The sequence below is a fragment of the Emys orbicularis genome, chromosome 1, assembly GCF_028017835.1.
Source record: "Emys orbicularis isolate rEmyOrb1 chromosome 1, rEmyOrb1.hap1, whole genome shotgun sequence".
Classification (NCBI taxonomy): domain Eukaryota; kingdom Metazoa; phylum Chordata; order Testudines; family Emydidae; genus Emys; species Emys orbicularis.
Genome location: NC_088683.1, coordinates 270351776 through 271493912, shown reverse-complemented (window position 1 = coordinate 271493912; position 1142137 = coordinate 270351776). Strand labels below are relative to the sequence as shown.

The window sequence follows — 1142137 nt, the reverse complement described above, 5'->3', positions numbered from 1 at the left end:
TCCTGGGAGCTGGTCTGCGACCTGGGGGAAGGGGGAAATGGGGAAAAGGGGACCGAGGCTGGGAACGGGGCTGCGGGCAAAGCGGGACTGGGTGGTGCTCCCTCCCTGCCCTCCATGGGAGCTGGCCCGGGCCCTGTTCCGCCCCCTTGAACATTCCCCCGCGTCTCTTTAGGTGGCGCGCCCCACAGTTTGGGGACCACTGACTTATTGAGATGTATTGATTCTCAAAGATGAAGTCACCAACAACAACAAAAATTGAAGACCCTCAGAGTTTCAGTGAACCAATTTTTGGGGGCAAGAGGATAAATATATACAATATATCCTCAACAATCCTAGTTTTTAAAAACTCAACATAATAGAAAAGGAGTAGCTTGTATTACATTGTAATTACATAAAAAATAGGACACATCTAAAAATACAGGACTAATCACTCAAGCTTTTTAAATTTAGTGTTTTATTACTATTTAAATTCAAAAGCAGCTATGTCTTTTTTTATGAAGGCAGCTACCTTGGGAAATTAATGCAACTGCAAGAGAAAAAGTTTATTGAATATATAAAAAAAAAAAAAAAAAAAAAGTGTTCTATACCACATCTGTACCTTTCTTGTTCCCATTCAAGTTGTCTAGCTATATTTTTATAATTTGAAGTTTTGTATGAATACACATTAAAACCTATTCTAATAAGTAAAGCAGAAACACTTTCCCAGTATTAAGTTTCAAGGCATATACCAACAAATCTGTAAACTATACCATTTTTCAGCCTCTGACACTTACTTTAAATCATGCTGGGAAATGTTAACATTTTAATACAAAGAAAAAGTTTGTTTAAAATGTTCATATTTTTATATAAAATTCAGGATAAAATATAAAAAAAATTATACATTTTTTTAAAAGGCTTTAAAAATACTGATAAGTAACATTCTGCAGGAAACGTCAATGCTTCTGGGCTTTTTTAGAAACCGGTTTCAGTCTTACAAAGAAACAATAGGGAGAAATCCTGGCCCCGTGAAGTTCGTGGGAGTTTTGCCATTGACTTCAATTCGGCCAGGATTTCACCCCAAGTTTCTAAATACTGAGGGACTAATTACATGTGTGTGAATCCCCTTGTAAACTGCTCAAGGTTAAAAGACACAAGCATTTTGTAAAAAATCTTCCTTGTTATTAATGTACAATTGAAAAAAATGAATAGGAGTCAGAATCTTTTAGACAGGGTCTTTAACTCTGTATTATGATCTAACGGAAATGTCTGCCATTTTGAATTGAACAGTTATATGTCTGAACAGTCACTCCAATCAGTTACAGTGACTAAACTGCTTTTTAAGGTGCTTGTTGTATCAGCATCATGAAATCCTGTTAACAAAATAAATAAAAAAAATGAATTAGATGATAAAACTAAATTACAATCAATCATAATTCAGCATTATTTTCCTTCCAACTGACACACAGGGTGAAATAAGGTCCCACTGAAATCAATTACAAAACTTCTATTGACTTCAACGGGGCCAGGATTTCACCCACAGGAGGAAAATTATAAATAGCTATATATGAAGACTGCTTCCCTCATTACAGTAGGGACCATGATACTAGCTGTCAGTGCTAATACTGCAGGCCTTTCTGAAAATGATCTATGTATCTTTTCTACACATAAAAATGACAATTTTAAAGTCCAATATCTTGGAACTGTCCAGGGCTAGAAGCAATTGTTTGTATCCCCCACAGGAAAGATAAGAATCTCTCCTTTCCAGTGGTATAAAGCTCCCTTTTCAGCCCGAGTCACAAGATATAAATCTTAAACTGCCAGAGGTCAAAGATTTAATATTATTCTCAAACTAGGTAATTTAGGGGGGAAATTCCTCGTTTGGGAGGGGAAGGAGACATTTTTTTTCAGACAGGTTATTTTAAAAAAAGATGGCAGCAGCTTGAAGGTGCTCAGAGTCTTGGAATCTTAGAATAAATTTTGTATCTTTTTTTATATACTGATGACAAAATAACTTTTTAAAAAGTTATTTAGTTTCCATTGTAATTAGATATTGTGACTAAAACATTTTTATATTACACTTAAGTTTTTCTTTAACGATGGCAGGTGCTTAAATCCAATTTTCCCCTCAAATACTGTAAATGTTTGAATATGTTACCTTCCTCCTTAGGCATATTTGCCTTAGGAACACCCCAGGCATGTACCATTGATGCAGTATTTGATTCATTATTCTTTTGAACTGCAGTTCCCTTCTGCCCTCTCTCGTCTTTTGCTAATAAACAATTTTCTTCTTCTACAGATGATATATCCCAGTCATCATCATCAACTTCTGTGAACTAATAGGAAAAGAAAAAACATAAGGGTTTTTTTCTGTTAAGGAAGGTTTTTTTTTTTTAATTTTCTGGAGTTCTTCTAAAGGTAGAATTGTTCATAAATCTACTTATGAAGATTTAGGAGCAGATTAGGAAGGGGGAACTGGAAAGAGTGGAAGTGAAACCCTTCTAAAAGGTCCCCTGGTGCACATGCATCGAGGCCTGTATAGTCCTTTGGCATAGCACCTTACTTTTATGTTTCATTTCTTTTTACACCTACATACATATACACACACACGTTTAACCTATGAATATGCTGAATGCAGAAAGTTATGTTAATTCACTGTTAGAGTTGCACAATTAAAAATAATAAAAAGTGAAAAGAACTGCAAAAGTTAAAGGGCCAAATGCTAAACCAGTGGAAATCAGCACAGTTCTATTGTACCAAGCGAGACTGATTTACACCAGCTGAGGACCTAATGCAAAGATCACACTACAATGTTAGCTTGACAACAATGCACATCAAGTGTGTTTTATGGTATACCTGGCCTAACATAATGAATCTTGACTGGGATTCGTAGGCACTACCACAGTATAAATACTTCATTATTAATAAATAGCATGTTATAAGTAATATAATCTAATATTTAAATTAAGAAAAACAAATGAACACATTATATGCTATACATGCAACTTGGCAGAGTTTAGATTGCTGCAAAAACTTATTTGCTTTTCTTGACTTGTTTTTCAATTATGCAACCTTAACAATGTGTTAAGGGTTTTTTAACATTTAAATTCCTTTCTTTAAAGGGAAGTAAGGGGGAAGAGAGTGTTGAGAAAAAGAGGGGGGGGGAGGATTAAACATAACTGGGTTAAATATTCATAGGAGTTCTCTATATCTAAATTTTGGCATGGTGCCTATCTTTGTAGTACCTTCCCTCCCTAAGAATTAAAAACACACATAATATCAATCTCTCCCTTGCTTCCTAGCAGGTAGGTGTTAGCTTTTTTTTATTAGAATGCTGGGCTTGACCAATAAGGAGGAATTGGTTGCGAATCTGAAGGTGGAAAGCAATTTGGGTGAAAGTGATCATGATATGATAGATTTAATGACTGTAAGGAAAGGGGAAAAAAAGTGAGAGCTGCAGAATAAAGAGAATGACTTCAAAAAAGCAGACTTTAACAAACTCAGAAAACTGGTAGGTAAGGTCCCACAGGAAGAAAATTGAAGGGAAAAAGGAGTTCAGGAGAGCTGGCAGTTTCTCAAGGAGACAATATTAAAGGCACAACTGCAAACTATCCCAGTGTGAAGGAAAAATAGGAAGAATAGTAAGGGGCCAATATGTCTCCATGAGGCGCTCTTTAGTGACTTGAAAATCAAAAAGAAATCCTATGAAAAGTGGAAACATGGACAAAATCAGAAAGGTTAAGGGACAAAATGAGTTAAACCCAGCAAGGACATAAAAGGCAATAAGAAGAGGTTCTATAATACATTAGGAGCATCAAAAAGTCTTAAGGAAAATGTTGGTCCTCTATTTATCAGGGAAGGAGAGCTAATAACTAATGACATCAAGAAGGATGAGGTGTTTAATACCTATTTTGCTTCAGTCTTCACTAAAAAGGTTAATGGTGATCAGATATTGTTAATATTAATTATTTTGAGTAAGTCAAAATAGGGAAAGAACGGGTTAAAGAATATTTAGATAAAAGTTAGCTTAAGAACATAAGAACGGTCATACTGAGTCAGACCAAACGTCCATCTAGCCCAGTATCCTGTCTACTGTCCAATGCCAGGTGCCCCAGAGATAATGAATGGAACAGGTAAACATCAAGTGATCCATTGCCCTGTCGCCCATTCCCAGCTTCTGGCAAACAGAGGCTAGAGACACCATCCCTGCCCATCATGGCTGATAGCCATTGATGGACCTATCCTCCATGAATTTATCTAGTTCTTTTTTGAACCATGTTATAGTCTTGGCCTTCACAACATCCTCTGGCAAAGAGTTCCACAGGTTAACTGTGCGCTGTGTGAAGAAATAATTCCTTTTGTTTGTTTTAAACCTGCTACCTATTAAATTCATTTGGTGACCCCTAGTTCTTGTGTTATGAGAAGGAGTAAATAACACTTCCTTATTTAAGTTAGCTGTATTAAGTCAGCAGGGCCTGATGAAATTCATCGTAGGGTATGAATTTAAGAAATTAAGGAAGTAGCTGAAGCAATCTCGGAACCATTAGTGATTATCTTTGAGAACTCCTGGAAGATGGGTAAGGTTCCACTGGACTGGAGAAGGGCAAACTTTAGAGTGTTTTAAATATTTGTTACAGGGATTATTTTTCTACATCCCTTTGCTTCTAAAGCCAAACTCCCCTAGGACTATGTCTAATGATACAGGGCTCTGTACAAGGACTTAAAAACCTTTAAATATACCCTAAACTAGCTTTTCAATACCCTGATTGTGACAATTTTATGCTCATATACTGGGCCCTTGCAGGACTAGTCCTATTAAATGGGAAACACACTTTGGAAATAACATTGGGCACTTTCTTCAACATTACCTCATCCAGACAGATGGTAGTGAAGGGATATAGATGACAGATTGCAAATTCTCTAACCTACAGGCAGAGACAATTGAATAAAAGACCATCTTGATGGTCTCTCATAATAAGGGAACTAAGCACAAGGGTTTGGAATGAGGAGGTAAAGTTGCCTCAGTATCAATTTTAAATATTAGGAGAGAACCTTCTTCTTGGTCCAGACCATCCATCATCATGAAGAATCTACACAATAAAGGAATGGGAACCTATAGACTGAAACTCAATTTTCTCCTGAATGGCTCAGAATGCTGAAGTCTGCCCTTTAGGGATACTCTAAGCCAATTCATTTTCCGCCCTACCCATCCAATTAATTTTAGGATCTGAGATGTCAGAAAGACCTAGCCTCATACACTTTTGAGAAGCACCATTTGGAGAACATCCTCCAGGAATGGTAGAAAAAATGGTTACTAACCATTCTCTAACTGTTGTTCTTTGAGATGTGTTGCACATGTCCACTCCAATGTAGGTGTGTACACACTCAGAGCACACTTGCCGGCATTTTTTCCCTTAGTGGTATCTGTTGGGTCAGCTCTAGTGCCCCCTGGTGTTGTGCGATCATAGTGTTGGTATAAAGAGCCCTGCCAACTCTGCTCCTCTTCAGTTTCTTCTTGCCGACCGTCTCCGAGAGAGGGGATGGAGGAAGGGTTTTGGAATGGCCATGTGCAATGCATCTCAAGAACAACAGTTACAGAAAGGTTAGTAGCAGTTTTTTCTTCTTCGAGTGCTTGCACATGTCCATTCCAATGTAGGTGACTCACAAGCAGCTGCAATGGAGGTGGGTTCGGAGATTAAGGACATGCCAACTGTAACAGCTCGACCAAAGCCAGTATCATCTCTGGCCTGTTGCATAATGGCGTAGTGTGTCTTGAACATATGAACTGACAACCAAGTTGCCTCCCTGCAGATGTCCTGAATTGGAATTTGTGCCAAAAAAGCGACAGAGGCGGCTTGAGACCTTGTAGAATGTGCCATTAGGTTAGCCGGGGGCAGAATATACGCAAGCTTGTAACATGCTCGGATACACAAGGTAATTCACGACCAGAGTCTCTGTACAGAAATGGGGAGATCTTTCATTCTTTTCGCTATCGCTATGAATAGCTGAGTGGATCTGCAGAATAGTTTGGTTCTTTGTATGTAAAAGGACAGGGCATGCCAAACATCCAATGAATGGAGACACTGTTCTTCTCTATTTGTACATGGCTTAGGATAGAACACTGGCAGAAAAATAGCTTGATTGCAGTGGAATTGAGAGACCACTATGAAATGAATAATGGGTGTGGTCTCAACTGGTGACATCGCAATCCCCAATGTTTTGGATCCAGCTTACCCCACCTGTTCAAGACATCCAGGAAATAATAAAGGCAGTTGGAGAACAGGGGGGTAAGCTGGATCCAAAACATAGGGGATTGTGATTTCAACCTCGAGCGTCTCATCAAAACCAGTGGTTGGATGACTCGAGGTGTCTGGGGGCCGACTGTGTTGGGCCTGTCAAGGAATATTGGTAAGGGGGCCTGCGCCTAAATCCCATGTTCCTCCTCACGGGTTCCAGAAGAGCCACTGCATGGTAGGCGGATCCAATGGATATGATGGCCAGGTGCCCAGTGGTACTGAAGAACTCAGTGCCGAGGTGGGGTAAGAACGGCCTGAGGAGCAGCTGGGTTGGCTGCGTCTATGGGGGGAATACGATCCCTCTTTTAAGTCCAATGATTATGAGCTGCGCTGCAGAGACCAGGGTGATTCCGTGCCACTTGGTGCCAGAGAGGGTTGCCGAAGAGATCATGCAGCTGTCAGTGAGGGTGCTCCCTAGGAAAGCTGTCGCGGTATTAGGTGCGGAGCTGGTGGTGATTCCTTTACAACTGTGGGCACCAGAGGTGTTGGGTCCTGACTCTCTGGTGAGGGTTAGAAGGTCCCTTGTCGCAGTGAAGGCCTCGGGAGTCAATGGCACCATAAACTGGCTGGTGCGCTGACCCATAGTAAGCGTCACAGAGCGCTGCAGTGCTTTGGGTGTGGGTACCTGACAGTGAGGCTCCGGGGATGAAGAGTGGTCCCCCATGGATCTCGCTCTCTCCCTAGTCCTTCGGCACCAGAAATCTGCTCTTCTCCTGGTGCTTGTGGTGTTTCTTCTTGGGCACCAAGGAAAATGATCGATGCCAGGAGACCCGGATTGATGGAGGAATACTCTGCACTGAGGCCGAGGTACTCGATGCCGATGCCGAGTCCGAGCGCAGCTCCAAGGCTGGTTTTAGGGCCATCGCCATGAGGAGGACCTTCAATCGAGCAGCTTGGTTGTTCTGAATCTGGGGCTTAAACTCCTTGCAAATTTGGCAGTGGTCTTTCCTATGAGCTTCCCCTTAGCACTTGAGCAGAGGCGTAGCGAGCGCCCTCCGTACCCTCCGACCGGAGGGGGCCCCGCAAGGAAGGGGGCCCCTAAAAGTGGCAAAATAAATACCGCATTCCAGTGTCTGCATTGTAAGGGGCCCCGCCCGGACATATGTTCGGAGGGGGCCACCGTTCGGAGGGGGCCACGTTCTTTGTTGCTACGGCCCTGCACTTGAGTCAGCTCGAGTGCAGGTCACTCAAAGGCATAGACTTACTGCACAAAGCACAAGGCTTGAACTCCATGACCAAGGCATAACTCAGATTGGGACAGTGGACAACCCTGCAATCTAAGAGCGGAGGAGTCCAAACTATCTAGAAACTAAAACTAAAAACTACACTAACTACTAAAAACAACAACAACTATTTACACTAAAAACTGAGAGGAAAACCACTAAGAGGAGGATTGCCTAGGCAATGAGGGTTCCAACAACTGTCATGGGCAGCAAGAAGGAACTGAAGGGGAGTGGGGTCGGCAGCGCCCTTTATACCGACACTATGAATGCACGACGTCAGGGGGCACTACAGTTGACCCAACGGATATCACAAAGGGAAAAAATTCTGGCAACTATGCTCGGGGTGCACATACATCTACACTGGAATGGACATGTGCAAGCACTAAAAGAAGAACTTACCTTCACATTACTGACTTTCAATAAGTGAAAAGGATTTGGACTACCCTGGTCGTTAAGCTCAGATGAGCTAGAGAGACCCTTTCAAGAACCAGATTTTCAGGATGAGTTTTTGTGGGGCACTTAGAAGAAGCTGTAGGCAGGATTGAAGTTTGGAGGACTGGGAAACTTCTGATTTATTTTTATGAAAAGGTGTTACTCAGTTTTCCCTTTCCCTTTGTATTGTTAGCAACTGGGTATGAAGGGGTTAAGTTCTTTCAGGAAACAGAAGCAATTAATGACTTAGGGGGAAGTGTGGGTATCCTCAGGTAGGTCACAAAGGAGTCAGAGGTGCAATTACCTCAGGAACTGTGACAAGAAGGCCTGAATTTACGTGGTCTTTGGCTTAGCAAGGTCAGTGAATGGGAAGGAAGTCCAAAGACTCTGGATGGAAAATGCTTTCAATGCCCAGGCTGCCATCTCTGAATCTGTTGCAAAACTCCTGCTACTGAGTATTACTCTTCAACTTGGCATATCTGATAAAACAATAATTTTTAATGACCACTCTCCTAGTTGCTTCCCCACTAAGTGTGATACCCACAAAGCTTGGATATGGGATTCTGCCCATAGCCTGAATTCTGATGACCCTTCAACTCCCCGGAACTTGTTGATATAAGCAACATGTACCATGCTGTCTGCTCGCATCAAGACAGAAAGAGTGCACATATGATCCCTTAAGGTGAAGGACCTTTAAGAGCTCCTGGGCAATGACATGGTACTGCTTGCCCTTCTTGGTCAAGGTCTCTTAAGCTGATTCTGATTGTATTGCTGTTACACAATAACTGCAACTAAAGCCAGAAGGAAAACATGTGGAACAAGAGTTCATTAACAGTAACCACTTCAGGAAATGGAATTCCCATTCATTTCAGGGAGGAGTGATACAGCGTCCAAAGAAAATGATGGATCTTAAACTTTCTCCTTTCAGACTCCACTGAGCTAGGAAGGAAGTGTTACTAAGCTCCATGGCACTAGTTTGATGATGAATAACATGATCCCCTGCATATGTATCTCTGAAGGGACATGCCCACCCACTGGCCAGGAGGAGGCTAATGAGTTCCTCTGGGCCTGTGCTGCACTAATGAAGCCCAGCTGCACAGCTTGTTCCTCCTGGAGGAGGAGGAGGGGCTTACAAGGGGAAGCTTACCATAGGAAAGGGCAGTGACCACGAAGAAGGCTGCTCCACGCGGAGACTGATAGGAACAGAAGCAGGCCAGTCAAGGAGGAGACAGCCACGGAACACGCCAGAGACGCCTCAGCTGACAGCAAAACAACACGCCCCAGGAAGAGGGGTAGGAGGTAAACCCTGCGAAGGGGCAATAGACTTTCAGAAACTGAGTCCGTAAAGCCCTATCCAAGGGCTGTCTGAGAGGCTGACCCCTGTTCCAGCCAGACTCTCCTCTCTTGAAGGGGAAAAGAAGAAGAACCAGTCCTCTGCCAGGGAGCAACTGCCCCAGAGAACTCCCCACAAGTGCAACCACTGGGGGAGTAGAGAGGGTAAATCTCCCTTGCCACTGTGATTTGAGCTGCCAGAACTATTGTCTTGGTGTCTTCTCCAAGTTGATCACAAATCCCAAGCTTGAAATAAGTGACGTTCTAATATCTACTGCTGATTTTTTCCTTAGAGTAACTTGGGATCTCACAAAACAGTTGTTCGGATAAAGACCATTGTGTCTCAGAGCTTTCATTCCACTACAAAGCATGACTGGGAAGCCTTGGAATTGATGAAAGCCTGAAGGGCAAAGAGCAGCACTGATAATGATCTGGAGCTTGGACCAACTGCAGACACAGCACACTGATATCAGTGAGAGATCTGCTGGAGTTTGAGCATGGCATGTAGTCCTAAATATCTATACAACATATAGATAATAATTAGAAAAGGAATTCAGTACTCTTCAGAGACTGAGTTTGACACCTCTGTACCCGACAAAGTTCTAGAAACAAAAAGACTTTAGCCTATGACATAATCAAACAGGTCTTTCTGAGCCCTCATTTCTAAGAACAAATGTGACTATGTGGAAAAACAAGTAAAGAAAGAGACCCAACTTAGGTAAAACTCTGCAAGTGCATTGGGGATGACATTTTTACTGCACCAGATTAATCTTACTTTTCCTAACATGGAAAACAAACAGTAGCAAAAATAACTGAAGCATGTGTTGGTATAGATAAATGTAATTAACAAATAATGTAATACCTTCAGTTCTTGTGCATCTTCTTTTTTAATAAATGCCTGTGTGACATTAATTCCTCCAGCTGGCTTATTCTTATTTCCATGGCTAGAAAGCGTCTTTTCAACTTGTTCAGTCAGTTTTTGGATAAGTGCACCTAAACAATCATTAAAAAAATTACAGGGATACTGTCAGTTTAAAAGTAGGGTATTTTAAAAGTATCTCCCCTTCTATGTCATTTACCAAGTCTTAGACTAATGAATGAAAGATATTAAAAACATGAATTTACTTTTCACCATTTATTATTTTTGTTTTTTTAATTTCTACAGTACAGCAGATTTAAAACAAAACAAAAAAAAAACAGCAGTTCTATTCAGAAAGGTGACTAAAAATGGTAGTGAGGTTCCATGTTTATTGTTTCTCAATCATTAGGACATATAATATGCTCACTTTACAAATAAAAATGTTTTCTACCTGCTGGCATGCAAATTCAGTCCAGGACATCTAAGTCAAGTTGGGTTCCTTCTTTCATGGAAGCAATAACAAAAATTCTGCAAGCCAAATTATGCTCAGTGATACTGCTGTAATCTTATTGTTTTTTATGGGATTGCATAGGTGTAAATGATTGGTCCTGTAATTAAATGATTGCTTCTTTAACTGGAATTTAGTAAACAATTGTGTTGATGACACAAAAGTAGTAACACACACCAGCCCCCTCACTGATAGCCCTTCAGAGTTAATATGGCTAACAGGAGTAAAGCAGAAAAAATTCATTTTTGTCACTTCAACTTCCAGCCATTGGATTGTGTTGTGCCTTTTTCTGCTAGACTGAAGAGCCCATTATTATATTTGTTCTACATGTAGATACCTATCAACAGTAATCAAGTCACGCCTTAACCTTCTCATCTGCATTCATACAGTGCCCAGCACAATTGGGGTCTGATCTCAATTGGGGTCTCTGAGTACTACAGTAATATTAATAAGAGTAAAAGAACAATATATTATGAACTTGCATAGAGAGGAATATACACGATAATGTATATTCTAGCTTTAGAGTGTTTTGTAACTCTGATTTTATCACCTATTAGGTATTTTAAAATCATTTATACGTTACCTTAAATTATTACTTATGTACACAAAAATAATGAAAAAACCTTTTGAAGGCTTGGAAGGTGTTTCAATCTCCTCCATTTCACTTTCTTCAGTCCAATCCATATCACTTTTGCCTGTAACCATCCCACAATTATTCATGCTGTTGCTGGATGCTTTTAGCTGCAATAATTCTGGTGATATATAAGAGTGCATAATATCATCATCATCCACTTCCTCTTCTGAGCTGAATGGTGGAGTGCTAAAACAAAAAAGTGTATCAGATGAGGATTTAATGGGTTTCAGTATTACACAGATTTGCGCAACTTTGAGCTTCCTGTGTTTTTTCCAATACATTTATGCATTTTTCAGTTTGAAAAAAATCATCTACAGTAACCTGGAGTGCATATACAACTATTTAAAAAATGTGAAGTTATTAAATAAACTGACAACCCAAAATCATTCCAAAATGAATGTACTTATAACCCCAAATGCAACCATCCTCACAAAAACAAAAGCCAGAGCATATAGTCAATCTTGCAAGATCAACAAATGTATGCTTTCATGGATCAACAGGGAAAACAAAGTTCAGGGTCAAAGATGTTCCACGAAGAAAATTCTGCTCCTGGTTCCTCCCAGTTAAAAAACCTAGGGACTGTTAGCAGCAGCTTCCTAGTTTATCTCAATTGGTCAGCAGGCACCCACAGAAAAAGTGAATTCTGAGATAATGAGTACCCAATCGATTTAGGACTTTACAAATCAAGCTTAATATCTTGAATGGCATCCAAAGACAAATTGGTAGCTTGAGCAATTTACAGAGTACAGGTGCAATATGCATGACATGAAAAGCACCTAGAATACTGTGTTCAATTTGTACATGCTAGAAAAATATTGACAAAATGGAACAAAAATATTAGCAACAAAGTCTTAAAAAATTAAGGTCTCAACAGGCAAAGACATAATATGGGACAGACAAAAAAAGTGACATCACCTCATGATACTCTATGCTCTGCCTGCTCAATTATTAAGAATACACATGCTCAAATCAGAGCATGACCTCTGTTAGGGATTAAAACAATGGACTCAATAGGTATTAAATTTTAAGAAAAAAACATATGATTAATACAGAGCTTCTGATTTCAGCTTAATGTTTTTTTGTATTAGCAATTTCAATGTCCAGTCAAGGGCAGTTCACTAGAAAACCATTTCTTCAAGACCAGAAATGAGCAAAACTTACCCAATACTAGATGTTTTTCTGGAAACCCCCTCTTGAAAAACATGCTTCCTGGGTCTATAACAAACAAAACAAATTATTTCTAGAATCCGACTGCCAACTACATATATAGTGAAAAATCTATTCCTTCATATACAAAAATAGTAATTTTGTGACTAATCCCCATTAAAAACTAGCCAGAAATGTTCACATCAACTCTCTTGTTCATGAAAGGAAGAATAAACCTATAACACTATTAGCAGAACACGAATGAGTTATTTATGGCATAAGTGCTAGGAAAGTGCTGTCTCTTACTTTGGTGTAGATGTATTCTCAGCAGAAGTCATTCTTTGTCCAACTGGGCATACAACTGTAGAAGTCCGCTTTGCTGGTTTTGGCTGCACTGTTGATGAGGAAGTTGCCATATGAACCATCTTCTGTTTATCTAGAAAAGAAGTTATGTTATCAATCTGAATATTAAAAAGAAATGTAGATGTTGTTGCTCATCAGAAATCTTAAGTGAACTTGTGGCTATAAAAAAAAAATCTTTGAATGCTGCTCAAAGCAGCCATTTATTTTCTCCATTATTAGAGAGACAACGCTTCTGTAATCAAATAAAAAGTAGAGCACTTTTTAAGTGGTGTAGTGTAGCTGGCAGCTATAAAATAGCTATTTATGTAAAAGATTACAAACACAACCATAAATAAATGTACACACAAAACTTTTACTTTAGGGACTAATGTACACAAACAGAATTATTTCAAAAAACCTGGTACCAGTAAAATAAAATAATTCTGAAATGTGTCCAACCTTCTGAAGCAAGACGAGAGCTGGAAACAAGCCTATTACAAGACGAAGATCTCCCCTCAATCCTGAAGCTGACTTGGTGTTCAAGATGCTCTCGAATTAGTTGAATGTCAGGCACTTGTTTCTCTTTCTCTTCTCTAGCAGATTCGACAGAAACTAAGACTTTGTTTAAGTAGTCACTTGGGATACCATGAACACCCTGAAGAAATAATACAAGTTACTGTTTGATGGACAGCATAACTAACATAAAAACATTTACATTTTATAAACCATTGGCTTAGCCTTTTTGACTGCATTTAGTTTAAACCTTTTGTCTTCACACCTTCAAGGCGCTGTATAATTTTATCTCTCCTTTTCTCCTTCAGCTGTTACCATATCACCTTCTACACTCTTGCTCCACCAATGATGCCATCCTCAATGCCTATTTGTCAGCCTCTGATTACCTTTTACATAACAAACAGAAAACAATACTTTTCTAAACATATATATATTGTAAAATACTTTTTGTAATGGCTTCACAGCTGTTTTATAAACAATGCATTACTAGGGCATATTCTGTTGTCATTCAGAACAGAATGCTAATGCATATGTGAACTCTGGGATATCTCACATCTCCTAAGTGGAAGACACAGAAACCTTTCAGAAAACGACATTTGACAATTGCTGAGAAACAACAGGTCTCATATATTGTACGGAGATGGAAGTCAAAAACAGTTATTGACTCCCCAGACTAAAACCTAATGAACTTTATAGAAAGGACTGTCCCTACATGTGTATATTCCTACAACTACTTATTTACTGAATACCAACAGTGTACTTGGTACTGTATGAACATATAACATGATACAGCCTATGATCCAAGGATTATCCACAATCCAATTCATACACAGACAGTGGAATTTACAAGCATAAAATGCACTCGGTGACTGCTCAAACTGTAAGAGAATCAGATCCTGTTTAGAAAACACTGTTGAATGTGTTTTGTAGAAGTGCATTTTAAGGAGGATTTGAAAGAAAAGAGGAACATCATTTAGCACATGAGAAGAGTGAGGGAGTGCCAAAGGTAAGTACCCCCACAGAAGAAAGTGAAAGACAAAAGTGAGAGGGGGATACAAAGGGGGTGCGAGGAAGAAGGGAGGTAAGTAGAGTAAAGAACACAGGTGGAGGCAAAGCGACACAGAGCCTTTTATACAATACTGCCAACTCAAAGACTTAAAAACCATGAGTCGGACCCCACTATGAGTTTTTTCAAAATAATAAATTTTGAATTCTTTTTCTTTGCCTTCTAGTTTCTGAACTTTTCAGGTGCACTCATTTCACTTTTTCAAGTACTCTTCAGCAACCATTAGGGCTAGAAACTCTTTTTTTAATGAGATCATCACACAATTTCTTGATTCCAGCAGCTGCAGCTTTGACAGACACTCCAAATATCATGAGACTTGCCATAAAATCACAAGAGTTCAACTGGCCAAGAGGGCCAGATCCTTCACTGAGGAAACTGTTGTAGTTCCACTGAAGTCAATGGAGCTATGATGACTTACACCAGCTGGGGATCCATCCCTGGAATCACTAAATTGATTCTGAATGAGCAAGGAAGTCAGCAAAGGGATTAAAAGAAAGAAGGGGACCCTCTGTGAAGGGAGAGGTTCATTATTCCAGCAGCAGAATTTTGATAAGATTGGTTGGAGGAGGGATGAGATGAGATGTGGGACTGGTAGGAGGAGTTGTGTTAGTTTAGCTTAGAGATAACCAAGGTACTTACCGTGGAATGGGTAGAGTACAAAGGACAGATTTCTGAGATACTACACAGGAAGAAGCAGCATGGTTTGGCACCAACCTGGATGCAAGGGAAGGCGGCAGGGGTGGAGAGAGAAACTGAATATATTGCTGAGGTTGAGAGTCTGGGTTATGGAAAGGATAGAATAATGGACTTAGGAGAGAAATGAGTAGAGAATAAAACTAGGCTGACTTTAAGTTTGTTGTAGGATTTCAAGGATCATTCAGTTTAGTTTCTCTTAAAAGGCCACCACAAGTGTCACACTTCCCAAGATGAAGAATCCAGTGCTCAGTGAGGGCTTTAGCTTGGCCCCAATCAGTGCTTGGCTAATCATTGGCACTGGAAGGAGGCAGAAGATTCAGAGTTTCTTCTTCACTGTACTACAGTAACCTCAAAGCCTTGGGGGGGGGGGGAGAATGTCTTCAGAGCCTTTTTTAAAAACACTGATAGTTACTAGTGCAAACAGTTATACTGGAATAAAGATGCCTAGGCCTGGTCTACACTATGAATTTAGGTCGACTTTAGCCGCGTTAAATCGAATTAAGCCTGGACACGTTCACACGACGAAGCCCTTTCTTTCGACTTAAAGGGCCCTTTAAACTGGTTTCTTTACTCCACCTCCGATGAGGGGATTAGCGATAAAATCGGCCTTAGGGGGTCGGAATTGGGGTAGTGTGGACGGAATTCGACGTTATTGGCCTCCGGGAGCTATCCCACAGTGCTTCATTGTGACCGCTCTGGACAGCACTCTCAACTCAGATGCACTGGCCAGGTAGACAGGAAAAGCCCCGCGAACGTTTGAATTTCATTTCCTGTTTGCTCAGCGTGGAGAGCACAGGTGACCACGCAGAGCTCATCAGCACAGGTAACCGTGATGGAGTCCCAGGACCGCAAAAGAGCTCCAGCATGGACAGAACGGGAGGTACAGGATCTGCTCACCATATGGGGAGACGAATCACTGCTGGCTGAACTCCGAAGCAGTAAACGAAATGGCAAAATATTAGAAAAGGTCTCCAAGGCCATGAAGGACAGAGGCCATAACAGGGACGCACAGCAGTGCCGCGTGAAAATTAAGGAGCTAAGGCAAGCCTACCACAAAGCCAGAGAAGCAAACGGAAGGTCCGGGGCAGAGCCGCAAACATGCCGCTTCTACGCGGAGCTGCATGCCATTCTAGGGGGTGCAGCCACCACTACCCCAACCGTGTGCTGACTCCTTCACTGGAGAAACACACAGGGAAGCGGGTTCGGGGTACGAGGAAGATGAGGATGGAGAAAATGTAGATAGCTCACAGCCGCAAGGAAGCGGAGAAACTGGTTTCCCCAACAGCCAGGATATGTTTATCACCCTGGACCTGGAACCAGTAACCCTCGAACTCACCCAAGGCGTGCTCCCAGACCCTGAGGGCACACAGGGGACCTCTGGTGAGTACCTTTGTAAATATTACACATGGTTTAAAAGCAAGCGTGTTTAATGATTAATGATTAATTTGCCCTGGCAATCGCGGCCAGTACAGCTACTGGAAAAGTCTGTTAACGTGTATGGGGATGGAGCGGAAATCCTCCAGGGACATCTCCAGAAAGCTCTCCTTCATGTACTCCCAAAGCCTTTGCAAAAGGTTTCTGGGGAGGGCTGCCTTATCCCGTCCGCCATGGTAGGACACTTTACCACGCCAGGCCAGTAGCACGTAGTCTGGACTCTTTGCATAACAAAGCATGGCAGCGTATGGTCCCGGTGTTTGCTGGCATGCAGACAACATCCATTCCTTATCGCTCTTTGTTATCCTCAGGAGAGTGATATCATTCACGGTCACCTGGTTGAAATGGGGCAATTTTATTAAGGGGACATTCAGAGGTGCCCGTTCCTGCTCTGCTGAACAGAAATATTCCCCGCTGTTAGCCACGCGGTGGGGGGGAGGGGTGAAGTGATCATCCCAGAGAATTGGGTGTGTGGGGAAGGGGACTTAGTTGGGTTTGTGCTGCATGTTAACCCTGAAACTGCAGCCCCTCCTTTTACATTGCAAACCCATTTTAAATGGCCAACCCAACGGGTGCTTGGTATGGGAAATGAGAGCACTACTGTTTGAAACCATTCCCACATGTTAAGAAGGTTAAAAAAGCCAAAAGACTGTGGCTTACCATGGCTGCCTGCAAGCTGAAATCTGTGGCCTGGCACTGCGTGAGTGATCTCTCACACCAAACCGGCAGGCCATCAATATAAGAGGAAAAATGCGACCTTGTAACGAAAGCACATGTGCTGTGTAATGTGAACAGCAAAATTTAACGTGAAAGAGTGTACCCATTGTTCTCTAAAATGTGTCTTTTTTAACCACCTCTCCCTTCTCCTCCACCAGCTGCAAATGTTTCTCCTTCACAGAGGCTAGTGAAGATTAGAAAGAGAAAACGTAGGACGCGTGATGACATGTTTACAGAGCTACAGATGTCCTCCCACGCTGACAGAGCACAGCAGAATGCTTGGAGGCAGTCAATGACTGATTACAGAAAAGCACAATATGAACGAGAGGAGAGGTGGCGTGCTGAATCGCGGGCTGAAGATGATAGGTGGCGTCAGCTTGCAGACAGAAGGCAAGAGTCGATGCTCCGGCTGCTGGAGCATCAAACTGATATGCTCCAGCGTATGGTTGAGCTGCAGGAAAGGCAGCAGGAGCAGAGACCGCCGCTACAGCCCCTGTGTAACCAACAGCCCTCCTCCCCAAGTTCCATAGCCTCCTCACCCAGACGCCCAAGAACACGGTGGGGGGGCCTCCGGCCACCCAGTCACTCCACCCCAGATGATTGCCCTAGCATCAGAAGGCTGGCCTTCAATAAGAGTTAAAGTTTTAAACTGCAGTGTGTCCTTTTCCTTCTCTCCTCCCCCACCCATCCCGGGCTACCTTTGCAATTATCCCCCTAGTTGTGTGATGAATTAATAAAGAATGCATGAATGTGAAGTAACAATGACTTTATTGCCTCTGCAAGCGGTGCTCGAAGGGGGAAGGGGAGGGTGGGGTGGTTGGCTTACAGGGAAGTAGAGTGAACCGGGTTGGGGGGGGGGGGCGGAGGGTTCATCAAGGAGAAACAAACAGAAGTTTCACACTGTAGCCTGGCCAGTCACAAAAGTCGTTTTCAAAGCTTCTCTGATGCGCACCGCGCCATGCTGTGCTCCTCTAACCGCCCTGGTGTCTGGCTGCGCGTAATCAGCGGCCAGGCGATTTGCCTCAACCTCCCACCCCGCCGTAAATGTCTCCCCCTTACTCTCACAGATATTGTGGAGCGCACAGCAAGCAGCAATAACAATGGGGATATTCTTTTCGCTAAGGTCTGAGCGAGTCAGTAAGCTGCGCCAGCGCGCTTTTAAACGTCCAAATGCACATTCCACCACCATTCGGCACTTGCTCAGCCTGTAGTTGAACAGGTCCTGACTCCTGTCCAGGCTGCCCGTGTACGGCTTCATGAGCCATGGCATTAAGGGGTAGGCTGGGTCCCCAAGGATCACGATAGGCATTTCAACATCCCCAACGGTTATTTTCTGGTCCGGGAAGAAAGTCCCTTCCTCCAGCTTTCGAAACAGACCAGAGTGCCTGAAGACGCGAGCATCATGTACCTTTCCCGGCCATCCCACGTTGATGTTGGTGAAACGTCCCTTGTGATCCACCAGGGCTTGCAGCAGCATTGAAAAGTACCCCTTGCGGTTTATGTACTCGGTGGCTTAGTGCTCCGGTGACAAGATAGGGATATGGGTTCCGTCTATCGCCCCACCACAGTTTGGGAATCCCATTGCAGCAAAGCCATCCACTATGGCCTGCACGTTTCCCAGAGTCACTACCCTTGATATCACAGGTCTTTCATTGCCCTGGCAACTTGGATCACAGCAGCCCCCACAGTAGATTTGCCCACTCCAAATTGATTCCCGACTGACCGGTAGCTGTCTGGCGTTGCAAGCTTCCACAGGGCTATCGCCACTCGCTTCTCAACTGTGAGGGCTGCTCTCATCCTGGTATTCTGGCGCTTCAGGGCAGGGGAAAGCAAGTCACAAAGTTCCATGAAAGTGCCCTTACGCATGCGAAAGTTTCGCAGCCACTGGGAATCGTCCCACACCTGCAGCACGATGCGGTCCCACCAGTCTGTGCTTGTTTCCCGGGCCCAGAATCGGCGTTCCACGGCATGAACCTGCCCCAGTAACACCATGATTTCCACATTGCTGGGGCCTGTGCCTTGTGAGAGGTCTATGTCCATGTCAATTTCCCCATCACTCTCGTCACCGCGCTGCAATCGCCTCCTCGGCTGGTCCTGGTTTTGCTTTGGCATGATCTGGCTCTGCATATACTCCAGGACAATGCGCGTGCTGTTCATAGTGCTCATAATTGCCGCGGTGATCTGAGCGGGCTCCATGATCCCAGTGCTACCTATGGCATCTGGTCTGAAAAAAGGCGCGAAACTAGTATCTGACGGACCAGGGGAGGGAGGGAGGGGCAAGTGACGACATGGCATACAGGTACAGGGAATTAAAATCAACAAAGGTGGCTGTGCATCAGGGAGAAACACAAACAACTGTCACACAGAATGCCCCCCCCCCAAGATTGAATTCAAAAGCCTGGGTTTAGCAGGCCGTTGATTTGACGGAGGGAGGGGGAAGCAAATGAATACAGAACAAATTATTTTTTACATCTTAAGACGACGGTGCAGCATGACTGATAGCCCTCGGCATCTTCTGGGTGCTTGGCAGCAAATACTGGGCGCTTGGCAGTTAGTGTACTACGACTGATAGCCACATTTTTCCTGTATGATGACGATGGCCTTCAGGCCTATTGCACGATCTGCTGCTCAGGGAAGACTCTGCTAACGTGCGATGATCCAACTTGTAATAGGAAAAGACTATAGTTACCAGTTGTAATACACCATCTACTGCCAAAAGGCAAAAGGCTGGTGCAATGCAGCCCTACGGCTGCCAGCCCCATGGCTGCCAGCACCCAGATCGCCGATGAAGGCTACCAGTCATGCTGCACCGTCTACCGCCAAAAGGCAGTTAGCTGCTGCTGCTGTGTAGCAATGCAGTCCCACGTTTGCCGGCACCCGGATGACATATGGTGACGGTGAGCTGAGCTGAGCGGGCTCCATGCTTGCCGTGGTATGTTGTCAGCACAGGTAACCCAGGTAAAAAGGCGCGAATCTATTGTCTGCCGTTGCTCTGACGGAGGGGGAGGGGCCTGACGACATGTTCCCAGAACCCCCCGCGACACTGTTTTGCATCATTCAGGCATTGAGATCTCAACCCAGAATTCCAATGGGCGGCGGAGACTGCGGGAACTGTGGGATAGCTACCCATAGTGCAACGCTCCGGAAGTCGACGTTAGCCTCGGTACTGTGGACGCGGTCCGCCGACTTAATGCACTTAGAGCATTTTATGTGGGGACACACACAATCGGCTGTATACAACCGATTTCTATAAAACCGGCTTCTATAAATTCGACCTAATTTCGTAGTGTAGACATACCCTTATACTAGTATAGCTTATTCCCTTTTCTGTTCCAGAGCAAGCAATACTGGTATAAGCACATTTATAACTATACTGGTATAGTTAAAGTGGTACAATTGGTGTGTATAGGCAAGGCTGAAGTGCTTGAAGATTGTGGGAAACTGAGAACCTGTTCTCCCTCAGGGGTGCTAGAGATAAGTCGCTATCTAGCAATGAAGTGTGAGCTGGTTGAGATAAGCAGGGGAGCAACAAAGGGGAACCTACTCTAGGAATCAGATGAGCTCATTCTTGGTGGGGACCAACAAGGGCAGGTTAAAAAAAAAAATGAGGTGAGGAGACACATCAAAATGCTGGAGATCCTGAAAAATCCCAGGATGGCAGAGGTATGCAGGGGAAGAGAGAGAAGTTAATTGTCTGCAATTTAGCTTGCTCTGGCAGCCACTGTAATCCTCAATCAACTAAACAATGTCAGCAGCCAAAAGAAAGTCAGAAATAAAACATCTTGCTTAAAATTTTTGAAACTCCTCCCACCCACACAAATTTTAAATCCAATCCCCTTTTCCAGGCAGAGACAAAAATGAAACTGAGGTTCCAAGACAAGAGAAAGATTTTGACTTGTGTGGTCCTTAGACTTTCTGCTAAAGCATTCAGTGACAGAGGAACACAAGAAGAACAAAGTGGGTGTAAAGTAAGGGCCAATTCTCAAAGCAGCCCAAGGGACAAAGAGGAGCAAGACTAAGCCATATGTGAAATCTTCAATTCATAAGATCCAACTTGAAGAAAGGGGAGACCCTCAAATGTGAGGCACAACTAGGGTGACCAGATAGCAAGTGTGAAAAATCGGGGTGTGTGTGTGTGTGTGTGTGTGTGTGTGTGTGTGTGTGCGCGCGTGCGCGCAATAGGGTCCTATGGGAGAGGCGTAATAGGATCCTATATAAGACAAACCCCATAATATCAGGACAGTCCCAAGAATAACGAAGGCATCTGGTCACCCTAGGCACAACTGCACCAAGGCAGCTCCAGATTGATCCTTGAAGGAATCTCGAATCCAAGGAGTCTCACTGCCCTGGATGTGGCTTCCTGAATTGTAGTCAAGGAGCACTTGCATAATGGCAAGTACTACATCTAAAGTTTTATTTGAGAACCCCATATCATTTAACCTTATGATAATAAATAAGTTATTTATGAGAATTATAGTAATATTAGTGAAGTTTAGACAAGTGGAGAGAAGTTAGCTCTGGAATACACACATTAAACTACCAATACATACATATTGGTTCTGATTTTTCTTTATCGCAGGAGAAAAAGATAAAAAGCATTGTGACAGGGTGTACCAGGCCCTTTGAGGCCCCCTGCTGGAGGCCTTGCAGTCCTACCACACCTGCTCCAAGAAAGGAGCAATGAAGGACAATTGCTGGCTGGTACCAGAAGTCTAGAATGGCGAAGAAGGACTAGAGAAGGCTATGAAACTCCTCAAATAGCCACTGGGGAGAAACCCTGCTCATGCATGGATAGGACTGTGAAGCTCTCCAGGCACAGAGGCCTGAGAGAGAGAGCCCTGACTAAAAGGGGACAGAGACTGAGAATCTCTTCAGGCAAGGAGGCCTGGGAGTAGGGTTACCACCTGGCCAGTATTTCACTGACCAGGCTGGTTTTTTTTATGGATTTGCCAGTTGCCAGAAAAATAATTTAATCTGCCAGGTTTTTTTTATGTGGGTCTAAAGATTTGCATTATTTATTATCACAATACACTGGGATATCTAATGTTAAAAGTTTCTCTGTCCAGCTAAAGATGCTGCAGTGTTCCCACTTCCACAGTTTAAGCGATAACAGATCAAAACTGTTGAAAATACAGCAGCAGTGTCCCACCAACATGCAAGCGCACTGTGCGTGTATGTGAGAGAGGGCTTGAGACAGGTGAGAGTGAGGAGACTGGGGATGTTATCAATCTTATCTAAATGTGTTTTCTCTCTAGATACTATAAGTGGCTGTTAAGGGTTAAGACCAGAGTTTGCGGAGTTGCCTTGTGGTTTGGGGTTGGGATTGTGGCAGGCTTGCCTTGGAGGGTGGGGTGGGGAGGGCTTTGCTGGGTTTTTTTGAATTTCAAAGGTGGTAACCCTACTTGGGAGATACCCTGCTTAAACAGGAAACAGACCAGAAGGTGATGGGACAGAGTAGAAAGCAGCCCAGAGAATAGCAGCAGCAACCAAGTAGAGGAAGCAGTACATGGCTGTTTTCTATAGAGTCCCTGGGTTGGGACTTGGAGTAGTGGGCAGGCCCAGGTCCCCCCCACTGGCCACTGGAGAAGTGGCCTAATCCCCAAGGAGGGGATAAGACTCTGCAATAAAAGCCCAAGAAATGGGTGGGAATTTAAACAGGCCCAGGGATGGAGCTGAAGACCCTGAAAAGGGCCAACAACTTGTTGAACTTTGTTACCCCAGAAGGGGACTGAAGTTAAGGAGTAACCTGTCTGGAGAATTGGGATACCATAGTACTGCTGAAGGCAAAGAGTCTCCAGGGAGAAAGCCCTGGGGGCACGGTTTTGAACAGGGCAGGGACAGACTTAAAGCTAGCCTAGAAGGGGCTGAGAACTAAACCCAGAGACAGGGCTGCAGACCAACAAGGTCATGGCAATAGTCTTTGTTGGACCTTTGTTGCCCCGGCAGGGGTTCATCCATTTTGACTATGTTGTCTTAGCCAGAGGCCTGAGCCACTAAAGACCTGTCTAATGAGGGCAACAGCTGACGGGGGCGCCAGGGAGACAGGGCCGGCTCCAGGCACCAGCCTACCAAGCATGTGCTTGGGGCGGCACCTGGAGGGGGGCGGCGCTCAGGCCCGAGAGTGGGGCCGCGACTGGGCTCGCAGCCCGCCCTCCGGCCGGTCGGGGAGAGCGGGGCCCCGGCTGGGCTCTCCGCCCACCTCGCGGTGCTCCGGCCTGTTGGGGAGAGCAGAGAGTGCAGGATCACACCCGGCCAACAGGAGGCACTTACAAGAGGTGAGTGCACCCTGTCATAAGCATTATTGTGGGGAGCACATACTAGAACAGCATAAAAACACCCACTATAACTTCCCTATAGGAACTAAGGAAACATCCAACCTTAAATCAGTGGACATTAAAGATAAAATACATCATCTTGAGGATGAGGGGACATTTCACAATGGTCTCTAGCAACCACCTCTGGCTGACAAGGTGTGTTCTTCCTCTCAGGAGTGATATTCGGGCATAATGGTCATTGAGGGTTGTGGTAGGGAAGTGAAGGGGAAAGTGAAAAAAGGTGGAACAAAGGACCTTCTCACCACTTAATGAAAAATCATTTAAAATAACCTTACTGCTTTAATTCCCAAGGATTCCAACTTCTCCACCAGGGTCTGCTCCAAAACCGTTCGTAATTCTTTAGTTAATGAAGGATTAGTCTTCAAAGCATTTATTAAATGTTGCTTACTTCTGCCTATGTTGTGTTCGTTTTTTTCTATTTCTGTAATATGATAGGAAAATTACATTCAAAAGGTATATTTTAAAAATGCAAAGTATCAATACACAGGACGAGACAAAAAGACAAAACTTAACCATGCATTTTTAAAAACAATATACACATCTGTATGATATTTTCTGTGTGTAGTGGTATTTCGTCTGCTCAATGCTGCCTTTTTCTTTTAACAAAATCTGGAACTAATTTACAGAAACATAGATCTACTTAGAATCCACCACTTAAATAACCTTTAAGCAGTCACTCTCCCTTGATTGACAATGCTTTTTCATACTATATCTATGTTGTAAAGATACATGCATGAATATGGAACTATGGAGAGTACACTATGCACTTCTGGGAAAGGAAAATTATTTTGTGATAATTAAGTTCTCTAAAAGTAATATTTGAGGACAAAACTAAACTCTGTGTCATGTCTTCTGATTGGAAATATGACAAGCTAGTGATTTTTCTCATCTCCTTCGGAGCTCCCCGAACATTAAACATTCTCCAATAAGGCGTCAGGTAGTAGCTCTTTCTTAACCTTTCCGAAGTGAAAAGGTGAATTTAAATATTTTAGTACTTTAAAAAATATGGTCTGAATTATCAAATTAACAGAACACACATGATAAATATTGCATGTCTTAAAATCCCCTAGACCTGAATACAGGATTTTTTTTTCCTTTGAGGGCTGATGGCATCACACACACAAAGTAGGAAAGATAAGCTGTATTCTTTATTCTTGCACTAGATGTCACTGAGACCAGCAACTCTTGAAGGAAAAATACAAACATCCTCAAATCAGAGCCTGGCAGACAAGTAAAAGATTAAGGGCTAGATTATGCCCAGGTCCTACATGGCCACACAAAGGAGTTAAGGGAAGCAAAGCTCTCTCCACCTCCCAGACATGTAGAACCTGCCTGGATTGTGGCTTTGGCACAGCAGGAACATTACTGGATACCTCTGACCTTCCCTATGACCAAGTGGGAAGGGACTATGGCACCTATCTCCATCCTGCACTGGCCAACAATGCTGATAGGGCACTCGAGGGGAGCACATAACACCCCAGAAAGGGATATAATAGCATAGCTATGTACTATCCCATACAAAGGACCATGCCTCAAGGAACAATTCAGCCCTCTCTGATTTTTCATGTTTTATTTTAAAATAGACTTGTCATTATTGTCATTTGTAAACCTTATTTATTTAAAAAGTGATTCAATTTAACTTTCACATTTTCTCCACTGAAAATACTAATTTTTAAAAGTGCCCATACAACTATCAGCAAACCTGTAAAATTACTATGTAACAATACAGTGCAAAGGAATCAATTTGGAATACAGACTAAATCCAAGATTTTCAAAGGTGAGCAGTGACTTTCGCTGCCCAACAAGAGACATCTTAAAGGGGCCTGGTTTTCAGGGGTGGTTGCTGAGCACTTTCTGCAACTTGGGTTCCTTTAAGGTGGCTCAGGCTTGGCAATCAAAAGGTGAGGCACTTAAAATCCCCTTGCGTCTGATGAAGTGGGCATTCACCCACGAAAGCTTATGCTCCAATACTTCTGTTAGTCTTAAAGGTGCCACAGGACCCTCTGTTGCTTAAAATCACTAGTTACTTCTGAAAATCTGACCTAAATGCATGTGAAACTGCAGCTAGTAGAAAATTAATTTACAAAAACCTACTTTTGATAATTTAGAGAACAGTATTTTATACTCACCTTCCTTGTTATTCGATCTTATATCTTATTTAATAATTTTATATCTGATCTTGTCCTCAATAATTTATTTGCAATCCCTTTGATTCTGTATTAAATATTGTTTCTTAAAAGTATTCATTAACTTGCTGTTTTGTGGCTTAGAGCTATTAGTTCCTTTCTTATTCCAGAATGGAAACTGTTTTTTGTAAGCCATAAAAAAAAAAAAATCTTGTAGGTACACTGCATAATCAGGGAATGGGAAACCACAAAAAGTCTGCAAGTTGTAAATTATTTCAAAACCTTGTTTAAACTTCTTGTTTGCTTTAATTTTCAGCTCTTCTGGTACTCTCTGTGGACTCATTGACACAGGAACTTGCTGAAGCCAAGAACTCAGAAAGATTCAAAAAGAGACTGGATGTTTATAGGGGTATCAAGAATATCCAGAATTGTTGTAATTAATTAAAATTTTGGAAGGAATAGTAAACCTCACGGTTCAACAACTAAATCAATCTCTAACTGAAACCAGGATTATATTTATTGTGGATAGCAGATTATCCTACATCTTCCCACTGCGGGATTCTCACACCTTCCTCTGAAACATCTTGTGCCGACAACTGTCAGACAGGATACTGGACTAGATGAACCTCGGGTCTGATTCTGTCAGGCAATTTCTATGTTCCTCTCAAAAAGTAATCTTTATGCCCAGCAATTTTCATACTCTCCCTCACAGATGTCTGTGACTGAAAACAAGAACATATTGACCTTTCTGTCTTTTCAGACTGTCCTCTTTCTTTGTTAGTATTGCAAGATGTGCTTTTGGGCAGATCAAAGGAATCAAGGATAATCAGTCAAGATAGAAGATCTTTTATTGGACCAACTTCTGTTCATGAGAGAGAAAAACTTTTGAGCTTTCACAGAAGTCCAGACCTGAAGAAGAGCTCGGTGTAAGCTTGAAAGCTTGTCTCTCTCACCAACAGAAGTTGGTTCAATAAAAGATATTACTTCACGCACCTTGTCTCTCTAATATCCTGGGACTGACATGACTACAACAACACAGTATACAAGATAGAAAATAGCAGACAGGAGCAGCAGATGGACTGGGGGAAGGAAGGAGAAAATGCAAGCGAGCTCTACTAAAAATGGGTGAGGGCAGCTGGTTGTTCCTTGGGAAATCTCTCACTGAAGCACTGTACAGAAGTATTAACATTTTTCACATCATATCTTTTCCTTCCGGATTTAAACTCATTGCTTGTGAGGGTCAAGAAGGATTTTTCCTTTAATGTATAGTTCTGCATAACTGTCTGTGTATTAAATATGCATATGACATGAGAGAGAAGGTGTTGCCCTCCTCTGAAATATCAGGTACTGGCCACTGCCAGGGGCAGGATACCATACTAGGTGTTTATTTTAGCATGGTAAATCCTAGGGCCCTGATTCTCCACTTATCCAAGCTGCACTCAGGTGGAATGGAGGAGCTGCCACAGACAGTGGGGTTTGGTACGATAATTCAGAGTTGCCTAGCCTGGCTCGAGTTAGTGCTCCACAGGAGCAGCACTCACTTCATTAATTGCAAAAAGTCCCTGGGGTGTTAGGACAGTAGAGGACTGGGCACCTCAGAGCTCAACTCCACCATGAATTCCCCCCTCCCCATCCTACTCACTCCTCACCCCCCATCACCTTACGCGGAGGGTGGAAAAGTTATTAATATAGAAGGCAGCAGCACTGCCCTCACCAGATTTAAACCTCTGGAGAGTTCCCCTCCATGGACCATCTCTGGCCACTTTAAGCTTATGCAAAGTGGCCTTAGCAAACCAGAGAACATTGCCTTATGATCTTTTGTTAATTAGTCTGATACTAGGTTATTTTGGTTAGTTAATATTGCTGTTTTACAAATATACAAAGAGCTTCATAAGAATGTATTCATTTGTGTAAAATTAAAACATCCAGATACCTAGAAAGATGTATAGAACACACTTATTGCATAATTTTTTAGATCCCCATCAGAATATACTGAAACCGGATAGAGAAATTATATTTTACAAGCATCAACAACAAATGGGATAGTCATACATCTTGCTCAAATTACATAAAGCATGTTCGAAACTACAGAAAAATATTGTAGGTATCAAACAATGTTATCCATTTTTATTTTCAAATAAAATGTTTACAAGTAATGCCCACTACATTTTTGACTGATCCCATCATTACCTTTTTCCTCTTCTGAAAGCTCCTCTATGGGCTCCAGCATATGCACCAAGAGTGCCTTTTCTAATAATGAGGAAAAATAGGAATAGCAGACAAACAGGATAGAAAACGGTCAAGATCAAGGTCCAAAAGGGGAAAGTTATGCAAAAGAATATATGGAGATGTCATTTTTGCTTTTTTTTTTTCCTGACTGCTGATAACCTAACTCACAGATCCAAAAACGGAGGGCCCTATTCAATGTGACTGTTCATAGTAGCAAACATTACATTTGGTAGGATAGGGAACTAATACAATAATCATTTAATTTATGATTGAGCTGCTTTTTAATTTAGATGTTACAATTGCCAAGTATAAAATGCACTACAACAATGTAACAAAGTTTATTTGCAGTTGATATGCTAGTAAGGGTTTACAAAAAGAAAATGTAAATAGCAGGATGCATTAGTCCAAACACAGAAGTCCTCAAAAACGTAATGCAAAAAATGTATAAATGAGTATAGTTAATTAAATTGGAGACATTTTGCCAATGTGTACATCCAAAGGGGGAAGAAGTTTTATAGACAAATGCAAAAAGACAAGGGTTGAAATCATGGCCCCATTGAAATCAGTGACAAAACTCACATTGACTTCTGTGTAGCCAGGATCTCACCCAGGGTCCCTGCCTCAAGGAGTTTATAAAGTGACCTCATTTCCTCTGCTGAACATGGAGCTCCCACAACACACTGAAGTGATTCTTCCAAAGATGGACAGATTTCACTTGCATCCTCCTGCCTATGAAAAGTTTTACACAAATTAGGCCAAGTCACAGGATTTTTTTTTAATATTATAGATTTAAAAAGATTAAATTTTCTAATTTCATAAGAGAAGTAGGAAGGCACGGAAATATAGTCTATAAAATATGAGTATTCACACTGCATTAAGTTCTTACTTAAACAAAAATGAGAACCTCTGTTCTCCCATTCTTAATAGTCAAAAGATAGAGTAATTAGGTATTTATCTTAACAGGTTTTGCTGTATTTGCTTATATTTTGGTATCTGCATGGAGTTTTTGTTTTTAATAGGTATTCCTTTAGGGGCAAAATCTGCCCCTGTCTCCACAAAAGGTCTCCTGGCACCAGAACTGGTTGTTCCACTGCATAAGTGGGGGCAGTGGAGGAGGAGAGCTGCACTTTAAGGCAAATATCTCCATTCCCTCATGGTTCCTGCATATCAGGGAGCAGAGGGCAGAGGGAGATATGCTAGGCCATAGGTGGGCAAGGGGAAGGGTGTGACTCGGGTCCTAGGAGACACATCTATTACACAGACCCTCCAAACCTCTCTCTGTGGAGGGGTTGGGTGAGGTGCTGTACAGGCTTCTGAAGACGCTTCAATAAGGTAGCTACTCTTCCCATGCTCCCTAACTCTAAGGATGTGTCCAGCCCCTGACCTGGTTACTCACACAGAGTACTAGATTTAAGATTTACCCCTTAATTTGGCTCCCATATATTCTGCAACAAATCACAAGCGCTGAGAAAGCTTCTTACCTACTGTACTGCCACAGGATGAGAATGTGATTCCATAGACAGTATACTTCACAAGACCACTTAAAAGCAAAACTCTGCTGAGAGATTGCTTGGCCAGAAGCCTACTTTGCTGGCTAGCACTTGTTGGAATCTGCTACTGAGCTAGTTACTATGTAATTGGATTAAAATGTCCTCATAATGTCTATACTTAAATGCAATCTGTTTAAGTGTTTCATGTCATCATGGCACAATGCCATATTAGGCAGTTAGACCGTAACAGGAAATCCCAATTCCCAGCATCCAGGGTTTAAAATAATCTGCCACTCCACCTGATGGCTACCTGTTTCTCCCTCTCAGTATACTAGAATAGCTTTGAAGTTAAAATCAACAATATATGCAATAGTAACAGTGGTGAAAGCCATAAACCTAACTGTGCTATCCATAGCATCTTTGATCATTCATTGCTGACACCAGAGATCAAACCCTGCATGGTGGTGGAGAGGGGGAGTGGGGGTGGAGGAAGAAACAGAAACACAACAAAAAAACCCAAAACAAACCAACAAGTATTTCTCCAAGTGAGATAAACTCTCCTTTGGACACTGGTGTGCACACATTTTAAGAAAAAAAAGCAAATTCTTTAGTACATAAACACAGAATCCAATATAAGAAAACAGAAGTTGATCTGCAACTTGGACTTCTAACAAATGGGTGTGGAGATCAGCCTGCTCACAAATGTTTCCTCTCTGATTACCAAAGAGAAACAAAGTTACCTTGGTCTCCTCTGAGTACCTGACTGGGCCCCTCAGCTCCACATATTTACTCACCCAGACCCAGTACATCTATGTGAAATCTAAAGAAAAGGTAAACTGTATGATTGCTGGGAATAATGTAGTGTCTCTAAACCAGGTCTCACACCCTGGCACAAACTCTTTCCCTCAAAAATCATAAATATTTGTTGGAGAAGCATTTGAATTAATTCAGCGTCCCCATCTCCACCCCATCACAATAAATATGCCCCTTAATTAAATACAGTTTTGATTGTTATAAGTAAGGCATCTCTTGCTAAAAAAACAAAAAATAACCTTTCCTGCACAAAAATAAAATAGTCAAACCCCACCATATCACCTAGGAAAAAAGGAGGAGGATTTTGCAGTATTCCCTGAAGTAAAAAAAAAAAAAAAAAAAAAAAAAAATCAGCCTCTTTTGGAATCATGGGTAAAGCAAGATGCAGAGTCAAAGACCCTCCCCACCACTGAAAACGTCCTGTTGCTAGAACCCCACCCCTGATTTTAAATCTGCAGCCTATCAGGAAGAGCATTCCAAGATAATTTCAGTGGACAAGATGGAACATAGAGAGGCAGTCTCAGAGAACAAGAACTTACATTATGCTAAGCTTTGCCTATCACCTTGAATTGCACCAGAAAACAAAACTGGAAGTCAGTTCAGTTGACAGAATATCAACATAATACACTTCCAGAGAGAAGCACCTCTTCATTCAGCTATATCCTGCACTAGTTGAAGTTTCTGATTGGTCTCACAATTGAGTACATTTCAGTAATCCAAATGTGTGGATGTTGGTCACAAATGTATGGATAACTGCAGTGAGGTTTGCATCTAAAAATAAGATTATAATTTCTCCCAAGTAAAGAACATAAAAGGACTCTTGTCTGTTTCTTCTTGGAAATCCAGAAACCAGCTGGGACCCAACAGGGCTTCTACCCTGCAAACTGTGTTAACATAACTTCCTCCACTGAGGGAGAAGAAAATCAAAGCTGAAAAATATAAGCAGCATAAAAAAAAGTATCCAATATGATTCTTTGAAAGATCTACACTTCACAGATTAGAATGAGCTTTCTGATTCAGCATCCAAAAATGCAGGTAAATCCCACAATGGACTTTTTTTCTAAATAACACCTCAAGACACAGACCAAAATAAAATAAAATCAACCTTTAGGAATACAATTAGTTTAGAAAGAGGTGAATTGAACCTCTGGAAAATTCTGCCAGAAAAAATAAAGCCCATTATTCTACTAAAGAAAAACTTAGAACATAAAATCAGATGGAAATTCTGAGTAGTTTGCTGAATAGGCAGTTACTGAAAACTGATCATTTCCAGAAGAAAACCAGATGTGGGAATGAAAAGTTAGCAGTCACAATTCAAATCCTAACTTTTGAAAATGTCTCTCTCTCTGGTTGAATGCAGAGCTAAAGACTCCTGCTTTAGTCCATACTGGCTTTGAAATTTTTTTGAAACTTCATACAGATTATCAGGGATTATTAGAAAAAACCCTGAAAGGTCTATTTTTAGACTCAAAGGATTCATCATATGAAGGACATTGCAGTTTTGCACAAACTAACTGTAGCTCATAACGACTTACAATTATAGTTAGTTTGTGCAACTAATTGCAATTTGTACAAACTAACCTCCATAATAAGTGAGCACTATGATCAGAAGTAGATGGTCTTCTGTGATTATATCAAAATGCAAGAGTATACCTGCTCTTGATGACTTCTAGAACCATATAACTGTATTCCTTTGTGTCCTCCCAACTGTTCTCCTTTGCAACTTTTTTTTTATTTAATTTCATTTTATTTTATTTTGCAGGAGTTACCAGATATAAAGGATGCCTAAGTTTCTTCATTGGATAGTTACCATTAAAAGAAAAAAAACAGAAGCATGTTTCAGAGGAATAAATACCAAGGAGAGAGAGGAGTTATTTAAGTTAAGAACCAATGTGGACACGAACAAATGGATATAAACTGGCCATCAACAAGTTTAGGCTCGAAATTAGGCAAAGATTTCTAACCATCAGAGGAGTGAAGTTCTGGAACAGCCTTGCAACAGGAGCAGTGTGGGCAAAAAAACCCTTAAGTCTCCTATGAATTCCAGCTGTTGCATGGGGTCAAAGTGGACTTTTGGGTATTTAGTTGTAGACCTAGTTGTAGGAATACATCTATAGTCTTTCATGTGTCTCTAAAGGTGCCGGTGAAGGTATGTGCTTAGAGCAAACAATCATCTAGATACGGAAATAACATAATGCCTTGTTTGTGAAGGTGCATTGTTAACATGAAAAGGACCTTTGAGAACACCCTAGGTGCCAAAGATAGACCGAATGGGAGCACTTTGTATTGGAAATTATCTTGACCCAGAGTGAACCTTAGGAACCTCCTGCGGGATGGGTGGATTGTGATATGAAAGTAATTGTCTTGTAGATCAAGGGCCGAGAACCTGTTCCTCGGGTCAAGAGATGGGTTTACTGCTGCCACGGTAACCATCTTGAAACGTATTTTTACAAATTTGTTGAGTGCCCTTAGATCCAGAATGGGTCTTCAACAACCATTCTTTTTCTGTATCAGGAAGTAATTGGAATAGAAACCCTTCCCTCTGTGTTGGGTGTGAACTGATTCTACAGCACCTAGTTTTAGGAGGTAGTTTGTTTCCTCGTGTAAAAGGTGCTCATGAGAAAGGTCCCTGAAGAGGGATTGTGGGGGAGGGCGGGGATCAGGGAGGGTATGAGGAGGGAGGTAAAGTGAACTGAATATCCCTGGGCGATGATCTCTTGTACCCACTTGTCTGAGGTTATACACTCCCAGTATTGATAAAAAGGAGTAAGGCGGTCACCAAATTGTTGGAGATGTTCATGTTGTTGTAGCAAATGAGACTGAGGGTAGTAACTCAGGGCCCTGGACCAGCACATCAAAATTGTTGTTTGTATGTAGCAAGTTGTGATGTTGATGACTGTGGGAAAGTCAATCTCCATTTTTGTAATCTCTGCTTCTTCCTTTGAGAATCATAATGACTCTGGTGAGGAGGAAAGTAAGTAGGCTGGGATCTCTGTGCTGTCTGGTATTTACTATGTCTTCTTCTTTGGGCAGGAGTGTAAATACCTAGAGAATGTAATTTGGCCCTAGAATCTTTTAATGTGTGGAGGGATTCGTCCATTTTTTGTGCAAACAATTTAGATCCCTCAAAAGGGAAAGCCACAGAAACGAAGCCAAGACGCTCTCTTTGTGACAACTGCCATGGAGATGGAATCAGCAGCAATATCTGCAGCATCCAGAGAAGCCTGCAATGCTATCCTTGCGAGGAGCTGACCCTCAGCAATGATTGCCTGGAATTGCTCTTTCTGATGCAACAGGTGGTGTTCAATAAAGGCGTTTAATTTAGAATAATTGGTATGGTCGTGTTTTGCCCTGAGGACTTGATAGTTAGGGATCCTAAATTGTAGGGTTGCTGAAGAATAGGATTTACGTCCAAATAAATCCAGTCACTTCCAGTCCTTATCATATGGGTGTCATTTTAGCATGGTGCTGTCTGCCACGTTCATCAACAGTGTCAACAACCAGTAAATTTGGGGAAGGGTGAGAAAACAGTAAGTCTCTGTCTTTAGAGGGAACATAATATACCGTATTTGTCCACCTTTTTGCACATCGGGGGATATTGTGGTTGGTGTCTGTCATAGTTTTCACCAGATCAAGCAGCACCTCGTTGATGGGGAGTGCAATCTTTGCTGATGACGACATCTGCAGGATGTCTAGCAATTTATGCTGTGACTCTTTGACTTCTTCAAGTGGGATTTGCAGGGAATCCACTCCCTCTTAAAGAGATCTTGAAATTGCTTGAAGTTGTCTGCTGTAATTGGTGGGGGAGGCATGACTGTGTCATCAGGAGATGATGAAGAAATGTTGGTCACTGGAGTATCTCCTCCTGTTCCTCAAAGGACTCTTCTTGAGGATCAGGAGATCTGGCTATTGAAGCTGAAGGAGATCGCCTTCCTTTATCCCTCTGGGTGATGCTAGAGGTCCTCAAAAATTATTGTCTATATGCCACCTGTAGAGGAGCGGACTCACCCCTGCTGGTCACTTCTGGGAATTAGCTCTTCCAGCGTCCTGGAGCGCCCTCTGCAGGCCAGTGGTCCGCCTGTCCTCTGGCCCCCGTGTCCCTCCCGGACCCCGGTGCCCTTTTATCTGGGGTGCTGGCAGTACACCCCTCAGTACTAGGGTCTCACCTCCCCGGGGAACCCCCACCCACTATCCCTACCTCACCTCAGAATAAGGCCACTGCCAGTCACCAACTAGCCTCCGCTCCCTGGGGCAGACTGCAGTATAGGCCACTCATCACAGGTAAGGTTGGGTTTGGACTTGCTGCCTTGGCCTAGCCCTGGGCTGCCCTCTGCAACCCCCAGTACCTCTTGGCCTCCTACTAGGCTGCAGCCTGGGGCTATCCAGGCTGGAGCTCCCCAGCTCCTCAGCCTTTCCCCAGCCCTGCTCCACCCAGGTACTCTATCTCAGCTCCCTGCAGCCAGGCCCTTCTCTCTCTGAGTGCAGAGAGAGACTGCTGAGCTCCTGGCTCCCAGCCTTTTTATACAGGCCATCTGTGGCCTAATTGGGGGGTGGCCCAGCTGCAGCCACTTCCCCCAATCAGCCAGGGTTTTACCTTGCCCAGCCCCAGCCCTCTGCAGGGCTTTTCCAACCCCTTCAGGGCCGGAGCGGGTGTTCACCTCGCTACACCACCCCAGCGTCCCAGTATGGCCACTGAGGTGGTGGAAAGGGCATGGGTGGGGGCATCGAAGGGTATCCATATTAACTGGGTGGGTGTCTCTTCTACCCTGGTGGTAGACTGAAGGTATCTGAGTTTCTACATGGCTAGCTCCTTGGTGTTGTAATGGAGAACTTGGGACAGAGAGTAAGTATAGTTGATCCCCATCATCTTCCTTGTAGTTGCCTGACAGGGTGGAAGAATCATGGATGGTGGAGTAGAATGTCTCAGTACTGCATGTAAGTCCAGGAACCTAGGTGTATTCATATCACAGTTATGTTGGTGCCTAGTAAGGGTAATTCAGGCATCTTCAAGACCATCAAGTCTTTGGGGAACCAAAATTCCTGTGGTACCAGAACAGTTGAAGTGGAGAGAGTCATCGGTACCGGTAGCCCTCTGCGTTCTGAAGAATGGCCAGCAAATGTCGCCATAGCCTTTTCCGGTGCAGGTGTACTTGGTACCAATTGTTTACAAGACTCCATCAGTGCCTTTCCCCCAGTGGTACCGATCTGCTTGAGCGTGTCTTCTTAGGGTTTTTGAGCTTACTGGTGGTACCTCCAGCCTCACAGGTTCCTAGTCGTGGGTCAGTCGGTGCCGAGGTTATTGACCGTGCCGGGGACCTCTTTCTCTTGGCTGATTCCCTACTTGGGGAACTTGTGGCCCGCTTTTTCGAGACTTCCTGAGATGAATCTAAGAATTTCCTCTTTGAAGTCACTGGACAGTATTGAGACTGATCCCATCAACATCATTGGATAGGTCTCAACGGGGAATGCTGTCCAGGGGAGGTCCCAGGCCCGGGGTTGGAGGCTGGTCGGAGTGAGCTTTCCATCATGAGCAGTCTTAATTTTAGCACATGGCTCTTTCTGCTTCTGGATTTTAATTTGAGACAAAACATGCACTTCTGAAGACACGTGTGCCTCTCCGAGGCAGCGAATGCAGCAAGAATGGCCAGCACTGACAGAAATGGCTTCCCGACAGGAAAGGCAGCGTTTAAACCCAGGAGAGCCAGGCTTTCCTTTTTTTAGGGTTCACTTCCCAAACAAAAAGAACTAGGGGAAGCTAATTTACACTCAGGAGATTAAAAAAAAATTGCACGAAGAATAGTTAAGAAATGACAAGAGAAGAAGGAATTATTAACATTAACTAACAGACGTTTTATTATTACTATGGAAAATGAGTACAAAAAAACACTAAGAATCTCTGTCAATGGGCTCTGCTAAGGCTACGCACCTCAGGCCAGGGCAGTGGAGAAGGAACTGAGGGCGGTTTGCCCTCACAGTGCTATATAGCAGCAAAGCAGAGCATGAGACTGGGAGAGGGCATGTATGGGCCAAATGGACACTGCTACCAAAAAGCTCCGATCTGAAGCGCAGGGACATGGAGACACCTAGAGTGGAGCAATCATAGGAACACTACTTGAAGAAGAACCAGGGAAAGCATAGTTAAGGTTGCATGGGCCTGGGCCTCTTTCAGCAATACCCCAATATGTCCCGTTAGCACACATACCTTTACTACGCCAATCCTACAGCTGTGGACATGAACAAGCTCTTCACATCCTTTTACAGTCCATTCACTCTCACCTACAAGACTCCATCTAACACTATTAAATGATAAAAAATGGAAAAAAGGGTTGCCCACACTACCTTCCCTATGTTCCCCTGGAGCGGCCAATAGCCAATGGTAATTATTTGGATATACTCCAGGTGGACTCAGGGTGTCAGGTGTACCTACACCAGTTGTTCTCAATCTATTTACCGTTATGGGCCACATATTCAGCTCTCTGTGTGTTATGTGGGCCACATCCACACAATATATATAGTACTTGTATAGTCCTGAGGATGTCACATGGGCCATGGGTGCTGATTGCGCCACAGGTTGAGAACCACTGACCTACACTAAATGTTGGAGGCAGTAGTTGGTAAAGGTGTGTTTGTGCTACGAGGACATATGTGGATTACTTTGAGGTGTGTGACAGAGCTGTGATTATAAAATAAGAAGATCTGTTTAACATCCTTCCATATGAGTGAGCAAAGGAAAGAGCTGGATGTGTACCTTCAGGATGTTATGTAATTAGCAGGGCACAGGGGTTATACTACGAGGGCACTGTCAGTAGGAAGATGGGAAATGAGAGCAATCTAAGCATTTATTATCTTCATGCACTTCAGGTAAAGAGAGTGTAGTCAGTGTCTGGTGTAGCTGTACTGAATGGTGAAGGAAGTAGTGAGCTCTGCTTGGTAGAGGTGTGTTTGTGAGATCTGTAGATTACTCTGAGGTATGTGACTAGAGTTGTCATTGTGATCGGAGGAGATCTGTTTTCCACCCTCTCGTGTGTAAGGAGAGGAAAGGGAACAGGTGCATGAGTACCTTTAAGATGCAGTATGCATCATTTCTATGACAAATTGTGTAAGTTATATCTGTAGCAGGTCTTGGTGCTTTTATGACAAAAGGAGCAGTGAGGCGGAATATGAGAAGATTCTAATGCTTTAATGATGGTTACATGAAATTGTAGGTTCAGATGGCATCCTGTATAAAATATACACCAGGAATAAGGCCCAGCTCATTTCTGCCCAAGTGCATATCACAACCAGTTAAGATACTGCAGAGTGGACAAAACATGATGCCAGTGCAGGCCACCTCTCTCCACCCAATCAGCCTGTGGCAGTAATCCCCACGTCATGATGTATTCCTTGCTCTCCTGCAAATTTCTGTAACTTTGTGACCCAGGAATCATCCAGAAACCACACACTGACAACCCTGGCAGCATATTTCCATGAGCAGTCAAGATACCTGCACTATCAGTTCCAAAACGGAGCACTACATGTTTGGAAAAACCACATTAATCTGCCCTGAGATCAGGATGTAGCCACTTGTGGCCCGCCCCACCAGGGGCTAGTAAAATATATATTTTCCTCAAACAACCAGTCCAAGGCTTACCTACCAGGGATAGCCCAGTGGTTTGAGCATTGGCCTGCTAAACCCAGGGTTGTGAGTTCAATCCTTGAGGGGGCCACTTAGGGATCTGGGGCAAAATCAGTACTTGGTCCTGCTAGTGAAGGCAGGGGGCTGGACTCGATGACCTTTCAAGGTCCCTTCCAGCTCTAGGAGATAGGATGTCTCCACTTATTTATTTTATTTTATTTACCATCCTTCCTTATTTCCTGCCCTCTCTGCAGCCACAACCCCTGTGCCCTGCCCTTGTCCCCCTATCCTGCCCCCCCTCCCCGCACAAAGTCTTCTGCCTTTGGTTCCTTCCCACCTGATATAACAAATATTTTGGGTAGACTGGCAGCTGACTATTTTGTTGAGTTCTCAGTAAACATCCTCATACAATAAAAACATATTACACCTCTACCTCAATATAACGCCGTCCTCGGGAGCCAAAAAAATCTTACCGCGTTATAGGTGAAACCGCGTTAGATTGAACTTGCTTTGATCCACCAGAGTGCGCAGCCCCACCCCCCGGAGCACTGCTTTACCGTGTTATATCCGAATTCGTGTTATATCGGATCGCGTTATATCGAGGCAGAGGTGTATATTATAACAGAGACTACTTGTAGCAAGAAACATTAGTTATTAAATCTTTACTGCATAGCTGTACAAAGGTTTGGACAAGAAACATCAATGAAGGGGTGTTCACCAGGGGCAATGGCATCAGCACATACACTTGAATACCCAGCCAGGCATAAAGTGGCTGTACAGAAGCCATCTCACTTTTTTTTTTTTTCTTTGTTGGGGCATGCGCAGGGTAATCCTTCAGACTACACATCTATACAAGTCAAGAAGTGAATACATTCTTAAATACAATTCACAATTTGGGTGCCCTAAAGGCTTAGTGGGTGCCAGGCACTACTTTGGGAAAAATTGACAGATTGAGACCATTTCGACCCATATCACAGCTATAGAGTGATCTCCAGCTCTGTGCAAAAAAACCCAAAAAACAACCACTAGAAATTTTTTGAAAAATGTCTGTTTTTTGGAAGGAAGTAGGGGAGTCTGATATCTCCACAACCCCTAGCTCAAAGAACCCAAATTTGGGTGGCTAATCTTGCCCTGCACCTTCCTAAGGCACACCAAATTTCAAAGGAATCTGCTTAAGCATGTTGAAATTAGAGGGCTTAAACAGGTCAACCTTTAACCAGAGTTGAAACACACCCTTAACTATAGTGGCACATGTAGTGGCAATGTAATTAAAAGACAGTCTTTGCCATATGTTCTAGCCAAATTCAAAATGAAAAGAAAGTATAAAACCTGAAAACTCTTTTGTTGTAAACTGACACTGTTGGTGAATGTAATATATTCAAAACTCACTCCTTTACCCTTGTTCTGATGTGTACCTATGCTCTGACACATCACTCTTTTAGGGATTCCCCTATCACATCTGATGTCAATAAGCAATCTGCCCAAGTTAGAGAATCATAAACTACCGATTAGGTAAATCAGTTTCGCTCCTTAACAATTCAGGATTGTCATAACACCTCACCATTTATGCACAGTAAAATAAACACGTTTAATTATGTCTCCATTATTTCACACATACAAATCAAATTTCACAAAGGGGTGTCAGCTGCAGACTGTGATGCATGCATATTTTAAATAGATATACTGTATATCGATTCAATTCTCATGTGCAATATGTGATTTCTTAGAAGTCTGATTATATGCTTAAAATTTGATTACTTTTAAACCTAAATATGTTAAATGCACATGTTTTCAATGATTAAGTCCAAGTCAGAGTTACTTCATTTTAAGTTTTTAGTGTACCATCTAATGAATGCATTGGTAGAGAAAGAGAGAGACTCTACAGCCTAGTGGTTAGGGAACTCACCTGGGATTTGGGAGAACCAAATTCAAGTCCATGCTCAAAATGAATATTTAATTACTTATACAAAGTGAAACAGCTCCAGCAAGAGAGACTGAGAAAGGGCCACCCAAGAATACCCAATAGCCTGGTGGTTAGGGCACTCACCTGGGATATGGGCTCAAGTCCCTGCTCTGCTCATTACAATCCAGGCGCATGCACCAAGCTATTGGCTATAATTAGCGGTCTACTTAAATTGCAGAGAAATCACACATTTTTTGTGGGTTGGTCACGGCATAAACAGCAAATTCCACAGATGTGTTACACACGCGTGAAATTTACTACTTATGCCATGACCAACCCGTGAAAAATGTGTGATTTCTCCACAGCATTTCTCAAACTGAGGGTCCTGACCCAAAAGTGGGCGGGAAGCCTATTGTACAGGAGTCGCCGTATTGCCACCCTCACTTCTGCGTTGCCTTCAGAGTTGGGCAGCCGGAGAGCAGCAGCTGCTGGCCAGTTGCCCAGCTCTGAAGGCAGCACCACCACCAGCAGCAACGGAGGAGCAAGGGTGGCAATACCACACCATGCCACCCTTACTTCGGCGCTGCTGTTGGCAGCAGCGCTGCCTTCAGAGCTGGGCAGCAGGAAAGTGGCAGCTGCTGACTGGGTGCCCACTTCTGAAGGCACCAAGGGGAGCGGCGGCTGCTGGCCAGATGCCCAGCTCTGAAGGCAGAGCTGCTGCCAGCAGCATCGGAGAAGTAAGGATGGCATGGTATGGTATTGCCACCCTTACTGCTGTGCTGCTGCTGGCGGCGGTGCTGCCTTCAGTGCTGGGTGCCCAGCCAGTAGCTGCCACTCTCTGGCTACCCAGCTCTGAAGGCAGCACAGAAGTAAGGGTGGCAATACCATGACCCTCCTACAATAGGCTTGCGACCCCCTTGTGGGTTGGGGTCCCCAGTTTGAGAAACACTGTGCACTTTTGTATACTTTTACCCTATAATATAAGCAGATTTCACAGGGGAGACCAGATTTCATGGTCTGTGATGCAGTTTTCACGGCTGCAAATTTGGTAGACCCCTAGCTATGATGGGATCTCTCCCTCTCTCTTGTTTTTCCACAAGAAAGGTCTGGGTTTTGCATGCTAGGGGATAGGCTGACCTGCCTTATGTGCCTAACTCCAAGAAGTGGCTCATGGCTCAAGTGGAGGGTAGCACCTCCCTCCAGCCTTTCAGACACTTAAGGCCCAGATCAATGGCAGTAAGGTGCCTAAACACCTTTGAGGATCTGGACCTAAGCCTCACCCCTTTCCTCTGCATTTCACTCATGTCTAATTTAGATGGCTCCCCGCTCAGCTTGCTGGCTTTTGATGATCCCTTCCGCAGGCACCTAACTGTCCCCATGCATTGTATGGCACCTAGGGCTTAGGTGTTGCAACACTGAGTGAAGTTCCTCTGTGGATTTAGCCCTAAATGCATAAGTCACTTTTGAAAATGAGGTTCAGGCTTCTAAATGAGGTTTTGGCACTTTTGAAAGTTTTATCCAAGATTACACTTTTCAGAAGTAATTCTATCCAAAAAAAGTAACAGTCTGGGTATTACAGATGTGGGCAACTGCTTTGATAGGAATATGATAGATCTTCTGATTTCAAAATGGCCTAATAAAAAAAAAGCAGTAGTATTTATTGAAATTGCTAGGAAACTCAGACATTTTCAGAAGGGCATTAGATGTAGCTCCATTACATCCTTTGGTTATATAGCTAGATCCCATGAAAATCCCATGAAAAGTTAGGGGAAGGCTCTAGTTTCCACTAGCCTTTATGAGCCGGAATTTGGAATGTTAATGATAAAAAAAACAAAATGCAGAAGGGAGGAAAGTAGGGGGAGAGACAGAGAGAGACCTGCAGAGATAAATAAAATAATCATCAGCAAAATCATGCAAAGTCAGCACTTTCATTGAGGTTTCATTAGTAAACAACATTGAACTTTCTGTATACTGACAAAGAGCAATCGTTTTCTATGTTGAGAAGTGTTATAAAATGCAACAGAATCCACAATAAGAGCAGAGAAATGAGGAGAATTTAATCATTGAAACTGCAGATGTAAATGAGCAAGTCAGAGAACTAAAAAAAATTTCTCCTACTGCAGATGAAAAAATGGAAAAAATTGAATAGTTAAAATAATGCTTTACACTGTGAACACTGTAGAAGCACACCCTCTTGACAACACCAGATCCTTGAACTCTGATTCCATATCTTAACTACTTTATACTTGTCTTCCCCTTCCCATCTTGGTGTATAAGAAATTGTTTGAGTATAAAAAGATAGAAAACTTATAAATATGTTTTTATTATTACTTTGCCATTCCATCTAAAAAAATATATTTCCTTAATTATTGCCGACTATAGGTTAGTAATAAATGTTACTTTAATATTATTTGAACACCACTACTTTGTAATAAATAAAAAGCCCTTTAAGGTTACTTAATTTGTTATTTCCAGTCACAGCATATCTTTTCAAATCAATACATTAGTTTCAGTTTCTCATTCCTGATTAAGTTGTCTAAAGCTTCCATAACATGTGAAACCTTTTTTCCACTCTCTATTTTTGGATACCTCTGAACTTAAATTTTTATTGCAAAGCAAGAAAAATTATAGAAGCTTCTCTGAGATGTATTAAATTTCCTCTCTCTGTGGTGTTTCTTACAAAGCTCGATTTAGAAATAAAAGTTAATTTAACAATTTTAGATTTTTTTTCAAAATTCATTCACACTGCATGCATAGTAATATTCATAATACATAAAAACCTAACACAACATCCACAACTCTATCACTTTACTATTTGAAATGTTATGCAGAAAAGAATCTTATTGATCACTGAAGCTATCTAGCTACCACGGTAACAGTATTAGTCATTGTTTTGAAAGTTGAGACCCAATGGAAACTATTTTGATATTCTCAACAACAAAATATTGCTTTTGTTTAAAAAGAAAAAAATTAAAGCAATAAGACATGATACAGTACGATGATACAGTCTTAGACAATAGCACTGCACTCAAAGTAGGATGATGGAATACAATGTCAATGTAGATATTTTTCTGTATTTAGACATCAGAATATTGTGGGCTATTAAACCAAAATATTAACTTACAGTACACAAAGACAATAATCCCAACAGGAGAGTTCTAGCTTCCTGATTATTTCTGTTGTATTTTCCCTCTAACTAATGACTGAAACCAAATTAAAAATATATTGTTTCCAAGACTTACAACCAACAAACCACTTCACACGCACTCTTTAGGCAAACACCAGTTTGTTCACTGAAAGTCACAATTTTGCTTCCCCTCCACTGTTCGTTCTGATGATCAGTTGGAAAAACAAATTACATAGAATACACCAGGAACGTAAAAATCATCCATCTTGTGGGAATCACTCTCAAAGCACTGTCAGTTTTTATACCTACCCACCTCTACAGTGTCCCTTTACATGTATTTTAAAACAATGTTTAGTGTGAGAATTAAAGCACAGTTAATTAAACTGTATTCTCCACTGAATTTAAGTATTGTCATAGAAATTATCCCACAGATGATAAATTGTGAAGACTGAGTATTAGATTTACATTTACTGAAACTGAGTCTATTACAGAACTTACCATGTGTGTCTTGTAGACTTGATTTAGGTTCTACAACATGCTGTGCTGGAGCATTCACTAAAACAGCACAAAAGAAAGAAGCTAACAACAAATGTCTTACAGTAAACAGTAACAGATGTATACATTCAAACTAGCAGATATTTACTTATACAGTAGAACCTCAGAGTTACAAACACCAGAGTTACGAACTGACCACTCAACCACACACCTCATTTGGAACCAGAAATATGCTTTCAGGCAGCAGCAGAGACCAAAGGAAAATAAAAAAAGCAAATACAGTACAGTGCTGTGAAATGTAGACTACTAAAAAAAATAAAGGGAAAGCAGCATTTTTTTCCTGTATAGTAAAGTGTCAAAGCTGCATTAACTCAATGTTCAGTTGTAAACTTTTGAAAGAACCACCATAATGTTTTGTTTAGTTACGAACATTTCAGCGTTACGAACAACCTACATGCCCAAGGTGTTTGTAACTCTGAGGTTCTACTGTAGCACATTTATAAATTAATTACGGAACATATTTCAAGGGAAAGACAACATTTTATACCAACAGAGTTTCCAAAATAGTAAAAGGTTGCTTTACTAAGGAATTGAAGTGACAGTATTATCTAGTTGCTGGAGATGGAAGAGGTAAGCCTGAAATCCTGCTCTGCCACTTAGTTGTAGGTGTAAACCTGGGCAAGTCACTCAACCTGTTTTTGTCTCTGTTTTCTAATCTGTGAAATGCTTCCTATAATAGCATAGTTTGTCCCTTGTGACAGCAGTGAGGGCCCAGGGCCAACTGATTCCAATGCATGGCTCCTTTAAGAACAAGTAGTTCCAGGAAAGCTCCCCAGACCAAGATGGGAATGGTGGCCAGAAGTCATGCCACTGAGTGTTATTAAAGCTCTTAGCTCAGTTAAAAGCAAGCCTGGAGTCAGGAGAAGATTGCAGGGAGGATCTCCTGTGGTGAACCACGATGATGGTGGGCTATGATACCCTACCAGGATTCAAGTACAACCCCAAGAAGGCTGGGCTGTGGAGACTCTGCCCTAAGGGAAGGAAGAATTTGAGTCCAGGGACCAGGGCTAGAAAAAGGCCTCAGGGAGAGGGGAAGGGATGTCTCACAAGAGGGGATCAGGGACCAGAGTGGGACTGGCAGAGCTTCTCAAGCAGAGATGCAACTGGGGATCCAAGAAAGAGCAGGAGTCAGAAGCCTTGAAACAGGGGTAAATTCGAAACCCTGAATAAGCAAGGGTAGAAGCCTGGACGGGCCAAAGGAAGAGTGTTTATTTTGTGAGGATTCAATAAATCAGGCCCTAAGAGGGAGGAATGTTATGTTCTTGGGATTCCCTTGGAGACCTTTCCACTCAGCTTATCCACAACACCTCATCCAGTTCTGGAAGAACACTTCGTTCACTTTCTGGAATTCAAAAATCTCAGTTTAGCTCCAGCTCATCACTCAGGTTACTTTATTAGGCATGTAACAGCTCTTTGCCCACACTGGTCAGGCCCAGATGCAGGGGGTTTGATACCATAATTTCAATTCATGTCACACATCACACTGTGTACATACATTCTAGCTACTAACATCTACACTTCTTACATGTGAGGTCCAATCACTATGCAGATAGCTTAAGGCAAGCTTATCAGTTCAGGCTGCTCCTGCCTAATTTGTTTACTATAAACATACCCACAATCATTAGTTTAGTTAGTTTCTGCCTCCCTTATTTTCTATAAACATATTCACAACAGTTAGTTGTTTCAGCAATTACTTGTTCGGTTTTATTCAGCAGTTACTTGTTCAGGGCTGTCTTGTCTTAAGTTGAGTCTGCTCATGTGAGCTAAGTTACCCTACAATGTTAAAACTCTTAGCCACAGGAGAACCAAGAGGGGAACTGAGATGAGGCGACTGCAGTGCCAACTCTACAGAGGTGTGCTTTGGGACTCCACCCTGCAACATCTGCCTAGATTTTAGGGCTGTAAGGTTTAACTAATTGTCTATAAAGTTATTTGAGATCCTCAGATACAAGGTGCTATCAGTGCAAAGCATTATTATAGTTGTTAAAATTGTTTGTAAATTATTGAATTTCATCTACCCTCTCAATATCTGTCCTTTGTATGCACGTGAAGTAAATCTCCACCTGCCCAAGATGCCAATAGGCAGCCAACAATAAAACTATTCAAGCTAAAGTATTTTTAAAACCCAAACCAAAAGTTGTAAAATAATTTACATTTTAAAAATTATTAAATGCCATGCTTTCATATCTCCTCCCTTCAAGTGTTCAGCTTTGTGCCTTGTAAAACCTTAATGTTGCAAGTCTGTGCAGGTTTGACACACAACAGAAAAGAGGCAAAGAACCAGCAGCACTGACACAATATGAAGTACAGTTAAATTGCAAGTGCTGATTTGATTTTTAAAATAAAATTTGTGAAGTTCAAGTATCAATTTGTAATGTACTGTACCATATGTACTAAGATAATTGTATTTTAGCATTTTATATTAGGATAACTGAACCAAAATGTTAGACTCAGAAGTAGAATCAACCTAATTTATAGCCTTTTCTTATAGCCTGCACTTACCATCATGTGGTTTGACGCTTACTAGTGATTTTGTGGACAATTCTTTTATCTGAAACAGAAAAATTTACCATAAGGTGAGGACACAGTTAGAAATGGATGCCATAAGACTGAATAAAATAATTGTCCTAAAATACAAAGCCTCAAATGAAAATTAAATTAAATTATAAAGACTAACAAAATTTCCACTATTGACAAAAAACAGGATGACAGGAATGATTATTTAAAATGCTACACAGATGAAGAAATTTTGTTTTCATTGGACTCCGCCTCATTCAACACTCAAGCTGCAGAGTGCTCAGTGAATGATGACCCGGCAATGTGGGAGGGTCTCAGAGCTCACACTCCAGACCAAGCCCAGAAATCTACACAGCAATGAAACTGCCCCATAGCCTGAGCCCCATGAGCCCAATTCGGCTGGCATGGGCCAGCCGGGATGTTTTCTCTGCTATGTAGACATATCTTGTATGCCATTCGACCATGCAATGAAATAGGCAGGGTTCCTAAGGGTACCTGTATCATTTACTACATTATACTATCATTTACTACATGCTGTATTTCCAACTTCTGCAGTGGGGCTTGAAGTCCAGCCCCAATCCAACAAAGCACTTAAGCACATGCTTAATTTTAAGTGTGGGAAAAGTCCCACTGACTTCCTCTGGTCCCCAGCCATACTCACTACACAATTTAGCCTCAGTCGCCACCCAGCCTGTGCAATGAACAAAGATGGGGTTCTGCAGAAAAACATTTAGATAATCATTAAGGTTAAGATTCTGTCACGGGTATTTTAATAAAAGTCAAGGGAAGGTCGCAGGAAATAAACAACAATTCACAGAAGCCTGAGACCTGTCCCTGACTTTTACTAAAAAAATCCTGGTGTGGGGGGGACTAACAGTTGGAGCACTGCCAGGGGCTGAGCTTCGGAGCTGCTCCAGCATCACGACTGCTCCTGCAGCAGTGGCTGACTGCCACTGCTCCAGCCACGGAGGGCTGACCCAGCCCCAGCCGCTGCTTCAGCCCTGGGGCTGCTGCTCCGGAATCCCTGGGGCTGACTGCCGGCCCCTGCTCTGGCATCCCCAGAGCTGACAGTTGCTCCAGCCCTGCCCCTGCAGAAGCAGTTGTGGAGGTCCTGGAAAGTCACGGAATCTCTGACCTCCATGACAGAATCGTACCCTTAATAATCATATAATTAAAAAGGTGTCCTGGGCCCCAGTTGAGCAAAGCACTTAAGCCTGTGTCATATTTAATGTATAAGTGACAGGGGACAGATCTAAATTTGCTCAGGTACATAAAGGTTGATCACATATAGCAAGAGTTCTTCAAGATGGTCTCTACAAATTCCCACTTTTGGGATGTGCTGACGGTGCTTGGTGCACCCCACGCACGGGAATGTGCAGAGACTGCTTGAAGAACCATAACGTTAGCATTTCTAGACTTTTGAGGCCTTCATTATGAAACTCTGAAGTTCTTGTAATACAGTTCTTTGCAAGGAACTTCTCAGGTTTCTAAAAGCAAAAAATAAATTAAAAACAATTATCATTTAGAGCTATTTGCTAGACAACAGTAGAACACGGCGTCCTGCATAATTTTTTTACTCAATAAACCAGGGCTATAAATGAATGTTTCTGAAGTATGTCTTATGTCTATTTCTTTCTAGTCAAGTCTCATTTAATTTCATCATGAAGGTTAGTTATATTCATTTAAATTCATCATCACATTCCTTTATAAACCCATTCTGATTTTGATCAATCTGTATCTATAAAAGTGCTCTTATTTTGTTCCTCGTAAATTTCCTGGTAGAGAGTCAGACTTGAACTTTTAAACTTCTCAATATTTTCCTTGATCCTTTTAAAATATTGGTATCATGTTCAGTTCTCTTTAGTCCCTCATCCTATTTCCAGTGATGATTTCCAAATTCTTAATGCTACTTTTTAATTCGCTTGATATCTTCCTGTAAAATATACTACAGTATTCATTTTCCTACTGACACATTCTTCCATCCTTGGCACATCCAACCCATCAAAGGTCTCAACTCATAGTGCGTCACCTGAATGGTACCTCCTTTCATGATCTATCCAGTCTAGCTTCCAGTTTCTCTCAGCAATCTCATCTGCTGTTCAAGCCCTTCCACTTTGAGGAACTTGGACCTTCATAGTTGCCTTTCAAAAATGGAGCCTTGAGATCCTTTATGAGACATTTTATAAACCAGGTAATGCTGATTTTCTTTGGAGATGTCACTTTTCTTGTACGGAGTTTGTCTGAGCCTAAGTACTCTTCTACATCTCCTTCTCTGAATATACTATTGAATTGTATTTTATTTATTGCTCAATAGGTTTCTGACTTTCAGCTGTAATTTTTTGTTATGGAAGATGACTTAAGAGTTGCCACTTGCTAACCAGACACACAAATCTTGGCCCCAATTGTGCAAAGACTTATGCATGTGCTTAAAATTAACCACTTTCTGAAGTCTGCAAAAATCAGACTCTTGTTGATAAGCACATACACTTTAACACATAGATACATTAATAGATTTTTAAAGCCAGAAGGGACCATTATGATGATCTAGACTGATCTCCTGCATAACACAGGCCATACAACCTCACCCAGTAATTTCTGCATCAAGCCCATAAACTGTTTGAACTATAGTATCTCTTTTAGAAATATATCTAGTCTTGATTTAAAGACGTGACGTGATGCAGAATCCATCACATTCCTAGGTTAGCTGTTTCAATGATTCATTATCCTCATGGTCAAAAAATTGTGCTTTATTTCTAGTCTGAATTTATCTAGCTTCAGATTCTAGCCATTAGATCTCATTATGCCTTTTTCTCAGAAATTAGAGCAGTGTCTACTCTCAGAAATCTCTTCCCATGTAGATTCTTGTAGACCATGACCAACTCAACTCTTAACCTTCTCTTGGATAAACTAAATAGACTGAGCTTGTTAAGTCTCTCAATGTGAAGTATGTTTTCCAAACCTCAAATCACTACCGTTGATCTTTCCTGAGCCCTTTCCAATTTGATAAATCTATGAATGGGATTATCTGATGGGGTTGACTGCAACAACAGGAGACTGAATTTGATGACCCAGGCGGACCCTTTTAGAAGTATGGCCACCAAAACTGGTCACAGTATTCCAGTAATGATCTCACCAATGCCACTTACAGAGGTAATACCACCAATTCAAATTTTAGAAGAATATTGATTTATGAAAATTGGAAATTCATCCACAGATTACAGTATTTAAAAAAAAAAAAATCTCTTCTCACATGCCCAAGGTTTTAGATACCCAAGAATACTTTATAAAACAGACCTGCTGTTTTTGAGAAATAATCAGCTCGTTCTGTTCCTGAAGCCTCTGCCCTAGCTCCTCTATCCTTTTCTTATAGAAGATGTTACTTGCATTTAGGTCCTCTGTCATTGATGATTTAAGCTTCTCAATCTGTGACAGTAGCTAGAAAACAAACCGTTGAAAAGTAACTAATTGTAAATATTACATAAAATTAGGGTTGTTGATTAATCAGAGTTAACTCACGTGATTAACTAAAAATAATTAATCGTGATTAATCATAGTTTTAATCGCACTGTTAAACAATAGAATACTAACTGAAATGAAATTAAATATTTTGGATGTTTTTCTACATTTTCATATATATTGTATTCTGTGTTGTAATTGAAATCAAAGTGTATAGTATTTTTGATTACAAATATTTGCACTGTAAAAATGATAAAAGAAATAGTATTTTTCAATTCACCTCATACAAGTACTGTAGTGCAATCTCTTTACTGTGAAAGTGCAACTTACAAGTGTGGATTTTTTTTTGCTACATAACTGCACTCAAAAACAAAACAATATAAAACTTCAGAGCCTACAAGTCCATTCAGCCAATCACTAAGACAAACAAGTTTGTTTACATTTACGAGAGATAATGCTGCCCTCTTCTTATTTACAATGTCACCAGAAAGTGAGAACAGGCACTTTTGTAGCTAGCACTGCAAGGTATTTAGGTGCCAGATATGCTATGCCATATTCCAATGCCCCTTCATGTTTTGGCCTCCATTCCAGAGGACAAGCTTCCATGTTGATGACGCTTGTTAAAAAATAATGTATTAATTAAATTTGTGACTGAACTCCTTGGGGAGAACTGTATGTCCCCTGCTGTTTTACCCGCATTCTGTCATATATTTCATGTTATAGCAGTCTCGGATGATGACCCAGCATATGTTGTTCATTTTAAAAACACTTTCACTGCAGATTTCACAAAATGCAAAGAAGATACTAATATGAGATTTCTAAAGATAACTACAGCACTCACCCAAGGTTTAAGAATCTGAAGTGCCTTTCAAAATCTGAGAGAGACAAGGTGTGGGGCATGCTTTCTGAAGTCTTAAAAGAGCAACACTCAGATGTGGAAATTACAGAACCCGAACCACCTAAAAAGAAAATTAACCTTCTGCTGGTGGCATCTGACTCAGATAATGAAAATGAAGAGGCGTCGGTCCGCACTGCTTTGGATTGTTATCGAGCAGAACCCATCATCAACATGGACGCATGTCCCCTGGAATGGTGGTTGAAGCAGGAAGGGACATATGAATCTTTAGCGCATCTGGAACATAAATATTTTGCAATGCCGGCTACAACAGTGCCATGTGAATGTCTGTTCTTACTTTCAGGTGACATTGTAAACAAGAAGTGGGCAGCATTATCTCCTGCAATGTAAACAAACTTTTTTGTCTGAATGATTATCTGAACAAGAAGTAGGACTGAGTGGACTTGCAGGCTCTAAAATTTTACAGTTTTATTTTTGAATGCAGGTTTTTTTGTACATAATTCTACATTTGTAAGTTCAACTTTCATGATAAAGAGACTGCACTACAGTACTTGTATTAGGTGAACTGAAAAATACCGTTTCTTTTGTTTTTTTACAGTGCAAATTACTTGTAATCAAAAATAAATATAAAGTGAGCACTGTACCGTTTGTATTCTGTGTTGTAATTGAAATCAATATATTTGAAAATGTAGAAAACATCCAAAAATATTTAAATAAATGGTATTCTATTACTGTTTAACAGTGCAATTAATCACAATTAATTTTTTAATCGCTTGACAGCCCTACATAAAATATTTTATTATATAGTTTACACAAGCAAGGTTTTGGTTCAAATCCTTCTCTTTATGGCCCTGTGTAAATGAGTTTCTCTAGGCTGCCCCCTTCTACTCTAATTTAGCCACTCCCTTCTCTGGACTTCCTCCCACTTGACTACAGCATCCTCTTTTTAAACCTCCCCATTCCTATCACACAGGATTGGCAGGAGAGGAGGGGTGGGGCTACTTTAGAACACACAGCCTCAGTAGCCCTTTCCCTGTCAGTGCAGGGTTTGAGTGCTCGGTCACACCCTAATTCAAGAAAGTACTTAAGCATGCGTGACTTCAATGGGGTTCATGCATGTGTTGTGGTGCTTTCCTGAATAGGAGATGCTTTTTCTGAATCAGGGCCTATATCATTTTTCATTTACACACAGAGTATTAAAAAACACAGAACGCAGTAAGGGATGTGCATATACATTATGGACATGGTCTGAAAGTAAGACCTACAGGGAAATGTATATGACTAGATAAAGAAAATTATTTACAGTTAGCATTATTTGCTGCCATGGGTATTTTAGAAATAATAGTTGGGAATCTGGGCAATGAACACAATGGGCTTGATTCAGGATCAGCGCTGAGTACGGGGCAGCATGCAGTGACAAACCCCATAAGGAATACACACAATTTTCCCCCTCCCCTACTCTTGTACCCAGTGAATGTGTGTAAGAAATGTACTATATCCCTTTTCAGGGTGTTGCATGACGCTTCCCTGCTGCTTGCTTGCTTGCTGGGGGAGAAGTAGTAATAGCCATGCAGCCCCTGATCTTCCCATTTTTGATCTGGACAGTTCCAGATCATGGCTATGCAGCCGAATGGGACATGAAGGGAGGAGGAGGAAGGAAAGATAGAAACTTAGAGCAGGAATGAGAGGAAAAAATAACTAGAAGAAAAAAAGATAAAGACTGAGGAAGAGACAAAGAAAAAGTAAAATATGAGAATTAATGCAAAAATCAAATTCCATTACAATGTTTTTCCTGGAACAAGAAAAGCTCAAAGGATTCAGGACTAGAGAGACACAATGGGGGAAAAAGGGGAGGATGGAGGGAGGAATTTGAGATTCACGGCTGGAAAAGGTTGGAGATCCTCCCCCCCCCCCCCCCCCCCGTTGGCCCATCAGGATAAATGAGAGCTACATATTGCCATTTTATTTTGCACATTATATTAACTACCTAGTATGCAAACACACTATATAGTACATTCTGCACATAGCTGAAAAAAATGTTTAACTCTTCAGGGCATGGACTCAGTCTCTCTGTGTTTCCACAGGTTCTTTAACAGCAGGACCCTGATCCTGACTGCTATCTCTGGGCACTACCATAAAAGAAATAGAGAAATAATAAATAATGCTATATACTAAAAGAATGTATTTTGAACATAAATTCTGAATATCTAGGATTTCTAATCTGTCAGACGTTGCAAACTGTATGAGTAGCATTGAGAGAGTGTGGTGTTTGCTTCTATTTCACTGGCTTAAAAATAGGTTGTTGGTATAAGCACATTGCTATGCAATCTTACCTGGCACCTTTCTTTTTCATGTTCTTGATGAAGGGCTTGTATTCTGGAAGTCCACTTACTTTCCTATAACGAAAGTAAATGTTCATTTAAAGATTTTGTTTGTATTAAAAATTGGTTAATAATGAAGCTGAATTACATTATATCAGCATAAAAGATTATTAATACTGCAGCATTTCAGTAACCCCTTCCTTATGACAAACAGTAATTGAAGTGTCTCGTAATTGAAGTGTCTCATATGTTTGAGTGTGTTATATGTTATTAATCAAACTGGAAATTATGTATTCATAGGATCCTGGACATACAAGTCCTGTCTCTCTCATTTGACAAAATATAAAGTTACAATGATATATTTCATTTTGCTAATAACAAACATATGAGTAGTTTTTTTTCTAAATAACAAATTCAAACACTGGTTAATGGAGTTTATAGTGACAATGAAATAAAACACCTTAACTTGTGAAAGATGGAGTATACTTCCCTTTGTGGGAAGAACTGAACAAATTCCACCATGAATTTTCTTCGACTAAAAGAAGGGGGGGGGGGGGAGAACCCATCACTAAAATTTTCTAACATCTCAGAGTTTCTTATCATTTGTTCAATTTTTAAATGTATTTTTCCAAAGCAACACCAGGATCAAGAAGGCACAAATGATTCCTTCCGCCAATGAACTCCACCCAGAACATATAGGGCATAGGTGAGAATCCCAGGCCAATGTGCAGTGAATCAGAAAAGAAAAAAATTACTTTAGGAAATGAGAATTACAGAAAATTTACTCTGAATTTTACATTCTTATTTGTAGAAGTACAAACATAAAGACTAGCAGTAGTGATCACTATATTGTATATTCATCTTTACATCAGAGTACTACCTGTTTTTCAAGAAGTTGCATCATATTCTGATAATCCTGATCATTCTGAGGTCTCTCTTCTGTAAATTCATGGCTGTCTTTTAAAGTGCCTAAATTGGATTTCAGTTGAATATTGGACTTCTGTAATTCTAACAATTGCTAAGAGGAAAAATATCTGTTAAAAACCCAGCATATAGTCAAGAAATTATTATAACTGTTTAAAGAGTTGGTGTATGCATCAGACTCTCCCAACAAATGTTTCTAAGCAGTAAAAATTTATCAGTTTTACTGCGATTACAAGGATGCAGGTTAGGAACTAGTATCAACAAACTAAAAGCAGTTCTACTAAATTCACGCACATTGCTTTTCTGATGTGCCTGGACACTCACAGATTTATCCATCATCAGAACTTTTGGAAATACAACTTTTGATCTTTGTGACATCACCCCATGCAGTTCTACTCTCTCAGGACCTTGCTACGGAGGCTGTTCCTCCTCTTCTATGACACTCATAATCACCTAAACTTGGTAGGTGCCTCCAGACAGTAATGATAAAATACTAACCAATTGCAAAACAAGAACTCAGTGGTTCAGGATTAAGAAAAGAGTAACATGTAACTTGTAGGCAGGATTCCTTCATACAAATGAGTGCAATTCAGAAAAGAACTTAAAACATTTTGGAATTAAGGAGACAATACCAGAATATAACCATTAATTAATTAACTAATATTTTTTAAGTTTTACATAAGAACAGCTCTTATAATGTTAACATCATGATAGTGACCTCCTTTGTAAAGGGCTTTGAGATCTGCTGATGAAAAGCATTATATAAGAGCTAGGTATCTTATTATATGTTTCAAATAACAAACCAAGATCAGTTCATTACAGACAATATTAACAGAAATTCCATATTTAAATCACTTACATTTTCTAATGCAGTATTCTTTGTAGCTAATTCTTTAAACTCCTTCATAAACATCTCTTTTACTTTCTCTATTTCATCAGCCAATTTCTCTTTTTCTTCCTCTTTCCATTTATGAAAAGATTGCAGAATTTCTTCTTCTTTTGATCTTTGATGTTCATATTCCTGAAATTATTTTAAAATGTTACTCTAAGAATTCTCTCACTCTGTTCTCACATACAAAACAATGCAACATTAAAAATGGCAAAGGTAATAGCTAAGCTATATGAGCCAAATGGTAACTTCTGTAAAATACTGTGACATCAATTTTTAAGCAGAACTTCTGAGTGAAACCAATTATTTGAACCAGTATTTTTTCCCTTCTCTAAATAAACAATTGCAGCTCCTACAGGCACTTGTGTATATAAAGGAATTTTGCCTAAATATTGCATCACATTCCTCTCTTAACCTTCAACCTGTAAGCTTTTGTTTTGCATTTATCACTCATGCTGTCCTTAACTCTTGTCTGAATAAGTCAATGGGAAGTTCTGCTTAAAAACAGAGGCCCATTTCCTTCAAATATATTGAAATTAATACTAGTTAATATATTTTAACCACAAAAGTTTAAGGCTACAAAGCCTGACCAATTTGCGTAATTTACAGACTTGAAAAAAAAATTCATATTACCTGTCTGGTTCTTGCTTACACGCTCAGAGTCTAACTGATCACGATATGTGCGGTTGGGAAGGAATTTTCCCCCAGCTCCGATTGGCAGGAACCTTGGGGGGTTTTCACCTTCCCCTGCAGCATGGAGTGCGGGTTACTTGGTGGTATTATGTGGGTATATCTCACTTGGTCAATTCCCTGCCACTGCATGGGCCTCTTGCACTAGTGCACCTTGGCTCCTCCTATTCTCTGCCCATGCACATAATAGTTTAGTCTCCCGTGGTCTCTAATGAGTTGGTCTAATTTCAGTTGTTGGGGTTATTATATGGGTATTGGCTGATACTGGTGGCTTGTGATATACAGGAGGTCAGACTAGATAATTTGGTGGTCCCTTCTGACCTTAAAGTAAGCTAAATATAAGTCAACAAAGTAACATGGCTGCAAAAAAAGCAAACATCATTCTAGGATGTATTAGTTGAAATATTGTAAGCAAGATACGAGAAGGAATTCTTCCACTCCACTCTGGGCTGATTAGGCCTCAACTGGAGTACTGTGTCCAGTTCTGGGCACCACATTTCAGGAAAGATGTGGACAAATTGGAGAAAGTCCAGAGAAGAGCATCAAAAACGATTAAAGATCTAGAAAACATGATCTATGAGGGAAGATTGAAAAAATTGGGTTTGTTTAGTCTGGAGAAGAGAAGACAGAGAGGACATGATAACAGTTTTCAAGTACATAAAAGGTTGTTACAAGGAGGAGGGAGAAAAATTGTTCTCCTTAACCTCTGAGGATAGGACAAGAAGCAATGGGCTTAAATTGCAGCAAGGGAGGTTTGGGTTGGACATTAGGAAAAACTTCCTGTCAGGGTGGTTAAGCACTGGAATAAATTGCCTAGGGAGGTTGTGGAATCTCCATCACTGGAGATTTTTAAGAGCAGGTTAGACAAACACCTGCCAGGGATGGTCTGTATAATACAGGGATCAGCAACCTTTGGCACGCAGCCTGTCAGGGAAATCCGCTGGTGGGCTGGGATGGTTTGTTTACCTGCAGCGTCCGCAGGTTCGGCCGATCACAGCTCCCACTGGCCGCGGTTCGCCGTTCCAGGCCAATGGGGGCTGCGGGAAGCAGTGCAGGACAAGGGATGTGCTGGCCGCCACTTCCCTGCTGGCCTGGAACGGCAAACCGTGGCCAGTGGGAGCTGCGATCGGCCGAACCTGCGGACACTGCAGGTAAACAAACCATCCCAGCCCGCCAGCGAATTTCCCTGATGGGCTGCATGCCAAAGGTTGACAATCCCTGATATAATACTTAGTCCTGCCATGAATGCAATGGACTGGACTAGATGACGTCTCGAGGTCCCTTCCAGAATTCTCTGACTCTATGGGTTCAATTGTTACTATGTTATCAAGCAAACTATAACCCAATATTAATGAAACACATTACCAGAGAAAAACATTCAATCAATCCATCAGAACCAGCAAAATAAAAGCAAAAATAATGGCATTGAGTAATCATCATTCCCTTGATGTGGAGTCCTACGAAATCCACATTTTTACAGCAAAAGCTCGCGCAAGGTGCCCTCACAACTTTAAGTGAGAAAAATAATTTTAAAATAAATATACAAAAGAATTGGGCTAAACAGGGTAACTCTGGCTATCAGTAAATATAGCTGTCACTCACATATACAGATTGTAAGGAAGGGGGAACTTGAAATCTCAGGCTTGATAATGACTTATACAGACTTTCAACTTAAAGTCATTGCTTTTAACAGAGTACTAGGAGAATAGTGACCAAAAAAGCAATCGCTGTCTGGTAGCTTTTCAGTGCTTACTGTATATGAAACAAACTGGTGGGCTCAGTGTTGTAAGTGGCCAAGTGCCCTCCAACACATGCTTGTAGGGGATATCAAGGCAATGACTGCAAGGATAGTAGAAATGGCAGAAACAGCTCATAATGAGAAAGGTTTGTTCTTCTGGTACTGTACATACCATGAAGTTCTCTGTTCTTCTATACTAACAAGGACAGTTTCAAGGCTGGTGCATTCACCTTGAGGCAGTTGTTAGATATGAATAATGTGGGGGAAGCCCTGAGAAGGACTGGAAGTCCCCTACCTCCATGATGCTGATATCCTGGAACTCCTCCTCAGAAATAAGGGTCTCTTCTTTCATAACATCTGGATCGTGCTGGGCAGACCCTCTCACTCCTCTGGTGTTAGTAGGGGGGCTACTGCAGTCGGATGTAGGCCCCTAGTTCAGAGTTACTTCTGTTCCCACTCAATATGGCTTGTCAGACCTCCACATGGAAGTGGGGGGCGGGGCAGCACACTCTGAGCAGAACAGCCTCACTATTAGGGCAGTACTGGAGCTGAGCAGGAAGGGGATTTCTTCCCTTTCCTCCATGGTATTTGTAGGCTTTCATATTGCTTCTTCTGCTCCACAGGAACTCTGGTGCCATCTAAGGCCCAGAAATTAAGATATCACTTCACAGAAAAGATGCCAGCTGCAGCTACCCAGCAGGGGCATGATACCTGGGCAAGTTCTTGTGAGCCTACAGATGGAATCAGGGATGGAGACAAAAATCTTCATTCTGGATTGGTTGTCACCTGGCAGAGTGACACACACCCGGCATACACAGCATCATGGAAACCATACTGCCACCTTCAGGGGATAAAGCTTATTTTAGCCCATTTCTATTGCTTTTTATTAAGTAGCTTTCTTCCACCAGAAAGTTTCTAGTTTTGTTAGTATAGTTGGGTGAATTTTACTGAGGTGGGTAAAATTATTCAACAAATAAAGATATGTTTTGTTATTCTACTCACTATCCTTGTGCCTTACATATCAAATGCAACTTTGCTTTCTCAGTATTACTCTGCCTAACTGTCCTTGTTTCAAAGGTATAAACAAACAGGGAACTGAATAGCTAACATTTTTGTGGATTTTCTAATGGTTAAGCTAAAATATTTATCTATCGAAATGATTTGTTATTAAATACATATTGGGAGCATCATTAAATTAAGGTCCCACATGCTTTGTAATAGGATTGACCTAATTATACAGAAAAAAAACCACAACTGTTGTGTCTGAAGTATTCGGATATGACAGACTGGAAATTTTGCTGCAGCTTCAAGTAATTTTTTTTAAATGGATTACTATTACTTTAAAATCAAATCAAATCATACTATCCAATCAGTATCATTGGTGCTATTTAATTTGGTATTAAAAAACGATGTATTTTATTGCTGCCCCTTACATTTTCAGTTTTTTTGTACACTGCAGAATTTTGTACCAAACGTAGAAAACTACATTCTAGAAGTTCTCAGGGGAACCTGAATGCTTAAGTAAAAGACAGATGGGGCTTTTGGCACTTGGGAAGGCATAGGAGATAGTTTGGGGTTGCAAGATAAGCACATTATAGCAGGAAATAGTTATCAACAATGACATTTTAAACTACTGCCATTGGATTTCAGAGCTAAATGGGGCAGTTCACGTGTCTGCAGAGCTATTGTTTCAGGCTGTCTGCAGACTCAGGCAGATATGCCTAACACAGTTACACAGTCCCATTTAAAAATTCTCATTGCAACCATAGGGCTAGAAATTTATTTTAAAAAAATGAAAGCTTAAATTCATGAGGAAATTATGTGGTAAATTCTGCATCTGCAAATTCATCCTGTATATGAGTACTATATTTAAAAAGTAATAAATTAATAAATTTAGTACCAACAATGTCAGAAATTATGCAATTGCAAAATATAAATATATAAATTAACAACTGGAAAATGGGTGATTCAGGGAATTAGTACTGAGTATGAAGCCACTTGCTTGACTCTGCAAACAGTAGTAATGACTAGAAGTTGTTAGTCTTTGGTGGACATCTGGCAACCTCTGCTGAAGGAGTCCAATTGCAAGTGGACAACAAAGGCAAAGACATAATCAGAATTAGTAGAATTGCTAGTCGTCTAGCAACATAAATTTATTTGGCCTCTATTTTCCTTCCATGCTGTTGTCAGTTTGTGGATAAACTGTAGGCTTCAATAGTTAGAAATATTAGCACAGTCCCCTTCACGGGAAAAAAAAAAAACAGGCAATAGTAAGTATTTAAAGGGCCTAAGAAAAAAATGTAAATTTCCCCCCCTTCATTCCATTTTTTCCCACCAATAATGCCCCAAATTCCTCCTGTTTTCCCTCAGGCCTCATACCAGGCCTCTAATACAAGGGCTTATGAGTCTCAGGTTCTCTTCCTACTACAATAGGGACAGAGGGCAAGTGAGGCCAGCAGCAGGCTCCAAAGGTCTCCCCTTTTTGTTGTAAGGTTATTTAGTTCTGTAAGAAAATGGTGGTTCGTCTGGTAGGATAGGAAAGAGTTACCCCACTGAAGAGAGGGATATCTGGGGTGACAATGGAGGTCAGTCACAGTGGCAGGATGTACTCAGCCAGCCCCCTCCACACCCCTGTTTCTATACTTTCCCCCTCGGTCCTCCCATGACAGCTTGAATATTGTCAGGGGAAAGAGCTAGAGAGGGGCTTCATGCCAGTGTAAGCATGAATTTCAGAACTTCTCAGGCAGCTCCCTAGCTAAGACTCCTGTAGCTTCAAAGGATGTGTTTTGGGTGCATCAAGATGTCTGTGATGGACTACTGGGATTGCTGTGTGTTCTGTGCCATAAGGAAGACAATGCTTTAGCTGCATGAGCCATCTGTTCAAGCACTTGAACTATCAAATACGGACAGACTGGCTAGCATATCTAGCAAATGCCCATGTTAGTTCAGGTCCACTATGCTGACATGAGAAATTTTCTTCAGCAACCTAGGATCAAAGATTCACATTGATGGGAATCAGAACCGTGTTCCAATGCAAACTTTTCATAATGCTTTATTTATTTATTTAAAGATAAGAGGCTTTGAGTTACTTTACTACAGCTCCTCACAGTCATGCTGATGACTGCAAGACTGAGACATTGCCTCTCACTTCCAAGAGTATCTGACCTTACAGACCCAGTCTAGTACAGATAAGTTGTGTGCAGGTGATTCACATCAAAAGCTGGGCAGCAACTTCTATAGGGAAAAGTGCTTCACATCAAAGCTGCTTTAAAGCTGAATATTTTAAAACTTCACTCTAATAATGTGAGGGTAAGATAAAGACCAAATTTAGTCTGATTTTTAAAGCTACATTTAAAAAGCCTCATTTACAATTTAATGTTACCTCTATTTGGTTCTCCTTGACATTTTTTACTCATTGCAAGTAAACGAACCATTCTCTTTCCCCTTCTGATCACAATCTTGCTGTTTCCTATAAAGGAATCTGACTAAGGCCATGTCTACGCTTGAGAGCTTACAGCAGCACAGCTGTACCGATACAGCTGAGCTGCTGTAAGATCGCTCGTGTAGCGGCTCTCTGATGATGGGAGAGAGCTCTCCCACCGACATAGCGCTGTTCACACCGGCGTTTCTGTTGGAGTAACTTATGTTGCTCTGGGGTGTTTTTTCACACCCCTGAGCAACATAAGCTATACCGACAAAAGTGGTAGTGTAGACATGCCAAAGGGTATGTCTACTCAGCAGCTGAGAGGTTTAATTTCTGTTGGGATATGTATGGGTTAAGTAGAAACCTGGGAATCTGCTAATGTGCTGACATGGCATTAGAGGACAAAGGCATAAGAAGGCTGTAGTTCCTTGTTCAATAAATAAATTGCCATATTTTGCCCTTCCCTGTTGCTTGTAAGAATTGATAAATGTTGCAGCTGCATAAGAAATGTGAGGATCTAAAGGATATCTTTTGGGTAAAGCAGTGTTATCTCCTCCCTTCCTTTCCCAGCTACATAAACAAGCCCTGGCTTATGGCCCCTTCCTACCTCCCCTGAGAATTGCTGACCAGGGAGATTTGTGGCACCAAATTGTTGCAAAGAAATATATTTTCAAGGTAAAATGCCTGTGTAATATGTTTAATGCTGTGCACAGATAGGGTGAGTTTACTAACAAAATGGGTGTTTTTATTATTTAATAAGGGTTTTTGGGGTGTTGTAATGGATGTAGGCGTGTACATATTAACAAACAAAAAGAATGTGCTGTAACTAATTCAGTGTTTACTGGACAAATGGGTCCAAGGGAACAAGTATCGCAATAAAGAAGCCTGTACTCATATCCGCTTCTGGGTCAACCTGCTCTTTCTTCTAACAATTCCCAGCTCAGTTAGATGTACATGTTAGCTCTGCTCGAGCTAGCACCTAAAAATAGCAGGGTGGTAGGAGTGCAACCGGCAGCAGCTTGGGATAGCAGCCTGAACACAATCCTGCCTGAAACCCAGGGTACATATTCGGCAGCTAGCCCGAGCTGCTGCAGCCACAATGCTATCTTTAGGCACTAGCTCAATTAGTTGCTGTACAAGCTGAGAATTACACCTCCCAGCTGTTGTGTAGATATACATACCTATTGCTACCGTACAGTAAAGGGGAAGGGATTCCTTGGGGTTAGAGAAAGAAGATTTGAAATAACCTACAACTATGCATAGACCCCCAACTTGCATAAGGAGTTGGGGAGCAAAACACCCAGGGCATCAGAGACTTGCAGCTGGTATGGCAAATAGGGAATGTAAACCAGTGTAAAGAAATCCACCTACACTGCATAAACTTCCAAGCACCTGTTCCACGGGTTCCTTTATGCTACTGCAGAGAGGAGAGGACAGGTAACTCACAGGTATATAACCATTTGCAGGGACAGAAGGCTCAGACATTGGGAACAATGCAGGAGACAACCAGTTAGCGGTGTCTTTCCACAGCTACTCACTCCCCAAGCCAGCTCTGGGTCTCTTGGAAACAGCTGGCAGCTGTTCTTTTTGACTCCATGAGAGACTCTCCCCTTGATTCTTCTATTTGCATTAAACATTTTTCAGCATCAAGGGCTGCTCTCCCCTTGTTGCCTTTGCATAGCCTCTTGTAGGAAACAACAACGGTTTCTACTGTGAGGTCAGCAGTAGAAGTAAAGGGAACTTTATAACCATGCTATGCAGAAGAAAGTTACCAAAATATTAGGAAAAATGGGACAATTTACAATGCAATTTTAAAATTCAATTACATTTATAACATTTAGATCAAGATTGGTTTTTAACTAAATCTGTCTTATTTAAAAACCAGCTCCACACCGCCCCTTATTCATAGAATGCACTCTTCGAAGTTATCTGTTAGGCCTATATCCTCTCCTCCTTAAAATCCATCCTAAAAACTCATCTCTCTTGTGATATTGACAGGATAGCTGATTTTATTTATTTGAAAAGAAACAAAAATTGCAAGATGATTTGGAATCAGAAATGATCAAGTTGTGCAGTAGCTTAACTATGTAACCACATTATCTTTTTATTTCTTTGTTACACCTATCCTCTCTTCCCCCTTATAGATGCTATTGCAATCCAAATTAATAACAGTAATAAAATAAAGCCTTTGCATGTAACTACCCACTAAAGCAATATTACTGCTTTTACATTTTTTCACTTTTGCTTCATCTCTTGTCAACTCTCCACAATGGCTGAGGCTACCTACTGCTTCAAGGTTACTGAAAGCCCTTGGCTACTTACCTAGGGTTCAAAGGCTAACACACAAGTTGAAGTGGTATTCCTTGCATTTTCTCACCATTACCTTCTTCTCGCTCTCCCTTCCTTAAACTGTTATCTCATGTCTTGCCTATGTTAGATTGAAGTTCTCATGGCAAGGAATATCTTACTGTTTACAAACCATCATTTATCCTTACAGAGCAGTATCTAGCAAGTGCCAAATCACCACAGTGTCTAGGCACTATATAATATTATTTATTATTTAAAATATCATAATATTCTGCATTCCATCTGCTCCAATAAGAGCTTTTTGCCATTCTGATGACTGGCAGGTGCTAATAGTAGCAGTGCCTTTCATATTGGTTCCAAAATACATACAAGAAGGGACAGTGGAAGATAACAAATAGGGCTTTTAAAATTGCAGGAGGGGCTGTACCTGATGTGGCACAGGAGCAATGCTGCTAAACAGAAAAATCTTATTTAAGTTTTCATTCAGTTCTATTCACCTCATTTGCGAGCTACATGGTCAGTGGACACAGTCCAGAATACGGATTCTTGTAGGATGTTGTTAACACTTAATATATACTACCTTAGAAAATCTGGCCACGTGAGCTTGTTGTTCAGCTTCTAGGAGGGACTTGGTGAGCTGTAACTGCTCCTTCAATTTATCAATCTCATCCTGTAATTTATCTGTCTGTGCTTTCTTCTTTTGTTCTGCTTGAAAGAAATATACATTTGCAAAATGTTAATTATATTTTTGGGAAATGTGATTTTTCCCACAGATGTCTTTCTTCAATGCTTCTCCAACCTTTTCATTCTGTGAACCACTACTCTCACAGATCATCTTTCCTCCCAATATCACAATTCCTCGAAGACTGCTTCTCAAAATAATACATTCTCTGGACTACAGGCCAAGCTCCACAGGCCATAGATTGACAGCCATTGTCTTATTGAAAATATAGCATGTGAAATAAGCTTATGAAATATTTAATATTAAAAATGAACTAATCTGACATAGATAATATAATCTAATTTCAACATGTTTTATAGGAATATAAAGTGCAGAAGGTCAAAGAAGGAATGAAAGGCATGACTCCCAAATATAATTCTGCAAGATTCATTAGAGGATGTTAATTAGTTAAAGTCACTTTCTTTATCAGTCCATATAGAGATACAACTTTGGATTTGTTTAGAATTAGATAGGTGAAACTTCTGTTCCCAGAATTTCATTTTAAGGGTCACTGTCAAAAAATTGTTTAAAATGTACACTCAAAAATGTATCCACTTTATCAATCTATCTAGGTTTTTATAAGTTTGCCCATCACTGCGGTATCGGAGTACATAGCAGAACAATGGGAATAACTGTGGCTGTATCTACACAGCAATTAAAAACCCTTGGCTGGGCTGTGCCAGCTGACTCTGGCTAAGGAGCTCAGTCTAAGGGGATGTTTAATTGCAGTGTAGATGTTCAGGCTTGGGCTGGAGACAGGACTCTAGGACCCTATGAGGTCGGAGGGTCCTCGAGCCCAGACTCCAGCCTGAGCCTGAACATCTATAGCACAATTAAACAGCCCCTTAGCCCGAGCCCCACAAGCCCAAGTCAGCTGGCATGGGCTAGCCGTGGGTGTCTTATTGCAGTGTAGACATACCCTAAGTGTTCAAAGAGTTGGAGCACTCCCCTCACACAGTAATTCTTCTTGCTAATACAGAATGAATCCAGCTCAATTGACTCTGCCATTCCTCCCATTACCCTCTCTTTCCAAGCACATAACAGCTGCTTTCCTCTACCAATTTACCAACATCTTCTTTCAGTTCCTTCAGTGCTACTGCTATTTTATTGGCCTCTCAGGCTACTGTTCAAACCCTGTCTCCATCCTCTCTCTCTTCCACTAGCCCATTTTTCTTGCTCCCAGCTGCTCTTCCTTCCTGACCACCTCTATCCAGCTGCTCCTGCTCCATTGCCAGCCTGTCTCTCTGGTTCACCATCCCCCACTTTCTTCCCCTAACACCTTTCCCATTGCTAAAGAACACCATCTCCCAGCAACAACGAATCGCACACGCAGTGAGAAAAATATATTGGGGTAAAACAAGCAAAAATATGAAGAATGGCTTTCACACGATAAATGTTTTTCAGTTGACACAAAGCAGAAGAGGCAGAGAAGAAAATCCATAAATTCATCATTCATACTGACAATAAAAATGTAGCATTACTCTGTACATGCAAATGCCTCTGAAGCAACCTGGAAAAAAGTGCCTTTACCATACACCAATAACCATGTACACTGTATTGCTAACTTGTGCATATTTAATGTTGTGAGTCACAAGGCCAAAGGCCACATGCCTTGAACAATTTGAAGTGCAGGTATCCTGATATAATTCCACTTCCTGATCTGAAGTACTGTTTCTAAGAACATCATTTGACAATAATCTACCAAATAGGGTAGTGTAACAATGATGATTATACTGGATTGCTGAGTTTGGCACCCTGGTTGAATAATCATAAGTTTCCCTATAACTATCACATTGTACTATCAGTATAAATTTATTGTGGGCCTGATACAATTCTTACTAACTGCACTGGAGGTGGAGTGGATCCTATAATGATAACAATGCTTTTTTATAAAATTTCCTTTTCCATGGTACATCCTGTTCACTGGCAATGATACTCATATTTTCACAGCTTTCATATACTCAAAGGAAGCCATTGCTCTGAATTCTGCCACTGGCAAAGGTATTCAGCAGGAATTCAGTTTGAAAAATGATTCTAAACATGGCAGCATGCTATTCCACGTTTATAATCTTTCAGTGAAATGACTGCCATATTACATTTGGTCAGTTTACATGATCTGTGTAACTGTCAAATGTACAAACTCACTCTGCGGCTTATAAGTCAAATGGCTTCTTTCTGGGTCACACAAAAACTTAAACTGCATATCCTGAATATATTTTACATATTTCTATATCTCCTTAACTTTCCTGATAGTGTGAAAGTACTCACCAGTGTGAGATTCTTCTTTATGGCGCCGTTGCATATGACTTTGTAGAAAGGAGTAGTTCATAAAAGCCTTATCACAAAACTGACACTACAAAATATAGATAGATATTTGTTTTAGGTAACAACATTAAGTGCTGGTCTTTTTAATTATGACAGTTAACATTTTTTGAATTAGCCTATTACATTTCTCCGTACAGTAGCCCATTCTTGTGCATGGCAACACTGTGATACTGATTTGAATTCCAACATTATTCAATTTAAATTACATAGCATGCTGGTGGTAACAAGTGAAATATTCAAGCTTGAGTAGTAATGTTAGGAATTATATCCTCTGTAAGATGAAGCCACTAGAAAGTGATAAGATCACAGACACTTGAGAATGTCTGGCATTCTATTCAAGAGAAGGTAATGGTTGACAATATTGTGAGAAAACCTAATTAATGCTATAATTAAAGTGGAAAACAAGTTTAAATTATTACCCCATTATCATTCACTCTTAACTGTAAAATAAAATCTCCATTTGGACTGAAATGCAATGTTTGGTTTTAAAAAACATGAAATATGAGGAATATCCATGCCACTATTTTGGATTTCAACAAACCGAAAAGAAAAATACATGTACTTTTCCCATTGTGAAATTGTATTGCCATACTCTCTCTCCTTCCTCCAACATATATAACTCAACAATAGCTGAACAGAGAAATTTGGCATTAAACAGTGCACACTTTGAACTATATCCATGTTGGGAGGGGGGAGGTAGAATCATAGTGGAGTCTAGTTTTAAATGTGCCAAGCAAGGGGGATTCCATCCCTACTTTTGATAAATTATATATGAATACCTAATTTTATTATGCTAAAATTCTTCTCTTCTGCATATTGTTATCGGGACACACCCCACCCCTTAATCTAGGGTTGCCAACTTTATAATATTTAAAAAACGGACACTCCAGCAACATTCCCCACTCTTCCCTCTTCCCCCGCCCCAGACCCTACCCCTGGCCCCACCTCTTCACTCCCCCGAGACCCCACACCCCATTCACTTCTCTTCCCCTTTCCCCCGTCACTCACTGCTTTTCCCCCCTCTTCTCCTCTCCCCAGGTCAGGAGGGACTCACCTGCGGAGCCAGGCTGGGAGTTGCAGTCGCCCAACGCAGGTAGGAGGCGGCCCCGACTAAGTAGGGGCTGGCGTGGGTAATGACCCAGCCTTCCTGCCTCCCCCGCCTGTAGTAACCGGAATTTCCAGTCGAAAATCGGACACCTGGCAACCCTACCTTCATCACCAGACAGTCAAGGCATATCTCTATTATGGCTCTGATCCTGCATCAGGTTCCACTAATGAGGAGTCCCATTGACTTTAGCAGATTCTAATGCAGGATCAGGGCCCTAGCCTTTTCTCATAAATCAATCTCCCCAACCCTCAAAGGTCTTCTGTAGCTCATCTGCACTCCTCTGAATTAATGAAATTCCCAGAAATTAAAGGCACATCCAGGTGTGATGGTGCCAGAGCTATGTAAAGATTTATTAGCGCCCATCCCAGGATGCAACGTTTGCAAGCCAAAATTGCACTGACTTTTTGTTTCCTTCCCATATTATACTGAAAACTCTGATGAAATTTGCAGAAACCTACTATCCTTAGATTTTTTTAGCATTACTGCTTTTCAGGACACTTAGAAAGGGAATGAGATAACAAAAAGTAGAGTTGTGGGGGAATCATGCTGGAGAGGATAATAGGGAGGAGGAGCTGGAGCAAGAAAGGGTGACAATTGCAGATAAATAAAAGCACTGTTTAGTAGGATCCAAATTAATAATAAAATACAGCAGAAACTCACTGATTCATACAGCACAAACCTGCAAGAATCTGCCTCCCACCCAACCTTTCAGGAAAAATATAAAAGCAGAGGCTGTAGTAAGGTGCCGAGTTACATACTTCGGTTTTTTATACAAAATGTACTACAGAACATTTACACATTCTTTATGATTTGTCCTGCCTCTAATGGTGTGTATTTAACACACTCATTTACACTCATCTTTTATAAATGTAGAGATGTATTTTATCAAATTTTGATCCTACTGGTATATTTTTAAAGCTTTTTAATTCATCCTTAAAGTACATTTTGCCCATTTTCAGAGTGATAAACAGAAGACCTACTATAAAACATGAACAAAATATACAGCTGTTGAAACTGATTGACTAGGTTGTGAATCAAAACCCCTCATTTCTTTCATAAGGTATGATGGCTAACTATCCTTGGCTATTGTATATGTTTCAAAACATACAAATCTGCTTGAGGGAGCCACAACTGCACAATTAAGTCAGTCAGTCACACTGATGTGATATGAATGTAAAAGACAATTTCAAACTTGCTCAGCAGATTTAAAATCTGTTCATTATAGTCAAATTCCCAGGTCTCATCTAGAATTTGAAATTCTACTACTGATGGCTAGTATGATATTAAACATAAATGTCTTGCAACCACCACTAAAACCATTAATAATTAAGTTACATTTTGTTGGATACATGCAAGGAAGTACTGACATAAAACCTAGATAGAGAAGGAATAGAATGGCAGCAAAGCAAAAGAACCATCAGGGATTTTACACTGTAACAGATTGCGCATGATTTATGGTATTAAATTGGCTGTGAAATACTGTTATCCATTCAAGCACTAAACTCATGTAGTAGAAGCAAGCGCTTATTCAACAACTAGCAGATGGAATGTTTACACTATGTGCCTATTACTGGTGACAATATTCCTCGAACTATTTTTCATAGTATTAAATACAAAAAAGCTTTTATGGAACATTAAGATCTTGTGCAAATCATCAAAATATGAGAAATTCAAATATAGTAGAAAGCTGACATTCCATCATTAAGAAAGATATTATTTGAGTTTTTGAGCCTTAAAATTATCACACCTTAATAGCAATTCCATTTGACAGTTCTTATTTTTACAGTTTTCACTTGTTCTGGATGTGGATTAAAGACATTAAACTTAAAACTCAAAACTCAATTACTGTGCATCACATCGAAAATAAAGTGCACATGCATTAAGAAAGGCAAGTAACTGTTTACAGTCTTGCTCATAAAGGGGCCAAAGCTTTTATGGGCATAGAACCTGAATTACACTGAGCAAGACTAGCAAAAACCCCATTGTCTGGCACTCCAGGACAGCCAAATTCTTGATACGGACAAATGATATGTAATTGTTGCCTAATAGTCAATCTGCACTTACAAATACTAGAAATAGATAACTTGGAGTCCTCCATTCAGACCCAAAGTGCTCACTCCATTTTACAGATATTACTCAATATCAGTTTCTGAACTCATCCCTCACTAGATCTGTCTAATTCTTAGAGATAATAATTTATTCCAAGAAATAAAAGGGGGAGAAAGAGCTTTTTTATTTTATATGACCTTAAATGGATAATGAGATAAATGCCGCTGAACAGAAGAAGGAAGATGAACTATACTCCAAGGCCAGTATTTTGCTCGATTCTTCAGGCTCCACTCAGCCAGATATGGCCTAAATGCATTCTGAAGAGAATGCACGCACATATTTGTGCTCTCAAATACAATAAAGGGATTACTTGACATTCAGTTGAATTTACAATTAAACTGATGCAGGGGCTCACGCAGTTTTCATTTTCAACCCAGGTCAGATACTCTGGTCAAACAAGACATCTAGACCTTTTGAAATGCAAATCACATCAGTAGCTTCTCCTTAAGGCCCTGATCCTGCAACTGAATCCACAAGGACCCTGCATTCGCACTGTGTCCTAATGAATTCTGCCCACATGGATACCATTACAAGACTGGGGCCTAAGTGAGGGAAATATACAACAAATAGCATAATTTGCTTTTAAAAAATACAGAATTTTGGACAAAATATACATATCTTCCTACTGGACACTGAACTTAAGATGGAAATTTTTCCTTAATCAAGACATTTTAAGAAACAAAACTTTTTCCTAGCCCACTGACATGCTGATGTTCCCTCCAGTCGGGGTTGAAACACGTTGATGGCACAGCATGGGAAAGCTTGCATTGCTCCTACCTATGCTGTACCTATTATTTGGATAAACAGGACATTGACCTTCAGGAGTGTCAGGTTAGAACATCTTTCATGAGAGTTAAATGAACTTTAAATACACACACGCAAACACACAAAGTTGGCCTGAGGCCATGTTTGCCAAGGTTCAGCCCGGTATAGTCTTTAAATTTCAGAACACCTTTTAAGGCAGTTATAAATTCCCAAAATACTTGTTGAAAAAAGAATGGGAAAGTTGATAGACCCTTAAACTGTTAATCTTTCTAAGACTTAACGTGCCCTATTCTCTGTTGCCTGCCTTCCACCTTGCCTAATCATTCGCTTCAGATTCACTTTAGGTATGTCAGACAGGATGGTGAAATGAATACAAGCCTGGAAAAAGCTCATCAGTGAATAGGATTAGCTGGAAATCAAACGCCTCCTCTCTAAAGAGATATGAGATACTGGCCCCAAAGTGCTGGGAATGAAACTGCAGCCTCTGGGGTATTTTGATGGGGAAAGGATCTCATGAGGGGTAGGGGAGCATATACCCAAGGTAAGGAAGTGTTTCCTGCCCGCCCACCCTGCGGTTGCACCATGGAGGGGTTGAGCGCTAGCAGCGACTATAAGTGTGTCTCACCTGGTGATAGCTGGCTCTAGCCTCCAGCATCATCTGCTGGGTGCTGATCATCTTCTTCCGCCGCCTGCACTCCTCCTTCAGCAGCTTCATCTCCTGGGCGCGCCGGGCCGCCTCCTTGCCCGCCTCCTCCAGCTGGGCGTCGGCCGCCCGCAGCGCCTGCTCGCGGCCCTGCAGCTGGGCGCCCAGGTGCTCCTGGCAGTGCAGCAGGTACTCGATGGAGAGCTGCGCCAGGCGCACCAGCTTGAGCAGCAGCGGGTCGGCGGGGCCCCGGCAATGCGGGCAGAGCAGCCGCTCGGCGCTGCAGAAAGTGACGTGGCCGAGGTGCTCCTGCAGGGCCGCCACGTCCAGCTCGCCCGCCACCCGCTCCACGTCCACGGCGCTCAGGCGGCGCCAGTCCGGGCTCCCGTGCCGCGGCCGGAACTGGAAGGCGGGCAGGGGCCCCGGCGCGGCGGCGCTGCCCATCCCGGCCGGGCTGCAGCGGGAGAGGGAGGCACCGCTGGGCGCGGGGCTGCGAGTCCCGCCACCAGGCGGCCGGCCCCGGCCTCAGGCTCTGGCCGTGAGCCGGGCCGCGGAGCCCGGAGCCCCCTCCTCGGCGTCTGCCGCGTTGCTATGGCAGCTGCGGGGAGAGAGCGAGAGTGAGAGGCCTGGTACCTCCCCTGCCTCCTCCCTATATTACCCCCCACACACACTTCCTCATCCCCCATCCCGAACACTTTCCCTCCCCCACGGCCTCACCCCCCCTCCACATACACTTCACTTTCTCATCCCCCATCCCAAACACCTGCTCACCCCCCAATCCACACACACTGCACCGCCTCACTCCCCTCGTCCCCAAACACCTCACCACCTCACTCTTCCATCCCTAACCACCTCACCCCCATCCTCACCATCCCATCCCCAAACACCTTGTCCCACCCACACCCCACATCATCCTTCCTAACCCCCTAACACCTTGCCCCCCTGCATACACAACCCCTCCCATATACACCTCAGCTTCTCATCCTTCCAGTCACTTCCAAACACATCCCATATCACCCCCTCCGTAGGCATCCCTACACAACTCATATTGTATACACACCCCACTCTACCCCCTCCTCATCCCCACAGGCACCCCTATATCCTATACACATTCCACATAGCATTCACCCCACAAACACATCCCACATTTCTTCCCCTCCAGCCACTTCCCATGAACATCACACAACACCTTCTGGTACACCTCACCCACTAGTCATATGTTTCACATCTCCCATTTCCAATATACACCCCTGTATAATTCATCCCCATATAGCACATATACAACCCACATCGCCATGCAGAAGGACAGAGACAGAGAGAGCATGTGAGCACACAGGAGACTAGGGCCTTGTTTTTATTCAAAGTTGCACAGGTTTAATTAAAGGTGTAATTTTTTGTAAACCAATTTGGGTAAACCAGATAGTTTATGTAAGCGCTTCATTTGTTAAATCAATATTAAACCAAGTTTAGGAATGTTCACACAGGGTTTTGGTTTAAATAAGGCCTGGTCTATGCTACAAAGTTAGATTGACGTAAGTTGCCTTGCGTCAACCTATTCCTGCATGTATCTACACTCAAATTTGTATCCAGCCAATGTAAGCACCATGTTACAGCGATGCAGTAAAACCACCTCCCCAAACGGCATAGAGCAGGGGTGGGCAAACTTTTTGGCCCTAGGGCCACATCTGGGAATAGAAATTGTATGGCGGGCCATGAATGCTCACAAAATTGGGATTGCGGTGCGGGAGGGGGTGCGGGCTCTGGTTGGGGGTGCGGGCTCCAGGGTGGGGCTGGGGTTGAGGGGTTTAGGGTACAGGAGGGTGCTCCGGGCTGGGATCGAGGGGAGCACAATAGTCTAGTACTGTGCTGCAGACCTGCCACTTCTACAAGGAACTGCATGCCATACTGGGTGGAGATCCCAATAGCACCCAGCAGACCACTGTGGATACCTTGGAGGAGCCTGAGACAGAAACCTCTGCAATGAACACCAAGGAGGAGACGGAGGGAAGATGCAGTGGGTGACTCCAGCCATGCCACGAGCCGGGACCTGTTTGAGACTGTGCCACAATCTAACCAGTCCCACCAGGTAAATGCAGATGAGCCTAATCAAGGGGAAGGGAATTGTGTATGCATTTTGCCTTAGAATGTTTAAATTTAAAGATGATGCTCAGCCCATCCCCAAGTTAACAAGACAAAGATATTGACTTTTCATTGTTTTATTTGTACAAGAAGAGGTAGAAATACAACAAACAGGCAGAGTTGCATCTGATTTTCATTCCCCTGTTGGTTAGGCCAGGGAGGGAGGGAGGGATGTAGAACACTTCATGTGCATACGGATGTCCCTTTTATCCATCAGAGAGACCTTGATGAAACTTTCATGGAGATAATCCACAATCCTCTCCTGAAGATTTCTACAGATGGCTGCCTTATTTCTTCTTCCACAATAGGGCACTTTCTTATGCCACTCCGTGATGAGTTTGGCTAGCACCAATGCTAATGGCATACAGGCCTGTGCGGGTTCAGAACGTCAGCAACTGTGCTCTCTGTGCCTTTGTTATGCTCAGGAGTGAGATATCAGCTAAGATCACCAACGCCAGTGGAAAATAGTGCCAATATTCAGTGCCATTGCCCTATACTCATACCCATGGAATAGGGACTGAAATGTTATAGCTTAATGGAACATAAAATCCTTCCCACCTCACCCTTGGTGGGCCATATTCATTGTGGCTGGGGCTGGAGAGCAGTGCTGTGAAGAGGTGCTCTAAACCTGAAGCGTTAATAAGCATTTCTTATTAGAAGTGTTTATGGGAGTAACAGAAAGGAGTTTTGAAACTTATCCTTTCCTTGTGATTGTAAATCCTGGAGTACATCTGTCTGTTTTTATCAACAGCTTCTGGCATGGTGGCCTTAAGGGGAGCCCTCTCCCATTTGCACGATGCCTGACCCTGATAAGTAGGAGAAAGATGAAGGAGGACATGTTCTGCAAGATCCTGCAAGCCAGTGCTGCATCAGACTGTGAACGAAGGGCTTGGAAGGCCAATATGACTGACAGCATGGAAAAAGACAGAGAAGACAGACCCAGAAATCCCACCAGGACATAATGAGTCTTCTCAGGCTGCAAACCCAAATGCTGCAGACTGTGATGGACCCGCAGGTTTAAAAATCTTGGACTCTCCACCTTATTCAGTTCTTGAAGAACTCCATGGTCGCTGCCCCCTATGCTCCAACATACCATGTGGCATTATAAGGCACATTGTTACCCTTGCTACTCCAAGCCGGGGACAGCAAGGAAAACCACATCTTCACATACACAGACCTGTGAGAACCACGGTTCATGTATGTGTAGCCACAACTGTCTACATTTGTGCACTGAAGTGGACATACATGTTTACTTCCTTTATAATATTAAATTTTCAGTCCAATAAGTTATGTTAAAAATGTGTATAGCATCACCTGTGGGGGGTTTTCCACACTGGTTTTCTGTGCTGTTTCCCCCCCCCCCTTCAATAAAGTTCTATTTTTGGAGAATCAAATCATCTTTATTGCATCACAACAAATATTGTAGAATGCATAGCGATACTCAAAGCAAACTACTTGTAAATGCACACCAAACACCACATAATTCATAGCTTCAGGAAAACACCCAGTCATATTCATAAATGTACAGTAAGCATTACACAATTCTTAGCAATATCCAAAGCTCCAGGCACAGAGAACAGTCCACCAGAGAACGCTACTGTGGCTGACCATTAAAGTGCTCTTTCAAAGCCTCCCTCAACTGTGTAGCTCCAGCTTGAGCTCTTGTAATAGTTCTTGTGTTTGGCTGTTCAGAGTCAGCAGACAGTCGCTCCACCTTCACCCTATATTTGGCATCAGCTTTTTCCCTTTGCCTCACAGATATGCAGGACAAAACAGGCAGCTATAACCATTGAGATATTTTTCTCACTGAGAATCAATCTAGTGACTAAGGCAAGCACTGCCAGTGTCTCTTCAATCTGCCAATAGCACATTCAACAGTCATTCTGCATCTGTTAGCTGCACCTTGCCTTGGTGCTGTTGAGGTGGCCAATGTATAGCTTCATGAGCCAGGGGAGCAAAGTGTAGGCTGGGTCCTCTAGAATCAGTATGGGCATTTCAGTATAGCCAATGGTAATTCTTTGGTCAGGAAAGCCAGGGGGTTTCTGAACAGTCACATGTTCTTAAAGAAATGCGCGTCATGCACCTTCCTTGACTAGCCAATTTTCATATCAGTGAAGCATCCCCAGAGATCTGCCAACAGTTGTATAACCATGGAAAAGTAACCCTTTCTCCTGATGTACTCTGTGACAAGGTGGGTTGGTGTCAAAATAGGGATATGTATGCCATCTATCATCCCATCAGTTCAGGAACCCCACTGTTGCATATACATCCACTATTTCCTGCACATTGTCGAACGTCACTGTCCTATGTAGCAGGATACAATTAATGGACCTACACCCTTGCACAACATCAGTCCTCATTGTGGGTTTTCCAAATCCAAAATTATTTCCCACTGACCAGTTGCAAGCTTCCAGAGTGCAATCATCACGTGCTTCTCCACTGGCAATGCAACTCTCATTCTGGTGTCCATGTGCTGGAGGGTTGCTGCAAGCTTGGCACACTGATCCAGGAATGTGGCCTTCTGCATCCAAAAGTTCTGCAGCCATTGCTCATTGTCCCACCTGCATTACGATGCAATACCAGCAGTCAGCTTTGGTTCTCAGGTCCACAAGCAGTGTTCCATGAATGTCACCAACAACCTTGAATTTTCGCAATGTCCCTCAGCAGGGCCAGCTCTAGCGTTTTTGCCGCCCCAAGCAGCAAAAAAAAAAAAAAAAAGCCGTGATCGCAATTGCGATCGGCGGCAACTGTAGTGCAACTTCATTCTACGGCGTCAATTCGGCGGCTGGTCCTTCACTCCGAGAGGGAGTGACGGCCCCGCCGCCGAATTGCCAGACGTGCCGCCCCTCTCCATTGGCCGCCCCAAGCACCTGCGTGCTGGGCTGGTGCCTGGAGCCGGCCCTGTCCCTCAGCAAACTGTCCTCAAAGAAATCCTCATGTCCCCGGTTGTTGTGAGTCCTGAGAGTACAGGAAATTCAGGAGAATCTTGCATCCTGTACTTTCAGTGTTCATGAGAATAGCGTGTAACCCAAGTGCCTAATAGGAAGATATCTCTTTAAGAGAACCATGTGACGGGTAGGAGAGAGTTGTGTCTGGGGCCTTCATTGTTGCTAGGCAGATTTAGCCCTCCACATCCAGAAACATCTGGATTTTGGGTGTGGTTGTGGTAGTTTGGGGTATGTTCCAATAGGTTCCCTGTTGCTGGGGTCAGACTCCATGAGGGCCAGCAGTCAGGGCAGCTGCTTTACAAAAGGCCATGTGCCCTGTATGGGTTGGGAGCAGCTGAGACCAAGAGCAGAAAGCAGGCTGTTTCCCCTAACCGTGAAGCATTTTGCAGCAGGTTAGTGATATTGTAAACTCTAACAGGGAAGCATGGGTAATGTTAATTATAGAAAGAAGAAATTGGGAGGGAAAAATAATTTCTTCTATTTTAATTGTATACTTTGAATGTTTTTATTTTATTTTAGCCAAACTGTTTTAGTTAAATTGTCTCAACTAGTATAATTCACAAACTTTTCTTTAAATGTAGTAATGGGGAAAGAGTAATTTATATTTTGCTATTCTCAGTTTTGTATTTTCTTGTAACAAGTTGGATTTTTTTTAATGTGTACACTTAACCGAGTGGTTGGTTAATCAGTTAGCTGATTGGCTAACAGTGATTTTAGCAGGGGAAGAGTCAGCATGGATTCCATGAAGATTCCTACAAGCAAGTGGAGGGAAGATGTTGTTTTAGATTCAGCAGACTGTATAGATTTGGTGATCAAAGACTCTGAGACTCAGGTGAATTCAGCCTAAGTTTTGGGAACCCTTCTTCTTCTTACTGTGTTTCTGTGGGGACTGAACTGTTGAGATTGTAATTTGTTTTCTTTATTTATGTATAACTGTGAAGATAATCTATGTGGATTATAAAATGGCCATGCTATGTTGTACAAATTAAATTATTTGTTTCTTTATCATAAGATTTTATAAAGTTGTTATTTAATTAAATTCATTTCTTTAATTTCTTTGGGGATTTGAATGTGGGGAGGTTGACCCTGTGCAATCTTTGCTGAAAATCCTTAGAGATTGAATTCTGGGTCTCCAGCTACTTTTCTATGTGAATTCCCGTTTTTTTAGGCACTGGAGAAGGGCAATGAAGTGAACTCTAGCCCACCCAAAGGTTACAAGTGCACAGCTCTGCGGGTTCCATACTTCTGTCAGAGATGGCAGAGACCTCTAGCCCACCCAAAGGTTATAAGTGTACAGCTCTGGGGGCTCCATACTTATGGCAGAGACCAAAGAGTGCCATGCAGGTTTGTGGGATTATTTTAAAGAGGCACAAAAATTAGGGATATGGATGACATTATGGGATGGAGAGAGTTGCATGCTGGAACTTGACCCATAGCTCCCAGAGATCCCTGGACAAATCAGTTCTATCCCACAAAACACTGCAAAAATGCCCCAAAAGGCACTGTGCAGGACGGCAGCAGTTGGCATACTGGGACACCTAACAGCGGTGCACTGCACTTTACATCGACACAAGTGCTCCTGGTGAGTAGTGGTGCAAGTAGAAATCTTTTCTTGCCGGTACTGCACTCATGGGAGGGACACAAGGGGGGGGGGCATGTGACCTCCCCACATGACACTCCATGTGACTCCTCCCCACTCCGCCCCCAGCCTGGGGCCCCCATGCTCTCCCCGTCCCCTCCAACACCCCCCTTACCTGTCTAAAATTTTACAACTGCATTTGTTAAACAGATACAGTTGTAAAATGATGCTTTGGGCCCCTGGTGCCACTTGTACTTCCAGGTGTCATTGAGGATCCAGCAGCACCCCAAATTGAAAACTTCTTAAATGAAAGAAGGATAGGAAGAACAATCACCCCACTTTCCCTTAATACACTATTAGTGCCTCCCTTATGTCCAAACTAAGTTTCTGCCAGCTTACCTTTATCTAAGGGTATGTCTTCACTACCAACGTTAAAGCACGGCTGTGGCAGCACTTTAACGTGGCTGTGTAGTCGCGGCACTAGTGCTGGGAGAGAGCTCAATGCACCAGTGCTGGGAGCCGCGCTCCCAACGCTGGGAGCTACTCCCCTCGTGGGGGTGGTTTTTTTACAGCGCTGGGAGAGCTCTCTCCCAGCGCTGTAAAAAAACCACCCCCACGAGGGGAGTAGCTCCCAGCGTTGGGAGCGCGGCTCCCAGCACTGGTGCATTGTCTACACTGCCACTTTACAGCGCTGAAACTTGCATTGCTCAGGGGTGTGTTTTTTCACAACCCTGAGCGAGAAAGTTTCAGCGATGTAAAGTGTCAGTGTAGACAAGGCCTAAGTATTGCTCTCCGCCAGGCACTAGGAAAGCAAAGATGCTGCGCCATCTGGTTTTGATGGAAAAGAGGCATAGAGCTGTGTGTCCCATGTGCATCTTGATAGAACTACAGCCAAAATTGTTTTATTATTTTCCTCAGCATGACATACAGGAGGGGCAATCAAAATCGGCCTGTCAGAATATGCATGAGAACTGTCTCTAGACAGATAAGCAATTGATCAAAATCACATTCTCTGATCTCTTGGGGCTAAATCCTGTTCCCATTGAAACCAAAACAAATTTTGCTATTGAGTTCAATAGGAACAGGCTTTGACATTTGGAGAGGAAAGAACAAAACCACTCAAGCAAGGGCTATGTTGCTTATACCACAGGTATCAAAGGCTGCTGACTCGTGAGAAAGTCAGCAGACATCTGATCTTTGTCTATTGCAAGGGAGAAATCAGCAATCAAATGAGGCTAGAACAGTCTTTGTACCATATACAACTCCCCCCAGCCTCCATTACACACTGCCCATGCCTGCACATGCACAAGTGATATACAAACTTTGGTGGCTGTATACTGACGTAACTTGCAACAGTGAACGTTTGTAGTGCAGACATGGCCTAAATCTGTTTTAACCAATTTAAAGCAGTGCAACTTTGAACACAGGCACTAAAGGAGACATTAGGAGTTGCTATGGGACCTCTCCAGGGTGCTTTCTTATACATGTTCAGATAGAGAGGGGAGTTAGCAGCTGAAAGGAAACTGTTGGGAGGCAGACTCAATCGGAACTGGGGGGAAAGTCTGTTATTCTGTCACTGAGATCAGTGGAAGCAAATAAAAAAAAAAGGAACACCGGGTGCTACATTTCTAAAAGGGCTAATTTTAAATTTATTTTAGTTCCTAAACAAATTATAACAGAGTTCCTTGTAAATGCTCTGAACATTGATTCCTGCACCCAAAGAGTAATTTTGGAAGGATATAATGTATTTTTTAATCCACAATAAAGAGGTTGGAAACTTGCTTTAAGTGCAAAATTTAAACTTAACGGTAGCACTGACTGGTGCCTCAAATAATTTGTTTACATTGCAGTGGTACCCAAAGGCCCAATCCGGATTGGAGCCCCATGGTAGTGCCGCTGCTGCTCATTCCAAAATACTGCTTTAGGCTAAACGACCAAGAAAACCCTGACAGTTATTCACAACCCGCCCCGCTAGTCCGAGCCAAGCCAGCGTGAGGGAGGCGGCAGGGTGACTGGGGAGCGGAGGAGGAGGAGAGACGAGTCTAGCTGGGCCTGGCTGGAGAGGCTCCTGCACGGAGCTCCCTCCATCAGCGAAGGCTGGGGCTCTGAGAAGCCCGATCTCGCCCTCCGCAATGTGGGGCCCCAGCGGAGCCGAGGCTGGAGAAGCCCCGCTGGCAGCGATGGGCGCCCGGCGGGGCCGAGAGCTCCCAAACCAGCGCAGCGGGGGCGCCACGTGCGGGCCCGGCCCGAAGGTTGGTCACAGCTGGGGGCAGCAGACCCGTACTCGCGCGCGCGCAACAGGAGAGAGAAGACGGAGGGTGGCATCCCAGCCCCCGCCTCGCTGCTCTCACCTCAGGCGGCGGTAGCGGCCGCGACACAGCAGGGTCCCCGGGCAGCGCCTCCTCCGCCCGCCGGCTCCGCTGTAGCTGCAGCCCGGCAGGGCAAATCCCGCTGCGCCAGGAGAGCGGAGGGGAAGGGGTCGCGGGGGTGACAGCGCTGCTGCTGCTGCTTCTCCCCGCCCGCCTCCAGCGGCCCAACAGCACCGCCTCCCCGCCCCCTCCGCGGCGGCTCCTGCTCCATGTCATAGAGGGGCTGGCAGCTCCCCCTCCTCCCCGCTCCCGTCTTCATTCCCGCCTATCCCCAGGCTCTCAGGCGCAGACACGCCTCCGCTCTCAAATGCCGGGAGAATGCGGAGATGGGCCGGGGCTAGGGGGGCAGAGGCGGCGGCGGCCCCGGGAGCAAGCCCGCCCCGGGAGGGGGGCATCGGGAGCGCAGGCAGCCCTCGCCAGGCGTTGGGGCGGGAATATCAACTTTGAGAAGGAGCGAAGACGTTGTGGCTCAGCCAGCCGCGGTCTCCCCCCACAACTCCACCTTCAGCCTCCAGATCCCTCAGTGCCCCAGCTCACTTCTTAGGGTGATGGTTGTGACCCCCGTTAAGATAACAGAGATTCCTCGCCAAACCCCTCATTTTCAGCGCTACAGCGGTCTCACGGAGTTGTCTTTGGTTTCTGGTACTTAGCCCAAAGCTGACTGCTGATTTTCCTCAAACTCGAGAAAAAAAAGCGGGGGCAGATCAAGGTTTTATGAATTAGGAGACACTGTTAAAAAAAAGTTGTAGTTTAAGACATTTTTCTTGCCATTCAGAAAATGACTATAAATGATTAATGGCATGGAGAATTAACTTATAAAGTTTGTGGATGATTCCAAGCTGGGAGGGGTTGCAGCTGCTTTGGAATCCAGAATGATCTGCATGGGTGGTGGTTGTAAAACGCTAGGGGAGGCTAAGCCTCCATTTTGGAGGTGTGCCTGTGCAACCTTAAATTGGCCCTTGTTCAGCAATGCCCCAATATGCCCTGTTAACTGCCAACCCTATGGTGGCTGAAATTTACAAGTCCTTTATGTCCTTTTACAACTCATTCACTCTCACCCATAGGATTCCATCTAACACTATTAAAGGACAACGGGCGGGGGAAGGGGGGGAAGGTTGCCCACGCCTCTACCCTCTGAGCAATGTCTCACTATGCACATACTCATGCTGGTCTTTTGCATTATAAGATTCAGGACAGACCAGCTTAAATTAGATCATTCTGTTGAGAGGGGAGTCAATGGTAGATGACTTTTAGCTCCTTTAATAACAAATGGATATTTGTATCTCTGCTATGATTCCACAATCCTTGATGCTTTGTTGGCTGAATAGTAAAGATTTTCCTTGCTGGTGGTAAAGTAGGGAGTAGTTAATCAGTAGTTGTTTCTATCACAAAACTTGAGGAAAGGCACTAAAGAGCCCATATTCTCAAGGATATTTAGGTGCCTAACTCCCACTGAAATCAACGAGGATTTTATTTAAGGATCTGGGCCTAACTGCTCCAAAAGATGTTTATTAGATGCATAACTAAGCACCTCTCTCAATAGTTTGGGGACTGGTCTTCCACATTACTTGAGTTCAGCATACCTTTGAATTTATTTTGACTCAAAGGAAGGCACACATAGAGATTTTTGTCGGAGCTGTCTGGCCAATTTAGTTTAGTTCATATTAAATTAACTCATAGAAGCTGCTGTATTCTCAAGGAAGCAAAGCAGGGAGTCTCAACTGACTTAGTAGCTTTTGTTTAGCTATTACATAATCAAGGGAATAAGTAAAAGTGGAGTTCATGTCTTACTCAGAGTCCTTATACTCTGAATTGTATTTATGCCAAACTGCATATCTACTGTAGATCTTCAAATGCTTTGAGTTCAATTTCACTCTTTGGTCCTGGTGTTACCCTAAATTTTAGACACCAATTAAATTAGCCCACAGTAGCACTTCTAATTTAACAAAAGGGTAACAAGGTTGTGGCCTGCCCTAAAGGAATTGCCAGGGTGTTACCAGGGGGCTTGTCTCCAACCTGCAGAGGATTCCCCAGAGCAAGCTAGTCTTGCTAACCCCTGAAAGGACACGGATACAGTTGTATTCCCTCTAAGCTGCGCGGTCACCCAGGAGTGATTCAAGTGCTGCGCACTTGATTAGCAGAGCCACACACATCCAGCAGCATGTGTTCAGGTGCCTGTACCCTTGCAGCTTTGCAGCCACGTTGCCCCTGCAGCTGCTCCCGGGACCCTCCTGCTGGCTGTGCAGAGTGTGGGGGGAAAGGGATGCTGATGTCAGGGTGTCCCTCTCCCAGGGCCGGCTCCAGCTTTTTTGCCGCCCCAAGCGGCGAAGCAGAAAAAAAAAAAAAAAAAAGGCTGATCAGCGGCAGCTCAATCGTGCCGCTTCATTCTTCGGCGGCAGGTCCTTCGCTCCCTCTCTTCCTCTTTGGCGGCACTTCGGTGGCAGCTGAAAGAGGAAGAGAGGGACTGAGGGACCCGCTGCCGAAGACCTGGACCATGCCGCCCCTTTCCATTGGCCGCCCCAAACACCTGCTTCCTTTGCTGGTGCCTGGAGCCGGCCCCGCCCCCTCCCCCCACTCCTGTATCCCATCTCCACAGAGCAGGGGAGAGGGGACAGGGCTCAGGACTTAGAGCAGAAGAGAGCCGCTGCCATCTGAGGTCTGACCAAGCCTTCTGGGCCCTGAGTGAGTACCTTAAAGAGACAGTGCACTGTCTCTCAGAGACTTCCCCAGAAGCCAGCTCACACAATCTCTCTCTCTCTCTCTCTCTCTCTCTCTCACACACACACACACACACTCTCTCTCTCCCCCTCCACCCTGCCCATGTACCCTATCTCTGCAGAGTGGGGGAGGGGAGGGGAAACAGGGCTGAGGAGCAGGAGAGCTTTCAATGCGGTGCCTTAAAGAGACAGCGTACGGCATCTCTCAGAAAATTCCCCAGCAGCCAGCACACACAATCTCTGTGTCACACAGTCTTTCACACTCACCTCCCAACACATACTTGTATTATGGTTGTTGGTACTTCTTGGTATTTCCTGCAATGCACATATATTCTCTGTAATTTTATTCTTTCAAAGTGTGTTATTTTAGTTTGATCTATGCATTTCATAATTTTTATTTCTCTTACACTTAAATTTAATTCTTTGAGTAGTGAGTTCTAAAATGCCTAACCTGTCCTGGCTGGAGTAATTATCCCTATGGTAACTTTTTAAAAATATATATTATATCTAGGTTTTTTGTTTCTACTGGTGCACATCCGCACATACCTTGGTGCACATAACAAAATTTATTCCACGCATGGATGGAAAAAATTAGAGGGAACATTGGGATACAGCCTTCTGCTTAAGGACTGACACACACAAGCATAAATTCTTCGAAAACATATGCATTATTAATTTAAAAAAATAAGTAATTGCAGTATTTTTAATAGAAGCAAGAAAGAATACATAAAATATATTAAAATACAATAGAATTATATCTAGGATTGAAGCGGCGCACCAAAATAAAAGACACGGACTACACAGGATATGTAGATCATATAACAGTTACAATGTAATAGATATATATATATGCAGGTATGAGTCTCTATATACACTAAGGCTCTAGTCTAGACGTTGCTATTCAATAACATGCTTAATACAATGTAATATATCTTACCTTTATAAATCATTACAATATTATAGTTTTAGAGATAATTATTTAATTAATACTAACATTTAATAGTTAATCGTTTAATATATTAATATTTAACATCTAACATTTAAACTTTTAACATCCTGTGAGCCAGACTAGCCAAGCGGTCGCAGGATGGGTAGGGGAGATTTCACTCAGAACACAGGCATCCAGGTTTATTTACAGACAGATCCCCGCACTCCTTAACAATAGATGGAAATATCAGACTTACACTTGTACCCAATTCCCTCTGTTTCATCTTAATGGTCCTTCTGATCTGTCAGTAATGATGTCAGTAAAGGATGGTGTCAAGGCCACAATTTTCCTAACTGCTACCGCTGCTTCAGGCTGCGGGTGTAGTGTCATTTGCTGCTGGCTGTTGCTGCTGGCCGGGACTGCTGATTGCGCTGCTATGAAAGCTGTTGCCATGGTGACCTTTAGAGTTCTGCTGCAACTGCTGCTTTTCCAGGTAGCTGCTTTTTGGAATTTTCTGTTCTTCTCAGGTAGCTTCGGTTCTTCCACAAAGCCTTAAACCCACTGCACTCAGCCTGTTAGCTGTTGACCTTATATGCTGGTAGCTCTCTCAAGGTCTGCTCATTACATAAGAACATAAGAATGGCCCTACTGGGTCAGACCAAAGGTCCATCTAGCCCAGTATCCTGTCTTCCGACAGTGGTCAGTGCCAGGTGCCCCAGAGGGAATGAACAGAACAGGTAATCATCAAGTGATCCATCCCCTGTCGCTCATTCCCAGCCTCTGGCAAACAGAGGCTAGGGACACCATTCCTGCCCATCCTGGCTCATAGCCATTGAGGGACCTATCCTCCATGAACTTATCTAGTTCTTTTTTGAACCCTGTTATGGTCTTGGCCTTCACAACATCCTCTGGCAGGGAGTTCCACAGGTTGACTGTGCATTGTGTGAAGAAATACTTCCTTTTATTTGTTTTAAACCTGCTGCCTATTACTTTCATTTGGTGACCCCTAGTTCTTGTGTTATGAGAAGGAGTAAACAACACTTCCTTATCTACTCTCTCTACACCAGTCATGATTTTATAGACCTCAATCATATCTCCCCTTAGCCATCTCTTTTCCAAGCTGAAACGTCCCAGTTTTATTAATCTCTCCTCATACGGAAGCTGTTCCATACCCCTAATCATTTTTGTTGCCCTTTTCTGAACCTTTTCCAATTCCAATATATCTCTTTTGAGATGAGGCGATCACATCTGCACACAGTATTCAAGATGTGGGCATACCATGGATTTATATAGAGGCAACATGATATTTTCTGTCCTATTATCTATCCCTTTCTTAATTATTCCCAGCATTCTGTTCACTTTTTTGAGTGCCGCTGCACACTGAGTGAGAGTTTTCAGAGAACTATCCACAATGACTCCAAGATCTCTTTCTTGAGTGGTAACAGCTAATGTAGACCCCATCATTTTATATGTATAGTTGGGATTATGCTTTCCAATATGCATTACTTTGCATTTATCAACATTATATTTCATCTGCCATTTTGTTGCCCAGTCACCCAGTTTTGAAAGATCCTTTTGTAGCTCTTCGCAGTCTGCCTGGGTCTGAACTATCTTTAGTAATTTTGTATCATCTGCAAATTTTGACACCTCATTATTTACCCCTTTTTCCAGATCATTTATGAATATGTTGAATAGGACTGGTCCCAGAACTGGTCTCATGGGGGACACCACTATTTACCTCTCTCCATTCTGAAAACTGACCATTTATTAGCATAATTGCTATTTTTCTCTAGCTCCTCCTCATTATGTCATACTTATAGCTAAACTCCTCCCCCTGGTGCCATCTTAGGTAGAGTTCCTCCCCTGATGCCATCTTGGGAGAAATGCTGAGTCAATTCCCCAATAGTTGCTGGAACTTTCCATACCCTAACCCTGTGTCTTTCATAGAGGATTACTGCATCCGTCATTTTGGATTTTTATCTTTAAACTATCACTAATTACTATTTATCTAAAGTCTTATTCTTAAAACTAACTGCTGTTTTATGCAAGTCAAAGTGTCCTGATACTGTCACCACCTTAATTATATCAATGGGGAGAGGTGAAATTTTTACATTAATTAAACTCCTTTTTCAGTTTTTCTCTGCTGGTCTCTATCAAAGTGCTGCAAGGTTTTTCAAAACAGCTAAAAGCAAAATCTCTCGTTACATCGGATTGATGTGAATGCCTCTAAACATTCAGAAGAACTTCCTTCTGTATCTGAGGGGAAATTACACTTCTCTCCCACAAGATGTGAAGAGGAGTATAGATGGGATTTACGGTGATATAAATTAAAACCAAGATTTTAGGATAAAATAATGAAGACCTGACTCTCTATGGTGATGTATTCCTGGCTACAGATGTGGCGCTTTTTTTTTTTTCTTTGAGTGCTTCACAGGCGCCAACTTTCCTTGTTGCCGGTGGGTGCTAAGGCCCCCTCCCTGCCCCTATTGGACCCCTCCCCAAATCTCTGCCCCGGCCCCGCCTCTTCCCCGAGCATACCGCGTTCCTCCTCCTCCCTCTCCCTCCCAGTGCTTGCCGCGTGAAACAGCTGTTTCGCGGCGTAAGCGCTGGGAGGGAGGAGGGAGAAGCAGGACATGGCGGCACGCTCCGGGGAGGAGGCAGAGGCGAGCTGGGGTGGGGCGGGGAGCTGCTGGTGGGTGCAGAGCACCCACCAATTTTTCCCCTGGGTGCTCCAGCCCTGAAGCACCCATAGAGTCGGCACCTATGCCAGGCTTTTGAAAGCATGATCCCCTTTCCATTGATGGGGGCTCAGCTGCAAAACTTTCATATTACCTTTATAGCATGGGATACAGACATTACAAGTAAGATTATGCATGCAGCAATTTACAAGCGTTTTTGTAGTCTAAACACATTCTTAGAAGTCTAACACTTATCTTGAACAATACTTATAGGTGAGCTGGTCTGGTTTCCAGCTATGAATTTGTCAATACTCAGCTGACACCTATAGCGTTGACAAGAGCTGGCACCTGGCCTACCGGTGTCACTCTACCTTTAAGGTTTCTTGAACTTAAAGAGCTATACCACTGTCAATCTTGCTTCTGCCCATAATCTATCTTCTCCTGCAACCTCAGAAACCAGAAATGCAGTGCTTCCAAGCAAAGCTTCCAGGTCTTTCTAATTCTGCTCCAAAACTTGACCTAGCAATTCTGTGCCCCCAGAGTCCAGAGTAGACCACGCCCTATGGTTCCAATTCTTCTGAGGCCTGGCCCCAACAATTCCTAACTCTCCCTACAGGCCTACCCCCTTTATCACCAACCCTTTATACTTCCAGCTCCACCTTGACATAGATGCAGGAAAACTAGACTGGATGAGAAAAGTAGGCCGCCATCACTAATATTGGCTGTTTATAAAATACGATACAGATGGTGAATCAATTTTCTGACCATTTCAAAAATTCCCACTAAGCTAGAGTCCTCACACTTGATGAACACAGTGATTATGCAGCACTGAGTACAGGAAAAGTCCCAAATGTTAACACTACCTCTGCATCTGAGATCAACAAAATTTGAGTCTTATTTGATTTCAACCACTCAAATACCCCCTTTTGGACTAGTATAGTGAAATGTGTTCATTCATTAGGGTCTTTCACCATCTCTGCCTGGAAACCTCAGGTGCTGCTTAACAAGGGAGAAGGAATTTGTATGGCTTAAATTAAGGAGACAGATGGTATTTGAGAAGCTCTGGCCGATAAAGTAGGGCACTAAAGGTTTCATGTCGGTCGGGGAGTTAACTAACAAGGTAGGAGCTCACAAGAAAAAAGGGGCACAGGAGATTCCAGGAGGTCACAGTTCTGTTTTACAAATTTTAGCCAAGAAACATGACAAAGTGTGGCAGTGCACAATAGGAGCCAGTGTTCGTAACATCAACCCAAAGGACAAATAGTTGTCAATAACACAGTACACAGGGGATGCTGAAATTACTTTTGTAATGCTTCCCAGGAGTACCCAGGGTTGTGAGGCACCTCACCACTACCTACCCTTAGCGTGAAGTAGTCTTGTCTGTGCCTATTGTGGATTAGCTCCCCGAAATCACCAGCCTCTGGCAACACTAGGGTTGCCAACTTTCTATTTGCAGAAAATCGAACACCCCTGCCCTGCTCACTCCATCCCCCCCGCTCCATTGTTCGCTCTCCCCCACCCTTGCTCATTTTCACCTGGCTGGGGCAGGAGGTTGGGGTGCAGGAGGGGGTGAGGGCTTGGGTGGAGCCAGAGATGAGGGATTTGGGGTGCAGAAGAGGGCTGGGGGGCCAAGGGGTTTGGGGTGCAGGAGAGGGCTGGAGGGTGGGGCCGACAGGTTTGGGGTGCGGGAGAGGGTTCGGGTGCAGGAGGGGGCTTGGGCAGGTAATTCAGGTGGGTGAGGGTTCTGGCTGCAGGTGCGGGCTCTGGGGTGGGACCAGGGATGAGGGGTTTGGGGTGAAAGGGGGGTCTCTGGGCTGGGACCGTGGGTTGGGTTGGGGTGTGGGCTTCAGGAGAGAGTTTGGGTACAGAGGGGCTCAGGAATGTTCAGGTTTGTTGTTCCTTTAAAAAGTCAACTTCCAAAAGTTTGTTACTTTAACTGGAGTTACCAAACAGTTCAGTTCAAACACAGCACTGGACTGGTTCAGATTAAAAATAAAACAAGTTAATCTATCTCTCTGGAACTAAATAAAGAGAGTACAAGTATAAGGATCAAGGACAGAAATGGTTACAAAAATTAAAATAAAATGCTTTCTAGTATCTAAACCTTAAGCTAGATTAGATGCAAGGTAAAATCCTCACCATGTTTCCATCAAGATGGCTGACCAAACCCCGGGGGCAAAATCTATATCCCAAAGTCAAAGGGCTGGTACTTTTGTCTTAGGTGAAATATATATAACTTGTGGTTTCTTTGCCCCTCTTTTATGGTCAATGGTGCTGGAACAATTTTTATATTGGGGGTGCTGAAGGCAGAAACCATGTACTGGGGTTATTACTACTTCATGCTGGGTGTGTGGTAGTACCTACAACACCTATGTTTATAGTCCAGTGACCATTGAAAATGAATTCTTCTGAGGGTTACGCCTGGATAAAGTTCATTCAAGCCATGAGGAAGATGACATGGAGTCTTCTGGTGAAGAAGTTTCCTGCTGGGGTTATCTGCTAAAATGCAAGTTACTTAGTTTCTGTCCCCTCTGGTGTAACTGCATGAACATTAAATAGGTGATTGTTAGTCTCCTCCTCCACCATAATGGTGTGAGCTTTACTTTGGCATTAACTCCCAGGTAAAAACTACATTCCTTGGTCCAGGGTGGAGCAACTCCTGCACGGGTGGCAAACACATTTTAAGAATTATAATTTCAGTTTATATTCATAATTTTGCATCAATATTACACCTATATTACACGATAACCAGTGAGTCATGAGCTTTTCATTGACACCTTGAATGACATTTACCAGAAATATTTCATGACTTTGAAGAATTAGGGTACACATGAACTGGTTATACCAGCTCCAATTCATTACTAGCTATCTGGCTGCCCTTTGCCCTTGCCCTATTCTTAATGTCAAAGATTTCTTTGTAAAGTCAGTGAATTTGGAGAAAGTAACTATTCCACTTTCATTGGATATAATTTCTCACATCAATAGTGTTTAGCAAAGTACTGAGGAGTCCAGTTTGTCACGAGGGGAGACAACACTTTTCTACTAACTGCATAGGCACCAAGCTCACTCACTCCATTTAGGTTTCTTGCAATATTTTGGTTCACAATAGGCATGCTCAGAAGTTTAACAAAGACATTTGTTAACATGATGTCCTATCATTAGATAGTATTGGTATGAGCACACAATTCATGGGCCAAGATTTTCAAAAGCGAGTAGAGATTTTTAGTGCTTCAATTTTGGGGTGCCCTATTCGATACACCTTGAAGGTGTCTAATTTTTAGGAAATGAGTGTTCTTAAGTTCCAATACACAGGTTCTCTCACTAGTCACTTTTGAAATCTTGTCTCCGGTAGCTGAAATGTAGTATACAAAAGAAGAGCACCTGGGGGCAGGGATAAAGAAAAATGTGGGAGCACAGAGAACTCTGAAGATGGAATGCTCTTAATGTTACACCCTGCTCTTGGCCAACAGCAGGTAGCGAAAGGGGGACATTCAGAACTAAAAGCATAAACCTCCACTGCTTGTGTTAAAGAGTTAGGCTCTACAGGTGGGAGATGTAACAGACTCGCATCCTTTGTGAATCAGGCTTAGAGGGGGATGCAAAACACTGACCACTGGTTTACGTTAACAGCTGGAATAAATTACTTTCATTGAGAGACTATTCCTGTGGTGGAGCTGGCAGTGATTTGGCCAAGTGGAGGCCTTTACCTTCCAGAAAGCTTCTGTAAATAAGCTGTGACCACAGGTACATCAGATCTCTAATTCTCAGCTCTGACCCCCAGGCTCTTCGTTCTTCTCATTTCCCAAACTCTGATATCCTTGTTCTTTTACTACTTTACAGAAGTGCATTTAAAATGTACTCTACCCATTAAATGACATTAAAGTTCACCCCAGCACTACAGTTACATTCCTCAGTTTAGTTAGTGTGAAGTAATTTTAGAAAAAAACAAAAAGTCATCACCACTACCTATCTGAGCTCATTAGATCATGTGGATTTGACTGTTTGCCTGGACCTCGAATGGCAGTATAAAAGCATTACTAATATGTTAAATTGTTTTGGGTTAGATGCTGTTGTAGGTTTTTCTACACTTTTTGAATATCTTGAAGTGTTGAACACTTGTACTATTTTAACAACAATAAAGCAGAAGAGAGAAGTGGAGGAATTGATTGTGTGGTTGAGGGTAGGGAAGTTCGTTTTATCAGTGGAATGGTTGTGAGAAAAGCTATGAGCCTTGCGACTAAGAACTGAGGAAACAAATGTGTATTGAGCAAGACAATTTAGCTGCAGCAAGGTAAATCAGTGTGTTGCATGTATAAATTATTTATGGGGTTTACGAAGGCTATTCTCAGCTGGTGAACAGTGTTGTGGGGTTTTGGGGGTGTGCGCATGTGTAGACTGTGGGAGAATTTTTTAGGGCTTGGGGAATTTATCTTGTTAGTAGTGGGGGAGGGCATTTTTGTGCATTGAAAAGGCTTGAATAAAAGTTATTTGTACATTCTGTGGAAAAGAGGAGGATGTTATCTGTCTTATAAAAGATTATTTTTTTCTTACTTTAAATGGAGAACATTGAGTCATTTTGGGCTGTGTCTGCATTGAATGCATAAAGTAAGCAAATTGAAAAATAGACTGTAGTCTTTCATTTACTATAATTTTAGGTGTGACTTGTAATAATAATTAACTCCTGTTGCAGGTCTGAGCCAGACATATACCACAGATATATTAAAGAGTCCCGTCAGATTCTCAATTTGATTAATTCCCCTCCCCTTTTCAATTTTAACACCTTTAGTTAGTGATATTTCATTCTTTCAGTCTCTCCCTCGCTTGCATTGAGAGAGAAACTACAGTATATTTTTTTTCTACTTCAGGAAATTACTGCTACTCAGTTTATACTAGGAAAATTCTACTATGACTTAGTTTCTCAGGGCTCATACTGTTCACAAACAAGTGCAAAAAGCAAGACTTCGGTTTGAAGAGAAGATGCTAGTTCTACAGTCCCATTACTGGGAAAGAGGGGAGCAAGTGGCTATTTTGAGGCCCTCTGGATGTCACTAGTAAGTCAACAAAACCTTCCATGAGTCCAAGGGCTAGTTAAACCCTCAGAAAAATCCTGGATTTTAAGAATTTTTTTAAAAGTAAAATTTGACTAATATGTCAGTATTTTGCTGTGATTTATAGAAAGGATGAAGACTACACTGCTTAACATTGGATACCTTTGTACAATTATTTGAGAGGAAATGCCCCCCATTGAGCCTGCTTTAGACTTCTCTGCAACTAAATCCTCTTTTTCTAAGGCCCAAGTGTCTTTTCAAGGCTTGTTTTCAGCTACAGTCAGCTGACCTTACTGAGTCAACAATAAAGCTCAGCTGCTGGGCCTTCCCTCACTCTCAGACATGCCAGAGAGGGAGGCAATTTCCATTTATTTTTCAGAAGTATCTTGCAGAAGACTTGAGAGTTTTGATTTGGGATTTCATACCTAGATATTAGTGATGGATCCATTAGAAGTGTTTTGCTTCCAGGGAATACGTCAGCAAATCTGGAGTGAAGGCAGGATTTGTTATGAAGTCTGTATTCCCTGGAAGTAGTAGGGCCAGTGTTTTCTGGCAATAAAAACAGAGTAATTTCAGATTTTCAAAGCTGTATATTTTGGAAATTTCAGATATGCCTTGTAGTAATACAAAAGAATATTGTATTGTAATACTGAGGGCAAGAGCCAGCTGTGTACTGGGGGGAAGAGAGCAGGGGAGAAGCACTATGGATGCTGCCAAGAGCAGGTGCAAGTGCCATCTGCTCTGCAGCATGGTGAGGGAACCTGGTGCCAGAGCCTGGTGCCCAGTGCCCTGCCCGCCATGGGGATGTTCTGCAGTGGTTTTGCCAAGCCCAGGCCTGTGTGAGGAGGGGAGAAGTTGGCAGCAAGTCTCACCAGCAGCCAGCCCCCAGCATCCGCCCTGCACCCTGGGTATGGGGGGAGGGGAGAGGGAGGAGTCAGGTGTCATTTAAAAACTAACCCAACCTATTTATTGAAACAAAATAGTGGGTGCTGGAAGGTGTGCATATATTGGGAGGGGGTATTTGAAGGGAGTACCTGCAGCCTCACACTCAAGGTGGAGGGGCAGTCATGTTCCCTGTCACAGAGGCAAGCGCAGACCTGGGACTCAGCACCAGCCCATCAGTCAGTGCCTCCTTATGGGCCTCTCCTCCTCCCCAGGGCAGGGAGCCAGGGCCTGGCCTGTCACCTCTCTCAGGCAGAAATCGGGAGGGGTGGGGGAGAGAATGAAGTGACCCTGCATGCTCCGCCCATGCGTTGCCTCTGTCCCAACCTCTGTCCTGCACCCTGGATATGAGTTGGGTGTCTCCAGGCAGAAATCTGGGGTGGTGGGCATGACCCCACCTACCCCACCCACCTCTGATTGGGAATTCTGGAAATGAAGAGTCATTTAGGAAAATAAACATAGCAATAGTAGCAATTTCCAGAAAACACCAGCCCTACTTGGGATGGTTCCTGTGCCATGGCTGGTATTCTTCCTGACATCTGCAAGAACAACAGGAAGAGCAATACGAGTGAACCCCAGTGGGCTAATACTATTGATTCCTGAGATTTTTTCTGTCTTGTTTCACCCTCCTATTAAATATGTTTCCAGATCCCCCCCCACTCCATGTTTCATACTTTAAACTTTTACAGGTTGAATCTTCGTTATTTCACACTAGGGTTGCCAACCTCCCAGATTGGCTGGGAGTCTACTGGAATCGGCTGCAATCTCCTGGTGACTATTGAAAGCAGTCCACGAGATTTTAGTAAGTACAGTACAATTGACATTACATCATGCTAGGGGGAAAAAATCTCTTGGTATAGTTTCAGTCAGAGTTGGCAACCCTAAGCATGAAGTCTAGAATAAGGCAGAAGAGGAAGGGTGAGTAACCCCCTGGAGGGAGAAGTCTAGATTATCAGTATTACTATAGTGCCTACGAGCCCTAGCTATGATGCGGATATAGAGCATGCTGGTAGAAAGAGTTAGTGACTGATCACAGAAGTGGCTTTTCTGTTTTTTCTTAACAAGAAGATCTAACTAGACCTTGATGTTTGTATTCCTCTTGTTGAAGAAGAAAATTGCAATGCACAAGATTCCCTGGCCCATACGGAGAATATACACATTCCTTTGTAGCTCAAAACTTGACATGTATTGTATTTGAAATATCTAGTCTTTCTGCTGTTACTGCTGTGGTACAGTACTAGTACTGGAACTAGTGTAAATCTTGGTGATGGTGGTGTTTTGTGTGGGCTTTAATATACCCCAGAAGGGGTGATGTTTTCAGTTTGGCAGAGGGCTAACAGAGAACAACGGAGACTTCAGCAGCAACTGAATCCCAACAGCAAGAGGTAAGAGACCTTCACATGTGGTACTATAATAGGGATTGTCTTTTTCTCACCTGAGATGTATTTGCCAACTACTAAATGCAGATAATACTAAAAAGTGAACTATTGCAAATATCCATGAAGACAGAAAATTCAAAAAAACCTCAGCAGAAATATGGTGTTGCCAACTCTCACAACTTGCTAGCAAGTAACAGGATTTTAGCTGGAGCTGGAACCACTCTCTCCAGAAGTCCAGGCCTCTCCCAAATTTCAGTCCTGCTTGGGGGGGGGGGGGCAGGGGGTGGGAGGGGAACCACCATCTGATTAGCTACCTTCCCGACTCACCTGCCTCCTAGGGAAAAACAGCCCATCAGAGCAGCTGCAGGAGGAAGGCAGAGCTCTCCCAACTCCCCTCAGGAGCTGTCACAAGCAAGACTAGTGGTCAAAGCTGGAGTCGGGAATCAGGCCAGATCACAAACCAGGGGGTCAGAGTCCAAGACAGGCGAGAGGGAAAACCAAGAGTCCAGTGTCAGGAAGGTCAAATTACCATGAGATCAGAGTCAGGAGACAAACTTGAGAGCAGAACCACAGATTGATAACCAGAGTCAGGAAGTCAAACCATGGGAGTGAGTGTAAAAAGCACACAGTCCACAGCAGTGTGGATACCAGTTGCACAAACAACTTCCTGTTCCTGTGCTGATTTATATAAGAGATGTGGACCAGTCAGGACTCCCTGCATCCTGCTAGTCAGGTTCCAGGACTGAAGTCCACTATTGGGTTTCAGCTTTTATCCTAGCAACTGTTACCAGGTAACAGTTTGGTATTTATGAGCATTTATGTGTAGACCCAAGTTCTAGACCTATGGTCCCTGACAGGAACCCAGAGGCATTTTGGGGAGGGGTGAGGAGAGGAAGCAATTGACACCATTCTCACAGGAGGGGAGACACAGAGGGAACAGAAAAAGCTCCATTGTTACCAGAAGAAACTAGGGAAGGATATTTTAATAAGGATCCCTGCCTATAAAATAAGCCCAAGCCCCTGAATTCAGGACTATCACCTATTAGTCACAGCAGGAAATTAAACAACAACAAAAAACCACTCTTAAAGGGATGAACCAAGACGGATTTATTAACTGGGCAGGAAAAAGGATAGACAGGGTGGTAAATGCAAACAGAACAAAACAGCTCGGTGGTTTACACAATAAAAGCAGGCTTGAAGCCTACACTCAACTAGAACCAAAATGGATTTAAACAAAAAGTTTCAATGTTACTCAGTTCGTTGCTGTAAAGGGCTATAGACTGGATGGAGTCAGCTCACGTTTCCTCTCTCTCTCGTTCAAGGGAATCAGGATCGGGACCTGGAGGACCACATGACCAGGGATCAGGACCGTTTGATGGGATGGAACAGATATGCCTTCACCGATGGAACAGGTAAGTGGTTTCCTCTCGACGATCACCCTACTGAACCAAGGCTGCCTCCTGAGCAGATATCAGCCAGCGTACTGCGCAAGTCCCTTGTATATATCTCCTGTTGCCAGACAGATTACCTCATGGTCATGTGACCCTTTCTCACCTTTTTCCTTCAAACTTTCCCACCTCTGCCTTGTTATCAGGCAGGATAGTTCAAGACATATTCAGTTAAAGACAAGCACCTCCGAGAGGGTGCCAAACTATAATACAAGAAGGCAAACCATATAGAAGGTGAAAGACAACAACAACAACAAAAACAACAACCCAAAATGGCAAAAATCCATAACACCACAACTCAGGGGTGTGCAAAATGGGTCAGTGTGCTCCACTCCCTTCTCTATCGCTGTAGCTCTAGGCTCAGGAAGGGGAGAAGAATCCCTGAGGCTTGAAAAGGGGGACCCTGCTGCAGCTGCCTCTCCAGGCCTGGGATGTGTTACAAAATCCCTAGAGCTGCAAGAAGAGCAGAACTGAGGCTGGGGGGAAGTGCATACTTAATTGATTTGGGGATGGGAGGGCATAACTGATCTGGGGGGAGGCTGAGGGAGCAGAATTGATGAGGCCACAGGAGATAAATAATTAATTAGTTTGGCTGCATAATTAATTGATGGGGTGGGGGATGGACAGATGGCAGATACAGAATTAATTAATTAGAATTTGGGGGTTTGGTGAGAAGTAGAAAGCTCTACACCATCAGACAGCGAGAGCTCCTGGAGCAGGGCCAAATCACCTGAATAAATTGGGAGAGTTGCCAAATGGCAACACTAATTCTCCCCCCCACACACACACTTTGGGAATGGGGTTCATAATCACAAGATAGACCAAAAAATACAATATATCTTTTATAAAAGAAAGTTGGAGGGTGTGTGTGTGTCTGGCTCGTGATTTCCGAGTTTGGGGCTGGGAATACTGCCTTAGCTGGTCATGGCATACCCATGGCTCTCCATCCTGAGGACCCAAATCCCACAATCCTGTCCACTCAAATGACTGTAGAATATGGTGGGTGTCTCAGGATGATTTTTTTTCTTTCTGTTGGTCCTAGTCTAAGAAAGACTGAGTACCACTGAGCTAAGGTTGTAGGCCAAATTGAAGCTTTAATGAGTCATCCCTGTGTAGGGCTGCAAAGCATTGACACACTAAGCAAATGCATAAGCCTCTCGCTCCTGCTCCCCCGCCCTACTCTCCCCCACTTACTGCCCCTCACACTTCCCAATTCATTCCGCCCACGTTTTGCTCAACGAGGAACGAGCACGTTCTCTTGTCTAGCGAGGGCAAAGTGGCTCAACTGTGGCTCCTGCGCACGCTCTGGCCACCCCTGGCGCGCAAGCGCAGTATCGTCAAGGGAGCGGCGCCTGACACTAGTCCGCGGGCTCTCCACGTTTCTCTAGAAGGGGGCGGGGCAGACAGCGGCGCGGCCAATCGGAGGCGCCCACGACCCACCCCAGCGAACTTGGAAGTGGAACCGCGCTGAAAGCCCTGCCTGAGGCGCGTGGCGGGGTCCGCAGTCGCGCACGGGAGGTTAGGGCGCGCGTGGCGGTATCGCTATGGTGTCGGCCAGCGCGTGCGCCGGCCAGGTGGGCGCCGTGCTGCCTCTGCTGCTGGTGCTCTTCGACCTGCTCGGCGAGGGTGAGGGGCTGCGGGGCGAGCTCGCGCTGGTGCACGGCGCTGCACGCTGCCGGGGGAGAGGGGACAGGGCTGTTGCTGGCGGGGCAGTGCCAGCCTTCTGCCGGGGGAAGCTGCTGCCCAGCGTGCGGGGGGTGTTGTGGTGCTGGGACGAGGGGCTCGGAGGTGTGGGTGAGCTTGGGGGTGGTTGGTTGGCACTGTGGGGTGAGCATGGGGCGGAGTAGCGCCGGGCTGCTGAGGGGACGAGGCAAGGGTTAGAGTTGGTGCTTTGGTTTGGTTTTTAGTGATATGTAATCAGATGCTCACCACAGAGAATCCCGCACTTCCCTGAGCGCTGTCACGTATTACCACATCACAGGGTTACTTACCATCACAACCGCACCGTTGAGTGGTTTGAGTATTATGTATGCCCCTTCACCTACTGACGCTTTGAGGAGTATCACCGCAGCAGCGCTGTGCTGGGCTCCAGTAGCATGATGCCACCTGGGAGAGCAAAGCAGATCTGTGCTGGACTTGGGGGCAATGCCAGCCTGTGGGTATTGAAATGAGGTAAATCTGTGATTGTCAAAGGTGCACTGCCATTAATTCTGGGTACAACCAGAGAATTATGGCAGTAAAAAATAGAAAAGTTTGTAACTTTTCTAGTTGGGGGCTGTGGACAGTCACTTTGAAAAGAATAAATGTTTCTGAAAGTTCTAAATGCAAATAGATATATTTTAATAAAAATATGATGACCAGAAATAAATGCAGCCATCACCATTAATCGTTGCTTTTAAAAATCCTAGTATTTAATTAATGGCATATCTAGCTTTGTGTTGTAGCTTTGTTTTGGTGAAACTACAGCAAGGTCAGTTTTATGTAGTTTGGTTTCTATTCTTAGTCCTTCTTAACCTGTTTTCAAAAGAAACTAGGGAAATTGATAGGGTGCTAGGTACTGTACGATTTTTAAAAGTGTGGATCTAGCTTAAAGAATGCCATGTGGAAATGGTATTATGGAATTCCATACTCATTGTGTCTCACTGATTTCCATATCAGATTTGCTCAGTTTTCAAGTAAAAATACTTTTTTCTAACTTTTAGCTCTATAAGGTTGCTTTAGGCTCTGAAAATCAAGTTAGGTTTTTTTTTTTTTTTTTTAATCATTCATCACTGCCAAGAATAGTGGTTCTGAAGAACAAATTATTCCCTCAGCTACACTTGTGCAACCCTTTCACTTTCAGATTGTGTCCTAAATAACATCTATGTAATCATATGGAAAGCTAATGGGGTTGCACAGGTGTTTGTGAGGGCATAATTTGAAAGCCGGTTGTACAGATGTATCAGAAGACACAGTTTGGCCTGCAAAACTTGCATTATTGCTTGTAATGAATGAGATGGAAAAAAACTGTTTCACTGTCACAGCTCAGTGAATTAGACCTCTCTGAGGGCTGTGGTCACTCTGGAGGTTAGAAATGCACTTCAAAGTTGTATTAAATGAGAAGTCTAAAACCTGGAGTGTACTGGCTGAATGACAATTTAATATTGAATGTAATATGGCAAAGATACATTGTAGTGTATAAGTATATGCTGCAGGATTGTATTGGTTTTTCCCCAGCTATTTCTGCAGCAATGTTAAAGGAAGAGTACTAACACTAGAAGAATCAGTCTAAGCATTTGTACTTGTTTTTAAGCATCTGTAGATAATTCATCTTCCAAATATGTTCCCTATAGATGCTAGGAGCATGGATGACCTTGGTGCTTTGTTGATTGTGGCCTTGGTAGTCACAAGTTTACTTTCTAATTTTGTATATATTTTCCTAAAAGCAAGCTTTAGTAGATCGTGAAATGTTCTCCCAGGGACGGGTGTCATTTAAACCTAGACTGGACAAAGCACTCTAGACAGGGAACAATTCTACAGATACTTGGATGGCCAAAATATGATCTATTAGGTCTTTTTTATCTCTAATTTCTATGTCTTTAATATCTCTTATGAAGTAATATTTTATTTTGGTATATGAGTGGTTAATGTAATACATGACTCACATTTTCAATAGCTGTAGATCATTTTGTACATGTACATTGTACATTTTTAGTTTCTTCTTACTCTTGGCCTAGTGCTGAAAGAGTTAAATAGTGAAATGGAGATTTGTAAATGGGGATGGTGTATTACTGTGAGGTTTCTATCCTCCTAGAGGCTGTGTTCATCTCTTCTTCTCTCTTGGAACAGAAGCAGCATTTTAAGTCACAATTGTGATGGGTTGGATCACAGAAACCCCCTTGGGGCTGCCAACTGATGCGCTAAGACTACTTCTGCCCCTGCTTTCCCTGCCAGCTTGGGACTCCAGAGCCCTGCTTGGTTGCGCCAGACAAGCTTGTTGGCCACAAACACAGACCCAGGTCTGAACCACGTCCCACAAACTGCAAGCTTAACTGAAAGCAGCTTAAGAAATGTTCCTGTCTTTAACACTCAGATGCCCAACTCCCAATGGGGTCCAAACCCCAAATAAATCTCCAGAGGCGTAGCGAGCGCCCTCCGTACCCTCCGACTGGAGGGGGCCCCGCAAGGAAGGGGGCCCCTAAAAGTGGCAAAATAAATACCGCATTCCAGTTTCTGCATTGTAAGGGGCCCTGCCCGGACATATGTTCGGAGGGGGCCACCGTTCGGAGGGGGCCACGTTCTTTGTTGCTACGGCCCTGCAAATCTCTTTTACCCTGTATAAAGCTTATACAGGGTAAACTCATAAATTGTTCGCCCTCTATAATACTGATAGAGAGAGATGCACAGCTGTTTGCCCCCCCCCAGGTATTGATACATACTCTGGGTTAAATAATAAGTAAAAAGTGATTTTATTAAATACAGAAAGTAGGATTTAAGTGGTTCCAAGTAGTAGCAGACAGAACAAAGTGAATTACCAAGCAAAATAAAATAAAACATGCAAGCCTATGCCTAATACAGTAAGAAAACTGAATACAGATAAAACCTCACCCTCAGAGGTGTTCCAGTAAGCTTCCTTTTACAGACTAGTCTCCTTCTAGTCTGGGTACAGCAGTCACTCACACCCCCTGTAGTTACTGTCCTTTGTTCCAGTTTCTTTCAGGTATCCTTTGGGGGTGGAGAGGCTATCTCTTGAGCCAGCTGAAGACAAAATGGAGGGGTCTCCCACGGGCCTTCTCTTGTGGGTGGAGACCCCCTCCTCTCTCCTATGCAAAGTCCAGCTCCAAGATGGAATTTTGGAGTCACATGGATAAGTCACATGTCCATCCATGACTCAGTTTTTATAGGCAGCAGCCATTGCCCACATGCTATCTTGACTGTCTTCAGGAAGACTTCTTATGTGGATTGGAGTCTTCCAAGATCCATTGTTCGTTAAGTGTTTCTTGATTGGGCACTTAATTTGCACATTCCTTTCTCAAGGAGCTGACCAAATGCTTTATTAAGACTACTTAAAAATCAAGCAAGTACACAGCCAATATTCATAACTTCAAATACAAAAATGATACATGCATACAAATAGGATGAATAGATTCAGTAGATCATAACGTTTACAGAGATATGTTACATGGCATATGTAGCATCAAACATATTCCAGTTATGTCATATATACATAGATTCATAGATTCTAGGACTGGAAGGGACCTCGAGAGGTCATCGAGTCCAGTCCCCTGCCCGCATGGCAGGACCAAATACTGTCTAGACCGTCCCTGATAGACATTTATCTAACCTACTCTTAAATATCTCCAGAGATGGAGATTCCACAACCTCCCTAGGCAATTTATTCCAGTGTTTAACCACCCTGACAGTTAGGAACTTTTTCCTAATGTCCAACCTAGACCTCCCTTGCTGCAGTTTAAGCCCATTGCTTCTTGTTCTATCCTTAGAGGCTAAGGTGAACAAGTTTTCTCCCTCCTCCTTATGACACCCTTTTAGATACCTGAAAACTGCTATCATGTCCCCTCTCAGTCTTCTCTTTTCCAAACTAAACAAACCCAATTCTTTCAGCCTTCCTTCATAGGTCATGTTCTCAAGACCTTTAATCATTCTTGTTGCTCTTCTCTGGACCCTTTCCAATTTCTCCACATCTTTCTTGAAATGCGGTGCCCAGAACTGGACGCAATACTCCAGCTGAGGCCTAACCAGAGCAGAGTAGAGCGGAAGAATGACTTCTCGTGTCTTGCTCACAACACACCTGTTAATACATCCCAGAATCATGTTTGCTTTTTTTGCAACAGCATCACACTGTTGACTCATATTTAGCTTGTGGTCCACTATAACCCCTAGATCCCTTTCTGCCGTACTCCTTCCTAGACAGTCTCTTCCCATTCTGTATGTGTGAAACTGATTTTTTCTTCCTAAGTGGAGCACTTTGCATTTGTCTTTGTTAAACTTCATCCTGTTTAACTCAGACCATTTCTCCAATTTGTCCAGATCATTTTGAATTATGACCCTGTCCTCCAAAGCAGTTGCAATCCCTCCCAATTTGGTATAATCCGCAAACTTAATAAGCGTACTTTCTATGCCAATATCTAAGTCGTTAATGAAGATATTGAACAGAGCCGGTCCCAAAACAGACCCCTGCGTAACCCCACGCATTATGCCTTTCCAGCAGGATTGGGAACCATTAATAACAACTCTCTGAGTACGGTTATCCAGCCAGTTATGCACCCACCTTATAGTAGCCCCATCTAAATTGTATTTGCCTAGTTTATCGATAAGAATATCATGCGAGACCATATCAAATGCCTTACTAAAGTCTAGGTATACCACATCCACAGCTTCTCCCTTATCCACAAGACTCGTTATCCTATCGAAGAAAGCTATCAGATTGGTTTGACATGATTTGTTCTTTACAAATCCATGCTGGCTATTCCCTATCACCTTACCACCTTCCAAGTGTTTGCAGATGATTTCCTTAATTACTTGCTCCATTATCTTCCCTGGCACAGAAGTTAAACTAACTGGTCTGTAGTTTCCTGGGTTGTTTTTATTTCCCATTTTATAGATGGGCACTATATTTGCCCTTTTCCAGTCTTCTGGAATCTCTCCCGTCTCCCATGATTGGACTAGATGTCCTCCTGAGGTCTCTTCCAACCCTAATCTTCTATGATTCAATAAGTCTATGAAAGACAGATTTACATTAAAATATGGGGAGGAATTAAGGCATTATTAGATAGAAAGAAATGTATGGGTACATGCGTGCTGGATGGCCTGAAGGAGTGATAATGGGATATAGAAGGGGGTCTCAGATACCATGCTGTTGGGTGCAACCTGCATGGATGGGTGAAGTGATAGAAGAATCTTTCACCACCAACCTATTGATCTGAATCCTGCCCAGGTTGGTAGTGACCTCCTGATGGCTAGTTGGTGGTTATAAGCATATTTCCATAAAGTCTTATGGGGTGACCGTCACAACAATCTCCCTGATTTTAAGAGGAGTTTATGGGATTCTCTTGGAGAAGGGTACTTAGGTTGGGGAAAGAGATTGTGCTGGAGTTTACTATTAGAACTGGTTAAAAAAAATTACTATTTCACCAGCTCATCTTCCAAGAAAGTCAGTCAGTGCATGTTCCTCCAATTCACAAGTTTCTAATTTCACACCTAATACTTTTTGGTACCACCAGTCATTGAACTGTGACTTTTAAAAAGTTCCCTTTGCAACTCGTTAACTTGCTGTAGAAATTTGTACCTCAGATGTCTATCTCAGGGTTATGAAAAGGTTCCAGAACTTTTGGAGGTGAACTGCAGCTTGCACTGCCATTTCCCTAGTGTTCTAGTATCTGATTGAAAATGAGCCCCAGTCTTCCTTTGGAATTCTTCTGACTTAAGAACATAAGAACGGCCATACTGGGTCAAACCAAAGGTCCATCTAGCCTAGCATCCTGTCTTCCGACGGTGGCCAGTGCCAGGTCCCCCAGAGGTAATGAATAGAATAGAATCATCAAGTGATCCATCCCCTGTTACCCATTCCCTGACTTCTCCAGCAGAGGGGCCTTGTGCCAAATTAAAGCCTCTTGGATCAAAGACTAGATGGAAAAGCCCTGTTTCTCTTCTGTCCCTCCATCCAAGTAGCGAAGCAAATGGGTCATAAGGAGTGGGAGAAAAGATGGGCCAGCTCTACAGGCACCTTAGCACTCGGAGCTGGCTTCACTCTCCGCTAAGCTTCTGGGAACTGCTTCTCCTTACCACCCTCCTTTTTCCTTCCCCTCTCACTAGATTTCTCTCACTGATCCCAGGGTGCTGCAGATTATGGAGGGGAAGGAGCGTCACTGATGACTTTCTTTTGCCCCCATCCCCCCATGTCACTTCCATTTTTGGGAGTGGAGGGGATATCTCCTCAGTTGCTAGTATCCAAAGTTACTCCATATTCTTAGTGAGTGGCACAGGTGTTCCTTTCTCAGTCTCCTCCCTTCCCAAACCTCCTTTGCCTAATTGCTTTTAGAAGCAGTACAGCTGCTGCTGTAGCTAGCTGTGCCTCGCTGCTACTGAAAGGCAGACCTACTTGAGTAGGGGCAGGGCTCTGTGAAGGGGGGAGGGTTTCAGACCCTGGCTCAGGACCAAGCCCAGATATTTACCCTGCGCTGTTGATGAGCACCTTTGTGCCACTCCTGAAAGCTCCTTGTGGTGGGCACTCCTCTTCCTGCTCTATACACACTAGAGTTTCCCCTCAAAAAAACTTTCTGCAATACGCAGAAACATTAGAAAAAAATCAGCAGTTAATAGCAAAATGTCAGACTGTCACTTTAAACATCACACTTCCATGTAAAATTCTTTAAACCTTTTATAGTTCCATGTAACAACTTAGATTAGTGTTACTGAAGATGTATACATATTTTCTTTATTTTTATGGCCTCTTACTTTGTGTACAGTCAACTTCACTATTTCCTTTGTATAGTCACATAACTTCCTTTGTTGCTTGTTGTTTGCATGGGCCTGTCACATGCCACGGTGAAGAAAGGTACATTTTGGAAGAAGAAGAAGAAGAAGAAAAAAAAGAAAAATGCTTTGGAAAAATCACAAACTCAGCAGGGAGACTCAAACATGTGAAACTGTTTTAATTGTTTTTTTAAACTGACTAGATTTCAACCTGACTGAGCCCCTCTTAAGGTTATACATAGAGATTTAGGGGATTTTAAAGTTTGTATATTCTAAAGGTTGTATATTGTACATCAGACATTCTAACTCTGCTCCCAGGATATAACTACCAGGAAACCTAATATTTCATTTCTTGAGCTAAAACAGGTAGAAATAAACAGTACTGTCAGGGTTACAGGGCTAATTGCACCTCTGTTGCCTTCTGTATCTGAGTCCATCCCCTCAGCTATCAGGCCTGGTGCCTTTACCTCTCTTCGGGTGGAATTCTGCAATTCTCCCACTCTTACTTAGTTTGGCCTCAGCTACCCTATCAGCCATGCTTACCCTGCAGGTGCAGCTGGGTTTGGCACCTGCAGTCCTTCCTTTCAAGAGTCTGTGACCAGTGCTGCATATAGTGACAAGACAGCCTTCTTACAAATCAAAACATTGCTTTGTTCCACTGTTAAAATTAAACAATTAGAAAAAATGATTAAAAAACAGCAAATAGACAAGCTCATGAACTATCTTAAGTATAGGCTTACCATTCCCTGATGATAGCCTAGTCAGATCTAGCTTTTTCAGACACCCCAGAGGGTCCTGGATGTCAGTCTGTTCCCCTCCAACATCTTGCCAACTATTGCCTTACCCAGGGGGAGAGGTAGGGAGCAGGAGAGCGAGTGTGTGTGCGCGTCAGTCAGTCAGTCTTTATCCAGCCAGAATCTTAATTACTATCAGTTCCTGGGCTTTTGTCCATCTGGACCAAACCAGTGTAGTAAGCTCAGCAAGAGAGCAAATCAGACTCCTCAGAGCCAATAACTCTTCCACTGTCTCATAACAATCCTCCAGTTTTTACCTTGGGTGGCTTGTCTTGGGCCATTGTTTCCTTACAGCACATTATTAAACTAAACCAATGTATACATACAGAAAACATCCCAGTAACCAAGTCAGCGTACGGTATTCAAAAATTATTATACAGCTGCTCCATGTCTGTCACAGTTGGCACTAAGGGTTCCATTCTGTGTCCCCTTTCCCCACCCCCTTATGGAGCTGATTGCGCTATGATGCTTAGCTTCTTGCAGGTAGGGTTTCCAGGCGTCTGGTTTTCAACCGGAATGCCCAGTTGAATAGGGACCTTGGCAGCTCCCATCAGCACAGCTGACCGGGCCACTAAAAGTCTGGTTGGCCGCAGCGGGGCAGGCAGGCTCCATGCCTGGTGGCTCCGCGTGGCTCCCGGGAAGCGGCAGTATGTCTCTCCGTCTCCTAGGTGGAGGGGCAGCCAGAGGGACTCTGTGTGCTGCCCCCGTCCGCAGGTACCGCCCCGAGCACTGGCTCCACAGCTACCATTGGCTGGGACCCAGAGGGACATGCCGCCGCTTCCCGGGAGCCGCACAGACTTCCTCGTCCCCTGGAAATGCTGGGGCTGCCTGAGGTAAGCGCCGCCCAGAGCCCACACCCTGAACCCCCCCCGCGCCCCATGCCCCAGCCCTGAGCCCCCTCCGACACTCCAAACTCTTGGCTTCAGGCTTTGGGGACTTTGGGTGTGGCTGTCCCTGCTCAGAACTTTCATTTGCTTCTATTGTACTACTCTTGGTGTAATTCTCCATCAGCACATCTCATATCTGTTCCTTTCAAAATCTTGACAGCATTGATGTATGTGCTGCTTCTTTCAGTTTAACTCTGCTGAAATCCTTGTGCATGCCTTCATCTTCTGTATGCTATATTACTGCATGTCTCTTCTTGATAGTCTCCCCAAGTTCCAGTTCTGCAAACTTCTGCATTTATGTAATGCTGCACGGTTTTTCTCAGGTATACAAAGAATTATCAAATCAGCCCCATTCTCAAACAATTTCACTGACTTCCCATTTTAGAATCCAGTTCAGAATTGTCTTCTTTGATTTATAAAACACTCTGGACTTGCTTCTCCGTGTTTCACATCTTGTTTTTCCTCTCTCCCCATCAAAGTTCCTTCTGCTCATCTAACACTGGGCTCCTCTGTCGCTTCTGACAGTGTGGTTACTGTAGGGAACTGTCCTTCACATTTCCTGCATTTGGAACAGCCTTCTTATATTTCTCCTTGAATATATTTGTTTGCCCTTGTCTATTCCTTTTAATTTGCCTCTCTCTGCCATGATAGCTGGAATTGTATTATATAACTCTTCTTAAAATTATTTTGGGACACTTTATATGAAAGATACTACCCAGAACAAGTAAGTCTTATTGTATAAACTCTATTCTTGGAGCTGTACTGACATGATTGATGATGAATCAGGAACAAGGAAGTGAAGAAAGCTGGTTCAGATTCAAGCACCATTCCAAAGACAGAGAGAAATCAATCTTTTCTAAATTAGAAAGGATAAATCTGGTAGAGAAATGTTGTGTTCCTCACGCAAACAAAATTGAAGTGTGAGGACAAGGGGCGGGAGGCCCTGAAAAGTGCTGTCTCCATTTAGAGCTGTGTTATTGTGAAGGATCCTATTTATTATGCAGTTGAATACCTGACCTGCTGCCAGTGTAGTTTTATTGTCAATGAATGTATGTTAATTTCAGTGCTGTTTGTTTGATTTTGCTGTGGTCCATAGCCAAAACTGTCTTTTGACCTCAGTTGAAATGAAATGTGATCCAGTAGAATATCTGACTTTTAAAAAGGGCTTTCACACTAAAGCAAATTTGAAGTGGGACATTCTGTACAAGTGACTCACTCTCACTAATTGTCTCTGTACCATTTGCTGCTGCAGCAGGTATTTATAGTTTAAGAACCTTCTTCCAGTTGACCCAGCATCTGCTTGATACTGCAGTGACATCAGAACCCTGCCTTTGTTGACAGGCCCACCTGTCTGGAAGCCCCATCTGAGTGTTGGACATACGTGTACTTTTCTTATCTAGTGATATGTTTGAGGTGTCAGTTTTTTGAGTTAGTATTTCAGGCCAGTGAAGTTTTCTCAGTGACCAGATAGAGAGAGGAGATTTGTTGGTAGGAGGGGATCAGCTGGAAAGAGCCATGGAGTGGAGCTACTTCAGCAGCGTAATGAGGAAGCACAGCCCATATTCCCAGTTGATGATCTGGTTTGCAGAAAGTCAGTTTACAAAGAGGCCCAAATCTTGTTTTTTAAACAGAGTGGCTCTTCTCTCCAAGAGACTCCTCACTCCTTTTCTCTGCTCCACATTTTGAGAGAACAGCCATCGTTCCACTTTAGAAATTGCCATACTGGCTCTGACCACTTGTTCATCCATTGCTGCAGCCTGTCTCTGAAACTGACTAGTGTCAAATGTTCCAGAGGAGGGCACAAGAAATTGTGTGGTTATAATTATGAAATAACTTGCTCAGAGGGGAAGTTTCTCCCCATTCTTGCCAGATATTCTTATGCCCTGAGACATTAGTGTTTAATTTTCCTCATGTTCTAAAGCCTCTCTTAAGTAGCTGTGGATGTCATACGTACATACAGATGTCTAAACCTTTTCTAAAGATAGAAGAATAAGGGACAGTCAATTAAATTAAAAGGAACCACATTTAAAAATGATGTAAGGAAATGCGTTTCACCACTACACATGCTGGGCTTGATCCCGCACCATGCAGTTGATTGGCGTTTCACCATTGATTTCAATGGAAGCAGGATTAGATAGTCTCTGCAGCAATAACAATTATAAACTCAGATTATACTGTAATAATTATACTGTCTGGGTGATGGAAAGTGCTTGGCTTTGTTCACGTTTCATAAAACACTAGGGGCTGACATGTCTCTTGTACAACCTTGCTCTATAGGAGTTACTGTACTTGAATATTACATATGGAAAGTGTGACTCCTGGCAAACAGTTTGTCTTGGAATATGAAACACTATTCTCGTCAGTGTTTGTTTAAATTCCATTTATAATATCAAAATATGCATTAGAACCTGTATTTAGGACTTGAATTTGTAAAGATCCTTAAATAAAAAAGCATGAAATAAAGTTAAAGGGAACTTCAAAAATTTCTGTGTAGACACTCAATGAAGAGAATATGAAGTTATCCATCACGCTTTCATGATCAGGTTATTGAACTAAATTTAATATTAAAAAATAACTGCTCGTGTTTATTCTGTTATGCACAGTATGTGATCCTTGTATTTAGGATTTTAATTACAACAGGAGAGGACAATGTATTTTGCTATCTTATTTGGATGTAGAGAATCTTGTATGTGCGAGGGCTAGGTAGAATGTAGTTAGTGATGCATATTCAACAACTGCTTTTAAAATGGTGGCTTACAGTATTTAGACTTTCTTCATTATAACTAGATCTTTGGGGGGGGGGGCAGAAGAGTTAAAAGTCTGAAAGGAAACTGAGATGTTGTCTCAGTATTGAGAAATGTAGCATTTTGTTTTCATGTGCTTCTGTATCAGCCATATATTTTTCAGGTAGGGAGCTCTTGCCTGGTAACAAAATAAGAACTGTCCCTTATGATTTTTATGTATTAGGGAGGGGGAGGGAGAGAGAGAACACTATCCATCCCTTTTTGGTAGTGTCAACTTTGCTAGAATCAAACTGCGATTAAAAATGTTGACCCTTCTATTTTAGGAGTCGAATGTGGAATAAATGCTGAAGTAGAAAAACAACTCGAAATGGGCAAGAAGTTATTGGCAGCTGGACAGCTAGCTGATGCCTTGTCTCACTTCCATGCTGCTATAGGTGTGTATCTGATGATAACATTATTTGACTGTGCTTGTGGTGCAGGATTTTTGTATTGAAATGCTCTATCCTTCACTCTTCCTCATAATTTGCTTAATTAATAAGACCCCAATTCACAATGTGTGGGTGGACTGCCATGCCCTTGTGGGATCACATGGAGCCCTACTGACCTCATGGATGCAGCAAATGGGACCCCACATGGGTGTGGAAAATTCCAGGATCCGAGCTCAAACCTAGAACAGCCATAGAGTATGTGAACACCAAGCCTGGGAGGTGTTGCAAAGCATGAGGCAAACTAACTGCTTGTAACCACCTGGATTAGTATTACATATTACATAGTATTACATAGGAGGGCACATAAACCTAAGCATAATGTTGTGTAGGCCAAGCAGATTTTACATATTTTAATAAGATTTACTCATCTGTATTGATTTATATTTTAAGTGCAGCTTGTTTTGCATGTATTTAGATAGACAGTACTGTACCTAGAAACAGCCTATTTACCCACTTGTATAAACATGATGACAAAATGCTAAAGAATCTGCTGTTAGTATATTGTTTTGAAGCAGGCCGTGGGCCTTATGAAATGTTCTGGTGGGCCGTGTATGGTCCATGGGCCTTAGGTTGGGCACCCTGGGTATAATCTGATAACATGTCCCTGCTATTGTCTTATCAAGATTAGAAAAGAAAACCAAGTTAACAAAAAAAAAGGGGGGGGGGGCTGTGTGGGAAAGTGGGGTGAGATGGGGAGGGACTTATCCCTGTTTTCTTCCTCTACCCTCCTCTCCAGCCCCATAAAAAAAATCAAGCACATACTTTTTAAAAATACTACATATTCCTTGGGTGGGGTAATCTTCCTGATTTAAGAGAAACTGTGAAGTGTTTCGAGACTTACATTCCAGTACTAATTTGATTTTTCATAACTTTTAAATTCTCACACATATCCATTGGTGGTGTGGAAGACAAGGATTGTTGCAAGTTCATGCATTTTTGAGTGTGTTCATTGCTTGGGTTGAATGCAGACTTGTGCTTTGGAATTTTATAATCTTAAATCTGCTATTAGGGTGACCAGATGTCCCATTTTTAAAGGGACGGTCCCGTATTTAAGTCCTCCTGCAGGTGTCCTGACTTTTCGTTAAAAACGGGCAAATTGTCCTGAATTTTCTGTCGCTTTCCCCACCCCCCCATCAGTACTGGTGAGTCCTGCTGCTGGTGGGTCCCTGCTCGCCAGCTGCCCGCCCAACAGCGGTGGGGGGGGGGGGTCCCGTGGCCGACGGTGGATGTGGGTGTGCAAGGCTAGTGGCAAGGCAAAGCTGCAGTGCACAGGGCCGGCTGCTCCTCCTGCTGGTCCATCAGCACAGTCTCCACTGCATGCTGGCTCTTGGCCAGCAGGCCCCCCCCCCCCTCCCTGTTTCTGGCTGGGTGCTTCAAGCTGCGATGGCTGGTGAGTGCGGGCAGGCACCAGCTGGTTACGTGTCACCTCTGCTGCCCACCCGTCAGCCTTTTACATGATCCCCTTCTTGCTGTCTTCTCCATGCTTTGCTCCTTTAAACCCCAGCCCCACTGCTCCTCCATAGCTCCCCCGGCGGGGTGTGTCCTGCTCCCAGCGCTGTGTGGAGAACCAGCCCCTGGTCAGAATGCTCAGCTCACCAATACCCTGGCCGGCAGGCTCCTTCCTTCCCCCATTAGCTCTGGCTGGGCCGGCGCCCCAGGAAAACTCAAGACCCTCTGGCCTGGGGCTCTGGCCAGGAGGAGCCGAGCCCTGCATGTGCCAAAGACCCGCACAGCGCTGGCATGGGGAAGCCTCTCCGCTCCTCAGCTAAGCTCTGGAGTGGCAGGGGGGAGGGAGGGAGTGGGGAAGCATTTTCCAGACTGTTTGTGCCCCGACCCGGCAGGCTCCACAGCAGCCCCTGGGGGAGGGGCTTGGCACCCTCTTACCTGCACCCTGCCACCCTGGGTCATGCCCTCAGGAGCGCAGGGCTGCTCCATCCCCTAGGCACCCTCCACTGCTGAGCCACCTCTCTGGCCAGGTTTGCTGAAGCCCCTGCAGTCAGGTTCCCTGGGCCCTGATGCACAATGCATCCTTAGGGCTTAATCCCTTCCTGCCTGCGCTGTAGACGGGGGAGGCTGGATTATGTCGGTGGACAACAGCAGCCTGGAGGTGTTAGCTCTCCCCGTGTGTGTGTGTGTGTCGGGGGGGGGAGTATGGGTGTGTGTGAACCCTAAAGCCTTAAGGATAAGATAAATAAAAAGAATCCAACTAGGCAGTATTTCTTTTTAACAGGCTCATTCAACTTCACGTTAATTTGAATGTTTGTACTGCATTGTTCTGATTGACTGCTGTTGAACTTGCTTGAATACTAGTAATTTTACCAGGTGTCCCATATTCAGCATAGGGAAATATGGTCACCCTACTGTTAGTTCTGTTCTTCCCTGCTGCCAATGTCTGATTTTCATGTTATTCACACTATTGTATAGGATGAATACATAGTACAGTTTTCCACTCAGGCTTTTCCAAATGGAATTAATTACACAATATAACAAAATGTAGAATTTTGTGGTTGTGAAAAGAATAAATATCCATATGTGCACTTGCAGTAATATCAGACTTTTGAGATTTTAATTTTCATTCAGGACTATATGCAAGAGTGTGCAGACAGCATGTGTGTCTAAATATTGTTGGTTGTTAGTATTTGCTTTCAGTTTGGTTTGGATAAACTATCATTCATCAAAGTAGGAGAGTGGGGAAACTTTAATTCTAGATTATACCATCCAATTACACTTCATGGTTATAAGTGAATTTAAACTTTTATTGGGTTTGTTTTGAAATATGTAGTGACATTAATACTAATCTCTTCACTGTATATGACTAGGGGTTAGTAATTCTTCATTGCTACCGGTGTAAAACCTGAATTTGTTGGCTGGAAAGGAAAACAAAACTAAAGTTTAAATGTGTGAGATTAGTTGTCTAAAGCTTAGTGGGTTAACATTCTATGCAATATTGTGTTCTATGTTTCATATGATAAGAGTCCCATCAAAAAGGACTCAATGAGTGTTTTGATCATTTTATCCCATTGGAGTAACTAATACAGGAGCAGCCTTGAGCTTAGTTACATAATCTTCACCTTCCAAATCTTTTATTGTCTGTACTTTTTGGATCTTCAACTTTTCTGAAAATTTTTTCGGGGAAGTATAATTTACACATTACTTAAGGTAACTTTGCCAGGTGCAGTAAGACTACCTGCATTTTTTTTGTTAACAAGCAAAGAACCTCTTATTTTTCCAAGCTTTTTGCTTGCTTTGCATGGCAGGAATAAAATGTGGACAATAGCTTTTTTTTTCTTCTTCTTCTTCTTTTCTTTTCTTTTCTTTTTTTGTTCAGCCATTGCAATGTTCCTGTTGCAGACATCTAACATGGTAAAAAGCAAGCTGCTTCCTGCTTTACTCCATTCTGGATCTTAACATATCCTTCAGGCTGTGACTGATTATGTGTTCTCTCTATGGATATCAGAGCTATTCATTGCTGTACTGGGGACTCTGAGACAAAACCATCTTCTGCTGCCAGAAGTTTTGTATCTGGTCATGGAACATAACTTGGTGGGGCAGCTCTCTCCTGCCTGGGTTGTTTTAACCCTTAATATTTTGTGTGTGTGAATAGTGTATTTTGCTAGGTGTAAGAATTACGTGTATAACTTAAGCTCTAGATTTTTTACATAATCTAATTTTGTAATGGGATATGTAGTCTGTGGTAACTGATGACTATTTTGTTTTGGATAATAAAAATAAATGTAGAAGTCCATAGCACTAGTGCAGAGAGTGGCCTTCATCATCAAGGTAGAAAGTAAGTAACCTTTAGACTGCTGTCATTTTTCCACTTTGGTAGCCAAATGATTGTAGAAGGAAAAGGAGAAAATCTCTCCTTGGTAAGACAGCATCTGGAACACTGCTGATAACAGTTAAGCTATGAAGCTCAGTTGCATGCTTTGAAGTTTTACAACAGTGTTCTTAGATTCATTTGCTAAACTTTGCATTTTACCCTTAAGATCTACTAAGTGAGGGTCATACATATCTATTTTGTGCTTCAGAGGCGTTTTATTCTTGTATCCAAACCCTGGATTTGTTTTAATAATACATTAAAAAGTTTAGTGTCCTTTAGAAGTAGAAGATACAGTTCACTAGTGAGTAGACTGTGGTCCCATCACTATTATCCTCATCTCAGAGCTAAGGGCATCGCATTATTTTCCTGTATCCTTTCAGAGAAATGTGCCCAGAAGTTCCTCAAATGGGTTTCCAAAGCTGGTCAGCATGGTGGGATTCAAACAAGAGTGAACGTATGCTGAACAGCGTTGGCAAAGAATACTGGAATGGAGCCGCAGAGTCACATAGTTCCATCACGGGCATCACCTTGATACTAGGCTAATATCTCTGTCTCCAGCCCCCTAAATGTCTGTCTTCCATTGGGATAGAAATAACAATTCAGTACATTTCTTAAAGTTAAATGAAAAATGAAGTTGCTACTGTCTATATGTAAATTATAAAGTTATGAAAACATTGGACTATCTATAATGTTGGTCATTAGTGGAATGATGTGTATGGCTTCCTTATTTTGTGCATCCAGTATCAGATGTAGGGACCATGGCAAACAGTGAAAGCATTAAATACGCATCCAAAAGTAGGCCTGCAGTTTGAGATAAAAAGGTTTAGTATGTTTTAGCTTAACTCCACTGCAGAGCTGAAATATCCTTACACATTCACCTTCAAAACCCTTAGTAACATTGCTAATATATGTTCACATCCTCTCTATTTTCAATAATGTTAACATAAGCAAATTACATGAGATGTAAAATATTACTGTGTACAAATGTTACTTTTGCTAATTGTTAAATATAATTGTCAAATTGCTTAAAATCAGGTAATGCTGCTGTTATTATGATTGCAGCTTAGCTGTACCCAAATTACATTGAGGCGGTGTTCTGATTATTTATTCTTTGCTTGCAGAAGGGGACTCTGATAACTACATTGCCTATTATAGAAGAGCCACAGTGTATTTGGCCATGGGCAAATCTAAAGCTGCAATTCGTGATTTAAGTAAAGTGGTTGAATTAAAGCAGGATTTCACATCAGTAAGTAATGCTTTCTCAGGATTCCTTCAGGGTAAAAGAAAATGGTGTTCCTTTTTGTTTTCCTGTTTTGTTTATGAGGCAGAGTCTTTTTTAGCTGGTGGTATAATAAAAAAGAGAATTTAATACCCCATATTTCAGGAAGTTTAAAATTAGATACCACAAGATACTATTGCATGTACTATATTGAACACTCTTACATTGGCTGAGAGATAGACTAGTCTTGTCTCATTCTAACTTTTAACTTTATACCTGGCCTATAGTAAAATGCCCAAATCCTCTGCTAGCATATCTAAGGGTTTGTAATGAACTATGAGTAAGGCTAAGTTTTATTCACGGGTATTTTTAGTAAAAGTCACAGACAGGTCATGGGCAATAAACAAAAAGTCACGGCCTGTGACCTGTGCATGACTCTTACTAAAAATACCTGTGAATAAAACTTGGGGGGAGGGGCTTGTCCAGGGGCCCTGCAGGTGCTGGAGGGGGGAGGGCATGGGGGCTGGCAAGCTCCCTACCTGGATCCACGCCTTCCTCTCCAGCAGCAGCAGCAGAGTTTGGGTGTGGGAGGGAACAGGGGGTTGGGGCACGGGACAGGTTGAGGCGGTCTCTGGGTGGCGCTTACCTGGGGGGCTCCCTGGAAGCGACAACATCCCCCTCGCTCAGCTGCTAGGCGGAAATGTGGCCAGGCAGCTCTGTGCGCTGCCTCTGCCTCCAGGCACCACCCCCACATCTCCCATTGGCTGTGGTTCCCAGCCAATGAGAGCTGCAAAGCCAGTGCTCTGGGCAGAGGCAGCCCGCAGAACTGCGTGGCCACGCCTCCGCCAAGCAGCTGAGCGAGGGGGATGTTGTCGCTTCCGGGGAGCCCCCCAGGTAATCGTTGCCCAGAGCCCGCCTTACCCTGTCCCATGCCCCAACCCCCTATCCTCTCCCCCACACAAACTCTGTTGCCTGGGGAGTGTGGGGGGCGCGGGTGCATGGTGGGCCGAGACTGCCCCAGCAGCGGCCGGTGCGCCTGGTGCAGGGGCTGCCTGAGCTGTCCCTGAGCCAGGCACATCGGTCACTGCAGAAGTCATGCAGGTCATGGAAAGTCACGGAATCCATGACCTCCATGACAAACTCGCAGCCTTAACTACAAGTCATTTATAAGCAGTAAAATTGGTTGCCAAATCAAGAAATAAGTTACTTTTTAGGATTACCGCCTACTTTACCAAAGCTCTTAGGGGCTAGTTACTGGGAGACTTCTGAAGTTGGAATTAGCCATTTGACCAGCCTCCCTACCTGCTACCCAATTTTTTGTTCTGAACTGCAGATTATCTCCTCAAATTTTAAAAATAACTATTTGGAAAGATTGAGTTGCACACAGTTTGAAAGGTAAAGATTGACTATCTATTTCTCTTAGCAAAAATGATAGTTTATATAATGTTTACAGTGTTGTTGTAGCCATGTTGGTCCCAGGATATTAGAGACACAAGATGTATGAGGTAATATATTTTATTGGACCGACTTCTGTTAGTGAAAGGGACAACTTTCGAGCTTTCTCAGACCTGAAGAGATCTATGTAAGTTACTCAGAGTGTCACAGCTAAATGCAAGGTGGAACAGATTATGTAGTTAAATCTGTTCCACCTTGTATTTAGCTCTCACACTCAGAGTACCTTTTCCTGACCTGAAGAAGAGCTCTCTGGAGCTTAAAAGCTTGTCTCTCTCTCCACAGAAGTTGGTCCAATGAAAGATATTAAGTCCCCCACCTTGTGTTTGTTTTTATATATTTGTTACTATGACAAATTTGACACGTTCTCTCCTTTAAGAGATTAAATACCATATATACTAGTTCATTAGCCCATTCGTTTATAAGCCGACCCCCCCCCCCAAATGGATAGGTAAAAATAGCAAAAAACTGTATGACCCTTTCATAAGCCGACCCTATATTTCAGGGGTTGGAAAACTTTGGCTCCTGGCCTGTCAGGGTAAGCTGCTGGTGGGTCGGGACGTTTTGTTTACCTGGAGCGTCTGCAGGCATGGAGCCCTTCAGCTCCCTCTGGCCGCGTTTCGCCATTCCCAGCCAGTGGGACTGCAGGACTGCCCGCAGCTCCCATTGGCTGGGAACAGCGAATCGCGGCAACAGGGAGCTGAGGGGCTCCATGCCTGCAGACGCTTCAGGTAAACAAAATGACAATGTATTAGATATTCAATTCAATGATTCCATAGAGTTTAAAATCATCAAATTTTGGTGTAGACCCGTTTATAAGCCGACCCCCGCTCTTTGATGCGTCACTTTTTTACCAAAAATATTCGGCTTATGAACGAGTATATATGGTAATTTTACAACAAAATGATGCCTTTTAATGACCTTGTTCTAGTGAACAAATGGAAAGAGTTTCTCTTTTCCTCTCCTCCCCACCAGATTAAAACATTTGGTAAAAGAACTATCTTTAAAGTCCCAGGACTAGTTTAACAATGTTACTGGCAATAAATTGTCTTGTAGTCATTAGATTTTTATTTAACTAACTTATTTAAGAAAGGGTGACTGCAAGTCTTAACATTAATAGCTCTTCTAAATTAACTTGCATGAAAACTTTCTTATCCTGAATAATCAAAATTTCAGTTAGGATCCTTCCAAAAAAAGAACAGGAGTACTTGTGGCACCTTAGAGACTAACAAATTTATTAGAGCATAAGCTTTCGTGGGCTACAGCCCACTTCTTCGGATGCATATAGAGTGGAACATCTATTGAGAAGTGGGCTGTAGCCCACGAAAGCTTATGCTCTAATAAATTTGTTAGTCTCTAAGGTGCCACAAGTACTCCTGTTCTTTTTGCGGATACAGACGAACACGGCTGCTACTCTGATCCTTCCAAAATAAGCACTGACTTTTACAGTGGCTTCTGCTAAAGAGTCCTCATTAAATTTTCAGGTTAATAGAAGTATTAACAATAAGGACTTCCATACCCTTTTGCTGCAATCTGTTGAAAAAGCTGTGAATTAAGAAAATCAAAACAGCGTAACAGTGTTGACTAGCTATCTTACAAGTTAACAGTTGTTTTTCTTGGTACAGTCCTCTGATGGACGAGTTTGGGTGGTAATTGGAGCTACCCCTACATTTGCAATGATGGGTAATTATTGGTCTAAAACCCTGATGCAGAAAACCATAATCATTTTTGCTAAAGCTGCTCTTGTAAGAACACAATATAGGAAAGGGAAGGAGAGAGCAGACACCTTCATATCTGCTTTTGGTTCAGTTTGCTAGATGTGGATGGGGGGGTGTAATTTTCCATTTTATTAAATTTGGGGAGATTGGGTTTTAATTTTTCTTTTTGACTACAAATAAGAACAAAAGTACAAAAATGGTTACTGTTCCATTTCAGGCAAGATTACAGAGAGGCCATTTACTTCTTAAGCAAGGAAAATTTGATGAAGCAGAAGAAGATTTCAAAAATGTGGTAAGTAGGAAGCATAGAAAACTACACCGTTGGCTTTAAATTCAGATTATGAGCCAAGAGCATTTTCTCATAACCTAAATCCATTGTAGACCACGTACATATGTAGCTGAGTTGCAGACTGCATTTTTTTTAAAGATGTTGCAGCAGAGTTGAGCTATTTTGTATAAACAAACAATGGAAAAAGTACACCTCGACCTCGATAGAACGCTGTCCTCGGGAGCCAAAAAATCGTATCGCGTTATAGGTGAAACCGCGTTATATCAAACTTGCTTTGATCCACCGGATGGGCAACCCGCCCACCCCCCCAGGTGCTAGCCTGGGACTTGGAAGATCTAGGTTCAGTTCCTTGTTCACAGACTTCCGGTGTGACCTTTGCCAAGTCACTCAGTGTTTCTGTGCCTCAGTTCTCCAGCTATAAGATGACCTCCCTACCTCATGTGGGTTTTGTGAGGTGCTCAGATACTGCTGGAATGGGGGCCGTACAAGTAGTGTAGAGGATTTTTTCCCTAAAAACACGTTTGGTTTATTTTTTTATCTGGTCAAGTAAAAGGTATTTATAAATCTTAAGCACATTTACAAAAAGTAAACTACTTAATCTCAAAATTAACTGAATTTTCATCCTGATAGAACATACTAGCCTCTTCCTTCTCTTCTTGTCACATCAAGCAGGCTAGGTCTAGGCCACTGATCAAAATTCCAAAAGATATTGGAATAGGCTATGTTTGCTTTGCTTTTCTCTCCTATATAGAGTTGTGTATTTTAATGGTCAAGCACTTAAAGCTTTAAGGGATAGGCAATTTTTTATAAGCCAAAGTAAAGAAACCCTATAAATGAGTGCAACTATATACCGTGGTTCCAGCTATGTTCATGGAATGTGTGGAAGTACAGAGATTTGCTGTTTAATGGAGACCCTTCCCATGAGTGCTTAAGACAAAAAACCTGGTGGTCATACTCAACAACCCTTTAGTGGTATGGAAGAGAGGAGAGAGACTGGTCTTACTCTGGTTAGCTGAGTGTCTTGTCATTGTAATGGATTTTAATACTATCAGTGATTAATTACTGTTTTTGTGTGTATGTCTGTGTGTGAAATTAATGTTTCTCCAGACATTTGCTGCTAGCACCACATTTGGAAACTCTTTTTTTTTTTTTTTTTTTGCCACTAAATCAGCAAAACAGTTTTTATTCCCAGCCAAGCTTCAGAGCTCTAGAAGAGCAGCAGAACACAAAGCTTAACTTTACTTTTCAAATCCTGGCTAATGTAAAATAAAGTTGTGTTTGGCTTAAACCTATTGAGTATCATATTAATAAAACTAAATGACTAGCAATTACTGCTGATATGATAGAGTGGACCATTATGCTGGAAAAGTACAGTAGTATCAAGCCTATTACAAACTAGTTATGAATATCTGTAGAACCCATTTCAGTTCACTAAAACATCAAATAATAATTATGAAAATAGACACATTTTAATATATTTGGGAAGTGTCAGACTCCTTTGGTCTCTACAAGGTAGTTGTACTTGTTCTATTTCTTTAGTTCTATAAACAACACAACAGATTTGCTTATGTGCATATAATCACTTTTACTGTTCTCTGTATTTTCTGTTAAAACCACAAACTTCAATTAAATATGGTACAGTATGTCCCTGGCTTTTTTTAACTTAACAAGCTCATAATTGTATAGGATAATTTAGAAGTGTTGGTTGAGTGAGTTTTAAGCTGTTTTTAGCTGATGTTCCGTGTGTGTGGGAGGCTGGGAAAAGGGGGGAATTACCTAGCTCTCTGAAGCTAGGGGGTTTAGACCAACCTGGTGGTTCTGCCAAACATTCTGTGTAAACTATTTAGTCTTATTGTGTAGACCTATATAAACTAAACTTCTCAGAAGATGAGGGAACACACTTATTAATACTATACATTTTTTTTCTGTTGGTTTGTTTGTTTAGGAGTTTGTATGGAATGTACTTAGATGGGATAGTCTTTCTGAATGACTTCCAAGACTTGTGTATGGTAATTCCGCTTTATGACCAGGGGAATGGGGAATATCTGTTGCATTCATTATTAGAGGGCTGTGAACCATTGCATTAAACCAGCTGCTGAGAAGCAGAAGAATAACAAGTTGGACCTTGATGCTGCTGTCTGAAGGTGTTCTCTTGAATGTGGATTGGTGCAGTCCAAGAGAACACACAGGAGAACCTTGGGGTAACTTTTACAAAAGCATTTAAGTGACTTAGGAGCCGAGTGATTTGTTTTGGAAAATTTTACCACTGGTCTCATCTGTCCTTTTCTCCCCCCTTTTTCCCCCCATTTCCTCCTTGGAAACAACCATTGGTTCACCTTCTAAAGCAAGATCCTCCACCTTCCTTTAAACATCATGGGGAAGACCCATATTCCTCGGTCAGAATGTCCTCTACAAGGGCACAGTGGTCACAGAACTCGTGGCTCTGTGTCAGGAGTCATATACCACATGAAGGGCACCTTCTGACTTTCAGAAACAGTTGCTTTGGCTTCTTTGCCTCATTCAGAAGCTGTTCTGATGGTGGGAAAAGTTTGTGCTTATGCAGACAATGGTATTTTACGAGCAGGAGTGTTGTGTGGAGGAATAGGACTTTCTCCCCAGGAGGCCAGTTTCCCCTAGCATCCTTGAACTGAGGGGGATCTCTCCCGGCTGACGCAAACCATGGAAATCTGAGTGATGACTGGAATGTAAAACCCCTTTTGATTGCCTGTTCTTAAGGATGTTTTCTCACTGTGAATCGAAGAAACCAATCTTTCAGTCCCTCCAGGTGAGGGTGGGGAGCTCAGGGGGAGAGTCCCTATCTAGGCTAGTGTAGTGATCTAACTGCTCCCTCCCCTTTACCCTCCTCAGAAACAACCATCTGCTCTTCTTGGGCAGCTTAGCTTCCTCTCTCAGGGACCTGTCGCTACACCTTTAAGGGTCGAGGGAGAGAGGAGCAGGAAGACCCTTCTGGATACTACAGTGACAGTAGGGGCTGCAGAGACATAAGACCCAGCCTAAATTAATTCAGTTGGGGTTTGGATGTGCAGGGAAGACACTCTTCTTGTGGGGAAGCAACCTCATTTCCCCCTCTTCCGTAAAAAAAACAAAACAAACGAACAAAATAGCAATGCAGGCGGCTCATTCCTCCCTTCCCTCCTTATAAAACAACTTTTGGCTCCTCCTGGGCATCTCAGATCTCTCCTTTGGAAACCCACTAGTGTGTCATCATTAAATATTTATACCCATGTTGGCACCTGGTAAAGCCTATTTTCTTGTCTGAAGGTGGGCAAGACAGAACCACATGTTAACCCGAGGTCCCTAATTCGCTCTAGAGAATTATTGTTCAGTGGAATGGCTTTTCTGTCTCTTCGTACAGCTCCAAGGTGTTGAATAGTTAGCAGGGTTCCTCAGATGCTTCATATCTAATATTTCTGATATTCTTGTTAGCAGCCACACAATGAAAGTCACTAGGAAGAGAGTTGGAGATAGGGTGACCAGACAGCAAGTGTGAAAAATCAGGACAGGGGGTGGGCAGTAATAGGAGCCTATATAAGAAAAAGACCCCAAAATCGGTCTATAAAATCGGGACATCTGGTCACCCTAGTTGGAGGAGAGGTCAGCGTCCTCTTCTGGGCCCTGATCCAGCACCACACTTAGTCAAGCATGTGATTAATTGTATTGATATAAATGGGAATATTGATGTGTTAAGTGGTTTGCAGGATCAGGGACTCTCTGAAAAAGGGAGGCTTCATCAAGTCACATGGTACCTTTCTCCATGTGTCTTTCAGCCTCCCCGGAAGAATACTCTGGCACTGGTGTGAAGAAAGTCTTTCCAAAAGCAGATGGGTGATAAGTGACAGATATCAAGTTTGCTGCACCTGAATCGTGCAAAAACCAAGAAACTACTGCAAAGGGCCTTGCTGACAGACTTGTTTAAACTGCTTCCAGTTGTGAACATTTGACTGTTAAGCACCAACTAGTATATGTAGACTGCAATGAATATGTTGTGAATAGAGATGTTCTGTCTCTCTTAGAGATGAATTTGTGGGTTTTTTGAGCATGGAGGAATTATAGATATTTAAAAGCCATAAATTGAAGATTCTTATAGTTTCACTAGGTGTCAGCAAAGACTAACCAACTTTGAACGTTGTGTACTTACAAATTATTTTTATATTTTCCTAATTTAGCACAGGCTTCAGTTACAAATATGTCACAGTATTTATCCATGGTCATCCGGTGTGTGTGTGTATGTGTAGAAGGTCTATTTTAGTTGTGGGTGAAGCAAACCGTCCTCTTCTAGTCCAATACAAACTCTAACACCATTATTTCAGGCAGCATGAGAGCAGAGATACCCAAAGTGCTATCTTCTGTTTCTCAGTCTCTGAGAGGTGCACCCCATGTTGCTATTAGACTAGGCCTCCAAATTATTTACCCTATAGGAACAGTGGTAGCAGCAAATAGAGAAGGCAATCTAATGTGCAGCTTTTGGGGGAGTGCCATTCTCCCCTCACTTTAGTAATCTAGCATTATTGTAAATATCGAAGATGAGAAATGGGGAAGGGAATTTAGTTAAGTTGTGTTTATTCCCCTGCCAGTGCAGGACTTTCCCTTAGAGGATATTCTAGTGTGTTTCCTCTCAAATTTTTAGTAACTCAAACAATGGGGTTTCTGCCACTTTCCTTGAGACTGTTCCACAGCCTAACAGATCTCCCTGTTAGATGAGTTTTCCTTCCATCCCCCTGATATTCAGCCTGAATTTTTGTTTGCTCAGTGTCATTCCATTACTCCTTGGACCTGTCAGAAACTGTTCCTCTCCCTATGCTTGGCAGCCTGTTGCTGCCTCTACAAGGCATACTGCAGTCTGTCTCTGTGCAGTTCTACAGTACAGAGGCCCTCCCACCCTGACTGTGTCCCTGCTTTTTAACATTCACAAATGCCTTCCTCTATCTACAATGTCACTGTAAAGCACACAACTCAATCTAGTCCGTCCACTTTCTCTTTAGCGACTTACACACCTTTGTACTTTTAACTTTCTTCCAATAAGGATCCTAGATCCCAACCCACTTAGATATGAGAGATCCTCCCTCACTCTGTCCATTCTTTAGGTACAAGCCATACCTTCTTCTCTATAGCTAGGTAGACAGGCTATGATATTACCTGTACATTCAATATGCTGCTTTAATTGTTAATTTCAAACATGCGAAAAGCAGTTGCAGTACTCGCAGACATATATCTATGAGGTTGGATTGTAGTCTGGCCAAGTGCAGAAGCATAGTAAGCTTGTGAGTGAAACCCAAACTTTGGATTTTTTGACTCTTCAACATTTTGTGCTCTAATGAAACTTTGTGTATATATAATATTTAGGCTTGGCAGAATTTTATTTTTATTTTTATTTTTATTTATAATTTTGACACGTTTAAAAATAAACCCATTTTTTCAAATTACATATTTTTAAAATTTTTGCAGTAGTGGGAAATTTGTGGTGGGGCTCAGGTAATGGTTGTGTGTCAGAGAATGATTATTTAATGATGGTAGGTTTTGAGATTCAAAAATTGTAAAGCTTTATAACCGTTAAAACACAACTTGTCAAAATATGCAAATTAAACATCCTTAAATCAAACTCTAAGTTCTCAAGCAGATTTCTTACTTGGCCTATCCGTAAATTTTGATGATTATCAATGGAAATATTTTTTAAATCAGTTTGCGTATGTGGTGAAATTGATGTTTATTGACATTTCCCAATAAAATCAAATTGTCCCAAGCCTAATAATATTACACACACACACACACATCCCTATGTTAAAAACTTTACTAAGGTTGCAAAGTCAAGCATACAAAAGTTAGGAAATACCAGAATTAAGGTTGCCTGTGCAACCTTTAATTTGGCCCGTTGTGCATATGCATTATGATGTAATTATAAGACTAAGATCACATGCTATTTTTTTATAGAATCCCTGCCTCATTCAGCACACATGATGGACTATGTGCACTGAATGAGCAGTTATATAATTTGTTTCATCCTCATAGTTCAGTGGGTGGCCCCAGGCATTATTTACTGCATATTGTTCAAACACTCCTTCGAATACACAATTATTAGTTTACCCATGGGCCTGTCTATGGTGCTTATCAGTGTAATATCACGTGCTTCACAAATATTGGATTTATATTCACAAAACCCGTGAGATGAGGGGGAGTGATATTACCCCCATTTTACAGCTGTGGAAACTGATGCACCGGAGATTAATGGATACTTAATTTTGGAGGCCCAATTTGAGATGCTTAGGACCTGATTTTGTAGAGTACACCTCTACCCCAATATAATGCTGTCCTCAGGAGCCAAAAAATCTTACTGCGTTATATGTGAAACTGAGTTATATCGAACTTGCTTTGATCCTCCGGAGTGCACAGCCCCGCCCCCCCGGAGCACTGCTTTACTGCGTTCGTGTTATATCGGGTCGCGTTATATCGGGGTAGAGGTGTACTCAGCATTCTATAGCACTTCATTTATTCAGGCACAGCTCCCAACGACTTCAGTTGCGGTTGTGAGTACTCAGTACTTTGGGCCCCAGGATCCCAAGTCAGGCACCCAGAAAATGAGGAACACACAGTTAGGGACTAGCTGTGAAAAGTCTGGGTTGTGTGACTTAACTAGCATCATGCAGAAACTCTGACACCGTCAGGGATAGGATCAAGTTCTCAGGGCATCATTCAACTGCCTTAACTCTGAGATCGTCCTTCGTCTTCTTGCAATCCCCTGCCTTGTTCAATATATACCTTCCAACTTAAGGCATGCTTAATTCTGGCATTTCCTAACTTTTGAAGTGCTTGACTTTGCAACTTTAATAATGTTCTTTTAACATAGGTTTTTGGGTGTAATTTTCTAGCTTTAAAAAAAAAAAAAAAAAAAAAGCAAACTGAAAAAAAAAAAACTAATTTTGTCCTGTGGTTTCATATTGACACTGACATGGGTCATTAGCGGGGCTGGAACCTTTAGATCCACCACACCAAACCTCTGCTGCTTAAAGAACAAATTGAATCTATTTCCCCATGTTAAGTATTCTTGTCAACTGTCTGGAATTGGGCCATCTTGATTATCACTACAAAAGTTTTTTTTCTCCTGCTGATAATAGCTCATCTTAATTAATTAGCCTCTTAGAGTTGGTATGGCAACTTCCACCTTTTCAAGTTCTCTTTATGTATATATATCTTCTTACTATATGTTCCATTCTATGCATCTGATGAAGTGGGCTGTAGCCCACGAAAGCTTATGCTCAAATAAATTTGTTAGTCTCTAATGTGCCACAAGTACTCCTGTTCTTTAAGCTAATGGAGTAACTGATAGCAGTTGTAGGTTGTTATCCTCTATGTGGTATGGGACTAGAGTGGGATGGGAGGCTTCTCTGGTGGGTTTCACAGATATTTGCTGAAGGTAAAGGGATGGTGAGACTCAAGAATCTTGAGTTCCATTTGAGGCTCTGGAGAGTCTGCCTGTTCTTCTGCCCCATCCTCTCTGACCTATCAATGTCCCAGTACTGTCTCTTCCTCACCTCTGGCTTCTTGTCCCAGTCTCTTTCCTTCAGACTCCCTGTCCTAGTCTCCTCTTTCCTGGCTCCTCATCCGGTCTTTGTCACTTACCCTGGCCACAAGTCATGCCCCTCCCTGCTATGCCCAGGTTTCCTGTCTCCATGAGTTCCCAGTTCCAATCTTTCTTCCTCGGTTCCTCATCCAATCTCCATGTCTTGCCTTCTCACCCCACCACCCCCACACCTCGTTCCTTAACTCAGTCTCTTTGCCCAGCCAGTCCCAGTTCTTCCTTCACATTCTGGCTCCTCATCAGATGTCTCCTCTCCCCTCCCACATCTTACTAGTTCTCATTTCCAGTCTCCTTTCCCAGCCAGCCAATACCAGCCTCCCCTGCTGCTTTTCTGATCTCATTCCCCCCACAGTTCCCCAGACCACCACCACCTACTGGCTCCCAGTTGATTTCCCACTGCCCAAGCTTCTTGTCCCAATCCACTTCCCCACACTCCTTCCCTCTGGCAGGTCTTATCCCCTCTGCTTTCAGATCAGATGGCTTCCTTTTTCATGCTACCTGGGTTCAGGAGGGAGATCTTGGAGGAAACACAGGAGAGGCAGTTCAGGCACGTGGACATGGCATGATCCACAGCAGCTCAGAGTTGCAATTGCTTCAGACATAGGATGAGCAGGGACATTCCTGCTGTGCCTGTGTCTGAAGCATGCTCAGCGTGGATGGAATTTTCAGGGACTTTATTTGCTAAAAATCTAAGAACTCTGTACTTTGTGTGTGGGTGCATGTGCAAACTGTAATTTGACTTCTTCTCTCCCCCCTTACCCACCAAGAGGCTTATCACTTGGTCAAATTTGGGCAGATTTTCATGGGGAAGACAAAAGACACATCACTGACACAAAGGCTGCCCCCAGCCAAATTTCAGGTGACTGCTCCAGAGCATAGGGGTGGTAGAACTCTTCAAAGAAAATATTGCCATTTTTTTTTTTTTTTTTAACATGACCAAACAATGTATTTTTCCCTGCCCTGACCTTGGAAAGGGCTGAACTGTTCTGACTGAAATTTTCCACAGAAATCAACCTGAGGCAGATGCCCAGCATGGAAAATCTCAGCCCAAGTGGTTAAAGTTAAGCAAAAGTATAAGGAACTGAAAACAGGGTGTTATAATGGGAATCATTGGGCAACGTTAATAGGTAGAGCTGGTAATATTTCCAACTTCAGCTACTGTACTGGAGTTTTGGGGTTTAGAGAATTTTTTTTCTATAGTACCATGACAGCTATAGTGGGATAGCTTTGCTGAATAAATAACACAATCCTGACCCAAATAATTTACAATTCCAAGGAGCAAGTGGATTCTACACAGTGCAATAAATTGTTGAATTGGCTCAGAGTGACACATGATCACTTTAGGTTAACTAAGCGAGCCCAGTGCATAAAGTGCAAATGGTTCCCATGTAGTTTATTTCTAAAATCATTCTAGTTCATTTGTGCTGCTTCAGTTTTATGTCACTGCTAATATACTAATTAAGCTGCAATAAGTGATATCTTGATTACCTACATTATCCTATGACGGTAATAGAATCATGAAAATGTAGTGTTGGAAGGGACCTTGAGAGGTCAAGTCCAGGCCCCAGCACTGGAGGCAGGACCAAGTCAACCTAGACCATCCCTCACAGGTTTTTGTCCAAACTGTTCTTAAAAATCTCCCGTGATGGTTTGACACGGAAGCCCAGGGGTGGTTCACTACTCTGTCAGCAACTCTTGTCAGGCTTGAAATACTCATCACACCTAACACGCTTGTCATGAGAGATGCCCAAAAGATGGCATGGAAAACTAATAACTTACTGATCTTTAATATTTTTGCATGATGTATGTGTGAGGTGTGTAGACCAAGTTATGGATTTGTGCTAGAATTTTATGTTCTTAAAATGTGTTTGGCACATTCATAAGCCCAGTCTGCCGTAGATAAAGGAATGTGTATTTGCTTGTCTGACCAGCCTGGTCATTAGGCAGAGAGAATGAAGGTACACTTACATGCAAGGTAAACAGAGCCATCAGGAGAGCAACCTGGGGGAAGATGACCACTTAACAGTCTTCCCCCACTTAACAAATGGGGGATGGAGACTGCACTCCCAGGAAGTCTTGAAGCAGGGTCCATGCACTTTGGGAAGTTATAAGGAGAGAGAAAATGCCATTTTGGCATCCTTCACCTGAAGAGACAAAGGAACTGAGCATTATGAGATCTGTGAAGGGTCCTGGCCAGAGACTCTGGTCAGCCATGGTGGAAAAGACTTGGTGAGAAACACTCCTTTGAACAAGACAATCTAATCCGTTAGGTTTTAGTCTTAGAAGCATATATTTATTCTTGTTTGCGTGTAACCCTTTCTATCCTTATACCTTATACTCGGTATCACTTAATCCTATGTCCTTTTGTTAAATAAACTTGCGTTATTTTTCCTGTGTTCAGTGCACTGATTGAAGGGAAGAGTGTGTTAATACCAGTTAAGCTAACAGGTTGCAGTGTATTGTCTCTTTAACGGAGGAACAAATTTAATTACTTTTGTGAGTGTTCAGTAAGAGGGCTGGATGGTGTCGAGAGACGTCTCTGGGGAACTTTAATTGGGGTTCATTGTTCCTTACTGGCAAGGCAAGGTTTGAACTGGGAGTGTTCTAACGAGTTTGCTTGCAAGGCAGATAATCTGGCAAGTCATGGTGTTGTCACACATTTTAGCTGTAGTAAAACTTTCACCTGCTGACCCTGAGAGGGGCAATGCAGTAACTCACAATTCTGGGAGTTTGTGCTGATTTGTTGCAGATGGGGATTCCACAACCTCCCTTGGAAGCCTATTCCAGAGCTTAACTATCCTATAGTTAGCAAGTTTTTCCTAATATCTAACCTTAGCTATCCCTTGCTGCAGATTAAGCCCTTTACTACTTGTCCTACCTTCAGTAGACATGACAAGTGGCCCCTGTCCTCTTTTTAACAGCCCTTAACATATTTGAAGACTGTTATGAGTCTCTCCCCTCCCCGTCTTCTTTTCTCAAGAGTAAACATGCCCAGTTTTTTTTAACCTTTCTTTATAGGCCAGATTTTTGAAAACTTTTATCGTTTTTGTTGCTTTCCTCTGGACTGTCTCAACTTTGTCCCCATCTTTCCTTAAGTGTGGTACCCTGAATTGAACACAATACTCTAGCTGAGGCTTCACCAGTGCTGAGTAGAGTAGGACAGTTACCTTCCGTGTCTTACATATAAAACTCCTGTTGTTAAACCCCAGAATATTAGCCTTTCTCACAGCTGCATCATATTGTTGACTTGTGTTCAGTTTATGATCCACTATAACCTACAGATTTTCTGAAGTACTGCCACCTAGCCAGTTACTTCCTATTTTATGGTTGTGCAGTTAATTTTTTTCCTTCGTAAGTGAAGTACTTTGCACTTGTTTTTATTGAATTTCATCTTGTTGATTTCAGACCAGTTCTAAAAAGGTCATTTTGAATTCTAATCCTGTCCTCCGAAGTGCTTGCACCCCTCCCAGCTTGGTGTTACCTGCATATTTTATAAGCATACTCTCCACTCTGTTATCCAAGTCATTAATGAAAATACTGAATAATACTGGATCCAGGACCGATCCCTGTGGGAGCCCTCTACATGTGTCAGCGAACCATTGATAACTACTTCTTTGTTTTTCAATCAGTTGTACACCCATCTTACACTAATTCCATTTAGAGTACATTTCTCTAGTTTGCTTATGAGAATATCAAGTGGGACTGTCAACAATCTTAGTAAATAAAAATCAAGACATATCACGTCTACAACTCTAGCCCTATCTGCAGGGCCAGTAACCCCGTCAAAGGAGGAAATTAGGTTGGTTTTGCATGCTTTGTTCTTGACAAATCATGTTGGTGATTCCTTATTACACTATTATCCTCTAGGTGCTTACTGATTGTTTAATAATTTGTTCCAGTATCTTTCCGTATATTGAAGTTAGGCTGACTGGTCTATAATTCCCCAGATCCTCTTTGTTCCCCTTTTTAATGTTAGGTACCGTGTTTGCCCTTCTGTAGTCCTCTAGTTACCTTTCTAGTAAAACTGAAGCAAAATAGTGATTAAACACCTTTGCCTTTTTCATGTTGTCCCTGCTAAGTAGCGGACCTATGCTTCGCTTAGTCTTTCTCTTCCTCCTGTTGTATTTATAGAACCCTTTCTTGTTGCCTTTTATGTCCTTTACTAGGTGTAACTCATTTTGTGCCTTAGCCCTTCTGATTTTGTCCCTACATGCTTGTGCTATTCCTTTGTACTCCTCTTAACAATTTGTCCATGTTTCCACTTGTCGTAGGATTCCTTTTTGTTTTTCATTAAAAAGCTCCTGGTTGGATCCATATTGGCCTCTTGCTATTCTTCCTTTCTTTTCTTTGCATTGGTATAGTTTGCAGTTGTGCCTTTAATATTGTCTAATAGGTCATTGCAGTATATTTTTTATAGCTTGTACTGCTGCTGGAGTCATTTTTATGGCTAAAAAGCTTTGTGACAAACTTCAGATGTATAATTCAGGCATCATGGTAATATTTTTTTTTAAGTTGCTTCTTGTAAAAGCATAAAATGTTTGGCTTATTAAAATCTTTTTTCCAAGCAAACAATTTTAAATATTGGCTCAACTAGTGGTATGTTGTTTTCCATCAGTAAACCACTATTGTGTTTGATAGCATCCTTCACACAATAACCACATAAACAATTTTCAAATTATGCAGAATGGTGGGAAGATGATGAGTTATTTATAGGTAGCCTAGTGGCAGGGCTCTGCATTGCTGTAGCAGATTCCTGGGTCTGTTTCCTGGAGTTTGATTCCTGGTGTTTTCCAACAGGATTTAAGAGTCCAGGGATATAGCCAGTGAGGAGAATATGATAGATCTCACATCTCTCTATTGTTGCCTCCTCACTCAGTTAAGGAGCATCATAGATCAGCTCTGATAGATTCCTTTGCATGAAGGATGGTGGTCACAATGCAGAACCGTGAGAGTAGACAGATAAACATCTGTCCTTGCATCCCTAGTTCTGACAGGGATGTGAATGTATTCCTTTCGTTCCCCAACCCCATACCTCTTATCTCTTCCAAAGGAGGAATAGGTAGAGAGAACTGTCCATCATTCTTGGCTTGCTTGTTAGGTGGAGTGTGGAGGATGACTTCATTCTCCTAGTCTTCTCTTTACTTGGAGAACTCCCCCCCCCCCCCCCCCCGGAGTTGAACTTTGAACATTACGAATAAATCCTGTCTAGTGCACCTAGTGGGGCATCCTTATGATGAAAAACATTGTTTCAGTAACCCCTAAATACTGCTTTTGTCTCATTGTGTACGAGGGGGAAGGAAGTAGTCGTTACTTGGTAACCTGTGTCTGGTTGGGAGAAGTTATCGTTCAACATGGCTGTCACTTATCACCACAACTCCAGCTGCAGTGCTCTTGTGCCTGCACTGGATCAGCATCTGAACTGTGTAGCTATAACACTGATGCTTCAGATTTAGTCACAGTTTCCATTAGTATCCGCTACGTATGTCTCCAGGAATTTTGGTTTGCATCAAGTGCTCTGTAATAGCTCATAATGCAATAGGGTGGTCAGGGTCAAGGAACAATGCTATAACTGTTTACTATAATTAATGAACAGCAACTTCTATAGTTAGAAATTCACTTAAACGCATTTAAAATTCATTTAAAAAAATCACTAGTTAGGCAACATTAGCATCCAGGGCAACCTTGATTCACATGCCATGGAGGGATATTTTAGGGGAAGGAAAGAATGAGGACCTAGAGGATGATTAGGTGGGGTGAATAGTGGGGAGGGCAAAAGCAGCAGGCAGCAGACGGATGGCCAGAGGTGGTAGAGAAACAAAGAACCAGAGGTGGGGAGTGGAGGGCACTGATGAGGGAAGCAGGCTCTTTTTGTATAGTACCAGGGGTTTATTGGCTTAACCTTTGTAATATAGACTGTGGAAGGAAAAGGACCAGTGTGCATGTTTGTAGAACTTCCTAGCCAGGACTTGTAGGGTAGGAGAGGGAAGGGAGGTATAAGAGGGTCCTGGTGGGAGAGGAGTGTTGAAATTCTGGAGTCAGGAGGGATGGGGGAGCAGGTTAAAGAATAATTGGAGGATAAAGGACAAAGCAGCTCTGAGTGCAGGGGCTGGAGAGTGTCTGTAACCCTCCGCAACCCCTGTCTCTGGCCCCCTCCAGTTCTGTTATGCCTCCCCCACTCCCTACACTTTCTCTCCATCTATCAAATTGCTTCAGGCAGAGGCATTTCTCTGGTACTTTCTGCTGCTGCTAGCACATCGCTGGCAGCAGCTTCATATGCTGCTCTCTCATTCGGTGTGTGCTTGGCCTTCAGACCCTCTAGTGTGCAACCCTCTAGTAACATCCACATGAATTTACAGGAACCTGCACTCAACAACAAACTCCTTTATACCTCCAGTATACAGCCACCCATGCCGACTGTTGTGCAAAAGCACTCGTTCAACCTCAGCTCTAACCACAGCATTTTGTAGGTAGTAATAATAGATTAGATTTTTGGAAATAAAAAAAGTATTTCAGTGCATGAATACTTTGATGCTGCAGTTGTGACCTCTAGTGGCAGTAGAGGAATCAAAGGCCATTGCATGTTATGGTAATCAGTATTTGACCTGGAAATATATAGAGAAGTTTCTAATATGTAGTGAAGCAAGTATGTGGCGGGGGAGAAGGATATATAAAGTTAAAATGAACACTATGAACCATACTGCTCTCGCACAAGTTCCTGAAGTTTACCTTTGTGTGTATTATATTTTTGTCAGATTTTGCTAAATCATGTGTGCTATGATTTTTGACTTCTGAAGTAGTTATGTAATCCTGAGAAGCTGAAATATGTTTCTAGTCCCAGCTTGAATTTTAAAGCCTATTGCTTCATTCATGCCTACTGGTAGAGAAGAGATTACACCAGTGCCTGTTTTTTTCTTGATGTCTCTCTCATTCATAATGCATCAAAAAGGCATTGTTTATATTCTTGGTAGGTTCTATTTCTTGCTAAAGTAACCATAGAAAAGATGCAGGTTTTGTTAACCTGACAAGCAGTCTGCAAAAGGGAATATGTTGTAAAATGCTTTCCCTACATCTTCCCTTTCTCCAGCCCCATTCTGCACCCACCTTGAAGTTAGGCTCGTTTTGTTGGGTAATCCCAACACATATTAGGACTTGAAATAAAGTAAATGATTCAGTGCAGAAAAATACTGAATTGGGGTGTGTACTGTTTTGGAATGTCTGCATTGATAGAAACGTACTCGAGGATCATCCTGGGTTTTTAGCTCGTTGTATCCTATGATTTAATGTAGTCGGAGCCTTGCCAAAGCTCATAGAAAACAATGGGATTTGGATCAGACCTTTAGTTTATATCACTAGAATTGACAACTCTTTCCCCACCACACAATATGATGGTCAGTTCTTGTGATCTCTGAAGCTTTATCCTTCCCCCTACCCATCTGAACTCTGTCAGGGATTATTTGTGATTCCTCGCTTGCTTGTCCCTGCATTCAGTTGGTAAAGAGAATGAGGAAGATGCATGGCTATTTCATTCTGCTGGCTGTAGAGGAATTCTCTAATCATGATATTTTTTTTTTCAAACTGGAAGAATAAAAATATATTCTTTATGACCACAAGCCCAGACTTGTTGTTGAGACCTCAGAATGTTGGAAGCAAAAACAAAATAACAATGGCAAACAAGTTATATTTTTCTAATTTGTTCCAAAAATCTGATAACTGATAAATTGACTAACTCTACCACTAAATCTCATTGATGGGTGACAATTATTTCTCCTCTTCAGAAAGCTTTTGGTTTTGGATACATTTCACTAACTGCACTACCTGAGCAAATCAGAGTGTCTCACTTTGAATGATTACTTACCTCAGAAAAATATTTTACTTTTCTGTGGACTCAAAATAGTAATTTGATTCAACTGTGTGCCCAGTTTAAACTACCTATAACTCTCCAAGTTGTTTCACTTGGATGGTGTTCTTTACTACCCTCTACTAATGCTTTTTGTTTAGTGTTCTGCATAGAATGTTTGCTTGCCTTTTTTCCCGTTACGTAATCTGTTTAGAGAAATGAAGATTTCCAGCTAACGTAGTTGGCCTGTTTTTTGGCGGGTGAAGAGCCCAATCTCCCTACTGAGATAAAAGAGAAGGATGTTGAGATTAGGGAAAGAATAAAAGGGTCCAAGAGAGTTTTGCCATTGATTTCAGTGGGGCCAGGATTTAACTTCTGGCCTCTCCCATGGTGAATCTTTCTCAGGATTTAGGTAACAGAATAAAGAGGCCTCTTCTCCAGTGCAAAATGAAATGTCTGACATTGGGTTTGGATTCTTATCTACTTTGGAGTATGACCTACGTGACTTAATGGCAAATGAGATCACATCCACCTGACCTCATTGTGTAAAAATCTCTTTTGTCATTGAGTGCTTGGGGACCACTCATAGTGATCCATCACTCTCCAACTCTTGTTGTAGGCTATGATCTTCATTCCTGCCAAATGCAAAGCACCAACCCCACATATGGACAGCTTCTTGGGATAAAAGGGGATAGCCAAAATCCACCCCGTCTCTTCAAACAATAAATTGTCACAGTAGTGTCAGAGAATCTGTATTGGTGGTTGTCTGTTCAGAAGGAGAGCATCTGGGGACCAAGGGCCTTCAGGCTTTGTCTAAAAGAAGATTTTTGTGAAGTCTGACATTTTTTGGTTTCCAGAGTCCAGGAGTTCTCAACTGATTCATGTGAACCTTCCTTGGATTTAAAACATCTGTATCTATTGCTATGGCCATCCTTTCTAAGGAGGTGTGACAATTGCATCTCTACAGTAACATTGAACTAGTCACAATAAATTAATTATGTAAATATACCTGATTAGCAGTGAGGCTTCTAATACATCAGACAGGTAGATCCTCTACTAACCTTGAAGTACTGTATAAAAGAATCCTGTATTTTGTATCTGCCTAATGGGAGAGATGGATTAAGTAGAACACAGTTGAGGGGGTATACTACATAGGAAGGAAGTGTCAAAGTGATGAACTTTTAGTACAGAGCAAAAGGAACTGGATTTTTCTGGATTATAACAGTTTATGCAGTGGCAAAGAACTCTTTCATCCCAATTAGAAAAATTTCCAAGGGAGTTTTAAATGATTCAGTTCACTTCAGCAGCATCTTTGGTTTGTTCTCCATGGTACAAGATGGTTAATAGAACAAAATCAGACCTCCAGAAACCAGAGTTCCATCTCTCTCTTTTTGTTAATATTTACAGCTCAAATCTAATCCCAGTGATAATGAGGAAAAGGAAGCCCGGTCTCAGCTGATTAAATCTGATGAGTTGCAGCGCCTGCATTCACAGGCACAGTCTCTGTATCATCAAGAGGATTATATTACTGCTATAAGACTCCTTGATGGGATTCTAGAAGTAAGTTCTACATGAAATATAATTGAAGAGAAATAAGAATTTCTGTCTTTGGTAGATGTGTATGTTTCTTTTTTAACATAGAACTTTAAAGTTTGCACTGATGCAAAAACATTGGTGTTGCTGGCTCTATCCTACCAAGCGCTGTCCACTTCCATTGGGGTCGTTGGAAGCTGAGGGTGGTCAACATCGGGCAGGACAGAGCGCTAAAGAAAGGGAGATTGTGGATTTAGTGTTGGGGAATTGCTCCATTTTTAACCTAGCCTTCTGGTATAGATGACTTTTTGTTAATACTTTTTTGTGTTTAAATTTCTTGTCCTTTCCCTCAGTCCAAAGTTCAGTATTCTTGGGACATGGTGGTTTGAATGGAATTTTACCAGTATGAAAAAGGTGTGTCGCATAATTTAAATTTTCTCAGTCATGCTGCAGTTATCCAAGAAACTCAAATGGGTTGAACTTAGTACTTAGTGTGTATGTACATCCTCAGTGAGAACTGCGTACTTTCCTCACTTGGGGAGGTAGGGGAAACTGGTTAGAGAAAAGTAGTGAAGGATCAAACATAGTATGCAGCTAACATACACACTGGTATCCATACGCACATCCTTATCCTCAGATACCCGAATTGTAGTATCCCGTCTTGATGTTTGACTCTTCAGTCACTGGTCACATATTCAGATGTGGGCAACTCAAAAGTGTACTAGGCATGCTGTTTTTTAATTTTTCTAAAAAATGTAAGAAAATATTATAAGAAACTCCTGGCCCAGATTTTTAGACACATTCTGTTACGGTGCACAAAGCATCTATGACATGCATGTAATATTAGAAATACATGAGACAAAATTAATGTTGCTGTGAGATCCATAACTTTGAATGTTTTCACTCTTGTTTGACATTTAATGATGATGGTAAAGTACAGATAATGCAGAATTGTCAGCCATTATCTGTACTCATTAAATTACACAAATTTGGAATAGAAACACTTAAATTTACATAATTCTAACTTTTTTTGGTCCAGGATGTAAATTAAATACCAGAATCAATATTGACGTTTTCTGTAATCTAAAGATTAGGCATGCTTGCTTTAATGATAGTTCATTACTGTCATTTATCTACAAAATAAATTACTCTTATTTGCCTTTATACTCAGTCTAGCTAGGACTGAAATTTTATAAATGAATCATGTACAATTCCCTGAGGAAGAACTTTAATAAATAAAAATGTATATACTCAATTCCTAATTTAAAGTTTGCTCTGGTAACCTAGTTGCATTTTGTAACTTAGTTGTACATACTCTCTATTGCTTTATTAAACATTTTAAATACAGTCTTCTCATATGTCAAAATATGTACACTGCTTTTATGCACTGTTGAAGTTGCTTTGTATGGATATTACAGACAAATCCTTCAAGCCCAAAACAGTAATAAAAGAATTAGTGGATTATTTGTTGAGGGTAAATGTAATTATATCCATATTACAATCATACTTATTTTTGTCATTATAACTATTCAGAGTAAGGTGCTATCTCCCTGAGTCCCCTCTGTTAGATGTAACAAAAGGATTTACTATTTGAGGGTATATCACATTAACTTCAATTATTTGTCAATTTTAGCATTTATTTCATAACTGTAAAAGAGTCAAAGTGTGGGAAGGGGTGGGATGGGGGGTGGGAGGAGGGAAGGGGCTGTTTTAGGATTAAACCTAGCCCTTTAAAACTGAGTTAAGAAAAACATGAAATGTTTTGGTTTTATGCCTTGTCATTTTTTGACAACAAACCCCTCCCACATATTTATTTCAGAAGGAGAAACTCATTTTTATATCCAGGAAAAACATTAACAGTCGATTATTCGAGAGATGTGGTTGTTGTCCCTCTCTAAACCTGTACTGCCAAAAGTAAGGGCAGACCTGTACAGACCATGTTGATATAGAAACCTCCTTCAGATGTCTATTTGGACGGTAGACACCTCAGCCATCACAATTCTTCTCTTCCGTAGTAATGGGGGGAAGTTGTAATAATTTAGGATTTCAGTCTCCCTCCTTCAGGCTCGCACTGTCCCAGTTCTTTCCAGCAGTGCTGAGAGTTCAAGCATGCCTCCCTGAGTAGGCTTATTTGCAGGGTTACAAATTGCATTTCTAAATAACTTATTTTCTGGTATCTTTTGGAGGAATGGCTTTGAAATATCTCTGCTCTCTGGGAAGTGCATTGATGTTAAATTTCAGGCACTCTACACGAGTAGAACAGTGATCCATCACAAGAGGCAATATGAAATTAGGTAGGATTTTAAAACAAGTGAAATGCTTATAGATCAAAGTCTAGCTTTCATTTTGGTTTCTCAAGGTTTGCGTTTGGGATGCAGAGCTGCGGGAGCTTCGAGCTGAATGCTATATAAAGGAAGGAGAACCAGGCAAAGCCATTAGTGACTTAAAAGCTGCTACCAAACTGAAGAATGATAACACTGAAGCCTTCTATAAAATCAGCACAATATACTACCAGTTGGGGGACCATGAACTGTCACTCAGGTAAGTTTACCATTGTTTGTAATAGCAAAAATGAAAACACAAAGCCCATGGCAAGGAAGTTGGGCCCATCTACTATAATGAAAGGCAAAATGAGTGAGTGGTAGGATTAGTGCAGACACTTTTGTCAACATAGTCATTGTGTGGAAGTACTCATTGGCCTGTCTCTGTACAGTTCTTGTTTATCAGTGTTTTAGCACAAGATATGGTGCCTGGAACTCTGCATATTATGTACACTAATAATTAAAATAACCTAATAAAGTCTGGTGTTTGTTGCATCTCTATGGGTAGAGACTGCAGCTCCTCTAGTGGCTCAGAAAAAGCCAGCTAGTCTGTCAAACAAAAGAAAATGGGCACAGTGAAAAAGGAGGAATTAGTGAAGAAGGGTGGCCAGATTGGTCAAGAATGAACTGATCCAAATACAGCTGAAAGACCTTCCATGGAGAGCTCTTGCAAATGTATTTGGAGAATGTTTCATGGATAGTCTCTAAGTGGAAAAACCTACTCGCATATGGATACAGATGAGACTTGGGGATTGAGACTGGAGACAGTCCAGATGGTCTCAACTGCTTTGAAAAAGATCTTGGTCATTGAAACACTTTGGGTTTAGGGATCAAGGACTCAGTATACTATCAACAAATACTTTGCTTTTCAGTGCCATCTGTGTTGTCTTCTCTCTTCCAGTCCCCAGATCATTCAAACCCCATCTCACTTGTACTCAGATTGAAGTTCATTCAGACTAAGTCTGGCTAGAGTTCAACCTCTGTGCTCTTGTACTTTGACAAGCTGCCTTCTCACTGCCCTGAATTCATCACAATGTCCATTGCTTTCACTCACATAATAAAAGCTGGATAGAGGGCATCATTAGAATCTTCTGGAAGAGAGTCTGCTCCCTGCTATCTGTCACAGAGTACTTCTACTGAAAAGCAACTGCTGAGTCCGAGATGGGGGAAATTGAGAGAACAGGGGATTGCAGCTTACTATCCTGAGTTGTCTTTTTAGGTTTCTCTCCCTTCCTTGTTAGTAGAATGGATGTCAGAATGAATGAGGACAGGGATTTTGTGTGGGGTCTCATGCGGAGCGGATAAAGCACACGACCAATGTGGTTGCAAGCTGAACTCAAGCGGACTCCAACTCTGTTTATTACAAGCTTTCTTTTATAGTCTTTCTTAACATTACGTAACACAATTAGGCTATAATTACACATCTACTGATTGGACAAGAAGGAGAATCATGTGTTTATCACATGTATAGCCCCACACCGATTGGTTCAATTGTTCCTTACATAAGGCCTCATCTTATATAACCACCAGGGGGCCTTACATAAGGCCTCATCTTATATAACCACCAGGGGGCCTTACATAAGGCCATGATTTATTGCCAGGCAAGTGTCCCATCGTGACCCTTACCCTCTCATGGAACTTTACATCCCCCACAATTTTGGAAACCTCAAATGAGTGTGGTTCTCTACTTAAGCCTGGGTATTTATTTCATGCTAGCATGGATCCTCTTCCAGCAGGTATGGTATCTCTAAGGGTGAAGATTGTATCCCCTCCCAACCCCCCACCTTTTTGAGGTGACCTTGGATAGCTATACATCAGTGAACCCCACTTGTTGGGGTATGGATCAGCATTCACGTTGCACTCCCTGTCAGTGCCCGGGCTGGGGAGGCTAATGATCCAACCGGTGGTCCAAATTCAGTGATGAATCCTGGTCACGGGCCACCTGAGGCATGTTGTGCATATGCTAAGAAGAAGAAGACCCCACTTGTTCTCTTTTTTTCAAGGATAGAGAGATTATTTTGTCTCCTAGGACCTTCAGGCCACATCAATTTTCTTCCCATTCATGGGCCAAATCAAGCTGTAAGTGCAATTAAGCAAAACACTGTTTGAAACATACAGTGGAGAGAAGTTATCCATAAAAGCAAAAAGAAGCATCTGCACTCACTCTTCTGGGATGTGAAAAACGAGCTAGAGTATGTTAGGAGATTTAGTTAGAAAGATAAGTTTTGTAGCTCTGGGACTTCATGAGTGAGGTTACTACTACTCCTCAGGCCCCCAAGTTCATGTCTGTTCCTCTGATTGTCCCTTCCTTCTTAGGTTGTCTTGGCTTCATGCTGTAAGGACTTTACTTTGCTCTTAGCAGAGACATATATCAGCATTTTCATTATCCTTTTGAGACATGACATAAGACATGACAGGATGACAGCTGTACCAATCCAAGACTTTCCTTATTAGCACCCTTGCATTTTAGGGATTTCAAAGAACACTGGCCTATTTCAAAATATACTGCTCCTGCCGCATGGGTTCTAGGCAAATAAGCATTCTCTGAAGAGGTTTTTAAAAATTAAACTGACATCTTTTGAGTCAAGTATCCGAGTCCCATCAGAGTGGTCTGTCCTGGTTTAGGAGGTGTACAATGTTTTTATGCTAACATGGACTGTAATGGTATGTGTGGAGTAAGAATATACTGGAAAATCAGTCATCACAGATAGTTGTGTCAAATAACTATCAAATGCCGGACAAAACAGTTGGAAATATATACTAGAGAACAATACACCTCTACCCCGATATAACACTGTCCTCGGGAGCCAAAAAATCTTACCACGTTATAAGTGAAACCGCGTTATATCGAACTTGCTTTGATCCACCAGGGTGCGCAGCCCCGCCCCCCCCCCCCCAGAGTGCTGCTTTACCGCGTTATATACAAATTCGTGTTATGTCGGGTTGTGTTCTATCGGGGTAGAGGTGTATATTGTAATATGTAGTATAACTTTATGCCGAGTATAAATTTCTGGCAACATAAAGTACTGGGGGAAAAAAGCTGTAAACTCAGGAGGATGTTTCTCATTAAAATCACACATTAACATGTTCTTGAGTGGAAGAGAGAATGCAATGCAGAAAAACCTGTCACTCCAGACAGCTTTTTAAAAAATACTGTCCTCTACTTCTTTTTGAAATCCCTTAATGTTTCTTTTTCCTGCATGAAAAGTGAAGTCCGAGAGTGTCTGAAACTTGACCAGGACCATAAGCTGTGTTTTTCTCACTATAAACAAGTAAAGAAACTTAATAAGCAAATCGAGTCAGCAGAGGAACTCATCAGGGAAGGCAGGTAAGAGCACTAGTCAGCATTTACTGAATGATACCAGTACTATGACTCCTCCTGAAGCAGTAAAACTTCACAGATTTGGAGAAAGTTTGTTTTGTTTTGTGTTTGACATGTGGGATGGAACACTGGGCACGGCCATGAGAATTTCAGTTTTAAAAATAGACGTCAACCCACGTGTACCATCAGTAGCATCTGTTCCTCCTTACTTGTCCTGTTTCCCTTCCTACTCTCCATGGCCTATTGCCATTTTATTTTGCTCTTTCTATGAAATAGATTATAAGATCAATGTTTGTATTCAGCTCTCAGGTGTCATAGCACCATATAACTAATAAATAAAGATGAATGCTACTACAAATTGTCCCTTGATAATAGGCGCGCCAAGCAAATGGGGCTCCCCACCCCAACCCTGAGATGTGATGAATAGTCTTTTTTTTTTTTTTTAATTTCTGCTACTTGCTTCTTCTCAGTTTTGTATGATTTATTGTCAAACACATAACCACAGTTGTGCTAGGTGGTATGTAAAGTGATAGAGTGGAAGTAGCTTTTTCATCATTTATCTGGATTTCAAATGTGGTGTGGTAGCAGATATGTTTTTTTAACTTTGAGAATGAAATCTGGAATACTTAAATTCTCAAATGTGCATTTCTTATACTTAGTAGTATGTGTGTAGGAAAACTAGTTTGCTTTACAGTACAGCAAAAATGACAAAGAAAGCAAATTTTTATCAGCAGAGTTGCTGATAAATATTAAAAAAATCAATAAACTTTTTGAGTAATTTTATTGGTGTATTGTGTGGCCTCTCTGGAAAGCTTTATGTGGCTATTCATTTCACCAGTAAATTCAAGTGTCAGTGCTGTTAATTTGTGTTAAATGTTGTCTCTTATTTAAAAGTGTATTTTAATGCATCAGTGTTTAAAAGTGGAGATCACAGCATACTTGCAAATTAAAATATCACTGCAGCCTTTAAATACATTTTTCATGAGTTTGTCATGACTCAGGAAGCAAGAAAAGAATTACTGGAGCCTTGAAAGTTGCTATATATGTAATGTGCTCAGAACTTTTCTTCGGGATGCTAAAACACACAACGAACAACATTAAAATAACTCTCTCTGATGGGATGCCAGCCTTAATCCATCCCAAATTTGTCTGAAGGGGCCTGAGACCAGCTCACAGTGAGGTGCATAAATAATGTATTGTTTGTGCTCCAAAATCTAGGCACGATGTGATTAGTTAGGGATGGAATGGAAACTTTAACCCCGCACTTCCGTTTGTGTTTCAGAAAAATCTTACATTTCAGACAAATGTTAGTTTCTGTGCATTTAAAAACATAAACCTTGGTTCAGCTTTTTAGGCTGTTGGGAGTCACAGGAGCACAATAGTCAGTCTCTCTTTTGGCTCACTTGAATTGCTCAGCAAATGGTGCTTTCATTGTGGAGCCTCCCTGCATATGAAAGTATGCAAAGTAGCGTTGTCATGAACACTGCAGAAAGACAGACAAGCCACTGGAAATGTGATTTAACTGGTCATAACTTTATTAAGTAACACATCTGGGAACTATCCAGCAATAACTTGTCCAGTGCAGGTTGTTGTACCTGTGTAATCTGTTCCCCAACTAACCTGATCCCAGCCCATAGCTGGGACCCCACTGCCTTACCCTTATGTGAGGTTTAAGGGGGTTATCTCCTCACTATACTGGACATTAGGAGCCCCAACTCCACCCCCACCTTCTTTAGGAGATGCCTTCTTCTAATCACGTACAATTCCACGTTTTTAGGGAACTAGATTCCCTATTGAACAAGTACCTGCACTGGGCACCTGTTAAGTTGCAACAGTGTGAATTTTACAACCTAACCTAACCTACCACTGGGTCCCTGGGCTGCTGAAAGGAAGGCAAAAAAGTCATTCTGCCTGGCTAAGCTGGCAGTGAGGGAAAAATTCCTTACATGATACCCACAGCAGGGCCCTGAAACTCTGTCCTCCTGTAACCCCAAGGCAGGGAGGGAAGAACTTTTCTCGTGCAGAATGGTTCTTCCAGGCAGTGGGGGAGGGCTTATAAGCCTTCCCCTTTCGGTGTGTGGGAGCTGATAAGCTTCTGCTGCATGCATCTGTCCAACCAATCAACCAAAGAGCCCCCTCCTCTTCCTCTTCTCAAACCCATGAAGGGGTGGGTGGGTGGGGGGGTGCAGTTCTTAAAGGGGCTAAGAGTTTTCTTTCTCCTGCTGGCCCAGACACAGTCTCTGAGGCTGAGAGGGGCATTGCAAGAGATGCACATCATCCCAAACCAAACAAATTGCCCAGTGACAGTTTCCAAGTTACTTTGTATGAGTTGGTACATTGAATGACCACTGAAGAATTGATACAGTTGCTTAGAAAATAATTGTGTTCCAAAATACTCAGTTTATTTTCGCAATTAAAATAGGTACACAGATGCCATCAGTAAATATGAATCTGTAATGAAAACTGAGCCAAAGGTCCCTATTTACACTACTCGTGCCAAAGAAAGGATCTGTCACTGCTTCTCAAAGGTAAAAAAGAACATTTTTACCCTTGTGAGTAAATAATATTTCACAAGAAATACAAATACAAACATTGTTTTCCCTTCCCCTTTTCAGAATGAGCAGTCTGCTGAAGCCATAAAAGTTTGCACAGAAGTTCTGCTGCTGGAACCAGCTAATGTGAATGCTTTAAAAGACAGAGCAGAAGCCTATTTATTAGAAGACCAATATGAGGAAGGTAAAACTTTTGACTTAAGATTTATGGTTTCAAACTTTAAAGAATACTACAAGAATAACTCCTCCAGACAACCTCTGCTGAAGCGTTTACTGGCAATCTTCACAAACGTTTGGATGCTACAATATGTTTTATGGCATGCAATCAGTGCTGATACTTCTGTTTTCTTTAACTGAATTGTTATTAAGACAGCAGTACACGCCTATCTTTATCCTATGCAAAGTTGTCTTAAAAGCATACAGTGAGGTAAGGGCAATTAAGGGCTTGTCTACAAGACACAGCAAAGCATGCCAGAGGAGTATGATTTGTAAAGCACAATAACACGCTGCACTCTAACTGCCCCATGTAGGCCTTGCTGGCATGCTCTGAAAAGTACCAGGACTACATTAACGAAAATTAGGTATCTTTTAGAGTGCACCAGCGGGGCCTACACAAGGCAGTTAGAGCACTTTACAAATCATACCCTACTACAGTGCTTTTGCTAGTGCTACGTAGACAAGTCCTTAGATCAGGGGTGGGCAAACTACGGCCCGGGGGCCACATCCGGCCCTTCAGACGTTTTAATCCAGCCCTCAAGCTCCTGCTGGGGAGCGGAGTCCGGGACTTGCCCTGCTCTGCACGTGCCATGGCTCTGCAGCTTCTGGAAGCAGCAGCATGTCCTCCCTCAGTCTCCTACGCGTAGGGGCAGCAAGGGGATGCTGCACGCTGCCCCCGCCCCAAGTGCCGCCCCCGCAGCTCCCAATTGGGAGCTGCAGGGGCGGCACCTACGGATGGGGCAGCGCGTAGAGCTGCCTGTCCATGCCTCCATGTAGGAGCCGGATTGGGGACATGCTGTTGCTTCCAGGAGCTGCTTGAGGTAAGTACCGCCTGGAGCCTGCACACCGACCCCTTCCAGCGCCCCTGCCCCAGCCCGGAGCTCCCTCCCGCACCCTGAACTCCTCTTTTCTGGCCCCCTCCAGAGCCCACACCCCCAGCCAGAGCCATCACCCCCTCCTGCACCCCAACCCCAATTTCGTGAGCATTCATGGCCCGCCATACAATTTCCTTACCCAGATGTGGCCCTCGGGTCAAAAAGTTTGCCCACCCCTGCCTTAGATGGTTAGAGGTTTGATGTGACACATTGGATAGATTGCAAAGACTAGATTTATTAAGCCTTGAAAGAAGAATTAGAAGAGACTTAATTGGAGTACAGTATTCAAAATTGACAAAGGCATAGAGGAAGCTGATTACCCCTTTCTTTCTTTTTATCCTGTCCCCAAATATGAATAAGGGATACATTATGAAATTAGATGGGAATATAGAACTAATAAAGAGAAATGATGTTTCATGCATCAGCCTATGGAATTCACTGCCACTGGAAATAGTTACTGATTATGGGTTTTTAAAATATATGGATAACTTTATAGCCATTAATAACACTTCAAGCTATGGTAAAAGGAGGTGGTAATAATAAAATTTCATGGCTTGATAAGTTAATTTCCTTTAGTGGGTAGGAGGTCCCCATGCTGCCACTCCCTCAAATATAGCACAACATAACCTGCTACATATATTCGGAGATAGGACTAATCTTCTGAAGTGTTGCTCAGAGGAGGACTGTGAATAGGGTTATAATGCCCAAGCAGCAGTGACTAGATTCAGTGCACTTGCATAGAGAATAGTTGGGCAGAAAGCCTCCGGGAGGGGAGCATGCTTAGAACTGACATTCACTACATCTTTAAGAAGGAACAGTGTGCACTTTCTTCTGGTGCTAGGGTCACTGCACTCTGGTCATGCCAACAGTACTCCCGATCATGCCTCTCTTGAGGTGTGCAGCACTAATTGTTCCTATCCCTTCTGCTCTTTCTTCACTAGAGAACTTACATGCCTGTATTTTTACTATTTGCAAAATCTAAAAATGTTAGTCACTTAAAAAAAAGTGTTACTAACCTTTCTGCAACTGTTCTTCAAGATGTGTTGCACATGTCCATTCCCATGTAGGTGTGTGCATGCCCTGAGTACAGTTGCTGGAATTTTTCCCCTAATGGTATCCATAGGGTCGGCTCCAGTGCCCTCTGGTGCTGCATGCTCATAGTGCCAGTATAAAGGGCCCTGCCGACCCTGCACTCCCTCAATTTCTTCTTACTGGTTGAGTTCGATAAGAGGGGATGGAGGCTGGGTTTTGGAATGGACATATGCAACACATCTCAAACAACAACAGTTACAGAAATATTAGTAATTGTTCTTCGAGTGCTTGCGCATGTCCATTCCAATGTAGGTGACTTTCAAGCAGTTGCACAGGAGGTGGGCTCTGAGTTCAAGAACAAGCTGATTGCAAGACTGCATGGCTGAAGTTGGCATCATCTCTGGCCTGCTGGGTGATGGCATAGCATGTTGAGAACATGTGCACCGAAGACCAGGTTACTGCCCTGCAGATGTCCTGAATAGGGACTTGTCCTAGGAAAGTGGCCAAGGAGGCTTGCGATCTTGTGGAATGAGCAGTCCGGTTAGCCGGAGGAGGAACACCGGGCAGCTTGTAACATGCACAAATGCATGATGTAATCCAGGATGCGATTCTCTGGGTGAAGATGGGAAGGCCTTTCAGCCTCTCGGCTCTCGCTATGAGCAGCTGGGTTGATCTGCGAAACGGCTTGGTTCTTTGTATATAGGATGCCAGGGCATGTTGAACATCTAAGGAGTGTAGACGTTGCTCCTCCCTGTTCACATGCGGCTGTGGGAAGAACACTGGTAGGAAGTTTGCTTGATTGCAGTGGAATTGCTAAACCACTTTCAGGAGGAACGCTGGGTGCAGATGCAGCTGCACCTTATCCCCTAAAGAGGATTGTATATGAGGCCTCCAATGTGAGGACACAGATTTCCGAATCCCTTCTGGCTGAGGTGATGGCCACTAAGAAGGACACTTTCCAGGAAAGATGAACCAACGAGCACCTTGAAAGCAGCTCGAACGGGGGAGCCATAAGCTTTGATAAGACGAGGTATAGGTCCCAGGGAGGAATAGGCTGTCTTGCCTGGGCTATAACCGCTCCAGGCCTTTAAGAAAATTAATAACCATCTCATGCAAAAAGACAGACTGGTGGTTGACCCAGGGATGGAAGACTGATATCGCTGCTAGGTGGACCTTGACTGAAGAAATAGCCAGACTCTGTTGTTTGAGATGCAAAAGGTACTCTAACATAGTTGCAATGAGGACTGTGTGAGCGGAACTCTGCGTTGGGAGGACCAGATGGAGAATTGCTTCCATTTTGCAAGGTAAGTGGCTCTGGTGGAGGGTTTTCTGTTGCCTAGCAGGACTCCATGGACTTACTCAGAGAAAGCTTGCTTCTCAGGATTCAGCCATGGAGCTTCTAGGCTGTCAGATGAAGAGAGCTGAGGTTTGGGTGGAGAAGCCGACTGGTCTCGGGAGATCAGGTCCGGGTGTAGCAAAAGCAGGAGTGGGGTCTCCATCAAGAGGCCTAACAGGGTGGCGAACCAATGCTGCCTGGGCCATGCCGGGGCTATGAGAATTACCCATGCCCAGTCCCACTTGATCTTCATCAGAACCTTGCATATCATCTGTATAGGGGGAAAGACGTAATACAGGTGATCTATCCAGGATAGCAGGAAGGCGTCTGTAAGAGACCTTGGGCTGTGGCCTTGCAGGGAACAGAACTGGTCGCATTTCCTGTTGTTGTAGGTAGCAAACAGGTCTATAAGGGGAGTCCCCCACCATTGGAAAATGCCCCCTGCAATGTCTTGCCAAAGGGACCATTCGTGGTGAGAGAAGAAAGATCTGAAGAGGTAATCTGCCAGCTGGTTCTGTTTTCCCAGTAGGTATGATGCCTCAAGATGTATTGAATGCGTTATGCAGAACTCCCATAGCTGGATTGCTTCCTGGCATAAGGGGAAGGAGTAAGCTCTGCCCTGCCTGTTGATGTAGAACATGGCAGTCATGTTGTCCTGGAGAACTGAAATTACTTTGTTTGTAATGTGGGGCAGGAATGCTTGGCAGGCTAGATGGACTGTCCTGAGCTTTCTGACATTGATATGAAGAGAGAGCTCTTCTGGAGACCATAGGCCTTAAGTCTTGAGGGCCCCTAAGTGGGCTCCCCAATGCTGATGTGTCCAAGATTAGAGAGTGGGGTCACAAAAAGGGCACTCCTGCACAGACCATGCAGTTGTTCAGTCACCAAGTCAGTGAATCAAGGACTTGAGCCGACATGGTGAGCTCTGAATCCAGGTGATTCCGGGGAGGTGAATACACCCTGGCCAGCCACACTTGGAGAGGTCTGAGAGACAGCCTCACATAGAATCATAGAATATCAGGGTTGGAAGGGACCTCAGGAGGTCATCTAGTCCAACCCCCTGCTCAAAGCAGGACCAATCCCCAGTCAGATTTTTGCCCCAGATTCCCTAATTGGCCCTCTCAAGGATTGAACTCACAACTCTGGGTTTAGCAGGCCAATGCTCAAACCACTGAGCTATCCCTCCCCCCCGTACAACATAAGTGTATGATGTCATGTGGTTCAGAGGACTCAGACATTTTTGAGCTGTTGTGACCGGGTGGGTCTGAAAGGACCTTATCAAAACTGTAATTGTCCAAAACCGGTCTTCCAGGAGCAAGGCTCTTGCCTGAATGGAGTTGAGAACTACACCAATGAACTCTATTCTCTCCACCAGGATGAGTGGATTTCTGTGTCTTTATCAGTAGGCCTAGGGCCCAGAAGGTTAATTGGATGAGATGGATGTTGGATTCTACCTGAGCTCTTGACTGGCCTTTGAGTAGCCAGTTGTTGAGGTATGTGAAGACATTCACTCCATGCTTCCTGAGGAAAAGCTGTCCCCACTGCCATACATTTGGTAAAGACCTGTGGAATGGCTGACAGGCCGAATGGAAGCACTGCAAACTGGTAATTTACTTGGTTCACAACAAATTTTAGGAACCTCTGTGGCCTTGGAAAATCGATATGTGGAAGTATATGTCCTTTAAATCGAGGGCGGTATACCAATCCCTCGGATCCAGAAAGGGAATGATGGAAGCCAGTACCAAAAGTTGCTTGTGAGAAGGGTCCCTGAAGAGGGACGGAGAGGGAGAGTGGGAAGTCGGGATAGACACAGACTGGAGGATGTATACCACTTCTAGTGTGCTGAGTACCCAGCGGTCTGACGTAATGAAAGTCCAGGCTCTGAAGAAGTGGGACAAGCAGTTTGAAAACAGGGGTAATTGGATCCAGTATTGCGGGGATTGAGAGGTCTACCTGAAGCATTTTGTCAAAAGGAGTGCTTCAAGCTGCCTGACTGTCTGGGGGTGGCCTGCATCAGCCCTGCTGTGAAAGCCGGTGGCGGTTTACACCTGAACCCCCTGTTCTTCCTCCTCTGCAGGTCCTGTTTGGCTGGGCAAAGTAACGTCCAGTCTGTTGGGGCCTGTAATGCTTCCTGGATGCCGCTGGGGTATATAGCCCCAGGGATTTCAAAGTCACCTTAGAATCCTTAAGCCTGTAGAGCCTCGCATCAGTTTGCTCCAAAAAGAATGAGGGCCCTTCAAAGGGGAGGTCTTAGAGGGTTAATTGTATCTCCAGGGGGAAACCCAATGACTACAACCACGAGCTTCTGTGTGTGGTCGCTGCTGTGGCCATAGATCTAGCCACAGAATCGGCCACATCCAGGCCACCTACTTTAGTAAGTCTTAGTAAGCCTTGTGGTCATCTTGCACACCCACTGCTACCACAGCCTCATCTGGGGAAGAGGAGGCTAGGACTAGCTGAAGGGTCACCACCCCACCCTTTGTATCAGCCAGGACCTGTGGGGCTTCTTCTTGAGGCTCAATGCCGGGCTCGGTACCGGAGTCTGGATCTGGGTCTCATGGCGAGGTACCGGAGGTGCTCTGCTTTATACCGGCGCTACGAGTGCACGGCACCAGAGGGTGCTGGAGCCAACCTGACAGATACCACTAGGGGAAAATATTCCAGCAATTGTGCTCAGGGCACGCTCATATCTACATTGGAATGGACATGTGCAAGCACTCGAAGAAGAAAATGTTTTACTTTAAACTGTTAGTTGATAGCGGTGTACTGTAGATGCACGTGGCATTCGGTAAAAATGAGCAATCTGTTACACCAAGTCTGTAATATGCATTTGTTAGAAATTAATGATGGGACATACCCTTTCATGTTCTATGCAGCAAATTAATTACACTGGTGCTTAGCATTATGGGGCAATAAAGCAGTGTAATGGAGAAGTCCCTGCATTTTCATTATCCCCATCAGATGCAGTAGTGTATATATTATGGGCTGGTATAGCCTGCTGTGTTTTTAAGTGACTTGACAAAGTATTAAGCAGCAGGCAAAGTGCTTTGGTTCAAGTGACAAATCAGTGGGGCTAGCAGATGATCTAGCCATACAAGAATGAATAGAAATCTTATTTGTGCTTTGTTTGTAAAAGATAGTGTGAATCACTGGGGCATCAGAAGTATTCTTTCTAGCTTTTGTTTTTGAATACCTTACTTGAAACAAAATCACACTCTTGTCAAGTGTCTAATATAAATTAGCTAGCACCTCCTGCTGTCTTGCACAGAAACAGCAAAAAGATAAATGTAACACCTGCTGAGAAATACCATCTGCTTGAAAATAATCTTGATGCAAAGACTTTTACTTAGGAAACATAAGAGTCTTAGACTTATGAGACTCTCAAGATTATAACACAGTGAAGGGGAAAGTGCTCATTACACATAAAATGCAAATCAGGGCCTGTTGAAGAATATTAAAATTTGAAGTCTAAGTATTTCACTTATTACTTTATAGCAATAATTCAATTTTCTTATGAAGAAATGTTTTGTTCTTCTAAAAGAAGAAATCAAATCTAGAAAAACTACTTCTAATTCCCCAGTGATTCAACATGCTATCTCTTATGAACAAAGCACAAAACAAACTGCATACCTCTTTAAAATGCCTAGTCCCTTTGCACAGTCATTGCAGTATTTTGCTTGTTATGTATCTGATAAAGACTGCATGCTGTTGAAATAGAAGCAGTATTCATCTGATGAAGTGAGAATTCCAAGTAGAAGCACATATATTATGTATGGGATTTAAAAGCAAAATTTTATTTATACGCTATATTGTTTCTTCCTAAACCAATATAACCGTATGGTATGTACGTGTCTGCATAGATTTCAGATGATTAGCTGTTCTGTTGTCATCATAAACCCATGTAAAAGGGGGCCTTGTAGCATATGCTGCTTGGGCACCAAGGGCTGAAAACAAATGCACATTGAAGATAGGTCCTATATAATGAAACCTCCAACTGCATTGAGTATTTAAGACTAGTGGTATAACTGCAGTGGCCTCTTTCCAATGCTGATTGTTGCAACCTGCCTGCCAATTGCTGTAAACATCCTAGCTGCAGAATGCTCTGATTATGCCCTTGCCTCTTCTATATTTCTCTTTAGTTGCTGTAGCATAGATTCCAAGGCCCTAGGACTATTGTGATAATCTAGTCGGACTGCCATAGGGCTATCTGAATTAATTCTTACTTAAATTACAGCATATCTTTTAGGCAGAATATCCAAACTTGATTTTAAAATTGCCAGTTAGGGGAAATCCACCATTACCCTTGGTAAATTGTTCCAATGGTTAATTATTCTCACTGTTAAAAATTTTTGCCTTATTTCTTGTCTAAATTTCTCTAGCTTCACCTTCTAGCCATTGGATCTTGGTATACCTTTGTCTGCTAGATTGATAAAGGGTTTTTCAGAGTTTTGTTCCCCATGTAGGTATTTAAGGCCAGAGCTACAAAGGGACTTAGGTGCCACTGAGATCCATAATCTCCTGCTTGGCTGCTGCCTAACCCCATAGGCATCTAAATTGGTGCCTACATTTTTGCTGTAAAAGTCCCCAATGTATCTGTTTCTGCCTCTGGGCATGCATGCTGCTTTCTCACTCTAGGCACCTGGACAAAGTCCCAGCATGAGCCACAAACTAGATAAAGACAGGCATTCTCCCACCTATCTTGTCGACAGGGCCCAATCTGCATGCTTAGAGGGCATTTTAAGCCAATTTAAAATACAAGGAGGTGGAGGTTTGGTGCTATAGTAATAACTGGGCCTACAGATTTACCCTGATTATAAGATCAGCTGTAAAAAATAAGTAAAAGTTCATAAAATGTCATCGTAACCTATAACAATAAATGTTCATGGGGAAAAAGTGCTAAAGGGAGACAAAAACCTAAATTAGTCTAAACAAAAAGGCCTATTAATATAACTCAAGGCCTGTGTTAAAATCATTCCTAATAAATAAGAGAAGTGTGGGACCAGAAATTGATGAACCCAAATTGGTGTGCCAGAAATAAGGCCTAACTGGTAAAACAAAATAATAAAAGGACAGTCTGTTCCACCTGCTACTTCCGTTTGGAGACCTTACAAAGAGGCTTAAGGTGGAGGGAGGGAAGAAACTTTTTTACCATCACCACAGATGCAGTGGATGGATTTTGGGGTGACACCAGACCTTAATACTCCACTGGGATGCTCAATCATTATCGCTGCACCAGTGAGGACCCCAGCCTAATATGTGTGAGATCCTACTCTTTCTTCTTCTGCTTTGTGTGTCCCTTTCTGTCCCCCACTGTCTTCCTCCTATCTACTCTCTCTCTGCTTTTTACCTGATCCTGAAATCAACTGCGCTGCATGGCACCCACACCACAAGCTCTGCTCGGCCTGAGGACCAGTGAAGGAGCAGGACCTGCCAGACCAATCAGATGGTGTCTCTGCCTTGGCAGGTGACTTGGGGTACAGAGCAACAGCTGTTGTGGTGGACCTTGCAGCCTAAAGCACCTGTCCATGATTCACATGCCACCCCGTATCCTGAGAACATCAACAAAAGCCATATTTTCCCCATCTTTGCTATCCTCTCTCTTCTCTCCTGTGTGTCTGTTTTGTCAAAAGCAGGAAAGTGACTCATTTCAGACTCAGAGCTGAACCACAGAGCTAACCTTCCCCACTAAAAGAGATTGTTTAATAAAATAAGACTCTAACCAATATTCATCCTCCTGAAAAAGACTTTAATACAGAGGTCCCCAAACTGTGGGGAGGAACGTTTGGGAGGGTGCAACTGGGGCCCAGGCCAGCCCCCACCGTGGGCCAGGAGGGAGCACCACCCAGCTCTGCTCCTGGCCCCATGCCCAGGGTCCCAGCTGCCAGCCCCGGCCTCAGCTCCCTTGCCCCTCTCCGCGTCCCCACCTCCTCGAGCTGCGGCGCCGCTCCTGGTCTTGGCTCCGGGGAGGGCATGGACAGGGATAAGGGTGTGTGTGTGTGAGAAAGTTTGGGGACCATTGCTGTAATAGGTTTTGATTAACTTTGTTGTGCATTGTCACTGAGTTTTGCTTTTTGCCTTGTTTTAATCAAGGGGGGACCTCTAACCTGTGGCATGAATTTTCTGATGTGTTTGCCATGGTAGTGAGGAGGCTGAGGTCTCTCTATACCAAACCTTGTTTATCACTGTCTAGGCTCATGTTAACACCTTTTACCTTCTGGCCCATATATTCTATCTAAAGTAATCCAACAGGGCCTCCCTGATAACTGTTCTCCCAGTGGTTAGAGCCCGTACTCCGGAAGTGGGAGCCCTGGGTTCAATTTCCCTCTTCTCTGCCTGCAGGGAGAAAAGCTTTGAATAGGAGTCTCCCCCCTCTCAGGAGAGCACCCTAACCATTGGTGCGGGGCTCCCTCTCTCTCTCCTGTTGAAACTGTTCCACTGTGGAATACATCTCTGGTGTTTCTTGCAAGGTGCCTAAGCTGAGTGGATCGCAGACAGAAGAGAGGCACCTCCTGCAACCTGGATTTAGGCACCAAGCTCTGTGGGAGGGGTGAGGCTTAGGACACACCCCTTTCATTATTACCCATTGGTGAGTTTAGGCAGCTTCACAGCTAGCATGCTGGCTTTTGTGGAATCTCTTTTCAGGTGCCTGCCTTTCCCTCTGCATTGCACGGAGAGCCTAAGCTTTGTGGATTCCTGTGATTTTTATAAAAGTTGGGTGTTACAACACTGCGTGTAGCAACACCTAAGTCCTCTTACATACTGTGATCAAATCATCCTTTATCTTTCTCTTGTTTAAGCGAAACTGTTCGAGTCCCTGGAGTCTGTCACTATAAGGCATGTTTCCCAATCTTTTATTCAATGCACCCTACAAGGAAACTTTCTTCTGACCAACCACTAAGTCCCATTTCCTCCCTTCCCTACCCATTCAAAAAAGTGCTTGATCCTCACTTTCCTTAGATCCATTTAGGGTCCCACTTCAATCAAAGTCTAAAATTAAAGTCAGGATCCTCACATAATCCTTCTCCCCACAAGTACTTGGTCCTGAATTCCTTCTCTCCACCCTCTTTGCCCCATCCCAAACAAGACCTAGATCCAGACTTCCTTCTGATGCCTTGGGATGCTGCCAGTTTCCAGGTGTGCTCCATATTCGAAGGATTAAAAACTACAAGTTAATTTCCTTGCTTTGGTGAGTTAGGCCTTGCCTACGCTGGGTTAGCCAGGAGTGCAAACCCCCTAGTATAGACAAGATTTACCTTGGGGCATCACAATTTGTTTGAGCATCTGAGGGATTCCAAAGAGCATTAAGAAACCATAGGCAGATAAAACAATGAGCTTCATTGAGTAAGAGTCAGAATATAGTTCTTGTCTGATACTTACAAATACCAAGGAAAATATGACAAAATTAAGACTTTTTCATAAAGTTTCAGCAATTAGTTTTGCTGCTTACAAATAATAGTGGCAAAACATCTGAGTTCTAGGGATAGGGTTAGTACTTAATCTAAACTGAGTGATTGTTGTTTTTTTAAGTAAGGTTGATTTAGTGAGGTGTATAATATGCTCTTACATTCATTTTTATGGGCAGCTATTCAAGATTATGAAACTGCTCAGGCCAACAGTGAAAATGACCAACAGATTCGTGAAGGCCTAGAGAGAGCCCAGAGGATGTTGAAGCAATCTCAGAAGAGAGATTATTACAAAATTTTAGGAATAAAAAGGTGAGATGAATGTCCAGAATGTTTTTTACATAGTCGGTCGCTAATCAAATAGTCTAACGTTTGCCACTTGTATTTATGCTTTTTTGGGTATCTTTCCCTATTCTCTCTCCCTCCACTTTAAAATTGTTTAGATTTTACGTGGTCATAAGGTTGTTGTTGTTGTTTTTTTCTTCAGCCTCTAAGTAGCATTTGTTCAGAAAGTCTCCTAATAAGGAATAAAGAAGTGCTAACTGGCAATAAACAGGGAAATAATCCCTCATTAGCAAAGAGTTCCAAATATAATGGAGCAAAAAGGTTGGCAACCAGTTTGGGAAACCAAAGAATGACAGAAGAGAATTATGGAAGGGAAGAAAAAGTTAAAATTCATTTCTGAGAGCACAGTAGCTTGGGACAGTTTAAGAAGACTTGCTGGAAAAAAGCTAGTAAATACCTCCTAAAAATTCACTTCTGTCATGGGCCTGATCGAAACAAACGTAATGATTTTTATTTAAAAAAAACAAACAAACAAACAAAAAAACCATACTGTTGTGCACATTCTTTACCAATCTTATTTTCGTGACCCTGCCTGTCCTCTTTCAATTTTGTGTTTGACTCAATTGTTATATCATCTCCGAATCTATTGTACACTCTTCAGCTCAGAGACGTAAACAAAAAGTTAAGATATTGAACAACTAACATTCTCTTGAGTACTTAATAATAATAATAACAATAATAATAACAATTAATAAATTATGAGCTTTCCGAGGAAAGTAAACTGAAAAATTGGGTTTGTTTTACTTAAAATCGCAACCTGTTTTCTACTACTCTTATTAGAGGAAGCCATTACTGTCAGAGAAATCTTGACTGCCAGCAGCAAAATGTTAACTAGTGAATATTTGGTTTTCTGGGTGCCTGTTAGTCTGTTGTATCACCATATTTATAACTACATCGCAAGCTCATTAATGTGGCACATGAACAGTTGGAAACTTTATAAGTAACTTAATTTCCTTCCTCCCCAGAAATGCGAGAAAACAAGAAATCATAAAAGCATATAGAAAGCTAGCATCTCAGTGGCACCCGGATAACTTCCAGAATGAAGAGGAGAAGAAGAAGGCAGAGAAAAAGTTTATTGATATAGCAGCTGCTAAAGAAGTACTTACTGACCCAGGTATTGATTAAATTTACACAGTGGTTCTTTTCAGAATAATGGACGGAACTAACACAACTGTGATGTCCATTATGACCTATTATGATTTAGTTGGGGTTGGTCCTGCTTTGAGCAGAGGATTTGACTAGATGACCTCTTGAGGTCTCTTCCAACCCTAATCTTCTATGATTCTATTTTTGTCACGTTATCTGCCATGAAATGGCAATACAAGAATATCATACTGTTTTAATGACTTCAATAAGAACCCAAAACAGACTTCAAACACACACCTGAGTAATAAATGGAAATAGGGAAGCTAGCCATTCTAAACTACATATGATCACCTTGTATTTCCCTCTCTCCTCTAACCAAAATCCAAGTTCTCAAAAAATAAAACCAAACAATTGAATTTCAAAGATGGTATAAACTAGGATAGATTTTTTTTTTCTAGAAAGCTGAGGGAAGTTGGATAAAATTCATGTGGTCTTGTTCCATTTTAATGATAGTTTGGCTTAAAAACTCTGAACTTCTGTTTTGCCTCAGCAAAGACTGGTAGTTTTGTCTAGTTTGGCAAGGAGATTATTATTTACCTATAAATCACCTGCACAATACAGAATCCACTGAATTGCTAAATCCACATCACAGATTTTTCTATCTGTAAATTGCAACGTCTGCATTGGCCAAGATAGGGGAATAAAGAGGGTGAGCTACAAATGGGCTGTCGGGTCTGGGGGAGGGAGGAGTAGGCGCTGAAACCACTGAATGGCCTGAGGACTGTAATGGAGCTGTTGAATTAGTCCTAGAGAGTTTACAACTTCTGTCTCAACTTGAATAGATCTAAGGACCCAGGTCACTATGAGAAGTTTTTAAAAGGGTTAATGAAAAACATAAAACAATGCCCCAACACACCCCGGGTGATAACAAAGTAAGGGGGAGAAAGGAAAGTCTTCTAATAGTGTAGTAACAGTCCTGTTATTTTTCATCTGAGAAGTAGTATAGAGGCGAGGCCCTGTAATTCCACCACAAATCAGTGGAACTATGGTTAGTAGCACAGGGCAGGAAAGACCTGTTCAGACTTGCAATGTGTTTATAACGGGAAGCTAAAATTCTGCCTCTGTTACTGGAACATGGCACAGAATAACGGGTTGATCTTAACTTTTATCCCGTCCTTTTGGCCAGGAAGGACATTAAAACTTCAAAATGGTTCTTACTCACTTCTCTTTAAATTGAGTGTTAAGACATTCCTGGGTTGGTGTTTTATTTTCTGTTATACATACCAAACGTGCACTGTAAGGCATAAGGTCACAAGCAGAAAAACTTCAGCTATCCGTGGAATATATTAATGGACTAAAAACACACCGTAGAATACCTTAATGCTATTTTAATGACTTGCATTTAAAAACAGAATAAAAGTTATTTTTCAGAGTTCTCTTTCTGGGACTTCTTTTCCCACATGATAGTGGAGAAAATATTAAGGCACAATTTTTGCTCCCATCAAGTTTATGTCCAAAACCAAAAATTTCTTGGAAAATACTCTTAGAGGGTTCTAACATTTAATTTTGAAAGTGTCCATATTAAGTACACTCAGATGGAATTGGGCAGAGGCTAAATCAGAAGCTTCTTGTATTCCTGTCTTCTGAAAAGCAAAACAATCCACAAACTAGTCCAGCTACCCGTGAAAAACAGTTGGGACTGTGATATGGTCACTCTGTTGAAGTGATGTGAGACCTCCTCCCCACCCTCTAAGGATCTGCTCTTCAGCTTGGGATGGAAGGGGGAGGAGGGGGGAGAGAATATAGCAACCAAAAATAGGAGGCAGTTTTTCACTAATAGTTGCTGCTGGCCACTCTGTTTAGCAGCTCTTCCCTGTAGCTGAGCTGCTATCAATACCATGTTTCTTTGAAAAATCTACATCAGGAACATTAATCAGCCCCAATTTATCATCAAAATAAACTCTGTTTTGAAGGCAGAAAAGCTTGCAGTGGTGCTAGTGAGTGGAGTGACATGGGGGAGAAGTGGCTATAGCTTTTAGGTTGTCTCCCCTCCACCTCCCTATTTAATACCTTTAGTATGATGGGGGCTGAGAAATGGAATGACAATTAAAGACTGTTTTATTTACATACTGGGTGGCTGGGGTATTGATTAAACAAGTGCATCTCAGTTACAGAGTACAAATCACAGGTGTGACCTCACCAAGAAGACCTAACCAGCCAATTGGCACACTACTTTGCAGAGGTTCCAAATTTTGTCTAATACACACTCCTCCCCATCTTTTGTGCTGCTCTGGGAGGGCAGGAGACTTGCACTTTCAAAACAAGGCCTGGAGGGTGTTTATAAACCCTAGAACTAATTCAGTGACTACAGATCTTATGAGAAACTAACACAAATTATTGTGAAGAGGCTTTCAAAAGGCTGTCTGGAATCGCAAACCTGCCTGCCTGCCTGCCTACCCAAGACTCTGTGCAGAGCTAGCAGCAAGTAGATAAATTTTCTAGTTAATGATCAGTTGGATGATGTGTTAAGGGTTGACTAATTGGGTAGATCTTATGTGAAATTTAAGAGAATATTTTTTCATTTTTTATGTCTTTGTTTGCGGGGTAGGGGGGAGTCGGCATGTTGCTTTTGCAAGCCGTATTAAAGGCTCTCAAGCCCTCATACTAAACTACTTTAAGATTTTCAGAAGCAGCGTAAAGGGTTTAAATTAGGGCTGTCAAATGGTTTAAAAAAATCGCACTTAATCGTGAGATTAAAGAAGTCATGATTAATCACAGTTTTAATTGCACTGTTAAACAATAATAGAATACCAATTTTAATTTATTGTAAATATTTTTGGACGGTTTCCTACATTTTCAAATATATTGATTTCAGTTACAACACAATACAAAGGGTACAGTGCTCTCTTTATATGTTTGATTACAAATATTTGCACTGTAAAAACAAACAAGAAACAGTATTTTTCAATTCACCTCACTTTATGGTGAAAGTGCAACTTACAAATGTAGAATTATTATTTTTACATAACTGCACTCAAACAAAACCATGTAAAACTTTAGAGCCTACAAGTCCACTCAGTCCTACTTCTTGTTCAGCCATTTGCTAAGACAAACAAGTTTGTTTACATTTACAGGAGATAATGCTGCCCACTTCTTATTTACAATGTCACCTGAAAGAGGGAACAGGTGGATTTTGCTTGATAGTGATCCAAAGCAGTGCAGAACAATGCACCTTCATTTTCATCATCGAAGTTGTATGCCACCAAGAGAAGGTTAATTTTCTTTTTTGGTGATTTGGGTTCTGTAGTTTCCACATCAGAGTGTTGAACTTTTAAGACTTCTGACAGTATGTTCCACACTTCATCCCGCTCAGATTTTGGATGGCACTTCAGATTCTTAAACCTTGGGTCAAGTGCTGTAGCTATCTTTAGAAATCTCATATTGGTACCTTCTTTGTGTTTTGTCAGATCTGCAGTGATAGTGTTCTTAAATCGAACAACATATGCTGAGTCGTCATCCGAGACTGCCATAACACAAAATATATGGCAGAATGCAGGTAAAACCATGGAACAGGAGACATACAATTCTCCCCCCAAGGAGTTCAGTCACAAATTTAATGAACACATTTTTTTAACAAGCATCATCAGCATGGAAGCATGTCCTCTGGAATGGTGGTTAAAGCATGAAGGGGCATATGAATGTTTAGCGTATCTGACACTTAAATACCTCTTCCAATGCCGGCTACAACAGTGCCATGCCAACGCCTGTTCTCACTTTCAGGTGATATTGTAAATAAGACGTGGGCAGCATTATCTCCCGTAAATGTAAACAAACTTGTTTGTCTGAGGGATTGGCTGAACAAGAAGTAGGACTGAGTGGACTTGTAGGCTCTAAAGTTTTACATGGTTTTGTTTGCAGTTATGTAAAAAAAAATTCTACATGTGTAAGTTGCACTTTCACGATAAAGTGAGGTGAATTGAAAAATACTGTTTCTTTTGTTTGTTTTTACAGTGCAAATATTTGTAATCAAAAATATAAAGGGAGCACTGTACCCTTGTATTGTGTTTGTAACTGAAATCAATATATTTGAAAATGTAGAAAAACGTCCAAAATATTTACAATAAATTAAAATTGGTATTCTATTATTGTTTAACAGTGCAATTAAAACTGCAATTAATCACAACTATTTTTAATTTGGTTTGTGTTAGTCATTTGAGTTAACTGCGATTCACAGCCCTAGTTTAGGTACTTTTCATTAATATATCTAAATCCCCTAGAGTGCTTTGAAAACATCAACTGTTAAAACATAAGTCACTCTATTATAATTTATCAGTAAAAGTATACTGGCAAATTAAACTGGCAGTTTCTGTGGTAATAGGATCCATAGACATGCCAGTAAATAAACCAAATTAATTATTGCATCTGTCTGGAGTTAGGGACACTTTAAAACTACTTATCTCTTCCTCTTGTCCTGCTGGAGGTACCAAAATACTCTTGATTGGTAGACTGTTTCTGTAATGTGTGAAGTCTGTGTCTTTTTTTTACCATGTATGTATATTTCCTTAGAAATGAGGAGGAAGTTTGATGCAGGAGAAGATCCATTGGATGCAGAAAGCCAACAGGGAGGAGGAAACCCTTTTCACAGAACCTGGAACACATGGCAAGGATTCAGCCCTTTCAGCTCTGGAGGACCATTTAAATTTAAATTCCACTTTAATTAGAACCAAGACTATTTTTCTGTAACTGCCACTGATTTACTTAATACTTTTATTTAAAAACTCTGTCCAGGATTCAACAATTTAAATTTCATATATGTTGCTCTTAACTAAAGAGTTACTTTATTAGAAGGAAAGCTAGCTCTTTAATATTACAAAAAAATAAAAAGTTTTGCTGCAGTGTGAATTTAACAATCCTATAATGGTGAGTGGGTGGGCCAGGATTTTGTTAGCACTAATATATTTGTAGTAGTGCATGCAGAAATCCTGACTACTACTGAGGAAGAAACATTAAGACCTGGAAAACATATAAACACATGCTTAAATCCTATCAAATTCAATGACACTTAAGCATATGCTTAAAGTTAAGAATGTGCTTAAATGCTTTTTGGAAGTAGAGCCTAATAGAGGTGTAAAAAGTTACTATGTATACCAATCTTTATATTCACAAATGAAAATGAGAGTTAGTGTATGCAGGGTAATGATCCATCTTTCAGTATTCTTAAAAAGAAAGACTAATGACTTGACCAACTACTGCATTGTGTTATTTTTGTTACACTGATGCCGTACGTAGAGAGTGAAGAGTCCACCACAGATTTATTTTAAAAAGATTATTTAAAACCAGATTGTTACTGTTTGAAAATGTCTACCTACTTATATTTGTTTGGTAATCTGAAATCAGTTGGAATGATTGGTCTCTATTCTAACGGCATCTGTCAAACATGAAAGTAAAAAATTCCCTCATTTTGAACATGTTGCTTCTGAATTATACTTAAATAGCCAGAGTTTCTTGATTGGTTTTGTATTTTGTACTTTTTACACAAAACCTGCTTGAGATTTGAGCAGGGCAATTTAATGTGATACTTCCCCAAATATGCAGCAACTTGCATCTGATTTTAATAAATACTTTAAAATAAGGAGAAATGTGTAAAAGGTAACTTCTGCTAGTGCCCAATTCAGGATCCATATAAGTTTAAAGTGACTGTGTAGTAGGTTATAGATCCAAAATGTACTAGAGCCTGGCATCTGTAAAGGAAAAGAGTCTGAAGCTAGGGTTGCACCTTATTAAAACCTCACTTCTCTTCTGGGTGACAGGCGGACAAAATAATGTGCGCCATGCCATGCAATTGCATGAGGTCCTTGTGAAGCAGCCAAGGTATCCATTCCTTGCTTGTTTGGCCAAAATAAATCCGGTTTTATTTTAGGCCAAAACATGTGGACTGAGTTGTTTAAACACAAATGGGATACAAATGTGACTTTGATGATTGGTGGTGGTGTGGCAACTGTAAACTATAACAGTCAAGTACACAACTGAGTATTCTCAACAATCTAATTGTGAAGGTAGAAAAATAATGAATGGTTAATAACTGGTTTCAATAGAAGCCAGTCTTAGAATGGCTGAACTTTAAATCAAGAACATGTTAGTAAATTCCATTACTATATTTCAAACAACCTAGTTAAATATGAACCTTCTCTCAGTCCATCCTTCCAACTCATGTTTCACTGAAAGCATGGTGAGGAATTGACTTAGTAAAACAAAAGTATCTTTGAAGAATTGAGCATGCTACTTGAAAGAGTAATTGTACCACTACAGAGGCAGGTGTTATCCAAGCATATGTCCTGTTTTCCTATATTATACCACATACTTCAGTGTTTGAATGTAATTCTGCAGTCACATGGCTCACTGAAATGCACTTTGACAAGTATTTAAAGTGAATGACCACATCGCACCTTTCCGTGTGTGTATGTGTGGGAGCATTGCCTGGTTTGCCGGGGGGGATGGGGAGGAATAGCACTTTATGGGTGGAGACTGGGAGAGGCTCAGAAGCTGCTGCAAAAGAGGGAGAGGGAGAGTGTGGCAATGCTGACTCATCCCCGGGGAGTGGAAGGGCTGGGGAATTGAAAAGGGGCAAGCCAGGCAGGAGAAGCCCCTTTTTCCCTGGACCAGGCAGAGCAGCACCCACACTCCCTCCCCTTGAGGTGGCAAAACCCCAGGTGTGGTCAGGACCTGCTGTGGGCATTGCATTAGCTGCTCCTCTCTAGGGGGCCAGGGGAGGACTTTTCCCCTCACCACCAGATTGGCCAAGGTGGAGCTGGGTTTTTTCTTCCTTCTCCACAGCAGCTTTGTGGGGGGAGGGGCTTGTTATGGTGAGTAGGGAGAGGAGTTACATAATGAGTTGTTACATTATAGCTTAAGTGTGGGGCGGATGTCCAGTGCAGGTGCTCCATTGGGAAGGGAATACAGTGGCTGGATAAATGGCTTGGTAAAGGACTTAAAAAGGTGTTTATTAAAGGAGCCAAATGGGGTGGGGAATTGGGGCTCTTATGATTGGTATGGCAGTGAGGCAACCCCCTTTCTTATAGCCCACCTTAACCTTTGTTTGGGGGGAGGGGGATGGTAAGGTCCCAGCAATGGGTTGGCTGTGGGACCTGAATGGGAAAAAAGGGGAGCTGGTGTAAGTCCCCCGGGTGTATATTGAATGAACATGGAGTTACCTGTACTGTACACTTTTCTTTGCCAGATAGTCCCAGCCATCTAATAATAAAGTTGCTGCCTGATTAAACCCATATCAAATGTGTCCTGTCCTTTTTTCGATATAGCAGGACAATGTTATTTTCTTCCCCTTAAGTTCATGATTAAACTGAAAACATTGGTCCCTACTTTGTACAGTAAGTTTATCTTGTCAATAATATTTTGTAACACCGTGTTACAGATTTAATCTAATCCATTTGGCTTTCCTGCAAAAGGTAAACTCAAAGCTTTTTTTATGCTGTTCTAAGATAGTTTGACCCATAGGTCAGTTACTGTGTGTAAACACAGCTGTTTGCCTTATGTAGTGGGCAGGGGTCTAAGTAACTTTTATTTCAAGTCAATATTTAAAATAGTTGTGTGTCTACACAAGCTAATTTCAGTAAGCCCAACAAACAGCATTCCTCTGTGCGGTAGAGCACATGCAGCACAGAACTATAGCTGGATTACAGAGCACTGCATATTTCCTTTCAAAAAACCCAAAACATTCATTTCATCTCTCTCCCCTTTCCACAGGCCATGACTGAGGGAAGAGAAAGTTACTCACCTTGTGCAGTAATGATGGTTCTTCGAGATGTGTGTGTTCCTATGGGTGCTCCACAACCCACCCTCCTCCTCTCTACTTCAGAGCCTTTGTCAATGACTCTACAGTAGAGAAGGAATTGAGGGGCGTTAGCTTCATGGCGTGGCATGAGGAGAGACAGTGCATGTATGGGCCTAACGAATACTGATACCAAAGTTCTCTGATCAGCAGCACAGAACAAGCACACCTACAGTGGAGCACCCACAGGGGACACATGTCAAAGAACCATCATTACTGCACAAGATAACTTTCTCTTTTTCTTCGAGTAGTGTCCCTATGGGTTCTCCACTGTAGGTGACTCCCAAGCAGTATCCCCACTGAAGGGCTGGGTCAGTTACAGATGACCATACTGTGGAGCTGAAGATAGCATCGGAGGCGAAGTTCCCAGTAATCACAATGTTCCGTGAAGGTACGGACTGATGCCCATGTTGCCGCTCTACCTATTTCTGAGATATGGATATTCTTGAGGAATATGACGGATGAGGAGATTGAAATCGTGGAGTGGGTTGATCTGTAGGCCTAGTTATTTGAACAAGTCTATTGCGGTTTTGGTAACCTGGCGAGCCTCGATGAAGGAGCAGGCTCGGAGGAGGCAATAATCAAGGTAGGGGTAGATTGTGATCCTCTGGGAGTGTAGGTGAGTGGCCACTACTGAGACAACCTTGATGAATACCCTCGAGCCGACGATAGTCCGAAGGGGAGTACTCTGTACTGGTAGTGGTCTTGTCCTAGGGTAAATCTGAGGAACTGTCTGTGGGAGGATGGAAATAAGGGTCCTGAAGATTGGGGGTGAAAACCAGTCTCCCTGTTCCAATTCTGGAATAATCATTGTTAGAGTGATCATCTTGAATTTTTGAGCTTTGATAAACTTGTTGAGTGTTATGAGGTCTAGTATGGGTCTCCAATCTCCCTTCCTCTTGGGTATTAGAAAATAGCAAGAGTAAAAACTTTTGCCTTGTAGATGTTGAGGTACTGGTTCTATGACTATTAACTAGAGGACGTGATCTATTTCTTGTCATAGTAAACTCTCTTGAGACGGGTCCCTAAAGAGGGACAGGGAAGGATGTTGTGGAGTGGGGGAAGGTAAAGTGGATGGAATACCCATTGTGAATTATTTGCAAGACCCATTGGTCCGATGTTGTGTGTTCCCAGGTGCTGCAGAACATGGTAAGATGATAGGCAAATGGATAGGATAGGTTGGTCAGTTGTAGGGGTTGAAGGGAGTGATCTGATACCTCGACCAACACATCAAAATTGATGTTTGGAGGCAGATTGTTGCGACGTGGAAGGTGGTGGACCTGATGGCTTGCATCTGGAGAACCTAGATTTCTTTCTTTGAGATTCATAAAAACGTTGTCTGGTACTGAGATGTATGGGATTTATGTTGGGGCTGCAAACTAACTTTTCTCTTTTGTTTAGGCGTGTAGATACCTAATGAGCAGAGAGTGGCCCTGGAATCTTTAAGGGTATGGAGGACGCGTCAGTCTTCTCTGCAAATAGCTTGGTGCCTTCAAAGGGAAGATCTTCAACAGTCATCTGCACCTCTTTAAGGAAGCCAAAAAGGTGTAACCACGATGCACATTGCATAACGACTACTGTGAAGATGGACCAGGCCACTGTATTGGCTGCATCAAAGGCTGACTGGAGCATTTTTTGGCTATCAGCTGCCCTTTCTGGACAATAGCTCATAATTGGTCATGCTGTGACCCTGGGAGCTGATCAAATAAAGCTGTGGAGTTTTGAATAGTTAACATAGTCATACTTTGCTGTTAAGGCTTGATAATTTGTGATTCAAAATTGTAATGTGGCCGAGGAGTAAGCTCTCCTCCCGAAGAGATCCAAGCGTTTCCAATCCCTATCATAGAGGGTAGATCTCATTTGGTGCTGACAGCTCTGGGAGTTTACCGCATCCACAGCGATCGAGTTTGGGGAAGGACGGGAGGAAAAATTGATCTCCCAAGCCAGGACATATGTTTTTATCAGCCCATTTACAAGTAGGCATCACTGATGCTAGGGTTTGCCATATAGTTTTTGTGGGGTCCAGGAGAGCCTCATTGATAGGGATGGCTATTCTGGAGAACGACAAAGAGTGTAGGATGTTAAGGAGTTTGTGGTGAGTGTCCTTGACTTCCTCCAGAGGTATCTGCAACCCAAGTCCTGGAAGAGCTGGAAGTCATCAGCTAAGGATGGTGGAAGGGGCATGACTGCCTCATCTGCCCTGTTCCTCCACAATCGCTTCTGGAGATTGAGGTTCTAGATGCCGTAGCCAAGAGAGAACGTCTCAGGGTCTCATGGGTGAGGCTCAAAGCCCGCGTACTGTGGGGGTGATATGCTGCCAGGGATTCCAGTATGGCCACTGGGGCAGTGGAAAAGGTGGTGGCGCCCATGACTGGCCATACCATGGCAGTGGTGGGGCAGGCTGAGGGTAAACCTGAGGAGCCTCTTGATAGCAGCTATCATAGGGAGCTTGGGAGGAGTGGTGAGAAACAACCTCTTCTGGCTCGCTGTCTGATTCACCGCTAGAAAGTTGGAGGTGCATGGCAGGGCACCGGAGAAGACTGCTGTACTTGGAGAAGACTCAGTATCCAAGCCCTGGTGCTGAGAAGAGGAGACTCTGGTATATCAGATATCCTGAGTTCTCTTGAGTGCTGGAATTCCAGCAGTGCAGACCGACCCGGTGCCATTGGCAGTATGGAGGGAGTCAGGTATCTTGTCCGTACCGGACACCCCAATGCTGGGTGGGGCAGTGATGGTGCCAAAGGTACAGTGCGTACCAGCAGTCTTACCGGAGTGCTCCCTACTCCTATCTTTGTCAGTCAGTACTATTGGCTAAGTTCCTGTTCCCATTAGGGCCTTAGGTGTGTCAATGGTACCTGCCACTCCAGGTCTTTGTGAGCCACGGGTATTGGGTTTGGATTGTCTCGGTACCGATGATACCCAGCGTGCCGGAGATCTTCTGTGGCTAGCTCGGGGCTCATTCTGGAGACTCACCACTTTCTTTTTTTGGTCACTTACGAGAAGGGTCGGCGACTGATTTCTTCAACCCACAGTCCCTGGATGTTGAGGGCTTTGGGGAAGACTCACGACTTCCAGGTGACTTCTGGCACGGATCCAGGGAAGGTTAGAGGGTTGCCTCCATGAAGATGATCTTTTGTTTCAACTCCCTGTCCTTTCAAGACCTGGGTCTGAGTTGTTCACAGAGACCACACTCCTGGGGACCGTGGCGTTCCCCGGGACAGCGTATGCAGCAACAGTGTTTTGTCTGCCACAGGGATGGCCTCTTTGCAAGAGAGGCACTTCTTGAAGCCCGTGAGCTGGGCATACCCTGTTGGGGGAAGGGGTCCCTGACGAAAAATAAGGGTGGGGGTGGGGGAAACAAAACAAAAAAGGTTTTTTGTTTTGTTTTCAAAGAGAAAATAAAAAACTAAGACTGAGGAGACTAAATACTAAAAATGCTAAATAAGCGAATGATTGCAAACAGACTGCTAATGGTTCCGTCTACAGCCAGGGGCAGTTGAAAAGGAACTGAGGAGGGGTTAGCCCAGGTGCTGGTTAGCCTCGTGGCGGGGCACAAGGAGAGACGGCACCTGTGTAGGCCTAAGGGATACTGCTACCAAAGTGCTCTGATCAGCAGCACAGGGATGCAAGTGCACTCTACAGAAGAGCACCCAGAGGGACACTGTTCAAAGAAGAATCCATTTTCCTAATTTGGTATTTTTTGCAACAGAAGCAAAAGAGAAATTTTTTTATCTGCATGTATATCATTAAATAAGGAGGAGCGCTAAAATATAACGTCAAGGGTCAAAGTTTAACATCCCTTTAAGACGAATGGGTCAGTGCACATTTATTGATGCTATCTGGGGCACTCCTACTGGAAAATTGATAAAGATTATTCTGTGTTGACATGCTGTGGAAACTGCAGCATGAAGGGATACATTTTTCTAACAACATACTTCATTTTGGGGGGCAAATAGAATAGGAAATTGTCTGACTTTCATTTCCGATTGTGAAGGAAGAGCCAAGAGCCTGGGCAGTAGAAAGAGATAAATAGAATTCTCTGATTTTAATGCTGTTCATTAGTCTCCCTCATTGTTAGGGAGGAAGTAGACTAGAAAAGGCTGAGTTGACCAAATGGGTGGATGTAAGAAATAGGTACTAAAAGGGAAAAATGTTTAAAACTATTTAGTGTTTTGGTAACAGGAAGTGTTAACTCCTCAGCCCTAGCAGTTAGGGCTAAAGCAAAAATATTACCACGTATATTTGTTGAAGGGTTACTAGCCTTGCTGGCACATTAAAAGTTCATTTTAGGCCTCTCTTGAAAATACTAAGTGTATGATGTAAGATGGCTCCCCCTCAAACAAGTAACAAATTACCTTCGCTAGTTTTTAAGTGACGTGCTGTCTATTGGTGGCACAGGTATAGAAAGTTAATGGTATAAACCACACACACAAGCTGAATAAAAACTCCATAACAGGTGTTAGTAGCACAATAGCGTTTGATTAAAAAAAACTGCTCAGCCCTACAGTTTGAAAATTAAAAAGTAATTTTGACCACTTAAACCCCTAAAAATTGACAGTTTCATTATATTAACCTCACTGCTAGTGACTTTTTATAGTCTATTTTATTTTTAAATAAGTTTCCCAACTTTTTTTTTAAAAAATGGAAAGTTGACATGTTAATGCTTAAGACAATATTAAAATGTGTAATACTGATTTATGGCAAATCCAATATTAAAACAGCCTTGCAATGAATTTATAAACTTGTGACAGAGCTCAAAATTGCCCATGTCACATATTGTCAAGAGCAGGAAAATACCAATTATAACTAGACTGCTTTCAAGTATGTCATAAGTGAAACTGAGTAGCATTTTGCATCATTATCAGATGCCTTTTGAGGAAAGGGATTACAGTTTTCTATTTAAGGAGGTGATTAATAGGAGGTTTCACTGGCAATTAGCTAGTCTGGCAAAGCAAGTTGGTGATGTTTAAAACTAACTGCCTTAATGTGATAAGGAACTGTTTGTTCAGCTTTGCAAAGTAGTTTTATCTAGAAGATCTTTTTTTTTTAAAAGAGTAACATCTTTATATAAATAGAAATGTACATTTACTTTCTTACATCTAAAGAAATAAGAATCACAAATGTTAAAACCAATATTGGTAAGCAGCAAGAAATATGTCCTTGTTTCAAATTAGATGTCTGTTTTCTTGCCAATGGACCATAAGTCTTTTTACAGAGTATCTTCTACTCACAAGTACTCATTTTAGGCTAGTCAATAAGACTTTTTTGAATGAATCATGTGCTGTCAATCTACTATATTTTCATGAACTTTTAACCAATAATAACGATAGGAGAAGGTAATTTGCTTGCCCAAAGTAGCAATTTTATGCTTTAAGAATGAGAAACCTTCAAGTCTAACTTTGCTTATCCAACATCTGAAATTGTAGAATTTTTTATATAAAATCAAAAGAAACCTAAAAATTTAAGAATTATGTTCTCATGTCTAGGAATTTAGGAACTATTTTTGTGGCACTATATTTTCACATTAACTAAATATATTTATGGTGACTGATTGTATTACTGTATTAATTTATTTTCAAGGTTGTAAGTTTCAAATTTGGTCATGAATGCAACAGAAGGCTATGAAAAGTTCAGGTTTCTCATTTAACCAAAATCTGAAAACAGGTACTAACAAAATTCACTAAGCTGTAAAGAACAGAATATGGGGTGATGTAGCAGCTGTACCAGATTTTATACTTGGGTTTGAATCTGTAATCTTTGTGAATAATTTCTCTCTAGCCTGGGGGTGAATATCATTGGCTAAATTAAATACAAAAAATTACTGAATCTCTCTTCAGCTTCATGAAGGGAGCACATTTATGTGTGGAGAAGAGGCACTAATATATAGTAGACCCTTCTAACAGGTTAAGAACACTTTGGAATCCCAACATTGATGAAGTCCCTCAAACAGGAGACTATTACATTGTCCTCTTTTGAAAAAACAAACCACTTGACTGTACTTACCCTACAATAACCATGGTTCTTTGAGAAATTGACATTTATTTCATTTCTGCAAATGCATCCCGTGCATGTGACACTGGAATAATTTCCAGTAGCAGTGTCATTTGGGGCTATAGCTGTGCCCTAGATGCTCACCCACTCTACATAGTTGAGGGCATAAAGGACGGAGCAGCACCAACTGCCCTTCTGTTTCTTCAGTAAAACAGAATTGAGGGGATCAAGTACTCTATAGTAGGGGGAAAGGAGGGCAGGTCCTGGAATACAACACATTTAGAAGAACCACAGTTAATGTAAGGTAAGTAACAATCATTCTCTGTGATTGTCCCCGATTCCACTTCTGGTGACTCCAGTAGAGAACTCATGGCCAGGACGTGGGTGTTTGGAGTCTACTGGAAAAATGACTGCACAACAGCTCTGCCAAAAGGGTGACATTAATTTTGGAGCCCTCTACCAAGGAGTAATGCTGGGTGAAAGTGTGAACTGAATTCCATGTAGCTGCTCTACAAATTTCTGAAATTGGAACACCCCATAGACAAGTTGCAGAGTCTCTTTTATATGTGGTGGAATGGCTGTAATAAGTGCAGCTGGGTCCAAGCAAGCTCTTGTGTTTTAATGCAGTCAGACACCCATTTAGATAAGGTTTGGATGGATATTGGCTGGTCCTTCATTCCAAGCCAAAAACTGACTAGAACTCGTGAATGATTTTGTCCTGCCCAGCTAATAGCAGCGAGTCCTGCCAACATCTAAAGTGTGACGTTTAACTTGCCCCCTGGCTAGTGGGCAGCTAGATCAGTTGTATGAGGTGGTGCTTCCATGAGGATGTGGATCTGTTCTATTGTTTGAGCTGAGGTGATAGACAGAAAGAAAGCTGTCTTCACAGACAGGTGGTATAAAGAACAGGTTGCTAAGGGCTCACAGGGCAATCCATAAGCCTGGATAACTCAACAGTGAGGCCTGGAAGGGTGGAATCTGACTGGAGGAAAGACATGAATGAGGAACTTGGCAGCTGTTGGCTCTGAGAAGACCATTATGACTTTTGATAGGAGGAGGATGAGCAGAATTATCTGCTAAATGTACTCCGGTGGAGCTGATGGACAGTCCTGAATGCTTTAGGGCTAGTAAGTAATCTAGAATATCTATTGAGGTTTCTAATGCAGTAGGTGCTTTTGTGTTCCCACATAGAGAACCTCTTCCATTTCACTGCATAAGTCTTCCTAGCAGAATCCTTTCTACTACCAGCCAAAATGTTCTGGACTTCCATGGAGTAGGTTCTGTCCATGGCCATTAGCTAGCCAGCATCTAGGCTGTGAGGTGCAGCAGTGTTGGGTCTGGGTAGAGGATCTGGTCCGTGCTCTGCATGAGCATGTCGGACAGCACCAGAAGTATGATTTGGGGGTGTGTCAACATTAATCAGAGCAGAATACCAGAATCCTCTGGGCCATGCTGAGGCTATCAGTATAATCAAGGCTGCATCATGCCTGCCTGCCCTCAGGAGTCCTCAATAGACCATTCATGACTGTTTTGAATATTGTTTTTGGAGCTGATCTCCTACGGTATTTTGCAAGGATCCAGGTATGAAGTGACTAAAATAATTCAACCCTGTTGGAGGGGATCTGGTAACAACTATCTGCCACCTTTAAGGCTGTGCCCGAGAAGTTGGGGTTTCCCACAGCTCCCCTAGCTAGTTCCAACAAGCCTTCATTTATTTGTATTGCCAATCTACTGGGGACTGAGGAGCACAGGATGTCTAGCAGTTCACCTGACTTCTTGTGTACTATTTCTGCTAGAGTTTTCAGGGTATCTGCCATGCACTGGAGAAGCTCCAGGAAGGATCCAGTAGATGGCACCCTGGGGGAGGGATAGTGAAGTAACAGCCTCATCAGATAAAGATGAAGAAATCATCATAGCTAAGCTGGACCTCTTGTCTCTTTCAGATCATCCTGTTCAGCATAAATCACACCACCAAGTCACTGGACCAATTGCCTTCCTGAGATCTGTGATGGGAAGGAGAGCTGGGTTTAGAGGCAGAAGCAATGCATGGATCTCTTCTGCCCGTTGTACCCTCATGGGGCCCAGAATGGCCATGATTACATAGAGTATGGTGCTGCAGGCCATAGAGATTACTATGTTCCTCTCAAGACTTCCTGATGCCTGCTCTTGTAGACGTGTCCTCTGGAAATCTAACTATATTAATAACTATAACTAGAACAGTAAACTGACAGAGAAAATCTGTGTGGAGAGACGCAGGTGCTGCAGAGGTTCCATCTCGCAGCCATAGGCAATAAGCAGGAACTGTAGGGTGGTTGCAGCTGCTTCACCCTTTATGCTTTTGGCTACAGGATGCAGAAGGGCATCCAGGTGCATATGGGGCCTTAGACACCGCTCTTGAAAAATATTCTGATCTTTTGTGCATGGGGCAGAAGAACTTAAGGTTTACTAGCTGTAAATTGCTCATTTTACACATGTACCTGTCAATATGGAAGAACTAGTGGAGGTTACTTCTACCCATCCGAATGAGAGGTCACTTAGCTGAGTATATTGCATCTCATTATCTTTCCCCTATAAAACTTCAAAAGAGCAAGAATATAAAGAGTGAATTAACAGTAAATTAGATGAGGGATCCTTGCATCTTGCTGGATTTGTACGCTATGCGAAGATCAATTCTCATCTGTTCTTACATTGACATGCTATGTTCAATGAGCCAATGCACAGCTTCACCACAGAGAGAGAAGATTAAAAGATGTCACAACATGAAGTTGTTCAATTGCTAACTGTTCTTCACTCATTCTTAATCCATTTGTGCCTAGTAGTGGCTTACACATGTCTGACATCCATTGTTGGTGATGAATTAAACTGAAAAAGTCAGCACTAAATTATTACTAACTTACTGCACTCATTCTCTGAAAGAAGGGTGAAAAATATCCAAATGAGTTGTTTTAAGGTTTTAATACCTTTTAATGTAAAATAGCTGAAATAGACGTGCAGAAATTGCTAAGACTGAAAATCAGCCTCTGATTTACAAACATTTAATAGACAAGGTTGATCTCAGTTACAGCAATATAAATCTAATTGTCTCTTGAAATCGATTTGTTAATTAAGTTTACACTATGTAAAAGATAAGAACTGACGAAAGGAAAGCAATGAGTTAAATTTTAGTGAAATTCAGCATATGTATTATTTATTCCACAATTTTGGGGCAGATATATTTTAGCTTATTATTATCTACTTTTTGTTCAGAATCCTTTCAGCAGGCAGCTTTGGATTACAAAGGCTTTATTTCCTTTTCAATCCAATACAATGTGTGTGTTCTTGGCAACTCAATGAAATACATTTATAAATCTAAATAGGTTGGGTAGAGTGTAGACAGCTGGAATTATCACTTAATATAGGAGGACATTCAGATGATTTTTGGTGCCAAACACTGGAACTGGAAGAAGCAAATTTATTTACATGCCTTATCAAGACCACTCGGGCAATCTGTAAAACATATTTTACCAAGACACGCTGACAGAACACTGTTCAAAGGGAACTGGGATTCAAATCAGTAATAACTTAGTCATCTTCAAAGCACCTTACAAATACTAACACACAAATTTGAGTATAAAATGAGCAACTTACCTTGTAATAAGAGAGTCTCTCAGTAGAAAACTTAGTGAATGGTATAGAGAAGGTAGATGAGAAGCTTTTGTCTCATAATACAAGAAAGGAACATTCAGTGAAACTGAAATGTGGCAAATTCAAACCTGATTAAAAGAAATATTTTAATATACTGTGTAATTAGACTCTGGAACTCACTGCCCCAGGAAGTAGCTGAGGTAAAGACCTTAGCAAGATTCAAACAGGGATTGGACACTTACATGAATAACAAGACTATCCAGAGTTATAACAATTAATACTACAAGAGTACTGGAAGAGGTATAAAACTGCAGGTATTAAACCAATCTAACTATTAGGGATTAGAATGAGATCCTCATAGGGGCAGATTATCCCACATATGCCTATTGTGGGGTTTCTTGCACCTCACTCTGAAGCACCTGGGGCTAGCCCAATGGTGTAGTGGTTTAAAAAAAAAAAAAAAAAAAAAAAGTGGGTAACCTAAACTCCATATTCCCCAGATGAGACGTGGATAAACTCAGTTGACCGGAGTTTACTCTTGACTACATTACTGGGCTAGTCTCTATCAGAAACAGGATACTGGACTAGATCAGTGATTCTCAAACTTTTGTACCGGTGACCCCTTTCACATAGCAAGCCTCTGAATGTGACCCTCCTTATGAATTAAAAACATTTTTTTTATATATTTAACACCATTACAAATGCTGGAGGCAAAGTGGGGCATGGGGTAAAAGCTGACAGCTCGCGACCCCCTGAGGGGTCCTTACCCCCAGTTTGAGAACCCATGGACTAGATGGAGTAAGGATCTGATGCAATATGGCAATTTCTACGTTCCTATGTATGTCAGCACCAGTTGGTTCACAGCTTCTGCTCCTGTGCTCTGAAATCTGAATCAAAGGATAAAATCATAATGACAAGCCAGGAAACAAATGAATGTTAGCATCTGTGGGTAGTTAGCAAAAAGCGAATTTCTTGCTCTAAAAGTGAGAACTATACTCAATTTAAAAAAACAGAACTGAAAAACATTTTTCAGTTGAACAGACAACCCACATTTAAACAATATATTCTGAGCTACTCACTGGTTTCTTTATTTGCCTTTTTAACAACAAAGTTAAACGCAGTCATTTTAAATCTAAACTAATATGAGATGTAGAAAAGACCCAGAAACAATATATGCACATACATATAACAGCCAACTGGTTATATAAATTCTTCATTTGAGCAGCCCACTGATAGGCAACACCACTGCGTCTAATCCCCAGCCTTAACCACTCTTTTATATTACCCCTTTCACATTGGGAAAGTAATGGAGAGCCAATGTTTTATTTTAGTAGAGTACAGATATTTTAAGGTTGGTATGAGCCCTCTTCATTCGCTCGAAGTTCTTATATCAGAGGGGTAGCCATGTTAGTCCCCATCCACAAAAACAACGAGGAGTCTGGTGGCACCTTAAAGACTAACAGATTTATTTGGGCATAAGCTTTCGTGGGTAAAAAATCTGAAAAAGTGGGATTTTTACCTACGAAAGCTTATGCCCAAATAAATTTGTTAGTCTTTAAGGTGCCACCGGACTCTTCGTTTTTTTAAGTTCTTACATCTTACCCTAGAGGCAATCCATTATTCTGCAAATATTGCTGTGTTGTCCCCACCTCCAGGGTTTTCAAATAAAAAAAAAACAAACAAAAAAAACAACAACCTGAAGAATCACTGCAATTTTCCCTTTGGTTCTAGTAATTGGCATTCTAAATTTATTGTTTAACACAAAATAATAGGGAAAAGAGAAATGCTGGAGGATCATACAGTTATTTTGTTTTATTAGGCCAATTCAGTGGCATATTTAATATTTTGTATAACATACAGCCTGTTTCTTGTATCATAAAATATAAAATGATATTCTATGATGATTGAAGTACTGCTTTATTGAAGTCTTTGAGAAGTAGTGACTGTATTTATTGGAACCCTTTATTTTACAAGCAAAACAGCATTTCAAACTGAAGGTTTTATATTAGTGGGCCTTTTCTTGAAAATATGCTTCCATAAATAGAAAAAGAAAAAGTAAAGTTGTAAAATATCACCTATAAACATATGCAACACTGCATAAAATAAAAGGCATCTGTCCCACTAAATCTTTTAAATAGTTCCAACAAATTGTTTATTTTAGAAAATAGATATCGTTTAAACACTCTCTCAAAGAAAACTGATCTGTTTTCTTAACATTTAATCTTAATCCAATTAAATGAGATGTTGAGTAGAGGGTTTCATATAAAATGAAAAAAAAAAAAAAATCTATATGCAAATTATAAACCTTTTATGGCTTTGTAAGAGAAATTTCCCAGCCAGCTAAGGAATAATGCTAACAGAGACAAAGAATTGCTTTAAAGATGTAGGACTTTAGCTCTTTATTTAACAAAAGCTTCATAGTAGAGATCTGAAACTTGAAATTCCAAGAAAGAAATCATTGTGAAACATTAGTGCACATGAATGCAAAAGGACAGAAGTAAAATCTCAAGAAAAACAGCAAGTTCTCTTACACATATTAAGTCAATGGGTAGAATCTGGCCTTATGCAAGACAGTTCTTTTATTGCTGTTTAATTTTTTTTAAAAATGCTGATAGATTCTGTTTTTCAAGCACACTGTTCCAATCTCTGAAATCTCTCCTAATTCTCTGTTGGACGCATTCTGATCTTGTTTTCAGACAGAGTAATTATGGAACACAGTTACAATACTGTATTGCAAATACGATAAAGGAAGTGAACATATAAAAGAATAGACTGTACTGAAATTTTTAAATATCTTTTGTTACAGAGTTTGTTTTGGATTAATATGTAACAAAATAAATAATGAAGTGTGACTGGCTGTAAGTTGACTTTTTTAAACAGATAACTTAGCGCATCAAGCTTGCACAATAAATTAAAAATTACATCCTTGGTTTTATAAACTTTGAAATTGATTTTAAATATTTTGGATTGGTCCAAAGCTCTAGATTTCAGTAATAATCTGTTTTACAACTGCCCCTTGCAATTCTGTGAATTTTTCTTGTGAAACACAGTACATCTTATACGAGAAAAAACCGATGCATGTACATTATACTACAGAGTTTGAATATGTGTAGGATAATCAAAACAATGCAAACTATTTTCAAGTATCCCTTTAAATATCTGACAGTGCATAACATTCATTGACTACAACCAGCCAATCTGAAAAAAATCCCCATATAACTTAAATTTAAAGGGTCCAATCCAGCATTCCTTATAAACTGGGAGTTTTGGCTATGGGAGGGATGCAGGACCAGGTCCTATATATCAGCTGTCTTTGGGGGCAGAGGGGGAGAATTAACAAAATAGGAATACCCACTGACCCTGGTAAAAACAAAACTATAAAATCTTCATATACTGATCTTACATTATCTATTCTTCCCATTCTGTTTGAATGCTTTAAGCAACATATTAGTTATAAAATGTTTGACTTCATAGATTGATGAAATGTTCAAAAACAGTGCTTCTGCAGTATGTACATCTTCCATTCCATCTCACGTAGAAGATTCAGTTGTGCCACCACAGCTACTTTTTGGAAATGATGCTAAAGTTCATCATGTTTAAAAACTGTAACCAAAAAATAAAAATGATATATATTTGCTCGTATTTAAGCAGCAGTGCTGTAATACATTCTAAAATGTTAAAAAGGCCCCAATATCTTCAGGAGGCTTTTTATTTATTCCCAGAGTCCTAAAAGTCAGGTCACATATTTAAAAATTCACTGCATTTTTTAGACCCTGCTAACAACTGACCATAAGCATTCACAAATAATCAAAATGACTAAAGAAACTAAGTATTATTTAGCAGCAGAGTACATTTATTTGCCTTCTAATTTTTGAGCCTTTAGGGTTCACATTTTCATGTTTTTCTCTGCAACCGGGGTGGAGGTGGGAGGGGGGGGCTAAAATATTTTTTAAATAAAAGTTGAAATTCTCACATAATTATCTGACTTCCAGAGCTGGAGTTTATCATAAAAAACAAAAACAAACAAAACACTCCACCAAATATTGCAAGCCTCCTACTCATGAGAACTGTCAACAATGAGATTATGCCAAGTTAAAGTTACATAAAGTAAATAAAATATGCATTTGTAATTTAAAGCCCAAATATGTTGTGATTTCATTTTTTGTTATAGGTGGGCTAGTAGCCCAATGCTTCTCATTGTAAGACTCCATTTCAATTGCCTATAACTTTGTCAAACTAACTGTTTGGGGAGAAATTTAACATGCTGGATTTCTGTCTCAGGCTGAACAATTTTGGAAAATTTCACCAAAATAATGAATCTATTTCCAAGAATGAGCCATGGGGAAGTACACTGTTTTGCCAATGTTCAAAATGTTGGCAACATTTTTAGAGCTCTTATATTTTAGAGCAGGGACCTGAAACTTGGCAGGGTGTGGCCTTTGTGTCTGAGAGATGTCTCTTGACATCTTTGTGAAAATCCACCCAAATTTGGCCAGTTTATAAACCTTTTAAAAAAACCCTGCAGTTTGCATATGCTCAGTAGAGACTTGCTCGACCACAGCTAAACTCCCCAAAGATTCCATCAGCACTGGGCATGCTTCAGACAAGGGATGACAAGGAACTGCCTTGCAATTGCAGAGCTGGACTGCTGTGGGCTGTCCTGGGCTAAGGTCTGGGCAATGGAACTGACAGAAGGGAGATAGTCTCCGGTATGCTCTCAATGGCTCCAGGCAGCAACGAGGAAGCTGCCTGATGGGAATGCACAAAGGGATGGTGGGAGGAGCAGATTGGGATAATGAGCCTGAGGATGGAAACTGGGATTTGGAGGCTGGTCTGGGGACAATGGGAGGGGAAATGGAGGCTGTGATTGGGAGCTGGGTAAAGGGATACTGCACTGGCTGGGCAAGAAGACCGAGACTGGGAGCTGTGGAGGAGGAGGCTGGGAACAAGTGGGGTGGGGAGTAGGAGGTGTGGGGGAGGGACCAAGATGCAGATCTGACAGTGGATGGGCAAAAAAAGTGGGACCAATAACCAGGGGGTGGTGAGAATGAGATTGAACAAAGGGTCAGGGAAGGGGGGGCTGGAAGTCTGTGGACAGGAAACATGGTTGAAGGAAGGGCTCAAACTTGCGGGGGGAAAGGTGGAAGAAGTGTGCCCACTAGAGAACACACTCCTCTAGAGCCTGGAATGGAACCCAAGATTTCTGAGTCTCAGAATTCCTGTGATGTCAGCAAATATCTGTGAAAACCATTGGCAAAGCATGTGTCTCATCTCCCTCTAATGATGATCCATATGGAGGGTGATAACCAACTGCTGCTATCAGTTAGTCTCTTAGCTCAAGTGGCAGAGGTCTGCACAGTGATTCTAAAGAATCCAACCATGCCGATGAACCATGTGGGTGTCAATATGATGCCACACTCTGGAAAATGGTTACTTACATGTACAATATCTGTTGTTTTGAGTTGTGCTGTACATGTATACACTCCACTGCAGGTGTATGTGCACCCAATGCACTCGAGTTGGAAACTTTTGCCAGCCATACCAGCAGGTGGTGAGTGTGCCCCTGCTATACTCATGCGCCAAGTCGAGCGTTTAAAGGGGCGTGAATGCTGCCTCCCTCTCCGTTTCTTAGCACTGCCAGTAAGCTAAATCCAAAGTTGCAGGGAAGATGGTAGTAATGGTGGCAGTAGGGGTGTGTGGTATTTATATGTGGACAGCTTATCTTGAAGTACAATAGTTACTGTACACGTAACTAACGGATTTCTCCTTGGAGTGATTGTGCAATTTACATTCCCAGGATCAGTTTCAGGAGCGGTTGCCTGAGCACCAACTTCAAGGGGATGCTGTCCCACCAGTCTTTTTTAAATTCTGTTTTTTGCTTGGGGGGGGGGGGAGTGGGGAAGAGGATAGGGAGGGTGAAAATGTTTTCTGCCCTGGCCAACAAAAGGGCTAGGGCTGCTCCTCTACATTCTGCTGTAGGTGACTTTGGACTACTTGAAGAGAGACTCCAGCACTGACTTGATGAAGTTGGCGTAGTCTCAGGAAGCCTGAGTAACACCACAGTGTCTGGAGAAGGTTTGTACAGATAACCACATTGCTGCTTTGCAAATGTCCACTATAGAAATGTTGCTCAAAAAGGCAGATGCAGTGGCATGCGCCTTCGTGGCGTGGGCTGATATTCTAGCTGGAAGAAAGATCTTTGCTGGACTTTAGCAAAGCTTGATGTACTCACAAATCCAATGTTAATTATGTTAAACCATAACGGGTTGCCCTTTAATCCTGCCTGTTTTGAAGCCACCAAAATCTGGTGAGAATGGCTTGCTGCAGACGAGTCTGGGATGGCATGCATAAAGAAATACTTGGATTCTTTCTGCGGGACTTGGTATATGATCTGGGTCTATCATGATCCCAATTCAAAGAGGAGGAAATATAACTATCCTCAGTAAATTGTGGAGCAGTCCCTGTAGGCATCGGAGGAGGTCTCAGCCATGGGAACACCCAGTGATATCCCTTGAGTACCATAAGTTGACAAAGGATCTGATGGTGCTGATGGATGAGGCAGTCCAAATGCAGACACATGAGTCAATGGAACCAAAATAATATACATCGACAAAGTGGATGGAACTACTGGAACTGTGGTGGTAAGTGAAGATGCCAGTGCCGGCAGTAATGGTAAAGTTTAGGCCATTGAGACTAGAACTGCACAATGCAACAAAGAGTCTGGGAGAGGGAGAGACAGAAGGTCTTTTGCCACAAAGAATGCCTGTGGCACCAACAGCAGAAGTGCTTGAACGCTAACACTGGTGGTGCTGGAGTTGATGGTACTGGGGTGAAGACATTAGTCTTGATGGTCCTGCTGGTGCTGCCTTGGACAGTACCAGTGAGCATCAGGGCTTATGACCAGACCTCAACTTGGCACTGGAAGACTTCTTCAGAGCTTTCTTCTGAGAGGAAGAATGAGACGTGAAAAGTGTAGCAGTCTTAGAGTGAGAAGAGTTTTGTGCACTTTGAGAAGGCCATGGGAGAAGATGATGAGCAATGTTTCTCACCAGATTTTGGTTTATATGCTGAGGCAGTCAGGTGGGCACTCTTTGTGAATAAACTCAGTCTATCCTCTCATGGTCAGGGTTGGGCTCTGAAGAGTGATGCATCACCTTCTAAGGAAGATGTACTTTAAGGCGGAAATCCCTCTTGTTCTTTTTGGGAAGGAGGTACAAATAGGATATTTGTTCTTCACATGTCCCTCGCCTAAGCAGATTAGGGAACTTTTGTTCCTGTTATTAACAGAGATAGGCCTGTATGTGGCACATTGTTTGAAATTTGGGAATTTCTGCACAGTAAAATCCCAGATAAATTCACTAACTTACTTACTACACTAAAATATTATTAAATTAAGCTACAAGAATAAACAAAAATGTCACCTAAAGGCTAGCTAACCAAAGCTCAAGAGCATCAGGGAGCTCCAACTCTCCAACTGACAAGGAGGCTGCAGTCATGCCCCTTTATACTGTCATCTTGGCGAACAAGGACAGCAGAGGTCTACGTGCTGCCTGCTGGTACGGCTGGCAAAAATCTCTGACTCAAGTGCATTGGGTGCACCTACACCTACAGTGGAATGTGTATGTGCAGAATCACTCTAAGAATTATTTCTGGGTTTTTTTTTCAGTTTGCTAAGTTTTTAGAAAGCTAAGAAATTACATATAAAAACTATGTGAAAAGATTATTAAGGTTGCAAAGTCAAGCACTCAAAAGTTAGGAAAAAGCAATATTAAAGTAGCACAGGTAACCTTATCTCAGTCCCCTTGTAGCATATGCATTATGATTAGGACTTCTGATTTTTCAGTTTTAACTAATAAACACTGACAAAACAATCCCGACAACAAAAAAAGTGTTTATCCCATAAACACTGCAAAAACACCAGAAATGATTACTTGTATCTAAGGCCTTGTCTACACGGAGCAATAATGCGGACTATGGGGTGTTGCTTCTAAAGTGTGGTAATGGATTGTGCATTAGTTGGTCAGTGTAGACCCTACTGGTATGCAGTAATAGTTCCCTAGTGAGCTTTAACATAGTGCTATTTTAAACAGTATTATGTTAAAGTGCATTAAGAACATGAAAAAATAATATATAATGTAATGAGTAATGTATATAATACATACATTGTGTGTGTGTGTGTGTGTGTGTATGTATATATATATATGTATATATATATATATATATATATATATATATATGTATACACACACACACACACATATACATTACTCATTATAATACATAAAAAAAGCCCCAAAGCCCCTTCCCCATCCCGATTTTTTGGACCTCTACATAAAAAGCAAAAATTGCTAAAAATAACCCCCCAATGAAATTAAAAACCCTGAAAAACAGAAGCCCTATATTAATGATCACATACTGTTTTTTCCACATGACCCTCTACCTCATTCAGTGCACATGATGGACCTGTTCTGGGTATGAATCAGTGTTGTGGAGCAAAGATGACTGCTGTCTGTAAAGTCCCTGCCTCATTCGTTGCAGAACTTGGAAGGTGTGTAGTGAATGAGGAAGAGAAAAGATGGTGGTGTGGTTCAGGCAGCTGAATTCTGCCGAGGGGAACTAGATTCTATCCCTACCTCTGCTACAGAGTTTTTATGTGATGCAAGGTAAGACACTTGAACCAAACTTTTCACAGGTTGTCACTAATTGTGTGTTCCTCATTTTCTAGGTACCCAACTTGAAACCCTAGGGTCTGACTTGCAGAGTGCTTACTACTCACAGCTGCAACTGAAGTCAATGGGAGCTGTACTTGAATATATAGAGTCCTATATAATGCTAACTACTCTGAAAAACCTGATCCCAGGTCTCCCAAACTGGACATCCAAAATTAGCAGATACTTTCTCTCTGTCTCTGTTCCCCATCTATAAAATGGGGATAACAGCATCCCCTTACCTCATAAAGGCGTTGTGAAAAAAAAGTATTAATATTTCTGAAGCAATCAGATATTACAGTAATGGACACCACAGAAAAGCCCAGGAGGAAATTAATAATTCTGTCTTCAGATCAGGGTTTGAATTATGTGCAGTGAATAAGACCTGGGTCCACATATTGAACAGTAAGGATAAAACAAAATATTAAACAGTTGCTAATAAGCAAGCACCAAGAAATCTGTTCACTGCGTTGGTAGTGTTGAAAAATACAAAATTATCATGTAATAAAAAAATACTATAATGCATATAAACAATGGGGCCAAATTAAAATTGCACAAGCATGTCCTAACTTTTGACTGCTTGATTTTGCAACCTTAATTATTTTCTTTAAACTTTTTTTATGTGTAATTTGATCTCTCTCACTTCATAATACATTTACAAAGTTGACTCTGTTCATTAATCTGTATTTTGAGATACTATAGAATTTACACCAGAGATAGTATCAAGAAATGTTTTATAGAGAATAAAACGAACAATCAAGTGATTATGAAGTAAATTTCAAACTGGGGAAACTGGGCTATCATTGCTGCCCAAATAAGTTTTAGTTTTGAGGACACCACAAAGTTAAACATTTTGGATGGAGCCCTATCCCTACTGAAGTCAAAGTAAATTTTGCCACTGACCTCAATAAGGCTGGGATTTTATCCTTTCAATGTAGTTTTTAGGCACAAAGGCATCATGTAACTAATACAATGTACACAACTTCCTCAAGAGTAGGGAGAATGACTCAAGGCACAATACATATGTATACTAGCCCCAATCTTTGCTTAAATTACTAGTGAGAAATAAGATAAACATGCATGTGAAAAATTTTATTCTCTTACCTTTTCGAGAAGACTGAGTCAAGTTTTTCTTCCCTTTTTCAATTTGCTTTATTAGCTTTCGTATTTCAGAGTCATACTGAACCCATTCTGGGACTATTCTCAATGCAGCCTTTAGTTTGGGTTCTTTGGTTTTGGGGTTATTGCACTGCAAGTATAAAATATATCACTCTCGAAAACACACCAACCATTCTAAGTAAACACAACTATTCTCTTCAGCATTAGTGATGGAAAAACAACAGGTCACTAAACAGAACACTGCTAAAAACTAGCTACAAATTTAAAGACTAGGACAACAATGAGTGTTTCACTATGTATCTCTTTTGAAATCAATGTGGACTATAAATTCACTGGGAAACAAACTATGCCAAAACAAATTTTGAAAGTTTTAAAGAAATTAAATAAACAATTATGCAAATTGGCAAAAAATCCACCTATTAATATTTTGCAGTACAGCAGAACACAATAGAACTATTATTTACCATACTTTCCAGTCACTACTCCTTTAATCATTCTAAACATCGGGGTAACATTTCTTTATATTTGATAAACAGGACCATCTGTCACTAGCCCGTAGGAATGTCTTCAGTCTCCTATATAATCATTCATCTCTCTCAATTACCTTATGCCTAATTAGCTATTTTGTTAGCGTTACAAATCACTTAAAGGGCAACATACAGTATGAAATGGTCTATAAACCAAAATCTGATAGTTATTTAAACCATTTTTAATTGAAATACTTTTCATTTCTATTGGGATCCTCTTTGAAGAGATAATCAAATATTTTGTCAAGTGCCCAGGGGTACTGTAAGCTTGGCATGCTACTTCAGGAATTGCCAAGTATTAGAAATATACTGATTTTAGATAACTGAGATCTCTGTCTCTCTCTCTAGGTCTGAGACTCTTTTAGTGGAGTCTGCAAAAGACATTGATTAGCTGGGCAAAGGGATTTAGGAAGTAAAGGTAGATGGAAGTGATGATAAAGGGAAAAAGACCATACAGTCAGACTGGTAAATTAACTCAAACTGATTTAAAAAAGAACTCTAATGGCTTTAGATATATATATGCCAGAGCAACACAAGACTTACAAAAAAAAAAAAAAAGTATTCCCGTGGCCACTTTGTGATCTTTGGATTGGAAAAAGCTGAAGAATAATGAACTGATACTTACATGATGGTACAAGGGAAGAAGGATCAGCAAAATAAACCCAAGGCATTACTCATGTTGATTTAATTTATATAAGGTAAGGCATAAATAATCTCTCTCAAACAAAAACTCATCTATTCCCAGGAAGGTATGAACTAAGCATAGAGTTGTGTGGCATCTTTTTTACTTTCATAGTGTTAGGGAATAAACATTTGGTCACTTCTTGTGCATTTCTATTCTCTGAAATATTATGTCTGATAATTAGAGATGGTCAAATAATGGAAAAAATATTCACAACTTCTGCCTCCCCCTAATTCTTTGGCAAAATTTTGTTGACAGAAATGTTCCATCCAACTCTATAAGTAATCCTAGAAGTGGTTACAGCTGATTTCCAGGAGGTAGAAGAGCCCACCAATCAATTCTCCTCACAATAGCTTACTCTAATAAAAGCAAAAATGCTAGGAAAGCTATAAAATATACACAATAAACCTTTGGTAACAGACACCGAATGATGATTATTCTTCAGAACAACTATGGCTGGCTCTATAATCTGAGATCACGGTGGGTCAAGACTGCTAAACATATGCCTTCAGAAACAAGTTACAGGTGAGGAACGTTTTTCTCTCCCTCCTCCAAGCCCTTCTCTACACACCCTTTTCATAGTATGTTGTATACATGCACGCATACCCCCCCCATAAGTTAAAGTAATACTCATGATAAATTATGAAATCATTCATATATCAAGTTCTTTTCATCATTTGACCTGCATTCTGCCCACCAATTCATCTCTCTAGAACTTAATCCAACATTCCAAATCCTTACATAGTTTCCAATAAATTGCTATTGTTTAAAATCAATGTTCCAGAAAAATGTTTTTTTCCTTCTCTTTTCCCCAATATGGAATATCTCCCTCAAATTATGCCTAACAAGTCTCTTCTTATCTCCCCAACCTATCTGTACTACTGAGGCTGACTGAGTATTAAAGGCTCACTGCCAATACTCCTCAAAAGGAGGCTGAGCCTTTCTCTGCTACAGAGGGAGTGTAATACTGGCATACAGGGACCAAGCACACTTACCAACCCTTCAAATACCTTACCGTAGTTCTATTGTTTGCTTGAGGATAGGGGAAGGAGAGGGAAACTATATAGGACAGTGGGGAAAAGAGCTTGCTATTATCCAGTACAGCCCAGCAACCTCCAAAGCTGAAACTGCAAATTAAGCAAAAAATTGGGAAAAGAGCTATTCCTGTAAGCTGTTCTGAGAGGAAAGGAGGCATATTACTGGGCTTCAGCCACTTATACAAGGGGAATTTGTGTTCCAGAACTTTCCAGCACAGCTGCCTCCATGTCACTCAGCGGGTGATAGTAAAACCGGTAGCCATCAGAACTGACAGGGGCTTGTATATGAGTACAGAGCTAAATTTCATATCTTGTGAAAATTGAAGAAACTCGGGTTAATAAAATGACATTTTCATCAACTCTTAATTGACTTACCAAATCAATTGTTTTAGCCTTTTTCTTGGATTCATCGTTACACCAGGTTTCACACCAGAGCCATTCTTGAGGGAGAGACTTAATGGCCAACTGATGAATCATATTATTGGGAAGATCCTGCACAAATTATGTAACAAATCACAAAATTAGTAACCTTGAATTTTGATATGCTAATAACTAGTTACCAAAAACTGAATTATAGCACTACTACTTGAAGGAGACAGCAGAGAACACCCCTCTCTGTTTTTATTTCTGTGAAGTATTTTTACTTTCTAAGTTTCTCTCTCTGTGCTTGTCTATTTGTTTTTCAAATTGGTTAATAACTGCTGGTCTTTGGTATCCAGTCCCATCTCTTAATTACAATATGAGTACGGAGGTTTTCCTTGTATTGCCATAATGTGTGGTCTTCTCTTAGATTCAATTCATGTTCTGATATTTGATGCAAGTGATACTGCTTCTATCTGATATTTATGGGTCTGCTTCTGCAACCTTATTCACAGTAAGTGCTACTCAATATAAAGGTTGTAGAATTAAGTCCTGTGAAATTATCAAAGCATAACTGAATCACTTCCCATTCCCCAAACGTTCAAAACTATTTTTCTTAAATCCTTTCAAAAGCACAATGCTAATACTGCATTCTACAACCCATTTACTTTTTATTTTATTTTTAAAAGAAAGGCAGACTCCAAAATGCTATTTTGAAAAGGGTAAAGGTAATAAAAGTCTTTCCTATGCTCTTCTCCTAACTCAAATTTCCTTGTTTTTAACCCATCTTTACACAATGGGTTGCAGATGCCTATGGTTGATAAACTGTACAGTCAATTGCTTGATCACACGTTGGTTCTTTATGAAATATACTTAAGAGACCAAATAACCAGTGTCATAGTTAGGTGTATTGCTATAAACCAATAATAATATAGCACAGGAAAAAGGTTCTATGTGATACTAGTCTCAGGGAAGCTGTCTCATGCAACATGGTAACATTCACCTTATATAGAAGGTGTGTTCCCAAAGTTACATCCCTAAAGCCACCTTTTTATACTCTACCTGTTTACAAGTAAATGGTACTGTATATGTCATGTGAAACTGGATTTAACCAATCAGCTTTCTATCTTTTTTTTCTAGTACCATGGTGTACCCCTTATCTCTTTGTTCTGAACACATGCATTCCAAATAGCAAGGGGTGTGAAGTCAACTTCTTGGTTTGTACAAGGGTAGAACAATCACGTCTTGTCCTCTTCATTTGGAACACTGCAGTACTGGCCTGTGAGAATAAATCCCTAACTATTGCTATAGTAAAATAATATGTCCTGATCCTGACAATTTTCCTATCTACTTAAGTCAAATCTTACTTCAACTAATGCAAGGTGTTATGGGGGCACTTAGCATAAGAGAACACAATTATAGTAAAGGTGTAGGCCAATTTAGGTTATATAACTGCTATAATATTTGTGCTTAGTGCGTACTACTATATATGTGGTGCAGATAATACATATAACTAATGATGTTAATGCCCATGGTTTGTTGTGTATAGGGAACAGGATCTAAGAATAAGTGTGATATCACCCAAAATTACAAAGCCAGTCTTGCACAATATATCTTCAGATATTCAGGTCCAAAGTTAAAAAAATACAGATGCAACTGTTGCATCTGCTAAGCAATTTTGCACATACCCACTGTGTTTATATTTGAAAAAGTAAAACTCAATATCCAAGCACTACTATACTCATAAATATTTTTATTTTCTTGACAATTCATAATGTATTATAAACAGGAGAGAATAAAATAACATATTTGTACTCGATTTGTAAAAGATCTCATGCATTTTAAAATATGTACACCGCTCCCTCAATATAACGCGACCCAATATAGCAGACCCCAGCCTCTATTCCTCCGACTGCGAAGGGCGTTGAGAGGAAATACTTCATCCCCTCTAAGGGTTATGAGTACCTCTATACGCACCCGCAGCCCTGCTCATTGGTGGTGGTGGCGGTGAACGAATGTGAGAGGCAGGGGCAGCAAGGCCCTAACCCAAGTCCAGGACTCTAAAAGACTAGACCTTTTTGGCTGGAAGGTCTATTCTACCGGGGTTTGCAGCTCAGGATTGCTAACTAGCAGGCAATCCTGAGCAGGTACAGCTTTAACTCCTGGAACTCCATCCTGAAGTTCAGAGAGCTGGTACCTGAGGAGTCCAAAGAGGAGTTTGGGGCTATAGCTGAGGAGGGTAAGGCAGTGGCATGAACCTTGTTACAGGCCTCACTGGACGCTGTGGACTCAGCAGCATGCACCTTGTCCTCTGGTATCGCCATGAGGCATAGCTCATGGCTGCAGGCCTCGGGGCTGCCACCCGAGGTGCACCAGACCCTCCAGGACCTGCCATTCGATGGGGCGGGCCAGTTTGCAGAGCAGACTGACTCTAGGCTACATAGCCTTAAAGACTTGAGGGCTATGCTGAAGTCGCTGGGGTCCATACTCCGGCTACTCAGTGGAAACACTTTAAGCCGCAGCCCTCTCAGTGCCCCTACCTGCCACGTCCTAGACAGGACTTCTCTAGGAAGCGCGGTAGGAACGGTAGGCACAAACAGTCCCAGCCCTCGTCCAACCAGGGCCAGATGCGCACTTCTTTGGTCTCTAATCAGGCCTTTTGAAGGTGTGCCCAGGACGACGTACCAGACTATGGACCGGATCCTCACCCATTTCCTGAACAGTCTATCCCATTTCTACCATGCTTGGTCCCAAATAACATTGGACCGCTGGGTTCTTTGCATGGTAGAAGTGGGCTATTCTCTCCAATTCTACTCCTTCCCTTCCCCACGTCCCTGTCCCTCTTCAGGGACCCTTCTCATGAGCATTTCCTTGTACAGGAGGTGCAGACGCTCCTCGCCACAGGGGCAGTGGAGGAGGTACCTCAGGAGCTAAGGGACAAGGGATTCTACTCCGTCTATTTCCTAATTCCCAAAGCCAAAGGAGGTCTCAGACCCATCCTTGATCTACGAGGCCTCAACAGATTCATGAAGAAGTTGAAGTTCTGCATGGTCTCCTTGAACTCAATTATTCTGTCTCTCGATCCAGGAGACTGGTAGGCCGCCCTCGACCTCAAGGATGCTTACTTCCACATATCTATGGACCTTTCGGTGGACACTCTGATCATGTTGCCACTGTTCCCGGACCTAATCACCCAGGACACCTTAGTTGCCCAGACCTCCAGTCTCTCTACTTTATGGCCTGGAAGCTTCATGACTAAACCCCATGGAGCTCATGTGCTTGAAGTCGGTCAGGGAAGTTCTCCACGGTAGCAGGAAGCCCTCCACTTGGGCCACCTATCTGGCAAAGTGGAAAAGGTTTGGGACCTGGTGCTCCCAGGGCTGTACTCCTCCGTTGCAGCCCCCCATTCCTGTCATCCTGGAGTACCTGTTGCACCTCAAGCAGCAAGGTCTGGCTGTTTGTTCCATCAATGTGCACCTGGCAGCTATCTCTGCATTCCACCCGGGAGCAGCCGGATGCTCCGTCTTCGCCAACCCCATGGTTGGCCGCTTCCTCAAGGGCCTGGAGCATCTGTACCCACAGGTTCGGCAGCTGATCCCTGCGTGGGATCTCAACCTGGTTAGTTCCAAACTGATGGGACCTCCGTTTGAACCGCTGGCAACCTGCTCGCTCCTGTATCTATCATGGAAGGTTGCCTTTCTAGTTGCCATTACTTCGGCAAGGAGGGTCTCGGAATTTAAGGGCCTCACCTCTGACCCTCCATACACGGTCTTCTTCAAGGACAAGGTGCAGCTTAGGCCTCCCCGGCTTTTCTTCCAAAGGTTGTATTCCAATTTCGCTCCAACCAGGATATTTTCCTGCCTTTGTTCTACCCTAAACCTCATGCGAGCAGCCAAGAGGAAAGGCTCCACTCTCTGGACGTTTGACAGGCACTCGCTTTTTACATCGAACACATGAAGCTGTTCCGGAAGTCAAAACAGCTATTTGTGGTGGTGGCTGACCATATGAAAGGTCTCCCGGTCTTGCCACAGAGGATCTCATCGTGGATCGCCTCCTGCATCCGCACCTGCTACGAATTAGCCAACGTTCCAGCTCCGGCTCTCACGGCCCATTCTACGAGGGCACAAGCCTCATCGACAGCATTCCTGGCCCAGGTGCCAATTCAAGAAATCTGCAGGGCGGCAACATGATCCTCGGTGCACACATTTGCCGCTCACCATGCCATAACCCAGCACGCTAGAGACAATGCAGCCTTAGCAGAGCAGTGCTCCAGTCTGTTGTTCCATAACTCCGACCCCACCTCCAAAGTAGGGCTTGGGAGTTACCTAACTGGAATAGACATGAGCAAGCAGTCGAAGAAGAAAAAACGGTTACTCACCTTCTTGTAACTGTTGTTCTTTGAGATGTGTTCCTCACGTCTATTCCAGACCCACCTGCCTTCCCCTCTATTGGAGTAGCCGACAAGAAGGAACTGAGGAGGCGCTGGGTCGGCAGGGTCATATATTGAGTGGAAGTGCCACTCCAGGGGGCTCCACAGTTGACCCGATGGGTGCTGCTAGGGGAAATACTTTCCGACAACTGTGCATGCAGCACGCACACACCTAACTCGGATGGATATGAGCAATACATCTCGAAGAACAACAGTTATGAGAAGGTGAGTAACCATTTTTTTTGATTCCTTGACTTCTTTAAGTGGTATCTGCAGAGTGTCTGCCAACCATTTTATGAGGTCCTGAAATGGGGGGAAATCATTGGCCATAGGCAGGGGTGGAGGCATAACTGCCTCAACTTCTGATGACAAGGAATGGTAGTTTTTCCTCATCTGCCCTAGCTTCCTGCTCCTAGAATGCCTCCTTCTGCTGAGGAATGGGCTGTGGTGGAGGGGACTGTATGTCTCTTATCCTGATGGGTTCTACTGTATAGTCTTGGACTTGCTTCTGAAGTTCATGCCCCCTTGTGGTGATACTCCGTAGGAGTCACCTGAAGTGGAGCAACCCTAAGGACACTACCCAAAGATGACGAGGTTATTCACCGTGTGCAATGAACTGTGGTTCTTCAAAATGTGCATCGAGATGCCTTGGAATTTTTTTGTCGGTATGCCACCCAGGGGTCCCAGGTATTGCTATTGTGGGGGGGTCGTACGGGGGATGGGAAGTATCATCCAAAGTTGTTCCCACCAGCTGTGATGTCTTCCCTGAAATGCCTCTCTCCGTCTGTGGGTATCAAAGAACGGGTTCTCAAATGGCTGGGTAGGAAAGCCCTACGCCAAGAGAGAAGAGACTGAAGGGAAGTTTCCATTATCATCCTCAACATCATCTAGTGGAGGTGCCCCAGGCGAAAAAGGCAGTGAATCGGGCAATACTGGGGACAGATGGGAGTCCAATGACTGAGTAGGTCTCAGTACCAAGAGGCACTCTGTACCTATGAGCACCAGGAAGGCAGACATTCCTGACTGCTCTGAGTTCCAACAGGTTGATGTGGAGACTGGCTTTCTGAGGTGCCCATCTACCCTGAATTGCGAGGGTATTGAGGTGTTCTACCCACCCTAACAGTGATGTGTCTGTTATCTCAGATATTGTTGGAGCTGGTCAGATGAAAGGGACAGCCGCACAGACATTGAATGGATTTTTTCACCAGTCTAGTGAATTCTTCACCTGGAGGGGAACTGTAACTGTTTGTCCACGTTATCTCTGGTGGAGGAATAGATCGTTGTGAACAAGCCCTGAAAGCAGCAGAGGTATAGACTTGCAAGCACAGTCACAAAGGTGAAAGCTGCCATATGACCCAGAAGCTGCAAACATTTCTTACTGTAGCATGGGAGGTTCCTTGAATTGTCCCAATCAGGTTTGCCAAAATTATGAATCTGTATGTGGAAAGGAAGGCCCTGGCTGCCAACAAATCCAAATATGCTACTGTGAATTGTATTCTCTGTCAGGGGTTAACATGGATTTTTTTACGTTTAGCTGGAGACCCAATTCCTGAAAGAGAGAGAGCTGTCTGGGTGGAAGTTAATACTGCAGCGTAAGATCAGTTCTTGAGTACCCTGTCGTCGAGATATGGTATAATAAAAATTGCTTCTTGTTGAAGGCAAGCAGCTACTACTGATAGAACCTTTGAGAACATCACTGCAGCCAAAGAGAGGCTGAAAGGAAGTCTCTATATAGAAATAGGCATCCTGTAGTTTGAAGGCCAGAAACTAATCTCCTGTCTCTATTGAAGGGATTATAGCTGCCGGAGTCACCATCCTGTACTTATGAGACTTTACAAATTTGTTCAGTTGTCTTAGATCTAAGAACAGTCTTCAGAGTCTCTCCTTTTGTGGCATGAGAAAATACTTTGAATAAAACCCTTTCCCCCTGTGAGGGGATGGGACCAATTTTACTGTTCCTAAACAAAGGAGAAAAGTGTACCTTTTGACTCAGTTCAGTCTCATGAGATGGATCCCTGAAGAGGAATGGGGAAATGGGGGTGGGAGGGATGAAGGGACGTAAAGTGGATGGTGTAGCCCAATGTTTTAACCTCCATGGCCCACTTGTCTATTGTAAAATGCTGCCAGACCTTCTGAAAATGGGAAAGGAGGTCTCCAGAAGTGCAAAGATGGGCACAATGTTGCAGCTTGCAAACTAGAGGTGACAGAGGAGTTGAGCCCTCAACCAACCCATCAAAACTGTTGTTTTGATGATGACTGGGTGAGAAGCTCTTTTCCTCTGGAACTTTTGCCTCTTTCTAGAGCGTTCAGTGGTTCTGTGAAATCCAGAGAACTGGGTCAGGCATGATCTCCGAGCACTTTGAGACCTGCTAAATCTCCTTTTGTTTGTTGTTGTGTGTATACCCAGAGACATCAACATGGCCCTTGAGTCCTTCAGAAAGTGTGAGGACTCACCCACAGTCCCAGAGAAGAGCTTCTGACCATCAAATGGGAGGTCCTCGATAGTATTCTGAACCTCTTTTGAGAACCCTAACAGCTGGAGTCTCAACGCTCTGTGCATGATAACCATTGTGGAGATGGATCTAGCAGCAGCGTTCAGGGCATTTAAAGATGTTTGGAGAGAAGTTCTGGCTAATAACTGACTCTCCTTACTGATGCCCTGGAAGTGCTCTCTATGCTCCTGTGGAAGATGTTCAATAAAGGTTTCAAACTTGTTGTAATTTATTAAGTCCTATCTGGCCATGAATGCCTGACAGTTTGCAATCCAAAATTGGAGGGTCGTGGATGAGTACGCCTTTCGGCCAAAAAGGTCCTACCTCTTCTGGTCCTTATTGTCAGGGGTAGATCTGGAGAAATGTTGTTTATCCTGACTTGTTTACAGTATCCACCACCAGGGAATTAGGTGGGGGATGGGAAAACAAAAATTCTGAGTCCCTGGAAGGAACATAATATTTCTTATCCATCTGTTTACAAGTTGGTGGGATGGTGGCAGGAGTTTGCCACAGTCTTTGATGGATCCAGAAATTAATGGGAGCACAACTTGGGTGGGTGTTGCCAACTGCAGAATGTCCAGAAGCTTGTGTTGTAAGTCTTTAATTTCTAAAGAGGTATCTAGAGGGTATCGATCTACCCCTGGAAATTCTAGCTATACTTTAGTAACCAGATCACAACTTAAAAATGTTGTAATGTGATAGCAGCACAGAAGCGCATTTGCAAAACCTTCTATGGAGAGCTCCTCCTATAATAGTAAGAAAGTAATTAAGTCTACATGCAAACCACAAATAGTGAAAACATTAGAGAAAAACAGGAAGAATATTTTAAAGAAAAGAAAAAATGTCATTTATCTTCAGGCAGACATTAAACTCTTGCATACCTGATCTAAGTTTGATAGACTGTTTGGATCTTGACTGAGAGCCTGGTATTGGCCCCGAAGTCTGTCTCCTGCAGCAATCTTTCTGAACTTCTTAAGATCCACAACATATAAGGCACTACAAAAACAAAAATTCATTAAGTTTTGCATATTTTGACATACCTACTAGAAACAGGAAAAAACTTGATAACAAGGAGGCAAATACTGTGTATGCAATAAAGGAATGTTATTTTAAGTAACTAGCTGAAGCCCAACACAAGAAGTGAACTCAACATGTGCTAATCAATCTACCACATGGATTTAGGGTGGATAAAAAAAATCAATTAAAAAAAAATTAGATTCTTTATTAATCAGATTTTTTTCATGTGTTATTTAAATTATAATTTTTTCTTAAAAATAAACCTGTTTAAAATGAAATCTGAATTTAATACAAAAATGTTAAGCCTAAAATTATTATAATCTCTTAACATTTAAATAAAAATAAACATGCTGAATCCATAAGCCTCTATCAAAAATTTTGAGTTAAAGGCTGTTTTTCTATATAGAGAGAGAATCAGGGGGAAAACTAACTTTTGAGGTTAAGCTTTATAAATGTCACAATAAGTCATGTACAGGTCTGTCTCATCTTACGCGGGGGTTCCGTTCCGCGGTTAGCGCGTAAAGCGAAAACCGCGTATAGTCAAAATTACATTGAGTTGAATGGCGGGCGGAATCGCCCGAACTACAAGTACAGTATTAAAATTGTTATTTTTCTCTTTTTTTGTTTTGTTTTTGCCGACCGCATAAAGTTGAAATTGCGCATGTTAAATGTGCGTAAGATGCGGCAGACCTGTACCATATTGAGGGCTTGATCCTGTGGCGGACCCAGGGGCTGTGCTACTGGGTGCAAGAGACTAACAAAGGCATCGCAGGTGTTGGAACCTAGCCTCTGACACCAGGAGACACCATCATGTATCTCATCCAGATCATTCAATGAGTCCACCTGCGTGAGCTCATTCTCCTATTTTACAGCTTCTCCCTACCTGAACTCTGGCTCAGTTCTCAAATTATGAGTATCTATGACTTCACCCATCATGGAAACTTACTCTCCGGTTCATGGAAAAATACTGATCTGCCCAGTAACTACCAGCCTTTGCTTCTGGATGGTTCTCAGCACTTCAGGTAAATGGCCCTTCTCTGTGTCCTTGCATGTGTACCCAGACAGAGATGCAAACAGAAATCCATTAATTTCTCAATTGCCTTCCTTTCTGTCTCTAAACAAATAAAATACTTAAGTCTAAAAGATATGTAGATTATACAAGCAGAATTTTTAGATTGTTGTGAGTTCATTTGTTTTCTGTAGAGGTGAGAGTTATGTAACAAGGCAGAAGGAGCAGAGTGTGTAACCAGAAAGAAGCAACACTGGTGTCAAAGCAGGACGCTTTGGAAAGAAGGGACAAAATTCTTCACAATGCAGCCCTAGACATGGTTCACTCATTATGACCAGGCCACTTTTCCACCTGGCAGAATAGAGAGTGCTAGAAGGTTACTGGATACTATGTATGAGAAGGAAATTGAACAGTGTGCCGAAAAATTGGAGGGAAATTTGTTAATCTGAGTCTTGATGGGTGGAGCAATGGTACACAATGATCCAGTAACATGTGCTTGTGTGACAAGAGAATATGGAGTTGTCTATCTTGCAAAAACAACTGATACAGCAGAATATTTAAAAGAAGTAGCAATAGAAGTAGAAGTAAAAGCTGTAACAAACTGAACAAAAATTCAAGTGTGTAGCTTTGTCACAGGCAGTGTTACAAATGTAGCACAGATAGGAAGAAATCTAGAGAAAGATAATGAAGAGAACCTGAACCTTATAACATATAGGTGCAGTACTCATTTGATGAATCTTTTAGCTTAATATTTAAGTACAACTCCAGGAATAAAGGAAAATGTTGCTGAAATTGCAAAATACTTCTGTAACATCCACTTTGCTTCGGCTTCACTGAAGAGAGCAGGAGGACCCAAACTAATTCTCCCCCAAGATGTACAGTGGAATTCAGTGGTTGACTGTTTTGAGCTATTTATTAAGAACTGAGCTATACTGATGACAATTTGTGGAAAAAATTGTGACAAAATAGATGAGACTATCACAGACTAAGTAGTCAACAGCAGACTAAAGAGAAACAGAAGATATGCTGAATAAACTGAAACCTATTTCCATAGCCGTGTCAAACTGCGGAAAGATTGCTGCTCTATTGCTGATGCTGTTGAAATTTGGAAAGATCTTTAAGAGACATTGAAGAAAGAAATAACCAACAACAAAGTTAAATTACAGGCAGTAAAAAAAAATGGATGGAACAAGCACTTACTCCACCTCATTTTCTTGCCAATATTCTCAACCCAAAGTACCAGGATCGATGTCTAACTGCTGAAGAAGAAGATGCTTCTATGACATGGACATCAATCATGCCAAACATAATAAAATTATATGGCTGGAGTGATCCATTTAAGTAATACATGTCTCCTGATTGATGTTTTAAAGAAAGTCACTGAACTGGTGAAAAGCAACAAAGAGTCCTGTGGCACCTTATAGTCTAACAGATGTATTGGAGCATAAGCTTTCGTGGGTGAATACATGCGTCTGACGAAGTGGGTATTCACCCACGAAAGCTTATGCTCCAATACATCTGTTAGTCTATAAGGTGCCACAGGACTCTTTGTTGCTTTTTACAGATCCAGACTAACACAGCTACCCCTCTGATACTGAACTGGTGAAATCACTAGCTAAGCACCGGAAACCAGAGTTTGCTGAAGTGCTAAATCAGCTTTTGACAGCAGCAGCCTATTCCGCAGGCACAAAACATATTTTCTTCATTTGGACGAATTCATTCAAAGCTGAGAAATCGATTGGGATTTGAAAAAGCAGGAAAACTGGTCTCTCTCTTCCAGTCTATGAATAAAAATGAGGATGGAGGGGATGAGAGCCACTAGTTTGAAAAGTCTGAAGGACAGTCTAAGTAACTTAGGAGACTGTTGTCTCATTTTCAAGAGATTCAGGCGAGAAGGAACTTAAGCTTCACTCACTTTCGGTTAGGGATTGTTGAAATTTTTCCCAGGATAACCTGAAATAATCAGTTTAATTTACTGACTACAGTGAATCCCTCTGTTTAATAAATTATTTAGTTGTATATATGTAACATGTTTTGATATATCATTCACCATTTTCTAACATACTAAAAATGTACGGTTAATAAGAATCTGAAAGTATTAAGCTATATAATTGCTTAAATAAATGCATACCATCCTAAGTAGCAAAAGATGTACCAAATGTAGTGTAAAGGTTCTATTTAGCTGTAAATCAAAATGTTTTAATGGTTATATCGACCAATGACAATGCACCTTGCTTTAGAAAATAACTGAAGTACAAATGAAAAAGTTGATTAAAATTGATTATTTAAAATCAAAACTTTCCACTTAAAGTGATTTAAATCATGATTTAAATCAATCCACCTCGCATGGATTTTATGCTTTATTTCTGTCTCTCTCAGGATATCTTAGACTATTTGATTGTTATTGAATTCCTTACTGACAAAAGACCAAAATTTTCAACATTTCTACAAACAGTCCAAAAATATAAATTAATGTTCCTACCTTATGTGGTATTTCCTTCTTCCAAGATGTGATGCCCAATACCCTGATTTCCAGAAACGGTACCCATCCATTTCTGTGCGACTGTCACAAAAGGGGACATATCCATAGGGAGCTCCATTTAGATCTATCTCTCTAAGTTCTTTGAGGTCACTTCTCACAATCTAAACAAGAGAAAAACAGGAAACATTTATTTTTTGTAGTTTAATGTTGTTTTGCCCCCTTATAAAGATATTTTCCAAATGCCAGCTGTACTCCCACAGATTTTTGACAGAAATGAGTCTAGTCTGTTAGACTAATAGTCTGTTAGAACATGTTTATCTAGTTATCGCTTGGCAAAATGCATACTTTCTCTTTGTTACTGTGGTAGGGTCAGCCTCTGCAGCACACCTCTGTGGCCTGCTTCCCAGTTGGGTCGGATAACTGACCCCAACCACCTGACCCCCAGTCAATCAGGATCAGCTGGAGGCGGCTGGAGGAGATGAGCGATCACAGGCGAGGCTGAACCCTACCCTTCTTAAAGGGCCAGCCAGCCTGGGATAGGATACTATGTACAGCTTCAGTTGATCATATTTAGGCTTGGAAGGATTAGATTTTTATTGGTAAATGTTAGTAAACATCAATTTCACCATACACATACAAGCTAATGAAAACATATTTCCAATCGATAATAATTGAAACTTACAGATAGGAAAAATAAGAAAAATGCTACTTGAGAACTTAAGAGTTTGATTTAAAGATATTTACTTTATATATTTTGACCTGTGATATTGACAATGTGTTTAATAGTTGTAAAAAATTTAACGTTTTGAATCAGGGTCTACTGTCATTAAATAATTGTCTGACACACCCTACTAATTTCCTGCAACTTCAAAACTTTAAATCAACAAAAATTAAAAAATGCTTAAACCCCATAATTTTGCACAAATAGGCAAAAAGGCTTTAAAACAAAAATATATAGATGCCAAAATTATAAAAATTGAATTCTGCCAAGCCTGATCATATTTAATAACTAAAAGAAATAATAAGTAAAAAGCACCATCTTCGATTTATAGACCAACATTTCTGGATGCCCAAGCTGACACACCTCAAAGAGGCATGATTTCCAAAAAGTGATGAGCACCTCCCTTCTGAAAAATCAGGACCTGTTAGGTATGTCAGTTTCGCCACCCAAAAATTATGGCACCCAAATCATTAGTCACCTTTGCAAATCTAGCCCATATAATATCCTTACCTTTCAGAAAGGTTCTGAACATGCTTTACAAACAGTATCTATTCAGCACCAAGACACTTACAAAAAGTATCCTGGGATTTTTAATGACCACTTGATCAAAACTTCAGCATCACATCCATCTGAGACAGCACACTGGCTCCAAGTCTATGGTGTGAAGGTATTACTTCGTTAATGAGTAAAAAGGGCTGCATACTGAATTTTGGACACCACATCATGCAGCACCTTCAGTAATGCTTAGTGATGGCCAATCCAGTTATTGAGACCTGATGAGATCAATATCTGAGACAGGATATCTACAGGGATGGTAAGGGTTGACATGCAAAACCCTGCTTTCAGATGTATTTTTCTAAAATTGTTTCTTACCTGGTCGGCATCAACAAATATTATTTTGTACACAGCCAGTGGAAAAAGAACATCCAGAAAAAGGATTTTGTAACCCCAGATAATTCTTTGCTTTTCAGTCTGTTGATGAAGCCAGCGGGGCCACTTATACTGTACTAGTTCATACTGGAATCCATATTCTTTGGCCATGTGAGGAATAATCTCCTAGAAATGGAAAAAGAAAAAAACCCAAAACTTTATGCAGTGCAATATGCACAGAGGTTAAGTGACTTGTGCTAGGTCACACAGCAAAGCTGGCATTGTTGATACCCAAACCCATAACTCCTAAGTCCCATTTCTATAAGTTAACCAACGGATAATGCTCTCTTAATTATAACCATTCTTGTTGTCTCTATCCTATATATATTCTCCCGCTCCCCCGCATTACATTCCCCTTTTTTTTTTTTAACGCCCCCAACTGATTTTTTTTATCTTTTAGGGTCAGGACATACTGATTAACACCACAATTATGTCAGAAAATGTTTTATACATGGAGTCTGATGCAAAATGAAATTAACTACAATGACAGTTGGTGCATTTAACGTGTTTCAGCTGCTCTGACAATTTCCATAATTCTAGTGGTATTCCCAACTATATGTATTTTTCTTAAACTGATATAATCTGTAAGAGTACAAGAAACTTTTAAAATGTACCCATTCTACCTTGGTTTCAGAAGAAAAAAAAAGATCTTATACAATGGCTGCTTAAAAACTTTGATATTAATGTTTCCATAATGTAATTATTTTAATTAATTTAAATTGATTTTTAAAATCCATTCTAATTATAAAAAATATGATAGTCAGTAAAAGCGACAATGCATTGCTATTCATTTTACTACTTGTGGCAGAGCTCTGACCTTGCCCCGGTGGGTCCTGCGCTTCTAGGCGGTATATGCTAGCCTCAGTGGCTCTCTGTGACCCTCCACGTAGCCCTTCTCTCTCTAGGGCCAGGGTTACAGTCTACTGAGCCCTTTTCATCATAAGCCAGCAAGGAGGTTGGTGAGAGAACTCCCACAGTCTCTGTTGTCCCTAGGGGTTTGTTTTAGAACAGTTTAGCCTCCTGTCCTGACAGGGGCCTGACTTCCCCTCCCAGGAGGTGTTCCTGTAGTGGTGGGTTGGGGGGAACCCGGGCCCGCCCTCTACTCCAGGTTCCCGCCCAGGGACCCTAATGGTAGCAGCTGTTGGCAGCCAACCTTTCATTGCCAGAGTTGCTACATTTCCCTGGGCCACTTCCCCACAGCTCTCCTGCTTCTCCCTTCTTCACCCTTACCTTAGGGCTCCCTTATCAATAACTTGAGGGTGTCTTCATTAACCAGCCCTTCAGCCGCACTTCCTCTCCCCTGGCTCTCCTCTGCCTGACTGGAGTGAGCCCTTTTTATAGTATCAGCGGGGCCTTAATTAGAGTCAGGTGATCACATTAGCTTAATGGCCTCACCTGACTCTTTGCAGGTTAATTGGAGTCAGGTGTTCTCATTAGCCTGGAGCAGCCCCTGCTCTGATCAGTCAGGGAACAGAAAACTGTTAATCCAGTGGCCAGTATATCTGCCTTCTGCTATTCTGCTGTACCCAACTGGCCTGGGTCTATCACATACTCTTATTAACAATGCAAGCACAATGAAAGATGGACATTACACTTACCTTAAATGTAGGAGAAAGATAATTTTTCAGAAACCAAAATTTAACAGGTGTCTTGGTATGACGCAGAACGGAAAGCATCATAATTCTGTGGAACGAAAAGTCTATAATAAATAAATTAATATATTCATGAAATCACCCATTATATATTAGAAATAAAAACTTGTAGCAAACCTGATTCTATTTATGATTCTTGCTAACACAGTTTAAGCAAGGTTTGACTTCCATGATCATAAACTGCATTCTGGCATAGATTTTTCTAGACCGCTTTTAGACAGCTAAGTCTATACCACACTAGCCAAACTGTATTTAAACCACATTAGAAGGAACAGTGTTTAAATAAACATGGGTCTACTAACAGGTTCTACCCTAAGGTACATACATCTGTGACTGAAATGGAGCTGCTCTGTAATAATTAATAAATACTGTATGTTAACTTGGTTATTGGGATGTTTACTGTATGACTGTATTAGTTTAGTTTAATAGGGACTGTAAGAAAAAACAAGCAGGAAGGAGACAGAATGGCTCAAGGTAAGTCACTCTTCACCAAACATTGACAGTGTAAGGGACAGTGCCAGGGCAGAAAAAGGCCTAGCAAAGCAGGAAATCTAAAGAACGGTGGCAGGTTTAAAAGTAATATTCTCAAGAGAGACAGAAGAGTTGCTTGGGGAAACAAGACTGAGGTACATGACAGCCTGCCAGAGGAGTCTGAAGAAGTTGGTCCTGCCTAGGTTACTATCAGAGGATGGTATGCCTCTTGGTAAGAAAGACATGGGTATAAACGGTTTTCTCTAAATGCTTTGTCCCTCCTGCAAAAGAAATACTTTTATTTTAAGAAAGCTGTTTTGAATCATTGTAGTTCACTGGTTACAGATTTTGGGAGGGAAGAACTGCAGGTGTTCAAGCTCAGTCAGACCTGCTAGGTAAGAACAGTTGATCCACAAGGTACTGCAGCCCTGGGACTAGTCTGGGGGCTTGTGCACACCACTTACATCAGTATAACTTATGTTGCTCCAGGATGTGAATAAGCCACCCTCCTAAACGACGGAAGTTACACCAACCTAACTGCAGGTGTGGATAAAGCTATGTTGGCAGGAGAGTTTCTCCCACTGACATAGCTACTGCCTCTTGCAGAGTTGGTTTTATTATGCTGACTGGAGAGCTCTCTCCAGTCAGCATGAGCACTTTCACCATCAGACACACTACAGCGGTGCAGCTGCGCTGCTGTATCGCTTCTAGTGTCGACTAGCCCTAAGAGTGGGTGAATTACAGAATTCCATTCTGTGGGGATGCACTCAGAGAGAGGATACAGCATACACAATGGCAAAAATGGAGAATGGAGAGAGGTAAATAGTGGTGTCCCCCAGAGATCTGTACTGGGCCCTATTTAACATTCATAAACGATCTGGAAAAATGGGTAAACAGTGAGGTGGCAAAATTTGCAGATAATACAAAACTACTCAAAATAGTTAAGTCCCAGGCAGACTGTGACGAGCTACAAAAGGATCTCACAAAACTGGGTGACGGGGCAACAAAATGGCAGATGAAATTTAATGTTGATAAATGCAAAGTAATGCACATTGGAAAACATAATCCTAACTATACATATACAATGATGGGGTCTAAATTAGTTGTTACCACTCAAAAAAGCGATATTGGAGTCATTGTGGATAGTTCTCTGAAATCATCCACTAAATGTGCAGTGGCAGTCAAAAAAGCAAACAGAATGTTGGGAATCATCAAGAAAGGGATATATAATAAGACAGAATATATCATATTGCCTCTATATAAATCCATGGTACACCCACACCTTGAATACTGCATGCAGATGTGGTCGCCCCATCTCAAAAGAGATATATTGGAATGGGAAAAGATTCAGAAAAGGGCAACAAAAATGATTAGGGGTATGGAACAGCTTCCGTATGAGGAGAGAATAATAAGACTGGGATTTTTCAGCTTGGAAAAGAGCGACTAAGGGGGGATATGATAGAGGTCTATAAAATCATGAGTGGCAGGGCCTGCTTTAAGAAGTTCGGGGCCCGATTCAAATAGTTTCGACGGGGCCTTGGCAGGGATGACTCACCCGGTAGCGCTCCGGGTCTTCCACGGCACGGTCGGACCCGCCGCCGAAGATCCGGAGTGAGTGAAGAACCCGCCACCGAAGTGCCGCCGAAGACCTGGAGCGTTGCCGGGTGAGTAAAAATTAAAAAGGCGCCTAAGTTAGGTGCTCTTCTTTAGGGAGCGGGGCCCGATTCAGGAGAATCGGCCTAAAGCCGGCCCTGATGAGTGGTATAGAGAAAATAAATAAGGAAGTGTTATTTACTCCTTCTCATAATACAAGAACAAGGGGCCACCAAATGAAATTAAGAGGTAGCAGGTTTAAAACAAACACAAGAAAGTATTTTTTCACGCAACGCACTGTCAACCTCTGGAACTCCTCCTTACCAGAGGGTGTTGTGAAGGCCAATACTATAACGGGGTTCAAAAGGGAGCTAGATAGATACATGGAAGATAGGTCCATCAATGGCTATTAGCCAGGATGGGCAGGAATGATGTCTCTAGCCTCTGTTTGCCAGAAGCTGGGATTGGGTGACAGGGCAATGGATCACTTGATGATAACCTGTCTGTTCATTCCCTTTGGGGCACCTGCCATTGGCCACTGCCAGAGGACAGGATACTGGGCTTGATGGACCTTTGGTCTGACCCAGAATAGCTGTTTTTATGTTAATCTCGGTCAATTGTTTCAAAAAATCTGTGAACAAAAGCAGACTAAGCAGTCTGACACAAAACACTACAATGATTCCCTTAAAACAATTATGATTTATCAGATCATTAACCTGTGGATACAGTAGTATTAGTATATATATGATAGTATGTAGATTTTGGGCCAAATTCAGCCATTATCTAAACAGATGTGACTCCAATGAAGTTGTGGAGTTACTCTGCATACACTAAGGCTGATTTTGGCCTTTTGGTGTTCATATTTATCACATACATTGATGCACGGCATTAAAAAAGGATTTTCTTTAAAAGAGAGATATAATATTCTTGAACACACATACATTGGATCAATTAGATCTCTAGTATAATTCAATAGTTGAACCAAAAATAAATTTGATCCTTCCTGTGTACATTTTTTCTATGCCATGTTATTATTCCTACTGTTTTCTTAAAAAGAATAGCCATACTTCCTAAAAACTTTAACTTTTTGATGAACTTTTAGAGTATTCCCATTAAATTCCTAAGTTTTCCTTTTTGCTTAAATTACCTTAAAAAGCGTTCATATAAATGGCCTGAAGCAACCGAAAAAATATTTAGAACATCATTTTTCTTCTCTTTTTCTTCTGTTTGAAGATCTGAAAAACTTAAAAATAAATATCTGTTATAGGCTCTGTAACTAGGGAGAAGGACAAAGACTATAAAAGCCACCCAAAGAACTACATTAATAGCAGGGTGATATATTGACAGAATCGTAAGTAACAGTTTCTATACAAGCTCAACTCTGCCCCCATCTTTTGCATATGCATTACAATAGTCTTTAAAATTACATGACCACATTCTATTTTTTCAAAAGGCCCAGTGAATTTTCTATTCACTGCACAGTGAATGAGACAGAGTGAGTGTGAATGAGCAATATTTGTTTTTATAATCATTGTTCAGTGAGTGGACCACAGCTGCATTCACTAACCATCATTCATCCAGTCTCCTGGAAGCTCAAATGTGCTCTCCGTTAAACTTTTTAAAATTTGTATGTATTGTCAAATTACAAGTGAAAATTGCAAACAGAACATTGCCAAAGATAAGATACAAATCTACAGGACCCCCGTCTTATTCTCTACACTACCATATCCACCATGCACCATATACTTGCACTCTGAATGATGAAGACAGGAGTGGGGATGTCCTGTAGAAAGTATAGGCTATGATCATATAATTAGTATTATAAGAGATGCTAACAAAAGGGTAAAATTAAGGTTCAAAGATTCACAGAGTTTAAGACCAGAAGGGACCAACAGATTGAGTCTGACCTCCTACATATTAGGGGCAGTTTCATTTCACTCAGTTGCCCACATAATAAGTGTAATAAACTTATGTCTGACTAAAACATATCTTCCAGAAAGGCATCTAGTTTTGATTTGAAGACAAAGAGATGGAGAATCCACCACTTCCCTTCTTCGTAGTTTGTTCCAGGGGTTAATCACTCTGTCAAAAACTTCAAATATGAATTTGTCTGGCTTCAGCTTCCAGCTATTGGTTCTTGTTATACCTTTCTTCATTAGATTAAAGAGCTCTTTAGTACCTAGTATTTTCTCTGTATGAAAATACTTATACACTATAATCAAATCATCTTTCAATCTTTTTTTTGATAAGCTAAGCAGGTTGAACTCTAAGGGTATGTCTACACCCAGCCGCTAGTTCGGCGGCTGGGAATCGAAGTTCTGGGTTCGACTTATCGCGTCTTGTCTGGACGCGATAAGTCGAACCAGGAAGTGATCGCCGTCGACTGCGGTACTCCAGCTAGACGAGAGGAGTACCGCGGCGTCGACGGGGGAGCCTGCCTGCCGCGTGTGGACCGAGGTAAGTTCGAACTAAGGTACTTCGAACTTCAGCTACGTTATTCATGTAGCTGAAGTTGCGTACCTTAGTTCGAATTGGGGGGTAAGTGTAGACCAAGCCTTAGTCTCTCATTAAAAGGCATTTTCTCCAGCATTTGAATAATTTTTGTGGCTCTTTTCTGCACCGCCTCCAATTTGTGCAGTCTAGATGAAAATGTCTAAATAGAACTAAAAAGGAAAAAAAACAGTTATGGAAATTTTTTTTTAGAATTTAGATCCACAATGAGCTTTCATCTAAGGAATATAGCAGGGGAAATACCCATGAAAATTTCCCTCTCAGATTTCTGCTGGGAGGAACTTAACCCAATTAACACAACAGAAGGACTCCTCATTTCCAGTTCCCAGCTCCACCCCAGGCTGGAGCAGCTGACAGTAGCTATTACATGGAAATTCCTTCTGAGTCCCCTGTGATGTTATATAAATCAAATATAACCATGTAAATAATTGTTGCAACCACTGTTATACAATTGCAACAAATCTTATATGAAGTATGTCATGTAAGGTGTCAATGGAAAAATTATGATTGATTATCCTATTTGTATGCATGTATCATTTTTGTGTCGGAAGTTGTGAATATTGACTATATATCTATGTTTCATATGTGTTTGCTCCTGGGTAACACCCACAAGGTAGTTTACATCTGATCTAGCCAGCACATTGTGAATGGACTATTCAAGTTGATGACCCACTAATGAACACAATGAGCCCTGGAAGAAGCTTACCCCCACCTGATGGACATTCCTGTGGACGTTTTAGCCAGAATACTGGGTTCTGGCCCCAGCTATGACACACTGAAGCATGCAAGGGCATGTGACAAGCTCATGTGACACTGGACTCCATCTTGTGCCTGTACTTTTCCACAAACTGTGCTGGGGGCTTTGCTTGGAACAATGAGTTTCCCTCCACACGGGAGAAGCTATAAAAGGCCCTCGAAACATCTCCATTTTGCCTCTTTCCTGCTCTGATCTCTGGACTATGGACTTTAACTAACAGGAGCATTACAACCAATGCATTGAGAACCTTCAAATCTTTTGGATGTTACCAGAGACATTATAAGTCAGCAGTTTATGTCATCACTGCTTCAAACCTGACACAAGAACTCTGCAATTGTTGTACATACTTGATTCCTTTGACCATGTTAACTCTCTCCTCTTTCTTTTCTCTTATAAATAAATCTTTAGATATTAGATACTAAAAAGATTGGCAAAAGCATGATTATTGGGTAAGATCTGAGTTATATATATGTATGTGGCTGGTCCTCCTGGAGAGTTTTTGCCTGGGCTTCTTTTAATCCATGAGGACACATTTTCAGCTTCATAACTATATATACATGAAATTACAACCTATAATGTTACTATAATAACAATGCTCAGTGCATCATGAGCCTTCCGAAGACACCTGACATGACAAACTTTGCACTGGATACCACACAATCATATTATAAGGATGAACATGGGGGTGCAGGGTGTTCCCCCGAGGTACAGAGTGTCACAGTGTCCCTATGGGGTCTCCACTTGAGGTGACTCCGAAGCAATAGCAAAAAGAGGAGCGGCTTTGGAGCTGGAGCCAATACAGAAGGACTGTCATGGCAACAGCAGCTTTTGATTTAGAGGCACATACCAGAATGCAGTGTTTGAAAAAAATGCATTGATATCCAGGTTGCCGCTTTGCAAATTTCAGCACTTGGCACATTTTTTAAATAGTGCCATGGAGTTAGTTTGGGATCTTGTAGAATGAGCTGTTCAAGGGGGCTGAACATTAGCAGCCTGGTAAGAAGCCAGAAATCCACTTTGAAAGTCTTTGTGTAGAGATCATGGATCCTTTAAATCTGGTCACAACTGAGATAAACAGTCCAGAAGACTTTCTAAACAGTCCAAATAGAAGGCTAATGCCCTTCTAATATTGGTGTCGCATTGGGGGGAAAAACACAGGAAGGTGGATAACATGGTTAATGTGGAAATCAGAGAATATTTTAGGTAAAACCTTGGGACATGGGAATAATGATACCTTATTCCTGAAGAGAACTGCAAATGGGTGAGGGGAAATCACCTATTAACGATCCTAGTTTCCTGACTACACAAGCAGAAAAGATGGCCACCGAGAATGCCGTTTTCATAGATAAGTGCAGCAGAGAAGACTTAGCTAGTGGCTCAACGTGGGATGAACAAAGACTGAGAATCCTAGCACAGGGGAATGAAAGGCTGTAATAGCTGTCAAATAAAAACTCTGACTGAACTCATGGAAAGATCTGATTTCTTTAAATCCAACAAGCAATCAAGAACAGCAAAGAGGGAACAGTACACCAATTGTGAGATGTCTTCAAGGTTTGAAGATAAGTACTTCGAATAGACATCTTTCTGTGGTTTAGTAGGATCTCTTGTATCTCTGTCACACAGGAAACCCCTGAGAACCACTGAAAACCCAAGCTCTGTGTTGGAGGATGGCCAAGTCCAGATAGTGTTCAACTGGAATCCTGAGACAGCAGGTGGGAAATGGTCAATGCTGCAACACTGCAAATGAAGTGAGGTGAATCAGGTAAGGGTACCAGACTTGCCTTGGACAAGTTGACGCAACTAGAATGACTCTAGCTTTGACTTATTTCGTTCAACATCCATTAGAATTAACAGTATCAGAGAATGTGCACAGAGAAAGTCCCTCATCCAAGAATGAGAAAGTTGTCTTCCAAGACTGATGATCCAGATGCCCCATCAACCTGAATTTCTTGCACTGTCTGTTGGCAGTAGTTGCAAAGAGATCCATTTTCGGAAACCCACAAAGCCAGGAAAATCTGTTTGAGAATCCAAGGGTCCAGTTCCCATTTGTAATTCTGGGAGAAATGTTTGGTCAGATCACCTGCCATGATGTTCTGCATGCCTGAGAGATTAAGAGGCTGAAAAGAGAATGTGATTGGCTATACACCACTTCCATAGTTTTATTGTTTCAGCACAAAGAGAGAGGAATTTTGCTTCTCCATGATGATTTACGTAGAACATGCAGGCTATGTTATCTGGCATAACTTTGCTCAGTTAAGGGAAGAAAGTGGATACAGGTGTTCCTGACTGCTCTTAATTCTAGGAGGCTGATGTGTAAGAGAGATTCTTGAGGCAACCATTTGCCTTGGATGAAGCATCCCCCAAGGTGAGCTCCCCATCCCATAAGTGACGCATCTGAAGCTGTGATAATAGTAGGAGGAGGCTAGGTGAAAGGAAATCATGCATGCACTCTGGACAGGTCTTTCCACCAGCCGTGTGAGTGTGTCACCTGACAAGGGACAGATACCAACTTGTCTAGACTATGTTTATTTAGGATACAAACTGTTCTGAGACAACTCTGGAAGCAGCGAAGTTGCAGCCCGGTGTGTTGTGTTATGAAAGATGAAAGTACAAGCTGCCATATGACCCAGCAGTTGGAGGCAACTTCTTGCTGTTGTCTGGGGCCTTATTTGAATCTTGGCAATAAAGCTAGTCAGTGTTGTAAATCTGTCCACAGGGAGGTAAGCTCTACACGTTACAGCATCCAGAGAAGATCCTATGAAGTCTATCTGTTCAACTGTAATCAAAATGGACTTTTTGATACTGAGCTGAAGTTCTAAGCTGCAGATAAGGACATGGCTGGCTGTATTGCAGAGAGGACTTTGATGTACAACCAGCCCTTTAATAGCCAATTGTTGAGATAGAGGAAGATGATTATTCCCTGCTAACAAAGATAAGTGGCTATTACTTCCAGGACTTTGGAAAATACTCCTGGGACAGATGAGAGGTCAAAAGGGAGTATTTGATACATGAAGTGATGCTGGCCATCTTTGAAATTAAGAAACCTCTTGAGAGAGGGGTGATAGCCATACATGATCTGAAGATCGAGGATTGCAAACCAATCCACAGAATCTAATGATAGAATTATAGCTATGATCCTGAATATCTGATTTCACGAAGGTGTTTTGAAGTATGAGATCTAAAACTGATCTTCATCCACCATTCTTTTTCGGAACCAGAAAATACTTGGAATAAAATCCCTTCCCCTCTGTGCTGGACTGGAACTGATTCTATAGCCTCTATGCTTAGAAGAAAGGTAGTCTCCTGTCTCGGCAAATGTTTGTGAGAAGAGTCTCTGAGGAGGGATGGGGGGATGGAGGTGAATTGGATGGAGTAGCTTGATATTATAATCTTCAAAACCCATTTGTCAGATGTACTTTGTTCCCATGAAGCTCAAAAATGGAAGAGACTGTCTCCAAAGAGAGGGAGGTGAGTAGTGTGGTACAGCTGAAGATTCCCAAGGTGGGGATGTTCTGGACCTTTGACCACACCATCAGAATTGACATTTAGATGAGTAGGGGGGCTGGGTGATGGCAATGGTTGCAGTAGCAGGCCTTTTCTTTTAATATCTCGGTCTCTTAGGTGGTTCAGCCAGTCTATGAATGTCAGAGAACTGGAACAGATGGGATCTCTGTGTTGGGATCTACTAAATTTTTTATTTGCAGGTGTGTATATACTGACAGACCTGAGTGTGGCCTTCAAATCCTTTACAGTGTGCATGGATTAATCAGTGGACTCACTGAAAAGTTTCAGTCTGTCAAAAGAAGGTCTTCTATGGTATTTTGGACCTTCCTAGAAAATCTCAACTGCTTCAGCCAAGATGTTTGATGCAGGACAGCAGCAGAGATGGAAAGAGCTTCAGTGTCAGCTACCTCTAGAGAGGCTCACAACCAAGTACTTGCTAAGAGATGACTCAGTTATGAACTCAGCCTGGAACTATTCCTAATGTTCCGGTGGAAGACGATTAATAAAAGTGTTGAGTTTATTGTAGTTGGTATGCCATCTTTGCCATCAGAGCTGATAATTCACTATTCTAAACTGGAGGGTTATGGAAGAGTAGTTTTTACATCCAGCAAGTTGAAGGGCTTCTGGTCTTTATCATATGATATGAGTGAGTATGCTGTTAGTATTGCCTACCATGCTTACTAACAGCCTCTACAACTAAACAGTTGGGAGGAGGGTGTGAAAATAAAAACTTGTAATTTTTTCCTGGAACACAGTACTTTGTATTTGCTTGCATACATTGTAGTTGTTTGTGTCAGACTCCAGCTAGTTTTGGCAGGATGCAGTGGAGCCTCATTTACTGGTAAAGCTACAGAACCAGAGGGTGTACTGTGGAGGATGTCCAAGAACTTAAGTTGAGACACTTGCATCTTCTCCAGTGGAATCTGAAGCGAGTCAGCAATCTCTTTCATCAGCTCCTGAAACTGTTTAAAATCATCAGTGTAAGAGAGCAGAGATGGTATCAGAGCCTCATCTGGTGGAGATTAGTTTGTGGTGTCACCTCCTTGTCCACTTTAGTCTATTGCTCCTCAAAAGACTCCTCTTCTGGTTGGGGCTCTTGAGGAGGGAGAGATGGAGCAGGAGACTGCTTTTCATGATGATCCTCAAGGAATAGCTAGGAGCCCTTGACATTTGCTGATGACAGGCTACCACCAGTAACAATACAGCTATTGTGGGGAACCATAAGGTAATGGGGGAGGACTCCACTGCTGCTCATACCAGTGAGAAGGGGCTAAAGATTGTCTTGTCCCTGGGGCTTCTTTCTCAGTTAAGATGTCCAGAAAGATGTCTCTATGGTGGTATGTAGGGAATCCCTGCACAGAGATCTAGGAATCTGAAGAAGAGTCTTCAGCATAGTCTGGAGAAGGAGCAGACATTGAACGCAAGAATGGTTGTCCATATAGTGCTGATGGTATCAGAGAATGGTAAAGTCTCTGAGACCCTGCAGATCTCATCATCAACAATTGTTTGATAACCATTAAAAAAAAGGAAACTATTGCACCTCAGACACTGACAAGTCCTTGGAGAATCTAAGCTCCTGCGGTACCGGGTAAATCTCCACCAGGACTGTATGAGGCTCCAGATTAACTGGTGTCGGTACTGAGGATGTTGACAATAGTATCTTGTGCAGCCAATGGTCCTGGTACTGAGGATGATGACCTCAGAAATACCAATGTTGCAGCCTGGGTCTGCAGAGGTGGTAATGAAAGTTACAGATTTTCTAGAGTGTTTAGAGTCTCTGCTGGAGCAGTCATGCTTGGAGGGTACCACAGACAACTTCGGTACTGAGGTTTGCATGGTATCACGGGTCCTTTGAGGACCTCAAGGTCTTCGGAGAGCTCCTGGTACCAGAGAGAGCTTCCTGGAACCTGAAGTCGCCAAAACGGTCATTCTTGATGGTGACCAAACCTTTTTGAATTATGCTCTCTATAAGGAGGTCCAGCACTCCCTCCCCATTGGACCTCTACTGGTACCTCTGCGTTCTTACCCCACAAAGATCTAGGTATGGAGGTTGAAGGGGCACTGTGCTCACTTGGAAGCCAATGTTCCAGGACTGTGTCTGTGGGCTGTATTTGGGCCTCAATCTGAGGCTGGTCAGAGGGAACACTCCATCATGAGGAGCCTAAATTTAATCTCTTGTTTTTTTTCAAAATCTGCTTTTAAAAGCTGAGTAGATCTTGCATTTGGCTGGAATTTGGGTGTTTCCCAGATAGTGGATACACCAAGAATGTCCGTCGCTCACTGGTATAGATTCCCAGGCAGCGCTCGAATCATGGGGATTCTTCAGAAAGGGGGGTTGATGGGGAAAGGGAATATAAATCAGAAAACCTCCAATTAACTAAAGAAGTACGATTATCGAAAGAACTAAATAAACTGAACTGGAACTAAGACCTTGAGGCTAAGCTAGAGCAAAGCTGAAATGAGAGTGCTAGATGCTCCACCTCAGGCTGTCGAGCAGTTGAGAAGAAACCAGGTGAGGTTCACCTGCACAGCTCTATATATCCTTGGTACAGGGCATGAGGATATCTAGAGCACATGCATGGGGCGAATGAGCACTGCTGCCGAAAAATCTCTGATAAAAAGGTACAAGAGGCATATATGCACCTGCAGTGGAGCACCCATAGGGACATTACTCAAAGAAGAATTATGAGTTACTTACATCCTTGTTTTTGGACTTTGCTCCATAGCTTCCTAGTGATTTCCACTTTCAATTTGAGAAAAGCATAGATAATATTATTGAAAAATAATACATTCCTTAGAGTAGATTAATACAATCACAATTGTATCTAAAACATCTAAAATGTATTTTAAAATATCTTAAATATATGCTCTGGGAATTATTTGGGGGAAGTTCTATGGCTTGTGTTATACAGGCGGTTAGACTAGATGATCACACTGGTCCATTCTGGTCTATGAATCACTATATAATTGTAAAACAAATCCAAATTATTTAAATTCAAGCTTTAATATATACCTGGATGAAAAAAATGTAGAAACACTCAATTTTTACAAATTTTGTCTGCTAACAGACATATTATTGCCATATCATAGTCTGCTTTAGGAATTCAATTTGATACGAGTACCGTATTAACAGCTGATGTTTTAATTTCTTTTCCCTAACCCCCTGATTCTCATAATAAGATTGCGTCTATGCCATAAGGTGGTAGAACGCATATTGGTGGAGCAAACTGGCTGGAGCATCTGGAAAAGGGAATGAAGGGATGAACAAGGAAACAAAATAACTAACAAAATGTTTACGTAATATCACCAAGAATATTTGTTTCTATGCTCATCTCTCTTGTCTATTTGAATTATAAACTCTTTGGGGGTACGGCCTGTCTTTTCTTATGTGTTTGTACAATCCCTGTCACATTTTGGGAGCTACCACACTAAAAATAATAAACTAATAATTATTATAATCATGCTGTATTGGCACGATCCAAGTGGAAACAAACATCAGTTACCTTGTAATGGATTCCCATGATGCTTTTTCTTCTGTAACCTCAACACTAAGGAGATCTTCACCAATTTTATCAGGGTTTTTTTGTACCTAGTCATTAAAAAAAGTAGCATTCATGTAATTTGGGAGGTTAGCTAGTAAATACAGTAGCTGTAAAATGGACCTATTGGCCAGATGAACTAGTGTCCTAGTTTTCTAATTCAGCAAGTTAATGCTTTAACTGTTTGAAATTACACTGTAACAACATCATTTCATACTATTCAAATGTAAGTATTTTGTACACAGTGTAGACTTAATCAGTCCTGTCCACCTGGATCTTGAAATTTTTTTCCATACTAGCATATATTCTACAATGTTATATATATACATTTCTCAGATTCAGTCCTCTTCCTTTCTTGGATATAACAACAAGGAGTCCTTGTGGCACCTTAGAGACTAACAAATTTATTTGGGCATAAGCTTTCATGGGCTATAACCCACTTCATCAGATGCATCAGTTTCAATGAGAAACTGCAGAACTGGAATTAATTTGCAAACTTGACACCATCAAATTAGGCCTGAATAAAGACTGGGAGTGGCTGGGTCACTACAAAAAATAATTTCCTCTCTGTTGATACTCACACCTTCTTGTCAACTGTTGGGAATGGGCCACATCCACTATGATTGAATTGGCCTTGTTAGCACTACAAATGTTTTTAACTAACACGGCTACCCCTCTGAAACCTTTCTTAGAGATGTGACCCGTCCTTTCCGTGTACTTTGTAAAATTTGCTCCAGGCATGCCAGAGAATAGTAACTGATTATGCAACAACTGATTATGCAAGATCATATGGGGATTCACATCCTCAAATCAAAGAGCAGGCTTAAGCACTCTGTGTTTGTATATGTAAAGAGTAACTAATAATACACAAAACTAGTGCCGCCTCCTTTCCATCTTTGCTCATAAAAGCTAGGCTATCAGTATGTGACACAGACCATAGTTAGGGGAAACATGCTGTTGCACTGCCCTTGGAGCAGCCCATGGGGGAGATTGTGATTCAGTGAATCACAAGCTCCCTCCTTGTCTCCCCCCTGCTTTGGAGAAGGAGAAAACTGTGACAGATTCGTACCTGTCATAGTGTATGCTCCTCAACGCTCCTTATACCCCTTCTACTCTCTTGTGCCAAAGTCCAAGATTGTCCATGCCATTCAATTGAATTTGCTAGATGGCCTCACTCTCTGAACTTATAGGCATAACATATCTGCAACCCACATAAGTTTTTCAAACAGTAAAAGTGTTTGTATGTATGTAATTCTACCCAAATTAATTTAGATTTTTTTTTGTATTGTCAAGCTAATGTTATTAGCTTTGTGTCAGTACTGAATCAGTAAAAACCTGTGGTTTTTTAGTTTTTTCACAGCAAGTGTCTCTGAAGATATATCCTAGGTCTGATTTATGATAGCCAAGACTGCAGCCTAATTTAAATTAGATACTATCTGCCACGTTTGATACAACTCTACTTATTTAAATTACTTGGTTACAACAGATAAGGGGACACTAACTTTCCAACTATATCATTTACCTAATTTTGACCCAGATTGTGTATGGAGGCTGAACATGTGGATCTCTCTGTATCTGCATGGTACAGGGTGGGGTCAGCTGCCTGTATGGCATTTTATCCCATTTCTCTCTGATCCTGGAAGCTTACATCCATGGGACTGGGGAGGAAACTCAGAGGAAACATGTATTGTTGCCTCTGCCCTGTAGCTCTGTACCTTTCTCAGACTCTGAAGGTCCAAAACTGGGACACACTGTATGAAGAAGACCCAAAAGGAGAAACTAAAAAAATAATAATGCCAGAAAGGTGGGATTCCTTACTCCTTTACAATAGGTAACTCTTCACATAACTTCACTTTCATTATTCTTTATTTCTGATGTAATTTGCAACTATAGAAGCAAAGGGACACCAAATTTTTATGGAATGCAGGTAATTCTGGGACTAAAATGAGTGCTATCCTTCAAAATGATGGACAGTTGAAAGGCATGCCTGTGGGGAATGCAGAGTAAAATTAAAAGAGCCAGCATCAGAGATGGAAAAATACTGTAGCAGCTCTAACAGAGCGAAGATATTGGAAATGATAAGGGGATTGGGGTGGAGGGGCGGCAGAGCTGGTGCAGGTGGCTCTGGTTTCCAGTTGACTGTAAGGGATCTGTTGGTTGTGGGAGCTAAGCCCTCTTGTTTCTTTCATCAGGGAGACCAGTCTTGCACCTTCAGAGATGAAAGAATTCATAGGAAATTACGTAAGGGAAAACTCAATCTTTCCAGTCACCTACACAGGATTTTTCTGTGTAAGGGACAACTTGGGACTTAGTATTTATAATAAAATTATACTATTCATTCTATTGAAAAAAATTACTCTTTCATAAAAGTACCATGATATGGTATATTTTATGGCAATGCAAAAAACATGCAACAAATTAACTGATGGCATGAATCCATGCATCTGTGGATTTAGTTATCAAAAATCTGAATAGTATAGTCTGACTTTCATCTTGCTGTTAAACATAACCCAAGGCACCTGAGCATTATTAATATGTTTAAAGAAATGATGCACACACAAAATTATCTGCCTACATACTTTGACTTTGAGAATTTTGCTCTTGAAGTTGTTTAATACCACAATAACATCTTCCAGGTGGACTGGAGAATCTGCTCCTTCATGGCTATGAGAAAAAACAACAACAGATATACAAATGTATACACTCCTTAAAATGTTACATATATTGAGTTTTATTTTTATTTTAGAACTGTTTACATTTGCTGAAGCTAAAAATGTCTGTGTACAGTATGTCCTGCACTAGTTTTCTGATGTCGGAACCTTTCTCAATTTTTCTTCTTCATGGTGCTTAACAGGAGTCTCCATACAGTTATAGTAAAATGAATGATAGGTTCTTTCACAATAATTGTGCATCATCACTGCATAACACAAGAATGTCCTCATGACCACGTAAGACTCTGCATTTTCAAATACCAACATTTTCTTTGAAAAGAAGACTGTAAAATGACATATCTTGCCGAACTGAATACCTGAATGTTGAATTTTTATTCCCTTGACTACTATAGAAAAACCTACAAGTTACACTACTTGAAGATTCTTCAGTCACATGAGGATTTAAAACAAACAACCTGTATTACATAAACGGGGATATTTATTGAGGTTTAAAGGAATTTCCAGTTTTATTAAGTACTAGGATTAAATATATGATGAAAAATATTAAAAACAATTTTTTGTTAGGTTAGGGACTAGTATCACTGCTTCTTATTAAATGTTGCTCAACACTTCCCTGTAATGGGGCGCACAAGAAATGGTTACTCACTCTGTGCAGTAATGGCAGTTCTTCAAGATGTGTCCCTCTATGGGTGCTCCACTATAGGTGCACTTGAGCCCTGTGCACCTTTGATGAGAGATTTTTCATAGTGACGTCCATTTGGCCCGCACATGCATGTTACTCCACCTCGTGCTCCATGCAGTTACTATATAGCACTGTACAGACTAACTGTCCTCAGTTCCTTCTCTACCGCAAAGCCCCATGACAGGGAACTCTGAAGCAGAGGGGAGGAGGGTGGGTAGTGGAGCACCCATAGGGACACATATCTTGAAGAACTTCAGTTACTGCACAGAGTGAGTAACCATTTCTTCTTCGAGTAGTGTTCTTATGTGTGACTACTGAGCAGTTTCCCTTTAAAAAGGAGGGGGCTTTGGAGTCTAGTCCAGTATGGAAGAAAGTACCAGCGGAGCCGAACACCGTATTAGAAGCAGAGTCACAGATTATTGCACAGTGTTCGGCGAACGTATGCTTAGAAGTCCAAGTTGCAGCTTTGCTGAAACCCCCGACCCCCCCCCCGAGCGCCGGGCTGCCGAACCCCCCTCCCTGAGCGCCGCACCGGGCTGCCCAAACCCCTGCCCCCCCCAAGCGCCGCGCCACACCGCGCCGTCCAAACCCCCGCCCCCCGCCGCGCCAGGCCGCCCAAACCCCGAGCACCGTGCCGGGCCAACCTCCGCCCCCCCCAGCGCCGCGCTGCCGAAGCTCCCACCCCCCCAGTGCCGCGCCGCTGAAACAAAAACAAACAAACAAACAAAAAACCCCGAGCGCTCTCCGCCACCCCAAGATTGGCCGCCCCTTCCCAGGTGCTGCCCCAAGCACATGCTTGGTCGGCTGCTGCCTGGAGCCGGCCCTGATTCTGGTGGATAATGACCTGACCTCTATTCTTTATTATTGTGGTGCCTAGGAGTCCCAGTCCCTCATTGGACCAGGATCCCATTGTGCTTGGTGCTGTATAAACCCAGAACAAAAAGATAGTCTCTGCCCCCAACAATTTACATACATGCCTGTGTCACTTCTGGATTGGAAGACTACAGCAATGCAATATATTTGAGTATGAAGCTATCAACCCTTAAGAAATTCCACCTAAGACAAAATGCAGCAGTGAAATTCTCAGCAACACAAACTACCAAAACACATCAAATCTATTCTCTGCTCTCTGCACTGGACTCCCATGCATACCTGTTGGCTGGGTAAGCTCTTTTTTCTTAACAAAATCTCATTTTAAATGATACTTGCAAAACTTTAAAAAAAGAATTTTCAGCATTTCTGGTTTATGCTACTGCTCAGTTAAGTAAACAAAAACAGTCTCACACTTAAAATCACAGTACATCATATGTAGATTAGGCACCTAAGCATATTGCAAACACTTACTGAAAATACAGAGGAGGATAAAGAAACTGAGCCAACTAGTAAAAACATGCTGAAAGAAATCAGTCCTTCCAGACCAGGTAAACTATAAGCTTCAGTGACTACACTGGATGAGATGTTAGAATGGATGATACAGGGGAAAAAAATTTATGAAGAGAACAAAACACCAAATCAGTCTGAAATGAAGGTACAAACTCTATCTTCATCCCTCAGTGTCTATCACTCCTCAGAACACAGTCCCGATTAAAAACTGGAGATGTAAGCAGATTTACTAAAAAACCAAACATGATATTGCAACATACATGTTTCTGGCATGCCAGCCAGGAAGAGAAAACTGGGACTTGTAGCATTTATGGAAAAGATATTATCCAAGTTGCTTAACATAAATAGAGATTTAGTGTAATGACACTGAAATATTATCATGAATACAAGAATGTGGGCTGGCTTCATTATCCTCAGTCCCTATTTTCTCTCGACTAGTTCCCAATTAACTAATGAAATTCAGGCTCAGCCTAATGAGGATTTTAAGTCTTTGCAAAATGTTACCTCATCCTCCCCACTCTATGTGGCTAAGCAGTAGAACCTTTACGTAGTTTGCTCTACTTTTTGGAAAAACCATTTGCATGAAGAGAGACTCTCACTGATACTCAACCTTTTAATTTCACCCATTCACACTTCTTTTTCTCCACTGCATTTGCTAATCAGTATTATCATCATTGCTAGCTTTTTGTTCTTATTTGTGTATTGTTTTTGCTTGTTTTCCTTCAGTAAATTCCATATTTTTGCAAAGACTGTGATACTTTTTTTTACAAAATATGTTTGTAAGTTACAACTGTGTTTGCCCAAAAATTAGGTTACTACTTACCCAAATATATGGTAGATGTCTTCCGATCTTCCTTTGCGTAATCTCAGTGTCCACGCACCTGGATTTGCTTTCAACTGAAAATATCCCTGTGAGCAAAAAGAAACAGTAGCACAGTCTGGTTTTAGCAAAACTTTGGAAATGACCACCTTCACATGATTCTCCAGCATTCAGCACTGTCTGTCATCAAAGCTACTACACACTGTCAGCTGCAATTCTAGCCCTGAAATCAGTACTATGGTAATGCAGTCAAGTGCCTTCTCCCCTTTATGTTCACATCCACAAGCTCTTAGTGATAAAGAGATTTGTTCCTACCCGAATATGGAATTTATATAAAGAATCTTCTTCTTTTTCCTTTATGCCACTTTTCCTGGTGAGGGTCGTGGTGGCAGCAGAGAGAATAGGCAGGACCAGACCTCCTTTTCCTCCGCAACAGGTTCCAGGTCCTCCTGGGGGATTCCCCAGCGTTCTCAGGCCAGCCGGGAGATATATACCTCCAGCGTGTCCTGGGTCGGCCTCAGGGCCTCTGCCCCATGGAGCGTGCCCAGTAGAGTTCCAATGGGGAAACCTCACAGGGGGCATCCTTATCAGGTGCCCGAACCACCATAACTGGCTCCTCTCGATCCGGAGGAGTAGCGACTCTATTCCGAGGCCCTCCCGAATAGCCAAGCTCCTCACCCTGTCTTGGAGAGCATGCCCAGCCACCCTGTGGAGAAACCTCATTTCCACTGGTTGTCCCCACAATCTTGTCCTTTCGGTCATTACCCAAGGTTCATGACCATAGGTGTGGATGGGGATGTAGAGCAACTTGTAAACCTCGTCCGAGAACTCAGCTCCCACTTCACCGCCACGGATCGGAACAGCCCCCACATCACCGCCACACCAATCCGCCGGTTGATCTCATGCTCCCACTTGCCATCACTCGTGAACAAGACAAATAGGTACTTAAACTCGTCCACTAAGGACAGCTACTCCCCTCTCACCTGGCGAGAACAGTCCACTTTCTTCTGAGAAAGGAACATGACCTCTGATTTGGAGGTGCTGATTCTCATCCCAGCCACTTCACACTCAGCAGCAAAACATTCGAGTGAGCGTCAGAGATTTCAGTGTCAAGAAGCAAGAAGGACATCATCATCTGCAAACTGCTGAGATGCCACCTCCGAGTCCCCATACTGGATGCACTCCACAGCTCAGCTGCACCTTGATATCCTGTCCATGAAAATCACGAACAGGAGTGGGGACGAGACCCACCCTTGGGGGAGTCCAATGCCCACCTTGAACGAATTCAACTTAATGCCAAGAATACGAATGCAACTCTCACTCCAAGAACAGAGGGACCGGATAGCATGCAAAAGCATGTCCCACAAGACATCTCAGGGTACGCAGTCATATTCCTTCTCCAGGTCTACAAAATAAAGGTAAACCGGATTAGCAAATTCCCACAACCCCTTGAGTATCTACGAGAGAGCAAAGAGCTGATCCGTTGTTCCATGGCCGGGACGGAATCCACACTGTTCCTCCTGAATCTGAGGTTCTACTAATGAGTGTAACCTTCTCTCCAGAACAGGCTTGGTATAGGCTTTGCTGGGGAGGCTGAGGAGTGTGATCCCCCTATAGTTGGAACACACCCTCTGGTCTCCTTTCTTAAAGATTGGGACCACCACCCTGGTTTGCCAGTCCAAAGGTACTGCATCCACCTTCCACGCAACATTGAAGAGGCGTGTTAACCACGACACCCCAACATTATATAGTGCTTTCAACATCTCTGGGCGAATCTCATCCACACTTGCTGCCTTACCACTATGAAGGCACTTTACCACCGTATCGACCTTAGCATCAGAAATAGATCTGATCTCACTGGAGGTTTCTGGCACTGCCTCCTGGAAGGGGGACATGTCCATTGGGTTGAGGAGTTCCTCGAAGTGCTCCCTCCACCTCTCGACAATCTCCTCAGTTGAGGTAAGCATTTCACCACCCTTGTTGAGTATAGCCTGGGCAACGTCCCACTGATTCCTCCTAAAGCAACGAATGGTTTGCCAGAACACCTTTGAGGCCGTCCAATAGTCATTCTCCGTGGTCTCTCCAAACTCCTCCCAAGCCTGAGCTTTTGCTTCAATGACCGCCACAGCCGCAGTCCTCTTACCAGTTGGTACCTCTCAGCTGTATCAGGAGTCCGGTTCATGAGCATTGCTCAGAAGGCCTCCTTCTTCGACTTGACAGCTTCCCTCACCACTGGAGTCCACCAGCAGGTCCTAGGGTTGCCACCATGACAGGCACCAACTGCCTTCAGGCCTCAGCTTTTTGTGGCTGCCTCAACGATTGAGGCCCTGAATAATGGTCCACTCGGACTCAATGTCCAAGACCTCACCGAGAATGCAGGAGAAGTTCTTCTGGAGGTGGGATTTGAAGTCTTTCTGCACCTCCACCAGATATTCCCAGGTGACTTGCACTGATCATTTGGGGCTCCTGTGTCTATTTGGCCAGCATCCCATGTGTCGGATCCAACTCATCACCAAGTGGTGATCAGCTGCCAGCTCTGCCCCCTCTTCACTCGAGTGTACAGAACATATGGCCTTAGGTCTGACGAGATGACTAATTTTTTCCGTTTCTTTCATTTGGGTAAAAAGTACATAAGATCCCTCGTGCCCATCTACCTAAACCACTTTGAATGGTGGTAATCCTACTATATAAATCTAGTCCCAAATATTTGAGTGAATAATGCCATGCCAATCAAACAAAATAAAAATTATTAATGTTTAAGTGCTTCACTTTTTTTTCCTAAATATTAAAGAAGAGTTAGGTTCCACACACCCAAAAACCCTCTTTGGTAGCAGGCAAAACAAAAGTAGCACCTTTTGAGAATATTTTAATATTGACACACTGCTGGCTGCCACTAAACCTTAGACTTCTGCTAATAGTTAAGGAAACGTAGAAGACTATCCAGGTTACTTAACCATTAACTGGAATTCTTTGAATATATCACTTTCACAGATCCACATTACTGGGACTGAATATCAAGTCAAATGAACACAAAACTGTAAAAAGCAGTTAGTTCACAATGGAGAACCTTGCAGAGACTACATCTATAAAAGGAGAAATGATGGTCCTATTCTTTAAATTCTGTTCAGAACCAGCACTCCAAAGACAAAACGAGAGGGTAGAAGAGTTTGGATCTCAGAAGACAATATACTCAGAGAACTACAATTACTAGTAAGTAGGCAACCTAGTTTTCTCTCCTACAGAAATCGGTCCTACGAATACCCAGTCATGAGCCTTGTCTATACTTAAAAAAAAAAAAAAAAAAAACACACAAAATTGTGGCTAACAGTGCACAATAATGCTACCATGTGGCCTGCACTTGCTCTGAGAAAGTCCAAACACTATGCGATCATCACGTCAATGTGGACTGGTGCAGTGAGAGCTTAGACTGCAAGCACAGACATAATAGCAGTAATGGTGCAACCAGTGTTCCCACTAGCATTATTCAGTACACCAGTCACATTTTGGTCTTTCTGTACTCTGCTGTCCTGGGGTTACATTTTTCAAAAGCTCTTCATCTGTACTTACTGGGTTAATACACACCCCTGTATTTCACTGCACATACTTTCTCACCAGGACTCACCTCTTTAAGGTCACTGTGCAACTGAGCTGCTTCTGGAGTATTTCTCAGAAGAATATCATAAGAGCATGTTGTCATGCTCATTGACTCATACTGTCCATGACAGCATTAAAGAACAAAGGGTAAAATTTTCAAAAGTGCGTAAGTCCCATTAAAAAAATTACCTAAACACTTAGGAGCCTAAGTCTGGTATGATTAATAGAAGACAACATATGACTCCTAGGAGACGTAGGCTCTTAAGTGCTTAGGTCACTTTTGAAAATGGGATTTAGGCACTTTTGAAAATTTTACCCCCAAACAATGTATTTAAAAGCCGCAAACATGAAATTGCTAATTGTGCTTCCCCTAAGTACAAATATAACAACAAACACTAATTCTGGTGAGACCACAGTATTCCAAGTCCAAAGATAGCAGAAAATGAGCTGAGAGAGCAAGATCTATGTGTCACCCTTTATAGACATCACCTCTGTGTTATTCAGTATATACATCAAAGCATACAACTCTGAGGTACACTAACTACTTTTAGCAGTCCAGATTTTGCTTGTTAGAAAAGAATACTCGAAGAATGGGTATCTTGAAGAAATTTCATGAAGGAGAATGAACATTAAAAAAAAAAAAAAAAAAACTTTTTCCTTAGTTAATACCTACCAGATTGGCCATCACAGTGGTGTCAAACATAACAGGATTATTCTTCATGCCTAGAGTGAACTGTAATCCCCGAGGAGGTTGTCCACTGGTCACATCAAAGCAATGTCCTTCAAGTAGTAGATATTCCAGTTCATATTCTGCTGTAACAATTCCTTCTACCTGTGGAAATCAACATTTTTATCACTAGAACATCTGGCATTTTGATTTCTCATAACAAAGGAGCATATTACAATGATGGAAATTTTGGTTTTTCATAATATACCTTCAGTATGAATAGGTTACATGGATTTAATTCTTTCTTTTTAACATTTTGGGTGAAAGGACAGTTACCTGTTCCGTAACTGGCGTTCTTCGAGATGTGTTGCTCAGGTGTATTCCACTATAGGTGTGTGTGCTCGCCACGTGCATCGGTACTGGAAGTTTTCCCCTTAGCAGTACCCGTAGTGGGGGAGCACTGCTGCGACCCCTGGAGTGGCGCCTGTATATCGCGCCATAAAGGGGGCTGCGTGCTCCCCCCACCCTCAGTTCCTTCTTGCCAGACAACTCCAACAGTGGGGAAGGAGGGTGGGATGTGGAATAGACAGGAGCAACACATCTCGAAGAATGCCAGTTACGGAACAGGTAACTGTCCTTTCTTCTTCGAGTGATTGCTCACGTGTATTCCACTATAGGTGACTCCAAGCTAACCCTGATGGAGGCGGGTAGGAGTTTAAAGGTAAAGGTTTAAGGGTTACCTGGGCGGAGCACCGCCCTACCAAACCCAGCGTCATCCCTTGATTGGGAGACGATTGCATAGTGCGATGCAAAAGTATGGACAGAGGACCACGTAGCAGCCCTACAGATGTCCTGAATGGAGACATGAGCCAGAAAGGCTGCAGACGAGGACTGGGACCTCGTCGAATGTGCCGTCACAATAGGAGGCGGGGGAACCCCTGCCAGGTCATAACAAGTGCAAATGCACGAGGTGATCCAGCGGGAGATCCGCTGGACGGACATCAGTTGCCCCCTCATGCGCTCGGCCGAAGCAATGAAAAGCTGGGGGGACTTCCTAAATGGCCTGGTTCTTTCCAGGTAAAAGGCCAGCGCTCTGCGCACGTCTAACATGTGCAGGCGGCGTTCCTCATAGGAGGAATGGGGCTTAGGGCAGAGGATTGGGAGGAAAATATCCTGATCCATGTGAAAAGCCGAGACCACCTTTGGCAAAAAAGCAGGGTGAGGGCGGAGCTGAACCGTATCCTTATGGAAGACCGTATATGGCAGTTCAGAAGTCAGAGCCTTAAGCTCGGAGATCCGGCGGGCTGAAGTGATGGCCACCAGGAACGCCACCTTCCAGGAGAGGTGGGACCATGAGCAGGTGGCTAAAGGCTCAAAGGGAGGCCCTGTGAGGCACGACAATACCAGGTTCAGATCCCAGGGAAGGACCGGGGGTCTAGCATAAGGGAACGCCCTATCCAAACCCCGCAGAAACCTGGAAGTCATGTGGTGGGAGAACACCGACTGTCCCATCACCGGAGGGTGGAAGGCCGAGATGGCCGCTAGGTTCACCCTGATAGAAGAGGGGGTTAGCCCCTGGGTCCGCAGGGAGAGGAGGTAATCCAGAACCAAGTGTATAGAGGCGGAAGAGGGAGAGGAACCTCTATTCCTCGCCCACAGAGAGAACCTACACCATTTTGCGAAGTAGGCCCAACGCGTGGAAGGTTTCCTACTCTCTAGCAGGACAGATCTCACTCCCGCAGAGCACCTGCGTTCCTCCTCGGTTAGCCACGGAGCAGCCATGCTGTCAGGTGGAGCGCAGCTAGGTTGGGATGGAGGAGGCGACCCTGGTCTTGAAAGAGGAGATCGGGGCGGAGCGGGAGCCTGCGGGGTGGGGCCACTGAAAGTTGAAGTAGGGTCCCATACCAGTGTTGACGGGCCCAGTCCTCGCCCGGTCTAACTTCACCTTCTGGAGGACCCTGCCTATTAGGGGAAAGGGAGGGAAGGCGTACAGCAGGGGCCCCGACCATGGAAGCAGGAATGCATCTGATATTGCTCCGTCGCCCACTCCTGCTCTGGAGCAAAACCGGGGACACTGCCGGTTCTGAGTGGTGGCAAACAAGTCTACCTGGGGAGCACCCCACTGTAAGAAAATCCCCTTGGCTACCTCCCTGTGCAGGGACCACTCGTGCTGCTGGGAGAATACCCTGCTCAGTCGGTCCGCAAGGGTGTTGCTCTTGCCGGGCAGGTAGAGGGCCCGCAGGAGTATGCTGTGGGCTATACAAAACTCCCACAGGAACTGGGCTTCCTGGCATAGTGCCCGGGAGCACGTGCCGCCCTGCTTGTTGATGAAATACATGGCAGTCGTGTTGTCCGTGAGGACTCTGACCTGCTGCACCAAAGACCGGGACCGGCCCTTGAGCAGCCAGTCGTCTAGGTAAGGGAAGATCTGCAGCCCTTTCCTCCTGAGGTGAGCTGCAACCACGGCCATACACTTCGTAAACATCCTGGGGGCTGTAGAGAGTCCAAAGGGGAGGACCGTAAACTGGTAGTGGTCCTGCCCCACCAGGAAACGAAGGAAGCGCCTGTGACCCTCGAAAATGTGGATGTGAAAGTATGCATCCTGAAGGTCCAGTGACGTAAACCAATCCCCCTGGTCTAGACATGGAATTATAAAGGCCAGGGAAACCATGCGGAATTTGTAACGCACCAGAAACTGGTTGAGGTTCCACAGGTCGAGGATGGGCCGGAGCCTGCCCTTTGCCTTGGGGATGAGGAAATACCTGGAATAAAACCCTTTGCCCTGGTATTCCCGAGGTACCCTTTCTACCGCTCCTGGGGAGAGAAGGCGCTCTACCTCCTGGCGGAGGAGGAGGGCATGCTCCGGGTCCCCGGTCTGGTACCCAGACGGGGGGCAATCCGGAGGGGCTGAGAGGAACTGCAGCCTGTATCCCTGGGAGATGGTACTGAGGACCCATTGATCTGTTGTAATACTGGACCATTGGAGTCGGAAAGCCGATAAACGGTTGAAAAAGGGTAACTTTATTAACTGGGTGGGGGGAACACTGGCAACAGGCCCGGTGACCCCCCACAACAAGTCAAAAACCGTTTTCCGGGGCACTTGCCCTTCGAAGCCCCAGGTCGCTGGGCCGAGCGGGATTGGCGGTGTGACTGACGCCTCTGGTCGCTTTGGCGGGGGTTCATATCTACCCCTAGCTTGCGGAGCAGGGGGTTGAGGCCTGGGCTTGTCCTTTGTCGGCGGGACGTACAGGCCCAGCGTCTGCAGGGTAGTGCGGGAGTCCTTCATCCCATGCAGACGGGTATCAGTTTGGTCAGCAAAAAGGGCCTTGCCATCAAACGGCAGGTCCTGCATTATGGCCTGAGACTCAGACGAGAGGCCGGAGAGGGTAAGCCAAGATGCGCGCCGCATGGAAACAGCCATGGCCAAGGAGCGAGCGGCCATGTCCGCCGTGTCCGAAGCAGCCTGTAGAGCCGCCTTGGCCGCAGTCGTTCCTTCCTGGACGAGCGCCCGGAAATCCTTTAGCTCGGGATCAGGGATGAAGGTCTCGAACCTGGGGAGGGACCCCCAAAGGTTGAACTCGTATCGGCTCAGGAATGCCTGATGGTTGGCCACCCTGAGCTGGAACTCATGGACGAATACGACTTCCGTCCAAACGAGTCAAGTCTACGAGCGTCCTTGTCCTTGGGTGTGGGTACCGGCTGACCATTTATCTCGCGGTGGTGGACAGACTCTACCACCAGTGAGTTCGGGGCTGGATGGGTGTAGAGGTACTCGATACCCTTCGCAGGGACGAAGTACTTCCTCTCGGCCTTCTTCGAAATAGGGGCAAGAGAGGCCGGTGTTTGCCAGAGACCAGCGGTGATATTAGCAACTCCTTGGTGGAATGGGAGCGCTACACACCCCGGGACCGAGGAGGCGAGGACATTAAAAAGTGTGTCGGAGGGCTCCTCCATCTCCTCGGCCCGGAGCTCGAGATTGGCTGCCACCCTCCGAAGCAGCTCTTGGTGTGCCTTAAAGTCCTCTTGTGAAGCGGGAGGAGGCGGCACCGCCACCGAGTCGGCCTGCGCCGCGGAGGTGGAAGGGACGGCAACGTCGACGACCAGTGGCACCGTGGGCTCCACTTCGTGGTCCGGTACTGGGGCCGGCGTCGGGGGATCGGCACCGACGGCTTGGTCACGGTACTGAGGGGACGGAAGGCGGCCCTGGGAGGCACCCGCCATGGAGCGAGGACCAGGGGGCGCTGGTGCCTGAGGCCATGGCGCTAGCTGGCACCACTGACCCTGCCACGGAACCGCCTGGAGCAGAGACACATCAGGTGCCGGAAGCACTGGTTGGTCCGGGGGCGCGGCGCGGCTCTGGGACAGGCGGCTGTGCGTCGACACTGAGGTGTGGGAGGAACACACGGTGCCGTAGGAATGGCTGGAACGGTCCCGATCACGATGGCTCCTGCCCCGAGACCTCGACGCGGAGGAGGACGACACATACACCTCCGAGGAGCTGACTTGGGACCGACCGCGGCGCCTGTGGCCGTGGTGCCTGGGTGCCGGGGGGTCTCGGTTCGCTCCGCGGTGCCGGGCCTTGGAGCGGGAATAGCGGTGCCGACGGCTCCCCGCCCCACTCCTGTCGGAGTCACTGGATGAAGAGGTCCGGTGTTGCCTCTTTCTACCGAGACGACGACGGTCGGGACCAGACGAGTGGGAGACGCTCATGGCGGAGTTGGGTTGAGGAGTCGACGTGCACCATGAGGGTCTGGTAGGTGCCTCAACCCGAGAAGGCAGCTCGACTTCTGAGTCCTCCATGGAAGGGCGATGGGCAGACAAAGACGGCTTCCCACGGGACCGGGGAACCGACTGCTGCGGCGCCGCGGGCACCGGGAGCGTCAGGATGTCACGCGCGGCCTGAGCTGCCTCTGGCATCGAGGGCATGCACACCTCCGGAGAGGCTCGCACAGACAGGACTGGACTACTCCGCTCAGCGTGAGTCGGAGGTCTCTGTCCCGGTGGGGATCGCGGGCTGCCCAACACGGGTCTAGCCTCCCCCTTACTCTACTCCCGGTACTTCAGCGATTTCCCCGTCTTTTTAGCAGGGGAACGGTGCTGGGATGTCGATGGTGCCTCACTGCATACCGATGATGCAGTGCCGGGCGCCGATTCGGAGCGGCGCGTGGGAGGCACTTCGCCGCGTGTCGACGACGCGGAGCCCGGCCTGGTACCGGCTCGACGCGTCGGTGCCGGGGCCAATGCCGACTCCATTAAAAGCGCTCGGAGTCGGATCTCACGCTTCTTCTTCGTACGCGGCTTGAAGGAGCGGCAGATTTTGCACCTTTCAGTAACGTCAGACTCGCCCAGACAGCAAAGACACTTAACGTGCGGATCGCTTCTGGGCATAGAATTGCGACAAGAGTCGCAGGACTTGAAGCCTGGGCCACGGGGCATGCCCCGAGCCAGGCGCTTGGCAGAGAAGTTCAAAAAGGAAAAGTTCAGTGAACTGAGTACTACTAAGGCTAGAAGTGCTGCAGCAGAGCTGGAGCAAGTTCCGACTACCTTCACTGGCGGCAAGAAGGAACTGAGGGTGGGGGGAGCACGCAGCCCCCTTTATGGCGCAATATACAGGCGCCACTCCAGGGGTTGCAGCAGTGCTCCCCCACTACGGGTACTGCTAAGGGAAAAACTTCCGGTACCGATGCACGTGGCGAGCACGCACACCTATAGTGGAATACACCTGAGCAATCACTCGAAGAAGAATTTAGTGATTGTGAAAGTTGATGCAGACCAAAGTCCTTTATTCATTATCAAACAGATATAGTAAAGATTGGTAAGACAGTTGGACCTAAAAGGAATGGGCATGTGTGTGTGTGAGAGAGAGAGAGAGTAAGAGAGAGAACGAGCATGTATTAAGTGTGTGTGTGTATATAAATGAAACTTTATTTGGAAACACATTTTACAAATAATATACAGCAATGCTTCTCACATGGAAGCTGTCCTAGAAGAGAGCTGAATCCCTATCACTTTGGAAGATAAGCTAAGCGTAGTTAACAGTTCCTTTTCAACAGTCAGGCTGTCAGACGAAGACCATCTGGTTCCAGATGGAGGAATGGTCCTTGGTAAAAGGATGTCTGGCCTTGCCAGTAGCTGCAATGGTGGTTTCAGCTTTAGTTCTATCAGGTCTGAGAGCCAGGGTCTTCTTGGCCATGCAGAATTAGCACTATTACCCTTGTATCTTTCTTGCCATATTTTTGGATCACTTTCTCTATGAGAGGGAAGGGTGGAAACGTGTATAGCAGGCCTTGACACCATCTGTGTGATAGAGCAGCTGTCCCCGTAGACCTGAGGTCTTTTTCCCTGCTGAAGTATTTCAGCCACTTTGCATTCTTGCAATTGGTGAACAGGTTGACTGAAGGGACACCAAATGTAGGATGAAGACTTCCTGGTTTAGGCACCATTCTGAGTTGTGGACATTGTGATGGCAAGCCAATCTACCTTTGGTTCAGCTCCCCTTTTATGTGAATTGCCTTTAGGAAAGAGAGAGTCTTTTCTGCCAACTCCTTTATCTCAATTGTGTCTGCATGTAGAGCTATGCTCCTGTCCCGCCTACATATGCAACCATTGTCGTATTATCGGACTGGAATAGGGCATGGTTGCCCTTTAGCTGCCTTCAGAATCTCAGAGAAGCCAGCTTGACCACTCTTAGATCCAAGAGACTGGTGCTGTGGTTCCTTTCCCCAGCGCTCCAGATGCCCTTTACTGTTCTGACGTGTTCCCCATCCATTCAGGCTGGAGTTTGTGGTAAGAACCTGAATGTCAGGAAGGCATATAGGGAGACCCTGTTGGACGTTGCCTAGGACCACCCACCATCTCAGCACATCGATGACCTGGTGTGGGACCAGTATGTGATCTTCCATGTGCTCCAGGGAGTAGTCCCATACTTTCAGAAGAAAGGCCTGGAAGCGATCTTACCCAGGGAATGATTCCTATGCACAAGACTAGGAGGCCCAGCAGCTTAAGGCACTGAGCTATGGATGGGCTCTTGCACTTGACCAGCATGGATATCAGATCCTGAATCTTCTAGAATCTGTCAAGTGATGGGCAGATCTGCACTACTGATGTGTCTATCACCACACCGAGTGAAAATCCTTGTCAAAGGAATCAAGGAACTTTTCCTAGTGTTTACAGGTGAGTCGTAGCATACGTGCATTTAATTTACGCAAATTCAACCATACGCACTCGGGAAAAAAAAGAAAAACAAGATACCTGTAAATAGTGCGGGCGATTCCACCCAATGAGCATATGCCCCGAGTGAGCATGAGATGGGAGACGTGAATCTGCTGTTCCCTCAGTCGGTCTCAGTTCCCGCATGCCTCTCATAGTGTGAGCATCTCGCCATGCTGAGTGTAATTCTAGTGTTTAAAGATACGTATTTTTCATACAACATGGCCCCTAAACGCAAGCCAACTACTTCATCTGGTGCTCAACTGAAGAAACAGCGATCTGTTCCAATGCTGGAGGAAAAACTGGCTATGTTGGACTTATTGAGAGACAGTATGTCGGTCTCCAATGTGGTGCGTAAATATGGCCGCAACGAATCTAGCATCCGTGCCATCAAGATTCGAGAGAGAGAGAAATTCATCAAGCCGTGGTATCAAGTGCTCCAATAACTGCTAAGGTGACGAGCCAGGTGCGTAAATAAGACTTTAGTGAAGACTGAAAAGGCATTAAACTTATGGCGGAAGACATGAAGACACCGTAAACGTGTGCCTATCGATGGCAACACATTGTGAGAAAAGGCTCTTAGCCTCTACGCGCTGTTCAAACCTCTCGCTGAAGAGGGACAGCCTTCTGATGAGAAGGAATTCAAAGCCAGCCAAGGTTGGCTTAACAGTTTTAGGAACCGCTTTAACCTCAAAAACGTGCAGACTACTGATGAAGCTGCCTCTGCCAATGAAGAGGCAGCAAGAACCTACCCTGAACAATTAAAGAAAATTATAGAAGAAAAGGGCTATCTTCCGGAACAAGTTTTTAATGCTGACGAGACTGGGCTCTTCTGGAAAAAAATGCCCAACCGCACTTACATTTCAAAATCAGAAAGACAAGCCCCTGGCTTCAAACCAGCTAAAGACCACGTGACTGTGTTGTTTTGTGGCAATGCGGCTGGGGATTTAATAAAGCCAGGCTTGCTCTACAAGGCTGCAAATCCTCGTGCCCTAAAAGGCAAGAACAAAAATCTCCTGCCTGTGTTCTGGCAATCAAATAAAAAGGCTTGGGTGATGGCAGCATTATTTCTAGATTGGTTCCACAAGTGTTTCATTCTGGAGGTCAAGCGTTACCTCGAAGAGAAAGGACTTGACTTTAAAGTGTTGCTGGCCACCCTGCGGCACGCTGGTTTGCACAAAACGACGTTGAAGTCGTCTTTCTCCCCCCCAATACCACCTCCATCCTCCAACCTCTCAACCAAGGCGTGATTCGCTGTTTCAAGGCCACGTACATGAGGTTTACGTTCTCACGGATATGTAGTGCTATGGATGCTGATCCCAATCTTAATGTGATGGAGTGTTGGAAGTCTTTCAACATTGCCGATTGCATCACTTATATTAAACAGGCAATGGATGCAATCAAGCCTGAAAAATCAATGCATGTTGGCGAAACCTATGGAAAGAATGTGTGAATGATTTTAAGGGTTTCCCGGCCATTGACAAAGAAATGAAACGCATTGTTCAGGTGGCCAGGCAAGTGGGTGTTGATGGCTTCGTCGACATCCTTGAGGAAGAAATAGAAGAATGAATCGAGAGCCATAGAGAAACATTGACTAACGAAGAGTTAGAGGAACTGATAAAATCGTATACAGAAGATGAAGATGATGACGACGAACAGGAAGAGCCAGCAAGTTGGAATCTTCATAAATTTGCTGAAGTGTTCCAAGCAGCAAAACACTTGAATGACTTAATTTCTGAATACGATCCCTCTATGGAACGAAGCCTCAAAATCACACGTAGTATTACGGATGATTTGAGACCGTATCAAAAAATGTTTGAGCAGCTCAAGAGACAACAGTGACAGCTGCCGATCACCATGTTTTTCAAGGAAAAACAACCAACAGCAGATGAGCCTACGCAATCAACTTCTCGAGCTGAACCAGAGCCAACCACTTTGTCTACGACTCACTCTCTTTCACCCAAGCTCTCCGTCACCTCTGTCTCCTGGATCGACATCAAGCCCTGACAACCCCCTGTAATTAAAAATACAGTACTGTAAAATTATAGTTTGCATATGTACTCTTTATTATATACTATACATTACTGTATACATTATACATTTATACATATTACTGTACAGGGTTATATATACAAAACCATGTACAATATACTGTACTTTATGGGCAATTTAAGGGATTTTCAAGGGTAATTTTGACTATACGTGATTTTCGCCTTACGCGCTGACTTTAGAACCTAACCCCCGCGTAAGATGCGACTCCACTGTATTATGAATCAGTACACTTGCACGAGATTCAGAGTCTGGATCATGGCACCATGAGCCATGGTCTGCGATGGGGCTCTGAATAAGATGTCATCCAGACAGGGATACAGACTAAATTTTCTCTTTTGAAGGGGCGTATAGATCCTCAGTGACCAAGTGTGGCTCTGGAGTCTTTGAGTGTGTGGAGTGACACATCAGTCTTCTCAGCAAAAATGTATAGCCTTTGAAGGGAAGGTCCTCAACAGCTGTTTGCACCTCTTTCAGGAAGCCTGAAAGATGCAATCACAAGCTCATCGCATCATGACTGCTGTTGAGATGGACCAGGCTGCTGTATCAGCTGCATCAAGCACTATCTGGAATACTGTTTTGGCTACTAGCTGCCCTTCATTGGTAATGGCTCGAAATTGCTCCCGTTGTGATTCCAGGAGATGGTCAATAAAGGTGTTAAGTTTGTTATAGTTCATGTAATTATACTCTGCTGTTAAGGCCTGGTAGTTTGCAATTCTGAATTGCAAAGTAGCAGAAGAGTAGGTCTTTCACCCAAATAAGTCAAGGCACTTTCAATCTGTCATAAAGGGTGGACTTGGAATGATGTTGCCAGCCATGGGAGTTCACTGCATCTATCACGATGAAATTAGGTGGAGGGTGGGGAAAAAGAAATTCCATATCCCTGTTTATTGGCCCGACTGTATGTCGGTGTGGCTGATGCTGGCGTTCACCATATAAGCTTAGCTGGGTCCAACAGCACCTCATTGATGGGGAGGGTTATCCTGGAGGAGGAGGATGTATATAAAATATCCACTAGCTTATGGTGAGTGTCTTTTACTTCCTTGAGAGGTACTTGTATGGTATCTACCACCCTCTTAGTCAGGTCTTGGAAGAGTTTAAAATCATCTGCCAGAGATGGTGGAGGGGGCATTACTGCCTCATCTGGAGAGGAGGAAGAGATTTTAGTTGTGACGGGATCCCTGGGACTGTGGGACTGCTGTGCCCCCTTAACTCTCCAGCCTGGGCTGTCTCTCACAATGCTTTGCTAGTGATAAGCAGCAAACCTCTCCAGGCACCATTATCACTCAGCACAACTGCATGTGGAGCTCCACACACAGGTAGATTGTATGCATTCTCCCAGAGCCATTCATGAATCACACAGAGAAAGGCATCAACCAAATCCCCCCAGCTCCCAGCCTTTCATCTCAGGAATATACTGTTTTGCACTGCTCAAGACAAGCAGTGCAAGTTTATTAATTGGCTCACCACTTCATCAATGGAAAGTGGATATATACCAGCCTTTGTAAACCTGAGCAGATTTACCAAATGCTTCAGGCAATCTCACTGGTAAAGATAAACAGTAAAACAAGTTTACTGACTACAAAACATAGATTTTAAGTGATTATAAGTGATAGGCAAAAAGTCAGTGGTTACCAAAATAAAATAAAACATAAGCACACTGTCTAAACTCTCCACCCTATTAGACGGGGCAACATGTAGATTAAGCAGTTTTTCTTATCCCACTCAATATTGCAGTTTATATTACACAGGTTTCACCCTTGAAACCGGTCCAGTCTCCTCTGTTGGAGTCTTCAGTCTTCTGAGTGTCCTTGTTCCTTGCAGCACAGGTGGAGGGGAGGGGAAAAGGCCAAGCATGGGACCACTGGGTTCTGTTTTATAAACTTAGTCTATGTGCTTGGAGAACACAAGTCCAGGCATGTCTGGTGGGCATTGCTGAATTACCAGGCAAGTTTGAATAATTCCCCTGGTGTGGCCTTGTGCAAGTGATTCATTGCATTGTAGCTCTCTTGCTGGACAATGGCTGGTGATGTCTGTTCAGCACCCACCTGGGCATTGGTTACCTCCCTTGTCATTGTCTCTATAGAGCTAGTATCTGGGCGCTTCCCAAGCCCACAGCATATTTTAGTGACAACCATACAACACAATTCTCATAACTTCATATGCATTAATTATATATTTATTTATTTAGATGGAACAGTGGGTTTAAGCAGATCATAACCTTTCCCATGATTCCTTACAATGCATGCTTTGTATGCAATGTCACAATTATATACAAATTATAAATATAGGAGTTACAGGGTGCTCCCCCAAGGTACAGAATGTCACATTAGTATGTGGTGTAACCTCATCCTCTAGTCTCCTCAGGAGGTTCTGAAGCTCTAGAGACTGTGGCTGTGGGGGAATGCCTTGCTGAGACCATAGTTGGTCATACCATGAGGGTTGAGGTCCAGATTTAGGGTAGGCCTGAGTTGGTAGCAGTAGGAAGCATAGTGAGAGTGATGGGACAGGACATCCTTCTTGTCACTATCCGACTATCCACTGGAAAATGGTGGAGCTGACATGGATACTGGAGGTGCACTGCTCAGTGCCAGTGGTGATTCCTGGGTTCAAGATGTGCCCGGTACCGATTAGAAGAGACTCTGGTACCTCAGATACCATGAGGTCCTTAGAGAATTTAAATTCCAACAGTGCCCAGTGCCGCAATAATTGGTACTGTCAGTGGTTACCGGTATTGAGCTGGCGGTATCTAGCTAGCTGGTGATGTTGGTGGCACTGAGCAGTTCGATGATGGTTGCCTCACAGTCATTGGTACTGAGGGTGTCCGTACTGATGTTGTCTTCTGGGAGGCGGCACCATCTCCAATCCTGTCCCTGACTGGTGTTACCGCTGCTTTGGTGTCTGTGCCCATAGCGTCCTTACGTGTACCAGTGGTATCTGTCGCACTGAACCCACATGATCTGTGGGGTACTGTGCTTAGATGCCTTTGGTGCCATCGGTACCAAAGGGACTGAACATGCCGGGGATCTCCTCTGGCTGATTTGGGGTTCACTATGAGGGCTCGAAGATCTCTTTTTGGAAGTCTTATGTGGGGAGTCCGAGTATTTATTCCTTGGTTTACTGGCATTGGAGTGGAAGGCTGCAGAAAGACTCACGTTGCCTGGGAGACAATGGGAGCATGTCAGTCGCAGACTGAAGAGCTCCCTCCATGAGTAGCAGCTTTAGTTTCAGTTCCTGTTTTTTTTGGGATCTGGTTTTAGATGCTGACAGAAAGTACACTTCTGTGGAATGTGGGCCTCCCCGAGGCAATGGACACAGAGTGAATGCCCGTCCATTACCAGAATGGATTCCTTGCCGGAGAAGCACCACTTAAACCTGGGTTAACTGGACATGCCCCTTACTTGGGGGGGATGGACAATCCCCCGTATGGGGGAAAAAAGGGGGGAAAGCAAAAACTTATTTTTTTTTAAAGGGGGAAGAGAAAAAAAAACCCTTCGAGACTGAAAAGAAAAATACTAAAACTAGTTAAGAACAAATTTCTAAAGAGTCAAGTATCTGTGAATGGATTGCTAATTGCGTCATCTCTGGCCGAGGTGGTTGAGACGGTATTGAAGGTGGTTTGCCCATGCAGCACTAGTCTCGAGGCAGCACACGAGGAGGGAACAACACATGTGTGGGTCAAATGGACACTACTACCATAGATCTCCGATCAGAAACACAGGGACACACGTACACCTCCAGTGGAGCACCCATAAAGACACTACTCAAAGAAGAATTTCTTAATTGCTTTATAGTTATTTTGGCTAATAAAAACCTCATATATTTCTATTAATTCTCTAGTCTGTACTTTAACTAAGGAACACAGATGCATAGAACAATGACAAAAGTACACGAGGTAACTGATTAATTAAATTAGTTAACCAATATATGTTTTATATCCTACCTTTCTCACGGGCATTTGGTTATAATAAGATAAGTCATAGGTTTGTTTTTTTGTTACAGCTATTAAAGGAGAGAGTTTCACATCCTATGGAGTACAAGAGTTAATCAAAATGCATTATAACCTGACTGACCTGCCTTTCCATTAAAATGCTTAGTGGAAGTTTTGCTTCTTTGTACCAGTGACTTTGAAAATTCTGTTTCATGATCTAAGCCAGGGATCGGCAACCTTTGGCACGCGGCCTGCTAGGGTAAGCACCCTGGCGGGTCGGGCCGGTTTGTTTACCTGCCGCTTCTGCAGATTCGGCCGATCGCGGCTCCCACAGGCTGCGGTTCTCCGCTCCAGGCCAATGGGGGCGGCGGGAAGCGGCGGCCAGCACATCCCTCGGTACGCGCTGCTTCCCGTCGCCCCCATTGGTCTGGGACAGCGAACCGCGGCCAGTGGGAGCCACGATCGGCCGAACCTGTGGACGCGGCAGGTAAACAAACTGGCCCAGCCTGCCAGGGTGCTTACCCTGGCGAGCCACGTGCCAAAGCGTCCTTACGTGTACCAGATCCCTGATCTAAGCAGTCATCATTCCAATATGATGATTTAAAATGGGTTGTCACAATCAATCTTTATATTCTATTGTATTTAAATCCCAAAGCATCAAACATAGGAACATAAATGGAAAATATTACTTTCCTTATGAGCAAGTTACTCACCTTGTGCCATAACATAAGTTCTTTGAGATGTGTCCCCCTGTGGGTGCACCACTTTAGATGTTCATGCGCCCCTGTGCTCATAATTGGAGATTTATGGTAGCAGTGCCCAGCTGGGTTGCACATGTGCGGTCCACATCTCACTTCAGGCGGTTATCTGGCGCTGTGCGACCAACGCCCCCTCTGTTCCTTCTCTACTGCAGAGCATTAGTGTGAAAATCTGAAGTAGAGGGGAGGAGGGAGGGTAGTGGAGAACCCACAGGTGAAGAACCTACATCTTGAAGAACCTACATTGCTGCACAAGGTGAGTAACTTGCTCTTCTTCTTCAAGTGATGTCCCTGTGGGTGCTCCACTTTAGGTGACTTCAGAGCAGTGCCCTGTGGTGGAAGTAGTGGGCTTAGGAGTTTAAGTCGTAGCAGATGAAAGTACAGTGAGTCCGAACAGGGCACTGGAGATTGCATGTTGTTCTAATGCGTAATGTTGAGTAAATGTATGGGCTGAGGCCCAGGTTGCAGCCCTACAAATTTCTGTAACAGGAAGATTACTAAGGAATGCCATGGAAGCCGATAAGGCTCTCGTGGAATGTGTGTGAATCCCCTCAGGCGTTTGCCGGTCATGTTGATGGTAGCAGTTTGATGCAATCCAAAATCTATTTAGATAACCTCTGTTTGTATATGGCATTCCCTTTGGATCGTTTGGAGATTGAGACTAACAATTTTGGAGACTTACAAAATTATTTTGTTTGGTCTATGTCAGGGGTTCTCAAACTTCATTGCATCGCGATCCCCTTCTGACAAGAAAAATTACTACACGACCCCAGGAGAAGGGACTGAAGCCTGAGACTTCCCGAGCCTCACTGCCCCGCATGGGGGTCAAAGTGAAAGCCCCACTGCCCAGGGTAGGGGGCCAAAGCAGAAACCCAAGGGCTTCAGCCCCAGGTGGGGGGGCCTGTAACATGAGCCCCACCATGGGGGGGGGGGGGGGGCTCGGACTTCGGCTTCGGCCCCAGCAAGTCTAGGTAGATGGCATGGGTGTTTGTTCTATGGCTATGTAGCAAAATGTTTTGTACTTCATTTGAACATGTTATTTCAGATCTCTTGAGCCATGGAGTAGCCATGCTTTGAGATAGAGTCTTTGAGAATCTGGATGAAGAATGTGACCGGAGTCCTGCGACAGAAGATGCGAGAGCATACATGGTGGGCATACCGATAGCTTGAGAAGGTAAGGGTACCAGGTTTGGTTAGGCCACATGGGGGCTATTAGCATTACCCTGGGGTTGTCCTGTCTGATTTTGTAGATCACCCAAGCTAGGAGAGGGGTGGGCGGGAAACACATATAGGAGAGGAGTGCTCTACTTCACAAGAAAGGCATCGCCTAGAGAGTGGTGACCAAGTCCTGCCCTGGAGCAGAACTGTGGGCATTTGGTGTTTTGTGCCACTGCGAGCAGGTCTATCGTTGGGAATCCCCAATGCTTGAAAATGTTTCGAAGCATGTGGGTGTCCAATTCCTACTTGGGGTCCTGGGAGAAATTCCTGCTTAATGTATTTGCTGTGGTGTTCTGGCAGCCAGTTAGGTATTGTGCTGTAATGTGGATATTGTGTCCGATGCACCACTGCCACTGTCTCATGGCTTTTACACGTAGGGAGTTTGATCATGTTTCCCCTTGTTTGTTTATATAAAACATGCAAGCCACATTGTCTGCGATGATCTGTATGGTCTTGCCTTTTATGATCAGTAAGAAATGGGAGCAAGCGTTGCAAACAGCTCTTAGTTCTAAAAGATTTATTTACAGAAGAGTTTCTGCTGGGGACCAGTGACCCCGGATAAAGTGTTGGCGTAGGTGTGCTCCCCAACCCAGAGGTGAAGCATCTGTTGTGATGGTCATCATTGGGAGAGTTTGCGTGAAAGGCACCCCTTCACAGAGGTTGTCTAGTTGTGTCCAACAGAGAAGGGAGTCTTTTATCTTGTTTGATATTGCAAGGCGCTTGTGGGACGTAAGCTGAGAGGAGTCAGGCTTGTAGGCACCACATATGGAGTCTTGCATGCCTGACAACATACTTCGTGGAGGCCACGTGGCCTCGTAGTTGCAGGAACATCCTGGCGGTGTCTTGTGAACTGATTTGTACTGTGGAAATCAGGTTGGTTAAGGTAAGGAATTGTCATGGAAAAGAGGCTGTTGCCTCAGGAGAATTGAGGTAGGCTCTAATAAATTCTATTTTTTGTACTGGTGTCAGTGTAGATTTTTGTGCATTTATCTGGAGGCCTAACCTCTTAAAGAGTGCAAATGTCTGTTCTGTGGACTCTAGAGCCGCTTGTTTTCTCGGTGCTTTCAGCAGACAATCGTTTAAGTATGGAAATATCATAATTCCTTTTCTGCATAGGTAGGCAGCCACAACGGCAAGGACATTCGAAAAAATGCGAGGAGCAGTGGATAGGCCAAAAGGTAGGACCTTGTATTGCAAATGGTCCTGTCCTATTGCTTATCGGAGAAACCGCCAATGCGAGGGATAGATGATTATATGAAAATATGCATCTTGGAAGTTGCGGGCTGAGAACCAGTCCCCCATTTCTAGCACTGGGATTATGGTGGTTAGTGTGACCATCTTGAAGTATTGTGTTTTGTGACAGGGTCAGGCCAGATGGTTACAGAAGAATGATAGAAGGCAGATATATTAGTCCCAGATTAAGTAGATCCCTTTTCCCTGGGTAAGGTAACAGGGGCAGTTCCAGAACAAGCAGGAACTTGCTGGAACTAGTTAAGGCAGGCAGGCTAATTAGGACACCTGGAGCCAATTAAGAAGCAGCTGCTAGAATCTATTAGGACAGACTGGCTAATCAGGACACCTGGTATAAAAAGGCTCTCACTCCAGTTAGTGAGGTGTGTGCGTAAGGAGCTGGGAGTGAGAGGACGTGCTGCTGGAGGACTGAGGAGTACAAGCATTAACAGAGATCAGGAGGAAGGTCCTGTGGTGAGGATAAAGAAGGTGTTGGGAGGAGGCCATGGGGAAGTAGCCCAGGGAGTTGTAGCTGTCGTGCAGCTGTTCCAGGAGGCACTCTAGACAGCTGCAGTCCACAGGTCCCTGGGCTGGAGCCCGGAGTAGAGGGCGGGACCGGGTTCCCCCCAAACCTCCCAATTGACCTGGACTGTGGGTTCTACCAGAGGGGAAGGTCTCTGGGCTGTTCCCCAACCCACATGGTGAATCTCTGAGGCAAGCAAATCCGCCAATAAGCGCAGGAACCACCAAGATAGAGGAGGAACTTTGTCACAGTTTTTACAAACTCGTTGAGACGTTGGAGATGGAGAATAGGTCTTCATCTTCCTGTTTTTTTCTGCATGAGAAAATAATGCAAGTAGAAGCCCTTCCCTCCGTATTTTGTGGGTAGCAGTTCTACTGCTCCTAGATTTATGAGATGGGCTACCTCCTATCACAGTAGATGTTTGTGAGAGGGGTCCCCTGAAGATGGACGGGGAGGGAGGGTGGGCAGGGGGGATGAAAGTAAATGGGATGGAATATCCTATCTTGATTATCTCCAATACCCATCTGTCTTTTGTGGTGGACTGCCCAACTGGGTAAAATGAGATAAGACGGTCTGAAAATGTCTGAGACGGAAATGAGTTCCAGCATTGAAGGATGTGGCGTACTCGGGCCCTCGACCAATACATCAAACTTGCTGTCTGGAGGATGGTTGGTGGGACGTGGCAGCTTGAAGTGGAGACTGTCGTCTTCTGTTTATGTCCCTGAGGTTTGTACTGCCTGTTCGGTTGTGTATATGGTGTAGATCAGAACCTTTGCGGGTTGTAATATTTGCTGTCTTCTCTTGTTCCTAGGGGTATAAATACCCAGGGCTTTCAGTGTTGTCCTTGACAGTGAGTAGAGACTCATCAGCTTTGGCCACGAAGAGTTTGGGTCCGTCAAACAGAAGATCTTGAACAGTCGATTGTACCTTTCTGGGAATGCCAGAGAGATGCAGCCAAGAAGCTCTCCTCATGACTATTGCAGTAGCCTTAGAGCATGCTGCCGTATCTGCAGAGTCCAAGGCAGCCTGCAATGCTCTTCTGGCAATCAGTTGTCCCTCAGAGGTGAATGATCTGAACTGTTCTTTTTTCTCCTCAGGGAGAAATTCAATAAAATCTGCTAATTTTACATAATTCATATGGTTGTATTTTGCAAGTAGTGCTTCATAGTTGTCCATTCGAAGATGGAGAGTCGCCGAAGAATAAGCCTTATATGGCCAAAGAGGTCAAGCCTCTTCCAGTCTTTGTCATATGATATATTTTGGGGGAATGGCTGTCTGCCCCATTTGTGGACCGCATCAACAACCAAAGAATTTGGTGTGGGGTGGGAAGAGAGGAAATCTATGCCTCTTGATGGCGCATAGTATTTTCTGTCAGACCTCTGACAAGTTGGTGGAATCATTGCAAGGGTCTGCCAAATCAACCTAACCGGTTCCATGATGGCATCATTCATGGGTAGGGCGATTTCAGATGAAGTCAATGTCTGTAGTATGTTGAGAAGCTTGTGTTGTGCTTCTTGGACTTCTTCTAGGGAGATGTCCAAGGAACTTGCAACCCTCCTATAGAGGTCTTGAAATTGTTTAAAGTTGTCCCCAACGTTGGGAGGAGGGGCATGATGGTGTCAACAGGAGAAGATGAAGAGAAGTGGATGGTAGGTTCAACTTCCTGGTCAGAGGGTTCTTTCTATTCTGCAGGGGACTGAGACAGTCCCAGTACCAACGGCGATGGTGATTCATGTGTGCTCTCCCTGGGTGGGCTGGGAGGTTTGCAGTGGTAACAGGGATGTGTCATCCATGGGGTCCAATACAGCCACTGTGGCGGAGGTGACAAGGGTGTTATCCATTGATACCTGTACCATTGGGGTTCTTTGGCCTCAGTATGATAACCTCTGTGTGACGGGGCATGCCCAGCCAGATCGTGAACGGGAGAAGAGTGGCGAGAGGAATAAATCTCCCTGTTATCATTATCATCCTCGTTGCTCGAAAGAGGGGGAGCTGAGCAAGGTGGAGTGGAAAGATGACTCGGAATTGATCAAGCCGAGGTGATGTCGGTGCCAAAGATAGGCAATTCAGGCATTGAGAAGACTGCCAAAACCTTTTGTAGCAAGAATTGACTCAGTATCGCCAGTGCCACTGAGGTCGTAGAAGACGGTGCTGCTGATTGTGAGGTCGATGTTGGTACAGGAGTGTGCGTAGGTTGCAGTGTATCGCCGGTAGGTGGCAGCCTGGATTGCAGTTGCAGGGAGCTGCTGGGTGCTTGGTGTCTGGTCAGCTCCGGCAGTGCCAAGGCATGGGGTTTCGTTTTCCCCTTACTGCCTGTGTCAGAGCTGGCTCGTTTAGAGTCCTTAGCTCTCATGGTACCCATGTTACCGGAGGGTGCTGCTACCTCAGTTGTAGAGACTGACGGTGTGGTCAGTATCGACTGAGAATGCCGGTATGGAGAACACCTTTTCTTGGCCGTTTCCCAAGTCGGTGAAGCCGCAGGATGCTTTTTAGCCACCTTTACGGTTGGATGGTCTGCTGTCTAAGCCTTAGAAGAGGAGCCTCTATCAGAGGCTGCCATAGGTGACTTCTATCCCGAGGGGGTTCTTGCTTCTGGCTCAGACACCAGCCTAAGGGACTTCTCCATTAAGAGTAATTTCAGTTATAAGTCCCTGGCTTTCCTGGTCCTGGCTTTTAACTTATGACAGTGTGGACACTTTTGAGGAATGCGTGTCTCACCTAGGCAGCGGACACACTGAGAGTCTCTGTCCGACACTGGTACTGATATCCTACGGGCGAGGCAGCGTTTGAAGCCCAGGGAATCAGGCATGCACCTGTGGAGAGAATTTCGTCCCCCCACGGTTCAATAAAAACCTATTTCTAATCAAGAAAAAAAAAACAGATTTTTTTTTTTTTTTAAGAATAGACGGGGACATACAAACGAAAAGGGCTGACTATTAATAAAACTAGAACTAACTGGAGTTATTCTTTGCTAAGTAAGCTCTGAGGCGCAGCTAAATGTTCCAACTCGTAGCCAAAGGCAGTAGAGAATGAACTGGGGGAGGGGAAGGGGGGTTGGTCGCACAGCGCCAGATAACCACCTGAAGCGGCGCGAGACGGGACTGCACACATGCAACCCAACCGGGCACTGCTACCATACATCTCTGATTACAAGTGCAGGGGCGCACAAACACCTAAAGTGGAGCACCCACAGGGATATTACTTGAAGAAGAATCTACAGTTTATTTTGAAAAAAAAATTGTGGTGAATACTGCTGGACAATATAAACTGTAGTAGATGTTACTCTTCCAAATATGTTTACAAATGAATACTCAACACCTCAAGTTTCTAGCCAAGTTAAAAGGAAATGAGAAAAATTAAATATTATGCATGTGCATTACTAAACTCTACAGATAATAGAGATTAAAGCAGTAATTTCATGGAACAGTGCAATTGGAAAGTTGGTAGCAGAGAGTGTGAATTAAACAGTCTCTATTAATGGGGGATATATGAAAACATCTTATAATCCACTGGTGAAACTGATAAAACTCAAACCCTGCAATAGTACACAATAATGAGCACAAAGAACAAAACGTGGAAGATCCTGAATAGACTGGAAAATTCAAAACCCAGTTATTGCCAGATGATGAAGCTAAAATTAAATACACAAAAAAAGGAAAGGAAAGGCTAACATATGGAATGCCTACTTCACTGTTTCAATTCTAACTCAAGAAGATGTGCACTTTCATAAATATACTATTGTTTCAACGTATAAAAGTAACTGCCTGTACTGCTATTATACACTAATAATTTTGCTATTTTTGTACAATTTATTGCTTAATTCTTAGGGTTTTGTTTATTTTATAAAAAAAAAGAAGGCTACTGAGAGATTTTGACAGGAGAAGATGGGATTTAAAAGGGGGGGAAGGTTAACAAAATAATTCACTGAAATATTAAGCATTTATGCAAAATTATTATTGGTTTCTGCTTATATGATCCAGCTATAGTTTTCAGAGGTGTTCAGAAATTACTACTTACATCCTGTAAATGAATGTTATCGAGATCATAAGAACTGTTTACTGCTTCAACCAACCAGCTTTCAGGAATGATCATGTTTAGAGTCAAAAGTAGTGTTTCTGGCATTTCTAGGAACTTTGCCACAGGTCCAGAAGGAAAGAGATTATTGGCTCCAGAGGTCAGTTCTGGCTCCAGAACAAAACGATAAAAGCTGTTGAAAATAAGTACATCAAAAAATTACATATTATACAATATGCAGGCTGAGCTTTAAGTACAAGAAAGTTCTTGTAAAAAAACATGTTATAACACAGTGAACATTCTGAATCCATTTAATATATGAACAATGCTTGAGGGTATGGCAGCTCCATGTACCTGTGAGATGTGTTCATGTAATACCTACCGTTTAACACATCGGCTAAAGGGTAAGCATGGGAGGAATACTTCTCCTCTCACTCATTCTGGCTTGGGAGAGAGAAGATCCCCCTCCTTCCACACTCTCAGTGGTTGGTAAAGTGATGACCCAAGACAGGGAATCTTAAGTGGGAGCAGCAGTAGTCTGGCTGTGGAGTTTTTTGGCCTCCCAGAATACCTGCCAGTAGGTGAAGCAGCAGCAGCACCTGACAGAAGAAGAGAATCTCCAAGGAAAACATCCTTGTCACTAGCTCCAACAGAAGAAGGGGTACAGACGAGAGGAGAGACATCTCCCATCCTACCAACTACAGTCCAGAAAAAACAGATCCCAGGAGCAACAAAATGGCCCTGTTGGCTTTCTTTCCCCTGCTGTTACTCCAGAAAAGGAGGATAACAGAGAAGAACAGAACAAGGAAATGGAAAAACTAGAGGTAGTGGACAAATGGGAGATTTCCATGGAGGAAGGGGGAAATTTTATTACTGGGAAAAGTAGAAAATGAAGAAAAAAAGGCAGGCAGGCAGACTGGAAAAAGTAGTGTCATAAAGGAAGGAAAAGAAATATGTGAGACTTAGTAGGTCACAGATATTTAAATTTTTGTATATAAAGTCTGGTGCCAAAATAATGCAATCAAATACCCATTAATGTTGGATTCAGTTGTCAGGATTGGGACAGGTGAAATGGAGCTTGGGAGGCCAGATTTGAGATGGAGGACAAACACAGGATACCAGGATTCTTATGAGTAGGAGAGGGGATAATGCGTTGCTGTTTGAGATGTTGGGGCCCTACTGATTTTGATGGCTTTGGTGCATTTTTAAAATATATATTTAATAGAACATAACTTGCCTCTACCAAATTACAATTAAATATTTAGTAATTTTTTGGAAGGGGGGAAAGGGGAGAAGAAGAGGGCAAGCATAAAAAATATATTTCCCAAACTATCTTAACATTTTCTAGAATGCAGAAAGTTGCTTTAGGTATTTCAACATTTTGCAGGGTTAAGAATTCCTGGACCTTCCATTTTTTAATGTATTGTATTTACGTCATAACAGATTATCCTTCCAGGTCAAGCCTATGTGATAGGCATGGCTATTGTCATAAACATGTGCTTTTGCTTGGATGTTTAGGACCTCCTGGAGACCAGGAATACTTTCCTGATATTTGTTCTCTTTATACCCACTTCCCCTTGTTGCATTACAAGATGATGCCACACTGCATTACCACATGACTGAGACCCCATCACAATAACTACCACAATTTTGAGTCCCCCCTCCTGTTCTGATTTACTTTAACTACTGCTCTACCAGAGGTGTGTGAGAAGTTTTAAGAAATCTGGTTGGTCAGCCAGTAGCATAAAATGATTAATGTGGATTCAAAAGTTCAGGGTCAAACACGTAGTGTACATAAAAGAATGAGAAATTTCTTATCTGATAATTTTCAGGTAGCAGCTTCTCTTCGCATTCATCACTAATGGTTAATCCCCCTCACCTATGGAATTTGGAGGCCGTCCAATGTTGTTGCTGGACACTCCAGGACTAGGCCCTGCCCTTCATCTCAGGCCACCAGAGGAGTTCTTCCAACTGTAGAAGCTCTCCAGTAACTGATTAATATATTATGTCAAGTTGTTGTCTTAATACTAGTAATTAGTCCCAAACCAATTATATGTCTAATTTTCCCTTTAGAGAAAAAAAATCAATTTGTATTCTGGTCATTTACAGATTACCAGAGTGGATTGAAGGAGGAGAGAAAATATTAACAGAAAGAAAATTAACAGGTAAGAAATTTCTCATTCTGTTGCCCTGCTTATTTCCTCATTCATCTCTAGTGGGAAGTATCAAGCAGTGATAACACAAATTGCAAACTGTCATAAATATAAAGGGAAGGGTAACCACCTTTCTGTATACAGTACTATAAAATCCCTCCTGGCCAGAGGCACAAAATCCTCTTGCCTGTAAAGGGTTAAGAAGCTCAAGTAACCTGGCTGACACCTGACCCAAAGGACTAATAAGGGGACAAGTTACTTTCAAATCTGGAGGTGCGGGGGGAAAGGGTTTGTTCTGTCTGTTCCGTGTGGCTCTTGCCGGAGACAGATCAAGAAAACAAGCAATCCAACTCCTATAGAATTAGTAAGTACTAGCAAGTGAATGCGTTAGCTTACTTTTATTTTCGCTTGTGATTTTTTCTGTGCTGAGAGGAAGGTGTATTCCTGGTTTTCTTTTTGTAACTTTAAGGTTTTGCACAGAGGGAAATCCTCTGTGTTTTGAATCTGATTGCCCTGAGAGATTATCTTCCATACTAATTTTACAGAGGTGCTTCTTTTACCTTTTTTCTTTCTAATAAAATTCTGTTTTTTTAAGAATCTGATTGGTTTTTTTAGTGTCCTAAAAAACCCAAGGTTGGTCTGTGCTCATCTTGTTTATTCTCAAGCCTCCCCAGGAAAGGGGGTGTAGGGCTTGGGGGGATATTAGGGGGGAGATAGGGCTCCAAGTGGCCCTCCCTAAATGTTTGTTTGAATCACTTGGTGGTGGCAGCATTTACCTAATCCAAGGTACAAGGGAGAATTTGTGCCTTGGGGAAGTTTTAACCTAAGCTGGTAGAAATAAGCTTAGGGGGTCTTCATGCAGGTCCCCACATCTGTACCCTAAAGTTCAGAGTGGGGAGGGAACCCTGACACAAACAAACTCCACAAAGAAACTGGCGATATACAGGTATCTTTTTAAATTTATGCTATGGGGAAGCAAGCAGAGCATATCTTTAAATCCTTTGGCTTTACTGAAGTCAGTCACAAAGATGACTAGGAAAGGGTTCTGGCTATGTTTGATTAACACTTTATACCCCAGAGAAATACGGTTTATGAAAGAGCATGTTTTCACAAGAGAACTGAAGAACCAGGGGAGAACGCTGAACATTTTATAAGAGCTCTGTGTGCATTGGCTGAAACCATGATTTTGGGAACGCAAAACAAGAAAGTATCAAAGACAGGCTGATTATTGGGTTAACTGATAAAAACCTTTCACAGCAGCTACAACTGAAGACAGATTTAATTCTAGCCACGGCTATAGAGGCAGCAAAAGCAGTCAGAATTAGTCAAATAGAACAAAAGGCAGGAGCACCTTGAAAAACCTGAAACTAGCTTAGAAGCTTGAGAAACTTGAGTAATAGACACTTGAGTATTAAAAGTCATTATCATAAAACCCCTAAGGAAAGGAGAGAGAACTCCCAGGCTTAGAGGGACAAATTCAGCCTACATGCACAAGGTATGGAAAAAGCCATATCCCAGGATATGATGAATCTCCAGCCAGAGGCACACGGTGTAATAAATCCATGAGATATGGAAATTTTGCAGTTGTTTGCCACACCAAACAGTAAGGGAGTTGACTCATATTACAGACAAGCAGATCCTAGAAACAATGGCTCTTATCACTTATGATGATATAGAACCTGCCTAGAGAGTGAAACTGAATATTCATGGACTATTGAGTTTAAAACTGACTCAGGAGTTGACATCACAGTCATCTCAAAAGGGACTTACAATCACCTTCAACCCCTCCCAGAGATGAAGTCATTTGACACAGCTAGTTTTGACTAGCTCTGGAGGTATTCTGAACTGCATGAGCCAGTTCAGAACTTACGAAGACAAAAGCTATGCATTCAGAGTGTGTGAGGTCAAAGCACTAATGGTGGCTGCATGCACTCTGATAGAGCTGAGAGTGAGTTCCAAGGTTTTCAGGTGGGGGAAATAGTCTAAGAGTATGGAGATGCTGTGTCATTCCCCTGGTGTTATCTGGACTGGTGATCTGCTAGGTGACTCCAATCCTTGACTCTGGGAGCCAGCCTTACCCTGCTCTGCTGTAGGAACCCCCATTCCTGGGCTGTTCACGCACAGCCTCTGGCATGTAAACTACTCCTTGGATTGTGCAACCGAATGACACTAGCCAATATCTCCGGTCCCAGACACAACCCTAGGAACCTCCGTCTTGCAGTGTTCCATTATGCCCGCTGGACACTGCAAGCTTATATGAGTTCGTCAATTTAACAAAGATATTGATATGTACCAGGCTTGTTATCCCAATGGGAGTCTCTGACACGCTTCAAACCTAACGCACTGCTTCAGGTAGAATAAACGAACAGATTTATTAACTTCAAAGGTAGATTTTAAGTGATTATAAGTGATAGGCAAAATGTTAGAGTGGTTACCAAAAGAAAAGAAAATATAAGCACGCAGTCTAAACTATCAACCCTATTAGACTGGGCAGCAACTAGATTAAGCAGTTTTTCCTCACACAACTGGATGTTGCAGTCCTTAATATACAGGTTTGTTCCTTAAACCTGGGCCAATCTCCTGTGTTGGAATCTTGTCTTCTTCTCAGTGTCTTGGTTGCTTGTAGCATAGGTGGGGGCAGGAGAAGGGCCCAGTATGTGTCCACTCTATTTTATACCCTCAGTCCATGTGCTTGGGGAGCACAAATCCAGGCATGTCTGGGGGGCATTGCTGAGTCTCTCCAAGCAAGGTTGAGCAATTCCCCTGGTGTGGCCTCATGCAGGTGAGTCATTGCATTGTAGCTCCCTTGCTGGACAATGGCTGTTGATGGGTTGTTTGATAGCCCGCATTACTTTCCTTGCTGTTGCCTCTGGGGAGCTAATATCTGGCTGATTCCCCAACTTACAGCATGTTTTAGTGACCACCATACAACACAATTCTCATAACTTCATACGCATTAATGATACACATAAATGGATAGAGAAATGACTTTCAGCAGATCATAACCTTTCCCCTGATACCTTACAAGGCATGCTTTATATGTAAGATCACAATTATATGAAAAATGAGGAATATGGGGGTTACAGTATGCTCCCCCAAGGTACAGAATGTCACAGATGCCCACAGCTTCAGGGGCAAGACCTTGCTGTAGGGCCCAGGAGGTGAAGCATGTCCATTTGGCCTGATAGGATCACCTTATGGAGTCTTTTTGGCTACTGGAGAGGACATCTTGAACTGCCAATGAACATTCTTGTGCTAATAGAGGTGTCAATCCAAAAATCACGCTGTCCGGTGTAGCGTCCATGGATTGGAAGCCTAAGTCTGCTGTTGTATTGTGTCAGCCATTCCGGAAATGTCTGTAGTGGAAGTGAACATTGTTTCAACATGCACAGAAGAAGAGGGAACCAGAATTGGCGAGAGCAGAACAGAACAATCAGAATGATTGTCACTCTCTCCCACCTGAGTTTGTGGAGGATAAGGGGTAGAAGTGTGGGTGGGTGGTGGGAAGCCGCGGCCAGCACATTCCTCGCCCGCGCCGCTTCCCGCAGCCCCCATTGGCCTGAACTGTTCTCAGTGGGAGCTGCGATCGGCCGAACTGGCCGACGCGGCAGGTAAACAAACTGGCTTAGCCCGCTACGGTGCTTATCCTGGCGAGCCCCATGCCAGAGGTTGCCGACCCCAGTGTAGTTTGTCCGGTCTGACCAATCGAAAACTACAGCGTCGCCCAGTGAGTGGGCACAGAGTTCTCTCCAGAGCAATACTGGGTGCACTTGGTACCGGTGTGAGATGATTGGTGTGCCTCAGTGACCAAAGATGTCAGTGATTATCGTGTTGTGCAACTCCCATTCGTGGTCAGTTGCAAAATGCTTGGTGAGAGAATCTGCAAACACGTTCTAGGTGCCAGGCAGGTAGGCTGCTGACAAAAGAATATGGTGTTCGATGCACCATTTCCAAAGGGGAATTGCCTCCATACACAGCGCTGGGGACCTCGCGCCCCCTTGTTTATGTAGTATACTGTGGTGGTGCTGTCTGACATGACGAGGATGTGGCACTAGCGGATAGCTGGAAAGAACACATGATATGCTTTGCGTACAGCTCAAAGTTTGAGAATGTTTATGTGCATCCTGGCCTCTCGCATGGACCAGGTGCCTTGTGTCATGTGATCGCCAATGTGAGCGCCTCAGCCTGAGAGTGACGCGTCTGTTATGACTGTCACGGTTGGCGAGGATGGGAGGAAGCACATCCCAAAGCAGTCTTGTATCTGGTCTGTCCACCACTGAAGAGAAGAGATGACCTCCGTGGAACATTGAATATGGTGTCCATGGATTGGTGCATAGGGGAATAAACTCTTTGCAGCCATAGTTATAGACAGAGAAGATTCAGGCGGGTGAAGTGTGATGTATGTGCACTCCGCCAAGTGCCCTAGGATGGAGAGACAGGTCCTGGCTGAGACCAAAGGGTTGGAGGTTATCAGGGCTATTTGGTCCAGTAGGCTCTGGAATCTGTCCTGCGGCAGATAAGCTCATGCGCAGGCCAAATTGACGTGAGCTCCTATGAATTCCATGGACCAAGTAAGGTACAAAGTTGAATTTTTGATATTGATGCTCACTCGGGAGGAGAGGAGTAGAAGAAGATGGGGCATTGATGCTCGAGCTTCCTCTTTTGCCAGCAGCCAGTTGTCCAGGTATGGGAAAACAAGAATTCCACGACATTGTAGGTGAGCCGCTACCACAGAGAAAACCTTTGTAAAAACTCAGAGCGGTGGTAAGTCCGAATGGGAGAACCCTGTATTGGAAGCAGTTGAAGAATGGCATCACTGATTGGTAAGGCCACCCTTGGCAGTGCTGATGTGTGAAGAATGTCTAGTAACTGGTGCTGACTGTCTTGCACCTCTTCCAGTGGGATCACAAGAGCATTGGCTATTCTCTATAGTTCTTGAAACTGACGATAATCATCTGGCAGGGAGGAAGAGGTCAAGGATACAGCAGTGTCTTGAGATGATGAAGGGAATCTCTCTGGATACGCTGGTACTGGATTGATTGGTGCAACATATAATGCCATTTCTGAATGTCTACTGGATGAAGGGTGGGACGGTGAAACAGGGGAGTTCTCCTGAGCCGAACAAGACTGTTCCGAAAGTGACTATTGGGTACATAAGCTCCAATATGGCCAACCTGGTTGATCCTGCTGCTGTTGTACTTGTGCCCAAGGAGCTGTATACCAGCTTCTTGGGTAAGGCAAGGGAGAAAACTGCCACGCAGCCATCGGAACCCTCTGGTAGTCATGTTCTGGAATGGACGTGACAGACTGTGCTGAACGTCTGGGTCCTCAGATTCAGAGGAGTCAGAGTCTTGCATGAATGGCAGTGCCAACGGAGCCACTAGAATGGGATGCATTGGAGAGGTATGGTCAGCAGGAGGTAGATGTAATGCAGGAGATGGTGCTCTCTGCAGAGATGAGTGCACTGGAATAGGCAGAGACCTCACTCTTTCCAGAGTGAACAGTTCGTCAGGACAGGAGTGCTTTTGATTCTCCCCAGAGTCTATGGTATTCAGTCCCTTGACAGGACTGGAACTGGTAAAAGTGCCTGTCTCAGAAACTAAAATTCATGGAATGTCGGCAGAGCCAAGGCAGGAGGGATACACGGGGATCCGGTGCCAGGCAAGCAGAGTGGCCTCTCATCACTCTAGTGTGTCTTGTAGTGTGTAGCTCCTCTGTGGCTGGAACTTGTGGACGGTGCAGCATCCTTCTTGGATTTAGAGGAAGACTTACTGCCATGCTTATGCACATGCTTCCGTGGCTCATGGCTAGGCCCCAATGAGGGGTCCATATCACTGGTACTGGTGGATCCTGATGGAGGCTCCACAGTAGGGGGAGCACTCTTGGATTGCTCAGGCTGATATATGGGGTGAAAGGTGTTCCCCGGCCAGGATCTGATTTCAGAGCCATGGCTACCTCCATGAGGTGCTTCTTGAGGCAGAGAGCTCGGCTTCCTGTATACAGGCAGGGAAGGAGAGGCAGATACTGCACCTGGAGGCAATGTGGGCTTCCCCCAAACAGCACAAACAGCATTGGTGTTTGCTGCCGATGGAAAATGAACAAGGGCAGGAAGCATAGACTTTGAATCCTGGCATCTTTAGCATAATCTACTACCTAGACGCAGGAGCTGGGGTCGGGGAGGATGTTTGGCAGGAAAAACCACTGAAGTGGAGTCCCAAGTTTTTAATTAAAAAAACTGCTAGGAATTACCAAAGTACAACAAAAAACAATAAAATCCTAACTATGAACGAAAATAAGAAATGTTTTTGAAAATGTGTCACTAAGAACAAGAGGTCAGCAGAAGTTCCAACTCAGACCATGTGGCGGTGAGAAGGAACTGGAGCTGCAGAAGGTCCGCCTCGCCCTTTATCACCTCAGGCGAAACCATAAGGCAATACAAGGACACATGCGTGGACAGCTGAGCAATGATACTTTGAAATGCTCTGGCTCCAGGCGCATGTGCATAACCCTCGGTGGAATATAGTAGGGACCATCACTTGAAGGAGGAGGAAATAATTAAAATCACAATGGACCAAACTATGTTTCACACAGTGCTAGTTTTGAATAAAACACTGTTAAATAAAAGTATTAATATCCTTTTGAGATTTTTACTCTCCCCCTCAAACACTTTGGACTCCCTAATAATCCATGGTAACTGAAATTTTTCAAAGATCCATGTTATTAATATCTGAAAGGACTAAGTGTGACAATATGTTTAAAGAAGAATCCCAGATGTCTTAAATATCAGACACAATTTTGGCATTCCTTATATTTGTTTCACTTTTTATATATTTAATATTTGTAGATACATTTTTGTTTGAACTTTGGTGATGGAGACTTTTCAGGCATCACAATTAAATCCTTACAAAAACAGATGCTTGATTGTTAATTCAAACCAAAAGTATTACACATTCATCACTTTTAGAGCATATGTGCTAATGGGAAAGCCAAAAGAAGACAGGAGATTAGGTTGGAGGCAGAATATTCACCAGAAGAATGAGACCATTTTGTATATGTGAGCAAGTTCAAATTGGCCTAGCAATTATGAAGCCCTACAATTATTTATTTCCTGCATAGAACCTATTTTATGCCTGACAGAATGCACAAAAACAAGGGAATTCAAAATATTGTAACAAATGATTTAATTATTTTGGTAGTGACCCAGCTTCCTGATTACTATATAAAATTAAAGCAGAAAACAAAGAAGTGGACCTAATTATGGGTTACACAAGGTAGGTAAGGTAATATCTTTTATTGGAGAAACTTCTGTTGGTGAGAGAGACAAGCTTTGGAGTACTTTAAAGTTATCATTTAGTTAAACAAAAGCACCAGAAATGCTATACCAATTAGTTATGCTAAGAGAACAACTGAGTCAAGAAGACTTAAATTGGCAAACTTGCACTTCAATTTAGGGAGGGTGAAGGAGAAGCTATTTCCAAAATGGATATTTTCCAATGACAACATTTTCCATATGAATGATTCCATACTCAAAGTAGAAATTTCTGTAGGTCCACGTGTGAAGTCTTGCCGAGGATGCAAAGTCTATGCAGAATGCTAGCAGACCTAGAGCAGCAGAGACCAATGAACTGTTAGAGGCCTGTATCTTTAGGGAAGACTCCAGCTATAATAGGATCTTCTTTACCCCCCAAAATGAGTTATCATTTGGAGTGGATGTAGACAGCTATTTTTCACTTTAATCTTTCATCAGGCAAGAATGAAGTGATGCTTATCAGAAGGGGGAAATGCATTTAAGAACTAGCTGAGACATTGCTTCTACCTTCCACTGTAGACCTAAAACCACCATTTGTCAAAGTGGTGCCAACCCTCTGGGTCCTATCTGACTTCACACTAAACATGGATGACCAGACAGCATCAGTATCTAAAAAAGTCTTTTTTCACCTCTGGCTCACTAGGAAACTTCCGTCCCTTTCTCAGAGATGAAGACCTGGCCACACTGATCCATGAATCTGTCACCTCCAGGTTGGATTACTGTAATTCACTGTATCTGAAACTGAATGTGAAAACAATGCACATATTCCAGCAAGTATAGAATGTGGCTGCCCCCTTCTGCATGGCTTAGAGTGCTGTGAGCAATCAGACCCATGCTTCAGCCCCTTAACTAACTCCCAGTTAATTTCCACTGCAGTTTGAGGTTTTGGTCCTAATATTCAAAACAATTAATGAATCAAGCCCAGCTGCGATAAAGACTGAATTTTAAATTACAAACCACCACACCAACTGCGCTCCTCCAGGACAAGGTAGATCACAAAGGCCAGGACAAAGGTGCAGGAGACCTGGGGACAAAGCATTCTTAATCAAGGGGATCCTGTAAGGGATAAAGATAGATTCCCTGGTGTCTGAATCTAACAATCAGAACCATCTACATTTTCATGAAGTTTCTGGGGACTAAAGAGAGACTGTGGGCTTGTCTAGTCAGTGAGTTTGTGCACAACAAGCTCTGCTGTAAATCACTTAGGCTTGGTCTACACTTACCCCCCAAGTCGAAGTAAGGTACGCAAATTCAGCTACGTGAATAACGTAGCTGAATTCGACATACCTTACTTGGAACTTACCGCGGTTCAGACGCGGTCCACACGCGGCAGGCAGGCTCCCCCGTCGACTTTGCGGTACTCCTCTCGTCTAGCTGGAGTACCGCAGTCGACGGGGATCACTTCCTGGTTCGATTTATCGCGTCCACACCAGACGCGATAAATCGAACTCGGAACTTCGATCCGCAGACGTCGAACTACCCGGTAAGTGTAGACTAGCCCTTAGATTTACTCTGCTTTGAAATGGGAGTAGATCAAAGTGCACTAGGGAACTCTTGCGATAGCAGAGTCCACACAGCCTGTTAGTGCACATCATACTAGTGCACTGTAGATTTATTCCCCAGTTTCTATGCACTAACTCACCATCTAAACTAGCCCTAAATGAGAAAATCCAATACTGGAAGTGTAAACTCTCATATGCAAAACTTAGGACTCTCCTGTGGCAGATGAAAGTATGTGACCACTTCAGCCACAGACATCAGAAAGTCTCCTGCTGACAAAGAGCTAGCCTACATTAGAAAGCTTTTGCCGATACAGCTATACCAGTATAGCTATACCATCAGAGACTGTTAGTGGAGCTGCAGCTTATATCGGCATAAGAAGTTTTTTTTGTCAGTATAGGTAAACTGCCTTCTCAAACAACATAAGCTATATTGGCAAAAGAACTCTTGCAGGTATAGCTGCATCAACACAGGGGGGCTTGCCGGCATAGCTATGTCGGTCGGGGTGCAGATTTTTTCACACCCCTGACCGAGATAGCTATGCTGACAAATCTTTGTGGTGTACACCTGGCCACAGTCACTAGGGTTGTTGAAAGTCTTCACTCGCAGTGTACTTTTCTTTATCCATCTGTTCAGTCTTTTGAGATCTATCGATTCTTGTAATCCTCCCATTTTTTAAGAACAATGAAGATGGAGCACACACCAAAGGATCATTGTTCTGAGGAAACTGGCTTTATTATCCCTATATATAATAGGGATAACACTGGTCTACAATTTTTGAGAAGTCGTCTGCTTCAGAGATAAAATGTGCTATTTATTATGTATTTTGATGTGCTGAATTCAAATATGACAATTAAAACAACTGATTGGCTACTGTTTCTAAGATATTTAAGTTTTTACATTTTATGTCTATGTATATGGTGTAGATAGTACAGTTTTAATCATAAATTGTAAACCTAGGTCTTTTCATGTGTTTATGGTTGCTTTACATGAGAATATTTCACCTGTCCTGTTTATGTAACACTTTAAAAATCAGCAAAAGGGTTATATAAATAAAATTTATTATGAAACAAAAGGCAAAACACTATTCTGTACATAGTTTAGTCCTATTCAGTGTCTACTCGGCGCTTCTTGGCTTGTCTCTTGTATTCATTAAATGGAGCATCTCTTGTCACTGTCCAGCAATAGTCTGCAAGCATTGATGGGCTCCATTTGCCCTGATAGCGTTTCTCCATTGTTGCAATTTCCTGGTGAAATCGCTCGCCGTGCTCGTCGCTCACTGCTCCGCAGTTCAGTGGAAAAAAATCTAGAGGAGAGTGCAAAAAATGTATCTTTAGTGACATGTTGCAACCAAGGCTTTTGTATGCCTTGAGGAGGTTTTCCACCAACAACCTGTAGTTGTCTGCCTTGTTGTTTCCGAGAACATTTATTGCCACTAATTGGAAGGCTTTCCATGCCGTCTTTTCCTTGCCACGCAGTGCATGGTCACATGCATCATCTCGAAGAAGTTCACGAATCTGAGGACCAACAAAGACACCTTCCTTTATCTTAGCTTCACTTAACCTTGGAAATTTTCCACGGAGGTACTTGAAAGCTGCTTGTGTTTTGTCAATGGCCTTGACAAAGTTCTTCATCAGACCCAGCTTGATGTGTAAGGGTGGTAACAAAATCTTCCTTGATTCAACAAGTGGTGGATGCTGAACACTTTTCCTCCCAGGCTCCAATGACTGTCGGAGTGGCCAATCTTTCTTGATGTAGTGGGAATCTCTTGCACGACTATCCCATTCGCAGAGAAAACAGCAGTACTTTGTGTATCCAGTCTGCAGACCAAGCAAGAGAGCAACATCCTTCAAATCGCCACAAAGCTACCACTGATGTTGGTCATAGTTGATGCACCTCAAAAGTTGTTTCATGTTGTCATAGGTTTCCTTCATATGGACTGCATGACCAACTGGAATTGATGGCAAAACATTGCCATTATGCAGTAAAACAGCTTTAAGACTCGTCTTCGATGAATCAATGAACAGTCTCCACTCATCTGGATCGTGAACGATGTTGAGGGCTGCCGTCACACCATCCATGTTGTTGCAGGCTACAAGATCACCTTCCATGAAGAAGAATGGGACAAGATCCTTTTGACGGTCACGGAACATGGAAACCCTAACATCACCTGCCAGGAGATTCCACTGCTGTAGTCTGGAGCCCAACAGCTCTGCCTTACTCTTGGGGAGTTCCAAATCCCTGACAAGGTCATTCAGTTCACCTTGTGTTATGAGGTGTGGTTCAGAGGAGGAGGATGGGAGAAAATGTGGGTCCTGTGACATTGATGGTTCAGGACCAGAAGTTTCATCCTCTTCCTCGTCTGACTCAAGTGAGAATGATTCTGGTGCATCAGGAACCGGCAGTCCTTCTCCGTGGGGTACTGGGCGTATAGCTGATGGAATGTTTGGATAATGCACAGTCCACTTTTTCTTCTTTGACACACCTTTCCCAACTGGAGGCACCATGCAGAAGTAACAATTGCTGGTATGATCTGTTGGCTCTCTCCAAATCATTGGCACTGCAAAAGGCATAGATTTCCTTTTCCTGTTCAACCACTGGGGAAGATTTGTTGCACAAGTGTTGCAGCATATGTGTGGGGCCCACCTCTTGTCCTGATCTCCAATTTTGCAGCCAAAAGAAAGGCGATAGGCTTTCTTAACCATAGTGGTTATACTGCGCTTTTGTGATGCAAAAGTCACTTCACCACAAACATAGCAGAAGTTATCTGCACTGTTCACACAAGTACGAGGCATCTCTGCTCACTTTGGCTAAACAGAAATGTGTCCCTTTGCAAAATCAAACACTGACAAAGAAGAGAGCACAACACTGTATGATTTCTAGAGCTGATATAGGGCAATTTGTTCAGCAGAGTGACGTAAGCTTCGTTATGATTGCATCATCCATGACTTCTAGGAATAACATGATGCAATTCATATCATGTATGACGCAATACCAGCTTCAGAGTGCATCATTCATTGTTTTGCCTAAAAAGCAAGAACTGTCCAAATCCAGTCATAGATTTATTCATAGATCCAGTCAAAGATGTATTTTAGTCATTTCTGGTTTAAATTGAGATCCCTTCCCTTTATAACTCACTTATCCTCCGCCATTCCCAAGTCAAGGATCGTATATACTGACCCAATAGCATATCTTGAAAACTAGAGCCAATCAACAATTTTAAGCATCATTTTCGTTCTCAGTGACCCAGAATTAGTAAAGTTTGACTACATTTATTTCAGAAGCATTTTGGCTGTAGAGCAGTGTAATAGGAGAGGGAAAGAAGAACAGATGCAGGGGAGCATTGAGCTCCAGGGAATAACAGTAGCAGAAAACTTCCAATACTACCTGTCAAAGAATGTGAGGGCTCAAGAATCTTGAAAGTGAGCAGTCCTGCCTTTTAGAAAGATGGCTTGTTGATGGCACATCCTAGAGCAGTCATGCTAAGATTTTACAGGTGCTTCTGACCTTTGTGTTGGTTCTACAGTTTCATGACTTTCCTTAGAACAAGAGTTACATTTCTTTCAAAATGTTTATTGAAGAAATAGTCTTGAGTTTTGCAAAAGGGACAAGCACAAGTACTTTTTCTAAGACTTTTCTAGGTGTTATTCTAAATGAGTACCTTCATGCAAAATTAGGTGAAACAATTTGATGGGTTACAGAAGAGAATAAAATGGAAATACTAAAGAACAAGGAGGAATTCCATAAATGCTTTAAAGAAAGAATGAGGGTTAAATATTTAAGTCACCAATAAATGAAGCTGATATTATGCATTTTAGTTAAAAGACCCCATGTGTAGCTCTCTCAACTCTTTTTGATGTTTGAGAAATTAACTGTTGCAGAAAAAACAATGGACAAGAAACTTTCAATCGGTGTTTTTAAATATAAATATTTTTGTGATTTTAAATTTGAAAAATGTATTCTCATTAATTACTTTAATCTCACACAAAATATCTTGTTATGTATAAACCGCTACAGTACTATTCAATTTAAATTCACAGAAACTAATTAATCCAGCAGCAGGAATCAGCCTCCCTGAAACATTACTGATTCTTGAGGAGATTGTATCACTGCAGCTTCTTTTAGTCATATTATATCACATATCTCAAAGAACAGCTATCGTTTCTTACTCACCTCTTCAAAGGTACTTCTGACAACTTAGATCTAGAGTTCATAAACAGCCTCAATTTCATGTTGACAATATCTCCAAGTACCTAATAGAAAAGAGAATTTTTCCATATTAAAAAATGGGTTTGGGTAGTTATCAAACTTCCTTGGCTTTGAAAACAAACTATTCTCTTGACAAATCTTTTTTCCCCTCTGTGATGGGGTGTATTCACTCCACACTAGAACGGAAGGGGTTAAGGAGCAGTTCTCGGCCCAGGTGACTCCATTCCCCTGAACCTGCAGACCATGCTCCAGCTAGAGCAAGGGGCTTTAAATGGAGCCAGACAAATCAGATGGGGGCAGATGAGGGAACAGGGCAGATCTGCCCTGAGATCTCCTGACCAAATCTGCTACAGAAGTCTCCACTGGGAAGGGAGGGACTACCTCAGCAACTCCCAAACTGTGGATCAGTAGATGGGGCATGGATCCAAGGGGCAAGATTTCACTTGTGAGACAATGATGGCCACAAACATGTCTGGGCCTACTCCACAAATGTCGCACCTCCTGGCCTGACATTTGTGGAGCAGATCCAGGCTGTGTGGAGGTGGCTTTGCGAACGCCACTTGGCCATTAGCACCATCCAGCTGTGCAAGCATCCATGCGAGAGACTTGAATCCAGAAGATCCTTATTTGTGGGCAGCAAGCTTATCAACAGAGCATTCTCTCTGCTTGAGCTGGTAAGAGCCTATGCTACCCTTTTCTGAGATGGGAATCTGCAATGTCTTGTAAGCTCCTTAAGGCAGGGCTCATATCTTCTTTTATGAGACCCCGAGTACCCTGTTGACACTCAGTAAAGAATTGTTTTAAGTCGCTGTCTCTGTGCTGCAAACTCCTGGCTGACAATGAAATTATTTAGCCTCTCACACAGGTGATGACCGAGCATCTCAGCCAGATGAAGCAACAGTTTGAAACCTTTTCCCCCTGATTTGGACATGTCAAAGTCTGACTGTGTGTGAAATCCCTTTCATTGCAAGCCTGATGCCATGGATTTGCCAGCAGTTCAAATCAAACAGCTCATCGAAATTTCCTGCAATCGAGCCTTGAAAGGAACATATGTCCAACTTTCTCTCCCAGAGTTCTGGTTCACTGTCAAGAATGACTATACTGCACTCTCCACACGTGCCTTGAAACTGATGGTACCATTTGCAAGCACATATATGTGTGAAGCTGGATTCAGTGCACTTGTGTCCATCAGGCCACAATATCCATCTACCATTGATGTCACATCAGAGATTAGATGTGCAATTTCTAACATGCTGCCGGACTTTGAGAAGCTGTGTCGCAACGTGCAAGACCATGTCTCACATTAAAGAGCACTAATTAACATGCTGAATTCCTTGAATTGCTTGGTCGCTGTGTTGCCTGTACTGTCTGGGGTCACAGGAAACAATAAGTCTCAAAATGGGGTCATGCAGGCAAAAAGTTTGGGAACCCTGGGCTGAAGATTGTTACCCTCACTTTTTTCCCTTTTGCTATCTTAAGCTGGACTTTGAGACTGTGGAGGGGAGTGGATGGTAGGAAGTGGTCCAGGGAGGCAGTCTTGAGGTATGTTCTGGTGCCTGACATTGGTTGTCTCTCATAGGGCCCTGGGTCAGAGTCTGGTGGAGTGGGAGGGCTTGGGGTTCCCTAACCAACACCTTTCCACCCCTCTCAGGAGTAAAGAGAAGACAAGAGACACTGGAAGCCTTGTGGCAAGGGCGAGCCACCTACAGGAGCTAGGAAACAGACTGAGGCTCCTTCCGTTTTAAGGACACAGGACCCTCTACAGTTCATTGGACACTGCTACCACTAAAAGGGGAGTTGAGCTAAATTGGGCTGAGCTGCCACCCACCAAAAGGCAGGCCATCCCAGTTCTGGAGGAGTTGGCAACAGGAGGCACCAGAGACCCAGAAGGAAATTGAGGGTCAACGACTTAAGCACTAGGTGATGCCACTGCTAAGCCCGGCCTCCTGTCAAACCCTCTCTAAAGCTTCAGTAACAATCAGTATATATCTTAAGAATTCTTTCAGTTCTAAGTATCTGCATTAAAGAAATATTATTGTCAGTTAATTTAGGTAAAATATAGACCTGCCCTAAAATTAGTTCTGATCCAGCATGGAATGTCCTCCATATTCTAAATTTTAATATGTTTTTCTCCAAAATATTAACAAAAAAATTTTTTTTTTTAGAAACAGCTGTTGTCTTCATCTCCTTGCATTATGTATTAAAACTTGTTTTAATCTGTACCTCCCAGTTTAAAGATAATGTTTTCTCTCTTATGAAATCTATGTTAGTTCTGCAACAGCAAAGTAGCAAACATTCAAGAATTATGCTGATATTACCAATGATAGGTTAAACTCTTCATCCCAGAATTTTTGAGGCATTTCCACCTACTCTCTTATTTCTTTCTATCTGTTTGTAGTCATTTCTATGATGCACCCATCTCCATAGTATTGGTACTGTGACAAAGTTCCTCCTGTATCTTGGTGGGTCCTGCGCTTATTGGCGGATTGCTCGCTTCACAGATTCACCCTGTGGGTCAGGAAACAGTCCAGAGACCTTCCCCTCTGGTAGAAGCTATAGTCCAGGTCAATTCCTCCTGTGTTTGATCAAGAGTTGGAAGGTATGGGGGGAACCCGGGCCCGCCCTCTACTCCGGGTTCCAGCCCAGGGCCCTGTGGACTGCAGCTGTTTAGAGTGCCTCCTGGTACAGTTGCACGACACCTACAACTCCCTGGGCTACTTCCCCATGGCCTCCTCCCAACACCTTCTTTGTCCTCACCACCGGAGCTTCCTCCTGATGTCTGATAAGGCTTGTACTTCTGTCCTCCAGCAGTACGCCTACTCACTCTCAGCTGCTTGCACACCTCTTGCTCCCAGTTCCTCTCACACACTTCCTCTCCTCTGGCTCCCCCTGGCTTGACTGGAGTGAGCCCTTTTATAGCATCAGAGGGGCCTTAATTAGAGTCAGGTGCTTAAGTGCCTCCCCTGACTCTTAGCAGGTTAATTGGAGTCAGGTGGTCTATTAGCCTGGGGCAGCCCCTGCTCTGGTCACTCAGGGAACAGAAAACTACATATCCAGTGGCCAGTATATCTCCCTTCTGCTACTCTGCTGTTCCCAACTGGTCTGGGTCTATCACAGTACATAGGTGCTATTTACAAAATGAGAATAAAACTTCTTGCTCACATTTCTTTTGTTCTGTGGACAACTCAATGTTTAATGCTGAATTCTCTGGTGATTATATAAAGGAAAGCAGATAAATATAACAGCAATTAAAACTGGAAGGTTAACACTGTTCAGAGTCATAAGGCTGTTTTCTAGTATACTTAGGCTGCATTTGGTTCAAGGAATCTAGTTCGGCTTACTAAGTGTCATACTTTCTCAGACTAGTTTTCGAATTATCTGGAACTCCTAACTGTGCCTTTGTAACCTAACAAAAGCCTGTTCATCTTCTTATACATGACAATTTTAAGTTTCTCCAATACAGTATCATGAGACTAGTTTGAAGTGACTACCAAATGACACAAGGTACTACAAAAATAGAATGCTTTCACCAGAGCACACAAATCATGAATGATTTTGATTAAACTGCTCATAAATGATTGGGACACTAATCATTTACTGGGGGATGACGCCTTAATTTTTTTGTTGCACTACATAACACACAGGATTTATGCCATGGATAGTTACCATTATTATTATTTGTAGAACACCGGGAAAATGTTTGGTGCTTTACAAAACAATATATAAATATAAACCCAGCACAGAAGAGCTTATGGTCTTGATGCCAGACATATACAAGACAAGATACCCAGAGATGGCCGAACTTAAAATCTTTTCCCTTTGGGTTTTATATGTGTTCATGCTTGTTTAAACAAACACACTCTTCTGGAGGAGGTGTAATGGTTTAATGTTTGTAGGGCATAATGAAATAGGTAGAGCTGAATAGTTTTTCAACAGAAAATGCAGTTTCTGAATATTTTTATTTGGTTTATTGAACTGACTCAAAATGTTTTGTTTTGACTCATTTCAACATTAAACTGCAACTCCTATCACTGCAAGTTGCCTCTTGGGAGATGAAGTTCAGGTCTCCATTCTTTCTCGGGCTGGGCTCCCTAGGTGGGTGGCAACTTTCATGATGCAATGCAGCCTCCCCCTTTGACTAAGTGGCATTGTGCATCATGGAAGTTACATAGCTGCAGGTACATCATGGGAGATGTATTTGAGCCAGGGAGTTCAGTTCATAAAGGAGCACAGGAACATCAGACCTGAACTACAACTCTCAAGAGGCAATGTACCACAACAGGAAAATACAGTTTGTGCATCAACCCAAAACAAAAATATTTTGATTCAGAAACATAATGTTTCATTTTGATTGGAAATGCTGAAACTTAACATTTCATCACTTCTGAACTGAATTTTTCAGAACAATTTGTTCTCAGACAAATTGATATTTCAACCTTTTGTTCCAATTTGGGACAAAAACAAATGTTGAAATATCAGAATTTCCCATGAGATCAAAATTTTGCTTAGCTTCATCCTCAGGAGAGTTATGAGTGAGAAGCAAGTGGGAGTCCAGTGTACCAAGGTTGGAAGGACATTCCATGCACAGGGAACATCATGGAAAAAGGCATGAAAATGGGAGTTGAAAAAAAAAGAAACAACTTTGTGAGGCTTGCATCATTTTCAAGGGGAAGGAGGTAAAACAGACTGCAACAGGAATTAAGACATACTAGGGAAAAATTGTGGAGGGCCTTGAAGTCAAAGCAAGAAATTTAAATTTCACATGGGTAGTCTTAAAGGAATGGCATAATAGGACTCATGAGAAAGGAAGGTAATTTTAGCAGCTTTGTATCCATGGTATTCTCAAGATCAGGGGTTCTCAACCTTTTTCTTTTTAAGGCCCGCCCATCCACAGCCCACCTGTGCCAGAACAATTGTTTTTCTGCACATCCAGTAGATTAAAAGCTATATTAAATTGGAAGTCATACAGTTAAACACACACACACATATAATATAAAAAAGAAATGGATAATATAAGTCCACAAATAAAAAACTGAATATTAAGTTCAAATACTAATATGCCTGTATTTTCCCACTGCGCAGGGCTGAAGTCCAAGCCCAAGCCCAAGTCATGCCGCAGGGGGCTCCCTATGGTGTGGGGCCCCCAGGCAATTGCCCTGCTTGCTACCCCCTAATGACTGCCCTGCTGAAGCCAACAGGTTTCAGCATATCATGCAGGAAAATTAACACGCTCTCTGGTTAAGAGGGGGGGGGGAAAGCCAATGTGTCCAGACAGAGCAAGGGGAAACAGCATTTATTTTCTGTATGCTCTCTGATTATTTTAGCAGACCCCCTGAAACCTGCTCAAGGCCCCCCAGGGGGCCATGAACCCCCAGTTGAGAACCGCAGCTCTAGATAATCAACAGCTACACACAATAGAGGACTGTTCTTGGATATTCTTAGTAGCACTAGCCACCCAAAGGAACATCCATTCAAGCACTGAAATGAGGTTAGATTTTATGGATATATCGTCTAATGAAGACATTCATTTTTTATATTGTTAAACGTATATTTGACCGTTTAAGTTAAACTAATCTCTCAGATAAATGTTAGGCTGTAATTTTTTTTTTGATATTTCAGGTACATACATGTAAAAGTAAGAAAAACAAAAACATGCTTAGTACAAGATAAAGTACACAAAACTACAAATTAAAAGAAATTGCCATCGTCTTACAATCAATAAATGTGCCATCTTCTGTGCTTCTCTTGTTAAAGGATCAACAATAGCAATAACATCATAGAATGGTTCATTCTGTTGAGGATCTATTTTTACTATGCTGTTAAAAAAGATGTAAAATGTAAGTGAAATGAAAAATTCTAAATTAAACTTGTGGAAATAACAATCATCAACAGTTTTCTTAGTTCTGAATTTATCATATTTTTAGCAGTTTACATCACCTTTAAGAATTTTTCAATATAAGATATTGCTCCAAACATTTATCAGAGTCTCCTTGTGAAGTGTCCAGAAAAGCATAGTATGAATAGAAATACTTACCTTTCTGTTCATTATAAACCTTTCACGCAAGCAATATCAGCCAGAATCTTCCTCAGGTTTCCAATCACCATAGTGTAGTGGTGTGGCCGCTTACCGAGCGTTCCTTTGGAGCTGACTTTGGGACTCCTCCCACTGTAACTGGTTGGAAAACTGTACCTCCTGCTGCTTTTGCAAAAGTTGCAGGAGGAAGGTCTGGGTCTTTTGCTACTGATCAGCTCATAGACAGACAATTTTCTCCATCCTTCCTATATCCATTTTGCTCCTTGGGGGACGGGGGAGGGTCTTTCATCCTGCTGACTTCACAAGTTTGTGGCTGCCTACTGAGTACCTTCTCATAGCCAGGGGTTGCTTTACAGGCATCCTGCCCCTATTACCCGCTCAAATACTCCAGATAGTCTATGTTGTAACTCACAGTAGCCCTTTCTTGGGCTAGTTTAATGTCAAATAAAATTTACACAAACCTCAGAAACCTTAGTCATAAAATAATCCAAACAGTCTTTAATATAATGTCCAAAATCATAAGCCCAACCTGAAGCCACCAGTCCCCAGCCCCACTTTATCCCTTTCTCTATCCTGAATCATCAGATTTAGAAAATATCATCAAGAGTCAACAGTGACAGAAATTTGATTTAAAACATTAATTAAAATGTTAAATATAATAGAATGGAGGAACTTGTTTGTCCCTCCTAGACAAGGATTTGTTTTGACAAACCAGATTAAAAGGAGATAATGTATTAATCATAGGTTCTTGATTAGAGGAAGCTGGAGCCATAGGAATGAATAGTAGGCCCTCATTAAATGCATAAGATAATAAATCATGCATTGCAAATACGATTAGTGAATTCCCACTATTTTTCACTAAACAACCTATCAGTTAGGTGCTGCCAGGAGTGTAGCCAGTGCGAGTGATGTTTCACATCCTACAATCCCATGGGAGAGTACTATGTCACCTCAGGTTCTCAGTGTGTTTTGATCCAGGGCTAAGGTACTTGCAACTGGCTGCTGGTGCAGCTCTTCTTCCTCTCACTATGCTAAAAAGGCAGGGCCAGACTCAGTACGCCATGGCAGTTTTTCCAAATAAAACTGAACAGGAACTTGGGAGTGATGATTACAGGAGGATAAATGAGTCTTCAGGAAGGTTCTTCTGTTAATCTCTTCTTCTGTCATGGTTCTAATGCTGCCCTTTCTGCCTTTAAAAACTCAACCTGTTTCTGCAACTAGCCATTGGAAGAAAGTAAAACTAAAGATGGCTACCATGAGCTTACCATTAATGAGAAGATAGGAATCCCCCTCCTCTTGCCTCACACTTCTTGTCCTTCCAATAAAGATTTACAGATGTGAACCTTAGTATTTTCCAGTTTCATTTAGCAACAGAAAGACGCCAGTGGCATACTGACTTTCATTGGCTCCTCATGTTTCGGGTCAATGAGATGGGGGAGCAACAAACACAGACACTTAAACTCACTGCTTAAGGCTCCCAAACACAATGTAAATCTGCCTGCTTGCTTTTAATATATTCTTGTAGCAGTCAAAGCACAACAGTGAGAACTTACCCACCCCTATTGCAAATAGAGTTGGTGGTGAGAGCATTACCATCATCCATCTGTAGGTGACATAGTCTTGTTTGAGGACAGTGCTGAGTGCCAGAAGTGTGAGCAGAGGTGACATGCTGCTAATCCCCGACTCCAGGAAATGAATAACATATATACTAACCTTGCGAACAATAATCAGTAATCCACAAAATTCAATAATCTCTACTGGGCCTTTCCACATCAGTGCAGATTAGTGAGGCTCTCTTGTAGCTGTAGTTTTCCTGCAATTTTAACTAACTACTTTCAGGTTTTTAAATTAGTAAGTAAATATAATGTTCTGATTCATCTTCTTCTCTCCCAGTACCCTCACTTCCACTCAATATAATTCTATTTGTCAGTGTTGATTAGAAATAGATAAAATGTGTCAATCTTTTGCCATTACTGACCAATGTACGAGTAGTGAAATTAAGATGGACTGTGTTGCTCATTGGTTTCCTGAACTGTTTATACAATCACAAAATCAGTTTCTTCTTTTAAAACTACAAAATGTTTACTGAAGTTCTGGAAGATTGGATACAGTACTTGAAGCATTAATAATGTTTAATATTAAGATGCAATAGCTATATATACATTATGATGAGAGACTGAACTTACCTATGTTGCTCTTTGAGAAATTCAACATTTTGTCTAATGGCTGTTTTAGGCAATGAAGAGAGAAGGGCATCCACTTTCATAATCAAATCACTGCCACTAGTACAATAAAACAAACTTAGTTAATATGTGACTTTTCTAATAAAAAAGGAATAAAATATTCATTTTCAATGTATATCTGTGTGCATAAAAGACTGCAAAAATATGATTCTTTAAGGACACCATAGTCACAAGATTTTTAATCTTGAGTCTCTAAGCCTTTAGAATGTGACTGACCAAGAACTACTAAATCTATAGTTCTGGAGAGGTGACCCTCTATACATTTACAAGATGGAATATACAGTCCAGCAGTTTAAATGGTAAAATCCACTTGTATCCACAACTCTCTGTTCCTTTCTTGGTGTTGTTCATGGAAAAATTCCCTCTGACAACTCCCATGAGCAGCCACAGCAAATCAGTCCATCTTTTGGCTGCATCTTATTTATTCCTAGAGTTTCCGCGCCATTTTAACTGAATTTTTAATGTTTTATCTCCATCATTAATTTTCTTCTGTCATTTAAAAAACAAACTACAGTTAGCTACCACTGATACTGATATGAGTGCAGTGCTTAGTCAGGATCATGAAACAAGGCTTCGACGAATAGCACATGCCTGTAAAATCTTAAATGGAGTGGAGCAGGAATTTACCCCATGTGAGAAAGAAGTGTTAGCATTAATTTGGGCCCTACAACACTGGGAATATTTTATATTTGATAGGACTGTCCCCAGTGTTTCTTAAAACATCCCACTCTCTGGTAAAGTATATGCTGACAGGAAAGACTAATGACGGTCATGTTTCTAGCCCCCAGATAGCTAAGTGGACATTAGCATTATTAAATAAAAATGTGAGCATGGAAAAGGTGCCAGTTCTAGCTTCAGTTTCATATGGTCTTATGGTAGAAGAGGAACAGCACGAGTGCCCCCTGCTTGGAATCCCGCCAGAGGAATCTTTATTGTTCCGAGATGAAGCACTGTTAGGGGATAGCAGAAAAAGTGGATGTAATCTGGTTTGTGGATAGGTCTAGCTACTATAATGCAGGAAAACCATACACATGATATGCTGCAGTAAGCGTGTCAGATGGGATTGTTTCTAGGGAACAGTATATACCTCACTCAGCACAAGCAGCTGAAATTGTGGCAATAGCAATAGCACTGGAAAATACACCAATAGATAAGAGGGTAGCTATCTTCACAGATTCTGAGTGGGTACTAAGAATTGTAGAAGACTGAATGCCCCAGTGGAAGAAAAGAGGAATGAGATCAGAAGATAACAAGCCTATTGCACATGCTGGGAAACTGTCTTATCTTTGGCACTTAGCACAGCAGAGAACACAGCCAGTAGAAATGGGAAAGATAAAGGCTTATAAGAAAGACACTAAGGAGGCTCAGTGAAATAACAGAGCAAATGAGGAAGATAAGGCAGGAACCAAGAAGGGGACATTGTGGCAGCCACAACTCCAATTAGCGCCAATAGCAATAATAGGCGGGCATAAAACAGAACAAATAGATCTAATATCCCTACAGAAAAGAGATCCAGAAATAAAAAGGCTTGTAACTAAAGTGGAACATCAACGGTGGAAAATTTGGCAGCATGATACAGGATTGGTTCTAGTCACCAAAATGAGAGAGAACATGCCAATGTCGGTTGCCCCAACTGAAATAACTTCTGAGATGATAACCCTAGGCCATAATAATGTACACCTGGACACGGAGAAAACTCTCAGCAGAATGCAAGCAGCAGGGTGATGCCCAAATATGACACCTGATATAGAGCAGTATGTAAATAATTGCTTGCCTTGTGCTTCCAATAATGCAGATACTAGATTGGTAAAAGGACCCTTTGGTCACCAAAGAATGCAAATTGATATTAGCCCATTAGCTAAAACTGCAAAAGGGAACCTATATTGCCTAGTAATAGTGGATGCATTTACAAAAGGGTTGAAGCGATACCCACAAGAAACAATACTGAGCTAACTACAGCCCACATCGTAGTTGAGCAAATAATAACATGATGGGATGTTCCCCAAGAGACTGATTCTGATCAAGGACCACATTTCGTGGGGGAAACCACAAAGAGACCCTGCCAAGCATTTGGTATTAAGCAAAGATTACATAGAGCAGGACACTCTCAAAGCTCAGGACAGGTAGAAAGAATGAACAGAACAATAAAAACAGCCCTGAGGAAGGCGGTATATCAGCAAGGTAAGGATTGGGACCAGAAACTCCCATGAATCTTAATGGCAATTAGCGGAACTATAGCAGTACATGGTGTAACTCCATTTAAAGCTATGACTGGGAGAGATATTCAGTTTACTGGACAATGGTGGGTAACCAGAGTGCACCCAGATGAGCTGCAGCCTAGAATGCAGACAGATCAGTGGATGCAACTTCTGCTAAAATCTGTAGCAGATACTAACAGGCAAATGGCAGTAGCACTTAAAGCAAATGCAAGGCAAATGGACATGAGCGGCGGGTGGAGCCCCCCTTTGGGGAGGCTAGCCCCTGGCTCCGCCCCTTCTGCCCATGCTCCCCCCAGGGCCGGAGCCCCGAACCCCCCCACGCTGTGCAGCTGGAGCTCCGAGCCCCTCCACCCCATGCAGCTGGAGTCCGGAAACCCTCTCTCCCCCGCAGCCAGAGCCCTGAGCCCCTCCCCTGCCCAGAGGAGCCCCGAGTCTCCCCTCCTCCATGGCCAGAGGAGCCCTGGGCCAGCCGGAGCCCCCCAGCCGCACAGGAAAGCTCTTGTCTCCCCAGACACCAAGCCGCCCCACAGGAAAGCTCTTGTCTCTTCTCTTCTGGAAGAAGAACCTGAGCTTTTGATATGCGCCATGCAGGTTCTGGGGTGTCTGAGGAAGCGATATATGTTACTCAGCTTCCTGGGTTCATCAGTAATCTCCCTGGAGTCCAAACTCCATAGCCTAAAGGATTCAAATGGAACCTTAAAGTCCCTGGAGCTGCATACTCCTGCTACCCCCAACCTCCCCAGTGTTTCTACCCTCCCCAGTCTAGGCAGGACTTCTCCAGGAAATGGGGCAGGAATAACAGATGCAGACCTCCCCAACTTCTGCCCAACCACTTCCCTCCCTCCTCCCCTGCTCTTCTCCCTCCCCCCCAGCGTCTCCTGCATGCAGCCAAACAGCTGATCACGGTGGGAGGGAAGTGCTGGGGAGGAGCTGATCAGCAGGGCCCATGGCTGGTGGGAGGTGGTGGGGAGGAGGGGGAGGAGTGGCCCCCACTGGTGGGTGCTGAGCACCTATTATTTTTTCCCATGGGTGCTCCTGGGCTGGAGCAGTATGATCTGGGACCATGGTGACAGGTTCATGAGGTTGGAACACTAAAATTTCCTGGGCCATGTTGGGGCTATCAACATTCGGGTCATGTCCTGTCTAATCTTCCTGAGGACTCTTGGTATGAAAGGAATTGGAAGACAGGTATACCTAGATCCCATGGAATTAGAAACCTGGTGCCCATGGAATTAGAAAAACATCTGATAGGAAGCTGGGACTGGCTCCCCCTCTGGAGCAGAATCTAAGTCACTTGTTCCGGTCAGATGCAATCAGATCTAAACCCAGGCACCATCCCCCCTGCAAAAGATATCTCACAAAATGAAGCATTTGATTGACCCTTCATCGTTGTCCAAGCATTGATGACTGAGATGGTCTGCTAAAGTGTTCTGTAGTCTGGGACTGTGCAGGGCCACTGGTGTGATGCAGTGACTGATGCACCATTACCAAAGGGGGACTGCTTTCTGGCACAGCATGACAGGCAAGTTCCTCCATGTTTGCTGATAACAGTACTTTGCTGTGGTGTCCTGGAACACCTGTACTGTGGCACTTTGAAGTACTGGGAGGAAAGCTATACATGCAAAACAAATGGCTCTCAGTTCCAGGATGTTTATTTGAAGATTCATTTCCTGGGAAGACCAGAAAGTGGTCCAAATGGGCTTCCCATTCTGCTGTGGACACATCTGTCACAAGTGTCATGTTACGGAGAGATGAGGAGAAGGATACTTCACTGCAGATGAGTAGAAGTTCCTTCTACCAATCTGAAGAGAGGACTTTCTGGGGAATCATGACTGTATCTATGTGGTATCTGCCAGGTAGCTGCACTGATCTCAACCACTCTTGCATGAAGCACAGGTGAAATCTGGCAAATTGCATCATGTAGATGCAGGAAGCCATGTGATCCATGAGTTTTAGGCAGGTCGTGGCTGATATTCTCAGGTGGAGCTGCAGCTGGTTGATTAAATTTAGAAGGCAAGAAATCTGTCTTGTGACACATACGCTTTTGCCACTGAGGAGTTCAGCACTGCCCCTATGTACTCTGTGTTTTGAGCAGGCGTGAGAATGAACTTGGCTTTGTTGACTCTGAGGCCTAGTTCAGTGAAAAGGTTGAAGATTATTCGGATCATATTGTTCACCGGTTGCAGTAACTGACCTCGGATAAGCCAGTCATCAAGGTATGGATAGACATTAATTCCTTGCTTACTAAGGAATGCTGTCACCATCACTAGACACTCTGTACTGGTAGAGAGATTTTCCTACAGATTTATTTCTTGTGGAACAGGTGAATTGCAATATGAAAGTAGGCATCTTGCAAGTTGAGAGCTGCAAACCAGTCCTGAGGATTTAGAGTGGGAATTACGGATAATAGAGTCACCATCCTGAACTTGAAACAACAGATGAAGTTGAGTCGTTGAGATTCTAGGAAGGGGTGCCAACCTCTTTTCTTCTTCGGGACCAAGAAATAATTAAAACAGAACCCCCTGCCCTGTAATTCCATAGGCATATCTCCCATTGATCTGAGTTGCAGGAGGGAATCCACTTCCTTCCTGAGGAACATCTTGTGAGAAGCGTTCTTCTGGTTTTTTTCTGAAAAGAAGCAGCAGACAGAGCACTTCTATGGTATTTGCACTTCCCACAGACAGAAGAGGCACTAAGAGTATATATCATTGATAGGGATTGCTCCCTCCCAAGAGGGTCAGGTCTTGAATCCAGGGGATTTGGACTCTGCCATATCATGATGGGGGGGGGGGGGAAGAGGAAGGGAGTGGCACGTGGGCTCAAAACCCCTAAAATCTTTTTTTTTTTCCAATATGCGAAAGGGCTTAAAAGACTAAAACTAACTAACAGCTATAACTATCTAGCTGGAAAGATAAATTGTATCTTACAGAGACACAAACACTGCAGATGTTCTATCTTGTAGCCATAGCCACTAAGAAGGAACTGGATCTACAAGGTGCCAAAGGGCAAGTTGGGCACAGGCTACTCAAAAGATCCTAATCTTGCACACATAGGGCACACACACACACCAGAAGTGGAATACATGTGGACAACCACTCGAAGAACTCATAGATAGACCTGAACTCGTCAAAGAGAAGAGGGAGTCTAGTATATCAAGTATCTGAGTGTCAACTTGAAATAAACAATGTTGTTAAACCCAGATAGTAAATCTCTTTCGCTTGACATAGTATGTATGCCCGATGGAGTCCATTCCATTATGTATGAGTATGTTCTGGACCTCTGAGGAGCAGGCTCTCTCTAATAGTGTCAGTCGGCCTGCATCCACATTGTGAGGTGTAGGGAAGATGGATCCAGATGGAGATTTTGCCCATCACTTTCTAGTATTAACTCTAGCTGAAGAGGTAATTTGGCCAGATAAAGAGATTCAATAGGTCTGACAACCAGAATTACCTTGGCCAGGCCGGTGCCAACCTGACCATCTTGGCTGAGTTCTGTCTTAGTTTCCAGTTGGAAAAGTATTTGGAATTATTGGAATTGGAGGGCATGCATATATTAGTCTTGAAGCCCAGGGGACAAGAAATGCCTCTGACAGAGAACCCAGGCACTGACCCTTTCTGGATCAGAATCTAAAACATTTCTTATTCTTTTTTGGTGTCTATGGAGGGTCAGCCCCATCTGGTGAATATGTCCTATATGATAGTGTCTTTCACTGTGCTCACTTGCAAACTGCCTGCTGAGATGATCTGCTAGAACATTCTGCAGGCCTAGTAAGCAATGGGCCATTGCAGTAATTTTCTATCAAATGCAGTACTTCCATAGATGCACAGCTTATTGAGAAATGGGGGTGGATCTTGCTCCCCCTTGCCTATTGATATACATCATAACTGTGGTGTTGTCTTACATAATCTGAATGGTTAAGCCTTTCAGAACTGGTAGGAATTTTGTGCAAGCCTGATGAATGGCCCTCAGCTTTAGGATATTGGTTGAGTTTCCTGAGCTGACCAGAGACCTTGAGTGCCCCTGAAGCCTGAGACAAGCTCTTACTGATGACCGAGGTTAGGCTCATAGCTGTTTGATCAGACCAGGGGTCGGCAACCTTTCAGAAGTGGTGTGCCACCTCTTCATTTATTTACTCTAATTTAAGGTTTTGTGTGCCAGTAATACATTTTAACGTTTTAGAAGGTCTATCTCTATAATATATAACTAAACTATTGTTGTATGTAAAGTAAATAAGGTTTTTAAAATATTTAAGAAGCTTCATTTAAAATTAAATTAAAATGCAGATCTTATCAGTTTAGTGTGATCCTTGCCCTTGCTTTTCCTTGCTGAGTTTTCCAATGTCTGGCACGTATTTGGATACTTTAAGCTGCACACAGGCTTCTGAATGATCAGTTGTTAACTGGCTCCAAGAGAGACAGAGGACAGATTTCATGTGTGAAAATGCCTGTTCACACAGGTATGTGGATCCAAATGCTGAAAGCACTGCAAACGCAATTTTCTTCAAACAGTTACATTTCACTGGCAGGGACATCCAGCAGGTCAGAATAGAGGCCCCATGATCTCTCTCAGTACCTTTAAGTGCACTCCGCAGATCTCCAAACTTTGATGCCCACAAATCTGAGCTTTTTAACTGAATGAGCTGCATTTCGAAATCTTCAACATCCATCCACTGAAATATAGACAAATCCAAGTTGCTTTCGTTGAACTTTTCAGGTTTAATTAGAAAAGAAAGCATTGGGCCAAATTGCTGGAAATCTTGAAATGTCAGAAAATTCTGATTCCAGTTCTTGCATGTACATTCCAATCTCATCGAAACTGACAGTGTAACGTGTCGATAGCTCTTTTATGTGTTGGAAGTAGCGGAAACTCAAAGTTTGAATATCCCGAGAAAAAACTGCTAGTTTTACAACAAATGCCTTCCCCTATGCCCTACACCCTGGAGATGGAGGTTGAGTTCGTTTAGGTGAGCGGTGATGTCAGTTAGAAACAGAGCTTGCACACCCATTTGTCATCATCCAATTCGGGGTAGTTTTGTCCTTTTTCCGACAAAAAGGCCTTGATTGCATCAAAACAGTTTACAAAGCGCACCAAAACCTTGCCACGACTTAGCCACTGAATGTTGCTGTGAAGTGGAATGTCATTATAAGCACTGTCCATCTCTTCTACCAGTGCTTGAAACTGTCTGTGAGTCAAAGCAGGTCGAGCAACAAGGACATTCACAATTTGCACCACTGCATTCATGACATTATTAAGCTCTGAATTAGAGATTTTAGCACACAGGTTTTCTTGATGGATGATACAATGAAATTTGACTGTCAGGCGGCCAATTTGATCTTCAAGTAACTTTACAAATCCCTTCTGTTTTCTGACCATGGCAGGAGCACCATCTGTTGTCACACAAAATATTTTCCTGATGTCAACTCCTCGTTCTTCAAAATGATTTACAAAAGTTTCTGCTATATCTTCCCCCTTTGTTGTGCCATGCAGGGGTTTTAGGCAACAAAGTTCCTCTTGGATTTCATCGGAAGCACAATACCTTGCAACAACTGCCAAACGTGGAACGTTGTTTATATCTACACTCTCATCAACTGCAACGCTAAACACTGCTGTATCTTTTAATGCAGTCGTCTGCTTTTCGTTAATGTTTTCTGCCATTTCGCTTACACGTCTCTCAACTATTCTGGCAGAGACAGGCAGTTCTTTTATTTTAGATACGCATCTTTATTTGGCAAATCATTGAACAAAACCTCCAAACTGCTGAGAAAAACTTCTTTTATATATTCCCCAGTGCACTGTTCCACCTGATGTGATAGTGATGTAAGCAGCAAATCAGGACTTAAAAATATCCCAGTACAGTGGCTCTGGAACAATTTTTAAGGTGGGGGTGCTGAGATGTGCCCCCTCTTGCCCCTGTCTGCACCCCTCATTGCCCCAGGCTGGGGCCAGTGGGCCACAGCTGGGGGGGCGGCCGCAGAGCCCCAGGCCGGCGGCCGAAACCCCAGAATGGCAGCAGAGCCCCCGGGACTGACAGCGGGCTGAGCGGGGCTGGCGGACGGGACCCCGGGTGGCAGGGGGCTGGCATCAGGGACCCCAGGATGGCAGCAGAGCCCCCAGGACCGGTGGCCAGGACCCGGGCACTGTGAGTACCACTCAAAATCATCTTGCGTGCCGCCTTTGACACACGTGCCATAGGTTGCTGACCCCGGATCAGACATACTATGGTGTCAAAGCTTTCTTGAGTCAGATAAGCCTGTGCTGTGGTGAAGTCCAGTACTGCCCCTATAAGTTGTATTGTTTGGATAGAAACTTAACACAAACTTTTCCTTGTTGACTCTCAGTCCTAAGAAGGTGAAAGGCACAGTACCTGACGAATGGCGTAGTTCAAATGCTAAGGAGATCTCCCCCAAATGAGCCAGTAGCCTATGTAAAGGAAAACTTGGATTCCTTGTTTTCTTTGGTATGCATCCACTACCGCCAGGCATTTGGTAAACACCAAATGGATCAAATGGCAGAACCCTGTACTGGTAGTGGGAATTGCCTACCTGCAACCTCAGGTATTTCCTGTGGGCAAGATGGATAGCTGTATCAAAGCATGCATCCTGAATTTTGAGAGCTGTTTTCTAATCCTGTGAATATAGATGGAATTACTGCAGCTAGTGTTACAATCCTGAACTTGAACTTCCAGATGAAGGTGTTCAGATATCTCATGTCCCGAATTGGGTGCCAGCCTCCCTTTAGAAGTATCAGAAAGTAATGGGAACAAACTTCATTCCTCCCCCCATAATCAAAGCATTGCTTCCACTGCTCTGAACTCCACTTCTTGATGGGGCATGCTCTCATGAAAGGGGTCTCTCATGACAGCAGTCTCTGTATCTTTTTGGCTAATTCAGACTCTGTGATGTGAGAAGTATACCTGTTTCTGAAAGGGTTGAGGCCTAAACTCTGGTGTAAACACTTCCAAAGATTTCACTGTTGCCCTAGAACCTTTCAAGGAATGCAGGGCCTATCTGTTTTGGCCCTTAACAATTTACATCCCTCAAAGGCAGACTTTCTACTGTCAACTGCAATTTCTTAAGTATTCCCGATAACTGTAACCAAGATATCCTCATGGTTATCGATGAAGCCTATGGCTTGGACTTGGATGTGCCTGTTGTCTTGTCCGTTCATGGGCTGCCATCACTGCCAGGCACAGGATGAGTGTAAAATGTATGCCTCCACTTTGCATGCTTATACAGTGACACTAGAGATACAGGTGACTGTCAGAGTAATTTAGCTGGCTCTAACAGACCTTCATTTATTGGTGTCACAAGTTGTCCAGGAACACAGGTGTGCAAAATGTCCAAAAGCTTATGTGATTTCTCCTGGACAACTTTCACGAGGATCTTGAGTATCAACCATGAGACACAGCAGCCCCTGAAAGGTTTTGTAGTCATCAAGCTGCATGTTAGTGGAAGAAGGAATCACAGCCTCATCAGGCAACAAAGAAGAGATGGGAGTTGGAATGTTGTGTTCCTGAGTCTGCAGATCCTCTTCCTCAGAGCCTTGGTCATGTGCATGCTCATCTGGAGGGATCACTGGTTGAGCCATCTGTAGTGCTCCCTGCTGCTTTGCTGGAGACAGATACCTCACTCTAGATTGAGCTGTTGGTGCTGCCTTCCTTGCCAGTTATAAGACCGACAGTGCCCAGTAGGACCAAGGCTGCTGGTAGAAGTATGGAACAGAGGGCCAAGAGCTCTTAGGCCTAGAGTAGTTGTGCCCTATACTCCATTTCAAAAATATGGATCAAACTACCTACACCCAGGGGAATAGGTTGGTGACACCTCCCTCCGGCTATCTGAGTCTAAAGCAAAGAAAGAGTACTCCTCCTCTAAAGTTGAAGCAGTACTAGCTCGAGTACATAGTAAGAGCTTAATGAGCCCTAACACATACCACAATGGGCTTGGTACTGAGCCTGAAATAGTTGTCCATGTTACAAGTGGAAACTTTACCACAAATAACAGAGGTGACCACAGAAAGAGTTAAATCTCCTGAAGCTATAAAGCCTCCCACAGTAATGAGAAAATCAGTATCATAGGCAGATAAATAGAAGGCATTAGTACTGGAGTGCTCGTACCAATGACACCAGTACTGGGAGCTTTGACAAAATTTCAGTATTAGGTGATGCATGAAGCGCCAAATGAGCCAGGAATAGAGCAGAGTGACTGGTACTGGAGTGGGTGCCCAGAGGGACCTTTCTTGGGCCTTAAGCTACCTTTTTCCGTGGCAGAGCAAAAGGATTTCTGCTTTTAGAGCTAGCACCCAGAGAGGGTGACCTAGATCTATGTCCCTGAGAGGAGCTATTCTCCTTCCTTCCCTTGACTTCAGAAGTTGTACTGGTTCAAGAGGACGATTTTTTAGAAACGTTACTCACAGAGCTGCAAACTGAGGAGCTGACAGGAGCACCTATTGAAGAGAATTGCTTAGGGATTTCAGTCCCACTCACTCCAGGATATGAAGAGGGGTGCATGGACCCCTACAGCAAAAACAGCTTTATGCCAGTCTATCTTGTCTTTTGTGTTCTGTTTAAGAATGACTTGCAAATAGCACACCTCTCAGGAATGTGTTCCTCATTAAGGCATACTAAACATCTGGCATGCCCTTCATTACAGGGCATTACTGCCTTGCAAGGAGGACAGTTTCAAGTCCTGCAGACTTTTGTTCCACCATAAGAGCTCAGCCTGGAACCAGGAAAGTCTCACAGGAAAAAAAAAAAGTTTGTTTTGCTTTTCTTTTTTAAAAAGGAAACATTATGAAAAACCTAGAACTACAGACTAACTAACCAAATAACTATCTAGAGTTATTGACAACTATTGACACAGGAACAGTGAGTGGGACACTCGGGCTATGGCTACACTAGAAAGTTTACAGTGGCGGAGCTGCAGCAATGCAGCTGCACTGCTGCAAACTAATGTAACCGCTCTAAGCAGACAAGAGAGGTGTCTCCTGTCAGCTTAACTACTCCAGCCCCATGTGCAGCAGCAGTTATGTCGGCGGGAGAGCTGACATAGCACCGTCTACATTGGCTGTCTATACCAGGGCTTAGGTTGGTGTAACTTTTATTGCTCAGGGGGGTTGCTTTTTCACACCCTTGAGTGACATAAGTAATACCGCAGTAAGTGGTAATATAGTCCTAGCCTGAGACACTGCCGATGTGCCTACCTGAAGCCACAGGCAGTAAGAAGGAACTAAGGGATACACTCCACGCTTTATGCCTTTGGATGGGAGGCATGAGGACACTTGGAGAACAAGGGAAGTCCCAACAGAAGATGCTGTCCAAAAGAATCCAAACTCGGGCACATGCACACCAAGAGAGGAATACGTATGGACAAACACTGAAAGAAGACCTAGATATCCTCTAGAAGAAAGTGAAATAATTAGTCACAGGTGATAAACTCAAATGAGTCTCACATGCACTCAGACAACAGATTCCCCAAACCCAAAAGTGTTTTACTCTTTAGAGCTGATCCCCATCTCTTTGACAACGCCTTTAATCTTCTCTGCTGATGTACTGAATGTTATCGTTTCCAACAAATGAAAATCTTCAGTATAGAACTCATTTTCATCCAAAGGACCCAGGACCTTAAGGGGAAAAACAAATGACACTATTTTACTAGAAACTTAGGTTTTCAAAAATATTTCCTCTGTAAGCAAAAAATACACTCCATTTTTAATACAGTAAAATTTTCAGTATTAAAAATCACTCTCCTGCATACCACTAGATTTTACTATTTATACAGTATTCATGCTGTGAAAATTCCAGCATTTAAAATTTTCTATTAATTAAATTGAACTACAGTATATTTTAAATATACATTCCTTTCAGGTGATATCCCTAATAGCAAGTAGAAAAAATTCATCAGGCAAACAAGGGATGCATCTATTGTAAAAAACAGTTACAACAGGAACATACACAAATACGTGTATAAGGCTATCATAGCATTTCCATTATACATGCCTATTTACAGAAATGTATTATTCAACAACATAAATTCCTTTTAAACAAAAGCTCAAAGAAAAAAAGGGCAAAATTTGAACACAAACCACCACGATCCTGCCTTGTGCTTAGTTGTTAAATCCTATAATACCTTCATTGTGTCCTACATCAGAACTATTTTAGTGTATTGGTGTGCAAAAAGTTGTTTAAAATTTTTTGGGAAATCAATACATTCTATCGTACACATGCCAAAACATATAAGAATATGAATACATTACACACACACACACACACACACACACTATTTTCAGTTATCCAGTCTCAGTGGAAGCAGAAGTAAATGGATAGGTGATGTTTTCAGAAGATTAAGTAGCAATGAAGGGCCTAACCAAAGCCACTGGAGGTCAGTGGGAGTCTCGCAGTTGATTTCAATGGGTTTTGGATTGAACTGTAAAATCATTACGGCAAGAGTACAACATTTTTCCATTTCGTTTTAGGAAACTGTTGAAAAGGCAATGGGAGTTGAAATGGGAGTTTTACCACTGACTTCTATGGGGACAGGATTTCATTCTAGGTCTTAGAAGGTCTTATTATTCTTAAATAAAACATCAATAACAATAATTGATTGAAAAAGAGAGAAATGTAAAGTGCCCTTTTGGTCAGGAAAATGATTCTGAAAAATTGCATGGTCTTATTCAATATATCTTATTGCTGTGTGCACTTAGGGTCATCTTTTGACATTAGTGACTAAAGAAATTTTTCATTGTTTTTTATTCGTTCTAAAACTATAGAGCTGATGCAGCTAACAGAGTGGGTTTGTGATAGGGTGCCTGGCCCTTCTAGGGGTGATGAGGTAAGCCTTGCCTGTTACCTAGAAGTTAACCACTTGCAGATTGTGATCTGGACTCAATTACAATTAGTGATCACAGTTGTGGAGGGGTCAGGGAGGACATCATACAGAGGGAAAAAAACTAAGTGAAGGAGGAGACCCTCAAGGGAAGAGTTTCCTCTTTCTGGAAAAGGACTGGCATGCTCGTGAGTACCACAGGGGGTAGGGTAAGTTCCTGTGGGAGGCCCTGAGATAGGGCCTGTAAGAAGCAGGTCGGTCTCTGGGGGAAGCTGCCAGAGTCCCTGGAGAGGGGATGCAGTGGGGAAACCTGCTAGGAAGAAGGGCCTCTAGGGAGAAACGCCCAGGGAGGCACTGCTCATCCAAAGGAGCAAAGAAGGAACTCTGTACTCCCCAGGAGCAGAGGTGAAGAGCAAGGAACTTCAGCATAACCCGAGGGGCAGAAGGATCTTGTATTTGGATGTTGTTTTGGATTCTTTAGTTGGACTGTTGTTACCTCAGAAGGGGATAGAAATAGAAAGAGGTGACCTGGGCTGGAGGGCTAGGCCATGAAAGACTTAGCCAGAGATAGGCCATCACAGGAGGGCATCACAGGAGGTGCTATAGACTAATACCCTTGCAACGCCATACTATGATGACAGGGAGCACTACAGCAGTTAGTCAAGCTGCTTGCAAGACTGCATTCTATTTTGACTTGTATCAACATAATTGTTTGCTAGGTTCCAATTTCAGGATCAAAGTTTGCTCTCAGTTATACCTGTGCAACTTTTTTTACACAAGTTATGCCAATAAGGCAAAATATACTTACTTATGAAATAGCTTGTTAATTACTGTTCAAAACCATTTGCACAGTATGCAAACTTCTCCCTATTGTCTTAGGAAAAAAGTAAAGAGCTCAGAAATAGTCATGTTATTATCCTGAAATTTTAAATTTCTTTTAAAAATCTTTGTGGTTTTCTAGCAAAAATCCCAAGAAAATGACATAATACTTTTCCAGTCAAGAACCAGTTTCTAAATGTGTTACAACTAGATCTAGAAGTGTTAAATAGTTGAATTAATTTCAAATAATCATCATTCATTAACTTTGAAGAACAATTCCACTGTGAAAAGTTATTGTAAAAATATATTAGTAAATCTAAAGTAGACGTTTTCAATGCCCTCATCATACCTTGGTGATGTTGCACTGGTATAAATGAAGACTGATTTTGGCTTGCAAATTGTTTAGGCCAAATTTTGTCAATGGAAGTTGTATGTAATACTGGTATGATGCATGAGCCAGAGAGACCCTGGCATGATTTTCAGATTCCATGCTGAGTTTGCAGGCCGGCAGATAGAAAAATAAAAGGTGTTTTTTCTTATTAACTGAGAAAGTTTGGTATTGAAATCATTGAGAGATGCACATAGAACCTAACACCACCATTTTTAGTCATCTTTCTAAGAAAAACTGAACATCATTTGTTCATTGCATCAAGGTATGAGGGCAACTGTAGTGCAAGAAAACATAGAACCAAATGCCTTTGACATTAACAAGGGGTGAAACAGGGGTGTGTCTTAGCCCCCATGCTTTCTAGCATCTACTTTTCATTCCTGCTTCTTCATGCATTTAAGGACAGCAATGATGGCATTTATTTTCAGACTAGATGGAGGCTTATTCAACACTGCATGGTTCAGAGCAAAAAACAAGGTGAAAGAGCTGGTTCTGAGAGATTTCCAGTTTGCGGCTGATACAGCATTGGTTGCCCACAGTGAATCTTTCCTGCAAATCTCTTGGGTAGATTTTCTGCATCATGCAAGGGCTTCAGGTTGACAATTAGTTTCAATAAAACTGTAATCATATACCAAGGGGTGGAAGAACCAATGCCTGACATCACTCTGGAGGGTAAAACTTTTCAAGTTGTCAACAGTTTTTGCTACTTGGGTTCTATGATTAGCAGGAATCTTGACCTTCAGACTGAACTGACTAACTGAATTGGAAAAGCAGCTAAGAATTTCGGGATGTGCATGGAATAACAGCAAACTATCAGCTGAGGTGAAGATGCAAATCTACGAGACTTGTGTGCTGTCATCCCCACTTCATGGTTCAGAAATGTGGACTACATATGCTAGGCTCATCAAGAGACTGAACAGCTTCCACATGAGATGTCTGTGCAAGATCATGGAAATAAAGTGGGAAGTCAAAATACCAAACACAGAGGTGCTGTAGCACGCAGGACTGACACACTTAAAAACTACTATCAAGAAAAGGAGGTTGCAATGGCACAGTCATGTCAGGAGAATGGAAGGAGACTCTATTCCCAATAATATTTTGTACAACAAGATTCGAGATGGCTCTAGAAAGCAGGGCTGCTTTTTATGGCGGTATTACGATGTGTGCAAAAATAATATGAAGTCATTCAACTTCAGTGTAGAAAGCTGGGAGGAGTGCGCAGAATCCCGCCCAATCTTGAGGGAATATCTGGCACTGGGTGCAGCTGAACACGAAGCGGCTTTTATCCAGAGGATGGAAGCAAAGTGAGAAAGAAGAAAGCAGCATGCTGTAATCTTGGACTCCAACTCAGACAACACATGGAGCTGTGAAATTTGTAACAAGCTGTGTCGCTCTTTAATTGGGGCTTATCAGCCATAAGCAGATTCATCAAGCACCCAACTAGACTTCTTACGTGTACACCATGATCCAGTGGATTGATGGTTGCCTAACCTAAGTAAAATTGCACATTAAATTAATGAATAACTATTGCCCCTGAGATCCAAGTATTTAAAGGGCAGGTCCTCTTTGGAAAGTGACTTAAAATGGCACCTTTTTAATTAAAGAACCAGTCTGTTATGTGTGGTAAGAGACACCTGCTTACTTAGGTGATTAAAACAAAGTTTCTAGTTATGCTCTGCTTTTTATTAGTGTTAGTATGGCAGAGCCAATACAGCTAAGAGAAAGCAAGTGTGATTCTACTATTTTTTGTGTAACTGCAATAGCAGCAACAAAACTGTTTACTCAGTTTTGGTTAGCTGGACCTGTACTCCTAGGAAGCCAGTGCGGATGGTCAAGTATAACTAAGAGAATAATTTAAAAATAGGGTTGCAGACATGTAGTTGAAGGCCTGACACAGTCTGAAGAATATTTATTTCTAATGACAATGTATAAGGAAGAAAGAACGCCAACTTGACTCTAATATCTCAAGTTTAGCTTGCAGATAGACAGAACAAATTGTATTTGTAAACTGGGCACATTTGATATGAATGTCTGTGATGGGGTGTCCACCTCACACAGGACTGAGAGGGGTTAAGGTGGCCAGTTAAGCTGATTAACTGCCCAGGCTGCACCTGAAGGAGACAGGGAGCAGGCCACTAATTGGAAATGGGTTCAGCTGGGCAGGAACGGGAGGGCCCTGTATAAAGCCCAGGAGCTGTGAGCCCCAAGAGGCTGAAAGGATGTAATCAACAGCCACCCTATGGAGGAGAGAGCTTGTGCTGGCAAACTGAGAAAGAGGGGGAAGCCAGATAGGTAGAAAGAAGCACAAGGAAACAGCAGCAAGGGGTATGACTGTACAGACCTTGCCTGCTTGTTATAGGGTCCCTGGGCTGGAAGCCAGTGTAGAAGGAAGGCCTGGGTTCCCCTACCCTACCTGCCAGTGGGAAGTGGCATTTTGGGGGGAGGGATAGCTCAGTGGTTTGAGCATTGGCCTGCTAAATCCAGGGTTGTGAGTTCACTCCTTCAGGGGGCCATTTAGGGAACTGGGGTAAAAAAATCTGTCTGGGGATTGGTCCTGCTTTGAGCAGGGGGTTGGACTAGATGATCTCCTGAGGTCCCTTCCAACCCTGATATTCTATGATTCTAAGTGGCATAGGGCACTGGAGACGCCAGCTGGTCCAGAAGGACATTGATTTCCCTCGAAGGGGAGGGCCTTATTGACCTGGCCAGAAGGCCGAGCCATGAACAGGAAGCTGCAGCTCTGGGAATGAGAAGGGCTGCAAGGTGAAAGAGACGATGGGTAGTGACAGTGCCGGAGGAGGACATTACCTGGCAAGAGCTAATCTCCAGAGTCGCCAGGAGGAGGTGCCAAGTGCGGTGAGTGGACCTTATGACAGATGTCACTGAGAGTCAAACATACAACCCTACAATGCAATTTTAAGGAGTACTTTTCAGACTACAACCACACTTCAATAACTATTCTTGTTTCTGCAGTATAATACCATACACTTGAGGTTTAGAAAATAGAAACAGTGATGTGGTATGTTTTTCAAGAATAGCATGATCATTTTTCAGGATAATAAAATTAAAGACAAAATATTTCTATAGCTATTTATTTGTTCTCCCTAAGACTACAGAGAAAAGCCTGAATGCAATGCAAACCATGTCTTACCAGTCATTAGAAATCATATTTTCATTATATAGGTGTCACAGTTACAGAGCGAGCTGCACTTTAGACTGCTCTGAGAGCACTCTCAGGTGATAAGCCTGACTTTCTGTACCTCTCTTATAGGGTGGAACCGCACCATTCAACCACTTTTGGACTGGATCTCTTGGTTGCAGCCCGTTTCCCAAATGTATTTAGGAGCTGTAAGCCCTATTTCTCCAGAAAACTGTAACCAGTAAACTGATAAAAGTGATTCAAAAGCAGCTGCCTCAGAACAAAGGATTATTTATTCACCCAAAGGTACAAAGCACACAAAGGATGAAAAATACAAATATTTCCCTCATTTTCCACAATATGTTACAGCTTGCTGACACTACCTTTATAAAAATGTGGACAGTATCAAGATAAGAATTTATTCTGAAGTATCAGTAGTAGTATTTCAAGCACTAAGCTATCTGTTTAAGAATAATAAATTAGCTCCTAAGGTTGCTGTGATCATTATGCTTAATAGTATTAATTTTTGCTAAGCGTTATAAGCATATGGTCCAAAGCACTGAATGCTAAATTACTTTTCTACTCATAATGCAGTTTAGTGGAACAAAGATGTTTTACGCATTATCCAGCCCCACAAAAAACAACGAACAGTCAAAGTTGTACACATTCAATTAAAAAAAAACCTCTTCATTTCATAAACTATTTTAGGTTGCTAAATGACAATAATGTACTTAACTATTACATCACTTTCCTTAGATCAGGAAATGAATAGTTAGGGACATCCAAAATCTTATACTACCCATAAATTAAGCAAAAAATTATTATTCTTACAAAATGTAAAGAAATAGAGGTTACTTATCAGTAGCTGTAGTTTGAGGGATGGCTCTGCCTATTCATACTTATGGGATTCAAGATGCTTGAACTAGAGTGATCCAGAACTTTCTGGAAAGCTGTGCCAGATGGGATTGACACAAGGAAGACCTCACAGCACCAAACGTTTGGGGTCCAAGGCCATATATAGCCTCTCCTGGACTTCACAGGAGATCTCCAAGGAAGAGAGGAAGGTGGGTGAGGAATGTGAATATGCACAGATATTCATTAAAAAAAAGGTAAATAACCTCTCTTTCTTCTTTGGGGGAACCTCTGCACCTTTCTGTTCATGTGAGACTAGCATGCAGTACAGCCTAGATGGATGATGGATTGAGGAATTCTTAATTGAATAATAATTATAAAACTGACTTGTCAAACCTGAAATCAAAATTGAGAAGCCAAGTAACTTCAAGTAGATGTGTGTACTGAACTCTAGCTATCCACCTTGCAAATCTTCACAATATATATTTTCTCACACCATGGAGGCAGCCTTCCTTAATCCCGTTGAAGTAAACCAGGGGTCTCAAACTCAATTTACCTTAGGGCCAGTGCCAGTCCTCAAATCCTCCCAGCGCGCCAGTAATGTGACTGAAGATGTTCAAAAAAGAAAACATTTATATTGTATTTTTATTTCAAATTTCTTAGAAATAATAAAACTGTCATATAACTTTATACAATTCTTCGCCTGCCAAAGAGTTTTTAGTGTTTGCCAGACACCTGGCAACGCTTCAGTTCTTTCAGTTTGTTGATGTTTGGCCTCAGTGACTGAGCAGTTGAAACCTTCAGGATTGCAGCAAGGTGTGCATCAGATAGTTGTGTTCGGTATTTTGACTTATTTATATTGATTGTGGAAAAAAGTTTCTCACAATGTAAGTACTGCCAAACAAGGACATGATTTTTCTGAAAGTTTTGCAAAGATTTGGGAAAGATGGTGGTAGTTGTCTGAAGAACTCTGTGACATCCTTGGTTTCTCTGATTTTAGTCTTTAAAGATGTGTTGCAATGCATATCAATGAGTTCCATTTGTAAATCACATGGTGCTGTTTCCACATCAACATAAAATGGATTAGCAAACATATTGAAGCTTTCTTTGTGCTTTCTGAAATCTGCAAACTGCTGATCAAATTCTTGCAAAAGCAGGTCAAGCTTAGTAGTGTATTGAGAACCACTGAACTGTATTTCAGAGCCGAGCTCTTCCACAAGTGACTTGCATGCTGGGAAATGAGTGAGATTCCCCTGAGAAATCTGATTTTTCCACAATTTTAGTTTAGTTGTGAATGCTCTCACATGATCATACACTGCTGTCACCAGCTGGCCTGGACTTACAGCTTCAGGTTTAGGATATTCAGCTCTTGTGTTACGTCAACAAGGAAAGCAAGTTCTGTCATTCATTTGTGATCTTCAAATTGTGGTACAGGCATTTTAATTTCTTACATGAATCTTTTCACCTCTGTTTTCAATTCAAAGAATCTCTTTAATGTAGAACCCCTGCTTAGCCAGCGCACCTCAGTGAAGTAGAGCAAGTCACTGTATTTAGATTCAATTTCCTCCAAGAAAGCATGAAACTGTCTGTGCTGCAAGCCCCCTGAGCGAATGTAAGTCACACATTTCACAACAACTGACATGACATTGTCAGATTTCAAAGATTTACTGCACAGTGCTTGTTGGTGAATGATGCAGTGCAACACTATTGGTTGCTCAGTGTTTTGCTCAGCCATCTTTTTTTGTACTAGTGCTACCAATCCGTTTTTTTTTTACCAATCATTGCTGGGGCCCCGTCAGTGGTTAAAGCCTGCTAACAAGTGCCATGGCAGACTGTGTTGTTCCAGTGCTTCTGTGAGGCAGTGAAAAATTTCACTGTCCATTGTTCTACCACGCATTGACGACAAGCTTAGCAATTCTTCAGTTACTGCAAAGTTTTCATCAATGCCTCTCACAAATATGGCAAGCTGTGCACTGTCAACCACATCGATACTCTCATTGATTGCAATTGAATATGCGCGGAAAGCTGTGCTTTTCTCGATAAGCTGCCCATCGAAATCTTTAGAGAGCTCAAGAATACGCTCTGCTACTGTATTTGGAGATAGGAGAGATGTTTTCAGCAATATCAGCCTATCGGGACATATGATCTCACTGACTTTAATAAAGATTGTTAAATAAATTCACCATCAGTAAATGGCTTCCCACACTTAGCAATCATTTCACACCAAAACTGCTGACTCTGACTCTATTCTCGCTTTCTGAAAAAGCTGCTGCTGCTTCGCTAATTCTTTTTTCAATTGTAAGACCATCTTCTCTCTCTCGTCTCCCTGATATTTATCATATTGCTGTACATGTTTCGTTTTGTAATGTCGTTTGATATTGTAGTCTTTTAAAACAGCAACTTTGTCTTTGCAGATCAAGCATGAGGCAGTCTGTTTGTACTCAATGACAAAGTAATCAACAGTCCACTTATCTTGGAATTGGCGGTGTTAGTCATCAATTTTCCTTTTTTTAGGTTGAGACAGCTTTCTGTAAGGCTGTTTACAAGCAACGTGCGCGCGCGCGTGCATGTGTGTGTGTGTGTGTGTGTGTGTGTGAGAGAGAGAGAGATGGGTTATTATTATCCCTGCACAATGGGTTATTATTATCCCTGTGTGACAGCTGGGGAACTGAGGCCTTGCCCAAGGTCACACAGGACATCACTGGCAGAGGCAGCACCAAGAATAGAAACCTGGTCTCTCAGGGACCACCAAGCACCTTCACCAAGACCATCCTACCAGGAGGCAGTTCCTGCTCCACTTTCCCACACTCCATGCTCTGCTGACAGCAGGACCTTGCTGGGCTGGGCCTCCTTGGGCATGAAAGCAGCTGAGGAGGAGGCACAGTCATGTCTGCCCACTGGTCAGATGCAGGGGGTGAGGAGCATGGCTACTACCCTAAAAAGATGGGGCAGTGGGTGGTCCTAACTCTCCCTGTGTGTCTGGGATTATGCTCCCATCAGGTTCAGTGCCTCCTGGTGCTCCTGCTGAGATGGCCCTCTCCTACACAACCTACCAATATTACATTGGACAGTGGGTAAAAAAGTAAATAAAGGGCCCCTTTTCATTACACAGACCTGCAATGCTAACAGCTGGAAAGAAAAGACAGTTACCTGTTCCGTAACTGGTGTTCTTCGAGATGTGTTGCTCATGTCTATTCCACAGTAGGTGCTGTGGCGATCGGCATGTATATTGCGGGCACCTGGTAGGTGGAAAGCCCTCAGGGAGATGTCGTGGACTATACAGAATTCCCACAGGCTCAGGACTTCCCGGCAGAGGGCCGAGGACTGTGCCCCGCCTTGCCTGTTGATGTAGAACATCGCGGCGGTGTTGTCCGTAAGGACTCTGACCACCTTGCCGCAAACCTGCGTGATGAAAGCTACACACGCCAACCGTATTGCCCTGAGCTCCCTGACATTTATATGGAGGGACAGGTCCGAGGTTGACCACATCCCTTGGGTTTGCATGTTCCCTATGTGGGCTCCCCAGCCCAAGTCCGACGCTTCGGACACCAGGTCTATTGACAGGGCCGCCTCCCGGAAAAGAACCCCTTGGAACATGTTGCCCGGGGAGGACGACCATTGTAGGGAGGCAATTACCAGGGTTGGTACCGTGAGGACCTTGTCCAGGCCGTCCCGGGCCTGGGAGAACTGGGAGGCTAGCCATAGCTGGAGGGGCCTCATTCAGAGCCTGGTGTGGCGGACCACATACGTGCACACCGCCATGTGCCCTAGGATCTGAAGGCACGCCCTTGCTGTTGTCACCGGAAAAGTCGTGAACGAGGCGATGAGACCTTTGAGGGTTTCGAACCTGCCCACTGGGAGAGAGGCTGTGGCCCTTAAGGAGTCCAGTAGTGCCCCTATGACTTCTATGCGCTGCACGGGAACTAGCGTTCATTTGGACTTGTTTACCAACAGGCCAAGATTGGTGCATGTGGACAGGAGCAGGTCCACATGGGTCCTCACCTGAGACCGTGAGTTGCCCTTGAGAAGCCAATCGTCCAGATATGGGAACATCTGGACCCCTTCTCGTTTGAGGTAGGCTGCTACCACCGCCATACACTTTGTGAATACCCTGGGCACTATGGATAGGCCAAACGGGAGAACCGTGAACTGGTAGTGGTTGGGCCCCACCAGGAAACGGAGGAAGCGCCTGTGCCCTTTGAAAATATGTATGTGGTCCAGGGCCGCGTACCAGTCCCCCGGGTCCAGGGAGGGGATAATAGAAGCCAGGGACACCATGCGGAACTTGGAGCAGACCATAAACCGATTGAGATTCCGCAGCTCTAGGATGGGCCTGAGACCCCCTTTCACTTTTGGGATCAGGAAATATCGGGAGAAGCCCCTGCCCTGGAATTCTATTGGCACTCTCTCCACTGCTCCCAGGTGTAGTAGTCGTTCCACCTCCTGACCTAGGAGGTGAACGTGCTCCGGGTCCCCCTAGCCCACCAGGGACCAGGGGTGGTTGGGTGGGGGTGAACTGAACTGCAACATGTAGCCCTTGGAAATGGTGTTGAGGACCCAGAAGTCCGAGGTTATTTGTGACCATTCCCCACGGAAGGCAGACAAGCGGTTGCTGAACACAAACTTTATTAGTAGGGGGGTTTCCATGGCAACTGCCTTGGTGCCCCCCTGCAAATAGTCAAAACCGCCTCTTTCCCTGCCTCTTGCCCTTAGAGGGCCCAGGCTGTGAGGCAGAGTGGTACTGTTGTTGAGGCCGGTGCTTCTGGTCTCTCGGCCTCTTGTAAGGGGGCTCATATCTGCTCTGCGCAGGGTGAGCTGACGTCTGCGGTTTGGCCTTGTCCTTAGCCGGAGGGATGTAGAGGCCCACGGTCTGCAGGGTGGTACGAGAGTCTTTCATCCCGTGCAGCCTGATGTCCGTCTGTTCAGCGAACAGGGCCTTCCCGTTGAACGGCAGGTCCTGCATGAGGGACTGGGCCTCCGCCGAAAGCCCGGACAGGAGAAGCCACGATGCCCTGCGCATGGAGATCACGGAGGCCATTGAGCGAGCCGCTGCCTGCAGGGCTGCTTTGGCTGCCGTCGCCCCCTCGTCCACCAATGCCTTAAAGTCCTTCCTACCCCGCTCTGGGAGGAGTGGCTCGAACTTTGGCAGGGATTTCCATAAATTAAAATCATATCGGCTCAGTAAGGCCTGATAGTTGGCCACCCTAAGCTGGAAACTCGAAGAGGAGTAAAGTTTTCTACCAAAAGAGTCTAGTCTCCTGGCATCTTTATTCTTCCATGTTAATTTCCCAGAAGATTGACCATGCCAATAAATGAGACGTATTTGAGCCAGCAAGACATCTTTGGCAGATCCCAGAATGTATGGCACTTACCTCAAAAAAGGAAGTTTTTCTATTGGTTTTGAATATTTGTACACATATCCAGTTCTGGGATCCGTGATAGTAGGTGCTGTACATGAGCAGTCCAGACAATAAGGGCCACCAAAAATGACTTCAAAGGACAAGTATCCAAAAAACTCTAGATTTTTCTCTGCAGAATGAACTATTCTTGATGAGAAAACAACAAGGAGTCCGGTGGCACGTTAAAGACTAACAGATTTATTTGGGCATAAGCTTTCGTGGGTAAAAAACCTCACTTCTTCAGATGTTTCACTTGTTTTTGTTGATACAGACTAACACAGCTACCTCCTATTCTTGATCAACTTTGCATTTATCAACATTGAATTTCATCTGCCATTGGCTACCCAGTCACCTAGTCTTGTGAGACCCATTGTAACTCTTCACAATCTGCTTTGGACTTAACTATCTTGAGTAATTTTATATTATCTGCAAATTTTGCCACCTCACTGTTTACCCCTTTTTCCAGATAATTTATGAATATGTGGAACAACACTGGTCCCAGTACAGACCCCTGGGGGAAACCACTACTTACCTCTTTCCATTCTAAAAACTGATAATTTATTCCTACCCTTTGTTTTCTGTCTTTTAACCAGTTACTGATCCATGAGAGGACCTTCCACTATCACTCTCTGGATAGAGGGAAGCCACAGATCTAGCTGCTGCTTCAGAGGCAACTACCATCTAGCACTACTAATAAAATCTTTTTACAATAACAATTTGAAAGAAATGAAGGGTAAAAACAAGAAGTCCCGCAGGCACAGCAAAGACTCCAATTTACACACATACTCATACTAAGAAAAATAAAAAAGAATGGCAGTGGTTAGGCCTGCATGGCCCTTTGATAACCTCCAGAATATTTAAAAACCTCAGACAGAACTGTTGAGCAAGTTATACAAATACACATTTTTATAAAATAATTTTGGAAGGGATATAAACCCTCACACTATGGCATAAGACAACCTCTAATTACTGGAGTTAGGAGGAAACCTTCCCTGGAGGCAGGTGATCCCATAACTACTATTGCAGAGTTTCTCACATCTTCTTTTCAGACATCTGGACACTGTCAGAAACAAGATACTGAACCAGATGGACCCCTGGTCAATTCCAGCATGGCACTTCTTATGTTCCTGAGTAGTTAATGACTGCAAATGAAATCCGTAATAAAGAACTACAGAAAAAATAAGCAAAAGCGAGTCTACATTTTAGCCACACTGTGGAGAGTAAGAAAGTAATATAATGCATTGACCTTACAATTACATAAAAGTTCAAGGAGAGGAAAGAGAGCATACATGGAGAATAAGAAAATGAACTGTTTCTTTACTTACCCTCCCATTGCTGACAACAGCCATTTGCCCAGGAAGCAGTTTAAGAACTTCTTGACAGAACATTTGGTGAGTTTGAATTATATCCACTCCTAAAGTGTTGTATTTCTTCTCAAAAGTACTGTCATCCATTCCCTAAAGCAGAAGTAAGGTGTAAGATGGTGGCCAGATTCAGCAAAAACAAAATACACTGATAGTCAGCCAGGGTTTTCTTCAAACTGTTTATAATGAAAATCTAAACAAGATAAAAGCAAAAGAGAACTCCTCCAGCCTTAGCTTCAGACCAGTCATATAACCCTGGGAGTGAAGCCCTACATATCTACATTCCTCCGTGTCTCTCCCAAGCAGCTAATTTATACTTCTTTCTCCTTGAGCAACAGCACAACAGAAGAGCCAGGCTGAGCCTGAGTTTAAGCACTTTTTGACCAGTAAGTGCTCAGAACACTGTCACATAAAGAATCATGAATCTTACTACAATGAAGTCCAGTATTCTGTGAATTTACCCTATCTTGCACTCTTAATCAGAAAAAAATGGATTATGAAGGAGAAAAATAAAATTTCTCATTAGTAAAAATGACAGTAACTCACTTGTAACTGGAGTTCTTCGAACTGGACTCTACATATTCACATTTATAAGATGACCTGATCAGGTGTAGTTTAGATGGTGAAATTTTAATTAGCAGTGCCTGATGGAGAACTCATGCATCACTCCCACCCTTCCTCTGATGGTGAGACCTAAAAGGAGGCATGGCACTCCCGCCATCTCAGTTCCTTCCACATCTCCCTCAGGTCCTGTTTGGAAATCAGGACTCAGAGGAAGAGGGGCAAGGCGGGGCAGTATACATATGCAGAATCTGGTTACAGTTGAGTAATATTAATTTCTTCTTTGAGTAGCTTCTGCATATTCCCACTCCTGGGATAGTTTAGCTATCAGTAATCACATTACATGGATTCCCAATTAAAAAGTGATTGAAGAATTGGCCTGCCAAATCTACCACCTGATCATTAATACTTGTAGTTCACTCACTCTTGTTGCTCAAGTAATAGCCATTATGAAAACTGTCTTAATAGACAACTAAAAAAGGAACATTCACTCATTGGCTCTTGAGTAAACAGTGATTTATCAATACCCAAATAAAATGCAGTTCAGTGTAACCACATACAAGATAACAAAAGATAAACAGATTTAAGATATAGTAAGTAACCTAATATGGACTGAACTGGTGCCATATGTGGAACATTATTATTATTATCTGCTCATAATAAAACCCTTTTTCATTTGCTAATATAACATGCATATGTAGACCCTTTCCTATTATTAGGTAAAAACCTTTGCACATCTACAGAACAAGTCCACTCTGTATCCATTAAAATTCTATCACCCACATTATGAGGTGGAGTGAACTCAAGCCCAGATGATAAACTTGTCCTTTCTGGCAGGGCATTGGAGCTATGCTCCGGCTCCGCTCCAGCTCCAGGCAAAAACCTGCAGCTCCACTGCTCCGGAGCTGCTCCGTGCTCCAGCTCTGGGCTCTGCTCCAAAGCCCTGCTTTCTGGGGGGTGTAAGTCTGGAGAAGGGGGAAGGGGACACAAGACTCCTCTGAAGAGTTGAAGCAGGTTAGGAAAGAATGGTTACTTAAGTAACTGTGGTTCTTCAAAATGTAGTTTTTGTGGATCGCATTCTAGGTGGGCATAAGCCTCATAGGGGTTTTTTTAATAGCAGTTTCCATTGGGACCATGCATGTGCCCTGTGTTTTCTCATGCTCCTGTACAAAGGCATCAAGGGCAGGACAACAAAGACCTTTCTTCAGTTCCCTCAAAATTTGAAGCCCATATGGCTGAGCACCACAAAAGAAGGAATGGAGGTTGGGTCATGGTATCCACACAGACAATAACATCTCAAAGAACCACGGTTCTAATCTAAAAAAGGTACTGAAGACCAGACCCCAGCCAAATCATGGAGCTGTTCCTGGACATGGTAGAAAGGAACTGTGGTGGCCAGAGTGCCACACCCCTTTATATAGCCTCACACTCAAAATGTCTGCTAATGCTGAGGGGAGGGGTTGGAAGGGGGCATGAGCACTCCAACAGGCACTGCTAGTTGAAGTTCCACTGTCTAAGATGCACGCAATCAACGCATCCCATAAATGGAAATATACAGAGGCCACTTGAAGAACTTCTAAATATATTCTTGAGCAGCTTTCCTAATTAATAATATTGAAGTACATAGCTGTTTTTGAAACCAGCATTGTAGTCTGCTGCTGTTACTTGGTGGCTGATATCTAAGTGACCTCTCACTCGGAATTGCTGACTGTGTTTCAAGTTAGCAATAATATAAGAAAACATATTTTAAACAAATTAACTTACTTTCCCTGCTCTAAGGTCAACAGACATGGAAAATGACTGCTAGAAGTTAAGTAATTGAAGCTCTTGTTAATTTCAGTTGCTCCAGTCCATGAAGATTATCACCATCATTGCTAAGGATACGATTTAGTCACGGAAGTCACAGATTTCGTGATTTTACCAGACCTCCATGACTTCTTTGGCTTCAGCTGTCAGTGGCTACAGCCAAGGCTGGGGCTGTGCACCCCCTTACCCTGCCCCAGTTGCGGCTGGAGCTGTGCACCCCCCCTCTGCAGCTATGGTTGGAACTGGGCTGTGTGCCCCATCCTGCTGCTGTGGGTGGAGGCAGAACTGTGAGCTCTAGTCCCGTGACTTCGGCTGGGGCTGGAGCCAGGGCTATACCTCCCAACCGAATGACAGTGAGGCTTCGGCTGTCAGTCTCCTCACCCCTCGCTGTGGGGCTTGTGCTGTCATTCACCCCCACCATGGGGGTCCACCTGTCATTTCTCCCCTTCTCCTTCCTCTCCCCCTGACTCCCGTTATTTTTAGTAAAAGTCACAGACAGGTCACAGGCTCCTGTGAATTTTTGTTTATTGTCTGACGTGTCCATGACTTTTACTAAAAATAACGATGAAAAAATCTTAACCTTAATCATTGCTCAATAAATTCAATACTCAATGTTTACAATAGGAGCAAGGTAACTTTTGGATTAAGCTGATAATTCTTTCCAGATAGGAGTTACAAATCTAGTGTTTAAAAAGTGCAAATCAAGAAATGGCTTTAAAAAAATCAGTGATGACTAGAGCTATTTGGCTCTCAATGACCTGATAGCCACATTGTTCAGTAAATTGTGTTTTATTATTTTTCAGAATAGAAAAATCTTTCAAAATACAAACAACATACCCCAGTAACTGTACTTAAGAACAATTATTTTATGGTTAAAATCACTTCCTTTGACCTCATGCTTCATGACACCAGGCAATAGGAAGTTATTCTCAGCTAGAAATGTGCCACCTACAATATAACTGAAGTAAAGTATCTATGAAAAGAAAAAAAGAAATGGGCAATAGTTTATATAAAGACATCAAGTGACTATTATTTAATAAATGTTGTTTACTGACCGGAACAAGCAATTTCTTAATTGTTGTTCCTGTAGCAAGGGCTTTTGCTGTCTCCTCCTTAGCTATCTTACTTAGGAAACTTTTTAAGCTGCTGTTTTTCTGTGTTAAAAAGGCGGTCAAAATTGCCCTTGCAACAGCTGTGTTATCTTCCGTTATTTTTGACATTGGATTGTTCACAATCCCAAGTCGCGTATGACTGCTTGTTTTCTGCAAACAAAGAAAAATATATAATTATAATCTTATAATTTAATCTACTCACACCTGATGTTTACATATTTATCATCTTAGGCATCTGTGCAGTGAAATATCCTTAGAACAATGGTTCTCAACCTTTCCAGACTACAGTACCTCTTTCAGGAGTCTGATTTTTCTTGCGAATCCCAAGTTTCACCTCACTTAAAAACTACTTGCTTACAAAATCATTAAAAAAAATACAAAAGTGTGACAGCACTTGCTTATTTCTCATTTTAATCATATAATTATAAAATAAATAGATTGGAATATAAATATTGTACTTACATTTCAGTGTGATACTTACCGTATAATAGTATATACAGCAGTATAAACAATTCATTGTCTATATGAAATTTTAGTTTGTACTAACTTCGCTAGTTCTTTTTATGTAGCCTGTTGAAAAACTATGCAAATATCTAGATGAGTTGACATACCCCCTGGAAGACCTTTGCGTTTCCCTAGGGCAGGGGTTCCCAAATTTGGTTCACAGCTTGTTCAGGGTAAGCCCCTGGTGGGCCGCGAGATGCTATGTTTACCTGAGTGTCCGCAGATACGGCCGCTTGCAGCTCCCAGTGGCCGCAGTTCACCGTTCACGGCCAATGGGAGCTTACCCTGAACAAGCCGTGAACCAAGTTTGGGAACCCCTGCCCTAGGGGTACACCTACCCCAGGTTGAGAATTACTGCCTTAGAGTGTTTATTTTTGGCTGTTAGTTTTAATGAAAAATATATGTGTGACTGCTAAACATTGACTTTCAGTTAGCAATAGAAAAGGCAGCTAGTAGGCAGATATTTACCCTGTAACAAATATTTTAAATACAAGATATTCTTCGTGGAATGACTACTCTGACAGTTCAGTAGGGAGTATATTTTTAATTAGTGTTAATAATGTGCCATATTTCACTGGTATAACTTTCAAAAATGGCTCAATAGATTTTCTCAAATTTCTCTAAAAGAGTCAACTTCAGCAGAGAATAAACTGGAGAAATTCACTTAATTATCCCCCAAATCTTGATCATAAATCAGAAAGAAAATCTTGAATACTTATTAAAGGCAGTGATGACACAAGCCTATGGAGGAAAAGACTGATAAGAAATTATTCCTTGGATGAGTGAGTAAGGACAGGCTGATCAGGTGACTTTCTAGTCCTCTAAAATCAAGGAGAAGCAAATGAAATGTATTGCAGTAAAGGATTAAATCACTGGCATTCAAATTGTGGCCTCTGAATCTCTAAATTGCAGCTCTCGACTGTGTACCCTGAACTGTGCCCTGATTTCAAAAAGGAAATGGCCAAGTGGCCATACTCCAGTTAGGATAGGAGGAGAGCAACACATTCTGGTCACTCTCACTCCCTACCTCTGATGCCCCTTATGCCAGAGACTGAGGCTTTGTCTTCACTACCCGCCGATCCGGCGGGTAGCAATCGGTCTATCGGGGATCGACTTACCGCGTCTAGTGAAGACGCGGTAAAATCGATCCCTGATCGCTCTGCCGTCGACTCCGGAAATCCACCTCGGCAGGAGGCGGCAGCGGAGTCGGCGGCAGCGGTCGACTTTCCCGCGTCCTCACCGCTAGGTAAGCCGACCTAAAATACGCATCTTCAGCTACGGTATTCACGTAGCTGAAGTTGCGTATCTTAGGTCGGACCCCCGCTGCAGTGTAGACCTAGCCTGAGAGGTGTAGGAGCGGCTTATGCCGCTCCACACCCTCTAAGGCAGTGGTTCTCAAAGCCAGTCCGTCACTTGTTCAGGGAAAGTCCCTGGCAGGCCAGGCCGGTTTGTTTACCTGCCATGTCCGCAGGTTCGGCCGATTGCAGCTCCCACTTCGCCGCTCCGGGCCAATGGGGGCTGCGGGAAGGGTGGCCAGCACATTCCTCGGCCCGCGCCGCTTCCCGCAGCCCCCATTGGCCTGGAGCTAACATTTCTGTGATTACCAATAATAGAATCAATTAGTGAAAATTGCTGTTAGTCTTTAATCCATGAAGAAGTTACCAATTCATTTGACATAGGCTAGTCACCCCCTGGATGGCAATGACTATTGCTGATTACAAACATTGACCATATTTGAAACTAGCAACCTACATTTGAAACAGTCTGTATCCCAGTTCTTCAATCCATCTAATTACTTCTCTGGGTAGCTACTCAACCAGGGATATGGGGAAATGAGAAGTAATAGAAGTAGTCCTGACATCTATACTGTATGCTACAATTTCTCCACTGATAATTAGGTGTGGCTATGTCTACACTATGAGCTAGGGGTGTGATTCCCAGCTCACATACACATACTCTCACTATCAGAGTATTAATAGTGGTGTAGCCACAGTAGCATGGCAAGCAGCAGCAGAAGCACAGATTAGCTGTGCCGAGCACAAATCTGCCCAAATTCCATGGGTATGTATATGGCATGGCTTAGCCATGCTGCCGCTTTCACGGCTACACTATTATTCATACTTATGCTAGCTCTTATCGAGGCAGCATGAGTATATGTATGCAAGCTGTGAATCACCCCTCTAGCTCATAGTGCAGACATAGCCTTTGACTGCAAATTTTAGAGGTAAAGTATTAAAATTTGTGTTACAGTTTACTACACAAGTAAAACATTTTGTCCCCTCTTCTAAACAATCCAAAAAGAGTTTTGGAAAACGGATAGAGATCATCATTTAAGAAACTTCCAAGAGAGATGGATTGAGTAATTCTGTCTTCTATATGACCCAGAAAGTCCCTTTTGCTATTGATGTTCATATGGCATTTACTTGCAGTCCTTTAAATCCTGTTGGAAATAGCACAGAACTAACAGAAATAAGCAATCTCAAATGCAGAAGACCCTTCACGTTTCCATGAAACTAATTATTAATCTATTAAAATGTTATATTATTTTACTAAGTTTGCCAACAAGTATTATAAATCTTTGTTTCTTAAATTAAGATTACTTTCATATCTGCTACAATTTAATAAACAGAGTTGGGGACAGTATTCATATTCTCCATAATCGCAGATACTTCTAATCATTATTTTCCAATAGGAATTGTTAGAAACTCACCAGGTGTTTCAAAGCTTTAGAAAGCAGATGTCTCCCAGCTGGCTTGTCAAAATCAGCAATAATCCAGACGGTAACTGCATATATTACATCTTCATCTGAAAATAACAAATAACCCAGTAAAAGAATTTTATTCTAAAAAGTTTAAGTAGATGACAATATTTCCAAATAACAAAATCAAGGCAAGGCTCTCATCAATATAACATAATCAGATGATAAACATCAATGTTTATTTAATAAAGTTATTCTGTCCTGTGACGTGCTGCTACACATTACTTCTTATCTAGATCATCACTGGTCGTGGTCTCTGCTTCTGCATGTTAGTGAGGTGGGAACTTACTTAAAATTCTAAATAGTATATTGCCAACCTCTAGTGTTTCAATCATCCGTTCCTTTCAAACTGAAGGTAAAAATATTCTAATATGGAAGAAAAAATATTCCTTTATGTTCAAAGTAATATTTAAATTGCAGCGCCAAAAAAAATCCAAAGACAACAAAAAACCAAAACCCACCCAACAGCTACAGAAGCCAACCCTTTTACTCAGAGAGCAAGCACGCAGATGAGTGCTAATCCATCAAAACATATTCTTCAGGAAACTTCAAGTAAGTAATTTCCTCTTCTCCAAAGACAGAGTTATAATAAATGTAGAGACTAAGCAGGGTAAACAGAGAAAAAAATGTAACAGGGTGATCTTTAAAACAGGGGAAAGGAATTGAAAAAGTCAACATGGCATGAACAGCAGCAATATACAAGTTGAGGGCTGGAGTACCTCCAGTAAATTTTAATATTAATAGATATGATAGAGAGGCTACTGCTTCTCCATAGATAATGTTCCAGATAAGTTTCTGTTTTAAACTAAAATTTGCACCCTCCCTAAAATCCTCAAGTCAAGTCATATCAGCCTGATAATTGGAGTTTGTGGAGAAAATCTGAAGTCATTTGAATAAGGAGTTCCCAAAACAAAGCACCCTAAATATTAAGCTGTTTTTGTAGGTGCAAAAGCTTTCTAATACTTTTTGCCTATGTGGAAGCAGAGAAAGAACTGACAGGAAGGAACTGCAATGCATGACAGTTTGTTAGCAAGAGTCAGGCTAACAGTAACCCTAATAACGCGAGATTTGTAGAAGCGAGGATTGTGTGAGAAGTTGTTGCGACCTTGTGTAGATAAGGTATAGAAAATATTGTATGTAGGCTAGAGTCAAAACAAGTGAGAAAAATAAGATATCAAGATGGCCTATGTATAAACAAAATGCAGCTGTCCTCGTTATTATCTGTAATGAAAGGTATAAATGCTTGCTGTAATTAGTTACCTGGGAGAGAGACCTGCTTAGCTCTCTCCCTCTGCACAATTGTGAGAGTTAATAAAGCATCTGACTTGCTGTACCCAAACAAAAGAGTGAGAATTCTGTTTTTCTCTGACACCTACATCTATAGGAAAAAACGGGGCATTAGACACGTGAATAACATGTGGTCAGATTCTTCTTTGGGAGTAATATTAAAGATAGATTTGCAAAATTAAGTAACAGCACTCTGTTACTTTTTTGGTTTCAAGTAATCAGATTACTTCTCATGATTACGTTTTGCTTTAAAATAATCTAATACAATTAGGCTATTGTTTTAACAACTTTGATGGTGACTTCAAACCCATCATCAAAGAAGCTTACTATCCCAAGAGATTTTGGATGTTGCATAAAAAACAAAAATCAGGGCTCACACAGATCCTTCTTAGACCAGTCTTTGTATTTATATTCACCTCAACCAACACTAACATTTCTTTATTATTCTGAGTTTCCACATAATTACTCACTTGTATGCATTACTGCCATAATTGTAGGCAAACAGTATTACATAGTTAAAAGATTGTACAAAATAAATTTACCCTTTTTTGTTAAATACTTCATGTTCTGTGAAATTACAGCACTCTTATCTTGTGAGTCCAAAAAGTAAAAAGTAGAGAAATCTTCCATGCCAACAGGAACTGCAAAGTTAAATATATAATTTGTTACAATTAGGAGTTGAAAAAAACATGATAACTAAACAGGCAAGAAAAGTATTTACCTGACATGGATATGAAATTTATGTATCTTCTCTTAGTGTCAAGAATAGTGGGATTTATACGGGAAACTACATTACGCTGATCCATGAGGAAATCTACCGCATCCATATGATCGTTTAGCAAACCCTGTAATAGCAAAAATAAATCCCACTTTTCCATAATTCCCATTTAATGTAACAATTTTAAGATAAACACAAGATGAGCATTTATCTATAAAATAAAATCCAGGATTGTCTCTCTGTGTGTCACTCTGAAGCCTAGAATGTCTGCGGTGTTAGTGTGAAGAGACAGAAACAGCTACAAGCATGGCTGAGAGTTCTTTTTGTCCAGAAGATCACCAGGTTCAATCATGAGTGGGATCTGAGGGCTGTTACTGTCCAATTTTTAAGTTCTCAAGTCACTTTGACTTTATGAATTACATCCATGTGACAGCAAGGCACGCATCTATTAAAACAATTTACCAAGGGTCATGGTGGATACTCCATCGCTGACAAATTTTAAATTAAGAGTGGATGTTTTTCTAAAAAAAAAAATGCTCTAGGGAAGTTCTACGTCCTGTATTATATAGGAGGTCAGATTAGATGATCACAATAGTCCCTCCTGGCCTTAGAATCTATGAAGCTACACCATGCCAAGAGTCCAATACCACTGTAACATGTGAGGTAACTCAACCAAGCACCACCCTTACTCTACAGCTAATTTGCGTGCAACAATTTCATTGGTTGTATGAGGGAGACTGCACAGATGGTGGATTACTTGGCCCAACTGCCACAGTTCCTGAAAACTACCCACACAACACAACTAGCATACAACGAATGAAGGTTATTTACTTGTAACCAGAGTATTTTGAGATGACTCTGCATATTAACTCTTATGAGTACTGCACTGCCTGGTGGTGCCTAATGGTAGAACCTTCTTCAAGTCGTGCCTGCTGGAGCCCATGTGTGCTCCCTCATACCCCTATCTTCTCCAAATGTTCTGAGGATGAGGCCATATAGTGTGGCGCTGTGCCCTCTACTGCCTCAACCCAGAAGACCATAATAGAACTCTGAAAAACAGGAGAAGCTGGGTGGGAAGTGTGAACATGCAGAATCATCTTGAAAAACTCGTTACTAGTAACCAGCCTTCATTTCCTCTTCACGTGGCTCTGCGTATTCCCACTTATGGATAGTTTAACAACCAGTGCTCTCTGTTTGGCATCTGCTCTAGCAACTAGATCCACTGCATAACGTTTAGTTAATGTGAGCACTAACTTCCAAGTAGCAGCCTTGCAAACTTCCCTAATAGGAACATGTTTAAGACAAGAAAAAGATGCTGGTACAGCCCTAGTAGAATGAGAACATACAACTGGCAGCTCAGGAGTTTCAGCTTACTCATTACACTGCACGATGCATTGTTTAACCCCAGGGGTGGGGAATCTACAGCCCATGGGCCAGATCCTCACAGCTCCTGAAGGTAAGTTCAATGTGGCTATCATATGATCCACAAGATCAGGGAACTGCAAAGCATCCTCAGAAGGGGAGGATGCTGAAGCCACACTTACATGCTTATCACGCAACTCTAGGTATGTGCGCGCCCCGCACACAATTGCCAGAAAATTTTCCCTCGGTGGTATTCATCAGGGTGGCTCAAGCACCCTCTACTGCCATGTACCACTAGCACTAATATAAAGCGCCCAGCTGACCCTGTGCCCCCTCAGTTCCTTCTTTCTGTAGAGGGGTAGGAGGGCGGGTCATGGAATGGACATATGCAATACATCTTGAAGAACAACAGTTATGACAGATTAGTAACCGTTTTCTTCTTTGAGCGGTTGCACATGTGCATTCAACTCTTGGTGACACCCAAGCAGTGATGTAGGCAGGGGGATCAGATTCACATATACACAGACTGTACACAGCTCAACCAAATTTGGCATTATTCCTAGAGTAATGGGTGATGACATAATGGGAGGAGAAAATGTGCACTGATGACCAGGTTGCTGCTTTACAAATGTCCTGGATAAAGATCTGTGCTAAGAATGCCACTAAGGATGTTTGTAATCTTGTGGAATGAGCAGTCAGGTACTTGGCGGCGAAATACCTGCCTGATTCGTAACAAGTGTGGATACACAGTTATCCAGAATGAAATTCTGTGTGAAGAGATTGGAGACCTCTTATTTTGTCCGCTACAGCCATAAACAGTTAGGTGGACTTCCCTTTCTATGTAGAATGCTAGAGCCCATCTAACATCCAATGAGTGTGGTCATTGTTCATTCTTATTTACATAAGGCTCTGGGTAAAAGACAAGTAGGTAAATTGCTTGATTTCTATGAAATTGCTAAACTACTTTTGGGAGGAAACTTAAGTGAGGATGTAAATACACCTTATCTTTAAGAAGACTGGATATAGTGGCTCTGATGTGAAGGCACATAGTTCATAAACTCTTCTGGCAGACATGATGGCAATTAAGAATACCACCTTCCAGGAAAGAAATAGGAAGGAGCACATTGCTAAAGACACATGGTGGACTCATAAGTTTTGACAAGACCAAGTTCACGTCCCCTGGGGGAACAGGCTTCCTTACTTGAGGGTACAACTTTTCTAGGCCTTTGAGGAATCTGACTGCGATGTCATTTGAAAAAACAGAATGGTTAACCACCCGAGGATGGAAAGCTGATATTGCTGTCAGATGGACCTTGATAGAAGAAATTGCTAAACCTTTCAGTTTCAGGTGCAACAAAGAGTCAAGTATATTTTGGATGGATGAATGCATCAGCGAGACTACAGTTTGGGAAGCCCAGACTGAGAACCGCTTCCATTTTCACAGGTAGGCAGGTCTGGTGGAGGACTTTCAACTATTAAGTAAGACCTGGTGAACTTGATCCAAGCAAGCCTGTTCTCTGGAATTCAGCCATAGAACTTCCAGGCTGTTAAATGACGGGAACTCAGGTTTTGGTGGAGCAGCTGACAGTGGTCCTGAGAGATCAGATCTGGGTAAAACGGGAGTGAGATTTGAGTCACTACTGAGAGGTCTAACAGAGTGGAGAACCAGTGTTGGCAGGGCCATGCTGGAGATATTAATATAAGCCAAGCATGGTTTCACTTGATCTTTAGTAGCACTTTATGTAGGAGTGGGATTGGGGGAAAAGCATAATAAAGCTGTCCCATCCAGGGTACCAGGAGGGCGTCCGTGATGGAACCCGGACTGCAGCCTTGAAGGGAGCAGAATTGGTGACATGAAGAGACACCTCCATCAGAGACCAAATGCCCTAAATTCTGAGGAGCCCCAAGTGAGCTACCTACCCTAGCGCTGATGCGTCTGACACCAGAGTCACTGACAGTTGAAGGCGGATGAAGGGAATGCCCACACACACATTGAGAGACTTCAACCACCAGTTCAGAGAGATGAGAACCTGTAAAGGTACTGTGAGTACAGTGTCCAAATAGAGATGGCTTGACGAGTACACTGAGGTCAGCCATGTCTGGAGAGGTCTGAGATTCAGTTTCATATGTTGTACCACATACGTGCATGAGGCCATGTGGCTTAGGCGCATCACACAGTTTTGGGCTGTGTTACCAGGGATTGGATTGATTGGAATCATAACTCTGGGAGGAATGCCCTGGCCTGGGTAGAGTCCAAAACCACCCTAATAAATTCTATCCTCTGTACCGGACAAAAGATAGACTTTTCTGTATTGATCAGAAGGCCTACGGCCTTGAATATCAATTGGATGAGTCAAATGCTGGAAATAACTTAAGCCCTGGACAGGCCCTTGACTAGCCAGTCATCCAGATAAGGGTAGACCTGCACCCCTAATCTCCTCAAGAAAGCTGCCAGTATGGATATACATTTTGTGAAAAACCAAGGAACTGCAGTCAGGCCAAACGGAAGCACCATGAATTGATAATGTGAATGGTTCTGTGCCCTTGGTATACTGGCACATGGAAGTAGGCATTTGTTAAATTGAGGGCAGCGTACCAGTCTCTGGAATCCAGAGAGGAAATAATGGATGCCAGGTTGACCATGCAGAACTTCTATCTTTTTGAGATAGTTGTTGAGTTAGTGCTCATCTAAAATAGGCCTGAGATCTCACTTGGCCTTCAAAATTTGGAAATAATGGGAGTAGAAACTCTTCCACCTTAAATTCTGTGAAACCTCTTCTATGGTTCCAAAGTGAAGGAGGGATTGAATATCCTGATGCAGAAGTTTTACATGAGAGGGGTCCATGAAGAAGGACAGGGAGGGAGAGTAGGAAGGAAGGATACAAATGAACTGGAGGATGCATCGCACTTCTACAGTGCTCAACAATCAATGGTCTGTGGAGATACGGGACTGAGCACTTGGGAAAGGCAGTTTGCAAATAAAGGAAAAATGGGATCTGGCATCATGGGGCCTGGTACGGCATCCTTGAGCGTTCCATCAAAATGCCTGCTTAGAATCTCTTGGATATCGGGGTGGGGCAGGCATTGATGCAGAAGTAAAGGGGGTGGTGGTCTATGCCTATACCCCTCTTTCTTTTTCTCTGCAGGCCCTGATGGGCACCTGAGGCAGAGTACCAGAGGTGTTGTTTAGGCCTGTAGTACTTCCTTGAAGGGGCTTGGGTGTACAACAGGAGGGACTTTAAGATTGCTCTTGAATCCTTTAGCCCATGAAGCTTTGCGTCCATCTGTCTGCTCCGAAAAGAACAAGGCTCCTTCAAAGGGCAGGTCCTGAACAGCCTGTTGGACCTCCTGTGGGAGCCGAAAGGACTGTAACCAGGAACTCCTAGGCATGGTAACTGCGAAAGCCATGGCCCTGCTAGCCAAATCAGCCGCATCCAGAGCAGCCTGTAAAGAGGCCCATGCCATACCCTCGTCCAATAGCAAGGAGAACTCCTGCCTAGCCTCTTGTGGCAGCAAGTCTTTGAATTTTTGCCTGGAGTCCCACAGGTTAAAATCATACCTGTCCAATAGCACCTGCTGGTTTGCAATCCTGAGTTGTAAGCCCCTGGTAGAATAAACTTTCCTACCAAACATCTAACTTTTTTGAGTCCTTAGATTTTCGGGGTTGTGCCCTGATGTCCCTGCCTTTTTCTCATTGGCAGCAAATATTATAAGGGACCCCAAGAGGGGATGGCTGTAGAGGAACTCATAACATTGGGCAGTACGTAGTATTTCCCTTTTTGAAGTGGGGGGGAGGGATGTAGGGACCTGCCACAGACTTTTAACTGGGCCCATAATGGCCTCATTGAGAGCAGTGCTACTTTAGAAGGACCTGCAGTGGCTAAAGTATCCGCCAGGCTGTGGGAGGACTCTTTTACTACCTCCATCTCTAAGCCCAGCTTTAAGGCCACCCTCTTTAACGACTCTTGGTGAGCCTTATAGTCATCTACGGGAGGCAACATGCCCCCTCCTGATATTGCCTCATCCAGGGAGGAGGAAGAGCACTGGCTGTGGGTGCTCTTCTTCATCCGCAGGATCCCACTGAGCTGGTTCTTGGGGCCTGGTACCAGGCTCAGCACCGGAGTCCGGAACAGGTGCAGCCCAGTGGGAAGGCCACCAAATAGGAGAGCCTGGAATACACCCTGGAAACTGGGGGAAAACCTCACGGATTCCAAAAGGGCCACTAGACCAGCGCAGGTCCTCAGTGATCTCCTGGCCAACAACTTAATGGTACTCCTGTATTCGGATCCATGGAAAGGTGAAACCAGCTCCTCGGGCAGGAAGAGTAGTATCCAATCTCTGACTCAGAAAAGGACGAGTCTCCTTCCACTGACCATGGGGGTGCCATTCCCAATGGTGCCGGCGATCAGTGTCGAGGCACGCATCACAGGTTTTCCCTTTGTTGGTACCAAAGGGCAAACCGTCCTGGGTATGGGATGCTGGCATGATACCAAGCATTGTAACGATCCAGCTGGTTCCCCCATGCCTGCCAGCACCAATAACAATGACTCTTGTACTGCCAGCAATACCAGTACCGACAGCAAGAGGAGATCCCTGGCAGCTGCAAACACCTCCGGTGTGGTTGATACCAAGATAGTATCGGGTACGGTGCAGCTGATATGGAAGCCTCTTCTGGGGTACCTATGTAGATGCCAAAGTCAACCGTGCTGCTTCTGCAGTATTGAGGCAGAGGAATGCCACTGGATTTGTGGGCTTTCTTGTCATGACCCTGAAACTTAGGATGTTCTAAGTCCTCATAGACTGAGCGAGAAGATTTGACTTAGGCAGGATTGTATCTGACTTCTTTGAAATGAATTTAGAGGAGGATTGTCTCTTGCATTTATGAAAGCTCCTGCCTTCCCGACAAGACCCCAACAGGGGATCTCTGGGAGTAGATTCCCTCCTCATAAGTCAAACCTTGTGGCAGGAGTTGCACTCCTTACTGAGTGAGGCTGATGTACTATGGGGGTCCCCCCTGGCCTGGGGGGTCCATAGGGCCTCATGGCTTTATCCATTAGGTGCTTCTTAAGTTGAAGTTCCTGCCTGTCACAGGTGCAACTGGGGAAAGAGTGGCAGATACTGCTCCCTGCTGCAATGTGAGTTCCTTAAGGCACTACAGACAGCGTTGACAGTCATCGCTGACCAAGAGTGTGGGTCAAGAAGCACAGATTTTGAAGCCCGGAGTCCTGGGCATAGTCCAGTGCTTATAACAGGGATACAGTTGAGAGAGGGGGAATGGGACAGGGAATCTAACTATAAAATTTAGCTAAAACTATAGAGTAAAATTCTAAAGTATTTACAAAATATGCTATCTATAGATAGCTCAAAGAATAAATGAAGACAAAGGTCAGGACACTGGAGGTTTAGAACCAGGCCATGCGGTGGTAAGAAGAAACTGGAAAGGCAGTTAGGTTGCTCCACCTCAGTTGGAGGCATGAGGAGCACGAGGGCACATGTACAGACCAATGGACACTGCTTTTAAGAATTCTCCAACTCCAGGTGCAGAGTGCATGTGTACCCACAGTGGAATACACATAGGGACCAGCATTTGAAGAAGCAGCAGCAGTACCTGAAGCCTTGTATGCCTGTCCTTGTGAGCTTGGGAGTGAAAGATCAGCAAATGGAACACCCAGAGAGTGTCCTTTGCCAAACATTTAAGACACTTTACATGTTAGTCCAATGTAGGGAAAACAGCAGGGCATGAACCGCATCGCTTCGAGCACATCTTTTTCTTTTGCAGTTCTGCCATAACACATGGAACCAACCTTACAAATGTATACACTATCCATACCAAAAACTATTCTCTGCTACAACTTATACTAAGAACAAACAACTGTAGTTATAAAGTTAACAAGGCAATAAACATGGAGAAAACCCTGGGTCCAAAGGACTGGAGTGGTTCACTTCCGGAAGGAATTGAGGTGGTAGGCAGAGCAGAGCCCCTGTCCTCAGGAACATTCAAAAGCATCTAGGGAAAGACTAGTAGTGGGCACACGTGTGGTCCGGCAAGCACTGCTTGGAGAAGGTTCTACTGTTAGGCACCACCAGGCAGCACAGTACTCATAAGTGGGAATATGCAGAGCCACTCAAAGAAGAATCCCAAACACACACACAGCCCCTCATGTCCCTTATTTGACACCCACAGAACCCTCCCAGCACAATACAACTCCAACACAACACTACCAGCACACACAACAACCCCCAACACATATAGCCCCTTGGGGAAGCACATACCCCTCATTTGCCACTTGCACAAATCAACACAATTCTCCCAGTCTAATCCCCTAGACACAAATCAACACAACTGCCCACACAACATATATCCAGCACACACAGTAACCCCACTTGGAAGCCTAGAATATCTGTGGAGTCAGCATGAAGTGATGGAAACAGCTATAAGCATGGCTGAGAACTCTTTATGTTTAGAGTATCACCAGATTGAATAATCACTAGGATATTCACAATGTGTTACCATCCAATTTTTAAATTGTCAGCCATTTTTGACTTTTATACATACATGGTTTACAAATTACATTCATATGACAGCACAGGCTGAATGAATGAATTTATGTTTCTGTTTAGTTTAGAGCTTTTATATATTGAATGCTAAGATAATGTAAGCAGAGTCAGGATAAGCTCTACCCTGACATCTGGTGGTGAATTATGGCGAGGGTGGAAAAGAACTTCAGGGGCTGATCTTGTTTGCATAGGCACACCCACCCGCCTACCCTGGGACAACAACAACTGAAAGTGGTTACTTTGGCTGGTGTGGGATCCCCAGTTTCTCTGTTATTGGGGCAGGAAGAATAAAGTGTTGTTACCCTGATTCTGTGAATCAAGGCCAGTGGAACTGTTGTATGACAGAGGGACTCACCAGTAACTAAGTAGCACTCACTAGACAAGGGGCATGGGTTACAAAACCCAGTGAATTAAGAGAGGTTGGGGACAGGTATGTGTACCTGATGGTATGGGCCCCTTTTGAGGGCCTGGAACACCAATTGCACTACCCCCTCTCTCCACTGTTGAATAGCAGAGCTAAGTTTGCTTCCATTAGGAGTCTAGCTAGAAGTTGCTGAACTGAATTCACTTTGGGCCAATGGTACACCAGCACTGGGGCTCCCCTACTACAAGCTGAAATCACTAAGAGCTGAAATCGCTAAAATTGCTGAGCTGAGATCACTGAGTGCTGTGTTAACCAGTGGGGGAGCCTGAAGATATATTGCTAATTAGCTGGCAGAGCTGAGCAGTTTGTGGGACGGTTGGAGCGGCCCACGGACCAGCGAGCGGAGCGGAGCTGTTTGCGAGGGCAGCTGGAGCGGTTCATGGGACGGCTGGTGGAGTGGAGCGGCTGGCAGAGCTGAGCAGTTTGTGGGACGGTTGGAGCGGCCCACGGAACGGGGAGCAGAGCAGTTTGCGGGGACGGCTGGAGGAGCGGAGTGGCGCGGCGCGGCTGGTAGAGTGGAGCCATTCGTGGTAAAGGCTGCAGCAGAACTCCACGGAGAGGTGGGGCAGTCGGCCTCGGACCGTGTAAGGTGCCCCTTAACATCCCATGTGCCCCCCCCATTTCCGCCCAGGCTGGGAGGGGTAAAACTCTGCAGATAAACTTTTGAACTCTGGGGCGGCACTGACCAGGGACAGAGACTTTGGGGTTGTTGGACTTTGGGGTGATTGGACTTAAGACCCTGAGGGGAAAAGGTCACTGCCAAACTTACTTGGAGGTGGGTCTTTTGCTCATGGTTTGTGTTATGAATCTTGTTTGTGGTGTTTCCCCAACATAATGCCGCATTGTTTCCCTCCTTTATTAAAAGGCTTTTGGCTACACTCAGACTCTGTGCTTGCGAGAGGGGAAGTATTGCCTCCTAGAGGCGCCTGGGGGGGTGGTATGTAATTGTCCCAGGTCACTGGGTGGGGGCTCGAGCCGGTTTTGCATTGCGTTATTGAAACGGAACCCCTAGATACTGAACCCGGCCCTTGTTGCTGCCAACTCAGAGGGGCAGAAGGGTTACAATAAGGACTGCTTAAACAGAAAAGACATATATAAATAATACACACAAGAGATTTTAACATCTGAGGTCCAAATTTTCTTATGAATACAATTTGTCTTCACTTCTTGGCTGAAAACATCTCAAAGATTAATATGTACTTACTCAAACCTTAGAGCTTCAATAATCAACATGCATTAAGTTTCAAATTCATGAATGCAAATTAATGATGTCATTTCAGCTTTCATAAAAATAATTTCAAACTACCTCATTATAAAAAATATAGGTTGTAACTGTAACAATCTACTGACAAGTATTTCACCTTACATTCTTTCATAAATGCTAAGCATACCATGAAAACTGCCCTCTGGAAGAACCCCATGGCATCAGTGATCCTCTGGAGAATAACTGTGTCTAACTCTGCAGCACCCATCTCTTCACCATTAAACGGCACACCATTGAACAGAGCTTGAGGCAATGGACCCAGGCCGGTCTTTTTATAAAAGGTTGCTCCTGCCTATTCAAATCAGAAACATCACAGAGTTAAACAGAATGTGGCTGACTGTAGTAAGAAAGAAAACTAATATCAAGAGACAATGAACACTAATGTCCAAGCACTCTGTGCTGTGGCCTACTTTTATGAGTCATAAAGAGTAAATTGAATTCACAATTCTGTTAGGATTTTTCAGAAAGCAGCTTGGAAAAATTAATCAATTAAATAGTACATGAAGCACACATTTATCAAAAAGGAGGGACAAAAACTCCTGTAAATTCACATAAAGCCTTTTTTAAACCTTTGTTTTTATGCCACTCTGTGGCAGGCTTGCTAAGAGCTATTATTTATCATGCACTATTTAAAGAATATTAATCAAATAAAGCACAGAGAATTTTACAGATCAAACATGGTTGAAGATATATGGTTGAAAATAATGCTTGTATGGACTTCTGCAGAAAATTACCTACATTCTTATAATAGAAAAAAATATTCCCTTCCAGTACTATGCATAAAATTCAGTGCTCTATTTCCTGTTTCCTTTAACTCTGCCACTCTGAACTTCACCAACAGGGAAGTACGGTGACTTTCCTCTACACGCAGTGGTTGACCTTTATTTAATGGTATATTGGTATATCTTAAACACAGACCTTTGATTACAAATTACAGAATACTTTTTTTAAAGAAACATCTATTGATAATAGAAGAAGCAGCTACTCATAACAGAAAGTATAAGTTTCAAGATAGACATATTTGCTCCAATTGTCAGAGCAAGTCTTTGCTTGGAAAAATGTTTCACATCTGAAAATTACAGGAATCCAAATTAACAGAAAAAACAACACAGTTTCACTTTATGCCAACAATGTAGCTCTCTATAAAAGAACTCTACTCCAATTTACCAATAATCCTACAAACAAGAAGACCAATTCAGTAAGATTTCAGTATAGAAAAATCAATATATGAAAAAATAAAATAGGCTTAAATTTGATAGGACACATCCTACCCCTCATACCTCAGTAAGAACGCCCACCTCCACTGTATGTGACCTGGTGCTTAAATTAACTACAGAATGGTTGCAACTTTATACTTCAAATGATAAATCCTTGCTACATCAAACTAAAATTGTGAGAATAAATCGTAAAAATGTTAATTTTTTTATCTGAAAGATTTGCCCTTAGTCTCTCACTGAACATTCATATCAGCAAGAGGGCATGCATCTCCAAAGTTTTCTAGATAATCTTGAAACTCAAGACTTACATTCTAGTCTGGGGACTGCACAGACAATTCCCTATAGAAGGCCTCTTGTTTTCATTTACCAGTCAACTGTATGTGCATTTCAGCTTACCTCATGTGTAATCCTTAGAATTTACGATGTCATGATTGGAAGCAAAATGTTCACAGTACATAGTCACTTTCTACAGAACACAAACTTCATTTCACCTCAGAATCAGATGAGGGCTTGAAAAAGTTCCCTGGCAATCTCCCTGATTGGTCAGCATTACATGCACATACAAATGAATAATGTACGTTTGTGCCTTCGCTACCTCTCCAGTCTCTGACACTAGGAATCTTGTGATTCTGAGTCAGAATGGCCATACCCACCAGGCAGATTCTTTCCCAGGAAGATATGATTTGCCGAGAAGATGGAATTTCTTCCTTAGCCAGGCTGCTTGGGTAACCTACCACCTACAGCAAATGATACACATCTAATAAGCTTATCACTAGGTACCTTCCATAGTAGCAGATGTATACAGTAGATAGGAATCAGCATTAAATATTATTCTTGAGGACAATAATCCAATGGACCCTTCCAACACTGCAATAGTCTGGAAAAAATTCCAACCCCATTGCATTTAAGTGTTTTAACTGTTAGAAACCATTAAATGCAAAACTAAGCTCTGTGCAGAGTACTATTTCTTGCAACTCTTCTCTTAACATACCTTCCTTTTCTCATCATATTCAGAGTCAACACCCAGTATACTCTGAATGTCAGCATGAGGGAACTCACTTCTAAGAACATTCCTCACATGGTTCACAGTGAAAATGTCTCCATCTTTCATTTTATGGTACATCTGTGAAAATTATAAAACAGATAAAAAACAAAGCTATTTTACCCTACATATTAATATTACTTTATCATTTATCATAACAATATACATTGTTTTTAAGTAGAACATAGGATTTGCCATCAGATCACTGGTCTAATTAGTCTACTATCCTATCTTTGAGTGGTTAATATCTTATATTGCAGAGGAAAGTACATCCAATACTCCGGGTCAGCTAGCAATAGTTTTAGTGTTCCTTTCTACTCCCTGTTCAGTCTTAGCATGAACTTTAGAAACAAAAGACATCAACTAGAAGAGATGCTCCCCCACCCCTGACTATTGAGCTCTGTCCCCCACCATCACAAACAACCTTGTCATATAGTCCCACTTATATATTTGTCCAGCTCTCTCTTAAAACTAATTAAGCCTCCTACTGGGAGGCTGTTCCAGAACCTCACTCCTCCAATGGTTAAACACCTTCTAATTTCCAGCCTCCATGTGTTCAGAGCTACTTTATACTCATTTGTTCTTGTGCCAATATTGTCCTTTAGTTTAAATAGCTCTTCACCCTCCCTCATGTTTATTCCCCTAGTGTATTTAGAGAAAGCAAGCATAACCCCTCTCTGCCCTCCTTTTGCTAGGCTAAACAAGCCAAGCTCTTCCAGACTCCTCTCTTAAGATAGGCCCTCCATTCCCCTGATCATCATGGTAGCTCTTCGCTATACCTGTTCCAGTTTGAATTCATCTTTCTTGAACATGGGTGACTAGAATATACAGTATTCCAGATGACGTCTTACTAGAGCCTTGTACAATGGCGTTAATACTTCTCTTTCTCTACTGGAAATGCCTAACCTGATACATCCTAGGATCACATTTGCTTTTTTCAGAGCCACATCATACTGGTGGCTTATAGTCACTCTGTGATCAACCCATACACCCAGGTCTCTCTCCTCTTCTATCATTTCCAACAGATAAGCCCCCAGCTCGTGAAGATATTTTTATTATTAGACCCTAAGTGCATGACATTGTATTTGTACTACTGAATTTCATTCCATTTTTGTCACTCCAGTCTTCAAGGTCATCCAGATTTTCCAGATTAATATTCCAGTCCTCCTCTGCATTGACAATGTGTCCCAACTTTGTATCATGAGAAAATTTCACTAGCACACTCCCACTTTTTGTTCCAAGGTCATTAATAAAAATATTGAATAAGATTGGTCCCAAGACTGATCCCTGAGGAACTCCACTAGTAACCTCCCTCCAATTGGATAGTTCATCTTTCAGCTTAACCAGTTGCCTTCTTCCTTTTAACTAGTTCCTTACCAATGTCACAATCCAATGGCCCCCTCCCCTTAGGAAGTCCCCTGGGACTTAAAGAAATTAATTAAAACCATAATTAAGGCCGGGGATCAATTAGCATGGGATTCTGTATGCTCACAGCTCCAACAATATTTAACCCAACAAGTCCGTAGCATACAGGAGAATGTGCTCCATGGAGTCTGGCCCGGGGAGATTCATCCCCACTCCGGAATCCCCCGAGGACAATTGCCTTTTTGCCATTTCTAAAAGCTTACTAATTGAAAGTGCACAGGCATAGCCTGCTCCTTCACGGCTTTCGGTCCCATAAAAAAAAATATGGGCCCCAGCTACAAAAATCCAACCAGGCCTTTGGGAAGGCTGCCTCTGGGACTGGGTAGTCCACTGCAACGTATGGGAGATGGGTCCCCCAAATGACAGCTAAGCAGTATGTGCTGACTGCATCCCCGGACTATCAGCACATATAAATTGCACATATAAAGGCAACACCTGGCAACTCTGGCCTATAAAACCCCCTCAAATGGTGTGTAAAGAGAGGGCAGTGCCAGGCCGCTTTTATAAGGTGGGTCAACACATCTATTAAAAAGGGGAGGCATTGAAATATGCCCCCACCGCAACACATCTGTTTACTAATACCTCGGTGTGTGTTTGGAAAACCACCGACCCCAAGGTGCCTCTTAATTTGCTGTTAAGGTCACAAACATAAAATTTTTCGGTGCATTGGCCCGCCATTCTGCAACAAACTGTTAATGTTTCTAACTATGTTGTGTTTAATTTTTCATAAATAACACCCAATGTGTTTCTTCCATTAGCACACACCCAAAACCAGCTTTCAGTATTCCAGACAAATATTTCCTCCTTCACGGTATTACAACACATGTTTAACCAGGAGAAAGCTGTGTTTGCCACCGCAATTCGAGTGGGGCATCTATGCCAACGGGGGGATGTGTTATGCTATGTAACTAATAAAGCCAAAAGTCATTACTGGCTAGTGTATGCAATTGTTGCTGTACTAATAATTTTATATATACTATTTTGCTGTTTATGTAAAAGGCCAATAGTAACCCTCACCACCATACCAGAGGGAAAATGAAAACCTAAGTGGTGACCCCTCCCAACAAAATGTTGATTCGGGTCAAGGGGGGGGAATGTCACAATCCAATGGCCCCCTCCCCTTAGGGAGTCCCCTTGGAAGGCAGATCAGCAATGTATATTGTTAACGCTGTTCCAAGCATCGCAAAGCATTTTGGGGAGAGTCAAAGGTGTGTGAGTGGAAAGTGGAAGTTTCCTTATAGAGTCTGAGAGGCCGAGGGGGGGAGGGGGGAAGAAGAAGAACGGGTTAACTCAACACTGTAGCTAGCAAGCTCAGTCCGAAGATAAGAAGCTGACTCCCACCCAAGGCCAGTTGCTACCTGCCAAGACAGAAGGGGGGACGTCCAACCCACCCACCCACCCCCGACCAGCTGTGAGAAGAGAATGAAACGCAGAGTTGCAGAGATAACAACGAGAACAGTGAGAGCAACAGCAGAGGCCAACAGAAGGGAAAACAGTCTCCGGAGCCGGGATGTTTTGGGAAACAGGGAAGGCCACAGCAAGCCTGTTTGGACTGACACAAAAAGCACCAGGAACATAGGGCCCTGGATGAAAACGCCCCCAAAAGAACCCAGGACTTATAACCCTCCCAAAAGCTGAAGCAAGGGTGGAACACAGTGCACAGAGCCCTTACCTTCTCCCTCGCCTCAACCCCCAGCCCTGAGCCCCCTCCCACACACCCAAACTCCTGCTGCTGTTGCTGGGGGTGGGGTGGGGGAGGGCGGTGGCCCGAGATTGCCCCAGCAGCGGCCGGTGTGGCTGGCACACGGGATGCCTGAGCTGCTCAAGTGGCCCCCGGGCCAGCCGCACCAGCCACTGCAGAAGTCACAGAGGTCCTGGAAATTCACAGAATCCATGACTTCCGTGACCTCCATGACCAACTCGCAGCCTTAATTACATCTACTTTTCTGTTTACCTCTATAAATTCAATAATTCTTTCCTTCACAATTTATTCCAAAGTTTTGCCTATTACCGAACTTAGATTTACAGATCTGTAATTGTCCACATCACTTTTTTTTAAACCTTTCTTAAATGGAGGTACAATGTTAGCTATTCTCTAGTCATACAATGTTATCTCTGAACAGATAGATTTATTAAAGTCCTAGCTACTGGACTAATAATCTCAGTATTCTGTTCTTTCAGTATTCTGGCATGAAAATTATCCAGTCTGCCTGATGTGGTCATTTCTACTTCTATACACCCATTTCCAGCCGCCGTCCTGCCTTCATGCCCAGGTTCAATATTATAATATTTAATGAAAACCAAAGCAAAGATTTCATTTAGTTTTTGGGCCATATCTAGATTATTTATAATCTCCTCCCTCTCCATGGTACACAGCAGCCAAATCTTATCCTTTCTTATTCTCTTTATATTTATATAACTAAAAAAACCCCAACCTTATTATTTCATTTCATTTAGCAAATCTTACTTAATTTCTTCCTTTTCTAAACTCCATGATGTAGCTTTCTTTGCTGGTAAATCCCTTCTTCTATTCCCTAAGAGCTCTCTATTTACTCCTAGTAATCTTTTTGAGATGGTTATTCATACAGCTAGGTCTGGAGCCTTTCCCTATGCAATTTTCCCCCTTGCTTGGAATGTAAATTGCAGATAGTTTCTATATAGCTGATTCAAAGAAATTCCAAGTCTCGTCTATATTTAAATACTTGAGCTCTTCAATCCAGTCGACTTCTTTAACTAATTCTCTTCATTTCCCAAAGTCTGCTCTTTTGAAAGCAAAAACCATAGCTCTCTACCTGGTTTTGACTATCCTTTCATGTAATTTAAACTGAATCAGCTCGTGATCATTTGATCATTGACCCATGACTGGCTCTTCTGTGATGTCCTCGCTACTTACAAAACTAAATCTCAAATTCCATCACTTCTCCCATTATGACACAATTCCCAGTAGTATTTCTCTCTCTAATAATATTAAATAAAGAGATCTCTATCCATATCTGAGTCTGGCCCCAAGAGTCTATGGCAGACCCCTAACACTATCCCAATAACACTATCTCTTTTACAATCCTTCCCAAAAGTGATTTTGACTCAAACAGATTGTTTCATCCGTGCCTTCACTCCTTATTTCTTTACAGTTTATCCCAGAATTAATGTACAACACTGCCCCTCCATCTTTATTTCTCTCTCTCTCTCCTAAACAGCATATACTCTTTCATATAGCTAGTGAACAGGGGCAGCTAACAGGAGAGTTTGGCGAGGGAGTTTACAGGGGGAGTGCGAGCAGGGGCTAGATACACCTAATATTCTTTGCACTTAAAGGTCAAAACACCGCTTGATAAAAACAAAGTACCAACAAGGAAAAAAGCTTCGGGAGTAAAAAGAGAATGCAGGCAGAAGTCCAGCAACAGAGTGGGAGCTACCCAGTTTCTTGCACCCAATGCAGCATGTATGATTACCTGCCCTATAGGCTAGTGGCGTATGCATGCATTCGGTCCAAGGAGCTCCTGGCCCTCAGAGACCGTGTACGGACTTTGGAGACCAGGGTGGCTGAGCTGGAGGAGCTAAGGGAGACAGAGAGGTACATAGATGAGACTTTCCGGGACACATTGGAACAGTCCCACCCCGGGTCTGACAACCTCTGTGCTGTTGAGGAGGATGAAAGCCTCAGGGAAGGAGAACATCCAGTTGGAGCAGAGGGAAACAATCCCATAGCTGGGACCATCCTCCCAGATGATGATGTAATATCCTCTTGCACTGAGGATACTTCTCCGGGGGAGAGAACACCTGTTATTATGAAGAGAATGGTATTTGTAATGGGTGATTCGATCATTAGAAACATAGATGGCTGGGTTTTCGATGATCGGGAGAACTGCATGGTGACTTGCCTGACTGGTGTGAAGGTTGCATCTAGATAGGCTTATGTGTAGTGCTGGGGAGGAGCCGGTGGTTGTGGTACATGTAGGTACCAACGACATGGAGAAGGATAGGAGAGAGGTCCTGGAGGACAAATTTAGGCTGCTAGGTAAGAGATTGAAGTCCAGAACCTCCACTGTAGCATTCTCTGAAATGCTTCCAGTTCCACGCGCAGGGCCAGTTAGACAGGCAGAACTGCAGGGTCTCAATGCATGGATGAGAAAATGGTGTAAGGAGGAGGGGTTTAGATTTAATAGGAATTGGGGAAGCTTTTGGGAGGGGGGAGCCTATACAGGAAGGATGGGCTCCACCTAAACCAAAACGGAACCAGATTGCTGGCGCTTAAAATTAAAAAGGTTGTAGAACAGTTTTTAAACTAAGGGCTGGGGGAAAGCCGACAGGTGCAGAGGAGCATGTGGTTCGGACATCCCTTAGGAGAGGATCTATAAATGGAGATTCCCTATGTCCTAATAAGGAGGAGAGGATGGAAAATGATAAAATACAGGGAGGATCTGATGAGAAACAGTCAAATGAAAAAAAGTCGCATTCAATTACGTCATGCAATAGGGGACAGCCAAAAAATGAAAAGTTTTAAAAATCCTTATATACCAATGCTAGAAGTCTAAATAATAAATTGGATGAACTAGAGTGCCTAGTCTTAAATGAGGATATTGATATAATAGGCATCACAGAAACCTGGTGGAATGAGGATAATCAATGGGACACAGTAATACCAGGGTACAAAATATATCGGAAGGACAGAACAGGTCGTGCTGGTGGGGGAGTGGCAATATATGTGAAAGAAGGCATAGAATCAAATGAAGTAAAAATCTTAAATGAACTAAATTGTACCACAGAATCTCTATGGATAGTAATTCCATGCTTGAAAAATAAGAATATAGCAGTAGGGCTATATTACAGACCACCTGACCAGGATGGTGTTAGTGACTCTGAAATGCTCAGGGAGATTAGAGAGGCTATTAAAATAAAAGAACTCAATAATAATAATGGGGGATTTCAACTATCCCCATATTGACTGGGTACATGAGATAAAGTTGATGACATATGATGAGATAAAGTTTCTTGACACCTTAAATGACTGCTTCTTGGAGCAGCTAGTCCTGGAACCCACAAGAGGAGAGGCAATACTTGATTTAGTCCTAAGTGGAAGTGGAGCACAGGATCAGGTCCAAGAGGTGACTATAGCTGGACCGCTTGGTAATAGTGACCATAATATAATTAAATTTAACATCCCTGTGGCGGGGAAAACACCACAGTGGCCCAACACTGTAGTATTTAATTTCAGAAAGGGGAACTACACAAAAATGAGGAGGTTAGTGAAACAGAAATTAAAAGGTACAGTACCAAAAGTAAAATCCCTGCAAGCTGTGTGGAAACTTTTTAAAGACACCATAATAGAGACTCAACTTAAATGTATACCCCAATTTAAAAAACATAGTAAGAGAACCAAAAAGAGCCACCGTGGTTAAACATCAAAGTAAAAAGCAGTGAGAGGCAAAAAGGCATCCTTTAAAAAGTGGAAGATAAATCCTAATGATGAAAATAGAAAAGAGCATAAACTCTGGCAAATGAAGTGTAAAAATATAATTAGAAAGACCAAAAAAGAATTTGAAGAACAGCTAGCCAAAGACTCCAAAAGTAATAGAATTTTTTTTTTTAAAATACATCAGAAGCAGAAAGCCTGCTAAACAACCAGTGGGGCCACTGGACGATCAGGATGCTAAAGGAGCACTCAAAGACGATAAGACCATTGTGGAGAAACTAAATGAATTCTTTGCATCGGTCTTCACTGTTGAGGATGTGAGGGAGATTACCAAACCTGAGCCATTCTTTTTGGGTGACAGATCTGAGGAACTGTCCCAAATTGAGGTGTTATTAGAGGAGGTTTTGGAACAAATTGCTAAACTAAACAGTAATAAGTCTCCAGGACCTGATAGTATTCACCCAAGAGTTCTAAAGGAACTCAAATGTGAAATTGCAGGACTACTAACTATCATCTGTAACCTATCATTTAAATCAGCTTCTGTACCAAATGACTGGAGGATAGCTAATGTGACGCCAATTTTTAAAAAGGGCTCCAGAGATATCCCTGGTAACTACAGGCCGGTAAGCCTCACTTCGGTACTGGGCAAATTGGTTGAAACTATCATAAAGAACAAAATTGTCAGACACATAGATGAACATAATTTGTTGGGAAATAGTCAACATGGTTTTTGCAAAGGGAAGTCATGCCTCACCAATCTACTAGAATTCTTTGAGGGGGTCAACAAGCACGAGGACAAAGGAGATCCAGTGGATATAGTGTATTTAGATTTTCAGAAAGCCTTTTACAAGGTCCCTCACCAAAGGCTCTTAAGCAAAATAAGCAGTCATGGGATAAGAGGGAAGGTTCTCTCATGGATTGGTAACTGGTTAAAAGATAGGAAACAATGGGTAGGAATAAGTGGTCAGTTTTCAGAATGGAGAGAGGTAAATAGTGGTGTCCCCCAGGGATCTGTACTGGGCCCAGTCCTATTTAACATATTCATAAATGATCTGGAAAAAGGGATAAACAGTGAGGTGGCAAAATGTGCAGATGATACAAAACTACTCAAGATAGTTGAGTCCCAGGCAGACTGTGAAGAGCTACAAAAGGATCTCACAAAACTGGGTGACTGGGCAACAAAATGGCAGATGAAATCTAATGTTGATAAATGCGAAGTAATGCACATTGGAAAACATAATCCTAACTATACATATACAATGATGGGGTCTAAATTAGCTGTTACCACTCAAGAAAGGTATCTTGGAGTCATTGTGGATAGTTCTCTGAAATCATGTGCAGTGGCAGTCAAAAAAGCAAACAGAATGTTGGGAATCATCCAGAAAGGGATATATAATAAGACAGAATATATCATATTGCCTCTATATAAATCCATGGTACGCCCACACCTTGAATACTGCATGCAGATGTGGTCGCCCCATCTCAAAAAAGATATATTGGAATTGGAAAAGGTTCAGAAAAGGGCAACAAAAATGATTAGGGGTATAGAACGGCTTCCATATGAGGAGAGATTAATAAGACTGGGACTTTTCAGCTTGGAAAAGAGGCGACTAAGGGGGGATATGATAGAGGTCTATAAAATCGTGAGTGGTATAGAGAAAGTAAATAAGGAAGTATTATTTACTCCTGCTCATAATACAAGAACAAGGGGCCACCAAATGAAATTAATAGGTAGCAGGTTTAAAACAAACAGAAGAAAGTATTTTTTCATGCAACGCACTGTCAACCTCTGGAACTCCTTGCCAGAGGGTGTTGTGAAGGCCAATACTATAACGGGGTTCAAAAGGGAGCTAGATAGATACATGGAAGATAGCCATTGATGGACCTATTAGCCAGGATGGGCAGGAATGATGTCCCTAGCCTGTTTGCCAGAAGCTGGGATTGGGTGATGGCATGGATCACTTGATGATAACCTGTCTGTTCATTCCCTTTGGGGCACTTGCCATTGGCCACTGTCAGAGGACAGGATACTGGGCTTGATGGACCTTTGGTCTGACCCAATATGGCCGTTCTTATGTATTCCAGCCATGAGTGCTATTCTACAATGTTTCTGTAATCCCCATAATATCTGGTTTGACCACCTGCACCAGTAATTCCAGTTCCTTCATTTTACCGCTGAACCTTCTTGCATTCATGTACAAGCATCTCAGTTCTTTGCCTCAGACCACACCTAGTTTTTTAGCTGGATTAGGTATAGTCCTTTTACTAACTGTAACACCTACCTGACTACTACTCCAATCAATATTTGTAATTTCTTTCTCCTTGGTATCTCTTATCTTACAGTGTTTCTTTATCCCCTATTATATCTCCATTTAGCTGATTTTCCTCCTCCTGTGTACTGAAGACAGGTGTGGATATTTCACAAGTCTCTCCCAATCTTCCCCCCTCATCTACTTCTTATCAATTGTGCAAGACTGGATGCTAGAAGATTAATACCCTAGATCGGGGTCGGCAACCTCTGGCACGCCGCTCACCAGGGTAAGCACCCTGACGGGCCGGGCCGGTTTGTTTACCTGCCGCGTCTGCAGGTTCGGCTGATCGTGGCTCCCACTGGCCACGGTTCGCCGCTCCAGGCCAATGGGGGGGAAGGGCAGGAAACCGTGGCCAGCACATCCCTCGGCCCGCGCAGCTTCCCGCAGCCCCCATTGGCCTGGAGCGGCGAACCGCGGCCAGTGGGAGCCGCGATCGGCCGAACCTGAAGATGCGGCAGGTAAACAAACTGGCTCGGCCCGCCAGGGTGCTTACTCTGGCAAGCTGCGTGCCAGAGGTTGCCGACCCCTGACCCAGATATTCAAGTGGAGTCCACCAGTACGGAAGAGTCTTCTTTCTGTAAGGCACCCCAATGGTCAATCTTCCCAAAAGCTTCCTCATGGCACTAATTCTTGAGCCATCGGTTGATCTCATTATCGTGTCACACCTTTGCCCTTCTTCTGTCTAGTATTCCACTGAAGATCACCCGAGCTTCTGCTTCCTTTAAGCGTCTTACTAAGCTAGTGTAGTCGTCCTTCATCCATTCCAATGGGAATCTAGTAGTGTCATTTGTCCTGACATGCAGCACAGTCAGTGGATTTTTCCCCACTCCCATCAGGATCCTTTTCAACCTCACATCCATATCATATTTGCTTGCGCCTGGAATACAACATACTTTTATTCTCTGGATCTGGTCTGATGACAGGTCTGTCAATTCTTCTTAGCATGGCGTCCCCAATCACACAGATCTGTCTCTTCGTGGATCTGTCTTATGTCCTCTCTCACAGTCCCCTGTACATCATCCTCAGTTTAACTTGGGCTCTAGTTCCTTGGTATCTTGACTGTCTCTTCTCTTATGCAGGGACTAGCTTCCTTTCTTTTTTTCCTCATCACCTAATCATGTCTGTTTCTCCTCCTCATTCCCCAATGTAGAAAACCTGTTACTCAATTCTGTTTCATCTTCACTAGCCGTTCTCTTCCTCTGCTTTGCCACACTTTTTCCACGGATCACACTCCTCTTTTGGCAGCCTGCTCTCCAGGTTCTTGTTCATCAGATGTCCACAACTCTTGAGTTATTTGTACCACCTCCTAAATTCTCTCCTCCATTATACTTTCAAATTCCCATCTGAATTCCATCATTATCTCCAGCTGTATCTCTTACTCTTAGAGCTCATGGCACAGAAGATCCATCAGGTGACATTTCATGCATGAGTAGATTCCATCAGATACAGACTCCCAGATGATGAACATGCTACAGCTTCTGCACCCAACCCTTTTCTTTCTCTCCTCTCCTTCCTGGGTTACGTCTAGTGTTGCCTCAGTAACTCCTACTCCTAGAGAAAAAGAAGGGGGAAGATACCTCCCCCAAACTACCACCTACTAACTCACAGAGCAACTGCTGTTAGCTGCTTGACTGTTCACTACCGACTGGCCTTTAAACCTAGCTAAAAACTAGGTCAGCACTGCTTCTTTGTTATGGGATATCAGCAAGCACTGAATCAAATCACACACCTGGAACAATCACTCAAAACTCAAGACTGCACCTCCAGAACACAAAATCAACAGTCTCCTCTCAGGCCACACTCCTAGAGAAACTCCACAATTGGCTGCTAGATGTTTATCTCTATGACCTCCTGTGGCTGTGAACACATCAAGTTTATAAGATGCATAAAGTAACACTTCCTTTTGTTGGTTCTACTTTTATTACTCTTTAATTATATCTAGTGTTTCCTTCTTTTCATATTATGGAACAAAACAGAGAGAAGAATTTCTCAGTTTTCACTATGCTCTTCATAAACTCTGGATATTTTGTGATCAGGTCACAGAAAAGAGTCTTGCAATGACTAACCTTGCATATACTCCATACCCTCCCTAACCTTTATGGACTCCTATTTCTCTCTTACAGTGGTCTTCCATTTTCTCCTCTCTGGTCCACTTCTTTCTTTCTTTCTTTCTTTCTTTCTTTCTTCCTTCCTTTCTTTCTATCTACCTATCTAAGGAATTTTAATGCATCCATCACCTTAAGTTTCTGTGCCCCTACTCCTAAAGAAGAAATGATACAGGACAGTAAGAAAAAAAACCCATACATTATACAGTAACTCCCCACTTAACATCCTCCCGCTTAACATTGTTTCAAAGTTACGTCGTTGCTCCATTAGGGAACATGCTCTTTTAAAGTTGTGCAATGCTCCCTTATAACGTCATTTGGCTGACTTTACAAGGGAGCATTGCACAAGTTCCTCTTCTCTGCCTCCTCCCCCTCCCTCCCTGCGCTTCCCCAGCCTCCAAACAGCAGTTTGGCGGTGCTTAGGACTTTCTGGGAAGGAGGGAGGGAAGGAGCGAGTGAGCGGGGAAGCTGCCCCCCGCCCCCGGCAGGGCCACCTGGAACGCAGGGGCATTAGGGGCTGCAGGGCCGTGGGCTAAGGGGGTCCCGGGGCCCTGGCCTGCAGCTCTAAAGCCCCTTTCGGAATGCGGCCCTGCAAGCACGGGCCAGAGGACTCAGGAGGAGCAGGGGCAGCCGCACAGCCAGCGGCCGGAGAGAAGCGGCGCTTTCCCCTTCGAAGCCGGCTGGAGAGAAGCGGCGCTTTGAAGGGGAAAGCGCCGCTTCTCTCCAGCCGTTGGCTGCGTGGCTGCCCCTGCTCCTCCTGAAACCTCCGGCCCGTGCTCGCAGGGCCGCATTCCAAAAGGGGTTTTAGAGCTGCAGGCCAGGGCCCTGGGGCCCCCTTAGCCCAGGACCCTGCAGCCCCTACGTTCCGGGTGGCCCTGCCTGCCGGGGGGGGGGGGGGGGGGGAGAAGAGGGCATTCACAGAATTGCGGCCATGGGGGTGGTGCCACACTGCACAGAGCCACCTGCACACCCCCTGCACCAAACAGGAGCTGCCCCAGGTAAGTGCTCTGCACCTCCTGCCTGCCCCAGCCCTGAGCCTCCTCCCGCACCCCCACCCTGAGCGCCCTCCTGCACCCTAACTCCCTCCCAGACTCCGCATCTCACCCTAAGCGCTCTCCCACACCCTAACTCCCTCCCTTGTAAGTCCCTAAATGTTCCCTAAATTTCCCTTCTGAAGCCACCCACTCTAGCCGAGGATTCATAGATTCTAGGACTGGAAGGGACCTCGAGAGGTCATCGAGTCCAGTCCCCTGCCCGCATGGCAGGACCAAATACTGTCTAGACCATCCCTGATAGACATTTATCTAACCTACTCTTAAATATCTCCAGAGATGGAGATTCCACAACCTCCCTGTCAGACTTCTCTCTCAACCTCTGAGCCTGGAAGATTTCCATGTTTTTCCAGAGACATGAATAGAGTCAACCAGACTAGGCAAACACTTGTATAATGAAAATGTCTTACCCAGTCTGCCCCATTTTCTATACCACTGAATGACCACAGAAATCCTCTAAATCATAAGGCATGACCTAAACAATTTTGGAATACCATTACTCCAATGTGTGCCAGAACACAGACAAGAAGGCAGGCATGAAAAGGCCATATAAAGAGCCCAAAACTATGATTCCACATGAAAATACTGCCTGCTGAAAGGTATGTTTACCTTCTTTTAATCCTTGAAGAAAATTTGTAGATAGACAATATTACCAGAATGAATTTGTTTGAGGAGCAGGAAAATGTTTTCAGTAAGATATCCTGCAGCAACCTAACATCCACTTTTAGAAATATTGTTTCCAACTAAAGGCAGTCACAAGGAGGAGAAATTCTGAATTTATAGGAAAGCAAATAGTTTTAAAAAGTATTATGCATTATTTTTATCTATTTACTGGCACTAACATTTATCATGGAGATAAAAGCTTGAGAAGTATCAGATTCTTCTGCAATGTAGTTAAAAGCTCTCAAAAGAGCTACTCCAGCATCCTCATTCCCGTCGATTTCTTCATTAGTATTTAAGATGAAAACAAATCCAATTCTGTAGGGGGAAAAAACCCTCTGTAAATATTCATTATCTGTCTTTTTAAATCTTATTGAAAACAGATGGAAGATATTGCAATTTCTCGTGATTGTTCAGATACAAACAATGTGAGGATTTTCTACCAATATCCTACAAATTAATATCTGCAATATTCAATAGCATAAAACATACTTGGATAAATTAGGACTGTTTGTCCTGTTTCCTCCAAAGTTTACAGAGAGTGGGCTAAAAATGACATGCTGTTGCTTTACAAAATTATTGTTTCATATATGTTGTGCTCTCCAGATTATTTGTAATGTACAAAATTATTGCTTAATATATTCTGTGCTCTCCATGTAATTTATGGAACTAGGTATAAAAGTACACTGCAATGTTGATTAATTATGGTACCAGTTCAATTGGACAGATAAAAAACATATGGTTGGGCTCCTGATTTAAGTCAACCACAAAAGTTTACAGACATACACTGAATTTTTAAAAGATTTTCGTCTCAAAATGGCAATGAACTCGTGGGGCCAAATTTAGAAGTGACGTAAGCTGAAGTTTAAGTTACACATAAATAAGTCTGTAAGCAGATGTAACCTATGCTCCACTACAGTGGAATGGCAAGGAATGGCAAACAGAAGGGGAGTGTAATTTCTCTTTCACCGTCTTGTTGGTTGCTTTTCTCGCTACAACCATGCCCTTCCCAACAGTCTCAGTATGTAAGTTATACCCATTTACACTGATATGTAACACTAGTATTTACATCATCTCTGAATCTGGTCCTTTATCTTAAACATTAAGATTTAGAGAAAGAAGGTGAGTGAGCTAATCTTTTATTGAACTAATCTCTGTTGATGAAAGAGAAAGCTTGTCACTGTCACCAATAGATGTTGGCCCAATAAAAAAATATACCTCTGTCACATTACACTCCATATTCTTCATAGAAATCTTGTTATGATATGAATATGGCATAACTAAGATGTTTTATGCAAGATGGGTCTTGTGAGATATCATTGGAAAGGTTATGATTTACTGAATGTGATTATCCAATTTGTATTCATGTATCATTTCTGTATCTAAAGTTAGGATTATTGACTATGTAACAATTACAATTGTGTGTGTACTTGGGAAACACCCACCAGACAGCAGGCCGTCAGCCTTGATGGGCCATTAGGAAGAAACAATAAGGCTTTGAAGATACTAATCTCTCTCCTTCCTGAGAAGCTGGGATGTTGCTTTGACACTACAAGATCAGGTGGTCATGTCACCTGGTACTACACACCATCTTGGACATCTAGTGATTTTCCACTAAAAGGAGAGGGAGGTCAAGACTGGAAAACAAAAGGTTCCCGCCTTATGTAAATTTTGTTTAAGGCTGGGGAGTAAATTGATCTAGGTTCACTCTTCACTGCATCCCCACCCAGGATGACAGCTGGAAAGATCTGAGAAACAAAAACACGCGGGGGTGGGGAGGTGGAGGGGAAAGAGTTGAGCCCAGGCTGGAAAAGGGATCTGGTCTGTGAATATGGTGTCTGAAGATTTAAGCTGCAAGCAGGGTAGCTAACCTTCAAGAATTTCTGCATCCTGCCCAAAAGCAACATTTAGGGTGAGAAATTACTTCTTGAAGCCAGTCTCTTTAAGATCTTAAACTTAGTATGCATGTTTTGTTTTATTTGCTTGTAATCTGCTTTGTTCTGTTTGCTATCCCTTATTATCACCTAAAGTCTGCCTTCTGTAGTTAATAAACTTGTTTTTGTTTATTATAAAACCCAGTTTGTGCAATATATAATGGGGGAGGGGGAGGGAAGAAGTTGTGCATATCTTCCTTCACCATTGAGGGAAGGGGCAAATTTATGGGTTTACATTGTATATATTTCTCAGCGCAAGACAATATTATTTTGGGTGTATTTTCCACAGGAGAGCTGCACTTGAGTGCTGGGCAATTTCCTAGTTGAGTCTTCCCATAGAGAGCTGCTGGCGACTCTGTGTGGTTCTACAGCTGGTGCGCCCCTACTAGATTATCTGCCCCAAAATAGAGGCAAACTGTAAAACAACTATACTGAACAAAATGAGAAGTAATGCAGGAAGAGGAAAAGGAAGAGAGCACTGTGATCATATTGGGAAAAAACAGTAAATGAATCAACACCAAGGACTTACCATAAACATAATTACAAAACTGTATGGATTTGAATTAAAACTAGATCAAAATAATTAGATAGCTTTCTATCTTCAGCATTACAGATTGGTTCAACATCTTTAATAGAATATTGTCACAACCAATGAATAGACTGTTTGGCTGATTCAAATTCATCTCCTTGGAGGAAATAAAATGAGATTTTTACTATGCCATAATGATGCAGCAGAACTAAACTTAACTACAAAACTTAACACTATATGAAAAATATATGTAATAGGTTTTCCAAAAAGATACAAATAATAATTAGCACACAGGGGGAGTACCTTGTACTACAATCAACAGCTTCTCCCACTCTTTCCACCAGACCTTCTGGTTAGAGGCTGTGATAGCCAAAACCAGAGTTGGCTACCAAAACACGAGCATGCTCAAGGTAATCAATTTGAAAGGTGGGATGTGATAGGACTGAGTTGATCATTTATCCATGCTAGTCACATACATTTGGAATGATCAATCTTTATCACAGGCAACTTCCAGTATGATTTTTGGAAAAAGTAATGTGGAGGAATTTATCCATTATCGTCTCCAAGAAAAAAATGCAGATCTTAAAAACCTCATTAAATAGGATTTGGAGATGACCAGACCATCATGTAAAGGTGCTGTTAGCTGTTCTGAGAGAAAAATCACACAATCAGTTTATTGGGTTACTTGCTTTTAGGAACACCTTGCTTTGAGATTTTAGACACCACTAGGAGGTGCAGAAAAGCTTAAGGAACAGCCATTTGATTAAAACCCTGTGAACTATGCAGTACATTAGACCAGAACTGTTACAAGGCCTCTAGGATTAAGCAGTGAGGTCAAGCTGTAGAGAAAAATATCCATTTGAATCTGTGCCAGCAGGATAAAGAAAGAAGCAGTTTTATTCCTAGTGCTTCCTGTTATCAAGTCATTGAGCTGAGAAGAATTCAGGCAGTTTTTCCTGAAGAGAGGAGACTGGTTATGTGACTGCAGTCTTATAGGTATACATCCCAGTCACAGAGAGTATCCCATGTTTCTGAGAGAGATATAACACTAGCAATTCAGGTGTTGTTTTTTTCGGCTGGGGTTCCACTTGTTTCTGAAAAGGGTTTAGGGGATGTTGCCACAATTTACACTGTTTACTAAATTATTGGGATTATTATCCTCTTTGACCTCACAATGAAAGTCAAGTACCACAAAGGAAGCCATAACACTGACAATTCCATAACATGGAAACTAGTGGATACTGTTAATGAAACAATACACCTCTACCCCGATATAACGCGACCCGATATAACACGAATTCAGATATAAAGCGGTAAAGCAGCGCTCCGGGGGGGTGGGGGGCTGTGCACTCCGGCGGATCAAAGCAAGTTCGATATAACGCGGTTTCACCTATAATGCGGTAAGATTTTTTGGCTCCCGAGGACAGCGTTATATAGGGGTAGAGGAGTATTTGGAGGACAAAAATTAAAATAGACTAACTACTCTGACACAGTCCTCACACCCAAGTCAAATGTAAACTTTGAGGACTACCTGTACCACAGAGTCAGATATACAGGCTGCAACAGGAGAGGCAAAATACAGTCTAAAATGCATTCTCCCAATGGACTGAGGCAACATTCTTGAGAACATTTTACAATCATTTTCCTGGGAACCCTCAGGAAAAACAAACAGTGATAATGTCCATCCATGTAACACATGTTCAGATGGTATGCAACACCACTTGAAGCCATTACTTTTCTAAAATTCCATAAAAGAAAAAATCAAAGAAAATGGAGGGGAAAAACAGGAATATTAAAATCTTAAAGGAAATTTAGCACTAAAATAATTAACAAAAATGACACTAGGAAACGATGGGTGCTTGAAGTACTTGATTTAAAAGCTCCATTTAAAATGTAGGCTCTATTTATTTATTTATTTTATAGTACACCAATAAAATTATGTAAAGCAAAACCTCTATCCAAAGAACTGAATTCATCAACACACTCTATATCATTGTAAATCAACTGTGTGCATGATTGTTTAATGTTTTGCTTTAAATAGAAGTCCCACATGGACATCCAATGGGATTATTTATGATGCTAATATTCAGGAAAATGTTATCTGGCCATTCTCCACATGTTGTTATAGGGTAACTGCAACCTACCAGCCTTTGGAAAACTATTTTCTCATGAAAACTAAGTGCTACAGTATGTTAAACACAACTAGGCCAACTAGTAAGCCTAGTTGGTAGTGTTTTACACAGCCATGTTGGACAATTGAGTTTGACTTCACATCTTTCTCTTTCAGACTGGGAAATGAAGAGAGAGAAGTAGTACTCATCAAAAAGCAGTTATCGTCATTAACATTGCAATTTTACATTACCTAAGTGGTATATTGTGGTGATAGAATAATTCTGCTAGTTTCACAAAATCAGCTGCATGTTCCTGGACAGGATCAATAAACAATACCTAATAGGAGAAAAAGACATTATATAGTCAATATATAATCCCTTTAGTTCCTTTCAGACTTAAAATACAATGTAGTACAGGGATTCCAGAAGGAGTTGTGCAGCCCTACATACAGTTCTCTATTGTCATCTCAGAAATTCATCACAAGAAAATATTAGGAGTACATATAAAAACAACTTCAGAGTTTATGTATTGTACTAAAAGCTGAAAATTTTGAGATAACCACCAACTAAATTTCACCACCGCTGTACAATCACCATTCTCTTTTTGAAAGTTAGAGAGCTATATCTTTTTCATAAACTCATACCTTGTTCTAAATTTGCTGTCACTTCCTAAATATACCTTGAAAAATAAGACCACCAATGGCTAAATAGATATATAAAGCCTAAGCAATGTATGCCATCTAACTTTGTCTGCAAAAATAAGAAATCTATTTTACTTTGAAAGAAAAACCTCCACCTTCCTCCCTGCTGCATTTTTGTTTTTAGTTTTTGTTGTTGCTGTTGTTGGATTTGTTTGTTTAGCTTGGAATGCAAAATCATCTCTTACTTGCAATCTTAGAAGCTGAAACTGCAACTAATCCACATGGGGGGGGGGGGGGGGGTCTTGTGTCTATGTGGATCAAATTGCAGAACTGAGACCTTAGATATTCAGCCCTGCAATGCTATCCAGTTTAGTATTTGTTGTAATTTGCCTCCTATTTAACATACACTACATATAACAATATTTTATACAAATGTGCAAAAAACCCTCCAAGCCCTATTCTTTGATTAAAAGACAAGGATGCCTTTTCTTATATTGTAAAGTTTCTATAACATAGAGTCTTATGTTCCAATACCAATATTTAATTATGTGCGCACACACACACTCTCTTTCTATTATATATAGACACACATATGAGCGCACACACTTTTATTATTATAAACATACACATTTTTATTTTATATACTGTTGTGTTTAATTTTGAGCTTCTTCTTAAATATTTACTTAATAACTAATTTTATAATGCCTAAACTAGTTAACATCATCTTCAATATTTTATGTATTAATATTTCACATGAATAACTTTGTTTTAAGACTGCATGGTTAAGAAAGTCAAAAATCATGGAACGCCAAAGTTAAAGTCTATCCCCTTGTGCATATGCATTGTGATACAGTGTTGCATTACAAGATCACATGCTAAAAATTATAAATGATGCAGGCAATAACAATTACTTATGGTTGCCTGACACTTTCCATTATAAGACCGTGTTTTCAGTTGTTTATAACTTTGTCAGACTTGGTCTGAAATTTTCTATGCCAGGCATCTGCCTACTAAGCCTCAAAACAGTGTAGCTGTTTCTCAGAATTAGGTTAGGGAAGAATACATTGTTTTGCACATGTTAAAAATTTTTTTTACAGCCATTTCACTGAAAAACTCTAGTGCCTTCATGCGTTGTAGCAGAGTACTGAAATTTAATAAGGGGATATTATTAAGGATGTGTCAGGGATGTATTTTTTGCCATCCTCATGAAAATCCATCCAAACATGGTCAATTTTTGAGCCTCTGAAAGTCTCAGTTTGCACCTATTCAGTAGAAAATTATTAGAATTTAGAGACTAAATTCTCCAAAGATTCTGTTTGTAATGAGCATGCTCCAACACTGGGGTGCATGGACTGAGCAGGACTTTCCCTGCAGTTGTTTCTCCCCGCAGCCACAGTGCACTAGACACAAGATCTAAGAGCAGGGAGAGTGCACGGGCAGCCTTAATTGGGATTTCTTAACTTTTAAGTGCTTTACTTTGCAAACTTTACATTTTTTTTAATGTGATTTCTATATGCAATATAATATATAAAATAGAATTTCCCACACATGGGCACTCCCACTCAGTAGTTAGTTGTGCTCATTTCACCACAACGGAAGCAACTCAGGCTTCCCTCCACCTCCTCCCCTATCCACAACCACATTCCTCCTTTGAGTTCAGACTCCTTCTGCTGGACTGTGGCAACGCTGCACTCTAACCCCGGTTTACTCTCCCTTCCATCCCAGAGAGCACAAAAAGGTTTTAGAGTGTGAAAATTTCATCTCACAAATCAGTGGAATTTCAAATGAACTGTTTTTTCAGTAAGTGGAACCAACTGATCTTCCTAAATTCCTGTGTGCTGAATCTACATTCCTTCTAGCTCCCACTGAATGTGTCCGTATAGCCTAGATTAGAATGCCACTGTCATACCTTCCATTGCCTTAATTCAGCAATGCAATCTAATTTGTACCAGCAGCCCACCAATGTCAGTAGTATACCATCTGCCCATAATATTGTGATGGCACCTGGTAGCAACACCATAATTAGGGTTGTGTTCTAAAATGGGTATCAAATGAGGCATAAATTCCTGTTATTCTCTAAAAGCAGGTAGTGTTAGTATTTATACCTTTGAACTTTAGTGATAATGGTTGCTCCTGCTCTGACCTTTATCTCTATGAAAGATTTCATGGTGGCCTGTTGCTGTAAATCAGCATGGTACTATACAATACAAGCAGTAACCTGATACATATACTGAAGTTTAGCATCTAATATTCATGGAAATAGCCAAGATGGGAATCAAAAAAGAGAGACAGGAGATTAAAGTATTCCCTAATATAACAGTCTTTGATTAAAAAACCCCAAGCGCTATTACCCGAATAGAAAGTCTGAGTTTTAAGCTCACAAAGGTTAACTGACCTGAGCAACCTACCAGTTGTGAATGCACAACTCCCTCTGATGTCAAAGGTATTTGAACACACATCCCCACACACAACTAACACGATGACTGGGCCCAGGAAATCCAGAATTAAGCTTACTGTGTCAACTTTAACTCCACCCCTCAACTCCTGCACATTGAAAAGTATTTAATTGAGTAAGTAGCACTGGGCAATGCCAATATCTTTGCTTTTATTATTATTATTTTGTTACATGACAAACTACACTAGGCAATGTGACATTTATAGTGAAGAGTTACGTGATTTTAATACATATAGATTAAAGAAATGTCTGTGTTATTAAGCAGTCTTTATTGTACCTTATACAATTTAACATTAATTGTAATTCTGATAACATTTTTATTGAAATGTAATGCCTTTTGTAATAAATAGGTCTGATTTTCAGTAGAAACAAACACACAGAACACCAACTACAGTTAATGGCAGCTGCAGAAATTTAGCAATTCTGAAAATCAGTCCTGATATTTATAGATTATTTAATTAACTAGAAAATTGTAGGTCCGATTTCAAGGTCCTAAATGAAAAATGTGAATTTCCAGCAAACCTAAAACTAAATGCAATGCTATATATTTCCTCATAAAACATAAGATTCATACATAGTTCTGTTCATACACTAGGCAGCAACACATGAATATTCATCTAACATAAGTAACTCAAAACTTACCAAATTATACAAATTGCGCCTAATCTGCTGTATAACTCCTGAAAATGTTTGCTTAAAAAGTTCCTGGAAACTTGTGGGCCACTTGTTGTAGATGTGATCTTTTTCTATGTTATTGACCCACTAAAAAACAAACAAACAAAAAAACCCACACAAGTGAGTCATTCAAAAAGGCCACAAAGGTTTACCACTGAATCACATATTTATAGCCAAAGCCATGCTAACAAACACACTATTTTCTCACAACAGCTGGCAAAGCAAGTAAAAAGGACCAGGTTCTTTCTAAATGAGAGAGTAATAGAAAATAGATTCTAAAATATAAAAATAGGAATCATAATTTGTTGTTATATGTAACACCTTAAATAGGTGCAATTATAAGGCCTAGTCTAACCTTAAAAGTTTTCCTGGTATAGCTACAGCGGCAAAACTTTGCTAGTGTAGATGCAGCTTATATCACCAAAAAAGTACCTATACCAGTTGGGTGAATGAAATGTGCTATGCTGGCAAAAGCACTTTTATGCCAGCATAATGACAACTATACTACGGATTTTGTCAGATATAAAAGTCAACAAAAAGTAGATCCCTAACTGACAGCACTATACGAGCAAAAGCTTCTAGTGCACACCTGGCCTAAGAATAAACAGAAGTTGTCACCAAAGTACAAATCTTTTTTTGTTTAGTATCATTTAGATCCATGTTTAAACATGTGCTTAAAACGTTTTGACTTCAATTAAAAACTACTTGTGCTTAACTGCTCTGCTGGATCCAGGCAATACTGAGTATGCTACTGAAGTATATAAACATAGGTGAGTGGGACTTGTTTAAAAACATCAGAATTCTATTACCTGTGGTAAAATATAATGGCACATAACTATTAAAAATTAAATGCAGGTGGCATATCAAATTTCCTGAAAATGCTGAGAAGAAATAATACTTTTAGTTTTTTTTCTTTAAATCAGACCCTTAGGGTTTTTGAATTAAGGTATGTAATGAAACATTGATCTAACAGAAACAAGGAAAAGGAAAAAAGAGATCTTTAATTAAGATTATCATTACCTAATCAGAGGAAAGATACAATTGTAATTCTGTGCTGCAGTATGACTAAAATCAATTTCAATTCTCTCAGAGCAGAAAAGTTATATCAAACAGGTAAAACAAATATTCTATCACCCACGGGTGTATGTAAATTGTGACACTAAGCACCCCCGCATTCACAACCTACATATAATCTTTATACAAAATATGCCTTATGAGGTATCATTTGAAAACTAATAACTCACTGATCATTAGTTTTCTTGTGTGATGTATGTATGTGATGGTTATTAAGAGTTATGAATATATACTGAAATTATAACTAAGGTGTGTGCAGACCAGGTATGTCAACAAAGGAAAGAGTGTTTACCTCAATTTACATATAAATAGTAAACAGGTTCATCATGACATTAGGTGGAGGAGATGGCAGGGAACAGAACAATTTGCATTTCGCCAAACACAAGTGAGAGGGAAAAAAAGAGCACAGAGCCTCTTTCTCCAGCAGACTCCATGTTGCCTTCTGCACTCCTAAAATAAACTTTACTCTGAGGGGTAACCTTCAGAAGAATCTATTGAAAAGGTTTACTGGTCTATATAACGGGGCTGAACTTCAAGTGATAAGCAACTGAATCAAGTGATTGTATACAATATTACTGTATTATAAGAGTGAATAGAGTGAGGTCTTTTCTGAAGGTAATGACACACTGGTGATTAATATCACTGTGAAATGTATGTATTAACACTATGTAAGGAATCATGGATATTCATTGACATAAGGTACAGTCTGCCCAGACAGGAGGGTATGTCACAGCTATCTACCTGTCTCCTGTGTAAATTAAGCATGGTGGAATCAAACAAGGGAAGCCCTATTTACATAGAAATCAAACAGCGGATTGGAAGCCCACAGAAAGAGAAGAACACTGTGAGGTCATCCTGCCTCTTGAAACAAGTTCATTGAAGCCATCTTTGACATCCATCACTGGACAGATTTAAGAAGCTAGAGTTCTTGCTAGCTGACAAAGATGGGTCCTTCAACCAAGAGGGGTCTGAAGTCTCTAAAACTGAATATAGGTGACAAACCTGCCTAGGTAAAGATTTTTCACCTAAGACAACAAGAGAAGCCAGCATCTTGTACTTTTGTGGAAGATCCTGACTAAGGAGAAAATGAGCTATGGCTAGGAAGAAAAGTGACTGGTGAGAGAAACCATACTGAACAAAGCCTGTATCTTGCTAGATTAAGTTTTAGACCTTTAGAAGCATATTTTGTTTTGTTTTACTTGTAAATTTCTATTTTCATTCTTTATACTTTAACTTACTTAATCCTATGTATATTTTGTTAATAAAATTATTAAGCATTACCATAAACCAACTCAGTGCTGTGTTTAAAGGGAAGGGTGTATTTACCCCCAGTTAAGTTAATAAGCAGTGATGTGTTCTGTACCTTTAAAGGGACAAATGACCCATATTATCTCTCTAAATTGTCCAGAAGAGGGCTGGACATTGCAGAGCCCATGGTTTTGGGAAAATCTGTGACTGAGAATTTGTTCGGATCACCCTGAAAGTAGTAACCAAGGCTGATGGAAGCCAGAGTGAGAGTGTGCGGACGCAGACAGGCTTCTGCGGTAAAAGCTGCTGAGCCAGAGCTGTCTAGTACACAGACACTCAAGGTGTGACCTGCTTGCTGGCTGTGAGCAGCCAAGGTTGGAAGCTACAAAAGCAAAGCACTGTGAGGCACCCAAGGTTACAGGGCATGCCATGTCACAACCCCTTACTTGTCTGGATTGAACCTACTAGACCTAAACCTAAAATTTGCTCAGTTATCATTAGTTTTCAATAAAGAGGCAATTTGGCATTCCATGAGGTTTTTTCCTTTTCAATTTCTTCCTCAATTAAAGGACATATATCATTTGTCATTGCAGACTGTTCTTTAATTGTTTTTCATGGAAGCCTGTGTATAGTTAATAAATTAAAGAATGAAATATGGTGCCTTCAGATGAGGAATAATTAATATTTTTACTGCTTTTTCCATGTATACACAAGGCTGCTAGTCAAATCGTATCAAATTCTATGACACGGCTAAAAAGAGGGAGAGTGTGTTTAGTGAGTAGAACAGGGGCCTGGGAGTAAAAATTGCTGGGTCCTCTTCCTGAATGTCACTGAGTTATTGAGTAACTATGGACAGACAATTAATCCCTGTGGCTCAGTTCTTTCATCTGTAAAATGGGTTTCACAGTCATCTACCACAGAAAGGTACTATGAGGCTAAATTCATATTTGGTACAAAGTTTAGATAGTCAGATGAAAGGTCCTTTGTGAGTGTAGAGATTATTGTTCAACAGTGTAGTTGTAATAAAAGTAGATATTTAAAACTTCCTCTTTTCCTTTAAACATCCTCAGAATTTGAAGTTTTCAATAGGATATAGGAAAATATTCATAATATATGGTAAAACATTATCCATTTTATGAACATAAGAATATAAGAATGGTCATACTGGGTCAGATCAATGATCCACCCAGTCCAGTATCCTGTCTTCTGACAGAAGCCAGTGCCAGATGCTTCAGAGGGAATTAACAGAACAGGGAAATTTATCGAGTGTTCCATCACTTGTCGTCCAGTCCCACCTTCTGTCTGTCAGAGGATTAGGGACACCCAGAGCATGGGTTTGCATCCTTGAACATCTCGGCTAATAGCCATTGATGAACCTATCTCCATTAACTTTTCTTTTTTGAACCTAGTTATACTTTTGGCATTTACAACATCCTCTGGCAACGAGATACACAGGTTAACTGAATGTTGCATTAAGAAGTACTTACTTATGTTTGTCTTAAACCTACTGCCTTTTAATTTCATTGGGTAATGTAGCATTCTGTTGGCTTTTGGACTGCCACACTGCATATTGAGCAGATGTTTTCAGACAACTATCCATGATGATTCTAAGATCTCTTTCTTGAGTGGTAACAGCTAATTTAGACCCATCATTTTATATGTATAGTTGGGATTATGTTTCCAATGTGCATTACTCTGCATTTACCAACACTGAATTTCATCTGCCATTTTGTTGCCCAGTCTCCCAGTTTCGAGAGATCCCTCTGTAACTCTTTGCAGTCAACTTTTGACTTACCTATCTTGAGTAATTTTGTATCATCTGCACACTTTGCCACTTCCTGATTACCCCTTTTTCCAGATAATTTATGACTATATTGAACAGCACAGGTCCAAGTACAAATCCTTAGAGGACCCTGCTGTTTACCTCTCTTCACTGTGAAAACGGACCATTTATTCCTATCCTTTGTTTCCTAACTTTTAACCAGACACTGATTCATGAGAGGACTTTCCCTCTTATCCCATGACTCCTTACTTTGCTTAAGAGCCTTTGGTGAGGAACTCTGTTAAAGGCTTTCTGAAAGTCCAGGTACACTATATCCACTGGATCACCCTTGTTAACACATCTTTTGACCCCCTCAAAGAATTCTAATGGATTGGTGAGGCATGATTTCCCTTTACAAAAATCATGTTGACTCTTCTCCAGCAAATCATGTTCATCTATATGTCTGACAATTCTATTCTTTACAGTAGTTTCAACCAATTAGCCTGCTACTGAAGATAGGCTAACTGAGCTATAATTACCAAGACTGCCTTTGGAGCCTTTTTTTAAATCGACGTTACATTAGCTATCTTTCAGTCATCTGGAACAGAGGCTGATTGAAGCAATAACATACCTCAGTTAGTAGTTCTGCATTTTCATATTTGAGTTCCTTCAGAACTCTTCAGTGAATACCATCTGATCCTGGTGACTTACTATTGTTTAATTTATCAATTTGTTCCAAAACCTCCTCTATTGACAACTGAATCTGGGACAGTTCCTCAGATTTATCAACTAAAAAGAATAGCTCAGGTGTGGGAATCTTCCTCACATCCTCTGCAGTAAAGACTGACGCAAAGAATTCATTTAGCTTTTCCGCAACAGCCTTATCTTATCAGTGCTCCTTTAGCACCTCCACTGTTCAATGGTCGCACTGATTGTTTTGCAGGCTTCCTGCTTCTGATGTACTTAAAAAAATGCTGTTAGTTTTGGTAGTTGCTCTTCAAATTCTTTTGTGGCCTGTCTTATTGTACTTTTACACTTGACTTGTCAGAATTTATATTCCTTTCTATTTTCCTCAGTAGGATTTGACTTCTAATTTTTAAAAGATGTCTTTTTGTCTCTCACCATCTCTTTTACTCTGTTGTTTAGCCATGGGTGCATTATTTTGGTCCAGTTACCGCTTCTGTGTTATTGTTTTTTTAATTTCAGGTAAACATACAGTTTGAGCCTCTTTTATGGTGTTTTTAAAAAGTTCCCATGCAGCTTGCAGGCATTTCACTCTTTTGGCTTTTTAATTTCCATTTAACTAGCCTCCTAATTTTCATGTAGTTCCCCTTTATGAAGTTAAATGATTCTGTGGTGGGTTTCTTTGATATTTCCCCCCCTAGAAGGATGTTAAATTTAATTACATTATGATCTCTATTACCAAGTGGTTCGCCTCTTGGACCAGATCCTGTGCACCAATTAGGACTAAATCAAGACTTGTCTCTCCCCTTGTGAGTTCCAGAACTAGCTGCTCGAAGAAGCAGTCATTAATGGTGCCTAGAAATTTTATCTCTGCATTCCATCCTGAGGTAACATGTACATGTCTATGCTATATAGACAGATATCGTCCCTTACCCTGAAATGTTTTCCATTGTTTACTGACATTTAATGTTTTTGACTTGTAATTTCAATGCAATTGCCGACAGAACAGAAAATATGTAAGAAAAAGACATACAACTCAAAAATACAAACTAGCAAATTTTGTCACCAGCAAAATTTAAAACTAAGTAGTTATTTGGCTACTCACTATTATCGAAGAGTGACGAATATCTAATGAACAACTGTCATCCACAGGATGGATCTGTAATCTCATAAATTTGCTGAAGGCCTTCTCTTTGATTCCAAGGTCATGAAGCCCATGAAGCACTTTTCCTTCCAGTTTAAGAGTTTCCAAAATACTTTGTATTAAAACAGAAAACAAGTTATACATATAAGTCTTTATAATGACATATTCAGGAAAACATATTCCAAAAGTTTGAGGAAGAAAGGGATACTTTTAGTATTAAAAATGTTCCCCAAAATGCCTTCCTTCTGCAATGAAATGCTTGAAACTAAATTAAAAAATAAATAGCTATTATTTTAAACCCCTTTCCAAAAAGCATTAAGCCACTATTGTAACTATGTTTATACATTTTTCTGCAGAGTAGCAATGGTTAAGGCAAGCTGTTTGTCACAGGAAACAAATGGAGAAGTAACAGCTTTGTCAATCACAAAATCCAAAATTCCCAATTTATCTGAAAAATAAGGTACAGCAAACTTTTTTCCAAATATATTAAAGTTTTTTTATATTAAAGAAAGTACTAAACACACATTACATTTATTCAACTAGGAAAAATCCATTAATCACATTGAATAATGATACAATGCTTTTAACAATTATACAAGGCCTGTTTTGAAAAAAAATGCTATATACTAAATGATACTCTAGTGACCATGAGGTTGGAAAAAAGGATCTCTCAATGGCTGGATAGCTGAGATCACTGCTAAATGGACTCTCGGGGAACTTAGAGAAAGATCCAAGGATTTGAGAAGGAACAGGTGCTCTCAAATGTTTTGAATCTTAGCTTCTGCTGGATGTATTCCCTAAAAAGTGGGCCAGACTGAAAAACATTTCTACTTAGCCAAATAAGTGGATCTAGTGAACTGCTTTCTCATATTAAGCAATATTTCCTGAACTGCCACTGAGCAGTCCTTCTCAACTTGATTTAATCAATCAACAGCCAAGCCATGAGTTGCAGACTGTTGGGTTCCAGATGCAGCTCCCATTCAGGTTGCTGGGACAGAAGATCTGGAAGGTGAGTCAAGAGCCTGAAGATCCAAGAACCAGCACTATCTCGACTAAACTGGCATGATAAGAATTAACTTGGTGTGCTCTTGTTTCAATTTGAGGATCACTTGTGGGGCAAGGATTAGGGGGTAAAGGCATCCATGAGACTCAATCCTCATCACAGAAGAAAGGTGTTGGTCAGTGAATCTGAACTGTGATCCATTCAGCAACAAAACTGACAGCATTTCTTGTCTTTTATTGCAAACAGGTTGACTGACTGAATACCCCAGACTTGGAAGATGGACCTGAGCATGATATTCTTGAGGGACCATTTGTGATTCTGAGAATCTCCTGCTGAGATGATCAGCCAACTGATCCTGGGAGCCAGTTAAGTGAGCAGCAATAGAAGCAATGCCTTTCCTGATGCAAAAATCCCACAGATTCATGGCTTCTGACAAAACCGATCTGAGCATACCCCCCCTGTCTGTTTAGGTAGTACATGGCGGTTGTATTGTCAGTCAATAGCTGAACCAATAAGCCCGTGATCTGAAGGAGAAAAGCATGGCAAGCGTTGTGAATTGCCCAGAGCTTGAGGACATATAATTATAGAACCACAGAATCATAGGGTTAGAAGGACCGCAAGGGTCATCTAGTACAGAAGTTTTCAACCTGTGGGTCTGCAGACTATGTCTAATAGGTTCATGAAAGGTTGTTGTTACATAAAACAGTGGTTTTCAACCTGTGGTCTGCAGATCCCTGGGGTCCACGGACTATGTCTAAGATTTCCAAAGGGGTCCACACCTTCATTTGAAAACATTTAGGGGGCCGCAAATGAAAAAAGGTTGAAAACCACTGACCTAGTCTAACCCCCTAACAATATGCAGGATTTGTTGTGTCTAAACCATCCAAGACAGACAGCTATCCAGCCTCTTAAATCTCCAGTAAAGGAGATTCCATGACTTCCCTAGGCAGTTTGTTTCATTGTCCTACTGTTATTACAGTTAGAAAGTTTTTCCTGAGATTTACTCTAAATCTGCAATGATGTAGTTTGAACCCATTGCCTGTTGTCCTTTCCTCTGTGGCAAGAGAGAACAAATTTTTCCCCATCTTTTTTATGGTAAACTTTCAAGTATTTGAAGACTGCTATCATGTCCCTCCTTAATTTCCTCTTTTCCAAACTAAACATACTCAGTTCCTTCAGCCTTTGCTCAGATGGCTTGCATTCCAATTATTTGATCATCTTTATCACTCACCTCTGGATCCTTTCCAGCTTTTCTACATCCTTTCTATGCAATGGTGACCAAAACTCGACACAGTACTCCAGCTGAGGCCTATCCAGTGCCAAGTAAAATGGTACTACCACCTCCCATGACTTGCATGCTATGCCTCTGTTAATGCAACCCAAAACTGCATTTGCTTTTCTTGCAACAGCATCACATTGTTGACTCCTGTTGAGGTTGTGATTCACTACAACTCCTGGATTCTTCTCAGAAGTGCTGTTGCCAAGCCAATTATCCCCCATTCTGTATTTGTCCATTTGGTTTTTCTTCCCTACACGTAGCACCTTACATTTGTCTTTGTTGACTTTCATTTTGTTGTTTATAACCCAGTTCTCCAATTTAACAAGATCTCTTTGAATGTTAGCTCTATCCTCCAAAGTGTTTGCACCCAGCTTTGTGTCATCTGCAAATCTGATCAGTATGCTCTCTATTCCTACATCCAAGTCATTAATAAAGATGTTAAATAACATCTGACCCAGAACAGATTCCTGTGGAACCTCATTTAAGATCTCCTTCCCATTCAGCATCTTTCTATTAATAGTTACTCTTTGTTTGCAGTTGTTTAACCAATTATGTATTCACATAATGATAAAATAACAGGAGTACTTGTGGCACCTTAGAGACTAACAAATTTATTAGAGCATAAGCTTTCGTGGGTTGTAGCCCACGAAAGCTTATGCTCTAATAAATTTGTTAGTCTCTAAGGTGCCACAAGTACTCCTGTTATTTTTGCGGATACAGACTAACACGGCTGCTACTCTGAAACACATAATGATAGTTCTGCTGAGCTCGCATTTCTCCAGCTTACATATGAGAATGTCATGGGGGACTGTGTCAGAGCCTTAATAAAGTCCAGGAATATTATGTCCACCACATTCCCCAAGTCCACCAAACCAGTTACTTTTTCAAATAATAAAATCAAGCTGGTATGATTTGTTTTTAGTAAATCCATGCTAGCTGCTAGTGATCACCACTTCATACTCCAGGTATTTGCAAACTGAGTGCTTTATACATTGTTCTAGTAGCTTCCCAGGTATTGGGGACAGGCTGACTGGTCTATAGTCCCCTGGTTCCTCCTTTTCCCTCTTTTTAAAAGATGGGCACTACATTAGCCCTTCTCCAGTCTTCTGGGACCTCTCCTGTCATCCATGAGTTTGCAAATATTATTGCCAGTGGCTCTGAGATTTCTTCAGCTAATACCTTCAGCACCCTGGAGTGAATAGCATCAGGCCCTGCTGATTGAATTCATTCAAATTAGTCAGAAGATCTTTGACTCATTCTTTACTTATCCTGATAGCACGCAAGTCATCCCTTCCCCTTTATTGTCTATGATAACTTCATTAGTCATCTGGTTACATGTTATGAAGCAAAGCAGGCATTGAGCAGCTCCGCTTTCTTATCTTCCATTACTAGCTCATCTTCTCCATTGAGCAGCAAATCCACACCATCCCTGATCTTTCTTTTTTGTCTGACATACTTGTAGAACCCCTTCTTGTTGTCTCTTACATTTCTAGCCAGTTGTAACTCATTCCTTGCCTTGGCTTTCCTGATTTTGTCCCTACATGCTCGTACTATTCTCATATATACTTCCTTAGTGATATGCCTCTCTTTCAATTTCCTGTACGTATCCCCATTGATTTTCAGATAGCTAAAAACCTCCTTGTGCAACCAAATTAGCCTTCTATGGCTCTTCTTATTTTTCCACTGCATTGGAACAGCTTGATGCTGAGCCTCTAATATTACATCTTTTAGGAACTGTCAGCCCCCTTCGACTCCTTTTCTTCCTAACTGGTGTCTCTATGGGACCTTGCCTACTATTTCTCTTAGTTGGTTGAAGTCCACCTTTTTGAAGTCCAGTGTCTTTGCTTTGCTGTTCTCATTTATATGAAGAGTCAATTCATGCTCTGTCCATAATGCTTGGAGGTCACAAACCACTGGGTAAGGATCTCACCCTATCAGAGAGACATCGGTAATGATTATCTTGGAAGGAAGGGGGTGATAAAAAGGTACATCTCCAGATATGTTGTTCTGATCCATCCACCACTTTAGGGAACATAGGACCGCAGGAGGAACCCAAACCAACTTGTCTGAGGGGTGTCCGCTTGGTCAACTGGCTGACTTCATCCACCCTTGAATGATGCACAGGTGCAGCCGGGCACACTGGGTCACTTAACTGCATGAGGCCATGTGGCCTAGTAACCTTAGCCATACTCAGACCACAGAAGTAGCGAGAGTGAGATAATTGGTAAATGATCTGAAATCTGTCTTGAGGGAGAAAAAACATCATGTTCATAGACTCAAATAGGGCCACAGTGAACTCAATTTTCTCTGTTGGGACTACTGTGGATTTTTCTTTGTGCAACAAGAGTCCCAGACAATCTAAGAGAAAGATGATAAACTAGACTTGGTGAAGAACCTGATGTTTGGATCTGCATCACACTAACCAATCATCTAGATATGGGACAACTTATACTCCCTTTCTCCTCAAGTAGGCCACCACCACCATACAGTTAGTGAATACTGGTGGGGCCAAGGACAGGCCAAAGGGAAAGACTCTGTACTGATAGTGTTGACCTTGTACTACAAAACTCTGAAACCTCCTGGAACTCATCTGTACTGCCACGTAGAAATAGGTATCTGGAGATTGAGGACCACAAATCAGTCCTTGTGATCTAGGGAAGGAATGATCGATGCTAGAGAAACCCTGTGAAATCTTATATACCTGATCATCTTGTTGAGATTTTGAAGGTATGGGTCTCAGACCCCCCTTGGACTTGGAGATCAAGAAAGTCTCGTGAGTAAAACCTCTTTCTACCATGTTGAATGGGAACTTCTTCTATGGCTCCTACACTGAGCAAAGTCCAAACTTCTTGAAGGAGCTATGACTCATGAGATGGGTCCATGAAAAGGGACAGGATAGATGGGAGGGAAAAGGGGGTGGAGAGGTACTGGATAGAATATCCCAACCTCGTAGTGCTTAGGACCCATTTTTCTGATATTATGTCTTCCTAAGCACTGAGGAAATGGGATACTCTGTCCCCAAATGGGGATGTGAAATGGTGAGCAGGAAGATCACCAATGATGTATTGCTGTCCTCGAAGGAGAACTCACATGGGCTGCATACTCACAGCTAACGGAGAACAAGCTGGCAGTGTTGAGCAGAAGGGCCTCCTTCTCTGTGATTTGTGCTTTCTTCTTGAAAAATTATACTGCCTTGGTGGGTATAAAGATCCTCTCTAGTACTGATGTTGATACTATAGCTGCAGGGGTCTGCATAGAATCCCAATGAACGAAGTGTAGTACAAGAGTCTTTAAATGAATGTAGTTTCATCAGTTGTGTACAAAAACAAAAACTGACCAACAAATGAGACGTCCTTCCTGGTTTGCTGGAGGTCCAAGGCTATGCCCAAGTTTTGTAACCGTGAGGCTGTCCTCATTGTTATCGCAGAGAACAACCTCTAAAAGAAGTTGCATCAAGCACAGACTGGAGCAACGTCTTGGCTACCATACAACCTTTTACCAGGAAAGCCTTATATTCCTTCCTGACGTTGCTTCCCAGTTTACAAAGTTGTATTTAGCTAACAGCACCTAATGGTTTGCTATCTGCATCTGCAGAGAGGAGTTGGAATATTTTTTTCTCCCAAACAAGAGTCTCTTTGGCTCTTTTTCTTTGAGGGTTTATTTAAGACTCCCCTGATGTGATCTCTCATTGGCAGACACAACTAGCAGGGAATTTGAGGCAGGATGGGAATAAAAACACTTGAAGTCTTGCAGTGGGCCACAATACTGTTACCTGTGTGATTAGCTATAGGACCTAAGGAGGCTGGTATGTGTCATAAGGTCTTTGCCAGTTCTAGATGAGCCTCATTAATTGGGAGGGCTACCCTCTTGAGGCAGCCACCTGGAAAATGTTCAAAAGCTTGTGAGTGCTCTCTTGCACAAGCTCAGATTGAATGCCTAAAGCCTCGGCCAGTCTCCTCAGCAGGACCTGATAAGACTTAAAATCCTCTGGAACCGGAGAATAGTGTGGGATCATTGAGTCGACAGGTGAGGAAGTCAGGTTAACAGTAGTCAATGGATCCTCCTGTGGTACAACTGGTTACTCCTGCATCACTGGCTGCTCGTGGGCAATAGTTTCTCTGTGTGCTTCCAATCTAGGTGGCTCTGGAAACTGCTTTGCCAAACATTCTGGCAACCTTCCCCTTGACTAAACCAGTGATCAAAACCTGGGGGCTCGGGAAACACCCCAGCAGTTCCAAAACAGCCACTGAACCCAACTGCGATGAGCTGTCAAAGTAGTCAGTTGGTATTAGGGGGTGCCAAACCAGATGAGGCCACTAACTGACCTGACTTATTTGTAGCCCATTGTGAAGACGCCAACATCGATACTGAGTCAGGGATGGTAGACGGTACAACAAATGCATCCCAAGACATCGAGGGTATGGCGTTGTAAATTGATCCTCTATAGTACTGATGTTGATAATGTAGCTGCGGAAAGACCTTGTAGTCAGTGCCAAGGTATAAACTGTAATCAGTACCCACTACAACGAACATTCCAGTAGCAAGGCCACAAACACCGAGCCAGAGAGAACAACCAGTACTGAGGTCGAAGGCCATACTAGTGCTGACATTGTGTGTGCTGGTGCTGAAGATGGTACTGGGGCCAAATCTGTGCCACATTAGTTAACTGGTACCAATACTGGCACCGCTAACAGTGTCTGCACCAGAACTGAGGAGCCAGACAGGCCCAGGACAGCGGAAGCCACTGCCACCGTGGTGGACTCCTGTACTACAGGAGAGTTTGAGATGGAAGGCAGAGCAAATTCCTTAGCTGCCTCATAAGCTTTTGCTGTTGTCAGTACTAACAATGTTAATGCCAAAACACAGTCTGTTGGTACCAGAATTGACAGCACAGTACTGGTATTTCCCTGCTGCAGGACCAGGGAGAGACAGATTGAAGGCCCAGCTCTACCCTGAATACCTGAAGAGTCCTGATGATGTTCCAAGTCTTTTTGTGAAGAACAAGAGGAACCCTTCTTTGCTTTCAAGTGGCTGTAGTCTATCTTATGGATCCTGATTCAGGGGAGACCCTGGAAAAGAAGACTGACTCCTCTTTCTCTGTGGAGAAGAATCTGAGTCTAGGCTTCTGTCTGAAACATCTGCGGGAAGGCAGCAGGGCATACTATTGAGGGTCCTGGGGCTGAGATAGGCCTCACTGCCAGCTCTATGAGGTGTATGAGGAGCAGATTTCTGAAGACCTTCATTCTTTTCTTGAAATAATGACAGACACTGCACCTCTCCTTTGTATGTCCCTCAAAGACACAAAAGGCAGCATGGGGTCACTATTTGGAACTATACTGACTGGAAAAAAATATTTGTGATGTTCAAAAAGGCTTATTTCAGACATCCAAAAATGTTCAATCAAACACAATAAAATAAAAAATAAGCCTTACAATGCTTCTGTCAATGAAGCTTAATAAACAATAAGTGGTCCAATAAAAGATATTACCTCACCCACCGTATCTCTCTAAAGAAGCTTAATGTGATACAAAATGTCACTCCTAGCTGACTACCTTAACTTTCTAAAAATTATGACGAGGAGAATGCATGTAATTTATCTTTAAAAAAAATAAACACTTTCTACACCTGTTTTACATATGCATACAGTATTCCTTCCATTCTCTATTTTCAGTTTACATAGCAAGTTGTCCCATCTGTAAACAAGATCTTCCAAGAGAAAATACTATCATATATTACCATAAAATGTTCACATACAAAGCCATGTCACTTGTATTTCATATATACTCTACAAGAATCTGAATTGTAATACTGGAGTTATAAATTTGATACATCTCAAAGTATGGAACACAGGATATTATCTAACATTGTGAACACAAAAAAACTGTTAATTCTACAAACTGTAGAACTTATAAATTTAATAATGAAATTCTTACCTAAATGGATCATGAAAATCGAGGTCAATAGGAAGACCATTTAGAAATAAACGTGCTTCTCCAGGCTGAATTCCAAGTATTTCATGGAAATGCTTGAAAGGGAAAGTGAAAAAATTGCTAGTTTTCTAAGATAAATGCCAACAATAAAACAAAAACTTATTTAGAACTTAAAGTAAATCCTACTACAATACCTGCAAATTTTGTGGAATACATAGAAAATCTGATCTCCATAATTAAAAAAAAAAAATCTTTTCACCAGAATTTTGGCAGAAAAAATAGACAAAATCCTGTTATAAACACAATTTTACATATTTTGAATGCTATAACAAATGAAAAAGCTATAGAAAACATATAATGTGGTTTACACTGGTTTTAGAATATATACATGATAAAATATTCTTAATGTTTCTTGTTGGAAAATTGATACTTCTCAGCAATATAGGAAAGTGGCACTTAATTCTTCAAAAACTATCCATGCCATTTTCTCCCCAAACTAACAAAAGCAAACAAAACCCCACCTTTGTTGCATACTACTGAATCGCCACTCAGGAGTAGCATATAAACACTGAAGGGCAGCTTCTTCAGATGTTAGCCTCTATATTACAAAATGCAAAACACTGTGTTTTGCAACATTTAAGAGACAAGGTCAAACTTAAAAACACACTTCTGTATAAAGAATTGTTACCTTCTAATATTACAGGTACCAGAAATCACTAAAACTGTAAAAAGTTAAAGAAAAACTATTTTTCCACGTTTCCCCCGATTTGTTTCCTTTATGCATTTGACAGCACTTACTATGCAGTTGCTGTGGTTAATAATCAGTTGCACTTCCTGTCTCATGAACTACACATGACATCACACACCTGTGCTGCTCTGGAGGGAGCTCAGACATACATCCCTAGCTCTACAAGAGGGTATTTAACAGCAGCAGCAGAGAAGCTGCTCTGAGTTTTGTGTGACGTGGATAGCTCTTTTTTTCCCTGGGAAAATTACATGGAAATGGAGCAAGAGGAACCACCGGGCAAGAGAACATTTCTTCACTTCCAAAACTAGGCATGGGGTAGGGGAGCAATGGCATTCTGAAAAGGGGAGAAAGTGAGCTCCTCTATCACTGTCAGACTTCTACATATAGCTGGAGTGCTCCCTTACACTCCTCCTGGTGGACACCTGGTACTAGTGAAGGCAATGCAACTCACCCACATGGGCCCTAGATCACAAAGGGAGAAGATACTCCATACTGAACTGAGAAAAGAGACAAATTTAGCAACCAGAAAGGATAGTAGCAGCTGAATGGGGGCTACCACACATGCTTTCTAACTATGAATGAGAAAAATCTGCCTGATACTAGGCTGGAAGGGAGGGGACAAATAAGAGAAGGCTTGCCCCTCAGCCTTTTCTCAGGACCAGCAAGATATTTGGGCTCTGAAAAGGGGACAGATGTCCTATTCCACAGCCTCTCTACCGTTGCTGGCAACAAGCCAGGGATAGGAAAATCAACAAGGACAAAAAAAGAGTCTTACCCCCAGGATGACAATACCCACTCACAAAAATTCAGGACCAGACCAGGAAAGCATGAGGGTCAGCAGGGGTCTCTGAGATATGGCTCAGTCCCCACCAGAGGAGCAAGGAGAACCAAAATCAGGCATGTAAAGGGAGAAAAGCTGCTGCCTGTTGCTGGTGCATAAGAGATGTGTCTGCATTCTAATAGAAAACCAATTGGAACCCTTTTCTATGCAAGTTACTCCATTTGTGTGATTCTTTCATACTGCAATAAAGAAGTAAGAAGTAGGAAGATTTGGTCAAAATGTATTCTGAAAATGTGCAGACGGGGCTCGGAAGCTAGTCAACTTACCCAAAATTAGCTAACCAAGTTACCTCATTTTAGTTATATTGACTAGTTTCAAGATGGCAGGGTCCTTTTGAGACAGCATAGTTATAACCAGACTCAGGAAATGCAAAGTTAAGAGCTAGATTGTCAGCATTTAACAGAAGCCCTGAGTAGGAGACACACAATCCTTCTCCCAGCTCCATCATCTCTTGGAATAGTACTGTTTCTTGGGTTAGCTAACCCTTCCACCAACCCGTGTACAGTGGAGACATGACATGGCATCTCCTAGAGGAGCACAGAGGGGGTAGTCCCTGAGACAGGATAAAATTAAACTGTGCCATGCCTGAGTTTATCCCTAGTGCAGAGGGACTCCTTGTAAACATATGCAAGGCAATGTCCCTTAACCAGAAAAATAGTTTTAGAAACATATGCTATATATGTACAATACATTTGAGTTAAGATTATTGAAAAATTTACATTTCATGCCTTTGTGATTTTAACCATACAGACTTAACACTGCATTGCACAGATTTTCACATTTAATTTCTTTATTCATTTATAAAAGATTAAATTATAAATTGCTTGGGCATAGTAATATTACCATTTAAATGCTTGGACACTTACATGCCCTTGGGTGAATAGGCTGGAGGACGCTGAACTCCTTTTTTGACTGCTGTTATTGTTTACATTATAGTAACTGTATCTTCCCAACAGAGATAGAACTTGAAAATTATCATCAACTGCTGTAAAACTCATGGAGGATTCCCAAAAATATGGGATTTTATGTGTCTGCAATTTCCTCCCATGCTGATATTAAGCAACGGGGACAGCTTTGTTTTTCAGTGGGGCATTTTCATAGTGTGCCACCTCTGCTGAATTACAATAGAGCTATATGTGCTGCCTCAGTTAGCCTTCTGAGGAAGACAATTATTTTAGGCACTCTTGACTGTTAATTCAATAATACCCTTCTTAGGGATGGTTTATTACAAAAACTCTTACAAAAAAGATCATAACAAAAATTCCCAAATAAAAAGTATTCTGGCTTTTAGGATTCCTCTGAAGTCTGCCCTCTATGCTCTGTTCCCAGTTCCCTCAGAGGTCTCTCTAAGGGCTTGTCTACACTTCAGATGCTGCAGCTGCGCCACTTCAGTGAAGTGCTACCCACACCAACAGGAGGGATTCTCCCATCAGCATAGGTACTCTACTACCCCAAGAGGCAGTAGCTGGGTCAACGGGAGAATTCGCCCATCAGCCGAGAGCTGTCTACACTAGGTGTAGGTTGTTTTAACTGCGTCACTCAGGGGTGTGGATTCTTCACACCCGTGAGCAACATAGTAATGCTGACCTAATTTCCTAGTGTAGACCAGGCCTTTGTCTTTAATCCTCTCCTCATGCCTGGAGCTGGGCGGCAATTCATCTCTCAGTCTGTATCTTCTCCTTATGGCAGAATCCCCAGCTCTCCTTTGGAGCCAGATAATTCAAAAAATTATTATCCTTCATGCAAATTATTTCAGTAGCCTTCTGAAAACATAAATTCCTGGGCCTTTCCAAGCTGGTCAGTGAGAATATGTTCAATATCAAATGGGCTAGAGCTTCATGATCCCTTTCTAAAAAAATATTAGCTCTTGGTTGGTGGAATTTTATCACGGATGTTACAAGCCACTTGGAGAACAGCGTTCACTGGAACATCTTGTGGCATTCCCATGACATGTCCAAAAAGCATAAGGCGCTGTCTGAGGACAAGGGCCCCGGTAGTTTGTAGACCGGAGTGACCATAAACATCTGCATTACAAATGAAGTCATTCCACTTTATGCATTGGCATTTTGTGTGGAAAAGCCTCCAGCTTTGCCCAGTCTGAGCGGCGTAGTGTCCAGGTTTTGCAGCTATACAACAGTATGGGGAGGATACAGCTTGAATAGATCCTGAACTTGGTTGTTGAGCTGAGATGATATTGATTCCATATTCATTGTAAATGACCCATGGCAGATGCTGCGATGCCAATCCAATGGAGAACCTCTGTGGGAGAGTTGGAGGAACTGGTGAGTACAGAACCCAAATAGCAAAAGCTGGAGACTGCTGTTTCATTGTTCAAAGAGATTGGAGTCACTGGTGGACCTGGTCCTAGATTTTGCAGCTTTGTCTTTGACCACGAAACATGGAGGCCAATCTTAGCTAACCCCTCCTCCATTTGCTGGAGTGCCTTGTGAAACCTGTCGGGGTCTATACCAAAAGAGCAATGTCATCAACATAGTCAAGGCCTTTCTCATTAAGAGATATCACCAATCTTAATGCCTATGGACCTGATGGAATGCATGAAGTCCATTGCCCAACAAAAGAGTGCAGGGACCAAGATGCAGGCCTTCCTGACACCAGATACTGATTTAAAAGGTGCAGACACCCAATTCCCCAGATGTACACAGGCAGTGGTTCCATTATGCAGCTCTCTAATCAAGTCCACAGAGTGGAAGGGACACCTATGCCCTTTCAGGGCATTAAGTGGGGTTTGATACGAACAATACTAAAAGAAGAATGTCTAGTCATATAGTTGGCAAATTACTGCACTTGCAGATGTGTTGTATTTAACGGGTATTTTGAATCATTCACATACAGCAGTCCTTAGTACAGACTCTTACAGTTGGATGTCATTTTGACTACATTTAATCATCATATGGTTTTCAACCTTTAATATGTTTTAGTCATTTCCTCTCATTACATTTTCTATTCAACTTCCATTATCTGAGAAGGGAATCATTCAGTTATGCACAGCATGAGATCATATCTTCCCTGCTGCTAGATGGATGCACTGTAGCTCAAGAAGTTGCATGACAATTTAATGCACTGTAATGGTGATGTTTAGAAAGTTGCCTAACTTTTATTCATGCAAAAGAATTTATTTTTTTTATTATTTTAAAGTTATATGCTGTAGTATTGATGTTTTACTGGCCCTTCCTTTAAATTATCCTCGTCAGTTAATTCCAGATGGATATTTTTTATTTGCTCGTATTTGGGGTTTTTTTTAATTCTTCTGTTTGGGGGAGGTGTTTTTATTTGATGGTTGGTTGCTTTTTGTTTGTTTTTGCATAACTAAAGCTAAACTAAAACCCCAAATTTATTTATTTTGCTGGCCTTGTTGAGAAATGGTGCCATTTACTACTTTTGGGTAAGAGAGAAAAGTGTTAGGGAAATTACAAATATATATTATAAACAATATGGATTCCATAATCTCTTTCAGTCAAACAAAGAAGGTGTTAACTAGAAGCTCATTAAATGAGGATTATAAAAAAAAGAGGCCAGGGAATGCAGAGGGAGGGCTAAACTGAAGGACTACATACTGCTTACATCCACATGAACACAGCTCTGTAAGAACAATACTTAAAATTATTTTTAAGTACTTCTAAGTATAAACTGACTAGATACTGAATTCAGTAACTAGTTATTTTGGCTTTTGCATATTTTTTGTAAGTTTTAAGGTACAATGTTAAGTTTGGATGAGCAGTTTAAGTCAGTTGTAATGAGAGTGTGATGATGGGGTATGCCTAGTAGGAAAGAAGCTGAATTGTTAGCTGTTAATTTCCAAACATGCCCAGGTTTGGGCTTTTAAAGGTGCAAACAGAATTTTTGTAAAGGAAATAATATTGTTTTGGAGTATTAGCTGAAATTCATTAAAACTTATTTTCAACCTTAGCTCTATTTTTATTGAGTTTGATTTTTTGTTCGTGAATCAGAATCAAGTCGGAAACTTTAGTCTTCAGTTCCAGGAAGTGGAGAAAGTTTGTTTCCTCCAGGGAAGTCATTACTCTTGTCCTCTTCTCATATGGAAATAGTTGCTGAAGAGTTATCAATCTCCTCAGAATTGAAGTAGAGTTCCTCTCTGTGCTCATCTTCAGCAATTTTCCTCCTGATTCCCAAAAAAGTTTGTACGTAGCTGCATCAACATGGGTGGTAGAAGGGTCAGTGCAGGTAGAACAAGCATTGACATCAGCTGTGCTAATACTACTGTCACAGTGAGTTCCATTGGTAACTGGGATGGGATGTGCATCATGTGCTATGGTACAGGTCACAGATTTCATTGCTGATGTCACCAAAACTTCCACAGTGCTGTGCATTCCAACTTGCCCAATATGAGGATGTTGTTTTTTGGGATTAAGGCTGTTGCAAAAACAATCTAATGATAGAGGTCATTAGATTATGCAATAACTCTTGCTATAACCTCTTAGAATCAAATATCACACAGTCACTGCTTAAAGAGATGGCTGTCAAGCCAAGAACAATGTCAGCTGGGAATCAGGTGACAACTGTTCCCCTCTTAGCACAGAATTTTGGAGATGATGTCTTGTTTAACACTCAGAAGACAGTGCTGATGTGTCCCAGTGACACAAATGCCATCAGATTTTGCAGGACTCTATACACATGGGAATGCTGACGTTGGGTTTATCTTTTCACTGGACCTACACTAAATCAGGCTGACAGGAATTTGTAACAACCAGCTTTAAACATCAAGACTGGATGTTACTTTTGAAGTAGAGAATGACTAGTCCTTTGAAATGAAGTAGTTTCAGCTCCCTTGTGCTAGAACAGGTGCAATTAAGAGGCAGGGCAGCACCTGGCTGGGGCTATAAACATCCAGGCTTTCAGTAAGAAAGAGGGATGATCAAGAAGGAAGAGCAACAGGAAGTGCCCTGGGAGTGGCTGCCAAAGTCCTCTGGGAGGGGAAGCAGTGGGAACCGGGAGGAGGAGAAGAGAAGGGCATCCAGGGAGAAAGTTCTGGGAGACAGTGCTCATTTAAAAGAGCACAGAAGAATCCTGCTAGGCCGTGAAGCAGGAGGGAGTGAAAGGAAAGGGGAAAATCTCCTGGGAGCTGTAGTCCAGGATGGGCTAAGGAACTGGGTTGTTGTTTTTGCTTATGTTTGGAAAATAAAATTGTTTACAATGAGATGCTCAGTATGGCAGTGGGTCCGTTAAGGGCTGGGGACAAGCCAGTGCCTTACAGAAGGTTCTCAGGTACATTCTTTGAAAGACCTGAAAGTGCAGAGCGACATCTTACATTGCAGACACATATCTTACATTGCAGACAACCATAATCTTTACTCAGGCAGAAGGCATTGTAATCATGTCTCTTCATTAGCAACACAAAGATTATATTTAGGCTACCTAAAGCAGCCCCAGGGTGTTTTTCATTCTCCATCTGAAAGAGAAATGGTACTTAATACAATTTTTAAAATGAAGAAGTGTAAAGGTGCATCAAGAATTGAACTGCATCAATAAAATACCATAAACTGGGCATTCAAAATACTATGGTGATGGGTATGGTATAAAATTTATATAGAATAGTCTAATGTACAGAACCAAAGTGTGGTACCAAGAAACTGAAGAGCTCAAAGCCTGCCTCTATTAACAATGAGAAGCACAGAAGGCCCAACCTCACACCAAAGCGCAAAAGCACCTGGAAAAAGTTAAGCAATGCCTATTGCTCCATCAACTCACCCAGCTACAGTGCTTTATGAGTAGATACAATGCTCCATGTCTGCAGTCCATCCTCAACTAGATGCTCCAAAGTGAGAGGTAGCATAGGCGGGAGGACGGGAGGGAGGGAGTACCAAGAATGTCAATACTACCTACAGCATCATAGTTTGCCAATTAAGTCAGTGCCTTGATTGAAGACAATTTTTAAAATAAATAAGGAAACTCACAGAAGAAAATTCAAAATTGATATAAGGATCTGAAGGCAAGCTGTGTTCCCAAAGCATGATCATAGCTCAGATAAATACTGCGGAGAACTGGTAACTCCTCCACCAAATATAGAATCATAAAAGATTAGGGTTGGAAGAGACCTCAGGAGGTCATCTAGTCCAATCCCCTGCTCAAGGCAGGGCCAACACCAACTAAATCATCCCAGCCAGGGCTTTGTCAAGCTGGGCCTTAAAAACCTAAGGATAGAGATTCCACCACCTCCCTAGGTAACCCATTCCAGAGCTTCACCACCCTCCTAGTGAAATAGTGTTTCCTAATATCCAACCTAGACCTCCCCCACTGCAACTTGAGACCATTGCTCCTTGTTCTGTCATCTGCCACCACTGAGAACAGCCGAACTCCATCCTCTTTGGAACCCTCCCCACACCCCCGTTCAAGTAGTTGAAGGCTGCTATCAAATCCCCCCTCACTCTTCTCTTCTGCAGACTAAACAAGCCCAGTTCCCCCAGCCTCTCCTCGTAAGTCATGTGCCCCAGCCCCCTGATCATTTTCGTTGTCCTCCGCTGGACTCTCTCCAATTTGTCCACATCCTTTCTGTAGTGGGGGGCCCAAAACTGGACGCAATACTCCAGATGTGGCCTCACCAGTGCCGAATACAGGGGAATAATCACTTCCCTCGATCCTACTAATGCAGCCCAATATGCCGTTAGTCTTCTTGGCAATAAGGGCACACTGCTGACTCATATCCAGCTTCTTATCCACTGTAATCCTCAGGTCCTTTTCTGCAGAACTGCTGCTTAGCCAGTCAGTCCATATCTTGTAGTGGTGCATGGGATTCTTCCATCCTAAGTCCTGACTCTGCACTTGTCCTTGTTGAACCTCATCAGATTTCTTTTGGCCCAATCCTCCAATTTGTCTAGGTCACTCTGGACCCTATCCCTACCCTCCAGCGTATCTACCTCTCCCCCCAGCTTAGTGTCATCTGCGAACTTGCTGAGGGTGCAATCCATCCCATCATCCAGATCATTAATAAAGATGTTGAACAAAACTGGCCCCAGGTTTTGCTCAATGTGCTCATAAAGGAAATGATGTTGGGATAATGAGTGAAGGGGTATTATGAAACATTTAGAATTAAGGGGGTTCTCACCTGATCACACTTTGAAAGCATGGACAAAAGACTAGAAATCCACCTAGATGGGAATTTTTGGACAACTGCATGTTATGTACAAAAATTCATGCAGTACATGCTTCATAAATTATGTGACCTTTTTGATAGAAAAATGTACACTGTATATATGCAATTAAATATTCTACTAATGTATGTTTGAAACAGTTTAATTAAGATTAAACTCCTCCCCATAAGGTTTACTTAAATATTAATGGCCTGATTTCCCAACAAGATGAGTATCTGCAGCTCCCATTCATTTCAATGGGAGTTGGGTTGCTTAGCAAACTTACAAACCAGCCTCATATCCTTTCATTAACTAAGGACAGAGCACAGTTAGTGAATCAAACACAAGAGAAGTGAAGAAAAAGAAATCAATTATTTAAATTTAGGAACAGAATACATTTTTAAATGATTTCCTCCTCTATTAGAAATCAGTTAAAAGTTGCTACATTAATACAAAAATGTCCCATAGCTGTAATTTGATTGTCACTTTATGTATAATTCAAGGAACAAGGGCAAACCTTCTGATTTTTCTCTATTTCATTTCGCATTTGTTGGTTTACAGGAATTCTGGTCAAAGATCTGTAGGAATAAAATACTGGTATTATTCAGCCATTCTACATTTAAACAAACATTCTTCCTTACCTAATATATGTTATTTTAAGGGGTACAGTGATCAGCCTTAAAAAAAAATCCCAAATCTAAACATATACGGTTACCTCAATATTTACAGTATTATTTCACCTTCTTTATATTAATTTTAGGGAATAGCTAGCATTTTGTACATACTGAAGTTACTTAAGTATCCAAGATATTATCTTACTTCAAAATTTCAAATCTGGATGTTAAAGTTATTTACCTCCATATCTAGGCAATTAAATCAAAGTGGTCTGAAGCTCTCAATTTTGACCTTAGGCTATTGGAAAGTGTTATGAACAATCACTTACAAAGGTAGTCTAGCCATTAGAGAACGTGTTTGGGGACTGAGGCACCTAGGTTCTGTTTCCAACTCAGCCAGTCACTATGTACACTAGGATAAATTACTTAACCTCCGTGCCTCAGTTTACTAATCTCAAAAATGGTAATAAAACACATATGTATAGTACCTCATCAGCATATGGCAAGGCTTAATTAGCATTCAAATACACTTTGAAATCTCTGTAGGAGAGGCTCTATAGCAAGTTCAAAGTATTATTAATAGTGGGTATCTTTATTTATTAACAAACTTCCTCCTATATCTACAGCAACCATAGTTTGGCTCCCTTCACCATTTAAGAAAGTTGTGGAAGGCTTTACCAACTTTATTTCCTGGATGTGAAAATATGCCTCTGAAAATATAATCCATCTTCAACAAAGACCACTGGAAAAAGTGCAGGAAGTATATCATGCTGCCTCAAGCGGCTGTCAGAGGCTTTTTAATTCTTTTTTTTTTTGCAAGGACAAGCAAAGTTTTCTTTTTGAGATTTAGCTGCCAGAAAGACTCATTAACCCATTCTAACACTTCAGGGGAAGGATGGGTTCATTGGTGAAACATGAATATAGTGAAAGTCAGAGAAAACAATTACTTCTGAGATGGCGTGGGGACAACCTCAGTTCCCACAAGTAAGCTTTACTTCCCCCTTTGAACATGCTAAGAAGTCTTGATTGCCTGACACCTCCCCAGAAAGCATGTCAGTTACTGCCTTGCTCCTTATGGTAAAATAGTCTTCTCATAGTGAGAACAGAACAACTTAAAGCCTCAATATCTGCAAGAGGTACAGATGAGTTTTTTTATTGTCTTTGATTTAGCTTTCTCTTATTCCATGCTTTCAGATAATAAATTTCTAAAGAAAGAAAATGGTGGCAAGACAACACTAAGGCAGTCACTGGCCTATATGAGGCAGGAATAAAATTGGAAAAACAGAAGTAAGAGCTATAGAGGACAGAAAATTCCTAGATGGTAATTAGTTATCATTCTGCCTGTCAAAGGGAGTGAAGAGGAAGAACTCAGGGTCTATGATCTCACAGAGAAAGCTAGAAAAATACAGAATAGATTGTGTGTTATAAAGATGCTGATGTCAGTAATTGTTCGGGAAGATGTGAATACTCACTCATGCCTTCACATCTCATGAATAATAGTCATCCCAAATTCATCTTTATAAAACTTTTATAACCAACCAACCATGTTTATTCTCTATGCATACACAAACACGCTAAATATCCTACTATCCATGTCAACTGTTTTTTTTTTTTTTAAGTATAACATTTTAATGCAGGAGAGCAAGAATGGAAACGATATAGAATAATAATTTCTTTCAAAAATGAAAACTGATTTAAATGAAAAATTTATAATAAAGAAAATATAATCACAAGGATTGATAAGAACACCTCAAACTAGCTTAAAGATGCCAGCAAAACACCCAATTGAGAAATGAAGCACAAGGGGTAGGAAAAAAACACTATTAAGCTAAAAGCCTGAAAGCAATTGGCTCTGCAGCACAGAGTTTCGAGAGAGCCTGCTACCAGCAATAAGCATCATTTAGAAATATAGCTTATATAACATTTTCCCCCATCAGAAAGTATTTCTGTAATTGATGGGAATTAATACTGAGAGTTAATTTAGCCAAAGGAATAATTTAGCCATTAAATAAGTAGGACAAATCACAAAGCTAAAAATTGAAGAGCGAAACGTGTAAACACCAACACAGTAAATACCATTCTGGCCCTGTATGAATACTTTCAAACAGTCTTGAAGTAGCTAGTCATTGTTTAAAAAAAGTAACTCGGTCCTATTTGAATCTGAGTACATTTGGCATAATTTGTAGCTCATTATAATTAATTATTATTGTTATTGTATTATTAGTAGTAGTGGTAGTATAAAATTAGCTCCTAGAGGCCTCACGCAGAATCAGTGCTCCATCATGTGGGGAACTGTCTAGATACAAATCAGAACACAGTCCCTGTCCAAGTAGTTTACAATCTAAATAGAGAAGACACAAAAAAGTAGAGGCAGAACACAATGGAAGGGGGAAAACAGCAGACAAAGCTGTCATGACATTAACAGGAACCTAACATCACATGTGTTATCTTAAATGCTTGTAGGGTGGGGGTTTTTTGTAATAAGACAAGTGAACAACAGATGATATTAATGAATCACTAACTGGCCCCGTGCCTAGCCATTATCATTAGGCATGGTGTCATGTTTTTTGGGGAGGCAGGTTATGAAAAAATTTGAAGGAGAGAGGACAGTTAATATTTTGAGCATATTAAAAGTTATACTTTAATAAGCATTTATCTCAGTGGTATATATTTACATTTTATCCAGATAAAAGAGAAAAAGATAAATATTTATCTCTGGTTATGCTATGTTATACAATGGTCAGACTTTTCAGTTTTAGTACTTTCCAGTTTCACTATTATAAACAACAAATTTAAAAATAATAAAATGAGCTCCAAACAACATAAAATTATCTAAAAAAATGGGTAAGAGAAGAGTATACAGTACAGCGATGCGCAAGTAGATATGTTTATTCAGAAAGCATCATTTTAACCAAACTGTAATTACTTATTTTGATGCACAAAAGTTAAATGTGTAAGGGGAGAACATTACGACACACAAAGCAGTACGGTGAGTTCAATGAACATCCCAGAACCCCACCCATCGAGACTTAAATTAACCTCCATCTGCAGTTAAGTGGTTATTAATAAGACTACTATGTGATTTTGAGAAGGTTTTTGTAATATTTAAGTGTCGCAGTGTTTGTCTTTCTTTATTACTCTTTTTCTCTTTTATCTGGATAAAATGTAAATACATACCACTGAGATAAATGCTTATTAAAGTATAACTTTTAATATGCTCAAAATATTAACATTTGTAAATTATGCATGGATATCAGGAAACTCAGGGTATGTACTGGTACTGCATATTGTTATAGGATTATGTAATAGCCAGATACTTACAAACTGGTAAATTGTATGTCAACTAACAAAAAATATGCTATATATTTTTTTTTATCTTCCAAATATGTCACTTGTTTCACTGTCTGCATACTGTCAAATGAACTGGCCTCTCTTAAGTTAGAAGATGTTATTTCATAAATACTAACTCATGATGACCTTTCTTCTAGGAAACAGAATGAGACATGAAAATGAAGCTCACCACTAGAAAGCCTGGGAAAAGGACACTTATAAAGTTTTAAACTTTTCTTTTAAATAAAAGGACCGTTTTTGGATACAAATGTCACTTTTTAATTTTAATTTGACAAATACAGTTTTGTGTTTTGATTTAAATATTTGTCTACAATATTTACAACCCAAACTTTGCAGAATTGTGCTAGTTCATGATAGCCAGAAAATGAATACTCCACTTTCACTGTCCAAAATGAGTGACGTACAAAAAAATAAATAGCATAAATAATGAAAAGTAAATTTTATTATTAAAATTATTTCAGTTGCACTATTAAAGTATCATTGCTAATGCAAGTTAGGAAATGTAATTTATTTTGTTCAATGGGCCTGATTCTTCTCTGATTTACTCATTCAACTCCACTGACTTCAGCAGAATTACTCATCATTTATGAGAGGTTATGTCAGTGGAGAATCAGAATACATGAATTCTTTTTACTTGATGAGTTTTTTCAATTTAAGACTGCTATAGGCACACACCCATCAATTTAAAAATAATATTTTTTCTGATTTTTAAACTTATAGTGTTAAAAGTAATGTCAAAGATTTGTATAACTAAAAAAAATTAGTGTGATAGAATCTATTTTTATTTCTTGTCTGTTTATGTCTATTTTCATTACAGTCTATTTCCCCTGTCATACACAGCAAAAAGGAAGACAAACTTTATTTAAGAACATAAGAACGGCCATACTGGGTCAGACCAAAGGTCCATCTAGCCCAGGATCCTGTCTTCCGACAGTGGTCAGTGCCAGGTGCCCCAGAGGGAATGAACAGAACAGGTAATCATCAAGTGATCCATCCCCGTCACCCATTCCCAGCTTCTGGCAAACAGAGGCTAGGGACACCATCGTTGCCCATCCTGGCTAATAGCCATTGATGGACCTATCCTCCATGAATTTATCTACCGTATATACTCGTTCATAAGCCGAATATTTTTAGTAAAAAAGTGACGCATCAAAGAGCGGGAGTTGGCTTATAAACGGGTCTACACTAAAATTTGATGATTTTAAACTCTATGGAATCATTGAATTGAATATCTAATACACTGTCATTTTGTTTACCTGGAGCGTCTGAGGGGTTCCGTGCCTGTGAACGCTCCAGGTAAACAAAACGTCCCAACCTCCCAGCGGCTTACCCATACGGGCTGGGAGCCAAAGTTTTCCAACCCCTGAAATATAGGGTTGGCTTATGAAAGGGTCATACAGTTTTTGCTATTTTTACTTATCCATCTTGGGGGGTCGGCTTATAAACGAACAGGCTAATGAACGAGTATATACGGTAGTTCTTTTTTGAACCCTGTTATTGTCCTTAAGAGAAAAAAAAACAGGCAAATGTGGTTGCAGAAACACAAAAACTTGCAGGGGTCTGGGACTGGTGTAGTACCTGAAATTAGTTTTAATTCTTTTTTAAAACTTGATGATTTCAAGGTTTTTTAACTTGATGATTTTTAACTTGATGATAATGTCCCTTCCACATAACCATTTTTTAAAAATAAGAATAGAATGAGCCTTACAACTTATGTACCTTTTCCCCTGCTTTATAATGATGAGGTGTATTTTTCTAAGTGTTCACTTATACCAAACTGATTGCTTTATATTTCTTTGCAATTATATTTTGGCATTTAAAAAAAAGTTATTTACTCTTCTTTGCAATTAGATATGATTGAAGTAGCTTTTATGTTACACTGCACTTTTTCTTTAACAGAAAAACAATGGGGACAATAAAACGAAAGGAGATCCTTAAATTAGGAGTTGTAATATGTTGTGAGACAGTCTCAAGCAGAGAACATACCGTATGTGACACAAAAAAATTTCTCAGTGACAAGACATGACTGGCTCACAGAAAGAGCAACCTTTTACATAAGCAGAACTATGGCAGTGCAACTAGACAATTGGTTTCTGTAATAGAGGAAGCCTGGGAAATCCACTCGTCCCACTGAGATAAACAGGACCACGCCCATGAGCGAAGTTATTCACATATGTAAGTGTTTGAAGGATCAAGCCCTTAATATGTAAAGGTCTCCATGCACCAGACAGAAGATCACTAAGAGATTGATCCTCAGTCCTTCTAACAGTTACTCTGCTATCACTGAAGTCACTTGGACTCCTTCCAAGAGTAACTGTACAAGACCATGATTATATATTTGCAGGATTCGGCCAAAATCTCTAAAATATTCATTAAATTCAAACAGAAACATAAATCAATAATTAACCGATACTCAAAAAGTAAACAATTTTATCATACCTGGCCTTTATTGGGAAGTTCTGAGCAATGTCTTTCATTACCTTTAAGGCACTATAAACAGGGCTGGAGATAATTTGAGAAGCTGCTTGAAAACTTAGATCTGTAAGAAAAAAAAATCACTAGAGAACACAACTATAAATCAACATAGCTTATATTTTGTAAAACTCTTAACATGCACACACAGAGAGTTGGAACTCTTTATATTTAAATTAGACAGAAAAAACAGCGTTAAAAGTACATTATTAAGGTTGTTAGAGACAAGGTGAGTGAGTTCATATCTTTTATTGGACCAATTTCTGTTGGTGAGAGACAAGTTTTCAAGCCAAATAGAGCTTTTCTTCAGGTCTGGGAAAGGTCTGGCTTGAAAGATTGTCTCTCTCACCAACAGAATTTAATCCAATAAAAGGTATTACCTCACTCGCCCTGTCTCTCTAATATCCTGGAACCAACACAGCTACAAATACACTGCATACATTATTAAGGGTGGAAAGTCAAGCACACAGAAGTTATGAAATGACAGAATTAGGGTTGCCTTGTGTAATTTCTTAGGTTTAAAAAAAAGTAGACGGATAAAACAGAAGTTCCATCATATGGCCTCACATTGACACCCATCTGGCTTATCTGCAAGGTAACTTCAGATCCACTGCACAGTCCTCTGCCACCTGAGCTAATGAAGTAACTGATAGCAATATTAGTGTGTCATCCTCTTTATGGACCAGCACTAGAGGATGATGAAACACATCATTTACCAGACCCAGAACATTTCCAAATGGATAGAATATTTGGGGATTTTAGCTGCTGTGCTCTATCAACTCTCTATTGAGCATGTGCAAATTGTGACTTTTCAAAGGCTTATAACTTTATCACAAGGATGACAAAAGTTACGTTACTAGCACAAAGGCAATTCCCCTTAAAAATTTCAAGTCCCTGCTCCAAACCATGAGAATGCTACAGAAAGGGCCTCAGAAATTGTTTAAATGGGTAAAATAATGTAATTTTTTTTTTTTTTTTTTTAACAATTTTAGGTTAGGCTGAAATTGTTAAAAAAAAAGAGCCTGGGAGGCAGATACCTGGCATGGAAAATTTCAGACCAAATGGTTAAAGTTTGGCAAAGTTATAAACAACTGAAAATAGGGCCTTATAATGGGAAGTGTGGGGACACCTTAATAATAGATGGTGTTACGAGCTCCGCCTATAATAATATTTATTATTTCATCATGTGTTTTAAATTCTTAATTTCATATTTTCCGCTGGCAGTAGGTATTCCTGACCTATCTAGAATTATTTAAAAAAATGAAAACGGAAAAACACCACCCATTACCTGTGCAAAATAAATGGCATACTAGGTTTCAGAATTCAATGAATATCTGTCATGTCTTATTGATCAATTCTGCACCCATAAAATATACAATTAATATTTTACTGTTGCGGTAGATGTGCAAATGTCAGTTACACAAAACAGACAGACAAACAGAAAAAGAAATGAAGTCACATCATCATTACCCATATGAATGAAGCACACGAAGCAGAGAAAACCCTTCATAATAACAAAGTTTAGCAGCATAAAGAAAATGTGCAAAATGATACGTTAAAAAACCACAAAGAATAACTAAAACAAAAAAGTTAAATCAGAAGTACTATTATTATTCTTGTTATTATTATTATTGTTTAGATGGTGGCAATATCCACCAGGTGCTAGGTACACAAAGAAGTTACTCACCTTGTGTAGTAATGATGATTCTTTAAGAAGTGTGTCCCTATGGGTGTTCCACTGTAGGTGTGCTTGCATTGCTGCGCTGCTGATCAGAAAACTTCAGTAGCGTCCGTAGCCCGCACATGCACTGTTTCTCCCCGTATCCCCTCCATGAGGCTAGCCAGTGCATGCGGGCTAACCCTCCTCAGTTCCTTCTCTACTGCAGAGTCATTGACAAGAACTCTGAAGCAGAAGGGAGGAGGGTGGATTGAGGAGCACCAAGAGGGAGACAAATCTCAAAGAACCATCATTACTGCACAAGATGAGTAACTTCTTCTTTGAGTAGTGGCCCTATGGATGCTCCACTGTAGGTGATTTCCACCCAGTATCCCTACCAGAGGGCTGGGGCTTCGGAGTCAGGTCAGTTACAGATGACAATACTGTGGAGCCGAAGAAGCATTGGAGGCAGAGTTCCCAGTGATCGCATAATGTTCTGCGAAGGTGTGGACTGACGCCCATGTCGCCACTCTACAGATTTCTGAGATAGAGACATTCTGGAAGAAGGCAACGAATGGGGAGATCGACCTCATGGAGTGTGCACAAATATTATTTGGCAGGGTCATGTTGTGGATCTTATAACATTGTCTAATGCAGTTCGAGACCCATTTGGAGAGTCTCTGGGATGATACTGATGAGCCCTTAGATCTTGTCACAATAGAGAGGAAAAGTTTAGGAGATTTCCTGAAAGACTTCGTCCTACCCAGGAAAAAGTCTAGGACTCTTCTGACATCTAGAGTGTCAATATAGCCTCCCTGTTGTTGCATGAGGCTTGAGGTAGAAAATTGGAAGGTGAATCAATTGGTTCATGTGAAATGGGGAGGTTACCTTAGGGAAGAATTTTGGATGTGGCCTGAACGTAAGCTTGTCCTGAAAAAATACTGTGTGTGGGGGGATGTGCCATCAGAGCTGCTATTTCTCTTATTTTCCTAGCTGAAGTGATTGCTGTCAGGAAGGCCAATTTCATTGAAAGGTATGTAAGTGAACAGATGGCCGCAGGTTTGAAGGGAGGTCTAGTCAGGCCTTTCAATACCAGGTTTAGGTCCCGCATGGGGGTAAGATGTCGGGGTTGTGGGAAAAGGTTTTCTCTACCCCTAAGGAATTGTTTAGCCATCGGGTGTGATAGCACTGAGTATCTGTCTACTAGACAGTGAAAGGCTGCTATAGATGCTAGGTGTACCTTGAGGGAACTGAGAGGTAGTCCCAAAGATTTTAGAGTTAGTACATAGTCTAGGATCTTTGGAAGAATCGCGGATATCAGAGAGATTTGTTGGGAAATACACCAAATCCGAAACCAGGACCAGTTTTCTAGGTAAGTCCGACATGTCAAGGACTTTCTACTGTGTAATTATACCTCTTGTACCTCCTTCGAGCAGGAGTTCTTTATGCACTGGAACCATGAAGGAGCCAAGCCTTGAGGCAAACTCCCCACGTTGGGATAGAGGGTGCATCCTTTGTTCTGCGAGACGAGGTAAGGAATGGACTGGAGAGAGATCAGCAGGCACCTTGCAAGTTGTGACAGGTAGGGGTTCCAAGTCAGTCTTGGCCAAGAAGGAGCAATCAATATAATGTGTCCTCCTTCTCTTTTTATTTTTAATAGGACTTTCGACGGTAGGGAAAATGGAGGAACGGCATAGAGAAGGTCCCTGCCCTATGGGAGAAAAAAATATTACTAACCTTTCTGTAACTATAGTTCTTCGAGATGTGTTGCCCATGTCCATTCCAATGTAGGTATGTGCGCACCCGAAGCACAGCTGCTGGAATTTTTTTCTTTAGTGTTATCCATTGGGGTGGCTCCAGCGCCCTCCGGTGTCGGGCGCTCATAGTACCGGTATAAAGGGCCCTACTGGCCCCACTCCCCTTCGGTTTCTTCTTGTAGATTGCCTCCGAGAGCGGGGACAGAGGGTGGGTTTTGGAATGGACATGTGCAACACATCTCAAAGAACAAGAGTTACTGAAAGGTTAGTAACCATTTTTTCTTCTTCAAGTGCTTGCACATGTCTATTCCAATGTAAGTGACTCACAAGCAGTTGTACCGGAGGTGGGTTCAGAGATCAAGGATAGGCTGACTGTAAAAGCACATGGCTGAAGCCGGCGTTGTCTCTAGACTGTTGTGTAATGGCATAGTGCATTGTGAAGGTGTGAACTGATGGCCATGCTGCTGCCCTGCAGATATCCTGAATCGGAACTTAAGCTAAGAAAGCAGCGGAGGATGCTTGAGACCTTGTAGAGTGACCCGTTAAGTCAACTGGTGGCGAGGTGTTTGCGAGATCATAACATGCCCTGATGCACGAAGTAATCCAGGATGAGATTCTCTGTGCAGAAATGGGGAGACCTTTCATTCTTTCACCTATCGCTATGAACAGCTGAGTGAATCTGCAGAATGGTTTAGTCCTTTGTATGTAGAAAGCCAGAGCCTGCCGAATATCCAACAAACGGAGGCACTGTTCCTCCCTAGTCACATGCAGTTTAGTGTAGAACACTGGCAGAAGATTCTATTGCAGTCAAGTGATCTAAGAGACAACTTTGGGAAGGAATGATGGGTGTGGACACAACTGGACTTTGTCCTTAAAAAAGACTGTATATGATGGTTCCGAAGTGAGGGCTTGGACCTCAAGTGATGGTCACCAGGAAGGCCACTTTCCAGGAAATGTGTAATAGTGGTGCTAGTGGTTCAAATGGGGGTCCTGTAAGTTTTGACAGAACAAGGTATAGATCCCATGGGTGGTGTGGGGGTAGAATCCCTAACCTGGGGGTACAGACCTCTCTAGGCCTTTGAGAAACCAGATAATCATGTCATGTGGAAAGATAGAACAGTTGTCGATCTTGGGATGGAAGGCCGAGATGGCCGCTAGATGGACTTTGACTTAAGAGACGGCTAGACCTTGTTGTCTTCGCAGTAGTAGGTAGTCTAGAAAGAATTGCAGTGATGATTGCAAAGGCAGAATTTGTTGCTGGGAACACCAGACGGAGAACCACTTCAATTTTGCAAGGTATGTAGTTCTGGTGGATGGCTTTCTATTGCCCAGTAGGACCGCATGGACTTGCTCAAAGCAAATTCGCTCCTCCAGATTCAGCCATGGAGCTTCCAGCCGTCAAGTGAAGAGAGGTGAGGTGCAGGTGCAGCAGCCGTCCGTGATCCTGGGATATCAAGTCCAGGTGTAGCAGAATCTGCAGTGGTGTCTCCACAGACATGCCTAAGAGGATGGAGAACCAATGTTGCCTGAGCCACACCAGGACTATGAAGATGACATGCACTTGGTCCTGCTTGATCTTCTTCACCTTGTGAATCAGCAGGATAGAGGAAATGGTGTCTTTTTCATGTTAACAGAAACGCATCTGCCGGGGACCCCAGGCTGTAACCTCTCAGGGAGCAGAACTGATGGCATTTCCTGTTGGTTTGGGTGGCAAACAGGTCTACAAGTGGAGTCCCCCACCGTTTGAAGATGGCCCTCACAATGTCTGGTCAGAGAGACCATTTGTGGTGAGAGGAGAAAGACCTACTGAGGCAATCTGCTAGTTGGTTCTGAATCCTGGGAAGATAAGATGCCTCTAGATTGATGGAATGATCCATGTAGAGCTCCCACAGGCGGATTGCTTCCTGACAGAGGGGAAGAATGTCTACCACCCTGTCTGTTTATGTAGAACATAGCCATCGTATTGTCTATGAAAACCAAATGGATTTCTCCATCAGGTGAGGCAGAAAAGCCTGGCAGGCTAGATGTACAGCCCTGAGCTCCCTGACACTGATTTGCACAGAGAGCTCTTCTTGGGTCAAAAGCCCCTGAGATCTGAGGGAACCTAGATGGGCTCCCCAACTGAGGGCCGATGCATCACATACCAGAGACAAGGATGGCTGGCGTTTTGAAATGGGTACCCCCATGCATACAATGTGACTGTCCAGCCACCATGTCAGTGAGTTGAAGACCTGGACCGGAACTGTGAGCACTGAGTTCAGGTGACGGCAAGAGGCAGAGTAAACCATAGCTAGCTAGGCTTGAAGAGGTCTGAGTGGTAGCCTCACATATTGCATTATGTATGTGCATGATGCCATGTGGCCCAGGAGGCTCAGGCACTTCCATAGAGTTATGATTGAATGAGCTTGGAAGGATCTTATCAGGGTCGTAATTGAGAGGAAACGGTTGTTCGGAAGTAGAGCTCTCACTTGCATGGAATTGAGTACTGCACTGATTAACTCTATCCTTTGGACTGGGATCAGGGTGGACTTCTGGAAATTTAACAGAAGGCCTAATGCATTGAAGGTCGATTGAATGAGATGGATGTCGGCTTCCACTTGATCTCTGGACCAGCCCTGAAGTAGCCAGTTGTTGAGGTAAGGAAATACATGGACTCCCCTTTTCCTGAGAAAAGCCACTACTACTGCAATGCACTTGGTGAAAACTCGCAGGGCGGCTGACAGTCCCTGGGATCCAGCAAGGAAATTATGTAAGCCAAGGAGACCACGTGGAACTTAAAGTTCTTGAGATATTAGTTGAGACAACGCAGGTCTAAAATGGATCCGAGAGCTCCTTTGGCTTTTGGAATTAGGAAGTAGCGAGAATAGAACCCCTTTCCTCTCAAGTGAAAAGGAAACTCTTCCACAGCTCCCACCTGAAGGAGGGACTGTACTTCTTGTTCCATCAGATGCTTGTGAGAAGGGTCCCTGAAGAGGGGAGGGGAGGGGAGGGGAAGGGAGGTAGACAGAAATTGGATGGTGTAACCCAGTTCTATTCTGCTGAGAACCCAGTGGTCTGAAGTGATCTGGGTCCAGGCATCCAGGAAATAGGAAAGGTGGTTGGAAAACAAGACGGTAGCTGAATCCATGTAGAGGGGATTGCGATGCTGACTTCGAGTGCTTCGAAGATACCAAGTAACTAGGTGAGGGCTATGCAGGTACGTTGTCTACTCTCAGGCTGTTCCAGTTCAGGTGTCAGAGGTTGCTGCAGTACCAGTGTTGCAGGCACCTAATGATGCAGTGCCGGGGTCTCGCTTTCTCTCTGTCTCCTTTGGCCTTCGGTACTGGGGACTGGCTGTTTTCCTGGTGTTTGCAGTGTTTCTTCTTGGGCACCAGGGAGGATGATTGATGCCGAGAATCCCGGGTTATTGAGGAGCGCTCTGCACTGAAACAGAGATGTTTCCAAGTCCAAGCGCAGCTCCGAGGCTGATCTTAAGGCCGCTTCCATGAAGATGACCTTCAAATGTGCAGCTCAGTCCTTCTCGGACCAGGGCTTGAAATGCCTGCAGATTAGGCAGTGGTCTTTCCTCTGAGCTTACCCCAAGCACTTGAGGCAGCTCAAGTGTGAGTTGCTCAAAGGCACAGGCTTACTGCATGAGGCGCAGGGCTTAAACCCCAACGACAGAGGCATGCCCCGGTACTATCCAAGTGCGGAGGTGTCCAAACTATCTAAGATCTATAAAGTACTAAAACTAAACTACAAGAACTATTAACATTACATTGGACAAAAAAACACTAAGAGAAGGATTGCCTAAGCAATGAGGGGTTCCAGCAACTGTCACGGGAGGTAAGAAGGAACTGAAGGGGAACAGGGTCCGGAGGGCCCTTTATTCCAGTGCTATGAGCACGCGACACCAGACGGCACTGAAGCTGACCCAACAGATACTGCTAAGGGAAAAAATTCCAGAAGCTGTGCTCAGGGTGTGCACACAACTACACTGCAATGGACATGTGCAAGCACTCAAAGAAGAAGGAGAGTCTTGCCCAGTGAGTGTTGTCCCATCCCTGCTCTGGAGCAGTAGTGTGGACATTTCTTGTTCAGGTAAGTGGTGAACAAGTCCATGGTCGATGCCCCTCACTGCCTGAATAGGTCCTGAGGTACCACTGGGTTTATCTCCCACTAGTGCTCATGTGGGAATTTGTGACTGAGACTGTCCACTATCAAGTTTTGAGTGCCCAGAAGGTAAGCTGCTGATAGTGTGACATCATAGGTCATGCACCAGTTCCACAGTCTCATTGCCTCTGTACAGAGGTAGGGTGATCTGGCTCCCCCTTGTCAATTTATATAGTATATACATGCTATGTGGTCTGTTAAGACTCTCGGGTGTGATCCCTTGATCAGTGGGAGGAAAGACAGGGGCATAAGGAGAGACAGCGCATGTGCGGGCCTAATGGACGCTGCTACCGAAGTTCTCCGATCAGCAGCAAAGGGATGCAACCACCCATAGGGATGCTACTCAAAGAAGAAAGACATTTCATAGCACAACAATCATATAATATCAGACAACAAAGACAGATGAATGTGGGGGAAAGGGATATAATATACAAGGAGAATAATAAGGGTGATGTTAGGCATATGTCTTATTAGTTAACTTTTGGTTTCTTAAAAAAAAAAAAAAAAAGGCAAACATGTTAAATTCCTCTCTCCCCATCTTCCTCCCACAATTAAACCACCTCATGTTCCCTCCACAGCAATTCCCAGCTTCAGTTCTAATGGCAATAAACCCCATCCCTCACATAAAATATGTAGTTCACTCACAAGATAAATAAAGAAATAGACAAGTGGATGAATTAATCAACTCGTTTCCTGCAGTCATGGATGAAGTGAGGCTTCAGGAGTGATTTAAATTAAAAGAGGAGGGATAGTCAAGAAGAGTTGTGGATCAATTATGAAATATTAATGGACACTTTATAAAAGAAAAATATCTCTCTGGACAATGAGATTTTGAGAAAAAAAACATTACTAACATTTTCATAACTCTTGTTTTTTGAGATGTGTTGCAAGTGTCCATATTCCACTGTAGATATTTGTGTGCACCAGTGCACAGGTGTTGAAGAGTTTTTACCATTAGTGGTACCTGTTGGGGCAGCCTGAGCGTTCTCTGCTGTCTCACGCACACTGCACATGCATTAAGGACTGAGCCACCCCTGAAGCCATTCAGTTCCTTCCTACCCCAATGGCTCCAATAGAGAGGAGAATGAGGCTGGGTCATGGGAGGGACATATGCAACACATCTAAGAACAACAGTTATGGAAAGATTATTAACGGTTTTTTCTTCTTCAAGTGATTGCAAATGTTCAGTCCACTTGTAGGTGACTCACAAACAGACCCATCTGAAGGTGGGTTTGGAGTCTATTTGAACAGGAACTTGTGGTCCACTCGTCCTAATTTAGAAGCATCTCTACACTGTTGAGAGACTGTGTAGTGAGAGTCAAACGTGTGACATGATGAACTGGTTGCCACTTTGCAAATGTTTAATATGGGCATCTGAGTCAGAAATGCCACAGAGGCTGCTTGGGATCTAGTTGAATGACCCAACATTCTATGTGCTGGCTTCAAGTTGGCGAACTAGTAAACATAGGCAAATACAACCAGATATCCATGATGAAATCCTTTGCGTGGAAACCAGACTACCCTTCATTCTGTCTAAAAATGCAATAAACAATGGAGACAAAGACTTAAAAGGATTAGTCCAATCCAGATAAAATGGTAACACTTTTCTAATGTCAACAATGTGCAGTGTCTCCTCTCCCTTATTACTGTCAGGCTTTTGGAAGACGGTTGATAAGAAAACTGCTTAGAGACATGAAAAGTGAAGACCACTTTCATAAGAAAACTTGGATGGGGATGAAGATAGATTTTATCTGCTTAAAAAAAACGTATAGGGAAAATATGACACTAAACGCCATCAATTCCCTGACTGGCCTGGCCAATACAATCACTTCTAAAAATGCTACCTTCACTGAAAGGTGATACAGAGACCAGGTCACTAGAAGCTCAAAGTGGAAACCCATCAGCTTTGTTAAGACTAGATTCAGACTCCATGGTGGAACAGGGCTCTGTACACGAGGAAACAGTCTATCCAAACCCTTTAAAAACGTTATAGCCATCAGGTTGGGATAAGAAAAAGAGCAATTACCCACAGGCGAGTGAAATGCCAATATAGTTGCTAAGTGAACCCTGATCGAGCTAATCGCCAATCCTTGATGTTGTCAGATAAAAACCAGCCTCAACCAGATAGAAAACCTCTTCCACTTAGCCATGCCAGAGCGATGTGTATAAGATGGGCCTTGTCCAATTTGACTTTGCACAGTTCTGGGCAGAAGAGGGATGCGGGGAGAAGCATACAACAGAGCCTCTGAAAATGGCAGTAGAAAAGCATCCATCAATGAACCTGGGCTGTGTCCAGCTCTGAAGCAGAACCAGTGACATTTTGGGTCATCCTTTGTTGCAAATAGATCCACTTGGCAAGTTCCCCAGAGCTGGAAAATGGACCTTGTTATAACTGGGTGAATGGACCACTCGCAATCGATAAACAATCTCCTCAAGTGATCTGCCATCATACTCTGAGCCCCTGGGAGGTGGGTCACTTTCTGAAGAATAAAGTTGCTGATGCAGAAGTCCCACAGCAGGACTGCTTCATGACAGAGTAGAGAGAACCGGGCTCCTCCCTGCTTGTTTACATTGAATTGTTGGTCATCCCCAATACACCCCTTCCCCTTATGCAAGGAAGGAATACCGTGCAAGCTAAATGAATTGTCCGCAGTTCCCTGATGTTGATGTGTAGATTGAGATCTTGGGAAGACCAGAAACTCTGCAGGGGTCCCAGGTGAGCCCCCATCCCAGGTCAGAGGCACCCATAACTAAAGTAAAAGATTGTGGAGGTGGGGCAAAAGGAACTCCTTTGCAGACATTAGTCAGGTCTATCCACCAATCTAGGGAGGATAAAATGTGATTTGGTATGCATACTAACATGTCTAGGTGGTGCCTTCTTGGAGAATACACCTCTGTCACCTAGCCCTGAAGGAGTCTGAGATGCAGTCTGGAATATTGGACCACATAAATGCATGCTGCCATGTGCCCTAGCAGCCATAAACAATTTCTCACCATGGTGAGAGGATAAGCCTATAAATCCAGAATGAAGTTTCACATTGTATGAAACCTTGTCTGGGGTAGCAAGGCCCTAGCCGCTGTTGAGACCAGGACCAACTTGTCTGAGTTCATCAACAGACCTAGCACGTCGAAGATGGATCGGATTATGCGAAGGCTGAACAGCACTTGGAATCTGGATTACCAGCCAGTCATTCAGGAAAGGAAATATATGGACCGTAACCTCTGGAGAAATGCTGCTACTACCGCCAGTTCTGGGCACCGCATTTCAAGAAAGATGTGGAGAAATTGGAGAGGGTCCAGAGAAGAGCAACAAGAATGATTAAAGGTCTTGAGAACATGACCTATGAAGGAAGGCTGAAAGAATTGGGTTTGTTTAGTTTGGAAAAGAGAAGACTGAGAGGGGACATGATAGCAGTTTTCAGGTATCTAAAAGGGTGTCATAAAGAAGAGGGAGAAAACTTGTTCACCTTAGCCTCTAAGGATAGAACAAGAAGCAATGGGCTTAAACTGCAGCAAGGGAGGTTTAGGTTGGACATTAGGAAAAAGTTCCTAACTGTCAGGGTGCTTAAACACTGGAATAAATTGCCTAGGGAGGTTGTGGAATCTCCATCTCTGGAGATATTTAAGAGTAGGTTAGATAAATGTCTATCAGGGATGGTCTAGACAGTATTTGGTCCTGCCATGAGGGCAGGGGACTGGACTCGATGACCTCTCGAGGTCCCTTCCAGTCCTAGAATCTATGAATCTATGTGCTTTATAAAAACATGTGGGGCAGCTAAGACCAAAGGGGAGGCCTGTTAACTAATACTGGTGGACACTGACAGTGAATCTCAGAATTTTTCTCTGGCTTTGATGAGTTGCCACGTGAAAGTAGGTGCCCTTTAAGTACAGAGCAGCATATTAGTCCTCTGGCTCCAAGGAAGGAATAACGGAAACTAGAGTGACCATCAGGAATTTTGATTTTTTTCAGGAACTTGTTTTAGCACCTTAGATCTAAAATAGGCCTGAGACCCCGTTTTTGCCTTCAGGATCAGGAAGTATTGGGAGTAAAACCCCTTTCCACTGAACAAAGAAGAGACTGCCTCTATAACTCCTACAATAAGAAGTGATTGTATCTCTTGCATTAACACTGCCTCATGAAAGGGGTCCTCAAGAGTGTCAGGGAAGCGGCTGGGGGGAGGCAGAAATAAAATGAAGTGTATGTCCCACTTCTACCATGATTAGAACACACTGATCTGCTGTGATGTGGGCCCAAGTATGACAGGAGTGGGACAGGTGGTTTGCAAAAATTGGAAAAGAAAAATATGGCATTCTTGAAACTGGTAGCCTGCTGTCGACCTACCCATCAAAATGAGCTCTTGGAAGATGCCACCTTCCTCAATGAACCAATCACCTTATCTGGGAGCTTGTTTTTGAACTTCAAAAGTGTATCCCACAGGGTGAAATCATAGTGTCCCAGCAAAGCTTGCTAGTATGCAATGCAAAGCTGTAATTCATCTGTGGAATAAGGCTTCCTCCCAAATAAGTCCAGCTTCTTATCCTCTGAATCTTTTGGGGTTGAATCCTTGTGCTCCTGCCTTTCTTTTTCATTGGCTGCCGCCACACAAAGGGGCCTGGAGGAGGATGGTTATACAGGTGCTTGAACCCCTGGAAGAGAACATAGTACCATCTCTACACGCTTTTTGCAGTTGAAGGCAGGGAAGCTGGGGTTTGCCAGAGGACCCTGGTACGCTCTGAGATACCCTCATTTATTGGGAGAGCTATCCTAGCTGGAGTCAGAATGACCACCAGCTTGTAGGATTTTTTCCTGGATCTTCTTCAGGTAGATATCTAGGGCCATAGCCATCCTCCTCAGCAACTCTGGATGCTTCTTAAAATCATCAGGAGGTGGAGAAATAGGTTCCACCACAATTGTCTCATCAGGGGATGAGGAAGAATGGTACCAGGGACTGATCCAGTTCCTACTCCTCTTGCAGCTGAGAGGGTTCCAGACTCTGCTCAATGCCGGGCTCAGTACCAATGCTATGGTGTTTGCAGTGTCGATGCTCCTGCTGCCAAGTAGTTGAAGCCGGGTGAGGTGGTTGTGCAGATAATCCTGATTGAGGGGGGAAGTCCCCTACGTTTCAAAAGGGCCACTGCTATGGCCCAGGCCCCAGCTATGCACAGCCCAAGGGTCTCTCCGATAAGCCCCATGCAGGTATTGAGACTGAAACTAGGGCTGGCAGGTGAAAAAGGGAAGAAGGAGAATCCGGGGAACTACAGACCGGTCAGCCTCACCTTTGTCCCCAGAACAATCATAAAGCTGGTCCTCAAGGAATCCATTTTGAAGCACTTGGAGGAGAGGAAGATGATCAGGAAATGTCAACATGGATTCACCAAGGGCAAGTCATGCCCGACCAACCTGATTGCCTTCTATGATGAGATAACTGTCTCTGTGGATATCGGGAAAGTGGTGGACATGATACAGCTTGACTTTAGCAAAGCTTTTGATACGGTCTCCCACAGTATTCTTGCCAGCAAATTAAAGAAGTGTGGATTGGATGAATGGACTATAAGGTGAATAGAAAGCTGGCTAGATCGCTGGGCTCAATGGATCAATGGCTCCATGTCTATTTGGCAGCCAGTATCAAGCGGAGTTCCCCAGGGGTTGGTCCTGGGGCTGGTTTTGTTAAAAATCTTCATTAATGACCTGGATGATGGGATGGATTGCACCCTCAGCAAGCTCGTGGATGACACTAAGCTGAGGGGAGAGGTAGATACGCTGGAGGGTAGGGATAGGGTCCAGAGTGACCTAGACAAATTGGAGGATTGGGCCAAAAGAAATCTGATGAGGTTCCACAAGGACAAGTGCAGAGTCCTGAACTTAGGACGGAAGAATCCCATGCACTGCTACAGGCTGGGGACCGACTGGCTAAGCTGCAGTTTTGCAGAAAAGGACCTGGGGAACTAGATATGAGTCAACAGTGTGCCCTTATTGCCAAGAAAGCTAGCAGCACATTGGGCTGCATTAGTAGAAGCATTACCAGCAGATCGAGGGAAGTGATTATTTCCCTCTATTCGGCACTGGTGAGGCCACATCTGGATTACTGCGTCCAGTTTTGGGGCCCCCACTACAGAAAGGGTGTGAACAAATTGGAGACAGTTCAGTGGAGGACAACGAAAATTATTAGGGAACTGGGGCACATGGCTTATGAGGAGAGGTTGAGGGAACTGGGGTTATTTAGTCTGCAAAAGAGAAGAATGAGGGGGGATGTGATAGCAGCCTTCAACTTCCTGAAGGGGGGTTCCAAAGAGGACGGGTAGTGGCAGATGACAGAAAAAGAAGCAACGGTCTCAAGTTGCAGTGGGGGAGGTCTAGGTTGGATATTAGGTAAAACTATTTCACCAGGAGGGTGGTGAAGCACTGGAATGGTTTACCTAGGGAAGTGGTGGAATCTCCATTCTTGGAGGCTTTTAAAGCCTGGCTTGACAAAGCCCTGGCTGGGATGATTTAGTTGGGATTGGTCCTGCTTTGAGCAGGGGGTTGGACTAGATGACCTCCTGAGGTCTCTTCCAACCCTAACCTTCTATGACATATCCCTCCTGATGAGACTGTTTAAATTGGGATACATAGGATCCCACTTCTGAGTTTGATGAAGAAAAAGGTACTTCCTGTGACCACGGCGGTACCATACCCATCGGTACCAGTGAAGAAGGCTCAGACCTTGAAGAAAGAGGAGCTAGGGAGATAATCTGTGACTTTCCCCTAGACAGTACTGCCTAATTAGAATCCTGATGGCTGAATTCGAGGGAGCTGCCTGATGAGGAGGTGTAGTTACTGAAGGAGGTATCTTAGGTGCTGGTGCCATCTGAGTCTCTTGAACTGCTGGTGATGGTAGCACGAATAGGTTTAACAACTCTCTCACAGCCTCAAACACCTCAGAGGTAGACAGTAATAGGAAGATCCATGGTGTGAGGAGATGCCAACGGAGGAGTTTTGGAAAAAAGTCTTGACAGGCCTGCACTGGGTTCTGGCGTCAACGAACTTCCTGTTTAGAGGTGTGGCCTGGGGAGTGCTTGCTCTTTGAACACCCTCCCAAGTCTTTAAAAGAGCTCAGTCTTTTCACATCATTCAATGATCCTGGTACCGAGTCCGACCTCTGGTGTCTCTTCTTCAGTACCAGTGACACCGAGCTGCCTCTCGGTAGATTCTGGGGTGCTCAGTACCCAGACTGAGGTAGACAGTTCAGATGGAAGACGTAGCACCGATTCCATAGCAGATATTTTAATTTGGCTGCCCTGTCCTTTTTTAGAATGGGGCTTAAAGCCTCGACAAATACCACACTTCTTGCTAATATGAGCCTCCCCCAAGCACCAAAGACAGCTGGGGTGAGGGTCACTATTAGGCATTGCCTTATCTCAAGAATGGCAGAACCTGAAACCCAAAGAGTGCAGCCTATCACCAGTCGTGGGGCCGATGCCCAAACTGGGTGCCAGAACGATACAAAACAACAAAAAACAATTTTTTTTTTTACTAACCAACTAACTAACAAATTCCTAGGTACTATTTACAGGTTTTGAGGGAAGACTTGCAGAAACAAGGACAGGGGAGCTCCAACAACCATCATGGGCAATAGGAAGGGGAGATTAGGGGCAGCTTGGGTCTTTATGCATGTGCAGGAGACAGCAAAGGGCGCAGAGGCCGTCCTGATGGGTACTACTAAGGTTAAAAACTCTCAGACTACTATGCACTGGACAAACACATACAGTGGAATGGACGTATGCAATCACTCAAAGAAGAACTTAGACTTCCACTGGGGCAGTAAAAAAAAAAAAAAAAAAAAATCCCCCGTTTCAGACCAATGAATGCTGAATGCACACCAAAGCTTTCATTAATTAGTACCTCTAGAATTCATTTCATGCACATGCAACACCATTAAAAATATTCACCTGTTTTGTGTACAAATTAATAGCCACAGATAATAAACCAGAAGAAATAAAACCATATGGAATTGGAAAGAATTAGAGTTACTGATTAGTGTTACTAACTGTGAAAAATGGAGCATACATAATCAGATTTTGACATCCTTCAATGTTCCCACCAGACATCAAATGTCTCATTAAGTATGTATACATCCTGCATCAGACCAATGTTTTCCATATGGGATAGCGGAATAATAATAGTCAGTCTTACATCATTTCCTCTTACCCAATTAGAAACAATCCAAATGTCTCTTCTGGGAATTAGGACACAATATTTGAACTATGAGGGAAGACTAGACTCAGAGCTATGGGTCAGTTATTTTACAACAGAAAGGTTTTAGATTTAGATACTCAACAACCACTTTTAAACAACTTGGGGTTCCTACTCTCTCTTATCTATAATTAAGGAATTATGCTCTTAACATCCAAGATGTGAAGATTTTCCAGAGATTACTGACAAGAAGGAAAGCAAAATATCCTTCTTTTCAGTCTCTAAGGTTTCTAGGTTATTTCCAACATGGGCTGAGTAAATAAGAAACCATTTATTTTTCTTCAGTATGTTTCTTTAACACCACCTTCTGCTGCCCAATCTCTGAGCCTTAATGGAGAATCATAATCTGAAATACAATGCTCTAAATAGGACAGCTCTTTTATTAAGTAAGCACACTTCTCCACAATACTCTTTTCCTGAAACAACCCACAACGAATGTTCTACTTTCTATTAAGCTAACACGTAAATAAACTAAAACAATGTTTTCCTACTGTAAATGTATCCTGAATTGAACATATTACGGGAATCCTAACAGGTAATTGACAGGGCAAGTGCTATTAACGTGAAAACAGATAGATTTATTAATTTAAAAACAACTGATTCTCTCTGATTATAATGGTTAAGCAGGCATATGCCTAACTAATTCTTTGATGGGTGTTAAGATAATAGTGCTTGACGTTTAAGCTTTGTTGCTTCCCAGAAAGAACAATGTCTGCTCTTACTAATTTTCCATTCTTAAATAACTTTATTATGACAGATTTTATACAGCAGATGTGATGGATTTAGAGCTACTCTGTCATAATTTATTAATACTGTATGTTGGTCTGGTTATTGAGATATTTTCTGTATGAATATATTGATTTAATACAACAGGAGTATGTCTGGGAAAAAAGGCAGGAAGGGTGAGAATAACTTATGATAAGCCCCATCTCTCCACAAACATTTGAGAGTTATTAAGGAATAATGTCAGGACTATTAGCTTTGAAGAGTTTGCCTTGCCTCCAGCTAACCTAAAAGACTCTTTTGAGCAAGGACAGGTAAAGGCCTGTAACACAAGGTATCAACAGAACCTTGGCTGACTAAAGAAAGAACATGCTTTCAAATGAGGAGGGTATCTGTTCAGGGGAACTAGACTGATGCCATATCTACACTACAAAATTATGTTGACCTAACTTACTCATCGGCATACAGCCACCACAGTTATTAACTCACTTGTGGCTCCTTGTGTCAGTGGTGCATGTCCTCACCAGGAGCACTTGTGTCAACTGTATTGTCAGTGTGGTGAACTGAGAGACAGCACCTGAAGGCCAGTAAGAACTGATGTAAGCAACAGAGCGTCTACACTGACACTGTGTCAACCTATGTACATTGACCAAGATTCTATGCTGCTCGGGGAGGTGGTGTTACTGAACTGGAATAGAGAGGCACTTACGTCGGCAGGAGCCAAATTTAAGTGAAGACACTTCCACTTCCAGGCAGCTTATGTCGACCTAAGTGTGTAGTATAGACCATGCCTCAGACACACAATACCTCAGGTGTATCTGAAGACGTTAGTCTGAATAGGTGAGATAGACATGCATGTAGACTGCTTTAAAATCTTCTCTCTACTGTTAAAACCATACTTTGGTTATAAGAAGGCTGCCTGATCACTATATATCATTGGTCACAGATTCACAAAGGGAAGAGCAGCAGGTACCCAAACTCAGTTGGACCTTCTGGATAAGAATGTTTGATACAAGGTACTGTAGCCCAGCGCCCAGTCCAGTAGAGAGAGGGAGAACTGCAAAATTCCACTCTAGATTAGGTAAACACATGAGGCCTAACACCTGAAGAAATACGCTCAGAGAGATCATAAAGTGGACAGAGGGGCAGCTAGCCCTGTAACTATTACAACAGGATTTAATTCTTGCTTAGTAGCAATGCTCTGCAACTTTATATGACAGACCTGGGTTTAATTCCTTCTCCTATTTGTTTGTTCCTCACTTCAGTTAAAAACAAGAATATTATCCTATCATCTAGCTGCTATGTGCTGCCATCTTGCAGAGCTAAAAAACAAAGCAGCGTTTGAGTTGGTCAGTATGTGGATGGGTAACCTCCACGGTGGGAAAAAGGCTTTGGAGAGTAGAATATAAGCTAGCTGGGCCAGCTGGCCTTATCTTCACTGTGCTACAAAGTTTGAACCTGGAAAGTAGCCTTTTCAAAGCCTTTACCCACTCACAAAGATCAGCAAAATCCCTGTTTACCAAAGGGTTTGAGACCTTTATCTGCCAAAACGTGATATCATTTATATTTAACATATTCCAGTTTTATCAAGCAACTATAGTTCTCTACAGGGCTGTCATTCTAGCATTCACGGCAGTAAACACTAAAGTTCAGAGTAAAGAAATTATTTCCATTCGAAAACACTCCTTTCTCTTGCTCACAAATCCTCCCCCTTCCCCCGCCCCATTTCCTTTTGGCCCAAATTTTACACATTTAGAGACTGATATTACAGTTGAAGAAGATAAGCTTTTTGCGTTTAGGGTGTTTGTTTTAAATCTGGGCATATTTACAAACAACAAACAGTTAAACTTTTTATCATTGTAGTAAAAGATCATTTATCAGCTATTATATAAAGCATACTGTACACACACACACACACACACACACACACACACACACACACATCGTAACTTAAGAACAAATGGTGGACCGAGAAAGTGCAAGAATGCCAACATCTCGCGGACATCCACAATAAATGTGGTTTCTTTAGTGCCACCAAGGCTGTTCATGGGCCAATTTGTCATGGTATGAATCCTCTTAGCTCTAAAGACGGAACCACGCTTCTGAAGGACAACAACGCCATCAATTCTCACTGGAAAGAACATTTTGAAGATCTCCTTAACCGTAATTCTATGGTTGTAGATGAAGTCCTTGAGCAAATCCCGCAACGACCATTTAGGGACGAGCTTGGAGACCCTCCCAATATGTATGAGGTACACAATGCCATCATGCAGATGAAGAACAACAAGGCAGCAGGTCTAGATGGGATCCCTGCTGAAATCTTTTAAAATGGTGGACCAGAGCTAATTCAGCAGCTTTACATGCTTATCCTTAAAATCTGGATAAAGGAGGAGATACCCAGTGAAATGAGGATGCCTTGATTGTCACCCTCTTCAAGAAAGGGGATAAAGTGGATTGTGGAAATTATTGTGGTATCTCCCTCCTAGCCGTTGCAGGCAAAATTCTGGTGCGGATCCTTGCAACCCGCCTTCTGCCCGTCAGAAGAAATTTTACCGAAGTCAGAGAGTGGTTTCCGACCATGTTGTGGAACTGTGGATAAGATCTTCACAGCACGGCAGCTGCAAGAAAAGTGTCAGGAGCAAAACCGACCACTGTACATGGTTTTTATTGATCTAACTAAAGCCTTTGACTCAGTGAATCGCCGTGCCCTCTGGACTGTACTTTCTAAGATTGGATGTCCTGATAAATACATCAATGTCCTAAAATTGCTTCATGATAACATGAATGTGACAGTTCTGAGCAGCACTGGCTCTCAGAGTGAACCTTTCAAAGTACACACAGGAGTCAAACAGGGCTGTATCATCGCTCCAACCATGTTTGTGGTTTTTATTGCCATCATTCTTTATCTAATTGCTGGGAAGTTTACAGCTGGCGTTGAAATCACTTACAGAATGGAAAGCTGTTCAGACTTAGCAGGGTGAAAGCCAGGAGTAAGATTTCCACAACATCTATTGTGGAACTTCAGTATGCTGATGACAACGCAATCTTTGCCGACTCTGAGAAAGATCTTCAAATGATGTTGAATATGTTTGCCGATGCTTACGCATATTTTGGTCTCACTCTTAATATCAAGAAGACTAAAGTGCTCCATCAACCCTCTCCAAATGAGGTATCTCATCTATGCCCTATCTATCAAAATCAATGGAGTGGCACTGGAGAATGTCGATCATTTCCTCTACCTTGGAAGTCATCTTTCATCCAAGGCAGATATTGATGCAGAAATTCAACATTGCCTGAGCTGTGCCAGTGTAGCTTTTTCTCCTTTACGGCACAGGGTCTTTGAAGATCACGACATTTGAACAGACACCAAGCTCCTTGTTTATCAAGCTGTTATTCTCCCAACACTGTTGTATGGGTCCAAAACTTGGACAACCTATAGACACCACTTGAAAGTCCTTGAGAGGCACCATCAACGCTGCCTTCGTAAGATTCTGAAGATCAAATGGGAAGACAGGCGCACCAATAATAGTGTTCTGGAAGAGGCAAAGACCATCAGTATCGAGGCAATGATCATCCGTCAGCAATTCCGCTGGACTGGTCATGTTGTCCAGATGCCAGACTATCACCTCCCAAAACAGGTCCTGTTCTCTCAGCTGAAAGATGGGTACATAACATGGGTGGACAACGGAAGCGTTATAAGGACTTGCTGAGGGACAACCTAAAAAAAGGTAATATTGACATTGATACTTGGGAGACACTTGCCCAGGATCGCTTAAAATGGAGTGAAGTCCTAAATGATGGTCCCCTGCATTTTGAACTTGCTCGCTGACAAGCTGAAGAGGACAAGAAGCGCAGGAGGAAGGAGAGACTGGTCTCCAGTCATGGTCAACAGCCTCCTGCTGAGCCTGAAAACATCTGCCCTCATTGTAATAGAACTTGTGGTTCAAGGATTGGCCTTATTAGCCACCTGAGGACCCATAACTCCCATGGAAGATGATCATACTCGGTCACGAGTGATCACCTATCATCATCACACACATCCAGATTGTATAAACTTTACAATCATATGTAAAAAAATTATTATCTTCTCTAAGCATTACAGTCAACTTCTCACATTCTTAACATATGATAAGTGTGATAAAAGTAATAGATTATATGTTACAATGACACTACCTCTGACCTACTCCTGCTCAACATTATTAGAAACAGTAAGAGGGAAAACCACAGTTCTACAATGATTTATAATTCAATTCAAACTGCATTTCAGTAGGGTAGAACATTGTTAAATGGATACTATGGTTGATAAGAAAGTTCAGCACCACCTTCTGGATGAACTTTGGATGCAGTTTCATGGATTCATAGATTCCAAGGCCAGAAGGGACCATCATGATCATCACTCTGACCTCTTGCATAGCATAACTTCCTCAATAACTCCTGGAGCATATCTTTTAGCAAAGCTCCCAATCTTGATTTGAAAATGATCAATGATGGAGAATGCACCACAACTCTAGATAAAATGGTTAATTACTCTCACTGTTAAAAATGCCTCATCTGTGCGGAAAACTGTATGGATCTACCATGAGCACCCCTAGCTCCCAACCCTTCCAGACAATGGTTTACAACCAAAACTGCTATCTTCATAGAAAGCTGTAGCAGAGATCAGGTTACCAGAAGCTCAAAGAGAGGCTTAGACAGGACTTAGGTTCAAGTCCCAGGTTTTGGCAGAAAAGCTAAGACTCTAATTATACACTTCGGGAAACGGGAAATGACTGGGTGAGAAAATACAGAGTTGGCATCTACTGGCAGATGACATGCTAATGGCCACCAGGTGTGTCCTTAGAGAACTAAGAGACAGTCTCATGAATTTTAAGGATAATAGTTAGTCCAGCACATCCAGAATCTTGACTGGTAAAAGGGAAATTCCTCATAGGTCACACCAAAACAAAAACCTTTTCTACTTTGTTGCGTAACCCTTCCTGGTAGAATTCTTTTTTCTTCTGCCTAGGATAGCCGAGAAATCAGCTGAATAGGCCCTTTCTAATTCTGACATCCAGACAAATGTCATGCCCTCGGGCAAAGCATGATTGGGTTAGGGTGGTAAGTCCTCCCCTTCTCCTGAGGTAAAAGCTGTTGCATCAAAGAGAGGCAAAGAGGAGATCGGGCTGATAGGTGCAATAACATAGAATACCAGAACTGTTAGGCCCAACTCATTGTTATGAAAATGATTTGCACCTTGTCCTGTCTGATTTTGCTCAGTATCCATGGTAATAAGGGAAGTAGGAGAATGCGTACCTCAGGGCTCCCAACCATTGTATGAGAAAAGCATTGCCCAAAGAGCCTGGGCTACAATCCCCTCTGAAGTAGAACTCCTTGCACTTGTTATACACATGTGATGCAAAGAGTTCTGTGGATGGGAGACCCCATATCCGTAACACTTCCCGTAGAGTTGGGTCATGCAGCTCCCACTTGTGTTCTGTGGAGAAATGTCTGCTTAGAGAGTCTGCCAGGATGTTTTGGATTCCTAGCAGATGGATGGTAGTTAGAATAATCAGCATAGGTATGCATCAGTTCTAAAGGGCAATGGCCTCCACAAAGCTGTGAGAAGCATTCTCCTCCTTGCTTGTTGATGTAGACTTCCATCATGTTGTCCAATAATAACTGGACTGCAGATGTGGGAAAGGGATTGCTCACAGGCCAGCCTGACTGCTCTCAGTTCCAACATGTTGTGGAACACAGACTGCATTACCTGTCTCTCCATGTGGGCTCCCCAACTATAAGGGATGCATCCATGGCCACAGCACCCCCATGCTGGTGAAGTCTGTCCTCCCAACAAATAAGGGAGATTAAGATCCTCTGGAGAACCATGACTAGCAAGTCAAGACTGTGCTTGCCTGTGGTGTACATGGTCCATAACCAAGTTCTCAGACATTTGAGATGAAGCTTTGAAAATGGGGACACAAAGATGCTTGCATCTATATAACCCAAAGTGTCAGGCAGGACCTTAAGGACGTCCTGGGGCTCATCAGGAAGTGCTGTATGAGTCCGATAATGGAGAGGAAGCAATTGTCTAGTAAGTATGTTCTGGCCGTCCAGCCTCACCCCAATAAATTCTATCGATTGTGTGATTTTCAGGGTGGACTTCTTCAGGTTCACCCTGAGACCCAGCCCCTTGAATAGGCCTGCAAGCATGGTGGTTGCTCCTCATGTTTCCTGGTAAGATTGTTCCTTTTAGAGCCAAATGTCTAAGTAAGGGTATATACCATCGCCTCTTGTCAGCAACTGTGAGCTGCCACTACCAACAGTGGTAAATATTCTGAGCACTGTCAAGAGTCCCAAGGAGAGAATCCTGTAGTTGTAGCATTGTTCAACACAAACCTCAGGAATCTTAGGTGTGCCAAATGAATGTTCACATGAAAGTAGGTGTCTTTGAGATTGAGGGCCGTGAACCAATTTTCTGGATCTAAAGAAGGAATAATTGCATTCACGGTCACCATTCTGAAATTTAGGTAGTGGATGAACTTGTTTAGTTCCCTCAGGTTCAGAATGAATCTTTTTGGGGATGAGGAAGTACCTTGAGTAGAATCCCTTTTGCCTTATTGCTGAGGTACTAGTTCTACCACTCCTAGTTTAAGAAGTGTCTCTACCGGCTGCAGTAAGATCCTCTTGTGAGTGGAGTCCCCAAAGGAAGATGGGGAGCAGGAGAGGGGCTTGGGGAGGAAAGAGAACTGGATGGCTTATCCCAAAGAAAGGCCATCTAGTATTCATCTGTCCATCGTGATTTCTGTCCAGGCAGATAGGTATTGGGAAAGTTGGCTTCCAAACGGAGGGGAAAGAGGAGAGGGGTTGTCTAGAGCCGTTGACACAGCTGATGTGCGGCTCTTGAAAGTCCAATCAAAATGCCTATTTCGGAGGTGGCATTGGTTGGGAAGTGAAGGACGACTGCTATTCAGCACCCTTCCTATCCACCCTTGGATGCTTGTGTGGTGGTTCATACTGCCATTGGGAATAAAAAGCCAGTGGGACTGGTCTCTGTCTAAACTGTGGCTTACTAGATTTTCTTTTAATTGCAGGTGTGTAAATACCCAGTGATCAATGCATGGCTTAGGAGTCTTTCAATGAATGGAGAGATTCATTCATCTTTGTGCTAAACAGTTTGGTGCACTAAAACAGAAGGTCCTCCACTGTTGTTTGTACTTCCTTTGGGTTCCTGAAGAAGAGAGCCATGAAGAACATTTCATTGCCACCTCTGTGACCATGGGCCTTTCTGCCTGCAGGGCCAATCTAGCCAACAGCTTTCCCATGTCAATCAGGATCTGGGACTGGTCTCTAATGTCCTGGGACACCTTATAGGTGAAACCTGCTAATTTGTGTTAGATAGTAAAACCATATGATCTTCAACACTTGGCAGTTTGAGACCTGAAACTTCAGGGAGGCTAAGGAATATATCTTTCTCCCAACGAGGTCTAGCCTCTTCACTTCTTTCTCAAGCAGCACAGACCTGGCCTGTCTCAGTCTTCTGTATTTGGTGGCCACTAACACTATCAAAGAGTTGGGAGGTGGCTAAGAGAATAGGTACTCTGACCCCTGCACAGATTTGAAATACCTCTTTCAGTCCACATGGATATTGGTGGAACAGTGGAAAAGTGTCTTGGTGGTTTGAAGCATGGCCTTGTTAATCGAAGTGCCACTCTACTCAGTCCGAGCTATGAAAGATGTCCAGCAATCTGTGCAGGGCTTCCCCTCTTCCAGAGAGATCTGTAGTGACTGTCACCCTTTTAAGTTTGGAAGGTCTGGCTCATCAGGACATTACATGGAGAAGGGGAGGACAAGGTCACTGGTTAGGTGTCCTTCTGTTCCTCTTCCTCATGCTGCTATTGTTGTACCTCTTGAGGAAGCGAAGATGCTCTTCCCCATCTCTGGGAACCCTGGATCTCCTTGGGTCCCAAGTCCCACAACATGGGTACATTTGGCGGTATTCTGACGGATCTTCTGGGCCCCAGTACTACCACTGGGTAATCTCATAGCCTCTTGGTCCAGGGCGAGTACCTTTTCATATTGGAGTGGCATGAGATCCTGGAGATTCCGGACAGTCTGACTGGGCTCAATAACCTCAAGGGATCCCTTGGAGCATATTCTGGGGACGGGTGTCTCCCACAGCCCTCTTCTTACTCAGAGGACTTGGAACCATGGTTCAATGGGAGAGCTCTCGGTACTGGAAAAGGTGGTGATGACTTGCCTCTACTCATCAACAGTACCAGTGACAGTCTGGTTCCACCCTTACTGGAAGACAGAGATGGAGAGGGGTTCTGCACAGAGATTGGTACCAGGCACTATGCTCTAGAGAATACCGGTGCTCCAATTCCTGGAGCACCATGAGGTAATCTGGTGCCAAGACACAAGCCAGAATAGATGGGGTCATTTCCTTGACTCAAGCTGTTCAGTAGAGGGTGCCAGATCTGGCGGTGACAATGTGGTTGACTTGTGTGCCAAGGTATCAGTCCCAATACTGGAGAGTGATGGAGTTTTGCCCTTTGAAGAAGCCCTGGTCCAGTCCCTCCAAGTACCAGATGGTCCCACTCCAGAACATGAAGTTCCCTGATGACCTGGTACAGGATGGGGACTTCTGCCTCTTCTTAGAGGGCTTGGAAGAGAATTTTCCTTATTGTGCTAGTGGGAATGTTTATGTCTCTCTTCTCCCTGCCTGCCCTTGCTCTGCTCTCCTGAATCACTTGGAGCCAGGGGGAGGAAGGGTGGAAGTCTTAGAACTGCCCCAGACCAGAGAAGAGGAGCCACTCCTACCTCCTTCAGGCAAGGGCGCTTCTCAGCCACAGGTTTTTCCTGCCTTCATGAAGGAACCTTCAGAATCATAGAATCATAGAATATCAGGGTTGGAAGGGACCTCAGGAGGTCGTCTAGTCCAACCCCCTGCTCAAAGCAGGACCAATTCCCAACTAAATCATCCCAGCCAGGGCTTTGTCAAGCCGGGCCTTAAAAACCTCCAAGGAAGGAGACTCAACCACCTCCCTAGGTAATGCATTCCAGTGCTTCATCACCCTCCTAGTGAAATAGTGTTTCCTAATATCTAACCTAGACCTCCCCCACTGCAACTTGAGACCATTGCTCCTTGTTCTGTCATCTGTCACCACTGAGAACAGCCGAGCTCCATCCTCTTTGGAACTCCCCTTCAGGTAGTTGAAAGCAGCTATAAAATCCCCCCCTCATTCTTCTCTTCTGGAGACTAAACAATCCCAGTTCCCTCAGCCTCTCCTCATAAGTCATGTGCTCCAGACCCCTAATCATTTTTGTTGCCCTCCGCTGGACTCTTTCCAATTTTTCCACATCCTTCTTGTAGTGTGGGGCCCAAAACTAGACACAGTACTCCAGATGAGGCCTCAACAATGTCGAATAAAGGGGAACGATCACGTTCCTCGATCTGCTGGCAATGCCCCTACTTATACAGCCCAAAATGCCGTTAGCCTTCTTGGCAACAAGAGCACATTGTTGACTCATAAGAGCACACTGTTGACTCATATCCCACTCAGCTGCTTGGTTCTACTCCAGAATGACAAGAACATCCTCCACCTAGAAGGGACATTAGTTTTCCCCAGGCAGTACACACGCATCCTGATAGTATGTGATCTGGAAGGGCTTGTGACCCTTGATACAACTTTTAAAGCTGGGGGTCATTGGCATACTCTCCCGCAAATGAACAGAATCAGGGTTGGGGTGATTGGGTGTGTGCGCAAGCATATACAGATACCACTCCCAACGCTGGATGGGTGGTTCCAAGAATTAGGGAACCAAACCCATATAACTATCTCATAACTAATTAACTATAAAATAATAAAACTATTTACAGAGAAATGCTACAAAGTCAGCATGAACCCTGAAGCTCCCAAGAGCAGTAAGGAGGAACCTTATTGCAGACCAGCAGCTCCCTTCATTTCCCTGGTACAGAGCCTGAGGTGGCAGAGGTGTAGGCATGGACCAGATGGACACTGCTAGGGAAATATCTCCAGGTCCTAGAATGCATGTGCAACCTAAAGTCCATTACACATAGGGACAAGCACTTGAAGAATAAAAGTAGTTTTTGTTATAGTTTTTATAATCACCAATACAGCAAAGAAGAATTAAACAAAATGAGTGTCAACTCACAAACAAACGAACATAGCATACTAAATATATACCTTGCAGCTCCCAGATCTTCAAAGGTTCCAAATTATTAGTACTTTCAATTAGGTGTTTTCTGAACTCCTTCAGATTATCTTTAAGGTCAGGATACATCTGTCTAGATCAAAACATTAAAAAAAAAATCTAATTACCTCCCTCCATCACATATAAAACCATAAACAGTTTTGTCTTGCTTCTGTATTTAAGGTAACAAACAAGAATTTAACACTTCTAGTTCACTTCTATAAGCAGAGATTAGGATTTATGAATGCAGCCACAATTTAAGGGCCTCATCTTGAAAATGCTAAACAGCCACAGCTTCTATTCATGATTTCAAGGAGAACTGCAATTACTCAGTAATTCTCTAGAACAGACCCTAAATAAATTGATGGATTATTTTAACCTAATATAGGTTTCTAACGAATAGACAAATTGGTATTGTATATGAAATGAATTTTGCATTAAGTGTATTAAGAGTCTGGCAAAATGCTCACAAATTTAGAGGATTTAATGCAAACATGGGGCCATGTGCATCCGTGAGTAACTCAACTGACTTCCATGGAGTTACATAAGGGTTGTATTTTGCACATGTTCTTAAACTATTTTCACCATAGTCACCTCCCAACATTTATTATATATTAGAAGGTCACACACTTTGTTGCTTCTGCAGCCTGATCTTATTTCATATACCAGGGGTTCCTTGCCTTCCTCCAGTCATGCTCAGAAGCTCCCTGAGTGACATCCTCCTATTGTCCTCTGTTTCAGGGACTCCCTGCAACTTCCCTCCCCATGACAGGGCCTCTGTGCGTTCCCCATTCCTCCCCCCATTTTTCCCACTCATGTTAGGGACTCTGTGTGCCTCCCATTCCCTCTTTCCCTCTGCATGCCATAGGCCATCCCCCTCAATTCCAGGACCACTGTGTTCCCCATATTTCTTCCTTCCCCACTATTCTCCTCTTCTCTCTACATGTCAGAGGCAGCTCTATGTGCCCCCTACTCCCCTGTATGGTAAGGTACCCAATTCCCACCCCTATCCCAGGACCTATATGCTCTTGTATTCCACCTCATACCAGGTCCCCCATTTCCCCCTGCCAGGAGTTCTGTATGATCCCCCTTCCCACATGCCAGCAGCTCTGTGGTGCCCCTCATTTTCTCCTTTTTTTTTTAAAACCAAAATCAATAGATGTCTAGAACATTCCCTGAAATGCATGAATTGATTGGACAGGGGGTTCAAAAGTTATTACATTATATCCAAACAGAGAAATGCCATCAAGTTGAGTCTAAGCCCTCACAAATTCCATCAATTAAAGAGAAATTCTGTTCTCCAAACACATGTACACCCCTTTCACAGCACGTCAGAATACTAATCGTATTTTTTGATCATTTTGGCAATGTTCAAACACAGCAGTGATAAGCACATTATAAATATTTATGACTTGTCTACACAACAAGCTGGTGTGCTGTAGATTTACATTCTGGCTTGCAGCACAGTAACTTGCCATGTAGACAAGCCCTTAGATAAAAGTAGATAGAGAGGTGGACAGAGAGACTGACACTAACTTTAGTGGAACCTGTTTGAAGTGTGAGAATAGCATTTGGCCCATGCTGTCAATGGAATTCCTAATTTTAAAAGTTGTTCAGTAATTAGTTCAGCTTTTTAATATCACAGCAAACAGAACCAAACTAATTATAAAATACTGAAGTTGGTGGATACTGACCCCAGTTACGTAACAAGGGTATTAACTTCTTGTAATCCTTACCATGTCACAAGATGGGAAATGAAATAAACAATTTTATCAGTTCATTTCATCCTTCATTACATGATACCAGAAATAAACTAAATCTCCAACAATAATGGTGCAAATGAAGGCACCTGAATCCATTAGTCTAGAAGGGAGCCTTGCAGAAAATTGATGAAGAAAGTTGCAGTATTTCCAAATTTTCCTGGATGCAAGAGGCATTAAACATAGATCCAGGAAAGTGATCTCCTCCACACATCTACATGTAGCAGGTCCAGAGATACTTCCAATCTACAACTGATTCCAACAGGAGCATGAAAGAGAATACAGACTACTAGATTACATCATTCAGAAATTTCAAGAATACTGTATCTCAATTAAAAATGTCACTTGTGCAGGACTTATTTTCTTTATAAGCTACCACAGGGAACCATTAATCATTAGAATAAAGGCCTACTTAATGAATCTAAGTCATGTGAATTTGAACAGTTAGCAGGTGCAATAATTATAGAGTAAATTACTGGTGGCATATTGACAGCCATGTCAAAACAAAATGATTACTAGAAATGGATTTGAGCTTGCAAAGAACAATGGATATTTGTAGGTCTAGTGAAAGGTGCCTCACAAATAAAAGTGATAGCAAGCAGCAAAAGGTACCAAGATATACAGACAAGATGAAAGGATAACTGCAGAGACTAAGTTTGTAATAAATGAGGCAATCAAAATGCGATGCAAGGGTGTCCAGCACATGTGATAAAGGGTCCACACTTACGGCAGTGTGTACAGTACAGACACTGAATGCCAACTAGCACGGGCATAACAGCAGTGTAGATGGTGAGGTACTGCTTAGCAGAGCAGAGTGCACTACACATCTGAAGCCTACAGTGTATATCCTATACAGGTCTCTACATACCTAAACAACGTCTCCCATGTCTATATTGCTATCTTTGGCAGTGTAGTGTTCTGTTGCCTCCCACTGCTGGAGCTTTTTCTCGCTACAGTCAAAGACTTTGTCACCAGGGAAAGGCTCTGGTAGTGGGGAGTGTGACAGAGCGCTGGGCAACAGCAGCTGATCCAACACTCTGGTCACTGCAACTCTAATTAGTTGCTCTAGAGTAGACCTGATTAAGGCCTGGTCTACACCAGAGAGTTAGGTTGACATAAGGCATCTTAAGTTAACCTAACTCTGTAAGTGTCTACACTAAAGCTCCCACTGATGTAAGTCACCATTACATCAACTTAAATTCACGTCCGCGAGTGGTCAATGTAGTTAGGGTAACGCAGTATCCATGTAGACACTGCATTACTTACATCACCTGTTGGCTGTCAGCCCCATACAGGGCTCAGAGCTGGAGTCCCACTGTCAGCCCTGTGTGAGGCTCACAGCTAGTGCCCCCCGCACTGTGGCTGACAGTCCGAGCTGTCAGCCCCATTCAGAGCTCACAGCTGAAGCCCTCCAACCCTGGGGCTGACAGTTTCTTATTCAATCAAACAGTGCTCCTTGGTGGGGGAGTACAGGATAGTTCTATTTTTTAGTTCTCAATTGAGAGTGATAGTCAGTTTCCTGCATTAGATAAAACTGACAGACACTGAATGGAGACAAGAGATAGGACAACAAAGGTGGTGGAAATATGACTTTTGTTGATGTTCTCATAATACTGGATGGCTGGTTAGAGACATCATCTGGTTGGTCTGCTCAGGTCCCTCTCCTTCTTAAGCTGGACAGAGCTGGATGGACCAACTTATTTTATTGTACTGTCCCATACAATATAGTTGATTTCAGGATCTGGGGGGGAAGAAGGGAGGGGGAAGAGAGAGAGAGCACAGTAGGGCAGAAAGGAGCACAGGAGGGAGGGGAAGACAGAGAAGAATCTCATATATATCAGGTTGGAGTTCTCGCTGGTGCAGCAATCATGGTCAAGTGTTCCCACTGGAGTATCAAGGTCTGATGTCACAGCAACATTCCTTCCGCTGCAGCCACTCTGGTGGTAAAAATGCTCCTTCCGTTCTTTCCCAAAGTCTCTTTTAAGGACCCCAAAAGGGAGCAATACAGACCATTCTCATTATTTTGTCTACCAATTAGGCCTAATTTCTGACATACGAATTCTGGTTCTTTGATTTTCTGTTTTTTGGTCCGCTTATTTACCAGTCATAATTGTAACAGTCCTCGAGTAATAAACCCTTTGTGCTTAAATTCATTTTTGTCAAATTACCTCTGCAAGCTCTCCTCTGCCTGTCCTCTCCTACTGGAGGCCAATTAAAGATGGAAAGAGAAGGTGAAGATGAAACACTAGCCATGCTCTGTACGATAACAGACATGTCAGGTCTGGACTGCCAACGTTAAACATAACCAGAAAGCCATACAAGAAAAAAAAAATCTCAAGGCAACTGACAGAACCCAATTACAGACTTAAAAGTGGCAATTCTTCAACAACAAAAACTTCAAAAACAGACTCCAATGAGAAACTGCAGAACTGGAATTAATTTGCAAACTGGACACCATCAAATTAGGCCTGAATAAAGACTGGGAGTGGATGGGTCATTACACAAACTAAGAACTATTTCCCCACGCTAATTTTCCCCCCTACTGTTACTCACACCTTCTTGTCAACTGTTTGAAATGGGCCACCCCGATTACCACTACAAAAGTAATTTTTCCTCCCGCTGATAATATCTCACTTTAATTGAACTGTCTTGTTAAAATTGGTAAGGTGACCCCCATCTTTTCATGTACTCTGTGTATATATATATCTTTCTACTGTATTTTCCACTCCATGCATCTGATTAAGTGGGTTTTAGCCCACGAAAGCTTATGCCCAAATAAATCTGTTAGTCTCTAAGGTGCCACAAGTACTCCTCGTTGTTTTTGCTGATACAGACTAACACGGCTACCACTCTGAAACCTGTCTCTTTGCAAGAGAAGCACTTCTTGAAGCCCATACCCTGTTGGGGAAAAGGAAACCTGACAAAAAAGGGGGAAAAGTGAAGTTTGGAAGGGGGTAAGAGAAAATAAAGAGAAAAAACTACAACTAATACTACGGAGACTAACTACTAGAAATGCTAAAGAAGCTAACAATCACAAATAGATTGCTAATGGCTCAGTCTCTAGCCGGGGAAGCTGAGAAGGAACTGACAGGGGTTTGCCCATGCACGCTGGCTAGCCTTATGGCAGGGCATGAGAAAGGACAACGGATGTGGGGGCCTAACAGACACTGCTACCAAAGTTCTCCAATCACCATGCAGGGACGCAAGCACACCTACAGCGGAGCTCCTATTGGGACATTACTTGAAGAAGAACTTCCAGTTCAGCACAACATTTCAATCTATTGAAATACCGAGACTTTTCTATATACAGATTTTGTACTACTGTATTGGCTTAGAAACTTTAAAATTCCTGTATATTTATAGAAATAAACTATACCAATGTAAAAATCCTCATGTCAGTACAGCTGTGCCCACATGAAGGAGTAGTGCCACATTAACTATATTAGTTTCTAAAATGATACAAAAACTATGTGTATACTAGCCCTGAGTCAGGTTTTGTGTTCTTTAAGCTCTGTATGAAGATCCCCTCTCACTATTATTGCACTGGCTGTCAATCTGCAGTAGGTATGTCAGTACTGGTACAAAACTGCCACTACAGAGTCAGGACAGGTTGTCATACCTCTGCAATCTCTCCTCTGCCTGTTCTCTCCTACTGGAGGTCAGATGAAACACCAGCCATGGTCTGTACGATAACGGACATGTCACGTCTGGACTGCCAATGTTAAACATAACCAGAAAGCCATACAAGAAAAAAAAATATCTCAAGGCAACTGACAGAACCCAGATGGAAAAATGGTTACTTACCCCACACTAACTGTGGGTCTTCAAGATGTGTTGTTTACATGTATTCCACTTCTGGTGTGCATGTGCCTGATGGATTGAGATCAGAATCTTGTGAATAGCAGTGTCTGTTGGGGCCACACCAGAGCCCCACAGCCAAGGACACAAAGGGCTGGGCAGACACAACTGCTCTCCAGTTCCTTCACTAAAACAGAATCCAGATTGTCAAGGATTCCAAAGCGATGGGGAAGGAGAGTAGAACGTGGAATCCAAGTGGAAACCACTTCTCAAAGAACCACAATTACCATGGGGTAAGTAACCATTCTTTCTTCTCTGAGTGACTGCTCACATGTATTCCCTTCTGATGACTCACAAGAATTGAACTCAAGTCCTGGAGGTGAGTATTCTGAGTTTACTGAAGTAATGACTACGGGACAGATCCGATGAAGTAGGATTTGGATCTCTCTACCAAGGAGTGGTGCTGAGTGAAGGTGTGAACTGAGTTCCAGGTAGCTGCTTCAAAAATCTCTGAAACTGGGACACATCACAGTGAAGAAGTAGAGACTCCCTGAGATCTAGTGGAATTGGTCCTAACCTGCCCAAGTGGGGTTTAAATGTGTCACTGCCTAGCATGTTTTAATATAGTCTGTGACCCATTTAGACACTATCATTGAGTGGAGATCGAGAATGCTAGGAACAAGTTCAGAGAATTCCTCAAAGGCTCTGTTCTGTCTAGATAGTAAGGCTATATCTACACAACCCTACAGTTCAGACTAAAAGTGTGAACTGCAGCATGTAGTAGCATGCTGCGCTGTAACTCCACCATGTGGATGCTGCTGGCACAAACTAAAACTCTTTAAATAGGTCTATGTTAACACAAACTAGGTAATCTTTTCGTTACCAAATGAGCAGTGGTGTAGACAAGCACTAAGACAGAGATCTGACAACACCCAGGGTGTGAAGTTTAGCTTCTCCCCAAGTAGTGTGAGGCAGATCACCTGATTAAGATTAAAATCAGAAACCACTTTAAATAAGAACCTTGGTGAGGTTCTAAAGTAATTTCGTTCTTGTGGAATACTACATAAGGTGGCCTCGCTGTAAGGGCTTGAATATTTTCTACCCTTCTGTCTGAGGTTATGGCCACTAACAAGACGGTTTTCATGGATAGGTGGTACAAAGAGCAGGTCACCAAATGCTAAAAAGGAGATCCTATTAAACTTGTTAAAACAACCTTGAGGTCTCAGGAGGGCAGAGGGTCTCTGACTGGTGGTAAGACATGAAGTAGACCCTTGAGAAATCTAGCCACCGTCAGATGACAGAAGACAATGTGGCCTGCCAGAAGGGAAGAGTGAGGAAAGATAGCCACTAAGTGCATTCTTAGGGAGCTTATGGAAAGGCCTAAACACTTTAAGTACTCCAGGATACTAGCCAGCAGTGCTTTCAAGGGAGACAGACAATTCTCCAATGCCTAGAGAGAGAACCTCTTCTATTTAACAGCTTAAGTAGGTCTGGTAGAGTCCTTTCTCCTGCAAGCTAGGATGTTTTCAATGCTAAGGAGAAGTATCCGTCAGTGGATGTCAGCCAGCCAACACCCAATCTATGAAATGAAGAGATGTGTCCAGGTGTAGGACTTCTCCCTTCAATTGCATCATCACTACTGGGTATGCTGGAAGCGTGATTAGGGGCCATGTTAACAGGTGTTGTGGGGAAAAAAATGACCACGCGTTGTGTTTGGATCAGAATCGCCTGAGGCCCCTTTATTCTCAAGCATGCACGGGGGTACCAGCGAACTGGCAGTTTTCCCCGTTAATACAGATTTTTGAATAGCTTATATAGCAAAAAACCACAATTAGTAATACATACTTTCTTATCAACATTACTGCCATATTTGGAATACATTTTCCATAAAAGGGAATATAGCATAGCAAGCTTTCCTGTTATTCTCAGTTTGCCCTTTGCGGTTACAAGCTTCCCCTAAAACTAACGGTGGGCAGTTATGAATCACAAGCCTTGTGATTATAGATAGTTCTGCTTTTGTACTTTTCCTTCACCCTGCCTTCAAAAATCCCCTTTCTCCAAAACCCCCTTCTTCCAGTTAACTTGACTAATGCTCAGGTCTGAACCAAAGTTCAGGCCCGAGCCAACCAAAGTTTAGGCCTTAGCAATTTTTCCACTATAATCCCCCCTTTGATGCCTATTCGGCATCATCTTGGCCTAAACTTCCATATTCATGAGCTCTGTAATTTCCTCCTCTTCCTTTTCCCTTTTCTCATCTCAACTTTTATCATAAATTTCATTAACAATAATTAATGCCACCTGCTCCCTTGCATTGGGCCTAGCAGAAAAATTACAAGCACAGCAATATCCCTTACAACAGCAATAGCAGAGGCACAATCCTAAAGCAAGCAATCCTAATACAGCAGTCAATCCACCTATTGCAACAATACGGTGGGGTTCACGCATAATTTTAATTACTGCACACAGCACATCTTGACTAGTACACAAAGAAGACAGTCTATAGGCTGTCTGAAAGGCACCTTTTCCTACCTGATATATATTTTCAAGGATGTGAATTTGTCCCTGTAAATCAGAAAATTTTTGAACCTCTGGTAACAATGAAAGCAGATTCCGGAAGCGGTCAGGCACTAAGGTCGTCCAGTTAAAGGGCATTTGATACCTGAGGGTTGATTGCAACTTTTTATCCGCAGGCCAGTAGATAACATGGTTGCCTGCGGTTGTGGGGAGGTTAAAATTGGCATCATGTATGATATGGACCGAAACATATACACAACTGTTATTAGCCTGGAAGAGCATCTCTCCTTGTAGGAGAGTTCCTTGTCCCATGCCCTCCCAACAAACAGTCGTAGACCGTAACAATTTCCCCTGGTTTGAGTTTACGTACACATTGAAGCTGTGGGGGTTCCAGTGGCCAAAACGTCCATTGGTTTCCTATCTTGATCCAAATATTGGGTGTTATTTCAGGAGCACTGACTATAAATCAGCTAGGCATACCAGGTGGCTTGATTTCCCAAATGTCTCGGTAAATCACCCAATCCCATATGCATCCTCCCCATGGACCCGGCAGGATTCGGTAACAGGTCCGTATGCTTGGAAGGAACACTGTGACTGTACACACCGCCACCCGGAAAACCTCCAAGTATGTCTCCATGGCCACAGATTAGATGGTACTCCTGAGGTATCTGTAAGGGCAGTGGGCCAGGCCTGGTGCTCGAGATCATTCCAAATGGCCGTCAGCTGGTCATTCAAGAAATCCTGAACTTCTGAGCATGCCAAGTCCCACTGCAATGCCTTCCCAGCCTCAGTGACGTTCAGTACCACTTTTGTCAGCAACCTCTGAGTTATAGAGCTAAGGGCGGAAATGATATGCAATTCACCAACCCCGGCCTGAACCTGAGTTAGCTGTGCTCCTGTAATAAAACCAGTGGCCTTTTCCAATTGACCTAACTTTTCCTCATGTTGTTGATCTTTGTGGATATTACAAATTGCAGCTACACTATTGGCCCCATCCCATAGATGTTCAGTTAAATCTCTTTTCTTTTTAGAAGAAACCCAAGCCTTTTGTTGAGCTATTTTGAGGGCAGCCCCTTTTGAGCAATTTTAATATATAGCGGTGACCTGAAAACTAGATAAGGGCAGCACGAACCTGATGGTCCCCAACGTGGCATTAATTATAGTCCATCGGTATCCTAACTCATCTCTTCTCAGGATTGTTTTATACCACATTTGCTGGTCTGTTACCTTTATATATTTTCATGAGGCATTGACATTAAGAGCATAGGAAGGGGCATATTGCAACAGGATACAGGTCACATTAGTGGTCACGGGGATTATTTGAGTACAGGTAAAATTCCTAGTGACAGAACAGAGTCTTTGGGTATATATTTGACCATCTACTAGTTGGGTGATTAAACAACAATAGAGACCCTTCCCAATTACTGTTTTACAAATTCCAGGAATGGCCATCATATCTACCCCTCTATAAAATCCAATAATTTTACGTTCTGATTTCTGGGGCTCATTGGTAGTAATGTCAAACATTTCTATTTCCACCATTCCATCTATGGTTCGTTCATAAGACCTATTTTGAATGGAAAAAAATAAATTTCTTCAACAAAACTCTAACAGGTCACTGAGATGGGAGGGTCTTGGCCAGTGGATTTCGGTAGAATACACAGGCCTATTGGTGTTTGGGTAAACCACAGGGATGGGGGCAACAGTGGAAGGAATGCTTGAGGCAGTGAGGAGGTTTTGGAGCTTTTGGTATTCATTATCTGGAAGCCAATTAGGGAGGGCAGTACATGCTGATGGTACTTGTCCAAAAACGCAGGGTGCAGCCTGGTCCAAGTATATTGGAACCCTTGATAGGTGAAAGCAAACAAATACTGACTATCTTCATGTATAGGGATAGAAAAGAAAGCTGAACAAAGACCAACAACAGTAAAATAAGTGGCGGAAGAGGGAATAGAGGAGATAATGGTCGCAGGATTAGGGACAATGGGGAAAACAGGGAGAACGGCTGCATTGACAGCACGGAGATCTTGGACAAAGCGCCAAGTCTCCTTGCCCAGTTTCTTGACCGGTAGAATGGGGGTGTTACATTCACTGGTTGTCGGTATCACAACCCCTTGTTGAATCAAGGAGTCAATTACTGGCCGAATTCCTTCTTCGGCTTGCTTTGAAAGAGGATACTGCTGAACCCTGGGAAGAGGCTTTGCTGGGTTTAGATGGATCTTAACAGGTTGGGCAGTCCCAATGCGCCCGACCTGGTTAGCGTGGTCTAAGGGAGGAAACTTTAGCCAGCAATTCCTGTTGCAACAAGGAAGGCCGGGGGTCCAATCCCCCGTTTGGAGTGTCTTCCTGTAAGACCGCCAGAACCTCATTGTGGCCCGGGAACATCCAAATATACCCCATCCGGGGAGCAATAGATGGTACAGTTTAATTTACACAGCAAATCCTTTCCCAAAAGGTTAACAGGCGACCAAGGACTGAGGAGGAAGACATGACGGTCTGATAGAGGACCGATAGAGAAAGACAGAGGTGAAGAGACAGGATAGGGAATGGGAGTGTTGCCTACCCCTACTGCATTTACAATTTCAGACGTTAGAGGGAGAGAGGGGAAGTCACTGGTGCGGAGAGTAGATCGCGAAGCGCCCGTATCCACCAAGAAGAGGGTGGGCATACCATCTATAACACAAGTTACATATGGTCCAGATTGGTCCAAGGATACAAGTGAAGCAATGATGTTACCGGTCTCCTGGCTATCCTAGCACTTTTGGGGAAAGGGGGCTGGCGGTGGAGCAGCGGGGTAAACAGGTTGATTAATACGATTGGGGCATGCATATTTCCAGTGTCCTTCCTGTTTACAATATTGGCATGCTGTACTACTTAAGTTTTGGAAAGGAGTTCGGGTGGGACCTTGGTTAGATTTTCCTCCTCTTCCCCGCCGCTTACGGCCATTATAGGTTTCTTGTATATTGTGAATCTGGAGGACCATTAACTTGGTCTCAGTATCATCCTTCTTTTTCTCTAATTGGCGGTAATAATGTTGGGCTACCGCCAAAATCTCGGTCAAGGTCTTTCCCTCCCAGTCTACCGTGTTCACTTTTAGTTGGTCCCCTAGTTTTGGAAGGAGTCCTTGAACAAAGGCAGCTACCATTGCTTGTTCGGCATTTTTTTCTGCATTCTTTATACCAAATGCCTTTCAAACACTTCTTTGATATGCTGCATATAATCAGCAGAATTTTCCCCTTTATTCTGTCTACAGCCATTAATTTTGGTCCAGTCCGTTTTTGGTGGGCATACAGCGAGGACTGCATTTATCAGATTGTTACGATGTGTATCTAAATCGGTTGGACTGAGATTCATGCCAACATCGGGATCTGTAGGCCAACCAGCCTCGTGGAAAAGGCGGTTTAATGTTTCTCTGGGTAATAAAGACATTGCTCTCAGGAGTTGGTTTATGTCTGCCCTGGTGAGATTATAACACTGGATAACCATCTTTAGTTGCTCCTGAAATTTAACGGGATCTTCTCTTATTTTGGGAAATTTATCGACTAGGTTATACAAATCCGAAGGATTTGTGCATGTACAATCACCGTAGTTCCTTCGCCCTGGTGGCCTACCCCTGGGAGCTGGCGAAGGGGAAGAAGAAGGTTCTCCTCCGGGGTTTTTTAAAGCCTCCTGTATCCTCTTAAGGGTCCCCTGAAATCTAGTGTGTTTCGCTGGTGGCGAATTTTTAAACTCGGGTGACTTTATGAGTTCCTTTATAATTTCAAAATGGTCAGACAACTCTCTTAACTCTGAATCTGAGCATTCAGTTAACTCTGCTATTAACGCTTCCGCCTGCCTAGACCAATCATCAATGGGGACTGACCGAACCTCTGGGGAACCTGCAGTCAAGGAAGAAGATGGCGAGGGTGTGGATGTTGACCCTTGGAATAGCGAGGTCTGGGTTGGGGCCGACACAGCTGAGGCTGTAGGAGAGGGCTGGGGTCGGGACTCCCGGGCGGCCTCAGGATCAGCTGGATAATCCGGGGGCCGTTCCCCTAGTCGGCCAGCCTCCTCTGCAGCCCTTTCAGCGGGTGGTGGAGGGAGAGGCCATTGTCGGCTTTCTACAAAAAGATCTATGAGATCCGTGGACGGGGCAGAAGGGGCAGCCCTACAGGGTAGTTGGGGCATAGAAGGGTAGAGGGGGGCTTGCTGACCAGCGGGACCGTGGCCTATTGTCAATTTTTCTTTTGTCTCCTTTAATTGGGTTTTAAGTTTTTCTTGGGAGTCTCTAAGACTCCTCACCTGAGATTCATGGCGCTGTTTTTCAGTTTCCCCGTACCAATCGAAATAGGCATCGAACTGGCCTTGACCAACTTTATTAGCCACAAGTGCACCTCTCAGGTGCACGATCCTATCAAGGTCAAAGCTCCCCTCCAGGGGAAACTGTAGTTCTGGGTCATCCCTGGTATACCAATTCCATTTATTTAGGAACTTACAAGTAAAAGGACTATAACTGGTATACATATAGAACGCGGGTGTGCGTTTTGGTGGGATGATCATTCCCTTCGACCCACCGGCCCCCATAACATATAGATAATATATACACAAACAGACACAGACAGACAAAACAAACTGAAACAGAACCAGGTGTGCCCTTTTGGCGAGACAGTGATCCCACACCGCCCCCCTTGTTTACAGCTTTCCCGGTGAGACGAAGATCACTTTAGAGCCTTCGGCCTTCCAGTATCCTGACTTTCCTGACGGGGTGGCGCTCCCGTTGAGCCCACCGCCCCAGGACCCGACACGTTCACACAGGTCTTTCATACAAGAAAGGTTTGTTTAGGTGCATCCACAACTGCCTTCACCCCCGTCCAGCAAAGAGTGTCGGCTAGTCTCAAAGAGAACAGCGGCCCTTGCTCTGTTGCTTTTGGTGGGGTTTTTTGGCCTAGTCAGTGGCTCTTCGGGCCGCCTTTTACTGGCGGAGGAGGGGAACCAGAGGGAAAGAGGGTGAGGAAGCCAGACCATTCACAGATGGTAAGGGATGGGGTCACACACTCCTAGACCTGCACAGGCCCCTCGCCAGTCATGCCATGCAGAAGGTCCTTATCCTGGTCAGGGTCCTCTATGACCCACTAAGGCGGGGCCGGAGGGCTTGCGTTCGAGGCACCTCTGGTCACGAGCCCCTCAGGACTTCGCAGAGGACTCGGGGCGTCTTCCTGCGACCCTCACTCACACCGGTCTAGTGACCTTCACTTTCACACTGGCACACAAAAACTGAGGTCTATCCGCAACCAACATAGCCACCTAGTGGCTCTTCCCGGGGAACCAGAACCAGAATCAGACAAAACAAAGTAAACAGAAGAAGACAAAACAGAAGGTCGTCAGGCGTGTCTGTCAGCAAAAGGTTCAGATCCAGCATACCACTCACTCAACCCTGAGCCTACGGGCAGATCCTCCACCAGAAACCCATGATAGAGATTTCAAAAGGTCTCTTATCTTTCAGATGGGCCCTGGGTCTGGTGGGAGATTGCCCACGGTCCTCCGGTCTGGGAGAGTCTTCTGTGGATCCAGGACGAGACCCCAAATTGTCGTGGGAAAAAAAAGACCATGCGTTGTGTTTGGATCAGAATCGCCTGAGGCCCCTTTATTCTCGAGCATGCAACGGGGAGTACCAGTGAACTGGCAGTTTTCCCCGTGAATACAGATTTTTGAATGGCTTATATAGCAAAAAACCACAATTAGTAATACATACTTTCTTATCAACATTATTGCCATATTTGGAATACATTTTCCATAAAAGGGACTATAGCATAGCAAGCTTTCCTGTTATTCTCAGTTTGCGCTTTGCGGTTACAAGCTTTCCCTAAAACTAACAGTGGGCAGTTATGAATCACAAGCCTTGTGATTATAGATAGTTCTGCTTTTGTACTTTTCCTTCACCCTGCCTTCAAAAATCCCCTTTCTCCAAAACCCCCTTCTTCCAGTTAACTTGACGAATGCTCAGGTCTGAACCAAAGTTCAGGCCCGAGCCAACCAAATTTAAGCCTTAGCAATTTTTCCACTACACAGGTTAAGAAGGTCAGAGAACCAAACCAGCTTGGGCCATGATGAGGATATCATTATCATTAGGGCTGCATCTTGCCTGATCTTCCTGAGGATTCTCAGTTTCCAAGGCATTGGAGGGTGACCATAGGATCAGAAACGTGCCCAACAGAGAGCAGAATCTGTGGCATTTCTTGTTCTGGTTGGATACAAACAGGTCCGATCCAGGGTCTTCCACATGCACTGGTGTAACAATCTGACTACTGTGACAAAGTTCCTCCTTTTTGTTGGTGGGTCCTGCGCTTATTGGTGGATTTTCTTGCCTCAGAGATTCACCATGTGGGTTGGGGAACAGCCCAGAGACCTTCCCCTCTGGAAGAACCCACAGTCCAGGTCAATTGGGAGGTTTGGGGGGAACCCGGGCGGGCCCTCTACTCTGGGTTCCAGCCCAGGGCCCTGTGGACTGCAACTGTCTAGAGTGCCTCCTGTAACAGCTGCATGACAGCTACAACTCCCTGGGTTACTTCCCCATGGCCTCCTCCAAACACCTTCCTTATTCTCACTACAGGACCTTCCTCCTGGTGTCTGATAACGCTTGTGCTCCTCAGTCCTCCAGCAGCACACCCTCTCACTCTCAGCTCCTTGCGCCTCTTGCTCCCAGCTCCTCACACTCGCACCACAAACTGAAGTGAGCTCCTTTTAAAACCCAGGTGCCCTGATTAGCCTGCCTTAATTGATTCTAGCAGCTTCTTCTTAATTGGCTCCAGGTGTCCTAATTAGCCTGCCTGCCTTAACTGGTTCTAGCAGGTTCCTGATTACTCTAGTGCAGCCCCTTCTCTGGTCACTCAGGGAACAGGAAACTACTCATCCAGTGACCAGTATATTTGCCCTCTACCAGACTCCTGTACCCCACTGGTCTGGGTCTGTCACACTACCCTGAGCAAGACAGCAAACCATGGGGCTCAGAACTCCATGGGTGTAGACAACATCAGCAGCTCTGAACATTTATAAGATTGAGACCGCACTGAGAATCATTATAAACAAGATTACACTTTGCTAAAAAAATAAATGAGGAATGACACTGGAGAACAAAAGGATACTATATAAGCAGAAGACAATGCCAAGATACACCACTGTCTTGAAGGCCACTCACCACTAAGGTGCCTCCTTGTGGCCGCATCTAGGGATTAGCTCTCCTCTCGTCTGTCACCCCTTTCTACTGCTCACTGCATACCCAGCCGCTGCTCTCTCTTACTCTCTGTGACTCAAGGTGCTGTATCTTTATGGCTGGGCCCTCCGGCCAGGTCACTGTGTGTTCTCCCCCATTCCGAGGTATCAAAGAGTCTCTTCTTAAAAGAAGACAGTCTTTCCCCCACTTTCCAATCCATACCAGTTCCCCAGTGGCTGATGGGTAACCCGGGCCCACCCTCTACTCCGGGTTCCAGCTCAGGGGCCCTCTAACCAGCAGCCAAGGTCTGAACAATCTTAAACCTTGCCACCTTTTCCCTGAGCCTTTTCCTACACCCTCTCCACCTACTTTCTCTTCTTTTCTTCTCTACTGTCCAGAAAGTGGCTACAGGCTCCCTCACTGCAGCCCCCCTTCTACTACCAGCTTCCTGGCTTTACCCTAGCCCCACCTATTCCTTCCTAACTGGATTCTATCATTATTCAGGATTTACTTAGGTGAGCTAATTCGCCTCACCTGTGGCCTATCTGGTTAACTGGCCTCTCCCTCAGCCTCATTAACCCCTTCTACTGCTGGTGTGGGGTGAACACCCCCATCATAATCATACAAAGCCAGGAGGAGCACTGCTGATTAGCACATCAGTGTTTCAGGGGAGTATCTTTACTGACCACATCAGCAAATGAATCGACCAATGGAAGATTACGGCAGCCCCAGTACAATAGCAGAGCAGGATAAGACTCCCTCAATCACTTACTGGGACCAACAGATTGCAACTTTGAGGTATAAGAGTTTCTGCCAAGACTCAGCACAGATCCATTGACCTGAGAACAGGAATCTATTAAAATGGATATCTTCAGAGAAATACCAACTCTCAGTCCTCAAACATGAATGAATATCATCTACAGAATGGCTCATATGGCCATAACGTGCAGTTGGGCTATGCAATGCTGTTAACTTATATTTTCCCAAAATTTCACAGGGAGATGAAATGGGACAGAAGTTGGGAGTCTAGCAGTAGTTAACAAGTCAGGCCAAGAAGCGATTTGATCTTATATTTGTAGTTCAAATTGAGAGACATGTTTATGAGAAAAATAGAATAGAAACTAAAAAAATGTGGGGATAGGCATCATGGATGGGGGACACAAGCAGTCTGACCTAGTGTCAGAGTGGGAGACCAGCCTAGTGGTTAGAGCCAATAAAAAGAACCAGGAGTCAGAGTCAAGGGTCAGAACCGGGAGACAAGTCAAAGATCAGAGCCAGAGTCAGAAGCCAGGCAAGGGAGCAAGGCTGGAGCAGACAGGAGATGGATGGGAACAAGGAAGGAGCAGGTGTGGAGCAAGTGTGGGAATGAGGCAGGAGCAAGGCTAGGAATGATGCTGGGAACAAGGCAGGCACAGGAGAGATCACCGTTGCATAAGCATTGAGCAGCTGGCAACCTGCCACTGCTGCTGCTATTAAATGAAGAACTGTTGGCTCCTTGGCAACCAACTGGGCAGGCCAGCCAATCAGGTGATTCTGCCTCAGCCCAGCTAGGGTTATTAACCAGCCTGAAGACTGAGCTGGCTAGCTCCAGGCTCAGCTGAGGGAACTCAAGCCTGTAGTTCCTGAGAGTTACCCCCTCCTTTGCAGGGGCGCCTTCTAGGGACCCTCGGACTGGGCTTCTTAGGATGGGTGACCACCAAATGAATGTCGTACCGCACAGAAAAGTCCCAGAGGCTGAGAGCTTCCTGACAAAGGGCCGAAGACCTGGCTTCGTTCTGCCTGTTGATGTAGTACATCGTGGCAGTATTGTCTGTCAGGACTTGCACCCCCTGCCTTTCAGGTGGGGCAAGAAAGCTTGGCATGCCCGGCAAACCGCTCTGAGCTCCCTGACATTGATTCGAAGGGCCTGGTCGTGTTGCAGCCAACGGCCCTGGGTGTTGAGCTCGCCCAGATGGGCTCCTCAGCCCAGGTCTGACGCGTCCGAGACCAAGGTGAGCGAGGTCGAGGGGCTTGCGAAAGGGACTTCCTGCAGCAGCAACTTTGGATCCCGCCACCAGTCCAGAGACAAGAGGACTTGGCTTGGCACCGTGAACGCTGGGTCCAGGGGGTGCCTGCTGAGAATGTACACCGCGGCCAGTCACACTTGCAGGGGCCTCAGATAAAGCCGGGCATGGCTTACCACATAGATGCACGTGGCCATGTGGCCCAACAGTCGCAGGGAAGTGTGGGCCATGGTGAGCGGTTGGTTTTGGATGTGGCTGATCAAGTCCAACATGGCTTGAAAGCGTGCTTCCGGCAGGAAGGCCCTAGTGCGCATGGAGTCGAGAACCGCACCAGTGAACTCTATACATTGAACCAGCGTTAGCGTGGATTTTTCAGTGTTTATTATGAGACCAGATCGCTGCAGGTGGAGCACACCGGGTCGAGGCTCCTCTGGACGTGCTCCGGAGACTTGCCCTTGATGAGCCAATCGTCAAGATACGGGAAAATCTGAACCCCTCGACGCCTCAGGTAAGCCACCACCGGCGCCACGCACTTCGTGAATACCCTGGGGGCCGAGGACAGGCCAAAGGGCAGCGCTATAAACTGGAAGTTGCACCCTGCCATATAAAGCGCAGGAACTGTCTGTGCCCCAGGAAGATAGAGACATGAAAGTAAGCATCTTTTAAATTGAAAGCAGCGTACCAGCGCCCCAGATCCAGGGAAGTGATGGTGGAGGCCAGGGATACCATGCAGAACTTCAACTTCACGAGAGACTTCTTGAGGCCCTGAAGGTCCAGGATGGGTCTGAGCTCTTTTGCCCTCAGGATTAGGAAGTAGCGGGAATAGAATCCTCTTCCTTGCATATCCCGAGGAACCTCCTCCACGGTCCCCAGACGTAGGAGGTTCTCGACCTCCTGAACAAGGAGCTGCTTGTGAGAAGGGTCCCTGAAGAAGGACGGGGAAGTGGGGGGCGGGAAGGAGGGGAGGCCACAAATTGCAGGGTGTAGCCTCGAGCCACTATGTCCAGGACCCAACGGTCTAAGCTAACCCATGACCAGGCCAAACGATAAGGGAACAGGCAGTCGAGGAAGGGGCAGGACGGATCTGGGCAGTTGGCTGGTGCATCGCTCCCGAGCGCACCCTCAAAATGAACACTTCTGGTCCCTGTGGTGTTTCGCCGGGCCAGCCTGCGCAGGAGATCAGGACGACTAAGGGCTGTGGTGGTTAAACTCAGTGTCCCTCTTTCTCATAGGCCCCTGCCGAGGCTGCCACTGCCTAGGTGGCAAAGGAGGCCAGAACGGCTGCCTGGATGACTGCGGTGTATGCATCCCCAAGGAGCAGAGGGTCACCCTCATATCCTTTCGGTCAGAGAACAGGCCGACCCTGTCAAATGGAAGGTCCTGAATCGAGGCCTGAATCTCCTGGGACAGGCCAGTGGTCCCTTCGTCCACCAGGGTCGTGAACTCCTGGGCCGCCTCCTGGGACATGGAGTCCTTAAACTTGCAGAGAGAGTTCCACAAGTTAAAATTATAGCGGCCAAGGAGGGCCTGGTGGTTCGCCACCCAAAACTGGAGGCAGGATATAGAATAAATCTTTCGACCGAACAAATCCAGTCTCTTTGCCTCTTTGTTCTTAAGGGTAGAACTGTTGGGCCGGTTTGTCGGCCGCCGACACAACCAACAAACCCGGTGGCACATAAGTGTATATGTATTTGAACTCTTTCGCGGGAACAAAGTACTTCTTTTCAACCCTTTTTGAGGTGGGGGGGGATGGAGGACGGGGTTTGCCAGATGGTTTTGGCAATGTTCAAGACCCTTTCGTGTACTGGGAGAGTGACCCGGGTTGAGGCGGACGCAGAGAGCACATTAAATAATGGTTCCGTCTGTTCCTTCATTTCCTCAGGCTTGAGGCCCAAGTTAGTCGCCACCATGTGGAACAATGCCTGATGCTCATGCAAATCGTCCAGTGGGCTAGCTCTAGAAGGCCCTGCCACCGCCTCATCTGGGGAGGAGGAGGATGATTGGACAACCGGGGAAGGTCCAGAGGTGTACTCACCCACCGGGGAGGGCGGCCTTAGGGTGGGTAACCGGCTCCTCACCCAAGGCGGTCTCTGGGACGTCCTACACGGACGCGAGTGCCGCAGGTACCGGGGCATCGCTGGCGGTCTGTCTGTCACGCGCCCTCCAGAGCTCAATCACGTTGTCTGGGCGAGGGGCTTAATTGTGCCTCCGAGCCTGAGAAGTTGTCCACCTCCGGCGACCAGGGCAGGGTTGTGGAGGCTTGAGTCTGAGGGCTCACCATCACCGCCGGAGACTGGTGCCGGGAACAGTCCGACCAGTGCTGGGGTAGGGGAGGCGGCATCGAGCCGGGGAGCGCCCTTGAGGTCTTGGCAACGGCGACCGACGGTGGGATGAGGACCGGTGCTGGGGATATTGACGACACCTGGGCAAGCCTCAGCATGACGAGGGGGGTCGGGAGCACGGTGCCAACGGCTTGTAATGACAAGCTGGAGACCTGGGCTGGCACGCAGACCAAGAACATGGCGACCTACGGCTCTGTCTTGGCTCCGGAGACCATTGGCGCTCTCCTAACTTGTGCGAGGCCTTGCCAGTGGGCTTGCTCTCACGGGAAGCCATAGCTGGTTCCTTTGCCGCACGCGGTATCGGATGCGGTGGAGGCGCTTTCAGTTCTCTTGGCACCGGGCCCTCGGAGGGGGTCGGCTGAGACATTGGCCTAGGCCCCTTACCGCTCCCTGGAGTCGGTGGGGGGTATTTATGGGGAGAAGAACTCCCCACAGCTGAGTTCTTTAGCGGATCCTTTAGTGGGCGTGAGGCCCGAGCAGGGTCCTTTGCCCAAAGCTCCTTGGTCAGGCTTGGCCGATGCCGCCTTCTTAGTCCTTTTCTTCGGTACCGGCGGCGGGGATTGGTGCCGGGAGGACCCTGGTGCTGGAGGTGTGCTATGCACTGAAGTTGAAGAGCTGGGTGCTGGATCGGGCTGTTCCATCTCTGGAGCTAGGCGCAAGGCAGCCTGCATCAGGAGTGCCCTGAGGCGCATGTTGCGCTCTCTGTGTCCCCGAGGATGAAATTTCTGGATGACAACACTCCTTTATATGGGTTTCCCCGAGGCACTGAGACAACTCTCGTGCAGTTCACTAACAGGCATAGGTCTGTTACACGATGAGCAGGGCTTGAAACCCAGAGAGCGGGGCATGTCCTCCCGGGGGCAAAGTCCCTGCTAGGACATTATCAAACTAAACACTTAACGGGTACTTAACCACTAATTAACAACGATTTAAACTATTTACAGGTAAACCGCAAGGCTAAACTAGACAAAAAACTGCTGACCACTTGCAAAGCAAGGGACAGAGTCGCTCCAACTGACCACCACGGGTGGTAAGAAGGAACTGAGAGGGCGCAGTGCCAGCGGCACCTGATATACCGTGCCATGAGCACGGCACTCCAGAGGGCACCACAGCTAGCCCTATGGGTATTGCTAAGGCAAAAGTCTCCACCAGCCGCGCATGTGGGTGTGTGCACACCTACAATGGAATCGACATGAGCAAGCACTCAAAGAATAACTGAAAAATACTGTTAAACAGTGAAGTACACAAACACACAAAAATTAGCCAATGTTGAGTCAACTCATTGCCACGACAGACTTTCATATCATATGTCTGAACTTTTGTTTTAAGCTCAAAAAACAGCTATTTTACAAACGAAGAAGTTTAATTGTAAATGAAGTCAACTCACTTTAATTTGCCAAAGAGAAATCCCTGGACTTCACCTTCCTCATCATCTTCCTCTTCCGTTGTGTCATTTGTGGCTGAACACATGGAGCACACATAAAACACAAAACAAGAAAATTACTGTGACGTTGCACTCCATACGATTTTATGAAAATATGCTAATGAGTGTGAATATAATGTAACTGGAATATGCTTCATGCAAAAGGTCTCTTGTAAGGTATTATTACAAAGCTTATAATCTACTGAGTGTGTTCATCCTATTTGTATAAATGTATCATTCTTGTATCTGAAACTAGAAATATGAAATATAACTCATATATATATAGTTGTAATTATGCAGTGTGGGCCATTAATGGTGGTTTGGAATCTTGATGGCTCCCATCAACTAGGACAACTGGTTGTAAATGGCTCTGTTTACTTGCAAGCCTTCCTGGGAGTGAGGCCAGGAAGAATGAAGGCTTGGGGTTTCACAGGACATGTGACCATGTCACTTGGTACTGGAATCCATCTTAAACCTGGTGCTTTTCCATTTAGAAGGAGAGGTGGGGACCCAGAGAGACAAAAGATTCCCACCTTGTGTCAAAGCTATATAAGGGGGTGGAACAGATCAAAGGAGGTTCCAGTCATGAGAAATCCCCTAGTTACCACCTGAGCTGGAGCTAACAAGAACTGTAGCAGGGGAAAGGATTGGGCCCATACTAGGAAGGAGTCCAGTCTGTGGAAGAAGCTTATTGTAACATCTCTGAGGGTGATATTTTATCTGTAATCAGTATCTTAATGTATTAGGCTTAGACTTGTGTGTTTTGTTTTATTTTGCTTGGTAACTTACTTTGTTCTGTCTGTTATTAATTGGAACCACTTAAATCCTACTTTTTATATTTAATAAAATCACTTTTGCTTATTAATTAATACAGAGTAACTAATTAATAGCTGAGGGAGCAAACAGCTATGCATATCTCTCTATCAGTGTCATAGAGGGCGGACAATTTATGAGTTTACCCTGTATAAAAGGTTTGGATCCCACTGGGAGCTGGGTGTCTGGGTGCTAGAGACAGGAGCACTTACTAAGTCATTTTCCATTAAGTCTGCAGTTTTGAGGGCGTGGGTCAAACCCTGGGTCTGTGCTGAAGCATTAGAAAAGTGTTTACTTTTTCAATTATTATATATATATATATATGTGTGTTAGATAGTACAACCAACAGCTTTGCTTCTTAAAATGGCTTTTCCTCAGTTTGATCAAATGGTAACCATTGTGGATAATCAAATAATACTGGGTTCTATTCTTTAAAAAAAAAAAAAAAGTGTGAATTTGAACCATGAACATAAGAGACTTATAGCATTGCTTTTAAACGAGGCACCATGCCAAATTCCACATACTAAATATTGCACCTTCATCCTCACCTCACTTGCAACACTTTTTTCCCTTCCCATCCTAAATTTTTCCAGATCAGAAGAGACAAATACTTTAATTACATGCAAGTAATTATTATTCTCTTTCACTGCCATTCTTAGGCCTTGTCTACTCTACAAAAGCTATCCAGTGTCAGGACCAGGACTTGGGCAGTCTGACCTACTGGACAGAGCTGGGTTCAGGAGCCGGGAGCCAGAGCCATGGACCAAAGCTGGAACCAGGAATTAAGCCAAGGGACAGAGCCAGAGCCAGGAGTCAATAACCAGAGCCAAGGGTCAGAGTCAGAAGCTGGGCAATGGAGCAGGGCTGGAACAGGGCTAGAGCAGACTCGAACCGGACAGGAACAAATCAGGAGCAAGGCTGGGTACAAGGCAGACACATGAGCCATCATAGTTAAGGCTACGTTTTACTCATGGTTATATTTAGTAAAAGTCACAGACAGGTCATAGGCAGTAAACAAAAATTCACGGCCCATGACCTGTCCATGACATATTACTATATACCCCTGACTAAAAATTGGAGGGGGGTGTTGGGAGAGGGCGACCTGGATGCTGGGGGAGCGGGCAGCGGCAGGTGGCCTGGGACCCCGCTGCTGCTGGAGGAGGGGGTTGTCGGGGCCAGCAGTCTCCCTACCTGGCTCAGTGCCTCCCCCGCAGCAGCAACAGAGTTTGGGTGTGGGAGGGGGCAGGGGATTGGGGCACGGGATGCAGTGAGACGGGCTCTGGGCGGCGCTTACCTGGGCGTCTCCCCAGAAGCAGCGACATCCCTCTCGCTCAGCTGCTAGGTAGAGGTGTGGTTAGGCAGCACTGCGCGCTGCCTCTGCCTGCAGGCACTATCCCCACAGCTCCCATTGGCTGCGGTTCCCGACGAATGGGAGTTGTGAAGCCAGTGCTCTGGGCGGAGGCAGCGTGCGCTGCCTGGCCACACCTCCACCTAGCAGCTGAGCGAGAGGGATGTCGCCGCTTCCAGGGAGACCCACAGGGAAGCGTTGCCCAGAGCCCGCCTCACCCCACTCCGTGCCCCAATTCCCTGCCCCCTCCCACACCAAAACTCTGCTGCTGCTGGGGGGGCGCAGTGGCCCTAGACTGCCCCAGCAGCGGCTGGTGCAGTAATCATGGAGGTCAAGGAAAGTCATGGAATCCATGACATCTGTGGCCTCTGTGACAGACTCGCAGCCTTAATCATAGTTGCAGATGCTGATGTTGAGCAGCCAGCGACCTGCTCCTGGTGCTGAACTTACATGAAGGATAATGGGCTCCTTTCAGCCAATCAGACGATCCTGCTGCAGCCCAGCTGGGCTCATTAACTGGCCTCAAGTTTGAACCTGCTAGCTCCTGGCTCAACTGAGGGAACTCAGCCCAATGGTTCCAGACACCCAGTCCTGACAAAAAGTGTTAGAAGTGGACTTCGCTGTACATAGTAAGACTGTACGTGTAGACCAGAAGCAACCATGCTTAGCACCGTTTCAGAAAACCATGCTTAAAAACTAGGGTTGCCAACTTTCTAATGGCACAAAACCGAACACCCCTGCCCCGCTCCGTCTCCTGAGGCCCTGCCCCTAACCCGCCCATTCTCTGAGGCCCTGCCCCTGCTTGCTTCATCCCCCTTCCCTCCGTCACTCACTCTCCCCCACCCTCTCTCACTTTCACCGGGCTGTGGCAGGGGGTTAGAGTACAGAGGGGTATGGGCTGTTGGCTGGGGGTGCGGGGTACAGGTGGGGTCAGAAATGAGGGATTCAGGTTACGGAGAGGGCTCCAGGCTGGGGCAGGGGGTTGGAGTGCAGGGGGGTGAGGACTCCAGCTAGGGGTGCAGGCTCTGGGGTGGGGCCAGGGATGAGGGTTTTGGGGTGCAGGAGAGGGGTCAGGGCTGGGGCAGGAGGGTGCGGGTTCTGGGAGGGAGTTTGGGTACAGGAAGGGACTGCGGGCTGCTACAGGGGGTTGGGGTGCAGGAGTGGGTGTGGGGTCCTTGTGACACTTATCGTGGCTCCCAGGAAGCGGCCACCAGGTCCCTGCCACCCCTAGGCACATGGGTGGCCAGGGAGACTCTGCGTGCTGCCCCCGCACCCCGAGTCGCCGGCCCCCGCAGCTCCCATTGGTTGCAGATCCCGGCCAATGGGAGCTCCGGAGCTAGCACTCGGGGCACACAAGGACCTGGCAGCCGCTTCCAGGAGCCATGCAGAGCTAGAGCAGGCAGGGAGCCTGCCTTAACCCCGGGCCCCCGCTGTGCCGCTGACCGGACTTTTAACACCGCCGAAAACCGGATGCCCGGCAACCCTATTAAAAACTGTAGTCTTAATGGCTTTCTGAAGCAATGCTGAGTATGGTTGGTCCTGGTTTACATTTGCAGTTAAACATGAGCAGCTAAATCTATTGATAACACTGTCAACAGTGGGTAATAACTTTTTTAGTATAAACCAGGCCTCAAAGTCCACACTCCACACTCATAGCACAAGATCAAATGGGAACTATTATGATTCTAAAGTTCTGAGCCACTACGCTAACCAGGCAACATGCACTGCTGCTGCAGAAAAAGACACTGACACCTACTGCCTCCAAGAGGCAGTTTATTTTGTAAAGAAAGAATAAACTAATCATTAAGTTCTTATTTATTTCAGTTAGTAAATGTAGCTAACAGCCAGTAATTTAGGCATTTGCAGTTTAAAAATATTTTTTAAAAACCAAAAAAGTCAAATCATTAGAAAAGATAATCTCAGCCCTAAAAACAAGTTCCTCTCTAATACCATAATATCATTTAATATCTTCTCTTTTAACATTTACAAACTATTAGTATCATCCACAAGCAAAACAAAAATATTATTTTAAAGGATCTTCCATAGAAACTTCCTAACCCCAAAGCTCCTGTCCAATACCAATACTGGCTTAAACATTTGACATATAAATCAAAGATAAACTCCTTCCTCAAAAAAGCCTAAAACAGATTGTTCTTGCAATGTGTGCTGAAAGTCATGAAACCAGGGCTCTTGCAAACTAAGGAACGGAGAGATTTCCACAACAATGGACCCTTTAGGTGGGAATGACCTCCACTTGCTATTTATACCAAGAGGAGACTGTCAGGCTAAATGCCTCAGATGATCTCAAATGTGATGATACACAAGGAGGAAGTCTTTCCAATAGTCCAAATCCAAACAATGTTGGGCTTTAAAAGTAAATCAATCAATAGCCAGATGAGATCAGCTAGCACAGGTTTAAATAGTTTGCACAAAACCCTTAAACAGGCTGATGCATTCTGCTCTAGCTGCAATTTAAAGAAGTCACACCAGGAAGAACTCACTGCAGTAATCTAACTTCGAAAACAAAAGAATGTGACCAAAAAAAAAAAAAAGTACAAAACCCTGAAGTCTGAGGAATAAAAAGGTGAAAGAGTGGTGGTCTGTTATGGTGACCACCCTTCAGAATAACTTATCTGTAATCATAGTTTTCTGAAGGTATACATCGTAAATTGCCACTTTTGGCTTTTGTGCAACACTTGAGGGATCTCTCCAAGCCTAAAGTACTAAAGCCATTTGTTTCAGCAGTATATGTCTCATTTCAGTCCCTGAAAATCAAATGTGCTTCTACAGGCAAATCTTTTCCAACCAAGGAGATGAAGTTATTCTCATACATATAAAAACTGGTACCTAGTCACTGTTACTAGATACTTTAGAGATGCCTTAACAGATAGAGATAGAATACTAAAATGACAAAGATTAAAGAACCCTCAACCTACTGGGGAAGAAGGAATATGGGCTATGTTATGATGTATATCTTCAGAGATCAATAGCTACTAGTAAGTAATTCCCTATCCCCTAAACATTTTTGTCTATAAAAACTTCCATGGATATAGATTTCTATGTTAATTCTCAATGCCTGAGACTACTTTTGACATATCCTGTACAAATAAACTATATATGTCAACAAAATTTAAACATATTCAGAGCATAACGATCTTCAAAATTCAAGATGGTGCTAAATATTTTGAAATAGTGTCTCCAATAACACAGTACAGAGAACAAAAATATACCTTTAATCTGAATGTCATCCACTGCTTTGTATTCTGTACTCTTTATTGCAAGTTCCACACCGTATCCAGACAAATACATTTTCCTGGAGCTTGGTTTCTGTTTGAACATATTTTAACAAGTGAAAAATATAACTTTAAAAAGTGCCCTTTATAGAAAATGTACATCATCTAATGTAATCAAGTTAAAAATGTCATGAAACAGTTGTTACTTATCAATCTGAAACTGATATTTTCAATTATTGTTCACAATACAGTTTGTTCCATCAACCAGATAAAAAAAGTTACAAACCTATTCCATAACGGTTGTTCTTTGAGATGTGTTGCACATCTCTTCCACTCTTTGTGTCAATGCACCCAGCACATGGCTGTCAAAAACTTCTTTCCTCAGCAGTACCCATTGAGGGACTCCCCCTGCTGCCACATGCCACTGCATGCAGGGAAAAGACCAGAACCATCCCTTGCCTTCCTCCTTCTTGCCATAACTCTGATGAATAGGGGAAGGACAGTGAGTTGTGGAGTAGACATGTGCAACACACTTCAAAGAAAAGTTATGGAACCCATTTCTTCTTCTTCAAGTGATTGCACATATACAGTCCATTCTCAGTGACTCACAAGCCATAAGACATGAGGCAGGATCAGAGTCTATTTCAATAAATATTGGAGAATAACTCATTCCACCCTAGCATTGTCTCTGGAGTCTTGAGCCACAGCACAGAGAGGGAGGCAAATGTAGGAACAAGTTGCCACTCTACAAACATATGCAGTTGGAACTTGTGCCAGAAAGGCTGCCAAGACTGATTGTGACCTCACTGAATGAGCTGTGACTCTGTCGGGTGGAGCAACATTAGCCACATTACAGTACATGAGTTTCCAGATGTGATCCAGGAAGAAATTCTCTGGATGAAAAATGACTGACCTCTTACTCTGTCTGCCTCTGATTCAACCAGCTAGGAGGATTTACAAAAGTGACTGGTTCTGTTCAGATAAAGTGCCAAGACTCTTCTGATGTCCAAGGTATGCAAATGATCTTCCTCCCTAGTTTTATGTGGTTTTGGGTAGAATATAGGCAAATAAATTGGCAGTTGACTGGAAAGAGGAAACCACCTTTGGGATGAACTTTGGATAAGGACACAGATAAATGCTGGCCTTAAAAAAAGATCATGTATGGAGGTACCACCATTAATGCCCGCAGCTCTTCTGGCCAAGGTAATGGCCACCAAAAATGCCACCTTCATTGACAGATGCAACAGTGAGCAGCTAGCAAATGGTTCAAAAAGGGGACCCATATGACTTGACAATACTAAGTTTAGAGCCCATGGGGGAACAGGAGCTTGAACTTGAGGATATAATTGACTAAGCCCTTTAAAAACCTTATGGGCATTTCACCAGAGAAAATAGAGCAATTAGGATGGAATGCAAATAGCAGCCAGATGTACTTTGATGGAACTAACCAACAAACCATGCTGTTTCAGGTAAAAGAAGTAGTCCAGAATATGCTGAACTGAAGAACTGGTCGGTGATACCCCATTCTGGTGAGACCAGATGGAGAAACACCTCCATTTAGCAAGGTAAGCAGCTCTTATAGAGGGCTTTTTACTATTTAGCAGGACCTCTTGAACATCTTTTGAGCAAGCTTGCTCTCTCTGTCTAGCTATGGAGCATCCATTCAGTTAAGTGAAGGAACCATAAGCTCGGGTGGACTAGGCGTCCATGATCCTGGAAGATTAGGTCCAAGTCTAGTGGAAGTGAGATTGAAGTTTCACGGACAGCTCCAGGACTATAAGTACGGGGCTATAAGTATGACTCTGGCCTGTTCCTGTGTTATGTTTAGCAATACCCTGTGAATGAGTGGGATTGGTGGAAGAGCGTAGAGGAGCCTGCTTGACCACTCCAGTAAAAAGGCTTCTGTTATGGACTCTGTGCTGTGAACCTGAAAAGAACAGAACTACTGACACTTTCTGTTGGACTTGGTTGCAAATAGGTCCACTTGGAGAAACCCCCACTGCTGGAAGACCTATCTGGCCACATCTGGGCACCACTTATGGTGACTCAAACGATCTGCTCAAGTGGTCTGCAAGCAGGTAAGATGCTTCTAGATTTTCTGAGATGGCAATACAGAGTTTCCTTCTGGATAGAGTGGAGAACAGTGGGCTCTCCCCTGCTTCTTGAGGTAAAACATTGCTGCCATGTTGTCTGTGAGAACTAGCAGGCTGCTTCCCCTAATCTGCAATAGAAATCCTTGGCACACCAATCTGACAGCTTTCAGTTCTTTGACATTGGTGTGTAAAGCTAAGTCCTCTGAGGACCATACAACCTGTATTTGTAGAAAACCCAAGTAGGCTCCTCATCCCAGAGCAGAAGCATCTGTCACTAGCGTGGGAGAGCGAACACCTACACATCCATTGGCTGAATCTGTCTACCAATCTAGGGAGGTGAGGACATGGGAGGACACTTTTACTACTGAGTATAACTCAAGAGCCACTTATCCCAAGTAATCTGGGACCAAGCTCTGTGGAAGTGGGACAGACAGTTTGCGAAGGTGAGAGGGTCTGGCTCATCAAAATGCCTATTTTGTGGTTCCTGGGTGTCTTAAGGGGCCCAGAGCCAGAGCAGTAGGAGTGGGAGGCCTACGCCTATAACCCCCAGACCTTTTTTTTTTATATAGATCCTGCTGAGGAGGAGGAGCAGAATATCACTGTGTCTGTTGTGGCTGATAGTGCTTCCTGACCGGAGCATGTGTATACAGACCTAAGAACTTCACAGTGGCTCTAGAGTCAGTAAGTCCATGGAGCTTGCTGCCCGTCTGGTATAAGAATAGAGCAGGACCCTCAAATAGTAAGTCCTGGATAGTACTGTGGACTTCATAGGGAAGACCAGAAGACTGCAGCCAGGATGATCTACGGTTGGCCTCTGCGGAGATCCTGGGTTTAGTTGCCGAATTTGCTGCCTCCAGAACTGCAGTGGAGTTCTCGTGACCAGTTTGCCCTCATTGACCAGGTAAGAGAACTCCTGCCTAGCGTTCTCCGAAAGTAACTCCCTGAACTTTTCCACGGAACCCCAAAAATTAAAATTGTATCATCTCTACAGAGCTTGTTGGGTAGCAATATGGAGCTGCAAACCCCTGTCAAATAAATACATATTTTTCCTCTTAAATAGGTCTATCTGCACACCCATGTTTAATAAACCTCGTCATTTAAATGAAACTAAATATTAAAAGCAGCTTATTCATCAGCCTGTAAAGCTTGGGACGACCATTCTTAATAGTGTTATACTACTAAGTTCTTAGCAATCTTTGTGAACTGAAAGTAATTTTATCATATTGCACGTTTTCAAATACTGCCTGCATATCTGCAAACAATTAATTTTGATTTTTACATTGTATTAATTTTTAATCAAGAAAAATGATGGCAATGTTGGAATTAGTAAATATTTTACATAAACCTCAGTGGAAAACACCCGCAGCTAAGACAATGCAAAATGTTACTACTTCTTTTCCACTTTCAAAGTCCATGTTAGGTGTTTCACTTCATCTAGTAAGTTTCAAAATTAGAGTACACAATGTGCATAAATTTGGCACAGTGCAAACTAGAGATATGCCCTATCAAAAACAACATAAATACATTTTCAATAATGGCAGTTTATTGTATTATTGTCAATTAGAGTTGCATACCTGAACATAATGCCGGAGAATATAAACAATTTCCTCCTTTTGCACTTTTTCAGACAAAACTGTGTGAAATTTAACAAAGTCTTTTGTACCAATTTCTGCATAAAGAATAACCACTGGAACATTTTCATTGAGTGTAGGGAATTTATGCTCCTTTTTAAATATATATGGTCTGGGCCTGCGATTAAAAAAAATAATTCCAGAATTAGATATTGAGTTGAAATGTTACAGTAAATAAAATATTACTTTTTCCCCACTTTCTGGCTATCAAACTATTACAGAAATAAAAGTAAAAGCACGCAAGAGTTAAAAAAAAAAATGAAGTTATCATGCGTGATCACAAAAAGACATGACAAGACATGAACTGGTTTTCAAACTAAAGTGTAATAAAGCTGAAAATTAGCATAAACTACTGATGATTTTATTACATGTTATCAAGTCACAGCTAAAACTACATTTTAATTACAGTAGAACCTCAGAGTCACGAACACCAGAGTTATGAACTGACCAGTCAACCACACATATCATTTGGAACCGGAAATACACAATCAGACAGAACCTCAGAGTTAAGGACACATCAGAAACGGAGGTTGTTCATAACTCTGAAATGTTCGTAACTCTGAACAAAATGTTATGGTTGTTCTTTCAGAACTTTACAACTGAACATTGACAGCTTTGAAACTTTACTATGCACAAGAAAAATGCTGCTTTTAACATTCTTAATTTAATGACGAGCACAGAAACAATTTCCTTACCTTGTCAGATATTTTTTTAAAACTTTCCCTTTATTTTTTAGTAGTTTACGTTTAACACAGTACTGTACTACACTTGCTTTTTTTTTTTTTTTTTTTGGTCTCTGATGCTGGCTGACTGTGTACTTCCGGTTCCAAATGAGGTTTGTGGTTGCCTGGTCAGTTCATAACTCTGGTGTTCATAACTCTGAGATTCTACTGTAATTTTCTTTTTTAACGTGGTCTCTGCATATTCCCACTTGTGAGACTCTAGCAAGCAATAAAAGGAGGTGGGTTGAGGAGTTCTCATTAAACAAGTATTGCAGAACTGGCCTTCCACAGCAAACATCACAGCCTGATGCCAAATCAAAAGAGACCCCAAAAAAATGTGTGAACAGCACTCCAGGTAGCAGCCCTTCAGATTTCTATAATAAAAGTGTCAGCGATGCCTTCAATGTGATACTAGTAAATCGAGCCCGGGGTTCTGTCATAATAGTTAACATGATTAGAACAGCATTTTAATACACAGTCTAATCCACTGACACTGCAAGGAAATGGCACTCCCTTTACACAGATCCCCTAAAGCTAAAAGTCTAAACAACTTCCTAAATATCTTATTCATAGCCACATACCTTAAAGCACCTTTGACACCTAAGTTATTGCTTCCAGTTTTCCCCAAATAAGAACAAGATTTCTGGGCCAAATTTGTTGAGACCACATGGGCCAGGTCCAATGCCAATCCAATTTGGCCCTCTGCCCCTCTGTCTCCATCTATGGAGGGGCAGGTATGCCAAACCAGAGTGGTACTGCAACCACATGGGTCAGGTCACAGCGCCTGGAGCAACTATTCCTGGACCTGCTACTAACCACAAGAAGGATGGCCTCCAGCAATTGGGGACCACACTTCCCTTTTATAACCTATGCTCCGGTGTTGCCAGCTCACATTTTATCGCAAGCCTCCTGATATTTGCTGTTTCTCTTAAAGACCCAGCTTCTGGAACCCTCTGATTATGCAAGAATCACAAATTTCATTTAAAAAAGGCAAAAATATGTCTCTAGACCTCATAGGTGCAGAGGAAACCTTGCTCTTCTGACTTGAGCACACTCTAACCACCCCCAAATGAAAAGGAAAATAAAAAGTAAGAATATTTTAGGCATTTGTTTTTGTTTGTATTTCCTGATTTTTAAGTCAGTCTCATGAATTTTTGGGACTCAATTCATTACTTTTGAACACTTGAGCATACTATCTGAGTATTTGGTCCCCTGATTTTCTAGAAGGCTCCTGAAGCTTATCAATGTTAGGAACACATCCCCACAAATGGGAATATGCAAAAGCCACCTTGCAGTAGTAGTTAGAGTAATTCCCAAGAGTTTATTAAAAAGGCTGGGAGTGAGAGTCAAGGTCTCAAAATGCCCTAATGCTGGGCAAAATAATTTAATTTTGTTTTTTTAAAGCTTCAATATTTTGATATATACTTTTTAATTTAAGAAGTTATAAGAAAGTTTTCAGGGCAGGAAATACACTAGAGTTGCCAAAAATAGCCTGATGCAACTTCCACACTGAAGTATTTAGGTGGAAATCATGGATATTCAACAAACAAGCAACTGACTTATTTACTGAGTTGTAATTCCAGCAAGAGGCTGTGGTCATAGAAAAAAACATGCAAGTAAAACTCAGGAGGTTTTTGTAATCAACAGAATCCAAAGAGATACATGGACTAGAATCTGACCTCTCAAGGTCCCTTCCAGTCCTATGTTTCTATGATGATTTATAGGCCTATAATTAAAACTTTTTGTGATTTATATTTTATACATAGCAGAGTCCTGGATTTGTGCCTTGCGGGAGTGTCTTTCAGCTCCACTTACCTCTACAAAGAAGTTGAGGGTATCACCTGCACGGCTTCACAAAGTTATGATGGCTATGACCATTCCAGGAAAATAACCAGCACACTAAACATAGGTCTTGGAAATCACATAAATTACTTTCCTTTTCCTCCGTGTTATGTGTAATTGTCTTTGCTAGTTCTACACACGTATTTAGCAAATTATTTTGACATATTATACAGATTTGACCTTACAGGCTAGATCTGGGGTCTAGACAGTTAAGACAATACATTATATTTACCTCTCAGCTGCCTTCTTCAGAAGTTTTTTAATTTCATTAGTCTTACAGGTGCGCTTTTCATGGATAACCACAAATGCACTGCAACCTTCTGGTGGAGGTTCATCAGCTGCAATCTTAATATTTCAACAATTACACTCAACCAATCTGCTTTACTTGCACTACAACTTAAAATTAATGCACAACTCTTTAATTAAAATAACTCATCAGCTACTATTAAGTTGTGCTTCTAATTAGATAAATTCAAAATTGCGTATATGTGAAGACAATAATTAAAAAGATTAAAAGAATAAAATCATATAAACATATGTTTTCTCAACAGAACAACATTCTACCAAATTCATTTATATTTTAAAGAACATAAATATTCACATCTATTGTTTTAGCTTTTTGGGGAGAGTAGGCGGGGAGATCTCTTTCACATACTTTGCATTGGTGGAATGTATTCAAAGAATACTTTGAGTTGTTGGCTGCCATGCTAATGAACAGTGATAGAAAAGTAGCCAAAAGAAAATTAAATACAATACTGCCCTCAAAATTAAATAATTCACATCTGTTTTTCATTTTTCCCTGTCTTTTACCCCTATTCCGTAATGTCCTCCAAGTCCCTGGATATTTTTTAATTACCTCCTACTTTGGGTCTCCTCCTACCTTCTCTCAGCTACAGCAATGGCTTTACTTTCACAAAGGAGAGCAAGAAAAAAAATGAAGAAAATGGCTTCCAAATTGACCCACCATCACTAGAGAATGAACTTGTTGCCAAACAGCTAAGCTAGGAGACAGCTGAGGATCCCATTCAGAGTACTATATTTCTTTCCGTACCTTGAAAGCGGCATTGCTACACGAGAACAACAGGAGGAAGTATAGGCTTAGGCTGGTGGCATAAGATAGGAAATTAAGTACATACTCAGATCATTCATATCTTCCCCCCTTCTCAGCAATGGAAGGAGGTAGAGATCTGACAGTGCTCTATCTGTCCTAAAAATGTCCAAAATATAGAGTGGGGATAGTAAGATTCTCATTTCTAAGCAATGAATCCAGAATGCCAATCATAGGAAAGAATTTCCTACTTGGGGAAAGCTTGAATTGTGAAGAGCAAAGAGTCTTTATTCCCATAGCAGTACAGAAATTAAGCCTCAGCTCTGAAGTAAAAACAGATTCAATAAAACTCTCCTTTTAAAAAAAAAAAGCTATTACTTTCCCCTCAAAACTTTATAAAACTCTTTTATAAAGTATATTATAACATAACCTATTTATAACATTCATCATGTTTGGTTCCAAGTAATGTCTATTACATTCTACTGCTGTAATAGACAACATGATTTACTTCAAAGTACAGCTATCAAACATATCAGAATACCAAATATATCAGCTAATTTTACACACCTGTTGAAACATCTGAACAGTTGGTGAGTATGCCCTTATGGAAAGAGCAAACTTCAAGAGATTGATCTGCAAATTGGATAAAAATTGTCCTGCTTTCTTCAAGATTAAGTTGTAATAAGAATGTTCGGAATCTGTTAAAAACAATACAGGAAAGATTTTAGTATTTGGCCTCATATAGTATGGTATGTCCATTGGCATTAGGCAACATGCAAATATTACACCAGTATTGATTACCAATGGAACACAAAAAGGATCTGAACAGTCTCACTTGGTGAATTCTTTTACTCAGCAAATCTAAAAGCCTCACATCAATGGGGGGGGAAAAAGCTGCAAGTGTGAATTAAATAGCCTCATTTACCATCTCATTTAACATTTTCAGGAACTGAAAAATCCACTCAGGACAAGAAAGGCAATAATGCTTCCCTGTATAGCCTCACTTACTGACTATAATTTATTCATTTATTTCAATTTTTTTCTGAATCTGAGGCTCTTTGTGCTTTGTGCTGTTCAAAAACATTTTATACAAGCTATAAGGTTACTCACCTGTAAATGGAGTTCTTCCAGGTGGCCTCTGCACATTTGTTTTTGGGATGCACTATCAGTGCAGCGTGGACTAGTGGAACCTTAGACCAGCAATGCCCACTAAACTGCTCTCATGCCCCCAGCACCTCCCTTTGCAACACCAAATGTTTGAAGAGCAAAACTATAAAAGGGGGTGTAGCATACCAACTATCTCAGGTTCTTTCCACTGCTCCTCAGGTTGAAAGTTCAAATTAGGACTCAAGGGAAGAGAGGAAGGTGGGTATGGAATGTGAATATGCAGAGGTCATTCATGAACTCTGTTCACAGGAGAGTAACCTTTAGTTCTTCAAATGGCCTCTGCACATTCCCATTCTAGGGAGTTTGGCAATCAGAACTCTTCCCTCCAGACAGTGGGTCCTATTTAAATAGAGATTATAATACTTCTTTATCAAATTATGCATCTGGTTTATGCCAGACCTAAGGAATAACATTTTGTAAAAGTATGAATCAAGTTCCAAGTGCCAGCTCTACAAATTTCTAATATGAGAGTATGTCTAAGGAAGGCCATCAAAACAACCTTCCCCCTAAACAAGAGTGCTCTAAAACCTCCTGAAATTGGAATAGTGGTGTGTTTACCACACTATTCAACAGAATCTAATGGATTTAGGATGGCACTGGAATGCGATTGCCTAATCTTTATTCTTTTCCCCACAAGAGACAAGCAGTCTAGGTGATTTTCTTGTATTCTTTAGACTATTCAAATATAAGGCTAATACTTTCTTAGCATCCATGGTGAATTGCTAACTTTCCCTTCAGTGAAAGTGAGGCCTAGGAAAAATACTGACAAGTTTATGGACTGGTTGTGGTGACATACTTTTACCACCTCTTAGAAAAATTTCAGATGTGAATGGAAGACCACTTTTTCTTTGTGAAAGGCTCTAAATGGGGGTTGCAATCATGAGAGCCTGAAGCTCACTCACTCTTCTAGCAGATGTAATATAAAGGCTTTGATAAAGCCTATCTTAATTGAAAGAGGAAGAAAAACAACAGAAAATGTGGAAATAGAAGAAGTACTAAATGACTTTTTTTCAGTTTTCACCAAAATGTCAGTAGCGTTGGATGTCTAACATAGTGAATGCAAGTGAAAATGAGGTAAGATCAGAGGCTAAAATAAAGGAAAGAACAAGTTAGAAATTACTTAGGCAAGTTAAATGTCTTCAAGTTACCATGGCCAGATGAAATACATCCTAGAATACTCAAGGAGCTGACTGAAGAGATATCTGAGACAGGAGAGATTCCACAGGACTAGAAAAGAGCAAATGTAGTCTATAAAAAGGGAAATAAGGACAATGGGGAACTATAGACCAGTCATCTTAACTTCAGTACCCATAAAGATAATGGAGCAAATAATTAATCAATTTGCAAACACCTAGAAGATAGTAAGGTGATAAGTAACAATCAGCATTGATTTGTCAAGAACAAAATCATATCAAAACAACCTAATAGCTTTCTTTGATAGGGTAACAAGCCTTGTGGATAGGGCAGAAGCTGTAGGTGTGGTATATCTTGACTTTGGTAAGGTTTTTAATACTGTCTCGCATGACCTGCTCATAAATAAACTAGGGAAATACAACCTAGCTGGAGCTACTATAAGATGGGTGCATAACTGGTCAGAAAACCATTCCCAGAGAGTAGTTATCAGTGGTTCACAGTCAAGCTAGAAGGGCATATGTTTATGTAATACCCGTAGGCCACATTGTCCATCGTGACCTGTGTGTGTGTCTCTGATTAGTGCACACGTCAGTGCACACATTTCTGACCACTCTGAGCTCGAGCAGGTTGATGTGGAGGTATGTCTTGACCATTTATCCTGTATTGTGCAACCATTCAAATGCGAACTCCATTCTATGAGGGATGCATTAGAGATCAAGAATAGAGATGGGGAAGACTGTACTGTCTCTATCCATAAGGAGAGACTGAGAAATATCTGATATTGGAAGAGCGCCTCGTCTGAATGGGGTCGAGGTCAGCTCCTATGAATTCTAGCCTCTGTACCAATGTTAAGGTTGAAATTTGTTCATTGATCTGTAGGCCCAGATTCAGAAACAGGCCCCACATAGCCTGAGTGACTCATTGAGCCTCTGTGAAGGACTGTGCCCTGAGAAGGCAATCATCCAGGTAAGGATAAATCATGAGGCCTTGAGAGCATAAGTGGGCCACCACTACTGAAAGGACCTTGGAAAATACCCTGGGGACCGATGAGAGTCCAAAAGGAAGAACTCTGTACTGGTAGTGGCCCTGCCCAGCATGAATCTGAGGTAACACCTGTGACTCAGTATGATGGAAATGTGGAAGTATGCATCTTGAAGGTTGAGGGCAAAGAACTAATCTCCTTCCGCTAATGCTGGAATGATCATTGATAGGATGACCATCATGAATTTCTGTGCTTTGACGTATCTGTTGAGTGATCTGAGGTCCAGTATGGGTCTTCAACCTCCCTTTTTCTTTGATATCAGGAAGTAGTGAGAGTAGAAATCTTTGCCTCTGAGATGTATGGGCATAGATTCTATAGCTCCTACGCTGAGTAGATGGTTTACCTCTTGATGTAGTAGACTCTTGTGAGAAGGGTCCCTGAAGAGTGACTAGGAAGGGTGTTTGGGAGGAGGGAGGGAGGAGAAATGGATGGCATATCCATTCTGGATAATCTCCAGCGCCCACCTGTCGGAGATTATCTGTTCCCAGGTACTGCGGAATGGAGTAACACGGTCACCAAAAGGAAGGGTGAGGTCTTCCAGCATGAGGTGGCAAGGAGAGTGTTCTACAGATACCTCAACCAACCTGTCAAAACTGGCGCTTCGAGGTGAAGGCCTAAGATGAAGTTGGTTGAGGTTCCAACTGTTGGGGAACATCGGTTTCTTCCTCTGTGGCTCAGTAACCTCTTCGTGATGAGCACTGAGACATATATCGTGATGATCAGGGCTTAACCAGTGGCTGAGGGCTATACTTCCTCTTGTAGGCCAGCATATATATCCCTAAGGATCAGTTACCCGCAAATCCTTCAACGTGTTTTGAGATGTGTCAGTCTTTTCAGCAAATAACTTCGTCCCCTTAAAAGGAAGGTCGTCCACTGTGGTTTGGACCTCTTTAGGGAAGCTGGACAAATGCAGCCACAAAGCCCATCATATAACAAAGGCCATGGAAATCAAGCGTGCTGCCATGTTGGCCACATCTAATGCAGACTGGAGGGACGTTTTAGCCACCAACTGGCCCTCGTTGATTATGGCCTTGAGTTGATCTTTATGGGAGTCCGGAAGTTAATCAATAAAAGAACTGAATTTCGTATAGTTCTGGTAGTCCTATTTTGCCAGCTAAGCCTGGTAATTTGCTACACGGAACTGGAGGGTGGCTGATGAATATGCCTTTCTGCCAAACAGGTCCAGACATTTCCCGTCTCAGTCATATGTGGAGGATTTAAACTGGTGCTGGCGGCCCCTAGAATTAACCGCATTCACAATGATGGAATTTGGAGGCGAGTGGGAAAAGAGAAATTCTGTGTCCTTTGCCAACACGTAATACATTTTGTCCACCCACTTGCATGTTGGCAGGACGGATACAGGGGTCTGCCATATGACTTTGGTGGGGTCCAGGAGTGCCTCATTAACTGGGAGGGCCACATAGAAGAGTGTAAAATGTCCACCTATTTGTAGTGAGGCTCAGTCACTTCCTGCAACTGTATTTGCAGGGCTTCTGCCACTCTCTGAGATGGGACCTGGAATGATTTAAAATCATCAGCCATGGATGGCGGAGGAGGCATCATCACTTTTCTGAGGATGACCAGAAATGAGCTTGAGGAGCGTCTTCCTCTTCTGCCTCTGCCCCAACTTCCTTCCCCAGCTGTAGGTCCGAAGCCTTTGAAGCTGCAGCTGAAGGAGGATACCGCCTTGCCTGTTGGTATGTCATACTAAGGGCCTGGGAGGCCTGCTGGCTCTGAGTCTGCCAAGAGTCCCAGTACAGCCACTGAGTGTAGGGGACCCGTGGCGGGTACCACAGTTGGCCAAATCACGGAGGCTGAGGGTCAAGTGGACGATATAACTGGTGCCCATAGTGAAATAAGGCCCCATATGGCGGATAAGACCAGTGGGAACCCAAGTCCTGTTGCTCACTTTCCGACTCCGATGATGAGAAAGGCGGTGCGCGGCAGGGAGATGTCAGCAAGTCCAATGCTCTGGGAGAACTTGGTACGGGGTGAGTCCGGTGTGTAGGACACCAAGAGATCTGTCACACACCAGAAATCAGGCGGTGTGGATGGCATCAGTACCAGTGGTGTTTGTCGGTGCTGAGAAGCTTGTAAAGATGGAGTCGGAGATGCAAAACCTAGGGATATGGTCTGCTGGTGTCACGTGCACCAGGGTCGGTGCTGGTGCCGATGTCCATGCAAATGTACTCTTGCCCGGGGTGGATCTTCCATGGCTTTCACACCTCTGAGGTACCAGTACTTCTTTGCCCATACCCATCGGGTCTTTGGGCAGACCAACTTACTCTGTCGGCTTGGTACCACGTGTGTCCTGGGTACCAGCTTTAGGCAGCTTCAGTGCCTTCGGTACTAATACCGATAGAGCTGGAGATCGTTTCCAGCTCGATCGGGGCTCACTATGGGGACTCACAGACCCTTTTTAGTGGTCTTGAGCGAGTGGCTTGTCTCCTTCGGATCATCTGCCTTCGAAGTAGAAGGCTGCGGTGAGAGTTCTTGCCAGGACTCTGGGGCATGAAGGGCTGACTCCAGGAGCAGGAGTTTGAGCCTTAACTCTCTCTTTCCTGGACATGGGTTTCAGTTGCTGGCACCAACCACACTTTTATGGATTGTGCTTTTCTCCCAAGCAGCGAGTGTCCGTCAGTCAATGGGATAGGTTCCTTGCAAATGAAGCACTTTTTGAAGCCTGGAGAGACAGAGTTGGCAGTAGGAAAACCCTTTCTTCTTTTCTTTTTTCTTTTTCTTCAAAAAACAAACCTGTGAGCTTCAAAGGAAGGTCGGAAGGCTAGAAGCCTCTGGTAATTGGCTGAGCCTTAATCAGTGGGCGGGGCATTCACCCAGGCCAGGGCTTTATAAAGCAGCGCACAAGTGACCAGGGAGCTTTTGCGAACAGGGGCTGCTAACAGGGAGTTTCGCAAGGGAGTTTAGAAGGGGAGCAGGAAGGGAGTGCGGGTCCGTTGCCGGTTCTATCTTATACCCTTTATTCCCCTTAAAACCTATAAACCAAACTACGTTCAAAACTTCTTGCTTTAAACAACCCCTTCATTAACTAGGAGACAATGCAGGCAGAAGCCCAGCTGCAGAGTGGGGGCTATCCAGTTTATTGCACTGAGTGTAGCATGTATGATTACCTGCCCTGTGGGCGGGTGGCGTATGTGTGCATTCGGTGCAAGGAGCTCCTGGCCCTCAGAGACCACGTACGGACTTTGGAGGCAAGGGTGGCGGAACTGGAGGAGCTAAGGGAGGCAGAGAGATATGTTGATGAGGCTTTCCGGGACACTGTAGAATTGTCCCACCTCCGGTCAGACAGCCCCTGCGCTGTTGAGGAGGATGAAAGGCCCAGGGAAGCAGAGCAGTCAACGGGAGCAGAGGGAAACCTTCCCATAGTTGGGACCCTCCTTCCAGATGGTACTTGGGTTGCCTCTCGCACTGAGGTTACCTCTCCAGGGGAGGGAACTCCAGTTGCTAGGAAAAGGCAGGTATTAGTATTGGGAGATTCGATCATTAGAAACGTAGATAGCTGGGTTTGTGATGACCGGGAGAACTGTATGGTGACTTGCCTGCCTGGTGCGAAGGTTGTGGATCTCTCGAGGCATCTAGACAGACTTATGTGTAGTGCTGGGGAGGAGCCGGTGGTCGTGGTACATGTAGGTACTAATGACATAGGGAAGGGTAGAAGAGCTGTCCTGGAGGCCAAATTTAGGCTGCTAGGGAAGAGAAATCCCTAGCAGCCTAAATCCAGGAGCTCTATGGTGGCATTCTCAGAAATGCTCCCAGTTCCACGCGCAGGGCCAGGTAGGTAGGCAGGCAGAGCTTCAGAGTCTCAATGCGTGGATGAGACGATGGTGTAGAGAGGAGGGATTTACATTCATTAGGAACTGGGGAAACTTCTGGAATGGGGGGAGCCTATACAGGAAGGATGGGCTCCACCTAAACCAAAGTGGAACCAGACTGCTGGCACTAAACATTAAAAAGGTTGTAGAGCAATTTTTAAACTAGGAGATGGGGGAAAGCCGACTGCTGCAGAGGAGCATATGGATCAGACAGAGACTTCTCTTAGGGGAGAGTCTAGTAATAGAGAATCTCCAGGTTATAGTCAGGAGCAGAGGATGGAAGAGGATAAAGTAGGGGCCAGATCAGATGATAAACATTCACATAAAAAAGAATCTGACACATCAGAAAAGGGCAGACAAATAAACAGTGACAAGTTTTTAAAGTGCTTGTACACAAATGCTAGAAGTCTAAATAATAAGATGGGTGAACTAGAGTGCCTTGTGATAAAGGAGGATATTGATATAATAGGCATCACAGAAACCTGGTGGACTGAGAGCAATCAATGGGACACAATCATTCCGGGGTACAAAATACATCGGAAGGACAGAACAGGTCGTGCAGGGGGGGGAGTGGCACTATATGTGAAAGAAAATGTAGAATCAAATGAAGTAAAAATCTTAAGCAAATCCGCATGTTCCATAGAATCTCTATGGATAGAAATTTCATGCTCTAATAAGAATATAACATTAGGGATCTATTATCGACCACCTGACCAGGACGGTGATAGTGATGATGAAATGCTAAGGGAAATTAGAGAGGCTATCAAAATTAAGAACTCAATAATAGTGGGGGATTTCAATTATCCCCATATTGACTGGGAACATGTCACCTCAGGACGAAATGGAGAGACAAAATTTCTCGATACTTTAAATGACTGCTTCTTGGAGCAGCTGGTACGGGAACCCACAAGGGGAGAGGCAACTCTAGATTTAGTCCTGAGTGGAGCAAAGGAGCTGGTTGGACCGCTTGGAACAGGACTGCTTGGAAAAAGTGACCATAGTATAATAACATTTAACATCCCTGTGGTGGGAAGAACATCTTAACAGCCCAACACTGTGGCATTTAATTTCAAAAGGGGGAACTATGCAAACATGAGGGGGTTAGTGAAACAGAAGTTAAAAAGTACAGTGACTAAAGTGAAATCCCTTCAAGCTGCATGGGCGCTTTTTAAAGACACCATAACAGAGGCCCAACTTCAAGGTATACCCCAAATTAAGAAACACAGTAAAAGAACTAAAAAAGAGCCACCGTGGCTTAACAACCATGTAAAAGAAGCAGTGAGAGATAAAAAGACTTCCTTTAAAAAGTGGAAGTCAAATCCTAGTGAGGCAAATAGAAAGGAGCATAAACACTGCCAAATTAAGTGCAAGTATGTAATAAGAAAAGCCAAAGAGGAGTTTGAAGAACGGCTAGCCAAAAACTCCAAAGGTAATAACAAAATGTTTTTTAAGTACATCAGAAGCAGGAAGCCTGCTAAACAACCAGTGGGGCCCCTTGATGATCGAGATACAAAAGGAGCGCTTAAAGACGATAAAGTCATTGCGGAGAAACTAAATGGAATCTTTGCTTCAGTCTTCATAGCTGAGGATGTTAGGGAGATTCCCAAATCTGAGCTGGCTTTTGTAGGTGACAAATCTGAGGAACTGTCATGGATTGAAGTGTCACTAGAGGAGGTTTTGGAATTAATTGATAAATTTAACATTAACAAGTCACCGGGACCAGATGGCATTCACCCTAGAGTTCTGAAAGAACTCAAATGTGAAGTTGCGGAACTGTTAACTAAGATTTGTAACCTGTCCTTTAAATCGGCTTCTGTACCCAATGACTGGAAGTTAGCTAATGTAACACCAATATTTAAAAAGGGCTCTAGAGGTGATCCCGGCAATTACAGACCGGTAAGTCTAACGTCTGTACCAGGCAAATTAGTCGAAACAATACTTAAGAATAAAATTTTCCGACACATAGAAAAACAAACTGTTGAGCAATAGTCAACATGGTTTCTGTAAAGGGAAATCGTGTCTTACTAATCTATTAGAATTCTTTGAAGGGGTCAACAAACATGTGGACAAGGGGGAATCCAGTGGACATAGTGTACTTAGATTTCCAGAAAGCCTTTGACAAGGTCCCTCACCAAAGGCTCTTATGTAAATTAAGCTGCCATGGGATAAAAGGGAAGGTCCTTTCATGGATTGAGAACTGGTTAAAAGACAGGGAACAAAGGGTAGGAATTAATGGTAAATTCTCAGAATGGAGAGGGGTAACTAGTGGTGTTCACCAAGGGTCAGTCCTCGGACCGATCCTATTCAACTTATTCATAAATGATCTGGAGAAAGGGGTAAACAGTGAGGTGGCAAAGTTTGCAGATGATACTAAACTGCTGAAGATAGTTAAGACCAAAGCAGACTGTGAAGAACTTCAAAAAGATCTCACAAAACTAAGTGATTGGGCAACAAAATGGCAAATGAAATTTAATGTGGATAAATGTAAAGTAATGCACATTGGAAAAAGTAACCCCAACTATACATACAATATGATGGGGGCTAATTTAGCTACAACAAGTCAGGAAAAAGATCTTGGAGTCATCGTGGATAGTTCTCTGAAAATGTCCACGCAGTGTGCAGAGGTGGTCAAAAAAGCAAACAGGATGTTAGGAATCATTAAAAAGGGGATAGAGAATAAGACTGAGAATATATTATTGCCCTTATATAAATCGATGGTACGCCCTCATCTCGAATACTGCGTACAGATGTGGTCTCCTCATCTCAAAAAAGCTATACTGGCACTAGAAAAGGTTCAGAAAAGGGCAACTAAAATGATTAAAGGTTTGGAACGGATCCCATATGAGGAGAGATTAAAGAGGCTAGGACTCTTCAGCTTGGAAAAGAGGAGACTAAGGGGGGATATGATAGAGGTATATAAAAATCATGAGTGATGTGGAGAAAGTGGATAAGGAAAAGTTATTTACTTATTCCCATAATACAAGAACTAGGGATCATCAAATGAAATTAATAGGCAGCAGGTTTAAAACAAATAAAAGGAAGTTCTTCTTCACCCAGCGCACAGTCAACTTCTGGAACTCCTTACCTGAGGAAGTTGTGAAGGCTAGGACTATAACAGAGTTTAAAACAGAACTGGATAAATTCATGGTGGTTAAGTCCATTAATGGCTATTAGCCAGGACGGGTAAGGAATGGTGTCCTAGCCTCTGTCTGTCAGAGGGTGGAGATGGATGGCAGGAGAGAGATCACTTGATCATTGCCTGTTAGGTTCACTCCCTCTGGGGCACCTGGCATTGGCCACTGTTGGTAGACAGGATACTGGGCTAGATGGACCTTTGGTCTGACCTGGTACGGCCTTTCTTATGTTCTTAAATGAGGTAACAAAGGAAAAGGCTTCAAGGGAAGATAAAATTTACAAAACTAGAGAGCGTTAACGATCTCTAGCCAGGAACGGTTGAGAAGGAACTGAAGAGGGAATGCCTGTGCATGCTGGCAAGCCTTGTGGCAGGTGAGGAGCAGTGCATGTGCGGGTGGGACAGACTGCTACCGAAGTTTCCAATCAGCAGTGCAGGGGCGCAGACACACCTACAGTGGAGCACCCATAGGGATACTACTCGAAGAAGCTAATGTTGTGGCGATATTTAAATAGGGTAGACGGGATGACCAACGTGGCTATCGGCCTGCAGGTCTGACACTGATTCCAGGCAAGATAATGGAGCAACTGATATGGGACTGGATTAATAAAGAATTAAAGGAGGGTAATATAATTGATGCCTATCAACATGGGGTTTATGGAAAATAGATTCTATCAAACGAATTTCATATCTGTTTGATGAGATTACTAGTTTCGTTGATAACAAGTGTTGATCTAATATACTTAGACTTCTGTAAGGCATTTGACTTGCTACCATACAACAGTTCGAAGAAAAAAAAAAAAGATATAACATTTAACATGGCACACATTTAATGGATTAAAAGATGGCTAACAGATAGGTCTCAAAATGTCATTTTAAATGGGGAATTATCATCATGCAGGTTTGCTTTTAGTGGGGTCAGCAGGGATTGGTGACCTACGCTATTTAACATATTTATCAATGATCTGGAAGAAAACATAAAATCATCACTGATAAAGTTTGCAGATGACACAAAAACTTGGGGAGTGGTAAATAATGAAGAGGATAAGTCATGGACAGAGAGCAATCTGGATTACTTTCAGAATGGGGGACTCTATCCCGGGAAGCAGTGACTCTGAAAAAGATTTGGGAGTCATGGTGGATATTCAGTTGAACATGAGCTTCCAGTATGATGCTGTAACTAAAAGGGCTAAACAAGGGAATCTCGAGTGGGATAAACAAATTATTTTATCTCTGTATTTGGCACTACTGTGACTGCTGCTGAAATATTGTGTGCAGTCCTGGAACCCACAATTCAAGAAGGGTGTCGATAAACTGAAGAGGGTTCCGAGAAGAGCCACAGGAATGATTACAGGATTAGAAAACATGCCTTATAGTGAAAGATTCAAGGAGCTCAATTTGTTTAGCTTTATTAAAAGAAGGTTGGGGGTGATGATTACAAATCTAAGTACCTACATGAGGAACAAACATTTAATAATGGGCTCTTCAATCTAGCAGAGAAAGGTATAACACAATCCAATGGCTGGATTGTGTTATACCTTTCTCTGAAGCTAGCCAAATTAAGACTGGAAATAAGGCATACATTTTTAACAGTGAAGATAAATGACCATTGGAACAAGGTATATAGGTAACCAATATAACAAGGGTCATGGTGGATTCTCCATCACTGGCAATTTTTAAATCAAGACTGGATGTTTTTCTAAAAGGCATGCACTACAAATTATTTTGGGGAAGTTGTATGGCCTGTATTACACAGGAGGTGAGACTGGATGATCACAATGGGCCTCTCTCGCCTCGGAATCTATGATTCTGCTTTAAAAATTGCCATCCCACATGTTGGATTTAAAACACATATTTTGCCAGCTCTAATGAATTATCTAGATCTGGTAAAATAGACTTACTGCTGAAAGGTGAACCCAGAATATCAAAAAAACAAGAGTGTGGTTTCTGCTAAGGTTACCAAAAGAAAGTTTAAGGTAGTAGCTATCTTTTAATTTGAGCTCATGAAATTAGTGCATATCTTCTGGTGGGGAAGAAGAAGATGGTGCACCTACACTCTCATCAGGTGAAGTTTGTACATCAAGATTCTTATTTATGTCCAGAGACTTTACAGGTCCAGGTTGCTCTTCTTCAGACAATGACTTCAGGACAAGTAAAGGTACTTAGTAGCACCAGTGAGAGTGATAGCTCTGGGCAGAACAGTTCCCATACAAGACCTTTCCCTCGAACCCTTCTGGGAGACCATTCTTTTTGTGGTTGCCTTTCTTCAGCATTTTTAAACACAAAGAAATACCTATGAGAAAGTTATTATGGCTACACTGCCCATGGTAGTGCCTCCCAGTATCAAGAAGGGAGTTCCCTATCATAATCCATAGGTTAAAGAGGGTGGGTTCACAATCTGAAAGGCTGGAACTGAGAATCCCAATAAAGCTTTCTGAGCTGTTCCCTGGGACAAGAAGGGCAAGTAAAGTCATCTAGTTGGTTATGGTTTGATTCTGGATTCAAGTGTGGATCCAAGGCCTGCTATGAGGAAGTTTCCAAGGGTGACAACAATGGCTTAGTTAAGTGAAAAGCAGAAAGGGGCGAGACAAATTTCCTAGAGCACCATTAGGGATCAAAACGGGAAGTTCTGCAAAGTGTTTTGCATAGCTAAGGAAATGGGTTTAGCCTTGTAAGGCTTTTTTGTTTTGTTTTTGTTTTTATTTTCCCAGACAAAGAGAAGAAGGAATCAATCCCACTGCTTTACTCTTCTTCCTTTTATCTTTAAGTACCAAGGATACCAACGCAACATAAGGGGCCCCCAATCCAAAGGCAAGTCCAAATGAAGGCATTCCAGGGGCTTAACTCAATGAACCTGAGCCACAGTAACTGTAGATCCAGGGATGCATCATGTGTGCTATCAGGCGTCAAGTATGAAACTCATGATTTATAATCCTGTTTAGGGTGTAAATCCACATTACAGTGTTGGCTCTCAATATGACCCATTGCTATTGCTATGACCTGAGCCACAGTGTAATGATTTGCACTTCAGTGCACAAAATAAGAAGTACCAGATCCTTATGGGGTATGCTCTTGAGGACTGCCTCTTTTAGCAGAGGCCAACACCTACGATGCCATGTGTGATGAGAGGTACCAGCACATTTGAGGCCCCCTCCTGGAGGCTTTGTGGTCCTGCCACAGCCCATTCCAGGAAAGAAGCAGTGTAGTTAGGTCCTCCATGGCTGCCTAGAAAGACTGCAGGAAAGCAGCCAATCAGAGCCCAGCAGACTCAGTTAAAAGGAGCTGCATTCCTGGCTGGGACCAGAAGGGTGAGGAAGGGTTGGATGACTGTGAAACTCTCCAGGCAAGGAGGCATGGGAGAGATCCTGCTCAAGCAGGAAACAGATGGAGAAAACCCAAGGACTGTAACCCTAAGGTAACAGGTGAAGGTGATGGGACCGAGTGGGACACATTCCAGGTGCTGTTTACAGGGTTCCTGGGTTGGGACCTGGAGTAGTGGGTAGGCCTGGGGCCCTCCACCAGCCAGTGGGGAAGTGGCCTAAGACCGGAAGAGGAACAAGACTCTTTACTAGAATCCAAAGAAAAGGGCTAGATTTAAAGGGGCACAGGAGGGGCTGAAGAGAGAAGGCATTCTCAGGAAGGAGGGGCTGAATCCTGCTTGAGCCAGAGAATTGGAAGACTTTTGTTTGTGTTTGTTTTGGACTTGAGTACCTTAGAAGGGTTTCACTCATGCATATTGACTCTGTGTGACGTGGCTGGAGGCTACCTAGCCAGGTTGTCAGCTGACAGGGAGTGCCAGGAGTGGAGGGAGAGTGCAGGATTCCACAGTTAGTAGGACGCACTCACAAGAGGTGAGTGTCTCTTTCACATCAAGTGTTTATGTTCAAGAGGATCCAATGTATGCAGAATCATTATGACTGGTCCCTGAAGTTTGGCTACAGCAAAGGAGACTGACATCTGCACTGGGACTCTGATAAGCTTTTCAATCCAAGCAGGGGTTGGAGCTGGGCCTGCCCTCCCAGATATAGGTGCCGGCTCTGTGGGTGCTCTGGGACTGGAGTACCCACGGAAAAAAAATAGTGGGTGCTCAACACTCACTGGCGGGCCCTTCAGTGCTGGAAGGTTTAGCTGGTAATGCTTCCTGCAACAGCATAGCTTGGAAGAAATTCTGATGCTCCTTTCTGGACCTGGTAAAGGTGCTGATTATGGAGTAACAAGAGTGAGAGAGAGGCCAAACACAAACATGCATCTAAAGCAATAAATCAGCAGGGCAGTAAGTGCATCTCTTGAAATACAGTTTCTTAGTCTTTCGTTTCAATTTATCACATCTTCAATCCTCATCCTCAATACACCTCTGCCCAAATAGCCTCAAAAGATCTGGGGGCTTTTGCAATGTGCCTGGAAGATTAAGAAACCTGACTTTGCCAACTAACAAAGTATCAGGCAACTCCTCACAAAAGTCTCTCCTCTCTGTTTCCATCACCAACCCAAATCTGTCATTTACAGCAGGGATTCCCAAAACTAGTGTGTGTACTGCTGGTGGTACACAAGCTTAATGTTTTTTTAATTCTCTCACTCTTTGCTCACTAGAAATAATTGGAATACTTGCTTTTTTTTTTTTGGCATATTGGGTTGTATTAAATTGCAGGAGCATAATATTCTGCCTTGAATATGGAAGATTGACATCTGTGTAACAAGTGTATGCACTGTTTAGTAGTGAATAGGGCCACAATCCAGAAAAGCACTTAAGCACCCGCTTAACTCTGAAGACATAACCAGTCCCCTAACCATAGTGAATAATTTTGGATGTTAGTGATCTGTTGACATATGTTGCAAATTTATTTCAGAGAAAAAGTGACTATCAGTTTTTATATTGTTCTATGTTCATTTTAAGATTTAAGTGGCAAAGTTTAAGACTGAAGGGGTGATGAAAAGTAGTTGGGATAAAAAGCAAATACTGCCATGTAACAGGGGGGAACTGACTGCATACCCAAAATGTGTACTCCCACACTAACTTTTAGAGAGTTTTAAAAATATTTGTTTGGGTGTTAAATGTAGAAAGTTTTAACCCTTTCAATCTTGCATATCTTTAAATTATTTTAATATCTTTATGTCCTATGATATGACGACTCTATATGCAGCCTAAATCTGCATTACACAAAGTGCCAGATTTAACATATTATTTACCCCTTTCCAGATCACGGAATGAAGGTGTCAAGATGCAGCAGACGTGATATGCAATATATCTGCCTGCGCTGCCAGGATATTTTCCTCTGACTTAATACAATGCATTTTGTTTATTGTCCTTTGACCAGTTTTCCATCCATGTAACATCACTCATGTCCAAGGAGCCTAGAAATGTTTGCTGTGGAAAAACATGAAATTTGCATTTTTGCAGAGAGTCTTTAGCTTTTATATTTTGTGAAAAAAATAAAAACATTAACTATTTACTAAACTGTACAACAAGTACCACTGTCACTTATTCTAGAGATTCTCATACTGGGGGGGCACAGAATGTATTCTGGGGGGGCTGAGAAACTGCTGGTGGTGGCGGCACAGAGTGGCAGCCGCTGGCTGGGCACCCAGCGCTGAAGGCAGCACCACCGCCAGCAGCAGCGCAGAAATAAGGCATGGCAGGAGAGCAATTCTATTAATTTTATTATGATTGATAGCACTGGTAGGCTTTGAACTTGCTTAAAAATTGTAAATATATCAATACAACGTTGTGTTAAACTGAAACCTATACGTATTTTGGCTAGGGAAAACTAAAGTTCAACATTTCATTTTAATGTGGAAAAAGATTTTACATTTTTTTCCCCAGAGAATTGGTTTTTTTTTTTTTAAATCACAGAAAACTAGGATCCCTGCTCAAGCCCCAGCCATTTTGAACATTTATTGAATACAAATGTGAGACAATGTATCACTCAAAGGTTTCACCAAATTCCATACATATTGCTCTGCCTGAATCCCTTTTTATCCACTAACTTTGTCATTAATTACATACAAAAATGATAAAGTTTCTCAGGCATTATTTTTAATTTGTGCCCAAATTCCTCACCGCTACTGATTCCATTACACTCATAATGATTTCTCTCTCAATACTGGTTCTATCATCTTACCAAGTTTTAAAATTAGACTTACCAGATGACTATTAGGTCTTTTTATCTTTTAAAAATAAAGCTTCCATGTTTGTGTTTTTTCCAACCCTGTAGTATCTTGCCTAGTTCTCCAACACTCTTCATAAATACTTGCCAATGGGCTGGGATGCAAATCCACCAGCCATAATTTATATACCTACAGTTTTCTGTCTCTACGTCCTCAGTCATACAACTGTTCTCTATATAACTTAAGTGATAAATATAGCTAAACATGGATTCAGATTTATGCTCAGATATCTACATTGTTAGTCACCCATGATTATTAATTATAGGGGCTTCAATTCCTGTAAATTAAGATCTTCAGTCTTCATCTCCTCTTCCAGAAGGATGTAAAAAACAAGTTGTGTAGCTTCTCTTGTTTTTCCATTTATTGTATCCTTACACACCACATTTCATGACTGATTTTGAAAATACTTTTGACAATACCTTTGTTTTTCCCAGCATCTGTCCTCCTCTCCCCATGACTTAATGCAGGGCCATCCTTAGGGGAGTGCAGGGCCTGGGACATAGGCACCAAGTTTCTGACGGGGGGTGCTCCCCCTTGGCTCCACTCAGGCCCTGCCCCCTCTCCACCCCTTACCTCAAGGCCCCACCCCACCACCAAACAGCTGATTGACAGTAGGCGCTGATCGGTGGGGCCTGCCAGCAGGCAGGAGACACTGAGGGGAGATTGGCACGGGGGCTCCTCCTTGTCCCCCGCCCGCCTCACCTCCCTGCCCACCTCCTCACGAAGCATGGGGCCCTCCAAAGCAGGTCATCTCGATTCACCGTAGCTCTGGTAGGGGGTGCACCCCACTTTGGGGGACCTCTGACTTAATGGGTAGTACGAACACTCAAGTTGTACAAGTCATTCTACCACCTCTAAATAAAGATGCAATTCAATCTTATTGTAATTAGCTAAAGAAAATCCTTTAACAGGAAATGGAAAATAGAGCTTTGTTACATCTGTTTTTTTGTTTATATTTAATAGAAGATACAGTGATGTTCTCAGCCGACTTGGACTGTCAGTCACAAACTGTTCCTGTCTGGCTCCTGGGACAGTACAGCCCCTTACTCAGGTTGGATCAGAGGGTTTTAATTCAACTCTAAATAAACTTTAATATAACTACTTTTTAAATGGCTTGGGAATTCAACTAGCTGTAAATCTGCCCTTTATTTCTTTCCATATTATGCATAACTAGTATTTTTCTTTTAATTTTACTATTTTAATCAACATTGCAGTATCTATATAGATGATAATCATTATGTTTTGTGGCCATGTGAGTTTAATTGGTTTATGATCGAGTACTTCAGGATATTAGGTTCATCAGAGACACCCGATGGTCCAAGAAACCACTCATAACTCTTGCTGAGTGTAACAATTTTTTTCATAGAAAAAAGTGTTTCTAGAGTAAATATTCACGTGCAAAAATTAGCTTCACCAAAGGCATCTGGGATCAGCAGAAACCCTTCTTAGTAAGACTCCCTTCTTGCACTCCTGTCCCTCTTGAATTCCCTGAACAAGCTCTATTTCAGAGCCCTCACATAGGGTAGAAACCTCCCCAAAAGGAAAATATGCTGAGCATTCGCAATGATCTCAAGGTCACATCATACCATATATCAGACAGACAGGCTAGGCAACGTCAGACATTGTCTCTAGCAGCATTGTGTGCTCGGGCAGCTATATTTGAAGCCAAAACAAGCTTTAAGCAGTCATGTAAAGGTGATGCACCTGAACAAAATAAGATGTTGTCACTGTGGAAAAAGAGCCTCTACCAAGGAGCAGCTGAAGAGTGAGTCTTTGCATAACTAAAATTAATCTGTTAATGAGAAGATTACAATTATATTTAGTACAAGGCGGTAGTGTCTGATTAAAACATGCTTTTTAATTACTTACCTCTTTTCTTATAAATTGTTAATTCTTGTACAGTTTCCAAAAACTGCCAAAACTTCTCATTACCTTCTTCTGCAATAAATTCACTGTTTAAAAATAAATAAAATTAATTTGTCCATATGTGATTTTTGTTTAAGTATACAGCACAGTAAAAATCTACACTATGCTACTTTGAAATTATATAGCACTATAGGAGTGCTAAGTATTAAACTGTAGTCTTGCAAGCTTCTATGGCAAAATAATGAACGCTGACCTAGTTGTATCTTTTTTCAGTTAAAGTAAGTCAGAACCAAATGCTTTCAGTGTGACTCAAGCTCAGCAATCAGATCTGCACAGTAAAATTAGATTAGTACCGTTTACAGGAATAGATGAAACTTATAGTCTATTTTACTTTTGTTTCACATACATGTCAACATACAGAATATACATATGCAATTAAACACACACATTTTTTCTATATTTGCTTTCCAAAAATGAAAATGCACATTTGATCAGTTGAGAATTTTTAATTAGTTACAAAACTGTATCAGTGACAATAACCTAGCTGGAGATCCACGGGTGGTCTCCAACCTACACAGAGCCTTTAAAGATGGATAGTTTGTTGCTACCACAATAGTGGAGGACAATTATTGGTTTTATTGCAAAGAACTGAAGTCCTCTCAATTTAACCCATGTCACTCTTTCTAATCACACTTCTATTGTTAAAAGGACATCATCAACTGAAAATTTACTACTTTGTTTCCAATGTTTATAGAAGACGAGCTGTAAATGTACATAGCAGTCAATTAATCAGTTTCCCCTTTTTATGAGTCTTTCACACAGCAAGAGGGGAGATAAAAGTTATAAAAATGGGTAAGTACAATTGTAAATCCATATTTAGTGATGGAGGCTGTAAAGGGCATATATAGTACTGGAAACTACGTTTCTCATGTTTTGAAACTGAGGAGATTTCAAGCTAACAGTATCACTTTAAGTGTGTTGGTTTTGTTTTAGTAATATTAAAACTACACACATTTATCCACCCTTTACTTGATATGCCTTTGCTGCATTTGGGAGGGGAAAGTTATTTTATTAGGAAGATGGGGGTTTTCAGCTTTATGTAGATTAGCTGCTTGTTGCTCCTCAGTCTGACCTGTAAAACATGTGAGTAGGGGAAAATATAACAACTTTTATGTACTATACGTTAAAAATGATAATTTGTTAACTCATAGAACCATAGCGCTATATAAATAGCCAACATATAAATAGCATCCATGTATGCCCCTTAAAGATGTGAACTGCTATGCCAGTGGGAAGTATTAGGTCAGATACATCTCAATTAAGAGACCACAGCCAATGTTTCAGGCCTTAATTCAATCATTAACCATTAGGGATTAGGAGATGCTTTTTCCAATGAGAAAAAGGAGGCAAATAATCACATTTCGCACCTTCCTCTAAAACAGGGGTAGGCAACCTATGGCACACGTGCCGAAGGCGGCACACGAGCTGATTTTCAGTGGCACTCACACTGCCCAGGTCCTGGCCACCGGTCCAGGGGGCTCTGCATTTTAATTTAATTTTAAATGAAGCTTCTTAAACATTTTAAAAACCTTATTTACTTTACATACAATAATAGTTTACTTATATATTCTAGACTTATAGAAAGAGACCTTCTAAAAACATTAAAATGTATTACTGGCACACAAAACCTTAAATTAGAGTGAATAAATGAAGACTCGGCACACCACTTCTGAAAGGTTGCCGACCCCTGCTCTAAAACATCCACCCATACTGGCATTTATCAGAAAGAGGATACTCGACTGAACAGACCGTAGGTCTGTCCCAGTAGGGCAATGCCCTCTTTTTTTTTTTTTTCCTTCCCTGCAGTAACTACTAAATTGGGGGTTAGTACTGAGAGGCAGCAAGTATCAGAGAGGTGGCCGCGTTAGTCTAGATCTGTAAAAAGCACAAAGAGTCCTGTGTATTTTATAGACTAACATGTATTGGAGCATAAGCTTTCGTAGGTGAATACCCACTTCATCAGATGTGACGGCAGAGAGGTCTCAAAAGGAGCACCCACACTTATTGGACAACCACAAAAACTTGCCACGCCCAAGACAAAACTCGTATTATAGGGGGCCTCGTCCTCCCTCTCGAGGGGGAAGCGCCACCGGAGAGCGAGAGTCTCCGTCGCTGAAGCCAGGAATCCCCAATGCCCCACAGGCCGCGTCCGCTCCCCGGCCCGGGCCCCGCGGCGCGGGAGCGTGTTACCCGCACGCACCTCGCCTCCAGCAGCAGGGAGGTCGCCGGCCACTTCGCCGCCAAACGGGTCGTCACGGCCTTGGGGGAGGCTGGGGCCCCGCACGGGAGCGACCACGCGCACAGCAGCAGCAGCGCCGCGGCCGCCGCCATGGGGAATGAGGACTCGCTGCCGGAGAAGGGGGGGAGCTGCCACGCAGGAAAGTAAAGCGGCGGAGAGAACAGCCTGCGCCAGCGCTGCTCTTTTCTGACCTCCCTCCTACCTCTCGTCCCCTACCCCGCTGATTCATAAAGTAGCTCCGCCTACGAGCCCCGGCACCCTGCTCCCATTGGCCTGGAGATGCGCTCTCTCTCGCTATTGGTCACCCAGAAGACCAATCAGAGTAGCCAGCCTAAGGACTAGCGTGGCTAACACAGGGGCCGGCTCGCGGCACTAGCGCGAGAGGCGGGGCGGGGCTCACAGGCTGCATGAACTGTTAGGCGGGGACCGTTTGATCCTTCTTCACCGTGCCCGCGCTAACTGCCTCCTACAAGGTTAGGGTTTTGGGCCAGTTAACTCGCCCCCCCACCCAGGGGAAAGGGGCGTGGAGGGAGGGAGGGAGGATGCTGCCGACCAGCAGGGCTAGCACCTCCCCCCCATGGTCTAGCTACAGCGGGCGACTGCACACCCCCCCCGCGTCCACGCGTGCGCTGAACCTGAGGGGACCAATTATTTATATCAGCTGCAAAGGATCATTTAGGCTGAGTTGGTGGAAAGTCATTTGCACCAGGGGGTTGCAATCTGGGGGCTGCTCTCCCCTTCCCAAATGCGGCAAAAGGGAAGAGGGTCCCAGCTTCTTAGATAGGAGGTTCAGACTAGTGTTGCCAACTCTAATGTTTTTTTTTTTTTTTTTTTTTTGCAAAACTGGGGGGGGGGGGCAAGCTTCAGCTGTTGAGAGACAGTCTGAGAATCTCAGCTCTCATTTAAAAAAAAAAGTTTCTATCCCTCATGGTTGTTGAAGAAGCTTGAAAATGTGAAGCAAATATGCCTAAAAGGCTCAGAAAGACAAAGGGGAAAATTAAAATGCATTATTTTAAAAGCTGGTCTCATGATTCTAAGGGTCTGACTCCAGGTTCTTGAATTCCTGATGCTGGCAGGAATATGTGGACTCCCTACTCAGACCCTACGCCACCAGCACTCCCAGCTATCTCCGTGACACCACAGATTTCCTGAGAAAACTACAATGCATTGGTGACCTCCCAGAAAACACCATCCTAGCCACCATGGATGTAGAGGCTCTCTACACAAACATCCCACACACAGATGGAATACAAGCTGTCAGGAACAGTATCCCTGATGATGACACAGCACAACTTATTGCTGAGCTCTGTGACTTTATCCTCACGCACAATTATTTCAAATTTGGTGACAATATATACCTCCAGACCAGTGGCACCGCTATGGGCACCCGCATGGCCCCACAATATGCCAACATTTTTATGGCTAACCTGGAACAACGCTTCCTCAGCTCTCGTCCACTCACGCCCCTTCTCTACCTACGCTACATTGATGACATCTTCATCATCTGGACCCATGGGAAGGAGACCCTGGAAGAATTCCACCATAATTTCAACAGCTTCCACCCCACCATCAACCTCAGCCTGGACCAATCTACACGGGAGGTCCACTTCCTAGACACCACCATACAAATAAGCGATGGCCACGTTAACACCACCCTATACCGAAAACCCACCGACCGTTACGCCTACCTTCATGCCTCCAGCTTCCACCCCAGACACACCACACGATCCATCGTCTACAGCCAAGCACTGAGGTACAATCGCATCTGCTCCAACCCCTCAGACAGAGACCAACACCTACAAGATCTTCACCAAGCATTCTCAAAACTACGATACCCACACAAGGAAATAAAGAAACAAATCAACAGAGCCAGACGTGTACCCAGAAGCGTCCTGCTACAAGACAGGCCCCAAAAAGAAACCAACAGAACTCCACTGGCCATCACCTACAGTCCTCAGCTTAAACCTCTCCAACGCATCATCAGTGATCTACAACCCATCCTGGACAATGATCCCTCACTTTCACAGACCTTGGGAGGCAGGCCAGTCCTCGCCCACAGACAACCCGCCAACCTTAAGCATATTCTCACCAGCAACCACGCACCGCACCATAACAACTCTAACTCAGGAACCAACCCATGCAACAAACCTCGATGCCAACTCTGCCCACATATCTACACCAGCAACACCATCACAGGACCTAACCAGATCAGCTACAACATCACCGGCTCATTCACCTGCATGTCCACCAATGTTATATATGCCATCATATGCCAGCAATGCCCCTCTGCTATGTACATTGGCCAAACTGGACAGTCACTACGCAAGAGGATAAATGGACACAAGTCAGATATCAGGAATGGCAATATACAAAAACCTGTAGGAGAACACTTCAACCTCCCTGGCCACACAATAGCAGATGTAAAGGTAGCCATCTTACAGCAAAAAAACTTCAGGACCAGACTCCAAAGAGAAACTGCTGAGCTCCAGTTCATTTGCAAATTTGACACCTTCAGATCAGGATTAAACAAAGACTGTGAATGGCTATCCAACTACAGAAGCAGTTTCTCCTCCCTTGGTGTTCACACCTCAACTGCTAGCAGAGCACCTCACCCTCCCTGATTGAACTAACCTCGTTATCTCCATACTGATTTATACCTGCCTCTGGAGATTTCCATTACTTGCATCTGAAGAAGTGAGGTTCTTACCCACGAAAGCTTATGCTCCCAATACTCCTGTTAGTCTTAAAGGTGCCACAGGACCCTCTGTTGCTTTTTAATGTTTTTAGTGTGTGTTTTCAGAGCTCATTTGTCCAGTAGTCTGACAGTTTTGCCAACTCGCAAATTGTTTTGTGTGTTTTTTAAACCCCAACATTTGGAGTTATCCGATTATATGAGAATCTCACTTCTATTTAAAAAAAAAAGTTTCTGACCATCACGATTGTGGGGAAAACTGTGTAAATACAAATCCTACAGATTCAAAAACCAGAAAGCAAATATAAAGAAACCAAAATATATTATTTGTTTCCAAGTCAATCTTCTGATTTTCTGGGGTATAATTCATGATTTGTTAACACTTTGGGTTGGCAATAGTGCATCTGTGAGCAAGAATTAGTTGAAATTGTCTGTCTGGACTAAACTATCCCTATTTTTTTGTTATCTGTTTGATAGGTTTTAGTACTCACATAAAAACACTTAAATGCTGTCAAGCAGAAAAAGGTTTTGTATTTCTGTCTCAGCTGTCCTGGGGTGTGTCTCTATTATTTAATATTTATATTGCAGTAGCACCCAGAGGCCACAATCAAGATCAGACAACACTGTGAAGGAGGCTGTACAAACAAATTCAAAGATGCAGTCTCTACCCCAAACTACCTACAACCTAGGGGCCCGATCCTGTGAACAATTATGCACATGCTTAGCTTTAAGTAGTCCATACTTCCAACATTCTCAGAATGAAAGCCAATGGATTATAGATTTGCATATATCTGCATAAATTTACATTTATTTGGATACATTTAATAGCTCCATACCAGAATACAGATATGGTGGTTGGGGATGGAGTGGGAAGAGACAAAGAGACTCTAGCACTTCATTCTGTCCCCCTTTATACTCAGATCAGAACGGGGGATAAGTGGAAGACAGCCTTTAGAATTAGGTTTGCACACTTCGAATATTTGGTAATGCCCTTTGGACTCATCAGTGCCACTGCCACTTTCCAACACCTTGTCAAAGACATATTTGGAGATATGCCACCACCAACTGGATCTAGGATATCTTAAATATTTTAATCTACTCCAGTGATCAAGCAAGCCACAACCATCATGCCCTTGAAACTCTTACACAATTGCACCAGCACAGATAGCATGCAAAACTGGAAAAGTGACAGATGATTGATCAGATATGCAAATGTTTGGGGTTCATCCTATCATCTGATGAACTACGGATGAATTCTCAGAAAGCATCAGCAATTTGGGATTGGACAGAATCCAGAGCATTCGAGACATCCAAAAATTCATGGGGTTTGCCAACTTTTACAGAAGATTTATTCCAAATTTCTCAGAGGTCGCAGCCCCAATAACTGCCATCCTCTGTAAACTTGCAAGATTTCACTGGCCTGCAGAGGCCCACCAAGACTTTGAATGTGTGAATATAGCTTTCATGTCTGCCCCAGTGATGGTCCACCTTGATCCTGACTAACCCGTGATCCTGATGCCTCTGATGTTGCCATCATGGTACTACTACCCCAAAGAATGGGGCCCCGTGTGTGTATTTTTCACAAAAACGTACTCCAGCCGAACATAATTATGAAATAGCAGACAAGGAGTTACTTGCTATCAAGACTGGATTTGAGACAAGGTGACACTATGTTGAGAGGGCCAAACACCCCATCATAGTCTTAATAGACCATAAGAATCTAGAATACCTATGATCTGCCAAGGCACTAAACCAGGGTCAGTTATACTGGGTCCTATTCTTTTTAAGATTCAGTTTCATACTCACATACCACCCATGCAACAAGAACAGCAAGACTGTTCATGGAAAGGGGAATATTATATAGAACCTGCTAAATCCTGAAGAATCGCCACCTGACATATTTAAACCACATCATTTCATTTATGGATCTGTAGCCCTAGACTTTCTTAGCATATGCCCAGCAGCCCTTCCAAAAAAATTTTTTAACTTGTAACCTCATCCAAGGAAGGTCTCCCATGTACTACCTTACAGCACTATTTCTGGGTCAGTGACCACCTTCATGTCAACAGCCACCTACATGTCCCCAATGCTCCTCCAAGATGAGGTGCTGTGCATATTTCATGACACCCCCTTGGCAGGTCACTTTGGACAATTCAAGACTTTGCATGCTGTGGCACACTTACTCTGGTGGCCACAAATGCGGGATGATGTCCAATCCTGCGGCAACTGTGCTAGAACAAAAACACTCCTGAGCAGACCTTGTGACCTCCAAATGCCATCCAAGACCCTTTTCCAGCCCTGGTTGCACATAGCTCTTGACTTTATAGTGGAACTACCCAAATCTGAAGGCCACTCACCAAAATGGCCCATTTTATAAAAGGCACACATCTCCTGAGTGTGAAAACTACCACCCGCCTTCTCTTTGCACGTCTTCTGCCTCGATGCCCTTCCTGACCATCTTGCTAGAAACTGTGGCTCACAGGTTATATCCAGGTTCTGGAAGGAGGCGAACTACCTCCTGGATATCCGGCACCGTGCATCCACGCGCCTCCCTCCCCCCGATAGATGGTCAATCAGAACATGTCAACCAGGTGCTCAAACAATACCTGCAGCAGCAGATCTACTCTATCCATGACAAATTGCCAACAAAAATCCATTCACTCAGAATATAGTATATAGTTATTATTCAAAAACAAGAAGATCCCTCAAGTCATTAGTATAATAGCCTTACGGATATGCCTCAAAACTATAGTGAATACAGCCCAATATAAAAAATCTAAGTCTTGTTGGTTTTGTTATAACAAATTTCCCATCTCTCATGTTGCATACAGAATTACCTAGGTCTTACAAAACACAGAGGGAGGACTGCAGGATCATGATCACAACCTTTGAAAATAAAAATGAGGGACACTTTACATCTTCAAATAAACTTGATTTTTCTTTTCAGTATTATTGTAATATCATTCTGTTCCCAATTTTCTAAGTGGCTCTCTCGTGCCACGTGCAAAGGGTAAAAGCAGAGAGAGTGATAAAGTGTAATTCCATCTCCAATCCCAATAAGAACTTGTCTACACTTAGAAATTGCACCGGCTTAACTTAAATTGGTTTAGTTAAACCAGTGAAATTTTTGTGTGTGGACTCCATTATATCAGTTTAAAACTGGTTATATTGGTTTATCATGTATCTGCACATGTACTGACATAAGATAAACCAATATACGCCAGGTTTAAACTGACATAAGAGTGTCTACTCACAAAATTGTGCGGGTTTAACTAAATTGGTGTAAAATCACACCTTTAGTTAAATTGGTACAACTCTGTATATAGACTAGACTTTACTGATGTCCAAAGGTTTCAATCAGGAACTCCTTTTACAACTATATTGTAGCTTTAACAATATGACTCAGAATTATCCTCTGTTGTAACCAAGACATTGTGTAACTCATGTAACAAAACAAACCACACCATTTTGCATCGTATGATCCACTGAAACCTGATCTATCATAACAGCTTTGCTCAGCCTTTACTCAGTCCTTCTTCCATCAAATTCTCATTGTGGTAATATTATTAGCAACTGATTAAGTAAGAAAGGCCTTTATGAGTTAAATATTTCCTCCTAAAAATTGTTAGGCACCTTTCCTGAATTTGAAATAAAATACTTATTGCAGGGACTATCATTGGATGAATGGGCCTTTATTTATACTGAGTATAATTAAGGTCAACTTATAAGTATTTTTCATTAATGCAAATAATATATTAATAATTTATATCATTTTCAATTAATCTAGCTATATACAATTTTAATTATTTATGTTTTACACAGTGCTAATTATAATCCATAGTGGAGACAGCTTTAAAAATCAATGTAAAAAATAACAGCTACACATGAATGAAAGAGCAAGAACGGGCAGCCACAAGCTATTACACATATAATGAAAATGGATTTATTGCTCCAGTCTCATATTTCCTTCTATTATTAAACCATTAAGAAGGTCCCTTAAGTTCAATCCAAATATGGAAAGACACACACTATCCAGTGCAAAAATATGTTAAAGGAATATTATGAAAATTAAACTCACAAAAGGTAAGGAAATTGAGTTATGATTCACATAGCTCATCCTATTCACACATATAGATGGTAGTATGGTGTATTAGTCTATACGTTATAAAATGTCTGCCTTAATATATACATGAAATTTGGCAGAGTCATTGTCATTATGGTAATTATAATTTTGAAATTCCTGAGTTGTGCATAATATTGCATTTGCAGGAGTTTTTGCATTTCGCATTTCCTTGTTTTAAATACAACCATAAACAAGCAAACAGGGAGTAAGTTCACATTTAAATAAAAGAACAGTATAGTGCCCTGTATCAACGTGAGATGTAGCATTCAAATATGCATTTATTTGTAGCTTTGCACCTGTGTATTTAAGTGTCATATTTTCTAGGTGCACCATCATCTGACATTTTTATAAAACCCCTGCACAGGCGCACAGATCCAAGCTATAAGAAATAGCATGTGATTGGATTTTATCCCCTAATAATTATGATCAGGAAGTTGTTTTAATAAGATGTGTTTGTAAAATAGATTTGTTCTACCCCAAACCATAGATCATACATTTTTTATATATTTTTTTTCATTGTATATAATTATGGATTTATTTTTGCGGGTCCCCCATTAGCCCGAGGCCCTGGGCTGTAGCCCCTAAAGCCCCTACGTTAATCCAGCCCTGCCTGAACTGTGTCTTCTGTTGTCAGTTGGCGTGTGTGTGTGTGTTCTCTCCATATGCTGTCCCTGCCCTATGCAGATAGCTAGTTCAGCAGACCTCAGTAGAACTGCCCAGAAAGACCACAGGCTCAGCTCAGTGGCAAAAAAGCTCGGCCAGGTTTATTGTCTACAAAGCATGTTATCAGCCTTCCCTACACTGCAAAGGTATGCTGCATGTATGGTCGTGACAATGGTACCAGCACATTTACATTCAATGTAAAGTTTTTTTCCTAAGCCAGTACAAAGAATTAAGAGGTGGTACCTCAATATTTATTGGGTGAAACAAACAATTTACATGCCACCTTATGTGTTACATGACATCTGTTTGTAACCTCTCCTTGTACCTTGCTCCTGATGTCTCTGAAAAAACAACCCTATTAATCACTTATGTCAAACCATCTTATCTTGTGCTAGGTTGAGGTGTACCTGTGTTAGCCTTCTGGAATGTTTTTGCATGAATATCCAATGCCTAGTACTTCTTAGGACTTGCCAGTGTTTTAGCAGCACTAGCAGTACCATTGCCAAGTTCATGTACCAAACAGTGAACTTGTAAGCATCTGCTTTAATACGTCTTGACTTTGATTCACAGTCTCTGGTTCAGACCTTAGGTCTTGCACCAGGCCCAGTGCTCCAGGCTCTCTCTCTACTACAACTTCCATCACTCCATAATTAAAATTGGATTCCTTTCTCACTCTCCAACTTTTAGATAAATTTGGTTGAACTTTTGATTGTTTTAGAGATTTTGAAATATAACAATAAGCTGAGTAGGGAAATTTAGGAAATTAAGTATTACCATTCACAAACTTTATGACAGATAGAGACAAAATTATCTTGGTACTCCATGATGCTGGTGCAGAATGGCTGATCATATGTCTCTGGATTTTTGTGATTAACTCCTCATGCTAACAATTAGAACATTGGCAAATAGCTTGATTTTTGTGACCATTTGGTAATTTTGTTTCGTGAAGGATGTGCACACATTTTGTGAATCTGTTTCATAGACATAATATCACTAAAAAGCTGACACCCAGTGCAAAAGACATTCTAAGGGGATTTCTGTGGTTTTGGTTTACTTATCTGAATTATATAGAAAAATTCTGAGTAGTCTGAAACCCTTACTCATGATGTGTAGTATTTATTCATATGCGTAGTTCCCTTAACTGAATAAGGTTTGTAGAATCTGTCCATAAGTATACAAATAACTTAAAACAGGAGTTTAAAAGGAGAGAAATTGTGAGTTATTATTCCTCTTGAACTAAAATGGAATAAATAGCTGAGGCACATGCAGAACTCAAAACATGCCAAGGCATGAACTGGAGGATTCTCAGAAAAGACTGAGAGATGATGTGAAGGTAGAAATAAAAACTTGGTTGTAGCAGCAGCTACAAAGTGCCTGGACAGATTTGGAAGTTTTAGACCATAAGGCTAGTTTGCTAGCTTGATATAATGCATAATGTGTTTTCTTTATAGGTCTGATTCATATTATTTTGTTATCATATCCTATTATTAGTGAATCATAATATTTTCTTGGGTTTTGTTTATATTGAATTCCAGTTTATGGTATTCATAAGAGTTATTCGTGGTTATTCATAATAGTTGGCTGTAATGCAAGTAACCTACAGGCCTGTATCCTGTATGATTAGCTAGAGCAAGTCAGAATGAGTGTTTGTAACCTTTGGCATACATAAATGGCCTACCGGTTGCCCCTCTTAACTTTGGGGCACCGAACAAAGAACTGAATCTGTTTACCTTAGGTCTGGAGCAGACCGGTAACTGCAGGGCACACCACAGAACATGGAAGTCATGAGTTAGGCCAAGGGTAACTGTTTTGGGGATGAGATAATCGATATTAATATGTATGAATATATGTCATAATATGTTAACCTATAGAGTAAGTGTAGCCGAAGATTTATGACAGTGAGGAAACAAGATTTGGGCATCGAAGGTTGGGCCTAGATTCCAGCAGCGGGCAGTACCGCGACTCTATAAGAGGGCAAACAACCATGCAGGGAGGTCACTTTTTCCTATCTTCTATCAAGCTATCAGCTCAGCTTCACCATACAGCCTAGCTAGTCAACACTTGAACCTAATCCCTACCAATTTGGGAAGTCTGGACCATCAGTTCCTCAAGCATGCCAGAGACGAGGCTGGTCCTGTGTCTCCTACTACCAGGTCTTCAGAGAAGTGTGTGAGTATGCTAGCTTAAGTAGTTTTTAGAATAGAGATATTACCACCAGGGGTCATGGAATTGTATTACTTCTTTGTGACTCTATGTTCAATAGCATTTATTGTTCTTTCATTCATATTAATAAAGATCTTATCAATTTGGTATTGTCTTCAGTGCAAGTGTCCTTGCCACACACCCCAAGAGTCCTCTCATGCTATTGAACTCTCAGTAATTTACTGAGTGTGATCATCCTATTTGTATAAATGTACCACTCTTGTATCGGAAACTAGAAATATGAAATATAACTCTGAGGGCCTATTGTAATTATGCAAAGTGTGGGCCATTAATGGTGGTTTGAAATCTTGATGACTCCCATTGTCTGCAGATGGCTGTGTTTACCTGTGAGTCTTCCTGTATATGTGTGTGCTGGCAAGTGGGTAATGAAGTCTTGCAGTGACATGTGATCATGTCACCTGACCTGGAATCATGTCACCTGACCTGGAATCCATCTTTAACCTGGGTGCTTTTCCAGTGAGGGGGTGGGGGTGGAAACCCAGAGGGACAAAGGGTTCCCACCTTATGCAAAAGATATATAAAGGGGTGGAAGAGAACAGAGGGGGAGAGGAGCCATCATGAAGAATTCCCTAGCTATCACCTGAGATGCAACAAGAGCTGTGTTCTCTAACCCTGTAGCCAGGCCCTCTCAGAGGTCCAGAGAGGCCCAGGCCACTTCCAGCTTTTGAGGCCCCTAGCCATAATAAACATAAAAAATGATGACACATGAAAACAAAATAAGGCACCAAAAAAAAAAAAGAGTGAGACATAATTTGAATTTTTTTTATTTAACAAATGCTTTTCTAGCCTTTTTCTGTCCAAATGCACTAATTATTGAGGAAAAATCTAGCTTTCATGCAATGTCACAGTTGATATTAAGCGTGGTGAGCCAATTCAAATGCTCTTGTCCCCTATTTGAATGGTGATAGTTCTTTACCTGCTTCAACACATTGAAGGTGCGTTCCTCTGAAGCCACTGATGCAGGCAAATTGACAAAAATATGCAATGCAATTGTGATATTAGGAAATACCCCAGAGAGTCCAAGTTCGAGTATTTCTTGAAGCAATTCCTTTGGCTTGCAATCCAATTTAAAGTTCATGGAATATATTCGTTTGAGGAAGATGACCTCATCACTGAGATCTTTTGAAATGTCTTTGTTGTACTGTTGCTGAAATTATTCAGCTGCAGAAAGTAGATCTTCATTACTCAGTCTGTTGAACGGCCAAAGAAACCCCAAAAGAGTACAAATTAGTTGCAGTGACTCAAATCAATGTGTAAGGCCTGATTGAACAGCGTCAATGATGACAAGGAAGACACTGACCCTATAATGCTGCTTGGCATCAGATTCAGTAGGTACGTTGCGATTGGTGGAGAAGTCAGATGAAATGCCAATATTCTGTGCTACTAATTTAGACTCAGTCAGGATTGCATCACATTGTTCATGAATGTCATTGATAAGACTTTCAATGTTATCCCTCTCAACATCAACTGTTGCATTGCATGCTTCAATTACCAGATTAGTTTGGTGGATCATTGTAAATAGCTTCATCCACAAAAATGACATCAGAATGCATTCAAATTTGGACATGTGCTTCTGAATAGACTGAAGTTCAGTTCGAGCCTGTGCAGTGAGATTGAGAGATTCAAGCTCATTTAAAGCCTCTCACTGAAATCAAATGCTGCACAACTGGTTGAACACCATCAATCCATGCAGACGATCTAGTTTTGGACATCCCATGCAGTGAAACAGGAAGATATCATGATTATCAGCATCTTGTCGAATGTTACTTGGAATTTCAAAACAACTAATTTGAAGCATTGCTTTTGTCAATAATTCCAATGTCAGTCACAGTCAAACCTGTAGTACTCATGAATTGCTCTTGCTGCATAAGATCTACATCTTCCTGTTGCTGTTGAGTTTCTTGATCGTACACAGGATCTTCTGCTGCATCTGTTACTGTTGGCACTTCTTGACTACTGTCCTCATGTTCAGGTATTGGCATTGAAATATCACCTGTTGCAGTTGCAGAGTTTTCATTTTCTGTAGCATTGTTTGTTGGGTAAGGTGTGTTTTCCAGTGGTTTGAGAAATGAAGTTATTGGCTTTGAGCTCTTAGCTGCTGCTTCACTCAGTTGTTTTCACCATCTCTTGTTTGCACCACTTTAAAATCTCCTCTTCATAGTGATCTATCTGATGTTTACACCTGAAATGTTCTAAAGTAAATATGTAGGCTATCCACACTTGAAATATTCTGCTGTAAATAAGTATCTTATTTACACTTGAAATCTTCTACTGTAAACATGTACATATATGCTAAATGGTACACAAATGCTGAAAAGACTTAAAACGAAAGAATACTAATTAAGAACACAAAATGAAACAGTCAGGTTATTATCCTTATCACTGAATCAAAACTCAAGCATGCAAGGCATAATATAACAGGCTGAGCTGAAGACAAAGGGATGACATATATATAGTAAACACAGACAAGGATCCAGACAGAGGGATAATGTCCAAAAATTTCAAACGTGTGTCCTCATGAAACTCACTGTACAAGATTGTCCTCACAAATTTTCACCTTGAATCTGGGCCTACAGACTACAAAAGCCTATGATGATGGCCAAGCTACCAAGTAGGGCTCAACCAACCAACCTGTCACCTCTTTTAGCTACCATCTGAGGATAATAATGAGGAATTCTCACACATAAATAATTTCCTTAGTCAACTAGTTGTAAAACTATTAAGACAGTAAAATGTAACAATTCTCTACCTTCCAACACGCACTTGATCCAGCACCAGCCACTAATAGTGGTTTGTTTATATAATCAGCTGATCTGAGAGGACACAGTCATCACGGTCCAATCTTGTGCCAACAAACCGATATATTTTTATTAATATTTATGAACATTTTAAACTCTTTAATATGACAAGTGTCAGTCACCTTCGGTGATAGATACAGATGGGGGAATAGATCTGTAGTGTGGGGGTTTGTGGTCAAATCTACAGCCCCCTGTGGAAATACCCAGTACTGGGTTAACAAGAGTCCTGCAAATTAAGATAACTGAAAGGAAACAAAGGACACTTTGATAGAGAACTAGAGTCCTTCTGTGGAGCAGTACAGCAGAATTAAAAACAGCTGCTAATGAGGAAGGTGGAAGCTGTCTTTCATGAGCCCTGTAAGTACAAACATGTGTCCATTACGCATGATGGAAAAAGGAGTTTCTAACTCAGTCCATAACATTTTTGAATGAGTAAAAAAATTGAATTCAGTTTGTAAAATAATATCGATTGGCAATAATGCAAAAATAAGGGGAGTGATTCAGTTAAATTCTGGTATTGTGAAAAGAGTGGCCACAAAAAGAAGGTGTGTGATAAATTCAAGCCAAGCCAGAACAAAGCATCACACTTACCTAGTAAAAGTTCACCCAGTTTTGGAAAAATCAGTGATATCAGGCTGAAAGGGCAATGCTTGTAGGTACAAGGAATAGCCCCCCAGCTTTTGTTTAGATCTGGGCAGATGAAAAGCTATAATGGAAACATGGCTATTGAATGTATGCTAGTGACTCTGAAGTGAAGAGGAATTGTAGACAGTGACTCAAATTTAACAGTTATTACACCAGTTACATTAAAAATGCTCAGGGGAAAAATGATCCAGAACTGAACAACTTATTTGGTCTCAAATGGAGACAGTGACTAGGGAACACACACCCATACTAAATGAGAAAACTTGGGTTTTAAAATTGGACCTCTAGAACTTGAGGAAGAGGTCTGAATAGCTGAGATAGTGAATGAGCTAATATATACGTGGCACCCTGTACCTCAAAGTAGCACCCTGTAACCTCCATATTTCATCATTCATATATGGTTGTGATAGTTCATACAAAGCATGCCATGTAAGATATCATACGAAAGGTCATGATCTGCTGAAATCCATTGTTCTGTCAAAATATGTGTATCATTAGTGTGTATGAAGTTATGAGATTTTGCTGTATGGTTGTTATTGAAATATATTGTAAATTTGGAAGTCATCCACTGCTAGTTCTCCAGTGACCACAAAAGAGGTGATCCACACACAGGCGGGGGTTAACCAACCATTAATCATTGGTGGAGTTGTAAACAAGGGATTTACAATTCGTTGAGAGAAGCACTGGGTTAGTTTCTTTCCAGGGACATGGACTAAGAGTATAAAATAAGGGATAGTGGCATCATGAGGGCACCTTTCTCCTCCCCCACCTATGCTAGAAGCAACAAGAACTCTGAGAGGACAGACTTGAACTGAGGAGACTGGTCCCAGGCTTAATGGGAAAGCCTGTGTATTAAGGACTGTAACCTACCTGCAACATCCAGTGGGGTGAGAAAAACTGCTTGATCCAAATACTGCTTGATCTAATAAGGTTCAGTATTTAAACTGTGTGCTTACCTTTTATTTTCTTTGGTAACTATTTTTGACGTTTTGTGCCTACCACTTATACTCACTTAAAATCTATCTTTCTGTATTAATAAAGCTGTTTTATATTTTACCTAAAACAGTGTGTTTTGGTTGAAGTGCTTGGGAAATCTCAGCTCAGTTTACAAAGGCGGACTGGGTAATGAATTTACACTGGTCTGGCTTCTGACCAGGGCAAGACTGTACCGTTCTGGGGTGCAAGGCTGGGGGCTTGGGAGACTTGCTGGTGCCTTTCTCTGTTTGATTTGTGAGTGGCTCAGGGAGCATTCATGCAATTTAGGTGGGTGTGAGGCTCCACATGCTGTTGTACTGAGTGATAGCGCCCGGAGGGGTTTGTTTGTCACTAGCAATGCATTGTGAGAGATAGCCCAGGCTGGAGAGGTAAGGGGGCACAGCAGTACCCCAGTTCCAGGTTGTATCCCGGGGACCCTGTCACAATACGGTCTGGATTTTATTGTGGTTCATGCATGATAAATGCGAGGAAAGTATATTACTGAACTGGCCTACTCCCCAGATACTCACAGACATGCAGTGCTTTGTAGCAATCTGTTCATACAACAGACATTTCATTTGTAGATTTGCAAATATTGCAGGACTGCTGGTTGGGTTGAGTGAGACAATTTGTGTGGCTACTAGAGTATGATTGGGCATTTGCAGAGTTAAAAAAAATCACTTGTGACCACTCCTGTTTTAGCCCATTTTTTTCAGAAATCTTTTCATATTATACATAAATGCTATTGCTTATCAATTGGGGACAGTATTGGCACAAGAAAGAGCACAAAATATTTTAAAGGGAATGGTGACTTGGGAAGTCCTGAAAGAAAGAACACTGTACACATGTAAATAGTTAAACCTTTATAATTATTAATTTATTTCTTTTCTGTTTGAGACTTATACTTTATTTTCAGATGTTTATCATGTCACCCATGCTGAAAACGATGGAACAATTCGAGAATTGTTATGACAGGCATCACCAGGTGGCACTATTACACAGTCTTCAAGTTCTTGGTCTTAACAAACAAGAAAGTTTATCATTCTGGAAGAAATGTTTGTGTTGGCTGTTGTTTTTTGGTTATACAAGGTTCTGGATGGAGAAGGAACAGCAGCAGGAGAGTTTGCTGTCTGCCTTGGTCTCTGATTAGAGCCAATTCTTGAGGCAGAGTTTCAACCTGGGAACCAGGCATTGGGTGTGGGCTAAAATTCCTCAAAGAAGGGACTGCATGCTGTTTGACCATCCCATTTCAGCATTCAGATATGTGTATAAAGAAAACAAGTTACACTTACAATAAGCCCAGACTTCACATCCCTGATTTCTCTTCCACTGGGAAGCTGATATGCAAGGCCCTGGTATATGCTACCAGTCAAAAGAGGGGTGATGCTGTTGTCAGAAATGGGACACTGATATTGGAAGAAGGGGCAATATTACTTCTCTCTCTGTGCAGCCCTTTACTGTTCTCTCCTAGTCTTAGAACACATCAATCTACCTATACCCTAACCTCCCTACCTTCCACACTACTGTCTGCCTACCTACCCCATGTCCCCAATTCAACTATACCCTCATTCACCAATTGATTCCATTCACCTTTGCAGACAACCCAATCAATCCCCATCCCAGCTCAGAACCTCCCCAAGTCCCCTTAGCTCCCTCCAACCCAACCCCATTCTGATCAAAGGAGGGATGTAAATACCATTTAAAAAGTTAAACGTTTAAATGATTAAAAATATTTTGTTTAAACCGTTTACTGGCTGGGGCTGGAGCAGGGTGGCACGCCTGGAGCCACTCTGGCCCATGTGGGGCCACTGGGGCCAGCCAGCCAGCCCAGGGGTTAATGGTTAAGGTGGGTTAACCGGTAAGACTAATGCTTACAGTTAACATTTTACATCCCTAGATCAAACCTGTAGACACACAACTCACCAGACGTATAAAACCAATCATCACCTTTTTACATGAGACAACTACCTGGCTCAGAAACCCTCATTTATATATATAAAATAAACAACTAGAAGAAAACCTGCAACTACAATAGAGAACTCCCTAAAATAAGTTATATTACTGTAGTTCATAATTTGTGGAATTCTTACTTGTATCTGAGTCTGGAGAAACAGAAACAGAGGAAGCACAGAGCATGTGCCTCTGTTCTGAAATAACTCCACAGAAGCCAGTATTACCTACTCTGGTTTCTTTCTATACTGGCAGCTTATGTGCTGCAGAGATTCCAAGGGATGGAGGCTGCAAAGAGCATGTGCAGACAACCATATAGTTTTCCTGTGTGGTGCAGGATTTTAATAGACCCACATTAACCTGTTACTCCTGGGGGAATGCTGCACCAAAAAAATAAAAAATTCTGTGCATGATATTTTAAAATTCTGCAAAATTCTGTATATTTGTCAAAATAGCACACTATAATCACAATTTGTCAAAATAACACACTATAATTGTCTAACAATACAGACAACAAAAAAGATTCAGGAAATTTTTTTTTTTTAACAAAGATTCCTTACAGAACTTTGAGTAATAATTCATATAAACTACAATACAGAAACGTATTTCTTGCACCCCTCAGAAGCAGTGCAAAGGTGTGGGGGAGTCAGGGGTAATGGAGGAGCTGAGGGAGAAGGAAGTAATTGCTAGGAAGAAGCCTGGGAGCGAACCTGGAGGGTTGTTGGGTGTGGGTGGGAAAAGTATTGAATTTTTTTTTGGGGGGGAGAGGGATTGTTAGGGAGCTTTCCCCATGCAGACCCTGCTGATCCCTAGCCACATCTGCCCCATCTCCATGTGTCCTTTCACCCCCACTCCCATTCAGCTCCTAGCTCAATGCTGTCACCGCCTAGCTCCTGTGCCCCCACCCCAGTCTGCTTCCCCCATTAGCCCTTCTGAACCCATCTATGTGACTGCTCAGCCCCATGTGCCTCACTCTGTCCATCCACCCCATATGCTGTGTATCCTCATCTGGCCCCACAGGCAAGGCACTGTGAGGAAGGCAGCCACTGCTCCTCCCTCTCTGCGGCTGGCTGCTCTGGGCCTGAGCCTACTGCCCTGTCTTCTGGCACCACAACAGCCCTTCTTAGGCAAAAGGTATAATTTCAGCGCCCCTCCCCCCCCCCCCGTGACATTGTGCAGTCTATATGGTTTTATAAAACATAATAAGAAGTGAATATAATGTAACTGGAATAGTTTTATAAAAATATGATAAGTGAATATAATGTAACTGGAATATGCTTCATGCAAAAGGTCTCTTGTAAGGTATCATTACAAAGCTTATAATTTACTGAGTGTGATCATCCTATTTGTATAAATGTACCACTCTTGTATCGGAAACTAGAAATATGAAATATAACTCTGAGGGCCTATTGTAATTATGCAAAGTGTGGGCCATTAATGGTGGTTTGAAATCTTGATGACTCCCATTGTCTGCAGATGGCTGTGTTTACCTGTGAGTCTTCCTGTATATGTGTGTGCTGGCAAGTGGGTAATGAAGTCTTGCAGTGACATGTGATCATGTCACCTGACCTGGAATCATGTCACCTGACCTGGAATCCATCTTTAACCTGGGTGCTTTTCCAGTGAGGGGGTGGGGGTGGAAACCCAGAGGGACAAAGGGTTCCCACCTTATGCAAAAGATATATAAAGGGGTGGAAGAGAACAGAGGGGGAGAGGAGCCATCATGAAGAATTCCCTAGCTATCACCTGAGCTGCAACAAGAGCTGCACCAGGGGAAAGAATTGTGCCCAGGCCTGGAAGGTGTCCAATCTGAGAAAAAGCTTACTGAAACATCTCTGAGGGTGAGATTATCTGTATTCGGTTTGATTAAACATAGATTTACGCATTTTATTGAATATGTCCAGAGCTCTGCCAGTCAATTTTGCTATCAATGTGGTCATCTTCTGATCTTCAGGGATGGCATGGAGGGTGCACAGTCTCTCAAAGGTGATGAAATACTCGGCGATATCACTGGACTTGTCATACTGTGGACATAGTCGCTCCCATTTGTGGATTTTTGGGGAAGTGGAGCCAGCAGGTGGAGGGTTTTGTCTCCTCAACTCCATAACAGCCAGTTCATGTTTCTGGGCCTCCATAGCCCTCTCGTGGGCAGCTGTCTCTGCCTCCGCCCTCGCTGCCTCCGCCTCCATAGCTCTCTTGTGGGCAGCCTCTTCCCTCGCATTTTCTGCCTCCACAGCACTAATTTCTAATTGTCTTAGTTCTAGCCATCTCTTATGTTCATTTTCTTTCTCTTTTGCTTCCAGTTTGGCCAGCTTTAGTTTAGTAGCGGCGTCACTAGTACTCATTTTCCTGTGTGTGTCCTTTCACCCCCACTCCCATTCAGCTCCTAGCTCAATGCTGTCACCCCCTAGCTCCTGTGCCCCCACCCCAGTCTGCTTCTCCCACTAGCCCTTCTGAACCTATCTATGTGACTGCCCAGCCCCATGTGCCCCACTCTGTCCATCCACCCCATATGCTGTGTATCCTCATCTGGCCCCACAGGCAAGGCACTGTGAGGAAGGCAACCACTGCCCTGCCCTCGCTGCATCTGGCTGCTCTGGGCCTGAGCCTACTGCCCTGTCTTCTGGCATCACAACAGCCCCTCTTAGGCAAAAGGTATAATTTCAGCCACCCCTCCCCCCCCCGGCAGAATTTGTTTTCTGCAGGGGAAAAAAATTCTGTGGGGCACATGAATTTGGCGCATATGCAGTGGCACAGGATTCCCCCCGGAGTAACCTGTATTCCCTGCTCTGTGCCTCTTCCCTGCAGTCTATGTTTTGCAGGGATCCCAGGGGCTGTAGGGAGCATGGTCTGCTAGCCCCACAGAGGTTTGCATTCCATGCTTTGTTTCTCCTCCCTCTGCTACCTACAGTCTGTGTGCTGCAAGGCTAGAACTCCTCAGTGGCAATCAGGTATCTTACAGCCTTTGATGGGGTTGCTTTAGCTCCTAAGAGTCCCTCCAACTGGCTGCAGATGGTACTATTACAGTTGTGATGTTATTGGTGTGGTTTGGCTCCCTCAGCCCTAATCAGCCACCCTTGCTCTCCAAACACAAATAACACTGGGATCTTCCCTATGTGGGCTCCACAGGTAGAGGTCTTGCTCAGTACCTAATAGAGCCTGGAGCTGTATCCTCTCCTCATCAGATACCCCACAGTGCTGAGAGCAGGGGAACAATGTGAGCCACCCCATGTACAGATTCTCAGGCAGCCCTCTGTGGATACAGGGACTGAGTGGGATGGTGTCACAGGACAAAAGAGCCCCATTCTACATGATACAAGGGAGACCTTCCTATAAAAGGTCCCGTTCCTGAGATTAGTCTGGCTCAAAGATATCCAGAATATACTTGTTTCTTAATAAATGTAACTCAAAAAGATGTAATAATGCCTATCTGTGGGTACAATTTATGGTTTTAAACAAAAAAATGAATTTGCTTAAGTTAATGATAGGTTTCACTTGTGCTATGACAGCATCTTGCACAGGCTATGAATATTCAAAGTAGAATACAGCGGCTTAGTCTTCTGAAGAGAGAAATGAACATACTCCTGGGGAAATTCTGCACCAAAAAATTCTGCACACAATATTTTAAAATTCTGAAAAATTCTGCATATTTTATTTGTCAAAAATAATATCACAACAGTTTCAATTATTTTGGTAATTTATTTCAAAATATCTGTTTGCAAGTATGTCTGTAACAGTACAGACCAAAAAAAAGATTCTGGTAATTTTTTTTGACAAATAAAGTTCTGTATTAATATGCCTAATAAGGAATCTAAGTAATTCATTTAAATTACAATACCAAACTGTATTTCTTGCACCCCTCAGAAGCAGTGCAAAGGCTTGGGGGAGTCAGGGGTAACGGAGTAGCTGAGGGAGAGGAAAGGAAGCTTGAGTGAACCTGGAGGGTTGTTGGGTATGGGTGAGACAAGTATGGAACAGGGGTTTTTGGGAGGGAGGGGCGGGATAGTTGGGGAGCCTCCCCCATGCAGACCTTGGCTGACCTCAAGTTTCTCCCATTCACTCAGGCACATCTGCCCCTGTCCCCATGCCCCACAACCCCATGGGTCTCTGCAGCCTCCTCCCCATCTCCTATCCCGTCCCCATGTGGCCTTTCACCCCCACTACCTTCACCCCCTTGCTCAATGCTGTCACCACACTAGCTTCTGAGCACATGCCCCCATCTGTCTCCTCCACTAGCCATTCTCAACCCCAGTCTGTGACACCCCCCCCCCCAGCAACCCCATGTGCCCCCCACCCTGTCTGTCGTAACCTGGCTCCACGGGCAGGGTGCTGTGATGAACTTCTACCCCTGGGGGGAATTCAGCGCCACTGCCGCACCTACAGAATTTTTTTCTCCCACAGAAAATACATTCTGCCTCAGATGTGCTGCAGTTCTGCCTTTGGGCCACCAGAGGCCACAGTGGCATCAGAACAGCCGGCTGCGTTCATTCTGCTGGCTATTCTGGCACCACAGTGGCCTTTGGTGCGCAAAAGGCAAAACTGCAGCATTTCTTGGGCAGAATGTATTTTCTGCAGGAAAGAAAATCTGCAGGACACATGAATTCTGCATGTGCTCAGTGGTGCAGAATTCCCCCAGGAGTAGAACAAGAAGCAATGTGTAGGATAGCAAATAATAAATTGCAGAGGCCATCAGATACAGAGGCATATATGAAAAATAAGATTAATTTGGGAGCATAAAATATGACAGAGCAGATTAGCAGAGATTTAAAAATAAATTGCCAAGAGATACCTATTTCAAACTCAGGACATTACATCCCGATAATTAGAGAATAGTATATTAACTCAAATCTACTGCAGTTGGGTCAATTTTGGACATCATTGTGACTAAGACAATGTTTCCATAAATTTCCATTCTCTGATTAAAGGAGACAAGAAAGAAATTTGTTTGTATGTTTGTGACAAGTAAAAGATGTGGGATTTATACAATTAAAAGTTGGTTTATTGAAACTCAGACCTGGCTAGAAGTGTTGAAACTCACAAAGAACAATTTAAAGAAACCAGTGTGAGATCTACTTCACTTTAATTATCAGAGCTAACAGAAGTAAACCTAGTCAAACAAATATGATTGCCAAATCAATAATCATATTTGTGTGTGTCTTCTTCACAGTATCCTTTGTTTAATAAAACACTTTGTACAATTGTTGATTTTGGCATTGATACTATGTCTCAAATGCCCACACTTCAGATGTCTCTGACTAACAAATATTACAGTTAATACTGGGATAGCCTTCTTCTCTGAGGTCAGAAGTTTTTGTTCTGTGCCAGAAGAACATTTTGGCCTCTCAGGCTTTTAGGCACCATTAAAATATGTTAGTCCCGCTTCAGACCTCAGAAGAGAAGGATTCCAAATAGAACTTAAGATCCACTGATCTCTTTTAGGGAGTGCTTGTAACATTGTTGGGATCTAATTCAGAGATCTTCAAGCAGTTCAATAAGATATTCTTGGTATGTTCTATTCCCCACAGCATTACCATATAATATGGAATTCCTTTATTTGATAAAAAATACAATGCATTCCTGTCTCCTGTTTCTACCTCAAAATAAGTGTTCACATTGGGATTTCAATGGGAGTTAGGTACCTAAATATCTTTGAGGATCTGGGCTTTCCTGTTATTTGTGGAAGGACAGGGGAACTAGACTTTGATACAGTTCACATCTGTCTTTCAGCTCACACGTGATCTCCTGGACACATGATTTGCAATCAACAAAGTCAGTAGAAAAACAGAATAATTTAATTTTACCAGAAAGCGGTCATTTCATAACAAAGTGTAGATAGATTTGGATTTATACAGGCATCTTGTGATATGTTCCTGTCAGATCTTTCAAAATTTACTCTGAAGGCAAAGTAGAATGTTTTTGAAAAAAATTAAGAAAATGTTTGAGTTATAAGTCATTAAAAATTACACTGACTAAAAGATTTGGCGTTTGTTTAATATTTTGTCACCTTTTCTGCAATAGTTGAAACCTTGTTTGTTACTACTGCTTCAAACTTTCCATATAGTTACAACTCCTAGAAAACTATGAACAGGCTATATTTGAAGGAAAATAGGATGGTCATTAGGCACATTTATTAATTTTTTTAAGGATCATTTTGGGCCCAATCCTATTCCTGCTGATTTCAATGAGCATTATGGGCCCTATGTTTTTCCCACTGATGTCAATCAGGATTTATAGAGTGCCTTCAATGATGGAAGGATTTTGAACTACTGGCCTGACTCTACAAGCTCTTGCAATTAATGTAGTGATTTGTACCTGTGGAAAGGGGATGTAAAATACTACCAGATAAATAATAGCATTTTACTGTCCCTTAGCACAAGTATAACTGACTACACAAGGTGAATTTGGCCCTATGCATATGTATGAACCAGGCTCTGTTGAGTCATTACATCTTTAAACGAACACAAGGGGCTATCTACAGTTGCCATTAACAGGAATCTTATAGAGATCAGTGGTAGAGGCCTGTGTTTTTGAGTTGCATGACCAGGATTTCTAGACGTGGCTTTACGGGAGTAAGTTGCTAGTTCCAGAGAGGTGGTAGCTTGTCAATAGTTATGATTGCAACCCAGGCCCCATCATGAGGTTTTCATCTCCCTTGTAAATCCCCTCCAAAGTGAAAAATTCTAATGTTTATTTTGCAAGCCTCAATATCTCCATCTCTGGAGATATTTAAGAGTAGGTTAGATAAATGTCTATCAGGGATGGTCTAGACAGTATTTGGTCCTGCCATGCGGGCAGGGGACTGGACTCGATGACCTCTCGAGGTCCCTTCCAGTCCTAGAATCTATGAATCTCCTCACACCATTATCATTAATATATCATTTTCACAATACCATTAATTACATATATGAAACTAATATTTCTAGCTACTTGAATATTTTACACTGTTACAAGCATTAATCATTTCCACTTTTTCAACTATTTACTGTATATGCGGGTGTAGTCTCTCTCAAGACTCTACAATCACTGACACACAGTGTTAACAATCTCAAACTTTCTATTTTATAATGGTATTGAAAGAAAATGTTTAAAGATATTGGGTTTCTTACCAAAATGTATTCTATCACAATAATGAATAAAAGTAAACATCTTACCTATTTTAGTCTGTTTTGATGAGTCTAACTTATGCTAGCTTTTCCATAAATACAACTTCATAATTATTTTGAGTGTAGTTGTAGCTGTGTCTGTCCCAGGATATTAGAGAGACAAGATGGGTGAGGTAATCTCTTTTATTGGACCAATTTCTGAAGAAACTTGTCTCTATCACCAAAAGGTCTTTCCCAGACCTGAAGAAGAGCACTGTGTGGGTCAAAAGCTTGTCTCTCTCACCAACAGAAGTTGGTCCAATAAAAGATATTACCTCCTCCATATTGTCTCTCTATTTATTTTGAAACAGTCATAAAACACTCAGCAATTTTGCTTTTTCCACTCACTGGTGTAAGCAGAGTCTGAATGAGCTCTCCCCTGACATCTAGTGGTGAGCTGTGGAAAAGGACTTCAGGAACAGACAACATTCCCATCCTGTTCTACAACTACAGGACACTTAATAAACCAGATGCCAACATGTCCCCTTTTTGGAGTTTGGCTTTATTATAAAAGAAAATAACAAAAACATTAGTCCAGTATTCTCTACACTCCAAGTTTTCCATAAGCACAACTCAGTCTCCACTAGAACTTTTTTTCTCAGAGAAGTTTCTGTATCTCTTGTGGGAGTGGATGGCTCATTACACAAAGTAAAACTATTTCCCCATGCTTATTTTCCCCCCTACTGTTACTCACACCTTCTTGTCAACTGTTGGAAATGGGCCATCCTGATTATCACTACAAAAGGTTTTTTTCCCTCCTGCTGATAATAGCTCACTTTAACTGATCACTCTCGTTATAGCGTGTATGGCAACACCCATTTTTTCATGTTCTCTGGTATATATACACATCTTCCTACTTTATTTTCCACTGCATGCATCCAGTGAAGTGGGTTTTAGCCCACGAAAGCTTATGCTCAAATAAATTTGTTAGTCTCTAAGGTGCCATAAGTACTCCTCGTTCTTTCTTCTCAGAGAGGCACTCAGACCTCCCTTATATCCAGATGGATGGAGCATCACCTCCCTCAGGGCGTCAGTAGTACTCACTTCACCTTTGCACAGTCTGATTAACACATACTAACAGATGTGTTGCTTTATAAAGTATGACACTGAAAGGGGAGGTTCAGTAGGGACAAACACTGCAAATTAATATGATAAAAAAATAAGAAAGGTTTATACTAGAAATCATAGGTGCTGACTCCATGGGTACTCTGGGGCTGGAGCACCCATGAGGAAAAATTAGTGGGCGCTCTGCACCCACCAGCAGCCAAGCTCCCCTCACCCCCCACCCCACCTCCTCCTCCTCTTCCTCCTGCCCTGAGCACGCTGCGTCCCGGCTCCTCCGCCTACCTCCCAGCGCTTCCCGCCTGGCCACCACCAAACTGCTGTTTGGCAGAGTTAGCACGCTCCGGGAGGGAGGGGGAGGAGCGGGAACATGGCACATTCAGGGGAGGAGGCAGGATCAGGGCCGGGATTTGGGGAAGAAGTTGGAATAGTGGCAGGGAGGGGACGGAGTTGGGGTGGGAACTTTGGGGAAGAGGTTGGAATGGGGGCAGGGAAGAGGTGGGGCAGGGGCAGGGCCTCATTGAAAGGGTGGAGTGGGGGCAGGGCCGGGGGCAGAGGGCGGGGTCGAGCACCCACGGAAAAGAGGGGAAGTTGGCACCTATGCTAGAAATGAGGAAAAAATTAATCCCACAGAGATGACCAAAATTAGTATAGGATGTTTTAGGAAAACATTGCCAATTTACTACATTAACTTCTGGTACATTGATTTGTGACATTTGAAATAAATCTATTGTAGAACCTTACTTTGTAAATTTATTAAAACACCCAATAAAACTCTGGGTGACCTCCATTTCCATTATCTTGAGTGGGGCCAAGATTTCACACTCTCTTTCTGTAGCATCATTAGAAATATTTCCTCTTGTTCTAGGCTCATGAATGTATTTTGGTTTTGTATTTCTTTGAAAGTTGTGCTGACAATGAAATGCTTTAAAAAATGATTTACAGTGGATCATACAGCAGCCGTTGTACTTGACAAACTTTGCATTGTATTCTGATTGTCTCATTTATTACAATCTTTGCTGTTTATTTACCTTAATATCCCGTTTTTATATGTTGGTATGCATTTGCAGTTTTGCTTCATCTTGGTTATTAAAAATAGCCACAAATAGTTATACATTACCACAAATAATATAGTCTCTAAATAGTGCATCTATTTACTAAAACAACAAGCACCTTAAAGACTAACAGATTTATTTGGGCATAAGCTTTCATGGGTAAAAATCCACTTCTTCAGATGCAATTCAGTTTTTTACCCATGAAAGCTGATGACCAAATAAATCTGTTAGTCTTTAAGGTGCCACCGGACTCGTTGTTGTTTTTGTGGATACAGACTAAAATGGCTACCCCTTGATACTTGACATCTATTTACTGTTCAGCATTACATATATATAACAAAGATCTATAATATGACCGTCAGTGGTCTCATCATAGGTCTCAACAGTGATGACTACATTAACAAGGCCAACTGACAAGTCTTCAACACCACCTACTTTAAAGAACTCTATAAAGACTCCACACCATAATTCACCCAGGGATTTAAGGGTATCGCCAAATCCTTCCCCAAACAAATCCAAGAGAAACTCTATAACCTCACCCCAAGAACCCACACCAGTGACCTTCTACATGCTTCCAAGATACACAAACAAAGGAACGCAGGCAACCCATCAAATCTGGCCATGACACTATTTCCAAAGGAATATCAAGGCTCACAGAAACCAGGCTCAAACTATTCACCACACAAAGGTCCAGCTTCCTCCAGGACACAACTGACTTACTCCAGAAAAATCTATAACATTAACAACTTCCCTCAGAACACCATTCTTGCCACCATGGATGTCCACTCCCTATACATCAACACCTCTCACAATGACAGCGTCTCTACCTGCCTCAAATATCTACTAGACAATTTACATCATGGAGATATCCACCCCAAACACATTACCAAACTCATCCATTTCATTGTCACCCATAACAGTTTTACATTCAACAACAAACACTTACTCCAACTCTTAGGAACAGCCATAGATATTAGCATGGCTTCCCAATATGCCAACATCTTAATGGGTAACCTCAAGGAAGAATTTCTGGATAAATGCATCACAAAACCAATAATAAACCTGAGATACATTGATGATATTTTCATCCTCTGGACAGACAACCTAAACTACCTCAGATATTTCCACCACAACTTCAACAACCACCACCCATCCATCAAACTCTCTCTAGAACACTCTCACACTAGCATCAACTTCCTGGATACCATGATCAGCTTTGACAGTGGAACCCTATAGACAACTATATACAAGAAACCCATGGATCACCACACTTACCTCCACAGATCCAATAACCACCACAAACAGACCAAGAAATCTGTAATCTACAGCCACTCATATACTACAGAACATGTTCTGAGGAGAAAGTCTGGGATACACAACTTAACATACTTTAAACCACCTCTACTAAACAGGGACACTCCACCAGGAAAGTATGGAACAGGCCACCCAAATATGTTTAGAGAACCTGCTTCAATACAGAAAAAACCCACTCTGACCACATTCCTCTAGTTGTCACCTACCACTCCACACTGGAACCGATATGGGATATCATCAAATAATTACAACCCATACTCAGTGTGGACCATCTGAAATTTTTCCAGAACCTCATCTTCTGACCTTCAAACAACCCCCCAACTTCACCAAGCTCATCTTCAGAAGCAAGGTCCCAACAGACCAAGACTCAACAAATCAAAGCAACACCAGACCCTGCCATAACAACAGATGCAAAACCTGCAGACATATATCCACTGCTACAATTATCAGTACCTCCCCAACACACCTTTTGAGATCCATGAGTCTTACACATGCCTATGAGAACATGTGGTGTACCCCATCCAGTACACTAAATGCCCCAATAACAACATAGGTGAAACCAGACAATCATTACGCTCTTGAAAGAACTCTCACAGAAAAATGATAAAAGACAAAACCACTGTATCACCCATGGATAAACACTTTTCACAGAACAGTCACTCCATATCTGACCTCTCAGTCCTTATCCTCAAAGGAACCTGCACAACACTTTCAAAATATGAGCCTCAGAGCTTAAATTTATAACTTTGCTAGACATTAAAAATCATGGTTTTAATAACAACACTGGATTTATGCTGTATTACAACAATCTATAACCCACTAACCCCCCCCTTTTCATTCTATGCCTTCAAAGGTGTTAAGAGGCACTTCACTTTTAATGGTCTCTTACTACACATATTAACTACTTATGCTAAACAATCTGTTCCACCTTGTATTTAGTTATGACACTCCGAGTAACTTTCCCAGACCTGAGGGAGAGCTCTGTGTAGCTAAAAAGCGTGTCTCTTTCACCAACAGAAGTTGATCTAATAAAAGATATTACATCAACCACCTTGTCTCTCCAGATGTCAGATGGCAGCTGGTTTCTTATTTGGAAAAAAAAAAAAAAGTGCCTTGCTCAAGTGGCATTCTTGCGTGGATTGATACATTATTGAAATTTCTGAATGACTGTGACTTGCAGTTTACAGTCCCTTTCATGGTCTCACTGGCATCTGCTGTAGCTCTCTAATGTCTCTGCCATATGTAGCTGGGTAGAATATTTAACTTTTTAAAATTTTCAATATCATTTCTCCCAAGACTACTTGGAAGTGGTCTCTGCCAGGTTTCCTTCCAGACTGAAGGATTCAAGTTGTTCAATTTTTACCAACTGTTTCATTTACTCCTGACACCACCTAACTAGTGGGTGACACACGGGAGTCTAAAAGATTTAAGTTTATTCCCTGGTCTCAGGTTTCAAACATAGCTCCAAAGGGCTAAGATCGCCAGCCCACGTCACAGTATTACTAAAGCTTGCAATTTTATCATGAGTCTAGTAATATATGGTGGGGTTTTTTTTAAGTATCGCAGGTCCTGATGTCAGATTGTATAAGCAGCCCCCGTTGCACTTAAAAAGTCTCTAACCCTCATGGTTTTAGGGAAAAACATGAAGGGGGGGGGGGGGAGATAAATCAACAGACAAATGCCTCCCCTACCCAAGTTTATTATGTAAAAATATATATAATTTTTATACCAATCTCATGATTGTGGGACACTGGGATTCCAGATACAATGCTAACACCCACTGACCCTCGCTTTGCTCTCTGCTCTGGGCACCTGGCGGTGCAGAGACTTGGTACCATAGATTGTGGTGACGGAACTGCTACCGCGCTATTGCAGGTAGCGCATGCCGCCCACTATTGCCATTCCCGCAGTAACAGCTCACCTGCCCAGGCAGCAATAACACGTGGAAGAGCAGCTTCTCCTCTTTTATTGGCTGTCGTCCGTCCCTTCCTCCCGTACTTCATTGGCTGGTGCAGCAGCCCCTCGCAAAAGCCATTGGTCTCCGTCTGGTACCTGCAGGGATGGAGAACGCCCTCTTTTTCGCTGCCGCCTCCCATTGGTTGGTGTGCCGGAGCGCTGGCCGCTACCATTGGCTGTTCCTGGAGCCGCCTGGCAGGGATTGGCTGGCTGGCGGGCGCCCCGCCCCGCCCCGCGACGGGGTGTTTGGGTTAGCAAGGTGCTGGAGGCGCCGAGGCGTGAGGTCGCGCTGCCGTTTGACAGTTATTCAGTCTGTTGCGGCAGCCTCGTGCCGTGACAGCGCGCGCGACCACTTCGGGCTGCCGAAGCCCCAGCGCTGCGGTCGCCAAGCGCCGCTTCAGTAGCGTCCGCGCCCCGTTGCTGCTTGGGCGCCCGAGCGGCAACGAGGGGAGGTGCCGCAGCGACCATGCCGGTGCCCGGGCGGGGGAGGGAGCCAACGGGAGCGGCCGCCCTGCCAGAGCCGAGCAGCGCCCGCCGGGACAGGCGCCTGCCCCCCGCCTGAGCCCGCACCATGGACGAGCGGCTCCACAAGTGGCTCCTGCCGCCGCTGCTGACGCTGCTCTTCGTGCTCATCATGTACCAGTACGTGTCCCCGTCCTGCCCCGGCGCCGCCTGCCCGCGCCGCCCGCCAGCTACGCACCGCGGGGCCCCGGCCCGGGGCGCCCAGCAGCCGCAGGAGGAGGGGGCGGCGGCGCTGCCGCGGCTGGTGCCCAAGTTCCCGTTCGCGCGGGCCGAGCTGTACCGCCGGGTGCAGTTCGACATGCGGGGCCGCGACGTGATCGTCTTCCTGCACATCCAGAAAACGGGCGGCACCACCTTCGGGCGGCACCTGGTGCGCAACATCCGCCTGGAGCAGCCCTGCTACTGCCGCGCCGGCCAGAAGAAATGCACCTGCCACCGGCCCGGGGGGGACAAGGACACCTGGCTCTTCTCCCGCTTCTCCACTGGCTGGAGCTGCGGGCTGCACGCCGACTGGACCGAGCTCACCAGCTGTGTGCCCTCCGCCATGGAGCGCAGGGGCTGCCCCGGCAACTGCACCCTCAGGTCAGTGCCTGCCTGCCCCGCGGGGAGGGAGGGCTGCTGTGCCCCGCGCTCCGAATGGGATGCCGGCAGCTGTCCGGGAAAGGCGGCGGCGGCGGCACCGGCTGCTGCGCCTTGCAAAGCGCCGGGTCAGATCCGGGCCCTTGGAGGATGGTCCTGGGGAGGGCAGCGCTGGGGGTATGGAGGGTGACAGGCCACCCCCTTCCGCAGTGCTACAGACAGGCACAGAGGTGAGCTGCCCACCTGCATGGGTCTGTGGCACTCAGCCTGTTGCTGCTGCGGACTCTCACACTACAGAGCTCTGTTGCTGTCTAGGCATTTTTCTATCCAGCCCAGGCTCTTCCTCTAGCCTAAATTCAGTCCTTTCTTCAACCACTGGCTAGTTCTATTTAATCTGAGCAGAAGGACCCCTTGCAATGTATCTTACTCCTTAGAAATCACCCTTATAAATACCTTTCTAAATACAGGGCCTGATCCATATTGTTAAAAGCCCTTTTGAAAAACAAAAATTGAGCTCTAAAAGCTAATTTGCGTTATTTCATGTATGTTCATTTATTTTTTGCATTTCACTTCTTAGTCAGTTTTATTTGCTTGCTCTCATGAACTAGTAATCTTTGGATTGCTCAATAGAATATTTAAATCCAAAGACTCTTGGTGGACATCTTGCTACTGTAGTGCTGTAAGATTGCAAATAGGGTCTCTTAAACTTGTAAGTCATTCAGAGCAGGAACCTTCTCTTCAAACCTGTTGGTGAAATACCTAGTACTGGTGTATAAACATACGTTTTGTAAAATTTCACTATTGTCAGAACCTATATTGGGCCCAAATTAATTTTGTTTCCTAGAGTCCTAGCAACAACTTTCCTGTTAGATTTCCCTGCTCTTCGTTAGGGGATTTTGGGTGGGAGGGTAGGCCTCTATTTCCCCCTGTCTCAATAACATATAACTGTTGGCACTGGCGTCTGAATTTCTGAGACAGTAGGCTTTTCAGCAACTCAGCATCTAAGGGATTTTCATAAATTTGGATCAGTTTATTCAGTTATTCACATTCTTGTCTACATGGAAGAAAGGTAATGAAACCTAAAAGTTTACCACCAAAAACAAAGTAATCTACAGGCATATGCTTCATACTTTTAATCAGTGTTAAAGTGCAGACTTTGGTAAAGTCATTAGACTTCAGTATTTTAGGGTTGTGTATCACCAAAAATATAACCCCAGATATGGTTAGCTGTGTGTGCAAATACATTTGTATTTATGATCCCTTATGCTTCATGGCATGTTTTTCTGAGCTATGTTAATCGTGCTTACAAGCAGATTGTAAATTTTGAACTTGTCTGAATGTAATGCATTGGAATTAAAGATTTCCAGTCCGTTCAAGTGGTTGGTAGCAGATGCTGCTGCTGTTCTCAGGAGCCAGAGAACATGCAAAAGCCACAATGGCCAGAGAGTTCTGAGACTAAATCCTATATTTCACTTCAACCTACCTATCCGATTTCAGCTCCTTTCATGAGACAGTGAATACAGTTTAAATATAAATAAACTCCACTGTCTGGCAACTTTTCAAGAGCTCTTCCCCAGGGCTTTAATTAAAAACTACAAATCAGTTCATATTTGACAAGAAGGTCACAACTCCGGATGCTCTCCTCCAATGCTTATTTTTCCTTATTCACAAAGACTTGTAATACAGTACTTCTGTTGTTAAACCTGGATACATTCATTTACTGACAAACTTTCGGTCTCAATGGATTGCTTCACTTCTATATTTATTGTGCATATACATATATATTCCTTATACAATTTAAAGATGTGAAAGGAAATAAACTTAATTCCCTTTTGTGAAGAGATTACTACACTTAACATATCTTTGCAGCAATTTGTTTTTCTCGTAGGGCTTGTCTACCCTTGGACATTTACCAAAATACCAAAATGAGAGAAAGTCACTCCTATTCCAGGATCAGAGTGTCCACTAGGCTAATACTGAAATAACTATTCTGGAATAATTATTCCACAATAGCTACCCTGGTAAATTTTGAAGTGTAAACAAGCCGTTAAACTTTTTCTCCTGTTTTTCCTTCCTCCTCCAGTTGCACTGTGTGAAAGAATGTAAGCATTAGAGCTCTCAGCTGAAATTGTATAGTCTATGACAGTCCACATGCAGTAAACAAAGTCAGGATCAAAACAATCATTGCACTTTGCCAGACAAGTTTCCCTAAAGCAATAATTAATATACGCTTAGATTTATGAAGTAGGTAGCCATCCTATTTTGTATTATCTTCCTGTCACCTCTTGCAAGAGGAACAAAGTCTCAGCTTGTCAGTACTAAAATGGAAGACCTATAAGGAGCACTTGCACGCCAGAGGAATTAACTTTTGGTAATCTAATAGGTGACAGCTTTCCTTATAAGTCAGCATTGAGTATGTTAGAGGCATTGTAAACGATTGCAAAGCAGAAATATTGAGCATATGTGGACATTTAAAGTGTTTGCTACAAATGTTTTCAATAAAAGTTTAATAAAATCTTTAAACTTAACTCTTTAAATTTAATCTTTAAACACTTGTGATGCCTTGATATGTCTTAAAGGATTTAAGCTTTCATCTATTTAGAAAAATATATTCACAGTTAGGGCCTAAATTTCTCCCTGTGAGCTAAATCCAAAAAACTCCTTCATTTAACTATTTGGGTGTAGAAATGTAATTGTTACAATAATAGCTCCTCATCTTCTGTCGGAGAGTGGGGAAAGTATTAATTCCTCATTGATAAATCCATTGATTCTAAAACTTGAGATTTTAAAATACAGTACATTTCCCAAAATTGTTCCAAAATATTAATTTATATTTTGTGCAGAAGAAGGAAAAAGTGGTGTGAGGGGGATGAGGAGAGGGTGTCTAATATGGTCCCTGTATATATACACTTAGTCCCCATCTGAAAACACTTACACATGTGCTTATCTTTATTCATGTGAGTAGTTCCATGGAAGACAAACAACTACCGTATGTACTCATTCATAAGTCAAATTTTTTTAGTAAAAAAGGGAAGCACCAGAGAAGGGGGTCGGCTTATGAACGGGTATAGAGAGGGAGAGATGGGACACAGCCCCTCCGCCCAACAGAGAGAGCAATGAGAGGCAGCACAGCCAGAAGGGAAGAGGCCGGGCCAGAGTCTCTCCGCTTCTGGCCACGCTGCTCTCCCCCCAGCCTCTGAAGCAGCTGCAGCTCCGGGGCTGGCAGGCTGCAGCCCCGGGGCTGGCAGGCTGCAGCCGTGCCGCTCGGCCCCGCCCCCCAGAGCAGGCTGTGACCACGCTGCCGGAGCACACTGCGGCCGTGCCACCTGGCCCAGCCCGCTGGAACATGCTGCGGCCACGCCGCCCAGTCTGGCCCACTGGAGCAGGGTGCGGCCACGTTGCCCAGCCTGCCGGAGCAGCTCCAGCCAGGTCAGAGACATCCTCCCGTGGCCCTCCCGAGATAAAGTGGGAAGGGATGGGATGGGGAGAGTGTGGGGGTCCCCGCTAGGGGTGGGGTTATGTGGGGGGTGGTCACAGGGGTTATTCCTCTGACTCCCAGCTTCTCCCCCCCAAAAAAAATTTCCCCACCAGTTGCTGTCCCGGCCCATCAGGGTAAGCAGCTGGCGCGCTGGGAAACTTTGTTTACATAGGTTTACCTCCATGCCTGCGGACGCTCGAGGTAAACAAACCATCTTGGCCCGGGAGCCAGAGTTTGCTGATCCCTGAATTATAGGGTCAGTTTATGAACGGGTTATAAAAAAATTCCATTTTTACTTATCCATTTTGGGAGGGGTCAGCTTATAAACGAACCGTTTTATGATCGAGTATTTACAGTAATTTAATCCTCAACATTTGGCTGTTACCTTAGTGGGATTAATTGTGTGAAATGTGAGTAATGGTATGGACATCTGTGTTTCCAGGGCATGGATGTGGTTTATAGGACATTTTGTACAAGTGTGTTTATACAGTTCATACATTTATAAAGATGTTCAACTGTAATCATTATATCTTGTATATAAAGGAAGGAGCTAGACTTTGAATAACTTTAGGGACTATCTGAATTGCTTGGTATTAAATTTGCAGCTTCATTAGTATTCAATCACCATTATAATCCTTGTGATATAGATAATTAAGGAGAGGAGATATTATTTATATGGAAATTGTTTGGTAAATGTTTTCTTGTGTTACATCCTCCTTTCATTTGTCATGTTTACAATTATTATTTACTAGCCAGAGGTTGAGGGTTAAATTAATTGTTTCAGAAGATTGGGAATGCAAGGTAAAATGGAGTGATAGGATTAAAGATTGTAAATAGGAGATTAAAGTGTATTAAATTAGACTATTGATAAAGCAACTTTAAAAGAGAGAGAAGTGTTAGAAGACAGTTTGAAGAAAAACCATAGAGGTTGTTCAGTTGACTGCTACTAATAATTTAATTAAAGCAAATACAGGAATAATTCACAGAATTATAATAAAATCTGTTTTTCTTTTTGGGAAATCATTTGGTCCTTCAGTAATGTTACAGCCCTTACTCAAACTTTTATCTGATCTAATCAATGGATGTAATTATTCACTGTATTCTGGTAGTATTTGTTGCTTATACTGTATTACATCCTGTGTCAGGTTAAGAGAGAGAGAAAGCAAATTTAATAGATTAAGGCCAGAAGGGACAATTATAATAATCTAGTCTGATCTCCATGCTATTCTATTTACTTGAAACTTGGTTTGTAAAGTACCTCAATAAAAGTCTGATCCTGTAAAGTGCTGACTGCCCCCTGCTTTCACTCCCACTGAAGGCAGAATCAAGCCCTAACCACCTGTCTAGGGACATACACCAAGAGACTTAAATTACATTTTAATTACTATTTCCAGTATTCAGTTTGTGAATGGAATTTTTACCTAAACTAAAACAGAAGGTAATGGAGGTCATATCTTGGAACAAAGTGAAACATATTAGATATTATACATGACACCTTAAAGCCTCTGGACTTATATTAGGAATTAGACTTCTACTTCTGCTTTATAGGTTAAATTTTATTGTTACAGTAACTTCTACGTGAATTTGCAATTTCAACTCAGAGAAGATCTTTGGCTAGATACCTAGCCAAGGACTTTACTTGAGTTGAGATCAGGAAGATGATGAGAGAGCCCTGATTGTGAATGTTACCAAAGTGTTTGATCCTTTGGTCTATAGAATATGTCCTTGATTTAATGAAAAAGATTGTGTCTTTTGCTTTTTTAACATTGTGCAGTTAACATAAACTTCCATCTCAACTCTTTATATGATAATATACTGAGAAAATAAGATATTTAGAACTTAAACCCTTCCATCATTAATCTTTACTTATATAATATTAGCCATTATTTGCATTATAAAGTTTTACGTTAACGTTTACAAACATTTCAAAAGGTGTTTAATTTGAACACTGTGTCATATACATTTGAATACATTTATCTTTTAGAAGTGATTATGAAGAAAATTATTTGAATCTAGTACCAGTGACTTGATTTTATTTTTTAACATGGTTGTACAGGAATGGTTTAGTAATTAAACCCTTGATGGGCTCTGGAGGGACCAAAACAGATGTGAAGCAATACCTTAACTGCATTTTTTAGTTTTCATAAGTGTGTTTTTCTCTGTAACATTAACATACTCTTCAGGGAGGTATGGGGAGTTCTTAACCTAGCATTTCCTATATCCCAGAAAAGTATGGGGAGTAGAAGTCACTGTCATGCAGCCAGTTATAACTCCAATTTAACCTTCATCAGGGTTTGCAGTCTGAAGTCAATATAAGTCACTTACTGCCATCAGTGGTACTGGTCAGATTTTCCAAAGCCTAAGTGTAGGCTTCTGTTCTTGAAAATGTTGTCAGTATACAAAAGTTTACAATAAATTTAATTCACTGGAATTCTAAATGTTCATTGTAAAAACTGAATCTGTTTATTTTAAAGTGACAGATTTCATGCCATTGAGAAGTTTTTATTAACAAAAATACAGTTTTCAGCATTAGTGGCTAAAACACCTACACACATGTTTAGCTCTTAGTGCATAAGTAGACCTATTGAAATACTTGCTTCGTTGGTTACAGGATCTTCATTGGTTTAGTATTTTTTTTGCCTAAAGCAGTTGTATAAAGTTTAAATAAAATGCCAAATGAGTAGCAGCATTTTAAAAAAAATGTTTACAGTTAATCTTAAATTTTAATCTAAGATTGCAATAGCACAGTTTTTCAAATTTTTCAAAAAACTGATTTAAATAAGAGTGAGGGCAGCTTTGTAACAAGTGATTTACATCAGTGACTTAAATCTCTCCACCCCAACCCTGTGTCTTGAAATCCCTCTAGAATTTGTTCAGAATAATTTAGTTAACTTTATGAATGCGCCATGCCTCACAGAGCTGTGGATTCACAAATAATTCTAATGCAGAAGAACTATGATGCCAGCAGTAATACCTTTATACAGATATACAGCTGCAGTATTGTGTATGAACATGCATATATGCATGTACATGAAGCTGAGTGTATACAAAACACATAACATTAAATATATTCATAAAGTTCTTAAACATTTGGAAATCTCTGTAGACATGTAGGGAATAAAGTCCTTGTGTACATAGGATGGGGTTAAAACAGCAGGCTTCAGCTTTCTCAAACTGAATAAACATTAGGATGACCAATACCCCAAACCCTACTGAACAAAATTAACGGTCCATTGTGGGAGGACACAAATATAGTTGGGCACCATCTGTCTGATTTCCCGAAATCACCAATTTAATCCAGCCAGATGGTAAAATCCTATACTGTACCAATAAAGTTCAACTGATACAACTCCCCTTGTGTGTATGCAGTTATATTAGTATAAAAATGATTGTACTGTAGCTTATTCCCATACATTTAGGGAAATAAGCAATACAAGTGTTGGCATCCTCTACTAGAGGGGCCTTTGAACTTAACTGGGGGTGTTCCAGTTGGGAAGGTCCTGAGTGTTACAGTCTCCAAGGCTGGATTGCAACTTCCATGATACCTTGGGGAAGAGATACTTGCACTTCCAGGGAATGCAGGGGTAGCATTTGGTGGGTTCCATCCTGGTCAGGGGAGTGGAGATTGCTTTGTGGAGCTCTGTCCAACCAGGAGCTGCTGCTAAGCTGCTGCTAGAAAACCAGGAGCTGCTGCTGAGAAATTGCTGGGGCTTTGACCAACGGGGAAGCCACAGAGCCTATTGCTGGGCTTCATTGGAGCCAAGGCAGAGACTGTTGCTGTGCCTAGAGCTGACTGAGGTTGGCTGCAGTGAAGGAACGTGAGTAACCACCACCTTTGTTTCAGAAAGTGCTTGCAAGGAAATGGAGATAGTGAAGAGACTTTAATGGATTTCCCTGAGTCCGAGAAGAGATGAAGTGGCCTTATTGTCTAATGAAGATCCAGGGTCACTGACCTGTGGTTAAAACAACTCCCATCTTCAGAGAGGTTGTGGAGGTTTGAATGACCTCAATTTAGAATTGCTCTGCCCCTTGTTACCTTAGCTGTACTGCCTTACTGGACCAATAAAGTGCTGTTCACAGATTGATATCTTCAAGTGTACCCACACAACCAAGTTTCTAGAACTCTGAAATTAAGAGGCGTACACACTCAAGGATGGGGTAAATTAAGTTGGTTAAGTTTCATTTACTACTGTAAGCTGCATTTATTAATTGATTTGCTGAAATGAAAGTTGTGACATTTTAATTAATCTTAATCTGTTATCATATTTTACTACATTGTTAAGTAAAGGTGTGTTAACCCTAATCTAAATTTATATTGGATGCATATTGTTTTTAATTGGTACTTTTGAGTTAGACCCCTCACATAGATCAACTTAGGTTTATTCCTGGAGATCCCCAAGACATGCCAGTGAATGTGTATAGGGCCCAGTCAGGTGTATAGTATAAGGACTGCAGCTGAAGGACGGATAGAGGATTCCTACCTATCCAACATCACCCCTGGGATACTCAGGATCTCCTTTACTGTTGACAACATCAGGCACCTGGACACACAGGTGAGTGTTGTCTGCTCCTGAGTAACCCAGGAAGGGAAGGTACACAAGCATAATTTCATTCACACTTGGGGTTGTACCAATATAACTATTTCAGTTAAAAAAAAAAATCACCCCCCCCCTAACAGAAATGGTTATAACAGTACAAAACATGTGAACAGACCAGGCCTTGAGACTTCCCTTGTTAGGTGTTTTCCCATCAGTAGCCAACATTGCCAGAAGCTGTCTGGGTGCCAAGTTCTGGTTTACCCCAGGAGCTGCCACCTGACATGTACCCTAGCCATTTAAGATTATCACCTTCTAGATGTAATTCTAATGTCAAATATACCTAGCAAAGTACACCTCTCAGGTGATGAGGAAGCTGGAAAAAATCAGTGCATGGGTCAACTTTGCCTTGAGGGGCCAGAGAGAGGCCCTAAATGTAAAAGGTGGAGAGTATCCCACCAGTCCTGGTTGTTTCCCTCTCCTGAATTGACCAATGCTGTGGGGGCAGGGCCAGCACCAGTTCCACCCCCAGTGCCACCTTGAATACGTTGGTGGATGGAAGAAGGTGGGAGCGAGGGCATTTGTTAAGTCTAAATCAATACAAATGTTCTCCCTTGTCATTAAGTTTGTAATGTCAATAATTATGCACCATCTAATCAAACTAACAAGAATCTTTTTAAAGTTTGAGCATTACACTGAAGTATATTTACTTAGAATGTGGTGTTTTCCAAGCTTTTTATATAAGCTATTAAAAAAAATAAGTCAACATAATTGTATACATTACTTGAGCTCTACTGTCTGTGCAGTTTTGTGTTCTAGACCTACTGATCTGCAATAATTTGTTGGATCTCTTAATGGAATTGAACTATTTCCCCAGATCAGTGTTACTGTTGTCACTGGACTTTCATAAACAAGCCAGGAACTGCTAATGGAATGTACATTAAATTAATCTGAGAATTATGCAATTGGAAAGGTTCAATGATGCAAGTTAATGGATCCCCTGTCCCCCACTCCCCAAGAGGATTTGGCTTTAATCTTAAAAGTCCTCAGTGATGTGGGTCCAGATGGCTCAAGATGGAACCCTTCCTCTGGACAGAGCACAGCAGCTGTGATAATCAAGAGCTACCAAACTGTCAGTAATCCATGGAAAACCCTTGCCCAGGTTATAAGAATTCCATCAAATCTTGGCATGTTAAAGACTGTTTAAAGACCTACAACAACTACCTTGCCGGAGGTGGAGAAAATATAGAGAAAATAATAAATATTTTAAAAAACTGCTTTCTGACTCAAAATTCAGTCATAAATCCTTTGATAAATCGAGTCTCCCACTCCATCTGGAACTAGAATTCAGCTGAGTAGTTTTAAGGTCTGATATATTACATGTGCCAGAACTCAGGACCCTCTTCCATGTACCAGGACTGGAGGAAGGGAATAAGATGTAAAATCTGTTAAATAGCTCTGGTTTTATGTATGTAAAAAAACCTGTCCCCTAAAGTGCTCACCTAAATGATGTGCTTTATAAACACTTACCTATGAGAGAGTTGAAAGAGGAAGAGCACTGTAACATCCTTACGTAATCTTCAAATACTCCCATTGGGAGTAGTGGTAAAACTGAACTATTTAAAATCTTAAATTAAAGTCCTAGGTTAAAAAGTAGTAGACTAAGAGCATGTCTATAATGAGGGTGGGGCAACGGCACAGCTACACTGCTGTAGCGCTTAGTGAATCAAGTTATTTTGTATGTTTTTATTAGCAGGTTGAATCTTTATTTTTGTTCAATATCTGAAGTAGCAACCCATCAGGATGTGGTGCATTCTGTGACTTCTTTAAGACTGGGAGGTCAAGCTCAATTGAAATTATAAGGGAATGTTGGGAATTATCTCAGTGGCTTTTAACTCCATGCAGTTGTGTGCAGACCTATGGTGGTCAGACACCTCACATTGCTAAACTTCTGTTTCATGCAGTTACAGAATGGGAGCTTTTACTTTATTGCTCTGGAGTAGGGTAAATTGCTTCTGAGGGAACTTTGCTGATTTTTTGTGTGTGTTTGTCATAATCCATAAATTTGTAGTATGATTCACAAGGAGTTTGCTTGAGAAAAATGGAAGAGAAGAAATCAGCTCATGCTGGTGTAGCATTCACAATCAAGTGACGGTGGGGAGCTTAGTTTGTGTAGAAGAAAATTGGGCTTTTTACAGTGGAAGCCTGGTGAAGTACTCTAAAGGAAGAATTAACTCACAGTACTTCTCAGTCTGTCATAGTTTCTCTTCTCTTCCAAGGCATGATGCTGTTCCTGAATTAGATATAGTCATGTTCTGGGAATCAGGAGCCATACTTGATCATTAGCTTATACATTTCTACAGTAATTTATATCCAGTACAATCCCAATCTGTTTTTCAAGCTGGTAAGTAGGCTTGGCAGAATTAAATTAATTTATTTTTTATAATAATAAATAATAATAATAATATCAATGTCAAATGTTCACAATTGTGTTAAATTATGGGTTTTAAGCTTTATTTTTATAAATTTAAATTTTAAAAGTTCTAGGAAATTATAGGGTGGTCAGACAATTGCATGGGTCAAACAGTTTAATGAGCGTAGACATTGAAATTAAAAAAGTTAAAGCTTAGAACTGTTAAACACAAATTGTCAACATCTCATGTCAAAATATACTAAGCAAATATCCTTAAATCAAACTTTAAGTTTTCAAGCAGCATTTTTCCTTACCTTGCCTATCTGTAAATTTCAATTGTTATTGAGGGAAATATTTTTTCATCAGTTTGTGTTTATGGTAAAATCAACATTTACTGATTAAAAATCTAATCCTTCCAAGGCTACTGATTAGTAATCTAGAGAATAGAGGGATTGTTGCATTACTAGAATACTTCACCCCTGAAATGAAGTATATGAACAGTTTAAAAGACACAGCAAATACTAGTCAACAGTTGAAAACAGGAGTGAAAAGCATTCTTATGTTCAAAAGTGCATGGGAAACTTACAAGGACAGAATGTGTGTAATTACCAAAGCTAAAAATTGGCCAGGAAACTGATTTGTAGCACTCCCTGTTCCTGTAAAAAGTGCCATTAGATCTTAAGTCAGAGTTAAAACGTTGGTTTAGTCTCTTCTAAAACAAACCCAAATGCATCTCTCTAGTTCCTGTCACTGGAATCCTCTGGGTGCAAGCAGGACTTTATACAGTCCTAGAATCAACAACATGTAATGTAGGGCTGAAAAGGACCTCAAAAGGTCATCTAGTTTAGCCCTCTGCACTGAGGCAGACCAAGTATATCCAGACTGTCCCTGGTAGCTGTTTGTCTAACCTGTTCTTAAAAACCTTCAATGACATAGATTCCACAACCTTCCTTAGAAACATGTCCAGAACTTAACTATTCTTATAGTTAGAAAGTTTATCCTAATATCTAACCTAAATCTCCCTTGCTGCAGATTAAGCCCATTACTTCTTGTCCTATCTTCAGTGGACATGGAGAACAATTGATCACAGTCCTCTTTATAACAGCCTTTAACATATTTGAAGACTGTTATCGTGTCCCCCCACCCCCGTATTCTTTTCTCAAGACTAAACATGTCCAGTTTTTTAACCTTTCTTCATAGGTCAGGTTTCCTAAACATTTTGTTGCTCTTCTCTGGACTCTTTCCAACTTAGTCCATATCTTTCTTAGTGTGGTGTCTCTACCCTCTCTCCCCCCACCAATGGGTGCTTGCAGTTTTGGACAATGATTAAATTCTGTTTATCATATAGAATATCTGCTTCCTATAAAATCATGCTAAATGATAAAAGTGAGATAGAGCTGCTCTAAATAAGGATGGATGGATCATAGTCCCTTTTTATGGAAATCATAGTTGTGATCCTGAATCTTCATATGTATTCTTGTAAGAACAAGCTAGTCTTAGTCCTGCTCTATACTAGAAAGATGACCAGTTGCTCAGAACTGATGCTGAATGCAGATTAGCTGCAAATGTAGAAAAAGATAGTGTTCAGCACTGGCTCAGAAACAGGTCAAAACTTGGTTGCACCTATAGCAGGCACCTGTTATGAGCAACAGGTAACGTGTTTAGTATAGGCCAATCCTTAGAGACAATTTAATGGTATGGAGGGGAGGTTTTTTTATATTTAAACAAATGTTCAGTCTGGCAGTATTTGGAGCCCTTCCATTAGTTGGGCAACACGTGATGCAGCTAGGAGTTCACTTACCCCCTTTAGATATTCTTCACAACTTCTTCTAATATTTTTTGTCCCTTTCTTCCTGGTTCTGTGATGCGTGGGGTTTTTGGCTTCCTTGATGCTTCTTGTTTGACAGTCCACTTCTCAAACCTGGCTTCCTATTGACCTTTCTTATTCCTAGTTTCTTTCTTGGAGATGGGGTGGTATGCTTTTGTTATCACTACATTTATTTTTATTATGCAGCTGCCTAATTCCAAGTGCCATTCCCAACCCTCATGGAACTTCCCAAAATGTTCTGATTCTAACTTTCTCTTCTGTTAATCAAATTTTTCTTCATGATTTGTTTGAGCTAGAGGAAAATAATTATGTATCCCATTACACTGCTGGATCTCTAACACCTGAAGTGTGACCACTTCCAGAAATTAAAGTGTAGAAGAGAATAAAATGCAAGTATGTAGGGGAAGGAATCTTGTGAAACTGCAGGATGAATTGGCTTCACAAGGACCTTCAAGACCTTTGACACTTTTGTGGAGACAGCAAACAAGTGATAAAGACTCCAGTAAGACTGCTCATAAAACAAACACCAGTTAAGCCAATAAGATGAATAAAGTTTGAGTGTAACTAGTTCCTTTCTTATTACCTTACAGATGTGGTGGAGAGTTTCATGTGATGCCATTGTCATGAGAAAGTAAGGCATACCCTGGTCTAAGCTATGGGCATGTAATGGTTTGAGCTAACTTGGATCACTTGTTGGTTTCTGCACAGTGCTGGAGTTGATGTGGAGCTGCCCTGGAAATGGGAATCATTAGAACCTTTGTTTTTAACATATTGTACTGGTAGATGATGTCCCAAGATAGCGAGTCTGCACCTTGTCCTCTCCAGGTTGGGCATTTGTTAGGCAAAGGAATGAGGACAGACCAATGGGCTGAAATGGGACTGGGAAACTTAAGGGAATTGAACAACACTGAAGCAATAGCACTGTCCCTTCCCCCACCTCTGGAGGTGCCAGATTCTTTACCTCACATCTAAATCCTCTAATCTCAGTGGTGATGCACACAGAGCTGAGATGCACTAGCCTGGTGAGGTGCTGCTTGATAGATGCTCAGTCTGGACCTCTGGTGGGGTCACTGCTCCCTGGCTACTCAAACTTCACCTGCCCTCTGAACACCCATGAATTTGGGTCCAAAGTGTTCAGCAGTGCCCGTCACAGTCCTTTTCCCTGGGCTCACGCACACAGAACACCACAGTCCTTCCTCCTTCCATAGAGCCCCCATTCCTCCCCGATAAGATGGTGCCCACCCTCCAGCTTCTCCCAGCTACCCTGGAATCCTCTCGCCTCTTGCCCATCTAGGCTGTTGAGTCTCCAGGACTTTGCTGCTCGCACTTAGGAGCCATCTGCTGGCTTATTACAATATATAATCATTTTAGTATTACACATAGGCTTGGCAGGATTCAATTCTAATCAGTAACTGTCAATAAATATCAATTTCAGTGTGTCAGCTGAAATCGACAAACATCAGTCACTAACAGTCAGCATGCCTGAAGGGATCAAGTGTCACCGGCCCCACGGCTGTACAGGGAGCCCTCTGCAGCTCTCCTGTCATGGGAGTGAGGGAGCAGGGCCGTGGCTGCAGAGGGGTTCTTGCATGGTCGCGGGGCCCGTGTCACCCTATTCTTGCAGCCACAAGGTACTGGGAAGTTTACGGTACTGGGAAGTTACCCCTGCCAAAGACTGCAAGGAGGACAACATGTCCCCAGCTTCAGGGGAGGTCATCCTGCTGCTGAACATTTCCTGCCCAGGGACAGCTCCCACACTTCTGACTGGTGAGTGAGTGGGTCCAGTGACACTGGATCCCTGAAGGTACAAGGTGTGGGGAAAGCTGTGCTCCTGGCCTGGCAGACCAGAAACCCCTGGCTGGACTGTGAGAAGGAGGAGTTGTCATTGTCTCTGGCTGCAGAGGAGGCCATTCTGCTGCTGAATGGTTCTGTCCCTGGGATGGAGCCATTCATCAGTGGGATGGCCTCCCTTGCAGCCAGAGGCTTTCTCTCTTCATGGCCCTGGCCACAGGGGTCTCTGGTATGCCCTGCCAGGACCTCAGCCTTCCCCACACCTTGTGCATGCAGTAGGGTGGCCACTCAATGTTCCTGGAATACAGAACATTCTGGCACTTTCAGGAATGGAGGAACATATTTTGATAAACTCACTGATTTATTAAACAAAGGGAAGTATTATCTGTAGGTAGTGAATTGAACTGATTTGTTTCTGGTCACTATGTCCTTCAAGATTTTAGAACTGATAGATCTCATTCTCTTTCACCTTGTTTTTATTCGTAAATTCAAAGAAAACAAGTTTTCCTGCTTTTTTTTCAACTTCCAATTGCTTTCTTAACTTTGAATGAATCAGTCATTGAACTGAACTAGTTGAATAAACTGAAAGGAAGAAAATATTCCCTCTGCACCTACAGAAGAGGTTACAGTTATCAAAAGCTGTCTTAGCACTTCAACAAACTCTGGCTGTGGGTGCCGAGCAAGTGACTTCGACCAGTTCAGTGAGCTGACTTTCTTTAAAACTTAGCAACAAGCTTGTAATGTTTAATATGAATTTTTAAAATAATTTAAGTTGATGTTAATTATTATAGTAAGTTTAGCTCTTAAACATAAGTTATTTCAAATTTATATTTTTAAATAAACCTATTTAAAATTAAACAGGTATTTAATTTTAAATAAACTTTTTAAAATAAAAGTCCAGTTTTAATTTTTGATACAAATTTATATTTTTATCCACCCTGATATGATTTAAAATTTCTTAAACCTCTTAACTCCAACAGTAATCTAAATTGGCTGCTTCAAAAATCCTGTTCATCATAGAAAGTGGATTTGGAAAGCCATGTTTTTGCAGGATAGGGTTTTCAAAGATTGCTGATTTTTGAAGGGTAAAATGGTTCTGGCTTTGGATATTTTACTTTTTCAAAGTATTAGGGTATTATTAGGGTGTTGTTCATGGATCTCTTGAAACATGCCATAAAAACAGTTTTTGATGTCCAGGTATTCAAGTTCAAGGTCTGTCATTATGCTGATATTTGGTGTATAGTAGGTCATTTGGGGGATAGGACAAACTAAGTCCTTCCTTAGAAGGTTGCATCCTTTTAGATTCAAGTTCTGAGGACTCCCACTATATTGATATAAACTAGAAATATTAGGCCTCTATGATTGCTCAGTCACAGTACAAGAAAATAAGTTTTTACAGGAGGACTGAAACATTTTATTGAGGCGAAGTTTTTAACTTAAAAAAAAAAGCCACTGATAGGGATTGTGTGGCAATGAACTGGCGAGGCCATTCTGGGGGCTTATCCATTCAGAAGCTGCTGACCGGTATTTGAGCATGGTGAATAGCTGCAAATAGTTTAAAGGAGTTTGCCTTTTGGTAGTTAATGTGAACCAGACCTAGCCAGTAACATGTATCTTGCTTGTGACATCTTTGTTCTCCAAAATCAGATATCTTTGTGTAACAGCGTGGGGTTGGGGGGAGGGGGACGACGGAGAAGAGGGGAGGAGGGAGAATAGACTTTCCAGTCACTGTCTGCATAAAATGTCCTTCCTGCGTTGATAAAGTATGTGGGTGTGCTTAGATGTCTTATAACCCTCTGAGTTAACTGCTCTCAAAAGTTCCAGATCCATTTAAGTCAAGTATGTGGTATCCCTGGAATAATATGTTTAAAGAACCAACTACTGGTGTGTAATAGTTTTAGTTCAACATGGAACAACTGATATATTCTCCATGCTACAGACTAAAATGGTAACAACTGTAATGGTAAAGTTGCACTGTAAATGCTTAATATCTTGGTGTTAATGGTTAAAGCTGTTTCATTTCCATGCTTATCTTCCTGAACTGTATTAAGTGTTTTGAGAGCATTAACTGAGTTTTCATGATGTGGGTCACAAATCAATAGAACATGGATGGTTAAAAGAAAAAGGGAAAAAATACTAAAAATCTGCATACTTGGGCAAAAAGTATACAGTAATCTGACAAATACAAGCAATAGAAAAAAGTCAAAATGTGCTGCTCATCCCTCTGAGGTTTTACCATGTAACACATGCTATTTTTTTTCTTGTTTCTTTTGGCAATGATACAACACCTAATTATTAAAGGCACTAACAGGAATGTTTAAAATGGAACCGAAACGTTGCTACTAGTACTTCTACTGAATCTGGAAATCTACAGTTGCTATAGAAATTAAATTAATTTCTCTTTAGCTGGAAGAAGAGAGAGGATTACTTCTGAGTTTGCTGTCTGCCTTTATTTCAGAACCAGGAGCCTGGCTTTTGGCCTCCTAACCTTAAAGGTGAGCTGTCAAAGCTTGTGCATTCTATGATGTGTACAATAGTTTTTCTTTAAAGAAAAAATGATTTTCTTTACTGTTCGGCCATCTGTATTGACTTCTGTTGTTTACTGGAGGGACTTCTGAATGACTTCAGAACTTGCACGGGGTAGTGATGTTGTAGTGTAGTCTGAAACCTGAGCTGCAATAGTAATCTTGATAGTGTCTGATGAAAAATTGAAACTCCTTGAACACAATATAAAGGAGCAGCGAAGTGCACAAGCAAAATACTTTTTTTTTTTGGGCTGTAATTAATCTTTAAGACCTTTTTATTCCCCACTGGTGCTTGTCTGATACTTGGTCAAATAAGTGCTCTTGCTTGCTAACTGGTGGAGGAGTAGGATAATAATCAAAGCAACACTCTTGCTGTGTTCACTGCAAAGACCCTATGGTCTTGTAGCCCTTTTTCTCCCTTCATGACCAAGTCAACTGGATTTTCTTAGGCTGAGTAAGAACTTGAGGATTTTTACCATTGAAGTGAGACCTACTTGGAGAATTTGCAGGATTGCTTCCTTTTATATAGATGTTTTTGTTGAGACTGTTTTTGAATATCTTAGCAATGAGCCTCTTAACACTTCTCTCTGGAGACTGTTTCACAGGTTAATGTCTCATTCTCAGGAAGTTTTCCTTGTAAATGTCCTAAATGTCACTAGAAAACTTCTAGCTACTGTTCTAAATGGTTGTTCTTTCTCATAGGTGCTATGCCCCTAAACTAATATGTTATGATCCCCACTGCTTAGAAATATATATGTGTAACTCTAGAGTTAAGCTTGCCTTACTTTTTTATAGGCAAAAATAGGTGCTCTTATAGATGAGGCACCAGACCCTGCCCAAAGTTTTCATGATCTAAATGTAGATTCATAGATTCTAGGACTGGAAGGGACCTCGAGAGGTCATAGAGTCCAGTCCCCTGCCTGCATGGCAGGACCAAATACTGTCTAGACCATCCCTGATCGACATTTATCTAACCTACTCTTAAATATCTCCAGAGATGGAGATTCCACAACCTCCCTAGGCAATTTATTCCAGTGTTTAACTACCCTGACAGTTAGGAACTTTTTCCTAATGTCCAACCTAGACTTCCCTTGCTGCAGTTTAAGCCCATGGCTTCTTGTTCTATCCTTAGAGGCTAAGGTGAACAAGTTTTCTCCCTCCTCCTTATGACACCGTTTTAGATACCTGAAAACTGCTATTATGTCCCTCTCAGTCTTCTCTTTTCCAAACTAAACAAACCCAATTCTTTCAGCCTTTCTTCATAGGTCATGTTCTCAAGACCTTTAATCATTCTTGTTGCTCTTCTCTGGACCCTCTCCAATTTCTCCACATCTTTCTTGAAATGCGATGCCCAGAACTGGACACAATACTCCAGCTGAGGCCTAACCAGCGCAGAGTAGAGCGGAAGAATGACTTCTCATGTCTTGCTCACAACACACCTGTTAATACATCCCAGAATCAGGTTTGCTTTTTTTGCAACAGCATCACACTGTTGACTCGTATTTAGCTTGTGGTCCACTATAACCCCTAGATCCCTTTCTGCCGTACTCCTTCCTAGACAGTCTCTTCCCATTCTGTATGTGTGAAACTGATTTTTCCTTCCTAAGTGGAGCACTTTGCATTTGTCTTTGTTAAACTTCATCCTGTTTACCTCAGACCATTTCTCCAATTTGTCCAGATCATTTTGAATTATGACCCTGTCCTCCAAAGCAGTTGCAATCCCTCCCAGTTTGGTATCATCCGCAAACTTAATAAGCGTACTTTCTATGCCAATATCTAAGTCGTTAATGAAGATATTGAACAGAGCCGGTCCCAAAACAGACCCCTGCGGAACCCCACTCGTTATGCCTTTCCAGCAGGATTGGGAACCATTAATAACAACTCTCTGAGTACGGTTATCCAGCCAGTTATGCACCCACCTTATAGTAGCCCCATCTAAATTGTATTTGCCTAGTTTATCGATAAGAATATCATGCGAGACCGTATCAAATGCCTTACTAAAGTCTAGGTATACCACATCCACAGCTTCTCCCTTATCCACAAGACTCGTTATCCTATCAAAGAAAGCTATCAGATTGGTTTGACATGATTTGTTCTTTACAAATCCATGCTGGCTATTCCCTATCACCTTACCACCTTCCAAGTGTTTGCAGATGATTTCCTTAATTACTTGCTCCATTATCTTCCCTGGCACAGAAGTTAAACTAACTGGTCTGTAGTTTCCTGGGTTGTTTTTATTTCCCTTTTTATAGATGGGCACTATATTTGCCCTTTTCCAGTCTTCTGGAATCTCTCCCGTCTCCCATGATTTTCCAAAGATAATAGCTAGAGGCTCAGATACCTCCTCTATTAGCTCCTTGAGTATTCTAGGGTGCATTTCATCAGGCCCTGGTGACTTGCAGGCATCTAACTTTTCTAAGTGATTTTTAACTTGTTCTTTTTTTATTTTATCTGCTAAACCTATCCCCTTCCCATTAGCATTCACTATGTTAGGCATTCCTTCAAACTTCTCGGTGAAGACCGAAACGAAGAAGTCATTAAGCATCTCTGCCATTTCCAAGTTTCCTGTTACAGTTTCTCCCTCTTCACTGAGCAGTGGGCCTACCCTGTCTTTGGTCTTCCTCTTGCTTCTAATGTATTGATAAAAAGTCGTCTTGTTTCCCTTTATTCCCGTAGCTAGTTTGAGCTCATTTTGTGCCTTTGCCTTTCTAATCTTGCCCCTGCATTCCTGTGTTGTTTGCCTATATTCATCCTTTGTAATCTGTCCTAGTTTCCATTTTTTATAGGACTCCTTTTTATTTTTTAGATCATGCAAGATCTCGTGGTTAAGCCAAGGTGGTCTTTTGCCACATTTTCTATCTTTCCTAACCAGCGGAATAGCTTGCTTTTGGGCCCTTAATAGTGTCCCTTTGAAAAACTGCCAACTCTCCTCAGTTGTTTTTCCCCTCAGTCTTGATTCCCATGGGACCTTACCTATCAGCTCTCTGAGCTTACCAAAATCCGCCTTCCTGAAATCCATTGTCTCTGTTTTGCTGTTCTCCCTTCTACCCTTCCTTAGAATTGCAAACTCTATGATTTCATGATCACTTTCACCCAAGCTGCCTTCTACTTTCAAATTCTCAACGAGTTCCTCCCTATTTCTTAAAATCAAGTCTAGAACAGCTTCCCCCTTAGTAGCTTTTTCAACCTTCTGAAATAAAAAGTTGTCTGCAATGCAGTCCAAGAATTTGTTGGATAGTCTGTGTCCCGCTGTGTTATTTTCCCAACATATGTTTGGATAGTTGAAGTCCCCCATCACCACCAAATCTTGGGCTTTGGATGATTTTGTTAGTAGTTTAAAAAAAGCCTCATCCACCACTTCCACCTGGTTAGGTGGCCTGTAGTAGACTCCTAGCATGACATCACCCTTGTTTTTTACCCCTTTTAGCCTAACCCAGAGACTCTCAACACTTCTGTCTCTTATGTCCATCTCCACCTCAATCCAAGTGTGTACATTTTTAATATATAAGGCAACACCTCCTCCCTTTTTCCCCCTGTCTATCCTTCCTGAGCAAGCTGTATCCATCCACACCAACATTCCAATCATGTGTATTATCCCACCAAGTTTCAGTGATGCCAACAATGTCATAGTTGTATTTATTTATTAGCACTTCCAGTTCTTCCTGCTTATTACCCATACTTCTCGCATTTGTATATAGGCATCTAAGATACTGGTTTGATCTTGCCTCCGAGTTTTGTCCTGACCCTCCTTTCTCTCTGCCAATATAGCCCACACTCCCTCTTGTTTCCGACCCATCTCCCAGGTCTCCATGTTCCCCACTTTGCTCACCTGTCCCCGTCGAACCTAGTTTAAAGCCCTCCTCACTAGGTTAGCCAGCCTGTGTCCAAATAGGGTCTTTCCCCTCCTCGAAAGGTGAACGCCATCTCTGCCTAGCAGTCCTTCCTCGAATAGCATTCCATGGTCGAGGAAGCCAAAGCCCTCCTGGCGACACCGTCTTCGCAGCCAGGCATTCACCTCCATGATGCATCTGTCTCTGCCCGGGCCCCTACCTTTGACAGGAAGAATCGAAGAGAATACCACCTGAGTGCCAAACTCCTTCACCCATACTCCCAGAGCCCTGTAGTCACTCTTGATCCGCTCACTGTCACACCTCGCAGTATCATTTGTGCCCACATGGATGAGTAGCATGGGGTAGTAGTCAGAGGGCTGGATAATCCTCGACAATGCCTCCGTAACATTTCGGATACGGGCTCCCGGCAGGCAGCATACCTCCCGAGATGAAATGTCAGGGCGACAGATGGGCGTCTCCGTCCCCCTCAGCAGAGAGTCTCCGACCACCACTACCCTACGTTTCCTATTCGCAGTGGTGGCAGCAGACTTCCCAGCCTTAGGGGTACGAGGCTTCTCCTCCTTTACTGTAGGGGGTGATTCCTTCTCTCCTGTATCAAGAAGAGCATAACAGTTATCTATTACCACGGCGGGAGGGTTCGGAGCAGAGGTGGAGCACTGCCTGCTGCCAGAAGTAACCAGCTGCCAGTGTCCACCCTGAGCCATCTCCTCCTCCACCAGTGGTGTATCAGCAGTCCTGTGTACTGGGACAGCTACCTCAGCTGTCTCCACATGGACACTGTCCAGGAATTGCTCGTGGATTCGGATGCTCCTCAACCTAGCCACCTCCTCCTGTAGCTCTCCCACCCGCTGCCTGAGAGATTCCACCAGCAGGCACCTTTCACATTGGATGGTCCCCCCCAGCCTGGATATTGGTAAGTGGAAATTGCAAGTTACAGTCTCTGCAAAACCACAACAGGATCTGGGTAGAAGCATCCATGCTCAGGTGCTCTGTCTGGCTACAGGCGCAGATGGAGGAGACAGAACAGTGCTGGCACAGGTGTTGCGGGTCTTCCTAACCATCATAAGCCTCCCTCTCTCAAACTCCCTCTCAAACTCCCCTGTCTGCAGCCCCCTGTCCGCTGAAAGGGTTGTTTAAGCAAGAAGTTTTGAATGTAGTTGGTTTATAGGTTTTAAGGGGAATAAAGGGAAAACAGATAGAACCGGCAAGGGACCCTCGCCCCCTTCCCGCTCCCCTTCTAAACTCCCTTGCAAAACTCCCTGTTAGCAGCCCCTGTTCGCAAAAGCTCCCTGGTCACTTGTGCGCTGCTTTATAAAGCCCTGGCCTGTATGAATGCCCCGCCCATTGATTAAGGCTCAGCCAATTACCAGAGGCTTCTAGCTTTCAGACCTTCCTTTGAAGCTCACAGCTTCCAACTGCCAGCCACAGCACACGGTCCTTCAAACAAACAAACAAACAGACTGACTGACAAACAAGCTCAGCACACAGCAAATAACCCCCAAACACAAACAAACACACACTACAGACAGTCACTTACCCCAAGGGTGCTGTATTGCTCCTCCTTCACCTGGAGAACTCCCTTGCGAAACTCCCTGTTAGCAGCCCCTGTTCGCAAAAGCTAATGTAGTCCTAATTGAAGACAGAAAGGGACTGTCTAGGAGAGCTGGGAGACAACAACATTTACAAATATAGGTCAAGCCTTCCAGCCACTAATCGCTTGTGGGTTTTGAGTGCATCTGTGTGGATTCTGTGTGCAGAAGCATGTGGGATCTGAATCTTTGGCCTGGTCTACACTAGGAGTTTATGTCGAATTTAGCGCCGTTACATCGAATTAACCCTGCACCCGTCCACACCACGAAGCTATTTAGTTCGACATAGAGGTCTCTTAAATTCGACTTCTGTACTCCTCCCCAACGAGGGGAGTAGCGCTAAATTCGACATGGCTATGTCGAATTAGGCTAGGTGTGGATGGAAATCGACGCTAATAGCTCCGGGAGCTATCCCACAGTGCACCACTCTGTTGACGCTCTGGACAGCAGTCCGAGCTCGGATGCTCTGACCAGCCACACAGGAAAAGCCCCGGGAAAATTTGAATTCCTTTTCCTGTCTGGGCAGTTTGAATCTCATTTCCTGTTTGGACATCGTGGTGAGCTCAGCAGCACTGGCAACGATGCAGAGCTCTCCAGCAGAGATGGCCGTGCAATCTCAGAATAGAAAGAAGGCCCCAGCATGGACTGATCGGGAAGTCTTGGAACTCATCACTGTGTGGGGCGATGAGTCCGTGCTTTCCGAGCTGCTCTCCAAAAGACGGAATGCAAAGATCTACGAGAAGATCTCTAAAGCCATGGCAGAGAGAGGATACAGCCGGGATGCAACGCAGTGCCGCGTGAAAATCAAGGAGCTGAGACAAGGCTACCAGAAGACCAAAGTGGCAAACGGACGCTCCGGATCCCAGCCACAGACATCCCGTTTCTACGAGGCACTGCATTCCATCCTAGGTGCGGCCGCCACCACTACCCCACCACTGACCGTGGACTCTGAGGATGGGATATTGTCCACGGCCGGTTCCTCGGACATGTTAGCGGACGGGGAAGATGAGGAAGGAGATGAGGAGGACGAGGCAGTTGACAGCGCTTACAACACTGATTTCCCCGACAGCCAGGATCTCTTCATCACCCTTACAGAGATCCCCTACCAACTGTCCCCAGCCGTTAACCCGGACACAGAATCAGGGGAAGGATCATCCAGTAAGTGTTTTAAACATCTAAACATTTATTTTTAACAGAACAGGAATATTAACAATAACAACAATGGGTTTCTCATGATTAGTGTGCCCTAGGCGCTTAACGTTTCAGTCCTGGGCAGTGCAACTATTGAAAAAAAATCTAACAATGTCCGGTTTAGCATGATTGTTCTGCCCAAGCCGCTCTACTCTTTAGTCCCTGCCAGTGCAGCTACAGTAAAATGCGGTCTATATGTCCGGGGATAGAGCTGAAATCCTCAATGGACATCTCCACGAAGCTCTCCTGGAGGTAATTGGAAAGCCTTTGCATCAGGTTCCTGGGGAGAGCGGCCTTATTGGGTCCTCCGTAATAGCAGACATTTCCGCGCCAGGAGACAAGCAAGTACTCCGGGATCATTGCCCTGCAGAGCATGGCGGCATATGGCCCTGGTCTTTGCATGCTTTCCCGAAGCATTCTTTGTTTTTCCGTGTCTGAGATCCTCATCAGGGTGATGTCGCTCATGGTGACCTGCTTTGAATTAGGTAGGGGAATGTTAGTATTGGGACTGCTTGCCCGTTCCTTTACAGAACTGTAACCGGCGGTTTACAGCCACGCGGTGGAGGCGGGAGAGGGGCAGCATACTGGGATCTTTCCCTGGGACAGCCGCGAGGGGGTGGGACAGGGGCAGAGCTCATGCTTGCCGGATTGCTGGCAGCAGGGACTGGCATTGCTTTCAATGTGAAAGGAGGCCAGTGCAAGTATTAAAGTTTTAAGCAGCCACAAGTCTACGGCTTACCATGTCGGCCTGCTACACAAATTCCGGTGTCCTGCCCCGCTTCTCTGATCTGCACTGCAAGACCCCAGGCACTGAATGCGAAGGCCGAAAATTTGACCTTGTCCTGAGTGCGCATGTGATAGGTGCTGTGCATGGTCTTCTTTACAGAGAAAGACTATGTTCTTTGTTCACAACTAAATTTATCTTTCTTAGGAATTCACTCCCTTTTTCCCATTCCCACAGCTGCGACTGTCTCCCAACCCAGCCTGGCATCACACTCCCAGAGGCTAGCGCAGATTAGGCGTAGGAAGAAGAGGACACGGGAGGACATGTTCTCGGAACTTATGGGCTGCTCCCGAGCCCAGGCAGCACAGCAGACCCAGTGGAGGGAGAACTTGTCCCAAATGCACCGTTCACACATGGAACGGGAGGAGAGGTGGCGGCAGGAAGACCAGCAGGCGACTCAAACACTGCTTGGACTACTGAAGGAGCAAACGGACACGCTCCGGCGCCTTGTGGATGTTCTGCAGGACTGGAGGCAGGAGGACAGAGCCCCGCTGCAATGTATCTCTAACCGCCCTCCCCCGCCACCAAGTCCCATACCCCCCTCACCCAAAGTCCAAAGAAGGAGGGGCGGCAGAGTCCGTGAAAACTCTCACTCCACCCCTGCAGACGGCTCTACTACTAGAAGGCTCTCATTCCCCAAAATTTGACAAGTCCTTTCCTTCCCGCCTCACCCAAGCCCCCGTCCCAGTTTCACCCCCCAGTTTCATGTGTAGTTGATAATAAAAAATACGTTTCTGTTAATTACTGTTTCCATCATGTTCTTTAGAGGAGAGTCTGTCTGAAGGGGGGGAAGGGAGTTGGTAATTGGACAGGACAGTCACCTTTAGCAGGGTACAGAGGCGGGGGCAGGTTCAGCAGCAGGGCACACACACATTGCAGTCACTAGTTACCCTGGTCAGTCTGGGAGGTGGTTTTAGTGTTCTGTGGGGGGTGGGGGGTGCTCTGTGACTTTGTGGCGGGGGAGGGCAGTTACAGATCTTATGCGGCGGTCCTTATCCTGGATCACAGAGCCACGCAGCAGGGGATCTGTAACCGTCCTCCCCCTGCCACAAAGTCACATAGCCCCCCCCCACACAGAGTCCCAAACAGGAGGGGTGGCAGGCTCCGTTGAAACCACCAGTCCACCACCGTGGAGCCTGTCATTCCTGGAGTTTGGAAGCGTCATTTGCATCACTACACTACACCCGCTCCCCACCACAGTCTGCGTCCCAGGTTCAACACTTTCCCACAAAAACAGTAATAAAGAAAACGGTGTTCATTAACAAAATTCAAGTGATTTTATTTTTAAACGTGTGTTGGAAGGGGGGGAACGGGGTATGTAACTGGAGAGGATACTGAACATTTAGTGGGTAAAGAAACGGGGGCAGGTTCAGCTTCTCTGTACACAAACTGAAAAGTCACTGGTTACCCTGCTCACTCAGGAACCTAGCTTTCAAAGCCTCCCAGATGCACAGCGCGTCCCGCTGGGCTCTTGTAATCGCCCGGCTGTCTGGCTGGGCGTAATCAGAAGCAGGCTACTTGCCTCAATCTCCCACCCCGCCATAAAGGTCTCCCCCTTGCTCTCACAGAGATTGTGGAGCACACAGCAAGCTGCAATAACAATGGGGATATTGGTTTCGCTGAGATCACAGCGAGTCAGTAAGCTTCTCCATCTCCCCTTGAGACAGCCAAAAGCACACTCCACCACCATTCTGCACTTGCTCAGCCGGTAGTTGAAGAGTTCTTTTTCATTTTCTTTTTCTTTTCCAGGGCGCCAGTATAGGGCTTCATGAGCCAGGGCATTAGCGGGTAGGCTGGGTCCCCGAGGATGACTGTAGGCATCTCCACATCCCCAAGAGTTATTTTGTGGTCCGGGAAGTAAATACCTTCCTGCAGCCGTCTAAACAGACCTGAGTTCCTGAAAACACGAGCGTCATGAACCTTGCCCGGCCATCCGACGTTGATGTTTGTAAAACGTCCCCTATGGTCCACCAGTGCTTGCAGCACCATTGAAAAGTAGCCCTTTCGGTTGATGTACTGGCTGGCCTGGTGGTCCGGTCCCAGGATAGGGATGTGAGTTCCATCTATAGCCCCACCGCAGTTTGGGAATCCCATCGCGGCGAAGCCATCTATGATGGCCTGCGTGTTTCCCAGGGTCACTACCTTTGAGAGCAGTACCTCAACGATTGCGTTGGCCACTTGCATCACAACAACCCCCACGGTAGATTTGCCCACGCCAAAGTGGTTCGCGACTGACCGGTAGCTGTCTGGCGTTGCAATCTTCCAGAGGGCTATGGCCACTCGCTTCTGGACAGTCAGGGCTGCTCGCATCCGGGTGTCATTGCGCTTCAGGGCAGGGGACAGCAACTCACAAAGTTCAAGGAAAGTCCCCTTCCGCATGCGAAAGATTCGCAGCCACTGGGATTCATCCCAGACCTGCAGCACTATGCGGTCCCACCAGTCCGTGCTTGTTTCCCGGGCCCAGAATCGCCGTTCCACAACATCCACATGACCCATTGCCACCGTGATGTTCTCGGCGCTGGGTCCCGTGCTTTCTGACAGGTCTGTGCTACTCTCAGACTTCAGGCCCTCACCGCGGTGCCGTAGCCTCCTCGCCTGATTTATCTGCATCTGCCTCTGGGAAAGGTGGATGATAAGCTGCGAGGCGTTGACAACGGCCACAACTGCAGCGATGGTCGCAGCGGGCTCCATGCTCGCAGTGCTGTGGTGTCCGCGCTGTCACTGACCCGAAAAGTGCGCGAACTGATTTCCTGCCGGCGCTTTCAGGGAGGGAGGGCGGGAGTGACGGTTGGATGATGACAGTTACTCAAAACCACCCTTGACACATTTTTTTCCCCAGAAGGCATTGGGGGCTCGACCCAGAATTCCAATGGGCAGCGGGGACTGCGGGAACTGTGGGATAGCTGCCCACAGTGCACCGCTTCCAATGTCGACGCTTGCCCCGTTAGTGTGGACTCACAAAGTCGAATTACTGTCCTTAGTGTGGACACACACGTTCGACTTTGCAATATTGATTCCACATATTCGATTTAAGTAAAATCGAACTACTCTCGTAGTGTAGACATACCCTTTGATCAGCAGTGTTTTGGACTGCACCTGCCCTATGCATGCCCAACTGCAGGCCTAAAAGGCAGAATAACTGCAACCATCCCTCAGTGCCCTATTGCTGCTCATAACAGTGAGATAGAATTAAGCTGTGCCTGCCAGATACCCCTTAGTGCATTTTCTATCAAATATAGCTTGCTAGGATTATTTCCCTATAAATTCCCCCTTTTTATTTTTTTAAAGAAAAAAACTTTACTTAAATTTATTCCTAAAATTCACAAACAGAGCTCTCTTATTTTTTCCCTTTGGTGCTTTGTGCTGCAGTCACTTTAGTGGGAAATTTAAAGCCTGTGAGCTTCAAATCCTGCCCACCTTGTGATCATCTAATTTCTCCTCTTCCCCACCCCCCCCCTTTCCTCAGAGCCATTGTTTATTTGGAGGAGAGCCTTGTGGAGAGCCATGTGCCTGACCAATGTTCTATCTGCAAATCGTTCTTGAGCACAAGAAAATCTGTTGCAGCAGTCTGAGGGACTCAGACAAAAGTGCATCAACCTCTAAGACAGCACCTTCTATCTCTAAGTCAGGGTGTTTCAGTGCCCCCTTTAGCTGGGATACGACTGCCGAGACTTGTACCTATAAGAAGACTGATCCAGTACTGGCAAGGTAAAAGCCATGGTTGCCAACGACAACCTCGGTGCGATGGCTGCTCTGGTACTTAACAGAGGCAAAGTAGAGTAGAGCACTGGACCACATATAGTTCCCAGCACCAAGCTTGCTCCTCAAAGAAAGTGAAAGTTTGAGAAGCCTAAAAAGTGCTGCTTGCCTTCACTCTTTTCCCGAGAACTGAGCATAAAGTGCTTACAGGGGCAAGTGACACTTGTTCAGACTCTAATTTGGCACCAAAGTGCCTCATGGCTACTGTGGTACCTACATCCAGTATTGATTCCTTGACTCTGAATATTGAGGTACCGATGGAGACAGCATTAGCATTTGAGGCACTAATAGACCATATAGACTTATTGCTGATGGACACTACCTCCTTTCTTTTACTTTCATCTGTACTAAGGTTGCTTCATCTGGTGCAGACTATGATATCTCAATGCTCAGTATTGGTACTACCTGAAACATCAGTACCAGTGGTAGAGGCAATCTGCTTCTCCTGACCACACTTTCCCTCCTCACTTCCCAAATTCAGCTGGGGATTTTCACCTCCTCGCTCACCGAGATCAAGAGATAGATTTCATTATTGTCCAGAAGGAAGAAAGTTTCTTAAAGAACAGGAGGCAAAAGAAAGGCGTACACTGATACTACCTATCAAGATACATTCTTCAAAACCCCCTGCAGCATATGTTCATTCTTTTAACCTCTATTTTAGTATTTTTTTCTCCCTGTTAATACTTGTTCCATTATTGTAATAGGGATAGACATTGGATTTATGAACCAATAATCGGAAACATCATCCTTTTCCTTTCTAAAGACTGGAGAAAATCAAATACAGTACTTATCTTGCTGCATTTCTCCCGTTGGTCATGACTTTTTCATAATTGCCACCAATTGTATAGTTCAGGAATGATCAAATTTTTCAAATATTTCCCTATCTGCAATTTAACAGCTTTTTGTAAGGGTTTTCTTGCTTTCTAATCATCCACAATTTTCTTTTTTTTAATTGATGAACACTGCTTTATGAGATCAGTGTCTCACTGATTTTTTAAACCATTCTCATGCGTTGATGGGCCTGCTTTCTCTAACTTGTTTTATTAATAGGGCTGCTATATTATTTTTGGTATTTTCCCTGGATTATATTGATAAGGTCCCTTTCACAAACATCTTTTCCCTCAAAGCTTTTACTCTGTTCTCTATCTGCTTTCCTTTGCAGTACAGATTTTTTACCCTACATCTTGCAGCAGCCCCTTAAGAAACCAGGCTGGATACTGCTTATTCTTTTTATTCTCTGAGGAATTGTTTTTATGCTTTTTTTTTTTCCAGATTCCCCATCCCACTTCAATAATTGCTGGTTTTAATACGTGCCTCTAATTAGACCTTAGTCATCAATTTTTTCCTCCTTCAAAACTTGTTTTTCTGAAATATACCACCATTGTACTACTATATTATCTGAATGACTTCCTTGCTATGGTGAATTTAAGTATCTTATGATCAGTGGTTCCTAGCTTCCCTATAATTATCACTTTTATTTCTAAGAAGTAGATCTGGCACTTTTGAATCTCTGCATATTTGCACATATCTGTTACACAATGGATGTCTGCATAATTAAAATCCTCTGTTGGTGTAATATCGTGTCCTTGAGTTCCTTCTGAGTTGGTCCATGAATTTTAGATTTCCTTTCCAAGTCTGGTGGTCTTTAGCAGATGCTCACTTTGGTTTCTTCTTTTTTTGTTGCTTTTTGTAATCCAAAGAATTGACTGCTTGTAAATTGATCACAATCACTTTTGTAAAGAAAAAGCTGTTCAACCTTAAACTACAGAGCAGCTAAGGTGCTGTTCCAGAATGGTGATGGGGCAATAGAGAACTTCTCTCCTCTACATGTATGTCACTCTTCTGTGGAATTGTTTCATTTATTGCTGTGATATGCTGAAAAGCAGCTGTGACACTGGCAGGCCAGCTAACCAGTGTATGACCCATAACAACTTAACAAGAGACATTACAATTGTATCAGGACAATTCACTTGTATGTGAACTTCAGAGAGATGTACTAGACCAGCAATCATTTACTTATTCATTTGTAGTAATAGAAATTAAGGGTATATGCTACATAGGTGTGGGAACTAAGGGCGCGGGCCGGGCTCCCCGGCCGCTGGTCCTGCATACCTGGACTCCCGGCCTCAGCTCTGGGAGTGGGGCTGGGGTGGATAGGGTAAAGGGGCTGGCTTTCAGCACCCCCACTATTAAAAATGTTCCAGCACCATTGATATGCTAAGTGTATTTGTCTTTATTTTTCCTATATCCTGTTAGAAATTTATCAATGTAACCAAATTAGCTTTTAGATGCTAAATCATTTTCTGTCTTAATTGCTTTATATTATGTACGTGACTGTGTTCTGTTAACCTTAAGATCAAAGATGTGGTACACTGCAGGAAACTAATACAGGCAGTCCTCAACTTACGACGAACGGCACTTATGACGTTTCTGAGTTGACACTCTGATTCGACTTACGACAACTGGTTTTGACTTTGACACTTGGTCCCGCAATGGAGTGGATTGCGGTTCCAAGTTACGACGTTTCGACTTACGACGCAATTTTCAGGAACCAGTTGTGTCGTAAGTCCAAGGACTGCCTGTAATATTATCTACGTTGTCTTCAGCTTAACTATCTCTGTTATAATGAATGACTAGCTTTGTCTGTAGTTTGGGTGGAGAGGTATACACAGGTAACTCACAAAGAATATGTAAATCCTTTATGGCCAAAAGGGAAATACTGGAACTGGAAAATACCCTGGATAGAGGTGAAGGAAATGGCCTGGGACAAAGAAATAGAGAGGGCTGGGTCTTAGATTACATGCCCACTTCCTTTTTGGAGTCCCAGGCTCCAGCTCCCAGCAAAGGATAGGTGGGAGCTCCCTTTCAGCAACATTTTGTCAAGGTGGGAGCTTCCTACACACCCTAAAAACAGAACAGTTAAACAGTTCCAAGAATCTTCTAATGTTATTTTTCTACTTTGTAGAAAAGAAAACAGAAATGAGAAAAGATGTAAAACTTAGTTTAATGGACTTCCCTAGTTGAAATCTACAGCTCAGCCACATGTACACTATTTCTAGAGCATGTTGCAATTTGCTGGGTGTGCCCTAGAGCTGATTCTGAACTCTAACTGCAGATACAGTAGAATCTCAGAGTTACGAACACTTCGGGAATGGAGGCTGTTCGTAACTCTGAAGAGTTCGTAACTCTGAACAAAACATTATGGTGGTTCTTTCAAAAGTTTACAACTGAACATTGATTTAATACTGCTTTGAAACTTTACTATGCAGAAGAAAAATGTTGCTTTTAACTATCTTAATGTAAATGAAACAAACACAAAAACAGTTTCCTTTCCTTGTCAAATCTTTTTTTAATTGTCTTTATTTTTTCAGTAGTTTAGTAGTACTGTATTGTATTTTTTTTTTTTTATTTGCCTCTGCTGTTGCTTGTGTTCCAAATGAGGTGTGTGGTTGACTGGTCAGTTCATAAGTCTGGTGTTTGTAACGCCGAGGTTCTACTGTACTTATTTTATAGTCAATTTCACTTTCAGGTCCAACCCTGAAGTGTTTGGGTTGCACATATTGCAAGAGCTGCTTTGACAGACAGCAGTAATCAAACTCTGATGACAGAGATACTACTATCAGATACCCCTCAGCGAATTATATAAACCTTATTTCGTAATAACGTTGCATTTTCCCTGAAAAGTTTATCTGCATTATTTTATTCTAAAGGTAGTGTGTTTCTGTAAGTCTAATTATATGCAATATATGAAAACATTTCATAATAATTCTCAATTACTGTATATGTGCTCATTTAAATATACAGGTGCAAAGCTCCAAATAGATGCATATTTGAATGCTACATCACACCTTGATACAGGGCACTATACTGTTCTTTTATTTAAGTGTGAATTTACTGCTTGTTTTTGTTGTTGTTTATGTTTGTATTTAAAACAAGGAAATGCAAAAATCCTGTAAATGCAATATTACGCACAACTCAGGGATTTCAAAATTATAATCACCATAATGACAATGATTCTGCCAAATTTCATGTATATATTAAGGCAGACATTTTATAACTTATAGAGTAATACATCATACTGCCATCTATACGTGTGAGTAGGATGAGCTATGTGAATCATAACTCAATTTCCTTACCTTTTGTGAGTTTAATTTTCATAATATTCCTTTAACATATTTTTGCACTGGATAGTGTGTGTGTGTGTGTGTGTGTGTGTCTTTCCCTATTTGGATTGAACTTAAGGGACCTTCTTAATGGTTTAATAATAGAAGGAAATATGAGACTGGAGCAATAAATCCATTTTCATTATATGTGTAATAGCTTGTGGCTGCCCGTTCTTGCTCTTCCATTCATGTGTAGCTGTTATTTTTACATTGATTTTTAAAGCTGTCTCCAGTATGGATTATAATTAGCAGTGTGTAAAACATAAAAATTTAAAATTGTATATAGCTAGATTAATTGAAAAGGATATAAATATTAATATATTATTTGCATTAATGAAAATTACTTATACGTTAACCTTAATTATACTCAGTATAAATAAAGGCCCATTCATCCAATGATAGTCCCTGCAATAAGTATTTTATTTCAAATTCAAGAAATGTGCCTAACAATTTTTAGGAGGAAATATTTAACTCCTAAAGTACTTTCTTACTTAATCAGTTGCTAATAATATTACCAAAATAAAAATTTGATAGAACAAGGACTGGGTAAAAGCTACCCGTCAGGGAAATCCGCTGGTGGGATGGGACAGTTTGTTTATCTGCAGTTTCAGCGATCATAGCTTCCACTGGCTGTGGTTCGCCGTTCCAGGCCAATGGGGACTGCGGAAGCGGCGGCCAGCACATCCCTCGACCTGCGCCGCTTCCCGCAGCCCCCATTGGCCTGGAACGGCGAACCACGGCCAGTGGAAGCTGTGATCAGCTGAACCTGCGGATGCTGCAGGTAAACAAATTGTCCCGTCCCGCCAGCGGATTTTCCTGATGGGCCGCATGCCAAAGGTTGCCGATCTGCAATAGAGGATAATTCTGAGTCATATTGTTAATGCTACATGTGACGGTGTTGGGTCTCACCACCTGGCGCCTCCTGCTGGTTACCTCCGGGAATTAGCTCAGTCCAGTGGAGCACCCCCTCCTGGTGGTGTCCCGTTCGTCGTCTCGCCCTTGTTTGGCGTGTGGACCCGCGCTGCTCCAAACTCGCAGTGTCCTCTTCAGGACACTGCCCTCCGGCAGTGCCCACTGCTCCGGTCTCACCCCCTTCCGGGGGTCTGGTGTTATCAGCAGTTCTTCTCTGCGCCCCAGCCACCGTGGTCAACCACACCCCCAAAGTCTAATCTCTAGTGTCAGGGGCCTGGTGCAGTCCACTATTACCACATCCACTGGCTGGGTGTTCGTGCAAGGGGGAAGGGGGGGACCCAGGCCCACCCTCTACACTGGGTCCTGACCCAGGGACCCTTTGGTGGCAGCCTTCCTTCCCTCCTTCTCTCCCCTTGTGCGCCTCTCCCCATGAGCCGCTTCCCCTTCGGCCCTTCCCCTCAGAGCCTGCAGCCTGGCAGACACCGGGCTGGAGTTCCCTTCTGCTCCCCCGGGCCTGCCCAGCACTGTGCTAGTCTCCCCGCTCAGGAGATAGACCTTCCCCTCTGAGGCTACGTCTTCACTACCCGTCTGAATCGGCGGGTAGAAATCGATCTCTCAGGGATCGAATTATCGCGTCTCATTGGGACGCGACAATCGATCCCCGAATTGACGCTTGTACTCCACCAGCGCAGGTAAGCGCCGTCGACGGGGGAACCGCGGCGGTCGATTTGCCGCCGTCCTCACAGTGGGGTAAGTCGGCTCGGATACGTCGAATTCAGCTACACTATTCGTGTAGCTGAATTTGCGTATCTTAAATCGACACCCCCCCCCCCCCCCGTAATGAGGATGTAGCCTGAAGGTCTGGGAGAGACGGACTCTACTCTCCCTGAGCGCACTGGCCTGCTGCAGCCCACACTCTCAGGGAGTGGGGCAGTCTGCCCCACTACACTACAATATAGTTGCAAAAGGCGTTCCTGACTGAAACCTTTGGCATACTAGCACCTGGAAATCAGAATGCTGTATTGGACATCAGTAAAGCTTAGTCTATATACACAGTTGTACAAATTTAACTAAAGGTGTGATTTTACACCAATTTAGGTGAACCAGCACAATTTTTGTGAGTAGACACTCTTTTATGTCCGTTTAAACCTGGCGTATATTGGTTTATCTTATGTCAGTACATGTGCAGATACAAGATAAACCAATATAACCAGTTTTAAACTCATATAACGGAGTCCACACACAAGTTGCACTGGTTTAACTAAACCAATTTAGATTAAGCCGGTGCAATGTCTAAGTGTAGACAAGTTTTTACTGGGATTGGAGATGGAGTTATACATTATCATTCTGTCTCTGATTTTAGTCTCTGCACATAATATGAGAGAGCCACTTAAAAAATTGGGGACAGAATGATGATATTACAATAAAATTGAAAAGAAAAATCAAGTTTACTTGAAGATGTAAAGTGTCCCTCATTTTTATTTTTAAAGGTTGAGATCCTGATCCTGCAGCCATCCCTCTGTGTTTTGTAAGACATAGGTAATTCTGTATGCAACATGAGAGATGGGAAATTTGTTATAACAAAACCAACAAGACTGCGATTTCTTATATTGGGCTGTATTCTCTATAATTTTGAGGCATATCTGTAAGGCTATTATACTAATGACTTGAGGGATCTTCTTGTTTTTGAATAACAACAGTATATTCTTCTGAGTGGATGGATTTTTGTAGACAATTTGGATAGAGTAGATCTGCTGCTGCTGCATATGACATCCATAAACTTTCAGTATGAATGCTATTTTTTTTTCTTCAGAACAAATTCATTTCTTAGTCGTAAACTGCATCTTTCTGTGTGTGTATTATAATAATGCAGTATAGATGACCTTTTTAAGCTTCATCTGAAATGTAGCTGTAAGGGAAGAATGAACTTTACTGAACACCAATACAATTGACTAAGTGCTAAATGTGTGAATAATCATTGTATGGAAATAAATAAATAAAATAAATAATACTTGTATGATAACAATGAAACTAATATTACCAAATACTGTAATGTAAAAATACTATTATGATAACCACTAAAATCTAATGCTACATTCTTTCCATGTGACAGTAATGTGTTCTTAAAGAAGTATGGATAAATGCAGAACTCCTTGAGTATGTATTCCAAGAATTCTATTTCTGTTTTTAAGAAGAAATGAACAAAAGTACTGAATTGTAAAATTGCTGTGCAGACTTTAAATGTTTTGATTTAGTACATTACCAATATTTTAAAAGTTAAAAATTAAACTTAGTTTTATCTTTAAAACTGTGTTAAATCTGTGATGAGATTATGCAGGTTACTTTGGTAGCAATGAATATTAGTTACATTTGCCAATGTTATAGTCTAGGGCCTGAGCCCAATAAAGTCAATAAAAGGGCTCCATCTGACTTTTATGGGCTTTGTTTCAGGGAATTACTACCTCCTGTGCTTAAAATCTAGGCATTATTACCACTATAAATCCTTCTATCTGGACTGCATCTCAACTTGGTGAGAAGGCTTATATGACCCCAAGACCTATGCTGGTGGGAGCATAATTCCTGGTAGGGTCACTCATGCCAGACAGGAGTGGGGCTAACAACCTGCTCCTGAAAAAAAAAAAGTTATGGAAACCTACGCTACTACTCAGTTCAACAAATTCAGTCCAATTCAACTCAATCTCAGTGGTTTGAGCATTGGCCTGCTAAACCCAGGGTTGTGAGTTCAATCCTTGGGGCCATTTAGGGATCTGGGGCAAAAAATTGATCCTGCTAGTGAAGGCAGGGGGCTGGACTCGATGACCTTTCAAGGTCCCTTCCAGTTCTATGAGATAGGTATATCTCCATATATTAAATAGACCTAGAAGAGAGATAATGGCACGAAGTGGCCAAACCTGGAATGAAGCTACTTAACTGATGAATTTGCTGTCTACCCAATTCGTTACCAAAATTGTTATGTGGAATATGCAGATACTATATGAGCCTGGTAAAATAGTCCAAGTAACAAAAGAGATGGACAGATATATACTAGGCCTAAGTGAAATGAGATGGATAACTCCAGGCCAAATAACTTTGTCAGCAGAACATAACCTACTGTGTTTTGGGCTACCAAATGCCAGAGATGTATACAGAGATGATTTGGATCTGATGCTATCAAGAAGGGCAGCCAAAAGCCTGGCAGTATGGGTATCAGTTTCAAAAAGGATTATAACAGTACAATTTAGATCAAAGTTCCAGAAAGTGTCCATTATTCAATGTTATGCTCCAACAAATCAAGCTATCCAAGAGGAAAAAACGTAGCTCAAATAGTAGCCCTATGTATCATCATAGAACCGACAGTTGAATAGGAGTCACCACTTTATATGAATTGTATAGATTTCCAAAAAGCCTTTGATATACAGTGTGCAGAACAGTTTTTTTTTTTTAATGGAAGTTCCTACACCACTATGGAATCCCTCAAACTTGTGAACATCATTCAGAGTTTCTATGGAATTATGACATGCCTACTAATACATAACAGCAAACTAAGCCATTTGAATTACCATGGGCATCAGACAAGGATGTCTTATGTCCCCCATGATCTTTTTACTTGTAGTAGTTTGGGTAATGAGGCCACAGAACAACCAAGGTGCGCGTGGTGGACTTTCATACAGAAGTTAGATGACCTTGACTTTGCAGGTGACATCAACTTGCTATCCGATACCCATAGAGATGTGCAAGGCAAAACAGATACTTAGAGTCCTGCAGATCTGTGGATACCTGCTTTATATCCATGGACGCGGATCCAAATTTTATACCTAGAGCCCTTCAAATCTGCAGATATCCATGGACCATATTTACAGATTACGGCTCAGAGGCAGATGCAAATTTTGTATCCATGTAGGACTCTACAGATGATCTCCAAGTCTATCCATAATTAGTAGGATTGAAAATCAATGGTGAGAAAAACAGGACCATGAGAAAATACTACCTTCCCCATGCTTCCAACCACCGCAACATACTCCTCAATGGCACTATAACATCCAGCGCCAAAAACAAAGGCCTCCCTCCAAACATAGAAAACCCACTCCTCAGGGGGTTACCTCTCACCCCCCCCCCCACCGAAGCAACATTTTGAAGGTGTGATCGAGGCCCCGAGAAGCCTCCCCCTCTTCTGGTCATTCCCACCATTTTTGACATTCCACCAGTTTGGTGACCGACTAGCTCCATTTTTCCCATCTTGGAGACTAACCACCTCGGACAAGTGGGTTGTAGAGATAATCAAGGAAGGATACTCCATCCCCTACCTAGCTATCCTGCCCCGCTACCATTCCCCTGTCCCTCTTCAGGGACCCCTCTCACAAATCCATTATACAGGGAGAAATAAATCATCATCTTCAACTGGGAGCCATAGAACCAGTCCCTTTCCAATTCAGGGGACAGGGTTTCTACTCCCATTATTTCCTGATCCCGAAGAAATCTAGTGGCTGGCAACCCATCCTGGACCTTCAAAATCTAAATAAATTCATCAAACTGCAGTGCCTCAAGATGGTGCCCTCGCTCTCCAAGACGCATACTTGCATATTACAATACACCCTTCCCACCTGCAATTTCTCCAATTCATAATGGGCGACAACCACTACGAGTACAAGGTACAGCATGTTGGGTGTTCTCCAAGGTCCTTGTGCTAGTCGCTGACTACCTAAGGAAACAAAGAGTTGTCGTCATCTTTCCATACTTGGACGACTGTCTCCTCAAGGCCCCACCGGAGACTGACCCTCTCCGAGCCGTCCCCAGAACAATGCACCTGTTCACGGTGCTAGGTCTCCTTGTGAAGAAAAGTCCACTTTAATGCTGGTACAATGGCTGGAATTCATTGGTGCACAATTGGATGCCATACAAGCCAGAGCCCTCCTACCACCTCACAGATTCTTGGTCATACTAGATATGGTATCCAATGTACGGGTCTGCCCCCAGATCTCTGCCAGAACATGCCTCCAAATTCTAGGCCATGTGGCAGTGGCCACTTTCATGGTCAGATATGCAAGTCTACACATGGAATGTCTTCAGGCATGGCTTTGTATCTTCCCCCCAACGAACACAACCTCCACAAACTCTTATCCATGCCGATGAGAGTCAAGGACTCACTACTTCGGTGGACACAGCCCAACAACATCTGTGTCGGAACTCCTTTCCTCCAATCACCACTGCCCATTTTCCTAACAACGGATGCCTCCCTAGTCGGTTGGGGAGCGCATCTCCATGATCACAGTGCAGAGCAGATGGTCGTCAACCGAATCCACCCTACACATCAACCTCCTAGAACTACAAACGGTCTGCAACACCTGCTGACATTTCCTCCCTTTACTCAAACATCATACCATCAGAGTCATGGCGGACAATCTCAATGGATGCACCACTCCTCTATACCTTCCTTCCTTGTCCTCTCCTATTCTGAGTACTTCACAAGATACAGGAGGACCAAGCTCATGTCATACTTATAGCTCCAACATGGCAACGACAGGCCTGGTATACTTACTACCGTCACATGATGGTATGCCAATCGATCTTTTTCCATTCAATGCTGCGGCTCCTTACACAGGACGCATCCTCCATCCCAATCCACAGATGCTCCACCTCAAATCTGGCTCCTGCATGGTTCTGGGATTTGGAAACAACCTGGTTGGATGCAGTCAAATAGATATTTTTGAGTAGCAGGCATGACACAACTAGATGCACTTACATTCACAAATGGACTAGATTTCAATGCTGATGTGCCTCCCACCAGGTCGCCACAACACACATTCCGCTGCCACTTATCCTGGACTGTATGTTACACCTTAAACACGTAGAAAGTTTTGGCCATGAGAAAAGGGCATTTTTTCCTTGGAAAAATCATTGACACAAAAGTCGACCAGCTGTATGGATGAGACTTATTGCAGCCTTGCCTGACCAGCTCAGTTTTTAGAGCATACTGTGCTGTGAGAGGACTGCAATGTAGTTTTTCTTTCAGCCGAGCTGACCAGCTGTTTGGGCAGGGGGAGAGTCTGCTGAGCTTGCTGCATCAATCTATATCAGACTCTGCTTTGCTCTGCACTTTTCTCCCTCCCTGCTAACCAGAGGCTAAAAACTGGTGAGGAGAAAAATCACTTTTTTTTTTCTTCACTCTCCAAAACTGAAAATTGTATGTGGTGGGGGAGGAGCAGATGCCTCCCCCTCTAATTATGCTTATGCTTCCAGCTGCTCCCTAGCGCTGCTGCTCAGCTTGCTTTCACAATTGTATTTTCCCATAGAGCTCCCTAGCCAGCCTTTTATCTTGGGGTGGCAGACGGGGTAGCAGGCCAGGGAGGTTGCATAAAAGAATCAGTTTCAGGTTATCTCCTGAGCACTTGCCTGAATCTCATGCTTTTCTGGAGCCTCAGAGAGGGCAGCTGTTACCTTGAACAGGTCAGTAGTCCTCCTTTTATAGTCTGTCTATGCTGGCTGAGCTGTGTGGTGTGTAGCAGCTACAACAATGGACTCTGATCTATTATTGCTGTTTGGTTTAGACTGGATAAAATGTTGAACAGCAACTGCATCTCTTAAGAACCAAAGTGACTCAGTTGCTTTTCAATGGTTTATCCAGTCTAAATCAAACAGCAGTAATAGATAAGTCACTTTGGTTCTTAAGTCCCATTGAATAACCATGGACTAAAGTAACATAGATGCTTTAGATAACTTTACCTTGTGTTTTTTTGTTATACTGTGCAGGGCAAATATACAGCCAGCATTTTTGGACTGTGCTGCTGCTTATGTTATGAGTCTCTGTAAGTTAATAAAATCAGAGATTCTGGAGATTAGTTTTTCTTTCATCCTTGGAGTGTCTGGGTGAAAGCATCTGTCCAGTTGAGCTTTCCATCTAGCCTAAAATTAACATTTAAAATAGGGGGAAGATGGTGCCTAATGTACTGTGTGGATAACCGCCCCACCCCAATAAATTCATAATGTATTTATTTTTTGTCAATAATTTCGGTAACCGGCACTATGCTTTATAAACTGTCATTAAAAATTCCTGCTGTGGGATGGATCTGTATTCCTGACTTGTGGAGATTCTGTTTATACCTGATACGTGATTCAGTAAGCATTGACCATCTAAGACATCAGAATTTCCTAAAGCAGATTCATAGTATGCTTCTTGGGACTTGAAATTGTAATTGTTAATCTCTGGTTGTGGTGGTTTAGTAGATGCTGGTTTGATTTTGAACTACTTCTCATTGAACACTTGAAGAAACGGTTTATAGCAATTACATCAGTTGACAAATGCTGTCCATTGTTCTTCACTGGATAGTAAGAAAAGAGCCCTTTTTTGCTTGCTAACTCTTGTCTAGAGAGAGCTATTCAGGTTTCATCTTCATTGAATGACTTCTTTCTTCACTGAAACAACTTTATTTGAGTGTAATGAAACAATGTTTAAAACAGTCAGCTGAAAAAGGATTTACCTTGTAATCGAGGACTCCCTAAAACTCTGACAACTGGAAAAGTTTATTGGTTAGGTTTTTTATCTATAAAAGCTATCAACTTATTCAGATAACTAAATTTCCCATTGCTTTGTTCTTACTGTGAGACACTATCAATGGGAAAGATGTTAGCAGAGTGAGCCTTACTTGAATGCCACACGTACTATTTCTTTGTTCTTACTGGCAATTCTAGATCCACTGTGTACAAGTTTTGTCACCTTTCATCTGTCTTCCAGAAAAGAGCTGCAAAAGCCCTTTATAATGCAATGATAATTTTGGCTATGTTTCTAAAAAAAAAATTTTTTTTTTAAATTCTAAAACTTGAGACAAATTGCCTGAGAGGAGAGAAAAGGAGCATTTTCTGCTAATCTCAATTGTAAATGACTGTTTTCAGAACCTGTGTGAGAGCCACTAATGGAGGAAAGTGTACAAAGTGAAATCTCAGGACAGTGAGTATAGATATTAGCTCATACTCACCGGAAAAAAAATATTTGGATTGAATTGAGAATACAGTACTACTTGTGAAATAATCACTTATATGGTGCTGAAAACTTAAACAGTTATTAGGTGACTCTGGCCTGAAGTACTTAAAATCTCAAGGCACAAGTGAAAGCAATTAGTACAAGACCAAACATAAACCAGGTGGGGCGGAAAAATTACTGATTGAAAACTTCATGGAGTAGATGCATTTCCAGAAGTAGTTTGGTTGAAATAGGGGGAAGTAGGCATATCTTATTAGGGAGACTTCCAAGTCTATGATATGAAAGCACGTACTGAGTCGAGAATAGGCAAAGAAGGCAAATTGGGTATTGAGAAGAGAAGCTTGAGCAAAAGATAGATGAGAAGTGGTTAAAAGGAAATGAGGCCTGAGATACTGGCAAGTATGGGGTTATGGAGAGAATTCTGAAGGAAAAGAGAAGTCTGAATTAGATATGGGAGTCAAAGCAAGGATTCAAAGGGCATGGAGACATGAAATGTGGTCAGAGAAGCTGAAGTTTAACTCAATGAATACACCTGGATGAACTGAATGGGTAAAAAAATAAGCCAGGCAGTCCAAACAGGAAAATATTGTGGGAACTGAGATAAGATTAGAGAAACATGGACTGTGTTCCTGGCAGTTGGGATGGAAATGAAGGGATGCAATCTGAATATTTCAGAGCGAGCCAAATCCTGCTATTATCACTATTGGGCTGGATAACACAGAGGCAAGAGAGAAGTAATGTCCACGTCACTGGTGACAAAAAGGAAAAAATGAAGAAAGTTACAGGGAAAGATCAGGAAGGCAGATCCTGTTTATACCAATCTGAAAAAAAATCACCCAAAGTATTTCTATAACAAAATAAGTGTTAGATTCTGCCTGCTTGTCCTGTGGGATGGTGTGACAGAGTTGGGACTCACCACCACAGCGCCTCCTGCTGGTTGCCTCCGGGAATTAGCTCTGTCCAGTGGAGCGCCCCCTCCTGATGGTGTCCCGTCCGTTGTCTCGCCCCCGGTTGGCGTCTGAGCCCTCTTCGCACACCAGCTTGCGGCGTCCTTTTCGAGCCACTGCCCTCCGGCAGTACCCTTAGTCCATCCTCGCCCCCTTCCGGGGGTGGGTTGATCAGCAGTCTCTCTGTGCCCCAGCCACCATGTCCAACCACATACCCCAAAGTCTAATCCCTCTTGTCAGGGATCTGGCGTAGTCTATAATGGCTGCTCCCTACGGCCGATGGCTGGGTGTACTGCAAGAGGGAAGGGGGGGACCCAGGCCCGCCCACTACTCTGGGTCCCGACCTCGGCCCCTCCTTCTCTCCCCTTGCCTTCAGCCTTCCCTGGGTCACTTCCCCTCTGACCCCATTGCACCCTCTAGGCCAGGGGTCGGCAACCTACGGCACGCGTGCCAAACATGGCACGCGAGCCGATTTTGAGTGGCACGCTGCCTGCCCGGTGAGAGGAGGAGGAGGGGCGGAGAGGCCGGAAAGCACCACACTGTGGGAAGAAGCGGGGGAGGAGGGAAGCTTGGCTGCTGCAGGACCAAGCTTCTGCCTCCTGCCTCCGCAGGGGAGAGCGGTGGGTGGGGGGGGGCCCAGCCCCCTGCCCCACTCAGCCCCCCCGCCCACCACTCTCCCCTGCGGGGGCAGGAGGCAGAAGTTTGGTCCTGCAGCAGCCAAGCTTCTCTCCTCCCCTGCTTCTTCCCCCAGCGTGGTGCATTCCGGCCCTTCCTCCTTCCCCTCCCTCTTCCTGCCGGCGATGGCCCTTGCGAGGGGAAGGGGGAGCGGAGCAGAGCCGAGCGGCAGCATGCTCCCTGCTCCGTAGAGCAGGCAGAGAGAGGTAGGGACGGGCCTTGGGGAAGGGGGTGGAACAGGGCATATCCCTTCCAGCCCCCTGCCATGAGCCGCTCAGGGCAGGGGGCTGGGAGCACCCCCACGAGTTGAGCACCCCAGCCTTCTGCCCTGCACCCCCCCATACACCCCCAGCCCTCTGCCCTGACCTCGAGTCCCCCCAACATCCAGCCTTCTGCCCTGTACCTCCACACGCCCCCCAGCCCTCTGCCCTGACCTCAAGTTGCCCCCAACACCCAGCCTTCTGCCCTGCACTTCCACACACACCCCAGCCCTCTGCCCTGAACCCCCCCACCACACCCTCTGCCCTGACCTCGAGTCCCCCCAACACCCAGCCTTCTGCCCTGTACCCCCACACACCCCCAGCCCTCTGCCCTTACCCCTCAACCCCCCCACATCCAGCATTCTGCCCTGCACCCCCACACACCCAGCCCTCTGCCCTGACCCCTGAACCCCCCCAGCCTTCTGCCCTGCACCCCCACACCCACCAGCCTTCTGCCCTGACCCCTGAATCCCCCACATCCCCACTGCTCTCTGCCCTGACCTCTGAACCCCCCCCACACCCAGCCTTCTGCCCTGCACCCCTCTGCCCTGACCCCTGAACCCCCCCCAGGTCTGGGGTCCCGGCTGCCAGCCCCTTGCCAGCCGGCGTCCCGGCCACAGGCCCCGCTCAGCCCGCTGCAGGCCTAGGTGAACAGAACCCCAGGCTGGAAGCGGGCTGAGCAGGCTGGCGGCATAAGATCAGCATTTTAATTTAATTTTAAATGAAGCTTCTTAAACATTTTGAAAACCTTGTTTACTTTACATACAACAATAGTTTAGTTATATAATATAGACTTATAGAGAGAGACCTTCTAAAAAACATTAACATGTATTACCGGCACGCGAAACCTTAAATTAAAGTGAATAAATGAAGACTCGGCACACCACTTCTGAAAGGTTGCCTACGCTTGCTCTAGGCCCTTCTACTCAGGGCCGGCAGTTTGGCAGGTATCAGGCTGAAGCTCCACTCTGCTTTCCTGGGCCTGACCTGCACTGCGCTGCGCTGTCCTGGGTGCTGGTCTCCTGCTCAGGAGACAGACCTTCCTCCCTGAAGGTCTGGGACAGACTGAGTGCTCCCTTCCTGGGCAGCCTTTATATAGGGCTGAGCCCAGTCCTCATTGGCTGGTTCCAATCCAGGCCCTGATTGGCTCCCAATAAGCCCTTCTCTGATTGGCTGCCCATTTGCGCAGGCCCACTGATCTGCTGCAACCTAAATTCTCAGGGAGTGGGGCAGCTGCCCCACTACAGATGGGAGGAAAGGAATAAGATAAGAAAGGATCAGGTGACATTGCAGTCTCTGCACTTAAATAAATGAACAAAACAAATAATACCAATGAACCCCCACCCAAACTCTGCAACTTCAGTCTTTATAAAAATAAGTGTCAGAGCTCTAGCCTGAGCCCATATTTAGGTATCAAGTATCAGGGGGTAGCCGTGTTAGTCTGTATCTACAAAAACAACAAGGAGTCTGGTGGCACCTTAAAGACTAACAGATTTATTTGGGCATAAGCTTTCGTGGGTAAAAACCTCACTTCTTCGTCTTCGGATGCATAGAGTGAAAGTTACAGATGCAGGCATTATATACTGACACATGGAGAGCAGGGAGTTACTTCGCAAGTGGAGAACCAGTGTTGAAGGGCCAATTCAATCAGGGTGGATGTAGTCCACTCCCAATAACAGATGAGGAGGTGTCAATTCCAGGAGAGGAAAAGCTGCTTCTGTAATGAGCCAGCCACTCCCAGTCCCTATTCAAGCCCAGATTAATGGTGTTACATTTGCAAATGAATTTTAGTTCTGCTGTTTCTCTTTGAAGTCTGTTTCCGAAGTTTTTTTGTTCAATGATAGTGACCCCAGAGTAGATATGGGGACAGAGTAGGCAACGAGGTTTGCTACAGGGATTGGTTCCTGAGTTGGTGTTTCTGCGGTGTGGTCTGTAGTTGCTGGTGAGTATTTGCTTCAGGTTGGGGGGTTGTCTGTAAGCGAGGACTGGCTAAAACCTCTCCAGCGCATTATCCACGATCTACAACCTATCCTGGAAAATGATCCCTCACTCTCACAGACCTTGGGAGACACCATCAGAGGACCCAACCACATCAGCCACACCATCAAGGGCTCATTCACCTGCACATCCACTAATGTTATATATGCCATCATGTGCCAACAATGCCCCTCTGCCATGTACATTGGCCAAACCGGACAGTCCCTCCGCAAAAGAATAAATGGACACAAATCGGACGGAAGGAATGGTAACATACATAAGCCAGTAAGTGAACACTTCAATCTCCCAGGTCATTCTATTACAGATTTAAAAGTCACTATTATTGAACAAAAAAACTTCAGAAACAGACCAAAGAGAAACAGCAGAACTAAAATTCATTTGCAAATGTAACACCATTAATCTGGGCTTGAATAGGGACTGGGAGTGGCTGGCTCATTACAGAAGCAGCTTTTCCTCTCCTGGAATCGACACCTCCTCATCTGTTATTGGGAGTGGACTACATCCACCCTGATTGAATTGGCCCTGTCAACACTGGTTCTCCACTTGCGAAGTAACTCCCTGCTCTCCATGTGTCGGTATATAATGCCTGCATCTGTAACTTTCACTCTATGCATCCGAAGACGAAGAAGTGAGGTTTTTACCCACGAAAGCTTATGCCCAAATAAATCTGTTAGTCTTTAAGGTGCCACCAGACTCCTTGTTGTTGTCATATTTAGGTAGGCATTGTGCAGAGTTTCCCACGTAGCTCCACAAGTGAACTCAATCCTTGGCTGCAATACCCTTTTTGCTATACCAGTACTGGGCCTCCCTTGAGTGGAGACTGCAACTCATGATCCACATATGTGGGTGGCTTTGATGGTTAGAAATAGATTCATCTCAAATTCTCCATCTCATTTTCACTTGTGACCTGAGACCAGATTTTTAACTGGGTGTATAGAGCTGAAAGTTAATTCACTAACTCACTGCAGCACCTTCTAAATGCAGCTGTGAAGTACATAATTTAGCAGGGCATTGCTAGCCTGCTGGTTCATTGTTCACTCACTCACTGTGACCAGCTGTTAATATTTTATGGTCTGAGTAATGCATATTGGCCAAAGTGAGGAGCAGAACACCAACCAGGAGAGCATTCTCTGCTCTAGCTCACCATGTTGCTAAAATATTCTGGGCCATTACTCAAGTATCATTTTTACAAAAGCAGTGGCGCAAAAGGCAAGTGCTCAGTATTATTTTTGTTCTCCCCTGAAAAAGGGTCAAATCCCTGGAACCCTTTTCATTCCCCAGTCATGATTTGTCCTAAACAGATTGTTTCAAAATATACAGCAAGTGCACTGTGTTCTGAGAATAATTTTTAGGAAAACTTGAGTAACCTTTTAGCAGCAATAGAATCCACTTAGCTTCCCCCCCCCCCCCAACTTATCTTGAAAAGCTTATTAGCTGAGTATGGTAAAGACTGGGAAAGAAATATTTCATGACTGTGATACATATCAAATATGTATAAAGCCAAAAAAAATTTAACTTCCATTTGGCATTTTAAGATAAAGTACAGTACCTCTGAGACCATAGTTCTGAATCTATAATGCTTTTTAAAATTTGTTTGGGTTTGTTTGTTTTACAGTGGCTCCTCCTCTGCGCCACAGTACAATGTCTTTAATTGCAAGGTTACATATTGATAGGATCCTCTCCTCCCCAGAGTATTTGGGTATGTCTACACTGCATTAAAACACCCACAGCTAGCTGCTGTCAGCTGACTGAGGCTTGTGGGGCTTCAGTTGTAGGGCTATAAAATTGTAGTGTAGACATTTGGGCTTGGGCTGGAGGAGGTTCCCGGAACCTGGGCTCCATCCAAAGCCTTAATGGCCATGCTGCAATTTTATAGCTCTGCAGCCTGAACCCTACTCACCTGAGTCAGCTGACTTGGGCCAGCTGCAACTGTGCTGCGGGTCTTTTATTTCAGTGTAGATGTGGTAGAGGGTGGGCTGGGGCATGACCCTCTGTCCCACTTCTCTATTCTAAACTACATTTTTACTGTATTAACTCTTCTCCCCTAATCTTTCTTAACCAGGGATCGGCCACCTTTGGCACGCGGCCCGTCAGGTTAAGCACCCTGGCGGGCCGGGCCGGTTTGTTTACCTGCCCCTTCTGCAGGTTCAGCTGATCGCGGCTCCCACTGGCCCCGGTTCGCTGTCCCAGACCAATGGGGGCTGCGGGAAGCGGCGCAGGCTGAGGGATGTGCTGGCCGCCGCTTCCCGCGACCCCCATTGGCCTGGAGCGGCGAACCGCGGCCAGTGGGAGCCGCGATAGGCCGAACTTGCGGACGCGGCAGGTAAACAAACCGGCCCGACCTGCCAGGTGCTTACCCTGGAGGGCCGCGGGCCAAAGGTTGCCGATCCCTGTTCTTAACCATTATGATTGCTGTATGTGTATGCATTTTTTAAATTCAGTTAAGTCCATCATTCATTTCCTAAATTACTTCTTAAAGGTATTAAAACACAATAAGAGCCATATCTTTCCCACTTACACCCCCTCTCCCCCGCCTAAGGATCCCTTACTGACAAGCCCTCTTAAACAGTGTGAAGAAGTAACCCAACGCTCAACTGACCTAGTGGAGTAGTATTTGCATGCTGCAGTACTTGACAAATGCAAAATATCTTGAGGAAAAACTGGAATACATATATTATCTAGGTAATGTTATTACTTAAACTAACCTTTCACTTAATCATTGAATTTTACATGTACTAAAGGGTTTTTGAAATGGTGATTGTTTTTAACACATCATAATCCCATGAAAAACAATTTAGATATCAAATTTATTAACGGTTTACAAAAAACCCAACATTTTTTGTCCTGTAAATATGGTACAAAATGCATGTCTTTCTTTCCACATACAGGCCAATAGACAGTACTCATGTATATACATAGTTAGACTCCTTGACGTCTTTATTTCCCCATTGGCTTCCGGTTTTTATATAACCAGCCTAGTTCTTCTTCTCAGACCCCAGTCAGGATTTAGTTTTCTCAGCTTCGATCTTCTCCACGTTCACCTTGTATGTTAAGTATCAGAGGGATAGCCGTGTTAGTCTGTATCCACAAAAACAACAAGGAGTCTGGTGGCACCTTAAAGACTAACAGATTTATCTGGGCATAAGCTTTCGTGGGTAAAAAACCTCACTTCTTCAGATGCAAGTGGTTTTTTACCTACTTAAGCTTATGCCCAAATAAATCTGTTTAGTCTTTAAGATGCCACCGGACCTTGTATGTTACCACTTTTATTGTGACTTTTAAATGTTTGCATTGCAAGTAAAGGGGATACATTTTAATAAATATAATATCCAGCTCTACATGCCCTTTACTTGCAACACAGGTACATTCCTTTCTCTCTTCCTATCGCTCCCCCTTTTAACCCCCTTTCCCCCCAAAGTATTTAGTTGCCTGGGGTGGTGAGGCAATATATAAGAAGGAAAACTAGGCCAATTATGTATTAAAACATACACAACCATTGAGAGAAGTACTGAGACATCATGATGATACCTTGGCTCTGTTTCCTTTCTTACTTGTAGTACAAATGACATTTAAAACTACAAAAAACCCAGCAATCTAATTGGAAGAGAAGTGGTGAAGGGGTGAAAAACAGTCCTAATTGTTGTGGAATCTAGGAAGGAAAACTAAATCAAAGGTTCGTTTTGGCTATGATTTTGTTATTGGTAAGTAGATCAGATTCTGTGGTTACGGAAATGTTATATATACCTAGATAGAAAAGATAAATCAGAAGATGCTTTGTTCTAAATGTGGGTTGTTAATGTTAGGCCAGATGTGGCTGTTTCTGCACAGATGTGCTATGGGGTAGAGAGAGAGGATACTTAGGCCCTTGCCAACCTCTATAGGGGCCAACTGAAATTTCTTGGATATGAAACCCCCTTCATGTGGATTTCCAGAGGCATCTGCTAGCAGACATCCTGCTGGTAATGTGGCTCCAATGGAATCAGACCCCTAAGAGCGGAAGGTGGGCAGGGAGCTCTAGAGATAATGGGGGGATCTCCTTTTGCCCCTCAGTAGTCTGTGGGGAAAGCCCCTCCCCTCTCCAATGGAATAGTTTTGGGGAAATCTCCATAAGAGGGGTAGGGGTGGACATAATGGAATTTTCCTTCTCCTGTGGGTTTTTCCTCATGGGATAAGGCAAGCAGACCCTATACCAAAAATCAGTGATGCTGCTCTCTGTGTGTCTGGGATGAAATGTATTTCTACTTACAATACTTGATTTTTGCATGTTTGGAGAATTGGCTAAAGCCACAACTAAATTAATTGTTGGAAAGCCTAATGTGCTTAAGGCTTTTTCATGTCCTAGTCTGTTTATGCACTAATTAAATGGAGAGGTATTTTCAGGGAATTGCTTAATTGATTTTGCTTTTATATTCAGCAGTGTACAATCTTGTAGCATTTACTCTGACCTCATGTGAAGTGCTCATTAACTGCTCATGTGCTTGCTTTAAGAAACTAGTAGGCATAGTTTCACTTTGTGTTAGAATACTTCACTAAAACTTAACATGAGAACAAAGAAAATATTGTAGATAAGTCTTGCACAAGATTATTTTAGTTCTGATCATTGCTATAAACCTAAATGTGAACAGGGAAATCGTGTTGCTCGGAAGATGAGTGGCAGGATCATGTTCAGATCTAAAAAGTACAGGTCAGGAGCTCCCAGTGTGATGCTGTGGCTAAAAGTGCTAACATGGTCCTTGAATGCATCAGTGAGGAGTTAGGAATAGGGAGGTTATATTACCTCATATATTTATCACTGGAGTGACTGCTACTAGAATACTGTGTCTGGTTCTGGTGTCTATAGTTGAAGAAGGAAGTTGATAAATTGCGGAGGGTTTAGAGAACAGAAGTGAGGATATGGATTGGAAAACATGCCTTAGAATGATTGAACTCTTTGAGTTGATCTATTTAGATCACCAAAAAGAAGGTTAAGAGGTGACTTGATCAGTCTATATAAGTATCTAAATGGGAACCAGAAATTGGATAATAGAGAGCTCTTCAATCTATTAGACCAGTGTTTCCCAAACTTGGGACGCCACTTGTGTAGGGAAAGCCCCTGGCGGGCCAGGCCGGTTTGTTTACCTGCCCCGTCCGCAGGTCCGGCCGATCGCGGCTCCCACTGGCTGCGGTTTGCTGCTGCAGGCCAATGGGGGCTGCGGGAAGCGGCGGCCAGTACGTCCCTCGGCCCGCGCTGCTTCCCGCAGCTCCCATTGACCTGGAGCAGCGAACCGCAGCCAGTGGGAGCCGCGATCGGCCGGACCTGCGGATGGGGCAAGTAAACAAACCAGCCCGGCCCACCGGACGCTTTCCCTACACAAGCGGCGTCCCAAGTTTGGGAAACACTGTATTAGACAAAGGTGTAACAAGATCCAAAATGTCTGGAAGCTAAAGCCAGACAACTTCAGTCTGGAAATAAGGTACACCTTTTTAACAGTGAGGGTAATTAACCATTGGAACAACTTACCAAACGTTGTGGTAAATTTTCCATTGCTGGAAATTTTAAAATCAAGATTGATGTTTTTCAAAAAGATATATATTCAAGTTCAAATTGGAATTAGTCCAGGGAAGTCCTACGGCTTATGTTATGCAGGAGGACAGATAATCACAATAATCACAAAAGGGACTGTCTTGGAATGTATGATTTGTGGGAAAAAAATCTAAGATTTGTATACAGCGTAGCCACTAACGGCTACGCTGTATTTGACTTTTTGTTGGCCCCCAGAGTCTTTACCAAGATGCATCCGGTCCTCATAGCCAGACCGAGGTCCAGGGCACTCACGTGTATGTGTTCCTGGATGACATTTTGATCAGAGCCGCAACCCAAGAAGCAGCTCACAATGCTAGAGCTTGGACAATGGAGTTACTTCAGGCATATGTTTTTGTGATAAACAGCAAGAAAAGCCCTCTGGCCCTTTCCACAAAGAGAGATCACCTGGTAGTGGATAGATGCACATGGACAGGTGTGAGAAAATCTAGAACCAAAGATCCATGCTCGGAAGGAATTGAAGACAGTCCATTAACCTAGTGTCTCTAGCTTCTAGGCTTTCTTATCTCAAGTATAGGAATTGCAGCATGCATTAAATTCCACATCAGATTCTCTAGAAGTTTGCTGCTGAAGGTGTGGAATTGTTTACTGGAGCACATGCAAGATCGGGTGCTAGATCCAAACCCGATATTGGAATCCCTCAGATGGGCAACACCAGGGAAAATCCTCCTAGGTCTTCCTATCTGCTATCCAGACCCTCAGTATTCACGATGGGAGGCAGCCTACTAGGTTGGGGAGCATGTCTTAGACACAGAACAGAGTTGGGCATATGGAACTCAATGGAGTGGAATGAGAGCATCAATTGCTTGGAAGACCTGGTGAAACTGGCACTCTGAAAATGCCAGAGTGAACTTGGGTGTGAACATATCCTGGGCCAGTCGGACAACACTACCATGGTGTCATACATCTGCAACCAAGGGGGAACAGAAAGCTTGATCCTACACTCTGAAGCAATGAAAATAATAGTATGGGCAGAGGAGAACTTGGCATCCATAAGAGCAATACACGTAAAGGCAACAATAAAGCAGAAAGCAAGACTGCTCAGCAATTGCTCAATGAACAACTCTGAATGGTGTTTGGATCAAGAAGTCTTTCACCTGATCTTGCAGACATTTGGTCTCTTGTCAATCTGTTCACCAGTCACAAGAACAGAAAGTTGGCACAATACTTCACCAGGGAAGTAGTTTTCAGGTGACTAGGAAGGGATGCATGTGCATGCAAGTGGCTGAAGGCTAGCTTTACATAGTCCCACCATTTCAGCTTGTGGGGAAGGTGATTCAGAAGATGAGGCAAGAGAAAGCAAGGGTGATGATTCTAGTCCCATACTGGCTGAGGAAACCAAAGTTTCAAGTAGATTGGTAATGGAACCCCTACTGCATCTACCATTGAGACTGGACATCCTTTACCAGGGTTCCATTCTCCATCCAGATCCAGACACCTACAATTGACAGCATAGCTACTGAGTGAAGCATAAAGTGCATTGGGTTTATACTTCAAGGTGATAGGACTCTACCGACCTCCAGATGGGCTTAAATACTAAAGGCCTACTCCTGCATCTGGGTATGGTTTAGCTCCTGGTGTCAAGCAGACAGAAATCCCAGCAGTGCTCAGATTCCAGCTATTTTGGACTTCCTTAAGGACAGTATGAACAAAAGACTGCAGCCCAGCGCAATGGTGTGTACAGGTGTCAGCCATACACAGTGTCTTATATCCTAGGTCTCTTTAACTGAAAAATCTCAATTCTCAAGATTTCTTAGAGCAGCCTGTCTTTTCTAAGTGGGATTTACCACTGGTGCTAAAAGTCCTACTACCCATCTCTTTAACAATTAACAAATGGAAAACTGTAAACTTATCATTCAAAACCTGCTTTTTGGTCTCTGTTACATTTGCTAGATGAGTTTTGGAGTTAGCAGCTCTATCCATGCAAGAACCACAGTGCGTGTTCAATGATGACAGAGACTCCAGAATATTTCTTACCAAAGGTGAATTTCTCTTTCCATACCTCACAAGAAGTAATTCTTCCATTATTCTGTCTCAAACACGCATCCTACATAAAAGCTGTGGGACAGTCTGGATATATAGATAGATAGATACATAAAGCACTAAAGATCCACCTTGAGCACACTGAATCAATGAGAAGATCAGGCTTCTTATTTGTGTTTTCACCTGAAATGCCAAGGTCTTCAGGTATGCAAACTGTTCTGGTCAGATGAATAAGCTGTATATTTTGGAAGTATCCAAGGCATCAGGCAAAACTGTTCCTGAAGGAATCACAGCGCACTCTTAGATCTGCAGCAACATCGTTGGCAGAAATAAACTGAACTCAACTGAGAAAATATGCAGAGCAGCAACATAGTCTATCATGGTCTATTCACTGCTTGCTATTTCCCAATTGTCACCGAACTGTGGGAGACTAATTTCCTTTCTGTTGGAAAATTTCTTACCCAATATGCTATGTCAGAGTCAAACATCACCATGGAATTGGGGATTAAATAGAAGAGAATACATCTCATATTGAAACAGTCAAATCAAAATTATTGGCTTCTTTTCAGTGTCTCCTATGATTCACTTCCTTTGCAAATATTTAAACTAAGTGTTTTCCTCTTCAGTGGACAGCTAATGTCAATGGGCTTTTTTTGGAATAACCGAGTTTCACTGAGTGGCAATATAGAGAATATACCTGCTCAGTTTTCATTTCATATCATGTGAATCTGTGGCAATTTGCTGGAAACTGAGAACATAGCATTCTCTGGAGGTATCTGCTGGTTCTTTGCTGCGCTGCTGAGCAGGTTGCATCCTGAAATTGTTTTTGCTGTAAATTGTGGCAAGCTAGGTGGGTTCAATTTTGTTTAAGAAATCCCATGTTTCAGCTATCTCCATCCCATACTTTCTTTCTCACGCCATTTTCAAATTGCTGTTGGCTAGCATGGACTCAGTCATGCTCTGTGTCATTATGGTGACAAGTGCAAATAAGCATGGCCTGCTTAGGCTGTGTTACAGCACTGAGCTGGATGAATTCTGCCCTTGATTTTGCCCATCATGCCACCAGATGGTGCTGGAGTAGGAGAATATTCTACAGCAATATCAGGAGGATACTCTGCAATGGTGGCAGGGTGACGAGGTGGAAAAACAGGAGAATGCCGAGCTGTTGGAACAAGAGGCCTGGATCCTGGCTCACCTACACAGCACTGTTTCTGGGACCAAGAAATCAGCATGAATTTATGGAAGAGGATTGTTCTGCAAAACTGGCACGACCAGCAGTGGCAAGAGAACTTCAGGATGGGGAGGGCTACCTTTTTTGTGCTGAACTGACCCCAGAGCTTCAGCAACAGTGTACCAACATGTGTTGCCCAATACCTGTGGAGAAATGGGTTGCCATTGCCATCTGGAAGTTGTCCACCCCAGAATGTTACTGGTCTATAGCCAACCAATTTGATGTGGGGAAATCAAACTATTGGGGCCATTCTCATGCAGGACTGCTATGCCATTGATAAGGTGCTGTCTAACCAGGTCATGAAGCTGGGTAACAGTCAGGAGATTATTGGTGGTTTTCAATGTATGAGGTTCCCAAACTGTATTGGGGCATTGGTGGAACCCATGTGACTATCACTGGCCCCCATATAAAAGTGAGGCTATCACAGCTGCCTTGTGTATCATCCATTTTATTGATAGTCTGATGGTATGCTGGTTGAGTATCCTATGGCAAAATCTTCTGAAAGCCTGGCTTGCCTTTTGTATTCTATTTTGTCATTCCTTGATCTTGGAAACCATCATTGAGATGGTAATTGACATTCTTAATTTTCTATCATTTATAGTGGTGTTTGGCTGAGTGGTAGTAGTTGATTGGGCTAGTCGGAAGAGGACTTCAGTTTTTTTCCAGGCTGATGGTGAGTCCAAACTATTTACTTGCCTCTGAGAACCTGTCAAGAATAAGCTGTAGTCACTGTGATTATGACTGAGTAGAGCACAATTATCATCCTCAAAAAAGGCTTCACATGTGAGTTCCTCAAGGCCTTCGGTTTTTGCAGTAAGCCTTCAGAGACTGAAGAGTTTTCCATCTGTTTTTATCTTAGGTAGATGCCCTTTTGAAGTTTGCTGGACTAGATGATTTTTGAGGTCCTTTCCAATCCTATGATTCTATGTTTCTATACTTGGTCCTGCCTCAGTGAAGGGGGATGGACTAGATGAGCTGTATCTATTAAGTTCCCTTGCAATTAATGGTCTCAGATGCTTGATGTGTTATTAACTGGCCTTCTAAAAGATAATCGTGCATGAAGCAGCATTGTGTAGTTACACCACTGTTGCCACAGTTGATACTGAAATAGATTTATTTTAGTGAGGAAGCATATGGCTTTTTCCTCACCTGGGAGACACAGGTTCAGGTGCATACAGAAAGGTTTTCTCTTTTATTGTTCAAAAAAGTAACTTCTCATATTTTCGTTAGTTTATCATTATGATGATCTTAATGTTCGTGTATATATTTTATAGGAAGCATAATAAACTCGAGCATAGTTATAAAAATAGAAATGAAATGAAATCTCCAGCAAAATTACATTATTAAACTGAAGGACAAAATTAATACATAAATAGGCTGTGATCACCTAGGCTGAATGATTTAGCATCCCTATACCTGAGGTATTTAGTTGTACTATTATTCTGCTAGATTATACAGATCAGTTTCTACACCTTTAGAGCTATTATACTGGCTATGTGAGCTATTCAGCATTTATTAGAGACAAAAATCTGTGTTAAAAGAACATTATTAAGATTCCAAAGTCAAGCATTCAATAGTTGGGAAATGCCAGAATTAAGGTTGCCTGTGCAGCCTTAATTCAGCTCCTTTTCGTATATGCATTGTGATTAGACAGAATTTGATTTTTTGGGTTTTTTTAAATAATTTTGATGGATAATATCAATGTTTATTTTGAGCTTTTTTTTTTAGATTTTTATCAGTTTATATGTTCTCAGTTGTGGGAAATTACTGGGCAGGGTCAAACAATTGAGAGTCATATAATAATTGACTGATGTTGAGATTCAAGAAATTAAAGTTTTAACTGTTGAAACACAAATTGTCAACATCACATAACAAAATAGAGTAACTGTCCTTAAATCAAACTCAAATATTTTCTCAAGCAGTATTTATTTCTTTATCTATCAGTAAATTTCTATTATCAATGGAAATATTTTTGTTGGTCTGTGTGTGTATAGTGACATCAAGGTTTATTGACATTTAGTAATAATGTAACCATTCCAATCCTAATTATGTGAGTCTCTAATTACATTATCCCATAATAATTCCCATCCCTCTCTTCTGAAGGGGATCTGTCTATCCAACCAAACTCTTCAGAGGGGAAGGGCCAAGAAATTTTTTTTTTTTTTTAAATCAGAGGGATCAACTGAATCTGGGAGGAGAAGGGGGTTACAAATGAAAAAAAAAAAAAAACAGGAAGGGAGTGCGGCTCAAAGGTTCAAAGTCAGGGTTCCAAATGGAGACACTGAGCTGAGAACCCTGGACAGTGCCCATGCTCCTTGAAAGAGTCCAGGGTGGATGCTGCCCAGAGAAACTCTGCTCGGAGACCTGAACAAACTAGTGATCAGAAATGGACCTCATGGTAAGGAACAAAGAATCCTTCTCTTTGATAGATGGCCTTCTTGGCCAGGGCTAGGAGGAAGCTAACAAAGAGGTTGTGAGACTTTGTGGGGCCATAAATAGGCTGTGAATAAATAAAAAGATCCAGGGAAAAGTGAAGCCAGAATTTCAACAAGAGGTTGTAGAGGAGGTAGAAAAGGAGCTGCCACTTGGTGTACTGCAGGTTCACAGGTGCCAGGGTCTCCCTCTCATCACAAAAGGACCAAATGTTGGGATTCTTTAAGGTATGTCAGCCAGACACCTGGGCTCATGGCTCTGTGAAGGAGAGACCAGCGTATATCCAGGTGAGGTCGTGAAAACAAGACGGAGTACAGGCTAGTCCTCTGGAGGTTTTTGCCTTCTAGGTGGCAAGGAATCTCAAAGGAGACCTCTCAGATGGAGATAAGAACTGCCAGTCATATCTGAGCCCTTTGAGGCAGTGGAAGAAGGCATACTCCAACTGTCTCCTTGCCAGGCCACAAGCACTATAAAGGAGCCTCTGCAGGGCCTGAAGTTGGAATACATGGACCTGGCTGCAAATACATACCAGGACCTGTCCCCACTCTTCTAGAGAGAGGCTCAGGACACATGCAGAGACCTTCCCTGGCCAAAATAATTCCAGGGTCTTCTTCTGGAGGTTGACCAGAGTACCTGGAGCAAGGCTCAGAGTGTCAAACTTGAGCGAAAGCATGAACAGGACAAGCAATCTATCAACCAGTGTCCTCCCCTGAAAGGAAATGCACCAGAGAAGCCCCACTCGCACCCGCATCTAGTCAATATCTTGGCCTTCAATTTGGTCAGTTTTCCAGCAGAAAGGGATTGATGGCAGAGAGGTAAATGCTCAGATAGAGCAGTGGACACACTCCCCTTTGGATAATGCAGAGCATGAGTGGAAGGTAGTTCACCTGTCTCCCATCCCTGACCATCAGGCCAGCACTTTTGACTTAGTTGAGCTGGGCAGAGGAGACTGACAAGTAGTCCTCCACCTGCACCAGGTTCTCTGGGTTCTGGACCATGAGAAGCACGTTGTTAGAATGCATTGACAGAACTACCAGTAAGGCTGGGTCGTTGAGCACCTAGTCCGTCAGTCACCTGTGCAAAAGATAAAGGAAGAGCTCAGTGGCATACAACTGACCAGACAGAAGGCAGCCCTGATGTTCTCCCCAACCAAAGATGACCGGTTTGGTCAAGGCCCAGTTGAGCTTGACCATATATTCTGCAGAGGCACACAGCCTCTGAAATGGGAAATGAAGCCAAATGCCTGCAAGGTTCCAATAAGATATCCAAGATCCACCCTGTTAAATGCCTTTTCCTGGCTGAGGAACAGGAAGGTGAGAGACATACCATTCTACATGTTGGATGGAGGAAGTCCCAGACCAGAAACATATTATTAAAGATAGTTCAGCCTGTGACAATGTAGGTCTGTTTTGGATGCATCAGGTCCGCCAGCATAAAATACAGTCACTGTGAGATGGCTTTTGCTACAACCTTATAGTCCATTCTCAGTAGTGATATTGGGCACCAATTTTTCAGGTTGCAGAGGTCCCCCATCCTAACAGAAGGATGAGCATAGCCCACCTGCCTGACAAGGCAGAGTACCCCGCTCCTCAGGGATTTGGCCCAGAATGCACAGTAGAACTCCATTGTCGGCCTGTTGATGCCTGGAGATTTGTTGGAAGGCTTCTGAGAACTCAGAGTGAAAGGAAGCTCCAGCCAGTCTTGCTCACCCACACTGACGTGGTAGTTCATCTCACAGGCATCAGTATTGATGCTGGAGAGAAAAGATCAGCGTAGAAAGCCATTGCCCTTTCTTGCATCTGCTCTGGATCCATGAGAGGGGTGCTCTTCTCTTCCAGGAGAAAAGTGATGTGTTTTTTAGCACTGCTTCTCTTCTCCAGGAATAAAAGAAGTGGGACCCATGATACGTCTCCAAGAGGAGTTGAATATGTGAACCAGTCCATAGACTCAACAGAGCCCATGGACTCCCTGTTATCCTCAGTCAGACACCCAGCATCATCCTCACTCCAACTCCCAGGGAGGGACAACTTCCTTCCCTCTCTCCCTACTACCCCACATCAACAGGGAGGCCCAGCACAACATCTCCCAAAATGCTTGGTCCACCATATTCCCTGACACAGATGGAGGGAGTACAGCAGCCCCAAAAGAAAGGGGAAGAGCAGGCACCACAAATACCGCCTCCTGAGGCTCACCCCCAGATGACAATGGGGGGATTTCCCCAGGAGAGGAGAAATAAGAGGGTTCCAGCCTCCCAGAGAGAACCTCTCTTGGGAGGCAACACCATTGTGGCAAGCTCACCAGCACTAAGTGGCTCAACACTGGGGGCTAGCACTACCTCAACAGGCACAGTGACCACCAACCCAGCATTAGCAATCCCCCCGGGCAAGCCCTAGGCCTTGAACAGACTGGGCGCCAAACTGCTTCCCCTTAGTGGAGGACACATGGAAAGGCCTGGTTAGTCGATGCCATCCTCGACCACTGCCAGAATGGGCAAAAAAGCCAGCACCATCACATACTGAGCTGGGACCAGCGTCAAAGGGCACTTCCAATGTGGGGACAGAGTAAAGGGGAGAAGGAGAATGGAGCTGGAGGGCCACCGAACAAACATCTGCACCCAGACTGGAGCCTACATGGAGATGGTTGTCCCCACCTGCGTCAGCTGGTGTCAGACCCGGGATCCTGATTTCTCCCCCCCTCAAACTTTTGGGAAAGCCCCCATTCAGTCCCCTCCACTGGTGACCAATGAAGAAATCTAAACCTTGGCACCAACTGCTGGGACAGAATCAAAGGACACGGAGACCCCACCAGTAGCCTCCTCTATCTCAGGCTTCTCTGACTTGGGGGAGATGGGACACAATAATATTTGACCTCCTCAGCTGGCTTCACCTGCTGAACTTTCCTGTGGGGCAGTAAATGAGGCGCAGTTGCAACAGCAGCCCGGGCCCCCTCCCTAAAGATGGTAAAGGGGAGGTCTCCAGATCTAAGGGAAGCAGCTGTGCCCCAGTCTGTCTCTGCCTCTGACCCCTCAAACTGTATCCTAAGCAGTGCTACAGAGGTCAGTGGGAGATGGAATCCACTGGCAAGGGCTGTAAAGCAGGGGCCAACAGCAGCACCCTGGTACTATGTCTCCCCCACTAAAGGTCACTTTCCCTGTCCTACCACCACCACCTCCACTTCCAAGGATCCCACAAGCTGGTGGTGAATGAGGTCCTACTGCCTGGCTGGTTGCAATGGAGTGGCCACCCTTAGCACCCCATCGGGATCAGAGGGAGTACTCAGGGGAGGGGTCGGCCCAGAGATTGTATTACAGGCATTCTATCGGTGCCCTTCTGTGACTCAGGTGGGTCTGGTGTCTTCTTAGGCTGGGCCATAGGCTGTCTTTATAGATATGAACCAGATCCTGGCACAGGAAGCACCTTGCCTCCCCTGATGAATCAGGGACCCTATATATGGTGAAATGGCACCTCCAAAGACCCCTCTGCACAACGTTTGTCCTATGCCACCTGGATGTTAACCTGGCAGCATAAAGATTGCATGAGGTGGAGGTGCAGATCCTTACACCCTTAGGAAAGAGCACTGTGGGGGAGATTATCTCCCTAGGACAGGGGGTGGGCAAGAGGGCCACCTCGGGGAGAAAGGGCAGCATAGATGTAAGCACCACTCTAATCCCAGGCCCTCCAGTGGCTCAAGGGGGACAAAGATGATGGCCACTGAAATCCCCCCGCTTGACCGCCTCCTGCACAACGTCCTCCGTGACAAGGAAGAAAATGACCTTGGACATATGTTTTGGAGGTCACCACAATGGTAGAGGCCCCGGCCACCCTTGCCAGCGCCTGCACATAAATGTCCACATGGGGCAAGGCATTCTCAAGGATATAACTAACCATGTGCCTCCTGGTGAGGCCAGGGAAAGTTGTGGGTGGAATTAGCAGAGCAGGTTGGCACAATGGCTGCAGCAGATGGTAATGGCGTAGGTAGTAAGTTAGCTACAGCCACTTGAGCAAACTCCTGTGTGCCCTGAGGAGTAGGACCCTCTTCCCGCCCCCCCCCCCGATGCTGGTTGAAGGCCTTGTGGGAAGAACAGAAATACCCCCAGAGGCCTTCTTCGCAGGGCTATTGCCTTTGCTCTGAAAGGAAGAAAAGAAGCCCTTGCCCTTGCTGTGAATGTTTGTAACAGATGATACTTCCCTGAACAGCGCCATGCCCAGAGGCGGGACAATAATGATGGTCTGTGAACCCCCTGCTCCCTTCTCTTCTTCCCTAGGCCCCCCTCCCACCAACAGAGGCCTCTGGGCGAGAAGCTTCGCTGTGGGGGAATTGAGGACCTGCCATGGTGGTGACTGAAAAAATGGGAGGGTGGTGATAGGGGAACACCACATCCCTGCTAGAAAGGGGAGCCAAAGGAGAAAAAACAGTTAACAAAAAATAAAAGGGAAGGTCATGAGGGGTCCACCTCTCCTGGCTGCACTTTAGTGAAAGGGGAGGTAGGGATCAAACAAACAATATTAAGGGAGGGAAGAGGTGGCGGCAGGGAAGGAAAGGTCAGGGGGATACAATCAGGAGTCGCGGGAGGGAAAGAAATAATGATAAACCGTGAAGGGGGGAGGAGGGAGCAGGAGGAAACCTGTTTCCCCCGTAAAGAGGACTCCCCAAGCCAGGGGCTACCAAGGCTGAAAAGGGGAGTGGAAGGGACGGTACTCACAAAGGAGCCTGTTTTCCCAAGTGAAAGGGCTTAAGGAAAGAGCAGGAACAAAAAAGGGGTGTAAGGGTGAGGACAAACAGACCAAACAAACACAAGATGGGAAGGGAGACCATCAACCAAACCAGACAATGGGAAGGGGCAACAAAATGGATGACAGGACTCACCAAAACTGGAAATTTGGAAAACACGCAACAAGGCTGCTGCTGCTGGAGTGGAACCCAGGCAGCTGAGGGGAGGCCAACTGCTGCACCAGCTGCAGCAGAGCAACTCCTCCATCCCTACCACCAGGAGTGTAGAGCAGCTACACACCACCAGCCCTGCGAGCACTAACTAGACAGCATCAATGGCAGCTGGCTGGAAGCCATGTGCAGGATAAGACCTGCTTTAGGAATGAATCAGTGTTGTGTGGAAAAGGAGGCTGTTGTCTATAGATCCCTCCCTTGTTTGTTGCAGAAGTTAGAAGTTTATAGTGAGCAAGGCAGCGGATTTCAGGAAGAGAAAGGAGGGTCTTGTTGTTAAGGTAACTGAGTACTACACTGGTGAATTGGATTCTGTCCTTGCCTCTGCCATAGTCCTGGGTGATGCTGGGCAAGCCACTTAACCCAAACTTTTCAGATGCAATCACTATTGGGTGTTCCTCATTTTCTGGGTGCCCAACTTGAAACCTTGGGATCTGATTTGCAGAAGTGGTAACCCTCCCATTGCAACTGAACTTAGTGGGAGCTGTGCTTGAATATATAAAGTATTATTGAATGCTGATACAGTAGAACCTCAGGGTATGTCTACACTACGAAATTAGGTCGAATTTATAGAAGCCGGTTTTATAGAAATCGGTTGTATACAGCCGATTGTGTGTGTCCCCACATAAAATGCTCTAAGTGCTCTAGTCGGCGGACCGCGTCCACAGTACCGAGGCTAGCGTCGACTTCCGGAGCATTGCACTATGGGTAGCTATCCCACAGTTCCCCGCAGTCTCCGCCGCCCATTGGAATTCTGGGTTGAGATCCCAATGCCCGAATGATGCAAAACAGTGTCGCGGGGGGTTCTGGGTACATGTCGTCAGGCCCCTCCCCCTCCATCAGAGCAACGGCAGACAATAGATTCGCGCCTTTTTACCTGGGTTACCTGTGCAGACAACATACCACGGCAAGCATGGAGCCCACTCAGCTCAGCTCACCGTCACCATATGTCATCTGGGTGCCGGCAGACGTGGGACTGCATTGCTACACAGCAGCAGCAGCTAACTGCCTTTTGGCGGTAGACGGTGCAGCATGACTGGTAGCCATGGGGCTGGCAGCCGTAGGGCTGCATTGCACCAGCCCCTTGCCTTTTGGTAGAAGATGGTATATTATGACTGGTATCCGTCGTCATCGTACTGCAGTGGCTGTCGATCATGGGCACCTGGGCAGACATGCTCAGTCCTATTGAACTGTCTTGACAGTCGTCGTATGCTATTTTCTGCCAAGCGCCTAGTATTTTCTGCTAAGCACCCAGAAGAGGCCGAGGGCGATCTGGATGCTGGCAGACGTGGGGCTGCATTGCTACACAGCAGCAGCCCCTTGCCTTTTGGTAGAAGATGGTATATTACGATTGGTATCCGTCGTCATCGTACTGCAGTGGCTATCAGTCATGCTGCACCGTCGGCTGCCAGCTTAAGATGTAAAATATAGATTTGTTCTGTATTCATTAGCTTCCCCCTCCCTCCGTGAAATCAACGGCCTGCTAAACCCAGGGTTTTGAGTTCAATCTTTGGGGGGGGCATTCTGTGTGACAGTTGTTTGTGTTTCTCCCTGATGCACAGCCAGCCACCTTTGTTGATTTTAATTCCCTGTACCTGTACGCCATGTCGTCACTCGCCCCTCCCTCCCTCCTTCCCCTGGTCCATCAGATACTAGTTTCGCGCCTTTTTTCAGACCAGGCGCCATAGCTAGCACTGGGATCATGGAGCCCGCTCAGATCACCGCGGCAATTATGAGCACTATGAACACCACGCACATTATCCTGGAGTATATGCAGAGCCAGGACTTGCCAAAGCAAAACCAGGACCAGCCGAGGAGGCGATTGCAGCGCGGCGACGAGAGTGATGAGGAAATTGACATGTACGCCGATTCTGGGCCCGGGAAACAAGCACAGACTGGTGGGACCGCATCGTGCTGCAGGTGTGGGACGATTCCCAATGGCTGCGAAACTTTCGTATGCGTAAGGGCACTTTCATGGAACTTTGTGACTTGCTTTCCCCTGCCCTGAAGCGCCAGAATACCAGGATGAGAGCAGCCCTCACAGTTGAGAAGCGAGTGGCGATAGCCCTGTGGAAGCTTGCAACGCCAGACAGCTACCGGTCAGTCGGGAATCAATTTGGAGTGGGCAAATCTACTGTGGGGGCTGCTGTGATCCAAGTTGCCAGGGCAATGAAAGACCTGGTGATATCAAGGGTAGTGACTCTGGGAAACGTGCAGGCCATAGTGGATGGCTTTGCTGCAATGGGATTCCCAAACTGTGGTGGGGCCATAGACGGAACCCATATCCCTATCTTGGCACCGGAGCACCAAGCCACCGAGTACATAAACCGCAAGGGGTACTTTTCAATGCTGCTGCAAGCTCTGGTGGATCACAAGGGACGTTTCACCAACATCAACGTGGGATGGCCGGGAAAGGTACATGATGCTCGCGTCTTCAGGCACTCTGCTCTGTTTCGAAAGCTGGAGGAAGGGACTTTCTTCCCGGACCAGAAAGTAACCGTTGGGGATGTTGAAATGCCTATCGTGATCCTTGGGGACCCAGCCTACCCCTTAATGCCATGGCTCATGAAGCCGTACACAGGCAGCCTGGACAGGAGTCAGGACCTGTTCAACTACAGGCTGAGCAAGTGCCGAATGGTGGTGGAATGTGCATTTGGACGTTTAAAAGCGCGCTGGCGCAGCTTACTGACTCGCTCAGACCTCAGCGAAAAGAATATCCCCATTGTTATTGCTGCTTGCTGTGCGCTCCACAATATCTGTGAGAGTAAGGGGGAGACATTTATGGCGGGGTGGGAAGTTGAGGCAAATCGCCTGGCCGCTGATTACGCGCAGCCAGACACCAGGGCGGTTAGAGGAGCACAGCAGGGCGCGGTGCGCATCAGAGAAGCTTTGAAAACGAGTTTTGTGACTGGCCAGGCTACGGTGTGAAACTTCGGTATGTTTCTCCTTGATGAACCCTCCGCCCCCCCCACCCGGTTCACTCTACTTCCCTGTAAGCCAACCACCCCACCCTCCCCTCCCCCCTTCGAGCACCACTTGCAGAGGCAATAAAGTCATTGTTACTTCACATTCATGCATTCTTTATTAATTCATCACACAACTAGGGGGATAATTGCCAAGGTAGCCCGGGATGGGTGGGGGAGGAGGGAAGGAAAAGGACACACTGCAGTTTAAAACTTTAACTCTTATTGAAGGCCAGCCTTCTGATGCTAGGGCAATCATCTGGGGTGGAGTGACTGGGTGGCCGGAGGCCCCCCCACCGTGTTCTTGGGCGTCTGGGTGAGGAGGCTATGGAACTTGGGGAGGAGGGCTGTTGGTTACACAGGGGCTGTAGCGGCGGTCTCTGCTCCTGCTGCCTTTCCTGCAGCTCAACCATACGCTGGAGCATATCAGTTTGATGCTCCAGCAGCCGGAGCATCGACTCTTAGAATCATAGAATATCAGGGTTGGAAGGGACCTCAGGAGGTCATCTAGTCCAATCCCCTGCTCAAAGCAGGACCAATTCCCAACTAAATCATCCCAGCCAGGGCTTTGTCAAGCCGGGCCTTAAAAACCTCCAAGGAAGTAGACTCAACCACCTCCCTAGGTAACGCATTCCAGTGCTTCACCACCCTCCTAGTGAAATAGTGTTTCCTAATATCCAACCTAGACCTCCCCCACTGTAACTTGAGACCATTGCTCCTTGTTCTGTCATCTGTCACCATTGAGAACAGCCGAGTTCCATCCTCTTTGGAACCCCCCTTCAGGTAGTTGAAGGCTGCTATCAAATCCCCCCTCATTCTTCTCTTCTGGAGACTAAACAATCCCAGTTCCCTCAGCCTCTCCTCATAAGTCATATGCTCCAGACCCCTAATCATTTTTGTTGCCCTCCACTGGACTCTTTCCAATTTTTCCACATCCTTCTTGTAGTGTGGGGCCCAAAACTGGACACAGTACTCCACATGAGGCCTCACCAATGTCGAATAAAGGGGAACGATCACGTCCCTCGATCTGCTGGCAATGCCCCTACTTATACAGCCCAAAATGCCGTTAGCCTTCTTGGCAACAAGAGCACACTGTTGACTCATATCCAGCTTCTCGTCCACTGTGACCCCTAGGTCCTTTTCTGCAGAACTGCTACCTAGCCACTCGGTCCCTAGTCTGTAGCAGTGCATAGGATTCTTCCGTCCTAGGTGCAGGACTCTGCACTTGTCCTTGTTGAACCTCATCAGGTTTCTTTTGGCCCAATCCTCTAATTTGTCTAGGTCCCTCTGTATGCGATCCCTACCCTCTAGTGTATCTACCACGCCTCCTAGTTTAGTGTCATCGGCAAACTTGCTGAGAGTGCAGTCCACACCATCCTCCAGATCATTAATAAAGATATTAAACAAAACCGGCCCCAGGACCGACCCTTGGGGCACTCCGCTTGAAACTGGCTGCCAACTAGACATGGAGCCATTGCTCACTACCCGTTGAGCCTGACGATCTAGCCAGCTTTCTATCCACCTTACAGTCCATTCATCCAGCCCATACTTCTTTAACTTGGCAGCAAGAATACTGTGGGAGACCGTATCAAAAGCTTTGCTAAAGTCAAGGAATAACACATCTACTGCTTTCCCCTCATCCACAAAGCCAGTTATCTCATTATAGAAGGCAATTGGGTTAGTCAGGCACGACTTCCCCTTGGTGAATCCATGCTGACTGTTCCTGATCACTTTCCTCTCCTCTAAGTGTTTCATAATTGATTCCTTGAGGACCTGCTCCATGATTTTTCCAGGGACTGAGGTAGGCTGACTGGCCTGTAGTTCCCCGGATCCTCCTTCTTCCCTTTTTTAAAGATGGGCACTACATTAGCCTTTTTCCAGTCATCCGGGACTTCCCCCGATCGCCATGAGTTTTCAAAAATAATGGCTAATGGCTCTGCAATCTCATCCGCCAACTCCTTTAGCACCCTCGGATGCAGCGCATCCGGCCCCATGGACTTGTGCACGCCCAGTTTTTCTAAATAGTCCCGAACCACTTCTTTCTCCACAGAGGGCTGGTCACCTTCTCCCCATATTGTGCTGCCCAGTGCAGCAGTCTGGGAGCTGACCTTGTTTGTGAAGACAGAGGCAAAAAAATCAAGACTCTTGCCTTCTGTCTGCAAGCTGACGCCACCTATCATCTTCAGCCCGCAACTTGCTCTGTTCATCCAGCGATTCAGCCCGCCACCTCTCCTCTCGTTCATATTGTGCTTTTCTGTAGTCTGACATTGACTGCCTCCACGCATTCTGCTGTGCTGTGTCAGCGTGGGAGGACATCTGGAGTTCCGTGAACATATCATCCCGCGTCCTCCGTTTTCTCTTTCTAATCTTCACTAGCCTCTGTGAAGGAGAAACATTTGCAGCTGGTGGAGGAGAAGGGAGAGGTGGTTTAAAAAAAACACATTTTAGAGAACAATGGGTACACTCTTTCACGTTAAATTTTGCTGTTCACATTACACAGCACATGTGCTTTCATTACAAGGTCGCATTTTTCCTCTTATATTGAGGGCCTGCCGGTTTGGTGTGAGAGATCACTCACGCAGTGCCAGGCCACAGATTTCGGCTTGCAGGCAGCCATGGTAAGACACAGTCTTTTTGCTTTTTTAACCTTCTTATATAGCACACGGTTGGGGTAGTGGTGGCTGCACCCCCTAGAATGGCATGCAGCTCCGCGTAGAAGCGGCATGTTTGCGGCTCTGCCCCGGACCTTCCATTTGCTTCTCTGGCTTTGTGGTAGGCTTGCCTTAGCTCCTTAATTTTCACGTGGCACTGCTGTGCGTCCCTGTTATGGCCTCTGTCCTTCATGGCCTTGGAGACCTTTTCTAAAATTTTGCCATTTCGTTTACTGCTACGGAGTTCAGCTAGCACTGATTCATCTCCCCATACGGCGAGCAGATCCCGTACCTCCCGTTCTGTCCATACTGGAGCTCTTTTGCGATCCTGGGACTCCATCATGGTTACCTGTGCTGATGAGCTCTGCGTGGTCACCTGTTCTCTCCACGCTGAGCAAACAGGAAATGAAATTCAAACGTTCGCGGGGCTTTTCCTGTCTACCTGGTCAGTGCATCTGAGTTGAGAGTGCTGTCCAGAGCGGTCACAATGAAGCACTGTGGGATAGCTCCCGGAGGCCAATAACGTCGAATTCCGTCCACACTACCCCAATTCCGACCCGCTAAGGCCGATTTTATCGCTAATCCCCTCGTCGGAGGTGGAGTAAAGAAACCGGTTTAAAGGGCATTTTAAGTCGAAAGAAAGGGCTTCGTCGTGTGAACGTGTCCAGGCTTAATTCGATTTAATGCTGCTAAAGTCGACCTAAACTCGTAGTGTAGACCAGGCCTTAGAGTTACAAACACCAGAGTCATGAACTGACCAGTCAATCTCACACCTCATTTGGACCCGGAAGTATACAATCAGGCAGCAGCAGAGACCAAAAAAATAAAAGAAGCAAATACAGTACAGTGCTGTGTTAAACATAAACTAATAAAATGAAGGTAAAGCAGCATTTTTCTTCTGCATAGTAAAGTTTCAAAGCTGTATTAAGTCAATGTTCAGCTGTAAACTGTTGAAAGAACAGCCATAATGTTTTGTTCAGAGTTACAAACAATCACTATTCCCGAGGTGTCTGTAATTCTGAGGTTCTACTGTACTCTGAAAAATCAGGTCCTGGGTATCTCAAATTGGGCACTGAAAATGAATGGACACTTTTGACCTTAATCTCTCTGCCTTAGTTCCTCATTTGTAAAATGGGGATAATACCACCCCCTAACCTCTTGAGGTTTTTTTGAAGATATTAATTGTTTGAAGCACTTGAATTACAGTATGGATCAGAGTTGTAGTAAAGCCCTGGAGGAAATTAAGAATGTTGTCTTCATAACACGGTGTGAATAGCATGCAGAAAATAAGGCCTAGGGCTTCACTTTGAACAGTGAGGCTAGAACAAAAGAGTGAATAGCTACCTGCTCATTAATTGAGCGCTGGCCATTCTGTGCACTGAATGAGGCAGGGGGCCTGTGGGAAAAAAAGCACATGATCATGTAAGTTAAAGACTGCATTCTAATATTTGCACAAGGGAGCAGAATAAGGTTACACAGGCAATCTTAATTCTGGCATTTCCTAACTTGTGAGTGCTTGACTTTGCAACCTTAATAATGTTCTCTCACGGTAAATTTGTCTGTGTTCCTGGCTCTTAAAAAAGCAAAAAGACATCATCAACAACAACAACAAACCCCCCCAGAAAACTCAGAAGTTCCATCACGTGGCTTCGTTTGACAGCTGCATGATTTGTCAGCGGGGTTCGAACTCTTAGTTTCACCTTGCGGAGCTCTGGTACTTGAGCTAATAGAGTAACTCGTAGCAGCAGTGGGATGTCATCCCCCTAGGTAGGTGAACCAGCCCTAAAGGAGTAGGAGACACACACTTAGCTAGTGGGTTTTGCAGATATTAGAGTCAGGGAATGGTGAGACTCAGGAATCTTGGGTCCTATTCCAGGCTCTAGAGTGGAATGTGCTCTAGAGCAATGGCTCTCAACCTTTCCACACCCCTTTTAGGAGTCTGAGTCGCCTTGCGTACCCCCAAGTTTCACCTCACTTAGAAACTACTTGCTTACAAAATCAGACATAAAAATACAAAAGTGTCACAGCCAACTATTACTGAAAAATTACTTGTGTTCTCATTTTACCATATAATTATAAAATAAATCAATTGGAATATAAATAGTGTATATTCAGGGTATAGTATACAGAGCAGTAAAAACAAATCGATTGAAATTTTAGTTTGTACTGGTTTTTATGTAGTCTGTTGTCAAACTAGGCAAATATCTAGATGAGTTGATGTACCCCCTGGAAGACCTCTGCATATCTCCAGGGGTACATGTACCCCAGATTGAGAACAGGCTCTTCTGTCCCTTCCAAACTTGCTTTGTCCTAGTCCTGTTTCTGCCCACACCCCTGGCTCCCACTTCCAGTCCCCTTGCCTAGCCAGTCCTGGTCTCTCCTTCTTAGCTTGCTGTCAGTCCCTGCTCCCAACACCTAGTCCCAGTCATCCCCCTCCTGCCCCAGTCTCCTTGTTTAGCCAGCCCCAGTTCACACCTAAGAGCTCCTTGTCCAATTTTTGTTCTCCCCTCCCTTACTGGCTCCCCGTCTCCCATCCCAGGCTCATTATCCAATCTGTTTCCCCTCCTTGACTCTGTCCCAGTCTCTTTGTCCAACCAGTTCCAGTTCTCCTCCTGCACCCCAACTCCTTGTTAGATCAATCTATCTCAGGGATCAGCAACCTTTCAGAAGTGGTGTGCTGAGTCTTCATTTATTCACGCTAATTTAAGGTTTCGCGTGCCAGTAATACATTTTAACGTTTTTAGAAGGTCTCTTTCTATAAGTCTATAATATATAACTAAACTATTGTTGTATTTAAAGTAAATAAGGTTTTTAAAATGTTTAAGAAGCTTCATTTAAAATTAAATTAAAATGCAGAGCTCCCTGGACCGGTGACCAGGACCTGGGCAGTGTGAGTGCCACTGAAAATCAGCTCGTGTGCTGCCTTCGGCACGTGTGCCATAGGTTGCCTACCCCTGGTCTATCTACTCCTGCCCGAGTTCTCTTCCTGCCAGAGTTCTCCATTGGTGCCTAGTCCTAATATTTTTGTGCATCCAATCCCAGTCTTCCCTGTTCTCCCAATTACTTGTCTGATTTGTGTTCTCCCTCCCCATTTCCTCCACTGGCACCCAATGCTTACCTCCCCAACCAATCCCAGCCTCCCCTGCCATTTAGCTGCTAGTCTCCTTGCCCAAGCAGTCCCAGCCTTTCCTCTCCCACTCCAACTGCCAGTAACAGTCTCTCTCCTCCCCTTTAGTCCTTGTCTCATCAGATTTCTTGTCCCAATCTACTTCTTTCCTTACAACATTTGTCTGTTTGGCTTTTGTCCCCTCTGTATTTGAATCAGATGGCTTGCCTCTCCATGCTGCCTAGGTTTCAGCAGGGAGGTTATTGAGAGCACAGGAGAAAGAGGCTCCCTGCTCTCACTTCTAGTGCTTGGACCCCCACCCCAGCCTGGAGTTGCTGGGAACAGCAATTACAGGGAGAGTCCTTTTGAATCCCGGTAGCCCTGGGCTGGAACATGCTTAGTTGCTCTGTAGGGATAATGCATGCACAGTCTAGTTGCATGTAAAAGCAGTGAGGGGATGGAGTATGATCAGTGAGGGCAGAATCTTAGGATAAGATTCTGTTAAGCTCTAGCAAGCCTCTACCTAGCTGTGTGAACTGCAGTTTTTAGAAGGATTTATATTTTTTCTCTATCCATAGCCTAATGGAAGGGGGAAAGCATACCTCTTTCAATCGCTTGGCTGTATTCAGATATGAGCTGCTGTCACCTTTCATAGGCTCAGCACCTTATGGTGTGGCCTTACTGGCATCTTCAGCTTCATGCTCAATGAGTATGCAGTCTGCTAGTGTATATGCAGGAGGGTTGAAAAAATTCTTCAACTTTATGGCTATTTCTTTTGTCTTCGTGGTGGGAAATTCTCAGGGCGTTTAAGTGTCTTTTATTCAGTTCATTTTCTGAGATTCTTTTAGTTCTCTTGGGATTTAATAGAAATTGAAATTCTGTTTTCAGATGAGTCCAAACACTGTATGTCCAGTGTAAGAGTATTTCGATTCTTAAAATAGTCTTTTTAAACTTGAGTACTTATTAAAGAAAGTCTTTAAAGTTAAATAACATCAAAGAAGATATTGTATTTTCTTATCTGTCTGTGTAGAGCTTTTTCTGATCCTTCTAAGTTAGGAGTTGGTTAAGCATTGTAAAATGACATACAAATATTTTATACTCAAATAGCTTCGTATATTAGTAACCAGTTATAACATCAAATGTCCTTGCATATTTGAACATACAAATATATCATTATTCACCTAACGATGGTATCAGGAACTTATTCTGTGTAAGCTTGCATGTAGACACAAAACATTTGCAAATAAACATTTTAAAAGAAGCTTATGCCATCTTAGGCATTTGAGGAAAGATCATCACTTTTAAGAGAAAACATGAGCTAGAAGTAAATAATATCTTCTGTAAAACATTTTGAACAGAAATGTTCTCAAATTTATGGAATTAAAATTTTAGAGTCTTTATCAAAGAAATCCATTTTTCATAATTTCTAGTATTCTTTAGAGGTTTGAAATAAGATTCTTTTCTTTATAAAGAGGATGCATAATGAGACCCATTTTTATGACTGATTTCATAGCTCTGATAATGCATACTAACGATTGCTTCTTTTTGAAACATACTGAATAAAGAACATCCTCATGCAGTTTTATTCAACCAGGTCACTTTTTAAAATATGAGTATCTTGAGAAGTTTATTTGCATGAGATAAAGGTCATAGGTATACCAAATTGGTGTCTTGTACATGGGGAAGGGGTCTTTCTTTGGGAAGGCAGTCTTGTTGGTTAGTTGCCTTTTGACAAATTGGTTTTTAGATTTACAACCTACTATTTGTAGTACATTTACAATTTTCATTTAAAACTCCTATCAAATATTCTCTAAGAGCAAAATCACAATAAATCTTTTATTTCCATCTTTCAGAACAGTAGCATAAGATAAAATAGTGTAGAATGTTAAAGCAAAATAAAAGTTATAAAGCTGCATTCCAGAGTCCATGTGAACATGGGTGGAGGTCATGTCATTCTCAGAGACACTCAGGATATGTCTACACTGCAATAAAACACCCGCAGCTGGTCCATATCAGCTGACTTGGGGTTGGGCTGCGGGACTAATAAATTTCAGTGTAGACGTTTGGGCTCGGACTGAAGCCTGGGCTCTGGAACCCCATTGCAATTTTATAGCTCTGTAGTCTGCAAGCCTGAGTCAGCTGACAAGGGCCAGCTGTGGGTATTTTATTGCGGTGTAGACACACCCTCTGTTTCTGTCAGAAAGCAGAGATTTCCTAGGAGTTTCCTTCATTAGCTCATACCTCCCTCTAGTCTATACTTTTATAACTCCCAGTGAATAGTTTCATTGCCTTCCTCTGCTCTGAAGCTCTCCCAAATAACTTGATTTTTGTTAGTTAGTTTTCACTGCTGCCCTTGGGGTTCTAGAACAGCAGTGGTGAAACTGAAAGACTCTGGTCAGTTTTCACTCTCCTGCACCTTGGAAAAACTCTGAGCAGCACTAAGGCTATCTTTCAACTTTCCATTACTTTTATCTTTGATAAAGGAAAATTTGTCATGCATATCAGGTAGGATGGCTCAGGCTATTTTAATGCTTTCCAATCTATGTAACGTTTTATCTGTTCACTTTTATTTAAATATATTAATTTGGCATAAAGTTTTAAATAAAAAAAATCCTATGGTAATTAAATAACTCTGGAGTGCATAGTATATTTTGTGAACCCAAAATTTTAAAAAGGGATAAAAGAGGTATAATTAGTGGATATCTTTGATAAAGGAGTTAATTGTCTTTTTATGCTAAAACAAAATACATATTTTAGTTCTGCCAAATTGTAGTATTTTCAGATTGTTTGAATGTAGTTTTGGGAAATGAAATATAAGAACATAAGTGAATATATTGTAAAGTAGGATGATTAAAAGAGCTAAAAACAATATAAAATATTTAGACTGTTAGTTTACAATATTTTCAATGGGCCAACACATTGGAGGAATACAAAATTAAATGTAGATTATTCAGGGGGAGACTGATTATAAAACAGTTTTAAATTTGTATTAAAAACATGAGATGACTATTTAATTTTCAGCACAGATTACTCTCAAGATAAGTAGTGGGATATAAATTCCTTTTCAAAGCAGCATGCTAAATGTAAAACAGGATTTAGATATTGTGCATGCTTTGGAAAGACATCAAAGTTTTGGTGAACACTATCAAATGTATGCAAAATTTTCTAGATATGTTTGTTTTATTTCAACCAGTTGTGTGCAATTAGGTGATATAGGAGGTGGTTGCCATGCTAAATAAAATCCCAAGGTCCATGTAGCTCAATACCTTGTCTCTGGCAGTGGCCAGTATCAGATTCTTCAGAGGAAGGTGTAAGAACCCTCAGTAGGCAGATGTGGGATAATCTGCCCCCAGATTAGATCTCATCCTGATCTCTTGTAAAGATTGGTTAAAAATGGGGTTAACATCTCTGCCAGTATTTTTGTTTTTATAAATTATGGTAAATAATAATAATATATGGAGATATCCTATCTCCTAGAACTGGAAGGGACCCTGAAAGGTCATCGAATCCAGCCCCCTGCCTTCACTAGCAGGACCAAGTACTGATTTTGCCCCAGATCCCTAAGTGGCCCCCTCAAGGGGCCTGGGTTTAGCAGGCCAATGCTCAAACCACTGAGCTATCCCTCCCCCCAACTCATCATATTCTTGATATCCATATAAATATCCAATCCCTTTTCGAATCCTGCTAAATTCTCGGCCTCTATAACTTCCTGTGATAGTGAGTTCCAGTCTCATTACATACGGTGTGGAAAAAAGTATTTACTTTTATCCATTTGAATTAGCACACTTTAATTTCATTTAATATTTCCTTGCTTCCGATGTTAAGACTGGAAAAACAGAAGTTCCTAATCAACCTTCTCTCTGACATTCTTTGTTTTATACACTTTTATCATGTTCCCGCTTGATTGTTTCCTATCCAGTCTTTTCATGAGTCTTTCTGTACCCTTGATCATTCTCATTGCCTTCTTTGAACCCCTTCAAATAATGCAATATCCTTTTTGAGATGAGGTAACCTGTACTGCACACAGTATTTCAGATGAATCCGCATCGTTGGCTTATGTAATGACATATTTTTTTTGTATCCTTCTCCATCCCATTCCTTATGTATCCTTGCATCTTGTTTGCTTTTTTTTTGACTGCAGCTGCACATTGATTAGCAGTCTTCATTGAGTTGTTTACAATATCAGCTCCATTTTCTGATTTTATACCATTAATTTAGAAACCTTGTAAGATGTATGAGTAGTTTAAATGTTTTCCTTAACAGAAGTTGGTCCAGTAAAAGATACTATCTCTCCCACTTTGTTTCTCTAAAATCCTGGGACCAGCATAGATACAACACCACTGCATGTATCCCAGCAGAACATTTATCAACTCTCAGGATATTCAAGGTCAATTAAGGTGAGCTCTGATCTATATTTAAGATCTAATTCCATACAATCATAGAATCATAGGACTGGACGGGACCTCGAGAGGTCATCTAGTCCAGTCCCCTGCACTCATGGCAGGACTAAGTATTATCTAGACCAGGGCTCTCAAAGTCCCGGCCCGCGGGCCATCTGCGGCCTGAGAACCTCCCCACTGCGGCCCACGGAGGAGAAACACATGCAGCCATGCTGCCGTCAATGTCTGCTGTTGGTTAGTTGCCTTTTGACAAATTGGTTTTTAGATTTACAGCCTACTATTTGTAGTACATTTACAATTTTCATTTAAAACTCCTATCAAATATTCTCTAAGAGCAAAATCACAATAAATCTTTTATTTCCATCTTTCAGAACAGTAGCATAAGATAAGAGTCAGGAAATACAGGTTCTCTTCTTTGGGATTGTCGCCAAATCACTTGGGGTCTCATTTTCAGAGATGCTGAAGCATCAGTAAATGCAGTTGAAGTAATTGGGAACTTTTAGTTATTAAAAACTCACCCTTAACCTTGTATGTGTCCCAGTTTCCCTGTCTGTAAAATGGAAAGAATAATATTCTATCTTGGAGAGTTGTGTCTAGGTCTAGGACTTATTTTTATTTTTGCCTCCTTTGTTTAATACAAAAAGTGGTTGGTTTTTTTTAGCTGTTTTGTTAAAGATAGGGGAATACACATTTATTCATAGTATAGTGTTAGTCTGGGAGGCTGGTGTTTGCTGACAGGCAGGCTGCTGGATTCAGAGTTGCTGGATCAGGGCTGTGGCTATACTATAGTATACTATACTGTGGTTCTCAACCTATTTACCATTGTGGGCCACGTGCATCTCTGTTACGTGGACCACATCCACACAATATATATACTACCTTTATGTCCCTGCGGATATCACATGGGCCTCAGCTTTGTGCTGATTGGGCCACAAGCAGCCCCCAGGTTGAGAACCATTAAGGAGACACTCAAGGTGTAACCTGCATCCTGGCAGGCTGATTGTGAGTGACCCAAGTTGGAAGCTACAATAGCAAAACATTGTGAGGCACCCAAGGTTGCAGGGCAGGGGTGACAAAACATCTCACAGGTCTGGATTGCTCCCCAGAATGTCATACTAGTAAAGCTCAAATGTTCACAAAATGCAAGCAAAAAAGTGACCATGATAAAATCTAAACTGGATTTGGATGGAGTGATATTTGAGGATCTCTTTTTAAAAAAATTACTCTGGATAGGTGCTACTTTTCTTTCGTGTGTGTGTGTGTGTGCGTGCGTGTGTGGTTAATAAAATCGGCTTTTATGTTGAGGCAATCTAACTTGCGTTTCTCGTATTATTAATTGGCTCAGTCTCTATCGTGTGCTTTGGAGAGTGACTAAACTCTTATTAGGAATGCAGTGTGTAACTGCTTGAGTATAAAGTGCCCATTGAAGGGTCACGTGGGCACAGGGAACACCAAACATGATTTGGAGCCAAAGAAAATGTTTGACAAATCACCATGCTTTACCTGTCTCTCGCTCTAACCTGTGCTATTAGCCCTTCTTTCCTTTACTTTTGTGAGCATTAAATTCATCCACCAAAAAAAAAAATTTAATTGATAAGCATCTAACAAATAATTTTCATCACTGAATCGCAACATGACTGAGATTTATAATGGAAATGCCCATGAATCCAGCTTTAAGAGCAGAATATTGAATGGTGAAACTATATTAATACAACATAAAAGTTATATTTTCTGTGGACAAAAGAAGCATCCAAAATACAGATTTGGTTACCTGTACATCATGAAGAAACTAACCTAGTGATGAAGCAATGACAATTTTCTGCTTCGTTAATCTGTGGAAGATAAGAATATATTTCTGTTATATAAGATGCAACACAGCTATTACAGAGATAGCATAAAAGCCTCAGCAAGGGTTTTAACAATTCCTAGGTTCTAGATCCTCATGCTGGTGCTTTTGCTGTTTGCAGTTGAAAGGTGAATAACAGCGTTTCCTTCAATGTGCTATGCTCTTTATTCTCTCTGCACTGAAGATTAATACAACAGGAAATTAAAGATATTAGTGAATATCAGAGATAAAATAGCTACAGATAGGGCTCTAGGATGACAAGTTGATAATGAGCTCTGTAAAGGCAAACATGAGTACCAAGGTTTTCTGAAGCAAATCTGCCTGCTGAAATAGTACGTTAATTGGACTTCGTGTTTTAAAAAAAAATTGCCTTGCTTAAATTTGATCATTTTTCTCTCATTGTACTTTGTGCTTAAATGGGAACTCATTATTCAGGCTTAACAGCTAGTAATTACGTTGATGGCTGTATGTGTTACTGAATCAGCAGCAGAAGACTCAAAATGAATTTATTTACACAGATATAATGTGTTAGTGAATTTTACGTGAATAATTATGCAGTTTAAATTGTAGACTATTAAAAGTTCTTCATGTCATTAATAACTAGGATTCTCCTCCTCATCCCCCTAAGTGATTCTCTTTCTTTCATTTATATTGGAACAAGCTTCATTTGGCAATGTTTAATGATAAAACTATCTAGCTTTAGCAAAGTGCCTTTTTTAACAGCTTGTGCATAAATATTTTGGTGGCTAATGATTTTAAGTTTTCTAATCAGAAAAATATATTAAATCTCCACTCTCAGAAACTGCAAAGTTACTTGCATTGTGTGTAATGTTTTAGAAGTGAATGCATTGTAAAATGCTTTATATTTCTTAATGTCCACATTTGTGTCAGTTATAATTCATAATAGAGCTATGCATGAATACATGCTTATTCTTTACTGGTTAATCCTCAGAAAAAGCTAATCATAAACATGTAACTAGTCAACCAATAAAGTCTCTTTCCATTCCTCATCTCCATGGCAGACTATTTTTGTTAAAGGGCTGCAGCCACAGTTAACTAAGTTATATGTTCTAACCAATGCCTGGATTATCGTGGCATATACAGGGCAATAAGAATGCTAATGTATTGGCTGATCAAGTAGTAATTGAAAATGCTGGATTTATTTAAAATTATGCTCTTGCTCAGCTATCCAACTTAAATGTTGCCTTATTGGAAAATACTATGTTTATTTTTTAAAAACAAACTACTGCAACCAGTAACCACAATAACTTTGTTCAGGTGATATGAATATTTACACATTTCATAAAATCCTTCAGATCCTCCCTGTAGTGAACATGAAATGACCTGTTGTTGCATATTAAATACCGTAGCAATGAATGTATGAGAGACCTATTTGAGGTTGGGAACACTTAAGAATTTGGTTTCTTTGTGGGATGAGCTAACCCATGGTGATAGCACCTGCCATTGGAACTAAATTCTATTTCTGATGTATGTGGTCTGCCTTTATAACTTCTCTGTGTCCTCTCACCCCTTCCACTGCATGTGCATGTCCTGCAGCAGATTTTCATATTTGAGATTGGAATCTGGTGCACTGTTAGTACCTGTTAGTAAATACTAACCCTTTTAGTCCTCTTTTCTTTTTTGTATATTAAATTCATTCACATATTAACGATTCTCCCAAAATCTTTATGGTATTAGCAGAGTACATTTTAAATTCTAAGGCCCAGAGCATTGGTATTTAACCTATGAGTGACCTGTATTCAGAAATTTCATATGATTGAGTGTTGGGCTGTATCTAATTATCCTCAGAATCTTCAAGTCTGTGGGAATCCAGAGGTTCCAGGGAAAAGAACCCTTCAAACTATTAAGGGTTTGTATACATTTACAGCGGTGCAACTGCAGCGCTTAGTGAAGACACTACCTATGCCGATAGGAGAGCTTCTCCTGTCGGCAAAGGTGTTCCACCTCCCTGAAAGGTGATAGCTATGTCAATGGGAGAAGCTCTCCCGTTGACATAGCACAGTCTACACCGGGAGTGTGGATTTTCCACACCCCTGAGCAACACAGTTTGTAGTGTAGACAAGGCTTAAAAATGTCGACAGAAGTATAAACAAAACCGGGCAATTGGTAAGGGATACTTGTTATGGCAAATGTCTTCTGTAATGGACAGGGTGGTAGATAAGGGATAATTCTTAGTACAGATGGGTTCTGTAATGGATGAAACAATTTCCCATTGCAAAATGGTTATAACTAATTAAGAACTGTTGTTTTTACAGTTGTTAGTAATAATGACTGGGGTAGAAATTCCATATTGAAAGCCATAAAAATCCATCAGTAATTAAGAAAATAGAACACTCTATAAAAGGACAGAAGTTTTGAGATTTAGGCGAGGAATGAAAATTGCTGGCATCCCATTGGTTCCAGGGGAGAGAGAGAGAGGCCAGCTCTTTACCTTATAGCATGGGTGCAAATGTATCTATTCTTTCTGTAATCTGTATAGTGCTGTATTAATTTTTGATTAAATAATTCCATTTGAACTAGTTATTTGATAATCGCAAATTGTGATTAAATTTGAATATCCAACAACTGTTACTTTAGTGATATTTCCACCCTTCTCTATTGTTGACTTTTAGGGAAAACTCTGGTCTACCAATAAGCTTTGCTATTTGCATTGCATGTGCACTATATGCATCAGAAACGTCAAAAATATTTTTTAGTTAAAAGAGAATAAATTACTGTATTTATATTCTGACTTTTTGTCTATCAGTTACTAATTGATAGTTTAAAAAGTCCAGTGTGTAATTAAAAAAAATATGAACTTGTAAAGAAATGTTAGTGAATAATTGACTTTCACCTATTGATGAGACATTATTGAATTGACATCTTTTTGGGGCATCCTGTATAAGAAAAAGTATGTATTTCAAAAGTATGGGACAAAAATCCACACAATCATTATGAATCACTGTCTGTAGTTACTGTAAATAGCCACCAGGTGGTGCAAGGAGATGAATCGCACTCTGAGTGTGTACCCCTTCTGTCATGAATCAAGGAGAGGCAAGGTGGGTGAGGTAATATCTTTTATTGGACCAACTTCTGTTGGTGAGAGATGCAAGCTTTCAAGCCACACAGAGCTCTTCTTCAGGTCTGGGAAAGTACTCCCAGCATCACTGCAAAATGTAAAGTGGAACAGATTGTTTATCATAAGTAGTTAGCACATATTGTAAGGGTGGATTCAAGGTAGAATGGCCTAACACCACTGCAGTCATAGGACAAAAAGAGTGGGTTAGTGCATTACAGATTTGTTGTAATAAGCCATAAATCCAGTGTCTCTGTTCAATCCATGATTTTTAGTATCTAGCGGAGTAATGAATTTAAGCTCCCAGGCTCTTCTTTTGAAAGTGTTGTGCAGGTTTCCTCACAAAGCAATCGCTCTGTCTGACCTATCAGTCCTCATCCACAAAGGAAACCTGCACAACACTTTCAAAAGATGAACCTGGGAGCTTAAATTCACAACTCTGCTAGATACTAAAAGTTAGGTTTTGCTGTACATTTTGCTAGATATTCTATGGTCCCACAGAGTTTACAAATCAACAAAAAATTGGGAAAATATAAATGTCAGTAGTTTGGAAGTGAAATGTTCTCATAAACTTCATATCCATCTCCAGATGCAGCGCAGGGCAATGGAGAGGAACCCTTTGTATATGGTGAAAGTACACTTGAGAAGATAAAGCCATTTTGTGAATTCGAGTGGAGCGTTCAGTATTTTTGGTGAATTACTGTAAGCAAGCTGGGCATCTCTCAAACCACTTAACTGTCCCTATGCATACACAGGTCCTTGCCAGTCTGAAACATTGCTCTGGAAATGAGTTTTCAACCTGCTTTTCTTTAGACCAGGTGCCTAAGCCATTAGTTTTGAATCAGGCTTCTGAGGGTATCGTTACGTTTTTTTTTTCTATTGAAGGTGCCCCTGTAGTGATGAATCTCAGTTCAAATATCCAAATTCTAATCCATTTACCTCTCTATAAAACGAAACTTATTGGCATGTAGAAAGCAGACATACATGCATCTAGATATTATTTGAACCTCAGCTAGATGGGAACAAAGTTAGCCTTCCAAACTACAGAAATGCTAACTAAAGTATGGCATCATCATTGTTATAAGCCCAGCAGGCTGTCGGGGCTTCCGCAAGTCTGTCAGGTCAGCTTCTAGTACATCTTCTGAATGTTGGTGTTGTCTCAGGTTTTTCCTTTGTTAGGCAAAGAGGTTGTGTCAGGAGCTCTTTTTCTTTCATTGTACAAGTCTGTTCTGATTAGAGGTAAGAAAAACAGAGTGATGAAAGTGTGGGCAATATAGAATACTTTCTCTTAAAACTGATCAGCCATATTGTAATGAAGGTGGCATAATACTTGGGGAGTAGGGAAGGGAAGACCAAATAATTTGTCTCTGAAACAACAGGCTTGGTGTAATATAACATAGGTGACTGTCTCTGCGGAGAGATACTGTAAAATAAACAGTTTATGAAGGGTAGTGAATAGAATAGTGTAAGTGACTAGTGTTAGTAATGGACTAGTATTTAAAGAACAAACATTCTGGGAACCAAATTCTATCCCCTACATATAATAGTATATTTATGGCACAGTAACATTTAAAATGCAACTGTCCCCCATTAAAGATGAAAAATTATTTTCATATTTCAAACACTTCCCCTTCCAGATTCCCGAAAAAGCTCTCTTGCACACACACTAATCTTTAATAACGATTTTCTTTCCATAATTGGGAGTACTTCTGTAGTGTACCGTATCAGTGTGAAGTCCACTCTAGGAGTGTATGCATGCAAGATCAGAATCTTTAAATAACATTGTCTGTTAGGCCACTCCTGCACTGTTCATGTCCTTGTACCCACCCTGCCCACAAGCATATAAATACTGTTCATAAGTTCCCTTTGGCAAGGTTGAACCAGTGGTGTTTTGTCTGCTACTGGTTAGTGGGATTTAATTCTACTATAGTGTTAGTCAAGGTTAATTCCCTCCATTCTTTCCCTTTTTTTATTAGGTTGTACCTAAAAAATAAAATCAAAACCATTTTTTTTTGTCACTTGGTGCCCGCATCCACACCTACGGCTTCAAGCAAGGCCTGTCCTTTTAAAAAAGTGTCTTAGTCTCACACCCCATTACAGGAAAGAGGGTTGGAATGTTAGCTTGGGAATGAACAGTCAGCATTCCGCCAGGTACAGAGGAAGGGACCAAACTACCTACTCTTCACCAGTATGGTACAGTGTCTTTTTTCTGTATTCTGTATAATGCTGCATTAATCTTTGATTAATTCCATTTGAGCCTGGTATTTGAAAATCTTGAATCATTATTAAATTCAAAATACAACTGCAACTGTTTAATACCTCTTACTGGTGGCCACAGCTGCTGTCTATTCTGTCTTGGTGTGAGCCAAGTACCAGACTAACGATTTGTGTGTCGGTCCTTCTCAGCGAGGACAAGGAACTCCAGGGCTGCTCATCTGAAAATATACCTCCTTGAATAGCACAGAGGGAAGCTTCAGACCCTGAAGGGAGAGAGTATTGACATCTAAGATGGGTTCAATCCCTGTCAAGTCCTTCTCAGCCAGTGCCCCTGCCAGCTGGCACACATCTCCCAGGGCCAGTACCAACAAAAGATCGTCTGCATCAGGCAAGATCTGGCAAAAATGATCTTGGTACAGACTACCACTACGACACCAAAGACTGGTACCACCTCCTTACCGAGGCAAGGGGGGTCAGAACATTGGCACGAGTATGGCTTCTGGCACCAGTCCACTTCTTCCCATGAGGAGAAAACAAAACCTTTGTCCTCCAGGGAACAAAACCTCTTCTCCATAATGGGTGAGTGAAGCTAGCACAGTCTCCAGCTCAACACTGAGGGAGTATAATCCACATGCAGTACCCAGGCCTACAAATACCGCTAAGAACCCAGCACTGGCTCTGGTAACAGCATGAACTTCAACACTGGTACTATCCATTTCATCAACAGAATACCTGACAGTGCCTGCTGATTCTTTTCTGGAGGGAGACAACCATGTCCCCAGCACTGCCACCTCTATAATTGTTACCAGTGCATTTCCCTGACATTTAAGTACTGAGAGAACCTCAAAGGTAAACACCACCTCTCTATGAGGTATAGTCATCATTGCTGTCATAGAGGAACACGTCCCTGAAATCCAGCAGGGAGCTTTCTCTCCTTAGGTTCCACAGGCCAGGAGAAGAACCTGCTCCTTTCAATGGTCAGCAGTGTCAGTTGTGGCCATGCACGGGCTTCCTAAGAGTCCTTGTGCCCTTCACTGACAGGCCACAACAGACAGCAGCAGCCATTCAGTTTTTCTCACCACCTCCTGGCTTCGAGATGGAGCTTCTCTCTGTTGCTCAAATGAAATGCTGGCTTTTTTGATAAATGTTATGGTTAATAGTTTGACTGTTGGCACTCTTTATTTAAATAGAGGCTTCATTTTTGCCAGGAACCCATCTTTTTCCTTCCTGGTACTGGGATGGTTTCTTCTTAAATCTGGGGTACTTGGTATTTCTCCACATGCAAAGATGCTATATTCATTAATGATGGGCATTTAAAATGTTTGTGTTTTTGTCTGGGAAAACTACATATTCCCAGAAAATGGGTGATTTGCAAGTCCTTCACTTCTAGGATTTAGCAAATCTAGACGAGCCAGTCTCCAAGTTTACTTGATAGACTAATCAATGGGGCTGGCTTCGGACCTTGGCCACTTGACACCATCAATCCCTCTATATCCGTGGTCGCCAAAGTGGGGTGTGTGCACCCCAAGGGGTGCGCAAGAGGATCCTTGGGGGTGCATGGCAGGAGAAGAGCATTTTTTATTTTTTTTGCTTCGGCAGTTCGGGCAGGAGTCAGAGGTTTTTTTGTTTTGTTTTTTGCTTCGGCGCGGCAAGGGGTGCGTGCTCAAAATTTTTTTACTGATGGGTGCACTATCAAAAAAGTTTGGAGACCACTGCTCTATATGCTCTGAAAGTCCCTAAGAGTGCTAGCACTGGGTCTGGAGTTTCCTGAGCCCTGTCAATAACATCCCCTGCTTGAAAATCTAGCAGGATGGGTGGGCAGCTGTCTACAAGAAAGGTGTAGAGACAAAGGACTCTAGAGACAGGTCTTTAAAGTCTTCTCAAAGAGAAAGTTGGCTTCCCCACACCATTTTGTCTCTAGAGAGACTTTGCAGCCTGGCTGGATTACTGCTGAAGCTCACCTCAGTACCAAGACCGTAGCACTGAAGAGCATTCTGAGGACCACCTCAAGCTTCCTCTGTATCTCAGAACTCAGTACCATCTACTTCTTGGCGAGCTGTGTTGGTATTGTCTACCTCTCTGGTGCCAGCACCACAGCCTTTGGTCAGCAACCCCAGCTACCTCTTGCATTGTATCGCACCGTTTGCATACACAGCACCCACAGATCTAAGAATCTCCCAGGAGCTGGAATCACCTTTACCCTCTATAATGGGGACTCTGAAAGTACCAGGCCCATCTCTCCCTGTGGTCCATGGTACTTCTTCTATATCTACTGTCCCCGTAATGGCCTTAGAAGCCAATGAAGATGGCGAGGAACACTGATGACAGTGTGGAACACTCACATGTTCCCCAAATTGTGTCTTCCTGTGTCATCTGCCTCACACGGAAAGTGCAGAGACAACCTCCCAGGATATGCTTTATGGAGACCATTCCTCTAGAACCAGAGTGTGGTTCCCTATCCCATGGCTGCCATGTTCTTACCTAACTATGCCCCCGTGGTGTTTAGGGGGCTTGGGGGTCTCCTATGGATGCAGATGTTATCCTGACAGGCTGCAGATCCATAAGGCTCTTTCTGTATGGTGTCAGGTACCCAGGTTGTGCCTGAACAATCCACACAGTTGTCTCTTCACCTTGAGGAGGTCCCAGCCCATTGCGTGGATTTGTTGAGTCCCTCAGTTTTTTCCTCATTCCTCCTTGAGGAGGCCATGGTCCTGTCTATTAAACCCCAACTGGATACGTTAAGGTGTTTCAAGACCTGCTTAAGAGAATCTCTGTCCTTGTAGATTCCCTTGTAAAAGTCCGGGACCCTACCCATGGTTTGACTGACATTTTGCAAACGCCTGAATCTGGTAAAATAGCTCTTTCTGTTACGGACCCAGTTAAGGGTTATTTGGCATACCCTGGCCTTAATAGACTGTACATTCTGAAGATCAACAAGAAATAACACCAAGGTTCCATCAAAGGGAACTGTTGGGGAAGAAACAAGATCCACTCCAATTTAAGCTTAAACAGGGACATAATCCCATGCTCTGGGTGTCCCTAAACCTCTGACTGCCAGAAGCTGGGACTGGATGGTGGGATGGATCACTCGATAAATTGTCCTGTGCTGTTTGTTCACCTCCAAATCATCTGGCACCGGCCACTGTTGGAAGACAGGATACTGTGCTAAATGAACCATTGGTCTGACTCAGTATGTCTGTTCTTATGTTCTTAAACATTTTTTTTTTTTTTAGCCTTTGATATATATGTTTTACGATTTTGCTATTGCCTATGAATTACATACATATCAAAAACAGATGAGGCAAGAAAAGTAATTGATCAAGTTATCTCCCTTGGGGGCACGGTAATAAGTCTTTTCAAATCTCTGGTCTCTATGTTCCACTGTTCTTCTCCTGTATCATCTTCACTTTCTTATGGTTAATCATCTGTTGTATTTTGAATTTCATAATAATTCAAGATTTTCAAACACCAGACTCAAATGGAATTAATCAATCAAAGATTAATGCAGCATTATACAGAATACAGAAAAAAGATACTCTGCCATACTGGTGAAGAGTAGGTAGTTTGGTCCCTTCCTCTGTACCTGGCGGAATGCTGATTGTTCATTTCCAAGCTAACATTCCAACCCTCTTTCCTGTAATGGGGTCTGAGACAAAGACATTTTTTTTAATTGGAGGGGAAAATGCTTTCCCATTTATTTTGCTGTGTGTTCTATTTTGCTAATTACTGATGGAATTTCTTTTATGGTCTTTTATGGTATACCTGGTTGATGAGTAAAAAGGAATCTCTAATCCAGTCATTATTACTTAACAGTCTTGACAACCAACAGTTCTGAATGTGTTAAAAACATCTTTCAATGGGTCATTATTTCATCCATTACAGAAACCATTGGTAATAACAAGTACCTTTTATCAATCACAGAACATAATTGCTAAATAAATAAATAAAGCTAAATAAAGCACCCTTTATTAATCTTGCTTATTATAACATACTTCTTTAGACACCTTTCATTAGTTTTGAGGGGTCCATTCCCTGAATATCTGAGCTATATCAGTAAAGTCAGGATGAAAGTTTATGCACATTCCATTATTGAGTTAATTTTTCATTCACCCAGTAGGTTCAACTGAAGGACCAATAATGTTGTTTATTTCAGTACATATATGTCAATAAAAATATAGATACACAAAATAGAAATGATTTTGGTTAGCGTATAAGAGAATTATGAGAGTTTAACATACAAAAATCATTAAAAAAACCTGTTAATAAATATTAACTTACTCCCTGTTCCGTAAATTTGCGCACTCAGTTTACCAAGTTACCTCATCTGTCCTTATTTGTATACATTTTCATTCTAGACCCCTAATTAAAACATTCTCATGCATAAATTACAGCAATTAAGCTAAATGTATTAATTTAGGTTATCTTGCTGAAACTTACTTTTATTTGTCTGGTTTCCAACACAAGTGTTCCTTGCTGTCACCCCACAGGCTCCATCCAGTTCTTATTTTACAGATGTTATTTTATTTATGGGTCTGTTTTAGTGGCCTTGGGTATTTACTTGTTACACACCCCACACCAAGAGAAGCTGTGTATGTGCGCACCTGATTTACTGCAAAGCTACAGCTCTCTCTTGACTCTCTGTCTTGCCATGCTATCTGATCAGGCTAAGAATTTTACAGATAAGACACAAACTGGTGTTCTGATTTCCAAACGATCTCAGCAAAGTCTGAAGTTCTGTATTAGCAAAAACACACGCAAAAGCAAAAATTGCTTTATATTTTTTATAATATTATATAATATTCATTTCTCTAACATTAGTTAGTATATATTTGACTAAGATAATTCATTACATAGTTTTCTAACATTTCCGTGTCTTGAAGCATTTGACCCTTGGGCAAGTGCCTGTTTTTACTTAAAACTGTGTATTAAAGTGATATAATCCAACTCTTTGTTTTTGGTTTTTGTAGCTGGTTTTTAAGCATGCATGACATTTTACAATACAAAGCAAGCATTATTACAATGATTATTACTTGTAATAGTAGGAACATCTTGAAATTTAAACCAATAACTGGATGTTCAAGATTTATTTGTTCTCACCAAGTAACTGGTCGTAGCACTTATTTTATTTGCTTGTTTACTTGATTTAATTCTTATACATGTGCACAAATGAACTGTGGTTTGCTGTAAAAGATACTTTAGATGTAAATCTATTTTAGCAATGGTAGGGAGCAAGCACATAACCTCATTACCAAATTTTGGCTGACTTGTGATTAGTATTGGGTCCACAAATTTAGGTACAGGCATTATTCTGAGTTTTCCAATCACGGTTTTGAATTCAGGGGTAAAACACCAATTAGGTTGGCACATTGTACATATTCTCCTTCCATAGTTATACTTTGCTGTATAACCATACAGTACTCTCCATCTCCCACATATGTGGTACAGGTTTTATGTCCATTCCAGGCACTCAGCTGTATGAGTCCTCTCTGAGAATCCCATCCCGTCACTATTATGATCTATGCCAGAGATTGATTTCACAGCCTCAAGGGCACTGCATAGGCCAGTGGTCTCCAACCTTTTTATGCCCAAGATCGCTTTTTGAATTTAAGGTTAACCCAAGATCTACCCCACCCCACTCACTTCATCCACCTCTCTCTCCATCACTCGCTCTCCCCCACCCGCACTCACTTTCACCAGGCTGGGATAGGGGGTTGGGGTTCGGGAGGGGTTTGCAGTGTGGGAGGGGGCTCTGGAATGAACCTGGGGCAGTGGGTTAGGGTGCAGGAGGGGGTGAGGGGTGCAAGCTCTGGGAGGGGGTCAGGGCTTGGGCTTGGGGTGCAGGAGGGAATTCAGGGTGCAAGAGGGAGTATGGGGTGCTGGCTCCAGGCTGGAGGTGCGGTGCAGGAGGGGGTTTGGAGTGCTGGTTCGAGGAGGGGGCTCAGGGCTGGGGGGGGCGGCCTCCTGTCGGGCAGCACTTACCTCCGGCAGCTCCCAGTTGGTGGCGCAACGTGGATACTACTAACGTACCTCGGCCCCACGCCGCTCCCAGAAGGGACCAACGTGCCCCTGTGGCCCCTGGGGGAGGTGTGGGGGGCACGTGGCTCCGTGTGCTGCCCCTCTCTGCAAACACTGCCCCCACAGCTCCCATTGGCCACAGCTCCCCATTTCCGGCTAATGGGAGCTGTGGGGGCAGTGCTTGCAGCAGGGGCGGCTCTAGGCACCAGCAAAGCAAGCACATGCTTGGGGCAGCCCATTTGCAGGGGCAGCAGGGATCCAGCATGGGAGCTGAAAACCAACAGGGGGCCCTGGGAGCTGTAGTTCCTTGGTTAGCTCCCTGCCTATAGAGCCAGCCCTGGAGCAGGGAAAGAACTACATTTCCCAGCATTACCTTGGCCACTACCAACAGGAAAGAGCGGGAGGGAGTGAGGTAGCTGAGACCTCATGCTGCAGCCTGCTGTGAATGGAAAGCTGCGCTGTGAGTAGGGATACCATATTTTAACATTCAAAAAATAGGACACTCCACAGGGAGGGAGGGTAGCCCCACCCTGCCACCATCCACTCCCTCCGACTGCCCCCCACAGAAACCCCAACCCATCCAACCCCCCCTGCTCCCTGTCCCCTGATCACCCCTGCCCCTAACTGCCCCCCAGGACTCCACCCCCTATCTAAGCGCCGCTGCTCCTTGTCCCCTGATTGCCCCCTCCCGGGACCCCTGCCCCTAACTGCCCCTTGGGACACCACCCCCTATCTAAGCCTCCCTTCTCCTTGTCCCCAACTGCCCCCTCCTGAGACCCCCCCCCAACTTCCGCCGTAGGACCCCACCCCCTACCTGTCCCCTGACAAACCCCCAGGACTCCCATGCCTATCCAACCACTGCCTGTCCCCTGACAGCCCCCCCCAAACCCCTGACCCATCTAACCCCCCCCAGCACCTGCCTTCCAGATTTGAACACCTCGAAATTCAGGAGTGCTCAAGCTCAGTTTGGGCAGCTGTTACTTTATTTCTCCCAAATCAAATACACTGATCCACTGTAACTTGCTGTAGAAAAAGTAGGATAAAATTGAACAAGAAATGCTTCCCAGTGGTTATTAGGACTGGAATTGCTATTTTCAACAGCCATTGCCTTTTTTGTTTGTTTGTTTGTTTAAAAGGAAGACAGTGATATTGCATTGGCAAATTCCCCATAGAAAGAAAGAAAGTGGAACAAAAGAATAATAAAGGCACCTCAACTTTTCCTCATTTATGTAGGACAGTCTTATAATATGCATCCAGATATCCTCCAATCACTCAAGCTGAAAATTGTTCCACTTTACTGCAGTTCTGTAACCATATGGGAACCAATCCTGTCTGTGTTCTGTGCACATCTAAAATTCCTGCTGAATGACTTGCTGTGGGAGCGAGTTACCAGTGACCCAGGGCTGTGGCGGAAGGAGGGTGCAGGTGGGGGGCGGGGGAGGGAGAGAGCCCAGGGCTGGGGCGGCAGGAGGTGTGTGTGTGTGGGGCAATGGTGGGGGGGGGAATGAGGGAGCCCAGAGCTGGGGCGGCGGGGTGGGGGGGAGAGCCCCAGGGCTGGGGCAGCAGGGGGGTGCGGCAAGGAGCCCAGGGCTGGGACGGGGGGCAGCCAAAAAATTTTTTGCTTGGGACGGCAAAAAACCTAGAGCCGGCCCTGGCTTGCAGGCAGGAGCAGCACACAGAGGGAGACCCTTAGTAGCAGCTTCCTTAGTAGCAGCCCCGCTGCACCGCCGGAGATCGTGATCAACCAGTCGGTGACCACTGGCATAGGCAAACCTACCTCATGTGTATATTCATGCAGCAATCTAAGGTAGGCGCCTCCCACTATCCATGAAAGTGCCTTACCAGAATCTGAGATGTTGGGCTCCTTTTCTTAAAGACAGCGTCCTCTAGAGCTTCCACTGAGTGGACATGTAGATATTTCTCACTTAAATTATTAGTAGGGAAAGTGAGAAATAATCCTGCATGTCCCCTCAAAAAGTGCTGCAGTCAGGAGTTAGTATAACTACCATAGCCAATTTACAAAGGACACAAGCTTCCTTTAACACTTGTATCTCATCCTTATTCCAACTTAATATTTGTTAGTGGTGAAGTCCAGTACTTTCCCTGCCTTCAGGTTTTTAAAAACTTCTTTAATTTTTATAAATATATCTGTTGCCACGCACATTACTTCCTATACAATAGTGTGGTTTTCAGCATTATTATTATTATTATTATGTCAGTTAACTGATTAAACTTTTCCTGGGCTTTATGTAGTGGCTTGGTGATATTATGCATGTTTTTTTTTTTTAATCAACTCCTCCTTAAATAACCAATCCTCAACTTTAATGAGGGGATGGAACACCTTTTTTTTTAATTCCTGTTTTAATTTGTTTAATTGACGCTGTAAATGTTATAAACCACCTGGATTTACTAAGGACATTTCTGTTCCAAACAACCCACTGATAGCTCCTAGCATTTTTTCTTTTCCTCCTTTTGGTATGTTCTATTTGGGGCCATTTCAGAGTTGCTCTATGAATTTTTTGGTATAGCTTTTTTTAACTTGGCTTCCCTTACATACATTATTTAAAAAAAAAATCCCATAGAGTGATATTTAAACTAACCAGGACATGGAACTAATACACATTATTATAGAATGCACTGTTTTTATTCTTAATGGGGGAAACATTAAATCCACTTTCTGGTTCAGGAGTTATTTTAGGACAAACCTCAGGATGTACCTGACACCATTTTACATCAGTATTGAATTGTTGTGTATGGTAACCAGTTGCATTGGTTGCTATAAACTCTAGAACTTTTTGGGTTTAATTTTTCTGGTTATATCAAAGTACTTGTCCTATTCCATGAGTACCCCACTGTGGTACCTGTCCAGATATAGCAAACTAAGTTTAGTTAAACTCAGACGGTACCTAGTTGCCGTAATATTTTTGCCAACTTATATAACACATTATCTCTGAATTAACTAGGTCCCATAAGGAAAAATTTGAAGAAGCTATTGATCTATATTTCTCGTTTGGTAAAATCCATGTGTAAGCACTCGAAACATGATTGGCTTTCCAAGACACATTCCTGACAGGTTGTACATATTAAAATTAGTTTCTAGTGAGTTAATTTTCAACTTTGCTTCAGTATTTCTTTTTGGATGATCCCTGTTTGGATTGCCTTTTGGGGTCTTTTCCAAGGTTTGTTTTTGTTGTGTTTAGTTAGTATGCTGGCTATAAGATTATCTTCCCTGATTTTTAGTGCACTTAAAATTTTTGCTTCCTTTTTTTCTTTCCTATGAAAAAGAAATCTGCCATTCCTCCATTACAGTAAGAGTATGGTACTTTCAAGTCTATTTTACCAGTATTTTTTAGTGTAATTGTAGTGAAATGCCACCATGCAGCTTTTTGACCACATTAAGTCTCCTAGTACCAAGTCTGTATGTGGCAGGCATTGGAAGTTTTGTTGTCCTTGGTTTTCGTTCAACTGTCTGCTTGTAGTCATAGTCTGAGAGTTTGCAGAGTCTGTTATCTGGGAGTTTCAGATTATTTGTTTCAGTTTCTTCTATTTGCATAATCCAACAAAGTAATCCAGTAACAAAACCATTCTGTAAAATATTAATACAAGTATCATGCTTCCACTTTAAACGGATTAATGTGGCACCATTTGTCCTATTTTCGCTTTTCTTTATCAATGTGCACCATGTACATACTAGAGCTGTTGATTTCCACAATACTATAGGGACCTTTCCAGCTAGGTTGCAAGAGGTGCCCTTTTTCACTATACAGTTTTACCATTACCCTATCTCCTATTTGCAGTGCCTTTTATTTTGTTTGATTGAATTGTTTGTCTCCTTTTGGCTGTTGCACCCCTAAGTTTTTGGCTGCCCATAAATGGACTTATTTTAGTTACTTCTTTAACTGTAACAGCCATTGATCTGTTAGTGCTCCCTGCTGTACTAAGTTTGGGCTAGCACACAGTAAGTGTTCTGACAGTGTTATTTTACACCCAGTCATAATTTCAAAGGCTGCTAGCCCTGTAGCTTTACTAGGGGTAGTTCTCAAGGCCATTAGGATTAGTGGTAGCTTAACATCCCAGTTCTATTTTTCTTTTTAGATATTTTGTAAACATTATTTTTAAGGTATGAGTATTTATTTCAACTATTTTAGAAGACTGGGGGATGATAGGCAATATGGTATTTTTGATGTGCACCCAGTAAAGCCATTGCATTCCACATAATTTCCCAGTAAAGTACACTCCTTGATCTGAGTCTGTTACCTGTGGGAGCCCTCATCCAGTAAAGACTTGTTCTAACAAGAACCTTAGCAGTTTCAGCTATGATGATGAGATATTTTGTCCAGTTCCATACTGTGCTTACTTCCACCTCCACATCCTCTTCAGGGACCCATCTTATGACCTACTACACCAAAAAGTCTTTCTGCTTCTTTCATTCAAAGCGATAGAAGGGTTCCTCCTCAGTACCCAAGGTGGTTCTTCGAGGAGTGTCCCTGGGGGTGCTCCACTTTAGGTGATTTGGTGCCCTGCGCTTGTAATTGGAGATTTGTAGTAGCAGGGCCTTGGTTGGCTGCACACATGGAGCAGCTGTCTCGTGCTGCTCCGAGCAGTTATCTAGCGTGCGCAGCCAATAGTCCCCCAGTTTCTTATCTATCATCTTTGGCTTGAGTCAGAGTGACAGCAGCGCCTCTCTTAACCTTACATACCTCAGTACTTTTTTGTTTTTCCTGGCCTTATTAGCCTTTCATTTCATTATTTTCCCTCTAGTTTATATTTTACTTAAAATCCTTCTAAAAAAAACCCCAAAACAATAATAATTTCTGTTAGCAGTTCCCCTCCCCCCTCCCAGGTGGGTCGTCTGCTTCAACAAAAAGAGGGAAGTGAATACGGACTTATCCCCCTTTGTCTCAAAACAAGTATCCTCTCAGGCATGCCTGGCTTTCCTGGCTTTAAACGCTGCCTGACTTGCAGACTTTTGATCCCAGTATCTGACAACCATGCACAGTGTGTCCGCTGTCTCGGTGAGACCCACATTATTCAAAAGTGTTCACACTGCAAAAAATTATCTGCTAGGACAAGGAAGGTTAGGGATCTCCATTTGAAACTCCTCATTATTGAGAAATCCCTTAGGCCAGCCTCCGATCCCAAGTCTAGAACACCTCCTGGCCAGCGGTCACCAGCGGCAGTGTCTGAGAGGGGTTCTACCTCAAAAACGGCTGCTAATGAGCCTGCTCCCAAAAAGGCTACTAAAAAGTGGTCTCGCTCTTCCCCACTGTATGATTCGCCCAAAAGAAGGCAATCTCCAAGTGGAAAATCTGCTCTGGTACCGACGGCACTGAAACCATCCGATTGCGAGGCACCGGGAACATCCGGTACCGAGACTTCCTGAGGAGCGAAGGACCCAGTGTGGGCAAGCTCTCATGGAGGTACGCGCCCTAAAGCCAAACCTCCCAGCTTGGCACCAACGGAGCCAAAGAAAACCTTGTCACCGAGTAGTACAGTGGTGCCACCTGCTGTACCTACGTAATACAGCAAGCCATTTATACTGACCTCCTTTACCCTGCTCCTGTGACAGAGCATGCTGATGACTCCAGCACTGAGTCTCCCAGTACCACAGCAATTTATGTGACAAGTGTACCTCATGGTTACTTCAACGCTTGGCACGCCCCTATTCCGTACCGACGGTACCCCAGCGAGACCGAGACCAAGCCTGGTGACTGCTCCCAGTGGATCAGCCTCTCCCATCTCTAGTGATGAGGAAGAAGAGGATGAGGCAGGGATATGCACCCCTTGCCACTCCTCCCCTAAGTCAGGACCCTCTCAGCATCACACATCTGCTGGCATGTGAGGCTGGCAGGTACCACCTCCCATGACTTTTCCACCCAACTGGGCATACTGGGATCCATTGGTATTATATAGGGCTCAGAACCTCCGACCCCCTATTCCACCAATGTTTAGAGCAATGTGATCCCCTTCGCCACCTGCCCCAGCTTCCTCAGAGACACAGGAGGAGCTAGAGGAACCCGAGGGTGATAGCCTACCATCCACCCACATTTCGGCTTCGTCACTGGACGAAATAATAATGCCACCACCCCCCTCGTTGGGATGATTTCAAATCTTTCCAGGATCTTTTCAAGAGCGTAGCTGAATCCCTGGACATTTCCTTAGCAGAGCTACCAGAGACCCAACACAAACAGGCATCCTCCAGGCATCTCTATCAGCAAAAATTGCTCTGCCTATCAATGCTGCCATAATGGACCCTGCAAAAATAATCTGGCAGACACCTGCCACAGCCCCACCTTCTTGTGAGAGATCTGACAAGAAGTATTATGTGCCAGCTAAAAGGGACGAGTTTCTGTTCAGTCACCCTGCACCAAACTTTTTGGTGGTAGAGGCTATTAATCAAAGGGGAAAACAACACCAGTCTAGAACTGTCCCTTATGAAAAAGGCTAGACCAGTTCAGGTGGAAAGCCTATTCCTCAGTGTAGCGGGCGAAGACTCACCGGCACGGTGCCTCCTGCTGGTCGTCTTGGAAATTAGCTCAACTCCAGCTTCGGAGCTCCCTCTGCAGGCTGGTGTCTTGCCTGCCACTGGCCCTGTGTCCCTCCCGGACCCCAGTGTCCTTTACCTTGGGGTTCTGCCCCAACAGTACCCCCACGCTCTGGGTCTCCCCTCCTAGGGGAGACCCCAGCCCTTCAAACCCACCTTGCCTCAGTGGCTACTGCCAGTCATCATCTAGCGCCCGCTCACTGGGACAGACTGCAGTCTGTAATGGCCACTCATCATTGGCAAGGGGTTTGGACCTGCTGTCTCTGCCGAAGCCCGGGCTGCAGCCTCTGCAACCCCAGTACCTGTTTTGGCCTTTTCCCAAGGCCTGCAGCCTGGGGAGTTGCCAGGCCGGAGTTCCCAGCTCCACTTGCCTTTCCCCAGCCCTACTCTGTTCCCTGTACCCTGAGTTCCCAGGCAGCCAGGTCCTTCTCCCTCCAAGGCTGGAGAGAGACTCCTCCAGCTTCTGGCCCACAGCCCTCTTATCAGGGCCAGCTGGGCCCTAATTGAGCTGGCCACAGCTGTGGCTGCTACTCCTATCAGCCTAGCTTGGCTGTTTTAACCCCTGTTCTCCAGGAGTGGGGCAGCTGCCCCACTACACTCAGCCACGCTCCAATTTCACATAGGTAATTATTCAGCCTTACTAGCCAAATACACGCACAACCTGTTCTCTAAAATGTCAACTTTTATTGAACATTTGCCAGATGACCAAAAAGAACAATACAAGGCTAACATCTCTGAAGGGTCTCTCATTGTCAGAACGGCCTTACAGGCCTCTCTCGGCTCTGCAGACACGGCAGCACGCTCCATCGCTACATCCGTGGTCATGCGTCGGGCATCCTGGCTTCACCTTTCTGGGTTCCCCAGGGAGGTCCAGGCCACAGTTGAGGACTTATTCTTCGAGGGTCAGAAACTGTTTGTGGAAAATACAGATGTGTCTTTACATACCCTGAAGGACTCCAGGGCCACCTTAAAAACCCTGGGTATCTATGGGGTAGAGAAGGAAGGTATCTATGTTCCTGTGAACAAAAAGAAACGGCAGATTTTACAACCAGCTATTCCAAACTGCCCCATACACCCAGCCTCAAAGACAGTATGATCAGCGCTGTACTACCCAGTCTGGAACACGATCGCTATGGACAAATGAGTTCTGGAAATTATCCAGAAGGGTTACTCCATCCCCTTCATCTTTGTTCCACCTGCCCACCCCCCTTCTCCATCCCTCTTCAGGGACCCCTCTCATGAGCCCCTGTTACAACAGGAAATAAACCACCTACTACAATTAGGGGCCATGGAACCAGAACCCGCTCAATACAGGGGGAGAGGGTTTTAGTCCCATTATTTTCTCACTCAGAAAAAGACTGGTGGATGGAGACCCATCCTGGATTTACAACAACTCAACAAATTCATGAGAAAGCAAAGCTTCAGAATGATGACTCTTTCCACGATAATTCCGGCATTAGAGAAAGGAGACTGGCTCTCGGCCCTCGACCTACAAGACGCTTACTTTCACGTTATCATTCACCCAGCGCACAGACGATTCCTGGGATTCACCTTTGGGCACCAACACTTCCAATACAGAGTGCTCCCCTTCGGCCTGACAACCTCCCCAAGGGTCTTTTACAAGGTCCTCAAAGTCGTTGCAGCTCACCTCCGCAAACGGGGTGATAATTTTTCCATACCTAGATGACTGTCTTTTAAAGGCACCAACACAACGGGCAGCACTAAATGCCATGCAAATGACGATAACTCTCTTTACAGATCTCGGACTACAGATAAACATGTAAAAGTCCACCATGGTTCCTGTTCAACAACTGGAATTTATAGGCGCCTACGTCGATTGCCTCATCGCAACAGCGAGGTTACCCCAATAGTGCTTCCTCACCTTAACCACTTTGATTACAATGATCAGGGACAGTCCACAAGCGTCCGCCAGAACACGCTTACAACTTTTGGGGCACTTGGCTGTGACGAGGTTTGTAGTAAAGTATGCCAGGCTACACATGAGATGCTTACAGGCCTGGCATCACACATCTACATACCACGCAAACATTTTCTTAACAGACGTCTCACTATGCCCCGCAGGGTAAAGGACTTGCTCACATGGTGGACACAGGCACAGAACTTCTGCTCAGGTGTTCCCTTTCAACATTATGCTCCTTCTATGGACGCCTCCCTCGTGGGATGTGGAGCTCATTTATGTGACAACACGATCCAGGGTCACTGGTCTCCCAGCAGAATCCAACCTGCACATAAACATACTGGAACTAAGGGCTGTCAGAAACGCATGCAAGCACTTCCTTCCCTTGATCCAAAACAAGGATCCTTATGGACAATATTGCATGCATATTCTATATAAACCGCCCAGGGGGACCATGATCATATCCTCTGTTCTGACATCCTCTGTGCACATTACCTGCCAGGATGTCAGAACATGACAGCGGACCAACTGAGCAGAGACTTCTCGCAAACCCATGAGTGGGAACTAGATCGTGCAACTCTCACAGCCATATTCAACCTATGGGGTTTCCCCATTATAGCTCTATTCGCAATAGCTCAGAACACAAAGTGCCCTCAATGCTGCTCCCGAGCTAGACTGCGATGCTACTCCTTGGGCGACACTTTCCTAATAAAGTGGGAAGCGCCGTTAATGTATGCATACCCTCCGATCCCACTTCTGAATCAGATCATTCACATTAACAGGCAGGAGAAATCCAGGGTCATTCTCATCGCACCCACATGGCCCAGACAAACCTGGTTCCCGTGCCTGAGACAGATGGCAGTTGGAACCACCTCAAATCCTTCCAATAATACCTCACTTTCTGATACAGGACTCAGGACGTGTCTGTCACCCCAACCTATTCCTTCTCCATCTCAAGGCTTGGTTACTGCATGGTTAACAGTCATTGACAAAGCCTATTCTGAGGAAGTGAAAGACATCTTACTGAACAGTCGCAGATTAACCACACAAAAAACGTACACACTGAAGTGGACACGATTCTGCATTTGGTGCAAGGACAACCATATTTCTCTACGATTGGCTCCACTACCCAGGATACTGGACTACATACTGGGACTTACAAAATCAAGGTTATCTAACAGCTCCATCGGAGAACACATGGCTGCCATCACTTCAATCCATGACAATGTGGCCAGAGTCACTAACTTTGCTCACCCGACTACTAAATGCTTCCTAAAGGGCATAGAAAACACTTATCCCACCCTAAAAGACATTGCCTTCATGTGGGATCTTAACCTTCTTCTCTGCGGTCTTATGGGGAAACGGTTTGAACCCCTAGCAACTTGTTCTGTTACACTTATCCATGAAGGTGGCCTTCCTCATTGCCATCATGTCAGCAAGACCGGTGGGAGAATTAGGTGTCCTAATGGCACACCCATCTTATACCATATTTTTCAAAGATAAAGTGATCTTACGGCCACGTTCCAAATTTATACCAAGGTAACCTCCCTGTTTCACCTAAATCAATCCAGATCAACTCTAAATCAACCTCACTTCACATGCTAGATAGTCACAGAACACTAGCTTTCTACCTAGAAAGGACAAAAATGTTTAGGAAGTCATCAAGACTATTTCTTTCTATAAAAGAACATTCCAAGGGTCAAACCATTTCAAAACAGAGATTGTCTAAATGGATATCAGGATGTATCCATTTGTGTTGTCAAAACAACAATCTACTGACTCCGCTGGGAGTTCACACTCACTCCACCAGAGCCTTTCTCAATAATGTGTCCATCACGGACATTTGCAAAGCAGGTACCTGGGCATATGCCCATACTTTTACTAAACAATATGCATTAGAACAGCAATCAGCTGCAGACACTCAGTTTGGACTCACAGTGCTATCTACTGTCACTGAACCAACTCCGAGAGCCCCTCCCCTCCACTGAGGGGCACTGCTCAACAGTCACCTAAAGTGGACCACCCACAGGGACACTCCTCAAAGAAGTAGAGAAGGTTACTCACCTTGTGCAGTAACTGAGGTTCTTCGAGATGCTTGTCCCTGTAGGTGTTCCACTATCTATCCACCTCCCCTCTACTTCGGAGTTTCACACAGATTCCTTGGGATAGAGAAGGAACCGGGGGATGGTTGGCTGCACACACTAGGTAACCGCTCAGAGTGGCCAACCAAGGCACTGCTACTACAAATCTCCGATTAGAAGCGCAGGGTGCAAAAACCCCTAAAGTGGCGCACCCATAGGGACAACCATCTCGAAGAACCTCAGTTACTGCACAAGGTGAGTAACCTTCTCTTTTTACAGCAAATACTTCCTCATTCCAAAAAAAGAAAGGAGGATTGCAGCCCATTTTGGACTTACAAAGACTCAACATCTTTGTACGCATGTTGAAGTTCAGGATGGGCACACTTGCTTCAATTGTTACCTCTCTGATACCCAGGGATTGATTCACATTTCTTGATTTCCATGAGGCATTAATCCATATCTTAATAACACCATCTTATAGGAACTATCTAAAATTCATGGTAAGCTATGAACATGTCAGTAGCTTGTTCAACCCTTCAGTCTATTGATTGCACCAAGAATTTTTATCAAAGTACTAACAGTCATCCCTACACATCTCAGAAGAAAGAAACTACCTGTATACCCTTACCTGGACAGTTGGTTAGATCGGGAAAAGTCTCCTTGTCAGGCATCAGAAGTCATCCACTGCATTCTAGATCTGTTCTAATATCTGAGCTTAACTGCTGTTCATGGGCTAGACTTTATAGGAGCAGTCCTGGGCTGCTCCAAGTCTCTGACTTGTCTACCTCAGGGCAGGTTCAAGAACATGTCTGCCTTAATAACCCACTTAGAGTAAAACCCAAGCACCACAGTGAGGACTTGTCTCACTCTGCTATGACATATGGCTTTAAGCATCTTTGTAACGCTGCATACCTTCGGTCCATGCAGGGCTGGTTAAGGTCTGTGTTATGTCCCCATTACACATAAACAGTGCATGTCCTCTGTGTGTGCCGCCGGTAGTCCTCTACTCCCTGAAATGGTGAATGGAGCCCAGGAGTCTGTGCAAAGGAATACCCTTTGCACTTCTTCTCCCTGCCAAAACTATAGTGATGGACATTTCCCTTTTAGGATGGGAGTACACATGGATGGTCTGCAGCCTCAGTGCCAGTGAATGAGACTTGATTTTATTTAAAGATGTATTAGTTAAAGCCACTTTTTAAATTTAAATTAAATAAAGGTTCATTTTTTTTTAAACAAACCTATATAAAATTAAATTTGAAATTGACAACATATGGTGAGGCCTAAACTTAGTCTATTAACCTCATTTAAATTAAGTACAAAAATATGAATCAATACTTACTTGCTGCCAATTTTTAAAGAAAGTCAGACCACCGAACTGGTGAAAGTCACGGGCTAAGCACCTGGAACCAGAGTTTGTTGAAGTGCTAAACCAGGTTTTGGCAGCAATAGCCTCTTCTACAGGTATTAGAGAATATTTTCTTCATTTCATTTTATTCAGGTAGTTCAGTTCAATGACTAGTTCATTCAAAGTTAAAAACCCAACTGGGAATTGAAAAAGCAGGAAAGCTTGTTTTCTTCTTCTATTCTCTGAATAAAAACTAGGTGTGAGAGGAAGAGATTTACTAGTTCTAAAATTTTGAAGGACATGGTCACTAATTACACATATTTCCTTTGTTTAATACATCACTTAGTTTAAAATGCAAAACATGTTTGGATACACTTTTTTCTTATGTATCTAGCACATTTAAGAGTAGTTTTATTTAATAAAAATGATGTGTTTTTCCATCCAAATACAGCTTGGCATAAATTGCAAGTAAAAATGAATCGTCTAGTAAAAAGTTAAACTACGTAATTGCCTAAAAAAAAGTGTGTAAATATAGTGTATACTCTTGGTTAGCAAAAAGAAGTCAAATTCAGTGTCAAAGCTATATTTGTTTGCAAATCAACATGTTTTAATGATTACCAACCAGTGAGAATCAGTCTTTCTTTAGGAAGATAACTAAAAAAAAAAAGGCAAAACAACTAAAATTGATAACTTAAGGTTTCCTGCGTGCTGATTTAAAACATGATTTTAAATGGCTTGGATTTAAATCAGTTCACCATCCTCAGGGACTTTGGAACATGCAAAAGTGCAGGTGCCCTTCAACCTGCTAGAACTCAGGGCAGAGCTCAGAGCTTGTGAGATCTTTCTCCATCTCCTGATGATGGACAATACAACCACCATGTTTTATGTCAACAAACAGGGTGGTGCAATATTTTCCCCATTATGCTTAAAAGCAGTCACAATGTGGAATCGGTGCATCAGGCACTGACTCTCCTTCTCAGTAGTATCTGGTCTGGAGAATAGGCTAGCAGACAAAATAATCAGGCACTTCTCTTAGAATCATGACTGGGAGATCAAATACTTGGTTCTTCATGACATCTTTACAGATTGGGACTATCCTGGGATGGACCTATGTATCACATCCAACAAGGAGTGTCAGATCTTTTCAAGAGGCATATCAAGCCCAGCCTCCCTTTTCAACATTTTTCTAAATTGATGGTCCATGGCTTTCATATCTGTATACCCATGATTTTCACTGATCCAGTGTTCTGCACAAGGTCAGGCAGGACTCTGCCAAACAATATTAATAGCACCAGCCTGGCTCAGGCAGTTCTGGTTCTTCTCCAAGAGCTTGCTCATGTCCATTCCAGCTAGGAGTGCATGCACAGTCATCGGAAAGTGTCTGGGAGAGGTGCACCAGACGGCCCAGTGCAAAATTTGCAAAGGGTTCCGTCCCAGAACTAAAAAGGAGTGGGATTTTCGTTTGAAACAGCTCTTCACGGAGGTGGATCTGAAACCTCAGTCTGCCTTGGCACAGCAGGATCCGGTGCCAAGTTCGTCTGTGCAGAGTGCTCCAGTCTCCGTAAGAGAAGTGGTGCTGAGGAAGGACTCTGGCCACATAGACCCTTGGCACTGTCACTGCCTGGCACCGAAGCTGGTGGAGACTGCACAATACTGGTCTCACTCCCTGGTGCCACAGAAGCGGCACCAGAAACCGGACAGGGACCGACCCCCTACACTGAGGTCTGCCGCCCTGGAAGCTGCCACTGGGGTGCGTCCTACAGAGGAGCACCCGGCACCGAAGGTCCAGGAGCCGACAACGTCGACTTCGGCCTCGCGGGGGGAGGAGGCATTCAGTCCAGTGTTCTTAGACTCTCCAAGCCGGGCGGTAAGGGATGGACCTGCCATCCAACCCAGACACCTTCGAGACTGTGAGGGACTTAATCGCCATGATGGTGCCACAGTCCACGGTCGCTCGAGAAAAGCCTCCGGTGCCACAGTGTGCGGCACCGTCTCGAGGCAAGCCTGCAAAGTTTATGCGTCCAACTTTAGCAAAGCTTCCGATATTCTTGCCAGCAAGTTAAAGTAGTATGGGCTGGATGAATTGACTGTAAGGTGGATAGAAAGCTGGCTAGATCATCAGGCTCAAAGGGTAGTGATCAATGGCTCCATGTCTAGTTGGCAGCCAGTATCAAGCAGAGTGCCCCAAGGCTTGGTCCTGGGGCTGGTTTTGTTCAATATCTTCATTAATGATCTGGAGGATGGTGTGGATTGCACCCTGAGCAAGTTTGCAGATGACACTAAACTGGGAGGAGTGGTAGATACGCGCAGGGTAGGGATAGGGTACAGAGGGACCTAGACAAATTAGAGGATTGGGCCAAAAGAAATCTGATGAGGTTCAACAAGGACAAGTGCAGAGTCCTGCACTTAGAACGAAAGAATCCCATGCTCTGGTACAGAGTAGGGACCGAGTGGCTAGGCAGCAGTTCTGCAGAAAAGGGTCTAGGGGTTACAGTGGACGAGAAGCTGGATATGAGTCAGCAGTGTGCCCTTGTTGCCAAGAAGGCTAATGGCATTTTGGGCTGTATAAGAAGGAGCATTGCCAGCAGATCGAGGGATGTGATCATTCCCCTCTATTCGGCATTGGTGAGGCCTCATGTGGAGTACTGTGTCCAGTTTTGGGTCCCACACTACAAGACGGATGTGGAAAAATTGGAAAGAGTCCAGCAGAGGGCAACAAAAATGATTAGGGGTCTGGAGCACATGAGTTATGAGGAGAGGCTGAGGGAACTGGGATTGTTTAGTCTGCAGAAGAGAAGAATGAGGGGGGATTTGATAGCTGCTTTCAACTACCTGAAAGGGGGTTCCAAAGAGGATGCATCTAGACTATTCTCAGTGGTACCAGATGACAGGACAAGGAGTAATGGTCTCAAGTTGCAGTGGGGGAGGTTTAGGTTGGATATTGGGAAAACCTTTTTCACTAGGAGGGTGGTGAAGCACTGGAATGGGTTACCTAGGGAGGTGGTGGAATCTCCTTCCTTAGAGGTTTTTAAGGCCCGACTTGACAGAGCCCTGGCTGGGATGATTTAGTTGGAGTTGGTACTGCTTTGAGCAGGGAGTTGGACTAGATGACCTCCTGAGAGCCCTTCCAACCCTGATATTCTATGATCTCCGCGGCACTGGTAAGAAGACCCCCCCACTCGGAGTTCCTGCACTGGTTGGAGTCCCAGTGCCGTTCTCAGTCTCAGCACCACTCCCTGTCATGGCACCGCTTTCCGCTGAGGCACCGTTCCCCAATACAGTGGAGATCCCACTCCTGGCACCGCTCGACATCTTGATGCCGGTCGATTTCATGGCACCGCTCCAGATCGCAGCACCGCTCTCCAGCCTTGCAGCACTGCTCTCCAGTCCAGCTCCGCTCGGCACTGCCCTGGCCTTCATAGTCCCGGTCTTCGTCTTCAGACTTGGAAGTGGAGTCTCGGTACTCCATACGGAACCGACACAGGTCAGGGAAGGAAAGATGTGGGTGCAGGTCATGGCCTGCGCAGTGGCAAGAGCCAGCTCAGTAGCCATTCTGAACCTCTTGGGCATACCACCAGGCCCAGGGCACTGCATCCAAGGGCTCCCAATCAGTAGTGTTGCCCTGCCCCGCCCCAAGCAGTGCTGAGATGACACTGGCCACCTTACCCCCCCTCCCTGGAGTCGACCCCCACTACCACAGTGGGTCCAGAACTTGAGGAAGGGCAGGAGGTCCCAGAGGTTCAGGAGGGCCATCCGGACCTTTTACCCCCATTGGTGTCCTCGTCGTCCTCCCTTGACAAGGCAGTATTGGGGATTTCCACATCGGGGCCACCCCCCATACAGAACCTCACCCACCAGGACTTGCTGTGCAGGGTGGTGCACAACATAGGTCTGCAGGCTGACGAGGTGGTAGAGCCAGAGGACCCCATGGTGGACATCTTGGCCCCAGAAGGCCCATCGAGGGTGGCTCTACCCCTTATTAAAACCATCCAGGCCAACACAAGGACTCTATGGCAGACTCCGGCTTCCATCCGTCCCACAGCAAAGGTCGTGGAGAGGAGATACTTCATCCCATCTAAGGAGTACGAATACCTCTACACCCACCCGAAGCCCTGCTTGTTGGTTGTGGCTGTGGTGAACGAATGGCAGAGGCGGGGCAGCAGGGTCCTACCCCCAAATCAAAGGAGTCCAAGCGGCTGGACCTTTTCGGACACAAGGTCTACTCGACCAGGGGTTTGCAACTCAGGATTGCCAAGCAGCAGGCAATCCTGAGCAGGTACAGCTTCAACTCCTGGAACTGTATGCTAATATTCAGGGAGCTGGTACCCGCGGAGTCCAGGGAGGAGTTTGGGGCTATTGTTGAGGTGGGTAAGGCAGTGGCACGAACCTTGTTACAGGTGTCACTGGACACTGTGGACTCGGCAGCGCGCACCTTGTCCTCTGCAATCACCATGAGTCATAGCTCATGGCTCCAGGCCTCAAGGCTGCCACCCGAGGTGCAACAGACCCTCCAGGACCTGCCATTTGACAGGGAGGGCCTGTTTTCAGAGCAAACTGACTCCAGGCTGCATAGCCTTAAAGACTCTAGGGTTACACTGAAGTCACTAGGAGTGTATACCTTGGCCACTCAGCGGAAACACTTTAAACCTCAGCCATCACAGCACCCCGACCAACCACGCCCTAAAGAGGACTTCTCTAAGAAGCGTGGTAGGAACCCAGGACCACGCTCGCCTTCATCACCCAGACTCTTCACCTCACGGCCTGGAAGCTTTATGGTTAAACCCCATGGAGCTCATGTTCTCGGAGTCGGTTACGGAAGTCCTGGTTGGTAGCAGGAAGCCCTCCACTAGGGCTACCTATCTGGCCACGTGGAAAAGGTTTGCAATCTGGTGCTCCCAGGACCATACTCTGCCATTGCAGGCCCCCATTCCTCTCATCCTGGAGTACCTGTTACACCTCAAGTAGCAAGGTCTGGCAGCTTCTTCCATCAAGGTGCATTTGGCAGCTATCTCTGCATTCCACCTGGGAGTGGTCGGGTGCTCCGTTTTTGCCAGCCCCATGGTTGGCTGCTTCCTCAAAGGTCTGGAGCATCTGTACCCACAGGTTCGGCAGCCAATCCCTGTGTGGGACCTCAACCTGGTTCTTTCCAAACTGATGGAGTCACCATTTGAACTGCTGGCGACTTGTTCGCTTCTGTACCTATCATGGAAGGTTCCCTTTCTAGTTGCCATTACTTCGGCAAGGAGGGTCTCGGAATTTAAGGCCCTCACCTCCGACCCTCCCTACACGGTTTTCTTCAAGGACAAGTGCAGCTTAGACCTCACCCAGCTTTCCTTCCAAAGATTGTGTCCCAATTTCACTCCAATCAGGACATTTTCCTGCCTGTTTTTTACCCTGAACTCCATTAGAGCAGCAGGGAACAAAGACTCCACTCACTGGATGTTTGATGGGCACCCACCTTTTATATTGAGTGCATGAAGCTGTTCCAAAAATCGAACCAGCTGTTTGTGGCGGTGGCAAACTGTATGAAAGGTCTTCCGGTCTCATCACCATCATGGATCACCTCCTGCATCTGCTATGAATTGGCCAACGTTCCAGCCCCGGCACTCATGGTGCATTCCATAAGGGTGCAGGGCTCCTTGAATTGGCACCTGGGCCAGGAATGCCATCAAGAGATCTGCAGGACGGCGACGTGGTCCTCTGTGCACACTTTTGCCACTCACTACACCATTACCCAGCATGCTAGAGATGGTGCAGTTTTTGGCAGAGCAGTGTCAACACCAGCTCCTTCATTGTGCTCTACATGAAAAGACCAGGGAGACACAGGTCACTCCTAAAGACAAGGATGCCCAAAACTAGGTTTATTTGGGAGAAAGGCCTGTTCATCAACATCATTGCAGCTGTGAATTGCCAACTATCAAGCTAAGAATAATCAATTACCAACCCTTATTTTTGAAATACAACTCTCTCACTTGGGATAGGAGTATCTCTTTGTATCTAAGCTTCCACAGGACACTAGACTGGAGCTGAAAACCGTTGTTGTGGAAGTTCAGCTAGTAGCTAAAACATTGTGACAAGCAGCCATGGATGCCTCAGTCACAGTGGCTAGAACCATTGCTACTGCTGTGACCAGGTGAAGAGCTTCATGGCTGCAAGCCTCTGGAATTCCAAAAGAAGTCCAAAGAATGATCGAGGCCTTATCCTTTGAGGGAACAGAACTGTTCTGAAATTGTATGGATGACTCACTGCACTCCCTCAATGATTCTAGGGCTACAGACTGATCTTTGGGCACCTACAGCTCAGTCCCAAACAGTAAACCCTTTAGGTAACATGGGCACGCATGGCAGGAAACTGCTACTTACCCTCCAAACAGATCTTCTTGGGAGGGTATTCTGAAGAAACAGATATTCCGGGAGAAAAGCATCCTTTTCCTCAACTGTTGGTCATGCTTAGAGCCCTGCGCAGATGCAAAACTTGTATCTATATCCAATTTGCGATCAGCAAAAATTGTCTGTAGATATTCGCATCTGCGGATGTGGATATCTGAAAATATCTGAGGATTTGCGGGGCTCTAAACAGCTCCACAGGTCACTGCACAGCAGTGACACAGGGCTGGGCTAACCCCAGCCCCCAATCACTCCCCCCAACCCCATTTCTCCCCAGAGACCTCCTGCCCTGTCATCCGCTCCGCCCCTGCTGTGCCTCCTTCCCTGCTCCAGGCAGGGAGGCTATAATCCTGGGGCCTTCTATGCAGTGCTACCCTCCCAGTGGAGGTCTCCGACACCCCTACGCAGTTGCGGAGGCTCTAATTCATGCAGCTGTTGCCGCCTTCTAGTTTAAAGAACAACTATACCTCGTTCAAAATGGCGCTTGGCTCACTCCCTTCTGGGAGTTGTAGTTTACCTCCTCCGTCTGAGCAAGCTGGGGACTACAACTCTGAGAATGCCCAGCCTGCTGCTGCGTGATTCAAAGAGCTGAGCTGGAGCCTGAGGGCTGGGTGACAGCCGCTCCATTTGGATGAGTGTGTGCTGCACAGCTCTGTGCAGATACAAAATTTGTATCTGCATCCACGCTGTGATCCTCAAAAATGGTTTGCAGATATCTGCATCTGTGGATGCGGATATCTGCGGATATAAAGTGGATATCCATGGATTTGCAGGGCTCTTGTCATGCTACACGTACTTCCAGGCAATGGGTTTGACGTGAGGTTGGAGAGCCACACTACAACTACTCGAGCTGACCCCTATCTTTGGATGCTGCCTTGCCCTGTCCATTGGGCTTGGTCTTCTATATCAGACAGATGTGTGTGCTGGAAATCCTTTCTCATGGCTGGTATCTAATTTCAGTCCTTATCCTTACCCACCCCGATTACCCATCCTCTTCAGGGACCCTTCTGATGAAAGTCAGCTGAAGGAAGACGTGGCTTCCCTGCTTTGCCTGAGGGACATAGAGGAGGTACTTCTGGAGTACAGGGAAAGAGACTTCTCCTCCTAATTTTTCCTCGTACTGAAGAAAAAAGAATGACACAGTGTATTATCAAGATTGCCAACCCCAAATATTTGAAAATTATGAGATAGGTCCTAAAAAAATCTAGAAAGGCTTAAAAAATCTGGATATTTAAAAATACGGGTTTTTCAAGGTACATTGGGGTCTCATTTTAAAGCTCTTTCTCTCAACTATCAGACTTGGAAACTTATTTTTAATGGAAGCTGATTTTTCTCATGTAATCAGAGGATTCAAGGATGATGGGGAAAAACACCAAATATTGCAAGACTTGTGATAAAATCATGAATTGGTAACACTGATAATATACAGGGCCTCTGATTATATTCCTGATTGCATTTTTGTCTGTTAATGGAAGACTAAGAAATCATTGCCTTGAAACAGGGGAAATCTTTCTAGTCAGAAACTGGAAATGGTATCTGATGTTTCCACTCGGGTCTTGTGTTCCTGTGTTAGCAGTTTCTAAAAATAACAATGGATAGACTGAAATCAATTTAAGATGACTTGGTCCCATTGAACTGCATAGGAACCTAGTGAAGAGATTGGAAAAGGCACTGATACTTGGATTGCAGTTGAGTTGATTAGAGCTAAAATGTATTTTACATGCCAACACCTCTATGTTATAGAGCAAATTGCTGTGGAGAGATTATACTTCTCTAGCATATATCATCTACACTGAAAGACCAATTCACAACTAAAAAAGAAAATTCTGTTTATATTAAAAACTAAAGTTTGTTGCTTTGCAGCATTAACTAGATATCTTTCAATGAAATTAATCTAAAGACCAGAGAGAGATGTTGCAACTGTGTACAGCAAGCTTTTCTGAATAAATATGATTCACAGCCTCAAGAACTATGCTGCTGCTTATTTAATTAATCACTTTCCTGCAGTTGTCTCTCATTGAAGGATGGGGGCCAGCAAGGAATAACCTAAAGAGTGAAACCTACAATACCTACTTCTTTTGTTTCCTGATCAATAATTAAAACTTAAAATCAGCAGTTTTTCAATTACCAAGTAACCGGACTTTGATCAAACCACAGTGAATGCAAAACTGAGTGACTTAAGTTAATAATGCACTGCCTTTACTTTATTATAACATCTGTACTTGTCTGACAACTTATATAGATGCTAACATATTAACTCAATATACTTTCTACCTGAAATCTCAGCTTAATTAAGACCATTTATCAAAATGACACCTGTTTTATATGGCCAAATCAAATTGATTACTGTTGTTCTGCTGGATCTCTGCAAGTGTAAGGAACAATATTTTTGGAAGCAAAGGTGGATAAATATTTATCTCACGTATCAAATGTACTGTTCCTGTTAGAAGAAATACACATTTAATTCCATATCTACAAGGAGGGACATGGTTTAGCTTTCATATCTATCTGTCTTAGATGGCCCCCATCACTGTAGCTGAGCAGCTCACAATCTGCAAAGTATTTATCCTTGCAACACCCACGGGTGAAAGGGAAATACTATTATTCCTAATTTACAGGTAGTCTTTATGTGCCTTAGTTCCCTAAGTGATTTGCCCAAAGTCACACAGGAGATCTGTGATGGAGCATCAAATTGAACCAAGGTCTCCCAAGTTCAAGGATAGTGCCCTTAACCTCTGGACCATCCTTTCTCCCTGAACCTCTGACCCATTTGATGCTTTTTATAAAATGGCAAACTCAGTTTTTGTTGTGTTTTTTGAAAGAGCATTAATCAAGAACAACAAACTATCTAAAATTAAACACAGCTAAGATACATTTGTAGAGTGGTGCAGGATCCTTTTCCAGGCAATCAAAGAACAATGACTTACCTTAGTAACTGATTTATTTTTTAATTTATATTTTTGAAGTGTTGTCCATGTGGATTCCCCTCTAAGTACACATGTGGAGAGAATCTTTTGAATAGCTGTGTCTGTTGGACTGTGTCTGTTGGGCACCACCTGAGGGCATAAAGGGCAGAGTGGCTACAACTCCCTCACTTTCCTTGGCGATTCATAATCTTACAAAGAGATCTCTAAAAAAGTGGGGATGGAGGGCAGACCATGGTATCCACACAGACAACGTAATCTCAGAAAACCTCAGCTACTATAAAGTAAATGACCATTCTTTCTTCTTAGAATATATGTCAATGTGGATTCCACTCTAGGTGATTAGTAAGCAGTGCCCCAACTGGAAGATGGGAGTGATCAGGTCCTGACTGCCTCTAATTAAACAGTAATTGTAACACTACCCTACCAATTTGACATACTATCTTGCAGCCAGTCAAGGGCATAGTGTTTAGCAAAGTCAGGGCTTTCCCCTCTTTAGTCAGTCATTTTTTCTTGTTTATGGGCTTCCTGCATATTAACAGGGAAGAGAAAAAAATAGGAAAATGTGATTGCAAAGCCATAAAAATTGGAAGCAGACTTAAGGGGCAGGCCTGGTACCCAAAACTACTTTTAATTCATTATTTTAAAACTGACTAGATTTCAAATTGATGTCCCTTTAAGTGCCCTTTAGTAAAAGCATAGCTTGTTTGACCTCTATCACTTGAACTATTCTTGAGAAGTAGCACCTCCAGGGGACAAGTATGCCTTGAAGACAACCAACCTGAAAACCTGAGATCTTTAAGCAAGTAACCCTGATGGATAAAAGCTAGTGACTGAAAAGAATTGAAGTAACAGTAAAGCTCATTGTTAAATTTAAAATGTTCAATTTCCTTTTAAAATGCCCCTTTTTTTTTACTGTTTTAATAGAAGTTTTCACAAATGGTGGTAGAAACATTCAATATTTGGTGAGGGTTAATGTATTTGTGTTCTTATTTTTATTTTTCTCCTCCTTAAGTAAATAAACTTTTCTTTATCAAGAATAGATTTCCTGTGAAATACAAAATGTACCTTTCGGTATCTACATAGTCTCTGTTTTAAATTTGCAGTTTTGTAGCTTGCCAGCATTGTTTTTCAATTTAGAAGGGAAATAGTTTGCTGCTAATGTGGCTTTTCAATTGAAATTGAAAATATGGTTGGTTCCAGCCTATTTATTTTTAATTCCTTTTTCTTCAGTTCATTTTGCCTGCAGCAAACAAACGGTTGAGACAGACAACATGCAGGCTGCCTGACAAGCCTGTTCCATCACCATGTGCCATAGAATCTTCATCAAAACTATTCTTCTCTATTGACATATGCTCCTGCTTTAGCACATGAATTATCCTTTTGACACACCTTCAACATTGAGGATAACTTATTCACTTACTCAGTTTCTGTACTTTTCAACAGCTGAGCACTGGTTCTCACATCCCATCCACTCCTGCCCCAGATTCAATGCTAAAATGCCATCAGTACCTGTTAGCACATGTCTTTAAGGGAACATTAAACATTTTTGAGCATCAGAATTAGTGACCAAGTATGCCAAGATGTTTTGCTGTACGCGTGACTACTAAATTGCAGCTATGTTAAATCTATGTGAAGAGTGTAAGAAACTGCAGAATATTGGTACATTTGTCCTAAGCACTTTCAAAGGTATGACTAGACTACTTATTCTGATGTGCAGAACAGATTTTTTTTTTTTTTTTTGGCAGACTGGGATTTTGGTGAAAAGGCCCTTGAACATCTCTGTAAAATGCTGTTGAGTATGCTCTTAAATCAGAGAAAAAGAGGATATCACAAAAAGAACACAGAGCTGGACAGGTTGGATAATGGAGGTTATTATATTTACAGTAATCTTAAACACATCAGTCTTAATGCAATTGAGAGGAGCAGGTTATAAATTTTATATGGCATGAGAAAATAAGGCACCTTTGTAACTTATTGACTAGTCAACTTGTGACTGTTGTTGGTGAAACAATTGATGTTGGGGATGGGAATAGAACAAACTGCTATTGAAAATATGCTAGTTGTTGCACTAGATATACTCCAGTTTACTGAAATGGTTGCATGACTGGAAAAGGGTTAGCAGAGGAAATATTTACTGAGCTCCAGAACATAGCTGTATATCTCAGTGGACTTGTGTGTTGGACTTAAATGGAAGTAGTATGTGATTGAATGTTTTATTGAAGGTTGTTCACACATTTGCAGTGAGTACTTCATTGCACTGTATGTCCCTATGCAAGTTACAGTCAGAGTGCTAGATTGTGACATTAGAAGCTGTCCAGTGTGAGATGCAGTGCACTGTGACTTGGGGAGACCCATTTCCCCCCTAGTCCCCTTGTTGCTCTGGGAGGGGAGTACACTGGGGAAAGTCTATATCCAGCAAAGCACGCACTCCTTAATATGTCAACACAGCTAGGTCACTGATGGATGATTTACTTTCAAAGAAAGAGCCATTACACATTACTGTTACTGAAATCTTGACTCAGTGTGACACAGGATTCTTTTCCAGTATCTAGATACAGCTATGGATATTTGTTACTTTGTCTGTTACTGTGGCTACTAGGACAGTATTTTCCCAGTTTTGCTTATCTCAAACACTGTTGATGCACTACACTGACTGAGGAAAGTTTTGACTAGTTTTGATGTTTGTCAAGAATTAACCGAAGATGAGAGCAGACTGGTAGATAGTTATTTGTTCTGGAAGACATACAGGATCTGTAATATTATTTGTTGTCTGAAACATTAGATACCATGTAGTTCATGGTCTTTCATTTATGACAACTTATTTGCATTTCAGACTCACCCACCTGGCCTTCCATTCCACCTGTTTAAAAATCCTAGATTGTGGTTGGGTGCTGTACATAGAGCACATAGATCTATAAACCTACTCTGCAAAACAAAGTGATTCATTTACTATACTACTGTAGTTTATCACAAAAATAACTTTTCAGCTACCACTTTAAAGGGCCAACTCTCTGGGCATGTCTACACTTACCAGGGATTGAAGCTGCGGTGATTGATTCACCGGGAGTCCATTTAGCAGGTCTAGTGAAACCCACTAAATTGACCGCAGATCGCTCTCATAAGAACATAACATAAGAACGGCCATTCTGGGTCAGACCAAAGGTCCATCCAGCCCAGTATCCTGTCTACCGACAGTGGCCAATGCCAGGTGCCCCAGAGGGAGTGAACCTAACAGGTAATAATCAAGTGATCTCTCTCCTGCCACCCATTTCCACCCTCTGACAAACAGAGTCTAGGGACACCATTCCTTACCCATCGTGGATAATAGCCATTAATGGACTTAACCTCCATGAATTTATCCAGTTCTCTTTTAAATGCTGTTATAGTCCTAGCCTTCACAACCTCCTTTGCGACCAGGGGCTGCTAACAGGGAGTTTCGCAGGGGAGTTCTCCAGGTGAAGGAGGAGAAAATAAAGCACCCTTGGGGTAAGTGACTGTCTGTAGTGTGTGCTTGTTTGTGTTTGGGGGTTACTCGCTGTGTGCTGAGCTTGTGTTTGTCCATCTGTTTGGTTGGTTGAAGGACCGTGTGCTGTGGCTGGCAGTTGGAAGCTGTGAGCTTCAAAGGAAGGTTTGAAAGCTAGAAGCCTCTGTTAATTGGCTGAGCCTTAGTCAGTGGGTGGGGCTATCAAGCAGGCCAGGGCTTTATAAAGCAGTGCGCAAGCGACCAGGGAGCTTTGCTAACAGGGAGTTTCGCAAGGGAGTTTGGAAGGGGAGTGGGAAGGGGGCAAGGGCCCTGTGCTGTTTTCTTTAAAACTATAAACTAAACTACAGTCAAAACTTCCTGATTTAAACAGTACCCTTTCATTAACTAGGAGACCATGCAGGCAGAAGCCCAGCAGCAGAGTGGGGGCTATCCAGTTTATTGCTGCATGTATGATTACCTGCCCTGTGGGCGGGTGGCGTATGTGTGCATTCAGTGCAAGGAGCTCCTGGCCCTCAGAGACCGAGTATGGGCTTTGGAGGCCAGGGTGGTGGACCTGGAGGAGCTAAGGGAGGCAGAGAGGTATGTTAATGAGGCTTTCTGGGACACTGTAGAATTGTCCCACCTCCGGTCAGACAGCCCCTGCGCTGTTGAGGAGGAAAAAAGGCCCAGGGAAGCAGAGCAGTCAATGGCAGCAGAGGGAAACCTTCCCATAGTTGGGACCCTCCTTCCAGATGGTGTTAGGGTATCCTCTCACACTGAGGTTACCTCTCCGGGGGAGGGAACTCCAGTCACTAGGAAAAGGCAGGTGTTAATAATGGGAGATTCAATTATTAGAAACATAGATAGCTGGGTTTGTGATGACTGGGAGAACCGTATGGTGACTTGCCTGCCTGGTGCGAAGGTTGCGGATCTCTCGAGGCATCTGGATAGACTTAGGTGTAGTGCTGGGGAGGAGCCGGTGGTTGTGGTACATGTAAGTACCAATGACATAGGGACGGGTAGGAGAGATGTCCTGGAGGCCAAATTTAGGCTGCTAGGGAAGAGACTGAAATCCAGGACCTCTATGGTGGCATTTTCAGAAATGCTCCCAGTTCCATGCACAGGGCCAGGTAGGCAGGCAGAGCTTCAGAGTCTCAAAGCGTGGATGAGATGATGGTGTAGAGCGGAGGGGTTTAGATTAATTAGGAATTGGGGAAACTTTTGGGATTGGGGGAGCCTACACACGAAGGATGGGCTCCACCTAAACCAAAGTGGAACCAGACTGCTGGCACTTAACATTAAAAAGGTTGCAGAGCAGTTTTTAAACTAGGAGATGGGGGAAAGCCGACTGCTGCAGAGGAGCATGTGGATCGGACAGAGACTTCTCTTAGAAGAGAGTCTATTCATAGAGAGTCTCTAGGTTCTAGTCAGGAGCAGAGGATGGAAGAGGATAATGTAAGGGCCAGATCAGATGAAAAACATTCACATAAAGAATCGGACACATCAGAAAAGGGCAGACAAATAAACAGTGATAAGTTTTTAAAGTGCTTGTACACAAATGCTAGAAGTCTAAATAATAAGATGGGTGAACTAGAGTGCCTCGTGATAAAGGAGGATATTGATATAAGAGGTATCACAGAAACCTGGTGGACTGAGGACAATCAATGGGGGACAATCATTCCGTGGTACAAAATATATCGGAAGGACAGAACAGGTTATGCGTGGGGGGGGAGGGGAGTGGCACTGTATGTGAAAGAAAATGTAGAATCAAATGAAGTAAAAATCTTAAGTGAATCCTCATGTTCTATAGAATCTCTATGGATAGTAATTTCGTGCTCTAATAAGAATATAACATTAGGGATCTATTATCGACCACCTGACCAGGACAGTGATAGTGATGATGAAATGCTAAGGGAAATTAGAGAGGCTATCAAAATTAAAAACTCAATAATAGTGGGGGATTTCAATTATCCCCATATTGACTGGGAACATGTCACCTCAGGACGAAATGCAGAGACAAAATTTCTCGATACTTTAAATGACTGCTTCTTGGAGCAACTGGTACGGGAACCCACAAAGGGAGAGGCAACTCTAGATTTAGTCCTGAGTGGAGCGAAGGAGCTGGTTGGACCGCTTGGAACAGGACTGCTTGGAAAAAGTGACCATAGTATAATAACATTTAACATCCCTGTGGTGGGAAGAACATCTCAACAGCCCAACACTGTGGCATTTAATTTCAAAAAGGGGAACTATGCAAAAATGAGGGGGTTAGTTAAACAGAAATTAAAAGGTACAGTGACTAAAGTGAAATCCCTGCAAGCTGCATGGGCGCTTTTTAAAGACACCATAATAGAGGCCCAACTTAAATGTATACCCCAAATTAAGAAACACAGTAAAAGAACTAAAAAAGAGCCACCGTGGCTTAACAACCATGTAAAAGAAGCAGTGAGAGATAAAAATACTTCCTTTAAAATGTGGAAGTCAAATCCTAGCGAGGTAAATAGAAAGGAGCATAAACACTGACAAATTAAGTGTAAAAATGTAGTAAGAAAAGCCAAAGAGGAGTTTGAAGAACGGCTAGCCAAAAACTCAAAAGGTAATAACAAAATGTTTTTTAAGTACATCAGAAGCAGGAAGCCTGCTAAACAACCAGTGGGGCCCCTCGATGATCAAGGTAGAAAAGGAGCACTTAAAGACGATAAAGTCATTGTGGAGAAACTAAACGAATTCTTTGCTTCAGTCTTCACGGCTGAGGATGTTAAGGAGATTCCCAAACTTGAGCCGGCTTTTGTAGGTGACAAATCTGAGGAACTGTCACAGATTGAAGTGTCACTAGAGGAGGTTTTGGAATTAATTGATAAATTTAACATTAACAAGTCATCGGGACCAGATGGCATTCACCCAAGAGTTCTGAAAGAACTCAAATGTGAAATTGCGGCACTATTATCTAGGGTTTGTAACCTGTCCTTTAAATCGGCTTCTGGACCCAACTACTGGAAGATAGCAAATGTAACGCCAATATTTAAAAAGGGCTCTAGAGATGATCCCGGCAGTTACAGACCGGTAAGTCTAACGTCGGTACCGGGCAAATTAGTCGAAACAATAGTAACGAATAAAATTGTCAGACACATAGAAGAACATAAATTGTTGGGCGAAAGTCAACATGGTTTCTGCAAAGGGAAATCGTGTCTTACTAATCTATTAGAGTTCTTTGAAGGGGTCAACAAACATGTGGACAAGGGGGAATCCAGTGGACATAGTGTACTTAGATTTTCAGAAAGCCTTTGACAAGGTCCCTCACCAAAGGCTCTTACGTAAATTAAGTTGTCATGGGATAAAAGGGAAGATCCTTTCATGGATTGAGAACTGGTTAAAAGACATGGAACAAAGGGTAGGAATTAATGGTAAATTCTCAGAATGGAGAGGGGTAATCCCCAAGGGTCAGTCCTAGGACCAATCCTATTCAACTTATTCATAAATGATCTGGAGAAAGGGATAAAAAGTGAGGTGGCAAAGTTTGCAGATGATACTAAACTGCTCAAGATAGTTAAGACCAAAGCAGACTGAAGAACTTCAAAAAGATCTCACAAAACTAAGTGATTGGGCAACAAAATGGCAAATGAAATTTAATGTGGATAAATGTAAAGTAATGCACATTGGAAAAAATAACCCCAACTATACATACAATATGACGGGGGCTAATTTAGCTACAAGAAGTCAGGAAAAAGATCTTGGAGTCATCGTGGATAGTTCTCTGAAAATGTCCACACAATGTGCAGAGGCGGTCAAAAAAGCAAACAGGATGTTAGGAATCATTAAAAAGTGGATAGAGATTAAGACGGAGAATATATTATTACCCTTATATAAATTGATGGTACGCCCACATCTTGAATACTGCGTACAGATGTGGTCTCCTCATCTCAAAAAAGATATACTGGCACTAGAAAAGGTTCAGAGAAGGGTAACTAAAATGATTAGGGGTTTGGAAAGGGTCCCATATGAGGAGAGATTAAAGAGGCTAGGACTTTTCAGCTTGGAAAAGAGGAGACTAAGGGGGGATATGATAGAGGTATATAAAATTATGAGTGATGTGGAGAAAGTAGATATGGGAATAAGTAAATAACTTTTCCTTAATACAAGAACTAGGGGTCACCAAATGAAATTAATAGGCAGCAGGTTTAAAACAAATAAAAGGAAGTTCTTCACACAGCTCACAGTCAACTTGTCCTTCGACTCCGGTACTCCACTGGAACGAGAAGCGTAAAATAAGTTGACGGGAGACACTCTCCTGTCAGCCCAGTGTGGTGTAGACACCGCAGTAAGTTAACCTAAGCTACATTGACTCCAGCTATGTTATTCACGTCGCTGGAGTTGTGTAACTTAGGTTGACTTACCTCCGTAGTGTAGACAAGGCTTATGTCTCGTGTGTTATATTGCAACTGACACTAGTCATGCATGACTGAAAGAACTAGTTTTGAAAGACAACCTTGAGAGCACTTGATTCATTATGAGTGACTTGAAGAAGGTCATATTCCCTTATTTGGAGCTAGCCTGTGACAGATAACTGATGTGTCAGTGACTCCTGTGTAGAGTAGCAGGACAGGATTAGCTTAGCAAAGCCTGTTATGTCGTGATTGTGTAATAAATACACAGTTTTTCAAGTATTGCTATATCTCTTAGCATAGGTTTTATTCAGACTTCAACCAGATCTTCTTATTTGATCTGTATCAATTGAAAATGATTTTGTAAAAGTTTTGAAGTTACTATATTTGCATGTCAGAGGCTGACAGTTCGCATACAACATCAGATAATTTGGCCTGATTTGGCTATATGTTAGATTGAAATGTCCTTTTTCTTCCTATAATAATGTGCAACTACTGGACATAGGTTAGTGATAATTAAATAATGTGAAGTGTACTTTGTAAGCTTGTTTTTAAAAGGCTAAGAGCAATTTTGTCAGAGCCCTTCAATGTACAACTAAATGTGCTGATGCAGTCTTGATAGCTGCATTTATCATGTCTAAAGATAAGCATTCTGTTTATCACATACATTTGGAAAATTCCCCACTAACCTTTGTGTTGAAGTTAAATGTTCTTCAGATAGCATACTGGGTATACAGAGGAAGAGATAAAATGACTATATACATCTAATTTTTTCAGACTAGTTCTAAATATGCTTAGTGGCCATCACAAAAATATATAGTTTGCTAGAGAATCAGTAATGCTTTCTGTATTCGTATCACATTAAAAATTAGTCTTTTTTAAATAAAAGGAAAACTTTAGAAATATAATAACTCGGATTTGAGTAATTTATAAGATTGGAAGCCTTCTGGTGTATGTTTCATTTGCACATCTGTATGATACTGTAACCTCCCAGGAGCTTACCTAGGTTCTTGGGGCTCTGTGTGCTGGAAGCTCTGGGAGAGGGACACTGTCCCTGATAGGAAGTGGGAGCCAAGGCAGACTCAGAATCTGCCCGGCAACCAATGGGGAGTGAGATGCCCCTCCCATGGAGCAGAGGACGGGGGAGATGCCATTTTGGAGCAATCTGGACAGCTTGCCAAGTCTGCCTAAAACAAACCAATTTCCGGCTAATCTTTTCTTTTGAGTCGCTTGTTTCTGGCTGTGTGGGGAGCTGGTGAATCCCAGGTCTTCAAGCAGGGTTCCCGCTGAGAACTGGCCTTTGGGGAGCTGAAAGCAAGATGCCTCAGATTGATTCTTTCCCTTTCCAAAGTGACTCCCAGTTTGTAGAGTTTTGCTGGGAAAACTTCCCCCAGCTAGGCTGAGTTAGCCCTCCAGCTCCCAAGGTGAGATTAGTCACCACATGGCACTACTGCTCTGGCTGCTAGGCCAGGGCTGCTGCCTGCTGTGAGTGTCTCTGGGCGCTAGGGTGGGAGACTAAAGTTAGGAGTTTAGATAGTTTTGTAATCTGCACCTTGAGCCCTGCCAAGGGTTGCCAGGTGTCTGGTTTTCAACTGAAACGCCCTGTCAAAAAGGGACTCTGGCGGCTCTGGTTGGCACCGCCGACCGGGCTGTTAAAAGTCAAGTTGGAGGTGCAGCGTGGGCCCAAGACTAAGGCAGGCTCCCGGCCTGCCCTAGCTCCGTGCCACTCCTGGAAGTGGACACCAGGTCCCTGCAACCCCTAGGTACTGGGGCGGCCAAGGAGGAGGCTCTGCACGCTCCTCCCCCCCCCAGTGCTGGTTCCGCAGCTCCCACTGGCCGGGAACCATGACGAGTGGGAGCTATGGGGGGTGGTGCCTGCGGGTGCAAAGGCAGCGCGCACCGCGCAGAGCCTCCTGGCCGCCCATGCGCCTAGAGGGGACCTGGTGTCCACTTCCTCTGAGCACGGCTGGCACCCCGCACCCCCTCCTACACCCCAACCCCCTGCCCCAGCCCACAGTCCCCTCCAAAACCCCAAAACCCTCATCCCCAGCCCCATGCCCCCAGCCCGAGCACTCACTCCCTCCCGCATCCCAATCCCTTGGCCCAGCCCGGAGCTCCCTCCTTCACCCCACACCTCTCATCCCTGGCCCCACCCCCAGCTGGAGCCCTAACCCCCGCACCCTAACCCCCAGCCCATAGTCCCCCCTGAACTCCAAACCCCTCATCCCTGGCCCCACCCCAGAGCCTACATCCCCAACCAGAGCCACATACCCTCCCACAGTCTGAACCACTTGGCCCCAGCCCGGAGCCCCCTCCTGAACCCAAACCCCTCATCCCTGGCCCCACCCCAGAGCCTGCACCCCCAGCCCAGAGCCCATATTAGAAAGTTGGCAACCCTATGGGGAAATCCTGGGACCAGAAGCACCCTGATTCCTGCATGAAGAGGATGCCTACTGTCAGTGATCATCAGCCCCTCTGCAGTGACTGAAGAGTCCAGAGTCATCTCTGAACTTGAGGATCATTCAAAGGGTTTGTGAGTACACCATCTTTTAGTTAGCTAGTCAGGGAAATTGTTTGGGAGACCCTTTACTCCCTGAACTGTGTTCTCAAGCCAGGGGGGTCAGGGTTTGGGGATTAAACCTGTTGGAGGGACTTACCACCTTATCACATTTGTGAGCCCTTTGGATTGTACTGAACCCAGTCAGCCACGTTGCTAATTGCTGCACAGACGATATCATGGTCACAGTCATCAAGGGCCCCAACAAAGTATGTGTACCAACAGAACATTAATTTTATATTTGCTATATCAGGTTACGATACTGGGAACTTTACGGGTATTATCAGCGTGGGCACCGTTGACTCTGAGAATAGTGTTTTACCCTGTTGTGTTATTTATCTTCTGTTTAATATAATTACTGTGTTGAATATATTGTTTGTGTTTGAGTTATTTCTTGGGAATTTCCAACTATTTGGCAAGTAAGTGGGGGTTACCCTGTGGTTAGAACTTTCCTCCCAAGTTGCCCTGGTAACCCTGCCAGGAAGGAGCAAGGGAGGTTGGTGGCACCTCTAAATAAATTCATATGGGAAGGAAATAAAGCAGTTACACCCTGCTGAGTGGGTGGTGGCGGGATCCAAAAGAACCCAAGCCTGTCCATCAAAACCTGTAAGCAGATTGGCATTAAAGGAGGTAAAGTGGAGAGGGGGTGCTACAGTACCATCTGTGAAATGTTCTTTGTGTATGTTTAGCAGCAGTTAGTGACCCCAACAAGGAATCAAGCCTGATTGTGCTAGGTGGTGTCTAAACACATAGTAATTGTGTGCCTCATCCAAAGTGTTTAATATTTAGTATCATCCCAAGTATTCCTAATGTAGGTGCTCCTTCTGGTTAATAACATGGCTTTATTGTCTTGAAAAAGCTTTCTATGCTAATAAGTTGTTGATTTTTGTTTGTTTATTTCTATTATCCTAGCACCTAGAAGCCCAGTCATCATCCAGGACCCCACTACTAGGCACTGGAACAACTCAGAACAAAATGACAGTCCCTTCCCCAAGGAGCTTATAATCTTAAGTATAAGACATGAAACAACAGATCAATACAGACGGGGATTAACAAGGAAACGAGACAATATGGCCTTAATAGACTAGACAGACACAAGATGGGGCAAAGGGGAGAACACTGAGGCAGCACACACAACGTGATGGCAAACATCATGTTAGTTCCACATTTTTTTTTATTTTGGGGGTGGGGCAGGGTTGGGTGGGGACAAGCTAGAGATGGAAAGAACAGGGAAGGCAGTTGAGGGGAACAGGACAGGGGAGAAGAGGGTAAAAGGAAGGTCTGTAGTGAAGCTGAGGTGAGAAGACTGAGAGGCAGTTAGAGGGAGGGTTAGAACAAACAGCCAATCAGTAAAGGGCAGAGAAAGTCAGAACTTTTTACAGTTTTGCCTGGAATGTCTAAAGGTCCTTGCTTTAACTGTTCCTACTGTCTGGAGTCTCTTGATGGCTTCTCTGCAGTTTTTCCTGAAGGCCACGTGATGGGTGGAGGAGAGGCACCACCTGAATCCCAGTGCCCCCATAGTGCCAGGGGTGGGTGTGTCTCCCCAGCACAGTTCTGGGTCCAGGGGGAAGGGTGGCCCCAACTGGGCCCAATTTTACCCTCTTCCTTCCAGTGATTTCTGTTTAATATTGCAGCCTTATGCAATAGTACATTGCTTTTCTTCATCCTGAAAATTGTATTTCTTACTTGAAATTGCCTGAGTCCTTAGAGTTTCACAAACAGGCAAAGAAAAAAAATCCATTCTTTGGTCTCAAACTCTATCAGCCTAGCTGACAGAAGCTTTTCTTTTGTCATCTGGGGGTGCCACTTAAATGTCACTTTCTCCTGCAATTAAGTTTCCTTTGTGCTTAGAACAATAGCCTTCAGTGTAAAAAACATGAAGCTCAAAGAGTAAAAAGACATCTTTAAGAATCCTAATTAACCAAAATTAAGTACTGACCCAGCAAAAACTAAATTAACAGGAATGCAAGTGTATGCAATGTGCCTCCCTTTCTTTCTTTTTTGTATACTGAGATATCTGCCTTAGATTCTGTAGTATAGTGCGCTATAATGGTTATTCATCAGCTTCCTAGCATTTCTATGATTGTTTCCTACAATTGAGGCTAGATAGGGATATCATGAATCTAATGTTGTACATTCTTTATATTTAGCTTTGTAAGATTAGTGTGCAGTTTGTGTAGAGAGGAGGGTTGACATGGCAGTCACTTTATTTTTAAGTAGTTGAAAATCAAAATGATCTTATCACAACTAAAATATCCTTGTAATAGACAGCCTTGTGACAAATGTTTACTTCATCTCTTTTACATGAAAAGGGAACACTTAATCATAATCACAACAATTATGTTTAATATGGGATAACTTGTTTTTTACAGATCTAATTGGTTTAATAAAAGTTTAAAGTGAATTTATGCAATTGAAATGGATTGGAGTGACATTCATTTGTTATGAAACAATGTGCACTGGGATTTTATGCAGGTTATAGCTATATGGCATTATTAACAGTAAGATATTAGTGTGGTGTTGAATGAATTCTGTTTAATGTAAAAATTACACACAGGAAAACCATGGCCTGTTCTTTAAGAACTAAATATTGTTAGTATTTCACTAGAAGAAATTGAATTAGAAGCTGAAGAAAGCCTCCAGTTATTAATAGTTACATAATAAAAAGGTAGCAAATAAGATAAGAATAAGATGTCTTCTTCTGTTACTCAAGCAATGCTAGGTAGGGCCCTGATTCTTCATTGTGATCTTCTCATAGGGTGTCTCTTTCCATACAGAGTCCCAAAGAAATCAAATGCTATTTTTAAATAAATGTTTAAAAACAGCTGCCATTTTTTAAAGAACCCTTTGAAAACTATCTTTGGAAAAAGATTTTTTTCCCTTCTGGAAAAAGTTTTCCTTTGAAATGAAAAGTAAAGTTTCAGATTAGTACCAAGACTTTACAAGATGCTTAAGAACAAGGTAGTAAAACTATCTTGTGCCCCTAAGGAGGAGAAGGCTCTACTAAAGTGTCCTGTTGAGGATCAACTTATTTTCTGTTGGGAGAGAGTTACTAATCGTACGATCTAATATGATAGAAGTGTATCAAATGTTGTTTCAAGAGGGACACCTTTTTAGCAGCAATATTTATTACAGATACATTGTAGAATATGTATCAACTTAGGGTACGTCTATACTTACCCGCTGGTTCGGCGGCAAGCAATCGATCTTCTGGGATCGATTTATCGCGTCTTGTCTAGACGCAATAAATCGATCCTGGAAGTGCTCGCCATCAACACCGGTAATCCTGCTCTGCGAGAGGAGTAGGCGGAGTCGATGGGGGAGCCTGCCTGCCGCGTGTGGACCCGCGGTAAGTACCTTTAAGTTCGAACTAAGATACTTCAACTTCAGCTACGTTATTCACGTAGCTGAAGTTGCGTATCTTAGTTCGAACTGGGGGCTTAGTGTGGACCAGCCCTTAGTTACAGCCATATTTGATTATAAAATGTAAGAATTTGTTAATTTTAAAGTACACTAAATGGAAAAGTAAAATTGCTAATAATTTTATGGGACAAATACAACAAAAGTGTTTGATAAATTGTCTCTCTGGATCCCATCGTTGCAGGATCTAGAGACCTAGATTCCAGCATGTCAGTCTGACAGAGTCTTTGACTTCAACCCTTTGTCGCAGACCTTGCCTCTGCAATGAGGTGGACTAAGTTTTCTTTTCATGTATATTGGCTTTCATCTATTAAACTCAAATTTTACTATTTTTTTTTAAATGAACCATTTTAAAAGCAGCGTCTGTAGTGATGTTTGATGCATTAAAGGAGAAGATCTTTAGAGAGATAATGACTGGTTTTGCCTTTGAGGGGTATATTGTGGATTGTAAGAATACTTTATATTTTACACAGTCCAAGCCTGATATATAGTAATACTTCATATTGAAAGTACCATGTGTACTCGTGTTGTTCTACATATTTCACCCTTTCCATGGAGAGCATTCTTTTTATAGCGGAGAAAACTTTTTTGTTTTATAATCCTGGCAAATTTTTGGTAATGATTGGTTGAAGCTAGTATTAGAACTGGATTACCAAGATTCCATTGTTTTGCAAAGAGGACTAAAATAGAAGTGGCAGTGCAGACGAGTGTCTCTTTGGCATACGGGATGTGTGTATATCCAGTAAAGATACTTAAAAAGACAGTTTATGTAGCTGTTATACCACTGCAAATGCTTTAAAAAGATACTGTTTATCTGAAAGTTTCTAGGTTTACATGATTTAATTTGTGTTTACAGAAATAACTGACTTTGTAACACTTGTGACTGTAGTACTAGATAGAGTAAATATGAAGATGTTATTACAATTTCTGAGAGCAAGGATGTTTTCCTGTGTTCTGCCCCTGACATTAGTTTGTTATGCATGAAATCAGTGCTTTGAAAACCCACATGTTCTAGTTTCTCTTGGAAGTGTAACAGGCAGGAGTGATCTGCAGTGCAGGAATTCTCAGAGGAATAGGGTATATTGTAAAGACAAAATGGGATTTATGTTTTGCATTGTTTATCTTGGGCTTGTTGGCTGCCTGTGTACTTTGTACATCCCTTCCCTTTGTTAACATGTAATATAATTGTCTGCAATAATATTTCATTGTGTTTAAGACTCCTATTTTACCAAGTACTTGTCTGTTCAAGAGAAACTGCATTAAAAATTAAATCTTTTCACCCATTGGTTAATGTGTTAGTCCTTGGCCTTAAAGAGACTCATTATTTTTAATGTGTTGAACTTTATTTTGAAGATGGCAAACAATATGGAGTCATAGCATAGCCCTTAGCTTCAAAACCATCTGTAAATCCCTACTCATCCTCATGGTATCATAAAAGAAGTAATGTTCTGGCCAGAGGGGTGCGGAATGGAGGATGCTTCTCTATTGTGTCTAATAAGAGGGATGCCTGGATCTCCTTTCCTCATCATCTTCCTGGTGCTTTGTGGCGCTCCTGGAAGGAAGGAAGCTTTCAGAGACTCATCAGGCAAAGCAAGCAGTGTGTTTTGATAGGCACAGTCTGCCATTAGTTGGGACAGGTGGCCAGTGATCCATATATGGAGCAGCAGACCTTGTGGTGTGGAATCTCTGAGCTGTTTTGCCACTCCTTAGGGCAAGCAGAAGTCTGCAAAATAAAGAACAGCTTTAGAGACAAGGAGACTAGGCTGGTATTGCGAAAAAAAGCTCCCTTTATCTAAAAATGGGCAGCTGACGTTGAGCATTATTAACACTTATATGTTACAGAACTACAGGACAGGGACTAGAATAAGAGCAAATGTCCATTGTTGTAAGTTATGTTGATTTGCTATGTACTCAAGTTGCAAAACTCAGCGTATTTTAGAAAGATAAATAAGCTTTTATAATGATAAATGCCAAATGTTTAAATTCCTTGATTGGCTTCTTCAGCAAGAAGCAGAGTTTTTCTCCAGATAGAGGAAAAACAGAGGAGTTGTAGAGCTCAGAATTTTGTATTAAAATGCCTTTACAACTGCCAAACCAATAATGATTCATTCTAATCAGCATGGTAGTGCAGAATCATGCATCACTTACAATGGCATTAGTCTCTAAATTCAAGAAACAAAATTGTTTTTGGTACAGATAAGGCATTCACTCTATCATCTCTAGCGACACCATCATAGGACCCAACCACACCAGCCACACCATTCACCTGCACATCTACTAATGTGATATATGCCATCATGTGCCAGCAATGCCCCTCTTCCATGTACATTGACCAGTCTGAACAGTCTCTACGTAGAAGGATAAATGAACACAAATCAGACATCGGGAATGGTAACATACAAAAGCCAGGAGGAGAACACTTCAATCTCCCTTGACACTCAATAACAGATTTAAAAGTAGCATTCATCAACAAAAAACTTCAAAAACAGACTTCAAAGAGAAACTGCTGAGCTACAATTCATTTGCAAACTTAACACCATCAATTTGGGTTGAATAGGAACTGGGAGTGGTTGGCTTACTACAAAAGCAATTTTCCCTCTCTTGGTATTGACACCTCCTCATCAATTATTGGGAGCGGACAACATCCGCCCTGACCTAATTGGCCTTCAACATTGGTTCTCCACTTGTAAGGTAACTCCCTTCTCTTCATGTGCCAATATATATTTATTCCTGTTTCTATAATTTTCACTCAATGCATCTGAAGAAGTGGGTTTTTTACCCACGAAAGCTTATGCCCAAATAAATCCGTTAGTCTTTAAGGTGCCACCGGATTTCTCATTGTTTTTGTGGATACAGACTAACACGGCTACCCCTCTGATATCAGGTATGTTGTTTCAGCAGTGTGAGCCATAAGAGGAAGTGCCATATTTGTAATCTATACCGGCTAGAAAAGGAGAAAGGCTTCTGACTGATAAGCATGTTCCTGAAAAATTTTCCTCAGACATCTGTTGAGAGTAGTGACTTGCTTTAGATATTTATGGACTGAATCTTGATGTACTTCTATACTTATGAGTGGAAAGGTCCTCTTAGATCATCATATTCAAACCACTGTACCATCTGTAAAGACACTTGGTAGACTGGATTTCTCAGGATTCTGGATAGAGCCTTTCACTTGTAGGTCAGCCTAGACCCTAGGCTGATAATGACAATCACTTAATAGAACAACCAGGAATAGGGGAGGCCACAAGGTATGCACATAGAGTGGGGAGGATTCAAAGAGAAGATAAAAATAAATTGTTCCCTCTGTCCTGAAATGTAGTCTCTGTCTAGTTCAGGTTGGAGGCACATTGTGAGTGCAGGAAAGGAAAGCTTGTCCTTAGTTTCACTAGTTGTAAACCTAAACACTGTACCTTACTGCAAGGTTCAAAATATATTTGGATGTTTGGAGTTAGGGCCCAAGAAGTATAATCTTCTCCAGGTTAGTGCAGTGAGAGGCTCTCCCTTCTATGAGAAACTCACTAGCTATAGCCCCTGTATACCTTCTTTCTGAGCCCCTTCTGACAGCTCAGGAAGTAGTTGTGAAGTAAGGACAGCTTTGGCAGCATTGTGTGTATATTTTGTTTTGAAGAGGGTGTGTGATGACCTCTGATGTTACATCTTGTAGGAGAAAAATATCACAGCAACTCAGTTTTGTGTCCTGTCATTACTAAGAATAATCTGAGCTCATTAGCCATGAATGAAGCTTTTCGAGATCATTGAAGGGCTGGATCCAGTAAATTAAAATTTGGGTCTGGGGCATATTTGTGTTCCATTAAATCCAAAAAGTTCCCTCCCACTCTCCCAAATGTTTGCTTGACACTTACAGACATCCACTAAGAAAACGTTACTTTTTCAGCCCAACTCAGGTTAATTTTACAGATATTAGCGGCAAGTCTGCCTTTGAGAAGGGCCAATTTCTATAGCCAGGAACGCTTTTTCCAGACTAGAAGATAAGGTCTTTGTTATGGAATATCCACATTCATTAGAGGGAGTCTAGAATTTCTCATTAAGTTTCTGTTCATGTTCTTATATTGTGCCCTTCACCATTTTCTCTGAGCTTCTTCCAGAACTAAAAACAAACAAGATGAGTAACAGCAGTCAAGTGAAATCTCTTCCTGTCATACCACCAAGAGGAAACAGGTTGTGACATTTTTAAAAAAATATATAAAGAAGTGACATTTTGTTGCTGTGTGGGAAGGCCAAAGCAAACAAGTGACTTCTGTGTTTGGTAAAGGAAGTGGTGAGTCTTGTGGCCATTATCAGTTCTTATGGGAGTGAAGGTGTATTTAGAATTATAGTTTCCTTTTTAATAGGATGAATGACTGAAATGGTAGGCTGTTTTCTTCTTCTCAGTGCAGTAAATAAGCAATAATGATAGTGTACATTAGTGATTAAAAACACACCTGGGCAGATATGCAGAGGCTTGAATTGGTTAGATTTATGCATACTACTACAGACTTATTAAATTTATTAAAAATAATAGTTATCTTTTAACAATTAATAAAAAACACTGCATGTGTCAAGTTAGTTTAAATGTCATTTTTAAGTGTCATTCCCCCTTCTTTACCTGTTCCCTCCCTCTTTCTCTGCTCATGTGACCTCTAGCGTCCTAAGCATGGCATCAAAGCAAACATGGATGAGGCTGTCGTCATCAACTTCAGCAGGTGATTTCAAATGAACATAAATAGTTTTTGTATTTTTATTTACATTAAATGAATGTTTACATAATAAATTGATTTGACTGAGTGATATGGTAGCGATGAAGCCTTTCTAGTGCCGAGTAGCTGTGTGTGTGTGTGTGTGATGGTGTATAGATATGTGTACTAGGTCTGTACAGTCTTTTTACACACAAATGACTTTATGCACATGAGTAGTCCCATTGATTTCTATGGGACTACCCATGTGCATGTTTGCAGGACCAGGGGCGAAAAATACAGACAAGGAAGGGACTGGGGACAGATGCAGCCCAAGACAATTAGTTAAACAGAAAAATCTTTCTTTTGTGTATGAGTTAACTGTCATCTGTTTGCCTTCATGAAGATTAACCCCTGTCCATTTCCTTTTCGGTACCTGTGTTCATTTGGTTATTTTTCATCTTTCCCTCTCTGCATCCTGGAGCATTTTTACAGACACAGGGAGCAGTACAGCATCACCATTCATTCCTGTCCATGACTTATTCCTTCGTTAAACCCACCCTGCACATGTCCCTGCATGTGAGGTCCAGTCATCTAGTCAGTAGTTGGACTGATCTTGGTTGTGTTTGCATGATTTTCTTTGGGATCCTATCATCTGTTTGTCTTCTGCAGCGCCTCCACCATCATAATCTTTTTGACTGAAGCCAATCCTGTACCCTGATTTCACATCCTACTCTCCTAACTTCTTCATTTGTCTTAAAATAATTCCACTTTATAGCTGCCATGTTTTGAAGAACCCTCATCTGTACTGCCTTCAGCCTTCTGATGTCTGTTTCATTTAATGCAGCTGCTTCCAGACCAAAGAGCAATAGTGGTAGTACTCTGGTTTGATACATTTTCACTTTGGTACCAAACATAATGTTTTTATCAGTCCATACTCTGGCAGTTTCTGTACAGCACTTGTAGCTAAGGTACATATACTTTTAACCTTGGTGGAACTGTCAGCACTGATCAAGCTTCTTAAGTACACTTCAACTTTTACTTGTACTAGGGTTTCACTGCTGGTGCATTTCAACACTTCAACTATTGTCCCTTTTCCAAGATGCAACCGCTTTGTCTTTTTGACATTTATTAAGTCCAAGTTAACTACACCAATTTTTCAAGGTAGTGAAGAGTATCATTATTAATTCAAATGTGGCTGCCAGTTGTACAATGTCATCTGCATAAACTAAGGACCTTAACTCTAGATCATCCAAAGTGTCTCCCCTCAATTCATCTAATATTCTTAATGTCCAGTTTAAGAACATGATGAAAGGTGACAGTGATTTCATACCTTTTTCTTACATCAAACTCTGACTTTAATCAGTTGCTTAATTTTCTGCCAATTCATACAGCACTGAAGGAGTTTTTGCATTAGAGATGTTAAATGGCTAACCGGCCCCAGCTGCGCCAGCCCGCCGACCCCAGCCCTGCCAGCCACCAGGAGCAGCCCCAACCCTGCAGACAGTGCCGGCCAGCTGACCCCAGCCGCAGTCCCAGGCTATGCTGGCTGGCCAGAGCAGAAACCACGGGCCGCGCAGGCGGGCCAACCCCAGCAGCAGCCCTGGGCGGTGCCGGCCAATCCCAGGAGCAGCCCCAGCCCTGCACCCGCTAGTCAAAGCAGCCACAGACCCTCTCCTTTTAATCGGTTAACCGGTTAAACGATATTTACATCCCTATTTTGTATATAGCTTTTGTAATTCCAATATCTTATCTGGAACTCCGTATGATTTTCCTACTTTCTATAATGCTTCCATTCAAACTAAATCAAATGCCTTCATGAAGTTGATGAAATCAGAACATATCTTTAATTTTTGCTTTTTTCCCATCAGTTGTCAGAGCATGTATATCTGATCAATGCAACTTTAGACTGGTCTGAAGCTGCACTGTACTTCTAGTGGTAGTCCCTATGTGTATTATATTGAGGGTACTCATGCACTCCATGTGCCTCACACTAGCAATGTCTGCTGGTTCGTGCCTACATCCTTTTCTTCCTTGTGATCCGAACAGGGGACATAAGGAGAAATGTGAATCAACTGCCTTTCCTTTTCTTGTGCCTGTGATCTGAGATGGAACCTCTTCAATGTCTACAGCACTTGGTAGGTCTTTCAGCCTTGAACTGTAAATATACTGTAAGTTTTTAGACATAGTTTTAGACGGTTCTAGTCAAGTTTTTATAGTTAGATTGCATAGTTTAGTACCCTTAATAGTTAGGGTCTAGGGAGTTTCCCTCTATCCATACATGTCCGTGCTCTTTCTCCCCCCCACCCCCCAATATAGTATGCCCAAGATCCTGGCATTTTCTGCCCCAACCCTTCTCAGTCAGTGACAGCCATTGTTGCCTCAGGGAAATTCACGTCCCCTCAAAGTTCACTATTTGCCAGTCCTTCCCAAGTTGAACTAGTCAAGCCTGTGAGTATAGGCTTCTCAGATTCCTGATGTATCATCCTATGAGGCCCAAGTCCAATCCAGGCCCATCAGACCACCCTGTACGTGGGACAGAGGCACCAAGAAGCGTCCCTCTAAGCACTGTGACTCCCAGGTCCGGAGCTGATAGGAGCCGAGCAAAAGACTCTTCCAAGTGGGGACATGAGAGGAAGGAAGGTAGGAAACACTCTAAAAAAACAGGAGTGATCCCCCTTTATAAGCATGAAAAGGGAGTCAGTTTTTATGAACATGCTGAGATGCCAGTTAGATTTTTAAAGTTGAAATCTAGCAAACTACATTTGCCAATTTGAGTGTTATCGCCAATATTAGAATGGAGTCTAATAGGATTTTTTTTTTTGAGTCCAGGGCGTGTTAGCTTACTCACTTTAACTCTAGGTTCTTTTCAGGTCAACATTTGGCTTGTACAGTCTTTCTCAAATCAGTAAACTTGGTTATTTTTAACTAATCAACAATTTATTAATTCACCCAGGACCACCTCAGTATACAATCAACAGTTCACTAATCAAGTGTAGACACAAGCAATATTCTAGATATGCATTGCATACACACAAATAGTCTTGCAAGCTGTTGTTAAAGATTAGGATTGAGGCTCAGCAGTTACACCAAATGCAAATGAGATAGGTATATCTCCATATATTATATTATTTATTATTAATGCATGTTGCAACTCACAGGTATTTAATAGTCCAAACACTACATGCTTTCTTATAATTCTAATACCTGTTTTATCAATATTAACTCACAAGTGAACCAGACAGATTCCAGCTATGCATCTATCAATGTTCAATTGAGAAATGGGGACCCTGGCAGGAACTGACGCCTGGTCTGTCAGCATCACAAGTTGTTGAGCTTAGTAAAATCATGTTTGTGGGAATCCAATCCACTATTATTAATAGTAGGAAAGAGTCCACAAGAAAGTGCTAAATGGCAAAAAAGGAAAAGGTTTTCTATCTGCTGCCAATGTCTCCAGATAACCCCAGAAGATTCTGAAATCCCTGTCATTTTGGAATATCTTTCCTTAAAGATCATTTGTCTATCCTGTGGGGGAATAGGCCTGGCTGGCCTCCCTTGCACCGATCAGAACATTGGCGAAGACTCGTCATATAGGCCCGCCCTGCAGGCCACAAGCCTGAACTAGGCTAAGTGACACAGCCTCCTGCCAAACTCAGTCAAGGGTCATGACCAGAGGGGGAGGGGGCAAGGAGGGAAAGACTAAAAAGCCCCAGCAGCAGCACTAATGAAATATGTTCATGGCTGATGAAATATAATAACCGCTTGTGTGAAGCAATAGGTAACTTTAGCTGAATGCAAACTGACTAAATGCAGCTTCTCCTTTGGGTGCTCTGTAACCCCCCCCTGAATTTCTAGCTAAATGCAAACTTCTCCTGTGAGCACCCTGTAATTCCAGCTAAATGCAAAACTAGCCAATTAGATACCTTCTTTGAGCGTCCTGTCAGCCCCTCCCCCGTAACACCCCGGAAGGTACTATGCACCATGCCGAGAATATACCCCGGTTAAATGCCAAGTCCTGACCAGAATGGGGAACCCTCCCACTCTGCACCCCATTCTCGGAAAATACCGAGGGGGGGGGTGCCGGGAATAAAGGGGGGAAGCTTGTTTTCGTAAATGACGTATAACTTGTACTATGTTTGCAGTTTGTAAGAATAAAAGCAGCCTGCGCGCTGTGCTGGGTGTGGTAGTTTTCGGACTGCTACCCCAACGCGTTGGTATGTATTGTAATAAACTGGCCTTAGGCTTGAGTCTGTGAACTAAAATCAATGCGTGGGTGACTTTTTCCACGACAATCCCCTTGCTCCATATGAGTGCATCTAGCACCTATTTGCACTTGTTGCCCTCTGATTGACAAGCACTCCATCTTCACTCATCCCATAACGGTACATTTTCTGAAGGGTCTTATTAGAAACTTTCCTCTCATGACAAAACTCATCCTATCCTGGGACCTTAATCTAGTACTCCCAGCATTATCTAAACCTCCATTCAAACACTTAGCCTCATGTTCTTGAGCTCCCCTGTCAATGAAGATTGTCTTTCTAATGGTCATCTCCTCAGCTAGACGGGTGCTCAATCTGGAAACCCTTATGTCTGATCCACCACACACAATATTCCATGAGGACAAAATTCCTCTAAGACTTCACCCTAACTTTACCCCAGAGTAATCTGGGGTTTTTATCTGAATCAGACAGTTCATTTACCTTTCTTATCTCACGTCACCAGTGCGGAAACGAGACTTCATTCTCCGGATGTCCATCCAGCTTTCGCGTTCTACCGACAAAGAACAAAATCCTTTAGGTAATCGCTTAGACTGTTTGTTTGAATCTTTCACGGGTTGATGAGAAGGGAAGTGATCTCTTCCCAGAACTTTCTAAATGGATTTCAGGCTGCATTCAGCTGTGTTATGTGTTGACACACCCTTCCTCCACTGGGTATGAGGGCCCAGTCAAGTACAGTCAAAACTGCTTCGTAAGCCTTACTTTGAGATGTTCCTCTCATTGAAATCTGTAAAGTGGCAATATGGGTTTCTATCCATTCCTTTACAAAACATTGTGTGTTGGTGCAAGTTCCTGCAGCTGACACAACTTTTGGCATAGCATTCTCCAGTCATTAGTACCACGGAGATCCTCACACCTTCTCGGTGAAGAGCTTGTCAGTCACCTCTGTGGAATGAACAGAGGCCATCACTCAAAGATACAGAAGTAACTTACCTTTTATAGAGTAACTGGTGTTCTTTGAGATGTGGGGTAGCTATCAGCTTTCCACCACCGTCCTCCCTCCCCCTCTGCTGTGGAACCTTACCCTGGTCAATTCACAGTAGAAAGGGAACAGGAGAGGTGGTCTTTCCGCACTGCCATTTATGCCCTGAATTGGGAGCTCAAGGAAAAGAGTGCAGGCACAGACCAAGGGACACTACGAGCTTCCATTCTCAGGCTCATGGAGTGTGGGTGTATTCCCCCTGCCCCACCCCCACCCCATCCCAGATAGGGACCGCACATCTCAAAGGACTCCAATTACTGTACAAGGTCTTTGCTCATCTACTATTTCCTCTAAAACTGGCCTTAATTTGTTAATAATTACTTTGATCATGATTTTTTTGTAGTACTGACAATAAACTTATACCTCTCTAATTTTTTGTATTGGCAGAATCTCTTTTCTTGAAGATTGATAGAGTTATTGCCTTTAGTTAGTCATCTGGTACCTCCTCTTGCTCCCTTACCTTCTTGTGTTTTTTTTCCTAATACTTCGATAGCCCTTTCATGTTGTTTTTTAGCAACTCAGCTGTTATATTGTCTATCCTGGCAGCTTTACCATTTTTAACTGCTTTACTGCTCTTTCTGTTTCTTCATCTGATGATGGTTCAGTTCTGATATGCATTCTGCCTTGCAAGCTTCTCTGTTCTTCTAACATGTCTAGAATAGCTTGCATCTGGATGAACTGCAGGGTTCAGCACTTTGTCAAAATGCTCCTTACATACTTCTAGCACCTCTTTGGCATTTGATAGTTCATCAGTAGCCTTTTTTACTGCTCGCATCACTGGCCTGATTGTGTTTCCATACAATTTAACCTTTTAGTGTATTGTATATTTTGTATATATGCTTTTGTATATTGTTTTTGTGATGCCTCCTCTAGTAATTGAGCCTCTTCTTTCCAAAACTTTTGCTTATCCAATCTTTGTGATTTCTTCACTGCTTTGCATAATACTTTCACTTCTTTCACTTTCTTGGCTTGTTTATACTTTCCCTATAATATTCTTGTTTTGTTGCTTATCCATCTTTTCCTTGCTTGCTTATGCCTTCCAATAACTTCCTTCACTGTGTTTTGTATTGCTTCCTTGAATATTTCCCATTCAGTCAGTAGCAAGATTTTTTTATCATCACATATTAATGACCAGAAATGCCCTCCAAGCATCACCTTATATGCCTCTCTCACAAAGCTGTACTTTAACTTATCAAGTTCAAGTTTGGCTTTAGTTGCACCCATCTCTTTCTTTGACTTTAATTTAATCTGTCTTTCGCATTCATAGTTCATGATCAATGCCAAACTGGCACTTTTATAAACGCTAGCATCTAACAATGACTACCTATGCTTTTCACTGATGATAATGTAAGGTTCAGTCTGGTTTTGGTTTGACCATCTGGTGAGTTCCATGTAACCATGTGCATGTCTTTTTGAGGAAAACAAGTACCACCAAAAATCAGATTGTTTCTCTCACAGCAAGTTCTTAAGCTTTCCCCATTGTTTGCCATCCCGATGCCTTGTGGTCTAACACTATGCATTTGCTTGCCATGTGTGTTACCAACTTTTGTATTCATATCTCCCATTATCAGGATAATATCATGATCAGGAATCTCATCTACAATGCTATCCAGCTGTTGATAAAATCCGTCCTCCTCCTCCTCTTTTGCTGCTTCTGTTGGTGCATAATAGCAGATCACATTTATGCATAGTTTACTGTAGTCAGTAGTAAACCGTGCTATGACAATCCACTCAGACACCGGTTTCCAGCAGTTCATTGAAATAATTGTTCTCTTGTCCACTTCTATAGCAGCCCCATCTCTATGCTTTCCAACTGTTAACTCTCCTGTACCAGTCAATGTACCTCCTGTATGGCAGCAAGAGAAACATAGAATTTCTTTAACTTCTCTGCTATTAGCACAGTCTGGCTTAGAGCAAATAGAGTTCTAACATTCCATCTTATGACGCATGTAATATGTTTAGCAGTTGTCTGAAATCCATGACCCTTTCCATTTGTTAGGCCTGAAAGGTCTGGATTGAAATCTGCATAAATCAGTTTGGTTTGGTGTACTATTTCTATAACAAGCGTGTTTCCTATGTAATGGCTTGTTAGGCCAATCTAGCCTATACAGCTCATGGGAAAGCCCTGTGATAGACTGCTGCGGCTTGCTAGGAACAGGTATTAGTGGTTCCATCCTAGTCTGCTTGCCTTTCAAGGCAAATGAGCTCAGACTGTTCGCATTTGAAATCAGTTTTCATTCTCCTAAACAAACTTGCCTGAAGAGGCTAAGGGAGCTCTGTCTATCCTGTTTTGAAATCAGCTATCCTCCTAGATACAGCACCTTATTCCATGATAAGCAGTGCAACTATTTTGGGTTTCCCCTAGTCAGGCTACCCCATCCACCTAATGGGAGGCATGCCTTTATGTCATTGTATCCCAATCACAAGGATTTTAAGCATAAAATCTGAATAAACTCCATCCTGCTTTCTTCCTGCTATGTCCTCTTAAATAATCCACTCCCATTTCCCTCCCTTTCTCACTACGTAGGTGCTATTCCTGTAGAATTCTCTCCTCCCTTCTGCCCTTTTATTCCCTGCATTATTCTTTGTTCTGTAGTAGTGCCCACGATGTGTGACCCAGTCCCTGCTCCAAAGCTTTCTGAGTATCAAAGTTAGAGATCAGGGATTAGCCCACATGTGCATTTGAGAATGTTAGAGATTATCTTCATGAATTGACTATTTGTGATGGGAACCATGATACACCAGGTTTGAACTAGCCTGTGTAACTGAGATGAAAACATTTTATTTTTAAACAGTTTTAAATCCCAGTAAAAAGTGGGCTCCAATTCTGCTCTCAGTTATAATGCTATAAATTCAGAGCAGTTCCATTGCCTTCAGTGAAATTACTCTAATTTTAACCCAATGTGGTTAAGATCAAAATCTGCCCCTTCAACTACATTTGACATAGTTGTGTGTCACTGAAGGGAATCTTAAACTAAGAAAGAATAAAAATCAGTCAGTCACCCACAGTAGTCCCCTCATTGACTTTTGTTTTAGGGCAGGATTTATTTTTCAACCACAGAAGATTTAAGATTGTATTTAGCTATCTCATAGTCAGAACATTGCTGGCTGGCCTCATGTTCCAGCTCACTGAGCCATGGTAAACCACAGTAGAAGTCGCATATTTGTATAGCAACTATTAATTCTTCTTCGAGTGCTTGCTCATGTTGATTCCATTCTAGGTGTGTGCTCACCCACGTGCACAGTTGTCAGAGATTTTTGCCTTAGCAGTATCTGTAGGGCTGTCTGTCGTGTCCCTTAAATGCTATGCTCATGCATTGGTATATTAGGCATCGCCGCCCTACACCCTCTCAGTTCCTTCTTACCGCCCATGACGATTGGTCGGAGCTCCTTGTCTTGCATTGCAAGAGCATTAGTGGTTCTTATAGCGCAAGTGGCCGCTTACCTGGTGTGCCAAAGTGTACAAATTTATCCTTACCTCGATGACTGGTTAATAAAAGGCTGATCCCGGGATCAGGTACAGCGCCATCTCAACCTGATTTGCTCCACCTGCCACAACCTGGGGCTGTTAATAAACGAGAAAAAGTCAATCTTAGTTCCGGCACAGTCCATTGGAGCAGTCCTCAGCTCTACTCAGGCCAAGGCCTTCCTCCCCGAGACCCGGTTCCAAGCCATGGCAGACCCAATCTCGTCCATGTAAGCCCATCCTCTCACTACCTCTCACACGTGCCTGCGGTTGTTGGGCCCCATGGCAGCCTGTACTAACATGGTCTGGCACGCACAGCTCCACCTCAGGCCGTTACAGACATGGCTGCCATCGGTCTACATCCCCAACAGACACAGCATTGGCCATGTAGTCAAGATCCTGGACCACGTCCTGTCATCACTCGCATGGTGGAAAAATCCTGCATCGATGTTGAAGGGAGTTCCATCCACGGACCCACCGCTGTCGGTTACCTTCGTCTCTGATGCTTTGGACCTGGGGTGGGGAGCCCACCTGGATGATCTCAGCACACAAGATCATTGGTCGAGTCTCGATTGCTCCCTACACATCAATGTTGCTTGGCCTGTCATGCTTTCCTACCTCAGATAAAGAACAAGGGGTCCGGGTCCTGACAGACAATACAGCGGTTATGTTCTATATCAACAAGCATGGCAGAGCCAGATTGTCTGACCTTTACCAAGAAGCCCTCAGGCTATGGGACTTCCACATACAACACAACATCCATCTCATGGCCGCTCCCCTCCCCGGGGCCAGGAACGCTTTGGCAGATCGCCTGAACAAGACCTTCTCATCTTGCAACGAGTGGGTAGTCAGCATCTCCTTCCAAAGGTGGGGGACTCCCCAGATGGACCTGTTCGCATCCAGGCAGAATAGGAAGTACCACTCTTTCTGCTCCATTCGAGGGTTGACAGAGGCTCCCTGTCGGACTCTTTCCTCCTCCCATGGTTGGGGGCTCTAATGTACACCTTCCCTCCAGGTCCCTTGATCCACAGAGTCCTCATGAAGATCAAGCAGGACAGGGCGAAGGTGATCCTCATAGCGCCAGCTTGGCCGCACCAACACTGGTTCGGCACACTGCTGGACCTCTCGGTGGCTGCTCCGTTACAGCTACTGCGCTGGCTGGACCTGCTGACCCAAAACCATGGCTGTCTGCTGCACCCAATTGTGGCAGCGCTGCACCTGACAGTTTGGCTGCTGCATGGTTAAATGCAGAGGAGCAGGAGTGCTTGGCCAGCGTCCAACAGCAGTAAGCCCTCCACCAGGGCAACCTACTTGGCCAAATGGAAGCGATTCACATGTTGGTCCTCGGATAAAGGCCTGGACGGACCTTGCTGCAGTTGATCCTGGACTACCTTCTACATCTCAAGCTCCAAGGTCTGTCCCTTTCAACTATTAAGGTTCATTTGGCTGCTATTTCGGCCTTCCATCCACCGCTCAAGGGCAGGTTGGTTTTCACCCAAGACATGACTGCCAGGTTCCTCAAGGTCTTCGAGCGCCTCTACCCACATGTCAGGGACCCCATTAATCTTGTATTGTCCTGATTGACGGGACCCCCCTTCAAGCCTCTGGCTTCCTGCTCTCTCCTCCTCCTTTCCTGGAAGGTCGTGTTCTTGATTGCAATAACTTCGGCTCGCAGGGTCTCTGAGATTAGGGTACTTACCTCAGAACGACCCTATACAATCTTTTACAAAGACAAGGTCCAGCTACGGCCACACCTGGCCTTCCTGCCCAATATGGTCTCACAGTTTCATATGGGCCAAGACATTTATTTACCTGTCTTTTTTCCAAAGCAACATAAGTCAGAAGAAGAGCATTAGCTGCATTCTCTAGACATCAGAAGGGGGCGCTAGCCTTCTTCATTGAAAGAACTAAGCCATTCCGCAAGTCAACACAATTGTTCGCTGTGGTGGCAGACAGGATGAAAGGTTGTCCAGTGTCCGCTCAAATAATTTCTTCTTGGATCACTGCCTGCATTCACTGCTGCTACGATTAGGCAAAGGTGCCATCTCTGGCGATCATAACCACCCATTGAACCAGGGCGCAAGCATCTTCGGCAGCTTTCCTAGCCCAAGTGACAATCCAGGATAGCTGTAGGGCAGCCACCTGGTCATCAGTCCACACGTTCACATCCCATTATGAGCTTATCCAGCAGGCCTGGGATGATGCTGGCTTCAGTTGAGCAGTGTACAAGCTGCAAGACCGTGAACTCCGAGCCCACCTTTGAGGATACTGCTTGTGAGTCGCTGAGAATGTAATCGACATGAGCAAGCATTCGAAAAAGAAAAAATGGTTACCTTTTCGTAACTGTCGTTCTTCGAGATGTGTTGATCGTGTCCATTCCATTCTAGGTGTGTGCGCGCTCACGTGCACAGTTGTTGGAGATTTTTGCCTTAGCATTCACAGTGGCACAGGTGTACTGATGCAGCTGTTCTGCTATAAGATTTCTTGTGTAGCCGCTCTATGCCGACAGGGGTGAGCTCTCCTTTCAACATAATTAAACCACCCCTAATGAGCAGCGGTAGTTCTCCCACCGACATAGCACTGTGCTCACTACCACTTATGCCGGTGTAACTTATGTCGCTTAGGGGGACATACGTTTTGCTGACATAAGTGGTAGTGTAAACATAACCAAGTGGTTCTCAAACTTCATTGCACCATGACCACCTTCTGACAACAAAAATTACTACATGACTCCAGGAGGGGGGACTGAAGCCTCAGCTCACCCTAGCCCTGCCGCCCTGGGGGAGAGGGCAAAACCTAAGGGCTTCAGCCCCAGGCAGGGGGCCTGTAACCTGAGCCCTGCCACCCACCTCTCAGGCTTCAGCTTTGGCCCCAGGCGGCAGGGCTCAGGCTTTGGCTTTGGCCCTAGACCCCAGCAAGTCTAATTCAAGCCCTGGAGACCCCATTAAAAAGAGGGCGTTTGAGAACCGCTGACATAGCCTAATCTTCTACTATCCTCCCTGCAGCAGTACAACATCAGACATTGCTAATGAATCTGATTAAAAACTGTTATCCTCTTGACAGTTGTTTACATGTATTGTGATCAGAGAGAGTTATGAACCAATGCAGGAAAAAAATTGCATATCCTACATACAGTACATCATTTAACATTTTCTTCATGTGATGTTGGTAAAGGACACAAGACATTTGTATTTTAAAAAGGAGCTGTTGGCTTCAAAAGATGCTGACTATATTGGTAAGGGATGCTACCTTCCCTGGGTGGGGGTGGAGGGGATAGGGGAATATTCAAAGGAGCTGATTTCATTTTCTCCAAAGGGCAAAGAAAATGCATTAGTAAAAAAAGTGATATTTATCATTTGAATAGAAGTGATTTAACTTATTGCCACTCTGAAGTTACCACCAATTGTGTAACTTTTGTGCTAAGCTCTAATCAAAACTAAACAATATCTATACAAAAGGAAGCTACTGAAGACCTGGGATGAAGAGGCCACACCAGCAAGGGTAGAGAAATAGTTGCATAATTAGCGTAACACTTGGGTACAGGAAGCAGGGTTCAGGGAGACAGGAATGCAGAAGTAAAGGGAAATGTGAAGGAGAGAAGGGGACCTGATGTGCTATGACTATTAATTATATCAATTATCTTAATTGGCTCTCGGTTAAAACATGCTCCCCTATATATTTTTCACTTATTGTTACTTGTACTTAGACTGTTAATTCTTTGGGGCAGGGACTATATTTTTCGGTTTGGGAGGTGGAGGTGTACAGTTCCTAGGACAATGTGTGCTCCTGCAATACAAATAGTAATAACAAAACAGGAAAGAGGCAATGTTCTGAAGATTAGAATCGGGAGTGATTGTGAAAGAGACAATTAGAGGAGTGGGGATTTTCCTTTTTCAGAAGAATATAGGGACAAAAATGGTGAAAAAGAAGAGACAAACACGTAAAGAGGAATGAGAGAGAAATAATATGACATTGAAGTGATTTAATGAATGAATTAGAGATGGGAAGAGGCAAGAAAACATTTTTAGGTTAGAGTGATCTATACTCTATAGCGATTGTGTATTCCTGGCAAGTGTCCCTAATCTCTGAAATTGTTGGGGAAAGAGATGGATGGCCTGCTAGTGGTTGAAACAATAATATAATATTAGAATAAGTTGATATCTGAAAGACCAAGATATGATAGGGTGTCACCAGCACTGATTCTGCACAAGGAAACTATGTCTTTCTAATCTATTACAATTGTTTGAAGGTGTCAATAAAGTAGTGGATAAAGAAATGGTTGAGACAATTTATGCAGCCTTTCTAAAGGCCTTTGATAAGGTCTTTCATAGGAGGTACTGTAGAAATTAATTAGCCATTGAGTGAGAGGCAAAATATTGTTCTGGATCAAAAACTGGTTAAGAGATAGGAAACAAAGTATGAGAAAATGGCCAGTTTTCATCATGGCCAAAGATTAACAGCAGGTTTCCTTCCTAGATATAGTGTTGTTTAATATGTAAATAATCTAGAAAGTGTGCTAAACAGTTTTTGATGGATGGGTGACTGTATTTATAAATGATTTAAAAAATCTGGTTGAGACCAGGTGGGGGATTTGCATAGCATAGTTTTAGAAATCAGTTCATATACACTTCACCACCATTCATGTTAACCAGAGAGCTATGTTTGAACACTCTTGTAGTTGAGGGTTTGCTCAATAATATGATCTGTGAGGGGATTGTGATGACTCACTTAAATGCCTGTTACATGCTGGTGTTCCAAGTGAAAGGTGGGTGTGACACTGCACCCCATATTCTTTATAGTTATATTATTATGATATGATTAGGATAAGAGGGAAGGTTCTCTCATGGATTGGTAATTGGTTAAAAGATAGGAAACGGGGTAGGAAAAAATGGTTAGTTTTCAGAATGGAGAGAGGTAAATAGAGATGTCCCCCAGGGTTCTGTACTGGGCCCAGTCCTATTTAACATATTCATAAATTATCTGGAAAAAGGGGTAAACATTGAGGTGGCAAAATTTGCAGATGATACAAAACTACTCAAGATAGTTAAGTCCCAGGCAGACTGTGACGAGCTACAAAAGGATCTCACAAACCTGGGTGACTGGACAACAAAATGGCAGATGAAATTTAATGTTGATAAATGCAAAGTAATGCACATTGGAAAACATAATTCTAACTATACATATATAATGATGGGGTCTAAATTAGCTGTTACCACTCAAGAAAGAGATCTTGGAGTCATTGTGGATAGTTCTCTGAAATCATCCACTCAATGTGCAGTGGCAGTCAAAAAAGCGAACAGAATGTTGGGAATCATCAAAAAAAGGGATAGATAATAAGACAGAAAATATCATATTGCCTCTATATAAATCCATGGTACGCCCACACCTTGAATACTGCATGCAGATGTTGTCGCCCCATCTCAAAAAAGATATATTGGAATTGGAAAAGGTTCAGAAAAGGGCAACAAAAATTATTAGGGGTATAGAACTGCTTCCGTATGAGGAGAGAGTAATAAGACTGGAACTTTCCAGCTTGGAAAAGAGGCGACTAAGGGGGGATATGATAGAGGTCTATAAAATCATGAGTGGTATAGAGAAAGTAAATAAGGAAGTGTTATTTACTCCTGCTCATAATACAAGAACAAGGGGCCACCAAATGAAATTAATAGGTAGCAGGTTTAAAACAAACACAAGAAAGTATTTTTTCACGCAACGCACTGTCAACCTCTAGAACTCCTTACCACAGGGTGTTGTGAAGGCCAATACTATAACGGGGTTCAAAAGGGAGCTAGATAGATTCATGGAAGATAGGTCCATCAATGGCTATTAGCCAGGATGGGCAGAAATGGTGTCCCAAGCCTCTGTTTGCCAGAAGCTGGGATTGGGTGACGGGGCATGGATCACTTGATGATAACCTGTCTGTTCATTCCCTTTGGGGCACCTGCCATTGGCCACTGTCAGAGGACAGTATACTGGGCTTGATGGACCTTTGATGACCCAGTATGGCCGTTCTTATGTTCTTATGATTATGGCATAATTTTTATGCATTTTGTACAAGTCATATGAGGTGTCATTGGAAAAGTTATGATTTGCTGAATATTATTATCCTATTTGTACGCACGTATCATTTTTGTATCTGAAGTTATGAATATTGACTATGTATCTGTATTTCAAATGTGGTTACACGTGGGTAATGTTGACTAGGCAAGATGCTTTCAGTCTAGATAGTGGGTGGGGTAGGGCCTATTCAGGCTAATGGACCATTAGGAAAAATAATAGGCTGTAGGAGAAGCTTTTCTCCCACCTGGTGAGCCTTCCTGAGAACGCTACAGACAGCCTGCAAGTAATGGCTGCTATGATTCCACAAGGACATGTGACCAGGCCATGTGTTTCTGGACTCTATCTTGGGATGTCAGCATTTTTCCACAAACCGGTCTGGGAACCAAGTTTTGAAACACAGGATTCCCGCTGTATGCTAAAGCTATATAAGGCAGGGAGTGATATCATCTGGGGTTCTTCACTCCCCACACAAGAAGACTCCTGGAAACACCTGAGGAACAAAGACTGAACTGGGAGAAGTGCTGGACTTAGGCTAAATGGATTTCTAGCCTGTGTATGAAAGACTTGGAGATTTCAAGCTGTAAAGCAAGGGCAGCTTGCCCCTTAAGAATCTGCAGCCTGCTTGTATCTTTTCTCAGGGTGAGAATCTTCTAATCCGTATCCAATCTATTTAGTATATTAAGCTTAGTTTGCGTTTTTTGTTTGTTTGCTAGGTAATCTGCTTTGATCCATTTGGTATCAGTTATAATCACTTAAAATCTATCTTCTGTAGTTAATAAACGTATTTTATGTTTTAATCTAAATCAGAGTTTGGAGTGAAGTGCTTGGGAATCTTAGCTCAGAGGGGCTGTTGCATTTCTTCTCCACATTGAGGGAGAGGTGAACTCTGAGTTTATGCTGTACAGTTCCCTGTGCAGCGCAAGACTATATAATTTTGGCTTTATACTTTGGGGGGAGGACACTGGGGGAGGGTGCCTGGAAAGCTAGGAAATTGGCTGGTATCTGTTGTTTGCACTCAAGTAGCCCAGTTTGGGTGAGTGGCGCCACCTGTTTTCGTATTGGGTGATAACAGAGGCTGGATTAGGGTGGCTGTGTTCCCACCCAGCTTTGTGTTTTTGAGGGGTGCGGCGGTTCTCACCGCTCCAAGACTGTACCCCAGGGGCAACAGCCCATCACAGTGGGGTTGGAGTTGCTTTCCTTCCTGTGAAGGCTTTTACTCCCTCTCTATACACAATGCTAAATTGTCCCTGGCAGGGATGAGTATTATCCTGGGGATTCAAAAAGACACTTCTAAAGAGCATGTTTTTGCTGTTGAAATTCACTAGATTGTATCAAATGCATTTTGTTTTAAAAAATAAAAATATTTTCCTAGAGGAGGAAACTGTGATCTCCCTAAAGTGTCTCCAATCCCTTTCTTGCCACTTCAGACTATAAAATATGAGCTATTATAGAATCAGTATGCTTGGTATATTTTTCAGGAACAAAACATATACGTATTTCCAGGAAATTACTCTTACCATAAGTTTATTTGCCAAATGGTGCTGCTTTCATCCTTGATTGAGGAAACACTTCTATTTTAATGGGGAAATAAATATATTTGGAAGTTCTTCACACCTCCTCTCTATTCTCAGCCCTGGTACAAGGGGTTTATCACAGGCTAGGGAGGATGGATTTTGTGGTAGTTTCTTGTTAAAATCAGAGCACATCACTGAGAAAATGTCAGGGTGGCAGGAGAGGGATAAACTAGAAAAAAACAAACCATCAGTTAAAATCAGCTGCTAGAGGAAAATTCCAGATGGAATCTGTAATGTTTGGTAAGCATTCAGGAGTCAGGTCGGCTAAAGACAAGGCATGGCACTTTATTAACTGCATGAACACATTTTTCAGTTTACTGGAAATATCTGATTCACAATGAGCATGCTCAGATATTTAATATAGGTATTAGCATAGTCATTCCCATGCTGTTACCCTAAACAATCCTGTTCTAGTAATACCATTTTAATATTTTTCCTTACCAAATTTTGATTTAGTTAGGTTGCTCTAGTATATAGCTGCTCTAAATTCCTAAGCAGGATATGATTAATCTTTTTTAAAAAGGAGCACAAATACCAAATGCTGTGTTTCCATCCCTAGTTTCTTTCTGATAGTCACACAAGAAAACTTTCTACAGTTACCTAGCAGCTCTGTTATGTTGTAGGTCTGGTAGTGTTTTCATAATAAACCTTTATTTTCTCCCAGAGCTTTGTAGCTTCATTATGGAATTGTATTGTGCTTAAATTTGGAATGCAAATTGTCAGCTCGAGTACAAGTTTTTATTTATATATTAAAATTGCCTTCAGTGGCTTACTTTTGGATAATCTTTTACACACCTGTAACAAATGGCTGAATACTTAAACTAAATATTTAGTTTGGGACTAAGCTATTTATGTATTTGGCCAATTGATATGTGTACTATTACAAGATGTGCTTAGTGATACAAAAATGATCAGCCTCCTATACTGTGACTTCATGTAGCATTGTCAGCCATAATACAATGTGCACACTTAATTTACATGAATGGGTAGTTTAATTAATATTAAAGATCAATACAATTTTCATTTGAATATAACTATATTAAAAATAAAATGTTACTAATGATTGGAACTTGTAAAGGAAGGAATTCACAGGGAAGATTCTCATCCCTTAATTCACTTTGTTCTGTTTTCTGTATTGCAAATTACCGTAATCTTTCTCATCAAATTATACTTTTAGGAGTCAAAGTTGAAGAGTCTTATAAAATATATTGCTGTGGCTGTCAGGCACTGGTAGGAATGGGGCGGGGGGGGGGGTGAATAATGGCTTGGAGACTGCTCTCCTATTTGGGTCACAACTGGCCTGGATTTTAAATTCCATATTTGAAACATCCACTTTCAGCAAATATCATTGGCAGTGATTGAGATGTGGCAAGGAACCCAGTATGGAGCTGATCCAGTGCAGCGGAGGCACAGAACTCTTAGGGAGTCCCCAGAGTAGGTGATGCCATTTCACAGCTAACTTGTTCTCTGCCTCTAGGCCAGGGGTTCTCAACCTTTTCCTTTCTGAGGCCCCCCCCCAACATGCTATAAAAACTCTATGGCTCATCTGTGGCATAACAACTAGTTTTCTGCATATAAAAGCCAGGGCTGGGGTAGCAAGCAGGACAATTGCCCTGGACCCCATGCCACAGGGGGCCCCCGTGAAATTAAGCTGCTCAGACTTTGGCTTCAGCCCCGGGTGGTGGAGCTCAGGGCCTCAGGCTTCAGCCCCATGTGGTGGGGCTTCAGCTTTTTGCCGAGGGCCCCAGGGAGTCTAATGCTGGTCCTGCTTGACGGACCCCCTTAAACCTGCTCATAGCCCCCCAGGGGGCCCCGGACCCCTGGTTGAGAACTACTGCTCTAGGCCACTGTACATCTGGTCAGACTATTGGTGGGAGACAAGGGCAGACTATGTGTTCTTTTTTGGGGGGGGAGGGGGGAGAGTGGAGAGTAGTAATGGCTCCTCTCACTCAGCAACCGCATGGAAGGAGAAAGATGCAGCAATAGGCCTCATATTGCTTCAATGCACAATTGGATAAAATGGAGGAGGAGAGACATACAGTTATTGCCTACATTCTGCAGCTCAGCCCACACCACCACCATTGCCATTTCATTAGGGGACTCTGGAGACTGAAAAATAAGTAGTTAAAAAAAGAGATTCTGGTTCTCCTTCCATCTATATTGGCAGTGAAAGAGAAGGTGCTTTAGGATGCACAGATAGCTCTTCCCCACCACAGACTACCAGCTTGATAAACAGAATCCTGGGAAATGGCTGGAAGGAATGAATGACTATACAGGGAATCTAGGGAGAATGATAATAAGAGAACACCAGGGAAAAGTGGTACAGGATGGTAGGTAAATTTGGAAATGAACTTGAAACATTCAAGTTTGTAAGGTAAGTCTACGATTAAGGGCCTGACCCTTTGTCAGATAGTCTTGGAACAGTATGTAACCTACAGCACTTCCATTATTATTTGCAATATCTAGGTGTGGGGAAGTAAGTTGAAGATTTACTATGAACTACACTGTCTTGGGATTTACTTGTTTTTTCAGTTCAACTTCAGACTGTTAACTTGCTTTTAGTGTAGTATATATTAGAGGTTCTCAAACTGTGGTCTGTGGACCACCAGTGGTCCACGAGCTCCATTCAGGTGGTCCACAGATAATTCCCTCTAAGGTGCGTGCCTGGGTGGCCGCACACGAGAGAATGAAGGGCCACCCACCTAATAAGTGGAGCCGTGCAGGCATGGCTCCACTAATTAGTTGCCTGGACCCTGGAGAAGACACCTATGTAAGGTGAGGTGGTGGCCTTGGGGGGGAATAGGGGGTAGGTGCGAGGGGGCAGTGGGGTGAGAAGAAGGGGTTGGGGGAATTTGGGATGTGCAGGGCTGCGATGGCTAGAGAAGGAGGCGACTCTGCCCAGCTCCAGGGCTGTGGCTGCCGGGGAGAGACGGCCCTCCTTCCCTGCCTCAGTTCTGTGGCAGGGGAAATACCCCACTCCTTCCCAGCCCCAGCTCAGGGGCTGCCGTGGCAGGGGAGAGAGGGAGAGACCCCCCTCCTTCCCAGCCCCAGTGGGGGAGAGAGGGCACATCCATTGCATTAGAAAGGTAAGACTACTGATATTAAAATATGAGTTGTGTGCTTTTATTTGTAGAACAAAAAAAGTTAATAATTTAGCGTTTTTTTATATAGCGCTTTTATCCAAAGTGCTTTACAGTAGTTAGCTAATGGAACAAACAACTTTTGGAAAGATCATTAAGTGGTCCGCTGAAACCCTCAGCAATTTTCAAGTGGTCTGCAAGAAAAAAAAAATTTGAGAACCTCTATATATAATGTGTATCTATATAAAATACATTTGTGCCATTCTTGTTTTGAAACTTTCTATTCCCAATGTTTTGATGCCTACCTAAAGGGAGAAAAGCAGTTTGCCAAACATTTAAATTTTAATAGTTTTTCTTTTAAATGGAGACTTAATACCCTATGATTGACATTCCAATTCTGTTTATTAAATTCTACTTAGGGTTTATATTAATGTCTTTCACTGTGGTATCTGAGGGAAGATAGGAAAGATTTTACATCCTTTCTCTCCAATATTTAGTTAATTGGAGCCCAATCCTGCTAAGTTACTTGTCCTATGTGAAGCTCAGATGACATCAGTGGGGCTCCTCTGAAGACTGATGAACATGCAAGGAGTTCATTGGGACTATTCATGTGCTTAAAACTAAGCATGTGCGTGAGTGCTCAGTGCCTTGTAGGACTGAGCTCTCCACATACGAGAATAATTGTTAACAAAGTCCTCTGAAAAAGGATTCCTTTTTTTAAAAATTGGTACACCTTTTGAACTTCATGTTTGTCTCATTGATTCCATATCATATTGACACAATCAGTGATATGAAGCTTATAACTGATGGCATGTTCTGAAGACAATGGGGTAGTACAGCTCCACCGCAGGGCATAATTTAACTTATATATTATGTATTTTACTAATGATGACATGCAAGAAGGAGAGAGCCCAGCTTGACTCTGTGCTTAGGTTGACTCTACATGGCTGGTAATTAGAAACAGTACAAATGGATATGGAATTTTGAGAGGTTATAAATGTGGGAACCCTGCAATATCATTGTTACAGTCATTTCAGAGCAGAATTGCATCTCAATCAAGGCATTTTTGGCTATACAATTTGGTTCTAAACGCAGAAAAAAACTAAATATTTTGAAAAATTTTCTCAAGTGTTTTAAAATCTGTATTTTTATAAAATAGTTAAAATCCATAAATATATATTTTTTTCACTAAACAGTCCAAATGGGTAGAAAAAAAGTCTTATTAACCTCATTACTAGTTGTTAGAATAGAATGTTATAAGACATTGGCTAACAATATATTGAGTGACTGTACAAAGTGCCTGTTGGCATAAACTAGGCATTTAGGAAATAGAACATTAATATCTTGTAAGAAAACGAGTAAAAATTTCCTCTAGATCCCAAAGTACCTATGATTAAGGGCTGTGTCCTGTTTGGAAAAATTGATTTAATTAGCTACTAAAATAGTTTCAGGGTCAACTTGACAAAAGGTTTTTCTTTCTGTGTTTGATTTAATGGGAACAGTTAATGATTTTGTTTTTATCATCTTCACCCTCTTCAGAATTATTTACTTAGCACATGGAAGGCAACAGATATTTGTTGTTATAAAATCAATTTCATGCCTGACTAGACTATATCTTCCACCTTTGTCATTACTCTTGGAGCTTGGGGTGTTATCTTGGACTCGTTTGTGTTTACACAACTAGATGGCAGTAGGCCTACCCAGTAATTATTTGGGGAATTTGGGCCCTACAGCAGCAAACAATGAATGTTCAAATCAGGCGTTAAATATTGCTGTACACAATCCTCACTGTTTTCAATATATTTATAAAATGAAAGAATGCCATATACTGGGGATAGACATTTGACTAAATAACTAAAAAATGTTTGTGTAACAAATATTTGCTGTGTTCGGATTTAATAGGTATGTGATAGGTTTTGATAAGTATAATGTTTTTTTGCATAATGAGATTTCAGCAACTACAAAGTTGAATTATAATATGCTTACCAGCTACTTTAATATTCCAGCTTGTTTCAAAAATCTGTATCTGTCTTTTTGTCAAAATTTCAAAGGACATCCTAGTCTGTTTACTTTTTCTTATTATTATTTTAAACTACAAAAGCAATTAGTGTTATTGATTACAGAATGTGAAAAGTTAGTTGTCAGAATGAAAAAATGGTGTTCTTTAGCAGTCTGTTTTTCGCTACTTTGATTGGCATATTAATCTGAAAATTCTAGATAACGTAAGGTGTCATATTTAAAATTTGTTTGCATTCTATAATTTTTAACTAAAGGAATTTGATGTACAAAAACATGCAGACATTATTGAGGCAATGATCAGGAGCACTGTCAGCTTTTTTGCTGCCCTAGGCGGCGGAAGCTCCCGTCCCCGAAATGCCGTCCCCGACAGAGGCGGCGGAAGGTCCGGCTGCCGCAGTCGCCGCCCCCCAAATGTTAGTGCCCTAGGCAACCGCCTAGGTTGCCTAACGGGTTGCGCCGTCCCTGGCAATGATCTTGTCCATGGCCTTGTATTAACAGGCAATAAGGGTGTGTGTTTCAGTCATGTTATCAATCAAGTTAGCTTAATGTGTTTGAATAGCCCTATCATGATGCAGGCTAACATGACCAGCTATCATGGCTTCAAAGCAGTTATCCTGCTTTTTGAGGGCACTTTTCCCATCATGTTAAGCTAACACAAATGAAAAGCATACCTTTTTTGCCCATGAAGACAGGGTCCATGGTTTGGGATGTGTGGAGCACTTTTGCCTGTTTCCTTGAGATGTGAAGGGACATTCAACATGTACTTGGCTGAGAGGCTAGTTCTTTTTGGATGTAGTTTTAGAGTTGTGCATATTTCTCAGTTTTTGTTGCCATATCTATAGCGCACAAAAAATTAATTCAGTATGGGGACAGTTAATTTATATTGGGGACCTGCAGCCCTATACAATTAATTAATTTGGCCTTACTTCTGTACATGGCTCTATTGCTGCTGTCCCTGAGGAGGTCCTTGTGTGACACACTTCAAACTCAGTGTTCTTTGAAGGCACAGGATTCTTTACAATTCAAATAGTACAAACACTTGTAATAGAGAGTAGAGAGAGAGAGAGACTCAAGAGTCTGTATAAAACAGGGCTCAAAACTACATTGCCTCATATACCACTACAACCCCAGCCAGCAAGGGTAGGGAGTCTAGAAATTATAATCTCTGGGTAACACAGTGGGGGTCCAATGTAAGATCATGACATTGCCTTTTGTGTATGCTTTATGTTTGCTGCTCATGCTCCAGTAGCTCTGGGTCCTTTCCTCCCCTTCTGAGAAAGGGAGTCCAGCTGTCCAGGAGCCCACGGTTGTGTTTTCCAAGAAGAAAGAAGTGAAGTAGTAAGCTCTCATGGGATGGAAGGACTGGACCATTCCAGCCTATTACGTTCTTCCTCTGAGTTCAAGGCCCTGTTCCCTCCTCCACATCTCTCATCTTGTGACAGATATGACAACTCAGGTTGCTCCCTTTCCTTTTCCTACTCATTAAAGTATCTGTTCATGTGCTCCTCTCCTTATAGAGGGAGTGAGAAGCAGGGTGTCTAGAGAGCTGCTGGATAAAGGTGTCGTTCCCCAGGACTCATCTCTAGGGTGACCAGATGTCCCGATATCTAGGCATTTGTCCCGTGTCCCCACCGATGTCTGGTCGGGACGCAATTTGTCCCAATATTTCGCAGTACTCTGTTCTGTTTTGTTTTGGGTTTTTTTGCTCCGCCAGCGGCAGTCTGCTTTTTTTTTTTTGCTCCGCGGGCGGCAGTCTGTTTTGTTTTGTTTTTGCTCCGCCGGTGACCCTCCCCCCCATGTGTCCCGATATTTTCTTCCTCTCATCTGGTCACCCTACTCATCTCTGACAGACATCTGCTATTCTCTGTCCTGTGGAATGCCACCTAACCATTCCATGCAGCAGAAAAGGGAGGGCAGCACTGGAAGCAATGCATGGGTACCACATTTGGTCCATGTGAGAGCTCTGGTCTGCACTTAAAAAAACTAATAATCCACATTCAAACCTTCAGTGGCATCTTTCATGTTTTCTGTGTCTGGTTTCCATCATAAAATATAGCCTTTTGTATGAATTTTCTCAAACTTTTCTAATTTGCCATGCCCTGCAGTGCTCTCAAGGGGAAACAAGATGCTGAGCACCCAAACAAGACTTTTGTTACAGTTGTTTCATGGCTGCTGTTCTTATGCCATGCAGTTATCAAAGCTCCACTAAAGGAATTGAGCTAAATTGTTGATACCTTGCAAGCCATTGAAATCAGGTTACAAAGGGTAGATGCTAATTTTGAGCCTTATAATGAATACTAGGAAAGCATTACAAATTCCAAAGTTGGAAAAATGAAAAGTGACTCTACTATGCATCTTATTGTTTTAATTGGTTGCTGCAAATGAAAAGAATCACTAGTTCTTGCAAAGTTTCAGATCTGCTGCCTAATTTTGATCAAGAATCTTATAATTAGTCAGCTATGAATAAAAAATTTGGCAAAAATTTTAATCCCCAGTCTGCTGGAAAATTTTCATTTTGGCAATTGAAATGTAAATATGAGGATAATGGGCCTCTGGCATCTTGAGGCTTATGTCCTATAATTTAACACACAATACGATGAGAATACCTGGCTTTTATACAGCGCTTTTCATAAGCCGATCTCAAATCAGGCACAAGAAGAACAGGTTTTGAAGACGTTTCATGTACATGCACGGAATCCAGAGTATAAACCATATTGTATGTGATGATATAAAGGGACAACTCCTTTCAAAGTCTGCAAGTTTCCTCGAAGAAACATTTTACTTGTGTGCAAACTGCTGTTTTTTCTTTTGCATGCTGCTGTTCCATATCATTTTATCATTGTCTGTGATTTTGATTAATTTTTGTAATGAAGCATTACCATAAAACCAGAATTTCTTTTTTTCAATGGCCTATTAGAACATTTTAAATAGTGAGGAGTAGCTAAGTCCTTTGGTTCGCTGCATCTACTACCAACGAGTTTGGCGCTGGATGGGTAAAAAGGAATTCAGAGCCCTTAGAAGGGATGATGTACTTGCGGTCCGCTTGTTTACAGGTAGGTAGGCTTGTAGCTGGAGTCTGCCAGATGGACTTAGCAGGTTCTAAAAGGCTACGTTGATTGGTAATGCAACCCTAGAGGAAGAAGAGGGCTGTAGGATGTCCGTTAACTCATGCTGTTGTTCAGGGACTTCCTCCAAGTTAATTCTCAATTCACTGGCAACTCTATTAAAAAGGTCTTGGAATTTTGAGAAGTCATCCGACAATGTTGGAGGAGGGGGAAGTAAGGCTTCTTCAGGCGTTACCTCTGGCTCTACTGGGATAGGAGCAGGAATTGGTTGATCCTGCAAGTGTGACGGTGCTGCCTGGTGTCTTGTGTCATTGGCAGGTTCATCAGGTGGTGGTACTAGGCAGGTGTTGCGCCTGGTTGAGGTGGAGTAGCGTGTGTGTTCTCGAGGGAACGATGCCCATGGGGCCCAATATTCCCATGGTGGTGGGTAGGGCATAGGTGGTGCCATCCAGGGGTTCACGCCCCAGGGGGCAGGATCCTGAGAATAGGATGAGGTAATTTTTCTATGACCTCTGTTGACTGGGGTCTGGGGATGAGAGTCTTGATACGGTGAAAAATCCCCCTGTGGTCCAGCTTCCTCCTCACTGGAGGAAGGCAGTTCAGACCCTGACTCAGCCATTGGAGAGAAGCAGGCATTCAGCAGGGGTGACTGCAGGATAGGTGACACAAACAGATCTCTTGCCTGAGTGAATTGCAGTGCTGAGGCTCCTGTGAGAGGTGAAGGCTGTGCAGGAGGAAGTTGCAGTGAGGAAACATTCCTCTGAGCCGGTGTTTTGAATCTTGGCTCACTGCCAGTCAGCTCAGCCGGTGTCGGTGCCGTGGCCAGTGCCGGGAGAGCAATATCTGTCTGCAGGGGGTCAGGCAGGTTGTGGAATGTTGGCACCGCGTCCGTCGCAGTGCCGAACGGTGCCAGAAGAGAGGCAGGCAGCTGGAAGCCTGAAGCCTCGGCACCGGAGTTTCGCGCCGTCGCCGCAGCCTCAGGCGGGTTTCGCGTGGTGCTGGAGGAGCCCGGCTCGTCAAAAGTGCTCAAGCGGGGAAGCACAGGCAGGGAAACTGTAGATCTGCCTGAAGAAATTTTATGTCTCATGACTTTCTTTGTTGGTGAAAGTTGGCTTTTTATGTAGTTTTTTTTTTTTTAGCTTCTTTGAGGCAGGGGGGCTGTGGCAGGCAGCTGAGCCGGCATCAGTGCCTGGGTCTGAAACTGACTCCAGGGATTTCTGAAGTAGGAGCAGTTTGAGTCTAAGCTCCCTGTCCTTTCGTGCCCTGGAGCTAAGTTTGCTGCAGTGGGCACATCTTTGGGGGATGTGGGTCTCCCCCAAACATTTTATGCATTGTGAGTGGCCATCTGACAGAGGGATAGCCTTCTTGCATGTAGAACAGTGCTTAAAGCCTGTGGAGCCAGGCATGTCCGAAGCGGCTGCGGCTGACAGGAACGAATTCCTTTTTTTTTTTTTTTTGTAACAGATAGAAGTGGTAACTAACTATAACTAACCGAACTAACAACAAACTAACTAACTAGAAGGCAATTGTAACCAGAGGAAAGAATTTCTTAATGAGTCTGCTGAGCTCCGTCTCAGGCCGGGGACGGTAGAGAAGGAACTGAGGAGACCGGCCACGCATGTGTACTATTAAGCTAGACTCAGAGCGGGGGGGGGGGAGAGCAGGCTCTGCGCATGCGTGGCCGGTACGAGTACTGCTACAAAAATTTCCGAGCAAAGGCGCGGGGACCCACCAACACCTGGAGTGGAGCACCCACAGAGACACTCATCTCGAAGAACGTCAGTTACTGCACAGGATGAGTAACCTCCTCTTTCTGTATTATTCAGTGATCAGTATTTTGAGAGTGATGCACAACAATAGATGTTCAATCCTATTGATTTTTGAAGAAGTAGACTTGAGTTATAAGATGTTTCAGGTTAGATTGTGGTGAAAGTCCTCCTTCCTAGATCCAGATATAGTGGGGACCTTCCCATCATGTATCTTGCCTTTCCACATAGTGATGATTGGTCACTGCATCTATGCCCCCAGACTTATGTACAAATAGGAAAGGACTGGAAGCTAGTGTGATGCACATTGTTTTACTCTCTCCCCTGCACCTAGTGGCAAACTTGATTAGAAAAGTTAGTAGAGCCTGGAACTGATTAACATTTTAGCATAGCCCTCTCCTTGCTTGGGAACTCTTTAAAGGGGAATCCTGGGATAATCATTGATGTAGGAGTCCCTGAAAACTCAGTTCTGTTGAAGTCACTTCTGAAAAGCACAGAGCCGATGCAGTACAGAGAAGCTCCCTCTAAGATCTGTGGAGGAGCATAAAGGACAAGCCCATTGTTTTTTCTAATCAAGAGAGTGGACAATTGCCCCCAACTCCACCCCCAAGAGAAGAATTCCAAGGAAATGAAGCATGCGGAGTCTAAACCCAAGTCTCCTTCAACACATTTTTCCATGTGTAGTGACAACTGCAGGTGGCAATCAGTTTGGTTGACTCATCATCAGTGCTCAGATACCACAGCACTTGGTGATAAGTACAATGTAAATGCCTTGAGTGATTCTAATTCTTGTTGGCTATTACCGAAGCACCACACAATTCCTCATACACCTCTACCCCGATAGAACGCTGTCCTCGGGAGCCAAAAAATCTTACTGCGTTATAGGTGAAACTGCTTTATATCGAACTTGCTTTGATCCGCCGGAGTGCGCAGCCCCGCCCCCTTGGAGCGCTGCTTTACCACGTTATATCCGAATTCATGTTATATTGGGGTAGAGGTGTACTTGGTGTTCTCTCTACTAATTGAGGTCCAGTGTTGTCCTGACTGATACAGGACAAACATCTATAGGTTAACTGGGAGTGTTACATCAGGAATCTTGCATGGCACTGCCAGAACAAGGGTAGAGTGAAGCAAATATAATGTTATTCTTTTAGTCCTTCACCCTCAGGGTGACCTCGGGGAAAATGTAGTGCATAAATCTCAATTAAAAAGCAGTTACAATTAAAAACTTAGATAGTAAAAATGATTCCCAACAGTGTCTCACTGCATAATAATATAGCTCACTTAGACTGTTGAGGTGATGACAAACGAGGACCCAAAAAAACCTGTGGGAATTCATCACATCAAAAATTGAAGACACATTGTCAGGAGCAGTAATCTATGGTGATTACTTAATGTATTCTCCTCTTATTAATTACATTTAACCCACTTCCCTTAGCTGCATTAGTAGTAGCACAGAGGAAGATTTTGGCCCCTTCCTGTCAGAAACTGGGATAAGGGTGATTATGCCTAGTGGTTGGAGAGGAGGCCAGGCCTACTGATTGGAACAGGCGTTGGGAGTCAGGAGCCAAAGGTCAGAGCTGGAACCAGAGACGGAGTCAGGAACTGAAGCCAGGGGCTCAGAGATGAAGTCGGGAAGCAGGGCCGGGGTGGGATTGGGGCAGGGCAGGAGAAGAGCTGGAGCAGAACTGGAGCAAGGTTGGGAACAAAGTGAGGAGCAGGATTGGAGCAGGACTGGGTACAAGGCAGGCACAGGAGCGATTGCAGCTGTGGGTGGAAGTGTTGAGCAGCCAGAGGTCAGTTGTTACTGTTGGGTTTAAGAGCGGGCTTAATGACTTCCTCAGCCCTTCAGGCCGTGTGGTGAATCAGACAGCTCTGCTATGCTTATAGGCTGCCCAGAGATGGGCTGCTGTAGCTGCAAGTCCTCATTCCTTCCTTTTATGATATTGATCTGTGTTCTAAAAAGCCTTTTCCTCACCTTGTTCTTCCTTACTGTTTATGTTCTCTCTTCTTTTATATGACTGAGAGTTTTTCCTGCCTTTTTCTTGTTTTTAATACTAAAAAACATGGTGACTGATGATTAGATATGTCAGTAATTACTACATAAGACTTGCATCATTTCGGACTACTTTTGCATTTAGTACAGTATTCTGCCTTCAGCAGGGGCCAATACATAGGCAACAATGTTTCTTGTAAACTCCACAGAATGCTGGTTGGGCCAGTAAGTACTGGTCTGTTATTACAATATTATGATGGGGAAAGATTTGCTATTAGCCCATCGTGACTTTGCATCTTATCTTTCTGTTTCCTGTTTTCCCATGAAGTTATCCTTCTGGTAGTTTGCTCTTCTGATAGTTTGTGTTCCAGACTTCACATCTCTCTATCCCAGGGGATAGAGATAAATCAGTGATGTTTTAAAAATAACAATCTTAACATTCAAATTAAATATTTTCTTTTAAAAAATAAGCCTATTTAAATAAATATGAAATTATGACAAACTGTGTTGAGGCCTAAAAGTGTAGTCTATTAAAATAATTTAAATTAAATAAAAAAAAAATTAAGGAGTACATGTTTGCCACCAGACTTTCTTTAAAAACCACTGAGCTGGCTAAGCACCTAGAACCAGAGTTTGTTGAAGTGCTAAACCAGCTTTTGAGAGCAGTTGTCTATTCTGCAAATGCAGTTTATTCAGCTAGTTCATTCAAAGTTTAAAAACTAACAGCTGAAAAAGCAGGAAAGCTGGTTTTCTTCTTCCAATCTATGAATAAAAATAAAGTGTGAGAGGATGATATTTACTAGTTGTATAATCTTGAACGATGTAGGGTCCAGAAGTAATCAATTCAGTTCACTAACTACAAATAATACTTTCTTTGCTTAATAAATCAGATTTAAATTCAGAACATATTTTGGCAAAATTGGATACATAACATAAATGTTTATTTAATAAAAAAAATTAAAATGCTATTTTGTGCATTTTTAATTGAATTTGAATTTCCATCACAAATCAAGAATGAAACATGAGTAATCAAGAAATGCATCTTTACCATTTTCTAACATCATAAAGTAAAAAAATAAGAATCTGACTAAATATAAATTAAGATATATATGTGTTTAAATAAATATGTAAAGATAGCGGGCCAGATTTTTAAAGATATTTAGGCATTGTGGGACTCAGTGTTGCAACACTTAACTGATTTAGGAGCCTAAATCTCATTTTCAAAAGAGGTTTAGATTCTTAAATTCCTAAATTCCTTTTGAAAATTAGATTTACGCTCCAAATCAGTTAGGTGTTGCAATCCTGAGTGCTTCAGTGCCTAAATATCTTTTAAAATTTGGCCATAGTGGTTACCAGAGAATCATCTTTTGCTTAGGAAAATAACAAATCAATTTTAAACTCATGTTACATTTATATTTATTATTTAAATAAAGGTTTCCTGTAGCACATTTCTATGTAGAAATTCTTTGTATATTTTATTTTCTGTTACATGGGTACTGTGCATTTACAGGAACATGTACACTCCTTTTGTTGAAGAAGCAAAACTTAACATGCAGTCTTACATCTTATTCTTCTTCGAGGGCTTGCTCATGTCCATTCCACCTTAGGTGTGCCTCAGCACATGCACAGTTGCTAGAGATTTTTTCCCTTAGTGGTATCCATTGGGCCAGCTCTAGCGCCCTCTACTGCTGAGTGTTCATGTTGATATAAGGGGCCTGGCTGGCCGCACACACTCTCAGTTCAAACCCTCTGCCTTTTGTGGCAAGCCCATGCTGATGAGTGACCTGCACTCCAGCTGTCTGAAGTGTCTGGGGGAAGTTCACTTGTGAGAGCATTGCCAGATCTGCCACCAGTTCAAACCATGTACAAAAAGGGACAGGGAGGCTAGGCTAAGGTCCATCCTGATGGAAGGCGCACTCAGACCGACATCAGCTCCAAGCCGGTCAGACTCGGCACCGAGTATCTTGGTATCAGTGAGGAGTGCTCCTCCGGCGGCATGGAAGGGCACCATTCCCCTTCACCGGTGCTGAGGAAGAAGCACGAAAAGCCATGGGCCAAGAGGGGGCATTTCCTGGAACAGAGGAAAGACAAGCATGGAGAATGCAATGGGATGTGATGTGTGTTGGGCCACTCCTCTGCTCCTGCCCCACAAGTGGCACCGTTGACTCCACCCTGCTCACAGGTGCCATTGAGCCCAGTGCAGGCCCAACTGCTGACATTGGGGGAGATATCATGGCACCAGCAGGATTGCAGTGCCATCCACCCTGCAGGTGTTCACCATGGCCAGGGATCTGCTGGCACTTCTGGTACTGCTGAACCCAGTGGGGCAAGATCTGGCAGTGGTGAGGATGTCTAGCAGAAGGGAGTATGTTGCCCTGGGCTCCTGTCTGACGCAAGGTCCTCCGGTACTGACCAGATGGAAACCGACCCTGCTGATGTCAGCAAAGGCGACAGCCATATTTTACATCAACAGGCAAGGGAGGAGCGCACTCATCCAACCTGTGTCAAGAGGCCATTCGCTTGTGGGATTTCTACACGAAGCACTCCATCTACCTCGAAGCTTCTCGCCTTCTGGGAGCCTGGAACATTGTAGCAGATCACCTCAGCAGAGCTTTCTATTTTCAACGAGTGGTCCCTTTGCCCTGACGTAGCCATGTCCATCTTCTAGAGGTGGGGGTTTCCCCTTGTAGACCTGTTCACAATCAAGCAGAATAGGAAACTTCAGCAGTTTTGCTCGCTACGCTGTCGCAGCCCGGACCCGCTCAGAGATGCCTTTCTACTCCTGTGAGCGAAGCACCTGTTCTGTGCATTTCCCCCCATTCCTCTTGTGCACAAGGTCCTTCTGAAAGTCAAGCAGGACAAAACAGGGATTATTCTCATAGCCCCTCTATGACAGTGTCAATACTGGCTCAGCACGTTATTGGACCTGTCAGTAGTGAGCCCATTGCCACTCCCTCACCTCCCGGACCTGATCTCGCAAATTGCCGATTGCTCCACCTGAACCTCAAATGTGGAACCTCCATGTGGAAATTCCATGACTAAATCTGGTGGAGCTGGCCTGTTCAGAACAAGTCTACCATGTCTTGCTAGGTAGCAGGAAACCTTCTACTAGACCTACTTACCTCGCCAAGTGGAAGCATTTCTCAGTATGGTCATCCCAACAAGGTCTCTTACCAGTCTGTGCTAGATTATCTGCTCCATCTGAAACAGCAGGGCCTAGCCATTTCATCGATCATAGTGCACCTAGCTTCAATCTCTCCCTTACACCCTTTGGTGGACGGTAGGTTGGTCTTTTCACACGAAATGTTCATTGGCTTCCTCAAGGGCTTAGAGAGACTTTACCCTCAAATTCGCGAACCCATTCTCCCATGGGACCTAAACCTGGTCCTGGCAAGGCTCACAGGCCCTCCTTTGAGCCGCTGGCATTGAGCCTTCTTTCGTATCTCTCCTGGAACGTTGCCTTCATGGTAGCCATTACCTGGGCCAGGTGAGTCTCAGAAATCAGGGCCCTTATGTTAGAACCCTTATTCTTTAAGGCCAAGGTACAGCTTTGCCCCCACCTCATGTTCCTCTGAGAGGTGGTTTTGCAGTTTCATGCTAATCAGGTTATTTTTCTGCCAGTTTTCTTTCTGAAGCTGCGCAAGAATACAGAGGTGCAACGTCTCCACACATTGGACGTTAGATGTGCCCTGGCCTTCTATATAGAAAGGACCAAGCTGTTCCACAAATCCACGTAGCTCTTTGTGGCAGTAGCAGACTGGATGAAAGGCTTTCCAGTTTCGGCCTAGAGAATTTCATCCTTGATCACTTCCTGCATTTACATGTGCTATGAGCAGGTGGGCATCCCACCACCTTCCATCTTGACTGCCCATTCGTTGAGAGCTCAGGCTTCATCAGTGGCGTTTCTGGCCGAGTTCCTGATCCAGGACATTTGCAGAGCAGTGACCTGGTTGTTGGTACATACCTTATCCCACTACGCCATCACCCAGTAGGTTAGAGATGATGCCAATTTTGGTAGAGCAGTGTTGCAATCCACATGTCCGTGAACTCTGAGCCCACCTTCTCGGGTACCATTTGGGAGTCACCTAATGTGGAATGGACATGAACAAGCACTCAAAGAAGAAAAAATGGTTACTAACCTTTCCATAACTGTTGTTCTTCAAGATATGTTGCTCATATGTATTCCACAACTCACCCTCCTGCCCCCCTATTGGAGTTAGCTGGCAAGAAGGAACTGAGAGGGTGTGAGACCTGCTGGGCCTTTTATACTGGCACATTTGCGTGCAGCACCAGAGAGTGCTAAAGCGAGCCCAACGGATATCACTGAGGGGAAAATCTGCAGTGACTGTGCATGTGTCATGTGCATACCTAACCTGGAATGGACATGAGCAACACATCTAAAAGAACAACAGTTACGGAAAGGTTAGTAACTGTTTTGTGTCATAATATTTTTTCATGCAAGTGAAGCTTGTTACAACTAGGGAATGCACTTTGGTTGCATTTTATAGCCCTTGTTTTCAAGTTTTGTAAGTTATTTTTCCTTATACTTGTGATTGTTTTTTATTTTCAGGTAAGAAAAGAAAATTACCTCATATGGCTAACATAACATCTGTAAATGTCAATAGTGTTAACTGCATAATTCAGTTAAGTAATTCTAACTTAAATTCTAATTTAAACCCAGTTGGATCTTTAAAAGCCACCATTTAAATAGCTAACATATTTCTAAAAAGAATGTCTGTGTAGGTATTAGAGAGACAAGGTGGGTGAGGTAATATCTTGTATTGGACAGAATTCTGTTGGTGAGAGAGACAAGCTTTCGAGCTTACACAGAGCTCTTCTTCAGGTCTGGGAAATGTACTCAGGGAAGCTCTGTTCTTAAAACACTGCATCGGCACAGCTGTGCCACTTTAGCATTTAAGTGAAGACACACTTACATCGGCGTAGTTAATCCATTTCCCCAAGAGGTGGTAGCTATGTCAGTTGGAGAAGCTCTCCCATCCCATTGCACTGTCTACACAGGGGGTTAGGTCAGTATAACTACATTGCTCAAGGGTGTGGATTTTTCACACCCCTGAGAGACGTAGTTACACCAATATAGATCTGTAGTGTAGACCTGGCCCAAGTTAAATACAAGCTGGAACGGATTGTTTAGCTCAGCGGTTCTCAGCCCATGGGCTGCATGCGGCCCAATTAGCACACAACTGCGGCCCAGCTCAGCTGTGTACTAAAGGCCACGGGCTCCCAGCTGCCCTGCCGCCCGGCGGGCCCTGTACAGCAGGGTCCGGGGTTGGGATCCTGGCTGCCTTCCGCCGTGGGGTCCATGGTCTGGGCAGCCTGTGTCTAGATTTAGAACTGTTCCTGAGAAAAATTTGTTCTGTGTTCAAGATTTAAAATGAATTACTGAGTTTTGCATCTTTCACTGATTATATGGCAGATCTCCAAATTGGTACTCCAGTGTCAGGCTGTGCCCGTATTGTGTACATTTAGTTGACCAAAATCTACATCACATAAGAGCATTAATTAAAGGGGTACCATATTTGTGTAGCCATTTAATAATTGATTGGTGTCTCTCATTCTGTTCCCAAATGACAGATTATCTAAATTGAAAGCAACAAAATTTCCTTATTGATAAATTGGGGGATGACCAGCACTGGGGGCAGGGGAGATTAAGAAGGAACCGAGAACATGACCAATTTTTTCTTCATGCAATCTTTGTGACTGCTTTTGTGAATATTTTTGTCATTTCTTTTGGTATAATGGATATCAAATTTGAACTTACATTGGCACTGAGAATTAAAATGGAGCTTTATGAGAGCCTGAATTTTTCTTTGACCTTTGCAACAAGGATACAACTCCTCTCAAAGTATTGTGTTTTGTAGTTATCTAATGGCTACGCTGATATGCTTAATCTCTTGCAGGAATCTCTTCTGTTTTGAAGTTGGGGATTATAACTACTTTCAGGTGATATGACCATTGAAACTATCTGTAATGAGTTGTAGATCTTCTACGATGGTTGTGTGTGAAATTGGTTCATTCTTTCTAGGTCCTACAGTGTAAAGATCATCGTCACAATAGGCATTGTTGGTGGTAGTCTCACCATAATTGAAATGGTTTTGATACTTTAGATCCAAACTTTGCTTAGAGATGTTCAAGGTTAAGATGTGCTTAAAATCCATTGCTTTGATTAGGACTTAAATAGTTGTTGAAAGCTGAGCACATACTAAAGTGTATTGCTGAAGAGGAATGGATTTAAGCACATGGCTAAGTGTGTTGCTGACTCGGGTCTCTAGCATTGTCAGTCACTCCTTCACTAGCACCAAAGTCACTCTACAAAAACAGTTAAATATTCAAAAATATCTCTAAAATTAATTGCTGGTATTATACTTTTGTGTATCTTATAATTACTGTATGTTAGAAGGCTTTGTTTTCAGCACTGGCCCCTGTTTGAGTCTTATGTGTATTTACTCAGTTTTAGAGCTTGGTTGACAGTAGCCCAAGCGGGTCATACAGTTTTTCAAGATTTTTCAGTAATTCAGTGGCTAAACCTTTATTATCAGGACCTGGAATGCAGTAGGCAAGTGCAGCATCCCTTTGTAATTACAAAAACCACAATGCTGATTTGTAAACTTCTTTTATTGTGTCATTTCTTCCTGATTTCCCACTGAAAGGCTTGGTACTCTTTTTAATCTCTTGATTGAAAAAAATGTATGAGTGTCATGCACTTGTGTGTGCTTGCAGATTTTTTTGATACATGAAGCAAACATGAATAAAATCTTTTCACATATTTCAAAATCTTGAAATGCAATTTCTAACACAACAGACACAATTTTAAAAATCTTTAAAAGAAACAGTGAAATCCTTCTTTTATATGAAAATAAAACTTCTTGAACAAAATATGTAGAGGTCTTTATGCAGTGTGGTGCACATGACAGATGTGATGCAACTTGTCACCTTCATCTTGGTGACTTCAGAACAAAAACAATACGAAATCAGTGTGAAGACATTCAACAGACTTGAAATTGAATAAGTTAAGACAGCTTTCTAACTTAGACTACATGATCCACTCTAAGGTATATGGTATGAAATTGAGGTCAGAAAATTGCCTTTTTAAAGACCCATAGGGATTTAAAATTGATAATGAGGTTCATTCATACTGTATATGTTACCTCTTTCAGAGTATATTGAAAAGTTGCTTAGCTGTTAACATTTTTTTGGCTAGAGATCTCTGTTTTGACAAATATGCAGACTCTTCAACTCAACTTTGCCTCTTGTCCATGTTTGATTGACAGCTGTCACTCAGAAGTCAGAACATATGTATGCAGACAGTACCCAGAAGACTCTCATTAGCATCTGCAAATATGAGTAAGAAAGAGTTGGAGGAAAGATCAAGTTATTTTTAGCTGTGGCTTGGTCTCAATGGCCAAGCTCTCATGTACGCAAATATTGACAGCATGATAAAGAGGCATTTTATGCTAGCCAGGTGCATTTTTAAAACCCATTAAAATATTTTTCATTCACAGCAAGAAAAAAGGGTTCATATATGAGGGAAAAGACACTTTTAGTATCCTAAACACTAAGATAGAAGAAATTACTTACAAATAATCAAAATTTATGGTAGATTTGATGTACATGTTCTTCATATATCAGAATTGCCATGGTTGCAGGGCTAGTTACTCCTTTCACCCCTCTCTGGTCTCTGAGTGCACGCTGATGATGTCTCAGGCCTTTACCTTTTGTGGGGTAGAAGACCGAGATTCTCACACTATTAAAACAGACCTAGGTCTGACTGGGTATATGTCTACACAGCAATGTAAGCTCAGGGTTAGTAGACCTCGAGTTAGCAGATCCTGGGTTTGTTAATCTAGGCTTGAGCGTCTACAGTCATTTGCAACCTAGGTTAGGAATTGTTGAACCCTACATTGCAACATGGGGCTCCAGCATCTAAACTGCGTTATGCAGACCCAAGTATCCATATCCCGTACCCCTCCCAAACTGTGGCTGCTTTAGCCCTTTTTTCAGGAAAACTTTAGTGTCCACCAAACTTGACTGTCCAGAGGATAAAGTCGACTGGGATTGTGCAATACTTTTGGCAGACTTCCACAGTACAAGTCCAGTGGGGCTGTGTCTACACTTCAAAGCAATAGGGTTTGAACTCTGAGTCCTGTCTTGACTCTAGCTCAGACCCTCCACTTTGAGGGACCCTGGGTCCAAGCCCTGGTTTAGTGTGATTTGTGTGTCGACAGAAGGGGAGTTAGGCTTGAGCCTGAGGCTAGGTCTACACTACGGGGGGGAGTCAACCTAAGATACGCAACTTCAGCTACGTGAATAGCGTAGCTGAAGTTGCGTATTTTAGGTCGGCTTACCTGGCTGTGAGGACAGCGGCGAGTCGACCGCTGCCGCGCCGCCGTCGACTCCGCTTCCGCCTCTTGCCGCGGTGGATTTCCGGAGTCGACGGCAGAGCCATCGGGGATCGATTTTATCGCGTCTTCACTAGATGCGATAAGTCGATCCCCAATAGATCGATTGCTACCTGCCGATCCGGCGGGTAGTGAAGACGTGCCGTGAGTTGAATCCCTGGGTTTACACTGCAGTGTAGATATACCCACTGAATTCGGTACCTGTGGTTCTTCCCATCGGGAGCCTATAACCAGTAAATTGCAGAGACCCAAAACAGCCTTCTTAAAATATTGTTTAACTTAACAATAGGAACAAAGCATAACATCAGAGAAAATTATTTGTAAAAGAACAACAGGTCTAAGTAGAATCCTTGGCCGGCCGGCCTTACCCCAGATCACTAACTTCTGGAGGTCTGGGTCTCAGTCTGTTCCCCTTACCGCCGTCTCCCCCAGTCATTTGAGGGCTTGCCTTTAAATCCAAACAAAGATCTGTGTTCTCCGTTTCCTGCTTCTCTTTTGCCATGCTGCCCAAAACTAGGCTGGTGAGCTCAGCATGATGTCAGAAGTGGAACTTCAAAACAAATGGCTTTTGCATTGTCCCTGAAGTGTTGGTGGATGCATGTCTGAGGCCATTGATTCTCTTTCCTTGTCTATGTGCAGTCCAGGGCCGGCTCTAACTTTTTTGCTGCCCCAAGCAGCAAAAAAAAGCGCCGCCCCGCCCCCCCCGCCAAGCGCCGCGCCCTGCGCCGCCCCCCCCCCCGAGCGCCGCGCCGCCGGAGCGCCCCCCCCCGCGGAATGCCGCACCACGCTGCCCCCCGCCACCCCAAGATTGGCCGCCCCTTACCAGGCGCCGCCCCAAGCATGTGCTTGGTTGCCTGGTGCCTGGAGCCGGCCCTGGTGCAGTCAGTCTCTTCTTGAATCATCCCCACATTTTATACAATAAAAGCCCCTTACAACAATCAGGCAAACACAATTGAACATACAGTACTCCTAAATTATTCAAGACAGCTCTAAATCTGTCATAAGGATCTTTAGGGAATACTTGATAATGGACAGTGTGATATATTTTTACAAGTTATAATGATGAATGTATTTCATGGACTCAGCCCAGAACTGCAGTAAATTTCCCCAACTTCCTACCACATTCCTACCAAATACCACTTCCTACCACATTCAGATCTTTAGGAAAGGCACAATATTGAATAATTGGTGTATCAGATTTGTTCAGAGCTGAGTTATGAAATGAACTCCATACTGTAGAAAAATGTGATAATTCTTTGATTCCTATTTTAAACACATACAGATTTGGTCTTAGTTGCATCAGAAGCTCTGTACCATCTCATAAAAAATGTATGTAGTCTCTACAAAATAAGAAGTGTTACACAAAGCCCTTTACCCAGGAGGAATGTTTCAGCAAGAATAATTTCAAAGTATTTTATTATTAAACAGCCAGAAAGTGAAAAGGAAGATTCAGAGTCTAACTTAAATGTGAAAAAGACAGAAGAAATTGGAGCTAATTTGTTTTTGTTTTTAATCCACCTCTTTGTATATATTAATGATTGCAGTAATGATTTCCAAAAATGGGTAAACATACTACTCCGGTTACAATGCCTAGGAATAACAAGTTTGGAATTAAGGAGAAATTTTATACTTAATCCCACAAAGCAAGGAAACTTTTTAAAAGTATAATCAGTGTTACTTTAATATACCTAATTCTTTTGCTGCTTTGTTTTGTTTGATCGGTGAACGAGGCTGTACTTGTCAATGGCTAATTGAAAGCTCCTTAAAATGTGAATTACTGGCATAAGTGCACAGAACTGGCTGTATTGAAAGGTTGCTATTTTCTCATTTCCTGTAGAAACTGACATACAGCATTGCACCAGTGGCCCATCTAGTCTAGTGTTATTTCTCTGATACCAGATACTTTACAGGAAGATGCAAGAAATCTTGTAAGAAGTTCTTTTACAGGAATTGTCCTTTAACTGCGGAGCCCGCTCCACAGATCTGCAGCACTGCTGTGAAGGCTGGCCCTGACCCAGGTCTGTGATTGGTGGTGGGAGAAGCAAACAAGAGAAGTTGGCCTTTCCACCCTCACCTGATTGGCTAGTAAACTGGCGGGAAATCCCAACTCAATATTTTTGCTGCCTGCTGTCTTGGGATTGGAGAGTTTGTGGGCTGCCACAGAGTGCATGCGGTGGTGGCTGCTATTTCAGAGAGACAGCAGGTTGGGAGTCTGAGCTCCAGGTTGGGTAACAAGCCCAGGGAGCAACCTATATATATGGAACCATGCTGCATGCAAAGATCAGATAGAGACGAAAAGGAAGGAACCCCAATCGGTGACTAAGGGTATGTCTACATTACGAAATTAGGTTGATTTTTAGAAATCGATTTTATACAGTTGATTGCATATGTCCACATTAAGTGCATTAAGTCGGCGGAGTGCGTCCTCACTACCGTGGGTAGCATCAACTTACGGAGCAGTGCACTGTGGGTAGCTATCCCACAGTTCTCGCAGTCTCTGCCGCCCATTGGAATTCTGGGTTAAGCTCTCAATGCCTGATGGGGCAAAACCATTGTCTCAGGTGGTTTTGGGTTCATGTTGTCAGTTGACCCTCCCTCTGTGAAAGCAACGGCAGACAGTCGTTTCTCACCTTTTTTCCTGGGTTATCCATGCAGACGCCATACTACGGCAAGCATGGAGCCCGCTCAGCTCACCGTCTCTGCTGCTGTTGTGGGCAAGTCTACTGTGGGGGCTGATGTGATCCAAGTAGCCAATACAATCATTGACATTCTGTTATCAAGGGTAGTGACTCTGGGAAATGTACGGGCCTTTTTAGATTTTAGGTGCATCATATTCCTGTCCTTTGTCGCTAGTGAAGAAGTCTTGCAGCCGTACGTTCCAGTCCGGTCGGCGCTGTAACACTCCATAGCACTTCTGTGGTTGATACATGTAATAGCTCCAGGGTTCTTGCTCTTTTGCCTTGGCCAAGGTACTTTGCCCTACCTGGACCTCCAAGCATTCGAGACAGAAGCACCTGCAGCAGCTGGCATTGCTACACAGCAGCAGCTCCTTGCCTTCGGAGCAGATGGTGCACTAGGACTGCTAACCGTCCTCCTCGGACATGTAGCTTGGCCGGGGGTTCTGGCAACGTCTTCCCTGCCCGGAGCCTCCCCCCCCCCCGCCCGCACGTTCTTGGGCATCTGGGTGAGGCGGATATAGAACTTGGGGAAGAGGGCATGTGGTTATACAGTGGATGCAGCGGGGTTCTGTGCTCTTGTTGGCTTTCCTGCAGCTCCAACAGACGCTTCATCATGTCCGTTTGCTCCCCAATTAGCCTCAGCATCGCGTCCTGCCACTGCTCTTCGCGCTCACTTAATTCTTTCCTGGCCTCTGCCACTGAATGCTTCCATGCATTAAGCTGTGCCCTATCAGTGCGGGAGGACTGCATGAGCTCGGAAAACATGTCATCGCGAGTGCGTTTTTTTCACCTTCTAATCTGCGATAACCTCAGGGATGGAGATGATTGGGGGAGCGTGGAAACATTCTACGCTCTACGATTCTGGGGGGACTGCATGGTCACCTGTGCTGATGAGTTCAGCACGCTCACCAATCAGGAAATGAAATTCAAAAGTTCCCGGGGCTTTTCCTGTGTACCTGGCTAGTGCATCGGAGTTCAAAGTACTGTCCAGAGCGGTCACAATGGAGCACTCAGGGATACCTCCAGGAGGCCAATACTGTCAATTTGCATCACCCCCAAATTCGACCCAGCAAGGTCGATTTTAGCGCTACTCCCCTCGTCGGGAAGGAGTACATATGTTGATTTTAAGAGCCCTTTAGGTCGACGGAATGGTGTTGGTTGTGTGAACGCGTCTGTTGGCCTCCTCCCCAAGTTCCATATCCGCCTCACCCAGATGGCCAAGAACGCGGTAGGGGGGGAGGCTCCAGGCACCCAGCCACTCCACTCCAGAGGATGGCCCAAGCAACAGAAGGCTGTCATTCAAACAGTTTGATTTTTAGTGTGACTACAGTAAACAATGTGGCCTTGTCCTTCCCTCCTCCCCCACCCCAACCGGCCTACCTTGTCCGTTATCTCATTTTTTTTTAATTAATAAAGAATGAATGCATGGTTTCAAAACAATAGTTACTTTATTTTGAAGGGGGGAGGGTGGTTGGCTTACAGGGAATTAAAATCAACAAAGGGGGCAGGTTTGCATCAAGGAAACACACGCAACTGTCACACCGAAGCCTGGCCAGTCATGAAACTGGTTTTCAAAGCTTCTCTGATGTGCAGCGCGCCTTGCTGTGCTATTCTAATCGCCCTGGTGTCTGGCTGCTCAAAATCGGATGCCAGGCGATTTGCCTCAACCTTCCACCCCGCCATAAACGTCTCCCCCTTACTCTCTCAGATATTATGGAGCACACAGCAAGCAGCAATAACAATTGGAATGTTGGTTGCGCTGAGGTCTGACCAACAGCGCCAGCGAGCTTTTAAACCTCCAAAGGCATATTCTACCACCATTCTGCACTTGCTCAGCCTATAGTTGAACTGCTCCTTACTACTGTCCAGGCTTCATGAACGGATCCCCCGAGCAGGAGAGCAGAGTTGCAGCGGAAGCGGTGGACGAGGATGGTTAGCAGTCCTACTGCACCGTCTGCTGCCAGCAGCACCCAGGAGGACCAGAATGGATCCCCCGAGCTCGGCGCTGTGGAGCAGGAGAGCAGAGTTGCAGCAGAAGTGGTGGAGCCGTACACCATGCCCTGGAGGTTGCTAGGAACCAGGCAGGGAAGACGTTCCCAGATCCCCCGGCCAAACTACATGTCGGATGAGGACGGTTAGCAGTCCTGCACCATCTGCTGCGAAGGCAAGGAGCTGCTGCTGTGTAGCAATGCCAGCTGCTGCAGGTGCTTCTGTGTCGAATGCTTGGAGGTCCGGGTAGGGCAAGGTACCTTAGCCAAGGCAAAAGAGCAAGAGCCCTGGAGCTGTTACATGTGTCAACCACAGAAGTGCTATGGGGTGTTACAGCGCCGACCGGACTGGAACGTATGGCTGCAAGACTTCTTCATTAGCGACAAGGGACAGGAATATGATGCACCTAAAATCTAAAAAGGCCCGCACATTTCCCAGAGTCACTACCCTTGATAACAGAATGTCAATGATTGTATTGGCTACTTGGATCACATCAGCTCCCACAGTAGACTTACCCACAACAGCAGCGGTGACGGTGAGCTGAGCAGGCTCCATGTTTGCCTTGGTATGGCGTCTGCACGGGTAACTCAGGAAAAAAGGCGTGAAACGATTGTCTGCCGTTGCTTTCACGGAGGGAGGGTCGACTGACGACATGAACCCAAAACCACCCGCAACAATGTTTTTGCCCCATCAGGCATTGGGAGCTTAACCCAGAATTCCAATGGGCGGCGGAGACTGCAGGAACTGTGGGATAGCTACCCACAGTGCACCGCTCCGTAAGTCGATGCTAGCCATGGTAGTGAGGACGCACTCCACCGACTTAATGCGCTTAGTGTGGACATACGCAATCAACTGTATAAAATCAATTTCTAAAAATCGACTTCTATAAAATCGACCTAATTTCGTAGTGTAGACATACGGGGACTGATGCTAGAGGGGCACTGGGACTGTGTGTTTGCTGATCAAAGTGACCGCTGTAGATAAAATATGTTGATTGTTACTGATTCTGATAATGGAGTGATTTCAGGGTGAATTCCTGCTTCCACTCTACGCCGTTGGCAGAGGTTTGGAACTACCAGGAAGGGGAGCCCTCTACCACAAGTGGAGTCACAAACAGGATTTGGGAAGCTTTAGCAGGAAAACACAGAATAATGTCTGAGCAGAATCCCCAACAGGCAGCCAGCCCATTGCAATGACATTGACTTACAACATGGCAACACCCTGGCTACCTGATATATGAGCAATGGCCAGACAAGCCTGGCAGCTTTCAGAGAGGGGCTTGAAGCTACATTCCAATGCTACCCCTGCCCATGTCCCAGAGAGCTGGGATCCTGCTTGGCCAGCTGGGGGTGGGAGAAGGAACTGCTCTGAAAGAATTAATGATGTGGCCAGCAGGCCACAAGGATATAACTGCAAAGATTTTTCAGCAATTGGGGTAAATGTTTAGGCCTCTGCACACTGAAAATCAGATGATGCAGTTCTGTTGTCAGACACAAAGCCACCAAGATGCTAAGGGAGTTTGTTGCAAGCCTCCAACTGATCTTGCAGTTCATTGAATGGATGAATCCCATGCTAGCCGTGGTCCTGGAGAGGCAGTTGTCAAGGGCAGCTGGTAGAGGGGGGCTTATAATCCTGTTACCTGACAGTTGTTGCATAACAAAATCATTGCAGATAAAGTCTGCAGATGAAACACACATTGGGGAAGTGGTAAATAATGAAGAGGACAGGTCACTGATACAGAGCAATCTGGATCGCTTGGTAAGCTGGGGCACAAGCAAATAATAAGTGTTTTAGTACAACTAAAGGTAGGCCGTGTTTACAGGATGGGGGACTCTATTCTGGGAAGCAGTGACTCTGAAGAAGGTTTGGTTGTCATGGTGAGTAATCAGCTGAACATGGACTGCCAGTGTGCCACTGTGGCCAAAAGGGCTAATGTGAACCTCAGATGCATAAACAGGGGTATCTTCAGTAGGAGTAGAGAGGTTATTTTACTTCTGTATTTAGCTGGAATACTGTGTCCAGTGGTATCCCCAATTCAAGAAGGGTGTTGTTAACTTGGAGATAGTTCAGAGAAGAGCAACGAGAATGATTAAAGGATTAGAAAACACGCCTTATAGTGATAGACCCAAGGAGCTCAATCTGTTTATCTTAACAAAGAGAAGGTTAAGAGGTCACTTGATTTCAGCCTACAAGTTTCTACATAGTGAAGAAATATTTAATAATGGGCAGTCTAGCAGAGAAAGGTATAACATGATTCAATGTCTGGAAGTTGAAATTAAACAAATTCAAACTGGAAATAGGTGTAAATTTTTAACAGTGAATAATATTAACCATTGGAACAACTCACCAATGGTTGTAGCAGATTCTTCATCACTGACAAATTTTAAATTGAGGTCGGATGTTTTCTAAAAGATATGCTCTAGAAATAATTTTGGGGAAATTCTATGACCTGTTTTATACAGGAGGTCAGGCTACATGATCACAGTGGTCCCTTCTGGCTTTGGAATCTATGAATATGAGGCCCCAGTACTGTTAACTTCAAGGACTTCAACAAAAAGGCTGTCTGGGTGATTGGGTCACCAGTGTCTGACAGAACACAGGAGAACCAGATCTAGACTACCACACACATGCTGGGTTTCAGCTACTCCTTTCAGCATCAATAGACATGGTTACACTCTTGGGACCTGGCTGGGAATAGACTACAACTCCCCAGCTTGTGTGGGAACCTACAGTATTGCCCCAGCTGGTACAGGAACATTTTGGCAACAAGCAGCCCAACTCCAAACAGAGTTTCTCTGCTACTGCAGCTCCAGAACCCAGCCTAGGTGATCCCCTGCTTGAATTGTGCAGGTGCATGGATGAAATGTATAGAAGGGTGGACATGCTAGCCAACAATAGGACACATGTCTCACAGCAAGGAGGAAGTGCAGTGGTCAGGGGAAGCGGTAGGAGTGTCCAGGCCACTTGCTGGCAGTGGCCAGGTTGAGAGGAGGTGCTCATGGACTGCAATGGCCTTAAATGGAATCTTCAGGGTACAAAGCCAAGCCTCCAACAGACAACCATTTGCTCCTGTACTTGACTAGGAGCAGTTTAAGTTCATGGGGAAATGTCCTCATTATTGGCGAGTGGATGGATGCACGACTGGACACTGTCTGCCAAGTAACTACCATCCAGTGAGAGAGATTCTTTGAGCACTGGCAGTGGTAGGATCTGTCAGCTCCCCTTAATGACTGGATGCAGTTAGTGGCTGGGAATGGGCTCAGCATCCCTTACATAGGGTACGTTTGCAGATGTTTAGCTGGTTTCCAAGATACGCTGCCTCCAGGCGATCATTCAGAGCAATGAACCCCCTGTTGTGTTAGGCATGAACCTGCTCCACCATTGCTACAATGAGCTGTTAATCGCACTGCAAGTAGATGGATACTAACTGTGGACAAAGCAGCTGATCTGTGGAGTGGAAAAACTGAAAACAGAGCTGCAAACTACTCAGAAGGCCTGGACCTGCGGCTGCCAGAGCTACATAGAAAGGTGGCCATCCTGAAGAGTCACTTTCAAACCCAGTTGCTGCAAGAGATGAGGAACACTGTTCAGGCGGAAGAACAGCTCCATCACTGCTCCCTGATGGGAAAGCATTGAGTTACTGACTTGGAGAGCGAGCTTTCCAGGGTGTCTGAGCTGCATGTCACTTACAAGAGAGGCAAACAGCGGATGAAGAAGTGCACTGTGCAGCTAGAGATCCATAACAGGGATGTGGCCATTACTGACTCCAACCATATCATGCCTAATTGCCTACAAAGACTTCTTTTGCATGAGTATATTGGGCATGTAGAAGTATGAAGTAGGCATGCCGAAATATATGGGCAGATATGAGAATCTGGTCCTATTTGTAATGGATGAATGTGAGCCATAAAAACATGATTTTTTTTTTACTTTAAAAATTAATTTGGTCCCATCTCTTTTAGGTCAGTTTTCAGCATGAACTGAACTTATGTCTGAGTTGTAAACTCTCTACAAAATAGCTATTAATGACAACATTTGGGTCAATACTTAATGGCACTGCTATAATAATGTGTAAGTTAGACTTTTCTCATTCCTTTTTTGTATGTAGAATGCAATTTATTTTAGCACTGCCAGAGAAAATTTTTTAGCTTTATAATCAGCTGTTTCTAAAGAGCAATATGCAATTTAAACAAAGTGTCCTGCAGATCTTAAGACAGTGATCAATAAGCTGTCTTTAGTCTCCAACAGCTTTACCTTCTGTCCTTAATTATTTTGTGCATTTTGAACAGGTAACTTTTATAGACATAAGAACACTTCCATTTAAACTCTACTAATTTAACAAATGTAATTCTTTAAAAATTGTTTTTCTCCTTCTCTTCAGCTAAGGCATCATATGATGTAATCTTGTTATTGCTTAATAGATTCTAGAAGTCTTATTGTCCTGTGGTGCAGAGAAACCATTGTGTTCACATAATTAAATCAGGAGACAAGATGTTGCTATTTTTATTATGGACATTGTTCAGCTATATAACAGATCTGGAATTCCTTGCTCTTGTAAGTATCATTTTGATTTAGAAGCAATTGCTGAGGGAAACTGTACCTGATATAAATAACAGGAGTACTTGTGGCACCTTAGAGACTAACAAATTTATTAGAGCATAAGCTTTCGTGGGCTACAACCCACTTCTTCGGATGCATATAAGAAGTGGGTTGTAGCCCACGAAAGCTTATGCTCTAATAAATTTGTTAGTCTCTAAGGTGCCACAAGTACTCCTGTTATTTTTGCGGATACAGACTAACACGGCTGCTACTCTGAAACCTGTACCTGATATAACAGGGATAGCTCAGTGGTTTGAGCATTGGCCTGCTAAACCCAGGGTTGTGAGTTCAATCCTTGAGGGGGCCATTTGGGAATTTAGTTGGGGATTGGTCCTGCTTTGAGCAGGGGGTTGGACTAGATGACCTCCTGAGGTCACTTCCAACCCTGATAGTCTATGATTCTATGAATAAATGCTTGCAGATCTTTCAGTTTAAAACTGAATTGTCCCCAAGGAACAATTTTGGTCTCCTAGCAGATGTTCTGTCATTTTTTAAGATATTGTTGAGCCTGATACAGATGTTTAGGCAGTGCTCAAGACTTTGATTATCCTTTTATAAATTATCTACCCACAAAACTAGGACTAGTTTGTTTCATCGTGTCATATTAACAGGTTGCCTGTTTTGTTTGATTTACTTATGTGAAACTTTTGTTTATGCTTTAGCTTCTGTGGGGCAGTTGCAGTGTGTATGCAGTGAAAAATAGAAAACAGTGAAATTGTTGTTTGTTTTGTATGCAGTACTGCACAGAAATCCTAATTGGGATTGGGACACTGTTGTTGTATGTGCTGTACATGAAAATACTGTCTCTTCCACAGACAGATTACATTTTAAGAAGGCAAGTGAAATTCAAAACCTGGGGAGGAGGGTTCCAAACAAATACTATGTTAATAGAATGGTTTGTTCACATCCTCAGGAGACATAATATTAGAACTTCTTGCTTTTTTCCATGCCTTGAGGTTCTGTTACGGTGTCAGGCTTTCAATTATTTAACTTCCTTTCTTTATGTAGAGTATATTTGTACTTTAAAGTTTATTTTTTTGTTTCTGGAATCATTTCTTTCCTGCAGCACAAGTGTTCCAACATCACTTCCCAAATTGACAGTTTTTTCCTCTTTATTATTTCCTGCCCACACTTTCAGTGTAGGCCAAGAATCATAATTATAGTGATCCCTTACAAATGGAGGTAAGGGATGATCAGATGTCATAGTTCTTGAGGGATATCTAAATATATCTGAAGTTGAGTTAATATTCTGTTACTGTATAATATGATCTAATATAAGGTTTTTCATGGAAGTTGGAATAGCATAGCTCCTGTCATCAGAATATACATAACTTACATTAAAAGATCTCAAGATCTCTCTCTCTCTCTCTCTCTTCCCCCTTCACGTCAGCAGGACCCAAACTTTGTTTATTTTAATTGTGGTTTTTTTTAAAATATCGCATTGTTATGGGCACATTAGGTCTAAAAGTGCTGAGGTTCATGGTCATCCTATGCCTTCTGGGAGCCGTTTCTGGACTTGGGGTCCAGTCGTCAAGAAAGCTGTATGTTGACATAGGTTTCACTCCTGAGCCTGTTCTATACACAGTTTTCGTAGCATTTTAAGTACTTTGGTTTGGTGTGTGATTTTTATACCAATATAGTTAGTGGTACAACTCCTAGAGTGGACACATTTATGCCACTATACTGATCCAGTTTATTCCTGTATATTTAGTAGAGTAAGCTATTATGATGCTTCCTGGGGGTACCCCGGTTGTGAGGTGCCTCACTACCACCTGCCCTTAGTGCAAGGAAGCTTTGTCTGTACCTGGTAGGGCTCTGTACTCCAACTCTACCAGTCACACGGAAGACAAGCACTCCCATTTAGGCCTCGCGGGCCCTGCTGTCACTCTACAGGTTAGCGATAGGCACGCTCCAGCCCTTAATTGGATTGTCCGCCCCATCCCATAGGACACTTACAGCATTCGCTGATCTCCTGCTCCAAAAGAATACCCAGGATACCACTTTAACCTCAGATTGCCACTCTGCTTAACTCACAGCATTTAGATTTGTTTTTTAGTGAAATCAAGTGTGTTTATTTAACAAAACCTAGAGATTCAAGTAGTAGCAAGTAAAGAATTGGAAACAAATGGTTACCTATAAAATAAAATCATAACACATTCTAGAGCCAAGACTTTTAATTAACAAGATATTCTCATATCTAATATATTACTGCTCACGCAACATCCCTGCAGCGATTTACAACCTGGATGGCTGTGATAATTCTTTCCTAGGTGAAGGATTAAGTGTTTCTTTTTGCACTCCAAGATATACCAGACCAATCCTTTATCTTTATTCATAAACAGGATACCCCCTTGTGTTTGTTTATTCCTGCAGATTTCCTGTCTTGTAGATTTCATAATCTCTCAATTCACGTCTCAGTATGCAAATAGGCATCTAGTGTGAGGCAAACAGTACACAATACACAAATGGCCAGACAGAGATAAATGTCACTTACCTCCTGCCTGAAAGGAACATCTCTGAGAGATGTCACCTCCTAGTGACCCACCTTAACTCTAAAACCTTAGGAACATGACTTTCAGTATACTACATAACTCCTTATCTTACCACACATTTTACAGTGATTATGATGACTAGTGGGCTACTGGCACTCAGTAAGAGACCTCACATGCCACCCTTTGGTGAACTATTATGCAGATATCCAACCCAGGGGATCCCTGAACATCCCTATGCATCCCTGTTCCCTCTGTCAGTTGGTATCAAGGGTTCCCTGGGCCACAGCTATACTAGTATAAGCGCCATTTATACCGGTATAAATGCGTACACACTAGGGGTTATACTCCTTTAACTTAATTGGTTTAGAAACTAATAAAGTGAACAAAAACTGTGTGGAGACAGCTTTTAGTGAAATGGTGGAGCTCACTGAGTAAACTAATTGGCTTTGATCCTGCCCTGCAGCCATGGTGTTTCCAAGATAAAATGCAAAGATGGCTTTAAGTCAGTGCTGATCCTGGGGCAATCCTGGTACCAATCTGGTCCTTGGTGTAAATTAGAGCAGCCAAAGATCTGTTCTGCAATGTAGGGAGCACCCTCTCTCTCTGACTCAATAATTGTTCCACTGTGGATAAATATTTAAATAGTCATTGGGCTAGAGAGAAAGAGTGTAAGTAACTTTGTAGTCCAGTGGTTAGGGCACCTACCAGGGAGGTGGGAGACACAGGGTCCTGTACCCTTGCTCCATCCACTCTTTCATTATTTATCCACAGTGGTACATTTTCAACAGGAGAGACACTGAAGGAGCCCCATATTGAATATCCCATAGCTCAGTGGTTAAAGCACTCATCTGAGAGGTGGGAGACCCCTGTTCAAATCCTTTCTCTGCCTTTGGTATAGAAGGGGGAATTGAATCTGGTTCTCCCATCTCAGACAAACACTTTAAGCACTGGGCTAAAAGTTGTAAGGTGCGTTATGGCGGCCCAACCACATTCTCTAATGATTGGAGTGAGGCAGGCACCAAACTCATTCCTGCAAGAAACACCTTAGGTGGTAAGCCCCCTGATTCCAGGTGGCAGGTTCCTGTTTGTGGATCACTAAGCAGAGATTGGTGCCACCCTGAAGCCTGACTCAGGTGCCTATCTCTGACAGAGGGATGGGGCTTAGCATATACCCCTGTTGTTGGCATATCCTACTGGCTAGCTTAGGCATCTCTGTGCTTAGTGTGTTGGCTTTTGAGAATCTTGTTCTTAGGCTCTTCTCTTCCTGTTCATTGTATAGGAGCCTAGGGGCTTAACTTAGGGTTTGTGGACCACATTGTTGTGATTTTCTAGGTGCCTAAGTACGTTCATGGATCCAATTCCTACAGTCTCAGAGTAAAACAGTCATCACCCATTGCAGCCTGTATGGCTTCTACTCTCCTCTTGCTCAGCTTTTTTCTGTTTCTGTTTAAATAGCCCAGCCTTAGGGGGCAGGGCCTTCTTGGGTATAAACCCCAAGCTGTCCCTTAAAGGAGTAATACATTCCTTCACATATAGACACAGGAATAGGCAGAGAATTTTCAATTTATATTCCATTGATTAAATCACAGTTGTTTTAAGTTCTTATGTGGCTAACATTCAAATTGCCTTTTGGACTCATCAGCCTTGTCTTGAGCTTTGCAGGAGGAGTTGGCCACTAAAAAAAATTAATTTTCCTAATTTTTTTGCCCTAGGAAATGATGGGACTGAACTAATGATGGTGCTGAAGCAGTGGAGCAGACTATGTTGTTAGACATCTGCTCAGGTTAAACACCTTGCTAACAAATTACCACTGCATTGCTTACAGGTTAGCTCTTGTGAGCCAGCAGGCTGCTGATTCAGTTCCTTATGTGACACAATATCAAATGAGCTTGGTGTAGTGCTTTTCTAATATTTTCAAACTTCTCTCAAACTCAACAGTTACTGTGGTAAACTGAGATTCAGAATTACTGGAGGAGCCATAACAGAAAGTAAATTTAAGATGTGCATTTGCTGGGAGGGTACAGTGCAGGGAGAACTAAATTTAAAACTCTGGACTCACTAATTACTTACTAGAGACTGATGCCAACATCAGTGGCTTTGTAAAGAAGATTTTGTGGGAATAATGCAGATACTTGGGTGTCTGCTACTTACCATGTTTTTCTTTTTTCTTCCCCCTTTCACCTCTGCAAAGGCAGGATCTGGATGTTGAACATGTACAGATGTGAGAACTGTCTGACAATCATGGTAAAGGTTCAGGATAGTACTTATAGTGAGGTAGGGTACAGCCTAAATGTATGAAGAGACTGACAGAATGTAAAAGAACAAGCTGCTTTTCAAAGATACCACATCATGGGGCTGCTGGCCCTTTAAGGCGAATCTGAGCCCAGGCTAATTTAAGCCTAGGCTGTTAATTGAAAGAGGAGCACCTGGTCCTGATAAAAAGCCATCAGGGCTCAGTTGCCAGGTGCTCCTGAAGAGAGGAGCTCTGTTAAGAGAGAGTAGCAAGCAGCAACAGCATTATTGCCACCTGTTAGCCTCTCCAAGACCACAGGTCAAGACTTAAATCCCCTCAGCCCCAAAAAGGAGAGCTGGGAAGTCCTCTGAACTTAAAGGGAGAGATCTTTTGGGGGGCACGGGTGGGAACTGACTGAACTAAATAAATTGGACCCCTGGAGAAAGGGGAATAATATTTAAAGACTGTGTGTGTAATTGATTTATTCTTGAACACTGAGGAAGCGGAGGGACATACAAGGCCACAAAGGGGTGTGGTCTGGGTGGCCCCCCTCTTACAAGGAAGCTGAGGCAAGGAGTGCCTGCAATGGCACACTTGGCCAGCAGGGGGTGCCCCAGGGCAACCTGCACCACAACACACCTATTTTACATAGAAAGTAAAATATTAAGTGTATGTTAATAAAACAGTAGATATTGAACTGATAATTTAAAATGTGTGTTCCCAGAGAATTACAGTAGTATAATAGACGCATATGGTGTACCATACATGAATTAGACTACCATGTTGTTTATCACGAAATGATGTTCCAAAGTTGGGTAATTGCCAGCTGGAAATGCTGCTTGACCATTAAGGGGTAGGAGAAAACAGCACAAAGATGGTGACTTTGTATCTAAAGCACATCCCTTCATTAACTCTCTGTTTTAGGGCAGGGTTGAATGAGTGGAAGAAGCTCAGGAAAAACAGCAACTTTATTGTGTGGATTACATTTTCCTAGGTTTTATAGGCTGGATTTCCACAAAATATGTAAGCATTGCCAGCCTTGCACATTCTGCTTTGACTTGCACTAGGCTATGTGGGTCTTAGGTCCCCAGCCCTAATTTAAACTAGTTTAAATAACAGACTTAGAACAATCCAGATGAATTACTTCACATTGACACTTAAATTCAAAACTGACAGTGAATGTTGCTAATTGGTAGATTAGAAAATATTATTAGCATCATGTTACTATAGTGTCATGTAATTTTTCTTTTACCTCGTGGTAATGTACTTCATATGTTTGATAGGGGTTGTGAAGAGGGGGAAAGTGTGCATCCTACCATAATGACGGGGTGGAAAGAAGTTTCTGTATGTGTCTGGCTGGTGGAGTGCCTCCTGAAATAATTACTTCAATATTGCTGAGATTTCACAGTATTTATTTTATTGTTAATGACTTATTAGGGCACCTTTATTATTGTAAATGTATACTGTACAGTTCTAATTAGGTACCTATGTGAGAACTGTCCTGTATCTGAAAGAGTAACATGTCATTCAGAAAATGTACCTTGGTACATTATTAGCAGGATAAAAGACTAGATTGGGGGAAAAAAGTTGAAAAATATGAGCAACCACTGTCTATAAACTTGTCATCATTGTTCAGGCTTTAATGTGTTGCCATTTGTTGGACAACTATGTTGAGTCATCTTGCTACCGCTATGCTTTGGCATAGAAACTGCATTTCTTAAAGATAGTATTTGGTATATCTCATTTATTTTTCTTCTATTTGCTTTTTCCTAGTAATTAATGAAGATTGTGCAGTGCCTCCATGCTGACCCAGGATTTCTTCTAATTTCCCTTTCATAAACATGTACTCATCGTGCCAGCCAAAGTAAATAAACTTAAATTGGTGATGGCCTCCCATTGGTCCTTTTCAGGTGTGTGCATTAGGCAAAATTGTATTCATCTTAGTCAGCAAGCAGTCCTACTGAAATCAATGTTTAATAAAAGACTTAGCAGAAATACAGATAAAGATATGTTGTCATTCTTAAAAATAAATAAAATACCATTTCCATGCTAAAGGACCGTGGTAGGAATAGGACTCACCTTAGTTGTCCAACACTGTTCAGGTAAATGAATTTGCATCTGCTTATGCCAATGGTATGTGTAGTCCCCTCTACATTTAATATTATGTAACTAACAAAGTTGGAAAGTGTATTACATTTGAAATGCTGGTATTGTTCTTAATTTAATACACAACCTGTCTGATGCCATTTTCCAATTCATAATGAAATGTGTTGAAATATTTTAATTATATTTTATTTATTCCTATAAATATGTTTATATTGCTGAATTTGTTTTTCTGAGCTGATTGGATTGTCTATTTCTGAAATAGTTTCCAGTAAAACAAATCATACATGTTAAGATAGTTTCTTTAGGCATCTTTAACTTGTTTTAAGAGTTTGCCATAATCCCTAATAAAATATTTATCTTCCATTTTAAATGTCATGTTGGATATATAATAAGATGCTTTAATTTGCTGTTAGCAATTATAGTTCTACATGAAGAGGGAGGGTTGATTTGATTAATCATACTTACAAGCTGTTAGTGAAGTAAAATGAAAATGATTTGACTTGATTTTTGACATAATTACTTCATTTGGATTAGCATTACTTCAATCAGTTGTTGAGAAAAGAGGGACTAATTTTGTTTAAAGCAAGATTGAAGATGACTAGCTGATGGTATCAATACTGAAAAGAAAGATAATAGCATTTAAACACAGCTTTATATGGAGATCAGAGAAAAGGGGGTGGGAACACCTATTAAAATGACATTTATTACAATATATAGATTTTTCCAATCCTTAAAATCCCCTCAGTTATTCTTATAATCTGGGAATGCATCATTACACAGGTTTGGCTTTTGAGTTACTCAGACAAAAGAAGGTATTGGAAAGCAAGAAAAGCATTTTCATGCCTCATAAGTAAAGACATTTGCTGTGGTAATCTATACATATTATTCTGTCAGATTAGCAATAAACCCTATTTCATCCAATTTGAGTTTTTAGTTCTTAAAAAAGGCTAATTAAGTAGAAAAATAATGCATTTAAACGTAGTTAATATTGTAGGTCTGCTTGTATGCAGAATTTGGCTTGTGTAAAATAGGTAAAAATCATAAATATTTTATGTTAAAAAAATCAGATTTAAAAATGCTTATTTTATTAGAGGAAATGTGTATCCAGAGTTACCTGTTCTCACATCTAACTTCAAAGGATTAAAGACACAGTCATGTTAAATCACATTTTTGTCTCTATTTTCTTACTATTGGAACAAATATTAGATTTTACTATATTTAAACAAGAAAGTATATTTCTGTTTTGTTTTTCTTTGTAATTGATAACGCTTTGTGTGTAGCTAGTCTCTGTCCTCTTAATAGTCACTTTCCCCTTTTGTTTGTGAGTCTTACAGAGGGACAAGGAAGAGTCATAATATATAAAACACACAGAGTATGGTTATCTGAATTACTACTCTAATTATATTTAATATTGTCTTTATGTCAGTTTAATATATAGACTTCAAACAGACTTTTGATAGCATTTGGCAGAAAGGGTTATGGCAAGTTATGAGTATGTATAGCATCCCCATGTGATTAAGTATCCACTCCATGCAAGACTTTGAAGGGTTAAGGTTGCCAGGTGGGCCAATTAACTCCCCAGGCTACTCCTGGAGAAGGAGCCAGGGAGCAGGGTTTGATTAAATGAGGCTCCAGCTGGACAGGATCAGAAGGGGCCTGTAATAGCCCAGGAGCTGAGAGCATAAGGGGGCTGCACAGAAGGAGTGTGCAGTCACTCCCTGGGGAAAGGGAGGTGTGTTTGTGACTGTAGAGGGTAGTCTACATACGGGTGCACCCTGGGAGGAGGGAATTTGGGCTGGAAAACCCAGAGAGGGGGAAGAGCCGGAAAAGTAGGAAAGGCTCAGGGGAAAAGCAGCAAGGTATGGGATAGGGCAGACCTTGGCTGATGAAGTGAGGGTCCCTGAGCTGGAACCTGGAGAAGAGGGCGGGCCCAGGTTCCCCTACCAGCTGTTGGGGAACTGGTGTGGACCAGACAGCAGAGAGCGGACTGCCTGGAACAGTTTGCCTTTGAAGACTTTGATACCCCAGAAGGGGAGGACCATAGGGATCTGTCCGGAAGGCAAAGTCGCGGAGAGGAAGCTGCAGCTCCTAGAGCTAGAGGGGCAGCAGAGATAGAAAGAGAACCATGGGTGGAGAGACTGCCAAAGGAGGGCGCAGCACCTGGAAGGAGATAATCCTCCAGAATGGCCAGGAAGAGGTACCCCTATCAGTGAGTGGACCCTATGACACACCAAAAAATTGATCAATCTGATAGCATCTACATCAAGTTGATGAGTGTGGTGAGAGTAGACCGGTATCTGACAGAATGATTCCGGATGACTGTAAAAGTGAGATGATGCACACTATCACTAGATTTGTTCAACTTGGCACTGGCTATAGCACTGAGAGATTAAATGGGAGGAGTCATGTTGCATAATAGGATAGTACATAACCGTAGATTCACAGATATTGACCTCACAGCATTGATTAAGGAGGATTTGCAGAGAATAACTGACAAGGTAGACCAGGAAAGCAGAAAATTCGAATTGAAGTCAGCACAGACACAACAAAAATTATAGCAGTTGGAAGACAAGAAAAAGGTAAAGATCAAACTCTGAGATAAAAAATTAGAACAAGGGGAAAAATTGTTTACCTTGGCAGACTAGTATCAAAGAATGGGAATTATGAAGACTAGTTGCTACTGCATTTGGAAAACTCTGCAAGGATTTGGAAAAAACATTAGATGAAAACAAAAATCAGCATTTATGAGACAACTGTCACATCAGTACTGTTGTATGGGTTAGAATGCTGGAGTATGACGAAAGCTGATGAATGAAATATTTTATATGCAGAAATGAACTGGCTGAGTGAAATACCAAGAGTTTCAAGACTACAAAAAATAAAAAATGAGATAAGAAAACAGCTAGGGCAAGAAATAACGCTGCTGCCGATAATTAAAGACAACTGGAGTGGTTTGGATGCATGTCAGGAATGGACCTGGAAAGGATACCATACATGGAGATACATACCAGAGTTAAAGGAAATAGAAATAGAGAGAGACTGAAATTGGATGAATTGGTTAGATATAGTGAAGAATGATTGAACACAATTGTTTGAAGATGAGCAAAGCTGAGAAGCTGGTACAAGATAGAAAGTGGTGGGCAAACTTCATTTGGCCCCATTATTGACTGCTGCTGCACATTTTAGCAGATGTTTTCAGAGAACTATCCACAATGATGTCTGCATGTGCTCTCCAGTAGCACTGTATAGCAAGATCCATATTATAAACATGCCAACATTTGCTTTGCTAAAGTGTGCTCTGTATTTCGATGCTATTTAAATTAAAATAAAAACGTAGTTAATTGTTACTGAAAATGGTTTCAGATTACTACATTTTCAGTAACCTTAAATCTCTAAACTGGAATTGTAGATATACATAATTACATACTTTACCTATTGTGTTTATTGCATTCACTAAGATGTAGTGAACTTGAGAGTGGGGACAAGATCAACAAAAGAATCTCTGGCAATAAAAGCAGTTTGATATAAAAAGACAAAGAGAAATGGTCCATAGGGCATTTGTTTCAATTTTATCAGTGTGGCATCAGAACTACCTGTAGTTCAATACATCTTGCTAAAACTGTGCTTGATCTTGTAGAGGCATGAGGAGGTATAAATACTCCTAAGGAAGAAGTCTTTCTATCCAGCAAATACATTGCTGCTGACTGGAAAGGAGAAAAATCACATGCTCATGCCTTGTTACACCAATACCTGTGCAAAGGTTTTATATGATTCATTGTTGGGTAGTTCAGATGTGCTGTCTCTCTTGCAGATCTTGGCAACTAACATTTGTGGCTATGACTTGAGTTGTTATAGTGCAACGGGGAGAGAGATTCAGTTTCTGGTGGAAGAGAAGAGGTGACACGTGATCCCTTTTCTCAAAGAAAATGTATGGTGTACGTGGGTAATGTACTTCATTTCTAAATATCTGGTGCTATTGAGCTTCCTGAGGTTTGATCATCCCAGTAGATATGTGCATCTCCAGGAATGATCAGAGTTAATTTGCATAACTGGTGAGAGGAAGCCATTGAAATTTCATTAGCTAAAGAAGTATATAATAATGGGCAGTTGTGATTCCAGGTGTGGTGTGTGTTACAGGGTCTTCAGTTTCAATTACAGAGGAGAGGTTCAACTGTGTGATGCTTTCAGGTTACCCAAGGGTTATAGGTGAATCACTACCACTTGCTTACAGGACAAGGGAGCTTTGTCTGTGCTCACCGGGGGAGACTCACCCAAAACTACCAGCTGCTGGCATCACAAGCCACGCTCCAGGCTCTGCAAGCAGAGTTCCTTCAGTGAGGGTTTGGGGCAGAACCGGGATAACATGTGAGAACATCTATGGAGATAGTTCACTCCAGAGTTCTGCTTTGGCTCCCTCAACTTCTGGACACCTGCAACGCGCATACATTGTGGAAGTGGTGCCATTGCGTTCACTGGCTTCATCTCAGTTCAGTACTCTCCTTAGCACACAGCACTTAGACATGTCTATAGTAAAACCAAATAGAAGTTTATTTGACAAACCTTAAGATAAAGATTCAGATAGAAGCCAGTGTAAGGATTGGGAACATATGGTACAGATAAAATAAAAATATAAAATGCAATCTAGAGAATATGCTTATTAACAAGCTCCTCTAATAAGGTATTTCTCTCACACTGGTCAGTCCATATAGCGCTTGTCCAGTTGAGAGAGCCATAGATCCGCTCACGCTGGTAGACTCGTCTCTGTAAAGGATACTGTCTTGTGGCCTTCTTTCTCCTTTTATACTGTTCCAGACTTTTTCTCTTTTTCCATTAGCAGGGGTTTTTGTTAACTTCAGTTCTCCCCAGTGCTCCCCCTATTCAAAGTCATCTTCTTGGCCTCTTTTGTGCTTTGTAAAGGCTCAAGCCTGCACCTTGTGTAAACTGTAAACACTTGGCTGGGCTGGATAGAAAGATGTCAGTTGTTCCCACTCTTGATTGAGTTAGTTCTGAGACCCACCCTGCCCCAGGTGACCAATTTCACCTCCAGCAGCTTTGGAACACAATATTCTACATGTTATGTAACACAATATTTTTTGTACATTCATCCCTCAATAACTATGACAACCAGTGAGTTCTAAGCTTTCAGCAGACACCACACAGGGCCCCCTTCAGTGAAGATGGGCAATCATAGGTGAAATATACTTTTCTGAGCACGTATAGGTTAATTCCTGAGTATAGACTTGTAACTGTGTGTACCTCCTGTCTGTTGCCACCAGGGGGCACCTGGGACACTGGGCACACTTGGCATCAGCCTAGCTCTGCTGCCATTGAAGTTAATAGCAAAACTCCCATTCACTTCAGTGGGTGAAAAATTTGGCCAAAGCTGAGAGCTTTTGAAAATCATACCCTACAACAGGGGTGGCCAACTGAGCCTGAGAAGGAGCCAGAATTTTTACCAATGTACATTGCCAAAGAGCCATAGTAATATGTCAGCAGCCCCCCATCAGCTACCCACCCCCCACTTCCAGTGCCTCCCACCTACCGGCAGCCCTGCCAATCAGTGCCTCTCCCTCCCTCCCCACACCTCCCAATTAGCTTTTTCGTGGTGTGCAGGAGGCTCTGGGGGGTAGGGGGTGAAGCGAGGGCACGGCAGGCTCAGGGGAGGGGGCAGGAAGGAGTGGAGTGGGGGCAGGGCCTGGGGCAGAGCCAGGGGTTGAGCAGTGAGCATCCCCTGGCACACTGGAAAGCTCCCACTAGCTTATAGTTACTTTTGGCTTCTGAACATTTTCATAAAACCATGAGCATACAAACCAGATAATTCTGGTGTATGTTTTTGCAACATAATGTGGCAGGCGATGAGACATAAGTGTTTTATCAAACCACAAAGAATCTTAATTTGGATGTAAATGCCTGCTGAATTCCCGGCTATAAAGATATCAATAGAAAAGGCAAAAAAGCTGGTGTACATTAGTTGCTCTTAAAATATGTCAGTTTTCCCTTTTTAATAAGGTTGCCAAATTTGGTTGGATGTATTCCTGGAGATTTCATCACATGACATAAAGTTTAATTAAAGATTTATCTTTAATTCTTGGAGACTCCAGGACAATCCTGGAGGGTTGGCAATGCTACTTGTTAAAGAGTTACATCGGCCTATTTATAGTATCCTCTAAATTTGCTTAGTAAACATTACAGAATTTTAAAAAGTTTGTACAGATGCCATTCATGTGCCTTTTTAAATCCATCTTAATATCCCTCTGTATTTGTTAGTTAACAATCTGAGGAAATCTAATAGCTGATATCTGCCTCATCATTAAATTGTAAAACCAGACAAAGCATTTGACATACCTGTTGAATCAAATGTAGATACATTTTCAGATGCAGTAGCATAGTGTCTGAGAGCTATTTTATATCGACTCTGAAAGTGAGTGTACAATGTTATATGTTGAATCATAGATAATATTAAAGGTGACCGCCATGCCAGGCTATGTAAAGACTAATGTCCTGCTCCATGAAAATAGATTTTTTTTGATATATTGAGGCTTCAGATGTGATAACTTTCTTGAAATTCTTTAAGTATGTTTTGATATCACGTATGATGTTCTGATAGTCATCTGTGCTACTAGGTTTGCAGCATGTGTAGCAATTACTCTGTTCTGTCTTCTTCAGATATAGCTACAGCCATAAAGGGAGAACAGATCTGATGGTTCCCTGGTGGTGATCGAAAACTGACTAAACTGCTGTTCAGATTAAGTGCTTGAATCTGAAGCCCTTATTCACGATTGGCCAAATCCCTAAATCCTTCCTCAGCCATAATTGCCACTGAGTTTTGAGTAGGGATGGAGTAAAGACTTCAGGATTTGCTCCTAAATGCCTAAGTCTGGAGCCGAGCTTTGAATCAGATAGCATTTATGATGAGAATTTAGCCAGTTTTCCATAAGCATCTTCTAAGCATACACATGGCAGCTTTAGTGCATTTTTTAATTTTTATTTCTTGGGAGTTTGAACTGCTATATATTTCTTATTCATATCTAATATACTTTGGTTTTATATTTTGTGCTTGTTGAGGAACACAGTCAAGACTTCATGAATACTACCAGAGCTCAGGACTGATTTTCTAGCATGAAGGTCTTCAGTGTAATTTAAAGCTAATCTGTAAATCACATAAGGAGAAATACATCATCATCATAATTTGCTAAATAATAATGCCCCAAAGAGCAAGGGCAGAGGAGCATTGAATTTATAATTTTTATGTACCATTTTTCCTCTTCATACCAATTTCTGAACCTTCTATATTGTCACCCTGCTAACCCAAATATTAAATATAATTTCATTTAAAAAGTAACTGTTCTTATTATTTATTTGTATTACCACAGCACCTAGAAGCCCTAGTCATGGACCATGACTCCATTGTGTTAGGCAATGTACGAACACACAATAAAAAAGACAGCCCTGCTTTAAAGAGCTAAAATAGAAGTATAAGGTCTTGTCCATGTGGAGACTTAGTGTGTGGCAAGCCAGGGTGTGAATGTACAGTGCACTAGCGTGCTGCGCACTAAATTGCCTTGTGGATCCTGCTGTCCCGCATTAAAAGTTTTCCATTGTGCACTTTGACCTTATTGCGTGGCAGGCTAGTGTACAGTCCATTCACACCCCAGCTTGCTGCACACTAATTCTCCATACAGACAAGCCCTGAGACAAGATTGTGAACTTTTAGGCATTCTTGTATTCACACCCTACGCACTATTGCAATAATTTTTGTATGAAATATGCCCTGTAAGGTATCGTCTGAAAACTAATAACACAGTAGTTGATATAATTGTAAAATATATGTAACACCGATGCATGTGAAATTATGAATGCTCACCAATTTTATGCTTTCAACTCTGACTAAAAGGTGTTAAACCAAACATGTCAGGGGGAGTTGATAAACAGGTTTTCTCCAGTCAAAGGAAAAAGGCCGACACCTCAAACCAAGTGTGGCCCAAATTAAATAGGCTATTCATTTGTATCAGAGATCGCAGCAAGGAAAGAGAATTTGCATAATGGTAACCATCAGAGGGATAGTGACCAGCAAGGAGCTTTATTTTCCAGACCTCATGGCTCCTTTACTCAGCATGAACTAATGAACCTTATCTGGGGGTACCCTTCTGAAGAATACATTTCAGAAGTTCACTGGACTATAAAAGAGGAGGGCAAAGAACCCCAAGTTTTTTCACTTGAAACAAAGGAACTAAGCACTTCGGGCTTTGTGGGAGATTCTACCAAGGGTGAGGTCAGCCATCTTGCTGGAAGGTGGTATGGTAAGAATCTTACTTTGAACCAACACTGTAGTTTTGTTAAGTCTTAATCCCTAGAAAGCGTTTTTCACATTTATTTGCTTGTAATCATCTCTGACTTTATCCCTTACATTTGAACTCACTTAACATCCTATCTCTTTTTTTGTTTTGTTTTTCTTTTAATCTAAACCAACCTAGTGCTGTGTTTCAATTGTAGTTATTAACTCCAGTTAAAGAACAAACTGTCTCTTTAAAGGAGCAGTGGATCTTATCACTTCCCTAAATGTTCCAGGAGAGGCCTGGATGTTTCTGGGCAGACAGTTTTGGGGAAATTGGGGACTGGTGGTTGCTGGGGTTACTTGACTCATACTAATCAAGGCTGGTGGAGACAGAGTGTGGCTCTGGCATAACAAGCAGGGTGCTGGAGTCAGAATTACTGAACCATGGCTGCTTAACACACAGACAGTGAGTGCATGCTCGTATGTTGGCTGGGAGAATCCAGTCAGGGAGCTACTGCAACAGAGCCATTTAAGGCACTCAGAGTTATAGGACAAGCAGTGACGCAATCTCTCACTAGCCTGAGTTGCACCCCAAAATATTGCAAAGATGCAACAGATTAATACAGACAGATAGGGGAGTACAGGGAAACAATGAGACAGTACTGGTCAATGTGATAAGCATTTGTATCAGCACACCAAGTGGCCTAACCATAGTCAAGTGTTTTGTAGGCATCATGGCAAAGGAGAGTTTTGAGGATTTGTAGAAGGATACTGAGGTAACTTTGCGGACGCTTGCAGTGAGATCCTACCAAGCATATGGGGCAGCATGGGAGAAAGCATGAAGGTGTTTGTTTGCAAATGTAACAAATGAGAGTGAAGGAGGCTTGCATCATGGACTGATCAGAGGCAGCAGTCAACAATTTAGTCATGAATGAGAGATAAGTAGGCTGGGGATAGACCATGAAGGACCTTGAAAGTGAAGGCAAGCATCTTATGTTTGATGTGATAGAGAAAACAGATGGGTAGAGGGAATCAGACAGAGGGGTGACATGGTCAAAGCGAGGGGCTAGGGAAATAATCTTTGCAGCAGTATTCTGAATGTCTATGAACAGCGCAAAACTGCATTTGTTAAGGCCAGAGAAAAGGATGTTGCTGTAATTGAGATGCAAGATGATGGGAGACTGGATAAGCCTTTTAGCTGTGTGGGTGGACAGGAAAGACCATATTTTAGGAATGTTATGCAGAAAGAATCTGTGAGATTTAGATGTAGCCTGGATGGGAAGAGATAGAGAGAGGTCCGAGTAGAAGATGACCCCCAGGTTATGGCCCTGAGTGACAGGCAAGATGGTGGTGGTGTCTACAGTGATTGAGAAAAGAGGCTGGAGGAGGTCTAAGGTGGAGGCAGGATTAAGGGCTCAGTTTTAGCCATGTTGAGCTTTTTCTGATAGCTAGACATCCAAGAAGAGATAACAGAGAGACAGAATGAGATTTTAGTTTGGACTGGTTTGGAGTAGAGATGTAGATCTGGAAGTTGTCCGCAGAAATTGTAGTTGAATTTGTGTTTGTGGATGAGCGTATGTAGAGATAAGGTATAGGAGAAGAGAAGGGAACAAAGGACAGAGACCCCTGCACAGAAAATGGGAGGGAGGGATGAGGAGGATCCACAGGTGAGTGTGGTTACAGGTCCCCCCTCTGTGCCAATCCACAAAACATGAGAGTTGTTATAACCCCCAGCTACAGAACCTTGGCACTCTGCTCAAGCCATAGCAGCTTAGACTTTCAGGTCTGGAGGATCCTGGTTCAGTTCCTGTTGTGTCAGTCAAAATGTGCAGCTATTATTCCTGGGGCATTCTGCGCCAAAAAAATAAAAATTCTGCACACAATATTTTAAAATTCTGCACAATTCTGCAAATTTTATTTGTCAAAATAACACTACATAATCATGCCAGTTTCAATTATTTTGGTAATTTATTTCAAAATACCTGTCAGCAACTATGTCTGTAACAATACAGACATACACAATAATTCCCCCAGGAGTAGAGAGTTAAAGAAACCCCTATGACAACCCAGTTCCTGTTTCTCAGCCCCTTCTTCTCCCTCCCTCTCCCAGAGCCCATCCACGCCCCCCCCAAGCCAATACACCCAAACCCCCTAGCTGCCTGGCCCACCCAGCCCAGATACCTGTACCCTTGAGCCCAGGGATCCAGAGGGAGAAACAGCCTGATACACAGTCCCAGGCTAGTGTGGAGTTTCCTGTGTGCTGCCCTCTCCTTCCCTCAGGCCATGCTGGGAAATGCAGCTGCCAGGAACCCTCTCTCTCCCCTCCCTCCAGCAGTGTCTCTTATGTGTGAGCTGGGCTCTGCTGGGTCCAGTGGCCCATAGTGGCGGCCAGCAACACTGCAGCCCATTTCTGTGGGGGAAAGGAAATTCTGCGCACACAATGTTAATTTCTGCAAAATTCTGCATTGCACAGTGGCGCAGAATTCCCCCAGGAGTAAGCCATCACACTTGCATTAAAATTTATGTAGCTCGTGATTCAGTTGTTATTTGTAACCAGGAATACCCCATTATTTAAATGTTTGTGCTTGCCGTAGAAAATGCTAGCTATTAAAGGATAGTGTCCGCTAAAAAAATCAATTTGGTAAATAAAATTGTTACTAATTTATAATTAAAGATTAAAAGAATTCTCAAAATACAGTTTGTCACTGTTTATGCTCTGTGTATATGTGGCATTCTTAGCAGCTTGGACACTGAAATCCATAAAGTTAGTTCCCCTTTGTTTATGGTGAACTTCATTTTCTTAGTCCTGTTATGTCTGAATTCTAAACATTTTAGGAGACTTGATTTAAATACAGTTGTCTTCATTAGAATTCTAAAAAAAACAGATAGTGGAAACATTTCTATTTGTTCTAGGTCAGGGGTTCTCAAACTTCATTGCAACCCGACCCCCCTCTGACAAGAAAAATTACTACCTGACCCCAGGAGAAGGGACTGAAGCCTGAGCCTTCCTGAGCCTCACGGCCCTGCATGGGGACCAAAGCCAAAGCCCCACCGCCCAGGGCAGGGAGCCAAAGCAGAAGCCCAAGGGCTTCAGCCCCAGGTGGGGGGCCTGTAACCTGAGCCCCACCATCCAGGGCTGAAGCCCGAGGGCTTCGGCCCTGGGTGGTGGGGCTCATGACTTCGGCTTTGGCCCAGGCCCCAGCAAGTCTAATGCCAATCCTGGAAACCCATTAAAATGGGGGTCATGACCCACTTTGGGGTCCCGATCCACAGTTTGAGAACCGCTGTTCTAGGTTGTATAAATGTCTAGTTTGGGCAAAATCTGAGTTTAGTGTCCTCCTTAAAGGATTAATCTTACAGATACTACTAGCAGTAATGTTTAATACATCTGGTAGTACCATACTGACAAAATCAGAACCTAAAAGTTTCCACTTAACTCCCATAATGGCCTTGATTTTAATTGGCTCATAAACATTTCACTTATTTTCTGTTTTTGATTAAACTTGGTATGTTTGGCCTCTGCTCACAGGTGACTTTTTAATTTTCATGAATATTAGTTAGGTGATCCCAATCAAAAATGCATACTTTTTCCACTAGCTTCAGCATCTAAAATTAAAATCCTATTTTCTATGTGAGTGCTTTTCAGTGAAGAATTATCCTTGTAAAAATACACAGTATAGTACCAAATTGAGTGAAAATTTTTCTTTGATGCATTGCACAATAAGAAATCTCTCTAAGCCTTAGTTGCATAATTGATGATGACATCAGGGAGTTGCTCAGAATAAACTGGGCTAGGGATTATCCTTCCGTTTTTTGTTTAAAATAGAGGGCCTGATTTGTTTCATTGCTTTTCTTATCTTTTGGGACTTTTTGTGAGAAAATAAATGGTTTATTAACTCTTCATATTCTTCCTGTATCAGTCTCCCCCCTTTGTGCCCAAGTCCTTTTTGTGAATGGAATAACCCTAAGAATATATTATGAATTCTTTCACTTCCCCTGATAGCATGTTATCACTACATTTTTGTTTTTCTTTTTAGCTGTAAGAGTCAATCATTGAACTTGAAAATATTCCCCCTCATTTAGTTGTTCAGTGATAATTTCTTCATTTCTAGGATTACTCTCAAAGATCCACTTTACAACTCTGCATAAAGTGTCAGCTGTTGTAGGGCCAAGTTGTCTCATCCACTTCAGCTACATGAGGGAACTAAAACAGGAACAAATGGAAGAGGACGAGGATGCATTCATAGGAGAGTAATAGCTCTGTAGGTAGATTTCCTACCCTTTCCCATAATCCCTCAGACGTTCTATTGCATTTTGTACATAGAGACTTGAGCTGTTTGTAGTGGAGAGGGAGGTCATTCTTCCTGGCATTGTCCTTCCGCCTCTCAAAGTCCCACACAATGTACAGACTAAGGTAATGCTGATTCTCCTCCACACTCTAAAACTCTCTGCCCCTGCGTGGGGAAAGGGAACGGGGGCAGTGGATGTCAGAAAGGCCTGGTCTGCACTGGGGGGGGGGGTCGATGTAAGATATGCAACTTCAGCTTCGGGAATACCGTGGCTGAAGTCAACATTCTTATTCCGACTTACCTCCCGTCCTCATGGCGCGGGATCGACGGCCACAGCTCCCCCGTCGACTCCGCTACCACCGCTCGCTCCGGTGGAGTTCCAGAATCGACGGAGAGCGCGTTCGGGGATCGATATATCGCGTCTTAACGAGACGCAATATATCGATTCCAGATAAATCGATCGCTACCCGCCGATACGGCGGGTAGTCTGGACGTACCCTAAGACTATGGCAGCCCAGGTCCTATGAGCCATCCTGCCATGGGCAAATAGGCATCCTGGGAACAGTACAGAGACTCTGGGCTTCTGTGTAAATGCCTCTGCCCTTTGCAGGTATAAAGATTCTTAAGGAAATCCTGCGGATCTCAGGGCATTGGTTTAGGAGGGACAAACTCCCTGCCCATTCCTGACATTCCCTTTTATCTCCAGTGAACTGAAGGATACTCTGACCTGAAGTTTGAAGAATTTCCTGGCCTTTATGCCTTTTCACTCCCACTTAGCTCACAATACTAAATATGCCTTAATTTTTCTGAACAATGCTAAAAGTGATTTTGTTTACTTACATGTTAATTTTAGTGGCTTCCAAGCATTAGCTGTTCTGTTCAACAATGCTTCATATTCTGTGTCTACAGTGACAATTACTGCTGTATGCATGAACAAACAAATGTCACCTATGTATAATAGGCATAAAAAGAAAGACTTGCCTCAGTTAGTTCTGAGCCACAGCCAAGAATTTCTAAATGATGGAGATGTTTAATATACTCTGGTTGTGAGGGATGCTTCTGCACTTCTGTACTTGAAAAGCAGTAATTTCTTAAATCTTCTGTTTTACATAGATATCTCTAGAGATCAATTTAATGCTTTAAGTGCTCCCTGCACTTTACTATCAAGTGACTGCCTGAAAAGCACTACACGTATAAGACAGCAATGGGCCGGGTGACCAGATGTCCTGTTTTTAAAGGGACAGTTCTGTATGTAAGCCCTCCTGCAGGTGTACCGACTTTTTCTTTAAAAACAGGCAAATTGTCCTGTATTTTCTGTCTCCTCCACATCAGTCCTGGCGGGTCCTGCTGCTGGCCGGATCCCTACTCGCCAGCCATCCACAAGTAGTGAGTGGGGTGGTCCAGTGGCCAACAATGCGGGTAGGTGTGCAAGGCTGGTGGTGGGGCAAAGATGTAACGCGCGGGGCCAGCCGCTCCCCCTGCTGGTCTGTCAGCGCAGCCCCTGCTGTACGCCGGGTCTCAACCAGCAAGGCCCCACCCCCCATCGTGTTTCTGGCTGGTACTGGCTGCGAGGTGTGGTGGTTGGTGAGTGCAGGCAGCGGTCAGTTACGTGTCATCTCTGCTGTCCACTCATCGGCCCTTTACGTGCTTCCCCTCTTGCTGTCTTCTCCCTACTTTGCCCCTTCACTCCCCCACAACCCTGCTGCTCTTCTGTATCCCCCCCTGGAGGGGCATGTCCAACCCCCAGCGCTGTGCAGAGAACCAGCTCCTGGTCAGAGCGATCAGCTTACCACAGCCTGGCCAGCAGGCTCCTTCCTTCCCCCACTGCCTCTGGCTGGGCTGGCACCCCGGGAAAGTCCAAGACCCTCCGGCTGGGGCGCTGGCCAGGAGAAGCCAAGTCCTGCATGTGCCAAAGTCCCGCACAGCACTGGCACAGAGAAGCCTCTCCGCCCCTCAGCTAAGCTCTGGAGTGGCGGGTGGGGGGGAAGCGATTTCTAGCGTGTTCATGCCCCAACCCTGCAGGCTCCACAGCAGCCTCACGGGCAGGGGCTTAGGACCTTCTTCAACTCCCCCTGCCCTGGGTCCTGCCCACAGGGAGCGCGGGGCTGCTGCTCAGTGCCCTTGGCACCCTCCCCTGCTGAGCCACCTCTCTGACTGGGTTTGCTGATGCGCCAGCAGTCAGGTTCCCTGGGCGCTGGTGCACAATGCAGCCTTAGGGCTTAACCCCTTCCAGCCCATGCTGTAGGCATGGGACAGGTGGCAGCTGGGTTATGTCCATGGTCAGCAGCAGCCCGGAAGTGTTAGCTGCCTTTCGACACTATGCGGGCAGGAAGGGAGAAGCTGCTTCCAGCCACAAGGGTGTGGGGGGCAGGGAAGGGAAGATCAGCTCTGCAAAGACATGGGCCAGATCATCCCTCCTCCCGCCCGCTCCCTCCCCCTGTGGCTGGAAGCAGCTCCCGTTCCTTCCCTCCCACACAGTGCCAGAAGCCTGCTGCTGGTCATGTTCTGTTGTGAACCCTGGCAGAAATCTGAGAAGAGGGGGCATGTGACTCTGCGTGCCCCCCCACATGTTGCCTTGGGAAGATACGGCACCAGGTGGTCCCAGGGGCCTAGCCAGGCATGGAGGGTGGAGAGTGCCTGGCAGGGAGGGGAGGGTCGGTTGGTCACCTGCCCTGTGTGAGAGAGGTGTACAAGAGTGTGTGTGCGTCACCTCTCCCCATGTGAACCCTAAAGCCTTAAAGACAAGAAGGTAAATAAAAAGAATCCAACTACACAGTATTTCTTTTTAACAGGGGCTCAGTCAACTTGTTGTTAATTTGAACATTTGTACTGCATAGTTCTGATTGATTGCCATTGAACTTGCTTGAATATGAGTAATTTTACCAGGTGTCCCGTATTCAGCATAGGGAAATATGGTCACCCTAGCAGTAGGTATATAAAAGTGTAGTAATCTATTAATAGCTGCTATTGCTGGAGAGATAAGAACTGATTTTTGAAAAAGGGAGACTCACTAAAATGCTTACCTTAATTGTTAGAAAGTTTTAATTATAGATATAATAGCTTTTTTAGCACTTTTTATAGTCTAAGTGGTCTACAATAAGTAACTTCACTGAAGTTACATCAGGGATGAATTTGGACTGTAAACTAGTTTAACTCATCCACTATCCCTTTAAGTTGCGTGGTAATATTCCCATTGACAGATGTGGAAATTGAGAAAAAGAGGTTACATGACTTAGTGAAGGTGACCCTGTGAGCCAGTGACAGACATTAAAACAGAACATTAGGACTTTTATAGATGGAGAGTTGACGCACAGCAAGCTGGAGTGTAAATCTACAGTGCACTAGTGTGCGGCGCACTAGCTGGCCATGTGGACCCTGCCACCATACCCTAAAAGTTCCCTACTCCACTTTGACCTACTTCCACTTCAGATAGCTTAGAGTTGGGCAGCCTTGATGTTTTTCTCCCTCTGAGTAAATCGACTCTGTTTCATATTCCAACCTCTTTGTGTGTAGTAGATCAATATTGTCTTTATTTAAACAGTACTGTAGATAGATGACAAAGAACCACCACAGCAAAGGTTAGGAGCTGAATTGTCTCTGATACTAGTTCCTATAAGATGTCGTTGCATTTAACTAAAATTCTTCCTGTCAGCCCCACTTTAACACCTTTAGTTGGAAATTAGTGCAGCTGAAACCCAATAAGAGATATTGCACAGGCCATGTGCCCCTTGGAACACCCTATATATTGGTTCTATGTAGTTTCTCCCTGTTTTGGCAGCCAAAACAGGGAGAAACTACATGGGACCAATATTTAGGTGCATATAATTTGCAAATTTTCTGGCGTAGGCATTAGCCTATAATTCAGCTTGTCAATTGGCATAGCATTAGCAACTCAGCAACATGCAGCGATAATGCTGTTCTATGAAAACTTGCTGTGGAATTTTAATGTCCAAGGGTTTTATGGCTTTATGGAGGGCAAGGAGGGCTCTGGGCAAGGGTACAACTGCACTATATGATGTGCACCCTTTGGGACTCAAAAGAAACAGGATAACTTTGTGGGAGTTAGTGCTGTTTTTTACAGCATTAACTTCAGCTGTGCTCCTGCAGTCCTCTTGGAAGAAGGAATTTGCTCAGTCATGAGCAAAGGGCCAGTGGTTCTGGGAGAAGGAAAACATAGCTCTATGTTACAGAGGGATGGCCCTCATTTGGGATCCGAAGGATTTTGATGCTGTGGCCTATCATATCTTTCAACTCTGAGAGAAGCATTTGTCAGAAATTCAGTGAAATAAAGTTGTGGAGTTTCTTGGGCCTTCTGTTCCCTTTCCAGAGGATGTGTGTATGGAATCTGACACATGGATAGGGCCGTTCAGTCTAAAATATGTGGCATTTTTGTGTTGAAGTTTAAACTGGTTTATTACTATTGTTTGTAACGGATGTGTGTGATGCTGAATAAGCAGGTAACATGGGTTGTTAACAATTAACATGACAATTACCAAAGACATGATTCATTCTTATGTTTTAAATTAAATCCTACATTACAATGTTAACATGCCTAAATCCTGTGGAGGGTGATATCAAGAGCCACTTTGAAATTGCATTTATCATTCCCCTTTGACAGCCTCATCTGCCACTAATCCATCTTCCCAGGGGATTTTTTCTGACATTGCAAATTTCTGAGTGGCTTGTAACAGCTGTAATTTTTAAAGGAAAAAAATCAGATAAATGTGTCCTCCACTCCTCCGAATTATGGAATTTGCACATGCAAATATAAAAATATTTTAAAACTCTCTAAAATATTTCTGACAGCTTAATACGTAGCATATGCAGAATACATTTGTGTGAGGTGTTTTATCAGCACTCATTGGGATCAGCAATGTCACAGTTTCAGGTAATTACACCTGTATTCCCTTTCCAATGTATGTCCCTGGAGGGCATACATTGAAGGTTTCTGGCTCCACCTCTCTTGGGTGGAGACTTATCTTTCTTCCTCCTAACCGAGGGTTTTAAGGTTGCCTGACTTCCTGCCTTGCACTGTGATGTCCCAGCAAACCAGTCTGCTTAAAGGCCAACACCAGTGCTGTGCTTTGCTCTGCTATGAACAGTGTATTACTAGCCGTTAAAAGTTACCACGCAGGTCTTTCTAAACAAGCACATTTATTCTTAAGGTAAAAGGATTACAGAGAGAACATAATAAAAACAATAAATAGATGTAATCAACACTAAACATACTAGGAGTCACCCCTTAGTGTTATGGGGCTCTACTAGTGTTTCCAACCTTTCCACAAGGGTTGGGGTGCCCCCTTGGGCAGAAGGTCCCGTCCGTTTACTGGATCAGGAAGATGACCCTGTGTCACTTCAAGCTTATCCTTTTGTATCAAAAGACCTTTCTTTGTCTCCTGGTCTTTGGAAAAATCCATATTGAATTTGCAAACCACTCGGTGGGGGACTGGTACCTCTCTAGCATTGTTTAGTTTCAGTACTCGCCTTAAATACCCTCACTGATTTTTGTTCCTGGAGGAGTTGTGGTAACCCTCCATCTTGGCATTGCATACAGTCCCTGGCCCAGAGAGATACATAAACTTAATAATATTTGTAGTGGTGCAAGTATGATGGTACAATACGCCATACCAGTAAGAAATTTAGAGCTGGTATGGCATACCGAAATGACAGAGGAGGAGCCCACTCCCAGCCCTTCTACGGAGCTGCGTCTCCTCCATCTGTACAACAGCTCCACTCTGGAACCGCAACGGGGAAAGGAGCTGACACCGGCAGCTCCTCCGGCGCGGCTGTACCGCCCCCAACCCCGCCCCCCAGCCCTGTCCTCCTGCAGGGCTGTTGTAATGACAGAGGAGATGCAGCTCCGTGGAAGGGCAGGGGGTGGGGCTGGAGGTTCTGCTCCTTTCCCCGCTGCGGTTCCCGGGAGAGCCCTGAACCACAGCAGGGAAAGGAGCAGAACGTGGGGCCGCCGGGTAGCCCCACTCCAGCAGCTCCTCTTGTGCGGCTGCAGTATAACCCCCAGCCCTATCCTCCGGCGGGGCTGCTGTACAGACCCCCGGCAGGAGGACTCAGGAGACGTAGCTGCGTGGAAGGGCTGGGGGCAGTACAGCAGCCGCGCTGGAGGAGCTGCTGACGTGGGGCTGTCCGGCAACCACACATTCTTCTGCTTCTTTCGCCGCGGTGGTTCCAGAGAGCCCTGATCTCCTGGCAACCGCAGCGGGGAAAGGAGGAGAACATACCGCCCCCAGCCCGGCCCCCAACCCTTCCATGCAGCTGCATCTTCTGAGTCCTCCAGCCTGGGGTCAGTACAGCAGAAGTCTCCGGCACAGTGGGAGGAGGACAGAGCTCCCCCCCAGGTAACATGGGATGGACATGGATCACGGGGAGGGGATAGGGAGAGCGTGGGGACCCCAGGCTGGGGAGGTTGGGTGGGGCGGAGAGGAGTCACGTTGGGAGGTCATGTGCCCCGCCTCTCTTTGTGTACCCCCTCCCATGAGTGCAGCGTACCAGCAAGAAATTAGTTCTACTTGCACCACTGAATATATGGTCCCCAAAGATACTGCATGAGATTGCAATATCTGTCACAAACTGCATAATTCACTGGTGTTTTCAGTGCTTGTGTGTAATGTGTCCATCCCAAAGTCATGCTGAGAAAATCTTTATACACCCCATACTAGCATGCATATTTTTCTTTCTCCCTGTCTTCTGTCCTTATCCAGTGTCACCTAATACATTGATGTGATGCACCTGGTACAATGAAATGCCATCTCCACAGTGAATCTCAGAACCACTTATACTTCTTTGTATCTAGGAAAACTATCAGCTCAATTGGTGGTTCTCAGTTGGAGATACTGTGCCTCAAGGTATGAACAGTAAGGTCACAGTAGGGGGTTGCTTCTTCTTGTGTGAAGATTCGATTTGAATGCAAACAGTAGGAGATTGGTTCATATTTTCTAGTGAAATTACCTTCAGGTTACACTGTGACAAGACTACACATTAACAAATGACAGACCTGTCCAGCATCACATTCATCTAATGTGCAGATAATGAGTCTAATTATTAAAGGCTGGTTCTGATGGTATTTGAATGAATTTAAGTCTTGTTTGCTTTCATGATATTGCTTGGGTGGCGGCTGTGTGATACTCTTGGGATCCCTGATCAGACTGATAGCATTAGGGAGCGTAATTACCATGCTAGTGGCACTGCCATTAGCATGGGGCACATGTGGCTGAGAACAACCAGTCATTAGAAGTTTTTTGATGATAGGCTTGACTCCTCTGGTAAATGAGTCCTAGAAGTAATTTTTATTCCCCTTTTCCCCCATGCACCTTCTCCTTCCCACCAACCTCTGCCTCCTACTACCCCACAGAGTACGTTTTTCAAGGTCTGCTATATCTGGAAATACAAAGCAAAGCAAAATTACATGAGTGGAAGTAGTCCTCTAAATACATTCTGTTTTTGATACTTGACAAGTTGATATCTCTGATCTGCAAAGATAAGTACATCTATCAATTTTTCTTTCAGTAGGTGCTTGCTAGTCCAACACATACCCTTAAAATTTGCACAGAGAAATGGTGTTCTCTTTCCACTTATTATTAAAGATTTAACAGAGGCCATATGGAGGTCTTATAATATGTAGGCTTCATAGTAGTTACAAAATGTACAAAAACATATTGTGTATTAAATTATGATCTATCATATAGATAAACTACAATTATCATAAATGAACGAAGTACAGTCTGTGGTATATTTTCCTTGTGTATTTTTATTCACTCACTAATTTGCATAATTGACATTTTGGGCTTCTCATTCATTGATGTGAATTACTGAAGTTTCCAGATAGTTAATATGATTTCAAATGATCTAAGACTTTTTTTCATTAACTGAATCCTGGTTCACATTGTTGGTGAATATCTGACCCCCAAAATGAACAGGCAAGAGCACCAATCAAAATGCAGGATTCCTTGTCAGCTTCCCTAGATACTATTTTTTCCCCTCCAGTATTCCCCATTCTCACTGTGCCTTACACAGATTAAACAACAATAGTTACTACTGCTGCATCTTCATGGATAAAATATCTTGTCCAAAAAGTATTTCTTTAAACATGGCTCAAAGAACTGTGAAGATGAAGAAAATTTTATAAATGCTTCTGTTGCTGAGATACTGAATCCCACAGAACCTTTTTATATGAAAGACAAGGTGGGTGAGATAATATCTTTTATTGGACCAACTTCTTTTGGTGAGAGAGGCAAACTTTTGACCCACACAGATCCTGAGACCAACATGGCTACAACCACACTGCATACAATCTTTTTTATTTGTCCATCTTCTTCAAAGAGCTATGAACTCCTGTGGTGCATGGTGTTTTTGTGGGATTAGAGACCTTGTTAGGAATTAGTCTTTTTTCCTCAAGCTTCTAAGGGGAGATGAATCTCTTTGGCACAAAAACCTTTAAGGACATAGGAAAACATTTTACTCTTAAATTTTCTAAGGTGATGGATCCTTATCAACTTTGGTCTGGTTTCTATAGTCACAGTGGATAATGTTTCACACAGTAATCTTGGATTACCCTTTTGATTATCTACTATATAATGTTCTAAGGCCCAGGTTGGAAATCCCTTGAGGAATAGTGCTGGCTCCATTTACTACTTGAGATGTCGCAGCTACAACAGGCATTTGCTTATTAGTACATATTTTAGTCAGTCGTCCACCAACTGATAATTCTCATCATCTTGCTATGAAGAAATTGCCCACTCTGTGCAGAAATGAGTAGATTACTTCATCAAACACCATCTTTTCTGTATTCACTTCTGCTGAAGGATGTGATGCATCATCGCTTGCAGTTGAAGAGGAATGTAATGCTATTTTATGCATCTATTAAAGTTTTAGGACTAATTTTTTTTAAAGTGTTCTAATTTTAGGTGCTTCATTTTTAGACATAGAGACATCTAGGGCCTGATTTTCGGAGAGGCTGAGTACTCACAACTCCAACTGAAGCCAATGATTGAGGCACCCAAAATTAATAGAAACTATTGAAAATTTTGACTTTACCACATTTGCCACATCTGGCACTAAATTTGTTTTCCCTGCTTCTGTAATTAATAATTGCACAATATCAGTGTATAAATTCAAACTTTGCTGCTTGTTCTCAGAAACAACTCTGTGTTCCAAATCACTCCTATAAAAATATCTTTGCTCAGAGTAATGTCACTCCTTGGATTAAGAGGAAAATAAGATCTCTCCAGAATTTAAAAAGAGTCTGAGTGTTGCTTTAAGGTAGCAAGACTTTATTGTGGAATAGAGTATCCACACATACAGCTATTTCAGAATAGTTTATTCTGCAATACCTATTCCGGTTAATTTCCCCATGTAGATAGCGCTTAAGAGGTGAACAGGAACTCCTTCAGCATGCCATCTCAAAAGGAAAGATACATACCAGAGACTCTACTCCAAAACTCCCGCAAATTTCAGCTTCCATTCCTCTACATTAAATTAAAATCAAATGCTTTTTCCAATGCAATACACTTGGATTTAGTTTGCCATTCTTCACACAGTGTTTCAAGGAACTGAGTATATGTAATTTGCTTGTTTTAGCATATTTTTTTTGCCTTTAAAAGAGGCAATGGCCTTTACACACACAAAAAAACAAACCCCCCCAAACAACCATATCACTCCAAGAAGTATACAGTTGTGGGCACTAGTATTTCAGTTGGGCTTAATTTATACAACTGAGCATTCTTCTTGTATGGAAATTCGAACAGTTCCAGTTCCCAGAGTGCAAGCCCTTAATGTACCTTACAGTGGGAGGCTATTGTAAATATTTTCTTCCTTCACATTTGATTTCACAGGAGTCGGAAGGAAGGCAGATGATTTCAGAGCCGTGAATAAGAAACAGGAAGTTATTGAATTGAAAGATCATCTTTCTCCAGTTTTCTGAATAGTTGAGCAGAAAACACAATCCTAAAAATGGGTTTTGCTAACAGCTTCCTGGTGGACACTGTGAGCAAAATTCATCCTTGGTATCACACTAGTGAAGTCAGTTACATTAATACCTGGTATGAAGTTGGCCCCCTGAGTATAATCTAGGCTCCAAATGTACTCTAGTCTGTTGAGCTGCCACTGAAGTATCTCCGGGAAATGACAAGAAAAAAGCTACTGACAGTTTTATATTCTAGTCTGTGCCCCTTCTAGTCACACCTGCCCATTGACTTGCACCTTGCTGTAGTCTCTGTCATCTCTGCAGTGGCTGAACAAAGAAGGCACTGAAGAGCAAAAAACTGAAGTTTCTAGACACCTTTGCAGTGTGATTGCATAGTGCTTCATTATACTTGAATGAGAATGCAATGGGTGTGGTGGGGCTCAGTGAGGAAGCAGGGTAGCCTTGCTTCTCTTCAGAGATGGGAAATACAGAATTAGCTTTTTCAAAACCAATACCTGAAAAATGAATATTTTTGAGTGCCTTAAGAATGGCATGTATTATTTGTATGTGTAATTTTATTTTTAGTCTGTCAATTCCTATTGGATAAAAACTCAGTGCAGCATGATGAATAGTCTTTGGTAGCACAGTAAAATTACAAGTTACCGTGTAAACATATTTAGAAATCTAAGTAGTTTGTAATCCACTACACAGTATGAAAATGACAGACAATCCACTGGTGAGTTTAAGTTGCTGAACATGTCTGAAGAAGCACTGATGAAATTCACCTGTCACTGAGGGAAATGTTGATTTCCCAGTAGAACATAGGTACATCTGATAACGATGAATCAGCCAGTTGACAGAAAGGTGTCAGTCAAGCAGTGTTGCCATACAGCACACATCCCATATAGAGTAAGTACTGTGGATATACCAATGTCTGAAAGAACATGGAACTTTGGTGTATCTGTAGTATATTTAATAAAATGCTGGTAATTTTGTAGTTTTAACAAACCTTACTTAAAAATTTACATGGAAGTTTTTGTTTACAAAGTACAAAACTAAAAGTATAGCATAAAGGTCACAAACTTTTTTGTTTTCGTTTTGCATTAGGTACCTTGGCATGTTATTCCTGTATTTGATAAGTTGTTGTCCTAGCCGGAATTACTTCACAATAGTATAGCTGCTTCTTTGATGTTGTATACACTTTTAATTTTAAAAACCCTCTGCTAATAGACATGAACATCAAAAACAGAATTACAGTGTCTTAAAAACAAGTATATGTGATAGGTGAATGATGAAAGCGTGATACTCCACTTTGGTTTATAGTGTGAGGCCAAAGTTCAAAGATCCAAATGTCTTCTGCGTCTAAAAAGTACTTATATGACACCAGAACATATTCTAGGAATATTGTTATAAGGTATCGATGTTTTGGCTAATGAGTATTGACCAATATGAGAATGATCTCAAAATCAGATGGATCAGAATCATCCTCATCTATCTTTTCCCTCCATCGAAGCTCCCCCACTTTTGGGAGGGCTCCGGCGTCCTTGATACTGGGTCTTGCAAGAGGTCCAGCTATTATAGCAGCTTTGTGCAGTGGCTCCACTGGGGAAGTTCTCCCCCAGACAGCTTATGCCTTTTCTTGTATAAGGATCAGGCTTGGAGGAGAATCCCTCCCAAAACATCTAATAAAAGAATAATGTATTGTAGGCCTAAAATAATTTTTTCAAATGTTAATATTCATGTTATTTTCATTGGGTTCCCTTATAAGTAAGGCTAAGATTTTGTCACGGAGGTCATGGAAGTTACGTAATCCGTGATTTCCAGAGACCTCCATGACATTTTTGCTTAAGCCCCGGGCGGCGGGGCTGGCGCTGTTAGCCGGCAGCACCCAACCACCGTGAGTGGCAGGGGGTACCCCGCAGTTCCAGGCAGTGCGGGTGGTGGGGGCCCCCATGCAACTCCAAGGATGGGAAGCGGGGTTTCCCCGCAGCTCCTAGCTGGTGTCGGCAGCAGGGAAACCCCACAGCCCCAAGCCATCGCCGCGGGCACCAGCGACCACTACAGCTCCAAGCCACAGGAAGTGGGGGGACCCCACAGCTCCCAGTCTCGTGGGGGGATCCCTGCAGCTCCCAGCTGCCACAGGCAGACCCCACAGCTCCAAGCTGCTGCTGGTGAGCGGGGGACCCCACACTCTCAGCCACCCTGGGTGAACAGCGGTGGGTGCTGGACTCTCCTCCTCCTTCCCCATTTTGTCATAGTTATTTTTAATAAAAGTTAGGGCCAGGTCATGGGCTTCCATCAGTTTTTGGTTATTGCCTATGACCTCTTCATGACTTTTACTAAACATAACCATGACAAAATCTTAGCCTTACTTATATCGTTAATACAGATCTTTAAAAGTGAATTGAATGGCCAGTACGTACACTTAAATAACCTCCACCGTCTACAAAAAAAATACAGGGCCATATTGAATATGGGTTTAACTCATGCTGGCAGAGCAAACACGAAGACAGCCCCACTAGCTACTGCAGCATCGGACAGGAAGGGGAAAGCTGGAGTACAGCTGGGCTCAGAGCTAAATGTGGCCCAAAGTTTGTAAAATGTGAAAAGTGCACATGAAGACACTTTCTAACAAGTATATTGGTGAATGCAGACTCTTGTGAAAGATCATGCAGATTACTTCAAAAACCTGCAAATTATCCTGTAGGTATGATACATTTGCAAATTGCTAACACTAAGTCGCATATGTTTAGTCTTGTCTCCAGGCGATGTAGAAAGACTGATTGGGCTTGCTGAATTTCATTTTTTATTTTGTTTGAGTTGATGTCTATTCTTCAGCATTCTGCTTTGGAAAGACTGTTTGTTGGTCTACTGGCTGAAATGCCAAAGGTAGCATAAAAAACAAAGGTGGTCAAACTTATATGATGTATGCAAGTTGTGTTGGTCCCAGGATATTAGCGAGAAAAGGTGGGTGAGGTAAAATCTTTTATTGGATTAACTTCTGTTGGTTAGAGAGACAAGCTTTTGAGCTTACACAGAGCTCTTCTAGAGCAAGTTGATCCAATAAAAGATATTACCTTATCCACCTTGTGGAACATTTATGAGGCACAAATGTGCTATTAAGCATTTATGCCCTAGCACCACTGAAAATATAGCCACTAGGGCCTACGTTAAATTTATTATGCTCATACATGTTACATTTAGGAGCACTTATGAGGGGGTAGAATACTTAATATATCTTTGTGATATATTAAAAGTCTACTAAGTACATAAAGAAAAACTTTTGGTAGCACACTTTGCACTGCCCTGATTGTAACAACTAAGCTCTTGAAACAACAGTATTGATTATCTGCCAAGAGGAAGCAGCTTTTATTACAATATTTCACTGATAATTAAAGTTTGCTCTTTTTCCCCTAGTTCAACCCTTTTTCATTGTAAGCCTTGTTGTGTGGAAACAGTGACTATGAAAGCATATGGTAAACAGGCTGATTGTTGTACCTTGAATAAGAGTGGATTCCCACAGAGTAGGAGGTGTGACTGCAGTGATTAAACACTGAGAAAGATATTTTATGTAAAAAAATAAAAAATGGCTCCAAATAATTAGTTGTTATTAATTTATATCTGTCACTAAATGCTGTCACTCATTTAAATTGTAAGGACTTTGGGGCATGGGCCATTTCTTATTCCATGTTTGCACGGTGCCTAGCACAGTGGGTCCCCTTTCTCAATTGGCCTGGACACACTATTGTAATAGATAGGATTAATAATTAGTATAGGTAATGGAAATTTAAAATAGAAAAATCTGGTGTATTACCCAAGATACCAATCTAGCCATAAGACTGTCTTTTCAAAATGTGTTCAAAGTGCAAGGTTTTGACTCTGAGCTACTGGACAAGGAGCTGCGCTGGGAAGATTCTGTAAATAATTTCTTCTAGCAAAAGCCTTGTTTTAGCTGACTTTTTGTTCTTGAATTTCCTCAGTGTAATTTTTGTACTATTTTATATATTGTTATAGACACAGACTGATTAATTTTTCATTATTGAGCGCAACCCCCAACAGTGGTTTGACAGGTATGAAAACAAACTCTTCATCTATGTATTTTTGTATTAAGTTGCTACATCAGGATGTAACATGTTATATAAGGATCCAAAGAACATCTAGCACGTTATGCAATGACATTAGTAGGCATACAGTACTGGTATTAAAATACATGATATTTCAAGGATATCTCTGGACACCTCACAGCCACAATAAAAGACCTGCCAGCTAGCCTCAGGTTGGCATAGTTTTTAGAAGTACTGATCTTTCAGGAAGATATGCCAGGGGCCATAAAACATTTGTGGCACTTCTGCTGTAATATGCTTAACAAACACTACATAATCAGGGAGGGAGAAGAAGGGATGATGTTTTGTGTGTGTTTCGGATGTCTAGGTGGTAATCACAGTATAAAGATCTACACAGTGTGTATCAGAGAGGATGTTGTAATGCAACAGGTCAGGCAGTTGTGATCCTTGAAAAATGAAACCAACTGAAGATGTTTCCTGGGATGTTTTCCATATATGAGAAAGGGAAAGAGAGTAGCTGTAAAGCTGCACATTAGCCACAGTTACTTACAATGCTAAGAGGCAGTAAATTTGCAAAATCTATTCTGTGTGCGTGCGTGAACCTTTCATGTTATTTTACCTATGGACAATAAAAATGGTATGTATGTTTGTTTGGTACTTACTTCTCATAGGGAGGAAAAGAGCAAATAGTGCACATCTTCAGTCGCACTAGTATTATGACTCTTTCCCTCTGAAAATTAAGGGTCAATAGGGTGCCATGAAAGACAAATCATACAAAGCTTCTCAATCTTGGTTTAGTGGAGCTCACATTTGTTTTACTTACAGATCCTAGTGTGCGTGTGTGTGTGTGTGAGAGAGAGAGAGATTAGGGCCAATTGCGGGGGGGGGGGGGAAGGAGGGCCATTTGGCTTGGGCCTCAAACTCAGAGGGCCTCAAATTTAGACACTTGTGGGTTTTTTTGGCAGTTGATAAGTTTCACAACTTGTTTTTATGTGCATCCCTATCGGACCAAAATGTGACACACACTCTCAGCTTAGAGCTGCGAATTTAAGCAAATAAGAGATGTGATTTGGTAAAAGACATAATTTTTTTGTTAACTGATATAGATTTTGTCATATTAAAGAGATAAAAATGTTCATAAATATTAATAAAAATACATCGGTTCTGATGGCACAAGATTAGACCATGTGTCATCATTTTTTATTTTTATTATGGCTGGAAGTGGCCCGGGCCTCTCTGGACCTCTGAGAGGGCCTCTGAGAGAGAGACTTATGCCACTTGGATATTGCCTGGGTTTGTCAGCAAATAATTCCTCAGTTAATTACATCCAGAAGGAAGCTGGTAAAGCCCTTTTTAAAATTGTTTTGTTATGAACTATTTCAGTTTGACAGTTGTGTTAAGGACTTCATTGTTCAGACATTGTCACGTAGGCAGAATCCAACACCAAGTATGAGTTTTATGTATATAATAGGTGATGTTTGTGAGGATAAGCTTGTTGATACAAAAGTCAGACCACAGTTACCATTACGATCATATTATTGTTCAAGTTACATCCCTCATATAAAAGAAAATTGATGTCTGCTTCTGTTGGTTCTAACAAGGGTACAAAATTGAAAATCTAATTACTGTTCCATTTCATTGCGCAGCCTGGGATAAATGTGGATGCTGGGAAGGAAATACCTTGCCTTATGTTAAAATCTGCAAAAGGAGCCAAAATCTCATAAACAAAAGTGAAATAAAGATTGGAAACAAACTGTCTGCCAAGAAGGCAGCTGTCACAACAACAAAAGGCACCTACTGCTGACACTGACAAGCCAGATTCCTACAGGTGAAAACCAAGATCACAGATTCCTATGAAAAATACAGAGTTGGTATGAAATTAGATAAATCTATCTATATTCAGTAATGTGTATTCGTAACATGATCAAAATGGTCTCTAATAAACCATTGAGAAAAGTCTGTCCTATATCAGCTGGGGCCTTTTTTCTTCCCGTTGACCATTTTGATTATTCAAATCTTCTACTGGCATGTATTCATTGCTAAGCGACTCCCACTCTTTAGAGCTGTGTACTGTGAATAGGGTTACCATATTTAAAAAAATAAAAAAAGAGGACACTCCACGGGCCCTGGCCCTGCCCCTTTCCCAACCCCGGCCCGGCCCCGCCCCAACTCCGCCCCTTCCCCACCCTAACTCCCCCTCCTCCCTCCCAGCCATGCGAAAAGGGCTGCCCGAGCGCTACCGGCTTCATGGTTTGCCGGGCAGCCTCCAGACCCTGCGCCCCAGGCCGGCGCTTCCCCAGCGCAGCTGGAGCCCGGGAGGGGAAGCACCCAGCCGGGGGCGCAGGGTCTGGAGGCTGCCCCGCAAACCATGAAGCCGGTAGCGCTCGGGCTTCGGGCAGCCCCCATGCCTCCGGACCCCGAGCCGCCGGCCGGGCACTTCCCCTCCCGGGCTCCAGCTGCTCTGCTCCTCCCCTGACTCTTCGGCTCTGTTTAAGAGCCAAGCTGCCCGAGCGCTACCGGCTTCGGGCAGCCCCCTTGCCTCCGGACCCTGCGCCGCCGGAGCAGAGCAGCTGGAGCCCGGGAGGGGAAGTGCCCGGCCGGCGGCTTGGGGTCCGGAGGCAAGGGGGCTGCCCGAAGCCGGAGCGCTCGGGCAGCTCGGCTCTTAAACAGAGCCGAAGAGTCAGGGGAGGAGCAAAGCAGCTGGAGCCCGGGAGGGGAAGTGCCCGGCCGGTATTTTTCCCGGACATGTTCGGCTTTTTGGCAATTCCCCCCGGACGGGGGTTTGATTACCAAAAAGCCGGACATGTCCGGGAAAAACCGGACGTATGGTAACCCTAACTGTGAAGCCACAACTCATCCCCCTACTTACTTTTACTTGTCAGTTTATTCCTTTTCACCGGTCTTGTTTGCAGAATTCTCAGTTCCTCACATCTGTGTCCCTTTTATTTTTCAGAAAAACTGCTTGGGTTTGTTATTGTGATAAATGAAGTGGGGGAGGGAGGGAGCTCCCTTTGATGGTCACACAGCCAGCCAGTTAGCAGTAAAATCCCTCTTGGTAGCTGTTCTCAGTTCGCTTTACCTGTAAAGGGTTAAAAGTCCCCCAGGTAAAGAAAAGGAAGTGGGCATCTGACCAAAAGAGCCAATGGAAAGGTAGAACTTTTAAAATTGGGAAAGAAATTTTCCCTTTGTCTGTTGCTCCCCGGAGAAGGAAACACGGAATAGCAATGCTATAAGCAGGAATGTTGTGTAAAGCTTTAAGCCAGGTATGAGAATTCATCAGATCATACCTAGAATTACTATTTGAAACCCCCCAAATATGTAAGCAGGGTGGATTTGATTTAAATCAAATTGATTTAAATCATGATTTAAATCACTAGTCAGGAAGACTCAATTTAATCATAGTTTTCTACATAAAAGTGCATTCTTGTTGGTTATTATAACCTTAATACATATTCTTCACAACTCAGAGATAGATGTAGGTTTCATTTATAGAAGGTACAGACTACACACTATACATTTTTAAACAGTGATTTATTTTGAAAACTTTTCAGATTAGTTTTACAGCTATATCAGAAAATGAATGAATGATTGGTTATTTCATTTATCAAAGGTAATGGAAGCAGATATTTATGAAGTCATTGGGAGGTCAACTATCTCTAATTCAACAGGTTAATCATTAATATATGGAGGATTTTCTTGCCAAGCTGTATTAGGAGGAGAACATCACCAGACTGACATTTCAATTGTTTTATTTGACTAAAACATTGTTAAGTATTCTGGATTTTTTCCTTCAACAGCAAACATATAATATTTTAACAAAACAAGCATATGTCCCTCGCTTCTCACATTTATCTTCAGACTTCTTCTCCTTTTCCAGATCTATTCCACCCCCAACAATCTTCTATTCAGTGAACTTTTTGAAACTTTGCACTTTTAGAGAGAGGTAAGGGATTGACTCTGTGTACACAAATTTGCAGAGGGACAATAGAGTTGAGGTCTGTTATTTCTCATCTCTATATATTATTTATTTATTTAAAAACATTTTTGATGTTAACAAGCATGTTACCTCTGGAGACACAAATCCACAGTTTGAGAACTGCAAAACTAAGCATCTCTGATGGTATCTTCTAGGTTGAGCACTGAGTCCCATTGGGTAGATAGAAAGATTAACCTAAATAATGTATTCAGAAGCCTGTGAAACCCCATAAGGTTGGGTCCCTAATCTATGAACTATTGGAAGTCATTTACAAAACTTTTCTTAAACATTACATGAATATATTGTCTCATACTATAGAATTAGAATTTATAATTCCTATTCTTTGAGCTATAATGTATCTTAATTAAAGCTATCTTTAGATAGATTTTTTCCTCAAAAAGCATTTTATCAAAAAAATTCGATTTAAATAAAAAAAATCTGTTTTTTTTTTAATTTTGTTTAAAATCATTGATTTTTATTCACCCTGTATGTAAATAAATTAGGAATGTTTAGCTAGACGTGATCAGGTTTATTTCTTTATTTTGGCTTGTGAATCTTCTCTGTGCTAACCCCAGATGCTTTTGTTCGCTTGTAACCTTTAAGCTAACACCCAAGAAAGCTATTTTGGGTGCTTAATTTTTGGAATTGCTCTTTTTAAAATCTAGCAAAAGCCTAAGTTCCAGATGTATTTTCTTCCTTTTTGTCCTAAGAGGTGTGTGCATATGCTGTTTGATTAGCTGGTGGCAACAGCTAATTTCCTTTGTTTTCTTTCTCAGCTCTTCCCCGCAGGGGGCTTGAGGGTACCCCACAGGGAGGAATTCCCAAGTGCTCCTTCCTGTGTGCGTGATGCCCTAGTGAAATTTGATGGGCTTTCTGTTTATGTCAAACTTGGTCAGACATTAGTGATTAATGAAGTTGCACCTGTTTTGAACAGCTATCCAGTTGTTCTTAAGGCCCATGTTAGCTTTCTGAGTTTCTCTCCCTCATACTGAACAGCAGTTTCTAAGCACTCACTCATGTTCTGTGGAAGATTCCCCAAATTAGTTTCCCTTCACTTTAATTAGGTCTCCAGACTTAAGTGTAAAAACAGCTATTAAAATGGCTTAAAACCCCTTCCTTTGTCGCCTCCCTTGTGGGAACACCCTTCTGCTTCCCCCAATAAGAAAAAGCAGAGGAGAATACTGAGAGGTCATTGTGGAAGAATTTACCCCTATATTCACACCCTATGCATGATTGTAATAATCTGTGTACAAAGTATGCCTTGTGAGGTATCATTTGAAAACATAATTTGCTGGTCATTATTGTCCCATTAAAATATGTGTGGCAACATTGTATGTGAAGTTATAAGATTTCATTGTACGGTGTTATTAATACATGTTCCAAACTGAGGTGGGAAACAGGTCTGTCTTAAACAAAGGAATGTGTGCTCTGCTTGATTTGCATTTAAGTAGTAAATAGAGTCATCAAGCAGGAAGGAAAACAAAGGGAGCTTAAACAGGAGGAAAATAAAGCAACAGGGAACATCCTTCTACATAGACTTTTTGTCTCTTGGTGCCCCTCTGGAAATGTTTTTCAAGAGGGGAACTGAAACTATGAAATGGGGGGGGACATAAACCCTAAGAGACACCCCGGCCGTCCATCACATTCACTGTATCTGAAGTAACAAAGGAAGCCTTTGTTGGGTTAAAATGGTTCCTACTTCCATAGTCCCATGAGCTGACATCATGTTTAAATAGTAATCCATTCACCCAAGGAATCAGAATTCCCACGGCTAGCACCTACAAAATGAATCCTTGATTTTGCTGGCTAGATGGTCTATGAAAGATAAAGGGTTTTTGCTACCTTGCTAAGTTTGCTAGGTGTTTAAAAGCTTACACTTTAATCCATATTTTTTCTGAACAACATTGTCTTTTTGACACATCAGTTTCCCATATCTCTGTTTTCAATATATAAAATTAAGAGACTCTGTTAATTTAAATCTGTAGGTTACGTGCATATGTGAAAAAATATAGTTTTAATGCTTATGGGAAACTGAGTCGTAATGCTCCTTGTGCAGAAAATGAATAAAGGCATGAATACAGTGTTAGCCAATAATCTTTGAAAATGAAAAGCCTGGAGTGTAATCCTGTTCAGTGTGATCCTATTATGATGTAGTATTCTGTCTATTGCTATTATAGCAGAATAACAAAAGAACGTAGCTAATTCAATGCCATGAAATAAACTGTTTCAAGGATTTAAAATTAGTCCCGTGGAAAATGGATTGGTTTATTACAGCATACATAGTGTGGTTTTCTTGTATTGTAACAAAAACTATTGGTATCGTGTGTGGTAGTAATTGTTACTGTGGTGTGGGACACGATTAAAACAACTGATCTTGGTGTTAATGGGACCAAGTTTCCAAACAATGCTATTGCCTGCATTAGTCCAAGTTAATTGACTGCTGCTTCTTAACCTACCTCCTCACCCTACCAGCCCTCTAGTTCTCTCTTTTCTCCCATAAGGCTTAAGGTGTCTCAGGATTCGTACTAGATTCCAATTAAAGCTCTAGTTAGACTGTTGGAGCTGGCCCATAGCATCCTTGTAGGAGGAAAGTACTAAAGAAACCCCCCACATTTAGCAGTTAATTCAAAAAGGGGAACTACACAAAAATAAGGAATCTGGTTCACAAGAAGGAAATCCCTGCAAGCTGCATAGAAAGTATTTAAAAACTCTGTAATAGAGGCTCAAACTAAGTGTATACGCCAAATCCAAATGAAAAAAAAAAATGCCACCATGGCTAAACAGCAGAGAAAAGAGGTGGATAAAGACAAAAGGCAGCCTTTAAAAATTGGAAGTCAAATTCTACTGAGGAAAATAGAAAGGAGCAAAAACCTTGGCAAGTCAAGTGTAAAAGTATAATTAGGCGGGTTCAAAAAAGAATGTAAAAAGCAACTTGCAAAAGACACAAAAACTAACAGCAATTTTTTAGAGTACATCAGAAGTAGGAAGTCTCCCAAACAATCAGTGGGTGCTACTGGAGGACCATGGTGTTAAACGGGCACTCAAGGAAGACAAGGCCATTGCAGAGAAGCTAAACAAATTCTTTCTATTGGCCTTCACTTGAGAGGATGTGAAGGAGATTTCCACACCTGAGACATTCTTATTAGGTCGCAGATCTGAAGAAATATCCCAGATTGAAATGTCAGTAGAGGAGGTTTTGGAACAAATTGATAAATTAAACAGTAGAGAGACAAGGTGGGTGAGTTAATGTCTGTTATTGGACCAACTTCTGTTGGTGAGAGAGACAAGCTTTTGAGCCACACAGAGCTCTTCTTGAGGTCTGGGAAAGGTACTCTTAGGCTAGGTCTACACTGGGGCGGGGGGGTCAACCTAAGATATGCAACTTCAGCTACGCGAATAGCATAGCTGAAGTCGGCGTATCTTAGGTCGATTTACCTGGCCGTGAGGACGGCGGTGAGTCGACTGCTGCCGCTCCCCCGTCGACTCCGCTTCCGCCTCTCGCCGCGGTGGAGTTCCGGAGTCGACGGCAGAGCGATCGGGGATCGATCACTACCCGCCGATCCGGCGGGTAGTGTAGATGTACCCTTAGTGTCACAGCTAAATGCTGAAAGATATTGTTTAGCATAAGTAGTTAGCACATATTGTAAGGTACCATTCAAGGCAGAGTGGTCCATTAACACTTCTGCAGTCTTCGGACAAAAAAGGTGTGTGTGGGGGAAGGGGAGGGGAAGGGGGGGTTAGTGGGTTAGATTGTTGCAATAAACCATAAATCCAGTGTCTCTGTTCAGTCTATGATTTTTCGGCTATGTCTACACCAGCAGTTTTCAAACTGTGGGCTGGGACCCCATTTTAATGGGGTCGCCAGGGCTGGCTTAGACTTGCTGGGGCTCAGGGCCGAAGTCCGAGCCCCACCGCCTGGGGCTGAAGCCGTGGGCGGTGGGGCTCAGGTTATAGGTCCCCTGGCTGGGGCTGATGCCCTTGGGCTTCAGCTTTGACCCCTTCCCCCCCCCAGGGTGATGGGGCTCGGGCTTTGGGCTTGACCCCCCTACTCAGGGTGGTGGGATTTGGGTGGGCTCAGGCTTCAGTCCCCCCCCTCCTGGGGTTGTATAGTAATTTTTGTTGTCAGAAGGGGGTCACAGTGCAATGAAGTTTGAGAACCCCTGGTCTACACTACAGAGTTTTGTCAACAAAAGTTACGCCGACATACAGCTACCACTTTAATTAAACCGCTGTTGCATGTCCACATTATGCTCCTTATGTCAGCAGAGTGCATCCACGCTAGCAGCTCTTACATCGAAACAGAGAGCAGTGCACTGTGGGTAGCTATCCCATGGTGCAACTGGCCACAGGGTGCTTTGGGAAGGGTTTGCAATGCCTCATGGGTCAGGTACAGCGTCACATGATGATGATTTCTCAATCCCATCGTTCCTGGGTATCCTACTAGATTGCTAGCCAATTTTCAACTGAAGTGTGTGAGTGAGGGTCTGGGGGAGAATGTGTGACAGAGTGTGTGTGTGAGAGAGAGACAGTGTGTGTGTGTTGGGGGAGTGTGTATGTAAGAGAGACTGTATGGGTGTTGGGGAAGCATCTGTGGGGGAGAGTGAGTGTGTGAGTATAGTGTCTCTTTAAGTTCAGATAGAAGCAGGAAGCAACCAGTCCTGAGGGAGAAGGAGAGGGACACCCCCACCCCCGACATCAGCCCCCGCTTCCCTCCCTGGTTTTGCACAACACAACAGTCCCACCCCACGCCCCCGCAGCAGCAGACTGCCTGCCGCTCTGTTCCTAGTGCCCGAGAGAGCAGGATTCCACGTTAATGATTTGCTCTTTGCTGCCAGAACAGAGTGGCATGCTCAGCTGTCAGAACTTCCCGGAGCTTTGAAAGGAGAGGAGAGCACGCCTGTGTAGCTGTATGCAGAGCTGCAGAGTTCAAAACAGTGAGCAAAGTGGTCACGGCAGGCATTGTGGGATACTGGGGGAGGCCAGTTATGGCAATAGAATGAATGGCAGTGTCTACACTGATGCTTTGTTGCTCTAAGTTTGCCACAAAAAGCTTTATGCCTCTTGTCGAGGAGGTTGGGTTTTTTTTTGTTGGCAAAACAGGAGAGTTTTGCTGACAAAAGTAGCATTGTAATGTGTACACCTCTACTGGTTTGTCTTTTGAAAGTGTTTTGCAGGTTTCCTTTGAGGATGAGAACTGATAGGTGAGATATAGAGTGATCGCTTTGTGAAATGTATTTACCCACAGCTGACAGGGTGTTTTTGTCATTTATCATTTTCCTGTGTTATTTCATTTGAGGGGATAGTGATTGTCTGGTTTCACTCACAAAACCTGCAGGCATATCTCCACTGCTACAATGATCAACACCCTCTGCAACACACCTTTCAAGATCCATGAATCCTATGCATGCCTATCACAACATGTGGAGTACCTAAGCCCATACTGATTTTTACCGAAAATATCCCAGGTTTTACAAAATGTATTATTGTTTTTTTCCAATTTTCACCCTACTTTTGTGTCATTCAAATACACCTCTACCCCGATATAACGCTGTCCTCGGGAGCCAAAAAAATCTTACTGCATTATAGGTTAAACTGTGTTATATTGAACTTGCTTTGATCCGCCGGAGTGCGCAGCGCCCCTCCCCCACCCGGAGCGCTGCTTTACCGCGTTATATGCGAATTCATGTTATATCGGGTCGCGTTATATCGGGGTAGAGGTGTATATAAAAATAACTTGTTTTATTAGGAAAATACAATACATTGCATGAGATGTGTATTACGATGATACATTAGTCTGTGTGTATATACAAAGCTGCCTGTTGAAGTAAGGCTATGTATTAGTCTAATTATAGATACACACAATGAACAAATAGGCACGCATGTAAGCTCTCAAGTGCTTGTGCACCTGAACATACTGATGAATCTCATGCCCATCATGTACACATTTCAAGCTGTTAGCAGGTAACGGATAAAGATTTGACACACTAAAATGGGAAGAAAATAAAAAACTTCATCGGAATATGTTTCAGAAAACAAAAACAGGAGAAAAGGATGAAGTTGAGTGTATGCACTAAAATGGTGTGGCATCGAAGTTGACACTCAGGCTGACCGGATTAAAGCACATTTGGAGAGAAACAAGCAAACATTGGAATCAGCGTTAATTCAGGGACTGCAGAAAGAGCAAGATTAACACACTGTAGTAAGTGAATTTGTACATGCCCTCTACTTTTCAGGGCAGCCATTGGACCTTGTCGATGGTCCTTTGGGGGACTTTGTATGAAATTTCTGTCCAGATACAAAATCCTTGCCAAATTCAATCAATCTGACCAAGAAATATTTCAAAGAAACACTAGCACCTGTGGTGAATTGCATATACTGGTTCAGATGGGCTCAAGAGGCCTGGACAAAGAAAGAACTTGTGGTAGAAATGAGTCAACATAAACTACTTGGGACCCTCATTGGATCTAGAAAGTGAAATGAAATTCTAACCAAAAGGGAAAAACGCTGCTGGAAGGGTTCGAAGGAGTGGAACCTGCCTGGGTCTCCCTGTGGAAGATTGGTGACGCCTGGTAAGTTTAGCATGCATTGTAGATTGTTTAGTGTTTTGTGACATGTTTTCTCTGTAATGCTTTTTGCCCTAAAGTAAATGTATTGTGCTTTGTGAAAGCTGGCTGGGCATTGGTAACCCTGTCAACGTTCCTGAGAGAGAGCAGGAACTGCAGATGCTGGACTAAGGTCAGACCAGCTGGGATAATCACAGTGAATTGGAGGTAGATTGCAAGCCTAAATCCCCAGTCTACAGGGAGAGGTCCATGAGTCCCCATCTGTATAGAGGTGATGGCTGCAGATCATGGCGAGGGCAGAGGTGCTGTTCACCCTGGAACTGTAGCAGTACTAAGTGAATGTGAAAGGCATTTCCCTACAGATGGTGTGAGAGTCAGGGAGAGAGAGGTTTGTAAAGGTGTGTATTGCTGTCCAGGAGTGGGAGCTTAGGGGACATCTTCACCTCTGCTCTTCCCTTTTATGCCACGTAAAAGGACACGGGTGGTGTAAAGGGGCTATAAAAGCTCTGTTATCAGCTCCCAGCACAAACACTGCAGAAGACCGCCATGAGGCTGCCAGCTGGGAACCCCTTCACAAGCCACAGCAGAGGGTGATGCTGGAGGAGGGTGGGGCCTCAGCATGCGGCAGAGATTCCAGGCCATGATGAGACTCAGCTGGCGTCCCAGGGAGAGTGCTGTAAGTAACCTCCTAGAGGGCCTTGCAGGAATCTCTGAAGTATGCTGGGAGAAGCTCAGATTTGGGAGGACACAAACGTGACTTAAAGCCACTGCAGCATCCCCACCCTTCGGGCTGTGAGTTCTGAGCTCCTTGAGGCACAGCCCAGAATCTTGTCTCTATAGCTTAAATCTCAAAAGGATAACATTTCTTCAGTAATGCTGTTGTTTAACAAGATGATAATTTTGTTCACTAGTAAGTGGTGCTTAGTAAAAATTAGAAGAAGTTCCTCCTCCTATGTTCAGTGATTAGTTAGGTCCTGTCCATGAATCTGTAATGACAGACAGATTTGATTATTTCTTCCCTGTCACTATGGTGTTCTAGCTACTTAAATAGCCAGTTCTATTTAATTTGGGTTGGTTGTATTTAATTGCAATCTTGCTAATCAGTTCTTTATTTACATTCAGACATTAATCAGGCATCTCAGTATAATTCTTGGTTATTTTTAATGCATAAAATTAGTTGTACTGATTTACGGACAAACTTTTGATTAAAAAAAACACTCCTGCCATCCTTGTGCCATGCAAAGCCTTTGTTCTCTTGAATGACTCAGATATTTGTTTTCACATTCTGAAAACTATGCAGGCTAAAAGAGGGAAAACCTACCATATTTCCTACTTATGAAGTACACAGTGCGCACCTAGGTAGATCCAAATGTCTCACTGTATTCCCAAAGTTCAGACACTAGCAGTGTTGTGAAAGATCCACCTCTCCTCCCCCCCACCGCATGTGTCCCTGCACCCCCACTCTCATCCAGTCCCTGGCTCTGTACTGTCACCCCATGGGCTCTAATGCCCCACCCCAGGATGTCTCCCATTAGTCCTGAACCACAGTTTGTGACCCCATCCCCAAACAGCCCCATGTGGCCCACTCTGTCCCCCCCATATCCCATGCCTCCTCGCCTGGTCTCGTAGACAGGGTGCTGTGAGGAACACAGACTCTACCCTTCCCTTTCTGCAGCTGGCTGCTCCAGCTGGTGAGCTGGCTGCCTTCTGTTCTGATGCCACAGCAGGCCCTGGTGGGTGAAAGGTATAGTTGCAGTGCCTCTCCAGCAGAATATATTTTCCGGGGGGGGGGGGGGGAGAGGGGGATAATCTGTGTGGCACAGGCATTTTGAATGTGCACAGTGATGCAGAATTCCCCCAGGAGTTATATATGTATATATAGAGAGAGAGAGAGAGAGAACACTGCCCCAAATAAGCTTAAATTTTGAGCTTTGCTAGTCCTGCAGCCAGTTGAGGGCTATGTACACTCAGAAAAACTTTGGATTCCCTTTGAGTATTAATATTTTAATTATCAGATCCTAATTATCATTCTTAACACTGATAGTGGCGCTGATTCTAATCCTATATTGATACAAATCAGGGGGAAAATCTATTAAAGTTAATGGAGTTAGTGAAGTAAAAAACCAGATTTTTGAAAGGGCTGCCTCGATTTTACAAGTACAAAATTCTGAGTACTTCACCTCTAACTACTTATAGTTGCAAGTCAAGTATTTTGATATGCATCTGCAGTTCACTTTGCAGAGCAAAATATATGCAGACTCTGCACGTATAGATTACATCTTTTAGCCTGGTCCTTCTGAAAATTTACCTTTAAATGGGATCACAGTCAAAACTATACTATTCTACCAAACAAGGAAAGGAAAAATCCTACCAAAACCTGCATTCTCTGTGTCCTTATGTTGAAGGGAAAATGAACACCTCCCTCCCCCAAATAAACAAAAAAACGTAGAAAAATTCATGTAAAAACCAGCAAATCACCAGTGCGAACATTGCAGTGACACATGATAGCAATGATGGTCATAACCCCAAATGATAAGTTTTGGAGACTGGTTAGTGAAAACATTGTGAAGTTCAGATACTTATCTATATCTTTGGAGGCCCCTCACTGGGCCCTGTAATGTCTGACACATAACCAGCCCTTCCTCCAATAGGACGGGGCACCCACCCAGCTACTTGTTGCTTGCCCCTTTGGCTGGAAGTGCAGTGACTAGCTGGCTAACATCATCTCCTATCATTAGGAATAGATAATTGGTCTCCTCCTCCATCAGTGGCTTTGAAGGGCATTGTCTCTTCCAATCCCCTATTTAAGGCTCCTCTTTGCAATTCCTCCAGGTTGTTCCCCAAACCATGCTTCTTTCCTTCTGCAACCTATAGTGTGCTCCTTGTGTCTCATAATTTCTTTTTACTGGTGTCTCCATATCTCCTTTCCCTCACTCTGTTGGCGGCTGAAGCTGTTGTTGCTAGTGAGAGCTGTTGTTTGCTATATCCTCCCTATTGATTTCTGTGCCTATCTTTCTGCCTGCTACGGCTACCCCTCACCTCCATCTCCATTTTGCTGCACAGAGACAACCAGCTAGCTGTGGAGAACAGTGAAGAGTAGCAAGACAGGAGGAAGAGGAGAGTCACCTTCTGGGGCTCAGTAGTGGCTGCAAAAGCAGTATCTTGTGGCTGGGAGATAAATCTTATACCCTAGCTGCTTGGCCCATGCAGGTGGCTTTCGGTGATGTTGGAAACAGGCAGAAAATTAGGACTCTGCTGGCTAAATCAAGACTACTGCATAACTATAGCATTCAGAATGATGCATCTTCCTGTTTATTTGTGTATTCCTGTATTATTTCCAATTACTTGTCACTATTTCTTCTACTGCCTCATTAATGGTTTCTTCTGTGTTTTATTAATTCAGTTCTAAATCGTGAGAGATTTATCATTAATAGTCATAGTACTATTGCAATATATATTTAAACGATAAAAATCTTTAAAAACACCAGAAAATGAGTACTTACTGACTTATCCAGCAGTAGTTCTAAAAGTTCATTTTTGCACTATTTGAAATATATAAAGCTGAGTTTTTGTTGGTTGTTTTGGTTTTTTAATTCAACCTTTGATACATTTTATTAGTAACTGTCTTGGCATTTGTTAACATATTTTCTTAGTCCTCTGCCACCCCCACGCCTATAGAATTATAGCTCTCATAGCCCTGGGCCAGTAAAAACTGGAAACAATAAAGCAAGTGCTAGTTGAATGGGACCTTATATGATCTATGCCATCTCTTTCTAACCTACCTTTGTCTTTCCTAATTGATCATACTAAAAGCTGGTAAGCAGCTGCCATTTTCCTATGTGTGCCACAAGTTTCATTAGACTTGCGGCCAGTGTCTACTCCACACTTCAATAAACTTTTTTGGGGGAGTGGAAAATCTTTGCAAAACCAGAATGATTTTTAGCTGAATACTTTTGCCAAAGCCTAGCAGACATAATGCACGTGTAATTAGAAAACAAACCTCAAACTGTTTAGTAAGAATCTAAATTAAGGTTCCTAGTTTTTCCTCATTCCTATACTAAGCTATTATGATCAAGTTCTATTCCCCAGACATATATATACTACGTTTATCTTATTGCACTCAGATTATAAAAGAGAACTGTAGCATCATGTTTATATCTTGTAACTGCAGTTTGCCTTTTTACCCTTTCTTTCTTACGTTATGTTTATTGAGTTCACAATAATATATACATTTCTACTTTCTTCCATCCCCAGCGAGTTATCCATTTTCATATGGAAGCCTTGAGGATTCTGACCAAGATTTTCCCTCCCTTAAATCCCCTATGTAGGGTCACAAAAACTCTGTCTGGGGAGGAATGAACAGAATTCCTTTTGAAATTGTCATCCTCCAAATTGTTGTTGAAGGATGAGTTTAATATTGAAGATCACCGTTCCCTGAAGATACCTGCTCCTTAGAACTCCTGCACTCTGCAAACCTGAGGAATAAGTCTCGCCATTGTCTGCCTATTAAGTTAGATTGTTGCAAACAAATGTAAATTTCTACCCCATGATTTTTTAAAGAGAAAATACAAGGTGATTTCCCTTTACTCTATGAGAAATCTAAATATTTTCTTCAGCGTGCTAACATCTTGCTCTACGTGCTGCCAGATGCGAGGAAGGCATATTATAGAGTTTTGTTTACCTTTTTTATTGTCCATAATTGTCAGTGCATATTAGTGCAGTCCCCATAGTCATTTACATCGACTGGGGACAAAAAGCACATATGGTGTGTTCTCCAAAGGCTGGAACTAAGGCCCTATACAAGCATCACATTGCTTCTTGAGAACAGGGGATTTATTTGATGAGAGAGACAGTTAAATAGGGAGTGTAGATATTGTTACTCACATAAGAAAACAAATATTTGCCAGGCATTCTGGAGCATATGCTTTTTTTGGTTATAGTGAGGTACATGCGAGTGAGTTCAAGTGAATTTCTACAGAGTTTTATGTTTCAGATCATTCTCCTTTTATGTACATTTATTTTTTTATTTCAGGAGGTCTTCATGGGAGAATGAAAGATACTGCACCTTCAGTAGACTTGGGAGATGGGATGCAGGGTTGCAGAGAACAAGATTCATTAGTGAATGGATATTTAAAGCTTCATAACAGAATATCACATACTTCCCTGATTAGATCTACTAATTCAACAAATAAGATGTGAAGACTTGGGTTGACTAGAACATAACTAGCAATGTAATTTAATTAACAATGCTGCTGGGTAGATTTAAACCTCGTGGGCAACAGCTGTGGAGTATCTTTGAACTGCAGTAGATTTTTATTGCATTTTCATTTGTAGCTCTATTTTGCTTTTGAAGAGATTGGTCCCTCTCCCCCCCCCCTTTTTTTTTTTAGAGATTTTTTTTTTTTTTTTTGGTAATGAAGCAAATAAGGCCCTAAGGCTTATCCCATGGTTTCAATTATGAATGCATGTCACGTTTGCAATTATGTTAAACATAAGCAACAAAATATTGCATAAATTAAACTGGACAGTAGCCAACTTCATTTCAGAAAATAGCACAGTCAAGCAGATAAGAGCTGAACACTAAGCTAGATACTTTATTTTCAAAAGTGGGTACAGTTGTGTTAAATTAGATGGATTATTGGGCCCAAAGAGACAAAGGTGCTAATATGACCCTGTCACTGTCCAGTGTTAAACAGTGTTAAACCATTTTTGGGGTTTGATATGCAAAGACTTGTCTGCTTAGTACCATGGCAAACACACCATTAAAAAGAACGAGGAGTACTAACAAATGTATTTGGGCATACGTTCTTTTTGCTGATACAGACTAACACGACTACCACTCTGAAACCTGACACCATTAAAAATCCTTTAAGCATTTTATTAAAGATTCTGAAAAGAAGGAAAAACAGTTAAAGCATTTGAAATACAAAGTTATTAATAAGGATTTCATTTCAATAGCGTTCCTTTTTCCTTTTCCTTTACCCAGAAAGAGTCTTTAGAAGGGAAAAAAAACACTTGTGTGACAGTATTTAAGGTGGAATTAAAGATGGTAATTACTGTCCTTTTTGGGTAAAAGAGAACGTAGTTGAAATGGGCTGTTGCTGTTGTTATTGCTGTTTAAGTCTGATCATGACTCCTTTAAGACAAAACAAAATAAACACCCACAAAGGGGGTTTGAAAAGAACAGCAAAGATAGAAAATGCAACTTTTGTTTCTGATGTTAAGTCTCACTTGCAACCTGACTGCTGGAAAAACATAGGCCAAGTACATGATCTTATCTGCCACTCCAAGACACGGCACACTTCTACCAGCATTGGGCTGTGTAGGGTATTACATTTAGCTGCTTCTCTGGTTACAGGCTTACAGCAGTGTTGCAAAATGTACAGTCCTGGCTGGCTAAGACGGACTCTTATTAAACAGAAGACAATAGGAGAGAGAGAGGAATGAAGAAAGAAAATAGGGAAGGAAAAGAACAGGTTGTATGGGGTACGACAAAGTTTCACATCCCATGTAATGTTTGGGATTTAGCTGGAGGTGGTGGTGTCATCTTGGTCCCTCACTCTTGCCTGGTCTGGTCACTTCAGGATATCCCTCAGGATTAGGATGAAGAAAGTCCGGGACCTAGCAGACAGTGGGGTGGCAGCCATGATGGTGAAGCCGATTCCTTCCCCTTATTTCAGTCAGCCAGTGCTTTGGTCACTAGCTTTTCCCCTTTGCTCATTTTTCTCTCAAAATCTCTTTTTTTAAGAACCCCAAAAAAGAGTGCTGGGTAGAATAGTCCATTCTCTTGTTATTTTGTCCACCAATTGGTCCTAATTTCCGACACAACAATTCTGGTTCACTGATTTTTGATCCCACACTTCTTGTTTACCAGACATGATCTTAACACAATCTTTGAGTCATATCAGTAGGTCTTTTTGTTTGGACTAATTCAGTCTTTTTATCTCACTTTTGAAGCTTTTCCAATCAACATTTGTATTTATAGGCTACTGTGACATCTTATGAACTTTCCCTCACTTTTTACAGCTGAGCTCACAATTAGGGTAGGTGTGTCAGCCAAATTATCCCAACAGTTCTTTCTTTCTTTCTTTCTTTCTTTCTTTCTTTCTTTCTTTCTTTCTTTCTTTCTTTCTTTCTTTCTTTCTTTCTTTCTTTCACACCATGTGCCTTGTTGACTATCACTAATATGAAAGGTGATTAATTTCACTTTACTGTAATGCACATAAAACGGGCATTGAGCACAACTTTTTAAATAAACCCATGTATTACAATGAATCCTATAAAGAAATTGACAGTATTTATTTGTCTTCATCATGAATTACTGCCTCAATGCAATAAATAAGGGATAGACTGTGATTTAGCATCCAGTGCTTTAAAGTCCAATGCTTTATAAAGAATTATTGTACTGATCACTTGATTTTTAAACTATTTTTATTAAATGGATTATTATTACCATCAGATTGAATGTTAGTAACTGATCTTATGTCAAATCAAATACCTGATTGATTTAGGAAGAAGAATTTAAATTTCAGTAAAAGAAAACTACATAATTTTCAATAGAAATTATTTATGTAGTGTTTTACAGGAACATAGTTTTGTAAAACAAATAAGAAGAAAAGGACCTGGCCTAAAAGATGTTGGAGTTGTGTCCCACTGCACTTACAGAAGTTATAGCAAGTGTTGTTTGTAATCACAACAGACATTTTCCATGGTACAGTAACAGTGGTTTCATAATAGAATTTATGTAGTTATTTATAGGAATTGCTCTTACATCTTCAGCATGGCTGGAGCAGTAAATAAACCAACCTCTGCTGGTAATCACTGCAATCTTTATTGCGCTGTGGATGACCCGTCTGGCATCCAAGATGTCCTGGTCACCCACTGCAGCTAAGGAAGTCCCCAGCCATAATGATTCTTCGTGCTTCTGGAATCTGGCTTCCACAGCTGAGAGTGGGACTAATGGCTTTCTCACTTAAAAATTTCCTGCACAGATTTTCTCACAACTCTCATCCCATAACATGATTTTATCAAATCTCATCATCATTAACATTATATCATTAATCCAAGTCCTGCGGTGATGGGGGCGTGGCAAAGTGACAGGTGGAGATGACCACTGGCAGTCATAGTCACAATCCTGCACGTAGGCGTCCTTGGGACTAGTGGCCATTCAGTTCCATTCCCCCTTTTTAGGATAGCACTGCTTACACTTTTTAAGGGAAGGGGCTAGAAAAGGTGCCCTAAACATTACCTGCCCCATAACATTTGGCCAGACTACCGCGGCTGGCAGATCATCCTACAGCGGTCGAAAAACAATAAAGAAGAAAAGTCCATGTCCCAGAATGCGTATGTCTGCACACTTATGGATGGAGGCGATGTACAAAGGCCTGAGTGAAGAACAGCTCTTGTTTCCAGAGAACTTGCCCGCTACAATATTGATATTGGGACTGCGTTAACGCAAGTGTGGAGGGCCATTAATTGCTGCAAAGGACTATGACTCTTGGCAATGTGCATGAAATAGTGGGTGGCTTTGCAGAAATGGGTTTCCTTAACTGAGGAGGGCCGATAGATGGCACATATATTCTAATTTTTGCACCGGATCACCTTTCAACAGAGTACATCAATAGGAAGGGTTACTTCTCCATGGTGTTGCAGGTGCTTGTGGATCACTGCAGGCATTTCAGACATCAACGTGGGGTGGTCAAGAAAGGTGCATGACTCACGTATCTTTAGGAACACCAGCCTGTACAGAAAGCTGCAAGCAGGGGCTTTCTTTCCAGACCAGACGATAACAGTAGGGGATGTTGAAATGCCCATAGTGATCCTTGGAGACCCAGCATACCGCTTAATGCCATGGATCATGAAACCTTGCACAGGAAACCTAGATAGCAGTAAGCAGTGGTTCAACAATAGGCTGAGTAGGTGTGGGATGACTGTGGAATGTGCGTTTGGCAGATTAAAGGCACGCTGGCGATGCCTTTATGGCAGGTAAGACATCAGTGAAGATAATATTCCCATGGTCATAGCCACATGTTGCACTTTGCACAATATCTGTGAAGGAAATGGTAAAAAGTATGCTTAGGGGTGGACTGCTGAGGCAGAATACCTGGCTGCTGATTTTGAGCAGCCAGATACCAGGGCTATGAGAAGGGCACAACGGAGTTGGGGGTGGGGGTGGGAGCAGTTCAAATCAGGGAGGCTTTGAGGCAACACTTTGAAGATGAGGACCAGTAATGTATTGGTATGCTCTGGACTACAATGCTTAATGAAATCGAATTTGGCACGGAAGCACTTGTGATTTTTGTCGCCTAGGATTCAATGTAAGCAAGAAAACTGCTTGTTTATTTGTTGCTGCCATCTGCCAGCACAATTTGCAGAAAACAAATGAAGAGTTCTTATCAAAACTTTGCTTTTATTGCACAGAAAACTAAAACTACACGCACACTCACACACAAATGCTTGTGAGGGAGGAGGCACCAAGGGAGGGCCAACTTTCAGAGCTGTGTGTAAGTCCAGCTATCATTTGAAAAGGTGTCCATGGGGGTGGAGTGAACGGGAAAGCGAGAAGTCCCAGAAAGTGGAAAATAATTTGTGGGTGGAGTTTGGGGGGAGCATGGGAAAGAGTTCTGAATGTGCTGAAGGGGAGAGTGGACATGCATCTGCTCAGTCTTGAGGGTTATGTGAGAGACTGCAGCATCTCATTTTGCTTCTCCATAACTTTAATCATCCTCTCCATTGTGTCCCTAGCGTAGGCCTCCTTTTTTTCTGTCCTGCTTTTCGATTCCCCTCCACTGCCTGCGTTCCCAGTTTTCTGCATCTGAGCATTGCATCACCTCCCGGAACATGTCTTCCTTGCTCTGTCTTGGGTGCTTTCTTATCCGGCAGAGGTGCTCCGCCGGTGTGTTGGAGGTGCCTTTGAAGGCCACATCTGCAGAAGCAAAAGGAACAATACACAGAAGCATGATTGTGAAGTACATGCACAGCATTGAAACAATACAGTAAAATACACCTCTAGTAACATACCAATCACTTTCTCACTGACCCTTGACAAGCACACATGCCGGTGAACACCCTAAGCATGGTGAGTTTACCCCGGGGTGGGAGGCATTGTACATTGGGAGAAAATCAATATGAAAGGGTCACGGTGCAGTCGACTAGGGACAATATTCAAAAATTTCCCACCCTTTTCCACAGGCGGGGGGGGGGGGGGTCATCGTACCAGATATCTCATTCCTGAGGGGAAGCAAGGGTGCATCTACTAAACGCTTGTGGCTTCTGCCCCAGTCCCTATGCTGCTCGCCCATGTGTAGCTTTGGTCCCTGTGCAAGTGATGGCAGAATGGCACAGGAAAGTTTCCTTCATTGGGGGGAAGGAACAAAGCAGCTCTGCTAAGGAACCTTTGGCAGAGGATTGCCGAGTATCTCCAGGAAAGGTTCCTAGAGATCTCTCCGGAGGATTCCCATGAAATCTCAGTGTGCATCAACACTGTTTGACCATACTGCTTAGCTGCACAGGGAAATGTCCAGCGCACAGAAACACAGCCAGCCTCATGCGTTTCTATGCCCTCAACCCACCTCCACACTTCACAAAGCAAAACCACTTACCAGGGTCTCATCTCCTGCTTCTTGCTCTTCAGAGTGTGACTGCCAAACTGGCTAGACACTTCCAGAGTGGAGAACAGCTCCTGACTGGACGCACCACCAGGCAACGCCACTGTGGGCTCCACATTGTCATCTGCCTCTTTGTCAGTGACTTTGTCCTTTGAGTTAGGTCCACTTTTTGCCAGCTCAAGCCTTGCCGAAGTATTCACATGGCTCTTGGCGGTGGAGGTGGGGTCGCTGGCGATTATAGCATCCAACTCCTTATAAAAACAGCAGGTCTGGGGCACAGCACTGGAGCGACGGTTTGGCTCCCTTGCCTTCTGGTACGCCTGCCTCTGCTCCTTGATCTTTGCTCTGCACTGCAGCGTATCCCAATCATAGCCCTTTTTGCACAAGCGAAATCTGCCTGTAGGTATCAAAATTCCTACTGCTGGAGCACAGCTGGGACCGCACAGCCTCCTCTCCCCAAATACTGAGCAGATGCAGCAGCTCCGCATTGGTCCAAGCAGGAGAGCATTTGCCGTGTGGAGCCACGGTCCCATGGTCAGCTGGGAAGATGTGATGTGAGCTTCCAGGCCAAGCAAACAGGAAGTGGAATTTCAAAAATTCCCAGGGCTTTACAGGATGAGGGGCCAATGGTTGCTTACCTGGCTGCAGGAAAGCAGAGTTGGAACTGCTGACCAGAGCGGTCAGGATGGGCATTGTGGGACACCTTCTGGAGGCCAGTTAAAGTGATGAGATCAAGCACGGTGTCTACATTGGCACTTCCGCAACAGAACTTTTGCATAAAAAGCCCCATGACTCTCGTCAAGGTTTTATTTTGTCGCCAGAACTGAGGAGTTTTGTAACTGAAAGGGGCATTGCAGTGTGTACACCTCCCCTATTTCGTAGTGTGACAAAGTTACTCCTCTGCGTTGGTGGGTCCTGCATTTTTTGGCAGATTTGCTCACCTCAGAGGTTCACGGCAGCCCTCAGTTTGGCCGCTTCTGCTAGAGGCTTCAAACCTGCCGTTCACTCAGCTAACCTCATCACTGGCCAGCATGGGGGAAACAGAGAACAATCTCTGTGTCCCACCTAGTGGGTCGGGGACAGGCCAGATCCCTTTCCAAATTAGACCTTCCCTTCTGGTGTTTCTCACAGACCAGGTCAACTCCTCCTGTGTCCAATCAGGAGTTGGGGGGATAGGGGGAACCCAGGCCCACCCTCTACACCAGGTTCCAGCCCAGGGCCCTGTGGATAGCAGCTGTCTACAATGTCCCCTGTATCAGCTGCGTGACAGCTACAACTCCCTGGGCTACTTCCCCATGGCCTTCCCCCAGCACTTTCTTTATCCTCACTGCAGGCTCTTCCTCCTGAAGCCAGATCACGCTTGTACTTTTCAGTCCTCCAGCAGCACGCCTTCTCACGCCCTGCTCCTTGTGCGTGCTCCCCCCCCCCCCACTAACTGATGGGAGGTCCTTTTTAAACCAGGTGTCCTGATTAGCCTGCCTGCCATAATTGATTCTAGTAAGTTTTTAATTGGCTCCAGGTGTCTTAATTAGCTTGCCTGTCTTAATTGGTTCTAGCAGGTTCCTGATTGCTCTAGGTCAGCCCCTGCTCTGGTCACTCAGGGAACAGAAAACTATTCATCCAGTAGCCAGTAGATTTGCCTTCTATCAGATTCCTGTACCCCACTGGTCTGGGTCTGTCACAGTCGCCAAAAGCTGCCTTTTGGTGAAAAAAACTCTGCAGAAGGCCTTAGATTGCAAAGCTTGTGTTTCATTTATTTTTATGTATCCAAGGGTATTATGTCAAACTGGTATATTGGATTTTTCTCTTCCACTTAACTGGCATTGTGATTTGACAGCTCCCATTTAAGAATGGATTGGAATGAAATATGTGTTTTTATTTAATGGGGTGTGGTTTTGATAAGTCTTTAATGCCATGTGGAAATACAAAAAGCTATTTAAACATGGCTGGGTTCATTCACTTTGTAATGCCTGTGCATAAATCTAATCAGCATTAATAGGAAGTGTGCAATGCACTGAGATAGAAATAAACTAGGTTATACAACAAAAATAGTTAGAAATACAAAGATTCTAGATAATTAATATAGCCTAACTAATATAAATAATGGTTATTAAGAGATCAAATTTAGAGTTTTCATGCCATTGCTTTGTGCTACATTCATTTTTGTTTGTTAAAAAAATCCTAAAACTCTCCTGTGACTTAAAAATCCAGTTTGGACAGCTGGTTCTAGAGTCTCAAACTTCTCTATTGTTGGCATTTTCTGGGTCTGTCTGAATCTCTCTTCCCCTCCTGCCATAGGGATGGTGTTACCTGCTCAATTTAGGGCACCCTGCCTATACCCTACCAAGGGCTCAGGGCCTGACTTGGTCAATTTAGGGCAATTTGCCTATACCCTACTAAGGCCTCAAGGTGTGACACAATCAATTTAGGCACCCCCACCCTTTCCCTTCCGAGGGCTCAGGGTGAAAGGTACCTATCCTACCCACAGGGCTCAGGAAGAAACCTGGTCAGTTTAAGTACCCGTTCCTACCCACAGGGCCCAGGGCTCTATGGGTCTGCAGAACCTTTTCCCATACACAGTTTTGCTCTAAACATCTGTTTATTAGCAACATACACAGAATACGTATACCAAGCAAATCTCTTATGCTCACCACTCCCAACATACAGACAAATTTCACCCGATGGCCAGTCAGGATCCATTCAGCTGGGGGTTCCCAGTGATGCATCTGCACGTCATGGTCGTGCAGCTTGATGTTGAACTGCAGTCCGGAAATGGTTCCCAAAGAGCATTGTTTTCATTTACATTATATAGGTAAAACTAGCTCCCTCTTTCAAATTTACTAAACCTATCACATTATCCCACACTCCTAAATTACAAAAAAATTAACCAATTACATACTAGCACCTTACTGCCCAAGTTTTTACATTTTATCTTTCATGTCCAAATTGTAACTTAGTTGTGACCTTCTCTGTTTATGCAGATGGTCAGCATAAAAACACTGGTTAGAGCTTATTTTACCATTTATTGAGTCTCGTTCTATATCCTCCATAATTTCCCAGTGCCTGGGTGTCTCTACTTTACAATGTTGGTAGTTATAACTCTTGTTAGGGGCATTTCTCAGGTGGGGGTGCTTTTTCAGCAGTAGAACTTTTTTTTTTTTTTTCAATTTTAGTGGTGAATTCCCTGAGTTTCAAGGGCTTGCTTAGTATGGGGGAGGGGGTGTTGGTCAGGTCTCAGGCCTAAAATGGGATCTAGAAATAAATTTATACTCCTTGCTAACTTAAGTCGGGAGTTCTCTGGAGTACACTGGATTTATAACTATGTTGACTTGTGTGAAGTTTATGCATGTTCAGTGTTGACAATTAATTGTGACTTTTTTGTGAGTCTTGTGATATTTGGAGTTTTAATTTTCACATCGTCTCCCTTCTCCAGCCTTCCATATCACATATACCTTTATCCAAAATGATCAGCATCTCACATAGTTATAAATGAAGTTAATAGTTGACAGCCCTTTTCCTACAATCTATATTAATCTATACCTATTAAAGTTGTATCTGGAATGAAGGAGAAACATGAAAAAAACCATGTTAAAAGACTGGCTTTCTATCTGTATTTAATATAGTATCGTTTTTAAAGAAAAATGATTCCTTTCAAAAGGAAACAGCTGTATCAAATACAGAAGAAAACAAACAATTTTTCTCCTTATGGTATGTTTATACCTTGAAAAATTCAAGTGGCACTTGGAAGTGTAGCTGCCCCTTGTAAAGATGGCTGTCAACTCCTATTGTTTTCAATGTGACTGAAGCCAGGCTGACCTCAGGGAAAAAGGCTGCCACTCTGTGGGACTAGACAGGATTCTATGAGGAGATGGGGAACATAAGAAGCAGAAGAGAGATTGAGGTTGTGGTGATTTACAGGAGGACGTGGCATAGCAGGAGGAGACGGAAGAGAGGTATGGGGGTGCATGGAAACACTGAGAGGAAATGCAGGAATGTGGGGTGGAGGGGGATCCTGAGGTGTTGCATTATACATCAAGAATATATACACTTGTTCCGAGGTCGAGCAGGAGGTGAGAGGCAGACCAGTTGGAAGTCTCTGGGTGAAGACAGGGGGTGGAAATTAACCAGGACAAAGTCATGGTAGGAGTCTACTATAGACCATCAAATCAGGAGGAGGAGGTGGATGAAGGATTTCTAGAATAAATAACAGAAATACATCCAAAACACAAGGCCTGGATAGAATTGGGGAACTTTAACTACCCAGATAACTGTTGGAAAAGTAATGCAACAAAACACAAAATCTCCAATCAATTTTTGGATTATATTGGGTACATCATCTTGTTGCAGAAGTGATGGAAGTAATCAGGGAGACAGCCATTTTAGATCTGATTTTGACTAACACAGAGGAATTGGTTGCATATCTGAAGGTTGATGGCAATTTGAGTGAAGGTGATCATGAAATGATAGATTTCGTGATTCTAGGGAAAGGAAGGAGTGAGAGCAGCAGATTAAGGATAATGGACTTCAAAAAAAGCAGATTTAAACAATCTCAGAGAACGGGTAGGTTCTAAAAGTACATTAGAAGGAAGAGAAAGAAGAAGGAAAATGTGAGTCCACCACTAAGTGGTGAAGGAGTGCTAATAATGGATGATACCAGACAGGCTGGGGTCTTGATGCCTATTTTGCTTCAGTCTTCACTAAAAATATTAATTGTGACTAATTACTTAACAAAATTAATATTAACAACATGGGGGGGGAGGAATAGGGAAAGAACAGGTTAGAGAATATTTAAATAAGTTAGATTTATTTAAGTTAGCAAGGCCTGATGAAATTCATCCTAGGCTACTTAAGGCACTAGCAGAAGCATCTTTGGAACCATTAATGATTATTTCATGGAGGATAGGTGAGGTCCCAGGGGACTACAAAAGGGCAAAAACAGTACCTACCTTTAAAAAGGGGAACAAAGAAAACCTGGAAAATTAGAGTTCGGTCAGCCTAACTTCAATATCTGGAAATATACTGGAACAACTTATTAAAAAATCATTTTAAAGCAACTATTGGATAATAAGGTAATTAAAGTAATAGCCAACATAGAATTGTCAAAACAACTTAATTTTTGTCTTTGATGAGATTACTGGCCTTGTGGATGAGGGAAGCGGTAGACGTGATATATCTTGATTTTAGTAAGACTTACAGTGCCATGTGATGCTCATATAAGAAAATTAGGGAAATGTGGTCTACTTTAAATTACTGTAAAGTGGGTGCACAACTGGTGGAAAAAAACGTTGTACTCAGAAAGTAATTATCAGTGTTTGCTGCCAAAGTGGGAGGACATATCTAGTGGTGTCCCTCAGGGGTCTGTCCTGAGTCCAGTACTAGTCAACATTTTCATTAATGAGTTCGATAATGGAGTGGAGAATATGTTTATAAAAAAATCTGTTCATGACACCAAACTCAGAGGGGTTGCAAGCACTTTGGAGGACAGGATTAGAATTCAAAATAGCCTTGAAAAATTGGAGAATTGGTCAGAAATCAGCAAGATGAAATCCAATAAAGAGAATTGCAAAGTTCTGCAATTAGGAAGAACAAATGAAATGCACAACTAGAAAATGGGGAATAACTGGGTAGGCAGTAGTACTAGAGAAAAGGATCTGGGGCTCTTCCTCATGTACATGCAGCCATGTATTCCATGTTGGGGGGGTGCCCTGTACACTGGAGCCAGAGGACTTTGCCTCGCAGTACCCATGGGGGCGGTGTTATGCCCCGCGGCCATAGCCCCTCTCCTGGCTGAATAAGGGTAACGCCCCAACCCCCTCAGTTCCTTCTCACCGCCAGTGGCCAGAGTCAGCCCTCTGTGTGGTGTCTTCACCTCACACTTTTCGGTCTCAGTTTTCTGAGAAGTTTTATTTTATAGAGTAGTGGTAGAAGCTTAGGTTTAGTTTAAGTATTAGTTTAGTGTTAATAGAGTAGTTGGCTGCCCTGCGTTGTGCCCTCACCAGCTTTAAGGCATTGTCAATTGTGTAAGGGGGGCCATCCCCAACAGCGACCCCTACACTAGGTTCTTGTTGTGTTTCAGCAAGGGACATGTGAAAGAAAGGTGCTCTGCTCCATCTGCAAGTCGTTCACAAAGAGTGGTCAGATGATGAGAGACTTGTGGTTGAAGCAGCACTTTCTGGAGCAGGCCATGAGGCCTGCTTCAGCACTGAGTCCATCATCTGTCGCCTTCAGATCTGGCAAGTGATGCTGCTCAGGGCTTGTGCTCTGGCATTTCCCCCAAGAGGAAAAGGCTCATTCACCCTCCTCTGGTGTGGCGAGGAAGAGGTCTTCTAAAACAAATTGCAACCATTCCAGGGTTTGTGAGGATGCCTCCTCCTCTTCTAAGATGAGTGCTGACCAGTACCGTACTCTCTCCAGCACATGGGATGGTGCAGGTCTATCCAACTATTCTCTGGTAGTGCTCTGAGAGCAGTGAGGACCTGTATTGTAGACTCCAATTCTGGCCATGGCACATCCGTTGAGTCCAATTCCTACGGCACCAGCGCCGCCCATCTCAACACTGACGGCATACCAGATGGTGTCAGACCTGCTTTTCCTCTCAATCCTGGACTCTTCACTGGTTCAGGAGTTTTCTGGTGCTATGGCTTCTGCTGTCTTGTCCTCCATTGTGCCCTTGGCACCTTTTGGCCATGTCACAGATCTGCCGGGTCCTTCGGCACTGCAGATTGCACCAACTGGGATGTAGGCTAAACATCAGGGAAGTCAACATGTTTCCAACTCAAAGAATTGAGTTCATTGGGGCATAGACTCTGAGTTTGAGAGTGTGTCTGTGAACTGAGCGATTCCACGCTATCTGCCACCTATGTCCGGAGCTGCAGACTCAACCCTCAACCACAGCCTGAGTATGTTTGAGGTTGCTAGGTCATAAGGTTGCATGCACACAGGTAGTCCAATACGCCAGGTTGCACTTGCATCCTCTTCAGATATGGCTGAAGTAATTCTGTCATCTGAATCACTATCCCTTGGACACGCTTGTCCATCTCCCCCAACTGATCCTGGGCTCCTTACTGTGATGGACAATTCAGTACAATGTGTGCCAGGGTGTTACTTTTGCTCGGCCACCACTGACCAGGAATGTAGTTGCCGATGCCATCTTACTAGGTTGGAGAACACATCTGGACTTGCTGAAAGTTCAAGGCCTGTGGATGGAACAGGAAGCTTCCCTGCATATCAGTATCATGTAGCTTCATGCCATCTACAATCCCTCTGAGACCTTTCAAGATCACATTGGGTTTCAGTGGTTCTCATACTCACCGACAATACCACTGCATTGTATTATGTGAACAGCAGGGGGAGCACGCTCCAACGTTCTTTGTCAGGAGGCAGTCAGGTTCTGGCAGTTTTGCATTGGGGAAAACATTACCCCCAAGGCCAATTACCTATGGGATCACCTCAGCAGGAATTTCTCCCTGATTCATGAGTGGTCTCTGAAGCCTAGTGTCCGTCCTGCATTCCATCTTCGCAGTTTGGGGTATCCTGATAATTGACCATGAGAAGAACAAGAAATACCAGCTGTTTTGTTCCCAAAGGGTCTCAGTCGGAGCTCCTTAGCTGATGCTTTTAACCTGAACTGGGAATCAGCACTCTTGTATGCCTTACCGCCAACTCTGATCATCCTGCAGATCATTCTCAAGCTGAAATTGGACCATGCTAATCTCATTCTTATTGCTCCAGCATGTCAGTCTCCCATAGCCCTTCCTTTTCATCCCAACTTCTGACTCAGCATCATGGTCAGGTTTTGCATCCAGCGCTCGGTTCCCTGCATCTCAGAGTGTGGGTGCTGAATGGTTAGATGAGGAGGAAGTATGATGATTGGAGGTGATCTGGCAGGTCTTGCTTAACAGTAGGAAGCCCTCCACCAGGGCAGCCTGTTAGGCCAAGTGGAAGCAGTTCTCAGTATGGTCATTGACCCCAAGTAGTTCAGCTGACACTGCCTTGTATCCAGGACATCACTGGCTACCTGTTACACCTTCACTCTTATGGTCTTGCACTTAGTTCATTGAGAGTCCACCTCTAGCGATTTTGCCATTTCATTCACCTATCCATGGGAATTCGGTGTTTTCAAACTCCATGGCAATGAGGTTCTTGAAAGAAGTCACTTGTTTCCACCCACCAATTAAACAGCTGATTCCTTTGTGGGACCTTAATACTGATTTAGTGGCTCTTATGGGACCTCCATTTGAGCCTCCGGCAACTTCTTCCTCCCTTCTGCTTCAGAAAACTGCTTTCCTTGAGGCGATGACATCTGCAAAGAAAGCGTGTGAATTTGAGCCTCCCATGATGGAGCCTCCTTACATGCAATTTTCCAAAGACAAAGCAACCCCATGGTGACACCCTACGTTTTTATCTATGATGGTTTCCCAGTTTTACTTCAACCAAGTTATGTATCTACCAGTGTTCTTCCTTAAGATGCATTCAACCACCAAGGAGCAGTGTCTTCACCCATTGGATGTCAGGCAATATCTACCTTTTTATCCGGATAGAGCTAAGCCTTTCTGTTCCTCACTTTGTCTGTTTGTTTCATATATGGTCCAAATGAAGGGTCATGCAGTCTCTTCACAGACAATCTCCACGTGGATAACTTCCTGTATCATGACAATATATGAAGTATCCCGGGGTACACCACCTCCAGGGGTATGAGCTCATTCCACAAGAGCTCACGAGATGTCAATGGCATATCTAAATTACATTCCTATATCGGACATTTGCAGAGTGGCCATTTTGTCCTCTGTGCAGACTTTTGCAAATCACTATGCCATTAAGGCTATGTCTAGATCAGATGCAAACTTCGGGAAGGCAGTCCTGCAGTCCTCCTTTAAACAGACTCGGAGCCCCACCGCCTACGAGTACAGCTCGCAAGTCACCCAACATGGAATAAACAGCTGCACCTGCTCGAAGAAGAAAAAATGGTTACCTACCTGTAACTGTTGTTCTTTGAGATGTGATGCAGACGTGTATTGCATGACCCACCCTCCATCTCCTCTGCATCAGAGTCTGTACTTCTGCTGTCTGGTGCAAAGGAACTGAGTGGGTTGGGGCAGTGGTGCCCTTGTATGGCCAGGGGAGGGGCTATGGCCACAGGGCATGAGTGCCACCCCTGTGATTACTGACAGGCAAAGTTCTCTGGTGCATGGGACGTGTTCACCCAACTTGAAATACTCATCTGCATCGCATCTTGAAGGACAACAGTTACAATTAGCTAACCATTTTTATAGTGAATCGCAAATTGAATATGAGTCAACAATGTGATAGAATTTTGAAAAAGGCTAATATTATGGGGTGTATTAACAGAAATGTCATGTGTAAGCCATGGAAGGTACTTGTTTCACTCTGCTTGGCCCTGGTGATAACTAAGCTGGAGTACTGTGTCCAGTTCTGGGTGCCAAACTTTAAGAAAGATGTGAACAATTGGAGAGAGTCCAGAAGACTGCAACAAAAAGTACTAAAAGGTTTAGAAAACCTGATTGGTGAGGAAAGGTTACACAAACTGAGCATGTTTAGTCTTAAGAAAAGAAGGCTGGGGAGGGGAGGAAGACCAGATAACAGTCTTCAAATATATTAAGGGCTGTTATAAAGAGCATGGTGATCAGTTGTTCTCCATGTCCACTGAGGTTGGACAGGAAGTAATCAGCTTAATCTGAAGCAAGGGAGATTTAGGTTAGATGTTAGGAAAAACTTTGTAAGTATAAGAATAGTTAAGCTCTGGAATAGGCTTCCAAGGGAGGTTGTGGAATTCCCATCATTGGAGGTTTTTAAGAGTAGGTTAGACAAACATCTGCCAGGGATGGTGTTGGTTTACTTTGTCCTGTCTCAGTGCAGGTGACTGGACCAAATGAACTTTTGAGGCCCTTTCCAGTCCTGTGTTTCTATGATTCTGTGATCACAGAAGTTTGACCATGACCATGTTATGGCCATTAATAAGATGGTGTGGGACACAGATGTCCATGTAAACCTTAGACTCTGGAAGGTTGCAGCCCAGGTTGTAGAAAGAAATGATTTACCAGAGCAGTGTTTTTTTTATTATTAAATATATTATATTAAGGAACTCGCCTAGGTATTAGTGAATGGGACCAGTAGTCAAGACCTGAGCTCTGTTTCTAGGTTGGCTACTGTCTTGCAGTGTGACCTTTGACAAGTCATTTCATACACTTTTCTGTGCCACAGATTCCCTCTTCACAAAATGGTAGTGTAATAAGGTTTGCTGGCCCTTTAAGGGAAGGCTTAGGTTCTACAATTTCCTGTTCCAACTTCTAGCCTGGAAGAGAATGATTCTGAGAATTGTAGTCCAAAGGCACTGTGGAAGTTGGAGGCTGGGACTGCAAGTAATTCTGGGAAGGTTGCCAAAATATAAGATGCAGCTTCCCTTCATTGTGGGGAGAGACCTAAAGGGGAGAGCAGTTGCTGTTGGGCCCATCCAGGTAAAGGGCCCAGGAAAAGCTTGTGTGGAGGAAGCCTAGAAAGGGCCACAGAGGAGGCCTAAAGGCTGGCTGCAGAAGAACCATTTTAAAGAATGTTTGGACGCCCTTTTTAAGAATGTTTGGAAGTTCTGGACACAAAAGGGTTCTGAAATGAGGTGTGAACAGTTCCTGACTTGTTTGCTCCAGAGAGAGATGAAGACTGAGATGCCTTCTAAAGAGGCTGTAACTGAAGGAAAGATACTTGGTAGCATTTGGGAACTTATCATTTGGTCATTTTTCCTTGGGGGACTTTTATAACCAAAACATTGCTAAATATACCATTTGCAAACCTGTTGGTATTATATGAAATCCTCTGTCAGAAAGTACTGCTGGGTACACAAAAACACTTTATTATGAAAGACTCTCCTTTAGGGTAAACACTGCTCAGTTTTCTTACGGGACATGCAACTTAGTAATGAACCATTCTAAATAACCAAGCTGTTAACAAAAAGGTAGAGGTTCCAAGGTGAAAGGTTTCTGTTGTTTTATTCTGTATACTTATAGGATTTATTCAGATCACTGAGCTGAGGCTGAATTTAATCAGCACTATCTCAGTGTGTTTATTGACCTACCTAACAGCACCATATTTAAATAAGTATGCTTTTCTTAGTTTCTCATTGTCTTGTATTCGTATGAATTCTACCAATATTTTCAGAAAGTACAGATGTCTTCCTATGTATCAAGGCTATGTTTGTGGGTCTCCTTTGTCTAGGACCAGTAATTGGTTACACATATTTATAGCTTAAACAAAACAATATTGAGAAGGTTCATTTGGTTGTTCATGTAAGTAGGACAAATTCTTGAGTTCATTAAGGGCCAATAAAGTAAAATTTCCATCCTTACTTGTATGGTTGCATCGGGAACTGATAGAGGATGTACAGGGAACAGTGTCTGAAAGACAGAAAACTGAACTGAACGATCCTGGATATTAAAAGAATAATTCAGGACCAGGAAGTTTATAAGCATGCCAGTGTGCTTTTAATGTCCCTCACACTGCTCTCTTCCAGTGTCTTCAGATCTGGCTTAACTGATAAATAAAATACTGAAGAATTAAGTGAAGCTGAATTAAGTGAAGCTTAATATGTTATATGTTTAATACTAAAGTGATTACCTGTCTCTATTGGCCTTTACATATACATTTATCAGGATAAATGTCAGGGTGTATTCTCACATATTTGTGCTAGTTAAAATATGGCTATGAATACCATATAATGAATAATTTATTGAAATGTTCTTCACAGGGCATATTTTAGTGTATAAGGTTTACTGTATTAATTCCATTGGATGACAGGAACAGGTTTGGGTGTTTGGATAACGAGGAGGGAACACAGCGGGTGGTAACTGATGGTGGGAGGCAGAGGAAGAAAAGAAGGGCAGCTAGTCCAATAGAAAGAGGGGAGGAGTTGATGGAGACAGCATCAATACTCAGCCCCAGGAGGATACAGGATGGCACTAGGGGGACTATAAGGGAAAATAGAGACAGACAGGAGTTACGACTGCAGGGAACAGGGGATAGATTGGTAGATCGCACTGTCACCAGGCAAAGGCAGGTTTATGTGATTGGAGACTCCTTACTGAGGAGGTTGGACAGGCCTGTGACCAGGGCGGACCCAGAAAACAGAAGGGTGTGCTGTCTGCCGGGCGCTAAGATACGGGATGTGGACCTGCGGTTGAAAAGGATCCTAAAAGGAGCAGGTAAGAACCCCTTGATTGTCCTTCACGTAGGAACGAATGACACGGCTAGGTTCTCGCTAGAGAGAATCAAGGGAGATTATGCCAGGCTGGGGAAGACGCTTAAGGAAGTTGAGGCTCAGATTATCTTCAGTGGGATTCTGCCTGTTCCTAGAGAAGGACAGCAAAGGGCTGACAGAATTGTGAGGATAAATAGCTGGCTAAGGGAGTGGTGCTATAAGGAGGGCTTTGGGATGTATGGCCACTGGGAGGCTTTCGGGGACAGACAGCTGTTCTCACGGGATGGACTTCACCTAAGTAGGGAAGGAAATAGACTTCTGGGAGGGAGGCTGGCTCATCTCATCAAAAGGGCTTTAAACTAGGAAATTGGGGGAGACGGTTGGGAGATGTCCAGTTAATCTCCACGCCAGATTCCAACACTGAAAAGGAGGGTGAAGAGATAAGCAAAGATATAGGTAGGGGTAGGGGATTGGACATGAGAAGGAGGGGGCGGTTTGACACTACGGGGTCCGTACCAAATTGCATAACTAATGGGAGAAAGGATAGACAGCATACGGTAAGATGTTTATACACCAATGCGAGAAGCCTAGGTAACAAAATGGAGGAATTGGAGCTCCTGGTCCAAAAAATGAAACCGGATATCGTAGGAATAACCGAAACGTGGTGGAACGGTAGTCATGACTGGAGTACAGGTATGGAAGGGTATGTGCTGTTTAGGAATGACCGGAAGAAAGGTAAAGGTGGGGGAGTGGCATTGTATGTCAATAATGAGGTTAAATGTAAAGAAATAATAAGTGATGGAATGGATAAGACGGAGTCTGTCTGGGCAATAATTACACTGGGTAAAAGAACTACTAGAGCCTCCCCTGAGATAGTGCTTGGGGTGTGCTATAGACCGCCGGGATCTAGCCTGGATGCGGACAGAGAACTATTTAATGTTTTTAGGGAAGTAAAAACTAATAAGAACTGTGTAATCATGGGGGACTTTAACTTCCCAGATATAGACTGGGGAACAAATGCTAGTAACAATAATAGGGCTCAGATGTTCCTAGACGTGCTAGCAGATGAATTCCTTCATCAAGTAGTAACTGAACCGACGAGGGGGGATGCAATTTTAGATTTGGTGCTGGTGAGTAGTGAGGACCTCGTTGAGGAAATGGTTGTAGGGGACAACCTTGGCTCGAGTGACCATGAGCTAATTCGGTTTAAACTAAATGGAAGGATTAACAGAAATAAAACTGTGACTAAGGTTTACAATTTCAAAAAGGCCAACTTTAATAAATTAAGGCAACTACTTAGGGAAGTGCATTGGGCTAACATACTTAGGGATCTAAAGGCAGATGTCGCCTGGGATTATTTCAAGTTGAAGTTGCACGAGCTGTCGGAGGCCTGTATCCCGAGAAAGGGAAAACGGCTAGTAGGCAGAAGATTTAGACCTAGCTGGATGAGCGGGCGTCTCAAAGGGGCGATTAAGAAAAAACGGAAAGCGTACAAAGAATGGAAGAGGGGAGGGATCAGTAAGGAAACCTACCTTATTGAGGTCAGAGCATGTAGGGATGCAGTGAGAAAGGCCAAAAGCCGTGTAGAGTTGGACCTTGCGAGGGGAATTAAATCCAATAGTAAGAGGTTTTATAGCCATATAAATAGGAAGAAAACAAAGAAAGAGGAAGTGGGACCGCTGAAGAATGTAGATGGAGTGGAGATTAAGGATAATCTAGGCATGGCACAATATCTAAATGAATATTTTGCATCGGTCTTTAATAAGGCTAATGAAGGGCTTAGCAATAGAGTGAGCAGGACAGAGGGGAATAAAGGAGGGGGGATTGACATTACAGCATCAGAGGTGGAAGCCAAACTTGACCAGCTAAACGGGACTAAATCGGGCGGACCGGATGATCTTCATCCTAGAATATTGAAGGAACTGGCATGAGAAATTGCAAGCCCCTTAACAATAATTTTTAATGAATCTGTAAACTCGGGGGTGGTACCGTTGGACTGGAAAATAGCTAATGTGGTTCCTATTTTCAAGAAGGGGAAAAAAAGTGACCCGGGTAACTACAGGCCTGTTAGTTTAACATCTGTAGTATGCAAGGTCTTGGAAAAATTTTTGAAGGAGAAAGTAGTTAAGGACCTTGAGGCGAATGGCAATTGGGACAAATTACAACATGGGTTTATGAAAGGCAGATCGTGCCAAACCAACCTGATCTCCTTCTTTGAGAAAGTAACAGACTTTCTAGATAAAGGAAATGCGGTGGATCTAATATACCTCGATTTTAGTAAAGCGTTTGATACTGTACCGCATGAGGAATTATTGGTTAAATTGGAAAAAATGGGGATCGATATGAAAATCCAGAGGTGGATAAAGAACTGGTTAAAGGGGGACTGCAGCGGGTAGTACTGAAAGGTGAACTGTCAGGTTGGAGGGAGGTCACCAGTGGGGTTCCTCAAGGTTCGGTTTTGGGTCCGATTTTATTTAATCTATTTATTACTGACCTCGGAACCGAATGTAGGAGTGGGCTGATAAAGTTTGCGGATGACACAAAGTTGGGAGGTATTGCCAATTCGGAGAAGGATCGGGATATTCTGCAGGGAGACTTGGATGACCTTGTAAATTGGAGTAATAATAATAGGATGAGATTTAATAGTGAGAAGTGTAAGGTGATGCATTTAGGGATGACTAACAAGAATTTTAGTTATAAGCTGGGGACGCATAGGTTGGAAGTGACGGAGGAGGAGAAGGACCTCGGAGTCCTGGTTGATCGCAGGATGACTATGAGTCGGCAATGTGACGTGGCTGTGAAAAAAGCTAATGCGATCTTGGGATGCGTTAGGCGAGGTATTTCTAGTAGGGACAAGGAGGTGCTGCTTCCGTTATACAAGGCGCTGGTGAGACCTCATTTGGAGTACTGTGTGCAGTTCTGGTCTCCTATGTTTAAAAAGGACGAACTCAAACTGGAACGGGTACAGAGAAGGGCCACTAGGATGATCTGAGGAATGGAAAACCTTTCCTATGAAAGGAGACTCGAGGAGCTCGGTTTGTTTAGCCTAACCAAAAGAAGGCTGAGGGGGGATATGATTGCTCTCTTTAAATATATCAGAGGGATAAATACTAGGGAGGGAGAGGAATTATTTCAGCTCAGTACTAATGTGGACACGAGAACAAATGGATATAAACTGGCCTTCGGGAAGTTTAGGCTTGAAATTAGACGAAGGTTTCTAACCGTCAGAGGGGTGAAATTTTGGAACAGCCTTCCGAGGGAAACAGTGGGGGCAAAAGACCTCCCTGGCTTCAAGATTAGGCTAGATAAGTTCATGGAGGGATTGGTTTGATGGGATAACGTGATTTTAGTCAATTAGGCAATAACGTGCCATCGCTGGTAAAATGAGGGTCCGGCTGGAGATTCTTGCCTGTATGCTCGGGGTTCTACTGATCGCCATATTTGGGGTCGGGAAGGAATTTTCCTCCAGGGTAGATTGGCAGAGGCCCTGGAGGTTTTTCGCCTTCCTCCGCAGTATAGGGCAGGGGTCGCAAGCTGGAGGATTCTCTGCGACTTGAAGTCTTTAAGTCACGATCTGGAGACTTCAACAGCTGAGTTAAGGGAAAGTGGGTGGGTCAGCTTTTGTGGCCTGCATCATGCGGGAGGTCAGACTAGATGACCACAATGGTCCCTTCTGACCTTAAAGTCTATGAGTCTATGAGTCTATGAGACCCTTCCCTACTTGCCAGAGATGTGATATCCATGATGGCACATAGCTCTCTATGTTCTGGTCCTGTCCCTCTTCTGCTTGCCGTGGAAGTAATTCACAGACTATAATTGCAATGTCCTCAGAAATTAAACCTGAGTGGAGTCAGGGCTATTTAATATATGTCTTTTCAAAGGTACTTAAATAGCACAAATATGTCTAAATCTCATTCTTTTTATGGGAAAGAGATTTAACATTGGAAATTTGAACAATTTCTCAACACTCTGCCATAGTCTGAAAGACTTACAAGGATTTGTCTCTCTTCTAGGAGATGTCATCTATAGTTGTGACCAATAAAAAATCATCCGATTTAATTACATGATCACATATTATGTTTCCCATCGAACCCCCTGTCTCATTCAGCATACAGGATGACGGTGGTCACTGAGTTGGTAGCCATTCCATACGTCTTTTTGATGTGGCAGTGGCAAATGGAATCAAGTGGCAGGCCTCAACTTTTATTAATGTTAACACAGGGGAGGGGTGCTACCTGCTTATCACTCAGACTTTCCTATACCAGGCATTTAATTGGTTCCAGTTCAGGGATTACAGAGCTCCTACTATATTACCCATAATGTGGGGTAGGCTCCTCTCAGCCTACCCCCACCTCCCTGTACTCAGCTCTCTCTGAGTCCTAGCACCCTCCTCCTCGCAAGGGAGACAGAGGTTGCAGCAGTGTGGGGACTTCAGCCTACAAGGACCACAAGGTCTGACCTCGGCCCTTGAAAGTCACAAGGTCTCATCCTACCTCATGCGCTCAAGGCCCATTACAGAAATCCCCCAGGTCTTTTACCTCTGGGAACCATACATTTTATTCTATTAGCTGCACTGGAAACCTATTGCAATTTGCAACAAATAAACAACTTCACCCCAGTACCTCAGTTAGGTATTAAAGCACTTTCCTACTGAACCTGTGGCTTGAAAGTGCTGCAAAGAAGGCAAAAAGCTCCCTTGTCCTCCACCAATTGGCCCATGGGAGAAAAAGTTCCTCCCTGACCCCCTAAAAAGGCAATCGGCTAGACCGGCAGTGTCAATCAGGCCAGGTTCCCATTCCTAGTTTGGATGGGAGAAGAGCTACCTTTGTCCCTTAGCAAGTGTCTCCCTCCCTTGCTGCTGAGACTGTCGTCCTTTCCTCATTGGCCCCAGCAAGTTCCCCCACCCTATTAATGCAGGTGAGTAGCATTTATCCTCATCATTCAGTCTATGTCCCCATGAATTACTTACTGCATGCCATCCAAACCATGCACTGAATATAGAATTATGAATTTCAATTGGGTCTTTCTTTGGTGCTGTCATTATAGAATCTTAGGGCTTTACAAATTTATCTTCACAACACCATTGTGAGGTGAGATGGTATTACCATCTCCATTTTACACATGAGGAAATAAGGCACAGAGATTAATGTCAAAAGAGTCATCTAATTTTGGGTGCATAATTGGAGATGCCTAGAGTGTGATTTTGTTCAAAGTACTTAGCATATCATAAGATTGTGTATGTTCAAAGCAGAGCTCCCATTGACCTCAATTGTAGATGAATGGTCAGCACTTCTGCAATTCAGATTCCAATCTCAAGCAGGGTATGCATAAAATGAGGAACACGTAACTATAGCTGCTACTTGTGACAATATGGATCTCTATGATTTGCCCACATTATAGGAACTCTGTGGCAGAAGCAAGGACAGAATACAGTTCTTCCTGCAGTCCCCTGCCTTATTCAACAAACATTCCAAGTTCTGTAACAAAGGAGACAGGGGTTCTACAAACAGTTTTAGTCATTACGCAGTCCTGACTCATTTTGAGAGCACAATTTGTCCTGTGCACTGAATGAAGCAAAGGTCCTGTGGGGGGAAAAAAAGGTATGTGATCATATAAATAAAGGCTGTATGAGAACATGGACATACAAGGACTGCAAATTAAGGTTACACAGGCAAACTTAATACTGGCATTTCCTTACTTTTGAGTGCCTGACATTGCATGTTAATTTTTTAAAATTTTCCTAGATTTTGAAAATATTAAAAAATTTAAGATAAGAAAAATTTAATCCTGTGAACCCATATTTACTGACACCCTCCCCTCCTCCACACACACAGGTTATCAGAAGGGTTGAGATCTTTAGATGCACAGCATAGTCCGCTGTCACTTGAACTTAGAAAGAGAAGGTTAAAGGATGACTTGATCACAGTCTCTAAGTACTTATATGGAAAACAAATATTTGATAATGGGTTCATCAGTCTAGCAGACAAAAGTATAACAACATCCAGTGGCAATAAGTTGAAGTTACAGTCATACTGGAAATAAGATGTGAATTTTTAACAGTGAGGGTAACTAACATTGGAACAGCTTAACAAGGGTTGTGTTAGATTCTCCATCAATAGCAATTTTTAAATCAAGATTTTATATTTTTCTAAAAGATATGCTCTAGTTTAACCAGGAATTTATTTTGGGGAAATTCTGTGGCATGTATTATGCAGGATGTCGGCCTAGCTGATCACACTGTGGTCTATGTGTACGAGCTGTGAGGGGCTGGGGCATGCTTAGTGCAAATGGGATCATCAAAGGATTTAGCTGCCAAACTCATACAAGAGCCTGCTGAACATGTGATAACTCGGGCTTTTCAAAAACTTGTAACTTAGCCAATTATGAGTGAATTTTTATGAGCGTGACAAAAAGGGCACATCCTTGTCACTAGAGCGACTCCCCAGCTATATTTCAAGTTCCTGTTCCAAAGCATGGATGCATTGGAGCGTCTCAGTGTTAAGGAACTGAGATTTTTTTTTAAAGTGGGCAAAACATTTATTTTCCCCTAATTTCATTCTCAGAAACGGCAGAATCATTTTCACTGAATTTTCCCCAAAAAGTTCAATTTGAGGCAGATACCTTGCATGGGAAATTTCAGCCTGACTGGTTTGTTGGCAAAGTTATAAGTAACAGGGCCTTATAATGGAAAATTTAGGCATCTTTCACTGTAGACATTGCTACATAAACATAATTAGGAAAGGAAATATTTTAGATGCTGTATTATGTTATCTTTGGTAAGGTGGGGGAGGAGACAACAAAGACCTGAGGTGCAGGGGGAGAACTGGCACTATTATGTGACTAGAGGGGAAGAGGGAAAATTTGACTTGATGTGGGATTTATTCTTCCAATTAATTTAAAAAAACAGCAAGGAAACCCCATTATACCTGTCCGTCTGGATTTGATATATTCTTTGTTAGAAACAGTAACATACAAAACTTTTATTTTTGGTAAATAAAATCAGAATGTTATATTTGTGTGCCATCCAATGAATCTTTTTAACACATATTATATATTCACTCTTCCAAAATTTCTACATTCTGTATGTAATCCGAGTACAACCCCGATGCTTTTCTTCTCTCTCTGTGTCAAATATCCTACTTATTCAAAAATTGCTGTGTTATATGTGGGTCTGGTAGCACTGCCTATTATTACACTTTCAGTTATAAGCTCCTGTTTTCAAAGTCACATTAGGCTGGCATTTTTGCATGCTGGGCATCTGCCGCAAGCTGAATTTTTTTTTTAATTCAGCCAAAATAGTTCAGCTGTTTCCAAGAAAGAAGCTAGGAAAAATGAATTGTTTAGCACATGTTAAAAAACAAATCTGGTGAACATTTTTTTTTAAAGCTCTAGTGCCCTCCTGCTATGGAGAAGGGACCTGGAATTTCACAGAGGAGTGGCTGTTGTTTCAGATATGTGCCTTTTGCCATCCCTTTGAAAATCTACCTAGATTTGGCCAAGTCAAAAGCCTTTGAAATATCACAGTTCGCACATGCTAAATTTTGGAGCTAAATTTCCGAAGATTCTATCTGCACTACACATGCTCCAGCTTGTGGCTGAGCAGGACTTTACTGCAGTTTCAGCTCTAGGCTGCTGTAGTCAGGATCCAGTTTCAGGTTCAGGCACCTTAACTGAAAGCCTGCCTCTTCTGTGTTCTGAATCCTCCCCACCCTCTTACTAGTGCCCTAACTGCATGGAGAAAGAAGCTGTTTGATTGAAATGTGGAGGGGGACAAGAGCCGGGAGGTTAGGGGGGAGATTGGCACAAGGAGCCTGGGTAGTGGGGGGGGGGGGCTAAAGCTGATGGGGGGGAAGAAGGAAACTGGGACTGGGAGTCTGACTGGACAAGGAGACTGGAATCTGGGGATAGGGCAGAGGAGACTGGGACTGGTTAAGCAAGGAGAACAGGAACTGAGAGAGAGGGAGGGACATGGGGGCAAGCAAGCATCTGGGGAGACTCAGATCAGATGAGGAGGGTGGGACTGGGAACCAATGAGGTGGGGGAGGAGGGGAAGCAGATCCAACAAAGACCTAAGGTGCAGGGGGAGAACTGGCACTGGCTGGGCTGAGAGTAGGGCAAGAAGCCAGGGAGGTGAGATACTGAGAGAGTGGGAAGGAGGGGGTGGGATGACTGGGACTGGATGAGGAGCTTGTAAATGGGGACTGGTGGGGACAGGTAAGATGGCTGCATGAGGGGGCGATAGAGATAGGACGAAAAGCTGTAAGGGGGTGGAACTAGGTTTGGCTGGGCAAGGAGAATGGGACTGGGATGAGGAGCCAGGGCTTGGGAAGACACAGTGTGTGGGTGTGGATCTCTTGCCAGGATTATCTGGATGAATCTCATTTAATCATTCCCAGCCATTGCAGGGGCCTCAAGCACTGGTGAACCTCGGTCCCTCCTATTCTCTGCCTATGGCACATAATAGTATAGTTTCCTGTGGGTATCCTTTACTTTGGTCTCATTTCTTTTGTTGGGTTTAGTGTGTGGGCATCGGGTGGTGTTAGTGTCCTGTGATACACAGGAGGTCAGACTAAATGATCTGCTGGTCCCTTCTGGCCTTAAGCTCTTCAACTCTCTGTATTTATTCAAAAATCACTTCTACAGCTGTACAAAAGATTTGAAATTAATAACTTTGTTAACAAAAAAATTCAGATTGAAAGTGCATTTCTGTAGAATCCAGCTAAGAGCTCAAAATTACTTTCTGTATAAAAAATCTTCATCTTTATTAAACAAACAAAAACAAGACAAAAGCCCCACAACCCTTCCCCTCCAAAAACAGTTAGGCAGTCTAGCCATTTCCCCGCTGCTGTACCATATTTTTCACCCAGTATCATATTCATATCATGATCCAGTATCATAGCACTTGCCTTAGAACAGCAGCTCAATGTTAATGTTGCCCCTTCTTTATTCTGTAATAGACAATATGCTTTTGGTTGTATACTGCTGATTTTTATATTAATTTTGTTAAATGTGTACAAGATTTTGAAATAAATATAGCCCTATGATATATCAAGTTATGTTAGAGTTCTAAATAATTTCTTAGTGTGATAATTGGTACAGTAGAAAAATATTTTAATGGAATTGGAATAATTTATCAGTTTGGTGTTATGAAATATATTGATTACGTAGTGGAATATGTAACGCTTAAAGCTTGACCTCTGAAAATTTCAAGGGGTTTGTTTCTTTTTGGGGAGAAAGAATTTGAAAATCAGGCTTGTAATAAGAAGCTACCTTAAGACTCAACTCTGAAGCCGCTATTGCTGCTCCAAAACAACAGTATTATAAATAACATGGAAAGAGAAACATTTTTAAATGAACTTTAAAAGTAAAGAGAATTTTTTGTGCAATTGTGAAGGGCTTCAAAACTAGTGCTAGAAATACAGACCTGCTATAATTCTCAGTTGCACAGACGGAAGCTAGTGTAATTGTTCTAATGATTGTAGCATGAAAAATTATGGCAAGTCAGAAAAAAATGGCATACTGCAGGATTTTTAATATCATTTAAACAAATAATGATAAACAGGGAAGGCCAGCTGGGAGGCTGTTCCATGACTGACATGACAAATGATTAAAGCACTAACCAGAAACTTGGCAAGCAGAAGAGAGAAATATTTGAAAATGTTGTAACATTTATATCTAACAAGTGATAATGACAAGATTTGATTAATACCTCTAATAAGGGGTAGAAAATAATAAATTTGAATAAAAAATAAGACAGATTTAGAACACTCTGCTTGTCTAAAGGGACAGAATGTAGATGGGATGAATACATTGTAATAAATTGAGAAACCACAATGGAATGCATAGAGCCAGAGCCAGTCAGTGCATGATTTTTTTATTTAAGACAAGGGAACTTTTATCTCATCAGAGATAAAATATTCACAAGAATTAAAAATAAAAAAGGTTGGGGAGGAAGGTTTCTGTCAGGAAGAAAAGAAACATACTGTAAATCTAGCTTCCATATACAGATGCTAGTTTAGTTCATGTGAACTGATAAGTGACCTAAGAGGAAATAGAGAAAAAACAGTACAGGACCCAAACCATAGAACCTAGGATTGTACCATGTGAAGAGATTAGGAATGTGAAGAACTTCCCCTCTTAAGAACTCCAAATGACCAATCTGAAATACAAGAACCAAACCTGTCAGAAGGAAATTGTCTTATGGTTGATAGAGTCAAAAGTGGCAGGCAGTTGAGTAAACTCATAGTTTGATAGGCCTTTCATTTTATTTTCCAAAAGATTGAGTATTAGCAATAAAGTAGTCTAGATTGAGAGACCACTTCTAAAACATACATTAGAGAGTCCATGTCGGGATGGCCAGTAATGTATATAACCTATGCAATTACATAGGCCCCCATTCTTTCAGATCCCTCCCTTTGCAGAACTGTGGGCCTGATCCAAAGACCATTGAAGTTAATAAGATTTTTATTGTTGACTTCATTTGAGACTCTAATGTCTTAACTGTCATTCCCCATTCTCAGTTAGAAAATTGTACTTCAGCTCCTGTGTTCTTATGTACATGGATCATTAGATACAATGGAATTTCACACAGGTGAGGAATTTGGGAGGTTCACACATAAATTGTAATCTCAGAGAAACAGAAGGTGGTATGTCTGGGCAGAGAGGAATAGGGGAAGCAATCTGTCATGTGGGGAGAGAGCCAATGTCACATATTGGGCGAAAGAAGCTTCCTAATTTTTAGAACAGTCTCCTGATTAGAAACCAAATCTCAGATTTTCCGCTTTCAGGAGCCAGGAAATAATGTTGTCAGCCTGATCCTCTAAACAAGTTGATTTTTACATATATCCTATTCATTTTGTTATATTTACATGCACAAATTTTCCACTTCTTTTGTATGTTCTATATATTGTCTAAACATAATTATTTTCAAAAGTATAACTGAAGAATTGAGTGTAGTAATCACTCATATTTGCATATTCAATATATAGGTGTTTATTAGCAGATCTGTGTAGTTGTATATGTATTCAATACCACTACATTTTTAAAGTAAATTTTAGTAAATATTCACAAAGAAAGGAAGGTCTTTTTTCACATATTTGGGTGAACTAGTTGATGCTTTCACTTTTATTATTGATTTGTCACCATTCATCCAGTCATTTGGTGATACATGTTTATTATTTGCTGTTTGACAATTTAATCTAAAAACTCTGTTGGCTCTTGTATCTTAAATCCTGCCCTTGGGATCTTTGGTTCACACTAACTGCTCTCTTATACCCTTTCTTCTCAAGAATGTAATTATGACATCCAAGTGCAGTTCCCCAACCAACCTGCCTACCAGTTGCAGGCTTTTCCTGGTGCCATCCCAGAAAGCTCTGCTTCTAACAATCAAGCATCTTCACCACCACAGTTCTCAATATTCTTTCTCTCTTGGAAACCACATCCTGACACAGCTATTGAGATTCATTGGCAGAGCTGTATCTAAAGCATTGGTGCAATGCGTGTTTGCACTGGCTCTTGTGAATTATATTAGTTCTGGATTTCCTTGAGTACCAAGTTCACTGAGGTAGAAAATTAAAAAAAAATATTAATAGTTAAAACAAATGGTCAGGTCAGAGAATGAATACAGAATGTAGTTGTTTTCCATGAACAATTCACTTTTGATTGTGACGTTTCTTTCCAGTGGTACACAACCACCTATCACAGCATCATATTTAGCTCCAGAATTTTTAATAGTAAGAAACCTTTGTTTTACCGATATGATTGCCTCCCCTAATACTGTGGTATACATGACTTTTTGGTATACATCTTGTAGAAGATCTGTTTGAAGAACTATATTGTCTGAGCCAATACAGTATAGATAAAATTTTCAAAAGTGCCTAAGTTCTCCTGAAAGTTGATGGGATTTAGGCTCCTAAATCCTTTAGGATAAACTTTTCTTGAGCACCTGTTAGAAAATATGTTGCATCTGCAAAGTGTTTCTTACCTTATTTTACACATCAAACCAGGTGTGCACAACTAGATATCATCAGATGCAGGCAGCAAGAGAATATGAGATCTGAAAATAAAAGCTAAGCTTCAAATTCAAGGCAAAACTGAAAGAAGCAGCACAAACAAGTCTTGTTTTTCTTTCCCAGAATATGAATTTGAGAAATCCTGCTAGTGCTGGTTTTCTCCTGAAGTGGAAACATAAGCCCTTTCCCAAGTACAATATGATCATATTGAGTTACCTTTATGATGTCTCACTGGCAGACTCATTGTGCTGGATTAATTAATGCTTCATTGACTTCAAATAGAGCAGACAGAAATTGTTAAGAGAGGTGAGTTTAGACTAAATTTATTTGATAAACAAATTGCATATTTGTCATTTTCTTTTAGTACTTCAAGTATTTAAAGGATTTTTTATATTCTGAAATGTTGCAACAGCTCATTATTTGCATAATACTTTCTGTTGTTGAAGAATCCTCATAGACTTTTGTCTAGTGTGTATGGTTTTTATAAAATACTTTTTACCATTGATGAGCTGATGAAAAATATTCACACTTCTGAAAGACTGTGGTTAACATCTGAGAACTCTGGACCCAGTCAAAAATTGTACTCTGATTTAATAGGAATGCAGCAGTGAACATTAAATCTGTATTACACTTTGTTTTACAACTTTCCTTTCATAGCTATTTATTTTATGTAATAGGTTGAGAACAAAAAAACCCAAAATGTAGGGTGAAATGGAGCACCTGCAAAACATAAAATAACTTGAACAGTAGAGCAATACTCTACATATCCTTGTGGTCTTGCAAATAATGTTTAGGGCGAGTTTACCCAGCACTGTTAGTTATGGAGTCCCTCAAGCATTCTGGGGAATGGGATTCAGAGACACCATAGAACTAATGTAACTTGGATTTAACAATCTGGCTCTGGCTCCCTTGAAGTCTGGGCTTCCCATAGTAATTTGTATCTCAACAGGCTCCTGCAGACCCCAAAACTGCATAACAATGAAATATGGTAGTTTTAAGTTACATGGAAAAAATTAAAAATGAATTGTATTGACACCTGAGTTGAGACTATGTTTGAAACTATAGTAGAGAACAGAATTATCAGACACATAGATGAACATAGTTTGTTGTGGAAGAATTAACATGGCTTTTCTAAAGGGAAATCACATCTTACCAATTTATTAGAATTCTTTGAGGAGGTCAACAAACATGTGGACAAGGGTGATCCAGTTGATACAGTGTACTTGGACTTTCAGGAAGGACATTTGACAGAGTCCCTTAAGCAAAATAAGCAGACATGGGATAAGAGGAGAAGGTCCTCTCGTGGATCAGTAACTGCTTAAAAGACAGGAAACAAAGGGGAGGAATAAATGGTCTGTTTTCAGAATGGAGAGAGGTAAATTGTGGTGTCCCCCAGGGATCTGTACTGGGCTGTTCAACATATTCATAAATGATCTGCAAAAATGAGTAAACAGTAAGGTGGCAAAATGTGAATATGATACAAAATTACTGAAGATAGTTAAGTCCAAAGCAGACTATGAAGAGTTACAAAATGGTCTCACAAAACTGGGTGACTGTGCAACAAAATGGCAGATGATAGTCAGTGTTAATAAATGCAAAGTAATACACACTGGAAAACATAATCTCAACTATACGTACAAAATGATGGGATCTAAATGAACTGATTTTAATGATTATTTTTTAATTTCTCTCTCTCCTGCTCCCTTTCACCGCCACCCCATTCACCATAATATCTGAGCACCTCAGAGATATTTAAAAATAGAAATATCTATCTTTCTTCCTTCCTAGCCTACAGAAGAATCTGCTTGTTCGTGTACAAAAATTATAGCTTTTCATTCCTGTATTTCTAAATGACCACATAATTTGATATTGAGTTCCACAGTCCAGGTCTAGCTGCTGTGAATGTTCTCCCTACTCAAAAGCTCCCCCTTGTAGGCTGACAGTTTCATGTTCCCAATGAAGTGTAGCTGTCATCTGAGGCCATGGCTGTGGAGGAAGAGATGGTCTCTCAGGTCCAAGTCCAATACCTGGAAGGTTTTGAATATCAGGACAGAGACCTGAAACTGGACTCTGTATTTAGTGGGAAGCCAGTGTAGAGAGCAGAGCACCACAGTAATGTGCTCTGTACAACTCATGATGCTAATCAGACAAGTTTCGGCCTTTTGTGCTCTTTACAGCTTTTTCAGGGTGTGTGGCCTTCATTCCTAGATATGATTTGCTATAATAAAGCTGGGATCCACATGTGGATCCCTGTGGCCATGTCTAAGTCTCATAGGAAACAGTGTGATCTTTTGGCCAATTGCAAATGAAGTGGGTGTTTTTGCAACAATGACTAGGCATCTCCTGTCAATGCAAAAGGATCCCCAACGGGCTTTAAAAGTGTGGATTGATATCAAGGTCTGGAAGCAGATGCCTAGTTGAAGTGTTATAAATAGGCTTGGAGGGATTCAATATTTATTGGTAAATGTTGATTTCACCATACACATACAAACCAATGAAAAACTATTTCCATTAATGATTATTGAAATTTACAGCTAGGCAAAGAATAAGGATATATACTTTGTCTATTTTGATATGTAATGTTGACAGTTTGTGTTTTAACGGTTACAAAGCCTTAACTTTCTGAATCCCAGTGTCGACTGTCATTAAATAATTGTTTGACACCCACCCACCCCCAGTTTTCTGCAACTGTGAAAATGTAAATCAATAAACATTTTAAAAAAGCTTTGCAACTCCTACTTTCATCCAACTGTGAAACTTTAAATTGGTAAAAAAACCTTTAAAAATGCTTAAAAATAAACATTGATATGACCAGACAAAATTATATAAAAAAATCAAGTTCTGCCAAGACTAGTTATAAAGAAGAAAACTTCTTCAAAGTACTTCCTTCTTCAAACCAGCATCACCTCAGTCTTTCCTGGTTAAGCTTTAGGCAGATGCTGATTTCAGATAGACATTGAAAAAGTTGGAAGATGGTGCTGTTTATTTTCAATGTAAAAAAGATATAGAGATCTGGGTAGTATGGATCAATATGTCTGGGTATCTGTTCACTTACAAGTTACTTCACACTTTCCAAGTAAGCTCTTTTTTAAAAAATGTGTTTGAATATTTTTTGCCTTTGGAGTATATAGGAAAAATATAAATTGTATGACTGTTATTGGTTTAGTGTACCAGTTGGCATAACCTTCAGAGGCAGGAACACCAGATTCTGGAGTCAGTCATCTAGAAGAAACATCTGAGTGTGGATTGAGGTTAGAGAACAAATTGTGAAGAGGAAATTATAGAGCTGGTTGTGACTTTTTTGACTAAATTTTTTTTGAGAAAATCCCCGATTGCCAAAACTGAAATTGTTTGTGGGAAATGGTCAGTATCCATAAATTTCATGTGTTGAACAAATTTAAAAAAAGAAGTTTTGAAATCGTTGAAAGTCCCATTTTAATATTTTCTAAATGAAAGTTTCCTTTTTTTTTTTGGTTCAAAACAACTTTTTGTTTAGAAATTTAAGTTAGAGTTTAAGGTCAGAAGGAACCACCAGATCACTTAGTCTGATCACCTGTATATCCCAAGCCACCAAAACCACCCTGCCACCTCCACACCAAGCCGCAAAACCAGAATTAGCCTAAAGTATTATAGCCCTCAGGAGACTAAACTATTGTGTTTGTTTTTCTTCTTTACTATAAATTGAGGTTTAAAATAGAAACAAAACATTAAAATATGTAAATAATACATTTTGATTAATCCAATCTGAAACTTTTTAGTTCATGGAAAAAATTTTAGATTAACTATCGGTCCTGATTTGGGATGGGAAATTTTTGAAGTTTTGAAATTCTCATGGGTCAGGAAAACCATTTTCCACCCAACTCTGGAAACTTGGGGTACTGACAAGATATTGAAAGTAACTCCAGTTTAATTGCTGATTAACTGAGTACTTTCTTTACTACAAACCAGCACATGAAATATTTGCAGTGTTTCAAAGCTGGAATAAAATCTAAACCTCTCAGTAAGGAGATTTTTAATGGGTACAGTGACAGAACCTTTACTATATGAAAATATTCAGTGTCCTGGTAATTACTGCAATGAAATTACTGAATGCGCTTTTAAAGCTTGTGTTTAAGACAGGGTCCCTTGAGTTGAATATTCACAGTAGTTCCAGGCAGATGAATAAGCAGCATTATCTCTGTGGAATAGAGTCAGTTTCCTTGGATTTTTGCTATGTAGCTAGTGTTTCCCAGAATGCCAGGCAATTATAGAATTAAAAACTTAGTCTGTACCAGATAAATGGTCAAAATGATTTGGATTCTTCAGCACTTCATCAAGTTTAAACCAATTTAAACATTTAAAAACATGCATCTTAAAAATGATTATTAAAATTTGCATTATTTGCTAACTACAGTAAACCTTCTGTCAGTCTGTCTAGAATTCTATTAGTCAAGTGTGAATTAAATAAACTTAATGGGCAAAGTGCAAACAGTATTTGAGCAGCACAACCATCTTAGTCCCTGATGATCACAATGTAGTGCTCTGGACAGTTTAATGGAATTGCTTCTTAATTACAGAACAGTCCTTGATAACCAAGAGAAAAAATTGGATTGGATAGTATTGATTCAAAGATTTCAGTTTCTCTTTAGGGACATTTCTAGCCAGCAAAACATTCACTGGTAGGCAGATAAAACAGCTTAAGTTCACCCTCTGCTTGATTTGATCAATAAGTAGTCTACTCATATAGCAGAGTGTTGGCTGTGTTAATTTAGCCCTGGAAATATCATTAGATGCCACTGATGTAGAATATAAAATATATTTTTGTGAAATATATAAAAGTGTATCCAAGCATTTTGAATTGCTCTTGATTGACCTTTCAAAAATCCTTCATAATACTAATTTTGACATTAATTAGTCAAACTTCACTCTTCACTTAAGAGGCAAATTTTGCCTTTGGAGGCTCCTGACGGGCATACATCCACGGGTAGAATTTGCTTTATAAAAACACAGCATAAAAAAACTCATAAAGGGTTAAACAACAGTTTTCAGTTGGGAAATCTAAGGCTTTAGGTACAAAATTTTAAGAACCCAGTTAGGACATGTTGACCTAAATTCTGCTCACAGACACTGCTGTCTTTTGCTTGCATAGACCCTGACATAGAGATTCATAGCAAAAAAAAAAAAAATCCTTTGGGGGTATGTTGTAGCAGTCATGATCTATGAAAATCATAGGCCTTCTTAAACAGGAGGCATTTATTAAAGAACTCCACTACAGTTTCTACACAGCTTGAGTTCCAACCTTGTCACCTCATTTTCCAGGGTTCACCTGGAACTGGAACTCTATCCAGCCCAAAATGAGGGGCCACCTGGAACTGAACCTCTATACAGCACACAGACATCTAGTGACTGAATAATATATTGTGTATAAACATATTACACAGCAGAATAACGAGGCTAAAGCCTCCTTTTTCCTGGGGATACCCAGGGACCCAGCACATTCCGAGTAGGGTGGTACTGTCTTAGAAGGGAGAGAGAGTGATTCTTGGCAAATGTTAATTTTTTTTTAATGGTAACCACTGTACATACCAGTTCACGTTCAAAGATTTTTACAAACATTAACTTATTAATCTTCTGCGGTACATAAGTAATAACCTCACATCTGTGAAATGAGGCTAAGTGATTGCCCAGGGCCTCATGTTAAGTGAGTGTCATAACTGAGACTAGTGCTTAGGTAACCTTGTAATGCATTGGACTATGCTGCCTTTTGTAGATAGAATTCTGGTCTGAAAAATGAATGGCTCTAGTCTATACGCCTACTTTCTTGTTGAAACATTTATCCTAAAATAATATTCAAAGTTTAAAAATTAGCGCCGAGTGCTCAAAAGCATACAGCACAACTGGAAATGGACAAAGGTTTTACTCTTAAGTACATCTTCTGTTGAAGCATCATTAGCCCTGCTTTTGCTTTTCCAATCTCTTGTGTTTACTTGAAGCATTTATTCAGCTGCTCTTTTTTTTTTGACTTGCTACAATAATGATGTGCTGTAGAAACCTATGCTTTTTGAATTGCATTTTGGGATTTGAAATTCCCTGATCATATTACTGTTATCGTATATATTCTGTAGGAACAAGTATGTTATTAACAAAAACAGGAGCTGCCATGTACACTGATGAAACAAACAAGGACTGTGTTTGTAAGAAGCAGATAATATGAAGTGGGAGAACATTCACAACTTGAGACAGTTCCTGAGACAGAGGTTTATTACAGTGTGAGAAATCCCAGAGACAGGAAAAACCCAGTGAGCTAATAATGCTTGATTGTTTTGTTTTTTCCCCTTTCTACTAGAAACAAACAAAAACATGAAAAAGTTGCCTGTGGCTAGATGGGGAATATTGAGAACAGAGATTATTGCATTTCATTGCAGTGAAACACAAGTAAAGTTGACCTTAGCTATATGGCTTCATAGTAACCACTGGAGTCGATTAGAAAGCTAGCATTGATCACTGTGTCAAAAATTCAATGAAAGTTTGTTTGGTTGCAGCGTATGTCATAATGCCATCTCAAGTAAGGTAAAATGTAGACTGAGTCACTTTCTGTTGCCTATGCACATCATAAGATCTCTATGGTGTCACATTCTGGGGTGCAGTCCACACCAGTGAGGAGTTGTCACCATCTACCCAATAACCTTGGGTGCCTCACAATGCTTTGGTGTTGTAGCTTCAAACTGGGACGCTCACAAATAGCCTAACAGGATGGAGGTCCAGGGTCGCTGGAACAATTTGTATAGTGGGGGTGCTGAGAGCCAGTGAACCAAATTGTAAATCCTGAATATGATGGAAACCACTTCAAGCCAGGAGGTGCAGCAGCACCCCCGGCACCTAGTTCCAGCACCTATGTGCAGGTCACACCCTGAGTGTCTGGGTATAGCTGCAGCCCTAGTCCAACAGCTCTGATCCCAGCAGCCTGTCAGCAACACACCAGTCACACTTGGACTTCCACCAGCCTTGGTTATCACGTGGAAGGTGACCCCAACAGACCCCCAGTCCTGAATTTTCCCAAAATGTGTATCCTGCACTGTCCAAGCATCTCCTAGACAGTTCAGATATTAATGGTTCATTGCTCTTGTACAGAGTCAATATTCAGCAGTTCGGTTTAAACACAGCACTGGTGGGTTTAGATTATTAAATAAAACAAGTTTATTAACAAAAGAAGATAGGATTTTAAGTGAATTCAAATACAAGAGATAAAGTTAGAAATTGTTACAAGCATGTAAAACTGAAAACAATCTTCTAAAAATCTAAAACTTGACTTCTAGCAAGTTTTGATTCAAGTCTTTTGTTCAAAATGGCCTTTCTCACCTACAACAAGATTGTGTCTGACCCTTTCCTTGGTCACAATCTTTCCCAGAGGACCAGCGATGCTGAAGCTTTTGTCGTCTTGGGTGAGAGAGAGAGAATTTGGGGTTCTCTGCCCCTTTCTTTTATAGTGTAGCGAACCTTTGAAGTGGATTCTTCTGAGGGTTACCTCCTCAAAATAAAGTTTATTCAAGTAGTAAAGCAGGCAACCTGGAGTCTGGTAGTGAAGGAGGCTCCATGCTCTTTCTTCCTCCATATGTGTTTGCTGAAATGCAAATTGTTTTGTTTCCTGCCATCTCCTCCCCCTGCTGTCTTGAGGAACCAGTTTACTGCTTATATGTAAATTGAGGTAAACACACATTTCTCTGTTTAGGATAGGCCTGTTTAAGAACTGTTGCCTACTCAGAGCTGTCTAGTTTTGAACATGGGCTAACATCATACAGGAGGAATTCATAACTTTACATATGATGTTGCTACATACATTTCACCATGATGTTATTGAGCAGCGAGATATTAGTTTCCCAATGATATCTCACAAGGAATATTTTGTACAAAGATTATTACATTGGTATGTAGGGTGTGACTACATGGGTGCTTTTGGTCACACCTGGCACCCATTTCTGATATCTGACATTGTTCAACATGATGCACAGAATGTGTTACACAGAAAGGTTGCCTTTATAGCCTTGTCCTTAGGAGATGGCAAATTGAGTTTTGTAAAAATTAAGCAGCCTTTGCAATCTGGAGTGTCTAGACTTCAGAGCCTGAGCTCCAGCCTGAGTCACAAGTTCAGACTGCTGTCTACACAGCTATTGTTAGTGTGAGCCCAAGTCTGTCTACCCAGGCTGGGCAGCTTGCTTCCAAGGGCTCTCTAGATACACCCTTAATCTGTGATAAATGAGATTATCATTTAATTAAATGTGATTATTTTAGTATTGGGAGGGAATGGGGATCCAGTTTCCTTTGGAATATTTTGAAAGTCCTATGAAATTTGCTTCAGGTGTTTTGGAAGGTTATTTTCTTTTTACTTTTAAGTAAAGTTATTTTACACCCATGGGCATCATTATACAGTAGCAGCAGAAGTAGCAATGTTATAGCTAAGGTTGAAATGCAACTTACGTTATATTAAAAAAACAAAAACCCAAGGTTGTCAATTTTTCATTACTAGGGTCCTACCAAATTCACAGTCCATTTTGGTCAGTTTCATGGTCATGGGATTTTAAAAATCATTAACTTCATGATTTCAGATATTTAAATCTGAAATTTCCCGGTGTTGTAATTGTAGGGGTCCTGACCAAAAAGGAGTTGTGGGAGGGGGGGGTCGCAAGGTTATTGCAGGTGGGGGTTGCAGTGCACTTACTTCTGTGCTGCTGCTGATGGCAGCGCTGCCTTCAGAGTTGGGTGGCCAGAGAGCAGCATCTGTTGGCCGGGAACCCAGTTCTGAATGCAGAGCCGCCACCAGCAGCAGTGCAGAGGTAAAGATGGCATGGTATGGTATTGCAATCCTTACTTCTGCACTGCTGCTTGCAGAGCTGGGCCCTCAGTCAGCAGTTGCCCCCTCTCGCCGTCCTGCTCTGAAGGCAGCAGCACAGAAATAAGGGTGGCATGCTATGGTATGCTGTGGTATGGTATGGTATTGCTGGCGGGATGCTGCCTTCAGAACTGGGCAGAAATGCTGGTCTCCCCAATGAAAACTGTATAGTATAGAGTAAAAGCACACAAAAGACCAGATTTCAAGGAGGAAGAACAAGTTTCATGATCCGTGACGCGTTTTTCCTGGCTGTGAATTTGGTAGGGCCCTATTCATTACTTTGAGAAATGTGGTTCAAAAATTTCTGTGCTTGATTTGAGCCCAGAGATGTATGGGGTTTTTAATTTCTGCATTTAGCCATTTCTGATTTCTAGTAGGAAGTAAATAAATTTCTGGTCACAACCGTATTTAACACAAGTTGAACTCTACAACAGCTGAACCAAATTTGTACAGCTCTGGATTGTTCCTTTAATCAAAATGAGATCTACAAAACAAGCTCAATACGAAGAATTGATTCAGTACTTTTGAAATGATTTGCTTAATCTATAGCTTAGAAAATCATGTTGCACAGTATACTTTGGTAGGTTCTCTTCTCAATCTAAAGTAGCTTTGAAATTAAGGGATGCTGTGAATCATAGAATCATAGAATATCAGGGTTGGAAGGGACCTCAGGAGGTCATCTAGTCCAACCCCCTGCTCAAAGCTGACCTAATCCCAACTAAATCATCCCAGCCAGGGCTTTGTCAAGCCTGACCTTAAAAACCTCTAAGGAAGGAGATTCCACCACCTTCCTAGGTAACTCATTCCAGTGCTTCACCACCCTCCTAGTGAAAAAGATTTTCCTAATATCCAACCTAAACCTCCCCCACTGCAACTTGAGACCATTACTCCTTGTTCTGTCATCTGGTACCACTGAGAACAGTCTAGATCCATCCTCTCTGGAACCCCCTTTCAGGTAGTTGAAAGCAGCTATCAAATCCCCCCTCATTCTTCTCTTCTGCAGACTAAACAATCCCAGTTCCCTCAGCCTCTCCTCATAACTCATGTGCTCCAGCCCCCTAATCATTTTTGTTGCCCTCCGCTGGACTCTTTCCAATTTTTCCACATCCTTCTTGTAGTGTGGGGCCCAAAACTGGACACAGTACTACAGGTGAGGCCTCACCAATGTCGAATAGAGGGGAACGATCACGTCCCTCGATCTGCTGGCAATGCCCCTACTTATACAGCCCAAATGCCGTTAGCCTTCTTGGCAACAAGGGAACACTGTTGACTCATATCCAGCTTCTCGTCCACTGTAACCCCTAGACCCTTTTCTGCAGAACTGCTGCCTAGCCACTCGGTCCCTAATCTGTAACAGTGAATGGGATTCTTCCGTCCTAAGTGCAGGACTCTGCACTTGTCCTTGTTGAACCTCATCAGGTTTCTTTTGGCCCAATCCTCTAATTTGTCTAGGTCCCTCTGTATCCTATCCCTACCCTCCAGCGTATCTACCACTCCTCCCAGTTTAGTGTCATCTGCAAACTTGCTGAGAGTGCAGTCCACGCCATCCTCCAGATCATTAATGAAGATATTGAACAAAACCGGCCCCAGGACCGCCCCTTGGGGCATTCCGCTTGAAACCGGCTGCCAACTAGACATGGAGCCGTTGATCACTACCCGTTGAGCCTGACAATCTAGCCAGCTTTCTATCCATCTTATAGTCCATTCATCCAGCCCATACTTCTTTAACTTGCTGAAACACAGTGACTTAATCTAAAAGTATAAGGGAAGGGATGTTGAGCAACCTGGTCTAGTTTCTTGCTTGCTTCTAAAGAATGGTGATTGTCAGAGTTTAAGGCCAGAAGGGAACACGAGATCATCTAGTCTGACCTCCTGTATATCACAGGCCACCAACACCACCCAGCATCCACACATGGAACCAAACAACTGAAATTAGACCAAAGTATTACAGCCCACGGGGGACTAGACTATCATGAGTCACAGGCAGAGAATAAGAGGGACCTACGTGCGTGGGTGGCAGAGGCCCCCGCAATGGCAGGGAAATGATTAAGTGAGATATACCCAGATGGTTCTGGAAAATGACCTGCATCCACATGCTGCAGAGGAAGAAGAAAAAATCCCAAGCCAGTCTGACCTGTGGGAAAATTCCTTCCTGATCTCACATTTGGCAATCAGTTAGACCCGGAGTATGTGAGCAAGAAGCAGCTAGCCAAGCACCTGAAAAAGAATGCTTGGTGCTACCTCAGAGCACTGGCCCTCCCCATCCAGTGTCCCATCTCCAGTCATGGGCATCCCAGATGCTTCAGAGGGAGGAGATTCAAACAAACAAATCATTCTAAAACATTGCATATTACTGAAGTCAGAATAACAGGTCTGTAATTGCCCAAATCACTTTTTTCCCCCTTTCTTAAATACAGGTACAATATTAGCTACTCTCCAGTCTTATGGTACTACCCCAGAATAGATAGATCTATTAAAAATCCTTGCTAGTAGACTGGCAATGTCATGTGCCAGTTCTTTCAGTATTCTGGGATGGAAGTTATCCAGTCCTCCTCATTTGAGTTCATTGAGCTCTTTATGTTTCTCTTCCTCCTTAGATGTGGTGATTTCTGTTTGTAGACATTTATTTCCATTAGTTGCATGGCCTTCATACACATGTTCCATATTATCATCCGTACTGAAAACCGAGGCAAACTATTAATTTAGTTTTTGGGCCATATCTATATTACCTTTAATCTCCTTCCCATCCACTGCAGAGCAGGTCAAATTTGTCTTTCCTTATTCTCTTTTTATTTATAAGCTAAAAATATAAAATATCCTTGGCAAAAGCTATTTCAGCTTGACTTTTAGCAGTTCTCACTTTATTCCTCCATTTTTCTAACCTCCACAATGCAGCTTTTTTTGTGGATAAATCCCCTTTTCCATTCCTTATAGGTTCTTTGCTTACTCCTAATATTTTTGAGGTTGTTATTCATCCAGTTGGGTCTGGACACTTTCTCTACTAGTTTTTTCTCCTTGCTTTGGATACAAATTTCAGATAGGTTTTTAGATAGGTGAGTTAAAAAAATTCCAAACCTTCTCTACATTTAGGTCTTCAGCACTTCAGTCCAATTGACTTCTCTAACCAATTCCCTTATTTTCCCAAAGTGGTCTGCCCTTTAGAAATAAAAAATAATCACAGTTGATGAGCTGGTTTTGATTATTCTTCCACTTAATTTAATCTGAATCAACTCATGATGACTCAGTCCAACTCATGATGACCAACTCTTCTATGATGTCCTTGCCTCTTACCAAAATAAAGTCTAAAATTGCATCCCCTCTTGTTGGTTCAGTGACAGTTTGATGAAGAAAACTCATCTATCACATCTAGGAATAACTGGGTCCTACCAGTAGTAGCATTTATTCACCAATCTATATCCGAGAGACAAGGTGTGTGAGGTGAAATCTTTTATTGGACCAACTTGAAACTTGTCTCTCTCTCACCACAGAAGGTGATCCAACAAAAGATTATCTCACCCATCATGTCAGTCCCAAGATATTAGAGAGACAAGGCTACAATTACATTGCATACAATCTATATCCGGGCAGTTAAGTATTTCTCTCTCTCATAATGTTAATGAGATCTCGGTCCATATCCAAGTCTGATCCTGGGGGTCTATATCCCCTAGCACTATCCAAATGGAACATCTTATACAATCCCCTTCACCAAAGTGATTTTGACCCAAACAGGTTCTGTTTTGTCCATACCATCACTTTTTATTTCTTTACAGTGTACTCCTTTATTGATGTACAGCGTTACCCTGTCACCTTTACCTTTATTCCTATCTCTCCGCACATATCCTTCAATATCTGTATTCCAGCCATGAGTGCTATTCCACCATGTTTCTGTAATCCCTACAATAGCTGGTTTGACATCCTGCACCAGTAGTTCCAGTTCCTGCATTTTATTGCCCAGACTCCTTGCATTTGTATACAAGCATCTCAGTTGTTTCCTTCGGACCTCACCCAGTTTTCTAGACAGATTAGGTATAGTTCTTTCACTAGCTGTAACACCTATAAACACCTATCTGACTACCACTCCAATAAATGTTTGTATTTTCTTTTTTCCTTGCTGTCCATACTCTTACCTTGTGATCCCTTACTATATCTTCATTTAGCTGATTTTTCTTCTTTTGGGTATTGTAGCCAGGCATGGAGATTTCACAAGACCTCTCAACATTCTCCCCTCATCTCTTAGTTTAAAGCCCTTATCATTTGTGCCAGGCTTGATGCCAAAAGGTGAATACCCCAGGTACTTGAATGGAGTCCATCGGTCAAGAAGAGTCTTCTTTCTGTTGATCATCCCCAAAAAAACTTTCCTCATAACACCAATCCTTGAGCCATCTGTTGATCATCATTATCTTGTCAAACCTTCACCCACCTTTTCTAGGGATTAGAAGTATTCCACTGAAAATCTACACTTCTTTAAGCATCTTATCCAGCCTAGTAAAGTCATCCTTGATCCATGCCAGTGGGAATCTAGCAATGTCATTCATACCAACATGCAGCACAATAAATGGATTTTTCCCCACTCCGATCAGGATCCTTTTCAGCCTCATGTGCACATCTCAGATCCTTGCTCTTGACAGACTGCATACTCTTCTGTTCCCTGGATCTGATCTGACAGGTTTCTTGATTCTTGTGAATATGTACTCCTCTGTCACATAGACCTGTTTCTTCCTGGTGTTGGTATGAATACATCCTCCTTGTTTTTCCTTAGGCTCTGGTAGCTGGCTGTTTCCATGATCTCTTCCTCTCTTCTGTAGAAACCGGCTTTCCTTCTTTTCTTCCTCGGCCCCCCCCCCCCCACCTGCCTGTTTCTTCTCATTTCTTCTCATCTCTGTTTCTTGGACTAGATGACCTCTTGAGGTCTCTTCCAACCCTAAGCTTCTATGATCATTCCCCAATGCAGAAAACCTGTTGTTCCACTTGGTTTAATCATCACTAGGTGGTCTCTTACCCTGCCTTGTCCTAGTGGTCACATTCTTCCATAGATCACCCTTCTCTTCTGGCACTCTGCCAGAAATTTCAGGTCCTTTTATTCAGTGGGCATCTGCTAATGTTGAGTTCTCCTCTATCCTTGTCTGCATTATACCTTCAAATCCCCATCTGAATTTCAACATTTTCTGCAGCTGCATCTCTAATCCTAATATCTTCTCTGTCATTAGGTCTATTAGGTGACATTTCATGCATAAGTAGCTTCCATCAGATACCCAGTCAAGGATGCTGTACATCCCGCAGTTTCTGCATCCAATTATCTTCTTCGTCTCCTTTCCTCCTCGGGTCACTTCTAGTGCTTCCTCAGTAATCATCATCTTCTCTTCCTAGACCTTATTCCTAGAAAAAAAGAAAGGGGGTGGGGGTGTCACTGGGTGCTGCCATTGCACCCTGGCTCCAAGCATTTGCTGCCACATCCAGTCTCAATTAAGGAGGTTTATTTTATAACAAAGGTTAAAAAACAAACAGAAGGCAATCTTAAATCAGTACCTGGATCCCAGGCTTCAGGGACACCCCTCCCAGGGGTGTCTGGCTCTCCAGATCCTGGCAGCATCCTTGCCTCCTCCAGCTCTCTTCCCTCTTGGAGCCATAGCCACAGAGTCACTTCCTTGAGCCCCTGGCTCCAGGGACTCACCACAGGAGTTAGTTCCACTCCATTGTGGCCTTTGCAGCCCAGAGCTCAGCCTGCCTCAGTACTTCCCTCCAGGGCTCAGCCTGTCTCAGACCTTCCTTCCCTAGAGCTGCCTTCTAGCAGCCCTGTATAGGCCCAGGTGTAGCCCAGCCCTCTTTATTTACCTGGATTAGGCTCACCTGCACCAGTCCAGGGGAGCTGGGCTCAGTCTATCCACAAAGACCAGCTACCCTGTGATGGGGGGAAAAGAAGGGGGAAAAATCTCTCCCTAAACTCCCACCTATTGACCCCCACAGTAGTTAGCTACTAGCTGTTTGCTAATACCAATGTTTGCTAGTGACTGGCTTTCAAACCTAGCCAAACTAAGTCAGCACCACACCATTATTAAGGGATATAAGGAAGCACCGAATCAAGCCACACACCTGGAACAAATCACTAAAAAAAAAAAAAACTACCTCCAGAACAGAACACAAAATCATCACTCTCCTCTCAGGTTAAATTCCCACAGAAACTCTGCTGTTAGCTGCTCGCTGTATAGCACTAGTTACAACAGAGGCACAAAGATGCTGCTTCATCTATTGTTGAAATTAATTGTCCTCCATGGGTCATTTTTGTAACCTTTCTGCCAGGTGGTTAACAGAAGCAAAAAGCACGGGTTCAATATATCTAGGGTCCCTCTTGACAAATAACGGAACCAGCTTGAGTCCCCACTCAGCAAACTAGGAAAACTAAGCACACCCTCCATGGGTGTCCTTAATGGGCCGAACTTCCCCATTTGCAAGCACTCTGAGACAGTGTAAACACAAGGAAATCTTTATTTGAGGAAAGGGAATACAGTCATAACTTGGAAAAACACAGGAACAGAATGTATCCCCCCCCCAAAAAAGTAAAACATCCCTGCCTTCCAGTTACATTGGCACTAATCAATTGAACTCCTTCCTATCCACAAGTGAGAATGTCCCTTAACCACACAACCTAACCCGTCCACTTAGTCAGGCACATAGGTTGGATAGGGGAGTAGCAGAAGTTCAAGTTTCTCTCGCCTGACCCCCCCCACACACACACACTTTAACCTATGTTAGTGATTCAGTTTTATTAAGGTGGTACGTAGGCAAGGGCTTACCTGAGTCTACTCAGCTGTTGCTGGTCTCCGTTCTGTGTCATCTGTTGCAGAAACTGTGATTTCTCCCAGGGAGAGAAGCCAGGAGCACCAAGACCTTTGATCAGAGTCCTGGGTGCTTGGAAATGAGCTCTTGGCCAAAAGTTAAGAACTCTTTGCACTCTGGTCTCCCGGGGAGCCCACTACCCATCAAAGTCCAAGTCACATGTAGTTATGATGCCTTCCCAAATGTCAGTAGAGGAATTGTGGGTAGGTAGCCTATGCAAATGAAGGTCTCTATGGCAGCACTTTTCCCTTTTCATCAATATAGTGGGTAGAGAGCTGTTTCCTCTCCGGAGCTTATGGCCATAGGGCTTATACTGTGCTGGTGTGGATGTTGGGATGACTTATTTCTCATATACATGCGAAAATTTATTAATAGAGGAGCATGTGTTTGTTTAATTGTGACACCATTTTAATCTCTCAATTGTTTGACCATTTGATTGACACTCTGAAATAAACTTATACCATTCAGTGTGTGAACGCTCACTGACATCTATTTGTTTTTATATTAAGGAAATTAATTGCAAACCTTCCTCATCCCCAAATGGTTAATTGAATGTTAAATCTGAGATATGGTTCCCAAATTATGTAACTCAGACACATTATATGAAATATAACCAAAGTGGTAAAGATATTAAAAAATAATAATTGAAATAGGCCATATTTAAGTTGTCCCCAACTGTCCAAAGGTTGGGCTTAATGACCTTACTACTCGAACAGTAGTGAAACTATGAGGGACAAAAATGAAAAAAAGTGTCTAGTCTTAAAAAAAAAAAAAAAAAAAATTAAATATCAGGTTAGTGTAATCTAGGACTACAAACACTTATGGATGAATCATAAGAGTATGGTTATTGCCTGGCATCACTACAGCGGGAGTTGTTTGGGTGCCTTAACTGTGCCTTTCCATACTTGAACATGTTTAGATTTCTTTCCGTTTAAACTTAACTCTGAATTTCCTGGGTTTGTAATGCTTTCTTTTGTGATAATTACTATATCCTTCTAATGTTTTTACTCTTATTACTAATATGTACATAACCTTACTTCCAGATTGATATCATTTTATCTGGGAATATAGTAATAGTCTATACTTTATGGGTCATATTTTCAAGCGCTCAGTTCCCATTTAAGCAATAGGTAGTCAGATTTTCAAAAGTCCTAAGCTCCCATTCAGGTACCTGGACAAAGTGGTCAGGTTGCTGCAGTGTTGGAGCAATTTTGAAGACCTGGCCCCTTCATTTAGGTGCTTTAATGGGAGTTGAGATTTTGTCCCCAGTGTTGGTGCCGCTGGTCCTGAAAGTGCAAGAAAGAGGAGGTACAATTGCTTTGGCAACCTTCTCTTTCATGTTCCTAACTTTTGTACATATAAAATCTTAATCATAATTATACTTTTTTTTACATTTAATCTAAATAACAACTTGTCTTATGGTGATATGTTCTGATGCACATATTAAAAATCCTTTTTAGTTCAAGAAAAGCTATTAAATAATTTCAATTATTTCCCTTTTCATCTTATTTATCCATGTCCTATAAGAGGGGGAAAAAATACTGGCTTATAAAAGCAATAAATTGTTTCCAATATGTCTTTTCTAACAAATACCATAAAATAGGAGAGGAAAAGGTTATTTTTTCAGGAAATTGTTTACATAAAATAGTAAGAAAGTGATAAAGAATAACAGTTTCTTTAGCAGCTGGAGAACAGAGTATATTCTTCAATTCCCTTATATGTTTTGTAATGCAGATTCATTTTAAAGTACGTCTCTTGCTAGTGCACCTTAAATATATTTTAGAATTATTTTACCATGAAATTAGTTTTCTCCCTCATTGGCTTAGGTGAATCCTTCTTTTTGATCTATGCTGGGACATTAAAAGTGAAGCCATGACTGCACACACCGTTTTTGTAGGTTTCTATCAAAATACGTTCTGCAGCAGATGACACCCATTGAGATTGGAAGTTATTAGTGTAGCATGGCTACTGTGTAGCATGCTTCTCCACCTCTCACCAAGGGTCTTAATTCCCCACTTGATACTTCTGCCACCAAAACATATTTACATATTTATTAACCAGAGGAAGTGCAGAGGGAGGAATTTCAATCTCAAGAAGTGCAAAGCAACACAGGGCTCTTCAAGAAAGAACTTAAATTTAAACTCTAGCCTCCTGAGTTTCTTGCTCTACTAAACAACTCCTTACAAAATATTTCCTTTCTTTTGTCTTATAAATTAGAAATTGGGAGACAGGCTTTTTATGTGAAAGTTAAATGAGGCACTTAAAGAAATAAATTGTCCTGGATAGAGAATTTGGCCTGTTAGTACTTCAGTGTCCCTGGCCCATTAATGGTTTTTTCCATCTTATCTGCAGGTAGCTCATTTTTCTCTATCACATTTTTTCTTATTTTATTTTGCTTGTAAAAAGTAATCTAATAATAGTAGTGGAGAAAATTGTCTAGTGCTTTTGATTTACACTGCTAGTACAATAACTTTCACAGTACAATCAAAGGGCACTTTGCTACTTTTATTAGGAAGTTAAGGTTACATTGGAGGAGTTGAACTTTATTTTAGGGTCATGATTTTTTTTTTTAGGCGAAATTATTGTTCCTGAACCTCCATGGCTTTTCCTTGTTGCTTTCCATCAGGTTATTCTATATTGTTTTTAGCTGGTATTTTTTTTTAACTTCCATCTGTTTTAGATAAAAAACCTAGTTTCTCTCTGTAATAAATTTTTGCACATCACAAGTAAGTAAAGTTATGTAAATCTGCAGAGATACAGTAATTAGATTTTGGGCATTTGTGCCTTCCAAATGATCTCCATAATTTATTTTTCCTAAAATAAAATGTTACTTAAAATGTAATGCAATTAAAATAACTTTGTTTTTACTAAAAATAAGTTTATTCTAGTAAGCAGAACATTTCAATACATGAGCAAAATGCTACCCATAACTAGGTTTAGTGGAAGTCAGGAGATTATGGGTCAAATTTTCATTGTAGTCACAAGCAGAATCTGGTCCATATCACTGAATCCTTCAAACCTTTCTGTATGTGCTTAATGTTACTCATGTAAGTAGTCCAGCTGAGTTCCTGTGCAGAATTGTTTGCAAGATTGTGGTCTGAATGTGTCACTTTTTGTTGTAGGCTTCATTTTCTGGAGAATTTTTTTAAAAAAAATTACAAAGGAAAAAAAGAAATCTCAACTCCCACCAAGTAACCCCCTAAATAAATAAAAAGCAACACTATTTTAAACACCTTTAATTAAAAAAAAAAACATCTTTTAGTGCCTTGCACCAGCCAAGTGACACTCCTGGCTAAGGAGCATGGAACACTGTTACTTCTAGAGCTTGTTAAAAATGTGTTATATTACTCAGCGGGAGGAGAAGAGAAGCCTCGAGAGAGGCACAACCAGCATCCCAAGGCTGAGCTACTGTTTCCATATTGCATTGCAGTACAGCTAGTCTGTGCTTTCTTAAGGAATGAGCAATTCAGCTCATACACAGACAGGGCCCAGCTCTTGAGTTGCATATGGACAGACTTCTGCACCTGTGTGGAGCACATTGAAATCAGTGAGACTCCACAAAAGCAAAGTATTCTTCTTGTGCACTGTGCAATGCAGCATTGAGGCCTAGGAATCTCCTTATGATTCAGTTCTCGGAGGCTTACTCAACACTTCTAAATTTTAGAAGCTGATGCTGCCCCTACCCTCCAAAAATCCGCACAAACTTGATTCTTCCGCATTTCAGAGGAGTCTGTAGAGAAGGTGCTGGTGTCTGCAGATGTTTCATTTGAATTATTTAAATAAACATTAATATGTACCCTTGACTGAGCTCCCATAATAAAATGGTGAGTTGTTACAAATCTCGTATGGAGGAATATTAAAGGGACATGCTTAGTTCATATCTGCCCCCAAATTTACATTTTACAACCAAAAAAAAGACAAAAAACAAAAAAAACCAACAGTTTTTACCATTTTAAAAAAATGAATCAGACTCTTTCTGTGAATTTAAAACACAATTCCTGATTTTAAAAAAATCTTTTAAAAACCAATAAACATTGCCTGTAGGATTTGCCATCTAGATATCACAGCATTGGGCCAGTGCCTGAAAACCTGAAAGGGAAAGCCAACTAGAAGCTGATATTGACTAGTCTGTTTTCATTATCCAGTCTTGGAGAATTAAAAATATAAAAATACAGCATAAATAGTGAAGAGTAAATTAAATTTTTAAAATTCTTTCAGGTTTTTACACATTAGTAACTTATGTAAGGAAACATATTTTTTAAAATATGATTTATAACCTGTCAGTATCTCTTTAAAACTGTATGCAGTGCATGATTTGATAGTTTAATACGCTGTAAAATAGACTACTATTATAATGGAGGCCACCATCAGCACTGTAGTTCAGCATCTAGCATTGTGCCTGGATATGTAATGCAATTAAAAGAATGTTCATTGATATTTTTAGAATGTGTGCCCTTAAAAATGAGTGGGAAGTACACCTGCTGGGTGCCAGCCAGTTGCTGTTTCTGTCTGGAACCAATGTTTCCTGTTCTCTCTCCTCTTTAGAAGTATCTTCATTCTGCAGCATCAGCTAATGATATGCAGGTGTATAACATGGAAAGAAGATGGATATCTTCAGTCTTTGCATTTACTGCCTGGGCAAACTTGGGCCACAATCCTGAATGTTGATCTGCTCAGGTGGACCTTTGACTTCATTGTGGGGTCTTTTAGCAGGCACAAGGCATCTGCACATATGAATCAGTGTGCAGGATTGGAGCCTTACATTTTGTAGGCTTTGTTTGTATGTGCCTTGCTATTATTACTGTTTCCCTGCTCTTCCCATCTACTTCAGGCTGCCACTACTAACCCAACTCTTCTGCCAAAATAAACTTGCCTCCCAATTGGCATTCATCCCTTCTTCCTCCATACACTAGAATACAAAAGAAAAGAACAGGAATAAAGGCTTCAATTCATTTCTAGACATATGTGAAACCAGATCAGCAAAGCATTAACTGTGATCAGTATTTGTGGTTTTAGATTATTTGGCCTTGTATCCCCTTTCTTCTGCAGATAGGAACTAGAAGTTCTGATCAGTGATGCTAGTTTTGTCTATCCCATCTAGCTAGTAGATAGCATTTGAGATGTGGTAGCTAGGTATTCCCTCTGACCTCTAGAGTGGGTGAGGGAAGAAGTCTTGCTAGCTGCCCTCTGTTGGGTCCCATGTGGCTCAGTAAATATTTTCTCTTCACCTGCACCCTATCACAGTTGCCAATGTGTCAGATTTTGCCAGGGACAATTCTTTAAATAAGTAGAAGATTTGGAGTCATCTAAGTGGTATCCAGATGCCTGATTCATGGTAATTGGTTATGCCATGTAAGTGCCTATTCTTATGCATAGCTCGGCCTCTACTTTGTTAAAAGGTGGGCTGTGATGTCACACAGTACAAATAGGAGCTCACTTTTTAAAATTCAGAAAGCTTCTGTAGAAAATTTGATAGTAATGAATATAAATCTAATGTTAGGAATTGTAGAAAATGTATAAGGTTAACCAAGGGACACAAGAAAAAATCTATCGTCTGCAGAATTGAGGACAATAAGGAGTTTTTAAAATATATTCGGAACAAAAAAAATCCTGACAATGATGTTGGTCCATTACTAGATGGAAATGAATTATTAATAATAATGCAGAAAAGGCAGAAGAGTTCAATAAATATGGCTGTTGTGTATTTGGGGGGAAAACCAGATGATATAGTCTCATCATATGGTGATAACACTCTTTCCATTCCACTAGTGTCTCAGGAGGAGGATAAACAGAAGCTACTAAAGTTAGACATTTTTAAATCAGCAAGTCCAGAAACCTTGCGTCCAACAGTTCTAAAAGAGCTGGTTGGGGAACTCGCTGGACTCGTAATGCTGATTTTCAGTAAATGTTGGATCACGGGGAAGTTCCAGAAGACTGGAAGAAAGCTAATGTTGTGACTGGGGTGTGATTATAGTCCTGTCAATCTGACATCAATCCCAAACAAAATCATGGAACACTTATATGGGATCAATTATTAAAGTATTAAAGGAGGGTGATGTAATTTATATTAATCAGCACATGTTTATGCAAAATAGATCCTGTCAAACTACCTTGAGATCTTTTTTTAATGAAATTACAAATTTGGTTGATAAAGATAATGGTGTTGAATGTAGTAATCTTAGACTCCTGAGGTACTCTGATGAAAAAAATAGTGCAATATAGAATTACCATGGCACACATTAAATGGATTAAAAACTGATTACTTGGTAGGTCTCAAAATGTATCTGTAAATGAGGAATCATCAGTGAGCAAGTATGTTTCCAGTTGGGTCCTGCAGGGATTGATTCTTGGCCCTATGATATTTAACAAATTTATCAATGACCTGGAAGAAAACATAAAATCACTGATAAAGCTTGCAGATGATACAAAATTGGGGGAGTGGTAAGTAATGAAGAGGACAGGTCACTGATTCAGAGCGACCTGGATTGCTTGGTAAACTGGGCACAAGCAAACAATATGCATTTTAATATGGCAAAATGTAAATATATACATCTAGGAACAAAGATACAGGCCATACTTACAGAATGGGGATTCTATCCTGGGAAGCAGTGACTTTGAAAAAGTTTTGGGGGTTGTGGTGGATAATCAATTGAATGTGAGCTCCCAGTGTGACTCTGTGGCTCAAAGAGCTAATGCTATCCTGGGATGCATAAATGGGGGAATCTTGAGTAAGAGTAAAGAGGTTGTTTTTCCTACTGTATTTGGAACTGGTGTGAACACTGCTGGAATACTGTATCCAGTTCCAGTGTCCACAATTCAAGAAGGATGTTGACACATTGTAGATGTGTCTGAGAAGAGCCACAAGGATGATGAAACGATTGGAAAACATGTCTTATAATGTTAGACCCAAAGAGCTCAATGAAGAGGACAGGTCTTAAGATTAACTTTCTCTTTGTTAAGCTAATAGATTTGACTTGTTACAGCCTATAAACATCTACACGCAGAACAAATATCAAAAAGGGACGCTGCAGTCTAGCAGATAAAGTATAACATGATCCAATGGCTAGAAGTTGAAGCTAGACAAATTCAGACTACTAATAAGGTGTAAATTTTTAATGGCACGAATAATTAATCATTACAACAATTTACCAAGGGTTGTGGTGGATTCTTCATCATTGACAATTTTTAAATCAAGATTGGAAGTTTTTCAAAAAAATATGCTCTCAGAATTATTTGGGGGAAAGTTCTATGGCCTGTGTTTATATATGAGGTCAGACAAGCTGATCACAATGGTCCTTTCTGGCTTTGGAATCTGAGTGAAATTGCATGGGACTCAATTTATGAATCTTGGAACAATGCAACTATGAATCCATTTTGCTAGGATTTGAACCTATTGTTTAGACCATTAGCCCAGTTAAATCAATTCTGCACTTAAATCATTTCTGTTGCCCAAATCAATCGATTCTTGGCACAATCCAAATAAATCAATTCTTCTGCACCCAAACCCCATAATTTTCCCTCCTGTATTTGGCAGTATTGCTCTGCATTCGTTTCCCTCACTGCACCTTAAAAGAACCTCGGCCTCCAAGTTCCTTATCCTGCAGCTGGGCCTCTGCTTCTCACTCCTGTTTATTTCACCTGTCCTGTGAAAAAATGTTACAGCTCAAGCTGCTCTTCTCCTTCCTGAAAAACTAGTGTGGCACCTCGAACATCTCCAGTTAAAGGAGCTTTGGTGTTGGATGAGGGTAAAGGACAGATCCCAATGTGAAGGTCCCTTGCAGCCCCAGGTTATGAATGAGGAGCACCTCTGGAAACCAGGAGTAGAGATTGTGGAGCCTATCAGATTCCATCATCCCAGGATATTTGCTAAGGCCACCTCCAGTTCTTCAAGGCAGTTGTTAAAAATTCACAGTTGAGCCTATCAAGGTGAGACCAGTGGTAGCTATGTGGCTTCACCTGCCTATCTGGCAGTTGAGAAGCAGGTCATCTGGGGGAGTGAGGGACATTGTGTGTGTTGCTGAGAGGAAGTCAGTGAGCGAACCTGCAGGAAGCTGTAGGGGCTGACGTGTAAAAAGGGGTGGGCAAAATAACAGAGCGCTGAGAGCATCTAAAACAAAGACAGATAAAATCAAATTCCCCATATCATGAAGAGATATCCATAACACCTCATGATTACTTTCAAACCCATAGTATCTCAGAAAGTCTCCCCAAACTGATAGCCGACAAAAGTAGCAATAGCAACAACATAACTAACTAACTAATTAAAAGCTGCCATCTCCACATTGGGTGAGACAGAACAAAAAATAGACACTGTTGAGATTCAGATTTAAAAATTTTATTAAAGCTAATGTTAAAATATATAGTACACAGTTTAAGAAGAGAGTGTCTGTACACCTGGGAATAGTTCTTAGATTATCCACAATTACAAACTTTGTTTTTAAAGTCATAAGATACATATAGTGCATAATCAGCAATAACCCAAATTTAGGTGAATAAATTTAAGAACACAGTTTAGATATTAGCGTCAAAGTATTCCGGTACATCACTGATGAAAGAGTGAAGATTTTACCTCAGTAATTGAGAATTTAGGATAGGTTGTCCATTTAGAAAATACAATCCATGAGGAAACTCTTTCAGATACTTTCCCAACTGCGCTTCTCATCGGCACTCCAGCTCATCCCTCCTGGTATTGCCAATGTCCAATGATGTGTTCTATGTAGATGTCCTTCGACCACCTGAGGACATCCGACACCATGAGTTGCTGCATCAGCCGAGCGTAGCACTGACTGATTCTGCATTCTCTCAACACTCGCTCGTTACTGGGGTCCCATGCACCCAGGGCTCCGACAATCAGTGCGTGTACATATCAAACTCGGCCAAAAACTTCAACCATCTGCAGATTTTAGGTAACTTTTCACAGACAACCAAAACCAAAACCAAACAACTTCTTGTTAGAGAAGATATAATAGAAATGAAATGGAAAAGATCTATTAGGTCATCTAGTCCATCTTCCTACTCGTGCAGGTTGTTCCCTGTTGTACATTTACTAGTTCATTCTTTGCCTGAATCTGTCTCTTGCTACTGATGTGTGCCTCAAGCAGGAAGCAAGTTTGACCTGGAAACAAGGGGGGGGGGGGGGGGACACAAAACAATCTTTACTTCCCTGTGAGGTTCACAACTCACAAAATGTGTGAATAGCCAAAATAATTTCCCTGGATAGTTACTGTCAGCCCCAGTAGCCATTAAATGGATGTGCTGTTTGATTTAGCCACTCGGGTTCAAAAGCATACTGTCTGCACAATAATAGGTACCCAATGAATAGTGTGGAGTAGCACTAATTTGGATGTGGTATTTTAATAGCTTGACATACATATTATAATTGTACACTGAAACCTGTCTATGGTATTAATGGAAAATAAATCACTGTTCAGAATCAAATAATGTAAGGTGAATTGGAGTAGTGTGTGCTGAAGTGAGTAGTTTTATAATAGGATATCTCCATTAATTTATAGTTTTTCTATCTCCTAGAACTGGAAGGGACCTTGAAAGGTCATTGAGTCCAGCCCCCTACCTTCACTAGCAGGACCAAGTACTGTTTTTGCCCCAGATCCCTAAGTGGCCCTCTCAAGGATTGAACTCACAACCCTGGGTTTAGCAGGCTAATGCTCAAACCACTGAGCTATCCATTCCCCCTCCCTATATGTGATCTTGCATATTTGTAATATAACACAGCAATATATTACAGCTTTATATAAGTCATTTTAAAAAGTCTAGCCCTTAGCTAATGAATTTTTAGTTGAAAAAGTAAGTAGTTCTTAGGTTTTAACTTTTAATCACTTTAAAAGGCTTATTTTCCTCTTGATTTTTGCATTGTATTCCCATTGAAACTATGCAAGCTCACAAATAAAACACATAAAAAGATAATAATGGAAGCTTTTTGTAAAACTGAAATATTAATAGATAGGGTGGTAAGATTATTTTATTTACATTGATATCATGTATTAAGTGCCAGCAGTGTGCTTGGCCCAGTACAAGACACCCATCAACTAAGGGCAGACCCTGCTCTGAAGAGCTTAAAGCGCAGTAAAGAACTTAAGCATGTGCTTCAGACCCATTAACTTCAGATCCGAGTGGCCTAAAAGACATACAGAGAAGACAACACCCACTGGGACTCTCCAGAGGAGGAAGTTCATTTAGATTTCTCATTTACTCTTGAGCAGTTCCTGAATTTCAGAGTTCCATTTGCATGGGGTAAGGGAGATGGCTCTTCCTTGTTTTGTGTAGAAAGTTGAAGATCTGTGCACCAGAGGGACTTGGGGTTTGATCCAGCTCTGTGAGAGGACTGAATAGACCATTGTAAGCCAATAGGGCTTTCAGGTTTTCTTGATCTGGGCATTTTCCTCTGCTGTGTGTTTTGGCCATTGGTTGAAACAAGCCTAACCTTTGCACTTTATTTGTTCTCAAATCAGTAATATCATAGAATCATAGACTTTAAGGTCAGAAGGGACCATTATGATCATCTAGTCTGACCTCCTGCACAACGCATAGTATAATCCAGTTATTATTGCTGCTTACATGAACATTGGATACCCAAAACCCTCTACAGATTTAAATAAATAAACACAACTATAGAGTTAAATAATAGCAGAGGAGTGAAAAATTAAGAACCGTAGAGGCAAGGGAGCACAAAGATGTTTTCTGCTGACATTTGAAATGAGATGGAGAGTCAGGCAGAGAGAAACAGGAAGGTTGTTCCAGCTACAGAACCCTGAGAGGGAAGGCTGTCACCAGCAATGCCAAAATGAGGAGAGGGGATTAATGGAAGACAAGGTTTATGAGGTTGACTGTAACAAGCCAGGGCAGGATTTTAAAATGAAACAGCAGTTTAGAACTGGATTTTAAAATGAATGGGGAAGTAGGAGCGTTGTGTGAGGATTGGGGTAATGTGGTTACTCTTGTCTGTACACGTGAGACAGCAGGCAGCAGCATTCTTTATGTGGTGGTCAAGAGAGTTTGGTCTTAGATATGACATGGGGCAGGGGTTCCCAAACTTGGTTCACGGCTTGTTCAGGGTAAGCCCCTGGCGGGCCACAAGACGCTTTGTTTACCTGAGCGTCTGCAGATATGGCTGCTCTCAGCTCCCAGTGGCCGCGGTTCGCCATTCCCGGCCAATGGGAGCTGCGGGAAGCTCGGGTAAACAAAGCTGCTCACAGCCCGCCAAGGGCTTACCCTGAACAAGCAGTGAACCAAGTTTGGGAACCCCGGCATAGGGAAAGGTAAGTGGGGATAGTCACAGATGGAGGATTTCAGCAGAGGTGAAGCTGAAGCACAGATAGTATTGCAGAAGTGGTGATAGCATGAGGAGAGTTCATGGTCCAAACAATGGATTATGAAGGAAATGTCTGTGCCTTTACATTACAAATTATATAATGATTATGTGTATGTGTATATATATATATATACATATGTTACATATTACTGTGGTTCTTTGGCAATGTACCAGGTTAGCCACCCCTGCTTTAGTCTATTGGAGCCTTAGTCAAGGAGGGAGATAGAGGAGTTGTGTTTGACTCCCAATTGGTACATTATATTTAATATTAAACCAGTGCAGTTGAACAAAATGCCACCCCTTACCCCTGCAGTCTCACAGATGGGGGGAAGTCTTTGTGTGGGCCAGCAAAAGAAAGAAAAACCTTGGTGTCTTTAAGGACTGTGTCCCCCTCTTTTCCTTATGGGCTTAAGGAGGAGGTGGCTCTGTGGCTGATTGGTTGGGCAGAAGGGTACAGCATAAGCCTGTTGGCTCCTGCCTGTTAAGGTGAGGACTTATAAACTCTTCTCTCACTGAGGGCACTATTCTGCTCTGGGAAGAAAAGCTGCTGCAAGGAGGCAGGCAGCAGAGGAGATTGCTGCGTTGACATGAGGTTGTGCCCTCCCCACCTGCAGGGTTGGGTGTCCTTAGGGTGACCAGTGTGGTCTCAGCCAGGACAGGCTGTTAATCACCCTAGGGTTGCTGCAGAAGCAGCCAGGGAAGTAGTGGAGAGCACGCACAGCCAGCAGACAGCCCAGGGGCTGAGTCCAGAGCTTTTCCCTTGCAGGGAAGACATGTACCCAACTGGCCCCAGGCAGAAGTGGAGGAGGATGGAAGTGAATGTGAGTATTTTTCCCCCCGGCAGAGATTTTCCTTAGCTGGGAGTGGCTGAATGGGCCCTGTGTAGGGGCAGAGTAGTTGAAACCCCCACTTCTACCCCAGAGCTCTGAGGGGCATGACAGAGAACTGGGGGAGAGACAGAGACTTTCCCAAGTGCTGGAATTATTGAGATGTTGGAGGCCATATGGTACATGCACAGTGATCTTATAGGGTTGCCAGGCATCCAGTTTTTGACTGGAATGCCTTGTTGAAAAGGGACCCTGGTGGCTCCAGTCTGCACTGCCAACCAGGCCGTTAAAAGTCCAGTTGGGCACCCAGTGGGTGCCCGGGTCTAAGGCAGGCTCCCTACCTGCCCTGGCTCTGTGTGGCTCCCGGAAGCAGCTGCCAGGTCCCTGCAGCCCCTAGGCACATGGGCGGCTAGGGAGGCTCCATGTTCTGCCCGCACTCCGAGTGCCAGCTAAACAGATCCCATTGGCCGGGAACCACAACCAACGGGAACTGCGGGGGCAGTGCCTGCAGATGCGGGCAGCGCGCGGAGCCTCCCTGGCCGTCCATGTGCCATTCTGGCAACCGCTTCCTGGGAGCCGCAGCAAGCGCATCCAGGACCCCGCACCCCCACCTGCACCCCAACTTCCTGTCCCACCCTGGAGTCCCCTCCCACACCCAAACTCCCTCCCAGAGGCCGCACCCTGCAACCCCACTCACACCCCAACCCCCTTTCCCAGCCCTGAGCCCCCTCCTGCACCCCAAACCCCTCATCCCCACCCCAGTCCCTGCCCCATACCGGAGCCCTTTCCTGCACCCTGAACCCCTCATTTCTGGCCCACCCAGAGCCCCCTGGACCCCAACCCCCTGCTCCCAGCCTGGTGAAAGTGAGTGAGGGTGGGGGAGCACGAGCGATGGAGAAAGGGGGCATGGAGTGAGCGGGAGTGGGGCCTCGGAGAAGGGCAGGGCAGGGGTGGAGCAGGGCAAGGGTGTTCCGTTTTGTGCAATTAGAAAGTTGGCAACCCTATGACCTTATGGGGGGGATTTCCTTGGGCAGGGAGTGTAGGCATGTGCCCTGGAGAGGGAGGATGGTTGAATACCCTGACCATGCCTCCCTCCAGCCCCCTCTCTCCTTCCTTCACCCCCCGGCTCCCGAGCTGGGATCAGGTTAGGAAGGAGAAGTGAACCTTCCCAGAAGCCGAAACCACTGACTGTGGTAGGAGCAGAAAGTTCCTTTTCAGGGACTTTAAGGGTTGGCCTTTAAGGTTTCCCTTGGACAGGGGGTTAGGACCTCCTCTGTATAAGGATTGGGTGTTGGAGAGATTCTTTTTTCTGGATTCCCCAAAAGCAAGCAGTGGCCTGGTGTGCAAGGCTCCATGTCTGGCTGCCAGACTAGCATTGCATTGTGGATATCCTAGTGCCCAGACATTAGGGTGTAGGCAGAATAACCCCCGAGTAGAGGAATTCGGGAGTTGCTCCCCTGCAGGCCATGCATGGATGCATGAGTGGGGAAGTGACAGCAGCCAACAGAGTGTTACAGAGCAAGCAGTTTGAATCCAACTCAGAGAGGGAATGTAGGGACAGGGGCCAAGGCCATTGCGGCTGCTTCCCCTGCATGAGGATGAGGTGCATATGGTGGGGTGAGTACCCCAGCAAGTAACCTTCCCAGTCTTTCAGCAAGGCAGGTTTAAACAGTAATAGCTGCGCCAATCTTAGTGCACCTTCTCAAAAACAATAGAGATAATATCTAAAGGGTAATATATAAATTTATTTTCCTGTTCAGGGCAGACATTGATTATGGCTCTTGTGATAGATGAATGATCCATGTGAACGTGGAGCTGGCTTTCTGGAAGTAGAACATTTTGTAAAAGTAGGTGTATACAATCTGGTAGAAAGGTTTAATTTTGGTACAAAGGTCTAATTGGGTAATTATATTCTGTCTACCAGAAATGTTTTACTATAGTTAGAAATTACATTGTACAAATAAGTCATTTGATTCATTTAGCGTATTTTGATTTTATTGTCAACATGCTAAATGTAGTTTTATTTTTATGTAATAATTATGTCTATGTCTATCTATCTATATAGAATAGTCTACTAAATTGATTATAGTTGCTTTGTTTAGGTGAATTCTAGCAAACAAGATAGCTTAAATATACTACAAAGACAGATGCAAACAGGGCTGCTAACAGGGGAGTTTGAGTGGGAGTGAGTCTCATTGGAGGAGAAGGTATCTGTATTTGCATCTGTCTTTGTAGTGCTTGTATGTGTAGAGGCCTGTAGGGGCAGTGTGCTAGGAGGGCAGCTGAGCCCCGAGCCCTGAGTAGGGGGCGGAGCTTGGCTGATTAGGGGGCCTATAAAAGCGGCCGCCTAGCCAGGCAGCGGCACAGCTGCGAGCAGCGGCACCCAGGAGCCGGCAAACAGGGCTGCTAACAGGGGAGTTTGAGTGGGAGTGAGTCTCATTGGAGGAGAAGGTATCTGTATTTGCATCTGTCTTTGTAGTGCTTGTATGTGTAGAGGCCTGTAGGGGCAGTGTGCTGGGAGGGCAGCTGAGCCCCGAGCCCGGAGTAGGGGGCGGAGCTTGGCTGATTAGGGGGCCTATAAAAGCGGCCGCCTAGCCAGGCAGCGGCACCCAGGAGCCGGCAAACAGGGCTGCTAACAGGGGAGTTTGAGTGGGAGTTTGCAGGGGGAGGTGGACGGGGAGGCAGGAGGGCGCGGTGTCCCGTGTGCTGTGTTCCCCCAGGTGCAGTGGGCAGAGACCACAGCAGCCATGAGCCAAGCAGCGGGGGACACAATGCAGATGATTGCATGTGGCAGCTGCGGTATGTACATGGTCCTAGTGGGGGTGCCTGGCCAGAGGTACGTCTGCCTAATAGAGCTGCTGGAAGAAAAGATCCGAGGTTTGGAGATTCAGGTAGAGACCCTGGTAGAGTTTAGAAGGGGGTTTGAGCAGCTAATGGAGCAAAGGCAAGGGGTGGCTGAAGGGGAATGCTCAGGGGTACAGGTGGAAGCAGGGGCCAGGGTCTGTGAGGGGGTAATGTCGGGGGGAGAACAAGCGCAGTGGAAGCATGTGACCGTGAGAAGCAGGCCAAGGAAAAGGAGGGTCAGTGAAGGAGAAATAGAGCTCAGAAACAGGTTTGGGTGTTTGGATAACGAGGAAGGGGTGCAGCAGATGGTCACTGAAGGGGGAAGGGTGAGGAAGAAGAGAAGAGCGGCTAGTCCCATAGAAAGAGGGGAGGAGTTGATGGAGACAGCACCAAATCTGGGCCCCGGGACAGTACAGGGTGGCATAAGAGAGACTATAAGGGAAAATAGGAACAGACAGGGGTTGCGACTAGAGGGAACAGGGGATAGATTAGTAGATCGCACTGTCACCAGGCAAAGGCAGGTTTATGTGATTGGGGACTCCTTACTGAGGAGGTTAGACAGGCCTGTGACCAGGGCGGACCCAGAGAACAGAAGGGTGTGCTGTCTGCCGGGCGCTAAGATATGGGATGTGGACCTGCGGTTGAAAAGGATCCTAAAAGGAGCAGGTAAGAACCCCTTGATCATCCTTCACGTAGGAACGAATGACACGGCTAGGTTCTCGCTAGAGAGAATCAAGGGAGATTATGCCAGGCTGGGGAAGACGCTTAAGGAAATCGAGGCTCAGATCATTTTCAGTGGGATTCTGCCTGTTCCTAGAGAAGGGCAGCAAAGGGCTGACAGGATTGTGATGATAAATAGTTGGCTAAGGGAGTGGTGCTATAAGGAGGGCTTTGGGATGTATGGCCACTGGGAGGCTTTTGGGGACAGGCAACTGTTCTCACGGGATGGACTTCACCTAAGTAGGGAAGGAAATAGACTTCTGGGAGGGAGGCTGGCTCATCTCATCAAGAGAGCTTTAAACTAGGAATTCAGGGGAGACGGTTGGGAGATGTCCAGTTAATCTCCACGCCAAATTACAACATTGAGAAGGAGGGTGACGAGACAAGAACAGACATAGCCGGGGGGAAGAGATTGGACATAAGGAAGACGGGGGGGATGGATACTAGAATAATAGGTCATACTGGCTGTACAGTGTCCGTACCAAATCGGATAACAAATGGGAGGGAGGCTAAACGGCATAAATTAAGATGTTTATACACCAATGCGAGAAGCCTAGGTAACAAAATGGAGGAACTGGAGCTCCTGGTCCGAGAAATGAGACCGGATATCGTAGGAATAACCGAAACGTGGTGGAACGGTAGTCATGACTGGAGTACAGGTATGGAAGGGTATGTGCTGTTTAGGAACGACTGGAACAAAGGTAAAGGTGGGGGAGTAGCATTGTATGTCAATAATGAGGTAAACTGTAAAGAAATAATAAGTGATGGAATGGATAAGACGGAGTCTGTCTGGGAAATACTCACATTGGGTAAAAAAACTACTAGAGCCTCCCCTGGGATAGTGCTTGGGGTGTGCTATAGACCGCCGGGATCTAGCCTGGATATGGACAGGGAACTCTTTAATGATTTACGGAAGTAAATACTAATAGGAACTGTGTAATCATGGGAGACTTTAACTTCCCGGATATAGATTGGGGAACAAATGTTAGTAACAATAATAGGGCTCAGATTTTCCTAGACGTGCTAGCTGATGAATTCCTTCATCAAGTAGTTGCTGAACCGATGAGGGGGGATGCCATTTTAGATTTGGTTTTGGTGAGTAGTGAGGACCTCATTGAGGAAATGGTTGTAGGGGACAACCTTGGCTCGAGTGATCATGAGCTAATTCGGTTTAAACTAAATGGAAGGATTAACAAAATTAAATCGGAGACTAAGGTTTACGATTTCAAAAGGGCTAACTTTAATAAATTAAGGCGACTAGTTAGGGAAGTAGATTGGACTAACATATTTATGGATCTAAAGGCGGAAGGCGCCTGGGATTATTTCAAGTTGAAGTTGCAGGAGCTGTCGGAGGCCTGTATCCCGAGAAAGGGAAAACGGATCGTAGGCAGGACATTTAGACCAAGCTGGATGAACGAGCGTCTCAGAAGGGTGATTAAGAAAAAGCAGAAAGCGTACAAAGAGTGGAAGAGGGGAGGGATCAGCAAAGAAACCTACCTTATTGAGGTCAGAGCATGTAGAGATGGAGTGAGAAAGGCCAAAAGCCGTGTAGAGTTGGACCTTGCGAGGGGAATTAAAACCAATAGTAAGAGGTTTTATAGCCATATAAATAGGAAGAAAACAAAGAAAGAAGAAGTGGGACCGCTGAAGACTGTAGATGGAGTGGAGATTAAGGATAATCTAGGCATGGCACAATGTTTAAACGAATATTTTGCATCGGTCTTTAATGAGGCTAATGAAGGGTTTAGGAATAGAGACAGCGTGACAGAGGGGAATAAAGGAGGGGGGGGTTGACATTACAGAACCCGAGGTAGAAGCCAAACTCGAACAGCTTAACGGGACTAAATCGGGCGGACCGGATGATCTTCATCCGAGAATATTAAAGGAAGCCCATTAGCGATAATTTTTAATGAACCTGTAAACTCGGGGGTGGTACCGTTGGACTGGAGAATAGCTAATGTGGTTCCTATTTTCAAGAAGGGGAAAAAAAGTGACCCGGGTAACTACAGGCCTGTTAGTTTAACATCTGTAATAGGCAAGGTCTTGGAAAAAATTTTGAAGGAGAAAGTGGTTAAGGACCTTGAGGTCAATGGCAATTGGGACAAATTACAACATGGTTTTACGAAAGGCAGATCGTGCCAAACCAACCTGATCTCCTTCTTTGAGAAAGTAACAGATTTTTTAGATAAAGGAAATGCGGTGGATCTAATATACCTCGGTTTCAGTAAAGCGTTTGATACGGTACCGCATGAGGAATTATTGGTTAAATTGGAAAAGATTGGGATCGATATGAAAATCCAGGGGTGGATAAAGAACTGGTTAAAGGGGAGACTGCAGCGGGTCGTACTGAAAGGTGAACTGTCAGGTTGGAGGGAGGTGACCAGTGGAGTTCCTCAAGGTTCAGTTTTGGGTCCGATTTTATTTAATCTATTTATTACTGACCTCGGAACCGAATGTAGAAGTGGGCTGATAAAGTTTGCGGATGACACAAAGTTGGGAGGTATTGCCAATTCGGAGAAGGATCGGGATATCCTGCAGGGAGACTTGGATGACCTGGTAAACTGGAGTAATAGTAATAGGATGAAATTTAATAGTGAGAAGTGTAAGGTGATGCATTTAGGGATGACTAACAAGAATTTTAGTTATAAGCTAGGGACGCATTGGTTGGAAGTAACGGAGGAGGAGAAGGACCTCGGAGTCCTGGTTGATCGCAGGATGACTATGAGTCGGCAATGCGACGTGGCTGTGAAAAAAGCTAATGCGGTCTTGGGATGCATTAGGCGAGGTATTTCTAGTAGGGATAAGGAGGTGCTGCTTCCGTTATACAAGGCGCTGGTGAGACCTCATTTGGAGTACTGTATGCAGTTCTGGTCTCCCATGTTTAAGAAGGATGAACTCAAACTGGAACGGGTACAGAGAAGGGCTACTAGGATGATCCGAGGAATGGAAAACCTGTCGTATGAAAGGAGACTCGAGGAGCTCGGTTTGTTTACCCTAACCAAAAGGAGGCTGAGGGGGGATATGATTGCTCTCTTTAAATATATCAGAGGGATAAAGACCAGGGAGGGAGAGGAATTATTTCAGCTAAGTACTAATGTGGACACGAGAACAAATGGATATAAACTGGCCGTCGGGAAGTTTAGGCTTGAAATTAGACGACGGTTTCTAACCGTCAGAGGGGTGAAGTTCTGGAATAGCCTTCCGAGGGAAACGGTGGGGGCGAAAGACCTCTCTGGCTTTAAGATTAAGCTTGATAAGTTTATGGAGGGGATGGTTTGATGGGATCATGTGATTTTAGTCAATAAGTCAATAACGTGCCATCGCTGGTAATTAGTATCAATGGTCAATGTGGGTCTGGCTGGAGAATCTTGCCCGCATGCTCGGGGTTCTGCTGATCGCCATATTTGGGGTCGGGAAGGAATTTTCCTCCAGGGTAGATTGGCAGAGGCCCTGGAGGTTTTTCGCCTTCCTCCGCAGCATGGGGCAGGGGTCGCTTGCTGGAGGATTCTCTGCGACTTAAAGTCTTTAAATCATGATTTGGGGACTTCAACAGCTGAGTCATGGGAGAGAATTATTCGAGGAGTGGGTGGGTCAGATTTTGTGGCCTGCATCATGCGGGAGGTCAGACTAGATGATCATAATGGTCCCTTCTGACCTTAAAGTCTATGAGTCTATGAGTCTACTTTGATGAATAATACACCTGGGAACATTGCCCTCTGTTATGCAGTGTAAACCCAGGGTGGGCTGAGAACAGGAAAGCTTTGTAGTTGGAGTGCGTTATAGTAAATCAGGGGCTTCTCTGTTGCCTGATTAGTCACAGATCTCTTTAAAGGTGAATGACTCAAGGGCATTTCTCCTATGGTGTAAAGACGGTTTGTTATCCCTCCCCAGTCAGTCATAGCACTTTTCTGAGCATTGCCTCACTGTGTCACATTTTGAAGTTGGTTATTGTAATACTGTGAAGTTATTCAGGATACAGTCTGGACTGATGACCAGCTGTGTCCCCTCAATTCTCCAACCTGGGGTGCCTTTTACACTGCTTTGCTGTGAGAGCAACCACTCCTGGTCTGCTCATAAACAGCCTCCACCATGTAAATCACCCCCAGCTATACTGTATGAGTGCTCTAGGCAGGTTGGATCTAAGTTTTAAGTGTAGACTAGACCCTAATGTTTTCAATTTCTTCTCTTTATTAGGAAGTCTTACATGCCTTTATTTATTTTCATTGTTAGTCTTTGGAGTTTGCGTCCCATTTTTTAGAGGTGACCAGAACTGTCTACTGTTTCCTCCTCCAATACGTTCCTTGAGCATAATGCAGAAAGATAAAATTGAAAAAAAATGTTTAAAAATACTGCTCTCTTCCCAAAATGTTGAACAATATTACAGAATTCACCATAGGTATACCTTGTTCTAGTGAGCAACAAACTAACATGGCCTTATGAAGCAGAACTCCATAATGTATTAGAAATATGTTTGAAAGGAGTGTCAGTTAAAGGAACAATTCTGAAGTTGGGGATTTTGTATATCATGAGAAAGAAATACCTATTATTTCTTTGGAAAGCTGTAAATTTTAAGGATGAGCTGGAAACACCAACTTCATTGTTCAGTTATCAGAGGGGTAGCCGTGTTAGTCTGAATCTGTAAAAAGCAACAGAGGGTCCTGTGGCACCTTTAAGACTAACAGAAGTATTGGGAGCATAAGCTTTCGTGGGTAAGAACCTCACTTCTTCAGATGCAAGTAATGGAAATCTCCAGAGAAGGTGCCACAGGACCCTCCATTGTTCAGTTAGTCTGTGTCAGGAAGCTACACAAACTTTCATCTGTTTCAAAAAGAAAATTCACATTGTAATATGCACCTGAGGCTCCCCTTCTGTAGGAAAAGTACCAGACTGTGGTTGGATTTGTTTCCCTGTCAGAGCAGGTTCCCTTGTGGAGGTGAAGCAAAGTACCACCAGGTTAGCTATGGGCTTGATTTAGAACTTGCTTGGTGAAATTCTGTGATTTGTGTTAGTCTGAGATAAGGCAGGATGGTCAGAATAATATCTTCTGACCTTAGGAATCTACGAGTCTATGAGGAGAATAGAGACCAGTGGGCTGCATGCAGATATATTGCTGTGCAAGAGGAGCAGGAAAGAATTCATAGACTGATTCATTCTTTCTGGCTGACCTTGACTTCCCTCTGTCTTTCTCCAAGAAATACTCTCTCTGCCTCCAGGATGACTGACTCTGCCCCTTTCCACTGTTAACATGCACTGCCCATCTCCCTCAACAATCATTGTTCTGGGGTTTTGGATTGTTGCAGACCCATATCCAAACAGTATTAATCTTACCTCCTAAACTTTTGCCACTGCTTTGCCAGCTTTCTCTCTGTTCTTAGGGATAGAAGTGCTCCTCCCCCACCTATTAGATTCCCCTTCCTGGCTACTAGATATAGGGGTGTGCCCCTTCCTCCAGATACATGTAAGTCTACCGCTGATCTTAGAAGCAGCAATACCTAGAGCTTTGTCAGGAAATAGCTTCTGCTATCCTGCTGCTGGTCATGACCTTTACTGATTACATGAAATAGCCCGCAGCAGAAAGTGGAGGGTCTCCTTAAGAAGTTGGGAGGGGCAACTGTGGGAGCCTGAAGAAAATGCAAACCATAAATTACAATTTAAATTAATAAAAGAAAACACATGCCATCATTGCCTCTTCTGTACCCTGTGCCTCACTTTTCTGAAAAGTGATAGTAAAATTCCAGATCTGCTTTCACAGGTCACCCCTAAAAATCAACACTTCCCTTGAATATAGAAAATAGTGCAAATGGCAGGGTAAATTATATAGTGTGAGAGGGTAGTTTACTTTATGAAGTGGGACCAACTGCTTTGAAATCTACTTGATGAACAGTACTGTATAAGAGCTAGTTTATTTATTTATTTATTATATTCACAACTGATTTTATTTCTTTTTCTTCTGTTTCCTTTTTGATCTACTTCCTCTGATCTGCTAATCCATCATCTTATGTGTGAATGCTGGGAACATGGGATCTCTCTTGGGTTTTATTCAAATTGACAGGTAAGATGTTTATTTAAAATATTTGCCCAGCATAACTTTCACCTGTGTTCTACTTGTAGTAGTCCCAGGTATTTTTATGTTACACTACAGGAAACACTTTTCATTATATAATATGTATATACTATCATTATATAATATGTATATTCACTGTCCTTGAATGTAAGAATTGATGGCTATCATTATGGTACTCTAAAGCAGTCTGAAAAATGCTGATGAACTAAATAGCTGTTTGGATGTACTTATCAACCTTGTTCATATATCTGTTTCAGTGATAAAAAAAAAATCCGTCTTGATTTGTTTTTTTATGTTTAGAGATCACATTACTGTTTTCTATATCTACCATATATGTGTATGTGTTTATGCAAAGTCAAGTTCCTCCTGTAAGGAAAGATATATATCTGATCCAGGGAAGGCATGGTTAGTACCTGACACATGGGATGATGAGTTTGTGATATATTAAATGATCATAAGCAAAAGGTTGGAGTTCTTCTGATCCATGATAATAGAAAGTGATTCCATTCTAAGAATGTTGCCCAGATGTTTTTCTTAACAGGTTCCCTCAATCTCCCAACTTGAATACAGTGTGTTTAGAAATATACCTTGGCCACTTTGAAAGTGATTGATGTAGTGCAAGACCATTGGGTGAACGTGATGTGATGTTAGCTTCTTAACTGTAACTTTGCAGTGAAGAAAAAAAAAATCAACTCATATGTGTTTTGTTCTTCAAGTGGCACTTCAGGCTGATATCTTTCAAGTTCACCTTTGCTTTTTGGAAAAAGAGACGCATAAAATGTGAATTTTTTTTCTAGATTACAGTTGGCCCTACATGCAGAGTTTACAGCCTGATCTGAATTTTGAATCGCCACAAAGTTTTGAGGGGTATTTACATATGTTTTGGTTTGCAGCCATCTTTTAAATCTAAATTAATCCTAGGAAAGTCAATAGATCTACAAATATAAACTTAAGAAATAATCATGTGATCTACTTCACTAAAACAATATTGACTTCTTTATGAAAAATGTACTTTAATCAAATAATGAAATCAAAATCAATGTGATCAAAATATTTAGAGAAATGAAAATGATTGAAACTAAGTCAGTATAGGAATTTGAAAGAGTTATGAAGTATATATTTGGTATGGACTGTCCATATAGAGATGAATGCACTTAAAATATTAATGCATCATGCTACTGATAGTGATTACTAAGATCAAGCATATTTCTGTGTGTATTTATTTTACAGACATGGCCGCAAGCCCTCTACCTAGTAGTTACAAAAATAGCTGTGTTTTATAGCTGTAATGTCCCTACAGAGCTATATTTCACTAGAGCTCAAATACACCACTGTTTCGGTATTAGAGCTATGAAGTATAGTTGATTTCAAGTGTAACATAAAGAGGAGAGGGGAACGTAGGCTTGTGAGGGATGTCTGTATTGCATTGTTTAAGGTTATCATATTAAAAAGCAAAAAGGAAAACAAAACCTACGAGCAGGACTGTGATGGGGTGTACAAACCCAGACTGGGTAACAAGGGGTTAAGCGATTATTTTTGGCTCAGCCGGCCCTGCCCCCCACACCTGAAGCAAATGCTCCATCTGCTGGAGGAATTAAAAGGCAGGGAATTAGCTCATTTGGGTGGCAGAGCTGGAGGTGCCCACCTGCTGCCCACAGCTTCAGCAGAGCAGAGGGAAGCTCAAGACTCTGACACAGCTGCGAGGGAAGGGAGGACCCACCCCCGAGATAGCCTGAGAGGGAAGTATCCTGTGGAACTTGGATGTTTGTAACCCCCTTTATTTATTGTGGTTTGGATTTCCACACTGGGGAAAGCCTTGGACTAAGCTGACCCCGGGGGGAGGGGGTGGACGAGAGGAAGAGGCCCAGGGAGGACAGTCTTAAGCAGCCTTGATTACTGGTAGCCTAAAGGGCCATGGGTCGGAGCCCGGTGGAGTGGGAGAGCCCGGGCTCCCAGGGCTGGCTCCAGGGTTTTTGCCGCCCCAAGCGGCGCAAAAAAAAAAAAGCCGCAATTGTGATCTGCGGTGGCAATTCGGTGGGAGGTCCTTCGCTCCGAGCGGGAGTGAGGGACCGTCCGCCGAATTGCCGCCGAATACCTGGACGTGCTGCCCCTCTCCGGAGTGGCCGCCCCAAGCACCTGCTTGGCAAGCTGGTGCCTGGAGCCGGCCCTGCGGGCTCCCCTCCCCACAATCCCCTTGGCAGTCAGGAGTTGCGGCTATGACCACTAGGCCACGCTCCCCAAGTGAGGACCGTTACAAGGACAAATGAGCATTAGAGAGAGGACTGTTGGATGGTCACCAAGTTACTCTTGGGTAGTACAGCAAGTAGCTGATATTTGGATATTGAGGATGAGACACAAGTCCATGTCTCCTCCGACATGCCAGACTCCACCCATTTTTCTTTCACACACTTGAGTACCAGGGAGTGGTTGTGCAAGAAGTTTGAGACTTATTCCTTCTCAGTGTAGAGAACAAAACATAATGCTTACACTTACTTGTGGCTAAATATAGCCTGTTGTTCTCCAGCAAAAATGTGAACATAATCTTGCACTCCCTTCTCTGCACTGACTTGAAAGATCAAAGTTTCAGATTGCTGTTGTCCCAGTAAATATCTGGTAGTCTCTCAGCTTGAATTACAAAACTATAGATAGCAATTTTTTATAGTCCTAAGATGCTGGATGTACTGAATTCATGACTGTTTTGGGAGCTACAAAAGCTTTCATCTCGCAATAAAATATTAATTTTAATATAAATAACCAGCGCCTCCATATAATTTGCATCCAAGAGTTTTAAAAAAGAGCTGGCTGAGGAGCTCATTGGACTGTTGAGGCTGATTTTCAATGAGTCTTGGAACACTGGGGAAGTTCCAAAAGACTGGAAGGAAGCTAATGTTGTGCCAATATCTAAAAAGGGTAAATGGGATGATTCAGGTAATTATAGATAATTGTATCATAGAAGTGTAGGTCAGGTGTTTGTCTAACCTGTTTTTAAAAACCTCCAGTGATGGAGATTCCACAGCCTCCCTAGGCAATTTGTTCCAGTGCTTAACTACCCTGATAGTTCCTAATGTCCAACCTAAACCTCCCTTGCTGCAATTTAAGCCCATTGCTTCTTGTCCTATCCTCAATGGTTAAGGAGAACAATTTTTTAGCCTCCTCCTTGTAACAACATTTTACATACTTGAAAACTGTTATCATCTCAGCCCTCAGTGTTCTCTTCTCCAGAATAAACAAACACAAGTTTTTCAATCTTTCTTCATAAGTGATGTTTTCTAGACCTTTAATCATTTTTGTTGCTCTCCTCTGGACTTTCTCCGATTTGTCCATATTCTTGATCTGTCAATCTGCCAACAATCTTGGGAAAGGTAATGGATCAGCCAATACCAGTCTCAGTTAATAAAGAATTAAATGAGGGTAAAATAATTAATGATAGTCAACATGGATTTATGGAAAATAGATCCTGTCAAGCTAGCGTGATTTTTTTATGGGATTACAAGTCTGGTAGATAAAGACAATAATAGTGTTGATGTAAAATACTTCTGTAAGGTGTCCGATGTGGTACCATGTGACATTTTGATTAAAAAACTAGAACAATATAAAATTGACATGTCACACATTGAATGGATTACAAGCTGGCTAACAGGTCTCAAAATATAATTGTAAACAGGGAATTGCCATTGAGCAGGTATGCTTCTAGTGGAGTCCCACAAGGGTCTGTTTTTGGTTCCTACACTGTCTAATATTTTTATCAGTGACCTGGAAGAAAATATAAAGTAAAAATTATAAAGTCACTGATAAAGTTTGCAGATGACACAGAAATTGTGGGGTTGTGGTAAATAACGAAGTGGAGAAGTCACTAATAGAGAGCAATCTGAATCGCTTGGTAAGTTGGGCGCAAACAAACAATATACATTTTAATATGGCTAAGTGTATAAATATAGGAACAAAGAATGTAGGCCATACTTACAGGATGAGGGGAGGGGATCTATCCTGAAGAACAGTGACTCTGAAAAAGATGACCTCCCAGTGCAATGCTGTGGCTAAAATGACTAATGCAATCCTGGCATGCATAAACAGAGGAATCTTTAGCAGGAATAGGGAGGTTATTTTACTATTGCATTTGGCGCTTGTGCAACCAGTGCTGGAATACTTTGTCCAGTTCTCGTGCCCACAATTCAAGAAGGATGTTGTTAAATTGGAGAGGGTGAACATGAAGGTAATGACAACATTTCTTGTCGTGATAGACTCAAGGAGCTCAATCTATTTATCTTAACAAAGAGAACATTAAGGGTGAATTGATTATAGTCTGTAAGCACCTATGTGGGGAATAAATATTTAATTATGGACTCTTCAATCTAGCAGAGAAAGTTATAACATGATCCAATGGCTGGAAGTTGAAGCTAGACAAATTCAGACTGGAAATAATGGTGAGGGTATTTAACCATTGGAACATTGTACCAATGGTTAATTACTTAGTGGATTCTCCATCACTGGGAATTTTTAAATCTAGTTTTTCTAAAAAATATGTTCTAGGAATTATTTGGGGCAATCCCATGGCCTGTTTATACTGGAGCTCAGACTAGATGATCACAGTGGTCCCTTCTGGCCTGGAATCTGTGACACCCTCTGCCAGGCCTGAAACTGTTGGGTATTGACCGTGTCCAGTTGGAGTCAAAGGCAGCAGTGTGCAAACTTCAGTCACATGCTGGCCCCGTAAGAGGCACGAAGATGCTAGGAGATCCATTTTCCTATCTCCACAGCTCGAGCTGCACTCCCAACCTTTTTTGTCTCTGCTTTTCTCCTTCTTTGACAGCCTGTTCATTAACAGCACTTTATCCTGAATTTTTTCAGGCCACTTGATGTAGGCCTGCTGATTGATGTCCTGCTTTAGCACCGAACCCTACATATCTCGGCTTCACCAGGGGTCCTCCCAACTGTTGCCTCCAGTGAGCTGGCTATTTTTGCTTTCTCTCAGCACGTATGGCCTGGCCTGAGCCTCTGTATAGACACACACGAAGCACTTCTGTTGCTATGTAGCCTGTCAGCCTGTCCTGAGCCAAATCTCCAGTAAAAAGATCATCCACCTAGAGTGTGATATGCTACACACAAAGCTATTTGTGCTGATCTCTTCCACAGAGGGTATATGCAGTATCAGTATATTCCATTTTTATTGTGTGATGTTGTTAATGATTACTAGTAGCTTTTTACTCTGATATTTTTAATTTGGTATGTGCTTGACCAAGTCTTTCCAGTCACTCCTTTGATAGGTCTAAACTGCAAGCTACAATTCTTTCCATGGTAACGTCCACTGTTCAGAGCGCCTTGGAAAATAGCTTTTCTGTGGTAAAAGAAGTAAGCCCTGCATGGGTGTTTAGTCAAAGACTGGTTCCTGAGCTAGAGGATCTTATCTGTCCTATACTGATTGTGTGATTAAATATTTAGATAAGAACTGTAGTACTGCACTGAAACTGTGCTTGGGAACTGCCTACAGAAGTTGCACAACCTATGTGAGTTAATATTTCCCACACAAGCGCATACAATTTGCGAGTGTAATGTATCTTGTCATTGAGAGTTGAGTTCCATTTAGTTGACTGCAGTTGTCACCAAAGTACAAAATGAAATCATTCCAGGACAGTGAATGTGAGAGGTCTATGGGAAGTTCCTGTTCCTGTGTGAGATCACTTGATTAAATTGCCATAACCCATTATGATCATTGGTACAGCTTAGGGGAGCACCAATATGCTGCTTCCTGGGCTATCTATAGGTTGTTTCAGCTTGTATGATTTTCAGATAAATTCTACATGTAGAACTGTGTAACTAAAGGATAACAGTCTTGTGTCAATCCACTCCATTGACACCTTCAGCTGTATTAGGAGACTGAGTAATGAAAACAGTAAGATACAACTTCCCTCATTGTGCAGTGAGAGATTAATGCATAAGAATTTTCCATTTTGTCTGATTGTTATGCCTTAATAAGATTTCTGGGAATTAGTATGGGGGAATCTACTGCCCATGGATTTGTTTATATCCATATAAGATGTATTGTGCATGGATTTAAAGATATGTGTGAGTTTGCTAGTCTTGGACAATAGAAGAATTTATTGCAGCTGCTGCTAAGTGAAAATGTACATTCATAATTAATATAATGGATTGTAAACTGTGTCTGTGCGTGTGTCTGTGTGGCACTTTCTTCTGGGGTTGTCAGATTTCCCTTAACAAAAATAACCACTGATACCAGCAATTATCAGGATGTAGCTTGTATCTGTGTATGTTGTGTGTATCAATGTGATTCATAAACTCTGTGGAATATATTCTTTAACGTTCTTAAACTTTTAATCTACGAGATACTGTAATGATGTGTGTCATGAGAAGATTATGCCATGGTTGGCAACAATATATATGTGACAAGTTTCCCATTCAATGTGTGTTGCAGCTCAAGCTCTTTGTTAATGGCTAGGAACAAGGTATGACCTTGATAAGGATTTGCCTTGCAGAGTTGTTTAGATGCTTAGTTATGGCCAAGGAGAGAGGAGAGAACAGGCATCTAACATAGGTTGTAAACTGGGGTATTAGTCAGACTAACATTGTATCTTCCAGTTGCTTCCTGATTTATATAGCAAAAGTCAATGGCATTCTGCTTATTCATCACTGATAAAGCTGTTTTATATTCAGTCTCCCACTGCTGTAGTCTTTTGATAAGAATATGATTTATATTTACACCCACATTTTTCTTGACAGTAGTTGTATAATAACAAAAGCCTTGTTGCTTTTGGGCAGTGGTTTTAAAATCTCAAGTTACTGCGATTTATTCATCAGTGTCACATATCAAAAAGTTAGAGTGTGGGTTAAAGCAAAAATTGGTATAGAACTTATTTTATCTTGTAGAATGACATAAAAAATGTGTGCTAGGTTTCCTTATCTCTAGTAATGTACTTCTGTGGGTTATTTCTTATTTATAGTCTGCTGTTAATCTGTAAATTATTTTATTATTTATTTTAAAAAGAGCCTAAGACCAATTTAATATTTGGTAAATGAGCAAACTTCTGTGTTTTACTGGATTAAAGTATTCCTGTTTTTCCAAATGTCTGGATTTGTTTGGTTAGGAAACTACTGAAAGAAAGATTATCTGAATTGATAATCATTTTCTGAGCCAAAAGTTGGAGACTATTATTTAAACTTTTATTTATTATAATGACAACAGCAATTGAAAGTTACGCATGAATTGTGTCTCACAAAGCCAATAACACAACTAATTGCATATAACCTTCCCAGCTGAGCACTTGTGCCAAAGTAGAATAGGGAAGTAAAATAACCTCCCTACCCCCGCTAAAGATTCCTCTGTTTATGCACCCCAGGTCGCATTATCCCTTTTGGCCACAGTGTCACACTGGGGGTCATATTCAGCTGATTATCCACCATGACCCCCAAATCTTTTTCAGAGTCATTGCTTTCCAGGATAGACTCTCCCATCCTGTAAATATGGCTTACATTCTTTGTTCTTAGATATATACAATTACATGTAACTGTATATCTCTTCAAACAGATATTGTTTGCTTGTGCCTGGCTTTCCCAACAATTCAGATTGCGCTATATCAGTGGCCTGTACTCTTCATTATTTACCACTCCCACAATTGTTGTGTCATCTGCAAACTTTATCAATGACTTTATAACTTCTATATTGTTTTATTCTGGGTCAGTGATAAAAATATTATATCGTGTAGGGCCAAGAGCAGATCTTTGCAGGACCCACTAGAAACATACCCACTCAATGATAGTTCTATTTAGAATTACTTTTTGTGACTTATCAGTTAGCCAGCTTGTAATCCATGTAATATGTGTTGTGTTAATTTTATGTACTAGTTTTTTAATCAAAATGTCATATGGTATCAAGTCAACGTCTTACAGAAATTTAAGTATATTACAGTAATACTACTTCCTTTATCAATCAAACTTGTAATCTCATCAGAAAAGATATCAGGTTCGTTTTACAGGATCTATTTTCCATCAATCCACATTGATTGGCATTAATTATATTACCCTCATTTAATTCTTTATTAATTGAGTCTCATATCAGCCAGTCCATTACCTTGCCTTGGATCAATGTCAGGCTGACAGGCCTATAATTGCCCAGGTCATTACATTAACTCATTTTAAATATTGGAACAACATTAGCTTTCCTCCAGTCTTCTGGAACTTCCCTGGTGTTCCAAGAGTCACTGAAAATCAACATTAACAGTCCAATGACTTCCTCATCAGCTCTTTAAAAACTCTTAGATGGAAGTTATCTGGACCTCCTGATTTTAAAATGTTTCACTTCAGTTTAACGTCCTCTGGAGATACTATTGGAATAGAAAGAATTTTATCATATGATAAGACATCATCATCTGTTTTTTCCCCAAATACAGAACAGAAATATTTATTGAACACTTCTGCCATTTCTGCATTATTACTGATAATTCTACCATTTCCATCTAGTAATGGACCAGTACCATTTTTAGGATTCTTTTTGTTCCTAATATACTTTAAAAAACTCCTCTTTATTGTCTTTAACTCTATTGGCCATATATTTCTTCTTGTGTCCCTTTGCTTCCCTTATCAGTTGTCTAAATTCCTAACTTCTGATTTATATTCATTACTATCAGCTCCCCTTTCTTTCATTTGTTATATATTATTTTTTATTGTTCATAATGCCTTCACTTTCCCCTTTGCCCCAGATTGTTTTTTTACCATATGGGCTTCTTCATCTATTGTGGCTTTGTGGGCATGTACTATAGTATTCTTAAACAATTCTTAAGAATAAAAATTATACAAGTTTTTATACTCCTATACTTCAGAAGTCCTGCTCCTATCCTCCAGCCAACCTTCTCCTCACTAATATCAAACTACTAAGTACTTTGTCCTGATGTGCATTCTGTTTATAAAGCTTTGGCCATCCAATCAGGGAACAGAAACAATACAATCTGAATTATGTGATCAATCACGAAGCACAAAAAGTGTATAATGAATAGAGAAAAACTGTACTGGATGTTTTCACAAACAATCCACAATCTCAAAATTATTCATTCATATTATTTGGAGGATCAGTTCACAAATTTAAAGAAGGCCAATATTCAATGTATACATTTTTTGTGAATAATAATTTGACCATCTCCAGGAATGGTGACTAATCCCATCTGTTTGCTCATGAGTCTCCGGGCAACCCTTGTTGCTATTTTCCTATCATAAGTTGTAAGTAACCCTCAGTTAACTTCAGTGTGGTAGGTGTCCTGTGGTAGAAGACCATTGGCCCCCTATGTTTATTTTTCTAAACTTCTAGAACCATTCTTTAGTTGAGTCTCTCTGTACTGCCACTTTCATGAAAAGGTGTTATTTTTGGTGTCATTTAGAGCCCCGTGGGACTCTGTCTATATTTAGGAACTGTAATAGACTTCAAAAATTAATTTGAGCTATTTTAGATCATGCCTTGCACGTGTAATGTCAATGGATGTAACTAATCTACACACACACACATAAGTTACACATCTTTTCGTATACATTTTTAAGATGATAAAATTAGTTTTCCTTGACTCATTTGCCCTGTTGAGAGTTGCACTTTAGGACTAGAAGACTGAAAATAATTTGAGTTAGATCCAAAATTCTTACCACAACAATCTTCTTTTGTTTATGTTCTGTGTTTTTTCAAACAATAATCAAATAAATTTTATGCTCAAATAAATTTGTTAGTCTTTAAGGTGCCACAAGTACTCCTGTTCTTTTTGTGGATACAGACTAACACGGCTGCTATTCTGAAAATAATCAGAATGCTATCCTAGACGGTTTTCAGATTGTGGGAAGGGTTTCAAAGACTTTCCTATGGTAAACACTTACGTCCATTTTATGACTTAGTCAAGGAGAACTGATTTATAGTGGTTTTTTATACTTCTTAAATATACAATAAGTTTGGTTTCCCAAGGCTAATTTAACGTTAATTGTTAATACTGTTTGTAGTTATCTTGATAGATTTACCATTAGCTTTCTCTGCTGAAATGTATCAATTGTGCATACATAAAAAGTTAATAAATAACAACTACTTACCAGTGTATGAATGCTTGCTCCTCACTCATGTTTCTTATTGTTTCAACCTGGATTCAGTAGGCGCTTTTATCATTTAGTTTGTAATTCTGTTTATTCTAGTTTGTACAAGACCAAATATTAGAATGTTTTAAATCTTTGTTTTTTTATTCTACTTAATCTATAAATGATGTGCAGTCTGTTATAGTAATTTTCTGCATCATTGTTTCTCATCTTTGTTTGCTTTTCATCTGCAAAACTAACCCAAAGTTTGCTCATTCAGAAATAAAGAGCTAGTAGACAAACTGTGTACATCATGCTATCAGACCAGCCATGTGAGAGGCCCCTTCACTCTCTCTTTGCCATGGAAGATATCTCTGCACCCAGTCTCTGCTGTCCGATGTAATTTTAAGCGTGCTACCTACAGTTCCACAGAGACATTATATAAATCATGCTCCCCTTCAGGATTTGCACAGGTAGAGGATTGAGCCACATTATTCCAAGTCTGATCCTCTCATTCTTGGGTTCAGTTTAGCCATGTATTTTCTCTAATTTCTCAGTACAGATAATGTGCGAGAATGTCAAAATAAGTCTTTAAGCTCTTGCTCTTAATTCAAATCATACATATTGCCTCAGGTACCTTGCAACTAGATGAATTATAAATACTTGTAATTATCACAATGATAGTTCCTGATATGTATGTCACTGTGGATTCCATTGGAGGGAAATATATTTTGGGTGTGTGGTTTTGGGTTTTGTTTTGTTTTTCAGTTAAGTGGCTCAATTGTAAGTTTTGGCATAGTACTTTTTGTGATTTTTGTTAGATCTGTGCCTTTTTTCCCATCATAATTTTATTTTGCTTTTTATTAAATGTTGTATTTTCCCTCTCTAGTTGCTAAAGATAAATACCTTTTTTTCAATTTTTACGGTGTTGTGGGGAATGCTGTTACTTCATGTTTCATAGTTACTTTATCTCATAATTTCAGTACTAATCCTGTTAAGAGACGATCAGTAGTGTTTCTCTGGTCTCTTTTTTTCTGTCCAAGAGGCATTTGGTAGTTTGAATATATGCATTCTTATTTGGATTTTTTTGACCCACTCTACCAACACTTTTAGTTCTTCAGCTTAGTAGTTCTCACAGGAACACAGTCAGGTGTCATTGAAAACACTTTAGTTGTCAACTTTTCTGTTCAGTGTTTGTAATCTGCATATTACACCATGTACAGTGCTACTACTGCATGAAAACCAGTGATGCCTCTTGTTAGAGCCAAGTTTTCAGCAACTCTAATGAGTACTGTTGAGCCAAATTCTTAAGTGCTTACTCGTGCTAAACTTACATTGGAAACTTTACAGGAGATTTGCATCAGTAAGGGTTACAGAATTTGGCCAATTGTTTATGTGTTCAGTATTCTCCAGATTATCTTTATTTCCAATTAATTGCTACTACGATTGTTTTAGCAGTTTTTACACTCTCAGCCTGGCATCAACGTGGTCCCTGAGGCCATTTTTTAAATGTGCAATTTTTGAGAGTCTAATTTTTTAAACCATCAGGGTTAATTAATGATTCCCCTAGTTCTGGTCTTACTAATATAAATCCACTTGCTCTGCACTGGCTAGCACTATTTTTATTTTTTCTCTGAGATGGCAAACAGTCAGGAATATCAGCAGTTCTCAACCTATTTACCATTGCGAGCCACATATGCAACCCACAATGTGTTATGTGTTATATCTCTATGGCCCTGAGGACATGGGCTGCAGCTCTGTGCTGATTGGGCTGCAGGTTAAGAACCACTGCGATGTTATGTCTGAGTTATCCTTTGAGCGACTGTACATATGTATGTTCCACTATGAGTATGCATGTGCTTTGTGGGCCAGAACATAGTCTTTTGGCCAGCAGTATCCACATGGTGTGCATACACCCATAGTCTCTTTGTGCGCCACTATTAGAGAGAGATGCTCCAGTCACCATTAGTTCTTCTCATTCTCCTCACAGTTTAGAGATGGAATGCTTGCTGTCTCTGCAATGGCCAGCAATCTTTCTTACCAGTTAGCTAGTTGCATAGTTAGTAGTAATTAGTTTGCCTATTGGAAAATTGTTAGGTGTTAGAATTTTATACTCTTAGTAAATTTTGTAATTTTTGTTGTAGTTAATTTGAAACCCAGGAGGGTCTCTTCTAAGTCTTCAGGCTTCAAATACTGCCCAGGATGTGATGAACCTATGCCAGTACAGGACGGGCATGTGAAGTGCCTATATTGTCCTGGAAAATCTGTTCAATCTGTAAGTCATTCAACTCTTGAACAGGAAGGACAGAGAAGGATGATTTTAGATCTCCCTAATTAATTAGTCCATAAGAATGGAGTCGGATCCACCCCCATTAGACACCCCCCTGTTCGAGACTCATTGGAACTGAAGCCCTTATGGAAGAAGAAGACGTCCAGCTAGACCTACTGGTACCAGCAGTACCAACAGGTGTATCATCCTCAGCTGATGAGGCCATCACCCCATCTTTACCATCCTACCTGATGACCAAGGACAATACCAAGAACTTTTGCAGAGAGTGATGACTGAACTTCAGATCCCACTTAAGGAGGTCCATTATACGCAGCATAAACACCTGGACATCCTGCAACCCACTGGTCCCAATTATGTGGCCCTTCCAGTAAATGAGGCCATCGTGGTACCAGACAGGGTGGTATGGCACACACCTACATCTTGCACCCATACATCCAGAAGGACTAAGAGACAATATTTTGTGCCTGTGAAAGGAGCAGCATTTTTGTTCACCCACTCTGTCTCCAACTCCTGATAGTACAAACAGCCACAGAAAGATCCAGGTTGCTGCATCCCAACAAGGGCGCTAAATGCCTTCACCTTCTAGAGAGGAAGGTATTCTCATCTACCAGCCTTCAGTTTGGTATTGCTAACTACCAAGCCATGTTAGCAAAGTATCATTTTGCATACTTCTCCAAATTCCTGGAGTTTAAAGACACACTCCCTGAGGACAACAGGGCCTAATTCCAAGCCCTCATCAACAAGGGTAAACTAGTAGCAAAGACCACACTTCAAGCCACAGTGGATGCAGCTGATACTACAGCTCGAGCCATAGCAACTGTGATAATTAGACTGCGTAAATCGTGGCTTTACTCTTTAGGGCTCTCCAGGGAGGTTCAGAATACCATTGAGGATCTGCCCTTTAATGAGTCTAACTTCTCTAACAAGAAGACAGATGGATTCTTAGACTTGTTAAAAGACTCCAGGACAACCCTCCACTCCCTGGGCATTTGTACCCTGTCCCAAAAGAGGAAGCATCATAAACAGGTGTTCAAGCCAAGGCCTCTTCCACAGAGAGCAAGTGCCACCTCAGATATCAAGGCAAAGTGTTCTACTCCCAATATTTCATAGTTCCCAAAAAAAAGGAAGGATGGAGACCCATTCTTGACTTGTGTAAATGAAATATTTTTATTTGCAAATTAAAATTCCACATGGTTACCTTGGCACGTGGCAGTAATTCACTCCCTGGAAAAAGACACATGGTTTGCATCTCTCAACATGAAAGATGCTTACGTTCATATGGACATTCACCTGTCCCACGGGAGGTTCCTCAGAGTTCTGGTAAGACAGGGACACTACCAGTTCAGAGTACTCCCTTTTGGGCTGGCAGTAACACCCAGGGTCTTCACAAAGGTATTCTCAGTGGTGGTGGCACAGATGAAATGAAACGGCTATACCAACTTCCTGTACCTGGATGACTGGCTCCTAACAGGCATATCTGGCTGGGAAGTTCAGCTGGCAACCTTAGCCATGCTCCGCATTCTGTCATCTTTGTGAATCTGCAAAAAGATGGAGAAATCCACCCAGACTCCCATGCAGACTATAAACCTTCTAGGAGTGACCCTAAACTTGACCTCAACAAGGGCCTACCCCCCTATTGACAGATTCCAGGCTATGAAAAGTCTGATGAGACAAGACCTCCAACTACTGTCAATGTCTGTCTTCCCCTGCTAGGCCAAATGGCCTCTTCTACTTATATAATGCCATTAGCCAGGCTTCACTTCCATTACCTTCAGGCCGAGTTTCAAATCTAGTGCAAGGCCAGATTCAGAACCATGCAGCTTGGTACAATCAGGTTCAAATTAGGTCATAAATAGCAAGCATCAATTTGGAAAAAGCCCTATTTAAATCAACCACTTAAAAATATTCAGTTTTTTACATACTGCAAAAACTGTAAGTCTGTGACTTATCCCAAAAATCCAGACACGTGAGACCACATTTGAGGAAACTGAAATGATCTTTTTCTGCTGAAAAAGTCTTGAAGTTACTTTATGGCACCAGGTTACAGAAAGTGATATACAAATATCCTATCTAATAGGTGCTTCCTAAGGTTCTGGTTCACATATTAGTCACTCAACATTCATCCGCCAGCAAAATTAAAAATAAATTTGAATAAGTTTTGATCAATGTCTTCATTCTTTTCTTGCAAATAAGACTATTTACAGCAATCTTTTTATTTTGGATTTGGGTACAAGTAAAACAGCTTATCTTCTGAAATGTTCATAATGATCACTTTTTAAAAATTAATTCTCTATCAAGATGAAACCCATAAAACAAATTTTTTAAATTTATATAAGGTCTATGTTCCATATATACTATTTCTCTCACATGGCCTCTGTTGGAGGCAAGATACTGGGCTATGTGGACAACTGATCTGATCCAGTATTGCAACTCATCTGTTATGTTCCTAAATAATAATAATATAATGCACACATTTGGCTATGCTCCATAGAGCAAAAAATGGAGAGTAAGACTTTCAAGTAATGCAGATATTGATGAGCCATCTGCAAAATGTTAAGTTATCATCTTTCAGGCTTGAATTAAATTTCTCCAAAAGTACATTTTGAAATAAATAGACTGTGTTAAATTTGATTATTTTTCACCCCCCCCCCCAAAAAAAGGTTTGATTGGGGGAGGAAAATCATAGCCTTTGCTAATGCCTATTAGCATGTTTTACTATTAATCAAAATTCAATTAAGCATAACATAACCTTTCTAATTACTGCTCTATGTGGGCCTGTCAAAAGGCCAGAGGGTGGTTTTACTATTTAGAATCAGAGTTACTTTAGTTCTAGATATCTTTCTTACACAGAGAGAGTCATTAGGCTGATTCCTTAGACACTTTACAGGAGCAGTCAGTAAATACCACTTGCCAACCATGTTGATTTGCTATGTGGTGAAGAGGCTGAGTGCTGAAAGTAGAAATATTAGGAACATCATGCCAGTGTGTGGTTATGACAGCTGACAGAAGAACTTAGGCACTGCAGAGAAAGTAGACATGTCCACAGAACACAAGCTGATGAAGAGCAGCGGGCAATATCCCAGTTTCATACATGAAGGGTGAAACAAAAGGGAATAAATCAACAGCTGGGATCCCTGCCAATGCTGATCTCTTCTATCTGTAGCTCTTCTGCTATAACTACAGTACCCTATCAATCAAGGCATTAAGATGTTTTTTTTTCTGGAGTCAGAATAGGTACAGTATTTCCAGGAATCAGGATAACCGCCCGTAAATCAGCTGTGTTCTTAATGTGATTTTCTGCTTCATTCTTCTTGAAAGACAAACCCGGAAGGGAAAGTGTCAGTAATTGTATCTTTGATCTTTGGTGTAATTGGATGATGGTTCTTAAATCTGAGAAGATTGTTGGGCAAATTGAAGCTGAAATCATCTGCTGCACTAGTTCAGGGGCTGACGAGTTGCTGGAACACCAGCAGAAATAACCTTTGACATATTCTACTTTATTGACTCTATTTGTTTACTTTTAAACAGCTTCCTGTTTCCTCGGTTTACTTGTTATGGACAGGTAATATTTTAATGGGTGCTTGATTAGACTGGCACAATGAATTAGCCATCAGCTTGACATCTATATAGCATTAGGCTCTGTATCTGTTTAGTCAGCACTACATGAAATGCAGGAGTCTATTGAAAATCAGATTTCCATGCTGCTTTGTCAAAGCAAATTTAATCACAGCCAGAACATGTGGCATCCATCATTTCCACTTCAGAAGGCATCAACTGGCACAGATCAGCAACAGGGAGCACTGCTGCCACTGCTGTCTTTCACTCTCATGAAAATTAAATTTAACTATAGATCTTTGATAAATGAGGCAGTCTAGACCATCAAACATGATGACTAAATGTTCTGCATTCAAGAAATCCCCAGTAGCTTCTCAAGTGGAGGTAAGGTCTCATTCTGTCCAGCCTTGAGACCTGCCACCTGAACTGGGTTGGCACAATATGGGCTTTTGGATTTTGCCCTACAGTTCAGGAATGTATTGTTTTCTAGAAATCCCAAATCTATTATTCTAGTTATTTTTACCTGCATTCTAGTGACCACTCCAAATTCTCTCTCTCTCTCTCTCTCACACACACACACACACACACACACACACACATTAATTGTGTGTGAGTTTTGTTTTTTCTAGTGCATTCATATCATACAGAAAAAGTCTTTGTGCCCATATTTTCCTGCTGTTCCAAATGAAAGAAAATAGGCAATTCCCTGTCAGAAATCTCAAACCGTATAACATAATATAGGTTATTATTGTTGATTTCAGATATGCAGTAACTCCTCACTTAAAGTCGTCCCGGTTAATGTTGTTTCGTTGTTACATTGCTGATCAGTTAGGGAACATACTCGTTTAAAGTTGTGTAATGCTCCCTTCTAACCTCGTTTGGCAGCCGCCTGCTTTCTCTTCTGCTTTCAGGAAGAGCAGCCCATTGCAGCTAGCTGGTGGGGGCTTGGAACCAGGGTGGATGGGCAGCCCCCTATCAGCTTCCCCTATCAGCTCCCCGCTCCCCTAAGTTCCCTGTGCAGCAGCTACCTGCAGTTCAGCTGTGTCCCTCCCCCCCACTGCCATGTGCTGCTCATGCCCTCTGCCTTGGAGCTGCTTCCCGAGACTCCTGCTTGCTGCTTGTGGGGGGGAGGGAAGGAAGAGGGGGGCTAATGTCAGGGTGTCCCCCTCCCCCCTGCTTCTGCAGCCTGCTTACCCCATCTTCCATAGAGCAGGGGGTGCACACCAGGGCTCAAGACGGCTCAGGAAGCTGATCTAATTAACAATGCAGTGTACTAAGGGAAATGCTCATATCTCCCTCCATTCCTGCTGCCTTGTGTAGAGAGAGAGTTAACCCTTGAGGGCTCAGCCAATTGCTAGTTCATCATTTAGCAGTAAGGGAAATATCCCACCTTCTGACTCCTCCACCTCAACCAAGTTTCACAATCATCATCACTGTGTACCGGTATTAAATTGTTTGTTTAAAACTTATACTGTGTGTGTATATATATATATATAATATAGTCTTTTGTCTGGTGAAAAATTTTTCCCAGGAACCTAACCCCCTCATTTACATTAATTCTTATGGGGAAATTGGATTCCCTTAACATCGTTTCGTTTAAAGTCGCATTTTTCAGGAACATAACTACAACATTAAGTGAGGAGTTACTGTACTTTTACTTTCTTGGGGTTTGTTTTATTTTCCCCCATTTTATCTTGTTAGGACTGAAACTTTCTTAGGTTAGCATTAAAAACTTCAGTAGATAAAAGTAGACTTCAGTAGATGAAAATTAGATCTAGGGCCTTTCAGGGGGTTCTCTCTCTCTCCCACCCCCTTCCCCTTTCTATGGAGAATGGCCAAATATATAATAGTATTACTATTTAGGAACTCTCTTGATCTGATATGGTAATTTCTCCATTACCACGACTGTGGCTCAAACTCTGTTCTACTAGATACTAACAGAAGGGAATTTTTTTCTTTTGCCAGTTCCAAATGAATATGACCCAAGCTTCTTTACACTTTAATAGATAATTAATGTCCTTCAGGACCCATCATGAAACACTAATGGGGCGTTTAAAAGATTATATCCAATTACTGATGTGATCTGTAATCCTGCTCCAATAATAATGTGTGTCTGGACCAGGGGTCGGCAACCTACGGCACGCAAGCCGATTTTGAGTGGCACACTGCCTGCCCGGTGAGAGGAGGAGGAGGCGGAGTGGAGGGGCCGGAATGCACCATGCTGGGAGAAGAAACGGGGGAGGGGGAAGCTTGGCTGCCGCAGGACCAAGCTTCTGCCTCCTGCCCCCGCAGGGGAGAGCGGTGGGGGGAGCGGTGGGGGGGGGTCCCGGCCTCCCGCCCCACACAGCCCCCCCGCCCACCGCTCTCCCCTGCGGGGGCAGGAGGCAGAAGCTTGGTCCTGCGGCAGCCAAGCTTCCCCCTCCCCCGCTTCTTCCCCCAGCATGGTGCATTCCGGCCCCTCCTCCTCCCCCTCCCTCTCGGCGATGGCCCTTGCGAGGGGGAGGGGGAGCGGAGCAGAGCCGAGCGGCAGCGTGCACACAGCTCCGTAGAGGACGCAGAGAGAGGTAGGGACAGAGCCTAGGGGAAGAGGGTGGAACAGGGCATATCCCTCCCAGCCCCCTGCCATGAGCCGCTCAGGGCAGGGGGCTGGGAGCACCCCCACGAGCTGAGCACCCCAGCCCTCTGCCCTGCACCCCCGCAACACCCAGCCTTCTGCCCTGCACCCCCACACCTCCCCCAGCCCTCTGCCCTGACCTCCCCCCAACACCCAGCCTTCTGCCCTGCACCTCCACACCCCCCCAGCCCTCTGCCCTCCACCTCCACACACACCCCAGCCCTCTGCCATGACCTCCCCCCAACACCCAGCCTTCTGCCCTGCACCTCCACACACACCCCAGCCCTCTGCCCTGCACCTCCACACACACCCCAGCCCTCTGCCCTGACCTCCCCCCAGCCTTCTGCCCTGCACCTCCACACACACCCCAGCCCTCTGCCCTGACCTTGAGTCCCCCCAACACCCAGCTTCTGCCCTGCACCCCCACACCTCCCCCAGCCTTCTGCCCTGCACCTCCCCCCAACACCCAGCCTTCTGCCCTGCACCTCCACACACCCCCAGCCCTCTGCCCTGACCTCGAGTCCCCTCAACACCCAGCCTTCTGCCCTGCACCTCCACACACACCCCAGCCCTCTGCCCTGAGCTCGAGTCGCCCCCAACACCCAGCCTTCTGCCCTGCACCTCCACACCCCTCCAGCCCTCTGCCCTGACCTCGAGTCCCCCCAACACCCAGCCTTCTGCCCTGCACCTCCACCCCCCCCCCCAGACTTATAGAGAGAGACCTTCTAAAAAATGTTAACATGTATTACCGGCACACGAAACCTTAAATTAAAGTGAATAAATGAAGACTCGGCACACCACTTCTGAAAGGTTGCCTACCCCTGGTCTGGACTGTCCTATCAGATAGCAGTAAAGTTTGCTATATTCCCACATCCCCTCCAGGATTGGTTATTGGTTGTTTATAAATATTTTTAAGTTTTGCACGAGTAAAGTACTATTGATATAAAATAGTTTCTCTTTATAATAACATACAGAAGAAGCTAATCCACCAAACCACATTGATAACAGTCCTCTGCTAACATATTTCATGTCTTCATTAAATTAGCATTCTCCTTTACATCCCCATTGAGCCAATATTTTTGCAGGGTGGTAGCCTTTAACTAGTGATTTAAAAATGTAATTTTTTTATATAAAGCTCTGTTAAGTTTTATGAGAAATATAGCATCAGAGTTATAAATACACCTCTACCCCGATATAACGCTGTCCTCGGGAGCCAAAAAATCTTACCGCGTTATAGGTGAAACTGCGTTATATTGAACTTGCTTTGATCCGCCGGAGTGCGCAGCCCCGCCCCCCTAGAGCGCTGCTTTCCCGCGTTATATCCAAATTCGTGTTCTGTCGGGTCGCGTTATATTGGGGTAGAGGTGTACTGGGAGAAAGGTAGTCTTGAGTGTCCAAAACAGTCTTTAATTTTTAGAAACCTCCTTAGTGTCTCCATGTTATGTGACCTATTCTGTGTATTCCGTAATCTTCCCAGATTTCAAAATTCTCCGTTTTTGTGTGTGTGTAAATTAAACGTAGGTTACCTTCTACACAAATTAATGTTGTGAAGAAACTACTCAGTGTGTGTGTAATGTCTTATTCCTTGCCAGCAAAGTAATTGTTATTGGGTTTTCAGAGATGGATTATTCCTGCAATCCAAGGCACTTTGTTAATGTTTAGTTCTAAAGAGTTCTGCTGTTCTAACTGAAATAAAATGCATGTCTGAGTTAAGTTTGGAATCCAATTAACAGTAGCTCTTAACTGTCTGGATTGGTATTATATTTCAGTGTTTGGGACTGACCTCTCCCAGTTTGACAGGTCTATAAAGTATATTAACATTTATGTGGAGTTTTGTTTTTTCCATGTGAGGTGAAATATCTTTTTGCATTTGCATTCCTGAAGCAGTTTGGCCAATACCATAATTAGAAGTTACTTGAAATAAAAGGGTGAGTTGAGGCAGAAAATGTATTTTAATGTAACTGTCCAGTCTGTCTAGGAAAAATAGTTCTGTTCCAGATCTCCAAATAATGGAGTACATTTAAGATCATATAAACTGATGTATATTACTTAATAACTATACTCTGAAGTATTTAATTGAATCTTTTCCCCCATTGAATCCAAATGTTACGGGTATCAGTTGTATTTTAATGCCAAAATTTTCCAGACTTTGTTTTGTTTTGTACCTTACCAAAACTATTAAATTCCATACATTTTTACTCCAGGTAATTGTGGGGATTGGTTAAGAAAAGTACAATTTTATTTTGGATACCTGCTATTTTTATTCCATGAGCTCAGTTATTGCCTGAGATTCTTTGCCTGAATGGTTCCATGGTCAGTGCAGAAATCAGGAGGACATCCTTGCCTGGTGCCTCTAGATAAAATGAAAATATTTATCTTCACCTTTGCAGTAAACTAGTGATATAGTGCTTTTATTAATCTAAGAAAGTTCTGTCCAATTCTGTGTTGTTCAAAGGCAGACAGCAAAAAATTCCATCTTACTCGAGAGGTTTTTCAGCGTCTAATGTTAATACTGTACATGGATTTTATCTGACCAGACAGTATGGATCGCTACCAACAGTAGTTTAACTTTGTTAAGAAGGATTTGTCATCTCTGCATATATACATAGGCAGGGGTTTTTTAACCATAGCCAATATTTTTTTTTACATCATGGTTTAATAGGGGGAATAAGAGGGGCACACACAGCAAGATCTTTAGCTAGCTGAGGCAGAACTCTTATGTATCCTTATCTTATTGATTTCTTAAGCTTATTCCCATCAATACAGAGTTGAAAACATCTGTCATTGGGCTTAAAAACATTTTCTTGATGTCTTATTAAATTCCACTGGATGCCTGTCTGGGCTGGGTTTCACCTGATTTTAAATATGAGTTATCTGTCCCTACCTCTTCATTCAGAATGGCTGCTGCTAATAAGCTCTTTCTATCCAAGTCTATAAATACTGAGATGTTAGCTCCCCATAGATAGTGGTAGCTTTGGCCTGTTTCAGGGTTTTCAGACTTGTACAAATTGTGATAGTACTCTGAAAAAACAGTGCTCATTTCTTTGGAGTGTGTGGTAGTTTTTGGCTGGGTATGTTTGAATTGGGGATTTTTGCCTCACTTGCATCCAGGCCAAAAGTCTGTCCCCCGTATTCCCTTTCTTGTAATATTTCTGCTTTGTATATATGTGCTTTTTCAGTTTGATCTGTTAATAAGGTACCTAATTTCATTCTTCCATTTTGAAATTGCTGAAATATTTTTAATCCATTTTTCCGTGTGACTGCCCTAGTCTATTTTTTTTTTCCTTTTCAAGTTATTATGTCTACTCTGTTTTGTATCTGGAAGGCTCTGCTAATTAACTGACCTGTTATAGCTTCCCCTGCCTCTCTCAGCAGGCCCTTCTTAATGTTATTTTATTATTAAGTTCAAAGCATTGAAGAATATAATTTTAATAGCTTCCATTCTTAGGGCATCTGCTGCGATGCAGGGAGAAGGAGGAAAAGGACTGACCTCCTCTTGCAGAGCCTTATTGCCACTGATGGTCAGAGCCAGCATCTGTTACAGGCAATGGGAATTTTCTCAGCGGGGGCACTCTTGTAAGAGTGTCCTGAGGGGCGTGGCACTGTAAGGGCCAGAGCATCTTAATTTCCTTGGTTGATAATTTGATCCTTTCTGAGATCTCAATCTATCAGCCAAGCACACAGGCCTGCAGGGTGGAGACTGAAGTGGTTAGAGCCAGCCTCATGAGGCAATGTGAATATCTGGAAGGGGTCCTTGAACTGGACTCTACAACCAGCTGCTTGATGTGTTCATAGTTGCCTGTGCTGCTTTGCAACGTGTTGTTGTTTTTGTACCAGTTTAAGCTTTCTTCATTTGTGTTTCTTCCTTCCCTGAACACATAGAGGAAAAGTTAGGTAATAGTTGTGGCAGAAAAATATTGACATGGATCTGCAATCTTGATGAAGTCAAGAGAACTACATCAGCATCGTAGAGAACTTTTGGTATTTGTATGTGCCCAAAAATGCCTCCTTGCCATATGCTGATAGTGATAGATAACTCAGTCACATGATCTGTCTGTCTTGGAAGAGAGACACACAAAGAAAGGTGGAAGGAGAAGACCTACGAAGAGAAAATGTGCATCACAGTTTAAGATGTGATAGATCTTAAAATGACAGTTGGCTTCACTATGTGAAAGCAGAAATGAAGGAATATGAAATAAATAAAATGTGACCTTAAGGTTGCTATCTCTTTTTTGGGGTTCCCTGTCTTATTGTTCCATTTTTTCTCTTCGAAGGAACGGATCTCCTGCCGTCATTATTTTTTCTCCCATACACTGATACTGTCACTCCATTTCTAAACTTCCTGTCTCTGACTCCTCAATCTGTTGCTCATCTTCTTGTAACTATAGGAACCTCAGCCCCCAGGCAGTCTTCCCTGTAAGCCCCCCTACTCTGTCAGTGTGTTTGTGGGGACTCAGAGAATCTCAGTACTTCCCTTCAGCAGGACTGCGTCCTCTACCTCCTGCATTGGTTACATGCTGGAGCAAGCATCTCTAGTTCCATGCCCTGGTTGCTGCTCTCTTAGGGCAAAATGAAGCATGTGGGTTTCCAGGGCCAGTGGTTCAACAGCACTCCTCCCTGCTTGGAATTAAGACCGCATTTTAGGAATATTGCAGAAGTGGAGGCCCTCCCCATTTGCCACTCAGGGAACACGAGTCAGATGATCCTCTACATCCATGCTGGTTTTGACACATCCGTTTGGTTGCTTCCCATTTGTACTCACAAGAATAGCAAAAACTCAGCAGGGATGATGGCACAGCCTAGTACATAACATCCTAGTTGGGTGCATAGTTCACCTAGGTCTGAGCTGCAACTATTGCATTAATGACATAGGGACAAAAACAGCTTATAAGTGTACAGTGGATCAAAACTGCAGAAATATACACGAATCATTAAAACTGTGTCCAGATGATATTGCATCAACCGAATAGGAGAGTGTAATGGAAATAAGAAAACTAATTTTGCTGTGCAAATAGCATTGAATAGAAATATAAATATAATATATATTTTAAGTAAGACCAGCTAAGAATTGATCACAGAGCTTCAGGTTACCCATCCCATGGTACTAAAACAGAGTATCTACAGGACCTCTCACCCAAAACGTGTCATTAGATGTTCTGGTGAGAAGTCATATTTTATTATGTCACTAGTCTTAGTCTCTGAATAATTTATACTCTAATCCTAATGGCATTTCTGGGAAATAACAGGGACTAATAATACTACTTATGCTAATTCTTTCTTTTAATGGTAATTATAAAGATCAGTCTTCTTATTTTAAATGCATAACAGTTTGTGAAAGGAATGGTCGCTTGTTTCAAAATGATTATGGGACCTCTTGCCTGGATTATTAAACAGGCAGAAATCATCTGTATTTAAAACAAAACCACTTTACATTATATGGTCAATTTGTGCCCTTTTTTACCGATTCTGGATTGTGTTCAGATTAGTAGGATGATAATATATATAATGCAATAATATTCAATATATTGGATATTTAATAATTTGATCATTAGATGTCTCTGTTTTTCCTATTATGATATCTTCAACCTTTTGAGCCATTAATAACAATAAAATATCATCCCTGCACAAAGAAGCAATTCTGGTCAGAAGGATTCAATGCGTAGTGGAAGAGGCTCAGTGATTCTTTTTGCAATGTATTTGTGACTGGTTTGGTCACAGAGACCCCCTTGGGACTGTCACCTGATGTGCTGAATCTATCTCTGAGCCCGTTTTTCCTGCCAGCTTGCGACTCCAGAACCCTGTCTTGTTGAGCCAGACACGCTAGCCTGCTGCAACACAGACCCAGGGTCTGAACCACACCCCCAAAGCTGCAGACTTAACTGAAAATAGCTCAGCAAGTACTCCTATATCCAGCACCCAGACACCCAGCTCCCAATGGGATCGAAACCCCAAATAAATCCATTTTACTCTGTATAAAGCTTATACAGGGTAAACTCATAAATTGTCCGCCCTCTATAACACTGATAGAGAGAGATGCACAGCTGTTTGCTCCCCCTGGTATTAACCACTTACTGTGGGTAAATTAATAAACAAAAGTGATTTTATTAAGTATAAAAAGTAGAATTTAAGTGGTCTTAAGTAATAAGAGATAGAACAAAGTAAGTTACCAAGCAAAATAAAACAAAAACACGCAAGTCTAAGCCTAATACATTAAGAAACTGATTTTAGGTAATATCTCACCCTCAGAGATGTTCCAATAAGCTTCTTTCACAGACTAGACTCCTTCCTAGTCTGGGCCCAATCCTTTCCCCTGGTACAGTCCTTGTTAGTTCCAGATCAGGTGGTAACTAGGGGATTTCTCATAACTGACCACCCCCTTTGTTCTGTTCCACCTCCTTTTACAGCTTTAGCACAAGGCAGGACTCTTTTGTCTCTCTGGGTCCCCACCCCTCTTTCTAAAAGGAAAAGCACCAGGTTTAAGATGGATTCCAGTACCAGGTGACACGGTCACATGTTCTGTGAGACCCCAAGCCTCCATTCTTCCTGGCCTGACTCACAGGAACACAGGAAGGCTTGCAAGTAAACAGAGACATTTACAACCAATTGTCCTAGTCAATGGGAGCCATCAAGATTCTAACCCACCATTAATGGCCCACACTTTGCATAATTATAGGACTTCAGAGGTATACTTCATATTTCCAGTTTTAGATACAAGAATGATACATACATAAAAATAGGATGAACACACTCAGTAGATTATAAGCTTTGTAATTATACCTTACAAGAGACCTTTTTCATAAAGCATATTCCAGTTGCATCATATTTATAATCATAGGCATATTTCCATAAAGCATATGGAGTGCAACGTCACAGTATTGTTATTCATTATGGTATATGACAGAGAAAATAAATGAAGAATACAGGAATATGGGAGGACAGAAACAACAGTAATAATGAGAACTAGGTGAGATATTATAATGCCAAAACTCAAAGGCAAAGATGACCTTTTCCAGAACTAAGCTGCTGTGGAAGAGTCTGAATCCAAATATCCAACCTCTTACACAACAAAATATAATAATGCATAGTAGCAGCATTTCAAGTGATCTAACACTTATACTGATTGTTCATCACATGATATTACATGCTATTTTTGAATTAGTATAGAAATAGTTGAAAAGATGATAAACTACAACAACCACAAAGTCAGAGACATTGTAAAGCACTGAAATGCAGAATTAAGTTTCCCCAAATACCCTTATCTCATTACCCTACTACCCTGTGCATACTCCAAATAAGGTTGATACATATTTGATTAGTACCACTATTGATATGTTATATCCTACTGCACTGGCAATTTGTCAAGAAACTCTGGTGTCTGGAATCATCTTGATCCCTGTATATTTTAGTTAGGGTGACCAGACGTCCTGTTTTTAAAGAGACAGTCCCGTATTTCAGCCCTCCTGCAGGTGTCTTGACTTTTTCTAAAAACAGGCAATTTGTCCTGCATTTTCTGTCTACCCTCTATCAGTCCTGGTGGGCCCAGCTGCTGGCCGGATCCCTGTTCACCAGCCGCCCACTCACCAGTGGTGAGTAGGGTGGTCCTGTGGTCAACAATTGGGGTGGGTGTGCAAGGCTGGTAGCGGGGCGAAGATGCAGCGTGAGGGGCTGGCGGCTCCCCCTGCTGGTCTGTAAGCATAGCTCCTGCTGTGTGCCTGGTCTCAGACAGTGGGGCCCTACCCCCCAGTCCCGTTTCCAGTTGATACTGGCTGTGAGCTGTGGTGGTGGGTGAGCGCAGGCAGGCACCAGGTGGTGGCCGGTTACATGTCATCTCTGCTGCCCACCCATCAACCCTTTATGAGCTTCCGCTCTTGCTGTCTTCTCCCTTATTTGTCCCTTCACTCCCCCCAGCCCCGCCGCTATTCCATATACCCCACCCTTCCTGATGGGGCACGACATGCTCCCAGCGCTGTGCGGAGAACCAGCCCCTGGTTGGAGTGGTCAGTTCACCACAGCCTCTGGCTGGGCTGGCGCCCCGGGAAAGCCCAAGACGCTCCAGCTCGGGGCACTGTCCAGAAGGAGCCAAGTCCTGCATGTGCCAAAGCCCCACATAGCACTGCCACAGGGAAGCCTCTCCACCCTCAGCTAAGCTCTGGAGTGGTGGTGGCAGGGGGAAGCGATTTCCAGCCTGTTTTGGCCCCGACCCTGCAGGCTCCACAGCAGCCCCACGGGCAGGGGCTTAGCACCTTTTTCAACCCTCCTCCCCCCCGCCCTGGGTCCTGCCCACAGGGAGCGCGGGGCTGCTCTGTTCCCTAGGCATCCTCCCCTGCTGAGCCGCCTCTCTGGTCAGGTTCGCTGAAGCCCCTGCAGTCAGGTTCCCTGGGCCCTGGTGCACAATGCATCCTTAGGGCTTAACCCCTTCCTGCCCGTGCTGTAGCCAGGGAGCAGGAGGCGGCTGGGTTATGTCCGTGGCCAGCATCAGCCTGGAGGTGTTAGCTGCCTTTCAACATTGTGCGGGCAGGAAGGGACAAGCTGCTTCCAGCCACAGGGGAGAGGGGGATGGGGAGAGGAAGATGAGCTCTGCAAAGACATGGGCCAGGTCATCCCTCCCCTCCCGCCCCCCGTGGCTGGAAGCAGCTCCCGTCCCTTCTCTACTGCACAGTGCCAAAAGGCTGCTGCTGGCCACATTCTGGTGTGAACCCTGGCAGAAATCTGAAGAGAGGGGGCATGTGACCCTGCGTGCACCCCCCCCCCCCCCCCATGCATTGCCTTGGGAAGATACGGCACCAGGTATCAGAAGAGGCGGGTCCGTCCCAGGGGCCTAGCCAGTCATGGAGGGTCGAGAGTGCCTGGCAGGGAGGGTCAGGTCGGTTGGTCACCCACCCTGTGTGAGAGAGGTATACTAGAGTGTGTGTGCATCTCCTCTCCCTGTGTGAACCCTTAAGCCTTAAAGATAAGACGGTAAAAAAAAGAATCCAACTAATAAGTATTTCTTTTTAACAGGGGCTCAACTTGATGTCAACTTGATGTTAATTTGAAAGTTTGTACTGCATAGTTCTGATTGATTGCCATTGAACTTGCTTGAATATGAGTAATTTTACCAGGTGTCTCATATTCAGCATAGGGAAATATGGTCACCCCAACTTTAGTGGTTCATCTATAGATTTTCAGGCGTCTGCAGCCACAGAAGAACTCATGTAGCAGAGTATATGTAGTCAAACAAAAGAGGATATGTGGGATATAAGCTATCCATGGCTACTGAGAGCCAGACCAGTGTAGATATTAAAGTGGTGAAAATTTATTAGGGGAGTAGTGAATGTGTTGTATATGGTACAATATGGTGAGGATATGTGGCTCATATTGTCAGTGAAGATGTATGGTGTACTGGTGTAAGGTCTCCTCATGAGTATGAATCTGGAAGCAGAATCTGTTGTTTGGGATTGTAGTGAGACGGAGAGGCCTCCCACTGAACCAGAGGGGGAGGAGCCACTCTGTGATCCCTGGTGGGTGGAGCCAGGCCAGGCTCACCCCTCCTGCTGGAAGCTAAGGGGTGGGACAGGAAGTATAAAAGGCAGGGCCTCTAACCCAGTTGACTCTGAGCCAGGGAGCAGACATCTCCAGGCCACTGCAGACCACGGAGCAGAACCTGCACTGCACTCCACCCTGCTTGAGGGCCTGAGCCCTAGATTGTTTGTCCTCTGCCTAGGGTTGCCAACTTTCTAATTCCAGAAAAAGAGAGAGTCTGCAACAAAGAGTTGTTTAGTGCCTAGAGACCCCAACTAAGATCATGGCTCCAGAGTGCTGGACATACACATAAAAAGAGAGAGTCTGCAACAAAGATTTTATAATGTAGCTAGACAAAGGTGGGGAGAAATGTATGATACATTGGCTGTTCTGCAATTACTAGTCAACAACATTCACTTTTTAAGAATTAATACATTTCTTTTAGAGTTCCCTTCTCTTTAAAAATGTGTTATGAAATGAATACACACATATTTTAGGTCATCAAATTTTTTGTGCACAAGCCAGCAAAAGGAATAAAAGTCAGAGTTTGGCTGCAAATTTTATTCACACAGGTATACACACATGCGGCAATACACACATCTCCCTACACAAAGACACACAGTCTCTTACACACATACAATGCATGCATGCACACACTTGCCTACACAGAGACACTTTTTCATACACTTTTCCAGGGGCTGCCTGAATCATCCAGCCGGGAAGGGGCGAAGGGTGGGCTGGAGGGGAAACGATGGGGGTGGGGAGGAGAGAGGATGGGGAGGGAAAGAGGCCAAGGATGAGAGCAGGGTGGGGGTGAGAGGGAGCAGTGAAGGAGAGAGAAGGGGGGTATGTGGGGTGGATGGGAATGCCGGGGGTGGCAGAAGGCTACAGGTGCATGAGGATGTGGGGGGCACAGGAGTGTATAGGGATATAATGGGAGTGCAGCCGTGTATGAAGGTGAATGGGGTGCAGGGCTGTGGGGGGTGAGGGGCATGGGGGTGGCAGCTCTAGGATGTAGATATGATGGGTGGGAGAGTGCTGTAAGGGGTGCTGGGATGGGTAGGTGTTGGGGGCAGGACAGGATGGGTCGGGGGAGGGATGCAGTGAGGGGAATGGGGGTGGGATGCAGTGAGGGGGATGGAGGGTGAGGGGGTTGGGATGGGGAGGGATGCAGTGAGGGGGATGGGAGTGCGGGGGGTTTGGGATGGGGAAGGATGCAGTGATGGCGGTGCGGGGGTTGGGACGGGGAGGGATGCAGTGATGGGGATGGGGTTGCAGCCCCATTCCCAGCAGTCAGAGATGGAGATACATATACCGCGAACTCCTGGGTCCTGGTGATGGGGTGACAGACAGACCGCGGTTTGCCACAGCTCGAGCCCAGCCACACGAGGAGAGGGGGGAGAAGAGGGCTGGGCAGCAGTTCCTCCCCTGCCTTGACCCAGCCAATGGGAGCTGCGTCTCCGGGTAGGGGGCAGGGCAGCACGTGGACACCCCGGCCACCCCTAAGGCTAGGAGCTGGACGTGCTGGCTACTTCCCGACCTGGACACCTGGTCACCCTAATTCCGCCCTGCCCGAGGGCCTGAGCCCTAGATTGTTTGTGCTCCACCCTGCTTGAGGTCCTGAGCCCTAGACTGAGCTCTGCCCTGTCTGAGGTCCTGAGCCCTAAGACTGTTTGGTTAATCTGCCCTGCCTGAGGGCCGGAGCCCTGAGACTGTTGGTTTGCTCTGCTGTATCCTGCCAGAGGGATCTTGGCCCCAGCACTTGAATCACTAATCCCCTAAAACTGAGCGGGGGCCGAGTGATGTAGTGAGACAGAGTGGCCTCCCACTGAGCCAGAGGGGGAGAGACGACCACTAACCCACTACAGGGATACTTTGTTGTACATTTCCATACTTTAAAAAACTCAGAGTATTGGTGATATTAACCAATGCACATTACAACGTTAACTTTGAATTTCTTAGACTTCAGAAGTTTGTATTGTCAAAATATACATGAACTACCTAACACTATTTACTATCTTGACTCTATCTTCATGAAAATATTTGTCTGGGAATTTCCTTTGTTTTCAGGGATATTTTAAAAAGAATACTTAATTGACTCCTTCATGTACATTATTGACTTGGAATCCCTGCACTAGCCAGTCCAGAGCTCAGAACCATACCTAGACTTTAGTAAGGCATTTGATACAGTCTCGCATGATATTCTTATAGATAAACTAGGCAAATATAACTTAGATGGGGCTACTATAAGGTGGGTGTATAACTGGCTGAATAACCGTACTCAGAGAGTAGTTATTAATGGTTCCCAATCCGGCTGGAAAGGTATAACGAGTGGGGTTCCACAGGGGTCTGTTTTGGGACCGGCTCTGTTCAATATCTTCATCAACGACTTAGATATTGGCATAGAAAGTACGCTTATTAAGTTTGCAGATGATACCAAACTGGGAGGGATTGCAACTGCTTTGGAGGATAGGGTCAAAATTCAAAATGATCTGGACAAATTGGAGAAATGATCTGAGGTAAACAGGATGAAGTTTAATAAAGATAAATACAAAGTACTTCACTTAGGAAGGAACAATCAGTTTCATACATACAGAATGGGAAGAGACTGTCTAGGAAGGAGTATGGCAGAAAGGGATCTAGGGGTTATAGTGGACCACAAGCTAAATATGAGTCAACAGTGTGATGCTGTTGCAAAAAAAGCAAACATGATTCTGGGATGCATTAACAGGTGTGTTGTGAGCAAGACACGAGAAGTCATTCTTCCGCTCTACTCTGCGCTGGTTAGGCCTCAACTGGAGTATTGTGTCCAGTTCTGGGCACCGCATTTCAAGAAAGATGTGGAGAAATTGGAGCGGGTCCAGAGAAGAGCAACAAGAATGATTAAAGGTCTAGAGAACATGACCTATGAAGGAAGGCTGAAAGAATTGGGTTTGTTTAGTTTGGAAAAGAGAAGACTGAGAGGGGACATGATAGCAGTCTTCAGGTATCTAAAACGGTGTCATAAGGAGGTGGGAGAAAACTTGTTCATCTTAGCCTCTAAGGATAGAACAAGAAGTAATGGGCTTAAACTGCAGCAAGGGAGGTTTAGGTTGAACATTAGGAAAAAGTTCCTAACTGTCAGGGTGGTTAAACACTGGAATAAATTGCCTAGGGAGGTTGTGGAATTTCCATCTCTGGAGACATTTAAGAGTAGGTTAGATAAATGTCTATCAGGGATGGTCGAGACAGTATTTGGTCCTGCCATGAGGGCAGGGGACTGGACTCGATGACCTCTCGAGGTCCCTTCCAGTCCTAGAGTCTATGAATCTATGAATACTGACTGGTTCAGAACTTGGAAGTTCACTGGGTGGAGATTGGCGATTCCTCAATGGTTGCTGCAGAGCTCAGAAGCTTCATCAGCATCCATGTCAGTAAGTATTGCAGTTTGCATGGGACAATGTGGATAGTAGCTCCTGCTTGACTCTAAGGAAACCACAGTTTGTGGCTACTATCATCATAAGAAGCACATGGCAATGGTGCGTGTTTTAGGAAGCTTGTATCTAATTTATTTATACTTCCAAAGGGTTGTAAAAGTTGGCACATATACAGAGGAAGGGTTCCTAGTGTGTGCATTAACTGCTTTTAATAACTGCAGGCTGTGTTCTGCCCTTTTAGCCCTTAAGCAGGTGGGCCAGAGACAGGAGTACGTGAACTGTCCAGAACTATCCAGAGCTTTAGAGATCATCATCAATGCTTCAATCTGCACCCAGAAGCAAACAGAAAATCAGTATGGAGACTTGGGCACAGATATGAGTGACTGACTTCCATATTCAGGCAGCAGGACTTTTCATCATGCTGTAGATGAGCCTTGAAGTGTGGCAAAATATTTATATTAAAAATTGTAAATCCAAGATCTTTGGGTCCAATCACTTCTTTAGCATTCTTGAAAAAATTCATTATCTTATTTTGTGGCCTTTCCCCAAAACTATTCTTTTGTTTCATGAGCTACCTGCATTATTTTTTCTTTTACAGTAAATCTGAGAATTTTAGCTATCAGTGCAAAATGTTTGGCATTTGAGGCCAGTCTAGGGGCCAGGGACATGTGTTCTCCTTCTACATCAAATTTAAAGTCGTCCAGCAGGCTGAGCACTCCTAACAGGAGCTGGGGTTCAGATTCTAGGGGTTTGCCTTTCTCTCCTCCATCAGGTAGTCTTATAATTCTCAAATTATGGTGGAGAGATCTCCCCTTGAGTCTGCTGCTTCAGATTTAAGAGAAGATAAGTCTGTTAGGCTTCTCTGCACCTGGGAAGAGAGCCCTTGTACTTGATTTTCCAGTGATGATATTTTTTCTCCCTTCTGCTTCATTCACCTGTCCTGTCCGTGCTTGTATAGAGGAGTTAATCGAGGTAACAATCTGTTGTGTTGTGGCCTTGATATGTAGTGGGTCTGCAGCAACTTTCTCCAGTAGGGCCACCAGCCATCTTGTTCAGGAAATAAGGGGAAGTCTCCATTTTCCTTGTCTTTCCAGTGGTGCTGGAACTAGTGGTGCTGGGAGTGCTGCTGCACTTGAAGAAGTAATAACAAACACCAAAACATGGTTTCCCTGGTTTCCATCATCAGCACCCCCACTATAAAAATTGTTCCAGCATCCCTGTGTCTTACAACCATTTTCAGAGCCCACAGCAATTGCCTGCTGACATTCCAGAGATTTGGGGATACCTGTTCCTATTTCTTTTTGTGGATGGGTTTGGGGTATAGTCAGGGGCCCTGGGTGCTGAACAGAAGAACGGCCATACCGGGTCAGACCAAAGATCCATCTAGCCCCGTATCCTGTCTTCTGACAGTGGGCAGTGCTAGGTGTCCCAGAGGGAATGAACAGAACAGGTAATCATCAAGTGATCCATCCCTTGTCACCCATTCCCGGCTTCTGGCAAACAGAAGCTAGGGACACCATCCCTGTCCATCTTGGCTAATAGCCATTGATGGACCTATCCTCCATTAACTTATCTAGTTCTTTTTTGAACCCTGTTATAGTCTTTGTCTTCACAACATCCTCTGGCAAGGAGTTCCACAGGTTGACTGTGCATTGTGTGAAAAAATACTTCCTTTTGTGTGTTTTAAACCTGCTGCCTATTAATTTTATTTGGTGACCCCTAGTTCTTGTGTTATGAGAAGGAGTAAATAACACTTCCTCCTTTACTTTCTCCACACCAGTCATGATTTTATAGCCCTTGATCCTATCCCCCGTCTCTTTTCCAAGCTGAAAAGTCCTAGTTTTATTAATCTCTCCTCATATGGTAGCCGTTCCATACCCCTAATCATTTTGTTACCCTTTTCTGAACCTTTTCCAATTCTAATATATCTTTTTTGAGATGGGGCGATCATATCTGCACACAGTATTGAAGATGTGGGCGTACCATGGATTTATATAGTGGCAATATGATATTTTCTGTCTTATTATCTATCCCTTTCTTAATGATTCCCAACATTCTGTTTGCTTTTTTGACTGCTGCTGCACATTGAGTGGATGTTTTCAGAGAACTATCCACAATGAATCCAAGATCTCTTTCTTGAGTGGTAACAGCCAATTTAAACCCCATCATTTTATATGTGTTGTTGGGATTATGTTTTCCAATGTGCATTACTTTGCTTTTATCAACACTGAATTTCATCTGCCATTTTGTTGCCCAGTCACCCAGTTTTGAGAGATCCATTTGTAGCTCTTGGCAGTCTGCCTGGGACTTAACTATCTTGAGCAATTTTGTATCATCTGCAGATTTTGCCACTTCACTGTTTACCCCTTTTTTTCAGATAATTTATGAATATATTGAAAAGGACTTGGCCCAGTACGGACCCTTGGGGGACACCATTATTTACCTCTCTCCAGTCTGAAAATTGACCATTTATTCTTACCCTGTGTTTCCTATCTTTTAACCAGTTACCAATCCATGAGAGGACTTTCCCTCTTATACCATTACTTTGCTTCAGAGCCTTTGATGAGGGACCTTGTCAAAGGCTTTCTGAAAATCTAAATACAGTATATCCACTGGCTCCCCCTTGTCCACATGCTTGTTGACCCCCTCAAAGAATTCTAGTAGATTGGTGAGGCATGATTTCCCTTTACAAAAACCATGTTGACTCTTCCCCAGCAAATTATGTTCATCTATGTGTCTGACAGTTTTGTTCTTTACTATAGTTTCAAACAGTTTGCCAGTTACTGAAGTCAGGCTTACCGGCCTGTAATTGCCGGGATCACCTCTGGAACCCTTTTTAAAAATTGGCATCACATTAGCTATCCTCCTCCAGTCATTTGGTACAGAAGTTTTAAATGATAGGTTACAGACTACAGTTAGTAGTTCTGCAATTTCACGTTTGAGTTCCTTCAGAACCCTTGGATGAATACCATCTGGTCGTGGTGACTTATTACTGTTGTGTTTATCAATTTGTTCCAAAACCTCCTCTAATGACACCTCAATTTGGGACAGTTCCTCAGATTTGTCACCTAAAAAGAATGGCTCAGGTTTGGGAGTCTCCCCCACATCCTCAGCTGTGAAGACCGATGCAAAGAATTCATTTAGTTTCTCCACAATGGCCTTATCGTCCTTGAGTTCTCCTTTAGCATCTCGATTGTCCAGTGACCCCACTGGTTGTTTAGCAGGCTTCCTGCTTCTGATATACTTAAAAAAAGTTGTTATTACTTTTTGAGTCTTTGGCTAGCTGTTCTTCAAAAAACATTTTGGCCTTCCTAATTATATTTTTACATTTCATTTGTCAGAGTTTATGCTCCTTTTTACTTTCCTCACTAGGATTTAACTTCCACTTTTTAAAGGATGCCTTTTTGCCTCTCGCTGCTTCTTTTACTTTGTTGTTTAGCCACAGTTGCACTTTTTTGGTCCTCTTACTGTGTTTTTTAATTTGGAGTATACGTTTAAGTTGAGCCTCTATTATGGTATCTTTAGAAAGTTTCAATGCAGCTTGCAGGGATTTTACTTTTGGTGCTGTACCTTTTAATTTCTGTTTCACTAACCTCCTCATATTTGTGAAGTTCCCTTTTCTGAAATTAAACGCTACAGTTTTGGGCTGCTGTGGTGTTTTCCCCGCACAGGGATGTTACATGTAATTATATTATGGTCACTATTACCAAGCGGTCCAGCTATATTCACCTCTTGGACCAGATCCTGTGCTCCACTGAGGACTAAATCAACAATTGCCTCTCCTCTTGTGGGTTCCAGGACTAGCTGCTCCAAGAAGCAGTCATTTAAGGTGTCAAGAAACTTTATCTCTGCATCCCGTCCTGAGGTGACATGTACTCAGACAAAATGGGGATAGTTGAAATCCCCCACTACTATTGAGGTTTTTTTATTTTAATAGCCTCTCTAATCTCCCTGAGCATTTCACACTCACTATCACCATCCTGGTCAGGTGGACAGTAATATATCCCTACTGCTATATTCTTATGATTAGATCATGGAATTGCTATCCATGGAGATTCTGTGGTGCAGTTTGGTTCTTTTAAGATTTTTACTTCATTTGATTCTATGCTTTCTTTCACATATAGTGCCGCTCTCCCACCAGCACGACCTGTTCTGTCCTTCCGATATATTTTGTACCCTGGTATTAATGGGTCCCATTGATTATCCTCATTCCACCTGGAATGGAAGTGGATAGCGGATGGCACTGAAGCTCAAAGGATCTGGTTCACCATGACACATGGTGTCCTTGGAGTCCTCTACACAGACATGTTTGAAATTTTCCCCTACATCCTTGGATAGAAGACAGTATTTTAGGTCACTAATGACACACCCACCAGTTGCTGAAGCAAGTAAATAGCCTCAATGGGCTCTAGATGAGCAATATTGATCCCTCCTCTGCCCCATAGATGGGGCAGAGCAGAAAAAAGGAATATGAGTAGAAGAAACTGGAGTCTTGGCAGTTGCCCAATCCGTCCATAAAATGAAGATAAAATTTTCTATATTGTATAAAATAAATAGTCATTTTTCTATCATTCTGATTCACTATACCAAAAAAGGATTTCTTCTTTCTCTGACTTTTATAACCCCAGTCAGTAGAGTGTAGTTTTTCACAATTACATGCTGTGAGGTGCAAAGTCAGGTTTTCTTGCGTTGGGAGACTGAGGGTGGAATATATTTTCGAAAACATTTTGAAAAAGTTTGTGGAGAGCAGATGCATGCTGAGTCAGAGTTCAGGGGATTAGAATATTATACACTGATTATATCAGGCAACAGCTGTGGCTCTGACTTGAGTGCCAAGTTTACATATAAATTGCATTTCTTCTGGGAGCAATCAAAAATATTAATATTTGATCAAGAAATTACTAGTTGAACCTTTAAATTGCATCATAAGAGGCTCAATGACCTTTATTTAAGATGATTCTTTAGGGACTAAAAAATTAGCTCATCTGACTTCGAGCTTCATTTAGAGTAGAGTAGCCTCAGATACATCATTAGTAACTGAGGCTGGAATCCACAGAGGGATTTAGACATTGTAATGTTGAGCATCATAGGAGCCTAAATTTTAGGCACCTAGAAAATCACAGTAACAACACGGTGATCCACACAGCTGAGTTAGACACCTAGGCTCCCTGTACAATGAATGGGGAGAGTTAGGCTCTTAGAATGGGATCCACAAAAACAGCATGCTAGGCAGGGAGCTGCCTAACCTAGCCAATGGGGGATGCCAAAGTGCTAAGCCCTGCCACTTTCTCAGAGATAGGCACATGAATCCAGGCTGTAAGGAGGCATCTAGCTCTGCTAGTGATCCATGTATGGGAACCTCTCTCCTGGATTAGGCTCCTATGTAGTTTCTTGAAGGAATGGATGGTGAGGTGCCTGCCTTGCTGCACACATAACCATCTGACTAATTAGGGTGGAATCCATGAAGCTAGATAGGGGCTAAACCCAGATTTAGGTGCCCAAGTTCCTCACTGTGATACACAGAACTTCTGCCGAATCCTGTAGGCACCTACATTTTTGCCTCTGGGCATGCACACTGTTTCCTCACTCTAGGTGTCTGGATGCCTAAGTCCCAGAGTGATTCACCAACTGGGGAAGACAGGTGTTCAGCCACTCAACTTGCCCAGGGGGCCAATCCTGTAGGCATCCTCTGAGCATGCCTACCTGATTGGGCCCCATTCAAAAGAATGGAGAAGGAGCAGGTAGTGGTGCTTATAAGTTTTAGTTCAATGCTTAGAGCACTCACATGGGATTGGAAGACCCAGATTCAATTCCCCCCTTCCTAGTCGAGTCATAGAGTTTAAGGCCAGGGAGGGAGAAATTGAAGGAGACGAGTCTCTGAAGGAGTCCTAACTTGTCCATATGATATAGAAAAATGTATATGGAAAAAAGCATCTCTCATCACTGGTGGCACACATTTGCAGCATGAGGTGTTCTACTGCTGTCTGGCAAATAGTTGAACACCCTTTTCCAGCGCTCCTCCCTCATTGGTAGTCCAGTTTAAAGTTTAACCCTTTGGGGACATGATAGTTAGAACTACGAACTCAGAGTTTTTGCAAATTAACTTTTTTAAATACACACATGTGCACATACACACACACACACATGCTTTATTCCTACAGAGGAAGACAGCATAAGTTAGTAAAGGAGATGTGCCCCTCACTAGGACAGCATTGCAGGGAATCTGGCAAGTTGAACTATTTATCAGTGTGTGCAAGGGCAGAGGAAGGCCTCAGAAAGATTCAGTCAGACTTGTACAAAAGGGGGTTGGCACATCAGACAGTGGTGTTGACATCATAACTCTTTCCTTGAGTCCAAGAGCATATCAGGTGTAGGCTGTTGGGCCAGGAAAGCAGCAAGGAACAGTATCAATCTCCATGCGTGCAACAATGTTAATAGGGAAACACACACACCCGATGTGATTTCAGCTGGATAGTGGGACCACCTCTAATGTGATTCTTTTGGGTGAATTGGACTTGAACACACCTATTACAAAGAGCAGGTACAACCTAATAATGTGTAATGAAATCATAATGCAGCCTGTAGGAAAATGTGATGTCACAGTAACTAACCTGAAAAATAACAGACGGTAGCAGCTGAAGTTTGTGGTGGTAGATGGTAAACACCAGAGACATCTCTTGGGGAATACAGCCATCAGAATTGTATTGCTATTGCCCACGATGATTACTGATGCTAGTTGACACTCTGAGCCAGGCATATATACCCAGAATCGGTGAGTTGGGGGAAGGGGATCAGAACAGTGAATCCATTAACATGCTACACTATTCCCAGTTTCAGCAGCAAAGCTGATGGAAACCACAGAGGCTACGGAAAAGGACATCCAACTACAGCAGTCAAGAGAGTGATACCAGCAGGGTGGCCAGTAGACAAAAGCCAAGCACTGGTAGGAGCAGAACCATATTTTCAAATTAAAGATGAGTTGAGTGTTCAGCATGGAATCATATTTTGAAGAGAGCTGTTGTCCCTGCCTCATTACGTAAGGATGTAATGCAAAAAAAAAAAAATACATGCTTTACATCTGGGCATTGACAGCTGTCTTAGGCCTGGTCTACACTAGGAGGTTATGTCGAATTTAGCAGCGTTAACTCGAATTAACCCTGCACCCGTCCACACCACGAAGCTATTTATTTTGACGTAGAGGTCTCTTTAAATCAATTTCTGTACTCCTCCCCGACGAGGGGAGTAGCGCTAAATTCGACATGGCCATGTCAAATTAGGGTAGGTGTGGATGGAATTCGACGCTAATAGCTCCGGGAGCTATCCCACAGTGCACCACTCTGTTGACGCTCTGGACAGCAGTCCGAGCTCGGATGCTCTGACCAGCCACACAGGAAAAGCCCCGGGAAAATTTGAATTCCTTTTCTTGTCTGGCCAGTTTGAATCTCATTTCCTGTTTGGACATCGTGGCGAGCTGAGCAGCACTGGCAACGATGCAGAGCTCTCCAGCAGAGGTGACCATGCAATCGCAGAATAGAAAGAGGGCCCCAGCATGGACTGATCGGGAAGTCTTGGATCTGATCGCTGTGTCGGGCGATGAGTCCGTGCTTTCGGAGCTGCGATCGAAAAAACGGAATGCGAAGATCTATGAGAAGATCTCCAAAGCCATGACGGAGAGAGGATACAGCCGGGATGCAACGCAGTGCCGCGTGAAAATCAAGGAGCTGAGACAAGGCTACCAGAAGACCAAAGCATCAAACGGACGCTCCGGATCCCAGCCCCAGACATGCCGTTTCTACGAGGCACTGCATTCCATTCTAGGTGCGGCCGCCACTACTACCCCACCACTGTCCGTGGACTCTGACGATGGGGTATTGTCGACGGCCGCTTCCTCGGAGATGTTCGCGGACGGGGAAGATGAGGAAAGAGATGAGGAGGACGAGGCAGTCGACAGCGCTTTCAACGCTGATTTCCCCTACAGCCAGGATCTCTTCATCACCCTCACGGAGATCCCCTACCAACCCTCCCAAGGCGGTAACCTGGACCGTGAATCAGGGGAAGGATCAGTAGGTAAGTGTTTTAAACATTTATTTTGAACAGAATAGGAATGGTATCTTAACAATGGGTTTTTCATGATTAGTTTGCCCTAGGCGCTTTAGTTTTTAGTCCTTGCCAGTGCAGCTACTGGAAAAGTTTGTCAACATGTCCGGTTTTTCATGATTAGTTTGCCCTAGGCGCTCTACTTTTTAGTCCTTGCCAGTGCAGCTACTGGAAAATTCTGTCAATATGTACGGGGATAGAGCAGAAATCCTCCTGGGACATCTCCACGAAGCTCTCCTGGAGGTATTGTGAAAGCCTTTGCATCAGGTTCCTGGGGAGAGCGGCCTTATTGCGTCCTCCATGGTAGGAAACTTTTCCGCACCAGGCTAGCAGCAAGTGCTCCGGGATCATTGCCTCGCAAAGCATGGCGGCATACGGCCCTGGTGTTTGCTGGCATTCACGCAGCATGCGGTCTTTCTCTGTCTCCGAAATCCTCATCAGAGTGATATCACTCATGGTGACCTGCTTTGAATTAGGGGAATGTTAGTATTGGGACTGATTGCCTGTTCCTTTACATAACTGTAACCGGCGGTTTACAGCCACGCAGTGGAGGCGGGACAGGGGCAGCATGCAGGGATCTTTCCCGGGGACAGCCGCGAGGGGGGTGGGACAGGGGCAGAGTTCATCCTGGCTGGATTGCCGGCAGCAGGAACTGGCCAATGCTAGGAGCATTGCTTGGAACGCGAAAGGAGGACACTGCTATAAATTTAGCTTTAAGCAGCCAAAAGTCTACGGCTTACCATGTCCGCCTGCTAGCTGAATTCCGTTGTCCAGCCCTGCTTGTGTGATCTGTACAGCAAGACCCCAGGCACTCAATGGGAAGGCCGAAAATTCGACCTTGTACTGAGTGCGCATGTGATAGGTACTGTGCATGGTCTTGTTCACAGAGAAAGACTATATTCATTGTTCACAAAACTGTATCTTTGTGAGGAATTCACTCCCTTTTTCCCATCCCACAGCTGCGAGTGTCTCCCGAGCTACCCCGGCATCCCCTTCCCAGAGGCTGGCGCAGATCAGGCGACGAAAGAAAAGGACACGGGACGAGATGTTCTCAGAACTTATGGGCTGCTCCTGAGCCGAGGCGGCGCAGCAGACCCAGTGGAGGGAGAACATGTCGCAATACCAGCGATCACACAGCCAATGGGAGGACAGGTGGCGGCAGGAAGACCAGCAGGCGACTCAAACGCTGCTCCGACTAATGAGGGAGCAAACGGACACACTCCAGTGCCTTGTAGATGTTCTGCAGGACCGGAGGCAGGAGGACAGAGCCCCGCTGCATTCTATCTCTAACCGCCCTCCCCCGCCACAAAGTCCCATCCCCCCCTCACCCAAAGTCCCAAGAAGGAGGGGCGGCAGGGGCCGTGAAAAGAGTCACTCCACCCCTGCAGACTGCTCAAGTAGCAGAAGACTCTAATTCCCAAAGATTTGATAAGTCCTTTCCTTCACTCCAAAAGCACCTCACCCAAGCCCCCGTCCCAGTTTCATCCCCTAACTGTGTAGCTGTTAATAAAAAATATGTTTCTGTTAATTACTGTTTCCGTCATGTTCTTTTAGAGGAGAGTGTGTTTGAAGGGGGGGAAGGGGGTTGGTAATTGGAGAGGACAGTCACCTTTACCAGGGTACAGACACGGGGGCAGGTTCAGCAGAAGGTCACACACACATTGCAGTCACTAGGCACCCTGGTCAGTCTGGGAGGTGGTTTTCATGTTCTGTGTGGGGGGGCTATATGAATTTGTGGCAGGGGAGGGCGAAAAACAGATCTTATGCAGCGGTCCTTAGCCTGGATGACAGAGCCACGCAGCAGGGGATCTGTAACCGCCCTCCCCCGCCACAAAGTCACATAGCCCCCAACACAGAGTCCCGAAAAGGAGGGGTGGCAGGCTCCGTTGAAACAAGCAGTCCACCACTGCGGACCGCTCTAGGAGCAGGAGCCTGTCATTCCTTGAGTTTAGAAGCGTCCTTTCCATCACTACACCACGGCATTAGCGGGTAGGCTGGGTCCCCGAGGATCACTATAGGCATCTCCACATCCCCAACAGTTATTTTGTGGTCCGGGAAGTAAATACCTTCCTGCAGTCGTCTAAACAGACCAGAGTTCCTGAAAACGCGAGCATCATGAACCTTGCCCGGCCATCCAACGTTGATGTTGGTAAAACGTCCCCTATGGTCCACCAGTGCTTGCAGCACCATTGAAAAGTAGCCCTTTCGGTTAATGTACTGGCTGGCCTGGTGGTCCGGTCCCAGGATAGGGATGTAAGTTCCATCTATAGCCCCACCGCAGTTTGGGAATCCCATCGCAGCGAAGCCATCTATGATCACCTGCACGTTTCCCAGGGTCACTACCTTTGAGAGCAGTAGCTCAACGATTGTGTTGGCTACTTGCATCACAGCAACCCCCACGGTAGATTTGCCCACTCCAAAGTGATTCGCGACTGACCGGTAGCTGTCTGGCGTTGCAAGCTTCCAGAGGGCTATGGCCACTCGCTTCTGGACAGTCAGGGCTGCTCGCATCCGGGTGTCCTTGCGCTTCAGGGCAGGGGACGGCAACTCACAAAGTTCCAGGAAAGTTCCCTTACGCATGCGAAAGTTTCGCAGCCACTGTGATTCATCCCAGACCTGCAGCACTATGCGGTCCCACCAGTCCGTGCTTGTTTCCCGGGCCCAGAATCGCCGTTCCACAGCATCAACATGACCCATTGCCACCATGATGTTCACGGCGCAGGGTCCCGTGCTTTGTGAGAGGTCTGTGCCCCTCTCAGACTTAATGTCCTCACCGCGCTGCCGTAGCCTCCTCGCCCGATTTCTCAGCATTTGCCTCTGAAAAAGGTGGATGATAAGGTGCGAGGTGTTGACAATGGCCATAACTGCAGCGATGATCGCAGCGGGCTCCATGCTCGCAGTGCTGTGGCGTCTGCGCTGTCAATCACCAGAAAAGTGAGCAAACTGATTGCCCGCCGGCGCTTTCACGGAGGGAGGGCGGGAGTGAGGGTTGAATGACGACAGTTACCCAAAACCACCCTCGACACATTTTTTGTCCCAGCAGGCACTGGGGGCTCGACCCAGAATTCCAATGGGCAGCGGGGACTGCGGGAACTGTGGGATAGCTGCCCACAGTGCACCGCTTCCAATGTCGACGCTTGCCCCGTTAGTGTGGACTCATAAAGTCGAATTACTGTCCTTAGTGTGGATACACACGTTCGACTTTGTAATATCGGTTCCACAAATTTGCTTTAAGTAAAATCGAACTACTCTCGTAGTGTAGACATACCCTTAGACAGGCTCAAGAGTGTGTTTACTGGCTGGGAATGTATAGCCATCTCGACTCCTTAATACAAGGGTGTGATTCCTGCCAGCCATATGATAACCACCAGCAGAAAGAGACTGTATTGCAATATGAGCTGTCCATCCGACCATAGGAAAAGGTAGGCATGGATTAATTTACATTCAGTAAAAAACAGAACTTGAAAACAGTGGACTATTCAAATTTGTGGGAGGTCGATGCCCTGCCTGATACAGAAGGAAGTCAGTGATTGGCAAATTGAAGGTCCACTTTCCTAGATTGGGCATTCTGGACACTGGATTCACTGACAACACACACTACTTTTCCTTAGAAAAATTAAAGGGATTTGTATGCAAATGGGAGTTTGACCGCGTAATAGTAAGATGGAATCAGCTGTGAAAACAGACGGGAGAGTGTTACACGAGGCTGTTTCTTCTGGTTCAGATGCCTTGTTAGCATTTTTGGCACACAGGAATTACCCCATCACAGGGATGACAAAACAGTCCACCACAGGCACTGATGGGATGAAGGACCCAAGCCCCTGCTACCAGTGGGGTAACCTGTAACCTGTTGTGGCCAGAAGGATGCAGATACCATGAAGAGGAGATGGCCAACAGTCTGGGAAAGTAGGCACTGAAGTACAACAGGTCAACCAAGGACCTCTGGGCCCTGGAAGACAGGCACTCCTCTGAGGATCCAGCCATTAGAGAGACACCAGAAGGCATAGACTAAAGGAGTCTTGCAGGGTTCGGTGGCACCCAGGTCATACAAGGTGACTATGCAAGGGGACAAGTCATCTGAAGGAAAAGGAGACACGAGCAGCAGACCCAACACCCTGAGAGAGCCTACAGAGATACAGATATCATCACAGAATGGAGAGACGGAGAACATTCTGGAGGCCAAACCCACAGTCAGAGAGGAGACTCCACAGAGAAATAGTTTGCTGGATTTGGACACAGGTGACAGGGAAACAGAGAGAGGTTTCTCCTGGTGTGGTTGCCTGTTGAGAAGATCAAACTATCTCAAAACTATTTAACCAGTTGTCTGTGGTAAAGACAAGACTCCAATTCGTGTACGTGCTAACAACCTCTGTCTGAAAGGCATGGATGGAGGTCTGGGTGTCAAATTTTTTAATGTTTACATTAAAATGTTTGTGAAATAGAGAAGATGTATCACAATCAGTGGAACTGGAGTCAAAGGGCCAGGGCTCTCTGGGGGGAGGACTATTATTGATGGGACACCAGTGGAATAAGGACCATGGGGAGTTAGGCTGGAAGCAACTCAGCCACACGGACAGAGCAGTGCACAGTGTTTGATAAATTTTGACTTGATCGACTTAACCTGAATTCAGTGTCACTCTTTGTGAATGAAACAAGGTGGTCAACAGATTCTCCCTAGCTCAGAGAACGTGAGCCTTTTAACAGCAGGTTCTAACACCGCTTTCTTTGTTCTATTGGGGAATTTCAATGGCTCCCTTCCCCCCGCCCCATCAGACAAGCTGGGGGAAAAACAATTTTCTTTAGGTTGGCCAGTCTCTTCATCATGTTCATTGTTTTACCAGTGTAGAGTAATTCAATGCTAAATACTCTTTTGGTTGTCCACTAGCTGCTTCCAGATAGGGTGTGTGATACACGGCATGCTCCCTGGCAGCAAATGAGTGATTCAATATACTCTGAGGGTTATAATTATACATAGAGTTATTGAAATTAGTCACAATTCATAAGCTGTGCATAAACAGATTCCCCAAACCATTAGAAATACTATTCCTCAAATAATCTAAATTGTATTTTTCCTTCTATCACCTTTTGTAGCTATCTTGAAGGTTATTGTATGATGCACAGTGAATAAGGGAATGGTTTGTGTACTTCTTGTATATAAATGACTTTTCATGACGGGTAGTGATCAATGGCTCCATGTCTAGTTGGCAACCGGTATCAAGCGGAATGCCCCAGGAGTCGGTCCTGGGGCCAGTTTTATTCAATATCTTCATTAAAGATCTGGAGGATGGCGTGGATTGCACCCTCATCAAGTTTGCAGATGAAACTAAACTAGGAGGAGTGGTAGATATGCTGGAGGGTAGGGATAGGATACAGAGGGACCTAGACAAATTAGAGGATTGGGCCAAAAGAAATCTGATGATTTTCAACAAGGACAAGTGCAGAGTCCTGCACTTAGGACGGAAGGATCCCATGCGCTGCTACAGACTAGGGACCGAGCGGCTAGGCAACAGTTCTGCAGAAAAGGACCTCAGGGTTACAGTGGACGAGAAGCTGGATATGAGTCAACAGTGTGCCCTTGTTACCAAGATGGCTAATGGCATTTTGGGCTGTATAACTATGAGCATTGTCAGCAGATCAAGGGACGTGATCATTCCCCTCTATTCGGCATTGGTGAGACCTCATCTGGAGTACTGTGTCCAGTTTTGGGCCCCACACTACAAGAAGGATGTGGGAAAATTGGAAAGAGTCCAGCGGAGGGCAAAAATGATTAGGGGGCTGGAGCACATGACTTATGAGGAGAGGCTGAGCGAACTGGGATTATTTAGTCTGAGGAAGAGAAGAATGAGGGGGGATTGGATAGCTGCTTTCAACTACCTGAAAGGGGGTTCCAAAGAGGATGGATCTAGACCAGCGTTTCCCAAACTTTTTTGGCCACGGAACACTTTTTAGCCTATTATGGAACACTTATAATATTATTTTGTAGTCATTTGGTTTTCAAATAAAAATTGCGTTATTTATGCTCAAATATATTTTATTTTATAAAACAAAGCAAAAATACAAATTTAAAATCACTTGAACTAACAATTTCTAACTGGAAAGCACGTATAAAGTAGTACAAAAATCAAATGCAAGAGTCAAAACTAAAAACAGTGTTCTACTTAAAAAGAAACTGTTTTTATATATACACAAATACCAAACCAATTAGATTTTTACTAGGAAAATCTATTTTTATAAACAGAAATACAATTTTGGATTTAATGGGATTGGTGTTTCTGCATTTTTCTATCACAAATTCGCTTAATATTAGGAATAATGCTGGAAAGTTGAATCCTCATGACTGGCACAGCATCAAGTCTATTCCTATATTTGGTTTTTGTTGCAGTATAATACGAAAATCCCGTCTCACACAAATAAGTTGTAGCAAAAGGAAGGAGCACTTGAACTGCACGTTTAGCCACATTAGGGTACTCTTCTATTAGGCTGCTCCAAAAATTATTCAGCTGGAAGATCCTTAAACTTTTGTTTTAAATAAGAGTCAGAAATTAAGTCAATTAGGCTTTCATAATTGTGCGCAGTAAAGCCGACTGGTTTGGCTGTAATTACAAACGGATTTCGAACCCAAGCATTATCATCAGTAGTTGTAGGAAAATATTCTAATAAAGAGGCCTGCAAGTCACGTAAGTGCTGTAAAATGGTGCTGGAAACTTCTTCGTGGACTGTAGAATTTATTTCATTCAGAAATTCATGTACTGTAGGGAAGCAGTCAAAGTTATTCTGTTTTACAGAAGATGCCCAGAATTCCAGTTTCTTTTTTAACGACGAAATTTTATCCATTGTAGTAAAAAGGGTCACATTCTTTCCTTGCAGCGACAGATTAATTTCATTTAATTTTGCAAAAATATCTGCAAGATATGCAAGTCCCATTAGCCATAAGGAATTTGTCAGACAATTATTAAATTTTCGTCCTGAATTATCTGAAGTGAAGAATACCAGTAGTTCACTACGAAGCTCAAAAAGCCTCACAAGCACTTTTCCTCTGGATAACCACCTCACTTCTGTATGTAAAAGAAGCGCTTTGTGCTGACTACCCATTTCCTCACACAAAATTTTAAATAACCTGGATTGAAGTGGTCGAGATTTGACAAAATTGATAATTTGTACTGCTTCATCGAGCACAATTTTCAGATATGCTGGTATTTTTTTAACTGCAAGTGCTTGTCTGTGCAGAACACAATGGCTCTTAGTGCTTTCTGGTGCCACACTTATGATTCGCATTACAGCTCCCTTCATCTTCCCGATCATTGCCCGAGCACCATCAGTACATACATCAATACATTTTCCCCAATTAAGTTCATGCTTTCTGATAAAATTGTTGATGCAGTTGAATATTTCTTCTCCAGTTGTGTTGCTTTGCAGAGATTCACATAAGAGCAGGTCCTCTTCAATAATATTATTAAATCTATATCGGACAAATACTAGTAGCACAGCAAGTCCTGAAACGTCAGTGGACTCATCTAGCTGCAATGAATACTCATGGCAAATTTTCAGCCGGCAAACTAGCTCTTTTTCTATGTCATCGGCAAGATCTTTAATACGGCGTGCAACAGTATTATTTGACAACTGTACAGCATCAATTTTTTTACCAGACTGCTTACTCAACATGCACATTACAATATATTTTGCGCAAGGCTTGATAAGCTTTTCTCCAATAGTGTGAGCTTCTCCGGCAAGCGCTATACGGTAACTTACTCGATAAGATGCCTCTATTGCACTTTTGTTGTCTGTTTTAGCAATTTTAATCATCGAAAGTTTACAATTTCCAAGTGTCACGCTTCCTCTTGAAAAAACTTATATCTTTGTCTTTGTATTCAGCATTCTTGGTTTCCAAATGCCTATGAAGTTTAGCAGGAGCCAATGAACTGTTTGCTAGTATTTTGTTGCACACTACGCACTGCTCATCAGGAACATCTTTATTTCCAACGTAAAAATACACGTAAAACCGAAAGACAAATAACTTTAATCATACTTTCATTTTGGTCTTTTAACACCTGCTTCTTCTTGTTTTTTGATCTACTTCGATGGAAATTCTTTCACTTTGGATAACTCATTAGTACTAACAGATTTTTCGGCAACAAAAGACTGCGATTGTTCATCCTCACTTTGAAGTGTCACAATATTTTGCTCGTTTATTTCGGCCACAGTTGGAGTACCAGAAGAACTTGCTTTTCGTTTCAAAGTTCCTTCTTTTAGCCACAAATCCATGGTGATTAGGTTTAGTAACAATATTTAGAAATACTGATTTTTGTCAAATTTTGTTTGTCACAAATATTTATATTGTTTTGAGTGAAACTAGTTTAGTTGTGCTTATCGCACACACGGTAAAGACCCACAGCTTTGAACGTGTTGAGTGAATATGTTATATTCAACATGGCGTAAAGAGAATGGTGTGTGTATACCACTGCAGTTCGCACAGCCTCGAGCGGAAGGGGTACAACGTCACTAACTGAAACGTGCCCGAAAGGAGTAGATGTCAACATGCTTGCGTGCCACGTTCTCTTTACGCCATGATATTCAATACGAGATCTATCAATAACCGGAAAAAGAGTTTTATGTTAAACTATAGTCATTCAAAAAGAGTTGTAAACTACGCTTCAAATATGCCAAATTTAAAATTAAAAAAAATTTAAAGACCCTTTTTTAAAATGATGATTCTTTCACGGAACACCTATTCACATTGTGTGGAACACCAGTGTTCCGCGGAACACAGTTTGGGAAACACTGATCTAGACTGTTCACAGTGGTAGCAGATGACAGAACAAGGAGTAATGGTCTCAAGTTGCAGTGGGGGAGGTTTAGGTTGGATATTAGGAAAATCTTTTTCACTAGGAGGGTGGTGAAGCACTGGGGAATGGGTTACCTAGGAAGGTGGTGGAATCGCCTTCCTTAGAGGTTTTTAAAGTCAGGCTTGACAAAGCCCTGGCTGGGATGATTTAGTTGGGGATTGGTTCTGCTTTGAGCAGGGGGTTGGACTAGATGACCTCCTGAGGTCACTTCCAACCCTGATATTCTATGAACTACAATATTTTCATGGCAATGCAATGCACGGGGAGAAAAATTCTTAAAGGTATAGTGGAAAAATAAACTCTGTTCACCAAGTTTCAGACTGTTGTATGTGTATGGTGCTTGCATTCTACATGTCTTCAGGCTGCAACTGAATGGATACTTACAGAGTGTGCTAGCATGTATATTTTGCAAAACTTCTCTCCAACTTTGTCCTTGGGGATTCTGTCTTTGTAAAAAGCTAAGACTACAAAAAAATTATAAGTGGTTTTAAAATGAATATGGTAGGTACTGCACTCTTTGTTTCTGACTTATGACCCTGATCTAGCCTTTTACTCCTAGGCAAAATAACACTATAATCTGTCATTTAAAGTACTTTAAAGACATCCAAAAGATGAGATTGTGTTTTTTTCAATGATCAGCTGTTACTTCCATTTAAGTCCTTGCATAGTTAATGTGTGTTTGACAGGCTCTTACAGATTCTCATAGCAATGCTTATAACAAAATTATTATCCATCTGGCTGTCAGTTGAAAGTGGTTTTATACTATACCACTCTAGTTGTACCACACACCAACTAGAAGCTTGTGATTTTAGATGTCAGAAGTGGCTTTACTTTGTCAAATCCAGCAGCCAGTAACCAACTCTAATGATTGGTAGATTTCACAGATTTCTTACTTGGAAGGAAGTTTGTTCATTTAGCAGAACTTACCCTTGCTCAAGTTTCTGTTAAGAAGGCAAAAGAGTGAAAGATTTCTGCTGATTTTGACATACTAAAAAAAAAAATCTCATATATTTTCTTTAAAAAGTGGTGGAGAGAGATCCATATAGTAAATTTGAGAAGCATATGATGCATTTTATATATCACGTAGATCCTCAAGTTTTCGTGCACCTGACCTGTTTTTTTCCAACTAATCAATTTCCCTTGGGACATACTGTAACATTCCATACTTCTGAGCATCTTCAAACAGCTGCCAGTTTTAAAGCAACAGGTTAGAGACATGTTTTATCCTATTATCCCCAAATTACACTGACCCAAGGCCCAAGACAGGTAATATTTAGTCCTCCATCAGTAAATGGTTTAAATTCTGTTATCACATGATCTTGCTAGGCTAAAAATGGGAACCTTAGATCACCAGAAATGGAAGAATCCCAGCTTTCCATTGGTGGAAACACTGCTTGTAAAGACTGGAGACACTGGAACTTAAAAATATGACATTTGGGGGCATAATAAAGCTACTTTTTTCATGGTTATAAGTTCTTATGGCTCCCTCTGAGCAATGTACAGTTGGACCCCAGGTAACTAAGAGAGTCAGATTTACAGCTGAAAGGATGCAAAAGTAGTTCACAACATTTCTGTAGCATATACAGATTATATGATAGTGTAATAAAGGTTTTCATTGGTACTTTTTTGGGATGACATGCATTACTGGCTTTACTTGTGAAAATTGCACCTATCCCAAACATATTTATTACATATAACAAGAAAATGGAAGGGTTTTTTTCTTGGTGAATCAGCTTTCAATTTTGTTGGTGAGCATGGATTTAGACTTTGTCCTATATATATATGAATCTGTATTGAAAATAGTATGGAGCTGAAGAAGAAGTGAAAAGGATGTCAACGCTTACATCACTGGTGAAGCTTATGGAATATTGGAAAGGGGAGAGAATTGTGATAGGAGACAAAAGCGGTGCAGGACTTTGAAAATAAGAACAAAAGTTAGAACTTGGTGTGCTGTATTGGGCAAATTACTCTGTGAAGCAGTTTACTGTTTGACTTTTTGTGTTTTCAGGGGCTTGACTCATAGATTGTCAGATGCTCTTTTTTAACCATTATTTATTTATAGATCTATTTGGCATGTTGCTTTCTTCATTTCATGAATTACTGTACCAACATTTTAGGACCTATTTATAAATTAATAATTACTTTAGTCACTAGAAAATAATTATAGAGCTAAGAATATTTGAAACAATGAATGCTTTTGTGTGGTTTTCTACCCTTTTTCATTAAAGCATGACAGCTCATATTTACCATTTTCATCATGAGAACCTTGTGAAATTTGTCAGCTTTGACTTGGGCTCTAATTATAATTTTTTCGGATGGTTAAAGTTTCTTTGATTGTTCGGTTATGCTTGCTGCAATTTTAAAACCGCAAACTTTTTCCTTTTTCCTACTGTGACTGTTTCTGTGACCTTATAATACTAGTTTATATTATTTTACCCTTTCTCTTGCTGAAGTAAACATAAAGATACAGAGTATGAAAAACAAACATACTGCTGTATGAAGTGGTGTAGTGGTTTTAGTCCCAGGATATTAGAGAGACAAGGTGGATGGAGTTCATATCATTTATTGGACCAACTTTTGTTGGTGAGAAAGACACAGAGATTACACAGAGCTCTTCTTCAGGTCTGGGAAATGTACTCAGTGTCACAGCTAAATACGAGGTGGAACAAATTGTTTAGCATAATCAGTTAATACATATTTCAAGGCAGCATTCAAGGTGAAGTTAGTTGCCTATTAAAACCCCCATACTGCTGACTATTAGAAATTTAAAACAGTGCTGATTATTTTCAATCAAGGTATTTAAATATCTCTGCCATATTTTTAATGTGGGTGCTGTAAAATGTTGACAGAAACTTATTATATTTATAATTACATACAAAAACTATGTTCAAGGAACATTATTACAGTTCCAAAGTCAAGCAGCCCTGCCTCATTCACTGCACAGAATGGATGGTGCTCACTTAATGAGCAGCCATTCAATATTTTGTTTTCTCCTCATCGTTCAATGGCATACTTTATGACACACTATTCAAACCTCACTCTGAAGACAGAATTTTAATTTCTTGTGGGCTTTTCTGTGGCACTTATCACAATAATATCCGAGTGCTTCACAAACATTAATTAATCTTCACAAAACCCCTGTGAAGTGAGGGGGTGGTATGATCCCTTTTTCTGATGGGAAGCTTGAGCACAGAGAAATTAAGTTAAATATTTCAAAAAACAAGGGGACTGAATTAAGGTGGCATACATAGGAAACCTTTATTTTGGTATTTCCTAACTTCTGAGTGCTTGACTTTGCAACCTTAATAATGTTCTTTTATCATATGTTTGCATGTGTAATTTCCTGGGCTTTTCAAAAAGTAAACTGAAAAAAACAGAAATTCCATCATGTGGTTTCTTATCAACACACATGTGGTTCATCACCAGGGCAGAGCCTTTAGATTCATTGTGCAGACCTTTCCTACTTGAGCTACCTGAGTAATTGATAGCACCAGTAATAAGGTGTCATCTTCTATATGTGGAACAGCAGTAGAGGGGGGTGAAATTCATGCTTTGCCAGCGGGTTTCACAGCTTTTTGCTGACAGCAGAGGAATAGTGAAACTCGGGGATCATGGGTTTCATCAGGGGAGTGTGATCTATTAGTCAAAATACTCTGTTTCTCCCCACCTTCTCCAAACTGTTCCTTTCCCAGTCCTGTCTCTTCGCCACCACTGGCTCCTTGTCCCAGTCCTAGTCTCTTTGCTGGCTTAGTCGCCCCATCTAGGCTCACTGTCCAAGCCCCAATCTCACTCTCGACTCCTAATCTCTCCCCCTCCCATACTCAGTCCCAGTCTCAATCTCTGGGCTCCTCTTCTGATTTCAGTCTTCTCACCAGCCCCTCCCTGGCTCCTTTTTCCAGTCTCTGTCATCCCTGGCTCCTCAAGAAAGAGATCTTGGAGTCATTGTGGATAGTTCTCTGAAAACTTCCACTCAATGTGCAGCGGCAGTTAAAAAAGCGAACAGAATGCTGGGAATAATTAAGAAATGGATAGATAATAGGACAGAAAATATCATGTTGCCTCTATATAAATCCATGGTACGCCCACATCTTCAATACTGTGTGCAGATGTGGTCGCCCCATCTCAAAAAAGATATATTGGAATTGGAAAAGGTTCAGAAAAGGGCAACAAAAATGATTAGGGGTATGGAATGGCTTCCGTATGAGGAGAGATTAATAAGACTGGGACTTTTCAGTTTGGAAAAGAGACGGCTAAGGGGAGATATGATTAAGGTCTATAAAATCATGACTAGTGTAGAGAAAGTAGATAAGGAAGTGTTGTTTACTCCTTCTCATAACACAAGAACTAGGGGTCACCAAATGAAATTAATAGGCAGCAGGTTTAAAACAAATAAAAGGAAGTATTTCTTCACACAACGCACAGTCAACCTGTGTAACTCCTTGCCAGAGGATGTTGTGAAGGCCAAGACCATAACAGGGTTCAAAAAAGAACTAGATAAATTCATGGAGGATAGGTTCATCAATGGCTATTAGCCAGGATGGGCAGGAAAGGTGTCCCTAGCCTCTGTTTGCCAGAAGCTGGGAATGAGCGACCAGGGATTGATCACTTGACGATTACCTGTTCTGTTCATTCCCTCTGGGGCACCTGGCACTGGCCACTGTTTGAAGACAGGATACTGGGCTAGATGGACCTTTGGTCTGACCCAGTAGGGCCATTCTTAAGTTCTTATCTCAGTCTCTTTTCCCAGCCACTCCAGGTCCTTGTTTGATCTGGCTCCCCTCCCTTCTGCCCCCATTCCTCCCATACTTTTTATTTAGCCCCAATGTCCTTGTCCAGCCAGTCCCAGTCTCCCAACCTCCCCTTGGCATCTCGTCTGATCTCAATGTTATCCCTCCAGACAATCGGCTCACAGTTCCCCTTCACCCGTTTCCCTCATCAGCTCCCAATCTCAGCCCCCAACCCTCTGCTTCCTGTCCCAGTCTCCTTGGCCAAGCAGTCCCAGTTTCACTTCCTCCATCTCTAGTCCTAATCTCCCCAGACTCTTTGCCCCAATCTACTCCTTTCCCTTCTCCCTGTCCCCTCTGCATTCAATCAGATGGCTTCATGGGTGCCAGAAGAGAGTGTCGTTCAGAGCCCAGGAGAGACATGCTGCTTGTGCTTAATGTTGGTGCCCAGCCCCACCCTTGCCTGGAGCAGCCATTACAGGGAAACTCTGGCTTTGCCCCTGCAGTCCTGGGCTGGAGGGAGCATGCTCTGTCATTCCGTGTGGATGGCACAAGTGCACTCTGGTCACCACTTGTAGCTGTGAAAGGTTCAAGCATGCTCAGAGAGGATGGAATCTTTGGTAATAATAGCTGCTAAAGTCAAAGAAATCCATACAGGCCATGTGCAAACTACAATTGTTCAAAGGCTTATATCTTGGCCAAATGTGGGTTAATTTCCACTGGGATTGTGAAAAGCAGATCCCTGACACAAATGCCACACACCTGCCAAATTTGAAGTCCCTGCACCAATGCCTGGGGACATTACAGCTTTTCAAAAAAGGATGGACAGAATTTTTAACATGGGAAAACAATGTATTTTCCCCTAGCCCAATTCTCAGAAGCAACTGAACTGTTCGAGCTGAAATTTATCCAAAATATTCAGCTTGAGGCAGACACCTTACCTGGAATATTTCAGCCTGACTGGTTAAAATTTGGCAAAGTTGTAAGCAAATGAAAATAGAATCTTACAAGAGTTGGGCAACCTTAATAATAGGCAATGCTATCAGCACCACCTATAATGCAGGTGTATTTGGGACACCGTAGCAGTTTAGCATACAGCACTGACATAGCAAAATACAGCAACAATCAATTACAATAAATAATTTCTAATAATTAAAGCTTACTTTAGGTTTATTCAAAACTGACAGAATATTATGTTCAACAATCTTATATGTGAACTGGAAAGCTGTATAAATAAAAACAATTAACAAGCTGTTTGTTTCCAAATCATTGTTTATATAGAGTCTAGTACAATATTGTTTGGGCCTATAGGCATTACTGTGATGCATGGTGTAACTCCATGTTACCCACAGTCTGTGTAATCAAAACTCTCAGCTAAATGTGTGTCATTTCCCCACCATGCACTGCTCCTCCAAATGTCCAAAACCTTGGTTTAGCAGAGAACTTCAGATGTCTCCAGAACCCCTCAGCTAAACCTGTTTTCCAGATGTAGACAGGGCTACTATTTTCAGCAACCTTGTAAGAAAACACGATCTTAAAAGGGCTAGACAACGTGGTAATAAGAGCCCCAACATTCAATAATCACTAGTGGTCTCAACCTCATTAACCCCAGTGGAGCTGCACTAGTGCAAGAGCAATGGTGAAAGATTGCAGAAGTGGGTCTCTACATGAGAAAATAATAGATTGCTGAACATAGATTATAAATCTGAAGGGACCATTGTGATCAGCTTGTCTGACCTCCTGAATAACACAAGCGATAGGACTTGCCTGAAATAATTCATCTTTGAAATAGATGAATGAATTAAATGAATTGGTCTAGCTTCAACATCCAGCTGTTGGACCTTGTTATACTATTGTCTGCTAGATTGAGGAGCCCTCTATCAAATTTATGTTTCCCGTGTAGGTATTTATAAACTGTAATCAAGTCATCCCCTTAGCTTTCTCTTTGTTAAGCTGAATAGCTTGAGCTTCTTGAGTCTTTCCATATAAGGCATGTTTTCCTTAATCCTTTAATCATTTCCCTGGCTCTTCTGTGAACCTGCTCCAATTTATCAACATCCTTCTTGAATTGTGGACATCAAAACTGGAGACAGTATTCTAGCAGTGGTCACACCAATGCCAAATACAGAGGTAATATAACTTCCCTACACTTACTTAAGATTCCCGTTTATCGTTTACCAAACGATCTAGATCACGCTATATCAGTGACCTGTACTCTTCAGTATTTATCACTCACCCAATCTTTGTGTCATCTGCAAACTTTATCAGTAATGATTTTATGTTTTCCTGCAGGTCATTAATAAAACTGTTAAATAATATAGGCCCAAAAACCAATTTCTGTGGGACACCTGCTCCATGATGATTTCCCATTTAGAATTACGTTTTCAGACTTGTCAGACAGTTTTTAATCCATTTAATGTGTGGCGTGTTTATTTTGTATCATTCTGGGGGTTTTTAATCAAAATGTTTTGTGTACTAAATCAAATGCCTTATAGATGCCTACATTTATTACAAAATACTATTACCTTTATCAACCAAACTTGTAACCTCATCAAAAGAAGATCTCAAGTTAGTTTGTAAGGATCTATTTTCAATAACCCTATGTTGATTGGCATAAATTATACACCTCTACCCCGATATAACGCTGTCCTCGGGAGCCAAAAATCTTACCGCATTATAGGTGAAACTGCGTTATATCGAACTTGCTTTGATCCGCCAGAGTGCACAGCCCCACCCCCCCGGAGCACTGCTTTACCGTGTTATATCCGAATTCGTGTTATATCGGGTCCTGTTATATCGGGGTAGAGGTGTATTACCCTCCTTTAATTCTTTATTAATTAAGGCCCATATCGGCCATTCCATTATATTAATGTCAGGCCAACAGACTTATAATTATCTGAGTCACCCTAAATTAACCTTTTTAAATATTAGCACAACATTAGCTTTCTTCCAGTCTTTTGGAATTCTTGGAAAGTACAGGAGTTATTGAAAATCAATATTAATAATCCACCAAGCTCCTTGGCCAGCTCTTTTAAAATTCTCGGATGCAAGTTATCTGGATCTGCTGACTTAAAAATGTCCAATTTTAGTAGCTGCTGTTTAACATCTTCCTGAGTTGTGATTGGGATGGAAAGTATTTCATGATATGACGACATTATCTGTTTTTTCCCCAAATATACAGCAGAAATATTTATTAAACACTTCTGCCTTTTCTGCATTATTATTGACAGTTTTCCACATTCCATCATTTGTGTTTTTATATACCCAGAATCCAGCAAGCTATGATTGTGTCCGACACTAATTTGATGGATTGTCCTCAGAGAAAAAGAAGCAAGGGAAGTGCAAATAGGAACATGGTGGAGTCCCATTTCCTCCTCCTTTATGGAAAAGGTATCAAAGGGTCACACAACAGGATGATAGAAACAGTGGCATCCTTACATACATTATAACATTAAAAGGCAGTTATTACAGCAGTCTATGGACTCAACTTCACTTACCGTACTTTACAACAGGACATTTGCTATGCTAAAGGCAAAAGATTACTAGTGTAATGTTTGTCCAATGGTCTCCCACTATTAGATAAATATGCATGCAAAGCTCTCATTTTGTTTGATGGATGCTTATGCACTGGTGTCAAAGTTCCTCGCTGTATCATTATGCAGTATATGCATTGTGATTAACTGACAGAATAATCTTGTTCCATGTTTCAGCTAGTCAGGAAGTAACCTGTACATAAAATTATAGTTGTTTGTAACGGGTGATATATATCCCAATTTTAACAGTACGGAAGGTTTTGATAAGATAAAATATTTTTGTAATATATTTATTATGAGAAGGGTCATTGATCCAGTAATCTGTTAACTATATTAAATTTAACATGCAACACTTTGGTTGGAAGATTTGAAAATTATTACCTTATTAGTACCAGCAGAGGCAGTTATAGAACATGCAAAGTCATGAATATTTGCGTCCTTATTCCTCAGTTTGAAAAATATACTTGTGATGCAGCTTACTTCCTAAATTAATTTTAGATAAGTAACATATTTTAAATTCATGATTCTGATGATACAAGCTAAAACTGCCTCTCAGTAGTATATTTTCCTGACATATGTATATGACATTATACAAAGTAAAGATTTAAAAGGTATAATCCAAAACCCTTTTCAAAATGTTTTACCTATATTACGCCTTGAACCTGGAAAATTAAAAAGATAGATCTTAAAAGTATCCAGAACAAACATCTGCATTTGGTAGAACCATCATTTACTGACTGCATATATTTCAAATTATGCCAGTGTAGCTGGGATGTGGGAATAACTTGATATGAAAATGCATGTCTTTCCTTTAAGGAAAGTCATAAAAATCATTGCTATATAATATGTAATGTTTATGAGGTTATGTGAGTGCTTGCATAATGTGCATATGGTGACAGCTGTGCATTTCAAGTTGAATATAGAAATACCTGTGTACTGGAAAGAAGTAGTTAAAAATCAAAAGAACTATAAATGTTCATCTGTGTTGTTCTCCATTTTTATTTGCTGAATTAACCCAGTGCAATATTTTAATGAATAATGGTGTTCTATCTGCTCATTGATTTTTCTATAAAAACTGAAAAAAGTTGCTGTTTTGGGTGTGGGAGAAAAAACAAAATATATATAGAAGAATATGATTTAGTACATCTTCCCATTAATTTTTGCTATGGTTACTAAGCCTCTCCGTGCCCATTTTTTCAACACCATCCCCATTATGGTACTCTAGAGATATAAATGGAGAGTAAATGGCTTCTGGGGAACAACCCCGAGATGAATGGGCTCCTTTCTGGCATACAGCTGCCTGGTTGTCCCTATGTTGAGTTCCTTCCCAGTATTCCCCTGTTTAGGAATCCTGAGGGTGGGAGAGGACTGAAGTGCTGCACTGAGGCTATTCTCAGCTGATTGATAGGCCTACTGTTGTAGCCAGAGTGTAAATCGGAGTAGCTCTTAGGCTGCTCTAATTTTTGCTGAGGTCATTTAGGGCCCTGGCAGGATTTAGACTTTGAGAGCACAAAGGTCGCTTAAAGCTTCCTTTTCTCCCCCTCCCTCTTCCTCACCCTTTCTGTATTGAGTGCAGAAATGGAGAAATAGAAAATTAGTGTTTGTGTGTTGTTAGTGACTCTGATACTTAAATTTTGTGCTTTGGTACAGTCACAGAAAAAATTTGAGCCTCTCAGCTTTTACATGCTTTTTTTTTGTTCTCACTCCTCTCAGAATAAGTTGTATAATTTTATTAACTGATGTGTTCTGGGGAAAGTTTTTTTGATGAAATCAAGCAAACATTCCTAAATGCTATGTAAAGGGTATGAGATAGACCATAAGTCATGGCCTCGAGCAGTGGTCACCAACCGGTCGATCGCAATAGACTGGTCAATTCTGGAGACTCTCCCAGTCAATCGCGATCTCCGGTGGCTCAGCGAGGCTGTCGCTAAAGCAGGCTCCCTGCCTGCCACGGCCCCACTTTGCTCCCGGAAGCGGCCAGCATGCCCTCGCAGCCCCAGGGGAGTGGGGGACGGGTTTCCGTGCACTGCTCCTGCCTGCAAGTACCACCCCCGCAGCTCCAATTGGCTGGGAACGGGGAACTGTGGCCAATGGGAGCTGCGGGGGCGGTGCCTGCAGAGAGGGGGGCAGTGCATGGAGCCACGTGCCTCCCCCCACTGAGGGCGCGTTGGCCTCTTCCAGGAGTGGCGTGGGGCCGGGGCAGGCAGGGAGCCTGCCTTAGCCTCGCTGCGTGCCAACCGGGAACTGCCCGAAGTAAGTGCTGCCCGGCGAGAGCCCATACCTCAACCCCTCTTGTGGAGTCAGCACCCCATACCCAGGGGCGGCTCTAGGCACCAGCTAAACAAGCAGGTGCTTGGTGTGGCAAAATATATGGGGCGGCATAATGCTGGGGCCCCAGCTTAATCCTGAGGCAGTGTCCTGGGCTGGATCCTGACCGCTCCAGGGGGCGGTAAACAGCTTGTTGTTCTGCCGCCGGGGTGCGGCGGGGCAGGGAGCCGGCTAAGTGGGGAGCGTGTCCCTGCTGCTCTCCCGCGGGCAGCGCCCCCACCCCCCAGGCGGGAGCCGGTAGTGCAGCCCTGCCCTGGCTGCAGAGGATGGGCCGCTCCTCCTCGGGTTGTCCCCGCCGCTGCAAGCCGAGGAGGAGCGGCCCGTCCTCTGCAGCCGGGGTAGGGCCACACTACCGGCTCCCGCCTGGGGGGTAGGGGGTGGCCGCTGACCGTGGGAGAGTGGCGGAAACAAGCCGAGGAGGAGCGGCCCGTCCTCTGCAGCTGGGGCAGGGCCGCGCTACCGGCTCCCGCCCAAGGGGGGGGGCGGCTGCTGACTGCGGGAGAGCAGCAGGAGCTGGTAGCACGGCCCTGCCCCGGCTGCAGAGGACAGGCCGCTCCTACTCGCCTTGTCCCCGCCGCTCTCCCGCAGTCAGTGGCCACCCCCCAGGCGGGAGCCGGTAGCACGGCCCTGTCCCGGCTGCAAAGGACGGGCGGAACATGGTGCCCGAGTGGGCCGCTCCTCCTCGGCTTGTCCCCGCCTCTGCCGCCTCCTCCCCTCTGCGCCGCCTCCTGCCAGGGGAGGGGAGAAGGGAGCGGAGCGGCAGCCCGGGCTGAGCCGAACTTGTGCCGGGGCCAAGGCGAAGACCGAGGATGAGCGGGGCTGGGATCCAGCATCAGCCCCAACCCCCAGCCGCGGGAGCGGCGGCAATGGGAGATGAATCCACCTCGGGCCAGATCCGGAGTAAGGTAAGAATTGGGCCGGGCGGGAGGGTCCCTGGGACCCATGGGGGGGAGCTTCTGCCTGCTGAAGCCTCAGAGGCTGCCGCCTCCCTCCCCAGCCCCGCACAGCGCGCCAGTGCCTGGAGTCTCCTTCTGCCTCCCCCCCTGCAGGGGGCGAGCGACCTGGCAGAGAGGGGCAGTATCTGTCCAGCAAGCCCAGCACCTTTTCCTTGGCTCCTCCAGCCCCAGAACTCTCTCTATTGCATGCCCTTCGGGCTCCCAGCTGGGCGGCCTCAGCACTGGGAAAACGCCAGCAGGGCTGGGTCCAGTGTGTATCCGAGCTCGTGGGGAGCTCTCTCGCCCCAATGACTAGTGCCTTACCTACGGCAAGTACAGTAGTGCATTAGGAGCGTGACGTGAAAAATATCATGTCACGTTGTGACACGGTCACTCAAATCACGATTACGTGTGTGTACTGTAACAACAACAAGGAGTCTGGTGGCACCTTAAAGACTAACAGATTTATTTGGGCATAAGCTTTCGTGGGTAAAAACCTCACTTCTTCGGATGCATAGAGTGAAAGTTACAGATGCAGGCATTATATACTGACACATGGAGAGCAGGGAGTTACTTCGCAAGTGGAGAACCAGTGTTGAAGGGCCAATTCAATCAGGGTGGATGTAGTCCACTCCTAATAATAGATGAGGAGGTGTCAATTCCAGGAGAGGAAAAGCTGCTTCTGTAATGAGCCAGCCACTCCCAGTCCCTATTCAAGCCCAGATTAATGGTGTTAAATTTGCAAATAAATTTTAGTTCTGCTGTTTCTCTTTGAAGTCTGTTTCCGAAGTTTTTTTGTTCAATGATAGTGACTTTTAAATCTGTAATAGAATGACCTGGGAGACTGAAGTGTTCACTTACTGGCTTATGTATGTTACCATTCCTGATGTCCAATTTGTGTCCATTTATTCTTTTGCGGAGGGACTGTCCGGTTTGGCCAATGTACATGGCAGAGGGGCATTGCTGGCACATGATGGCATATATAATGATGGGGATTGGTCCTGCTTTAAGTAGGGGGTTGGACTAGATGACCTCCTGAGGTCCCTTCCAACCCTGATAGTCTATGATTCTATGATATAACATTAGTGGATGTGCAGGTGAATGAGCCCTTGATGGTGTGGCTGATGTGGTTGGGTCCTCTGATGGTGTCGCCAGAGTAGATATGGGGACAGAGTAGGCAACGAGGTTTGCTACAGGGATTGGTTCCTGGGTTGGTGTTTCTGTGGTGTGGTGTGTAGTTGTTGGTGAGTATTTGCTTCAGGTTGGGGGGTTGTCTGTAAGCGAGGACTGGCCTGCCTCCCAAGGTCTGTGAGAGTGAGGGATCATTTTCCAGGATAGGTTGTAGATCGTGGATAATGCGCTGGAGAGGTTTTAGCTGGGGGCTGTATGTGATGGCCAGTGGTGTTCTGTTATTGTCCTTGTTGGGCCTGTCCTGTAGTAGGTGATTTCTGGGTACCCGTCTTGCTCTGTCAATCTGTTTCCTCACTTCCCCAGGTGGGTATTGTAGTTTTACGAATGCTTGATAAAGATCTTGTAGGTGTTTGTCTCTGTGTGTGTACTATGCTGCTCTATCGGTGCCAGTGGTTATAGGGCTAAAATTCCGGGACAAAAATGGAAACGACTTTCCGGTGCTGCCTATTGGCAACAAAGAGAGAAATGGCAAAAAGAATTAGAAAAACTATCTCGTACTTCAAAAAAGTATTTTAAAAAAGTCGACAATCAAGGAGGAAGCTCTAAGCAATTAATTGAAGGTGATTATTCATCAACTGATGAAGACCAGTCGAACCAAAGATTATCTTAATCAACTGATAAAGGCTTTGGGGGAAGGGGCAGGGTAGATTCTGGGTTGCCCTTAAATTCAAAAAGTGATATTGGGCATTAAAAGGTTGGAGATCACTGGCCTAGAGAGATGCGGTAAGTGCAGTTTGTAAAATGAGGAAGAGAGGTTAAAAGTCTTATTTACTTTTAGGCACGATGTTAGGTCAGAAACCATTTCTCATAATAATAAACCTAATATTGGATCTCATTAAAAACAGCATTTTACCACTCTAACATGATTGGCAGGTAATCCATGACCTTGGCATGGGACCATGCAGAAGCGCGAGGCATAGTGGTGGTGATGTCTTCAGGGTCTGTGTCCTTGCAACAAAATTGAGTCACAAATACAGATAATTGGGTAACTGTAAGTACTGTTTAAAGGGTAGGGAGACATCTGGTCCACTTAACCCTAGAACAATGGAATGTAGAGAGGTAACCAGACAGGGTTCCTCAGATATGAACCAATGCACTGTGGAATAACAGTGGGGAAATTAATTGAATCAGTGTTTTATATAAGATGGGTGTGTAATTTGTGTATGGACACTAGGTAGTTTCTGTTAGAAAAAGGATAGTTATTCCCATGCAACTTTCCTATATAGATAAGACCTGCAATGCTGTGACACCTCCTATTCTAAGGGTACCGTGTATACTCAATCATAAGCTGGTTCGTTTATAAGCCGACCCCCCCCCCCAAGATGAATAAGTAAAAATGGAAAATTTTTATGACCTGTTCATAAGCCGACTCTATAATTCAGGGGTCGGCAAACTCTGGCTCCCGGGCCGTCAGGATAAGCTGCTGGTGGGCCGAGATGGTTTGTTTACCTCGAGCGTCCGCAGGCACGAAGGTAAACCTAAGTAAACAAAGTGTCCCGGCACGCCAGCGGCTTACCCTGACGGGCCGGGACAGCAACTGGTGGGGAAATTTTTGCGGGGGGAGAAGCATGACCCCACCCCTAGCCTGGGACCCCCACACTCTCCCCATCCCATCTCTTCCCACCTTATCTAGGGAGGGCCAGGGGAGGATGTCTCTGGCCTGGCTGGAGCTGCTCCGGCAGGCTGGGCAGCGTGGCCGCAGCCTGCTCCGGCGGGCCAGACTGGGCGGCGCAGCCGCAGCGTGTTCCAGCAGGCTGGGCCGGGCGGCACGGCTGCAGCGTGCTCCAGCGGGCCGGGAGGCGCGGCCACTGCCTGCTCTGGGGGGCGGGGCCAAGCGGCACGGCTGCAGCCTGCCAGCCCTGGAACTGCAGCTGCTTCGGAGGCTGGGGGGAGAGCAGCGTGGCCAGAAGCGGAGACACTCTGGCACCGCCTCTTCCCTTCTGGCTGTGCTGCCTCTCGTTGCTCCCTCTGTTGGGGGGGAGGGGCTGTGTCCCACCTCTCCCTCTCTATATCCGTTCATAAGCCGACCCCCTTCTCTGGTGCTTCCCTTTTTTACTAAAAAAAATCGGCTTATGAACAAGTATATATGGTATGTCTTTACCTCAGAATTAATTTGAGTTGTCTGCACTCAAGTTATTCCTTTTGGTTTAGCCTAAATTAGGCAAGAGAAGCCACATGAGATAACATTCGAGCTGCTGTGTCCACACGGGTGCTGCATTCACTCATATGTCACGCTAAGACTTTTAAGGCATTTCCCTTAGTTCTTTGCTTTGTAGTAAGCTGAGCTGCTCTGTGAATTCTTTCCCAGTGAACTCCAGTGCTGCTAGTCGTCCAATGCATCTGCAACTACAGAGTGGACATGCTAGCAGCTGACAAGCTGTGCTCACTATATCTTTAGCTTGTAAACTGTGATAGGACAGCCAACTCAAGCATCATTATACTCAAGTTAAAAGTTTTTGCATGTGGGTGAAAGTTGAGGTAGGGGCAACACTTGAATAAGCCCCTCAGTACAGAATTGCAAGTATCTAGAAAAATGAATATTGATTTTTTCATGGATGGCACCTACAAATAATACTACTATCTTGCATTTATATAGCGCTATCCAGCAGAGAGTCACTTAGCACTTTTCATAGGATTAAGAAATTAAACATCCCTGCACCTTTTAAAAGCAGCATAATACCCATTTTGCTGATCAGGGAACTGAGACACAGAAAGCTTAAACGGAGTTGCTGAAGGACAGTAGAGCTGGGATTAGAACCCAGATCCCTGACTCTTAGTAATGTGCTTTAACCTTATTTCTAGTGAATGTAATAAAATATATTTCAGAACATTTTTAGAGTTTCTTTTCTTTTATTGTTATATTACATTTTGAAAAGCATTTAAGACACTTCAGGCTTTATGACTTTGTGAGATCATGCAATTCATAGCAGATGTCTGTATAATGGTGTCTTTAATGTTTACTAAGCGCACTGCTGGTAGACATGACAAAGTTGGATTTGGAAGGGTGGAAGTCCAACATTAGAGATGGGAAATGCTTTCTAATGATCACATACCAGTTCTGAAAAACTACAAACTTGCATCAAATTGAAAACACATCTTTAAAAAAAAAAAAGCCTTTTTTTTTTTCCAGTGAGCTCCCGAAGCTACATCAATTTCAAAGTGTGTATTATCAGGTTGTAAAATAGATGTTAAACAGCTGTTACTGGTTCTGTACTGTGACAGCTGCTTTCGTGGTCTCCTTTTGACTCTGTATGTGTGCATAATTCCAGTTAACATTAGTGTGCAAATTAACAGCCCCATGGTTTTGGATTTCTGTAGGATTATGACGCCAGCAGTATGTTCAGATTATTTTAAAAGACAATTCACACTAATAGCTTCTTGAAAATTGCTCAATTTTATGAACTAGTAAATAAAACATAATAAAAATGGCAATAATACTATATCATATAATGTACTTTCTGTTAACTGATTTGACAAATGTAGTTTAGTTTAATTATGATAATACTTCATAGTTTACAACAGCACTCTGCTCTTAATCTGCTGTGAATTGCAGACACTGTCATTTTTAATGTGAGTTATGATGGAGTGCAGATTAGTGAAGTGCAAATTAGTGAGATTGTATTGAAAAATAAAAGTAAGAAACATTTATAATACAAGTTATAAAATATTTAAGGTAAACACTTGTTAACTCTACAGTATACTGCATATACTACTTAAAATGTGTTTTTCAATGCATTACAGCACCTGCTTTTAGGGTGTTTTTCCTAATGCTAAAATGTCGCTTTAGAAGGCATGGCAGCAATGTGCATTAAGACTTCAACCTTGCACACTCATGATATGGAGCTAGGCATTGCCATTTATACTGTTGTCTATTAGTATTAGAGCCACTGAAAAATGGTAGGTAACTTTTACTTACCCTGAAAATCACAGATTAAAAAAAAATATTATATTTCATGCAAAATGCTGCTGTATTCGATCCTGGCAACCCCCTGAATAATTTCATAGCATTGGAACAGGAGGCGAAACAGTCCAGGAGAATAACTTTAAAGACAAGTTTTGTTCCACAGTTCTGTGAGAATAGTACTCGCTTCCTCTTCCTCCTCCTCCTCCCAGAGAGGCTGGAGAAAGGTGTAACTCAAATTGTGTATGTAATAAAAACATAACATATGATATTTACAATCATAAACCTCATCCTTAGAACCCTTCAAATCTACAAATATCCACTTTATATCTGAGGATATCTACGGATGCAGATATCTGCAGACCATTTTTCTGAATCATGGATGGTTGCAGATTCAAATCTTATATCTAGAGCCCTGCAAATCTGTGGATATCCGTGGACCATGTTTGCGGATCCCAGATCGGATGCAGATACAAATTTTGTATAAGAGCAGGGCTCTACTCATCCTTCCTTTATTGTCCCCAGAGTATCCTTTGTTTAGCATTTCTTGCTATGCTACGTCTAACTTCGATGATAAGCTTATCATGGTAGGGACCTGTCTTTTCTGTTTGTCCATAAAGCACTCTGCACATACATGACATTGTAGAAATAAATGATATTAATGAAGGGTCTAAGTACTCATCTCTACAAAGTCGGAAGATCCTGATGCATTGGTTCTCCAACGTGGCTTTTTGGCAGGACTCTGCATTGTAATGTGTTATTACAATTCTGAATGTAGCCATTCAGGACAGATGTGGCATGAGAACTTTCATTCATTGTGTGGGAAAAAAACCTCAAGGAGATCGGGGATTTCTGTTGAGAACAGTAAAATCCATATATTTCTATGGTTATCCTATTCTGTCGAGATCCTTCAGTTATTACTAAAACATAGTGTTCAGTGTTGGTGTTCCCACCTGTCCCAGCCCTTATATTTGCCATTCTATTCTATTCTATTCAGGTTCTTGTGTTCATCACCATAGTAGCTGAGCAGCTTCCAGTAGCACATAATGGTCTTGTACATTATACTCTTTAATAACTGTTAACTGGTGTTGATTTCTCTTTCTTTACCCATGATAAATAGTTTTGTATTTGAAATGTAGAAATAACTGAACTGTTCAACATTTATCCAGGTAGAGATTGTGTTGATAATGAATGTTCAATTCCTCAGCCTGCTACAGTGAAAAGATGTAATAACTAAAATGCCAGTTTTTTGATTTGTTGATACATGTTGCTCCTTCTCTGGTGACTTTTTCTGTATGATCAATTTTTTACTTAAGTTTACTCTCAAAGTTTAACAATTGATTCTGTTATGAAATTGCTAGGGTGGTTCTGATTCTTTGCTTCGTTAGTTCAAATTTTGAATGATAAAAAAATCTCCACAAACGGATTTGTACTCTCAGCACATAGCCAGTGGGAACTCACACATTTTTAAACTTCCTTATCAGCCAGTGACATGTATTTGCCCTGACTGAAGGGGCTTAGCTGATATGACTGCATTTAACAGTCACTGCCTGCATCACCAGTGATACAAGCTCCATTTGCTGTTACTGCCTCTGTTTCACAGCTGTCTCTCACCTTTCTTTGACACCTTATTCACCTGATTTATCTTAGGTTTCATCAAGTTTTACCTGACTCTGCCTTTGATACTTTTATATTACTGATTTCCTTCATAAATAATTGAAGTGATTTTGTGCATTGGTCTTGGGCCAGGCTTAGCGCTTCACAGGCATTTTGTTTGTCATAATTTTGAAACTGTTCACTATTGTGTGTTCTGTTTCTTCTTGTTAACAATGTTTTATAACCTAGAAATTGCCATACTAGATGAGACCAGTGATCTTGTCTAGCTCCATATCCTTTCTCTGACAGTGGCCAATAGCAGATGCTTCAGAGAAAAGTCAAAAACACTTCATAGTGGGCACTTCTGAATTAATCTGTACATAGATGAAGTTTCTTCCTGATCCCATCAGTTAGTAGTTGTGTTATTATTAAAAGAAATAATTAACCTTTCTAATGTAATTGTGGATGTGAACATTACCCATAAAATCTTTTAATCCTGTTTTCAAAGGATCACAGTATGCTCTTCTCTGCAATGAGTTCTAAGGGTATGTGTAGTGCTTAGAAAACAAAGTTCTTTTAATCAAATTTAAATGTATTGCTTTTCAATTTCATTGACTGTCCCCTTGTTCTTATATTATGCAAGAAGACAGTAGTATACAATTTATATTGTCTATGCCAGTTATTATTTTGTGTGCCACTGTCATGTACCATTGTATTTGTTTCCTCTGTAAACTCCAGTCTGAATCCCATTTGTCTAGCCTCCTACAGAAGTCTTTCTTCTGACCATCCCTTCAATTTTTTTTTTTTTGAAAAAGATTGATCTGAACTGAACACAATATTCTAGATGATATCTCCCATTGATGTATGAAATAGCATTTTAACATTTTTCAATTCCATTTTCCAGCACCACTGCAAGTGGAATGGCATTTAGCTGTCCACAGTGACTCCTAGGACTTTTTCCTGAGTGCTTTAAAGTTTAATTAAGAGCTCCCTGTCTATGGGTGGTTCAAATAATTTCTTCCAATGTGCATTTCTTTCCATTTGTCATCTGCATTTGTACTGTACATTCATCTAGTTTTAAGTCTTCAACAGTTCCCCAGTTGTCTAAGTCTTGATTAACTTAAATTGTTCACAGTGTTGTTATAGCCATGTTGGTCCCCGGATATGAGAGAGACAAGGTAAGTGAGATAATATCTTTGATTGGACCAACTTCTGATGGTGGAAGGTACAAATTTTTGAGCTACACAGAGCTCTTCTTCAGGTTTGGGAAGGAAATAAGAGGGTGTGTCTACACTGTAATAAAAACCCCCTGGCAGGAAGTCTTAGAGCCCAGGTCAGCTGACTGAGGCTTGTGAGGTTCAGGCTGCGGAGCTCAAAATTGCAGTATAGATATTCGGGCTTGGGCTGGAGCCCAGGCTCTGAGAGCCTGCAATGAGGAGGGTCTCAGAGCCTGGGCTCCAGTCCAAGCCCAAATGTCTACACTGCAGTTTTTAGCCCTGAAGCTCAAACCTGAGGCAGCTGACCCAGGCCAGCCGCAGCCATACTGGTGGTCTTTTATCGCAGTATAGATATACCCAGAGTGTCTGAGCTAGCCAGTCAGTTAAGCATGACTTTGTGCAATCTGTTTGGACAAAAAATTATATTTGTTTGGTTTTTTTTTTTAAAGAACATGCACACTTGTTCCCAGATAGTATTTGTATCATGTGATATAACCTTGTATTTTTAAATACAACGGTTCCATTAAAAAAAACAGCATTCATACCTAGTATGACAGTTTCAGCCTGCTGCTTCTGCAAGAACCACAAACATCTCATTCTTTTCTTTGTACTTTTTTTCTCTAATTTTTGATGGGGAAAGGAGCTGGTGAACTTTAATTTTTATGAAAGTGAGAAACTGATAACACGGGCTAGAATTTAATATTTTGGGCAGGTTCTTTGCCAGGTTTCCTGTGCAATTCTGCCACTGTAATCATGGCAAGCAAAACACTAGACTATTGTAAATTTCACCAAATATTTTGCAGTGAAACAAGGATTCTCTGGAAATGTTTCCTTTTCTTTTTGGTGGAAAACCTATTCAAGGGACCTGAGACTGAGAACTTTATTAAAACCTTCTTTCAAAGATATTGTGCCCTCTGGAGCAGTGGATGACTGTCTACTTGTGTCCTGCCTTGCCCATTGGTGAATCTCTGGTGGGGTAATTTTTTTGGTTCTGGTGTTAAATGTACTACAGCGTCAGGAATTAGATCATAATTCAGAGAGGGACAATCATCTAATTGACTGACTCTGTCTCACACATAGGGTTGCCAACTTTCTATTTCCAGACAACAGAACACCCTTGTCCTGCCCCCTTCCCCGGCCCTTCTCAAAGGCTCTGCCCCCACTCACTCTATCCACCCTCGCTCACTCGCGCATTTTCACCAGGCTTGGGCAGGAGGTTGGGGTACAGGAGGGAGTTCAGGGTGCAGGCTCCGGGCGGCTGAGCTGGGGCTGGGGGTTGGGGTGTGGGACGGGGTGAGGGTTCTGGCTGGGGGTGTGGGCTCCATGGTGGAGCCAGAAATGAGGAGTTCAGGGTGAAGGAGGGGTCTCTGGGCTGGGGCAGGGGATTAGGGTGCAGGAGGGGGTGAGGGCTCCAGCTGGGAGTGCGGGCTCTGAGGTGTGGCCGGAGATGAGGGGTTTGGGATGCAGGAGGGGGCTCTGGAATGGGGCCAAGGGGTTCGGCATGTGGGAGGGGGCACCGGGCTGGGGCAAGAGGTTGGGGTGCAAGCTCCAGGAGGGAGTTTGGGTGTGGGAGGGGGCTCAGGGCTGGGCAGGGGTTTGAGGCACGGGAGCGGGTGTGGGCTCTGGGCAGTGCTTACCTCAGGCACCTCCTGGATTTGAACTGGTGAGCTGGTAGTGAAAGACTGAATATAGCATTATCTATCCCTAGTGTTCTCGAGTTCCCTACTATAGGTTTTCTTCAAGACTTTTTGTATCAAGCCCTTATGTTAATTCAGTGCTGTTCTCAGTTGGCATTTTGGGAGACAGGATCTCTAAAAAGTCTATTATAATAAAATCCATATCTTCTTGATTGCTCTCACTGAGCTGCTAGCCACTGTCAGTGTTGTTGAATTTTTACATGGCTAATACATCTTCCCCTTCATTTGAGTGTCTAAGGGTATGTCTACACTACGAAATTAGGTCGAATTTATAGAAGCCGGTTTTATAGATATCGGTTTTATACAGTCGATTGTGTGTGTCCCCACATAAAATGCTCTAAGTGCACAAAGCCGGCGGACCGCGTCCACAGTACCGAGGCTAGCGTCGACTTCCGGAGCGTTGCACTGTGGGTAGCTATCCCACAGTTCCCGCAGTCTCCGCCACCCATTGGAATTCTGGGTTGAGATCCCAATGCCTGATGATGCAAAACAGTGTCGCGGGGGGTTCTGGGTACATGCCGTCAGGCCCCTCCCCCTCCGTCAGAGCAACCGCAGACAATCGATTCACACCTTTTTACCTGGGTTACCTGTGCAGACAACATACCACGGCAAGCATGGAGCCCGCTCAGCTCAGCTCACCGTCACCATATGTCATCTGGGTGCCAGCAGACGTGGTACTGCATTGCTACACAGCAGCAGCTAATTGCCTTTTGGCAGTAGACGGTGCAGTATGACTGGTAGCCTTCATCGGCTATCAGGGTGCTGGCAGACGTGGGGCTGCATTGCTACACAGCAGCAGCCCCTTGCCTTTTGGCAGTAGATGGTGTATTACGACTGGTATCCGTCGTCGTCATACTCCAGTTCAATCAGAGGCACTTGGGCAGACATGCTTTGTCTCCTGGAGACTCAGTCCTGCCGGCAGTCCTATTGAACCGTCTTGACGATGATGGCTAGCAGTCGTAGTACAGTATCTTCTGCCAAGCACCCAGAAGATGCCGAGGGCTATCAGTCATGCTGCACCGTCTGCTGCCAGCTTAAGATGTAAAAAATAGATGTATTCATTTGCTTCCCCCTCTCTCCGTGAAATCAACGGCCTGCTAAACCCAGGGTTTTGAGTTCAATCTTTGGGGGGGCCATTCTGTGTGACAGTTGTTTGTGTTTCTCCCTGATGCACAGCCACCTTTGTTGATTTTAATTCCCTGTACCTGTACGCCATGTCGTCACTCGCCCCTCCCTCCCTCCGTCAGATACTAGTTTCGCGCCTTTTTTCAGACCAGACGCCATAGCACTGGGATCATGGAGCCCGCTCAGATCACCGCGGCAATTATGGGCACTATGAACACCACGCGCATTGTCCTGGAGTATATGCAGAGCCAGGACATGCCAAAGCAAAACCAGGACCAGCCAAGGAGGCAATTGCAGCTCGGCGACGAGATTGATGAGGAAATTGACATGGACATAAAACTCTCACAAAGTACAGGCCCCAGCAATGTGCAAATCATGGTGTTACTGGGGCAGGTTCATGCCGTGGAATGCCGATTCTGGGCCCGGGAAACAAGCACAGACTGGTGGGACCGCATCGTGCTGCAGGTGTGGGATGATTCCCAGTGGCTGCGAAACTTTCGCATGCGTAAGGGCACTTTCATGGAACTTTGTGACTTGCTTTCCCCTGCCCTGAAGCGCCAGAATACCAGGATGAGAGCAGCCCTCACAGTTGAGAAGCGAGTGGCGATAGCCCTGTGGAAGCTTGCAACGCCAGACAGCTACCGGTCAGTCGGGAATCAATTTGGAGTGGGCAAATCTACTGTGGGGGCTGCTGTGATCCAAGTTGCCAGGGCTATCAAAGACCTGGTGATATCAAGGGTAGTGACTCTGGGAAACGTGCAGGCCATAGTGGATGGCTTTGCTGCAATGGGATTCCCAAACTGTGGTGGGGTGATAGACGGAACCCATATCCCTATCTTGTCACCGGAGCACCAAGCCACCGAGTACATAAACCGCAAGGGGTACTTTTCAATGCTGCTGCAAGCCCTGGTGGATCACAAGGGACATTTCACCAACATCAACGTGGGATGGCCGGGAAAGGTACATGATGCTCGCGTATTCAGGCACTCTGGTCTGTTTCGAAAGCTGGAGGAAGGGACTTTCTTCCCTGACCAGAAAATAACCGTTGGGGATGTTGAAATGCCTATCGTGATCCTTGGGGACCCAGCCTACCCCTTAATGCCATGGCTCATGAAGCCGTACACAGGCAGCCTGGACAGTAGTCAGGACCTGTTCAACTATAGGCTGAGCAAGTGCCGAATGGTGGTGGAATGTGCATTTGGACGTTTAAAAGCGCGCTGGCGCAGCTTACTGACTCGCTCAGACCTCAGCGAAAAGAATATCCCCATTGTTATTGCTGCTTGCTGTGCGCTGCACAATATCTGTGAGAGTAAGGGGGAGACATTTATGGCGGGGTGGGAGGTTGAGGCAAATCGCGTGGCCACTGATTATGCGCAGCCAGACACCAGGGCGGTTAGAAGAGTGCAGCAGGGCGCGGTGCGCATCAGAGAAGCTTTGAAAACGAGTTTTGTGACTGGCCAGGCTATGGTGTGAAACTTCTGTTTGTTTCTCCTTGATGAACCCTCCGCCCCCCCCCCACCCGGTTCACTCAACTTCCCTGTAAACCAACCACCCCACCCTCCCCTCCCCCCTTCGAGCACCGCTTGCAGAGGCAATAAAGTCATTGTTACTTCTCATTCATGCAATCTTTATTAATTCATCACACAACTAGGGGGATAATTGCCAAGGTAGCCCGGGAGGGGTGGGGGAGGAGGGAAGGAAAAGGACATACTGCAGTTTAAAACTTTAAAACTTTAGCACTTATTGAAGGCCAGCCTTCCCATGCTCGGGCAATCATCTGGGGTGGAGTGACTGGGTGGCCGGAGGCCCCCCCACTGTGTTCTTGGGCGTCTGGGTGAGGAGGCAATGGGACTTGGGGAGGAGGGCTGTTGGTTACACAGGGGCTGTAGCGGCGGTCTCTGCTCCTGCTGCCTTTCCTGCAGCTCAACCATACGCTGGAGCATATCAGTTTGATGCTCCAGCAGCCGGAGCATCGACTCTTGCCTTCTGTCTACAAGCTGACGCCACCTATCATTTTCAGCCCGCGATTCAGCCCGCCACCTCTCCTCTCGTTCATATTGTGCTTTTCTGTAGTCAGTCATTGACTGCCTCCACGCATTCTGCTGTGCTCTTTCAGCGTGGGAGGACATCTGGAGCTCCGAGAACATATCATCCCGAGTCCGCCGTTTTCTCCTTCTAATCTTCGCTAGCCTCTGTGAAGGAGAAACATTTGCAGCTGGTGGAGGAGAAGGGAGAGGTGGTTAACAAAAGACACATTTTAGAGAACAATGGGTACACTCTTTCACATTAAATTTTGCTGTTCACATTACACAGCACATGTGCTTTCATTACAAGGTCGCATTTTTCCTCTTATATTGAGGGCCTGCCGGTTTGGTGTGAGAGATCACACACGCAGTGCCAGGCAACAGATTTCGGCTTGCAGGCAGCCATGGTAAGCCACAGTCTTTTGGCTTTTTTAACCTTCTTAACATGTGGGAATGGTTTCAAACAGTAGCGCCCTCATTTCCCATACCAAGCACCCGTTGGGTTGGCCATTTAAAATGGGTTTGCAATGTAAAAGGAGGGGCCGCGGTTTCTGGGTTAACATGCAGCACAAACCCAACTAATCCCCCACCCCCCCACACACCCAATTCTCAGGGATGATCACTTCACCCCTCCCCCCCACCGCGTGGCTAACAGCGGGGAACATTTCTGTTCAGCAGAGCAGGAATGGGCACCTCTGAATGTCCCCTTAATAAAATCGCCCCATTTCAACCAGGTGACCGTGAATGATATCACTCTCCTGAGGATAACAAAGAGCGATAAGGAATGGATGTTGTCTGCATGCCAGCAAACACCAGGACCATACGCTGCCATGCTTTGTTATGCAATGATTCCAGACTATGTGCTACTGGCCTGGCGTGGTAAAGTGTCCTACCATGGCGGACGGGATAAGGCAGCCCTCCCCAGAAACCTTTTGCAAAGGCTTTGGGAGTACATGAAGGAGAGCTTTTTGGAGATGTCCCTGGAGGATTTCCGCTCCATCCCCATACATGTTAACAGACTTTTCCAGTAGCTGTACTGGCCGCGATTGGCAGGGCAAATTAATCATTAATCATTAAACATGCTTGCTTTTAAACCATGTGTAATATTTACAAAGGTACACTCACCAGAGGTCCCTTGTGTGCCCTCAGGGTCTGGGAACACGCCTTGGGTGAGTTCGGGGGTTACTGGTTCCAGGTCCAGGGTGATAAACATATCCTGGCTGTTGGGGAAACCGGTTTCTCCGCTTCCTTGCTGTGAGATATCTTCATTGTCTTCATCCTCATCTTCCTCGTACCCCGAACCCGCTTCCCTGTTGCGTGATTCTCCATTGATGGAGTCAAAGCACACGGTTGGGATAGTGGTGGCTGCACCCCCTAGCATCGCATGCAGCTCCGCGTAGAAGCGGCATGTTTGCGGCTCTGCCCCGGACCTTCCGTTTGCCTCTCTGGCTTTGTGGTATGCTTGCCTTAGCTCCTTAATTTTCACGCGGCACTGCTGTGCGTCCCTGTTATGGCCTCTGTCCTTCATGGCCTTGGAGACCTTTTCTAATATTTTGCCATTTAGTTTACTGCTACGGAGTTCAGCTAGCACTGATTCATCTCCCCATATGGCGAGCAGATCCCGTACCTCCCGTTCGGTCCATGATGGATCTCTTTTGCGATCCTGGGACTCCATCACGGTTACCTGTGCTGATGAGCTCTGCGTGGTCACCTATGCTCTCCACGCTGGGCAAACAGGAAATGAAATTCAAACGTTCGTGGGGCTTTTCCTGTCTACCTGGTCAGTGCATCTGAGTTGAGAGTGCTGTCCAGAGCGGTCACAGTGAAGCACTGTGGGATAGCTCCCGGAGGCCAATAATGTCGAATTCCGTTCACACTACCCCAATTCCGACCCGCTAAGGCCAATTTTATCGCTAATCCCCTTGTCGGAGGTGGAGTAAAGAAACCGGTTTAAAGGGCCCTTTAAGTCGAAAAAAGGGACTTAGCCGTGTCCAGGCTTAATTTGATTTAACGCTGCTAAATTTGACCTAAACTCGTAGTGTAGACCAGGCCTAAGAGTGGGCCTACATCTTTAGACCCAAAGGTCCCAGGGTATCCCTCCATGTTTAGTGGCAAACTTCCTCCATTTGTTTGAAAAAGCCTTTTATCAATGAAGTAAATGGAATAGATAAATACAGGATTCGTCTCATTTCTTTAAGTATCAATCCTGCAGGACACTGTTTTATAAGACATCTATATAGTTGCATTTTCAAAAATAATCTCTTATTAATGAGCAATGAAATATCACACAAAGACAGAGGCTGCCTTCATATCAACAGTAGGAGGGAAGACATCTTTCAGTTTAAATTTACCTAAAGCCTGACAAACATAGTTTGCAGTGCTTTTTTATTATTTATTTTCTGGGAAAAGCCTTTTCAAATAAATATGCAATTGCTCATGATTCAAACGACAGTTCCTCTGTAAAAGTCAGGTCATATTCTTTGTCCTTTTCTTGACAATGGTTGTAGTAAATGAACTGACTGTAGCCCACTGCTTTTAATTATATAAATAAAGATTCAGAGGGTATCCTTTTTTTTATGCAACTCTCTGTTCCCATAACTGGGAGTTTCACAGCTAAATACTTGTGTACAGTTTTGAAAGTACTACTATTGCGAGTATGCTTTATACTTTTGTTGTTCATACTATAATATATGCCAAGTTTTCCTTCCATAACTTCTCTTCTTGTAATTTCATTCCAGTAACTGAAGTATATGAATACATAGATTTTTATTATGATTAAAGTAGTAACTGTATTTTCTGTATTTATTGAGTGCTGACTGGAACTTTTGGGTTGGAAAGTTGGTTATGGAAATTACTGTCAAACTCATTTACCACTATAGTAACAGAATTGCAATACCTTCTGGGGATATAGGCATTTATATAATCTAACTCTGTGGCACTGAGGTATGCTGTATGTAGTATATTTATGATTGAACAGAAAGTTTCAAACAGCAGCCTGTGAAATTGGATTTTAGATGTAATGTACCATAAATAAATGCTATAAAGATTGCCTTTAATGCTATAAATCAGATTTTATTGGTTTCAGCTATCTCATTCTGGTTTATTGTATTACCCACAAAATCAGTGGGAATCAAAGAGCTGGAATATTTTTTATTTTAATATCACATCTTCCATAGAAATGGCATACGAGCCCTTACAGCTACTTTTTGGGTATGTTGGGCAAGGTTGACAGATTACAGTCTACAAGAACATGTTCACAGAAGGGTGTGTAAATAGAAGCTGCTAAGACTTTAAACACTTCAATACAGTACTTCCTGCCGATAAAGAGATACTTAACTATCTTTGTGAATGTCCTTACCTTTTGTTGTTTTAGCAATTTTCCATACATGGTCTGATTATGGTAGTTCCTTTTTTCTTTTTCTTTTTAAGCTTTTAGAGTTGATGCTTTGGAAATGTATGGACTGGACATCACTAAGGCTGACTGCAAAATCTGGCATTTTTTAGAGTGGGGAAATTAGCTCCTGTAGTCTTTAAGCATTCATTGTAGAAGGTGCTGGATCATGGGAGAGAGTGAGATTGTTTTTTTACAGTAGCTGTAAAAGGTAATACAGAGCACATACTCTTTTAAAAAATATTAATCTCAACTAAGGCAAGAAAAGTCGCGCACACACACATCATGATTCTTTGAATAGAATTTAAAAACAGAAACAGAACAATATAGACCAGGATTGTGTAATAATATAAAGATGAACGATTTTCTAATAGAACAGTTTTTGAGCTGTTTAAAATGTACATTACATATGTTTCATATCTACCTCTCCTTTGGTGTCTTGCTTATATTAATCAATCTCAGTAGGATGCAGTCTGGAAAACAGTTTAGCCCCTACCTTTAGTTGTTTAGGATTGACATCGAAATAGTTTTCTTCACTGCCACACGTTAGAAAGCTGAAACTTATCAAATATACTACATATGGATCTAGAAATAGTGGCGTAAGTCCCTTTGAATAGACACTGCTTCCTGATACTACCTATAGCTTTAGTAAATAAGATGGAAGAAGAAGGCCTATTGTACAGGTGCAGTTTGGGTAACTTACGCTGCGCTGCTGTAGAGCTTCAGTGTAGACACTCACGACGGCGACGGGAGTTCTCCCATCCCTGTAGTTAATCCACCTCCCCAAGAGGCAGGAGCTAAGTTGGTGGAAGAATTCTTCCATCGACCTAGTACTTTCTAGACCCACGATTAGGTCGGCATAGCTAAGTATTTTTCTCAGCCCAAGAGACATAGCTATGCCAATGTAAGTTTTCAGTGTAAACAAGCCCTTATGCTGTTTTACACAGTATTCCTGAATTTGTACATCAGAGTATAAGATGATGTAATGTACGTGCCAAAGAGCTGGAAGGGAGAGATGCATCAGGAAAAGCAATCAGCATTAGGCTGCTGGTAGATGTGTAACTTAAAGTAGGCCACCATAGTAGGTGTCAGTATAAAAAAACCTGGCTATATGGATTGATAATTTACATGTATTCCATTTCATAGGTGTAGAAGTTAAACTTCCTTTGTTTCTGACCCCCCTATGCCAGCTTATACCCATATTACCCATTACCTCATAATTTGGCATGATGCTTTTGATATAAAGGTTAAGTGAATTAAATCACAGATACTGTTTATTATTTGTAATTGAGTAAACTAAGATTTTCATTTGTCTGCAATGGTATCTGGCTTGATAGAAGGCAGACGTTAACCATTCACGTTGTGGAAACTTGTCTGTCTTTGGGAGTGGGTCTTGCCACTTATAAAAGTGACAGATGTCAGACCTTGTGGCTTAATAAGAATGTAAAACATGAATGATAACACTGAGGAGGCAGAATAAAATGCATGACTGCAGCACAGATGGTTTTGAAGTTCTCTGATTCTGCAGTAATATTACAGGCAGTGATTGCCGGAGATTTAATGAATTGATGCAAAATACAAAATAGCTAAAATGATTGATTTCATCTGTAATTCCTGGACTATAATTCTTTTGCTTTTCACTTCATTATTTTTACTTATCTGGCATTCTTCTTTGCTACTCCATGACGCCATTGGGTCGAATTCGTCTGTGGTGTAACTCCATTGGCATCAGTGAAGTGACACAAGGCAAAATTTGTCATGTTGTGGTGTTACTGGTTTAGATCTGAAAGTTCATTGGCCAGTTGATAAGAATGCATGAATCGGTCATGAACAGTTGTGCCAACAAACAAAACCTTAATTAGAAGAAAAAATGCCAAGATGAAGATAAGTTAAAAAAAACCTCAGGAGTAAAATCAAAGAGAAAGTAAACAATGACATTGGTTTAATTGAAGGATCAAGTCAAAGAGTAACCCATTTGATTTATAAGAAGAAGGAGTAGTACTTTAGAGAAATAAACTATGGACTCTCATTTCAAAACATGCAATTTCATGTGCATACATTAAGCACGCGCAGTGAACTGAAAATTCTTGTTTCTGAACCTGTTACTCTCAGCAGCCACCAGTATTTCAGCAACAACAGCAGCCCTACAGAGAGAGTTAATGACTTTCAAACATCAGCACCTGCAAAATTCACAGCATGCTCCAAAACACAAGAAGCTTTCAAACATAAGAAAACTGTGAGGCAAGTTCTGCCATCCTGTTGTCTTGATTGTAGTAAACAAGATAGTCTGTTGATGAATTCTGCATATTTCAGCTACCAGACCAGACCCAACTTGTTTTCAGAGAACAGAATTCCTAAACATTATTAAGCAATGGGTTTGTCAAAGAAATAAAAATACCAGTGTGTACAGTCTTGGGAACTAAGACTGAGGACTTTGCCTATTGCCTCTGAGCACTTTGAAACCAAGAAAGAAGTGACCTTAATAGGACCGGATTTACATCTTAAGCGCCCCTCGGCACAGCATCTTCAGCGCCCCTCTGCCTACAGTTGACCATTGTGTTTTCCAAAAAAAAAAAGAAAAGAAAAGAAATATAAACAATAATTTAAATATAGTATTAACTTTTTAAATTTTAACCCACTTTTAACTTTTAGGCACCCCTAGAGTGCTGGTGCCCCTAGGCACATCCCTACTGTGCCTAATTGGAAATCCAGCCCGGAACCTTAACCAATGCAGGATTGCATGATCCCTTTGTCCAGGAACAAGGAACCATAAGTGACAGAGATCACTTCTGACAACAGTTTGTTCAAAAGTAGTCTCCATAGCTTCACCCTCACACAGAGACTCAGTGGGTCCTAAAATATTTCTATGCCGTTGCTGCTTTGTTCATCCTCTCTTACTTCATTATGCCACTGTCTACTAGTTGGCCAATATTTGTGCACTTTGGACTTTTTTTGTGTAAATGAATACTTAGTAATCCTAGTTAACATGTCATATGTGTTTGGAGTTAGTCCTTGCATTAGGGGAGCCATTCAGTGGGCGTGTTTGGAGGAAATGTTATATTGCACTTGACTTTTTCCCCTAGTCGGGACTGTGCATTAAGGGTGGTCCATTGAAAGTTGGTAACTGTAAAAATTAATATTATAATGGTGACAACTCTGCATATATTTGTAAACTGACTATATTTTAGTGGGATGGGAGATCGAGGAGGAGAGGTTAGAGGCATAACAAATATTTTGGAACGCAGATGGGTGCAAGCAGAGGAAATAGGCTAATCACTACCAGTATTCCTATTCCTGCTAGCTCACAGCAGCTGGAATACTCTAAAAAGAAACTTCCTTGCAGGATCCTGGAATGTTTAGGTCTTGTCTTCACTGTTACAAAAGGTGTGGGTTTTGCCACAAGGTGACTAACACATGAGCTATCCTGAGGTAAAAGCACAATAAAAACTGTGAGGTAAACCACACAGTAGACAGCCCTATATCCCCTCCCAGGATTGATCTCAGTGAGTTTACCACATGGTAAAACTCAAGTGCCTGGTCTTCACTGTGTTTTTACCTTGGGATAGCTCATGCTCATTAGTTATTCCAAAATGAAAAATACCCCTTTTCTGGAAGTGAAGAGAAGACCTTAGTTGTAAAACATTGCCTTTTGGAAACATAGTCAAAATGATATCATACCAACATCAGACTTAGAAAGTAGAAGACACAAAATATGACATCATAATGCAGAACACTATAGCATGACATATTTCTTTGTTGCCAGTCACTGTCATGAACTTCTGTGGCAAGGAAACAAACTGGACTTGTATACTGGGGGTGTTCTATATAAGCCCTCTTGAGAAAACCTTTCTTTAAATTTCTCAAAAGAGGAAAAGGAGCAGAACTCATGATTTTTTTCCAAAATGCCACAAAGGGATACATAGAAGGACCAATAGCAGTTTGGAGCCTTCATCGTAAGGGAAGTTGCAAAATGTCCACTGAAAGCATATTGGTCTAAAAATTTGACAGGGAAAAATTGTATGTTGTATGTGGCATATAATTCTGGAATATAATTGCAACCAAGTGAAATGCTCAGCAATAACAGCTTGACTGAAATTTTCACAGTAACAACATTCTGCTATCACTTCCCACATCTTCCCCGCCACCTGCTGCTAAACTAGTAAAACCTACTACAGAAATATAATAAAATGTTTGAATAATACATCACAACTAAATGTTTTGCTAACCCTAAACCTAGTGTGAGTGTTCTATCTTTACTTTTTTCTTTTTCTTTTCTGTGTTTCTTGTTTACTTCTCATCCACTTTTATTCTCTTCCCACTTGTCTGTTCTGCTTTCTGTCACAACCATGTTCTCTCGTCTTTCTCTCCATCTTTTTTCTCTGTCAATAAAAAATTAACATTCTCCTTTTTTCTTCTTTTTCAGGCCAGATCATTGTCTCCCTTTTTCTCTTGTTCTTTGTTGTCTCTATCATTTTGCCTATTCTTTCTCCATGTTCTGCCTCCCTCTGGTTGGAGATTGTTGATTTTGATCCAGCCCTGCTGGGCTCTTTCTGAGTATGTCTCTGTAACTGTGTTCTCCAGGATGACATAGATCGGAGGACATGTTTCTGTCCAGGACCCACAGTCTCAATACTTACCCCCAGTTGGCAGTGCTGGGGAGAGATTGCCACTCTTCCCATTCCTGCTCCATCCACTGTTTGCTAACTCTCCACTACAAAGAGAATTAGCTTTGTCTATACTACTGCAGTAAGTCGACCTAAGTTACGCTACTCTAGTACGTGAATAACGTAACTGAAGTAGACATAGGTTAGGTCAGAGGTGGGCAAAGTACGGCCCATGGGCCACATCCGGCCCGCGGGACCATCCTGCCCGGCCCCTAAGCTCCCGGCTGGGGAGGCTAACCCCCGGCCTCTCCCCTGATGTTCCCTCTCCCCTGTAGCCTGAGCTCACTGCGCCGCCAGGCAGCTCAGCACCAGCACCCCCCCCCCCGCAGGGGGGGACAAACAGGGGAGAGCAGGGAGGGAGGTTCACCCGCAGCCTCAGGGGAGCAGGCGGGCGGTGCGGGCGGCAGGAGCATGAGGAATGCAGGCAGATGACTCAGGAGGAGCACCGGGCGGCCACGCAGCTGGCCGGAGAGAAGCGGCGCTTTGAAGGGGAAACCACCACTTCTCTCCAGCTGCGCATCTGCCCCTGCTCCTCCTGAGTCCTCCGCCCATGTTCGCGGGGCCACATTCCGAAAGTAGCTGGGGGGGGTTGGATAGGGGTGGGGTCCCAGGGTGGTGGTTAGGGGTAGGGATCCCAGGAGGGGGCGGTCAGGGGACAGGGAGGGCGGGTTGGGTAGGGGGTGGGGCCCCAGGGGGCATTAGGGGCCGGGGGTCCCAGGAGGGGGCGGTCAGGGGACAAGGAGCGGGGGGGGGGTTGGATGGATCGGGGGTTCTAAGGGGGGCAGTCAGGAGGCAGAAAGTGGGAGGGGGTAGATAGGGGCGGGGGGCAGGCTTTTTGGGGAGGCACAGCCTTCCCTACCCCGCCCTCCATACCGTTTCGCAACCCCAATGTGCCAAAAAGTTTGCCCACTCCTGGGTTAGGTTGACTCACCGCTGGGTCTACACTGTGCTATGTCGACGGGAGACGCTCTTCTGCCGACTTCCGGAGTCGACAGAGTGCTCTGCCATCGACTTAGCGGATCTTCACCAGACCCGAATAAATCTACACCACTGCATCGATTGCAGCAGTGCCGATCTACTGGTAAGTGTGGACATGGCCTTATTTTCCCTACTTTTCCCTTTGTCACAACTGACAGTGCACCCGGAGCGATGAAGAGCGGCTTCTCTGTGCTGAAAAGTCCACACTCAGATAAGTATAATCTCAAAAATAGGAAGCCCAGTGTGACCACAACATACTCAGCATTTACCCCATTTCCTTCTTTTCTCGCAGGTTAGGTGGGGAAGAGAGGGGTACCATAGCAGCCCTCTAGCCCTTCCTTTCCATCCACCTGAAAGCTGACATTCAGCAGCCATTATAAAATTAATTACTTGCTAGTGTAGGAAAAAATGGATGAAACAAAATTGATCACTAATTGGACTAACTTTTGTTTAAGTTTCTGAAACTGTAGTAATCAAAGGAGGCCAAGCAGGATCTACAATATATGGACAGATATCCAAGGGATTAAAATGAGTGACTTATATAAATGCTATGCACTGTGATTAAGAACTGCTGAATTGAAGTTTGCTGTGACAAGAGTCTCCAATTTATTGGGAGCATGTCACTGGAATCTGCCCTTTCTTTTTTATATGTCTGTCTTTGATGAATGTCAGGGCTGGGAAATGAAGAGCTTTTACCCTTTTCATACTTTGCTGAATGCTGGTAAAGTTGCCGATTGATGCTGCTGTAATTTTTGCCTCAGGGTCAGCTAAGGGGAAAGTATAGTCCAAATAAAGTCACTGACTATTTGGGAAATGAGTGTATGTGATTTAATGAAACAAAATAGAGAGAAAAATGAATAGGCCCAGGGGCAAAACTGACAGTGACATGAAAACTGGCTGATACAAACATTGTAAAAAACAAAACTAAAATTAAATATGGAAACAATATGTTACAAGGGTGACTTAGTGAGCTAAACTTCATATCGGAGACAACAAAACTCCCTGAATCCACAGGTTAAAATCCTAGCAGGCTTGTCACAGTCTTTCATCTGTCTAAATTAGCTAAATTGAGTGTCATCCAGTTTACCTGGGGTAGATATTTTGGAGAACTCTTTAAAAGCTAAGGTCCTACTTGCTCTGTACAGACACTATACATCCATGGCACTTTTTGCAAGAGCAGTTTGCATGGTCTCTCTTGCCCAAAATGGGATGGATGCAGTATTGTCAAACCCTTGCATTCAAACATCACGAGTCAGGGCCCCCAAACCATGATATTGGATTAAAAATCAAGATATTTTAAAAAATATATTTTGAGATTTTTTTTATTTGCCTTCTGTTTTTTGAGCTTTTATCAGGATTATGACAAGCTACAACAGGTGGATGCAACAAATTTGTGGGGGATGAGGTATGTTGTATTAATTTATATGGAATATATAGGCCCAAGGTGTCACACGTGTTAACATAACCCAGTCACTGTCCAACATTAAACAGTTTTAAACAAGATTTTTGGGGGGGTTGATGTACAGAGACCGCAGCCTGCTTAACACACCATTCGAAATCCTTTTAACCTTTTATTAAAGATACAGAGAAGAAGGAAAAACAGTTAAAGCATTTGAAATATAAATTATTAACTGAGGCTTTCATTTTAACAACATGCCTTGTTCCTTTCCCCTTTAGCTGGAGAGAGTTTTTAGAAGGAAAGCCCCCCTGGTTTTATAGTCTATTAGATGGTATCAACGGTTATACTAACTGTCCTGTTTGGGGTAAAGAGAAGAAGTTAGTTGAAATGGGCTAGAGTTGTTACTGTTGCTGTTGTCATTAAAGTCTGATCCCATTTCCTAGAAGACAAACACACACACGCAAGAGGGAAGAGAAAAAAACAGCAAAGATAGAAAATGCAGCATCTATTTGTGGTGTTGACGCTCACTTGCAGCCTCACTGTTTGAAAAACACAGACCCAGCACACAGTCTTATCAGTCACTCTGAGACCTGGCAAACTTGTACCAGCATCAGGCTGTGTAGGGCATTGCATTTAGCTGCCTCTCTGGTCACGGGCTCAGAGCAGTATTGCAGAATACACAGTCTTGGCTGGCTAAGCCAGACTCTTATTATACAGACAGCAAAAAGAGAGAGATAGGAAAGAAAAGGACATGGGGGGGGGGGGCAGGGGAGAGGAGGGAAGAGGGAGGAGAAGTCTCACATCCCAGGTCGTGTGTGGGATTTAGCTGGAGGTGGTTGTCTCATCTGGGGCCTTCTCTCTGGCCCAGTCTGGTCTGGACATCTCTCAGAATTAAGACAAAGGCCTGGTCTACACTATGACTTTAATTCGGATTTAGCAGCGTTATATCAAATTAACCCTGCACCCGTCCACACAACGAAGCCATTTATTTCGAAATAAAGGGCTCTTAAAATCGATTTCTGTACTCCTCCCCGACGAGCGGAGTAGCGCCAAAATCGATATTGTCATTTCGAATTAGGGTTAGTGTGGCCGCAATTCGATGGTATTGGCCTCCGGGAGCTGTCCCAGAGTGCACCATTGTGACCGCTCTGGACAGCAATCTGAACTCGCATGCACTGGCCAGGTAGACAGGAAAAGCCCCACGAACATTTGAATTTCATTTCCTGTTTGCCCAGCGTGGAGAGCACAGGTGACCACAGATAGCTCAGCTCATCAGCACAGGTAACCATGCAGGCCGATAATCGAAAAAGAGCACCAGCATGGACCGTATGGGAGGTACTGGATCTGATCGCTATATGGGGAGAGGATTCAGTGCTAGCAGAACTTCATTCGAAAAGACGAAATGCCAAAACTTTTGAAAAAATCTCCAAGGGCATGATGGAGAGAGGCCACAATAGGGACTCAGATCAGTGCCGCGTGAAAGTCAAGGAGCTCAGACAAGCCTATCAAAAAACAAAGGAGGCAAACGGTCGCTCCGGGTCAGAGCCGCGGACATGCCGCTTCTACGCCGAGCTGCATGCAATTCTAGGGGGGGCCGCCACCACTACCCCACCTGTGACCGTGGATTCCAGGGCGGGATTAATCTCATCAGCTACACCTGAGGATTCTGCGGATGGGGAAGAGGAGGAGGAGGAGGAGGAGGACGAGCTTGCGGAGAGCACCCAGCACTCCGTTCTCCCCAACAGCCAGGATCTTTTTCTCAGCCTGACTGAAGTACCCTCCCAACCCTCCCAAGCCAGTATCCAAGACCATGACCCCATGGAAGGGACCTCAGGTGAGTTTACCTTTTACAATATAAAACTTGTTTTAAAAGCAAGCGTTTTTTAATGATTACTTTGCCCTGAGGACTTGGGATGCATTCGCGGCCAGTACAGCTACTGGAAAAGTCCGTTAACGTGTCTGGGGATGGAGCGGAAATCCTCCAGGGACATCTCCATGAAGCTCTCCTGGAGGTACTCCAAAAGCCTTGCCACAAGGTTTCTGGGCAGTGCAGCCTTATTCCGTCCTCCATGGTAGGACACTTGACCACGCCATGCTTGCAGCAAGTAATCTGGTATCATTGCCTGACAAAGCCTGGCAGCGTATGGTCCCGGTGTTTGCTGGCATTCAAGCAACATCCGTTCTTTATCTCGCTGTGTAATCCTCAGGAGAGTGATGTCGCTCATGGTAACCTGGTTGAAATACGGGAACTTAATTAAGGGGACAGAAGTGGCCGTTCCTACTGGGCTGTTTGCCTGTGGCTGAAAAGAAATCCTTCCCTGCAGTTAGCCAAGCGCAAGGTGGGGGGAATTAGCCCTGAGCTTTTCGCGTTTGGCTAGCAGGGATCTTCCCTGTTACCAGCCACGCGGTGGGGGGAGGGGTACAGCGATCATCCCAGATAATTCATGGCGGGAGGGGGGGCGGGGGGGTTAGTTTGGTTTCTGCAGGGATCTTCCCTGATACCTGCCACGCGGTGGGGGGAGGGATAAAGCGATCATCCCAGAGAATTGGATGGGGGGGGGTTAGTTTGTTTTCTGCTGCTGAAGGTTAACAGGAAAACCGCAGCTGTCAACGGGCTTTGCTTGGTATGTGGGAAAGGAGGGCGCAGAAGCCGAAAGACAATGGCTTACCATGGCTGCATGCAAGCTGAATTCTGTTGCCCGGACCTGCGCCTGTGATCTCTAACACCAAAGCCACAGGCACTCAATATTAAGATGGAAAATGCGACCTTGTACTGAAATCACATGTGCTATGTAATGTGAATAGTGTTGTTCACCGTGAAAGAGTATAAGCATTGTTCTGTAAAATGTATCATTTTAAAAACTTCTCTCCTTTTTTTCAACCCTCCCTCCAGCAGCTGCAAATTTTTCAAGCCTCCCTCCTCCGTCCCGAAGGCTATCTCAGATAAGGCGGCGTAGAAAGAGGACGCGAGACGACATGTTCACGGAAATAATGGAATGCACCCGCAATGAAAGAGCTCATTTGAATGAGTGGAAGGACACGGTATCTAAATACAGGAAAGATGCCAGTGAACGTGAGGTCATGAGGGACGCTCGAGATGAGAGGTGGCAGGCTGCAACGCTGGGGCTGCTGCGTGATCAAACGGACATGCTCCGGCGTCTGGTGGAGCTTCAGGAACGGCAGCAGGATAACAGACTGCCGCTGCAGCCGCTGTATAACCTCCCTCCCCCCTCACCATGTTCCATATCCTCCTCACCAAGACGTGTAAGAACGCGGTGGGGGGGGGGAGGCTCCGTGCACCCTCCCACTCCACCCCAGTGGACAGCCCAACCAAAAGGCTGTCATTATATTGAATTTTTTCAGTGGCCTTTTACTTCCCTCCTATCCTCCTCCCAAACCTCACCCAGATTACCTTGTTGGTTCTCTCCCTATGTTTATAATCACTTAATAAAGAATACATGATTTTTAAACGATAGTGACTTTATTTCCTTTGAAAGCAAGCTGGGGGAACGGGAAGGGTGGGTTCCTTACAGAGAATGAGTCAATAAAGGGGGCGGGTTTTCATGAAGGAGAAACAAACAGAAATTTCACACTGTAGCCTGGCTAGTCATGAAACTGGTTTTCAAAGCTTCTCTGATGCACAGCGCTTCCTGGTGTGCTCTTCTAATCGCCCTGGTGTCTGGCTGCGCGTAATCAGCAGCCAGGCGATTTGCCTCACCCTCCCACCCTGCCATAAAGGTCGCCCCCTTACTTTCACAGAGATTGTGGAGCACACAGCAAGCAGAAATAACAATGGGGAGATTGGTTTGGCTGAGGTCTGAGCGAGTCAGTAGCGATCGCCAGCGACCTTTTAAACAGCCAAATGCACATTCTACCACCATTCTGCACTTGCTCAGCCTGTAGTTGAACAGCTCCTGACTCCTGTCCAGGCTGCCTGTGTATGGCCATGGCATTAAGGGGTAGGCTGGGTCCCCAAGAATAACTATTGGCATTTCAACATCCCCAACGGTTATTTTCTGGTCCAGGAAGTAAGTCCCTTGCTGCAGCCCTTTAAACAGAGTAGTGTTCCTGAAGACGCGAGCATCATGAACCCTTCCCGGCCAGCCCACGATGTTGGTGAAACGTCCCTTGTGATCCACAAGTGCTTGCAGCACCATTGAAAAGTAACCCTTGCGGTTTATGTACTGGGTACCCTGGTGCTCCGGTTCCAAGATAGGGATGTGGGTTCCATCTATCGCCCCACCACAGTTTGGGAATCCCATTGCAGCAAAGCCATCCACTATGACCTGCACATCTCCCAGAGTCACTAGCTTTCGTAGCAGCAGCTCAGTGATTGCTTTGGCTACTTGCATCACAGCAGCCCCCACAGTAGATTTGCCCACTCCAAATTGATTCCCGACTGACCGGTAGCTGTCTGGCGTTGCAAGCTTCCACAGGGCTATCGCCACTCGCTTCTCAACTGTGAGGGCTGCTCTCATCTTGGTATTCTGGCGCTTCAGGGCAGGGGAAAGCAAGTCACAATGTTCCAAGAAAGTGCCCTTACGCATGTGAAAGTTTCGCAGCCACTGGGAATCATCCCACACCTGCAACACTATGCGGTCCCACCAGTCTGTGCTTGTTTCCCGGGCCCAGAATCGGCGTTCCAAGGCTATAACCTGCCCCATTAACAGCATGATCTCCAAAGCACCGGGTCCCGCGGTTCGATAGAATTCCATATCCATATCCTTATCACTCTCGCCGCCGCGCTGCCGTAGCCTGCTCCTCGCCGCCTGGTTTTGCAGGTTCTGGTTCAGCATAAACTGCACGATAAGGCGCAAGGTATTTACAATGTTCATGACTGCTGTCTTGAGCTGAGCGGGCTCCATGCTTGCCATGGTATGGCGTCTGCACTGTTCACCCAGGAAAAAGGCGCGAAACGGTTGTTTGCCGTTGCTTCCCTGGAGAGGGGGGAGGATATACCCAGAACCACCCGCGACAATGTTTTTGGCTCCATCAGGCATTGGGATCTCAACCCAGAATTCCAATGGGTGGAGGAGACTGTGGGAACTATGGGATAGCTATGGGATAGCTACCCACAGTGCAACGCTCCGGAAATCGACGCTAGCCCCGGTACATGGATGCACACCGCCGAATTAATGTGCTTAGTGTGGCCGCATACATTCGACTTTATCAATCTGTTTCCCAAATTCGAATTATATAAATTCGGATTAATCCCGTAGTGTAGACATACCCAAAGGTTTGGGATCCCAGGAGACAATGAGAGTGGCAGCCATGATGATGAAGCTCATTCCAGTAGTCAGCTTTTCTCCCCAAAGTCTCTTTTTGAGGCCCCCAAAAGGGGAGTGATGGATGGAATAGCCTGTCCTCTTGTTATTTTGTCCACCAGCTAGGCCTAATTTCTGATACACCAATTTTGGTTCATTGATTTCCAGTTCCACTCTTTTCTTGTTTCCGGAGCATGATTTTAACATAATCCTTGAGTTATATCAGTAGGCCATTTTGTTGAGACTAATTCAATCTTTCTGTCTTGCTTTTGCATCTTTCCCCATCAACATTTGTTGTTGTGGGTTGTTGTGACATCTTATGAACTTACACTCACTTTTTACAGTTGATCTCACAATTAGGGTCAATTTGTAGGCCCAATTGTTACAACAGAGGACAAGGTAAGAGTAAAACAGGAAAGTTTTGCATCAGTAGTTCCAGTTCACTACCAGCCTAATTAATGCAAGATTATAGTGTTTTGTAGGCATTATGGTAGAGATTGCTTTATGGATTTTGACAGCACATTCTTTCCATATATAAGGGGAAGCCTGGGAGAAAGTGTTTGTGTGAGAAATGGAGAAGTGAGTCATCAAGGATGGCATTTCTAGCAGAGTGAAGATAGGGGTCCATGTTATGATAAATTAATAGATTTGATAGGTAAGGGAATAAAAGGTAAAGACAAAATGTGTCAGTGGGGTGAAAAGGGGGGAGCCAATGGAGTGATGCAAAGAGGGTGTGCCATAATGAGAGCAATAAGCAAGGAAGATTATCCTAGCAGCAGCCTTTTGAATGGACATAAATGGGTACAAGGTTGCAGGTGTCAAGGCCAGAGAGGAGGAAAATACATATAGGAAGGTGTGAGGTAAGGACTTGAACAAAAACTTTATGGGGCATGATCTGAAAAGCCCTCCAGCCAAACCTCTTTGGTGATATATTGGTTAACCTAAACTTGTATAATTGCAAAATGACCATTGAAATCAGTGAAGCTATATTGATTTACTCTGGCTAAGGACCTGGTTTCTTGTTTGATTTAAACATTATACTTTTAATTTAAATAAAAATGAATATTATGAAGCATTCCAAAAAGCTGTGGAGTCATTTTCAACTTTTCAGAAAATTTTGAAAAAATGAAGTGGGAGAAAATAATAATGTAAAAAAGAATAAGTAGTCGTAAATAAAGAAAAGGAAACTACCAAGATTCTTCACCTAGATAGGAAGGTTTCCTCTATAGTACTTCAGAATACAAGTTACATGAACAGATACCTATATCTAATAGGGAAATTTTCTAAAATAGAACAGTAGCTTATTGACCCTTGAAGAAAATAAATTAAAAAAAAAACTATTGTAAGACTGCTGTGCTGATGTATTATCAGTATCTGCTGAAAACTGATGCTTGCAAAGACTTTTCCTGGTTTAAAAAAAATGACTGTTTCCTCAGCATGGGTTTGAAATAAAGCATTTCTTTAGGATTATATAATCCCAGTGTTGTTAGTGCTTTATCTTGTCCCTCCTACTAGGATAATAGAGACTGATGTTAAACCTTTAATGTTTTTTCCTTGGAAGTACCAAATTTCTAAAGCATATACGGACCTACTGGGAAGCAATAATAGACATCTGGTAAACTGTCACTTTAAAAATGAATCTCAGATAATTGTAATCACCAATTTAAATCCCTCCCCTCCCTTTCCCACACATGCACATTTTGGTTTGGGTTTGGGTTTTTTGTCGTTGCTGTTGTTTTGTTTTTTTTATAAACACTGACATCGAACCTCTGCGTTCTTTAAGCAAAACTTCCAGAGTTAGTGTCTAGAGATTGTTTTAACTTGACAACGTCAGAAACGTTTATTCCTCCATGGTTTTCAGTGCTGGACATGGAGAAAAACCCAAATGCTCCAGGCTCAACTAGTGCAATAGTATTTGTCCATCTTTAAAGTACTTCCAAGAAAAAAAAGTCACCTGAATGCTTAGGAGATTGATAAGTTTATATTTTTTACCCCAGTCAATGTTTATCAAGAAATGACTAAATGAACATATTACCTTCCTGCTCCTCCACTTAACGATATATCTAAACCCTACGTTCTTATGCTGGGCAGAGCTAAGCAAGCTGCAAACATCCCACAAACTGTTAATAAGTTCAATTTTTCTTTAGATAATTAGCTCCTACTGGTAAAAAAATTACATTACTGCTAGCTCATCAAGGAGCCCTGTAGTCGAGATGATTTGGTACAGCCTAAAAGAGCTTTGCTTATTTCTGTGAGGACAATTGTAATGAGGAAATACCTTACAATTTTGAGGAGTTCAAAAGATTTGAGCCATTGTGCCTTTCATCAGTCCCAACTCTTAATTTCTCTTCAGTTGCTAAACCTTTGGAAACCACAGTGCAAATATTCACTAGAATGTTCTGTGGGTCTTAAATAATATCGTCTAAATCGTATTTCGTTCAATGTCTTAAACAAGGACTTTTTGATATTATTGTCTACTATCCAACTGGTATTTTATTGTTAGAAATACTGGCTATCAGAAATCCCCTGGAGTCCTTCCAAAATATAGAGAAAGGGGATGCAAACATAAAGGTGTTTATTTCAGTGAAAAATAAGTATTTTAATCTAAAAATTGTAGTCCAGCCACACAAAAAGACAACTAAGTATATAATTAAAAACAAAGAGAGCAGATATGGAGACACAAATTCCAGAAGATAGGTGAAGTCTGCAGAGCGAGCCTGACTCTCTTTGTGTACTTAAACCCTTATGGATCCTACATCTTTCCCTTGCAGGCTTTCCATCTTCAATAAAGGAACCTGTTTTTGTAGCAACCTACCGCTTTTCCCACTAACATTGTTACTTATAGGCCCATAAAAATAGCCACCATAGTGGCTATATTTCTCTGGTGTAAGGAAAGTGCTCTCTGGAAACCATCCTGGGCCACCTTCTTAGCTCTGACATCCCTGAGGGAGGAGATAGTGTTTTCTGTCACACATGCAAATAAATACTATGAGACAAATTCTGCTCTTACTGATATCTCTGTAAATCCAGAGAGCTTCAGTGGGATTGCATGGATGTAACAGAGAACAAAATAGAGCATTCCAAATGTTAAAGAAAGAAATGTTATACCGTAAGTTTTCTTGTCCATAAAATATACTTTTCTATGTATTGCAAAGTAATAGAAACTAAATATTCCCTCAAAATAATAAGCTTGTTGAAAGGAATACATTTGTCATGCACTGAAATGGAAAACTAATTTCTTCTAGAGTACAAACCTTTGGTATCAAACTATGCAGTTTTTTTGCTTCTGATACTAATATATTGTTCATGACTTTATGGTAGTATAGTTTGATATTTTGAAGCAGCATGCAATGAAGTTTGATAATGGTGCAAGCTGGAAACACAGAAACAGTACAACAAAGCTCACTTGGGTATCCTTCCTCTCACTGCTGGGGAACTTTAACTACATTTCACAAGCTTATTTTTAGTTATCTGGCCCAACTGGCTAGTGTAGAGGAGTACTTTTGTAGTTGTCACCTTAACCATGGAATGCTCTTCCCTTCTTAAACGAACATTCCGTGTAATTAAGTACATCGAAAAAATATTAGAAAATCAAGGTGGGTTTTATCTATTTCTTAGTCCTTTGTATCGAAGAGTCTATCTAGAACACCGTCATTATACATTTACGCTATTCTAAATAAATTAAATTCAGAAACTTGTGTGAGTGTCACATTAAGTTGAGAAAATAAATGATTAAACTCCAGAATTCTAAAGTGACGGTTTCTCCTACAGTAAGAGTTTTCAGACTTTCCATAGCGTGGATCATATTTCAACTGGGAGGCTGTCTCATGGACCCACCTGCCAGCCCTTTTGTGATCACATAACATTTTTGTAGCAACTATAGCAATTCATTACAATATTTATTATGTATTTTCTCCATGTGCCTGCCCAGAATAGCAGCACAACAATCATCAGACAATATATGCTTGTCTGTACCTGAAAGGCTGCCTGACTGACTTGAGCTCACACTCCTCATTCCATAGCGGAATCTCTGGGAAAAACATACTGTCTCTGTTCCTAAGTCTCCAGCTAAACTTGGGGGAAATCTGTCTAATACCCACTCTGAGACTATCCTTCTTCTGGGCTCTTTTGGACTCAACACAAGCCAAGGCTTTTCTTCCAGTAACAGTCATTCTTTGATATGTTGCATCCCATGACCTGTCTTCCACCCCTGCTAACATCCTCAGCTAACATGAGCTTCAGATTGCGAGGGAAAGGAGGGAGGATCTGAGCTTCATTGCCCTTTATGCTCTCTGAGCACAAAGAGGCACAGGATGTGTGAACAGCCCTGACAGGTGCTGCTATTCAAAAGATTCTGAGCTTGCGTGCAAGCACCGGATCCACGTTGACTACAACATCTCAAAGTACCATGGTTATTGTGGAGTAAGTAACCGTTCTTTTTCTTCACACATTGACATAGCCCTGCTCTCTCAGCTTGGCACCTGGATCTCATGCCGACGTTGAGAGGTCAGTTCTATCACCTGGAGGAAGGAAGAAAGCAATATTATAATGCTATAATAACTGTGGTTCTTTGAGTGTTACCTCTGCTCATTTGTGCTACTTGCCCACTTTCCCCTCTTCCTCTGAATTCTACTCTCATAAGGACTGTGCAATTTAATTGAAGGAACGTGGGTTGGGTACCACACAGCCTCTTATAACCCAAGCTATGAATGTTCAGTGCCATGAGGGAGTGCTCCCAAAAGGCAGTGCTTTAATGGAAGGTTCCCAAGGCCCAACAGTCCCAAAGGAGTGCATCCCTCAAATGTGAATATGCCAAGGCAACACACTCAGAAAGAACCACACTTATTTGTTTTCTATTTTAGTTGCAGAAATCAGTTTAAAATGTCTGCCAGTCTTCATATACAGTAACTCCTCTCTTAAAGTCGTCCTGATTAAAGTTGTTTCGTTATTAAGTAGTTGTTCCATTAGAAAACATGCTCGTTTAAAGTTGCGCAATGTTCTGTTATAAAACCCTCCACACACCCCAAGCACCTCCCGCCGGTCCCTGCAGATCAGCTCCCCCTCCCTCTCCGCACCTCCCACCTGCCGCGATTAGCTGTTACATGGCATGCAGGGAGGGGGGAGGAGCAAGGACGTGGCGCGCTAGGGGGAGGAGGCAGAATTTAGCGGGAAGAGGCCGGGTGGGGGTGGAGCGGGGGCGGGAAGAGGTGGGGTGGGGGCTTACAGGAAGAGGTGGAGTGGGGACGGGGCCTGGGGCAGAGCCAGAGGTCGAGCATCCCCCCGCAGTTTGAAAAGTCAACGCCTGTGGCCCCAGAAGCCTATGGCTGTCTCCAGCTCTGCAGGGATCTAAAGGCCCAGTGCCTCTGCGTTGTGTGTCCCGAGCATACCATGCAACCTGGCAGATTGGTTCCCTTAGGAGATGACTGGTCTCCCCAGCACCCCGGGGGGTGAGGGGGTGTTCAGTGACTAACTGGAGCAGGCATTTGTGTGATCTGCTGCTCAGAGGCCAGCAGAGACATCCCCATCGGGTGCTTGGGAAGGATGCAGCACAGTGTCCCTTCCTATGTGCTGCCGTTTGTCTGCTCTGCCTGGCTCCCATGTCAAGCCCAAACCCGCAGAGCTTGCACGGGGAGAACTCTGCAGGCCTACGAGTGGGGGTGTTGTTGGCCCACCCCCTCACCAGAGCTCTGGGGCCTGAGGATATTCACTTACCTAGTCGCAGCTGTGAGTCAAACCGCATATAATGTCTTTTGTCTGGCAAAAAAAAATTCCCTGGAACCTACCCCCCCCCCCATTCCCTCCCTCCATTTACATTAATTCTTATGGGGAAATTGGATTTGCTTAACATAGTTTCGCTTAAAGTAGCATTTTTCAGGAACATAACTACAACGTTAAATGAGGAGTTACTGTAGTAGTCTTTGAATTTACATTTCTACATACAAGTGGAAATTAGAGCACTTTTGGATACCACTTAATAACCATTTATTTGCTGCAAATTAAAAAGCTTTAAAACAAATAATACAGTAAATGTACTAGATTTTTCCTGCTGGATTTCTGCATAAAACTTTGTGTGTGTGAAAGAGAGAGAGAAAATATATGTAATTCTAGGCAGGGAAGGTTGCCTGGCACTTCTCATTATAAGACCCTGTTTTCAGTTGCTTATAACTTTTGGCAAACTAGTACCACTTGAGCCAAAATTTTCAATTGCAGTTGGCTGTCTCAACCATTTTTTATTTTAATTTCAGCCAGAATGGTTTAGCTATTTCTGAGAACAAGGCTAGGGACAAATATGTTGTTTTGCTAATGTTAAAATTTTTTGAGACCTTTTCTTTGAAACGCTCTAGATTCCCTATGCTTTGGAGTAGGGACTTGAAATATGACAGGGGAATGACCTTTATATCAGGGATGTGCCTTTGTGCCATCTCCATGAAAATTTGTCCAAGTTGTGAGTCTTTGAAAAGCCACAGTTGCTCAGTAGAAACTTATTTGATTTTAACAGCTAAAATCGCCAGTGTCCATCCTGTCAGAGTATGCTCCAGCATCTCACAGCTCCTATGTGTGACCAGATTGTGCGTGTGTAACCCATGCCTCCTTGGTGTGGTGCTCTGTCCCCTTCTAGTGGCACCTGGATTATCTAGAGATTGATGAGTCTGAAACAGGCTTGTCTAAGAGCTATGTGGCTTTTAGCTCATACAGTAGCGGCTCATACACTAAGCTTCAGAGGTCCCAGGTTCAATCCTGCCCACTGACAACCGGGGTCTGTTGGTGTTATATATGCACCATCCCCACAGAGTGGTCGAGCATGCTCCACCCCTTGGTCGCTCCAGTTGTAACTGGACCATGCATGCACCATCCACCCAGAGGGACTGAGGATGCCCCAGGCTTCCCTGTAATTGCTGCTTCCAGCTGCTTCAGGCCAGGATGGGGGTAGGTGCTGGAACTGAGAGTAGGGAGCATCTGCTTTCAGTGGTGGCACCTAGGTAGTGTGGAGGAGGAAGCTGTCTAATAACAATTCAGATGGAGCAAAAGCCAGATAGCAGGGGAGGGAAAAGAGTACACTGGGACAAGAAGTCTGGTGAAAGTGGAACTGAAAGTGGGGGAGAGAAACTGTGGCTGGGAATTGGAGCGGGGGAGATGGGGACAAGCTAGGAAAGTTGAGAGGAGGGCAAGCTGGAAAATGATTGGGTATGGAGGCTGGGCCCGGGGGCTTGTGAGGAAAATGGGGAGTCTGGGAGTTAGTTGGCTGTGGGCAGAGGGAAGATACTGAGATTGGATTAGAACCTGGGAAGAGGAGAGGAGACTGGGATTAGGAACCAGTGCAGAGGCGAATGGGGCCAATGGGGAAGAGAGATAGATCTGAGAAGGAGCTGGAAAGTGGGGGTGAGAATTGGCACTGGTTGGGCAAAGAGACAGGGACAAGGTGTCTGGAGTGGAGGAAGAACACTGAAATTGGATGAGGAGCCTCAGGAGGGTGCCTGAGCCTGGGAGCCAGGGGAGGGGAGAGGCAGATCAGATGAGGAACCAGGACATGCTAGGCAAGGAGACTGGGAGTATTGGTGGAGGGAGACTGGAATTCAGATAGCAAGAGTGAAGCAGGGAAAACTAGGACTGGCTGGGCAATGAGACTGGAGCTGGGATGAGAAGCCTGAGGAGTGGAGACTGGGACTGAACAGTCATGAAGAATGGGACTGGGAAAAGTAACCAAGGGTGGGGAAGAGACAGGACTAGGATATGGACAGGTTGTAGAGGATAAGGTAGTAGGGGTCATGCTTAAGGGCAATGAACAAAAGACTCCACCTTTTTCTTTTTGAGCTTCCCCCCCCCCAACATGCTATGAAAACTCCACGGCCCACCTGTGCTACAACAACTGGTTTTCTGCATATAAAAGCCAGTGCCGGCATTAAGGGATAGCAAGCAGGGCAATTGTCCGGGGGCCCATGCCACAGCACGCCCCACAAAGCTAAATTGCTCAGGTTTTTTCTTCAGTCCCAGATGGCAGGGCTCAGGGCCCTGGACTTCTGGCTTAGGCTTTCTGCCCTGGGCGCCAGCGAATCTAACACTGGTCTTGAAACTTGCTCACAGCCCCACAAAGAGCCCCGGACCTCTGGTTTAGAACCACTGCACTAGAACACACTGCCCTACAGTTCCTGGAACAGAACCCAAGATTCCTGAGTCTTTCCATTCTTCTGCAAATACATAAGAACATAAGAACATAAGAAAGGCCGTACTGGGTCAGACCAAAGGTCCATCTAGCCCAGTATCTGTCTACCAACAGTGGCCAATGCCAGGTGCCCCAGAGGGAGTGAACCTAACAGGCAATGATCAAGTGATCTCTCTCCTGCCATCCATCTCCATCCTCTGACGAACAGAGGCTAGGGACACCATTCAAACCCACATTCTTTGCCAGTAGGTTTCACAGGTATGTCATCCCCCTTCTACTGCTGGTGCACATACAGGATGAAAATCTACTACTGCTGCTACTAGTTATTCCATTAGCTCAAGAGACAGAGATCTGTGCAGTAGATTTAAAGGTTCCAATCCTGCTGGTGACCCATGTGGATGTCAATATGATGGAATTTCTGTTATTTTACTTTGCTTTTGTAAAAACCTAGGCTGTTACACCCACACCCACAAAACGACATTAAAAAAAACATTCTTAAGGTTTTAAAGTTAGGAAACACCAGAATGAAGGTTGCCTGGACAAGCTTAATTTACCCCCTTTATGCATATGCATAATGATGCAGTCTTTAATTATACGATCATAGACTATATTTTTTCCATAGGTCCCCAGCTTCGTTCAGTGCACAGGATGAAATGTACTCCAGCAATTAATCAGGACTGTGTCATGAATCAGGCTGTTGTTTGTAGGACCCCCCACTTCATTTATTTCATCAGTTAGAAGGTGTGTAGCTATTTTGGGTACTGGGGTGGGTGGACCTAAAACTAAAGGCCTGACCCCTCAACCAAGTGGGAGGAACCACTGAGCCCAGCCAGCAATTGATTACAAGGGACAACAAATGAGAAAACAAGGATGAGAGTGAAGGTCATAGAGCCAGAATGAGGGATCCAGAGGGGGACGGGAAGCAGAGGACCCCAGACAGCACCTACTGCTCCTCAAAGGAGTCCAAAGAGCCAGTTGGTGCACCCCAGAGGAACTCTGCCCACAGATGTGATACAACGAGGCTCCAGAATGAGGCCCCCCAGTTGCTGAGCACCACATTGAGCTTCCCCTTCCTGGCTCTGGTAGATGGCCATATTGGCCAGTGCTAGAAGAAGGTTGACTTTGTGATGCTCCAGAAGGGCTGTGGGAACACAAGGAGGAGCGGAGGGAAATGAAACCAGAACCACATCAGGAGATTCTGGAAGAGCTAAAAGAGGAGCTACAGCATGAAATACATGTCAACTGAGCTTGAATATCTAAAGTGCTATATAATGCTAAGTACTCTGAAAAATCAGTGTCTCAAATTGGGTACCCAGAATCAGTGGATACTTTTGATGTGTATTTCTGTGCCTCAGCTTTTTGTCTGTAAAATGGGGATAATAATAGCCCCTCACCTCACAGGGGTGATAAATTAATTAATATTTGTGAAACACTCAGATTCTATAATGATGAGCACCATAAAAAGTCCCATGAGGAAATTAATAATTCAGTCTCCAGAGAAGGATTTGAATAGTGTGCAGTAAATAAGGCCTCAGAGTGCACTATGAGGATAAAACAAAATAGTGAACAGTTGGTCATTAATTAAGCACAGTCCATCCTGTGCACTGAATGAGGCAGAGGTCCTGTGGAAAAAATAGTATGTGGTGGTGTAATTAAAGACTGTATCATAATGGATATGCACAAGGGGGCTGAATTAAGGTTGACCATGCATTTCCTAACTTTTGGGTGCTTGATTTTATCTTTTAACATAGATCTTTTATGTGTAATATACACGCACGCATAGTAACTTAAGTTTTGCTGATCCTGAATCTGAGACAAAAATGTATAATGGTTCCGACTGTGAGAAACAAGTAAATATTTTAAAGAAGAAACTGGTAAGACATTAACTTAGCTAGATATTTCATGCTTTTTAGTGTCTGCCTTTCAACTTTTCAGCAAAATCTTCAGAAAGGGTCAGTGCCCAATTAAACTCTTCTATTAAATGCTGAACACAGAAGCCATATATTTAACAGTTTTCCACTCTGTTTCATCGCTGTACAAATGATATGTCTTCTAGAAATTTCTATAACATGTCAGGTATTCATGATGAAAAAGCACATTTGTACTGCTGGTTCAGAGATAATTACTTGCCATTAGGTTCATAAGAACATAAATTCTATTCATTTCTGTTATCTAACTTGTCAACTTCTTAAATTTTGTCTACAGTCTGCCCCTCCAGTGACAAGCAGCAAATAATTTAATCTTCTACTAAAATGATAATGACTGGCAAATGAAAATCTCATTGAAACAGAAATACAATGTGGCACTGATTGCATTAAAATAACTATCCCCCATCCCACAATAATGATTTAACTGTTACAATTCAATTGAACTGATTTTTATTTTGATAATACTAAACACATCTGATTTAGACCCTTGTTCATCTAATTGGGATGCAAGTAATACATGACACTTATTTTATTATAAGCTCATTTGAATTTCAGGTTCAAGAGTTCAAAATATAGCCTCTATCTTGTACACAAGCAATTTTGCATTTGCAGTCACTTGCATTCCAAGTTGTTTGGGCAAGTGATATAATTTGCCATGCTTGCTTTATGCACAGTTGAGGTTTGCATTTCTCAATGATGTCACTTGCATGAATTGCACAAAAAATGAGTTGCACAATCGGTCATGCAAATATATTCATGCATAAACATATGCTAGGTTGACGCCCATTTCAAAATTTGGCAATCACTGTTCAAAGAAATCGATCTGGTTTTTACATAATAATTTTGTTTTCCTGTTGTGAATAGCAGTAAAATTGATACAATGTCAGTGGTATGCTGCTAATATTTTAACCAAGGGTTAACCAGAGATTCCCATGGAATTGTGACTTTTGTCTTGTGGTAAGACCTGTGTTCTAGGGCTGCCCATGCTAGTAGAGAGGAGGAGGAGGAATTGGGAAATCTTATTACTTTGTTTTCCCATTCAAAAACAAACAAAAATGGGGGATGGGAGCTTTTCCTATAACCCAGAGTTTCCTACACACAAAAACTCAGCCATCTCTGCTGAAGGAATTGAGAGATTAAAAACTACTTTTTGTTTTGGACTTTTATTATCTTTGTTTGCTACTCTTACGGACTACAGCTATTGTCTTTGTATAAATACCTTAGGGTATGTCTACACTACGAGAGTAGTTCGATTTTACTTAAATCGAATTAGTGGAACCAATATTACAAAGTCGAACGTGTGTATCCACACTAAGAACAGTAATTCGACTTTGTGAGTCCACACTAACGGGGCAAGCATCGACATTGGAAGCGGTGCACTGTGGGCAGCTATCCCACAGTTCCCGCAGTCCCTGCTGCCCATTGGAATTCTGGGTCGAGCCCCCAATGCCTGCTGGGGTGGTTTTGGGTAACTGTCATCATTCAACCCTCACTCCCGCCCTCCCTCCCTGAAAGCGCCGGCGGGCAATCAGTTCGCGCACTTTTCTGGTGAATGACAGCGCGGATGCCACAGCACTGCGAGCATGGAGCCCGCTGCGACCATCGCTGCAGTTATGGCCGTTGTCAACACCTCGCACCTTATCATCCACCTTTTTCAGAGGCAGATGCTGAGAAATCGGGCGAGGAGGCTACGGCAGCGCGGTGAGGACATTAAGTCTGAGAGTGGCACAGACCTCTTGCAAAGCACGGGACCCCACGCCGTGGATATCATGGTGGCAATGGGTCATGTTGATGCTGTGGAACGGCGATTCTGGGCACGGGAAACAAGCACGGACTGGTGGGACCGCATAGTGCTGCAAGTCTGGGATGAATCACAGTGGCTGCGAAACTTTCGCATGTGTAAGGGAACTTTCCTGGAACTTTGTGAGTTGCTGTCCCCTGCCCTGAAGCGCAAGGACACCCAGATGCGAGCAGCCCTGACTGTCCAGAAGCGAGTGGCCATAGCCCTCTGGAAGCTTGCAACGCCAGACAGCTACCGGTCAGTCACAAATCACTTTGGAGTGGGCAAATCTACCGTGGGGCTTGCTGTGCTGCAAGTAGCCAACGCAATCGTTGAGCTACTGCTCTCAAAGGTAGTGACCCTGGGAAACGTGCAGGTCATCATAGATGGCTTCGCCGCGATGGGATTCCCAAACTGCGGTGGGGCTATAGATGGAACTCACATCCCTACCCTGGGACCGGAGCACCAGGCCAGCCAGTACATTAACAGAAAGGGCTACTTTTCAATGGTGCTGCAAGCACTGGTGGACCATAGGGGACGTTTTACCAACATCAACATCGGATGGCCGGGCAAGGTTCATGACGCTCATGTTTTCAGGAACTCAGGTCTGTTTAGACGGCTGCAGGAAGGTATTTACTTCCCGGACCACAAAATAACTGTTGGGGATGTGGAGATGCCTATAGTGATCCTCGGGGACCCAGCCTACCCGCTAATGCCCTGGCTCATGAAGCCCTATACAGGCGCCCTGGACACTGAAAAAGAACTCTTCAACTACTGGCTGAGCAAGTGCAGAATGGTGGTGGAGTGTGCTTTTGGATGTCTGAAGGGGAGATGGAGAAGCTTACTGACTCGCTCTGATCTCAGCGAAACCGATACCCCCATTGTTATTGCAGCTTGCTGTGTGCTCCACAATCTCTGTGAGAGCAAGGGGGAGACGTTTATGGCGGGGTGGGAGGTTGAGGCACATCGCCTGGCTGCTGATTACGCCCAGCCAGACAGCCGGGCAATTAGAAGAGCCCAGCGGGACGCGCTGTGCATCCGGGAGGCTTTGAAAGCTAGGTTCCACAGTGAGCACGGTAACCTGTGACTATTAAGTTTGTTTAAAGAGAAGCTGAACCTGCCCCCGTTTCTTTACCCAGTTAATGTTGACTATCCTCTCCAGTTACATACCCCCTTCACCCCGTTTCCCCCCTTCCAACACACCTTTAAAAATAAAATAAATGGAACTTTGTTCATTAACACCGTTTTGTTTATTAAGGGTTTCATGGTAAAGGGTTGAAACTGGGACGCAGACTGTGGTGGGGAGCGGGTGTAGTGATGGAAAGGACGCTTCTAAACTCGAGGAATGACAGGCTCCTGCTCCTAGAGCGGTCCGCAGTGGTGGACTGGTTGTTTCAACGGAGCCTGCCACCCCTCCTTTTCGGGACTGTGGGGGGGGGGGGCTATGTGACTTTGTGGCGGGGGAGGACAGTTACAGATCCCCTGCTGCGTGGCTCTGTCATCCAGGCTAAGGACCACTGCATAAGATCTGTAACCGCCCTCCCCCACCACAAACTCACATAGCCCCCACACACAGAACATGAAAACCACCTCCCAGACTGACCAGGGTGCCTAGTGACTGCAATGTGTGTGTGACCTGCTGCTGAACCTGCCCCCGTGTCTGTACCCTGGTAAAGGTGACTGTCCTCTCCAATTCCCAACCCTCTTTCCCCCCTTCAAACACACTCTCCTCTAAAAGAACCTGACGGAAACAGTAATTAAAAGAAACGTATTTTTTATTAACAACTACACAGTTAGGGGATGACACTGGGACGGGGGCTTGGGTGAGGTGCTTTTGGAGTGAAGGAAAGGACTTATCAAAACTTTGGGAATGAGAGCCGTCTGGTACTAGAGCAGTCTGCAGGGGTGGAGTGACTGTTTTCACGGCCCCTGCCGCCCCTCCTTCTTGGGACTTTGGGTGAGGGGGGGATGGGACTTTGTGGCGGGGGAGGGCGGTTAGAGATAGACTGCAGCAGGGCTCTGTCCTCCTGCCTCCGGTCCTGCAGAACATCTACAAGGCGCCGGAACGTGTCCGTTTGCTCCCTCATTAGTCCAAGCAGCGTTTGAGTCGCCTGCTGGTCTTCCTGCCACCACCTGTCCTCCCGTTCGCTGTGTGATCGCTGGTATTGCGACATGTTCTCCCTCCACTGGGTCTGCTGTGCCGCCTCGGCTCAGGAGCAGCCCATAAGTTCGGAGAACATCTCGTCCTGTGTCCTTCTCTTTCGGCGCCTAATCTGCGCCAGCCTCTGGGAGGGGGATGCCGGGGTAGGTCGGGAGACAGTCGCAGCTGTGGGATGGGAAAAAGGGAGTGAATTCCTCACAAAGATACATTTTTGTGAACAATGAACATAGTCTTTCTCTGTGAACAAGACCATGCACAGCACCTATCACATGCGCACTCAGGACAAGGTCGAATTTTCGGCCTTCCCATTCAGCGCCTGGGGTCTTGGAGTACAGATCACAGAAGTGGGGCAGGACAGCGGAATTCGGGTAGCAGGCGGACATGGTAAGCCGTAGACTTTTGGCTGCTGAAAGCTTAATTTATAGCAGTGCCCTCCTTTCACGTTCAAAGCAATGCCCCTAGCGTTGGCCAGTTCCTGCTGCCGGCAATCCGGCCAGGATGAACTCTGCCTCTGTCCCACCCTCCTCGCAGCTGTCCCCGGGAAAGATCCCTGTATGCTGCCCCTGTCCCGCCTCCACCGCGTGGCTGTAAACCACCGGTTACAGTCAGGGCCGGCTCTGGCTTTTTTGCCGCCCCAGGCAAAAAAGCCTCCGGCCGCCCCCCCCCCCCCTGCGGGGGGGGGGGGGCGGCGAGCCCCGGCGGGGGCTCCGCTCTCCCGCCGGGGGGAGGGCGGCCGGAGCCCCGGGGCGAGGGTGGCGAGCCCCGGCGGGGGCTCTGCTCTCCCCCCCGGCGGCCGGGGGCAGGGCGCCGGGGGGGGAGGGCGGCGAGCCCCGGCGGGGGCTCCGCTCTCCCCCCGGCAGCCGGGGGGAGGGCGCCGCAGGGGAGGACGGCCGGAGCCCTGGGAGAAGGGCGGCGAGCCCCGGCGGGGGCTCGGCTCTCCCCCCCCCGGCGCCCAGAGCGCCGGGGGCAGGGCGGCGAGCCCCGGCGGGGGCAGGGCGGCGAGCCCCGGCGGGGGCTCGGCTGTCCCCCCGGCAGCCAGAGCGCCGGGGGCAGGGCGGCGAGAGGGCGGCGAGCCCCGGCTGGGGCTCGGCTCTCCCCCCGGCGGCCAGAGCGCCGCGCCGCCCCCCTCCAGGTGCCGCCCCAAGCACCAGCTTGGTTGCCTGGTGCCTGGAGCCGGCCCTGGTTACAGTTATGTAAAGGAACAGGCAATCAGTCCCAATAGTAACATTTCACTAATTCAAAGCAGGTCACCATGAGTGATATCACTCTGATGAGGATTTCAGACACTGAGAAAGACCGCATGCTGCGTGAATGCCAGCAAAAACCAGGGCCGTATGCGGCCATGCTGTGCGAGGCACTGATCCCAGAGTACTTGCTGCTAGCCTGGCGCGGAAAAGTTTCCTACCATGGAGGACGCAATAAGGCCGTTCTCCCCAGGAACCTGATGCAAAGGCTTTCCAATTACCTCCAGGAGAGCTTCGTGGAGATGTCCCAGGAGGATTTCAGCTCTATCCCTGGACATATTGACCTAATTTTCCAGTAGCTGCACTGGCAAGGACTAAAAAGTAGAGCGCCTAGGGCAAACTAATCATGAAAAACTGGACATTTTGTGATACTTTTGCAGTTGTTGCACTGGCAAGGACTAAAAAGTTAAGCGCCTAGGGCAAAGTAATCATGAAAAACCCATTGTTAATATTCCATTCCTGTTCTGTTCAAAATAAATGTTTACATGTTTAAAACACTTACCGACTGATCCTTCCCCTGATTCAGGGTCACGGTTAACGCCTTGGGAGGGTTGGTAGGGGATCTCGGTGAGGGTGATGAAGAGATCCTGGCTGTCGGGGAAATCAGCGTTGTAAGCGCTGTCAACTGCCTTGTCCTCCTCATCTCCTTCCTCATCTTCCCCGTCCGCGAACATCTCCGAGGAAGCGGCCGTCGACAATACCCCATCGTCAGAGTCCACGGTCAGTGGTGGGGTAGTGGTGGCGGCCGCACCTAGAATGCAATGCAGTGCCTCGTAGAAACGGCATGTCTGGAGCTGGGATCCGGAGCGTCCGTTTGCTGCTTTGGTCTTCTGGTAGCCTTGTCTCAGGTCCTTGATTTTCACGCGGCACTGCGTTGCATCCCGGCTGTATCCTCTTTCCGTCATGGCTTTGGAGATCTTCTCGTAGATCTTCGCATTCCGTTTTTTCGATCGCAGCTCCAAAAGCACGGACTCATCGCTCCACACAGCGATCAGATCCAAGACTTCCCGATCAGTCCATGCTGGGGCCCTCTTTCTATTCTGCGATTGCATGGTCCCCTCTGCTGGAGAGCTCTGCATCGTTGCCAGTGCTGCTGAGCTCGCCACGATGTCCAAACAGGAAGTGAGATTCAAACTGGCCAGACAGGAAAAGGAATTCAAATTTTCCCGGGGCATTTCCTGTGTGGCTGGTCAGAGCATCCGAGCTCGGACTGCTGTCCAGAGCGTCAACAGAGTGGTGCACTGTGGGATAGCTCCCGGAGCTATTAGCGTCGAATTCCATCCACACCTACCCAAATTCGACATGGCCATGTCAAATTTAGCACTACTCCCCTCGTCGGGGAGGAGTACAGAAATCGATTTAAAGAGACCTCTATGTCGAACTAAATAGCTTCGTTGTGTGGACGGGTGCAGGGTTAATTCGATTTAACGCTGCTAAATTCGACATAACCTCCTAGTGTAGACCAGGCCTTAGATAACCAGAATCAAGGGGGGAAGACTACTTGGAAACCAAATGTATAGTAAATTGTGTTGCTTGAACTAATAATTTTGCTCTTGGAAAAACATACTGGATATACGGACAGTGTAACGTGGAACAGTGTGCAGTACATGTAATTTGAAACGGGGAAGGACTAAGTAGCTTGAGGGGCAGCCAAGGCAACTTTTATATTAGCCTGCCATCGGCAGCAATGTGGTGCAGCCCAAAGGGAAAGATCTTGCTCATCAGAAGCAATTTTATGAGTTCCAGCCAGTGATGACTAGTTTCTGGCTGGGATGATTTAGCAGTGGAGATTCCCACCAAAGGCAGAAAAATCACACAACCTCCCCTTCCCTCCTGTGAGCACCTGGAACTCCCTTCAGCATATCAGTGCTTCACTGACCTTAGCAAACAAGGAGCTTCCCCCACCATAAATGGATTTGGTACTAGTTACACAAGTCTTGAGCTTACTCTAGAGGGCATGTATTCATGCTGATAAGAAATGCTTTGTAAAATGTTGGTACTATGTATCAAGTATTTAAGAGTACCCTGATAAACATACAGATGGGACCATTAATGAACATTAATTGCTTTAAACTAGAGTTTATTGTGTATTTGGTAATGGAAAAGTGCCCATTTGCATGTATAATGGAAATAAATGCATGTGAAACAAAATGCCTCCTGACAGACAAAAGCCTCTTTTACTTTGTAGACTGAAGAAAACTGGAAGGACAGCACAAATAAAAAGGCTATGCTAATATATTGGGTATTTTAATTTATTAAGATCTTTTTCAATCTTTTTTTCTTATAACAAACCAAACAATATATAAAACAAATACAAAATACCAGGACATATACAAAGTGCTTAGATTCCCACATGTTAACTGCACTATGCCCAGCACGTGAAGTTTTATGGCACATATTCTAAAAATAAAAGGAAATCACAGTCACGAAAGATAAGTGGGAGGAGAGACAAAGGGAATAAGGAGGTAGTCTGGGGAGTATGTTGATTTATTTCCTACATTACATTAGGCCTCCTACAAGAATCTTTAGTCAACCAGCTCAAGGAAGCTATCCCAAATGGACTCTGTTTTTTCTGGGGTTTGCTGTTTATTGTATCAAGTATCGGGGGTAGCCGTGTTAGTCTGTATCCACAAAAACAACGAGGAGTCCGGTGGCACCTTAAAGACTAACAGATTTATTTGGACATAAGCTTTCGTGGGTAAAAAACCCACTTCTTCAGATGTATGGAGTGAAAAGTACAGATGCAGGCATTATTATACTGACACATGAAGAGAAGGGAGTTACCTCACGACTTCACAAGTGGAGAACCAGTGTTGACAGGACCAATTCAACCAGGGTGGATGTAGTCCACTCCCAATAATTGATGAGGAGGTGTTAATGCCAGGAGAGGGAAAGTTGCTTTTGTCGTGAGCCAGCCACTCCCAGTCTCTATTCAAGCCCAAATTAATGGTGTTAAATTAGCAAATGAATTTTAGTTCTGCAGTTTCTCTTTAAAGTCTGTTTTTGAAGTTTGTTTGTTCAAGTATGGCTACTTTTAAATCTGTTATAGAATGTCCAGGAGGATAGAAGTGTTCTCCTACTGGCTTTTGTATGTTACTATTCCTGATGTCCGATTTGTGTCCATTTATTCTTTTACGTAGAGACTGTCCGGTTTGGCCAATGTACATGGCAGAGGGGCATTGCTGGCACATGATGGCATATATCACATTAGTAGATGCGCAGGTGAATGAGTCCCTGATGGTGTGACTGATGTGGTTGGGTCCTCTGATGGTGTCGCTAGAGTAGATATGGGGACAGAGTAGGCAACGAGGTTTGTTACAGGGATCGGTTCCTGGATTAGTGTTTCTGTGGTGTGGTGTGTAGTTGCTGGTGAGTATTTGCTTCAGGTTGGGGGGCTGTCTGTAAGCGAGGCCTGGCCTGCCTCCCAATGTCTGTGAGAATGAGGGATCGTTTTCCAGGTAGGTTGTAGATCATTGTTGTTGTGCTGGAGATGTTTTAGCTGGGGGCTGTATGTGAAGGCCAGTGGTGTTCTGTTATTTTCCTTGTTGGGCCTATCCTGACTTCTGGGTACCCGTCTCGCTCTGTCAATCTGTTTCCTCACTTCCCCAGGTGGGTATTGTAGTTTTAAGAATGTTTGATAAAGATCTTGTAGGTGTTTGTCTCTGTCTGAGGGATTGGAGCAAATTCGGTTGTATCTTAGGGCTTGGCTGTAGACAATGGATTGTGTGATGTGTCCTGAATGGAAGCTGGAGGCATGTAGGTAAGTATAGCGATCAGTAGGTTTCCGGTATAGGGTGGTGTTTATGTGACCATCACTTATTTGCACTGTAGTTCCCAGGAAGTGGATCTCTTGTCCAGGCTGAGGTTGATGGTGGGGTGGAAATTGTTGAAATCCAGGTGGAATTCTTCAAGGGCCTCCTTCCCATGAGTCCATATGATGAAGATGTCATCAATGTAGCGCAAGTAGAGGAGGGGTGCCTCACACTGGGGCTTCTACATGAGATGAAAGGTGGAATTTGTGTTGACATGCTAATTTGACCTATATCTATCAGGCTGTATGGATGGATGTGGGGTTTCGATTATGTAGGTATTTACAGGATCCAGAGCCTAATATAGCCATGGATGGAAAAGGGAGGGACAGCTCCATCTCAATATTCATTCATGTAAATATTTTATTTGTAACAGCATGTGCTTTGCATGGCCTGGCTTATTAGAAATTGAATTAAAATAGATGCAAAGAAGCGCTATTAGGATGATTAAGGGAATGGAGAGCCTGTCTTAGGAGTGGAGTTGTTTAGTCTAGCCTGGCTTATTTAGCCCTGCAAAATTAAGGCTGAGAGGGGATATGACTGCTGTCTATAAATGCATCACAGGGAGGGAGAAGTGCTCTTTGAACTAACGGACAATGTTGGCTCAAGAGGAAATGGTATAAACTGGCCCTGAAAATATTTAAGCTGGAAATTAGAAGGTTTCTAACCATCAGAAGAGTGAAGTTCTGAAACAGCTTCCCAGTAGGAGTAGTGGGGGCAAAATTTTAATATGGAGTTTGATAAATGTATGAATGGGATTTATATGACAGGGTTGCCTGCAATAGCAGCAGACTGGACTTCATGATACAGGAAGTCCTTTCTCGTCCAATGTCCTATGTTCATATAAAGGCATTATGGAATTGACTCAGATTTTGGAATCTAAACACCCACAAACCCACACAGTTCATCCGGTAGCTGATGTCTCTTAAAAGAGATGTGCAGGTGGTTCCACAGTCCCTGTTTTTTAAAAAAAGGATATTATTGCTTTTCTGAAAAAAATGTTGGGGCATTTGGAGTAGAAGTCCCCATGGCACATTTATTCCTCTGGGCAGTGTGCTCATTGATATCAAGTTTATTTTTTCCCAGAGCCTGAGTGAGACAGCTTCCCATTTACTCACACCATTGGTGATTTGTGTAATTGCTAATACTGTATATTGTTAATACAGGTACAAATTCACAGAACAGGGAAATGTAGTTTTCCATTTGCTGCTATTGAATTTAGATATTTTATCCTGGGAGAGGATACCTCTGTTCTCCCTTACCTCTTCCTCATTGCAAATTATCCTAGTGCTTTTTTAGACATTATAGAAGTCTCACTTTACATGATGTGCACTTCTTTGCCCAGGTACAAAAAGGAGAGTTAAGGTGGACCCTACAGTATATGAAAGGACAATTTTTATTTGGTTTTGTCCATTTTCATGAACCAGTTTAGAAAAGTTTAGGTTCCAGAGTAATTAGGATCACTAAGTACATGATTTTGGGGTATACTAAGTCAATGGGAGTTAAGAGAGCACATCCAAGGCCATAAAGCAGTCCAATATGTTTACTTAGTTATATTCTTGGTATTATGAGTCAGCTTTCTTTATTCTTTGAATGGTTAGTTGTCTGATTCCATTCCATTAATTTTCAGTGAGGCATTATGTTTATCTATCTATCCATCTATCTGTCTATCTATCCATCCATCCATCCTGCAAACCTACTGAGAAGAGGCAGTCCTACGGCATATTAGCTCTGCCCTTGGATGCCCAGGTAGCAGATGTGGCCAGAAGTGCTATTTGTCAATTTTGACTGGCTAAACTATGCCAAATATTCAAGTCAGACCTAAATGACCTTGATTCATGAATTTTAAACTTTTATACTAGATTATTACAATGAATTCTATCTGAGGTTGACCCATGACTGCTCTGAAGCTGCAGCTCAGATCACAGGGGCCCCCATGCTATACTAAACAGAGCCAGCCAATATGAATACATCATACCAGTGCTCTGCACTCTACATTGGCTGCCAGTTGAATTCAAGGTTCATTCCAATTTCTTGTTCTCATCTGCAAAGCTCCTAATTAGCTGGAACCCATTTATCTCAGTGACTATCCTTTCTTTGTTCAACACCACATCTGCTATGCTCAGCAGGGACACTTTAGTTGACAGAGTCCACATTTTACTTGGTGATGGGTGGGGTGTTATGAAAACTGCATCCATTCGAGATCAGACTAAGGGCTTGTCTACACTTACAGAGAAGCTGCGCTGCTGTAGCACTTACTGAAGATGCTACCTATGCTGACGGGAGAGCTACATCACCTCCCAGAGAGGCAGTAGCTTTGTTGACGGGAGAAGTCCTCCCATCAGTATAGCGCGGTCTACATTGGAGATTAGATCGGTATAACTAAGTTGCTCATGGATGTGGAAAATCCATACCCCTGCATGACCTAGTTATACTGACATAAGTTGTAGCATAGACCAGGGCTCAGGCAGACTCACTTCTTTCTGAGCATGCTGCAAAATAATGCCAGTTTTAAGCAAGCATTTCCCCAAGCAATTGTGTTGTACAACAGCTAAAACAAAAGGTATCAGCCTTCTTCCATATCACTGGAAGAAGCTAGCATGAGGGAGAGGGGAGGAATGTTCTGCCTTTCAGAGTTATATGATATCTTTAATCTTGTAGAGTGTTCAGATACCACACTGAGTGTAGTGCCTGTAAATAAAGAAGCAGAAGACAATTAAAACAAAACAAAGCCCCCAAAAGAAGGGGGTAAGCGATAGCATAACGCCATCTAAAAACCCCCACTCAGAACTTAATTAAATTCAAGCATTATTGCTCTCTCTAGCCAACCGTTCATGGCACCAGAGGGCCACATCCAAAGTGTCAGCAGTGTGGTCTTTTTCTTTTTACAGATGCAGGAAACATATGGCTAGCCATTGGCACCATCTGCTACGTGAGTGTCAGGAAAACGAAGTAGGGAGGACCCTTTAGGACATCAGCATTAAAATGAGAATCACCAGTTTCGGTGTTAAAAAGCTACCAATCTAACAACCCAGTTTTCCAACAGACAAAGGCTATTAGTGAAAAGAAGCAATCCTCTACATTTCAAAAAAAGGTGTGCTCTTAGGTTAGCTAACCTGTGCTAGCTAGCTCAGGTTAAAAAAGCAGTGAAGACACAGCAACTCTGCTATGAACTCGGGATAGCAGATCAAGTTAAAGCCTGGGGCTGAACGCAAGACCCACTAACCTAAGTTAAAAGCAGAGTTGTTGTGTCTTCACTGCTATTTTAACCCAAAGTAGCTAACGCAGGTTGGCTGTCATGAGTTAAGAACGCACCTTTTTTGCAGTATTGATGTACCAGAGTCGTCTCCCCAGCCCTACCCAGTTCTTTCAATGTTTACTAGCACTCCTGTGAATGAGGAAGAAATGGTGAAATGAAAGAGAAACCCAACTGTGTTTTGCAGCACAGCTAGTACCTGGCTAGTAGTCAGCCTGTTTCACGCTATGAAATGGGGGTGTAACAGAGTGGTCTGTTCCTTTAAGGAGCAGGGGGGCTAGGGAGCTGCCAGTCCTGAACTGGAGAGTAGCCCAGGAAGCAGGTCCTGGGAATCAGCCAACCCTGCTGGGTCTGATTCCCAGCTGGGGGATAAAAATGAGGGCCCCAGCTCCTTGAGAGAGACTGGGACCAGGAGAGGGCTGAGAACACAGTCTCCCATGGCTGCAGCAGAAGGCTGCGAGAAGGTAGTCAGGCCCTATGTGCACACATACCCCAGGCTGGGAAGGTCCAAGCCCTTTCGCTGCCAGAGGGCCCACAGACTCAGCCAGGAATATTTGTTGTTGTTCTACTTTCCTTTTGTTTGTGTGTTGAGGAATAAACAGAGCACTGTGGAAAGGGCTACAAACTGAATTGGGCATAGCTAACTGTCTGTTCCAGGCTGTGATTGGATACACCAGTCTACAGGGTCATTAAAAGCAAGTATGCCTCTGATTGGGCTTGGAATACTGCAGAGCTCATCTCTGAATATGTAGTATTTAATGCTGTTTCCAGGAGCATGTTCATCACACGTATGGCTGTAGCTGAGCCCTATTAGTGGTTTCATTGTTGCAAGCTGCACTATAAGTAGAAAAATTGTATGTAATGTGAAGTAAGCTGAGGGTGGTCATTTGCACATTGTTATTGGACTGGCACCCTTTGGAAGCGAAAGAAAAAATCACTGCATGGGGGGAGTGGGGCAGGGAAGAGACTGTGGGTGAGTCTGCCCCGGGGCCAGGGGCCGCCTGCAGTTTTGGGGGTTGTGGGTCCCCCATGGAGGAAGCCGGGGAGAGGTGCACACCCGTTATCCAGGCTGAGACAGTTCTGGTTAACTTATCTGCTGAAGCTCTCAGTTCACCCACCCATGAACATCCCCACATTGCCAGACTTTCTAGCCCAGCACACGGGCAGGTTCAAGCACCCCAGTCTGGGGGCACTGTAACTCAGGGCCTGATATTTGGATGCGCATCTGAAATAGAACAGAAAAACACTCTATGAGAAGCTGTTACTCACTAATTCAACTTATCTCCATAATCCACCAGGATCCCTGGTATCTTAGCATATCTACTTATCCTTATGGGTCTCGCGATCCGTTCTCTTCAAGAACATTTAGCAGCGATAAGCACTTTCCATCTTCTGGTGGATAACTGTACAAAATTCACACATCCTGTCACAACCAGATTTCTGAAGGGGGTTCTCAGCTCCTTCCCACCACTGGTGAAGTTTGGATCTCAGTTTTCTTTTATTTTCACTCACTAAACCCCCCTTTGAGCCTCTGTCCCAGTGGTCCCCAAATTGTGGGGCATGCCCTGCTGGGGGTGGGGGAGGGCAGCAGGGCCCGGGCCAGCCCACACAGAGAAGTGGGGGGGAAAGAGCACCACCCAGCCCCATTATGACCCCAGCTCCAGCCCAGCCCCTGGCTCCAGCCCCAGCCATGACTCAGCTCCTGGCCCGGTGAGGGGATGGTGTCGCAGACACATTCTATTACTGGTAAGGAGGGGTGCGAGAGGAAAAGTTTGGGGACCACTGCTCTAGCCACATGTTCTGTGGCCCATCTGTCCATGAAGGTGGCCTTTCTAATAGCCATAATGTCAGCAAGAAGTCAGTGAGCTGGGAGTGCTCATGGCAGACCCACCATATATTATCTTCTATAAACAAAAGGGTCTCGTTATGACCCATCCTAGATTCATTCCTGAAGTAGTTTCCGAGTTTCTTATGAGTCAGGTAATCCACTTCCCAGTATTTTTTTTCCAAAACCTTATGCCACAGGTGAAAAAAGACAGCTGCATATTCTAGCTGTCTGAAGGGCTTTGGCTTTTAATCTGCAAAGAACAAAGGATGTTAGAAAGACACCTAAACTATTTGTTTCCATAAAGAGATCAAGGGGTCAAGCAGTATCTATGCAGAGATTTTCAAAATGGATCTCTGGTTGTATCACTCTTTCTTACCAGCTAGCTCATATCTCCCCCCCCCCCCCCCGCCCCTCTGGAGTGGATAAGGGCTCATTCCATAAGTTACTTCAGCTTCATCTCTGGGAGATGTCCCCCTCCTAGAAATAGGAAGACAGTAGGGCAACTACTTGGAGCTCTTTGCATACCTTCACACGAGACATTACACTCTGGTCCAGTTAGAGTCAGTCTCACTTCTGCGTCCACACACCTCCTGTCCGACTACTGCTTGTTAATCTCCCACATGTGGAATACACATAAGGACCATCGCTCATAGTTACCACACTTACCTGTAGCTGGTGGTTCTTCGAGATGTGTGATTTCTATCTGTGTTCCACTATCGGCTTGCAAAAAAATTCTGGACACAGCCACATGGTGCACACGTGTATCTCATGTGGAATACAGATAGGAACCACGCATCTCAAAGAACCTCCAGTTGCAGGTAAGTAACCTCCATTTATTATATTATGAAGTATTATTTCATATAGAAATCTTTAGAAACCCAATTACTTCTCGGCTATGAAAATCTTTCACCTGCCATCTTTATGTTCTTTACATATATAAAATATATATATGGTAATAGCAGCTGCCCATCTTTTTTATTACTGCAGTATGTCAGTGAATAGAGCATCTTAATTTTGAGTATCTAAATGTCAAACTTTCATCTATGTATTTAAGAACCATATAATGTCTAGCAGATCATAAGTATCTTGTCTGTTGAAGGGTTAGAAACATTAATTAGAGACTCTAATCTCATTAAAGATGCTCAGTGACAATGAAATAATGTTAAGCATCTAGCTGTCAAATATCTATGTTTTTTTTAATACCTTAGTCAATCCTTGCCTTGCCAAAATCTTTATTGATGCTGAAAATTCTACAAAATGTAATTCCTTCATGTTCTCTGGTCATTATGGTTACAACAATATTAACATTTGTGTAATTAATTGTTCACATTTTGTTTTCTAAATTCATAATTTAGGGCCAGTTTGTATCTTGCCCTCACATGGGTGTGCAGGGGAGAGTGAGCACACGTGAAGCCCACCATTCTTGCACATCCCGTGCAATGGCCAATCAGAACCAAGTCCTTGTGCCTGAGCGTGCAGGGATTGCTTCCTCAATGTGCCTTTAGAGAAACACTCTACCTCAAAGGAAGCAGAGAGAAAGTGAGGACATGATCATGTTCCTCTTTCCTTCCCTTCCTGTCTCTACCAATCTGCAGAGCATCCTGGGTTCACCAGTTGGAGCAAGATGTGCTAACTGAGCCTGTTACCACAGAATATGCTCCAAATAGAGAAAGTCTGGGTTGACAACTGGTGCCTCCCCATACTGGCCTTCAAACAACCCCCAACCTTTCCACGCTCATCATCAGAAGCAAGCTCCCTATAGACCAGGACCCACCAACTCAAAGTGGCACCAGATTCTGCCAGAACAACAGATGCAAAACCTGCAGAAATATCTCCACTGCTGCAATGATCAATATTCTCCACAACACACCTTTCAAGATCCCTGAGTCCCATACATGTCTATCACAATGTGTGGTGTACCTCAACTAGGCCATCAAATGCTCCAGCAACAATTATGTGGGTGAAACGAGTCAATCACTGTGCTCCTGAATGAACTCACACAGAAAAATGATAAAAGATAAACACACCCTATCACCAGTGGACAAACATTTTTCACAAAGTGATCACTCCATATCTAACATTTCAGTCCTCATCCTCAAAGGATACTTGCACAACACCTTCAAAAGACAAACCTGGGAACCTAAATTCATGACTTTAATGAACATTAAAAAGCATGGACTAAACCAGGGGTCGGCAACCTGCGGCACACGTGCCAAAGATGGCACACGAGCCAATTTTTGATGGCATACTGCTGCCTGCCGGGGTCCTGGCCCCACTCAGCCCCCCTGTCCACCGATTTCTCCTGCGGGGGCAGGAGGCAGAAGCTTGGTCATGCCGGCAGCCAAGCTCCCTCCTCCCCCGCTTCTTCCCCCAGCGTGGTGCTTTCCTGCCCCTCCCACTCCCTCTCCCTGCCGCCGATCAGCTGATCGCCCTTGCGAGGGGGAGGGGGAGCCGAGCCGAGCCGCAGCGTGCTCGCTCCTCCGGGGAGGAAGCAGAGAAGAGGTGGGGACGAGGCCCTGGGGAAAGGGGTGGGAACGGGCCATATCCCCCCCAGCCCCCTGCCGTGAGCACCCCCAGGAGCTGAGCACCCCAGCCCTCTGCCCTGACCCCTGAAATCCCCACACACACCCAGCCCTCTGCCCTGACCCATAAACCCCCACACACACACCCAACCCTCTGCCCTGACCCCTGCACCCCCCACACACACCCAACCCTCTGCCCTGACCCCTGCACCCCCTCACACACCTCCAGCCCCCGTTCTGACTCTTGCACCCCCCACACATACCCAGCCCCCCCACACCCCATGCCCTGACTCTTGCACCCCCGCACATCCCCACCCCCACCCTGAGCACCAAGCGGGAGTTCCTGCACCCCCCCATTCCCACCTGCCCTGACCCCTGCACCCCCCACCACACACACCCAGCCCTCTGCCCTGACCCCTGCACCCCCTCACACACACACAGCCCTCTGCCCTGACCCCTGCACCCTCTCCACACAGCCAGCCCTCTGCCCTTACCCCTGAACCCCCCCACACACACCCAGCCCTCTGCCCTGACCCATAAACCCCACACACACAGCCAGCCCTCTGCCCTGACCCCTGCACCCCTCACACACACACACAGCCCTCTGCCCTGACCCCTGCACCCTCTCCACACACCCAGCCCTCTGCCCTTACCCCTGAACCCCCCCACACACCCAGCCCTCTGCCCTGACCCATAAACCCCACACACACAGCCAGCCCTCTGCCCTGACCCCTGCACCCCCTCACACACACACACAGCCCTCTGCCCTGACCCCTGCACCCTCTCCACACACCTCCAGCCCCCGTTCTGACTCTTGCACCCCCCACACATACCCAGCCCCCCCACACCCCATGCCCTGACTCCTGCACCCCCCACATCCCCACCCCCACTCTGAGCACCAAACGGGAGCTCCTGCTCCCACCCCCCACATTCCCACCTGCACCCCCGGTCTGGGGTTCCGGCTGCCGGCCCCTTGCCAGCCGGGGTCCCACAGGCCCCGCTCAGCCCGCTGCCGAACTAGGTGAATGGAACCCCAGGCCGGCAGCCTTGCATACTGGAAAGGGAGAAGTATCTTTCATTTGAAATGGATTAAATTCTGAAAGTTAGGAACTGCAGTCCACTCTAGTTAAAAGACATTGCATCAAAATTTTTGTATACATTGCCAGGAAATTGTGTATTACATACAACTGTATTAAAGAAAAGCTAATTCCATTGTGCACTGCCCACTAATTTAAGAGCCTGATTTTCTGCAGGGCCTCAGCCCCCCAGCTTCTGTTTTGAGAGGTGTAATGTCCGGGTTCAAAAGGTTGTAGGGCAGGAAGCACCAGTCACCAATGAATATGTTTGTATTTTAAAAAAAAATGGGAGATAGGTTTTAATTACATTTGGGTTTGGAATATTTCAGGTTTAAAATGGATCATTTCAAGTATTCTTTTAGTCACTGCTAACCAGTATTGAAACAAGTCTCTTACTTTGGACTCCTACATGGCTAAGTGTCACGAATAATTACACTTTTCAGAAAAATAGCCACCTCTAGCACTAGACTCAAAAATGGGAAATGTCATTAAAAACTTTTAAAATAAATCAATTTGATAGTTTATTCAGGATGACAAGTACTTCTTACCCTGTAGGCTTTCTTACTGCTAAGCTGAACAAAATGGGTGTAGTTTTCCTTTCAGCAGACTTCTCGCCATAGGCAATGGCGATCGTTCTAACTCTGGTGTTTGGACACTGATATATGGCTATGGAGAAGATGATTTACTTTCCAGCACTGACTATCCCTAGAATATACTGGAATATTATGTTAATTTCCAGTACAATCGTAAACATGCATGAAGATTTACATAAAAACTTATTAAGAACAGAAGACTGTATCTGGAACGGAATATAAAATATTGCTGAATTTTTAATAGTTGTGTGTTAGAAGAAAATGCACTGCCTGGAGTGTCTGCCATTATAATATGGATCTTTTTTATTTAAAGGGATATTAAAATTAATTTCTCCTGCCATGGGTTTTCTGCTCTGAACCTAACTCATAACTTCTTATGGGCATTTCTATCCAATATAGCAGAATGGAGCCAGATTTACAAATTCCCTCTCTTTCTTCACCCCCTCCTTTAAAAATGAAACTGAAAAATTCTGCTGCTGCCTAATTTACTGAAGAGGCCACACCCACGCCTGTCTCTCGGCCTCCACAGATGTGTGGAGATGTTGCCTCTTCTTGCTTTCCATAAGAGAGCCTTTCGCAAAGGATTCTTTCCCCTATTTTTTTAAATTTCTCCCAGACAATTTCCTCCTTTTCTATTAATTTTGGTGCCCATCTGGAAAGGAGAAGGGGGGCTTCACCTTTCCTCTTTGCGGAAGCTTGGGGACTCCCCAAGCCTCCTGGTAGATCCCCAGCCCTTATTAGTGATTATGCAGGATCGACAGCAACATTAAAGGATTTCTATGGCACTTCATTTCTTTGTTCAGAATTTTATATTTGGAATAAGCAACAGAGGGTCCTGTGGCACCTTTAAGACTAACAGATGTATTGGAGCATAAGCTTTCGTGGGTGAATGCCCACTTCGTCAGACGCATGTCACATTCTCCTGCCAAAGTATTGGAATGTTTTGTTACTTTGGAATTACTTGAAAAATACTGAGAATGATCCTGGATTTAAAAAGTAAATTGCAAAACATGCAAAATTTTGTTCTTATTTTTTTTATTGATGCACATTTCACAGTGATGAAAAATTGAGACGGAGAGATTTATTGTTTGTGCTATTTTTGCTGCACCATCTCCATACTTGTGACAGAAAATCTTGAAAACCTGGAAATAAATATTGTCTTGCCTTTTAGAATTTGCATAAGTTTGTCTACTAAAAATATTAACGTACCATGACTTTATTAACTGAAAAATGTCACTAAATGTGGTTATTGTTTGACAATAAAAACTAGATTCTAAGAAGGAAAATGTTCCATTGGTATAACTGAGGATTAACGCACCAGTCGCACATCACCAGCAGCTAGTCAGATGGCTCCTACAAAGTGATAACTTTATTTCAGCAATATAGATTTAGGTATTTTCCCAACAGACAATATGGTTAATAATCAGTAACTTTAGCAGAGCCTCACAACCCTATGCCATGGAGTTCAAAGTTAGTGCTAAAAAAATAATTAAGGACCAAAGAACCTAAGTCGGTGATGCACCAAAAAGCTATCCACCAATTAAGTGATTTTGAATAAACAATGAACTTTGTCTCTGCTATCTGAGGTGATGATCTTTATATTTATATCCTGCTGTCCACAGAATATCACCTCCAGATTTAACAGGTGAAAAAGAGTTTTGAATGCACAACTGGGGTAAGCAAGTGATGACTTTAACTTACACAGCTTTTGAGGCTACTTATTTGGTCCAGTTGATGCCAGAGAAGTACTTTCTTACACATGAAATATTTCTCTTAATAGAGAGTGTACTTTAAAAGACTTGTTACCATGAGCTGTTCCCATTGTGTTTTCACCCATGTACTTAATATCGTTTCATGCCCTGGACACTTGAAGTGAGAGCCCTAACCTGTTATCAGATGGTAGTGCTGATCATGACACGAAATGTACGTCTAATTATAGCACATTACACAATGACACCTGACAGCAGCAAAGCTAGCAGGAGGCTGTTCCAAGCAAGAAGTCACTAGGTATATTCAAAAGCAGCTTGAATGGGCAATGATGCTAGAATAACACCGAATCATTTTATATTGGTAGAAACGGCACTGTTGTCTTGTAGTGTGTAGCTTCCAGCTAAAGATGAACAGAGTTGGATTAAATTCTCTAACATCCAAAGTAATGTACAGTGCATTTCTATGATCCTAAAGTGCTGGGATTGATTACTTGGTTCAGTTTGTAATTCCAGTTGAAAAACTGACCATCTCTCCCATTACCTTTTGACAAAACTCTATTTATCAATGGGGGTTGGTAGAATGGCCCTTTGATTCTGATTTCCAGCATTTGATAAACATTAAGTCTTGACTGTACAAGTTAAAGTTCTCCTAGTTTACATTGTTTTAATTTATGTAATTAACGCCTTCACAGTAAAGAACTCAAGGCCTCGCTGCACTTAACCTTACAGGGCTGAGCTGTAAAAATATTTTTTTCTTATTTTCTTAAATTTTCTTTTTACCAGTAGACCAGAGTTTGTAGGGGGAAGGTACAATTGACTGCAGCTAATGAGAACCTAGTCATCTCCTGTCCCTTGGCCCTTGTGCTTCAGTCATGACCTATTTTGGAATGAATTTTGCTGATTTTTTTATTTGGGGTTAATGTCCAGATAAGTGTCTTGTATCTCATGTCACAGTTGGAATAAAAATATAATTCTATTAAGAGATACAGGCCAAGATTTTCAAAGGTAAGTGTTTACAGCTAGACTCCTAAACCTGTATTTGGGAAATTAATAAGTGGCCTGATTACCAAAGGCTCTAGACACCTACCACTCCTATTGAACTTAATGCAGCTGCAGGGTGCCCAGCACCTTTGAAAATAAGGCTGCATTATTAGGTGCCCAAACATGGATTTAAGAGCCTAATTTTAAGCACCTGTTTTTTACAGTCTTGGCTACTGTAAATTCAGATTTTAGCAGGACAAGCAGTAGGAGAATTATAAGCAGAAAACATGAGCATGTGTAAGTACAATAGAGATCACACCACAAAGGTAAAAATAACTTCCTGGTACTCTTCCAGACCTGAATTTTGTATTGTAAGCCCATCTCTAAGTATAAGAAGTGAGGCAAAGGATTAAAAGTATAAAGCAAGATGTACATAAGTACACATGAGAGGCTATAGTTCTGATAATATGTAGATACAATTTTTTCCAAGTGCACTCAAATCATGTTGTACTGTCAAGATAGTATTTGACTATGCACAAACCTAGTCTACTGCAATGGCAATTTTATTCTCCATGGTACAACTCTAATCAGCCGTGGTATTTCAAAACAAGACAATTTGTCTTGCTGTAAATAGAAAAAGAATCACACAAATTTATCTATCTGCTTTACTATCCTGGAAACCTCATAGGTAATATGAAATGTTTGTTATGTGGCACTCCAGAGGGAACATACAGAAAAAAAATGGTGTTTAATTTGGCTTCTTGCTATGTTTACCTCCCATCTGATGTGGGAATAAGTTGTCATTTATGCAGTTTAACAGCATTTTATACCACATAAAATTTGTGAAATGCAGGTTTGATTAATTTCACCACATTTCACAGAGCTTCCTTGGGGTTAGAAGTCCTTAAAGGCAATGTTGTAACTATCTGAGAGAGAAGAAGCAAGAAATAACATTTACATCTTAAGGAAAGGGCATGCCACTTGCTGAATGTAACATATGGAGCATCAAAAATGTGTTTAAAAATATTTTGGCTTCTGAATTTATATTTATAACATTTATTTATTTATGTATTTGTTTGTTTGTTTGCTTGCTTTTATTATGGTAGCATTAACAGTAGGTGCTGCCTGCACAAGTAAGAGAAGACAGACCAGCTTACAATCTGAGAAGACAGGCAACTGATGAAGGGTGGGGCAGCAGTATACAGCATACAATCGGTTTTAAAAATATTTATATATGTTATTAGCTAACCACAGCTCAGCTCTGCATCTACCTACCTGTTATAGTTGGCTTTGTATCTGTCAAGGGAAAAGTAAATCTTAGGGGATTTCAAGGTTGGATAAAAGTGAGTCTTGGGAGACCTAAGAGCTCTGTAAGTTTGAAAGCTTCTCTCTCTCACCAACAGAAGCTGGTCCAATAAAAGATATTACCTCACCCACCATGTCTCTCTTGGGAGACCATACAGACTTGTTCAGGGAAGGGCATTCCATGCACATGGAGTGGCCTGGAAGAAAACATGGAGAAAATTAGGGGGAAAGTAAACATGTGGTCAGTTGAGGCAGGTATCTTGATCTTTGGCTGTCTTTCTCCTTTCTGGATGTAAGTTTTTCATCCATTCCCAGTTACACTCTGTGGATCTTCAGTCTACAAGCTTTCGTTTTCATTTCTTTGTTTGAACTCTGCCTCCTGCCATTCAGCTGATGTAGAGCCTGATGACAGAGTAACAAATGTGGAACTGCTGCAAATTGGGCAGAACACAGAAAGCCAGTGCAGAGGGGAACTCCTTCTCATGTAAGCTGTAGAACTGTTTTCCACCCAGGTTTCACAGAGTGACGAGTTGGTGGTGAACCAATAAATCCTCACTACACGGATCCATAGCGTTCAAAAACACCCCTGCAAGAGTATGTGGTAGCTGCAGGTCTGTCAGCTGCAGCAGTAGCCACAGAGTGATTTGGCAATTTCTCTGCTGTCTGAAAGGGGTGGTTCTGCCATCCACAAAGCACCCATGTAAAAAGGCCTTTTACTCATGTTGTGTGTGGGAGGAAGTATTTGCCGCCATATGTCAGCTAATTTTTAAAATTTGCTATGCTCTCTGTCAGTTCCTCCCCCACAATTTTGTATGCTATCAAATGCAGAATTGGGTCTTTTGTGTGTACCAACAACTTTATATCAAACCTGCCCCACTTGGATCTTTATTAAATGTATTTTCTGTACAGGATATGTACACAGACCAGATAAATTGATGGCAATTTACATGGCATCTGTAATGTGGAGTTTCTGAAAAATTAATTATATCCTGTATAAGGATCATGTATGCTTTAAAAGTAGAGTAGTGCAATGAGGACAGATAAACATTTCAAGTGTAGCTTTAAACTTAAGATTCTCTTCACAGCAATCGGGGGTCTGAAACTACCATGCTTACTCAGCCTAATCTCCCATTGATTGTAATTAGTCGTATTGTCTGCGTAGCGCTGGTCTGGAGCCCAAATAAACTGCCAACAGGCACAGCTATACGCCAAATTATATCAATCAATGAAAATATAATTGAGGGTGTTAAGATGGTTTGGAATCCATAAAGCACGTATGCCTATTGGTGCCCTTGAGCATATATAATAATTGGGGGGAGGAGGGGACCTGTTCATGGAACATTAAGACTTTGATTTAAACCAACAAAAATTAAAGAGGAAAAACCCTTTGGAATTAAGGCTTTTAAAGCAACCTTGCCTCTACTTCCTTGTGTGTATGCATTATCGTAGTGATCATGTAATGAAAGACCATAATAGAGAGCTATTACAGAAGAATATTCAGTCCTCTTGACATCTCCAAACTTCCCCAATGTTAATATGATTTTGAGAAATATATTCATTTCTGTATAACAATGAGTACAATAGAAATTGTAAAATGGCTTTAGAGAATTTACAAGTGGTCTACAGTGGAAATAATCTAGTTTAGTCTTTTCCCTTATCACCCAAGAAGGCTGTTTCTGACATCTCTCCAAGAAGTATTGTTTATTTGACTGGTAGATGGGAGTTATCGAATAACTCTGGAAAGCAGCTGTAATATAAATGGAAGGAATTGCTCTTAAAACCTTACCTTCGAGAATGTTGAAAGGTTTACAATGGCAGCATATCAAAATAAGTAGGACATTCTTATAATAAACTTTTTTTTTCTAGAGCTGGATGAATGTGAGAAAAACTGACTTGATCGTAGATGAGTGAGTATATATTGTAGGAGGAAAGTAAACGAGTCAATGGAGAGAAAAAGTAAACATGCAAAAGTGTTATCTGAGATTTACAAATAATCAGTAAGTCCTAAATGGGAAAAGTCGGTTATTTGTGGTGATGGGATCCTTTTGAGAACCTGTCATTACTCCATTTGTATTCTCTTCTGCGTGGTGTTTTTGATATAAAGAAACAATTTGAAACACTTTGTTGGGGTTCAATCAGAATTTTCAATCAGAATACTGGGTTTCATGTTCTGAGCATAAAAGCATTTAAACATGCTGTGAAACGTTTTCCCCTTGCTTATACCCATGGAGTACAAGTCAGTAGGTTTGCATGGATGTAAGCAAGCACAAAATTTAGCTGTGTTAGTGTGCTGATTTTGTGCATGATGTATGCTTTCCATTCTACTGTCACTGTCACACAGCCTCTAAATTGTATCATAATTCCATATTAACAAACCAAAGCAAATCTGCTATATTTATTAACATTGAAAGAAATGGGACAAATGCAATGTTTTTTTGTGATTGAATGTATTCTACCTGTAAAATGAAATGGCAACCAAATATGTATCTATTTTCCCTCTATTTTGCTTTGTATGCGTTTCCATAACAATTTTGCTGCATATTGTTTTTTCATAACAAGAACATTCCACATTTCTTGGTACTACGTCACCAATTTTAGGCAATAGTTCCTTTCCATGTAGAAGTTAGCCAATAGTCTAGCAGCTACTAATTGATGTGAGATTATTTCCTTTTGTGAGACCATTTCCACTAAGAATTCCAGGAAGAATTACCAAACAGTCATTTGGTAATAAAAGACTAAGTACCGAGATTCGCTAGAGTTTGTATTTCCGACTATATTTGACAAACAATTATCTTTGGGAATAAGAATTATTTTAACTTGTAAAACTAGTTAAAGCTGCGAGAAGCTCCCATTTTTAGAATATCTTCTGTATTAGGTTAGCTAATATTACAACTGCCTGGTAATTTCAAATTTTCTGTAGGTGACATTAATCACAGGATACCTTCAATGTTCTACTGCACATCCTGAACAAGTACAATTAACTATTCTAAAATTCCATATGGAATGATTTAAAATGGTCTATTCCTATGTGAATATTAATATTTTTCCACAAAGGAACAGATGTTCACTTCTCTTATTTGAATTCATTTTTCCCAGCATATACTGTATGGTATTGAAGTAAAGTTCGCATATCATAACCAAATGTCTGCAGAGTAGAGTTCATTTTTTTTGTTTTGTTTTTTGTTCCAGCTATTTACTAAGTTACGTTACTAATGTAAGTCCCCTGTGTTCTGTTTCATTCCTAATGGGATTCAAAATTATACAATTAATATGAACATTTTCAGATTTAGATGAATCATCATGTGGCTTCACTGAGTGCAGAAGGCGAGTTGTTAGGAAGATGCATCAAGTAATGTTCTGATTTAAAGCAAATGGTACAGCTTGTTCTTTACAAAACCTACATTGTATGTGTTTGAAAAGGCCAGTCAGGGCCTAAAGGATATTGAGAGTGCCCTTTTGAGAAGTTCAGTTACACTCTTATCCAAGATGACACACAATGGTTCAAAAAAGGTTAGAATGTTATTTAAGGAAGTTGACTTTGCTACTTCTCACTTTCTGTTTACAACCATGAAAATCTATTTTCTATCATTTCTTTTTGGTAGAATGCAAGAGACTCAGAAAGTTCAGTGCCTTTGAATGGAGACTGTTGTTTTGCCCTTGAGCAAATCATCATAAAAAATGATATTCTGTATTTTAGTAGCTCCTTTCATCAGAATCGTTTAAACTATGTTACAAATATTAAAGAATCTTCACAACAGACATATGATATAGGTAAATATCAGTATCTCCATTTTACAGAGGGGTAAATTTAAGCAGAGAGAATGGGGCTGAGTTGCATTTAATTATTCCAACAGAGAATTAGAGTGAGCACCCTTAAGAAAAGGGAGTGATGTGGTGTAACAGAGTCTTTGGTGGTTCCTCCCTCAGAGGGTGGGAGGACCTGACCATGCCCACTTGTCTACACTGGGTGGTCCTAGCACAGGCCACACTTCCTTACTATTTGCGGGAACAGGGACTCTGGCCCTTGTGGACATTCTTAAGTCTTTCCAGATGGGGGATCAAAATGAAAGTCACAAACCCCACTGCATTCAGAGAGACTCCCTCCCTGTGGCCCAGCAAAGCGGGGGGCAAGGCCAATGATCCAGCACCGACATAGGGGGTTTGGGGCAATTACTCTGGCTGGGCCTCTGAGTCAGGCTCAGCCTGTCTGTCTTACAAAGGGAGTCTGCTGTACTCTCGTCAGGGTCAGGGTGAAGGTCTGCTGACTAGGAGTTCCCTCCGCAGCTTTAGGAGTAACTCCTGTAGTCTGCTGCTTTGGGCAATCCTGCTTCTCTCCCCCACCCTCTGACTGCAGCTTCCTCCCTTTTAAGGGCCTCCTCCCTATCATACAAGATTGACAGGGCCAGAGGGGCAGGGCTAGGCCTACCTCCAAGGCATCTCTGGCACCTTTCTCATCTGTGTGGGGATCTATACACCTCATCACATGTGGTTATGAATATTTTGGAATTACATTTTGTAGGTTTTTTCATGTTGTCAGTTGGTTAAGATGTAAACGGAATAACTAGTGTCCAGAAGTACTCCCCACAGGAATATTAGGCAGAGGCAATGTCAACTCTTCTATTAGAATGGGACAAGCCAAAAGAGAAACTGTTTTTGTATTCGGTCTTTGATCTAGTTCAATTGTCAGTTGAGAACTTTTTTATCTTGTTATATTCAGGGGTGAAAGCAACTTAAAGGACTTACCGGTATGCAGGGCGGCAGGGCTCCTGGGCAAGATGTGGGGGGGTTGGCTCTGGGCCCCCCAGAAAGGGCGGGACCTCATGCGGAAGGGGCGAGGCTGGTGCCAGACTCCCCCAGCCAGCCCTTCAATGCTGCCCGGCCCATGCCACCCGGGGCTCCAGCAGTGATTTAAAGGACCTGGGGCTCTGGCTGCTGGTGCTGTAGCGGCAGTGGTGGCCGGGAGCCCCAGGCCCTTTAAATTGCCGCCAGAGCCCTGGGGTAGCGGTTTCTAGGAGCCCTGGGGCTCCAGCGGTGATTTAAAGGGCCCGGGGCTCCCAGCAGCAGCCTGGGTAGCTACCCCTTTTGCCCCCCCCTCCCATCAGTGGCTCTGCCGGTATGGTCGGCTGTGTACTGGCGGCCATTTTGTTACTGGTACGCCGTACTGGACCGTACCGGCTTATTTTCACCTCTGGTTATATTGTAATAGAAGAGAGGGGAGGACACAGCCTGCGGAGAGCAGCAGTAAAGATGACCAGCCTTAAAAATACAAAATTCATGCATAAGATAATACCATCAGCAGCTTAAGAGGATAACTATTGTGTAACCCTTCTGCCTATCTGAGTTGGCAGCAACAAGGGCCGGGTTCAGTATCTAGGGGTTCCATTTCAATAACGCAATGCAAAACCAGCTCGAGCCCCCACCCAGTGACCTGGGACAATTACATACCACCCCCTGGGCGCCTCTAAGAGGCAATACTTCCCCTCTCGCAAGCACGGAGTCTGAGTGTAGCAGAAAATGTTTAATAACATGAGGTAAATGACATCAGCAGTAAATTGGAAAAACACCACAAACAGGATTCATAACACAAACCCTGAGCAAAAGACCCACCCCAGCAAATTGGGCCGTGTCCTTTCCCTTTGGTTCTTGAATCCAGCAACCCAAAAATCACCCAAAGTCCCAAAAGTCCAACAACCCAAAAGTCTCTGCCCCTGGTCAGTGCAGCCCAAAGTTCAAAAGTTTATCTGCAGGGCTTCCCCCCCCCCCAGCCTGGGTGGAAATGGGGGGGGGGAAGGGTGCACGTGCACGCAGGGTGTTAAGGGGCACTTTACGTGGTCCGAGGCCGACTGCCTGCCTCTCCGTGGGGTTCCACTGCAGCCTTCACCACGAGCCACTCCACTCCACCAGCTATCCCGTGAGCCGCTCCTGCCGCCCCACGAACTGCTCCGCTCTACCAGCTCCTCCAGCCATCCCCGCAAACTGCTCAGCTCCGCTCCGCTCGCCGTTCCATGGGCCGCTCCAACCGTTCCACAAACTGCTCCGCTCCACCAGCCGTCCCACAAACTGCTCTGCTCAGCTCCGCTCCGCTCGCTGTTCCGTGGGCCGCTCCACCAGCCGTCCCACAAACTGCTCCGCTCTGCCAGCCACTCCACCAGCTGTCCCGCAAACTGCTCCGCCAGCCGCTTAGCAATATAGCTTCAGGCTCCCCCACTACTTAACACAGCACTCAGTGATCTCAGCTCTTAGTAACTTTAGCTCTTTAGTGATTGCAGCTCTTAGTGATTTCAGCTTGTAGTAGGGGAGCCCCAGTGCTGGTGCACCATTGGCCCAAAGTGAATTCCACATAGCAGCCTGTAACTAGACTCTCAATAGAATCAAAATTAGCTCTGCTATTCAACAGTGGAGAGAGGAGGTGGTGCAATGGGTGTTTCAAGCCCTCAAAGGGGACCCATACCATCAGGTACAAACATCTGTCCCCATCCTCTCTCAATTCACTGTGTTTTGGAACCCATGTCCCTTGTCTAGTGAGTGCTACTTAGGTGATGGTGAGACCCTCTGTCATAAAACAGTTTCATTGTCCTTGATTCACATAATCAGGGTAACAACACTTTATTCCTCCTGCCCCACTAACAGAGAAACTGGTGATCCCACAGCAGCCAAAGTGACCATTTTGGGCTGCCGTGGGCTCATGCTAGGTGGGGTGAGTGTGCCTATGCAAACAAGATCAGCCCCTGGAGTTCTTTTCAACACTCGCCATAATTCACCACCAGATGTCAGGGTAGAGCTCATCCTGACTCTGCTTACAATTGGTTAACAGATGGTTAACCTTCAACCTTCCATTCCTACAGCAAAACCATCAGAAAGGTGGAGAAAACCAGATTCCATCAATAGCAAACCTTTACGAGGATTCTAGCCCTTTCACATTCAGCCTTAAGAAAAGGTCATGGCATGGAGATGGCATTGATAAATCACCTCTTTATGGCCATGGACAGAAGACAAATTGCAGTTCTTAAAATGCTGGCTCTATCATCCACCTCTTAATTCAGTTAGTTGTAAGGTGTTGCTGACTTGTATACGGGACCTAGCAAGAGAGGATGAGGGTGCAGCATTAAACTGCCATCAACCATTATTTTCAGAAAGATCCCAGTGAATCATGCTGGGCAACTGGTGCTTTCCCCAAGTCCCTGATATGGGAAGTTCCCCAGGGCACAGTCTTGTTGCCTCTTCTTTTCAATACATACTATGTATAAAGACTTTAGAAAGGTTGTAAGACAATATAGCCTCCAGTGCCATAAAAATGTAGTCACCAAGATGTCACGCTGACTGTGAGACTGTAGCCTATGGATGGAAAACAGCTGTTTCATGCTTGATCCTGGTAAAAAGCATGTTATATTTGTATGAAGAGGGAAACACTTTAAGGAGCTAGCTAATACGTTATTCTCACCCTTACCAAGCAATTTGGCTCACCAGTCAGAGTCCTGCATACCCTTTCTCCAAATAAAGAAGGCTGAAGAATAACCCAGGATCATTTTAATTGATGTAAGAAGATGGGACAAAAGAAATCTCCAAGTGAGAGTTGTGGACGTAAGGAATGAAGAAGAGTAGTGTCCTTTATGGACAAACCTGTTGTACTTCTTCATTTCATATTTAGTGTCTCCAGTGGATACTGCAGTAATGGATGTCTTAGAAATGCCTAATAGATTTTAAAGGGTCAAGTTCCAGTTGGGAGATGGCTGTAATCCTGTCAAATGCCTCGAATGAAAGTCAGATCCTAAATTCAAGTTACTGTGACCTTACCTTGACCCTCAGTTCAAATTCAGGCAATGGTTGGCATTAATAATAAATGTAACAATGATCCTAAAATTAGCTGAATTTAAACAATAATTAAAACAAATATATTTAGTTTCATAAAACAGTACCCCGAAAACTGTTGGCAAAGTGTGAAAATACAAAAGCTATTGATTCGGTTTGGCCAGATATAGTATTTTAATGTACCGTCACTTCAAATTCTGAAACAGATAGAAACTGCCTCATTACTGAGCTTTTCCCCTTTTTTTCTATTTGCTTTCTGTGAATAAAAGTGTTCACCAGTAACATGCTTAAGAAATTCTTCATTTAAAATAGGTTTTCTGGATATCAATAAATATTTTCTTTTAACCAGAAAACGCTTTAATTACCAAAGTCAAAAGATTTTATGTATGGTGTTCAGCATAGCAGATTATTAAACCATTTCATTTTGGTTTTGATTTCACTTGAGCTATTAACATTTTGTAAAACAAGTGAAGTGTAAATTACAGATTTGCATTAGAAGAGACTGGTTAATTGAATAATGCAGTATTTTGCAATGGTTCCAAAATTCTGACCAGATAAGGCCTAATAATGCAACATAGAAAAGAAATTATGAAGATACCATTAAATAATTATAGAAAGTGATCAATGTGCATTACTTGCTTTGCAAAATTTGTGCCATAATGCTGAAAAAATTGGTTTTCATTCTCAGTATTTGAAGAAAATGCAAGTTCAAATATCTGCAACAATGTTTGAAAATCCAGAATTTCTTTACCCAGTGTTAAATAATGCAAAGAGTATTTTTCCTTTCTTTTTGTTATCTGAGAGGTGGAGATTAGAACATAATGTAGGATAGTGTTCATTGCTGTTTCTTTTTTTGAAAAAACTGATTGCATAGTTTTTGGATGAAGCTGCAGAATTACATTCCAAAGCTTCCACTCTCACCCAAAGGAATCATCTACCCAGAGTAAGACAGACCATGAAAGGAATCCATTGGTATTGTGGCAACATTGCAAGACTATTCACATGATTCTCTGTATCCTGGAATAGTGGATTAAGGGAAAAAATGAATTTCTCAGTAATTTCAAGGTGGAATTATTCTTAAAAATAGAATTTAAATTATCTGTGCTTTTTGCAACTTGGATTAGAGTTTAAGGGCTTTATCCTTCAGGCTCTTACTACCAACCATATTCCTATCCTGAATGGTGCCATTGAATAAGTATTACGCCCAGTAGTAAGTCTGTTTTCACTTGAACAGCTGAGTGCTCAGCACATTTGCAAATTTAGCCACATCACTTAGGAGCCTGAGCTGAGCTGTTCTGAAAATCTCTCAATCTCTAAATAACAGATATTGGGTGCTGGGCACCTTGGAAAATCTGACCCTTAACAAAACCAAATACTTTCCCCTATTTATGTAGGAACGACTGTGTTTTTGTGCTCCTTTGATACAGAGCCAGCAACTGGAATACTAGTTAACATACAAAATATCAGAGCTGTGCTGACATCAGTTAAAGTGCTTATATGTGAAGAGGGAGGTAAAGGAAGATGCCATGTTAATTTCAGTCTCTCTTAAAAGGATATGAAGGAAATCTGCGATGGCTAATGCAAATAAATAAAAATTCATCCTTTAGAAAGGTTACATCAAACCATTAACAGTACTATTAAAACATGAAAAACTGTATTTAATACTACCTTTCCTTTAATACAGCAAATCCCCTGAATGCAGCATTGTCATAATCCGATAAACACATTGTGATATGTTACAAAATTTTCTTTTTAAATTAAAGAATTACAAGAAGTTTTTACAGATCTTGGATGATGAATAATTCAATGGACCTATTTATCCCAGTTCTGCCATCTCTCTGCATGTACATTAAATAGAAAGCAAGCATAAGATTCTGTTCTGATCCTAGTACAAGTTTCCAAGTAAGGGGCTATCAGAATTCTTGAAATTCCTTATGCTATGTAGAAGCAGCTCAAAAATATTCCCTATGCTGTTCTAATTGTGATTGCTTGTATTGGGCAGTCTTTTATCTGGCTTTCTGCTAGCAATTGCAGCAATTGAATCTGCTTATGTTAACTCCAATACCAGCTTTATTATTTGGAGTTGTATGAAAAATAATGAGCCTGTTATTTGCTACTGAATCACAATTAAAACTGAAAAGTGAAAATAATAACCATACAGAGTGCAGTTGAAGGCACTGAACTTTCCACCAACATGAAATTAGAGAAATTATGCTTTCATAATCAAAGAAAAAAGAATCCAGGAATAAAGCATTCATGGGCTTTTGACTAAACAGCAACCTATAAGATGCTGAGTTAAAAACTGACTGATGCTGCTTGTGTCCATTACCAGAGATGGAAAAGATGTATCAAATAGAGCCCCTAACCCCCTGCCATGACAAGATGTTTTGGGAAAGAAGCCAGAACTGGGGTTGAATGTTTTGGACCCACCTGCAGCTTTCCTGCCACATGTGTAGGTGTAAACTGCCTGACAGAATTTAGGCCTCTGTGTTTTAAATCAAATCTGTTTGTTGAGATATGGGAATTTAAATAATTTATTTGAAATTATGGAAGTAATTTGCTCTGGACTTTGACTTTATAACATATACCAAATTCCTGCCCAGAGCAAATTTTACAGCTCAATTTTCTTTTCTCAGGCTGTTGAAGAGGGTGTGGGTGGAGGCTGAGGTTTAGAGGTGGTTATATTTATGGGCAGTCCTTTTGTACTGCATGTTTTTAATTCATGGAACAGGTGCCCAGAAAATAAGCGGTGGATCTATAGATATTTTTATAAATGTGAATAAATAAAAATATTCTAAAATCCAGAAGCCCTGATGGATAGGGATCCACTTTAACAGTAAAGAGGGAAAACTTTTTCCATCACCTTTCTTTCTCGAGCAGTATTTATTATTTCCCCAAAGTTTGAAGTTTACAGATGTCTATCGCCTGAAACCATCATTTTTATGTATAACTACTTAATGTTAATTAGTGTTCATGAAAGATGCCAAATTGACATCTCCGATCCATGTTTATCCTCAGAATAGGTATGGCCCAGGCAGCAATGAGCTGGAAGGCATGTCTCTTGTGGTTAGAAGGTTGTTCAGACTTTGCTCTCCTGTGGTCCTTTGGCCTCTCTGCAAGAAGAATGCCAAATTGTGTGCCATTTTTTTGTAACATGGTTGTTATATTCCCAAACCAGGGATTGTTTTAAAACTGGGGTTTTATTAACGTTAATATTTTTAAAAATGCAGCTTGTACAAGCCCATCACCATCTCAGTCTCACATGATACAACAACCCTCCTGTGATCATGTCATGCTTCTCCACTCGGTTCCCTTTGATCTCTTCAGCTCCAAACCCTTAAAGGGACAGGACTCAACCTTAAAGGAACAGGGTGAAGGTACATGTAACCCTGACATTAAATATAACCCTGACATTCTCTTATGAGTGCTACATTCCCCTTCCTAAATGTAATGTCGTCGCAACATTTCTATTAACAAAATATAAAACATTCAGTCCATCCATTTGGCTTATTAGCAGTTGTCCACATGCTCATAAACAATCTTTCTTCTTCGATTGATGGTTCCATGTGTATTCCACTTGAGGTGTGTATGCATTCCATGCACCTGAAGATTTTTGCTACCAGTGTCCACTGATTTGTGCCTTCTCCTCCTCATGATCTGAACCGAGGGTATAGAGGGCAGTGAGGACCAATTGTCTCTCCAGTTCCTTTCTACCGCCTGTGTTCTGTGACATAGTTTCTGTAGTGTCCATAGCTTTAGCTAGTGTTCTTGTTCCAAAAGTTAGATGTTAATCATTTTGCCAGTTAGGTGGTTAGTGTAAGTGTTACTAGTTCAGGAGTCTGGGGGCACCCTACCCCACCCTGACACTGGGTCCTTAATATGCCCAAGACCCCAGGAGTCAATTTATGAATGGCCTGTACAGGGGGCTTCCTGGTCAGCAACTTTTATGATATATGCTTCCACTGCCTCAAGGAAGCTTATATCCCCTGTAAGTGGATATATCCCTCCTCATCAGTCCTGTCAATTAAGACTTAGAAGATTCCTGATGGATTGTTGCATGAGACCCCAGCCTAACACCCTATACATTGGGAAGAGGCACTGAAAAGTGCCCCTTCAGTCGTCTCTAGCTCTGGGCTGTTCAGGGCAGAGGTAAAGACTTCCAAACAGAGACATGAGGAGGGTAAGAGCAAACACTGTCATGGGAAATATGAGAAATGTCCCTCTAGGTCCTCATCCAAAATAGTGGACCTCCTTTCTGACATCCTCTAAGTCAGGTGAGGATCCATACCTTAGTAAGGGTGTATCAGAAGCTCTCAAGGAGCACAATACCAGTTCATCAATACCACGGACCAAAAATGCCCCGAAACAGTTGACAACTGAAAGAGTGAGCCCATCCTCAGAATTACTGAGGGAAAGAAGAGAGTGAAGCCTCCTACCACAACAGTACCAATACTCATAAAAAAGGAATCATTGGTACTCAACACCACTGTCCCGCCAAAATTGGCCTTGCCAGCATCACCAAGGAACAGGAGCCTGGTCCAGTCTCCAGCAACATGGGCTAGATACACTATCACAGAGGACCTTACTATCTATGCAGAGCCAGAATTGCTGATACTGTCGGATCAGGTCTTAACAGGGAGTTCCCTACACTGTCAGTTTACCATTCTCCAGTACCATCTGAGCTGAGATATAATGAGACGACTAGTGTCACCAGCACTTACCATCCAACTAGACGCCTCATTCTCCTGTGATGAATCCAGAATCCGTGGGAGAGCTTCACCAGCCTTATCAAGGGGAAGTCTGCCCCAACAGAGGCTTCAAGATCTCATGGGCACCTTCCCACTCTCACAGGAAGGACTACCCAACTCAGGACCAATCATGCCCTCCATCATGTTCCCCTATGATTCCTCGCACTTGTCCCTGGGATCTAGGTATGAAACATCACGAATATGCAAGGTCTTGAGGGGAATCAAGACAGGCTTCCCCATATAGGGAAGAACCTCAACCCGCTCAGGAATACTCTGAGAAAAAGGAGAACTCTGAACTGGCAGAACCACTTGCCCCTGCAGGAATATCATCTTCACCAGATGAGGCAGTCACAATGGCCTTACCGTCACCTGATTACTACAGGCAATACCTGGATCTCCTGAGGAGAATTGCAGATGGAAGTACAGGAAACCCCTTATAAGCTACTGGATATCCTCCAGAGCACTTGTCCTAGTAAGGTGGTACTGCCTATTAATGAGGCTATTTTAGAACCAGACAAGTTCTCCACTGACTTGTGCTCCCACTGCAAAGAATAGAGAAGAAATATTTTGTATCACTGAAGGGAATGGAATACTTTATTTTCATACCCCACTTCAAACTATTTAGTGGTGCAGGCTGGGACTGAAAGGAACAAGCAACCACTAACCCAGATCTGCACCCACAGACAAGGAGGGTGAACATTTAGGTCCGCTTGGCAGAAAGAACTTTATTGGCATTCAATACTGTCAATGGTAATCTGCCAGTTGGGAAAGAATGTCCCTGCTTACAGCTTTTTGAACAGTCCTTGTTCTTAAAGATGCGATCATCAGGCACCTTCCTGACCAGCCCACATTGATACTGTTGATGAATTCCCAGTGATCCATGAAGGTTTGCATGACCACAGAAAAGTATTCCTTTCTGTTGGTGTACTCTGTAGCAAGGTGGTCTGGTGCCAAAATAAGGACATCTATTTCCCCACCACAGTTCAGGAACCCCCATTGCTTCGTATCTATCCGCTATGCCCTTTACATTGTTGAGAGTCACAAGCTTGCATAGCAGGACATGATTAATGGCCCTACATATTTGCATGACAATGGCCCCCACTGTGGATTTTTCAACTCCAAAATCATTTCCCACTGACCAGTAGCAGTCCAGCGTTGCAGGCTTCCAGAGTTCAATCAGCATTCTACTTCTCCCCTGTCAATGTGCTGGAGGGCTGAAGTGAGCCCATATGCAGGAATGTAATGTGGCCTTTTGCATCTGAAAGTTCTGCAGCCACTGCTCATCAAACCTGCTTTATGACACAATCCCACCAGTCAGTTTTCATTTCTTGGACCCAGAAGCAGCACTCCTCCATCTTCAGATGCTCTGTGAATACCACCAACAACCTTGAATTGTTTCTTTTTATGTTCCTCAGTAATCTGTCCTCAAAGAGTTTGTCATGTCCCCCATTTTTCCAGTTCTTCCTGGGGCTCAGATAATACAAGTCTCTGCCTCATAAACTATAAGAGTTGCTTCGTGAAATCAGAGTAATCTGAACAAGTTTGAAATATATTCCATCCAGCTGAGGTCAGTAGTACCCATCTACTCTGCATTACAACTATCAGCTATTCCACATAACTGAAAAGAGTCTTTATGCAATGAAGCCAGTAGTGAGCGAAAGGCATTACCATGTGATGACTGTTTGGTGGCCTATGTGAAATATTTGTGAGTCTCAGTCCAGTTCCCAGTGAGACTGAGCTGGTGTGGGCCTCGTACAAGCTGCATTTGTTTGGTTTTTGGTGAAGTTCACAAGATGGCAAACATAAGTGGCTCCTGGTAAATTAGATGCAGATCTCTCAGCTTTGTCTCTGCTCTCTTGTGATTTTCCTGCACGACATTGTGGACTTATCTACACTTAAAACACCGTGACAGCACAGCTATACTGCATCTGTACTGCTTTAGCGCTTCAATGAAGGCGCTACCTATGCTGATGGGAGAGGTTTCCTGTTAGTGTAGGTAATCCACCTCCCTGAGAGGCAGTAGCTAGGTCGACAGGAGAATTTTCTCATCAACCTAGTGCTGTCTACACTGGGGATTAGGTCAGTTTAATTGTGTCGCTCAGGGGGGTAGATTTTTCCAGGCCTCTGACTGGTAGTGTTCTTTATTCCCACATCCTGTGTTTGCAATGTTCATGAGAATAGTACATAGCTGTGCAGATTCCATGCTTCTATCAGAGATGGCGATCACCAAACAGTGTTATCTGGGTTAGTGGGATCTTAAAAAAAAATGAAAAGGCATGAAATTATGTGATATGGCATTATGGAATGGAGAAAGTTGCATGCTGGGAATTTGACCCCAGAGATCCCTGGACACATGATTTCTATCCCATAACATATGAAAACTTCTCAGAAGGCTTGGACGGTGGTGCCTGGCACACTGGGATACCTACCCATGGCGTACCATATTCTGCATTGACAAAAGCGCTCCTGGTGAGTATGCAGCTGTATGCCAACATAATTTGCATTAACCAAAGTTTGTAGTGTAACCATAGCCTTAACCTATGTTGGTTTAGAGGATAGCATTATGTCCAAGGGCCAGAAGTCACAGGGTAGTAAAAGAATGCAATGAAGAACTCCTAACATCTCCTTTTCCATCTTCTCCCTTTACTCCATAGACTAGATTATCCCCTTTCCTTTCAACTACTACATGAATTTTAGCTTCCAAATAGAATCTAGTCTGGTCCCTTTCCCTGAAAGATTCCTGACAAGCACCCTGTCACTTGGCAAGAGGGCAGCACCATTCACTTTCTGATCATAATTATTAAGAGTAGCAGATTTTTTAGAACATTTTGTTGCCAGTTCATACACTTCTTTCATGCGCTGTTTCCATTGCGCAACATTATCTTCATGGTCTCCAGCTGCAGATTCAGAGTTTATTGGTAAATCAAATGTGATGTCATGGACAAACATGGTAATTGACCATGTAATAAATAGAAGGATGAGAATCCTGTAGCCTCATTTCATGTACAGTTATAGGCGTCAATGACCTTATTAAGGTAGTCCTTCCAGTTTGACATTTGTTCTTCTGACAAGGCTCTCAACATATCCAACAGAGTTTGGATTATCTACTTTCTACTTGCCCTTTGCCCTGTGGGTGGTATGGGATTGTGTGAGTTGTTTCAATGTTATAGGAATTCAGTAACCTTCTGAATCGATTATTTTCAAACTCTGCCCACTGGCAACGATGGATCTACACAGAGCACAGATCAGAAAGTAAAACAGAACCTCCTCCAAGGGAAAAGGACTCTCAAAAAATGACTCAGTTAATGAATGAGATAAGGGAACTAAAGGCCAGTAGTGATGAAATCAAAGATGTGAAAACTGAAATAAACATTAAGCCAAACTATCCAGGCACATAACAAAAGCACTGTAAATGGTCTGAGCATACATGCAGACAGGTAACCCAGAAAAGAGGACGTGTTAGCTGCAGGCAATCTGGCAGACAGAGTACTTGTGACCACGGCTTCAGATGTGGGAATAAAGAACACTACCAGTCAGAGGCCTGGAAAAATCTACCCCCCTGAGCGACACAATTAAACTGACCTAATCCCCAGTGTAGACAGCACTAGGTTGATGAGAAAATTCTCCTGTCGACCTAGCTACTGCCTCTCAGGGAGGTGGATTACCTACACTAACAGGAAACCTCTCCCATCAGCATAGGTAAGCGCCTTCATTGAAGCGCTAAAGCAGTACAGATGCAGTGTAGCTGTGCTGCCACGGTGTTTTAAGTGTAGATAAGTCCACAATGTCGTGCAGGAAAATCACAAGAGAGCAGAGACAAAGCTGAGAGATCTGCATCTAATTTACCAGGAGCCACTTATGTTTGCCATCTTGTGAACTTCACCAAAAACCAAACAAATGCAGCTTGTACGAGGCCCACACCAGCTCAGTCTCACTGGGAACTGGACTGAGACCCACAAATATTTCACATAGGCCACCAAACAGTCATCACATGGTAATGCCTTTCGCTCACTACTGGCTTCATTGCATAAAGACTCTTTTCAGTTATGTGGAATAGCTGATAGTTGTAATGCAGAGTAGATGGGTACTACTGACCTCAGCTGGATGGAATATATTTCAAACTTGTTCAGATTACTCTGATTTCACGAAGCAACTCTTATAGTTTATGAGGCAGAGACTTGTGACTCTGGAGCAAAAGTTAGATGAAGTACAGGGAATAAAAGTATGTGGCTAGGTCGTGACTGGACAGTACCAAAACCCTGGATCCCAGTAACTCTGAGCTTTGAGGAAGTTCAGACATGGATTTGACTTGAGTGTGCTTTTATTCATAACGGTAGCTTCTTTGGTCATTATGCGACTATGGATCACTACCAAGTTAGCACAAACATTGGTATTTCCACTTCTAAGGCCGGAATGCAGTAGAGTCTCTCTTGTTCTTGATGTATAAATACTAATTAAATGTATTTCTAAGGGTTGCAGAAAGAGCATATCTTCAAACAAGTATTGACTGTCTAGTGATATCACCAGTGATATCACCAGCCGTCTGCTAGTGACAAACACCAAACATTCATGTACAGTATATATAAGAAAATTAAAGGGAAACTATCAATTTATTTTGTTAATTGACATTGAAAAAAATCCAGCTTCTGATAAGCACCCATTATTCTAATTCTTATTATTAATTTATGTTGTAGTAGTACCTAAGGACTCCAACTAGAGTTTAGGGCCCCGTTTTTTTTAAGGCACAGTACAAACAAGGCAAAGACAGTCCCTGTCCCAGAGAGCTCACAATCTAGAATTTCATCTAAGCATCAGGTGAATAAACACAAGGGGGGTGGTGGGCATGATTTCACAGTACCACTAAAACCATGTACATTTACAGAAAGTAGTAGTTAAAGTAGTCATAGGTGTCCACCAGTCTAGTCAGTGACAGATGTTAGTGATTAGACGCATCACATCAAAGCGATGTTTTTAGAGAGGGATTTAAAAGAGGATAAGGTGTGGTGGATTTGCAAATTTCCTCGGGAGTTCTTCCCAAGTATATGAGGCAGCATGGGCGAAAGCTTGAATGTGCTTGTGGAAAAAGGTGGATGAGGCAATATCTTTTATTGGACCAACTCGTGTGGTCCAATAAAAGACATTACCTCGACCACTTTATCTCTAATATCCTGGGACTAACATGGCTGCAACAATGCTGCATACAACTTATGGAAAAAAAGTAGACAAGTTGGCAATCCAGGCTGCTAATGTTAGCAGGAAGAAGTGGGGGCCAACATTATGAAAAGAAATTAGATTTGGATGTCCTGATATGTTTTTTTAATTCCTTAGGCGTGGGTTTCTTTGTGGGTTTTTTGTTTTTTTGTTGGGGGTTTTTTGGTCATACTTTCTGCTCCTCTGTTATTGTCAGCAAGGGAGAAACTGACTATATAGGGAAAACAGTGAAAGTGACTGTGCACAAAGCGCTTTCAAATGACAGAGAATTTTGTTTCATTAACTTGTTTGTTAGCCTTGCTAGCTTTTAATTTAACTACAGTAGGTACAATGTTTTCAGACAGGAATGTGATTTTCAAGTTGACAGTGTAATGTTGAAATTGTTTAAGCAGATCCTTAACAGTATTAAACTTGGCTGCTCATCTAAATGAGAAGGGAATGAAGAAACCCAATTTTTTAATTGTTAGTGTGAGTCATGCGTAATCCCTCAAAATTTATTCTGAGCATGCAATTGCCACACCAGTCTCTCCACTCTCCTGCTGAACTAGGAAACCTCGCAGCTAGAACATTCTCAGGGAAGCATAGCAGCTCAGACAGGGCACGTGATTCCTTAGGGTGAAATCTCCAACTTATCTGAATAGCACATGCCTAGAATTGAAATGTATGTGAGTTATGGTAGATAACCGTATAGGATTTTAGTTTATAATATGCTATATTTGTGCATGAAGTATCTCTACAAGGAAATGTGCTGTACGTAGCAATGCAAAATATTGTAAATTGTTACAGAACTTTCTTTGACATTCATATTTAAGGAAAATGTATACATGCGATGACATTCACCACGGTATGACGGGACAGCACAAGGCCTAGGCACCACATAAGTCCTTCTATTTTGAAGGCTTAAATGAGATTGAGTTAGTGCATTAGACTCACACTGAATGATGCCGTGAAATGCTGTTTAAACCTGCTGGCAAATATCAAATTACACATTCAGTTTGGAGAAAAGTCCTGACTGGATACCACATTTGATTATTCACAATGTAATCCGTTCTCATGATTGCTCTCTGGCCAGAGTAGACTCCCAAACCTGTAGGAGACAGAAAACTGATTCAGAGCATGATACTTTTAGTAAAAGCTCTGGGGTCTGCTTCACTTTATAAAAGCTCAAACAACTGTTTGCTGTTGCAGCACAACAGAACTTGTGGGTTATGTCACACAGCTGTGCTGTAATGTTATTCTTGGGACTTCTGAGAATCATGGTGCAGTATTGTGCAGTTTCTTTTCAAAAACTGCAAAGCAATTTCCTGGAGGACTTTTGGGAACCAGAATTATTGACAATGACATATACAACGTGGAGAAACAAGCAACCATTTAGAATGATGGGCAGGCAACAAAATACCAGCCCTGCGTTAGTGCCTTAGGATGCATGTGTATGCGTGCAAGGACTCTGATACTTTTCATATTAATGTAGTGCACTAAATGATGAGGTGCAGATCTCAAGCGGGCTCTTAATTGTTTTGATTTTTAAAGTAAAAAAGAAATCTGGCTACCTTTGGATTAGATTTTGTAACTGGATCTGCCTAGGTGCACCCATGTGGAACCTCCTGGAAGTCATTCGATATTTGCAATAGTGAAATTGGATATCTGCATGCAGGTGCGTGATCTAGCCCTTTGTTTCTAAACCATTGCTGGGAAACAACAAAATCTTATCAAGATTGCTTTAAAAACTTCAGGTCTGGTGCAGGTAACCACCACAGATAAAAGGGCATCCAAATCAGTGCAAAGTGTGCTTTCATATTGTTTTCATGTGCAGTCTTAACCAAAATGATTACAAAAATACAATTGAGCCATGCAAAGAATTCTTAGTGTAAAATCAAGAAGCATGAATTGATTTAAATAGCAGATTCTAATCATCACTGAAAATCAACAAGCAGGAAAGTTTGATTTAAACCATTGATTTTAATCTTGTTTTCCATTTGTACATTTTTGTTTTTTCCCCTAAAAAACGGTTCATTCTCATTGTTTGGTATAACTGTTCAGACATGATGAGTTGCAACTAAATACAGCCTTTAAACTAAATTTGGTGGTACTTTTTTGCAAGCCAGGAGGATATGCTTTCTAAACACATTTATTTAAGTAATTATATATCTTAACGTACAGATTCTTAATTTTGTTCAGATTTTAATTTTTTGTTATGTTAGAAAATGATGAATGAAACATTTCTCATTTATTCGTTGATTTTTTTACTAATAATTTGTGTGAAGCTGCATTTAGATGGAAATCGGGATTGAATTACAGTGCACAAAAACATTTAAATTTTTTTAATTGAAACTATTTTAGATATCCTGGAAATATAAGAAAAAAGTATGTTTATCAAAACATGTTTCGTATTTGCACAGACAATCCAGGAAGTTTTTGGAAAGTGTAGGGGACAATTTCCTGGTGCAAGTGCTGGAGGAACCAACTAGGGGCAGAGCTCTTCTAGACCTGCTGCTCACAAACCGGGAAGAATTTGTAGGGGAAGCAAAAGTGGATGGGAACCTGGGAGGCAGTGACCATGAGATGGTCGAGTTCAGGATCCTGACACAAGGAAGAAAGGAGAGCAGCAGAATACGGACCCTGGACTTCAGAAAAGCAGACTTTGACTCCCTCAGGGAACAGATGGGCAGGATCCCCTGGGAGAATAACATGACGGGGAAAGGAGTCCAGGAGAGTTGGCTGTATTTTAAAGAATCCTTATTGAGGTTGCAGGAAAAAAACATCCCAATGTGTAAAAAGAACAGTAAATATGGCAGGTGACCAGCTTGGCTTAACAGTGAAATCCTTGCTGACCTTAAACGCAAAAAAGAAGCTTACAAGAAGTGGAAGATTGGACAAATGACCAGGGAGGAGTATAAAAATATTGCTCAGGCATGCAGGAGTGAAATCAGGAAGGCCAAATCACACTTGGAGTTGCAGCTAGCAAGAGATGTTAAGATAACAAGAAGGGTTTTTTCAGGTATGTTAGCAACAAGAAGAAAGTCAAGGAAAATGTGGGCCCCTTACTGAATGAGGGAGGCAACCTAGTAACAGAGGATGTGGAAAAAGCTAATGTACTCAATGATTTTTTTGCCTCTGTCTTCACGAACAAGGTCAGCTCCCAGACTGCTGCACTGGGCAGCACAGTATGGGGAGAAGGTGACCAGCCCTCTGTGGAGAAAGAAGTGGTTCGGGACTATTTAGAAAAACTGGACGAGTACAAGTCCATGGGGCCGGATGCGCTGCATCCGAGGGTGCTAAAGGAGTTGGCGGATGTGATTGCAGAGCCATTGGCCATTATCTTTGAAAACTCATGGCGATCGGGGGAGGTCCCGGATGACTGGAAAAAGGCTAATGTAGTGCCCATCTTTAAAAAAGGGAAGAAGGAGGATCCGGGGAACTACAGGCCAGTCAGCCTCACCTCAGTCCCTGGAAAAATCATGGAGCAGGTCCTCAAGGAATCAATTCTGAAGCACTTAGAGGAGAGGAAAGTGATCAGGAACAGTCAGCATGGATTCACCAAGGGCAAGTCATGCCTGACTAACCTAATTGCCTTCTATGAGGAGATAACTGACTCTGTGGATGAGGGGAAAGCAGTAGATGTGTTATTCCTTGACTTTAGCAAAGCTTTTGATACGGTCTCCCACAGTATTCTTGCCACCAATTTAAAGAAATATGGGCGGGATGAATGGACTATAAGGTGGATAGAAAGCTGGCTAGATCGTCGGGCTCAACGGGTAGTGATCAACGGCTCCATGTCTAGTTGGCAGCCAGTTTCAAGTGGAGTGCCCCAGGGGTCGGTCCTGGGGCCGGTTTTGTCCAATATCTTCATTAATGATCTGGAGGATGGCGTGGACAGCACTCGCAGCAGATTTGCAGATGACACTAAGCTGGGAGGAGTGGTAGATACGCTGGAGGGTAGGGATAGGATACAGAGGGACCTAGACAAATTAGAGGATTGGGCCAAAAGAAACCAGATGAGGTTCAACAAGGACAAGTGCAGAGTCCTGCACTTAGGACGGAAGAATCCCATGCACTGTTACAGACTAGGGACCGAATGGCTAGGAAGCAGTTCTGCAGAAAAGGACCTAGGGGTTACAGTGGACGAGAAGCTGGATATGAGTCAACAGTGTGCCCTTGTTGCCAAGAAGGCTAACGGCATTTTGGGCTGTATAAGTAGGGGCATTGCCAGCAGATCGAGGGACGTGATCATTCCCCTCTATTCGACATTGGTGAGGCTTCATCTGGAGTACTGTGTCCAGTTTTGGGCTCCAAACTACAAGAAGGATGTGGAAAAATTGGAAAGAGTCCAGCGGAGGGCAACAAAAATGATTAGGGGTCTGGAGCACATGACTTATGAGGAGAGGCTGAGGGAACTGGGATTGTTTAGTCTGCAGAAGAGAAGAATGAGGGGGGATTTGATAGCTGCTTTCAACTACCTGAAAGGGGGTTCCAAAGAGCATGGATCTAGACTGTTCTCAGTGGTACAAGATGACAGAACAAGGAGCAATGGTCTCAAGTTGCAGTGGGGGAGGTTTAGGTTGGATATTAGGAAAAACTTTTTCAGTAGGAGGGTGGTGAAGCACTGGAATGGGTTACCTAGGGAGGTGGTGGAATCTCCTTCCTTAGAGGTTTTTAAGGTCAGGCTTGACAAAGCCCTGGCTGGGATGATTTAGTTGGGAATTGGTCCAGCTTTGAGCAGGGGGTTGGACTAGATGACCTCCTGAGGTCCCTTCCAACCCTGATATTCTATGATTCTATGATTTAAACTAATTGTTTTATTAAACAAAGGAAGTGTTAGCTATTGTAGCTGGTGAATTGATGGTATCTGTTTCTGTCACCATGTGCCAGATTTTCAAAGGTAGTTGCCTAGTGGGATTTTCAGAAGTGCCTATCTCCCATTGAAATGGGGTAGACACCTAACCTTCTTATGCACTTCTGAAAATTCCACTAGGCACCTAGCTGTATCTTTAGGTGTCTGAACACGTATGTGAATCTGGTCCCTTGTCTTTTGAGTTTTTAGAATTGGTAGATCTCATCCTCTCCTTTGGCGCAAATAGATTTTAACTCTTACCAGTACAGTACCGACGCACCGACCCCGTCCCCCCTCACAAAAAAATATTCCATGACTAGAGCCCTGCACGGATACAAATTTATACCCGTGGATGAGGATATCCGTGGATAGAAATCAGTATCTGCTGAACTGCAGGGCTCTCCCGGGAACCACCGTGTCCAAAGGAACAGAATGTGGGGCCACCGCTCCCAGGAGCCAGTGCCTCGTACGGGCAGCTCCTCCGGCATGGCTGTACTGCCCCCAATCCCACCTCACCCCCAGCTCTTCCATGCAGCTCTGTCTCCTATCTGGAGTCTGTATAGCCCCAGCAGAGGACAGGGCTGGGGGCGGTTGTACCATTCTCCGGTGGGGCTGTACAGACCCCAGACAGGAGATGCAGCTGTGTAGAAGGGTTGGGGACGGGGCGGGGGGCAGTACAGCTGCACTGGAGGAGCTGCTGGCGCAGGGAGCTGGATCCTGGGAGTGGCAGCCCAACGTTCCCAGGAGAACCCTGCGGTTCTGAAAATGTGTCTTTCCGGTACAGAGTACTGGCAGTGGACATAAGCTTTGCATACACTATGGCTAGCACCATCCAATAGAATCTGGCCCATGCTGTCCTGTGAAAGTAGGCAGCAAAGGTGCAGGTAATGGTCAGTTTTCGAGGATGGCCATAATGTAATAAGATGTTTAGTGCAAAGACAGTGTTCTCATCTACAGTACATGGAAATCTGCAAAATCTTGTGCCTTGAATAATGCAGGGCAATATCATTAGTCTCCAGTCGCAGCACTGACCACCTTCACTTTCTTCACCTCCAGTTAATTAACATCTTTTAGAATGACCGTTCTTGCTTAACTAATTTAAATATTTAGTTTTTACTTTTTAATGTTCCCAGTGTCTTTTAAAAAAGGCATAACAACCCGATTGAGGATATTTTCTGTGTTCACGGGTCTGTACTTGAGACTTTGAGCCTGGTTCTCATTAACATTAAAGCCACTTTACAGCACTCTGAAATGGAAAGGTGCCATAGAATGGGATTATATTTGCGCCCAGTTTAAGGTCTCTGCTCAAGACAAGAGCAATGTTGGACTGCTTAGTGCATCATGCTGTTTATGTGTAGTGAGCCAAATTCATGGGTGCATTATCAGTGCCTATCTTGATGCACACAGTATTTCTCATAATCAATTTATGACTTTCATATACAAAACAATAAAATACGTTGAAGTGAAAGCACTTACCTGGAGAGCCAGATTACAAATGGGAGATACAGCTTTTCACATAAGTGGTTAGAATCCAGCCCAGGTATTGGATAGTGACTAAAAGTTATTCCTATTTGATGACTGTTTGTTTGTCTTAAGTGAAATTAATTGGGGTTCAGTGGGCAGATCTATATACCACAATTTGCTCTAATTGGTAGGCAGCTTGCTGGCAACTTATCAGAGAGCGTATATGTATTTCTTTTGTCTTTCCTGAAAGTTTAGTGCTACATCAGTAATGCTTTTAATAGTATTCTTTTAGGAGCAAGTCACCTTGTTTTTTCACTTTTTCTATAAAACAAAAGCTTCTTTTGATTTAGCTTACCTGGGGTAGTTGCTGGCTGGCAAACTCAAAGAAGTGTATCTCATCTCAGGAGGCAGAACATGGATAAGGTAACTCCCTAGATCAAGGGCACAGAGAAGGCTGTGGTATTTATTCAAATCAGTGCCAGAGAAGTTCCACTGCAGATTCAAAGAGGGGCAAAAGGTGATAGTAACCGTCAATGAAATGGGGTCGTACGTGTGTCTGTATGTTAGACACAGAAGACGTGATCCTGTGCAGTGCTAAGTGCTCTCAACTCACGCTGAATTCAGTGAGAACTGAGGCTGCTCAGCATGGAGCAGGCTTCAGCTGAAGGTGGGCAGTGTCGGCCTGTGTTTCCAAAAAATTCAAATACATTTTAGTGCTCTACAGCCTCCACCCCCATCACTGTGAGATTCTTTCCAATGAATTCAGTGCTCAGAGTAAGCAGGAGTTGATCTCCTGCACTTCTTTCCCAGTAGGAGCTTGGTACCATACTACACTCAGTCTTACTGTTTCACTGGAAGAAGAAAATAATGCAAAGATTAAAACAGAAGGTAAAAGGAAATAAATCATGAAAAAAGGGGAGAATATTTAATTTAAGAGCCTGCTCATACTGTACATTACCTGCTAAGCACTTCTCACTTCCTCTTTTGTCCATTCAGGCCAATTTTGTATAGTTAATCACTATTTTGCTCCCTCTATGTGTGTTATATATCTCGTATTTAAATGGGTCTCTGCAGTGGATATCCCACTGTTCATTCCAGAAGTGAGTGAGTGGCATTCAAAGCTGATACTACAGTCGCACATCAACAGGGTGGCCTGGAGATAGGATTGAACATTAGAATGCACCCAACGCATCCCCAAAGGCTGCTTGTTAGAGTCTGTTCCCTGCTTTTTTTCCTCACCAGCGGACCATCACATAGGATTCTAAATTGAATTCCCTTGGGGTCTCCTGAGCTGCAGTGAAGCCCATTTATGAGCTAGTGGTGTTAGTTAAAATATCAATTGCAATGAAAAGGGCTGAAATATTGGGAAAATGTGAGTGGGTGGGGAGGGAAGCGTTAGCTGTCCCATGGGCATATCCTTCAATAGCAATGCTAAAGTAAAGATCTCTTACCAATGCCACTGTGCTGTCATCATCTGCTCTTTGGATACTATTTCATTTAGTTCATGAATATAGATGGCTAATTCCCTGGGGCATTTGATTCTATTAATACAAAGCATATGTAGAGCCACTACTAATAGCTGGATTCATGGTAACTATTGGATTGTATTTACTGAAGGGAAATGGAAAGCGCAGAAGGAAGGGATGCTGATAATAGGATTCCCAAAATTGCACTTGTTTTGCTTTAGTAAACGTAGGACTTTTGAAGAGAATGGTGACTAATTTATGCACAGTTGATTTTTGAATCCCTCCATGCCATCTTATTCTAGAGGCAGCAAGGGAGACCGATTTTACTAGGGAGATAGTAATTTAAATAACGAAATTGAAGTCAGTGAGACTACTCTCATGCTTAGACTTAAGCATGCATGTAAATGTGTTCAGAGTCTGACTGACCACAAGGGAACAGTTAAACTGGCATACAGAAAGTCAACTGAAAAATAGAGAAAAAAATCATATTTTTCCTCAATTAGTTTTCCGCTAGAGTAAACTTAGCACTATCTGCGGCAGTAATAGGTAACTTTTTATGTAGATGTGTAATTTAAGGTGGTATCCCTTTAACAGTTTTGCTTTTGGAGTAAAATTTTTCTACAGTTTCCTCTGAATTCAAATCTCAAAATTAGGATTAAATCTAAGATAGCCTGATTTTTTAAAGTGTCTGCACTTGGCAGCTGATTGCAACCTCACCTGGCTTGTTTGCTGATGGCAGTGTACCACTGGAGAATCAACAGATCTCCAACTCAGATTTTCATGCTGACTGCCAGCCATTTTGCAAACAAAAGGCCTTTAAATGGCCAGTGAGAAGAGACCACCACGTCATCAAATGAACTGTCTGAGTCCCTGTTGCCATCAGAAACTCCTAGCTCATATTCAATATTAATACTGTTTAAAAATTACTCTAGACTTTGAATGAAGCAACATTCCAGACTTGCACTGAAGATGCATGGGAAATCCTTTACTTTAGAAATGTATGTAAGCTTTTTTAACCCCCTTACACAAACTTTCTACTTGTAAAATCAAACAGAAAAATTGTATGTCCTATAATTGATACACAATTGTAAAATGAGAATTGTTGACATAGCAAGAACAGTAAACAGTGTTTGTCTTATTGTAAAAAAAACGATATAACTGTATCAACAAACAATGATTGCAATATAAAGTATGGAGGTAGTAAAACTTGATTGGCAATAGTCTCCGCTTCTACTGACTCTATCTTGTATCAACAACGAGCCCAGTAGAACTTGTCCCTACTCAGTTTGATTATATTACAAATGTTTCTAGGGTTTAGAACACACAGCCACGTTAGAATTCCAGTATTTCACATTTGGGATCCTCCCATCTGATTCTATATGCCCTAAAGTTAGATGATGGCACTTTCCTTAATTTTTTTCCAGGTGTTCTGCTTGGCTTTAGCAGAGTCCCCTGGCAATTTGAGGAATGGATTGCCTATTCTCTGGTCCAAAGCTTAAAAAGAAAACTTTTCAGGTCAACTTTTCAATTCACCTTTCCTAAGCAAAATTACTCTCTAGAGTATATTCTCAAGTGCTATGTCCAGTCTAGTTGTAAATTACTCAAGTGATAGTGTTACTATCATTTCTCTTGGGAAACTGTTCCAATCTCATAGACTTCACTGGTAAGAAATATGTCTTGATATTTGAGAAAAATGTTCCTTTGCTCAATTTCATCCCATTATCGTTATACCAATTTGTTGCATCCTATACAATTCCTTTCCCTCCTCGATGTTCTTACCCCTCAAAGACAAGAAAGTTGTGGTCATGCTCTACTTTAATCATCATTACTCCAATCTTTTTTCTCCTAAATAAAGCCTTTCCTAATTTTCCTTACTATTTGGACTTTCTTCCAGTTTGTCAATATTTTCATGTTACTGAGGTGTGGTGTGGTGCATGCATTGTAGTAATCTAGGCATGGTCTCGCTAATCCTGTGGAGAGGAGAAATAGCTCCTCCTTGCTGATTGGCATGATACAGCCCAGATTGCATTGGCTTTTCCTGCACAGTTGTTCTTAGGGATGCATATGTTAGGACTGTCCATGACATGTGATTTCACAGATCAGAATGAGGAGAGGGGCATGGGAATATCAGTGTAGTAGTTTAAACCAGCAGTGCTGCCAATCCCATGAAAAACAAGGGGTGAGAAATATAAATAGGCCCTGCAAAAAAGCCCAGATGCCACCAGCTCCAAGGAGGGAAGAGCCAGAACTCCCAGAAAAGTGACCTGAGCCAGTTACTGTTTATACCTTCAAGAAAAACCTCATAGGGTTAGTGGAGGATGGCCTTTCCCTGGGCAACATTAGCAGCTTGCTTAGGTGACTACTTTGAGCAAGCTCCTTTTCCTCCTCCATGCCGCTGGTGATGGCTAGTGCACCTCTCCATCCTGCAGCTCATGGGGGTAGCAGCCATGGTTCACATTAGTTGCTCTACTAGAATTCCTCTTCCTTCAGGCTGGAAGTGGTGGTGGCTCTGAGGCCCTTGATGGGCTTATGGCATCCTTTCCTCTTTCTTTTGCTCCCCACCAATTCTCTGGACACCTCTGAAGTGGAAGCAGCAGCTGGCTGAGGGGGCCGGCGCTGCCTGGAAGCTAGCAGTGTTGCCAACTCTCTGATTTTTTTCTTGAGTCTCAGGATTTCCACCTAGGCAGCAGTCAGACTCTCATTGACACAAGCTCCAGACCCCTCATACATTTCAGCCCTATAGCCTAGGCACCAACTCAGGCTTTGTGGATTCTAGTTATTTTCATGGCATGTAAAACGTAGGCGTTGCAATGCTCAGCTCTATAGCGCCTAAGTCCCTTTGTAGATCCAGGCCTTTGTATTTAACATTGTGTGCGGTAGATGTTGGCATGGGCATTATTAGATGTGGGTTTGGTCATTAAATTCACCAGAGTTGCACTGCCTCTGAAAATTGCCAGGATGCCACAGCTTTACTGCAACCATATTGCATGGCAAATGTAGACTTTCATTTGCTGTGTGATGTCACCTCTCCCTGGTCTTATCTAGCATTACTATTTTTGGAGTTTCTCTCTCCCCCTGATGTATTTCATGTAATTTACTCCTAGCTGTATATCTTGCATTTTTCCATGTTCTTGCTTATTTCCTGCCCATGTTTCCAACTTTTCCGGGTCCATTGGTATTATTTCTCTGTCTCCTCTGGGGTATGCAACAACTTCCATGTTATCTCAACTTCCAATAATCTCAAAATATAGTTACTTTGTCATTTACACCTTACATACCATTAAAAAAGATGATATATAAATCTAAGGCTACTACACCACACTGGACATTTCCCTGCCTTCTCCCTGCCCCATACTTGATTCTGTTCCATTTATAGGTAGTTGTAGTTTCTGTTCCTTCAGCTTGTTTACAGTCTATGTGAAAGAGGTCTTGCACAATCTTGTTTGAATTAATTTTTCAGGGGAGATTTTTAGGGACACTGTACCATCTGCTAAATTCTGGATGTATTAGATTTTTTGCATTTCTTCACCTACTGATGTTTGCAAGTCAAACAAACAAACAAAAGCCTGAATTGTTCTTTTTGAGTCATGCTTACTGATATTTCCTAAGTACTTATGATTTTTTTTCTCAGTATTTACGTAACTTGCAATTTTAGTGATGCAAAGAGTGAGGCAGAATCCATAAATATTTACTGCAATATCACATTACTTGCAAGTGTGGCTAAAATTGGCAAGGTAAATTACTTGAACTATTATAGTCTGGAGTGGTGATTTAAAATCCTTTTACTTGTTTGGTGGGTTTTTTTGTTTTTTGTTTTTTTGCTATTCATTTGTAGAGTGTGACATTTTACTCATGCTTATCAGAAAATGGAAAATATAAAACATTTATTGCTTTGGCCTAGTGAGGTACCCCTTATGGCATATCTGATGCTGCGCTTTAGGAGACAAGAATTCCAACACAAGCTCAGTCTCTCAATCTTTGGGTAAGCAAGGAGTGAGAATGTTTTGTGTGTGATATTCACATCGTAGTGACACACAGAGATAGGCCGCTGCAAGTGCAACCTCTGCTATCTATGTCAAGAAAAGGAAATTGCATCTGGAATGAGTTACGTTCCTGTCCTTTTAGGCTCTGCTTCTGCTCCCAGGGAATTCACTAACAAAACTCCAATTGACTTCAATAGTGCAGGATCGGAGCCTATTAGGGGACACTAATGGAGGATGACCTGTTAGAGGAAAGCATAGAGATGGCCCTGCTGGAGAGTCTGTGTTGTTCCCTATATGTCAGGGAAGTTACTCAGTAGGATAGGAACTTATGTATGAGATTTCCATCATGAATGTGCAATGTTTAAACGTTTCCTGGCACTTGTTCCTGCAGATCTGTGTTACAAAAGGGGTTTGATGGTGCTTAGGGGCAGGGGGTAATTCTGAATATCACTTTATAGAAGTGGGAAAGTGTTTTGCAGAATAAATGGTGACCAAACACTGCTGCTTCTCATATTGCTGACACAGAGGCATTCATGAATGATCTCAGACAGAAATGCATTCACAGTCTCATCTCTGTGCAAAAGGACGCATAACAGTATAATCCCTAAAGTACTCTGTTGTATCTTGAATTATTAGATTAGACATAAGGCCCATGGGCATATGGCTTTCACTTTTAAGGCTGTCTCCAATTTTTCCATTCGTTTAGTTAAATCCGTATTGTAAGAGGATATTCTTGCACTTGAATTAATAAAAATCACTTGCCCTGGAAATGTATACTGGGTTACAAACAGGGATTGAAGCACATTATTTTTTCCCAGTCTGTTGCCCCAATCCCATAAACATACATGTGCAGGTGCAGGCACCCACTTAAATGTAAGCTTTCAGGATTGGAGTTTAACAAGCAAAGTCCAGGCAGGACAGAGAAAACTGTTTCAGGAAAGGGAAGGTGAGAGAGAGAGAGATGAGAAGAAGAGGAGAGGGAAGGATTTTTGGAAGAAATTGGTTGTAATGAGGGCGTGAAAGAGAATAGGAGGGAGGGATCTTGGCAGACAAGAAGAGAGAGACTGTTTTATGTTTCTCATACTCTTCTGAGCAAAATCTCCTCCTGTTAAAGTGAAGCAAGGACCTACATGTGCTATCTGTGCTTTTAAGAGGATGTTAAAATGGACTTCAGTACATTTGGAAACTAGAGCACAGTAGCCCTTCTCCCAGAGAGTGCCTTGGAGAGGAAAGTGCTGTAGAAAGAGTTCACAGTACTAAGTTGCACCATTTGGGGATTTAAAAAGTTCTGGAGGTAGAAAGCCAGGCTCCACATTTTAGTATGAGAATGAAAATGCTAGTGCTAGTGCTTTAAATCGCTGCTGGAGCCCGGGGCGGCGCGGGCCAGGCAGCGCGGATGGGCTGGCTGGGGGATGCTGACCCTCAGCCCCGCCCCTTCTGCCTGAGGCCCTGCCCCTTCCAGGGGCTGGAGCCAGCCCCCATACCAGTAAGAGTTGAATGTTACTTTCCCCCCTGGTAGCGACACATGTCAGTGAAAGACTGCAGCTGTGGGAAAAGGCTTCAGCACCCCTGCTGCCAGAGTCTTTCCTGCAGTGGGGAAGAGTTTCAGCAGAAGGGAGCTTCCGAAACCTTTTGCCACTGCCTCCTCCCTACCAAGCCCGAGCCTTTTGCTGCTGCTTCCTCCATGCCTGAGCCTTTCCCCACTGCTGGAGTCTTTCCCTGCAGAGGGAAAAGGCTCCAGCAGTGGGAAACTGCCTGTACCTTTCCCCACTACCTCCCTGCTGCCAGAGTCTTTCCCTGCTGTCTGCTCCCGGCCAGAGCCTTTCTCAGCTGCTGGAGTCTTTTCCTATGGTGGGGAAAGATTCCAGCAGTGGGGAAGCAGCGGATACTACACTGCTAAAAACAGCAGTGTTGATGGGAAGGCTGGGGTGAATAGTACACACCCATACCGTTCAGTCTTATATTTACCCTACTCTCCTAAGCCGTGCCTCACTGGCCACCCTGCTATTTATACCCGTGCTAGGAGGGCTAATCACATATTTACACTATAAGCCACAAAAAAGAAGCATGCAATGTAAATACACATTTAGACTAGGAGACAATGATTTGTGTGTCATGCTACTTTTTTCCCTCATCAATCAGCATTATCTTGCAATCTTATTATTAACATAAGTGTTTACTAATGAGCAATAAAAATCACAGTGCCTAAAGTGACATTTGCACAGTGAATCATGAAATAGCAACACGCACTCTTCTATTTCCTTTCTGTGATATGCATCTGCCACAAATTGAACCCTTTCCTTCGTGCTGAACAATAATATCTGAACATTTTAATCTGAATCAGAGCAGGTTATTGCTGTTTTCTTGGTTTTCTTTTTAGACATGGCCATAACCTTTGGTCCCCTGAAGTCTTAGCAGCTTGTAGCAGTCTTGGAGGCCAAGCCCAACAATCTTCCTAGAGGCTATATGTCAGGATTCTGGAAACTCATTTCTGATTTCCTCTGGCTTTTATGACTTTCATTAATTCTGATTTGTTATGAAGTGGATTAAGACTAATAGGAAGTGAAGCTGCTTTCAGTTAAAATAAGTAAAGTCCTTGGGGTCAAAGGGTCAAATGATGCTACAAGACAAGATGGCTGTTCAATTATAGAGCTGTACATGCAAAGCTCTACAGTAGGGAAACACATTCCCTCAAACCATCCTCCTGTATGGTAGGCGAGGTACAGACATGTTTCAAATGAGGAGAAAGCCAAAAGATGCTGAAACCACTGTTAAGATGAGAAAGGAAAACACTTTGGCCAAACCACCGGAGAGCATGAGTCCTCAACATGAAATCAATAGAACTGAAAAAAAGACATGACCCAGGATCCAAGACTGAGTTTAAAGAACTGATTTCAGAAGAAATCACAATCAATCTGAGCAATAGAGGTTATCGGGAGGAGTGACATAAAACAACTCAGTGGAACGATCATTGAAGAAGACAAAGACACAGTGCTGTGTTTATAGGAAAGTTTGAAACAAATACAATTTCTGAAGAGAGAATTTACTCAAAACTTTGATATCGAGAATGAGGAAAGGCAGTGTGTGGGAAAAGCCGAGAAGACAGGAGTAGGGCTAGTGAAAGTGAAGATTGAAAATAGTCCAGTTCTGTTAAACCTATGTTGCAAAACATTCAGTAGCATCACAGCTAAGGGGATGTATTAAAATGGACCAGGTAAACAGAATTGTCATGGTTCTGTTCTATTCTGGTTCTAATAACATACATATCTGCGCACCTCCCAAGAATGCATTAAGCTACTGACTTACATCTTTCACATATAGTTCTTTCCTTCTTTCACTCTCCTTCTCCCCAGGGAAAAACTGTGGGTGGGATATATATAGATATAAGCAGGGTCTGAATGAAAGCTTCCCTGACAGCTAGCTGGGAGCAGGGAGAGACTTGGGTGTGTTTATGTAAATACAGTTTGCTCCTGCTCTTCTTAGATATTCAGCACATAAAGCAGTTTCAAAGTAATCAATTTTGGCTGGTGTTGGGTACAAATCACTTTAGTACTGAATGCGGGGGTAGTGAAATGCTGTTACCAAAATGTTGTAATTGTTGTGGGAATACAGGGAAGCAGGACTGTGCTTAACCTGTCCCAAATGAGGGGGGTCACCTTCAGCTGAAAGAATGTCGTTAAGCCAGAGGCTCAAATGCTAGCGCCCTGTGAATGTAAGAGGGGTGGGGACAGGAATCTTCAGCCATGGGGCTGCACAGCCTCCTCAAGGGTCTTCCCTAGACTGGTTTAATCTGTTCCTCCCCACTGTTCAAAGAATAGAGCTAAATATGCTTCATTAGGAGCCTCTTTGTTATGTTAAATGCCCAATCAGAGCTGAAATCAGTTGGGGTAGGACTGTGTTTCTGCCCTTCCTGCTAAGACATAAAACGCACTGAGAACTGAAATCACTTGAGATGGGGCAGTGTTTCTGCCCAATCTGCAAAGAGTTGAAAATTACTAAGAGACTGATGTGCAGAGGTCCCAGCAGAGAGGCTGGTGGCAGCAGAAGGTGACTGGCAGTCAGCTGGTGAACAAGTGGCTGGTGCGGTGGAGAGGTGTGAAGACTGGCCAGCAGAGAGGCTGGTGGAGAGGCGCGGTGAGGGAGGAAACTCCTCCAGTGCTCCTCTGGATCTTCACACTTAAGACTACTCACTGAATGAGTGTTAGGGTTGGCTCATATAAAAAACTTGCACTGGTTTAACTAAACAGATTTAAAAACAAACAATTGTAGTTAAATTGGTGCAAGTTTTGCATCTGGACCAGCTTTTATTTTGTAGCTTTTGCGCCATTTCTCTTCCCATAGTGGGAGAACCCACTAATGTAAGAGACAATTTCTCTATTAAGATGTGGTCCACACTGTGAAAGCCTGTCTTGGGTTATGCAGAGAAAAATTATGCTTGTTCAACTTCAGGTGCTCTTTATTTTATATAAGAGAAGTAGCACCCAACCTGAGAGGGCTCATATGATTAATGTAGGATTATTCCTGAGTAGATATAAACAAGGTTTCATCTGAGCCTCTGAGGAAGAGATGACGGGGCAGATTGAGGCCAGCAGATGGATAGCTGGGTGCTAAATGGATTAACTCAGTGTAGCTGGCAGAAAGGCCAGGATGTAAATGATACTTGATCAACTAACTGCAGATACCAGCCAGAAGGCTATTGTGGGAGGGTAAGTCTAAACTGTAAGGATGTTGCTAAGAAAGGACACTATTAAAATTGTATGGATGTTTTGTAAAATGAAATATAAATCCCCAAGAGACGGTAAGTAATTCATTCTGTTTTTAAAAGTAATTTTTTTTTCACTGCAGACAAATTTCACAGCTAGTGTAAAAGATTTTCTATATATGTTTTTATATAAATTCAGTAATTGTATCATTTGTCTTTATGGCAACTTAAACCCCACTTTCAAGAAACTGAAAAGTTTAATGAAACCCTAATTTCTTCCTTACAAGTCCCCCTGCAATCTCTCTCTTGCTCTAGTACATAATGGTACCTAAGCCCAAGTGCATTTGAAAAACTGATTTTAAAATCTTCAGAATCAAATAATATGTTGCAAATATTACGATATCTATTCCATGTCTTTGTACAGGAAAGATACAGAGAGACAAATGGGTGCTTTGATACTACTGTGATTGGTATGTCATACTTCAGATAGATTAGATTAGATGGAGCAGATTGGTTTATGAAGCCAACTGGCTACATTCAAAAGTATGTTGTGTTTTTTTTCAGCATCAGAAGGGAAGAACAAAGCCAACTTGGAGAATGGTGCCAACTTCATTTACAGTCTTTAAAATATTCACTATTTTCACTGTGATCAGCACAAATCCCCACTTCATAGCACTTTGACATGTTTCAGATATAATGCCCTTATCTAAAGAAAAACTATGCACTGCAGGAAGTGGTGTTGGTTATTCAGTATGTGGCCCTCTTCCATGTAAGACTTGTTCTACACACAAATTTTGTACTGGTCTAACTATTTTGGTTAAGAGTGTGATGATTTTTTTTTAACTGAAATAGTTATATCAGCATAACACCTAATGTAGGTGCAGTTACTCCAATATGATGATGCCTTCTACTGATGTAACTTATTCTCCTTCCTTTTTGGGAATAGCTCTACCAGGGTAAGCAGGTTTATACTGGTATAACTGCATCCACATGAGGGAGGTTATACTGCTTTAACTATACTGCTATAGTTAAACTGTACCGGTATAGTTAAAGCAGTATAACTTGTGTGTAGACCAGTGGTTCTTAAGCTTATTTGATTGGGGCCCCCTTCTTTGTGTCTGTAATCGTTTACGCGCCTCCCCCCCCCGAGCACATATACTGCCACGCAGCTCTGAATGCAGAGCAGAGAGCAGCGGCTGGGTGTCCGGCTCTGAAGGCAATGCACAGAAGTAAAGGTGACAATGTGAAAAGTGATATTCGTCAATATCACTTTTCACAGAAGACTTAGCACCCCATTGCCACCGTTACCTCTGCACTGCTGCCACCCTGGGGTTGACAGCCAGAGCCCTCTGCCACCCGGTGAGGGATTGGGGGTGGGGAAAGGAGAGCCCAAGCCCAGATGACAGCCAGGGCTCTAGCTGTTCCCTTTATCCCCACCTCCCAGGTGTGCATGGCCCTTCTGCACAAGCTCCAGCCTCCTAGGGCTGACAGCCAGAGCCCTTCAAGCAAAACAAAACAAAAAGCACACAGCTCGCGCCTACCTTGGCACATTCCCACGCCTCCGTTGGGAGGCCCGCCCCATCGTTTGAGAACCGCTGATGTGGACCAGTGGTTCTCAACCAAGGGTACGTGTACCCCTGAGGATATGCAGTGGTCTCCCAGGGGTACATCAACTCATCTAGATATTTGCCTAGTTTTACAACAGGCTGCAGAAAAAGCACTAGCGAAGTCAGTACAAACTAAAATTTCATACAGACAATGACTTGTTTAAACTGCTCTGTATACTATACACTGACATGTAAATACAATATTTATATTCCAATTGATTTATTTTATAATTATATGGTAAAAATGAGAAAGTAAGCAATTTTTCAGTAATAGTGTGCTGTGACACTTTTGTATTTTTATGTCTGATTTTGTAAGCAAGTACTTTTTAAGTGAGGTGAAACTTGGGGGTACGCAAGACAAATCAGACGCCTGAAAGGGGTACAGAAGTCTAGAAAGGTTGAGAGCCACTGCTGTAGACAAACCATGAATCTGTACAGTACTGAATTTTGGGGATATAAAACTTGAGGTCCTGACTATACAAATGGTTATTAAAGATTCCATTTCTGTTAACCGAGGTGCCCTTGCCAAATGATTGTTTTTATACTTATATTTTCATTTCTAAAAGACCAGCTTCTGTGAAAATCAGTGTTAAAATTCTCATTGACTTCCATTGGAGCAAGATCTTCCAAAAGTATAATTATATTTTGAAAAATGACTGTAAAATAGAATTGTGAATGGAAATGCTTGAATTCTATGACTTCCAGCTCAGTTTTCTTCCATCTCCAGTTCAGGAGACAGTCTTTGTTTTTTTCTTCCTTTTTTAAAACATACAGCCTGCAGCAAAGTGAACCTCTGACCTGAAAGTCATTTGGGGGTTCTAATACTGGCTCATGCAGAATTCTGCAGGCCAAATTTTACCCTCAATTACACTTGTGCAACCACGTTGTTTTCATGTTTCATTACTTACATGGAATTGGGTTGCACTGGAATAACTAAGGGCAGAGTCTGGACCCTCATTTAGAATTTCATTACCAATTTTGTTGTTGATACGTGAGCCAGAATAGGAGCCTAGGTCCCGCTCTCACATAGCAGTATTGGTACCTCAGTGCTACAAGGAGTAAAAGCTTTTAGTCATGAAAGGAAGCAGATGTGACTAGAGAGCATTATGGTACAGTGTCCCTAAAAATCTCCCCTGAAAAATTAATTCAAACAAGATTGTGCAAGACCTCTTTCAGATAGACTGTAAACTAGCTGAAGGAACATAAACTACAACTACCTATAAATGGAACAGAATCAAAGTATGGGGCAGGGAGAAGGCAGGGAAATGTCCAGTGTGGTGTAGTAGCCTTAGATTTATATATCATCGTTTTGATTCCAGTTTATTTTCTAAGTAATGCTTCTGCTTTGTTCTTGTATATTGATCCTAGATGCCATATTTCTATTATGTTTTTCTCTATGCCAATGACGTTTTATCTTAATCTTGCCTCCAAAGACTAAAGACTTTTTTGTTTCTTTTAACCTTTTGAAATTGCTGAGATAGCAACTCCCTTTCTCATTGTGGCTACCCTTTGCTGTTCCATCTCCATTGCTATATCGTTCTTTGTATCATAAAGTGACCAATACAATGGATGATAACTCAAATGTGAGTGAACTATTTTCTTATATGTTGATGGAAATGTAGAAAATTTATCATTTAATTTTTCTTTCGTTATGGAGCTCAAAATTCTTTAGTTTTTCTTATTACTCTTACCCTTTGGATTAGGGGCTTTAGAGCTCTTTCCATCATGCTTCCTAGTCCCTGATCGTGTTTTTGGTGTGTCTAAGAGGCATTTTCCAAGAGTGACAATCCTTTGGGTAATTTTTGATACAGTACTTCACCACTGCATGCCTGTGTAAAGCTATATTTATTTCTTTACAGTTCTGTATTATATCAAAATCTGTAGGCTATTGAGATTATTATATTAGTTTAATGATTGTTTTGCTCAGTCATTTCTCTTTCTGATCTATGGCTGTTCAACTGTCAGCAATGCCGTGAAACTATTAAACTGGACCAATTGCATTTGGAGATGAATGTGTTTGAGCATTCTGCAAGTATTCTTCAATTTCTGTGCTATGCATATGCAGAGCTTCTTAGTGCCTTGGGCTCTTTCAATAATCCTAGCCTCTATGTGAGAGAGTTTTTATATTTTAACCAAAGCCTCCAAGTTTAGACTTAAATTCATTCATTGTTTGCACCAAAGCAGTGTCTTAAAAGCTGCAGGATTTGTGACTAATTTCTGTAGAACAAGAGGAGATTACTTACAAACAGTTGTTTATTATTATATCAAACTGTAATGTATTAGACCCAGTTACATGGCAAGGACACAGCAAGGTTGTCTTGTGTTGCCCGTTCTGCTTGTGTATTTATTGGATACCTGTTGAATAGGACTGAGAGCACCAGCTGATGCCACGTAGCCTACCAAACGGCTGTTGGGTGACAATGGCTTTCAGTTGCTCCTCCCTTGGGCTATATTTGAAAGAGACCTATAATGGAAAGCTGTGTATAGCAGTGCAAATCCTCTGAGCCAGTCAGCTCCATCTACTTTGTTTCTCAAAAACAAAACAAAACAAAAAAACAGGTTAGAGCACACAACCTTAATTTGACAACAAGTTCTATGTGAAAAAATAATGGCAAGATTTTCACTTGGCTAACAGAGAGAATAAAGGGGCTTAATGAGCTTCCTTATTCCCCTGTAGGAACTACCCCATCAAAAGACTCAGAGAAATGGATAGGGAGAGCAATCTCTGTGGAGCTGCTATGGTCCTGCCATACAGGTGGAAGGGTAGGGAATAGATGGAGCCTTAGCTCTGCTACATACCAGCCAGATTTCTCCCCCCCTTCACCTCCAGGGCAAGTGGGGAAGCAGGGATAGACTTGTCACAATGCATTCCCTCATCATAGGGTTGCCAAGCCTCCAGGATTGGCCTGGAGTCTCCAGGAATTAAAGATTAATCGTTAATTAAAGATTATGTCATGTGATGAAATCTCCTGGAATACATCCAACCAAAATTGGCAACCCTACCTCATCAGCTCCTGGGCCAACGCATTTGCATACTGCCTCTTACTCAGAGTAAATACTATTGTTACAATCTAACCCTGAGTTACTTTTCTGTTCTGGGGGAAGGGGGGGAAGAATGTTTAGGTGACCTGCTAATGTAAACTTAAAAAATTCAGCAGCTTTAAACATATGTCCTGAATGCTCCCAACAGCTGCAAGCTAAGAAGGGCATTCAGCACATAATTACCTTCAAACTGACTTTTTTCTTTTTAGTGCCCATGAGTCTATCCTTGCTATGGCTGGCTGGCTCCCACTCCAAATGATGCCCCAGCATGCACAATGCTGGTGATGTAACAGCCACCACTGAAGCATGAGACAAGCAGTAGGGGAGGGGTCAGGTAAGTGCCATTCTGAAAATATATATTGCAGTTATTTTATTTGTCTTTATAAAAAAAGATTTTGCAAAACCATGCAATATTTATTTTTAAAAAGGAAACTTACCTGACCCCCACGGATATGCCATCTGCATACGGCTTCCTTGACAGTTGTGATGTTCCTGGAGATGGCAGTTGGGTAGCCATGGGTCAGATATTTTTCTGAAAAGGAAAACAAGTCAGTCCTGTGCTGAATGTTTCAATCAGCCTGACTACAGGGGATATTCAGCAGCTGTAGTTTAGTGGAATGATTTCATTTACCTTTGACAGCTCATCTTTAAAAATCATCATTACTAATTTATCATATTTACACTTGTTGTTTTTTTAATTTTTGAAGTTTTTCTCTACTGGAAAAAGTTGATGCAAAATAGTTGGCTGAGACCATGTATGTCAAAATACAGCCTGGAATGAATTTTTACAGAAGAATTAAAACCTCAGAAAGTTACAATTACATCAGCACAAACACAATGCTATAATAAACCTGACAATAGCTGCTGGCAGTACGGAAGTGATTTACGTTGTGCTTTACAGCTAGGGAATTGAGAATCTCCAGTTCTGGTTCTCTAATATGATGGTCTAAATATAGCACAGAGGAGCTGGGCAATGATTTTATTACCAAGCATTCCCTCTTGGCCATCACAAGTATTTTAAGTCACGTCACCTTCTGAGAAGAGGAGGATGCTTTGTCTAATCCTTCTATATACATTATACTGAAAGTAATGAGGGAGGAAAAGGGCCAACTAGGAGGATTTGATAAAACCTCCAGCCTCCATCTAGTACATGCATGTGTGCACTCAGGCAGCCAGAATCCTGTAGTCTGAGGGGATGTCTACACTGTGATAAAACCCCCACAGCCGGCCCATGTTAGCTGACTCGGGGTCATGGGGCTTGGGCTGCGAGGCTATAAAATTGCAGTGTAGATGTTCAGGCTTGAACTGGAGCCTGGACTCTGGGACCCTGCAAGGCGGAGGAGTCCCAGAGCCCAGGCTCCAGCCCGAGCCTGAATGTCTATATCACAACCTGCAGCCCAAGCCCCACGAGCCTGAGAAAGCTGACTTGGGCCAGCCGTGGGTGTTTTATTGCAGTGTAGACATACCCTGAGTCTCTGCGGTGATCGTAAATATCAGGACTCCTCAAGATGTTGGATCGGATGCATAGGGAGACCAGCCTGCAAGGAGATGCCTGCAAAAGATTTTCCTTTTAAAATATAAAATCATCTAATTTTATAAGTGTTTGTAATGTCTTGTGGCCTGCAGTCATTGCTTTCCTGCCAATGTATGTTATTAAAATGTATTGCGATTTCACACAAGAGTTCTTACTGCTGTCTTTTGGCATCAGTTAAATTCCTTTCCCATGGTTTCAGTGTTGAGGAGAACACTGATAACATTAGAAAGGATTGTATTCCTAGGAGGCTCTATTTGTTCCCAGTGGTGAATCAGTTTTTATTCCTAGCAAGTTTTTTCCCCAATAATTTTCATTAACTTCGTTTTACCATTATATTCACAGGTTGAGTAAATTGAGTATTTTCAGGCTCATTGTTTTTAAACTGAGTCATATGCAGATAAACATTTTCTAAACATTCTTCCAATCAAAAAAATTTTATGTTTGGAACTTGGAAGAAACTTTTATCTAATTCAATAAAAAGCATGCTCATAGCAGCAGCCTGCAAGAAAAATACCTGTTCACATGAAATGTATGCCTCTACAGCAAGTGAATATCACTGTAATACTTCACAATGCTTTAAATCCCATGAGCCAAAATCTATTTTAAGTGGTAGTGCAGGCTACACATACTTCAGAATCAATTAATTGTTATTACATTACAAATGCCAAGTCCACATTTCCTGAAATGTTGCTGAATGACAAGCTGTTAGTAAAATCCTATAATTAAAGTTGAAATTCCACTTAATGTAAAGTGTTAGCTGCTGTTTTATCAGCATAATGAATTGGACAAGCAGAGATTGCCTCCAGAATCAAGCTTCTGCACAGGCTAAAGTTCAATACTGTTTAAAGCAAACAAAAATGCATCCAGGTAGTGATCCCTTTGTAGGATTTGCTGTGTCAGTGTTGTAAATCAGCAAGAACTTTGTACATCTCAATGTTGTACATCTCAATGCAGTAGAAATGCAGGATCTAATATCCTATGATTTAGCATGTTAGAGCTTGACGGTTGATTTCAATAAAGGAGTGGTGCACCCTAAAATATGTTATACTAGGATGTGATTTCTTCATCATTGGTACCTGGAAATCATGCCGGTTTTTTGGTTCCCATCTGTGCACTTAAAAATGAACAAATCATTCTAAAGTGTGTACATTTTGAAGGCCTGATTTTGTTTTAAAAATAAATCTGATTTTTCTTTCATCTTTGGTCTTTATTTCAATGCAAAAAAAAATGTAAAGTTGAGTGGATGATTTCTTCTTTGTTCCTACGCTCCTTGTGCACAGAAAGCAACTGTGTGTGCTTTACTTTTTATTGTATTATTTGCCTAATAATATAGAGAGGAAACATTGTCTGGCAGGACAAGAAGTCAGGAAATCCAGCTTTTATTACACGCTTTACCACAAATTTCCTGTGACCTTGGGCAAATCACTGAACAGCTTTGTGTTTTGTTTCCTCGTCTCTAAATTAGGTGGGTGTTGTGAGGCTTAACTAATTTTTGATGAAAGGTCGGATAGAACAAGAACAAAAATATTATTTGTTAACCATCAACAATATTCTTAGTGCTTGGGGAAAATCTGATTGTTCAGAAGCTTGGAACAAGTAGAAATGTCCCCTGGGTAAGCACAAGTGTCAGGTTTCTTGCTTGCTAAAAAAAAGGTAATGGGGCTGCAGCAGGGGACCAGTCAGAAGGGATGGGCTGAACAGATTTCAGCCTCGCAAATGGAGCTCGCCAGGAGGCAATGTGATGTAGTGGCTAGAGCTTTGGACTGGGAGTCGGGCAACCTTAATACCATTTCTGGCTATGCCGCTGGACTGCTGAGTGACTGTGGGCAAGTCACTTCACCACTCATTGCCTCAGTTTCCCCATGTGTAAAATGGGGTTAATGATACTAACTTTCTTTGTAAAGCCCTTTGAGATCTACTGTGAAAAGCGCTGCATAAGAGCGAGGTATTATTATTATTATTAACAACAGACTTTCACTTCCATGAAAAATTTCAAGGTTTGGGGAAATTTTTCATCTCCAATTGGGATGAAATGCCAAAACCTCTAAATTTTTTGTGGCAGTGAAATTCCACAATATTTTGACTTGGAAACACCAAAATGTTCCCACAGCGAAATATACTCCGCAGGCTTCCTGGGAGCTCTGTCTCTGTGGCAGTGTGCCAGGGAGGTGGGCAGGCGAACTGGCAGGAAACCAGGCAGGTTTCAATTAAAAATCTGCCTGAGTTCGGTCAGAAGTTTTGCCAAAATGGACCATTTTGATTTTGACAAATTGGCACTTTCCAACAGGAAAACATTCATTTGGAAAATCTGTGACCAGCTCTACACACAAGTAATGCCTTGGGAGAAGCTGGGGCACTGTTGAGCATGCCTGGGGCTGAGGCTGAGCCTCTTTTGATGAGTTGCCCGTCAGTGCTCTGATCAAAGTTTTGATTTGACTTGGGAGGGGAGTAGTTGGCCTTGACTCTTCAGTTATATTGAAGTGGTTTGAAAGAAATTATCTTTGCCAAAAGGGCAAGCAGGAGTTTAATTTTTCCAGTCACGCTAGAATAGGCTTTATAGAGTACACTTAAATAGTTCATTCCGATTTTAGAGGTATTATCGATTCCAGCAATATCCCCCATTTTAAGTATAGGGAATATCACTGGCATTAGTAATACCTGTACAACTGAAATGAACATTTTAAGTGTGCCCATAATAGGAGTTTTTAGAAACTTTCATACTTAGCAGCAGCTGCTGCAAGACACAGTTTGATTTGGTTTTAGAAGGAGAATAGGCAAGAGTAAGTTATTTTTTGCCAGAAAGGGAAGTATAGTTTAATTTCCCACTCAAACCAAAATAGGTTTTGTAGTCAAACTATAATTAGGATACTTGCTACTGCAGCTACAAAACTCAATCTGATTTGATTTTAGAAGTTTCTCTCTAGTAGTTGGTTACACTCTTACACTGCTGCCAGCGCCAGACTGTTTAATTATTGCAAATAAAGTATTGATTTAGTTACTATTTTAAAAGTATTTGTGGAAAACAAGCTACTTATACACGCAAATTTAGTTGATATTCAGTTTTTAAAATACCAGGAACAAATCAAAAATGGGAAAAATACGTTTATCCCAGTCTTTATTCAAGCCTAATTTAATGGTGTCAAGTTTGCAAATTAATTCCAATTCTGCAGTTTCTCGTTGGAGTCTGTTTTTGAAGGGTTTGTTTGTTGGAGTATTGCAACTTTGAGGTCTGTAATCGAGTGACCAGGGAGGTTGAAGTGTTCTCCGACTGGTTTTTGGAATGTTATAATTCTTGATGTCTGATTTGTGTCCATTTATTCTTTTGCATAGAGACTGTCCGGTTTGGCCAATGTACATGGCAGAAGGGCATTGCTGGCACATGATGGCATATATCACATTGGTAGATGTGCAGATGAATGAGCCTCTGATAGTGTGGCTGATGTGATTAGGTCCTATGATGGTGTCCCCTGAATAGATATGTGGACAGAGTTGGCGCTGGGGTTTGTTGCAAGGATAGGTTCCTGGGTTAGTGTTTTTGTTGTGTGGTGTGTGGTTGCTGGTGAGTATTTGCTTCAGGTTGGGGGGCTGTCTGTAAAGCGAGGACTGTAATTTTTTCCTCCTACTGTTACTCACATCTTCTTGTCAGCTGTTGGAAATGGGCCATCCTGATTATCACTACAAAAGATTTTTTTCTCCTGCTGATAATATCCCACCTTAACTGATTACTCTCATTATAGTTAGTATGACAACACCCATTTTTTCATGTCCTCTGTGCATATATATCTTCCTACTGTATTTTCCACTGCATGCATCCGATGAAGTGGGTTTTAGCCCACAAAAGCTTATGCTCAAATAAATTTGTTAGTCTCTAAGGCCAGGTCTACACTACCGCGGTAGTTCGACAGCTGGCAATCGAAGTTCCGGGTTCGATTTATCGCGTCTGGTCTGGACGCGATAAATCGATCCCGGAAGCGCTCGCCGTCGACTGCGGTACTCCAGCTCGGCGAGAGGAGTACCGCGGAGTCGACGGGGAGCCTGCCTGCCACGTGTGGACCGCGTCTGAACCGCGGTAAGTTCGAACTAAGGTTATTCACGTAGCTGAAGTTGCGTACCTTAGTTCGAATTTGGGGGTTAGTGTAGACCAGGCCTAAGGTGCCACAAGTACTTCTCATTCTTTTTGCTGATACAGACTAACACGGCTACCACTCTGAAACCATTTCCGTTTCTGTCTACCATTTCGGATGGTGAATCCAAAGCTGAAGAGACATGGTTGTAAAAGGCACATATCATGTCCAATGGTCTTCCCAGCATCAGCTGCTCATACTAGATGTCTGGAGTGCCTTGGTGAGGTCCCTCTACCTCAAGATGCTCGATCTGCAGCACCTTTATCCCACGAACACACAAGAAGCAGCAGAAAAGACTACAAGCCGTATTATTACACAAAGCATGGGCTGCGAAGCCACTTGATTCCAAGATCACTAAAGGATCCTAAGGGAAACATGTCTGGATCCAAGACAAAGACCATGCAACAAAACGTACCAATCTCAGGTTCAAGCTCCAGTTCCAAGGCAGTTGCATTGTTGGTTCCCAAGTCATAGGATCAAACTCCAAAGTGCTTACAGTCTCTGTTGGTGTCAGCTTCTGATATAAGAACCAAACCATGTGAGAAGTCATTGGACCCAGCCATCATGCATCTGAGGAAGAAGGCGGCTCTGGTTGCAGAAACAAAGTTACGTTCCAGGTTCTCAGACAAAGCAGAGCCTTCAGTTTAAATGGAATATCAATAGTTGGACCCACAGCTCGAATTGGATTCTTCTCCTGATGAGAGTGTTGGAATTACTACAGCTTTCTTGCCTTCTCGGGTTGCTTTGCAATTCCATGATCTTATAGACAGAATGGCTATGATATTAAAGCTTCCATCTTTGTATGAAACTTCTTGCCCAGTTGTTGATATTCTGGGCTCTGCTTCAAAGAACAAAGTCTGATTCTTGATTCTGGATGGATTTTGGCAACCAGGTCTAATCCTTCTTGTCAAGCAATTTAAAAAAGGCTGTAGCATATACCATGTGAAGGATTCTCTTGTTTTCACACACATCTTTCCAATTCCTTAGTAGTAGCAGCAGTGGTCCATAGATTCTATATGCAGTTCTGACATGGAGAGTAAAAAAATCGACAATAGTCAGGATCATATTGTCTTTTTTCTTCGGTATCAAAGCAGCAAATTATTAGGCAGTGTGTTATCAATACCACTTGGGACAAAATCTCAGAAAATCTTTACAAAAGTGATCCCTCAGGACCAACAAAAGTTGGCAAGTGATTTGATAATTTGAAGACTAGATAGTGGCAAAACATTCACTCAGCGCTTCCTTCAATGTTTAAGATTTATCAGCAAGGGTTATTGTGTCTTCTATACCACTCAGCAGAGACTCCTGGTGGAGGTCTTCCACTCTTCCTTCTGAAACTTGGTCTAAATTAGAAGGTCTTCCATTTGATGGGAAGAGGATGAGCTGTTTAGTAACAAGACAGACATCATCTTTTCCAATATTAAGGATATAAGACCCACAGCAAGATTTCTTTCAGCCATCTAGAAGAAATCCTGCACCTGTGTTAAGATACCATCGAGAGTTTTAGCCTCCATTCTTATTGTTGCGTTATGCCCAGAGACACTATTTACATCAACAACAATAATCCTCTTCCTCTCAACTTCAGCAGACAAGGAAACAATTCAAGCCCCAGATAAAAACAAAGCATTCTTCAGTTTTATCTTCTCTCCCTAATGTCAGACCTCAAGTTTGACATGAGGATCAAGAGCTTCAGATTGATCTGTAAAAAAAAAAAAAAAATCCCCAACTTTTGGAAACCAGTTTTCCTATTTCATTGACTCTTGGAATTCCATCACTTTGGACAAATGGATCTTGGAACTAATAGAAAAAGATTATGCCATCCAGTTCAAAGTCCTTCCATCATGCAGCCCCCATCTCCCTTCCCTACTCAAGGACCCCTCTTATAAGAGCTTTCTAACTTTGGAAATGCAGTCTCTACTACAGGCAGGAGTGATAGAGGAGGACCAGGAATCAGGGCTTTTACTCAAGATATTTTCTGATACCAAAGGAAGATGGAGGACTTTAATACTGACTGAGGAAGCTCAACACCTATATCAGAAAGTTTCATTTCCATAAAATCTAGCATCTGCAATCCCTTCCCTTTTGATCCTAGATTTGTTTGCAGCTCTCAATCTCTAGGATGCATACTTCCACCATTATATCAGATCAAATCACCACAAAGTACCTCCACTTCACAGTTGGGTAACACAATTTTTGGTACAAGATTCTTTCTACTGCCCCGGTGTTTTTACAAAGTGCTTATCATCTTCATCAGCCTTTTACAATCATTTTTGTTATTCTTGTTTATCCTGATTTGGATGATTGGCTTCTCAAAGCCTTTTCACAAAAACGCCCTTATGAAGGACACACATTACATATGTTCTCTTTGCAAAAGATTAGAACTCATATTAAATATGGAAAAGTCCCTTCTTTTTCTTCCTCAGAGAATTCCATTTATAGGAATAGTTCTCTATTCGCAAGAAGGAAGAGTATTTCTGCCACCCGAAAGACTTCATAATCTTCAATCGATCATACAGCTACTACATCAAAATCCTACTAAAAAAGTAATATTTTTAGGTCTGTTGGGTCTCATAGCTTTGGCAACATATGTCATCTTATGCTAGGTTCAGAATGAGACTTCTGCTGCATTGACTGGCATAGAATTACAGACCAAGCATAATTCAGGACACTGTTCATCCCAAAGGAAATTCTGCTATCTCAGGCATGGAGGACGTTGCATGAATATTACAAAAGGGGTGCCATTCAACTCCCCACTCAGTAATTAATAATCACCTCCCATGCTTCCAAGAGTGAGTAAGAAGCATAGCTCAACAATCGATCAGTTGAAGATAATTGGGGCTCTCAAGAAAAGACACTACATATAAATGCACTGGAGTTCAGAGATATCCATCTAGCTCTCAAATATTTTCTACCTCATATCCAGGACAAAGTATTCAGGTCATCACAACAAAATGGCAATTTATTAGCTGAACAAACAGGTAGGAGGTCATTCGATCCTGCAAGGAAGCAATCAATTTATGGGTTTGGTGCATGTATCCCCTACATGTACCTAATTACCCTGCAACAAGCAGGCCAAGACAATGACCTAACAGATCAGTTCAGCAGAGCTCTCATACAATTACATTAATGGTTTCTGAAATAGTCAGTAATACAGATATTTTCAACCTGTGGGAATTTCTGGACATAGATCTTTTTGCCACCAGCCAGAACACTAAGTGTCCCCATTTTTACTCGAGAGCAGGAGAGACAGTTATCCATATTGGATGATTTTCTCCTGAATTGGAGGATGGATCTGTTTTATGCTTTACCTTCTTTTCCTTTTAGACAGAGGGTAATAAGAAAGATAAGACACAGTGCAGCCAGGATAATTGTAATTGCTCCAGCATGCCTGAGACAAAAATGGTGAAACAGATCTTCTTTGTCTTTCAAAGGGAGCATACAAACATCTTCCAATAACACGGGACATATTATGTCAACAGGATGAGAAGATTTATCACCCTAGCCTTCTTTTGCTACAACTAGCTGAATTGGCCATAGAACCTTAGTGGACCTGAAAAATTTTGCACTTTAGAGATACAATATGCTCTGATTCATTCTAGGAAGCAGCCAACAAGACAGTGTTATGATTAGGCTTGGAAGGATTCTATTTTTGTCAGTAAATGTTGATTTCTCTGTAAACACACAGACCAATGAAATAATATTTCCATCTATTATCATTGAAATTTACAGATAGCCAAAGTAAGAAAAATGCTGTTTGAAAATTTATTAAAGCTTTAAGGATATTTGATTTAATATTTATGATTTAAAGATATTTACTTTATATATTTTGACATGCTGTCAAATTGTATTTTTAATGGTTATAAAACTTTAACTTTTTAAATCTAAATGTCTATCGTCATTAAATAATTGTCAGACACCCTCTCCCTAGTTGTCTGATCCCACCCATAATTTCCTGCAACTGTGAAAGTTAAAATTTATTAAAAATAAAAAACATCTTTAAAACCCAGAATTTTGAACTATGAAAATTTTAAACAATAAAAATAAATACTTTAAAATAAACAGATATTATCCATCAAAATTATTTTAAAAAATCAAATTCTATCAAGCCTTGTTGCAATCTTAAGGGTGCTAGCTTGGTGGACAGGATAAGTGACAAGCACAAAGGTTCTGTGAAGGCACCAATTCAATGTGTTCTTGAATACTTACTGCATTTAATGTCTCTGCATCTTTCAGTATCTTCTCTGAAAATACACTTATCAGCAACAGCAGCACATCATGTGCTCATAGATAATAAATCTGTCTTTGCACGTAATGCAGTTGAGAAATTTATGAAAAGACTGGTTAATGTGTACTGCCAATAAAATATCTGGTTGCATCATGGGACATCAATGTAGTCTTAACACAGTTCATGAGCCCTCTTTTGAGTCCATGGTAGATAGTTATTTGTTTCATTTATCTAGTAAGATAGATTTTATAATAGCAATTAGTTCAGCCAGACAGGTAAGCAAGTGACATGCCCACAGGGCAGACCCTCCATTCACTGTATTTCATGGAGATACAGTTGTCCTTCAGCCTTGCCCTAGAGTCCTTCCTCAGGATTTTATCAACCCAAAGCTATGGTAAGTTATATTTTTCTGTCTCCAGGTGGTTTCAGGAAATAAAGCAGTGAGGACATAATTCCTCCATCTGATAAATGAGTGGTTCAAACGAGAGTGCTTTCAACCAAAAATCTTTTTTCTTGAGTCCAAAGCACACATCTAAAATAGCAATAGTCTAGAGCAACCCAGATATAGTTACCCAAAGTCTGAAGTGATGTCAAGTGGTCAGTGGCAGGCTTCTGGTGGCCAGCCTTCCTCCTAGCTGCTGGGGAGTTGGATGTCAACCTCCTAACTCATAGAAAACCTCTCCAAATGACACACTCTGACTGATCTTTCTATAGGTTGCTCAAAACAAAGCTAGTAATAATTCATAATAACCCCTTGCAAATTTTTCTATCATCAGCAAGCAACTCCTAGTCATAACATCAGTAAAACCTCATAATCAAGAACACCCAGATCCAAGGTCAGCCATCCATACTTCTGCCCATTCTCATGATTCTTCCAATTTTACTTTCCATCTTTATCAGCAAAACTGCAGTTATTTCATATGCTTATACAATGCTCAAGTTATTTCTAACTTTCTGGTGTTCTCGCTCCCAGTTAATTACGGCTGAATGCACAAAATGGCTGTGGTATTGTCAGGTCAGTTTCTCTCGTAACAGTGTCTGAATTCCATATTAATCAAAAGATTAGTTTATCAGTTTTCTTTCCTAGACATACTCATAAAGAAGAATTTAAATTACATACCTTAGATGCTCAAAGACCTTTAGCTTACTATCCTAGCAGGACTGAAGAGTTTTGAAAATCCCCTAATTTTTTTTTTATTTCCTACACTGACAACTGAAAAGGTCACATTATTTCTTCACAGTCACTATCTAGATGGGTTACACTGTGTATAGTACAGGGATATAAGACTGCATCTATTTTTCCTCTTACTGAGAGTAGAACATACTTGAGTAGGGCAATGACTACCTCTTTATCATACCTCAGATGTTGCAATAGTTGAAATATGTAAGGCTGCCACACGGAGTTCTGTTCGTACCTTTATAAAGCACTATTGCTTAGATCTGGCATCTAGAGCAGCTGTTCAATTTGGTAGGGAAGTACTCCAATCCCTATTCAGTTAGGACTCAGAGTGCCACCATCCATTAATGGGGTACTGCTTCCCAAATTCAAGGCAAGGGACTTTCAAAGAAAAAAATGGAGTTACTTACTTGTAACCAGAGTTCTTTGAGATGGATTCTGGATAGTCACATTCCTCGCCCACCTTCCCCTCTTTGTTGGAGTTCCATAAAATTCTGCCTCTGAGGAAGCAGTGGAAGGAACTGAGGAGGCAGAGGGCACTACGCCCCTTTTTATAGCCTCTCCCTCAGAACCTTTAGGAACATGAAGAGCAGGTGTAGGAGGGGTGCTTGAGCACTCTAATGAGCACTGATACAAGAAGGTTCCACTGTCTGAGCTGCATTGGCCAGTGCATCCCATGAGTGTCAATATGCAGAGTCAGTCTCAGAGAACTCCAGTTCCAAGTAAGAGACCTCCACTTTTAACGCCAGAGGGAATCATTAGATCATCTAGCTTGACCTCTTGTCTAACATAGATCATATAATTTCATCCAGTTACTCCTGTAATAAGCCCAATAATATATTCAGAAAGGCATCCAGTCTTGATTTGAAGACCTCAGTAGATCACCTTCACTGTTAAAAACTAGTGCCTTATTTCTAACTTGACTTTGTCTTGCTTTAACCTCTAGCCACTGGTTCTTGATATGCCTTTCTCTGCTAAATTAAAGAGCCCTTTAATACCCACTGTTTTCTCTCCATGAATATACTTATACACTTTAATCAAGTCACCTTCCATCTTCTTTTTGATAAGATAATCAGATTGACCTCCTTAAGTCTTTCTCTGTAAGGAATTTTTCCAGGCCTTGAATCATTTTTGTGGATCTCTAGTTTTTCAATATTCTTTTTAAAAATGTGGACATCAGAACTGGATGCAGTTTTCCAATATTGGCCTCACCCATGCAGTACACAGAAGTAAAATCACCTCCCTACTCCTACTCTTTGCTCCCCTGTTTATACATCTTAGGGCTGGTCTACACTGGGGGGGGGGAATCGATCCAAGATACGCAACTTCAGCTACGTGAATAGCGTAGCTGAAGTCGAAGTATCTTGGATCGAATTACCTGGGGTCCAGATGGCGCGGGATTGATGGCCGCGGCTCCCCCGTCGACTGCGCTACTGCCGCTCTCTCTGGTGGAGTTCCGGAGTCGACGGTGAGCGCGTTCGGGGATCGATATATCACGTCTTAACGAGACGCGATATATCGATCCCGGATAAATCGATACGACGGGTAGTGAAGACGTACCCTAAGAATTGCATTGGCCCTTTTTGCCAGAACATCATATTGGGGGTTCATGTTGAGTTGCTTGGCCACTATGAACTGTTAATCTTCTATAGCAGTGATACTCAGACTTCCGTGGTTCAGGAGCCAAATTAGCAAAAGTACTACTCAAAAGAGCCACAGTAGTGTGAGTTCATTGTTTCATTTACTATTACTATTTATGTGTGTCTGTCTATATATTACTCTCACAGCAAAATGACTGACCAAGTGATGTATAATTGGTTAATAACATAGTAAAAGCATCCTGACTGGTTAATAACTTAGATTGGTTAATAATTAAATTGCACAATGTTTTAATATCGTGCTGCAAAGAGCTGCAGGAGACACAATAAAGAGCCACATGAAGCTGCCGAGCCTCATTCTGAGCAGAGCCGACTCCAGCGTTTTTGCCGCCCCAAGCGGTGAAAAAAAAAAGCCGCAATCGGCGGCAGCTCTACCGCCGCCGCTTCATTCTTCGGCGGCAATTTGGCAGCAGGTCCTTCCCTCTGAGAGGGACTGAGGGACCCGCCGCTGAATTGCCGCCGAAGAGCCGGACGTGCAGCCCCTTTCCGTTGGCCGCCCCAAGCACCTGCTTGCTGCACTGGTGCCTGGAGCCGGCCCTGATTCTGAGTATCACTTTTTTACAGGGTAAACCAATAATCAGTAAATCAATCAACTGTAAATCTATAACCCTTACTAATGGAAAAATATGACTTTCTATTCAGCACTAAGAAAACACCTCTTACCATATAAGTGGGTGAATGGGAAGACTTGTATATTTGTAAGTGAGGGAGAAATGTGAGATCTGGCTGTTTCTCATCTGATTCATGTCTGTTAGCAGCCCTAAGCATCTAATTATTTGACATTTTCAAAGGAAAAGGGGAGCAGTTTATATATTGTGGCAAGGCAGTTCCTCCACTTCGGCAGGCTCAGCGCTTTCCCCTCTGGCAATGGGTGCCTGGAGTAAATCAGCCCCATTCTGGACAGTGTTTACTTTCCCATTTGCGCGGACGGTGTTTACTTTCCCATTTTCCAGTATTTTCCAGGCAGGCCTCAGGGCAGGGCCAAGGAGTGCCCTCCGCCAAACAAACAAACAACCCCCCCCCCAATTCCAACACAAAACAAAGCAGAATACCTTTCCCTACCCTCACTCTGAGGGTGGGTGGCCTTGTTATTGGCCCTGGAGTGCCAGCCTTTCCCCTAAATAGGCAGTCTGTTATGTAGCTTCCCCTGTAGGGAAAGCAGCACTCCACCCTGGAGCAGACTTTCTTCATGCTTCCACTAGCCCTGCAGCAGCTTGTCTCTCCTTTCCCCTATCACTGGAGGAGGAGTTTTTAAAGGTCTCAAGCAGTCCTTAATTGGACTCAGATGGCCCTAATTGACCTGAGGTAACCCACTTTCCGCTTATAGGGAAAAGGACCTTTATCATTCTAGGGCTAATATACCCGCCTTCCACCACCCTCTTACATTGTCTCCTCGCTTACGTAGAGTCCTTCACTTCGCTCTGCTTCAGTTTCAGAATGCTTCTAGTTCAGTTTGCGTGTGATTATTTGACATCACATTGCATTTATAATGTTTTATGATACTTCTTATAAATAGTTGTACAGCACCATGAATAGCTTGGTGGGACGTTGGAGAGGGAGGTACTCTTTAAAGCTATATAATATATAACCTTCAAAAAACTGTGTTAAGAGAATGTTAAGGATGCAAAGTAAAGCACTCAAAGGTTAGGAAATGCCAGAATTAAGGTTGCTAAACCATCTTAATTTGACTCTCTTGTGCGTATGCTTTATAATATAGTCTTCAATTGCATGATCATACTAGTTTTTCAACAGGACCCCTGTTTCATTCAGTACGTAGTATGCATCTGCTCTGGGGATGAATCAGGGTTGTGAAGTGAATGAGGCAGGTGTCTGTAGGACACCTAATTTCCCAACTATGAAGTGATTGACTTTGCAACCTTAATATCCCTTTAATTAATTTTAATGGAATTTCCTAAGATTTTTAATAAGTAAACTGAAAAACCAGAAATTCCATCCTGTAAGGCATGGGGCACTCATTATGCCAGTTTTTGAGACCGTGCTCCAAGGCATGATGGCGCAATTGAATGGTTATAAGAATATTTAAACATGGGCAAAACAGTCTATTTTCCCCAATCTCTTTCTTTGAAATGGCTGAACCATTCCTGCTGAATCTTTCCAGAAAAATTCAGCCTGCGGGAGACACCAGGATGGAGTATTTCTGCCCACAGAGTTTAAAACGGCAGCTGAAAGCATGATCTCGTAATGGAAAGTGTTAAGCAACCTTAACTATAGGTGGTGTGATCAGCTCTACCCATTATAATATAGGCGAATAATTGTATGCTATATCAAGAAGAATCTCTTTAAAGACTCCCTGTAAAATGTGGTCCTTCAAGTTAAACATGTGCTGAAACTGGAGCTCATGTTGGCTGAAACTAACTAGTATAAGGACTATGCATAATTTAAGACCCATGTCATTCATATTTTAAAGACTTAAATGCTTTATACTGGCATGGATTTTCATTCATTCATTTTATTAATTTTCATTTCATTTAGTCTCATTATTTATTTGCATTTCCACCTGTTGTCTCATGTCATACTCTAGATTGTAAATTCCCCAAAGCAGGAACTGTCTTTTTCTTCTGTGTTTGTACAGCATCTAGCAAAATGGGGTCCAGGTCCATGGCAAGGGCTCGTAGGTGCTACAGCAATACAAATAATAACCTGTCTTCAGAGATCACAAAGTCCATCTGACATTGTCCAGTATTTCTGGTGGTTTAACCTTTACCAGAAAATATTGCACTATAGCCAACAGTTTAGAGTTTATAAGAGAATACTGTATCTTTGTTTGATATTCCAGATAAATAATTCTATTTTACTCTCACAGTATGGAAGAATTGATTAAATCCTAATGTCGTATTTGTCAGATTTGCACAATGTATGTATTGTTTATCAAGCAATTGTAATGGAAAATTTGACTTAATTTGATGCCAGCCATATCATGTGACTTTTTTTCACTCATTCCAGACAAAGATTATGCATCAAAAAATATTTCACTATTCCATCCACAAGGGATAAATGAAGTCAATGCAGCAGCAACAGATTGCTGATACTATCCAACTTTATGGAAGCATGTTGTTATGGTTCACAGTAGCCTGGATCGATAGTCACTATAGTAATACAATCCACGGACAGAATTTCAACAGCTTTCCAGATTTAATGAACTCCCTGTGAAGATAATAAAAATACATTAAAAAGGAAAACAAAATAGCATCATGTATTAGATATATCCTCAGGCGATGTTTCTGACTGATTTTTTAATTTTATTTTATTTTATTGAGTTGCATATTTTAATTATAAAGCCAGTATGCAATGAAATTCATTTCTCCCTCCCAAAGTAAGGATAAACAGGCTTTGTGTAGGGAACCAAGTGGGTGTTGTGGGGTTGGTATCTACACCACACACTTGAGTTGTCATTTCAGCCTGTAGGCCATTGCTCACTTTGCCCTGTTCAGGTTTCTGGGCAGTAGATCAGAATAAATGCAAATCCAATGGCTCCTATCCCATTCTGCCCCTAATACTTCATTCCCTGCTGGCCTTTTGAACAGGCAAGGAGCCCATGGAGAGGAAAGATGGATGCACATTTGTGTGCTCACTACAAGAATGTGTCCTGCTTAAAACCCAAGATACTTTTCTTTTTAATTCTTTAGTACATCATAGCCTGGAAAATATACCGATCCAAACAAACAAGCTGTTTAGATGAGGGATTATATAGCAATATGGGAAATGTTTCAATGTATCTGGTATTGGGAGTTCAGATGATATGATATTTAATAGCTAGTAGCTTTTGCCTTTGCTGGGGGGGTCTGAGGCCATCTAAACATGCTGAATAAGGATTAAAAAGTGATTTTTTCTAACAGTAGGCAATAAAGCAACAATTATGTATCATGCTGTGAAAAGTCATTATTTTTTTAATATTCCATGAAAAATAAATTGGAGAGCACATGTAGATCTCAAAAAAGATGCATGATGGTGCAAAAATAAGCAAACATAAATTGAACAGTACAACTATATATTTGTTTCAAAAACTGATCTTCGGGGAGAATAAAAAATGTATTGTGATTAATTTTATTTCTTTGTATCCTCTTGTGCCTCAAAATAAAAAAAGACAATGATGCCATGATAGTGATGCTGACTAAATTACTTTTGGAAGTAATTGAGCCATTCTCAAGCCCAGCAGTATAGTCTCCAAAATACATAGTATTAAGGGATTTCATTGTGAGTGTGACTGGGTATACAGACCCTCTGAGGCCTCCTGCTGGAGACCTTATGGCCCTGATACACCCTGCCCCAAAAAGGGACAGTGGAGAGGGTCCTCCAAGCTGCCTAAAGTGGCTGTGTGGGACACAGCCAATCAGGGCCCAGCAGCCTAGTACAAGAAGAGCTGCAGGGCCAGCGGGAGTTCAGTTCCTTGCTGGAGCTGTAGGAGTGTGGATGGTGTGTGGCTGGCTGATGAAGCTACAGAACCTTGGACAGGGCAGTGATGCCAGAAGCCAGGGAGAGCAAGAAGGAGCCCTGAGCTGGTTGCTGGGACTCCATTAGGACAACGCCTTGAGGTAAGGGTGAAGATGGTGTGGGGAAGTGGCCTGGGGAATTAGAGAAGTCGTGCGACATAGTTAAAGAGACACAGCAGACAGCTGCAATCTATAGGGTCCCTGCGCTGGGACCCAGAGTAGTGGATGGGCCTGGGTTGCCCCACTGGGGGGGAAGTGGCCTGGACATTGAGGCACCCCAAAAGGGAGACTGAACTATAGTGGCCCAGCTGGAGAGCTGTAGCTAGGAAGCCCCAAGAGGGTGAAGACATTGTCTCCAGGGAGGGAGCCCTGGAGCACTGCTCTATCCTGGAACAGGGACAATCTGAGAGAGAGTGCAGACATGTGCACTTGGCCAAGGGGGTGCTCACAAGAGATGAGTGCACCCTGTTACAGTGAGTATGGACAATATCATTAAAATTATGGCTCAGGATCTCATGGAGAGGAAAAGGAGTGATTCTATATACATAGAAATGCCAGATATTTTTCCTCTTAAAAATCCTAAAGATAATTCAATAGGCCTAAATATGTTGTAGAACAAACTATTTTTAGCAATGATATACCTAGAACTAGTGAGACTATTTACTAACATTTAGGGTTTGATTCTTGTTCAGTGAAAAGCCAGGGTGATTAAAACCACTGGAAAGAAAGCAAAATTGAAATAAACAATTTAATTCTACTAGAATTATTTAAGACCAATGAAAAATTCACCAAAGCAATAAAAGTGAGAGAGAATCTCTGTGGTAAATTATCAATAACACATCAGTTTGTCAAAAATAAGTGGCAGTTCTCAGGAATATACAGTTCTAATTCAATATTTATCTTGTGCCTAAATCTTTCAGCATGCGAACTCCCTTTTTATTTATATTTTAATAGCTTCCTAAAATGTATCTATAGCAATGTCATCAATTACAGCTCTTGCTGTCATCTTAACAGATACATTTTTAAACAATTCTAAACATAACATCACAGCCATACCTAGGCACCCAACTGTCTTTGATCTGGATTTTCCTATGGAAATTTTCCATTTTATTGTTTTTGGAAGTCAAATCCTAGTGAGGTAAATAGAAAGGAGCATAAACACTGCCAAATTAAGTGTAAAAATGTAATAATTAAAGCCAAAAAGGAGTTTGAAGAACAGCTAGCCAAAAACTCAAAAGGTAATAACAAAATATTTTTAAGTACATCAGAAGCAGGAAGCCTGCTAAACAACCAGTGGGGCCCCTGGACGATCGAGATACAAAAGGAGCACTTAAAGACGATAAAGTCATTGCGGAGAAACTAAATGAATTCTTTGCTTCAGGCTTCATGGCTGAGGATGTTAGGGAGATTCCCAAACCTGAGCCGTCCTTTGTAGGTGACAAATCTGAGGAATTGTCACAGATTGAAGTGTCACTATAGGAGGTTTTGGAACTAATTGATAAACTTAACAGTAACAAGTCACCGGGACCAGATGGCATTCACCCAAGAGTTCTGAAAGAACTCAAATGTGAAATTGCGGAAATATTAACTATGGTTGTACCCAATGTACCCTGTACCCAATGACTGGAAGATAGCTAATGTAACGCCAATATTTAAAAAGGGCTCTAGAGGTGATCTCGGCAATTACAGACCGGTAAGGCTATCTTCAGTACCGGGCAAATTAGTTGAAACAATAGTAAAGAATAAAATTGTGAGACACATAGAAGAACATTGTGCAAAAGTCAACATGGGTTCTGTAAAGGGAAATCATGTCTTACTAATCTATTAGAGTTCTTTGAAGGGGTCAACAAACATGTGGACAAGGGGGATCCAGTGGACATAGTGTACTTAGATTTCCAGAAAGCCTTTGACAAGGTCCCTCACCAAAGGCTCTTACGTAAATTAAGTTGTCATGGGATAAGAGGGAAGATCCTTTCATGGATTGAGAACTGGTTAAAAGACAGGGAACAAAGAGTAGGAATAAATGATAATTTTTCAAAATGGAGAGGGGTAACTAGTGGTGTTCCCCAAGGGTCAGTCCTAGGACCATCCTATTCAACTTATTCATAGATGATCTGGAGAAAGGGGTAAACAGTGAGGTGGAAAAGTTTGCAGATGATACTAAACTGCTCAAGATAGTTAAGACCAAAGCAGACTCTGAAGAACTTCAAAAAGATCTCACAAAACTAAGTGATTGGGCAACAAAATGACAAATGAAATTGAATGTGGATAAATGTAAAGTAATGCACATTGGAAAAAATAACCCCAACTATACATACAATATGACTGGGGCTAATTTAGCTACAACTCATCAGGAAAGAGATCTTGGAGTCATCGCGGATAGTTCTCTGAAGACGTCCACGCAGTGTGCGGCAGCAGTCAAAAAAGCAAACAGGATGTTAGGAATCATTCAAAAAGGGATAGAGAATAAGATGGAGAATATCTTATTGCCCTTATATAAATCCATGGTACACCCATATCTTGAATACTGTGTACAGATGTGGTCTCCTCATCTCAAAAAAGATATACTGGCCTTAGAAAAGGTTCAGAGAAGAGCAACTAAAACGATTAGGGGGTTGGAACGGGTCCCTATGAGAAGAGATTAAAGAGGCTAGGACTTTTCAGCTTGGAAAAGAGGAGACTAAGGGGGGATATGATAGAGGTATATAAAATCATGAGTGGTGTGGAGAAAGTGAATAAGGAAAAGCTATTTACTTGTTCCCGTAATATAAGAACTAGGGCCACCAAATGAAATTAATGGGCAGCAGTTTTAAAACAAATAAAAGGAAGTTCTTCACACAGCACACAGTCAACCTGTGGAACTCCTTGCCTGAGGAGGTTGTGAAGGCTAGGACTATAACAGGGTTTAAAAGAGAACTAGATAAATTCATGGAGGTTAAGTCCATTAATGGCTATTAGCCAGGACGGGTAAGGAATGGTGTCCCTAGCCTCTGTTTGTCAGAGGGTGGAGATGGATGGCAGGAGAGAGATCACTTGATCATTACCGGTTAGGTTTACTCCTTCTGGGACACCTGGCATTGGCCACTGTCGGTAGACAGGATACTGGGCTGGATGGACCTTTGGTCTGACCCAGTATGGCCGTTCTTATGTCATTCAACAGATTCAGAATCTTTTCCAGTTCAGAGATCAAACTTAAAGGTCCGTTTCCTAGTTTTCCTTTATCTCTTTTTTTAAATAATGATGTCTTGGTCAGGAGCTAAAAATCTCCACTACTGATTCTGTAACTTGATTGACCACTTTGTTTATGGCCGGAATTCAGTTATCTGGTCCTGGAGGTTCATCTGTTTTTAGTGGCACACTTCTCTGTCTTCTATTGTAATCCTTGGTTGCAGCAATTTTTCATAAAACTTGTAGTTGATTCTGGCATGTTTCGACTTGTGGAGAATGCTGAAGCAAAGACTTGACAACAGCTGTCAAAACTTAATTAACAACATTGCTGAATGTCAGATATAACAGAACTTCAAGAGTGTGGTAATTTGTTCCTGAGCAGTGTCAGATATTTTGCTATGCAATCAGACAGCATTTATGCTGCTATCTTGAAGCCTAAAAATAAGACATAATTTTTATAGGTGATAAAATGCAAACATTCTTTGGTTGAGGTGTTAATGTGTGAAAATACTATCTCCCTGCACAAGAAGTGTCTCGTGCCAATGTCAGCATTTCACGAGAAACAACCTATGCCTTTCTTTTTGATTATTTTTTTTCTCATAGCCCTAAAGGTGTGTATGAAGAAGATTAAGACAAATGGCGTTTTTAATAGCATACCAAATGCAATCTGTCCCTCCTATTCCAACACTCCCACAAAAGAACATTTACTCCCCAATGAAAGTATGTTTGATCATCCTAATATAGAAGCTAAACCATGCAACTGAAAACAGGGTAATTTGAAATTTCTGAAAAATATGTGAGAAAGGAAAATTGGCTATAACTAACATGTAAAAACTTTTAAGGCAGCAGATTTGGCTGATTTCCATTGCACTGAGCAGTATTTTATTAGTTTGATTTTGTTTCCTTAACATGAAAGATTAGCAACACGTCTTTTTTTTTTCTGTCTACGAGCAGGAATTCTCTTAGGAGCAGTAGGCTGACAAAGTCATATTAAATAACAGTTTTATGAGACTGGATTGGATAAAGTTTGGAGATGATTGATGACCTGTTTGCTTCTAATTGTCTATGAGACTTCTCAAGCCCTCCAATATTTCTGGTGGGAATTCTCTTGGTAATGCTCCTGTTGTGTATCTCTCGACCAGACAGCTTTAGAAAGCCAAAATATTTTAGATGTGTCTTATAACAAGAATATTCATTATGTGCTGGAGATCATTTTGCTAGAGCTAGGCTTTTATGGAAACATCTGTTACCTAACTGTGTTTTTTAATTAGAAAAAACAAAGTGATTATCATTATGAAAAATACCTGGATATGTATGAGAATACTAAACCTTCAACATTTTGGTAGGTCTATCCCTTAATATCCCACCACCACCCAATTGGTTTCTAAGGTACCATCTCTTGGAAACACTAACTTAAAAATAAAACCTGCTACCTACTTTGATTAGACAGTGCTAGATATTGTATACTTGCTTTGTCCATGAGCCAGAATGTACTCATCTCCAGAACACTCCACAACAACATTTTTAGTTACAAAAGAATGGCCATACTGGGTCAGACCAATGGTCCATCTAGCCCAGTATCCTGTCTTCTGTCAGTGTCTGGAGCCAGATGCTTCAAAGGGAGTGAACAGAACAGAGCAATTTACTGAGTGATCCATCCTCTGCTGTCCAGTGCCAGCTTCTATTAGTCAGAGGTTTAGGGTCACCCAGAGCATGGAATGGCATCCCTGACCACCTTGGCTAATAGCCATTGATGAACCTATCCTCCATGAACTTATCTAGTTCTTTTTGAACCCACTTGTACTTTTGGTCTTTACAACATCCCTGGCAATAAATTTTTTAACCTGCTACCTGTTAATTTCATTGGGTGACCCATGGTTTGTGTGTTATGTGAAGGGGTAAATAACACTTCCCTATTCATGTTTTCCACCATTCATGATTTTATAGACCTCTGTCATATCCCCCCTTAATCATATCTTTTCTAAACTGAACAGTCTTAGTCTTTTTAGTCTCTCCTCATATATAATCTGTTCCATACGCCTAATCATTTTTGTTGCAGAACCCCCAAAAGAACCCTTTGTCACAGGCCCAAGGACTCCCTCCCACAGGGGGGTCCCATGGGAAGGCAGATCAGCATTGTATGTTGCTATCGTGGTTGTAAGCATTGCCAGGCATTGGGGGGGGGAGGGAAGGGAAGGTCAAAGGTGTGAATGTGGAATGGAAGAATCCTTTACAGGTAGCAAGAGGCCAAGAGGGGAAAAAAGGAAGAGAGCAGAGAACGGGTTAACTCAACACTGTAGCTAGCTAGCTCAGTCCGATGATAAGACGCTACGCTGGCCCCAGTCCAAGGTCATGGAAATCTGCAGCGGCATTTTTCTCTTACTCAGCCACAGACAGCCATGAGAAAAGAAAAGGTACACTGAACCAGGGCTGCAGAGATGGAAAACACAGGCGAGACCACGAGGGAGGGGGCGAAGCAGAGCTGTGTGTCCCTGGAGCTGGTGTGTTTTGGGAGCTGAGAAGGCCACAGAAAGCTGAGAAAGCCACAGAAAGCCAGTTTGGACTGGTACAAAGAACACCAGGAACAGAGGGCCCTGAATGAAAACACCCCCAAAAGAACCCAGGGCTTAAAAACCCTCCCGAGAGCCAAAGCAAGTCGGAGATTACAGCTGACCCCGGACGACCTGGGCCCAGGACAGAACTCCCGTCCACCCTACCCCCTTTTCCTCTTATGTTACACCCAGGCTTGGCCAGCTGTGGGTAGAGCGTGTGTGAGTATGAAAGTGGATTAGGGCTTGGGGCATTAACGCTTTCTTACTTCCTCTGAGTGACGTGGGGAGCACCCATCACTCTCCGCTGTTATTTTATTATTTTATTAATAAAGCTTTAAAATTTAAACCCTTTGTAACTGAAATCTGTCACACCTTTTCTGTACTTTTTCTAATTCTAATATATCTGTTTTCAGATGGGGTGACCAGAACTGCATGTAGCATTCAAGGTATGGGTGCACAATGGATTTATATAGTGGCATTACCATATTTTCTGTCTTATTATTATCCCTTTCCTAACGATTCCTAACATTCTGTTAGCTTTTTTGACTGCTGCTGCACACTGAGCAGATGATTTCAGAGAACTATCCACAATGACTCCACAATCCCTTTCATGAGTGGTAACAGCTAATTTAGACCCCATTATTTTGTATGTCTAGTTTGGATTATGTTTTCCAATATGCATTACTTTGAATTCATCAACACTGAATTTAATATGCCATTTTGTTGCCAAGTCACCAAGTCTTGTGAAATCCCTTTGCAACATTTCACAGTCTGCTTTGGACGTACCTTGAGTAATTTAGTATCGTCTGCAACCTTTGCCACTTCACTCTTTATGCCTTTTTCCAGATTATTTATAAATACATTGAACAGCACTGGTCCCAGTACATTTCCTTAGGGGATCCTGCTATCTACGTCTCTCCACTGTGAAAACTAACCATTTAGTCCTACCCTTTGTTTCCTATCTTTTAACTAGTTACTGATCCATGATAGGACCTTTCTTCTTATCTCATGGCTCCTTACTTTGCTTAAGAGCCTTTTGTGAGGGACCTTGTAAAAGACTTTTTGAAAGTCCAATACACTATGTCGACTGAATCTCCCTTGTCCACATGTTTATTGACACCCTCAAAGAATTCTAATAGATTGAATTAGGCAAGATTTCCCTTTACAAAAGACATGCTGATTCTTCCCCAGTATATATTTATCTATGTATCTGATAATTCTAGTTTCAACCAATTTGCCTGGTACTGAAGTTAGGTTTACTAGCCTTTAATTTCCAGGATCACCTCTGGAGCCTTTTTTTTAAAGTACCTTATCACAATAGCTATCCACTAGTCATCTGGTGCAGAAGCTGATTTAAATGATAGGTTACATACCATAGTTAGTAGTTCTGCAATTTCATATTTGAGTTCCTTCAGAACTCTTGGGTGAATACCATCTGGTCCTGGTGACTTATTACTATTTAATGTGTCAGTTTGTGCCAAAATCTTCTCTATTGACACCTCAATCTGGGACAGCTCCTCAAATGTGTCCCCTTAAAAGAATAGCTTAGGTGTGGGAATGTCCCGCAGTGACGACTGACACAGAGAATTAATTTAGCTTCTCCACAACGGCCTTGTCTTCTTTGAATGCTCCTTTAGCACCTTGATCATCCAGTGGCCCCACTGATTGTTGAGCAGGCTTCCTGCTTCTGATGTACTTCAAAAAATTTGCTGTTAATTTTTGTGTCTTTTGCTAGTTGTTCTAGTTCAGTGTTTCTCAAACTGGGGTCGCCGCTTGTGTAGGGAAAGCCCCTGGCGGGCCGGGCCGGTTTGTTTACCTGCCCCGTCCGCAGGTCTGGCGGATCGCGGCTCCCACTGGCCGCAGTTCGCCACTGCAGGCCAATGGGGGCTGCTGGAAGCAGGGGATGGGTGGAGAACCTGGGGACGCAGCAGAGGCTGGAGTGCCAAAATACATGTTCACCCAGGGCACTATTTTCCCTAAGGCCAGCCCCGTTTAAGCCTCACAAAATAAGTACAGGGACTGGGACTTGTGACAAGTGGAGATCTTCTGCTTTCACATAAGCTTACCCTGGATATTATATTGACAACTAGATAAAACATTTAGTTGTAGCACATAACCAGTTGTTTCAGTGTCCACAATACTGAGCACATGCACAACTTCAGATAAGAAATTACCATTGCTGTAGCTGTTGGGCTCGCACAGTGTTTTTGGTTCAGTGACATAATACAACTCACGAAGACATTTGGCCTCCAGTCTGTGATTCCTCCTTTATGGTGTTTTCCTAGTCTCAATCCCCCTGACTTCTGTAAAATTACAGGAAATTGCATTGGGACCCAACCCACAGATTCAATCTGGTTTACCCCCGCAGCTCTATCTTCTCCCTGTAGAGCTGAGATGGATCTGACTGGTCCTCACTGTGGCTGCCAGTTTTGCACCCTTGATAGAACTCACCATTGATCGGTTGGGAGCTTCTAGCTTCTAATTATTCCTGCATGTACACACACACATGCATGTCTGCCCTTAATGAAGCCTTCCACACCAGCTTCAAAACAGCAACTGAGCATGGTTAACAAATTCCTGCACTCCCTCTAATGTGCTGAAATAGCAACTACTTGTTTGCTAGTCACTCAAGCATCTATTCTGCCACCTTGTCTGGGAATGTTTCCAGATCCACTCAGAGAAAGTAGAAACAGCAGCTGTAATTACAGAAATAAGGTTTTTGGCTGAACACCAGAAAATAAGGGGAAAAAGCAAAGGGGAAGGGGTTACACCAGCAAGACTTGTTAGGGGACATGGAAATGCTATCAAGAATGTTGTGGGTTATTTTGGCAACGTGTATCAAATACAAAATAATAGTAGATATGAAATTTCATATTGTCACTATTACTTTAACTAGGGTGACCAGATAGCAAGTGTAAAAAATCGGGATGGGGTTGGGGGGTAATAGGTGCCTATATAAGAAAAAGCCCCCAAAATTGGGACTGTCCCTATAAAATCGGGACATCTGGTCACCCTAACTTTAACCCCCCCACTCCCACCTTAGTGACTAACACTGAGCATCTAGTTTTCAGTTCTAAAATGCCACCGATAGTTTGTTGCTGTTAGGGAGAAATGACATTTGACTACATCTTCCCATTAACCTAAAGAAGCAAAACCATCCATTTTTTGTTATGTACGGCTAATAGATTAAGCTTAGCAACAAAGGAGTATGTCATTGTGTCTTCACTAGAGGTTATTTCAGCAGGGAATGTTGCAGGGAGTGTGGGTACATATGAATAAATCGTTCAAAACATCGCTGATTTTAAAAGATGTACTGCAGTGCTTAATCGAAATTGAGAGAGCTGGCATCTTTTTGAAAAAGGTCACCTAAAACCAATAGGCAGTTGGTAATTTTTAATATATATGACTTGTCTAAAGAAGTTTACTTGCATATATTTACTCCTTCAGTGCTGACAATAATGGCAGATAAATCTAATAAAGTTACACTTCTTATGTGTAAATTTCCCCCCCTTTTTAATTTGTTTTCCCTTCTCAGTGATTTTACTGTACATCATTTTTTCTAGGTCTGCTGAGTGAGTTGGAAGTGAGGGGAAATTATTATTATTATTATTTTTGGGAGCTATAGAATTATACCATTAAAGTTAATTATACTAGCAATTAAAAAGCATCTAGTTATCTGGAAACTGTCAGTGGGGATGAATTGTTCTTTAATGTCTCCACCCAGGTATTAGTTTGATGTGAAAGTAGGAAATCTGTAGGTCAGTGCAATATTTCTTGTTGCTTTTTGCTGTCAGGATGCTTTCCCTGCTGCCCTTGAAAGGCACAGAAGTACAGGATAAACCACATTATAGCACTCCTTAGCTTTCTTTTGGGTATAGGTAACAAATATTCTCATTAACGCTCAGCCTATGAATTATGGACCTTGCTATTTACTGTACAGAATTATAAATTGTCTAGGACTATTTTGCTCACAGGCTTTTGACTGAAATTTGGTTCCCTTTTGCAATGCTGTTAGTTATTAAGTACGTTTGGAGTGCTAGTATATGAGTTTCTTAATTGTGAATGTATTACACGTGGTGGTTTTGTTGTTGTTGTTGTTGTTTATCACCCATGGCCAAAAAAGCCTATCGTGTCTCTTTTGTCTCATTCTTACACTTGCTCTAATTTTAAAACAAGTGTAAAATTCAGACGACATATATGCATCAGGCTTAATGCAGTTGTATTTTATTTACATGCCTGTCTGTCTGTATCAAGGATTCTTAATTGGGTTTTATATTCACTTGGCTTGACTTTAGAGCACAGCTAGTGACACTGTCTTAATAAGCTGCAGAAAAAGGCAAAAGGCAAATAGAATATTTATAAGGCTCCAGTCTTGTAAACAGTTGTGCTAGTGAAACCTAGCACCTATGCCAAGCCTTATCTACTTCAGTGGGACTCCAGGCAGCCTGCACAATCACAAAGATCCATCTGCACAATCCAAACAAATGTTTAGTGTTTGGATCTGGGCTTTGGTTCTATCCAAAAGTCTAGAAAATTTAAAATGTGATTTAATTTTGTTTTCCTAAATAAGTTTCAAAATAATTATCCCATAAGCACTATTTATTTAGCCTAAACATTAAATTGCTCATCTGAAACAATTAACAAGATTCTCATAATGACTTTTAATATCTAACTACAGTATTTATTCTCCCAAACAGACGTCAAAGTCCTGTTGCTTAATATAATAACTACAGTAGTTGTAAACAGTGAAGCGAGGCTAAGTGTTTTATTTATTTATTTTTTAAAGTAGTGACACCATGTTTACTTCCTGTCCAGGGCATCACATTTGCTGAAGCTGCTCTGTGACTTTCTCTTGTATCTTTAAATATGCACCACTGTGTAGTTCATAAAGAACAGGTGATTGATTATACTGGAGGTAGGAGAGGTGGAAAAATATTTAACAAACCACAGGAAATGTAATTATCCTAGAGTGAGTTATGATATTTTCTCCTAGTTTTTATAAGATTGTTGGCATGAGAATTATTTGTGCAGCAGGAACTATAATTGCCTCTTTTTAAATATATGTATATATGAACCATATATATGTACACACTATTTCTCAGTAGCAAATTCCAGCATAAAATGAGAGATGGATCTCAATAAAAAGCTTGGATATAAGCACACACACCCACAAATTTGGGGGAGTAATGGGTTATGAATCTGAGCTGCGCAGCTTGGCCCATCTCTATAATTTCCCAAACAAAGTCTTGAATCCAAACATGCCCAAGTTTTGGGGGTCCCTAATTGAGAACTGGATCCATTTTTTTTTTATGTGTGTGTGTGTGTGTGTGTGTGTGTGTGTGTCCTGAGCTTATCTGTATTTCTGGTACAGTATTGCTGATATCTAATTGTTGGTATTATGGTTCCTGCCAAATTAAGGTCCATCAAGACTTTGACGAGGACTTCATATTCTAATAAAATAGAACTTAAGTCCATTGAATATGCTGACTGAATTCTTTCTGATGCATTATGCACACACACATCAATTTTGGAGAAAATAAATAAAGATCAATCGCTCTGACATTAGAACTCATGGTATTTGTTTTTTTGTTTGGACCATTGGAATGTGCACTGTTCAGTTGCACTAATATCCTTAACCCTCTGCTTAATCATCTGCTGATATAGTGTTTAAATTATCATGCGTTTGAAATGAATGGACTGCCATTATAAAGCAGGTACTTCTTACAGCACAGGAAGTGCATCTCTGCCAGATATACAGTATCTCATGCGTTTGACAGTGAAGCAAATTATGAGCCAAATTATAGTGGACACTGTACAAACATGCAAGGGCCAAGGGGTTGTGGAACAGTTGACTAACAAGTTAAAAACAACATCTTTTGATCTTAGTCAAGACAAACCCACAGCATCTCTTTTGGGCAGCTAGTGCTGCATAGCCCAGAAGGGTCATTCCATGATGGGCTGGGAGCAGGCATCCTCCATCCATCAGGCTGTGTTGGAGGAAGCATGCTACAATATACCCTTACAGAGCGTAGCAGAGACCATCAGTGAGTGCCCTTATTCACCACAGTGCCTGGGAATATTATGCCTCCCTCCACTGTGCAGCCATTCACAGTGTGGTTCAGGAAGCCTTAGGTTTATCAGTAAACCTGATTCATGCTGTTGTCAAGAATCCTGTCTGCAGCCCAGCTACAATGAGGCAAGCCACGTGCAATCCCCACGCTACCAGGAAATCTAGAGCTGGCCAGCATGACACACACAGCGAGTGGGCTAGCAAACCCCCGAGACATTTTTTCAAGGCATTTCCATGCCAGCCTCCATCCCTGGGACTCCTACAGAGCCCTGCACACAGTATAAAACTCCTGTCCTGTAGGGGAGTGTGTCCTTGCTGGTCAAGCTCCCCTGGCGGGGAGGAGATGCGAATTCCTAACTGCACTTTTCCTCTATATAGGGAGTGAAACAAATCTTTACATTTAGGATACTTTTCTTTAAGTCTGAATCCCATAGTTAATTGACAATGGCACAAAAAACTATATGATCGATAGAATGGAATTTTTCAGTCTTGTGAAAGAGAACAAAAACCATTCAGGTCTTGCACCATTTGTACCACAAGTTATGGAACAGACTCATTGTGCTTCAATATCTTGACTACAGTTAATACAGCTCCTATATTCAGGGCTGGCTCCAGGCACCAGCTAAAGAAGCAGGTGCTTGGGGCAGCCAATACCAAGGGGCGGCACTCCGGCCACTATTGGGGTGGCACGTCCGCTTCGGCGGCAGGTCCCTCAGTCCCTCTCCGAGTGAATGACCTGCCGCCGAATTGCCGCCGAAGAGTGGAGTGGCACGATGGCGCTGCCGCGGCGCTTTTTTTTTTTTTTTTTTTTTTTTTTTTTTTTGCCGCTTGGGGCGGCAGAAAACCTGGAGCCGGCCCTGCCTATATTTGCCTGTTTTACGTTTGTTTCTGTAAAAGCCAAATTCCTTCAGAAGGTGGGAACATATGCACTAGTTGCTGGTAACAAGAACTGAGTCGGAGGGTGACAAGTGATCGAAGACAGCCTAGCAGCTATGCTTATAAGGATAGTATGTCCTGGAGACCATTTTAAGGCTATTGATTAGTGGATGATGAATGTGTCTTAAAATGGTATTCTTTAGTGTATTCATTGATCTTCGTGGAGCCCTACCAGTGTGCCCTCAAGTGTGTCATGGAGAGCTCAATACATCATAACCGATGGCTACTCAATAATAAATTACACAGCACCATTCTGTCACTGTTTCCCTCTTCTTTTTAGACTTGGGGGCATCCAAACTAAACCCTTTTATTAGCACCAATCAGTAAGTGGGCTCTTGCTGAAATTCTTGTACATAAATGTACTTTTTAAAAAATATGCAGTAGGTCTGATTAATATGTTATGGCAGCTAGGTAAAGCTACTGACCTTTAGTTTAAAAAAAAAAGGAAAATGTTTTTCCAGTTCATGAAGTTAGTCGGTCACTTGGAAGTTATTGTACTACCTCCATTATTGTAAGCATAATATTTGTTCCCCAGTGAGCAAGATACAAGCTACACATTCAGCCTAAGGATGAGAACTACATCAATCAACTGGAGTAATCAGGCCTGAGTTACTATAACAAATTTATTGCTTATCTCATTGCAACAAAGTGGTAGATATGTTATCAAGACAATTGCCAAGTGAGAATAGCATCCAAAAATGGATACTAGATATAATCATTCATCAAACAGATTAAAGTATATACATATATTTTAAATATTAAATGTTGTCTTTGTTACAAAATGATAGGTTGAGAAGAGGATATTTGAAAGGTAATGAACATGAAAATCTTTCTGAACAGTACTTTCTTTTTATAAAAAAAACATTTTATTGTATCTGTCATAGGGCATGAATAAACATTATGCAGAGTAACCTGATGAAGTAATCCGTATTGCAGTATTAAAATAACATGATAATCTACATTGTTTTTGTTAAAGCATCTGGGTAGCTCTGATCTACAGTTATGTAACATATTGCAATTTATGTCTTATCTATTCTCACTTCATATAACAGTAAAGAGTTCAATGCCCATGTTACCAGTTTGGTAGCAAATATTCTTTGTATTGTTTCTTGCCATACTGTAGATATGACAGATGGGTCTGCCCCTTAAAGGCAGTAATACCTAGTGATGAGTCCACCCTGCCTCAGAGCATGGCCCGCTAAGGGTCCATTAGATAGATAGACCTAAGGAGGATAGAGCTAGAGAGGAATTGGCCCTGGGAATGCATAGTGATTGGAGAAGAGATCTTGTCACAGTTCCTTTAATGACCCAGGGCCAGGAGCCTTGCAAAGTGAGTGGGGCAAAGTGTCCTTCTCACCCAGCCAATGAAGAATTAAGCTGGGAGAAGGGGGCAGTATAAATGCTGCCTCCTCCCTCAATAATGCCCTCAGATGCTGCAGGGAGTATAAGGAGGCTCCTGCAGGGCCCTGAGTTAACAGAGAGAAGACACCAGCAGGAGAATGTCTGGCGGTTGAGCCCTCACAGCCTGAGGATAGAAGGACTGATTTGGAAAAGGGCCAGCCGGGAAGAGAAACTGCCAGAGACTCTACAGCTGGCCTAAAGTCTAACTCCAGACCCAATGAGAAGAGGTAGGAAGCTCCTGTATTAAGGAGAGGGACAAGGGGATTGTCTGAAGTACAGTCCAGCTCCAGGAGGAGGACTGAGGCTTCCTGAACCGTGGAGGAAGCTGACCAGGACTTCTAGGGTATATCTACACTACAATTAGACACCCATGGCTTGCCTGTGTCTGCTGACTTGTGGGGCTCAGGCTGCAGGACTGTAAAATTGTGGTGTAGATACTCAGGCTCAAGGCCTGGCTGGGATGATTTAGTTGGGAATTGGTCCTGCTTTGAGCAGGGGGTTGGACTAGATGACCTCCTGAGGTCCCTTCCAACCCTGATATTCTATGATTCTATGAGGCTAATAAGGAGTACAAACTCTGGCAGCTTAAGTGTAAAAGTATAATAAGGTAGGCCAAGAAAGAATTTGAAAAGCATCTTGCTAAAGATGATAAAACTAAAATAATTTTTTAACTTGACTGTCACGTGCAGCCTGTGACTAAAATGGGGACAGTAGTGCAATATCATGGGGCGAGGCGTATAGTATAGGGGTGTAGACATAGAGGTTGATGAGGAAATGTGCCTGCAGTCTAGCCTTGATCAGTGATGGTTACTCAATTTGTTCTGATGTTTCTGCAGATGTCTGCTCACTAGTCCTCTTCAATATTCTGCAGTGTCCTTGGCTGGTGATCTCCGCCATTTTGAATAAGGCCAATTGCTTCTCAGGTGGTTGTTTCTCTCTCTTGATGCTCATCTAGCTTTTTGTTGTTGCTTCAAGCTCTGGCTTTCCATACCACTCGGTGGCTGAAGTTCATACAAAAATTGCTCTGAATTTCACACTTTCCCTTCAGACATTCACATTTGAAAGGACAAGTGCTATATGGAACCAAAGTATTATTGCAATTTCATGAATTCATAGATTCTTAGTTAAGATGGATTTAATTGCCTGTGCACTATTGGATATCTATCCATATGATAGCTTCAGATTTAAAAGAAAGTGAGGAATTTTTTTTCTCACAAATGTCATTTTAAAGTATAAATAAGGACTGCTGTAGTCAGGGCACTGACTCTTTTCTGAGATTGCATTACGTTATTTATCTTAAAAGATTTGTTTCAAGGATTCTCAAGAACTCAAGCAGTAAATCTCAGATCACCCGTACCCTTTATGAGAAGCCTTCTGTTGATGTATGTTTATTAATCTTAGTTAAAATGCACTTACACAGGTTGGTAAATCTGATTAATGTTCACATTATCAATCGAATCTATCTAAGAAATTGCTATATATGTCCCCCTTCACCACAGTATTTTAGCTTCTTGCAAATATTTAAAAACAGAAATAATTTCTTTTTCTTCCACCCTGTAGAAGTAATAGCTTGATTAGTTCATTGGAGTTGTTTTGTTTGTCTCTCTCTGTGTTAAGAATTTACTGCTGAAAAGCTAAGTTGAATAAATAAGTTTTGCATATAGTTTGGAAAGAGAGTAGTTCTGTGATTATTATCTCTTGCAAGAAGATGTTCCATAGACTAGTTCAGGGTTGGCAACCTTTCAGAAGTGGTGTGCCGAGTCTTCATTTATTCTCTCTAATTTAAGGTTTTGCGTGCCAGTAATACATGTTAACGTTTTTAGAAGGTCTCTTTCTATAAGTCTATAATATATAACTAAACTATTGTTGTAAAATAAATAAGGTTTTTAAAATGTTTAAGAAGCTTCATTTAAAATTAAATTAAAATGCAGAGCCCCCTGGACCAGTGGCCAGGACCCGGGCAGTGAGAATGCCACTGAAAATCAGCTCGTGTGCCGCCTTCGGCATGCGTGCCATAGGTTGCCTACCCCTGGACTAGTTGCAGCTCCTATGAAAGCTTTGTCTCCTGCACCTACAAGCTGATACCAGAGTAATTTCATCTTAATATCCCCAGATCCCTGGCTTCCATTTTAAGTAAGCAAGAGTCACTCCACTATTAAATGGAAGCTGCAAGTCACATAGTGCTAAATACAGAATTGGCGGGAGAACCAAATTGGCAGGAAAAAGGTGGATCATAACACTGAGGTAAATAACGGTCACAGGCTAAAAATAGAACTGGCAGTTAGAAACAAGGTTAAAAATAGAACTGACAGTTTAAAATGTTGGCAGTTGGCATGCATTCAAGAAAGATCTGACAGAAAGATATGAGCAAAAGTGTCTAGAAAGTTTTGACAGAACGGTATAAAAGTCAGTGCGTTAGTGAGTAGCTGAAGGGAGTAGCCATAGTTTGAACTGAGGACCTGCTGCCATCAACGACCCGTGGAGACTGATCACCTGCACAATATGTTGCCAGCTCAGCTTCACTGGTAATCATTGAGGAAAAAGAACAGCAGCAGCAGAGGAAGTCCTGTCACTGGAGCAGAGAGAGAAGGGACAGAGATAGAACACATTCAGGAGAGACATTGCAGCATAGTAAATCTGTCAGATAATTATAGTTATAGTATAGTATAGTGTTAGTGTATACATGTGTGTGTTTGGGTTAATAAAGAGGTATGAATGCATGTTAATTGTAAAAGTCTTAAATTAATGGAGATATCCTATCTCCGGAAGGGACCTTGAAAGGTCATTGAGTTGAGTCCAGCCCCCTGCCTTCACTAGCAGGACCAAGTACTGATTTTGCCCCAGATCCCTAAGTGGCCCCCTCAAGAATTGAACTCACAACCCTGGGTTTAGCAGGCCAATGCTCAAACCACTGAGCTATCCCCCCCGATTTAAAGAATATCTAAGAGTTGCTGTCAGTGACTTGTGAAAGACTGGCCTTCTGAAGCAGGGTGCAACCACTTAGGATCATTCCAACTGTATGTTATTATGATTTCAGGTGGTCTTTAACATGTTGTAAGGCAGTGGTTCTCAAACTAGGGCTGCCGCTTGTTCAGGGAAAGCCCCTGGTGGGCCAGGACAGTTTGTTTACCTGACGCCCTTCCTGCAGCCCCCATTGGCCTGGAGCGGCAAACCATGGCCAGTGGGAGCCGTGATCGGCTGAACCTGCAGATTGCGGCAGGTAAACAAACTGGCCCGGCCCGCCAGGGCCTTTCCCTGAACAAGCGGTTGCCCTAGTTTGAGAACCACTGTTGTAAGGGATTTGTGTTTTAGTTTCCTGTTGTGTCAGGGATTGTTGTTTGCATCAATAAAAGGGTACCTTGTTTTAGAAAAGAATACTGCTTGTGTCAATCGTTTATCAGAAGGCTGTCCTCCAAGTATTTCCTTAGCCACCCTGGAGACCCCTACCTGATGAGAACAGATTGGTGTGGTTATAACAGGTGGGCTGTTTTTGAGGGAACCCTTGGTAAATCCAGGAGGGGGCAATAGGTGGGCTATTCCTGGGGTACCCTTAATCTATTTTCGGAGTAACAAAGCCTCTCACTCTCAGATGGTATTTTCATCATTCTAGTGGAATGCAGCTATCATGGGAAGCCAATGTTATGAAGGAAGAGGGGATGTTTGAGGTAGTCAGGGACAATCCTGTGGAGAGAGCTTTGAGTATCAGGTGCAGAGACCTTGAATTACACTATGCATTCAATGAGTAGCCAGTGCAGAGTGAGTACTTACCCAAGTGGTGGGTCCACAGCAGCCTGAGAATCCTAGTAGATGGGTTGCTCTGTTTTGTGCTAGTTGGAGTGTGTGTAGCTTCTTTCACAGATGTGCCTAGCAATCACAAATATATGGGTCAATAGGGCCAGGTCTGAGTCTGATATGATGAGATGGAGTCTTCTGGCCAGTCACAAACTGCCAAGGATCCTTTTTGCTTCCATGACTGAATATCCCCAAAAGATCCACGTCTGCAGAGCAATCTGACAGTCAAAACAATGTTGCCTGCTATCCTCAATAGCAGGCAATATTACAGAGGAGTCACGTTCTTCCAGGTGATACCCTCTTCCTTTCAGCAGCAGCCCAGTCTTGCCAAGATTCAGTTTTAGTAAGCTGTTCTTCATCTAGATGGAATTTTTCCTAAGTCTGTGTTTGACCTAAAAGATTTAGAGATCCTGTCATTCATGCACTGCTGGCACTTCAGCCTGTGTTGTCTCACCAGCTCTCCCAACAGCTTCATAGAGATGTTCAATAATGTGGGGGGAGAGAATGGAGCATTGTTGGACTTTATAGGTGAAGTCTTTGGAGATGGAGATTACACATAAAAATTCTGTGGATTTGGTCTGAGCGGAATGATCTGAGCAATTTCAAGGTGTTTCTAGGCAGTCTGGCAAAATGTAAAATGTTAAAGGTATTCTGTATGTGGATTCATTTTTCACTCACCTCCTAGAACACTCTGGACCTTTATAGAATCTCGTGGAACCTTCCAGACTTTCTGAGAACTACATTTTCCTCTAACCTCCTAGAATGTTGTCAGCCATGCTCTCGTGAGTATATAAGGGTGTGGCATCGTCAGTCAGTCAGTGAGATATAAGAATGAACTGAAGTGAAGCGAGAGCCCAGCTGTGATATTGTGAACCTGTTTTATTGTGTAGTTGTGAAAGTGTACTTGTGTTTTAAAACTTGAAGAGTATAAACAGTGACTGATAAAGGACATATTTAATGAGATGCCAGAGATATCTATTGAACACCTATCTATTCAAAAATATAAAAGAAATACTGTTACTACTTTTGCCACACTTAACACGTAATATTTGATGACTTTCTAAGACTGTGGAACATAGACTTTTGCTCTCCCTAATACTGTCAGTTTTCCCCCATAGAAAAGAAAAGATGCCCCTGAAGAAGCCTTCAGGAGCTCAGGATAGGAAGCAAAAAGCTCAGTTGCAATCTAGTTTGCAGCAAGGGGCAAATTTGAAGGGAAAATATCTGAAACAGAACAACATAGTAGCAATCGTCCCAGTGCAGAAGTAATTGAGGAGCAAAGCGTAAATGATGGAAGCCCTATTACTAAGGAATTAGCAGATTTACCTGAAGATAAGGAATGGAAATGTGAGAAAAATGATTCAGAATCGTCCAGCTTTCCTGGCAGCGTAAAGGAGAGTGATGATAAAGAAGAATGTGGCTCACATGAAAAGGAGAGTAATGACAAAGAAAAATCTGGTTTACATGAAAAGGAGAGAAATGATAGAGAAGAATCAGCCTTGCATGATGACAGAAACCGCAGTGAGAAAAATTGCACACCACAAATTGATACATCAGATTCTGCTTTATGGTTGGCAATCCTAAACTCTGCCAATATTGATTGTACACTTTTGAACGGACTGGGCAAAATCGAGGATATGATGTTTCTCGTAAATGAGCAGAAGTGACACTTCTCAAAGTCACACTGTGGAAACATGCTTGACAGTGGTGAGAAACTGAATCAGCGTTGGCTAGTTTCGTCAAAATCAGCTGACAAAGTGTTCTGGTTTTGTTGCTAAATATTTAACAAGAATGCCAAATTGTTGTTTGCACTTTCCTGGTACAATTATTGGCATAACTTAGCTGATGCTCTGAAGCAACATGAAAAGTCACTCTGCCATTTTAAGGCCTACTCCAAATGGATAGAGGTCAAGTCCAGGCTCAAGCTAATAAATGAATAGATGCAGAAAACCAGTGCATTATTAATGTAGAAACCCAGCACTGGAGGAACGTGCTTGTCTGATCAATTGATTGTCTGATCTCAATTACCCTCTTCCTTGCTGTAACCGTGCCTTCTTGGGTCACAATTGAGGATGCTAAATTCAGGACGAACTGCTGAGAAATAGGGCAGATACACCCCAAGACTGGTGGCTAATCCCCCATAGGATATACCAAACCAGCAACAAAAGTAAACTTCTGTTTCACCACACTGACTAACAAGAAGTTATAAAAGCAGTTTCCTCCGGCATTCCTGTCCTTGTATTACCACCGAAAACACTGGATTTAAAAGTGAGTGGTTCTTTACAACCAGTCTCATCAAATAAAAGGTTCTTCTGATCCCAAAGGACCAGCCACACACCCAGGTCAATATATAACTAACAGATCTTACCCAAAAATCACACTGATGCCAATCCTTTAGTATCTAAAATCTAAAGGTTTAATCATAAAAAGAAAGAAAGTAAGGTGAGAATTAAAATTGGTTAAAGCAGGGGTCGGCAACCTACGGCATGCGTGCCAAACACGGCACGTGAGCCGATTTGGAGTGGCACACAGCTCCCTGCTGCGGTCCCAGCCCCCAGCCCCACTCAGCCCCCCCGCCCACTGCTCTCCCCTGCTTGGGCAGGAGGCAGAAGCTTGGTTCTGCAGCAGCCAAGCTTCCCCCCTCCCCCGCTTCTTCCCCCAGCGTGGTGCTTTCCGGCCCCTCCTCCTCTCCTTCCCTGCGCCAATCAGCTGATGGCCCTAGCGAGGGGGAGGGGGAAGAGCGGCAGCGTGCACACAGCTCCGTAGAGGACGCAGAGAGAGGTAGGGGCGGAGCCTGGGGGAAGGGGGTGGAACAGGGCATATCCCTTCCAGCCCCCTGCCGTGAGCCGCTCAGGGCAGGGGGCTGGGAGCACCCCCACGAGCCGAGCACCCCAGCCTTCGCCTACACCCCCCACACACCCCTCTGCCCTGAACCCCCCCACCCCAACACACACCCAGCCTTCTGCCCTGCACCTCCACAGCCCTATCTCTCTGCCCTGAACCCCCCCCACACACTCAGCCTTCTGCCCTGCACCCCCCTACCCCAGCCTTCTGCCCTGAACCCCCCACACCCCAACACACACCCAGCCTTCTGCCCTGCACCCCCCACACTCCCCAGCCCTCTGCCCTGAACCCCCCACACCCCAACACACACCCGGCCTTCTGCCCTGCACCCCCACAGCCCACAGCCCTCTGACCTGACCCTTGAACCCCCCACACACCCAGCCTTCTGCCCTGCACCCCCACACACCCCCAGCCCTCTGCCCTGACCCCTGAAACACCCCCCCCGGTCTGGAGTCCCGGCCATAGGCCCTGCTCAGCCCGCTGCCGGCCTAGGTGAACAGAACCCCAGGCTGGCAGCGAGCTGAGCAGGCTGGTGGCATAAGATCAGCATTTTAATTTAATTTTAAATGACGCTTCTTAAACATTTTGAAAACCTTGTTTACTTTACATACAATAGTTTAGTTATATAATATAGACTTATAGAAAGAGACCTTCTAAAAACGTTAAAATGTATTACTGGCACGCGAAACCTTAAATTAGAGTGAATAAATGAAGACTTGGCACCAGGGCCGGCTCTAGGTTTTTTGCCGCCCCAAGCAAAAAAATTTTTGGCTGCCCCCCGTCCCAGCCTTGGGCTCCTCGTCGCACCCCCCTCGCCGCCCCAGCTCTGGGCTCCCTCATTCCCCCCCACCATTGCCCCCCACACACACCTCCTGCCGCCCCAGCCCTGGGCTCTCTCCCCCCACCACCTGCACCCTCCTTCCGCCACAGCCCTGGGTCACTGGTAACTCGCTCCCACGGCAAGTCATTCAGCAGGAATTTTAGATGTGCACAGAACACAGACAGGATTGGTTCCCATATGGTTACAGAACTGCAGTAAAGTGGAACAGTTTTCAGCTTGAGTGATTGGAGGATATCTGGATGCATATTATAAGACTGTCCTACATAAATGAGGAAAAGTTGAGGTGCCTTTATTATTCTCTTGTTCCACGCTTTCTTTCTATGGGGAATTTGCCAATGCAATATCACTGTCTTCCTTTTAAACAAACAAACAAACAAACAAAAAAGGCAATAGCTGTTGAAAATAGCAATTCCAGTCCTAATAACCACTGGGAAGCATTTCTTGTTCAATTTTATCCTACTTTTTCTACAGGAAGTTACAGTGGATTAGTATATTTGATTTGGGAGAAATAAAGTAACAGCTGCCCAAACTGAGCTTGAGCACTCCTGAATTTTGAGGTGTTCAAATCTGGAAGGCAGGTGCTGGGGGGGGCTGTGGCTCCGCAGGGGAGCACGACAGCATGTATGCAGCAGTGTGTCTGGCGCTGTGCGGAGCCAGACATGCTGGTCTGAGTGGCACGGTAAGGGGGCTGGGGGGTTGGATGGGGCGGAGGTTCAGGGGGGCAGTCAGGGGCAGGGAGAAGGGGGGGTTAGATGGGTCAGGGGTTTGGGGGGGGCAGTCAGGGGACAGGCAGTGGTTGGATAGGCATGGGAGTCCCGGGGGTTTGTCAGGGGACAGGTAGGGGGTGGGGTCCTAGGGCGGAAGTTGGGGGGGGGGTCTCAGGAGGGGGAAGTTGGGGACAAGGAGAAGGGAGGCTTAGATAGGGGATGGGGTCCCAAGGGGCAGTTAGGGGCAGGGGTCCCAGGAGGGGGCAATCAGGGGACAAGGAGCAGCGGCGCTTAGATACGGGGTGGAGTCCTGGGGGGCAGTTAGGGCAGGGGTGATCAGGGGACAGGGAGCAGGGGGGGTTGGATGGGTTGGGGTTTCTGTGGGGGGCAGTCGGAGGGAGTGGATGGTGGCAGGGTGGGGCTACCCTCCCTCCCTGAGGAGTGTCCTATTTTTTGAATGTTAAAATATAGTATCCCCACTCACAGCGCAGCTTTCCATTCACCGCAGGCTGCAGCATGAGGTCTCAGCTACCTCATTCCCTCCCCCTCTTTCCTGTTGGTAGTGGCCAAGGGAATGCTGGGAAATGTAGTTCTTTCTCTGCTCCAGGGAGCTAACCAAGGAACTACAGCTCCCAGGGCCCCCTGTTGGTTCTCAGCTCCCATGCTGGATCCCTGCCGCCCCTGCAAATGGGCTGCCCCAAGCATGTGCTTGCTTTGCTGGTGCCTAGAGCCGCCCCTGCTCGGCACACCACTTCTGAAAGGTTGCCTACCCCTGGGTTAAAGGAATCAATTACATACCATAATGGCAAAGTTCTTGGTTCAGACTTGTAGCAGTGATGGAATAAACTGCTGGCTTAAGTCAAGTCTCTGGAATACATCCACAGCTTGGATGGGTCATTCAGTCCTTTGTTCAGAGCTTCAGTTTGTAGCCAGGTTCCTCCAGAGGTGAGAACCAGGATTGAAGACAAAATGGAGGTGTTTCCAGGGTCTTTTATAGCTTTTGCCATGTCGAGGGCATCCCATTGTTCTTACTGTGGAAAATTACGGCAACAAGTTGGACTTTGGAGTCACATGGGTGAGTCATGTGTTCATGCCCAATTTTGCTCAGTCATTGCAAGACGCCATTACTTACACTCCAGACAGCACATGACAGTCCACTCAGTGTAGATGGGCATCTCCCATGGTCCATTGTGAGTTAAGTGTCCTTTTGATGGGCCACTCAGTTTGAATAGTCCCTCCAAGATGTGCTGGGTAGCTACCTTGTGGGCGGTATCTCAGGAGTAAACATTTGAAATCCAGGTATAGAGCCAATACTTATAACTTCAAAAACAAAAATGATACATGCATACAGATAGCATAATCAAAACCAGCAAATCATAACCTTTTAATAGACACCTCACTTGACAACCTTTGTACAAGATTTGCTGCAAATATATAACAGTGGTTGCAATAATGCTCTATATGGTCATATTGTAATCAGATAGCCAGATTATTCTTTGCAAATATGATGTTTTCTGGGGCTCGTCTGATAAGTTGTTCACTGAACATAATGGTAATTTCCTCGGTTTGGTAGAGCTCCTTGGGAAATACGACCATGTCATGCGTGAGCACCTAAGTCAAGTAGCATGAATGAGAATAAAATAAAGCTTCACTACTGCTGCGGCCAAGGCTATGACAACAGCATGAACATGAAGGGGAGAAACAGTGGCGTCCAGGCAAGGATCCTTGTGCCGAATCCAAGAGCTTTCTTCGTGCCTTGTGGCTGCCATTCCCTCAACCTGGTTTTGTCAGATGCAACATCATCTTCTTTAGATTCAGTATCTCTTTGGAGTACTGCAAAGAATATATGTTCTGTTTTCAGCATCAACTATCAGGTGGAAGATCCTCACGGACAGTGTTACAAATCTGATCGTGAAGCTGCTAAGTGACACTTGACAGCAGCATAAGACCAGTGAGGTAGCAAGTGACTGAGGTTTACAACACCCTGATGGAACTGACGCAGTCGAGTAAAGCCGAGGCCAGAATCTGACATGAGGTGCAAAGCCTGGCAAACCTGATCACTTCAAATTTCTGGTCTCAGTTGTGGTTTGGCATGATTAAGGCTACGTTTTAATCATGGGTATTTTTAGTAAAAGTCATGGACAGGTCACGGGCAGTAAACCAAAATTCATGGCCCGTGACCTGTCCATGACTTTTACTAAAATACCTGTGACTAAAACTTGGGTTGGGGGCCGCAGGTGCTCGGGGGGAGCTGTATGCGGGCACTGTGGGTGCTGGGGGAGGTGGCCTGGGACCGGCTGGTGCTGGGTGGGTGGGAGGTTGGCGGGACTGGCAGAGGCTCCCTATCCAGCTATGTGTTCCTGCAGCTCTTAGGCAGCAGAGGGACACAAGCACCGACTGCTGCAGCTCCCATGGGAACCACAGCAGAAGTCATGGGAAGTCACGGAATCCATGACCTCCATGACAGAATTGCAGCCTTAGGCATGATATCCTGTTCCAAATAAATGTTGTAAGCAAGGCATTACAAACTCAGTCGATGGACATTGTGACTGCTATTACTTTGATGAGAAGCTGCCTTGATTTCATGTGGCCTACAGAGACAGTGGCTTTGAAGATGCCATCACTGCTGCCAAAGAAATGGCAGAAAACTTAGGAGTTGAGCCTGTCTTCAAGGAAACGACAGTTTGGTTCCAAGGGCAGAGATGAGATGCTGGGAAGCTTGGAAGAAAAATTCAAGAAGGAGGTTTTTTGCTTGCTCATTGACACTGCTCGAGTGTCCATTGAAGAAAGGTTTGGACAAATGAAGCACCACGAAAAGACCTGTGAGCTTTTGTATGCACTTAATAAGTTGCCGGTAGACAGGAAAACACTTGAACTATTGTATGGCCCTTCACTGGATGCTGACACATGGGGAATGTTCAGATGTCAATGATAAAGACCTCTGTGTCTATTTGGACAACATCTGTCACATTTTGCCACATTGGAAGCACTCTCCACTTCAAGTTCCCTAATTCATTCATGATGCAGAGCTGAATTTTCCTAATGTGTGGATAGCTTTGAGGATTCTGCTCATGCTGCTGGTCACAGTCATGACTGGTGAGCGCAGCTTTTTGAAGCTTAGGCTCATTAAAACATATCTTTGATTGATGATGGCCGATGATAGATTCACATTGGTTGCTATTTTATCACTTGAAAATGCCATTGGCTAGTCTCCTGATCTCTCTGATGCTGTGCTTCAGTTCATGAGGGCAAAGGTGAGAAAAGTGACCTTTTGAACTAAAGGACTAGGGTTAACATTCTAGGGGCTTGTCTTAACTATTGGGGTAAGTCAACCTAAGTTATGCTACTCTAGCTACGTGAATAATGCAGCTGGAGTCAACATAGCTTAGGTCAACTTACCCCGGTGTCTTCACTGCGCCGTGCCAATGGGAGATGCTCTCCGGTTGACTTCCCTTACTTTTCTCAGAGAGCTGGAGTACCGGGGTTGACCTGAGAGCGTTCTGCCACCGATTTACCGGGTCTTCATGAGTCCCACTAAATCGATCCCTGCTGCATCGATTGCAGCAGCATCGATCTCCTTGTAGTGAAGACCAGCTCTAAGGCTGTCACCTACTGTAACACTATTTAATACTGGTCAACCCAATGTTGGTGCACAGTTCAATTTCTTGATATTAGTACATTTCAGCTATTCTTAAAATTTAAAAGTTTTTATAAGCTTAGAGCTTGAAACTTGAATGAGAAGGATCCAGGATATTGACAGGTGGTACTGGTGGCTATTTACTGCTAGCTTCTCAATTAACCTCCACAGAAATGGCATGTTGTAGACTGAACTGTAGTAGTACCGAGCAATGGTTTGTTAAGTAATGATTGGCGTACTGCATCATTTAACATTGATGATAGATTTCTAGATGTTGTCTACCCCCTTACTATCCATCAGGAAAAGGGTCAGAGGAATATGTGCTGACCCACATCGCCATCAATGCTTCCATGACTTTTACTTGAATGAGACAAGTTCTTGGAAGGAGAAGCCATTGTTTTTCTGGTCCTCTTCCTGGTTTGTTGTTTTAGGTAGCCTGTACGACCATACTGGAGGCGCATGATCTTGTCCATGAAATGAGAGGCTCATTCCTTGCAGTGAGAGGTGCTGTGTTCTGGGGGTGAGTGCAGGCAACCTGCATGCACAAAATGATTTATGTTCTGGAAGTGTTCTGTGGGGTGTGACTTTACTGCTCCTATGGCAGAGGGGAGCTAGGCTGTCTTTGCCTCTTTCTTGGTAGTGACATATTATAGCCCAGAGGAGACTAGGCTGTTATGTGCCACAGGCAGAGAATAGGAGGGACCAAGGCATGCCTGTCCTGAGGCCCCCTGCAATGGCAGGGAAATGATTACGTGAGATATACCTCAATAATCCTGACAAGTGACCTGCTCACACACACACTGTAAAAGAAGGAGAAAAACCCCACTGCCAATCTGATCTGGGGGGAAATTTCTTCCCACCCCCCATGTGGCGGTCAGTTAAATCCTGAGCATGTGAGTCAGAACCAGCCAGCCAAGCATCCAAGAGAGAGAATACCTGGTGCCACCTCAGAGCTCTGGCCCACCCCATCCAATGACCCATCTCTAGCTATGGCCATCCCTGATGCTTCAGAGGAAGGCGATTTAAAAAAACAAAAGAATGCCTTGGACAGTGGTGATGGGGTGGTGAGGGAGGGGGGGGGGATATCCCTTCCTTATCCCCGTAGGTGGCCAGCTGAAACCTAGAAGAATGAGCTTTTGGAAACTTAAGACATAAGCCAAAAGTGAGCCTATGGGCTGCTGAGCCCTGCCCCCTACCATCACAAGCAACCCCCTCATACAACTGCACTCATAAGCTTGTCCAGCTGTCTCTTAAAACTAATTAAGTTGTTTGCCCCCACGGCTCCTATTGGGAAACAGTTACATAACTTCAGCCCTCTGATGGTTAGAAACCTTCCTCTGTGTGTATATGTATGTGGTGGAGGTATATGTGAACCATGAGGGGCTCAGAGATTACTGCGAGAAACCAAAAGTAGAGTTAAAATGGCCTCAAATCTCCTATCCAATCAGAAGTATGGTCCATATGGACATTGAAGTCCAGTAAGACAATGACCCTTGTGAATTCATGCACCATGTCAGACAGTATTTCTATCAGCTCCCATGAGAAGCCTTTGGTTTCTGGGAATTTATAGGTTACAAAGATGCCTAAATGTTTGTATCTATACTCACAGATTTAGAAGTACACACTGGAAGGATTTTCATTTGAACAAACTGTCCTGCTTTTGAACCAGTGCTCCACCGCCCTGGGTCGCGGACTGTGGGAATAGAGAATCTTGGGGATAGAGGCAGGGCCGGCTCTACCATTTTTGCCGCCCCAAGCAAAAAATAAAAAAAAAGGCACCCGAACTGCCAAAGCAAAAAAAGGCACTCGTACTGTGTCACCCCAAGAATGTACGGAATGCCGCCCCTTAGCATGTGCCGCCCCAGGCACTTGCTTCCTCCGCTGGTGCCTGGAACCGCCCTGGATAGAGGGTTGTGTTCTGCAGTGTCAGCAAGGATTTTGTGACGCAAACCATCACAAAGCTTCTTTGTTTTATTTCAGGAATTATATAAAAATTTGTTGGGATGGCTGAGAGTTAGTAATATTCAGCAGTGTGACCGCCACATATAGGAGATAGAGGAAAATGAAACAAATCACTTATCTTTGTAGTGTTATGAGAAGAAAAGTGTGAGCAAGTGTTTATGCCAACATACTCTGGTCTATGACCTTTTGTTTAAAGGGTTTATTTCTCATTATTCCATGCTTTACAGCTTGAAAGACATAGTAATGAGGTGCTCTCTGTACATCCTCCTACTCAGAAAAGCTATATCGAGAAGTACAGCTGCAGCCAGCGGGGTGTTAATCACCACTTACCAACAGTCAGGACTAACACAGGCAATTGCAGATTGTGGTAATTTTCTAGAGGACGTCTGCTTCTCACTACCCTGTCTTCCATTAATAGTGCTATATTTGAAACTCTCTGGCATTAGCTCTTTTTACCAATGGAGAATAGATTTATGAAAACAAATATTATTCTGGATTCAAATTAGCCAAGGTATTAAATTGATCATCATGATTGTGAGTAGTGCTAATGGTGGTAATGCAGAAGATAAACAGCAGTCTGTGAAATAGGGAATACCTCCCACTGTTTGAGATGGTGAAATTAGTGACTTGTGGGCTGCTAATGTAAACATCATATTTTCCTGCATTTCATCAAGTTGAAAGGGGATTTACTGTCTTCCTACTTCTTGGTTCTGGCTTTGTGGGTAGAGAGTGTGCTGTCATTTTAAACAACTCTCATTAGAACAATGATTATTCAAGATAATAATTAAGTCCTCTGTACAAGACTCCTATCACAATGCCGTCTCCAGCAAATTATGTCATCCTTAGGTTCTTCACAATTTGCTCCATCATTCAGTAAAAAAAACCCGGCAGGGACAACATTACAAGCACAAAGGACTGTATTAAATTTGAAACTCTCTAATCCTTTCTGAGATTACTCAAAATTTATATAATCTCGAATACCGAGGGACCTGCATGATGGATCCAAGTAACTAATTGAGATGGAATAAGAGGTTATTACATCTCAAAGAATTATTCCTTTCATAAAGTGTTATTAAAAATAATGCATTTAATTTTTCTCTTGAAATTATCCAAACAATTTTACATTCACTGGGCAGCTGTCTTCGAGTACTGGGAATGGGGCTACAACCCCATTCCCCTCACTGCATCCCTCCCCGTCCCAATCCAACCCCCGCTTTCCCATCCCCTTCACTGCATCCCACCCCCATGCCCCTCACTGCATTCCTCCTCCGTCCCATCCCATCCTTCCCCCCACACCTACCCATCCCAGCCCTGTACCCCTTACAGCACTCTCCCACCCATCCTCTACACCTCCCAGAGCCGCCACACCCATGTCCCTCACCCCCCACACCCCTTCATCCCATTCACCTCCATACACTGCTGCACTCCCATTATGTCCCTATACACCCCTGTGCCCCCCACATCCTCATGCACCTGTAGCCTTCTGCCTCCCCCTGCATCTCCATCCACCCCACATACCCCCCTCCTCTCTCCTTCACTGCTCCCTCTTACCCCCACCCTGCTCTCGTCCTTGGCCTCTTTCCCTCCCCATCCTCTCTCCTCCACCCTCCGAATCTTTTCCCCTCCAGCCCACCCTCCTCCCTCCCCGGCTGGGTGTCTCTGTGTAGGCAAGTGTGCGCATGCATGCATTGTATGTGTGTAAGAGACTGTGTCTTTGTGTAGGGAGGTGTATGTATTGCCGCATGTGTGAATAAAATTTGCAGCCTAACTCTTTGACTTTTATTCCTTTTGCTGGCTTGCACACAAAAAAATTGATAACCTAAAATATGTATGTATTCATTTCATAACAAGTTTTTAAAAGAGAAGGGAACTCTAAAAGAAATGTATTATTTCTTAAAAAGTGAATGTTGTTGACTAGTAATTGCAGAAGACCCAATGTATCATACATTTCTCCCCACCTTTGTCTAGCTACATTATAAAATCTTTGTTACAGACTCTCTCTTTTTATGTGTATGTCCAGCACCTACCACCCTGGAGCCCTGATCTTAGTTGGGTTCTCTAGGCACTAAATAACAATTGTAATAATAAATAATGTGGAAGTATATGTGTTAGTGCATGCTAGATATGTACACATGAATACACGTGTATCTGTATGTAGGTGTAAGAGTCAGTTTCTACAGATTTATTAATATAGGTTTATGGACAGGTGTGCATTTTTGTAGGTGTACTGTATGGATTTGTATTTGGGCTTCAGGAGTGGGCCTTTAATGGACCCATTGCAGCTGTGATAATGTGTGGTCCTAATTCCACACATAAAATTACAATAACTTTAGTGAACAAAAAACATGAAGCTGGTTACAAAAAATGGGAAGAGGGGAGGGAAAGAATCATGAAAACCTTTGTGAAATATCTTTTTTTTTTTTTAAATACCACATTTTGCCTAGTTTGCTGCCAGCTCTAGCGTCCTGTAACAAATAAAACCTGAAATTAGCATAATACATCTGTCAAAACAATAAATATGTGAAAATGAGCATGTGAGCGAGGATGGGGGAGAGCAAGCAATGGAGGGAGTGGTGATGGAGTGAGTGGGGGCGGGGCCTCGGAAAGGGGCAGGGCAGGGGCGGGGCCTTGGGGAAGGGGAGGGACATTGGGCGGGGTAAGGGTGATCGGTTTTCTGGAATTAGAAAGTTGGCAACCCTACTCGTCTACCATTTCTTCTCAACTAGGAATGTACAAAGTAGCAGTAGCTTTTCCAGATAGAAATAGTTGATTTCCTTTTTGGGTGAGTTGATGATGGCCTTGTGGTTAAAGATTGGAGTGGGACTCAGGAGATCTGGATTCAATTCCCAGCTCTCCCACAGACTTCCTTTGTGACTTAGGACAAGACACTTAATCTCTCTGTAAAACAGGGATAATAAACCTTCCCTACTTTACAGGGGTATGGGGTGTAATGTTTGTGAGGCACTTAGATACTGTGGTGACTGGAGACATATAACTAGATAGATCCACCTGTGACAGGTTCAGTCACAGACACCCTCTTGGGACAGTCACCTGATGTGCTGAAACTACCTCTGAGCCCGTTTTCTCTGATGGCTTGGGACTCCAGAACCCTGTCTCGTTGAGCCACACATGCTAGCCTGCTGCAACACAGACCCAGGGTCTGAACCACACCCCCAAAGCTGCAGACTTAACTGAAAACAGCTCAGCAAGTACACTTGTCTCCAGCACCCAGACACCCAGTACCCAATGGGATCCAAACCCCAAATAAATCCATTTTACTCTGTATAAAGCTTATACAGGGTAAACTCAAAAATTGGCTGCCCTCTATAACACTGATAGGGAGATATGCACAGCTGTTTGCTCCCCTCAGGTATTAATCACTTACTCTGGGTTAATTAATAAACAAAAGTGATTTTATTAAGTATAAAAAGTAGAATTTAAGTGGTCTTAAGTAATAAGAGACAGAACAAAGTAAGTTACCAAGCAAAATAAAACAAAACACACAAGTCTAAGCCTAATACATTAAGAAACTGATTACAGATAAAATCTCACCCTCAAAGATGTTTCAATAAACTTCTTTTACAGACTGGACTCCTTCCTAGTCTGGGCCCAATCCTTTCCCCTGGAACAGTTCTTGTTAGTTCCAGCTCAGGTGGTAACTAGGGGATTTCTCTAGACTGCGGCCCCCCTTTGTTCTGTTTCACCTTTTATAGCACAAGGTGGGAATCTTTTGTCTCTCTGGGTCCCCACCCCTCTTTCTAAATGGAAAAGCACCCGGTTTAAGATGGATTCCAGTATCATGTGACATATTCATATGTCCTGTGAGACTTCATTACCCACTGGCTGGCACACACTAATACAGGAAGGTTTACAAGTAAACAGAGACATTTACAACCAATTGTCTTAGTTAATGGGAGCCATCAAGATTCCAAGCCACCATTAAGGGCCCACGCTTTGCATAGTTACAATAGGACTTCAGAGTAATACTTCGTATTTCTAGCTTTAGATACAAGAATGATACATACATACAAATATGATGAACACACTCAGTAGATTATAAGCTTTGTAATGATACCTTACAAGAGACCTTTTGCATGAAGCATATTCCAGTTACATTATATTCACACTCATTAGCATATTTCCATAAAACGTATGGAGTGCAAAGTCACACCACCATCATGATCAAAATTAAAATGATACAATGGGCTAAAATAAGGTACTATAGACTTAGAAACATTCCCTCCTCCTACATAAAAGTTCTCTGCATCCTCATGGAGTCCCTGGGGATTCCCCAATTTATTCTTGCTTTATTTCTATTATCTTTTTAGGTCCTCTATCACAGCTAATATCCTTATAGCTGAAGAGGTAATCAGTGTCAGTAATTCAGTGGATATAAGCAAGGATCTAGAGGGAATTGTAGCTTTTAAAGTGTTGTAGATGTGAAGTGGAAACACATTCCTATTTACTCATGGAATGTTTTAATTCTTGGGTGTTGGCAACAGCAAGTGGCTTGAAAGGACTGGAAAAAGACTGCTATTACAGCAGGCCAGGTACTATGGCAATTTAAAGTAATGATTCTGGGCTTGTGCAACACCCCAGCCATTTTTCAGATGCTTCTGGAGAAAGTATTGCATGGCCAGCCTCTTTCAGCATGTCTTATTATTCTGTTTGTAGTTTAATCTGTGACTGAACCTGAAGAAACTAACCTCAGACACACAGCTAGTAGAAACAGATTTCCATTGCATGTGCAGAGGTGTGGTTTATTTTTTAAAGGCACTTGTGACACTCTATGTTGACCTACCTGTGCTTCAAACACCCTCTCACAGATGCTAGTGCTTATGGGTTGGGGGCACAAGTGTGTGAAAGGGTGGTGGCTTATAACAGCAAAAGTCTAAATTCTACTGAGATAAACTATTGCAAAACCAGAAAGGAACTCTGAGCAGTGATTAAATCTGAAGACCATTTTCACCACTCTCTAGATTCAAATAAAATGCATTTTTGGAAATGGTGACCTAGGAAGTACTAACAGGACCTGCAAACAGAGGAGAAGCCAACAGAGGGAGTTTGCCTGGGAACCATCCGAGAGGAGCTACAGTGAGTGCTACAGTAGTGGGACTGTGTTGTGAGCTGGTGGGGTGAATAGCCGAGTGTCTGTCTGCTGTGACCATTTGTTTGACTGGTGCAAGTTGCAGGGACTGTTTGACCGTGTGGTTGTTTGTTTGAAAAGTGTGAATTGGGAGTGCTTTGTACCTGGTAGGCCTTGAGTAGTTGATTGGCAGAGGGAGTTTGCCTGGGAGTTCGCCTGCGGGGAGTTCCTGCAGAGTTCTTTGCCTTTCAGGCTTCTGTGAGCAATAAATACAACATCTGAAGAGGCTCTTAAAAGGAAGACAATATGGATAGTGAGCAACCAGCTGTTGTGACCTGCCCAGGATGTGCCATGTTTGTCTTTCTCCCGAGATACAAGCGACTTCGTCTGTACAAAGTGCAAGCTGGTCTCCATATTGGAAGAGAAGGTTAAAGGACTAGACACCCAAGTATCAACCCTGCACTGCATCAGAGAAAATGAAGACTTTCTGGATAGAAGTCAGCATTTGATACTGCAGGCACAGCATGCTGAAGAATTAGAGAGGGCGGTGCAGAATGGGGAAGAAAATGGGCAGCATGTGACCTCCAGAAGAAGGAAGAGGAGAGCCCAGTACAGATAGAGGTAAGAAAGCGTTTTCAGGCTCTCTGCACAGGTACTGCGATGGAGAATGGTTTGGAAGAGTCATCTGAGGGAAGGGATCAGATGGAGGCCCCATCTACCAGAAAGCATGGGATGCATTATCCTAGGGATGGGGATTCCACGACCATCACTCCCAGGGGGAGGAGACAGGTGGTGGTGGTCGGGGACTCCCTCCTAAGGGGGATGGAGTCATCCATCTGCCATACAGACCGGGAAACACGAGAAGTGTGCTGCTTGCCTGGAGCTAGAATTCAGGATGTGACGGAGTGTCTGCCAAGACTGATCAAGCCCTCGGACTGCTACCCCTTCCTACTTCTCCATGTGGGCACCAATGGTACTGCCAAGAATGACCTTGAGTGGGTCACTGCAGACTATGTGGCTCTGGGAAGAAGGATAAAGGAGTTCAGGTGCAAGTCATGTTCTCGTCCATCCTCCCTGTTGAAGGAAAAGGCACAGGTAGGGACCATCGAATTGTGGAAGTAAATGCGTGGTTACACAGGTGGTGTCGGAGAGAGGGCTTTGGATTCTTCGGCCATGGGATGTTGTTCCAGGAAGAAGGATTGCTGGGAAGAGATGTGATCCGCCTAACGAAGAGAGGGAAAAGCATCTTCACAGGCAGGCTTGCTAACCTAGTGAGGAGGGCTTTAAACTAGGTTCACTGGGAGGTGGACACCTAAGTCCTGAGGTAAGTGGAGAAGTGGGATACTGGGAGGAAACACAACAAGGACGGTGCAACAGGGGAGACCTCCTGATTCATGCTGAGAAAGTAGGGCAATCGGCTAGTTATCTTAGGTGCCTGTACACAAACGCAAGAAGCCTGGGAAACAAGCAGGAAGAATTGGAAGTCCTGGCACAGTCAAGGAACTATGATGTGATTGGAATAACTGAGACTTGGTGAGGTAACTCACATGACTGGAGCACTGTCGTGGATGGGTATAAACTGTTCAGGAAGGACAGGCAGGGGAGAAAAGGTGGAGGAGTTGCACTGTCTGTAAGAGAGTAGTATGATTGCTCAGAGCTTCAGTATGAAACTGGAGAAAAGCCTGTTGAGAGTCTTTGGGTTAAGTTTAGAGGCTAGAGCAACAAGGGTGATGTCGTGGTGCATGTCTGCTATAGACCACCAGACCAGGAGGATGAGGTAGATGAGGCTTTCTTCGAACAACTAACAGAATTTTCCAGATCACAGGCCATGGTTCTCATGGGGGACTTCTATCACCCTGACATCTGCTGGGAGAGCAATACAGCAGTGCACAGACAATCCAGAAAGTTTTTGGAGAGTGTTGGGGACAACTTCCTGGTGCAAGTTCTGGAGGAACCAACTAGGGGCCATACTCCTCTTGACCTACTGCTCACAAACAGGGAAGAATTGGTAGGGGAAGTAGAAGTGGATGGCATCCTGGGCAGCAGTGACCATGAGATGGTCAAGTTCAGGATCCTGACAAAAGGAAGAAAGGAGAGCAGCAGAATACGGACCCTGGACTTCAGAAAAGCAGACTTTGACTCCCTCAGGGAACTGATGGGCAGGATTTCCTGGGAGGCTAATATGAGAGGGAAAGGAGTCCAGAAGACCTGGCTGTATTTTAAAGAAGCCTTATTGACAGCACAGGAACAAACCATCCTGATGTGCAGAAAGAATAACAAATATGGCAGGCAACCAGCTTGGCTTAACAGAGAAATCTTCGGTGAGCTTAAACCCAAAAAGGAAACTTACAAGAAGTGGAAACTTGGACAGATGACTAGGGAGGAGTATAAAAATATTGCTCGAGCATGCAGGGGTGTAATCAGGAAGGCCAAAGCACAATTGGAGTTGCAGCTAGCAAGGGATGTGAAGGGTAACAAGAAGGGTTTCTACAGGTATGTTAGGAACAAGAAGGTCAGGGAAAGTGTGGGACCCTTACTGAACGGGGGAGACAACCTAGTGACAGATGATGTGGAAAATGTGTAAGTACTCAATACTCTGTTTTGCCTCGGTCTTCACAGACAAGGTTAGCTCCCACACTGCTGCACTGGGCAGCACAGTATGGGGAGGAGGTGAGCAGCCCTCAGTGGTGAAAGAACAGGTTAAGGACTATTTAGAAAAGCTGGACATGCAGTGCAGCCAAGGGTGCTGAGGGAGTTGGCTGATGTGATTGCAAAGCCATTATCTTTGAAAACTCGTGGCGATCAGGGAAGGTCCCGGACGACTGGAAAAAGGCAAATATAGTGCCCATATTTTAAAAAGGGAAGAAGGAGAATCCGGGGAACTACAGACTGGTCAGCCTCACCTCAGTCCCCAGAAAAATCATGGAGCCAGGTCCTCAAGGAATCCATTTTGAAGCACTTGGAGGAGAGGAAGGTGACCAGGAAATGTCAACATGGATTCACCAAGGGCAAGTCATGCCTGATCAACCTGATTGCTTTCTATGATGAGATAACTGGCTCTGTGGATATGGGGAAAGCAGTGGACATGATATATCTTGACTTTAGCAAAGCTTTTGATATGGTCTCCCAGCAAGTTGCTACTTGCCAGCAAGTTAAAAAAGTATGGATTGGATGAATGGATTATAAGATGGATAGAAAGCTGGTTAGATCGTCGGACTCAATGGGTAGTGAACAACAGCTCGATGTCTAGTTGGCAGCTGGTATCAAGCAGAGTTCCCCAGGGGTCGGTCCTGGGGCTGGTTTTGTTCAACATCTTCATTAATTATCTGGATGATGGGATGGATTGCACCCCCAGCAAGTTTGTAGATGACACTAAGCTGGGTGGAGAGGTAGATATGCTGGAGGGTAGGGATAGGGTCCAGAGTGACCTAGACAAATTGGAGGATTGGGCCAAAAGAAATCTGATGAGGTTCAACAAGGACAAGTGCAGAGTCCTGCACTTATGACGGAAGAATCCCATGCACTGCTACAGGCTGGGCACCGACTGCAGAAAAGGACCTGGGGATTACAGTGGACGAGAAGCTGGATATGAGTCAACAGTGTGCCTTTGTTGCGAAGAAGGCTAACGGCATATTGGGCTGTATAAGTAGAAGCGTTGCCAACAGATCAAGGGAAGTGATTATTCCCCTCTATTCGGTACTGGTGAGGCACATCTGGAGTACTACGCCCAGTTTTGGGGCCCCCACTACAGAAAGGATGTGGACAAATTGGAGCGAGTCCAGCAGAGGAGAATGAAAATGATTAGGGAGCTGGGGCACATGGTTTACGAGGAGAGGCTGAGGGAACTGGTCTTATTTAGTCTGCAGAAGAGAAGAGTGTTGGGGGATTTGATAGCAGCATTCAACTACCTGAAGGGGGGTTCCAAAGAGGATGGATCTAGGCTGTTCTCAGTAGTGGCAGATGACAGAACAAGGAGCAATGTTCTCAAGTTGCAGTGGGGGAGGTCTAAGTTGGATATTAGGAAAAACTATTTCACTAGGAGAGTGGTGAATGGGACTGGAATGGGTTACCTAGGTAGGTGGTGAAATCTCCATCCTAAGAGGTTTTTAAGGCCTGGCTTGACAAAGCCCTGTCTGGGATGAATTAGTTGGGGTTGGTCCTGCTATGAGCAGGGGATTGGACTAGATGACCTCTAATCTTCTATGATTCTATGAACAGGAAATATGTAAAAAGTTAAACTTTGATACTTGCTGATTTATTTTCCATTTGAGACTTATATCTTTCTTTCAAATGTTTGTGAAGTCATCCAAAGTCCACTGAGGACAATGAAACAAATTGATACATGCAGTATTGTTATGGAAGGTTGCGTTGCTATACATAGTCTTTGGGCTTATATAGATGAACAGTTAGTGCACGACAAGGTGGGGCATAAATCTATCTCACACTAGAATGCTGCACGCTAACTGTCCATATGGATCCTGCTGATGCACACCAAAATCTCCCTAGTGCATTTTGATCTATTTCAGTTTCAAAGCAGAGAACTAGGGAACTCTGTGAATGGCAGCAGGGTCCACATGGACAGTTAGTGCACAGTAGGCTAGTGCAAGGTAGATTTGCATCCCAATTAATGTTCATCTACACAAGTCATAAAAACATAAGAACGGCCATAGTGGGTCAGACCAAAGGTCCATCTAGCCCAGTATCCCATCTTCCGACAGTGGCCAAATGCCAGGTGCTTCAGAGGCAATGAACAGAACAGGTAATCATCAAGTGATCCATCCCCTGTCACCCATTCTCAGCTTCTGGCAAACAGAGGCTAGGGACACCATCCCTGCCCATCCTGGCTAATAGCCATTGATGGACCTGTCCTCCATGAACTTATCTAGTTCTTTTTTGAACCCTGTTATAGTCTTGGCCTTCACAACATCCTCTTTCTCTTTGCATGCAGGCAAATGTGGGAAGACAAACTTTGTGTTCTTGCTAGCTTTGTTAGGGAAAGTTCTGGGTAGAGGGAGCTTTGTGAGCAACGTGAAAGTTTGCTTGCTACCTGAACATAAGAACAGCCATACTGGGTCAGACCAAAGGTCCATCTAGCCCAGTATCCTGTCTTCCGACAGCGGCCAAAGCCAGGTGCTTCAGAGGGAATGAAGAGAACAGGTAATCATCAAATGATCCATCCTCTGTAACCCATTCACTGTTTCTGGCAATAGAGAGAACCTGAGTCTCTGGCAGAAGTAAATTCTTGAGGTAGAGTTGCTCCCCCAAAACTGGGCATTGGCACTGGGCTGAGATTTTTGAAAGAAAGGATTGTCTTGCATGCTGTTTCTGACCACCTGTGTTAAAGGATGGGTGTATATTACTCCTGGGGGAATTCTGCATCAAAAAATTAAAAATTCTGTGCATAATATTTTAAAATTCTGCAAAAATCTGCATATTTTATTTGACAAAATAATAAAATATAATCACACCATTTTCAATTATATTGGTAATTTATTTCAAAATACTTGTCAGCAAGTATGTCTATAACAATACAGACAACAAAAAAGATTCAGGAAATGTTTTTTGACAAATAGATTCCTTATTAGGCATATCAATACAGAACTTTTAGTAATAATTCATTTAAACTACAACACATAAATGTATTTTCTGCACCCCTCAGAAGCAATGCAAAGGCTTGGGGGAGTCAGGGGTAATGGAGGAGTTGAAGGAGAGGGAAGTGATTGCTGTGAAGGAGCCTGGGAGTGAACCTGGAGGGTTGTTGGGTGTGGGTGAAAGAAGTATGGAACAGGTTTTTGGGGGGAGCGGAAGGATTGTTTGGGTGTTGGGGAGCCTCCCTCATGCTGACCCTGGCTGATACCACCCCACTGAGTCAGGTACATCTGCCCCTGTCCCTATGTGGCCCTGCACCCCCACTCTCCATTCACCCAGGCATATCTGCATATATCCCCATGTGACCCTGCACCCCCACTCTCTCCTGTCCCCATGTGGCCCTGCACCCTCACTCCGATTCAGCCCCTGGCTCAGTATTGTCATCCCATTAGCTCCTGTGCCCCTGCCCCAGTCTCCCCCCACTAGCCTTTCTGAACCCCAGTTTGTGTGAGCCCCAGAAGCCCTGTGTGCGCTGCTCTCTCTGTCCTGTCCCCCTCATATCCCATGTCCACTCACCTGGCCACATGGGCAGGGCACCGTGAGGAAGGGAACCTCTGCCCCCTTTCCTCTCCATGGTTGGCTGCTCCAGCCCCTGAGCCAGCTGCCTTCTTTTCTGGCACCTTAGTCCCTGGTAGGTGAAAGGTGTAATTGCAGTGTGACCACTCTCACGGCTTCCCTTTGCATTCCTGTCAGAGTCAATTATTCTCGAGGGGGGGGGGAAATCTGACAGGAAGGACATTAATCCTGTGCTTGTGCTGTGATGACCAGGAGTACATAATGAAGCCCTCAAAAGTTTAGAAATGCTTAAGTTATGGTTCTTCAAACAGTCTCTGAACATTGTACTCCTGGGAATTTTGTGCCAAAAATTAAAAATTCTGTGCACAATATTTTAAAATTCTGCATATTTTATTTGTCAAAATAACACAATATAATCACAACATTTTCAATTATTTTGGTAATTTATTTCTAAATACCTGTTAGCAAGTATGTATGTAACTATACAGACAACAAAGATTCAGGAAATGTTTATTGACAAATAAATTCCTTACTAGGCATATTAGCATATCTATTGATTAATTTAATTCCTTCCAGTTTACTTTTTGAAGTACCATAATGAATGTCTTTCCCTGGTTATTTGCATGCTTCAATAATCATATACTCTAATCAAATAATTTGTTACTGGCTCCATCTTGTAGCTCTTGGGGTTAATGGCATAACTTCCGCTATGTTCACTGGTGCAGGATCAGGCCCTTATTTAACTTAGCTGTATGTATTTCTTTCCTTGCTTATAAATTGGGTGCCTCCAGCTCCTCAATTGTTTTAGCTGCTATTCTCTGAATTTCTTCCGATTTACCAACATCCTTCTCATATAGAAACACACAGAACTGAATAGTGTAATTTTGATTGGGTCCTAACAATATTTCATAACGAGAACTATTGCCTCCTGCATCTCAGATGGGATAGATATGAAGGTGGAGCCTCAAACTGCATTTTTAAAAAAATTCATATGTAACAAGCTATCCATTATCGCTTAGTGTTATTCAGCATTCCTGTTATCTAAGATGTTACCTTCTCATAAAATATCTGTTTCAGATTTTTCTTTTTATTTTGTAGTCACATGAATTTTTCCAAGTTGAATTATATTTTATTTCCTATCCTTATTTCCAACTCCTCCAGATATCTTTGTATTATTTCACTGACCATGCATTTATTTGATGCACCTTTCAAGTTAGTATCATCTGCAGATTTGATTAATGTAATAAATATTGTTTCCCTTATGATTATTATTAATTATAAGATGTTATGCTAAATAAAATGGTGACACCCACTCCTTCTTGTGATATTCCCCAACTCGATGTTCATTGACTGTAAAAAATGGCAATCAGCTAATTACCAGTCCACATGACAGTGCTGATATCACTCTTAATCCATGTGATCAATCATTAAATTCTTTAATGAAATCTTGCAATATTATTGGTTCTTCTTGGAATGGGAAAGGAATAAATAATCTTCAGTTACCATACACACTGCAAACTGCATCATATTTTCCTCTGCCAAGTGACAGCAATAAACAGATCTTGGCAAAAGATTTGACACAAAAGCAGTTTAAAAGTGAACTGTACCATCACTTATTTTGAATGATATGGCAATAAGCCAATAATTCAATGGATCACTGAGCAGCTAGAATTATGAAGCAGGGGAACTTAACACAACCATGAAATAAAAAAAGTAGCACTCAACTTTTTAAAGGTGAAAAAGATAACCATGTTTTCAAAGTCATAGCTTTATACGAGAAACAATGGCCTCCATGTCCTCTTTTTTCCAATCATGTAATGCTTGGCCACTCTGTGGAGAACCCTTTTCCAGTCATTCGATACTGATCACTACGGACCTCCATGTTGCCCAGCAGTATTGAAAATAGTGTAGCATCAAATGAGAATTACTTGAAAGAATACAGATAAGTATTCACTGTAGGCATGGGCCAAATTCTTCTGATTTACATTTAACTAACCCCAAAGAAGCAAGGGGGTTTCTTGAAATGTAGGTCAATATAGCTGCATAGAATTTGACTGGCTAACATGAGACTTAAGCTTGAGACCACAACTGGAGGTAACTTACACACTAAACAGCCTATCGTTTGATGCATCATGCCAGATCAGAAAGTAAAAATGCTGTTAGTTAAAGGTATTTGGCAAGTTTGCATTTACAGTAACTATTATGTTCAAATTATGAAGAGGTGAAGCTTGGCACCAAAGAGAGAAAAGGCTCAGAAGAAAGGCTCTGTTAGGACACATGGTTTAATGAGATTTCTTTTCTTAGCTGAATGTTATTCAGTTCTGAGCATCAAATTTATATGCCACATATTTTAATTAAATTAACATGCCAAAAGGATAGGGGAAAAACAGACACAGATATTTTCAAACCACCAAGATCTGGGCTATAACACAGCATATTTGTTTGGCGTCATTTGATTCTAAGGCTGCCACAACAAGGAATTTTAAGCCAAAAAACCCTTTACAGAGATTATTTCAGTGCTTTGTGACAAAACATGCACATGACATTGAAGGTAAAACTGGAAAGAATTAGCAATTTGGACAGCTTAATTTGGATGCCAGAGCAACAGCAGGATACAGTAGAAACAAAGGCAAAAGAGCAGGGACAAACTGCATGATGTGTAAACTTAAAGTTCTAATGAAAAATAATATCTTAGCTGACTGAAGGTGCAAGATTATAGAAAAATAGAGATGAGTCAGAAAAGTGTGATGTCCTAAGAATTTGAGAAAACAAGGAAAATACAGAACGCCTTGGTTTCATGGAGTAATGGTTCTAAAACTCCTTAAACACAAAAGACTTTGTGTATCTTGAAAAAGAGTTACAGGATCACTGGAAAAGAGAAAGTTGAACACTGCCAGTATCATTACATTTCATAATACTTATTTATTAATCCCAAATAAATATGAATAACTGACGGGCACATGATCATAGATTTTCTTTAACATATACTAATTTACCTAAAATATACCAGTGTTATATGAAATATTAAATTAGAGAAAAACTCTGAACCTTTAGGATTTACCCAAAGGGCCCGTGCCCAGGGCCTCTGGAACCTTGGTAGAAGTGGGGGGGGGGGCATTGGTGCCGGAATGTGACCCTGCCCCCTGTTCCTCCTTTCTCCCCTGCTCCTCCTTTCTCCCCCCATGGCCCTACCCCCTGTTCCTCTTCTTTCCCCCAAGGTCCTGCCACCTGGCCAAGCTGGAAGCTGGAGACCAGATATGGTAAGAGCCGCCCAGGGAGCCTGGCTGCTATGGGGAGCCCTGGACTCTCCACCTGCCCTGGGCAGGGGCTGGGGTGCCTGGAGGCAGCCCCCAGCCCATGTTCCTGCTCCCTGAGAAAGTGCCACCCAGGGCAGGTGGAGGGTCCAGAGCTCCCCACAGTGGCCCAGGCTCCCTGGGCGTCTCTTACCATGGTCCGGCTCCGGCTTCCAGCCTGGCCAGGGGGCAGGGCCTCAAATGGAAGGGAGGAACAGGGGGCAGGGCCCTGTGGTGAGTGGGAGCTAAGGCCCACCTCAGCCCCCCACAGGGAAAAGGCTGGTGCCGTGCCGCTAGCCGGGGTTGTGCTTAATTCTGGCATTTCCTGACTTTTGAGTGCTTGACTTTGCAACCTTAATAACGTTCTTTTTACATAGTACATGTCAATACCACAAGAAATAAAAACTATCAGTTAATTATAAATATTACATAGTTTTAAATCCTTTTCATGAGTGGTATGTAATGTGAGCAAGAATTTCTAGGAACTGAATGCACACATTTTTTGGATAGTTGTGTTTTTTTCTTGCTTATCTTTAAAAAAAATGTTTTTAACTTCATTGAAACAAGAAAAAAAATTACCAGATGGGCAAAATCAAATTGCTTGACAATTCTAGGGGGAAAATATAAAATGAATGATATGGCAAAATTGATAAGGCCAGATGGTGAATTTCAGCTACACAGATGTAAATCCGAGGTTATACTTTGAACCTTATTTGAAGATGCCCTGAGACCTGCTTAGAAATGCCCTGTTTTACTATACTTTATCATGGAACTATGATCCTCCTGTTCTGTGCGAACCCTCAGAACTTAGCATCTGCATTGCGTGATTCACAACTTCTCTCATTTTTCTTGCAGAACTGACATAGTTTGATTATACATCCTAGTAGCCAGTGGAAATAATATTCCCTTCTCATAGTCCTTTTGTAAATGAAGGAAGGGTATTCGTTTTCACAGCAGTAGATAATAGGGTTCCCAGGCATCCAGTTTTCAACCAGAATTAAAAGTCTGGTTGGCGGCCTGCAGCAGGGCAGTCAGGCCGCCTTCCTGGCTCCGCGTGGCTCCTGGAAGCGGCTGGCATGTCCCTTCTCTGGCTCCTAGGCACAGGGATGGCCAGAGGGCTCCGCACGCGGCCTCTGCCCTGAGTGCTGTCTCTGCAGCTTCCATTGGCCAGGAACCACGCCCAGTGGGAGCTGGGGGGGGCGGTGCCTGCAGGCAGGGGAAGCATGTGGAGCCACCTGGCTTCCCCTGTACCTAGGAGCCAGAGGAGGGACATGCCAGCCGCTTCCGGGAGCTGCCTGAGGTAAGCACTGTCTGGAGCCCACACCCCAAACCCCTGCCACAGCCCTGAGCCTCCTCCCGCACCCTGAACCCCTCATTTCTGGCCCCACTCCACAGCCTGCACCCCTAACCCAAAGCCTGTACCTCCTCCTACACCCCAACCTCCTGCCCCAGCCCGGAGCCCCCTCCCACACGCCGAACCCCTCAGCCCCACCCCCAGCCCCTTCCTGCACCACAAACCCCTCAGCCTTGGCCCCACCCCAGTGCCTAAACCTCCAGCTGGTGCCCTCACCCCTTCCTGCACCCCAACCTCCTGCCCCAGCCCGGTGAAAATGAGGGAGTGAGCGAGGTTGGGGGGATAGCAAGCGATGGCGGGAGGGGAGGATGGGGGGGCAGGGCCTCATAGAAGGGGCAGTACAGGGGCGGGGCAAGGGTGTTTGGTTTTCTGCAACTAGAAAGTTGGCAACCCTAGTCGAGAAAGAACCAGGATTTTGCGACACCCACATTGTGTGATCAGTTTTTAAAGAAATAGGCTAATTTCTTTGTATGTGAGAAGATTTGTTTTTTAATCATAAGTGTTACTTTTAATTTCTTCTTTATAGTGCTAGCTAAAACTGCATGAATACTAGCATACTCTTTATTTTATAGTACCAGTGAAATTGTCTTCATGTGAGAATTCTCTCAATAGCCTTATTATAAAAATGTATGCTCAATGTGGAATGATTTTATGATAGTAAAGGCTTTTTTATATCCGTATAAAGTATGATTTTTTCTAATTGGGATCTGTTTTTAATAAACTGGGCCGTTAAAAGTCCAGTCGGCAGTGCAGCGGGGCTAAGGCAGACTCTCTGCCTGCCGTGGTTTCGCGTGGCTCCTGGAACCAGCAGCATGTCCCCCCTCCAGTTCCTATGCATAGAGGGATCCAGGGGGCTCTGCACACTGCCCCTGCTGCAAGCACTGGTTCCGCAGCTCCCATTGGCCGGGAACCGCAGCCAATGGTTGCTGCGGGGACCGCGCCTGCGGACGCGGCAGTGCACAGAGCCGCCTGGCCGTACCTCCACATAGGAGCCAGACCGGGGACGTACTGCTGCTCCCAGGATCTGCTTGAGGTAAGCGCTGCTCGGAGCCTGCACCCCTGACTCCCGCCCACACCCAACCCCCTGCCCCAGTCCTGATCCCCCTCCCGCCCTCCAAACCATTTGATCCCAGCCCGGAGCACCCTCCTGCACCCAAACCACTGATCCTCAGCCCCACCCCAGAGTCTATACCCCCAGCTGGAACCCTCACACACCCCAACCCTCTGCCCCAGCCAGGAGCACACACCTGCACCCCAAATCCCTCATCCCTGCCCCACACCAGAGCCCGCACCCCCAGCCCAGAGCCGGTACCCCCCTCCCACACCCCAACCCCCTGCCTCAGCCCAGAGGCCCCTCCTATACTCCAAACCCCTCAGCTCCACCCCCTAGCCCGGAGCCCCCTCCTGCAACCCAAACCTCTCATCTCCGGCCCCACCCCAGAGCCTGCACCACCAATTGGAGCCCTCATCCCCCCCAGCACCCCAACCCCTGCCCCAGTCCGGAGCCCCCTCCTGCACCCCAAACCCCTCATCCCTGGCCCCACCTCAGAGTCTACAACCCACAGCCGGAGCGCTCAAACCCTCCCGCATCCCAACACAGTGCCTCAGACTGGAGCCCCCTCTCACCCCCTGAAATCCTCATTTCTGGCCCCATCCTGGAGCCCAGACCCCAAGCCGGAGCCCTCACCCACTCCCGCACCCCAACCCTCTGAACCAGTCCAGTGAAAATGAGCTAGTGAGGGTGAGGAGAGCGAGTGACAGAGGGAGGGGGAATGGAGTGAGTGGGGGCGGGGCCTTGGAGAAGGGGTGGGGCATGGGAGGGGCCTCTAAAGAGGGGCGGGGCAAGGGTGTTGTGCGAGTAGAAAGTTGGCAACCCTAGGTAGAAAGGGAGGACCCAAGTCCCTGTACCTCCCCCTGGCCTTAAAGACTGAGGCCCTGGAACCAAGCAGGGGGGCCAAGAGCCATATGCTCTAACTACTAGGCTGTCTGGCCCTCCAGGCCGCCTGTTACATTGCCTTAATCTAGTACTATGTAACTCCATTGCGTTAGATGGATTTACAAATTGGACTGACGTGGGTAACAGTGTACTATTGCTGTCAGCTAGTACAGTCACTCATTTAGCGCAAGTGCTGTGTATCTGAGAGTACGTCTACACTGCAATGAAAGATCTGGTGCATGGCCACGGCTCGCTGGGGTCAGCTGACTTCAGCTCATGGGGCTCAGCTTGCGGGGCTAAAAATTGCAGTGTAGACATTCAGGCTTGCTCTGGAGGCTGGGCACTGAAACCCTATGATGGGGGAGGATATCAGAGCCCTCACTCCTGCCCAAGCCCAAATGCCTGCACTGCACTTTTTAGTTCCACAGCCTGAGCCCCACAAGCTTGAGTCAATTGACGTCAGCTCTGCGACTCGGTGCTCTGAGTGTTTTATTGTAGTGTAGAAGTACCCTCAAGATCCCAGATTTAAATTGCTGATGACCCATGCCCAGGCTTCCTTAATTCTGCTATTTCCTAACTTTTGAGTAATCAACTTTGTTTTTTTAATATAGTGGTATTTTTTATAAAGCATGTGTGTATATATCAGTGTATTTCCTCCCCCCCCCCCCACCTTTATATTACTAAGGATATTTGCCTGGGAACAGGAACTTTCCATATCAAAGTTAATGAGTTCCTGACCCTCTGCTTGTGACATTCCAATGCATTCCTCTGGAAATGATTGTTGCAGTGATTTTTGTACAGTGTTCATACAGGGCTGGTCCTGACACACACACACACACACACACACACACCACACACACACACACACACACACACACACACACACACACACACACACACACACACCCCTTCAGCTAAACGTCCTGAATCAGTTGTACAACACCTATCCAGACAATCTGTGAACAGCAGCATCACGTCAGCTAACAAATGCAACACACAGAGGTTGCTGCAAGAGAAACTGACCTGTGTGACACCATCCCAGTCAGTTTCTCTCTATAGTTAGCTCACTGTGTAGCTTACTTCATGCAGAAGGAAACTGATTAATCCTAGCTAGGGAAAAGTCAGTTTCCTTCTGTATCAGCTTAAAAACATATTACACACAGGAGGAATCTTTTTCCCTGTCCAACTCTTTCATGCATAAAATGCTGCTACTCTTTCAGAGAGCAAACAATAAGAAAAAAGAGCAATAAGAGAAGAGTGAAAAGATAGCAGAAAGGAGGAGCAAAAATGCAAGAGAAGAAAAGGGCAAAAAAAGAGACACATTGAGAAAAAGGTAACGCAGAAATAATAGCAGTTGTCTGAATATTGGTGATTCATTGTCTAGCTAGTCTAGATATTTAGATTGTTCTCAGTGCCTACCACATTCAATATTTATTCCAAAGGATCTTGTGTTCAGTGTCAAAGAAGTGAGGATATTCTTTTGAGATTCAGTTGAGACAGAAAATGCCTCAGGGAGGGTGTGGTGTATAGCACTCCTTGCACCTTGTGGTGGAAGATGTCTTGTGTGCACCCCTGCTGCTCACTGCCAGATCCTAGCAGGGGATATGGGGAGGCTTGGCCATGCCCGTAACCTGGCTAACCGCACCCACTTGGGGCCCTGGAGTGGCACTAGATCGGGGTGGGCATACTACAGCCTGTGGGCTGGATTTGGCCCCTCAGGGATTTGGATCCGCCCCGCGAGATTGCCCCCCCCCCCCCGGCGCCGCAGGCCCCGCGCCGCTCTCCAGAAGCAGCCATCACCAAGTCCCTGTGGCCCCCGGGTGGGGTGGCAGAGGGCTCCATGTGTTGCTCTTGCCTCCAGGCACTGCCCCCCGCAGCTCCCATTGGCCGGGAACAGGGAACTGCGGCCAACGGGGAGAGGTACCTGGAGGCGCAGCAAGGGCGGCACACATGGAGCCCTCCTCCCCACCTCCCCCAGGCCCGCAGCGCTTCCTGGAGCGGTGCAGGGCCGGGGACAGGGCAGGCAGGCAGGGAGCCTGCTCTGGTCCCGGTGCGCGCCACTGCCACACCAGAGCCTGAAGCCCTCCTGCACCCCGCCCCCCAACTCCCTGCCCTAATCCTCCTGCCTGCCCCTTGCACCCCAACTCCCTGCCCTGAGCCCCCTCATACATCTCGCACCCCTCCTGCACCCCAACCCCCTGCCCTGAGCCCCTTGCTGCATCCTGCACCCCTGTGCACCCCAACCCCTGCCCTGAGCCCCCTGCCGCACCCTGCACCCCTCCTGCAGCCCAACCCCCTTCCCTGAGCCCCCTCCCACAGCCCGCACCCCTCCTCTGCCCCAATCCCTTGCCCTGAGTCCCTTCCTGCACACCCCACTGCCTCCCACACCCCGCACTCCCTCCCTCCCACACCCCAACCTTTGCCCAGGCCCTGCATACAATTTCCCCATCCAGATGTGGCCCTCGGCCCAAAAAGTTTGCCCACCCCTGCACTAGATGCATTCACCAGTCTTGATCGACTAGTGCTCAGGGAGTGCTAGAGGCCTGCCTAGGTGCACTGAAGGGATGGGACTCCTCCCAGTACACCTATGTAGGACAAGGCACAATACAGCCCCATATTTGAACTGTAATGGGTGTTAGCACGACAAGAATTTCCTCTTTTTTCCAAGTATATTTTTTGGTCATAAATACTTGACAGTATTAATGTGTTTGTTCCTAGCCTAGTGAGCGTGTTTTTATTAGGAACAATGTGGAGGAGCATCTGAGATTAATTATTTCAGAGATGCAGTTTGCCTGAACGTACTTGCTGCTTGTGGGTCTTTTTATCAGGGTCCTTGGGAGCATTAAGGTCTCATAAATAATGGTGTGTGAATGTTTTCCCTTCTTTCTTTTATTCCCTTCCATCTGTGCAAAGTTTTCTGTCTTCTCACTTTAGATTATAAAGTTGCTTCCCACTTAAGAGGCAGGATATACTAGAGCTAAATAACATGCCGTGAGAATTCTGGAATGTATAGTTTTGTTGCACCTGGAGAATACAATAGCTTGTTACATTTGTTAAGCAAATTTTTGTCTTACAAACCCTCTTCCCAAAAAGGTTCTTTTGAATAATTTCTTAGCTATTTCTTTTAGTCAGGGGGTATTACTTTGATTATTCAGAAAATAGCATGGTAGATTTTTTTTAATTTATAAGTTTTATTGTATTTAAAAGTATTTAGCATTCAATATTCATATTGAAAACACTTACTAAAAGAATACAGTTTTAATGATTGTTAAAGATTTAAGCAGCAAGGGCAATTTAGGTTACATATTAGGAAAAACTTTCTAAGTATAAAGGCTGTTAAGCTCTGCACAAGGGGAGTTGTGGGATCCCCATCACTGGAGGTTTTAAGAACAGGTTGAACAAACACCTATCAGGGATGGTCTAGGTTTACTTACTCCTGCAGCACAGGGGCTGGACTTGATGGCTTCTCGAGAACCCTTCCAGCCCTATATTCCTCTAATTCTATGATTCCAGTGAAAAGGTTAAAAGTTAAAAGCATTTAAGTAATTATCAATTTTAGGAAAATTCTGATGGATTTTATAACATTACTATCTGAATTTTGGTTTCTTATTCATACTTAAGTGTGTTGATTGAAACATTATCTATGAAAGAGGGAGTGATTTCTAAAATTTTGTAAAAGAACTTTAAGGATTTTTTAGGATATACTTTTAGTGTTTGTTTTATTCGGGGGAAGAAGGGGTCAGCAGTCTTAGTTCTGTGTACAGTACATTACTATCCAATATATGATGGTAATATACAATAGTATGTTACTATCCCATATATATGTTGGATCTGATTTTGTTGAGAGCAAGATAAATTTGTTGTCTGAAGTAGTATCATGCATCTTGGGAGTAGGAGGAAGAAATCATAAATCCTGTGAGGCCAGAAATTGACCATCAGACATGGAATTGGTTCCTTGATCTTGTGTTTAGTATTGTTTAGGTAGGTTTTGTTTCTACTCTATAAATTCAGGTTTAGCACATGCAAATACAAAATACATTTGAAAATGGCAGCTAATCATTTTTCTGGCTTCCAGTTTAGGAAGACTGTGCACAATGTTGAGCCTGTGATAGGAAAGAGGGAAATAAACGGAGAATTTTACTGAAAGACAGAGCATGGTACTATAGTAAGCAAGTCGACGATCCACTTCCCAATCTTAAAATCTGTGTGCTAACAATAAAGGCAAGCAAACTTCACCAGTAAGCACTCGCTGTTTTTCTATTTATTAGAAAGATAAAATTGTTAAAGGGAAATCGAAGGAAGCTTACAGTGTTCCAGCAGTGCGGTATGTGCTTTGTGTATCAATGTAAAAAGGAGCAATCACTTCCCAGATATCCTGATTCATTGGACTTTTAATAATAATTAATAATTAGCTCTTATATAGCGATTTTCATCTCCAGATCTCACAGTGGTTTACAAAGAAGGGTAAATAAAATTAGCATTTATTTTCTATTTTAAATAAACCCTCTATATTTGAGATTTTATCTGTAAAGATTTGGTACGTTTAATATATTTATTGTATCAATAATAGTGCATATTCAATTGTCTCTGTGGGAAAAGACTAGCGAGGTTGAGCTATTTGCATATTCTTGTCGGTAAATCAAAGCTTCTTGTACTAACATAAGAGGGTATTATTTTACATTGTAAAGATAAAATTTCAGAGACGATTACAACCAGCACTCCAAAAATGAGAGAAGCTGATCTTGTTTTCTAGAGAAAGGAGAGCAGAAAAGCGATTCAAATACTGTGGCTGGATTTTAATAAGGGCTGGATTAACTCATGGCCCCTAACTGAATTTATACCAATGCAAGCAATAAGACTAATCAAATGTCATGCTTCAAGTTGTCAGATGATTGCCTGCAGGGGCCAGGAAGGCCCCCCCCTTCCCCCCTCCCCCCATGCAGATGTGCATCATTGATTAGGATTTGGCCATTCCAGAGGAACGTTGTTGATCTAGAAGAACCAATGGCCTGCTTGGAATAGTAATTTCTGTGGAATCCTGACATCAATACAGGACTTTTACCTTGAATATTTTTTTCTTCATCTGTACATTGCTGTAGACTGAACCTCATCACCCAAACTGGTTAAACTTTGCCATATCACTTTAAAATATTGCTTGTTGACCAAAAACCTTAGGAGTTGTATTTCAGCTCAGGGTCTGGAAACACTTTTGAAGGTGTTAATAGATTGGTGAATTTGTACTGTAGCAGCCCTAGGTGCACCCATGGGGAAAAAATAGTGGGTGCTGAGCACCCACCGGCAGCCCCCCTACCAGAACCTCCCCCCAGCACCTTCTGCCCGCCGGCGGGCCCTGCAGATCAGCACCTCCCTCTCCCTCCCAGTGCCTACTGCCTGTTGCAAATCAGCTGTTTTGCAGTATCAGGAGGTGCTGGGGGGGAAGAGCAAGGGTGCAGCATGCTTGGGGAGGGGGTGGAACTGGGTGGGGAGGGGGCGGGACGGGGGAGGACAGAGGAGCGAGGGCGCAGTATGCTTGGGGGAGGGGGTGGATCTGGGCAGGAAGGGGTCAGGCTGGGGTGGGGAGAGGTGGAGCAGGGGTATAGCGGGGTTGGGAAGAAGCAGGGCGGGGGTGGGGCCTTGGAGGAAAGGGTGGAGTGGGGGCGGGGCCGGGCTGGAGCACCCCCCCGGCAAATTAGAAACTCAGTGCCTATGGTACCAGCAAAACCAGACCCACCTGTGCTGCTTGTAGTGTAGACTCTTATCAACAGAAGGAGTTTTTCCATTGTCAATGTAGGTAATCCACAATGTTGGGGGAGAGCGAGCAACAGAGGACGGGGGTATGGAGTGAGTGGGGGAGGGGGCCTCGGAGAAGGGGTGGGGCAGGGGCGGGGCCTCAGAGGAGGTGTGGGGCAGGGGGCGGGGCAAGGGTGTTTGGTTTTGTGCGAGTAGAAAGTTGGCAACCATAAAAGCCAGGAGTGAGAGAACAGAAGCAGAGAGTTGAGTTCCAAATATCTTATAGAGGGCTGTGTAAATAACATTAGCCTCATTAATACAGCGAGTACCCGACCTCTGGATCATATACTCACAGTGCCACTAACATCGTTACTGTTTTCACTGCTCTTTCATTTTTCATAGGCCTGTTCATTGATCTGTGTGTGCTATTTTTATCTTGATTTGAATTGCACTCCAGTTATAATACAATATCAAAATGCTTCTAATAAAGCTTCATCAGCTTCAGAGGTCAGCATGTAAAGTGATTATTTTATAGAGGAACATTCACTTGAAATTATAGGTGTAACTTGTTTCACTTTTTCATTACAACCATATAGTGTCAACTTTTCATGTAAAATTCTGTCATTAACAAAAGTTTTAGTAGATACAGGTCCATAGACCCTTATTCTAATATGAAGTCATATATTGTAGGTAGTAGCAATATAATATAGATGTCTGGAAATTAAGTTCCACAAACAGCTTTCTGCTCTTAATTCCATTATAGAACTTTAGGAAGGTAAGAGGGCCCTCTTGTGGCTATCTATTGTCTAAACAAAAATGGAGAAATCTATTAGATCAAGAGAGAAGAGAGAGCGAGAGAGAGTCTTTGAATGTATTGCTTTGAATTCCATTTTTAATACTGAACATTTTCAGTTTTAATCAGGTACCTTTGAGTATTACAGTGGAAAGGATAGAAAGTGCAATTCGGAGGCCAACTAGGAGGCCAATAGTCTTTCTTGTAATTATTAAATTTGAATACACTGTATGTGTCTTATTCATTGCAGTACAGGAAAGAGTGTGCAGGGTTACAACACGGTAAGAGGGATTTTATGAGAAACAGAATTAAAACTGCTTCTTATTCCTATGTATTTTCTTTGTTCTTAACTTACTGATTGTTGAATTGATAGGCAGAACCCTGTTAGCCGTGTGTATGCTAATGGGGTCTGAGAGAACTGTTTAATCTCCAGATTGTTGTGATCTCCACCTTGCAGTAAGTAGAACACACACACAAGTTACCACACCTTGTGGTGTTTTTGAATATAGCAACAAACAAAGGGAAGAAAATAGTATTTCTGTCCTGATACATGACATTTGCAAAGAACATTTCTAATTTAAGGTCACAGTGCTTGAAGTCAGAATTAATATAGACCTAAGGCAAAGTTAAGAGAGAGAATAAATTGATGGTTTTCAAAGAGATTTCAATTAGTGCGCATTTTATTGTTAATTGCTTTATTAATTAGGCAGAATTCCTGCCTGCAGGGATCAGGAAGGTCTCCCCCCACCCGCTGTACAGATGTGCATCATTGACTACGATTTGGCCATTCCAGAGGAAGGTTGTTGATCTAGAAGAAACAATAGTCTGCTCGGGATGGTGATTTCTGTGGAATCCTTACATCAATACAGAACTTTTACCTTGAATATTTTTTTCTTTATCTGTACATTGCTGTAGACTGAACCTCGTCACCCAAACTGGTTAAACTTTGCCATATCACTTTAAAATATTGCTTGTTGACCAAAAACCTTAGGGAAAATATTGGAGTTGCATTTCAGCTCAGGGTCTGGAAACACTTTTGACAGATTGGTGAATTTGTACTGTAGCAGCAAAGCCAGACTCACCTGTGCTGCTTGTAGTGTTGACTCTTATCAACAGAAGGAGTTTTTCCCTTGATGTAGGTAATCCACCTCTCTGTGAGAGGCAGTAGCCAGGTTGACAGAAGAATTCTTCCATCAACCTTTCTATGTCTACAGTGGAGGTTAGGTCAACCTAACTACAGTGCATGGGGCATGAAATTTTTCATAGCCCTGAGCAATGTACCAAGGTCAACCTAAGTTTTAGGTTTAGAGTAGGCCTCAGTCTCTTTATTTCCCCTTACCCTCTCTTTAGATTCCTTTCTCAAATTGTTTAGCATCTCCAGGCATGAACTGGTACAGTAAAGTTTACAGAGAGGCATATGCTGGTAGGCTTGGCTTGTTGAGATTTGAAGGCAAAGGAAGCGGTTGTCATTAATTGGATTGTTCCAAGTGTATGGGGTGGCAAAGAAAAAAGGCAGAAAGCCCGGAGTCAGAGAGAGGCTGTAAAATGTATGTAAAATATTCAGAGTAGTAGAGTAGTAGAATTACTGTAATGCTTCAAAATCCACTGCAGTGAAAAATCCCATTGAACCTTCATTTGAGAAATCAAGCTTTAGGAGAGAACTTCAGTGACTAAATTAGTGGAGAATAAAGAGAACTTGATTAGGGAGAGAAGTTGGATACGGGCTACTTACAGCACAATCTTGGCTGCCACGAGATCCATTTATGGAGTGGCATTTGCATGTGTTTATGCTGCTTCTCCTACCTGGTCAAGAAGAAAAGCAGGATTTTGACAGCTGACATGAAAAGGAGGAAAAATTGAAAGAGAAAACCATATTCTAGTTGAATATAATATTGAACATTTAAAACAAAAAGAAACCCAATGTGGCCTATTTAGGGTTGACAACTTTTTAATTGCACAAAACTGAAAACCCTTGCCCCGCCCCCTACCCCATGGTCCCACCCCTTCTCCAAGGACCTGCCCTCCGCTCACTCCATCCTCCCCCCTCCTTCCGTCATTCGCTCTCCCACCCTCACTCACTCACTCATTTTCATTGGGCTGGGGCAGGGGATTAGGGTGTGGGAGGGAGAGAGGGCTCTGGCTGAGGATGCAGGCTCTGGGGTGGGGCTGGAGATGAGGAGTTGGGTGTACAGAAAGGGTCTCAGGGCTGGGACGGGGTTGGGGGTGCATGAGGAGGTGCTGGGTGTGGGAGGGGGAGAGGGCTCTGGCTGGGGGTGCGAGCTTTGGGGTGGGGCCACAAATAAGGGGTTACGAGTGTGGGAGGAGGCTCCAGGCTGGGGCAGGGGGTTGGGGTGCAAGAGGGGGTGAGGGCTCCAGCTGGGGGTGCAGGCTCTGGAGTGGGGCTGGGGATGAGGAGTTGGGGGTGCAGAAGGGGTCTCAGGGCTGGGGCAGGGGGTTGGGGTGCATGCTCCGGGAGGGAGTTTTGCTTCGGGAGAGGGTTCTGACCTGGGGCAGGAGGTTGGGGTGCAGGAGGGGGTTTGGGGTGCATATTCTGGCCGAGCGGCGCTTACCTCAGGTGGCTCCCGGTCGGCAGCGCAGCAGAGCTAAGACAGGCTCCGTGTGACTCCCAGAAGCAGCCAGCATGTCCGGCTTCTAGGCGGAGGGGTCAGAGGGCTCTGCGCACTGCCCGCGCCCGCAGGCACTCGGGGCAGAGACTGCGTGCGGAGTCCCTGTGGCTGCCCTTGGGCCTAGGAGCCGGACATGCCAGCCACTTCCGGGAGATGCGTGGAGCCTGGGCAGGCAGAGAGCCTGCCTTAGCCCACTGCGTCACCGACCAGACTTTTAGCGGCCCGGTCAGTGATGCTGATCGGAGCCGCCAGGGTCCCTTTTCGACCGGGCGTTCCAGTTGAAAACCAGATGCCTGGCAACTCTAGGCCTAATGTTTAAACAGCCTACACATGAAACACTGAATGAAAAAAAGCTATATGAGTGTTTCCACTAGTAGAAATTAGATATCAATTTTCAGCTTGCACATACATATTGTATATCTCAAGCCATATGTAAGGCATTGCTTTCTTGCCTAGTAAAGTATTTTAAGCTTTGTTAACATCAGGTTTGCACAGATTTACTTTAACAAATAAATTGGAAAAATAAAAAAAAAGTAGTGTGTGGTTCAAAACCTTGGTTTATACATATTTACATAGCAGTTGCTGATAACTAAATTAGATGCCAACCAATTATATGTACATTTCAGTATTCATGCAGTGTAACTCCCATTAGTGTTATCCATATGCTTGGATATTTCTGAGCATTATACTGAGGAGAAATCTTTGGGGTTTTGTTGTTATTGTTTAAATACTCTTTATGTTGTGATCTTTTGGCCAGATTCATTAAAGCTACATGATAACAGGAAAATATTTTTCAGTAAATAAGATATGTCATTCCTCTTAGTAAACTATGTAGGGAAATTTGAGAGAAATGTTAATGAAAATTATCACGTTGTTTATAGGAAAACAACACTTCATTAATCCCTAGTAATGTTGGTTATGATCAATAACATACTCCAGCCCAGTGGGGTCTATTTAACATCAAATCAATTTCTTTGTACTCATGATACTTTTGGCCCAAATACACCTTTCCAGCTCCCCACTTCCACCCTCCAAATATTCTGAGGTTGGGGCTGCTTTTTGTTCCATCTCAAAAGTCAGTAGGATCAGACTGAACCAAACACAAACCACAAAAGATTTGTCTGTTTGTTTGGGGTTTTGGGGGATGGGTGGAAATTGTTTTGTTTTCGTTCCCCAAATATTCTCTTGTCACCTAGACATGTGTCCTGGAAAATAGAGAATGTCTCTTTAAACTCGGAATGTCCCTGCTTTCAGGGTCTGTCCTTGTAGAATTTTACAAAACCACGTGTACTGTCCTGGTTTTTGTGATTCCTTGTGTCTGCACCTAGCTAAGCTGGTGAAACTGACAGTAGGTTGGCTGAATTTATATGCACCTCAGGGACCACAGGTCTAGCACATGGCTGCCCTCCGACCCATGAGGTGTCACAATGAGATGTCCTCTGACTAAGTCCTTGAGCTGACCTTCCCTCATAGAGCCATATCAACAGGGTGACACAGAGTTAAAGGGAGGGTTATTGCTTTGCTGAGGAGGAAGGAGTGGGCACTTTTACTTTATCGCTTCCCCCAACACGCAGCTGCCTCTCTTTCACCTCTCTTTCACACCCTGAACGATTTCTCTGTGCAGCACCGTAATGGGCCTCCCAGTTTCTCACTGTAAATATCTGGTCACCCTATTGCTACCTTACTAAAAACCTGCAACCCTCTCCCCTGCAGGGTTCTAGTGCCAACTCCTTGGTCCTACCTCGCAAATGTTCCCTGGTGGCCAAGTGCACCATTGCAGGTCTGAGGGGAAGAAATCCTTGTTGGGGGGCTACATGCCACCCCAGACCCTACTTGCATTCTGAGGCTCCTAAGATTTCCCTCCTGAGGGTTGGCAAGCATAAGGAGGGGTCTGGAGTAGCTCAGCAGGCCAGCTGAGACTGGACTGAAGAGCTAAGGTCCTCTACTGCCTCCTGCAGAGCAGCACTAGTCTCCACCCTTCCTGCTCGCCCACCACCTCCACTCCTTTCTAGTGCCAGACCTTTTTGGGGGGAAGTTGCTATTGTGGGTCATCGCCCCAGTTCATCCCTCCTTTATTCCATGAGGCCTCTCTTAAAAGTGGCTGATTTGGTGCCCCCTCCCCACCATGCCAGGGTGAGAGAAGGCACTGGGGAGAGGCGAGATGAAAGAGAGGAAAATACAGCCCCCATCTCCTCTTTCCTTCCATTCAGTGGCATAACAAAGGGCCAGGCAAGAGAGGGAAATTAAACTACTACATAGTTTTTAACACTCCCTCCTTGTGCTTAGTTACAGTAGTTCAGTATACAAGATATTTGTTCGGTATGTATTTTCTATTTACAGTTATGTCAACAAGAGACTAGCTGCATTAGTTATTGCTAGTTCATTTTAGCAATTTAAAGGATGCTTAGAACAATTGAGCTGTATGTAATTTAGACAAGAAACAAATCTGTAGAGGGGACTTGCTAGTTTGCTGTCTCATCAAGATGTGATTCAGAACAATTGATATCGCGGTACTTTGCTGGAAAGTGGCATATTTGCTTTTCTATTAAATTGACTGATTTGTATGTTTCCAATTCAGTCTTCTTCACTCTCAAGTAAATTGTCAATTCCCTGTCTTACGCTTTTATGTATTTTATATGCCTCAGAACTATGTCCACAGTATCCAACCCTTAATTAGGCACATACATAAAAATGGCTAGATTTTCAGAGGTATTTGAGTGCCTGCAGCAGTATTGATTTCTGAGGGGCTTTTCATCTTTGAAAATCAGGCCTCTTTTATTTACATGCCTAAATATGCATTTTGGGCACCTAGTTTGAAAATCTTCTCTTACAGCTTCACAGCAGCACCAAGGAAGGCAGCTAAACTATACAATATGTTAGGATGTTTTATTAGATTGGTATTCAGACACTACCTGTGTATCCTTCCTTAGGGTTACCATATTTCCACAAGCAAAAAAGAGGACACTGGGGGGGGAGGAGCCCCGCTCTAGCCCCGCCCCTGCCCCACCCCCATCCACTCCCTCCCACTTCCCACCCCCTGATTGCCCCCCTCAGAACCCCCAACCCCCCCCGCTCCTTGTCCCCTGACTGCCCCCTCCTGGGACCCCTGCCACTAACTGCCCCCTAGGACCCCACTGCTTATCTAAGCCGCCCTGCTTCTTGTCCCCTGACTGCCCCCTCCTGAGAACGCCCTATGACCCTACCTGTTCCCTGACTGCCCCGACCCTTATCCACACCCCCACCCCATATTCACACCCCTGCCCCCAGACAGACCCCCGGGGACTCCCATGCCCTATCCAACTGCTCCCCGCCCCCAACAGGACCCCCAGAACTCCTAACCCATCCAACCCCCTCTGCTACCTGCCTGCCTCGACCCCTCTCCACACCCCAGCCCCCTGACAGCCCCCCCAGAACCCCAGACCCATCTAACCCCCCCTGCTCCCTGTCCCTGACTGTCCCAACCCCTCTCCACACCCCTGCCCCCCTGACAGCCCCCCCAGACCCATCTAACCCCCCCGCTCCCTGTCCCTGACTGTCCCAACCCCTCTCCACACCCTTGCCCCCCTGACAGCCCCCCCCAAACTCCCGACCCATCCAACCCCCACTCCCTGTCCCCTGACCAGGGCCGGCTTTAAAGAGCCCAGGAATCGGGCTGCGCTCCAGCCGGGGTTGTGGGGCTTGGGGCCGGGCCGGAGGTGCTCGGCCGGCGCTGCTGGGGCCCGAGCCGGGCCGGGTCCGGGCCAGGGGTGCTGGGGCCCGAGCTGGGCCGGCGCTGCTGGGGCCCGAGCCGGGCCGGGGGTGCTGGGGCCCGAGCCGGGCCCGAGCCGGGCCGGCGCTGCTGGGGCCCGAGCCGGGCCGGCGCTGCTGGGGTCCGAGCTGGGCCGGAGCCGCTGGGGCAGCCGGGCGCCACTTGGCCCGGGCCAGAAGGAGCCGCTCGGCCAGGGCCGCGCCTCCCCGGAGCTCTCCTCCTCGTGCCCCCCCCGCCCCAGCTTACCTGCTGCTGCCTCCCGCTTGCCCCTGCTTCTTTTCAGACTTCCCGCGAAGATCTGATTCGCGGGAAGCAGGGGAGGGGGAGGAGCAGGGGGGCGGAGCGTTCAGGGGAGGGGAGGAGGGGGAAGACAGCTGCGGGCCGGACAGCATGGTAAGGCTGCAGGGGATGGGGGGAGCCGGGAAGGGGCTTTGGGTGCCCAGCGGCGCTTGGCCGCCGCTTTTCTATCTATAAATAGCCGACCGGGGGGGAAATCCCGGACATTTTTAGATTTTTAAAAATCCCCCCCGGACGGCTATTTATAGACCGAAAAGCCGGATTTCCCCGGGCATATGGTAGCCCTATCCTTCCTGATATTCTGTGATTAGACCTATGTGTGACGGATCATGTCATTAGCCTGGGAGTTGCTCAGGACCCAGACTTCATAACCATGAACATAAATCACATCTTTGGGGACGTGTAGTGGGTCTGTCATCCCCTCCAACTCCTAGAGAGTCTATGTCTTATGAAGTGCAACTGAAATAAATATCCATGAATATGCTAAATAATTCAGAGCAGAGGCATTTGCTCCCATAGCCAGAGCTACAGTCCTATACAGGAAAAGGCAAAGCATCGGACCTGTGCACTATGATGTGTTAATATACATTTATTCTGGCACAATCACTAGGGGACAAGTGAAGGCAAATATGATTATGTAGCAAAAGTGATTCTATTTTGATGAGTTTTGTGATTGGTACTGTATATTTGGCAACAGTGTAGTTCTGCACAATAACAAATACATTCCACCATGTAAAAAAAAAATGTGTCTCGTCTCTACTACAGCTATGTTTTTGGAGCAGTAGGTCCTGAGCTCCAGTCCCACTGATGACTCATTAGACTTTGTGGCCACTTGGTGTGTATAATAATGGATTATTAGTAATATGATTATTTACATTACAGTAGCATCCAAAATGTGTTATGCATTGTACAGGCATAAATTATAAAATAAATAAAGATATCCTATCTCCTAGAACTGGAAGGGACCTTGAAAGGTCATTGAGTCTAGCCCCCTGCCTTCACTAGCAGGACCAAGTACTGATTTTGCCCTAGATACCTAAGTGGCCCCCTCAAGGATTGAACTCATAACTCTGGGTTTAGCAGGTCAATGCTCAAACCACTGAACTATCCCTCCCCCCTAAAGGCCTAGAGGAGGACACAGTGCCTGCCTCAAAAAGCTTACGCTCTAGGGGACAATAACCAACATTACTAGGGATTAATGAAGTGTTGTTTTCCTATAAACAACGTGATAATTTTCATTAACATTTCTCTCAAATTTCCCTACATAGTTTACTAAGAGGAATGACATATCTTATTTACTGAAAAATATTTTCCTGTTATCATGTAGCTTTATACAGCCTGATTTGTATATATCCAGTTCATTCATCTTCACTCGCAAACAAACTATCAATATCCTGTCTTACCCTTCTGCATGTATTGGATCCAAAACAAAGGGGGAGGGAATCTTAGTCTATGCAACCACATCAGAGCTGCAATTGGTCATTGGGCTAACATAGAATTGGGTGGTATGTTCTCAGGAATATGAGGTGACAACAATACCCTATATAAATAAAATAGTTACCCGATTCTCCTTTCACTTACACCAGTGTAACTCTATTGAAATCAATGAATTTCCTTTAGTGTAAGTTAAAGGAAAATCAGCCACTCTAATGGAAAAGTGACATGTAGCATTTTATTATCAGGGGTTCTCTCTCCCTTTTTTTTGTTTGGTTGTTTTTAGGAATACACAAATTCACCTCCTCTTAGTTATTTGATGTCTAGCATTGAATTATCTTTAAAGGTGGTTCTCCTTCATCTGACATTCCGTAAAATGAAGTGTAGGACACTAATCCTCTGATCAGAAGTCATGCGGTAAATTAGCAAGTTTTGTAAAGCTTTCCTGAAGTTTCTCTGATTTCACAAATTTAAAACTTCAACTTAATACTTCAAGGGCTAATCAAAAACTGACAATTTTGCAAATCTTGGACATTACTAGGATATATATATGCAATGTTGTTGTAGCTACATTGGTCCCAGGATATATACAAGGTGGGTGAGGTAATATATTTTATTGTCCCAACTTCTGTTGGTGAAAGAGAGAAGCTTTTGAGCTACACAGAGCTCTTCTTCATAAACAAAAACTTAATTGAAGAGACATTAATGTTGGTTAGATGTGACATCCCCATAAAAAGCAAGGAAATAAGTATTGTGACATCTCTTAACTGTTTCCTAATGCTTAAATAACACATTTCAATTGACAGTTACAGAATTTGCATCCTCACAATTAACTTCCTTGTGGATCACCGTCCCTTTGCAAAGCCTGGAATACAATCCAGGATGGCGGACTCCTAGTCCTTCCTGTTCTATCTAAACCAACACAGACAAAACAAAATTAGGCCAATTTTTAAAATTTTCCACTTATCTTGAAAAAAATGGAAAATTTGAACACCTTTTTTTTTGTTTTGGAAAATTTTGACTAACTCTAGAAAATATGCTTAAACCCAGGTTTATAACCCATTATTAATTATGGTGTGATATGCAACAAAACACGGGTATTCCACATTTCAACCATTTTTCAAACATTGCAATGGCTTATGTCACCTGTTGGCAAGTTGGAAAGTTAAGAAGTATGGGCCAGACCTGGCAACTGGAACTACACAGCTGGACTCTTTGACGTGTGGTGCTCTGCACAGACGTCCTCTTTGTGGAATCAGTTGCAGGATCTGGCCCTGTGATAGCAAAGGTGTTAAGTGAAATGGGGGCCTGTGGTTTCAGTCCCAGTTAAAGCTAGTGGAAGTTCTGGGTGCTCAGTTCCTCAGGCACTAATTTTTTTTCGTACACTCAGAACAGGAGATATCTGCAGTAACTGTTGGCGTATGTTGACTTTTTAATGGTGAGTAGTGGCTTAATGACATTGTTTGAGTAAAGAATCTACATATAAACATACCCACATCAACCTGAGAATTAGAACCACAAATGGTATTAAATTTACAAACTCTTGAAAGTGGACCTTGGACACTCTATTCCGATCATGTGGGTGTAATATTCATCTTCATTATCTTTAAAGCTTTCAATCTGCAACACAGATTTTGCTTGTACAACAATCTGGGAGCAGAATTACAATGTCAGAATTTGAATATTTTACCCTTGTCCTTTATTCTCTGATTGATTAGGTTCAAAACGGCAGTCTCTATTAGGGAAGTATTTTTCTCCTTGTGAGGTCTTGTCTCTGATTTTGGGATGTTGGGTTAAATCCAGAAGTGGTATGTTTCATGCAATACAAACAGAGAAATTAGATAAACATAAAATATTCATTCTGGAAGTTTGCAATTTAAAACTACTTTATTTCTTAGAATTCAGAACACACAAGAACCCCAAAACAGGGAGACACAAAGCAGGCTGCTCCTTAAGGCAGCCATGTACAAGTCGCACCACTTTACTGTGGGCTGGCTTTCTGCATCTGATCCTGCCCCCACATTTTGCTACAGAGCCCCCTAGGCTGCAAACAGGACTCAGAAGCCCTCCTTCCCCCCACTCCAAAAGCAATAGTACACCACTGGAAGCACAAGGATTTTGTTCCCATAATTCGAGATCTTTTTTGTCTTGCACCACTTAAGCTGCCTCTCTCCACTACTTCTGTCATTATTAATAGAAACATGCTGTGACTCTGGTTTTTTCCCTCTGTTTCTTCCACATTGGTTTCAGAACCTCTCCATTGGAACAGGCTCTTTTTTAGTGTTAAAACCCCAAAAGCTTAGTTACAGTTTTAGTAATTAACCCCACCAGGTCTTTTACCTTCCATTCCAGCAGGAAAAACCAGTGCCTGGATATAAGAACATAAGAATGGCCGTACTGGGTCAGACCAAAGGTCCATCTAGCCAGTATCCTGTCTTCCGACAGTGGCCAATGCCAGGTGCCCCAGAGGGAATGAACAGAACAGGTAATCAATCAAGTGATTCATCCCCTGTCACCCATTCCCAGCTTCTGGCAAACAGAGGCTAGGGACACCATCCCTGCCCATCCTGGCTAATAGCTATTGATGGACCTATCCTCCATGAACTTATCTAGTTCTTTTTTGAACCCTGTTATAGTCTTGGCCTTGACAACATCCTCTGGCAAAGAGTTCCACAGGTTGACTGTACGTTGTGTGAAGAAATACTTCCTTTTGTTTGTTTAAAAAAAAAACATGTTTAGTATGCACCTGAGATTTTCGGTCATCCCAGTTCTTCACTCTACTTGCTGCTAGTTTCTTATAAGTAAGACTACGAATCACTCATGGAGGACATAGAGGTCACAGATTCTGTGATTTTACAAAACCTCTGCGATTTCCTCTAATTCAGCCCCAAGCAGTGAGGGTGGCAGGGCTCGGGCTTCACCCCGCATGGTGGGGCTCCGGCTTCAGCCCAAGCCCTGCCACCCATAACTTAGCCTTACTTATAATGCATTGTCCAATTACTTTGTTTTCCTTTTCTGCTACCTCATATGACTTCTATGTTTCAGCTGCTGTGAACTCTTGCTGCTCTTTTGTTTAACAAGCCCATCAGTCATAGTTGATAAGGTCCCAACTGACTTTGTGAGTGAGAAGAGAATATCTTTCATTTTACCAGTTTTTGTGTTCAGAGCTTCTGATTGAGCTGTCGTGTGCAGGCTGCACCATGCAGTGGGGGAGGAATAACAGTAAAGATGTCACTCAGCCCTCTACTGCACCTGTCTACTCCATGAAGCCACACAAAACATTTTTGTTCTCATTTTGTGGTGATCCGTCACTTCTGTAACAAATCTCACTCAGCTGTGATGTCTGTTCCATGATGATACAAGAGGCAGAATGCCCTGGTATGTGATCAATGCGACTAACGTCAGGCTCTGCACTTCCAACAAGTTTATACTTTTCTATCAAAATGATATTACTGCAGCATTAACAAAAGATTTAAAGTGTTTCATATTATTATGGTGTGAAATGAAGACATGTTGTTAGATTCATACTAGAAACTATTTTTCCCTAAAATTTTGTTAGACGATTTTCATTGCCTAATGCTAACAAAGATATTGGACTTCACACCAGTGGGAAATAAAGCCTTATGAATTTCCAGGTGTGTGTTAATTTTAATATAAATGCTAGTGTATCTGATATATGACTTCTCATACTGTTGGAGACATGAGAATTTGTAGCATTCATCTTTGATACACCCGGGACTGGATTGTGCTGGTCTTAAAGGCTGATCCAGCATACACACTTCCACACTGCATGCCTGCAATGTCTCCTGAGGCACAATCCCTCCCAGGGCTCCCTCAGGGCAGTGTGGTTCCACACGATTACTTACTCAGGCCGGTGTATAGATTACATAGTTTGGCCATTTATCTGTATATCATAGGGCCAAATAATTTAAGTGGCCCAAAGCTATCCCTGTGGTAACCCATTGACTTTCATGAGTTATTCTAGGAAGGGATTTGACTGAGTATCTATCCTGGAAAAGGTGTGAGTTTCTTGCAGAAAATAAATTGTAATGAATGGCAGGTTGGCATTGGATTAATGATTGTTTTGAAAGTGAGCTGAAGTGATTCATGGATGTTTCCATTTTATCATTACAATGCTAGCTGTTACAAGTTAGACTGCAGGTTAGACTGGCAGATGTATACTATGCAGCTATTACTAATTACTATTCTTGTGTTATGCAGTGTAGTTGTAGCCGTGTCAGTCCCAGGATATTAGAGAGACATTGTGGGCGGGTGAGGTAATACCTTTTATTGGACGAAATTCTGTTGATGAGAGAGACAAGCTGTCAAGCCACATAGAGTTCTTCATTACTCTGCTAGACACTAAATATCATGGAATAAACAGAGACACTGGATTTATGGCTTATTACAACAATCTGTAACCCATTAACCCCCTCTTTTTGTCCTATTACTGCAATAGGACAATATGTGCTAACTACTTATGCTAAACAATCTGTTCCACCTTGCATTTTGCAGTGATGCTGGGAGTACCTTTCCCAGACCTGAGGAAGAGCTCTGTGTGGCTTGAAAGCTTGTCTCTCTCACCAATGGAAGTTGGTCCAATAACAGATATTACCTCACCCACCTTGTCTCTCTAATATTCTTGTGTAGGCATCAGACGCTTAAGAATCAGAGTTCCCAAATTCCCAAGTACTTAACACATCCTTCTTAATTACTTTACATGCATTTTGAAGGCTTGAATAAAATACCTTTTCATCAATGTGTCAAAGCACATTCTGATTGTTCAGCTCTGAATGCCGAGACTCTCTGCTTTAGAGGTTTGGTTCACTTCAGGTGGTAGTCCACTGAAATAAAGAATGAGCAGGCTATGGTGAGAGCAGTGTATCAAACAAGGTGACAGAAAATAATTCTGTGTTGTGTATCTACAGCAGTGAGTAGCATTGTGAACTGTAGCCAGATTACAATGGACAAGATTGAAGTGAGGAGATTCTGTTGTCACTAAGCAGAGACAAATGCATGTCTGGACTCAAAATAGCCTAAATTCTTAGATTTCATTAAGAGGAGAAGAAAGGGACTGAAATGGGTCCCAGTTTAACTTTTTTTCTTGCACTTTTTGTGCCTTTTTTTAGGAATTAGCCCAGCAGCCAGTCCCAGTTTTAACAAGATTTACTGCAAAACCAGATACTATGTCGGGGTGGCCAAACCGGGCTTGTGAGCCTCATACAGCTCTTTTACCATTGAAGTGTAGCTCATGGAATCCCTCCACCCCTCATTCTCTGCCTACCAGACTGGGGGAGAGGGGAGCTCATGGCTGTGAAGCGAGCTGATGGGGCTATGGCAGGGGTGGGCAAACTTTTTGGCCTGAGGGCCACATCGGGGTTCCGAAAATGTATGGAGGGCCGGGTAGGGAAGGCTGTGCCTCCCCAAACAGCCTGGCCCCTGCCCCCTCCCACTTCCTGCCCCCTGACTGCCCCCCTCAGAACCCCTGACCCATCCAACCCCTGCTCCTTGTCCCCAACCGCCCCCTTCCAGGACCACTGGCCCCCTGGCACCCCACCCCCTATCCAAGCCCCCCTGTTCCCCATCCCCTGACCATCACCTCTGAACCTCCACCCCATCCAACCGCCCCCTGCTCCCTGTCCCCTGACTGCCCCCTGGGACTCCCTGCCCCTTATCCAACCCCCCAGCTCCCTGCCCCCTTACCATGCCGCTCAGAGCACCAGGACTGGCAGCCGTGCCACCTGGCCGGAGCTCGCAGCCCTGCCACCCAGAGCGCTGGCGGCACGGCAAGCTGAGGCTGCAGGGGAGGAGGGCGAGCCTCCCCAGCCGAGAGCTCAAGGGCTGGGCAGGATGGTCCCACGGGCCGGATGTGGCCCGCGGGCCGCAGTTTGCCCACTTCTGGGCTAGGGGCTTCTACCAGAGATGACTGGTGCCTGCTGAAAGTGGGGGGACACAATTTAAAGGTTTGCCCCCCCAACAGCTTGAGTCACACCCCACCAGGCACACCTCTCCTCTTACCTTCAGCAGCTCCTCCCTCCAGCTCCCTGGTTTTAGCTCTTCATGGAGAGGCAGCAGCAAACAGCTGGGAGCTGCAGGGAGAGGCCACTGCTTTAGCTCTCCAGGGAGAGGCAGCAGCAAAAGTAGTGGCTGTCCCTGTAGCTCCCAGCTGTTTGCCTTTGCCTCTCCCCATGGCCACAGCTCCCAGCTTGCCAGCTCCAGTACCTGCTGTGCAGGGAAGGGGACAGCAAACCCTGGCAAAAATTGGGGGGGGGGCATGTGACTCCCCCACATGCCCCTCATGCACTGCCTCTGGCTTTTGCCCAATGGGGAAGGGGGGTCTTGGGGCTTCAGGTGCCTCCCATGGGGCTGAAGCCCCAAGCCCCAGCAGTGGTGCCCCGGCTCTCGAACTTCTGAAGATTATCGTATGCAGCTCGGAGTGTCAATAAGTTTAGCCACCCCTGTACTATGTATTGAGAAATATGAAATATTTGGGTATTTCAACCAGAACTACCAACATTTGAAAATGTTTTGAGACAATTTTCCAAGTAAGACAGGGGTGGTCTCACAACAATCAGAGGCTTGTGTGTACAACTTGAGGTGTTTTAGTGTAGTTTTTAAAAAAATGTATCAATGTCCTAGGGCCACAAAATTCCTTCCACTCCCAGGCAAATCCATGACATGAATGCTTCCTCTGCAGCAACAGATCCCTCTTTCCACCCATCTGGCTTTCTAACAGGAGCTAATGTACAGGCACAGTCATTTGGAAATCTACGCCAGTCTCCGGATATCTAAGCCCCTTGCTTCTGCCACGATAGAAGAATTCTGAGGTGACTCCTTGAATAGAACTCATAAGTATCCTGTCCCCTACATGGGAGATGCATGTGTAGAAGACAAGAGAACATGAAAAACAAAACACTTTTCAGGCTATTAAAGATCTAGTGCCTACCAGACCAAATACCCATTACGTCTTGCATTCTCCCGCTCATAAACTGCATTGGGGTAACATTATGTGTCATTGCAATAATAGAACACTCTAAAAACACACACAAGCATCAGACCTGACTGTCAATATAGCAAAAATACTGTGGCAAAGTACCGTCTCCTCCGCAGCAGGCTCAGTCCTTTTTAGCCTTGGAGACACAGGCTTGGGCAAGGCAAATCCCTGCAGGTAGCGCAGGGTCTGGCTATTCCTTTTCTCAGTCAGCCCCTTGTGCTTGTTTATCTTCCCTTCTGGGGACAGAGTGCAGCCTTCCTTGCAGGAAGGGTTCAGAGTCTTGCTGCTCCTAACTTACTGGCAGCTTCCCTGGTTCTCTCACTCTCTCTCCCCCCTCCTTCCACACTGGGGAGGGTTTAAAAAGGTCCCAAGCAGTTGGAGCCAGCTGACCCTAATTAGTTCCCTAGTAACCCCTTGCCCAGCTGAACCTTATTTCCCCATGGTTCTCTCTCTTCAGTGGCTTGGGAGAGGCCTTTTTAACCCCCTGGGACTGATTACTACCCCCTTTGTAGCTGTTTGTCCTGGGTTTGCCACATATCCCCCCCCCCTGCTCAACACTACGGGGTTGGGCTACTTGGGTCGGAAAGCAGTGCACTCTCGACAGGCCATCCGCATTGCCATGTCGGGTCCCAGACCTATGTCGTACCGTGAAGTGGAAGGGTTGAAGCGACAGGAACCACCTTGTTACTCTCGCGTTTTTGTCCTTGTTTTGGTGCATCCACTGCAAAGGGGCATGGTCCGTGACAAGGGTAAATCTCCGTCCAAGTAGATAGTAGCGGAGGCTCTCTATGGCCCATTTCACAGCCAGGCACTCCTTCTCCACCACGGCGTATTTCCGTTCCCTAGGTAGGAGCTTCCTACTGAGGAAGAGGACGGGGTGTTCATCATCTCCGACCATTTGGGAAAGCACCGCTCCCAGCCCTACTTCAGAGGCGTCGGTTTGTAGGATAAACTCCTTCCCCCAGTCTGGGGCTACTAGTACGGGGTCTGTGCAGAGGGCCGTCCTCAGATCCGCAAAAGCGCCCTCGGCCGCCGCGGACCATTTTACTATGTCAGAGCCCCGAGCTTTTGTTAGGTCCGTTAATGGGCATGCCCTGGTGGCGAAGTGGGGAATGAACCGCCTATAGTACCCCACTAGTCCCAGGAATGCTCTGACCTGTTTCTTCCGGAGTGGTCGGGGCCACTTCTGTATAGCTTCTAACTTGTTGAGCTGGGGCTTCACCACGCCCCTCCCCACTATATACCCAAGGTACTTAGCCTCCGCTAACCCAATCGAACATTTGGAGGGATTGGCAGTCAGCCCTGCCTTCCTGAGGGTGTCCAGGACCGCTTCTACCTTCTCCACATGAGTCTCCCAGTCGGGGCTATATATGATGACGTCATCGAGATAGGCTGCCGCGTACTTCCCATGGGGTCGCAACAGTTTGTCCATTAGCCGTTGGAAAGTAGCGGGGGCCCCATGCAACCCAAAGGGGAGAACAGTGTACTGATATAGACCTTCTGGCGTTGCAAAGGCGGTCTTCTCCTTGTCGGCCTTGGCCAGGGGGATCTGCCAATAGCCCTTGGTAAGGTCAAGGGTAGACATAAACCGTGCCTTTCCCAATCTGTCAATCAGCTCATCTATCCTGGGTATAGGGTAGGCATCAAATTGGGACACCTCATTGAGTTTGCGGAAGTCATTGCAGAACCTCATACTGCCGTCCGGCTTAGGCACTAAAACCACGGGGCTGGACCATTGGCTATGAGATTCTTCAATGACTCCTAAGGTCAGCATTTTCCTGACCTCTGTCCTAATCTCTTCTCTCTTGGCCTCTGGGATCCGGTATGGCTTAACGTTCACTTTCACTCCAGGCTCCGTGAGGATGTGATGGTGAACCTCCGTAGTCCTGCCCGGCTTTTCGGAGAACACATCCTGGTTGCGTTTGATCAGGCTGATCACTTCTGATCGTTGTTCCGGAGTCAACTCCGGGGATATCCCCACCAGGTCGGGCTGGTTGCTTTTAGGGGATGGCACCCCCAGTGCAGCCACCGGAGCTTCTCTATCGTGCCAAGGTTTCAGCAGATTTATATGGTAGATCTGCTCCAGCTTCCGGCGGCCCGGCTGTCGTACCTTATAGTCGACTTCTCCTATCGCTTCTATTACCTCGTATGGCCCCTGCCACCTGGCCAGGAGCTTGCTCTCGGCCGTGGGTATGAGCACCATCACCCGGTCCCCCACCTGGAACTTCCGGGTCGTTGCTCGGCGATCGTAGTTTGTCCGTTGTGCCCCTTGGGCCTTCTCCATGTGTTCGCGCACAAGGGGGGTGACTTGGGCTATTCTGTCTTTCATCTGCAACACATGTTCAACAACGTTTCTCCCAGGGTTCGGCTGTTCTTCCCAGTCTTCTTTAGCCAGGTCCAGTATGCCCCTGGGGTGGCGACCGTATAACAGCTCGAAGGGGGAGAATCCAGTGGAAGCCTGAGGTACCTCCCGTACGGCAAACAGCAAGTAAGGCAGCAGGGCGTCCCAGTCTTTCCCATCACGACTAATCACTTTACGTAACAGGTTCTTCAATGTCCTATTAAAGCATTCGACCAGGCCATCGGTCTGGGGATGGTAGACCGATGTTCTAAGGGTCCGTATGTGGAGCATTGTACACAGGTCCTTCATCAGCTTAGACACAAAGGGGGTCCCTTGGTCCGTCAGGATCTCCTTAGGTATTCCTACTCTGGAAAAAATCTGGACTAATTCTTTGGCTATGGTCTTGGACGTGGTATTCCGTAGGGGTATGGCCTCGGGGTATCGGGTGGCATAATCTAGTACTACCAGAATGTATTGATGGCCCCGGGCTGACTTTTCCAATGGCCCTACTATGTCCATAGCTATACGCTCAAATGGGACCTCGATAATTGGCAGAGGTACCAGAGGGGCCCTTAAGTGGGGTCGGGGCCCATGTATCTGGCATTCTGGACAGGATGTGCAATATCGTCGGACCGCTGCATAAACGCCAGGCCAAAAAAACCTCTGTAGAATCCGATCCAGGGTCTTATCTACCCCTAGATGGCCCCCGAACAGATGGCTGTGGGCCAGCTCCATTACGGCTCTTTGATGCTTCCGTGGGACCAAGAGTTGTTGTATGACTTGCTCTTGGACCCGGACTACTCTGTATAGCAGGTCATTCTTAATCATATAATATGGCCCCGCGCCCTTAACTCTCCCCTCCACGGGTACCCCATTTACCTAGACTACTTCTTTGAGAATATTGTGGTATATGGGATCATTGGCCTGATCCTGACCAAAATTCCCGCGTGCGGTCCCCATTTGTCTAAACTCGGGGGGGTCTACCTCCGTCTCCCCCTCGGGGAAAGCCCCTGGGGAACCAGGTCCGGCGATAGGGTTGTTGATCGCCGACCCAGTCCCACTGTCAGTCGAGCCCCTTCTTTCCCCTACAAGCGTAGACTTCTGGCACTGGGTCAGGACCCTTGTCCCCCTCCTTTTATCCGCCCTCCGTTCCCTCCTAGTCTTCCTGGGCTTCCCCGGCGGGGAGAACAAATCCTGGCTAAATTCATGGAAGGTTGGGGGAGGGTTAACGATCTGGGCCACGCCCTGGGTCCCAGGGTCATTATTTTCTTCTACCTTCTCCCCAGGGAGTAGGCTATCAAACCCCGGGAAGTCTCGTCCGATAAGGACAGGGTAGGGGAGTTTTGGAACTACTCCCACCGTCAACCTAGTGGGGCTTCCGAAAACTTCTATTTTTACGGGGATGGTTGGATAATAGTTGACATCCCCATGCACACAGGATATTCCCGAGCGTTTGGCCCGGGATAGTTGGTCTTGTCCGACCAGCTTCCCCGAGACTAACGTGATTGCACTTCCCGAGTCTACTAAGGCTGTGGTCTTTATACCATTCATCTTAACTGGCCTAGTGTATCTATGAGGGACCATCGCAACCCCGACTAGACTTATTAGATCACATGGTCCCCCTATATCTCTCAGTTCGCATTGCATAGGCTCTCCTAGATTCGGGCATTGGGCAGCGATATGCCCCATTTCGCCACAGGCATAACATCGGTACCCCGCTCGGGGCAGCCCCCTATTTTTCGGGCTGCCGGGCTTTATCTCTCGAGTCTTTCTCCCCCAGTCCTCAAGTCTCTCCGGGACCACGGGCTGCTCTTCTGCCTCCTTCCTCCCCTCCATTGTCCGGCCTGGCGCTAGGGCAAACCGGGGCCTCGGTGCAGAGACTGGTCTCCGATTCTGGCGCCTTCCTTCCCCGGGGGTCCGAGAAAGTTCTTGGGCTGCTAAGTGTCTCTCTACAAGGGCAACTAGCTCATCATACGAGGAGGGATCATTTTGGCGGACCCACCCTCGTACGCCCAGCGGCAACCCCCTCATGTACCTGTCCAACACCAGGATTTCCACCACCTTCTCCGGCCCATGGGTCTCAGGGCGGAGCCACTTCCGGGCGAGGTGGATCAAGTCAAATAGCTGGGACCTCGGCGCTTTGTCGTCCCGGTACTTCCACTCGTGGAAGTGCTGGGCCCTTATGGCCGGCGTCACCCCTGACCTCGCCAGGATTTCCGCCTTCAGCTGGGGGTAATCCATAGCTGCTTCTATGGTCATATCGAAATAGGCCTTCTGAGCCTCCCCACACAGAAATGGAGCCAGGAGGCCTGCCCACTGATCTTGGGGCCAAGCCTCCCGCAGTGCCGTCCTCTCGAATGCAAGGAGATACGCCTCTATATCGTCATCCGTTGTCATCTTCTGTAAATAGTTGCTTGCGCGTAGCGGCCGGGTCCCCTGGGGCCCATGCGTCAGCGCGGTCAGGGCTTTCAACTGGTTCACTACATCATTCAGGGTGGCTCGATCTTGGGCCGCCTGGTTCATCAGCAATTGGTTTGTCTCCTGTTGGACACGTACTGACTCTTGCTGGGCTGTCATCTGTACTCTGGTAGCCTCTTGTTGGGCCGCAGTGGCCTGAATCAAGGCCTTCACTACGTCCTCCATTTTTGTGTGTGTGCGTGTGTGTGCGCGTGTGCGTGTGCGTGCGTGTGCGTGCGTGTGCGTGTGCGATTTACCTTGCCCTGAGATGGCTTGCCACAACGCCTCACTACATCCCACTTCTGACACCAAGTGTGGCAAAGTACCGTCTCCTCCGCAGCAGGCTCAGTCCGTTTTAGCCTTGGAGACACAGGCTTGGGCAAGGCAAATCCCTGCAGGTAGCGCAGGGTCTGGCTATTCCTTTTCTCAGTCAGCCCCTTGTGCTTGTTTATCTTCCCTTCTGGGGACAGAGTGCAGCCTTCCTTGCAGGAAGGGTTCAGAGTCTTGCTGCTCCTAACTTACTGGCAGCTTCCCTGGTTCTCTCACTCTCTCTCCCCCCTCCTTCCACACTGGGGAGGGTTTAAAAAGGTCCCAAGCAGTTGGAGCCAGCTGACCCTAATTAGTTCCCTAGTAACCCCTTGCCCAGCTGAACCTTATTTCCCCATGGTTCTCTCTCTTCAGTGGCTTGGGAGAGGCCTTTTTAACCCCCTGGGACTGATTACTACCCCCTTTGTAGCTGTTTGTCCTGGGTTTGCCACAATACATACAAACTCCAGTGATGGAAGATAAAGGTTCAGAGTTCAAATAAGCACCCTAAAACGTGGGTGCTTAACTTACGCCATGTCTAGACTAGCATTTATGTTGGCAAAACTTTTGTCACTCAAGGGTGTGAAAAAACCACACCCCTGAGCAATGTAAGTTTTGGCAGCATAAGCACTTGTGTCCACAGCGCTATGTTGGTGGGAGATGCTCTCCAGCCGACATAGCTACCGCCGCTCGTTGAGCTGGTTTTATGATGTTGACAGGAGCGCTCTCTCCTGTCGGCGTAACACGACTACACAAGTGACCTTACAGTGGCACAGCTATATTGGTACAGCCGTGCAACTGTAAGCTTGTAAGTGTAGACATGGCCTAAGCTTCTGACATGTTGTGGTGTCCTTGATGGTCATTTCTATAGATGCAAAGGATTCACATAGGTGGAGACTGAACTACTTTCTCGCCTGTAGCAATGGTCGCTCCATTATAGGTCCAAGGCACAACAGTATGGCAGTGTGGGACAGCTTGTCCAGCAATTGAGCCATTTTTGTGGATAAACAGAGGATTTAGCTGTACAGGATTGTCAGTCTATCTTCTTGCAGAGGGTATTTTTACACTGCAATTAGGAGGAGTGATTTCAGCCTTTGTAGCCATACCTGAACTAGCTTTGAGATTGCTAAATCAAGGCTAACTCAAGTAACAATAGCAGTGAAGCCGTGGCAGCATGAGTGGTGGCCATTCAAGTATGTACCCAGGCTCCTGGATGAACAGAGCTAGCCCATGCAGCCACCTGTGCTGCCACAGCCTCATTGCTGTTGCTACTCAAACTAGCTTTTATTTAATGCTGCAATCACATCTCCTGATTGCAATGTAAACATACCCCCACAAACTAAATTCATGAAAGCCAGACTGAGAGAAAGAGTATCTTTGGGCTTGTCTACACTTACCGGGGGAGCGACGAGTGGCGGTCGATGCATCAGCGGTCGATTTAGTGGGTTTAGTGAAGACCCATTAAATGGACCGCAGATCACTCTCCCGTCGAATCCTGTACTCCACTGGATCGAGAAGAGTAGGGGGAGTCGACGGGAGAGCATCTTCCATCAACATCGCCTAGCGTGGACCCCTGGGTAAGTAGATCTAAGCTACGTCGATTTGAGTTACGCTATTCACATAACTCAAATTGCGTAGCTTAGATCGAATTTCCCCTGTGGTATAGACAAGGCCTTAGTTTTGACAGACCACTGAAAAGCTCGATAATCATACAGTAAATATAGTAAAGGAAGAAAGTTTCTTGGCTAGTCACAAGGAAATTTGCGTAAATCATACAAAGGCATTTCCTCATTCATTTCACTGTATTTGTTTCACATTCTGCTTTTTAGCTCATATTCCATTAGAGAACAGCAAATACATCTGCACAGCCAGTAATGAGATGGAAATGATTTATGCCCTGGAAGGTTTACTTTCACTAGTTGTCATTGCCCTGAGGCACACCAGAATGAAAATGCCATAGGTTGGTGAGGAAAGGCTGAAACATTATTAAAGGCATAAATAACCATCAATAGCAATATTTTAACATATACATTAACATCCAATACTATCCCAGAGAGGGAGGGCAACAATATGAGGAAGAAGCCTTGTATAAGCCCCTGTGAGGTGATCCAAATGTTAGCCATACATTCCAGCTGCCTTTGAGTGTTCTCAGCATTGTGTGTTTCAGCCACTTTGAGCACAGCTGTTTTCGTTAGTGTTGCATCCAGTATGTTTGCTTAGTGATGCTGGTAGCAGTTGCAAAAATGTTGATCCCAGGCCCAGAAGCTGAAATACAATTGTTTTATGCTCAAAGCTGTTGAGTGGCAGAGAAGGATATGCAATAGTTTGGCTGCTTTTCCAGGTCTCACTTGTAACATATGCAAAACTCCGTCTGCTTGCCTGAAAGCATGTCTTAATCTGTTCTCATAAACACAAAGCAGAGTGATGGTGAAGAAGAACATTTTTCTTGAGAAGGAAAAGCATTGCTCAATATTTTCTAACAGCCCTTGGAAGCCAAAGTCCTCTACAGCCAAGTATAACTGCAGCTCAAGGGAAATAATTTCTACTACTTCGTAGTTTATAGGTACTGTAGTCAAAGTGGATGTTTCTGGGAATATCCATTCATGAATGGTCATGGGATGCTCAGGAACTATGATGACAGGATCTGTATAAGTACCCCAACAGAGCGTGATGAAACTGCTGTTAGATAGTATGGAACTGGGTACCAGCACAAAGAACAAATTATTTATGCCATACAGTCCCTCCTCAGCTTTGCCAAACATTAAGGCAAATCATACAATTCCTAATCCAAATTGTAATAGCAATACATACAAGGACACTCCCCGCTACATGCCCCTTCTTGCTCATTCAAAAAATGTATATCCCTTCTGCTGTGAAATCATTTCAGGAGCAGCTGCTTCCAGAAGATAGTAGTCCAGGAAGAGATACTGTAGCAATGCACAATCAACACTTCTGACACTAACATCATTGTGGAAAATACAGTATAGTTCTTGTGCAGGAAGGTCATTGATTGAGTGAATAAGACAGAAAAAAATGTTTTGATCCCTCCCGCCTTCTAATTGCTCTGAACTGGTGGAGATACCTGCATATTTTAGCAAGAATTTGGCGTATGCAGGGGCGGCTCTATGTATTTTGCCGCCCCAAGCACGGCAGTCAGGCAGCTTTCGGAGGTCTGCTGGTAACGCGGATTCGGCGTACCCGCCGCCAAATTGCCGCCAAAGCCGCGGGACCGGTGGACCTCCCGCAGGCATGCCGCCGAAGGCAGCTTGACTGCCACCCTCACAGGGACCGGCAGGCCGCCCCCCCGGGGCTTGCCACCCCAGGCACGCGCTTGGTGCGCTGGTGCCTGGAGCCGCCCTTGGGCGTATGTCTCAATTTTATTTACCAAGCTTTAGGGCGTCTGGAGAAGCAGTGGAAGTCATTCAGCATTTAGAAAAGGGTGATATGCTGTGATGATCTGGATAGGAAGGACATTACACCCAGCAATTCTGAATAGTTTCTGGATTTTTCATTCAACTAAAGTGAGATCTTCTGAAAGATGAACTCTCAAAGTATTCATTGTTTCAGCAGTGTGTGTCTCCAACACCACTTGTTTTTCTGAGTGTTGGGTAGGTTCAATAAAAAGCATCTTGAGATCATGGTTGTCTGAAGAAATCTTAGGGTAATTTCAGTGGATCAGATGTTGGAGACTCATAATTTATTAATGTACTGTTCAGAGCCAGATGAGTCATGCAAACACCTATTTTTGTACCACACTAGCTGTGTTAATTTTACTCATGGACTTTTAGTTGCTATTCCAGCTGACAAAAGTTATTAAGTATTTTGGTTTTATCTTATTTTTATATCACCCTATAATTTAGGTTAAGTTGTTATTGAATAAAATCTTCAACAGTAAATGTGTTACATGAAAGATTGTTTAGGCATACTCAATTTCAGGCTTTTTCACATTGCCATAACTAGATGTAGAAACTCTCAATGCGGCAACTAAAAGATAAATTGACAAACTGAGGTCTGCAGTTTCTTGTTCTATTTGATGTCAGGTAGATTTTAGTATCTTTTTTGTATTCCTGACAGATAACAGCTGAACATGTTAACCTTTACACTCATCAACAGTGAGTGATTTTAGTATCCATGATCATAACTAGTTTTAATCCATCTCTCAACTCAAATTAAGTCATGTAAATGGATTTTAGTCCTGTCATTGGCCTCAATGTAACCCATTTAATGACCCATTTTCAAGTTGGCAGGTCATGCCAAAATCTTCCACATTGCATTATTTACAGCAGTTGCAGCATCCAGTTGGTATTGTCCAGGCTGCTCATATATTCTAACCATGTGCTGTAGAGAGTCATATTGTCTCAGCCCAGAAGACAGGTGACAGGATTAATATTTCCTCATTATGTACAAGAGTAGTGAGAGAATTCACATCTTTGTGGTCTGTAATGCTCACCACAGTAAATCCTCAAAGGACACAACAACTGTTTCACTGTTTTATCTTTGAACCGTTGTGAGTATCTTCTCCCATTGATTCCGATATTGCTAAATACCAGCATATAAAAAAAGAATGTATTGAGTACAATTGGATTTGTCACAGTCTCTGTAAATTGAGGAACACTGCACAATTGGTTGTGGTTAGAATCTCTTTTCCTCGAAATCAAAAAAAATCCCTCTTCTGTTTGCAGCTTGTTTTCTAGCATATCTCCTTAATCACAAATGGATGAAAATTAATAAAAAGAATTAATCACAAAAAACAAACTGCCTTCTAGTTTGTTCACAATATTCACCATGCGTTAAGGTTTGCACTTTGTGCTACTGTGTTTGTCACTGGGAGGTAGTTAATATTACTTATTTCTTCTTTCAGAACTAGTAAGTGCCTCAAAAACCGCCGTGATGAAGAACGGATGGATAAATGGGTTAGGGATAAAAATGTGTCCTCGGTCCACCTTCTTGAAAGTGACTATCTATCTTGTGGTGTGGTCAATTTTATTATCCACATGTCATGGTTGCTAGGAATGTTCTATAGGCTTAAGTTTTACAAGTGCATTGGTCCATTTGAAAAAGTTAAGGCAAGGTCTACACTACAGATTTATAGGGGTATAACTATGTCGCTTAGGGGTGTAAAAAATCCACACCTCTGAGTGACACACTTATACCAATCTACCCCCCAAGTGTAGACAGTGCTATGTCAGCAGGAGAGCTTCTCCCATCAACAACTAGTGCCTCACGCCAGGTGGATTAACTATGCTGATGGGAAAAGCTCTCCCGCTGGCGTAGGAGCATTTTCACTTAAGCGGTGCAGCTGCACTGATCCAGTGTTTTAAGTGTAGACCTGCCCTAAGACAGAGTCATTGGTTAGTAAGCATTTCGTCAGAGAAAAATAAAAATTGCTGATTAATAAGAGTAAAAGCTGCTGAATCCTAAAACTGTGTTTTAAAAATTTGTTGCAGGAACTTCTATTACATCACAATGCTGAGGGATCCAGTGTCACGGTATTTGAGTGAATGGAAACATGTCCAGAGAGGTGCAACGTGGAAAACTTCCCTCCACATGTGTGATGGAAGAAGTCCAACGCCAGATGAGCTGCCTACCTGTTACCTAGGGGATGATTGGTCTGGAGTCAGCTTGCAGGAGTTCATGGATTGTGGTTACAACCTGGCTAACAACCGCCAGGTTCGCATGCTGGCAGACCTGAGCCTGGTTGGATGTTACAACTTGACTTTTATGAATGAAAGTGAGAGAAATATGATCCTTCTCCAAAGCGCCAAGAACAACCTGAAAAACATGGCCTTTTTTGGACTCACAGAGTTTCAGAGGAAAACACAGTATCTCTTTGAGAGGACATTCAACCTTAAGTTCATTTCCCCATTCACCCAGTTCAATATTACCCGGGCCTCTAATGTGGATATTGATGAAGGGGCCCGGAAACGCATAGAGGTGTTGAACTTCCTGGACATGCAGCTTTATGAATATGCTAAAGACCTCTTTCTCCAACGCTTTCAGTACTCCAAGCAAGAGGAGCACCAGAAGAACCGGCAAAAACGGCGGGAGGAGCGGAGGCTACTCCGGGAGCAAAGAGTGCACCAGTGGCAGAAGGAAGAAGCAGCAGCAGAAATAGCTGTTACTGAAGATTATAACAGTCAGGTGGAGCGATGGTGACACTTTTCATTCTTAGACAAATAAAAGAAAAGAGAATTGAAAACCCTGATAATTTCTTGAACTTGGTTACTCAGAGATTACACAAGGAATGAGTGTTGCCTTGGTAAATGAGACTGAGTCTCACAGCTGCCCTTCTTTGTCTTAGTTTTTCTTAGTTTCTATCAGCTAGGAGAATATATATATTTTTGTGTTTCTCAATACATCTTATATGTGTTATTAACTGGCAGTGGAATAGATTCTTATCCAATACTAACTTCTTTCAAAGGCCTAAGCGATGAGAGTGGCTGGAAAAGAGAGCTCTTTTTTTTCCCATTAACAGATATACTCTGTACAGTTTGAGCAGCTGAAACTTGTGATGACATGAATCAAAAATCAGAGAACCACTGAGCTGCCGACGCTGGTGTATTTCAGACTGTCCTGTGAAGCTGTGTTCTGTATTGAATGCAACAGAGATAAACCATGTTGCCCTTCAGATGTTTACACGCAGTGTTTTAAGTAAGAAAAAGAAAATACTAAATGTGATTACATTACATTTAGGACTTGGTGACACATGGGGCTGAAACTATTTTTTTCCTTTCTGAAAGCCTGCAGTCGTGGGTGGTTTATAAGTGAAATGAGTTATATGGTCTTAACCTAATCCCTAGCAGATTTGGCTGTGCATCACCAAAACCTGCTAGTAAGCAAGCTCCATTCTGAGAGAGCCTGGCAAATGAATGGCATAAGTACTACTGCTGAGAAATGAGATCCATTCTGTAGAACTTCCCCATTCTGGGGAAGCTCACAGAGGCCTGTTCACCCTATCTGGGTGGAGGTAACAATATCAGCTTTGACTTTTGTGAAAGGTGAAATCCACAAAGGGCGTGGAATTAAGAAAGGCAAGAAAAAGAGTGGAAAAAGCTTAAGTATTAGTCTGACACTTTCCAAATCTGTTATAAGGGCTCTGTTCATAAAGGTACATTTAAATTCTGAGAACAGAACTAACATGGTTTTATTACCAGACATGATAGTGGCCGTGATCCATAGAATTGTGCACTTAAAGCAGTGGTCCCCAAACTTTTGAGGGTCGCACCGCCCCTTATCCCTGTCTGTGCCGCCACCCCAGAGCCGGGGCTGCAGCTGGGAGGGGAGGGGGTCGCGGACAGAGGTAAGGGGGTTGAGGCTGGGGCTGCAGCTGGGGGTGGGTCTGGGGCCAGGAGCAGTGCCGAGGATAGAGCCACGGCCAGGGGCCAAGGCTGGGGGCGGGGGCAGGAGCAGAGCCGCTGCGGTGGGGGCCAGCAGCCGGGCCCGCAGCCAGGTGCAGCTCCATCCCCACCCTAGCCTTGGCCCCGTGCTAGGAACAGAGCCACGGGCAGGGCGGGGCCAGGCACTGGGCCAGAAAATGGGGACACGGCTGTGGGTAGGACAGGAGCAGAGCTAGGGGCAAAGAGTGGCTGGGTGGCACTCCCTCCCTGCCCCCTGTGGGGGATGGCCAGGGCCCCACCGGGCCCCCCGATAATTCCTCCATGCTGCTCTAGGGGGGCGTGCCCACAGTTTGGGGACCTCTGACTTACAGGATACACAATGGGTGTGTGGACAAACACTGAAATTTGTTACTAATATTAGTGTACTGATCTTCTGTGCATCATGTTGCAAATATAGTTATGCCAATGCTGAATGTGAAGATATTTGGCAACTCTGTCCACTCCAGACCAGGCAGCTCTTTATCTGTTCTTCTACTTTGACTAGAAACGGAGTCCTAGTGATGGGCTCTTTCTCCATGCTTTAGGTTATTGTGATTAAACCGCATCCACGTCAGAGTTCTGTTTCTGATCTGTAAGAAGAGGCATTATACTTTTTAGATCCCTATTATCAAAAACATATTTTTCTCCTTCCAGCATAAATCTAATTTATTAAATGCCACTTTTTAAAATTGGCCTCAACATGGCTGCTAAACCTATGTGCCCCAACATTTAGTTTACATGTATGAATGACTTTTGCCAGGCTAGATTCACTAATTAGATGTTAAATTGCCTGGTTTGGGTGCACAAATATTTGTGCTCGCAGATTTGAGTTTTGGGGCCAGCAAAGAAAAATTTGCCCCAAAATATGATAATCTGTTTTTGAAAATTATTCACTAAATTTCCTAATTTTCTCATATATTTATAAAGCATGCTACTTTTTTGACAAACAGTGATATTTGTAGTTATCAGATACACCAGTGTTTCCCAAACTTGTTCCTCCACTTGTGCAGGGAAAGCCCCAGGTGGGCTGGGACGGTTTGTTTACTTGCCACGTCCGCAGGTTCGTCCGATCATGGCTCCCACTATCTGCGGTTCGCTGCTCCAGGCCAATGGGAGCTGCTGGAAGCGGCACAGGCTGAGGGATGTGCTGGCTGCCACTTCCTGCCGTCCCCATTGGCCTGGAGCAGTGAACCGCAGCCACTGGGAGTCATGATCGGCCGAACCTGCAGACGCGGCAGGTAAACAAACCGGCCTGGCCCACCAGGAGCTTTCCCTGCACAAGCGGCGGAACAAGTTTGGGAACCTCTGATGTACACGATAGGAAAAGAGCAAATCTCATGCCATCTTTGGTTGTTCAGGGAGTACAAGAATGTATTAAATATAAAATATCCTACAGAGAGAGTGGCATTAATATTAAGAGAAGAGAAAAGGCTACAATATAGAGTAAGATTTTGTTGGATAAACAACATTTTTAGCCCATGTTATTTGTTCCAATGGTGGGTAAGGGATTACACATATATTACACACATTCCTTACATCTTCACATGTGATGCTTAGAATGCACCTGTACACGGGGTAGCTGGTCATTCGGATCTGAGCCCCACCAATACCATCATAACTGTGTGGTGTGGCTGAGATATAGCAGGGAGAAATCCCACCTGCTGCCAATGGGAGCTCCTGGCAGGGCTGGAACTGCACTATCAGGGATGTGGCTGCTTCTGGCCTTGCAGCACAAAGGGCATAGCTGCACTGCAAACACAGATGTGTCCTTAACCCGGGTTAGCTAACCCGCATTCCCTAACTCAAGGGACAACAGCAGTGAAGACATGGCAACTTGGCTTTTTACTCAAATTCACAGCTTGACTTTGCAGCTCGAGTCCAAGCCTATAGGGCAGCCTGCGGTTTAACTTGAGCTGCTAACCCAAGTTAAAAGTTAAGTCGCTGTGTCTTCACTGCTATTTTAACCTGAGTTAGCTAACATGGGGTAATTGGCCCAAGCTACGAACACACCTTTTCTGGCAGCGTGGACAAACCCATAGACTGAAGCATCAGAGGGAGAGGGCACAGAGAGAATACAAGCATCTGTAGGGCTATTTCACATCCCATACATAGGCTCTTTGATGTGTCTGTTCTTGCTTTTCCATACCAAGCAGCAAGTAAGTTAGGGCCAAGGAAAGGTGGGTCCATCTGAGACAGGTGGTGGAAGATGTTCAGTAGAAGGGGGAATAATTCTGAGCCTGACAATGGGTTCTCCGAATCTTGAGAGGTGTATGTGTTTGTTCTGAGCCTTGGTGGGAAGAGAGTTCTGAGCTGAATGGGGTGGGTCCATGCTGTGCTGAGTTTAGGCAAGCAGAAGGGGTTCTTAGCTTGGAGGGACCAGTAGTGATGGGGGGGGCAGGGAGGATGTTGTGCAGGTGGGGTTGGGAATGACAGAGGCAAGGGAGCCTGCAGAGATTCTGAGATGGGAGGGGCATGGGTTGGTGTGTGAAGTGACATGCCCTCACCCTCTTATGAAGGAGGCTAACAAGCTCCTCTGGGCCTGTTCCAGGCTAATGAGACACACCTACAAAACTTGCTCAGCCTGGAGGGGGGGGAGCTTAAAAGGGGGGAATTTACCACAGAATGAGGTGGTGAACAGGAAGAAAGTTGCTAGACTGATGGTAATAGAGTCCAGCCTAGGAGGAGACAGCTGTGAGACACTGCTCCTGGAGCTGCCCTGACTGAAGGTAAAGCAACACGCCCCAGGAAGAGGGGTAGAAGGTAAACCCTGTGAAGGGGCAATAGACTCTGAGAGACTGAGCCCTGACAGCTGAGTCTCTAGGGGCTGCCTGAGAGGCTGGTCTTTGTTCCAGCCAGGCCTTCCCCTCTTGTGAAGGGAAGGGAAGAACAGGAGCCAGACACCAGTCTGTGGGATGTACCCTGCAGAGAAATTCCCCAAGGCTGCCAACTGGGGGAGAAGAGAGGGTAAATGATGCCCAGTGGCTCCTGGGTGGGTCCAGGGAGCCCATCCCCCCACAGTTGGTTTGGCCCAGTTGAATGCAGGGCGGAATTATATCAATTGGTGGATGTGGGTGCTGGTGAATTGGTGGCAAGAGGGGTGACTGTAGTGTGGAAGGGAGGGTAGCTTTGAGAAGCAGAGGTTGGTACTACAAGAGATCAGTAAGGGGGTCACAGAGAGATAATCACAGTTGTTTCCCAATTTGCCCTTTACAGTAAAGCATACCTAATTTTTCATTCTGAAAATGGGAGGGTCCCCTCTTTCTTCTCACTTCCCTGCTGTCCTCCCTTAACACACAACAAAACTCTTCCCTGCATGCCCCTGTCCCTCAGGGCCACAATGGCTTGACTTTTTATTTTTGAAAATATTATCTTTGTATGGAATGGGAGAGAGAAGCTGGGAGATTGGTGAGGCTGCAGGTAGCAGTCACTTTGGGTGGCAGCTGCCACTGCCTGGGTACAGCAGCAGCCCACAAAACAACTTCTAATGGAGAAAATGAAAACAAAGTAGTTGGATGGGGGGAGTTAAAATTTAACAGTTTGGTAACACATTAATACTATGCCTAACCCTGTAGTCAGTCATCTCCCAGAGGGGAAGTCAGGCCTCTGAAGAGCTGCTCATGTGCTATGGCATTTATGTTAATGGAATTTCTGACATCTTGAAGGTGTATATTTGAGGTTGAGTTAAAGTTCATTTTTGACCGTGAGCCTACTTCACACATGCTGGCATTTGCAGAGCATCAAGTGGGCCTATTGGGCAGAGGGCTGACAGCTTCCAGTCTCTAAAGCTCATAGAGGGCAAGGAGCACAGCCAAAGCCTTCACAGTTACACTAGTGGCTTTAGCAAAACCCACAGTCACTTCAGGTAGTGTTTTTAGCAGAAGTTCCTGGCATATTAAAATAAACCAGAAAGGGCTTCCACATTCCCTAAGATTTACTTCTTAGACAGAAGTTTGCTGATATTCACTCTAAAGCGCTGTGCATAATGCTGTGTTTAAAATAACTGATGCCAATAATCAAAATAAAGGGCCAGGTTCATATCTCAGGTACTCCAAATTTACATTGTTGTAACTCCACTGACTTAACTGTAGATACACTAGACTTGGACTAGTTTAAGTGAGATTGGAATTTAGCCCACTCGGTCCATTTCCAAAACTTCGCAAGCATTAGATTTTTAAAAACAGACATGGACTCACTGTCTTCCTGGCCAGTTATGATGTTACTGAAATGAGGCATTTGTGTTTCTGCTACTGAGGTGGTGCTAAGAAACATCACTCTGCTGTGGTGCAGATGTACTTATTAATCTTTCACCTGATGTGCTCAACACTGGCTGCTTATTTCCAGTTCTAATTGGCTGTAGGTTCACACTAGGCAAAAAGTTCACCAAACTGTTGAGATTTAAGGTTCTAATTCCTGATAATTTATGTTTGGCCACAGAATTAAATGTATTACCTCTGAGCTGCTTTATTGACAAATGCAGATGTGACCTAGCCTGCCCTCACACAAACGCACACAATGCCTTTGCAGCAACAGTAGATCAGCTTCTCTGCGCCGGTGTTCCTCACAGCAGTAGTGATGAGAATTTAATAAGGCTTCAAGAAGTTCTATTGAACAACGCACGATACTTGTTAGAGATGGCGCCCAAACCAAAAATCTAGATCCAAACTCCTCTGACCTTTGTCGAAGTTCGGGTCCAGAGCCAGACTTCACGGCTACCATGTAACGGTAAAGACCCAAACCAGAATGCCAGGTCCCATCCTCTTTGAACTTTGGGAAGGCTTAGGGTTGGTTCTAGTCTAACTAGCTTGGTCCCATCTCTAGTTTTCAACTCCCATCTTCAAGTAATTTAGCCAACTCCAGTGACATAAGGGGTATAAAGATACACATTGAATGTAGCATAGTCCAATGAAAGGTGATGGGAGTGACATCCACTATACACCAGAAATGGATTTGTCAGGGGAGGAGGAGGAGGAGAGAGTGTGTGTGGCAGACCTCCCTGTTAGTTGATTTTCTTGCTACACACACTACTTCCACTCCATTTGTGACTCATTTTGCATGCCCAGTGCCTGATTCTGATTAATGTCTGTACTGCAGTTTGAACACAAAGTACTATATCGATAAGTAATGTTGCTGTGTTTAATTCATTAGCTCACTTACATTGTTTTTTTCCCCCACCACCGTTATGTGACTGACTTCCCTGGAGTTCTGATGTTCACCAGGGTGCGTTAGATCAGAATCAGATGCCACTGAACTACAAATTGGTGCAAGTTAGTGCACAAGGCCCTGTGCTGTTCATTCACAAAGTTTGGATTACTCTGATAGTGCTGAATGCTGTAAACCTCTCTAGTAACAGCAACTACATACTCAGAAAAGATATCCAAGTTTGTACTGAAACACTTCTGATGGCTTGGTTCTTGTGAGATAGTCTTTATGGAGGAAACTGATTGCAGCATCCTCCATTTTCTTCTTGGCCATCTCAGTATTTTTATGATTCAGGTGTCCCTTTTCATGGTTTTAACTTGTCATTCTCTAATGTATATTTCAAATAAATGTTGGAAGGAAAATCAGAACTTTCCACCAGTTGCAATGTTTAATGTGAAAGGGTAGTTAATAGATTGTAAATTTCTTTTCCTTATGGATTCTTCCTTTTATTTATGTGCAATAATGTGTATGAACTCTGCTAATAGGAGATTGTATTGTGAGTGTCCATATCTACTTTTATGGCTATTTAAAAGATGGTTTGTAGAACTGAGGATTTTCATTGATGTAAAGCACAACTTAATGAATTATTTAATGTTAAATCATTTGTGATGTCTAACAATTGTTTTCTCATATTTAATTCAGTGATTTTTTTTTTCTGTAAAATGAGACAATGTTTACTAAATATTTAAGGAACCTGTAAAAAAAACGATGGAGAAGTTTTGTTGAATTTTGTTCCATGCATTAGTTATGAACAACAAATAAACATGATTCCATTTTTAAAACTGTAAAGAATAATCCTGTGTAAGTAACTAAAGGGGAATAGCTGGTGGCTACTCTTAACTCAGTTGTTCTGTGCATTATTAAAGATCCATCATGTCCACAAGCTCAGTTCAACAACAAAACATGCATGGCAAAAAACATATTTTAAAAAACATTTCATTCTGTCATGACCTGCTCAAAATCCCAAAGAAGTCTGTGAAATGACTCACTGACTTCAATGGAATTTGGATCAGGGCCTTAATACTGTTTAAGTGGGTTAGAAATACAATGGGCCACATTCTGGTCTCAGTTACACAAGTGTGAATTTGGAGTAACTCCATGGAAGTCAAAGGAATTGACTCCAGATTTACACCAGACTAAAGGAGAGCAGAATTTCTTGATGTCCAGCAGTAATACTCTAGTAATAACAGATGTATTGGAGCATAAGCTTTCATGGGTGAATACCCACTTCATCAGACGCACGTACATGCGTCTGACAAAGTGGGTATTCACCCACGAAAGCTTATGCTCCAGTATATCTGTTAGTCTATAAGGTGCCACAGGACTCTTGGTTGCTTTTTACAGATCCAGACTAACACGGCTACCCTTCTGATACTTGACTCTAGTAATACTTCAGAATTCCAGCTCAGTGCCTTGCCTCTAACCTGGCTTGGTAAGACTGAGGCAGCAGACTCTGGAGCAGGGAGGGCTTCTCTTTGTTCTCTAGCCACATCCACTAGTGGATGCATGGAGTGTTAGTGGGATCTGGAGGGATCTAATTCCAGCCTTCCTCCATCACTGGGAGGATTGCTGCAGGGTGCCAGGTCTTTGGAGCAATGACTGAAGAATGGAGGTAAGAGTCTGGGGGCTCCTCTGTGTTCTAAAGAGAGGCTCACAGCCCTCTACTTATAGCTGACTGTTTAGTTCCTTGCTTCTATTCCAAAGTAACACTGAATTTCTATTTAGCTCAAATACAGTGGAGGGCACCATGCTTTTATTTCATAATTACTTTATCTTGATTTCTAGGTGCTATAATGTGAACAATTTTAACAGCGGGACTCGCATACATGCCACCATTACTTGAAGGGAGTCTAGTTAAACGCATAGGTCACATGGACTCACTGACACAGTGGTTGGTTGGAGTGGTATGGAATGACCCCGATTCAGTCCATTTCTATTGAAAGCCAAGCAACCTGCTTGGAGAAATGCAGAAACTATAAAATATTGGAAATGAGAAATTGCCCCAAATATTTGAGTACAGGCCAAAAACCCTTGGAAACATCTTATTCTTCTAAATTGTGGGTGGGGAAGGGAGGTAATTGGAAACCTTTCAAAGATTCATGCTAGTTTTGTTTTCTAAATGGTGTTTCCCATAACCTTACCTGTGGACAGCTACTACTGACAAAGGTTCAATTTAGGTTTGTGCTGGTTGAGCCCAAGGTGCTGGAAACTTTTTGATAGTGGGCGTGCTGAAGGTGGAAACCATGTATTTGGGTTGTTACTACTTCAAGCCAGGAGGATCCTGCAGCACCCCCAGCACCACTAGTTGGAACACCTATGATTGAGTCAGTAGTAATTAGTACCACATGGGTTTTTCTCTGGTCTCATTTACACTGATTTTACACCAGCATAACTCCATTAACTTCAATAACAACTTCATTGGGATTACTTCTGATTCTCACTGATATATGTGAGAAATATTGGGGTTTCAGTCTGTCTTCCTCTGGGGTATACATTGATCCGCTTGAGCAGTGTTGCGTCCTCTGACCTGGCAAAGTCTCTATTAGACTTCCAGGTGGTACTTCATGTACTGATATCAGAATACAACAGTGCTGGGAACTGAAATGCTCAGGGGACTGGTAATACTGAATTCATCTGTAGGTCACAGGTTCAAGTCCAGGTTGGTGCTGACCAAGTGCTGTTACCATCTCATGGCTGTTTGGTTGCTGATGTTAAATGAGTCCTGTTCCTAGTGGGCTGGTGTCCACCTCATTGAAAGTACTGCCATATTGTACAGGTTCACATTGTTTTTAGTCTTAGCAGAGACGCTGATGCGTGAATGGGCATGGAGCGAGGCCCTGCTGAGGTAGTACCTATGTTCAGGGATAAGGTACACAGAGGCAGGGCAACTTGGGGACTTTAGCACTGCTACAGCCTATTGTGTACCCATTGTGTAGGTCTCAGTAGAGAGAGCTGACAGGGCTGTTTGTCACCTTTCATGAGCACTTAATTTATTAAAATTGGTGCTGTGTGACTAATGGAAATTATGTGTTGTCATATATGTCGCTCAGTGGTGAAGTGGCTATGAAGCAGTGGCATAGAGGTGGTTAAATAAACTGAGTGGCTGTGTGTCTGATAAATATTACTACCTATCAAAAACAGACCTAAAGATTCTACCAAAAGATGGATATATTTCTACCACCTAACTGGATAAGTTTTGAAGGAAACAATAAAAACCTGGAGATGTCAAGACAACAGTACAGATTAAAGCAAAAGTGTGATACTAAATCAGTAAATCACAACACTGAACTCTACTGCATTTTGCTGGAGAAAAGGACTTGACTGAGACAGCAGTCACATTTTAAAATGGGGGAAGTAGATGGTATTGAAGTTCTGATTAAAATCTTAGAGTAGAAGGGGGACTATTCATGTTTTAACCCCAGAGGTTACAAAAAGATAGGTGAGACCTTCAAGCAGTTGGTAGGAAATCTGAGTATTTCCCAAAAATTATGGGTGTAATTATTCACTTATAGGTAATTAAATGACTTATAAATATTATTGTTGTTTAAAATAAGTGTAGAGTACTGTAAATTTATACAAGGCTTTGTAAAGACATACCTACCATACTCACATGAGCAGTCCTAGTAAAGCCCATGAATGACATGAGCAGGATTCTGTACACTAAGAACTCATGTTCCTATTCTGAACAGTTTACAGTGTCAGGAAAAAACAAATGTATGTGAGACGAAGTGGAGCTGTCACTAGTGATAGAGAAGGGAGGCAGAGAAGGATCAGCAAGGAAGAAGTTTAGTTTGGAAATACTGAGTTGGAGGTGACAGTGGCACATCCAAGAGGAAATGTCTGGAAACGTGATGATATAAGTGAGAATAGAGTGGGAGAAGTCAAGGATGGATAGAGCAATTCTGAGAATCATCCACGTAGGGATGATGACTGCAAACATTGGGGTGTATGAGGCTGCCAAGAAAGTGTAGAGAAGAGTGAGGGGAGGGGGGGAAATAGGGACAGAACCCCAAGACATATCAATAGCTGGAGGGAGGGAGGTGAGGTGCCACTGAAGGATACCCTGGCTGAAAGAGCAACCATCAGAATAGAGTAGGAAGTGAACCAGAAGTGCACAGAACAAAGGAAACCAAGATACAGTGTGAGAGGACTATAAAGAGAGGTGAGTGCTCATGTATATTAAAGGCAGCTGCAATATCCAGAAAAATAAGAATTGAGCAGGAGCCTCCCAAGTTAACTAGCAAGATCAACAATTAATTGGGTCAGGACATTGTAGGACCCGCTTTACAAAAGTGTGAAAGAGCAAGTACGAGAGGCAGAAGCATTTAGTGGAGAATAAAAATCAGCATCTGTCTATTTGATCCATGATGCAGATGAATATTCCTAAATTCTGGCCCAGAATGTGAGTCTAAATACTTTTAAATACTCCACTACATTCCAAATAGATGTAGTAACTTGGACAAATGGATGGATGAAATTCTATGGCCTGCATTATGGAAGAGGTCAAATGAGATATAATCGTCCAATTGGGCCTTAGAATCTATGTCCTAGTGACAGGGAACTGTGTATTACCAAGCACACACCCAGACAAACCAGTTGTGTGAGTTTTAGCAAGGAAAATTCAGGATTGCTCAAGAGACTGTGTAACTGGAACTGATGAAATTTATGATAACATTAATAAAGATGTCATAGCTACAGATGTTCAAATATATGATTAACCTGATGCAGGAATGTGCATATTAATTAACAATCTGCTATTAAGTGGGGGGGGAATCCTAGCTTAAATCAATCAAACTGATCATAATGAAATACTATGGTCCTTATCATAAATACTACAAAATGATTGGCCTGCCAACAAGTGATACTCCAGTCAGCATAGACCCACAGCAATCATGTGAGTGACACTGAACGGCTGGTAAAAGAAGGTGAAGAATTGTAAAAAGTTTAGTACTTTGGAACCTCACTAATTTTTTCTGACTGGGAGAGCCCTTGTGAATTACTGCATTTTGTACACATGCGCACACACAAAGGATAACAGGTATCAGAGGGGTAGCCGTGTTAGTCTGAATCTGTAAAAAGCAACAGAGGGTCCTGTCGCACCTTTAAGACTAACAGAAGTATTGGGAGCATAAGCTTTCGTGGGTAAGAACCTCACTTCTTCAGATGCAAGACTTCTTGCATCTGAAGAAGTGAGGTTCTTACCCACGAAAGCTTATGCTCCCAATACTTCTGTTAGTCTTAAAGGTGCCACAGGACCCTCTGTTACAAAGGATAACATCTCTCAAACTGTATTTCCCTTTGTGTATTTGACAAATGGACTTTAATATGAAATCTTATAAAGAATTCACAAGGCTACAGGGGGTCCCCAGTATATGTCAGGTTTGCATTGTTGAAAAGGGCGATGGATACTGAAACGATGGATACCGGGGAATTTCCCCCCATAAGAAATAATGGCCCGGCCCCCCCTTTCCACCCAGTTCTGCCTCCTCCTGCAAGCATGCCCTGTCCCCACTCCTCCCCTTCCCTCCCAGCACCTCCTGAACGCTGGGGGAAGCACCCAAAGAAAAGCCACGCAAAAGGTGAAGCGACAGATATGCGGATTGGGCCCGACAGGAATCAGAACATGTTCCCCTATTGGTGAGCGACAGATATGCGAAACGAGGGATAATGGGGAGACGTATACTGGGGACCCCCTGTACTAGTAAATTCTCTATATCATATTGTGTAAAAGAAATGACATCTTACTAATGAGGGGACCTAACTACAGTTTCTGTTATTATTGGAGAAAGAAGTGATGCGGGTTAGAACAGAGCTTAAAAAAAAATCTTATAACTAGTATGGGGGCAGGAGGGCAGTGGGGGACAGTAATATTGTAAATACCTCAAATGGGATGTCATCTTTCTGAATTTCTGTGATGATTAAAAGCAAAAACTGTTTTGAGTTTAACAACATTTCACACAAACACCAAAAGGAAAAAAACATACTTGGGCCTGATCTGGTACACCTGAGCCCATGCATCTTCTGCTTCTGTATTTCCATCCATTCTACCTCGTTGTAGAGGAAGATGCTAGACCCTCCCTCCCCCCACCATCCCCAAATCACTCAGGCTGGTTACTTTCCAGAGTATAACTGCACTTTGTCTTTCCTGGCAGAGATTTTTAACCATGCAACCTAAATGTTTCACAGCAGCTCTAATAGCTTAGTTTTATGTTAATGAATCATTGTGGTATATTCCAGCTCAGGTTAAAGATAAACGTAGTTTTCAGCTTGTCTCTTTGTTTGGATCAGCTGGGCTGTTAGCCCTATAGGACATGGATTGAATTCAAACTGCTACTCCTGACAGCTAACCAACTCTTACTTTGCTAGATTTTGTTTTAAAGAAACATGTCTATTTATAGACTCGCAGAAGAGTTCAAGTCTGCCAACACTGTTTACACCACATCCTGGAACTCTTCTATGAATAAATATATTTTAAATTCAATTTTAACAGTCCTATCACAACATAGAGTCATAGAGTTTAAGGCCAGGGGGACCACCAGATCATCTGGTCTGGCCTCTTGAACATCACAGGCCACCAGCCCTCACACACTAAACTCAACAACCAAAATTAGAACAAATTATTACGGCACACTGGAGACTAGACTGTTATGTGCCCCAGGCAGAGAGGCCCCTGTCATAGGAGGGTGTCAGGAATCAGGGTCTGCTGCACAGCTAGTCTCCAGACAGCCTTATCAGTACAACTGACCTGCAGCAGGCTGCCTGATTGGCCACACCACCTGACCAGCTGCAGAGGTCAGCAGGTCACTCTTAAACCAGCAGCAGCTCGCTGGCTTCTCAATATTCATACCCACCACTGTGCCTGCTCCTGTGTTACCTTGTTCTTGCTGCTCCTGCTTTTCCCCCCACCTTGCTGCTGCCCTCCCCTTGCCTTGAACCCCTCCTTGCCTGCTACCTTGCTTGACCCAGTTCCTCATCTCTGGTTTGACCCTGGGCTTTGGCTCCTGACTACTGATGATTGTCCTCATCCTGGTCAAGTGACACAAGGAAATGATTAAGTGAGATATAGGCAGATAAGCCTGGCAAGTGACCCACACCCACATGCTGCAGTGGAGCCTGGAAACCCCCCTGAGGCCACTGCTAATCTGACCTGGGGAAAATTCCTTCCTAACCCCACATGATGATCTGTTACATCCCGAGCATGTGAGCAAGAACCCACCAGCCAAGCACCTGAAAGAGAAAATGCTTGGTGCCATCTCAGAGCACTGGCCCACCTCATCTACCCTCCCCTCTCCAGCCATGGTCATTTCTGATGCTCTGGAGGAAGGATGTAAACAAACCCCAGAATACACTGGGGGGAAGGTGGAAGAGGTAATCCCTTCCTGACCACTGCAGGTAACTAGCTGAAATCCTGTAGCATGAGCTTTTGGGAACATAAGCTATAAACTGGAATTTAGCTGCAGGGCTGTTTAAACCTGCCTCCTACCATTACAAGAAACCCTGTCATACAACCACAGCTCTCTCTTAAATTTGTCCAGCTCTATCTTAAAAGTAATTAAGTTGTTTGCTCCCATAACTCCTATTGGGAGGCTGTTCCAGAACCTCAGCCCTTTGATTGTTAAACACTTTCTTCTAATTTTCAGCTTGAATTTGTTCATGGGCAATTTATACCCATTTGTTCTTGTGCCAGCATTGTCCTTTAGCTTAAATAGCTCTTCACCCTCCCTGGTATTTATCCCTCTAACATCTATATATATATATACAGAGAGAGAGAGAGAGAGAGAAATCATATCCCCTCTCAGCCTTCTTTTTGTTGGATTAAACAAGCCAAGTTCTTCCAGCCTTCTCTCATAAGATAGGCCTTGATCATCCTAGTAGCACTTCTCTGCACCTATTCCAGTTTAATATCACCATTATTGAACATGGGTGACCAGAATTGTACCCAGTGTTCCAAATGAGGTCCTACCAGTGCCTTGTACCATGGCATTCATACTTCACTCTCTCTACTGGTAGTGCCTTCCCTGATACATCCTAGGCTCACATTTGCCTTTTCTGCAGCTGCATCACATTGGTGGCTCATAGTCAGTCTGTGATTGACTAACACACCCAGGTCTCTCTCCTCCTCTGTCACTTCCAACTGATATGCCCACAGATTCTAGAAGAAATTCTTATTATTAGACCCTAATTGCATGAGCTTGCACTTTCTACCATTGAATTTCATCCCATTTCTGTCACTCCAGTCTTCAAGGTCATCCAGATCTTCCTGTATAATATTCTAATCCTCCTCCGTATTGAGCATGAATTCCAATTTTGCATCATCAGCAAATTTCATTAGTACACTCATACTTTTTTGTGCCAATGTCATTAATAAAAATAGTGAATAAAATTGGTCCCAAGACCAATCTTTGAGGTACTTCACTAGTAACCTTCCTTCAGTCCCATAATTCACCTTTTTAGCACAAGCCATTGCCTTTTCACCTTAACCAGTTCCTTATCCACCAATTTTTGTACTGATCCCTATCCTCCCTAATTTAACTAATGAGTTTCCATGTGGTTCTTTGTCAAATGCTTTACTGAAGTCCAAGTATATTAGATCCACTAACGTTACTTTAGCTAAAAAAATCAGTTATTTTCTCAAAGACGCAAACCAGGTTAGTCTGGCATGATCATGATTGGCAAACCCATGTTGTGTTACATCCCCTTTACCATTTCCCTCCATGAATTTAATTATTCTTCCCTTCACAATTTGTTCTAAAGCCTTGCACACTACTGAGGTCAGACTGTAATTGCCCAGACCACTTCCCCCCTCCGCCCCCCTTCTTTTAAATACAGGTATATGGTACTACCCCTGAATCGATAGAAATATTACAAATCCTTGCTAGCAAGCTCACATGCCAGCTCTTTCAGTATTCTGGGATGGAAATGATCTGATTTCCCATTATTTGAGCTCATTAAGCTCTTTACATTTTTCTTCCACCCACTTCGGATGTGGTAATTTCCATTTGTAGACACACTTCCATCAGCAATACCGTCTTCATGCATATGTTCCATATTTCCATCCTTATTAAAAACTGAGGCAAAGTATTCATTTAGTTTTTGGGCCATACCTAAGTTATCTTTAAAGGATCACAATGGAATAAATCTAATGAGAGGAAAACCTATATGAGATAAGATCTGGAATTCCAGGCCCAGGGGTGAAAGTAAGTTAAAGGACTTACCGGTACGCTGGAGTCCTGAGCAGGGGCATGGCCTCAACCGGAAGAGGCGTGACCTCAACCAGAAAAGGTGGGGTGATTTAAAGGGCCCAGGGCTCTGGCGCAGTGGAGCTCCAGGCCCTTTAAATTGCCAATGGAGCACAGCCACCACTACCCCGGGGCTCCGGCAGCCGGGCTCGGGCAGTGGTTTAAAGGGCCAGGGGGCCCTTTAAATCACCAGCCTAGGGAAGCCGGTCTGGTCTGGCACGGCATACCGGCTCTTGCCAGTACACTGTCCTTGACCGTACCGGCTTACTTTCACCTCTGTCCAGGCCCCAGTATGAGATCTTGCAGTTCCTGACCATCTATGGTTCCTTCTCACTTTCTCATATCGGGACCAGTTACTGCTGGTCACTGAGTGCCTTGGGCATCTTCAATTCTTTTAGGGGAGAGAAATACCCAAATCCTCCCAGAGTGGTCACCAGTTTACATTTATTTCCTTATCTGTTTGGCATGTTTTAAACATCTGTGCTTTGCAAGCTTACCCCCCCTCCCCCAGTCCCATGTATATTTATGATAAATGATACTTTAACCTTGAAGCATCTGTTTTCTAGTCACCATGTGTAGTCCAAGGTGCATAGACAAGGGCCTGTTTTGCGTCAGAGTAACATTTTTACAAGTGCAGAGTCACTATGTATGCAGCACTGTATTTCTGGTGGACTGAATGCTTATAGCACCAGAGATTGCTTTTGGCACGACATAGATCTTGAATTAGCAAATTAATCTTATACTCTCTTTAAGAGCCAGTATGGTGTGACATATTACTTGCTCTCTCACCTGCCAACTATATCTTTTAAAAGCTACAAAGAGGACACTAAGAAATGCATTCCTGAGTATTATATAAAAGACTCCAAATTAGAATCCCAAGACCTGATTCTGTGACCTTCATATGAAATAGAATTTGCATGCCTGATTCCATTGCCATCAGTGGGATTATTCACATGATACGTACTCCTCGATATGAGTAGGAGTCACAGAATTGGGCCCCAAATACTTTCTGAAATAGATTTCTTTAACACTTATAAAAACCCTCTTGATCTGATTCCCATTTTACACTAAAGCCCCTTTCTATTGTGCTGGCAGAGTAAAATAACCTAAAACCCTACAGGGACATTGTAGGCAAGCTGAAGTCTGTGTAGTGCTATGATATTTATTGCATTGCTATTATGATAGCCTGACATAGTTTCATTTGCCTTTGTACCCATTTTGATAAAGTGCTGAGAAATACATTGTTTCTTTACTGCTTTTGCTAGATAGGTGGGGGGAAAAAATCAGTTTTCTTTAGTGGCACAAACTGCATTCTCCAAATGTTTCCATGGCAAGTTTTTTATCAGTGGAAGAACATTTAATTTCCTCTCTTGTGTATTTTCACAGATTCTTTTGAAGTTATATATTTTTTTCTCTTTCACACCCAAATCTTGGCAAACTGAAAATGTGGCTTGTTGCCTTTGCTACAGGTATGCAGCTTCTCTCCCCCTCTTGTGTAAGGCCATAAACAAGGAGAAACAGAATGAGCTGCTCTCAAATTACAGAATGCTGAAAAAGGTCAGAATCTTAAATCATGGTTCAGATGGCACAAATAAATTCTGATCTCTCAGAGCAGCTATAGTATAAAGAAAGTGATGGAAACACAGCATGAATCCTTATATGAAATGCTACAAACTTCCTCGTCTGATTAAAATTGCATCTATAGCCACATTATTTACAAACAGTAGGAACCAAAGATGGACTATATGCAGTGATTGTAACAAAACAAAATAAAAAAAAAAGGCGGTTTTGGTTTTGCAAAATCTTCTTAACTATTGTTGTTTTTTGCAAGTTCAAAATGAAACTCACCACCTCAACAGCTGCTATAAACAGATTATTCTGATTTTAATATTTACCCAGAGGCCAGACTCAAGACTGGGGCCCCATTGTCCCTTTGGGTAACTGTGGTAGGGAGACAAATGTGAGGACACACCTATTTGGGAGGTTTCTTGTAAGTCTCAAGGACAAGAATCATAACATTTCTTCTTAAATTGTAAGACCTAACTTCTTCTTTCTGAGCAACTTTTGAAACTGAAAATGTCTCAGAGCCCAGCTTTAACATTCTGGTGTTTTGCCTAGCTTATAAATAACACAGTATTTTCATGGTAAGGTTGTAAATGCACAGTTTACACTGATTTACTGCAGTTAAAAATGTGCAGGGAAAGATGGCCTAGTGCAAGGCCAAGGTAGTTCTGGGGTTTGTTTAATAAGATGGGGGTAAAATCCTAGTTCTCTTAAAGTCAATGGGAATTCTGGGGTTCTGGGGTCTTATATTTCAAGATCACTGGTTTGAATCGGGGCCAAAGGTCTGTGGTGACCAAAATCTGACAACTGTTTGGCCTATGTGAAATTAATGGTTGGTCTCAGTTCAGTTCTCAATGGACAGGTGTTAGTGTTACAAAAGGTTCCGTCAAAACTGGTATCCTTGCTTGTTAACAGACTTTGCAGAGGGCAAAGAGTGAAAAGGCATAAAGACTGTCTTACCTATTTATCCCTTAGGAGGGTAATTCCTTTTAGATTACGGATGAGCCACACAAGGGATGTGGAGTAGCTGAACTTGGAATTGCTTGTGCTGTACTTATTCTGTAGAGGGATACTGTATGTCACTCACCAGCAAAGTCACTTTGGTATTTCTCATGTGTGCTAAAAATCATTCAAACACTCAACTTAAAAAATTATCTCAAAAACACATTAGCTCAAATTCATCCCTAGTGTAGCTTCACTGAAAGTGGAATTGCCCGGCAAATAAATTTACTCAGATTCCTCACTGTATATTAAATACCTTATTAATTCACACTTCACTAATCATAAAAATACATAAATGAGTTAACAGTTGCTGGCCACCTTTCTCGTTGTTATGAGGTGCCAGTTTACCAGAGGCATCGCAGCAGAAATGAGCATTGAAGGATTTGAAGGGGGATAGGGCCATGGGGGTCACCAATTAGTTCAGGCAGCATAGAAGAAAAGGCAGCATGGAAGAAAGCACAAAGGTGCTATCAGGAGAAGAGCCTGCATGGATAGGAAGGAGAGACATTTGTACTTAGTGTGACAACTGCATTTCCAGTAAGAATATGCTAAATACACTGAATTCTTTCCACCTCACTTGGTTAAAAAGCCATAGACACCTGCAACAAATAGATGCCTGTTGACACTGACAGTGGAGCTGGAAGGTGTAATTTCCAGCTCAGGTAGACATATCCACACTAGTTCTGAGGTTAGTGTGCTAAAAATGGCTGCGCAGCTGTGGTGGCATGAGCAGCAGGATGGTCTAGCTGCCCAAATACATACCTATGGTCTCAGACAGCATCCTACTCAGGGCAGCTAGCCTGTCCTGCCACTCACGCCACCATGGCTATGCTGCTACTTTTGGCATGCTAGCTTAATCAGAGCTAGTGTGGGGATGTCCCCCTGAGCTGGAAATTATACCTTCCTGCTCCAGTGTAGACATACCCTAAATGTTGGGCTTTTAGTTCCACTGGAAAGATATTGCCTGACAGATACAGTAGCCAGTACATCTGATAGTTACAGGGTATGTCGTCAATGCTAATAAAAGGTGTGTTCTGAACTCAGGCTAGCTAACCTGTGTTAGCTAGTTAAGGTTAAAATAGCAGTAAAGACACAGCAACTCGACCTTTAATTTGGGGGAGCAGCTCGAGTTCAACCCCAGGTTCTTCTACAGGCTTTAACTTGATCTGCTAACCTGAGCTAAAAGTTGAGTTGCCACGTCTTCACTGCTGTTTGAACTTGGGTTAACCTGAAGAAGAACTCTGTTTGGCTCAGAAGCTTGTCTTTCTCATCAACAGAAGTTGGTCCAATAAAAGATATTCCCTCACCCACCTTGTCTTTCACTTCTTTCTAGGGAAGACATACGCACATTCAGTCTTACAGTGCAGTAATTGCGGGGGGGAGTACCTGCAGTGAGCAGAAACTATTTTCTGGACTGTAATTATTCACTGAGTTCTTCACTTCTTTTTTTATGACAGAGAGAAAAAATAGTCTTCATTTATTCAAATACTGAGACCTCTCAAAAGCTCCCTGCTGTTATAAGAAATAGTGTAATTAGTGCAACCTGCTATGTCGCTTTCAACTTTGGTTCTTAGGTATTAGGGAAATTGCTGAATCTCTGATTAAAAAATAAAATCTGGAAAGACCAAAGATGCATTCTGCTGATGCAGCAACCATCCCATGGAGCAATTAGTATTTAAACTAAGTGGTAACAGTGGTGCCAGGTCAGTTAATCTTTGTTCACTGCAGATCAAAACAGAGAAGCCTCCATCTCACTTTTCTAAAATGTGAGGCTAAATTCTGACCAGCCAAATATGGTTAGGCTGAAATTATTTTACTTGTGTCTGAGGCTGTAGAACGATTATTTCAAGAAGTGACCCCCCCCCTCTCTCTCTCTTTTGCTCAAAGTTGCTCTCATTTGTCCTACAATATTTGGCTGTCACCACCACTCACTAAAATTGTCTATAGATAGGGATTTTCCACGTTGTTTCTAATCTGGGCCACTAATATGTCATGATGAGCGCCATTGGTAGGTTTTAAACATTGGAAATAATCAATTTGTGAGATGCACCCTATTACATTACACTCATCATTCTCCTATTTTCCCCTCATTTGTTTGTTACACCCACGTATCCCATCTTGTCTTAAATTAGGCTCCAAACCTGCGAACACTTAGACATGTGCATACCTTTAAGCAGGTGAGAAGTCCCTTTGAAGTGAGTGGGTCTACTCAGGCATGTAAAATGAAGCATGTGTTTTTAAGCAGAATCAAGGCCTTAGATTGTAAATTCTTCAGGAAGGGACTGTCTCTTACTGTGTATTTGTAGAGTGCCTGGCACAATGGGACCCTGATTCTGACTGAGACCCTAGTAACTGCTGAAATCCAAATAAGAACAACAATGGAAAGGGATATGTAATAAAATACTAGAAAAGAATAGGTTAGTTTCTGTTCAAACAAACTTGTGTTTTTCATTAGTTCCCATTTCTTTAATCGAAGGTATTGAAACATAGTTACTTCCAGCTTCTAGATTTGATTTGATAGATATCTGACATTTTTTTCCTCAGGATACATCACTAAAATAGCATTTTCTTTTTAATTTACTTCACATATGACATCCTGTCTCCTTGTTCTACTTGTAGAACATTTTCCCCAAAGCTCTGAGTGATTATTTACCTATTGAAACATTTACATGGACTCTCTGAGGACAGTAGTTGCTCTTGGCAGATTTATTTTTGGACCCAATGGGCCAGACTTTGAACTTTTCAGTTTGAAAAGGTCAAGTCGTTATGGAAACTGACAACTTTTAATTTTGTAACTTCTGTGGGGAGCTGAATAGCACTGACTGAACAAATAAATTAGAGTGGGACGGGCTGCTTTCACCAATGTTTTATTGTCACTGGGGAAACGACTACTTTAATTCCAGTAAACAAAGAGAAACTCTGGATGCCCTAGTGACAATATCAGGCTTTGGGTAGAACCAAGGGAAAATTGAGTTATTAATTGTTTAAGTCTTCTGTGAACCCTTTATGTTTAGGCAATGACAGTATGTTGCACTTCTATAGAGCGTTTTCTCTGGGAATCTCAGAACATTATGACTCCTTAGCTTTGCAAGTTCAATGCCCTGAAAAGATAGGTAAGTAAGTGTATAGGTGGGGAAGCAGATGCACAGCGAAATTAAGTGAATTGCCTCATATAACATGAGATCTATGGCAGAGCTGGGACTTGAGGCCAAATCTCTTGGGTCCCGGAACCTTTCCCTCCGGAGTTGGTCTAATTTGGTCTGATCTAAAGAAGTGTATGTGTTGTATCATCCCATGGGGTGGTGCAATTTTCCCTGCTCTCCACAGCCAGTTAACTCAGCTGTCTGGAGCAAAGGGGGTGGAGCCATGGCCCTACATTCTCCCTGCCTATTCCTTTTGGGGAAACTAGTGTGAATAGTCCCATGTCCCAGTTCCCAGGCACAGGGACTGCAATTGTCTCTGATCCTCACATGGGGTACATGAAGCAGAGAAAAACCAGCCTCTGACCCCTCACCCCATGACCTGCACCAAGGCCATGGTCAGCCTGCTACCAATGTGTAGTCTAAATCATCTCTGGTATCTTTAGTGATTGCCACTAAAACCAGATGAATGATGGGATGCCAGGAAAGGAATCATGGGAGTTTCTGAATTTGATCCCCAAGTCCCAGAATTGCAGTAGGGATCTCACAATATGCCAAGAAAAAAATCCCCAACTGCATGGAGCCTAGTGGCAGAACATTGCACCATGGGATAACTGTTCTGCATTCTTGGCAGATATTTCGGAAAAGCTCAAAGCTGTGTAGCCACAATGATTCACAAGGGAAGTAAGTTAAGTTGTCATAAATAAATGGTGTAGATGTGCTTTTTCATTATATACTGGTATAATTATAACAAAAAGCTATATCAGAAAACCTTTCCTGTGTAGACAAACCCTAAAATACCACTATTCATTCCTGTTTATCCTGAAAAGCCAGCACAGCTATGGGAGCATGAGCTGGATACTATTCTTTATTATCCTTCACTATCCTTCACGGATTGAATTGTTAGCTCCACTTGTGGTGGTGGTGGGTTTTTTGTGCTTTTTTTTTTTATTATTCTTTTTTATTTTTGCAGGCTGATGAGGATTTTGTTCTTGGTTGAGTACTGTAGGACAGCGGTTCTCAACCAGGGGTCTGCGGCCTACTGGGGGACCAGGAGACCTTTTGGGGGGCAGCGGAGCCCCGTGGCTGAAACCCGGTGCCCGAGACCCACACTGAAGCAAGGACCGGCGCGGGGCTGAAGCCGTCCACATCCCCCGCCGCCCCTGCCCCTCAGCTGGGAGTGGTGCAGGGCTAATGCCAGTACCCCCCTCCCACAAGCCCCCGAAGCCGGGAGCGGCGTGGGGCTGAAGCTGGCAAACTGCCTCCATCCAAGCGAGGAGCAACAGGGGGATGACGCTGGGAGCCCCAGCACTCCCCCAGACACTGAAACTGCGAGCCACACTGGGAGTCCCCCCACCCGCACACAGCCCCTAGCTACCCCGTCCCTGCACCCTGAGCTACTCCCCTCACTTCACACAACCCCTAACTACCCCTTCTCTGTTCCTTGAGCGGCTTTCAAACTTTTTGAGCTGAGTTCCCCCTTTGAGTTATACGTTTTGATTGTGTGTTTCCCGCCCCCCCTCCAGCCCAGACAGGTTGGATGGCCTCCTGAGTGACCCAGGGGGTGGAGGTGGCGCTCCATCACTGGACCCCTCTATGTAGAGCTGGCTCGAGCCCCGCCAGCTCTTGCCCCTCCCCCCAAAAATAGAAGTAAAACTATGCCTATGCCCAAGGGTTCCCCCCCCGCCCCGGCCCAGAGCCCTGAGTTCCCACCCCCGCTGGGCCCTGGTGTTTTTATAGCATGTTGAGGGGGGCCTCAGCAAGAAAAAGGTTGAAAACCCCCTGCTGTAGAATGTTTGTGTGCCTTTGAACTGCTGGCTTGAACTGGATTTGTCCTGGAAAAGGTGAGTAGTGTTACAATTGTAATTTACTAGCTAAACGCAGTAGATTTACACAGAAGGTATTGATCTGGCAGTCACTTTCCTATGTGGTTTATCTGCTAACGCAAACAGTCTTTGTTACAGAATATTGATGGCAAATTGTTCTTTTCTTGGATTTGGATTTCATTGTTGTATATCTTTATGCTGTGTCCTTATGTCACCCATTAAAACCCAAGGTATTTCACATACATTGTCCCTTGTTGTGAGAATGCAGAGTACAGGATAATTTTGCCTTGTGCCTATTTCAGGTGCTAGGAGAATTTAGATACTATTGCTTATTGCTAAGCCAGGTAAGCTAGGGAAGAATACCTTGCTTTTGTTAGTTTGAGAGGTGTGTTTGAGGTCAGCTGCAGAATGCTAAAGTGGTCATGTTCTTCCCCCCCATGGAGACTTTATATTTGTTGCTTTATACTTCTAGGATGGAGGCTGGCACAACTGATTAAGAGAGCTTTAAACTAGGAATTGGGGGGAGATGGTTGGGAGATGTCCAGGTAATCTCCATGCCGGATTTTAACATTGAGAGGGAAGAAAATGAAGTAAGAGAGGATACAGCCGTGGGTAGGACAATGGACAAACGGAGGAAGGGTAGTATAGATACCAGTCTAATAGGTGATACTGGGGGTAGAATGTCTGGGCCTAACTGGGTAAAAAATGTGAGCGAAGCCAAACAGCAAGAATTAAGATGTTTGTACACCAATGCGAGGAGCCTAGGTAACAAAATGGAGGAACTAAAGTTACTGGTGCAGGAAATGAAACCGGATATTATAGGGATGACAGAAACATTGTGGAATAGTAGTCATGACTGGAGTACAGGTATTGAAGGGTATGTGCTGTTTAGAAAAGACAGAAATAAAGGCAAAGGTGGTGGAGTAGCATTGTATATCAATGATGAGGTAGACTGTAAAGAAATAAGAAGGGATGGAATGGATAAGACAGAGTCTGTCTGGGCAAAAATCACATTGGGGAAGAAAACTACTAGAGCCTCCCCGAGATAGTGCTTGGGGTGTGCTATAGACCACCGGGATCTGATTTGGATATGGATAGAGACCCTTTTAATGTTTTTAATGAAGTAAATACTAATGGGAATTATGTGATCATGGGAGACTTTAACTTCCCAGATATAGACTGGAGGACAAGTGCTAGTAATAATAATAGGGCTCAGATTTTCCTGGATGCGATAGCTGATGGATTCCTTCACCAAGTAGTTGCTGAACCAACAAGAGGGGATGCCATTTTAGATTTGGCTTTGGTGAGTAGTGAGAACCTCATAGAAGAAATGGTTGTAGGGGACAACCTTGGTTCGAGTGATCATGAGCTAATTCAGTTTAAACTGAGTGGAAGGATAAACAAAAATAGATCTGTGACTAGGGTTTTTGATTTCAAAAGGGCTAACTTTAAAAAATTAAGGAAATTAGTTAGGGAAGTGGATTGGACTGAAGAACTTGGGGATCTAAAGGTGGAGGAGGCCTGGAATTACTTCAAGTCAAAGTTGCAGAAACTATCAGAAGCCTGCATCCCAAGAAAGAGGAAAAAATTCATAGGCAGGAGTTGTAGACCAAGCTGGATGAGCAAGCATCTCAGAGAGGTGATTAAGAAAAAGCAGAAAGCCTACAAGGAGTGGAAGATGGGAGTGATCAGCAAGGAAAGCTACCTTATTGAGGTCAGAACATGTAGGGATAAAGTGAGAAAGGCCAAAAGCCATGTAGAGTTGGACCTTGCAAAGGGAATTAAAACCAATGGTAAAAGGTTCTATAGCCATATAAATAAGAAGAAAACCAAGAAAGAAGAAGTGGGACTGCTAAACATTGAGGATGGAGTGGAGGTTAAGGATAATCTAGGCATGGCCCAATATCTAAACAAATACTTTGCCTCAGTCTTTAATGAGGCTAATGAGGAGCTTAGGGATAATGGTAGGATGACAAATGGGACTGAGGATATGGATGTAGATATTACCACATCCGAGGTAGAAGCCAAACTTGAACAGCTTAATGGGACTAAATCGGGGGGCCCAGATAATCTTCATCCAAGAATATTAAAGGAACTGGCACAAGAAATTGCAAGGCCCTTAGCAAGAATTTTTAATGAATCTGTAAACTCAGGGGTTGTACCGTATGACTGGAGAATTGCTAACATAGTTCCTATCTTTAAGAAAGGGGAAAAAAGTGATCCGGGCAACTACAGGCCTGTTAGTTTGACATTTGGGAAAAATTTTGAAGGAGAAAGTAGTTAAGGACATTGAGGTCGATGATAATTGGGACAAATTGCAACATGGTTTTACAAAAGGTAGATCGTGCCAAACCAACCTGATCTCCTTCTTTGAGAAGGTAACAGATTTTTTAGACAAAGGAAACGCAGTGGATCTAATTTACCTTGATTTCAGTAAAGCATTTGATATGGTTCCACATGGGGAATTATCAGCTAAATTGGAAAAGATGGGGATCAATATGAAAACTGAAAGGTGGATAAGGAACTGGTTAAAGGGGAGACTACAATGGATCATACTGAAAGGTGAACTGTCAGGCTGCAGGGAGGTTACTAGTGGAGTTCTTCAGGGATCAGTTTTGGGACCAATCTTATTTAATCTTTTTATTACCGACCTTGGCACAAAAAGTGGGAATGTGCTAATAAAGTTTGCGGATGACACAAAGCTGGGAGGTATTGCCAATACAGAGAAGGACCAGGATATCATACAGGAAGATCTGGATGACCTTGTAAACTGGAGTAATAGTAATAGGATGAAATTTAATAGTGAAAAGTGCAAGGTCATGCATTTAGGGATTAATAACAAGAATTATTGTTATAACCTGGGGACGCATCAGTTGGAAGTAACAGAGGAGGAGAAGGACCTCGGAGTAGTGGTTGATCACAGGATGACTATGAGCCGCCAATGTGATATGGCCGTGAAAAAAGCTAATGTGGTCTTGGGATGCATCAGGTGAGGTATTTCCAGTAGAGATAAGGAGGTGTTAGTACCGTTATACAAGGCACTGGTGAGACCTCATCTGGAATACTGTGTGCAGTTCTGGTCTCCCATGTTTGATGAATTCAAACTGGAACAGGTACAGAGAAGGGCTACTAGGATGATCCGAGGAATGGAAAACCTGTCTTATGAAAGGAGACTCAAAGAGCTTGGCTTGTTTAGCCTAACCAAAAGAAGGCTGATGGGAGATATGATTGCTCTCTACCAGTATATCAGAGGAATAAATACCAGGGAGGGAGAGGAATTATTTAAGCTCAGTACCAATGGACACAAGAACAAATGGATGTAAACTAGCCACCAGGAAGTTTAGACTTGAAATTAGATGAAAGTTTCTAACCATCAGAGGAGTAAAGTTCTGGAACAGCCTTCCAAGGGGAGTAGTGGGGGCAAAAGACATATCTGTCTTCAAGACTAAGCTTGTTAAGTTTATGGAGGGGATGGTATAATGAGATAGCCTAATTTTGGCAATTAATTGGTCTTTGACTATTAGCGGTAAATATGCCCAATGGCTTGTGATGGGATGTTAGATGGGGTGGGATCTGAGTTACTACAGAGAATTCTTTCCTGGGTGTCTGGCTGGTGAGTCTTGCCCACATGCTCAAGGTTTAGCTGATCGCCATATTTGGGGTCGGGAAGGAATTTTCCACCAGGGCAGAGTGGCAGAGGCCCTGGGTTTTTTTTGCCTTCCTCTGCAGTGTGGGGCACGGGTCACTTGCTGGAAGATTCTCTGCATCTTGAAGTCTTTAAACCATGATTTGAAGACTTCAATGGCTCAGACATAGGTTTGATACAGGAGTGGGTGGGTAAGATTCTGTGGCCTGCGTTGTGCAGGAGGTCAGACTAGATGATCATAATGGTCCCTTCTGACCTTAAAGTCTATAATTCTGTGATTCTTGAGGCTGAAATAAATAATCTACATTGAAAATACATACTTTGTTCCAACTGAGCTGTTGTGTCTGGGCTGGTGTTCTGGTGTGTTATCCCTGGAATTCAGCATTATCTTAAGAGACCTTCCCTCCCCAAGACTTTGTCTGAAGCCCCAATAAATGCAAAATCTAGCCCTACTGAAGTGTCACTACAACAATGACATGTGAGTAAAAGTGTCAGGGGAAAAGTTGGGAGTTTTTCCATTAAGAATGATAGTCAGGATAAGATGGCTATTTCTGAGAACTACTGTAATACAGCAGAGAATTTAACTTCATCTTTCAATAAAATTGGAAACCAGACTCCAGTTCTCCCAGCCAGCAGGAGAAAGCAGACTAGTTCAAAGCTACATTCTGTAAATCGGTAACTAAACTCATGCAATCTGCCAATATTGAGGGAGGCGTGGGGGAATAATGGCAGATTGAATTCTTCAGCAACAGTAATTGATGTGCAGTGTCCCAGAATTAGTAAACTTGATGCTTAAGGAACTGAGACCTAAAGGCTGAAAAGCCTCGTGGACAAAACCATCAAAAGGAGCAGCAATAAGAAATGAAATTTAACATGGCCTGTGTCTTGGCTTTTAGACAGTCACATTTCACATTGTGGTCACAAATGAGGCAACATGGTTTAGTCCATGGTTGTCAACCTTGTCCACCCAGCGGCTGTGGTTTCTTTCCGCAGTTCTTTGAACTATAGAAGATTGTGGGACCCTGCATGGCAAGAAACCAAGGCTGACTTTGAGTACTGAAAGGAGACACTGGTTAGGAGCCAGATAGAAGACTTGTGGGAGTGGCTGGTGTGACGTTATTGACATAATCTGTAACTGTATAGATCACTGTGCGACCACTGTTATATATTTGCAGCAAATATTGTATAAAGGTTGTCGTGTAAGGGGGTCTATGGAGAGGTTATGGTTTGCTGGTTATGATTATGCTGTCTATATGTGTGTATCATTTTTGTAGTTGAAGTTATGAATATTGGCTCTATACTGTCTGTATTTCAAACTTTGCTATGCTTCTGGGTGACACCCCACACAAGTTGGTGTCCGCTCTGCCTAGCCTGCTTGATGGCCCATTAAGGACCATCAGCTATACAATTGACCCATTGAAAGAAGGCGGCAAGGTATGCAGGGACATGCCTATGGACAGAACTCTAAGGTTTTTTCTTGCCATGTGCCCCAATGCTTGTCTTTGGAACAAAGAAAGAGAGGCCACATGACAAAAGACTATAAAAGACTGCTGCAGCTCCTCCATCTTGCCTTCAATCCTGCTTCTTACCTCTGGAGGACTTTGCTGCAAACGGAAGCTCTACACAAAGGACTGATGACCCATCCCAGCTGTGGATGTACTCCAGAGACTTCATTTGAACCTGCAGTTTATTCTATCACTGCTACAAGCCTGAACCAAGAACTTTGCTATTACTATATGTAATTGATTCCATTTAACCAATTCTAGCTCTCATCCATATCTTTTTCCTTTTATGAATAAACCTTTAGATTTTAGATTCTAAAGGATTGGCAACAGCGTGATTTGTGGGTAAAATCTGATTTGTATATTGACCTGGGTCTGGGGCTTAGTCCTTTGGGATCGGGAGAACCTTTTTCTTTTACTGGGGCACTGGTTTTCATAACCATTTGTCCCCATAACAAGTGGCACTGGTGGTGATACTGGGAAACTGGAGTGTCTAAGGGAATTGCTTGTGTGACTTGTGGTTAGCCAGTGGGGTAAAACCAAAGTCTTCTCTGTTTGGCTGGTTTGGTTTGCCTTGGTGTGCACAGAAACCCCAGCCTTGGGCTGTAACTGCCCTGCTTTAAGCAATTTGTCCAGAATTGACGCTCTCAGTTGGGTCCCGCCAGAATCAGCATCGTTACAGCTGGGCAAGAGGTGTTGGGGAGCTCATGAACAGAGGGGGCTGATGAGGGGCTGGGTGGCAGCTGGTGGGCTTGTGAGGGATGTGGTTGTCTGGCATGCTGTGGGGTACTTGTTAGTGCTTCTCTGTCCTCCACCTCCCCCAGAGTGCACTGTGCTCCTGCTATGGTGTAAAGTCAAATGACTTCCTTTCTCATTTGAGCGGTGTGTGGTGCTGGCAGGGAAGAGTGGAGTGTGGCATTGGGAGGCTGGTTAGGGGTGGAGAAGTGGAGAAGCAGGTGAGAGTGCTTCTTCTCTTGCTCCTGCTGGGCCTTAGAACCCATGTGATTTTTACTATAGTTTTATTGGTTATTTTCCAATAACCAATAAAACACTGGTCTAGTGCAAACACTGGTCTAGTGGTTAGAGCACAGATTGAGAATAATAAAAGATTCATAGATTCTAGGACTGGAAGGGACCTCGAGAGGTCATCAAGTCCAGTCCCCTGCCCGCATGGCAGGACCAAATACTGTCTAGACCATCCCTGATAGACATTTATCTAACCTACTCTTAAATATCTCCAGAGATGGAGATTCCACAACCTCCCTAGGCAATTTATTCCAGTGTTTAACCACCCTGACAGTTATGAACTTTTTCCTAATGTCCAACCTAGATCTCCCTTGCTGCAGTTTAAGCCCATTGCTTCTTGTTCTATCCTCAGAGGCTAAGGTGAACAAGTTTTCTCCCTCCTCCTTATGACACCCTTTTAGATACCTGAAAACTGCTATCATGTCCCCTCTCAGTCTTCTCTTTTCCAAACTAAACAAACCCAATTCTTTCAGCCTTCCTTCATAGGTCATGTTCTCAAGACCTTTAATCATTCTTGTTGCTCTTCTCTGGACCCTTTCCAATTTCTCCACATCTTTCTTGAAATGCGGTGCCCAGAACTGGACACAATACTCCAGCTGAGGCCTAACCAGAGCAGAGTAGAGCGGAAGAATGACTTCTCGTGTCTTGCTCACAACACACCTGTTAATACATCCCAGAATCATGTTTGCTTTTTTTGCAACAGCATCACACTGTTGACTCATATTTAGCTTGTGGTCCACTATAACCCCTAGATCCCTTTCTGCCGTACTCCTTCCTAGACAGTCTCTTCCCATTCTGTATGTGTGAAACTGATTTTTTCTTCCTAAGTGGAGCACTTTGCATTTGTCTTTGTTAAACTTCATCCTGTTTACCTCAGACCATTTCTCCAATTTGTCCAGATCATTTTGAATTATGACCCTGTCCTCCAAAGCAGTTGCAATCCCTCCCAGTTTGGTATCATCCGCAAACTTAATAAGCGTACTTTCTATGCCAATATCTAAGTCGTTAATGAAGATATTGAACAGAGCCGGTCCCAAAACAGACCCCTGCGGAACCCCACTCGTTATGCCTTTCCAGCAGGATTGGGAACCATTAATAACAACTCTCTGAGTACGGTTATCCAGCCAGTTATGCACCCACCTTATAGTAGCCCCATCTAAATTGTATTTGCCTAGTTTATCGATAAGAATATCATGCGAGACCGTATCAAATGCCTTACTAAAGTCTAGGTATACCACATCCACAAGACTCGTTATCCTATCGAAGAAAGCTATCAGATTGGTTTGACATGATTTGTTCTTTACAAATCCATGCTGGCTGTTCCCTATCACCTTACCACCTTCCAAGTGTTTGCAGATGATTTCCTTAATTACTTGCTCCATTATCTTCCCTGGCACAGAAGTTAAACTAACTGGTCTGTAGTTTCCTGGGTTGTTTTTATTTCCCTTTTTATAGATGGGCACTATATTTGCCCTTTTCCAGTCTTCTGGAATCTCTCCCGTCTCCCATGATTTTCCAAAGATAATAGCTAGAGGCTCAGATACCTCCTCTATTAGCTCCTTGAGTATTCTAGGACGCATTTCATCAGGCCCTGGTGACTTGCAGGCATCTAACTTTTCTAAGTGATTTTTAACGTGTTCTTTTCTTATTTTATCTGCTAAACCTACCCCCTTCCCATTAGCATTCACTATGTTAGGCATTCCTTCAGACTTCTCGGTGAAGACCGAAACAAAGAAGTCATTAAGCATCTCTGCCATTTCCAAGTTTCCTGTTACTGTTTCTCCCTCTTCACTAAGCAGTGGGCCTACCCTGTCTTTGGTCTTCCTCTTGCTTCTAATGTATTGATAAAAAGTCTTCTTGTTCCCCTTTATTCCCGTAGCTAGTTTGAGCTCATTTTGTGCCTTTGCCTTTCTAATCTTGCCCCTGCATTCCTGTGTTGTTTGCCTATATTCATCCTTTGTAATCTGTCCTAGTTTCCATTTTTTATATGACTCCTTTTTATTTTTTAGATCATGCAAGATCTCGTGGTTAAGCCAAGGTGGTCTTTTGCCACATTTTCTATCTTTCCTAACCAGCGGAATAGCTTGCTTTTGGGCCCTTAATAGTGTCCCTTTGAAAAACTGCCAACTCTCCTCAGTTGTTTTTCCCCTCAGTCTTGATTCCCATGGGACCTTACCTATCAGCTCTCTGAGCTTACCAAAATCCGCCTTCCTGAAATCCATTGTCTCTATTTTGCTGTTCTCCCTTCTACCCTTCCTTAGAATTGCAAACTCTATGATTTCATGATCACTTTCACCCAAGCTGCCTTCTACTTTCAAATTCTCAACGAGTTCCTCCCTATTTGTTAAAATCAAGTCTAGAACAGCTTCCCCCCTAGTAGCTTTTTCAACCTTCTGAAATAAAAAGTTGTCTGCAATGCAGTCCAAGAATTTGTTGGATAGTCTGTGCCCCGCTGTGTTATTTTCCCAACATATATCCGGATAGTTGAAGTCCCCCATCACCACCAAATCTTGGGCTTTGGATGATTTTGTTAGTTGTTTAAAAAAAGCCTCATCCACCTCTTCCACCTGGTTAGGTGGCCTGTAGTAGACTCCTAGCATGACATCACCCTTGTTTTTTACCCCTTTTAGCCTAACCCAGAGACTCTCAACACTTCCATCTCCTATGTCCATCTCTACCTCAGTCCAAGTGTGTACATTTTTAATATATAAGGCAACACCTCCTCCCTTTTTCCCCTGTCTATCCTTCCTGAGCAAGCTGTATCCATCCACACCAACATTCCAATCATGTGTATTATCCCACCAAGTTTCAGTGATGCCAACAATGTCATAGTTGTATTTATTTATTAGCACTTCCAGTTCTTCCTGCTTATTACCCATACTTCTCGCATTTGTATATAGGCATCTAAGATACTGGTTTGATCTTTCCTCCCAGTTTTGTCCTGACCCTCCTTTCTCTCTGCCAATATAGCCCACACTCCCTCTCGTTTCCGACCCATCTCCCAGGTCTCCATGTTCCCCACTTACCTGCGGGCTTTGCTCACCTGTCCCCGTCGAACCTAGTTTAAAGCCCTCCTCACTAGGTTAGCCAGTCTGTGTCCAAATAGGGTCTTTCCCCTCCTCGAAAGGTGAACGCCATCTCTGCCTAGCAGTCCTTCCTCAAATAGCATCCCGTGGTCTAGGAAGCCAAAGCCCTCCTGGCGACACCATCTTCGCAGCCAGACATTCACCTCCATGATGCATCTGTCTCTGCCTGGGCCCCTACCTTTGACAGGAAGAATCGAAGAGAATAACACCTGCACTCCAAACTCCTTCACCCGTACTCCCAGAGCCCTGTAGTCACTCTTGATCCGCTCAGTGTCACACCGCGCAGTATCATTTGTGCCCACATGGATGAGTAGCATGGGGTAGTAGTCAGAGGGCTGGATAATCCTCGACAATGCCTCCGTAACGTCTCGGATACGGGCTCCCGGCAGGCAGCATACCTCCCGAGATGAAATGTCAGGGCGACAGATGGGCGCCTCCGTCCCCCTCAGCAGAGAGTCTCCGACCACCGCTACCCTACGTTTCCTATTCGCAGTGGTGGCAGCAGACCTCCCAGCCTTAGGGGTACGAGGCTTCTCCTCCTTTACTGTAGGGGGTGATGCCTTCTTTCCTGTATCAAGAAGAGCATAACGGTTACCTATTACCACAGCGGGAGGGTTCGGAGCAGGGGTGGAGCACTGCCTGCTGCCAGAAGTAACCAGCTGCCAGTGTCCACCCTGAGCCATCTCCTCCTCCACCAGTGGTGTATCAGCAGTCCTGTGTACTGGGACAGCTACCTCAGCTGTCTCCACATGGACACTGTCCAGGAATTGCTCGTGGATTCGGATGCTTCTCAACCTAGCCACCTCCTCCTGTAGCTCTCCCACCTGCTGCCTGAGAGATTCCACCAGCAGGCACCTTTCACATTGGATGGTCCCCCCAGCCTGGATATCAGTAAGTGGAAATTGCAAGTTACAGTCTCTGCAAAACCACACCAGGATCTGGGTAGAAGCATCCATGCTCAGGCGCTCTGTCTGGCTACAGGCGCAGGTGGAGGAGACAGAAGCAGTGCTGGCACAGGTGTTGCGGGTCTTCCTAACCATCGTAAGCCTCCCTCTGTCAAACTCCCGTCTGCAGCCCCCTGTCCGCTGAAAGGGTTGTTTAAGCAAGAAGTTTTAGGTTTTAAGGGGAATAAAGGGAAAACAGATAGAACCGGCAAGGGACCCTCGCCCCTTCCCACTCCCCTTCCAAACTCCCTTGCGCAACTCCCTGTTAGCAGCCCCTGGTCGCAAAAGCTCCCTGGTCGCTTGTGCGCTGCTTTATAAAGCCCTGGCCTGTATGAATGCCCCGCCCACTGATTAAGGCTCAGCCAATTACCAGAGGCTTCTAGGTTTCAAACCTTCCTTTGAAGCTCACAGCTTCCAACTGCCAGCCACAGCACATGGTCCTTCAAACAACCAAACAAACAAACAGACTGACAAACACAAGCTCAGCACACAGCAAGTAACCCCCAAACACAAACAAACACACAGTACAGACAGTCACTTACCCCAAAAGGGTGCTGTATTGCTCCTCCTTCACCTGGAGAACTCCCTTGTGAAACTCCCTGTTAGCAGCCCCTGTTCGCAAAAAAAGGAAATATATGCATACTGTAAATACATTTAAAAGAAATAGACAAGGAAATTTTTCCTTCATTTCCATTCACTCATTTCTCTCCCAGTGAGGAACAAATCCACTCCAGAATTCCACAGTTTTCTTGAGTGACGGGAAGTTGGACATCCAATTTTTCTGAATCCAAAGGCAATGACTTCATGGATGAAACTGGATCCACAATACAGCTTTCAGTCTTTTGGCAGGTGAGGAAAGGAGCAGGGGGAGGTTGGAGTGAAACTACTGAGTTGTAGGACAGCAGTATGATTTCATGAAATTTCAGGAGATTTGCTTCTGATTACGGATCTCCAGTCCTGCCAGGTTCAACAAATGTCAGTAAACATGAGAGGTAAGTTGTCTAAACCTCAGCCTCCCTGAGACTGAAATGTGGGCAAAATCAGTTTTCAGAACAAGCGGCCTAACGTTATTTGAGTAACAGAATGGCACTGGTATCTGATTTACAAATAGCACAAATTCAGATTCATTATAATATAGGTGAATTTTTTTTTTTTTTTTTTTTTTGTGCTGCCTGAGATTCAAAATATACTATTCCATATTCTACAGTCTTGTGCATGATAATGGTTGTCAGAGCCAGTGTTCATTAGGAAAGCTGCTGGACTAATTGTGTACACAGTATCATTTTCTACTGATGAGTTTCTATGAGGTGAAAAACAAAGTGCTCTCCCTCTCCAGGAATACAACCAGTTACCTGAGTGGCAAATTCAGTGCTTGTGGTTTGTTGTACAGGTTGTATGATGAAAGCATTTTCTCTAGCAGGCTCAAGGCATAGAAACAGGCTATTACTGCTTTCATTTGCACAGTAGTATCTGCTTGTTGTTGGTCATAGTTCTATCTCTGACACCAGATCTTGAATGTGCCTTGAACAGAATGGTATTATGAGCTCCTTTGGCATGCCACACTAATGTTTCTTTGGTGATGATTCATTTCCTGGGTTGGGAATAGGCCTTTCGTGAAAACGTGTTGTAATAGGCTTTCAAAAGTTCTGTCAGCTGTTTCAGGTTAGCATGAGCAACATCGGCTACAATTATTTCTCCTAAAATATAAAATATGACTAACTTAGTTTAATAAAGTTCGGTTGTATTTTTCAAAATAGGCCTTTTCCCTGAAAGATCAAATCAAGACAAGAAGATTAAAAAAAAAAAAAAAAGCCATCTCTTCCCATCTCTGAGCCAGACTCCAGCAGGATCCTGGGCAACTGCACAAACAGGGGGATGGTGCAAGAAGCTTCTTGAGTTCCTACACAGGGGCTGGCCAGAACCAACTGGGAGCTCAGGCCTTGCTTCTTGTTAATGTTCCTATGGGAGAAAGGTGTCTGAAGAGATGCAGGGCCATGTAACCAATTCTCCTTCACCCCAGCCAGCAAAGAAGGCTGGGCACAAGCAGGGAGCATGCTGCAGCTTCACTAAAGGGGACTGAGCGACTTTGGTGGCAAATTCACTCTGAGAATCCCAAGGAGATCTTCTGCTTGGGGCTCCAGCTGCAGCAAGGTCCCTTTGTACCCACTCAAATACATGGGGCGTAAACTCACCCTGTCTAGACAGGATGGCAAGTCAGACTTCTATGGATCAGATAAATGTTACCCTGGAAACCTAAACAAAATTTGGCAGGGTGTGAAGTGGGTAAAAACAAAAATATTTAAAATAATAGAGCTGAAATGCTATTAGTGTCTCAAATACATCACAGCAGCTAAAACTTGGATACCTGTGGTCTGCAGACATCCTCATTAGCAGGTGAGCCACTCAAATTGAAGCTTCTGTTATCAGTCAAAAGTCAAACCATTTGGTCACTAAAATGCAGTCACTATTTCTTCTCAACTTCTTTTGGCTTTGATTTCTCACCAACCAAGCTATGTTGAAATCTCCTAACTGTAAGGTCTGAGGCTGCCTTCTGCAGTAAAAACAGCAGCCATGAGCTAAGTTGCAGAGAGTCACATCCAATGTAATATCAGGCTGTTAAGAAGGTGAGCCAGTCTTAATAGAACTCACCATCACCAGATAAAGAAACAGATCTTAAAAGGTTTAAAGAAAACTTTGTTTGATAGCATTGTGTGTGGCAAGAAACTGTTTATCAACAGCTGTGATTGTGAAATCTATATTTCTCTATTGTCTGGCCTTTATGATCCCCACTTCTCTATTGTTTCTCTGCATGGTCTCTGTCTGCTTCTTTAATTGTTTCTGTCCGTTGCATAACTAATTTTGCAAAATTTAAATCAACTAATGTGGTGAGATGACTGGTTAAAGAATTGTTTCATAATGGGCTAGGATTGGTGCAAAATACAGTTTTGTAGTACTTTCGTTTAAACTGATTGGTTATGGTATAGCTAAGTAGGACCTAAGTTTTAACTATATAAACTGGGGTCCAAAGGGAACTTCTCTGGACCCTGACTCTGGGACACAGACCAAGATCAGAACTGCCAGACCTCCACACCCTGCTGACCATACCAGGCAGAAGCCAGAGTCTCCAGATGATCTAATCTTAACTGGCCATCAAGAAAAGTTCATCTGCCTTATTGGGAGTGGTGAGCATTGTATGCTTAGTGTGTGTATTCTGTTGATACGTTGCTAATAAATATAGGTTAAGGATATTACTCTGTAAGGCCTTTTCCCTGTAAAAGGCTCTGCAGACCCATAGAGCCCTGAGTCCACTGAAAATGGGTGTTAGCCCTGAGCCCACGGAGGGGTAAAATTCAGTCCCTTAATTTCTAAGTACCCAAAAGAAAGGTTGGTGAGGTGGGAGCCCTAAATTATGCAGGTAACACTAACCACAGTCTTGCTCCCATAGGGCTTGATCCTGACTCATTGAAGTCAATGGCCAAACTCCAATTAACTTGTACCAAAAAAGAAAAAAATGCTGCCGCATTTTGGTTTTTTACAAACGGTGTTGTTGTGATGGTACATGGCTGGCAGCCATGCCACCTAATGCTGCACTCCTATCAGATCTCTGTGGCAGGATGGCTCAGTAACTAGATATGAGACAATCAAAAAACATCTAGATGCTTTAGGAAATGGCATTGATTAAGTGGAACTTCCCCTCTGAGTCATTTGGAAAATTCCCATTGACTTCAGTAGGGCCAAATGGCCCTCAAAGACGTGTTGTGGCAAGGCTGCTGGTGGCCACATACTTTCCATCCCTCCTATTCTTCTGAGAAAGCAGGTTCATAATGGACCGGCCACTTCCAATGGCCCACTCTTCCCAGCAAAGACACCTTCCCCCCAAGACACTGATCCCTGACTATGTGTGATCTCCTCTGCCATATGACTCCAGCTCCTTTGGGAGAACCAGTATTTGGATTTCCCACAGGGCCGGCTCCAGGCACCAGCGTGGCAAGCAGGTGCTTGGGGCGGCCGCTCCGGAGAGGGGCGGCACGTCCAGCTATTCGGCAGCAATTCGGTGGACGGTCCCTCACTCCTGCTCGGAGCGAAGGACCTCCCGCCGAATTGCCGCCACAGATCACGATCATGGCTTTTTTTTTTTTTGGCTGCTTGGGGCGGCCAAAACTCTGGAGCCGGCCCTGATTTCCCACCCCATAAGACACTTGAGTTCATGGCAGACAGTCACTGATAGTGTGTTGATTTTCATTATTACAGACTTTCTAAACTGAATTGGAAAAGATCATGTGCTTTATCTTCTGTGCTTTTACAAGCATTGTTATCCTCTGACTGAAATGGATCCTTAAATAATGAATGAACTGTCATGTTTCATGCTTTTGTGCTTTTCTTTCCTGTGAAATATTATAGAATAATACAAACCTCATTATTTCTCAGAAAGGTGACTAATATTTTCTTTTATGAAACACATTCATTTGCTATTATAACCTTTTTCTTACCTTAAACAGGGCCCTAGACCTTGGCTTTCCTAACGTGAACAAGACCATACGTGCCAAATGCCGTGTAAACACAGTGTTGGCATTTGGAGGAGGGGTGGTTTGGGATTTATACTTATTGCAAGTCAAATTGCGCCAAGCTTTTGATTTATAGGGATTTGTACTGCGTGATAAATTCGGCTATAGAGGTTTGGGGATTTGTTTGGGAGATGAGTAATCTGCATAATCTGCATATGTGAATCTAATTTAAATATTTAATGACAGTTTTATTCAGTGGTAATTTTGTATTAAATATTCATAAGTAATGTTAGTGTTACTAATAGCTAAACCTTTTTTGTGTGCTGCATTACAGTATTGTGCTTTAGTATGGCAAACTGTTTAGGTTAAGCTACTACATTAAAATAGTGCTAATTTTCATCCTTTATGTTGAGCTGAATCTATGACTAAACCCAAAGAACACTCTAAAGGCAGTTTTAACTAAATACCAATTAAGTTAATGTAGCCATGCTTCTGTAGGATTGGACAATACAGAAAAATAGTAATTGTTAAAATCCACTGGCAAAGATGTGAGAGGTGATTTTTTTTTCAAAGGTACAAAAGAGAGTTAGGTGCCCATCTCATTAAGTCAGTGGGCTCCCTCTCACACTGTACAGCTGTGACAAGCTGCAAAGCCCGTCAGCCTGCACTTTCACCAGCATTCACACAGGTAGGGACACATCCAGCTGCAGTTACATGCAAGTCTCTGACCAGCCCCTGCATAGGAAAGCTACAGCCAAGCTATAGCCAAGGCAACTCCCAGCTCCAGGCATGCACCCCCTTTGGAGTATAAATCCAAAATTATACAGTCTTGCGCTGCATAGGGAACTGTACAGCGTAAGCTCATAAAGTTTGCCCCCTCCCTCAAAGTGGAGAGGATTATGCAACAGCCTTTGCCCCGGAGTTATGATTCCCACACACTTCACTCCAACTCACTGGTTTAGATAAAGCAAAAACAAGTTTATTAACTACAAAAGATACGTGATTATAAGGGATAGCAAATGGATCAAAGCAGATTACCTAGCAAATAAACATGTCCTTGTCGAGTCATAGCAGCCATTACTCATAGGCTGTTTGGAGTGTTCTCAGGAAGGCTCATCACTAGGTGGGAAACAAGTGTCTCTGAAGGCCTATTGTTCTTTCCTAATGGCCCATTGCCCTGAATAGGCTCCTCCCACCCAGCTATCTAGACGGAAAGCATCTTGTCTAATGGACATTACCCAGGTGTAACTACATTTGAAATACAGATATATAGTCAATATTCATAACTTCAGATACCAAAATGATACATGCATACAAGTAGGATAAGCATATTCAGCAAATCATAGTTTCCAGTGACACCTCACATGACTTATCTTGCATAAAATACATCATAATTATGTCATAATCATATTATAATATTACTGTGAAGAATATGGGGTGCAGTGGCACACAGAGGTCACCCAATGAAATTAATGGGCAGCAGGTTTAAAACAAACAAAAGGAAGTATTTCTTCAGACAACGCACAGTCAACCTGTAGAACTCTTTGCCAGAGGATGTTGTGAAGGTCAAAAGCATAACTGGGATCAAAGAATTAGATAAATTCACTGAGGACAGGTCCATCAATGGCTATTAGACAAAATGGTCAGGGACGCAACCCCATGCTCTGGGTGTCCCTAAACCTCTGACTGCCAGAAGCTGGGACTGGATGACAGGTAATGGATCACTTGATAAATTGCCCCATTCTGTTCATTTCCTCTGAAGCATCTGGCACCAGCCACTGTCAGAAGACAGGATTCTGGACTAGATGGACCATTGGTCTGATCCAGTAAGGCTATCCTTATGTTCTTATAAAGAGCGTGCTTATTGTAGATAACTGACTGTGGCACAGTTAGAAGAGAATAGCTTCCAGTTTCACTGAAGTCTATAAACTCTCCCTGTAATTCAGTTGTGTTATCATATCTTATGGTCATATTGCTTTGCATTTGTGATTCTATCAGATCTCAATGATTAAGAAGGGTCTAATTGGATCAGGCCTTAAATCGACACACTCCAAAGAATAAGCAAGTGCCAGTGGCTCAATAGGAGACATTTTTTCCATCTGCCTTAGCACTGAACTCCTGCTGGATGGATGGATTATTGATACTTATTCACTGAGTACTCAAAAGTGTGCTAGGCACTATGCATAGAAATAAAATGGACATGGCTTGTGCTCTCAAGGGATTAAGTAGAAAAATGATAAGAGGCGTAACAAAACAGAGAGAGGGGGAAATTGGGGGGCAATGGTGACAAATATAAGATCACGAGCTAGCATAGTCATTGTCATATTCTGGAGCGCAATCCAGACCAGTGAGGAGTTGTGTCATTGCCTGCCCTGCGCTGGGTACCTCACACTGCTTTGCTGTTGTAGCTACCAACCTGAGCTGCTCAGAAACAGCCTACCAGCATGCAGGTCACATCCTGAATCTCTGGCTATAGCTGCAGCCCTGATCCAGCAGCTCTGACCCCAGCAGCCTGTCGGCAACACACCAGTCACACTCTGGCTTCCACCAGCCTTGGTTGCTATTTGTAGGGTGACCCCCAACACACGTCCAGTCCCAAATTTTCACAGAAACATGTGTTCTGCACTGTCCAGCCCTCTCCTGGACAGTTCATATATTAAGGTTTGTTGCTCAGAGTCAATATTCAACAGTCTGCTACTTTTAACCGGAGTTACCAAAAAGTTCAGTTTAAGCACAGCATTAGATGGGTTTAGATTAAAAAATAAAACAAATTTATTAACAAAAGAAGATAAGATTTCAAGTGAAGTCCAGTATAAGAGATAAAGTTAGAAATGGTTACAAGCAAATAAAAGTGAAAACATGCATCTAAAAGTCTATAAAAACTTAATCTAGGAAGTTTGGGTTCAAGTCTTTTGTTCAAGATGGCCTTTCTCACCCACAGTCTTCCAGCAAGATCATGACTGACACTTTCCTTGGTCAGGAACTCTCCCAGAGGCCTTAAGGTGCTGCTGCCTTTGTCATCTTAGGTGAAAGAGAGAGAATTTGGGGTTCTCTGCCCCTTTCTTTTATAGTCTAGTGAACCTTTGAAGTGGATTTTTCTGAAGCCTACCCCTCAAATAAAAGTTTATTCAAACAATAAAGCAGGTGACATGGAGTCTGGTGAAGGAGAATCTGTGATCTTTCTTCCCATCTGTGTTAGCTGAAATGCAGATTTTCTTTATTGCCTGATATTTCATCCCCCTGCTGTCTTGAGGACTCTGGTTTTATATATATATGTATATAATATGTAAATTGGGGTAAATACTCATTCCTCTGTTTAGGATAGGCTTGTTTAACAACCTGTGCCTAGCCAGGGCTGTGTGGTTTTGAACACGCGCTAATAACATCATACACGGGAAATTCATAACTTTATATATAAAGTTGCTACACACATTTCACCATGATATTATTGATCAGAAAGTTATAGGTTTTCAAATGATACCTCACAAGGCATATTTTGTACAAAGATTATTACAATAATGTGTAGGGTGTGAATGCAGGAGTGCTTTCAGTTACATTATTTCTGCACCTCCCTTGTCTTCCCCCCCCCTTTAACTATATGTTTTAGATGTTGTGTTAATTTGATGCTGTTTTTATTGCTAGGCACATATCTCTGTGGTTCCATATAGGTTGTGTGTGTGTGTATTGTGACGGGGCAAGGCCAGACAGCTATAGAAAAGTAGTGGGAGACAGATATATTAGCCCCAGGCTAAACAGATCCTTGTTACCAGGATAAGTAAAAGGCAGCTGCTCCAGGTCAATTAAGACACCTGGGGCCAATTAAGATCTTTCCAGAAGGCAGGGAAGATAGCTAGGTTGATTGGGACACCTGAAGCCAATTAGGGGCTGGCTGAAACTAGTTAAAAGCCTCCCAGTTAGTCAGTTGGGTGTGTGTGTCAGGAGCTGTAGGAGGAAGCTGTGCTGTTGGAGGAACTATGCAGTACAAATTCATATCAGGCACAAGGAAGGAGGCCCTGAGGTAACGGTGAAGGAGATATTGAGTGGGGGCTGCTGTGGGGAAGAGGCCCAGGGAATTGTACACGTCCTATTTCCAAAAAGTCAGCTACCATAGCTGCTACTATTAGGGTCCCTGGGCTGGAGCCCAGAGTAGAGGGCGGGCCCGGGCTCCCCTCTCCCCTCCCCGATTAATCACTGAGACTGGGAGACAACAGAGACTGTGCGAGGGAGGGTTGCTTCTCCTCACCTCCCTTGCTGACTTATGATGAAAATGGCTCAGTAGGCTGTGACCCTTGCTCTAGAGCAGGGGTCGGCAACCTTTCAGAAGTGGTGTGCCGAGTCTTCATTTATTCACTCTAATTTAAGGTTTTGTGTGCCAGTAATAAATTTTAACGTTTTTAGAAGGTCTTTCTATAAGTCTATAATATATAACTAAACTATAGTTTTATGTAAAGTAAATAAGATATTTAAAATGTTTAAGAAGCTTCATTTAAAATTAAATTAAAATGCAGAGCCCCCCCCTGACCGGTGGCCAGGACCCGAGCAGTGTGAGTGCCACTGAAAATCAGCTCGCGTGCCGCCTTCGGCACGCGTGCCATAGGTTGCCTACCCCTGCTCTAGAGAGAGAAGGGCTACGTGGAGGGTCATAGTGAGCCTCTGAGGCTAGCAAAATCTGCCAGGAAGCACGGGACCCACTGAGACAAGGACAGAGCGTTGTCACAGTATATATACATACAAGTGTGTGTCTGTGTACACATGTGTGTGCAGACATATTCTTGCCTCTCAGCATGTTTGGAAAATCTTTCTTACAATGGATTCTCCAAGTTTATGGTGCTCCCAGATTCCCTAGATGCTACCAAAGGTAATTTGCCTCCAATTTCTCTCTATCACTGGCTAGTGCTTCACAGAACTCGCTCTAGATCAGGATGGCCAACCTCTTCAGCCTCTAGGCCAAACACATGATTTCACAAACAGTACTCTGAAGAAGATTCACTGTCCTTTTCTGCTCCCTTTGTGCTGCTCAGGCACCATGGGGTGGAGTGAGGTTCTCGGCAGCATAGGAGGGTCAGAGCTACGCCTTTCTCCACACACACAGGATGCACTTTGGGAGTGGGGAGCATTATATTAGGAGAGTTGCTGGTGCTTGCTTTGCTCCAGCTATCCCCAGCTGGGGTATGCTTTTGCTTGGCTACCACCTTTGCTTCTCCTTCTTCCTCCTCAGCTATATTGCACCTAAACTGTCCTTGCTGGCAGTGTGGGGAGCAGAGCCATTCTTTGCCAAGCCCTGCCCTAGACTCAGACAGAGCCAGTTGAGTTCCTATTCTCTCTCACTGAGGCTCTCACATTTCAGTGGGGAAGCAAATGATGGAAAAGCTGGATTTGCTCTCTTCCTTCCCCTGCAGTGCAGCAGGCAGTCTATAGGGGAGCTGCTGAGCAGAGAAAGGACAGAAGTTGCTCAGATCATACTGAGCTAACATCCAACCTACTTCTGGAGCCATAGGGGAAGCAGGAGGAGGCAGCTGGAGTGGTGGTCCCCCTACAGCCTCACCATACTAACAAGACTGATAAAAACACTTCAGTGTACATACCATAGGGAGGGAGAAAACTTTCAATTCAGAATCAAATGCATGTTTTCTTCTTAATCCGGTTGCCGTTGAGGGCCACAATTTGCATATCCCTTCTCTACAGCATCAGTGCCTGCTACCAAGGTAAGCGAGGGTAGTGCCGTAGGGAAGTTATGTGACACACCACTAGGGGAAAGCAGACTGAAACTAGCACAAGGCCCTCTGGTGGTGGCAGCAGCAAGGCTGAATAGGAAGGGGGAAAAGATTGTGGGGAAGAGCACTCATGGAAGAGGAAAGGCAATTCTCAGTATTGCCAACACCAGAGGTTCAAACATCATAAGTCAGACCCCAAAAGATCATGGGATTTAAAATATATTTTGTTATTGGTCTGCCCTTTGACCCCTCCCTCCCACTCCCCAGCGTGTGTGTGTGGCAATTAGTGTTGCCAACTCTCACAAGTTTATTGAATAAGGTGATTTTGACAACCTACCGCAGAAGCTCTCACCCCCCACACCTGCCTGTTCCCTCCCCAGACATCAATTCTGCGCTCACATCAGTTGTACACTACATGTGTTCTGTCCTCTCAGCCCCCATCAATTCTGTCCTCCAGTCCCACCTCTGCTCCTCCTGCAGCTCTTCACCGCCTTTCCCCAGGCCTGAGAAGGGCTCCAGTGGGGTCCCCTCTCTCCCTTCCCAGGCTGGGCAGTGCAGGAATGGAGAGGGGAGGGAGCAGAGGACGACTCCTGCTGCTCACAGGAGGGAGGGGGAAGCTGGGTCACCCTGAGCGACTGGGCTCTTTCTGTTCCCTCCTCCCCTCTGTCAGAATAGTATCAGCTCCTAGAGGGAGAGGGAGAAAACTCTGCCTGTTTCTTTCAGCAGCTCTGATTGGCTGCTGTTCCCCAAGAGGTGGGGCAAGTGGAGAAGGCCCCCAATCATAGCTCCCCCCTCACAGGGCTGACATTGGTGAGAGGATTAAAGCTTCTCTACACTAGGGAGTGGCTGCAGCCCCACCCAAACATGTGTGATTTGCAGAGAAATGGCAAGAGATGGCAACACGGTATTATGCCCATCTATATTGTGCTTGTTTCAGTTGGATACAGTATTCCTCAATGCCTGCCCTAAACACTTGGGGTTTTTCTCCAGAAATGTCAATAATGTTTCAATTGCAGGCTAAATGATTCTTTAGTATATTTTACAGTTTTGGTTTGTAAAGCAATTTGGAGCCTTTCAGGATAAAATACACCGTATTGTAAATATAAAAACATAAAAATATAAAATGTTGCTGCTTGTTAGAACATGAGAAACTCTTGGATCCAAGGCCAGTCAACTGAAGTTAGAACTATTGTTATAACTTGTAAAAGGGAAAGGATGTGAGAGAATTCCATAATGTAGAAAAGTTCTTCATGAGCGTTGTGGTTTGATCAAGCCAATTCTAGTTTTTTACATTTGCATTCAGATACTGTAAATCCTAGCTGCAGTAATCTGCATTCTTATTAACAGCTTGGTTTAAAAAAAGACAAAAGTGTGGGCAGTAAAGGATTATAGAACTGTGCATATAAGTCTCAGATACCTGTTCTTAGCCAAAGCTAGTTTAAAAAAAATCAAAACCCTTCTGCCCTGTGAGAAGATGGGCTGGAATCTGGAAAGAGACAAATCGTATGAACTGATGCGTGAAAAGCAGAGCAAGATTAGGTGAAGTGATTTGAAGTTTGCTATAAAGGATTTAAAAAACAGTTCATATTTTTGATTAACCTGACATGTCAAAGAAACTTTGACAAAGAAACTTCGTCAAGACATCATTATAGAGGAAGTTAACTCACTAAAATAAGATTAATTTAGGCAGTATCAATGTAATGCATTTATATGCTCCCCTCCCTGTCGTATCTGAGCACCTTACTGTTGCCATGCAATGTTAAACACTTTTGTGTTTCACTCCAGAAATACCTGTTTCAGTTGTGGGTGAAGTGACACATTTTTGTATTTATATTCGCAACATCTCTGTGTAATCTCCATTTGACAGATGACAACTGAGGCATGAAGGATTAAGTAAATTGCCAAAAATCAAATGGGAAGTCTGTGGCAAAGCAAGGGGATTGAACATGGGCAAGGCCAGATGTAGGGGTAGGCGACCCAGGCAACTGCTTGGGATGCCAGGCTTGGGGGGCACCAGGCTCGGGATTCTGTTTTTGTTAGTGACAAAAGGAAAAATAGAATGTTTTGAAGTAAAATGTTTCAGGTGTTCCATATGTTGATTCATTTTTCACTAACCTCCTAGAATGTTCTGAACCTTTGTAGAATCTCATGGAACCTTCTAGACTTTCTGAGAACTATATCTTCCTTGAACCTCCTAGAATGTTGTCAGCCATTACAACATATATAAGGGGCGGGCATCACCAATCGGTTAGTGAGATATAAGAATGAAGTGAAATAAAGTGAGAGTCCAGCTCTGATATTGTGAATCTTGGTTTATTGTGTAATTGTGAAAGCGTACTTGTGTTTTAAGACTTGAAGAATGTAAGTAGTGACTAATAAAGGACATATTTAATGAGACACCAGAGATATCTATTGAACCAGTATCTACACAACAATATGAAAGAAATACTGTTACTACTTTTGCCATACTTAACACATAATGTTTGATGACTTTCTAAGGGTATGTTTACACTACCCACTGGATCGGCGGGCAGCGATCGATCCAGCGGGGGTCGATTTATTGCTTTCTAGTTTAGATGTGATAAATCTATCCCCGAGTGCTCTCCCATTGACTCCTGTACTCCAGTTCAGCGAGAGGCAGGCAGAGTCGATGGAGGAGCGGCAGTAGTCGACTCACCGCGGTGAAGACACCACGGTAAGTCGATCTAAGTACGTCGACTTCAGCTACATTATTCATGTAGCTGAAGTTGCGTCACTTAGATCGATTTACCCCCCCCACTCCCCGTGTAGACCAGGCCTAAGACTGCAGAACATAGACTTTTGCTCTCCCTAATACTGTCTGTTTTCCCCTGTAGAAAATAAAAGATGCCCCCAAAGAAGCTTTCAGGAGCTCAGTATAGGAAGCATAAAGCTCTTTTGAAATCTAGTTTGCAGAAGGGGTAAACTTGTTGGGAAAATATCTGAAACAGAACGTTATAGACCAGGTTTTTGGCAGTAGCGATCCTCCCATGCAGAAGAAATTGAGGAGTGAAGTGTAATGATGGATGTCCTATTACTAAGGAATTAGCAGATTTATCTGCAGATAAGGAATGGAAATGTGAGGAAAGTGATGGCGAATCATCCAGTTTTCCTGGCGGCATAAAGGAAAGTGATGATAAAGAAGAATGTGGCTCACATGAAAAGGAGAGAAACAATAAAGAAGAATCAGCCTCGCATGATGACAGAAACAGCGGTGAAAAAAATTGCACACCACAAATTGATACATCAGATCCTGCCTTATGGCCAGTGATCCTAAACCAATATTGATCGTACAATTTTGAATGGGCCGGGCAAAACTGAGGATACTGTGCTTCCAGTAAATGAGCAGAAGTGACACTTCTCAAAGTCACACTGCGAAAGAGCGCTCAAAAATGGTGAGAAACTGAATCGGCATTGGATAGTTTCCTCCAAATCAACCAACAAGTTGTTCTGTTTTTGTTGGAAAATATTTGACAAGAATGCCAAATCGTTGCTTGTGCTTTCTGGGTACAATTACTGGCAAAATTTAGCTGATGCTCTGAAGCAACATGAAAGGTCACCTGGCCATTTTATGGCCTATTCCAAATGGATAGAGGTCGAGTCCAAGCTCAAGCTGAATAAATGCATAGACACAGAAAACCAGCACCGGAGGAACATGCTCGAGTGTCTGATCTCAATTATCCTCTTTCTTGAAAAGAAAATTTGGCATTCCAGGGCTTGTCGGAGAAGTTGTTCATTGGCTATAACGGTAATTTCCTCGGTTTGGTAGAGCTCCGTTGGAAATACGATGCTGTCATGCATGAGCACCTGTCTCGAGTAGTTTGTAAAAAAGCTATGGACCATTACTGCAGCAAAACAATTCAAAATGAATTGATTGACCTTATGCAAGGAAGATGCTTGATAACATATTGATGCGGCTCAGCAAAGAGAAGTACTAAGTTGTACTAATGGACTGCACTCCTGACGCTAGTCACAGTGAAAAGATATCATTTACAGTAAGATTTGTTGACGACGAGGATGTCTGTAGCCAAGTAAAGGAACACTTAATCTGTTTCCGGTCTGTGGACAACTCTACTGGAAAAGGTTTAGCAGAACTGTTTATGAATGTCTTGAATCAGAATAAAATAAAGCTTCAGTACTGTCGTGGCCAAGGCTACGACAACAGCGAGAGCATGAAGGGAATAAACAGTGGCATCCAGGCAAGGATCCTTACATTGAATCCAAGAGCTTGCTCTGTGCCTTGTGGATGCCATTCCCTCAAGCTGCTTGTGTCAGATGCAGCATCATCTACTTTAGATTCAGTATCTCTCTTTGGAGTACTGCAAAGGATATACATCCTGTTTTCAGCATCAACTATCAGGTGGGAGATCCTCATAGATAATGTTAGAAATCTGACCATGAAGCCGCTAAGTGACACTCGCTGGGAGAGCCACATTGACAGCATAAGGCCAGTGAAGTACCAAGTGATTGAGGTTTACGACACTCTGATGGAACCGGCGCAGTCAAGTCAAGGCCGGAATCCTACACGAGGCACAAAGCTTGGAAAACCAGATCACTCATTTCAAATTTCTGATCTCCATTGTGGTTTGGAATGATATCCTGTTCCAAGTAAACATTGTAAACAAGGCATTACAAACTCAGTCAATGGATATCGCACCCGCTACTGCTTTGATGAGAAGCTGACTTGATTTTCATTGTGGCCTACAGAGATAATGGCTTTGAAGATGCCATCACTGCTTCCAAAGAAATGTCGGAAAACTTAGGAGCTGAGCCTGTGTTCAAGGAAACTTTGTATTCATTGGAAGAAGAGACAGTTTGGTTACAAGGGAAGAGATGAGGTGATGGGAAGCTCGGAATTAAAATTCAAGAGGGAGAGTTTTTGCTCGCTCGTTGACACTGCTTGAGTGTCCATCGAAGAAAGATTCAGACAAATGAAACACCATGAAAAGACCTGTGCTTTTTTTTTTTTTTTGTCTGACCTTAGTAAGCTGCTGGAAGACAGGAAAACACACTTGAATAATTGTACGGACCATCACCATAACCTGACACACATGGGGAATGTTTGGACGTAATGATAAAGATATCTTTGTTGATCTTGCCACCCTGGAAGCACTCTCCACTCCAAGTTCTCCAGTTCATTCATGATGCAGAGCTGAATGATGCTTTTCCTAATGTGTGGATGCTTTGAGGATTGTGTTCATACTGCCAGTCACAGTTGCGAGTGGTGAGTGCAACTTTTCAAAGTTCAGGCTCATTAAAACATATCTTTGATCGATGATGGCCAACGAGAGACTGACATTGCTTGCTATTTTATCCCTGGAAAATGCCATTGGCATTTGGAGCTCTCTGACGCTGTGCTTCAGTTTGCAAGGCCAAAGGCGAGAAAAGCGACCTTTTGAACTAAAAAACTTGGGTTAACATTCTAAGGGTGTCAGCTACTGTAACACTATTTAATACTGATTCACCCAATGTTGGTGCACAGTTCAATTTCTTGATGTTAGTACATTTCGGTTATTCTCAAAATTTAAAAGTTTCTACAAGCTTAGAGAAAACATCAATACATACAGATTTACAGATCCTAGTGTGCAAATTTATCTTCTATGATATGGATAAATATCATGCATGCAAATTGTGTATCAGTCGTGAAATGGGCTACAAATGCAATAAAAAATAAGGTATTCAAAAGTTTAACAAATGGAGGGGGGGTGCCAAAGATGCTCCTAGCATGGGGCACTTCTGATCTAGGGCCTGCCCTGAACATGGGTCTCCCGAGTCTGTATGTAGCAGTCTTGTCAGTAGGCCATCCTCCTCCTTTTAAGGTAGGAGCAGGCAACCAAGCACCAAAACAAAACAGTTGCTCATGCTGTGATTTTTTCCCCCTGAGGTCTTTTAGCAGCTTTTGTGACATCTATTTTTTTCGTATTCCAGAACAGGGTAGCCAACACATTAAAAGACACTAGGTTTTACCTTCAACTCATCCCACAAAAAGAGTATCCCACATTCCTCTAAATCTTACGAGGTGGTCTTTTCTCTTCCCATATTTCACTAAAGAACACCTTGCTGGAAAGAAATCAAGTTTTGTTTTTTTTTAACTAGGAGTGCCAGTATCACAATTAAGGCAGTGTGGCATTGGTAATTATATGATAATGATATATAGTTTCAGTGATTTCCTTGTATTGTTACATACATGAAGAAAATAGCTGCTCTGTGCACATTAGATAGCTCTGTTTGAATGAAATGCCTTTGGCCAGGTATTTTCTCCCCTCTTCAATGAAATTGTATTTGTCTTCTTTATCCTTACTGATGAACTGATAAATACTTAACATATATTTCAACTTATGCTAAACAATCTGCACCTGGTATTTAGCTGTGATGCTCTGAGTATGTTTCCCAGACCTTAGGAAGAGCTCTGTGTACCTCGAAACCTTGTCTGCCTCGGCAACAGAAGTTGGTTCAATAAAGATGTTACCTCTCCCACCTTGTCTCTCTAGTATCCTGGGACTGACATGGCTACAACAACACTGTACACAAAAATGGATCCTGGAAATAAATGATGATTCACCTGACTGGCCACTGGATGTCATAATTGCCCACAAATGCCCATCATCAATCAAATAGTAAGAGGAAACTTGACTCTTAGCAAATCTAGCTTGAAGAAGACATTTTTTAAAAGAGATTGCTACATCCGTCTTAAAAACTACTAGACTAAGTCCAAAATGTGGAGCCTCTGATGAAAAGAGCAGTAAGTTTAGGGAAGTGTTACTGAATATCTGGAGAGCACGACATCTAATTACCCTTTAATAACACTGATAGTGACTGCAGTGCAGGGCATAAACTGAGGTGATTCTCAGGCTTCTTTCTTGAGCACAGAGGACCCATTAGGGGAACCAAAAAAAATACAAGGATAAGCTGCTCTGAGGACAGCAAAGGGAGAAAGCCTTGGGTCAGATCCCCAACTGTGATCTGGCCTTTATGTTCAACTCTGACAGTGTCAATGGAGCAAAGAACAGTCAGCTCTCCCTAGCCAGGGCTTCCACAAGCATGGGGGAGTCTCAGCTGGCACAGCCAGGTCCTGTGCCAATCCTCTGTAGCCCCCAGTTTAGGGAGCGTGCTAGGGAGAGAGTGGCTGGAGCATGCTGTGCTCTGGCAATCCAAGGCTGTCAAACAGCTCCTTAGATCAGGTGGTTTCAGCTAGCTCCTTATCATTCCCTGCCTCATCTTCTGCAGCTGGACACAGCTCAGTGACTATCCCCAAGAGTTTGTTAGCAATTTACAATGGTTTAGTAATGATGCAGTTAATTTTGACAAGCTTGGTTTCCCTTAGAATCACATGGCATAGTATTTTTACATTAAAAAAATAAACATAGAATACAGACATGTAACTTCCCCTCTGGGGAAGGTTCAGGAGGCGATGGGTTGCAATGAACTGGACAGACAATAGTCATCTTGATTATGTTTTTTAACTTTGGGAGGTGCTGATATACTGTGCTGAAGGGTAGGGTATAACATTTGTTGTTGTTTTTTAAGATATTCATATTAGATCATGACTGATCCTGTCCTTATATACAAGGGGTCGCATACAAAGCCACATTTTCAGCAATTAAAAGTGTTTGTGAAATATTTATATTACGGGGATGTCTTGATGAACTAGAAAAAGTGGAATGATCCTTGTATACTGGGTAAAGCTTAGAAACAGGGATGGGAAATCAAATCAGAAAAGATGTTTTAGGCCCCAATCCTGCAACTGGATCTGTGCAGGCAAGTCCCAAAGCCTATGCAGAGCCCTATTCACTTCTGGGCAGCTCCACACAGGTTCAGGTATCCACCCATGTAGATCTGATTGCACAATCAAAGCCTTCGGAAACGGGGGGAAGTGAGTAGCAGCTGAATTAATTTGCATGGGGAGTGAGAGCAGAAGTATAAAAATCTAGCTGTCCTTTCTCTGTTTTTATTTTGTTGGCTAAACAAGAATGACTGTCTGGTACATACAAGATAGTGAGTGTATGTGGTTTTTTTCTGTTGTCGGTTTCGATTCTTCTAGATTTTAAGGCTAGAAGGGACCATTGTGATCATCCAGTCCAGGGATCGGCAACCTTCGGCACGCCAGGGTAAGTCCCCTGCGGGCCGGGCTGGTTTGTTTACCTGCCGCGTCCACAGGTTCGGCAGATCGCGGCTCCCACTGGCCTCGGTTCGCCATTCCAGGCCAATGGGGGCTGCGAGAAGCCGCGGCCAGTACATCCCTAAGCCCATGCCACTTCCCGCAGCCCCCATTAGCCTGGAACAGCAAACTGTGGCCAGTGGGAGCCGCGATTGGCCGAACCTGCAGATGCAGCAGGTAAACAAACCGGCCCGGCCCGCCAGCTGGCTTACTCCCTGATCTAGTCTGACCTCATCGATAACACTGGCTATAAAGTTTCACCAAGTGATTTCTGTGTGAAGCCCGTACTTTCTGGTAACATAAGAACGGCCATACTGAGTCAGACCAAAGGTCCAGCTAGCCTATTATCCTGTCTTCTGACGGTGGCCAATGTCCGGTGCCCCAGAGGGAATGAACAGAACAGGTAATCATCAAGTGATCCATTCCCTGTTGCTCATTCCCAGCTTCTGCAAACAGAGGCTAGGGACACCATCCCTGCTCATCCTAGCTAACAGCCATTGATGGACCTATCCTCCATGAATTTATCTAGTTCTTTTTTGAACATGTCTTTTAGAAAGAGACGTTTTGAACATGTCTTTTAGAAAGAGATCCAGTCTTGTTTTAAACACTTCAAATGCTGGAGAATCCACCACATCTCCAAGTAAATTATTCCAATATTTAATTACCCTCACTTATTTCTAATCTAATTAGTATAGCTTCAATTTGGACTTTGGTATGCCATTGGACCTTGTTATGCCTTTGTCTGCTAGGTTAAAGAGACCTCTACTATCAGAAATCTCTGCATGCAGGTGCTTAGAGACCCTGATCAAGTCGTCTAACCCTCTCTTTAAGCATAATAAATTGAGCTTCTGTAGTCTCTCACTATATGGTGGGTTTTCCAGAACTTGAATCATTCTTGTAGCTTCTTGAAAGGTAGATATCAGAGGAGAACACCATATTCTACTAACAGTCTCAGCAATGATATATATGGTGCTAATAACCCCTCCCTACTCTCATTCAAAATTTCCATGTTGATGCTTTCAAGTATTAGCCCTGTTAGCCAAGCATTGTACCAGAGGCTCACATTCAGCTGGTTAACCACAATGACTCCTTTTCAGATCATTGTTTCCAAGGATATAGTCTTGAGAGTATGACATACATTCTTTGATGTATGAATTTTCTTATAAAACTAAAATTGAGAACTGTGATGCTGTGACTTAAATAACTCTATTTCCTCACAGTGAGCAAGGCTCTCAAGTAGGCCTTCCCTGGTAACTGTCATGAAATAAATGCATAAGGAGTGTCACATAAGAAAAGGAGGTGGCATGTGATCAAAAGTCTTTTAAGACATATCCCGTGCCCTTGTAGTTATTCCATTATAGTAGCTCTGAGTCTCTTATGATTTTCATGTGAACCTTCCCGTCCTCCTTACCCAAAAGGTAGTAATAATAAATAACTTGTGTTTATATATCATGCCTTTCATCCAGTGACTTCAAATTTCCTTACTAAGGTGAGTAAGTTATTCCCATTTCATACAGGAGGAAAATGAGGTTAAACAGACATGCTCAATGTCACACAGTGAGCCAGTGGTGGCGTCAGGATAGGATCCAGGTGACATGGTTGGCAATAATTAATTTTCATCAATTTATTTGTTTTTACTACAAAAGTTGCAGAAACCTGTGACAGGACAGGACTATATTATATTTTCAATCAGCCAATAGTGACTATAAAGCTAGGCACAATAACAAGATTGCAACAGAAGAGTTCCTTCTCCCAGCTTGCAAGTGTTGAGAAACTTTTCATGCGCCCTCCTGTGGTACAGGATAATATTGCATGTTCACTACAAATCATCAGCTATTCAGAAAAGGCATTGTACCTGGATCCCATCCCTACATAGTACTCTTTATGTTCTTCCTAAGATGAAAATGATGGTATAGGTATGTGTATAGCCTCAGCTTTCAGGCCTTTAAATCTGTCCTAATCTAGCGAAGAATCTTTTAGGAAATATATTTCAGTGTATTATTCTTTGCCTTAGCTCTAGATACTCAGTGACTATTTCCTCCTAGAAGTTCCAGGATGATGGCAGCCTTATTTAGGTGATAATAGGAGTGCCGTGCTATTTTATGAGGCTATAATCCAATTCCTGAGTGGATGATACTCTACAAAGTCAAGTAGTTTATCTTGATAATCCATAGAACTTAATTTTTGGCCAGAAAAAAATGGTGCATCTGTTCATGCTGTTATGCTCTAACTCTTCAATATTTGTGTTAAGTAAATCTTCAGAGCATTAGTGAAAAATGCCAAAGCAGAGCAAAGAGTAAGGATGGGCGGACAGTGCAGAGCAGACTGATAATCAGGGCTAGAGCTGGGTAATAGATGGTTGGTTCTTGATTATTTAAATCAACTTGAGGATGCTTCTTGTTTACAAGGCAATGACTGTGCCCGGGGCTAAGATACCCTGGTGGTAGGTGAGGTAAAAAACCCTAGAGAGACAGAATAAATTTCAAAGAGTTGGGAGTTACAGGGGCTCTAATGAGTTCCAACTTTTTTCTGCTTTTTTTTAAAGGGGGAGAAAAATAACTAAAATATTCTAATTAAAACCATCGACCCTGATGTAAATGTTCAGATTGCATGGTTAAGCAATCAGCAGTCAGTGTCAAAGTTAAGTTTGCCCATGCAAGCTAAACTCTGATTTATATGTAACATGATATACGTCCCAATCCTGTAAAAAGACTCCATGTGGATAGACATCGATGTGCTATCTCTTTCAGAAGTGGGGCTCTAATCTTTAATGATATGGCCATGTATTATTTGATAAAAGTACACTATGTAAGGTGAGCAATGAATGAGACAGGGTTCTGCTAACTATAAATAATAAATGCATGGACTCTATTTGTCTGTAATATACAGACTCTCCACACATATCTCAGGATGTAGGATAAACTTATATATTCTAGTATTTGAGAACTATTAAGCTCTTTGCATTGCTGCCAAGTTTTGTGCATCTCCTGTGTGACATTTTGTGCAAATCACATAATGAACTAAATTGCATATTTCAAAATAATTTTGCATATAACCATAAACCTCACCTTTAAAAAAATTAGGTGGGTTTAGTGCTAGTGAAGGCATCAGCCTAGTTCACATTAGAGAGTGAGTGCATTTTTCTACTGGTAAGTATTTCTCACACACACACAGATTGCCTTGCCAGTATCACCCTTTGTTGAGGGATGGGGGTGAGGGGTTTCCTCTAGGTTTATAAGGGGTAGGAGAGAGAGGTCTGGGGGAGAGAAGGGCAGTGAATGGTCACTGAAGGCTTAGGTTCTGGGGAAGCCTCTCCTATTTTCTTCTCCTTCCCATCTCCCACATCTCTTTTCAGCTCCTATCCTCTAATCTTTCCTTTTCAGAGCCTGCCCCCATTCAGTCTCAGCTCCACTTTTGCCAGCTCATGCAATATTTGATGTTTTTCTTAAAGCCTCAACTCCTGGAGTTCTGTGATTATGTGAGAATCTCAGTTTTCAGGATATTATTAAACTATATTTCTAGCCATCGTGATAGTGAAGAAAAGCTTGAAAATGTACTGTCTAAAGGCTCAAATAGCAGAAGACATAAAAATGACCCCATATTTTTTTGTTTCATAATTTTTGAATGCTTGGGGTTGGAGCTTCTTCTGAGAAGCCCCCTTCTTGAGTCCTCCTTTTGTCCCTAGGTACCCCTACTTGCTGCTGTTGCTGCCTCCTCCCTAGGGCTCAAGCCACTTGTGCAATAGTGGTCTCTAGTGGCTATGGGAGAATGCAGCTCTTCATGTTACAGATGGATGTGTCAGACTCCAGCTCAGATAGGGGTAGGCATGTCAGAGCTGACAGATGTGTCAGGCATCTCATGTGACACACACATTTGACAACTCTTTGGTGAAGGAGCTGTATCTTTAAAAGAGTCTATACTTCACCTAAACACATTTCAGGTGCTATATAAATAATACATGAAAAGCATATAGATAAATATTGTTATCATAATGGGTACTTAGAAAGGGATGGTATTAGAGCTGAGCATGCAATGTTAAATTTAGCCTTTTCTTATTTTGGGGTACTTAAACATTCAGTATTCATGCTCTTTGAGGGACTTGTTTATAACTTCTGAGCTGTGTGAGGACCACCACACACTTCGGGCTGAGGCACTCGGGTTTATTAATCCAAATCTTTATTTGAACCAAAACACGGCTTTGCATTTTTACAATTATCATAAAAGCACAATAAATGACTGATATACAGAAAAATATATTGCTCAATTACCTTCTCCTAGAGTGTAGGCAGGTTCACGATAGTCTTCTCTTATGAGGCTCTGATTATCTCCTTACATTCTAGCATATTTATATCTTTCCACATGATCTGACCATCCAATCAACATTAAGCATTATCTTTTATATAACCTATACAATATGCATGCGCAGGCTTCAGTTTCCATAATTTTTGCTGTCCACACTATTTTCATGTTATCATGTCTTTCCAGTTAGTTTATTTCCATCACACTCTAACTATACCAGCTCATTCAATACAAGGACTTTCCTGTTTTTTTCCCCAATATAGGGACTTATTATCAGTACCTTTTGTCTATTTAATGTACTAATTAATTTCCTCTCATCTATGTCCTTCAACATAGTACATGCCATTTACAAAACATCACCTTTTTCTGACCCAGCAGCTGTAAGCATTATTAAGCTAGTGCATATAAGGACGAATTTAGCAAGCAATGTTCATGTCAAAAAAAGACTAAGCCAAAACCAGTTAGCCTAGAAGAAGTATTACCCTGGCCTGTCCAAACTCATTCACTATATAGTATATGAAAATGTCATATGTCTGGGTCAACATCAAGGCTATTGTAAGGCAAGGAAATGGTTATAGTGGAAAAGGATTTATCTGAAATGTATGGTATGTTACACGTTTTAATCATATAACTCTGCTAAATAACTGTCAGTATTAGCTAAACAATCTGAAAAGCATTTTTGGCTGAAAATGTATCTCCATATTTGCAGCTCTCAAGGTCAATGGGATTAAAAGCATATGCTTAAATGTGGAATGCTTTCCTGTATTTGGGTCCTATAAGGGTCAGTGTTAATTTTTTTCAGTACATTTTTGACCTCTATTTTGCAAACAGATTTTGGTTTTTTGGATTATATATTTTTGTCCAGTTATATTTGTTAAGAGCAGTTGGTTTCTTGGCAGAGAGTCCAGTTCTAATGTGTTTTGATTGTGTTGCCCCTTTTACCAAACAGTAGCAGAAATCTAGGGTGCAGTAGGGTGGTTTCATCTGGGTGAGAAATCGGTGACAGAGGTTCAGGGCATTTTGTTAGTGTAATCTGTTTATTAACAATAGGTAAACAAGGTCCTATTTCCCTGAACAGCAAGCAGTAGGAACAAAGAAATCCCAAATCAGGCACATCAGCCCTGTTCCAAGAAGCAGCTATTTGCCTCTGCTTCTCTCCAGGGCACCACAAAGAGTCCAGCTTGCTCACCACCACAGCTTGACACGCAGACTCATGCCAATCCCCAGCTAAATTCCATCTAAGTCTATCAAGGGCTATACAGGCAGGGAGAGGTGCCCCTCCCACTGCCCAGCCCCGCCCCACCAGAGGGCTTCTCCTGTCAACATAGCTACTGCCTTTCGGGAACGTAAAGTAAATATGCCAACAGGAGAAGCTGTCCCGTTGCCATAGGTAGTCTTCACAAAGCACTACAGTGGTGCAGCTGCACCGGTGTAGCTACACTGCTGTGGGGCTGTAAGTGTAGACAAGCACTTATATTCTTAAGGTAAAAGCATTACAGAAAAAAACCCATATAAAAACACTAAAAGTTCCTATGCACATACTAAAAGTTTACCAGAGGTCACTCATCAGTCTAGGAAGTTAAAGTCCTTCTAACCCTTTCACAAGGGTTGGGGCTCCCCTTGGGCAGAAAGTTCTGTCCATTTGCTGGATCAGAAAGAAGGCCCTGAGTCAGTTTAAATGCAGCCTTTTATGCCAAAAAGCCCTTTGTCTTCCTAGTCTCTGGAAACCCAGTTTGAACCAGTATCTGTGAACCTCGACCAGGTGTGGTATCTCTCTGGAAGTGTGAGTGATTCATCTTAGTCACCCCTACCCCCTCGTGTTTTAGTTCCGGAAGATGGAACATACCATTCCTGGCCCACAGTGACACATACACTTAATATGGTATATTTCCCCAAGGATATTGAATGTGGTTGCAATATCTGTCACACCCTGTAAACTCCACAATTCTCTGCTGGCTGCATAGGCTTGCCTCCTAGCTCTGGTCATCATCCACCTTGTTTGTGTCCAGCTATTTTAGACCAGCCTTCGGCCTGTTCTATGTTAGAAAAAAAAATATGGTACAGATTAGCATCTTTTGGCACAACAATAATTTTTCAAATTCTTGGATGTGAAAGCTTTAGAAATATATTTTTAATTAAAAAGCAAATAAATAAATAACCCAAGAATTAAAATCAAGTGCTAACTTTAATTATAAGCTAGAATAGGAATCGGGTTTCTGAAGATAGGCAGGGTTCATTTATTTTCAACTGACAGATCTGAGTAATGGATGTTCCATTTTTTGGACATATACAGATGTTTATTCAAATAATGATTTGTGGTTAGAAGATATATGTACATTCCTTGTTGTGTGACAGGTTTAACAAAACATTTCTCCACCTGGAGAATGTAAATAAAGTGTTCAGATTCCAAAGGGTGCTATTTGCATAGAGTGTTTTATAGAGTGGAGAAATAAATATCTGATAATGGATGTGATTATGAATGAAAAATATGCAAGAGGAATGAGTGTTCATGTTTTTGAGAGATGAAAGGGCATGTCTGCATTAGTGGGGATCTTTTTTAGTTTGGCATTCATCATGTTATCTGTGAATATTTTCAACTGCCCTTGATATGGTGTCATCAACTGTTTCAAATAGAATACCTTAGTGGTGAGGGATAGTTTATTGGTGATGCACTAGCTCTGAGTGATACCATTAGCATATGTGAAAGAATACAGTATTGCATAGGTTGGTGTTAAGGGTAATACAGATGTGTGCTTTGCGACAAATATGCCCTAACTCGGGATTTATAGATTTAAGATCAACTTAGTTTGATCTATTTTAAAAAATATAAAGAAATAGTAGGAATCTCGAAGACAGGCAACGAAACAGAGAAACCAAACCCTATTTCCAGGCATAGGTTTAAGAATAAGGGCTCAGTGTGGGAAACTAAAAGAGCAGGAACCCAGTGTGTGGTTTTGGAGGAGTGGTGGTGGCAGAGAAGGGACATCAGGACAGGCAGACGGGGAGCTAGTGGACTAGGAACAGCAGTCACAGCTGCTGAAGAGGCAGGCTGCTGTAGCTGTGAAGCTGCAGGCCTCTCCTTTCAGCCTGGACTACAGACTATGCCCCTCTTCCCCTTTCCCCCCCCCACAAGGTTATGTGGGGTGGGGAGAATGTGGGGGCCCCAGGCTGGGGTGGGGAGGAGACACGTGGGGAGGTCACATGTCCTCCCCTTCAGCTGGTGCCCGGAGGGACCAGTCACCATTGCTCTGAGCCATCGAGTAGCCTAGGGAAGGGGCTGAAGGCCTAGAAGAGTGATTCAGCTGGGACAGCTGCTGAAGAGTCTCCATACCAGAGCAGGGACAATTTGAGGGAGCAGAGAGACCGTTTGGGAAGGAAGCCCAGGAGGGGCTAGAACAAACAAGGGTACTGTGATAGGCCCTGTTGTACTTGTACCCCAGAAGGGGTTTGTTTTGTTCACATACAAATTGTATATGATTTAGCCAGAGGGCTGAGTCACTGAAGATCCACTTGACGAGGGCAGTAGTCAGTGGGAAGCACACTGAGCAGTGCAAAGCTGAAAAAAGAGCAGGTGCGCACACACACATACACACAGCCGATAGAGCAGGGGTTCTCAAACTGGGGGTCATGACCCCTCAGGGGGTCGCGAGGTTATTACATGGGGGGTCGCAAGCTGTCAGCCTCCACCCCAAACCCCACTTCGCCTCCAACATTTATAATAGTGTTCAATATTTTAAAAAGTGTTTTTAATTTATAAGGGGGAGCCGCCCTCAGAGGCTTGCTGTGTAAAAGGGGTCACCAGCACAAAATTTTGAGAACCACTGCGATAGAGGGCGCTCACAAGAAGCAAGTGGGCCCCACTACAGGCAGTTTCTATTAAATCAGACCCATAAGATAGATAGATATAGTGGCAAGGCACCTCCTCTGTCTTGCCAGACTTAGCACTTCCCCCTCTGGCAGTGGCAGGGCCTCAATAGGGTTGCCAACTTTCTAATCACACACAATCGAACACCCCTGCCCCGCTATTTCTCCGAGGCCCTGACCCCCCTCGCTCCATCCACTCTTCCTCCGTCACTCACTCTACTCCACCCTCACTCACTTTCACCAGGCTGGGGAAGGGGGTTGGGGTGCAGGAGGGGACGAGAGCTCTGGTTGGGGGTGCAGGCTCTGGGGTGGGGCCAGGGATGAGGGGTTTGGGATGCTGGAAGGGGCTGCAGGCTCGGGCAAGATGTTGGGGGCGGGAGGGAGTCTGGGTGTGGAGGGAGTCTGGGTGTGGGAGGGGATTCTAGGGTGGGGCAGGGGGTTGGGGTGCAGGAGGGGGTTCGGGGTCCCGGCGGCACTAACCGCAGATCCCAGGAAGCAGCCGCCAGGTCCTTGGAGCCCCTAGGCACATGGGCAGCTAGGAAGGTTCCGTGCGCTGCCCACGCACCTGCAGGCGCCACCCCCGCGGCTCCCATTGGTCACAGTTCTCGGCCAATGGAAGCTGCAGAGCCGGCACTAGGGGCAGGGACAGCGCACAGAGCCTCCCTGGCCACCCATGCACCTAGGGGACACAGGGACCTGGCAGCCACTTCCGCATGGAGCTAGAGCAGGAAGGGAGCCTGCCTTAGCCCCGGGCCCACGCTGCACTGCCGACCAGACTTTTAACAGCCAGGGTCCCTTTTCGACTGGGCATTCCAGACATCTGGCAACCCTAGGCCTCGGGTAAGTCAGCCCCCCTCTGGACAGTGTTTGTCTTCCCCCTCTGTGTTTGTTTATCAGTATATTCGAGGTAGGCCTCAGGGCAGGCCCAAGGAGTGCTCTTCCAGCAAACAAAAAGAAACCGATTTACAAACACAAGACAAAGGGGGATACTTTTCCCTGCCCCTTCACTGGGGGTGTGTGTGTTAGCCTGTTGTTGGCCCTGGGATGTCAGTCCTTCCCTCAAGCACTGAGCTTTGCTTGTTTCCTCTGTGAGGAGGAGAGCAGCCTTTCTCCCTGCAGCAGCTTGTCTCTCTCACCAGAGGAGGGGATTTTAGAGGTCTTAGGCAGCCCTTAATTGGAGTCAGGTGTCCCTAGTTAACCTGAGGTGAACCTTCTCATCTTATAGGAAAAAGGGCCACCACTCTCTTGCAGCTCCCCAGCCTGACTTTGTCTATATATGTATATGTGTGCATCTTATATAGATGTGTGTGTATTTATATATAAAAATAGGAAATGTTTAAGCATTTTTAATATTTTAACACAGGAGTCTCTTCCTTTTATTGTCCCTTACTATGGCCCAGTGTTTTGCATGCCTCTATAACCTTTCCCAATCCTCTACACCAGTGGTGGGCAACCTGAGGCCCGCAGGCTGCACCCGGCCCGTCAGGGTAATCCACTGGTGGGCCATGAGACCGTTTGTTTACATTGACCATCCACAGGCATGGCCACCCGCCGCTCCCAGTGGCCACAGTTCGCCGTTCCTGGCCAATGGGAGCAGTGGGAAGTGGCGCAGGCCGCAGGGACGTGCTGGCTGCCGCTTCCCGCACCTCCCATTGGCCGGGAATGGAGAACCGCGGCCACTGGGAGCTGCAGGCGGCCATGCCTGCGGACGGTCAATGTAAGCAAAGTGTCTCAAGGCCCGCCAGTAAATTACCCTGACAGGCCGCAGGTTGCCCACCACTGCTATAGAGGATCCTCCTTTCTTCCTAGCCCCTTCCACCTCTCACGATACTTCCCTCAATCTTTCCCCCAACCATTCCAGGACCAGGTACATGTGAAAACAGCTCCATTAGAGTGTGGCCTGCACTGCAGTGGGGAAAAAACAGGTAAAAAAGACACACACATTGGCATTCTGCTACTTTAAAGTGTGCACACATCTGTGCAGAATATTTCTCCACCCCAGCCTAATGCATAGCAAATAAGAACTGGGACTTTATTCAGCATGGTCCAGCACCTCCTTCCTCTCCAACAAGCAATAAAGAGTTTCTGCTTGTTTCAGCCACAAGAAAAAGAAAAAACATTCTTTAACTTACAAAGTCTCTTCAAAATATAAAGCACTTCATTATACCAGTCCCTCTTTGCTACCTTATTGAGTGGCAATAGTTGGACTTGCATTTGTAAGCAGGGCTCCATCTTCGTATGCAGTAGTCTTCTTGCTATACCCTTGCTTCAATAAAAGTGTGCATCTAGGAATAAAGAATGTAGGTCATACTAACAGGATGGGGAAGGAGTGACTGAAAAAGATTTGGGGGTCATGGTGGTAATCAGCTGAACATGAGCTCCCAGTGTGATGCTCTGGCCAAAAGGGCTAATGCAATCCGTGAATTCATAAACAGGGGAATCTTGAGTAGGAGAAGAGATTGTATTTGGCACTGATGCAACTGTTGCTGGAATGTTGTGTCCAGTTCTGGAGCACACAATTCAAAAAGGATGTTGATAAATTGGAGAGGGTTCAGAGAAGATCCACGAGAATGATTAAAGGATTAGAAAACCTGCCATATAGTAACATAGTCACAGGGAGCACAATCTATTTACCTTATAAAGAGAAGGTTAAGGGTGACTTGATTACAGTCTATAAGTATCTACTTGGGGAAAACGGTTTAATGACGGGCTCTTCAGTCTAGCAGAGAAAGGTATAACATGATCAATGGCTAGAAGCTGAAACTAGACAAAGTCTGATGGGAAATAATATAAAAATAATAAAAAAGCATTTTAACAGAGTAATTAACCATTGGAACAATTTACCAAGGGTCATGTTGGAGTCTCCGTCACTGGCAATTTTTAAATCAAGACTGGACGTTTTTCTAAAAGATTTGCTCTAGGAATTCTTTTGGGGAAGTTCTATGGCTTATGTTACACAGGAGATGATATTAGATGCTCACAGTTTCTCTTTTGGCCTCAGAATCTATGAATGACTCCTTAGTCAATACCTTCTCTACTTACTTTAGTATGTGGGATATCACAAGCTAGTCTTAAATTGTTATTATGTCTTTTCCTCACTGATTTCTCCCCACCTGTCCAACCTACCTCTTTTCCCACCCCCATACAGCAAAAATACCCAAACTGGAAATTTAAGAGTCACTTTTCCTCAGCAAGGCAAACAAATCAAATATAGGGTTTTTGAAGCCAGGACATTTTGAGGATAATGAGCTGAAAGATATGAAAATTTTCAAAAGTGAGTTTCAGGTAAATTTTCAAATCACCGTAACTTCGAAACTCCATGTCTGATTTTTATCAGACTTCCCAGAACAACATTACCTTGGGAGGAGATACAACATGCACAATTTTAGGAAAACTGGTGTCTCATTGGGGATGCTGTGGTCTGGAGAAGGGAATAGGTTAAAATCAGGTTGATAATGAATGTCTGCTTCATCTTTACGTATAGAGTAGTCTCCATCCTTCCTCCTTCCCTCTTTGTGGTGCTGTTTCAGACAATGGACAGGGTTACTGAAGGAAGGGACTTATGTCCCTATACTTGTCCTGATACTCTTTGGCCAGTTCAAAGCAGGCAGTTACAAACCAGCCCACAGGGCAGCGATTTAAAACCTTTCCATGGCCTTTCTAGGTAGTTTTGGTCTCCCTGTGTAGACAGGCTACACTATTGACAATCAGAGGTTACCTTTTGTGATAGACTTCAGTGACTGTCCTTCATGCAGCCATTCTAATTCTAACACTGCTGTGCTGTCCCTCAGTTTCCTCCGTCTTCCTCCTTCATGGAGGCCATCCTGCCCTAGGGGAGATAATCACTGGAAGAACAGAAAAAGATGTATATGATGGACAGTGGTTAGGAAAGAAAATGGTTAATTGAATCTGATGAAATTTAGGGAATGGTGTAAGGCTCCATCTTGGATTAAGTATTTGGGACAGGCACAGCAGTACTTGTTTTATTTTGGGAAGGCTATCTTACTGTGCATTGGAAAAGAGGTAAAAATGATGGTTTTCATTGTTTTATATATGCACTCTGTGAGATAAGGCACATTTTATAAAATCAAAGTATAACTAAATAAAATAAATGTCTTAAATCCTCCTTACCTTCTTCCCTATAAAGAAACAGCAATGAGATTTCTATATGTACTGTGTATTTGCTATGCTATAGCACTGTAATCTTTACACCTTGTTGTACAAGTAGGGATCATGCTTCAGTGAGTTGAGTGCCATGACGAATTTGGAAGCCCATAGCTCTGCAGTGTCTTCTATGTGGTTTTAATTAACTTGTTCTTTCAAAGAATTTGCAATAGTTGTGACTAATTAATTTCTACCCAAGCTTTTTTAGCACTTGACTGCCATCGCCTTGGTTTACAATATTGGACAGAAAGCCTTTTTATTCTCTAGGTCTAGGGGTCTTGAATAGGAGAGATATCAGGTAATTACTTAAGTGTGGAATAATATTTAACTGAAGTCCCAGCTGAGAACAAATCCCATTGTGCTAGGTATGGTACCCATCCACAGTGATTGACAGTCCTTGCCCTGAAGACTTTACCGGCAAAGTGTGGGAGAAAGCAAGTATTATTATCCCAATTTAATGATGAAGAGCTGACGCAAAGAAGGATTAAGTGACTTGCCCTGATTAAGTGATTAAGTGTCACAGAAAGTCTGTGGCAGAGCAAGGAATGGAATTTAGGTCATCTGAATCCCAGGCCAATCCACTGACCACAAGCCATCCTTCCACTATAACGTCATGCTAACAAAGTTAAGACAAGCCAATCTGAGTACTTCTACTGAATGATATTTTTGTTGTTATTAATAGTTGCTTCTTAGAGGATCAGCAGCCACATTTCCCAGTATTGTTAATATTGCATTATGGGTGTCCCCTTTAGTAATGAAGAGGCCAGAAAACTTTCCCAGTTCCTATATTGTATTTCTACAGCAAGCCAGTGGCACAGCTTTTATTTGTCATTTGACAATTCACTTTTAATGAAAAGATTACCAAATGGTTGCATTCACTCCTTCAGCAGAAGGTACTATTTCATTTTGTGACAAAATGAAATTTGGAAACACTAAGGCTTTCTCATGAATAGTGCCCCAATGCTGCAACTACACATGTGGAGCTGCCCGACAATTAGTTAACTATTTATTGTAAACAATTTTTATTTACCCATTTTTCTGTCCATAAATTATCTATGAACAACTTATGATCAATATGAACATGTTTGGTATTAAACATTGTTCAAATAGTTTTTCTGGACATAACTGAGCTATAAATGGTTCATAGCAGGAATTCAGTTGGTTATTTTATTTTATTTTTTTATAGTTCACCATTTTTGTGAGTTTTCAATTAAGTCATGTGCTATTGTTCCTTTTTCCTGATTGGATGATTGAGCCTTTGTTAAATTACTTCCACCCAAATTTCATTTTGTCACAAAATGAATGTTATTCGTTTACTTAAACAGATCTTGCCTAAATTGTCCAAAATTCACTGTTGACAAACATTCACCTGAACAAAACTTTAGTTGTACAAACATTTGCGAACAGGAAAATTTTAAAAAGTGTAGAAACAGTCCAAGTACTATTTGCAAACAGATTTTTATGATATTCAACCAACTCTATACTCACATCAGTCTTTTACATGGGTTTGGTTTTAGTTTATCTTAGTTTGACTGTTCCTTATTACATATGCAGCTCACAACATAGCACCAGCTCAACATTATGATGATTAGGTGCTTCTTAAGTTGTGTGTGTGCTGCCTAAATATGCTTTTGAAAAGTTAAGTAACCTAACGTGTCTGGACAATAAAACCCACTAATCATAAACCAGTTTTGTGGTGGTGAAGTGAGCCACACACTCACGTTGAAATAGCAACTTATTTACGACAAACTTTACACAAGCAAATCATTATATAAATTATCCCACGCTTGTGTGTACACACATGCAAATTCAATTTTAGTATAGACCATTAACATTGATCACATAGGCAAATACAGCTTATTTCCATGGCACAGTACAAAGCCAGGTGTTATCCTGTGTTAGATACAGGGCCAGCATTAGACTCACTGGGGCACAGACCACCCTGCCTCCCTTACCTTCTCACACATTGGATTTCTCCAACGTTTCTGAAGCCAAAGCCCAAGCTCCACCATGTGGAGCAGAAGACCAAGCTCAAGGGGGTCCCTTGTAATATGGGGCCCCAGGCAATTGCCCTGCTTGCTACCCCCCAATGCCGGCCCTGGTTGGGTGACCAGACCGCAAGTGTGAAAAATCGGGACGGAGCGGGGGTGGGGTAATAGGAGCCTATATAAGAAAAAGAGCCAAAAATCGGAACTGTTCCTATAAAATCGGGACATCTGGTCTCCCTAAATATACATAAACAAACCAAAAGAAATTTGGCTTGGAACCAACAATTGACTAAACACCCCCACCTCTCAACCATAGCCAAGTATCTTCACAGTACTTTCTTCCTTGCTGCTTATTGTCCTTAACTAGGAGGCAAGAAGAGAATTAGCTGGTTTCTCTGTCTTTTTATATTTAGGGGTGGGAGTTAGGACAATGCGTGTGATCTCTTTGCCAATTATGCTTCATAACAGGCTATCAGTCAACACATTTAATTCTCTGCAGCACTTGCCAGACTTTGTGGCTCCCCATAATGAAAACCTTTGTTTCCTCTTCCTCTTTGTAGTGGCTGCAGAAGCTTCCAGCATCATGGAGGGAAGTACAGGGACCTAGCCCAAATATCTGAAGATGTGGCAGAGGGACTGAGATGTGATCCGCAGCCTTTCTGTGGGCCTGCTCCTACTCCCATGGGAGTCTTGCTATTGAGTTGAGTGGAACAGGATCAGGACCTATATCATTTACAGCTGGCACTTGCAGTGGGACTCCCCCTAGAGTGCTAGAGCATCATCTTGAATGCAAAAGGGGGGCCTGTATGGCTCAGCATAATTAAATTAAGGGATGTCAGTGTGACCTCCACAAGAGTTCTCTTCTTTCTTGCTGCATTCAGAACCATGCTTTGGGTACAGGCACCGCAGCTCAACTAGCTGCCACAAACTAGTGCAGCCAGAGGGAGCCCCCACAGAAGAACACAAAAGGGGTAACATTGCTCTGAGCTTTAGAATAATTTCAACTGTCAGTGTGGATCTCTATTCATCCTCTTCCCCAGGAGCCATCTTGGTTACCCTCACCTGCCATTTCCTGGAGGGCTGCCCACCCAGTTCAGAAGCCAGAGCTCAGTTCAGTGGTTCTTCAGAGGAATGGCTAGTTAATGCAGTAGTGTGAATGGAGTTTCTTCTAACATAGGGTTACCATACGTCCGTATTTTCCCAGACATGTCCAGCTTTTTGGTTCTCAAATTGCCGTCCGGGAAGAATTTCCAAAAAGCCGAACATGTCCGGGAAAATAGGGAGGCACGGTAAGCTTAGAGTTACCTGCAGGAGCTGCGTGTCTGGGATGCTCACCCGGCCCTGTCTAAACGTGTAACCCGCTTCCTCCCACTGTGCGAGGGGGCACTGCAGCTTTGATGGCCTCTGGCTGGCCAGGAAGTGATGTCATTCCTCTTCCGGCCCCACTCCGGCCGGGGGCGCGGCGCTGTGGGAGCGGGAGCCATGCCGGCCACTGCCTGGCCCTGGGCACAGGCCCTGTTGCTGTGCTGCTCCCCTAGCCCTGGGGCTCCCGCTGCTGCTGCTGCCCGGCGGGTCCCCAGCTGCTCTGCTGGCCTGGGCTGAGTCCTGCTGCGCCGCTCGGGCTGCTCCGTGCGCTGCTGCCCTGAGCCGCTCTCCCCGTGAGTAACCGCCACCCTGCCCACAGCCAGCCCCTGTCTCCAGCCCCTGCCGCACCCCTTGCCCACAGCCAGCCAGCCCCACTCACCCCCTGCCCTGCCTCCAGCCAGCCCCACACCTCCTGCCCACATCCAGCCCCTGTCTCCAGCCCCTGCCGCATGCCCTGCCCTGCCTCCAGCCAGCCCCACACCTCCTGCCCACATCCAGCCCCTGTCTCGAGCCCCTGCCACACCCCCTGCCCTGTCTCCAGACAGCCCTGCACCCCCCTACCTCCAGACAGCTCTGCACCCCCAGCCCTGCCTCCAACCAGCCCCTGCCACACTCCCTGCCCTGCCTGCAGCCAGCCCCTACCTCCAGTCAGCCCCTGCCCAGCCTCCAGCCAGCCCCACACCCCCGTCTCCAGTCAATCCCACACACCCCAGCCTCCAGCCAATCCCGCACCCCGTCTCCAGCCAGCTCCGCACCCCCTGCCTCCAGCTAGCCCTGCCCCTGTCTGCAGCCAGCCCCATGTCCACTGGTGCCCTGCAGTTCCCAGGGCAGTAACCCTGCACACCTGCTTCAATGAGGGGGGCAGGGAGCAGCTGGGACCCACACATATGAAACGGAGCTCATTTCTAGTTTATAAAAGAACTTTAGGTAGGGTTACCATACGTCCGTATTTTCCTGGACATGTCAGGCTTTTTGGTTCTTAAATCGCTGTCCTGGGAAAATACGGACATATGGTAACCCTATTTAAATATCTAAAAACGTCCGGGAGGGCAGCTGCAACAGCGAAGGGTACCCCCCGGTTGAGTGTCCTCTTTTTGAATGTTCAAATATGGTAACCCTATCTAACAGCCAGATTGTCCTTGGCTTTTGTGCAGATGGGTAGATGCAGGTGGGCATAAGGAGTCTTCCTGCCCTACTGTGTACCACCGGCAACGAGGGGGTCATTCATAGCCTGCATCCCACCCCTGTGCAAAAGGATCTTGGCTGGGATTTAACCACAGGATTTGCTACACAGAACAGTGCCTAAATGGTGTAATCTAGCCCCAGGTAACATGTGCAAAATGATTGTGAGATGTACTAGTTAAGCAGGTTTATTAGTTTGGTTTTTGTTTTTTCCTGTTGGGGAGTCTCTGTTCTGAAGAGTCTTGATTTTTCACCACATGAAGGAGTGAAACATGGCAAGGAAAAGTCTAACAAAGACAAATGTCTCTTTTTGGGACCTGCTGGCAATGTCAACTCCGTGGTTTTTGTTGCTCTAAGGTAACTGAAAAATGGCTAAAGCCACCAGAGCGTAGTGTTGGGGCCAACGCCTCTTGAGACAGAGATTGGCACAGTGCAGTTTATAGCAGCACCTGGGTATCTGTGGAGCAATAGTTGTGCAGTCTATGCACGCTTACTAGAATTATTTGGAACACCAGAAAATCCCATCTTACAGACATTGTGGTGCTGTTTGCCTGCTATGTGGTATCCATGGTCTTGTTTACCCCGGCACTTCTTGGTAAATCCTCTACCTCTGCACTTGTTCAGCTCCACAGGAACAGTGGGATCTCTGTGTAAACCAGCAACTAGCTGCTATTTGATCTATGTGACCACTTTCGTTGTTCCTGGCACTGGTGAAGCTGCAGCTGTGGGAAACTTCCCAATTCACAATGGATATGCTGTCAAGTGGAGTGTCCTTAATGTATGTATTGGGGAGATATTGCTCTCCCCTGGTTTTCTATTAGCCACATGCAAGTCACTATGAATAAACAGTGGGAACTAGGATTGGTTCCCTCAGTGAAAATGGGTACGTGTGATCATGTGAATAGAGTGTTAGAATACAGCATGATTGTCCATTACGGCTGGGTTGATGGTTTTTAAGTAGAAATCAGAAATCCCCCCAAATGAGCCACATTCAATTCAACCAAATCAAATGAACCCTTTTTTGTTGTTGTTTGGTTTGGCAGATAGCCCTGCAATATTGTGCTGCAAGCATAGAAGGGTTCCTTGGCTGCAGCTCTGGAAAGCTTTAGATAACAGGGTCATCAAACCTGGTGACTAACACCTGAACCTCCAAGGATGTCCCCACTCCTGTTGCCTGTACACTCTTGTAAGTGAAGTCATGTTTGCCACTGTTCCTCGGGTTATGTTTATGTAAACCTGTCACCAGTCCATGGGGTTTATGCCTGATGAGGTGGTTTTGCACTGTGGAAATCTGTTCTTAACATTCTGTACTGCAAATGGATTTGTGTGGGATGTTCTAGTTATTTGCATCTTATTTGTGCATTTAATTTTTTTATTGACACTAACCTCTTGTAAATACTGTGTTTCAATAATCATAGTTGTATTTATTTGAGGCTCAGGTTCACTTCTACAGGACAGAGATCATTTATAAATCTGTGGTGGTTTCCCTGTGCTATGCCTGTCCTGTGTGGTTAAATTTTGAACCAAACATAAAAAGCTGAGTAGGTTTTCTGGACCGCTATACAAAGTAAGACGTGTCCCCATTCAGGTGGCTCCCTTCCTGATTCTGGAGGCCATGACACATACCCCAAACACAAATACTTCCTTCTTCCTCTTTGTTGGTTGTGCAGGGGTAGGGCCCTATGCAACCCCAAAGATGTCTCAAACCTCAGGCTGCCAAAGAGTATGAGCAACAAGAAACGAAAAGCTACATTACCCCAGTGCTTCCTTTTTAAAAAAATTCACGTACAGAGGGTAAAAGTCTCAAACCCCACATAAATCCTGAGTAATCTGCACTCTCAACCCAGAGACAGGCTTTGCTGCCCACCCTCCTGCACTCTCCCAAAGAAGCTGTTTCCAGACATTGGATATCACAGTGATCCAGACTTACAAGAATATCCCAGTAACATACATTGAATGATTGTAGTGTGGTACATATTAACAGTTTAAGTGCTAAATAACTAAGGATGAAAATGATAGTGGCATGATGTGACAGGTTCCCTGAGGTGCAGTCTGGAACCGGGGTACCACTGAGCCCTCTGTCTTACCAACCTGGGCTCCCTCTCACGCTGTGATGTTGTGACAAGCTGCAAATCTCTCCAGGTACTGCACTTAACACAGACATCCACAGGCCGGGACACACCCAGCTGCGTTACATGAATGCTTTCGCCAGCCACTCATAAACCAACAGAGAGGCTTCAGCCAATTCCCCATAGCTCCCCAGCCTAGGACTCCAGAGCTATACTATCTTGCAATGGCCAGAAGCCTGACCAGCAGGGCCGGCTCCAGGCACCAGCCCACCAAGCTTGTGCTTGGGGCGGCACCTGGAGGGGGGCGGCGCGGCGCTCTGGCCGCCGGGGGGAGAGCGGAGCCCCGGCCGGGGCTCGCCGCCCTCCTCCCAGGGCTCCGGCCACCCTCCCCCCGGCGCTCTGGCCGCTGGGGGGAGAGCGGAGCCCCAGCCGGGGCTCGCCGCCCTCCCCCCGGAGCTCTGGCCGCCCTCTCTCCCCCCCCCCCCGCTGGGGGGGGGGGGGGGCGGCCGGAGGCTTTTTTGCCTGGGGCGGCAAAAAAGCCAGAGCCAGCCCTGCTGACCAGTATAAGTTTATTTCCCAGTCCACCACTTCTACAAAGGAAAGTGGACTTGCACCAGCTTTTGTACACTGAGCAGATTCCCCAAGCACTTCAAGCAAAACACGCTGTTTTAGGTAAAAGATAAAACAGATTTATTAACTACAGGAAGACAGATTTTAAGTGATTATAAGTAGTAAGTGTACAGATCAAAGTTGGTCACCTAAGAAATAAAAAGTAAAATTGCAATCTGAGCTCTATAAACTAGACAGGATTTGAATCAAGCAGTGTCTCACCCTGACAGACAATACAAGCAGGTCGCACATCTTCCATACACAGGCTGTGAATCCCTTTCACCCCGGGACCATCTCCCCAGTTCAGTCTTTGTTCTCCAGACGTATTTCCAGGTGTTGAGTTGTGAGGATAAATGATGTTACTTCCTCTCCTTTATAAATTCTTCCAGCTTCCTCTGAGAAGTCTTCATTGTACATAGATCCTGTTATAGTCATTGGTACTATGGATTCCACTTAATGGGCCATCAACACTGTCTGGCTTCTTCATTGTTATACCTGAAGGGCTGGTTGTGGATGTTTCCAACTTCACAACATATTTCAGTAGCATACATATAGCAAAGCTTCATAACTTTACATACAATGATAGCACATGCAATCCAACAGGATATTAATGTTCAACAGATCAAGGCTTTTAAAATGATACCTCACAAGGCATACTTCAAATAAAACATATCATAATTATATTGACAGTGGTGAAAAAGGGGGTGCCAGGGTATTGCTTTGGGGTACAAAGTGTCATGCATGAGTTTGTCTTTTATTCCTTAAACGGGGGGCATGTATCAGCATTCATGTCGCACTCCCCGTCAGTACCCGGCCTGGGCCAGGGAAGCTAATGATCCAACCAATTGACCAAATTCAGTGATGAATCCTGGTCACATGCCACCTGAGTCATGTTGTGCATATGCTAAGAAGATTCCTTCAACATATTAGTTTGGTGTTGGGGGAAGGTATCTGGACCTTTTACTGAGTATCGGTGCTGACATACTTGTGTAGACTTTTAAAAATTATAATTAAAAAGGAAATTCTACCCCTACTGATGTAGAATCAACCTTTTGGAGATATTAATGTGAATAATCTTTTCTCCCCCATCTTTGGTGATTTAAATCTTACAATACCAGAATTGTGTTGTATTTTTTCACACAACGCACAGTCAACCTGTGGAGCTCCTTGCCAGAGGATGTTGTGAAGGCCAAAACTATAACAGGGTTCAAAAAAGAACTAGATAAGTTCATGGAGGATAGGTCCATCAGTGGCTATTACCCAGGATGGACAGGGATAGTGTCCCTAGCCACTGTTTGCCAAAAGTTGGGAATGGGCAACAGGGGATGAATCACTTGATGATTACCTGTTCTATTCATTCCCTCTGGGGCACCTGGCATTGCCCACTGTTGGAAGACAGGCTACTGGGCAAGATGGACCTTTAGTCTGACCAAGTATGGCTGTTCCTATGTTCTTATTTTCTTATGTAACTGGAATTAATTACAGTATCAACTGGTATCAGTGTCTTGGTATCAAAATCTTTATAGTCTCTAAATCTTTCCCCACCTCTGACTGAAGAAGAATTACAGCAAGGGTGGAAGAAGAATTAAATGGATGCTGATAGCTTCACAACAGCACAGTTACTTTCTTCGATTGGGTACTTCCAAACATTTTTCTTCATAGTCCAGCCCCTACCCTTCCCTGGAAGATCTCAGCTCTACCCATTCCCAAATCTCACTCTTCATTTCTACGCCTGTGACAGATTCTCTACCCCTTCCCCCACTTTTACACTCTTGAGTAGCCTCCCAGTCATCTGTTTGCTTGCTGCACCCTGATAACTCTTGAAGTTGCTGGACTGCTAGACATACCGGTGGAGAGGCAGAAGCCCAGGGGAGTAGCAGGAGCAGCAACCTATTTTGTCAATCTCTAGTAGAGGTGGTAAGTGGGCAGAAACACTGGGAATTGTGTGGGGAAAGGGCCAGAGGCACAGAGGTTGAGTGCTGGTAAAGAGAGAACCACTAGGTTCTTGAGGCCAGCATTGGTTATGATGGACATTTTATTGCTAGTGACAAAGATGGTAGGGCAGGAAATGTGGGTTACAAAGTTACATTAGGGGTGCCCACTTTACTGTTGTGCTTGTGGGCTCATCTCCATATTATTGGTGGTGTTATTAATTTATTTCTATTGTGGTAGGGACCCCCTTCACTACTGTTACACCTCTTGACCAGGTCCTCTAGCATCAGACCAAATTCGCATAATAACAAATCTTGATATTGCTTTTCAGATCTGTCTTAGTATCCATGATCATAGGGCTAGTTCCTCTGCTTGTGTAAATCAGCATCGCCTTCCTGAAATATATGAATAAATATACCTCAATTTATGCCAGCTGAGGATCTAGTCCAATAGTGTATCTACCCAATATCTACCTCTGAACTAAAATGAATCCAGAAACACCTTAGGTGGAATGAAAATTCATCATTTGAAAGAGTGTGGCTTCTTATTACTGATCCATGAATATTCAAGTGGTGATTGTGGACATTGGACTCATATCTTCCATGAATATGCAACTCCTTTTGACAGAACTGCCACAGGAGTTATGTTACTGGACATATTACAATATGAGCATGAAGAATGTAGAGTAACAAGTACAAATGTGCTTCTGGGAAGGTACATGGCAAGTGTGTTCAAAACTTTGTCAGAATGATGAGTTCATAACTTCAATAGACTGGGCCAAATTTGCTGCTGACATAGGTGTGGGTGTAACTTCCCTGACATCAGAGAAGCTACGCTCATTTATATCAATGGTGAATTTAGCCTTTTACTCCAAGTCTTACTAACAGCATCACTGTTGCTCCCTCTCTATTTCGTGGTCTTGTTTGTCTTCAGTTTCAAAAGAGAGAGGATGGCCTGCTGGAAGTTGTCTCCCATCACAACATAGAGTAATAAGTTACCAAGTGTATTTAGTGCTGCTAAGGGCATAGATACAATAAATAAAGCATAGGTTTGGTTCTCAGTGACGCAGCTAACTGGATGAAGTTGTAGTTCTATCTGAGTCCCCCTCAAGACATGAAAGGGTAGGAAACAGAAATAAAATACCACCAAGAGAAGAATGGCAAGTTTGCGAGCCTTCTGCTTGTACAAAGTGTGATTATGAGGCCCTGTAGCCAATGTGTAAATAATCACAATATAACACAGAGTCACAATTAGCAAGGGTAAGAAGAAGGCGAACGCAGTCAGAAGCCAGTTATACCACCTGCTAGTTTCTAGGTCTTCAGAAGTAGTAAGATCCATGCAAATAGATCTGTTTTGATTCTCTTTGGAAGTGATCAGAAAATTCAGAGGACTGGCAGCCACCAGGGAAATCACCCAAACTGCAGTACAAGCCACCACTGCCCAGCTCCTTTTCCGAACAAAAAAGCAGCTCATTGGATAGATGACTACAATGTAGCGGAAAATGCTGAAGCAAGTGAGGAAAAAGATGCTGCTGTACAAGTTGATGTAGAAATTGAAGCGAATAAACTTGCACATGAAGACTCCGAAGATCCAATTATCTCCATTAGCAGAGTAGTGTATCAAAAAAGGAAGAGTAGCTAAGTACAACAGGTCAGTGACAGCCAAGTTTAACATAATGATGGTGCTGCTTTTCCAGGGCCTCATCTTGAAAATATACGTGAAAATTACAATAACGTTCCCTGGGAAGCACACCAGAAAGATTATGCTGTAAAGAACAGACAGATAGGATTTTATCTGTAAGAATTCTTCATCTGTGCAGTTTTTGAAGGTATCTGCATGGCTTGGCAAAGTGGTAAAATTGGCTAGGTCTTCGGATACCGTATTCATCTTTATCATCGTAAAGCTTTAGGAAAATCAAATGTTTAGTTTTTAATTGATCAGTCAGTACAAATGTGCTAGATAAATCTTTCTCCACTAGAGCTAGTAATACGGGTCATAGAGCAGCATACTGGGAGGTTGGCAAAAATGCTCAGCTCTGGCCTAACTCTGTTCCCATTGAAGTCAGTTACCAGTACCATTGACTTCAATGGGAGCACAGCTAGGCCAACTCTGAGTGCTTCTGAAAATCCCACCTTTAGTTGCTACATAATCTTAAAGCCACTTGAGTATAAATTAAGGGATGGTTTTGGTTTATATTTTGCAAAACTTTGTCAATTAGGTTTTGGGTTTCTAGGCTCATTTGTCTGAACCCTCAATATTTGAGGAAGTATAATTACTGTGTGTGTGTGTGTGTGTGTGTGTGTGTGTGTGTGTGTGTGTGTGTGTGTGTGTGTGTGTGTTTGGGCTTATTTGTATTTCAAAAGGAGATGTTTTTTGTTTTGGGTTGGTTCAGATACAGGTTTCAGGACCTGATTCTCCTCTCTCTTGTAATGGTGTAAATCAGAATTAACTCCACTGAAGTCAGTGGAGTATCACTGGTGTAAAACTACTGTAAGTGAATGAAGAATCAGGCCTCCAAAGTTCACAGCAAGTGGCAGGTATCAGGCAAATGTGTTAATCTTGGCTCATCTGTAATACAAACTGGGAGTAAATGGGCCTGATTCTGAAACTGCCTTATACAGTCTATAGTCATTTCCAGCTCTCCAAAGTGAATCCAAAACATAACCATTCTTGGTAGTGCTTTACCCCTACATTCAATTCACTTGGCAGAGTAGTAGCACAATCCTCAACTAGTGCAAATCACCATCACTCCACTGTTGGTTGTTTTTTTCTTTTTCAAATATATACCACCCAAGGATCTAGCCCTAAATGACTACACAAGGTGCAAAGCAGTGTAGAATCGGATACAATGACTTTTGTTTCTATAATGTACATTGGTTTAGAATAAACTCAGCATGGTATGGAACATCTGGGATAAGATCACTGCAAAATAACAGCAGCCATAGTTAAAACTGAGTTATTACATTTTATGAAATATTGTTTTATAATATACATTTTATTTGAAGTGACACTTAGCACACTACCAGTATGGCAATTCCTATGTCTCTACATTATTTCAATGATCAGTGAAACATGATAACCTTTTATCAGATCTGGACTATAATACCAAAAATATGACAAACTAAACTAAGAGGCACTAAATAACTTGGTCACTAAATAGACTTTGAATTAGGAAGTGGAACTGTCTCATAATGTATTAGATAAGAAATTTTTAAATTAAACCTGAATGTTAGTTTCAGTACAGTAGTGTAAAGTTAAAGGTACATTAGGTAAATATTGTGCAGTTTTTTAAAATCAAATTAAGATTTACAATAGAACCTCAGATTTACAAACACATCGGGAATGGAGGTTGTTTGTAAGTCTGAAATGTTCGTAACTCTGAACAAAATATTATGGTTGTTTTTTCAAAAGTTTAAACTGAACATTGGCTTAATACATCTTTGAAACTTCCCTTTGCAGAATAAAAATGCTGCTTTTAATCATCTTAATTTAAATGAAACAAACACAGAAACAGTTTCCTTGCCTTGTCAAATCTTTTTTTTAAACTTCCCCTTCATTTTTGTAGTAGTTTGTTTAACACAGTACTGTACTGTATTTGCTTTTTTGTTTGTTTGTTTCTGCTGCTGCCTGATTGCATACTTCCAGTTATAAATGAGGTGTGTGGTTGACTAATCAGTTCATAACTCTGGTGTTCGTAACGCTGAGGTTTTATTATAGTCACTTCCCGTTTTCAAATTACATTTTTCAGCTAAATAATATTTCTTGCAAAAATAAATGGTTGAATCCAAGGAGTTTACTTTGATGTGTGTGGTAGATTGGTCAGTTCGTAATTCTGAGTTTCTACAGTATATTCAAGACAAAGCTAGTGAAATGCTGCATCTTCTCCCTTCTATCCTATTTGATTTTACTACTACAACTTAATGCTGTGACTCTCAGTAGTATACTTCAGATTAAACTAAAAGAAAAACAAAAAACAAATTATTGATCCATCCCAATCCTGCTACATCTATTCCCTTCTCACCCATCCCTCCCCCCCCCCCACCCCCAATCTTCTTTTCAACCTTGATCAGCTCTTTACCTCATGCACTACCTTGGAACATCTCAAAATTTGCAAGTGAATGAATATTGTTTATCTGAAAATAATTTGTAATCCTGCTTTTCCCATTCATTGTTTGGAGCACAAAGTACTATGAATTACATGTGGAGAGCTTTCCATACAGTAAAACAAGTTTTAATAAAATGCCCTTGAAAAGCAGCGATATGCAGTATCTATATAGATTTGCAATCAATTACAGTAACTCTACTTATCCAGACTAAGGTTTCACATACCGGTAAATTTAGAAGACTGGTGGAAGAGCTCTGTTTTTGGCTCTTGTATCAGCTTTTAGTCCTGCCCTGTTGTAAGAGTTCTCCTGCCACCTTATCTATTGCACCTTCCAGGAGCAGGAACAGTCACAGACGCCTCTTTGCAGGCAGCAATCTGTACATTGCAGTTAGAGGTTCCCTACTTATATAATTACAGTTCAAATCTCACATCATATGTTAATATGTCTCTGTATAAGAAAATTAGGCTTTGCTTCATTTCCCCTAGTTCGATCCTGACTGCCAAGCCATGTGAGTCTTGTTGCCATATCTAGGATTGGCTGAAAATTCATGGGGCAAAAATATTTCAGGCTCCTTTGGGCATTATATGGAAATGGCTTTCAGAACTGTGGCATATGTAAAACTTATTTTTTGTAAATAAAATATATATGATTAGCATTCACTTGAAGCTGTAAAATAGTTTCCATTTTGAATCCTTGTTTTCTGGTCCTGTAACTTTCTGAAACACTTTTCCTATGGGCTGCAATTTCCCTGCATGATCTCAACCTAATGAGAATTCTTGAGTAAAATCTTTTTACTGGTTTTTTTTGATTGGTGAGCAAGGTGAAGGGGGAAAAAAGCGAGAGAGAGAGTGTCTGTTTAAAAAAATTAAAAAACCAAGGTCTGCACAATGCCTAAGTTTTGAAACTTGCAGACTGAGGCCTTGATCCAGCAAACTAATCCATGCATGGTCAGGGGTCTGCATGGCTTCACTGACTGATCCCTACTGATGAGCCAAGTAGGTGTCATTATGATACCTCATGACGGAATTACTGTTTTTTCAATTTGCTTTTTAAAACCTAGGATGTTGTACCTAAAAAAGTAAAAGAAAGATAAATAAGCAAAATTAAGCCTGAGTGACCTTAACTCTGACCATTTGTGCATGTGCATTATGATACAGTCTTTAATTACATGCTCACATGCTATTTTTTTCCACATAATCACTGCCTCATTCAGTTCATAGAATAGACAGTGCTGACTTAATGAGCAGCTGTTCAATATTTTTTTTTCCTCATTGTTTAATATGTGGCTAAGGCCTTGTTTATTACACACCATTCAAACGATGTTCTGAAATTAGTGTTGTTAATTTTTTCATGGGCTTTTCTATGGTGATCATCATTCTAGTATCTGAGCACCTCACAAACGTTAATGAATTTATTTTCACAACAGCCCTGTCAGGTTAGGGGGTGGTATTATCTCTATTTTACAGATAGAAAACTATGACATAGAGATTAAGCATCCCCTAATTTTGTGTGCCCAATTTGGGATGCCTAGGACCTGATTATTTTCAGACTATTTAGTATTATATGGCATTGTAAATGTTCAAAGCATGTTAATATATATGTTGATTTCAATTGCAGTGTGAGTGCTCAGCACTTCTGCTGAGAATTGGAGTAGAGCAGGGGTGAAAGTAGAAATAGGGACTTACCGGTACGGGGCTGGGTTGGGGCTGGCTCTGGCCCCCGGAAGGGGTGGGGCCTCGGGCGGAAGGGGCAGGAATGGGGGGGTCAGAGCCAGCCCCGGCCCGCCCTATACCGGTAAGTGCCCTCCCCGCCCCTGCCAGGGTAGCAGCGGCAGCCGGGGGCTCCGGCAGCAGTTTAAAGGGCCCAGGGCTCGGCCGCTGCTACTGCCCTGGGCCCTTTAAACCGCTGCCAGAGCCCCCGGCTGCCGCTGCTACCCTAGGGCTCCGGTGGCTATTTAAAGGGCCCAGGACTCCCCTGCTTCTACCGCCCCAACCCTTTAAATAGCCCCTGGAGCCCTGGGGTAGCGGCAGCAGGGCTCCGGCAGCTATTTAAAGGGCCCAAGGCAGTACAGGCAGTGGGAGCCCCGGCCCTTTAAATAACCCCTGGAGCCCTGCTGCCACTACCCCAGGGCTCCTGCTGGGAGCCCCAATTGCCACCTGGGCCGCCCCGGTACGGTGCACTGGCTCTTGCTTACTCTCATGCCTGGAGTAGAGCCACAAGAATGATTAGAAAACAGTCCTTATAGTGATAGATTCAAGGAGCTCAGTCTGTTTAGCTTAACAAAAAGGTTAAGGGGTGTAACGATGCTGGTTCTGGCGGGACCCAACTGAGAGTGCCAATTCAGGACAAATTGCTTAAAGCAGGGCAGTTACAGCCCAAGGCTGGTGTTTTTCCACCTCTAAGGCAAACCAAACCAGCCAGACAAAGAGGACTTTGGTCTCACCCCACTGGCTAACCACAAGTCACACAAGCAATTCCCTTAGACACTCCAGTTTCCCAGTATCACCACCAATGCCACTCGTTATGGGGACGAATGGTTATGAAAACCAATACCCCAGTAAAAGAAAAAAGGTTCTCTCGATCCCAAAGGACCAAGCCCCAGACCCAGGTCAATATACAAATCAGATCTTACCCACAAATCAAGCTGTTGCCAATCCTTTAGAATCTAAAATCCAAAGGTTTATTCATAAAAGGAAAAAGATAGAGATGAGAGCTAGAATTGGTTAAATGGAATCAATTACATACAGTAATGGCAAAGTCTTGGTTCAGGCTTGTAGCAGTGATAGAATAAACTGCAGGTTCAAATCAAGTCTCTAGAGTACATCCACAGCTGGGATGGGCCCTCAGTCCTTTGTTCAGAGCTTCAGTTTGTAGCAAAGTCCCTCCAGAGGTAAGAAACAGATTGAAGACAAGATGGAGATGAGGGATCAGCCTTTTATAATCTTTTCCAGGTGTAAGAACACCTCTTTGTCCTTACTGTGGAAAATTACAGCAAAATGGAGTCTGCAGTCACATAGGCAAGTCCCTGCATACTTTGCTGAGTTACAAGGCGTATCTGCCTCCTCTCAATGGGTCAATTGTATAGCTGATGGTCCTTAATGGGCCATCAAGCAGGCTAGGCAGAGCTGACACCAACTTGTCTGGGATGACACCAAGAAGCATAGCATAAGTTTGAAATACAGACAGTATAGAGCCAATACTTATAACTTTAAATACAAAAATGATATATGCATACAGATAGCGTAATCATAACCAGCAAACCATAACCTTGTCTTAGACACCCTATTTGACCCCCTTTATACAAGATTTGGTGCCACTACAGGACTTTGGTTGCAACCATGTTCTATATGGTCCCAGTTTAAGTCAATAACGTGACAAGGGGTGACTTGATTACAGTCTATAAATACCTACCTGGGGAACAAATATTTGATAATGGACTCTTCAGTCTATCCGAGAAAAGTATAATATGGTCCAATAGCTGGAAGTTAAAGTTAGATACCTTGAGACTGGAAATAAGGCATAATTTTTTAACCATGAGAACAATTTACCAAGAGTCATGGTGGATTCTCCATCACTGGACGTTTTTCTAAAAGATCTGTTCTAGGAACTATTTTGGGGAAGTTATATGGCCTGTGTTATACAAGAGGTCAGTCTAGAGGATCACAAGTGGCCTTTCTGGCCTTGGAACCTAATGTATATATGAAAATGAGGAACACACAAATAGTGGCTACCTGTGAAAAGCTTGGTTTAAGTGACTTACTCAGGATCACACAGGAACTCTGTAGAAGAGGCAGAGACAGGGCAGCATTCAACTACCTTAGCCATGAGCCCATCTTTTCTCTTTCTGCAGTCTGCTGCCTCATTCACTTTACAAATTCCAACTTCTGCAACAAATGGGGTAGGCATCCTATAGATAGCAGCCTCTTTCATAACAACCCTGATTTCTCCCCAGAACATGGCCGTCCTGTGCAGTGAATATAGTTAAACTCTTGTTTTTATAATCTGTGTTTGTAGGGTTTTATGTTAGACGTGTCATTTTCCCTGACCTTGTGACTACCGTTCCTAACTCTAAGGGGCAGTTATTAACAACAGAGGGAAGCTAATGTGCAGTGGTGTGTGGTCTATGTATGCAACTCATGCATTGTGTGCTCCAGAATTAATTTCTACAAGAATATAAAAGCCCTGAATATGACTTCCTGACTAGCTGTGCCTTAGGGTTGCCAGGCATCTGGTTTTCGACCGGAACATCCGGTCAAAAAGGGACCCTGGCAGCTCCGGTCAGCACTGCTGACCAGGCCGTTAAAAGTCCGGTTGGCGGTGGGGGGGATGAGGAGGGGGTCTGCAGCAGCTCTCTCTGTGGAGCCCCAGTGGGCAGGGGATGGATCCCATTGGAGGGGCTGGGAAAGGCATTCGGCTGCAGGCTGGGGCCGGCAGGGTTAACCCCAGGCAGCAGCCGCTGCGGTGGCCGGGGACTCACTGCGGAATGGGCATTGTGACCTTTAGGAAGTGCCTTTGGGCTCCCTCCCTGCCCGGCCCGCTGCTCCCTGGCTGGTGGGTGCAGAAGGAGGAGCTGGCTCGGCTCCCTATGGGCTGTATGCTGCCGACGGTGGGGCCCAGGGCGAGCCACTGCCGCCTGCCCCGTAGTCAGCTCCCCCAGGCTGCTGCGCCGGGCTCATCTTGGGACCATGCGACCAGCAGGTAAGAGGCTGTGGGTTTGTCAGTCTCCGATGAATGGGCTGCACGGAAGCATGGGGCTAAAGTTGGGCTGCTCTCCCCAGGAACAGGTCTGAGCACAGTTGGGCAGCAGCTGGGCATGGAGGCCCCAGCCAGTGGCCGAGCTGCGGGGGGGACAAAGGAGAGGGGCTGGGGGTCACTTCAAACGGCGGGGGGATGAGGAGGGACCTGCAGCAGCTCTCTCCCTGAAGCTGCTGTGATTTGGGCTACTCTGGGGGCGCAGCGAGCAGTGTGCCTGCAGGACGATTCTGTCTTGCCCCCAGACGTGCATGGAGGACATCATTTTGTAGAACAAAATGGTGTCCTCCTCATAGCGTGACCTTGCCTGCACTGTATTGTGAGTTGACACCTTGCATGCAAGTGTAGAATGACATGCTTACTAAAAATGTCACAACACACCACTGTTAATGTGACAGCCCTTGGAACTCCCTGTTATAACATACAGAGATCGCGGACACAATGCTTGGCCCTGAGCACTGTAGCCAATAGAACAGGAGGTATTTGGTGGCAAGCTTATTCATTAAATAATCCCTCTAAAAGTAAAATCCGCATTCCCTTACTGTTGTAAACTCTTCTGTGTGCAGGGGCTGGCTGTGATGATTGAAGTAGATGCTCAGATCTTTATTATTATTTATATTATAATAGCATGCACAGTATGTTAGGTGCTGTTCATATAGAAGGTTGGGAAAGAGATATAATATAACCATGTTTTTATTGTGTTTTGCTTTGTTAAATATATGGCTGATTCCAAACTGCCCCTTTACTTAGCTAGATTTGTGTGATGTTAGTCCCTTGTAGACATGGTGGCAGAAGGGGTCTTAAGCAGTGATTTGATACTATACTGTTGCATGACAGCTGGATTTGATTTTAATAGCTCCTTTCATGTGTGAGGCATCCTCAAACAGGGCCGCCCAGTGGATTCAGGGGGCCTGGGGCAAAGTGGGGGAGCTTGTACTCACTGGGCGACGCTCTGAGTCTGCGGCAGCGGCGGTGGCGGCATTTTGGCGGCGGGGTGCCCTTCAGTCATTCCGCGTCTTCGGCAGCACTGAAGGACCCGCCGCTGAAATGCTGCTGAAGACCTGGAGCGACTGAAGGGCCCCCCCGCTGCCGAAGACCCGGACCGCCACCGGGTGAGGAAAGGGATTCTTGGCCAGGGCTTGCGGGGCCCCTGCAGGGCCCGGGGCCTGGGGCAAAGTGCCCCACTTGTCCCCCCCCCCCCCCCCCTCTGGGCGGCCCTGTCCTCAAACACCTCCTACCTCTCCCAAGCAGGAATAAATTCTGATAACTTACAACCAGATCCAAAACCCACTGAAGTACATGAAAAGACTAACATTGACTTCCCTGAGCTTTAGATTGACTTACACATGATAGTAATTCATATGGTACAGCAGTTGATGCAACAAAGCTTGCATGGATGGTTTTGTTTAATAAGTACCCAGGACAATAGACAATTTCAATAGGAAAGTGCTAGGTTCCACAGTGTTAAGTGCTTTTCATTATGTGTTTTACTTTGATTCAGCAAAAGTATAAGCTTTCTATGGGCTATTTCCCTTAACAGATGTACATTTGTTTGGCTGATCTTAGTGTGTCTGTGATGGAATACCTAATTACAGTTCTTATCAGACCACCTTCAAGAGATGCTCAGTTTTGTTGAGAGTGATATGTCTGCAGCACAGAGGGAAATCAGCTCTGGTTTTCCCTTTAGTTCTGCACACAGACAGGTTGGTCAGAGAAGCATTTTGTTGTTGCTAAGTGCACAGTAATTCTAAATTAGTCACTATTCAGTGTTGCCATCCAGCTATATTATGTAATTGGAGTTGCTAATAAAAAGTTCTGCAGAGGGATATCATGTTTCTGGAAAATCAGAATTATAATCTGAGATATATGCAGGGTTGTAATGTCAGCTGAGTAGAAGTAGTTCAATATAACTGCAAAAATAGAAAGCATGGCCTGGAGGCAGTCTCTTTCAGTTAGTACTAGCCCTTGGAGCAAACTAGCACTTGGTGGCTGCAGGGGTCAGAGGTGAAAGTAAGCTGGTCCGGTCCGGTACGGTGTACCGCAAGAACCAGTATGCCATGCCAGAATGGACCGGCTTCCCCGGCGGTGATTTAAAGGGCCCGGAGCTCTGGCCGCTTCAGGGAGCCCCAGGCCCTTTAAATCCCCGCCAGAGCTCCAGCAGTCAGGCTCCCACGGTGATTTAAAGGGCCCGGAGCTCCGCGGCGGCCAGATCCCCGGGCCCTTTAATTCGCCCCTGAGCCCCGGGGCTCCCAGCCGCCTCTGCAGCTGGTAGCTCCGGGGTGATTTAAAGGCCCTGGGGCTCCCAGCCACAGCCGGGGCCCCAGGGCCTTTAAATCTTGAAAGGCCACGCCTCTTCCGGTCGAGGCCACGCCTCTTCCGGTTGAGGCCATGCCCCCGCTCAGGACTCCGGCGTACCGGTAAGTACTTTAAGTTACTTTCATCCCTGGTAGGGGTATTAAAGCCACAATCCAGTGAAGCACTTAAGCATGTACTTAACTTTAAACAGATGAGTAGTGCCATTGCCCCCAACTACTTATCTGCTTTAAGTTAAGCATATCCTTGCTAGAGAGAGAATTAGACCTTCCCCTCACTCTTCAGATATGTGCTTTCTTGATCAATGTTTTAAAAATTCTTTTGAGTACAGGAATTGGTGAATAAAATTGCTGCAGGTACAACAGCTATAAAGTAGTTCAAATTTAAGCACCTGTGGCTGCTAAAATCCTCCCAACTGCCAATAAAAACCAAACCATCATCACTGGAGGCTGGGCAGCACGATTGTGACCTTTTTGTTTATTGGCACATCTCTTGAGAAGCAGCTGTGATATGTGAGTCTGAACAGTCAAATGGGAAGTGTTTATTGTGTTATTTTTTAATCTCAAAATTGAGGTAAATTCTCTAAATGTGTGGGGTTTTAGATTCCATTAAAAGTGCTATAGAAGATATTACTAGATGGTACTGTTACACATTATCTCATAAATTTCTTTTCTTAGTATGTGAGCAAGTTTTCATTCTTGGAAGAAATGTGTGATGGATTCAGTCACCGACGCCCCCTTGGGACCATCACCTGATGTGCTGAAATTACCTCTGAGCCCGTTTTCCCTGTCAGCTTGGGACTCCAGAACCCCATCTTGTTGAGCCAGACACGCTAGCCTGCTGCAACACAGACCCAAGGTCTGGTCCACACCCCCAAAGCTGCAGACTTAACTGAAAACAGCTCAGCCGTTTACCTATCTCCAGCACCCAGACACCCACTTCCCAATGGGATCCAAACCACAGATAAATCCGTTTTACTCTCTATAAAGCTTATACAGGGTAAATTCGTAAATTGTCCGCCCTCTATATCACTGATGGAGACATATGCACAGCTGTTTGCTCCCCCAGGTATTAATCACTTACTCTGGGTTTATTAATAACCAAAAGTGATGTTATTAAGTATAAAAAGTAGGATCCAAGTGGTTTCAAGTACTAACAGACAGAACAAAGTAAGTCACCAAGCAAAATAAAGCAAAAACATGCAAGTCTAAGCCTAATACATTAAGAAACTGATTACAGGTAATATCTCACCCTCAGAGGTGTTCCAATAAGCTTCTTTCACAGACTAGACTCCTTCCTAGTCTGGGCCCAATCCTTTCCCCTGGTACAGACTTTTAGATCCAACAGACATCTTAGGTGGTAAGCAGGGGTTTTCTCATGACTGGCCCCCTTTTGTCCTGCTCCACCCCCTTTTATAGCTTTGGCACAAGGCAGGAATCTTTTGTCTCTCTGGGTCCCCACCCCTCCTTCTAAATGAAAAAGTACCATATATAAGTTGGATTTCATTATCAGGTGACATGGTCACATGTCACTGTAAAACCCCTAGTCTCCATTCCCCATGGGCTGGCCCACACCTACACAGGAAGGCTTTCAAGTAACTAAGGCCATTTACAACTGATTGTTTCTGGAGCACCCTTAATGGCCTTCACTTAATAGGTTTACATCAGTGATACAAGTTTATATCTTATTTTCCTAACTCCAGATATAGAAATAATACATGCAAACAAATAGGATGAACACACTTAGTAGATTACAAGCGTTCTAATGACACCATACAAGGGGTATTTAGCGTAAAGCATATTCCAGTTATGTCATGTTCATAAGCATACTTCCATAAAGCATATGGAGTGCAACGTCACAAAATGCTCTATTGTTTGTGTTATTGATGTGTTTTGTTTGGGGGATGCTGTGGCAAGTAGCAAGGGAGTCTGCCCTTTGCCTTAGGGTTTGTCACTAGAAATATATCCAGTCTCTGTGTGACTGAATCCTCTTTCAACAGGAAGCTGACTGCAAGGCTCTGGATATCTGCTGTTGCTTAGCTGAGAGGTGAAAATAGCAATAGATACATAGCTAGGGCTTGATCAAAAGCTGAAGTTGAGACTATTTCCATTGATATCAGTGAACTTTGAATCAGTCTTTCAATCATTATGGGATAGATTGTGCCTTTAAGGCACACCCTGTTGCAAGGGGCAGTGCAGAGCCAGACCATGGCAAAGGAAGCATCAGGAGGTGTTATGCCTCCAAGAGTATGTCTACACTGTGTTTTAAAACCCATGGTAGCAAGTCTCAGAGCCCAGGGAGACGGACTCGCAGTGCTCTCGCTATGATGCTAAAAACAGCAGTGTAGACATTTGGGCTCGAGCTCTGAAGCCAGGGAGGGGGAGGGATTCAGAGCCCAAGCTTCAGCCCGAGCTGCATCGTCTACACTGCTGTTTTTAGCGCAAGCCCTGCAAACCTCAGGGCATGTCTCGACTACAGAGTTAAGTCGACATAAGTCGATATCCAGCTGCCACAGTAATTAAGTCAGTCGGGAGTGTCCACACCATACTCATTGTGTCACTGGAGTGCATCCTCAGCAGCAGCACTTGCATCAATGTACAGAGCAGTGCACTGTGGGTAGCTATCCTCAGTGCAGCTAGCCTCAGGGGGCTTTGGGAAGGGTTTGCAATGCCTCATGGGACCAAAACATGGTTGCAGGGGGGAATGGGATCCTGGCTTCAACCTCTCATGAAGCAGTTTCCTCCCTTCCTCCCTACCCTGATTTCCATGACAAGCAGCTCATACTTTTTGGTGCCTTTTTTCAAAAGGCTGGCTTAGCTGCACGTATGTCATAGCCTGAGAAGCATGGACCCTGCTCAGCTGTGCACTCTTGTTGTGAGCATTACAAACACCTCGTCCCTTATCCTGCAGTATTTCCAAAGCTGAGACAGGAGCCGCCATACAGAACATTGTGATGTCCTTCAGCAGCCCAGCTGAAAGCCATAGTACGAAACAATTCCCGTTTGCTGCTGGCAGTCATGCAGCAGCCGAACATGGTGGAGCGCCGTTTCTGATCCTGAGAAACAAGCACTGACTGATGGGATTGCATCATTATGCAGCTATGGGATGATGAGCAGTGGCTGCAGAACTTTCAAATGTGGAAGGTCACTTTCCAGGAACTGTGTGCAGAGCTTTCCCCAGCCCTGAAGCACAGAAACATTAAAATGAGACCTGCTGTGACCATGGAGAAGCGAGTGGAGATCGCTGTGTAGAAGCTTGCAATGCCAGACTGCTACTGGTTAGTGGAGAATCAATTTGGAGTTGGTAAATCCACCATGGGAATTGTTGTGATCCAAGTTTTCAGGGCCATTAATCTACTTCTGCTAAGAAGGGTAGTGACGCTGGGCAATGTGCAGGACATAGTGGATGGTTTTGCCGCGATGGGGTTCCCTAACTTCAGTGGGGCAATAGATGGCATACATATCCCTTGGCACCAGACCTCCTTGCCAAAGAGTACATAAACAGAAAGGGATACTTTTTAATGGTGTTGCAAGCACTGGTGGATCACAGGGGGCGTTTCACTGACATCAACGTGGGAAAGTCAAGAAAGGTACATGACACTCATCTTTAAGAATAAAGGTCTGTTCAGAAAGCTGCAAGCAGGGACTTCCTTTCCGGATCGGAAAATAATCATTGATGATGTTGAAATGCCAATAGTGATCCTGACAGACCTAGCCCACCCTTTGCTCCCATGGCTCATGAAGCCCTACACTAGCCACATGGAGAGCAGTAAGGAGTGATTCAACAATAGGATGAGTAAGTGCAGAATGGTGGTGGAATGTGCCTTTGGACATTTAAAGGGTCGCTGGCACAGTTTGCTTACTAGGTTAGACCTCAGTGAAAGCAATATCCCCATTGTTCTCTCTGCCTGCTGTGTGCTCCATAATATCTGTGATGCAGATACCAGGGCATTAAGAAGAGCCCAGCAGGAAGCACTCTGTTTCTGGGATGCTTTGAAAACTTGTTTCAATAATGATCCACATTAATGTGTGCCACTGGTCTGCATTGTGCCTTCTCATACCATCCCCTCTATTGCATTGGTTTCCCTGTCCCTCCCCTTCCTCCTGCAACCTCCCATGCGTGGAATAAATAAAGAGTATTTCATTCTTGAAACGTTGACATTTATTGCATAAACATAAAGAAACTGAAAGACCAGGAAAAGAATTTAACCTTGGACAGATGATGTGATAAAGTTGGGAGGGGAGAAACCAAGTCATCTTGTCTGTAAAAGCACAGTAGTCTTGCCCATCAAAGGTCTTTGAATGGCCACATTTTGTTCTTAGTACCCTCCTATGGTGTTGAGTGGAAAGGATACTGTACTCCTCTCCCCCCAAACCCTACCTCCTGGAATGTTGGGGAGAGGGGGAGGGGAAATACAGCGATGTTTGCAGCCTGTTCTTCAGGAGCTCTGAGACTCGCTGCTGCAGGTTTTAAAATGCAGTGGTGACATACCCAGAGAGATACAATGCATCCAATAGCTCCCTGTTTGCACCAGAGAGAAATTTTTATTCCTCCTTCCTTGTGGTAGGCCAGCTTCACTTGCTGATGGGTGGGGCAGAATCATTACTCCAGTTACTCCTCACTTGCTTTTCAGTGAGTTACTGCCCAGTGGAGCAACTCAGTAGGAGTCCCTGATCACAGAGGCTGCTATTTTGTGTAATCTTTATGTAGGACTTCTTACATCCTCTCCTTGTACTGCACTGCCATTTCAGAAAAGGGGCCAGGGTCTTGCACTACTTACGTTCTAAGTATTGACATTCTCATTTAATGTAAGGGCTAACACCTGCACACCCCCTGCACCTCTCTGATGGGGTAGCTTAACTCGTAGGAGTTGCAGGGGATGGGAAATTGTTTTTAGTTGGCATGGACTCCATTTTTGTGTTTTTAAAATGTACATATTCCTGCAGTGAAGGATAGCCATAATTTGTTTTAATTTATGAAATAACACTACCCACATACAAATGTTTCCCTTAATTCTGTGTTAAACCACAGTACTTGGTGTAGAATTTGATTAATGAATTGCTCACATGTTTGGTATTCATAATAGATTCCTTAGGTTGAACCACATATATTTTCAGTCTTTATTGCCTCAAGTCTGAGATAACAATTCTTTGTTGGGGACTGTGATGTGGTGTCCCCCGCCCTGAAATGGTTAAAGCAGATTGAGAAGGAGGCCACAGCTGAGGGGAATCAAGTGGCTAAGATCCCCTCACCTGACAGTGTGAGGGAGCCCAGCTGAGGAGGAATAGGCTGGGCTGAGTCTATAAAGCCAGGAAAGTGGAAGCAGAGGGGGTTTTTGGGAAAGTCTGCAGTCACTTGCTGGGAGAAGGAAGGAGTGGTTGGAGACTGCAGAGACATGTGGTCTGCAGTTCTCCCCAGGGAGGAGAGAGTGGAGAAGCTGGCAAATGTGGATGGAGGGGAGCACCAGATGGTAAGGAAAGGGCTGAGGGAAAGGCAATAAAAGTCCAGGAGGGAACAGACCTTCTCTGCTGGTTAGAGGGTCCCTGAGCCAGAACCTGGAGTAGAGGGTGGACCCGGATTCCCCTGCCAGCCACTGAGGAAGTGGCACTATGTGGCAGTGAATAAGCAGACTGCCTAGGATTGCAGAAGAAACACTTTAGTACCCCAGAAGGGGAAAACATGTGTAGTGACTTGGCTAGAGGGCTGAGTCATGAAAAAGCAGCAGCAGCAGCTCATGGAGAGAGAGGCAGAGAGATGGTGTACAATCGTGGGAAGGGGTGTTGACCTCATGAAGCTAACCCCCAGAACTGCTAGGAAGCGGCACCATCCTAGCAGTGAGCAGAGCACCCTGTGACAAGAGCCAAATTCTGATGGTCATAATGGGAGCTCCTCCATAAAAGTATTTGCAATTTGTCTCTTTCACAAAACATTAGGTTGCCACTATGTAAAGTGGCCAATTATCATAAATCTTAGTGTGTTTTCACTTATTATTATCTGGGAGAAAAAAATAAAACAATTAATGACTTCTGCAAAAGCAAACAGACACTCTTAAGCTGCCCCTTCTCTTCCCCCCACCTCCCCACAAGCAGGGCCACCTGGAACGCAGGGGCTTTAGGGGCTGCAGGGCCCTGGGCTAAGGGGGCCCCAGGGCCCTGGCCTGCAGCTCTAAAGCCCCTTTCGGAATGCAGCCCTGCAAGCACGGGCCAGAGGACTCAGGAGGAGCAAGGGCAGCTGTGCAGCCAGCGGCCGGAGAGAAGCGCCGCTTTCCCCTTCAAAGCGCCGCTTCTCTCCGGCCAGTTTTGAAGGGGAAAGCGGCGCTTCTCTCCGGCCGCTGGCTGCGCGGCTGCCCCTGCTCCTCCTGAGTCCTCTGGCCCGTGCTTGCAGGGCTCCATTCCGAAAGGGGCTTTAGAGCTGCAGGCCAGGGCCCCGGTGCCCCCTTAGCCCAGGGCCCTGCAGCCCCTAAAGCCCCTGCATTCCGGGTGGGCCTGCCTGCCGGGGGGAGGGGTGGCTCCCAGAATCGCGGCCATGGGGGCGGTGCTGCACTGTGTGGAACCACCTGCACACCCCCTGCACCAAACAGGAGCTGCCCCAGGTAAGTGCTCTGCACCTCCTGCCTGCCCCAGCCCTGAGCCTCCTCCCACACACACACCCCCCGAGTGCCCTCCTGCACCCTAATTCCCTCACAGAACCTGCACCCCACCCTGAGCGCCCTCCCAGACCCTGCAACCTCAGCCCTGAGCCCCAGGGGTAAGCCAAGGGCATCTCCCCACCACAGTACTGTACAGTATATAATGCCTTTTGTCTGTCCCCAAAAAATTTCCTTGGAACCTAACCCACCGCATTTACATTAAATCTTATGGGAAAATTGGATTCGTTTAACATCGTTTCACTTAGTTGCATTTTTCACGAACATACTTATAAGGTTAAGTGAGGAGTTACTGTAGTAATGTTTTGTCTGCCCTCTAGTGGAAATTGACATTATAGCACTTAATATAGTGCAAATAATTACCTGTTTCAGTAGGGCTGTTTCTCAAACTGGGTCATGAGAGATGGGAGTGTGAAAGGGAAAATTTCATATGTACAGCATACTGTAGTTGGCATGAAGGTAAGTGACTGCATTTTGACCAAAGATGGGAACAAGCTAGAAATTCAGATCGATATTTGGATCCAAAGTTTGGACGATATGTTCCTATCCAGGGTTCTAGCTCATCCCAATATAGAGAGATGGACCAGAGCCAGATCTGCAGTGAAGTTTGGGGGCCAAATTCTTATCTAGTGTAAATCAGCATAGCTATCCTGAAGTTAATGGAGCTACACCAATATACACCAGCGAAGGATTTGGCCTCATCTGTGTACAGATGCGAGATGTTGTTGGTTTGAACCCATCTCTACACTACACAGACATGCATACTTGAGGAGCAGCCAGGGGATTTCTCTTGTTCACAGACACAGAATATGATGTAGGAACTGGATGGTGGCATGTATTGAGCTGGCATGGTTCTAGTTGAAATTTTATTAATACTTAACAACCAAAAAGGCTAAAGGTAAAATTCTCAAAAATGCCTTAGTGACTTTGGGTAATTTTTTTTTAAAGTGCAAACTCTCTAATACTAGACATAAAAGTTGTCAGTATTGCTATAGGAGCCTGTGTCTGTTGGAAGATCCCTCACCCATCCTCTTGTTATTGGAAGCATGTCTACTAGTTGAACCCCTTAACTGGGAGAACTGCGTTCTCATCCTGGCTTTGCCACCAGACTTTTTGTGTGACCTCAGGCAAGTCACTTAAATTCTCTGTGCCTCAGTGTCCTTATCTGTAAAATACAGATAATGTACGCAAGGATTGCAAACATGGAGTTACGCCTCAGAAAACTCCTTTGGGTAGGAACTGTGGCTTTTTTGTCAGAAAAATTCCTGCTGACAAACATATAATAAAATGACCGGAATAGACATTTTTAAAAAAAAGTTTAAAACCTCAAATCACTCAGTAGAATTTGTTTGTCTTTCTTCCATCCACTACTCATTCTCTTTATGGTATTAAACAATTGGGCAAAAGCCATGTATTCATTGAAGAGTTTCCACTTTAGGGGCATTCACACACTAAAGTACACTCCACCTATAGGCCTACCCCAACTTTTTGTCAAACCACATCGTCTTTGTCCATCTTTGGGGCTCTGTGACGAGTAGTATAACTACAGTACAGGGAGGGATGTGTACTTTACTGTAAGCAAGAAGTTACTTCTAATAGTAATATTTCTAAATGGCTTAATATTTTCTAGGTACTGTACAAATACTAATTCTGATAACGCCTCCATGAGACAAATATTCTTGCCAGAGAGGATACAGAGACAGAGGGTCACTTGTCTGCACAAGGTGCACTTAGGTAGAAGGCAAGATGTAAGTGTGATGCTCGAAAACTAGGTACCAGCTCAGGTCAGAACGCCAGGCCAATTCATTTAAGTGTTAGTATAGATCAAAGTGTTAAATGCATAAGCATGTATTCAGATGTTTAAACTTCATGAAAACTTGTGGAATGTTACTTGTATTGTTTTCACTTATCTGTTCCTGTTACAATGTAATAGCTAACATTTACATTGGAAATACCCCTGGAACTAAATAACTCATCAGACATCAAAGAAGCTTTGTGAAATGCTAATGACGGACTTAATGACTTTAACAGAAAAGGCTAATTCCCAAGCAAATGGCCATTATGGTGTGATGACCTGAGGTCAGAGACTCAAAGTGCATTCCTCACTCAACATCAGCAAAGGAAAAGCCCACATGGGTGGGGACACTATCAGCTTGCTTTCTGTGTGAAGATACTATAAATATGGATTCAAAGAAAGATCCTTTATCTCTGGACTGTTTGGATTCTAGCAGGGCAGAAAAACTGATCGAGAAGGCAGAGATCCTCAGAGTTATTCTGGGTAGCCCTGAGAGACTTTGGGGAAACTGGCGGATTACTACACCTCTGCTACCATTTGGAATTGTAGACTGTTACTCACCTGTACATATATTTTACCTGATTTAACCTCTCAATAACTCTCATTTTTCTTTTTCTTAGCTAATAAACCTTTAATTAGTTTACTAAAGAATTGGCTGCCAGAATTGTCTTTGGTGTAAGATCTGGAGTATCAATTGATCTGGGGATAGTGACTGGTCTCTTGAGACTGGGAGAAACCTGATGTGGTGTGATTTTAGGTTTAAGCAGGGCCGTCCTTACCCATACGCAAAGTATGCAGCTGCGTAAGGCACCAGGAAATTTGGGGCACCAAATTTCCTGGTGCTCTGGGCTGCTCCAGCCCCTGCCCCGCCTCTTCCCCATGCTCCATCCCAGCTCCGCCTCTTCCCTGTCCTGCTCCACCCTGCCCCGCCCCTTCCCCACCCCAGCCCTGCCCCCACTCCCCTGAGGAGTGCAGCAGGGTCGGGCCTGCACTCACCAGCGGTGGGAAGTGCAGTGACACGGTCCCAGCCGCGCCATCGGTGAGTGCTGGCGGATGGTTCCCCCCGCCCCCCAAATGAGCCCCCCCCCTGCGGAGGTCTGGACAAAGATTGTAGCAGAAGGGTTGGAGGGGAAAGAATGGATTTCCTGCAATGACCGGTGGTTCCCCATACTGGGGGAGGGAAGGGGGCACAATTTAAAGGGGAGGACACGTGACCACCCCACATGTCCCCTCCTGCCCAGTGACACACACTACAAATATATAAAAAAACAAACCCACAATTAAAGTAACTTCCTCTCCAAAGTGTGAGTTCTGGGCTTTATTTGCCATGGAAGCATTGATAACATAACTAATACCTGTATCCGGGGAGTGACCACAGCTCCCTGCTCTATTTTAGATATTAGTGACATCTGCTGTTGTGTAAACAAAGAGCCCTGAAATGAGATCGGGGAAGATAAAATGCCTTTCAGTTTACTGTTAAAAATTCCACAAATAAAGAACTGATCATATGCATTACACTTCCATGCAGCAGCCCAAGAGAAGTTGTGTTTTCTCTCTGTTTTTATAACCTTAGAGTTTGACTTTTATTTTTTTGAAGGACTTTCAGCACTTGAAAACTCATTTTACTTTTCTACTTTCAGTCCCACAATATGACTCAAATAAAAAAGGGGCTTTTCTTTCACAGGTTTATCTAAAGTGTCTGTGTCTATTCAAGCACTAAGCAAATGAGGCACTTCAGTCAATAAGACCACTATTTTTCTCTGCTTTTAGGAAAACAAGCCTTGAAATATTCCTTCCTTGGGGTGAACTGTTTTCTCTAGCCTTAATGGCACAACTGCTACTTTAAGCCAACTTCAGCTTACACTATTGATTGTTGTTCCTCCATGGCTCAGTTGTTTTCTGAAAGTAGAAGCAAAGTATTTTCTTCATGTCCCTTCTTCTTTCCTGCCAGTAGGGTCAAATAAACACACTTGTCTGCACAAGTTCAGGAAGAGGTTGAACAGCATTTTGTTAATTTTGGGAGGAAGGTTCCATTGGTTTTTGTTTAACTTAGGGTATGTCTGCACTGGCACTTCGTCAGCAAAATTTTTGTCCTTCAGGAGGGTTACGCGCACACACGCGCACACACACACACACACACACACACACACACCCCGAACAACAAAAGTTTTACCAACAAAAAGCGCCAGTGTGACCAACGCTTTGTCGGCAGGAGCGCTCTCCTGCCAACAAAACCGCTACCGCTTGTGGGGGGTGGGAGTTTTTTGTTGGCAGGAGAGCTCTCTCCTGCCAACAAACAGCAGCTACACTGCACGGCTTTTAGCGGCATGACTGTAGCAGCACAGCTGTGTCGCTAAAAGCTGCGTAGTGTACCCATACCCTTAAACTCACTCAACCTGCGTTTTCAGAATAGAAAACAATGCCTGATGCTAGTGGTCACTCTAAGTTTTGTTTGCACTTGTAGTTCAGCTTCATTACTATGTCATCCATAGGTGAGACCTACATTAGGCCTATGTTATTCAGCAGTGAGTCTGAAATTACATGGCATTTCCTTCCAAGGGTTTGGCTACCTTACCTTAGTGTAGTGTTATGTTAAAGTGGCAAGCTTTCTTAGTGCGGATGCAGTCATACCAGTATAAAAGTGATCATACTTGTACTGCTTATTCTGGTTTGGCAACTTTTATCCTGGTATAAATGTGTCCACCCTGGGGCTTTTACCAGTATAACTATGTCAGACAAAAAAAAAAAATCACACCTGTAATTGGCAGTTATACTGCTACAACTTCAAGCAGAGACCAGCTCCAAGTTGTTTCACTCTTGCTTCCCTAGCAGTCTAATCAGCACATTATTAGTGGTTATTAAATTCAGTTTACTTTACACAGCCCCCAACTCTTAAATTTTCAGTGTGCTTCAGCTCTAGGTTATGACATGTAACTGAACTGCAGAAGATTAAAGCTGGAGATTGACAGTTGGGTTAGGGCCGTTCTCATGCACAAAGGAAGAGGTGATTTGGGGGAAGGGAGTGAGATTAGATGCGCTCATTACCCTCCCCCAGGAACCCTTGATCACAAATAACTTTCTCACTACAACCCACACAGTCTGTATGTGACTGTGATTAATTGGCACAGGAGCTAGATGTGTCCACAAGAGCAATCACCAATTAAATAGTTTTGACATTAAAATCATCAGGCATCAGTATTAACTTCCCCCTGAAAGCTGTGAACTCCTCATTCACTGCCCAGCTATTTTTTTCAGGCTGTCTGCAGACTCAGGCAGCTAACACTGCATTGATATATGAATGTCATTGCAGCCATAAAAGCTAGAGACTTCTTAATAGAAGCTTGCATTCTGGAGCATAGTTATATTAATCTGCAGTTATGCAGCCACATAGTCGCTATAGTGCTCTGGCTAGAGATTATAAGAAAAAAATCTCCTTTCTTTTGCTGGAAACGAAGCACTTATGCTTGTTTCAGGAGTAAATTTACAGCTGCTAAAAAAAGAAACTAAAGAATTCTCACAATAAACAAAAGGAATGAGTCACATATGATAATGATCTTGCAGTCACATAGCACCTCCTATCCTGAAGGATCCCATGATCTGAATCCCAGGGGAGCCAGCTGAGTCACTCAATTAGGGTGAACTGCAAAGAATGGGGCAGACAATCCCCAAAGCTGGTGGATATTCCAGTACTTAGATTTACCAAGCCAGCACAAAGCAGCTTCTGTTATACCTCACTGGTTACTCAGAAGGCAACAACACGGTTCCCTTAAAGTAACCCAGCCTCAGGCCTCCACCGACACCCAAGTCAGATATGACGAGGATTTCTGAAAATCTTATTTCATCATATAAAAAAGGTTCTACCAATCCCAAAGGATCGGACACATTACCTCCCAGGTTAATGAATATTCCAGATCTTTCCCAAACACATACTACAGCCAATTCTTATTAACTAAACTGAAATTTATTAAAAAAGAAAAGGGAGAGAGAAATGGTTATAAAAGAACAGTATACATACAGACATGAGTCAATCTTGAGATTCAGATGCACAGCAGAGAGGGTGAGCTTTGTAGATGCAAAGAGTTCTTTCAGAAATAGTTCAAAGGTTATAGTCCAATGTTTATATTTCAAGGTTGTCCAGTCAGAACTGGGATCTCAGTCCTTGTGGGTTAGGCTTCCCCTGCATGAAACCTCAAGCAGATCTGAGATTAAAAAGGATTGGGACCCAAAGGTCTTTAATACAATTCCAGGCCTACTTTGACAGGTCGGAGTCCTTAGTCGAACAATAGGGACTCATGGACTTTGAAGTGGACCCATTTCCTAAGCATAGCCGGTAATTATCCAAACAGAGTGACACACAAGGCAATTGCCTGTTTTCCCACCATTCGCAGATGATTTGCTATATGTTTCAGACAGAGATGAATACAGCAACATCCTATGTTTACAGTTCATTTAAATGTTAAGATGGTCTGTTGATCTCTGAATTAACAGAATACAGCATAGACAGGGACTATTTGATTACATTGTTGATTTTTAACCAATATACTGTATATGTAAATACACAAAAACACAAACATTATCTCCCCCTATGTTTTTAAGGGTTGAATTTGAGCCATTTATCCTGTAGGATGCTTAACCCTTTCTGGTCATAAGTCACAATCCCCAAATTCTTTACAAACTGATATACAATCTGAATCTGGCCATCTCATTCTACGTATATTTGGCCTGCCCCAATGGGGGCTCGATCTTGACTGAGACTTCTGTGCACTACCACGAACATATAATAACGCTAATCTGTAATGGCCATAAGTGGTCTTAGTCTGTATTCTACATTTCTTTTAAAAGATGGCACTTCCAGTGGCACAGTACCCTGAGTGCCTTGCTGGGGCATTGGTTTAATACCGAAGGCTAGGAAAAAGTGGCCACTTCCTACAGCACTTACGGGGGAAAAAACAATCAAGATTAGACATAGAGGTGTGGCAAGAGCTGAACAATAGGTTGGTTTAGATGCTCTGATAATTGACAATGAACAGCAGTATAGGAAATTGCATGGATAGAGACAGTGGCCATCCTGTTACCACATGCTATGTGTGAGTGAAGAAATTAGACCAGGAGTGATCAATTGTTTTTTGTCAAGGTCCTAATTTCTTGGTCAAAGTCCAGACTCCAGAAAAAAAAAATTCACACAGCAATAACAGTAATGATAATAAGTAAATAAAAATGTTGCAGTCCATTCGAAAGCATCTATTGGTCCAGATTTGGCCCATGGTCTGCCTGTTGACTACCCCTCAATTAGACTGATACAGAGCCCAGCAGATGGGTACACAGATGGTGTAGAGGGGAATGTTTTGTATCCATGAAACATTGGAATGCCTTCTGTGACACAGAGGCAGCTGTTTGGATTTAGGTGGTCTCTTCTTAAGCAGAAAGGGTAGCAACTGCTGGTTCAAAACAGGCAGGACTTAAATCGACTTTAAACTAGGTAGGAATTCATAAGACAAAATTAGAAAAGGGGGGAAGCAACCAAGTAAGAGTACACTACACTACAACCTTACAGCTGTGCTGCTGTACCCATGCAGTTGCGCAGCTGTAACGCTTCTGGTGAAGCGGCTCTAAGCCAACAGGCAAGAACTCTCCCACTGGCTTAATAACTCCACCTCTAGGAGAGGCAGTAGCTATGCTGGCAGGAGAAGCACTCAAGTTATTCATACGCATTGTAATTTGCTTATATTAAATATGTGTTAAATTCTGCTTTGGCTTTTGGATGCTCATACTAGTCAATTTCCTCATCCTAGTCAATCATATTGCTCTTTCTAGTAGACTGCTGTATTTTTGGCTCTTTCCTGGAAAACCTAACTAATGCTATTTCTGGTGTCAAGGTATGGTTTTGGTGAAGGGGGACATTGTATGAGATCAGAAAGTAATTTGTGTTAAGAAAAGGCCATGGCACTAAAAACAAAAAAAGTAAAGTCAACATCTTATATATTAGGTTATCTAAATTAAAATTCCTCACATTCTGTCACAAAATGTAATGCCAAGACACACATTTCTTATGGTGTGTACCTGAATTTATGCAGGAAGAGGGGAACAGGGACTGACTCTGCCAGGTATAGCAAGGCTAGGGGATGAGACCTTCCCAGGGCTTACTGCTCCTCCCATAACCTTACAGTTTCTGATGATGTCAGCAGACTGTACTTGACAACTTGGATTCTGGACAGCAGCACTATCTCCCTATAGTGGAACACGAGGAAAGTTACATTTGAGAATCCACAACTTGATCCATTCTGCAGAAAGTTCTTGCTGCTGGAATACAATATTTATATAGTCTAACAACAGACATACCGGTGGGAACAATCCCTGTTTTGAAGGAGCATCTGCTATGTTGCCTTTCTCACTTTTTCAGACCGGAAAATTAAACAAACATCTGTAGGCAATAACGTTTCTGCAGGCTCTTTTTGAAATGAACAAAACTTTTCAAAAAGATACACTGGCCAAGGTCACATATGCAAAGTGTTGTAAAGATACTATGCAGCACAACTCATCTCTTATTAATTAGAATTAATTGTATTTTAGCACCATAAGAAACATGTGGTGGTTAGCTCCCCCACAGTAATCACACTACATTGTCATGTAACCCTCCCTGAGTTTGAATCAAAGGTGCATTCCTGAAACCAGGTATCTGGCTCACTGGCATACACATACATGATTGCCACCTAGTGGCTAATAAGCAAAGTCCACACTTCAATAAAAAATTCGCAATAATAAAAATGGGCAATCTAAAATAATAAACATATTAAGTGGTTTGCAGTACTGTTTGTAAAAATGTTTTCAGTGTTTGATGCTTTAAAGTTTAAAATACTTTCAAAACTATAGAGTTCAACATCTGCGATGCATATTAAAATGTTTTCATGTAGTTATATTACCTACTTAATCAAGAAATGGGTCTGCTCAGGACCTGTTAGTTTTTGTATTGTTTTATTAAATGACTAACAAAATAATATACTATGTTTGTAACTCAACTTTTCAACCGTCATCATCTGCGGCATTTGGTACAGACTACTAAATAAGATACTGTATCAATGATAACATGGAAGTTGTATTTGTGTTGTGAGGTCAACATTGAAGCCCCCATTGTGTTTAAAATATGCTACTGGCAAATCCATATTGAATGGAGTGCTAACTGAACTCTCAAAGATGGGCTACTCAGGTAATTTCTGACCAACTCCATAAGTGTTTCCTCAAAAATAAAATAAAATAAACAAATAAAAAGTTTAATTTAAAAGTAATACAAATCACCTATTAACCATGACATACATATAGCCTAATCCTAAAACTCCGCAGTTTTGGGGTGCTATTTTGGAGAGGCAGAGAGGCCACCTGCAATTTTATTAGGAAACAAATAAAATTGAACATAAAAGAGGTTACAGGACATGTGCAATCAAATGCTTCTATGCTTCTTTTTCAAAAGGATGACTTACTTATTCACATCACTGTTGCTCCCGGTGTGCTGCACATAGTTGTTTAACTTGCATCTTGAAAGAGAAAGGATGGCTTGCTGGAAGTTGTCTCCCATCACAACATAAAGTAATAGGTTACCACACGTGTTTAGTGCAGCTAATGGTCTAGAGACAATGTAAGCAGCATGGATTTGGTTTTCAATGTGGCAGCTAACCGGTTGAAGTCGTAATTCTATCCGAACACCCCTAAAGACATGAAAGGGTAGGAAGCACACATAAAAGACCACCAAGAGCAGAATGGCAAGTCTACGAGCCTTCTGCTTGTAACAAGCATGAGTATGAGGCCCTCTAGCCAAAGTGTAAATAATGACACTGTAACACAGAGTCACAACCATTAATGGCAGGTAGAAGGCTAACCCAGACAGAAGCCAGTTATACCACCTAATAGTGTCCAAGTTTTCAGAACTAGTGAGGTCCAGGCAAATGGATTTGTTTTGGTCCTCTCTTGAGGTGATTAAAAGGTTGACAGGACTGACAGCCACCAGGGAAATCACCCAAACTGCAGCACAAGCCACCACTGCCCATCTCCTTTTCTGAATAGAGAAGAACTTCATCGGATGGACAATCACGAAGTAGCGAAAGATGCTGAAGCAAGTGAGGAAGAGGATGCTGCTGTACAAGTTGAAGTGGAAGCCAAAACGGATAAATTTACACATGAAGTCTCCGAAGACCCAGTGGTCTCCATTGGCATAGTAATGTATCAGGAAAGGAAGGCTTATTAAGTACAGTAAGTCTGTGAAGGCCAAGTTAAACATAATGATGGTGCTGCTCTTCCACGGCCTCATCTTGAAACTGTATACAGAAATTGCAATAATATTTCCTGGGAAGCCCACCAGAAAGATTATGCTGTACATAAGAGGGAGATAGAAATTCTTCAGAAGGACATCTACATCGGTACAGTTTGTGAAAGCATCTGCATGGCTTTGCAACGAAGTTAAGTTGGCTAAGTCTTCGGTTGTATTCATGGCCATTTTCTTACTGCGTTAGCAAGTGGTAAAGAAAAGAAAAATGTTTAGTTTTCACTAATAAGTTAATGCAGTGCTTTAACCATATCACTATAAAATGGACTTTCACAGATCAAAACACAAGAGTCTGTTAAAATACTTGTAATAAAGGCTGTTTTCGGTCTGAAAAAGCATCAAGTCCTTCAATATAACTGCCCAATTTAATAGTACACCTCTAACCCGATATAACGCTGTCCTCGAGAGCCAAAAAATCTTACCGTGTTATAGGTGAAACCGCGTTATATCAAACTTGCTTGATCCGCCAGAGTGCGCAGCCCCGCCCTCCCGAAGCACTGCTTTACCATGTTATATCCAAATTCGTGTTATATCGGGTCGCGTTATATCGGGGTAGAGGTGTAGTATCTTTTTTTAATAAGAAAAGGACTTGTTGCTTTGGTGGGAGCTGATCTGATGGGGTGACCTTTGTTTTCTGAAGTTACAATTTATGGTATTTTTTAACTGATCAGCTCAGCATTACAAAGTAAGTCTCAGAGATAGAGGTACTGCACACGAATGACAAAGCTGCCACGTTTACAACTGAAGGCAGTTTCAGTGTTTTAGGGCATGAAACAGTCCCCTCAATAATGTCAGGGAATCTCCTTGAGCTTTTATTGCTGCATTCAGCAGGGGCCAGCCAGAGCAGAAAAGCAGCCTAGCAGTGCTATGTCTGGTGACATTCATCATTTATTTTTATGATATCTCTTAAGTTCCCCCCTTGGCCAACAAAACAGATTAATCATTTATTGCTTTTTTTTCAAAATCATAATCCTGTGCCCAATTTGCTGCTTTTTTAACTATTCTGGCATTTTCCATAGCTTTAGTGTTTCAAGAAATTATCAGGCGATCTTTGAAAAGCAGGTCATTGATTTTTCTTAATTCTGTTTTTATTTTATTTTATTTTCTTAATTCTATTTTATTTTATTTTATTTTGAAATAATAAAAATTAGGTTTTCTATTGCCATAATTCTCCAGGCTTGGAATCAGTACCTGGACTTGAATCAATAACTCTGAGATTCTACAGGGAAAGTTTTAGCTGTTAAGCTAGAGAGGAATCTACTTATCCTGTAACTAATAATGATCTGGATAGCTTCTTGCCAGTCATCTAGCATCTGCAAGCTGATGCCATCAGCACTAATTTTGGCATGCTGTTATTTTTAACTTTTTGTGTTTAATTTCCAATGCAAATGATGCAAATGTTGTCAAAAAACAAATAGGAAAAAATAGGCCACACAATGTTCTCATTCAGCAGCAATGTATTATGCACTATTGCAGTAGCACCTATGTTTTGTAAAGTCAAATGTCCTTTGAGTCAGCTCATCACCTCTTCCCTTTAGTGCAAAATGGATGCAGGTATTGGCCAAAGCTGATCAGTAGGCATGGAATGGGGAAATGAAAGAGGATTGGAACTTACATGATGAGACCCCATTTACTCCTGTACTTTAATAGTGGAGGCTTTGAACAATTTGAAGTCTTGGCCTGGAGAGGGGGAAAGGGTGGAGCCAGCAACAGCCATTTTATATGGAATCAGCCCCTGGGCAAGGGAATGTCTTCATCTCCTTCAGGTATTCCCTTATGGCATTGGTGCTCAGATAACATTCTTCATTCTCCTTCTTAAAAAAGCTGGATGTGGAAGAAACACTGTGATCCTTAGAGTTTATGAAGTTGATAAATTAGTGTTTTAATGAAAGGGTTATTAGTATGATTTGATATGCATATGTTTGGCCCTGTCAAGGTTTTAATAATGGTGCTTGACATAAAAATTGTATATTCTGTTCTGAAACATTGGCATAATTCCCCTCCCCCTTTGAAAAGCAGCTTACTCACCACTACTCCCAGTTTAGGAAAATGAGACTGCTGTGTCCAGTTGAAAGTACAGGGGGAATTTAGGTAGGAAGAAGAAAATTGTTCATGTTAGAATTTGGTCAATACCCCTGTGCTAATACCTCCTTTCTTCTGAAAAGTATGATGGATTTTTTAATCACCACAAGTGATCCAAGCCCTGATTCAGTTCTTTCCAGAAAGATGCTACTTCCAATAGCACAGTGTCCTATAGCAATCACTGGGGCACTCGTTCAGTACTAATTCAAGAGGAAGAATGCTGCTTTGACTATTAGCGGTAAATATGCCCAATGGCCTGTGATGGGACACTAGATAGGGTGAGATCTGAGTTACTACAGAGAATTCTTTCCTGGGTGTCTGGCTGGTGAGTCTTGCCTACATGCTCAGGGTTTAGCTGATGGCCATATTTGGGGTCGGGAAGGAATTTTCCTCCCGGGCAGATTGGCAGAGGCCCTGGGTTATTTTTGCCTTCCTCTTCAGCAGGGGCACGGGTCACTTGCTGGAGGATTCTCTGCACCTTGAAGTCTTTAAACCACAAGTTGAGGACTTCAATAGCTCAGACATAGGTCAGGGGTTTGTTACAGGAGTTGTGCAGGAGGTCAGACTAGAAGATTATAATGGTCCCTTCTGACCTTAAAGTCTATGAGTCTAATCCCCTGTAACATCAAGGGTTGGGGAGGGGGCGTGTTTTAAGTTTCATATCCCAAGTATTGACCAAGAACAACCTCCACTGAGTTATGAGATCTGACAAAATCACAGCCCGTGTTCAAGATTTTAATTACAATTTGTGAAAAATATTTTATTGGAATATTTTAAAAATGTTAAAATAATGGATTACCAGTTGAGGTGCAGGGGGGCATGTCAAATATTTGCCAGTGTTTTTAAAACGTTGTAGTTTGAAACAGTATAAAAGAGGGTTTAGCTAAATCAATGACATGTCTTTAGGCCAGTGGTTCTCAACATTTTCTATATGGGAATCTCCCTCCCATCTAGAATTCTGAGAAGGGCAGGATAGTTGTGACCCTCTGACATCTGTTCACAACCTCCCTGGAAGGTTGCTACCCCTAGACTGAGAACCCCTGCTTTAGGTTTAATAGGGAAATGGCTCACAACACAGCATTTAAATGACGGGGAAGTGAGGGAAATATGGCTAAAAGAAGCAGGCGGTGGGTAACAAGATTATAATATCATTTTGAAATAAGTTTAAATCTATCACTATGATTTAGGTGTTAACCAGGTTAATGACAAAGGGTCCAGTCCTGCAACAGAAGGTCTCAATGGATTACCTCTTACGGGAAATACTCAATGCCATACAGGTCCTGGCCCTTAGAAAGTACAGCCATAAAAATGTGAAGGGTACTGATGTTATTAGAAGACTCTTTCAGCTGCCAGCCTGTCCCTGCTGCCAACATGCCAAAGACGAAAAGCTATGCAGAGGGCAAAACAGATCCCTAACATCACTGAGGAGTGTGACAATCAAAAGCTGCAGTCCCTGCTGACTAAAAGATTGGCTCACTTGCTTTTCACAAATGCCATTCCTTTTCTTATTTACACAGTATCTCACATAGCAGGCCTTGCCACTGTTCTGCATGTAAATAAGAATCCCTTAGGGTGTGCCAGATTGCAGGCAAATCAATCAGCAAGCAATTTATTGCTGATGAGCATGAGGAGTGTTTAGAGGTGTCCAGTGCAAATGTGTGTGATATATTGGCCTAAGTCCAGTTCTGAATGTCTGTCACATTATTAGCTGTAATACAACCTGTTACTGGAGCAACAAAAAAGAGGAGACAGACAGGCTCTGCTGCTTGGCTTTATTATTTTGTTTTCTGAATTACACATAATTTGACCAAAACTTAAATCTAATTAGGCAATAGTTCCTATTGGAGCCAATTCTACCACTGAATAATTGACCAGAATGGGAATTCTGCATCCCAAGCTGAAGACAAATATGTACTGTGCAGACAGACCATGAACCTTAAATAATTTATCCAACAGCAGAACCCATACTGAAAGGGAACTAGAGTACTGGAATAGAAACATTCTTTCAGTCTTAATTGTGGAGTCACAACTGTAAATCCATTAGGTGATATTCGGTACTGTAGCCCATTGATTGGAGTCACTTAAAATGTTGTGATTGCCTGTCTTTAATTGGAGTCTTTTATGGAGGAAACACATTTGCTCTTGCATTGTGACAGTTTAATTAGTGCCTGATGGAAATGAATGTCCAATGGCTGCAGACAATGCTGTATTTCATACAAATGTGTAGCTGAGTAAATTAAATAGGATTTAGCTAAGGACAGGTGACTGTCTCATTTTATATTACATCATATTTAAGAAACAAGAGCTTTAGGTTTAAGATGAAAGAGCTGAACCCTCCTTTTCTTACCACTTATAATTCATTGCTGTGGCTCTTAGCTGAAAATTTCAAGGAAGAGTAGGAGGGCTTACTTTGAGTCTCTTGATACAGCCCAAATGGCTGCTCAGCAGTCTCCTCCACTCCAGTGTCAAAATGTTAACAACAGAAAATGTAGTTTACCTGTAAATACTTCACAATCTCCCCATACCTCTTCATAGCTGGAACCTTGAGTATTGCAGAGCAGTATGTGATAAGTTTGTTTTCCATAAAATAAAACAGGTATATTGAGACTGTCTGTGAAAGCACAGGCAAAACACCTTACCTAATGAGCTGCCTCTGGGAATAATCCATTTCCAGTGGTGCCGGTTGTTATATTTAGAGTAAAACCAGAGCATGCTCCACAGTCCTGAATGTGAACAGCTCTCATCCCCAGCGGGATGTCCTGTATCAGTTCCTGTACAGAGGAGCTGTGTGTGTGCCTGTCATATGGACAGGAGAGAATGTAACCCATCACTTCAGCTGAAACTACTTGTAACCTGTCTAGTTTGGCTGAACTGGTTGTCCCTGGTCTAGTCAAACACTCCCAGGCACTCTTTGGTGGTAGTTATTTAGGGCGAGAGATTAGTTTAGTGCACACAGAAGACGCACACAGCTCAAACCTCCAATGAGTCCCCAAGACATTTCTGCACTGAAAAAGGGAATTAGCTAGGGAGTTATCTTCCTTTGGTTCAGTGCTGTGCTGCCAATATTTTACTCTAGGGCTCCCCAAACTATGTTCCTTCTTTCCCTTTAATAACCTGCCTGTACAACAGAGAGGTAAGTGTGTGTTCAAAGAGAGAAGGAAATGCAACCAGGGAATACATTCGTTTTTTCCAGTTAAAGGAAAATGTTTCTTCATAACCAAGTAGAGAGGTGGCATGACCCGAAGAACTAGTCTGAATGCACAGGTTTAGAAATGTTCACACTACTATTCCTAAAAAAAAATATAGTGAGTATATCAGTAGTATGCCACAGTGTTCTACTTGTGGGACTTGACTGAGAGTGAAGGAGTGAAAGCCTTGTGAAGACATCAGAGTGTATCCACCCCCAGAATAAATTTGGTAAAATAAGAGATATGGCATAATGCGGGGCATCCTAAAGGCAAAAATGTGCTCTGCAGAAGTACTTTATGAGCAAGAACAACAGAAAAGTGAATTGCATCAGGTAATGGGAAGTCACCTCAACAATCCTTTCAGGTTGGGGTGGAATTTTAGCAAGGGGCTCCTAGAAGTGCCTCCAGCATATTGGTTTTGGAAAGTCTGCATCCATGGCATGCATACACTGTCAGGTGCACTATAAGCCTGATTTCTTCCTTATCCTCCTTGTGCCATTCATGTCAGTGGCATTGCAAGGAAACCTTGGCATGCATGTCACAGAGTGCTCAGATAGTATGGTGAGGGGAGAAGTATCCAGAGAGATATTAGACAGAGTGACTCATTTGTCTTTCTAGTGTGATGCTGACTGAGAATGTGAACTGGCACAGGTCTTTCATATGGAATCAGTGTTTGTACACATTTTGCAGCAGGTCTTTTTGATCGCTGGGTGCCAGTCATCTGCTGGATGATGCAGAAGGAAAGACCACACAAGCTAACCCAACCCTATTATTTCAAAATACTTGGTCACTTCTACAGTTTCAGGTTTCTTTTTTCATGAGGAAGAAAATACTGCCTTCAAGGGATCAGCAGTTCTAGATTTGACTTTTAGTTAAATATGTGCAAACTTAAGCCTACAGCTGAGAAGTTGTTATCCTTGAAAAGGGAAAGGCTTAGCTGAGGTGGAATTATTCATTGTGATTAAATGGCCTGATCATTTGGAGACATGGAACTTAAATCTAGAACTGTTGCTCATTTGAAGGCATTATTTTCCTTTCTCATGGGGGGAAAAAACAAACAAACAAAAACCCTGAAACTGGAGATGTGACCAATTACTTCCAAATTGTTTTACACTGGCATAAAGCATAATGCAGCAGTGAACCAGACCCAAATTATTCAACAAATTTAATCCTTCAAAATGTCTGCAAATCCGTGCTGATTTATATAGCTATATATGGTATTTGTAACTGTTCACCAAGTTCATTCAAACAAACTTCAGTCCATGAATCATAGAATATCAAGGTTGGAAGGGACCTCAGGAGGTCATCTAGTCCAACCCCCTGCTCAAAGCAGGACCAATCCCCAACTAAATCATCCCAGCCAGGGCTTTGTCAAGCCTGACCTTAAAAACCTCTAAGGAAGGAGATTCTACCACCTCCCTAGGTAACCCATTCCAGTGCTTCACTACCCTCCTAGTTAATTTTTTTCCCCTAATATCCAACCTAAACCTCCCCCACTGCAACTTGAGACCATTACTCCTTGTTCTGTCACCTGCTACCACTGAGAACACTCTAGATCCATGCTCTTTGGAACCTCCTTTCAGGTAGTTGAAAGCAGCTATCAAATCCCCCCTCATTCTTCTCTTCTGCAGACTAAATAATCCCAGTTCCCTCAGCCTCTCCTCATAAGTCATGTGCTCCAGCCCCCTAATCATTTTTGTTGCCCTCCGCTGGACTCTTTTCCAATTTTTCCACATCCTTCTTGTAGTGTGGGGCCCAAAACTGCACACAGTACTCCAGATGAGGCCTCACCAATGCCGAATAGAGTCAAATGATCACGTCCCTCGATCTGCTGGCAATGCTCCTACTTATACAGCCCAAAATGCTGTTAGCCTTCTTGGCAACAAGGGCACACTGTTGACTCATATCCAGCTTCTTGTCTACTGTAACCCCTAGGTCTATGGGTTGTTCATGAACTGTTCTTGTAGCAGCGTTGCTGTTTATTGAGCTCCCCCTCATGGCCAGGAGTCGCTTTGCAGGCACCCTGCTCTTATTAGCTCCCTCTTGCCTTAAGAACTCCACAACATTTTTCATGTGACTAACAGCACCCCCACTCAGGGCTGGTTTAAGAACAGAAATCATTCAAACAATTCTCAGAGTCCCAGAATGAAGTCCCCAACACAAAAACTCATTTTCAGTCCTAGTTTTTCTGCTGCACCCAGAGCTGTTCCTCTTCCCAGTCTGCTCCACTCAAAGCCACCAGTCTCAGCCCTTTCTGGCTGGAGCTCAGCTCTCTGGACTTGGCTTCCTTTTCCTGTCATCCTATCCCCAGCCCTTTCTGCCAGGGGCCTGTCCTGTTTTGGCAGGCCACTCCCAGGCCCTATCTGACTGAAGCCTCAGGTTTCTGACTCTGGCTTCTAAACCCCATGATATCAGGGTTTTCCTGGCTGGAGCCAATCTTAATTCCTGCATGTTCCTGAGCTTCCCCTTTCATGTCAGACACCTGCTGCCTCTTAAAGGAAATTACCTGTTCCAATCCAGGTGTGCCTCTTTAGTAATCAGGTTTGGCAAGCTCCAGGCCCTGCTGCCCTTAAGGGTCAAGCTACCCTGTTATAGCTCTTTGACTATCAGCTTTTCGTGGTTTGTTATTGTTCACTGAAGTCACATGGAACTTGAAGCTTTCAGGGTTCATGAATATTTTCATAAACTGGTGGTCATAAAAGTACTTTGGAACAACAAATAGTAGGAGCTGACAAATAACACCTGGGCAAAATTGCCATGCTTATTTGTGAAAATATTCACAAATCTCTTTGTATTATTTAACCCACTACTGCATAATAGTGATGTAATAATCCATATAATAGACATGGGATGTTCTCAGCTTTTGCAGTGTTCCATAGTGCAGTCATTGACCGTGCAAGATTAGATACATTCTATGCTAACATCAACCTGGACCTACTCAGGCATCCTAAATAGCTCAGGAACTTTCTGCATATTATTTATAAACTCCCATGGCCATTTCACTAGTATTTTCTCCATTTACCTCTCCATTTTCAATGTGGCCACACTTTCATTTCATAGAGATTCACGGATTTTAAGACCAGAAGGGACCCTTAGATTATCTAGTTTTGACATATCACAGGCCACAGAATTTCACCCAGTTATCTGCATTGACCCCCAGTAATTTGTGTTTGACTAATACATGTTTTCCAGAAAGGCATCCAGTCTTGGTTTGAAGACATCAAGAGATGGAGAATCTATCACTGTCCTTGCTTGCTTGTTCCAATGGTTACTCACCCTCGCTGTTAAAAAAATAGTTCCTAATTTATCTTTGAATTTGTCTGGCATTGGTTTCCAGGCATTGGTTCTTATTATGTCTTTGTCCACTAGATTAAAGAGCCCTTTACTAGCTTATGTTTTCTTCCCATGAAGGTACTTATACACTGTAATCAAGTCACCTCTCAGTCTTCTTTTTCATAAACTTTACAGATTAAATCTCCCACTGGAAGCATTTTTCCAGCCCTTGAATCAGTTTTGTGGGTCTCCTCTGCCACAAAAATGGAGGAGTGGGGAGTAGGAGGGAAGTACGGAACATAAGATGGATAGAAGTGATTGGTTTGGGGCAAGGCCAGGGTAACTGCAGAGTCCTCTGATTGGCCATCTGGAGAATGCCCCTCTTGTGAAGTCCCTCTATAAGCTATGGTTACAGTTAAAGATGTCCTTACTGCAGAAAACCCTTTTGCAGGCAACTGCAGGGAAGTAGATCCCTGTGGCTACAAGCAACTTATGTGGCACAAGAGGATGTACATCTTCAGTATGCCAACTTTGCTGAAATTGGCCCGTGTTATCTGTATCAGAATATTTCCTTCCAGGGGTTGGTAGACAAAGTTGGTTAGTTTACTGTTGTTCCACCTCTGGAGATTTAAGTTTTGATCTGGTCTTAAGTTAAAAGTGAAAATGAATTTGTGTTCATCCTAGCAACATTGCACATACTGGCAGAATATACATTTTCTGCTCAATTGGGATAAATGGCTGGAATAAAATGGGTGACAGCCCAGGAATGAAGTGCCTACCTGTGCCATGTCTTATTCCAGACATGTTACTAGTCCCTCATTTTCATTACCTTTAATTCACTGGAAGATTTAACAATAAAACAATATTGCTACTTTTTCCTTGACTGATCTTTTTGTTGCTGCTTATTTAATTTCTCCTGGCTTCTGATAGATTCCCTTTGTAAGTCTTCCCCCTTTCCTTGTCTATTCTTTTGAATAGTTGTATTGTATATAAAACTGTCTGCCATTGTGCACCTGCTGACTGTTCCAGACAGATGTACCATTTATGTGCTATCAAAATGTGTACCAAACTGTGAACTCTTTCCTCACACCCACAGCAATCTTAATAAAAATTGGGAGCTTTTTTAACCTTTGCAGTTATTGTTGAGAAATGCTGAGAAAATCCCCACCTGCTGCAACAACCATTTCTGAAACTTCTTTAGACTTCCCTTCAAACAAACTTTGTAAAATCTGAAGTCCTCAGAGCATATCTGTTTTTCAAGCTGTCTGCCCGCTGCACCTAGACCCTATTTGTGTAACTCACACTGACAGCAGCTGAATCTGTATGCTCTGTAAAACTCTCAAAGACATTACCTCTATTGCTCTAGATCAGTGCTGTTTGACCTTGAAGAGGAGAGCAGAAGCGTGCTGCCAATATTTTCATAAGGCTTTTCCACTGCCCTTACCCCATGCTAAAGTCTGTGACCCAGAGATGCTTGCACTGCCAGAGAGGGGGTAGGTATTAGATAAATCTCATCATTTGCTTACCATTTAAACAAAAGCGTTTCTGTAACCATAACAAGAAGAGAAGCCAAACCACTTGTCAAACAAATGTGATTCAATTGCATGTGTTAGAAATGTTTGTATTTTTTTCCCAAAAGTTATAATTCATATTGCAGCGAGTATAGCACTGTGCTTAGCTTGTGTAAGTTGAAGAGGGAGTTTAGGTGAAGACCATGTGTGGGAGAAGTCTGAGGGGTGGAGCCCTACGAAAATGTTTTGAGAAGATCTGACAGGCCTAAATTTTCATTTTGCATGCTTCAGTTTTGGGGTTTACAGCTTAAGGCTCCTAGGTGTCTCCAGTGGGGCATTCAAAATCAGTGGACACTTTTGACTATTGTGGCATTAGTGACTTGCACAAGATCACACAAGAAGGCTGTGGCACATGCAGGCATTAATCCCAGATCTCTTGAGTCCTATTCCAGTGTGTTAGCCACAAAGCCATCCTTTCTCCCTCAAGCCACAATTCTTTAGGGCTCTTTCTGTGGCTCTCACAGTCTGTGGGTCTATTTGAGAGGTGTAGGGACTATTTCCTCTATGTTGTGGCATTTGGATCCAACCTACTTTCAAGCTGAGAAAGAAAGAGGAAACACTCTCTCCCTCCCAGGCATCAGGAGTGTTGGGGGTGGGGATGAAGAGAGAAGAAATGTCTCTACTGTTCTAGCAGACTGAAGTCCCAGGCTAAGGAGGTAGACAGAAGGAGAGAAGAAATATTGCCTTGAATGGAGTCAAAGGTGCCATAAAATCAGTGTGATGCCACATCAACAAGAACCAGTAATGAGTTATGATGCCCCATTGTTATCACATAACATACTGAAGTAGTGCTCAAATGCAAATATTGTCATGCAGTGTTATGCTGCTGTGACCCGATCTTTGACAAAGTAGCTCTACTACTTTTCAAGATTGATTATCACTGTTATGTGTTGTCTTCAACTTGTTGCTAAAGCCCTTGTTGCCATGAATTAACAAAAGAATACAGTCATCATATTTTGTCTCTTCGGAATTAAATATTGTCACTATAATGTCTCCCTTGACAAAGTTTAATTGTTTGTCTCCTTGAAAAATTGCTTCTTTCATTAATAAACTTGTCACGCTATCTGCAGTGACTCACGACCATGGTGCCCACCTCAGGACAGACTGTGAAAAGTAGGGCAGATGCCCCAAACTGGTGGTATGTTCTATAATTAGATTTCACCAACTCAGTAACAAATATGAATTCCTGGATCACTGTACTAGTCTGACCATGGAGTCATAGACAGTCCCCTTGGGCTTTCTAGTCTAACTTGCCATCCAGCCAAGCTGGACTTAGGGTATGTCTACACTACGAGGGTATTTCGATTTCACTTAAATCGAATATGTGGAATCGATATTGCAAAGTCGAACTTGTGTGTCCACACTAAGGACAGTAATTCGACTTTGTGAGTCCACACTAACGGGGAAAGCGTCGACATTGGAAGCGGTGCACTGTGGGCAGCTATCCCACAGTTCCCGCAGTCCCCGCTGCCCATTGGAATTCTGGGTTGAGCCGCCAATGCCTTCTGGGTAAAAAAAAAGGGTCGAGGGTGCTTTTGGGTAATTGTCGTCATCCGTCTGTCAATACCGCCCTCCCTCCCTCCCTGAAAGCGCCGGCGGGAAATCAGTTCGCGTGCTTTTCGGGTCAGTGACAGCGCGGATGCCACAGCACTGTGAGCATGGATCCCACTGCGACCACCGCTGCAGTTGTGGCACTTGTGAACGCCTCGCAGGTTATCATCCACCTTTCCCAGAGGCAGATGCAGATGAACCAGGCGAGGAGGCTACGGCACCGCGGTGAGGGCCTGAACTCTGAGAGGGGCACAGACCTCTCACAAAGCACGGGACCCAGCTCCGAGGACATCACGGTGACAATGGGTCATCTGGATGTTGTGGAACGGCGATTCTGGGCACGGGAAACAAGCACTGACTGGTGGGACCGCATAGTGCTGCAGGTCTGGGATGAATCCCAGTGGCTGCGAAACTTTCGCATGCGGAAGGGGACTTTCCTGGAACTTTGTGAGTTGCTGTCACCTGCCCTGAAGCGCAATGACACCCGGATGCGAGCAGCCCTGACTGTCCAGAAGCGAGTGGCCATAGCCCTCTGGAAGCTTGCAAAGCCGGACAGCTACCGGTCTGTCGCGAACCAGTTTGGCGTGGGCAAATCTACCATGGGGGTTGTTGTGATGCAAGTAGCCAAGGCAATCGTCAAGGTACTGCTCTCAAAGGTAGTGACCCTGGGAAACGTGGAGGTCATCATAGATGGCTTCGCCGCGATGGGATTCCCAAACTGCGGTGGGGCTATAGATGGAACTCACATCCCTATCCTGGGACCGGACCACCAGGCCAGCCAGTACATCAACCGAAAGGGCTACTTTTCAATGGTGCTGCAAGCACTGGTGGACCACAGGGGACGTTTTACCAACATCAACGTCGGATGGCCGGGCAAGGTTCATGACGCTCGCGTCTTCAGGAACTCTGGTCTGTTTAGACGGCTGCAGGAAGGTATTTACTTCCCGAACCACAAAATAACTCTTGGGGATGTGGAGATGCCTACAGTGATCCTTGGGGACCCAGCCTACCCGCTAATGCCCTGGCTCATGAAGCCCTACACTGGCGCCCTGGACTCTGAAAAAGAACTCTTCAACTACCGGCTGAGCAAGTGCAGAATGGTGGTGGAGTGTGCTTTTGGACGTCTCAAGGGGAGATGGAGAAGCTTACTCACTCGCTGTGATCTCAGCGAAACCAATATCCCCATTGTTATAGCTGCTTGCTGTGTGCTCCACAATCTGTGTGAGAGCAAGGGGGAGACCTTTATGGCGGGGTGGGAGGTTGAGGCAAATAGCCTGGCATCTGATTACGCCCAGCCAGACAGCCGGGCGATTAGAAGAGCACAGCGGGACGCGCTGTGCATCCGGGAGGCTTTGAAAGCCTGGTTCCACACTGAGCAGGGTGACCAGTGACTTTAAAGTTTCTGTACAGAGAAGCTGAACCTGCCCCCGTTTCTTTACCCAGTTAAGGATGACTATCCTCTCCAGTTACAGACCCCCTCCACCCCCTTCCAAAAAAATAAATTTAGTTTTATTTTGTTAATGAACACCGTTGTCTTTATTACTGTTTTTGCGGGAATGTTTTAAACCTGGGACGCAGACTGTGGTGGGGAGCGGGTGTAGTGTACTGATGCAAATGATCCTTCTAAACTCCAGGAATGACAGGATTCGCAGTGGCGGATTGGTTGTTTCCACGGAGCCTGCCAGCCCTCCTGAGCGGGACTGCGTGTATGTGGGGGCTATGTGACTTTATGGCACGGGGGAGGAGGGTTACAGATCCCCTGCTGCGTGGCTCTGTGATCCAGGACAAGGACCGCTGCATAACATCTGTAACTGCCCTCCCCCGCCAAAGTCACAGAGCACACACCCCCCACCCCACGCACAGAACATGAAAACCACCTCCCAGACTGACCAGGGTAACTAGTCAGTGCACTGTGTATGTACCCTGCTGCTGGACCTGCCCCTGCCTCTGTAGCCTGCTAAAGGTGACTGTCCTGTCCAATTACCAAGCCCCTTCCCCCCCTGCAGACAGACTCTCCCTCAAAACAGCATGACTGAAACAGTAATGAACAAAAACGTATTTTTTATTAACAACCACACATGAAACTGGGGGGTGAAACTTGGACGGGGGCTTGCTTGAGGCGGCCAGGAAAGGACTTTTCAAATTTTGGGTAATGACAGCCTTCTGGTGCTTGAGCAGTCTGCAGGGGTGGAGTGAGAGTTTTCACGGACTCTCCCGCCCCTCCTTCTTTGGACTTTGGGTGAGGGGGGTATGGGACTTGGTGGCGGGGGAGTGCGGTTCCTGATAGACTGCAGCGGGGCACTGTCCTCCTGCCTCCGTTCCTGCAGAACATCAACAAGGCGCCGGAGCGTGTCCGTTTGCTCCCTCAGAAGTCCAAGCAGCGTCTGAGTCGCCTGCTGGTCTTCCTGCCGCCACCTCTCCTCACGGTCCATGTGTGTCCGGTGCATTTGGGACAAATTCTCCCTCCACTGGTTATGCTGTGCTGCCTGGGCTCGGGAGCAGCCCATAAGTTCAGAGAACATGTCCTCTCGCGTCTTCTTCTTCCTCCGCCTAATGTGCGCTAGCCTCTGGGAGTGTGATTCCAGGCTGGGTTGGGAGACAGTTGCAGATGTGGCTGTGGGAATGAGGAAAAGGCAGTGAATTCCTCCGAAAGATAAATGTAGTTGTGAATCAAGAACCTTGATTCACAAGAACATAGTCTTTCTCCGTGAACAAGACCATGAACCACACCTATCACATGCGCACTGAGGACAAGGTCGAATTTTCGAACCTCGCCTTCAGTGCCTGGGCTTTTGCACTGCCGATCTGGGAACCGGGGCAGGACACGGTACTCTCTGTAGCAGGCAAAGATGGTAAGCCGTAGACTTGTTGCAGATTAAAACTTTAGGAGTACCACTGGCCACCTTTCACATTGAAAGCAATGTCAGTCTGTGCTGCCAGCAGTCGGCCAAGCAAGAACTGTGGCCCTGTCCCACCCCCTCGCGGATGTGCCAGGGAAAGATCCCTGGATGCTGACCCTCTCCTGCCCCCACCGCGTGGCTGTAAACCAGCGGTCACAGTTCTGTAAAGGAACTTGTTGCAAGCAGTCCCAATACTAACAGTCCCCTACCTAATTCAAAGCAGGTTGTCATGACCGACATCACCCTCATGAGGATCCCGGACACCGAGATCCGGAGGATGCTTCGAGAAAGCATGCAGAGACCGGGGCCCTATGCCGCCATGATCTGCAAGGCACTGATTCCAGAGTACCTGCTTGTCTCCTGGCGCGGGAACGTCTCTTACTTTGGAGGACCAAGTAAAGCCGCTCTCCCCAGGAACCTGATGAACAGGCTATCCCTTTACCTGCAGGAGAGCTTTGTTGAGATGTCTGTGGAGGACTACTGCTCTATCCCCGGACATACAGACCGGCTTTTCATATAGCTGCAGTAGCAGGGACAAAAGAGTGGAGCAGCTTGGGCAGCACAATCATGCACAACCGGACACTGTTTGATTTTTTTACAAATACTTGTTACTGATTATTTAAGCGCCCAGGGGGAAGAAATCATGAATCAAAGATTGTTATTAGTATTAATATTCTAGTTTTGTACAAAATAAAGGTTTATATGTTTAAAGCACTTACCGCTTGATCCTTCCCCTGAATCTGTGTCCGGGTTACATGCTGGGGAGGGTTGGTAGGGGATCTCTGTAAGGGTGATGAAGAGCTCCTGGCTGTCGGGGAAATCAGCTTGGTAAGCGCTGCCGACTGCCTCGTCCTCCTCATCTCCTTCCTCATCTTCCCCGTCCGCTAACATGTCCGAGGAACCGGCCCTGGACAATATCCCATCCTCAGAGTCCACGGTCAGTGGTGGGGTAGTGGTGGCGGCCGCACCAAGGATGGAATGCAGTGCCTCGTAGAAACGGGATGTGTGGGGCTGGGATCCGGAGCGTCCATTTGCCTGTTTGGTCTTCTGATAGCCTTGTCTCAGCTCCTTGATTTTCACGCGGCACTGCGTTGCATCCCGGCTGTATCCTCTCTCTGCCATGGCTTTTGAGATCTTCTCATAGATCTTTGCGTTCCGTCTTTTGGAGCGCAGCTCGGAAAGCACGGACTCATCGCCCCACACAGCGATGAGATCCAAGACTTCCCGATCAGTCCATGCTGGGGCCCTCTTTCTATTCTGGGATTGCACGGCCATCTCGGCTGGAGAGCTCTGCATCGTTGCCACTGCTGCTGAGCTCGCCACGCTGTCCAAACAGGAAATGAGATTCAAACTGCCCAGACAGGAAAAGGAATTCAAATTTTCCCGGGCCTTTTCCTGTGTGGCTGGTCAGAGCATCCGAGCTCGGACTGCTGTCCAGAGCGTCAACAGAGTGGTGCACTGTGGGATAGCTCCCGGAGCTATTACCGTCGATTTCCATCCACACCAAGCCTAATTTGATATGGCCATGTCGAATTTAGCGCTACTCCCCTCGTTGGGGAGGAGTACAGAAGTCGAATTTAAGAGCCCTCTATGTCGAACTAAATAGCCTCGTGGTGTGGACGGGTGCAGGGTTAATTCGATTTAACGGTGCTAAATTCGACATAAACGCCTAGTGTAGACCAGGCCTAAGTGATAAATGGTCACTTATACCAAAAAAAAAAAAAAAAGTCACAAAATATTCAGGTTTCTCCCAGTCTCAAGAGACCAGTCACGTACCCCATATCAATTGGTACCCTAGATCAGGGGTCCCCAATGCGGAGCCCGCAGGCGCCATGGCGCCCGCCGGGGCGTCTAAGTGCGCCCGCGTACTGGCCGGCGGATGAGCGTCTGCCAAAATGCCGCCGAGAAGCAGCGTCATCCAGAGGCGTCGCCTCCGAAATGCCGTGGCATTTCGGCAGCGATGCCTCTGGATGACGCTGCTTCTCGGCGGCATTTCAGTGGCGACGCCTATTGACATTGCCGCTTGTCGGTGGCATTTCGGCGCATGCTCGTCCGCCGCCACAGTCCTCCGTAGCTTGTCGTCTGGTGCTCGCCAGACGAAAAAGGTTGGGGACCACTGCCCTAGATCTTACACCAAATACAACACCTGTAGCCAATACTGTGATAAACTAACAAAAGGTTTATTAACTAGGAAAAAGAAATGAGAGTTATGTACAGGTTAAAGCAAGCAGACATATACACTCAAATGAGTTACCATCTATGATTCCTAAAGGTCACAGAGATGTAGTAGTGTGTCCGTTCAAACTGTCTTTCAGGGTGGACCCAGGTTGACCCTGGGGATCTCTGCTTTCATTTAGTGTCTCTGGCCCTATGAGAGTTCAAACAGCAAAGAGAAGAAAAATTTTCTTGTGACCCTGTTTTATCTTTTACATTTGACCTTCCATTCCATGACACGAGCTTCCTTGCACATGGCATTTCCAAGGTGTGATAGAGCCATTCACAAATCCTTTGTATCGTGATATTCCTTCATGGCCCATTTAATCTTGGTAGGCCTCCTGAATGGACATACGGGATGCGGAGTGGAAACGATTCCTGTGCCTGGCTTCACAAATTCAGAGCAAACATTTTCAAAGTTAAAAAGCAAAATTTGCATATTTCCTTATGGCATGGAATACAGACATTACAAGCGAAATTAATGCATGCAGCAATTTACAAGCATTTCATAGTCTAAACACTAAATACATTCTTATAAAACTAATACCCATTTTTAACAAAACTAACATACAGTTGAGCTAGTTTGTTTTTTAGCTTTGAGTTTGTCAGTTCTTAGCTAATGTCTATGACCTTGGACAGAGCTGGCACTTGGTTTACCAGAGTCACAAACCTGCTCTGATTTTTCTTGCCCAGAATTAGCTGAACATTTGCATGTATTTTGCATGTAGAACGAAGCCTATTTGGTCCATCCTGCCATTTGCTGAAGTATTAGTATTGCACTATTTTCTCTTTAATCTGTTTCTTGGTGCATCAGTGCTTATCTTGGAGGGATGCTGACTGAAATGGTTCACTTGATCTCATAAATAAAGCTTTCAATGAGACTAACTTTCCTGTCTTTGCCAGGGCAGATATTGACAGAGGTGGAGATTTTCAAAGGCACAAAGGGCAGATAGGTACCTAGTTGGCATTGGAGGTCAGTGGTAGTTGGGATCCTAACTGCACATTATGCCTTTGAAAATCTCCCCCTGTATCTTCACTGACTGTATGTGTCCCACCTATCTTAATTGTTCCTCCCTCTCTCTCTCTCGTTACAACATTACATTTCTACACTTAGGGCATGTCTACACTACAGACTTAAGACAACCTATGTCCACACTACCTTCCTTCTGTTGGTGGTGCGCATCTTCACTAGGAGCGCTTCCACTGACTGAAGAGGGGCAGTGGGGTGGGTGGGGCTGAGAGCCAGGGCTCTCTGCTCCGTGCAGCTCTCTCTGGGCTGCCCTTTGGGCTTCTCACCTCCCAGCAGGGGGCAGCCACCTGGGCTTCTCAGCTCCCTGAGTGGGGAGCTGGACAGGAATGGCCCGCTGGGAGCAGGGAGCCAGGGGCAACTGCAGGCAGCCAGGCTCTAGCTGCCTGGCTTTTTTGTCAATTTCACGGCTCCAATATGGAGTCCTGAAATTGACAAGACTGCCAAGAGCCAATGTAAGTAGCTCAGTGTCTACATAGACACTGTGTTGCTCTAACTACACTGACATAAGTGCTATGCTGTTGGTGTGGTAGGGCGCTTACATTGGTGGGACAAGGCTGTAGTATGTACGCTGACATAATTAGGTCGACGTAAACTGTTTTACATCAACATAACTGTGTAGTATAGACCAGGCCTTAGAATCATAGAGAAGTAGGGTGGTAAGGGACCTTGAGAAGTCACCTAGCCCCCTGCGCTGAAGCAAGACCAAGTAAACCTAGACCATCCCTGACAGGTGTTTGTCCTACCTGTTCTTAATAATCTCTGATGACAGAGATTCCACAATCTTCCTTGGTAATGTATTCCAGTACTTAACTATCCTTAGAAAGATTTTCCTAATATCTAGCCTGGCTGGAGATTAAATTGATAACTGCTTGTTCTACCTTCAGTGGACCTGGAGAACAATTGATCACCATACTCTATAACAGCCCTTAACATATTTGAGGACTCTTATCAGATCATTTGAAGACTATCAGGTTTCCCCCTCAGCCTTCTCCTCTCAAGACTAAATATGCCCATTTTTCCTCATAGCTCAGGTTTTCTAAACCTTTTATCATTTTTGTTGCTTTCCTCTGGAATCTCTCCAATTTGTCCAGGTCTTTCCTAAAGTGCGGTGCCCAATACTGGACACAGTATTCTGGCTGAAGTCTCAACAGTGCCAAGTAGAGTGTGGCAATTACCTCTCATGTCTTACATATGACGCTCCTGTTAATGCATCCTTTCACAACTGCATCACATTGTTGGCTTATGTTCAATTTGTGATCCACTATAACCCACTCCAGATCCTTTTTTGAAGTGCTGCCTAGCCAGTTATTCCCCATTTTGGGTTTGTACATTTGATTTTTTTCCTTCCTAAGTGTGATACATTGTAGTTGTCTTTATTAAATTCATCTTGTTGATTTCAGACCAGTTCTCCAATTTGTCAAGGTCATTTTTAATTCTAATCCTCTCCTCCAAAGTGCCAGCAACTACTCTCGGCTTGAAGCCATCTGCAAATTTAATAAGCATACTTTCCACTCCATTATCCACGTCATTCCTTAAAATATTTAGAGCCCTGAACTTTTTGGAAATGCAAAATAAAAACAACAAACAATGATTAAAATGACAAAACAAAAACGTACACCGCAGCAGCAGCTTGTGTGGCTCCTGTCTTGCAGGGCTGGGCCCAGATCCCCGCCCTGGGCATTGTGACCCAGAGTACAGGGTTTCAGCACTGCTCAGGTATCACCCAGACACCCCTCTGTCATGATGACAGATGGGAGTCCTGGCTAAATGTGTGTGTGCGCCCTGCAGGCCAGGAGCAGCTGCTGAGGAGAGAGTGCAGGGTGGGCTTGCTTTGCCAACCCTCTTCCCCCGAGGCAGGGCCCAACCCCCAGGTCTGCCCCTCCCCAGGGACAGGACCCGACCCTCTGTGAGCAGGGCCATCCGTAGGGGGGGTGCGGGGCCCAGGGTGGAAGCAACATCACTTCTGCACTCGGGGCAGTTAGGGGAGGCTGGGGGAGGCAGTGCCTCCCCAAACAGCCAGGCATGGCCCTGCCCACACTCTGCCACCCCAGGGCCCCGCTTCGGCGTCGTCGCTGGGCTCCAGGGGGCTGGGGATACGCTGCCCAGCTTCTCGGGACTGGGGAGGCTGCAGCGGCACCACCCTCCCTCCCAGTGGCGGGCACACTCTCCCTCGTGTGGAAGGGGTGGGGCTGGGGATAGCCTCCCCCAGCCAGCGGTTTACCTGTTGCCCATGCGGCGCCGGCCAATCGTGCTGGCCCATGGGGCCCTCCAAAGTGTGGGGCCCGGAGCAGTTGCCCCGATTCACAATCCCCTAGGGACAGCTCTGTCTGTCTCTGGGTAGGAAAATGGATAAAACAAATTAATAAAAATTCCCAATAAAGAAAATAAATTATTTTTAAAAAATGGGACTCCCGTTGCTATGTTTGGCCTTCTGCAGTCTTCTGGGACCTCACCCATCCTTCATGAGTTCTCAAAGATAATTGTCAAAGGTTCCAATATTGTTTCAGCTGGTATCCTAGGGTGAATTTCATCAGGCTCTGCCAACTTGAATATATGTAATTTATCCAAATATTCTTTAACCTGTTCTTTCCCTATTTTGGCTTGCGTTCCTTCCCACCGTTGTTAATATTAATTGCATGGAGTAGCTGTTCACAATTTACTTATTTAGTGAAGACTGGAGCAAAATAGATATTAAAATCCTCAACCTTCTTTATGTCATCTGTTATTAGCTCTCCTTCCTTGCTAAGTAGTGGGCCTACTCTTTCTTTTGTATTTCTCTTGCTCCTAATGTATTTATAGAACCTCTTTTTATTGCATACGTCCCTTGCTAGGTCTAATTCTGTGGTGAGTCTGTCGCTGCCTGAGCATTAGCATGTGTCCAGGTGTGGCGTTACAGGTTTTTTGGGGGTTTTCAGTTTAGTTCCCCCTTTAGTCATTCTGGTTCCACAGCGATCTGGCATTTTCCATGGCCTAGCCCTCCAGCTGAGTCATTACTCAGTCCATTTGCATGCTGGGGTAAAGAGAAAAGTCCAAAAATAATAACCTCACAATCTAATGGTCTTCAGGACCCTTTCCTCACATCTATCTGGAAGTTGTCATTCTTGACCTCTTCTACTCTTCTAACATCTGTGCACTCCCTCTTGGTCTGGGGGGGAGGTAGGGGAAACCTCCACCTGTAATTGGTGCATTTCTGGATCACCCTTTGGTAGATCTTATTTGAAACACTAGACACTTCAAATTCAATGAGACCTTATTGTCATGGCAAGCTATACAACTGTTGCCAAAGAGTAAGGCTGTGTCTACACTACGCAGCTTTTAGTGACATGGCTGTGTCGCTACAGCCATGCTGCTAAAAGGCGCACAGTGTAGCTGCTGCTTGTTGGCTCTCCTGCCGACAAAAAACTTCCACCCCCAATGAGCAGTGTTAGCTTTGTCGGCAGGAGAGAGCTCCTGCCAACACAGTGCTGTTCACACAGGTGCTTGTTGTCGGCAAAACTTTTGTCTTTCGGGGAAAGGGAGGGTTAACACCTCTGAAAGACAAACATTTTGTCGTTCAGTTGCCAGTGTAGACATAGAAACAATCCCCTTGTACATCTGTCAAGGTAAGCTACAAGCCACTCATGATGGGGCTACATACTATCTTTGGAAGTTGATTCCCTGTATCCATTAATTTAGATGTTCATGCTTCTCATTTGATTTTCTGTTTTAATTTTGACCTTGAAGATCCTTTTTAAACCTGTCCTTAGTGGTGTTTAGAGAAAACGCCTCTCTTTCCCTGTTTCTACTACACACCTACTAGTATTTTTCTTATCTTTCTTGGTGCACATTCTTTCAAGGGTGTGTATCGCTTACATAGCTCTTTCTGTGACTCATCTCTGCCTTTCCCCACCCCTTTTCCTTTTATTGAACCTTTGATATAACTTATTTAGATTTCCAGTTCTCTGTGGGGAAAAATCTTGCCCCTCCTCCTCAGCCACACTCAGCCAGAGGTGTGGTTCCCCTGTGCAAGGGTAAAGGAAACAGATATAGATAGGCCATACTGGAGTCAGGGTACATGCCATCTTGCGCTGTATGGCTCCCTGTTCCAGGGAGGCTCTGGCCAGTGTTTACAGGGGGTAGATGGAGGTGGGGCAGTGCTGAGCTGTGAAATGGGCAGAGAAGAACCATAGGAACAAGTGGCATGTAACTCTCCAGTCCTTCACTTCATGGCTCTTGTAAGGGGCATTGAGGGTGATTTTAGCCAATAAGTTTTCATGGAACAGCTCTGCACCAACACCCTTGCGTGGGGACCAGGAGAAGAATTCCCGGATAGTGCATTGTAGCGGGGTAGTCATCCGCTCCGGCCTTATAGGGCTTAAAACAGCCCAAGAGAGGGTGGTGGCTGGGAGCAAGCAGGCTGATTGGGGGAAGCAGGCTCAGCTGTGGCCATGCCCCAATCAGGGCTCAGCTGGCCCTTATAAGAGGGCAGTGGGCCAGGAGCACAAATAGTCTCTCTCTCTAGCCTTTGAGAGGGAGGGACCTGGCTGCTGGGAGCGTACCAAGGTACCTGAGCTGGAGCAGGGCTGGGGGAAGGCCCAGGGCGCTGGGGAGCTCTGGCCTGGAAACCCCCAGGCTGCAGCCTAGTGGAAGGCCGAATAGGTACTGGGGTTACAGGGGGCAGCTCAAAGGGGTAGGCAGAAGCAGCAGGTCCAAACCCACCTTGCCTATGATGAGTGGCATTTATACTGCAGTCTGCCCCAGTGAACGGGGGCTAGATGGAGACTGGGCAGTAGCCAAAGACTGAGGCGAGGTGGGGATAGGGGGTGAGGGTTCTCTGGGGAGGGGAGACCCAGAGACTGAGGGGTGTACTGCCAGGGGGCAGCACCCTGGTGTGCAAGGGTCACCAGGTCTGGGAGGGACATGGGGCCCAGGAAAAGTGGGACACCAGCCTGCAGAGGGCGCTCCAGAGGCTCGTGAGCTAATTCGCAGAAGGTACCAGCAGGAGGCGCCGCAGGGGTGAGTCCTGCACAGTTACATGCATATCTGCCTAGAACATAGCCCAGTTACTCAGGCTAGGCATTCGTATTAGAATTTGATCCTTAGACATTCAGGAACTTCACTTCAGCAGGAAAGTGCCATTTCTTTACTTACGGACTTTTTGGAATGGTTGGAATTCCTATTCTCTGTGCATCTCACAGGAGGAATCTTTCTGTTCTTCTCTTAATCGTAACTTTCAGGACTTAGTGTTCTTCCCAGCACATGCCAGTTGAAGGCACAAAAAATCAGAAATAACAATTCACAACCAACACTGGAGATTTTTAATATATACCACGGTTATGGTCTAAGGTATAAACTTATTTGTTGTATATCTGAATTATTTTTAGTTTTACCAAAAAAACCCCAAACTCACAGATAGGAGTGCGTCTGGTGTGTAAAGGAGGGGAATTATTCTAATTATTAGATCTAAAGATTGCCTCAGGCACATTTTTGGGGCCATCATTATTATTTATCATTTTCACAGCTCCAAAAGTATGTTAGGCACTTTTCAAATAAATTAAAATACAAGTTCCTGTCCTAAAGAGCTTACAGCCTAGGTTTAGACATGACACAGTGAGTGAGGGTAACAAACAGGAAGGCATGAGAAAGGACAAAGGTTACAATTATAGGTTGCTGAGTTGCTCATTTAAGGCATATACAAATCTTGATGTTCAGAGATATCTGGTCTGTATATTGTACACAAAAACAATGTTAAAAGAATGCTATGGCTGCAGAGTAAAAAATTAGGAAATGGCAGAATTAAGGTTGGCTGTGCAACCTTAATTCTCCCTCTTTCTGAGTGTGCATTGTGATAATAGTCTTCAATTATACGATCAGACAGTACATTTTCCCATGGGACCCCGCCTCATTCAGTGCACGTCCTGGATAGTGATCACAAAATGAGCAGCTATTCACTATTTTGTTTTTGACTCCTTCTTCATGCCTTATTTTATTTCTCACTATTCAAACCCTGTTCTGAATACAGAATTATTAATTTCCTCCTGGTCTTTTCTAAGGTGCTCTTTACTGTTGTATCTGAGCGTTTCACAAACATTAATGAATTTATTTTCACGACACCCCTGTGAGGTGAGGGGACATTATTATCCTCATTTTATAGATGGGAAACTGAAACAAAGAGAAAAGTGTTCACTAATTTTGGATGTCCAATTTGAGATGCCTAGGGCCTGATGTTGATAATGCTTAGCATTATATGGGACTTTATATATTCAAGCACAGCGCCCATTGACTTCAGCTGCAGTGTGGAGGGCTCAGCACCATTGCAAATCAGACCCCAGAGTCTCAAGTTGAGCACCCAGAAAATGAGGAACAACCAGTTAGTGGCCACCTATGTCAAGTTTGGTTAAGTGACTTGCCCAGCATCACAGGAACTTTGTGGCAAAGAGGGATAGAATCCAGTTCAGAATTCAATTGCCTTGACACTGAGACCATGCTTTCCCTTCCTCCACTCCCCTGCCTCATTTACTACACACCTTCCAACATCTGCAACAAAAGAAGCCGGGGGGGGGGGGGGGGGTCCTACAGACAATGGCCTCTTTCATTACACAGTGCTGATTCAGTCCCAGAACACTGTCCTGTGCACTGAATGAGGCTGGGTTCCTGTGGAAAAAGCAATATGTGATCATGGGCAAAACAAAGTATTTTTCCCTAATCTTGTTCTGAGAAATGGCCAATTCATTTTTCCTGAAACTTTCTTAAAAATTCAGCCTGAGGCAGACATGCAGCATGGAATATTGCAGCCTATAAGATTAAAAGATGGCAAAATTATAAGCAGCTGAAAATAGGGTCCTATAATGGGAAGTGCCAGGCAACCTTAACAATAGGTGGTGCTGCCAGCTCTGCATATATATATATATATATATATATATATATATATTCTTCTTTGCGTGATTGTCCAC

General features: G+C 43.2%; 6 protein-coding genes across 6 annotated transcripts; 2 read left to right on the top strand and 4 right to left on the bottom strand.

The window, feature by feature from the left end:
* Positions 1-1266: 1266 nt before the first annotated feature.
* DZIP1 (DAZ interacting zinc finger protein 1) lies at positions 1267-70604 on the bottom strand. The gene is made up of 18 exons (XM_065423298.1): positions 70143-70604; positions 65479-65563; positions 63070-63197; positions 54301-54462; positions 53398-53535; positions 52530-52592; positions 49179-49319; positions 45870-45918; positions 43311-43367; positions 27826-27885; positions 23785-23930; positions 13208-13403; positions 12713-12842; positions 12422-12475; positions 11250-11446; positions 10122-10252; positions 2135-2312; positions 1267-1349 (listed from the first exon to the last, which is right to left on the bottom strand). The coding sequence occupies exons 1-18, from the start codon at positions 70602-70604 to the stop codon at positions 1267-1269; spliced, it is 2460 nt and encodes an 819-aa protein (XP_065279370.1).
* Positions 70605-95879: 25275 nt separating this feature from the next.
* Positions 95880-158394, top strand: DNAJC3 (DnaJ heat shock protein family (Hsp40) member C3). Its single transcript, XM_065423658.1, has 13 exons — positions 95880-95961; positions 107556-107666; positions 112665-112789; positions 115840-115959; positions 116150-116224; positions 133060-133212; positions 135545-135726; positions 138715-138834; positions 141251-141356; positions 141444-141564; positions 152422-152554; positions 153553-153701; positions 158240-158394. The coding sequence occupies exons 1-13, from the start codon at positions 95880-95882 to the stop codon at positions 158392-158394; spliced, it is 1632 nt and encodes a 543-aa protein (XP_065279730.1).
* A 16320-nt stretch (positions 158395-174714) lies between these two features.
* UGGT2 (UDP-glucose glycoprotein glucosyltransferase 2) lies at positions 174715-442354 on the bottom strand. The gene is made up of 39 exons (XM_065407070.1): positions 442126-442354; positions 439869-439951; positions 422096-422226; positions 420713-420825; positions 417860-418034; positions 414190-414286; positions 408763-408835; positions 387763-387863; positions 361021-361120; positions 355134-355194; positions 345925-346016; positions 337671-337821; positions 331765-331884; positions 328278-328363; positions 323635-323770; positions 310435-310566; positions 308354-308518; positions 298622-298745; positions 298443-298541; positions 296566-296660; positions 293295-293501; positions 289834-289965; positions 276582-276709; positions 264816-264911; positions 262309-262411; positions 256560-256639; positions 241428-241617; positions 220499-220657; positions 216235-216320; positions 213254-213338; positions 210639-210724; positions 201511-201606; positions 198246-198330; positions 196591-196773; positions 194997-195157; positions 191370-191484; positions 183583-183699; positions 180947-181091; positions 174715-174737 (listed from the first exon to the last, which is right to left on the bottom strand). The coding sequence occupies exons 1-39, from the start codon at positions 442254-442256 to the stop codon at positions 174715-174717; spliced, it is 4542 nt and encodes a 1513-aa protein (XP_065263142.1). The 5' UTR covers positions 442257-442354.
* A 28979-nt stretch (positions 442355-471333) lies between these two features.
* Positions 471334-1016210, top strand: HS6ST3 (heparan sulfate 6-O-sulfotransferase 3). Its single transcript, XM_065416713.1, has 2 exons — positions 471334-471866; positions 1015502-1016210. The coding sequence occupies exons 1-2, from the start codon at positions 471334-471336 to the stop codon at positions 1016208-1016210; spliced, it is 1242 nt and encodes a 413-aa protein (XP_065272785.1).
* A 74166-nt stretch (positions 1016211-1090376) lies between these two features.
* Positions 1090377-1091357, bottom strand: LOC135872998 (2-oxoglutarate receptor 1-like). Its single transcript, XM_065397454.1, has one exon. The coding sequence runs from the start codon at positions 1091355-1091357 to the stop codon at positions 1090377-1090379; it is 981 nt and encodes a 326-aa protein (XP_065253526.1).
* A 25196-nt stretch (positions 1091358-1116553) lies between these two features.
* LOC135895721 (2-oxoglutarate receptor 1-like) lies at positions 1116554-1117567 on the bottom strand. Its single transcript, XM_065423867.1, has one exon. It carries the CDS (start codon positions 1117565-1117567, stop codon positions 1116554-1116556), a length of 1014 nt encoding a protein of 337 aa, XP_065279939.1.
* Between the last annotated feature and the right edge of the window lie 24570 nt (positions 1117568-1142137).

Coding starts and splice junctions, on each gene's coding strand:
- HS6ST3 (XM_065416713.1), top strand. CDS start 471,334: ATGGACGAGCGGCTCCACAAGTGGCTCCTGCCGCCGCTGCTGACGCTG. Junction 471,867..1,015,501: donor CCCGGCAACTGCACCCTCAG/GTCAGTGCCTGC, acceptor AATTTGTTGCAG/GAACTTCTATTACATCACAA.
- DZIP1 (XM_065423298.1), bottom strand. CDS start 70,604: ATGGGCAGCGCCGCCGCGCCGGGGCCCCTGCCCGCCTTCCAGTTCCGG. Junction 43,368..45,869: donor AAGCGTCAAACCACATGATG/GTAAGTGCAGGC, acceptor GTGCTGTTTTAG/TGAATGCTCCAGCACAGCAT. Junction 10,253..11,249: donor ACCTTCCAAGCCTTCAAAAG/GTTTTTTCATTA, acceptor ATGATTGTTTAG/GTGCACTTATCCAAAAACTG.
- LOC135895721 (XM_065423867.1), bottom strand. CDS start 1,117,567: ATGGCCATGAATACAACCGAAGACTTAGCCAACTTAACTTCGTTGCAA.
- LOC135872998 (XM_065397454.1), bottom strand. CDS start 1,091,357: ATGAATACGGTATCCGAAGACCTAGCCAATTTTACCACTTTGCCAAGC.
- DNAJC3 (XM_065423658.1), top strand. CDS start 95,880: ATGGTGTCGGCCAGCGCGTGCGCCGGCCAGGTGGGCGCCGTGCTGCCT. Junction 116,225..133,059: donor AAGAAGATTTCAAAAATGTG/GTAAGTAGGAAG, acceptor TAATATTTACAG/CTCAAATCTAATCCCAGTGA. Junction 153,702..158,239: donor AGAAGTACTTACTGACCCAG/GTATTGATTAAA, acceptor ATATTTCCTTAG/AAATGAGGAGGAAGTTTGAT.
- UGGT2 (XM_065407070.1), bottom strand. CDS start 442,256: ATGGCGGCGGCCGCGGCGCTGCTGCTGCTGTGCGCGTGGTCGCTCCCG. Junction 414,287..417,859: donor TTCTCCGGCATTATGTTCAG/GTATGCAACTCT, acceptor ATGTTCAAACAG/AAACCAAGCTCCAGGAAAAT. Junction 183,700..191,369: donor GTCTATCAAACTTAGATCAG/GTATGCAAGAGT, acceptor TAATTTGTGCAG/GATCTTCCCAATAATATGAT.